The sequence below is a fragment of the Eurosta solidaginis genome, chromosome 2, assembly GCF_040869045.1.
Source record: "Eurosta solidaginis isolate ZX-2024a chromosome 2, ASM4086904v1, whole genome shotgun sequence".
Lineage (NCBI taxonomy): Eukaryota > Metazoa > Arthropoda > Insecta > Diptera > Tephritidae > Eurosta > Eurosta solidaginis.
The window spans coordinates 13,173,084-14,326,516 of record NC_090320.1 but is presented as its reverse complement, the minus strand read 5'-3'; the positions used below and the strand labels follow the sequence as shown (position 1 = coordinate 14,326,516).

Below are 1,153,433 nucleotides of genomic sequence, written 5' to 3'. Positions count from 1 at the left end.
CAAATTGGACAACAAGCTGTTTTCTCACCCTGATAAATACGCCCCAGGAGGGACATTAAAGAGGTGGGCAGGCAATTGACCACTTCCGCCTGCAAGCTAATTCGAAAATGTTTGTTTGTACTGCAGTACGAATATACTACAACATGCCTACAACATGCCTACAAAAGGCTCAAAATTATGTGTATGTACATATGGCGGCCACCGTGGTGTGATGGTAGCGTGCCCCGCCTACCACACCGTATGCCCTGGGTTCACACCCTGAGCAAAGCAACATCAAAATTTTAGAAATAAGGTTTTTCAATTAGAATAAAATTTATCTAAGCGGGGTCGCCCCTCGGCAGTGTTTGGCAAGCGCTCCGGGTGTATTTCTGCCATGAATAGCACTCAGTGCAAGCTCATCTGCCTTGCAGATGCCGTTCGGAGTCGGCGCAAAACATGAAGGTCCTGTCCGGCCAATTTGTAGGGAAAATCAAGAGGAGCACGACCCAAATTGGAAGAGAAGCTCGGCCTTAGATCTTTTCGGAGGTTATCGCACCTTACATTTTTTTTTTTATTTACATATGTGCGTACAAATAAAGTAAATTCTCATTTCATATTAAACATATTTAATAGGTATGTATGTACAAATAATTAACCGTAATTAATAGTAAAAGGCCAACCATCATAAATACTCATTTGTATTAATAAACATATATAAAATATGCATAGGACGTTAACCCATTATTGACGTTTGAGTATAACTATCAAATTCGATAATGGAATCGAAATTTGTATCGAATTTAAGTACTAATATATTTTACTCAGAATTTTTGTAGTTTGTTTGGTACTTTCAGTGGCCGTGTGTGTGTTCGCTGTAAACCAAACGTTCAAACACGCGTTTTGCAAGAGCATTCCGTACCAAAACATATTGTTGAATTAGAACAAATGATGAGAAAGGCCACAAGGGTTGATGAGTTTCTCGATTTTTTGCCTCCCGGGAATTTTGGGATCTGAAAGTTTAATCCCCACATACGGGAATTGTCCCAAAATTTGACCTGTGTAGACTTCCCTATGGTTTATTACAAAAATTGCAACACATTGCGAGTTCGCCAAACTCAGTTAGTTTAGTAGACGTTTTATCCGAAGAAAAAAAAAAGATTTTCTTTTCGATTTTGAAGAGCCACGTCGAAGGGTTCGAAAGTGTTTAGTCCTGTTTCTGGTTACATAATTTTTTTGGATTTATAGCGATCTGCAAAATAGCAGAATAAGGCGTTTGTCGCAATCTTAGATTCAAATATCTCGAAAACCGAACCAGTTTAGAACAACACCGTTAGAAGCTAATTACATATATATTCAGACCAATTTTTTATATATTTGAAAACGGAAATTTGTGGAACAAGCTTAGAGTTATTTAAATTGATATTAAAATACTATTTTCAAAAATCCCGGGAATAAAAAAAAAAAAATAAAAGTAAGTGTCGATAGCTTCCGAAGAGATTTTAGGCCGAGCTTCTATTCCAATTTGTGTCTTGCTCCTTTTAATTTGTCCTACAAATTGGCGGGACGGGACCTATTTGTTTCATGGCAGAAATACACGCGCAGTGCTTGCCAAACACTGCCGAGGGGCGACCCCGCTTAGAAAAATGTTCTTCTTATTGAAAAATTTTGTTTCTAAAATGTTTGATGTTACTTTTTCCGGGGCGTGAACAAAGGATCTTAGGTATGGTTGGCAGAGGACGTTACTATCACAGCAGGGTGGCCGCCCGGGATTAAAGTTCAATAATATTGGCATTTTTGGGACTTAAAAAAGACCGGGATCGTCATCCCTAACTCACACCTATGTAGATAGGTATGAATGCGTTTTACTTCATTTTATTTTGTTTTAGGCGTTACGTACATATTTATACGGGCAGTCGATTACGGATCGACGTTAGTAAAACCGACGAAGAGGTTTAAAAAGACGAAGAGTGAGAGCAAGAGAGAGGGAGGAGCGAAGAAATGGAGCGCGAGCTTGATACCAGCGCCTAATTGTTATTCAAATTTTCAGTTTACATAACGAATTTTCTTGTAGTTTTGTTCAAAACATTGCATTTGTGAGTTAACATTTCTTTAATACTTATATTAAAGTTCGTACGACCCTCCTGCGAAGCCATATCTGATTATAAGACCAGCACACTTTATCAAGTACCGCTTTATCTGAACATAAAAATGACGGGAATATGGCAAAATACTTTTCCGCATCAAATTTAAAATTTTGTTTCCAAGCAACTAAAGGGTTAATTATATCCATTTCATCTACTACATGTGATGACGACCATAAGTAAAACCATATATGTACATTAATACGATTGTAAGCACGTTTTAATGTGATAATTACTTTGTGGTCTCAATAATACCACCGCAAATGTGGTTACGGATAATGGATAAGTGGGCTTAAGTAAAAGCTGAGCTATTATCAGAAACTGTCTTTTAATAACTCTTATCAACAAGTGCTACTTTATACTGAGTAGGTAATTGGAAAGTGAAGTCCACTCTCCCGCTCATCATATATTTATATCCTGATGCATGGCTCGGAATCAAGGACGGTGTCGAGAGAAGATGAAATGGCTCTTGGAGTCTCCGAGAGAAAAGTTCTCCGGGAAATTTATGGTTTTGTCGAAAGAGGTATATTGATGAGCTGTATGAGCTTTACGCAGAAATGATGATTAAAGCAGCGAATAAAAATCCAAGACTTTGCTGACTTGGTTGTGTCATATGAATGGCCAAAGCTCCAGCCAAGAAAGTATTTCAGACGACACCGCAGTTTTGGAGCAGAGAAAAGCGGAGACTTCCACTGAATTGGGAGAGGCAGGTAAAGACTTGACGTGCCTTGGTGCTGCCAAGCTCCGGAAAAGCATAGTTGGCTTGACTTTTTAAGAAACAGCCAAAATCACTTAGGCAGTTAAGCGCCAATTAATGATCATGATGATGTGGTGGAAGCATCCTGGGCCGAGATCCTGGATAAAGCTATATCGAAATCTTTCTAACAAGTTTTTTCAGTTATAGGAAGTCAATCTAGGTGGAGACGCCGCTCTGCAGTGCTGTAGCAAACACTACGAGAGTATTTCTACCATAAAAACTTTGTCAGTGAAAATTCATCTGCCTTGCAGATGCGGTTTAGAGACGGCACAGAACAAGTAGGTCCAGTCCCGCTAGTTCGTAGGAATAAATAAAAAGGCGGCCGACGCAAACTGGAAGAGAAGCGCGCCCTAAATTTTTTTTCTTTTTTGTTTTTTTTTTTTATGTTTTAACAAATTTCTTAAATATTCTTATAAAACCATAAATCTCCTTTTAATTGCCCTCTGCATTGTATGTGCGCGTTTGGGTACTTGAGACTTAATAAGTTGTATCCCTAAAAAAAAAAGTAGCAAAATGATAATAATTCATAAATTATATCGAATTTTTATCATCATGCAACAACAAGAAATGCTTTGAAGAAACTATGAATTAAATTACCTTCCCCCTAGATCTTTTTTTCCCTACCACATCCTTCGTCAGGCCATTATGCTTACTATCATGAAATCAGTAAGATAACAAGTTGTTACAAAACAATGAAAACATAACAAAAATAAGCTAAGTAAATAATCATTACGAATGGTTATGTTTATTTATCTGCGTGAAGAGCAAGAACAACACAACGGTCAAGGGAAAATATTGTTAAGAGACAAAACCGTATTTGGTGTTTCTATGTCAGTATATACGTGTGTATGTTTGTAAAATAACTGTAATAATACTTACATTCTAGGGAAAAAAACATAGGGCATCAGACAAAAAAGCGAAGTAAAAAATATAAATGAAGTGCAAAGTCCATAAGAGCATCATTGATAACAATTCGGGGTAGCAGACGGAAGTTATGAAAGTAAAATACTGCAAAGAAAAAAATAAAGAAAAAGTGAGTTAAACAATAGGATGCGCGCTGACAAAAGCGGTCAAATGGAAATTACGCTAATAATCATCTTCCGTAAATAAACATTATTCAATTCAGACAATGATTGAAGTGGAATAATAACGATAAAAGACATAAAGAAAGATATGCGTTAAAGCGCTTGAAAAAAAAAAAAGTTTATGTGTAAACATAGTTGCTTACGGCACGGTGTTATGATTTTCGTTTCTATATAAAAGTCCGCGTCCGTGGAGTTACCCATTTTTTTTGTCTGCTCACTATACACCGTGAAAGGTAGTGAGATGGCATACTAACACTAGTAATGAATTTAAAATGACAAGTACATTTTCATAAGAGAGGATTAAAATACGAAGAGTTGTAATGGTTGAGGTGAATTATTAGAAAATCTTCTGCCTTTCTGATTTGGATGCTGCTGGTGTTAAGTTGTTCTCGTCATAAGAAAAAAGTTTAATTATTTTGCATGAAAAATTGTGTTACACGTGGAGGACACGAGGTCCACAAGTTCCACCAGTGTAAACCTACGAATATATATATTTTGGGTCCCCCCAACATTCATAAATTCTTTCCTACTGTCAAAAGGAAGTTAGAAACATCCATACTGTTCCCGATCCGAGGCCATCCCTTCTAGAAGTGTTAGACGGTGATCATTTATGGAAATGTATTAATAACTATAAAAAAAGAAAAAATAATAAAACCCTATCTATGGTATATATACATATATTCATTAAATGAAAGTGATTAAATATTTAAACCAAATATTTAAATTTAAAGCTGCTTTTGAACGAAAAAATTGGAAAAAAATTGAGAACAACGAAAATTGTAATACTATGAGTTTGAGTTAACGAACCTACGAATTTTGCGTTTATTAAGTTTATACAAAAAAAAAACAGAAGAGGTTTATTAAATAATTAAATATATGCGCGATTCTCAGTAAACTTTACAATTTGTGTCCATTGGTGTTATTAGCAGGAACATCAATAAATGACTGTACAAGTTTGATGTTATTTTGTTAGCTTTGATGTGTTTAAATAGAGCACATGCATAAACAGTCAAATATTTGAATAGAACGTCTTTTATTGTCTTTCGTTAAAACTTTTGTTTACAAATAGATTTGTGATGAAGAAATACGATTTCGAGTCATAAATTACGAATCGAATCTTGTGCATCCGTTTTGAACAATTTCGCTCGCTTTCCATTATGCTGTCATTATCACCATCTGGTGGATAATTTGACACTGCGAAAGATACAGTATGACAGAGGACGATCGCACTGACATTTTTTGTATTTACAAGTTTCGGTGTTAATGACACTTGAGTGTTTGGCCTGGCAGTAAAATAGGGAAAGCGACGATGTAAAAAAACAGGTCACGTTTACGTGGTATGTTATTACAAGAAAACAAATAAGTTTATCATACAGATTATTTAATATCCTGAAAGGTATCATTGACACAAAAAAATTAAGGTATAGAATATAAAAAAACTTTAAGTACAAGTGTCGTATTCAGCACGTAAAGTCGAAACGTCAGTTGCGTGGTATGCATTTATATGTCAGTTACGTGGCAATTTCAATTTGGCCATTTTCAATTTTATAACTTTGATTTCGAAATTATGTTAAGTAACACCCAGAATCTTGAATCGAACATAAAAGCACATAAAAGGTCTAATTTAGTCTGACAAAATAATTTATATAGGAAATAGTTAACATCAGCATTAAGTAGCCACCCTGTTCTACATATTTATGAATAACTTTTTTTTTTTTTTCATTATAGTTGTAGTAGAATGGTGAAAAATTTAGCTTTTTATTACATAATGATAACAAAAATAAATCCGGACAACTTCTATCTGAGAAAAATTTTCATTCCAAATCCGCCGGTGAAATTGTACAGTTTACAAAAATAAAATAATTCTATTTTGTATAGTATAAATTTTGAAGATTCTGTTACCATATACATACGTACATAGCGTTTCATAAATTTACACAGCGTACTTCGTTCATCCTATAGCCTGGCCAGTCGAGGGATCTCACGTCAAAAATCATGTAAGTTCAAAATTCCATATTTTCATTTTTCTATACCAAAACTAGGTACTATAGTGTGTATATGCTAAATAGAATATGCAAATTTAACACATACCATATACGTAAAAATCAGATTGGATTCTTTATAAGAAAATCTAATATTTGAGAATTTTCATTTAAATTGAATTACAATTAGAATACATAAAAATAAATACAATATACATATTAAGCTTTAATACTTAATTATATCATTTTCATAATTATATCATTTTCAAGTTACATAATTATATAATTTTCCAAGAATTAAATTCCTAAAGAAAATATTACATAAAATTTGATACTTATTGTGGGATAAGTGCCCCAGTGTAACCATGTGTATTGGCAATTACGGTAACTCGCTCCACACTTATGTATCATAAAAAAATAGTTCACCGTAGTTTTACCCACAGTACTCATTTAGCAATAGAGCCTATACATACAACTTCTCATTGATAAAAATCAAGCGACATATTTATGTACATATATAAGAATTAGCACTACTCATTGACAAAGATCAAGAGACATAATTATATACGTATAAAAAAATGTGCAAGCGCATCCCAACCACCCATTATGGTCATTATGTATACACATTGTATATATTGTTACGAATATTAGCAACACTAAGGGGTACTGTCATCTCTAAGCCGATGCTAAGCAGTGACTTGATGCACATCAATAATTCAATCATTATGTCTACACATATGTACGTACACGCAGCGGAGAATCAACGCACAAACACATGCATATATCTTATCTGAGGTGCTCACAAAAGAGGGCAATAATTTATGCAAGTATTATTCACGCGCACATGAGAAGCTATAACCGTAGTTGTGGCTGGTGATTTTGTAGCTGATAACTAACTAGTAAGTTTTGGAATGGAAAAGCCAAGAAGTATGCAACGAGGAAACCAGACAGTATAAAAGGCGACAACAGTAGAGGCGTGAGAATCAGTTTTGATTAAGCACACTATCTGTCGAGCAATAGTAGAGTTATTTATTTGAAGGTAGTCTAATAAAGGCCATTTTTACATTATTCAATATTGGAGTTATTTATTCAACAGTTTAGCGATTCGAACATTAGCAGAGAACGGAATAAGCGGAATTGCAGTAAATTCGTTACAATATATATGATTTGATTTAAATAAAGTTATATTTAATGGCATTGTGAATTTCATCAAGGTTTATTATTATGAAGTGCTAACCTAGTAAAGTAGGGTTTGAGTAACCGAACCTAACATTAGGGTGTTTTCAATACATAGTTTTTTTTTGGTGTCGGAAACACAAGGTAGGGGGGGCATACCGGAGTTTAACATCTTGTCCGGAGGAAAATCATACGTTCGTGAGTATTCATAGTATCTGATATCATACATTAGGGATGCAATAGTGGTTTTGAATTTTAGTTAGAATACCTACTAAAAGCACGTAGATTTTTGTTGTTGGCGATTTTAATCCAAGTGATGTGACAAAGACTACATCCCTTTCCGATGAGCTAGATCCGAACAAGTACGTGCTGTAGTCGCCTCTCACTTTGGATAGCATACCACCATTTTATAAGGCAACAGTGGGAGTCCGAGATGTGAGCGTGAGTGTAGTCATTATTTTGTAGCATAATGTAGGCAAAATGTACGTGGATATGAGCGAAATCGGACACCTAATCAAGGCAAGAACACAGAAGCAATGGAAAGGAAATAAAAGGTAGGGAAGGAAAAGGAAAAGAAATGAATGGCTTTATCGAAAGGCTATCAATTTGTTATCAAAAAGTTATCGATTTTTGTTGTTATTGCTATTAGAGATGGTTACATGTTTCTGAATTTCAATTTTCCATCAACTAGCTCTTCGTGAGCTGAGTATTGAACTTAAAATCTCCAATATTCATACTTTATACTGGTGTTAAGGCAGATGCCTCAATCCATTAAGCCATATAAATGCCCCGCTATACACTTTTTAAATTGTCTCTAAGGGTTGCCTTTTTTATTGCTATTCCTTTTATACACTATTTGGTACATACTATGTATACTGTATGTTATTTAATCCAAATTGTGTGGAATATTTACAGACGCGCTTTACCAGCTTGGTAACATTGCATTATAGCATTGCATTTATATCGATTTGACATCGAAAAGTTATAGACTAACTTTCTTATTTTCGATAACTCTTCGGTATGTTGTGAAAAATTAAGCCACTTTTTATCGATTTGTTATAGGCGTGATGCCAATTTGTTCAGAATTTAAATAAATTAACAAATAAAATTCTAATATTAAATCGATGGCACATCTATAATCTGTCGATAACAAACCGACAGGAAACCAATATGAAGACGATCACTCATCGATAGCAAACCGATACTTACTTACTTACTTAATTGGCGCTGACTAAGCGTGTTCTTCGCGACTTCGCTATGCATACTGACCCCAGTTGGTAACACGAAGGGCATTAAATCGGTTTCCAGCTGGTCCTTCCAGCCCCCTGCGGGCTAGGGGCCATGAATTTACCCGCGGTAGGTATGCCGATCGTAAAAGGTGATCATAGTGTCATGGCTAACCAATCAAAGAGTGAAGTTTACTCGAAAGGGAGCAGAGTGGACGCAGTTTACTGCCTGTGCGACTCTATCACTGTCATTATAAAAACTTTACCACAGGGAGCAGGACAGCCCAGTTGTGATGTGATACAATGTATCGCACGATGCTTGTATTCAGGTCCCGGCTGCTGCCCTAGGGATTCGGATGAATCGCAGGGGCAGTGGTTTTAAAAATCGTATTTTGGTTTTTCCTTTGGGTTGAGCCTTTGGTTTTCCCTTAATGCGATGAATTAACTTTCATGGAAGTTGACAATAAAGCATACTTAATGAAGCTATGCAGTCTCGTCTTCGTTTGAGTTACCTCTTCTTTCATATCCATTCAGAAAAAAATCTTGAGAGACATACAACTCATAACTTGTTGGGCTACAAATATTTGGAGATCTTCAAGAAAAAAGGTCGAAATTTTTGAAATTTTTTCACGAAGTTTTGAGTTAATTCGAAAGCGTTTTTGGGAATGCTTTCATAGCTTCAGTTACAAAATTCATAGCAGTTTTTTCTTAAAATATGGAATATAAAAAAAGAAGAAGAATTTTTTTGACGAAATTACAAAAAATTGTCCGTTGTTATAAGCCTCCTACTCATTTTTATCCTTTATTTTCTTTGTTTCCCTTTTCTTGCTTTTATTATCCTACATTCCTTCAAAACGGGATCTGACGTCACATAGCGCTCAATTGTTACTCATACGCCCAGTGGCACCAAACTCAAAGTACTAAAGAAACAATTAAAAGTAAACGTAAGTTCATTGAGATAACTACAAGTGCTTCAAAATTTCACACTTCAACAAACCACAGCACACGAACATCCGTTTTTCACATCATTTTATCACCCAAAAAGGTGCTGGTATTTGGCTTAGTCATTTGTAATGAATGGATGGCGAAAATTATATTTAATGCCAACACTATTAAATCATTGATGTCTACAGTCTTTCCGCTAAAGATTTGTCAACAGCAACGGTGTGAACATTACCGTCACATTTATTGTTGTTGCCAATATTCACTGGTATTATTCACAGTAGTTACACCTGAGTCATTGAGTCACCTCACGCCAAGCCAAACGGAGTAGGATAGCATGTAAAATTAATTGCTTTATTATCTCAATGACTCTCATTCAGTCACCTACACTTGAACTAGTTAGTGGTGTTAGTCAAAAAGTTTATATGTATATTATATGCTATAATTCTATTTTCATAAGTTTAAATTAATGCTAGTTTCTACGTGTGCGGGTGTGTGAGGTGCACAGAGTTGATTTAATGATTTTTGGGTGCTAAAATGCCGGTAATGGCTGATTACAAATTGGACAAATTACAGCGTCTAAAAATATCGTCAAAAAATATATTTTACTTGAGGCAGAAGTCACGCAAAGCCAATATGTATGCAAGTCTGTGTTGTATCTGTGGGTTTGTGTAATTAATTGCCTTTAGGCACTCAACAAAGAAATTAGCACTGACAAGCGCAAAAGGACTACACCTCACTTATTGCATTTTTGTAGATTTTCAGCAGAGATTTCATATTTTTTGGGAGTGAGTTTTTAAATAGCATTTGTGTATACATTGACTTAAAAGGGAAAGAATGAACTGCGTTGCGTTAGCGTGGGTTTAAGCAGCCATCGAACTTCAAAGAGTTATCAATTATTTATAGAAAAGTTATCGACATGTTAACAAAAAGTTATAGATTTATTATAAAAACCTTATAAGTTTATCATTGAAAGCTATAAATTTGCTATGAAAAAGTTATCGAAAGGTTATTGATTTCTTTTTGAAAAGTTATCGACCATATAGCAAAGTTATCGACATGTTATCAAAAAATTATAGATTTATTATCTAAAATTTATCAGTTTGCTAGAGAAAGATATCAAAAAGTTATCGGAAGGTTATTGCTTTCTTATCGAAAAATTAAGTTTTTTGTTAATAATTTCTCGATTTGATATCGAAACGCTGTCGATGTCATATCGGAGTGTTATGAGTTTTTTATCGGCGTATTTAAGATTTGTGATCGACGGCACATCGGTATGTTATGAAAAATTTGTCGATAAAGCTTCTACATATAAAATCGATAAGGCATTTGTAACCCGCCGATAACACAGCGATAAGAAACCAATAAGAAGCCGATATTAGTAAGCCGACAATAAAACAGTATTTTTATACGTTTCACAAAAATTAAATGGTATATTAAACTTGGTCCAAATCTTTGAAATTGTAAGCCCTTAAAGGACAAGAGATAAATCCATCAACAGTGGCGAATCGTAGTTCTTTGGGTAGCTCTTATTAGTTGATGGAACCTATCTTCCTCCGGTCCGAAATTCGGTTAATGCAGCAAAAATTCTTTGAAAGTCGATGGCTCGTACTTTATGAACAATGTGGAGAGTTGCTTAAATGTGGATAAACTTTTAGCATTTTTCAGCTAAGATAACTAATAAACTTTATCATCAAAATCAATAAAAAATGAGGCTTTTCCCAAAACAAAGTGAACACTTGTTACTTTCATCTTATAATTATTTAACCGGAATTTAAGCTTAACTTATTGCTTTTGCTGGTTCAAGACTCTGGCGGCGCCGTGGTGTAGTGGTAGCGTACTCCGCCTACCACACCGAGGGTGCTGGGTACCAGATCCGCGCAAAAGCAGCATCAAAATTTAAGAAAAAAGTTCATTTAATTACGAAATAGCATTTCTAAGCGGGATCGCCCTCGACAGTGGTTTGGAAAACACTCCGAAAAGTTTCAGCCATTAAAAATCTTCTCAGTGAAAATTTATCTGCCTTCTAGGTGCCGTTCGGAGTCGGCATAAAAAATTAAAGCCCCGTTCCGTATATCTGTAGGAAAAACTAAAAAGGGGCAAGATGCAAACTTGAAGAGAAGCTCAGCCTAAATATTTTCTGAGATAAATCGCGCCAAGTATATATTTGTTTTTATTTATTTTTTATCACGGTTCAGCCCTGCTTATTCAGTCGTTTATTTGTCAATTTAGCAATGTCTGGCTCCGTCTTAAAATGCTATGATAATTATTTATTGGTGCTAAAAAATCTGAGACCGTGTGTTAAGTGATCCTATTGCCCTACTGTGAAAAAAGATATACCCACTTAAAAATAAATATTTTATTTCATAGTTTTGATATCGGCTGACACTTCGGCCAAAAACCGCCTGAATATGCATTCAATGCGATATCTTGGAGCAAAATCTATAATTTTGTTAATCGGTCTTGGTTTAAGTATATATTTTAGTGGCGCAAACAAATCTATTTTTTTATCACTTTGCTTTCGCTTCCGTACAAAGAACCAGACTGGAGGAAAAGTGGGCATCAGACCAAACCTAAACAAAAAGCACCAGTTTTGTATAAATGGATCGAAGTGGTAACCGTAGCCTCTATGTCAAAAGTACCGTTCTTCGAATCTGCTGTGAACTGTGTTGTCGTTGAGAATTTTCAAAAAGCGGTCAATAGGGATTTTACTTTTATGCTACACTTCCACACAGACTTTGTGTAAGCAAGACCGCACCAAAATTATACATTGAACTGATCCGTTAAAGTCAAGCTCTTAGCAATGCACCTCTTAATTGAAATTTTTAACAGCTATAAGCTGTAAATCGATTTAAAAGGACTAATAAAAATCCTTCTCTACATTAAGATACCCCAAAAACTATGGTCATATTCACAACTAACGTTATGTAGGTAGGCTTTTTAAAATAATTTGCTATGGACAATATGTCAAAAAAGCCCTGACAAAATTTGAAGTATTTCGACTTTGAATACGCACCTTTATTTTTAAGTTACGGATTTCTTATAAATTCGAAAGGATATAATTTCTAAATCATATTTCTATAGATACTTCCTAAATCAAGTGCATTTTTAATTTTGATGTTTATGACAGGGTAAAATATTGAGCCCCAAAATAGTTCTAAAAATATTTGAAACAGTTTTTAAAGAAGCAAAATGTTCTAAAAAGGATGAAATCTCCGCAAAGCGACACAAGGGCAACACCGTATGTATGAACATATTTATTTCAAAAAATCTCTCTTTGACTGCCCGCCAACATGCATGCAAACCCCCATCTGCGAGATAAATTCTAAAAATTCTTACTGAAAGCTAAAAATTTGCATGAAAATTCGCGGAGTTTTCTAAAAAGTCTTAAGTGTATATTTGGATTGTTTGGTGTTATATAATAATACATATTTTTTTAAAAATATCGAAAATAATGAAGGTCGAAACAAAGCTTAGTAAAAACTGGAAAAATCTGAGAGATGATGACTTTTGTAGATGAGTGTAGATATGTATGTGTGTTTGTATGAAAAATTTTAAGGTAACTTTATCTTACTTAAAAAGTTGACTTAAATCGTCCCCCCCCCCCCCCCTCACAAATCGTGCTGGATCCGCACCTGCCCATCAATAATTATACCAAATTGATCAGGATGATGAGCTGAATTGATTTAGCCATATACGTTAGTCTGTCTGTTTGTCCGTCTGTCTTTTTGAACGCAGAGTAGTCCCTCGATTTGATATGATTCTATGAGCGGGTATATATGGGTATTTGATTAATCATTTGTCGGAAACGACCAGTAGAATTGCATACAACTCCCATACAACAGTTTTTCGGATAAACGCATTTTCGTAATTTCTTCCTCATTTTAGCAGCTAGAAGCTTGCAGTTCCACAGGATTCTCCCACATGAGACATACTTTGTTGCCAGCAAAAATCCTCAAGATCGGTCATATATATAATATATGTATATCCCATACATCTGATTTTTAAGATTATACGTTTTTGACATTTTATCAGATTTTTGTTCAGGTCCATTCATGAAAAGTATGAGGTTTTCGCCACAGCCTAGTTCTTACTTGTTTCCGTATCGGCTGTAACAAATAGGATGCCGAAGAAGTTTTTCTCAAAAAGGCTAAAATTATTTGCTTCTGGCTAAGTCCTCTCTGTTGTTGTCTGTTTATCTTCAACCATGGGCGAGCTCTGGCTAAAAATACTTGTTTTTTAGATCCCATTGAACTTCACGAGTACTCGGTGCTGAGGCAGCGCAATTGAATTGTAACATTTTATAGATGGAAATATTTGGCCATTGTCCTTATAGCCTGTCAGCCTTGACGCTTTCCGACTACCGTCTTCTTTTCCTAGGGAACAGGTATGCGCAAACTTCAGTAAATCTTCGAATATTTAATAAAAGCCTCTTTCTCTATTTAAGGCCCTGCAGAGATGGCCTAATGCCACTCACATCCAGATTGTGCGGTTCAACGAAAACCGCCTTTACTCCCGACAATAGTAAAAACATACGTATAAAGTTAAATTTACCCTACATAGCAAGAACAAGTTTACAAAGATAAAAAAGGAAAACAAGCGCACTTAAAATACAAAAAAGCTCTACAATGTTTAAGAAACAAACGAAAATTGAGATATTTAAAATAGCATGAATGTGGAAAAAAGTGTATTGCAAATTCGCCAAATTGAACCAAGAAAATTTCACTCAACGCTACTTTGTGCTGAGTTTCTACGCAAAGGAGAACAGATATTCCTTAGCACAATGCATGTGGTCTACCAAAGTAGCTGCCCTACAAAGGCGAATCGAACCACAAAAATTGCAATAGGAATTTTTGTCTTCTATTGCAAATCGAAGATGTTGCTGGCTAGAAGCTTAACTATTTCTGCTATTATTTTTTACTAAATTTTTGTTGCTATTAAACTTCCAGTAGAATACTTTGACTAACGCAAATCTACCTTGCTATTTGCATATTTTCTCTTAACTGCAAGCAGAGTATGTAAAGTACATGGGTTTGGATGTGTATAAGATGGTAAAATCAGTGAGTACATTTCACATACTTACGGATTATGTTAATTACTTTTGTTAAGCTGACAGCAAAAGCAAAAAATGTACACTTTGTTACGGGCAGAGACAAATGTACTTGCATTGGCAAATCAAATGAAACTTTATTCTAATCAAATAAAACTTTTTCAAGTCAAATTAAACTTGTCCTAATTCAAGTTAAACTTTTTTTAAATCAAATTAAACTTTTTTCTACTTAAGTTAAACTTTTTCTATTTTAAGTTACACTTATTCAAAACAAATGAAACTTTTTTTCTAGTCAAATTAAACTTGTTTCAAATTAAATGCAATTTTTTTATCTTCGATTTGAGGTAGGTAGTTTTCAAAAGCTTTCTCAGATTGAGCGTTTAGGAATCGACACCCTAGATAGGGCGATATTCCACTCAGTCGACATACGAAGCTACCAAAGTACACTTTTAATGGCACAATAGTTCAGACCCTGCATTATTTAAAAGCAGGCAAGTATTTTCATTTGAAATTAGAAAAGCTTAGTTTGATTTGAAAAAGTTTTCATTTGATTTGTAAAAAGTTTCATTTGAATTGAAAAAAGTTCATTTGACTTAATAACTCTATAGTTAGGAATTTCCATTCTAATTGCCTACAAGCTGAATTAGGTTCCAGGTTTGGCACTTTGTAGGGTAAATTTTGATTATTGTACTTTTGTCAACTTCGGATTTACGTGATTAATTTTAGAAGATTATGTTGGGTCTAGTTCCAAGCCAGTGCTGGCACTGTTTCTTAAACTAATTCAAGATCACTTCAGAATACTTTTCGAATTATTTTGAAGAATATGGTACCTACTTGAAGAATGGTTTAGGAAAATACTCATATTATCTTCTAAACTTGTTTGAAGTTATTTGTGAACTTCTCTCAGAAGTAATCCAAATTGATTACCAAGAAACTTTTGTTTTATTTCTCAGACTGTTTTTGCTCACATAGAATGAGCTTGAATCAAATTGAAAATCTCCAAAATTTCGGCTTCGCCAATTTTGAATTGATTTCAAAATAGAGCGGGAAACAATACCAAAATAGCAAGATATAATTCGAAGAGATTGCTCAAACCATTCACAAATCCAAAAATCGGTTTAAAATTATACCACAACGGCAAGAGAACAGATTCAAAAATAAATCCTAAAATTGTTTTAAAATAATTCCCAAAGCTCGGACTACATCTCCCTGAAGGTAAATCGAGCCAAGTATTTATTTTTATTTTTTTAACCATAAACACAGTCCCGAAATTTACTTAACATAATTAGAAGAAGTTTTCTATATCGATTTAAAACAAATCCCAAATGAGTCCAACATAATACTGAAAAGGTCTTTAGAATTTTAAGGAAGCAATTTCGATAAAACTTCAGAAACAAAATCGCAAATATTTAATATTTCATACAGCATCATGAAATGATCCCAAAAAACATTGAAGAAAATCGCAAAACTTAAATATAAATAGTGCTGAAAATAATCTTAAGGCAACTTTGAAATATTTTGTAACTGATCTCGATTATCTTACGAAAAAATTTTTTAAATTAATCTGCGAAACGTTCCATAAACGTAACCAAAATAGACAATAAATGGGCCTAAAACTATCGAAACTGCTTCAAAAAACGTAGAAAATAATCTTGAAGAAATCTCGAACAAACTCTGGAATCTAATTCCTAAACTTATCCGGGAACGGTACTAAAATTATTGACTTATTATTATTCTACACAACAGCGATACGAAACGATTTCGAAATGTTTGTAAAGACGTACTAAAGAAAAAGATTGGCTTCGTTTCTTTGCATACTCTGACTGCAAGAACAATGCTGAAACAACGCGCTTAGAATACTTATAAACGTAAATGTGTGCATAAAAAGGTATGCAAATACTTAAATTATATATATATATATATGTATGAAGGTAAAAATATAACGGTGAAAGTATGTATGTTTACTTTGGTGATTGGCTTTTTGTAGGAGCTTAAGTATAGCGCATAAGCATTCTATTGCAATCGAAGGATCTGAGGTATGCAAAAAAGTGCAAAGAAAAAGAGATATAAAATAAAGAATATATATATATATATATATATAGGTATAAGAACTATAAAATCCAATCGATGCAACAAAAAATCTTATTGCAATCACAATATATCGAAGCGCAGGCAATCGTAGAAAACCACGTAACTTGAAGTCCGTTTTTTCCGCTACAACGGGCTAACGCGGAAATAGTTTTGCAATAACAATGAAATTTGCATAAAAATCATGTTGACTAAGCATGAGTTGGTTGACCGAGCTACTAACATACATACATACAATAGTACAGGTTTCTATTAGCATTTGCCAGCGAGTTAGTTTAGTTAGCTTGTGCAGACTTTCATCGCCTTTGGGATGCGCTGGGACTTTTAAATGCGATCAATAGCCGCAATTGAGAGGAGAAAGTGTAAATAGCGAAAGGGTGTGGGGATTGCAGTAGCTTAAAAGCTCATCAATACTATACAATTTTTTTCTTAAAATTTTCACTTTGCATTTACGCTCCTTTCCTTAAAGCTATAGATATACATATATCATATAGAAAGTCATGACTTTTGCATTACTTAAGCCACAAGCTCTCTCGCAGTAAGTAATGTCATAATTTCAAAATTTGTTTTTTCGTTCCACAAATTGCAACATCAGCTTCACTGACCCACTTGCCGTATCAGTAATTCTAGCGAGAACAATAATCATACCCATAACCGTAGCCGCACACGTAACCACAATTATAATCGTAAGTGTAACCATAACCAGAAAACGCTGAAAATGCTGAAAGCTATCTCAAAATGGTCGAAACTTAATTCGAGAAAAGTTCGGTAAAGAATCTAAATGTTGGAGTCCTTGAGAGAAAAAGTTTTGCGGAAGATTATAGTCAATTCGGCTAAGAAAGTATTTAAAGTTCAATAGTTGAAAGCGGGCTAGACCTCCATTGAGTTGGAAGAGGCTGGTGAAGGTACTCCCGATTCTTGTCAAATACCGCAAAGCGTGACTCGTTACAAAACAGTCAAAATCCCATAGGCGGTGAAGCTCCAATTAATGAAAAAATTAGTTCTAGTGAACGGAATGGAAAATAAGTTTGAATGGGGAGGGAAAAAATCCGCGTAATGTCTGCAGTATTCTGTGCCAATTCAGTAACGGCTGATCACAGGAGATGCTAAATCAGCGTAGTGTCTCTCAGGCGAGCAATTAGCCGTGACCAAAGATGCAGACATATTAGAGAAAAACAAAGTCAACGGCAGCCGAGTCAACTTTTTTAACTAGATGGCAAGGAGGTTTAGAATACACCCGCGGCAGGTAGGCCGGTCGTAAGAGGCGATTAACACACCAAATTGATTCAAGTGGTTTTCAGCGCAAAATATAGCTTCTCCAACCCAACTGTCAACCCCACCTACCCGTGGCGAATTTTCTTGCTTTAACAGACGAGGCTCTGGGAAGCCCAAGTTCCTCATGGATCTAGGGGGTGGGAGGACGATATGGCCTTGTAGATTTCATGTGGTCACACTAAATCATTCCCGAGATGGTCGGGCTGGTGCCTTAATGGTGCTTTTTACCGGAACGTACTGGATCTGCATCCGGCAAAGGACCACGAAGGCCTTCGGGGAGGGTCCTTATCGCTACAACAACAACAACAGAACGCCACCTTATTTAATTTTCAATAACCTGTTTTAGCCAATAGAGATTCCATTTTAAACGGATCTTTTACACTTAACCTACCATCTTATTACCATGTTTTATCAATTTAAACTGACTTTTATCCGTGGCTCAGTCCACACCAAGGAAATACAACATACATTTTTTATTATTTGTTTCATATACCCCGAATTTGGTCTTGAACACAGTTCTAAGGCTGTCTAGAAAATATTCTCGAAGCAGTCCCGAAAACATCCCAAAATTATAGGGCATTAAAAATAAAAATAAATGCAAGGCGCCATAACCTCCGAAGAGATCTAAGGCCGAGCTTATCTTCCAATTTGCGTCGTGCTCCTCTTGATTTTCCCTACAAATTGGCCGAACGGGACCTACACATATTTTATGCCGACTTTATTTCTAAAATTTTGATGTTGCTTTGCCTGAGGTGTGAACCCATGGTATACGGTGTTGTAGGCGGATACAGCCGCGAATTATCAAAAAAAAAGAAGTATAAACTGGACTTGTTAACAATGTGGGGCGATATAGTCACTTGAAACACTTTTTTACGAAATTCTTCCTAAATCTGTTTTTAGATATGATTCGAATAGTTTAAAAGATCCCGTAGCAAACAGTTTAATATGATTCTCGAAACAACTCTGGAAACTTTTCCGAAATTGTCAGAAAGAATTCCGAAATAGTCCCGAAAATACCCAAAGTTAATCTTGAAACAGTCACGAAATGCTCTCGGCAATATTATTGTGAAAGAGAGCATTTCGTGACTGTTTCAAGATTAACTTTGGATATTTTCGAGACTATTTCGGAACTATTTCAGACAATTTCGGAAAAGTTTCCATAGTCGTTTCGAGAATCATTTAAACTTCTAAACGGTCCATCAACAATCCCGAAACGGTCCGTGAATAGTTCTGAAGTAGCACAGAAATAGTACGTAAATGATTTCGAACACACTACTGTAACGTTTCTAAATAATCCCCAAGTAATCTAGAAATAATACCGAACTGGTGCAAATAACCCCAAACTTATCCCGTAAATTACCCCATTATAGTGCCGAAATGTTTCCGAAATGATCCTCATATGATTCCAAAAACAATTCTGACATTATCCCGAATGGTCAAAACGTAGTGCTGAAATGCTCCCGAATGGTCAAAAAACTATACCAAATCGGCCGGCATTGCTCCATAAAAACGACCCCGAAACAACCCGGATAAAACAGTGAAATTACCTGCATAAATGCAACCCCGTGAAACCTTGTTTATGTCACCTTTTTAATTAGTGATCATAAGGCATCATTAACATGAAACCTAATAAGAACGTGGAATAAGTTAAAAGGTAGCCAAATTATTGGATGCTTAGTTCTGTCTTCATATTGTCAGCGTACAACGTGTCGTATACGTAACATGTGGTGTTCTCGGCCCTGCTCGCTTTCTTGAAGTTTTCTTTTCTGATTTACAAATATTGAAGCAAACAAACGCAAATGTGAGGAAACCTTAAACTTTTTAAATAAACTTTTGGCTACTTCTACTTAATATTCTAAATCAGTAAAGAGTTCTCTACATGATTGAAATCAACATTTGCATCTCATGGTTGAAGAAGTTGCGAAGGTTATGAAGTCAAGACTAAATAGATTTTCAACTTATCGAGAAAATTGATATTTAGATAACCATCACAAGCTAAGAAAGAACAAAGATTCGTCTTTATTCTTTGACATGAATAAAGCAAGCAAACGAAAAACCTTTCAACTCAATGCGTTTTATGAAAATCACTCAATATTGAAAATGGTTGGCATTAAACATCAATGGTTTATTTTTGTTATTGTAGACTGAATTGATTGGTTGCATGTTTATTCATACGCACACAACAACATTTTCATGTTCTATTGTACATGCGAATATAAGATTACTTAAACTGATTTGATATTTTTTGCAACAATACATGCCAACTTGAGAAGTAACAGACACAAGTAAGTATGTTTCGATCTATGTATATATGTTAGGGTAGCAAAACATAAATAGAAATATGTTATATTGGCTGCAAACTTAACGAACAATCGATTTAAGCAATAACATGAACAACAACAAAAATAACAATGGCAAGTTGTTAAGACAAGTGAAGAAAGAAATAAAGAAAACTATGAATTGAGTTGTAAAAAAGAAAATAAGCGATAAGATAGAGAAGGGCTTATGAATTTGTTTTGAAATGTGCATATGTGTGTGTGCAGGCAGGGATATATGTTCTTGTATGTAGTCACTTATATATGTGCATTTGCTACTCCCTTTCGTATTGCATTGACTGGAGTCTAGCCAGTAGTCGTACATATTGACGTAGATAATCTTTGTTGCAGATATCTTGCGTGGCATTTTATTGCAGCAGATAATGCTGTTGATATTGCAATAAACTTGAGTTGTTATTATTGAGTGTCTGCTGCTGATTGTACTTAAGTAGGAGAATGCTTAAAAAAAACTTCAAATGTGGAAGTAGACCAGAGGCTCTTACTGATATAAATAAGCAAGTGGAGTTAAAAAAATAAACTGGAATAATATAGTAAATCATATAACAAGCAGGATTTAATAGACCACATTTATATATGATTGAGTAAGTATGAAAACTATTTTGTTCTTTAACTAATACCAGATAATAATGATCCGTTTTACTTGTATGATTATTTTAAATATAAACATTTTATGAAAATGGAAAACAGCAAAACATAAGTTCCTAGACTAAAGTGGAACATATTTTAATTAATAGTTAAGCCTATTACGTGTGCTACCTAAGGTCAAGTGCGTCGATCCACAAAAAGGACTTAGAGCAAGCTTGGAAAGATGCGCTGAAGCAAATCTTGGTGCAACTTCGTTTTCACGTAATTCTTTTAAAACCAGGTACTTTTGTCGATCCGCGTATGGAAACTTTCCTGAATCCGGTTTCTTTTTTAAAAGCATGTACCTCTTAGGATCTGTATACTGTTTAGATACGGATTTTTTTTTAGAACTGGGTACTTTTTAGAACCGAATACTTTTCCAAAACCGGGAAATTTTCCGAAACTGTTTACTTTTTAGAACGGAATACTTTTCCGAAACCAGGAACTTTTTCGAGTCTGTGTACTTTTTTTAGAACCTGGAACTTTTTTGGAACGGTATATTTTTTTGGATCCGTGTACCATTGCAGAACTGAGTACTTTTTTGAGCCGGTTAATTTTCGAAAGCCGGATCTTTTTTCGAGTACGGACCTTTTAATGCCGAGTACTTTTCGAATCCGGGTAATTTTTCAAAATTGAATCCTTTTTAGAACTGGATATTTTTTTGTTAGAAGCTGTACTTTTTCAAAGAACATATTTGGTTTCGGGTACTTTTTGTAAACCAGGTATTTTTCTTTAAAATCGGGTTCCTTTTCGGTACTGGGTACTTTTTCAGAACTGGTGTTTTTTAGAACCGGATCAATTCAAAACCGGGTACTTTTTCGAATCTGGATACTTTTTTAAATTCGTACTTTTTAGAACCAGATTTTTTTTTAGACTCAGGTTGGTTTTCGGATTTCGGAAAACAATTTAAGATGCCGGCAGGCAGGATGGCTACAGACATGGAAATTGAACTTTAGGTGCCGCCTTAGAGCAACCATTCCTTATCCTGGGAGGTGTTATCAGTAGAAATATTTAATATCTTATACTTATATACCAAACTTTGGATGCCCCGCCGCCCATTTAAGCCAAATGCAGAGCAGCATAAGAATTAGTTCTTGGTCCTGCTACTCCAAAGTTTTCAATCTTGACATGCCTATGATATACAAATTTTTAGTCAAATACGCAAACAACATTGGCATAGCCATTGCAGCTAGAAACCCAGCAGAAGCACGCTGCAGGCTCAAACAGATTGTGACCCGCAGACTCATACCCACATGAAATGCACGCGTTTGACGCAACTTCAGCCGCTTCGTTGAAACCACTTTTAGAGCCATAATGAAAGGCCTGAATAAAGGATCAACCGAAGTATCTTAAAATATTTAATGTATTCGAAAGCGGTCCTGGGCTGGGCAACACTTCCAAATAAATGTTTTTTTTTGCACGGACCCACCATTGCTGCACGGTTAGTACGCTGAAGATTTTCAGCCCCACTCGCAAAAAATAAAGCCCGCGGCGTCGAGTTAGTAAGTTGAATTGGAAACTTGATATTGAATACAGGTTAAGAAAGGCCTACAAATGAGGACTAAACCAGAACCTATAATATAAACTTACTACAGAGCTAATGTGTGTCTTAATACGGGCATAAAAGCTATTGCATTGCGGCTATACAATAATTCACGAGTAATAAAACCTAGATAAGGGCGGTATCTGCGAGACTGTCAATTAATTGACGGAGGCCAAAAACTCTGCTTTAATGCGAAGAACTCAATAGTTACAAAAGCTAAACTCAGATTTTAATAAATGATACAAGTCCAGCAAAATTCTCGATGTAAATAGCAACCGTTCTTGCAACAGTAAATATAATCCATCTTGGTAAATTGTCCTTGAAAAACTTTTCAAATAGCGAGTGCGTTGTGCAAAAGTTTAAAGTTAAGTTGTTTGTGTATGCCTTAAGTTAAAAAAAAAATATTCGCTCATGTATAACATTCACTTTTACACACCTTCGTAACAACAAAAAACAAATGCACACGAAATAAGCAGCTTTTGATACATATAATCACTTCGTCGCCTCAAGTATAAAATATAAATAAATAAGAAACTTTTTCTCAAAAACATTGCAATAAAATTTTAATTTCCACCTCAGTTAACCACATTCAAAAACCGTTGTAAAACGTGAGTGCAAAAAACTACTTACGTATGTGAATATAAACTTTTGAAAACAAACTGCACATACACAGATGTAGAAATACACTTGCACATAAACTGCTTACATGCAGCGTTGCCACATGTGAAAATTTTTTCTGAAAATGATGATGCATTAAATACCAAACATATGTAATGGAAAAGTTTTCAGTTCTTCTTTGATTAATAAGGTGAACATTTTTATCCGTACTTTGCTACTTTCCACTTGTATTGATATTTAGATCATATTGTGGCGAATATTAGCATCACTATGCTGTTAGTAAATAATTACAACAACAAAAAAACAGCAATTAGCCAAACTTACATAGAAGGCGACGAAGAATATCTCACATACACATATGTAGTCATCAGCTAAGAGCAGAAGTTGATACTCACACATACACACGCATATGTCTAGTAGAAAAGCAAACACAACAAATATACATGTACATAGCTGGTAACGAAGCATGATATAGAACTGTTCGCGAAATGACTAGACCTTAGAGAAAACCGAGAGTGTAAAAGTAGCGCAAGCTGAGGAATCAGTAATCAGTTTGATTTAAACACGCTATTAGTTGTGAAGGGAAGTATAATTGTGAAGTATTGCCAAAGTAATCTAAATAAAGACCAGTTTGCAATACTGAATATTGGAGTTATTTATTCGACAGTTTAACAATTCGAACGCATAATAATCAGGATTTCCCTAAATTCGATACAATATGATTCAAAGGTGTAATCGACGTTTTCGATCACAGATCGAAAAATAGTTCAAGCTCTTAATAAAAAAAAATTATGAATCTTTTAAATACACATTATGATTAGTTTAGATACATCATTAATCCGATTTACCACTTCCATCCTGGGGACAAGTATGTATAATAGTAATGAAGAAGTTCCCTCCACCAAACGAGGCGATGGAAGAATTTAAAATAAGAAATATTGTTGACTTCCTGTTTCACGTCCATCGACCCGTGAAGGATGGGCGCATAACCTAAGAGTACCGCAACGTAAAAGATCTCATAGTTTAACAAAGTGTCTGCCCGTAACCTATGGGTATGCAACGGTTTCGCTGACTTCATGGTTTCCGCAGAGTGCACTTTAAGTAGGCGCCATAGCAAAAGTGATAGATGCAGTAAGGAAATCCAAGACAAGGTGGCACAGAGCAAGACAGATGGTCCTGCTGGTCATGATGGACGTCAAAATTTGCTAACTGGCTCACTCAGCCAGGTGGGATGGCATATTTGAGGCAGTAGAACTTTCTTTTACGTTACCGCAATATCTGCTGTAAATCTTAAACGTCTACCTGAAAGACCAGTAGACGAACAAAACCACTCACGGTCAAATAAAGGGAAAAATAACAGGCGGAGTAGCCCAGGGTTCGATACCAAGCCCCAATGGAATGAGTATAGCTTACGAAAGTCTTCTTCGACGGACATTAAAGAGAGCACCTATCTCGTTGCCATCACTGGCTCAGCCAGGTGGGATGGCATATTTGAGGCAGTAGAGCTTTCTTTTACGTTACCGCAATATCTGCTGTAAATCTTAAACGTCTACCTGAACGACCGGTAGACGAACAAAACCCCTCACGGTCAAATAAAGGGAAAAATAACAGGCGGAGTAGCACAGGGTTCGATACTAAGTCCCGATGGAATGAGTATAGCTTACGAAAGTCTTCTTCGATGGACATTAAAGAGAGCAGTCGACCTGACCGCTGTCATAAGAACACGAAGCTAAAAGCTGGGACAGCTTAAACTAAACCAGGTTCAAAGATGAATGGCTGAACACGGTCTTCAACTAGCAACAGCAAAAGGGGAAATACTCTTCCTCACGAAGAGGCCGATTATCATTACCAAAAATACGACGTTTGGGGATCAGCAAAAAGAAATGCGCACTTCAACGAAATATCTGGGAGGAGTGCTAAAACTCTCAGGAATCTGTAAAAGCATTGCGCACACTAGAGAGAATTTGATTAGATTAATAGAAGCAAGGTTAAATGGGTTTAACCCGGAACCGGAGCCTTCTACCTGACTCAATTTAGAACCGTGGACGGTTACTTCCATAAACACCTCAGCAGACTGTAAATTTGGTTGCCTGTCCCCTGGCAGTGTCATAAGTATAATTTGACCTGCCAAGATCACAGCTGCGATAATAATTAACGTGAGAGTAGCCGTGATCCCACGTAGTGCACCCGTCCTTGAAATAATGCTAAATTCAGTTCCAGATATCGCGCAGACCGTGGGTAGTTAGACTTAAGTGCGTAGTCATTCAAAAGAGAAAGGGACTCCACCACACAAGAGTTCAATGCAATGGGCCTTTAAATATCCAGGTCAATGAGTCTTGAAATATCCCGGTCTCTTCCACGAAACACAAAAAAAAATGTATATAATGCAGGCTTAAATTTGCAAAGTCCTTAAAATAATGTAGCCCGTTTTTTTAAACAAAGAAAATAGTCTTAAAAGAAATAAATTATTTTAAATTTATCTAAGCGCAATATTTTATTTGGCACCGTGAGATGTTGCCTCGCGGTCACCCACATTCATTTACTCAGATTTACCACTACCTACTAAATTAAGGCTCACACGAAAAAATTGGCCACATGCAAGCTAATGCTAAAAGAGCACATCTAATGTGAAGCCGACGAAAGATAGCTACTAACATAACGATGTCAGACATCTTAGCAAATCTGGCCAAAATGGGATCTTAAAAGATCCCGTCACGTTTACACCCTAAGTAGGGATAAATCTCCGCTTTTAGGAGTACTAACTGGGCCCTGCCTTATAAGTGTGCCCGGCACTAAGAGAGCACCTTTTCTATATAATCTGCGCCGGGTCGTGGAGTATGACATCGAAGACTTGGTCGCATTTATCAGGTCCTCAAAATTGTTCCCAGAAGAAAGGCATTGGTGTATTGTCGTGGTAGCACAACTGGTCTAAGGTACACGCCTACACGTGCGCGCACGGTAGCCACTTTAGCCAAACGTGATAAATACAAATTTTAAGTGTAAAATTATGCTTTGGCCTTTTAAACCTTCATATTCACAACTTGCTTTGTAAACCATGATCTCCATATAAAATTCTCTGGCAACACTGCTCGCATGTTACTGTGTACGCCTCCACTCCAAGTACGTGATGCGTTAAAGCATGCTTTTAGGCGCATGAAAGCAAATGTGTTTTTTATTGCTGCATATGTATGTGCAGCTCTCGTTGTTGTTGTTTGTTTTTTCGCAATTTATACACTGATGTGGGGCTATCTTTTTTTCCTTTGTAAGTTTTTCTTCTTTAGCAGCGACTGTTTTAATTTTGACACTTTTGTTGTTGCTCACGTTGAGGTTGTCATTTAAAAAAGGCTGTGCGGCGTTGTCGCTTCTGACTTTTGCCTTTTAAATTGGAAAGTGTTGAGCTACATAAATTTAGCAGCGCGCAAATTAAATTGAATAAATTTAAGACAAAGTTACACGCACGCAAACAATATATAAGACTCGTAATATAAAACCTTATTACATTTGTACTATTTACACTTTTCACACAACAATTGTTATACATATATACGCATACACCTACACACACCCTTACATATTCCTACATACTGCACATTGCAGTTTTAATTATGTGAAAATGTATTTTCTAATAAATTGTTAAATGTCAATGGCAACTGAGTCGTGCAACCGTAAAGTCACAAACAATTGTGGGACGAAATAGGGCACTCAAGACTGGGCGGTGGCGTTCACGTCTGGGCGGTGAAGGCAAAAATACAAATTCATACGTACTATGAACTCATTGTGTAGCATGAGAGTGGCAGCAACAGCTGTTGCTGCTGTGATATGAGTAGTTGAAATTTATTGTTTTTTGCAGAATTTTATAAATTTTGTATTATTATTTGTTTGTATATTTTTGTTTTCGCAATCAAAACCACTGAAACGTGTCAATGACAATTGCAGTCAAGTGCGAAATTTTAATGAAGCCTAATACAAGAATATTGCATTATTCGTTGATGTGGAGACGAATTTATGTGGAAATATTTATTTATTTATTTAGGCCCACTTGTAGAAGGCAACGTTTTCTTTTCAACTCATGAATGGTTAAAATCATACAAATTTTATAAATTTCAAAACTAACTTTATTTAAATGGTTCTGCAAGTTGGCTTTAAATTAGAGAAACTGTTAAGGCCGTCGTGGGGTAGAGAAAGAACCGACCCAAGTGATGAGGCAACTAGCATCAAATCGGCAACTAACTTTAAAACGAGGTAGCGCCTCTACAAAAGTTTAGCAGGCCCTTTCCAGTGTTACATACCATGAAAAGCTTATTTGCAGTTGCTGTTCGCCATTTGTAGGAAATGTAATAGGAACAAAATGGTTTTGAAATAGTCTGGATGTGAGCCAGAAGTTTGCCCGAAATAATTCGGAAGTGATCCTAAAGCTGGCTCAGAATTTCACCAAAATGATTCCTAAATTTGTCTTGATGTGTTCCTGAAATGATCCCAAAATTTTCAAGAAACAGATTGTAGTCCCAGAATGATCCAAGAACATATTATATGATTCTATTCCCTTATAATTTTGATATTAATACGCTAACAAAATTTCCATACAATCAATTGACAGGCTGTTTCGCATAGTTAGCGTACGTAAAATCATATAAAAGTTATATGAATCGATTCGTATGGATCAGCCGCAGTGCATAGGCCTATTTTTGTTAACAAATTTTACTCTATTTGTTTATAATTAATAGAAACAGGTTTTTGTAAATTCTAAAATCTGTGCAAATATCGAAATTGCCATCTGTAGGACCCATTATGTTCACAAACCCGTCTGAATTCGAAATTCCAAAAGCTGCATTGTCGCGTTGCTCAAATGTTTCATCTACATATGTAAATATTCGTACGCACCAAACGGTGAGAGAACTACTGCCTCACTCATTTTCAGTTCAAATAAAATATTGTTTCCCATTGTTGCCACTTACCTATATTGGGCTGTACCAAAATCCTTAACAAATTGTTCTAAAATAACTGTTAGCGCACAAAAAAATTTTAAAGAGAAGTAATAACTTAACCCGCCCATTTTTTTGGACAAATTTTACTTACACGTAAATGGATAGGTCTTTATTTAACAGATTCTTTGTTTTTTATTTTAGTTGCTTTCAAAAAACATGAAATCAAAAATAGTGAGTGAACTTTTGTTCAAACTCACTAAATTTATTTATTTATAACAATTTATTGCAAATTTGACCCAAAATGTTTTTTGCATTTCTAGATTTTATGCTCATTTTAGATACAGCACGTCTTATAGCGAACAAAAAATAAATAAATTTGCTACAATGATATTACATTAAAATTTGTATATTGTCTTTTATGTTAATTTATTTTGATATTTCTTATTTTATTTTATTATATTATCTTTTATTTCAACTTAGTTTATTATTATTTAAATGCAGCTTGATTGCATCGGAAAATTTCACGTTGTATATTAAACGTAAAAAAAGACCCAAAAACGTTTTCGACTTTAAGTCGAAATATTACATAGGCCGTATATTACTCTACTATATTTGATATTAGGTTAACTTTGTTCGATTATAATATGCCCATTACATTAATTCAAAAATGTAAAATTTTTGGCTGAAAAACTTCACAAAAGTTGAAACTGTATACGTGACCCCACTTTATAAATTTGCAGTATGGGAAATACGGCTTGGCTGAATCGGAAAATTTCACGTTGTATATGAAACGAAAAAAAAACTTCCCAAAAACGTTTTCGATTTTAGGTCAAAATGGCAACCGGCATCAAAACGGCTTTGTCGCATTTCAAAACTGTAAATGCTCGCAGGCTCCAAACGGCGAGAGAACTCTTCACTCATTTTCAGTTCGAATAAAATATTGTTTCCCCATTGTTGCCACTTACCTATATTGGTATGTACCAAAATCTTAAAAAAATTGTTCCAAAATAATTGTTAGCGGACAAAAAAAACTTTAAAAAGAAGTGATAATTTAACCGGCCCATTTTTTTGGACAAATTTTGCTTACACGTAAACGCATTGGTCTTTATTTAACAGATTCTTTGTTTTGTATTTTAGGTGCTTTCAAAAACACATGAAATCACAAATATTGAGTTAACTTTTGTTGAAACTAACTAATTTTATTTATAACAATTAATGGCAAATTTGCCCGAAAATGTTTTTGCATTTGCAGATCTAATCCTCATTTTAGATAAAGTACGTCTTATACTGAACATAAAATAATAAATTTCCTACAAAAATATAACATTAAATTTTTGATATTGTCTTCTATGCTAATTTATTGTATTTCTTATTTTATTTTATTATATATTCTTTTATTTCAACTTAGTTTATTATTATTTAAATGCAACTTGACTGAATCACAAATTGAAAAAATACAAATTGGTCGAATGTCGACCACAGGCGATACTAGTTTTGATTGAAGTGCGTCAATCCGTGACGAATGACCAAAGGTGGGTAAATAGCTGCATGTAAGTTGATTTGCACAGGCAATTCCTCACTTAACAGAATGTCACTATGTATGTATGTATGTATAAACAAGCAACCACACATACATGTAAACAGCAAAGCTAAGAGCGAGGAGAATATTGCACATACATGTAATCAGCTACTAAGAGCGAAGAAGAAAGAGAAGTAGTCAGACTTACATGTAATCAGCTAAGTGCGAAGATAACATTACTTACGCATACACACGTATATAGCTAAATAACTAACTATGTGATACAGAAACGAGAAATAAACAAGCAGTTGTCAGAAGAGTCTAGACCCTACTGTAAGCAACTGAGAGTATAAAAGCAGCGCAAGCTGAGAAATAAACAATAAGTTTGATTGTAACACGCCTTAAGTGAAGTATGCGATTAATCTTAATTGTGAAGTACTACTACCAAAGTGGTGGAAATAAAGAATGTTTTGCTATACTGAATATTTGAGTTATTTGTTCGACGGTTCAGCGATTCGAAGAGTTATAGAAAGTACAGAATAAATAAGAATTCCTAAAAGTTAATACAATATATACGAATAGGGGCATGCCACTAGAAGCACTGCCATCTGATTAAGAACCAAGGCATCTTTATAGAGAGTGAATTAATAAGTGTAATTGATGGCTATTTCTGCCAAAACTCCCATTCATTCGTGAAATACTTTTTAATGTTTTACAATCTATGTATTTATTACAACAACCATAAAAGTCGACTTTTCAATGTAAAGTACACAAAGCAATTTGTGCATGTGACTATCACATAAAATATTTTAAATTAAAATACTGCTGCATGTAATTTAACTTTTTCGTTTATTACAGTGCTATACCTTTTGTATTAAAATTTCATTTTTTTCTTAAAGGATTTTTAAATATACGCTAAAACGCTGTCTACTACACCACAAGAAGCAACACTAACAAATTAAAATCGGAAATTGAAGAAAAGACTTGATTTAAATTAGAAAAGTTTTGTACAACTGTTGGTGTTGTGCGATGAGTGTTTGTTGTTGTTGTTTTCGTTGTTATTTTATACGGTTTTACAAGTAATTTTGCATTTAAGAAAGTGGCACTTAGGCGCGCCGAAAAGTATGCAAAGAAATAAGAGTGCACGCTCGTTTTTTTGCAAGGAATAAAAGAAGTGGTAAAAAAGGGATAAAGCTTTGTAGCGAGGACAATGTCAGCTGTTGCCAATTGAGTTTTTGTAATACTTTAAGATCGCTTTTTTTTTAATGTTAAGAAATAGAGCGTATTTTTGTTTTTCAAGGTGTCAGCTTTTAGGCGCAGATAAATTCAAAGTTGCGTCCTGAAAATGAAAGGTAGACGCAACGACAACACTTTGAAAGAGAAAATGATATTGTTTCGTTGATTTTTAATCTACTTTTATTTTTTTATATGTATTCATGCTAAAATAAAATATGCATGTCAAGTAAACGCCAAACAATTAAAGCAACGCCGGCAGAGCATATAAATTAAATTTACGCACATTGTGAGAAGAGAAGTTTCTACTCTATTTTAGTCAAGCATTTAGGCATTTGCTTAAATTTTGTATTTCAATCTATAGCGCAAAGCATCCTTTTGTATCTTCTATGCTTTTCTCAGTGATTTCCTTAAGCGTTGCAATTTCGTTTAGTTTTTTGTTTTTTTTTTTTTTGTTTTTTGTTTTCTCTAAATGCTAAGCTGATTAAAATTTCCAAACAATTTTTACTTTTTGTAAGAATGGAAGTTCGTTGTGATACTAAAGTGATTTTGAATTTAAGTTAAGACTTTCGGCTAAATAATAGAAGTAAATGGTGCAAATGCAGAAAGTTTTATCGTGCGATTTTGATTCTCCTTTTGTTTTATGAAAAGTAAAAGAATTTTAACAAATGTCCTTGAGCTTTTGCGCTAAATTAGGCTTGACAGAAACATAACTTTAAAATCCAACTTGGGCACTTAATATGCATGAAAAGAAGATTTTGGACCAAAAAAACAGATAAGCGAAGACAAAGATTTCCGGGGAGAAACTGGTTTGCAGAAATTTACTTGGCAAATTCAAAACATCTGCCGCCCTTTTTCGTGTTGCTAATGTCTTAATTTTTTCCTGTACTATAAGTGAGTTATGCATTTTTTGTTTTTTTTTTTTTTTTTTGTTTAATAAATACTCCCTGAAGAAGATTTGGAAGCATCGAAACGCATATGATGATAAAGAAACATTTTAAGTTTTCTTCGTAGTTTGTAGTCCATATATGTAGCTCCAACTCAGTATTAAAAGTCCGCTTAGGTGAAAGGACTACACTTTGGCAAATATTCCACCAACTAATTTGTAGTTATTCTGTAATTGTGTACTACGGAATTTGAGCTGAGTTTTGGGACTAGAATAGATGCAAACTGCAGGGCACTTGTAGCACAAAGAACCTGCGGCTATTTATAGATTGAGTCTATGCGCAGGAGTAGCAACATCGATGCAAATTTTGGTACGGGCGCGCTATTTAAAATCACTATCAGGAGCATTCCTACCCTCTCCTATGGACTATGGCAGCTAACAAACTCCTACACGCGTTGACAGCAATAAAACGGTGAAGGTGCAGGTAAATTCTAGTCAACGATTATTAAGCTCATGGAATCAGCATTTGGCTATATCCCGCAATGGGCTGTATGAAGCCAGGTGGGTTCCATTTAGTTTGGTAGGTGCCACCGAAATAGTTCAATAAAAATCTTTCATTTGTAGCCAAATAACTCGGCATAATTTTCAACTCAAAATTAAGCGGGAAAGGGAATGTTTGAAGCAGTTCAAAGAAAGCTCTGGCAGCTTAATATAACTGAGAAATGGTCTGCACAAAGTACTGCGGTTTGGCATATGTCAGTTGACTCATATCACCGTATTGCGCTCCAGTCTGGTGAAAGGCACTAACCATAAGAAGCCATGAATTGAAATTTGACAAAGTAAAAAGGTTATCGACTCTACAAATAGCACCTCACGAGGTGTATTGCAGACTTCCACGCAAGGAAGATAAACCGTCATTTAAAGCAAAATTGAAGAAGGGATAAGCCCATTACCACGAAGTTACACCTTTCATAAATGGTTGACAAATGAGAAAAAGAAACTAGAGCTGGAAGTGGACAGTACTTTAAGCCTCTGGGGGTCAGTTAACGTTAGCGGCTTCCTCACTCTATACTCAGTGACTTCCAAGCAGAGATCTATGCTCGAAATAATATAGACTAAAACTTCGATTGAGAAAGACAAGTTTTCGATCACGCAGGAAACTTCGTTCCACTACTAAAATGTGCCGAAGCTATAAATAACTTTTCTGTGGTTCAGATTTATTAACGTGCCGGAAGATGATGAATTTTTTAACGAGTTGTTCAATAATAAACAGATCAACTCTTTTGGACATTTTAAGGGAGGAGTTACAGGCGTGCAAGAAAGGGTGTTCAGAAAGAGAGGTTTAACTGCACTCCATTAGTTCGCCATCCTTGAATTAAGTGGCTGAACGCAAATAAAAGGTAGATAGAAAATGTTTAGGAAAGATGCGATTCATAACCAAGACCTTCGAGTTATAGAAACTGCGGCAAAACACTTGAATACGGAACATCCACTTAAAATTTATAAAAAAATAATCAAAGATTAAATAGATTTAAATATATAGAAAGAGGCCGGTTTAAAATCGAATACTCCAGCGATTAGTAAATATGGCATCTTCTACTACATTTTTAATACTTTAAGGCAAAGTTCAACTTAACATATTTTGCGTATGCCAAAAAGTTCTCTTTGTTTCCTTACGACAAGCCATCCACACAAATTGAAATTAAACTTAATTAAATAAAACGCAAATAAGCGTGAAAGATGATAACGACTAAAAAAACACAATGACATTTATATTATAATGGCAAGAAAATGGGGAAGGTTGCAAAAGTAACAACTACAATAAGGCTTACTAACTAGCTAACAGCAAAAATGTACAAAGAGTCAACATCGAACGACATTAATATTAACAGCAACAGCGGTAACATCTGTTACCTGTCCAAATGTCTGCATGACTGCCCAAAAGAATAGTTATCGCAGCACCAAGGCTATGTCACCTTTATTCAAGCTATGATTTTTCTTAAGTGTTTTTATAATAATTAAAAGACAACTGCTGGAACAGCTATGACAGGCTAGAATGCTGCGATAAGTAAATTAAGGAGTGGACGTATTGTGGAAGAATAGGAAATTCGGCATCGTTATATATTTGAAAAGACACCGAGGAAGACACAGAAAATATATAAAATTAGTCACATTATAATTATGCTGCGAAAACGTATTTTAACAGCTGGCACTTTGTAGGTAATTGAAATGTCATGCGCTATCGTTTCTCCATTTTGGGACAGTCAATGGCACTTTCATTTTTTTTTATTACCTCCTTTATTAATTTGTGAATTCATTAGGGAGTTTGAATATAACACTAAGATAGCATGCAAAGTCATTCAACTGACTTGAATAAGCTGTAAATTATCGCCACCAGGCATTTAAATTTTTAATGATATGATTATAGTAAGAGATGATGTCGTTGGCTGATGTGCTTTTGATCTAGTGACATCGATTGTACAGGTTATAAGTATTGTTGGTTTTAATAAGATGTTGTGATAGGTTTTTCCTTTTAGATGATGTCAATAGTTGTTTCTGTTATTTTTTTTCTGGGATGGTAGTACCATCCTTTCCGTTTTTTACACCTATATATTTAATAATGTCACTTGCTGTTGATATAGCCATTTGAACTGGTGTTAAATTGGTATTTTTATTAGTATTCGTATTAGTATTGGTATTGGTGTTCGTAATTGTATTGGTATTGTTATTGGTATAGGTATTCGCATTTGTATTGTTATTGATATTGATATTGGTATTGGTATTGGTAGTGGTATTGGTATTTGTATTGGTATTTGTATTGGTATTGATATTGGTATTGGTATTGGTATTGGTATTGGTATTGGTATTGGTATTGGTATTGGTATTGGTATTGGTATTGGTATTAGTATTGGTATTGGTATTGGGATTGGGATTAGTATTGGCATTGGTTTTGGTATTGGTATTGGTATTGGTATTGGTATTGGTATTGGTATTGGTATTGGCATTGGCATTGGTATTGGTAGTGGTAGTGGTATTGGTATTGGTATTGGTATTGGTATTGGTATTGGTATTAGTATTGGTACTGGTATTGGTATTAGTATTGGTACTGTTATTTGTATTGTTATTTTTATTGGTACTGGTATTGATATTAATGGTATGTATGCGATTCATAAACAGCGAATGTTATATCAGTAACGTGTTGCCACGTGTCCGAATTGGGATCTTTCCGTCATCATCATATAGTATGCGGAAAATTTGTATGATATTTTCGCACTGCTATAAGGTCAGTTTTTGTAATCTCTAGCGCGAGGTCAACCAAACTCTACCCGCTCGGGGATATTACATCGCGAAAGCAGACTTTTCAGAAAAGGCCTTTTCCCACTGAGCTATGGAGCATTATTTGGCTGGCTTGCTGTGTTTATCGTAGTTTCCGCTGACCTCAGATTATGCTTTATTTTAAAAGTTCGGGACAATTCGGTTGCATGTGCTCAATCTATAGTGCTTTAACTACAGCAGACATAGTCATCATCAGAAAAAAGGGTTCTCGTCTGAGGCTTGCTAATACTATTACAATCCACAAATAATACAAACAACAAACAATACTTGGCGCGATTAACCTAGAGTAGTTTTAGGGCAAGTGTCTTTTTAATTTTTTCGACCAATTATTTCATGCCGATTCCGAACCGCAGCTGCAAGGCGGATGAATTTACACTCAAAAGCTTGTCATGGCGTTGGTTACTTATTTGGTAATCTCAGTAAATGACGCACATATGGTCTCAGTGGATATTAAGTTAAGATCGGGTTTGACGATTTGATGAGCTATATAGTCACAGGTACCAAGTTTGGTTGTTTGTTTACGATCAAGTGGCGTGGATGAAGATTTAATTTAATTTACACATTATTTTATTCCCGCAGAATAATTAGTGTTTTTTTTTTTTTTTTTTTTTTGTATAAGAAACAGTAAACTTAAACTATTTTGATGCATTCATTTTAATTCGACATGTGAAAAACTCCTAAAAAATGGCAGAGAAATATCCCTTTCAAGCGTGTTCATAATAACTGCTTTTCTCCATTAGCCGGTTTTCCCTTTTTCGAACATTGTTCAGAATAAGAGGAATGGGAGAAGTCAAAAAACTCGCAATGATTTTTTATTTAGAACACGATGAATGGGAGAAAGAAAGAAACTAAATAGGATTTTTTGTTTAGAAATGGGCTGAATAACTCGACTATACTACACATATAGCCAAGAAGTAATTTTCTTTTTAATAAACTTTTGACAGAGAACAAAATCGAATTCTTGCGCACAACCTTACTCAAAAAGCAATTGGAAATATTTTTGTTCATCCAAATCGCCTCTCCTTTCCAAATTGAAGCCAAAAACTTTATTGAAGGATTCAATGTCCCTATACGATTAGTCTTGCTAAGGAAATCTTCCTTAAAGAATTTACTTTGTTACCAGTGGGAAGTAGCAAAGAATGGCAATATTATTAGCCAACTTTTCCTCAAACCCTCCAACTTTGTTCGTAGTTACAAAACAATTCAATTCATTTTTTTTTTTGTTCTTTAACATCGTTTAATGAAGTGAAAAGTGTTCATAAATTTTCAATAATGACATAACTTCACTTCGCCAATGACCTCAGAGCACTCCAACACATTTACATTTTGGTATATTTATACGATACGAGAATCAACAATAAAAACTCTGAAACTTGTTTTCAATATTGGCAATCTCTGTGAGCTAACAAAAAGCGCACATTGAGGTCGCAAGTAAAAGTAAAATCTTTAAGAAAAGTTAAATGAAACAATGGAATAGTACAAAAGGTACTACGTAAAATAATGTGAATGGAGTGAAAGGTTAGTGAAAGTGTTTTGCTTTTAAAGTAGCCAAGGTACCATGCTATATATTTAGAGTTCCTGAGTAGGGGGAAGGGGCGTAGGGTAGCAACAACAGGGACTATCGTTCAAATTATAATTCCATGTTTTTTAACCCTTTAAATACTGATAACTTGAAAGAACTAATAACTTGACGGCTTATGAATTAGTGCTGTTAGTATTTCGTGAGCATATCATGGCGATGTATTATGATCGTATAATGTATTATGAATAGATGGTGCGCATATACGACGATTAAGCTATTTTGATGAGAAATTATCATATCGTTGAACGTGGTCTGGAGCCAAGTTACTGACGATGTCAAGATAAGAGTCATACCATTTAGAGGAGTGATGGAGTGTGGTTCTGTTGTCGGCATGATGCCGATAAAAGATGACGAAATTATCGAATCCTGTCTCAATAGATGATAACACAGCTCTTGATTTTATAATAAAGCAGTAATGAGGCGATGTTTATGCTAACAGATGAGCTATCTTAAAAAATACACTTCAGACAATAACCAGGTGATAGTGAAGACTTATGATCAGATGATGTAATTTTTTTATTTTTTATTTGAGTGATATACAATACACATTATGATAATTATATGATTTAATTTAATATGATGTTTTAGGTTTCGTTATGTTAATTAGAGAAACCTCATAATTTTATGATTAAGAAATAATGATACTTCCATTCTATGGCTACTAACTGCATGATGTCTTTACAATATTCGGAGGGCGTGATGGACTGATTGACTAATGTTTACATGATATCGCTAGCTAACAGAAAGATTATTGTAGTGACATCGCGTCGCATCTTGCCGATAGCTAGTGATTAGCTAAAAACATGTGATGAGAATCGATTGCATCTTTGTCGCAGTTACCATGCTATTTGAGAGTGATTATCAGATGATGTAAATATATCGCGATGATAAATTTTCTTCAATTTTGGCTATATTCAATATTGGGCTATAGTTTCGTATCGGGTGATATTTATGTTTGATGAACTGGACATGAGAAGCTGATTTATATATTTTGGCAAAGCCTCTAGTTTATCATATCACAACCAAAGCTTATAATCATCAACTTATGTTAATGACGTAGATAACACGTTGTCTATATACACATTTTTATAGGATGGCACTATGATAGCGACAATGACTCCGCATAACTCTTGCCCATAATTACTAATGAATTGACATTTGAAGATGATAATCAGACGAATAATTGTAAATACTTTTCGAATTATGTATATGACTGCTGATCGAGTAATGCAATGATAGTATTATAGCGAAAACTAATAAATTGGTGATGTAATAGGCAATGATGTGATAATACATATATTGGAAAATAACTACATTCTTTTGGTTGTATATGATATGGAGAGGAATTTCTCCAATATTGACAATTACAATTACGTGTATATACATTGACATTTGCAACGCTAATTATAACTTACATAGATAATGTTTAAGAAACACAGCTGTTGTTAATCATATAAAATTAATATCTGATTTTCTAGTAGAGGTGTCAATAGTATTTTATTAGTTTAGCTACTAGGATTATTTATAACTTAGTTCTGCACGCGATTACGTAAAAACTGATGACACTGATAATAGCAAGGTTTCATACTGGAGTGATGTGAGTTCCGATGATCAGGTGATATTCACATGATATTTATGTATGATAACGAAGAACATAGTATAATTGACTAATGAAGGAATATTACTGATCATCATATTATACATATGTAGATATGGCTGAGAGTCACGGGGTGCTTGGATATGATGTAATATCAAGGATGGAACATCGATGAGTTCGATGATGGTTATATTAAATACCAAAGTGACTTTTACTGAAATATGTTAATGTACGCTAATTAAGTGATACCAAGGAAAAATAACTGTTAATACTAATCATACTTATTATGGTTACGTGATTGAGTTGTAAACTTTTTGAAAGGATTTTTTAATAACTACCGATCAGATAGTAAAAGTTTCTGTTGATGAAATAATATTTGAAAGCCAAATAAAAATAGTTGATGAGGGATTTTAATCAGAGGCTTATGATAAAAGGATGTCCCAGTCACCTATGTACAGGATAAAGGGATCCATTATGATCTACCTTTTGTTATGACTAAGAGTCATGTAGTGTGCATGGCTTTATATCTGGTGGCACTGCATTGACTCATTGATGATAATTATCAGATGACATAAATGGGATATAAACTGATTTTGATCTGATGAGGGCATTGAAAGCTGATACGGCGTTGACTATTTTGAATCAGTAGTTGCATAAAATCATAGCTGATTTTGCGGTGACCAAATATATGCACAACAGCTGTTTGTCGGACAATACAAATGACTCTTGAATGATATCACTTGGAATGCAAAAAATATTTTAGTGTATATTATTGTGTGATATTGATATTAATATGAATATTTTTAGATACTTGCTGTATAAACAATTGGTCTTGAAATATATTATGTTCGATTTAACTTATTTCTGTGCAGTGAAGTGCACTATAAAGGGTTAACTGAGTGATATATCGCTTGCGTGCTTCATTAAATGTAGCTTCATTGCTACTGAAATACAAATCTACACATTAAGATACTGGCTTATAATAGAGTAAGCAACAAATATTTAAATAAAAAAAAACTTCAAACTCAAAGCTTTTAAGTGGGTGGTCGTGAGTAAAAAATGAGTCACAAAATACTCAAAAGCTAACATTTCACCTTTTTTGCTTCCCCACGCCCCCATCACGAAAATTAAAAAGCAAATTTCACGTCACTCTTTGTTTGCTCTTTTGCGGTGGCAGGTGTTTAACTAAGCATCTAATTTGCTAGCTAAATGTTTGAGTTAATTTGGGTACGACGAATGACTATTACGGTGTGCAAGAGTAAATGTAGAAAAGAGCGTTGGAATTGATAAGCGTATTATTGCAGTTTAAATTGAAACAATTAGGCACATTTTTACATAAAAGCTAATTACTTATTTTTAACAAGAAATTATAGAAATGCGCATAAAATATTTGCAATTATGTATGTAGGATTATATCAAGAGAACAATTAGGTTACCGCAATTATGCATAAAAGAAATAGGGGTGAGGTTTCTTTGCTACCAAACATAAGAAAATCGAAAACCTTTTCTTTTTTTTTTTTTTTTTTTTGGATTTACGATGCTCAAATTCTGCTTATAAACCACAAGCAGCAACACGTAAATTTTCTTATGATATCGATGCTGAAATATTACTTACTTGCTTAATTGGCCGTCCAACAAGGCGAGCCAATCGCTTCTTCGCTCTGTTAACCGTCTCTGATTTGTCACACCAAGGGAATTTAAATTATTTTCCTACTGGTACTTCCAGCCGAGTGGGGGCCGTCGTCTTCAAATGCTTACATATGCAGGTCCCGGTAAAAATACTTTCTTAGCCGGAGCGTCGTCTTTCATTCGCATAACATGGCCTAGCCAGTGTAGCCGCTGCATTCTAATTCGCTGGACTATGTTGATGTCAGCGTAAGCCCACACAGCACATTATTTAGTATTCTTCTGTACTCAACGTCGCCAATGCGTAGAGGTTCGTACATCTTTGGAAATTTTTTTCTCTCGAGCACACCCAGAACTGGCTCATATGATGATTTCATGGTCCATGCTTCTGCAACAAATAGTAGAGCGGGAACGATAAGTGACTTTTAGAGCATACTTTTCGTTTGCCGACTTTACTTTTCAATCGCCTACCTTGTTCAAAGTAGCAATTAGTGGCAAGAATAAAAGTCGAACCCCTGCCAAGATCGATCTTACTTTTACCCAATTGCCTTCTGCTGTAAGTTTTCGTATACCGATATCGTATGACAAGTTCTTGTGATGCCATCAGTCCAACAAGTGTAAATTTAAATACTATCACAGATCTATTTCCTTTGCACGTAGCTGTGTAGCAGGCTGCGACATTTTTAAGGTATACTTTAGAGGGAATCACCTTTAAGGCGGCATGATGCCAAGAGACACTCTGGTAGCCTGGCTATATGATCTTATTAGAAAGGGCCTTATATCCACCTCAGAATGGTTATCGAATCATATATTTCCTTTCAATGAGAGATATATGCTCTCTACTGGCGCAATGACCAGACAATGTCTTATAGGGTAGACATTATGGGTGTATGTGTGCGCACAGTTTAACCCGCAAATCAATACTAGAAATATCGCAACCATAAGACTAATGATATGACAATGCAATTTTTCATAAACCTGCGACTGCCGCCGCTACTCAAATTACTATATACCGTTGTCTGATTTGAGAGACCTTTGCTGTTGACTTCAGTGGAAGAATAAGGAAGTGGATGCTGTAACTGGCCCAAACCCACCCAATAATTTTGAACTTACATACCTAGATATACAACTTACTACTATCTATTTTTACAGCGTGACAACCAAAAAGTAGATACACTACAAAAAATGTCATACCTTTAGCCGTTGATGAAAGCTTGGATAATAAGGTCCAGCTAAAGTTGACTAGAGGTTAACCCTGCTACTTTGGCCGCTTAAGCTGAGATAAACACCAAAATTGGATGTTATCAAACAAAATGGCAAGGTTAAAGTCTAGTCAACTTTAACTGGAGTTTAATCTCGCACTGAAAAACCAGGCCTAAATATGGAGTCAGCGGAAATAACCAGCCATCTTCCACCAGTCATCGAATATAAATGAAGTATTATTCTAAAAGTGTGGTCATGAACATGTGAAAAGCTCTGGACTACCATGCATATACCTTAGATGTTTTCCTGGACATCGCTGGGGCTTTCAATAATGTTCCGAAACGAACAATCATAAACAGTATCATCTCTATTATTCTTTGCGTTTTTCGGAGTGTACATGCTTGAGCATCTGAAGTTGGTTAATTCGCCAATGCAAAAAAACAAATATATTATTTACTAGGGAATTTGAGATCCTGACTTTGACTACGGCTTAGCTGGGCGGAGTTACCCTACAATAAAAGCACAGCAAAAAAATTTCTTGGAATTACACCCTAGAGAAAATTGTCGTGGACACGCCATTTGGAAGCGATAACGAAGAAAGCCTCCATGGTATGCACGCAAGGCGATTCTAGTATGCAAGTCTGATCTACCCCCCACACTCTCTTTTTGGATATTTAAGGCAATTGTCAAGCTCATATTTCACTATGGAATTCTTGTTGGGGTGCAAAACTACACAACACCGTACTTCTTCTAGGACGGGGCATGCTATTCTGCACATTCCGTCTGCAGACCTCATGGCCACGAATATGGCGTTATTAACTGCAACAAAACTAAAGATATCGGTACAGCTTGAGTGCAGGCCGTATGCCCGTAGCAGTATAGCATCTACTAATATAATACTATACATGGTCCCGTGCTTGAGCTTCGGACGAGATAATGGAGCCATGATAAAGTCCAAAGGTTAACGCAAGGGTGCGAAAATGGCAGAACATACTATACACATATATACCGATATTTCCAAATTAACAAAAAGTGTCAGTTCTTCTGTTTACTCTGTCAATACGGAAATAAGTAAATTCTACAGGCTGTCAGATCACTTTCATGTCATCCAGACGACTATAGCCGTTAAGAAAACAACAGAAATTTTGAAGGAAACCTGCTTAAGCTGCAGTCGCTTCAATGTACATATATATTGATAGTCAGGCGACTATTAAGGTAAATTTCACACAATACTTCATTTAGAAGTGTCCAAGCAAGCATTGGAGAGGCTTCTATTTACTCCGGATCCTAAATCCTGACTGGGCTCCCCTTCATAAAAGAATAAAAGGTAACGAAAAGGCCGATGGGTTGGCAAAGGTTGCAGCGGGAGAAAACAAAAAAAGGAATTAGTTGCATATGATTCAGGCGTGGATAGAAACGTGCAGCTGCAATAATTTTCAGATCATGTGCGAATCCTAAAATATGAGATTTACTAAAAGTCGGCGTACCAACTGCATACCGTCTTCTACCGTCACATGCTTACGAATTAAGCCTCGTCAACAACAGCAGATTTCAGACGTGTGGGCTGCAGGGCGAGACCGAGCCAAACGACACGTCCTAACATCATTATTAATAATCCGAAGGCCGAAAATAAACATTTTAACTCATTCCAAAGATATTAACGTAAAACCGAAAAATGATCCGCTGGTCCCTCCGAAACCGGGGGTGGTACTCAGAGTATTTTTGGGCAGAGCGCCTTTCTGCATTGGCGGCCTTCGGCTGCGCTTATGAAAAATTACGCTGGGTAGGTCCAACACCGGTTTGGAGACCAAAACTGTATCCGAGCAAAACACATATGTTCCCAATTTTTATTTAGGTGCAACAACCACATGAAAATCGCCATCTTCAACAGCAAATATCTCCGGACAGAGATACAATTTTTCTTTTCCGCCTTCGGATTATTGTTGTCGAGGTCAATACGTGTCTTTGACCCCTCTCTCGATATTTTTTTAAGCGTATTAGACTTTTTCCGCAGGAACTAAGCTGGGTCCTAGGAAACTTCTAGTATTTACCTAGAGGTTATGTGAAGTTTTTATTGACCAGACAATTCAACCTTACCTCAATAAATAGTCAAGGATTTTTCGATATTCAATTAATTATAGAAGGCTTTTAATGACATTCAAACGAAATAATAAACTGCATAAAAATATTACTGAACACACTGTGAACCGAATACTTTTCAAAAAAATAAAATAAAAAATTTCAAACCTGTCACTGTAAATCTCTTTCAAGTCAAATTTTGTAATTTTCAGCCATCGACCAAAAATATGTATTTTGTACACGTCCAACTTCTTTTAGTTTGTATATGGGCATTGATTTTAAAATCTACCAAATCTTACTTTTACTGTGGAGATGAACAGGAGAAAAAATTATGTCCCAATAGCCCGCCGCATATTATTTGTTCGCCTGATTCAGTGGTAAGTCGCAACAGATACGAAAAAAGAAAAAAACAAAGCATTTGCTTCAACGTTCCACACGCTCTCCTTTCCAGCCAACAGGCGGCGAATTGATTGCGCTTACACCAATGACTAGAAAACTGAAACGAATCTTTATTGAACGTCATAATGAGTGTCGTGATAAATTAGCTGGTGGTGAGCAAGAATTTAAAAGTGGTGGTAAATTTCCAAAAGCAACACGCATGCGCGAAATGCTATGGGATGATGAGTTGGCATACATAGCTGCGCAACATGCGAAACATTGCAAGATGGTGCATGATAAATGTCGCTCTACCGATCGGTTTCCAAGTGCTGGTCAAAATCTTTATATAACAATGTCAACTGAAGAACTGACAAATATGACTCAAGCAGCTTTAGACGCTGTAAAAGGTTGGTGGGATGAAGCACTTTTGGTGGATGATGGTACAAAGTTGGCTGATAAATTTCCTGACGGGTAAGTGTGTTTAAGTGCTATGGGCGCTAGAATTCTGCTTTTTTCGAGCTCTGACTAGACTTCGGTTAACACTTCGCCATTTCAGTGCAGCAAATTGGCACGACGTTGGACATTTTACTGCAATCGCTAATGATGTTAATAGTTTTGTGGGTTGCGCAGTGGCTGCATGTAAAAATTGTAATGAATGGGACTCTTGCATCGAAGTAACTTGCGATTATGCACCAACAAATATACTGAATCAACCAATGTATAAGAAGGGCGATAAATCAGCATCCGAATGTGGCGACTTTGATAGCGAACCAAGTGAAACTTACAAAAATCTTTGCAAAAATACTGGAAAATTATTTAATGATAAATAATAAATTTAAAAAAAAATTAGTTGATGGCATTCAGCAGTACCACGCCTTGAGGTTGCTAGAGTGACGCAGGTCACAAGCGCGCTGTTTGAAGTGGTGGACAGTGCGCATACCCTCAAAGGTCAAGATGACGATTGCCTGGGTGGCGCAGTTGGAGGATGCGTTGAGTCCTTACATATATACCGGCACAGGATTTCAAGGGACTATGCATCTCGGGCTACGGAGGAGATTCAGCACTACATGCTTGTACGCAAACACCGGGAAAGCGTCTTTAGTACGCAGCCAATATTTATATGCGCCTCTAAAAGAGAAGTTCTTAGTGATAACTAGAAACGTGCGAGGTAGAATTGGACCATGAAAATCTTAAATCAAGGGAAAGAGGAGGACGAAGATGGAACTAACACTTGTTGGTATTATTGTAGTAGGCATAGCTCTCTTCTCGGTGAAAGATTTGTGGGCTCAGAGCGCGGGAACTCGTTTACTATGCGAAATCTGAAAGCAGATTGAGGGCGAAGTTATGATAGGGTGGTCGCCAATGGGTGAGAGGAAGCAGGCACTTGTGCTGGCCTCCTTCTATATAGCTCATAAGGTGAGAACATTGTATTAAGGGCTCAAGATGCTTGTAGAAAAACAAGGGCGATTTGTCATAGGCGCAAATGCAAAATGCGCACCACATTGCGTCAGGAAGTGGCGGTAAAAAATGGTATAGGGGAGAACTGTAAGCGAATTTGAAATAGCCAACAGAGGAAATGTTCCCTCACATGTTGGTGCAACATCAAGTAATATGCTTACTATCACATTGAGTTCAGGGCGCAAGTTTCCAGCGTATGAGTTTATAATCGTCGATGGAGCATGAGTCATATTTCTCAGACCATGCATATATGGAAGGGAAAAAACTTTTCACAAAACCTGGAACGCATTATTGCATAGCAAACTGGGATTACCATGGATGTTGCTACCGTGGACAAATTGATGGAGTACAATAACATAACCAAAAGTTAAAAAAAAGCCTATAATAAAGCCTACCCTTCGAAGAGACATAGTGCCAAAGCAAAGAGTAAAGAGCTAGCGATTCTTGGAAAGCAGTTTGGGGACCTTTGGCTAGGAACTTTTTTAGAATGCGAAGGCTGTTGGGATAAATATAGGTTTCAGTTGAAGATTTACAGGCGCCACATTGGCAAAGCAAAAATAACTTCGTGAAAAACTCACATAGAATGCTCTCGCATATCGGAGAGGTTGTGAAAAGTCTTATCCAGCGCTAAAATAGGCAAGAGAAAAATAGAGGAATCGTGACGTAGTTAGTAGTTAAGAGCCTCTTTAGGCGCTGGTTGCTGTACCTTTACAAACAATAAATGGTGGGAAAGATTCAGTGGACAGTACTTACATTCCAACTGCGTCCGCAGAGTTATATATGAATATAGCAGGAAGAGGGCTTCCCATATACGTAATACTCCCCAGCCTTCAGAGCAGTTTTCAGTTAAAACAACAAACATAGTACCATTATTTACAGATCAACTCCAAATCTCGCTCTCATTCCCACTTTCAATCCTATCCATGCTCTCACTCGAACTCCTACCCCAATGTACAATCACGCTCTCACATTATCCACCATCTAAAGTCTAAATCTTCGACATTTTACAGCCCCTCCACGCCTTTTTTCCGCGTGGTCCATCATGTGCACCTCTCGCCTTCTCTTAATTTCGCCTAATCTGACTGAGACGTCTACGGGCAACCTTCAAAGGATGGGCCCTTTTTAGCTGGTTAATCGATCTCTTTCATTCTATTGAGATGCAGCGATATTTGTCTTTTTGAAAGTGTTCTGTAAAGTTTTATGAAAATGTTGTAAGTTCTGAACAATGTTTCATAGCTTAATTCTAGTTTAACCTCTTAATTTCTTATTGGCCATTTTATTTTAATTTTATTCAAGGAATCCCCAAACCCAATTATAATTTAATTCAAAGTCATGTAAACCATAAGTTAATTATGAACTTGCAGCTCCACATAAATCATCATGTACTTGCAGCTACATAAGCTTAAATATAACCAAAGAGACATCAATTGCCTACCTTACAATTCAGTTAGCAGTAAAACGTAATATCAAACATGTAACATAAATGTATTAACTTTATGACATAAAGCTTTCCAACCCTTCACACACTGGACTTGTTATCCTGTTGTAGGCGAATGTCATAATTACTGACAAATTTCATCAATGCTTGCTCATGTGAGAACAGAGGTTTGTATTGTCTTAATTTGAATGTGAACCCGGTTACAAAATCTCTTCAGCCTTGTCAACGAAGCGATATACTTACCCTGAGCTATTACATAAAGAAATTTTAGTTGTTTTACCGCACTCCTCCGCTCCGACGCGAGTGGAGTCACAGTTTTAAATTAATCGTGAATAGAGACTTTTTCACCGAGCCAAATAGCTTAAGACTTTTTCTGACTTCAACCCGACGGACGGTGGTACTTCTCCCACTCGGGACATTGAAATAGTCTGTCGGGGCGCTAGATTTAGGGTAAAGAGGTTGCACCTTTAAACATCGTGTTCTTCTGCGCAACGACAGATGAGTGGGGACATGGAACAGGACTCGTGCTTTTACTGAAGAATATCAAGAAAGGATTCTTTTGATCCGATGGAAATTTCAGAACCAAGTCTTTAATTTTATCATAAGTGGGAGCTGACTAACTTCGCCGCATCTTAAATTATGGTCGGCTGGATTACCAAGCTCCTTCACAAAAAGATTTTCAAAAAGATCTTGTTTTTTTTTTCAATAAAATGCCGTATCCACTTTACAATTTACTAAGTATGTGCCTTAATTGGATTATTCCAGTAAGTTGATAATCTATTGTTCAAGAATTGGCGCAATAATGGGATTAATCAAAAACGCGATTACTCAATTTCTTTGCATTTTGATTAACTAATCAAAGTTTTTTGATCTTATTGCTCACTTGAAGACGTATTTCAAATTTCTTTGTTGAATTTAAGACTGCCTTGCAATTATTTACGTAGAGAGTGCATTCAAATTCTGTTATTATTCTTGAAATAATGTCATCCTTGTTTTTTTTTTAGATACTACAATCCAGTTCTATTATTCTTCTTTAGACTGCTTTTGAATTTTTCATTCATTTAAATTTCTTTATTTACTTAAATTCTGCATTCAAATTCCGCTGTGTCTTTGGAAAGCATTGAGAACTGCATTCTCATTCAATAATTCTTCTTAAGACTGTATTTAAATTATTTACGTTCTAGTTGCGTAATCAGTTTAGATTAATATTGTTTTATTCTCTTAAATACTTAGCCAAATCTCATCATTTTTTTTTAGACCTCATTGTGACTTTTAATCACTTAAGTACTACATTCATATTCAGCTATTCCTTTCAAGATTGTATTGTAACTTCAATATTTCTATGTAAACTGCATTGAAATTCCATTACAGCATTTTAGACTCGCTTGAAGACCGCATTCAAATACCGTTATTTGTACACACGTTTCTTAGTATTCTTTAATTCAGATAAACACTGCAATTACACTCAATCACTCTTCTTAATACGGCATTGCGATTTCAAAATTCACTGGGAGGCTGCGTTCAAATTTCAATATTATTATTTATTGCGTTAAAAATTTTCTTATTCCCCTAAACAATGCATTCGGTATGTTTTTCATCTAAAGCATGTATTAAAAATAAGGTTTGCGCTTTTATTCAACTAAAAGATTAAGTTGAGTAATCAATTGTTCAACTAACCGTTTATTTGATTAACTAAATCGTCATTTATCATGCTCGATCTTTACATGAGTAATTTTTAAACAGTTCAATTAACAGTTTTTCATTTGGGTCATTATGAAATATGCAACATATCCTGATAATCATATCATTTAAGCTTTGGTTGATCAAAGCATAGATTCCTCAAGTAATCACAAAACTGATAATCGATTAAACTTACTTTATGATTAATCAAAATATTGAACTAACCGATTAATTGTGTAATTTAAAAAGTGATTTACAATTCTCAATTACATTAATTTACTCTTCTTGATACTGCGTTACGATTTCAATATTCACTGCGATACTTCGTTCAATTTGCATTCTTGTTACTTATTGTGTTTTATTTTTTCTTATTCGCCTCAAGAAAGCATTCAAGTTGTATTAGTCCTCTTGTTAGTCTGACACATTTTAGTTCTTTTTCCTATTTTTTTGATTGCACTCAGACTTATTTAATGTATATCCCTTCTTTTCCCACACGACGGTTACTACCTCTTGATATGACCGTTGCATTTTTTACCACATTCACTCTGTTACTGAACAGTGTTATATAGTACAACAGTAGCAGCAAGCACGAACTGACACAGTTTAAGGACTTCAAATAATTTTGTTTTGCAAATAACTGAAACCAATAAGACCAATTTGAAAAAGCAAAAGGGGAGAGCTTAAAGAAGTACCTCATGTTCTTGTGCTAGCAAAAAGTATCAATTTGATCAACTCAAAGGCACTGTCCTATTCACTTAAGCTTATACAGGAATAAAGGTAATTGAGGCAATAACTTACAAATCGTACTTCGTACTTACGTATGAACATACATGCGTATATATGCACTTGTTATCTCCTAATGAAAACTCATTTATGCAACGAAGTACAAATACTGATTTAAAATAGAAAATCGACCTACTTACCGACTGACTTTGTCGAACACGATAATAATTTCCAGCACAAAGGGTATGAATATGTTTGCACATTCCAATGAGATTTAAGCTTTTGTAGAAAGCACCAACTTACCACAAGGTAATCCAAAAACAGACAATAATCATATGCAACACACATACAAATGTACTTATAATGCAGCTAAAAACAATACATACAAGCGCAATAACAATAGCTCTTAGCACGAAACTCACTGACAGCTGAAGCTCATAAGAGTGAAAACAAATAAAGAACCAAAATGCCAATAATGAGGATTATTATGGCAATTCAGTCACTTGTTTTGAAAGCCAATACATAAACTAGCTCTATTAATGCCCTACTACTATAATGAGAGTTTGTATGGGGTATTCCATCCCATTTCGGCCAATTTTGAACCCGACCCCTTTAGCATTGGCTGAAAGTTTTTCTTCTTTTTCTAGCTTACGAAAGACGTTATTCAGAAGTTTTTCAAATTTTTTCATCCAACTCAAAAAAAGATATGAATTTTTAAAAAAACACCGTTTTTGTTTTCAAAATGCTATAACTTTTTAAAAAATTGACCGTTTGGGATCTTTTTTTTTAATAAAATTTGTTTTTAAATGTACTTTTCGGAAAAAATACAAAAAAAAAGTTAAAGTTTTTTTTTTTTTTTTCAATTAAATAAAAAAACAAAATATGGGCCCACTCCGGGATTAGTGGGGATGATTGCAGAATTGATTGAAGTTTTTTATGAGAGAAAAAAAAGGGCGAAATTCGAAAAATCTCGAAAAACTGAAAAATTACAAAAAAAACTTTAAAATTTTTTTTGAATTTTTTCCGAAAAGTACATTTAAAAACAAATTTAAAAAAAAAGATCCCAAACGGTAAATTTTTGCAAAAGTTATAGCATTTTGAAAACAAAAACGGTGTTTTTTTTAAAATTCATATCTTTTTTTGAGTTGGATGAAAAAATTTGAAAAACTTCTGAAAAACGTCTTTCGTAAGCTAGAAAAAGAAGAAAAACTTTCAGCCAATTCTAAAGGGGTCGGGTTCAAAATTGTTCGAAATGGGATGGAATACCCCATATATATGTATGTATAGCTACTTGGGGGTAAACATTATAAACTTTTTTTTTGTAGTTAAGCCAATCAAAGTATGAAGCCTGCAAATCGCCTGATCTGATAAATATGTTTAAAACGCCTAAAATTCTGTAACACATCGTGCTGAAATTTTTTGTCAGTGATAAGCATATGTATGTATGTATGATTTAATGTAAATACGCCATGCAGGAAAAATTTATAGCTATAGAATATTTACATTAGGACATCATTTCGGCCCCATCGGGTTAGGGGGCTTAGAATATACCCGCGGTAGGTATGCCTGTCGTAAGAGGTGACTAAAATACCAAATTGATTCAAGGGGTTGCCAGCGTATTATATAGCTTCTCCTACCCAATTGTCAACCTCACCTACCCGGGGCGAATACTGTTTCATTAACAGCCGAATCTCTAGTGAACCCTGATGGAACTAGGGGGTAGAGAGGGCTGGATGGCCTAGAAGGTTTAATGTAGTATTAATCGTTCCCGAGATGGTCGGGCTAGTACCTTTATGGTGCTTTGTTGCCGAAACGTATCAGATCTGCATCCGGCAAAGGACCGTCAACATCGATAACACTCCCCAAAGCCTTCGGGGAATGCCCTTATCGCTACAACAACAATCACTTCCAGTAGTAAACGAGTGTCGTGTAGTCATAAGAGTAGCGAACCCCTCTTCGCTAAGATGAAAGAGGAAGAAAATAGCTCAAAAAATGAGTGCTACGGCAATCTTCCAAAGAGAAGATTGAACCAACGAGTAAGGGGAGCACACACACAGCTAGCTAGCACAACTACACTACACACAGCAGAAGCTTTCTTCGTGATTCGTATAGAAACTTTTAAGAATATTGTCCGGACTTTGAGAGGAATAAGTTAGTGATCTTTTTTGAAGTGTTATCGATATCTGTTTTATTACAACTCGAGGAGGCTACGAAATGGTTGTTTTCGGTAATAAACTTATAAAATTTCGATAACAACCCGATAAGTTAGCTATACAAATTGAGAACACGCCAGTAATATTTCTATAGTAAATAAATACATTTTTGATAACAAATCGTTTAACTTCTATACAGAATCGATAACACGCCAATAACGAACCGATAATTCATTAATAACAAGCCGATAATAAAAAGTTCGCAACAGCATTACTTTTCGATAACCAATTAAAAATTTTCGAAAACAATCGCTGTGTATCGATAACAAATCGATAAAATGAAGTTGTCAAACCGATTTTTCCGATGAAAAATCGAGGACACGTATATACCGACAGCAAACCGATAAACCCCGACTGCAAATTAACAGCAAACCAGTAGCTAGTCGAATCGACATAAATAACCGGTCGATAACAACCCAATTACTTGTCGATAGCGTAGAAAAGTGTAGAAACTTCAATAGCAATTCGATAACACTTCGTTGGGTTACGTTTCCGGTATTGGTTTTGGTTTCTACTTTTCCCTTCCTATGCACAATTTTTCTTTGTCATTGCCTTTCCTAGCCTTTCACCACCATTACGCTTCCATTCGCTCTTCACTTACATTCTGAAATCGCTCATATATTATACAACTCTCACATAGCGCTTTCTCTTACCCTACACTTACATCCCCTATTCTCTCATACAGCATACAGCTCTCACGGCTTCATTCCATTTGATGATGTCTCGTTTCTAAGTGATAATGGAGCTTCGAATGTTCTTAGATGGAAATCGGCAGTGCCCAAAATCAAGCCATGAGTGTCACGAGAAACGCCAGTGATGGCGTCGATCCTTCAGCACCCTAAGACACCACTATACTAAACCACACAGATTTATATCCCACTTTTAGTAGTTCATCGCTTGAAGGGAGCTTGTTTTGAACAAAAAATGTTCCTAAAAACAGATCATTGGCATATGAGCAATAATATATACAAAAGTACAAACTTATCTTATACATATGCGCATATGTAAGCTTCATAACTTAGGATGTATGCATGTGCAAAATAGAAAAGGAAAAACATTTTCATAAATTTACTCATTGGTTTGAGAGTTTTAGATGTATGCCGTGTATGAAGGTTGCCATGTACATATATATGTTTTTACCACAAATCTACCACATGTTGCGTGTGTCCAGTACATGTAGGATAACACAAATCAATTAAAATGAAATGAGCCATCAGGTAGGATACATTTTGACCTAAAATAGTAGACCATAGTAAAGAAGGCTTCAGCACTGGTAGATCAATGCATTGACGCAAAATTTAATGACTAAAAGAGCGGAATTCACTCATCTTAATGTATTCAAATTTTTTATTTTTTTTTTCAAATGAAGTTTGGAGGCATAGCCACATACGAAGCTTCCAGATTTGAAGATCTCCACTAAACCCACACACTTACATATATGGTACACAACTGTTGAAATACGAGAAGGCAATATAGTGGGGTTCTTTGCTGAGGTAACTGAGAGCACCGGTATATTTAGTGGGAGTCGGAATGCGCTTAAGGCAATATCTTAATTAAGACAACATCCTCAATTGTTCTTGCATACTTTAAGAGAACGCCATCAATTTAGCCACTGTGCACAAAAGGGTGGATGGTTAAAGCAATCAGCCGGAGCCAAAGTGATGTTTTTGGGAGCCATACGGATCCAGAAGTGCATTGCGTGTGCACACCTGCTCTAGATTTACAAACAAAAGCGCTACATATGTAACGATAATGTAAGACTTATCATCGTGTACATCCCTCGCAAGATTTTTTTTCAATGCACCTGCCCCTAATTTCTCTTCTGGCCTTTAATACGGTGTTATAAAGTTTTCCTTTCCATATCATCTTTTACTCAAAAGTTCGCCTCGAAAGTAGAGGTGAGATAGCTTCCTCTTCGGGACAGGATTCTGTGGTTGTTGTTGTTGTTGTTGTATCGATAAAGTTGCTCCCCGAAGGCTTTGGGGAGTGTTATCGATGCAATGGTCCTTTGCCGTATACAGATCCGGTACGCTCCGGTACCACAGCACCATTAAGGTGCTAGCGCGACCATCTCGGGAACGATTTATGTGGCCACATTAAACCTTCAGGCCATCCCATCCCTTCCCACCCCAAGTTCCATGAGGAGCTTGGGGTCGCCAGAGCATCGTCTGTTAGTGAACCAGGGCTACGCCGCAGATAGGTGAGGTTGACAATTGGGTTTGGAGAAGCTATATATTGGGCTGGCAACCTGAAGGGTTGCGCTACACAGCCCTTGAATCTGGTATTTTAGTCGCCTTTTACGACAGGCATACCTACCGCGGGAATATTCTGACCCCCTAACCCGCTGGGGATTCTGTGGTCTTACTGTGCTATTCCTATTGACGTTTCTGAAATCCTTGATTGCGGGTTCGCCGTTAAACCTCTCTACGCTTAAGCGCACGATTCATAATATAGTGGCCCGTATTGTCTTTTTGCATCCAGAAAGGCACATATCATTACATTTCTGCACTCAAACGTACTTTGAATTACTGTGGTCAACTAATATAAAGCAGTTTATAGCGACCGTCCTGTACTCTAGGCATGCTGGTCTGGATGCAGAGCTGACGCCCATATCATTCTGATGCAAACATTTATATAAACTTGAACCCACATTGAACCACATCTTATATTTTACAGGACTGCTTTTTCTAAATTTAAAGCAGAAATTTTGAAATAATCTAATAATACTTCATATATCCACTTAAAACACTATATTCACATAAACTCAGCCACAGTAGACGCTATTCAATAAGGTCGCGCAGCTCTAACCACTCACTTTGAGACACAACCATATCAGGTACACACTTAGATCGACCATTTTCAAGGGATTAATATAAATTTATAAATATTATTTAAATCCTTACACCTACAAATTTCCTTTTCCACTTCCTTCACCAGCACCTGCATCTATATCATCAAGTCAAACGCTCGATGTTGTCAAAGACAATCAACCAAGTAATTTTCCGCAACACAGAAACCCTTTCAACATCTCAACAAGTAAGTTGGGTTTTTTGTTTTTATATTTTCATTTTTCGCTAGCAAACTTCATCACCGTAGCACAATATTCAACACCTTTACCAATGTCACCGACACTCGTCAAGTGTGTTCACCCATTTGTGCATCTATATTGCATTGCTTCTTGCACTTGCCCTCTTTATTCGCTTGCCTTCGTTCTTGATCCTTTCCTCTTAGCATATCACCTGTAGCCGCATAAATTTACAAGTATAAATACTCTAAAATATATAATACCATTTGAATGCTGCTGGTTGCTGCCAACTGCTAAACTGTTTCATGCCTCATTGCTGGTAGTGACAACAACAATGCAGCGGCGAATGTAATAGAAGAAGTATAAGTAAGTTTTTATATGCGTGGGTTCAAATATTGTATACCCAGTATTGTTTAATGGCTACCTTTTCGGTGTCATAGTTCTAAACGAGCTTTTTGTACCCTATCTGGATCGTTGCCATCATGCTGTTCAATAGCTGCTACCCACCCCATGCTTGTTAATCATTTATCAGCAAACATCGCTCTTACTCCGAGGTGTCTAAAAGCGTCGGAAATCTATTCAGCCATCACCAACATGTCGTGTGAGCGCAGCTACTGATATACAGCAGAGCAAGTAGTAAATTTAAAATCGGTTGTTTTTCAAGCAATAAACATCCTATATACGAATTCAGCTTACACCATTTACCATTCACCCTGTAAACAAGTGCCACTAAGGAAATGACTGTATAAGATGACGAGATCGGTTAACATAATGTCGATCGGCTTTAAGATAATAGATCTTTGAAAGCATTCGCAGTCACAAGTTTGCGCCCAACTGTCACTTAGTCGTTGTAGTGAGAGCTTATATAATGCTCGTAAAAATTGGGTAAATAATAGATATATTTACAGTTAGAGCACTGGTCACCTTAAGTGAGTAGACTTATATTTGCTTCCCTTTCACACGCTCAATGATCTCAAATTTACTTTCTCGTATCGATGAATCCACAAACAAATTCACCAACCCGCTATCTAGGAACAGTTTTTCAAAGACGCTTTCCTAAGCATGTCCTCTAGATTAAGTTTCCAAAACACCTTCCTGCCAAACCATAGTAGGTTGTTTGTGTTCTGGTGAAAATTGTATTTACTTTAAAGCCGGGCTAAATCAGATTTTTTGGACAGATCAAGCAAGCGTTCCAGAAATTCAATGTGAACAGCGGTAAACTACTTAGTCAGACCTTCATGTTTTTTAGACCTGGGAACTCTGAGATAAGCCCTTTTTTAAGTTAAACCACAGAAATAATAAATCTTGAACTTATTGTCGGCTTTTTATCGATAGCAAAATAATAACTCTTCAATAACTTTACGATACCAAATCGATAACGTTTTTACGGGAAATCGATAACTTTGTGATAACGTATAGATAACTGTTCAGTGATAATTCGCAGATAACTCGATAAGGGATTGGAAACTTTTTAATAAAAAATCGATAACTTCGATAAATCGGTAGCTGCTTGATAAAATTGCCATACCTTTTCGATAAATAATTTAAATTGTGTTTTATAGTAAATCTATAACTTCTCGATAACTATTCGCCTAAAGCCGGTGTCTCATTAACGTGTCGATAGAAATGTATATCACTTCGATAGAAAATCAACAACTAGCCTTTTTCTCGTCGATAACACACCTACAACAAACCGACAAAAATTGATATAACGCCTTGCCTTGCCTTAATTTGCTGTCTGATTTTGGTCTTATTAAAACTACCATGTACATTGACTAGACTTACGCTTACAGTCTGTATTCTACAACATACCAATCCTAAACATTACGTCCAAACTTAGATTATACATACTGTAACGAATTAAGTGGGATCCTACTTATTATTGCACCTTCTGCTAACGTTCGAATCGGTAAACTGCTGAATAAGTCACTCCAATATTCAGTATTGCAAACTTGTCTTTATTTAGATTACTTTGGGAGTAGTACTTCACAATTATACATCACAATCAATAGCGTGTTTAAATCAAAACTGATTAGCCATTCCTCAACTTGCGCTGCTTTTGTACTCTCTCTTACCTCGTCCTTTTATTTCTACTAAGGTCTAGACGTTTCGCCTTTTAGAACTGTTGTATCTCCTGCTTGGTAATTGAGCTATAAGCGTGTGTATGTGTGAGTAACAACTTCAGCTGATAACTACATGTGTGTGTGTGAGATATCTCTTCACTTCGAGCTGCTGTTTCTGTACACAAGTTTCGCTGCATACTGTATTTGTTGTGCTGTGATAATTTACTAGCAACCTAGTGATGTCAATATTCGCCACAATACATATGTATGTCGTCTATTCTCCCATATAGCATCTCACTTCCAAATACTTTCTTACGCTTGTATCAACCTTACGCTCTGGCTTCCCCAATAGCGTAGGCAAATTTATTTCATATCAAAATGTTACAAACATCCTGTGTGTTGGCACTACCGGGTGTAACATCATCAACCAACCGTAGAAATGCATGCAACAACTGCAAGCAATTCATCCTGATTTTGCCAAGTACAAATCGCACCTCAAAATCCACAACAAAACCCATATTGAGTGAATGCAGAATGCTTTGAGTGAAATTTATTATGGCAATACAGCAAATTTGAAAACTCTATTTTCATTTTTGGCCCCTGACTACCCTTTTCTGGCTTTCAGTTCGTTGTATCAATGCTTCAATGCTTTTCGCCAAACGTCTAAATACGAGAAAAGCAGTCATCAAACCAACGAACCGACAAACCGACCTCCACTCGAACTTTCAAGTACAACTAATAGCTCTAAGGCTGCAATTGTGCTTTCCAATCCAATCTACCGAGCAATTGCTCTTGCTGCTCTGCAAGCAATCCTCGCGCTGTATTCGTATGTGTGTGTGTGTGTGAGTGTGTGTGTGTGTGTGTGTGTGCGTGTGCGTGTGTCAGTAGTGTATATTTGCTGCCATTGTCTCTGCTCAAATATTTAAAGTTTTAACTACTTGTAACTCGAGCTGTTTGCCTTGTGTTTCAATAGTTCGTTTAGCAAAACTAGTACGAGTGAGTACTCGTTCTCGATACGGCAATTTAGTTAAGTTTCCCAAACAGCACTACGTAACACTACAAATATCTATACGCACACACACACAAGCACATGTACATTTGTAACTGCAATTTGCTTGAACAATTACAACAAGTTTTGGAATTATTGTACCATGTATTTTAAGTTTCTTCAAATACAATCAAGCGTGTCTACGCCTTCTGTGCTGAACGCATACTTACTTTACCGAAATTTTGTAAAATATAAAAAAATCTATTATAATAAAAAAAAATTAAAAATGAATGTGCAATAAAATTTGAGTAAATTTATTGAAATTGCGTTGCAACTAAATTACTCGCCTTCCGCCCTGCTGATCTGTTCTGCTTACAAGGGCTGCTACGAATGTTTTGAATTTACAGATTTAAAGTGCATAATTTTGATTTTGGAATATATACTTATATGTTTCTGCTTTTCTGTGATTTCTTTTGGAAAAATGAGCCAATTTTCTTTTTTTCATTTACAAGAATTTTTAAAGACCCTGACCGTACGGCGTGATATCAATTTATTATCGAAGTATTAGCGGTGTGTTATCAATGAGTTATCAGTTTGTTATAGACGCGTTATGAGAGCGATATCGATTTCTTATCCACGAGTTATCGCTTGTTATAGATTGACGAGTTATAGACAAGTTTTCATTCTTTTTCCAAATGTTATGAATTTGCTATCGATAGCAAAGGCTACTGTTGACTTATCGATTTGTTATCGACGAACCATCGAAAAGTTACCGATACCTTATCAGAAAGTTATAAAGCTATCGAACGATTATCGCCGATTCATATAAAAGTTATGGATAGGCTATCAAAATTTATCGTAAAGTTTTCGATTTTTTGGCGGAGCGTTGCCAATTTTTTATTGGCCTGTTATTAATTTAGAAACAAATTTATCGATTTGCTATCGAAAAGTTAACGATATGTCATCAAGAACGATTTTTAATAGAGAAGTTGTCTTTTTATTATAGAAAAGTTATCGATTTTTTATCTAAAATGTATCGATATTTAATAAAAAAAACTAATCGATTTGTTATTGAGAAAAAATTGATATGTAATCGGATTTTCTTTTTGTTCTTAATTTAGCAACGTTGTCTTTTTTTATTGGAAATTTAGCAAAAATTAATTAGAAAATATCTAAAAAAAAAAAAAATAAAGTCTGAAGTCTTATATTTTTTAAGTTAAGTACACAATTTTTTTGCTTTTACATTTCATTCATTTTTTAAGAATCCGAAACTTAATTTGTTATGGATTTTCTTATATGTGTATTTGTTTTTTTTTTTAATTTCGAGAAAGTAAAAAAAAATTTTAAATAATTATTTTGTTAATTAGAGCTTTTGTATATTTTATTTACCGACTTCCTATCTAAAACGTATCGATATTTCATAAAAAAGTAATCGATTTGTTATCGAAAAAAATCGGTTTGTAATCGCATTTTTTTGTTTTTAATTTAGCAATGTTGTATTTTTATTTATTTATATGGAGGGTGGAGCCGTGTGTAGAAGTCCACGAAAGTGGGGAAAGCTTCTGACCGCCATTCACCTGGGAATGGCCAGAGCGATTATTTTGCATGCGGTTCAAGCACTTCACTACTGCCGGTCGCTTGCGATCAAGTATCCTCTGGGTGAGCTAATGTGAGAAGGCGACAACCTGGCTAGGCCACTCTGACATAATCGGTTTAAGGGCTAGCCGGGGGAGATCTCATCGGTAGCGTCTGTACACCTCTAGGTGCGGCTGAAAGCGGGCGTCTGTCTTGGAGCAAACGGCTCGCTATATAAACGTGCAAGTAATATTTTCACCCCCGCTGAGCGGGTTGTGCGCTGGGCTTGGGACCCGTCACGTAAAACCATACTTCAATGAAATATAACAACAAGCCTCGGATAAATACACTCTCTATTGATGACGACCATGGCAAACGTTTGAAGGACAATGAATTGAGGGCATGCACCTGGAACGTCTGCTCTCTAAATGGGATTGGTGCAGATGCCCGGCTGGTTGATGTCCTCGTCAAAGCAAAATCTGACATCACCGCCATCCAAGAAATGCGTTGGACGAAGCAAGGAAGAAAGAAGATCAAAAATTGTGACATCTATTGGAGTGGCCATACGAATAAGCGCAGTTTTGGCGTCGGGTTCGTGGTGGGAGAGAGACTTTGTCGCCAAATGCTGGCGTCCACGCCTGTGGACGAGCATCTCGCCGCTATCCGAATAAAAGCAAAATTTTTTAATATATCATTCACCTGCGCACATGCGTCGACAGAGGGGAAAGACGATGAGGTGAAAGACACATTTTATGAACAATTAGAACGCACATACAAGCGCTGCCCCTGTCATGATATAAAAGTCGTGCTTGGCGACTTTAACGCCAGGGTGGGCAAAGAAGGTGTTTTTGGCCCTACAGTCGGAAAGTTCAGCCTACACAATGAAACTTCTCCTAACGGACTGAGGCTGATTGACTTTGCCGGTGCTCGAAACATGGTCATATCCAGCACGAGGTTCATGCATAAAAAGATACATCAAGCTACATGGCTGTCTCCTGATCGAAATACTCGCAATCAGATCGATCACGATGTGATAGACGGACGGCATGCCTCCAGTGTTTTAGATGTGCGCACGATCCGAGGACCTAACATCGACTCGGACCATTATCTCGTTGCAGCCAAAATACGCACCCGCCTCAACGCGGCTAAAACAAGGAACAAAAAACACAAGGAAAGCTAGACGTCGGAAAGCTTCAGTCACAACAGACTGCCAATGATTTCGCAACTCGACTCTCACACCTGCTCTCTGAGAGCACAACTCATCCTGAAGGAATACTGGAGCAGCGGGAGCATATCTCCAAAGCACTTCGTACTTCCGCCGAGGAAAAAATTGGTTAACGGCAGCCACGAAAAAACAACTGGTTCGATGAAGAATGCCGCGTTGCAACCGAAAGAAAAGACGCTGCCTACAGGGCTACGTTAAAAGCGAGCGCGACAAGAGGAGTGTGTGAACGCTATCGTGAGTTGAAAAGGGAAGCGAGACGCCTTTTCAGGAAGAAAAAAGCAGAAGCAGAAAGGCGGGAGTGCGAGGAGCTTGAGCTGCTAGCCACCAGGAATAACGCCCGAAAATTCTACCAAAAAATACGGCGACAGACGGAAGGTTTTAAGACCGGGGCAAACTCCTGTAGGAATGAAAACGGCGACCTTGTAACTGATGTCCAGAGAGTGCTTAGATTATGGAGGGAATACTTCTCTGCTCTCCTAAATGGAGGCAGCAATTCACCGCGCAGAGATGAAGAACCCGATCCCGCAATCGATGATGATGGAATATATGTCCCCCCGCCAGTTTATGACGAAGTTAGAATAGCAATAACCAGATTGAAAAACAACAAGGCCGTGGGCGCTGATGGATTGCCTGCGGAGCTATTCAAGTACGGCGGCGTGGAGTTGGTAAGGCGCATGCAGCAGCTTCTTAGCAAAATATGGGAATACGAGTGCATGCCCGACGGTTGGAATCTAAGTGTTCTTTGCCCAGTCCACAAGAAGGGGGATACTGCAAAATGCACCAACTATCGTGGAATCAGCCTTCATAATATCGCATATAAGGTCCTTTCAAGTGTATTGTGCGAAAGATTTAGGCACGCCGTGAACCGGCTGATTGGACCCTATCAGTGCGGCTTCAGACCTGGTAAATCTGGAAAAAACCCGTGAAAAGAGAATCGACACACATCACCTCTTCGTCGACTTTAAAGCCGCCTTCCACAGCACGAAAAGGAGCTGCCTATATGCCGCTATGTCTGAATTTGGTTTCCACGCAAAACTTATACGGCTGTGCAAAATGACGTTGAGCAACACCATCAGCTCAGTCAGAATTGGGAAGGACCTCTCCGAGCCGTTCGAAACTAAACGAGGTTTCAGACAGGGTGACCTCCCATCTTGCGATTTCTTTAATTTGATGCTGGAAAAAATTATACTAGCTGCAGAACTTAACCGCACTGGAACAATATACTATAAAAGCGTGCAATTACTGGCATATGCTGATGACATTGATATCATCGGCCTAAACACCCGCGCTGTTAGTTCTGCTTACTCCAAACTGCATAAGGAAGCGGTAAAGATGGGTTTGATGGTGAATGAGGACAAAACGAAGTACCTGCTGTCATCGAGCAAAGAGTCAGCGCATACGCGCCCTGGCAACCACACTACTGTTGGCAGCCATAATTTCGAAATAGTAGAAGACTTCGTTTATTTGGGAACCAGCATCAACACTAGCAACAACATCAGCACTGAAATCCAGCGAAGAATCAATCTTGCCAATATATGCTACTTTGTACTAGGTAGGCAATTGAAAAGTAAAGTCCTCTCTCGGCGAATGAAAATCATACTCTACAAGTCACTTATCGTACCCGTCCTGCTATATGGGGCAGAAGCATGGACCATGACAACAGCAGATGAAGCGGCTTTGGGAGTGTTCGAGAGAAAAGTTCTTCGAAAGATTTATGGACCTCTACGCGTTGGCGATGGTGAGTACCGAAGAAGATTTGATGATGAGCTGTACGAGCTATACGCAGACATCAACATAGTCCAGCGAATTAAAACGCAGCGGCTGCGCTGGCTAGGCCATGTTATGCGAATGAATGATGATGCTCCGGCCAAGAAAGTGTTTCTATCGAAACCCGCCAATGGAAGCAGAGGTAGAGGGCGGCCCCCACTCCGTTGGAAGGACCAGGTGGAAAACGATTTAAACTCCTTTGGTGCGACCAATTGGCGCCGGGTGGCGTAGCGAAGGAGCGACTGACGCGCCTTGTTGTACGGCCATAACCGTTTAGACGGTAAGTAAGTAAGTAAGTATTTTTATACTTTTCATGAAAATGAAATGGAATATTAATTTCGTCACGAAACCCAAAATTGTAAGTCCTTAAAGGAAAATAGATAGACCCACCGTTAAGTATACCGAAATAATCATGATGAAGAGCTAAGTTGATTTAGCCATGTCCGTCTGTCTGTTTGTATGCAAACTAGTCCCTCAATTTTTGAGATATCTTGATAAAATTTAGTGAGCGGGTGTATTTGGGTGTCCGATTAGACATTTGTCGGAACCGGCCGAATCGGACCACTATAGCATATATCCTCCATACAACCGATTTTTCAGAAAAAGAGGATTTTTGTCATATCTTCCTCAATTTAACAGATTGAAGCTTCAAACTTCACCATATACTTTCGTATATTACACATATTGTTGTCTGAAAAAATTTATGAGATCGGTCGTATATATAGTATATATCCCCTACAACCGATTGTTCAGATAAGAAACTTTTCGTAATTACTGCCCTACTTTAAGAGCTAAAGGCTTCAAGGGACTGGGACTGGGATTGGAATAAAATACATATCATCTTCTGGGATAGGCAATAATGGATGCAGAAGAATGAGAAGAAATTGAGAGAAGAGAAAAGAGAAAAGAGAGAAGGAGATTGAGAAAGAGATAGAATGAGACGAAGATGGAGATAGATGAAGCAAAAAAGACGGAGGGAGGAGTGAATAAAAGGATTAGGAAAAAGTAAAGAGGGGGGAGGGCAGAGTCAGACGGAAAAGACTTATTAAAATGTATGCAGATTGGCCAAATTTAGGGCAGGAAAACGTCTGCCGGGTCTTTTAGTAGTAGATATACGGCCATAAGGTCAATTGGCCTTATTACCACTTTGAATAGCCATAAGTTTGGTTGAAACTTTGCACACGTATCAAGGCTCGATGATAATGCGTTACTGTGATGGTGTGGTGACATAAGGTAAACGGCCATAGGGTCAATTGGCCTTATTACCACTTTGAATGGCCATAAGTTTGATTGAAACTTAGCACACGTATCAAGGCTCGATGAAAATGCAATAATGTGATGGTGGGCTGACATAAGGTTAACGGACATAAGGTCAATTGAACTTATGACCACCCCAAATGGCCATAGATTTGAAACCTTGCATATAATGCGAACAACGCATTCCTTTATTAATGATAAAAATGGATGCATAGCACATCTACCAAAGAGCATACTGGAGCCCTTTTTAACACGCTTTTATTAGCTTGGCCTGTATCTATCTATGTATCTATGTATCCGTGTATGTATGTAACGGAATCTGGAGTGGAGCCGAGAGCCCCGATAATGCAGAGCTCCGAACTCCGTTGCACCTTTTGAAGCATTTTAGGATAGGTACTTTTAGCTAGTGCAGGCCTCCAGACCAAGGCAACATAAAGAAGAATCGGGCGCACAATGGCTGTGTAAATCCAGTAGGTCACCTTAGGGGAGAATCCCCAGGAGGTGCCAATTGCCCTCTTGCAGGTGAACAGCTCTGCTGCTGCCTTCTTGGATCGCTCCACTATATGGTCACTCCATAATAGCTTCCTATCCAGAATGACTCCCAAATACTTGACTTGATCGCTAAACGCTAAGAATGTACCCCAATTCTTGGCGGTGTAAGATTTGGTACTTTGTACCTCCTCGTGAAGAGAAGAAGCTCGGTTTTATCCGGGTTGACTTCCAAACCTGTGGCGGGTTGTTCTCCTGGAGCAGCTCCAGGATGTCAGCTGGGTCCGTTGGCGTCACTGGAACCCAGGCTTTAGCCCTTGGTCGTGAGGGGATATCACGCGCCTCCACTACCTTGAGGCGCGCGCCCGGATATACCACCCCTATCAGGGTGACGGCGGCCCTATAGAGGTTTACCTACCTGGCGTCGTCACAGGCAAATAGCTTGACATTGCCCTGGAACCACCCTGCAACGGTGTAAGATGGAGGTGGACCAGGGTTGTCTTTCTTAACCTTAACGGCCACCGTAGCGAGCGCGGCCTCGATCCACTTCCACTGTTGTTTCAGGATCCTGCCATCTTCGCTGCTCTCGTCGATGCCTCCCTGCGTCTTTGCCCTTTTCGGTGCCGTGGGGTTTGATTCATCCATGGACCGCTGGCGTTTCGAGGTTTAATCACTCTCGACTAAAACTTTTAAAATTACTTGAACTAAATAATTAAAAATAAATAATAGTTTAAAAAAACTAAAAAATACGCTTTTATAGCTAACCGAACTAAAAAAAAGAAAATAATTTTCAATTAAAAAGAGTTTATATAACAGTAGTAGAAAGTCAAACAATCATTTATAGTTAATCACCTCAAAATAAAATTACTATATAATTTAATTTATTAACAGAATAATTTTATTCACATTAAAAAGCGTGGGGTGCTTGATATTGAATGTTACAATTATTCTATTGGCAACTATCTGAGAGGAAAGATATGAAATGTAGTCAAATGCACCCCACGCTTTTTACTCTGAATTAAATTATTCTGTTAATAACTTAAATTTTATTATAATTTTATTATGAGGTGGTTAACTATAAATGATTGTTTGACCTTCTACTACTGTTATATAAACTCTTTTTAATTGAAAATTATTTTCTTTTTTTCAGTTCGGTTAGCTATAAAAGCGTGTTTTTTAGTTTTTTTAAACTATTATTTATTTATTGATTTTTTTATTGTTAGTCAGTTTGGTTGATCATTTACAACTCTCACCCAATCTTATTTCGACGTATAGGCACATGCTTCGAGAGATTCGCCGTCTTGGTCCCAGGAACCAATATTTATCTATGTAAACCAAGCGCTAAAGTAGGCTCATTGAGCAGAAAGAGGTGGTTGGTGTAAAAATATAAAGCGGTTTAACAGCAACAAATCTCAGCTTATACATTTACCTGAAAAACAAAAAACACAAAATAGGCTTATCAGAATTTTATTTTAAACAGCTCTGACTATCCCTGGAAACATTTAGACAGACATGAAATAATCCCAGCTGTATGATCAAACCCGGCAGATATTGTTCCGAATTTCTCTATCTTTCTACCTGCCTATCCTCTGTCGGACTCTCCTACTCTCTTATTTCCTCTCTCCACTGCATTTTCTGTTTGACCTTATTCGACTAATTCAATTTCCCTCGACTTCGAGGCTGTAAAGTTGAGTAGAGATTTTCACTGAGAAGCTTCCCATGGCAGAAATACACTCGGAGTGTTTGCCAAATCACTGGCAAATGCGACCCCGCTTAGTACAACTTTTTTCTTACTAAACAACTGTATTCAAAATTTTTAATGTTGCTTTACTCGTGACTTGAACCCAGAACCTACGTTATGGGACGCGGAGCACGCTGCCAGCATACCATGGCTCGCGCGGTGGCTATACAAATTTTTACCATCTATGTGTAAGCTTTCCATATTCTACGTCAGGGCTATTCATTTCATAGCACAATTATGCTCTCTCAATTCACACGCATATGGTTCGCTCTTTCGTCGTTAATTGAGTTAGTCGTCGCTTGGCACTTGGCGTAGCAACATCGGTGACTGGTATTGGCTGATCGGTATCAATATATGTATGAAAAATTATGCGCGATACATATGCTTCTTGTTAGCTCGTTGCTTGCTAGTAAGCGACTAAATGAAAAATTAATTCACCCGCACGATCATCGCGACGATTGCGCTCTCACTAATATAGGTGCCAGTGTTGCCAGGTTAGCCTTTTCGAGGCTACATTTAGCCTTTTTTTTTGCCTTTGGCCTCGAAATTTTGGGTTTAGCTTCGTGACTTTTTTCTAGCCTTTTTTACTCCGAATGCATTTTTAATAATTTCTAAAATAAAATAATTTCAATAGTTCCTGTGAATACCTAATACCTAATAATATGAGTTCTCTACAAAAGATTAATTCTTTTTCTGCTGAAAATTCGTTGAAAGTTTCAAAGCCAGATGTATTTTCTTACTTTGAAAAAGAGAAGTAGTTATTCTTCAAATCAAATAACATTAATAGAGCTGCAGTGGCGAAAACTCATAACAATACAATCGAAAAATGTACACTCCACCATGGAATTTTGGTCGGAAATCCGAGAACATAAAAATGCATTAAACAAACCTCCTTTTTTAGAACTTGTCGAAATCATATTTAGTTTTTTAGTATTACCACTCAGTAACGCGGAGGTTGAAAGAATTTTTAGTGGCATGAAAATTCTGAAAATTAAATTAAAGAACAAACTAAAAATTAAAATGCTTAATGCGCTGCTTAATATTAGATGCTCGTTAAAACGCTTATCTAAATGTTGTACGGATTTTGAAATTACCGATGATCTCATATTTATGGTAAATAGTCAAACTTTATACGCAGACTTAAGCTCTTCTGATTCTTCAAACGGGGAATATTTTATATAAATTATTAGTATGTAATATTTTTTTTATGTATATACACATATGCAATCATTTAAAGTAATTCCATATGCTAGTTAAGGAAAATGTGCCTGATATGTTTTGAAACAAGAAGTTATGTTTAAGTTATGTTTATAAGTTTTTATTTACAAATGTGTAAACTAAAATATAAAAAAAAAATTTAATAAATTAACCAAAAAAATTTCTGGCCATTTTTTAGCTTCTTTTTTTTCTAAATTTAGCTTTTTCTAACCTTTTTTTTTTTTGCCAATCTAGCTTCTTGTTTTGTCATCACCTGGCAATACTGATAGGTGCACTTTCAATTTTAAATAGCCCTGTTCTACGTCATTGTCGTTAAGTGTTGATGAAATAACTGACTAATAAAAAAAACTCTTGCTATACTCAGTTGAGCAGAGCTCACAGAGAATATTAACTTTGATTGGATAACGGTTGGTTGTACAGGTATAAAGGAATCGAGATAGATATAGACTTCCATATATCAAAATCATCAGTATCGAAAAAAAATTCGATTGAGCCATGTCCGTCCGTCCGTCCGTCTGTCCGTTAACACGATAACTTGAGTAAATTTTGAGGTATCTTGATAAAATTTGGTATGTAGGTTCCTGAGCACGCATCTCAGATCGCTATTTAAAATGATCGATATAGGACTATAACCACGCCCACTTTTTCGATATCGAAAATTTCGAAAAACCGAAAAAGTGCGATAATTCATTACCAAAGACGGATATAGCGATGAAACTTGGTAGGTGAGTTGAGCTTATGACGCAGAATAGAAAATTAGTAAAATTTTGGACAATGGGCGTGGCGCCGCCCACTTTTTAAAGAACGTAATTTAAAAGTTTTGCAAACTGTAATTTCGCAGTCGTTGGAGATATTATGATGAAATTTGGCAGGAACGTTACTCCTATCACCATATGTATGCGTAATAAAAATTAGCAAAATCAGAGAACGACCACGCCCACTTTAAAAAAAAAATTTTTTTAAAGTCAAATTTTAACAAAAAATTTAATATCTTTACAGTATATAAGTAAATTATGTCAAGATTTAACTCCAGTAATGATATGGTGCAACAAAATGCAAAAATAACAGAAAATTTCAAAATGGGCGTGGCTCCGCCCTTTTTCATTTAATTTGTCTAGGATAATTTTAATGCCATAAGTCGAACGAAAATTTACCAATCCTTGTGAAATTTGGTAAGGGCTTAGATTCTAGGACGGTAACTTATTTCTGTGAAAAAGAGCGAAATCGGTTGAAGCCACGCCCAGTTTTTATACACAGTCGACCGTCTGTCCTTCCGCTCGGCCATTAACACGATAACTTGAGCAAAATCGATGTATCTTTACTAAACTCAGTTCACATACTTATCTGAGCTCAATTTGTATTGGTATAAAAAATGGCCGAAATCCGACTATGACCACGCCCACTTTTTCGATATCGAAAATTACGAAATATGAAAAAAACGCCATAATTCTATTCCAAATACGAAAAAGGAATGAAACATGGTAATTGGATTGGTTTATTGACGTAAAATATAAATTTAGAAAAAAACTTTGTAAAATGGGTGTGACACCTACCATATTAAGTAGAACAAAATGAAAAAGTTCTGCAGGGCGAAATAAAAACCCTTGAAATCTTGGCAGGAATACTGTTCGTGGTATTACATATTTAATAAATAAATTAGCGGTATCCGACAGATGATGTTCTGGGTCAGCCTGGTCCACATTTTGGTCGATATTTGGATATACAACTACCACCACTCCCTTTTAAACCCCTCATTAATATCTTTCATTTGATACCCATATCGTACATACAAAGTCTAGAGTCACCCCTGGTCCACCTTTATGGCGATATCTCGAAAAGGCGTCCACCCGTAGAACTAAGGCCCACTCCCTTTTCAAATACTCATTAACATCTTTCGTTTGATACCCATATTGTACAAACGCATTCTAGGGTAACCCCTGCTCCACCTTTATGGCGATATCTCGGAAAGGCGACCACCTATACAACTACCACCACTCCCTTTTGAAATCCTCATTAACACCTTTCGTTTGATACCCATATCGTACAAACAAATTCTAGAGTCAGCCCTGGTCCACCTTTATGGCGATATCCCTAAATGGCGTCCACCTATAGAACTATGGCCCACTCCCTCATAAAATACTCTTTAATACCTTTCATTTGATACACATGTCATACAAACACATTCCAGGGTTACCCTCGGTTCATTTTCCTACATGGTTTTTTTCCCTTATGTTGTCACCATAGCTCTCAACTGAGTATGTAATGTTCGGTTACACCCGAACTTAGCCTTCCTTGCTTGTTTTATAATAATATTAATAACGGCTAGATATTTCGATCGGTTAAGGCTTGGTTTCCTCGAAAGCGGTGCCGCTATATAGAGGCCGAGTACATTGTCAAAAATATGGCAATGTAAAAGTAATTATGTGGAAACTAAGAAGACGGTGAAGTTCACCGGGCGTAATATGGCGGCCGAGCATAAAACAACCCTGCCGTAATGACGGTAGAAACTCGTTCATCACCGTTTTTTCCCACCGCTATTGTCAAAGCGGTGAATATTTTGTCAAATAGTTATTTCAAATTATTTATAAAATAAACAACATTTTTGAATTGAAATTTCTTTCTTGTGAATTTATTAAAAGAAAAATTATAAAAAAACTAAAAAAAAAAACAGGCAAAAATGTAAAATTAACTTTTGCAACTCGTCTGCCGTAACAGTTCGTAGTTTCCAGAAAAGCGTTGCCGCTAGAAGCGGTCGTAACATAGCTTTACCGCTTTTGGAGGAAACCAAGCCTTTATACAACACTATGTAAAATATATGAAAATAAAAATTGCTTCTCGCCTAAGATAGCTTATAACGAGCACTCTGCCGTCAGCCTACCACTTTCAAAACTTATACAAAGAAATTCTATGCATTACTCCTCGTTTGGCACTTTGATATTTAAACCTTTCTCACCCAGCTCAATGAGTTCAAGGAATTCCACGACAATTGCGGTGTTAAGCCACGCAAGGTAATTGAAAACTAAGTATCTTGGCACAAGAAATATTTTAACTCGAAGACAAAAGGAAGCAAATGCAAAAGAGATTTGATTTCGAAAGAAATGTTTAGTATAAAATTATTCCCGTAGATGATAGCAGAACCCCTGAGGACTGGGATCAAAACTCACACTTACTGAATCTAGACTCTGATATGAAGTTTAAACGGTAAGGGGAAAAATAGGGATCTATAAAAATAGTACGAACAAAATTGCCTAGTTTCATTTATGATTTACTGAGTTTTCCACATACATTGTTCGGCGACACCAGAACGTTTGTTTGGTGGAAGACATAGACTAAGCCTATGTCAAAATATAGTACCATTTTTGGTTGCATACACATATATTTGTTTGTTCAGCTTGAATTAAAGGAAAGTCTTCACTATGTTTAGTAAAATTTTATATGGAAATATCCTAAAGTTTTGTATTTTATAAGAGGCAACACTTTTTTTCTATTATCTTTACTTATTTTGCGCTTACAATTCTTTATTTTTCAGTTTTGCCTTTTTCTAAACAACAGCTGTTGTGTGGTTATTTCGATGTAACCACCTACTTTTGTGGGTAAAAAATTAACCGGCTACTTGCGCGGATAGAATACCAAAACGGTGTAAAAGTTGCCATATGATTTCGTTACCGTGGTGAAGAATGTTGTTAGCACACTAGAATCGGGGCGTGAAAGTAAACGAAATTTGCTATTCATCTTTTGGCATAGCTAACTCACACACACGTACACATGCAAATTATTAAAGGCCGCGGCACAATGACATTTTTCATATAGATGTGTTTAACACAAGCTTCTGCATTCCAATAACATCGCCACAATCAACCAAGATGTTGCGTTTGTAAATATGAAGGAACTTCAGGCTTAGCAATTGAAGTTTATTTCACCTTGCCCATTCATATACAAAATTTCGCGAGCGCTGTTATAAACATTCTCCCTATACAACAAAAATACTTGCTAACATATTTTGTGTCGTTAGAAAAGTTACTAACCAGTGGGAAAAATTATTTCACTTGCAAATTGTGCCAACACCCTTAGCCAAAGCAAATGTAAAATGCTTCTTTTATTCTTTGCTTGTAACAGAGTTTGGAAGTTGGCTACTTTTCAATATCAGATGGCGCCAGTGTCGCTCATTCTACCGTTCCCCATAAAAATACGTGCAATCTACTCATAATGCATAAGCTTGTGTTAAGCTCATCGATATGAAAAACAGCTTATGTGTCGGGGCTTTGAATGCGGGTATAGGCAAGACCTTTGCCAACGCTATTACTCATAGCCGGATTTTCTATTATGATAATCAAACCCAAAGCATGGAGATACATACAAACATATACATATGTATACATATATATCTACTTGCTTAAGAAACGACTTAAATACTATTATACCCTGTCGACCAAATGCTCACAAATGATACCCCATTTGAGCGATTTACGATATTTAACCGGATTAAACTCTCGCAAACGCATATGAAAACGATAGATTGTGGCAGTGGAAGTATTGTTTACGATAGTCGCAACAAATAAAGCTAGCGAATATTAAGCGATATTTTTTGTAGGTTTTTTTTCACACTTCTGCGCAGTCGGATAAAATAGCCGTGTTTTTTCTACACGCGTATACGTTTTGTTTGCGCGTAAAAAGCGCCTATCCTCGCTTAGATAACGCCTAGAAGACCCATCTAGCGGCAATGGTTAAACAACTAGCTACAGCGCAGGATGTACCGAAAAGCGGAAACACAACCCTCTATTGTATGTCTGTGTATAACATATAGCTGAACCAGTTGCGATGAATAGTGGACACGCATAGAATACATAGAATTAGTGTAGAGGATGAAACATAGACACATATTTCAGTTACATCTGAGTATACTGGGTATTAAATTTTATGCGCAGAAATAACGCTATATACGAAGTTGTGAACTTTCTATCGCTCTTTGTTCGGGTAGGAGTTCGTTTACAGGTTTTTTGCGTTTAAAATAAAGTTTCTATATTCTTTTGTTCACATATGAGCCTACTTCTGAGCATATTGCGAAAGTCTCGCAAATTAATCAAACTTGGTCCGCTGGGTATGCACCACTTTGGCATATGTATGTTGGTACTTAATGTGGGGGTGTGCGTGGATATGTATCTCAAGATGCCTTATTAATGTGATTTTGCTCGTATTTTAAATGAAGTAGACTTGATTGCATTTGAAAATTTGTTAAAAGCAAATGAAAGAAGAAGAGTGTGGACAGAATGTGAGAGAGGATTAGAAGGGGAAATATAGTGGTAAACATACGGGGAAGGAGAGGGAGAAAATAAATGAGAAGGAGAAGGAGAGACAAATATAAAGGTGGAGGGACAGGGATAGGGAAAGGGGGAGTAAGAGGGAGACGGGACGAAGAGGAAGAGTAAAAGGGGAAGGAGAGGGAAGGGTAATGGGAGATGGAGATGGAGAGTGGGAGTGAGAGGGAGAATCAGAAGCAAACGCATGGGCTGATGAAGAAGAAAATCTGAAATTCCATTTGGAAAAAAAGTTTTAAAAAATTAATGTGAATTTTGAAAGACCGACAACTTGTACTTTGTTAGACTAAAACTGTTTGAGCTTTGAGACTGCCTTCCTAAAAAAATGTAGAGAACTCCAAAAAAAGAATTTAATGCAAGACATTTTATAATAATTTCGACTGCTCTGTTTGTTTCTGCTCGTTAGGTTAGTAGTTATAATGGCTGCGACCCAGGTCGCCCGACCAAGTAGCTAATGAAAGGCCGTTTTGATGCAATAAAACTCGCTGGCCCTACTGAGTGCTGATATGTACTAAAACTAGCACGAGTTGTTTATAAAATCCAAAATATTTGGAACCGATATTTTCGAAAACCTACCCAGATTTTCCAAAAAGGAGCTTCCTCAGAATCTTAAACATGTTCTAGCTAGATCCGGGCATTTACAGGGAAAATGCTCATCAGTCTCTTTTGCAGTTACGTCTTTGCAACTTCTACAGTGGTCGCTATGAGCAACATCCACCTTTTTCGCATGCGTTGTTGACTCCTCGCCCTCCTTTTATTGTAGCCTTGCTAGGTAGCTCTTGAAATTGCACAGCCTGTGGTGCTCTTCCACTTTTGCTAAGCTTTTTTCACCTAAAAGTTCCTACTTCGACGCTGGATATTTCCTCACCTCTTTCCGCTGAGCTTCAACGCGCCAGCTCATCAGCCATCTCATTTTCTTCGACTCCCCTATGTTCCAGGGCCCAGAGAATGGGTAATACATAGTGTCAGTTGACGCAGCTATAAGTTGCTTGCATGCCCCTCCTAGTTTTGAGCTAGTGTATCGTGCTGCTTGGCTGAAGCGGATTGCCCCTGAGCAGTGGTTTTGCAAACACCGCGAGTATATTTCTGCCGGAATTATACAATTTGTAGGAGAAACTAAAAAGAAGCAAACTAAAAGACGCAAATTGGAAGCGAAGTTTACGCTTAAATTTCCTTGGAGGTAAAACGTGCCAAGTATTTTTTTTAAATAGTGGAACCGCTTTGCGAGGGTTTTCTAAAAAGCTCGATCAGTACGACATCCAGCGACACCTATTGGCAAAGAAGTAAAATCCTAGTTTGGTAAAATATCGCCTCTTTAGAGGCTCTGAAAACTTGCCATTCTCATAACGCCCAATTCGTAACCATATTTTCACTTAATCATAGATAAATGTATATTGTCAACGAAAAATACAATTATAGATTATGGATATGACGGAAAACCAAAAACTAATTGGTTGGCTATGGTATCGTTAAGACTAAGGCATTATTCAATGGCTTCAATAACCGATTCGATTGACTTCCATAGAATTCGTTGGATCAGCTGTTTTACACGGAGCTTGCCACGACCCTAAAGTAGTCATTCCGCAATTTTGTTTTCATCTCATGATCTACTCATACACGGGGGAACTTTAAAGCTGTGATCAAGATTTGGTCTCACAACTTAATTCATTTACATGCCTCACCCTTTCAGTGCATACAATAAAAATTTTTTATTTACTTACAATTTTAACAATTTATTTATACATCAATCAAGAAAAAATTATCATTATTTCTACTGCTGAGCGGAATATCACCATATTTCGAAAACGCTCTATCTCAAAATGTTTTGAAATTCGGCGCTCAGTCGAGTTGGGGTGATATTTCAATCAACAGCCAATTTATAATTACATATTTCTCATCTTCTCATCTAAAAACGTTCGAATTTTTGGATTTGATAAATTTATGTATTCTTTAGTAGAACGAGTTTTGTCATATGCCATCGCACAAAGTTCGTTATTCAGAACGCCTCCTGCTCCATCATCTCCCTTACCAATATCAATATCACCACCTTTAGCGTACATGAGAGTTTCAGCTTCTGGCAGAAAGGCATTTATTTGCACCCGCTTAGTTTGGAGAATAGGCTGATGACCGCCATTTAAATTTGATGCACCCCATCCTCTGACTTCCAACCAATCGCCCGGTGTTAATGTTTGACTGCAAAGTTTTATTGCAGCATTCTCTTCAAAGCGATCACGCAATTTAACCAGGGCAATATTTATAAAACAATCTCTTTTTCTCATATATTCATCATGAACAATTACTTCCATCACAGGTATTATTTGCGCTCTTTCTACATCGATATTGGTTACACCGGCTCTTACGTGGCGATTAAGATTATCTCCAAAATATACGCAAGACGCAACTGTCACCACCAAGTCAGCTCTGACTAAGGACCCAACACAATTATATTGATTACAATAATATATCGCCACTGAATGTGGGCTCCTCTGTATTTCTATATCTTCGCCACCTATAATCGCATTCGTATACATTAAAAGGCAGATACGAGAAAGCAGGATAAAGAGCACCGCTATGTTATTTCGTAGATACATTTTAATTTAAAACTTCTTCTACCACTTTCTAAGTACAAACTACACCGAGATACATTTTGTGGGCGCTATTTATACCTACTTAATTGGGTTGTGTAAATAAAAAATAAGATTTCCGAATTAAAAAAAAACAAAAATACATATAAATTTAAGTTAAAGCTGCTCAACATCTATCTTGTTATACTCAGCGTGATTTGCACGCAGAGTGTTTTAACTTTGGTAAAATAACGGGCATAAACGAATCGAGATAGGTAAATATAGACTTCCATATATCAAATTGCTGTCCATCCGTCCGTCCATCTGTCGGTGCACACGATAACTTGAGTAAATTTTGATATGGGTTCCCTGGCGCTCATCTCCCATCGCTATTAAAAATTAGGGAAATCGGATGGTAGCCACGCCCACTTTTTACATATATAACATTTTGGAAATTACATAAAACCTGATTACTGAACTGATATTATGACTCTTGGTTTTTTTTGAAAATGGGCGTGGCACTGCCAACTTGTGGCAGAATCAATTTTACAACTGTTATTAATCATAAATCAGAAATCGTTAAACCTATCATAACAAAATTCGACAGAGAGGTTGCCTTCACTATAAAGAATGCTTCGAAGACATTTTAACGTAATCGGTGGAGGACCACGCCTACTTGTATATAAAAGATTTTTTAAACAGTCGTGGACGATTAAAATAAGCTATATCTTTGCAAAAAAAGGGCTTTGTAACAATATTATTGCATTTTCCTAGTGAAATTATAACAAGAAAAGGGAATAGAATTTAACTTTTGAAAATGGGCTTGGCACCGCCGCTTTTATGACCAAACAATATAGTATTGTAACGAACTTAGTGCAACTCCTCTTATTTGCAACGTTCGAATCACTAAACTGTTGAATAAATAAATCCACTATTCAATAATGCAAAATGTCCTTTATTAAGGTACTTCACAATAACACTTCCACTTCTCAACAGATAGCGTGCTTAAATCAAACTCATCCTGATTCTCAGCTTTATCTAATTTTATAATCTGTGTTTTTCTTGTTCGCATACTTCTAGGCGTTTCTATTTCTAGAATTCACTACTCGTTTACCAGCTATAAATTTCTCAGCTATAACTACAGATGCACGATTTTTATAGCTTCTCGCATAGCCCGTGCGCGTGTATGTGTGAGTGATACTTCCACAGACGATTGCCTACTTTTGGGAGTATCTCAGATATAGATATATGCATGTATTTGTGCTGTTCTCCTTGCTGAGTGTAGGTACATATGTGTAGACATAATGATTGATTCGTTTATGTAGATACAAGTGACTGCTTGTTTTATTGTTGTTGTGGCCTTATTTACTTAGTATCAGATTAGTGATGTGAGTATCACTTAGTGTCACTAATACTCGTCACAGTTTGTTTCGGCAGCCATAACTCGAAGAAAAATTAAGAGAAGGTAATAAGATTCGGTACACATATTTTCCTTATAGCAGGGAATATCTCTAGAAAAAATGGGCGGGATCGGTTGAAAACAACGCCCACCTTTATATAAAAGATGTTTAAAAGGGTCGCAGACTAGAATAATAAGCTATATATTAGCGAAAAATAGTTTTGTATCAATGATATTTCACTTATCAAGTTGTATTGTAAGAGGTAATTAAGAGAATTTTTTTTTAAATGGGAGGTGCCACGCCCCTATTCCGATCAAGCATTACAAAATATTTCTAGAGCAGCAAAAGAAAAAAAATAAATCTCTCGTAATAAAATTCGAAAAAAAAATTTATCTCAAATGAACTGTACAATTCAAACTCACGTTGAGTATATAATATTCGGTTACATCCAAACTTAGCCACCCTTACTTGTGTTTTGTTTGTTTTAATTGGCTGAACAAACAGATTTTGCTCTATCGAAAAAACAAATCAAATGTGTTTATTTATTTTATTTATTTATTCTAGCGAAATGAAATGACGCATTTTGCTATACTTTTTAAAAACAAAATTTCTTTGGAATTGTTTCTTTATTTATATGTGGGCAAATCCCAAATAACGTCCATCACGAAGCGAAAATCAAAAGTGGTCAGACTTTATTTCTAGCAAATTTAAATGTTTTACTAACAAAATAAAACGTCGTTTCTTTATGTTGTGGCGCTGTTAAACCCAGATTTATATTTTTGCTTTTAATAAAATGTTGTCTAGATTTTTACTTAGAGTTAAAAAAACTGTGGAAAACGGAGGTTTTATAAATTGATCCCGCCCTTATTCTTATTCTTTTCCTAGTAGGCAAACGTCGACTTGTAATAAAAAAGCTTCCAAATGTTAAATAGGTCTGTTTACTAAAATTTTTCCGGTAAGTTCGGGTAATATTTTTTATTGGTGTCTAAAATTTGTCAAGCCCACTACCTCTCTTCCATTAGTTAATCTATATATAGGCCTATAACTTTATTTTTGTTTAGCCAACGAACAAAAGCTATATATTGTCAGAAAGAGGGCATTTTGGGCTTTCAGCAGTGTATAAACTGTTGATTGATTCTTGGAGAATTAGAGAAATCTTACAAAATATGACGAAAATTTAAATTGTTGTATCTCTTTTTTAATTTATATATTATATAAAGGATTAGCTGAGGAAAATCTAAAATCAGTTCTGATTTCAACAAGATATGTTGTATGTTTTAAAGATTAATGGATGTTTTATTGGTGTATTCAACAATATGAAGACTCAAAAGAAAGCAGTACAAACTAGATTGCATATATCTTGTGAATCTTCTTCTGCCTCTCATTTAAGGAATGTAAAATCTCCCCTTAGCTTCTTTAAGTTTTGTATACTTTCACAAGCACTAAAAAATTACTTCTATTTATGTCGGGTCCGAACCTTATCATATATGGTCATATATACGTACTTACATTTTTCAGGTACCCACAATTGTTGCTTCAAATATTGTAATATCCGCTCAGGCCGCTACCCATGTTCTCTTTTATGCAGGTTGAAATGAGTGCGAATTTCGAGTCCGTTACCAAGGACTTGCCCATATGTATTTGCAAAGTGTGTTATTAAGTTGACATGTGTACAATGAATGTACTTTTAATGAAAAGAACAAACGGTACACTTAATTAGTTTTTTCTGTTTTCAAGTTGATAATATTCCATCATACACTACTACAAAACCAGAGTTGGGAGCAGTGCACTAAATTTTGAGCAACAAAACTTACAACCTAAGTGGGCTGATATAATCAAGATCTTGCCTTGAGTATTAATGAGACGTTAATTTGTTATGGATTTAACGTCTGTTCACATATTCGCAAAACTAGCCAATATGTAGTATGTCGCATTGCTAGCATGACTATGATATCATCGGCCTGTGCACCCGCGCCGTTACTTCTGCTTACTCCAAACTGGAAAAAGAAGCGGTAAGATGGGTTTGATGGCGAATGAGGACAAAACGAAGTACCTGTTGTCATCGAGCAAAGAGTCATGCGCCTTGGCAACCACACTACTGTTGGCAGCCATAATTTCGAAATAGTAAAAGACTTCGTTTATTTCGGAACCAGCATTAACACTAACAACAACATCAGTTCTGAAATCCTGCGAAAAATCACATTTGCCAATAAATGCTACTTTGGACCAGGTGGGCAATTGAAAAGTAAATTCCTCTCTCGGCAAACGAAAATCATGCTCTACAAGTCATTTATCGTACCCTTCCTGCTATATGGTGCAGAAGCATGGGCCATGACAACATCAGATGAAGCGGCTCTGGGAGAGTTCTAAAGAAAAGTTATTCGAAAGATTTATGGACCTCTACGCGTTAGCGATAGCGATTATCGAAGAAGATTTAACGATGAGCTGTACGAGCTATACGTAGACATCACCATAGTCCAGCGAACTAAATCGCAGCGGCTCCGCTGGCTAGGCCATGTTAAGCGAATGAGAGATGACGCTCCGGCTAAGAAAGTGTGTCTATTGTAACCCGCCTATGGAAGCAGAGGAAGCGGGCGCCCCGCACTCCGCTGGAAGGACCAGGTGGAACACGATTTAAACTCCCTTTGTGTGACCAATTGGCGCCAGTTGGCAAAGCAAAGATGCGACTGGCGCGCCTTGTTGGATGGCCATAACCATTTAAACGGTTAAGCGACAATATGTAAGTAAGTAAGTAGGTCGTCTGTTCTCCTTCTATTGTAATTCGGCAAGGTTCTATTAGTTATCTTGCAGTTGCCTGAGGAATATCAGTTGGAGACTGCCAGCTCCTTGAATCTGCTATATATGTTGGTTTTAGTTGATTTAAGTAAATTATGCATCTCGCCGCTTTCAGGGAGTGCCCCTGCCCTTGAAATATCATCTGTCTTCTCGTCGTCCTCGATGTTCGTGTGACCAGGGTTATGTTTGCGAAGTTAGCTGCTTCTTGAAGCGCCTTTTTGCAGCTACTGACGACCTTGGACGAAGTGATTGGGGAGTTAAGCGACATGAGCGCTGCTTAGCTATCTGAGTAAAACACACCTCGCTCCCTCCTACCGAGTCCTCTGAGAGGAGCGTACACAAACTTTCTATACCTGGAACTTCCGCTTGGAAGAAACTAGAAAAATTGGGAAGATGGACTGACAGCGACACCTCAAGCTGTTCACAAAAGACACCCGCTCCCATACCGCAGTCCATTTTGGAGCCTTTCGATATGTCAAACTTATAATCGAATACTCAAATTTTAAGAGCGCTAGTGCATACCCCTAAATCAAAAAACTTTAAACGTTTGCACGGCGCGTCATCAGTAAACCGTTGGCTTATTATCCGAGGCTTTTTTTTGTCTTTTGGAGCGTGGTTTTTCGTGACGGGTCCCCAGCCCAGCGCACAACCCGCTCAGCGGGGGTGAAAATATTACTTGCACGTTTATATAGCGAGCCGCTTGCTCCAAGACAGACGCCCGCTTGCAGCCGCACCTAGAGGTGTACAGACGCTGCCGATGAAATCCCCCCCGGCTAGCCCTTAAACCGATTATGTCAGAGTGGCCTAGCCAGGTTGCGCCAAATCTTGGAAAAAACCCGTGAAAAGAGAATCGACACACATCACCTCTTCGACGACTTTAAAGCCGCCTTCGACAGCACGAAAAGGAGGTGCCTATATGCCGCTATGTCTGAATTTGATTTCGCTGCAAAACTTATACGGCTGTGCAAAATGACGTTGAGCAACACCATCAGCTCAGTCAGAATTGGGAAGGACCTCTCCGAGCCGTTCGAAACTAAACGAGGTTTCAGACAGGGTGACCCCCCATCGTGCGATTTCTTTAATTTGATGCTGGAAAAAATTATACTAGCCGCAGAACTTAACCGCACTGGAACAATATACTATAAAAGCGTGCAATTACTGGCATATGCTGATGACATTGATATCATCGGCCTAAACACCCGCGCTGTTAGTTCTGCTTACTCCAAACTGGAAAAAGAAGCGGAAAAGATGGGTTTGATGGTGAATGAGGACAAAACGAAGTACCTGCTGTCATCCAGCAAAGAGTCAGCGCATACGCGCCTTGGCAACCACGCTACTGTTGCCAGCCATAATTTCGAAATAGTAAAAGACTTCGTTTATTTGGGAACCAGCATCAATACTAGCAACAACATTAGCACTGAAATCCAGCGAAGAATCTCTCTTGCCAATAAATGCTACTTTGGACTAGGTAGGCAATTGAAAAGTAAAGTCCTCTCTCGGCGAATGAAAATCATACTCTACAAGTCACTTATCGTACCCGTCCTGCTATATGGGGCAGAAGCGTGGACCATGACAACAGCAGATGAAGCGGCTTTGGGAGTGTTCGAGAGAAAAGTTCTTCGAAAAATTTATGGACCTCTACGAGTTGGCGATGGTGAGTACCGAAGAAGACTTAATGATGAGCTGTACGAGCTGTACGAGCTATACACAGACATCAACATAGTCCAGCGAATTAAAACGCAGCGGCTGCGCTGGCTAGGCCATGTTATGCGAATGAATGATGATGCTCCGGACAAGAAAGTGTTTCTATCGGAACCCGCCTATGGAAGCAGAGGTAGAGGGCGGCCCCCACTCCGTTGGAAGGACCAGGTGGAAAACGATTTAAACTCCCTTGGTGTGACCAATTGGCGCCGGTTGGCGGAGCGAAGGAGCGACTGGCGCGCCTTGTTGGACGGCCATAATCTTTTAGACGGTTAAGCGCCAATTATGTAAGTAAGTAAGCGAAAGCTTTAGTATATTACTTGCAATAGTTAGAGCCGTGTGCAGAAGTTCACGAAAGTGAGGAAAGCTTTGGGCCACCATTCTTCAGGGAATGACCAAATCAATTATTTTACATGCGGTTCAAACAGCTCACTTCTTCCGGCCACTTGACGCCAAGTATCCTATGAGAGGTCACTAAACACATGTTTAATAGTGAGCTAATGTAAGGAGGCGACAACCTGGCTAGATCACTCCGACATAATGGGCTTAAGGGCTAGCTGAGGGATTTTATCGCCAGAGTCCGAAACACATAAGGTGCGACTGCTAGTGGGCGTCGGCCTTTGATCAAGGATCTCGTTTTACAAACGTGTATATTAATATTATCATCCCCGCTGGGAGGGTTGTGTGCTGGGCATGGCACCCGTCACGAAAAACCACGCTCCAAAAGACAAAAAAAAAGCCTCGGATAATAAGCCAACGGTTTTCTGATGACGCGCCGTGCAAACGTTTAAAGTTCTATGATTTAGGGGTATGCACAAGCGCTCTTAAAATTTGAGTATTCGATTATAAGTTTGACATATCGAAAGGCTCCAAAATGGACTGCGGTATGGGAGCGGGTGTCTTTTGTGAACAGCTTGAGGTGTCGCTGTCAGTCCATCTTCCCAATTTTTCTAGTTTCTTCCAAGCGGAAGTTCCAGGTATAGAGAGTTTGTGTACGCTCCTCTCAGAGGACTCGGTAGGAGGGAGCGAGGTGTGTTTTACTCAGATAGCTAAGCAGCGCTCATGTCGCTTAACTCCCCAATCACTTCGTCCAAGGTCGTCAGTAGCTGCAAAATGTCGCTTGAAGAAGCAGCTAACTTCGCAAACATAACCCTGGTCACAGGAGCATCGAGGACAACGAGAAGACAGATGATGTTGCAAGGGTAGGGGCACTGCCTGAAAGCGGCCGAGATGCATCATTTATTTACATCAATCAAAACAAACATATATAGCAGATTCAACGAGTTAGCAGTCTCCAACTGATACCCCTCAGACAACTGCAAGATAATTAATAGAACCTTGCCGAATTAAAATAGAAAAAGAACAGACGACCTACTTACTTATTTACTTAATTGTCACTTAACCGTTTAAATGGTTATGACCATCCAACAAGGCTTCTTCGCTTTTTCGCTCTTCCAACTGGCACCAATTGGTCACACCAAGGGAGTTTAAATCATTCTCCGCCTGGTCTTTCCAGCGGAATGGAGGCCGCCCGCTTCCTCTGCTTCCATAGGCGGGTTCCGATAGAAATACTTTCTTAGCATGAGCGTCATTTTTCATTCGCTTAACATGGCCTAGGCAGCGGAGCCGCTGCATTTTATTCCCTTGGACTATGGCTATGTCTGCGTATAGCTCGTACAGCTTATCGTTGAATCTTCTGCGGTACTCACTATCGCTAACGCGTAGAGGTCGCAGAATCTTTCGAAGAACTTTTCTTTAGAACACTCCCAGAGCCGCTTCATCTGATGTTGTCATGGTCCATGCTTCTGCACCATATAGCCGGACGGATACGATAACTGCCTTGTAGAGCATGATTTTCGTTTGCCGAGAGAGGACTTTACTTTTCAGTTGCCACCTGGTCCAAAGTAGCATTGGCAAAAGTGATTCTTCGCAGGATTTCAGAGATGATGCTGTTGTTAGTGTTAATGCTGGTTCCGAAATAAACGAAGTCTGTTACTACTTCGAAATTATGTCTGCCAGTAGTAGTGTGGTTGCCAAGGCACATGACTCTTTGCTCGATGACAGCAGGTACTTCGTTTTGTCCTAATTCGCCATCAAACCCATCTTACCGCTTCTTTTTCCAGTTTGGAGTAAGCAGAACTAACGGCGCGGGTGGACAGGCCGATGATATCATTGTCATGCCAGCAAAACGATGTACTACATATTGGCAAGTTTTACGAATATGTGAAAGATGAACAGACGTTAAATCCATAACAAATTAACGTATCATTAATACTCAAGGCAAGATCTTGATTATGTCAGCCCACTTAGGTTGTAAGTTTTGTTGCTCACAATTTAGTGCACTGCTCGCAACTCTGGTTTTGTAGTAGTGTACGATGGAATATTACCAACTCGAAAACAGAAAAAACTAATTAAGTGTACCGTTTGTTCTCTTCATGAAAAATACATTCATTGTACTCAAGTCAACTTAATAACACACTTTGCAAATACATATGGGCAAGTCCTTGGTAACGGACTCGAAATTCGCACTCATTTCAACCTGCATAAAAGAGAACATGGGCAGCGGCATGAGCGGATATTACAGTATTTGAAGCAACAATTGTGGGTACCTCAAAAATGTATGTATATATATGACCATTAGGCCGTGTCGATTTGTGGGGAGGCAAAAAAATCACCCATTGCTCTGTGAAAATCATATTCTAGGGACCAAAATAAAAAACTTTGCCGAAGGAACCATACCTCTAAAACGAATTCTGATGTCCCCCCTTTGGGTCGTAGGGACAAATTTTGAAAAATCCCACTTTGAAATGCCTATGTTTTTCTTTTTGGAGTTTATTTTTCCCTTTAGAAATTTATTTAGTCAGAACATATGTAAATGAAAAAATGAATTTAACTTAGTAATAGAAAAGAAATTAAAAAAAGTTATTAGAAATTAGCGTTTTTACAACCCCCTTTTAAAACCAAGGCATCACTGTGATGCATTTGCATGTCGTAAACATAGTTGTGTGGGTTTTTTATTCAACCGTTTTAAAAAATGAAGGTATCACTGTGACACAATTGCAGATCGTAAAATTGCTTGTGTTGTTTTTTTTAAGACACCACAAGACATAGCAGGTAGAATTGAAATTGCCCCTACCCAAAAGTTCGACCCAAAGGGGGGGGGGGGGGGGACATCAGAATTCGTTTTAGAGGTATGGTTCCTTCGGCAAAGTTTCTTATTTTGATCCCCAGAATACGATTTTCACAGAGCAATGAGCGATTTTTTAATCGACCCGCCTAGTATATATATATATAGTATATATCTCATACAACCGATTGTTCAGATAAGAAACTTTGCGTAATTTCTGCCCCATCTTAACAGCTAGTAGCTTCAAATTTCTCCAAATGCTTATGTATAAAGCATATATTGTTGTCTGAAAAAATCATAGAGATCGGTGGTATATATATTATATACCCCATATAAAGTGTCATTTTTGCCCCTTTTTTTCGGCTAGAAGCTTCAAAATTCATCAAATTTCAACAAATAGTTACGTTTACGTAAAATATTGTTGAAATACGTGATTCGTAGTCATAGTACCTACCTATTTTTTATTTTATATTTATCTTAAAAATCGTTTAGGTATGTACATCTGTTCAATATATATTTCTTATCTTATACATCCGATTATTTGGAGATTACGAACAGGATAAGATTATTATTCAGCCCCATTCATGAAAGATATGAGGTCTTCGGAACAGCCGAAGACAGTCCCGTCCTTACTTGTTTTATTGGAAATTTAGCAAAAATTTATTTAAAAATATCTTAAAAAAATAAAGTCCAAAATTTTATATTTTTTAAGTTAAGTACACAATTTTTTTCTGTTTTGACATTTCATAAATTTTTTAAGAATCCGAACTTTGATTTGTTATTGATTTTCTTCTTTTGTTTTTTTTTTTTTTGTTTGAAAATTTCGAGAAAGTAAAAAAAATTTGAAATAAGTAATTTGTTAATCGATTTGTAATCGGATTTTTTTTTGTTTGTTTTAAATTAAGCAATGTTGTGTTTTTTTATTGGAAATATAGCAAAAATGAATTAAAAACACCTAAAAAAATAAAGTCCAAAATCTTATATTTTTTAAGTTAAGTACGCAATATTTACTGGTTTCACTGTTCATTTATTTTTTAAGAATCCTAACCTTGATTTATTATGGATTTTCTTATTTTTATTATTATTTTTTTTTTTTTTTTGAAATTTCGAGAAAGGAAAAAAAATTAGAAATAAGTTTTTTGTTCATTAGAGGTTTTGTATATTTTTTTAAGCAACATAATTTAAAAAAAATGAGCTTAAATATATTTTCAATTTTAAAGTACAGCTCACTGATTTTCAATTTATTTTTTAGTAATTTCAGTGAATTTTTTATTATTTTGTATAAACTAGAAAAATTGCTTAAACTAGAAAAATTGTTTAAAAAAAAAATTTATTTCAACTGGCAAGTCAGCATCGTCAATTCGGAAAACAAACACAGCACCCCTCGCAACTTAAACTTAATTTTTCATCTCTTACTATTCTTTTTCTTAGACTTGCAGTTGGTTAGTTGTGAATAAATGAAATTGACTATATCGTTATAGAAATATTTGCTTGCGTAGCTTCTTTGAATGCTATGCGTTTCTATGCAAATTCGATTTCTCGAAAAATCATAAATTGTGTGAGTGCTGAATTTGAAGCATGCTTCCTAACAAAGCAGGATTATTTCTGATGCTTAGACAACTGAATTCTGTTGATTGCTTAAGAAGAAATTTCCAGCTACAGTAAGTAGAAATTTGGTGTTTGAAAACACTTCAAAGTATTTTGTTTGACAATTTGAATATTTATTTCCTTTGAGAGTGTATTTAACATCACATTGTGCTTGATGTCCTTCCGCTTGAGTGTGGACTAAGCAAGTTTAATCTTACATCTTCCTTAATGGCTTAAAACTGGTCAACGTTGAGTGCATCAAAGAGAATTTAATATACGACCTATAGTATATACCAATTTTTATATCAGGATAGCCAAGCGGGACTACTGCATGATCGCCTATCGAAAAGAAGACTTGAACGGGTCTGCGCGGATCAGAAAATGTCTCGCAGGAAATCCTTTCCTTTTGGGTAACTTGAGGGATGTGAATGGTAGATACAAAAAAAATAAAGAGGAGTCCATTAAAATTTTATTGGGCAATGATTTTCTTTATTTTATTATCTCATTCTGTACTATCGGCGATTGGCAGTGCAGAGATCCGATGGACAAAAGCTTATGAGGCTTAACAAAATTAGCAGAAATTTTTTTCCATGCAGTCAAAACTTGGGTCTTTGCATGTTTAAAAAAAAAGAAGCCCTTCAACTGTGTCCGAATTTCTCCGTAAGCTATGGTTAGACTTAGCACTGGCTTCGGTAGTAGCTTTCACTTTTATCTAAATTGCTTGGATACTGGCGTTATTGAGTATCGCAGTTTTTGGAATATTTTCCTTAGCATACAATACCAATTAACAGGCGGATTTCAGTTCATCGTCTTCTAAGAGAAGCTTGAATCTTAATTTCTGCATTTTTCCCCAATACATTCACGTACTAAGCCAGTTGGCACACCGACCCAGGTAAGTTGCAAACCGCACACATTTAAGTTTAAATCAAATTAAAATTGTACAAAAGTTTTATATACACACGTATATGTATGTGGAGGTGAAGATTTATCCTTGCATACATATCCATGGCATGTGTGGTTATATAAAGTTTTTGCAAAATTTTTACACGCTTTGCTTTTAGCTTGCACACGTTCAATGGGTTAATTAAAAGCTTTGCATTTTGATGAGAAATTTAAATATTCCAAAAAACTATTTCAAACTATTTTCGATTTAATTCAATTTCATTTCATTTATTTTAAAAGCTTTGAGAACACTAATATAAATAATTTTTAATTTCTTACTTCAAATTTTAAATGAATTAATTACTGTTAAGTTAGGTTAGGTTAGGTTGAACTGGCCGCTCCATGAGGACCTCACATAGACTGAATAAGTCCGTAGTGTTACCAGAAGTTTCTTTTAACGACCATACTGAAAATCCCTATCAAAAACTAGGACCTATGTTAAAAATAACTCCTTCCTCTTGGCAAATACTAGAAGCTTCCTAGGACTTAAGCCACTTGCTGCTTCTAGAGGGCAAGAGTACAGAACGTGCTCGATCGTTTCCTCCTCCAGTCCGCATTTCCCACATCTGCTATCACTGATGGGGTCTAATTTAAAGGCATGTGACGTCAGAAGGCAGTGTCCAGTCAGAATACCCGTCATGAGTCTACAGTCCTCTCTTTATCTTAATGATAGAAGAAACTTAGTTAGTCTAAGGTTGTAAGACCTACACATAATCTTCGACAATTTACAGCCCCGCGTTTGAACCCACGCCTTTCCCGCTTGGTCGATCATGTGCACCTCGCCTTCGCTTAATCTCGCCCAGTCTAATTGGGACGTCTACGGAGCAAGCTTCAAGGAATGGGCCCTTAGTTATCAGTAACTTTGACCTAGTGAAAAATCCATAACTAAGGAGCCGCAATTGTATTATATTGAAAAAGTAAAAAAATAACTCTTAAATAAAGATTTTTGAGTTAAAATTAAAATTGCTATTAACGGTCCCTGCGAAACAAACAATATTAACTGCTAAATAAATAAAAAAGCTTATAATTAAAGACTTTTTTACAAAGTTCACTAAGGTTAGCCTTCCAATTATTGAAAGCACATTCAGACTATACATTAATTCTAAAAGCTTTCTAAGCTTTATGCTAACAGTTAGTATCAATGCTGAGCTTTTTTTTAAGCCCAGGACATTTTGATTATTCTACCTCTTTTATTTAATGAAAGCCACCAAAAAAGCTACAAACTGCTAGCGTGGCTAAGTTAGAGCTAGAAGCAAAAGCTTAAAGCTGATTGAGAGCTTTAAACTAAAAGCATTACAACTCAATTCGTAAACTTTTTGTCATAGAAATGCGTTACTGTAGACCTGGTAGCAAAGAACATAGCGTTAACAACTGCAACCAGACTCGGTGCCTCGGGGCAGCTTGAGTGCCGACCATATGGCCATAGTAGTATAGCGTCATCAATCACAAGACGAACAGACTACCTGATTCCCTATCTGCGCTTCGAGGGAGATATTAAGGCCACAATAGAGGTGAACGGTTGGCGCAAGGGTGCTCAAATGGCGGACGAGGCAATATATGTGTACACGGATGGTTCCAAAGTAGTGGAAGCAGTAGGGTCTGCGGTATACTGTGCTGATCCGGAAATAAACAGATCCCACAGGCTGCCGGATTACTGTTGCGTTTTCCAAGCGGAAATGGTAGCCGTAACCAAAGCAGTAGAAACCCTGGAAGAAAATATCCCAAGCTGCAATCGTGTTAACTTTTATATCGACAGTCAAGCAGCAATTAAGGCGATAATCTCGCATCTAAATACGTGTTAGAGTGTAAGCAGTCTCTGGAGAGAATCGGGACAGGGAGAAGCATACATCTATATTGGGTCCCAGGGCATATGGGAATAGATGGGAATGAAAAAGCGGACGAACTAGCTAAAAAGGGCGCATCCCTTGAAGCTTGCTCCGTAGACGTCCCAATTAGATTGGGTGGTTAAGTCCTAGGAAGCTTCTGGTATTTGCCAAGAGGACGGAGTTATTTTTAACATAGGTCCTGGTTTTTGATAGGGGTTTTCAGTTTGGTCGTTAAACACAAACTTCTTGTAACACTACGGACTCATTCAGTATATGTGAGGTCCTCATGGACCGGCCAGTTTAACATAACCTAATACTTAATCAGTCATAAAGCTCAGCTTAACCGAGTAAGTATTCAGCTGTCCAATGTTAAGGTCTGTGAATAAAAAGTTTACTTCGAATATGTTCCTCATGCTGATGAACTTGTTCACTTTCCTGTATCGTCACTTCGAGTAACCTTTTCCATTTCCTTGTATTTGTTATGATTACTTCGATCGCCTCCCGCTACTACACAGTTAGAGCTAGATTCGGCCTGACGATTTAACCAATCAGTGCTTTCGAAAATAGGTGGGGTAGTTAAAATTGAGTGAGTGTGAAAAGCTTTAACTGCGGGTAGATATTAATAAGGGCCGAAACTCAGGCGAACAACGGGAAGATAATGGCGGCCTGGTATCCAACAAGGCGTACTTATGGCCTGCGAGGGAATATGCGTTCCGTTTATGACGATTTGATAATATTAGTATCGTGAAAAAAAATAACAAAATAGAATTAATTGCTGAGATTTTCATGATTTGGAAATCTGGAAGCAGAATGCGATAACGACTTGGCCTAGACCGAATTGCTATAAACATCCACTTAGCTAGGAGAGACAGATGGAAAAAAACTAAATCTCCCTTGGTGAGACTTACTAACCAGCTGTCATGAGCGCCTAGGCGGTTAAGGGCAAATAATGATGATGATGATGATGTTAATCGGGCTATATGTCTCTTCTTCATTTAGTGGGTTTATAATCAAAGGGTTTATCGGGCGATATGATCGTCGCTAAAAATAAACTCCTAGCGTTCTCTTATTTATATATGATTCGATCGCATGGAATTTTATATTTCCTGAATCTTCTGATAACTCGCTTCGATGAACAAGAATGGCTGCTTCAGCTTGCGAGAATTGAACTCGTACTACGAGACCGCACGTCATTAAATCCCTCATTTGAGTCCCATTTTGTCCCAAATTTTCCCTCATTTGAGTCCCAAATTTTCAATTAATATCAATTCACAGCATGGATTATTATTATTATTATAACTGGGACTGAAGTGATGCCGCAATTTTATCTTAATCCCAGATAGCGGCGGATCGTAAAAGGGGCGGTGCCAGGTCCATTTTTTAAAATTTGACGTTTTTCCTATTTATTGTTATAAATCCACTTGAGAAATGAAATACCATTGATATGAAGCTATTTTTGCAAAGATATGGCTCATCTCATTCGTCCACGACCCATTTAAAAATCTTTTACATAAAAGTGGGCGTGGTCCTTAACCGATTTCGTTAATTTTTCTTCAAAGCATTCCCAATAGTAAAGGCAGCCTCTCTGTCGAATTTTGTTCCGATGGGTTTAACGATTTTTTGATTAATATTATTTGAAAAATTGATTTTGTCACAGGTGGGCGGTGCCACGCCCATTTTAACAAATTTCTAAAATTTTCATCAAAAGTCTCAATGTCAGTCCGCACGTCAAATTTCAACATTCTAGGTGTATTATTTACTTACTATTCAGGTTTTTTGTGTTTTCAAAAATGTTATATATATAAAAAGTGGGCGTGGTTATCATCCGATCTCGCTCATTTTCAATACCAATCTATTCTGGGTCCAGGTAAGTACGTGTATCAAATTTGGTGAAGAAATCTGAATATTTACTGAAGTTATCGTTCTAGTGGGAAGACGGCGGACGGACGGACATGGTTCAATCAAATATTTTTTCGATACTGATGATTTTGATATATGGACGTCTATATCCATCTCGCTTCCTTTATGCCTGTACAACCAACCATTATCCAAATCAAAGTTATAATACCCTGTGTACAAGCACAGCTGGGTATAAAAAGAAAGTCGAAGACAAAAATTGCAAAGCGTCTGCCCAACAAGATGGGCCAATGTCGTGAAGCGGTATCCACTTACATTGAACTTCAGCCAGCTATATTCGAAGTCTTTGAAAAGTTAGCAGAAGGGAAAAGTGACAAAACTTCAGCACAAGCTTCTCAGTTTCAAGCTGCTATTTCTAGCGAGCAATTCCAAACGTTTGTTATTGTTTTTGTAGCAATGAGTACACTCCTCGAAGGCCTTGGGGAGTGTTATCGATGTTGATGGTCCTTTGCCAGATGCAGATCCGACACGTTCCGGTAACAAGCACAATAAAAGTACCAGCCCGACCATCTCGGGAAACGATTTGATATGACCACATGAAACTTTCTAGGCCATACCGCCCTCCCACCCCCTTGAGCCACCAAATTGTTGTGAATTGTTCCAAAACCGAGTTTGCAATGGAAGTCAAAATGTGGAGAAGGCGAGTCGATGGTCAGAATTTTAAAAACGTGTTTGATGCACTTGAGGTGGGTAGAATTTTGATGATTACCTACAAAATTTGTATGCTATATTTCTTATTTATCTTATTTTTTCGGATGGTGAATCCAAATGCTTGTAAGTAAGATATTGCGCATATTAGCCGCTCAACAGCAACACCAGAACGCACATTTTCTGCCCTCAAAAGGTTAAAATCATACTTGCGGAGTACAATCAGTCAAGAAGATTTTAATGGACTTGCTTCGTTGAATATCAATATTGATATACCACTTTCTGTGAACGAAGTACTAGAAGATTTTTTCAAAAACCCAGGCGATTGTTGGGAAATAGTTATGGGAAAAATTAGTTGCTTTATACTGTGTGTGTTTAAAGCTTGAATATACAGCCATATTTTACTGACCGATTTTGGCTACGAACCAATTTTCATGTCATAAAAAAGATACGAAAAATACATCACATCTACACCATCTTCTTCTTTGAACCGGAAACCCCCGCTCCCTCCCGTAAATCCGCCTCTGATCCCAGATCACGCTGCAACATCATCAACAGCACCATGATTATTATCTACAAAGCAAACAAGAAACCACAACACCACTTACATTTTACACGAAAATATTAACACCATCACGAGAAAACAATAACTATAAAACTTACATACACACCTACACTAAAAATATACACACACACAAACACATTGGAAAAATCAACACTTTAGATTTACTGTGCTCAGGAAACTTCAAACCAACTCATAATACTTAACTAAATGCCTTAAACTAACCAAACGTAGCAAACAAGGAAAAGCCAAACCAAAACAAGTTGAGCAACAACAATCAAACAACTAAAGCAACCAAAGAAACAACCAAAACTATCAACACCAGAAAAATCAACAAAATTCAAACTAAAAGATGACGTATAATAATAAACAGAGCGATGCGAGACGGGTGTGGTCGATGCAGATTAAGGTAGACGTAGATTATGGTAAACGATGGGAACGGCTGGCTTTGCAAGAAGTACGCCGAATGTTATGGTTACATAAGAGGGGAAACAGAGGCAGAGAAATTATTGTAGAACGTCTGCTAATGAGACCTTTCCGAGGTGTAAAGATATGTGTGCATGCACTTGCGTTTGTATGTGTGTAAGTTTGTAGGTGTAAATCACGCCCAAAAACACTATTAACAATGCCACACTAAAAGAGCGAACAATAGCTCAGTAGTAGAGGCCAAATATTTACACAACGATAACAAAAATAAACAATGCACATACATATGTACATATACAAGTAAATAAAAGTACTCAAAGCCAAAAACAAAGGCACTGAAGAAGCAAAAACTGCAAAAGTTATTAACATAAATTCTTATTCATATTTTTGCATTCATCTCAGTAGGGGTGCCCCGCTGGACTGTGAGGTGCAAAAGCATTTTCTTCCTATTTCTTCTTTTTATGCATCGCTCTCTCTCATCCAGATATACGACTGACGTCATTAACGCATTAGCGTCTAAGGTGTTACAATTACTTTTCCGCTAAATTCGTAAAAAGGAGGTACTGGTATTACTTATGCCTACAGTTTTTACAAGAAAGTTTTTGTAACTATAACAACGGCAATAGAAAGTTCACTAAAAACTTAGTTATATTTTAAAACACACCTAGATTTGTGGTATTTCAAATATTAGGAGAAAGTATTACCAACTTGAGAGTATACCATATAAGGAACAAGAGTGGCTGCCTTTTACCTTAGCAGAGACGCCTACTTCAGTTTGTTGGCTCATTGTAGTTTTCCTAATATCAGATAGCGTGCTTCCTTCTTTAGATTCGCAGAAGTTGAAACATGTAGTAGGTATTTGTGCCGACACTTCGTTTAACACTTCCCCTTACCTCTTCGAATGCAATATAGGCAAGTTTTTGAGATTTTCAGGCAGTCTCCAACAATGCGTCAATCAGTGCCACTAGCAAGAGAATATAAAGAATTATAATGAGTACCTCGTTGATGCTGAGTTTATCTGGAGGCACATGAACTCAGGAGGAGGCTAAAGATTGCTCCATTGGTTCTTTTTGGTCCGCTTAACGCAGTGGCATCGTAACCTAAACGAATATTAATATATTTTACTTATTGTTAGTGTTAGAAAGCTGACATCGATAAGGGATCAAGCTTGACTTTCAGAGTATATTAACACGGAAGAAGCACAATGACTTTTCACAATCACTTGCAACACCGACGCTATTTAAAGAACTAAGATGCAAATCCTTAACACAATTTTTTGAAACAGGATCGTTTTGCACAATCAATTGGCAAGCCTTCAATAGTATTTCTGTCGGAGTAGTACAGATATTCCGAGCCGTAGGGTATCACTTCTCCACACATTCTCACTTCCCATAACTGTAAGACTGCACACTCGATGGAAACTACAGAAGTCTCGGGTTATAAAGTCATTTCAGTTTCCAAACTAGGTTGTTAGAGAAAAAGCTTTGATTGAGATTCTTCAGTACACCTTAACCTTTTCCGTACCTTTATCTCCCTCCTCTTCTCCCTCTACATCTCTGACTCCCTTTGCCTTTCTTCTAGTGTCTCCCCTCCTAGTTTAGGTCAATATCTCAAAAAAACCTCCTCGCAGACCTAGTAAATATAAGTAAAAAATTAAAAAGACGGTAAAATAGTTTCGCTAAAATGATGAACAAAAGTCAGGTCGCTCATCATACCTGTCCTGATGTATGGCTTAAAATAATAGACAGTGTGGAGAGGAGATGAGATGCCCCTGGAGTGTTAGAGAAAAAGTTCATCTTCTAAAGAATATTCTCCAAAAAACCAGCTGTACGAAATAACTGATATACTTAGGACTTGCGATACTATCAAAATTTCCTAGTACTTGTTGGAGGCAATAATATATATTCCAACCATTTATTGTCTACAGAACGAAGACATGTCAAACCAGTTCTCTCATAGCTCTTTTATTTAAACTCTCAACAATAAAGCTAAGAGGCTAGTGAGGCTAGTGAGGCTTGGAGGTTTTCTGAATCCAGTACTGTCGGACTATGCGAAGTTGGTATCGTATTTGGTACCTCATTTCAGAAGACAGAAGTGTTTACCCTTGTTTGAGATTAAAGCAAACTCTACGTCTTGCAATCTCCTCATGCTTCACCAGCCCTTTTTAAATACAATCTGGAAATTACTTTCCGCCTATATGCTCATGGGCCCCAATATCTTGCACACGGAAGGCGTGACTATTTAGGAGAATGTGTACTCAGTTTTCTCGGTTTTCTAAGCTAGCTAGGGGACTACTTTTGCTGTGTGAGCATATGATAAAGACTTAGTTGCGGTTCGTGTTGTCTTTGAAGACATTACGAAAAAAATAAAAATGTGTTTCTTTGGCTAATCCTAGACCTTTGAATAGTATCTAGCACGGCCTGACAAAATAAAATCAAACTTCTAAGCAGTAACGATGCTATTGTTAAAAGTGTGAAAGCGTTTATTAGGTTCAGGCTTTACGAAAAGCGAAAATTAACTTTTCTCTCGGACTCCCTGAAGAAGACGTGAAAGTGTCAAAACGCGTAGAAGGTCTGAAGAGAATTTTATGTTTTCTCCACAATTTACAGGCCGCAAAATCACATTATTTTAAACAAAATTTAAGATATTGGAACAATAGTAATTTGAAATCATTGCCATGAATAATTGGCGCTTAACCGCCTAAGCGATTTTGGCCCTTTCATAGCAAGTTATATACTCCATCTACCCCCGTTTCACCAATTAAGAATACCAAGGGAGGTCAATTCTTCCTCCAACTGCCGCTCCCAACATAGTAGAGGTCTCCCCCTTTCTCTGCTTTGCAGCTGAGGTATCGACTGAGATACTACTTTACTTAACACGATCCAACCAGAGAAGCCTTTGGGATTTAACTCGCTTAGCTATCTTTATATTTGCGTAAATCTCATACAGCTCTTCGGTGCGCCTTCTTTGATACTCGCTGTCGACCTCACGCATAGGACCATTAGTTTTACGTAGCACTTTTCCCTCAATGACTCCAATAAATTGGAATTTGCGCTTTAAATATGAATTGCTATAATAGCTGGTCGCCAATGGGTTAATATATTATGATACTTTTCACGTTATGATCGCAAAGTAAGTTGAAAATTGTGTTTGAACAAAACTTTGCTAAGCAAAAGTTTTGTGCCACACGCAACGCAAACTTTTACCTACCTTGTTGCAACCTTAAAACTTTAGGACATGTCGCTCGTCACTCGCCACCACATTATCGTAATACTCATCCTCGAGCACCATACCACACCACATTGTGGTATAACTAACACATTACCCTTAAGCTATTGACGCCTTATAACTTGCTGTCTTTTTCTTTGATATTTTATTGTTGCAATTTTAGTTTACTACCTTCCCCCTCAACTAACACATACATATAGACTGCTAGTATCAATATAGCAGATATATACGTACTTTCTAACTATCCATTTTTCTTCGTCTTCTTAACCAAATAGCGTCTGCATTATATTTAGAAAGTCAACTTCAATGTTATCTTTGTCTTTTTACATCTAAACCTTGTTTGATTTTATAACATACATACATACATATATACAAGTATGTGAATATATCATGAATATCTCCTTGCGGTGTCATAACAAACTTGAAATTCATATCCTTAAATTATCAGAGTATCGTCGGATAATTAAAGCTTTCTTAGTATGATCCGAGGTGACTTTGGTAGAGTTTTTATTATTTAATCTGCACAGTATCGTCATATATTTGTTTTTGTTACTGTCAGCTGCGAGTGTTGTTGTAGCAGTTTTCTGACATTACCTTGCACTTATTGAAAATTTTCGGCGTTTTAACTGAGATTTTGAGAGAACTATGAATAATATATTGAGAAATAATGAGAGTAAGAAGCTTTAAAATATTTTTTTCACACACAGATTATAGCGCCACCTATCGACTGTTTATTAGTCTTTGAAGCACTTTAGGAGTGTAGTTATGTAGTTATACTACAGCAAATCTCTAATTTGTTGAACTCCTTTGTATAAACCTGCCTACCCGGTCAAAATAAGTAGATAATGATTGGAAACAAAGGTAAACTGCATCCTAAATTTCTAGATCGGGTTTATAACACTCATCTGGCCTGAACATACATAGTTCGTAGCCTTGATAAACCTCAGCTGGGAAAACCTATGCATACTCTCTCGCGATAAGTGAAGTTTGGTTCTTCTTCTTTTTATTATTGGATCATATCCGAATATAGCTTTGAAGCATTCAGCATAGTTTGTGTACTGTCTGAAAACGGGCTTAGTATTAAGATGTAAAGTGGCAGCAGCAATCAATTGATTGTGGAACTACAAAGGGAGAGTGGATGATGGGCAATAGCTGAGTAGACCATCACTAGAATTGTCGAATAATTGAGGGTAGCTAAGAAAGGAGGGGTTAGCTAGGGTGAGATTGAACTGGCCAGTTCATGGGGACCTCACATAGACTTAATGAGTTATTGTGTTACCAAAAGTTTGAACAGCGGTCAAACATAAAAACCACATCGAAAACCAGGACAAATAGTTAGAAGCTTTCTATGACCTATGCTGCTCTGATAGTTGTGTGACATCTTATAGCTTGTGTATTAGGCTTAGGAGCGCAGAACATAACCACTTCCTACGCCTGTCATCACTGACAAAACCTTATGTAAAAGCTTGTGAAGGCAGTTACCAGTCAGAATACCCATCACCAACCCACACTCTTTTTCCTATAGTGACAAGAGTAACTTTGTTAGTGTAGGGTGTTTGAAACTTCCCAGCCACAGGCTTAGGCTACCCCTTTCCTGCTTGTTCTATCATGTGCTGGCAGCATTATAGGGACAGCAAGAGTTAAGCAATAGCTAAGCAGCAATAAAATGCGGGCGGTAAAAGACGAGTAGCGGGTAGTAAAACTGGGCGCGATACACACAAGCGAGTACTAGGACCTAGCGTCGCGTGCTACTTTTGATTTAAATATTTTATACCGACACCGAACGACGTCTTCTCAAAGCAGATAAGCTTGCGCTAAGAATCTTTTCACCACAGATATACACTCAGAGTACGTTCTAAGACTGTGCCGAGTACTGAAAACGCTTACGGACACTGCTTTTAAAGTATTTTGATATTGCTACTTCCGGGACTTGAAATCAGGTTCTGCAATGTGTTGGGCGTGCGCGTACCATCCATGCCACGGGGCGGCGGATTGTCATTTACGAAGCAAATTACGAGTAAGTGTAATCAATTGCTCACTAGCAAAACGATGCACATTAGTTTAAGTCACGAGGTGGACGTAGTGCTCCAGCACTGCATTGGTCGATTTTCGGGATAAGAAAATATACCAAGCGACAAATAAGAATAAGGTAATCGATACCTCTGCGTTACCTGCATGGAATGAAGTGTCAGCAGCAAGTACGCAACTTTTAAATGCCATTCATTGTGACGTGACATCTACAATGCTTATTGTGAACTTCAGTGCAATGCTATTGGATTTCGAAAGTCAGCTGTTTGCTCAGCTGATGTATGTTTGCTGTACTATTGTATTATAGTGTGGTTTAAGACGGATGAAGTTGCAGTGGGGGTCGTATTATTGTAATTAAACATTAAACCCTTCATTGTACCGTATCTTCTTATTTCAAGCCCTTTAAGGGTTAATTACAAACTTGAGAAGCCACTTATTTGTTAGTTTAAACATTATATCATTTTTTGCACCAACGCCCCTCACATTTCACAAAACTTCCGAGAACACTCATTTTACAAAGATAAACTCAACATAGATAAATAATCACATTTCCACTGCTTCTTTTAATAAATATCCCACAAGTGCATGCATAATGATGGCTATTAAATAAGCACCTAAGTAAGCGTTTAAGTTTTTATGCATTTAACAAAATAAAATAAAACCTACAACTATTTTACGTGCAGTTTACCACACATGTGACATTGCTTACTTACATAGCTGTGAGAACGTGCAGCATTGGGGTACAAAAACAACAACAGACGCAGCAATCTAAACAAACAACAAGTTACACAATTTGAATATTTTAACAAAAATACTTACGAAAAATAGAAAATTATTTTCAACCGAGTGAAAGAGCAAAGCTGCAGTAGACAAGGTACTTTGAGACAACAATAATATAAAGAACAACAAATATACAAAAAAACATAACAACAACTAATAACAAGGCAAAGACAAAAAATCCCATTTGAAATCCTTAATCACCGACAAAAATCCTTTGGAAAATATAAATATTCAGCATAAACTTTGAGCATAAACTCATCGTTGAAGCACCTCATGCACCAGCACCAAGTTGGTGCCACCAATACACAAGCATACACGCACACACATAGGCATACATACATACTAAACGGAAGTGAAATTCCCTCTGTATTAGTGTTGTAGCGATACGAGTATTTACAGCAACGGTTCTTACAAGTTCGTACTAGTATATTTGTACTGATTCTGATAGCGCCAGCAAAACAAGTCTAGATATGAAGGCCGCCCATTTTTGTGAGTGGCTATAAAAATATTTTTTGCAAAAAGCTCTCCCAAAGAGAGCGCAGCTTGCGAATTGTGAAGACTGAAAGTCGAAGTCTCAGTTGATAATCTCGCACAAAGGAGAAAGAAAATGCTTGCCTCTGCGACGAGATTTGATCAGCATGTCTTTGAAAGAGAAGGGTGCAACGCCCATTTTTGAAAGTTTTTCTTAGATGCTTTTTGACTACTCAGGAAATGCATTTCTTAGAAGTCTATATCTAAAGTACGGGAAGTGTTTAAAAAATTGCAAGCTTGTTAAAATTTCAATTGAGTGTGCCGCGCAAAGGCGAGGAGACCTCCTAGTCTCTCTGACGGGACTTCAGGGACCAGAGGTTACTTAGTTGAAACCCAAATTTGGAAAAACTAAAGTATTTTTGCGGCAGCGCCCCACCTGAGCAGTCAGCATCTTTCAGTGATGTCTTGTGGAAGTGTGTCAGGTGTATGCATATGAAACCGATATTTTTTATTAAAAAAGAACACATTTATTTCAAGAGCATGGTAACGAATATTTTATTCAAGGTAAGCGCCCTCGCTAGCAACACATTTTGACCACCTCTCAGGCAATTTATGGATACCTCGCCGAAAAAGGTCTTCGTTTTTTGAAGCAAACCAGTCATCGAGCCATTTTCCAACATTTTCGTAAGAAGTGAAGCGCTGTTCGCTTAGTGCGTGCCCCATCGATGTAAGTAAGTGAAAGTCGGATGGAGCCAAGTCTGGTGAGTAAGTGGGGTGGGGTAGCGGTTGCCAGCTGTACAACTCAACCAATTCCCGAGTCTGTTTTGTTCGGTGTGATAGTGCATTGTCATCAAGGAAAATCATTTTGTCATTCCTAATTTCATATTCTGGGCGTTTTTGGCGCAGGGCATGGTTCAAATTGGCCAATTGTTGTTGGTAGCGTTGACCATTAACAGTTTCGCCTGGTTTTAGAAGCTCATACCAGATTACACCACGCTGATCCCAGAAAACACATAGCGTTGTATTTTTTCCGAAGCGATTTGGTCTTGGGGACGATTGTGCTGGTTGTCCTGGGTCAATATACGATCTCTTACGTTTGGGATTCACGAAATAAATCCACTTTTCATCGCCAGTAACGATCCGATGCAAAAACGACTTTCTTTTTTGTCTGGATAGCAGCATTTCACATGTTGTTTTACCATTTTCCTGCTGTCTATCGCTCAGCTCATATGGCAACCATCTTCCGCTTTCATGCTCTTTCCCATGGATTTCAAACGTGTGGAAATGGTTGTCTGGGATACATTTAGTTGTTCTGCGAGCTGTCTCTGCATCATCCAGCACAGCCTGCAATTACACGTCCTCGAACAATTTCGATGGTTTGCCGCGGTCAGCGTTTTCCACATCAAAATTACCACTTTTAAACTTGTTGAACCACTCATTATACTGCGTACGACCAAAAGCGTGCTCTCCGTAAGCTTCGACAAGCATTTGATGAGATTCTATCGCCAATTTATTCAAATGGAAGCAGAAAATTAATGCTCCCCGCAAATCGTTGTTTGAGGGCACGTATTTTGACATTTTCAAGAGCGAAAAAAACACGATGTTGTATGAAACTTGAAATGTTTGGTATTGGATATTTTTGACAGATCATAAGACGCCAACAAGCGCCAATGGTAAGGTGGGACTGTTCCTACAATTGTGCCTACTGATCGCTAGATGCCAATACTGGTTTCATATGCATACACCTGATATCAATAAACATTCTGTCTTCCGCAAACAGGTGATGAGGAAAGACGATAGCACTATTAGTGCCCCCTTCTCGAAAAGCCTAGCTTTCTATCAACTTCAGTGAAGATACCACCGGCTTTTCTACGCCGCATAATTATGTAGTACTTCAAATTCCCCTCTAACCACAACAGAACATGACTTTACATAACTTTACATAACATAAAATAGCATACATAATATAGCATAATATAAGATAACATAACATAACATGACATAACCTAACAAAACTAATATAACAAAAATTAAATTACATAACATAGCATAACATAAAAAACATAACATAAAAATACATAATATAACATAACATAGCATAACATAGCATAACATAACATAACACAACATAACATAGCATTCCATAACACAACATAACAATACATAATATAACATCACATAACATAACATAACATCACATAACATAACATAACATAATATAACATAACATAACATAACATAACATTACATTACATTACATTGCATAACATAATATAACATAACATAATATAACATAACATAACATTACATTACATAACATAACATAACATACCATAACGTTGTATGACGGCCGCCGTGGTCTGGTAGCGTGCCCTGCCTACCACACCGGAGGCCCTGAGCTCAAGCCTGGATAAAGCAACGCCAAAAATTTAGTAAAAAAAATTTTTAATTAGAAAAATGTTTTTCTAAAAAGTTCGCCCCTCGGCAGGGATTCGGCAAACACTTCGTCCGTATTTTTGCCATGAAAAGTTGATCATTGAAAATTATCCGCCGTTTTGCTGCCGTTTCGAGTCGGCATAAAACATTTAGGTCATGTCCCGCCAATTTGTAGGGAAGCTTAAAATGAACACGACGTATTTATTTTATTTTTAAACTTAACATAACATAACATACAATTATTTGCTATGTTTCGTTAAGGAACCCGGTTTCTCGAGTTCAGTTCCCCCTTCGGTGCATTACTACCAAAAAAATTAAAGCTTGGCACAGAAAATCTAAATTCACATGCTTACGCTATGCTGTTGAAAAATTGCAACATCCGTGTCTGTTACATAGTGCAACCAGAGGTTAGGTGGATAACATGCAGAAGAAGAGGAAGAATCAAGGTGCACACGTGTGTGTGTGAGCATGTGCCAAAGTTGCAAGTTGCATGCATATTTATGTGACTTTTATTGTTGAAAACATTTAAAAATCCCTTAAAACTATCCACCATTTTAAGCAGGCGGATACTAGCACTCACATGAACCTTAACTTACTGTGTATGTGAATAAGTGTGTAACACATTCATGAAACCGCAGCAAAAGGTGTTCACAATGAGCCCTGTAGCAAAGACGTACATAAGTTAAAGTACTCTATCCTTTAATGAGATTGCCGATCCTCTAAGTGAAGTCTCTCCCATTCTGAGGGATTCATAAATAAATGGTGCCTTACAAAAACCTTTATCTTCTAATTTCCTTGGCCATTATCTTGAAAATCCTGCACTAGATCCTGTGCAGAGTAAGTATATCGTAAACATTGCTAAACTATCTCTGAGTCTAGGTTTGTCAAAACCTGCATGACAATGTTTTATTCAGCAGCCAGTTTCTCAAATAGTTGGCTCATCAATATTCATGGCCCCTGGTACATTACTTTTCTTTCCGATATCTCATTGCATCCACCAAACAGTCGGAAGCTGGTGTAAGCAGCTTCTCTGTATATGATTTTAAGCTTCACTTATATTCACAATAGTTCGGGCAGCTCTTTCGTAGGCTTCTCCAATGTGTTCCAAGAAGGTGACCTTACTGCTTTCCCTCAAAAATATAACATAAAAGGCGCGATATACCTTCCAAGAAATTTAAGCCGAACTGCCCTTCAAAATTTCAGTCATTCTGCTTTTACATTTTTCTTACAAATTGGTGAAACGGGTCTTACATATTTTATGCTGATTACGGACAGCATCTGCAAGCAAATCACCTTTCACTGAGACGCTTTTCATGGCAGAAATATGTTCGGAGCTTTTGCCAAATCAATGCGAAGTAGCGAACCCTCTTCAGAAAATGATTTTTTCGATGTGGTTTTTGCTTGTTTGTGTTTTGTTTTTTTGTTTTTGCTGGTCCTCAAACATCATATCTCCGCTATCAGTAGATCGACCTCTGCGGTCAGCTGTAGACCGTGATCAGTCATGTATCTCTTTACGCTGCGTATGACCTGGTTAAGTTTAAGCTATGTCAACTAGCTACTTTGTGCTGTTATAACAGCGCCCACGTAGTCTTCGAAAGGGTCGAGGAAATTACTTTCGGATATGTCCAGCTGAAGACGACCGTCGAGGGAATATGCCAAAATATTAGAACAGTATCGAACGTTCTGCTGCTCCGAATGTTTTCTTCACGTTTTTTTGGCCGTGTCTTAGATTAGACAGTCTCTCCAAATTTCTGACAGATATTTCGAAACCTTGACAGAGCGTTTCAAGCTTGTCGTCCCACCTGGCCCGCGTCTATCACTCATGTTATGGCATCGGTTGCATATTTCACCGCTCCTGAAACCATCCTGTCGATTTGTCGATTCTGAATTTCTGTATTACGACATTATATTCTTGTTCCCAGAAGTATCGACACACTTTCTGGCAAAGCGCTTTGTTTGACGGCGGCATAGAAAACTTTTTTCGCTCATTTGTGCGTTTCGGACTTTTCCAGTCCAAGTTCTCCAAAGAGGAAGCGCTTATTTAATATAAGTTCTCTGTGAAACTTCCAAATTTTCTTCTGATACTTTATTTTCCTACAGGGCCCTTTCGAAAGCGTGAGAAATACAACACATTTTGTTATGTAAGTATGTACGCAACGTACATGAGCATTTATCCGCTCGCCCAAATAAATTTGTTAACAAATTCATAACAACAGACGGGACAGTTGGGTGAAACGGTGACATAAACAAAATACTATAAAATGAGAAGAAAAAGAGATCAAAACGATATCATAAGCATGATAAACATATATGCACAGGCAAACTTTTATATATCTGCGTATGTAGTAGTCTTAGCTGTTGATAAATATGTACATGTGTATAAATGTGTAAAAAAAGTTTACAACAGAGAACAGGTGTTAATCCTACCAAAACAAAGTAGCAGCCAAAAGGTTTAAAAAATACAAAAGCACAAAAAAACAGCATAAAGAGCTCAAAGGTTAGCACTGACAAACAAACAGCTTGCAAGCTCTTACAAGGCAAGCAAGAGCAACAACAATGCAAGAATGCTACAAATACTGACAACTGTGTGGTAAATACTGAGAATGAAATGTAATGGAAAGATATACAAGGTCCTTTTTGGTGCTAGAATATGCTACATTTAATTTCTATGAAAACAAAAAAGGAACAAAAAATATGCCGTAAGGAGACTGTGTGCGTATGGTCCAGGGACATAATTTTTGCCGGTTCCCTGGTATTATACTTTGTTCTTATTATTTATGCTAGTAATTAGTTTAGTTTTTTACTACTTTCAGGACCTTTGCTTGAGCTTCACTGCATAGCTCTTTAAAAACAAGTTGCACAACCAAATGTAGCTGAGTGCTAGATCTTAGAGTGGAAGAGTTGCAGACAAATGTTCTTTTGAACAATTTTGTGAGCAACTAACCTGTATAACGAAGCGTTGCAATGGCATGACCCCCACTATTATGCCTAAAACCTTACCATCAGCTAACTATCAGTCAAAATTCAAAGAAAATGAAAAAAATGGTATGCTTCTCTACCGTTTTATGAATTTTGCGATTTAAGTTGATTGATGTGCCAAATATATCAGTACCTTGAGTTAACAGGAGATAGAGTCCCAGACGACTTTATATGCTGTTCTTGGGTTTAAAATGGGAATGACGCATTATTTTAACAACGCCTCTCGTAAGTTCTGGCTATATCTGTGATCACGGAAGGCTACCATTGTACCTTAATACCTGTGCTTAGCTGATCAGTTTTTCGCCGGATATTAATCCGATAATTCGTCTAGCTTCTTCTGTTATCAGCCTTTATTTCATAAGAGCAACTTGTTTTATCTCTCGAACCTGCGAACCAAAATTTAACAGGCTTACTTGTCCTTCAAAAGTTCAGTAAAAAATAAAGACTGCTAGTACCAAACATCTGCTGAAGGAAAAACAGTTTTGTTGAATTGATCCGCAGGTTCGCTCTTGCGATATAAGTGCTAGCATCAGAAAGAGCTAGAATCGGTGCTTACCTTATTAATATCTGGCAGAAAATTGATATTCTTCGAAGAAAAGCAAATTTGTTCCAGCGGTAGCAATTATAGTTTTATCATCTGAAGCACTAGTATCACCTTTTCGACTCTATGAAACTACCGACCCTTCACGGTATCCAAAAAATATGGACAGCAGATTAATCTTCTTCCGTGTACTTTAACTTGTAGGCTATCTGGTATCTGCATACCAAAGATTTTAGGTTCATATTCTAAGGCAGGTATTATCAAAAAGCTCTTAAAACGATTTGTTTCTTAAAATGCCTATAATCAGTAGTGCGTAAATTCTATTACGTCAAATATGGTCATAACTCCAGATTTATTGTAGTTTGCTTCGCGATTCCACAAACCGCACCAATGGTTGGCTTATTATGCGAATGGTTGAAGCCCATTGTTGACGAACTGATTGGACCTTATCAGTGCGGCTGGTCATCTAGTAATGCTTTTACCTGCCTTGAATGAGGGTAACTGTGAAAAGCACCATTTATCTGGAGGGCAGCATAAAATGCAAAGCTTACAGTTCGTAGAGTGAGCCGCTTTTGGAGACAAAAGCTATTTTAAACTGAGTAGGCATCTGAAAATAAAGTTCTTCCTCGACGAACCACGCTTCATAAGTCTCCGATTATACTTGTCTTTATACGTGGTTCGGAATTGTAGAAAGTGTTCAAGGAAGATGGGATGACTCTTAGTGCTTATACAGCATGTTTCTAAAGCCTTACTCAGCTTCATTTTTCGAATTAAAAAAAAACTATGAACGGACTAATGGTGCAGAGTTGATGCGACATGCTGTTAAAACTAGGTTTTGTTTCTTGAATAAATGAAGTTGAACAGACCATTGGACTAAGTTTTTCATTAAGTAGTAGGAAGTTGATGCAGTATGCTGCTAAAGGCGTGCTTAGTCGAGAGAGAAATTTACTTTTAAGTTGCGCACTCAATCTAGAGTGGCACTTGTTGGTAAGAGTCATTCTTCGTTTAATTTCTATTGATTGGTTTTGTTGTTAATGCTATTTCCCAAATAGACGAATTCCTTCACAGTTTCGAATTTATATCCGTCAACAGTAACAGTAACTGCCGGGGTTCGATTCGCCGATACGCGATATTAAGCCGTCTGATTGCGCGGTAGTTGGCGTGGTTTGCTGGATCGCCTTTCTTGCGGATTGGGCAGAGTACACTTAAGTTGCAATCTGGAGGCATGCACTTATCTGATCATATTTTGCATAGGAGTTGTTGAATATGTAGATCGAATGCAAAAATCGAGTCTGGTCTGGGCGGTCTGTCTTTTCACATGGCGTGTTTTCTGTGAACTCTCACATTTCTGTTTTCCTTCTACTTGCGAAATCGGTGGAAAAGATACAGAATCGTGGATATGCAAATTGGTTTCAAAGCTGGACAACTCACTGCTAATAAAGCCATACAATACATTTCTACGAAAATAAGTTCAGCACCGCTTTAAATTCAAAGGAAGCTTGGAATACGATCAAGAAAATTGGAATTGGCAAATCTTCTGTTCTCCCCGATGTAGATGTTAACGTTATCAATGATAGTTTTTTAAAGTTACCTCCTTCGGCTGCTAATGCATGTATTGACAACTACTGTGATGGTGTTAATGTTGATGCAAGTCCTCTCGAGTTTGTTCGTGTCGATGACAGTGATGTTGTGAAAGCCATACTTTCTGTGAAATCCAACGCTATAGGTCTAAACGAAATTTGTGCAAAATTTTTGAAAATTATTCAAACCGTAATCCTGCCCCACATAACCTATTTAATAAACTCCATACTAACCATCTGTGTCTTTCCAAAATGCTGGAAAGCTGTTAAAGTTATCCCTATTCCCAAACAAAGCAAAGAGTACAGGCCGATATCCATAGTGCCTTCATTGAGCGCATCTTAAATGGGCAAATCGCCACATATGTGCACGAAAGTCAACTTTTGACGGACCATCAATCTGGTTTCAGAACAAAAATAAGCTGTACTACGACACTTATTTCTGTGGTAGAAGATATACGGGAGCACATAGAGGATAACCTTACAACTTTCCTAACCCTTCTTGACCGCTCCAAATCCTTTGACTCTGTTGAGCATACCCTACTATGTAAGAAGCTGGAAAACATGTTTAATTTTTCCAGTCATGCAACCAACCTAATCAGATCTTATTTAGATGGCAGAACGCATGCTGCCTGTGTAGATAGTAGAAAGTGAAATTTCTAAGACGTTTCGCGAGGTGTACCCAAGGCCCAATCCTTGGTCCTTTGTTATTTCTATTGTACATTAATGATCTGCCACGTGTCCTTAAGTATTGTGATGTCCACACTTACACTGACGATGTTCAATTGTATACGTGCTGTCCTGTCGATTGTATGAGTTCATGTATAAGTAGTTTGAATTATGACCCATGTCATATAGGTGCATGGGCTTCTATGAACCGTTTATGTCTAAATCCTAGAAAGTCGAAGTGTATTGTCATCCGCAGAAAGCCGCTAGCTACAAATGGCTTAGACAATATTATGTTTGAAAATTCTGTTATAGAATATGTTGACACGGCAAGAACATTGACCTGGAAAGACCATATCTTTAGTAATGTAGGAAAAGTGTACGGTATGCTCCGTACACTGTGGTTGACACAGTATTTCACTCCGCTACATGTACGACTACTTTTATCCAAAGCGTACTTAATACCTACGCTCCTCTACGGCTGTGAGATTTTTTCTAACTGGGACGCAGTGAGTTGCTAGACATTTCTTTTGACAACCTTTTAAAGGTTAGAACACTTATAACCTTACATAAGATAATCTACACGAAGCAGCCTTTTTACCTATATCGAAGGCTTCAATTTCTTCACTCTACGAGGACAATGGTTCCTGCACATGTTAAATACCATATGCTAATTGCAGAACGACAATTCTTCGTTAATTCCATCCATCTTTGGAACTCCCTTCCAGCTAGAATAAGACAAATAGGTAACGCACTGCATTTCAAAAAAGAAATAATTTTGTTTTATAACTGACTCACTTCTCTTTCTTCAACTGACTATCCTTACTATTCTTCTATCCGTTTTTCTCGCCACCTTCCTATTTTCTCAGAGGTTAAAACCTAATAATTATTACCGTAATACCATTACAAAATCTCATGTTTTCTTATTTCTGTTTCTGCGTCCCTAGGCTAAGATCTATAAATTTATATTGTAACCATTATGTCCTAGTTTACAAATTATCTACTGTTTATCTACGTTATTGAAATATTATTGAATTTTCGTTTTTGTTCTCTGTCACTGTTCTGACTAGCACTGTAAAATAATTTTGCCAAATTGTTGTGCTAAGAAAATTTAATAAAATACAAATACAAATATGACTCAATCCTAAACAAGTTTACGCGGCTATCAGATACCAAAATTTTCTCTAAGTACAGGTGACGTGGAACATTTTTTAAGAGCCCTTCTAATGCATTGCAAAGACTGTAGTCAGCCATAAAAGGCTTCCTCACCCCGCGAGCTCTTTTAACAGGAACTTTTGTTATTTTCCCTTTAGCAAATATGGACTGTTATCGTATTAACTGAAAATAGCAAACCGTTGTAGTTTTGAAAAACAAAAAATTTTAAATTTCCCCAATACTGCAACCAACATTGTATCACCCTCTCTGTTGAGAAACATGTCGGACGCGGGGCATCAATATAGAGAAACCCGCGGTGTCAACACCATTGTGCAGATGGAAATACATTTCTTGTAGTGAATAGCTTACGCAACTTACACGCGTGGTAGGCCTGATGCTGTTATGTCGTCCTGTCCATGATATAAGTGAGAATGAGCACTCGAAAAGATGCAGAACACAATTACTAAACGAACCCAAAATTATCTTTACACAATCTTGATATACATATGTATACCTAAAAAGATTCCCCAACCAGTCCCAAACAGTACCTGAAATGCTCATGAAATAGCCATGGGAGATCCAGAGCACAATGCCGCAATAGTAATGAAATAATCTAAAAATATTCGCGAAATTGTTCCAAGCACAGTCCCGAAACGGCACAAAATGGTCACATTTTCCCCGAAACGCTGCCGAAACGGATCCAAATAGTAGCAAAGCTATCCCGAAATGTTCGCGATATAATTCCAAAAGTAGTTCAAAAACTATTTCAAAATGATGTGAAAATGATCCTGATACTGCTCACTTTACCACAATCCATTTAGCTTCTCCCTAGGGCGAGAGGTGGTACTTATCAAACGTTACAACATTAAAGAGGCTCAGATTTATAACAATAACAGGGTGTGAGCAGTTTGGAAGGTAATAAGACAGAGAAAGGGTTACGAAACCTAAATCTAAGGGACCTACCTATCAAATATTATGGGCTTAGGTAAACAGTCGTAGAGTCATAGCGATAAAATATGTCTTTCCACGGCAGGGTGTTGCACTGTCCACTTTTCTAATCCTCTTTACAACAGCAATCCATAGAGCTCCCATATACTCAATCACATTCTAAGATCAATATGATTTGAGTTATAATGATACTTTTTTTTTAAATCTACGCTCCCAGGGGCGTTTGACCACTACACCTTTTTCACAAAAACATAGTCAGCAGATCCTTATTTTAAATTTCAACTGTTCAAAAGGAGCGCAGGGAATACCTTTCGAAAAATTAGGCAGTAGATCCTTCCACGCAGCAATTTCAGAGTTACTGAGTGACTAAGATAAACTGCTGGACATCCAAATGTCTTAAACTCTAAACATTCACAATTATAATATCCATAAGATATTGATAGCCTCAATCTTTTGTAACCGAGTGGCAAAATATATATATACTTATTATGAGTGAGAGGTGTTGCCAACCCAGATAATGACGAATAAAATAAGCCGTGACCCGGAAATAAAGAGAAATTACATCACACAAAGATATGAATTACACTCGATGCATATCTGTCAGTAATATTTTAAACAAATTACAATGCAATTATTGGCGGTAATCCAAAAAGTATAGGAAATTAATCTTGGCACTTGGAATAAATATAAGAACCTTGAATTTGTTATTTTGGTAGATCAAAAGCTGATTTAGAAATTGTATTACGCTTGAGGCATTAACCATAAAAAAGTAAAAAAAAAAGAATAATAATAACACTATGCGACAAAATCAACCTTTTTTCTGGGTATTGGACCAAACCAACTTTTTTGAGTAGATTGAGGCTTAAGTATAAAAAGTACTATCCCCGTTTTTCGAAGTTAGCCTCCAAAAAATAGATATCGGTTTTCGAAGTTCGAAAATCTACATTTCGAAATTTATTATTTTTTTTTATTTAAATGTGTGTAAAAACGACAACTAAATCAGTCCCTACATAAAAATTGTGTACAATTAAATCAAGTAAAGCTTGACTATACAGTAGAACTGCAGTTAAACTTGTGTTTTGTTAAGCTAAATTTATTAAAAGATATACATATTACAAATGATTTTACATATTGTTTGAAACAAGATTGTTTTCTTAATCTAAACCGTTAAGGCATTGGTCGCCGTCAATTTCGTTCTGGTCCTCGTCCAAGCTTCCCTCAGCAATCTTTAGCCACCAACATATATCAGTTATAATGGCATTTAGCTTTTTGCCTTTGTATCGAGACTCCATTGCTTTAGCTGTTTGGTGGAAGGGTTCTCCCTGTTCATCGGATTTGGTAGAAAGTTTTCTCTCTAACCAGTCGAGATGAGCATGCATCAAATGTACTTTTATAGTCATATCAACGTCTGCTTTTGAAAACGTTTCCACTAGGTTGTTGACATACTCTCGAAAATTGTCATCACGCTGATTTCAAAGAACCTTAGTAATAAAAACCTTTAACGGACAGTGGACATAAGTACTGTCAAGAGCTCATAAGTATAAAAACGCAGTGCTTTGATTTGAAAATAGCACATTTAATGCAGGTGTATGATTTATTTAATATTCAGCAGTTTTACCAGCTGGAAATTGTGCTGGTTACAATAAATTTTTGGTAAAAAGTGGAATTTTTGGCTTAAACAGGGGCTTGCCAAAATTTTCTTCATAAAGTTTAAAGATGTGCATATCAAAATAAAGGCCATTTAACCACTTTCACAGCAATATTAAGATTTTTTTATATGGGTTGCGAATATTCGGAAATATGAGGTTTTTCATATTTTCGAAGTTTTGACTTTTCACATCGTATAACAGTTGTATACTAAATTTTTCAAAAAAAAGTATTCAGCCATTCAAATAAAAGAAAAAGGCGGACTACGACCGCATTTTTACTTTTTCAATTTACTGAACGCGTTAACAAAAAAAAACAAAAAATAATAAAAATCTGGAAATGTAGATTTTCGAAAGCCGATATCTTTTTTTGGAGGCTAACTTCGAAAAACGGAGATGGTATTTTGTCTACTTAAGCCTCAATCTCTACAAAAAAGTGGGTTTGGTCCAATACCCAGCCGGCTGTTGCACAGTGTAATTAGTGCTTGACGCGATTTATCTCCGAGAAGATTTAGGCCGAACTTATCTTCGAATTTGCGTTTTGCTCCCTTTTTATTTTCCCTACAAATCGGCAGACGGCCCTACATGTTTTATGCCGATTCCAAACGGAAGCTGATGCAAGAAAGATGCATTTTCCCTGAAAAGCTTTTCATAGTAGAAATACGGTTGGAGCTCAGGACCTTCGGTGTGGTATGCGAAGCACACTCCCACCACACCACGGCAATATGAAATAAGTCTTATATATCACTTAACTTATGTGAACTTAATACCACAATTCAACTGAACAAATATAGAAACGAGCAATTAAGTACAACTAAACTTTCCTTTGTAAAAAAAAAAGCAAATTATTTTACCAAGCGCTAATTTCATTTCGTTGGAATAAACATAGCAACCTTGAATTTGTCATTTTGATAGATCAAAAGCTGTTTTAGAATTCGTATTACGCTTGACGCATTAACCATAATAAATAAAATAGAAAAAAATGTGTGCTTGGCGCGATTTATCTCCGACAAGATTTAGGCCGAACTTCTCGTCGAATTTGCGTTTTGCTCCCTTTTGATTTTCCCTACAAATTGGCAGACGGCCCTACATGTTTTATGCCGATTCCAAACGGAAACTGATGCAAGGAAGATGCATTTACCCAGACAAGCTTTTCATAGTAGAAATACGCTTAGTTGGGCCTTTGGAGGGAGCGTACATACGGGCACGGCCGTATCCTGCTCAATATTAACGACTCCCGCACCTTGTCAAAAACGGACTACATATGTCCATGGAAAGTCTTCGACACAAACTACACAATTCTCTTCCCCACAAGGAAACATTGGAAAGGGGGGATCACTCAGAGATTCGACATCTCGGTTTTCACAGATGGTTCTAAAATGGTTTGCGGAGTGGGAGCGGGAGTATTTGCGACTGTCCCGCCCACGTCCTTATGTATGTGGCTTTCCGACTCGACAAGCGTGTTTCAAGCTGAGATTTTAGCTATCCAAGAGGCGTGTAAAGCGTTAATGGCTATTAAAGGTAACGGTAACAGGGTGGCCATTTTCTCCGATAGCCAGGCGGCTCTTGGGGCCCTCGGGTCAGAGACGATATCATCAAACCTGGTTGGGCAGTGTAGGGAGAGCGCCATGATTCTGAAGAGCCGGCAGATCGTTACCCTGATATGGGTGTCAGGGCATCGAAACATACAGTGTAACGAGATGGTGGATGAGCTGGCACGACGTGGAGCGGCTCTTGATGTCTCAGGAGCGAAGGAGGCCCTTGCACCCCTGAGACTCATCAAGGGTCGCATCTCCCAGCACTGTTTGAGTGAGGCCAACAATAGGTGGAATCGGCTGCGGACCTGTAGAGTTTCCAAGAGCATGTGGTCATTATATACCGAAAAATGATCGGCAGCTGTCCTTAAGATGAACAGAAGGGATATATCCAGAGTAGTTGTGGTGCTCGCGGCGCATTGGACAATTCGGGTACAAGCGGATGAGACTGGAACACAATACCTCCTGTCGCAGCTGCAAGCGTCCGGAGGCGGAGGAAACGGTTGAGCATCTGCTGTGCGAATGCCCAGCACACTGTGGAAGCAGAATAAAGTTTCTTGCCCTTTTTCGAAAGCCTCCCAGAACTCAAGGATGTTAGGACGGTAGAGCTTCTCAAATTTAAAAACTCCACGGGATGCATATAGGGGGATGGGTTTTCCCTGAGGCGCGTGAAAATGTCTATTAGTCTTTTTACAATACCTTTTAATTTGTCAACTCACGAGTTTGTGGTATCAAAACGGCGCATGAGCGCTAATTGGAGTCAATTGGGATCGCCACTCCAACCAACCAGAAATACGCTTGGATCCCAGAACCTTCGGTGTGGTATGCGAAGTACACTCCCACCATACCACGGCAATATGAAATAAGTCTTATATATCACTTAACTTATGTAAACTTAATACCACAATTCAATTGTGCAAATATAAAAACGAGCAATTAAGTACAATGAAATTTTCCCTTGAATAGCAAAATATTTTAGCAAACACGCGTTAATTTCATTGCGTTGGAATAAACATAAAAACCTGGAATTTGTTGTTTTGGTAGATCAAAAGCTGATTTAAAATTTGTATTGCGCTTGACGCATTAACCATAAAAAATTGGTTTGAAATTTTGGCTGACACACGGTAAAAAGTTTGAACCTAAATCTGAAATAGATTATAACGGTCTTCCTGATGATGAGTGCGTAGAACTGGGTTTCAATTTGCAACTGGAGAAGTCTACACTTACGAGATAAAAAAAATAGTTCCCTGAAATTCTTTCAATCAATAACAAGTGATACACATTTCTGTTTCGGAACTAGACCTAAATTTCCAAATAAGTAAAACTTCGATACTAACAAGATTTTACCCAGTTATAAAATCGACAGCTTGGGCTTTTGTTTTTCATATTTATTTTGAGAAATATGTTAGCTACAAAAAACCTGCTACCAGCTTTAAGTAACTTGGACTGTGAATGCGATTTCTTTTCCAAAACTTTCCCACTGGCTCGGAAGTATCGATAAATGCTCTTTAATATCGTTTTAGAAGCAGCATTTCGAATTTCTCTTCGGTACGGAACCACCGAAATAGTACCAAGAAAACTAGTAAGCTGTCATTTTAACACTAGTTTGGAACTACCGAAATTGTTCCAATAAACCAACTAGTGCCAAAATGGAAATATGTATCTAGTTCGAAACTATAGAAAAGTTAATGCAACTAAAACAATGGAACCATGCAAATATAGAGGGCGAACTTACTAGAAACGCACCAGTTTTGAGCCAGAGATCTAAAGCGTCGCTCTACCTACGGTGTAAGAAAACATTACAAGGTGTTAGTATGTATAACGAAATTTTTTGAAAAAGATTCGATTACTTGCAGCACTTTTCACAAATAAAATTTGTTACTTTTGATTTTCAGCACAAAATTTAAACTCTTAGGATAAGTTTTAAGATCATACGTTTCTATTTCAATTTCTATTTTTAGAATTTTAAAATCTTTTGCTTTTGTTTCAGACCCAGAAATGACTGCAAGTTTGTACTTCTGCATTTTTTGAAACTTTTTTGATTTTGTTTTAAAACAATTTCAATATTTTAAACTTATTGTTTCAACACGATTTAAATTGAAATCGAATAAAATTAAAAATGACAATAGTAAATTGTGCAGTCTCCAATTTAGTAGCAAATTGTTACAAAAAGTGTTTAAACCGATGAATGGTTAAAAATTTAGGCTCAGATTTCTAACCGTGCATTTGCACCCGAAAATTTCATCAAGCTTCGCCACTGTGTATAAATAGCACCCACAAAACTTTTCTTGCTTTAGTTACTTTAAACTTCTTTATACTTAACAAGTAGCGGCAAAAGTCAAGAAAAAAATGAACTTGCACAATTGCATCGGGATCCTGATTATCCTGCTTAGCTATCTATTAACCCGCATAAATTCGCAACCTGATGATCTGCGTTATTTGGTAGCATTAGAACACAATCAGGACCGCCGAACTTTATGCAGTGGGTCATTAGTTTCTATGCAAATAGTGATCACAGCTGCGAAATGCCTGAAACGATATAGTAAAGAATCATTCAACGTTGTACCTAATACAAAAGATTTCAGAAGAAAACAACGCCAAGTGAAAGACGTATTTTATATAAATGGTTGCAAAGGCTATATGGATATAGCTGGACTTAATCTGACTATACCCTTTATTGAAGATGATGGAGTGAGGGCAATACCGCTTTGCTCAAGTCAACTTCCGGTGGGCACACCGATGCAAATTGTTCAATGGAAAGGAGGACATAAACGCCGAAGTTGTTTTACATATTACGTTTCTATAGTAGAACCAGAGCAATGTGTGGATTACCCCAAAGAAAAAAATATGTATTGTATTGACGGTAATGATAACGTTTTTTTTGGATTACCTGGAGCACCGGGCGTCGCGAATGAACAACTTTGTTCGGTGGTAATAGATACGAAATTTAAGGGGGACGGCGAATATACGAAGAAACTTCATGCAATTGTAGGTGATCCAGAAGTTCTGCGTGCCATAAGAGAATGGATTAATAATAATTAATCTGGAAGGTGTTTTTGTATCTAATTGTGACTTATTACTCTAACTCGGCTGAACGTTCCATTTCAGAATTGCTTCATAAACGTCTCAGCTCACGTCAAAATACATTGAATTTAAACTAATATAGGGCATTTTGGAATAAAATAATGAAGGGATGTTCCATTAGAAAGTGAAGTTTGGTGCGAGAAAAATGTATCTTATAAAACTGGGGATAGTATGTATACAAAAAAATTAAATTTATCCTTTAAACAATTTTCAATTTTTCTTATTCTTTTTAAAATAAAGTGCTGATTTAACTTTTTCAATAAGGTTGAAATAGTATATTCAATCACACTATTTAATTAACAACTTGTGGTTCTCTAACGGGGCTCAAATGTAAGATTCCATGCCTCAGTATTTTCACGAAAATAAAACTAAATATTTGTAATTTATTTTGGATTAATTACGTTTCATTACTGTCCTATCTTATCTTAACTCGTAACAAAATAAAAATAAATATAAAAAAATCTTTATATAAAATGTTCACTTATTTAACAATGTAGTATATGTATTATTTCCAACTGTTATGTATAATACTCAGCTGATGATTTTCATTCTGTACTTGAGCAGTTTTAGATCTCAACGCTTAACAAACCTCCACCTATCAACAACTCGGTCTCGAGATATAGGCCAAAACGTGGGCCCATGTACCCCTAGACAGTGTTTATACAATATGGATATCAAATAAAAGCTGTTGCTGAGAGCTTTAAAGTAATTTTCATTGTGATATTCGATTTAGTCGCATCAACCTGGCAAAACTGATAAATATGCATGCGAAACGGAAACAAAAAGACATGAATTAATAATACCCACATACCTATTTACATACGTCCTATCCGATTTGCCTGAAATTTGGTATATAAATTTGCCTATGCTAGTATTTACGATCCTTTTTTCCCCGAAGTAGACCAGAGACGGACTGGGACTGGGATTAGGACTAAGACTGTCACTGAGACTCGGAGTGGGATTGGAACAAAATACATACCACCCTCTAGTAGTGGCAACAACGGATGAAGAAGTATGAGAAGAACTTAGGATAAGAGAAAAGATGGAAGGAGAATACTGAGAAAGAGATAGAGTAAGACGAAGATAGAGATAGAGGGGGACCTGGAAATGAATTATAGTTAGTGTCGGCTTGCTAGCTGGACACCACCGCCTCCATGCCTGCACCACGGCAGGGCGGGACGCGGAGTTGTACCAGCCGGAACTCCGTAGGCCGATCCGTGGGCTGAGGGGAAGAGCACCCTGGCGGCACAGCGGTAACCCTTTTAGCTGGTGAATCGGTTTCGGCCTTAAGGCGACGAGCCCCCACGGGCACGAGATAGCCTTAAAGGCGCGATCCGTTGCCCCCGCAAGCGAAGGGTGGCCAGTGCCGTTACGGCACTCCCCTTTGCCTCTGGAAGTGGGATTGGCTCGTTTGCTCTACATCGCCAATCCCGTGTTCGCACACTAAAGTAAGGTGCCGGGGTGCGGTGCGCCAGCTCTGTACTTGCCGGTTCGTAGGCTGCGAGGAGAATCTGGGCCTGAAGGGGCCACGCTACGCAGCTGTAGAACCGGGTCGGGTGGAGCCTTGGCTCAGGGGAAAGGATGGGGTAGCAATGCAGCATATTGCTTAGGACCAGCTCTGTGCTTTCTTCCTGCTTGCATACTTAGACAATGAATGAACTAATGGCGGAGGCTCGAAGTGTCAGTATGCAATGTTAATGTTAAGCTTTTGTCGAGTACAAAACTTTATAAAACATGTTGCTAAACATTTGACTAATTCTTTTTCTTCGATACAGAGAATACGAACGGACGAATGGTGAAGGCTCGAAGTGTTAGTATGCAATGTTAAACTTTATGCAGGAAGTAAGTTGACATAACACATTGCTAGGAACTTGCTCAACTTTTTTTTTGGAAGAACTATGAACGCACTAATGGTAGAAAGTCGAAGTGTCAATGTGCAATGTTAAGACTTGCTCAATTTTATTTCCTGAGAAGAAAGACTATGAACACACTAATAGTGTAGGCTTGAAGTATCAGTATGCAATCTTGAGGTTTTTGCAAGGAGCTAGTTTCTGCAACATGTTGCTAAAGAGTTTCTCAACTTTATTTCTTGAACACTAACACAATGAACAGATTAATGGTGGGTAGTTGAAGTATCAGTATGAAATGTTAAGCTTTTTACGAGGGGCAAGTTGAAGCAACATGTTGCTAAACATTTGAACGATTTCAAATTTAAATGGCCATAAGAAAGAAAATTTAATAAAGAATACAAACCGCTTGGGTACTTCCTCCTCAGTTGGAGCTACGGCAATTTCACAGTGTCATCTAAAGCTTCTTGAAAATCTCTGAGGCAATAAACGTTAGTTTTTGTATGCCCACCTCTGTTTATTAACAAGTTTAAACCCTCCTTACTTTGCTAAGGACATCCATATTCATTAACTCAATCAGTGTTTATTAATAAAAAGCCCACAACAACAAATATAATTACTAACCAAACATCATTGCAGAAATGAAGTAGAAATTATAAATAAGTCAAAGAAAAATACTTCTGCATGAAGGCAAAAATACTACAACTAATATGACTGCGCCGACATGAAATAGGCTTAGGAAATAACAACAACAAAATAATAAATTCATATGAAAGCGACCAACTGTCGTGTTGCCAGCGGTAACCGTCGTCGCTTTGTCTTTAGTTATTACCTTGCGCGCACCCCTCTAGACAGCAAGCTATATTTGCATTAGGCCACCCTCTGATGTACGTTAAGGTGAAATAAACAAACTTTTGCTTTTTTTTGCGCTGATTCTTGGCGCTACCAGGCGCCACTCTGCAAACAAACAACTGCCACAACAACGCGTCGCAACATCAAAACGTGGCCGACTGTTGTGTTTAGTGCGCATTTCCTTTTTGTAGAAGCTTTGCGAATAAATAAAGAAATCTTTTTAATTAAAAGCAGACTTCCTGTTGCTAAACTAAGCTAAAAAAAAGTTTTATTAAAATTTATAGCTGAAATCGTTTTAAATATATGCAAAAACAATTAAATATTGTTATTGTGCGAATTGTTGTTGTTAGCTACAAACATATGCACATGCAGCAGTTGGCAACACTGCATATCGTTTTAAAGTTTTTGACATTTGTGTGCAATAAAGTGGCGAAAATTCATTTTGCAACAACACAAAACTATTCATATACTTGTTGTCATGTCATCGGGCTTAAACAGTGTTGGAAAGTGAAAGTTTTATATAAACAAATGCAAGTTTTTAATAACCCACCGATTTTTGACAGTAACCAGTTAAAATCTTTAAAGCGCATTATTTCAATTATTTTGGAAACAAATTTTGAGGCATTTCTACTTTTTGCTACAAACTATACAAGCTCTAAGTCTATGGACAAATGGTTCGGTGAGAAGCGTTTGTGGTTGTTTGGCGATCGTCTTCCACTACTGCCAAGAAGGTAAGTCAATTAGAATTATGTACTTTTCTAATGAGTTTTAAGAAAATTTGGAAAATAAATCAAATAAATGTTTAACCTGCAAATTTTGTGGTTGGAATCGGCGCCAAAACTAATGATGCGAGCCAGGAGCACCGCACGCCAAGTAATCATGTACCGAAACTGTCCTTTTACTTATAAAGAGAGAGATGAATAAAAAGCGCACACCTTCTGGTGCTTCACACAAGGTGACTCGGTTTCGTTCGCCCTTGTGCGATAGAGACGCCTATTGAGAATAAGAAAACAGTAAGTCAGAAATGCGCGAGTGCGTGCAGCTTCAAATGCGGGCTGATAAGAATAACGCTAAAGAATTTTATGGAAAAATCCGGGAGAAACCTGGAGGTTTCAGAACCGCGGAAATGTTATGTTAGATTGAAGTAGCCTATCCGTGGGGAAGACTGAATGAGTCAGCATTGCTACCAGAAGTTTTTTTAACGCCCAAACTGCAAAAAACCCAATCAAAACCCAGGTCCTATGTTATAAAATAGCTCCGTCCTCTTGGCAAATACTAGTCCACTCCTTTTAATGATAGGAATAACTTTATAAGTCTATAATTGTAGGACATACACATGATCTTCGACACTTTACAGCCCCGCACTTAGGTCCACGCCTTTTCCGCTTGGTAGATCATGTGAAACTCACGCATTCTCTTAATCTCGGCCAATCTATAGAGCAGTCTTCGAGGGATGCACCCTTTTTAGCTAGTTCATCCGCGGTTTTAGTTGCTATGCTATGTGAGACTATTTGCCTTATTTGCTGCTTAGCTGTCAATACAAAAGTTGACACGGCTAGAATTTAAACTATTTTCTTCCATTGCTACTCTTCTTTCGCCTGAAAAACGCTACAGTGATCTGCCAGTATGTAGGATCTGTTAATTTCCAGTTCAGCACAGTATACCGCAGACCCTAAGACCAAGACAAACTTCAGCAATAATGACTTCGTAACTGTCGTACAAAGCGTGTTTGAGCTGTGGCGAGGTAGAAGACGAGCCCGATACCATAGACGCTGATAACAGAAAACAGCCGTTAGTTATGGCTAAATAGATAGAAAGCAGGCATAATTTGTTCCGAGATGGCCAAATTCGCATAGGCTGTAAAGCGCCAATAACTATTCAAGTTGACTGCAAATTCCAAGTGTAGGACCAAATACACCTTCCTTAAACACCGGTAAAGTTGTTAAGCATGTTCTCGATGCCATAGAGGGGCTCCCATTCTTACTTTTTCTATTTCTTCATAAAAGAATACCTATCCACGTCAGTCGTGTTATTAATTGGCTTAAAGATGCAGATATATTGTATATTGAGAAACCTCACTTTAATGCATTTTATGGTTAAACGCTCGTTCATAGCCATGAACAATACTACTTAGGAAGGAAGTCTCTGCTCCACCACAAAACTGACACCATTAGTTCGATTTGTGCTTCCTTCCTTTTGGCCACTGCAGGTAAATATGGTAAGAGCTTCTATTTCCTTCCCACCTTGCCCCGACGATCGCTGCAAGTCTTGGTAGGCAAGCTTTTAAGCCTGATAATCTCCAGAGTCTGCCTTTATGCCGTAATGCTGGGTGTCACACGATTTGATAACCACTCACATGGATCCCCGAATATCCGATTGGATAGGTAAGTTGGCGAGAAGTAAATCTGTAAACGGTGCACGGGTGGTTTACGCTAAACCTGCCGGTGTGAGACTTGCTGGCTAGTCGTTGATTGATGCGATGTGCCGAGAAGGTAAAAATGCACGTTTTTTATTGTTTTGTGCTGAATTGCGGTTTAACGATAAAAAATCGAAAAATTTCGATAACGATTTTCTAAGATTTTGATAAAAGATTTTCAACCACTTTTCGATACCAAATTAATAAATTTTCGATACTAAATCGATAAATTTTTCATAACTTTTTGATAGAAATTCGATAAGTAATCGATAGCATTTATCATCGATTTAAATTTAGCACAATTTGAGAACAATTGCATAATAATAAATGGATAATAAACCAATAGCTCGTCATTAGCGGTACTTATCGATATTCTTCAATAAAAATCGACCAATTTTCTATAACACATCTCAGCTTTTGTATAAAAAATTGCAAACTTTTCCACAACAAATCGATAAGTTTTCGATAACATTTCCGTACCAAATCAATAAACTTTCGATGACATCGATAAATTTTACGCAACTTTTTGATGGAAACCCGCTAAATAAACGAAAGCATTTTTTATCGATAGCAAATTTTTCACAATTTGAGAACAATCGTCTAAATAATAAATGAGTAACAAACAATAGCTCGTCATTAGTGGTATTTATCGATATTCTTCAATAAAAATCGACATATTTTCGATGACACATCTATGAGTTTTTGGAGCTGAAACTCTTTCCATAACAAATCGATATATTTTCGATAACATTTCGATATCGAATCGATAAACTTTCCAAATACATTGATAACTTTCTCCCAACTTTTTGATGGAAAATCGATTAATGATCGATAACATTTTTATCGATAGAAAATTTATCACAATTCGATAACTATCGTCTAAGACCCTTCGATAGCACATAAATACATAACAAGAGAATAAATCATCGATAACGGTGCATATCGATAACACACCTTTAACACTTCCATGGTAAATCCATACCACGCCGTCTTGTTTTGGTTTCGGTTTCTACTGTTTCCGTTTCCTTCCTCCAACCACTGCCACACGTTATGCCTTTACTTACACTTACCCTACGCTTACATTATGGATGCCGTGAGCAACGATATTTACAAAATAGCGGCAACTGTGCGGAGGTCCGATCATCGCGTTTGTAAGAGCGACCACGCCCTATCTCAGATATTGTTGAAGGCTTTATTTCAAAAAACAACATCATTCAAAAGTCTGACGTATCAAAATATTATTTAAAATACTGTAATTGCTACCTATGTACATTAACCTGGGTCGATTTGTATGGACGAAAGTTAACCGATATCGCGCCATCGATTTTTCGATAGGATTTGGGCTCAGGAAAAAAGTTCCACTACGCATTCCCAAAAAAAAATTTTCGAGCCTGCGAAAAAAATGGCGACAGGGCAAATTTTTCGACCAAAACACTCCCTAAAACCCAAAATATATTTTTTTAAACTGTTTTAAAACGTTGGTGATATCAGTTTAAAAAAAAATTTTGGTTTTAGGGAGTGCTTTGGGTGAAAAATTTACCCTTTCGCCATTTTTTTTCGCAGGCTCGAAAATTATTTTTTTGGGAATGCGTAGTGGAACTTTTTTTTACTGAGCCCAAATTCTATCGAAAAATCGATGGCGCGTTATCGGTTAATAAATCGGCCGTCTAATGGGTGCGCTACAAGTTCTATCTCGAGTGCCTGAATTTTTCGTATGGACCTAACTGGGTTCTTTTCCAGACGGAACCCAGAGCTTAAAGGACAGGACAGTAAATTTAGGCTGCCTTGGGAAAAGCCATATTTTTTCCTAGCTGTTGAAATAAAAATTTTAACGGAAATAAAGCTCTACTTAAATGCATACGCAATGTACGCGCATCGTAAATGTGTAAATGTGGTTTTAGGGTAGTGTAAGCTCGCAGTTCGCTCAATATCAGTTAGCCTTTTGATAAGGCTCCGTGGTTAATTTAAAAAACCAAAATCTGTAAAACAGATTCAACCAAGCTAAGTCTTTATGGAAGAGTTGAACAGTGCAGCTGCCCAGCAACGGCTAATAAACGTCAACAAGCGCGACCAAAAAACAACAGCAACAAAAATTAATACCACAACAAGCAAATGAGTATTACAAGCAAAGTAATTGTTATTTAACGAGCCAATTTGTCACAATCGATTGCTTGATATGTTTGTGTGTGTGTATGTGTCCAATGTATTTGGTTGTATGTAATTTCACTCTTAGTGGAAGGATAAAGTTGTTGTTGTTGCTGCTATTTTATTTAATTTTTTATATTTTAATATCCACTTAAACAATTCTGGCTAAAAGTATCAACTCGACTGTTTGCATAAATAAAATATCATTTCCACACGTTTACAGCGAATCAAAGTGGATTTTGCGGAATGAGCAAATGCCACAAACAGTTGAAACCACAACAAAGGATTTACAGTTTTTAGTGTTCATGCTTTTGGTAACATCAACAATAAAGAGCATACGAATCAGCCAAAGGGCAAAAGTTCTTAATCAATTGCCGGCAATGGATTGACATACAAAAAAAAAATTGGATTGAGCATGTCATTTGTGGGCGTGGAAGTCAAATGGAATGCGAAAATATTGCCAAAGTAGAAGTAGGTTAAAAGTGGGCGGATCTCGACGAGTTTACAAGAAATTAATATGTTTGGCTTAGTTTTTATAGGAAGTAATTGAAATTCAAACAAACTTGTTTAGCTTATAGTTTTCTCCGCCTGCAGGTAAAAGCCGGCAAAGGATGTTACTGGTCTTCTTTGAAAGCTTAGCCGGCTGATTTTTCCTTTTATTTTACATAATCTTAAGAACTGCTATAGCGTGAGCTGCAGGACGAAATGGTTGACAACTTTCTGTGTTCGTGTCTTGCTCTCGCGCGGTCAATGCTACAGCTACTAGGGGCGGCAAAGTTTCTAGATCTCGAGGCAGCAATTAAGCTAGGTCCTAGAAAGCTTCTAGTAAGTACTTTACGAGAGGACAGAATTATTCATTGACATAAGTCCTGGTATCTAATTGTAGTTTTTCCAATTGTTCGTCAAACAAATTCTGTTAACACTATGTACACACGCACTCTTTGTGAGATCCTTATTGAACTAACCTTAGAATGACTGTAGCCTGTTTTTCGTTTAATGTTGACCGCATTGCTTAGAAACTCTGCAGGACTGTGTTTAGAGATGCACCCTTTTATGAGTCCCAGAGCTGTCGACAATTTCTTCGCTCTGGCTACATCAAAAGTTGACGACATGGACGTGGTAGCTGCTGGTTCCCCGGTTTTCCCGTATTATATGACTGGCAAGCAGCCAAATCTAACAAACGCTATGTAGACACGCTAGAATAAAGGCACACTACCTACACAAACCATACTTAATATCCTAAAGCCTGAAAAGACTATCTATCGGCTATCGGAGAATATGACTACCTTCTTAATGGTATTAGTTGTATTCGGAATAGTCTCATTCCGCCTAGATGCAGGGAGATATGTACACGGTCGAGAGTATTGCCAACAATTCCGCGCTTGCTCCCAAGCCATTTTAAAGCTGTCCGAGAAAATGGAACTATCGAAACTCTGAATGAGCTCTCGATATTTACAATTTTATTATTTTTTTACACGCAAAACGCTCCTAGATGCGTAGGAGAGTCTATAAATGTGGGTAGGGCTGTACGCAGTCCGTTTTTGTTGTGACAGAAGAGTCATAAGAAATAAGCCTACATGCACGCTACTCTAGAGGATCAACTTCCCAAAATTAAGGCTACCCTAGTATTGCCGTTTGCTTCATAAAGACATCGATCAGTGAAATATTGACAATGACATTTGAATCAACCAAAGAGCATGACCCCATCAGCCCTAGACCGCACCACAGGCGGATCGTTTCAGTTTCCTTTGTGATCTGCAAAACTGTTCACTGAACATAGAAATATTGGAATTTCTAAATCTACAGGATATATACCTTTCCTGGACTTGCTGAGAGGCGAACCCATAGGGAAAGGGGTAATGAAAAAGGAAATAGACAGCTGAAGTGGTGGACGGAACAACAAAAAAAGATAGTGAAACATGTGGAAAGCAAGAAGGAGCACGGAAGAGATGTAGAAAGGAAGGGGAAAAAGTAGTGGAAGAGAACAAAAGAAATATCATGTAGGAGGAACTGGAAAAGAGTTGAAGTACGTAAAGGAAAACGCAGGGAGGAAAAGATGGCAGCAAGAGGGAGCGAAAGGGCTAATGAAAAAATAAAGGTTCAAGAAAATAGGATCGATTCCTGCTAAAACTGGTAAAAGTAAAGAAAGATAGGGGTTTGGAAATGAAAAGGAAGAAGGAGCGTAACTTTTGAGAAAGAGGGTGGTAGAGTTGGAAGATAGAGTAAACTAGAAGTAGAGGGATAAGAAGAGGACAATGAGGGGACAACGAGAGTAGTGAAAAAGGAAAGACTGTTGGCTTAGATGGTGCCAATGCGAATGTTTTTAGAGGGTTTCCACATGTTTGAATTTTTAATTTTGTAATTTCTGCCAAAGCTGTTATAATTCTAAAGGTATTTATTTTGTGAGTCAGTCATTTTATAGAAAATTATTAACTGTACACTATTACGTAATAAAACCAGACAGGTGAATCAACTACTAAAAAATAGAGTCGCATTTGACAATACTCGCCCTCATAAAAGAGACTTTTGACATCAATGAGATGATTGAACAATTTCATAAAATCGCAGGAGACTATCTGTGGCTTGTGATACGAAAGCTATGGATCGGCGGTGCGCGTTCACGAGACCAAACATTTATCTATGTAAACGAAACGTAAAGAGATTCATTAAGCAGAAATGGTGGCTGGCATAAAAATATAAAGCTGCAGAGGTTTCAAAGCAACGATGCTTCAAAAAGTCAGAGCTTATAGAAGTTCATTGATTTAAAAAAAGATATATGTGGCCTATTAAAACTTTATTTCAAACATCTCCTGCTGACCCTGGAAACGTTTGGGCAAGCACGAAATAGTCGTATGATCAAACCGGACCCACATGGTTCCGACTTTATCTAGCTATCCACCTGCCGCACCTCTAACTAACCCTATTCATGCTCTCTTGTTTCCTTTCCACTCTCATTTTCTGGTTTACCTTAATCGGCCCATTCAATTTCCCTATCCTTAAATTTTCCCTATCCTATAAATTTCCCTATTCTTACTCTTCCTGTAACTTTGTTTTGCTAATTTCTCCCAAGCCATGACCTTTATTCGTACTTTGGCTTTTACTCTCACTCCCACTCTTCCTCTTGCTGTCTTTACTTTTCGCACTTCTCTCCAACTTCCTCCACTTTTTCTTCCTATTGTCTCTGTTTTCTCATCACTTTTCTGTCATGTTCCCGATTCGAGTGTGTGAGATATATCAAGTTTGGCACTTTTCGGCACATTACATTGCTAAATTACTAAAAAAAAGTAGCAAAATAGTACCAAAAATGTTCCCTTCCTACTACTTTAAAATTCATTACCGAATTATGTAACTTTTGTTTTTGTAGTACTATTGAGATCACCTGCCTGGTTTTACTGCGTGATGCTCTAGACTGAGAATTTATCTTCCGTTGAAATGACTGAAACAATTTGTGTTCTTGGTAAAAACAAAACTGGGTGAGATTGATTAGAATGAGATTAACTTTGCCGAATTTCTTTTAATTCAAGAGTAACAAACCCGATTTGTTGACATAACTAGAGTTATTATTTTCAGTGTTAAATTTAATTAAAATCTGTTGGTGTTTTTGTTCTCGTAGTACTGATAAGGATACTCCCCGAAGGCCTTGGGGTCCTTCGCCGGATGTAGATCCGCTACGTTGCGGTAACTAGCCCGACCATCTCGGGAACTATTTGGTATGAATACATGAAGCCTTCTAGGCCATACCGCCCTCCCACCCCCTAGATTCATCAGGGTTTCGGGGTCGCCAGATCTTCGGCTGTTAATGAAACAGGATTCGCCACGGGTAGGTGAGGTTGAAAATGTGCTACACAATCCCTTTAATCAATTTGGTATTTTAGTCGCATCTAACGACAGGCATACCTACCGCGGGTATATTCTAAGCTCCTTAACCCGGTAGGGCGATTAAAAAAACAAAAACAAATCTGTCATATGGATTTATTCAAATATTTAGATTATGAAGTATGTTTTGCTTAGATATTGCTGTGCGATATTAAATTTTCACTTAATCCTGTTTGAGGCACACAAAATATCAAATAACACATTTCCCCACATTAAATCATCAAATTTTAAAAAGTCAAAAATCAGAAACTAAATGGCGTCAAATGTAAACACGTCCATTGCCAACTGCATTCTATTTGACAAGAGTTACCCAAATCCTTTTGCAGCGCTTTGTATACTGAAGCCAATATGATGCATGTTTACATATCAAATGAACAGTAATTTCTGCCACAATAATTGCCACCCTCATTATCTCAATCCAATCCCAGAGTGGCTCATTATTTAAACCAAATTGCATTATTGAGATTTCCGACCGTCCTTTAAACGCATTTTTCGTGTTCACCTCAATTCCAAATACCCAAATCGCGAATGCCCAAATGCAATTTATCAAATGAATACGCGGGGATCGGAGGCGTAAGCTTGTGTGCTGTCATTTTAATCTGTCGCATTTTCCATATTTCACATGTTTTTCTGATGACATTTTTATGGTGACAATGGCGGTTTTTGGCTAAATTAAAATGCAGTATAAAATTTTCATTTGTAAAGTATACAACTACGAGTTGTGAGTGGTCGGAGATATCGGAATACGGGAAATATTTAAGACTGGAAGCCGTTTAGTTTAAGTCTAAGGCAGGTAAAGGACAAAGAACATAAAGTCCTATTAATAATGTGAAATTGTAAAAAAGAAATAATTCCCCAAAAACAAAATTTGGAAACACAAAGATATTTCGTGCAATACCAGAAACAATTTTGCTAGTTGCCCTTCTTGCGTTAACAGGCATTCGGTAAAATCAACCGCAATATGGCTAAGTCAACCGAGTTGTTTTTTTTTTTTTTTTTGCTTTTAAGAAAGCAAATTAGTTCAGTAATTTCAACAGAAGAAAAATTGTTTGTCTCAATTTCACAATGTTCTGTTAAAAGTACAGATTCTCAAATAACTCAACTTATTTTTTTTGCTAAACGTACTGTTCTCTATGGTCATTTTAACAGCGCACAGCTGTTAATATTATGCAAATGCATTAGCTACTACTTTGCTTTTATGAAAATAATGCCACAAAAATATCTGTCATGTCAACAGCCTTTACTGTTGATCCGCTAACTATAATTTTCACTGGTATTGTTAGGTTGACAGTTAGGATTGTTAAGTTAACAGGGCTATGGCTTACGTATAATAAATTTTTTTTATTGATTTCAATTTTGAGACGCTCAATTTAAAATCAACAATTTGTGCGTAGTTGATTAAAGAGATATATCCAAAGGGGTTAAAATTGACAGAATTTTACGTTAAAATTACCGGTAATGCGGTTGATTTTACCAATTTTCTTTTACAGTTTACAATAAAAATCTTCGAATGTTTGAAAAAATGTATTCAAACGACGTTGGATTGATTGATATGAGGGACTATCAGAGCCAAAATTAATGGAGATCTTTTTACACTGCAATCTCTAAAACAAAATTTTTTTGGAAGAATTGTTCTTGTTTTTCGGCCTATTTGATTTGCTTGATGGTGGGTTCGAATACGTGCTCGAGGCTTTAGCCTTAGTAAGCTTTACTGGTGGTGGACAAAGACGAAAAAAATAGCTCGCAGTCATCGAAAAATTAGCCAATGCATTTGACTGCCACTTAACTGTTAATAGCCACTCTTTCGAAATAGTAAAGAACTCCGTTTGTTAACTCCAACAACAATATCCACTTCGGGAAAACCATTCTAGGAATATCCAAGGGAAACATTTTCTTAGAGATTTATGGACCTCAATGCGTTAGTGATGTCAAGTACTGAAGAAGGTATGAAGACTTGAAAATTTTCAGGCTCATCCTAAACTACTGGACCGATTTTAGGTAGAAAGAAATTGCGTAGTGGTAGTAAGAGTTGGAGCGTGTATGTTGGAGTTGAGTATGAGTTAAAGTTGAAGTTGAAGTTGAAGTTGAAGTGGGAGCTGGAGTGGTAGTGGAAATAGAAGTGGGCGTGCAAGTGAGGGCGAGATTAGGTGTTCCACTGGCAGCGAGAACATGGAACAAAATATTAATAAGAATAAGAAAAAATGAAAGATAGACGTAGAATAGAAAATGATAAGGGAAAGCGATGACCACTTTTTAAATGGGCGCAAACCAATTTTCGAGTAGGGCAAAGTCTCTTGGATACACTGGTACTTGCGATTTTACTCTATAAACAACATATGTGAAAATATACTAAGCAATAACTAGATATAAATTTAAGAAACCTTTGGAAAGGGTATTTTAATACCTTTGGAGCAACTGCCTACAACAGCGACTACGTGAATAAGTATTAGTTAATTGCATTGTTTATAGGGTTGGCCTGTCGTGACTAATTAATAATTAATGTATATTTAATAACTATACTAAAGAGTTCATGGGTTAGAGGCGAACAGAACTAAATTAATGACTCACACGAGCGCGACATTCACAATATTTACGTCCATATACCGTTAGCTACATTTTCTTAATGATTGCTGTTATAAATTTTTCAAATGTAATTATATAACACAAATGCTTCTCATCCTTTTTGCCAGCAGTGCTTTAGTGTCTTTCTTATTCACCTTTACTTTCCTTGACCGTCAAATCCAATATCTACAGTCTATGACATGTTATGTAAGCATGCACAACACTGAAGCCTAACTGTTGAGGGGGGAGGCAGCTGTCAGTTGTGTTTGGATAGGGAGCATGAGTATGTAAAGAGAATAAACTTAAAGTAATGACAGTAGAATGAAAATTTTAACATACATGAGACACACAGTTATACTAAATCAAACAAGAACAGGGCCGTATCAATCAGTGGCGCAGTATAGAGGACTAAGTATGCAGGGAAGCATGCAGTAAGATAAAATACTTCGAATTACTTTATTAACTCCTCTTCACGACTTCATCTCTTGAGTTCTCTGTAGAATACGCGAGCCACTTTCTCATAATCTGCTTTTCATAGTCCGATATTAAGATATTTTTCCTTTCTGGTAGTTCTAGCTTTCTAATTTTTTAGTCTACTAGATCCGAAAAAGTCTGTTACCTTGTCAGATTATCATGCTACCGTGCCGCGAGACTTACTAAAGTGCATTTAAAACATAATGGAAATCTAAAAGAACGTGAGAGAAAATAAAGACATTCAGACAGCCGGACCCGTGCGCATTTTGAGCAACCAATATAAAAGTCTTTTATCAACAGAAATCAATTTATTAAAACTTACAGCTTGCGCTGCCATCTGGCGTATGGTAGCAACTGCCGGTAATAGTGCCTTAGTACAAATAGATTTCTTTGTGTGCTCACAATTGTTTATTTTTAATAAATTATTTTATTTAAATATGGCTAAACAAAAGCACAACGACCAAAATTGCCCAAAGCTCGCTAATAGCCAGAATCCATCTTTACAACCAAAACTTTATTAATAGATTTCAATTCCAAATAAGAGCGAAAAAGGGACCCGTACATAAAAACAGCAATTAGAAATAGTATACATGATAAAACAATGTTCCCAACTCTATTCAATCTCGAGATCGGCCAGAGATAAATAATAATTTCAAAATTTGGCCTAGAAGGTCACCGTGGTCCTATTAAATAGTTCCCAAGATAGTTGGGCTAGGAACTTTATGGTGCTTGTTACCGGAACGTACAGGATCTGTATATCTTCCAAAGGACTATCAACATCGTTAACCGTTAATGTGTTCATCGGAATCATGCAGGGATTACTGAGAATGAGCGTATATCGCAGGGGTTAGGGTGAATTCTTCAGATGTGGAAATAAAACTCGGTCTTCCTTAATAAAATGCCAGGGAAGCCTGAATACATGTAGTGTACCAGCGATCGATCTTCTTATCAAGAGAAAGGGCATCTCATATTGCCTTTGTTTTCTGAAGTAAGGACCTCTGGAAAAAGCGTACATACAGACACGGCTAGAAACAATCCTACAGTTTTCCATACAATCTATATTCCGAGACTCAAATTATTAGTTTCCTGAGGCGAATCTAAAATGGTCTGAAGAATGTGAGTGGAAATCTTGGCAACTTTTCCGCATGACGACATCAATATGTCATCCTGCCATGTCTTCAATATATGAGCCACATAAAACATTACTGATTACTATGCTGTTCTTCGAGTTAATACCTACAACGCCAAGTCTAGTTCCTAATGTAGATACTGATCATATATCTGACATAGCGTTTCTGTCACTTTGGTGTTGGGCATCGTAAAACACAGGTTAATGAGAAAGCTAGGAGCACAGGAGATTATTGCAACTCAAGGTCTTATATAAGGACAAAAGTCTCAATATTAGCATAGGAAAGCTTATAGTAAGTAAAAGGGATTGCAGTTCTAGAGTTTCTTAAAGCAAGTTGCTATCATACAATGAAGTAACGTTACCGACCGGCACTGTAAGGGTTCCTGCTACGTGAATGCGGTGGGAACAGAATGCCGTAGCTGAAATATTCCCACGCTGCGATTGCTAAGTGCGCCGTCGAGGCAGAATGAAGTTTCGTGGAAAATCCTTTCGACAGTCTCCCAAAACTAAAGGACGCCAGGCTGAGCGAGCTTCTTAAATATATAAACTCTACGGAATAGATAAAGCGAATATTCTTACACAATTTTCATTGATTCATTTACATGGTTTGGTATAAAATTTTTGCGTATTAGCGCCATTTCTGTTCAGAGACGATTCAGCACAGCAACCAGCCAAAAAACTAGAACTAGTAGTACTTTTCATGCTTACTCTTATTGTCACAAAGACAAATTTTGGGATATTCAAGGATATTAGATCAGAAATTACACTTCCTAGGTGCTTTCAAGCATGCCTGATCCGACCCTGCATATATCAAAGTAAACACATACACATGCCTATATGTCAGCCTTATGGCACTGTCGATTGCTGATATTATCGCACTCTCCAACTTTTTTTGAATCTGGTTGTCAGTCTGTCGACCAAATGCAAGGCGAATTGTGACAATATCACGCCAACGCATATGAGAAAATGTCATTTAATTCAAATTTGTAAGGCAAGAAAAGAGAAGTAAAAAAAATCAGTGAAAAATTATGCCAATTTTAAATAATTAAATAATCATAAAGTTTGTCTTTCATATAAATAATGCATATTTAATGACTTTTTCTATGTCCTTTGTGTGCGTTTAAAAGTGAAATCCTCGCGCGAGCGTAAAATGTGGCCACAACAGTCGCTGTTATCGCGCTTTTTGCAGAAAATGCATTTTCGCAGCGCCTACGGGTATGCAACGAATAGTAGTTATTAAGTAAAATTATTGGTATAAATTGACCCTCATTGCGGATTTTTTTTCAATAAAGCTACTTATAAAACAATAACTAAATTTATACGCTGCACACACGCAAATTTTAAGTTCATTTAAAGGTCAAAAGTTTAGCAAAAGTATGCTAAAATATGGTACAAATGTACGCAAACAAACAAAACCGAACTTCGTGAGCTAAATAAACTTTGCAACACATTTTTCGGTGCAAAGTTTCACAGATAATGAGGTAGAAACTTTAATTACTGCATTATAATTTTAGACTTTTGCAATGAAATATTTTCAAGGTCGCATGCAATGTTTTTGTTTGTGGTGTAAACTTAAGAAAAGTGCGCCTAAAATTAGTCGAATATTCAAGTTTAAACATAAAACTTCAAAACGATTACATTAAGCAAAATGAGGTTGTAATTTGCAGGAAGCAAATGCACAGATATAGGTCGCTTGTATTTAAGAAGGGTTTACGGAGTTCGTAATAATAACGGCCGGAAAAACATACACATGATATTGCTTTCAAAGATGTTGGCTACAGTATTTTGGTAAAGATATTGCTAAGAGCTTTACCATTGCCTAAAGGCTAACAAATTGTCAGTTCACTTGGACTCCAAAATTATTCGTCGTGATCCCAAATTCACTGCCGGTGACACCAGCCTGCAAAGGGCATTGAGATGAACTCTGCCGAAAGCCGTGCAGCGCAGATGGATAGAAACTTTAACATATGTAATGCAACTTTTTACAGAAGCAATTTTCCAAGCTATCACTGGTAATTTGTCTTAGTAGCCCTAAGGAATGATAAGTATCTGCACAGATTTCGCTTAGCTGACTAAGTGCACAGCTATCAAAGAAAAGCATGTGGCTAAGCCCAGCGTCTTAAAATGTGACTAAAATCTACAGACCCGACCTTTTCAAAAAAAAACATTCCTGTCGGGCTAGTACCAGAATATGTGACTAAGACCTCCCAAGCACCGCAACACTCTCCTAAATAGTTTGTCATAACGCCGGGTATTTTTTACCTCTCAAGTGGTGGAGTCGACATGATGTATGCTTATCAAAAATAAACAGTACTCCACCCTGCTAAGGGAGCATAAGGACTCATGAAAACCTAAGTAAACAGGCATTTTAAACCGAAGTGGGCCAAAATGAAGTTGTTGTTATAAGAAATCGTTCCTTTAAACAATTGTTCGTCACGGGGTGATTCAGATGTAGGTTAGGTTAGGTTGGATGTTAGCCATCTTGGCAGGGGAGCTCACTTGAGCAACATGAAGGCCCGTTGTGATACCATATGAAGTAACGGCAGCGTAAGCTATAGTTACTTAGAGGGTCGGTCCTTGAATAAGTCCTTTGAAGATCCGAGTGAACCTACACAGAAACACTGTCGTCTAGATCTGGCAAACGCTGGTCAGCCAGCTCATAGTCCTCTACGCAGTTGTAGCAGGAGAATTTTTCCAGCATGCCAAGACGTACCTCGCGGATTAAAATTGCACAATGACACGTCAAAATCCGGGAAGGTGAGACTAATTTTATCCATTATTTTTGAAAGAGTGCTGCTATTTACTTTCACTTTCGGCCAGATGGATATCGCCACTGTGCAAGTGGTAGTGTGGGTCCAGCATTTGCTTAGCTAAACGAGGCCCTTCTATATAGAGTAGACCACAAATATCTAAATTAGTTGTACACATTAAAAATGTCCCCTTGGCTCTTCCATCCCAGCATATTATCCATCGCATCGTTAACCGCAGCACTGACAGCAGACAATGATCGGCCAACTTAATATTTCCTTCTTTCCAAGCTTCTAAAGCTACAAATTAGCCCCTTTTCCCACTACTATATAGAGGGGATGACCACGGGTTCTTGTTCAGCAGGATATTCAATACCGAGTTAAGGGAGCTGGTTATACCAAGTAGTACTGTCCGTTGCATCCCACTAGACTAGTAATTCTCATCCCGGTGTCCTACTTTGGCCCTTCAGATAGGTTTCCCGCCAATATAATCTATAAATATTAAACTCCAACAGAAAGTTCTAATGACACTCCTCCAGTTGAGGGTGCAAGATTTGCCAGGGTTGATTGTCCAGAAATTTATTCCTGACAAGGATTTCCAAGTCAACCTCGTAGGCAGCCACTTTCTTCTAGCTCTACCAGAAGGTCGTTTACTTCCACGAAAAGAGTAGAGAAGACATCACACCACTCTGTGACATAACACCTCTCTGTTACTCTCTCGATTGTGTCCTCTTCCCAAACGGTTAAGCTCATCTAAACATCAATATGAGAACCTTACTTTTGACAATCTTCAACTAAGCTCACCCCCCCCCCCCCACAATGTTCTTCGACATACGTAGTTCAACTGGAATATATATCTTATTCTGTATGTTCCTCAACCTTGGCCTTTAGGCGTAATTTTTGTAAAATGAGTGCGCAAAAACGCCTTGAAATATGCAACAGTTTTTTTAGTAAATACGCATATAGAGTAACAGGCACGAAATAAATTCACATTACACGTGTAATGCCATTAGCAAATACTTAATAAACAGTTGTCATTGTGCGTCCTTCCAAGCCAAAATGAATTATTTTATTGAAACGGAAGCATGTACATATCAGTAACATTGTTTGTGCTGCTTTTAATGAGTTGTTGTTGTTGTTGTTGTTGTTGTAGCAATGCTCGCCCCACCTAATAGCCGCGACCGATCACAAATTGTCATCAATATCCTCTAACGGGAGTCCAAGGAAACTTGCCGTTTCAACAGGGGTGGACCATAAGGAAAGGGGTGTTAGAGGCGTTGGTTCCACATTACAATTAAAGAGATTGCATTGCAAGCAGGGCATACATTTTGTATGTCGGGGTTGATTCTGGATAGGTAAGAGTTTAACCTGTTACAGTATCCAGAACGAAGTTGAGCAAGAGTGACACGCATTTCCCTGGGGAGTATTCGTTCCTCTTCCGCGAGTTCTGGATATTTTTCTTCAAGTACTGGATTCACCGGGCAATTCCCGACATAAAGGTCCGACGCCTGTCTATGGAGTTCACCAAGGACCTGCTTGCGTTTTTCCGCTTCATACGGCTGGGTTCTCAGGTGCCGTATTTCCTCAAAATGCTTACGGAGATGACTCCTTAGGCCTCTAGGCGGTGCTGGTTCGTCAATCAGATGTCTGTTGGGATGCCCAGGTTTCTGGGTATTCAACAGAAACTGTTTGGTCAGCATCTCATTTCTCTCCCTGATGGGGAGTATTCTCGCCTCATTATGCAGATGGTGTTCTGCGGACATAAGAAGACAGCCCGTGGCGATTCTGAGAGCAGTATTTTGGCAGGCCTGTAGTTTCTTCCAGTGGGTGGTTTTTAGGCTTGGCGACCATATGGGTGACGCGTAGCACGTAATCGGCTGGCTAATTGCTTTGTATGTGGTCAAGAGCGTTTCTTTATCTTTTCCCCAGGTACTGCCAGCAAGGGATTTGAGGATTTTATTACGGCTCTGAATTCTTGGAACAATTGCGGTTGCGTGCGCACCAAAATGTAGATCCTGATCGAACATCACACCCAAGATTTTGGGGTGTAGGACAGTCGGTAGCGTAGTGCTATCGACGTGGATGTTCAATATGGTCGACATTTGGGGCGTCCATGTTGTAAACAAGGTCGCGGAAGATTTAGTCGGTGACAATGCCAGGTTTCGCGAGGCGAAAAAACTGGAGAGATCAGGGAGATAGCCGTTTATTTTATTGCATAGCTCATCGATCTTTGGGCCTGGGCCTGTGGCCATTATTGTGCAGTCATCGGCGTAGGAAACGATTGTGACTCCTTCCGGTGGTGAAGGTAGCTTAGATATGTAGAAATTAAACAGAAGCGGGGATAGGACACCACCCTGTGGCACCCCTTGTTTAATTCTCCTTTGTTTTGATGTTTCGTTTCTGAATTGCACCGATGCCTGCCGACCACCCAGATAATTTGCGGTCCACCTTTTAAGACATGGGGGAAGGGTGGACCCTTCCAGGTCTTGCAGTAACGAGCCATGGTTGACCGTATCAAAAGCTTTTGATAGGTCTAACGCTACGAGTACTGTTCTATGGTGGGGATATTGATTCAAAACGCAATTTATCTGGGTGCTAATGACATTTAGCGCGGAGGTAGTGCTATGGAGTTTTCTGAAGCCATGCTGATGAGGGGCTAGCTGCAAATGTGCTTGGAAATAAGGGAGCAAAATGGCTTCAAGCGTCTTTGCCACTGGCGATAGGAGAGATATCGGACGATATGACTCACCTACGTTAGCTGGTTTCCCAGGCTTTAGTAGCGGGACCACCTTGGCCATTTTCCATTTCTCGGGTATGACAAAGGTGGAAAGAGACAGGTTGAAGACATGCGCTAAATATTTGAAACCCTCTTTCCCTAGGTATTTAAGCATCGGCATGGCTATGCCGTCTGGGCCCACTGCTTTGGATGGTTTAGCGCGACCAATGGCGTCCTCAACCTCTCTAGTGGTGATGGTAATTGGTGACGCGCTGAGTTTGTGTTTGTGTGCGTGTCTATTGGCTCTCCGTCTATCTTTGTCGACCGTAGGATGCATTATATATTGTCGGCAGAAAGCGCTCGCGCATTTTTTCGCATCCGACAGCACCTTATCGCCAAAGGCGAAGGAAACTTTGTCTTTGTGCTTAGTCGGATTCGATAGGGACTTTACGGTGGACCAAAGTTTACCTACACCGGTAGAGAGGTTACAACCTCTTAGGTGCTCTTCCCATTTCGCCCGCTTGTGTTCGTCCACAAGCAATCTGATGCGTTGGTTTATATCCCTTATTTGGGGGTCGCCAGGATCAAGCTGTCTTATAAGGTCGCGTTCCCTCGCTAAGCTCGCGGCCTCCGCCGGGAAGTGGGGCCGGATTTCGGGAATTCTCCCGGCGGGAATGAAATGTGCCGAGGCGGATTCAATGACCTTACGGAAGGCACGCTCCCCTTGGCGGGCATCAGTCGGGATAGGGAGGGCAGCAAAGCTGCTGTCTGTTGCAGATTTATATTCTTCCCACTTTCCTTTTTTGAAGTTTATGAAAGTGCGTTTTTCGGTGACGATGAAGTCGGCGGTACGCTCGAACGAAATAAGTATGGGCAGGTGGTCGGATGCCAATGTTACCATCGGCTGCCAGTTGACGCATTTTACGAGTTCTGCGCTTACGATTGAGATATCTGGCGAGCTATGACAGCTTCCTACCATACGTGTGGGGGCGTCTCCGTTTATTGTGCAGAACGTCGTTTCGTCTATTTGATCCGCCAACATCTCACCCCTACTGTCCGCCCGCAAGTTTGAATGCCATAGATCATGATGGGCATTGAAATCGCCTAAGATAATGCGATTGTTGCCAGTGAGTAAGGCCTCGATATTAGGGCGGTATCCACTGGGACAACAGGTGACAGGAGGGATGTAGATGTTGATGATTTCTAGATTTGCATCGCCTGACCGGACAGATAGGCCTTGACGTTCTAAGACATTGTCACTGCGGTCGATGCCAGGATCAAAGATATGATATTGCACAGAGTGGTGTATTATAAACGCGAGGCCGCCTCCATTTCCGCTCTCGCGGTCTTTCCTGTGGACATTATAACCAGAGCAGGTCTGCAATGCAGATCTTGCTGTGAGTTTAGTCTCTTGAATCGCAGCAATGCGGATGTTGTGCCGCTTCATGAAATCGACTATCTCCGTAATCTTCCCAGTTAGTCCATTACCGTTGAACTGCAGAATTCTGAAGTGCATGAGGGTGACGCCGCCACTCTAGGGGTAAGTGAGGGGTGACTACGCCTAGGTTGTGGAAGGCCAGGACGCAATTGCTGTTGTGGCCTTGGGACTGGGCGCCCTTGGGCAAGCATTGGGGTACCCGGATGATTTGGGTTTGCGACCTGGCAACATGGCGCGATGAAACCCGTCGAGGAGTTGCCGTCGCGGAGACCAGAACATCTAGGAAAGTGGCACCACCCAAGGCAGGAGCTGCATTGAGCGGATGTCGCAAACCTATATATTCTGTGCTGGCAGACGGTGCAAACGGAGGCAGGGACTAAGAGTCTGTTTCCCTGACCTGCACGATTGCTGCCAGAAAAGAGGGGGGGAGAAGAAGACGGGGGAGTTTTTGTTCTAACAGTTCTGTATTTGCGGTTAAAACTGTCATATGGAATAACTACTCTTAGGAACTCGGCTACAAAGTATTTGAATACTGCAACTATGGGTTAACTAAATAACCTATAAGCTCACAATGTTTCGACAAGCTCCCCATGGAAATCTCGTTAAAAGAGAACACAATCTGTCGAAATGCGCCCCACCAAATGCAATCTTCACTCGACATTCGCACCGGCTGCTTGTTGGAATTCCAAAAGGACGCAAGTTCGCTTCAAGATGATGAGGTTGTGATTGGAGTGTTCGGGTTAAAGGTTTTCCGGAAAATATTTGGTTATTTTCAACATCAAAGGCATGGATGCTCAGAGAGTGTTACAGGTTCTAGGCCGTATTAAATTCGATACGCTCCCATACAACCACTATTCGGTACTAGCCCAACTGCGTGAAAAATAATTTTTTCTAGCCTCCAACCTGCATGTCTGTAGATATTGGTCGCCCTTTATGACTGACATGACTACCGCGGGAAATTTCAAGCCGCTTACGTCTTTGGTGCTCCCAATTAGGCGTCAGTAATATGAAATTAGGGATTTTATTAAAAAACAAGTAAAGGTGTCTAAGTTCGGGTGTAACCAAACATTATATACTCAGCGTGAGCTTCAGTTGTACATTTCATTTCCGATAAATTACTTTTCTACATAATACATGGCACCGTCCGTTTAAAAAAAATGTCTCCCCATTTCCTCTTACAATAAAACTTGATAAGTGAAATATCATTTATTCAAAACTATTTTTTGCTAAGTTATAGCTTTTTATTCTAGTCTACGACCCTTTTACATTTGCTTTATATCTAAGTTGCCGTGATCTTTAACCGATCCCGCCCATTTTTCCTGGAAATATTGTCTGCTATAAGGAAAATGTGTGTACCCAATTTTATTACGATCCGTTAATTTTTCTTCGAGTTATGGCTCCCGAGACATAGAAAATTGCGTAGTCATAAAAGGGGCGGTGCCACGCCCATTTTTTAAAAATTGAATTTTTCCTATTTACTGTTATAAATCCACTTGGGAAAAGAAATACCATTGACACAAAGCTCTTTTTTGCAAAGATATAGCTTATTTTATTCGTCCACAACCCTTTTAAAAATCTTTTATATAAAAGTGGGCGCGGTCCTTAACCGATTTCGTAATTTTTTCTTCAAAGCATTCCTTATAGTAAAGGCATCCTCTCTGCCGAATTTTGTTACGATAGGTTTAACGTTTTTTGATTTATGATTAATAATATTTGTAAAATAGATTTTATCCTAAGTAGGCGGTCTCACGCCCATTTTAAATAATTTTTTCAAATTTTTATCAAGAGACTTAATATCAGTCCACATGTCAAATTTCAGGTATATTATTTACTAAATAATCAGGTTTTTTGTGTTTTCCAAAATGTTATATATATAAAAAGTGGGCGTGGTTATCATCCGATCTCGCTCGTTTTCAATACCAATCTATTCTGGGTCCAGATAAACTCGTGTACCAAATTTGGTGGAGATATCTCAATATTTACTCAAGTTATCGTGTTAACGGACGGACGGACGGACAGACGGACATGGGTCAATTAAATTTTTTTCGATACTGATGATTTTGATATATGGAAGTCTATATCTATCTCGATTCCTTTATACCTGTACAACCAACCGTTATCCAATCAAAGTTAATATACTATGTGTGCAAATCACGCTGAGTATAAAAAAAAACTGAATCATCTAATCGTACCCACTTGACAAAAGGATCGCGTCTGGGAATGCAGACTCGTTTGCATTGTAGTGATTGAGGTATAACCTATTGCGCCAGTTTTGAGCATATAGGTCAGTAAAGTACGCACATCCACTACAGGCGGGTTGTCAGCGGTGGATAGTCTGAAGTCAGAAAATTTCAATTTTTAAGTGCATAAATGTTCTTAACATATTACGCGTCGCAAATGGATAGTTTGTGATCGCTCACTCTTGGTCAGTTTGCATAAGTTCATATTTCTGGGATATGATAGTATACTTTTAGGCGTAAGTTGGGATGCGATGTTACGCTGGAATGTAGGTGAGGTTACAGTGGTTGGTCCACAGTAATGCAGAGAGCCACACTACGGCCGGCAGGACATGTGTATTTCGAGATGAATCACTTTTACAGCGCGATTTTCTGGTACTCTATGGAAATTATAATTTTGATAGCTCAAGAGCCATAGTCTTAGCTCTCTATATTAGTGAAACCTAAAGTGGGATAAGCTAAAAAAATAACATCTTCCAGAGGGGATTCGATGCCGAAAATCATACAAGTCTCCCAATATCCACTGTTTTCGATGTTGTAGCAGTGCTTCATTCCGTCCAGTAGGTGCGACCACTTACTAATTGTCATATATATGCTCCAACGAGATTCCGAGGAAGCTTGCAGTTTAAACAGGGTTGGACCCGAGAGGGTGTTACAGGTGCTGTTTTCACGTTGCAATTGAAAAGGTGGTTGATGTCATGTGGGGATACATTACAAGCGTTACATACATTGAGTTTGTCGGTGTTGATTTTGGACAAGTAAGAGGTAAACCTATTACAGTGTCCAGATCGAAGTTGACCTAGCATGGCATGCATCTCCCTTGGAAGGTTGCTTTCGTCCACTGCAAGTTTGGGGTATTTGTTTTTATGAACGGGATTTACTTTGCATTCCCTCACATAATAAGCTGACGCCTTTTTATGAATGCCTATAAGGGCCTTATCATCCTTCTTTTTTCACACGGCTGTAGTGTCGGATTTTTTCAGAATGCTTACGTAGATGACCCTCTAAGTTCAGTTTTGAGCCTGTGTTATATATCATTGACTATAACTTTAATTCCTTAACTGCTTGATAGCTGCCGCAAACTTGCATTGGTCGACGCCTAAAAATATGTTACCTGACAAATACTTACAATGAAAACTCTGTGGCGAAGCTGTCTAACTGCCCAGCCTTATTAGAAAACACTCAAACTGCTGAACCGCTAATGCCATCCTGGCTAAGAATTTACTCATAGCTCAAATTCCACAACACCACTTTTGCTCAAAGCAAAATTTGAACTCTCACCAAAATATGCTAATTAGCCAAACCACTTACCACACCATTACTCACTGAAGCACTGAGAGCGTACTTATATATTTATACTTGAACACTTTGCTCATATTCTCCAATTATCGTAACAAGAATCAAGATTGCTAACAAATTCTAAGAGTAGCAAATAAGCAGGTAAGCAATGTAAGTGAAGTAAAATAGAAAGCAAAAAGAAAATTCAAAACTAGCCCAAAGAATGCAGAAATATATGATAGGAAGTGGTAGTTATGCAAATTTAAGTCGTCTAAATGGCTTTGAGAGAGGGCTGCGGTTGCGATACTTAGGTGGAAAATAAGCAAATTCGTGGAATTGAAATGTAGAATTTTGTAAACCCTGCAGAAATAGAAATGTGACACACCCTGAAAAATAAAATTATAGTTCAGCGCCTAAAAGTAGGCAACGAAGAAGTGTTGGAAAGAAAAAGCAGGTTAGTTTGGGTAAAAGGTAAATTCAGCGAATTTCTCAATAGTATTTTAAAAAAAGCCGCTAGAAATATAACCACACTTTTCCTAACTTTTTTACTCAAAACAATAATAACAATTTTCAAACTTCGTGTCAACAACAGCACCAACGTTTTTATACAAAGGTCAAAAGCGCGCCACAAACCGTTAGATCAGCCTTCCTTTGATGCGAATATCGATTGAATTAATGGCGTGTGCTTGGCATTCTATTGTCGAATGTATGTATGTATGTGTGAAAGTGTGTATATATATTTCTGTAACCCTCTGTTTATTTACGGAAGTAATGTTACCGCATGCTAAAACGCTATAAATGTTATACAGACCGCAAAGCAAATGATTACAAGCGAAATTCTGTGGTGGACAGAATACGAAATCAGATGTGCGAACATCAGACAAGCTCTGGCGACCTAAACAGTCGCACTATGACGCAAATGAATGTATTTCGCTAATTGTTTTTATACTCGAAATATTTATATAGAAAGCCGTATACCAAATTTTCATACAACAAAGGAGGGGACATTTTTTTAAATATAATTCCCGTATTATCTGCAATGTGGATGAATTCCTGACTAAGCTATTGAAGAACTGAGTTTATAAACGGCATATAGGATACGGATTGTCTCCTATAAGCAGAGTTAGTGTGAAGCTGGCGCCGCTGCTGAGTGCCTATCGTATGTATAGAGCACATCTTAAGAAGCTGTGGGTTTGAGAAGCTCTGTCAAAGACACAGCACTAGGTAAACATTCAGCATTAAACAGCGCTTAACCGCTCCAGATGAAACCAAACTACATTCACCACTTTCTGACAAATCTGAAATCTATAAGGTCACTTGCTCGGTCGCAACGTCTTTATCCTTTCGCATAAGACAATATAGCTAGTAAAGTTTACCTTTTATGTATGTATGTATGTACATTTCAGCATAACTCTCGTTTATCTCATATCGTGGTTGTTGCCGTAATAGTAATGTGCTGCATGGTTGGCCGCATTGAATCCAGTAATAGCAATAGAAGGGCTTTGGGAAAATATCTCTTTGACTTCTTGAAACTTTACGTCTGTGGATTTTAGTCATCCCTTACGACAGGCATGTCTAAAGAACATTCAAAGCCCTTCAACCCGCACTCCTCATAACTAAGCCTGCTTCTGGGGAGGACTTCTGACGTGTCAGTTCTTTGCAGCAATTGGTTCGTTGCTCCCGCATACTAATATTTTCAGGTACGAACCCCACACTTCGCGGGCACAATTTTGTATGACTGCCCACTCTTTTTTCTTTCATTTTCTTTACCTTACTAAGCAAAATTTAGGCAAAGGGTTTCGTTCTTGAAGAATGAAAATAAACTAGTTTTGGAACGGTTTTGGTTTAATTTGTTGCTAAAAAAAAGTTTCAAACTGCAAAAACTCTACCCTAAGGCAGGGAGGTGTTACCGATAGGGCAGTCTTTTGAATTGAATCCGGTACACTCCGTAATTAAAATCGTCTGTTATCAGCCCAACTCTCTCAGGAACAAGTTTGCTACTCCTTCGGCTTTTGCGTCTATCGAATGCTCTAAGCTATTTTAACCCATAGAGAACATTTCCTGATTCCTTCACGATTAATCGGAACTATATACATATCGGTACGCCGTGGTGTGATTTTTGAAACAAGTTTTTTCAATGAGAAGAAAATTTTACTAAGCGGGGTCGCCCCACGACAGTGTTTGCGTATTATTTCTGTCATGAAAAGCTTCTCAGTTAAAACTCATCTGCCTTGCAGATGCCGTTCGAAGTCGGCATAAAAACAAGTAGGTCCCATCCCATTAGTTTGTAGGGAAAATTTAAAAAAGGAGCACAACGCAAATTGGTAGAGAAGCTCGGCCTAAACTCTCTTCGGAGGTTATCGCGCCTTACATTTATTTATTTTATATATCGCACGGTGCGTTATTTGATCAACCTAGCTGGCCAAAACTAAAACAGCAGTTATTTCTGTTCAAAAAGCGGTTGTCTCACTTCATTGTTATGAAAGGAAATATTTATTTTTTATTTAGTTACTAGAAGACCCGGCAGACATTGTTCTGCCCTAAATTTGGCCTATCTGCATAGATTTTAATGAGCTTTTTCCGTCTAACTCTGCTCTCCCGCCCTCTTCACTTTTTCTTAATCCTTTTATCCACTCCCCCAAATGCAGATATTCGTTGCTTTTGAAATTCCGCTTAAAAATTGCACGTGGAAACACTAAAGACTCTCCTGAATTAAAAAAAATGTGTTAGTACATACCTCAAATCGCGGGCACCCTCAGAAACCGCGGGCCCCTTTCGCCGGCCCTGGCGATATGCTATATATATATATATATATATATATATATGTAAAGTTAAACAAGCACGTGCGCAAATATATCCATACCAACTGAAAAGAGGTACACCACTGCGTATACGTAACATTTTATTATTGCGTATAAACAAATAAAAAAAATTGCTATAAAATAATATTGCAACTATAGACTGAGTTATAACCTATCCTATGTTTCAAGTTAGATCAAACTACACACGGGGTGCAAAACTAATTCAAAATCGGTTCAGTAGTTTAGGAGTCCATCGCGGCCGAAAATGTTGTGACACGTGTTTTTTATATATTAAGATTTATTTATGTCTAAAATACAGCAGACACTTATGTTTAAATTTTAATTTGACAGTAAATTCACGGTGTTCCGCGCAGTCGTTTCTGTGGATCGGGCCCTCGGTTTCGGATGAACCCTGGGTCATTTTTGACATTACATGTGATAGGTCAATATGGATATCAAACGAAAGGTGTTTTAATCACCATTTCTATTGACTTTTTAAGTAGGGTTGCCACTTAGGGTTGCCACCTCACCTTCTTTTTTATATTTCTTTGTATATGCACTACCATCTCGGAAACGCCTTCACCCTTTTGAATCAAATTTCGTACATCGATATAGTATTACATTTTAAGACTTTTCACCTAGGTGTTGCCATGAGGATGTGTTCACAAAGTTGCCACATTTTGAAAGTATAATGGAACACCACCCAAAAAATCGCGGGTATGCGCAGCCGTTTTTGCTATTAAACTTTATAAAAAAATGTAAGATATAAATTAAAACCACATTTACGTATCCTAAAAGAAAATGTAACTATATTTGATTAAGGCTAAACAAGTGAACAAGTATTTGGAATTATATTGCTTTTTAATCCAAAAATACATCGAACTACGCACAATTTTTATACAAATTTAGATGTGCGCGGCCAGCTCCGTTGACGTTGCAGATGGGTTTCGGGGTATGTATAGTCTTCAGTGGGCATCTAGGAACGCCAGGGAGTATATTTAAAAAAAAGTTGGAACATTTTGAAAAATCGACTTTTGGCCAGCTAAATTGATGAGATACCCCACCGTGTGTCGGTACGTACATCTCTGTTCCTATCTATGTATGTATATGTGAACAAAGGTAATAGTCAAAATAATTCCTAATCTAATCTATAATTAAGGGATGGATTTGAAGGATACGTACACGCATATTTTAATTAAGTTTTGTTACTGAAACACGCATATCAGTCGTAAGCGTGGCTGTCGGCAATAACTGCTGCGTTTATCGATTACAACCACAACGAAAGTGGTGTGAAGTTTACTTACAGAATTCTTTTATAAAGTAGCATGATGTGATATAAATTCGACTTTGCGTGCATATTGCACTTAGCCCCTTGTTTGACCGGCTACACAAAACCATGGCTGCCACATATTGTTTTTTTTTTTTTTAATAAATAAATAATATTAGTTGCTTCTTTCGGCATACGACACTATAATTTCATTCGCGCAATGGATTAAACGTAGAATTGTGAAAGGGCTTAGCTTTCGTAGCGCTATTAAAACCTATATTCAATTCACGGCGTTGTAAGTATTCTCAATGTTTTGAGTTGGTAATTTCATCCCATGGCTCGTCGAGTGAGAAACTTTAGTTTTATTTTTAAGCCTGAAACATGCTGATTTCACTCGCATCTGCAGTCGTAAGTGTAAACATATACTTAGTTTTTGCTGTAATGTTGTTTGTAACTATAAAGAGGCTTCAATGAATTATTCTAAATTTTTTTGAGCATCTTATTTTAACGTCGAATTCTTCTTTTTTCTGTTTATCATTATCAACATCATTGTCATCATTACTCTGACTATCTATTTCCTTTCGTAGCTGTTTTTGCTTTAGATTTTGTTAATGATCGCTTTTTTATTCCTTTTTTGTCTTCTTCATTGTCTAGTCCTTTCTCTTTTTCGAATTATTCTTTTTTCCCCGTTCGGTCTTCTTTTCCTTTTCTTTCTCTTCTTCCTCCACTTTTTCTTTTCCATCTGCTTCACTTTCTCCCTCCTCCTTGTTTGCTTCTTCTTTTATCTTTTTCTTCATGCTTAAATGCTTACCCTTGATTTTCTTCTTCGTCTTCATCCTCTTCTCCTTCTTGTTTTACTTCTTGTATTTCATTTATTTTCATTTTTCTCCTTTTTTATTTATTCCTGTTTTCACATAGGTCACCTTATACCTTTCCATTTTCTACCCCTCTTTCTCTTTTTCTTCCTCTACTTCTTCGATTCTAGTGTTTCTTATACCCCTTGCGCCTTTTCTCTCTGTTCTCAGTCATCTTAGTTTTTTTTTTCTGCTTCTCCTCCATCTTCTTTCTCTTCTTCGTTTTCCCAACTTTTTCTTTTTATTTTACTCATTCCTCCTTGTGTTCTTTTTTTCTTCTCTTAATCGTTTGCCTTGTCAACTTCTGACACTTCTTCCCTTTTTTCATTTATTCCTTTTATCTCTCAACTTCTTATAATCCATCCCCTTTTTTCACTTATTCCTTTTATCTCTCAACTTCTTATATTCCATCTACTCTACCTTTCTCTTCTTTCACACCACCTCATATTCTCTTTCTTCATGTTCTTCTTTCTATTGTTCTTTTCATCTTACTTAAATTCCTTTTGCGCATACTCATCTTTATTTCTTCATGATTTCCACCCCATGTTTTCTTCATATTCTCCTTTTCTTCGTCTCTTGTTTTTCGTATTCCTTTGCTCTTTTTCTTCCCTATCTTATCTTCAATTTTCATGTTCTCCGTCTTCCCCAGTTTGCATAGTATTTTTTCCCTCCGGCTTCTCTTTTATCTTCTTAATTTTTATTTTTTTTATTTATTTTTTTCATAATATCTATTTTATTTCATAATATCTTTATTCTCCTTCGTGTTCTCCTTCTTCCCCTTTTTCCTCTTCTTCTTATTCTTTTTCCTCTTCTTCTTCTTCTTATTCCACTTCTGCTTCCGGCAACTTATTCCACTTGTCTTACTTAGCCCGTTTCTTATACTTCCTCCCCTTTTTCCTTTTCTTCCCCTTCTCTTTCTGCTTTCTCCACACTTTTTTCTCCTATACATCCTGTTATTTCTATTCTTCACCTTACTCTTTCCCTCCTTTTTTTGTTCACTTTCTTTTTCTTTCTCCTCTTCTTCCTCCTCCTCGTATTCATCTTCTTTAACCTTTCGCATTCCATTTCCAATTAATTTTCACTTCTCCATTACTTTCCTTCCTCTATATCCTTCTCCTTTTCTCTTCAACTTATACTTCCCCATTCACTCTCCCTTTCTCTTTTGGCGCTAACCAAAATTACCAATTTTGCTGCAAAATTAGCGCAAGTGGCAACCATGCCCTCAACAAAGTAAGCGCCTACACGGCGTATGAGTAACTTTAACTAATTGAAATTCAACAATTCCATGTGCCATTTTGCGGCATACCGCCATTACATATGAAATACAAAACCAAAACACCACCACCGGCATTACAAAATAGATCACGACAATTGCTAGCCAATCACAAACACACACACACACATACGAAGGCGCAACATGCCATATGCCACATGTTATATGTCCACCACATCGCATTCCACGTTTTACAGAAATTATTCTTTGTATTTGTATTTGTATTTATATTGTATGAAGGTATTTACTTAAAGCGATACCAAAAAATACGTCAGCAAACTTGGACTCTTATGTAGTTGGACATTTTGTACAGTTGTCTTGAGTTGAACGGGCGGTTTAATTGTGTTTACGGCGTTACATAAAACAAAAATAAAAATTAAAAACTGTTGTTGTACTCTCTAAAGTATTCTTAGTTAAGAAAAACATAAAACATTAAATGCGTTTCTATTTTTAATCACACAATCGCTGTTGGCTGACGTCATAAGTCTTCGTGTTGAAAGTGTTTGTGAAATTTATTTTTGACACGATTTGCGTACGAACGCCAGTTTTATACAAATTTCTTTTATTTAGCTGAGAAAGTTTCCAAAAATGTTTGAACTATCAAAATTATTTACATTAAGACGGTAAGTAAGTTCGTTGCTATTTATAGTAATTAGAGCTTCTCTTGCATGCCTTTGTACATTATTTTGAGGTTTATGCGTATCCATGCGCCTGCTAACTTTAAGTCGTAATATAATGAGGTAATAAGCCAGCTGACTTCATCAGTTGCCATTTAACGCGCCGAACAGTTGCAACTTATCGCTGCGATCTTGATTGGTTTAGTTAAATCTAAATTGAAGTCTCAAGTGATTAAGTGCTTAACTGATATCCTGATTGAAAGTCAATTTGTATAAATAAAATATCGCAAATATCATAAATGACACAATCTCGCCAGGGAAAAAAGAAAAGGTGGTGTAATTGAGCTTCAAACTATTAAATATTATTCTATTTATTCATTTGTGTAAACGAATTGCCACTTTGTAATTAATTACTCGTATCTATACTCAGCTTAAGACAGTTTTGATTAAAACTTTGAAACAGTGTTTAGATACTCAGCGTGCTTTTCACACAGAGTATATTAACTTAGATTGGAAAACGGTTGGTTGTACAGTAGGCCGGGTCGATTTGTGGGGAGGCAAATCGCCCATTGCTCTGTGAAAATCATATTCTAGGGATCAAAATAAGAAACTTTGTCGAAGGAACTATACCTCTAAAACGAATTCTGATGTCCCCCCCTTTGGGTCGTAGGGGCAAATTTTGAAAAATCCCACTTTGAAATACCTATGTTTTTTCTTTTTGGAGTTTATTTTTCTCTTTAGAAATTTATTTAGTCAGAACATATGTAAATGAAAAAATGAATTTAACTTAGTAATAGAAAAGAAATTAAAAAAAATTATTAGAAATTAACGTTTTTACAACCCCCTTTTAAAACCAAGGCAACACTGTGATGCATTTGCATGTCGTAAACATAGTTGTGTGGGTTTTTTATTCAACCGTTTTAAAAAATGAAGGTATCACTGTGACACAATTGCAGATCGTAAAATTGCTTGTGTTGTTTTTTTTAAGTCACCACAAGACACAGCAGGTAGAATTGAAATTGCCCCTACCCAAAAGTTCGACCCAATGGGGGACATCAGTTTTAGAGGTATGGTTCCTTCGGCAAAGTGTCTTATTTCGATCCCTAGAATACGATTTTCACAGAGCAATGATCGATTTTTAAATCGACCCGCCCTATTGTACAGGTATAAAGGAATCGAGATATATATAATCTTCCATATATCGAACTCATCAAAATCATCATTGAGCCATGTCCGTCCGTCTGTCCATTAACACGATAACTTGATTAAATATTGAGATATCTTCACCAAATTTAGTACACGAGCTTATCTGGACCAAGAATAGATTGTTATAAAAAAAGAGCGAAATCAGATGATAACCACACCCATTTTTTATATATATAACATTTTGGAAAACACAGAAAACCTGATTATTTAGTAAATAATAAACTAGAATGCTGAAATTTGGCATGTGGACTGATATTGAGACCCTTGAAAAAATTTGAAAAAATTTGTTTAAATGGGCGTGGCACCACCCACTTGTGATAAAATCAATTTTACAAATATTATTAATCATAAATCAAAAATCGTTAAACCTATCGTAACAAAATTCGGCAGAGAGGTTGTGTTTACTATAAGGAATGCTTTGAAGAAAAATCAACGTAATCGGTTGAGGACCACGCCCACTTTTATATAAAAGATTTTTAAAAGGGTCGTGGACGAAGATAATAAGCTATATCTTAGCGAAAAAGATCTTTGTATTAATAGAATTTTACTTTCTATATTGAATTATAACACTAAATTGGAAAACACTTAAATTTGAAAAAAATGGGTGTGGCATCGCCCCTTTTTTGTCTAATCAATTTTCAATGTTTCGGGAGCCATAACTCGAAGAAAACTTTACATATCGTAACAAAATTGGGTACACATATTGTCCTTATATTTCTAGTAAAAATGGACGGGATCGGTTAAAGACCACGGAGTTTCGAGAAGCTCGCAAGCTTTATCAGTATATCTGGATTTAAGAAACTCGCGAGAAAACGAGCTTCGCGCGAAATCTCTTCTCAAATAAGTTCGAGAAATCGTAAGCTCTAGTTCTTTGATGTTTATGGGAATGTTGTTTTTTGGCCCCATCGATTTTAGTCTGAAAAAGCTTAAGTTATGGGTCTTTAAAACTTCGCATTGATTTTTTTTAATTTTTTTCGATGGGGGTTTTAGATTTCCTAGATTAGACAGAGAACACCATATAAAAAGTTCAACATTTTTCTTAAAATGTTCTTGAATTTTCGAACGCTTTCGAAAACGTTTTTGAGATTGCAGAGTTTCAGTCACAAAATTCAGAGTTTTTTCTTAAAACATCAAAAATAAAGAAATACGATCTATAAAAGGTATGACCATACCAAGTGGGCGTAGGCGTTTCCATTTTCAAGTTTTTTTTTTGTATACGTGTTCAAGTCGTCCTTACGAGAGTTTGCCTTAAAAATTTGAGCATTGCAGCTTTTTGAATAACAGAGATATCACGTTACTTGTGTCTCCCAAAAGCTCTTTTAATAAGTAGGCCTTGAAACGCCCTTTTTTTACATTTTATTCTGATTGATTAATCTCATTGGCCGGCTGCCGTAGTGTGGTGATAGCATGATCCGCCTACCACAGCGCAAGTTTTTTTCAATGATAAAAAAGTTTTTCAAATTAGAGTCGCAGCGCGGCCAATACGGGTTTAGTTTATGTCTACTCCCTGAATATTTTTCTGTGTGTCTAATTACCTAGAGCTTCCTATGTTATATCAAACCGTGACCAAATATGTTTACAATTCAAACAAATATTATTAGCCAATATCTTCCTATTTACCTTTTTTTCAAAACTTCTCGATTCCGCACATTTAGAGAGCATTTTAACCACATTGTAAACTAAAAAGTATGCACAAGTAAAATGACTTACATTTTAACACCAATATCATAAAAAAATACACCCCTTACTGCACCACCACCATTCACCCAACTTAACGATTTGTTGTGGTCTACGTAGACACAGCAACGATTGCTTAGTTACCGGACGCCGACAAGTGCAGCAAACAAAACAAAATAAAAGCAAATAGAACAAAAAACTATACAATTTATTAAAGGACAATAGTAATAAAGACACATAATAAAATAGGTAGAATTTTTTTATATTTGAAAAAAAACGGCAGGTGCAACTAAAGCCAAACTAGAGGTGAAGCATACTTACAGGCGCAAAAGTAGCAACAGTACAAATCAAACAACAGCTGCGTGATTTACAATAACGCTTAGCAAAAGGAACGAGAAAAAGATTGTTATAGAGGATTGTGTGGAAATTTGTTGAGTAGAAAATTGTATAGAAAAAGAGTTACGAAGGGGGAAGGTGGCAGTAAAATTGTGTGATTCAAGTGACATTATTTTATAGTTTGTGGCTAGTGAAGGGTCATTTTTGTGTGCGCAGTGCGGCGAGTTCAATCACCTTTTCCGGGGTCGTAAAAAACTCATTGACATTAATGGCATTGAAACGACGTTAACAGCGTACTTGCATTAACTTGAGAATATATATTTATCGACGTATATATGTTCATATGTGACTCATGAACTTTCTTTATGTAAACCGACAAAAAATATTTAATTATCGATTTTCCAGCGCGCAGCTGTTTGTATTTCGTGTGAAAAAACTTCGACTTTTGTGTGTTGAATATATGTTCACTAACACAATCAAACATTTAAGTACATAATTTTTTAGTACGCTTGTGTGCATGTGTAAGCCAAAAAGTATTAACTAAGAATTAATTTATAAAAGCCGATTACAACATTGTTCAAACTCCTATGAAAGTGCCTAAAATTTTTTTAATAAAATTGAAGCTTGTTTACATCGTAGCGCTTTTAAATATACTGCTTCTTCTTTTAAACACTTTTTACCCTGCAGTGAAAATAAAAACCAGTCAGCCAACTTACTAGTTCATTATTTAGTTCATAGCTGTTCTGCTCGTTAGTGCCTAGAGTTTAAATGAGTTATAAAATGGCAGTTCGCCGAAGGCAGATAAATTTACCTGTTCTAGTCTAATCTTATATAAGGAGAGGAAGCGAGAGAAGGAGAAAGAGAAGGAGATGCGTGAAAAGTGCGAAAACCCAAGCAGTGAGAGGAGGAGAAAGAGAGGGAGAGGAGTAGAAAGTGAGTTAGACAAGGCAAGGGAACGGATGAGAACAATCAAGAAAAAAACTGAATTGTGAAATAAGGTGTAAACTAATAGGTATGGAGACAGGAGAGGAGAAAAACAGAGGAGTGGAAGAGTAAAAGGTAGACAATTTTGGAACTACTTTTGAAACTATTCAGATAAATCAAAGTCACATAATAGGCGCTTGGTTGGTTAAACGTCCTTAGCCGTCCCTCAAGTTGCGCAAATCGCTTCTCGCCATCGCCAACTCGTATAGGCAGAAATTCACTTTTCTTCTAAACTCCCTGAAGAAGACAGGGAAGTGTGAAAATGCGTAGGTGGGTGTAGTAGAATTAAATATTTGCCATCTAAGTAATTTACCAGTCATAACATTACAATACAGTATATCTCAGTGATAATTTGTGAACCATAAGTGTGGTACGAGCCCTAGGCCAGCGGCATTTTTTGTTTGACCATAGGATAGGATAGGATAGGTTAGGTGGTAGCTTCCCTGATAAGGATAGCTCACTTGGACAACACGAAGGTCCGTTGTGATACCACATACACCAAAAATAACGGTGACCTAGATCCAGCTACTTAGAGAATCGTTGGGTAGCAACGATAAAGCTCCGAATGATACCGATCTCAACTTTGGATATATCCTCGGGAGATCCAAGTGAGTCGCGACCGAAGTACTTTCGCCTAATTCTGGCAAAAGCTGGACAATCAAGCATAAAGTGATTTGGTGATTCCACCTCATCATCCTCCATACAGCTGCAGCAGGATGGAGTTTCCAGTATATAGAGACGTAACGCATGGATACCCATGGGACAGTGCCCTGTCAAAACCCCAATGACCATTGATAGGTGAGCCTTAGTGAACCCAATTATTTCAGCAGACCTCCTGCCATCCACTTTCGGCCAGAAAGATCTTGCTACCCTGCAAGACGTGGTATCCGCCCAACGTTTGCTGAGCTGATTCGAGGCCCAGCTATGGAGGAGCAATCCACAGGTGGCCAGCGGGATCCCGAAGTCCCTACAGCCATCTTCATCCGGTTCAGTTGTACCGATGCGGGCTAAGAGATCCGCTTGACAGTTACCCGGGATATCACTATGGCCCGGGACCCAGATAATCTTAATTGTAAAATAATTCGATGCAATCGCAAGCGAGGTCAGGCACTCCCAGACCACCCTCGATCGCACTGTAGTTGAGCTCAAGGCCTTGATAGCCGATTGGCTATCAGAGTAGATGTTAAATTCCCTAACCGTGGTAGCACTGGATAGCATTCCATCCACCGCATCCTTAATCGCAGCAATTTCCGCTTGGAATACACTGCAGTGATCAGCCAACTTAAACTTGCGGCTTAAATTTAGCTCTTGACAAAAGACCCCCCCACCAACCTTTCCATCCAGCTTTGACCCATCCGTGAACAAGTTAACCGGTCCCATGCCCCAGATAATTCCTCTTCCCCAATCCTCTCTCTCTGGAATAACTGGGGTGAAGGTTGTATAGGGAGCTGTTATCGGCATACAGTAGTCCGTTCTGTCCGGGATGAAGTCGAAACTGGTAAGAAGGCTAGAGTGTCCGCGGTCAGAAAGTCTATATCCCATATCACGAAGCCTGACCAACGACCTTGCCGCGGCCGCCTTTCCCGCAATATCTACTGGGTATATGTTCAGCATGACGTTCAGTGCCAAGGTAGGCGTTGTTCTGAGAGCGCCACTGATACCGATCAGCGCCGTCCGTTGCACTGACACTAACATTTTGGAGGTGCTCGCCGTGTCCAGTGCTTTCCACCAGACCAGCACCCCATATAGCAGAATCGGTTTGACCACCATCTCATAAAGCCAGTGTACTATTCTTGGCGAGAGTCCCCATCTCTTTCCGATAGCTCCTCTGCAGCAGTACAAGGCAATGGCGGCCTTCCTGGCCCGATCTTCCGCATTGGGTCTCCAGGACAGTTTCTTGTCCAAAACAATCCCCAAATATTTAACCCTATCAGAAAGTACCAACGGTACCCCTGCAATCGAGGGAGTTCTGAAATCGGGCACCTTATATCTTCTTGTGAAAAGGACCAATTCCGTTTTTCCCGGGTTGACCGCCAATCCACATGATTCAGCCCACCTAGCCACAGTATCCAGGTAGCCCTGAAGAACATCGCGCAGGGCGCCCAGAAATTTGCCTCTGACTAGGATAGCGAGGTCATCTGCATAGGCAACCACCCGACAACCATTGGCTTCCAGCTCCACAAGAAGCTCGTTGACTACCACAACCCAGAGGAGAGGAGATAGGACACCCCCCTGTGGCGTGCCCCTGCACACCTTCCTCTTAATTATGGCCCCTCCCCACTCCGCTGCGACAATTCTGCCGCATAGAAGTTTGCTAATAAATTCAACCAGAGCCGCCTCGACTCCTAAACCCACCAGAGCTCTTTCGATTGACCCCGGTAAGACATTGTTAAAAGCTCCCTCGATGTCTAGAAAGGCACCCAGAGCATACTCTTTGTGTTCTAGGGACCCCTCTATTTGCTTTACAATCGAATGGAGAGCCGTTTCCGTCGATCTGCCCTTGCAGTACGCATGTTGTGAAGCCGACAGTAACCCCCGAGGTATCCTTTCCCGTAGGTACAGGTCAATCAACCGCTCAAACGTCTTAAGAAGAAACGACGAGAGACTGATTGGCCTGAAATCCTTAGGTGATACATGAGAGCTTCTGCCGGCCTTCGGAATGAAAATAACCCTAACCGTGTGCCAAGACTTCGGGATATAGTTAAGCCTGAGGCAGTTAGTATATATGATGGCCAACCAGCGGCAGGAAATCCCCAAAGACCTTTGAAGCTGCGCAGGAATGATTCCATCCGGGCCCGGAGACTTATAGGGCTTGAACGACCCTATAGCCCAGGTTATCTGACTTTCCCGTATTGGAATGGCAGGCACTTCTGCATGGCCAACGACCGCCGACCATGCAGGCGAAGATCCCTGCGCAACTCGGACATCGGGAAAATGATTGTCCAGTAAAAGCCTTAGGGACTCCTCGCTACTCATCGACCAGTCCCCACCATCATCTCTCAGATACCCCAGAGGAGCGGGGTTCCTAGAGAGTATTTTTCTAAATCTCGCGGATTCATTGCAGCCTTCTACGTTTTCGCAGAAGCTTCGCCATGCATCTCGCTTGGCTATCCTTATTTCATATTTATAAATCTCCAGACTCACCTTATAGAGCTCCCAGTCCGAGGGTAATTTACTCCTCCTGGCTCTGTTGAAGAGCGGCCGACTGGACGCTCTTAGGTCGTCAAGAGAATCCGACCACCAGGGCGGCTTGCCCTTCCCCCTGTAAGTTTTCAATGGGCAGGACAGCTGAAAGGCGCTATTGCTTGCCGAGGTGAAGTTTTCCACCAGAACGTCTATCTCAGATTCGGACAGGCCCGAACTAATGATAGGCACCGCAGGCAGTAGCTCTCCCAGCTTCCTACAATACAAGTCCCAGTTAGTACTTTTAGGGTTCCTAAAAGATATTTTACCGGGACGTTCTTCGTTCACTGAGAACTGAATATATCGGTGATCAGAGAAGGAGTGCTCGTTGAGAACCCTCCATCCAGATATCCGACCTTCCAGTTCTCTACTAACCAGGGTGAGGTCCAGGACCTCCTCCCTTAACGCAGTAATAAAAGTCGGGTCATTCCCCCTATTACATATACAAAGTCCCTCATCTACAATAAAAGTAAATAAAGACTCACCTCTAGTGTTGGTATCCGAGCTTCCCCAAATGCTATGATGGGCATTTGCATCGGCACCGATGATCACGCCAACACCTCTCCGCCTTGCTTCAGCGGTGATTTCACCCAGTATCGCAGGTGGTGGTCCCACTACGTCCCCGTGGGGCATGTACGCTGAGACCACTCACATTTCATTACTTCCTCGCTCGAGGCAGACCGTGGTTACGTCAGCATTGCTGAAATTAGAGAGAATAAAAGCTTTAATCTCTTTTTTAACAAGCACACAGGATCTAGGCCTACTTGCCTCCGCATGCACCAAGGTGTTGAATTTTCCAGTCCTTAATCCAGAAATCTTACTGCCGTTACTACTCAGCCACGGCTCCTGGACAAGGACTATATCCACTCCGCCTTTTTCAAGGCAGAGCAACAAATTTGCGGAAGCCGCCTTAGAGTGCTGAAGATTGATTTGACGGATTTCCATCAAAAGCGCTCTTCTTCCGCACCCCATCCTTGGCGGATTCGTATTAGTATTGTCCATTCTAAAAAAGTCCCCCCTCAAGGCCGCTATCCGGAGCCGATTGTGTAGTCGCCCTTTAACGATCTCGTGGTTATCTATGCTACGCAGGGAGGCCACGCGAGGGTTGACGCATTACCTTATGAGTAATGCGTTCAGAGCCAGACCGGACGCGAAGCGGGAAAATCTTCAACCGCACCTACACCACCAACTTAACGGCGACGGAGCCGGAACGTACCTTGAGGCCCGCCACGGTTTTAACGGGACGTGGGCAGGTGCAGCATTAGCCTACCAGCCATTTTGGTAGGGTTTCACCCCGACCTACTAAAGTGGCAGAATACCGCACCTACCAGCCCAATGTCATCAAGTCAAAATGTAAAGTGAAATCAAAGTCCTTAAACAGTCCAGTTCGTCACCGTTGTGTACCGATCTTGACTCTCCCTCCCCTGAGCTCGGCACAATGACTCAAGGGGTGCGGGTTTTATCGAGTTGTCCTCTCTAGATCCGCCATTATCAGTAGAAGCAGGGGCACCTCGTGCAGGACGTGATAACTAATCACGCGTGACATTCGTCACTATGGCCGGTCTAAGACTGATATCAGTCCCTGATCCAAAGCCTGAAACCACTTATGATATCCAAGCCAAGTATCTTATTTGACCATAATCAGTCCAGCTCTAATTAATGACACTGATCTGTTGTGTGAATCGAGCGATCTGCATTGGTTCTATTCTTGCAACATACAAGAACTAATTTTAGTTTGTAAGTTTGTACCGATTCAAAAGGGGAAGGACTTTTCCTTATTGCTATTACAACGGAGCTTCCCTGTATACACCATAGCGCCAGAGAAACCTGACTTAGTGGAAGCAAGTTTGCGACTGCATTTTGTTTTATGTAGCTGGCGCATTGCCACTGACTTGCACTGAGAGAAGGCACTCCAAAAGTTTTGCCTTTTCTCTTTCATCTGGGCTTGATTAGTTGCTAAGACTAAATATAAGATGATGGCCAAAATTGTTGTATATTAGACTGCGTCGGTCTATAAATGTACATAACAAAAAAATGCTTAAAACTGTAAGTAGATTTGAAGATTGTGATAAGAGATTCGAGGAAAAAAATATTTTAGTTTCTTTATCCTTGCAAATACAGGCGGAAGTGTATACTTTTTTAAGATATAATTTATCAATTTTTTGGTCTTGAGAATCTTTTAAATTTCCTAAAATGTCCTTTGGATTATGAACAAGACTTCAGAGCTCAGAAGGGCGTTAGAAGGACAGGAAATTTAGAGCTGCTCAAAATAATGACGCTTCCCAAGGCAGTCGGTTCTATGTACCGGAGCGACTCGGGATTTTTCCCGACCAAGGACTGCCATGTCAGTGTAATCCCATTTAATTTGTTGCGTCCCTCCCACAAATTGTCATCCTCCCAGCAGCTCCTTGCAGCAGGACTGCTCCATATTCTCTTGCTTCGGGAAGGTATCGAATCCAATCCGGGTCTGTCTCCTGACCCCGGTACTGAGAAATGGTTTTGCTGCATCTGCCGGAAAAGAGTCTTTTTAGGACGGTCATACTCTGTTCAGTGTGTCTCGTGTAAGGGATGGTTGCATCGGACAGGTTGTTCTGGGCTTGATCCCAAAACCCGACGTCCACGTAACTTTTATAAATCTTTTGTGGCTCCTTGTTGTTCACGCCCAAGGGCGTCCCGTAGTCTACGCCTAAGCGCCCCCCCCACTACCTTCCAGCAGCCCCGCTGCTGCTCGCGCCCCACGGCGCCAACAACTCAAACAGCTGCTACCACTCATAACTACTATCTTCGTAGTAGAGTCGGTAGCAATGCTGAGCATCAGCCCCTGCCCCCGTCTTCTCCCACCCCTCTTTTCCGGCAGCAATCGTGTAGGTCAGGGAAACAGACTCTTAGTCCCTACCTCCATTTGCACCGTTTGCCAGCACAGAATATATATGTTTGCGACATCCGCCCAATGCAGCTCCTACCTTGGGTGGTGCCACTTTCCTAGATGTTCTGGTCTCCGCGACGGCAACCCCCCGACGGGTTTCATCGCGCCATGTTGCCAGGTCGCAAACCCAAATCATTCGGGTACCCCAATGCTTGCCCAAGGACGCCCAGTCCCAGGGCCACAACAGCAACTGCATCCTGGCCTTCTTCAACCCAGGCGTAGTCACCCGTCACTTACCCCCAGAGTGGCGACTTCTCTCCCTATGCACTTCAGAATTCTGCAGTTAAACTGTAATGGACTAACTGGGAAGATTCACGGAGATAGTCGGATTCATGAAGCGGCACAACATCCGCATTGCTGCAATTCAAGAGACTAAACTCACAGCAAGACAATGTCCACAGAAAAGATCGCGAGAGGGGAAATGGAGGCGGCCTCGCGTTTATCACACACCACTCTGTGCAATATTATATATTTGATCCTGGCATCGACCGCAGGGACAATTTCTTAGAACGTCAAAGCCTATCTGTCCGGTCAGGCGATGCAAACCTAGAAATCATCAACATCTACATCCCTCCTGCCACCTGTTGCCCCAGGTTTACCGCCCTAATATCAGAGCCTTACTCACTGGCAACAATCGCATTATCTTAGGTGATTTCAATGCCCATCACGATCTATGGCATTCAAATTTGCGGGCGGACAGTAGGGGTGAGATGTTGGCGGATCAAATAGAACAAACGACGTTCTGCACAATAAACGGAGACGCCCCCACACGTATGATAGGAAGCTGTCACAGTTCGCCAGATATCTCAATCGTGAGTGCAGAACTCGTAAACTGCGTCAACTGGCAGCCGATGGTAACATTGGCATCCGACCACCTGCCTATACTTATTTCGCTCGAGCGTACCGTCGACTTCATCGTCACCGAAAAACGCACTTTCATAAACTTCAAAAAAGGAAAGTGGGAAGAATATAAATCTTTTACAGACAACCTCTTTGCTGCCCTCCCTATCCCGATTGATGCCCGCCAAGGGGAGCGTGCCTTCCGCAAGGTCATTGAATCCGCCTCGGCACGTTTCATTCGCGCCGGGAGAATTCCCGAAATCCGGCCCCACTTCCCGGCGGAGGCCGCAAACTTAGCGAGAGAACGTGACCTTATAAGACAGCTTGATCCAGGCGACCCCCAAATAAGGGATATAAACCAACGCATCAGATTGCTTGTGGATGAACACAAGCGGGCGAAATGGGAGGAGCACCTAAGAGGTTGTAACCTCTCTACCAGTGTGGGTAAACTTTGGTCCACCGTAAAGTCCCTATCGAATCCGACTAAGCACAAAGACAAGGTTTCCATCGCCTTTGGTGACAAAGTGCTGTCGGATGCGAAAAAATGTACGAGCGTTTTCTGCCGACAATATATAATGCATTCTACGGTCGGCAAAGATAGACGGAGGGCCAACAGACACGCACATAAACACAAATTCAGCGCGTCACCAATCACTATCACCGCTAAAGAGGTTGAGGACGCCATTGGCAGTGAGCCCAGACGGCATAGCCATGCCGATGCTTAAAAGCCTAGGGAAAGAGGGTTTCAAATATTTAGCGCATGTCTTCAACCTGTCTCTTTCCACCATTGTCATACCCGAGAAATGAAAAATGGCCAAGGTGGTCCCGCTACTAAAGCCTGGTAAACCAGCTAACATAGGAGAGTCGTATCGTCCGATATCTCTCCTATCGTCAGTAGCAAAGACGCTTGAAGCCATTTTGCTCCCTTATTTCCAAGCAAATTTGCAGCTAGCCTGTCATCAGCATGGCTTCAGAAAACTCCACAGCACTACCACCGCGCTAAATGCCCTTAGCACCCAGATAAATTGCGGTTTAAATCAAAACCCCACCATAGAACAGTACTCGTAGCGCTACACCTATCAAAAGCTTTTGATACGGTCAACCAGGGCTCGTTACTGCAAGACCTGGAAGGGTCTACCCTTCCCCCATGTCTTAAAAGGTGGACCGCAAATTATCTGGGTGGTCGGCAGGCATCGGTGCAATTTAGAAACGAAACATCAAAACCAAGGAGAATTAAACAAGGGGTGCCACAGGGTGGTGTCCTATCCCCACTTTTGTTTAATTTCTACATATCTAAGCTACCTTCACCACCGGAAGGAGTCACAATCGTTTCCTACGCCGATGACTGCACAATAATGGCCACAGGCCCAGGCCCACAGATCGATCAGCTATGCAATAGAATAAACGGCTACCTCCCTGATCTCTCCAGTTTTTTCGCCTCGCGAAACCTGGCTTTATCACCGACTAAATCTTCCGCGACCCTATTTACAACATGGACGTCCCAAATGTCGACAATTCTGAACATCCACGTCGATGGCACTACGCGACCGACTGTCCTGCACCCCAAAATCTTGGGTGTGACGTTTGATCAGGATCTACATTTTGATGCGCACGCAACCGCAATTGTTCCAAGAATTCAGAGCCGTAACAAAATCCTCAAATCCCTCGCTGACAGTACCTGGGGAAAAGATAAAGAAACGCTCATGACTACATACAAAGCAATTGGCCAGCCGATTACGTGCTACGCGTCACCCATATGGTCGCCAAGCCTAAAAATTACCCACTGGAAGAAGCTACAGGCATGCCAAAATACTGCTCTCAGAATTGCCACGGGCTGTCTTCTTATGTCCCAGAACACCATCTGCATAATGAGGTGAGAATACTCCCCATCAGGGAGAGAAATGAGATGCTGACCAAACAGTTCCTGTTGAATACCCAGAAACCTGAGCATCCCAACAGACATCTAATTGATGAACCAGCACCGCCTAGGGGCTTAAGGAGTCATCTCCGTAAGAATTTTGAGGAAATACGGCACCTAAGAACACAGCCGTATGAAGCGAAAAAACACAAGCAGGTCCTTGGTGAACTCCACCAACAGGCGTCGGACCTTTATGCCGGGAATTGTCCGGTGAATCCAGTACTCAAAGAAAAGTATCCAAAACTCGCGGAAGAGGAACGCATACTCCCCTGGGAAACGCGTGTCACTCTTGCTCAACTTCGTTCTGGATACTGTAACAGGTTAAACTCTTACCTATTCAGAATCAACCCCGACATACAAAATGTATGCCCGCTTGCAATGTGTCCCCACATGACACCAACCATCTCTTTAATTGTAATGTGGAACCAACGCCTCTAACACCCCTTTCATTATGGTCCACCCCTGTTGAAACAGCAAGTTTCCTTGGACTCCCGTTAGAGGATATTGATGAAAATTTGTGATCGGTCGCGGCTGTTAGGTGGGGCGAAGCACTGCTACAACAACAACAACAACATAATTAATTAATTTAGGGTGGTACTTCAAAACTTTTTTTTCCACCCAATGTAATGTACAGTGTACCAGTTGGTAACTAGTTTTTTTTTGCTGCAGGGTAAGCGTGAAGTATCCACACAACTAGTTTTCCTCTCTTTGTGCGCTTCCACCTAATTTATGTTCTTTTTCATACATTTTTTCATAAATTTAACTATTTTGTATGTCCGCTTTACATGTTCGCTTTAAAAAATATTTTAATCAAAAATTTTTTCTTGAATTATAATAACGCGCTATCTTCTTGATCGAAATCATCACTTCAAATGACAAATTCAATGCAGTTTAAACTATAAAAACTGCTTACAAATGCTGTAAATACACAAAACAAAAAAAAACACATTTTTTTATATTCGCTTTTCATATACTGTCCTATACATACATATCTACGTACAATTAATTTGCTGCATGCTCATCATTTTGCATTTTAAATAAAAATTAAAAAAGTTAAAAATAATTTTCTTCCGATCATAACAAAAACAAAAAAAAAACCTTATATATACATTTATTGATGTGTTCTTATAAAATGCTGCCACGTAAAGAATTTCCTGCGCGTCGTTCAAATTTATTGCGTGGCTCGAGTGTGAGTTGGAGGTAAATTTTGTCATTAATTTTTATCGATATGCCATTTATTGACAAACTAGCCTTTACCCGCGGCCCAGTCCGCAAGGAGAAAATAAAATATATGTGCTATTCACGTTAGCCTGCTTATCAAGTTGTCTGTTTAAAAATTTTTTCTGTCAATGTATTTTATTTTTTAATACTGTAAAAAAAAAGAACTAACTGAGCTGATGGGCACGCTTACATGAATAGTACAATACACCTTTTTCGAATTAAAAAAAAATACATTTTGTTTCTAAGTTAAATTAATTGATATGACAGGGGTGAAAGAATTACTACTCATAGAACAAAGGAGTGAAATTACAATTAGCTAAAACCAAAAAGAAGTTTTTAAATGAAAGCAGTGTTGCTTTTTCGGGTATTTAGTTGGTTAAAATATAACAAAAATTTTAATTATAGTTGTAATAGTTCGTTACAGGATTCATTTAAAAATAGAACGAAAACGCTGTGATATATTAAAGATGAAACATACCGAATTTTAATTACGAATAATTTGCCGTAAATCCACGGCCATGTGTGCTGAATTACCGGTTTCGAAGAGACCTAAAATGATCCCGGAAGTGTCCCTAAATGACACCAAATAGTCACGAAATGATGCCGACGGGATCCTGGACAAATCTCGAAAACTATGCAGAAATGATGCCGGAAGGGTCCCAACATAATCCCGAAGTAGTCACGAAAAGTCCCGAAATGACCCTGACGGGATCCCGGACGGATCCCGATAACCATCCAGATTTGATTCCTGAACGGTCCGCAAATGATCCCGATATAGTCCGAAAAAGTCCCGAAAAAACTCTGACGGGATCCCGGACAAATCCCGAAAATCGCCCAGAAATTATCCCGGAGGAGTCTCAAAAATATTCCGAAATAGTAGTCACGAAAAAGGCCCGAAATGACCCTGACGGGATCCCGAAAACCATCCAGAAATGACTCTGGAGGGATCCCCAAATGATCCCGGAAAAGTCCACAAACCATCCAGAATTGATCTCTGAAGGTTCCGCAAATGATCCCGAAATAGTCCCGAAAGTCACGAAAAACTCAGACCCATCCCGAAAATCATGAAGAAATCATCCTGGAAGGGTTCCAAAATTACCCCGAAATAACTCTGACGGGATCCCGGACAGATCCCGAAAATCATCCAGAACTGAGCTCTGAAACGTCCCCAAATAATCCAGAAATAGTCCGGAAAAAGTCCCGAAAAAACTCCGTCGGGATTCCGGACAGATCCCGAAAATCACCCAGAAATTATGCCGGAGGGGTCCCAAAATGATTCCGAAATAGTCCCGAAAAAGTCCCGAAATGACCTTGAGGGGATCCCAGGCCGATACCGAAAACCATCCAGAATTGATCTCTAAAGGGTCCGCAATTTATCCCAGATAAAGTCGCGAAAAAACTACGAAGGGATCCCGAACAGATCCCGAAAATCATAGAGAAATTATCCCGGAAGGGTCCCAAAATGATCCCGAAATAGTTCCGAAAAGGCGCGAAATAACCCTGACGGGATCCCGGACGGATCCCGAAAACCACCCAGAAATGATCTTTAAGGGCAACTGACCCCGAAATAGTCGTAAAAAAGTCCCGAAATTACCCCGACGGGATCCTGAAAACCATCCAGAAATTATCCCTGAAGGATCCCCAAATGATCCAAGAACAGTCTCGAAACTCCCTGACATTTTCCCGAAAAAGTAAAAAAATAAACCCGACGGGATCTCGGACGGATCCCGAAAACGATCCAGAAATGATGCCGGAAGGGACCCCAAATGATCCCGAAAAATTCCCGAAATTCCCCCGATGGGATCCCGGACGGATCCCGGACCAACCAGAAATGATGCCGGTTGGTACCCCAAAATGATCCCGAAATAGGCCAGAAATGACCCCGTCGGGATCCCGGACGGATCCCCAAAAGTATACAGAAATTATGCTGGAAGGTGAAATGATCCCCTTAAAGAAAGCTGAAAAATGAAATGATCCTCTTATAGTTCCGAAATGATCCTGACGGGATTCCCGACGGATCCCGGAAACTATCCAGAAATGATGCCGGAAAGGTTCCCAAGTTATCCCCAAATAGTCCCGAAATTACCCTGACGGTATCCCGGACGGATCACGAAAACCATCCGGATATGGTGGCGAAAGGGTCCCCAAATGATCCCGCATTAGTCGCGGGTTCCGAAATGACCCTGACGGGATCCCCGAAGGATCCCGGAAACTATCCAGAAATGATGCCGGAAAGGTTCCCAAGTTATCCCCAAATAGCCCCGAAATTACCCTGATGGTATCCCGGACGGATACCGAAAACCATCTAGAAAAGTGGCCGGAAGATACACCAAATGATCCCGAAAAAGTCCTGAAATGATCCAGACGGGATCCCGGACGAATCCCGAAAACTATCCATCTAGGTAGCACAAATGATCCCGAAATAGTCCCCGCCGGGATCACGGGCGGATCCCGAAAAAGTCCTGAAATGACCCCGACGGGATCCCGTACGGATCCCGAAAATCATCCAGAAATGATGAAGGTAGGTACCCAAATGATCCCGAAATAGTCCCGAAATGATCCCGACGGGATCCTGGACGGATCCCGAAAACCAACCAGAAATGATGCCGGTAGGTACCCCAAATGGTCCCGATATGACCCCGTCGGGATCCCGCACGGATCCCTAAAACTATCCAGAAATGATGCCGGAAAGGTCCCCAAATAACCCCCTAATAGTCCCGAAATTACGCAGACGGAATCCCGGACGGATCCGGAAACCATCCAGAAATGATGCCGGGAGAGACCCCAAATGATCCCGCAAAAGTCCCAAAATGACCCCGGTAGGATCCCGGACGGATCCCGTAAACCATCCAGAAATGATGCCGGAAGAGAACCCAAATGATCCTGCAAAAGGCCCAAAATGACCCCGACAGGATCCCGGACGGATCCCGTAAACCATCCAGAAATGATGCCGGAAGAGACCCCAAATGATCCCGCAAAAGTCCCAAAATGACCCCGACAGGATCCCGGACGGATCCCGAAAATCATACAGAAATGATGCCGGAAGAGACCCCAAATGATCCCGCAAAAGTCTCAAAATGACCCCGACAGGATCCCGGACGGATCCTGTAAACCATCCAGAAATGATGCCGGAAGAGACCCCAAATGATCCCGCAAAAGTCCCAAAACGACCCCGACAGGATCCCAGACGGATCCCTAAAACTATCCAGAAATGATGCCGAAAGGGTCCCCAAATGATCCTGTATTAGTCGAGAAAAAGTTCCGAAATGACTCCGATGGGATCCCGGATGGATCCCGAAAACCATCTAGAAATGATGCCGGAGGAGACCCCAAAAATGATCCCGCTAAAGTCCCAAAATGACCCCGACAGGGTCGCGGACGGATCCCGTAAACCATCCAGAAATGATGCCGGAAGAGACCCCAAATGATCTCGCAAAAGTCCTGAAATGATCCAGACGGGATCCCGGACGAATCCCGAAAACTATCCATCTAGGTATCCCAAATGACCCCGAAATAGTCCCGAAATGACCCCGCCGGGATCACGGGCGGATCCCGAAAAAGTCCTGAAATGACCCCGACGGGATCCCGCACGGATCCCGAAAATCATCCAGAAATGATGAAGGTAGGTATTCAAATGATCCCGCTAAAGTCCCAAAATGACCCCGACAGGGTCGCGGACGGATCCCGTAAACCATCCAGAAATGATGCCGGAAGAGACCCCAAATGATCTCGCAAAAGTCCTGAAATGATCCAGACGGGATCCCGGACGAATCCCGAAAACTATCCATCTAGGTATCCCAAATGATCCCGAAATAGTCCCGAAATGACCCCGCCGGGATCACGGGCGGATCCCGAAAAAGTCCTGAAATGACCCCGACGGGATCCCGTACGGATCCCGAAAATCATCCAGAAATGATGAAGGTAGGTACCCAAATGATCCCGAAATAGTCCCGAAATGATCCCGACGGGATCCTGGACGGATCCCGAAAACCAACCAGAAATGATGCCGGTAGGTACCCCAAATGGTCCCGATATGACCCCGTCGGGATCCCGCACGGATCCCTAAAACTATCCAGAAATGATGCCGGAAAGGTCCCCAAATAACCCCCTAATAGTCCCGAAATTACGCAGACGGAATCCCGGACGGATCCGGAAACCATCCAGAAATGATGCCGGGAGAGACCCCAAATGATCCCGCAAAGGTCCCAAAATGACCCCGATAGAATCCCGGACGGATCCCGAAAACCATCCAGAAATGATGCCGGAGGAGACCCCAAAAATGATCCCGCTAAAGTCCCAAAATGACCCCGACAGGGTCGCGGACGGATCCAGTAAACCATCCAGAAATGATGCCGGAAGAGACCCCAAATGATCTCGCAAAAGTCCTGAAATGATCCAGACGGGATCCCGGACGAATCCCGAAAACTATCCATCTAGGTATCCCAAATGATCCCGAAATAGTCCCGAAATGACCCCGCCGGGATCACGGGCGGATCCCGAAAAAGTCCTGAAATGACCCCGACGGGATCCCGTACGGATCCCGAAAATCATCCAGAAATGATGAAGGTAGGTATTCAAATGATCCCGCTAAAGTCCCAAAATGACCCCGACAGGGTCCCGGACGGATCCCGTAAACCATCCAGAAATGATGCCGGTAGGTACCCCAAATGGTCCCGATATGACCCTGTCGGGATCCCGAACGGATCCCTAAAACTATCCAGAAATGATGCCGAAAGGGTCCCCAAATGATCCTGTATTAGTCGAGAAAAAGTTCCGAAATGACTCCGACGGGATCCCGAAAACCATCTAGAAATGATGCCGGAAGAGACCCCAAATGATCCCGCAAAGGTCCCAAAATGACCCCGACAGGATCCCGGACGGATCCCGAAAACCATCCAGAAATGATGCCAGAGGAGACCCCAAATGATCCCGCTAAAGTCCCAAAATGACCCCGACAGGGTCCCGCAGGGATCCCGTAAACCATCCAGAAATGATGCCGGAAGAGACCCCAAATGATCTCGCAAAAGTCCCAAAATGACCCCGACAGGATCCCGGACGGATCTCGTAAACCATCCAGAAATGATGCCGGAAGAGACCCCAAATGATCCCCCAAAAGTCCCAAAATGACCCCGACAGGATCCCGGACGGATCCCGAAAACCATCCAGAAATGATGCCGGGAGAGACCTCAAATGATCCCGCAAAAGTCCCAAAATGACCCCGACAGGATCCCGGACGGATCCCGTAAACCATCCAGAAATGATGCCGGAAGAGAACCCAAATCATCCTGCAAAAGGCCCAAAATGACCCCGACAGGATCCCGGACGGACCCCGTAAACCATCCAGAAATGATGCCGGAAGAGACCCCAAATGATCCCGCAAAAATCCCAAAATGACCCCGACAGGATCCCGGACGGATCCCGAAAATCATACAGAAATGATGCCGGAAGAGACCCCAAATGATCCCGCAAAAGTCTCAAAATGACCCCGACAGGATCCCGGACGGATCCTGTAAACCATCCAGAAATGATGCCGGAAGAGACCCCAAATGATCCCGCAAAAGTCCCAAAATGACCCCGACAGGATCCCGGACGGATCCCGAAAACCATCCAGGAATGATTCCGGAAGAGACCCCAAATGATCCCGCAAAAGTCCCAAAATGACCCCGACAGGGTTCCGGACGGAGCCCGTAAACCATCCAGAAATGATGCCGGAAGAGACCCCAAATGATCCCGCAAAAGTCCCAAAATGACCCCGACAGGATCCCGAACGGATCCCGTAAACCATCCAGAAATGATGCCGAAAGAGACCCCAAATGATCCCGCAAAAGTCCCAAAATGACGCCGACGGGATCCCGGACGGATCCCGTAAACCATCCAGAAATGATGCCGGAAGAGACCCCAAATGGTCCCGCAAAAGTCCCAAAATGACCCCGAGAGGATCCCGGACGGATCCCGTAAACCATCCAGAAATGATGCCGGACGAGACCTCAAATGATCCCGCAAAAGTCCCAAAATGACCCCGACAGGATCCCGGACGGATCCCGTAAACCATCCATAAATGATGCCGGAAGAGACCCCAAATGATCCCGCAAAAGTCCCAAAATGACGCCGACGGGATCCCGGACGGATCCCGTAAACCATCCAGAAATGATGCCGGAAGAGACCCCAAATGATCCCGCAAAAGTCCCAAAATGACGCCGACGGGATCCCGGACGGATCCCTAAAACCATCCAGGAATGATTACGGAAAGGACCCAAACTGACCCCGAAAAAGTCCCGTAATGATCCCGGAAACCATCAAGAATTTATCTCTCGAAGGTACGCAAATGATCCCGAAAGTACCCCGACGGGATCCCGGACGGATCCCGAAAACCATCCAGAAATGATGCCGGAAGGGTCCCCAAATGATCGCGAAATAGTCCCGAAATGATTCCGGAATAGTCCCGAAAATGTCCCAAAATAACCCCGTCGGGATCCCGGACGGATCCCGAAAACTATTCAGAAATGATCCCGGAAGGGTCCCAAAATGATCCCGAAATAGTCCCGAAAAAGTCCCGAAATTACCCCGGGATAATCCCGGACCGATCCCGAAAACCATCCAGAAATGATCCCGGAGGGTCTCGATATGACCCTTACGGGATTACAAATAAGGTGAAGCTAATTATAAAACCATGTTAATAAGGCAGCAGGCGCATTGGAGCGAATAAAAAGTTACATAGAAACATACAGGTAAAGCTAATAAAAGCGTGCTAATAAAAACAATTGATGGAGGGCGGATGGCGGGAGTAGAGGAGAGGACCACTGATCGTTCCTCCAAAATTGTCTAGATCTCGTTCTGTATGTACCAGATACCAAAAACTATTGATTTTGGAGAAAATTTATATTGAGTTATAACAATTTATAGATTTTACACCAGAGGGTGAGATAAAGGGGGGTGGGCGGGCGGAGGGTGTCACTGCTTACTTTGTAAGCCCTCGACTTATTTGACCCCTTGAGTCTGTGATATTGGTGAAGGCCAGTATACGTAAAGTTATAATGAGTAAAAATTATTAAAAAGTAATTGCTCGAAGGGGTCGTGGAACCCCCACCCCTCTTTCCATGTTCGAAAAAAATTTCGCTAGTAGACTACTGTCTGTGTCCCAAATTTCATCAAAATCCGTGTAGCCATTCTGGCGTGATTCAGTCGCAAAGACGAAAAAATATAATAATTAAATTATAACTGTTCCTAGGGGGCGGAGACCACGCCCATTTTGAAAAATATATAGCTAGTAGATCCTTCTAGACTATTGGCTATATGTGTGCAAATTTTCATCCAAATCGGTCCAGCCGTTCTTGCGTTATTGAGTCACAAAGACAAACGTCTGGACAAACATCCAAACATCCAAACATCTTAACATCCAAACTTTGCCATTTATAATATATACTAGCCTTTACCCGCGGCCCCGTCCGCAAGGAGAAAATGAAATATGTGGGCTATTCACGTTAGCCTGCTTATAAAGTTATCTGTTTAAAATTTTTTTTCTGTCTAATGCATTTTATTTTTGTAATTGAGTAAAAAAAAAGAACTTTATGAGCTGATAATCTGATAGGATCCCAAAATGATAACGAAATTTTCCAGAAAAAGCCACGAAATGACCCCGATGCTATCGCGGACGGATCCCGAAAACCTTCCAGAAACGCCCCGGAAGTGTTTCCAAAAGTTCCCGAAGTAGTCCCAAAAAAACCCGAAATGACAACGACACGATTCTAGACTTATCCAGATAACCACACAGAAATGATGCCTGAAGGGTACCAAATTGATCCCGAAATTGTCCCGAAAATGTTCCGAAATTACCCTGACGGGCTCCCGGACGGGCTCCCGGACGGATCTCAGAAACCATCCAGAAAATATCCAGGAAGGGTCCCTAAATTATCCCGACTAACTCCAGAAAAAGTTCCGAAATGGCTTCGAGGGGATCCACGATGGATCGCGAAAACCATACAGAAATGATTCCGGAAGGATTCCAAAATGATCCCGAAATAGTCCGGAATTGACCCAGATGGGATCCCGCACAGATCCAGAAATGATCCCGGAAGGGTGCAAAAACTATCCCGGAAAAGTAACAAAAAATCCCGAAATGGCTCCTACGGCATCCCGGACGGATCCAGAAATGATCTCGGAAGCGTCCCCAAATGATCCCAAAATGGTCCCGAAATGACCCTGATGGATCCGGCAAACCATTAAGAAATTATGCCGAAAGGGTCCCAAAATGATCCCGAAATAATACAGTAAAAGTCACGAAACGACCCCTAGAGGATCCCCAAAAGATCCCGTATTAGCCCCGAAAAGGTCCCGAAATAACCCCGACGGGATCCCGGACAAATCCCGAAAACCATCCAGAAATGATGCCGGAAGGAATCCCAAATGATTCCGTAAAAGTCCCGCATTGATTCCGACGGGATCCCGAACGGATACCGAAAATCATCCAGAAGTGACGCCGGAAAGGTCCTCAAATGATCACCTAATAGTCCCGAAATGACCCTTAAGGGGTCATGGACGGATCCCATAAACCATCCAGAAATGATCCCGATATATTCCCGAAGAAGTCCCGAAATGACCCTGACGGGATCTCGAACGCACCCCTAAATGACCCTGACGGGATCCCGGACAGATCCCGAAATCCATCCAGAAATGATCTTAGGAGGGACCCCAAATGATCCCGAAAAAGTCCCGCAATGATTCCGAGGGGATCCTGATCGGATACCGATAACCATCCAGATCAAATGATCACCTAATACCAAAATGACCCTGACGGCATCCCGGACTGATCCCAAAATCCATCCAGAAATGATCTTGGGAAGGTCCCAAAATTATCCCGAAATAGTCTCGGAAAAGTTCAGAAATTACCCTGACGGGTTCCCGGACGAATCCTGAAAGCCATCTCTAAATGATCCCGAAAAAGTCCCGAAATGACCCTGACTGGACCCCGAAAGGATCCCGAAAACTATCCAGAAATGAAGCCGGAAATGTCCTCAAATGATCACCTAATAGTTCCGAAAAGACCCTGACGGGATCCCGAACGGATCCCGACAACTATCTAGAAATGATGCCGAAAGGGCCCGCAAATGATCCCGTATTAGTCGAGAAAAAGTCCCGAAATGAACCCGACGGGATGCCGGACGAATCCCAAAAATCAGGCAGAAATGATGCCGGAAGGGACACCAAATGATCCCGAAAAAGTCCCGCAATAATTCCGACGGGATCCTGAGCGGATACCGAAAACCATCCAGAAGTGATGCCGAAAAGGTCCTCAAATGATCACCTAATAGTCCCAAAATGACCCTGACGGCATCCCGGACAGATCCCGAAATCCATCCAGAAATGATCTTGGGAGGGTCCCAAAATTATCCCGAAATAGTCTGGGAAAAGTCCAGAAATTACCCTGACGGATACCGGACGAATCCTGAAAACCAATCTTAAATGATGCCGAAAAAGTCCCGAAATGACCCTGATGGGACCCGGAAAGGATCCCGAAAACTAACCAGAAATGATGCCGGAAAGGTCCTCAAATAATCTCCCAATAGTTCCGAAAAGACCCTGACGGGATCCCGAGCGGATCCCGACAACTATCCAGAAATGATACCGAAAGGGCCCGCAAATGATCCCGCATTAGTCGAGAAAAAGTCCCGAAATGACCCCGACGGGATGCCGGACGAATCCCAAAAACCATCCAGAAATGATTTTGGAAGGGACCCCAATGATCCCGAAAAAGTCCCGCAATTATTCCGACGGGAATCTGAACGGATACCGAAAACCATCCAGAAGTGATGCCGGAACGGTCCTCAAATGCTCACCTAATAGTCCCAAAATGACCCTGAGGGCATCCCGGACAAATCCCGAAATCCATCCAGAAATGATCTTGGGAAGGTCCCAAAATGATCCCGAAATAGTCTCGGAAAAGTCCAGAAATTACCCTGACGGGTTCCCGGACGAATCCTGAAAGCCATCCTTAAATGATCCCGAAAAAGCCCCGAAATGACCCTGACGGGATCCCGAAAGGATTCCAAAAACTATCCAGAAATGATGCCGGAAAGGTCCTCAAATGATCCCCTAGTAGTTCCGAAATGACCGTGACGGGATCCCGAACGGATCCCGACAACTATCCAGAAATTATGCCGAAAGGGTCCGCAAATGATCCCGTATTAGTCGAGACAAAGACCCGAAATGACGCCGACGGGATCCCGGACGAATCCCAAAAACCATCCAGAAATGATGCCGGTAGGTATCCCAAATGATCCCGAAATAATCCCGAAATGACCTCGTCGGCATCCCGGACGGATACCGAATATTATCCAGAAATGATGCCGGAAAGGTCCACAAATGATCCCCTAATAGTCCCGAAATTACCCTGATGGGATCCCGGACGGATCCCGAAAACCATCAAGAAATGATGCCGGAAGAGCCCCCAAATGATCCCGAAAAAGTCCCCAAATGACCCCGACGATATCCCGGACGGATCCCGAAAACCATCCAGAAATGATGCCGGAAGAGCCCCCAAATGATCCCGAAAAAGTCCCCAAATGACCCCGACGAGATCCCGCACGGATCCCGAGAACCATCCAGAAATGATGCCGGAAGAGCCCCAAATGATCCCGAAAAAGTCCCCAAATGACCCCGACATACTCCAGAAAAGTTCCGAAATGGCTCCGAGGGAATCAACGACGGATCGCGAAAACCATACAGAAATGATTCCGGAAGGATCCCAAAATGATCCCGAAATAGTCCGGAAATGACCCAGATGGGATCCCGCACAGATCCAGAAATGATCCCGGAAGGGTCCAAAAACTATCCCGGAAAAGTAACAAAAAATCCCGAAATGGCTCCTACGGCATCCCGGACGGATCCAGAAATGATCTCGGAAGGGTCCCCAAATGATCCCAAAATGGTCCCGAAATGACCCTGATGGATCCGGCAAACCATCAAGAAATTATGCCGGAAGGGTCCCCAAATGATCCCGAAATAAAACAGAAAAAGTCACGAAACGACCCCTAGAGGATCCCCAAATGATCCCGTATTAGCCCCAAAAAAGTCCCAAAATGACCCTGACGGGATCCCGAAAGGATTCCGAAAACAATACAGAAATGATGCCGGAAAGGTCCTCAAATGATGCCCTAATAGTCCCGAAATGACCGTGACGGGATCCCGACAACTATCCAGAAATGATGCCGGAAAGGTTCCCAAATGATCCCCTAATAGTCCCGAAATTACCCTAATGGAATCCCGGACGGATCCCGAAAACCATCCAGAAATGATGCCGAAAGGGTTCCCAAATGATCCCGTATTAGTCGCGAAAAAGTCCCGAAATGACCCCGACGGGATCCCGGACGGATCCCGAAAACCATCCAGAAATGATGCCGGATGAGCCCCAAAATGATCCCGAAAAAGTCCCCAAATGACCCCGACGAGATCCCGGACGGATCCCGAAAACCATCCAGAAATGATGCCGGAAGATCCCCCAAATGATCCAGAAAAAGTCCCCAAATGACCCCGACGATATCCCGGACGGATCCCGAAAACCATCCAGAAATGATGCCGGAAGAGCCCTCAAATGATCCCGAAAAAGTCCCCATATGACCCCGACGAGATCCCGCACGGATCCCGAAAACCATCCAGAAATGATGCCGGAAGGGTCCCCAAATGATCGCGAAATAGTCCCGAAATGATTCCGGAATAGTCCCGAAAATGTTCCAAAATAACCCCGACGGGATCCCGGACGGATCCCGCAAACTATACAGAAATGATCCCGGAAGGGTCCCAAAATGATCCCGAAATAGTCCCGAAAAAGTCCCGAAATTACCCCGGCGTAATCCCGGACCGATCCCGAAAACCATCCAGAAATGATCCCGGAAGGGTCTCGATATGACCCTTACGGGATTACAAATAAGGTGAAGCTAATTATAAAACCATGTTAATAAGGCAGCAGGCGCATTGGAGCGAATAAAAAGTTAGATAGAAACATACAGGTAAAGCTAATAAAAGCGTGCTAATAAAAACAATTGATGGAGGGCGGATGGCGGGAGTAGAGGAGAGGACCACTGATCGTTCCTCCAAAATTGTCTAGATATCGTTCTGTATGTACCAGATACCAAAAACTATTGATTTAGGAGAAAATTTAGATTGAGTTATAACAATTTATGGATTTTACACCAGAGGGGAGATAAAGGGGGGCGGGCGGAGGGTGTCACTGCTTACTTTGTAAGCCCTCCACTTATTTGACCCCTTGAGTCTGTGATATTGGTGAAGGCCAGTATACGTAAAGTTATAATGTGTAAAAATTATGAAAAATAATTTCTCGAAGGGTCGTGGGACCCCCACCCCTCTTTCCATGTTCGAAAAAAATTTCGCTAGTAGACTACTGTCTGTGTCCCAAATTTCATCAAAATCCGTGTAGCCATTCTGGCGTGATTCAGTCGCAAAGACGAAAAAATATAATAATTAAATTATAACTGTTCCTAGGGGGCGGGGACCACGCCCCTTTTGAAAAATATATAGCTAGTAGATCCTTCTAGACTATTGGCTATATGTGTGCAAAATTTCATCCAAATCGGTCCAGCCGTTCTTGCGTTATTGAGTCACAAAGACAAACGTCTGGACAAACATCCAAACATCCAAACATCCAAACATCCAAACATCCAAACATCCAAACATCCAAACATCTAAACATCCAAACATCCAAACATCCAAACATCTTAACATCCAAACTTTCCCATTTATAATATATATTAGATTAGATATTAGATTATGGTAAGCTCATTAGGGTATTCCTTATAAATCAAATAAACGATGTCTTTATTGTCTGCTTTTGAAATGGTTACACCAAGGTCAAAAATATATATATATATATATAAAAAGAAGTGTACATTTTGATTGTCACTCCATAACTCGAGAAGGGAGATAGATTGCCATGAAATTTTTAGGAAAGATACAGGAAGGAGAGATGATGGTTAGTTGATTTTGAAATCCCAAATCGGTTTAGCCATTCTTGAGTTATTATTTTTATTTAGAAAAAATTCAAAGATGTATATAAAAGAAAGTGGTGTTAGTTACACTACGCATAACTCTAGAACGGATAAACCGATTTCGTTGAAAATTGGTGTAGAGGTAGCTCAGAACCAGGGAAAGGACATGGGATACTTTTTATCCCATTCTGGCTAGGGTCTTGAGATCAAAACGTGGACCTGGGCCATCCTGCGATATGTTTGTAGAGTATGGGTGTCAAATGGAAGCTGTTTATGAGTACTTTGATACTGGGTATTTTTCGTACCCCTGGGTGACTAGGGTCTCGAGATATAGGCCAAAACGTGGACCGGGCACCCCTAGAATGTGTTTAAACAATATGGATATCACACGAAATCTGTTGATGAGGGCTTTAGTACAGGGTAGTTTTCATACCTATTGGTGACTATGGTCTCGAGATATAGGCAGAAACGTGGATAAGGGTAACACTAGGATGTGTTTTTAAATTATGGATATAAAATTGAAGCTGTTGATGTGTGCTTTAGTACAGAGTAAGTTTTATGCCGCTGGGTGACTAGGGTCTCGGGATATAGGCCAAAACGTGGACTCGGATACACCTAGAATGTGTTTTTACATTATGGGTATCAAATTGAAGCTGTTGATGTGTGCTTTAGTACAGAGAAAGTTTTACGCCGCTGGGTGACTAGGGTCTCGAGATATAGGCCAAAACATGGACCCGGATACCCCTAGAATGTGTGTGTATTATGGATATCAAATGAAAGCTGTTGATGTGTGCTTTAGTACAGAGTAAGTTTTACACCGCTGGGTGACTAGGGTCTCGAGATATAGGCCAAAACATGGACCCGGATACCCCCAGAATGTGTGTGTATTATGGATATCAAATGGAAGCTGTTGCTGAGAGCTTTAAAGCAATTTTCATTGTGATATTCGATTTACCCGTATCAACCTGGCAAAACTGATAAATATGCATGCGAAGCCGAAATATAGACATGAATTAATAATACCCACATACCTATTTACATACGTCCTATTCGATTTGCCTGAAATTTGGTATATAAATTTGCCTATATTAGTATTTACGATGCTTTTTTCCGGGAAGTAGACCAGAGACCGCTGGGACTGTGATTAGGACTAGGACTGGGACTGAGGCTGAGACTGAGACTCGGAGTGGGACTGGGACTGAGACTCGGAATGGGACTGGAACAAAATACATACCACCAAGAATGAGAAAAACTTGAGAGAAGAGAAAAGATAGAAGAAAAAGACTGAGAAAGAGATAGAATGAGACGAAGATGGTGATAGATGAAGCGAAAAATACGGAGGGAGGAGTGAATACAAAGATTAGGAAAAAGTGTAAAGGGGCGAGGGCAGAGTTAGACGGAAAAATCTTATTAAAATGTATGCAGATAGACCAAAAATTTAGGACAGAACAACGTCTGCCGTTTCTGCTAGTCTCATATATACTTTGGTTCCGAATACTCAAAAGGCTCGAAGAGGAAGAGTAATATACCCAGCGGGTTAAAGGGGCTTAGAATATACCCGCGGCAGGTATGCCTGTCCTAAGGGGCGACTAAAATACCAAATGGATTCAACGGATTTTGTAGCGCAACCCTCACAACGCGTTGCCAGCGCAAAATATGCTTCTCCAAAACAAATTTCCAACCACACCTACCCGTGGTGAATCCTATTACTTTAACAGCGGAGTCGAGAGAGCGGTATGGCCTTGAAGATTTTATGTGGTCATATTAACCCGTTCCCGATATGGTCGTTCTGGTGCCTTAATGGTGCTTGTTAACGGAACGTGTCGGATATGCATCCGGCAAAGGACCATCAACATCGATAACACTCCCCAAGGCTTTTGGGGAGTGTACTTATCGCTACAAAAACAACAACAACAACAGGAAGAGTAGTGATGTATGTTCGTGGTATCACAACGTGTCTAATGACATAGGACAATATGTGCCGTTGCGGTTGCATTTTTAGATATACTAAATTGAGCTTTTAAATATCTGAAACTAGTATACCCGGTAGGTTTTGTTCTGTTTGAAAATTGGTTTGTTACATTCATGAAGTGAGCCTCGCTTCAGCACTTCTATCTCTATACCATTCTACTTTATTCTCAATGTTTCTTTTTATACATGCCCATTCCATTTATCTACCTCCCACTCTAGCTCCAACTCTTACTACCATTCTAACTCTCATTTCATTTCCCACCCGCACGCTCACTCTAGGTCCTACTCCCATTGCCACTCAAACTCTCATTCCCATTCCAACTCCAACCCTCACTCTAACTCTTGCTCCTACTCCAAACCTTGAGAGGGTTGCGCTATATAACCCCAGAAGCTTCTTGTTTGCGATATCGTTATGAACGCTGTCAGCTGCACGTTAGTAAGTGCGCAAAGTAACAAAACAACTCTTTACACGTACCATTTTCCAATGCTCATAATATTAGTATCGAAGATATGTTAACTCATTAAATTTATAAATATTTTATTTCATTACAGACCTCAGGGTAGTAGTAAAATGGATCGCTATGAGAAGCTGAGTCGACTGGGCGAGGGTATGACTTTTCTAAAACAAAAAATGGCAATTATAAAATTATTAACTAAATTTTCACAGGTTCATATGGTGTCGTATACAAATGTCGTGATAGAGAAACTGGTGCGCTTGTAGCTGTAAAACGTTTTGTGGAGTCTGAAGATGATCCCGCCATAAGAAAAATTGCGCTACGTGAAATTCGACTGTTAAAAGTAAGTCTCTGTTTGTGTGTGTATATCGCAAATATACGCATTTTCGAAATATTCAATATTTCATTTGCACATACCATTTACTGGCTTGATACAATGCGAAAAATCGTTCCATTGATCCCTAAAGAGCGTGGTATGCGATTGATCTCTTTTGACTACATTGTACCTTTTTAGGTACAGTTGGGACTGGTCGGTTTGAAATTTATGTAGCCAGTTTTATAAAAGAACAAAACATCAAATGGTTAAAATCTATAAAAATTAAAGGGAATTGAAAGGAGTTAGTCAAAAGAAATGCGAAGTACAAGGTGGTGTTATCCCATTAGCTGATTGCTGGTTCTTGCGATTATCCTCGCAAAATTGGATTGCATTCGCTATGTCATCAACTAGTATAGACTCACCTTACCAAAACCGATCCTAAAATACTAGGACCATCGGTTCCATTAACGCAGTAGTTATTTAATTTTTGTTTTATTCCAAAACAAGTACGAAAAAATAAGAATACTGTATTGAAGTTTTAAAAAATTACAAAATTTTTTAAAATTTCCATACGGATTAAGATAGAACTTGTCAGTCTGTACCCATAGACGAACAAAGAGGATATCTAAGATATTACCAGTAGGGGTACAGTTAGGACATGTCGAATATTAGTCGTAAGGGCGTAAAGGAGAGTAGAAAAGGGTTCTGTTCGTCATTACCCGTGTGGATATAAAGAGAACCCTTGCAATATTACCCATTCAGACATAAGCAGGAACAATTTGGCCCCTCAATAGGACATGCTCAAACAAAAGGTCTCACTTAAACTCATATAACGATGTTAAGACTGGCTATAGTCGCATATTCATTTGTAACTGATCTCGCCTTCATCTTAGGCTTAGGCGTATTTTCTGCTGGGTACACATAAATTACTTAACTTATTCAATAGTATATGTCTGAATATCAAAAAGTTCAATTATATTAACAATATTTACTAAAGTAATGCATAAGATCCTGTTAAAGTATTTTTTTTTTTTTCTACACGGATTTCCAATAAACCTTTTTTTAGCTGACAAACACATTAACGACTTAAATTATGCATTCAATAATAAAAATGTGCTTTCATTATCACCTAAGTTATTCACATGGCAATGAGTCGATAAGACTACGACATTATGTGTAGTACGTGCATAATATTGATATGACATTGAAATGTCCTTAAATTTCTATTGACTATGCCGACATTGTAATTTATTATTGTTATGTACATACGTAAGTATGCATTAGGGTAGGTCAAAAAAATATACACTTTTCCTCGCTGACGTCCATAGGGCATCTCAATGTCTCTATTCAGTGGTTCCCAGGGCGTAGCAAAATTGAAGGGAATAAATTTACTAATAAGATGGTCAGGAAAGGTTAAGCCGATGGCTCTGGTTGGAGTAAGCGAGGACCCTGATGTAACAACTACACAGGCACTAAAGCCATACTGAATCTGTACACACTTGACAGTAGCAAGGATGTGTGGGCTGAGTGTCAGCCGGAAATAAGACTGCGCGTCTGCCAAGTAGAAAGAAGCCTCTTATAGGCAAGCGGAAATGCGCTGGACACTGTCTTTATGTTTCTGGATAGGTTGCACCCAGTCAGTTAGCAAACGCTGGGCAGACAGCACCTATTGTTGTTGTAACGATAAAGCCACTAGGAATTTTAATCGATATTGATAGTCATCTGCCGGATATATATCCGATGCTTCCCGGGAACTAGCATCATTAACGTACTAGACCGACAAACATGACCACGTCAAGCTAGCTATGTCATCAACCTTCTATCACCCCCCTCCCCCCTCCGTTGGATACTTTTGTGGTTACCAGACGCCCGCCTACTAAATATTAACACCTGAATGTATGCTTGTAACAGAAGCCTCGCCTCCTGAAGTTTACAATTAGGTTAGAAAAGCTGAGTAGCGGTAAAACTACATACATAGTGGGCGCAAAAAATCCCTTGAATTCCAGGGATAAGTAACACCGCCACTTGTCAGGTTTTGATATCCTTCTGACCAGCTTTGACTACTAGTACTAGTACAGAACACTATACAATCAGAGCCAATGTTTTCTTACCTTATTGGCGCTTAGCCATCTAACGAGTCACTTATTTGTTAAGCCAGCTGGTGGTCCTAAGCGATGCAGCTCCCTTTCTGGTACTGCTTATTAGTGTAGACGATGGCGAAACCACTCACTAATCACTTAATGCTCAGCTGTTCAGCTGCTACTAGGATCTGTCGTAAGTATCAAGGTTGGGATGTATACGACTCTCTGAGGGAAACTTCCAAGGTCGGTGTTTGTCTTTTTAGTAACTCTATGGTATGGCCAGAGCAGTTCCTTGCATGTGACTCCAACAAATCACAGCTGAACATTCATTTGGGGGTGAGCTAATGTGAAAAGCCCACAACCGGGACTTTGACATAATTGATTTAAGGGCTTGCTTTGAGATTTTATCGGCAGCGTCAGAAGGCGTCTAAGATGCGGCTGCAATTTCGGATGTCGGTCTTGGATTTACAAACGTGTATCATATTACTTCATCCTGCTGAGCGGATTGGTCACTGAGGAAAACTCCATTGAAAGTTCCAACAAAACCACGAATAATGAAACAATCTTTTTTGATGACCACAATGACAAATGTTTAAAGGCTTATGATTAAAGAGTATGCACATGGAAAGCTTGTTCTCTTAGTGGAATTGGTGCCGAGGCTCGACTAGTTGATGCCATCATAATAGCTAAATCAGACAGGAACGCCATACAAGGGTTCGCATGAACAAAGCATGGAGAGAAGACGATTAAAACTTTTAGCATTTACTAGATTGCCAATAGCAAAAACGCAGCTTAGGAGTTTGATTCGGGGTGGGACAGACTTCCTTTCCAAGTACTGTCCTTCACGCATGTGAATGAGGGTTTTACCGCCATCCCCATAAAGGCGACATTCTTTAATATTGATTTTTACGCCAGGGTGGGCAGAGAAGGCGTTTTGGCCCACAATTACCCGCAAATTTTACCGAAAAACTCTGCAACAGGCGGAAAGTTTTTAGCCTGAGGCAACCCCTTGTAAGAACGAAAACTGGGACCTAGTGCACAAGTAACTTTGTCGTTGCCAAGCAGGGAAATAATTAGAAGCCAGTATGGCCGTTAGAGAACATGGTAACAATACGGATAAAGTGAGCTATCTTTTAACTGTAAAGCGGCCATCAACCATATCCCAACTTAACCTACTACATTTCAATAGAATTCACCGCAGCCACAGCATTGAACTCCCTGCGGCGCAGTAACCAATTAGCCCGTGCTTCCACTTGATTTACTGACTAAACTCATAAAAGAAGAGCCCAGCGTAAGCCATTAATATTCAAAACTGAATGATCAACTAAATTGTGACAAATGATTGCCCAAGCGTTTGAGAGCCCATAAACCTTGTGTGACAAATATTCGAACAAAAGTCACAGCTCACAAAAGACACACACACACACATGCATACACACGCGCAGAGCAGAAGTCACAAAAAACCTGGGAAGACAAATTCCCGCCAGCAATATAAAGACAACTGCCAAAAAATAGGAAGTTATGAGGAAGTAGTGTTGCGGTGACAAAAAAAATCGCAGACACACATACATGCATGCATGCAAATCCGCACATATGACTAAGTAACCGTTAGTTGCATATTCATCTTTTTTGCAGTCAATTTCTTTTTTTCACTTATTTCGAAACTCACGCAAACTTCAATTTCTTTCTTTATTCTCTTTTTTCTCTTTTATCCTACCAGAATCTGAAACATCCAAATCTGGTCTCACTACTTGAAGTATTCCGGCGTAAACGACGTTTACATTTGGTTTTTGAATTTTGTGAGTTGACAGTGTTGCATGAATTGGAGCGACATCCACAAGGCTGTCCAGAGCATTTAACCAAACAGATTGTCTACCAGACATTGCAAGGGGTGGCATATTGCCATAAGCAAGGTTGCTTACATCGTGACATCAAACCGGAGAATATTCTGTTGACAGCGCAGGGACAAGTGAAATTGTGTGATTTTGGTTTTGCGCGAATGTTAAGTAAGTGCCAAACAGTAGAAGTAGAAGTAGTAAGAGGAAGATATAAAATCAAGGAAGTAGATGAAAGTAACACTAACGAGTGTTTAGAAAATCCAAAAAAAAATATTGGTAGTCAAAATGCTCCCCAAAGACTTTGTTTTGCGAATATTGCTTTTATTCTTGCTATTAACTTTTTTTCTATTTCCTCGCAAGTTTTTGTGTGCTTTGTCCGTTTTTTATTGTTCTTCTTTTTTTTTTTTGCTTAACTTGACACGTGCAGGTCCTGGCGAGAATTACACGGACTATGTGGCTACACGTTGGTATCGTGCGCCCGAACTCCTCGTTGGTGACACACAATATGGCACAGCAGTGGACGTTTGGGCGATTGGTTGCCTATTTGCTGAGTTGGTGCGCGGTGAGGCGTTATGGCCGGGTCGTAGTGATGTTGATCAATTATATTTGATACGTAAAACTTTGGGTGACCTGCTGCAAAGGCATATACAAATCTTTTCGCAAAATGAATATTTTAAGGTAAGTAGCCTAGTAACCTAGATTAGGTTGCATGATGAATATACGCTAAAACTCGCATTTTTTTGGGGAGGTTAAAAGATGTCAGGAGTTATGGTAGGAGGGTCTGGATAATGGTAGGGGGACTAGAAAAATGGTACAAGTACCTGGACAATATACGAGACATAATAATCTACAGCTACAAAACAGAAAATGGAACTTAAACTGGGTTCCACTCCAATCATCTGCGGTCCAGTCAGTCTCATCGACTTCCAGACTCTTGTAGTGTCTTCCATGCGAGGGTTTATGCCATAGAGAGATAAGTCTCATGCTATGCAATAGAACAGTTTCATTAGAATCTAAGTTGATAAAATTATCGTTCGTGCGGGGTATCAAGTCTTTCTTACAGTCATTAGAATACAGTTAAAATTTGATGATGGGATGGCCACAATATGTTTTGGAATACATATAAACGAAAGAGATGTTCTCTTCACGATCACCACTAAGGTATTTCCTTGGGGAAATCAAGGAATACACTCTGAGGGCAACAAACTTAATGTGGATAACCTGCGATGATGTGAGATCTAGGCGCTAGAAAGTTTGCGGAACGAAGTGAAAGCGGATCTTTCTCTTCTAATTGAGTTTATAATGGAAATCAGACGGCTTATAGCAGATTAATTAGGAAGTATCTGATTGAAAGAATGGGCCTCCACCCCACACTCCCAGAAGACATTCACCACGGTCAAAATTTACTCGATTGGTAGTGTGGAAAATTCACATGCACGCCCTCTCAAACTAACCTAACTTGATCAGCGTCAACCTGTTAGGGAAACTTATATCTTCGAAGCTGAATATTTCAATTGTAGAAAAAAATATTTGTTTGGCTAACCTGGTTTTAAGGCTGCAAGGAATGATTATGATGTCACGTGGGTAGCACTTGCAAGTCATATGTACTGACTCCTGCGGTAGATACCGAAAGGTCCTGATCGTAATGTTGCCTTGTACCATCCTTCACATTTTCAGCATGGAAACTATCAATGCCGGGAACGGTTCGATATGACCATGTTTACCCTTCTAGGTCATACAATCCCCTTCTTCCGTGAGAAACTTGGGATCACCAGATCTTCGCCTACCAAATAAACAGGGCTTGTCAGGGGTAGGTTAGATTGCCAAATTTAGATGGAGAGGCTGATAAACTCACTGATCACCCTTTTGAAAATTTGCTCTACATTCATAAGGGCATTCCTCTAGCTTAGCAGCGATGGCTCCATTATTCTACAAACGCATGGCCGTGCGTTTGGAATTACCTACCAATAGCAAAAGCGACATTCAATATTCCACTGGACATATTGTTGGTAAACAAGTGTCGTGGATACATCTGTTATGTTCCCAGAATGACATCCGCGTCCCAAAGTAGCCTTTAGCATAGGCAGTCTTGGGATTTAGGTCGATCTTCCGACTTTTTTGGACTTACTTGCAATTCAGGAACTTTTTCGGTAGTTACTGAGTTTTGGGTTTTTGTCCAGGGATCAATTTTTGTAGTTTTTTTTACTCGAAAAATTTCGGGTGAAAAAATTGTCCTAGGCGAAAGTTTATGGGATCCCGTATATCCTCATAACATTTTCATAACGAATCATGCATCCTCTTTATTTTTCGGGGCCACTCTACCTCGTAGAGTTGATGAGAGCGATATCAGACAGCAAATTAAAGCAAAAAGAGACGTGTTATCCATTTGTTATCGAATTGTTAACGGTTTATTAACAATGTTATACCGATTTGTTATCGACGGGTTATGGGCATGGTATCTATTGCTTATCGATGAGTTATCAATTTCTTATAAGTGGGTTGTCTATCAGGTCATAAATATAAAATGGCTATCGGCAACAAAAGTTAGAAAAGATTTACCAAGTTTTTGGCTACTATCTAGAGGTTATCAGTTATGTATCGAAAGGTTATCGAGTTTTTATTGGGGAGTTATCGATTCGCTATCTATAATTAACTGAAAAGTTATTTGCTATCGAAAATATATCGAACAAGTATATATTTGTTGCAAAGTGGTCATGGATTTGATATCGAAAAGTTATCGATTTCTTATCGGAATGTTACTTATTTGTTGCTGGTATGTTATCGATTTGTTATCGACGAAACAAATACTGATAAAACCTAATATAAAATATATGACATTCCTATCCCTATCTTCAATAAGCCGAATGAAATCAATAAGCAGCCGATGTCTCGGCGATAACAAGCCGATAACACTCTGATAACTCGACAATAATAATTCGCTGTAGATAAAAAACCGAGACTTTGGATATGCTTAATACATTAAAGAAAACTTAAAGCCAACTTTAGAGCCTAGCTTATTGACATTGGAAGCGTAAAGTAAATAGGTTTTTCTCTTCTGCCAGGGCATCACATTACCAGTACCGCCAAAGCTCGAACCACTCGAAGATAAAATGCCAGCTAAATCATTACAAAATCCGCTCACCATTGACTTTCTAAAAGTGAGTATGATTACAACTCAAAACTAACGGTTAAAATGAAATACGCAAAATATAATAATAAAAAAAGAAAAAGGAGAAACAGCAAATAGTATTAATAAAAAGTAAACTTTCTTAACCACCAATTTCACAACATTTTGCCTTACAGAAATGCCTCGACAAGGATCCGATGAAACGTTGGTCCTGCGAAAAGCTCATCAAACACTCATACTTCGATGATTACGTAGCCAAACAACGTGAATTGGAGCGTGTTAATAGCTTAGAGGCAGCTGCAATGCAACGACAACAACAATTGCTACAACAACAACAACAATTACAACAACATTTAGTATTACAGCCGCATAGTCAAACACAATCACAGCACAATACACCGTTGCTGGCGCAACAACAACAACAAACACCGTTGCTGATGGCAGCGCAAGCGGCGCGTGACAAATCAAAGGTAAAAATGGATGTGACAACAAAAACAATAACAGCGACCTTTCAAACCAAAGCTAACTAGCAATTTTGTGTAGTTTTCAAGCGAAAAAAATTTCAGCTTTATTTGTGAAAAAATTCATAAATTTTTTCCAATTTTTTGCATCCACTGTGGCACTTTTATCTTTTAGTTAGGTTTTTTTTTGCTTTTATCTGATGTTTTCTGATTTAGAACCGATTTTTTCTTTTAGACTTCAAATACTTCACTTCCACTGCTGGCCAATAACCAACTGTCCCATCATCATCATCAGGACTATGTCAAGCTGCAGCCGATTAATAAGAATTCAACATTGCTACATCGTACCGAACATCATTTGCCAACGATATAGTTTGTGTTCCCAAATGGGTTTAGCAATAATTGGCAACTCTGTAGGCTGTTAACGAGCTGCAAGGCTGAATTGGTTTGGGAAATCCGGCACTTTGCTTGCTGCATTTGGTTGACTGCCATTAGGAATTGGCGTTTTGCAACTGCATTGTTGTATTTGCAGTTGCGTGTAATTGGCGGAATTAGTGTGCAGAGAGGAGAAGAGAATGTAGTGAATTTTTGGAGAGAGATTTTATTTTTATTAATTAAATATAGTTGTTAATTTTAGAATGTGTATTTTTTTAAATAATACTAAACAAATCTGTAAATTGTCGTAAAATATTTAAATATAAATAAATTAATTATAAATTTGTAGCTAGTGTAAGATAGATAGGCACGGTTTTTCGAGGCTTCGTCTCGTAGCTATGCATGTAGGAAGGATGAAGGAATGGCTGACCAATACGGGACTGGAGTTGGCTAGCCAAAAGACAGAAGTGGTATTAGCTCCAAACGGTCGGCGAACAAATCACCTCAAAGGATTATTCAAAATACTTAGGAGTGCACGTTGACTTTAACTTTCAAAGAGCACTTCAGAGCGGTGGGGGAGCAAATTACCAAAGTTAATGGAGCACTTATGCCAATAATGCCTAACATTGGTGGCCGAGCGAAGCTACCCGTCAGCTATTGTCCACAGTAACCAGCTCGATAATACTATACGGACCCATCAAAAAGATATATTAGCAGCATACCGACTTGCAGCTATAATAATATCAAGTCCTTATCGGACCGTGTCCGATGATCTTGGTCCTAGCCCGGAAAATCCCGGAAAATCCCAGTGGATTTACTGGGAAGCGAAATGGCCGATCTGTATAACACTAATATCGAGTCACCATCTGAAGACGCCAAGAAAAGAGAAACGACACAAGCAATAACTAAATGGCAAGAACGGTGGTAGGCCTCAAGAAAAGGGCGTTGGACCTTCACATTAGTTTGGGACGTAGCTCAATAGAAAAAGCGGAAGCACGGTGAACTGAACTACCATCTCACGCAGATTCCTGAGTGACATGGCGGCAGAGAGTATTTATGGAGGCATAAGATAGAGGAATATCCCCTTTGCTCAAGGTGTACCACAGAGTTAGCAAAAGGAGAACACGTCATGTTTCACTGCTCCCGTTTTCACGAGGAATGACTGACCTTGCATAGAGTTTTTAGGGAGGTACCTACCACGAGAAATTTAGTATAACAAATGTGCAACAGGAAGAAATGCTGGACTGCAGTGAACAAGATGGCATTTATAGTCATGAAGCGCTTGATGAATGCTGAGAGGGAGCGCAGAAAAAATGCGCAGGCGAAGCAGTGGTGATTAAATCGACACTCAGAGCAAGTAGCGGGAACCTGGACGCAGGGACAACAGTGGGCTTTTAAGAAATGATAAATATGTAACGCCACTCTTAAGTAATGCAAAAGTGGTACCGGGTTGGGCGACGGTTCAAAAACGGGAGTTGTTTTTTAGTCTTAGCGACGGCAACAACTATGGTGCGTTAGGAATTTTTCAGCCCTCCCGCAAAAAAAAAAACAAAAAAAGCTATGCATCAGTGAAGGCTGCTTTCGATTATCTGCAGTAGTTTATGGGTGACTGGCGTACAAACATTTAGGCCAGTGGTAGTTGAAACTGTGGTTGTATTGGTAAAAGTAAAATCATCGTAGTGGTAGTAGTTTAGTCGTTGATTAACGAGCAGAGAGGCAAGACAAATGCGCGCATGTTTTTAAAGTATGTATGTCAGTTTACCGATGCCGATACCGATACCGATACCGATACGATAAGACGAAGGGCGGTACGAGACACACATGTCTAGTTAAATGTAAGACGGATATCGACTAAACGAATATAACTTCCATTTAGTGAAAGCCTGATAAATCTCCCTTCTACCGATTGCCTTCTGTCAAAATTTTAATTATAAGCAGTCTAAAATGGAAATTAAAAGTTCAAGTGAGTCGGGAGCTTTAGCGTTCTGAATCGTTACCGAAGCTCCGTAATCTAGCTAATTTTTCTTCAGAAACACAATCGATCATGTCATGATTAATGCCCTTAATAACTGCTTTGCTTTAAAAAATCCAAGAGAACTAAATTTGTGAAATATCAAAAATGCTATGATGTTCTGAAATTTCAACAGATCTTCACCTTTCTGTTCTACACTAAAGAATAGCTACGATCAATCAGAGGAACTGTCATGATTTTTTTGAACACGTTAATCATTACCTCGGCTAATAGGCCCTAGCCAGCGCTCTTTTTTTTATGCCACCGCCACTATTTCTCACCTATTTTTGAGTTACATCTTTCGAGGTATTTGATTCCTTGCTTTTGTAATTCCTCTACTAAACCTAGACATGCCATGCCTACAGCTTTAGACCAACAAGTTTTTTCGATGCAACAAGCGTGCCTTTCTGGTTGCTGTACCGATAAAAACACTCGCCGAAGGTTTTGTGGAGTGTTATCAATGTTCATGGTCCTTTGCAGGATATAGATCCGGTACGTTCCATATCAAAGTACAAGATTTAATAAGATCACGTTGAACCTTATAGGTCAATACGCACCCTCTTCCCCCGACCCTCTAGTTCCATGAGAAACTTGGGGCCGCCAGAGCCTCGTCTGCTAAAGAAACAGGATTCGTAACCGGCCGTTGAGGTTGACAATTGGGTTAGAGAAGCTATAAGTTGCTCTTGCAACCCCTTGAAAGGTTTACGCTACCCAATCCATTGAATCATTTGGGTATTTTAGTCGCCTTTTACGATCAACATACCTGCCGCCGCTATATTCTAAGCATTTGAACTCGCTGGCCTTTCTGTCTCTTTTTCCCTCTCCTGTATGATTTGATAAGCGATGATTCTGAAGCCCTGGGAAATTTTCAATGTTGAATTGTTTTGTGAGGGGACATTTTTTCTCTCTCTACTTAATAATTGTCTTTACTCTCTTCCCTTTCCTTATTCGCCTATCGCTCCCTCACCGAACTCATTAACTTTCCGCTACTTCATCAGCGCTTGTAACGATATCTTCATACCTGGTTTGTGATCCTATTTTTCCTAACTCTGTCTCTTATCTTAGCGAGCATAACGTCCAGTGATGTATTTTATTTTTATATCACTATCTCAGTGACCTGTGATAGAAAACATAATACCCAAAGCACTACGCACTATATTCCGCCCGAACAAAACGCATGAGGCAGCCATATGACGCACCGCTGAAGGGCCGGAGTTTGCTACGCGTTGAGATCTGAAACTGCTCAATTACGTACGCTCGTAAATATTCTCAATGCAGATTTCTTTAGTTTGGGGAGGAAGTATGTTTTTGTCTCAAAAAACCACAGTCATAAGGATCTGCAGACCTCACAATTATCCTGGTTGGTCTACAGCAAGTTCGTGGTGTATTTCTCGATCTTCCCCAAGATATAACCAAGTAGTGACCACCTATTTCATGTCCATTGGTAACTTTATTAGCTTTCTCATCAATAAATTCCATTAAATTTTGCTGTGTCCTTCGACCCAGTAGATGGAGGATTTATGTATATGCCCTATGAATGCCAGCTCTTCTAAACAACTCGGCATGATATCCAATGCTATCAAGTCTGTTCCAGAGAGTTCAGGCTGCTGTCCCACCGCATACAACTTCACCTCAAACACATTTCAGGAGTCGGGATGTCGATAAGTTTGACTTGCCAACAGATGATTCCGTTGCAGCCCAGCGCTGGTTGCCCTTTCCATTTTTGAGAATGTTGTGAAGATTGTAGCTTTAAAGAGTACCCGTAGAAACTAGCGAACCAGCACTTTCAAGAAAATGATGCGGTTTCCGACGAGCTTTGCTGCCGCTGTTAACTCTGAAATACTAAGGGAGAAGTCCAGCAGCAAGGAGTTGCCTCAAGGATGCCAACTTAGGCGTAAAATGGAATAACAGACTTGGGTCGGTTATAACCTTAGTCCAGCTCGTACATAGAATCTGCTGACGTAGGAATGAGACTATACTTTGTTTGTATTGACAGAGCAGTTTCAGGGTTGAAAATACTGCCAGTTCTAAACATAAATTAAATTAGTTTAAATACTCCCATCATTGCGTTCATTCCAACAGCAATTTAAAATATTTTATAAAGGTCACTAAGCCACTTTCAAATCACTTTTTTCTGCTCTATTTTCTTCTTCAAACACCTCCTTATACCTCATTTCGTATGTCATTTTGACACTAATCACAAAGTCTAATATTCTTCAAAAAGTATGTAAGTATGCATGTTATAAGCATATCAAGCAAATCCTTTTAAGTCAAGCACATCATTCAAACCGACAAACATATCTAAGTACCAACTATTTAAGTATATCCACTTTTGCATACTTAGATACTTAACATAAAAATGCCCACACGTGCCGCAAGCGACAAGTAACTGAAGACAAAAATGAGCCATATTGCAAAAACACGAAGAAGAAAAAAATGACGGTATCAACAGCGTTGACAGCGCCTAAAAGTATGTTGGCATACCGACGAGTCAACTACGCGGTGGCTATAACACAGTGCTACAAAAAAAAAATATCTCAAGCACTTTTTTAGCGACCTAGTGTGCGACGTAGGTCTTGATGAGTAGATCAAGATACCGTATTTCAAAATTTTCTAATACCCCGAAATTTCAAGTTATTGTTGAAAAACTGTTTTTCTTGTACCTCGCGCATTAAAAAATTCGTTACTCCGTCATTTTTCGATCAATTTTTGAGTGCTTAATAGTTTTGGAAAGCTGAAAGATAGGGCTTCAAAAATATATATATTTGTCTACACTTTTTATAGCAAATTTTTAAGATTTTTTAAAAGTTATCTAAAATTTTGTCGTTTTTTTTTATTTTTCAAAGTTTGACGGCTTTTTAATGTATCATTTCTTCAATGAATTATTTTTTTTTTCTGAAAGAGATTGAATGAATATTCTATCTCGAGTAAAAAAAGAACTGGTTGATCAAATTCGGTTGAGAATTGTTGAAATGACAACACTTTTTGTGAACAAGAACATTTTGCTCTCATCGTAGAATCGATATCGCGCCATGTCTATGCTTCATTTAACCTTTTTTTAAGATTTAATTATGAAACAAAGATAAACAAAATTATTTACTTTTATCATCAAATCATGTGTTAGGAAAAATTGATATGACCACGGTTTTGACAACGGTTTTTCTTGTTTGTGGAAATGAGATACACAATGATATAATTGCTCTCCGAGACATTTGCCTCTTTGCCTCTGTAAGATAAATGACAAGACGAAACTTAGAATACTGTCATTTTGGTAGAATCAAATACGTCAGTGGTTGTACGTGTTGCTACAAGGTACTTTTTTAACAATGTGTGATAAGTGTAATAAGTTTTGTTACGTCTACAGGATATTCGTTGATACGCAACATCGTGTACAATTAAAAACCAATGCAGCTCTCACAGAAGCTTTCACATTTTCTTTAATAGCGTGTATAGTGAAAATGTTTGGTATGAACCAGAGTATCTTTGTGTGAAGTGCTCCAGCGCAGCTAACAGCTATCGAAAATCGAAGTTTTTTTGTATTAAGTACATAAAATAAAACAAAATTTTATGTAAATATATTTGCAACTATTTATTTCTTTATTTTTTCTCTCCAACGTAGGAGCGAAATAAAATTACTCGAGAGATGATATAGATAAATAGAAAATATCGAAATTGTTTAAATAATTAAAGTCAATAATTGGAATTTTGTTATAACAAAAAATAATGGGTGGAATAAAACAAACGATAAGAATGCTCAATAGATGGCAGCGATATACCGAAATCATACAATTAATTCTAACCCGACGCGCCGACGCGATATCGATTGTACAATGAGAGCAGAATTTTCTTGTTCACAAAGAGTCTTGTTATTTAAACAATTCTCAACCGAATTTGGTCAACCAGCATTTTTTTACTCGAGATAGAATATAAAAAACAATTTTTCATTAAAGAAATAATACACTAAAAAGCCGTCAAACTTTGAAACATTAAAAAAAACGAGAAAATTTTAGATAACTTTTAAAAAATCTCAAAAATTTGCTATAAAAAGATTAGACAAATGTATATTTTTGAAACCCTACTTTCAGCTTTTCAAAACTGTCAAGCACTCAAGAATTGATGGAAAAATGACGGAGTAACGGATTTTTGAATGCGCGAAGTACAAGAAAAACAGTTTTTTAACAATAACTTGAAAATTTCGGGGTGTTAGAAAATTTTGAAACACGGCATTTTGATCTACTCATCAAGACCTACAACGGACACTAGGTCGCTATTAAAGTTCAAAATCAGTGTAGCACAGTGTAATCACTAGCACGTAACTTGTGCGAGGGAGATGAGATGAAATGATGTTGCATGTTTTACTTATGGTAAATGATGTCTCGTACAAAGGCCAACGTATAAAAAGTAGATTATTGTATTACGAGTTAAATACTAAGTGTTTATACATACTTACATGCATACTTAATACATGCTCAAGTGTACAAGTGTTGATGTGTGAGTAGAAGGTGGAGCTGTGGAAGTTTAACATAGAAAGTTGAATCCGATTTTCGAAAAACAATAATGATAAACTGGCAATATACTCATGCTCTGTTGTTATAAATGGAACTGTGAAAGATAAGCAGTGAAAGCAGTTGCTAATCTCTCATCTATATAAGAAGTTTCAGTGTAAGTTAGGTTAGGTTAGGTTGAGTGGCAGCCAACAAGGCAGGGAAAGCTTAGTTCGACAACATGCAGGCCAGTTTTGATACCACATACGAAAGCGGTTAAGTAGAAGAACCATTGCATAGCACCGATGTACTTTCGAATAAAAAATATTTCGACCCTAGCTAAGTTCTTTGAAGATGCTAGTGAGCGGAGACTGATATACTTTCGTCTAGTTCTAGCAAAGGCTAATCAGTCAAATATGAAGTGTGGTGATGACTACACGTTGCCATCTTCCATGCAGCTGAAGCAAGAAGTATTTTCCAGTATTTTGAGATGTACCGTACGGACTTACATTAGACAGTGACCCGTCGAAACCCCAAGCACAATTGACAGATGAGCCCTGGCGGTTAATGATATGTAAAATCCCCATCCTTGGTTAACCCAATAATTTGAGCGAGATGTAGTGTCTGGTCAGCGTTTGCTTAGCTGACTCGTGGCTCATCTACAGACGAGCAGACCACAGATTGCTTGGTGTGCTCCACATTTTCTACAGTCATCCACATTCAGGGCAGTTGTACACATCCGCGTAGATAGGCCCACAATTGCCAGTTATATTGCTATCTCCAGGGAGCCAGATGATATTAATATTAAAACAGTCCGATGCAACCGTTAGCGATCCAGACATTGCCATACCACCCTCGATTGCACCATGGTTTAACTTAGAGCTTAGGGCAAGCAGCTGTCTTAGCTATTGGAACAGAAGTTTAATTTTCTAATCATAGTACGACTGAACAGTGTCCCATCCTTAATTGCGGCAACCTCCATTTGGAAGGTGCTGCAAAATTTTTGTGTACGTATCATGCAGCCGTAAAATATCTAAATTTGTATCGGCATTCATTCCCACCAACGTATGCGGGAATATGACCACTAGTTGATGTACACTATCAAGTGCCTACAAACAGAAAAGGGGAAAGACAACAACAACTTTACTCAATATGGAAGTAAAGGAATTGCGCCCAAGAAAAAGTCAGCCTGCAACTCATTCTGGTTAAATTTGCGATTTTAAGGCCTCAAAATCGTATCTCTCCTACTCCCATGCGCTTGCCTCTTTTTCTGAATGCTGCCTTTTCATTGCTTGTTTTTCCTGCCGTCTGAGTCTGGGGTGGTTTGTGTCAATGTACATGTCAACTTTGGTGACAAATCGACAGAAACGAAGAACTTCAAACATGTTATGGAGATCAGATAAGTAGGATGGGTCGCCGCGAAAATTCAAGGGGAGTAGCAAATCACAGCCGCAGCAATCGGGATACTACTAGGTGTATTTTCCAGAAGCACCTTTACTTAAGCAAGAATACATCGTTCAATTGTTCACTGAGCCGTTTGTTTTTATACCTTTCATGGACATGAAATGATATATTAACTTTGGACCGATGTTTGTAACGTTGAGGAATATAGAAGATAGACTCACCATTACCGAATTGATCAGGGCGACGAACTGAGTTGATATAGCCATGTCCGTCTGTCCGTCCTTCTGTCTGTTTGAACGCAAACTAGTACCTCAAATTTTAAGATATCTCAATGAAATTTGGCACAAGGATGTATTTTTGTATTATATTAGACATTTGTCAGATCCGGTAGGATCGGACCACTGTAACATATATCTCCCATACAACCTATCGTTCATATAAGACGATTTTGGTCATTCCTGCGGCAATTTAGAAAGTATAAACGTAAAACTCGGTGACATATATTCTGATATATCATAGAAGATATCCTGAAAAAATCACTTTGATCGAAGCTATATATAGTTATATCCCATACAACGGATCATTCAGATAGAAAGGTTTTTGGCAATTTCTCCCTTAATTTAGAAAGTATAAACGTGAAACTCGGTGACATATATTCTGATATATCATAGAAGATATCCTGAAAAAATCACTTTGATCGAAGCTATATATAGTTATATCCCATACAACCGATCATTCAGATAGAAAGATTTTTGGCAATTTCTCCCTTAATTTCCAATATAAAAACGTTAAACTTGGTGGTATTTATTCTAATATATCATAGAAGATATCCTGAAAAAATCATTTCGATCGGAACTATATATAATATATATCTCATACAACCAATCGTTCAGATAGAAAAATTTTTGGCAATTTCTCCCTTAATTTCCAATATAAAAACGTTAACCTTGGTGATATTTATTCTAGTATATCATAGAAGATTTCCTGTAAAAATCATTTCGATCGGAGCTATATATAATATATTTCCCATACAACCGATCGTTCAGATAAGGGGGTTTTTTTCCATTTTTTTATATTTATCTTAAAATCGTTTAGGTATGTACATCTGTTCACTATATATTTCTTATCTTATACAGCGCATTATTTGGAGATTACGAATGGGATAAGATTATTGTTCAGCCCCATTCATGAAAGGTATGAAGTCTTCGGCACAGCCGAAGACAGTCCCGTCCTTACTTGTTTTAATTGTGAAAAGGGGATTCCAAATAATTTCGTGAGAGCTACTTTGTCTTGGGTGCGAGACTTAGTTGAGACAAGAGAGCATCGGGTTCCTGTTTGACATCCGTATATGTCTACGTGTGGCTGTTATGGATTTGTTGATACTACCCGAAAAGTAGTGGGCATGAAATCCTCTTATCGATTATCTTATAGCAATCTAAGTGCTTCCGCTGAACCCAGTGAACGGTTTTCAAGCATCATAGCTCAACTTAAAAAAATTCAAAAACTTCCAAAAATAATTCAAAGTTAAATTAACTAAACTATTACAAAAGATTTCTTTCACATTCCTCCTGAGAGCATCGAGGTGTCTTTTGAACCCAAAGCAAAAAATGCCAGCAAATAGAATTTCAAACTTCAATTTTCGTGTGAAATTCCTTAGACAATTAGGATTTTAAGTGATAGTGAGTAAAAAGTCAATAACAAGTGAATAACAGACAATAAGAATAACAACAAAAGCAAGCAAGAACAGCAAACAACATCAGGAAGCACAAAAACTTTAACAACAAAAAAATGAAGGAAGATGTAAATGTGGAAACCAGAGATGACGCTTCTGCCACACGTGCGAGTGTATGTGTGTGAGTATGTGTTAACGTAAAACAATGCTGATGGGAGAAATAGCAAACAATAAAAGGCTACTAAACTTGCATGTATTGTGGTTAATGTAATATTGTCTTTTTTGTTGCAGGAAAATGCAATTTTTAGATTGTGCTGATTTCTTGAGCTACTTTTTTCACGTTTGTTACCTGTTTACGAACTGGACTAAAGGCACAGTGTAACGTTAATAACTAGAGAAAATGTAGATACATGAACCGGTAGCATAGAGGACAGGACTCAATATCGATCAACATTTGAAACATGACCATCTCCTCATCACATTCTTCCACTTCCTCAGCCTTTCCCTCCCCTCGTCCTCTTCACTACTTCTCCCCCTTACTCTTCTTCTTGCTCCTCTACACATCATCTTCGTCTTCATCATTATCTCAATCTCCTTATCAATTTTCCGTTCACTATCCCTTTTCTTTGAACCATTCTTACCCCCAATCCTATCCCATTCCCACTCGCAATCTCACTGCCAAACCCACTCCTTTTCACACGCTCACGGCAACTTACAAACATATAAAGTCTAAATGCAATCCCACTTCCTCCGACACTCTAACTCATAGAACCACTCCCACTTCTACTTCCACTTTAACTATGTCTCTCACTAGCTCTACTACTGTCACTCCCACTACCATTTCTACTCTCATTACCACTACCACTCCCCTCGCACTCCCACTACCACTCTTCATTTCGCCCACCAATACTAGAGTTGGATTTTCACAACAACTCCCACTCTTACTTCCACTATATTTCTAACTATTGCTTTCACTAGCTCTACTTCTTTCACTCCCACTACCACTTCCACTCACTTCGCACTTCCACAATCACTCCCATTTCACCCACCAATACAAAAGGTGGATTTTTACAACAACTCCCATTCTTACTTCCACGCTAGCCCTAACTATTGCTCTCACTACCTCTACTACTCTCACTTCCATTGCCACATCTACTCTCGTTACCACTGCCACTTCCCTTTCACTTCCACTCTTACTCCCCATTTCACTCACCAATACTAAAGGGGGATTCTTACAACAACTCCCACTCTTACTTCAACTCTAACTATAGCTATTGCTCCCACTACCACTTCCACTCTAGTTACTACTATCACTTCCCTCGCACTCCCACTATCACTCCCCATTTCGACCACCAATACTAAAGGGGGATTCTTATCAGCAGTTGATAAGTAATGCGTAATATAAAATACGTAATCGAACATTTTGCTACCCAATCTTACCAAAATATAGAGAGCATATTTCTAAGATGATGTAAAAATATTTTTCAACCTTCCATCCTTGCTTCTTCTTTCTTTCTGAACTTTAAAAAGAATTTCCCCACCATTATCACTTTCTCACTTGCCTTTCCATTATAAATATGCTCCCGCCACCCTTATGTATATTATGCAAATGTTTTCCCTCCAGAAGTCGCTTACGCTGCTTGACCAGTCACATAAGGTGCCTGTAAGTATGCAATACAATGCGCTAGGGTATTCATTTAAGAATGCATAGTTGCAGTTGGGCGCTCAATGACCGGTTGATAACTCTTCTTGCGGCAATTGCAGACAATGCAGTATTATCCGCATAAATAGCTTTTCAATGGCAACCACAGCGACGACTGGCTACTCCGAGATCATTTGCTTCGGCCGCAATACGCTTCATTGCACAAACTCAAATCATTGAATTTGTTTACGTACGTGACGGTTGATTGCAGCAACTCAACACTGTGGACTATGTATTTGTAAGCAGACGGTTTCACCTTACCGGATTCCTAAGTTATGAAATATTTTCTAGGAAATATTTTAATGAAAGATGATTTGCATTTATTTATGTTTGTGCCGTTTTTTTGGCGGCTCAAAGTAGGCAACAAGTGTTGGGGTTGTCGGAATTATTCAATATTTGTTGCAAGTCTCAGTGAGTGGATGAATATAAATCTATTCATACGCAAGGGATGAGAAGTAAGTAAATTCAGAAGCTAATTAAAACGACATTCCACTTTTAAACTTAAGAAAAACTCGCCTTATTAAAAATGATCAAGTGTCTAATTTTTTTAAATGCTGATGCTGTCATTAGTTTCACCATCCTACTGCGCTTGGTGCTTCCCAATTTTAACTTATTAAAGCATTCAACGAATTCTTAAGCATGGCTTCCATTGCTAAAAGGAAGTACTGTTAAAATAATGGCTGTTCTGAGCCCACCCCGGAAAACTTCCTTGTGAGTAAACAAGCGTTTGTATAACGCAAGCCTTTCAAGGGTTTGCCTGCACAATTTATTATTTATTCAACCCGATTGTCAAACTCATATACACAAGACGAGACGTGACACTAACATGAACGAAACAAACACTTATTTTACAGGCGACCTGAAGCTCCCTGGACCCCTAATATAGCCCTTGTTCTTCCCGTCGATTTCCACTATCGTTATGTCCGCAATTCTAACATTACAGGTATTTTCTTTGAATTCCGTGGATTAGTAAACGCCGAATCAACGCGCGGTAACCCTAAATCCCTTCATTACTTCTGCATTAGCTGTTCTCAAGAGCCAGAAGGGGTTCGCTTATCACGTTTTCCTGTACTGGAAGTTTATTTGTAGGCGCAGCAACATCTTTGAACTGTTAGTTCTTCTCCAGCACTTTCAGGGCATGACCTGGCCCTTTTTTTTGGTCTCGCTAATTTCAGATAATTGAGATCCCTCTCAATCGTACTTAGTTGTAAGTTATCATGTTTTTTTTTTTTCTTGATAGCTCTCTCTCTAGGTAGTAAATAAATGCTTCCCCGTAACAATTTCCCAGTCTCTGATTCTGCCTTTTGTTGTTGCAAGGATAAGCGGTCTGTCAAGGAGCTCACAAATACCTTGCCTTTCGTTGAACTGATCTGTTTAAAAAGTCCTTAAATGGACTGGAAGTGCCCAACCGCTTTGTCTTTGTAAGTTTGGGACAACTCACTCTAGCCAAGCCACTTCAAGGTCTCCACATTGATACGCCTTACCAACTTAATTCAACTTTACCTAGACGCTGAATCGAAGATTGGAAACAGCTAGCATTATATTTATTATGACTACAGATCGGTCTCTATGTGAAGATCTCCATCTTTCGGTAAATATGTGAATTACAGCCGTCAATTAGCGACGCCTCCAATTAGCGCCGCAGTCAGGGACTACTTTTTCACATCGATAGTGTTATCGGGGAATACCGAGGTCACAACTTTACCTCCTCTTAAGCTCTCCCACTGGGTGTTATCGGCCTTTGGCTTATTAAAAGCCCAGCTTGGCATGCTTCCCCTATTTCCCTTTGCTTTTTAGCTTTCAATGTACAGTTAACCGCCATGTTGCGAACTCCACCACCTGGCTTGCTTTAGTGATACCTGCCACATCGTTGCGGCTTGCCCGTCTGACGGCCCTAGGACGCTACCTAAAAGCATACTTATTTTATTCTGCCGATAGCTTTCTCCTCTTTCCAAAGAGGAAGGGCCTCCATAAAAAGTGTATCTTAGTATGCGGGAGACATAGTTCTTGTCATAGTTCTTTGTTCCTACTTAACCCTCTTAAGGCCTCAAAGAAAATGCACGACCCTACATTTGGTATTATCGGACGCAGTACAATTTCTAATGGTGTCTGGTACAGGATAGCAGCTTCTCCCTCCCCTCTTGATTTCTTTATTCCGTCTAGCCAACGACCGGTTTCTAGCAGAGCTTATGATCTTATGTCAACCTCGGTATCGACCTCGGTATCGACCTCGCAGTATCTTCGTCTTAGATATAGCATTGCTGTTGGCGTGTGTAGTATATATATCGTCACATCACTATTAAGGCAACTCGAAGTTTTATTTTTTTTTGTCAGGCTCAGCTTTGAGCTTTTAAAGTTGCCGATTGCTTTATGTATATGCATTACAAAAGTTTGTGTTCCAGTGGGTTCCAAAATGCTATATTGTTCGGACTTCTGAGTTGGTAATAAATGGTAGATTTGACAAAAAATTCTGACAGATTTCAGAAAAAAGTAGTAGGTGCCGTTTGAATTTTATATACATATTTTTAATCAATGAAATCGATCGACTTCTTTTACTATAGACATGTACGTAAAAGAGGCAGCCAATGGTAAAGTTCTTTTGGCTTTCTTGAAAGGGATAATCTAGTTAGAAACAATTTAGAATGGAGCTTTTAGTGAAGTGCTGTTATTGCTTGCTTCTTCTCATAGTCTTTGAAACTGAACTGAACACCTCAAACCGTATACCGCAGGCAAGATAAAAGTATTCGCTTCCGTATGAGGCGTAGCAAATCTTCTAGTATGTACCTGCTCTTCCTGATAGGAGTGCAAAGAAGTACAAGGATTTATATGATAAAAAAAACTTTACTCTTAAAGAATCCTAAAGAGTTATATGGTACTCTGCTCCCTTGAGCGTATACTAAAAAATGCAAAAGATCTAAGACTATGCTGAGATTTTGCATAGATGTTATACTGAATTTTATATAAGTGCTTAACTTTGATCTTGTTTTCTTTTTAAATAGTTGTAAACAAACTAAAGTATCTTCCCCTGCAAAAATGGTGTGACCAAAAACGCACACGGCCACACGGCACGATCACATTAATAGGAACGAAACAGAAAAGTTGGTCAAAAATCTACTTTCGCCCATTCAAATGTGACTATGAATATAACTACGACAATGACCAGGCACAATGACCGTAAATTACTAGTCAGATGACGTGAGCGCGTCAAGAAGCTTAAAAATGTACTCAGAATAAAATTTGTAAGTCAGAAGTGGTAGACTCTCTAATTCAAGAAAAAGTAGTAGAAAAGTAGTTACTGGTAAAAGTCCTAACACTCTTGGGCTTTATGATATGAGCTTTTCTTTGCTATAATTAGTATGAAAAATAAAAGCTTTTGAAACTTAGTGCAGGTTGAAGCTTCATTGCAATGGTATAAGCTAAAGCTTTGTATGCATATCGAGGTCCAACACAAGACTTATGATTTTCATCACTAAACCATGGGAACATCAAACAATGCAATTGATGGTAGTTTGCTGTTAAAAACCAGACAGTTGCATTGTATCTGAAGCCACCTCTCACTAAAGGTTAGTTTAGGGTGACCATCCCACACCGGAGCAGAGATCCATACCCTGTGTAAGACAATGTTAAAGAAACATTCACTGCTCACTGCTGTAATGATTGCTTTTTAATGGAAGCCCTCTGTGTACGGCATATATACCCAGCAGTAATAGAGTATCGCATAAATATTGTTGATGGTAGTCGAGAAAATGGACATACTTGACTCTGCTTTCATTGAACTATGTTAAAATTGAGCTTCAAATATTGAGAATGATGGCCTTGATACAAATAAGTGAAAGGAGTGGGATCAGGAAGGGAAGAGGAAGTGGAAGAGGGGGAGGGGAAAGAAAGGGGAAAGATGAAGAGGCAGAAGTAAAGGGATTCATAGAAGCACAACAAAAACACCAGAAATCAAATTGAGAAATGCTTCATACGAAGCTTTATTCGCTTAAACTTCGTGTATTTGGTTTGAAGTTCAAAAGAAAACTACCGGTGCCCATTTTGTGCACATACTATTGTTGTTGAAAATAAGGAATACTAAACACACACACGCAAATTTATTTTTCATGTCTACCTCAATGGCAAAAAAAAATTCCAGCTGATTCTTATCTGACGCATATAACATTTTCAACCATTCATTCGGTCATTTAGTCAATTATTGGACAATTGATGCATGCTTCGAATGCATATGGGGTATTCCATCCCATTTGGACCAATTTTGAACCCGACCCCTTTAGAATTGGCTGAAAGTTTTTCTTCTTTTTCTAGCTTACGAAAGACGTTTTTCAGAATTTTTTCAAATTTTTTCATTCAACTCAAAAAAAGTTATGAATTTTTAAAAAAACACCGTTTTTGTTTTCAAAATGCTATAACTTTTTCAAAAATTGACCGTTTAGGATCTTTTTTTTTAAATTTTTTTTATTTACTTTTCGGAAAAGATACAAAAAAATTTTTTAAGTTTTTTTTTTTTTAATTTTTCAGTTTTTCGAGATTTTTCGAATTTTGCCATTTTTTTTTTCTCATAAGAAACTTCAATCAATTCTGCAATCATTTCCACTAATCCCGGAGTGGGCCGATTTTTTTTTTTTTTTTATCAGTTTTATTTATATAACAAAAAAATGTAAGAAAATTATTTTTAAGTATTCTTTTCTTTATATATTATGGTAATGTATGTGTATACCGGCCCAATGCAGTTGCTGGACAGCGAAAGCGAGTCTTTTTAATCGTAGATTACCATAATATATGAGTAAAAGAATACTTAAAAATCATTTTCTTACATCTTTTTGTTATATAAATAAAATTGATAAAAAAAAATGTTTACTTTTGAAAATTTTTTTTTCAATTAATTAAAAAAAAATATAAAAAAAAAATCGGCCCACTCCGGGATTAGTGGGGATGATTGCGGAAGTGATTGAAGTTTTTTATGAGAAAAAAAAATGGCGAAATTCCAAAAATCTCGAAAAACTGAAAAATTAAAAAAAAAAAAACTTTAAAAATTTTTTTGCATTTTTTCCGAAAAGTACATTTAAAAACAAATTTAAAAAAAAAAAAGATCCCAAACGGTCAATTTTTGAAAAAGTTATAGCATTTTGAAAAAAAAACGGTGTTTTTTTCTAAAATTCATAACTTTTTTTGAGTTGGATGAAAAAATTCTGAAAAACGTCTTTCGTAAGCTAGAAAAAGAAAAAAACTTTCAGCCAATTCTAAAGGGGTCGGGTTTAAAATTAGTCGAAATGGGATGGAATACCCCATATACATATGTTTACAAATGCATATATGTATGTTTGTATTTATGTATGTAATATTTGAGGAATAACGATTAGAGAAAGCTTATTATTTCATAATTTCAGTGAGCGCATAAAGTTCTAGAGAAAAACATGAAAAAATTAAACGCAAATAAAATTTTGAAAAACATAAAAAAATAAAAACCAAGCAAAATGCAAAGAAAAAAGTTGATTTTAATTAATTTTAACGAAATATAATTAAGTGTTAAATAAAATGTTATGGATGGAAACATATCTCCTATATTGCTCTGTACGTTTGGGTGTAGTAGTAGTGGCTTTGTTGGCGTTTGTAAGTGAAATTTGCTTTATTTACTTCATAAACAAAATGTCAAATTCAAGTATTTTCAGATTCAAGTTTATGTACCTGCCGCCTTGCTGCTGATTATGGGCATGGACGCTGTGGATCCAATAATAAAACTCCTCGAAAATGACTATGAATACGGCAAGAGTCCTTTTGTACGAAAACAAATTAACTGGATTGAAAATCGTAAGTTGAAGAACTTGGACGATTAGGCAACCGACTTCGAAATTCATTATACTGGATTAAAAATTATGTTAAAAGTCGATATCACATTTAATGGAGCGCTTAGCATAAGCTTAAGGCTATATTTGTTCACTTGCGGTACCAAATCACCCTTAAATGAGTTCACATACCATCATGGTGGCTATGCTTCCGAAGGGATTTCTGTTAGTGTTAAGGACGTAGGATGATGTAGGTTTGTCATAGATAAGGCAGCTGGTATGAGTGGATTTCGTTTATTAATAACTGAAAATATAACACTATGCTGCCGCAAATATGGGCGAATGAGTGTTGTAGTTGTTTTTTTGCGATAGAAACACTCCCCGAAGGTTTTGGGTAGTGTTATGTAGTGTTATCAATGTTGATTTTCCTTTGCCGGATATACAGCCGGTACGTTCCATATCAAGTCCGACCATTTCGGTAAAGGAATTTATACGACCACATCTAACCTTCTAAACGAAGTTGGTTTCCTGTCTTCTAGGAAGTCCAAATATCGACTAGGTGGCAGCCAAAAGGTGTTACTTAATTTTCTGTTCAGATAGAGGAGAGCACCTGATGCTATTGCTTTCGAAACTAGGGGCACAATCGCCTGCAGAACTTATTGCACAGTTTTGCCAGATGCGGAAAGTTATGAGAGCTTAAGTTTTCCAAGAAAGTAAGGTCAGAAAACCAGCTCGATTGAGATGCATATCCCGCCTTGGCTGTTATATCTCAAAATGTAAGGAAAAGATTTTAGCAGTTAGGATTTAAACTCATTTAACTTAAGTTTTCTTTACTTACTCCTTCTATTCTTAAAAAATTTATTTAGCTTGCCAAATAACAAAAAACTGACTTAAAGGGTTTCATTGTTCCACAGATGTACAAGCCTTTATAGTTTTGACCGTTACCATGCTAACGATACATACGCTCTGTTGTGGATTGGCTATTTTTGGTGCTTTGAAGGTGAGTTGAATTAGAGCACATGTATATCGATCACTGCAATCAGTATAACCCTACCGCCGATGCCGTTTCGAAAATTGGCCAATTCAGAATTTCCTTGAAGAAGGAATTTTATTTAAAAAAACCTGTTTTCTCAGCATGTATTCGCTACATTTTGGCAGTATACAGGGAGTTTAAGAAAAAATTCTGTTATTCAGCCGAAATTTGAGGTAGTGTGTTTGTGGAAAAAGTCGTCAGATGTGACGATTTTGAAAAAAATTCAGAGATGGGACGTTTTTTAAACTAGCAGCCGCAATAGGGTTATTTCACTCATCAATCGTTATACATATGTAGCAACAAAACCAAAACCTAAAGCAGGCACTATCTCTTTCTTGTTATTTAACTTCCTTTCCATTTCATATTTCGACTCTCATCAACTCACGCTCTTTCTATCCCTCTACATTATTTTATCTTGCTCATCGTATTTTTATCCCACCATTTCGATCCTCACTTTAATTTTGTTTGTTTTCCCTTTTTTGTATGTGCTATCTCTTTATTACAATTGAATGTCTTCTTATCTTTATTCTCTGCTTCTTATTACGCCTACTTTTCTCTATACTTTTTTCTTTCTCTTCTTTCCCTCTCTATAAATTGTGTACTCTTTTGTAGCTCAAAAAGTGGTTCCTATTACCATTCATAGTCACCGAATTTGTTCGTGTGATCTTTTGCTTCGCTTCTCACATCATACTTATGATCATTTTGAAGAAGAAGCTGAACTTGGGTCTCCTTATAACCGTAACTTTGGCTGGAGGTTTTGCGATCTGTAAGTTATCAATCTTCTTCTCTTCGAATTTTTGTTTGAAACCCCATTTTACATTTTTTATACCCACTTCCAGTATATCTCGGTTACAATTGGGCTACCAGCGTTGCTCTCTATCAAATCATCGAACTCATTCATACCGAACGTTATCGTCAGCTTTACGGTGATGATCCCTTTAACCCTCAACTACCACCAAGTTATGGTACATATACACCACCACCGCTTTATGGTACTGTGGAAAATGTACGTGTGCTTACTACACCACGTAGCAGCGATATCAATCAGCAAAAGCAAGCACAGGGAGTGTCGAAGTTCCCAAGAAGCAGAAAACAGCAACCAGTGATAGCGGTCCTACCGGCAAATTATAGAAATAATAATACACAATATCAATATAATAATTTATCACAGCAAAAACAATATGAGCAATATCAGTCACAACAGAATGAGTTTGGGAATTGGCAATGGTCTGAGCTGATGGTTGGTAGGCAAAGAAAACCGGTGATAAGTCGTAATTGGTAAGAAGGAGAAAGAAAATGAAGAGTAAGATGATGAGAGAAATTTGAAAGGGCTGAGAGGAGAAAAAAGGAAGATAATATTTGTTAATTTAAGAGAAGTAGGAAGCTTAAGCACCTAAAGGCTGCTAAGCTAATAGCGAACCAATACAGGTGGTGGAGGGAAGGAAGAAAATCAGCTGATTGGTACTTTTTCACCTGATTTAAAGCAGTACCATATAATTACAAAAACAAAATATATGGAAAGTATATGATTGTTGTAGAACCAAATCATGGGGAACGTTTCTGAATTTAATCTATTTGACCCTAGGTTAAACTGGTTTTACCCTAGGTAAAAGAAATTAAAAGTTGGGATATTGTTAAACTAGACACACCTCAAGTCATTTAGCCTAAAGGACTCAGCGAAATTAATTATAGAAAATACCGTAATCTAGTGCATGTTCCCATTAATAATTGACGCCGCTCACCAGGTTATCTGTATTCTGAAAACCGATCTTGCCTTAAGGCCAGAATCTGCTAATATCCTCTACCATAAACACTATCAGACTTTTTCTCGAAAGCCTCAAAGGGAATTCCGCATGCACGATATTAGAACTATCCTTTTTATTTAGGAGTATATTGCACCTATATTTTAGGCCTCAGAAATGACAGCAGGGAACAATGGTTTGAATAACTACCTAATAGCCGCCACAACCCTACTTTGCATGCATTTTGGTTTTGTAATTTTCTGAGTTTAGTGTCACATTAGTACTTTGCTAGAAAGTAGTATGTCAAAACAAACAAACAAAGTTGCAGTCATCTGCTCTTCTACGATTTTCTGGAATATTAACAGTTTTATAAAGAATTTGATTTAAAAGAGAAATTTTAGAGTACCTTATATTAAGCTCGTAACTAATATGTGTATGTAAATTTGTTGTAATTAGAAAAAACTAATAAAGAAATTTTAATTAATTACTGTCGCACGAATTCAATTGCAGTTTTTATACTCAGCGTGCTTTGTACACAGAGTATATTAACTTTGATTGGATAACGGTTGGTTGTACAAGTATAAAGGAATCGAGATAGATATAGACTTCTATATATCAAAATCATCAGTATTGAAAAAAAAATTGATTGAGACATGTCCGTCTGTCCGTCCGTCCGTCTGTCCGTTAACACAATAACTTGAGTAAATTTTGAGGTATCTTGATGAAAGTTAGTAAGTAGGTTCCTAGGCACTCATCTCAGATCGCTATTTAAAATGAACGATATCGGACTATAACCACGCTCACTTTTTCGAAATCGAAAATTTCGAAAAAAGGAAAAAGTGCGATAATTCATTACCAAAGACGGCTAAAGCGATGAAACTTAGTAGGTGGGTGGACCCTATACCGCAGAATAAAGAATTAGAAAAATTTTGGACAAAGGGCGTGACACCGCCCCTCTTAAAAGAAGGTAATTTAAAAGTTTTGCAAGCTGTAATTTGGCAGTCGTTGAAGATATCATGATGAAATTTGGCAGGAACGTTACTCCTATTACTATATGTATGCTTAATAAAAATTCAAATTAGCGATATCTCGAAAACGCCTTCACATATGCAACTAAGGCCCACTCCCTTTTAAAACCCTCATTAATACCTTTAATTTGATACCCATATCATACAAACACATTCTAGAGTCACCCCTGGTCCACCTTTATGGCGATATTCCGAAATGGCGTCAACCTATAGAAGTATGGCCCACTCCCTTTTAAAAATACTTTTTAATACCTTCCATTTGATACGCATGTCATACATGTTACCCTAGGTTGATTTTCCTACATGGTGATTTTCCCTTATTTTATCTCAAAAGCTCTTAGCTGAGTATGTAATGTTCGGTTCCACCCGAACTTAGCCTTCCTTACTTGTTAATCTAACAAATCGCTTCTTAGGCTTATAAGACTCTCTCGGAGCACAGATAGATACTCGTAGAGTTTCAGCTTGTCCCCAAATTTACGTTCCAAAATGTGAAAATGGTTTTTCCTATTCACTCATACCTTAGCCGCCCATTTTAAGACAGACGTTGATGGTCAACCGATTTTTTTTTGTTTTTATTCTAATTTTCACCCACCCAGTCTGCACAGGGTGATCCGAAATTGGGTGTACATATTTCGCGCACGTAATTCTAGGACCAAGACGAACAAAAAAATAAGCGATTTTTTTTAGTTTTATATTACTTTTTTGAGAAATCTGTGCCTAAGGATCCCTGTTAGCCGATTGTTGGTCGCCGCATCTTGGCCAATTGCGAGCGTAGTATATTACATCGTAGAAAGCGATTTATGGCTTTCTTCCTGAAGGTAAGGAAGTAGTGATAACAAAAAGATTCCCAAAATTCAAAAAAAAATGTATTTATGATAATTTCTGCAATTCTTTCCAAAACGAAAACTTTTCTGGAAATTTTTGTAGGTTGAATTATGTTTTTCTCATCCTAATTCTGAGACCAGCAATTTGATGACATATCATTCAAAGATTTCAATATCCAGTAAACGTAAAATGTATTTATTATACGATACGTAGAAGGTAAACGATTTCATCAATTGTTAAAATTTGTATAAGAATATTCGAGCGAGAAGAAGTTGGCAATAAATTTAGTCGAATTCAGAAAAATTATATCAAGTTATATAATAGCTGTGAGTCTACGAAAAGTCGACATATACATATGTACATACATATAACCACAAAACACAATACTTCGGAAAATTTTCATAGATTGAAAAACTTTTTAGATCAACTTTACAAAATAGTTTTGGGGTAATTCTATACGAAAGCATGAAACTCTTAATACATGTCGGAAAATATGGAGAGGGGCATCAAAAAACGCGTTTTGGTTGCAGGATCGCGAATGCGAAAAGAGAAGGCAAAAATGTTGCGCATATTAAAAGATATTAACGAAAAACCGAAAAATTACGCCGGAGTGCTTTGAAGCCGGGGGTGGGATCCATAGTATTTTCACGCAGTACACTTTAAGCATTGGCCGCGCTTGTAAAAAAAAATTACCTTGGATAGGTCCAACACCGGTTTTAGGACCAAAACAATTTCTGCGCAAAACACTTGTGTTCAAAATTTTTTTGTAGGTAGGTACAACAAATTTATAAAAAAAAAAAAACAGTTGTTTGTAAAACTATTAGAAACAAAATTAGTTACTCACCGTACATGAATATAAATCAACCCACTTTTCGTCAGTGCGTGGCTTCCACATCTCTTTTCATTCATTTTCATAATTTTTTTCTAAAAATTTAATTTCATCTTTCCAAGCGCTTTTATTTAGCTACTTTCACTTCACATACACGCGCACTCACATACATTTTTCATTCGATATAAGGAAGAAAATGACTGCACTATAGCTTTTTATTTTTTTATAAAGAAAGAGCTTTAACCAACATTTTTCAAGCTTCTCACTAAATCACTTTTTTTTCAGCATTTCAACACTTTTTACACACCCACATATACATGTATGTAGGTATGCGCATTGTATGGAGCAGGGATGCACCTTAACGTTAAGCTAATCGTTTATCAAAAAATTTCCACCGTTTCCGTTGAAACACTACGAAATATTATCGATAAAGAAATTATCAAGATAAATTGTATCTCGTTTTTAACCGAAACGAAAAGCTTTCGTTAACGTTAAAAACGTTAACGAAAACGTGATACTTTATGTTTGAATTGTGCTGGCAATGCTATAGCCATGGTGAAGCCGTAAGGTGGCAACAACGAGCGCACATACACACACAAACTCTATGTAATTTGTTTGTGTAATTCGTTGGTGGTAATGTCAAAAATACTCTGAGAAATGTTCGTACTGTCAAAATTCATGAGAAAAGTTGCAATCAGCTTGGATAATGCTTTCACCTTTAATGACTCCGCCATCAATCAGCTTTGCCAGCATAGTTTGAAATTAATAATCAACATAAACGATTTGATTTCGTTTTGATATGGCAGAAAACGAAACGAAATCATTTCGTTAATTTGACGATCTTAACGTTAATAAACGAAACGAAATGACTTCGTTTCGTTTATTAACGTTGATTATCGTAACGAAATGATATCGTTTCGTTGGTTAAGCATGCCTGGTATGGAGACATAAAACTATTTTCAATTTAATCAGCCTTAAGTAAAAAAACTTCCGGCTTTCTAAAATAGGACTGCACTGAGTATTGTAAAGCTATCCACATTGCGAAAATCACGTAATTTAACATAGCTTATGAAACCGTCTAATGCATATACCTACATACATTCCCGCACACGCGCATATATTTTTCGAGCACTTGGTACTTTTTTTCTTCACCGAGCACTTGTTGCACTATCGCGGCTAATGAACTTTAAAGTTTGCTTACAAGAATAACAAACAGGCACGCAATTTACTTTTTATTGCTATTATTTAATATTTCAATTCTTTCACACATTTTTCACTTTAATTTAATTTAATTGCCAAAAATTATCACTTCGCGACTGAGTTGACGTCTTTAAGGCTTCGCGGCGTAACTGGAACTGACAATTGCGGGCGGCAACCGCATCAGCAATTCTGCGCCAAATTATTACGCATTTTGCCTTGCTCGATTCAAAGTGCTATAATTGTAATGCATCCTATAAAATAGGTTTGTGGCTTGAATAACTTTCACGTATAAGTTGATTGAGTTTTAAATTGCATACTTTTGGGCAAAAAACAGTATTTTAGCAGTGTTCGGATTCCTACCGCAATAACTGTTTAGAAAATTGTATTAAACACTAATAAATATTTTTAAAATCTTTAATGTAGAGGTTTACGCCGCCACCGCGCTGATCTTCGAGGCATTCGACTAAGACCACGCCTCCGCGTACTCTCAGGAATCCCCCATACCGTTATTGTAAACAGTTTTTAAATGCTTCTTACTGATGGCCCTTCCTACGGATGTAGATAACTTATAACTTTAAACGAGCAATTCTTCTTTGTTTGTATAACCGAACTATCTCGGGAACGGCTCAACCGATTTAAATGAAATTTGGCACAGAGATAATGTATCACCTTCTAAGACTTTCTACATAGGTGTTGCCACTCAGAATGTTTCCCAAGGTTTCCACCTATTCGAAATTAACAAAAAATTGCATGAGATATGCTGATATAGGTATCAAACGAAAGGTATTTCACTTCGCATTACAATAGGGACATTTTTGAGTAGAGTTGCCATTTAGGGTTGTTAGACAAAATAGTATTCTACTTACTCATATTCTATTAAAGCTTTAAAGGAGAACATTAAAGTTAAAAATCTTCGTAAAAAAATCTTACACATGATTCGACTTAATATTCTAAATTTCATACACGCTAATAAAATTGAAATGCAATATCAAGGCACCGTGGCAAATTCTAGCAAAATATATTTAAATGCATATTTTTGGCAAATATGAAATGAATAATTGCAATTTCTCACATATTACTATTAGAAAGATTTCTCACCCTAGAAAAAAGGTATCTCACCAAGGTTATTTTCTACCGTTGAACACTAGAGGCATATGTTCAATTTGAAAACGACGTCTAACCATTTAACTACTTACCAACAGATGGCGCTTAGGGAAGTAAGTTGACATTTAATTAAACAAAATGATAGTTGTCATAACTGATAGTTGTCATTCGTAAAATTTACAAGTTTTTGGAATGTAATAAAATTGTGAGACTTTCATAGTGTATAACTAAAAAAATGTTTGAAATTAATAATTCGGCGCATGAAGATACTCGACCTAAATAACTTAGTTATCGATTTCACTAATTGTCATAACAATCCCTTATACTATAGGCTGGAATTACCGATTTCAAATTTTTCATTCCAGTTCATTTTGCGGTTGGTGTTTGATATGTTTTTGAAATCTATTTTTAAGGAAATCAAATATTGGTAAGTAAAAATATATAATATATGTATGTGCATATAAAAAAGTAGAGTTTGATTAATGATGACATGTAGAACAAAGTAAGTTATGCAGCATACTCGAAGATTTCCGAGGAACGCTCGTTCGCTCGGGTACTTTAAATTAGACATACAAATCCCCAGGCCTTTTTATGAAATACTTGAACGAAGATGAAATATCGCGTGCAATTTTACACCGGAGACGATAAGAACATCGCAAAAGAATTAGTCGAATTTATAACAAATAAATCAGATTATATAAGAGCAGTGAATCTACGGAAAATCGACATATCACTACAAAATCCAATTCTTGAGAAGTTTACATACATTGAAAACCCCTTGAGATCAACCTTATAACCATGTGTTGCGCTACGGCAATGGTCTAGACCAGCGGTCGACTGCTAATCCTATCCAACTCTCGACCTCTCCGCAGCTAGGGGTGGGATCATTAGTAATTTTGCGCAGAACGTCTTCTCAGATTAGCGTCCTTTGTTCGCGCTAGAAAAAATTACCCTGGGTGGGTTAAACACCGGTCTAGGATCAAAATTAAATACGAGAAAGCACCATTCTACACATTTTTTTGTTTCCTGTGTAGAACAAAATCATCAAATGTACAACAATAACATGAAAATCCCCAACTTTTTTTTGCAAATATCTCCTCACAGAGCTAAAAAAAAATCACACTTCCGTCAGATCAAGACGTGTCTTTTACACTGCCCCCGAAATTTTTTGACGCGTATTATCAGTCAATTTGTTCTAGACTTTTATCGGTACTTCTTTAGCACCAAATAATCGTCACAAAAAATGTGATGCTTCAGAGGCGATTTGTTCAGCGATTTAAAAAAGTTCTTGCTTGTAAAAATATTATAAACAAAAATTAACTACTACCCTTACTTGAAAATAGAGCAGCCCTTTCTTATACAGATTGTGACTTCCACTTCTTTTTTCATTAATGTTTATTTAATTTTTTATAAAAATTGAAGTTCATATTTGCAACCGATTTTACCTAACCACTTTCACTTTACTTATAGTCTTGCACACTCACATAAATTTTTCTCTCGCTAGAGCGACTTGGTTGCACTACAACACTTTTTTCCAGCTTTTCATCACTTTCATAACAACCACAAGTATGTATGTAGGTATGGGCATTGCATAGAGATGCCTATAAAACTATTTTTAATTTAAGTCAGCTTCGAATGCAAAATTACCGGCTTACTAAAATTGGACTGCACTGAAAATTGCAAAACCATCCACCTTGCGAAAATCAAACAATTTAACATAACATATGAATCAACCTAATGTACATACCTACACACAAACTTGCACGCGAATGCATTTTTTCAGCACTTTTTTTCACCGAGCACTTGTTGCACTATTGTGGCTTGTAAACATTGAAATTTACGTATAAAAATAAGAAAAGGCAATATATATATTATAATAATTATTATTCTTTTATATTAATGCACACACTTCACTTTTCACAATTTAATTTAATTGCAAGTAATCACTTCGCTTTGATTTGACGTGTTTAAAGCTTCGCGGCGTAGCAGCAACTAAAAATTGGGGAATACTGCATTGATTTATTACATACATATATTGCTTTGGTCGCTGCAGGGCGCTGTATTCACCAGTATAACATGATTGAATTTTAAATTGCATACTTTTAGGCAAAAAGCAGTATTATCGCAGTGTTTGGACTCCCACCGCTATAGTGGTTTATTAAGCTTTTTTTCAACTTCTGCGAAAGATTGTTTTATTAATATATTTTCTTATTATGAAGAAAGTGTAAAAAAAAAAATATTTATTGATTTGATAATTAAAATAAGTAAAACAAATTTCTTACAGGCATTTTTGCGTTGTTTTCATCAAATTGATGCTCAGAATTAAAAAGGTACATTTTTAAACGGGTTTATTTAGCTTGACTCTGTATAGCGGTCGGCCGGCCGTTGTGAACGAGTTTTGTAATTAAAATTTAAGTAACTTCCCGATAAGCTACTAGCTTGACACTTGGAATATAGTTCAGAACCCGATGATGACAATGTAATAATAAGAAAACAACTCCGATAGGTGGCGCATGGATCGAGATACTAAAAAAATCGTATTTGTGCTCCTATTAGGCTCATATTTGAACACATATTACATACATGAATAGAAAGCGACACATGAAAAAAATCGCCGCCAGGTGGAGCAAGGATAGAGATATTTAAAAAATCGTATTTGTGGTCCGATTTGGCTCATATTTGAAACACATATTACATACAGAAATAGAAATCGCTTTATGAAAAAAATCCCGCTAGGTGAGGCAAGGATCGAGATATTAAAAATACTCGTATTTGTGGTCCGAATTGGCTCATATTTGGAAAAAAGATTACATACAGTCCGGTAGAAGTGACATCAAAATACTTTGCAGTTCGAGGAGGGACAAGCATACATGTCGCCCAGTCCAGTAAAGTCTTTGGAAGGATTATGTATTGTGGACTTCGATTGTAACAAATTGTCAGGAAAGAGTCCTTGTAATAATGAGTCACTAAATGAACTAAATACAATGATAAATAATAGACAATTAAATAAAGACTAAAAACTTGAAAATAAAATAATTTAAAAAAACAAATTTCAAGGTAAAATCGTATATATTGAAAACAATACTAACATTAAGTTATAATAATACTAAAAGCTAGAAAATAAATAGGTAGGTCCTAGGTCAGCTATCTGGAGCATTGATCAGACAATTAAATAAAAGCGTTGGTCGCGTGAAATTGCTAAAAATGTGAGGCGTAGCATAACCTAATTAAGGTTCAGTTGGTCTTACTTATGACTATCAATTGAAATTTGACGCGTGCAACGCTTTTATTTGTCTGATCAACGCCCTAAATTGATGAGGAGTGTGATGACTAGTACCTAGGACCTATCTAATTATTTTCTAGCTTTTAGTATTATTATTACTTAATGTAAGTATTGTTTTCAATAAAACCGTTTAACTTAAAATTTTTTTAAATTATTTTATTTCTTGTCACACTCATTGCGAGCATTTTCTATTAGCAATATAGGGATATTACATATAAAATATTATAAACAAAAATTAACTACTACCCTTACTTGAAAATAGAGCAGCCCTTTCTTATACAGATTGTGACTTCCACTTCTTTTTTCATTAATGTTTATTTAATTTTTTATAAAAATTGAAGTTCATATTTGCAACCGATTTTACCTAACCACTTTCACTTTACTTATAGTCTTGCACACTCACATAAATTTTTCTCTCGCTAGAGCGACTTGGTTGCACTACAACACTTTTTTCCAGCTTTTCATCACTTTCATAACAACCACAAGTATGTATGTAGGTATGGGCATTGCATAGAGATGCCTATAAAACTATTTTTAATTTAAGTCAGCTTCGAATGCAAAATTACCGGCTTACTAAAATTGGACTGCACTGAAAATTGCAAAACCATCCACCTTGCGAAAATCAAACAATTTAACATAACATATGAATCAACCTAATGTACATACCTACACACAAACTTGCACGCGAATGCATTTTTTCAGCACTTTTTTTCACCGAGCACTTGTTGCACTATTGTGGCTTGTAAACATTGAAATTTACGTATAAAAATAAGAAAAGGCAATATATATATTATAATAATTATTATTCTTTTATATTAATGCACACACTTCACTTTTCACAATTTAATTTAATTGCAAGTAATCACTTCGCTTTGATTTGACGTGTTTAAAGCTTCGCGGCGTAGCAGCAACTAAAAATTGGGGAATACTGCATTGATTTATTACATACATATATTGCTTTGGTCGCTGCAGGGCGCTGTATTCACCAGTATAACATGATTGAATTTTAAATTGCATACTTTTAGGCAAAAAGCAGTATTATCGCAGTGTTTGGACTCCCACCGCTATAGTGGTTTATTAAGCTTTTTTTCAACTTCTGCGAAAGATTGTTTTATTAATATATTTTCTTATTATGAAGAAAGTGTAAAAAAAAAAATATTTATTGATTTGATAATTAAAATAAGTAAAACAAATTTCTTACAGGCATTTTTGCGTTGTTTTCATCAAATTGATGCTCAGAATTAAAAAGGTACATTTTTAAACGGTTTTATTTAGCTTGACTCTGTATAGCGGTCGGCCGGCCGTTGTGAACGAGTTTTGTAATTAAAATTTAAGTAACTTCCCGATAAGCTACTAGCTTGACACTTGGAATATAGTTCAGAACCCGATGATGACAATGTAATAAGAAAGAAAGAAAACAACTCCGATAGGTGGCGCATGGATCGAGATACTAAAAAAATCGTATTTGTGCTCCTATTAGGCTCATATTTGAACACATATTACATACATGAATAGAAAGCGACACATGAAAAAAATCGCCGCCAGGTGGAGCAAGGATAGAGATATTTAAAAAATCGTATTTGTGGTCCGATTTGGCTCATATTTGAAACACATATTACATACAGAAATAGAAATCGCTTTATGAAAAAAATCCCGCTAGGTGAGGCAAGGATCGAGATATTAAAAATACTCGTATTTGTGGTCCGAATTGGCTCATATTTGGAAAAAAGATTACATACAGTCCGGTAGAAGTGACATCAAAATACTTTGCAGTTCGAGGAGGGACAAGCATACATGTCGCCCAGTCCAGTAAAGTCTTTGGAAGGATTATGTATTGTGGACTTCGATTGTAACAAATTGTCAGGAAAGAGTCCTTGTAATAATGAGTCACTAAATGAACTAAATACAATGATAAATAATAGACAATTAAATAAAGACTAAAAACTTGAAAATAAAATAATTTAAAAAAACAAATTTCAAGGTAAAATCGTATATATTGAAAACAATACTAACATTAAGTTATAATAATACTAAAAGCTAGAAAATAAATAGGTAGGTCCTAGGTCAGCTATCTGGAGCATTGATCAGACAATTAAATAAAAGCGTTGGTCGCGTGAAATTGCTAAAAATGTGAGGCGTAGCATAACCTAATTAAGGTTCAGTTGGTCTTACTTATGACTATCAATTGAAATTTGACGCGTGCAACGCTTTTATTTGTCTGATCAACGCCCTAAATTGATGAGGAGTGTGATGACTAGTACCTAGGACCTATCTAATTATTTTCTAGCTTTTAGTATTATTATTACTTAATGTAAGTATTGTTTTCAATAAAACCGTTTAACTTAAAATTTTTTTAAATTATTTTATTTCTTGTCACACTCATTGCGAGCATTTTCTATTAGCAATATAGGGATATTACATATATGGCTGTGGTGCTAGGGTAATAGTCTAGAACAGCGGTCAGCTGCTAGAACCTATCCAAAAATATTGGGAGTTGTGTCAAAAGGAGCGGTTTAGCCTCAGTATCAATCAGGGCTGTCATGGAATCGAAGTCGGTTTTGCGTTTTGGCGGAGTTGCAAACCAATATTGATTTAAATTGGTTTTGCTGTTTTCGAATGTACATAAATAAAAGCGATATTCGAATCAACTGTTTTGCAGTGTTATCGGTGCTTTGGCAATTTTCATGTTAATTTTTTTGGCAAAATTTTATAAAATTATTGTTTTGTGCATCTAAACAGAAAAAAACAAATTTATTGACATTAAAATGGCATTTATGTTATTGGAAAAAGAAGGTTGGGAAAAGGTCAAAAGCAAAATTGTGAGAGATCGCAGCAATCCATTTGAGTTGCCAGAGGCAGCGTAATTAAAAATAGTTCTTAATGCGGGTTTCTAAATATATATAGTGTATTTGCAGTTACATTTAATAATATCGCATAAAAAAAGAGGCTTTCCGAATGGTATTGGACACCAGACGCTTAACCCGCTCGAAAGTTCTTCCAGTGCTGCAACTAGCTGCTGCCTTACGATTTTTAGCTGAAGGATCCTATCAAAGATCAGTTGGCAAGGATTCTAGCATGAGGAAGAAGCACTGTGTCAACGATTTTAGAAGATGTGCTTCGTGAAGCTCTTCGCAATATCTGGATGTTTCTCCATAAATTCAATCAAAACTGTTTTGCATTGAATTTTAATGCTTTCCCCTATTAAGAGTGAAAATATATGTAAATTTACATTTATTTTTATAAAAGAAACCTTTATTTACTTACATTTTTAGAAAATATCCAACTGCAAGAGAAAAACAACTATGAAAAAATTAAATCCAAAAGCATTTAACTAATTGGTTTGTTTCCGATAGCAAAATCGATATTATCGGATTCTGCGATACCTAAAACCGACACTATTCCAATTCGAACATTAAACCGATAACATTGGATTTCATGACACCAGAGTAATTTTTTTTGTCGTTTTTAAATCCGATTCCGACAACAATTGGATTCCATGACAGCCCTGAATAATCAGAAGGTGAAAACAAAATGTTGCGTCTATCAAAAATGTTCACGAAAATCCGATATATTATAACCCCGGACCACTCAGAAGCCAGGGATCCAGAACACCATCCCGTATGGGCGGCTCACGTTTGCGCTTAAAAAAACTACCCTGGGTGGGTTAAACACCGGTCTGGGATCAAAAATCCGAGCTAAGCACCTTTCTACAAAATTTTTTTTCATGTGGGCAACGAAATTATTACAATTACATGAATATTTCCAACTTTTTTTGCAAATACCAGTTCACAGAGTTAAAATTTTACTTTTACGCTAAGTCCGGACGCCTCGTTTGACACTCATGTCTATATTTTTTGAGGCGTATTAGCAGTGAATCGGTGTTCTAGACTTTTACCGTTACTTCGTAAGCACCAAATATTCGTGACAATAGAATATGGTGTAACAGACAATTCGAATTTTTTAAAAAGAAAACAGGTAAGTAGTTGCTTGAAGATCTTTAAAAAAACTCACCTTACTGGAGTATATGTAAATCAACCCATTCTTCTTCAGTTTGTGACTCCCACTTTTTTCATTCATTTTCATTTAATTTTTTTCTAAAGATTAAGGCTCATATTTGAAACCGATTTTATCTAACCACTTTCATTTTTCTTACACACTTGCATACTCGTATACATTTTTCACTCGCTACAGCAAATTTTTCCATTTTCTTTGCACTACAACACTTTTTTTAGCTTTTCCGCACTTTTATGCACCCACAATTATGTATGTAGGTATGAACATTAAAAAAAAAAATAAATGTAAGGCGCGATAACCTCCGAAGAGATCTAAGGCCGAGCTTCTCTTCCAATTTGCGTTGTGCTCCTCTTGATTTTTCCCTACAAATTGGCCGGACGGGACCTATATACATGTTTTATGCCGACTCCGAACGGCATCTGCAAAGCAGATGAGTTTTCACTGAGAGCTTTTCATGGCAGAAATACAATCGGAGCGCTTGCCAGACACTGCCGAGGGGCGACCCCGCTTAGAAAAATTTTCTTCTAATTGAAAAATCTTATTTCTAAAATTTTGATGTTGCTTTGCCCGGGAGTTGAACCCAGGGCATACGGTGTGATAGGCGGAGCACGCTACCATCACACCACGGTGGCCGCCAGGTATGAACATTGCATACAGATATAAAACAATTTTTAATTTAAGTCAGCTTTTAATGCAAATTTTCCTGCTTACCAAAATTGGACAGCACTTAAAATTGCAAAGCTATCCACCTTGCGAAAATCAAAGAATTTAACATAGCGGGTGAAACAGCCTAATGTACATACCTACACACAAACTTGCACGCGCATGTATTTTTTCAGCACGTTTGGAACTTTTTTTCTCACCGAAAACTTGTTGAGCTATCGCGACTTGTGAACTTGAAATTTACGTATGCATAAATAGAACAAACATGCCCGGAATTTACTTTTTTACTGTTATTTTATAAGAATAATTTTTCTTCAATATTAATTCCCGCACTTCACTTTTCACAATTTAATTTAATGCAAGTAATTACTTCACGTTAGATTTAACTTTTGACGTGTTTAAAGCTTCGCGGCGGAACAGCAAATAAAAATTGAGGAAACCAACATCACGAATACTGCGTGCATATATTGCGCATCTTGCTTTGGTCGCTGCAAGGCGCTGTATTCACCAGTACAGCTTGATTGAATTTTAAATTGCATACTTTTCGGCAGAAAGCAGTATTATCGCAGTGTTGGGTCCAGTGCACGGACTTTTAAAAAGAGAATGTTGGTAGACGGAAAATTAAAATAGTGGTAGGTGTAGATTTTTTTTTTCCAAGAAAAAAAAAGCTACAGTTTATATTTGTACAAAAGATTTCATATTTTATTATAAAACAAATAAAGCACATGTTACGGCAATAACAGTTCCTAAAAAACATGTAAACAAAACAAAAAAATTTGTATATATAGCTTAAGCCTATATGATGCTTGCTGTATTTCGAGCACGAAATACCGACGAAAATTTACCGAAAAGTCTAATTACAACAAAAATTTTCCAATGGACCAAGAATACTGCCACAAAATAACCGACTTTGGTATTTACTTAAACCTTTTTTTATTTTCGTTAAAAATTATTCACAAAATACTGATGAAAATAGCGCAGGGAAATATTTGCGTGCTCATTTACAACATTTACTTCATAAACAAATTTATTTCTTGTTTGAATTCGTACACAAACTTTTCAAAATAAAAACCGAAATAAATGTAATCTTCGTTTGAAATAGCAAGGCAAAATTATTATATACCTAATGATCGCAGTGTTTGGTTGCAATGCGAATATGTATTGTGACGAATATTAGTGACACTAAGTGATACTCACATCCCTAGTGTGATGCTAAGTAAATGAAGTCACAACAACAATAAAGCAGACAGTCACTTGTATCCACATAAACGAATCAATCATTATGTCCACACATATGTACGTACACGCAGCGGAGAAGCAACGCACAACCACATGCATATATCTGAGATACTCCCGAAAGTATGCAATGAAAGAAGCTGGAAAATCGTGCATCTGTAGTTACAGCTGAGAAATTTGATAGCTGATGGCTAACTAGTAGATTCTGGAAATGGAAGCGCCTAGAAGATACGAACGAGGACACCAGAGAGTATAAAAGGCAGCAACATTAGAGGCGGGATAATCAGTTGGATTTAAGACGCTATCTAGCGAGCAATAGCAGTATTATTTTGAAAATCAGTTTCAGTGTTATTGTGAAGTACTTTAATAAAGGCCATTTTGCATTATTAAATATTGGAGTTATTTATTGAACAGTTTAGTGATTCGAACTTAACAGAAGGTTGCAAATAAGAGGATTTGCCGTAAATTCGTTACAATTGGTGTCAGAAGAGGAATTGTTGAATAAATTCTGGAGATTTCGAATACAACTTGGACATGGCAAAGTTAAGTGAATTGAAGATCCAGCAACTGAAGAAGGAGTTGGAGAGCAGTGGATTGAATACAACCGGCATTAAACTAGAGCTTCAGGAACGACTAAGACAGGCAATCGAATTAGAAGGAATTGACGTGGAAGAGTATGTCTTTCATCTTGATGGCGATGAGACAACAAAATTGGAGGAGAAAAATGAAACACCGCAGACAATCACGAACACAGACCTGAACATGATATTGGCTGCAATATCGGCACAAATGTCCGAAATGTCATCACAAATATCCACCGACATGTCATCTCAACTGGATGAACAGAAGACAAGTTTTGCATCTCAACTGGAATCGCAGGAGACACGCATAACATCGAAGATGGAAACACAACTGAAAGAACAAGAGGCACGCATAACAACTCGAAGTGCAAGAGGCGCGTATATCATCAAAACTTGAAGCGCGTATGGACGAGAAAATACCGCAGTTTGAGGAAAAAATCGAAGCCGAGGTGGATGCTTTGAGAGGTCGTATACAGGAGTTGCACTTAAATCGCCCCGCTGTTTCAGCAAGCAATCCAAAGGTAAAAACTCCATCTTTTGACGGCTCTGTTCCTTTCGAGGTATTCAAGCTTCACTTGGGAAGACGTCAGCAGTGAACAACTGGAATGCTGAAGATAAAGTTGCTGTACTGTTCGTGGCAAATGCAGACGCACCCGTGGAATACACCGAGATGGTCAAAATTCAGAGCTCTATAAATGGAATACGGGGTGCCGAAACGAAACGAGCTAAATATGCAAACCCAAAGCCAACATTTGCTGAAACGGTATCCCATGCACTGATTCAGGAAACAGCGTCATTTTTGAGTAAGCCCGCATACAAAGCTCATCGCGTGGAAGTGGAAAGGCCAGATTGGGTAGACACAATTTTGGAAGCACTGGAGGGATTACAACAAAAAAATGCCGGAGTTAGAAGTGTTTCAAGTGCGATAACCCAAGTCACATTGCACGTCATTGCAGCACCGGTCATGGTAGTTCCAACTTGGCTGGTCGTAAACGCAAAGCCGGAGGAGATGAGAAAGAGCGAGCCAAATGTAAAGATCGAGAACTTGCCTCAGCTATTGAATGTCGTATGATACCTATCTCGCAAACTGGAAGGAAATCGAGCAGTCTTACCGTCAAAAATGTGGATGGCAAGGAGCGTGTACTGACTGTAGACACGGGCGCATCTCATTCTTTAATCCGATCCGATTTGGTCAACAGGAGAGTAAAGCCATTACCTGGAGCAAGATTGCGTACGATTACTGGCGAGTATAACCAAGTCCAGGGAGAAGTGGTATGTGAAGTCTTAATTGGTCATGGTTCTACACAAATTCGTTGTGGCAGAGATCGTTGATGAAGTCATATTGGGAGATTTCTTAGTTGACTATGACATCAGGATCGATATGCAGAGAAGAATTATGCAGTATAAGAACAAGGACGTGCCACTTAACTTCAGTTTTGAGCAAGGGTTCAGCAGTAAGCAAGTGCTGGTGAAAGAGATTCGACAAAAACCACAAAAGTGAAAGGCAGCAGATCGGGCAAGTGTTGATGGAAGGAATGGGCCAAACAAATCAAAACCGAAGGTACCTGCGAGAAAAACACTAGCATTGACAAACCCTAATGGACGCACTGAAACGACGGAAAGAACTTTCCAGAAAGAATACAAGGGTGGTTTCAAGTTAGCGCGCACTAATGTTGTGAAACGTCAAGACGATACTGATGATGCAAAGTCAATCCGTCAAGATCAAGCTCTGCGAAGTAGTTCTTCATTGGCCAAACAACAGAGTGCGAGGGAACGATCCAGGATAATGAGTAGTAAGATGAAACGTAGGTACGATGAGAACAATAATTCGGAAGGTTTCTTGGAGGGAGATATGGTACTGCTATACAACCCTCACCGGCGGAAAGGTGTTCCATACAAATTTTGGTGCATTTGGGAAGGCCCGTGCAGAGTTGTGAAGAGGATCAGTGATGTCATCTGCCGCATACAAACAATTGGGAAAACACGAAATAGAAGGGTGGTTCATTTGGAGAGGCTAGCAGCGGTTAGATCGAGAGATTTGTCTGATCGGGACGATCAGACTTAGGTGGAGGGCAGTGTGACGAATATTAGTGACACTAAGTGATACTCCTATCACTAATCTGATACTAAATAAATAAAGCCACAACAACAATAAAGCAAGCTGCTACACTTGTATGTACGTGGACGGGTTAATCAATGTCTGCACACGTACGTGCGGGGCAACAGAGAGAGATGCTCACAGGTGCATGTCATCATCAGCCGCTCACACATACGCGCGCATGTAGAAGCAAATTGCAGATGTATGTGTATATAGCTAGTAAACAAGCATCAGGTTCACGAAATTGCTGGACCTTAGGAGAAGTGGGTGAACGAGGAAACCGAAGAGTGTAGAAGCGGCACAGGCTGAGGAATTAAGAATCAGTTTCATTTAAGCAAGCTATTGGTTGTGAAGTATCAGTGTTATTGTGAAGTACTTTAATAAAGCCATTATGAATTATTAAATATTGGAGTTATTTATTCAACAGTTTAGCGATACGAACGTTAGCAGAAGGGCAAATAAGCAGATTTGCAGTAAATTCGTTACAATATGTATTCGAACGAGGCATTCGACTAAGACCACTTCTCAGCGTACTCTCAGGACTCCCCCACTCCGTTATTGCAAACATTTTTTAAATGCTTCTTACTGATGGACCTACCTACGGATGTACATATCTTATAACTTTAAACGAGCAATTCTTATTTGTTTGTATAGCCGAACGATATCGGAAACGGCTTAACCGATTTAAATGAAATTTGGCGTAGAGATAATGTATCACCTTCTAAGACTTTCTACCTAGGTGTTGCCACTCAGATTGTTTCACAAGGTTGCCACCTATTCGAACCCGCGATCTTAAAATCAGTAGGCCGATATAACAACAAAAATTGTTAATACATCCCAGAGCACGGGGAAAAAGTGTCAATAAAATATGACACTATGGCGGCATTGCCATAAAACAAGTCCAATTTTCACATCCATTCTGCAACAGATGTCGCAGTGTTGTGAATATCAATTGGCACGAACCAGAATAGAAGTAGGATTAATGAAGACAAACAAAAAACCGCTGTGATGGCTGAATGGTTATAGCAGCGGCGCCTAAACATTGCCGATGAAGGAATTTAGCAGTTCCCGAAATGGATCTATACAACGAGCTTTGGCAGTTGTCTAAATTTTTTCTTTCTTCTATTCTAATTTAAAAATTTTTTCAATTAAGAAAAAATTTATCATAACAATAATAATGATAAAAAATTATTGTTAGACCTTGAGCTCGATTCGAACCCGCGATCTTAAAATCAGTAGGCCGATATAACAACAAAAATTGTTAATACATCCCAGAGCACGGGGAAAAAGTGTCAATAAAATATGACACTATGGCGGCATTGCCATAAAACAAGTCCAATTTTCACATCCATTCTGCAACAGATGTCGCAGTGTTGTGAATATCAATTGGCACGAACCAGAATAGAAGTAGGATTAATGAAGACAAACAAAAAACCGCTGTGATGGCTGAATGGTTATAGCAGCGGCACCTAAACGTTGCCGATGAAGGAATTTAGCAGTTCCCGAAATGGATCTATACAACGAGCTTTGGCAGTTGTCTAAATTTTTTCTTTCTTCTATTCTAATTTAAAAATTTTTTCAATTAAGAAAAAATTTATCATAACAATAATAATGATAAAAAATTATTGTTAGGCCTTGAGCTCGATTCGAACCCGCGATCTTAAAAAAAAAAATTTCATGAGAAATGCCGATATAGGTATCAAACGAAAGGTATTTCACTCCGCGTTACAATAGAGACATTTTTGAGTAGGATTACCAAATAGGGTTGCCACCTATTCGAAATAAAAAAAATTGCCTGAGATATGCCGATATGGGTATCAAACGAAAGGTATTTCACTCCGCATTACAATAGGGACATTTTTGAGTAGGGTTGCCATTTAAGGTTGCCACTTATTCGAAATTAAAAAAAATTGCATGAGATATGGGTATCAAACGAAAGTTATTTCACTCAGCATTGCAATAGGGACATTTTTGAGTAGGGTTGCCATTTAGGGTTTCCACCTACTGGAAATTAAAAAAATTGCATGTGATATGCCGATATGGGTATCAAACGATAGGTATTTCACTCCGCATTACAATAGGTACATTTTTAAGTAGGGTTGCCATTTAGGGTTGCCACCTATTCGAAATAAAAAAAAATTCCACGAGATATGCCGATATGGGTATCAACCGAAAGGTATTTCACTCAGCATTACAATGGGGACATTTTTAAGTAGGGTTGCCATTTAGGATTGCCACCTATTCGAAATTGAAAAAATTGCATGAGATATGCCGATATGGGTATCAAACGAAAGTATTTCACTCCGCATTACAACAGGGACATTTTTGAGTAGGGTTACCATTTAGGGTTGGGGTAGTTAGACGAAATAGTACTCTACTTACTCATATTCTATTAAAGCTTTAAAGGAGAACATTAAAGTTAAAAATCTTCGTAAAAAAATCCTACACGTGATTCGACTTAATTTTCTAAATTTCATACACGCTAATAAACTTGAAATGCAATATCAAGGCACCGTGGCAAATTCCAGCAAAATATATTTAAATATGAAATGAATAATTGCAATTTCTCACAGATTACTATTAGAAAGACTTCTCACCGTAGCAAAAAGATATCTCACCGAGGTAATTTTCTACCGTCTACTAGAGGCATATGTTCAATTTGAAAACGACATCTAACCATTTAACTACTTACCAACAAATGGTGCTTAGGGAAATAAATTGACATTTAATTAAACTATCTGATAGTTGTCATTCGTGAAATTTACAATTTTTTAGAATGTAATAAAATTGTGAGACTTTCATAGTGTACTATCTTTACCCGGCGTACGTTGTGCCGCCCGAGATCGAATGGATGTTGCGTTATTTTTTGTGTTTTGTTTGTTGATAATTTAATTTATTGTTCTGTAAATTGAATTGAATTTTGTGCGCATTTTTGGTGAAATTTTCTGTTAAAACATTTTATTCTTGTATCTTATTGTAATGCATGTGGGTGCACAATAGTTTTGGTTTATTCGTTCGGTGCAAAGATAAACAAATTTTTTGGTGCTCCAACTCTAGAGCAAGCAACATATAGCTGGCCATGGGAAAAGCACGGACTCTCTAAATTTGAGCCTGCAACAGTAAGCGATGTTCCTTGTGCTTTGTTGATTGTAATTTCAAAAGCAAGGCGTACAGGAAACTGGAAGCGCTTAAAATCGAATGGCAAATCTGTAGGAATCATTTGGATTCGTGGTATGAGGACATTTCACATTTGCTTTTACCGCTGATGATTGTTGCTTTGATTACATTCGGCATTAATTTCTAAACGCAAAGTCTGGCTCCATTGCCAAGAAGCATGATTGGTGAGCCAATTTTCAAAGTTGATATATGCGCAGGCATTCCTTTTGGTTCTAAGGAGTATAGAAATTCATTTGGATAATTCACAATTTTATCTTCATCTGTAACTGTGTTTATCGATTATATTTCTTCACTTCACCAGGAAATTGTTTTTGAATGCGATCATTGGTTTTGTAAACATGCTCATTTTTGGGCGCTAAGATAGTTCGTTCGCATAGCCAAAAAAACAAAAATATTTAAATTTAAAATTCTTAATTCTGAAATATGAAAAACTTTCGTCTTGATCGAAGGAACCTAGAGCCAAAATTTGGTGATGATCGAAGTATGGCGAACACATTTTAATAGTGAACGCACACACAGAATTTCATTTTTATAGAAAATGTAGATAGACTGGAGCTAAACAATTTTTTTGTAACAGCGGCAGATTACTAAACGTCCAAAAGGCATAACAGCCAAACTCAACAATGCAGTCAAACTTTAGGTGTTAAAATAACTTAAGTTTGTACGGCAGCCAAAGTTTTCCCCCATTCCACATTTTACTGGAGGTGTTAGGACTTAACGTCACAGAGCTCCTTACCAATTTTAATTATCCCACCATTACGACATCCAGATATATGCAGTATAATATATATTCCATTTGTATGGGAGATGCCACGCCCCTTTTTCCCAATTCCCTATTTTCTTGGCGGTGTTAGGGGTTGACCTCATATAACTCCTTACTGAATTTCAATGTTCTGGCATGTATACTTCAAAGTTATGCAGTACCAAAGATTCCATTTGTATGGGAGGTGCCCTTTTATATATCGAAATTATTTTTAGCCTAAAACCTTTCCGTTGATCGAAGGAACCCATAACCAAAATTTGGTGATGATTGAAGTGTGGGAAATACGTTTCCATAGCGAACACACACACAGAATTTGATTTTTGTATATAAAGATGTAGATAGACTGAAGCTAAACAATTTTTTTTGTAACAGCGGCAGATTACTGAACGTCCAAAAGGCATAACAGCCAAACTCAACAATGCAGTCAAACTTTAGGTGTTAAACAAATGTACAACAATAACATGAAAATCTCCAACTTTTTTGCAAATATCTCCTCACAGAGCTAAAAAAAATTACATTTCCGTCAGATCAAGACGTGTCTTTTGACACTGCCCCCGAAATTTTTTGACGCGTATTATCAGTCAATTTGTTCTAGACTTTTATCTTCTTTAGCACCAAATAATCGTCACAAAAAATGTAATGCTTCAGAGGTGATTTGTTCAGCGATTTAAAAAAGTACTTGCTTGTAAAAATATTATAAACAAAAATTAACTACTCACCTTACTTGAAAATAGGGCAACCCTCTCTTATTCAGATTGTGACTTCCACTTCTTTTTTCATTAATGTTCGTTTAATTTTTTATAAAAATTGAAGGTCATATTTGCAACCGATTTTACCTAACCACTTTCACTTTACTAACAGTCTTGCACACACACATACGTTTTTCTCTCGCTAGAGCGATTTGTTTACACTACAACACTTTTTTCCAGCTCTTCATCACTTTTATACCACCCACAAGTATGTATGTAGGTATGGGCATTGCATAGAGATGCTTATAAAACTGTTTTTAATTTAAGTCAGCTTCGAATGCAAAATTACCGGCTTACTAAAATTGGACTGCACTGAAAATTGCGAAACCATCCACCTTGCGAAAATCAAACAAATTAACATAACATATGAATCAGCCTAATGTACATACCTACACATAAACTTGCACGCGCATGCATTTTTTTCAGCACTTTTTTCACCGAGCACTTGTTGCACTATTGTGGCTTGTAAACATTGAAATTTACGTATAAAAATAAGAAAAGGCAATTTACTTTTATTTTATAATAATTATTATTCTTTTATATTAACGCACACACTTCACTTTTCACAATTTAATTTAATTGCAAGTAATCACTTCGCTTTGATTTGACGTGTTTAAAGCTTCGCGGCGTAACAGCAACTAAAAATTGAGGAATACTGCGTGGATTTATTACATACATATATTGCTTTGGTCGCTGCAGCGCGCTGTATTCACCAGTATAACATGATTGAATTTTAAATTGCATACTTTTAGGCAAAAAGCAGTATTATCGCAGTGTTTGAACTCCTACCGCTATAGTGGTTTATTAAGCTTTTCTTCAACTTCTGCGAAAGATTGTTTTATTTTTATTAAAGATTTTACACTGAATGAATTAAATGAATAATTTAATATATTTTTTATGATGAATAAAATGTAAAAAAAATATTTATTGATTTGATAATTAAAATAAGTAAAACGAATTCTTACAGGCATTTTTGCGTTGTTTTCATCAAATTGATGCTCAGCATTAAAACGGTTTTATTTAGCTTGACTCTGTATAGCGGCCGGCCGGCCGTTGTGAACGAATTTTGTAATTAAAATTTAAGTAACTTCCCGATAAGCTACTAGCTTGACACTGGGAATATAGTTCAGAACCCGATGATGACAATGTAATACTAAGAAAACAACTCCGATAGGTGGCGCATGGATCGAAATTTAAAAAAAAAAATCGTATTTGTGGTCCGATTTGGCTCATATTTGAAACACATATTACATACAGAAATAGAAATCGCTTTATGAAAAAAATCACGCTAGGTGCGGAAAGGATCGTGATATTAAAAATACTCGTATTTGTGGTCCGAATTGGCTCATATTTGGAACAAAGATTACATACAGTCCGGTAGAAGTGACATCAAAATACTTTGCAGTTCAAGGAGGGACAAGCATACATGTCGCCCAGTCCAGTAAAGTCTTTGGAAGGATTATGTATTGTGGACTTCGATTGTAACAAATTGTCAGAAAAGAGTCATTGTAATAATGAGTTACTAAATGAACTAAATACAATGATAAATAATAGGCAATTAAGTAAATACTAAGAACTTGAAAATAAAATAATTCAAAAAAATTTCGAGTTAAAATCGTATATATTGAAAACCATACTTACATTAAGTATCTAATAATAATACTAAAAGCTAGAAAATAAATAGGACAATTAAATGAAAGCGTTGGTCGCGTGAAATTGCTAAAAATATGAGGCGTAGCATAACCTGATTAAGGTTCAGTTGGTCTTAATTATGACTATCAATGGAAATTTGACGCGTCCAACGTTTTTATTTAATTGTCTGATCAACGCCCTAAATTGATGAGGAGTGTGATGCCTAGTACCTAGGACCTACCTAATTATTTTCTAGCTTTTAGTATTATTATTACTTAATGTAAGTATTGTTTTCAATAAAACCGTTTAATTTAAAATTTTTTAAATTATTTTATTTCTTGTCACACTCATTGCAAACATTTTCTATTAGCAATATAGCGATATTACATATATGGTTGTGGTGCTAGGGTAATAGTCTAGAACAGCGGTCGGATGCTAGAACCTATCCAAAAATATTGGGAGTTGTGTCAAAAGGAGCGGTTTAGCCTCAGTATCAATCAGGGCTGTCATGGAATCGAAGTCGGTTTTGCGTTTTGTCGAAGTTGCAAACCAATATTGATTTAAATTGGTTTTGCTGTTTTCGAATGTAAATAAAAGCGATGTTCGAATCAGCTGTTTTGCAGTTTTATCGGTGCACCGACAATTTTCATGTTAATTTTTTTGGCAAAATTTTATAAAACTATTGTTTTGTGCATCTAAACAGAAATAAACCAATTTATTGACATTAAAATGGCATTTATGTTATTGGAAAAAGAAGGTTGGGAAAAGGTCAAAAGCAAAATTGTGAGAGATCGCAGCAATCTATTTGAGTTGCCAGAGACAGCGTAATTAAAAATAGTTCTTAATGTGGGTTTCTAAATATTTATAGTGTATTTGCAGTTACATTTAATAATATCGCATAAAAAAGGGGCTTTCCGAATGGTATTGAACACCAGACGCTTAACCCGCTCGAAAATTCTTCCAGTGCTGCAACTAGCTGTTGCCTTACGATTTTTAGCTGAAGGATCCTATCAAAGATCAGTTGGCAAGGATTCTAGCATGAGGAAGAAGCACTGTGTCAACGATTTTAGAAGATGTGCTTCATGAAGCCCTTCGCAATATCTGGATGTTTCTCCATAAATTCAATCAAAAAAATTAATTTTAATGCTTTCCCCTATTAAGAGTGAAAATATATGTAAATTTACATTTATTTTTATAAAAGAAACCTTTATTTACTTACATTTTCAGAAAATATCCAACCGCAAGAGAAAAACAACTATGAAAAAATTAAATCCAACAGCATTTAACTAATTGGTTTGTTTCCGATAGCAAAATTGATATTATCGGAGTCTGTGACAACTAAAACCGGCACTATTCCAATTCGAACATTAAACTGATAACATTGGATTTCATGACACCAGAGTAATTTTTTTGTCGTTTTTAAATCTGCTTCCGACAACAATTGGATTCCATGACAGACCTGAATAATCAGAAGGTGGAAACAAAATATTGCGTCTATCAAAAATGTTCACGAAAATCCGATATATTATAACCCCGGACCACTCAGAAGCCAGGAATCCAGAACACCATCCCGTATTGGCGGCCCACGTTTGCGCTTAAAAAAACTACCCTGGGTGGGTAAACACCGGTCTGGGATCAAAAATCCGAGCTAAGCACCTTTCTACACAACTTTTCTTCATGTGCGCAACGAAATTATTAAAATTACATGAATATTTCCAACTTTTTTTGCAAATACCAATTCACAGAGTTAAAATTTTACTTTTACGCTAAGTCCGGACGCCTCGTTTGACACTCCTGTCTATATTTTTTGAGGCGTATTAGCAGTGAATCGGTGTTCTAGACTTTTACCGTTACTTCGTAAGCACCAAATATTCGTGACAATAGAATGTGGTGTAACAGAGAATTCGAATTTTTTAAAAAGAAAAAAGTAGTTACTTGAAGATCTTTGAAAAAAAAAAAATTAACGACTCACCTTACTTCAATAAATGTAAATCAATCCATTCTTCTTCAGTTTGTGACTCCCGCTTTTTTCATTCATTTCCATTTAATTTTTTTCTAAAGATTAAGACTCATATTTGAAAACGATTTTATCTAACTACTTTCATTTTTCTTACACACTTGCATACTCATATACATTTTTCACTCGCTACAGCGAATTTTTCCATTTTCTTTGCACTACAACACTTTTTTTAGCTTTTCAGCACTTTTATGCACCCACAATTATGTATGTAGGTATGAACATTGCATAAAGGTATAAAACAATTTTTAATTTAAGTCAGCTTCGAATGCAAAATTACCGGCTTACCAAAATTGGACAGCGCTGAAAATTGCAAAGCTATCCACCTTGCGAAAATCAAACAATTTAACATAGCGTATGAAACAGCCTAATGTACATACCTACATACAAACTTGCACACGCATGTATTTTTCTGCACGTTTGGAACTTTTTTTCTCACCGAAAACTTGTTGAGCTACTCGACTTGTGAACTTGAAATTTACGTATGCATACAAAGAACAAACATGCCCGGAATTTACTTTTTTACTATTATTTTATAAGAATTATTTTTCTTCAATATTAATTCCCGCACTTCACTTTTCACAATTTAATTTAATTGCAATTAATCACTTCACGTTAGATTTGACGTTTGACGTGTTTAAAGCTTCGCGGCGGAACAGCAACTAAAAATTGAGGAAACCAACAACACGAATACTGCGTGCATATATTGCACATCTTGCTTTGGTCGCTCGCTGCATGGCGCTGTATTTATCAGTACAGCTTGATTGAATTTTAAATTGCATATTTTTAGGCAAAAAGTAGTATTATCGCAGTGTTTGGACTCCTACCGCTATAGTGGTTTATTAAGCTTTTTTTTCAACTTCTGCGAAAGATTGTTTTATTAATATATTTTTTGATGAAGAAAATGTAAAAAAAAAAATATTTTTTATTTTATTCAGCAAATTGATGCTCAACATTAAAAAGGTACATTTCTAAACGGTTTTATTTAGCTTGACTCTGTATAGCGGCCGGCCGGCAGTTGTGAACGAATTTTGTAATTGAAATTTAAGTAACTTCCCGATAAGCTACAAGCTTGAAACTTGGAATATAGTTCAGAATCCGATGACAATGCAATAAATAAATAATAGTTTAAAAAAACTAAAAAAACACGCTTTTATAGCAAACCGAACTAAAAAATAGAAAATAATTTTCAATTGAAAAGGGTTTATATAACAGTAGTAGAAGGTCAAACAATCGTTTATAGTTAATTACCTCAAAATAAAATTATAATAAAATTTAAGTTATTAACAGAATAATTTAATTCACATTAGAAAGCGTGTGGTGCTTGATATTGAGTGTTACAATCATTCTATTGGCAACTATCTGAGAGGAAAGATATGAAATGTAGTCAAATGCACCCCACGCTTTTTACTCTGAATTAAATTATTCTGTTAATAACTTAAATTTTATTATAATTTTATTTTGAGGTAATTAACTATAAACGATTGTTTGACCTTCTACTACTGTTATATAAACTCTTTTGAATTGAAAATTATTTTCTATTTTTTAGTTCGGTTTGCTATAAAAGCGTGTTTTTTTAGTTTTTATAAACTATTATTTATTTTTAATTTTTTAGTTCAAGTAATTTTAAAAGTTTTAGTCGAGAGTGATGAAACCTCGAAACGCCAGCGGTCCATGGATGAATCCAACCCCACGGCACCGAAAAGGGGCAAGACGCAGGGAGGCTGGACGCGGTCTTTCGCCGAAATTGCCAAGGGTCGGCAAATCATTGGCATTATAGACGAGATCAGCGAAGATTGCAGGATCCCGAAACAACAGTGTAAGTGGATCGAGGTCGCGCTCGCTACGGTGGCCGTTAAGGTTAAAAATACAACCCTGGTCCACCGCCATCTTACACCGATGCAGGGCGTTTCCAGGGCTATGTCTAGCTAAGTGCCTGTGACGACGCCAGGTCGGTCAACCTCTATAGGGCCCCGTCACGCTGATAGGGGTGGTAAATCCGGGCGCGCGTCTCAAGGTAGTGGAGGCGCGTGATATCCCCTCACGACCAAGGGCTAGAGCCTGGGTTCCAGTGACGCCAACGGACCCAGCTGACATCCTGGAGCTGATCCAGGAGAACAACCCGCCACAGGTTTGGAAATCAACCCGGATAAAACCGAGCTTCGTCTCTTCACGAGGAGGTACAAAGTACCAAATCTTACACCGCCAAGAATTGGGGTACGTTCTTAGCGTTACCGATCAAGTCAAGTATTTGGGAGTCATTCTGGATAAGAAGCTATTATGGAGTGACCATATAGTGGAGCGATCCAAGAAGGCAGCAGCAGAGCTGTTCACCTGCAAGAGGGCAATTGGCACCTCCTGGGGATTCTCCCCTAAGGTGACCTACTGTATTTAGATAGCCATTATGCGCCCGATTCTTCTTTATGGTGCCTTGGTCTGGTGGCCTGCACTAGCTAAAAGTACCTATCTTAAAATGCTTCAAAAGGTGCAACGGAGTTCGGAGCTCTGCATTACCGGGGCTCTCGGTTCCACTCAAGATTCCGTTACATACATACATGGATACATAGATACATAGATAGATACCGGCCAAGCTAATAAACGCGTGTTAAAAAGGGCTCCAGTATGCTCTTTCGTAGATGTGCCATGCATCCACTTCTATCATTAACAAGGGAATGCGTTTATCGCATTATGTGAAAGCTTTCAAATCTATGGCCATTTGGGGTGGTCACAAGTTCAATTGACCTTATGTCCGTTAACCTTATGTGACCCCACCATCACATTATTGCATTGTCGTCGAGCCTTGATACGTGTGCAAAGTTTCAATCAAACTTATGGTCATTCAAAGTGGTAATAAGGCCAATTGACCTTATGGCCGTTGACCCTATGTCACCACACCATCACATTAATGCATTGTTATCGAGCCTTGATACGTGTGCAGTTTTAATCAAACTTATGGCCATTCAAAGCGGTAGTAAGTCAATTGACCTTATGGCAGTTGACCTTATGTCACCACACCATCACAATAATGCATTGTCATCGGTCTTTGATACGTATGCAAAGTTTCAAATTAATAAGACTTCTAGAAACCGGTGAAAATTAAGCTCAAAAATTCCGTTACATAGATATAGGCCAAGCTAATAAAAGCGTGTTAAAAAGGGCTCCAGTATGCTCTTTCGTAGATATGCCATGCATCCACTTCTATCATTAATAAAGGAATGCGTTTTTCGCATTATGTGCAAGGTTTCAAATCTATGGCCATTTGGGGCGGTCATAAGTTCAATTGACCTTATGTCCGGTAACCTTATGTCACCTTACGATCACATTATTGCATTGTCATCGAGCCTTGATACGTGTGCAAAGTTTCAATCAAACTTATGGCCATTCAAAGTGGTAATAAGGGCAATTAACCTTATGGCCGTTGGCCTTATGTCACCACACCATCACATTAATGCATTGTCATCGAGCCTTGATATTTGTGCAAAGTTTCAATCAAACTTTTTTTTTCATTTCAATTATTTATTACGACTCGAAGAGCCTAGCTTATACAATTAAAAAAAAAAAGTAAGGACGGGACTGTCAATAATCTTATCCCATTCGTAATCTCCGAATAATCGGTTGTATAAGATAAGAAATATATAGTGAACAGATCTACATACCTAAACGATTTCTAAGATAAATATAAAATAAAAAATAGGTAGGTACTTTGTGTGAGGATGCAAAGTTTCAGGTTTTTTGTGGTCTGCATGTAAAAACTATGACTACGAATCACGTATTTCAAAAATATATGACGTAAACATAACTATTTGATGAAACTTGATGAATTTTGAAGCTTCTAGCCGTAAAAAAGGGGCAAAAATGACAGTTTATATGAAGTATATAATATATATACCACCGATCTCTATGATTTTTCAGACAACAATATATGCTATATATGTAAGCATTTTGTGAAATTTGAAGTTTCTAGCTGTTAAAACGGGGCAGAAATTGCGCAAAGTTTCTTATCTGAACAATCGGTTGTATGAGATATATACTATATATACAACCGATCTCTATGATTTTTTCAGACAACAATATATGCTATATACGTAAGGAATCGGTGAAATTTGAAGCTTAAAGCTGTTAAAATGGGGTAGAAATTGCGAAAAGTTTCTTATCTGAACAATCGGTTGTATGAGATATATACTATATATACAACCGATCTCTATGATTTTTTCAGACAGTTGGTGAAATTTGAAGCTTCTAGCTGTTAAAATGGGGCCGAAATCGCAAAAAAAATATATATATACTATATATACCATCATATATATATTATATATATCATCGATCTCTATGATTTTTTGACACAACAATACATACTATATACGTAAGCAATCGGTGAAATTTGAAGCTTATAGCTGTTAAAATGGGGTAGAAATTGCGAAAAGATTCTTATCTGAACAATCGGTTGTATGAGATATATACTATATATACAACCGATCTCTATGATTTTTTCAGACAACAATATATGCTATATACGTAAGGAATCGGTGAAATTTGAAGCTTAAAGCTGTTAAAATGGGGTAGAAATTGCGAAAAGTTTCTTATCTGAACAATCGGTTGTATGAGATATATACTATATATACAACCGATCTCTATGATTTTTTCAGACAACAATATATGCTATATACGTAAGCATTCGTTGAAATTTTAAGCCTCTAGCTCTTTAAATAAGGCAGTAATTACGAAAAGTTCCTTATCTGAACAATCGGTTGTGGGGGATATATACTATATATACGACCGATCTCATCAATTTTTTCAGGCAACAATATGTGCAATATACGAAAGTATATGGTGAAGTTTGAAGCTTCAATCTGTTAAATTGGGTAAGATATTACAAAAATCCTCTTTTTCTGAAAAATCGGTTGTAAGGAGGATATATGCTATAGTGGTCCAATCCGGTCGGTTCCGACAAATGTCTAATCGGACACCCAAATACACCCGCTCACCAAATTTTATCAAGATATCTCAAAAATTGAGGGACTAGTTTGCATACAAACAGACAGACGGACAGACGGACAGACGGACAGACGAACATGGCTAAATCAACTCAGCTCTTCAACCTGATTATTTCGGTATACTTAATGGTGGGTCTATATATTTGCCTTTAAGGACTTACAATATTCGGTTTCGTGACGAAATTAATATACCATTTCATTTTCATGAAAGGTAAAAAAATAGGTAGGTTCTTTGTGTGGGGATGCAAAGCTTCACGTTTTTTGTGGTCTGCATATAAAAACTATAACTACGAATCACGTATTTCAAAAATATATGACGTAAACGTAACTATTTGATGAAATTTGATGAATTTTGAAGCTTCTAGTCGTAAAAAAGGGGCAAAAATTACAGTTTATATGAAGTATATAATATATATACCACCGATCTCTATGATTTTTTCAGACAACAATATATGCTATATACGTAAGCATTTTGTGAAATTTGAAGTTTCTAGCTGTTAAAACGGGGCAGAAATTGCGCAAAGTTTCTTATCTGAACAATCGGTTGTATGAGATATATACTACGTATACCACCGATCTCAATGATTTTTTCAGACATCAATATATGCTATACACGTAAGCATTTGGTGAAATTTGAACCTTCTAGCTGTTAAAATGGGACCGAAATCGCAAAAAAAAATATATATACTATATATATATGCTATATATACCATCATATATATATTATATATATCACCGATCTCTATGATTTTTTGACACAACAATACATACTATATACGTAAGCAATCGGTGAAATTTGAAGCTTATAGCTATTAAAATGGGGTAGAAATTGCGAAAAGTTTCTTATCTGAACAATCGGTTGTATGAGATATATACTATATATACGACCGATCTCTATGATTTTTTCAGACAACAATATATGCTATATACGTAAGCAATCGGTGAAATTTGAAGCTTATAGCTGTTAAAATGGGGTAGAAATGCGAAAAGTTTCTTATCTGAACAATCGGTTGTATGAGATATATACTATATATACAACCGATCTCTATGATTTTTTCAGACAACAATATATGCTATATACGTAAGCATTTTGTGAAATTTGAAGTTTCTAGCTGTTAAAACGGGGCAGAAATTGCGCAAAGTTTCTTATCTGAACAATCGGTTGTATGAGATATATACTATGTATACCACCGATCTCAATGATTTTTTCAGACATCAATATATGCTATACACGTAAGCATTTGGTGAAATTTGAAGCTTCTAGCTGTTAAAATGGGGCCGAAATCGCAAAAAAAAATATATATATACTATATATACCATCATATATATATTATATATATCACCGATCTCTATGATTTTTTGACACAACAATACATACTATATACGTAAGCAATCGGTGAAATTTTAAGCTTATAGCTGTTAAAATGGGGTAGAAATTGCGAAAAGTTTCTTATCTGAATAATCGGTTGTATGAGATATATACTATATATACAACCGATCTCTATGATTTTTTCAATATACTATATATATATACTATATATACCACCATATATATACTATATATACCACCGATCTTTATGATTTTTTCAGAAAACAATATATGCTATATACGTAAGCTTTCTTTGAAATTTTAAGCCTCTAGCTCTTTAAAAAGGGAGTAATTACGAAAAGTTCCTTATCTGAACAATCGGTTGTGGGGGATATATACTATATATACGACCGATCTCATCAATTTTTTCAGGCAACAATATGTGCAATATACGAAAGTATATGGTGAAGTTTGAAGCTTCAATCTGTTAAATTGGGTAAGATATTACAAAAATTCTCTTTTTCTGAAAAATCGGTTGTATGGAGGATATATGCTATAGTGGTCCGATCCGGTCGGTTCCGACCAATGTCTAATCGGACACCCAGATACACCCGCTCACCAAATTTTATCAAGATATCTCAAAAATTAAGGGACTAGTTTGCATACAAACAGACAGACGGACATAGCTAAATCAACTCAGCTCTTGATTATTTCGGTATACTTAATGGTGGGTCTATCTATTTTCCTTTAAGGACTTACAATTTTCGGTTTCGTGACGAAATTAATATACCATTTCATTTTCATGAAAGGTATAATTATTGCATTAATTAACAATAAGTACAGTAGTTTAAATAGATATATGTATATATATATATATATATATATAAACGAGGAAATTTGTAATTTTAGAATAAGATATATAAATTAGGAATACGTATCACAAACCAGCTCAGATCTTAGTATTTATTTTATCCTCATAGATTTGACGTAAGTGTATAACCTTTTTTTAAACATTGAGTTATTATCACTATTTTTTATGTATTCAGGTAGTTCATTGAAGCATTTTAACCCTTTGTAAAAAAGACTATTCTGTTCAGATTCTGTTTTATAATTAGGTAATTTGAAATCATTTCTTTGGCTTGTATTTCTTCCATGGACATCACAATTAACTCTAATATTTGTTCTTAAGTATTCAGGTAAATTTCCGGTTTTTATATTGTATATAAACTTCATCGTAAAGAAAAATATTTGTTGCTTCACGCTCATCCAATTTAAACTAAGTAGCATATCTTTTATTGGGGTATCATAACGTTTATTTAAGATGAATCGCATAGCTTTATTCTGCATTTTTTGCAATTTATCGATTTGCGAATCTTTCATAACAAATAAAATTGTAGAGCAATATAAAAAGTAAGGTTCAACAACGGATCGATATACTTTAGTTTTATAGTAATTACTTAGGTTTTTGCAGGTTCTTTGCATAAACCATATTTTAGTTGCTATTTTATTTGTTATATAAGCGACATGGGCCTTGAATTTAAATTTACAATCTATTACGATACCAAGGTATTTGATAGAATCTACGTTTTCAATTTCTGAATTATTTATTTTGAGAGTACCAATATCGGAAACATTCTTTCTAGTTATTAACATGTATTTAGTTTTTTCGATATTAAGTTTAAGTTTGTTAGTGCATATATAATATAAAGGGCATTTAAGTCACTTTGTAAATTATTTCTTAAATGATTTTAATTTCTACCACTTATCCAAATTAGTGCATCGTCAGCAAACAATTTTATTGAACTATATTTCAAAATTGAATTAATATCATTAATGTAAATGTTGAATAAAATTGGAGCGAGGACAGAGCCTTGTGGAAGCCCAACCCTAACATCCACTTCATCTGACAACGATGAGCCAATGATTGTTCTTTGTTTACGGTTGCTTAAAAAACTTTTAAACCAGTCTAGTTCTAAACCTTGAATGCCTATGTCTGATAATTTTTCCACTAGTATTTTTATACTTATGGTTTCAAAAGCTCTTTTAAGATCAACAAAAATTGCTAAAATCGACATTTTATTACTAAGATCATCTTTCCATTCAGCTAAAACCATATTTAATGCTGTTTCACAGCCTGATTGTTGATGTATAAGTATTAAGCATGAAAACAAATACCAGCAGGATGGCCTAGTGGTTAAAGGCTACTGCAGTTTCACCATGTGATTCACGGTTCGAAGTCCGGTGAAACCTTTGATAACATTACAAAATTGCCTGATGATGATTACGTTGGCGGTTTTCGAAATGGTCCACCGCAATATGCCAGTAAATGTTTCTTTCTTTTCAGTTTCTCTTAGAAAAAACATAATAATTGAAATTCAATTATTATAAGCCGGTGTTAAGCTCATGAATTCTTAAATATAAGTATCTTATTTTTTTCTAAGTACTGAACCAATTGGTTCTTTACCACAAGTTCTAAAATTTTTTCATCGCTGGGCAATGAATTTATGGGCCGTAACTCCTCTGCTTTAATAGTATTTTTAACCTTCTCTATGGGAACAATTGTTGAAGTTTTCCACATACTAGGCACTATGCCACTACTTAAACTTTCATTTACTATTTGAGAATAGAAGAAGCCTAAATAGGGGGTTGCATCTTTCACCACACCATCTGATAACAATTTTTTTCCACCTCTCACAGCTTTGAACTTACTGACAAGTTCAGCGATGTCATCTGATCCAACTTTGATAAATTTAAAAACGCAGTTTCTTTGATTAGTTATATATACTTCTCTATCAAATACCTCTATATTATTACAAATATCAGTAATACTATCAACAAAATATTTATTTAAGTTGACAGCAATTTCCGATTCGCCACTGTATATTTTACCGTTTATTACAATCTTCTTTATTGATGTATCTTCTTTTCCCATACTTATGGCCTGTTTTAGATATTTCCACATCATTTTGCTATCATGACAATTTTTAATTATATTATATTCCATATACTTAACTTTTTTAATTTTTACCAACTGTTTGTATTTATTTTTTATATACCGGTATTCGTCCCAGTTTCCTGAGATTTGAGCCAGTTTGAAAAGTTCAAATTTGAATTTGTTCATATTGGCTAGCTCGTTGTCATACCATTTATTATGTATTTTTAAATGCACTACTTTTTCTCTGGTAAGATTTTGCATGATATTTAAAATGCTATTATTAATCAGCAAAACCTTACTCTCTAAATCAATATGATCAAAATTACTGAAATCACTGATGGCCATTCAAAGTGGTAATAAGGCCAATTGACCTTATGACCGTTGACCTTATGTCACCACACCATCACATTAATGCATTGTCATCGGTTCTTGATACGTATGCAAAGTTTCAAATTAATCAGACTTCTAGAAACCGGTGAAAATTAAGCTCAAAGATTCCGTTACATACAGGCCAAGCTAATAAAAGCGTGTTAAAAAAAGGTGGCGCATGTATCGAAATATTTCAAAAAATCGTATTTGTGGTCCGATTTGGCTTATATTTGGAACACATAATACATACATGAATAGAAATTGAGCTATGAAAAAATCGCCGCTAGGTGGCAGGTATCGAGGTATTCTAAAAAATCGTATTTGTTGGCCGATTATGCTTATATTTGGAACACATAAAACATACATGAATAGAAATCGACATATGAAAAAAATTGCGTCCAGATGGAGCAAGGATCGAGATATTTAAAAAATCGTATTTTTGGTCCGAATTGGCACATATTTGGAACAAAGATTACATACAGTCCTGTAGAAGTGACATCAAAATACTTTGCAGTCCAGTAAAGTCTTTGGAAGGATTATGTATTGTGGACTTCGATTGTAACAAATTGTCCGGAAAGAGTCCTTGTATAATGAGTTACTAAATGAACTAAATACGATGATAAATAATAGGCAATTAAATAAAAACTAAAAACTTGAAAATAAAATAATTTTAAAAAATGTTCAAGGTAAAATCGTATATATTGAAAACCATACTTACATTAAATTATAATAATACTAAAAGCTAGAAAATAAATAGGTAGGTCCTAGGTCAGCTATCTGGGGCACTGATCAGACAATTAAATAAAAGCGTTGGTCGCGTGAAATTGCTAAAAATGTGAGGCGTAGCATAACCTTATTAAGGTTCAGTTGGTCTTACTTATGACTATCAATGGAAATTTGACGCGTCCAACGTTTTTATTTAATTGTCTGATCAACGCCCTAAATTGATGAGGAGTGTGATGCCTAGTACCTAGGACCTACCTAATTATTTTCTAGCTTTTAGTATTATTATTACTTAATGTAAGTATTGTTTTCAATAAAACCGTTTAATTTAAAATTTTTAAAATTATTTTATTTTTTGTCACACTCATTGCAAACATTTTCTATTAGCAATAAAGGGATATTACATATATGGTTGTGGTGCTAGGGTAATAGTCTAGAACAGCGGTCGGATGCTAGAACCTATCCTAAAATATTGGGAGTTGTGTCAAACGGAGCGGTTTAGCCTCAGTATCAATCAGGGCTGTCATGGAGTCAAAGTCGGTTTTGCGTTTTGTCGGAATTGCAAACCAATATTGATTTAAATTGGTTTTGCTGTTTTCGAATGTAAATAAAAGCGATGTTCGAATCAGCTGTTTTGCAGTGTTATCGGTGCACCGACAATTTTCATGTTAATTTTTTGGCAAAATTTTATAAAATTATTGTTTTGTGCATCTAAACAGAAATAAACAAATTTATTGACATTAAAATGGCATCAGCAGTTGTAGCATTTATATTATTGGAAAAATAAAGTTGCGAAAAGGTCAAAAGCAAAATTGTGAGAGATCGCAGCAATCCATTTGAGTTGCCAGAGACAGCGTCATTAAAAATAGTTCTTAATGTGGGTTTCTAAATATTTATAGTGTATTGGCAGTAACATTGAATAATATCGCATAAAAAAGAGGCTTTCCTAATGGTATTGGACACCAGTTACTTAACCCGCTCGAAAGTTCTTGCTACCTTACGATTTTTGGCTGAAGGATCCTATCAAAGATCAGTCGGCAAGGATTCTAGCATGAGTGTAGGAAGAAGCACTGTGTCAACGATTTTAGAAGATGTGCTTCGTGAAGCCCTTCGCAATATCTGGATGTTTCTCCATAAATTCATTCAAAACTGTTTTTCATTGAATTTTTATGCTTTTCCCTATTAAGAGTGAAAATATATGTAAATTTACATTTTTTTTTTAAAGAAACCTTTATTTACTTACATTTTTAGAAAATATCCAACTGCAAGAGAAAAACAACTATGAAAAAATGAAATCCAACAGCATTTAACTAATTGGTTTGTTTCCGATAGCAAAATCGATATTATCGGAGTCTGTGACATCTAAAACCGGCACTATTCCAATTCGAACATTAAACCGATAACATTGGATTTCATGACACCAAAGTAATTTTTTTTGTCGTTTTTAAATCCGATTCCGACAACAATTGGATTCCATGACAGCCCTGAATAATCAGAAGGTAGAAACAAAATGTTGCGTCTATCAAAAGTGTTCACGAAAATCCGATATATTATAACCCCGGACCACTAAGAAGCCAGGCATCCAAAACACATGAGCAGAACACCATCCCGTATTGGCGGCCCACGTTTGCGCTTAAAAAACTACCCTGGGTGTGTTAAACACCGGTCTGGGATCAAAAATCCAAGCAAAGCACCTTTCTACACAATTTTTTTTTCATGTGGACAACGAAATTATTAAAATTACATGAATATTTCCAACTTTTTTTGCAAATACCAGTTCACAGACCTAAAATTTTACTTTTACGCTAAGTCTGGACGCCTCGTTTAACACTCCTCTCGATATTTTTTGAGGCGTATTAGCAGTGAATCGGTGTTCTAGACTTTTACCGTTGCTTCGTAAGCACCAAATATTCGTGACAATAGAATGTGGTGTAACAGAGAATTCGAATTTTTCAAAAAGAAAAAAGTAGTTGCTTGAAGATCTTTAAATAAAAATTTACTACTCACCTTACTTGAATATATGTAAATCAACCCATTCTTCTTCAGTTTTTGACTCCCACTTTTTTCATTCATTTTCATTTAATTTTTTTCTAAAGATTAAGGCTCATATTTGAAACCGATTTTATCTAACCATTTTCATTTTTCTTACACACTTGCATACTCATATACATTTTTCACTCGCTACAGCGAATTTTACCATTTTCTGTGCACTACAACACTTTTTTTTAACTTTTCAGCACTTTTATACACCCACAATTATGTATGTACATAGGTATGAACATTGCATAAAGATATAAAACAATTTTTAATTTAAGTCAGCTTCGAATGCAAAATTACCGGCTTACCAAAATTGGACAACACTAAAAATTGCAAAACCATCCACCTTGCGAAAATCAAACAATTTAACATAGCGTATGAAACAGCCTAATGTACATTCCTATATACAAACTTGCACACGCATGTATTTTTCTGCACGTTTGGAACTTTTTTTCTCACCGAAAACTTGTTGAGCTATCGCGACTTGTGAACTTGAAATTTACGTATGCATACAAAGAACAAACATGCCCGGAATTTACTTTTTTACTATTATTTTATAAGAATTATTTTTCTTCAATATTAATTCCCGCACTTCACTTTTCACATTTTGATTTAATTGCAAGTAATCACTTCACGTTAGATTTGTCGTTTGACGTGTTTAAAGCTTCGCGGCGGAACAGCAAATAAAAATTGAGGAAACCAGCAACACGAATACTGCGTGCATATATTGCGCATCTTGCTTTGGTCGCTCGCTGCAGGGCGCTGTATTCACCAGTACAGCTTGATTAAATTTTCAATTGCATACTTTTCGGCAGAAAGCAGTATTATCGCAGTGTTAGGACTCCTACCACTCTCTCTCATTTGGTTTAACAGAGATTGTAAAGCCTATACCATGGCGCAACGATACAAGGTGGCAGCATCGAACAGCTGATTATAAACTTTTTTTATTTGATTTGATACATCAACTACCAGCGCAGAACGATTTTGACATTTGTCCATCGAATTTACAAAAACAAAGTACATGGAATTTTTATTTATGTTTGTAGGTAGGTATGTCACCATGCTGCCACCTTGTATCATTCCGCTATGGCCTATACTCTACTAGAGTCATTGTTTGGTGGAAAGCCACAAAAAAAAAAACTACCTCAAAAAATTAGAGAGGGTATGCAGGCTATCATTGTTCTGAAAACAACCCCAACGGCTGCACATTCCACCTGTAAAAAGCATAGCGTTAAAACTTTTAAGAGGGTCAGTGCCTCGGGGTAGTTTGAGCTCAGACCAAACAGCTATAGTAATATAGCGTCATCAATTACAGGCCGAACAGACTATCTGATTCTGTATCTTCGAAGGGTCTCTTAGACCCACAATAGAGATGGATGGTTGGCGCAAGGGTGCCCAAATGGCGAACGAGGCGATACATGTATGCGCCGATGGCTTAAAGGTAGTGAAAGGAGTGGAAGCTGCTGTATATTGTGCTGATCCGGAAATAAACAGAACGTGCAAGCTGCCACATCAATGAAGAGTTTTCCAGGCAGACGAAGTAGTCGGAACCAAAGCAGTAGAAACACTGTAAGAAAATAGCTTAAACTGCAGCGCCGTCAACTTTAACATTGCAGCCAAGCAGCAATTAAGGCAATAATCACGCATAGCACAGGCAAATTAAAATGGGTTAGAGTGTAATCAATCCCTGGAAAGAATCGGGAAAGGGAGAGGCATACATCTATATTGGGTCCCAGGGCATATGTGATATAAATAAATAAAAAAATTAAAAAAATGTAAGGTGCGAAAACCTCCGAAGAGATTTTAGGCCGAGCTACTCTTCCAATTTGCGTCGTGCTCCTTTTTAATTTTTCCTACAAATTGGCGGGACGGGACCTACTTTTTTTATGCCGACTCCGAACGGCATCTGCGAGGCAGATGAGTTTACACTGAGAGCTTTTCATGGCAGAAATGTACTCGGAGTGCTTGCCATACACTGCTGAGGGGCGAACCCGCTTAGAAAAATTGTCTTCTAATTGAAAAAACTTGTTTCCAAAATTTTGATGTTGCTTTGCACGGGGCATATGTGCTAGATGGGAATAAAAAAGCGGATGAACTAGCTAAAAAGGGCACATACCTCGAAGCTTGGTCCATAGATGTCCCAATTAGATTAGGCGGGATTAAGAGAGGGCGAGAGGTGCAAATGATCGACCAAGCCGAAAATGCGTCGACCTAAGTGTGGGGCTGTAAAGTGTCGAAGATCATGTGTAGGTCTTTTAACCTTAGGCTTGCAAAGTTACTCCTATCATTAAAAAGAGAGGACTGTAGACTCGTGACGGCTATTCTGAGTGTGCTTGGTCAGTCCTAGCGGATGTAGAATGTAGGATGTGTGGTTAGCCATGCTAAGCTAGAAGCAGCAAGTGGCATTGGTCCTAGAAAGCTCCTAGTAGTCGCCAATAGGGCGGAATTATTTTATAACCCAAGTCCTAGATTTTGATTCGATATTTGTAACATTCGTCTTAGATTTTGGATTCCCCCATGCAGTGAGCAAAAGGTAAACATATAAATGTAAATATGTATCATATAAAACATTTATTATTTTGTCCATATAAAATTTGATATTCTGGCCGTATAACTGTGTTAATAAGGCTATTCATAGCAGGCACATATTTATAACGTGTATCATTTTTATTGTAATGCTTAATGCCAGGGGTATGGACCAGAAATGGCGGATGTAATACAAAGTAGTCGTAGCCCAACAAACACATGGCATAGTTCTGTAAAGAAATGGTATAAATTAAAAAATTATAAATATTTTTTTTAATCTGGCAGCCCTAACGAAGAAATATCTGTCTTATTTTATAAGATAAAGCAAAATAAAGTGTATATTTCTCATAACCTAGCGTTTGGGTTTCTCTGAACACCTGGCAATTGACTTACAGACTATAAGACTTATAGCTTTAGCAGATACAATGCGTCACTTACTTAGCGGACAAGGACGAAGCTGACAGCAGAGTTGGCTGTGTTTATTTCAAAGTTAAAAGCCAGATAGGCGACGTATCAGTCGCTACATCCGTCATATTTCACCTATTTTCTACTTTTGACATTCGTCAGCCACGTCACATGAGTAGCACTATTTTTATTTTTTGCCATATTTAATACGAGTCTATTAAAAGCAGGGTTCAGAGAATGTTTGAAATATATTTTTTTTCCACAAATTATTCTTTATAGCAAACACTTGCTTCAAATTTTTTTGTTCTTATCATTTCCAAATATTTGAAATTTATTGAAATATTTATACAGCTGGAGTACAGGTTCAACTACTATCACAAATAAAAATTTTAAAAATTTGAATTTTTTGAGTAAGCACAGGAATTTGTTCTCAACAATTTGAAATTTTTTTATTTATATTTTTATTTGTAATACGAGTTAATTGAAAAACAAACATTTGTTTTCATTCTCCAAACAGTTTCCTTCATAGATCATACATAAAAATTTTTTGACGGTGTTTTGTGTGAACAAGTGTTTGGAATGGGCAGAGTTTCACATATTGACAAAACAAAATTAGTTAGATCATGAAAAAAACCTTAAAACTCAAAGTCGTGAAAAAGTAAAAAAAAATAAAATTTCACATGCTCGAAAATTATTTTTCGGGTATGCGTAGTGGAACTTTTTTTTCCTGAGCCCAAATCGTATCGAAAAATCGATGGCGCTATATCGGTTAACTTTCGTCAATACAAATCGACCCACCCTAATGTATATGTCTTCATAATTATTATCCTTCGCAACTAATTATAGCGGTTATAAATAAAGTCGGGTGACGAAACCAAAATTCGTTTATGTACATTATCTTCTCCTTTGTTACTTAACGATGAAGAAAAGTGTTTCTTACATAGCCGAAATACTTGTCGAGAAGCCCTTATCCCAAATAAAAATACAGCACCAGAAATGCTCTCATTTACGTGGACACTGTGATAAGAGAGTGATATGAGACTTTGTTTACATTAGAAAATCAACGGCGCCATGGCATCGCCATCGCAGCCTTTCCTACTAAGGGCCCGGCCGCTTCATATGCTTGTCACAGCATCTTTATGTTTGTCAAGGATCATACGAGGTTTTTTTCGTTTCGCAATTCATTGCAACTTTTTTCAATATTGCAAGTCCAAAATCTAAAGGAAAACTCTGTAATACACGCGTCACTTTATAAAGCAAACCACTTATCCCTTACAGGCGCCCATCGTGGTGAACCATAGGCGAATATTTCGGAGTGGACTTATTGAAGCTCAGCTAAAATCTGAATCTCCACACCTTTAGGTTATCGTGTCTCGAAAATAGGTTGTTTATGTTCCTCAGGGCGCGGGATCGAGAACGCAATAGGCCCCCGCAACACATATATCTGCTGAAATGCTTATGATAAATAGGGGGAACGTTTGCTTAAGAATGTATAAAAAAATCATTCAGTTGTATAAATGAAATGGAAGCAGAATATTTGTCAAAAATGTATAAAGGCATAAATGAATGTAAAGAAATTGTTTTTCCGAATTTATAGAATATTTAATTATTCGTCAGTAATAAATGAAAACCAATGTTTATTTTAAAATTGATTCGCAGACGGTATAAAAAAATTAAATAAATGAATTTTAATTCTTTGTAAATGAATTTTTCCGAACCCTGGTTAAAAGTTGATGTTTAAAATTAAGCAATGCTCTTAGTTGGCTAACTGTTTTTTCATAATAGAATCTACAATTTTATTATTATTTAAAAGTATTTATATTGTGACGAATATAAGCGGCACTAAGGGATACTATCACCTCTAAGCCGATGCTAAGCAGTGACTTGTATGCACATCAATAAATCAATCATTATGCTACACATATGTACGTATACGCAGCGGAGAAGCAACGCACAACCACATGCATATATCTGAGATACTCCCGAAAGCATGCAAAGGTTGTGCAAGTGCCACTCACATATACGACCGCATGGGGTTTGACAGAAGCTATAAAATCATGCATCAGTAGTTACAGCTGAGTAATTTTATAGCTGATAACTAACTAGTAAGTTCTGGAAATAGAAAAGCCTAGAAATATGCAACGAGGAAACCAGAGAGTATAAAAGGCAGCAACAGTAGAGGCGCGACAATCAGTTTTATTTAAGACGCTATCTGGCGAGCAATAGAAGTGTTATTTTGAAAGTAGTCTAATAAAGCCCATTTTGCATTATTGAATAGTGGAGTTATTTATTCAACAGTTTAGCGATTCGAACGTTAGCAGAAGGTTGCAAATAAGAGGAATTGCACTAAATTCGTTACAATATCATTATTTGTGCCACGTGGAAATGGCGTACGTCGTGACGGTGACGGATTGCATCTGCTGAGCTCATTATAGAGTCAAGACATGGTTTTCAAGTAAAATTTGTAGGAGAACATGTGCTTTCATCACTTAGTAGTCTTTCTGGCTAGGTTGGCTCACTACTTGGAACAAGTTTTTAGGTGTTGTCGTACGGGGAAATGCAAACCAAATAACTAGGATATCCAATATTCTTTCGCATACTTCGGGAATGTTATCAACGCAACATGCTTAAGCGCCTCAACCATGGAAGTGGTTCGCAAGGTGGAGACATCACTTGATCGCACACAGCTTAGGCTGACCGCTTGCATAGATATACAAGGAGACTTCTATAATCTTCGACTAAAAGCAATATTGCTTTCCATTAGAGTGTGGTTTGACGAAGAGGGCGGCCCCCACTCCGCTGCAAGGACCAGGTGGAAAACGATTTAAACTCGCTTGGAGTGACCAATTGGCGCTAGTTGGCAGTGCGAAGAAGCGACTGGCGCGCCTTGTTGGACGGCTATAACCGTTTAAACGGTTAAGCACCAATTAAGTAAGTAAGTAAAAGCAATATTACTCCCGCTCTGCTGTGGTAGTAATGACCTTACAATATACATATATGGGTGGGTAAGATTTGCAGTGTCCTTCAAGCGGGTAACTGCTATGTAAAGTTTCTACAACCGTGGAATTTACTCTGTCAGTCAAGTAGCTATCAAGGCTCTTCAAGGCAGGAAGTCTTCATAAAATTTAGCAATAGGCAGACAGTCACAAAGCAAATTGACATCCCGGTACACCACAGAGTTGATGTGGGATTCAGGACTGAGAGCTCCTACTCTTGTTGCGTTTAAAAACTAGTGCGAGTCTACCGATAAAGCTTATGTCGAAAGTGCACTGAAACCTTCATCTGAGTTGTTCATATAGACTTGAACGGGCATAAATTAGAACCTAGTTAATCTTACGAGTTGCAACACAAAGTCAATTGAATGGGATACTAATGAGAGTACACGGTGAACTCAGTAAAATCTCAACGAATGATTTCGATTGGAGCTGTAGGGATGGCAGATAGGAAGATAGAAAGTGTTGAATACTTCCTTTGCATATGCCCTGCTCTGTGCAGACATTAATGTATATAGACACTGTCAGTAAAAAGATAAGCAACAGTGGTTCTGCTTGCTCTCGGGTAAGCAACGATAACACCAAATTTAGTTAGGCGATTAACTCAGCAAGTCATCATATTAGATCCTTTACTTGGATGACAAGGCTTAGCTATCGAGCTTACATGACCATAAGAGATTTTTGTCATTCTGGGAAAACATCTTCTTGGAGTCACGAGGGGTTCGTCGGGTTCTCGGGCCAGCAACTATAGCATCAAATCTTGCTTTATGGAGAGTCAGCTTTGAGCGTTTCGAGTCGACTTTAAGGATCTTTAGTCGAACAGCAAAAACATTTTTTAAGGGTAGCGGAATAAATGAAACTGTTCAAATCGAGAAATTTCTTTCGCATTTTTTTGTTCATATTATTTTATAAGCCAAATTACTGTGATTCGGGCAAAATGGAACTCGGATATGATTCTTCAGCTCAAGGTCTTTCTAAAGTCCGAAACTTGCAAACGGAACGATATACATTACCGAGTTTTGAAAAAGCCCTACATATCTTTTTCGAGTAAAGCCTTACCCTTAACTACAGAAAGGCAAGTCTACGGCGTCCTTATTATCGAAAAAACCGCCTAGAATCGTAGATTAATATTTTCTCACACTTTTTTTAAAACTTATTTGTCAACTCACTCACCTGTATACGCTTGTTCGATTGTCCTTCCCATGTGACGCGCTCATCAAATATTGGCTCCTGATTGTCACTAATATAGAAGGGTTCCCAGTATTTGAAAAGATCTTCACGTTTTGAATGGGTAAAAAGCGTTAGCTCTTCCGTGTCTGTAGCATTAACCCACTTATTCTGCTCTGGCACTCGATGGCAAGACACACAAACCTTCTCGTGGAAAGTGATGGCTTTCTTTTTACGAAGCATTTGCTGTAAATGAGTTTTATTCTCAGGTACTATACTATCTGCGGTTACCTCAAATATGGGTAAAACGAAAACGCTGAAAATTGTAAGCAAGTATTTGAGTGTGTGAGATAACTGAGATAACGAAAATTACTGGAGAAGTAACGAACTTTAGTTTTTTAACGACTTCTTCGTACATTCTTTTACTAAATTCACTTAACTTACCGTTCTGATGTCCGATCTAAATATACACTTGGATTACGTTCGACCATTTCAAGAAATTTTTGCGGTAAGTTCGGTGTTGGGTATAATTCCATATCGGATGCGAATATAAAATATGTATTAGCCGATTTTCGTGCAATATTACGTCCAACATTTATAGGATAAGTCATATTTTTGGCGCTCCTATACGTTGATGATGGATTAACATTTAAATATGGCGCTGGTCTATCACAAGTGTAGGACCACGAGGGATATTCCATTATATTTGACGGTACATATGCTGGCATATCGCTTCTTGGGAAGTAAATGTGAAATGTGACATAATCTCGTATTAGCAAACTCTCTTCTAAGCAATTGCGTGCAAAATCAATAGAACGCATAGTGGCTTTAAAATCATAGCCCGGCGCATATAGAGCAAAGCTGATTGGTGCGTGCCAACTGTGGAAAACAAAAAAAAAAATCGTTTTTATTTCAATCCCAGATGCTTTATACTGGGTTTCTTGTTTACAGTCGGTTATTCAACTAGTCGAATAGTCCAGTAACAAGCTTTTTAATCGAATGCATACAACTAATCTATTAGCAATAAACGAATATTATAAAAAATTAATTTCGCTTATCGACTATTCGAGTAGTCGATTATCTAGAGCACTACTTTATATTATGATATAGACTATAGCAAGATACATCAGCAGCATGAAGCAACGATTGATATAAGAGATTAGCATTCTTTTCCTAGCCCCACCTTGTAATATGTTGTTTCATAAAATCATCAGCGCTTACCGTTCTATTAACATTGGTAGATATTCGAAGAACGTGTAATCTCCGTGAGTTGTTAACGTAATCGTATCAGCGCAACCAACCGTAGAGCTTATCGTGCCAATTACGTAATTACGCAGTAACCAATATTCACCGTGCTGTATCTTCTCCAATTGCAAACGTCGATCAGTACAATTTAATAGATTCTTTAAGCGTACGCCAAGTGTGGGAAAAGTTTGTGTCATAAATAAAAATATACCAAATAGTATGAACAAGTAGAGGAACAGCTGGTAATTATTTTTTCGCATTTTTATGTAACAGGGATGTCTTTCTAAAATTTAGAAATTTAGTTTCAGTAAAAGGTTACCAAAAGTATATGAATTTAGTCGGCCACTGTTCAGTCTTTACCCACAGAAAATAGCTAGGTGGAAGCTCTAACGAGTTTAAGACACGCATTACTGTCCTTGAGAACGTAGCACTGCTTTTAAAGCAAGGGTGAGCTTTCAGAGCACTTCATATTAGATACGGAATAAACGTCTACCTATTTTGTTAATTAGAGCACGTGTGATGGATTTTAAACAACTGGCCGCTATTATTTCGGCAATTCCTTTCTAGTTCAAAAAAATGTATATGTATCTCGAAATACTTATCTTCCTTATACCTTCTTTCGAAAGGGCTGATGATTCATTAGAAAATTTCATATTACATTCACTTTTCTTTTAGGGCGACTACAAAACCTAGTGATCCTTCGCTGGAAGTTTACTTTCTAAACCTGCTTTGCATATGAACAGATAGCTTAGAAAATTCTTGAAGGTCAGGATCAATGCCTAACGGCAAGCTTTCCAAATCTACATTTTTATTGCCTTTTATAGTTTTGGAATGGTTTCCCAGATCTATGTCGAAGGGCGACCCCGATTTCAAAAAAATGTTCTAAAGCACTTGTTTCGTCATATGACTAGGGGACATTTAGTTAGTTTGGCCAACATACTCATACTCTTTACTACAGGTGGACGAATATACTTGGAAAACAGAAAATGAAGGTAAAGGGATCTAAAATGTTCAACGTGGTGCAATTATATCGTACGCACCACTGACGGGCCGAAACTTGCCTATGAAACATATTTTAATTGATCAAGAATAGATATTTCTGTAGAAGTTTCATCCATAAATATACATGCTGACTAAACATCTAAATCATCATTTATTGGCGCTTAACCAACCAAGCGAATTTGGCGATAACCGACGCCAATTGTTAGCACCAAGGAATGTCAAGCCTTCCTACACCTGTCTCTCCCATCTTGATGGAAGTCTCCTTCTTTCTGCTTCCAGTCTGCGGTGTCTATTTAAATACTTATTTTGCCGGACCGTCTTCGTCCTTTCGCATAAGATGACCTACCCAGCAAAGCCTTTGGGCTCGTTTCGCTGCATTATTCTCATATCTGCGCCAAGCTCGAGCAGCTGATATCTATATCTCTATACAACAAGAACAACAACAGTACCGATAAATATTCTTTATTTGCTCAGTACACACCACAAATGATTAGAGATTTCAAAACTAACGAAACAATTGGTGACCTCAGCCAATATCACCCACGGAAGAGAAAAAGTCTTCGTGCTTCTTGGGCAATCGAAATCTTTTATTATAATCAACCTAGGAGCTTTCATCGTCATATCATCAAAGCCTTAGAGAGTAGCCTGTCACATAGATATTGAGTAGATGGTCTGCGAAAGACCAGCGCTTGTGGCATGTATGTTTAAGTGCAGCAGCACAATCATGAAGCATCCTACAGCATCATATATTTTCGTTTCCTCCTGATAGCTGCTAGGAAGTGGTGACAATTTATGAAATTAAAGCACTTCGAAAAGCTTGACATTGTCAGCGACTAAGTCTACGGACACATTGCATCCATGTTGCCTTCCCCCAGCTTTTAAATATGTCAAAAATTTTAGAGTTTTCATTCAACAGCCTTCACTTGGTCTCTCGCCGACTACTTCCAGCAGAGGAGAGGAGCAGTACGCATGCAATTTAAAATATTCCAACCATACGGCTCCATTCAGTCTTATCCCACCTCGTTTAAACTAAGTGTTTACACGTAACATGAACGTTGACACTAGGAGATGAAGTAACTCCTGATAAAATAAGCAGAAAATTTCTTGGGAGCTTTTAAGAAACTATTCTCCTTTTGTCACGATGTGTGACAGTTCCAAACTACAAAAAAACTTACCCCAACAACTTTCGCTTAGCGTCAGTTATCCCGTGGGCGCTTCCTTGAGCGTTAGCTAAAGTCGTACAGCCGGTAAGGCGGAGGTTATTTGAGTTGGAAGCAGGAGAGTGAGTGAACTTTATTCTGAGAAAAAAATTCATGTTCTAAGCACAAAGTCAATTTTTATTTGCTTTTGAAACAGAATTTTCGAAAAAATATTAGTAGAACTTATCTAAACGAAATCCGGCATGTGTGACAGCTTTCGAAGCCAGCTAGTTAGAAGTCACGTTCATAAATGAGTAAGCGTCATTTAGTCACGGAAAATTATGCTGTTATGATAGATAAGTTATAGGGTAATTTTTCTTTTTTGCTTGCAGTTGTTGTTTATTCCGAACGAAAATAAAATAATTTAAAAAAAATTTTCAGTTAAACTGTTTTATTGAAAACAATATTTACATTAAGTAATAATATCCGTGTTTTTTTTACACGCGTATACGTTTACGTTTGCGCGTAAAAAAAAAACGCTTATCCTCGCTTAGGAGACCCATCTAGGGCAACTATGTAGCTACACAACATGTTGTATCGAAAAGCGCAGACACAAACCACTGGTGGCCATAGTGTATAACATATAGCTAAATCGGTTGCCATGAATAGTGAACACGCACCATTTGTTGGGGTGATACATAGAATTAGTGTAGAGGTGAAACATAGACACATATTTCAGTTATATCTGAGTATACTGCTTATTGAAATTTAGTAGTACTAATTTTATGCGCATCAATTTCAGAGGAGTATTTAAAGTTTGACGCTTAGCCGTCCATATAAAGTTTAAGCGTAAACCTTTATAGATGTAAAAGAAAAACACAGCTTATGTTTAACCTCTACACTTCCTCTACAAATGGTGCATGTCCACTATTCAGAGGTGTGTGTCTCCGCTATTCGGTACAACCCGTTCTGCAGCTAGTATGTAAATACTAACTAATATATGTTTTTTACCCGCAAATGTAGACGTAGATACGTGTAAAAAACACGGCTATTCTTTTCTTATTCACAATATATTATATTAGCAATATAGGAGTATTACATCTCGCATGTTTTATTTAGCCGGGACATCCCGTATTTTTCACAAATTTTAAAATGTCCCGCCGGGAAATGCTATGTCCCGCCATTTTCACAATATCAAAATTAATAAATTATAATCTGCTACGAAACATGGCCATATTAGGCGGCTTCGATTGTATTCAGGTCAATAGCATAATGCATGCAATAATGTAAAGAAGAAAAATATATCCCTACAGTGGTTCTGAATATTGTCAATGTTTGACATTTCGCACACTTAAATATTCATTTGCATGGGGAAGTGTTGTGTTTTAAAATAACGTTTCTATACAAAGTTATGAACAACGTCTTCGCAAGCTCAGCCACAATGGTGACAAAATGTACAATACCATCACTAGTTTTCTTAAACAATGTAAATTGGAACTATAAGTAACAAAGTAATCTGAAGAATTGGCGTTGGCGTTTTAGCTTTTGAGCTGGCCAAATAATTCGAATTTAATTCGATCTTCATCCGGTATTTTATATACGCGCAATGAAGTAACTTAAACAACAAAAAAAAAAAAAAAAAAAAAAAATAACGTTTCCAAAATGAGTCCATAGAATATTTAATTCGCATTAAACACAGTAAACGTATAGCCTGTTTCGTACGTTAGCCTGTTTTATAAAAATATTTGTTATAAATAAATGAGTTGAAAAAGTTTCATTCTATCTAAAAATTATTTAGCCGAAATGAGCAACCCAAAATAAATATATAAGTGTTTCTTATTTTTCAAATGTCCCGGGATATTTTTAAAAATCACGGGGATTTGGCTAAAATTTGAGGTTTGTCCCGGGAACCCGAAATAAAAATTTGGCAACCCTAGTTTTATTGTTAACAGATGCAAAACAAAATTTTCACATTTCGAGATTTTATGATATCACAAAATAGCCGGATGGTGAGATTATACACTTCTACCTTGTTTGATTTTCGTTATTATGATTCACAGGTTTTCAACGCATTTTTATCCAGAGCACAACCAAAACGAACGCGTAAATTTATTAACAAAATCACTTAGCGGTATGTTGAATTGCTGACAACCCGGAGTGTTAATTCTGAATAAAGCGAATGAGCGGTCCAGCTAAACAAGAGTGGCTTTATGTACATACGTCTTGTTTTTATAATTTTAATCCAGATAACTGTCAAAAATCAGCGAGAGCAAACAGTTTAATCTTATATTTGTAATCTTTCTTTAAATGGGTATAACAAAACAGATCTTCGCACAAACCAACAAGAAATACTTTTTATTTCGAGTAGAGCTCCAAACAAACTGCATATCATTTGTAACAACTTTCTAGGCGAAAAGATAATGAATCATATGCAAAAAATTAGTAAACGTTTTTTTTTTTCAACGTAATCAGAGTAAATTAGAATTTATAAGTAAACTCAAAACTTTGTCTGGTAACCGTGAGATAATTGGTTTTAGACTATCCTCCATTGAACTGACAAGTTTTTCAGTTAAATCCGATGAAACTGTTGACCATTCTTCGACAAGTGCTGCTTTGAGGTTTTCTTTGCTAGAAATATGGTGTTTTCGGACCATAAATTCTCAAAGACATTTAATTCAGGAGATTGCGCTGGTGGTTCCATTATTGGAGGACAATTTTCGGGTCATTGTCTTGATAAAATCTAAAGTAGCTCCGCAGACCCAGTTTTTCAACACTTTGAAGCAAGTTTTCTTTTAGAATGTTAAGACATATGTTCTTGTCCATGATTCCATCAATAAAAACAAGGCTTCCAACGCACGAAGCAGCCATACATGCCCACATTCACAGACGCACGTAAATTCTTCGTGTCAAGTTCTTTGTTGGTCTTACGCCAAACCATCGACCTTCCGTTCAACCCAAATATATTAAACTTGGACTCGTCAGAAAATATTATAGTATTCCAAAATTTGGAATCCTACAAAACGTGTTTGTTGGCGAAATTCAAACGACTAACCTTATTTTTTTAATTAATGAACGGCTTTTTGAGTGAAACTCGACCATGAAAATCATGTGATCGTGCGATACGGCGGATTACTGATGCACTATATTCATTCCCAAGGAAGTTTTTCACTTGATCAGCCAATTTTTGTGCCGTCAATTTGGGATTTTTACTAATTTAAAACTTGTGGAGAATTTCATCATGTACAACTTCGTACGGAGCGCTGCAAAAAACAAAATTTTACGACTTTCGACCTTTTAGTAGCAACTTTTCAATGAAAAAATATAGGCGTGTGCAAGACTGCAGCCTCTTGTCTTAAATTCCGAGATTGGATCCTAATATGACCGGACTATAATTTCAAAGACAAATCGGTTATTGAAATTCAAGTTTGTAGTACTCGAGTTGTCGAAACCAATCGATTAATGGAACTTGGGCGACTATTTTTACACCATTAACCGGTAAATAAGAACGCTTACAGTTTCCAACTGAATAATCGGTAAAGCGATTAGTCGAGTAATCGAACACTTTTACCAGCCCCTGTAGCAATAACTAGGATAAACTATGAGGGGGTAACAGCTGCTAATTCCACACAAAAAAAATTTACAGTAGAACGAAAATACTCAATTGAATACAAACGTCAAAATTTCAAAATGTTTTCCGAACGTATTGAAGACAAAGGGTGTGTCTTTCTTTTAAAGCCATGTGCAGAAAGCGTCCCCCACTCCATCTGTATGAAAAAGTAGTTTTGAGTGAAAAGTGGAGTTAGCAATTTTACCGCGGAGCTTCGGCGGTCGTCGTTACTGTCATTAGGCCTGATTACATTCACGACGGCGGCTACAAAGTGACATCTAGTAAATTATTTGTACACATGTTCTCATGAGGGCACAACAATCAATCATGAATGCTTTGTAGCCAAATTACTTAAAGCTCAAGTTAATATGAGTTGTGGGCGTTGTTTAAACATAAGCAATATTTTTTCTAAATTTTTGCTACTGTTTGCTATAATTTAAATTTGTGGCTGCCGCGTTCAAAGTAATCAATGCAATATATTTAATAGCATTTACTTAATTTGAGTCCTAATAAAATACTTAGGGCAATGGAATGAACTGGCAAACCGGCCCCGTTGCCCCTTATTGAGCAGTCATCCTGAAGTGAAACAATGGTGACGAATAAGGGAGCCTTGATATGTAGAAATTAAGCGGAAGAGAGACACCACCTTATGGCACCACCCGTTTAACCGTTCCTACTACGTTTCTGATTTCCCAAGCTTTAGTAGCGGTACAAGCGTGCCCAGTTTCCATGTTTCAGGGAAGACGAAGAAGCACAAATACATATCGAAAACATGCACCAGGTAACTGAGTCCCTCGTTGCAAAAATGTTGCAGCATCTAGTCAAGCCGATACTGAGCATACCGGTTTTGAGGGTTTGGCCTCCTTGATGGCTTTTTCAACGTCTGGGCGGCGATGGTAATGGGAATTGTAGTTGGCGTACGAGGCTTGCTTGGAGATCATTTGCTTATTGCATTACTGAAGAAGAGATATTTAATCAGTTTGGCCTACAAAGTGATCAAGCTTGCTGATTTGAGAACGAAAATCGACACTGCTTATGGCACAACGCCAAAACCTGTTTGTCTCGAAACCAAATTTGACAAGGGATGACGGAAAATCGTTCCCATATACATCACTTATTTAAAAGTAATATAAGCTGGCAATGATTCTTACAAACGATTCAGCTGAAACAGTAAAAATATTAAAAATTTGTGCTTTGCCTAACGCTCTACAACCTTTATGTCACAACCAAACCTTAACCATACTCTGAATCCATCTGGCAGAGCCTTTTTTGGGAAAGGGTTATCGTTCAATCTCGCCTATTAAGAACCCTCGTTTCAAAATAATAAGTGCATACATTTTTTAGAAAAATATATCGAGTTATTGTCTGCTTTGTTTTATATCTTACTTTGGAAAGTATTTTACGATCGGCTTCTTTATCATATAAATTAATTGTGCAAAAAAGCAAAGTAGCTAATGTGCATATCTAAAATATTGATCACATCTATAGATAAGATTATTATCCCTTCAGCCAAATTAAGCAGTTGAAAACTACATCAAAACTAGTGCTGATCTCAAGCTAACTAGTTAGTCAATTGCCTATTTTCGATACAAAATTGTTTATTAGTGACACAAGATGCTAGTAGGGGTATTTAGATCAAACTACCAATAATTATTTCGCACAAACTTGAAATATTCACTATCAAGTGTTCATATGTATAAGGTTTGATTTGTATGGATATTAAAGATATATGTTGATACCCTAACACGGAATTTAGTGGTACTAATATAAGTGCTAGTTTTAAGTGTCAATGGTAACGGCATTTTAGGTTGAGTTCGCAATGGTATTTTCCAAGTAATGAAACCAAAAGCAAAGCCGTTTAAGACCGTTTCATTTTGCATAACCGAAACCATTAAAAACACGTAAAAGAACGAAACCGAAACAGTTCCAAAAATGCCAGATACTGGCAACACAGAACTCTTTCATTTTAATTTTTTATACCCGCTGTACTTGTACATAGGGTATTATAACTTTGATTGGATAACGGTTGGTTGTACAGGTATAAAGGAATCGAAATAGATATAGACTTCCATATATCAAAATCATCATTATCGAAAAAAAATTTGATTGAGCCATGTCCATCCGTCCGTCCGTCTGTCCGTCTTTCCTTAACACGATAACTTGAGTAAATATTGAGATATCTTTACTAAATTTGGTAGGTTGGTATTGAAAATGAGCGAAATCGGATGATAACCACGCCCACTTTTATATATATAACATTTTGGAAAACAAAGAAAACCAGATTATTTAGTAAATAATACACCTAGAATGTTGAAATTTGACGTGTGGACTCATATCGAGACTCTTGATAAAAATTAAAAAAAAAAATTTTAAATGGGCGTGGCATCGCCCACTTGTGTTAAAATCAATTTTGCAAATATTATTAAACATAAATCAAAAATCGTTAAACCCATCGTAACAAAATTCGGCAGAGAGGTTGCCTTTACTATAAGGAATACTTTGAAGAAAAATTAAAGAAATCGGTTAAGCACCACACCCACTTTTATATAAAGGATTTTTAAAAAGGTCGCGGCCGAATAAAATAAGCTATACCTTTGCAAAATAAGCTTTATATCAATCGTATTTCATTTCCCAAGTGGATTTATAACAATAAATAGGAAAAACTTCAAATTTAAAAAATAGGCGTGGCACCGCCCCTCTTATGACTGAGCAATTTTCTATGTTTCAGGAGCCATAACTCGAAGAAAAATTAACGGATTGTAATAAAATTGGGTACACAAATTTTCCCTATAGCAGGAAATATTTCTAGAAAAGACGGAGGAGATCGGTTAAAGACCACGCCCACTTTTATATAAATTATCAATCACAACAGACTGCCAATGATTTCGCAACTCGACTCTCACACCTGCTATCTGAAAGCACAACTCCGCCTGAAGGAATACAGGAGCAGTGGGAGCATATCTCCAAAGCACTTCGTACTGCCGCCGAGGAAAAAATTGGTTACCGGCGTCCACGAAAAAACAAATGGTACGATGAAGAATGCCGCGTTGCAACCGAAAGAAAAAACGCTGCCTACAGGGCTACGTTAAAAGCGAGCGCAACAAGAGGAGTGTGTTCACGCTATCGTGAGTTGAAAAGGGAAGCGAGACCCCTTTTCAGAAAGAAAAAAGCAGGAGCAGAAAGGCGTGAGTGCGAGGAAAGAATACGGCGACAAGGGGGGCGTGGAGGGAACACTTCTCTGCTCTCCTAAATGGAGGCAATCGATGATGATGGAATATATGTCCCCCCGCCCGATTATGACGAAGTTAGAATAGCAATAACCAGATTGAAAAACAACAAGGCCTTGGGTGCTAATGGATTGCCTTCGGAGCTATTCAAGTACGGCGGCGAGGAGTTGGTAAGGCACATGCAGCAGCTTCTTCGCAAAATATGGGCGGACGAGTGCATGCCCGACGATTGGAATCTAAGTGTTCTTTGCCCAGGCCACAAGAAGGGGGATACTGCAAAAATGCACCAACTATCGTGGAATCCGCCTTCTTAATATCGCATATAAAGTCCTTTCAAGTGTATTGTGCGAAAGATTAAAGCTCACAGTGAGTTGGCTGATTGGACCTTATCAGTTCGGCTTCAGACCTGGTAAATTTGCCATCGACCAGATTTTCATAATGCGCCAAATCTTGGAAAAAAAACCGTGAAAAGAGAATCGACACACATCACCTCTTCGTCGACTTTAAAGCCGCCTTCGACAGCACGAAAAGGAGCTGCCTATATACCGCTATGTCTGAATTTGGCTTCCCCGCAAAACTTATACGGCTGATCAAAATGACGTTGAGCAACACCATCCAGCTCAGTCAGAATTGGGAAGGACCTCTCCGAGCCGTCCGAAACTAAAGGAGGTTTCAGACAGGGTGACCCCCTATCGTGCGATTTCTTTAATTTGATGCTGGAGTAAATTATACTAGCTGCAGAACTTAACCGCACTGGAACAATACTCTATAAAAGCGTGCAATTACTGGCATATGCTGATGACATTGATATCATCGGCCTAAACACCCGCGCTGTTAGTTCTGCTTACTCCAAACTGGAAAAAGAAGCGGTAAAGATGGGTTTGATGGTGAATGATGACAAAACGAAGTACAAAGAGTCGGCGCATACGCGCCTTGGCAACCACGCTACGGATTGGCAGCCATAATTTCGAAAGAGTAAAAGACTTCGTTTATTTGGGAACCAGTATCAACACTAGCAACAACATCAGCACTGAAATCCAGCGAATAATCAATTCTCGGCGATCGAAAATCATACTCTACAAGTCACTTATCGTACCCGTCCTGCTATATGGGGCAGAAGCATGGGCCATGACAACAGCAGATGGAGCGGCTTTGGGAGTGTTCGAGAGAAAAGTTCTTCGAACGATTTATGAACCTCTACGCGTTGGCGAGTACCGAAGAAGATTTAATGATGAGTTGTACGAGCTACACGCAGACATCAACATAGTCCAGCGAATTAATACGCAGCGGCTGCGCTGGCTAGGCCATGTTATGCGAATGAAAGATGTGCTCCAGCCAAGAAAGTGTTTCTATCGGAACCCGCCTATAGAAACAGAGGTAGAGGGCGGCCCCCACTCCGTTGGAAGGACCAGGTGGAAAACGATTTAAACTCCCTTGGTGTTACCAATTGGCTTCGGTTGGCGGAGCGAAGGAACGACTGGCGCGCCTTGTTGGACGGCCACAACCGTTTAGGCGGTAAACGCCAAATAAGTAAGTAAGAATGGCTCCCGAAACATAGAAAATTTTTTAGTAATAAAGGGGGCGATGCCACGGCAATTTTTTAAAATTTGAAATATTTCCTATTTATTGTTAAAACTCTACATGGGAAATGAAATACCATTGATATAAAGCTCTTTTTTGCAAAGATATAGCTTACTATTTTCGTCTACTACCCTTTTAAACATCTTTTATATAAAAGTGGGTGTGGTCCTTAACCGATTTCGTTAATTTTTCTCCAAATAATAATATTTGTAACTCGTGTCCCAAATTTGGTGAAGATCTCTCAATATTTACTTAAGTTTTCGTGTTAACGGACAGACGGATGGACGGACATGGCCCAATCAAATTTTCTTCCGATACTGATGCTTTTGATATATGGAAGTCTATAACTATCTCGATTCCTTTATACCTGTACAAACAACCGTTATCCAATCAAAGTTATATTACCCTGTGTACAAGTACAGCGGGCATACAAAAAAAAAAAAAACACTAGTGTATGTGGGGCATTCCATGCCAGATCATCCTATTTTGCATCACAGATTGCCATTTTAAAATCTTTGTAGAATAAAGGTAAAAATAAAATTAACTAAACTAAACATCTTACAAATAAATTTAATAAATAAATGAATTTTAAAATTAAATAAAATAATATAAAATAAGAAGAAATAAAATAAAGTAAAATGGAATAAAAAAAATAATAAAATAAAATAAAACAAATTTAATTAAATTAAAATAAAATAAATAAAAGAAGCCACATAAAAAATAATATGAAATAAAATCAAATAAAATAAAATAACAAAAAATAAAATAAAACAAAACAGATTAAAATAAAATAAAATGAAGTTAAATCAAATAAAATAAAATTAAGTTAAATTAGATTAAATTAAAATAAACAAAATAATAATTAAATTAAATAAGAAAAATAAAAAAATAAAATATTATAAATTAAATAAAATAATATAGAATAAAATAAAGTGAAATAAAACATAATTAAATTAAGATAAATAATATAAGAATTATAAAAAATAATATGAAATAAAATAAAATGAAATAAAATAAAAATAAAAAATTAAATTAAATAAAATAACAAGAAATAAAATAAAACAAAATAAATTAAAATAAATTGAAGCTAAGTCAAATAAAACAAAATAAAATAGAATTAAAAAAAAATAAAACAAAAAGAAAGAAAAAAAATTTAAAAATAGAATAAAATAAATTAAAATAAAATAAAGTAAAATAAAATAAAATAAATTACAATAAAATAAAATACATAATAAAGTAAAATAAAACACATTTAAATTAAATTAAAAAAACTTAAATTATATGAAATAAAATATAATGTAATTAAATTAAATTATTATTACTTATAGAACAAAAAGTTTTAGCTCAGTCTTGTACTCGAGTATCTTATTATATTTAAAAGAAATTTTGGAGTTTTCAAATTAGATTATTTTTCTGATTTCCTCTTTAAAATCAGGGGCGACAACTGTTCAAACGGTGTGCTTCTTTTACATAAGTTTATTGTTTTTTGATGAATTTTTTACAAAACTTTTTTTTTTGTTTAAGTTTCAATTGAATCTTTCTTTCACATATTTTTTTTAAGATTTCACCAATAACAAATTAAAAAAAAAAACAATAATTTACACAAGTCGAACAAAATTGTATTTTAACGCAATTTTTTACACTTTCAAAACAATCATATTTTAAATGAATACGTTTTTAAATCATTTTCTTAAAACCTTAGCAAAGAAGGTAAATTTAGAAGAAAACTTATACAAGTCGGACTATTTTGAATCAAAATAAAAATAAAAGTTCGAAAAAATTTTTGAATTTTATATTTTTTATTATTTTTGGCCAGTAATTAAAACAATAACGGGAGACTTAGGAGATACAAAAGAATATCCGAATTTCAGCAAAGTCGTTAACGCAAAATCCAACTTTAGTATGATTTGGCATGAAATGCCCCATACAAACGACCCATACTAGTTTAGTGTGTAAGCAAGAGCAGTGTATGCTTGTATGCCTGTGTGAAAATATTCTTTCAATCAATTTTTTTCGTTTAAAAGTTTTCATTGTTTTTATTTATAAAAAAATTCTTTGGACAGATGTACATATTTTGTTTTGAAATTGATTCGTTGTACTTTTGTAGTTTCCATATCCCCCGAATAACTCTCAAGTAACACTAATAGTCATATATTTCAACTTAAAAATTGCTACTCGGAAAATACTTAGTTACAACTTGATCGCATTGGTTTACGTGGTCGCAAAATGAGCCTTTAGTAGCATAGCGATCATCATTATCATTTAGCCTCAGCATAGCAAGTTAGGTCAGTTCCTGCTTTATGATACAATCGACCTCCACTTCCACCTCACAGGAGGAGTCCTCCTTCCGCCAAATACTGGTGTCAGTAGGAGTACTTTCTTAGCCAGGGCTTCCCCATTCACATAGCATAACCTAGCGGGGGATATCTTTGTGGATTACTTTGGCTAGCATAATTTTCCCTGTTAATGCTGTTTCTTATAGATAGATAAAGTCGAACTTTCACATTTATAGTATTAATAATTAATAATAAAGGTCTGACTCAGTAAATATCGTAGCATAGTTAGTCAAGGGGTTGTACAGCTTCTCCAAATCTCACCTACCCGTCACAAATCGTATTCATTTAGCAGGTTCTGGCAACCCCAAGCTTATCATGGTAGGAGGGGGTTGGATGACCTAGAAGATTCAAGGTGGTCATATCAAAGGGTCTCCGAGATGGTCAGGCTAGTGCCTTAATGTTGCTATATACTCGAATGTACCGTATTAATGTCCGGCAAAAGGACCTCAATATCTATACCAAAACCTATGGGGAGTCTCCTTATCGCTTCAAAAAGAAGATAGGCATGTTTTTCGGTTGAGTTATTTTGGAGCTCTGGTATGTACATATGTATACCATTACTAATTTTAAGTAGCTTAATTTCGTATGAATATTATTTTTATTTGAAAATATAAATATTTTGTATTGAATGTCGTTCATGAGCAGCATAAAATGGGTCTGTTTGCACATTAGCCCGTTTCAGAAAAAACATTTTTTGTTTCGTCCAAATAGGCTTCAAGTATTTTCCTCTTTCGGAATAACTCTGTTTTCCCCATGGCTGTTATTTCAATATAACCCTGTTTAATTTACATTTTAGATTTCGATCTTTCTCAATCTCGTCCTGTTTTTGCACTCCTAACGAAGTATCTTCAGGAGAACTTCTTGTGATTTTTCCACGTGAATAACCTTTTCATAAAAACAAAGCTGCAGTTTTCATGAAACTTTCATGAGCTGCATGTGCGGATGAAACATATCGTTATAGCCATACCGTACGACACTATAGAGCCCTAGCAATTTGTAGTAAACTCAAGGAGCACAAATGTGCGTGCAATCTGACTTTCCGTTTGCATGACTTTTTTAGTTGACTTAAAAGTGAAGCCGGCTTTGCCTTATAAAGGGAAATATATATATATATATACGAACTACCACTACCAGTCCCACTCCCATTCTCACTCCTATATGCACTATCACATCTACTATTCTTGCCTCTACCTCTCTCACCTATATCTCTCTCTGGATATCTTCTTCACATATTTGCGGGATATAGTAGAGGGCGGGCGGTGCCACGGTCTTTTCCAAAATCGCCAACAGATTTATATATGTGTATACGGTATGCGATAACCCAAATATCGTTACTTTCATTCAAATCGATTCGAATTTGTGTCAAAATGAAAATGACATTACCAGGAGGTATGGCCCTTCCATAGTGTCCAGAATAAAATAAATTTAACAAAAAATTTTAAAGTTAATTCCTCTAGCAAACGAAATCCCATGCGGGACTGAGAATAATAGCTCTGTGTGGGGTACAGTTCGACCAGAGCTATTGTGGACAAAACATGTTGATAACACAAAATATCTCACGACTGTACGGGACAAGAAGATGACGTGCCAACTTAGCATGGAAACCTCGGCTAGGCGGGATTATTTTCACCTTTTGCTGCTATAAGTCGTGGGGAGAATTCGAGGCTAACTTTACATGGTAGCGATTTCCTTCTAGCGAAAGGTGAATGACTTGGTCTCAGCCGAAGACGATGGTTTATTTATACTTAGTGATTCCAGTTTTCACAGGATATTATCCAAGAGGCGTCCATACGGTATAAGTCCACATACTAGATTGTGTTGTAACCTACTAGCAAGCCTGCAAAGAGATGCACGCTGCGATGGGAGTCATAATTCACTTCATACTTAGCCGTTTAGCCAGTGCTAGGACTAGGCGAAAATATTTCGGTCTTGAGCTGCCGGATCTCCGGAAGACTTATCCGAGGTCAAAGTCAGTCCTATGCGAATACTATTCAACCTAACCTAATCGATTGAAGGTATGAATTCAAGCTATTTGTCGAACCTTTATTATGGTCTCCGTTTGTTATCAATGCGATATTTTTTCACAGCTCAGCTCAGATTTCGAAAGTTCGGTTACGAATTTTTTACGATTAAAGAATTTAGCCTCCGTTGAAGTCATTATCTACTTTATGTTACTGCTACTTGTTAACCAAAAGAAATACCAATTTAATTAGAGATAACAAAATGTCTTGCAAATCATCTTTAAGGCCAAATTCAATGGAGTGTGAAGGTTTTAAGTATAAAATAATGACACTCATCCAATGAACCCAATCAGTTGTGCAAAGTACTCCGAAAGTTGAGGTGGATACAGCGAACAGTGAATAATATAAAACTCGACAATGATCTCGAGCCAAAGATTTTCCGTCAAGCTGGCATTTTTCATACTCATCATATTTCAATTATTTTCAATGGGATGCGCAAGGCTCATAAATGAATGCTTGACTGTCACAACGGGAGCAGCAGAATATATACAAAATCCGAATGTAGAATGCAGTTCCGAATATCCACTCATATATTGCAATGGTGCATCGTCAGCTTACTGTACTCAAGAAGAATGTATGGAGGAGTTCGTATGTGAGACTTCAGACGTAACCGAAGTAGACAATGTAAGCATAACAACAAGCCAAAGTAAATCAACAAACGGAGTCGTATCAACAACCGAAAGCTATTTCACAAACGAAAACGAATCATCGTCCTCCGAGTCAACTACAGCCCCAAGTAGTCTTGCATACCTACCGGAAACTTCTTCATTGCCAACCAGTACAATAACAATAACCACTGCGGGAACACCTTCTACTACCACCTCTATACCAACGACCGAAATCACGACTACCTTTGTACCAGCAGCAGTGAATATTAGAAAAGTATGTCGAGTTGGTGTTTCGGGTAATTTTCCTTATTTGAGAAATTGCCGATATTATTACCATTGCACTGATGGTTACTTTGTCATACAGGATTGCGGGTTTTATATGTCTTTTGATGTAGTCGATGGATACTGCAAAAGTACCAGAGTGGCGAGATGCTTTGGAAGAATTTGGAGCAATAATATATTTTGGAATTTTAAAAAATTTAATTAATTTATTAAATTTAGAAAAGAAAAACAAGCTGATTTTTTCAAAATATTTATATTAAGCTTTATGTAAGGACATAGCTGAGCTCAGATCTCCGATGGGCGCTGCTGGCTGTTAGTGTGGGTAGGGTATCAATACCAAACGGGATCAGAAAAGAAGACGTTAGACGGTCATACGCAACATAAGACATAAATTGAGGAGTTAAGCTTTTCTAGTAGATGCCAAGCTAAAACTTCAATATGCGTTCTCAAGCTCGAGCTAAGCAAAATTTAGCTGGTAGTATGTGACGTTAGTATCCCAAGATTACTCCTTTGCCGAAACGATAATGCTGGGTGTAGTTTATGTAAGACTGCTTTTCGGCTTCGGAAACTGGGTCGCATGCATACAATTTTGTCCGTCTTCTCTTCGTAATTATGAATGTTAGAAACAGATAACGATCCCAGCGACTGCATAGCCTGCTTTTAGAAGTGTATGTTAGGGCAATTTAACCAAAAACCAAAGGAAAACCAGATCAATGAAAGATAAAAGCTCCATTAGAAGCTTGGGGTTGCCAGCGCCTCGCTCTCTAACGATTTATATGATACAGCTTTGTATTGCGCTTATCAACCCCTTGTATCCCAGCCTTATCTTCATGTCTGCAGAAAGTATGTGGCGCACCATTACCGACATTTGCGGATAAATGCAGAATAAACTGCCGCTTAAATAGGCTCACACGCCGCTTCGAGTCCGCCGATACAGACCCTCTAAAAGTAATTGCCGATTTGCCATTCTGCTTCGCATTAAAGTTTGACTCAATAGTTTTGGACGAGCCTTAGGTCCATATCAATTGCCTATTTCGAACTTTTCCTTATTAACAAAGCCCATCAGACGCATCTTCATATTTCATTTTTGCTTATCCGATCTTATCTGTATATCTATATCCAACGTCATTCCGTTTCAAAAAACACGTTATTCGTTACCGGAAATGGCACCTTGATACACTTACATTTGTATTAACAGTAAAGTGATACTTCAATGATATTAATTATGATCTTTATTGACAACTAATAAACTGCCACTTGGGACAACGCTCTTATCTCCATAATTACACTTTTGATAAGCTGCAACTAAGGTCTACTGATTTCCTTGAATTTCTGTGCGTCATATTCATGCCAATAACTGCAGTGAGAATTTATTTCGTTTTTGTAGATGAGCTCGTAGTAGTAGTACGACTGAGAGGCCAACTGGAAGCTTTCGAAGCTAAGATCATCTTCAGCGAAAGCGGGTTAGGGGTTTTAGAATATTCCAAAGGTAAACATTTCGGTCGAAATAAGCTACTAAAATCCACAGACCTGGATGGTTCGGCCACGTCAAATTGTTGCCGAGATGGTCGGGCTAATACATTAATGATGCCAATATCTGGAGCGTACCGAATCAATATCTGACAAAGGACCATCATCGATAATACACCCCAACACCTTCAGGAAGTGTATATCGCTTCAAGAAGGTGAGCTCCCATTATTCCTCAGAGAAGGAGGGAGAAGAGATGATCCCTAACCACCTTGCTATAATTGTGATACTTGATATCTATGCCATCGTTTTTCTTGTCGCTCTTCTGACTATTGTCTACGAAATTGTCTCCTCTCGTGATAAGGGCACCTAGCATCTTGGCTTGGGTTGATATTGGTGCGCCAATTCATACATTGCGGCCATCGTAGTTAGAATACTCTGCCCACCACACTACAGATCCTGGGTTCAAATCTCGCGGAAAAAAGTTAACAGATTTTTTCAATTAGAAAAAAAAAATGTTCTAAGCCGGGTCGCCCCTCTTCAGTGATTTGGCAAACATTTCGAATGTATTTCTGCCATGAAAAGCATCTCAGTGAAAACTTATCTGCCTTGGAGATGCCGCTCGGAGTCGGCCTAAAACATGTTGGTGCCGTCTCATAAAAAGATCAGCGACGTCTCGCTATAAACGACTTTTCAAATTTGCTCAGAGGGAGAATCAGTAGTGATTCCACCATCTGACATGACAGTGTTAGTCTCTAAGTAAATGCAGATATTCGACTCGCATTTCGCTCAAAGTCGTCGACGTGTGAAAGCCGTCTTGAAAATTTTAGCACTTTTTCATGTGAGAAGTCTATGGAACCCTTTGTGGACCACAACACCCAATCGTATCTCTTAAGTAATCAATTACAAATATTTTCATTTTCAAAGTTTTACTACGTTATGCCACAAGTCATGGCAAAATCTTAGTTTAATAAAAAGTACAATTGAATTTACAATTTATTAATATTAACCAAATTTTCCCTTCAAAGAACGCCAGTAACTGCACGGTCCATTAGCTGTTGCATCGAAATGGGCATCCAGTTCTTCATAGTGCTATCGCTCAACATACAAACATTTCGATCAATATAACAGTAAAGCTTGCCAACGCGATAAACCTGAAATTAACTAAATTGATTAGAATTTTTGTAATGCAACCTATCAAATATATGCTCACCTGTTTACCCAACTCCCTTCTTCCTGGCATTGGAGCAAAGAGAATACCACGTTCGGCACACTTTTGCGAGACCAACTCTTTAAATTCTAATTGCACCGGAGCTGGGATTTGTAGATCCATCAATGCAGGTGCCGGCACCGGTGGTGGTAGTGGCTGTTGTTGTGTTGCATTCATATTTGGTGCCTTGGGTAACGTTGTTGAAGCAGAACCTTGCGATTGCACATCTGTAGCGCGATGCATAATTTCCAGAGCGCGACGTAGATGCTCTTTTACGAGTGGCTCACGTAAAATCTCTTCAGTAAACATACTCTTCCAACCAGTATACCAACGTGAGATTTCTGCATAATCTGGAGATTGATTAAGCCACAGCACAAGAACTTGCATCCATTTGGGAAAGAAATACTTATCGAGCAGCAAGGACATTTGATGTGTAGTTAAAAGCTCATGCCACTCCCACACTTGATTCCATAATTCCAACTGTTGCTGTAATGGATTTATAATAAATTCATTTAATACCATTTGTAATTTGGGTATAATATGTTGCGTGAGGAAACGTTGCATTTCGATATCGTCGAATGCTCCCTTCCATGGCGTGAGCATAGCGCGCGCAGAACGGTCTTGTGGCATCCAAGCTTGCAAAGCGGCTGCTAATTTCTCGCGTATTGTTGGGAAGATGAATTCCTCCATTTTATGTCCAAGTATATTATTCCATGGCAGTATCCACATATGTATGGGCACTGTGTCAGTAAGGGGGTCCCAATCACGTACACCATTATTTAACTGCGGCAATACCAACTGTTCAAGCACGGAATCTAGTATCCATGTGGGAAATAGTGGCGCCCAACAATCGAGCAAAGCAGCCATAGGTTGATGTTGTTTTGGATTCCATGAGGCAGCGCATGCTCGGAAGCTGGGAATAACACCAGCCCATACAAGCGATGAATAGGGATCAAAGATGTTGCGTGATTCATTTTGTGGATCCGCATTCGTGTCAAGTATGCCACGCCATTTTTTGATGAGTTCCACATGTTGTGTTGGTTGTTCGAGTGGTTTCCAATTTTCGATTGAAATCTTAAGAAGTGGCGCTATGACACCAGCCGCCAAATCACCTAACGCGAATTCTTGATATTCGGCAGCATAGTTTTGTTGGAGTGTGGCGAAAATTTGTTCTGCGCGTTGGAGCGTTAATGTTTCATTATTTTGTGTGAGCTCTTCTACGAGTTTGAGGGCTTGTTCTAACGTATCGATGTGATTCTTTTCTAGCTGCACAATCTCATTCAGATTTTTACGTTCATGCTCAAGCGCTGCTTGACGATCCGTTGCTTCACGTTCAGCTTTATCCAGCGTTATAATATCTTGTTCGCAAAGATTCACAATTAGTTGCAAATTGTGTGTGAGTTCGGGTAGCGCAAATGTGCTACCTTTCTTGGCGGTAATACTGCTACTTGCAACAGCTTGTTCTAAATCATACAGCTCTTCATCGGGCACTTTACTTTGCCCCAAAGCGTGATAGCCGCTGAGTACACGTTTTTCTGGACCAGTCATATCAATAACAGGCACGTTGCCGATCTTCTTGCTGAAAGTAAAATTTTAAAAATTTTAATTCTAATTATAGCTACGATGATTTAGGGATTGTGTGGGATTGTCTGGTTTCAATAAGAATAGAGCTTTAGAGGAAAATATAGTCATCCAACGCACTATACATTGTCGGGCTTATATTAGAGAACGACCCACTTTTAAGATCCTCATGGAACTTGGTGGTGGGGAGGGAGGGATGGCCTGAAGGTTTAATGTGGCCGCATAAATCGTTCCCGAGAAGGTCGGGCTAGCACCTTAATGGTACTATGTTACCGGAGAGTACCGGATCTGTATCCGGCAAAGGACCATCACATCGATAACACTCCCCAAAGCCTTCGGGGAGCAACCTTATCGCTACAACAACAACAGAAACCTTATCGCTACAACAACAACAACAAGATGTCACCGCGATAAAAGGGGATTCAAGGGGTTGTGTAGCGCAATATATAACTTCTCCATCCCAATTGTCAACCTCACCTTCGAGCGGCGAATCCCGTTTCACTAACAGACGAGGCTCTGGCGACCCCAAGCTCCTCATGGAACTTGGAGGTGGGGAGGGAGGGATGGCCTGAAGGTTTAATGTGGCCATATAAATCGTTCCCGAGATGGTCGGGCCAGCACCTTAATCGTGCTGTTACCGGAGCGTATCGGATCTGTATCCGACAAAGGACCATCACATCGATAACACTCCCCAAAGCCTTCGGGGAGTAACCTAATCGCTACAACAACAACAACAAAAACCGCGATAAAAGTTTTATTTTGTATGAAGGTCGCCTATAACGACTTACTTGCGTTTTTACTTCATACCTTTTCTCCTGCGTGGGAATATAAGCCTAGGACATTCTTACGACTTGTGCTAATGTTGCCTAACTTTGATATGTTGCTTAAGAGGTTATGAGAAAACTATGGGGGAACCTAGACAATATTTTTGGCCGGATTGCTGATTGTACTGGCACTGGTTGCAAGCTGAATTGCCAAAGCTGCTATTGTAACTTCGAAAAGTAGTCGCACCTTTTCGAAAACTATTTATTAACTTCCCAACCTTTTAATTGGCGATATGTCATGTCCGTGTTGTTACTATAACTTACCTGAATTTGTCAGAAAGCATGAAACTCCCTTTCTTGCCTTTCTCAATCACTTCCTCAACAGAACGATAATAGTACCGCTTGCCCTTATCCTGACGTCCTTCTGTAGTCTTTTTCCATTTGTTCAACTTCTCCTTGAACTCTTTGGCTTCGCACACATCATCGTCTTCTTTGACCACAGGCTACAATATAGCATAGGTAACATATAATATTTACGTACAGCAATAAATTTCCAAAATACTCACTCCCTTCCCGCCTACACTCGCTGCCGTTTCCGGTCCGTATGCTCCAATAGCACCACGTCCTTTACGCACTTGTGCCTGCACAGGTTGCGAGATGCCCTGCAATTCTTTGCCCAATCCTTTGCCTGGCTGATAACCCATCTGTAGCAGTAATTTTGCGCCAATACCGCGTGTATGTCGTTCCCATGCTCCAACATTGGGATTTCTTGTGTGCTGTCCAGAGCTACTACGTTGCTGTTTGCTAGCCTCAGCACGTTTTTCTCTAGTGCGTTCATCATCAGAGCTAGTTTCCGAAGCACTGTCCTCACCACCTCCAGCCTCTACTTGTTTACGTCCGAAGGATGGACGTTCTTCGCCATCATCTGCATCACTTTCATCATCGGATATTTCATGTACTTCATCATCTTCTTCCTTTTTCTTTTTGTCTTTCTTACCCGCTTGTTGTATGCCACCGGCAACAAAGCTAACTGGCGCTGAGTAATCTTTAGGCCGGCGGCCGGCACCACGGCGCCCTCGTCGGTTACTAGTTTCTTCGCCGCTGTCATTATCACTATCGTCGGCCCAAATACCTAATTTGAGGCAATAAAATCAGTTCTCATAAAACTGAAATATTAAAATTGAAAAATTACCGTAAATTTGCTGATTCTTTGTTGGATGTCGTCGTCGCCCTGGATTAAACTCGTTGTCCAAATCATAATCGGTTATTTCGAAGCGTTCGTATTCATTGTCAGACATGCCGATTACGTAAAATTTTCAGTCGTATGTTTCAGTAATACTCTTTATTAAATAAAACAAATAAATTTCAATAAATATGCACAAAATTTTGCAACCCAATACAAAACGAATAATTTTTGTTTGTCAAAATCAGCTGACTGAGTCAACTACTTCAGTGGATCTCAAAGAAGCAGGGCTGCATGGATTGTACTTAAAACTAAAAAAAAGTTGAAACGCAGTTTTTGACTTCCCCTTTTTTTTAATATGTTAATAATTTACAGTTTAGAGTCAACATTAAAGCTCAGGACACACTGACCTGCATTGCAAAATATTCTTTACATGTCCCTGAAAACAGAGCTGACGGAAACTCTAACACATTAACAGAATTGTTGACATTACTATTACACTCGCATAAATTTTTCTTTTATTCGTATGGAAAGCTATGGTATGTATGTGTATGCATACACGTATACAGAATGTTTACATGAGGTTTGTAATGTCGCTTATAACAACCTGATAGAAATTTTGCTTTACGCTGTGATGTAAGTTTCCATCAGCCATATCTGTCAATTGATTCCTCAAATGACTGAGAGCTGTCTAGCAGGGCACTAAGCGGCAGCAGCACTGCGCCGCGCAGCCATGAGCGGCAATGTTGATCAAATAGGCCATAGAGGAACGATACAAGGAGGCAGCATCGGACAGTTGATTATAAACTTTTTTTATTTTATTTGATACATCAACTTCCGGCGCAGTACGATTTTGACATTTGTCCATCGAATTTACAAAAACAAAGTACATAGAATTTTTATATATGTTTGTAGGTATGTAACCATGTTGCCACCTTGTATCGCTCCGCCATGAAATAGGCAAAAAAGTGAAACGCCGCTGCCAATAAATGTTGCGCCGTCAATTTGCGCCTAGTTTAAGGGTCAGATGATAAGTCCTTATAAAAATAACACCCAACAAAAGCTACCAAAAATTTCGTTTGGTAGGCAGTTGAAAAGTAAAACAAGAAACAATAAGGATATTTATCCTCTTTGCTGTTGTATATAACCACTTAAACAGATAAATACTTTAATGGTGCTTGCTGTTGTATATAACCACTTAAACAGACAACTACTTTAATGATGCTTGTTACCGGACCGTACCGGATCTGGATTCGGCAAAGGACCATGAATATCGATAACACTCCCCAGCGGGTTAGGGGGTCAGAATATACGCGCGGTAGGTATGCCTGTCGTAAGAGGCGACTAAAATACCAGATTCAAGGGGCTATGTAGCGCAACCCTTCAGGTTGCCAGCGCAATATACAATTTCTCCAAACCCAATTGTCAACCTCACCTATCCGCGGCGGATCCTGTTTTACTAACAGACGAGGCTCTGGAGACCCCAAGCTACTCATGGAACTTGGGGGTGGAGAGGGAGGGATGACCTGAAGGTTTAATGTGGCCATATAAATCGTTCCCGAGATGGTCGGGCTAGCACCTTAATGGTGCTGTGTTACCGGAGCGTACCGGATCTGTATTCGGCAAGGGACCATCACATCGATAACACTCCCCAAAGCCTTCGGGGAGCAACCTTATCGCTACAAAAACAACAACAAAACTAGCTGTTAGGAAACCTTCAGGTGTTAACCAAATTTAATTGGTTTGCATATACTTCCGTTTTATCTTCATATGAAATTATTAATTTTAAATAGCGATAAATTAAGCCATACAGGGACTCTTCCCTTTAAATGCCAGACCCAACACAAACTTCGGTTTCACTATATGAATGCATATATTTACAAATAAACCCTATTATAAAAATCGCAACGCGAACTTCGATCCCTATTGCTACCAAATTAATAAATAAGCAATTAAATGCGTTAAAAAATATAAACGCACGCATTTGTTATTGTATTTAATCATAAAATAAATTTATTTTTTCAATTTCTCAGACATATTCACACATATGCTCAAATCACCCAATAGCCCTGATTCGCACATGCGCCCTATACAACCGTCAGCATACAACCCTGTTCATTTGAGAAGACAAACCTTAGCGTTTTCTGTTTTGTCTTCATTCGGTGTTTGACGTGAGCGCACTAGTTATTCCAATTTTTGTGAAATAGCGGAAGATTCAATTCTTTCAAACTAAATTCATCATATTAAAGTGTAATTTAAATTTCGGCAACTAAATAATATCCATAAAATTAATTTGTAACACAAAACTTAAACTATTATCTTGTGAAAATACAGTGAGCTAAACTAACGATCAAAGAAATTTTGTGAATTCTCAAAGTATTCTTGCAAGAAACGTGGTGCTGTTGCTGCCTGCTGCTGTCAAACGTAAACAGCGCAACTTGAAGTGTACGAGTGTGTGCGTGTGTTTTTAAGAATTAAGATGGGAAGGAGATAAACAAAACAGCAGTGCATTTTTATATGAAAGCTAATTAAATAAATATACAAGCAAGCGTATGAAAACAAAAACAAACATAAAAACACGTGCTACCGTCAAACCACAACAATATATAAAATTAAAGACGGCAAGAAATTAGAACAATTTTTTGCGCACTGGGGAGACCAACTGAATTGTGATTCTTAAGAGAAGTGAATTCTACTTGTTTGTAAATACTTTACATATAATTTACCTGTTATTTGGCGTTTTATACAACAATTGAAAATGGTGCAGGTGAGTAAAAATTTTTACTTGCTTTACGCCACTAAAATAGTTGCAAAAATTATAGACGAGAAATTCGTGTTGGAAACAAATGGTTTCTATGTTGAGACTTGATTATAGTGGGAAACGGGCTTGTTATTCTTATCATCACAAAGATCTGAAAGCTTTGAGTATCATTGTTGGTATCGAATCATTTGGTAGTTGTTGTTTTACCGATAAGGGCACTCCCCGAAGGGCCTGGGGAGTGTTATCGATGTTGATGGTCCCTTGGCGGATGCAGATCCGATACGTTCCGGTAACAAGTAACTTTGAAGTATTATCCCGAGCATCTTGGGAACGATTTCTTATGACCATATGAAACCTTCTGGGCCATCCTGCCGTCCCAGCCCCTAGATACATAAAGAATTTGGGGTCCCCAGGGCCTCAACTGTTAAAGAAACAGATTCGCCACCGGTAGGTGAGGTTGACAATTAGGTTGGAGAAGCTATACATATATTGCGCTGGCAAGCCCTTGAAAAGGTAGCGCTACAAAACCCCTTAATTCAATTTGGTATTTTATTTGCCTCTTACCTGTCGCAGATATATTCTATGCCCCCTAACCTGCTGGGGAACGAATAATTTTGTGGTTTGCTTTGTTTAACAAAAAAAGATGGTGGAGATTGGGCACAAATACCCTGAGCCCTGGGGGAAGATGTTGCAATAATAGACCTGCTATGAAATTTCTGATGTTCATACAAGTGTTTAGACCATCATGGACCTCAATCATCAATCAAAAAAAACAAAGCAATGCTAGTCACATTAAATACCTTGGTAAAAGTCTAAAACATTGGTCGACTGCTAATACGCGTCGTACGTAATATCGGGGGAAGTGTCAAACGACGCGTCTTGATATCAGTATTAATAATCCGCAGGCGGAAAATACTAATTCAAAAGATATTAACGAAAAACCGAAAAATTACCCCGAGTCCCTCGGAAACCGAGGGTGGGATCCATAGTATTTTTGCGCAGAACAACTTTTTGCAGTGGCGGCCTTCGTCCGCGCTTATAACAAATTATCCTGGCCGGTCCACCAATGGGTTGGGATCAAAATTAAATAAGTGCAAATTCCCTTTGTACCCAAAATTTGTTTCTATGCGCAACATTACCACAAATAGCGGACGAGATACAATTTTGCTAAGTCAATACAGGTCTTTTGACACCTCTCCCGATATTTTTGGACGCGTATTAGCAGTCGGCCCCTGTTTTTGACTTTTACCTGTACCTTTATTCAATTTTCTAGTCGAGTTATAGAAAAGGACTGTTCTCGACTGTTTAGCGTATAAGGAACCATAGTTTTTTTTTGCCTAAATATACAGATCACATTCAAATTGGTCTAAGACATTTATTTTCATTTGAAATAACCGCATATGTTTGAAACTCAATGCAAACATGTTAGGAACAATATTTCAGTTCCAGTTAAAATGTAGATACCCACAGTTTTCTTTCGACAGCAGAATAGTTATGATATATGAAAGTCTATATCTGTCGCGATTCTCTTTGACTAGGTGTGTAACAGAGTTTCTATTCCAATTCCGACACGTCGAAACTTCCGATTGTTTTAGAAGTCCATAAAGCTTAGTTTGTCAACTTTGTTCGTTTGGCTTATAGAAATCTTTTTAACAAATTTTTTTCACTGAAAGAGGAGCAGCGCCGGTTGAAACACAACCTTAGAGGTAAAATCATATCGCGTTTATATTATATTTGTATTAATTTGTACGAAATCCTCTTTGTTGTTGTTGTTGTAGCGATAAGGTTGCTCCCCGAAGGCTTTGGGGAGTGTTATCGATGTGAAGATGTTGCAATAATAGACCTTCTATGAAACTCCTGAGGTTCATACAAGTGTTTAGACCATCATGGACCTCAATCATCAATCAAACAAAACAAAGCAATGCTAGTCACATTAAATACCTTGGTAAAAGTCTAAAACATTGGTCGACTGCTAATACGCGTCGTACGTAATATCGGGAGAAGTGTCAAACGACGCGTCTTGATATCAGTATTAATAATCCGCAGGCGGAAAATACTAATTCAAAAGATATTAACGAAAAACCGAAAAATTACCCCGAGTCCCTCGGAAACCGGGGGTGGGATCCATAGTATTTTTGCGCAGAACAACTTTTTGCAGTGGCCGCCTTCGTCTGCGCTTATAATAAATTATCCTGGCCGGTCCACCAATGGGTTGGGATCAAAATTAAATAAGTTCAAAATCCTTTTGTACCCAAAATTTGTTTCTATGCGCAACATTACCACATTCACATGAAAATTGCCAACTTGCACCGCAAATAGCGGACGAGATGCAATTTTGCTAAGTCAATACAGGTCTTTTGACACCTCTCCCGATATTTTTGGACGCGTATTAGCAGTCGGCCCCTGTTTTTGACTTTTACCATTACCTTTATTCAATTTTCTAGTCGAGTTATAGAATAGGACTGTTCTCGACTGTTTAGCGTATAAGGAACCATAGTTTTTTTTTGCCTAAATATACAGATCACATTCAAATTGGTCTAAGACATTTATTTTCATTTGAAATAACCGCATATGTTTGAAACTCAATGCAAACATGTTAGGAACAATATTTCAGTTTCAGTTAAAATGTAGATACCCACAGTTTTCTTTCGACAGCAGAATAGTTATGATATATGAAAGTCTATATCTGTCGCGATTCTCTTTGACTAGGTGTGTAACAGAGTTTTTATTCCAATTCCGACACGTCGAAACTTCCGATTGTTTTAGAAGTCCATAAAGCTTAGTTTGTCAACTTTGTTCGTTTGGCTTATAGAAATCTTTTTAACAAATTTTTTTCACTGAAAGAGGAGCAGCACCGGTTGAAACACAACCTTAGAGGTAAAATCATATCGCGTTTATATTATATTTGTATTAATTTGTACGAAATTCTCTTTAAACTAGGTATGTATGTATACTTTGAGGTTAGCATCCCATAATGAATATTATGAATATATCCAAATGGCGGAAGAGGCTATAGGAAGTAGGTGTACTATGCTGAATCGAAAATAAACAGATCCTACAAGCTGCCAGATCATTGTAGTATTTTTCAGACCGAAGTAGTAGCCGTCATCAAAGTAGTAGAAACACTGGAATAAAATAGCATAAACTGTAGCCACTTTCATATTAACAGCCAAGCAGCAATTAAGACAATAATCTCGCATAGCACAACATCTAAAAGTGTGTTAGAGTGTAATCGATCCCTGGAGAGAATCGGGATAGTGATAAAAAAAAAATAAATGTAAGGCGCGATAACCTCCGAAGAGATCTAAGGCCGAGCTTCTCTTCCAATTTGCGTCGTGCTCCTCTTGATTTTCCCTACAAATCGGCCGGACGGGACCTACATGTTTTATGCCGACTCCGAACGGCATCTGCAAGGCAGATGAGTTTTCACTGAGAGCTTTTCATGGCAGAAATACACCCGGAGTGCTTGCCAAACACTGCCGAGGGGCGACCCCGCTTAGAAAAATGTTCTTCTAATTGAAAAATCTTATTTCTAAAATTTTGATGTTGCTTTGCCCGGGAGTTGAACCCAGGGCATACGGTGTGATAGGCGGAGCACGCTACCATCACACCACGGTGGCAGCATACTTCTATATTGGGTCCCAGGGTAGTTGGGAATAGATGGGAATAAAAAAGAGGATGAACTAGCTAAAAAGGGCACTCCCTCGAAGCTTGTTCAGTAGACGTCCCATTTAGATTGGGCGGGATTAAGAGAAGGCCAGAGTTGCACATGACCGACCAAGCAGGTAAGGCGAAGACTCAAACGAGGGGCTGTAAAGTGTCGAAGGTAATGTGTAGGTCTTAAAACCTCAGACTAACTGAGTTACTCCTATCATTAAAAATACAGGACTGTAGACTCATGTCGGGTATTTTGAGTGAACAGTATCTTCTGACCGCACATGCCTTTAAATAGACCTCGTGAGTGATAGCAGATGTAGGAAGTGTGGGTTGGGGGAGGAAACCGATCGAGCACGCTTTATGCTCGTGGCCTGCGCTTGCTCGGCTAAGACTACAGCTATGATGAGTGATACAGCTGTGCCAGATCTAGAAGCAGCATGTGTCAAAGGTCCTAGAACTGTTCTGGTATTTGCCAAGAAGACGGAGTTATTTTATAACAGAGGTCCTAGTTTTTGATATTTTCTTCAGTTTGGTCGTTCTAAATTTTGATGAACGCCGCTAAGATGTGTAGTAGTGTGTATGCAAACCACTCTTCCGGTACAAAGAAGACCTTGAAGAAATTTAAACGCTTATATTCGATACAATTCTTCACAAAATGACATATTTAAACACAGAAAACGAAAGGTTACCAGTAAATTTCTAACCTCTATGGCGTTCTACGTCATGAAATTAAAAGTATAATGCAACCTCAAGATCTTTAAAGCATCACAATGCTTGCGTTGTATTGTTTTTCTACACCCAGAGTTGTAAATTTTAATCCCTTACTAGTATGCCCGTTAAACCCTTTAAAGATAATTAATAACATAAATAAATACCTGGCGCGGTTTACCTCTGAAGAGATTTACGCCGAGTTTCTCTTGCAATTTACGGCGTGCCCTTTTAATTTTTTCTATATGTCCTACATGTTCTTGCCGACTCCGAACGGCATCTGCAAGGCAGATGAATCTTCACTGAGAAGTTTTCATGCCAGAAACACACTCGGAGTGTTTGCCAAATCACTGCCGAGGTCGCCCCTCACTTAGAAAAAATCTCTTCGAATTGAAAAAAAAAATTCCCAAATTTTCGATGTTGCTTTGTCCGGTAATGGAACCCAGGACCTTCGCTATGGTAGGCGGCACACACTACCACCACACCACGGCAAACAAAATAGTATAGTTATCCTAAAAAAAGTAAAAAAAGTCAAAAAGTCAAATCTAAAAAGTGTTCCATAACCCATAAAACTATTCACATATTGAAGCTTTACGCCTTTAAGTAAATTAAATACTTTTCCAAAGCAGATTATTTGCTCCTTGTGTGCACTTTGCTTGAATAAATATTACGAAAGCAAAAAACTAGAACAATAATACACTTATTGCAAAATACAAATTTTTTATTGCAGACATGCAGTACATATACACATTAGCGTGACCCTTATTTTCCCAAGTGTTCCGATTCTCGATATCACCACCCAGATATATTGAAATAGTCTTAACATTTGAGTGTGCAAAATATTAGGCCATTAGAAAAAGAATTAAAGGATTGGAGCGTGAAATGGTAAAAAGAGCGAATTTTTACATTTCTTCGGTACACCCTGATTCATTTATTGTGCGCGGAATTGTCTCTCATTTATTACCAATATCCTTTAGAAAGTTTGCTTTTAAACCCATGTAAAATTACAAAAATTGGTCATATAATAAAAAAGTTATAAAATTTTCAACTTTTTTTTAATGTATTTTTAGAAATTTTTCGAGTACGCCCGTTTGTAGCTCATTCAATTTGACTTCAACGACGTGCAAGTTTTAAAACGCTATCGACTTCTGTTTAATTTTGAGGTTTTTTTCGTGACGGGTGTTGGTAATTTTTTCTATACAATGAATGAAGAAAAATGTTTTTATTTATATTATACTAGCAGACCCGGCAGACGTTATTCTGCCTTAAATTTGGTCTATCTGCATACATTTTAATAAGCTTTTTCCGTCTAACTCTGCCCTCGCTCCTCTGCACTTTTTCCTAATCTTTGTATTCACTGCTCCCTCCGTATTTTTCGCTTCATCTATCTCCATCTTCGTCTCATTATATCTCTTTCTCAGTCTAACTTTAGAAAAAACTTTGTAAAATGGTTGTGACGCCTACCATATTAAGTAGAAGAAAATGAAAAAGTTCTGCAGTGCGAAATAAAAAGCCCTTGAAATCTTGGCAGGTATTACATATATAAATAAATTAGCGGTATCTAACAGATGATGTTCTGGGTCACCCTGGTCCACATTTTGGTCGATATCTGGAAAACGCCTTCACATATACAACTACCACCACTCCCTTTTAAAACTCTCATTAATACCTTTAATTTGATACCCATATCGTACAAACACATTCTAGTCACCCCTGGTCCACCTTTATGGCGATATCTCGAAAAGGCGTCCGCCTATAGAACTAAGCCCCACGCCCTTTTAAAATACTCATTTACACCTTTCATTTAATACCCATATTGTACAAACAAATTCTAGAGTCACCCCTGGTCCACGTTTATATCGATATTTCGAAAAGGCGTCCACCCATAGAACTAAGGCCCACTCCCTTTTATAATACTCATTTACACCTTTCGTTTGATATCCATATTGTATAAACGCATTCTAGAGTCATCCCTGGTCCACCTTTATGGCGATATCTCTGAAAAGGCGACCACCTATACAACTACCACCACTCCCTTTTAAAACCTTCATTAACACCTTTTTATTTGAAACCCATATCGTGCAAACAAATTCTAGAGTCAACCCTGATCCACCTTTATGGCGATATCCCTAAATGGCGTCCACCTATAGAACTATGGCCCACTCCCTCATAAAATACTCTTTAGTGCCTTTCATTTGATAGACATTTCATACAAACACATTCCAGGGTTTCCCTCGGTTCATTTTCCTACATGGTTATTTTCCCATATGTTGTCACCATAGCTCTCAACTGAGTATGTAATGTTCGGTTACACCCGAACTTAACCTTCTTTACTTGCTATATTATAGATTTTAGTTGTTGTTGTTGTTGCAGCGATAAGGACACTCTCCGAAGACCTTGGGTAGTGTTATCGATGTTGATGGTCCTTTGCTGGATGCAGATCCGGTACGTTCCAGTAACAAGCACCATTAAGGTACTAGCCCGACCATCTTGGGAATGATTTAGTACGACCACATGAAACCTTCAAGGCCATACAGAACTCCCATCCCCTAGATCAACATATTTATTGCGCTGGCAATCCCTTGAATCAATTTGGTATTTTAGTCGCCTCTTGCGCCAGGCATACCTGCTGCGGGTATATTCTAAGCCCCCGAACCGCTGGGGAATTATATTTTAGTCCGTAGTTCTGTTTTATTGAACCGAGTTCTAAGATTGTAGTCATTTTAAAAAGCAAACGTTAAAAATTGCTTTGAAAAAGAGTAAATGTTTCTAGCATAAAGGAATATAAACACTTGAAATGTTTAAAATTCGTCCTTCTTCAAGACTTCAAGTTCCTTGCGCAGCCCCTTACTCTTTATATATTGGCATACGACTTTTTATATATAGTTTTTGAGCTATTCGCATTCTGTGAGATCGAATATCCAAACACTTTCTTTACTCCATACAACGAAGTGCCACTCTAACGTAATAATATATTTTTTTGATTAGCAGACAGAGTCCACTTGGTGATGCATGGACCACCACATAGTAGTCGATCTAAATGTGCTTTCAACCCCCTACTTGGCTAATTTGCACTGCTCCTGTGTATTTATTAGTAGCATTGAATCAGTTATATGTATGTATGTACTTAGTAGCATTTTTCACATCTATCATAAGGACTTGTGTTGCCTTTTTTCATGATTTTCCACCATATCTAAACCTTTTTTAATTATAGAAAGGGAAAATGTGTTTATATGTATATCCGCGGCATGTCCTAAAGGAGAATTCGCTATTTGCATTTCACACATAAGCACTACATACATACATATCTACATATAATCAACTTCAACTGTGCGTCATCATATAGCTTGAGGGTTGCAACCCCGCTTGCTTATCATTTCTTTGCTTATTGTAACTTTAACAACAATCACAAAGCTAATGCAACTATCCCGTATTGGAATATTGATTGTGTAACACCCTGCCACATGTAGCGGCAACAACAACCAACTCTATCTTTTTGCGTTTCTATAAAAACGCATTGCGTGAAAGTAAAAACTGGTTGGTTACAAACGCTGCTACATCAGGGTGCGCAAATTTGTTCTACAAAACAACGCTCCTCTAGAAATATTTGTCAGATTACAAACATAGTAGTATACGTCCCCAGATTTGTCTTAGAAATGCTCGTAAAAACTTACAAATACTGCCATGAAAACGGATGTTTCACGGCTAAGGTATCATAAAACATTAGAAATTCAAAATAAGATAATATCGTACTAGGTACCCTTGTTACATTTAGTAAGGATAGAAATAATGAAGCGATTACAAAAAATCTTTCCAACATTCATTAACTATTCACCCCGTCTGAAATTACTCTTCAATCTATTGGTGGCATTGCTGTTTTTTTAGACTACCTAATCTTCTTTAAGAATAAGACGTTTAGTGATAGTTCATAGGTACATGAGCTTGTATTTTCGAAATGGATGTTTGTGTATCCGCATCCGATCCATTTTGGCAAAACCTGTTCCTGTACCTCCAAACTATTAACACAAGACAAACAGCAACAGATTGGAAAGAAAAATTACCCAAAACTAAACTAAACAAGTAAGGAAGGCTAAGTTCGGGTGTAACCGAACATTACATACTCAGCTGAGAGCTTGGAGACAAAATAAGAGGGAGTGTTCTATAGGTGGACGCCATTTAGGGATATCCCCATAAAGGTGTACCAGGGCTGACTCTGGAATTTGTTTGTACGATATGGGTATCAAATTAAAGGTAGTAATGAGGGTTTTAAAAGGGAGTGGCCCTTAGTTGTATATGTGAAGGCGTTTTTGAGATATCGCCCAAAATGTGAACCAGGGTGATCCAGAACATCATCTGTCGGGTACCGCTAATTTATTTATATATGTAATACCACGAACAGTATTCCTGCCAAGATTCCAAGGGCTTTTGATTTCGCCCTGCAGAACTTTTTCATTTTCTTTTACTTAGTATGGTAGGTGTCACACCCATTTTACAAAGTTTTTTTCTAAAGTTATAGCGTCAATAAATCAATCCAAATACCATGTTCAATCCCTTTTTTCGTATTTGGTTTAGAATTATGGCATTTTTTGTTCATTTTTCGTAATTTTCGATATCGAAAAAGTGGGCGTGGTCATATTCGAATTTCGTCCATTTTTTATACCAATACAAAGTGAGTTCAGATAAGTACGTGAACTGAGTTCAGTAAAGATATATCTATTTTTGCTCAAGTTATCGTGTTAACGGCCGGGTGGAAGGACAGACGGTCGACTGTGTATAAAAACTGGGCGTGGCTTCAACCGATTTCGCCATTTTTCACAGAAAACAGTTATCGTCCTAGAATCTAAGCCCCTACCAAATTTCACAAGGATTGGTGAATTTTTGTTCGACTTATGGCATTAAAAGTATCCTAGACAAATTAAATGAAAAAGGGCGGAGCCACGCCCATTTTGAAATTTTCTTTTATTTTTGTGTTTTGTTGCACCATATCATTACTGGAGTTGAATGTTCACATAATTTACTTATATACTGTAAAGATATTAAATTTTTTGTTAAAATTTGACTTAAAAAAAATTTTTTTAAAGTTGGCGTGGTCGTTCCCCGATTTTGCTAATTTTTATTAAGCATACATATAGAAATAGGAGTAACGTTCCTTCCAAATTTCATCACGATATCTGCCAAATTACAGCTTGCAAAATTTTTAAATTACATTCTTTTAAAAGTGGGCGGTACCACGCCCATTGTCCAAAATTTTACTAATTTTCTATTCTGCGTTATAAGTTCAACCCACCTACGAAGTACCTCAACGACGGACGGACATGGCTCAATCAATTTTTTTTTCGATACTGATGATTTTGATATATGGAAGTCTATATCAATCTCGATTCCTTTATACCTGTATAACCAGCCGTTATCCAATCAAAGTTAATATACTATGTGAGCTCTGCTCAACTGAGTATAAAAAGGAAACTAAACTGTACTGAAAAACGCTACAGGTGTACGCTGGAGTGTACGCGGGGTTTCTTGCCTTCTCTCTCTCATTGGGTTTTTACAACGATTGTAAAGCCTATCCTATATTATGGAGTCCAAGCTTGGTGGACAGCAACACAAAAAAGGTCTACCTTAAAAAAATTAGAGAGGGTTTTCAGGCTACCAATGTTTGGCTTTACGGGAGCGCTGAAAATAACCCAGACGGCTGCATTGTATGCCATTTTGCACATTCCACCTGTAGACCTGGTGGCAAAGAACATAGCGTTAACAAGTGCAACGAGGATCAGTGCCTCGCGGCAACTTGAGCGCAGACCATACGGCCAGAATAGTATAGACTATAGACTATCTGGTTCCGTATCTGCGTTTCGAAGGAGCTTTTAGAGCCGCAATAGAGTGGATGGTTGGCGCAAGGGTACCCAATTGGCGGACGAGGCGATACACATGTACTTCGCGTACCACAGCACCTAAAATTGTGTTAGGGTGTAAGCAATCGGGATACGGAGAAGCAAACATCTATATTGGGTCCCAGGGCATATGGGAATATATGAGAATGAAAAAGCGAAGCTTGTTCAGTAGTCGTTCTAATTAGATTTGGGCGAGATTAAGATAAGGCGAGAATTGCACATGATCGACCAAGCGGGAAAGACGTGGACCCGAGCGCGGGGCAGTAAAGTGACGAATATGATGTGCAGGTATTACAATCTTTGACTAAAAAAGTTGCTCCTATCATTAAAAAGATAGGACTGTAGTCTAATGACGGGTGTTCTGAGTGGACACTGCCTTCTGGCGTCACATGCCTTAAAATTAGGCTTGGCCAGTGATAGCAGATGTAGGAAGTGCGGTTTGGAGGAGCAAACGATCAAGCACGTTTTGTGATCGTGCCCTGCGTTTGCCAGGCTTAGGCTGACGGCAGAGTGTTCGCTATAAGCTATGCTAGGCGAGAAGCTAATTTTGTTTTCATATATTTTACAAGCTTGAAGCGCCAAACGCTCTGACATCTTTAACAGTTTTTTTAGCAACGCGTCTCGCTTCCACTCTGTCGCCAATCTAAGGCTCCAGCTAATAGTTGTGATACAGCTGTCAGATATAGAAGCAGCAGAGTCATAGGTGCTAGAAAGCATCTAGTATTTTCCAAGAGGACAGTGTTATTCTATAACATAGGTCCTGGTTTTTGATTTGAGTTTGGTCGTTAAAATAAACTTCTGGTAACACTACGGGCTATGCGAGGTTCTTATGGACCAGCCAGTTCACTCTAACCTCACCTTTGCCAAATCACTGCGATGGTTGACCCCGATTAGAAAAAATGTCTAAAGTATTTGATGTTGCTTTCCCCGGTACTAGAACTAAGGACCTTCGGTGTAGTGGGCTTTTTTTAACAGAAAAAAAAAAAAAAATTGACGACGCTTTCACTTTCGGCTAAAATCTGTGAAAGTAGCACCTATTCCCCTTGAGCTCAAGGTTAACAGTAGCGGTTTAATAGCAAATAATTCCTTTTTCAACACGAGTTAGAAATTTCATAATTTTAAGTATGCGACCTTGTGAACATTTCTACTTGAGTCTTGCTTCGCAGCTCAATGAAACCTTAAGCCTAGAAATAGGGCGTACCCTAATACAGATACATATATGCGCATTTCCATACTTATTTTTCCTGTTTTTTCTCCTATTCGCGTTTGTTTGAAGTTGAATGAAAAATCATTGTAAAAGTACTATTTTTCCTATGATTTTTGTTGCCATTGTCATGCAGTAAACTTTTCGCATTATTTTTAAACAATCATTCACTTGATTTTCCTATACCAATGCAATATAACTCTACCTATGCCCTATTCAGTTCAATTCATTACAGTTAACCTTACTCATTTAGCACATAGGGCTGCCAAGTTTTGAGGTCAAATGTTTTGATAACTGTGTGCATTGCGAACTCATTGCTTTCAACATTATTTAGTCTTAGGATTAAACGTTATATGCAATATATTTCAGTATGATAATACAAATTACTTACTAAGTTACTTAATTGGTTTACTTACTTACATCATTGGCGCTTAACCGTTTAAACGGTTATGGCCGTCCAACAAGGCGCGTCGATTCTTTTTGGGTTAACTGGCCCCGATTGGTCACATCAAGGGAATTTAAATCGTTTTCTACCTGGTCCTTCCAGCGGAGTGGAGACCGCACTCTTCCTCTGCTTCCATAGACGAATTGCGATTAAAATGTTTTCATAGCCAAAGCGTCATCTTTCATTCGCATAACATGGCCTATTCAACGTAGCTGCTGCATTTTAATTCGCTTAACTATGTCGATGTCTGTGTAAAGCTCGTACAGCTCATCATTTAATCTTCTTCAGATCTCCTAGGGGTTCGTAAATCTTTCGAAAAACTTTTCTCTCGAACACTCCCAGAGTCGCTTCATCTGATGTTGTCATGGTCCATGCTGCTGTACTATATGTTTATGTTTAATTTATTCAGTCTATGATTAGAATAATCTAACAGACTAGAATACAAAAGTAAATTAAAAACTGGAAACAAATAATCAACTGAAAACCACAACGAAAAACGTAAGTAACATGACTAGCGAAAACAAAAAACAAAAAGATATTGCAAGTTAAGATTAGAGGTACTCTTGCAAAGTTGACTTGAAGATGTTTCTCGACAAAGAAAAATCAATAAAAAACCTCCCTGAGAGTCTATTAAATTCAGTTAGTGCCCGAAAAATTGGGTCAAAACTACAATAATTAGCCCTGCAAGCACGCGTGTAAAATGGAAAAAATGTTCGAAGACTCCGATTAGGTACATTAAATGACACCTTCGCTAAGAGAGCTGGGCAATCAAGAGAGCCAACTATTAGATCATAGACGAACATTAGTAGATGTTCTATCCTTCTGGATTCGAGAGGTTGGAGACTTATGAGTAAGCAGCGCGAGTGATAGGATGGAATTGGGTCGTCAAAGTTGAGTGAAAATAGACAAAAACGAATACATTTTCCTTGAACCCTTTCAATTCTGGCAGCATAGCAGCTATAGATAGGTTTCCAAACAATTGAGGCTTATTCTAGTTTTGAACGAACGAGAGAGGTATAAAGAATCTTCCTTGTATAAGGATCCTTAAAGTCTTTTGCATATCTACGAAGAAAGGCAAGCTTTCTGTAAGCCTTGGGAAGCATATAAGAGATATGATTGACAAAAGAGAAAGAGGAATCAAAAACAACACCTAATTCAATAAATTCATTAACCGAAACCAGTCGAGCACCTGAGATATCGTAGAGGATGGAATGTAAGTTAGATGATTTAGTAAAAGACATGTGAAAACATTTATTCACATTGAGGAAGAGATTATTGACATTACACCATTCCATAAGATTATTTAGGTCATTTTGTAGGAGTAGGGAATCCGACTGGCCATTAACTCTATGAAATAACTTTAAATCATCTGCATATAGAAGGAAAGAGGGCGAAAAAACAGGAACCAATATCATTTATTAAGGGAGGGACTTGCAGCCCTCGATTTCAACACAGAGACCGGTTTGACAGATACGATTTCAACCAAGATAATAATACAGAATAAAATCCAATATACTCAAGTTTAGATAGTAAGATTTGATGTGAAACTTTATCAAAAGCCTTTGAGAAGTCAGTATATATGGTATCAACCTGACAGCCATCCTTAAATGCAGAGATACAGATATCAGAAAACGACCCTAGATTAGTAACAGTAGAGCGATCAGCAACAAACCCATGTTGACGCCGGTCAATCACCCTTTTAATGATAAAAGACAACTTCTCCTTTATGATTTTTTCGAAAAGCTTTGAGCATACTGTGAGTTTGGCAATAGGCCTATAGTTAGAGATGTCATTTTTATTACCGGATTTAAAAATAGGACAAATTGAGACCCTTTTCAATCTATCGATAAAAGTTCCAGAGGACAGAGATAAATTGAAGATATGGCAAATGGGGATGCAGAGAGTTAAACTACAGTGCTTCAGTACAAAGGCGCAAAGGCCATCAGTGTCACAACTTAGCGAGGGTTTAATGGAAAGCATAGCATTGCGAACATCATCCTCTGAGATAATGAGGGAGTCAAAATCTATCTGATCACAAAGTCCCGAGCGCGAATGAGAGCCAGCCAAACCTACATTGGCATCATCAAAGTTAGATTTAAGGAATTCCATATAGCAGGACGTGTACGACAAACGACTTGTAGAGCATTTGCCGAGATAGGACTTAGCTTTTCAATTACCTACCTAGTCGGATGTAGCATTGGCTGAATCTTCGCTAGATTTACACGAAACTATGTAGATATAAATATTAATTGCGTTTACTGAAAATTCCACATTCCACATCGCAAGCATTTGGCAACTCTACTCTCACGCCTGTTTCGCAGCTTAATCTTCCGTCGTCAAATCACTGATACTTGCTGCAATTTCTGCTGTTTTACTTTTTGAGTACATGCTATTCACATGAGTGCGCATGTATGTATGTATGTATGCCTTTTTTCACAGGAGTGTGTATGTGTGCTTTTGCAAATTTTTGTGCGTGCATTTTTCCGATTGCGTAAAATTCCACTCTATGCCTTATTTCTTTTCAATACATCGCCTTTATCATCGTACCCTCACATGCACATACACTTCGTGCTCGTTTAGTGCGTGCTTGTTTTACGTCCATATGTTTATCCTACAATTTTTCCTTGCTATGCAACAGAAAAGTTAGTTAGTATGTAATCTGTATATTAGTAACTCTGCAAAAAATGCGATTTTGCGAGCTGAGTGCGGGACTAGTCGCATAAAGTCAATGCAATCCAAAATATCAAAACATTGAAAAACTGGAAGTCCTTGTTTGGATGAAGAACAGAACATGAAAGCGGGAGCGATTTTTTGACTCCTAGAATATTTTTATTTTTTTTTTAATATTAAGTCGCTTACTACGACATGCATGCATGATGAAATATAAACTTTCAGATTTAGTTATGACATTTATAGATGGTGAAGAACGCCTCGACGGAACTCTATGTAGCCTATGTACCTCTTGTTAGTTGGACAGCCACACAAACAAGAACCTACAACAAAAGTTGGGAGGGGTATGCCGGCTAAGTATCTATGCTTAACATAACGAGAGCCCCGAAAACAACCCCGACGTCAGCAGCTGGCGGCGAAGAACATATCACTTGCAAAAACAAGGAAGCTCAATGCCTCCCTGGAGCTTGAGCAGACTTCTCGGCCATAGTAGTATAGCGTCATCAAATATTGGACACACAGACTGCCTGATCCCATACTTGCGCTTCGTTGTGGATCTTAGATCCCCAATAGAAGAGGTAGGTGTGTTTGGGAGTGTTAGCAATCCCTAGAAAGCACCAGCACCACATAGGCAGAAACATATACCTATATTGGATCCCCGGGCATATGAGAATATGAGAAAAGGAAAACGCGGATGAGCTTGCTGAAAAAAGGTGCATTCCTCGAAGCTTACCCAGTAGACGTCCCACTCAAATTGAGCGAAATAAATAGAAGAATGGTTTGAGTTGTATGGAATTAAGCGCTGGGCTGCAAAGTGTCGAAGACAATGTGCAGGTCTTGCGACTTTGAAGTTTGAAGTTAAGGAAAAACGCATCCAGGCTTACTTTCTTTGGAGATGAGTCGTACAATATTTGAGGCGTAACGTACAAGAACGCATATAAGTATGAATGCCAGGAACTCGCATAGCCTTACACATACACATACGTACGAAATTTTCCAACTGGATACCATTATGCATCGTTGACCTACCACCATGAGCAGCAGGAGCAGTAAAAAGTAAACAAGCAATCGAAGGCATAACTGCAAGAGCAATATAAGCAATACGTAGGCATAGAAATAGCTAAATAGATGGCTCGTAGACTCAAGGCATGAAAGCAAACATTCTGGAGAATGCGTAGGCTGGTTGGCATAAGCCAAGTCAAGGCAAAGGCAGTGCACTGCAACAATAAATCGGGCAATTCAAGTGTCTAACCGTACCACCTTTTTGTGTATGTCTATACTCGCTCATATGCGGCGGCGCTAGCACATCAATGCGCGCATCCTTATCATGATGATTCTAGCTACTGCTATGACTAGCTCCACTTTTAGTTGTTGTTTTGTTTGCTTCCCATCTTTCTATAGTTGTTTGTATTCTACTAACATGTAGTTTTCCCTTTTATCTTCTTCTTTTGCCTTGTCGTAGTCGTCAAGAGTTAAAATTTACTAACAATTTGAGCATTAAAGCATATCCCCATTTGAGGGAGCCTATTTCAATGTCTTCCTACATAAATACTCATTCGTACATCTGTTGGTATTGTCGCTTGGCGCAATTATCTTCATGCTGTCCCTTCGTTCGGTTTATTTTTTGCCATTCATTTCGCTATTTGCCACTGCAGTTAATTCGATTTTTGTCATTTTTCCTCCCTCAAGTTCCCTTTCCTATATAAAGAAGACTGTTTTCATATTCTTTTCCTATTTTCACAAGCACTAGGCCAGCTCCGCATACTTGTTCAATGTTGGTGTGCTTTTTGTCCTAACCACATTTGTTCAACTAATATTCTCGCTATTGTTGGAAGCCCACTTTTATTGTACTTAGAGGAGTTGGTTGTCTTCTGCCTTGGAAGCGTTTAGCTTTAGCTAATATAAGTTAGCATCTAAACAAGCAGAAGAAAACTTACAAATGCGCTTAAGTGCAATGGGCTATGTGTCTAAACTCAATAGATAATTATGAGTTCGTTCCTTTGTTTGGTAACGGGAAGTTGGCCGGAAGTTTTGCGGAAATTTTAATGAGACCACAAGTATTATCTCTACTTATTATTAGCTACTTTTGTTTAAATCTTGCGGAATATTGCTCCGTATTTCTACATTGACTGCTGTTGTAGAGCCAAAGTGAACCAGGATACGTCACAAATTCAGAGATATCTTTTAAGTTCTTTATATTATGAATTCGTATAAGTTGGGCTGCTCACGAAATATATTGTAACGAATTTTCTGCAAATCCTCTTATTTGCCCTTTTGCTAGGTTCGTATCGCTAAACTGTTGAATAAATAACTCCAATATTGAATAATGGAAAAATGGCCTTTATTAAAATACTTCACAATAACACTCAAACTGTGCAACGAATAGCTTAATAACCAAACTGATAGCTTAAATGAAACTGACTTTCAAAATAATACTGCTATTGCTCGCTAGATATCGTCTTAGTCGTAACTGCTTGACAACTCAAATCAAACTGAATTACAGCGCCTCTACATCTGTCGCCTTTTATACTCTTTGTTTTCCTCGTTCGCATTTTCTAGAATCTACTAGCATTGTCCATGAGCTCTCAAACTTCTCAGCTATAACTACAATTGTACAATTTTATAGTTTTTCTCATTGCATACTTATAGGAGTATCTCAGATATATGCATGTGTTAGTGCATTGACTCTCCGCTGCTCGTATACTTACATGGTACATATATGTAGACGCAGTTATTGTTTCGTTTATGTAGATACATAATGATTGAATTATTGATGTGCATTCACGTCACTGCTTAGCATCGGCTTAGAGACGGCAGCACTCCTTAGTTTTGCTAATATTCGTAACAATATTAATTAGGATTGACTTGAATAAATGGGATTCCACAGTCAGCCACTTTTTTTTTAGTTTGACAACCCGTTCCTTATTTACAATAACTACCACAAATCAGAGGGCGTGCTTAACGCTGTATTTTAGCGAGCTTGGGGGTTTTGAGTAGAACTACGAATTTGCATACTCGAAACAACGACTAATTTTTTTTTGTACGAGGTGCTGAGAATGTTTGCATCATAATGCCTTAGGATGGTGAAAAGCGGACCTCTATCGCAACTTTTCGGCTTCAAATCAAAACCATTCAATGCCAAATGGATTTGTTATTAAAATGGTCAAGTATATTAGTAAGTAAGAACTTTTCAACTAAATATATCATTTTATTTTTTGCAATTATTTAAGTATGGCAATTTCGTAAAATTCAGAAGTGGAATATATACATATGATAGACAAACTTCAAGTGTGTCGGTACTTGAGTAAATCTTCTCACTGCAATTGACCTATGTACATGTGTACGATGGTTAGTAAAATTATTCAGGGATCGATTTAGTGGCGAATGTGATCAACTAAAAATTGTGGCTTCAGTATTTTTTACTGTTACGCTCCAACATACGTGTGTTTTGCAATAAATAATATATGTAACAGGGTTAGTTACCATTAAGAAAACAATCCCCCCGAATAAACATGTAAACTAAACCGAAGAACTCTTTTCACGTTCTTTTCGTTTTCAAAGAACAAAAGGACTCCAGCTATCTCCAAATAGAAAGTTTTACCATGAAGTGCTACGCTCTAACAGATACACATTTCAAAGCGCTCAAGCCAAGACGTACGAAAAAAGACCGCAAGAGGCTTGAGTCGATACCCTAGTAGGAATGGCGTGTTGTAGTTCTACTTCCTTTATCCAGAGGATTAGCTGAGGATTCGCTGTGTTCTTTGCTAGGGTTGTGAATATTGTGAATATGAATGCTCTCCTTACTCGTCTTCTTTACTTTTTAATGCTTTTTTATACCTTTAATGAAAATGAAATGGTATATTAATTTCGTCACGAAACCGAAAATTGTAAGTCCTTAAAGGAAAATAGATAGACCCACCATTAAGTATACCGAAATAATCAGGTTGAAGAGCTGAGTTGATTTAGCCATGTCCGTCTGTCCGTCTGTCCGTCTGTCTGTTTGTATGCAAACTAGTTCCTCAATTTTTGAGATATCTTGATAAAATTTGGTGAGCAGGTGTATTTGGGTGTCCGATTAGACATTTGTCGGAACCGACCGGATCGGACCACTATAGCATATATCCTCCATACAACCGATTTTTCAGAAAAAGAGGATTTTTGTAATATCTTACCCAATTTAACAGATTGAAGCTTCAAACTTCACCATATACTTTCGTATATTGCACATATTGTTGCCTGAAAAAATTTATGAGATCGGTCGTATATATAGTATATATCCCCCACAACCGATTGTTCAGATAAGGAACTTTTCGTAATTACTGCCCTATTTTAAGAGCTAGAGGCTTCAAATTTCAGCGAATGCTTACGTATATAGCATATATTATTGTCTGAAAAAATCATAAAGATTGGTGGTATATATAGTATATATATGGTGGTATATATAGTATATATATATAGTATATATATATATATTTTCGCAAATTTTAGCCCCATTTTAACAGCTAGAAGCTTCAAATTTCACCGAATATTTACTTATATAGCATATATTGTTGTCTGAAAAAATCATAGAGATCGGTTGTATATATAGTATATATCTCATACAACCGATTGTTCAGATAAGAAACTTTTCGCAATTTCTACCCCATTTTAACAGCTATAAGCTTCAAATTTCACCGATTGGTTACGTATATAGCATATATTGTTGTCTAAAAAAATCATAGAGATCGGTTGTATATTTAGTATATATCTCATACAACCGATTGTTCAGATAAGAAACTTTTCGCAATTTCTACCCCATTTTAACAGCTATAAGCTTCAAATTTCACTGATTGCTTACGTATATAGCATATATTGTTGTCTGAAAAAATCATAGAGATCGGTTGTATATATAGTATATATCTCATACATTGTTCAGATAAGAAACTTTTCGCAATTTCTACCCCATTTTAACAGCTAGAAGCTTCAAATTTCACCAACACCTTACGTGTATAGCATATATTGATGTCTGAAAAAATCATTGAGATCGGTGGTACACATAGTATATATCTCATACAACCGATTGTTCAGATAAGAAACTTTGCGCAATTTCTGCCCCGTTTTAACAGTTAGAAGCTTCAAATTTCACAAAATGCTTATATTGTTGTCTGAAAAAATCATAGAGATCGGTCGTATATATATTATATACTTCATATAAACTGTCATTTTGACCCCTTTTTTACGGCTAGAATCTTCAAAATTCATCAAATTTCATCAAATAGTTACGTTTTCGTCATATATTTTTGAAATACGTGATTCGTAGTCATAGTTTTTACACGCAGACCACAAAAAACCTGAAACTTTGCATCCTCACACGAAGTACCTACCTGTTTTTTATTTTATATTTATCTTAAAAATCGTTAAGGTATGTAGATCTGTTCTCTATATATTTCTTATCTTATACATCCGATTATTCGTAGATTACGAACAGGATAAGATTATTGTTCAGCCCCATTCATGAAAGGTATGAAGTCTTCGGCACAGCCGAAGACAGTCCCGTTCTTACTTGTTTATTATTGTTGTTGCCCCACCTGTCGATGTCTATTGTTTTCGTCGCTGCTCTTGTTTGTCAAATTTTAGTGTTTATATTTTTGATCAATTTAATTTATTTGAAATTGGCCTAATTTTTGGTTGATGGAAACCATTTCCGAGCCAAAACATGAGCAGATATTCTATTTGAAACAAGCAAGTGCATAGTACTTAAAATTCAAAAGTAAACCAAATAAATAAAGTTAATCCAGCTAACGCTAATTCTTGAAAGCAATTAGTAACCTCAATCAAGAGGTATATCGATTTTGAAGTGGTTTGCTTGTTAAGATGTAACTCCAATAAAGCACTTCAAAACCTCAAAATAAAAAAGTAAAAATTTAAAGGAAACTAGAAAAGAGGCAAATGAAATCACATCACTTGTGTGCCTTTTATCCGTTTTTAAAAAATCCAATTTTGAGCATGTTCAAGTAACAGCAGCAGCAAGTGAAAAACATAACAAACAAAAAAGCGAATATGTGCTCCAAATAATGAAACCAAATGCGAAACATTGAAACTGAAATTAAAGAAAACTGCACATAACGAGGTGAATGACGCTGACGACGATGACTACGTTGGCGATGACCATGTTAAGGCCCAATAGATACGAATAGATTTGACAAAGGCTAGCCTAAAGGAAGAGAAATTCGAGAGGAATAAAACAATAACGCAAAGACAAAAACACACAAAACACATGCAACCGACTTGTAATAGAACAGATCAACTACGGGGCTGCACAACAAAGAAAAATGACAAACAAACAAAAACAAAATAGAAAAACAAAAACATCATGGGAGAAAAGTTAACTCAAATCCAGAACACAACAGCAACATCAATGACAAACGGACGTATTCGATATTTGTGAGGGAGAGTAAGCGCATGCTGGCTAAAGAATCGAACAAAATCATAATACACATATGTACATACATAACACATAATTCGCAAAAGAAGAGTCGTTTAGCTAGCAAGGATGTGGCAGGACTAGCAAAAAGCAAGCATCAAAGCATAACGTTTTGAATGAAAGTTGCGGGTGGATGCAAGGCATAGAAAGCACACACATAGATATTGCCAGCCAGCAATCGAACAATAGTACTTGCTTGCTTCTCAATTGAACGTGAGCAATGAAACTGAAGCAGTGATAGTGTTATGATTAGCACATTTGAATATAATTGCAAAACTAGATTGGAGAAGACGAAAAACTTGCTTCCGAGCCTCGACTAGATTTTCAAGTCAATAGAGGAGTTTAGAACTTGGTTGTACTCAGTGTTTTTTTTATACAAAAAGCTTAAAAAGAATAAGTGATGTAGGCCCATCTTAATAAATTTGAACATAATTGCAAAAATAGCTTGGAGAAGACGAACAACTTGCTTCCGAGCCTCGACTAGATTTTCAAGTCAATAGTTGGTTGTACCCAGTGTTTTTTTTTTTATACAAAAAGCTTAAGCTGAATAAGTGATGTAAAGTGTGTTGAAAGTACCTCTTTTGAAATTTTTCTACAACTATAGCTGTGACGTAGAGGGCGATACCATCCATGTGTTAAAATAGGCTAGCTTTTCTTGCATCGAAATGTATCAATTGATTTCTCACTTTAAGCCTAAGCCTTTGTAGAAGTTGTAGGATACATATCAATTCGGTATGGTCCGATACTAGCAGACCAGAACCTTCGTCTGAGGATTTTAGTTGTCTTTTATCACCGCGGGGATGTACATTCTAATACTCTTAAAGCACCTTGGTTCACAAGACAACTTATTAGACTCAATAATGTTAAATCTAGGCTTTATAAACGTTTCAAGAGATCAGGATCGTCTGCCGATTTTTCTAAATATTCGGTTGCTCGTTGCAACTTTCATTGTCTAAACCAACAATGTTATAAATTGTACTTAAGCAGTTGTAAATTTCAATTTTTCAACAATCCGAAAAGATTTTTCAGTTTTGTTAATTCCAAGAGGAAAACATCTGGTTTTCCAGCTACTTTTTCTTTTGGTTGCAAGAATGCTAGTTCTGATAATGATATTGCGGAATTATTTGCAGAATTCTTCAGGTCGACCTACTCATCTAAACGTTTTCAACCCGGTCAACACTCCTACAACTTGGAAAGTTTTAATTGCATTCCTAATCCAGTAATTGATAAGAATACTGTTCTTCAGAGCCTTCTCGGTTTGAAACCGATTTTTTCTCCGGGTCCAGATGGCGTTCCTAGTTGTGTACTCAAATACTGTGCAGTTAACTTATCTGAGCCGATACATAAATTATTCCAATTATCTGTGGAATCTGCCACTTTTCCATTGATTTGGAAGAAATCATTTATTATACCTTTACACAAAAAAGGTAGTAGGTCTAGTATCGAGAACTATAGAGGTATAGCTAAGCTTTCAGCTATTCCCAAAACATTTGAGCGAATAATTACATGTCAACTTCAACACATGTGTAGCTCCATATTATCGCCCTGCCAGCATGGGTTTGTGCCGCGTAGATCAACTACTACCAACTTGCTAGAGTTTACTTCTTTTGTAATGGATGGATTTTTAAACAATAGGCAAACGGATGTGATCTATACCGACTTCAGTAAAGCGTTTGACTCTGTCAATCATGAGCTTTTAGTTTACAAACTTGATTTACTTGGATTTCCAAAGCATTTGCTTGCATGGCTCGAAAGCTATCTCGCGAATCGGACTCAACAAGTTTTGTTTAAAAACAGCTTTTCTATGTTGTTTGATGTAACGTCTGGTGTGCCTCAGGGTAGTCATTTGGGTCCGTTACTTTTTACCTTGTTTATAAATGACTTACCACAAACTCTCATACATTCCCGAACTCTTATGTATGCAGATGATGTTAAACTTTGTTACTCATACTTGCCTTCGGAGTCTTCCCGTGTGGAGTTTCTTCAGGCAGACTTGGACTCATTTCAATGTTGGTGTACTGCAAATTTACTAGTTTTGAATTGCTCGAAGTGTAAACTAATGACATTTCACCGAGTGAAGCCAAGTTTGACATCGTATACGTTAAACAGCACGCCTTTGGAGCGTATATCTGTCGTAAGTGATCTAGGCGTTCTTTTTGATCCTAAACTGACTTTTAATACGCATATCTCATCAATGGTAAGCAAAGCAACGGGTATACTCGGTTTTGTGAAGCGATGGGCTAAGGAGTTTAATGATCCGTATCTGACTAAGACCCTCTACACATCGTTGGTACGACCAATCTTAGAGTATTGTTCGTGTGTCTGGTGCCCAGGGTATCAAAACTTTATAAAGCGTATTGAGTCAGTACAGAAGCAATTCATTATATTTGCACTACGTGGTCTTAACTGGGATTCTAGTGTGCATTTGCCACCATATAGAAATAGGCTTCTCCTTATAAATCTGCCAACTTTAGAAAATCGAAGAACTTTACTCGGGGTAATGTTCATTCACAAGCTCATTATGGGCGAGATCGACTCATCTGATCTTGTTAGTCGACTAAATTTTGCTGTTCCTGGTAGAACGTCCAGGCACTTTGTGCCTTTTTATTTACCACTTTGCCGGCAAAATTTTGCCAAAAATAATCCACTGCGAAGTTGGTGTTCGCACTACAACAACTTGTATAACTGCATCAGTTTTGAATGTTCGTTTTCCGAGTTGCATAATTCAATACTGTCACGTCTGGCCTGATATTTTGTACTTTCTTTCCTATGTATGGTTGAATTTAAATATTTTTAATTATAACATTAATTTTATGTTTTATATATCTTAGTAGTCGACCGCATTGTGTCTGTGTCGACTTTAATCCAAATAAATTAAAAATTAACCCGCTGCTTATTCAGCCCTTATTTCCCTCTTTTATCTTTGTTTCATTCCCTTTTCTAATCCCCATTTAATATGGCTAGCCCATCCTTGACACGTTTCTTTCGAACGTTGGTTTATTTCATTTATTAATTTTTATTTAATGCACATTTAGCTCAAACCGCCTTTGGTCATTTACTAATCAATAGTTGCACGCCATCTAGATTCTGTTTTTTATCCTTCCTCGTTTCTAGAGGATTAGAGCCATAGGTCTCTATCATTGCTAGGTTTGGTCCATAGTGAGCTTTTATTAACTCTGAATTTTATGTCATCATTTGATTTATCTCAGATGCGATCTCTGACCAGATAGTCTGCTCAATTTCAATCAATGTTTTTGAAAATGGCGGGATGTTGTTGTTTGTGTTGTTAGGGAAAAACACTCCGAAAGATAAGAGGGATATAGACAGGGAGACAGAAAGCGTATTGTAGTGTAACAACATGCAGCCTATGAAGGAATGTCTGAAACTTTATTATTCGTAAGTCAATTATATATTGTTTTCTTATTTCCTATGATATGAGAATTATCTGGCAACCCTGTCGAAAAATTGTAAATTTTTTAGAAAATACTTTTCATACCCATATAAAGCTAATGGGATTAGGTTATACTTTTTACTATATTATTTTAAGTTCTTTACCATAAACCAAAACATTGTTCAAATGTATCCATTGTAACGCAGCATAGTCAGCATAGTCCCTGTTGCTAAAATCTTTATTATTGTCCTCATACGAATCAAAGTGGCATTCATATGCATACAATATAAATTTGTCTGTGGAGCTAAGCGCGATCGAAAAGCGATTGCAGCGTGCTCCACCACTCCACTATAAGGAACGTTGCGTCAAGTCGACTAAAGGCTGGTACACAATGAAATTTTCCATATAGATGCGTTTAACACAAGCTTATGCATTCCAGTAATATCGCCACAATCAACCAAGATGTTGCGTTTATAAATATGAAGAAACTTCAGACTTGGCAATTGAAGTTTGTTTCGCCTTGACCATTCACATACAAAATTTCGCGAAGCACAGTTATAAACATTCTCCCTATACAACAAAAATACTTGCTAACATATTTTGTGTCGTATACATTTGTAATATTCCAGTTTTTAATTGCGCAAAATGTTAGAAAAGTTGCCAACGAAGGGGAAAAATAATTCCACTTGCAAAGTGTGCTAGCACCTTTAGCCAAAGCAAATGTCAAATTCTTCTTACGCTTTGCTTGCGAAAAAGTTGCAAGTTGGCTAATTTTTTAACTTAGATGGCGCCAGTGTCGCTCAATCTGCCGTTCTCCATAAAAATACGTGCAATCTACTCATAATGCATAATATTGAGTTAAACGTATCCATATGAAAAACTGCTTACGTGACGGGGCTTTAAGTAACAGCCAAGCATTTGTATACATAGTTTTTAGTATTGGGAAAGGTGGGCGGTTATGCGAACAGCTGTAACAAGCCAAAATATCAAGTGGACCAACAAAAGCATATACGCAACGAAGCATGAAACGATTTTTCAGGAGTATTGAATTTTGAACATTCGATTGGCAACAAAATGTACGCGAGCGCACGCGAAATCGCTTGCTCACCCTTACAACTTGCTGTTATAGGCAAAAAAAAGTTATGTGGAGTGGGTGGCACTTCTACATACATACATATATATGTAACTATATACCGAAAACTGTGGATAGGAGTGTGTATTTCATATGCATTGTACATTTATGTGTTTTTGTACTTATATCTTTGTCTGTTTACGTTATTATAGTGGATGCCTGTGTACAATGCGCTCGAACCAACTTAGCAAACTCAAAAATTGTTGTATCATTTCAATAGCAGTGAAAGCAAAAGAATAATTTGAAAAAAAAAACCAAACCTTTATGGGCGGGTAACACAGCTGTTGATGCACGTTGACGTTAAACATTTATTTTGGATTAGGTTTGGCTCATTGTTAGCACATTTTTTAAGCCCGAAAGTTACGAGCAAATTTTTAGCTTATTCCGCATGGTAAAAAAGAACACAAGCCAAGGTCCAGCGCCGAAATACTTAGCAGTTTCCAGCTATCTGATTGATGGAAAAAGATGAAGAATATCTTCAAATATTTAAAGCGATTTCGCAAAATTCAGAAGTGGAATATAAAACATCGCCAACATCATATGTGTATGACTCCACGTTTCGAGGGGTGATTTTTCCGAGTTCTTTACAGCGATCCAGTCATGACATGGAAGGTTACCCCAAGAAATGGGGATAACCGACGAATGCAAGATTACCAAGCATGATAACCAATACCTTGCGTTCGATCATAAGTCCATTTTTGAATAACGAATACGAAAAACTTATGATTAAAGATTTAGGAATAAAAAACTCAAAAGCTTAAGTACTAGGAAACATAAATAACTATTGAAGAAGTAAAGAACATTAATACTTAGGAGCTTAAAATAAATGGCGCATAATTATAGTAAAAATAAAATAGGTTTTAAATTTAGTTGCAGCTTTTTGACATCATTTTCTATGAGCTATCAAAAAAGCTGCAACTAAATTTAAAACCTATTTTATTTTGACTATGATTATGCGCCAATGTGTTTATGTTATATGTGATATCGCATAACTAATTAATCTGGCAATATGCATTTCACAATAAACGCCTAAAACGCTGCAACAACTCACATTTCAATACATAAAAAATAAATAAACTAAATTTAACTTAAAATAATAATATCCTAAAGTTCCCAAAATATTTATAAAACCTAAAAGAGCTTACACATACAGATACACATACATACACACTCTATCTGCCCACAATACCTAAATCAATAGAAACAAACAAATACAAAAATCGCCAGGAGCAGGGTTGGCTCTCAGATTCAGCAGGGAAAGCCTCAATTTGGGCACCAGGGAAATTTCTCCTACAGGAAATTATGACGCCAACGGTAGCAGGATTCACGTGGGCAAAAATCAACGGTATATACGTCTTCAGTTGCTATGCCCCTCCGAGCATGACCATCGCCGAGTTCGAATACATGATATACGGGATCACCATTGAAGCACGAGGTAAACACCCGCTTTTAGTGTGTGGAGACTTCAATGCTTGGTCATCTGTGTGGGGAAGTAGACGAACCAACGAAAGAGGGAGAGTTCTCCTCGAAAGTCTTACTTCTTTGAGGCTAGAACTCCTAAATGAACCAGGGATATATACCTTCGATACAGGTACCAGACGATCCATTATAGATCTCACCTTCGCTAGCAGCGAAATAGCAAGACGAGCAAAATGGTCCATAAGCAACGTCTACACACACAGCGACCATAAAGCTATTAGCGTAGAGCTGCTCGAAACTCCACGAACGGTAGCAGCAAGACATCGACAAAGTAGGAAATGGAAACAGCACCTTTTCGACCCACAAATATTTGACATTATCTGGAAGGACGCCATAGTACGAGAATCGCATGCGGAAGACCAGTCGGTTCAAATCACTAAGTTGCTATGTATGGCATGTGATGCTGCCATGCGCAGAAGTCGCGGAAAAGCACAGCGCACTCCGGTATATTGGTGGAATGACGAAATTGCGGAAGAGCGTAGAAAATGCCACAAAGCACGAAGAATAGCCCAGAGGGCACGCTCATCACCACGATATGCAGAGCTACACAGCACCTATGTCGCACAAAGAAAGGCACTTAAAAATGCCATAAAAAAGAGCAAGAAGTTATGCTTTAGGGAACTGCTGGATAATGTCGACCTAGATCCTTGGGGATCAGCCTACAGAACTGTGATGGCCAAAGTTAAAGGACCGATATCACAGCAACCTACGTGCCCGATACTGATGAATATTATTGTTGAAACACTTTTCCCGGCGCAAGATCGCTGGACTTATCCAAGCGAGGATCTAGAAAGTACGGAAATTCCGCAAATTACAGAGCAAGAGGTGCTGGACGCTGCAAAAAGAGTTGCTGATAACAAATCCCCAGGACCCGACGAAGTACCAAACATAGCCCTTAAAGCCGCGATTACAACTAGGGCTACATTATTTACTGATCTTTTTAATGCCTGTATGCAAGAAGGCGTGTTCCCTCGCCCGTGGAAACGACAAAGACTTGTCCTATTGCTGAAACGTGGTAAACAGCCGGACCAACCATCCTCATATAGGCCACTTTGTATGCTGGATTCCCTAGGGAAGATTTTCGAGCGTATAATTAGTGAGCGCCTACAGCTGACTCTAGAAAGACCAGGTGGCTTATCGAATAGTCAATATGGATTTCGCAAATCAAGATCCACCGTAGATGCAATACAAACAGTCGTCAATATAGCTAGAGAAGCTATCTCTGGAGGCCAAAATAAAAGGAAGTTCTGTGCACTGATTATGTTGGACATCAAGAATGCTTTTAACACTGCGAACTGGATGCAGATAATGGCAGCGCTGCAAAGCTTCGGCACTCCAGCTTACTTACGCAGAATTATATGTAGCTATCTTAAAGACAGAGTACTTCTTTTTGACACGGATCAAGGAGCTAACGAGTACAAAATCACAGGAGGCGTCCCACAGGGATCTGTTCTCGGTCCAACGCTTGGGAATGTAATGTATGACGGGGTGCTAAAGATTGATCTACCAGAAAACACGCAAATTGTGGGATATGCTGATGATATTGCAGTGGTAGTAGTGGCCAAGAAACTGGACCTGCTTCAAGCATTATGTAATGACGCCGTAGCAAGAATAAAGGAATGGCTGACCAATACAGGACTGGAGTTGGCTAGCCAAAAGATGGAAGTGGTATTAGTAAGCTCCAAACGGTCGGCGAACGAGTTAGTCTTAACTGTCGGGGATCATCAAATCACCTCAAAGGATTCCTTAAAATACTTAGGAGTGCACATTGACTCTAAGTTAACTTTCAAAGAGCACTTCAGAGCGGTGGGGGAGAAAATTACCAAAGTTAATGGATCACTTATGCGAATAATGCCTAACATTGGTGGTCCGAGCGAAGCTATACGTCAGCTATTGTCCACAGTAACCAGCTCAATAATACTATACGCAGCACCAGTGTGGTATGGATCTAAACAGACCCATCAAAAATATATATTAGCAGCGTACCGACTTGCTTCTTTAAGAATAGCAAGTGCTTATCGGACGGTGTCCGACGACGCGATCCTGGTTCTAACCCGGAAAATCCCAGTGGACTTACTGGCAAGCGAAATGGCCGATCTGTATAACACTAATATCGAGCGACCATCTGAAGAAGACAAGAAAAGAGCAAGGACACAAACAATAGCTAAGTGGCAAGAACGGTGGGAGGCCTCGAGTAAAGGGCGTTGGACTTTCACACTAGTTTGGAACGTAGCTCAATGGAATGAGCGGAAGCACGGCGAACTGAACTACCATCTCACGCAGATAATGAGTGGACATGGCGGTTTCAAAGAGTATTTATGGAAGCGTAGGATAGAGGAAGATCCTCATTGCCCAATGTGTACCACAGAGTTAGAAAACGCAGAACACGTCATGTTCTACTGCCCCCGTTTCCACGAAGAAAGACTCACCTTGCATGGAGTCTTTGGGGAGGAACCTACCACGAGAAATTTAGTTTCACATATATGCAGCAGGAAAGAATGTTGGACTGCAGTGAGCAAAATGGCATTTATAGTAATGACACGCCTGATGGATGCTGAGAGGGAGCGCAATGCGCATGCGAAGCAGTGGCGATTAAATGGACACTCAGAGCAAATAGCGGGAATCTGGACGCAGGGACAACAGTAGGCTCTTAAAAAATGAGAAATATGGAACGCCACCCTGAAGTAATGCGAAAGTGGTGCCGGGGTGGGCGACGGTTCCAGAACGGGGCTGTTTTTTAGTCTACGGACACACGGTTGCTGCGACGGCAGCAATTATGGTGCATTAGGCATATTTTTCAGCCTCCCCGCAAAAAAAAAAAAAAAAAAAAAAAAATGCCTAAATCAATAGAAGAAGCCATAACTGAGTTCAGCTGCCCATGTCAGCAGCAACGACAAGAGCATTTTAAAGTTAGACTTGCACGCATAGTTTTGTGTCACTTGGAAAAATCGTTTGCAATTTTTCGGCTCACATTTTCTATGTGTATTGGTGGCAAGTTAACATCATGTATTTTTCGTATACTATGTGCTTGTGTTTGTACGTGTTAGTTCGAAATGCACGCATAAATGGTCAAAGTGGACATTTAGCCCGAAGTTCGTATGAAATAAAATTGTTTGCCAACCCTGCTGCTACATTTAACTCTTTTCCTGCCATGGTCGTATTCAGGCTTCAAGTGCACTGCTCTTCCTTTGCTTTTACTGTTGCCGATGCTGCTCACTGATACATGATAATGTAGTTGCAATTATTGGCTACGACCGCTAGCGATTCTGCTGCGTGTTGCAGGATGTATTTATAAGTATATCACTACCTACATTCGTAATAGCGATGGTCCACATGATAAATATATACTCCCGTTCGGTGCGCTCCGATATCTTGTTTTTCAAATCAACTGATCCCGAAATTTTTAAGGCAGACACCACAGTCCCATTTAAATGGCTTTAAAACATAAATTATAATATCGTAGAGTTTGGAAAGGATTTCATAATTACTCTCGAATTAGAATAATTTCAATATATCAGCTATATCGGCCATTTTGAAACTAATACCTTGGGTCCTGCGGGTTCAAATACTCGGTGGCCATCTCTAGCATATTTACATAGGTATGAAGCTTCCTATTGGTGCAGCAAAAATTAGCAAAACAAGCCAGCTGCTCGGTGCATCTGACATAGTACCCTGAAGGAAATTATAAAAGATTTTATATTTTGAAAAGCCTGGAAACATTCCTAGTTTGAGAAAATTAAGCAGAACTTCAAAAAAGTACTGTTTCCATTTCGCTTCTCATATAGCAATTAATCCAAATTTTTGAAGCAGCTTATCAAATTACTTTACAACGCCGACTAAATAACGCATGCACATTCCCTTGGCAATGATAATTAAGTCTGTCTCTGTAGGGGTAAAGTTCCCCATCAATGCTATTTTAGCTTAAAATCGCACTCAAATTTCCAAATGCACCAAATTTTTTTATGATAAATTCATAGCGGAATCCTTTTCCTAGAGTGCAAATCAATTATGCGTGTATCTACATATGCGTAATTGCGTAGTAACACTGTTGGAATGTGATATACATACATCCGCAACCTGTGGTCAAATTGATGATGAGAGAGAATAGGGGTATCAATGCATCCTGCGTCGCAAAGCTGCTGGTCAATTTTGCATGTACTCTTGCAACACACACCCACATATATGCATAGCCACAGTTAAACGTAATACCACGTTCACATTAGCGTACTTTAGTTCTCAATTTAAGCCAAATACAGTATAAAATAATAATTTGCCAAATAAATTAATTATTCTCAAACCTTTTAGTTCTCAAGTTGATATTCAACATCATTATCAAATCATCCAACATTTGAGAAATTTGTAGTTATCAAGTTGATCTTCAACATCAATATTAAATTATAAAACAGTCAGCCAATTAAGAATGGAATACTTATTTTAATAAGAAGCAAACTTCTTGGCGTGATTTACATACCTCCGAAGAGATTTAGGCCGAGCTTCGCTTCAATCTTTTTGGCAGGACGGGACCTACATTTTTTACGCCCGAGGTAGAAGAGTTTTTCACTCAAGCTTTCCATGGCAAAATACATACACTCGGAGTGTGTGCCAAATCTCTGCCGACGGGCGATCCCGCCTACAAAAACTTTATTCTGATTGAAACAACGTTTTTTAAGTTTTTAATGTTAACTTGCCCGGGAGTTGCACCCAAGACCTTCACTGTGTTAGGCGGAGCATGCTACCATTAAAAAAAATAATAGTTTAAAAAAACTAAAAACACGCTTTTATAGCAAACCGAACTAAAAAATAGAAAATAATTTTCAATTAAAAAGAGTTTATATAACAGTAGTAGAAGGTCAAACAATCGTTTATAGTTAATCACCTCAAAATAAAATTATAATAAAATTTAAGTTATTAACAGAATAATTTAATTCACAGTAAAAAGCGTGGGGTGCATTTGACTATATTTCATATCTTTCCTCTCAGATAGTTGCCAATAGAATGATTGTAACATTCAATATCAAGAACCCCACGCTTTTTACTGTGAATTAAATTATTCTGTTAATAACTTAAATTTTTATAATTTTATTTTGAGGTGATTAACTATAAACGATTGCTTGACCTTCTACTACTGTTATATAAACTCTTTTTAATTGAAAATTATTTTCTATCTTTTAGTCATTTTAAAAGTTTTAGTCGTTCCATGGATGAATCCAACCCCACGGCACTGTAAAGGGCCAAGACGCAGGGAGGCTGGCCGCGGTCTTTCGCCGAAATTGTCAAGGGTCGGCAGATCATTGGCATTATAGCCGAGAGCAGCGAAGATGGCAGGATCCCGAAACAACAGTGGAAATGGATCGAGGCCGCGCTCGCTAAGGTGGCCGTTAAGGTTAAGAAAGACAACCCTGGTCCACTGCCATCTTACACCGATGCAGGGTGGTTCCAGGGCAATGTCAAGTTAATTGCTTGCGATGACGTCAGGTCGGTAAACCTCTATAGGGCCGCCGTTACGCTGATAGGGGTGGTATATCCGGGCGCGCGCCTCAAAGTAGTGGAGGCGCGTGATATCCCATCACGACCAAGGGCTAGAACCTGGGTTCCAGTGACGCCAACGAACCCAGCTCACATCCTGGAGCTGCTCCAGGAGTACAACCCACCACAGGTTTGGAAGTCAACCCGGATAAAACCAAGCTTGTCCTCTTCACGAGGAGGTACAAAGTACCAAATCTTACACCGCCAAGAATTGGGGGTACGTTCTTAGCGTTCAAGTCAAGTCAAGTATTTGGGAGTCATTCTGGATAGGAAGCTATTATGGAGTGGCCATATAGTGGAGCGATCCAAGTAGGCAGCAGCAGAGCTGTTCATCTGCAAGAGGGCAATTGGCACCTCCTGGCGATTCTCCCCTAAGGTGACCTACTGGATTTACACAGCCATTGTGCGCCCGATTCTTCTTTATGGTGCCTTGGTCTGGTGGCCTGCACTAGCTAAAAGTACCTATCTTAAAATGCTTCAAAAGGTGCAACGGAGTTCGGAGCTCTGAATTACCGGGGCTCTCGGCTCCACTCCAGATTCCGTTACATACATACATGGATACATAGATACATAGATAGATACAGGCCAAACTAATAAAAGCGTGTTAAAAAGGGCTCCAGTATGCTCTTTCGTAGATGTGCCATGCATCCACTTCTATCATTAATAAAGGAATGCGTTTTTCGCATTATGTGCAAGGTTTCAAATCTATGGTCATTTGGTGTGGTCATAAGTTCAATTGACCTTTTGTCCGTTAAACTTATGTCACCCCACCATCACATTATTGCATTGTTATCGAGCCTTGATACGTGTGCAAAGTTTCAATCAAACTTATGGTCATTCAAAGTGGTAATAAGGCCAATTGACCTTATGTCCGTTGACCTTATGTCACCACACCACCACATTAATGCATTGTCATCGGTCCCTGGTACGTATGCAAAGTTTCAAATTAAAACAGACTTCTAGAAACCGGTGAAAATTAAGCTGACAGATTCCGTTACATATAGGCCAAGCTAATAAAAGCGTGTTAATAAATTAGGAACAGTGAGTAGAACATACAACCTTTTTAAGTTTTATTTAAATAAAATGCGGCTATTGTGTGAACATAGTATAAGCGTTACGCATGCTATGTACATTACTACAAAATATGTCTACATACATACATAAGTGTAAGTTGGTGCTTCTTGCTTCTGCTCTCTCACATCAGTTATATACTCATTTTGCAATACCGTCCATGTTTTTTTTGAAATGCGTATATTGGATATCTCCTCTTGGCTCAACCCAAACAACTCTCAACATTGGCTTTGCTGCAACTGCAATCATACATACATTTTTGTATGCATACTTATATGTTTTTGGCTTGCATCGGAGTGAGCAGGCAGGCGCATGTTGAAGAGAGAAAAAAGCTTTTTGTTGTTGAAGGCAAGTTGCGTAAGTGCGTGCGCCCCCCAAGTAGGACCAATACATACATAGGTCATAGAATGTGTATGCATTTGTGACCATTGGCTCACAGTGGGGTATGGTTGGACAATTCTGAAATATAATTTTTTAAAGTACTAAATAAAGATTCAGTCGTGGATATTTTCTGTCAGGTGTATTTTAAAATCGTAAACATCTCAAAACGATAAATGACATCTTAGCTAGAGGTAGTCCACCGTTAATTTTCATGAAAAAACCCTGTCACAAAAATTTATGTTCAGTCGTTAACAGGATAGTAGGGTGGATTCCAGCGTTGAATATGTCATTAACATTTGGATGCTAAGGAGCTATCTAGGACGGAAACTGCAATGACTAGATCATATTAGTGTGCTAATGATATTTCGCACAATATACTGGATTTAAGCTCATATGCTTTTTTCATAAAGAACTTGGGGTTGCCAAAATCTCGCCTGACATGATTTGTACCTGCATGACACTACTTTATTTTCTCTGTATTTTTCCTGTATTTTTTCTTATATTTTTTGTCGCCTTTCCCTCCTAATACGGTTTCAGTACTGGTGTACGTGTGTAAACTATATATCAAAAAACTAATGAAATACAAGAAAAATACAACCTAGTTCATTATAAAGAAACGAGCCAGTTAGTATTTCGATAGGTTTTTTTGGAATTCGGCTGTTTTTTCTTTATATTTTCTGACAAATGAAAATTTAGTTTTTAGTTTCAAAATTGTGTGCATAAAAACACAAATAAAATCAAATTTCTTGTGAAAAAAGTGAACCATCAGAGACCGAAATAATTTTCCCGTGTTATTTGCATTGTTTTTATTGTTAAATATGTTTATTTAAAAATAGAATTTAAAACATAAACAAAAACGTGTTAAACTCAATAATTTTGGGGGAAAAGTTGTCTCGCGTTCTCATAGTAGAAATTGTTTTTGTTTTTTGAAGTTCCGATAAAGTTTCGTCAGTTTTTCTAGCTTGGATTCCAAGACCAAATAAAGTAGTGTCATATATGTATTAGGTGAGGTTGAAAATTGTGTTATTTACGCTCTCCGGAAACATTTTTTCATTTGCTTCATTCTTGGTTGCATTGAGTGAATGTCATGTTGTTGTTGTTGTTGTAGCGATAAGGTTGCTCCCCGAAGGCTTTGGGGAGTGTTATCGATGTAATGGTCCTTTGCCGGATACAGATCCGGTACGCTCCGGTACCACAGCACCATTAAAGTGCTAGCCCGACCATCTCGGGAACGATTTATGTGGCCACATTAAACCTCCAGGCCACCCCTCCCTCCTGACCCCCAAATTCCATGACGAGCTTGGGTCGCCAGAGCCTCGTATGTTAGTGAAACAGAATTCGCCGCGGATAGGTGAGGTTGACAATTGGGTTTGGAGAAGCTATATATTTCGCTGGCAACCTGAAGGGTTGCGCTACACAGCCCCTTAAATCTAGTATTTTAGTCGCCTCTTAGGAAAGGCATACCTACCGCGGGAATATTCTGACCCCCTAACCCGCTGAGGTGAGTGAATGTCATTATCTGTGTTGCTGCCGGTAGCTCTGCCGGTAGCTCAGAGAGGATAGGTGTATTAGTTGAGTGGTAAATCAGCTGTTTGTCAGAGCCTTCGGCATTTAACTTGTCCTTGTAATTTTTGGAACACATTGTAACTAAAATAAATTATACTTGTGCGCGTCTTCCCACCCATTATTCGTGTCGATGGCTGTTCAAAAACTTGTATATTGAAGTGTAAATCACAAAACATATACAAAATTTTATGTACTCTGCAACCTTTTTAAATAAATAAAAAAAATATTTTAAATGTTTAAAGAATTTTGATGGTCCCCTTAATGAATAAATTTTGATTAAAAATGTTTCTCAGTACTGTGTTAGTGTAAATTTGAATATCAGACCGAAGTGCCTTGGCTTCATATGGAAGTGCCTTTTCTTTGCACTTTCATATGAAATTCAGGCACTTTCATATGAATTGAATTTATATGTGAGTACATATGGGAGTGCTACGAAAACTGTTTTTTTTTTTGTATTCAAAGTGTGAATTTGTATCTGTGCCTATAATTCTTGCAGCTTTACTTCTTCTATCAACTGCTCAGTCATTCCAGGTGGGTATCCTTAAAATTCAGTCCATTAACCTTGGTTAGGTTAGCTATATTTAGCCGATAAAATAGCATTCAAACAGTATTGTTACTCCGAATTCTAAGCGAATCCAACACAACTTTACTAATCACTTTATGTATTAATACATCACTTGTGACACTTAATGCCCGCCCCAAAGGTATGCAACACATATCTGTCATTTAGCCGCCCACCCCACTGTAGCTAGCTTTGAGAAATATGAGAACAACATCCAGTAAATGGTAAATTCGCATAGTAACAAAGATTTGCGAGGCCACTTAATTATGCAACAGGAACGTATTTTTCAAGAGGGTGTATGTGTATGATTTTACTGCACCAGTACTTCAATTCGATTTGAACATGCTGCGAAAATGTAAAGATAGAAAATTTCTTGTATCCATACTAGATGATATTACGCGCGGGTTGTTAATAATTCAATAGTCATTTCTTGTAAATAGAAATAAAAACAAGTAAAGTTGTCTAAGTTCGGGTGTAAGCGAACATTATATACTCAGCGTGAGCTTCAATTGTACATTTCATTTCAGATAAATCACTTTTCTACATAACACGTGGCACCGCCCGTTTAACAAAAAAATGTCTCCCCATTTCCTCTTACAATAAAACTTGATAAGTGAAATATCATTGATTCAAAACTATTTTTTGCTAAGTTATAGCTTATTATTCTAGTCTACACCCTTTTAAATTTGTTTTATATCTAAGTTGCCGTGGTCTTTAAGCGATCCCGTCCATTTTTACTAGAAATATTTCTGCTATAAGGAAAATATGTGTACACAACTTCATTACGATATGTTGACTTTTCTTCGAGTTATGGCTCCCGAAACATAGAAAATTGCTTAGTCATAAAAGAGGCGGTGCCACACCCATTAATTCAATTTAGAAAGTAAAATTCTATTGATACAAAGCTCTTTTTCGCTAAGATATAGCTTATTATTTTCGTCCACGACCCTTTTAAAAATCTTTTATATAAAAGTGGGCGTGGTCCTTAACTGATTTCGTTAATTTTTTTTCAAAGCATTCCCTATAGTAAACGCAACCTCTCTGCCGAATTTTATTACGATAGGTTTAACGGGTTTTGATTTATGATTAAAAATATTTGTAAAATTGATTTTATCACAAGGGGGCGGTGGCACGCCCATTTTAAAAAATTTTTCCTAATTTTTATCAAGAGTCTCAATATCAGTCCACATGTCAAATTTCAACATTTTGGGGTATTATTTACTAAATTATCAGGTTTTTGTGTTTTCCAAAATTTTATATATATAAAAAGTGGGCGTGGTTATCATCCGACTTCGCTCATTTTAAATACCAATCTATTCTGGGTCCAGATAAGCTAGTGCACCAAATTTGGTGAAGATATCTCAATATGTACTCAAGTTATCGTGCTAACGGACGGATGGACGGACGGACGGACATGACTCAATACAATTTTTTTTCGATACTGATCATTTTGATATATGGAAGTCTATATCTATCTCGATTGCTTTATACCCGTACAGCCAACCGTTATCCAATCAAAGTTAATATACTCTGTGTGCAAAGCACGCTGAGTATAGAAACATAATTTACTTACTTACCTGGAGCCCCAAAATTTGGAACGTTTTTGGTAGTCCAATAAAAATGCGCCAATCGCATTTCGTTGAGTTTCCTTAAAGTTAACCCAAATCTTTTCCACCTAGTCCTTCCATCACATTGGAGGCGTCCCTTTTTCTCTGCTCCCATAGGCGGGTGGTGATTACAAACGTTCTAAAGCTTTGTTTATATTATTTTCAACTAACCTGCTATCCAAGAAGCTTTATATTTCGTAATACAGGAGCCACCGTGGTGTGATGTTAGCGTGCTCCGCCTACCACACCGAAGATCCTGGGTTCACGCCCCGGGCAAAGCTACGTCACAAATTTTAGAAACAAGTTTTTTCAATTAGAAGAACATTTTTTTAGTCGGGGTCGCCGCTCGTCAGTGTTTGGCAAGCACTCCGAGTGTATTTCTACCATGAAAATCTCTCAGTGAAAACTCATCTGCCTTGCAGATGCAGTTCGGAGTCGGCATAAAACAAGTAGGTCCCATACAGCCAATTTGTAGGAAAACTTAAGAATAGCACGACGGAAATTGGAAGAGAAGCTCGGCCTTAAATCTCTTGGGAGTTTATCGCGCCCTACATTTATTTTTTTATTTTTTTAGGAGCCGTCGTTAAAAGCACTTTGGTATTACGTTATCCTTCGAAATAGATAGAATTCTAGTTCATAATCTGCTGTTTGCTTGCCTTGCCAGCAACGCCACTTTGTCCTCTCTCGAGGTACTGTAGGCAATAGGCTTCAGAACTTTTTTACGACTCTGCCTTCTTGTCGGGGGTGGGTGAGAGCGCTATAAAAATTGATCCCAAATATTTGAGGTAATACACAGCACAAGTCCCTTACTGAAGCAGAGGGTGAGATGTGTCACTTGGTTTGAAATGGTTATTATAGCAAACCGATGGTAGGACATATATACTCGTAAGTCACCAGCGCTTACTAGTAACTTCTTCGAGTTACGGGGATGCGAACTTATGTACGTGCCTGACTTCCTTCTGTTTGTGGTTTAATATACACATAAAAACCTACCATCTGCAAGAACAAAATCGATTTTATCTTGCTTGATTCAATAGATATGGACGTTTATCCCTTTTTATCGGATAAAAGGGTGGAGCACCCAGAAAGCACTGCCTTGGGCAACTTATTGCCGGGCAGTTGCAGACGAACAGAACCACCGTCTACTCCTCTTCATCCTCTTTACTACTTCTGCAGCATCAACGATAAGCCGCTCCTAACATTGCCTCATTCCTACCTAAAAGGTAATGCACATTTAGTGCCTCTTAAAGCGTGGAAATTGTATCCCTACTTAGGTTGTACACGTGACGGGAAATTCTAGGATCCCATTTTGGCCAGGTTTCCTTCGATGTCCGACAACCTGGTGCTTGTAGCTATCTTTCATCGATTTGGCGATGGATGTGCTCTTTTAGCATAGGCTTACATGGGGCACAGGGCATACCTAAGCGCTTTTGGTCAGGAAGAATCTGCCTGGTCGTATACTGCCTATCGAGTTCATCTGCAAGACTATGCAGTGTCCCTATGTCCCGGGAAACAGGAGATTTGATGGCAGCCTATCTGTCGCTGGAAATAAAGATTTCTTCGAAGACATTGTGTGTCCCTATCCTAGCTGCGGGTTCCATGATGGGTAAAACTTCTGCCTGACAGACGCTACAGTGGTCGGATAGTCGTACCGTTTAGCTTAAAGCCGTCCGTGTGTATGCTGCCGTCAACAGCAAGGCACCTATCCGACTCCGCCCAATCATCCCTACTGGGAATGCTTAACACAAAGTTGGTTTTTGCAACTGTTGTGGTCGCACAGCGAACCGTGCTAGGAGGACTCCCTTAAGCGTAGGCCTGGCGTGATCGCTGCTCGATAACAAGCGGAAACTGGATTCAATGGTAGGATGTCAAGAATCATCTGAAGAGCTTCGCTAGGCGTTGTTTCTAGAGCACCGCTTATACTGATCATGCCAGATCTGTGGACTTTACCCATTAAGTTTAGATTTGACAGCTTGCTCAAGGTGAACCACCATACGACTATCCCATACAGCAGTATGGGTCGGATAATAGCGGCATAAATCCATTTGCATATATTGGGAGTAAGTCTCCATTATTTGCCAATGGCTCTTTCATACTTATATAATGCAATGTACGCTTTGTTTTGTCGCTGAATGACATTGTCTTTCCAGTTCACCTTTTTGTCCTGAACTACACACGTCTAGAAATTTTACGTTATCTGCCAAGTTTAGGCGCACACCATTTAGTTATGGTAAAATTAACGGTGGTATTGTTCAACATTATCAACATTTTGCCTGAGTCCACTTCGGGAGGCACATAGAGAAACTTCTTGTATAGCTACCTGCATCAAATCACATAATGTTTGATTTAACTTGCTTCTGTAAGCAATCGCTAGGTCATCAGCATAAACCACAATCTTCTGTCTCCCCCAACTAGTATCCCCTAATAGTAAGTACGTTAGGTAAAAGAGGGGAAAGACCATAGCCCTGGGGTATGCCCCTTGCGACATAACGTGTTATATTAACCTTCCCCAGTGAAAAATGCACTTGCCTTCCCTTGGGTAGTTGATCCATCAGTCCCACTACGGGCCTTTTTACAACTAGACTAGACTGCTCCCACTAATTAATAATCAAAAAGTATTTCCTCAGCTACTGCTGCAAGTGAAGTATTATGCCTTAAACTAAAAAAATCCACAGTTCACAATGCTACAACACAAACTAGCATCGGAACGCCTAGGAGAAAGAAGAACCGTGTCTTTGCCATGAATAAGAAATCTTTCGTAAAGCTCATTAAATAATTCTAAAAATACATTTAAACAATTGGCCATCACCAAAATATTGTTCATCAACTATCATACAAGACTCCCTGAAGAAGAAGGGGGGAAATACTGAAACGCATTTTCGTCTGCAACGAGAAACCGAAAGTAAAACAAATATTTCCGACTAAATATTTTAGTTTTAAAACATTGGTAAAAAAGAAATATTTATAAGATAATTCTTCAGAAAATCCTCAGGAACGTTGAGTGTCCTTTTGATAATAATCGTTTTAGCAAACATTTAATAAATATTGACCGCAAAGCATTGAAGTGAATGTCCATAGATATTTATATGCCTGTTCATATCTATATGAGCTATGTATTTGTATAGTCTCTATAACTGCTATATCTGCATACATAGATGCAACCTATGTACATTCTTATGTACATATTTCAAATACATATCTTTTTTTTTTTTTTTGTTTGCGGGGAGGCAGAAAAATGCCTAATGAACCATAATTGCTGCCGTCGCAGCAACCGTGTGTCCGTAGACTAAAAAACAGCCCCGTTTTGGAACCGTCGCCCACACCGGTACCACTTTCGCATTATTTCAGGGTGGTGTTCCATATTTCTCATTTTTTAAGAGCCTACTGTTGTCCCTGCGTTCAGGTTCGATTTAATCGCCACTGCTTCGCATGCGCATTTCTCTGCGCTCGCGTGTCATTACTATAAATGCCATTTTGCTCACTGCAGTCCAGCACTCTTTCCTGTTGCACATATGTGATACTAAATTTCTCGTGGTAGGTTCCTCCCCAAAGACTCCATGCAAGGCGAGTCTTTCCTCGTGGAAACGGGGGCAGTGGAACATGACGTGCTCTGCGTTTTCTAACTCCGTGGTACACATTGGGCAATGAGGATCTTCCTCTATCCTACGCTTCCATAAATACTCTTTGAAACCGCCATGTCCACTCATTATCTGCGTGAGATGGTAGTTCAGTTCGTCGTGCTTCCGCTCATTCCATTGAGCTACGTTCCAAACTAGCGTGAAGGTCCAACGCCCTTTCTCGAAGCCTCCCACCGTTCTTGCCACTTAGCTATTGTTTGTGTCCTTGCTCTTTTCTTGTCTTCTCCAGATGGTCGCTCGATATTAGTGTTATACACATCGGCCATTTCGCTTGCCTGTAAGTCCACTGGGATTTTCCGGGTTAGAACCAGGATCGCGTCGTCGGACACCGTCCGATAAGCACTTGCTATTCCTAAAGCAGCAAGTCGGTACGCTGCTAATATATATTTTTGATGGGTCTGTTTAGATCCATACCACACTGGTGCTGCGTATAGTATTATTGATTATTCAAATACATATCTACAAATGCAGTTTTTGGTACCATACAATTGTGCTTTGTCTCTTCATAAGTCAAATCAAATTTTGGCACTCTCTTACTCGTATTGTGGCTCTCAAATTTGTGTCTACTGAGTTGACCCCACTAACAGAGCGTATGTATGCATCAATGACATGCACTTTAATTAGCCTTGCACTCAAATATAAAAACATACATATAAAAGTATACATACTTACATACAAATATGTGTTAAAAAATCTTTTTAAATTTCATTTGTTTGACTTTGAAGGCATTTCAACACTTTACATTTACTTTGACTCTATGACTTCAATGTCTTAAACATCTGTAGGTTAACCAACACTAACATAGTTGCTTGTGTGTGTGTGTGTATAAGTAATCAAATTTAGGTTTTATGACATTTTATATTAAATTTAGTTTAACCGCTTACTATATTTGTATGATTGTATTAGTTTGTTATGACAATTTACTAAATGATATGCTGAGAAGAAGTGTTGAGTTCTATTTTATTTGGGTCATCAATGAAAAATAATTGATTTTGCGGTGGATGATGAAATTCAGGCAGTTTTAAATAATGGATATATAAGGGCATACTCGAAGACGTTAGTTAATGTTGTTGTGGCAGTGCTTCGCCCCATCCAATAGGCGCGACTGATCACAAATTGTCACCAATATTTTACAACGGGAGTCCAAGGAAACTTGCCAGTTGACGCAGTTTACTAGTCCTGCACCCACGATTGATATATCTGGCGAACTGTGACAGCTTGCTACCATACAAGTGGAGGCGTCTCCGTTTATTGTGCAGAACGTCGATTCTTCTATTTGGTCCGCCAACAGCCCGCCCTTGCTGTCTGCCTGTAGGTTAGAGTGCCATAGATCGTGGTGGGCATTGAAATCGCCTAAGGTAATGTGATTATCGCCAGTGAGTCGTGCGCTGATGTCAGGGCAGTGTCGACTGGGGCAACAGGTGACATGAGGGATGTAGATGCTTATGATTTCTAAATTACACCGCCTGACCGGAAAGATATGTCTTGACTTTTGAGGACACTGTCCCTGCGGCCGATGTCGGGATCAAATAGATTATATTGCGCTGAGTGGTGGGTGATAAACGCGAGACCGCCTCCATTTCCGCAAGGCAAAGACTACAGAACGCCCTTGAGCGTGAACAGAAAGGAGCCACAAAAGATTTTTAAAAGTTGCGAGGACGTCGGGTTTTGGGGTCTAGCCCAGAACATTCCGTCCGGTGCATCCATCCCGTACAAGTGACACAATGACAAGAGTGTAACTGTCCTAAAAGGATTATTTTCCGGCAAATACAGCAAAACCTTTTCTCTGGGCCGGGATCGGGTGCAGGGTCCGGATTGAGTTCGATAACCGGGTATGAAACTTTGCGAGGGGTTCTGATATTACCAACGGCTCCCTGAAGCATTACTAGGTGATGGAGACCTTTCCAAAAAGGTCTGTCATATAGGAGTTTGTTCATCAGTTCAGCCAGCGACATTTCAGCTCCTAACCCATTCTGGATTATTTCGACAGCTCAGGACTGGATATTGTTAAATGACACTTAGATGTCTAGAAAAGCACCAGAACAAAATATTTGCTCTCTATAGATCTCTGTATTTGTTTAACAGTCGTTGCAAGCCCTTGCAACAGATATGCTGGCATGTCAATAGCAACTCCGGTGTCATTCTGCCCCATATGCACTATTATTATGATTAGGCCTGGAAGCACTGCGAACTTTGTGTAGATCTATTGTCATGACCTTTCAGCCTAATTTTGTATGTGTAGGCTTACAATATATCTAAGTACCTCTTCAGGCTTTTTACTCCATATCACATAGGGATTAAGAGTCGCACCACCTAAATGGGAGAGTATCTGCCTTACCAGAGCAACGCATTCGCAGAGAATGTAAATCGGCGTTTCTTCTCTCCAGCTCACAGAAATGACAAATTTGAGTATCGGATAGATTTAACTTACTTAGGTGATAGCGTAGACCACAGTGCCCCGTATAGTATCTAGCGAGAGGTCGTGGCTCCGTGGCTGATATTTTCGTTGCCAGAAGTATAAACAGTTTGGCCTGTCTTTGCACCGGGCAGTCAATACCATATGCACTAATAAATCAAGCCACTTCAATGATGCTTTGGAAATTCTAACTAAGGCTGGTTAGTCTGACGTTTTTAGTACATACGCGAGAGCTCCTACCCGCCTTTGCAATAAAGGTAACTTTGCATTGCAGTGCGCAGGCATAACCTCATCGGATCCGTAGACTAGCAAGACTTGAAAAAACTAGTAACACAAACGATTTGACTTTCCCGCAGTCGGATTGAAAGGCTAATAGGCAATACTACAGAGCTGACAGCCGCCTACAGGGCTGGGAGAGGTTTCTGCACTACTAAAAATAAGTGTTCATACGAAATTTCAGGGACCCTTTCTGTTGAGCGACCACATTCCTCAACTATTCTAATGCGCTATGAAATGAACTGAGTGAAGTGACGAGTATTTTCATAAGAAAAAACTGACGTGACATGTGAATTGAATAAGCCTATCTGAAGGATGTCTGTCACCCGTGCCATTATGTTTGGTGTTTTAGCTTAACCGCATCAGAGAAAGACTTTTAAGGTTATCTTGAAATTAGGCTCGTTTATAATGGCTGACCAGCCAGCCAGATTTCCATGTTGCGGTCCCTTGTTATGGGAACTTATCGATTGTGCTGTCTTAACATCACGTTTTCCCCTCTGCTGAAAAATTCGTTTGAATATCCTGGTTTCTACCCGCTGGCAGCGATTCGAAGCCGGATAGATGCGCATGCGGAGTATGGGCAAATGCTGCGATGTAAGTGTTAAAAAGTCACTCTTCTGAATGTATCATCCACTCTCTGCAATTGTCTTCGCCTATCAGCGGCAATAAAATTTGAATAATTCGTTTTTCGTTTCTGAGTAAGGCCTTATTAATGTCCGGACGACAACAAGACGGGCAATTAGCGGCATGGATCATTGACATGTTTATATAATATGAAGGCTGCCTTTGCTCCATCTTTTTCGGGGACGTTATAGTCATGGCAAGACCGAAGAGGTTCGATTTGTTATTAAGCTTTGTCTCTCGAATTACCGCAATGCGGATGTTGTGACTTTTCTTGAAGGCGGTAATTTCCTTTCATATGAAACGAGTGTTTAGTCGCATATACTGTGGCGGTCCTTTTCCCAATATGTAGGCGTAACACCTCGCCTCGCGGCGGCTACCTTTTTCGGGTATAGCACAAAACTGCAAATGTACCCACTTAAGTCTTGCGTGAATGCGTTATTATTGGTTCACTCATTATTATTCGAATCGAAAAGGGTGCAAACCCCCTTTCTGGGCGTTACCACCTGCGATATGATGATAGCCGATTCGTAGTTCTTAAAAATGAATTTTATTTATTTTTATTATTGAACTTAATTTTTATGCAGTTTTTTAATATATCGAAATTTTCTATTTTTAGTAATAAGGTAATTTATATAAAATTGTTTGTGTGCGTAAATGCGCGCTTATATAAGTGTGCGTATCACATGAATATTCTTTCCACGTATTTGCATTGCAATCGCCGCTGCACATTCGATTCGCCCGCAGCAAACCACATCAGAGCTGCATTAATTTGCTGAATTTTTATTTTAATAGCATTCTTATTTTAGCATTTTTTCGGTGTTTTTCGTTTTTAATCTTACTCATCGTTTTTTTTTGGCAATTTTTAATGAGTTGCCGGGCATTAATTTTTTTTTTTAATTTTTTTCCTCCGCCTGTTAATGAAATTCTTAACAGGGCGTTATATGTGTATATGAATAAGTTTGTATGTTATCACACATACATGTTTATGTACATAACTATACATTATGTATGCATTTACTTTAATATGTCCATGCATGTCCATCCATTCCCATTCGCTGCTTTTCAGCCTCCGCCCCTTTTGGTTTAAACTTTTGCTTTTGTTTGTTTTTATTTATATTTCATTTTATATTTCTTTCTTCTTTTTTTGGCGCAAAATGTAAATGTATATACTTTTAAATTAAAAATTGCATTGTTGCAAATATTTTTATTTATATTGTTTTTTTTGTTGTTGTATATTCGCCAAGCAATGCACTCGTAATAATAATTACTCGACTCTTTTCTTTATTACATTCTTTTTTTCTTCTTTCGTTTCTGTTGGCATTTGGTTTGTTTTTCTTCGAAAGGCCAATTCCACTTTTTTATCTCTCATTTCTCATCTGCTTCGCGCATATTTTTATGCATTCATTTGAAATTGTAATTAAGAGCTTAAAAATGTAATAAACTGTGCATGTTATATTGTGTGTTATTTCATTTTTAAATATTGCACTTTTTTCTCCAGCTTTTTGTCTGTGAAATTCATGCACATCCGATTCAAAATTTATGAAATTTTTAATGGCTTCAGTTTTTGTGAATTTTTTTATGCTTTTAGTGTCGCAAATATTTTTTTTTTTAAGAATGCAACATTGATGGGAAAAACCTTTTAATTATGCCATTCATTTAACTTTTTAATTTAATCCCAATTAGAAAACCACAGATACTAAAAAAACCTCATATAAGTAGCAAAATCTTTGTTACACTTCTAGAATAATATTTAAAATAAGCTCGAAGTCCATTATTGATAAAAGAAAGAAATTTCCGCTTAAAAACAACGAATAACATTCATGGTTAGTTATTATGCTACAAAAAATAGCATATTGAAATAAACAAGTTCATAAAGAACTTGCCAACAACAATACATAGCTTTGGTACACGAAAATTGACTGCTGAGTGGAATATCAGCCTATCTCGGTTGCCGTTTCGCAAACGCTACATTTCAGAAAACGTTTAAGTAACGCCCTATTTCTGAATTTGATTTTAAAACGCCTTAACTAATGTCCAAATTTATCAAATTTGAGCACAGATAGGGCATTTTTGAAACAAGTTCTTAGACAGGCCATTCTTCAACCGAATTAGAGCTTACGATTTCTCGAACATGTTCGATAAGAGATTTCTCGCGAGATTCTCGAATCTCGAATTACTCGTAAGGCTCGCGAGATTCTCGAATCTTGAATTTCTCGTAAGGCTCGCGAGATTCTCGCGTCTCGAATTACTCGGAAGGTTCGTGAGATTCTCGAATCTCGAATTATTCGTAAGGATCGCGACCTTCTCGACATTCAACTTAATCGATTAGTTGCTGTTTTATATAGAGCTTACGATTTCTTCTGGAGCACAAGCCAAAATGTCCGCAAAACTACAAGTAAAAAACCCCGAAATGTATAGAATATTGCCAATGCAGCGACTGAATTGAAAGTCGAGAAGATCGCGAGTATTACGAGTAATTCGAGATTCGAGAATCTCGCGAGAAGCCGTGTTCTTGATGTCTCGTTGAAAAATAAAACATTGCGAACAAAATTATATCTATAATAAATATGTTTTGAGTTAAATGTCATTGAAGCAATATAATCAACAAAAAAGTCACAAGAAAAAAAAAGTGTATAAATACTGTCCATACAGCGATTAAGTAAAAATGTCGAGAGGCTCCCGAGATTTGCGAGGACTTCGAGACACGAGAATCTCGCGAGAAATCGAGTTCTCGATTTCTCGAGTCTCGAAAATCTCGCTTGTGTTCGAGAAGAAGTCGTAAGCTCTAAACCGAACTCTACGTTTTTGAAACGGCAGCGGAGTTAGGTTGATATTCCACTCAGCAATAGAAATATACACAATATGTTCTGTACGAAAGTACATATAAGTATATGCAGCAAAGAGCAATTGAGAAAAAGTTGTAGAATAGTAAGACTTGGCTTTGGTTGCGTCTGTGAACATACCGATCATTGCAGCAGTGCCAGTTCAAATCTCACTCTCATGAAAAAAGGTTTAGAAAAGATTTACAGGGTTTAATCGACACAGCTGTCGCATTTTTCGCCCAGTTGTTGTTGTTGTTGTAGCGATAAGGACACTCCCCGAAGGCCTTGGGGGCTTTATCTATGTTGATGGTCCTTTGCAGGATGTAAACCCGGTACGTTCCGGTAACAAGCACCATTAAGGTACTAGCGCGACCATCTCGGGAGCGATTTGGCATGACGACATGAAACCTTCTAGGCCGTACCGCCTTCCTACCCCCTAGATCCATGAGGAACTTGGGGGCGCCAGAGCCTCGATTGTTAAAGATACAGTATTCGCTACGGGTAGGTGAGGTTGAAAATTGGGCTGGAGAAGCTATACATTGCGCTGAAAACCACTTGAAGTATTGATTTTTTTTTTGGAATTTATGTTTTTGGTTTTAAAACCAATCCACCTACGGAATTTCACTAACTTAGCGGTATTCGTTTTTGAATTATAAAATTTTTTCCATTTTTCTAAATTTTCGTTATCGAAAAAGTAGGCGGGGTTGTCGTCAGATTTCGCTCATTTTCAATACCAATTTATTATGGGTACAGATAAGCACGTATACCGAATTTGGTATGGATATCTCAATATTTAATCAAATTATCGTGTTAAGGGACGGACGGACGGGCATCTCAATTCCTTTATACCTGTACAACCAACCATTATCCAATCAAAGTTATAATATCCTGTATACAAGTACAGCTGGGTAGAATTAGGTATTTGCCCTCCGAACTGATTATCCGATTTGATTAAAAGGTTGACAAAAAGTGCCTCATTCCATATATCTCTTTATGGCGTAACATTTTTCCCAAGCAATGGACTAGGGACGGACCAATTCTAAAGAACTTACTTATGTTGAGATTTGCTTTCTTAAACTTGGTTTAAAGCAAGCATTGGACTTGAGTTAAAATTTGATTATATTTTTTTTCTGAGAAGTGGATCAGTTTTTTCAAAGGTTAGTATATGTAAAGGCTGATGAGTTGGCAAAGAAGGATGCAACACTCGCTGAGGCGACGATCGACGTCACAATCCGTTTGGAGAAATCAAAAGGAGGCAGGAGTAGCATATGATCCATCAAGCAGGAAAGGGGTGGACAAAAGCGCGGGGCTGCAAAATTTCTAAGATCATGTGCAAAGCCTACGATATTAGACTCACAAAGTCGCTCATATCTCTGAAGAGAGACGACTTAAGGCTCACGGTGGGCATACTGACTGGACACTGCCTTCTGGCGTCACATGCTTATCAGTTAGGTCTCGTCAGTAACAACAAGTGCAGGAAGTGTGAGCTGCAGGAAGAAACGGTTGAGCACATTCTGTGTTCGTGTCCTGCGCTCGCCAGGTCAAGGCTCCAGCTATTAGGGGCGGCGGAATTGCCAGATATTGAGGCAGCAATTGAGGTAATTGCCAAGAGGATGGAGTTATTCTATAACATATGTCCTGGCGCATGGTTAGGGTTCTTCCGTTAGGTCGCCAAACAAATTCTGGCAACACTATGGATACATTCAGTGTATGTTAGGTCTTTATTGACCGGCCAGTTTAACCTAACCTAACCTAGTATATGGAAAATTTTTCTTCCCCGGAAGTGTCTAGCTTTTTAGCTTATTTAATATTTTCGGCATTATTTCGGGAATGGATCAGAAGAGGACTTTCTCGAAAAATCGTACTCATTTTTCTATAGGCAGAGGAAGACTGAGAGAGGAAGAGGTTGAAGTAAAGGAACTCTTAGCGGAAAATAGAGAAGTAGGGGTAGTAGAAGCGCGGCGCAGACCGGCGGGGAGATAAAACAAAAGAAAGATGCACCAGGACTGGCTTGTTATATCACCTTCAACCGTCTTAAAGTATGTTTTGAACTTGCCTGAATGCAGCTAAAATCTACATACTCGGGCATTTGAAGCATATATTTATTATTAGAAAGACCTTGACTTTATTTTCTTAATTTGATCATTCGCATGCCTGACCTCTAATGTTCTATTGGTTAATATAAAAGCATAGTTACCCACTTTCAAAATATATTAAATTAAGATACGTTTCAACAGCCTAACTAAACCCCATTGATTTTATATTTAGCGTATAACCCAAAAATTTGTGCATAAAAAGATATACAAAAGTGAATATGTAAATAAAGCTTTGAAGGTCAAGCAACACCTTTGACACTCGTTGGGAAGGACCAATACCCTCATAACGACTTAACTACATATCAGCATGAATAACAGTAAATGCAGACAATTTTATTCAATAAAGGCGTTAACATAATACTACATATGCACTTATACATATATAGTTACAAAAAAACAAATACCGGCAAAATACAAAATTCTTTAACCTTCTCAAAAATAAATGACCTTGGGTGCAATTAAAATTATACTAAATAATATGCATGTATGTGTGTATGTGTGTTTACAAAATAATCAAAAGTCCACTGAACCTAAAGCAAAAAGCCGAAGTTATATACTAAAAATAGAAATTTGAAGTTAGCACATTTACGACCGCATTTAACCATCTGTCAGCCGATTAAAGTTAAATGTTGTTAACTTGTAACTTGACCTTTGTATATAGGGTGTTTGTGTGTGTGTGTGCACTCTGAAGAAAATTTTGTTTTCAACCAGCATGCCTTTTTTGTATAATAACTGAGCATTCACCCGACATTTGACCTTCATTAAATTTAAAATGTTGGCAAAATGGGTATTTAAAATACATAGCATTGCATACTTTGGGGCGCATAAGCAGACACACGCACGTACCATACAAAGGCGCCTCATCTTCAACTTTTTGATTTCACACACTAACCCATGCAACATCCACCTTTCTAACTCTACAGCCACAATAATTTGCTTTTGCTGCTATTTTAGCTAAGCTATGCAAATTTTATTATAAAGTTGCTTGCATACTTTTGGGCGTATACGCATGCTTGTGCGTGATTTTTGCATATTCTATGCTTTTCTTTTGTTTTCAAATTTATACGTGTGAAAGCAAAAAGTTGTTTTTAAAATTTTGCTCATTGTATGTTTTTATGCTTTTTCAACATATCTAATGAACACACACACACACACACATGCACGCATTTAATAAATTATACGCACACTTGTGTAAGCACCAAAATCGCCCTCAAAAATTTACTCCTAGAAGTCAGCGTCGAACTCTCAAACTCTCACATGTTCACACGTTCATTGTTCATTGTGTTCACTGCTCGTCGGTGGTCAGTTAGTTGGCTAAACTTGACCCAGAAAAAGTTTGGTCTCACACGTGTACACGCACACCCGCATCCCTGGAAAGCATAGACACGGCATGCTGGCAATAACATAGATACATATTCGTAGAAGTACGCATTGCTACACACACACACTTCCACATTCTCGATTTACTTTTGCATAGAAATGCCGGTCGGTTTTAATGAAGTGTCATTTCACCTTCACATGCTGTGAATTTGAAACTAGAAAGTTTTTCCCAAAACTATTTTATTTGTTTTGAGTTATGAGTTCAATGTACTGTGAAAGGTGTGCTGGCGCCGGAAAGAATTTCATTTGAAAAGTTGCTCTGAAAATGTGTATGTTTTAAATGTTAATTTTAGAGGACGCATATTTAATAACAAAAATAACTATTTAACAGTTACCTATATTTTGACTTTTATTTTATTTATCTTTTGTTAACAGTTATTTTTGAGATTTTTGGAAAAAATTCCAAATAAAACAGTTACTTCTGATTTCAATTATAAAACTCCCAAAATAACAGTTACATATGTGATTCAATTTGTTTAGGTCTTTCAATGTCATTTGTTGGTGGGCTTTATACGTTACAGTTATAGAGTGACTGAAGTTTATAAACGACAACATAAATCGTTAACAATGCTTATTATTATAATCGAAATTTGCCTTCGGTTTTCTTCCCTATATCAGTTCAGCTTCAGATCTAGTTCTGGATCGGTTTTTTTCCATGTTGTAGCAGTGCTTCGCCCAACCTAATAGGTACGACCGATCACAAATTGTCATCAATATCCTCTAACAGGAGTGCAAGGAAACTTGCTGTTTCAACCGGGGTGGACCATAATGAAAGGGGTGTTAGAGGCGTTGGTTCCACATTACAATTAAAGAGATGGTTGGTGTCAAGTGGGGACACATTGCAAGCAGGGCATACATTTTGTATGTCGTGGTTAATTCTGAATAGGTAAGAGTTTAACCTGTTACAGTATCCAGATCGAAGTTGAGCTAGAGTGACTCGCGTTTCCCTGGGGAGTATGCGTTCCTCCTCCGCAAGTTTTGGGTACTGTTCTTTGAGTACTGAATTCACCGGGCAATTCCTGGCATAAAGGTCCGACGCCTGTTTGTGGAGTTCACTGAGGACCTGCTTGTGTTTTTTTGCTTCATACGGCTGAGTTCTCAGGTGCCGTATTTCCTCAAAATTCTTATTCTTAAGTCCCTAGGTTTCTGGGTATTCAACAGGAACTGTTTGGTTAGCATCTCATTTCTCTCCCTGATGGGGAGAATTCTTGCCTCATTATGTAGATGGTGTCTGGGGACATAAGAAGATAGCCCGTGGCGGTTCTGAGAGCAGTATTTTGGCAGGCCTGCAGCTTCTTCCAGTGAGTAGTTTTTAGGCTTGGCGACCATATAGGGGACGCGTAGCATGAAATCGGCTGGCCAATTTCTTTGTATGTGGTAATGAGCGTTTCCTTGGCTTTTCCCCAAGTGCTGCCAGCAAGGGATTTGATGATTTTATTACGATTCTGGATTTTCGGTACAATTGCGGCTGCATGCTCACCAAAATGTAGATCCTGATCAAACGTTACACCCAAGATTTTGGGGTGTAGGACAGTCGGTAGCGTAGTGCCATCAACGTGGATGTTCAATATGGTCGACATTTGGGACGTCCATGTTGTTAATAAGGTCGCGTAGGATTTAGTTGGTGATAATGCCAGGTTTCGCGAGGCGAAAAAACTGGAGAGATTAGGGAGGTAGCCGTTTATTCTGTTGCAAAGCTCATCGATCTGTGGGCCTGGGCCTGTGGCCATTATTGTGCAGACATCGGCGTAGGAAACGATAGTAACTCCTTCTGGTGGTAAAGGTAGCTTAGATATGTAGAAATTAAACAAAAGTGGGGATAGGACACCACCCTGTAGCACCCCTTGTTTACTTTTTCTTGGTTTTGATGTTTCGTTTCTAAATTGCACCGATGCCTGCCGACCACCCAGATAATTTGCGGTCCACCTTTTAAGACATGCGGGAAGGGTAGATCCTTCCAAGTCTTGCAGTAACGTGCCATGGTTGACCGTATCAGAAGCTTTTGATAGGTCTAGCGCAACGAGTACTGTTCTATGGTGGGGGTTTTGATTTAAACCGCAATTTGTCTGGGTGCTAATAGCATTTAGCGCGGTGGTGGTGCTATGGAGTTTTCTGAAGCCATGCTGATGGCAGGCTGCAAATTTTTTTCCATGTTAAGTTCAAGTTTCAGTTTCAATTGTTCTCTTCCAGTTGAAGTCTGAGCTGCAGCTTCAGTTTAAAAGTACCGTGAATGCAGTTTCGGTCCCGGCTCAGCTTTCGTGCCAAGACTCTGTTTGGGACTCAGTTATAATTTCGGTTTTGTGTCCTTTATCGGTCTCAGTGTCAGTTATAGCCAAAGTCCTTGTACTGGTGCCATTTTCAATATTAACTTTTTCGACGCTCCAACTTCGTTTACAGTTTCAGCTCTAGTCTCGGTTCTAAATTCAGCTTCCGCCGTACTTCCGCTCTCCGTTTCAGCCACGGCTTAATTTTTATTTTCAGTCTAGGTTCCTGTTAGGCAGTTTCGGTTCAATTTTCGATGTCTGCTTCAGCCTCGCTTGAAGTCTTAGTTTAGGTTTTAAGATCGAGTTCCGCTTCAGCCCTTGTTTCGGGTTGAATTTTGCTTAATTTATGTCGAATATTCGTTGACTGTTTCAGCCTGGTTGGAAGTTGTAATATCGTTTTCGTTTTGGCTTAGCTTTTTGATTTCAACTACAAAAACGATTCCATTTTCATTTTCGAGTTGCGTCTCTGTTGCCGCTTCGGTTTTAGTATCAGCTTTACTTTCGGTTTCTGATCGAACCTCGCTTAAAGTACCAGTCTCTGTTTAGTTTTTATCTCCGGTTTACATTTAACACTAAGCGCAGAGTCAATATGCATTCTAAACAATTCATGCCCGTTAATCTTCTAGTTTAATATAATGAGGCCATCAGCAGCCTGCGTAGCTGCCATCAAAGTCATAGAGCGTAAATAGCACGTGAAAAATTTTTCTGTGAGAGCACCAGCTAAAAATATATACGATCTAAACATTTTCTAATCCACAGAAGTACCTGCATATTGACTTGATGAAAACTAAAGCGAACATAGGAATCTATCTTGAAAACTCTGTTTTGGAAGCAGAGCTAAGAAGATATCGGTATCGATGCTAACCTACGCGTAGTAATATCTTCGATGCCACATTATCCGCTAAAGAGATTTGGCATACCGTGTCAGGTGCTAGAAGCTGTGACGCTATATCGAGTACTAGGGACTGATATGTGCACGTATCGTTGACACTACAAGGTAGAGGAGTTTTCAGACCAATAAATTGGACGGTCATGATGTAAGCTATTTTGGGATTAGTCTTGGGTTCGCCTTTGACAGAGGAAGCACAGTGGCATTAATCTCCGCGGAGGTATAACGCGACAAGTATTTTAAGTACACTGTTGCCTGTTTTAGGAAAGGAACAGAAAATGGGATATAACCATTTCTTGATATCATTTAGGTAAGCCAGGACAAGGCCTTTAAATGGGGTTACATTTAAATGTCGACCATTTTGAACATCCACGTCGATAGCACTACGCTACCGACTGTCCTACACCCCACGTTTGATCAGGATCTACATTTTGGTGAGCATGCAGTCGCAATTGTACCGAAAATCCAGAACCGTAATAAAATCATCAAATCCCTTGCTGGCAGTACTTGTGGAAAAGACAAAGAAACGCTCATTACCACTTACAAAGCAATTGGCCCGCCGACTGCATGCTACGCGTCCCCTATATGGTCGCCAAGCCTTAAAGCTACTCACTGAAAGAAGCTACAGGCCTGCAAAAATACTTCTCTCAGAACCGCCACGGGTCGTCTTATAATGTCCCAAGAACACCATCTACATAATGATGCTAGAATACTCCCCCTCAGGGCGAGAAATGAGATGCTAACCAAACAGTTCCTTTTCCTGGGGCCTAAGGAGTCATCTACGTAAGCGTTATGAGGAAATACGGCAGCTGAGAACTCAGCCGTATGAAGCCAAAAAACACAAGCAGATCCTCAGTGAACTCCACAAACAGGCGTCGGACCTTTATGCCAGGAATTGCCCGGTGAATCCAGCACTCAAAGAAGAGTACCCAAAACTTGGATACCGTAACAGGGTAAACTCTTACCTATCCAGAATCAACTCCGACATACAAAATGTATTCCCTGCTTGCAATGTCTCCCCACATGACACCAACCGTCTCTTTAATTGTAATGTGGAAGCAACGCCTCTAACACCCCTGTCATTATGGTCCACCCCTGTTGAAACAGCAAGTTTCCTTGGACTCCCGTTAGACGATATTGATGACAATTTGTGATCGGTCGCACCTATAGGATGGGACGAAGCACTGCTACAACAACAACAACAACAACAACAACAACAGCAACAACAACAACAACAAGGCCTTTAAGTACCTTTATATTTTTTCGAATGTAAAATCGGTCTTAACTAAGCTCTTCATATTAAATTACTTTCAAGCCTTTAAAGATCTCAAATCTGTTATTTATCCTTGAACTCCATCAACTCTTTAAACGTTCTCAACTTTCCCACATCCATGGCAACAAAAGGCACATTACACTTTAGACAGACACTCGCCAGACTCATCGACTTTATTTATTATTAAATCAAAAGAAAAGGAAGCGAAAAGCAAAGAACAAAAATATCAGCGCAAAAGTTTTACTTTCATTAAAATAAATTGCAGCAGAAATAGAAAAGAAACAAAATGGAATAAAATCAAATAAAATAAATGAAACCAACTCAAGTTTAACACCGGCACACCAACAACAACAACGACGACGACCACAAGTGCTAGAAATGCCGGCCACGGCAAATCAACTTATTTACACTATATACTGCGCATTACATATTTACTTTGCTCTACTTTCTTAAGCCACCTCCTGCTAGATTTGTGCGGGAGCCAATGGGGGCTGCACTCAGATATAGCAGCTGACTGTGCCAGCATTCCTTGAAACCGCACATTTTTCTTCTATATTTCCTTTTCTTGCTGCAATAACGTCGTTGGCACAGCTGGTGTGATTTGCTTTTCTTCTTTGCCTTTCGGGCTTTGCTTGCCCAGTGGGGCACCGCGTATTCAAGCCACCAACAACACAATCTGCTCCATCTTTCAGTCATTTTATCTTTTCTTGTAGTTATTTTTTATAATTTTATTTTATAGCATTTTTTTTTATTCAACTTTCTCTACTAATGCATGTATTAGTAGCGCAAATGTCCTGCAGCTGTGTGGGTGTGTCATCTACATCTAAAGCTAGTGCATCAAACTTTTCACTTTGTCTGCTTGGTGTGTTTTCGTCTAATTGTCTTTGCTTTTGCCTTTGCTACTTAAACTTTTATTACTGACAACAAGTGCTTTTTCTTTTCTCTCTATATTTTGTTTTCTTATTTTTATACCTTTCACGATAAGAAGTTACTAGTATATGACCACAGACAGCGTATCGACTTGGTTGAGGTATTCAATTGAAGCTGTGATCTTGACTAGGTCCTTTTAAGTTTCTACTATTCCAGACTCTGTACTCGTGACCGAATACTAAGGCCTTTTATGACTATACAGATACTTCTCTAGTTGTTTCACTATATATGTGGATAATCTGTAAGCCCTTTTGGTTTGGATTTAGTTATAAGGTCTTTATGGACCAAACCAGCTCAACCCGTTGCTTTAAAGTGGCTTAAATTTCCAAAGACGCCATCAAATTGCCAAGAGAAGACAAGAGTCACACAGGTTGTGTGTAGATTTGGCAGTCAAATTGTCTCATTAAATGGTTCGTGTAGATATGTAAAGAGATCGATGGCCTAGACGAAGCGTCGAAATCCTTAATTTCTTCTGATTCGACGAAACACGGACATCTGAAGCGAAAATTACTCTGTTGGTGTGTTCATTTGGATTTGACAGGATACTCAGTGTTGCCCAAGCTTTGCTCGTTCCAGAACTAAGGCACTTCAGTGCTCCGAAAACTGTATTTAGGAGGTGGTCTAGCGCATCTACCTGTAGCATATCCTACTTATTCAAAAGGCGAGGCTTTGGCGATCCCAAGTTCCTCACAGAAGAAGGGGGTCGGATGACTCAGGATGATTGGGTCAGTACCTTAACAGTTCTGTTTTGCGTAACGTATCGAATAAATATTTGTAAAATAATCATCAACGTCGTTAAAACTCACAAAAGCTTCGGAGAGTCGCCTCATCGCTCTTAGAACTTCTTGGTCACTATGTTGTGCTATGTTATGCTGTATTCACTTTTTGCTTTTATGTTAGGTTCTATTATGATACATTCTTTTATGCCGAATAAATATCTGGAAAAGAATCATCAACGTCGTTAAAACTCACAAAAGCTTCGGAGAGTCGCCTCATCGCTCTTAGAACTTCCTTGTCACTATGTTGTGCTATGTTATGCTGTATTCACTTTTTGCGTTTATGTTAGGTTCTATTATGATACATTCTTTTATGTTTTCTTATGTTACTAAGTCTTGTTGCGTTGGTTAACTTTATCTCATGTTACGTTGTGCTTTCTTATTTTATGATATTTTGTTGTTCGATTTTATATTTTGTTATACTCCACCCTTTTAAGACAATTTATTTTATGTCATAATATATTATTTTGTGCTGTTATAATAGGCTACGCTGTGTTATGTTATGATTTTTTACTTATGCTACATATGTTTTATTCTATGTTCTGTTCTAAGTTACTTTATTGTGTGTTATGGTATGGTAAGTCATAATAAGCTTGTACTGTTTTGTGCTATTTTATGTTACTGTGATTTTTTCTGTAATGAATATAGTTTATTTACTATATTTTTTATGTTATTTTATATTATGTTATGTTGTTTTAAAGTATGCTATGTCTTTATTTTAATTTCTTATGATTTTCTATGTTACGTTGTATTAGGTAACGCTGTGCTATGTTACATTATGCTACGTTGTGCTATGCACCTGTACGCGTTTTTAAGTGTATTTTTTATCATGCAATGTTATTTTAGGATATGCTGTGCTATCCTATGCCATTTTATGCTATGTAATGTAATTTTTTGTTTTGCTATAATCTACTTAGTTTCCTGGAAGTTATGAAGTCTTAAGCATAACCAAAAACAGCGTTATCCTTACAACTTATATTTTTATAGTTGCTTCTTGAACTTTGTCTGTCTTTGCGGTTGTGGTGTAGAAAGTAGTGCTTTTTTGTTTTCCTAAACTTTCACACTATTTCTTTCGAGCTAGCTGCTAGCAATTTCTGCGCGCTTAATCCATAGACGCCATGCTATCACATGCTTTCTCCTTTTTTCCAACTTAACCACATTTATGCATTCATTCATTCATTTATTTCATACAACTTACGCTATTCGAACGTAGCACAATAAAAAAAAATATATATGTATAAAATTAAACGTTATACACATTTATTACTGTCTTTCGTATCCTTGCAACGTTGCTTAGACTCATCTGCAGTGCGCTAAGTGAATGAAAGTAAATACCGACAAATACAAACACACACAAAACACATTGCTCTATAAAAATGTTATACTCCTGTTAGTCTACCACATCTTGCACGCTATAAGCACTTGCAACACACACATACATTCACATTTACAAACATTTGAATTTTTTCTTGCCTGTCCGCTTGTCTATCTCTCTCGACACTCTTAAGTTTGTGCCACAGCTGCCACCGAGTTTTCATGTTTGTTGTGTCTGTATTTGTCTGCCATTTCCGAAGTATGTCAGCGCTTTCTTTTGCTTTTGTTTCATTTGTTTTTTTTTTTTTAATAAATATTATATTTTATATATACTAACATATCTATGTGTTAATATCTGTATATTGTGTAGCTCACAATTGCTTATCGCATCCTTGTCCTTGTCCTTGTGTTTGTCCTTGTCCTTGAACCTTTACGTCTTTGCCTTGGTTCAGTACGTTCATTCACTTCGTTCTGTTGCTCGGTTGTCAAGGCCGTGGATAGTCACTTCCTTGTCTGCTGTTTTTACTTTTTATTTATTTATTTATTTATTACTTAGTATTTTATGCATTTGAAGATTCCCTTGACTCAGTTTTTGTTTTAAAATTTTCTTTTATATCCTTTTTCTATAGGAGTATATGAATCCTTTGCTATTTTTGTAATGCTGTTTTTCTTATATGATTCTCAAGTGGATTAATGTGCTTTTATATTGCGGCTTCGCTGGTTTTTAAAGTGTTGAAGAATAAGATTAAATCGATGCCTGAAAAATTTTTATTAGTGTTTGAGATTACATTTGATTAGGCTACGTTCGAAAAGCTCGATTATGTTAGGTTAACCACAAGCACTGCTTTCATATCCCTATCTTCATGGGCAGCTCAAGTCTGAACTGCAGAATATTATATGGCGTCTCTCCGCTTGATTAGTTTTCAAACCTTTCTCTCCCATAAATCGTAATCAATCCTGTCATCTTTGTCATCATGTGAACTGTGAAGCTAGCAGAGTAAGATCTTCTACTTCTGCTTTATTACTTTTTTTAAGAACAGAATAGCATATATCGTATTATTGGCTGGAAGTAAAGGTTTAGATGGCATAAGTGATATGACTTGTTGTTGTTACTGCGGAAAATAATAAATGAGCTGATAGGCCTAAGTTAAATAAAACACAATATTTAAAGTTGTATTTTAGTTTTACTTCGTCGATATTTCGATTTCAGTCTGAAATCATCTTCAGGAACATATAACTATGTTTGATCGACTCATTAAAGCTCATTGAGCTCATTAAATTTTTTACAATAACAAGTACTTACAAGGCTATCAAAAATCATCAATAAGGAAAATAATAAAGTTAATGCAGTATTACCCCTGATGAAGCTACAGGGCTTAGCGAAACGTTGAGTCGTACGAGTGAATTTTTTCTTACATCAAAGCACATCATTGGTCAAAAATGTGTCTTATTTCGATCACAAGAAAAAGTTTTCTGTTTTGTCTACTGTGAAGAGTTGATCTGAAGTTTGGTTATTGATTTAATTTAATTGTCATCTTGATCTCGTCAGAAAATTCAAAAAAATATCATGATACTAACTAAAATTAAATATTTATATTTCCAGGTAAGTGAACAAGCGACTGGCATATTCTAAATATCGTCCTCTCAGTCTATCGTAAGTACAATGCAATAAATTTTGTTTAACACAAGCGGTTTGTCTTGTTCTTGAACTTGCTCTTAATTTTTTAAATTACTAGTTCGCAAGTTCTTTGTTTTGAAAACTCCTTGGTTCGAATCTGCATAGTGATCTTAAGTCTTGTGTTTAAGTTAATGAACTCTAGTGCCCACATTATCCAATTGTTTAATTCCAAATTATGAAAATCTAAAACATTTTAGCTCATTTAGATCTAATTTTCTCGACGTCTTAAGTTTTTAAGTTCTGAGGTGCTTTTGTTTTTAAACTTCCAAGTTCTAACACTCATTCCCTTTAAATTTTTCACTTTCTTCTAAATCGAACAAGCTTTTAATCTGAAACAATACCATATTAGCTATGCGGGCCAAGTGGAACTAAAGTCAGAGCAATTTTGTAAGATAGAATAGTGTCGCGGACCCATACCTCCGCCTCTCCGGCCTCTGGAACCATTTTATAAATAGCCGTTACTCTGAATCTATTAACCTCAGAACAATAATTATTTGTATATAGAGCACTTTCAGCGGGGTCTAACGATTTTGGAGATACAGTGGCACCACACTACCCTTTCTGAACCCTTTTTTAAATCTGCACAACTCTGGGTCTATTTGACTTAGACCAAAAATATTTTGTATATGGGTTTGTTTCGGGGTCATTTTGGGGTTATTTCTATATTACTACGGGACTATTTGGCATCATTTTTGAAGCATTTCGCAATAATTTTCTGATTGTTTTTGAACTCATATCAGAGTCACTTCGTGACTATTTCGGCATGACTTGCGGATAAATTCGGCACTATTTAGGCCAGTTCGGGACTGTGTTGGGACTACTCCTAGATTATTTCAGAATTATTTCGGGTTCGTTCGGTACTTATTGAAGTAAGTAATCAGCACTATTAAGGTACCGTTTCAGGATTGTTGTAAGGACCTTTTTTTGCTATTTCGAGATGTTTGAGACTTCTTCGTAACCGTTCAGGGACTGTAATTGAGTTCTTGTCGGGTACGGTTTAGGATCAGTTTCGTGTCTATCTTTTTGTGAAAATAGCGTATGCAACGGTCTTCGTTTCGTGACTAATTCGAGATTATCTTCGTATATCGGCACTATTTCAGACGGTTTCGTGTTTGTTTTCGACACCATTTTGTAAAAGAGAGTTTCAGGGGAGTATTGGATCACACCTTTTTAAAAAAGCGAAAATATCCTTTCTTCTATGAATCAGTGCGGGTTAATCTTCTTCATTCTCAATTCCCGACTATGTGCGCTATGATTTGTGGATCCTTTTGGCACTATTTCGGAACTGTTTTCAGGATCATAGCGAGGCTATATCACAATCATTTTATGTTTTATTTTCTTGGTGCAAACCTGGCCGTTGGTATAGCGTAGTTGTTTATAGTGTTAGGACTTTCGGAGGAAAATCTGGAACATCATTCGCGGAAAAGTTTTTGAAAATTGATTTTGAGGGGTTGGAACTTGTAGTTACTTTGTTAGACTAAAATAAATAGAACCAATAACTGCATACCTATTCCACAAATTTCCTAAAATTATTAATCAAAATTTGGAAGTTTTCATAAAGATTTTCGAGAAAAATTGTTTTTGTTTTATCGGCCTGTTGATAAAGGATCCAGGTTGGATTCGAGCTCAAGGCCATAAAAAAAATAGTTTTTCAATTAAAGAAAAATAAAAAAAAGCAATAATTATCTTAAAAAGTATTTTTCTGGCCTCGAATCGAATCTTTATTTTCGAAAACTTTTCAAATTTTCCAATATGTATTTTCGAAAACCTTTTCGAAATTGGTTTACATATATTTCTTTATAAGATTTATTAAGTGTTTTTAATTAACAAAAAAAGTGCTTATGTAATTTACTTGCATAACAGTATTAAAATCGGAATACTATTCGCTCAGTTTTTGTATAGCAAGCATGAGTTATTATGATTGCTGGAAGTTCATTTCGAGTCAAGTTCAATGCGAGTCATGTTCACGATGCTCACAACGACAAGCTAAACAAAAGAAATATATTTTAATGTTTTTTTTTAATCGCACGAAGAGGAAACAATTAAAAATATAATAAAATGCTGACTTGTAAAATTCAAAAGTACAAAAGTCATCGTAGTCAAGAAAACAACAGAATCTGAAAAAATATTTAAATTACCAGCACTCATGTTGAGCCAAAATATCTGCACAAAGTGGTGCCGCTTGCAGAGTGTCTCTCCACCCAAAGAGACTAAAAAATGAACTACTTAAACAGTTGTTTACAGAAATTGAATTGAATTGAAGCTTAAATAAATACTTAAGTTGTTGTTAATGCTAGTGTACCAAAGTCATGCAATCATATCGCACAAAGTGTTGACAGTTGCAGTATCAGTGAAGAAGTGGGCACCCCAAACAAAATTTTGCCTGACTACTTCATTAAAGTTCAACTCAAAGTTAACTAACTGACAATTGAAGTTGTTGAATTGGGTGCAATTGATAAGTGTGCAAATATGCGTATGTAAATATATACTTATGTGTACATATGTATGTACACTAGACTGGACATATTTTGTATGAAAAAATAAAAGTTTTTAAAAAAGCGGTACCGCCCCCTCAAATTATTCCTTTGTATATAGGTAATTAATTTCCAAACTCTTGGGCAGATAACTTAAGGTTAAGGTGTGGCACATTTCCATTGAAAATGCCCAGAATCGGGTTTTTTGTTATTTTCGAGAGCCACGCCTCTTATTTGGTCATGCATTGGCTACGGTTTCTGAAGCCTTAACTCGAAGACCGATTACGTAACTTAAACATTTTTAAATGGGGGCAGAAACCCTTTAAACTTATTTCCTGTACAAAGGGGAATACTTCTTATAAAAGACTCAAAATCATTAAATAAACACCCCTCTTTCGATAATACTTAGGGTCAAGCAACTGAACTAAAAGAACTGTGCGATATATCTCTAGCTGAGTATATGTTCTCACGGGAATGCTCTGGAACATTGGGAGACTGGAGAAACAGAGGTCGTGATATGTTTGTACAAATGAGTTATGAAAGGCAGCCGTTGTGTTTCATTTAAAACATACGGCTAGAGGCCAAGCAGCGACATCTATTTTTGAAAAGGTAGGTTTATTAAAGGCAGCGTGGCCAAACTAAAGACAAGAAATTAACAAATTGATGGGTTTGATGGTGAATGAAGGCAAAACGTAGTACCTGCTGTCATCGAGCAAGGAGTCAGCGCATTTGCGCCTTGGAAACTACGCTACTTTTGGCAGCCACAATTTCGAAATAGTAAAATACTTCGTTTATTTGGGAAGCAGCATTAGCGCAAGCAACAACATCGGCTCTGAAATCCAGCGAAGAATCACTCTTGCCTTTAAATGCTAATTTGGACTAGGTAGGAAATTGAAAAGTAAATTCCTCCGTCCGCAAACGAAAATCATGCTCTACAATTCACTTATCGTACCCGTCATGCTATATGGTGCAGAAGCATGAATCAGATGAAGCGGCTCTGGAAGTTTTCGAGAGAAAAGTTTTCTAAAGATTTCCGGACCTCTACGCGTTGACGATGGCGAGTACCGAAGAAGATTTAATTATGAGCTGTACGAGCTTTACGCAGACATCAACATAAAAAATAAAAAATAAATGTAAGGCGCGAAAACCTCCGAAGAGATCTAAGGCCGAGCTTCTCTTCCAATTTGCGTCGTGCTCCTCTTGATTTTCCCTACAAATTGGCCGGACGGGACCTACATGATTTTATGCCGATTCCGAACTGCATCTGCAAGGCAGATGAGTTTTCACTGAGAGCTTTTCATGGCAGAAATACACCCGGAGCGCTTGCCAAACACTGCCGAGGGGCGACCCCGCTTAGAAAAATTTTCTTCCAATTGAAAAACTTATTTCTAAAATTTTTGATGTTGCTTTGCCCGGGCTTGGAACCCAGGGCATCCGGTGTGGTAGGCGGAGCACGCTACCATCACACCACGGTGGCCGCCATCAACATAGACATCAACAGAGTCCAGCGAATTAAAACTCAGCGGCTACGCTGGCTAGGCCATGTTATGCGAATGGTTGCAAATATTTGTATCGGAACCCTGCTAGGAGGTAGAGGGCGGCCCCCACTCCCCTGGAAAGACCAGGTGGAAAACGATTTAAACTCCCTTGGTGTTACCGATTGGCGCCAGTTGGCGTAGCGAGGAAGCGACTGGCGCGGCTAATTTGACGGATATAATTTAAACGGCTAAGCGCCAATTAAGTAGAAGTAAAGGGCTGTCGTACAGTTAATTTAGTTTCAGTTTTTTGGCACTAAGTTTTGTCAAAAGGGAGGTGTTTACTAAATGTATTTTGGTCGATTTTATTGGAAATATTCATATTTATAAAAAATAAGGATATACAATTTCTTCACAATAGTTCAATTGTTCTTCCAATAATGGCTATCGAAACGCAGTATAATGAATGGCCGAAAAAGGAGGGGTGAAACACCCATTTCAAATATTTTATTACTTAAATTTTTTGTTATAATGGTATTTTGAAAGTAAAATACGATTGATATGAAGATATTTTTCGCAAAGATATTATCTCTTCAATTGGCCTATGATCCTTTATTAAAAAAAATGTTATAGAATAGGCGTGGTCCTTAACCAATGTGTGAGAAATATGTGTACATGATTTTGACTTGATACGTCAATTGGTCTCCCAAACGTTGCAAAATGCTTGATTGAAAAATGGGAAGCGCCACGCCTATTATATCTATATATCATAAATTATAAGTAAAACAGCTTTTTTACAACTTTTTATAAGATTTGTCGGGCATTATTCTCGAAAATTAAAAAAAAAATGGGTTTCGGCATTTTCAATGGGAATATGCCACGCCTTAAACTGATGTAATCTGCCCAGGAGTTTTGATATTTATTACTTACATACAAAGAAATAAATTGCGGAGTCGGTACAGTCTTTTTGCGGAAAACAAGTTTTTAAGACCACTCTAATGTACACTACTTAAATTAGCATATACGCATAAACATATATCTAAGTAGGTACACTTTAAATGAATTTGTTTTTTCTTTCTGGCATTTTACTATGCCCGACCACAAGTAACGCAATTCCATTTGCTAAAAAAGGATTAAGTGCTTTTAATGTGGTTAGTGTGGCTGACGTTTTGTTTGCTTGTGTACTTAATGCACTTATGCTTTTATAAATTGTTTATATTTGTTTTTGTTTTCGTTTCTTTTTGTTTTTTTGATTGCTATTCAAGTATTTTTGTAACATATTTGCTGATTACTTGAACTGATATGCTTGTTATTTAGATTGACAGCAGCAATTATTCTCGATTATGAAAAAATATGCAAAAAAGTAAAAAAAATATATAAATTTCAAATATTTTATTACTTAAATTTTTTGTTATAATGGTATTTTGAAAGTAAAATACGATTGATATGAAGATATTTTTCGCAAAGATATTATCTCTTCAATTGGCCTATGATCCTTTATTAAAAAAAATGTTATAGAATAGGCGTGGTCCTTAACCAATGTGTGAGAAATATGTGTACATGATTTTGACTTGATACGTCAATTGGTCTCCCAAACGTTGCAAAATGCTTGATTGAAAAATGGGAAGCGCCACGCCTATTATATCTATATATCATAAATTATAAGTAAAACAGCTTTTTTACAACTTTTTATAAGATTTGTCGGGCATTATTCTCGAAAATTAAAAAAAAAATGGGTTTCGGCATTTTCAATGGGAATATGCCACGCCTTAAACTGATGTAATCTGCCCAGGAGTTTTGATATTTATTACTTACATACAAAGAAATAAATTGCGGAGTCGGTACAGTCTTTTTGCGGAAAACAAGTTTTTAAGACCACTCTAATGTACACTACTTAAATTAGCATATACGCATAAACATATATCTAAGTAGGTACACTTTAAATGAATTTGTTTTTTCTTTCTGGCATTTTACTATGCCCGACCACAAGTAACGCAATTCCATTTGCTAAAAAAGGATTAAGTGCTTTTAATGTGGTTAGTGTGGCTGACGTTTTGTTTGCTTGTGTACTTAATGCACTTATGCTTTTATAAATTGTTTATATTTGTTTTTGTTTTCGTTTCTTTTTGTTTTTTTGATTGCTATTCAAGTATTTTTGTAACATATTTGCTGATTACTTGAACTGATATGCTTGTTATTTAGATTGACAGCAGCAATTATTCTCGATTATGAAAAAATATGCAAAAAAGTAAAAAAAATATATAAATTCTTAATGTTTAATTGGTGGTTTACGTTTTAATTGAAAGTATACATACCACTAGAATGTTCATTATACCACAAACCCAATAATTTAAAGAACTTCACAGAATTCTATATATGAACAGCTCGTAACTAATAGCTTAAATGCGTTTTCAGAGAACCCTGAAAGCCAAATCTTAAAAATGTGTGAGCTCTTTAAGAACTCTAACAACGGGATCACTCGCAGTTTAGTAAGTTCTTGTATTAGTTACAGTAGCAAACAAACCACCAAGCGAGAATGGCCGTCGCTCCTTTTTGCGGATTTCTATAAAAAATACCTACGTAAATCTGTGCGCACAAACGAACACTGCGTAGTTTGCTCCATCAGTAAGGGGGGTGGGGGAAGACGGAGGAGGGAGGGAGAGAGGGAGTCCAGAATGTACTTGGGTAGCCGGTCACAGGAACAATGAAAACTCGGTTGAAGTCCGGTGCATTGTGACAGGTTTTTGAGCAAATCACGGACACTTTAACAATAACGAGTGACATTCTTACCAATCTCAAGAAAACTGCAATTGGTATTTTACCGACTCCTGTTAGTCCACCAAGCAAACTTGGCCTGACTAATACTTACTTAATTGGCGCCTACTTAGTTTCTAACGACTCGTTTAGCTTAGAACGGCTTGGAGAGGTTCTTCTCTGAGCTTATGGTGTTGCTCAACGTCATTTTGCGCATCCGTATAACTTTTGCGAGGAAACCAAATTTAGGCATAGCGGTATATAGGCAGCTCCTTTTCGTGCTGTCGAAGGCGTCTTTAAAATCGACGGAGAGGTGATGTGGGTACATTTTTTTCGCGGTTTTTTCCAAGATTTTGCACATTGTGAAAATCTGGTCGATAGTAGATTTACCAGATCTGAAGCCGCACTGATAAGGTCAAATCAGCCAATTCAGGGTGGGCTTCAATCTTTCGCACAATACACTTGACCTCCTTTCTTGTAGACTGGGCCAAAAACAATTAGATTGCCAACGTCGGGCATGCACTCATCCGTAGATATTTTGCTCCTTACCAACTCCTCGCCGCCGTATTGGAATACCTCCGCAGGTAATTTATCAGCGCCTTCGGCCTTGTAGTTTTTTAATCTCTTTACGTTAGTTATCAGGTATCCATTATAATTACTGCAAAAATTTCTAGTATTCCGATGCATTATTCCTTCGAGCAGCATCTGCAGCTCATCGCAACAACCCGTTGTTCCTTTTCGCATCACGATAATGCTGCCATACGCAAATAGCCCTGTTTTCCGTTTCCGAGACACCTTGACATTCTTCATTTTTACTGGTTTTTAGCATTCGCCATACGTAGTGAGTGAGAAATGCTCGGCTACATCTCAAAGATTACTCTTAGTGCGCAGGTGTGAGTGAGTGCCGTCGTAAGCAGATTATCGACGCCAAACATTCTTTGTGTCGCTACGCTAACTTTCTCCGCTGCACTTAGACGTTTGCGTGTTTTGGCTGTAAGAAGGTAGAGGCCCAGTCGCTATTTAAAATGGTAGTGAGCGCACATCCAAGACATTGTAACCATGCCTGCCGTTGATCACAACGTGATCGATATGGTTTCGAGTTCTTCGATCAAGAGACAGTTAAAAAGACTTGGTGTATCCTTTTAAGCTCAAACCTAGTACTGCAAATGTCATCCAGGACATTGATGCGATGCCTTCCGTCAATCATGACAACATTAATTTGTTTCTATGTTCTTTGATTCGGGGACAACCAATTAGCTTCGTGTATTTCTTAAGGCTGAACCCGGGTACAATTTTCTAGTTTCTCATACAACTAGTCCTAAAGACGATTTGTTTTTTGAACAATTTGATGCTCCTAACAAGTTTTATTAATTCACAAGCTAAATCCTCGTTAGGAAAAGAAAAATTTCACATGGCACCTAAGTACACGTGTAGGTAAGCGTTTACAGTTGCAATAAGTGTTTGATCCATTACGTAGAATATTTAGAATGCGTTAAAATGTGTACTAAAAAATAAATCATGCTATTCATTCACAAAATATTCATACTTAAACAGTAAAAAATTTTGTACAGTAAGAAGCGGTTTAGAAACTAATTGAAAGGTATGCAAGTACAAGTGTGATATGCTGGCTGTCCATATACTAGTAAATATCTACTAAATGTAACCGATAGATATGTATTGAGCTTTTATATACTTCTCGAATCTCAGAAACTCAAAAGCAACAAATACAAAACGTACATCTAAAACCGACAAGAGTAGGCAGCTAAAAGTAGTTGTAGTTGTACTCCCCATGTACATACTTACAAGCATATATGTATGTATATACATACTTTGAAGTATGCACTGCCGCTTCGAGATATTCTAAAAACTTGCTTCGAGTAACAAAGCTTGTTGCGCTGTTATTACGATGCAAGAAATGTACAGCCAAGTTAAGAGCTCTCCTGAAGTGGGAGGCTTGTGGGCATTTGTATTTACATAGCAGAAGGCTTGCTAATATTTACAGCAATACATACATACATACCTGAAGTAAATGACTGAATTATTACCTGACTGCCTACACGTCTTCTAATATTCCTGCCTACCAACTTTGCGACCTTTCGTCCATAACAACCTTCTTGCTTATTGAAGTGCAACGAACAACAAATTTCCTAGCTTTTGTACAGCTCCAGTATAGCACACACATATACATACAAACAATCGGTAGGTATCTACACGAGGTTGACTAGGGTTAGCTGCAGCCCATACATCAGCTTATTTTGTGTGTTTATCTGCCGTCTTCTCCACTCTACTCACTGTCGATACGTCGTTGAATGCAAATATCTTTTGTCATCCTATTTACAAATGCTTGCTGCTCTTAAGAGATCGATTGCTACAACCACTATTTCCGTTGTTTTCTCATACCTCACCTTATATATTCTCGTAGTTACTTGTATGTTATGTACTCGAGGTGGCCTATTTTATCTACCACTCCTTTTGTTTGACATTCGATTGCCATACGTGTGTGTAGAGATATGAGTTGTATGTGTTTTGTTGCTCTATGCAGTGGGAGTTTTTGGTGGTATGAGTTTTTGATTGTAGCTATGTATAAACATCTTTCCAACTTCCCTCTCAATCACACGCTCATTATAGTTTTATGTTCTCTATTTGATAGTTCCGCCATAAGTATTGATACTGTGGCATATCTTCTAAGAAAATAAATTCCGGTACTCGAACATTTCATTCCGGACAATGCATCTCGTAAAACTCGGAAAACACGAAAAGTTCGTACCAGCGCAATTTCCAATGCTTAATGATTCCAATATATTTATGTAGGAAATGTAGAAAAAAAAAACTGTGGTTGGGCATACTGGAAGCATATGCTGGTCAATCATTGAGACCAACTTTCTGAATTTTGGAGTGCCTTTTAGACTTGCCGTGTATGTATGCCGAATTTGCGCACACCGAGTTATTGCTTATCCCTACAATTCGCAATCAATGTGGCGACGCTTCAGACGTTGCCAATCACTTTTCAAATTTAAGCATCCAAAACGACTTTCGTCTGCCTAAGCTCCATTATTATCTAGCTGGGGCTTTCGAACATCTGCTGCCCACCATTTCCTACCTCGCAAAAAACATCGACCTAGTATCTTCGGGCTCTGCAACACAGTTAATCACTCAAATATCAATGTAATTGTTTCGGTTTCAGTTTTGAAAAGCGCTTCAGTTTCTGTCGGCTATGTTTTCCATTTCGTTAGCTCTTATATTTAATCACGTTCACGCATTCGGTTCCGCTTTCGAGAAATTATGTGATTTCAAAGGTTTAGAGTTACATATTCGTTTTTCATTCTATCTTTTTCAAATCGGCCTCGGTTTTCAAAAAATTAAACAGCTTTTTTCCATTTCAAATTATAATAACGTTTACGGTTTCAGTTTTGAAAATGAAATGGTTCGAAGCGAATGCCCTTTGGGTTCTATTCAAAATCATATTATCGATTTCATATTATCGATTATTGAAATATGGTTTTCAGTTCACTCTTTTTGAAACCCGAGTAATGTTTTCTTTTTAAAACCGTTTCAAACGGGTTATGGTTTTTATTAACGGTTTGTTCTTTTTCAAATCAACGTAACTGTTTCCGTTTTTAAAAACACAAAAGGCAGAAATATTTACGCCTCACTTTTGTTCTGTTTAAAAAAATAAAAAGTTTCGGTAGTGCAAAAAATGTGCCAATTTCAACCAGTTAGTGTCCATTTCGGTTTTGAAAAATCAGAGCAACGGTTTCGCTTTTGAAAAATGAAACGGGTTTGAAGTATTGCGGTTTCATGCTCTTAAAAAATAAAATACTGATTAGGTTTTGGAAAATAAAGAAGCTCAAAGCGGCTGGAATCAGTATTCTGATTTTCAAAATGAAACGGTTCAAATACTGGTTTAAATTTTGAAAAATTAAACCGTCTTAAACGGGTACCACTCCGACTATGGTTTCGGTTTTGAAAAATTAAACTGGTTTAACAGTCTCAGTTTCGTTTCTTTTCAAATAAAAGCAGCTGCTACGGTTTTGGAAAAAGAAACGATTACAGCCACGGCACCGGTTTGAAACGATTACGGCTTCGATCGCCGTTTTGATATTTTATAAATCAAAGTATAAACAAAATGTAATTGTTTCCGTTCTCAAAAGTGAACAGATTTCCATCGTTGACAATAACTAATTTGGGTTTGAAATATTAAAGTGATGAATTCGATTGAAAAATTAAACGGATTAAACGGTAAAAAAAATCATATTACGAAAAAAAAGTAACATATTTTAAACAGTGGCAGATTCGATTTGGTTTTCAAAAATCAAAGTTGTGATCTCGGTTTTGAAAGATGAAACGGGACAAACGGTTATATTTGCATTCTCTAAAAATCAATGTATAAAAACAAAGTAATGGTTTTGGTTGTCAAAAATGAAACTGGTTTAACAATTTCAGTTTCATTCCTTTTGAAATGAAAGCAACTGCTTCGGTTTTGGAAAAGCAAACGGTTATAGTCAGGGTACAGGTTTGAAACGATTACGGCTTCGATATTTTATAAATCATAGTATAAACAAAGTGTTATTGTAACAGTAACGATTTCGATTTTGAAAAATCAAAGTAACGGTATCGGTTTTGAAAAATGAAACGGGTTCACTGGTTAAGGACTCATTCCTTTTCAGATAAAAGTTTTGGCAGTTAAACGGTTCCAAATGATAACAGTCACGGTTTCGGTTAAAAAAAACTGTTTCAAACGGTAACACCTCGTTTTTGGTGTAGAAAAATGGAGTGGTTGTTTATTATTATTATGTGTCTGATATAAAATTTACAATCTTTCTGATTCATATATAAAACAATTTAGTTCCCTCATGAAATAACAAAGTGAAACTTGAAATAACCTTGAAAGACATCTGCAAGTTCAATATACAGGTGACGGTTGCTTCTCTCATAGTAAATTACTCTGAATATAACTTAATTTGCTTGTTCCTCTGTGCATTTGTTATGCATTCGAACCCATGCCTAATGCCGATGTTAAATAGTGTGTGACATGGCGTATGAGCAACTCCTTTTAGTATAAACGAAAATATTAGTCAACTTTTGAATAGATAAAAAGACTAAATGTCAACAATTACATTGAGGCCTCTATGTCATGCCAAAATTTATTAAATGTAAGTATAAAACACATATACACGTACCAACATGTACCTACATGCATATATACTAAAGCAAGTAATGTTTTGAAAGTTCTTGTGTTGTATTGCTTTCGTTTGCTAAAAACCTCGGGTGGCTTAAGTCATTGGCCAACCGAACTGCCTGCTGCCATGCCAATTTTGCATTACTCTAAAATTTGCTCTTATGTATGTATATGTAAGTACGAAAGCAGGATGCATACACATTTTCTTATATACATGCATTAGTGTGAGGGTGTGTGTGGTTGTGCCTGAATTTGCATTTGCATTATGGCTTGCCGAGTTTTAGTTAAGTACTTTGCCAGTCAGTTATCGACGATTTTTTGGTTTGCTTTCAAATGCATATAAATATGAGTATGCAATGCATATACACAAATATAAACATACTTACATGCATACATATACATATATCTAAGTGTAAATTGCGCAAATGCTTGTTTATATGTCTAAAATTTGTTGGCTGCTACTTTACTTTACTCGAACCTGGCCTTCCACTCTGGCCTGTGCCTTCTGCTACGTGTTCGGTTGACAAGAATGCCGGAAGATTTAGTTTTAAAACTGGAGCAATAGGTTAATATATGTATGTAAGCTTGTTTGCATTGTAATCAGGCAGCTTTTCTATATATATATACATATCTGTTTACGACAAATAACAACAACAACGTACACGTAAATGAATAAATGTGTGATGATCGGTATAGTATACAATTTTCTTCCTTTCTCTGGCTGTGTGTGTGTTTGTGTCTGTAATTTTGAAAATTTCGCACTTGCACTTGTGTGTGTCTCGGCATGTGTTTGCAAAACTTTCTACGTTTGCATTTCTCTCGCTCACTGTGTGTTTATATATTTCTGTATGTGTGTGTATGTGATTTTCAACCTTGAAAGTTGTATAATAAAATTATAAGAACCAAAATGGCCAAGCATTCGAAAAGTTTTTAATATATTTTTACCTACATATACATACATACAATCATATGTATGGATGTATCTGCACATCCAGCCAGCTAACGTCCTTATAAATAAATGTTTGTATGTATGTAAGGTGTACGCAGGCATAAGTTTGTTTATTTTGTAGAAAAGTTTAATACTTACTTGGCACACTTTCTATCTATTGCCGGCTTTTTAATGCAGACAGCATGTCTGGAAAGTTTAAATTGCCTTCCTCTCCTCTACCCTTTGTAAAGTTATTTGGCAACCCTTTTATCAGATGAGAAGTACGATCGAATGACAAAGCAAAGGGAGTTGAAAAGTATCAGCGAAAGCGAACGGACGTCAATTGAGGACACTTAACAATTATTCATTTTTTTACAACTAAATCTTTAATGTTTTATTAATTATAATCATTCAATAAATAAACTTATATTACAACTTAATCGTTGTGAAAGTATTACTCATTCTATCAAACGGCCATCCCGATAGAGTCAGAGTGGAATGTGAACTTCTGAAAAAAATTGCAGAAACGCCTACGACGAAGTTACATTAAAAATATCTACGTACAACAGTGTGTGCAAGTGTATTTTTGCAGTCACAACGAGAGACAATTTTTGCAAAGCGCAAACGGCACGCATAGCAAACGGCGCAACGAAGCAATTTTTGGAGTCTCAACGGCGACGGTAAAACACACAACGTTACATACACACATTGATGCGTAAACGGCGCAACGAATAAATTTTTGGAGTCTCAACGGCGATGGTAAAACACACAACGTTACATACACACGTTGAGACAGCATATATGTAAACGTATACAACATATATGTAAAAACAATTGCCAGACGAAATAGGCAAACGTGCACGAACAAGCAATACGAAGAATTTGAATTTGGTGTAGCAACGGCTAACCGAACGATACTGGTAGGCAGCGCTACAACAACAAAGATTGCAACGAAAACCACCCTTATTGTGTGAGCAAAAACGAAAGCAAGTAAGCGCAAGCATACTGGCAAAGAAAAAACGAATAGTTGTCAACGTATAGACAGCTAAAAGCAAAAATTGAATACAATTAATTCAACGACAAGAAGTGATTAAGACGCAAAAGTAAAATTCTAAGATGTTGAAGTTAACTACGCTTAAAGTTGCTCAACTTAATGAATTATTAAATGCAAATGGTGCAACAACGACGGGCACAAAGGCCCATAAAGTTGCAAAGCTTCAGGAGTTATTGGGAACGGACGAAATCGACCCAGATGAATTGGAGGAGAACAACACAACAAACGCAAGTGAGCTACAAAAACAAATTGATGGACTGAAGTCAGTTATGGAAAAATTGACAACAGCGATCACGACAATGGCACCTATTGCAGGCAGTAGCAGCGAACAAATAAATGTAAGTACGGAAAATGGTGGTACTACACCAGCACCTATAGGTGGAATTGAACATGCAACAAGTGTGCTATACGCACCACGGCAATCAACGATGACCATTCAAGATATGGTTGGAATTCTTCCCGATTTTGACCCAGTTAAAGGCACTATCACGTCAGGGCAATTCATAACGAAAATTGAACAATTAAAACAGAACTACAAATGGCCTGAGGTAATGGTATTAGTGGCGATACAACATAAATTGAAAGGCATGGCGAAACTTTGGTTGGATGCACAGCCGGTACACAGCAGTTGGTCAGATTTTGTGCAAGCGTTCTATGTAGATTTTCCGACTGGGTATAATACAGCTGAGGTGCACAAACTGATGGCCAACCGAAAACGTAAAAACAATGAAAACTATGTTGAGTTTTATTATGCGATGATATCTATTGGGCGTCAGGGTGCGCTTGATGATTTGTCAATTATTACGCACATAATTAGCGGGTTAAATGATAATGCATTATCAAAGACATTAGCGGTAATGCGATTTAAATCTTGCAGCGAATTGCTGACAGCTTTAAAGAATTTAAAGGCAATGAGCAACCAAGTGACGATGAATACAGGTACAACACAGCAGCCAATAAAAGTAGAGGGCAAGTCCAACGTTAGGACTCCAGGGCAAGTAAAGTGCTACAATTGTAACGAGCTTGGACATATAGCGGCTAAGTGTTCACAGCCACAACGTAGGCCCAGGTGTACATCATGCTCAAAGACAGGTCACATCGCGAAAGATTGTACGAATAATAAGGCTACGGTGTTGGAGATTTCTAATGATAAGTACGTTAAGGAGGAGACTACTCCAGTAACAAAACAAATCGAAGTGGACGGCAAATCTGTAAATGCTTTTGTCGACACTGGCAGTGGATGTTCTTTCATTAAGAAAACAGTAGCAGACCTTATGCATAACAAAGTTAAGGTGCAAAAGCAATTTATTGGTTTCGGCGGGTGCAAGGTCGAAGCATCTGAAAAACTAGAGGCAAAGATAACGATGGAGAATATGCAACGACAGGCGACCTTGTATGTTGTAGAAGATAAGTTGCTACCTGATGACGTTTTATTGGGTCGCGATATACTACAGGAGTATGGCTATCGTCTAGTTGTTGATGACGGAGTCTATCATATCAACGAAGGCGAATATAATTTTAATATATCGAACGATTTATGCATCGAAGAGCGTGGTAATGTGCTAGATCTTTTACTAATGTTTAAGTCTTGTTTTGCAGAAGACATTTGTGACATTGGGCGAGTAAAGGGTACCGAGATGTCAATTCAGGTAACGACAGATAAACCGATTATAGGAAAGCGATACCAGGTTCCGTTTTCGCAGCGTCCAATATTGTCGGGTATAGTTCGTAAACTACTGGATTGTGGTATCATACGGAAAAGCGATTCACCAAATGCTGCATCAGTATTGCTGGTAAAAAAGAGCAACGGGGAAAGTCGAATGTGTGTCGACTTCCGAAGTCTCAACGAAGTTACGGTCAAGAAAAATTATATCATGCCAGTGGTAGAGGAACAACTCTCACGTTTAGCAGGAAATAAGTTTTTTACCACTGTTGACATGACGTCAGGCTATTATCAGGTTCCATTGGCAGAGGAATCTAAGAAGTATACGGCATTTTTGACACCAGAGGGTCTTTTTGAACATAATGTGATGCCCTTCGGGTTGGTCAATGCACCGATGGTCTTCCAAGAAGTCATCGTTAACGTTATAAAGACGATGAAGCATCCAGATAAGGTCATCAATTACGTCGACGAGGTTATTATTGCAACGAAATCTGTCAATGAAGGTTTAGAAGTTTTGCACGATTTTTTGACAGCAGTTAAACGTCACGGTCTTACGCTGAGGCCAACGAAAAGTACATTTCTGGCAGAGGAAGTCCAATTTCTTGGACATGTTATCAATCGTGAAGGTATACGACCAGGTGAATGTAAGACAAAAGTAATCGAGGAGTTTCCGGTTCCGTCTACGGCAACAGAGGTACGACAATTTTTGGGTATAACCGGATACTTCCGTAAATTTGTAAAGAACTATGGTGTTGTAGCACGACCGCTTACAGCATTGTTACGTAAAGGTGCAATTTTCGAATGGACACATTTGCAACGAGATGCTTTTGAGGCACTTAAGGGCGCTATTACCACAAAACCGGTTTTAGCCATGTATGATGAGACAAAAACGCATGAAGTGCATACAGATGCCAGTTCTAAGGGTCTGTCTGGTGTGCTTATGCAACGTGAAGAAGGTGGGCTGAAGCCTGTATTTTACTTTAGCAGGCAATGTAATGATGCCCAGCGTAATTATGCGAGCCATGAATTGGAAGTTTTGGCGATTGTCGAAACATTGCAGCGATATAGAATGTATTTGATGGGAAAACATTTTAAAGTGCTAACGGATTGTAATGCGGTGGCAGCAACGAAAGCAACTACGGCGCTGTTGCCTCGTATAGCTAGATGGTGGCTCAAATTGCAAGAATTTGATTTTGAGTGTGAGCATCGTCCAGGAGCGAATAACGAAGTGGCGGACGGGTTGAGCCGATGTCCAACTCTTCCATCAACTGAACCCATGACGATTGCCGATGCAGTGTACGCTGTTACTACCATTTCGGAAGATTGGGTAGCAACGATGCAAAGGCAAGACGACAAGCTAAGGCAGATTATAGAAATCATCAACGGCAATGATGGGTTGAACGCAAAACAAATTAGAAGTGACTATGTGATACATGGGCATCGATTGTATCGTAAGATGGGCAATGACAAACGTTTGGTTGTTCCACAAGCTGTAAGGTGGCGATTAGCAAGGGCATGTCACGACGAAGCAGGGCATTTTGGTGTGGACAAAACTGTTGAACGCATATCAAAAGATTTTTGGTTTGCCCGAATGCGACCATATGTAAAGTCGTACATTGAATCTTGTCCAGACTGCTGTTTGAACAAGGTGCGCGGAGGGAAACGAGAGGCACAACTACATGTTGGGGAAGTGGTACCCATTCCGTTCAGAACTATACATCTTGATCATTTGGGACCATTTGTGCGAAGCAAGCATGGCAAGTACTATATTTTGGTTATCGTATGCGCGTTCACGAAATATGTTGTGTTAAAGGCGTTAAGCAACACAAAAACAAATCCAGTATTGAATGTTATGAAAGACTACATGACAGTGTATGGGCGTCCAAAATGCGTGGTCACCGACAGAGGGACAGCTTTTACGTCTAAGGAATTTGAAAAGTTTATGGCGGATCATGACATTCAACATATGAAGACGGCAGTGCGAAGTCCTAGAGCCAGTGGACAAGCCGAACGTATAAATCGTACAGTGCTAGCATCACTTAAGTGTAGCACTAAGAATGGGACGAGGCTTTGCCACAGCTCCAATGGCAGTTGAATTCGCAAACTAACGCTACGACTAGGCAGAGTCCTAATAGCTTGGTATTCAACTATAGGCTGAAAGATGTTACAATAAATCGGTTAATACAAGCTGTGCAAGACGAAGATGAATTTGAAATTACGTGTGACGACTTTCGAACACAAGCAGTAGGGGAACGAATACAGCAAGAGCGGCTTAAATGGAAGCAGCGTTTTGATGCGCAACATCGTGCACCGAAGCCGTATAACGAAGGTGATTTGGTATTAATCACTCATGTCCCTTCTCCTACAGGTATGTCTCATAAATTAGAGCCAGCATATAAAGGACCATACATCGTTACCAAAGTCCTTCCACATGACCGTTATTTGGTGGAAGATTTACCAGACCTGCAGAGGAGTCGCAAAAGGTATTCCGGGGTGTTTACCAATGACAATATGAAACCGTGGTGCACCTTAGGAGCAGAAGATTGCGACGAGACAAATTCAATTATCAACGATTCCGAAGAAGAGATAAATATAGAAAGTACCAACAATGCAAAATCGTCCAGGGGAGACGATTCATCAGGAACGGCCGAGCTGTAAAGTTATTTGGCAACCCTTTTATCAGATGAGAAGTACGATCGAATGACAAAGCAAAGGGAGTTGAAAAGTATCAGCGAAAGCGAACGGACGTCAATTGAGGACACTTAACAATTATTCATTTTTTTACAACTAAATCTTTAATGTTTTATTAATTATAATCATTCAATAAATAAACTTATATTACAACTTAATCGTTGTGAAAGTATTACTCATTCTATCAAACGGCCATCCCGATACCTTTTTATTTACTTGGTGTAGTTGGCCTCCTTTGATAAAATTGACTTCCGTTTTGTTTATATTTATTTTATTTTGACCTAATACTTACAAATAGTACTTCAGATTTTTCTACATTATATTTTGATGTTTTTCTATTTAAGGAAATTTGAAAGTTTAAAAAATTTCGGAAAGTGCAGTATTGAAGGATTGGTTGATTTAAATTGTGTTGTTGTATCCAAAGTTCTGATCCATAGCCCATTGTGTCCTCTAAACGATAAGCGGACCTTACTGAACCAGGTACCGCGGCTCGTACCACTTCGTAGAGTCAATAAATTTAACTATCGCTCATCTTAGCTGCGTGAGTTCCTAACAATAAGTGACCAGTGAGAACTTTGTCAAGAGACGATCGCCATACCTTATTAAGGGTGAAAAAAGTGCGTGCTTGCATGGAATTTAAAAGAGACCATATACATAGGTATGCTTACCGACTAATCTTCGGTAAGAATGTGGGCGGTCGTACCCCTAGTGGCCAGCTAATCAGCTCTACAGCTGCCTTCAGTATCTCTGGTATCCAGGTACCCATCAGAGATCTGCTTTGAGTACTAATAAAATTAGTGCACTTAGTCATGAGCCAAAAAATTGTGTCTAAATGTGTACTTAGTCAAGTACAGACAAAGACTATGAGTGATTAGCACATAAAATAGAAAATACATACGAGTGCCCCGTAACACATATGTCTCATACATATGTATATGACATTTTTGAGTATGAACTGATGTCATAGTCGCTTTTACTCAGTTGCACGTTGATTTCGTTTGTAATACACTTTATACTTCGTTTATCATCGGTTTTACTTTGGCGCTGTATTCAATTTAGTTTCGGGTACATCGTTGTGTTGCTAGCGTCAGAAGACTGATATGACTTTAATCATTTTATTGCACTGTTAGTCTTACTTATTCCAATTAGTGTTTTCGTATAACACAGCTGACTTTCTTGCTCAATAAGACAATTGAGTACTGAACTGCTTCGTTGCTCATGAGCGGTTATTCATTCAGTCGAAGCATGACTATGTAAACGTGTGTTAGTGGATATAAGTGCTTGATATTCTTTGTTTGCATACGCACTAATACAAATTTTTTGGTGCGTGCATTAATAACCTTAAAAGATGAATAGAATAATTGCAGCTCACTGGTACCCATATAATGCCGATACTCAGGTGCTTTGCGGCCTCGCTATCCGAGAAAATAATATCCACGGGTGCCAAATAATTTACAGCATCGCATATTACTAACATTTCTTAAGACCCAGGTCCGGTGAAAAGATACCACCCCCACCTTCCCATCAAGATTTAAGGCATCGGTAAATATATTGACGGCGCGCTGAACACCATATTGCCTATTTAACCATTATTCTCATGTGGGTATGCACACTGTGTGATTTCTAGTGGAAATATTGCTAGGAGTGCAATACCAGTGAGTACTGGTACTGAAACTGGGCCTTGGTGCACAAAATCATAGCAAGACCACCATTCTTCAAAATGACGGTTTCTTTCATTCGCAGGGCTGCTATAACCAGATCAAGTGGTGGTAGATTCATGAAAAATGTTGAGAGCAAGATCGCCGAAAAGCACTGGATGATATATTGTTGAACAAAGATGGAGAGATAGGGGAAAAGGGGGTGAGAGGAAAGAGGGAGTTAACAGAAAGGGACAGGCGAAGATAGAAAGAGACACAACCGCGAACGCAGAGAAGGAAAGGAAAAGGGAAGTAAGGAGCGAAGAAAAATAAGAGCAAAAGGGCTAAAAAAGGAAGAGACGGTGCGGTATAGGGGTGAAAAGGGTAGTGAGAGTAAGGTTTAACAACTCTTAAAAGTCATGTAGATAAAGTAAAGTAGACGAAACATAAAAAAATTGTCGATAATAATGTGGCAAGGTAAGAAAAGGAACCGAATGAAACGGAAGGGAAAGTAAGGGAAAACGAAAAGGAGGGGAGATTCAAGGAAAGATTGCAAGTCAAAACGAAGACAAAAATGAAGCCGGAACCATAGCGGGACGGCGTGTTAGGAATTTGCTATAGAAGTTATAGCGGGTTGTTATCGACGAGATATGGACGTCTTATCGATTTTTTATCGAGTTGTTATAGGACAGGTTTTGAAAAGTTATCGATATATTACGTTAAGTTTTTTTTGTTATCGGCGTGTTATCGCAAACATCGATTTATTATGGAAAAGGTATAGAATTACTATCGAAAAGTTATTGATATGTTATCGAAATTTTGTCGATTTGTCATCGGAGTGCTATCGATTTGTTTACGGTTTAAGTCGGTAATAAGCCGATAAGAAACCATATAGAAGCTGATGACTCGCCGTTAGCAAAACGATAACTCGACGAAATTTTCGCTATCGATGATAAGCTGACAATAAAACAATAACTTGTCGGTATCGTATCGACTTTTACGATTACTTAGTATACCCGCCTTTGTTGACTTCAAGAAAGTGTTTCCATATAATCTTTATATTCTCTTGTTATTAACAAGGTTATTGTGCGTTAGCTTTTTTTTCCAAGAACGAAACATTTCAGGATACTACGCGGAATTCAAGATGGCCAGTCAGAGAGTTAATTCAATCCCCAATATAATCCAAAACCTCAGCCTTTTTCGGCTAGGGTTTTGACCTTGTGTGAGATGTGCACTTTGTGAGATATGCTACTTCCATCAACAACGCTTAATACTTCCTGATTAACTGAATCATTGTTAATCAATCAAAAATGTGCTGAGTTACCACATAAATGATAGTTAGCTTATTAATAATCTTAGATGTCAATCATAATTTGTAAGACTACATTTTAACATATTTTTTTAATAGTCAAATCTTCTATTAGTAAAATTTCATCAATGCTGTTTTTGAACTTTTTAAATTGTTTTATCTTTCTTCATCTCAAATATTATCTACTGCCAAGATACTTTGTTTTATGTACACGTTTTTCTACCTGCATATATACTTGTGTACATATGTATGTATATTTAACACTTTTGTGAAGCAACAAGTTCAAGAGCATTAACGCGAGATACGTCAAATTTCAGCAAACAAACGAAAACAAAAAATTAATTTTGGCTTTTAAGGTGTGTGTACAAGTCGAATGTGCAAGTATGTATCTTCTGTATAAATATTTGTGTTGACTAAATATATTTTAATTAAATTCAAGTTCTAAGTGCAATGTTAGACATTGTTGTTAACATAATGACATTTATGCCTTCCTTTTTGAGTATAATGCTACACTAAAATCGATAAAAATTGTTAAAGTCTTTTTTTTAATACTTAGAGAGTATGTGTGTATTATTATTATTATATTCTTTACCCACAATCAACAAAATAGCTAATTAGGCGTAGTACTACCTGGTAGTAAGGACAGTCAAATGAACTTTTGCTCTTTCGTATTTACTTTGGTAGCAAAAAAATATTTGCTCGTTATGTACAATTATGTTTCCTTTGTTGTTGCTAATTTTTTGTTTCATCTCTCTCTCTCATTTTAAGTGTTATTTATCTGTACTTTGTATTGTAGTTAAGAATCATTGTTTTACCGTTTTGATCTTTCGCTGAAGTAAGATACATAAAAGCAAAATATTTATGCTCAGCACTTGAACTAAAATACTTTAAGCATTAATTTAATAATTTCATTTATTTAGCGCTCGAGTATGCGTTAAGAAGTCTTCCAAAAGACCTAAGTAAGCGTGCTACTAAAATGTACATCCATTCATAAATGCTGCATAAAAATGTTTCTTTCATAAAAAGGATAAAGTGCAACTTAAAAATAAATAATAGTGGAATTACCAACAACATACCAACAAACTTACTAAGCTTTTAGAGGAACTGTAAAGAATGAAAATAGATTACACTAACGCAAGAACTAATCGTTTCAATCAATAAAAAAAAAGTTACTATTTATCGTTAAAGAAACACAAGTGAATCCTTTTTTTATGTAAAGTAAAAAAGTGCACAAAAAAAAAATATTTCTATAAATTGTAGCCGACATATCCTAAGAAGTGCTAAAAATATTAATATTTTCAAAAACTTTTGAAAGCGTATCTGAACTATCAAACTAAAAGAAGATGCTAAATTAATTCACTATTGACAGTTATTACAAACCGGTGGAAGCAAGCTGGGAATTATTGAAGTAAATAAATTAAAATAAAGCGAACCTTCCAGAACTTTTATCAACGAAATAAAAAAAAGGCAAGTAAAACTTAAACAATAACTAAATGAAATAAAAAAAAATTAAATACAAACATTTTAAAAAAGATAAATAAAAAGCTTAAAAAAAATAAAAAACTTAAAAAAAAATTTTAATTAAAATAATATCGAAAAATAAAACTAAAATAATAGGTTAGGTTAGGTTGAACTGGCCGGTCCATGAGGACCTCACATAGACTGATTGAGTCCGTAGTGTTATCAGAAGTTTGTTTTAACGACCAAACTGAAAAACCCTATCAAAAACCAGGATCTATGTTATAAAATAACTCCGTCCTCTTGGAAAATACTAGAAGCTACCTAGGACTTAAGCCACTTGCTGCTTCTAGATCTGACAGCTGTATCACTCCTAATAGCCGGAGTCTTAGCCTGACATATGCAGGGTACGAGCACAGAACGTGCTCGATCGTTTCCTCCTCCAACCCCCACTTCCTACATCTGCTATCACTGACCAAGCCTAATTTAAAGGCATGTGACGCCAGAAGGCAGTGTCCAGTCAGAATACCCGTCATGAGTATACAGTCATCTCTTTTTAATGATAGAAGCAACTGTGTTAGTCTAAGGTTGTAAGAACTACACATAACCTTCGACACTTTACAGCCCCGCGCTTGAACCCACGTCTTTCCCGCTTGTTCGATCATGTGCACCTCACGCCTTCGCTTAATCTCGCCCAATCTAATTGGGACGTCTACGGAGCAAGCTTCAAGGGATGCGCCCTTTTTAGCTAGTTTGTCCGCATTTCATTCCCATATGCCCTGGAACCCAATATAGATGTATGCTTCTCCCTGTCCCGATTCTCTCCAGAGACCGCTTACACTCTAACACGCATTTATATGCTGTGCTATGCGAGATTATTGCCTTAATTGCTGCTTGACTGTCAATATAAAAGTTAACACGGTTGCAGCTTAAGCTATTCTCTTCCAGGGTTTCTACTGCTTTGGTTACGGCTAATATTTCCGCTTGGAAAACGCTACAGTAATCCGGCAGCCTGTAGGATCTGCTTATTTCCGGATCAGCGCAATATACCGCAGACCTTACTCCTTCCACTACTTTGGAACCATCGGTGTACACATGTATCGCCTCGTCCGCCATTTGCGCACCCTTGCCCCGAGCCTGGTTGCGGTCGTTAATGCTTTGTTCTTTGCTACCAGGTCTACAGGTGGAATGTGTAGAATGGCATATTGCAGCCGTCGGGGTTGTTTTCAGGGCTCCCGTAATGCTAAGCATCGATAGTCTGCATACCCCCTCTAATTTTTTGAGGTATGTTGTTTTTTGTGTGGTTTTCCACCAAACAAGAACTCCATAGTATAGAATAGGGCTTACAATCGCTGTAAAAACCCAATGAGAAAGAGAGGGCGATAGGCCCCACGTACACCCCAGCATTCTTTTACATGCATAGAGTGCCGTTGAGGCCTTCAAGACAAAAAATTTGGGAAAATTTCAAAAAATAAAAATTTAACGAAAAAATAGGATAATAATGAAAACTAAAAAAAAATTAAATGCGTAAAACCTAAAAAATGTACTGTAAAGTATGTAAATAAAACCATAAAAAAATAATCGAATAATAATTTGTTGTTTAGCCAAATAATAAAAAAAGACCTTCCAAAATAATGTATTAAAAACAGACAAATTTAGATAAAATTTAAAAAAAGAAATTAAAAAAATTTAACTAAAATTAAAAAGATATTAAAAAAAACTATGCATGAAATTAAAAAAAATTCAAAAAATTTTGAGAAATAAACTAAATGCTAAAGATCTTATATTATATTAAAAAAATTACAGAACAAAATAAAAAATAAAAACAAATCATAAAAACGTAAAAAAAAATATATAAGCATGAAAGGTAGTATAAAAAAATATAAAGAAGTATAAAAAATAAAAATAAACTTACGAAACAAATAAAAAATAAAGATATTGAAAATAATTAAATATAAAGCAATGACGAACACAAAGCAAAATAAATAAGTATTCAATTTAAAAATAGCATAGAAAGCGCCTCTTAAACGACATCAAAATTGCGAATAAAAGTTACCTAAGGTAAAACAAGAAAAATTAAATAAAAAAATAAGTAAGGAAACTAAAAGCATAAATAAACTGAAAAACAATAAAAAATAACAAATCTTATTAAAAAGTAAATAAATTAAAAAAATTCGTTAACAGAAAAATGTATAAAGTAAATAAAGTAAAAATACATAATTGGATTATTACTGGGTGGTTCCCAAAGTTTTTAATACAAAGTTTATCCAATTTTTCAACAAAAGAAAACAATTTATTCACATAAAGCCAATAAGAAATATTTAAAATTAAGAAGTTTAAAAAAAAGTTGTTTTATTAAATAAAAAATATTTAAAAGACATCCTAAAATAATTCTACCTTAAAACTAATTACACGCAGGAGAAAATTTTAAATTTACATCGAATATACTATTTCTTTGTGTAAAAAAATGTATTGAAAATTTTTTGAAAAACGGTAAAATAACGAGTACATATAAACAGAATTAAAAAAAATGCCTTAAAAAGTTGTAAGATTAAAAGTGGAACAAAAATTATGAAGAAGAAATGAAGCAATTGAAAAATAAAAATAGTAAAGTAAACTAAAAAGTAGGAGCAGTTTAAAAACTAAAAAAAAATAAGAAATTATTAATTATTAAGAAATTTGAAAATAAAAATTGGATGTGTTATAAATACATAGATTACAAGCTTAGAAAAAAATTAAAAATGAGTAATAGTATAAAAGTTAGAGTAAAAAATTTTAATAAAAATAAATTTTAAATGTGAGACATAGTAAAAAAATAGTACAATAAAAAAAGTACGAAGAAAAAACGGTAAAACAAAAATAAGCTAAAAAAAATTAAATAAAAAAATAAAACAAAATGAATAAAAAAATAATAATAATTAAAACAAAATAAATAAAAAATAACAAAAAAAATGTTAAAAAAAAATTAAAAGAAAAAATTATGAAAATAAAATAAAATAAAAGCATAAAAGATAAAAAAATTGTATCAATTTTTTTTTGTTAAAATGCAAATAAGTAAATAATAAAAGATAAATCAAAAATAACATCATAAAAAGAAGAGAACATAAACAAAAGCTGAAAAACTAGTTTTTAAACCTAATAATAAAATAAACTTAAAATTATTTGAGTCATATTTTACAACTGTACGAATTCATCTTAGTAGACATTTTGAAAAATTGGTTTCCTGGATGATATAGAACGTAAACATTTAACCCCGACTATCAGGATTTTACGTGGGCTTTTCCTCTCTTCCGTCTCCATAGAAAAAGGGTCTGATGAAGTATCGCCGGGTCCCGAAACATACAATCCACCCCTCCCTGCGTTTGGAAAAGTTTGTTACCAAAATTCAAATTTTTCATTAGAAAAATACATGGAATGTCTTAAAAAAATATTGCAAACTTTTAATCTATGTCGACTTCAAAAGATGTACGAATATAGGTACTCCACATTAACGATGTTTTTGGATTGCCTGTCATCTACAAAGTAACAGTAGTAACGAAGGCCGTTTAAGAAACACAAAACTGGATATTAATTTCACCGTTAAAAGAGTAAAGTTGTTCAATGCTACGCTATTTTATGTTTACGAGCGATGTTCTATTTTCTATGTAACCAGTTTTTCATAATTTTGGCTACACAACAACTTAAAAACTAATCAGAAAATCTAACCAAATTCCAGAAATCTAGTCAATAAAAAAAATAATATAAAAAAGCATCCATTATAAAATATGTCCTCACTCCTACAAATATCTACACAAGTTCTATTACTCTGCATCTGCTTCATTTCTTTACAACCGAGCACGGAAAGCTTTGAATTCCTAAGCAAACTTCGACAAAAAAAATCAGATACAATTTTAGCACATCTAATTGGACAAAAAACCTTGGATGATTTGCATGAAGCGGGCAAAGGAAATGTGCTCGTAACTGATTTGGATCGCCAGATGCGTCATCTCTTCGTAGACTTGCGACGTTATTCAATGAAGCGCAGCAACGAGCATATGACTGAGTTGTATGAAAAAACTCGTGCACAAGGAAAAATGCAAGAGATCATACCAGAAACAGAACCATTTCCTTGTGATCTAAGTTATGCACGTTCAACTTTTCCACCCACATCAGTGCATGAGTTACGTCCGGGAGATATCGATGTAATCGCCTCAATCGGCGACTCACTTTCAGCTGGTAATGGTATTATGTCCGATCGTGTGCTGCACATATTAAATGAGTTTCGCGCATTTTCATTCGCCGGTGGTGGTTACGGCGATTGGCGTTCATATTTGACTTTGCCTAATATATTGAAAGTATTCAATCCCAATCTTTATGGTTATGCCACTGAAAATGAGCTAACTATTGATAGTACATCACATTTGAATATCGCCGAACCAATGATTATGTCACGTGATTTACCATATCAGGTGAGCGTACTCATCGAGCGCATGCGTCAAGATCCCAACATTGATGTCAAAAATCATTGGAAATTGCTTACTATTTTTGTGGGCAACAATGATATTTGTTCGGATATGTGTCATCATACGAATAAAACCGAATTCCTGCAACGTCATGAATTGGATTTGCGCCGTGCATTCACTCTACTGCGTGATAATCTCCCGCGAATGGTGGTTAATTTGATGACTGTGCCCAATCTAGTCGCTACGCTTCACCAAATGCAAAATGTACCCTTAAGTTGCTTTGCTGTCCACCATCTCGGCTGTCATTGTTTATTTAGTCATAATGTTGGTGAACGTGAATTGCTGCAGGATTATGAGTTTGTCGAACGTTGGCATGAAGTGGATCAGTATATCGCTCAACTACCCGAGTTTCAAACCAATGATTTTACTATACTCTATCAACCGTTTATTGCGCATATGAATGCACCGAAAAAGGATAATGGTGAAGTGGATTATCGTTACTTTGCAAGCGATTGCTTTCATTTTAGTCAGCTGGGTCATGCATCTCTGGCGAATACTTTGTTTAATAGTATGATGCAGCCTATGGGTCGAAAGTCAGTGCAGCCGACGCCAGCGTTTGGGTATTTTGAGTGCCCTACCGAGGAGCGCCCATTTATAGCAACACTCTACAATAGTTGGCAAAGCACGTGATACTTGGAGACATTGCAGATTTTATGTATGTGATTTGTGAAATAAAAAATATTGTCGTGTTTTGTTAGAAGCCAAAAATTATTTATAATTATATACGAATTAAAAAAAGTATTGAATTCACCTTCAGTTGAAATTTGATTTCCCTATATGTTTTTAGCGGTAAGTCCTTAAAAATCTTACGTAGACTGTATATCGCAAGACGTGTACACCATCTTGCGGCATTTGAATCTCACACAATCTGACCGAATGGTAATAACATGCCACTTTGTCTACCTTTATTTCTATCACTTATCTCCTCACCCCCGTTTGACTACAACTCCGCTTAAGACTAATCTTGTCTCCATCAGCCTCTTTTACCTTCCGCCTTGATCCCTACTTCTCTCCTTATGCTGCTCTAATTAGTTTATTTATTGCCTCCTTCATATTCAGCAGGGACTTGGATTTGGACTAGGGGACTGGGAATAAGGGATGGAGAAGAATACGACAAACTAGAGAGAAGAAAAACGGGGGAAGGAGTAAGATACTGAGAAAGAGATAGAGGTAGACGAATATTAGCAACACTAAGCCGATACTAAGCAGTAACTTGTATCTACATAAACGAATCAATCATTATGTCTACACATATGTACGTACACGCAGCGGAGAGAAACGCACAAACACATGCAGTAGGCAATAACTTGTGCAAGTATCACTCACATATACACGCGCATATGAAAAGCTATAACGTGCATCTGTAGTTATAGCTGGTAACTAAGTGAAATTCTAGAAACGCCTAGAAGTATGTGAACGAGGAAATCGAAGAGTATAAAAGAGCGCCAGCTGAGGCATGGCAATCAGTTTGATTTAAGCACGCTATCTGTTGAGAAGTAGAAGTGTTATTGTGAAAGTAGTCTAATAAATACAATATTTCCATAATTGAATGTTGGAGTTATTTATTCAGCAATTTAGCGATACGAACGTTAGTAGAAGGTGTGAATTAAGCAGAGTTTCACTAAATTCGTTACAATATATAGGGATAGATGGAGCGGCAGAGGGAGAACGAATGGAAGCTGTGACGGAAATACGGAGTGGAAGAAAGAGACACAAAGAAAGAGAAAGACAGAAGTAGGAATGAATAAAATGATAAGGAAAAAGGCGAGCGAGGGGGAGGGAGAGCGAACTCTTCTTTTATCTGATTGAGTTCTGACAAGGCATAAAGCTTTCATATATAAACACATACATCCTAATTACCATTAAAAACACGACTTGCAATGCAATTGTATTCCCTTACTCCCTATCAAACTGTCTATCTCTGTTAGGGTCATCCCTTCACTCACAGTTAAAGCAGTTGTCAACAACCAACGCCCACTTTGATTTTAATTTAAAAATTGTGCATACTTTTTAATTTGTTTTGTTTTAAAAATATTTAATTAATCGAAATATATTAAAAAATAAAGAAATTGCTTATGAAGCGAGAAAAACGAACCAAAGCACATACATACATACATATGTACATAGCAACGGGACAAAAATGTGAATGCTGTTGTTAAACTTGGCCATAATATAGTGGTACCGTTAAAACGGTGGAGGATAATCATAGGCAAAAATGTTGGCTGGCTATGCTGAGTGGGTTTATTGTTGGTGTATTCTGATGGCAATGGCAAATGCTGACAACGCCCGTCCGGCAACCGGACAACCGTACCCGCCCAACAAAAAAATGCCGCGCAAACATTAATGTACATATATATGTACGTATGCACATTTAAATAAAAAATCATAAAAATTGTGAAGCGCAAAGCAAAAAAAAATGTGGGGATTAAAATTAAGGCGAATAAAAAAATGTTTAAAAATTCGAAATCCTTGTCATGATTGCCAACAGATAGATATTGCGGCCAAAACCATTCGACGAATGCTTACTACAACAATGGGCGTGCATTTCATATGTATGTATGTATGTGTGTCTCAGCTTGAATTAATATGGTTTATTGCCATATGCAAACATAGAGAAGAGGCCATATTTGTGCTTGCTGTACTTTCATGTATGCATCAATCTGGCTTGTTGAGTGGATATGTATGTATGTGTGTGGAGCTATGGATTTGTCTATGAGTGTGATTGCTATTGCATGATTAAAGGGTCACATCGGCTGCAAGAGAGGTATGGGCCAGATTTCACGTTATCTATATGTATATATGTTTGTATTATTGTACCTCCAGTTGTGTGCAATACATTGGCAATAAGAATCCAAATACACCAAAGGTTCCTTTTGTTAAATATAAAATGACTATATTTGTAAAAAGCTTAGAAAATTTCGCTTTGTATTTACTGACCGGTCCATGAGTACCACACATCGACTGAATGAGTCCATAGTTTTTATAAGTATTTCGTAAACTTTCAAAGAGAATTCGAAGCAAATTTTAAAAATTTCAAACCTCTTAGACTTTAACCTGAATAGCCTAATAAAGCTTGAGACAGACTTTTCTTAATGCAAATATTTTCTTTAACGTTTTTAAAATATATTTTACCGTTTTTTACCCACCTTAATCACACACTCTGTTTTTTTTATTGATTTTTCATTATTTAAAAAAAATAAAAATTATGTTTTAAACGTTTATTTAAAGTTTTCTTTTAAAGTTTCTCTTCAAATTTTTTTTATCTATTTAAAAAAAAAATAAAAATATTATGCTAGAATAATAACATGCAAAAATTTTGAAATTTTTTAGTTTTTGAAAGCTTTGTGTAAACGCCTCGATGTAAACTTGTGAAATTTGTAATATATTTCAAATTATTTCATGTTTTTAAGTTTTTAAACGACTTGGGTAAACTTTCTTGAAATGAATTTTATTTTTTAATATATTAAATTAGCATTTTTAATAGGTGAAAAAAGTATAAGAAAAAACAAAAACCAAAAATATAATTCACAAAACTAAAATAATCATCAGGAAAAAAAATAGAATGAATAAAAAAATAAAATAGGTAAAAAAAAAAATTAAAATTAAAAATTAATAAAAAAATAAGAAAGAGAAACAATAACAAAATTATATAAAACAAAATTTAAAATATCTGAAAATAACTCTTAAGTTGTAAAGTGTGTGAAATCTATTATATATTTCTTTTTGTTTTTTTTTTAAACTAAAAAACTTTTTTTGTCAAACCTCAAAAACCTAATAATAAAAAAATGAAAACACAAAAGTTGACCTTGAAGTTAAGCAAAAAAATCATTTTTCTTTAAATATATAATATAAAAATATTGGCCCGTAATCTTAGTCGAAATAAAATAGAGTTTTATTGGTTTAAACATGGTTCTAAATTAAATGTCATTTTAAGTCTGTTATAGTCGTACTTAAACACTATTTTATCTCTAAAAAAGTATTTTAAATTTAAAATGACAAGAGCCCGATTTAAATTTTTTAAAATAGGTTTTAAGTTGGTGGTCTGCTGTCAAAAGTTGCGAGAAATTAAACAATTTGCTATTTAAACGCGATGAACTTAAATGGAAATGAAAAAAGGCTTCCCCGACAAGCAAATATACGTCAGGAGCTAATTTATTATACCTAGAATGCGTATTAATATGTTTGTGACGAAAATTACACAATCTTAAAATCTGCGATGGTTACTTGGCTCCACATATTGGAAATCTTTAATTAAGACTATTGCGCATTCAAAGATATTTGTGAGTTTTGATATTTTAGTATCTATCTTTTGAGCAAAAAGTAGCATCCTATACTGATTTTGGCATTAAATTTAGAAATAAATATTCAATGAGAGGAATTATTTACCACAGGCGTCGATTTTTAATACATGTCAAAAAATTTTGAGAAAGGTGTCAAATGACGCGTTTTAATTTCAATAATCCGAAGGTGGCAAAACAATACTTGTTCTCTGTCAAGATATTTTTGCAAAAAAAAGTTTAAGACTTTCATGAGGTTGATGTAATTTTGGTGATATTGTTGTACACAAAACAGAATTAACTAAAAAGGTGTTTTGTGCTGATACAATTTTCACCAGTTTCGCAGCCGTTTCAGGGTAATTATTCGGTTTTTTGTGAATATCTATTAATAAAAGAACATTTTCATATTTCCAACTTCTAATTGCACTGGATCACAAATTCCAACTTTCTTTCTGCATCAGAGACCCCATTATGAAATTCCTATGTAAAATCACCCCCTGATTCCGAAAATCAAGGTTATTTTTAATTCTATGGTAACGTTTTTGAGATATTTATGAATTACCCTTATTTCAAAAAAAAAAAAAAAAAATTGGGTCCACTTAATCATATATATCTCAAGAACGATTTGAGCTATTCCAAACCGGGTTTTAAAAGGTAATGAAGTTTGCTATAAACTGTGCATACAACACTTTTTGCGGGGCCCTGCAGATTCAAAGATAACGAACAATCATTACGGATTTTTTAAATTTTTTCTGTAAAAATATAAAAAAATTTGTACTTTGCGAGGAAGGATCTCGAAAACATTTTATTTTTTTGCAGATTTTTTCTTTTCTCTCCAAACTCTGTTTTATTACAAAAAAAAACAGCTTTCATTTAACAAAATCGATGAACTAATACAAAAGTTATAAGCATTCAAGTAAATATTCCCATTTAATACTTAAGTACCCTGCTGGTAGTTAGTATTCGTATATCCGTGAGTTAGCGAATATTAATATGTAGTCAAGTAAAAGATTACCATTTTTTATACGTGGAGTCAAGTAACCACGGTTGTAAGAAACAGGGTGAACTTTTAAAATTTCTAAAAAATTTCTTCATGCGGATACCCTATCCATGCTTATTTTAGCTGAAAACTGTGTTTAATATGTCTATGACAGACCAAAATTTTAAATCCCATTTTTAATTTAGGCAAGATTTTAACTAAAGAGTATTTTAGTAAGCGCTATGATTACGGGCCATTATGTTTAGGTAATATTGTAAAATGACTTGTAAAATGAAAGCTGTTTTCTTTTTAGTTGTTAAAAGAAACGAAAGAAAAAAACAACGACAATTACAATACAAACAACATTTACAAAAAAATAACCTTAAAGTATATTTGAAAACAAAAAAAAATTTACCTTAAGTTAAAAAAAACAACAAACATCAGCAGCAAACTATAAAAAAATAAACATACTGCCTTGAGAAATTTATAATATATTTAAAATTTTAAAAAAATTATTTTATTTGTGGTATTTTATACTTTATATAATTTTATATTTATACATTTTTTAATGTTTTTATTTTTGATATTGTAAATACGCATTTTTAGTAGGTGAAAAGAGTATCAGCATTAAACTGAGCAAAAAAATTTAAATTCACAAAAATAAAAAAATTAGTTGTACAACACAAAAAATAGTTATCAGGAAAAAAAAACGAAAAAAAATTTTTTTTTAATTTAAAAAAAATACAAAAAAAAAATCGAAAAATTAAAAATGGGAAAAGAAATTTGAAGAAAAGAAAAAAGAGTATAAAAAAATACAAAAATTATAAAATAAATAAAAAAAATTAAAACAAAATAAGAAAAAAATTATATGAAATTTTTTTTTAAATATATATACATACGTATTATATTCTAAACTTGTGAGACATTTAAAATTTGTTTTTTTTTTTAATTATATTTAGTAATAAAAAACGAAAAATAAATAAATATCACAAAAGAAAAAACAACAGGAAAACATAAAAAATTCCATTTCACAAACGCACCCTTATGAAATAATAAAAAATAAATAAATAAATAAATAAATAACTTAATAAAACATAATCGGAATCAAAACAAAACTTTTAACAAAAATAAAATAAAAAATTGCTAAATAAAAGTTAAAAAAGTAAAAAGTAGGTTTTTGAAAAGTACGTAACTCCCTCGTAAAGTAAGGAAATAAGTCAATTTCGTATACATAACTATTGCTTTTATACTGCACAACACTGTTTAAGTATACACTTGTTTCCTCTCTCCCTCTCTGTGTTTGTGAAGAGTGTGTACATATGCCACAACATGTGCTCGTTTGCTGAATTAATGAATAAAAAAAATTTTAGCGAAAAAATCTGCAGCAAAAAAAAGGTATTTAAAAAATGTTGCATGAAGCCGAACAGAAAAAAATGAAATCATATTAAAAATGCAACGCCACGCTGAAATAAATACACAACGTATAAAGGTAAAAGAATATTAAAAGTTTAAAAAAATGAAAAAATGGGGTAAACACGAAAAAAGGACACTACAGCAACCTTAAATTTTGTTGTGCAATAAATGCGAAATGAAAAAGAGGGAAGAGATATCGAATAAAGGAGGAGAGAAGATTTGTGATGGAAAAAAGGGGAAATGGATAATGTTGAAAAGTGGAGTTAAAAAAAGTTGGAAGGGGAGCGCGCGAGAAAATATGAAGAGATGTAGCTCTCAGGTTAAGAGGTAAACAAGAAGAGTGAGTGAGGTAGAGCGTGAGAGTAAGAAAGTGAGTGAGGTTAGGCGATCGCTATTTGGGGCGGCTGACTGCTAACCGGTGGCTGGGCAGTTGACTAACTGTGATGAATGATTGTTTGTTGTTGGGGATGGACGTGAACAGTTGCTGCTCTGGCAAGGTTATATTATGAAGTGGTCGAAACAACGACAATAACTGCTGTGACGTAGAAAACCAACAACGAAGATAATAACAGCAGTAGCAATGACAACAATCACGAAAGCAACAACAAGTGCTCGCGCACTCGATGCTACTGAAAACCCATTACAAAAAATGGAATAATAAAGTTAAGAGGGTGAATTTTTCCCGCTTGTTAACCAGAGTCGCGGTAGCTTAAAAATAACAAAAACACACATATACAAAATATTAACACAGATATATGAATATGCATATGCTTGTACTTAGTAAATAGATATGTGAGTTTAAATGAGAGGAGGTTGGTGAAAAAACAAGAAAAACAAAAATGTGAAAAATGTAAATCCCAGAAAAATCGACAACAAAAATTGTCCGCGCTGCTCTATGTATGTGTCCCATCATGGCATCGTAACGAACCGGAACAAAATATTTTACGTTAAAATGGAGCAAACAGACAACCTGCCATGCATGGTTGATGACAATAGCAGCACAGCACAACAAGAAAAAAAAAATAATAATGAAAGCTGCAACAAGCAGCAACAGTCAACGCTTCTGTTATAGCATACTTTTGGGGGCAATCGTAACTACGAAAACGTTATAATTTTTTTGATTGAAAACAAGCTCGCAAACTGAAATGAAATACGTATGCAATTGTATGTGTTTTAAGTGTATGCATGTGTTATTATATGAGTGTGTGTATGTATGTATATTTGAGAAACGCGCTAACGCGCTTCGTGTTATTTGCTGTTGAATTTGCTTAGCGTTTCAGACTCATGCATTAAGGACATTGTTATCGTAAAGCGTAATATGCTTACAGCATTTTAGTATCCTCAGCTGTTCTAAGATGTCATAAAAATTCTATGCAAAACAATCTATGAAATCAAAATCCTTCCGCAGCACTTTTTTATGCGAACGTAACTGCTAAACCTATATACACAGATAGATATTCCGATATACCATTTATTATACCAAAGGCAGTGACGGAAATTGATTTAATTTACTCAAAAACTACACTACTACATTTTATAAAGAAAAGTTAAATTAAAAAAAATAAAAAAAAATTAAATTAGGTTATAAAAAATTTAAAGGAACAAGCTTTTTCCAGGAACCATTTTTTTTTTAGAAAATAAAGGTTTTTTATTTTTATTAATGTTTTATATATTTTTATTAATGTTTTATATATTTTTATTAATGTTTTATATATTTTTATTAATGTTTTATATATTTTTATAATTTTTATATATATTTCTATTAATTTTTATATATTTTTATTAATTTTTTATTTATTTTTAAATATTTTCTATATATTTGTTATATTTTGTGCATATTTTTATTTTTTATATTTTTTATATATTGTTTTATTTTTTATACAATTTTATTATTTTTTTATTTGTAAATTACATTTTTTTATATTTTCCTTTTTTAACTGAGCTGCCTTTTTTATGTTCTTAAACTTTTCTCTTTCTTTATTTTGTTAATAGAGAAAATGCTAAAAAACATAAAATATGTTTATATTAAAAAAAAAATTATCTGGAAATTAAAAACTTTGTTTTGTCTTGGTTAAGAAAAAAATTAAAAAATATGATTTAAAAAAAACAGAAACATTGAAGGGATAATTAAAATACAAAAGCAACAAAGTGTTTAACTTCCAGACGAAGTATAATGAAGAGGAACAGCAAAACAAAAAATAAAAGCATGAACATTTTTTTTATTTTTTGTACTTAAGGAATAGGCCAAAAGATTAAAATGAGTTTTTAAGATGAAAAAATAAATCTCACATATCTGTGGCCACAAGCGATAGTAACCTAAGTCTACTTAAAAATATTCAAAATGCATTTCCCGAAAAATATGATGTATGATTATTATTAAGACCGGGCAGTAAGCGCTTAGGCTCTGCACATTTCCTAAGTCCACTAAGGCTGTTATCACAGATGTATAAAAAATAGAAACCGCTAAAGAAGTAATGGAAGTTTTTATACCATCTTTTTCAGGCGAATAGGGCCTCAATTTTAGAAAAAAAAAAAATAAATTAAATAAAAAAAAATTTTAATTAAAAGAAACTAAATAAAAAATAGTTATAAAGAATAAAAGTAACAGAAAAAAAAATAAATCAAAAACTATTACTAATCCAATAAAATATAATTTTTCAATTATAGAAATATTAAAAAACAACAATAATTATCATTAAAAAATTATTGTTCTCGCCTTGAGCTTGAATCGAATCTTGAATGCATAAATCAAAAACAAATTATAAAATTTGGCAATTTTTGTTCTGATTTTTTCGGACGACAGCCTTGAAATGTCTAAAATACTTAAAAAAATGAATAAATAAAAATATAGTAAAAAAACAAAATTGAACAATAAAATAAAATTTATGTAATATTTATTTAGAATGTGTGGGTGTACATGTAAGACTGAGTCTTTTGCAGTACAATACAAAAGTGGAAATTCAAAAGAAAAAAAATTTTTTAAACTTAGGTCTATTACAATTCGCAAGTAACTTACAACATAAACGTGACTTTTTAAATTCAAAACAGATTTAATATTATTATTATGTTTGTAATTTTAAAGTTAGAATTTGAAAAATGTAGTAAAAGGAAAAATAAAGGAATGAAATATGCATAGAGCAAGTCAGATTGCAATCACTTTCACACTGTAGAAATAAAATAATTGAGAATTACCCTTCTGTAGTTACATCTACCCATAACAGCTTTGACATCTTCTGGAATTGAATTCCAGAGCCTAGCAGCATTAACGAAGAAAAGCCGTGAAGAGGACAGGTATTTATATTTAGGGATTATCAGAGTTTAACGTAAAGGTATTCCGGAGCTTTATATTCTAAAAGTTTATACATGAACGTACAATTTCTAGCAGCAAGATAGTTGAAAATAATACACCCCAGAATTTTGGTCTGCCATGCAGTGATGTGATCATATCTCTTGAGTCTGTAGACGTAACGCGTAACATTGTTAAACGCAATATCAATTTTGTGCGACGAAGCAGAATCTAGCTTGCTATATACAAGCTCAGAATAGGTGATGTGGGGTAGAATTAGTTGAAGTGCCAGTTTCTTTCTCGTCTCAAGAGGCGTAAATGAAGCTGTCATTCATAATCTACGTAGAACAATATACACTTTGCTTACAACTTTGTTTATATGGTCGGAGCAAGTCATCGTAGAGTTTACAACAAATCCCAAATTTTTAACCTTTTCAGTAAATACTAAATCAGCGTTACCAATATACAACTTTGGGATACCTTCTACATGCACTACACTGCTACTTATAGGCAACACACATGACTTAACAGCATGCAAGCAAAGACAATTAACAGTAGCCCATTGTGAAATAGATGCCAGATCACAATTAATTTTATAGCACAAATCTTCAACAAGACCGACACGACTGGACAAATACAGTTGTATATCGTCAGCATAGGCGTGAACCTGTACATGCTGACACACAGAGAATACATCATTGACAAAGAGACTAAATAAAAGGGATCAAAAACAGATCCTTGCGGTACACCAGAGGTAACGATACTAGACATAGAGGACGTAGAGCTGCAGGTCACTTTCTGAGTTCTTCCAGCAAGGTTTAGAGCACTATCAGAAAACCCGAAAAAATACTTGAGTTTTTTGCAAAGAATATCATGATTCACTAAATCAAATGCTTTCGAAAAGTCTAAAAGGCAGAGGAGTGTAAGGTGTCCTTTGTCGAACTCCATCCTTATGTGGTCCATTATTTTTATCATAGCTGTAGAACAGCTGTGTTTAGGCCCAAATCCAGATTGCAGTGGGGAAAGTATTTTATTCCGTTTTACAAAAGCAGAAATTTGTATTGCCATTAAGGATTCACACACTTTCGAAAAAGCTGGCAGTATGCTTATCGGTCTATAATCACTTGGGCTCGTAGCATTCCTCTTTTTTTGAATAGGTATTATGACAGCTTTTTTCCATTCCGTTGGGAAAACCGCAGGTGTGAAGCTGTGATTTATTATATAAGTCAGAGTTTCTAATAATGTAATAACTTGAAAAAAAATAAATAAACTTAAAAAAAAAAAAAAACATTAAAAAAAGTAATTTTTTACCTTTCCCGAACATGCATTAACTTTTCCCAATATTTGTAAGAGAAGAAGAAACAAAAACATCAGTTAGTATATGGAAATTATCAGAACGATAGGTTAAGTATGCGCTAATTTTCGAGCCTCGATGTTACTAGCCATAAGTGGAAATTGGAAATGTTTAAAGGGGAAACACCCTGCATCGTTCCTCGCTTGAGTCGCCGTTTGAGTTACTGGTCTGGATATATACGCATATCTATGGGAGATATGATGCTATATAGGAAAATGCCACGCCCCCCTTTTCCCTTTTCCCATACATTTAATATATGTAATTCCTTACCGGTTATATATATAATATTTTAAATAAAGTAATATCATTGACGAGTGACAGGTAGCTTTATTTTATCGCACATCACCGTTTTCATATCTAGACAAGTACCCACACACATACCTCTATTCAGTTACGCGATTTCATATCGCGCTGAACTGTTTTCATATCCGCTTCCGTTTTTCGATTATACGTATTGGCTGGTTGTGAGAGGAAAGTAGTGTGCTCTGATATAAAATGACATTTGGTTGGCGCAAAAAAATGGTGCTGTATTTTATTTTTATTTATTTTTTGCATTTTTACTTCCTTTTCCTCGTGCATTGTTAATTTTTGTATAATTGTTGTTGTTACATATTACATACAACCAACTTTATAGTCGATATTGTTGTAGCAGTAGTTAGTGAACAAGATATATTGTGACAGCCATCAACAGCAGCAATGGCGACTCCCAACAAAATCATCAAAAAAATACTATATGGTGGCACTTCTGCAATAAGTTGAATAAAAATTTTGTATAATCAATCTATCAAAATATATGCAAATATATCTGTAGATGATTTCCTGTGGAAAGATATATGAATTTGAATGCAAATATGTAAAAACTGTCTGCATAAGTACGATTGACCGGATTAAAAGTTATGTTTCATTAGTATTGCAGCTTTTGTGAGAGCTGCCACGCCTACTACATATATAAATCCAATATATAAGTAATACAAGGCGTGATATGCCTCCGAGGTCCGAGGAGATTTAGACCGCTATTAGTTTTGTGATTATTTCTGAATTAATTGGGGATATTTTGTTTTTAATAAGTTTGAAATTATTTTCAGTAATAACTCCCTTTTTAAGAAAATCCAGGTTGTCTACATTATTTTGGAATTAATACGGAATTCAAACTAAAATTATTTCGAAGGTATTTTATAGAGCATTTCTTAATAATTTTCGCGGTAATTTCGGCACCTCTGGTATTATTTGGCGGTCATCACGAAATTATTTAACTTCTGACCTTGAAAATTGGGCGGCGTGGACAGGGAATAAAGCCCAAAATAGATATAACGAGAAGAAGGGGTCGAAAACCAAGTAGAAAAAGAGGAATAGGAAAGGAAAGGAGAGAAAAGGAGAAAAAGCTGAGGAAGAATCATAACAGATATTAGAATAATAAGAAGAAGCGGTGAAAAACTAAGTCGAAAAAGAGGAATAGGATAGGGAAGAAAAAGAGAAAGAGAAAAAGGTAGGAGAATCGGGGAAAATAGCGAGATAAGGGAAAGAAGAAATGAAAAATGGGCGGGGACACACTCCCCTACCAGAAAAAATCTAAATTTTTAATATCTCCCTCATTATTTAAAAACGCGAACTTTTATTGGGTTTTGGTATCCGATTTTTGGAAAGTTGTGAGTAGAATGTGGAGGAGGAAGGGAGAAAGTAAAAGTAGCAATAAAAAGAGATAGTAAAATAAGTACAAAAGCAGAATATGAATGGAAATCGAAGAGGAAGACGAATTGGTATCGGAAGAAGAACAGGAATATCCAAAGAGACGATCATTTGAAAGTAAGTTCTAGTGTGAAAAAGAACGATGTGTCGATCACCAACAGAGGAAACCATATTTCTTAAAAATTTTGATCAGTATAAAATAAATTTATATATGAGAAAGAAGAATTCGGGTAGAAAAACGATGAGGACGAGAAAAGTAAAGCAGCGTTGAAGTAGGAGAGCTAGAGTAAAAAGCGTAAGAAGTTAAAAAGGAGGAGGAAGAACAAAAAGGGGATGAAGAAGAGAGAGATGGAGGGAAGAGTAAGTGAGGCATGAGAAAGATATGGATGGTGGCTTTCGAAATGTACGCAAACCGATTTCCTCGCCAGGACTATGTCTTCTCGAACAAAAGCGAGAATTTCGCGACTCAAGAAATCAAGAATTTGAACTTCTTGACATTTTATTAAGTTGCTGCATAGTCAGTATTATATGTAGAGCTTGCGAATTCTTCGAGGAATGGACTTCTGGTGATATTTTTCGAATCTCGAAATACTCGTAAAGATCGCGAGCTTCTCGACATACAGTTTAGTCGCTGCATTGGTAGTATTGTATGTAGAGCTTATGATTTCTTCTCGATACTGTCATTTCTGTTTAAGAAGAAATCGTAACCTCCACATAATGCCAATGCAAACTACTACAAAAAGACAGTGTTGTGGAACACTGATTTAAATTAATCAATAAAAAAAACTATCTCAGAACAAACTACCAGTTAAGAATGCGTTCGTACAGCACTTCGAGGATACATAATTAGAACTAGTACCGTCTCTGAATGCGTTAGTAGGCATAGATTCGAAACAAGTGTGACTCGCTGCAGGCAATATAAGAGAACCAAGTAAGCTTAGTTCAAATTTAAATATAAATTTGTATGACCTTTTCTGCTGCTCTCATATTTGTTATTATTGTACTCATACTTTGCAATTGTCAAGTGGCGCTATTGAGCCATAGAAGAGCAAGCCAGTCATGCGTCTATTCAAGCAAAGTAACATTCATTTCAATTGCCAGTTATACAAATACTTATATTGGATTTATATATATATGTATGTATGTATGTATGTATGTATTTAAGTCTACGACGTTTCAACAATATACTATATCCAATTCATATGCCTAACCATTTAGTAAGTTATCTTATATATTCTATCATATATCTATTCATACACGTTTCGAAAAACAAAAAAAAAACAAAAGTTTGCACAACGCCGGCAGCTTTTCCTGCATACTCCGTTCCCATTCAACAACTTCGCTGCTTTATTTTCACCGTGTATCATCTATTCGCGTTGTGCTGCTTACTTTTGTATTGTTCTGTCAATATACAATGCAAATACAAGCAGATATATACACACACATACACACACACACACACTCATGGCCGCCATACAGGCATGTAAATATATTTTAGCAAAAGGCTCTCATCCGCCACTTCACATTTATCTTAAATAAATAATACAAAAAAAAAATTGTATTTTAATTATTTTTTTATGATTTTATGAGATTGTAACAATTTTTGAAAAAATCTCTCGCTTTGTTTGAAACTGTCTGCCAAAAGCGTTAGCTGGTCTGGCGGGTAGGCAGACCAATAGAAATATAGACAATTTTTACTGTGACTGACTGAGTGACTGTCTCTGCTTGCCGTTTTTCGCTTGCATGCTTTGCCACCGTCTAGCCCTTGCTGCATCTTTTACCCGCTAAATCCCGTTTTCTATGTGTCTGCGACAGCCAGTCTCATTCTGTCGCTCTCAGTATGATTCGTATCATACAAACGCTCCCCATTGAATTTTTGTTTAGCCGGAAGTTCGCTAAAAGGTGGGCGTAAAGCGCGCAGATCCTGTCGGCGTGATGTGTGTTGACAAACATTGAATGTTGTTGGAATGGCGCACAAATGTTAAACTTTTCTATCGTAGCAATATATGTATGTATGTATGTATATTTTTAAATTTTTTGAAATGAAGGGATACTTCCCTTTGTTAAAAGTTGAAGAATGTGTCGTGTTGCTGCTGGTATTTGACAGTTGTTGATGTCCCGTAACGAGTTGTTCCTCATGTTGCAGTTTTTAAATGTTTTGTTGCTGCTCGGTTAAGTGTTCTTGATTATTCATCAAATCTCAACCTTTTTTTGTTGGAATTTTCTTGCGCTTAGCTATTAAATGTTCTTGAGACTTTGTAAATATTATAAATGAATATTTAATGTATGAAGGTCTCACACAGCCCCTTTTTGAAGTATCTAAGTGTTAATCTGACTGAAGAGATCGCTTGAGTTGAATATAATATACAAGTGGTACTGGAATATTAGAGTTTAATTTAACTAGACTTCTGAACCAAACAAGTTGCTAATGTCCGCCCCTAATATTTAAAGATTATGTTGAGAGGGTTTCGGACACATTTATTTTTTTTGATCCTTCGAAATACAGCCGAAAAGGTTTTTTCGTTGTAAATTGGTTTTTGGACGTCCTATTTTTAAAATTGATATGTCATTATTTCGGCTTCACATTTCCGTTTATTGTCCTTTTAAGCTACGAAGTCGTTTTCACATCATTACGTCAGCTGACAAAGTTGTACCCCCCTAAATTATCCTTTTTTCTTTACCACACGAAAGTACGTAAAAATTCAAGAAAATGTTGCTTTGAAACCATATTACTAAAATAATAAACAAAGAAGTTATAGCACTTTCAATATTGATTGTAATTGTTACTTTACCAGATTCTTATTATACTTAGATCTGAAAATCATGATATTTTTGGAGGGAAAATTATTATTAGGGTTTGCAAATATGTATTTAATGTATGTGAAATCGAACTACATCCAAAATCTTTTGAGAAATATCACAATTAAAACATATTTTTATGAATTAAGCGGGGACTGCCCTCATTGCTTTTAAATGTATGAAAACATTTATTTTATTTAATAATTTGGGAAACATTTAAACAACGGGACATCAGGACGGACAAGGCGACAGCAGTTTCGAATATACCTTGTAAATATCTTCAAAGCTTTTTCTCCCGGGTTGAAGTGTTACAAACGCATTCAGCCACGTCATGCATTAGTTGTTGTAAACTTTATCCCAAGACGTAGCTGAATGCGTTTGTATCGATTCAACCATCGTAGGAGTGTGGGTTCAAATCCCACTCCCGGGAGAAAAGGCTTTGAAGATATTTACAAGGTTTAATCGAAACAGCTGTCGCCTTGTCCGTCCTGATGTCGCGTTGTTTGAATTTTTCCCAAATTATTTAAACATTCTTTATTTACTTTCAACATAAACATATTTTATTTACTGCTTTTGTATTTTCACGCAAACGAAATAATTTTTTTAAATATTAAATGAACTTAAAACTAAAAATTTGTATATCATTAAGGCCTTTTTTTGGTTTTTTATTCTTAATTGGACCAATTTATATGGGCACAGAAAATTTCATTGAAATTGCTCCAGCCCTTCTATGCTCAGGACTTAATGGGTTAAATCAAATAACAGAGTGTTCGCCCTAAAGTATACAACGCATTCTCACAGCATAGCTTTTCAAAACACTTTAACTCGAATTTAAATTTAATTCAAGTAATCATTCAACTAGCTAACATATTTTCCTTGTAAAGATTCACGAACTAGTCATTTATTTTCGTAGTTCACCTTTAAAAAAACAATATCTAGTCATCTCTAAAAATAATTTCTATACGAAAAGGAATTGATGAATGATGAAATGGCTGCTGCCAACGCACATGTGCTCGGGTGTAGACAAGTGCAACTACATACATATGTATGTATGTAGATTAAGCTGGGTCGATTTATTAACCTATATCGCGCCATCGATTTTTCGGTAGGTTTTGGGCTAGTCTCATAGTTCCTATCCCACTTAAAATTGTGCGATAAAAACGTTGGCATTAACAGTTTAAAAAAAAAACATTTTTTTTGTTTGTTTTTGGGACTTGTTTTGGTCGAAATCGATTTGTTTCATTTTCAAGGCTCCAAATCATTTTTATGTACATATATGTTTCCGTTAGACCCACCAATAAGTATACCAAAATGATCCGAGGACGAGCTAAGTTGATTTAGCCATGTCCGTCTGTCCGTCCGTTTTCAGACAACAATTTATGCCCAATACGCAAGCTTGTGGTACAATTTGATGTTGCTAGCTGTTAAAATGAGGCAGAAATGGGGCAGACATGGCGAAAACCCTCTTATTGAACAATCGGTTGTATGGGAGGTATATGCTATAGTGGTCCGATCCGGTCGATTCCGACAAATGTCAAATCCCCCATCAAAATATGCCTGCTTACCAAATTTCATCAAGATATCTCAAAAATTGAGGGACTAGTTTGCGTTCAAACAAACGGACAGACGGACAGCCGGACGGACAGACGGACAAGGCTAAATCTACTTAGCTCGTCCCCTGATCATTTTGGTATACTTATTGGAGGGTCTAACGGAAACATATACATAAAAATTATTTGGAGCCTTGAAAATGAAAAAAATCGATTTCGACCAAAATAAATTTTTTCACCAAAACACTCTTCAAAACCCAAAAAAAATATTTTTTTTTTAACTTTCGTCCATGCAAATCAACCCAGCTTAATGTAGATATATTGCAGCACCTGAAAGACAATATTTTGCCGAATGAAACAGTTTTGCACACAACGCCTAAAAATCGCTTTCAGGTGCTCCATTCATTGAACTTTGCTTTACATACAAATGTAGACAGAATTTGCAACTAAAATGGGGGTATACAGATATACCTGTCACAGATGTCATCAATGATGGCCCAACACACACATGTAAAACATATAAACTTCTAAATGTAAATGTGTGCAAATTAGGGTGCTTTAATACGTTGAAACCGCATTATTTGTTTAAATGTAGAAAAAAAGTTTTAAAAAATTTAAATGATAAAAAAATGTAAAAAATCAAAAAACCAAGACAAAAAGCTTCAAATAAAATTTTCCCCATGTAAAAAAAAAATAAAAAATAAAGATATGAAATAAGAAACTGAACAAAAAAACTAAAAAAAAAAATAAAATAAGTAAAAAATAAAAAATGTTAAAAATTACAAATGTATAGAAAAAAAAAATATATATAGAAAAACACTAAAGGAATAAAAAATAATAGTATAAAAAATGGGAAGAAAAAAATCCGTAAAATAGAATGAATCACGAAATCAAAAATATAAATTTTTTTTATAAATATTAAAAAAAAAAAAATTTATACAAATGAAGGAAATTAAAATGAGGGTGAACAAGAAATAAATTACAAAAGGAGGGATAGACCGAAGAAACTGTTTTCAAAAAAAAAAAAAAAAAATACATAACAAAAAATAAAATAAAAACCGAAAACTAAAAAAGTTAGCCGTGATAATAAAAAGAAAAAAGAGACAAAAAAAAAACAAAATTAAATAAAAACATCGATTTCTAATCCGTATTTTCAATAAGTCATAAAAACAATTACAAAAAAGTGAACGAAGTAAATAAAGTAGTCATCAAAAAACAGTTCAATTTTTTCTGTAATTTGTATGGAAAGGAATCAGATCTTTACAAAGAACAAAGATAACAAAAAAATGCCGTCTGAAAATGCTACACCCTAATGCTTATATTTACATCAATCTACGGCTTTTTTTTTTTTGTGGTATCTATTCTATGTTTGCTAGTTTTTGTTGAGTAAAAACTGTGGCCGATATTTAGCAGAAAGAGAAATAGAAAAACATGAAAACAAAAAAAAGTTTCAGGACAAACTGGGATGGCTTGATGGGTCCTAGCATACGTATCTTTTGCTGTAAACTGAAAAATACGTGCTGAAAATTGGAGTTGTAAATATTAGCTTTGAATTGATGTTTCGCTCGCTTGCTTTACGGCTTTACGGAACCAACATTCATACATATATTCGCTCTACAATTCTTTGCTTTCAAATTTCTTTATGATAGGCATACAAACGTCAAACTTTTGTATAGATTGTCCAATGAAATTTATTTAGTGCTTAAAGCTTGGAATCGAGTGAGCTTTAATGTTGCAATTGAACCATATTAAATTTAGTGTTTTCAGCTTAAACTTAATGCCTAGCTTGGTCGAACTGGCCGTTCATTAAAAGACGTCACAAAGACTGAATTTGACAATAGTTGTATTAACGTCGTCCTCTTGGTAAATGCTAAATGTTTTCTAAGCCCTACGTTAATTGTTGCTCGAGATCTGGAAACTCTGCCGCCCCTAATAACTGGAGCCTTAACCTCGCGTGTGCAAGACAGGATCACAGAACATGCTAAACCGTTACTTCCGGCAGGAATTGCACGCATATGACGCCAGAAGGCAGTGTCCAGTTAGTATGCCCATCGTGAGACTTTGCATATGCTCTTAGAAATTTTGCAGTCCTGTGGTGCTATTCACGCCTTTCCCGTTTGATTTATGTTATATGGATCTAATGTTGATTTTACACCTATTGCTAGAGTTGGGAAGCTCGACTTCATACAGTTGCCTCAGATAGGAGCAAAGCATCTAGAGGAAACCCCCAGGGGCTATACTCTCGCACAGGAGTATCAGGCCCGGAAACTGAGGTTAACTTTGTCGAAATGCGAATCTAAAGTTTTTGCGTTAAACTATGTTGTCGCATAATAAAAGACACAAAAAATATAAATGAGAAATAGCAAGTAAGGAATTCTAAGTTCGGTTGAAACCGAACATTACATACCCAGCTGTACACTTGAAATGATGCTGTTGTTTGTTTTGTGTGCCAAATAGTGTTACAAGGCTGCGTAATAATACATGTACATATGGTTCTATTCTGAACTAATTTCTCTTCGATTTATGGCTCCACGAAACATGGAAAATCGCTTAGTCATAAAACATGGGGTGCCACGCCCATTTTTTCAACTTTGAAGTTTTTCCTATTTATTGCTATAAATCCACTTGGGAAATGAAATACCATTGATATAAAGCTCTTGTTTGCAAAGATATAGCTTATTTTATTCCTCCACGACCCTTTTTAAAATCTTTTATATAAAAGTGGGCGTGGTCCTTAACCGATTTCGTTAATTTTTCTTCAAATCATTCCTTATAGTAAAGGCAACCTCTGCCGAATTTTGTTACGATAGGTTTAACGATTGATAATAATATATGTAAATAATATATGATTAATAATATATGTAAAATTGATTGGTGACCACCGTGGTGTGATGGTAGCGTGCTCCGTATACCACACCGAATGCCCTGCGTTTACACCCCGGGCAAAGCAACATCAAAATTTTAGAAATAAGGTTTTTCAATTAGAAGAAAATTTTTCTAAGCGGGGTCGCCCCTCGGCAGTGTTTGGCAAGCACTCCGAGTGTATTTCTACCATGAAAAGCTCTCAGTGAAAACTCATCTGCCTCGCAGATGCGATTCGGAGTCGGCATAAAACAAGTAGGTCCCGTTCCGCCAATTTGTAGGAAAAATTAAAAAGGAGCACGACGCAAATTGGAAGAGAAGCTCGGCTTAAAATCTCTTAGGAGTTTATCGCGCCTTACATTTATTTATTTTATTTAAAATTGATTTTATCACAAGTGGGCAGTGCCACGCCCATTAAAAATTTTTTTTTTTTAATTTTTTTATCAAGAGTCAATATCAGTCCACACGTCAAATTTTAACATTCTAGGTGTATTGGTTACTAAATAATCAGGTTTTTTGTGTTTTCCAAAATATTATATATATAAAAAGTGGGCGTGGTTATCATCCGATTTCGCTCATTTTCAATACCAATCTATTCTGGGTCCAGATTAGCTCGTGTACCAATTTTGGTGAAGATATCTCAATATTTACTCAAGTTATCGTGTTAAAGGACGGACATGGCCAATCAAATTTTTTTTCGATACTTATGATTTTGATATATGGAAGTCTATAACTATCTCGATTCCTCTATACCTGTACAACCAACCGTTATTCAATCAAAGATATAATACCCTGTGTATAAGTACAGATAGGTATAAAAAAGGTATGAAATAAAACAAGAAAAACAGGTAACAAACTAAACAAGGAAAAACATAGAAGAACACAAAATAAAAGAAAAAAACAAAAATGGAAATAAGGAAAAAAGAAAAATTAAATAAAAATAAAATAATAAAAACACAGGAAAAAAATGTAAGGAAAAAACAACATTTCAATAAAAAATTACGAATTTTTTTATTGAATTAAAAAAATATTGTAAATCATCAAAAGACAATATAAAACAGCTTAAAAACATGAAATAAGAAAAGAAAATTAAAAGAAATCACAAAAAATATACAAAATAAAGAAAAAATATACAAAAAAAAAAAAAATAAAGCATGCCAAAAATGGGATATGAAATTAAGTTTTCAGTTAGGCAGTGCAGAGTTTTGTGCATTTGATATTGGAAACGTTGCAATAGCAGATATAAGCTACGAAATGTGCACAACTTTTTTCATTTAAAAAATTTTCCTTTTCCCAGTTTGTTTTGGATTGACAGTTGCTGATTTGCTAATCAATGTTGAAAAAATAAACTATGGTTTTTGATGTTGCGTATTTGCCATGACGTAGCAAATGCATAGCCGTATAATTTGTTGGCGTTATGTGTATAAATACTACACCAGTTGCAAATGAAATGATGCTAGGCCACTTGAACAAAATTCTGAACTCCCTTATTCTAATTTATGTGAAACTTTAAGTTTTTAATGTTCAATATGTAACGCAGATTTTTTTTTATATGAAGCGGCTATTCGTCAGCATGCTCTGGTGGATCTGTGTTGCAACACTTTGACCGTTCACTTAAATAAATGATCTGTAATATACTTACGCCTCTACAGCTAAAGAGAGCAAGACAAGAAAGAATTTCGCTTCGCATAATTTTTCCCACTTTCAGTCTTTTCTGTAAAAAGCAGCGCCTTTAGGTCATCATCAGAGAATCTAACTAAGTCTTGTTACGTAAATAAGTAAAAAAGTTCCCAATTTAGCTGTGGAGGAAAGGAAAATATCATAGCAGCAAGTCCGACATCAACATTCAATACATATTTAAAAAGATGTACTTTAAAAAAGGCTTTCTTGACAAGAAAAAAAGGAAATACAAATATGCCTAGCAGCTAATCCCATTCTACATATAGCCTAGCCTTCATATCCTGTCAATTATCTATGCCTCCATTAGTGTACGAATACGTTTTCTTTCGTAATATTTACGCAAACTTTTTGCTTTCGTTGTGTTTTTTCCTCGAAATTATAATATGCACCTTTAAAGTTTACGAAGCAAAAGAAAAAGTGTAAATTTTTTTACTTATAGCTTGTTCTCCATCTCAATTTCCTTCTTTGACGCCATCAATTGTGCGTCCGCTTGCTTCATTGCCTTCTTCTCTTATCGCCTTCGTGCGTATGGCAGCCTTCAGTCCAAGTTTAGCATCCTTGCTATTCTCATTCTAAATGATTCCTATTTCTTAAAAGTTACGTAACGTTCTCATCCTCTTTTTTTGCATTGCTTTCATCACCATGGTCATTTTTTCTTTAACGACAGCGTCGTCTTCAATTCAACGCACTGTCATTACCATTGATCCTTTCAGGTTGGTCTCGGTTTTTTCTTACTTACAAGCATTTTTTTCATAAAGCATTTTTATTCCTTTCTATTCTCGTTTAAGCGTGTTAGTGCGTGTGTACGTATGCTTATACCTAGCTGTGCTTAAAACGGAGATTATATAGGAGAATGGAGAAAAATGTTCAAAAAATTGTTGATGGTGTCTCAGGATAGAAGGTGCTTGCGTATTGATGAAGTTGGAGGAGAAAGTTGGACTAGGGAAAAGAGAGAGAGATAGACTGAGAGAATAAGATGGAGAACCATCCAAATCCCAGTACCGTTAGACCGCTTTTAGACATGCCGAATATACAATAAGTCGTCAACAGATAATCTGCGCATTTACATATGTTCCATCGCTAGGATTTTCACGTTTCGCTTTTGTTTTGTGCTTGCAATTAGAGATTACATTACGAAAACTAAAAATTGTCTAATAAAATGATTGCAATTGTGTTTTCTTTGCATTAACTAATCTCAAAATTATTGATTGCATAAAATTTACAATCAACAATCCTTAGAAAATAATTAATTGCGATAGCTGCAATTATTAGTTGTAAAAAAATATTGATTGCAATCAATAAATAATAGCGATCAATAAATAATAGTGCTGCTATGTCATTAACAAAATTTCATTGAATGAGTTACAGGAAGGGTAATGCAGCATAGAAGCCTTCTTCGGGTTAAGCACAGTGCACCGATTACCTTGGCTTTTTTTTGTTGAACACAATGATTACGTTTTTTTAATTGCTATTCTAGTCTCTTATTGGATTATGAAAAAATAAAAGGGCTTATAATACAGTTAATGACAATCGATGATTGGCTGGTCATGGCAGATTATTATTTTTACAACCAATGAATTTCATGGCAAATAAATACTGTTTATTGATTGTAGAGTGCTATTTTTTGAATCATAATAATTTCCAAATTTGTTGCATTCGTTAAAGCAAATTCGTTGTGGATTGTGTTTTTAGAATCATTATAAATGCAATCTCATTTCAGATTCGAATTCGCGCTTCAGACTTTTAACAATAACCTCATTTGTTTGCGATTGATGACTGCAATCTCTGCTATAATAATAGTGATTTGAAATTTTTGTAATCAATGATTATAGACGACACTTTTTTAAAATTATAAATCTTAAATCAATTCTGAACTGAAATTTTTGAATCGAAAGAGCAATCTAGTTTCGAGTGCAATCATGGCTTGTATAACACAATTTTTACAATCATAATACGAGGAATCATTTTTGACTATAGTCGATCAGTCGAAGATTGTAATCATAAAAAAAGTTACCTGATTTGATTACAATCGATGATTGTAGATTGCAATTAAAATGATTGAATCATAATAAAATCAATCTAATTTCATTGCAATAAATGAATAGTATTTTTTGTTTAGATTCCAATTTTTAAAATTACAATAAGATGAATCAAATTCGAGTGCAAACGATAGTGAGAGACTACGAATTTCTTTATTAAAAAATAAAAGCAGTCAAAAATGTTTTCAATTAATTTAGAGTGTTAATTTAGATTGCCAATCAATGTTAGTTTTACAGCTCTGATATTTCGCTAACCCAAACACACAGCTTTGTATAAAAATTGATTTTAATTAAATTTTCTATACTTTGTCTTTCTTTGCTTTAAAAAGAATTTTAAATTTTATCTGATCTTTTTTTTCGATTTACAATTACGTTTTGTTCTGTATATTTTTCCTCATTTCATTTCTTTTAACAATCCATTTGTTTTTCTCCCTTCTAATACTTTTTTTATACTCAGTTGAGCAGAGCTCACAGAGTATATTAAGTTTGATTGGATAACGGTTGGTTGTACATATATAAAGGAATCGAGATAGATATAGACTTCCATATATCAAAATAATCAGGATCGAAAAAAAATTTGATTGAGCCATGTCCGTCCGTCCGTCCGTCCGTCCGTCCGTTAACACGATAACTTGAGTAAATTTTGAGGTATCTTGATGAAATTTGGTATGCAGGTTCCTGAGTACACATCTCAGATCGCTATTTAAAATGAACGATATCGGACTATAACCACGCCCACTTTTTCGATATCGAAAATTTCGAAAAACCGAAAAAGTGCGATAATTCATTACAAAAGACAGCTAAAGCGACGAAACTTGGTAGATGAGTTGAACTTATGACGCAGAATAGAAAATTAGTAAAATTTTGGACAATGGGCGTGGCACCGCCCACTTTTAAAAGAAGGTAATTTAAAAGTTTTGCAAGCTGTAATTTGGCAGTCGTTGAATATATCTTGATGAAATTTGGCAGGAACGTTACTTCTATTACTATATGTACGCCTAATAAAAATTAGCAAAATCGGAGAAGGACCACGCCCACTTTAAAAAAAAAAATTTTTTAAAGTAAAATTTTAACAAAAAATTTCATATCTTTACAGTATATAAGTAAATTATGTCAACATTCAACTCTAGTAATGATATGGTGCAACAAAATACAAAAATAAAAGAAAATTTCAAAATGGGCGTGGCTCCGCCCTTTTTCATTTAATTTGTCTAGGATACTTTTAACGCCATGAGTCGAACAAAAATTAACCAATCCTTTTGAAATTTGGTAGGGGCATAGATTTTATGACATTAACTGTTTTCTGTGAAAATGGGCGAAATCGGTTGATGCCACGCCCAGTTTTTATACACAGGCGTCCGTCTGTCCTTCCGCATGGCCGTTAACACGATAACTTGGGCAAAAATCGACATATCTTTAATGAACTTAGTTCACGTGCTTACTTGAACTCACTTTATCTTGGTATGAAAAATGAACGAAATCCGACTATGACCACGCCCACTTTTTCGATATCGAAAATTACGAAAAATGAAAAAATCCCATAATTCTATACCAAATACGAAAAAAAGCATGAAACATGGTAAGGTAATTGGATTGTTTTATTGACGCGAAATATAACTTTAGAAAAAACTTTATAAAATGGTTGTGACACCTACCATATTAAGTAGAAGAAAATGAAAAAGTTCTACAGGGCGAAATAAAAAACCCTTAAAATCTTGGCAGGTATTACATATATAAATAAATTAGCTGTATCCAACAGATGATGTTCTGGGTCACCCTGGTCCACATTTTGGTCTATATCTGGAAAACGCCTTCACACCACTCCCTTTTAAAACTCTCATTAATACCTTTAATTTGATACCCATATCGTACAAACTCATTCTAGAGTCACCCCTGGTCCACCTTTATGGCGATATCTCGAAAAGGCGTCCACCTATAGAACTAAGCCCCACGCCCTTTTAAAATACTTATTAACACCTTTCATTTGATACCCATATCGTAAAAACATATTCTAAAGTCACCCCTGGTCCACCTTTATGGCGATATCTCGAAAAGGCGAACACCTATAGAACAAAGGCCCACTCCCTTTTAAAATACTCATTAACACCTTTCTTTTGATACCCATATTGTACAAACAAATTCTAGGGTCACCCCTGCTCCACGTTTATGGCAATATCTCGAAACGGCGTCCACATATGGAACTAAGGATTACTCCCTTTTAAAATACTCATAAACACCTTTCTTTTGATACCCATATTGTACAAACAAATTCTAGGGTTACCACTGGTCCACCTTTATGGCGATATATCGAAACCGCGTCCATCTATGGAACTAAGGATTACTCCCTTTTAAAATACTCATTAGCACCTTTCATTTGATACCCATATCGTTCAAACGCGTTCTATAGTCACCCCTGGTCCACCTTTATGGCGATATCTCGAAAAGGCGACCACCTATACAACAACCACCACTCCCTTTTAAAACCCTTATTAATACCTTTAATTTGATACCCATATCGTACAAACATATTCTAGAGTCACCCCTGGTCCACCTTTAGGGCGATATTTCGAAACGGCGTCCACCTATAGAACTAAGGCCCACTCCCTTTTAAAATACTCATTAACGCCTTTCGTTTGATGCCCATATTGTACAAACAAATTCTAGGGTCACCCCTGGTCACCTTATGGCGATATCTCGAAACGGCGTGCACCTATGGAACTAAGGATTACTCCCTTTTAAAATGCTCATTAACACCTTTTTTTTGATACCCATATTGTACAAACAAATTCTAGGGTCACCCCTGGTCCACCTTTGTGGCGATATCTCGAAATGGCGTCCACCTATGGAACTAAGGATTACTCCCTTTTAAAATACTCATTAACACCTTTCATTTGAAACCCATATCGTACAAACGCATTCTAGAGTCAACCCTGATCCACCTTTATGGCTATATCCCTAAATGGCATCCACCTATAGAACTATGGCCCACTCCCTCATAAAATACTCTTTAACGCCTTTCATTTGATACACAGTCCAGGGTTTCCCTCGGTTCATTTTCCTACATGGTTATTTTCCCTTATGTTGTCACCATAGCTCTCAACTGAGTATGTAATGTTCGGTTACACCCGAACTTAACCTTCCTTACTTGTTTTTGTTTAATTTTTTTGTTTGCCTTGTATTCGTGTTCATCATTTCCATTATTGAATTTTTCAGCCTATACTGTCGTTATGGTGACGCATGTTGACCAATCTTTTCCAGAAATGTTTTAACATATACGATAGCTATTACAATTTTGTTGCGTTACTGAGTTGTATATATATCATAAAAATGTGTACTCTTGTTCTTTCTAACTATTTTCAAATTTTTTGCCCCGCTTTTTTAGTGCAGTATTTTTTCAGACCTGCGTTTTTTTAGTTATAACTTCCTACTACTATTATACTATATGTTGTTTTTCTAGGTTTGTTAAAATTATTTTCCATTTGCATCTGTTTCATGTTAGTTGGCCTGGTTGAGTTTTGTGCGTGTGTACACTGAAAGAAATGGTGTTAGTAAAATCAACAAATCGGTTCAGTTGTTCTTGACTTAACGGAGATTCGGTGAAATTGATCGAATTATGGTTAATTCGACCGAGTTCTTTATCAAGCGAACAAATTAGTTTAGTCATTTCAACAGAAGAGAAATTGTCGCTCTTAAGATAACAGAATTTTGTAAAATTGACAGATTCTTAATCAATTTAACTGATTTTTCTGTTAACACAACTGATCTTACAGGTCATTTCAACGGCGATCAACTGTCAATACATAAGCAAATTTCAAAGAGAATTTTACGCTCACGGCGCTCTCTACTTTGTACTTATGACGATGGTGCCACTTGTTAAAAAAACACCAAAATACGAAAACCATCAAATCGAAAAAACACACAAAATGGGAATACAATAAAAAACTAGTTTTTCAGTTATCAATACAAAACATAAGAACCCTTTTTTGAATTTAATGTGCAAAAAATTATGAGATACCGGTTCATCTATTTATCGGGTACAATTTTGCAACTTCTCGTCCAAACGAAATGCAAAATTCCGCCCTCTTGTTGCAAAAGTTTTGCTTGAACGAACAGGCCCCGTATTACGTGTCACGATCAGTGACTGAAACCCATTTTCACTCAAGCGATAACTATTTAACTGTGAAATTATTTCTAAAAATTGTAATAGGTTATGGATCTAACGAGTTCTATTTGACGCTAGCTCGCATATGACATTAATCTGATCCACCAGTTCAGAGCTATTGTGATTTAAAAAATAAGTTTCGATCACGGATCGTAACACGTAATACGGGCCCAGGATTTTTCCAAAGTTAGTAACATTTTGTTCAAGTTTTTATGAATTTTCACTCACGCGAACGAATCTAATGAGATAATAAAAAAAAAACATCATTTTTTAGTGTTGATGTTTCCGACAAAATAAAAGTTTGAGTTGTTTTGGAATCGTTTCAACTTAAAGTGTTACGAAAATTAAACTTGCCGAATTACATGTAAGGTTATTCCAGTGGTGAATTACCTTCCTGCGATTTGATTCTTTAGTTTTCTATAACTTACAAGTTCTCTTTTTGTTACGTCAAACATTTATACTACAAGTTTTGTTCGAAACAATCAAGTGTGTCAACTACATGCGAGAGAAGAAATTGAGAATGAGGTGAGCTGCAACTGAAAGAATTGAGAATCAGTTTTGTGACTACTATTTTCATTTCTGTATTCATATATATGAATTTGTAGCAAGCATGTGTATTTCTGTATTCACATATTTACGTATTTATATGACGGCCGCCGTGGTGTGATGGTAGCGTGCTCCGCCTACCACACCAGGACCCTGGGTTCACACCCCGGTAAAAGCAACATCAAAATTTTAGAAACAAGCTTTTTCAATTAGAAGAAAAATTTTCTAAGCGGAGTCACCCCTCGGCAGTGTTCGGCAAGCACTCCAAGTGTATTTCTGCCATGAAATGCTCTCAGTGAAAACTGATATGCCTTGCAGATGCCGTTCGGAGTTGGCATAAAACAATTAGGTCGCGTCCCGCCAATTTGTAAGAAAAATTAAAAAGGAGCACGACGAAAATTGGAAGAGAAGTTCGGCCTAAAATCTCTTCGGAGGTTATCGCGTCTTACATTTATTTATTTATATGGCAACATAGGTACTTTGATACAAAGCTGTCGCAACAACTTTTTTTGTTCATTTGACTACTAAAACGGTCAATTACGAATCAACGATTTGTGCGCAGTTGATTCGACATCTTGTTGCGATGGATAAACATTTATAGAAATTTCGGTTGAATTGACCCGTATTTCGGTTGATTTTACCAGTCTTTTTCTTTCAGTGTATGTGTGCAACTTTGTATGTGATTGGCCCATCAGCTAGGCTTGTACACTTTAAAAAGCTCACTTTTCGCTTTCCACACCATCTGACTACTCCCTGTAGTCCTGTTAGGATTTTATAAAAATGTTGTAGTTGTAGATTTTTGATATTCGTTATATTCGGCAGCAAAAGAATTTTTCGTAAATTTTTTTGCGCGTATTTCATTAAAAAAAATCTAAAATGTCAGCTTCCTTCCGCAGACACCCGACTTCCTCTAACGGTATGTATGTAGATATGATTGTATTGCATATGATGTATTTTTTCAGTCTAAGCTTTAGCTGGGGATTAAAAAAATTTTTTTTTGCTTACACTATTGGGGGCATTTTGCTGATGTTGTGATTTTTTTCTATTTCTCTCTCTTCTTCTCTTTCTATCTCTTCAAGCGAAACTCATGGCTCGTACATTTATCCCCTCCGTTATGCGTAGCATTTATGCGTGTGTGCGATTTTTATTGTATATTTGTGTGTTGAGGGATTTCGCATTTGGGTAATTTCACGTTGAATTGACCAATGTTCTGCATTGACAATTTTCGACTTGTGTTTTGGTTTCTGGTTTTATCGCTCACCAGGATCAAACTGATCAACTTGAGAACACGTTTAAGAAAACAAGAAAAATTGATCGCATTACGAAAATCGGTTGAAAATAGCTCAAAATTTTACATAACTGAGTTACTTCTTTTTAGATCTGTGTGTCTTATGACTTTAGTTATTAGTTATTTCAAGTATTCAACTTTACAATCTGAATATTTCGGCTGGTTTTGCGTAAGTTTAAAATCTACTTTTGCAATATTGTAATTTCAAATAATTTGTATGCCCATCTGTACTTGTAGATACTTTGATTGGATAACGGTTGGTTGTACAGGTATAAAGGAATCTAGATAGATACTTCCATATATTAAAATCATCAGTATCGAAAAAAAAATTGATTGAGCCATGTCCGTCTGTCCGTCTGTCCGTTAACATGAGTAAATATTGAGATATATGCACCAAATTTGGTACATGAGCTTATCTGGACCCAGAATAGATTAGTATTGAAGATGAGCGAAAACGGATGATAACCACGCCCACTTTTTAGATATATAACATTTGGAAAACACAAAAACCTGATTATTTAGTAAATAATACACCAAGAATGTTAAAATTTGACGTGTGGACTGATATTGACTCTTGATAACAATTTGAAAAATTGTTTAAAGTGGGCGTGGCACCGCCCATTTGTGATAAAATCTATTTTACAAATATTATTAATCATAAATCAAAAATCGTTAAACCTATCGTAACAAAATTCGGCAGAGAGGTTGCCTTTACTATAATGAATGCTTTGAAGAAAAATTAACGAAATCGGTTAAAGACCACGCCCACTTTTATATAAAAGAATTTTAAAAGGGTCGTGGGCGAATAAAATAAGGTATTCTTTGCAAAAAACAGCGTTATATCAATGGTATTTCATTTCCCAAGTAGATTTTTAACAATAAATAGGAAAAACTTCAAATTTTAAAAAAGGGGACCGCCCCTTTTATGACTAAGCAATTTTCTATGTTTCGGGATGGCTCGAAGAAAAATTAATTCAGAATAGAACCATATACATATATATGTATTACTGCGCAGCCTTGTAACACTATTAAGCACACAAAACAAACAACACAGCATTTCAAGTGTACCGCTGGTTATGTAATGTACGGTTTCACCCGAATTGAGACTTCCTTACATGTTTTTTTATTAATACTTAATTGTATGAAATTAAAAGTTTTTAATTTGATATGTTTGCTGTATACATAATTGAATGTTTATTCATTTTTAATTTTTTCAGTTTCCTTTTTGAATTTTCACGTCACAAATTTTAAGATTTCAAAATGTGTATTCATTTATGAATTAATTTTTTTGATTGTTTTTATTTATTTGAAAAAAAATAAAAATAATAATTATAATTATAAAAGAAATCATATGATACAGTTGTATTTTAGTTTGAAACTTTTTCTTTCAGTTTTATTCTTAATTTTTTATACTCAGTTGAGCAGAGCTCACAGAGTATATTAACTTTGATTGGATAACGGTTGGTTGTACAGGTATAAAGGAATCGAGATAGATATAGACTTCCATATATCAAAATCATCAGTATCGAAGAAAAATTCGATTGAGCCATGTCCGTCCGTCCGTCTGTCCGTTAACACGATAACTTGAGTAAATTTCGAGGTATCTTGATGAAATTTGGTATGTAGGTTCCTGGGCACTCATCTCAGATCGCTATTTAAAATGAACGATATCGGACAATAACCACGCCCATTTTTTCGATATCGAAAAATTTCGAAAAATCGAAAAGTGCGATAATTCATTACCAAATACGGATTAAGCGATGAAACTTGGTAGGTGAGTTGAACTTTTGACGCAGAATAGAAAACTAGTAAAATTTTGGACAATGGGCGTGGCACCGCCCACTTTTAAAAGAAGGTAATTTAGAAGTTTTGCAAGCTGTAATTTGGCAGTCGTTGAAGATATCATGATGCAATTTGGGAGGAACGTTACTCTTATTACTATATGTCTGCTTAATAAAAATTAGCAAAATCGGAGAATGACCACGCCCACTTTTTAAAAAAAATTTGTTAAAATTCAAATTTTAAAAGAAAAGTTAATATCTTAACAGTATATAAGTAAATTATGTCCACATTCAACTCCAGTAATGATATGGTGCACTAAAATACAAAAATAAAAGAAAATTTCAAAATGGGCGTGGCTCCGCCCTTTTCCATTTAATTTGTCTAGGATACTTTTAATGCCATAAGTCGAACAAAAATTTACCAATCCTTGTGAAATTTGGTAGAGGCTTAGATTCTAGGACGATAACTGTTTTCTGTGAAAAAGGGCGAAATCGGTTGAAGCCACGCCCAATTTTTATACACAGTCGACCGTCTGTCCTTCCGCTCGGCCGCTAACACGATAACTTGAGCAAAAATCGATATATCTTTACTAAACTCAGTTCACGTACTTACCTGAACTCACTTTGTATTGGTGTAAAAAATGGCCGAAATCCGACTATGACCACGCCCACTTTTTCGATATCGAAAATTACGAAAAATGAAAAAAATCCCATAATTATATACCAAATACGAAAAAAGGGATGAAACATGGTAATTGTATTGGTCTATTGACGCAAAATATAAGTTTACAAAAAAACTTGGTAAAATGGGTGTGACACCTACCATATTAAGTAGAAGAAAATGAAAAAGTTTTGCAGGGCAAAATCAAAAGCCCTTGGAATCTAGGAAGGAATACTGTTCGTGGTATTACATATATAAATAAATTAGCTGTACCCGACAGATCATGTTCTGGATAACCCTGGTCCACATTTTGGTCGATATCTCGAAAACGCCTTCACATATACAACTAAGGGCCACTCCCTTTTAAAACCCTCATTAATACCGTTAATTTGATACCCATATCGTACAAACACATTCTAGAGTCACCCCTGGTCCACGTTTATGGCGATATCTCGAAAAGGCATCCACCTATAGAACTAAGGCCCACGCCCTTTTAAAATACTCATTAACACCTTTCATTTGATACCCATATAGTACAAACAAATTCTAGAGTCACCCCTGGTCCACGTTTATGGCGATATCTCGAAAAGGCGTCCACATATAGAACTAAGGCCCACTCCTTTTTAAAATACTCATTAACACCTTTCATTTGATACCCATATCGTACAAACAAATTCTAGAGTCACCCCTGGTCCACCTTTATGGCGATATCTTGGAAAGGCGTCCACCTATAGAACTAAGGCCCACGCCCTTTTAAAATACTCATTAACACCTTTCATTTGATACCCATATCGTACAAGCAAATTCTAGAGTCACCCCTGGTCCACCTTTATGGCGATATCTCGAAAAGGCGTCCACCTGTAGAACTAAGGCCCACGCCCTTTTAAAATACTCATTAACACCTTTCATTTGATACCCATATCGTACAAACAAATTCTAGAGTCACCACTGGTCTACCTTTATGGCGATGTCTCGAAAAGACGTCCACCTATAGAACTTTGGCCCACTCCCTTTTAAAATTATCATTAACATATTTCATTTGATACTCATATCGTACAAACAAATTCTAGAATCACCCCTGGTCCACCTTTATGGCGATATCTCGAAAAGGCGTCCACATATTGAACTAAGGCCCACGCCCTCTTAAAATACTCATTAAAACCTTTCATTTGATACACATATCGTACAAACAAATTCTAGAGTCACCCCTGGTCCACCTTTGTGGCGATATCTCGAAAAGGCGTCCACCTATAGAACTTAGGCCCACTCCCTTTTAAAATTATCATTAACACATTTCATTTGATACTCATATCGTACAAACAAATTCTAGAGTCACTCCCGGTCCACCTTTAAGGCGATATCTCGAAAAGGCGTCCACATATAGAACTAAGGCCCACGCCCTCTTAAAATACTCATTAACACCTTTCATTTGATACTCATATCGTACAAACAAATTTTAGAGTCACCCCTGGTCCACCTTTATGGCGATATCTCGAAAAGGCGTCCACATATAGAACTAAGGCCCACGCCCTCTTAAAATACTCATTAACACCTTTCATTTGATACTCATATCGTACAAACAAATTCTAGAGTCACCCCTGGTCCACCTTTATGGCGATATTTCGAAAAGGCGTTCACATATAGAACTAAGACCCACGCCCTCTTAAAATACTCATTAAAACCTTTCATTTGATACTCATATCGTACAAACAAATTTTAGAGTCACCCCTGGTCCATCTTTATGGCGATATCTCGAAAGGGCGTACATTTATAGAACTTAGACCCACGCCCTTTTAAAATACTCATTAATACCTTTCATTTGATACCCATATCGAACAAAATAAATTCTAGGGTCACCCCTGGTCCATCTTTATGGCGATATCTCGAAAAGGCGTCCATCTATAGAACTTAGGCCCACGCCCTTTTAAAACACTCATTAACACCTTTCATTTGATACCCATATCGTACAAACAAATTCTAGAGTCAGGCCTGGTCCACCTTTATGGCGATATCCCTAAATGGCGACCATCTATAAAACTATGGCCCACTTCCTCTTAAAATACTCTTTAATACCTTCCATTTGATACACATGTCATATAAACACATTCCAGGGTTACCCTAGGTTCTTTTTACAACATGGTGATTTTCCCTTACTTTGTCTCCACAGCTCTCAACTGAGTATGTAATGTTCGGTTACACCCGAACTTAGCCTTCCTTACTTGTTTTTTTTTGTATTTGAAAATTTTGATATATTTTTTTATGTACACAGAAGTTTTTATGTACACAGAAGTTTTTAGGTTTCGAAATTCTGTGACTTGTATAATTTTTTTTTGAATATAACTTTATTAAAATTTTGTTCCCAAGTTAATAAATTCCTCGACTTTAGAGTTTTTTAGTTCTGGAAGATTTGCATTTTTTGTAGTTGTGAAATTTATAATTTTTTCCCCAATTAATTTATTTGATAAGAGTACTTACTATTAACTATCCTAAACAAAAGCTCTTGAATGCTTATTTTATTCGAAATATTTTTTTACTAAATTTTTTGTATATATTTTTTTTTAAATAATATTTTTTAAATATCTTTTTTATAATAATTTTCTTATTCTTAAAATCAAAAATTTAAATTGTTTTTTTTTTTATTTAAATAAAATCGATTTTTTTTAATTTTCCTTCTCATTTTTTTCTAAATGCAGGCAATTCTTTTGTAATCTGAATTGTTTTAAGTTTAGTTTTTAGTTTGTATTGTATTTTCTATTATTTCGATTTTTTAAATTTTTTTAATATTATTTTCTAAAATTTTTATAAAATATTTTTTTTTAAGTTTTTTATTATTCATACTCTAATGCAAGTTAAAAATAAAAAGATGATAAAAAACTTTTAAGGACTACCTTTATATAAATGGACCAAAAAATGGAAGACAATTTTTCCTTTAATACAGACATAGTCTTGTTGAATTTTGACTAAAAACTTAACAATATCTCTTGTAACAATTTTGGGATTTAAAACTGTAAAGGTGGAGTGCAATCTTTCAATTTAAAGCAAAGCATGTACTTGGGATTAACTAATTTATTATTTAAAATTTAAACACGCACTCTACCTTTACAATTTTAAATTCCAAAATTCTTTTACAAGAGCTATTGTTAAACTTTTTTAGTCAAGATTCAACAAGACTAAAAGAAAAATTGCCTTCTATTTTTTGGTCCATTTATATAAAGGTAGTCCTTAAAAGTTTAATATCATCTTTTTATTTAAAATTTTTTAGTACCGCCTACAAAAAGGCAATTGCAACTTTGATTAGTAATTTAAGTAATTCCTAAGTGAAAATTCGTATCTTTATTTATTTGTTTAAAATAGCATGATTTAATAGATTTACGCCCCGATTCTAGTGTGGTAACAACATTCTTCACCACGGTAACGAAATCATGTGGCAACTTTTACACCCTTTTGGTATTCTATCCGCGAAAGTAGCCGGATAATTTTTTACCCAAAAAAGTAGATGGTTACAACGAAATAACCACACAACAGCTGTTGTTCAGAAAAGGGTAAAACTGAAAAATAAAGAATTGTAAGCGCAAAGAAGTAAAGATAATAGTAAAAAAGTGTTGCCTCTTGCTATACATATTTGTTTACATTATGTACTTTCACAGAATAAATTACAATATACCTATGTAGAAACCTAACATGCATAATATGCATATACACATCGTTCCGTTTATTCGTTAACCTCGTATCTACCAAAAATTTTTGAATATAAAGATATTGCATACGCGAACTTCGGTGGAAAGCAGCGGAGCGTAACAAAATTTTAGTAGGTCACTTTCACCACACCAAAAACTTTAACACAATTTTTAACATAATTTAAGCACAGAAATACACTGATTGGAGTTTTAGTGAGTAAAAGTTAAAATTCTGAACACATTAGCTGAATAAAAAGTGTACAAATACTTATTAAATAACAAATACAGCCAGTGGTAGTTTAACAAATTCTGCTGTGGTAAGTGGTGAATGTGACCTACTAGAATTTTGTGAAGCTTGCCTCACACGATTTTTCGTCTATGCAATGTCTCTATATTATATCGTTTCTGTATCTACAAGTGAGACATTTTCGATAAAGCGAACACGGTTGCCACACCATTTCAGTTGGGACCAAAATTCATCGAAAAAATAACCAAATTTTTGTTTTATTTTATTAGTATAAAATACAAAACTTTAGGATGTTTCTACATAAAATTCGACTAAACAGAGTGAAGACTTTCCTTTAATTCAAGCTGAACAAACAAATATATGGGCATGCAACCAAAAATGATACTATATTTTGACACAGCATTATGTTGTTGATTGCAATGAAATAAAATGTATGGTGCAGTTAGGTTTTAGTAAGAAACGGTTCAAAATTTACGTTCTGGTGTTACCGAACTATGTATGTGGAAAACTCAGTAAATCATAAATGAAACTAGGTAATTTTGTTAGTGCTATTTTTATAGATGCTTACCTTTTCTCTTAGCGTTTAAACTTAATATCTGAGCCTAGATGCAGTAAATGTGAGTTTTGATCCCAGGACTCAGGGATTCTGCTAGCGCCTACGGGAATTATTTTATACAAAACATTTCTTCCGAAATCAAATCTCTTTTGCATTTGCTTCCTTCTGTCTTCGAGTTAAAATATTTTTTGTGCGAAGATACTTAGTTTTCAATTACCCTGTGTGGCTTAACACCACAATAGTCCTGGAATTCCTTGAACTCATTGAGCTGGGTGAGAAAGATTTAAGTATCAAAGTTCTAAACGAGAAGTAATGCATCGAATTTTTTGTATAAGTTTTGAAAGTGTTAGGCTCACGACAGAGTGCTCGCTATAAGCTATGCTAGGTGAGAAGAAATTTCTTTTTTCATATATTTTACATAGTGTTGTATAACCGATCGAAATATCTAGCTGTTATTAATATTATTATAAAACAAGAGTTTTTTTTTTTGATTAGTTGGTTATTTCATCAACAATTAACGACAATGTGTTTGCCAACACTTTTCTTTTTAATGCCTGGCTTAGTTATATCCTAGGTGAAATGTTATTGTTCTGGTACATTTTACTGACTGAGCAATTTTTTATGGTGAGAGTTCCATTGAAGTAAATTCAAAATTATGTGGGGGCTAATGAAAGTGTGGCGAATTTTTGGGCAAATTGTGAATTTTTACCTGAGTGAAAAAGAAAGAAAAGTACCAATCGTGGCTATTGCCTAAAAAGGACCAAAATTTAAGAAAAGGGACCAGCGTAACAAATGGGGTTGGAAGGGACCATTTTTGGTCCAAATGGACCAAAGTGGCAACCGTGAAAGCGAAGGAAACTACCATTCAAATTTCTCCACAGACACTGGTGAGTTTCTTGGTGATGACAGCGTTACCACTTGGGCCAGAATCGCGAATAAAAGAACTATTTTACCGGTAACGCTCAGAATCGAGGCGTTAGTGGAATTTTCGCTGACAACACTGGCGAAAACAACAGAATTTCACCTCGCATCATAACAAGAGAATTCCACCTCGTTTGTCAGCTACTTAATTTGCACAGCTGAAAATCGTGGTGAAATTCGCATACGCCTGATAGTCTAAAAGAATCGTGGTGAAAGTTGCGTTCGCCTAAAAGTATGCAAGGACGTGCATTGAGTTGGGCCTTCAACGAGGTGGGATTCTACAACGCCTGCAACACTCAGGAGGCTAGCCATGAAGGTATGGCCTTATCTTCTAAAAAGTTCGACTTGTGCGTTACGTAGCTCAAATTTTTTGATCAAACATTGCACTGTCACCGAGTTTTAAACTATATTAAGGTTTCAAGTCTGTAGATATCCAGGAAGTTAGTTAAAAATCGATTGCAAGATTCCCAATTTAAAACTAGTTTTCTCAATATCTCGATCTATGCGCCACCTAGAGGAATTTTTTTGATAAAATATTTCATTGTCACCGGGTTCTAACATACGGCCCAAGTTTCATGTCTCTAGCTCATCGGGAAGTTACTCGAAAATCGAACGCAAGATTCCCCCGTTTTTAAAGGATTCGCAGTTATCTTGACTAGCGCGCCAGCTAGCGGAACTTTGTTTTCTATAAATTGTATCGTCACCAGGCCTCTAACTAAGTGCTAAGTCTCTAGGTAACCGAGAAGTTAGTTAAAAATGGATTGAAAGATTCTCAAATTAAAATTTGTTTTCTTTTTACCTCGATCCGCGTGCCACCTAGCGTTTTTTTTTTTTTTTGATCAAATGTTGCATTGTCACCGGGTTCTAACCCACGGCCCAAGTTTCAAGTCTCTAGCTCACCGGCAAAATACTCAAAAATCGATCGCAAGATTCTCCTTGTTTTTCAGGGATTTTTAGTTATCTCAATTAGCACGCTACCTAGCGGAACTTTGTTTTCTATAAATTGTATTGTCACCGGGTCTCGAACTATGTGCTTAGTTACAAGTCTCTAGGTAACCGGGAAGTTATTTAAAATTGGATTGAAAGATTCCCAAATTAAAATTAATTTTCCTAATATCTCGATCCATGCGCCTCTTAGCGGAATTTTTTTGATAAAATATTGCATTGTCACCGGGTTCGGACTTACGGCTCAAGTTTCATATCTCCAGCTCACCGGGAAGTTACTCAAAAATCGATTGCAAGATTCCCTGCGTTTTTTCAGGGATTTTCAGGCATTTTCGTTTATCTCGATTCGTCTGCCACCTGGTGGCATTTTGTTTTCCACGAATTGTAGTGCCATCGACTCGCAAACTATGTGCTAAGTTTCAAGTCTCTGGATCACCGAGAAGTTAGTTAAAAGTCGATCGCGAAATTTCTATTTTAAAATAAAATTTCTGTATATCTCGATCCGTGCGCCACCTAGCGGATTTTTTTCACTTGCATTGTAATATCTCTCAGATCTCAACTACATTCTAAGTATCAAGTGTCTAGCTCAACGGGAAGTTACCGAAAAAGACTTCCGTGGGTTAAAAATTCGTATGGAAATGAGGGTAAAAACATGAAAGCGACTTAATATAAAGGTAAAAATAAATAAGAGCGATGAAAGGTAAATAAATATATATGTATATGCTTTATTTAAGGTTTTGAAAATTTTTTCATTGTTGATTTTTAAATCAGTCATTTCAAATATTTTTTCGAAACAACATTTAGCTTGAGAAACTAAATAATTTAAAAAATAATAGTTTTAAATTTTTTTTATTTATTTCGAATTTTTTTGAGTTTTCTTTCAATAAATGTCTAGATTTAGAAATTCGATGATCTAAATATTTTGCATGAAATATTACGTCACCGGTTTTTATTTTTCTAACTTTAATTTTTTCAATATTTTATAAGGTTTTACTTGTTGTGTTACAAAATAGTATAATGATAAAAGTTTTAAATGAAATAATATTTTATGAACTTAGAGCTGAATGATTTCTAAAATTCTGTCATTCAAATATCAATTATTTTTTTTTTTTAATTCAAAAACATTTTTTTATAAAACATAAAATATAAAATTATTCTTTTAGTTTTATCTCAAAAATGTTTATGTTTACATATAATTTTTTATTTTTAAAAATTCTGTGATTTAAATATTTTTTCTCAAGTATGACTTTTTTCAGTTTTTTTTTTTTAATTTTTCAAAATAGATTTTTAAAAAATATTTTTTATCAATATGTTGTTTTGAAAATCGTTTTCAAAATATTTTTTTTTTTAATATTTTTAAAAAAGTTTTTTTTTAGTAATTTTTTGTTATATTATATTTTAATATAAAAGTTTTAAAAGTTATTTAGTATTATAACTATGATTAAATTATAAGTATATAAAAATTCATGTTCTCCTTGTTTTAAGATTAAAAATTTTGTAATGTAGTTGTTTTGATATTGAAATTTTTTAATACAATTGGATTTAATGTTTATTATATTTCAAAAGTTGGTGATAAAAAATTGTTTTTTTTTTTTCAATTTATTTATAATATGACGTGAAAATTTAACGAAAATGGAATTTCTAAGACAAGAAACTCATAATACTAACATTTTTTGAATTTGAAATTACAAATTAAAAAAAAAAACGTTTATTTAGTTTTTTTTAAATTTCTTTTTTAATTTTTACCTCAAAATCCGCTTACATACGTTGTATGCTTTAAAACAATAACTTTTTCAAATTTAATTTTAGAAAATTGTCAGAAATGCTTTGCAAAATATATACAAACACATACACACGTGTATTATTTTATACAAAACTTTTTTTTTTTATAATTTTTTTTTGTTCAAAATTTAACCTTTTAATAAATTGTTTTATGTTAATTTTCATGTTTATTTTTTTCTTCTAAATTCATCCTAATTAAATAAGCCCGATTACACTACACTCATTGTTCAGCTACACCCATTTTTTTATTAAACTCCGGTTATGCATGTTGCGCTTGCTGTTGCTGTAGCTGCACACGTTTGTTATAATATTTTTCCATTGCGTTTTTTGCCATTTCCAATTTTTTCTGCTTCATAATTTCCTTTTTTTCAACCGCAGTTTACTTCAATTCGCTTGCTTGTTTGTTGTCCGGTTTTAGGATGAAATTCCATTTGTTTTTATTTTCTCTGTTTTTTGTAATTTGGTTTAATATTTTTTTTTTGTGCTGCTACACCTTTTTTTTTTCTTGATATGGTATTGCAGTATATTTGTTTTGCTTCCCTTTGCTGAAATTGTAATGAGATTTCCGCTGTGCTGCCTTGTAAACCAGTCGGTCCCCAAACTGGCATCTCTCAGCACTGATTTTATTTTCGCAACTCGTTTTTCGTTTTGTTACGCCAGCACGCACATATCCTTTGACGGGACATCAGCGGCAATTTTCCAGTAATATGCTTTTCTTACCCGGCTAATGTGTATATTTAATTTATGAAATTTATATGATCCTTATCAGCGACATGTAACGGTAAATATACTTAGTACGCGTGTTTTTTGTATGATTTTTGTTGTATATCTTTTTTTTTGCGGTGCGTTTTTTTTACTTTCTCGTTAGCATTTGTTTGCGTTTTGTGTTTATACTTTTCACACATCGCTTCGCACGCAAATCAAATAAAATCAGATGAGCATACGGTTTTTATACTTATTTTTTGGAATTCGCCCGTTGCTTTAAGATATTTTATTTTTTTATTTTGTACTTTTTTTCATTTTCAATTTAAATTTTTTTTTTTAATTTTTATCTTTATTTTAATGTCTATTAAAAAGGCTTTAGCATCCCACGAAAGTATATTAGCTTCAGTACGCCGCAGCATTTCAATTGTTTTAAGTATGTCTCTCAGCATTCAAATATATTTGTTGCGCGTTTTTGCCTACTTTTTGTCCTGCCTACTTATTTTCGGGTTTTAAGCATATTAAATATTCATGATTGTGGTGTTTGGCTTGAGTGACTTTTTTAATTATCATGTGGCGGAAATAGAATATAAGATAAGTATGAATTAAATACTGGAAACCATATTAGTATTATTATCTAGTTTGTTGGGACCAGACTCGGGCAAAATATATGGGACATAATAAGGGCTTGCATTTTCCTCTCTTACCGCCGTTCGTTGGTTGCCTAGGCGACTATACATATAACCTGAAAGCTACTGCACTGAAAACTAAAAAAGCTACTGGGTCTGAAAATTCCCCCTCTCAAGGAGCTTTTTATGTACGCCCTGTAGAAGGCCGGCGTTAAGTTCTTAAAAAGGAGCTGGCGAGGAGTACTGACAGTAGTACTCAAAAAGGAACTAACTAAAGAGTTTGTTAGTCCCCTCCGCAGCGACCGTCTACTCCGTTAAAAATGAGAACTAAAACTCCTTCAAATACAGATGGTGGTAGTCAAACTCACACTGTCAGTATTGAACTATGTTAACAAAAGATGTAACATTCGAAACCCAAGTTCTTAGTGATTCAAAGCAATGCTTTGTCAACTTGTAAACACAGGTACTAAAAAAATGGGTCCCTAATTTCTAATTTTGTTTCGAAACTCCTATTGTACAAATGTAGAGTTGCACAACCATTTCTGGATTTAATGGTAATATGTAAATGGCAAACATTATTTTGGGAGACTATCAAGTATGTAGACACTTTGGATCTTGCTGTGTGGCACTCTTACGGTGGATGAATGGCACATGACTGCGGTTACGGTTAGGATAATGGTTATCATGATATTTGCGGTTACAGTTGATAGTTATGATAATGGATACTTTCGCGGATCGAGTAAGGGGTATGGTTATATTAACGCTTGTGGTTGTTCGTTTGACACTATTATGGTGTGAATATGAATGTTACTGTTATGGTTAGCGTTACAATTAATACTTTGCGAATGGTGAGTGTTGTGGATACGGCTCTGGCTACGATAAGGGTTACTCTTGTGATTACATCTAGACCTATAATCATCGTTACGTTTACGGTACGGATCGGGTGTTGTTATGATGGTTTGATTAGCCATGGTTACGGTCACAGTATGTATGTATTGTGGTTGGTGGGACTACACAGCTGACTATTACGGTTCAAGGGATACCTTTGGGGTTTCACAGGTATGGTTATGATAAGAGTTACGGCAACGTGGCTGTTACGCTTATAAAAGTTATGGTTACGCGACAGTTGTGGTTATGGTCACATCAAGGTCACTGTTACGGATACGATGACAGGAAAAATAGTTTGAAAAAAAATGGAAGAGAAAAGAAAGATAAATAGATAGTAAGAACTAGAGGATAATAGAAGAGATGGACGATGCTAAAGATGGGGAGGAAAACAATGAAGGATTTACGAAAGAGACAAAGAAAGAAAAGCGAATGAAAAAGGAAATAGAAAAGGAGATTTAAAACAATATGGATGATAAGAACAGATAAACGATGCTATTTTGGTCGGGGTTACAGTTATGGTTACGGTTAGGGTTACAGCAAAGGCTATGTTGCGGTTACGGCTACGTTACTTTTTTGGCTCCCACTGTTTATACTCAAAATAAAGTTAAATATTTGGAATTTTCTCTGTCCATTTAATTTTAGTTTCTCAATGATAATCGATCCCGTCATATAAAAATGAAAAATTGCACGAAAGAGGCATTTGCTTAATGTAGACCCTACTACTTGTTGAGCTGCCAACTCTATCTCCTCATCAACAACAGGAGCAATGCTTTTAAAGGCCTTCAACTCTTTGCTTTTCAACATCGCTGAAAATTTCAAAAGCCTTTCTATTCATTTCATACAAGACTTTGCTCTTTCCAATAATTCCCAAATTTATCCCAACGAAAATTTGTGCTGTTTATGATTGCCAATAGTATTTACAATAATTGAAATAACTTGATTGGAATAGACCACATTGATTACCTTTTATGCAGCTTATTAAATGTAACAAACAATACAAATACACGGACAGGCAAACGCTATCTACAACCCTGCGGCCCCAGCCGTGCGCATTCATAAACAAAATTTTTCCCATTTACATATGGCTTTTGCAGTCATTCAACAGAAACCAAACTGAAGTTGTATGAGAGAAAATAAATCGCGCTTTTCGATGCCAACAGCTTTGGTAGTCGCATTGATCTTTTCGTTTTTTTTTTTTACCATTAGATTTGAATGTACGAGTGTAGCTTATATCTCGTTATTTGTATAGTATACCCAAATCCAATTCATATGCTCTGACTAACTCAATGACTGCATGATTGCATGACTTTCTGCCTGACTGATTAACCAAGCGCCTCACGACAGTCACAACTGACTGAGGAGCAAACTGTTGATGCTAGATGGTGAAACAATCCTTGACATTTGCTCATATATATTTGTATACGATTGCTGCAGCGTCTATGAACAAACGTTGAAGAACCCGAGCGGGGAATTGTGAGTGTGTTGATAGAATAAAAATAGCAGCAGTTATACGCGCTAACGAATAGCCGTTATGTCGTTTGGTTGAAGGATCAACTGAAGTGGCTTCAAGCCAGCTAAACTAACGAACGGAACAACCAATACTCCACAACACCACCACCATCAGCACCATCACCAACAAGCTCAACTCGCGAGTGTGTGTGTATGTATGTACTTGCTGCTCTTTACACCCTACCCCCATAGCTAAGAAACTGAACTCAAGTGTATGGAATGCTGTGGAATTGAACTGCTTGTTGAGTGGACGCGACTAAGTCTGACGAATTGTCTGGCTCAACGATTGTTGTTGCATTTGTTTTTGTTTTGTTTGTTTATATGAATTTCTAACACTGCGCGACTACCACAATATATTCAGCGATATTTTTCTCAATTTATTTTCATTTTTTCCTCTTTTATATTGTGTTTGAGAAACGTTGGTAGCAACTTTTTCTCCAATGTTTTCAATACAGAGTGTCTGCATTTTAACATAATTGGGGATGACCATAGTGTTGTGTTATCTTAGACGTCTGATAATGTTAACATAAAATTTTTTTGAAACTACCTAATTGTTGTTTCATGAAAAATTGAGCGATGGCCCGAGTTTGCGGACGTAACTCTCTTGGCACAATCTTATTCTTCGGCTTCTTGTAGCGATAAAGACACTCTATAAAGGTTTTGGGAAGTAATATCGATGATGATGATCATTTTCCGGATGTTGATCTGGTTCGTTTTGTAAACTGTCACTATTAAGGTATCAGCCCGACCATCTATGGAACTATTTGATGTGATCAATTCGAACCTTCTAGGCCTGTGGATTTTAGTAGCCTCCTACGATAACCATTTTTACTGCGGGGATATTCTACGTCCCTTAACCTGTTGGGTGACATTGTATGTCTTTTGTGGTAATCTTGCATCAGCTGATTTAATTTTGTGCTAGCAAATGGGAGGATGCCAGATGTTAACTTTGCCCCTAGTAAATTGCCCTTAATGCGAAGCTAAGAAATTCTGACATGCGGATCTTAGTCAGCGCTGTCCTCAGCTCCTTATATAATATCTCCAGACGAATTCTCCCGTCCTGATTGTAGTTCAAAAGTAAGGTTTGATATGTCTGAACCACAAAGTCCAAACGGTCAGACCCAAGTACCACCATGCAGATACTTAAGAGAAAATGCCGGCTTAATTATTATTATTATAATTTTTTTTTTTTCAAAAATTATCGCAATAAAATTGTGTTCAGTATTAATGTCTCAGTAGAATACCGGTTTGCCATTTTGAAACCCTGAGCTCTCTTTCATCTGGGTTTTAAACAAACCTTTTCCCCAATAAGACTCAAAATAGGCTTAAAGCTCCATTAAAAATTTTAAATTAAGTGCATTGGTAAGGGCTCGAACCATGAAAAAATTGTGCTCCTTGATTTTGACGTTGCCAAGATAGGTGATGAGATGATTCCTAATCTAGTACTTAAGGTGCGAGGCTTTTTGAATGGGGACGTTGGTATCCTCCTTACAGAAATATTGCTATTAACACAGCATCTAGTTATAAAATACATTGAAAATTGTTAAAGTTTTCGCATTTGAACTCCTCCTTCGCAGCTGTTCATAGCTGTTCATTATGTCGCTTCTTTCTGCTCAAGATTCCAGTTAGTGAAGCAGCATGCTTTTTGCTAATGACCATAAACTCCAATTATATCCAGTTAGACGCTTGAGCAATTTTCCCTGGCTCCAAAAATACCTTATGAACCTTCAATCCAACAACTAGCAAATCCAGCTATGGTATTGCTTCAAATGTTCCATCGGTAAAGATATAAAAATATTAGGCTTTTTGAAAACTGACGTGCCAAGATGGATAGGGCTTCAATTCTCGAAAAGTTTATCATCCTCATTTAACCTCTCATATACAAACATCACACCGGCTGAGAAAGTGACGTGCTCCTTAGCAGTTCATATGTTCGAATCAGATGTGAAGCTATAAAACGGAATCGACAAGGTTTCATTGAGCTCTTTGTGAGCTTATAGCCATGCAAAGATGGGTTTGCCGTAGCTATGATTCCATACCTTGAAATCAAAAGCGGTATTCGTCTCAAGGTGGCCCAAATAGCCTTTTCTAATCTTGAAAACGTGTGGACTGAGCTTCAATGGAATGGAATGCTTGAGAAGGAAGTTGAAAACCCCCATGAACTCACAACAAAAAGAACTTGTGGCTGGTCGGAACCGAGGACACTGTTTTAGGTTCTTATTACTCAGGTTACGCTGGGTGACGGCTTTATGGCCTGGGCTATATACGAGCCGATAACTTTCGTGAACTACAGAACCGTAGACAGGTATTCTATTCCTATAAAAGGTCTTCTACTGAACCTTTTGAAAGACAGGGATATTTTTCTAAAAATAAGGAATAGAAAAAATATAGTTGATTCCGCTTTGCCATCGTAGTTGTTTTTCCGGCACGAAAGCATTGAAAGAAGACAGCATATTCGATTTATCTCCTCGACGTACTCTCGCATCTTCCCCAAGAAGTATATTTATAATTTTTTTTTTACACTTGAATTTTAAATTATGTGACGATAGTAAGACGTTTGAGATTGAATGAAAAATTCCTTTTTCGTATTTTTTACTGAATAGATCTCTGAAGAAGATGCATTGCGCCGAAACGCGTATGATTAAAAAAAAAGAAAGCTTACATTATGTAATAGAAACAAATTTTAGATTTGATGATACTCCAAAACGCTTTTGGTACAAATATAGCATTCGCCATATAACACAGTAGTCATAATTTCATTGCGTCACCCTGTAAATGTTTTACTGTTGCAGCAGTTGTATGCGACACTACTAACCACCCGTCAAATTCGTTTCCATTAAATATTGCTAACAGGCTAAGAGCTCACCACACCACACCTCACATGCACCCCCACACTCACGCACCCTCAGATACACAAGCACACATACCGAAGCTTTGGTAGCATCGTCGCCACCACAAAAGCCTATGAGACCACCATCATCGCAATAGCTTTTCGCGACCTCGACAATGGTTCGCGTCGCACATATCAGTCGCGTCAAAGCTAACGACAAAGCTAAAACGACAAAAAAAACTAAAACAACAATAATAAAACATCGACATTAAAATTGTGAGTTCGTCTAAGGTGGCTATAGCTTGTCCATTTTTGCTTGGTCGTGGAGTACGCGTACTCTAATTTGTGTTGTTTTTTTTTTAATTTTTATTTGAGTTATTGGGTGGCGTTGGCAATGGCGACATTCCCAGCATCAGCATCGATGTCGCGTTAGCAAACATCAGCATCATTGGCGTGAGTGTCTCGCTAGCTTGCGCATTCCATTACCCCTACTAACCCTATTTTATTTTGAAGTGTACGTAGAAAAAATTAAAAATGTTTTAAAGAAAAAAAAGAACAGCTCAGTGGAAAGTTGCGGAAAAATTGGCTGGGTGTTTCATATGTAACCTTCTAAAGGAAATGTATCCATTGGTTTTCACTGTTACCTACTTGGCTGTGTGCGCCACTTTTTCTCATAAAGTTTTCTCTTTCCGCGAGTAGTCTGTCTGTCTTATGAATGAACTTTTTAAATTGTGCCTTATGCAATTCAGCGTCTGTCTTTGATGCCCGCATGGCACCTCTGTAGTTTCCATTTCAGTTGTGTTGCAGGAGATTGTTTTCACAGTCAACAAGTAGGCTCTAAGCAATCAATTTCGCGGAGAGATTTATATCGAAGCAAGCTACAGCCATTTTAAGCAACACAAGTATTTTTTCCCTTCCATCAGACCAGATTGTAGTGTTGGCCTATTTTGACAACCTAGTCATCCTTTTTTCCGTTTTCTACGCCAAGTTTTTACTAGGCTCCTGAGCATGAAGACCTGCTTGTTCGGACGCTGTGGATAAGCGGTCTGCCCTAGTAGAGCTAATTGTAATGAGGAAGTACATAATAACTGTTTTCGAAGTCCTAAGGGGCAGTACCGCTGTTTCTGAAACGAATAACGACCTCGAGAATATACTTACTTGAAAAAAACATCGCCTGGGACCTTCCCAATACACATTCAGGCTAGCGTCATATAAAAGCTCAAGTTAAGAACGAACCTACTTTTCAAATCACACGCATTGTTTGCCCACATTCGCTCTACTTGAGAAACTAAGTGTTCTCAACAAAAAGGGAAAGGGCAAAGTTGAAACAAATTTTTGCTATTTATCAAGTTGAGAATATTATAGTTCTTAACTTGTTCTCAAATGTGATCCACAAATAAGATTGAAATGTAAGATAGTTAATTTTAGAGAACAAGTGGAGAATGATGTTTGATATCAACTTGAGAATTATACATTTTTCGAGGTTGGAGGGTTTTTGGAGAATGCTGATTTATATTAACTTGATAACTATAAATTTTCAAGGGTTGGCGCCTTTATATTGGTCTTGTTTAGCTCACTACGCCCACCCTCTTGCACAGTCGAAAATATGGAAACCACACAACGAGTACTACTGGTTGGACACAACTTCACAACAACTTTCAATGCAATGCTAAACCAGTACACAGTTGACATTGTTAGGAAAATGGTCACATTCCGGGCACTAGTGAGCCTTCAGTATTCGAGATTTCAGTATTCCGTTGGTCTTTTTTACCATAGTCACCCTGGTAGGGTTGGGTTGAGCTAAGAAAGCGCTGAACTAAAACCGCCTCTTTCAAGGTGGATGGCATCTATGTATAGTCCCGTCTGCAGACGAGAAAAAAGTTAGACGTTAGAGACATAGCTGCACGCTGGAAAAAAGTATATTCTGAGGTGACTTTGCACCGTAACCAGAATGGGTACAGAAATGAAAAGTCGATAAATACAACACTTCTTTCAGATGACTGCAAACGTTCAACGTTTACATAATCAACAAGGACCACCTGAGGACCACAGGAAAATGCTCATAGAGGCAGTTTTATGTTTAGTTCTTGATAAACTTTTGCTGATGCCTGGCAGAGGAAATCCTAAAATTTGGCTAAAATTTTTAACTGACACATTAAATATATTTGGGAACCATCTTCTCCTCCTGGAGACGTCTTCTATGTTTAGCAGATTGTAGGTAGTTATTTCATAGGATAATTTAGAAAAACGAAGAAGACACTGAAGATGGCTCATAGCCGTATCCGATTTATCTTCATGGTGAGACTAATGAATATCTAGAACAACTTCTACATTAGTGACCAAATTCCAACGTCTGTCATGTATTTGCATCAGCAGATCGAACGAATCGTAGTGCATTAAGGGAGAGGTCATTACGTCGCAAAGTATAGCAAGAAGGAGTAGGGAGAGGTAAAAGAAAAATAATAAAACAGTGGAAAGGGAAAGAAGAGGAGCGGAAACGGTGGACTTTTCTAGCGAGAGGGGAAAGGAAAGAAAGAAAACGAAAGAAATGAAATTGTGGAAAAGGATAGGAAAATAAAAAAATGGAAAGAAAAGGTAAAAAAAAGGGCAAAGGGGAAAAGAGTAAAGGAAAGTGAAGTGAAATGGTGTAGGCGTGATAACCTCCGAAGAGATTTTAAGCTGATCTTTTCCCGATTTGCGTCGTGCTCCTTTTGAATTTTTGCTGCAAATTGGCGTGATGGGACCTATTTATTTTATGCCGACTCCGCACGGCATCTGCAAGGCGGATGAGTTTTCACTGCGAGCTTTTAATGGCAGAAATACAATCGTAGTGCTTGCCAAACACTGCCGAGGGGCGACCCTGCATAGAAAAATATACTTCTAATTGAAAAAACTTGTTTCTAAAATTTTGATGTTGCTTTGCCCGGGACATGAACCCAGGATCTTCGGTGTGGATGGCGGAGCACGCTACCATCACACCACGGCGGCCGCAGCGAAAAAATTGAGGAAGGAAGAAAAGAAATGAAAGGTAATGAAGAAGAGGAAAATACATGAAAAGAAAGAGTGATATGGAGTGAAAGCAAAGCAAAGAAAGGACAGAAATGGTAGAAAAAGGATAGGAAACTAAAAACATGAAAAGAAAACAGGGAAGAGCAGCAGAAGACAGGTCTTAAGAGAGAAAAATGTATAGCAAGAAGAAGTAGGGAGAGGTAAAAGATGGAAGGAAAATTAATAAAAGCAAGAGTACAGGTAAAAAGAGGAAATAAAAGTAAAGAAAAATTAAGCAGAGGAAAGCTATAGAAAAAATCGAAGGCAGAAAATAATCAAAAGAGAAAGAAGAGGAGAGTCAAGCGGTGGACTCCAAAATGGAAAATATGGGGGCACGGATTAAACATTATTTTGCGGGATTTCGTTTGATTCTGTTCTCTTTGCCTAACATCTTTACAACCATTTAATGTCGCCTTTGCTATGTTTATATTGGACTTCTCAACACTTCAGTGGTTTCTCGCGCTATAAAAGTAAATTAAATTAATTTAATTAATTTAATAAAACTTCAAACTTACTCCTTAAAATGCTTTAACTTGTAATGAAAATTATTGTTGTATTTTAGTTTATTTTCATGGCTCTTAAGTCAGCTTTGGTTTTTCTCTTTTCTTTAGATGTCCTTTCACCATTTCCTGCCTCTTTGATTTTTTTGTCACTTTTCCTTTGCCGCAACATTGCTTTACGCCTCGTCTATCACATCGATAGCTTTACTTTGACTGCCGCATAACCGCTTTGAGCGAAAGTAACGGGGTTATTTATACTATAAATGTTCTGATTTGCAAAAATGGTTCAGTCAAGTTCACCACTATCCACTTTTCAACTACCACAATCCACAATTCTAGGCTTTAAAAGTGAAATGTAAAAAACTTTGTTTGTCGCAAAAAATCTTAGGCAAGTGGGAGAAATCAAGTTGCACTACCGTCGAAGTGCCATTTTTTCAGTCATCATTGTAGTTAACGCTAGACAAAATGAAAAAAAAAGAAAGCGCTCTATTCGCTTGCGCTCCTATACCAACAATTTTTGCTGGTATCCGTTTCACGTACCTTTTCCTCCATGGCTGGAACCTAACCATATGCAGTAGCACCTACATTTTGTTCGTTGTTGTTGACACGCTACTTGCTGCCTGTCGCAGTGCTGGTACTTTAGGCTAAGTAGAAACTCACGGTAGTTCTGTCCACTGTTGATATTTTATTTTGTGCTTGTTTGAAATTTGAAAAAAATTTTACCAGAGCTGAGTGGAAATTTCATCTACAAAAAATCGGTATTTCTTTTAGTTTGGATACGACTAGGTAAACTGTTGACTGTTTTAAATGTAGACCCTGAATTTTTCTTCCAGAGAACAGAGTGGACCGAGATTAATTTACTTTCGCCATTCCTGGCAAGCGCTAGACAGTCAAGGGATGCAGATGCGGTGCGAGGTGCTTTCCAGACTTACTTACTGGATGCCCATTGATAGCGACCCGTCAGAACCCCAATCTCCATAGATACATGAGCATTAGAGAATTCAACAATATCAACTTACCACCTTTCATCCACTTCTCATCAGAAGGATGGTGTTTGCTTGGTTGTTTCAGACCGTAATCCTAAAAGAGAAAACCGCAGGTGGCCAGTGGAATTTCGAATTTCGTAAAGCCCTTGAGGTACAGTTGCCCGAGATATTGCTATGGCCTTGAATCCAGCTGTACAAGAACAGAACGCAGGTGACCAATGGAACTTCGAATTGCGTATATCCCTCTAAGTCCGTTTGTCTGGAATATTGCTATGGCCTTGGCACCAGCTGCTTTTAATCATAAAATAACTCGAGGCTAACACAAGTGCTGCTATGGAATTCCCCAGGCTTGCAGGAAATCTCACACCAATATTCTCTTTCAAATGCCGAACCAACTGTGATTCGTTAGCTAATGTTCCAGATAAGCCTTTTTTCCACCTCCAGCTTTAACTGAGGGCGGTTGTCGGCAGACAATAGTCTGTTCTGTAGGGTATTTTTGATAAGAATACTGCTGAAGTGCGTGAAGTCAGCAAACTCGTAGCTCATATCGCACAGCTTGATCAACGACCGGTTGGCAGCCGCTTGCTTGCAATATCCATCACCAGCGCACATAGGTAGATTTTCAAGTTTTAGGCGGCCAAAAATATTTTATTGCCTATATCTTCTTAAAACTGTTTAATAAATGAAAAATTATAATAATTTGTGTAATAAATCGGTTATATTAAAAAAAATAGATATTACACTGTGTAACACTAAAAAATACCTGCGCAGTGAGGCTATTTTTTCTTGTTGTACAGCAAGAAGTGTAATAACTTAGTTCTGCCTTTATCTAGGGTAAATTTTTAATTGGTTTTATGAAAAACTATAATAATTTGTGTAACTAATCGGTTATATTAGAATAGATATTACACTGTGTAACACTAAAAAATACGTGCGCAGTGAGGCTATTTTTCCTGTTGTACAGGGTGTATCAAACCCTCTATCTAACCCCCTATCTGCAAGTATCTGCAGCTAAATTTAATGCAGTTGGCAAGCTAATTGTGTCAAGTACCATGTTCAAAACAAATTTTCACTTGGACGGACTTGGAAACATAACAAAACTGGTGTTGAACACCAAAATCAAAAACAAATTTTTTTTTTAAATCTAAATAAAAAAGGTTCTTTATCAATTTATAACTTTTAAAAATACAAACAGCATTAATAATGTTATTATTTCCCTGCAATATCAGAATCCATCACAATTACTCAATTCAATTGTCTTAAAACTTAAAATATTCACGTTAAAACATGCGATTTCACATAAGTTAAAAAAAAACATAACACGCGTTTCAAAAATAGCTAAATTCCGATTACTTGACAGCTAACGCCAGGTATGCGATGGATGGGAAGGGGTAGAATTATTGTTCCCCTGTCTATTCTTAAGCTGTAGGAGTGCTTTTTTTTGGAAATTGTGGCAACTTTCAGAAATTCTATTATGGCCGCCTAAATGTCTAAAATCTACCTATGTGCAGCGCTGTCCGTTGAACTGAAAATAAGATTTTAGTTATACTTCGCCTTGTTAAATAAGGAGACCCCCCGAAGGTTTTGGAGAGCTTATAGATGTTAACGGTCTTTTGCTGGACATTGATGCGGTACACTCTGGAAAATAGCAGCATTATCTTGCTGCCTGACCATCTCGGCATCGATATGATGTGACCCGTTGAACCTTCTGGGTCATACAACCCTCTCTTCCGTTTGGAACTTATAGTCGACAAAGCCTCGCCTGCTAGATAAACAAAACTCGCGTCCGGGAGGAAAGACGGTGATAAATTGTGTTGGTAATTCCTAGAAAGGGTTGAGCTATACAACCCCTTTGAATTCCTATATTAAGCTCACCGTGTCTTGTGCGTTTCTTCAGGCCAACACCTTATAGTGCAGAATCAATCTATCAACCCCTATTCTTCACAATGGACCTTAAGTACAATTTCCTCTTTATAATAATTTCTAGATATTTAACAGTATCAAAAGTATAAGTGTTTCTCCACCAATCGAGGGTGTCCTGAAGATCTTTTTACCACCTCGTAAAAATAACCGTTTTCGTTTTTATAAGCTTAAAATATAGTCCACTTGACTAAACCCACATGGCCACCGTTTCCAGAAATATATCGCTCAGAGTATTAAGAAATTAATTCCTTACCAAGACTGCCAGGTCGTCTGTGCATGCAACCACCCGACCCTCACGGGCTTCAAGCTTTTCCAGAACCTCTTTTACTACTACAGTCATGAGTAGAGGCGAGAAACGCGCGTGCCTTTTTATACCTTACGCTCGATTGTGGCACTCCGCTGCGCGAGTTTTGTTGCACATAATTCGACCAGAGTTCTGTCAACGACTAAAAGGACATAAAAATGTGAGATTACCCGCCCCTACAGCACTTACCAGTGACCTTATCGAACTTTTGTAAGTTCTTACGTATTTGGCTCCTGATTTTCGCTATTCATTTGTTTATAATGCATTTTTTTCGACGGTTTAATTTTATTCCTTTTTCTATTCCTTTTACCTCGGCTTTTTTCATTTTTACATTGGTCTCCTCGTATAATCCAGCAATAGCACACTGTAGGAATGTATCAGCATATTTTACCATCCATGTCCACTACTCGTTCAGCTACTTTACTTTTTGGACGCCTGGTTTTTTGGTCAGCACTCATTTCAATCATCAGTTTGCTTTGCTCATTTTCTAATTTTGTTTTTTCTCTTCTCTTTGCATTGTGCTGCGCTTTTAAGTTTGCGGCTTTTTACGTATCCCGCGTTATACTATGTGCGCGTGTGTGTGTGTTCGTTAGTGTTTTTGTATTAGTGTTTATGTCTGTGACAAGCTTCAGGCAATTCGCGCCTCTCAACCTCAGCTAACCACTCACCTGCAGTTTCATCAGCCTCAGCCATTTAATAACGAGACCGTGCTTGTCACGCCAAAAGCAACGCCGTTAGTCCTTGTTGGTTGTATCCTGCCGAATTATGCGACAATATGTTGGTCCTTGCCATAAACGAACACATCAACAGCATCCAGATATCCTGTGTTACTTGACGATACTCTTCAGTGATTTTTTTCTGCTGCATTTCATTTTACAAATTTTTTTCGCGAGTCCTTACTACTTTCTCGTGCGCATTGTTTGCTCATGTCGAAGCAGCAAGTGTCCTTTCTTGTGCAATTTCAAATTTCTTTTGTTGCTTTCGTTTCCGTTTTCGTCGACTTTCCGGCTGCACTTACATACGCTGCGTTGTCGTGGCATACGTCGTTGGTTATGCTAAATTGCAACTGACTAACTGCGTACGCAATTGTGGCGGTTTTTTTTGTTTGTGTAAGTACTTTGCTATTATATCGTAGGTCCATTTAGCTTTCTGCACTTCCTTGACGTTTTCATCGCCTTTGATTAGCCGTTCAAGTGGAAGATGATATTCGCGTGTGTTTGTTTGTTTGCTGCATGTCCTTGCTGGAGTGCATGCTTATGTTGCTCGCATCGTTTCGTGTTGACTGCAGTTTATTAGTTGCAAATCTCATTGGAGTCAATGCTTTACCGTTGTTTGACTTGACTTTGTGTCTCAACGTACTCTAACCCCAGGCAAGATTTTTTTTTGATATTTTTAACAACAAATTTTTCATTCGTCTCGTCCGTACATTTCTTGGCACCACACTCAATTAGTCCGAGTCAAATTGCCTTCAGTGTATCACGCTTGCGTTGTTCTTGCTGCTGTTGTTGTTGCTTTGGTCATATGCATGCAATGTTGTTCTATAACGCAATAACGTGCCGCGCGTAATGTTTCCAAACACATACACTCACACATAACACATGCATATTGCAGCACAGTTAGATTGCAGCACTCTTGCATATGATGGCTCACGTTAACCTCATCAGTCACAGTCTGATATGTTAAAATGTTGTTTGGCTTGCACTCAGTTGTGTGTTTTGATATTCAAAATAGGAAATAAAAAACTAAAATCAGCAAAAGTCACGGTGTAGAAAAACGTAAAGCAGTAAATCGGTTTAAGCAATTTTTTCTACTATGCATTGGCTGGCTTACATGACCAATACTCGAATGCATGATTAGCTGTCGTAAGTCTTTTTCTATTTTTTATGTTGCTGTGGGTATGGTTCAATTCACATTAAAGTTCTTGCAGATAGATTTTTTAAATGAAGTTTAAAAACTATTGCATCGCATATCCGATAAGAGGAGCGGGACGCGCTGAAATGTGAAGTAGTATGATGTGATAAAATATGAGGTGATGTGATATAAAATTTATACGTTGTGATGAAAACTTGTTAAATATAATACTATTAGTGTTATTGATGTAATAGCTTATAAAATGTCACAATGTTGTAGGATATGATAGGAGAGATGAGTGTCATATTAGTAAATGGTATGAACTGATTTTAAATGGTATGAACTGATATCATATGACAAGAACTAAGCTTGATATGAAATAATCCGATATGATCAGGTGACGTTGTGCTGTGAAGTAAAATGACAGTTCTGACTGTGGTATACATGTTATACATGCTATGATTTAATATAATAAGATATCAAAAGTCATTACATATATTACTTGACATTAATCGGCATCATATCATGTATATGACATTGTACGACATAAGATGTAATATAATAATACGTGGTATGAATTGACATAATATCCTAGGTATGAAATAATGCGATGTGATGAGATATCATATCATTTATGAGATGGTGTGATGTGATGAAAAAGATAATTGTGACGTGGAAATGTAATACGTGATATGATTTAGTATCCGTATGATAAGATATCAAAAGGCATGATATTGCATTAAATGGATTGGCACCATTCATATTAACCATATGATATGATCGTACGATGTAAGGTGTGATATGATACTACATATTGTGAATGGACATAATATCATGAGAAGTTGTCTATATTATATGACATTAACCAGTGTGATTAAATGACATAATTTTATACGAGCTATCGATTTCTATCAAAGTGTTATAAATTTGCAATTGATAAACATCGTAATCAATTATTTACTGATTTTGTATTGACGAGTTATCGAAAAGCTATCGGGCTATTATCGAAAGGTTATCGATTGTTAATCGGAAAGTTATCGATTATTATTCGAAAAGTTTTCGATTTTTTATGAAAAATGTATCGACTTGTTATCAAAAAGTTGCCAATGTGCTAACCGATAAAGTTATCGATACGTTATCAAATAGTAAAAGATTTGTTTGTTATCGAGAATTTAGCGATTCGCTGTAGGAGTGTTGAAAAGTTATCAAATTATTACTAAAAAGTTGTCGATTTGATATAGAAGAGTTATCAAAAAAGATACCAATAAAATTTGGATACATAATCGGTGACACATCTGTTATCCGTCGATATCCTGCCGATAAGAAACCAATAATAAAGCCGATGACTGGGCGATAAAAATGCTTTAACAAACCGCTAATTCGGCGATAATAATTCGCTCTCGCTAAGAAGTTGATAAAACAACAACTCCTCGGTGTCGGTTGCTACCGATAAGAAACCGACTTATATGTTAACCCCTCGAATTTCACGAGTACTTAGTACTCACGTTTGTGTTAGAGTCGATTGCTGTTTTGAATTAGGTGAGCGATATTTTAAGGTATTAGGTGGTACGAGATACTCAGAAATGGCATTATATAATGTTATTTGTATTTTTTAGTTTCAAGCTCAGCTTTTTAGCTCGGAAGATGTATGGGATGAGATAAATGATATAATGTGAAATGATATTGGTGGAAGATATGATGATATGGCGTGATATGTTATACTGCAAGATATGGTAATATGTAAGGATATATCTAAAGAAATAGAATGTGATATTGGTAGTGGTATCATATGAAGTTGGTATGTGGGATCTTGATGTGACACAATATCGGGGACTTTGATGCGATATAACATGGCGTTGCACGTAATGATATGATACGAATAATGTTGACAAAATACCAGATATCACGTTGTTACATGGCATCTCATATCGGCATTTCAGTTATAATATAGATATTTTAGTTCCATCATATCTTAAATTAGTATCATGTCAAATCTCCCGAGATCGAAATCATATAACAGAACATTAGATATATCACGTCCCATGAAGTGTAATATCCTGCCAGGCACTAAATTATAACGAGGCCTTTGACATTTCTTGGCTGTGGCGAATGTTACCGATTGTTTGGTCCCATTCCAACTATTAATAATTACATTTGCAAAAAATCTGACCGATATATAAAGATTTAACAAACATTCATTAAATAAAACATACTCTGCAATGACTTTTTATTAATAATTAAAACTTATGTTTTTGTTTTCAGGTATGTTCCAAATGATTGCGGAAATCTAAACACTACATAAGCTTAGCTCAAGAACATTTCATCGTAATTTTTGTGCTCGAATCATACATTTTGATATCTACTACTACTAACTACTTCCATAATGTGTCGCCTAAATATTCAGGTAATGAGAAAATGTATCTTAAACAACCGAAAAATCATATGTCGTATCTTAATTCATGTAGTTTATAGATTTTTTTTGAAATATATACGATTAGCTATTTCCCGACGCGTTGATGCCGCAGAAAAACTATTTTGTTTAGTTATAATTTATGGTGGTGACATTTCTTACCCCAACTCTCCGCTTCCACTCTCTTTTCGCCCACTATGTTTTCCCCTGCTTACCTCTCCACTTTCCCTTCTCACGCTCGTCTCTTCGCTCGTACTCTTCCCCCCGTCTCTTAATATGATTCTGCCTCTGCATTTCTTTGCCATTCCCTGCGTCCTCATCCCTTTTAACCTCATTTTCTCTTAACCTCTATTTCCTCTTCCCCCTAAATTTACCACTCCCTCCAATCCTCTGCCTCACTAATCATTAACACGATTTATTCCCAATATTAATTTAGGCAAAAAGTGACCGCAAAGGGTTATTTTATCGAACAGATCTGTAACTGTTTCAGTTCTTCGAGAAAAGGCATCCCAAATTATGTTTACCCCTATGTAAATTTGAAGCAGACATACGTCACTTGAATTAATAAAAGCGACCCACTGGATCGAATATTTTGCTCAAAGCAACTTTGGGTATATAATATTATATACGGTGAAGGAAAAATGGTTACGAAAATAATACATATTAATTCTTTGCAAGGGTTATTTCAAAGAAAATATATTAAAGTTAAAATAAATAACGGGACAGACGCAAACGCCCATCACGTGCAGTGGGGTAGTTCCGACATAAACACTCGTGGTGAGTCACTTCTAGATTACCTTTTAACAACTAACCGGGTAGTTTGCAATGTAGGTAATGAACCAAATTTTATTACTAAAAACCGTAAAGAGGTTATTGACCTCACTAATTGTAGCGAAATCGTTTTTGGGTGGATTAAAAAATGGCGTGTTCTTGAGGAACATTCCTTTTCAGACCACCGGTATATTGAAGTAATGTTAGAGTTCTTCGTCGATCAGCCCATTGCGAGACGTAACCCACGTAATACAAACTGGGAACTACATAATGAGCTGTTAGCAAGAGAAATACCAGCACTGCCCCCACAAAGCCCCTCATCAATGGAGGAGCTAGAGGGTCTGGTAGAAACCTTCACATCGGCATTCTCAAATGCCTTAGAACAGTCTTGTCCAATGCCAATACCACTCGGTAAGCGTAAACCTCACTGGTGGTCCCATGATCTGGACCTACTACGTAAATCCTGTAGAGAACAGTTTAACAAAGCCAAATTCCTTGATAACGGGTCACAATGGCTAGAATACAAGGACAAACTAAGGACCTACAAAAAAGTCCTGAGACAAGCGAAGAGAACTTCATGGAGAAATTTCTGCACTGGAGTCGAACGTGTCGTTGACACATCAAGGCTACGGTGCGTGCTTTCTAAGACGCAAACAGGTATTAGCTTTCTGCGGAGACCGAATGATACCTGGACCAGCACAGAGGGGGAAAGCCTAGAGCTGCTCCTGGACACACATTTCCCGGGAAATATGACCAACGCACAGGAAGTACCTGCAGCATACCAAGCTGTGAATATACCCATCACTGAGGAGAGGGTGAGGTGGGCAGTTAAAAGTTTTAAACCTTTTAAGGCTGCTGGACCAGACAGGAATTTCCCCGCTCAACTTATCTACTCTTTGGAGTTATCAGCCAACTGGCTGCGGCACATATATACCGCTTGTTTGGCTCTGAACTATATTCCGTGTGCATGGAGGAGCGCCATGGTCATATTCATTCCTAAGGCAGGCAAAGCCTCTCACTACGAGCCGAAGGACTACAGACCTATCAGTCTTTCAAGACCCTTTCGTACTCAAGACCCTAGAGCGAATAGTTAGCGATTTTCTCACTACAAACATTGATAGGAACCTCATTTCAGGCTATCAACACGCGTACACCAAAGGTAAATCTGCGTAGACTGCGCTACACAGCCTAGTCTCTACTATAGAAACATCCTTGTTCGAAAAGGATTATTATCTTGTGGCCTTCCTAGACATTGAAGGAGCATTCAACAATATAAGTCCAGACGCCGCTAACAGTGCTTTAACTGGTATGAACGTAAATGGATCCCTAGTGGGACTGATTGATCAACTGCTCAGGGGAAGGAAAGTGCTTTCCTCACTGGGGAAGGTTGATATAACACGATTTGTCGCAAGGGGCACGCCCCAGGGTGGTGTCCTTTCCGCTCTACTATGGAACCTAACGGTGAACTCGCTGTTAAGAGATACTAGTTGGGGGAGCAGGAAGGTTGTGGCATATGCTGATAACCTAGCGATTGTCTACAAAGGCAAGTTCCCTCAAACTTTATAGTAGGTAGCATTGCGAGAGGTTTCCCTGTGGGCTTCCCTATGTGGACTCAGCGTCAATTCCGGTAAAGTTGAGCTTGTCTTTTATACCAAAAGATACAAAATACCATCCTTAGACCTACCAGAACTAAATGGGGTGCGCCTAAGCCTGGCAGATAAATCCACATTTCTAGGCGTAGTTTTAGACAAAAAGCTGAACTGGAAGGACAACGTTATTCAGCGACAAAAAAAGCGTACATTGCATTATATACGTGTAAAAGAGCCATTGGCAAAAAATGGGGACTCACCCCCAACATATGCAGATGGATTTATTGGATTATCAGACCCATACTGCTGTATGGGGTAGTCGTATGGTGGCCAGCCTTGAGCAAGGCGTCAAACCTAAACTTGTTGGGTAAAGTCCGCAGATCCAGCATGAGAAGCATAAGTGGGGCTCTAAGAACAACGCCTAGCGAAGTTCTTCAAGCCATTCTTGACATCCTTCAATTGGATCTAGCTGGTCATCGAGCAGCGGCAACGTCAGCCCTGCGTCTAAGGGAGTTGTCGTGTTGGAACAACAAGACCACAGGCCACTATATTAGGAGCATTGAACAAACAAATACAGTTTTCTTCCTCCTAGCACGGATCGCTGTGCGACCACAACAGCTCTCATTCAGACTACCCGACCACTGCAGTGTATTTCAGGCAGAAGTTGCAGCCATAATGGAAGCCACAGCTAGGATAGGGACATACAATGTCGGCAAAGAAATTTTTAGTTTCAGCGACAGCCGAGCTGCAATAAAATCTCTTGGCTCCCACTCGCTCAATTCTGAACTAGCACTAAACTGTCGCCGATCTCTTCAAGAGATGGCTCAACAGAACCGTGTACACCTCACATGGGTCCCTGGACATAGGGATATCGAGGGAAACTGCATTGCAGATGAACTCGCTAGGCAGGATACAACCAGGCAGGTTCTTCCTGGAAAAGAACGCTTAGGTATGCCACTGTCCACATGCAAGCTAATGCTAAAAGAACACATCTACCGTCAAGCCGACGAAAGATGGCTACAAACACCGGGGTATCGAACATCGAAAGAAACCTGGCCTAAATGGGATTCTAAAAGATACCGTCACGTGTACAACCTAAGAAGGGACACAATTTCCACACTTGTGGGGCACTAACGGGTCATTGCCTCATAGGTAGGCATGCAGAAAGGTTGGGAGCGCCTTATGGTCGTTGCCGTAGGAGTTGTAAAGAGGATGAGGAGGAAGAAACGGTGGTTCACCTCATTTGCAACTGCCCAGCACTAAGCGGAGCACGGCAGCGCTTTCTTGGAGCTCCATTTCTTAATAATCTGAGACAGGTTGTGGAGCATGACGTCAAGGACCTGGTAGCTTTCATCAGGCCCTCAAAATGGTTCGAAGAGGAAAGGTAATGGTGTTTTTCGTGGTATCACAACGGGCCTAATACTACTGGCCTAAGTGTGCCCTCGGGCAGCCAGGCTAACCTAACCTAAAATAAATAAAGTAAAAAAAACGCAATGAAAATCATAACAAACTTTGTAATTTAGGATCATTGAAAAATGATCACAGATTAGAATCTCTAAATAACACCCTTTTCTAGTTGTAAGTGAAATGTTACGTATACGCCGTGGACACAAACTTTACAACGTATGCCGTTTTCTTGAAGCTTGCAGATTCAAAAGTCTTCACAGCTGAGTATGACCAGTAAATAATAGACGCTACACAAAACCTGCCACTCTACGCCAATATAACGCTTTTTTAAAAGCTTTCAAAAGGGTGCTTGATTAGGTAGCCTAAATTGTATTCGTATGTTAATACAATTAATATTTTGAATATAAATTATTATAGTTTTTAAACACAAAAAACAAAAGCCTAAACACGAGTTTAACAACCAATACCGCACTCGTCGTTACTAATTGCATGGGCACTTGGTGGCGTATAAGTAAAAGTGTGAAAGAGAGAGAACGACGGCAAAAATTTCGACGGCCGACAAACCAATACCCGAATTACATGCATACGTATTTTTTCAATGCAATGGAATTGATACAAATAGTATATATAAACTATATTTTTCCGCTACATGCAATAAAAGCTATGTATACACACATACATAAGCCTATATGCAGCTTATCGACTGCCACACACATACATTTGTATATTGCCATACTGCATTTGCGCGCAATAAATAATTTTAAATAAATTTCGTAAGGCCCCAAATAAAAAAAAATGAAACAAGCCAAATTTACAGTCAAAATTCATGTAAATTGGCAGCTTTTATGTGAAAATTGTGCGCAAAAAACGTGGAAAGTATCATGTAACATGAAAATGGGTTTAAACAATTTCATACAAGTAATGCGTTGCATATATTCAATATTTTTTTTTAAATACATATAGACATTTTGATTCTGCGGCTGTTTTTGTGTAAACATATTTCGTAGCTATAGCGCACAAAAACTGCCAAAAGCACGCAATGACAACCCAAAATAAAAAGGCTATTTATTTAAAAAAATGTTAGTAAATAACAGTAATCTCTGATAGCATTGAACGTTTTATACCCAATGAATGTAAACTTATTCTCCTGGTTTGCTAAACAACAATACATATATGAAAGCCAAGAGTCCTGCTTCGCACCGTACTAAGCTGTGTATAATCTTAAAGTATTTTGAATTTTCTGGTGAGCTTGTCTCCTTTTCTAAAAGGGCATTTTGATGTTTCTCGGCTAACGCTCAGGGCATCTAAACCATCATCATATAATATCTAGTATAAGCTTAGTTGTTCTATAGTGTAGGTTTGATGAAAAATAAGTAATCTATATATTTTTTTTATTTTTTCATGAGCTAAAATTATTTATTATTTTTCATTCAAAGTTTTAAAAGGATGTAATTGGCGCCCGAGCAGGCACAGTTAGGTGTGTGGGGTATATTAAAAGGGTTTAAAAGCATCAGTTATAGTGTTCACTGTATCGCTTTGGTACAGTAGAAACTATTCAAATTCCAAACTTTGAAAGTCATAATTGGCGCGCGAGCAAGCACACACAGTATGTGTGGTTTACTAAAATTTTTAAGTGTCATAAACTACTGAATACATTACGATTTCTCACAGTAATACCACCAGCGACACAGCCACAAAAGTATCCCTAACTTGAATATTAATATTGTGCATAGCTGTGTAAGGCAGAAAGTTAAAATATTTTCAATAGCTTGTATCAATGCCTAGCTCTGTTCAGGGAATAATCCAAAACTTAGCTGTCTTGAAATGAAAATGATTCACACGTTTTTTATCTTAATCAAAACCAGGACCTATGTTATAAAATAACTCCGTCCTCTTGGCAAATACTAGAAGCTTCCTAGGACTTAAGCCACTTGCTGCTTCTAGATCAGACAGCTGTATCACTCCTAATAGCTGGAGTCTTAGCCTGGCAAGTGCAGGGCACGAGCACAGAACGTGCTCGATCGTTTCCTCCTCCAACCCGCACTTCCTACATCTGCTATCACTGACCAAGCCTAGTTTAAAGGCATGTGACGCCAGAAGGCAGTGTCCAGTCAGAATACCCGTCATGAGTCTACAGTCCTCTCTTTTTAATGATAGAAGCAACTGTTTTAGTCTAAGGTTGTAAGACCTACACATAATCTTCGACACTTTACAGCTCCGCGCTTGAACCCACGCCTTTCCCGCTTGGTCGATCATTTGCACCTCTCGCCTTCGCTTAATCTCGCCCAATATAATTGGGACGTCTATGGAGCAAGCTTCAAGGGATGCGCCCTTTTTAGCTAGTTCGTCCGCTTTTTCATTCCCATCTATTCCCATATGCCCTGGGACCCAATATAAATGTATGCTTCTCCCTGTCCCAATTCTCTCCATAGACTTCTTACTCTCTAACACGCATTTAGATGCTGTGCTATGCGAGATTATTGTTTTAATTGCTACTTGACTGTCAATATAAAAGTTAGCACTGTTGCAGCTTAAGCTATTCTCTTCCAGGGTTTCTACTGCTTTGGTTACGGCTAATATTTCCGCTTGGAAAACGCTACAGTAATCTGGCAGCCTGTAGGATCCGCTTATTTCCGGATCAGCGCAGTATACCGCATACCCTACTCCTTCCACTACTTTGGAACCATCGGTGTACACATGTATCGCCTCGTCCGCCATTTGCGCACCCTTGCGCCAACCGTCCACCTCTATTGTGGCCTTAAGATCTCCCTCGAAGCGCACATAGGGAATCAGGTAGTCTGTTCGTCTTGTGATTGATGACGCTATACTACTATGGCCATATGGTCGGCACTCAAGCTGCCCTGAAGCACCGAGCCTGGTTGCGGTCGTTAATGCTTTGTTCTTTGCTACCAGGTCTACAGGTGAAATGTGCAGAATGGCATATAGTGCAGCCGTCGGGGTTGTTTTCAGGGCTCCCGTAATGCTAAGCATCGATAGTCTGCATACCCCCTCTAATTTTTTGAGGTATGTTGTTTTTTGTGTGGCTTTCCACCAAACAAGAACTCCATAGTATAGAATAGGGCTTACAATCGCTGTAAAAAGCCAATGAGAAAGAGAGGACGATAGGCCCCACGTACACCCCAGTATTCTTTTACATGCATAGAGTGCCGTTGAGGCCTTCTTGACCCTCTCCTCCACGTTGAGCTTCCATGGCAGCTTACTGTCTAGGATGATTCCTAGATATTTTGTGCAAGGTTTCTCCTGTAAGGTCACTTAGTTAATAGTATCCTGCTAAAAATTTTTTAATGTTTTATATATATATATATATATGTATTTTCTTATATATTTTTTATATATACATATTTTTTATATGCTATTTTTAAATTTTTTTAAATTATTTTTTATCTTTTTTTTAATAAGTTAGAAAAACATTTTATTAAATATTTTTCAATTAAATTAATTTTAATAATCTATTTTTTCAACACTTTGGAGGGTGTCTCGCTCCGCTTTTCAAACGGCTGAAGATACTTTGTGTCGTAACTGGTAAGAAGTGTTATGGAATAATTTACTCTGATGCTTTTATTTGCACGGTTGCCTTTGAGTCGTTAATACTGCAGTACCTTTATAGGTTCCTTAACCAACTGATTATGACTGCAATGACATAAAGACTTACCCATACGCCGGAGGAATGCCCAAAGTAGCGCCGACCCTACCGCTATGTCAACACCTGTATTCGACAAAAAATTTATTTGATCTCATATACGCAATATTTTATACTTCACAGTGGACCATGTCCCGGTAGGACATAGGATAGCAGAATTAGACATCAAAGAATACAGCAGGCTGCATAACTGTCTTTCGACTAATAATACGCAAAGAGATCGATTCCGTTGTGACAACGGCGGCAGGTTTTTCGTGTTTATGTCTAGATCCCATCGGTCTCTAAACGTACTAGCCAATGCAATGTGACAAGAGAGGTGAACTGATTATATCTCCAGTCACCTCAAAAAACGAAGGCGGTGCGCCCAACATGGGGAGTAAACAGCTATAAAAGTTATTTGCGCCTAAAAATATACAGTGCACAGTTAATGCTCTTGTCTGCTGATGTTTTTCCATACATGGTGTATAAAATTGGCTACCCTTTCCTAATAGGTTACTGAGCTAGTGATCATTTCTTAAGGCAAGTTCGTTATGTAAAGCCGTCTAACAAGTGCCTACTAATAAATTATTTAAGTATTTTGCTTACCTCAAGGCGCATACTTTGAAGCGTAAACTACTTAACTCTTTTAAACTGTAACTAAAAGCTTGGTTTTCGATCAGTTCACAAATATAGTACTTAGTACGGTTGAAGTTAAGTATTTGCATATCTCAACATATTTCTAGAAGTTAAGATATCTAACGAATCTTGGTGTTCTACAAACAACTACTTGGTGCAGCTCAGTAAAGATTACAGCTTTTCACTCTTTCAAATAAATAAATGCATCCTTGTACAAAACAAGAATTGGGTACAACGCGCAAACGAATTAAATTACGCAATTATTATTTTTTTCATTTATAATTGAAGGTTGTGACATCGAGCTCGTTTCGAGTGTACAATATAAGTACGCCCACTACACATCCAATTCATCCAGTCTACCAACCAACCAGCCCAACGAACCAAACAACAATAGCAATGCTATATCAGGCAATAAAAGCTTTTTTATATATATTCCAATACATAACAAATCAACAATGGAAAATAAATGTTTTTCGTTGATTTTATTTTTGTTGTTGATGTTGTTGTTTGTTGGTGATGTTATTTGGTTGTTGTTGGTTTTTGCTTTCGATGTTGTTGTCATACTATAAAATGAAATATGAGCGAATAAGCATTTACATACCAACATTTATTTTAAATACGTGCCACCACAAAACATTTCCTCTTTATCACTCGCTTAAATTGCAGCCACCCAAAAAGTCTGCAGTTATACACATACATATATTGAAAGGGTTGAGGTAGTCAAACTCCTATTTCACCCATCGTTTTATAGTTGCGCTGTCATACCGCGAAAATAGCAACAATCAGAAATGAAACTGAAAATGAATCGATCGCAAAAAAAAAAAAATGCAGTGATGGAAAAATTGAGAAAATCAGAAAAAAAAAAATTATAAATGAAAATAAAAATTGGCTAACATGAAATTCGCGCGCGACAATGTGCCGCTATGACTGTATGTATATGCCCTACCCCACTAACTCACACTAGCATGCATATCTACTTGTGGCAACCGCGACAACATGGAAATGGCTATGAGCGTCAAAATGTTGCAACCACCGCGAATTTCAAAATTACCTTACCAGCTGCCTGCCAACCCTAACGGTATTTAGCCGATAAATTTATATATCATACATATTAAATACATATGTATACGCACAATTCATTTATGCCCATTTTCTTGGTAGCATATCAACGAGGTACAGTGGACGATTTTGAGCTCTGCAAAGGTAAACAAGTCAATATTAGAACGTTAAAAAAAGTTGTTGCATACTTTAAGGGGCATACTTTTAGGGGCATAGCTGAGAAGTAGCTTGACGTGTACAAAATATTCTTTATACCGAAATATCGTAATTTATTGCTTTATAAAAATATTTTTGACCGATCTTATATCATTTTTATTTAGAAACAAAGTTTACGCCCAACGTTGGGCACGCAAATTTGTGTTTAGCGTCGCTTTAAAACAGCCTGACAGCTTACCAGATGAATGTGCAAAATAGGGAAAGCTTGATAGAATAACTGGAAGCCTCTGATATATGCGAGACTCGTGTTCTTGGGCGCTTGTTTTGTATTGAATATTTTGAAGGGGTGGATATTACATAACGACAGTACAGCTGCACGGTAATACTGCGTAGTTCCAAGAAAGGGTCCCTCAGCAAGTAAACTTGTGTACAGTTGTTCAGAAATGAATACAAGTATGATAATACAAGTATGATAAGGCATGTATGTAGTTTTAATGTGTTGCGCCTTTTTAGCACGTATAGAATATTGGAATAGAGGCATTGTTTTGGAGAAATCTGCATGCGTTCGGAAACCTCAAAGATGCCAACTAACATACCGGCAACCTAACGGCTATACATAGTACGGCAGAATCCTTTTTGACTGGTTCCGAGTAGAGGAAATTGAGTCACCACAAGGTGATCATATCTTACTAATCGAAGATGATATTGTGACGAATATTAGCAAATTCAGCACATAATTATGCCGCATGTTTAGAAATGCCGAACACCAATAACAGTGTAAGTCATGGGCCTCCAAAAATTTAAAGTTATTGTCTGGTCGCATGAGCGATGCGAGCACAACTGTGCTATGGAATGCAGACCACTGGTGTAAGCAGACGAAGGCAGTAGTAGCTACACAGACGTGCAATTACTGGCATATGCTGATGACATTGATATCATCGGCCTAAACACCCGCGCAAACTGGAAAAAGAAGCGGTAAAGATGGGTTTGATGGTGAATGAGAACAAAACGAAGTACCTGCTGTCATCCAGCAAAGAGTCAGCGCATACGCGCCTTGGCAACCACGCTACTGTTGGTCTCGGCGAACGAAAATCTCTACAAGTCACTTATTGTACCCATCCTGCTATATGGGGCAGAAGCATGGACCATGACAACAGCAGATGAAGCGGCTTTGGAAGTGTTCGAGAGAAAAGTTCTTCGAAAGATTTATGGACCTCTACGCGTTGGCGATGGCGAGTACCGAAGAAGATTTAATGATGAGCTGTACGAGCTATACGCAGACATCAACATAGTGCAGCGAATTAAAACGCAGCGGCTGCGCTGGCTAGGCCATGTTATGCGAATGAAAGATGATGCTCCGACCAAGAAAGTGTTTCTATCGGAACCCGACTATGGAAGCAGAGGTAGAGGGCGGCCCCACTCCGTTGGAAGGACCAGGTGGAAAACGATTTAAACTCCCTTGGTGTGACCAATTGGCGCCGGTTGGCGGAGCGAAGGAGAGACTGGCGCGCCTTGTTGGACGGCCATAACCGTTTAGACGGTTAAGCGCCAATTAAGTAAGTAAGTAAGAATATGAGACACAAAATAATGAGAAGTAAATAAGCAAACTATTCGCTAAGGTTGCTCATGAAAAGGTTAGAACTTGAGAGAAATAATGACAGGTATATAAGCGGTGCAGTTCAAATGCTGATAGATCAGTTTAATTTCAATACATTAAGTTGTGAATTTAATGAATAAAGATCATTTCGATATCCGGAACATTGGGATTTTGGTGGAAATGTGGAGCCTAGCTAGTCTTTCTAACTCTCCCCAAAAGTAAGGATATTCAGGAAACAAAAAAAAAAGACAGGTTGAAGACAGGTGGAATTATTCCTTTCTTTGTCTTTGTTTAGAATATATGGAGGCAGAAGTAGAAGAAGAGATGGATGTAAAAGTAAATGTCGTGGTAGATCTGGGGGTAGAGGTGAGGTAACCTTAGAGGTAGCTCTATCAAGTAACCTTAGAGGTGCGGTTAGAGGTAGAGGCAGTAGTAGGCGTCTTTGTTGAGGTGGAGGTGATAAATAAGTTTCACTTGCTGAGAAGAAAATGATGTTATAATCTAATATCCTGGTTGCAGGAGGATTACTCTTCTCTGTCTAAATCACACACTGTACGCCATGCTAGCTGCAAACCCATTGCGCTGGCTTGTTTTAACAACGCGGCTGTTGTCGCATTTAAAATTGCAAAACTGAAATTTCGTCAAATAACTCCACCACACATATCTATATACATGCTTTCTCGAATTTGACATATAGACAGACCACATGCATTCAGATGCCTCATTGTTTATATGTATTGGTACGTATGTTGCTATGCATGTATTTTGGCTATATGTTGTTTAGCAATTTGTTTGCATCTCCTTGCCTCTTCCATTTTTAATGTATTGATCTTTATACGGAAACATGTGTGATTGTATGTGTGAAAGAGAGCATCGAACGCCACGTAAATTAATTTTTATTATATTTAGCGGCGCAAAATTCTCTAAAAATATATACCAACACAGTTGTATCGAATGAAAGTTTAGATACGCATATACATATATTTGTTAAATTTTGTATAAAGTTTTTGTATGTGTTTTCAGGTATGTGTTTATTCGCAGAACCAATATAAATTGGTACTTGATGCATTTTACAACTTGCGGCATTCTAGCCTCGTTGGTGTGACTGACTTACTGGCTGACTAACTGCAGCCAACTGTTATATCCACTAACTAAACCAACATTGCATTGGAAATATTTGCTTCATTGAATTCCCTAAAACTTTTTATGCTACATAGGACTATTTGAAAATGCATGAACGCATGCATTTTTAATAATATGCTCAAAGTGAGGAAAATTCCAAATTTTAAAAAATTTTTGTTTCATTTTATTGTGGAACACGTACTTATGTATGCATAAATAATAAATTTTCATTCGTTATGCATGGAAAACTCGCGCAAATGTATATTGTAAAACATAAAAAAACTTTAAAATATTTTCAGTTGGCTAAATTCTTAGTGGGCTAATGTTGTTGTTGTAGAGTCCTGCAACTACTACTGCTTACAGGCTTTAAACTAAACTTTCGTTAATATTACTAATTATTTGCTATCTACTTATATAAGTCACAAGCTCAAACATGTATTGAGACGAATTTTTACCAAGGTATTGCCAGAGATATTAGGATCCCTGCAAAATTCCTGAATGAACCTTACCTTAATGACTCATAGTTACGTAAAGCTTATGAGGTGGGTAACAATCAGTAAATCCAGAGTTAATTGTAGGTTCCACAAATCCCAAAATAAAAACACCATTACTGATGCCAAGTGGAGAGCACCTGTTAAGCGCTTCTAATTGGCCAATCGCCGGAATATTTCGTTTCGGGAACATCCTGACTTACCCAAGGAGATTAAATTAAATTTTGGCAAATTTATCTATTTAACTTGCGTAGCTCGTAAAGCAATGGTGAAGTATACCAAATTACTCCACTTGACTGCAATGCTATAGCTCACAGTTAGTTGGCCTATGTCTCTTTTGCATAATATACTTTTAGGCGCAAGTGAAGCTACAGTAGAGGTCGTACTTTTGAAACAATCTCAATTTGGACCAATCACATTAAGTCACAGTACAAACTTTGCAAAGTCTTTCTTGAACTTCTACAACCTTCATCACACAAAAAGTTCACACTTTTATTCTCATAGTCGCTAAGTCAGCTGTTTGTTGATTATTCAGTAATTTTTCCATCTGTTCACCATTTCTATTCTCGAATAACGTTGGTTCACTTCGAGATCGCCCAAAGTGTAATGGGGCTGACTGTGTTGAAAGTGTCAACAGGCACAATTTGGTCAGTTAGCTTCCCATAGTTAGATTGTAACCGGTTCTTTGTCGGAATATTTCTTATGTGCTTTAGTACCTTCATTCCTAAGTAATGCCTTAATATGTACGAGGGTGATATATTTTCTTTCGGAACTCATGCCAGGTAACGCAAAGATATAAAAATTGATAATGTCAGCAGAGTCAGCCACAAGGACTGGGAGCTGAGTTATTTGTGTCCCGCAAATGTCTCGAGAGCTAAAAAATTGTGGCGAAAAAATAGAGGAAGTTCGACATTGCTTTAACCCATAGGACGCGTTCTCCTCATAGGATGTATTTTTGAGGAGCAACTGAATTGACAGAGACACCGTAATTTCAATGTGGCCAGATTTACTGTTTTTCTGGTAATTGATAAAATGGCGCTGTAGATGTTTATCTGTGAGCATCTTCTGTGGGCGCTGGAATGGTCGTGGTTAGCACCAAACTCGTCCATGCTTAGATGTGAACAGCTTTATATCGCAGTGGTAGAGCTATAGTGTAACTCAAAAAGGAGTCATGGGATACGGTTCCAAATCATATTCCGCAGTTGCGAGAGAGAGAAATGGAAAGATTGGTAAAGTTCACATTCTCCCTCCTATCGCTCCAGCTAGCCGTTCTCATTCTGCTACTTTTCACTTCTTTTTCTTATTCTCAATATCTTATTTTCATATTGGGGTGTTGGTGCGGTGTTTCATAGTCTCATTCCTCTCTTTAATTTAATTCCATACACTAGTTATTAGTGTGTCAAAAGGAAAATTGATCAAGTAAAGTAAATCAAGACGTCTTAGCTTTGTAGCAGATTTTTATATTATTCCCTTCGCCCCTTTTACTTACATATATAATCTCAATTGACACACAGAAAAAGCATTTTCAAAATGTTATGAAGTCAAAATCAGAGCAAAGAAATATGAGCAATTCGATGTGAAAGACGTGAGCGCATGGGAGAAACAAAAAACGGGTTTTCTGAGAAAAAAGAAATGTGCTATATTGAAGGAAAACGAGTACAAAAAAATAAATCGTAAAACCTTATAAAAAAAACAAAGCAAATTTGCGATAACAAAGTTAATTACATTTTTTGTATTGCAGCATAACTGTAATCAACGGCCATTGCTTTTTCTTTGAAAATATACTCAAATGTGTGAACGTGATTGAGTACAAGCGGTGTAAAAGACCAAGCAGGAAGTTTTAGAAAAGTAATTGCGATTTTTTATCAATTGAGGCTGTAGATGTTCTCTCTGCATTGAAATTTGGGTATTCAAGTAATATTGAAATTCTTCAGTTTTAAATATCGCAAAATCTTTGCTTGATATTTTTTGGAACCTACGAAGAAAGGTTTAGTAATACATTTCAAACAAATAATTCTTTGAGATGCTGGACCACCTAAGATATACTTAAATAGATCTGTGATGGCATTTAAAAGGATTGGAATACGGATAAGAAGGGGATGGGGATAGTGATAGTGATAAAGATAGGGATAGGGAGAAGAGTAGGGATAGTGAGAGAAGTGAGATAGCGATAGGAATAGGGATAGTGATGGGTATAAGGACAGGGATAGTGATAGGAATAGGGAGAGGAAAATTGAGAGGAGTAGCGATATTGATAGGGAGATGAGTAGGGATAGGGATAGGTATAGAAAAAGGGGTAGGAATAGGTATATGATTAGGGATATGGATAGAGATAAATCTCTTCGGAGGTTATCGCGCCTTTCATTTATTATTTTTTTAAGAAACTGGGTGAATGAATACTTCAAGCAGTCGAGCCTGGGAAGCATAGTAGCCCAGTAGGGCAGGGCAGTATGTCGGTGAGACTGGCATGTTTTTGTACTTCAGCTCTTTTCCACAAGATTTGGATTTAACTAACGACAAACAAATAATTGGTTACCGTTTTTTATTATGGCCGATAGGTAATCCCCTGAAAACCGAGCTTTCATTTTGATTACTTCCTCGTGAGGCTCAGTTCGTTTTAACTTGCCCCTTACATTTAAAGCGCTATAACAATTTTTTAGAGGATATTTCAATATTTGTCTTTTGTTGCCTCTACCACACACACAAATACAACAAAAAAAAAAAAATAAATTGAAAAAATACACAAAAGAAATTTTGAAAGCATCATGTACAGCATAGAAATTGATTTGTCATGCTGCAGTGAAGTTGATGTTGTTGGAACACAAACTTGATTACCAGCGCAGCATTATATAGAGAAAGAATGATGTTTTTGTTGTTGTTTATGATGATTAGAAAGCTGTGACATAGCACAAGAAAGAGTGAGAACAAGTTGAAGAAGCACAATCAGAAGTAGAAGCGTTGTTAGAACAGGAAAGTGCCACACTTTAACTTAGAGAAGACTGAGAAGGTAGGCCAACAAGTACAACTGGATGTTACAACTTAGACGTGTTTGTGCAAAATAAACAAATACCACAAAGAAATAAAAAAGAAAAGAAAAATTTTTGGACATGCAAAGTCAAAGGAGTTGCTAAGGTTAAATGAAAAACGAGTGGCAAATGTGTGTGTGAAGCAGAAATTGAGAGAGGTAGCCACACGCATATTACACGAGGTGAGACGAGGCGAGCAGAGTCAAGCCAATTTACTCGCTCTGCTTTGAATATAAATTGAATGCAAAGCGGTGTATTGCTATGCGATTGGAAAAAACGAGCGCTGAACTCTGAATGTGGTTTGTCCGCCAGCAATCTGTGCATTAAGTTGACTCCTAAAAAGTTAATAGGACCTCACGCACTAACAACATTTTTTTTATGAGGCACTTAATGCTAAGCATGTCAAGATTCTGAGACATTTTAACGCAAGAAGTCATTATTATAGATTGGAATATTTCTTTTTAATATCAATCGGTACAATAATAGCAACAGCAGACAATATCCTTTCCGAAAATAGATTTCCTCACCATTGATAAAAGTTCCTCTCTTCCCATACCTATTCCTTCTCATTTGTATCTCTACACATATTGCTTATCCCTATCCCCGTCTCCCTCCACAAAATGTTTCCTGTCGCTATTCTCATTCTTATTCTTGAAACATTCCCTGCACTTATACCAATACCTCTCCTCATTTCAATCACCACCACCGTCACTACTCTTATCACTATCTCTATCATTATTTCAATCGTACCTTTTCCTATCCCTAATTCCATATTTATTCTCATGGAACCAGGGGATGGGGAGGGCGGGATGGCCTAGGAGGTTTATTGTGGTCATATAAATCGTTCCTGAGATGGTCGGGCTAGTACCTTAATGGTGCTTTGTTACCGGAACGTACCGGATCTATATCCGGCAAAGGACCATCAACATCGATAACACTCCCCAAAGCCTTCGGGAGTGTATTTATCGTTAATACAACAACAGCATTGTATATAAAAACAGAGGCTACACCCACCTGGGCCTCACATGTTAGTTAGAATGAGTATATAAAGTTTAATGCAAGTTGTTCTCCAACAGTTTGATTTTCGCGCTTATGACGGCTACGCCTTTTGTCGGGAAAAAGGGTCAGAGGAGGGTCCACCTGAAAAAATGTTATTTACAAAGCGACTTGCATGAAATTTGCTACGTAGCCAATATGTTTCCTAGATTAAAATACAGGATAACTTAGTTTCCCTATTCGAAAAAAAATCGTTTCTCAATTTATCTGGTATGCGGAAAGTTGTTACTATAGATTCACATTTATAAGACTACTTTTCGCGGATGGTCCAGAGAAAATGATTCTCTTAATGGTAGCAGAGTAGCTAATTACCTGCGCAAGGAGAGAGAAACTGAAGTCTGAATAGCAAGGGAGAGAGATAGAGATAAAGAGAGAAAGAAAGGGGAGAGGGATAGAGATAAAGACGTAGAGAAAAAATTGGAATAAAGACAAGGAGTGAGGGAAAGGGGAACAGAGATGGAGATTAAACGAGTGAGTGGGAAAAGAGCTATGAAGAGGGATATAGATAAAGAGAGGTATTAAGATAAGATGTGAAGAGGGGGAATAAGTTGTGATAGAAAGAGATAACAAGGGAGTGATATAATGTAGAGGAAGAAAAAAAGAGATAGAAATAGATTCATTGAATAAAGAGACTGAGAAAGAGAGGTACTGATAAAAAGAGAGAAAATTCGTTTTGAGAGTTGATTTTCCGACAGGGATCCACCTCGAAAGATTTTTCGTTATCCTTTGGTTTGAAAACAAACCGTTGTAGAACTGATGATGGTGCAACGCCGTAATCGGTTTGTCCAAAACAAAATTGACGAGGGATGACGGAAAATCGTGCAAATATACATCCGAAAGACAAGTTAGAAAGGTAGAGAAAGGCAGAGGAATTGAAAGGGAGAAAGAGAAAGAAAGATAGGAAGAGAAAAAGAGATATAAATCTTGGGATGAAACTAATTTCTGGGCCATATCTATTCACAATGAATATTTTGATTTTTTCGTTTTATTTAGGACGAAAGTATTAATTTTTTTCTTTGAAAATACTGTCACATTCATTCATATTTTTTTTTGTTAAATCATATGCTTTCACACCCTTAGACGAAGTCCTTGTGCAACCATAAGAAATTTCCATATTTTGCACATCACATTCAATTTGCTCTTTTTTGCTGCCAAACTCCTTCGCTTGAACTTCACCTTCTTACCATTCACCAGCAAAGACATCTTTGAGCATTTGACCAAAACAAACACGCAACAAAATTGGTGGTTAAGAAAATAACTGAGGGGGAAAAAAATACCCATCTTTGCTCTTGTAACATTTCGTTTTTCTTTATTTCTTTGTGTTCACCCATTTTGTGCAAACATATGCCTAAAAGCATAACTTGCAATTGGATTTCATAGGAAATAGCCAAACACTTTACACAGCTGTAGATACTCAGCTGCGCACTCAAAAGACAGATGACCATAAAATATAGATACAAGTGTGCCTTTAAGTGCTCATTCATACATTTGTGAAACTTTTTGTGTTTACCTGTAGATGTGTGTGAGTATGTGTGTATGTTGACATGCGTTTATGTTTATAGCTGATTTCGCACAAGGATGAATGTCCTTTCAATATGACACTGTTATGTTGATCTGCTATTGTGCTTATGTCAAAGTGGAAAAATGTTAGTGCCAATATTGAATTTGATATTCCCTTCATGAATATGGAATTGTTGGAAAAAAATATTGAATTTAGAAAGATGCAAGAAAAGATAGTACTAAAATAGGGAGATTTAAAGCTATTAAATAGCTTAAAAGGTTTCTGATTATTGGGAATCTTGTACATACATTTAAGCGGCATGGCCTTTAAGAAAGGATTTTAAGTAACGCTGCCAGAATAAAGATCTATCTTCTAGAAGTGAAGGACCTTTGACCTCTCGTTACCATAGGCTTATGCACGCAGTGCATTATATCCATCCAGTTTAAGTCCTTCAAAAATTACAAAGCGATCCATGCTAAAGGATAGCGCGCTCAGGGGCTTTGTATGTTTCTAGAAGTAGTCGAAAAAATCATTCCTGAAAGTACTAGAAGGTGCTAGTGGCGAAGCTTACCATATTCCAACACTCCCTCAGCCTTCGAGTGCTTTTGGGGTTAAAACAACATCAAGAACATGTCATTCAACTGGTTATCCTCCTCCCTTAGGATGAGAGTTAAAGGTGTCGCCAACTAGCATCATGCTAAGTCAAAGAGCTCAAGCTTTACTAGGTGTAGGCCTGAGTGGAACTTTGTTAGCCAGTCAAGGCTTGTCGCTCTTCTAAGTGACATCCACCACGCTTGGATGCTAGTAAGTATAAGGCTCGAACAAAACATTCAACTTTTACTCCTGGCTGTATCGTAATATATAGAAATACATAGAAATAGATTCGAGATATACTGAAGGTTCGTTAAAGTTGTAATCGGCTTTTATGTAACTTCCCGAAAGTCTCGACACAGAGCCTCAAACCCTATGTAATATAAAGTGAAAAAATAGGTCCATTGAGATATTAGAAATTACCAATGGTTATTCATGAGATCTTACACACAAACATTTTAAATAAAAACTTATAATATTGAAAGCTATTCAAGTAGGCCTTCATATCGTTACGTGGTTAATAAGTTATAATTTTACACAACACATACAAATACTCAAGAACAAAATAACCCTTAACCAGCTAAGTAGATAACTAAGCTGAAGTTTATAACCAGAGAACAAGATTTAAGTACAACAATCCTAAAAACCTGAAGCAATACGGATTTCTCGGCATTCGGACAGTTCCATCAGCATATACAAACCTTCTTAGTCTAGCTATGTCTAGGGGCGCATTGCAGCAAAGGGGTGCACTACCCATAGAGATTTGGAACAAAGAGAACATCTGCAGGTCAATCTGAGTTGGGCACCAGTTACCAACCAATCCGGATGTGTGATCAGTGTCTGGAAGTGGGTGAGAAGTGTCTTACGTAACGTCAAGTAGAGACCAGTGTTCAACTAATCTCAAATATCTCTCATCAATGGATGAATTAGCGGTTGCGTAGAATATTTTTCTTTGGGACATTCTGCACCTCCTACCATGACTCCGTGACTAGAAGGCCCCTATCAAGACGTCTGGCTGTTCACTTTACCATAAACAGAATTTATTATTTTGGCAAGAAGAGGTAATACTCAGTTATAAGCAGCGTATATTTTTTTGTAGGCATCAAAATTGTACAGAAAGCTATCGCGGACTCATCTGGAACACTGAGTTTCCAGTTTTTGTACGGAGGGAGCATATGCCTTCACGAATTTGAGCGTAGAGGAAAATTCGGCCTGTTTCGTCACTGCGCGGTCTTACAATCAGAGGTAGTGGCCATTAACAATGCGATGGAGGGAATGCTAGCCAGTGCTCTTTTTGTTATTGGTATTCTTGGGCAGCAGGGGGAAATTAAGTTCTGAGCTCAAAAGTGGCTGCTATCGAAGGGCAGTTAAATTCTGAGCTCAACAATGCTGCTATCGAAGAGCCATAAAAACAACCACGTGAACTACCACTCGTATCCCTTGCCCGAATAAAATTTTTCTAACCGTACGAAGTGCCTCGTATGAACTTCGGAGGGTCGCGAATGATTTTTTAACTCATTTTGAAAAGGTGGGCTGCATTCAAGCAGCCATCGGCTTGGCACCACACTTCACAAAGTAGTGAGATCCCTTCGGCTTTCTGTTGACCAAGGTACGGACAATGACATTGTGGATTCAAAAAAGCTTTTTCTATCATATGTCAGAACTAGATTGGCATTGGACTCCTTGCCAGCTTGCTTTACCAAAATATATATTAATCTTACAAAAAAATCGCCCATTGCTCTGTGAAAATCATATTCTAGGGATCAAAATAAGAAACTTTGCCGAAGGAACCATACCTCTAAAACGAATTCTGATGTCCCCCTACTTTAGGTCGTAGGGGCAAATTTTGAAAAATCTCACTTTGAAATGCCTATGTTTTTTCTTTTTGGAGTTTATTTTTCTCTTTAAAAATTTATTTAGTCAGAACATATGTAAATGAAAAAATGAATTTAACTTAGTAATAGAAAAGAAATTAAAAAAAATTATTAGAAATTAGCGTTTTTACAACCCCCTTTTGAAACCAAGGCATCACTGTGACACAATTGCATATCGTAAAATTGCTTGTGTTGGTTTTTTAAGCCACCACAAGACACAGCAGGTAGAATTGAAATTGCTCTTACCCAAAAGTTCGACCCAAGGCGAGGGACATCAGGATTCGTTTTAGAGGTATGGTTCCTTCGGCAAAGTTTCTTATTTTGATCCCTAGATACGGATGGAATTTTTATCAAATTCTGTCAGTTAAATCCAACAACTAAAGAATGGCTTGGCTGAATGCGTTTGTTACATTTCAGTCATAGAGGTGTGCGGGTTCGAATCCTACTCCTAGAAGAAAACTGCTTTGAAGAGATTTACAAAGTATAATCGAAACAGCTGTCGCCTTGTCCGACGGTACATACGTTGTTTAAATTTTTGCCAAATTATTAAATAAATTAAAAATTGCTTCAAATAAATGTTTTCATACATTTAAAAACAATGAGGGCGGGCGATCCCCACTTAATTTATATAAATCCTTTTTTGATTTTTGATAATTCAAGAAAAAAATCTATGAATTTTGTAACTGAATGGGTACGAACCAATCTCAAAGAGCTTTTCGAAAAAATTGAAAATTATACGAAAAAGATCAAGATAATTATCTGAATTTTTTTGAGTACGCAGTTTTATTGCCCAATCAATTTTAGCCTAACAAAGTACAAGTAATGTGTCCCTCAAACACCCGTTAATTTTTGATAATTTTTGTTTCCAAAGCGTGTTTGAGATTTTGCTCCATATAAAGTGTAAAATTTGTTTTCTTATATGGAAGATAATTTGAAATCAAGCGAATTTTTAGAGATCTATGACTTTGATCATCTTAGACCAAAATTGATTGGGATACAAATCTGCATGCTTAAAACAGTCCAGAGAAATCCAAATAAAAATTTCGAAATTTTCGTAAAATTTTGCCGAATTTAAAATTTTCTTCGAAAACGTTTTTGAGATTGGTTGGCCTAGGCTCAGCAAAAAAATGTATTGAAATGTTCTCTTTATATTTTGAAAATAAAAGGAAAGAAGAATTGAACTAATGAAATTTGAGAAAAAATGCCGTTTTTATTTTTTTGTTCGCTGCTGTAAAAATGAAATTTGGTTTCAACGTTTAGTGTATTGTTTTGTTATTATACAGACTATGCAGTTACACACAAAAATATTTTTGTATTTGTATGAATTTACTTATATCTTTTTTATTATTATTTTGGCACAGAGTGAGTTGCATTCTAAATGACATTAAATATGCGCGCATTCCACGGATTCTTTCATTCTGTGAGTTATAAAAAAAATTCCAAATGCTATGCGTAAAGCTGTGTAAGTGTTAGCGCTTGCAATCATGTAAAAAATACACATTTAATGTTATATACAAATAAATTTCAAACAAACATATGTACATTAGGGTGGGTCAAATTTATTGTTGAAAATGCACATCCAGTTTCTGAATCTATGGGTCATACTGAGTAATATTGCGGCATTCCATATTGCAAATTCAATTCTTAAATAGCCCAAAATATTTTGAACAAAAATAATAATAAAAATTTCTAAAAAAAAATATTTTCTAACAAAATTAGGGAGGCTCGAAATTCATTTCGGACCTATGGTCCCATGTACAATATTACTCAGTATGACCCATAGATTCAGAAATTGGATGTACACCTGAAGTTTTTTTCCACCATACAATTTGACCCGCCCTAATGTACATACAGACATTCATATATATGTATATCTAATATTTTATTTACCACATCAAATGCAAAAGCTGCGATACATGTTACTCATTCCTAAATGGATGTATTCACTTGTTGTGATACACATTTTCTAAAAATCAAATTTTTAGAAAAAATAATTTTTTTGCTGTAACAATTTTTTTTTGTTATATGTATGTATGTACACACACATGCATATTTGAATATATACGAGCCAATGCATTGTAGCAGAAAGAATGTGATAGAATGCAAAATGTGTACAGCGGAAAACGCGATTGTAGCAAAACGAATAGAAATGGGAGAAGTGTAGTAATCCAAAACCAACTATTTATGTAGCGCACAGTGTTTGTGATTGATCAAAAAATGCTGTTTTTGTACTAGTAGACCCGGCAGATGTTGTTCTGCTCTAAATTTGGCCTACCTGCATACATTTTAAAAAGCTTTTTCCGTTTAACTCTCCCCCTCTTCACTTTTTCCTAATCCTAATCACTCCTCTCCGTATTTTTCGCTTCATCTATCTCCATCTTCGTCTCATTCTACCTCTCTCTCAGTCTATCTCTTTTGTTCCAGTCCCAGTCCCACTCCGAGTCTCAGTTAATTCATGTTTCCATTTCGGCTTCGCATGCATATTTATCAGTTTTGCCAGGTTTATGCGACTAAATCGAATATCACAATGAAAATTACTTTAGAGCTCTCAGCAACAGATTTCATTTGATATCCATATCACCCACACATTCTAGGGGTATCGGGGTCCACCTTTTTGGCCTATTCTCGAAACCCTAGTCACCCAGCGGTATGAAAATTACCCTCTACTAAAGCACTCATCAACAGCTTTCATTTGTTATCCATATTCTATAAACACATTCTAGGGGTACCATGGTCCACGTTTGAACAAAATCGACTGACGCATCACTTCAAACACCGGCGACCAACTAACACACATTTTAGCCTTTCCTTTTATATATATAGATTTTTATTTTTCACACTTCACTATAATATTAAAACGAAATGCAGATATTCATTGCTTTTGAAATTCTCCTGAATTAAAAAAAAAATGTCTTAGTACTTCTAAATCGCGGGCCCCCTCAGAAACCCCGGGTCCGGGGGTAATCCCCGCCTCCCCCTCTCTCTCTCGACGGGCCTGGTGATGTGCTATACTTGATATCATTCGCTATAATATTTTTTATTGATAAGCAGGTGGTTTAATTAAACACCAAGCAATTACACGGAAGTATATCCGCACCACTTCAAAATATGAGTGCCGCTGCGTATACGTAACATTTGATTATTACGTATAAACACTTAAAAAAATTTCAATAAAATAATATTGCGAATATAAACTGAGATATAACCTATCCTATATTTCAAGTTAGATCAAACTACACACGGGGTGTAAAACAAATTCAAAATCGGTTCAGTAGTTTAGGAGACCATCGCGGACAAACATAGTGATACGTGATTTTTATATATAAAGATTTAGTATTGACTCACGTAGAATGAATTTGATATTTAAATACTTTTGTTTCACATTTCACAGAAATAATCTAGTCCCCAGGGATGAAACATATGTAATTAGATATGGTCTAACAATTTTGTAATTAAAATTATAGAAACCATCTTAAAAAGTTTTCGGAAAAGTTCAAAAATTAAGGCTGTCCAGAATTTTTTCGAATTTGCAGTTTTGTTGCTCAATCAATTATAGGCTAACAAAGTAAAATTTATAGATCTCTCCGAATTCGCATTGATTTTTTACAATTTTTTGTTTCAAAGTTTTCGTAAATGTTTCTGGAATTTTTTGCTGTTTTTTGAAAACGTTTTTGAGATTGGTTTGCATCGTAAAAGAAAAAAATATTATTAAAAACCGTGAAAAATGTTTGGCAGAAGTAGGATCTGAAAGAAGTATTTAAATCACAAAATTTGAAAATCCAAGCAGTTGTATTTAAACAAAAAAAATTTAAAAAATTGGAAGCAAACATTTCATTAGCATGATAGATGTAAAAAAAATTTCTGAATCGCAAAATTTTACCAAAAAATTTTATGTATTAAGAATAAAGTTCAAAAAAATTGTCTATAACAATGAAATAAGCCGCTGAATGTGTTGCTGAGCGCAAAACTTGAAAATCGAAGATGGTCCTTACGGCGGAAAAATTTTTTCCGATAGTGAACCACGCGCCTATCTGTTCGAAGAAGTTCTATTCACGGTTGGTTTTTCTTGAAATTTGGTATAAACGTAGCCATTTGCATAGATTAGTATTACCAACACTTTTACTTCCGGGACATGCACCAGGGACCGATCTATTCTATTCTATTCATAGTTTGATTTGCCTGAAATTTAGTATACAGCTAGCGCTTTGCTTAGAATAGTATTTACGAATCTTTTTCCCCGGGAATGGGACCAGGGACCGATCTATTCGAACAAATTTCATTCATCGTTCGATTTTCCTGCAATTTGGTATATAGATAGCCCTTTGCCTAGATTAGTATTTCCGACACTTTTAGTTCCGGGAAAGGGACTGACTAGGAGTGGGTCGGGGACTAGGAGCCGGACTGGGACTGAAACTGGAACAGGGACTGAAAATGGAACTAGGAACGGGGAATAGGGGATGGAAAAGAATAATAAGTACATACCAGAGAGAAGAGAAAATATGGAAGGAGAAAGTGTCTAAGAAAGAGATAGAGTTAGACGGAGATAGATAGATAGGGATAGGTGAAGCGGAAAGAAAGGAAGGAAAAGACGGAGAGGGAGAAAGAGAAGCAATGAAAAAGAAAGAGAAAAGCAGGAGTGAATAAAAGGATACGAAAAAGGGCGAGAGAGGGAAGGAGAGTAAGAGGTAAAAACTTTTTAAAATCTATTCATATAGACGAAAGTAAAGGCAAAACAACTTTTGCCAGGTCTGCTAAATAAAAAATTGTACGAAGTATGCCAAATCAATATTCTGATACGTAGCAATTCTTTTTGTTGTTACAAATAAGTTTTAAAAAAATATTGCAGTATTTTGAAAACAACAAAATCATAAAATGCTTTTCTAAAGGGGAGGAAGTTTTTAAGCAAACACTCCACGTGTATTTCTGCCACGAAAAGCTTCTCAGAAAAAGCTTCTCAGAAAAAGCTCGTCTGCTATGCAGAGACCTTTCGGAGTTGGAATAACAAACGTACCACATGATAAGACGTATACCATTGCGTATACGTAACATTTTTCGGCATTATTTGGTATAAAAGACATACATTACATACATACAAACATACAGTTAAGCTAATTAAAGGGTGTTGAAAAGGAGCACGACTCAAATCGAAAGAGGAGCTCGGCCTTAATCTTCTCGAAAGTACGAGTATATCGCCCCAAGTAGTTGTTTTTCAGATTCAAAGATTGATGCACCTATTTTATTGAAGAAAAAAATGTAATAAATTTAAACAATTTTTTTAATAAAATTAAAAGAAAAAATTACAAAAAAAAATTTACACTATCAAATATGTTTCTTCTGTCCATTTGGTTGTTTGCACTGGAGTTTCTGAAATAGCTATTCATTGTGATGCCTGATTATCCAGTTAAAACTGCTAAAAACATAATTAAAAACGTTTAATGAAACTAACATGCATTAAGTACAGCCTGTATAAAGCATAATTTTTCACTGCTTATTTTCACCCACCCCCAACCACTGTGCAACGGGCAGAGTAGCTCATAAAAAATGATGTATGGTAAAGCTACAAGCTGAATAAAAAATGCTGGAAAAACCAAACGTTTGTGTATTGCAACTTTTATGTCATTGCTAATGTTAAACAAGCACACAAACAAATGTACATACATACAAACATATCTTAACATGTATACATGCATACTCATACAAATGCATATATATTAATGCGAATTTTCCGCTGTATAGACATTGTGCGCCCGAATAAACTTGTTTGTGCAACAGCTTCCACTCTTCCTGCGGCATTAGCGCGCTTCCTCCCGCCCCATTCACTCTTAAAAAATAGAACCTAACCCCTAAAAATTTACAGATTTTTTATGCAACTCCTACTTATGTATGTATATTTTGTATATAACCCTACTCTTGCATTTATACAAAGCTTCTGGTCAACGCGGCAGTACTACATAGAGCATAGTCTGAGTCTCAGTCTGTTGATGTTCATAGCAAAAAATGTATGTTTTCTTTTTGTTGTTGTTGTTGAAACGCGAAAAAATTCGCGATATTTTGTAATCACAATCGCACCAGCGTCACCAGTTTTGTTTCTGCGTACATATGTACACTTTTATAGGGGTTTATTCGACGTTTTTTTAAATTTTAGCGTTTTTTGATTTCAAATTTGTTGTTGCAATAACGTTATTTCATTTCACTTTGTTGTTACTTTGTACATGCATCTCGTTGAAATAGAAGCTGGCTAGGGATATGTTTTAACAATATTTGCCATTTAAAATTATAGCCCTTTGTTCCAGTCTTATATCATAAAAAAATTTGAAATATAATTGATTTGATTACTTTTACAAAATCAGTTCAAAGCCTGTTCGACAATGCTTCGGCACAGAGATTACACATGTAACCGTTTCGGAATTACTTTGAATTATAATAAATAGGATACCTTCTATCCCAAAATTTCATTGCGAAACCATTTCAAAATTTTTCCTAAAACAAACTCAGGTGGTTCGATAAAGGATCCGTAAAACTTACGGCTTACGCAGATTACGTTGCAATTGTCATAAGTGTAAAATGCCCTCCAACGATTAGCTTTTTGATGGGTCGGGCGATCAAGGATATTAATATCTGGCCGCCTAATGTCAGGTTGACAGCCAATGCAGGGAATACGGATATGGTCTTGTTAACTAAGAGGTACAAGGTCCCAAATTGGAACAGGCCTAAATTAGGAGGGATGACCCTACCGGAGAAACCTTGCACAAAATATCTAGGAATAATCCTAGACAGTAAGTTTTCGTGGAAGCTCAACGTGGAGGAGAGAGTGAAGAAGGTCTCCGCGGCACTTTATGCATGTAAAATAATGCTGGGGTGTAGGTGGGGTTTATCGCCCTTTCTCTCTCATTGGGTATTTACAGCGACTGTAAACTCTATCCTACACTATGGAGTTCTTGTTTGGTCGACAGCCATACAAAAAAGAATCTATCTCAAAAAATTAGAGGGGGTATGCAGGCTATCAATGCTTAGCATTACGGAAGCCACTAAAACAACCCCGACGGCTGCACTGTATGCTATTATGCACATTCCACCTGTAGACCTGGTAGCAAAGAACATAGCCTTAACTACAGCAACGAATTACAGTGCCTCGGGGCAGTTTGAGGGCAAACTATATGGCCGTAGTAGTATAGCGTCGTTAATTACAGGACGAACAAACTACATGATTCCTTATATGCTCTTCGAAGGGGCTCGTAGAGCCACAATGGCAGACGAGGCGATACACGTGTACACCGATGGTTCCAAAATAGTGGAAGGAGTAGGTCCGCGTTAAACTGTGCTGATCCGGAAATAAACAGATCCTACAAGCTTCCAGATGACTGTAGCGTTTTTCGGGCTAAAGTCGTAGCCATAACCAAAGCATTAAAACACTGGAGAAAAATAGCTTAAACTTATATTGACAGCCAAACAGCAATTATGGAAATAATCTCGCATAGCATAGCATATAAAAATCTAATATGGGTCCCAGGGCATATGGGAATAGGTGGGAATGAAACAGCGGTTAAGCTAGCTAAAATAGCGCATCCCTCGAAGCTTGCTCCGTAGACGTCCCAGTTAGATTAGGTGAGATTAAGAGAAGGCGAGAGGTGCACATGATCGGCCAAGCGGGAAATAGGAGGGTACAAGCGCGGGGCTGTAAAGTGGCGAAGATTATGTGTAGGTCTTACAACCTTAGATCAAAAAAAGTTGCTTACTACATTAAAAAGAGAGGACTGTAGTCTCTGTAGGGCACTGCCTTATGGCGTCACATGCCTTTAAATTAGGATTAGTCAGTGATAGCAGATGTAGGAAGTGCGGGTTGGAGGAGGAAACGACCGAGCACGTTTTGTGCTCGTGCCCAGCGCTTGGAAGGCTAAGACTCCAGCTATTAGGAGTGATACAGCTGTCACATCTAGAAGCAGCAAATGGCTTTAGTCCTAGAAAGCTTCTGGTATTTCCCAAGAGTTCGGAGTTATTTTATAACACGTCCTTTCCAACTTCCCACACATCGCAGCCCTACTCATTGTGTGTTAAATATACATCAGCTGCTCGAAATCACGTCCATTCCGACAGCACTGATAATCAATTCCGTTGCTCGGCATCACAGTCCATCCCGACAACTGATTCAATAATATATGTATATACATATTTTATAATATAATTTTGCTCACTATGTATACTTGTTAATTTTACACTGTAATCCGCATTTATGTTCATTCATTAATTCGTATTTAGTCTGATTGATTGTAAAATTTGTAGACTAACAAATAAATAAATAAATAAATATTCCCTGGTTTCTGCTAGGGGTTTTCAGTTTGGTCGTTGTATAAACTTCTGGTAATACTACGGACTCATTCAGTCTCATGGACCGGCCAGTTCAACCTAACCTAACCTAACACTCTGCGAACTTAAATTAAAAATTAATTGGAAAACTCCTCTTACTATGAAAATTAAAATTTCGAAATTATCCCTCACTAAAATATTTACTTAAACTAGATCTCATTAGTAGTCAGCGAATCAGTGATTAGCAATAAATATTTGATTTATCATAAATGAGTACCAATCCACACAGTAAACCCACAGCAATGCAGTTGAAAAAGAAACAACCACCAAATGTACATATGTATGTAGGTATAAGTGTACATTTCAATTAACAACTTAACTATTTGCTTTAAAATATGGCAAAATTTACCTGCGGGTCACAAAACGGACGCGCATAAATAAACCAATCGAGCTAAATTATTAAATGTAGCCCTTTCCAATGCTATTAGATCATATATAGGTACATACAGACGTACATAACTGGATGCAATATAAAATGCAAATGCAAACAACCACACCCAAAAACTGCATTGAACCATAACCAAAAGCTTATTTGAGTGTACTGTGTTCGAAGTCAACAGCAAAAACAACAAAAAATTTCACAAATTGTAATAAGCAAAACCAGCTAACAAAAAAATTGCGCAGACGAAATGCATTGTGGTTAACATTTTTGATTTTATTAATGCAACGAAAATTAATACAACGCATAAATGAACGCGCGCCTATATCTATACTCACGTATGCATGCAGGCAGCGACTCATACACACACACTCATTTATGCATTTACAATTTAGGCCTCTGTGTATATAAAGCATATTTTCAGGCGTTAGGCATTTTTTGGTTATTCGCAGTTCGCCGTTTGTTGTTATCTAATGTCCCTGCTGCTCCTTTTGACTGTGGCTGGCGCTGCATGCGCACTTCACACTGCATTTGCAGCCAATATGCGAAAATACCTTCCGTTGCAACTAATTTTTACATACAACGCCGCCCACAACATGCTCACTAACTGCGCTGCGCCCCGCCATTTTTGCACTACTCCTTGTCGTGAGTGCGCTTTGACTGTTTCCCTAGCAATGTCCGGCACAAACGCGTAAGCTTTCCCCGGCAACGTCATTTGAAGGGTGCAAATGTTCAAAGATAGCTCATTTCGCTGTTCACTACATTAGACTGTTTTCAAAACAAATTTACAAAATTTCACCTCAAGGATGAGTTCTTCTTCCTCTCCTATGTCTCGTCGGCTGAAAGGAAAGAAAGGAGCAGTTGTGTTATTGATGAATTAAAGACGAGTTATCGATTTGTTATCGAAGTGCTATAAATTTGGTACCTATTAAAAATGTTATGAGCTTCCGATTTTTTGTCGACGAGTTATCGGTTTGTTATGGAAAACTTCCAAATTTTTATAGAAAAGTTATCAGTTTGTTATCGAAAAGTGCCCCCATTATTTATAAAAATGTTTGGGTGTTTTATTAAAAATGTATCAAATTATCGAAAAGTTATCGATTATTATCGATGTGTTATCAACAAGTTTTTGGTGAGCTATCAAAGAGTTATCAATTTTTTAACAGAAAGTAATCGATTTTTATCACATGGTTATTATATGTGCTTTTGAAAAGCTATCAATTTGTTATGGGCGTATTGCCAATTTGTTCTTGCTATCGAAAATTTATCGATTTGGAAACAAAATGTATGTATATTTTATTAAAAATGTATCGACGTAATATCGAAAAATTATCGACTTGCTATCGTAAATAATCGATTTACTATCAAAATGTATCGTTTTGCTATCAAAAAGTTATCGAGTTGGTATTAAAGAGTAATCGATTTTTTATCGGAATATTGTCACATTGCTATCGGCGTGTTATCGGTTACGCCTTTTCTTATAAAAGGAAAATCGAAAGACTTAAATTACGTATAGAACTCTATTCGCACTAAACCTCATATCGTCGGAGTTAGTCATAGGTTAGGTAAGGTTGAGAGTGAGTGTATGGGAATTTCGCTCACTCCCATTTTTCAAATATTTTGTTCTACTTCCAACAGTATGTCCATTGTGAATGCTTCAGGTGTGTCCAACCAAATAGTTTCCAACTAATCATTAACAGAAGAGCACAAACCCCCCAGATACTAACTAATCCCCAACAAAGCACTTTCTTGTCTTTTTTGCAACTCTAGACATTAAAAGCGAAAATTATACATCGACTCCCCTTTCTCGACGTTCTGACAACTTCTGCAGAACGAACTTGTTTGTATACACCATAATTTAGGATTCGGTGCAACACCGCAGTGTCATGACAACTTTTAGAGCTCTTATTGTAGGGAGGTTTAGTTTGAGGAAGAAGCTTGTTGACTTTAAGACTCACCAGTTGGTTCACAGCAGTTTGTTGTTCAGAAGGAAACCCGGTGGTGGTATCGTCATATAATCCATTCCCTTCAATATTGTGGTTTCTTGGAAGCCAAGAGAGAGAGACATTGAGATGCCCTATGGAAGCCAGCGAGTATCGACATCTCCGCCTAATAGCCGATTTTTTTATAAGGTAGCTTATTTATCCTGGAGAATCGTAGCTGATATCTTTATGGCTTAGACCTCGAGTCGAGAAGTTGGTAAGGCTGACTGACCCGCAGACGCCATTTCCATTTCTGACCCATCTGTGTAGATTGTAATGTCCTTAACTGGAAAAAGGACAATTTTATACCTGGAAAAAGGACAAATTGATACTATCCCTAGCGGGCTGAATTAGATCGGGAGGTAGATTAAGCTCATTTTAATGTACTTAAAAAATCGGGCGGCGCTCAGTAAACTGGATGCGGGAACCTGCTTACATATAAAGTTGGGAATATTCCCTCAGCTAAGCATGCATTGAACAAGCTTGAAAATGACTAATAGTCAACTGAAGTACTTTATTGAGTACTTCGTCCGGCCCAGGAAGAGGGCGCCCCACTCCGCTGAAAGGACCAGGTGGTATACGATTTAAACTCGCTTGGTGTGACCAATTGACACCAGTTGGCAGAGAGAAGAAACGACTGGCGCGCCTTGTTAGACGGCCATAACCGTTTAAACGGTTAAGCGCCAATTAAGTAAGTAAGTAATATAGACAGCTGTGTTGGTGAAATTTCTGAATACGTGACAGAGCTTTTTGCGGGTACACCTCTGTTTTACGACCAGGAGGCTTGAATCAACTGCACTAAAATGGACGTTTTTCCTTTTAGGAACAGGAGCAGGCACAAGTTCACTGAATTTCGGTCTACCACAGTTGGGGGCTAGAGAAACTCGGGGTTGGTCTTGTACTATTGTCGGGTGGATATAAGCACACACTGTGGTCTTGCACAAGGGCGGTATATTCGTGTCATGATAGTAAAGCCGATTCACTTCCATGGAGTTCTGGCATTTGGTCAGCTCGGAGTCTGCTAAACAGTTAGGCTAAGCCATCAATCCAAAGTTCACTGAGCAAAATGATGAAAAGCTTTCGGTACAGTCTAATTTACAAATATATGTCCACTGATGATTCGCGTATGTGAATGTGCTCATGCCGTTTGCAGTACATTTTGCACATGTGTTAGATGCAGCCCGTCACCGGTTATTTGGAGCGACATTTTACTATTCAACCGCAGCTGATGGCGGCTATGACACTAGGTGATATGGAATATTCGTTAGCTTGTATTGAAAATATTCGCGACAAATTTTCTAAGTATCTCACACGGTTTATCGGAAAGATGTTACTTTTTGAAGCTGCGTTGTACAAAGGCGAATTTTGTACGAGGTATTGTCGTCCCATCAGCTGATTACTTCTTCTTGTGCTTTTCCTAGCGAGATTTTGTAAAATGTAATAAACGCTAATTTTCTTTCGACTTGACTTTCAGTAAGCTAGTTGTTTTGAATTCGCTTTGCCATCACTATGCGCTGTACCGGGATCCTTCTTCAAATGATACTTTGCGATGCTACGAAGTAATTTTTCTTTCTTCCCTTATGCACTTTTTCTATCATTCTTCTCCCTCGACGCTACAAATTAATAATTTTTCTTTTTTCTCCATCCCAACTCTCTCTCACTTACATTCCGCTTCATTCTTTCCCTCTCCTTCTATTTAACTTACATTCTCTTCTTAAACTGCCGACTCATACCCTGTCATCCCCAGAAAAGCGTCAAAAATCCTAGTATTCGGTTTGCCAAAATTCTTTAGTGCCCATTTGAGTAGGCGATGCAAAGTTAAGGTCTTTTGCTCTTCAGAATGATACCTAGTCGTGCTGTCTGCCATTCGGGGGAAAGATTCTTGTGAATATTTTGGAATAAGAGTTATTGCCTCCATTTGGCCGTGGTGTTGTTGTAGCGATAAAGATACTCCTCGCATGTTTTGGGAAATGTTATCGATGTTGATGGTCCTTTGTCGGATAGAGATCCGGTACGTTCCGGTAACAGGCAGCATTAAGGAACAAGCCAGACCATCTCGAGTACGAGTTAATCTAACCCCTTGAGCAGGTAAGGTTGACAATTGACTATCGGAAGCTATGAAGATAAAAGGCTTTGTATTCCGCTTATGAAGCCATTGTATCCCTGGCCCTGGTGTCTGACTAGGCTGCACGCTCTTCAATGCTGTTTTGATCTCTTCTTTATTGGAAGGTTGCACGTTAGGGTCTTCTTCGGCAACGTGCTTATTCCCTCTGTATGGCTGAGAAGGGTGAGCATCTACAAGGTTCTCCATTCAACGGGTTTGGGGAACGCGTTTCTTACTAGTTTTTTTACTTTGTTTGAAGGTGGAATCGATAGCTTTTGTTAATAATAACATAGCCCTATTGCCTCTGTACATTCCTACCCGCGTTTCTTTCCTGGTTCCTCTGTACAGATCCGCACATGCACTCATACAGTTATTTGTTTAGCATATATATTTCTCTCTTTTCAGTCTTTTTCCTTAGTTCTTTTTCTTTCCTCTTCTCATCTACGTCCTTTTCCTCTTTTTTTATTCTCTTTATTTCTTTCTCTCTTTTTCCTTCTATCCCACTCTTAACTTGTCTCTCTCTGTTTCCCTAGATATATATCTCTTTCATTTTCTTCCCATTTCTCTTTCTTCCTCTAGTTTTTCTTCTCTTTCTCTCTTTTCCTCTCTTCCTCTCATTTTATCCTTCTTTCTATCTCTTTTCTCTCCCCCTCCCCTTTGGGTTTCCTTTCTTTATTCCGCTTATTTGCTTCTCTCTCTTTATATTCTTCTTTTGCTTTATATTTCGCTATCCTTTTTCCCCCTCTTCCTTCTCTTTTTCTCCTATTCTTCCATTTTTTCGCGTATCTTTCTCCTCTATCTTGTTTATGTCCTTCTCTTTCACTCTCTATGTGTTTGGTTCGACATCATTGCAGCTGCATATTTTCGGAGCATTTTCGTTAGATGATAATCGTCGATATTTAGAAGAGGATTTGTCAGCATTGAAGTGTAAAATATCACTGCAAGGACAAGGAATCGGATGTAAGCAGGCCCTGGAGCAATTCACTTAAGATTTTGCTGCTATTGCGTCAGTGTTCTTTTCATTTATTTCGGATGTCGTCCTGTACAAACATTGAATGCTTCAGATAGAACAGCAGCGGGAAGAACATGGTTTTCAATGTCTGCTACTCTCCGTTTTCTTATACAACCTGCATTTGTCTTGCATGATATCTGATATCTCTTATTTACAAATACAATACAGTTTATATCTGAGATGACCTTGTGCACTTAAATAATCAAAAAGAGAAGCCGATGAAAATCGTGTTTTGAAAAATTTCCAAAAGGAATGAAATTAAGGTTATGTACTAATATCAGTGCTACTTTTAAATATTTGCGAGCCTAAATATAGGCAAACAGGTACACACGAGCCTGTGTATACACCAATGTTTAGTTAGGGAGCGAATTGAACTATACTCAATTCAGAGCTCATTGTTAGCCTTCAAGTGCAGCAGTTTCATAATTTGGTTGTGCATACTAATACAACACCACCATCCTATGCATCCCACAGAAATAACAATAACAACAACAATAAACATTAGCGATTGTATTAACAGTACATAACCACGAGTATATGGAAACCAAAAAAGGATAATACATAAAGTGAACTATCGAACGAAGGCTATGGCCGGACAAATTTGTTAGAATTTGTATTTCTGCTGGTAGAGCTGTGTAGGCTTTTGAAAATGCAAATTGCAGAGCGGTGCAAAAGTGCGTATGTGAAACCAACAAATATGAGTATATGTACGCAGTACACTAATCCGGTATCCTGTGTGCATATGTGTTTGTGTGCAGCAGTCATTAATGCTGAACGAGCAAATTTTCGTAAATTTAGTTGGACACTAATACACTGCACTGGGCGCATATGAAAGTGTACATAGCAAGCAGTTGAAAAAGGGACACGCGCGTATATGCAAAGCAAAGCAACCTAACGCACAAAGCAGAATAGAGTGGAAAAGATAGGGGGAGGAGAAGAGCATAAAAAGGATAGATGATAGCATGTCAGCTATCAAATGGTGCGTAGTTTCAATTCATACAAATATAGTTTTATGTACATGCAGTCTCCCCATCACATCTAACTTTGGGCGCTTTTCGCATATTCGTTACTCATAGTACGACAAAAAACACTCACATACTTTTAGGCGTTTAACTGCCTGATGCTCCAGAAATTAGTATGCATACGCTATAGGTTACCCCCTACCTCATGCAATTTATTTGATGGCGAATACATACTCGTACTTTATGTTGTTGTATCCGCGCTGCACCTGGTAGCAGCGGCTCTTGGACGTACAAGTAATGTATCGCGGAAATGCGTACTTTTTAAATACATAGACTGTATATGATACAGCTAAATGTATTTAGCTCATACGGGACAGTTTAGGTTCAACTTAGAGTAACTATTCAGCACTTAACTCTTTTAGGAGCTTTTAAAGTGCTGGCAAGAAGAAAGCTGCTTTTCAATACAAAATGATAAATTGTATGAGCACTTGATAAATGCACGTTTGGTCAAAAGTCTTGCATACTTCTAGGCAAAATATTTGGCGTTTTTTTCTAGGATAAAGTTTTACGTCCGATAGATGAGAAGGCAAAGTTAAATTTTCTTTCAATGCTTTAATTTTTTTCTACACGGATTTTTCAACGGAATTGAGAACTTTATTTTTCATTTCTAAATACATTCTGGGTTAAAAATCTTGCAAATTCCAGATTTTTCTAGGGAGGATTTTTATGCCCGCTAAATGACAAGGCAAAGTTAAATTTTCCTTTCGGTGGAACGCGTTTCATGTCTTCTGAGATGAGAGAGTCTGAAATCCTATTTTTGGTGGACACTTTTTGATTAATTCAAAAATTCTTTGCACTCGCTTGTTTTTTACGGATTTTTCAACACACTTTTTGACCCTGTTCTTTTCTCTCATTCTTTTTTCTCAAATTTTCTGTCCCATTACTTCCTGACCTCATATAACTCTTTACAAGTTTTCAGTAAATAGTTCCAAAGATATCCTTTTCAAAAATACTGTGTCTTTTGTGAATGGAGAGATTTTTAGGGAGAAAGAGGGGTTATGAGGGAGAGGTAGAGAAGAAGCGCTTGAGACAGAGATAGAGAGACTGATGGAACGAGCGGGGATGAAGGGGAGAGGTAGTGGAAGAGAGAGAAAGGCGTAAGTATAAAGTGAGTGAGAAAAACGTGAAAGAAAAAAGGGGATGAGGTAGAAAGTGCAGTGAAGAGGACGGGAGAGAGAAGCAGAGGATAAAAAAATTTAAGGCGCGATAACCTCCCAAGAGATGTTAGCTTCTCTTCCAATTTGCGTCGTGCTCCTCTTCATTTTTGCTACAAATTGGCGGGACGGGACCTACTTGTTTTATGTCAACTCCGAACGGCATCTGCAAGGCAGATGAGTTTTGACTGAGGGCTTTTCATGGCAGGTATACGCTCGGAGTGCTTGCCAACACTGCCGAGGGGCGACCCCGCTTAGACACATTTTCTTCTAATTGAAAAAACTCGTTTCTAAAATTTTGATGTTGTTTTACCCGGGGCGAAAACCCAGGATTTTCGGCGCGGATGGCGCAGTACGCTACCATCACACCACGGCGGTCGCCTCAGGAGGAGCAGAAGATAGTGCTATATGAATTTCTTGAAATTCTTTTAATGTAAGTTGTCTGCGAAAGAGCGATAGAGGAAGGAGTGGTATAATGATACAAAACAGAAGGATTGGAAGAAACAGGGGAGAGAAACAGCTAGTAGGACAGAAATTGGAAAGAAAAATATCTTCTCCTAAAAAAATTTGGCATTTGATATAAAGTTCATAAAGGCCAACGTCTTTCGGGACTGCGAGTAGTAGAAATAGTGCTTGTTATTGTTGTATGAGTATTCAGTTACGCAGCACATACTGTTTCGGCCGACGATGTCGGAAAACGGTGTTAGAAGCGTATATTTAATGAACCACGCAAGGAGCTGCCACACGTCATGCAGAGACTCGTCAATTATGAGTTATATCTGTGAGTCAAATCCAAATAACCTAGAGCTAACACTATGTAGCATACAGGGATGAATTTCGAAGGGGTATTAAAGACCGATTGGCCCCTTATGTTCGAAAGTTCGTACAGACCAATGCCTGTAAAATAAACACCATAACTAGGTGTAGTTTATGTAGAGCTTCTACTTCAATTCGTAGTGTGAAAATTTTAAAAATTTTCAAGTAGTTACAGTTCTTTCAGACTATATATAGATCGTTCGCTCACATATTGGTTGATTTTAAGAAAAACATCAACCAGCTTCTTTTAGTTTCTTTCAGATTACTGACCTACCTTAAAATTGTATTTTAAATATATCCGCGTACCGAACCCCCTTTAATGGTTTTCAGTAAACAGCGCCGCCAAGTCAATCGAAGTTTGAGCATCTCTACTTTTAGCTTGCAATACATTTGTCGTGCGAAGCCCAACCGTAGCCGCCAAATACATAATATTCAATCAATATCATGGACTTTTGGTGGTATAAATGTACAATGCGGGGGTGTGAAGTGTACTAACTTCGAAAGTCACGATTATAAAGGTACAAATACGAAAACAAACCCAAATTTTATACAAATAACAAATATTTCGTTTCACAAACCAAATGCCCACAATGTAGCTATTGCAACCCAGTAGGAATATCAGGCCTTACAATAACTGCAATTTTTTCGATATTTCTTTCTCACTTCGAAAAATTATTCTATCAACATTATGAATTAGAAAGTTTAAATGTTTGGAAGTCCATTTTTGCTTTTAAGTAAATGAAGTTTGGGGTCAACCAATAGTTTAGGAGGGGGCCCAATCCCCCTGTGGACAGCCGAATTTTAACAGCTTTGTAACTAACACGCTAGAACGAATTCGGGTGAGATTTGGAACGCACAGAGTCAAAACTGTGGAAGGATCTACTGCCAATGATCTTTTAAAAAGGAGAGCGTACACCTTCTCTTGGAATAGCGACTTTAAAACTATTTTTATTCATTATTTCTCTACGTATATTGACCTAAATTAATGATATTGACTACATCAGGATCCGGGCTATGAGGTTTGGGGACTAAATAAATTTGGAAATGTGAGCAATGCCACCCCTCTCGCATCGAAACAATTATTCTTAAAACGCTATGACTTTGAGACTATTTAAACCAATAATAATTGGTATATAGGTCACTTAGAAGTGAAGGCCCTCTCGTATAATTTTGGTACCATTTTCTTATTATATCTCGATCTTTTCGAGGTTATTTCAGAATATTTTCGGTTTCTTCCGAGATATTTTTCAGGACAGTTTCCCGAATGCTTTAGAACATTCGACCCTTTCGTGGTCGTTTTGGGATTGCTATCAGGATCTATAGATCATATCGGGTACGCATTCAGAATCAATGCAGGGCCATTTCGTCATTGTTTTATAAGCCATTTTGGAAAGGTGACTATCTATAGTTTATTTCTTAATTTACTTTTTCCTGGGAAGTGATAGACCCCCTCCCTTTTTTTCTAAACAATACAGCCAGTTGATATCCTTCCATACTATTGTCTACGCGAAAATTGTATTGTTTCCCTAAAACTTTTAGCAGTCTTTCGAGATAGTTTTAGTACTATTTAGAAATCATTTCTGGACTATATTTGGGCTCTTTCGGTTTCATTTAATGTTTTTTTTTTTTTTTTTTTTTTTGGTATCATCATGGGCCCTACTTTGGCATAGTTTTAGGGTTGTTTATTATAACCAGATTATTTCGGGATTGTTGCGTGATCATTGTCATCACTGTTTCGGGACTCTTTATGTGATTTTTTCTACTTTTTTACATGAAAATAAATAAAATAATAATAACAAACACTTGTGATGGAAAACCGTGGCAGCTATAAGCTTAAGCATCACCAAAGTCTCGGCTTTTTTTTACCAATACCTCCAATTTATGCATAAATAATGCTGATAAAGTTTTCTTACGAGGTCTACGAATTTTCGCAAAAAAAAAATTTAATAAAACTGCCATCAGCAGTTTGTTAAGCGAATTTGTAGCTAATGTTGTTCCTGTTATTGTCAAAACGCACTTGGCCAATTGTTGTTATTGTTGTTCATTACCACAATCATCACTCATCGAATATTCGCCGCTGAACGGTAACCAAATAATTACTTTGTAACCAAGAGGTACGCTGTGGGGGAGGGTGGCGTGCATAGACATTACCAAAAAAACGAGCTCTCCGCACTTAGCACCAAAGCACACAACCTGCGTAGGCATATTTTGTAGTTCATTTCATTACTATGCACGATAAATAAGAGCAAAGTGAAGTCATAACATAGCACAACAGAGCGTCGATAGAAATATGATGGGAACAACAATGATAACAAATGCGTATGAACAGTCATAGGCGAGAACAAGCATTTCAACAACAAAAACTTGTCATGCCATCACAAACCGCTGGAGTCTCTTGAGTCCTCCGACCATGTTAGCGGCATTTTTTAAGTCGTAATTGGTGCTGAGGGCAACCACAACTTACATTCCTTTTTAACTTGAACGTTCTTTTCTACTAGAATGCATTCTCATACTCAACGTTCGGAGATATCTCAGCAAAATGACTGGATATAATCTACGAAAAATAAGCTAAACAACTCACTTAATTTAGTAACCATTATAGACAAAATACTAACGAAATCCTAGATCATACTGTCAATGATGTTTACTAATTTTAATTTTTGTTATTGGCGCCCGAGCGCGCTCACTATAGGAAAAGATATAAATCCATCACGAAACGCTGTGGATGCTCTGGCATAATAATACTGCCAGTTGGCAGCTTTCAATATCCCTTACTAAACGAAAGGTTGTTAGTCTGCTCATGGATACGCCACGTTATGTGCTGGGGAGATCTAATTCTTTTAAAGTTTTTTCTACAGTAATACCAGGCTAGAAGCTGTTTGCCAAACATATTGATGTGCTCTCTAACTCTTTGCAAGGAAAATGACGTTAGACTGGTGCTTCTCAAAGTGGTAGTTATACTAGTAACTTCTCACTCATAATGATAAATGGAGAGGATATGGGTCTTCCCAATTCTCTTCTGCCGCAACTGCGGTAAACAGTATGTGATGTCCATCATCACTATCACTATCCTGCCCTGATCATACTACGCTATGTCAAAAAGGAAAAAAAAAACCGTAGGTTCAATTGCATGAGCTTTTGGGGAAAGGTACAACAATAGTAGCATCACAATGAGTCAGCAGGCCTAGTCCTAATCTAAAAACCACAGTGCACCAAAGTATCTGGTGCTGTCGACATCCTCGACCAGTAGGAAGCTTGAGAGATAATAAATACTCCTTATAGTAGGGAAAGTAATTTCCCCAAAGAGATGTTAAGGATAAGTAGTGGTGATGGGGCCCCAGCTCACCATTATTTATAATTCTTCTTGGTTTCGCTGTTTTTCTGCCTAACTCCATCAGGCTAGTACCAGAATCATGTTCAGCAATTTTGGGCCCAGTTCGTGACCCGCTCTCAAGCTCAACACAAAACGCAACTGTTGGAGCCTTCTTCAACCTGATGCAACTTTATCGAAAGCTGATAGAATACTGAACTGCAACTTCCTATCCAAGATATTTCTAGCTTTATAATATCGTTGAACCCTGGCTCGCTTCAAAACGTAACGCTGTTGTGAAAAGAGATCGGTATAGTTGTTCGATGGGACATATCCCCTATAACTCTTCTGAAAATTTCTCATGCCAATAGCTCAGCGTAAGTGCTCCTTTTGAAAAAAAAAAACATTCCTGCCACGTTCTTCGACCACATTAATTAGCCTAATCCTCCGCCAACTTTAACTGAATTGCACACGACCAAAACCTCCATCAATATAAGCCTCTAATGCAGCTAATATATTGAGGCAGCTTTCAGTGGCAAATTTGGCCTTGGTTACCTAAGTTCATATAAAGACAGAAAAGGCGTATTATTAAATTAACGTATTTTTAGAAATTTGGTCTGGGTTAGGGAATATTTAACCTAGTCGTCTACTGCTTCATTCCGACAACGCAAATTGAAAAAATATTTGCATCTAATAATTACTAGAAGTCTAAATGGCAGCACCAGCTACGCAAATGCTTTCAATTAATTTTATTTGCAGAATATCAACCCCAAATCTGGCAAACCTCGCAAAACCCCAACACAGTAGTGTATGAAGTGCGGTGAGGGGATTTACGCGTTTTCGCATTCTTTTTACCATTGGCAGGTGTTACACACACTCAAATATTGTCTATGTGTTATTGTAATTGTTTATTGTTGGCATGAAGTTCCGTTATTTGCATTGTTGGCCACGTCGCTACATTTGCGGTTTGTGCAGGCAACAATTGGCCGCTTGTAGGACTATCACACCCTCTATTATAGTTGTGTTAGTTGTTGGTGTTGTAGTCACAATTCCCACATCAAGTGCACATTTGTTGCCCACATTTTATGCGTTTATTCCTTTTACTAATATTCGCTATATTTCGTTTATTTGCTCGATACGTTTTCATGTGTAACTACATTTATGTACATTCATTTGTAGGTACTCTCAGAGTTAAGCTTCACATTAATTTGGCAATTTTTCCTGATCCATGCCAATCGATTATTTCTGGGTAATAACATGGTCTCTCATATGGGACTGGGACAAATGGGTGCCTAAAGACCATGCTATGAGTATGTTGATAACATTTGTATGTTAATTGCATACAAGGGGAGCACTATAGGAGTGCAATCGGCCTGTCCTTAATTACTATCAACATATGCAGTCAAACATTTACAGTCCTGAGTAATAACTCATGGAAGTTTTATAATGTTCACAATTTGGTCATTTATATTCTCCGAAGGTTTTGATCTTTTGCCGGATATTGATTTGCAACGTTCTGGAAACTATCACCCGATCACCTAAGCAACGACTTGATATGACCATGTCGCGCCCTCTATGTCTGTGGGTTTTAGTCGCCTAACCCGCCGGCCAGGAATAGGAGAAAAGCTCTTAAGATGCATGTTGACACTCGAGTCAATCTTAAATTTTTTTTATACTCAGCGTGCTTTGCACACAGAGTATATTAACTTTGATTGGATTACGGTTGGTTGTACAGGTATAAAGGAATCGAGATAGATATACTTCCATATATCAAAATCATCAGTATCGAAAAAAAACTTGATTGATCCATGTCCGTCCGTCCGTCTGTCCGTTAACACGATAACTTGAGTAAATTTGGAGGTATCTTGATGAAATTTGGTATGTGGGTTCCTGGGCATTCATCTCAGATCGCTATTTAAAATGAACGATATCGGACTAAAACCACGCCCACTTTTTCGATATCAAAAATTTCGAAAAACCGAAAAAACGCGATAATTCATTACCAAAGACGGATAAAGCGATGAAACTTGGTAGGTGAGTTGACCTTATGACGCAGAACAGAAAATTAGTAAAATTTTGGACAATGGGCGTGGCACCGCCCACTTTTAAAAGAAGGTAATTTGAAAGTTTTGCAAGCCGTAATTTGGCAGTCTTTGAAGATATCATGATGACATTTGGCAGGAACGTTACTCCTATTACTGTATGTGTGCTAAATAAAAATTACCAAAATCGGATGAAGAACATGCCCAAATTTTAACAAGAAATTGAATATCTTTACAGTATATAAGTAAATTATGTCAACATTCAACTCCAGTAATAATATGGTGCAACAAAATACAAAAATAAATGAAAATTTCAAAATGGGCGTGTCTCCGCCCTTTTTCATTGAACTTGTCTAGAATACTTTTAATGCCATAAGTCGAATAAAAATTTACCAATCCTTGTGAACTTCGGTAGGGGCATAGACTATGACGATAACTGTTTTCTGTGAAAATGGGACAAAATCGGTTGAAGCTACGCCCAGTTTTTATACACAGTCGTCCGTCTGTTCTTCCGCTCGGCCGTTAACACGATAACTTGAGCAAACATCAATATATCTTTACTAAACTTAGTTCACTTACTTATTTGAACTCACTTTATCTTGGTATAAAAAATGGCCGAAATCCGACTATGATCACGCCCACTTTTTCGTTATCGAAAATTACGAAAAATAATAAAAAAATGCCATAATTCTATATCAAATACGAAAAAAGGGATGAAACATGGTAATTGGATTGGTTTATTGACGCAAAATATAACTTTAGAAAAAACTTTGTAAAATGGGTGTGACACCTACCATATTAAGTAGAGGAAAATGAAAAAGTTCTGCAGGGCGAAATCAAAAGCCCTTGGAATCTTGGCAGGAATACGGTTCGTGGTATGACATATATAAATACATTAGCGGTACTCGATATCTCGAAAACGCCTTCACATATACAACTAAGGGCCACTCCCTTTTAAAACCCTCATTAACACCTTTCATTTGATATCCATATCGTACAAACGCATTCTAGACTCACCCCTGGTCCACCTTTATGGCGATGTCCCGAAATGGCGTCCACCTATAAAACGATGGCCACTCCCTTATAAAATACTATTTAATACCTTCCATTTGAAACCCATGACATACAAACACATTCCAGGGTTACCCTACATGGTGATTTTCCCTTATTTTGTCTCCAAAGCTCTCAGTATGTAATGTTCGGTTACACTCGAAATTAGCCTTCCTTACTTGTTTAAATTATGTTTAATAGCCGTGTTTTTTAACACGCGCGTATACGTTTCGTTTGCGCGTGTTAAAAAACGCCTATCTTCGCTTAGATAATGCTTAGGAGACCCATCTAGCGGCTGTGGTAAAACAACTAGCTACAGCAACAGGGTGTACCGAAAAGCGGAGACGCAACGCTCTGATGGCCATAGGGTATAACATATAGCTGAATCAGTTGCGATGAATTGTGGACACACATATAATACATAGAATTAGTGTACAGGGTGAAACAAAGACACATATTTCAGTTACATCTGAGTATAATGCGTATTGAAATTTAGTAGGACAAAATTTATGCGCAGCAATTTCAGAGGTGTATTTATAGTTTGTCTCTTAGCAGTCAATATAAAGCTTAAGCGTAAACGGATATACGCGTGTTAAAAAACACGGCTAATATGTGCATTGTTTTAAATATATATGGCCCGGTCTATAAAAAGGTGGCTTATGGCTCAAAAAAGAAATTGCAAGAAACAACTGTTAAAGATAAATAATGCATTTCTTAAGTTTCTTTGTAGTTTTTCTTTTGCATTATGAACAGTCATGCCCAAAAGGCAAAGCAGAAACCAGTTTCTGACCGATATTTTGGCTCCATTGCCATCGAAAAAATGCTATCAAAAAATCTGAGGATGCTTCACCAGCCACCAAAGTGGCGTCGAAAGAACCAAAGGCTTCATCGTATTTCATTTGTGCTCTTCTTTCTCTACATTTTTAGTTCACTTCTAAGCAAGTTAGGATTTTCTAGTTTTCACCACGTGAAAGAGCGTCTCAAAAACTATCGAAACCAGAACAAAAGTGGAACAATTTTTTTTGAGTCATAAGCCACCTTTTCATAGACCTGGTCACATATATTTATCCCCGTCCATTCATTGGTTTGGTTGGCTCTTCCTTCACCTCTCCTTTAAACTAAAATATTCTAAATAACAAAATATTCGATTTAGTCGCCACTACTTCGTATGCGCATTTCTCTGCGCTCTCTTTCGGTATACATACTGTATCATAACTGTAAAGGCCATCTTGTTCACAGCAGTTCAACAATGTATTTGTCCCCACATTCGGGAACTAAATTCCTAATGGAAGGCTACTCTCCAAAAACTCTGTGTACAGTCTTTCGCTGTAAAAAGGAGGGCAGTGGAACTTTACATGTTCTGCGCTTTCCAATTCGGAGAGACAGTGTGGACAGAAGGGATCCTTCTCTATGCCACGCGTATGTAGATATTCCTTGATGCTGCCGTGCCCGCTCAATATCTGTGTGAGATGGTAATTTAGTTCGCCGTGTTTTCGCTCGTACCATTCCGCTATATTACCGTACTAGCATGAAGGTCCAGCGCCCTTTTCTCGATTCCTCCCACCGTTCTTGCCACCTAACTATTGTTCGTGACTTCGCTTTTCTTAGCATCTTCAGATGGTCGGCTGATTCCAATGCCATACACATCGACCATTTCACCTGAGAATAGATCTACTGGGATTTTTCTGGATAAAACATGGATCGCGTCGTCGGACACCGCCCGATAAGCACATGCTATTCGTATAGCAGTAATACGGTATGCTGCTAGTATATCTCTTTGGTAGACCATTTCAGATCCGTGCCATACTGGTGCTGCATATAATATTATCGAGCTGGTTATATTGGATAATAGCTGACGGGTAGCTTCGCCTAGGCCGCCGATGTTGGGCATTATTCGCGTTCGTTAGGGATCCACTAACTGTAGAAACTTTCTCCCCACCACCACCCGGAAGTGCTCCTTAAAAGTTAGTTTTGAGTCAATGTTTACTCCTAGATATTTCAAGAAAGGCTTTGAATTTATTTGATAATCTTTTATGGTTCAGACTACCTCATCCACAGTCCACTTTGAGCTCACCAAAACCACTACTGCCTTATTGCTAGCCATCTCTATCCCCTTGTTCATCAGCCATTCCTTTATTCTTCCCACGGCATTACATAATGCGTGGAGCAGATCAAGTTTCTTGGCTACTACTACTACGACAATGTCGTCTGCATAGCCGACAATTTTCGTACCTCCGGGAAGATCGATTTGTAGCACATCGCATTCCATAGCTTTGCACCTAGAACAGATCCCTGAGTGACACCGCCCGTGATGTTGTGCTTTCTTGGTCCCTCATCCGTATCAAAAAGGAGTACTCTGCCGCTTAAATAGCTATCAATTATTCTGAGCAAGTAAGCAGATGTGCCAAAGTTTTGTAGCATTGTCATTATCTGATCCAATTGATTGCGTTATAATTGAATATTTATACCTGAGTATACGTAATTTTTCCAGGTAGCCTTTATTCGAAATCAACCTTTAAAAATTAAGATCTGTAAGTTATATGAGAGCTATATTCCATAGACATCATCAGTTCCTACAAATGACTTGACAGGTTTTTTTTCACAAGAATTTGCTGACAGACATGCCTAAATAAACTTAGCTTTTCGTAATCACGATTAGAGGGCATATCTTATTTTTCCTTAAAATTTTTTCTTCCTTTGCTATCTACAAATATCGGAAAAGAAGCCTTATTTGATATTTCATTTTCGTAAAACTACCAAAAAGCAACTTAAGGAGGCCTTATCTTAATTTGACAGTGATTTATTCCGTGCTAGAGAGCTAAGTCTCCGCAAAGCTGTTTTATATCTTTTTCTGTGGATTTAGTGAGAAGGTGCGCTGACCTAACTAGCCGATGGTTCTCATCTCAATTGTAATGAAAAAAGAATATTTTTTCAATATATTGAGCCATTTGTGCACAAAAAGGTCTTTGTGGAACCTAGAGGATGGTTTCCGTAATTTCTCCCTCATTTTAATGGCTTCCGGTTTCATGCAATGACAAGGCAGATTTTCTGAAAAATCACCAAAATTGCTGATATCTATAGCATATAGTCCATAAAAAGGATTGTCCTGAAAAGGGAACTGTCATCACTTGTCACTTATTTTTAATATGACCTTTGACACAGTCGTAAAAAGTTCTGTCCTTAAAAGAAAAAGTAAAATAAATACAAGGCGCGAAATACCTCGGAAAAGTTTTAGACCTTTTTAGTTTTGAGGCGGACCCCGCTACCACTACATCACGGCGGCTGTTTTTTCTCCAAACCCAGCTTTACTTACATATAAACGCTGTACCTATTCATCTGGAAATTTTCGTTCAATAAAAATTCCGAGCGAATAATTTTTTCTTACTGGTCCGAAAAATTTCTTTTAATGTTATTTTTATTCCTAATCTCGTTGTTTTCCGTTGGTGTTTCTACCTTTTTCTTAACCTGCCTTTATCATTTATTTTCTACAAATACACTGCAGTGCCGATTTTGTTTCTTATTCTTGTCCATCGTTTATTCCATTTATCTTCCTCAAACTAGCGAACCAATTCCCACGTCCACTGCCAGTTCCACACCCACTCCTACTTTCACTTCCACTCCCATTTTTACTCCCACACCTACCTCTACTGTTACTAACACTGCCACTGCCATATGCACTCCTAGTTCCACTCCAAATCCCGCTCCCTCTACCTCTCTCACCTTAGTTTCCTAATATATGGAATCTCAGAACCAAATATTGAATACTTGCATCATCTGACCGGCCGATTTCAATAACTCTCGCTTCTCCCTCTTCTTCTTAACCATCACCCCATGTAGGGTCTTTACTTTCAGTCGGTTAATATTTGAGGCTGATTTTTTGCCTGGTTGATGCTCTATCAAACTGCACCAAAAAGTAATTTTGAAAAAAAAAAAAAAAAAAATGGTGCTTAGCAGCACCCAAAGCCAACGAGATTGTAGGAGTATTCTGAGTGCACACTTTCTTTTGCAAGACTTCACATATTCGTAATATCCAGAGAATAACCGTGATGCAGATTCCGTAGGTGGCAGCCTCCGTGGTATGATGGTAGCGTGCTTCGCCTACCACACCGAAGATCCTGGGTTCACGACCCGGGCAAAGCAACATCAAAATTTTAGAAATAAGATTTTTCAATCAGAAGAAACTTTTCTAAGCGAGGTCGCCCCTCGGCAGTGTTTGGCAAGCACTCCGAGTGTATTTCTGCCATGAAAAGCTTTTGAGTGAAAACTCATCTGCCTTGCAAATGCCGTTCAGAGTCGGCATTAATTAAACAAGAAGGTACCGTTCCGCCAATTAGTAGGGAAAACTAATAGGAGCACGACGCAAATTGGAAGAAAAGCTCGGCCTAAAATCTCTTCGGAGGTTATCGCACCTTACATTTTTTTAAGGACAAATATCTATATATATATCTATATATATATATAAATTTTTCATCCTCTCTGTTTGGCCGAATTGTATGGATATCTTTATCTCTATTTAATCTTTATCTCCTATTTGGTTTTTCTCAATCTTATTTCTAATTTTTTTATCTTTATCCTTATCATAATCATTATCTCTATATTTTTAAAGTTTTCTTTGTTTGTATTTTTTGCCTTCTTTCATATGACTTTGTTTATTTTTTTTAAATGAGAAATAACAAAAAAAAAAAAAAAAATTTTACTGGATTTTTGTCGTGCACGACTATCCAAATATGTAGCAACTAAATTTGTTTTTCCATCAAAGCTCGTCGGTGCGTATGAATGCTTCTAAATTATTTCATTTAACTAATACTTTGTAGCATCTCATTGAATATTTTTGGGCATGTTTGTATTGAAAAATGTAATTATTCGTTAATTTGCAATTCTGAGAAGAGTAAAGAGATAGCATTACAAAAAGTCTAAATTCTATGCAACGACAATAAATATGCAATAATGGCAGTAGAAAATTTTGTATACAAAAAAAAACTAAACATTGACAGCGACAATGACAACGACAACGACTATGATAATAACAGCAACAATAATAATGCATGAGATTGCGATATTTCATGCACCACACACATGCACATTCAACCCCCACACATGGGCATGACCGCCTACACGTCAAAGTGTCATTAAATGCACCGCAGAGATTTAACCGAAAAATTATAATAAAATCCAGCATTGAATACTTCGCATACACAACTACAATTACAATAACAACTTATAACGCATACATGACAGCAACAACAATAACAACAATGCAATCATAAACGCATAAATTGGCAACAGATTTTGTTTTATTGTCGCGCATGTTTTGTTTTTGTTTTTGCGGTTGAAAGAGGCTCAGTTAAATGTGGCTTCCATAAACGTTATGAGTGGAAAAAAAATTATATATTGCTTTAATATTTTATTCGCACATGCTGTACGCGGAGGTGGTGTGTGGTGGTTTTTCGGGGCAGGATGAATTAGTCAACTTAAAAAATAATGGTAGAACACGCATTTGTGTTACCCGAAACTCTTCGCACTCCTAGGCGTATATATATCGATCTCTTTCTGTTTCGCTCTTGCATTTTTCATAACTACATACATACTGATGTACCTATTTATTCAAATTTACCCTATCAAGGCTTCCGCTTTTTTAATTCGCTAGGTATGCACATCAGCACACACCCACACAAATGCATGCACCATAGTGGCTTTTGCATTTATTTACATTGCACCATATGCGCGCGTTAATGCACACATTTCATTGCCCACTTTTAGGCGCTTGACTGCATTCTATTCCTGATTTCGCTCTCAAATTCGCAATTTGTTGTTATGGTGATAACATTGTTATTTAAAACCTCAAAGCATACTACAGTGTTGCATTGTTGTTGTTTTTTTAACGCATGTTTTCATTTGGTGTTGCTGAAAATTCACGCAGTACATTGTTAAAATAATACTTCGTGACGCGCAGTAAGTTGCGCATGTCTTGCAATGCAATTAAGGCGCAATTATTTGCTTGGTTTAGCCTAGTATGTATGCATAATTATTATTGTGTGAAAATTCAGATAATTTTTATACCTTTCATGAACATGAAATGGTATATTAACTTTGGTCCGATGTTTGTAACTTTGAGAAATATAGAAGATAGACTCACCATTAAGTATACCGAATTGATCAGGGCGACGAACCGAGTTGATACAGCCATGTCCGTCTCTCCGTCCGTCCGTCTGTCTGTTTGAACGCAAACTAGTCCCTCAAATTTTGAGATATCTCAATGAAATTTGGCACAAGGATGTATTTTTGTATTATATTGGACATTTGTCGGATCCGGTAGGATCGGATCACTATAACATATATCTCCCATACAACCGATCGTTCAGATAAGACGATTTTGGTCATTCCTGCCGCAATTCAGAAAGTATAAACGTGAAACCCGGTGATACATATTCTAATATATCATAGAAGATATCCTGAAAAAATCACTTTGATCGGAGCTATATATAGTTATATCCCATACAACCGATCGTTCAGATAGAAAGATTTTTGGCCATTTCTCCCTTAATTTCCAATAAAAAAACGTTAAACTCGGTGATATTTATTCTAATATATCATAGAAGATTTCATGAAAAAATCAGCTATATATAATATATATCCCATACAACCGATCGTGCAGATAGAAAGATTTTTAGCCATTTCTCCCTTAGTTTCTAACATAAAAACGTGAAGCTTGGTGATATATATTCTAATATATCATAGAAGATTTCCTGTAAAAATCATTTCGATCGGAGCTATATATATATATATATATATCCCATACAACCGATCGTTCAGATAAGGGGTTTTTTTGCCAGTTTTTTATATTTATCTTAAAATCGTTTAGGTATGTACATCTGTTCACTATATATTTCTTATACAGCGCATTATTTGGAGATTACGAATGGGATAAGATTATTGTTCAGCCCCATTCATGAAAGGTATGAAGTATTCGGCACAGCCGGAGACAGTCCCGTTCTTACTTGTTTTAATTATCGTAATCTCAGGTCTAACAGCTATCTTTAGGACTATCTCAATATAGTTTATTTCTGTTGGTATGTTTGTATTTTTCTTTTTCCTAATATTTTTCTTTATCTTTGTCTTTGTTTTCATCTTCATCTTTATGCTTATATTTATCTTTATCTTTGTCCTTTTTTATCTTCATATCCATCTTTATCTTGTCCTTAACCATATCTTTGTCTTTATTTTTATTTTCATTATCATCTTTACCCTTATTCGTATCTTTCTGTTTATCTTTATTCTGATTTTATCGTTATCTTTATCTTTATGTATATCTTTATCTTCATCTTAATCTTTATATCTATCTTTATCGTTATCGTTAGGTTAGGTTGAACTGGTCGGTCAATAAAGCCTTCAATAAAGACCTCACATAGTGTGACCAGAATTTGTTTGACGAACAAACGAAAGAACACTAATCAGGTACCAGAACTTATGTCTTAAGTCTTCTCTCTTCAGAAATATATGCCACTTTGTGAGATAGGACTCACTATTAACGGAAGGGGTTGCGCTTGCTGTTTATTGTGTGAAATAAGGTGATCCTACAGGCTGCCAGATTACTGCATCGCCTTTCAGGCGGAATTATAGCCGTGAAGAAAGCAGTGGAAATTCTGAAGGAAGCGTGCTTAAGATGCAGTCGCGTCAATATACATATGTATATATTGATAGTCAGGCGGCGAATAAGGCAATAATATCAAACAGAACTTCATCCAGAAGTGTTCTGGAATGCAAGGAAGCATTGAAAAAACTTCACTTTGTAAACCCTACGATATTAGACTCACAAAATTGCTCATGTCTCGGAAGAGAGAAGAAATAAAGCTCACGATTTGCATACTAACTGGACACTGCTTTCTGGCGTCACATTCTTATATGTTAGGCCTCGTCAGTAACAGCTAGGAAGTGGGAGCTACTGGAAGGAAGGGTTGAGCACGTTTTGGGTTCATGTTCTGTCATTGCCACATCAAGGCTCAATCTATTAGGTCCTGGAACCGGATTAGAGCTCTTCCGTTTGATCGTAAATCAATTTATGGTACCACTATGGACATATTCAGCCTATATGAGGTCTTGACCAGCCAGTTCAATCTATGCAAGATCAAGAGCCACCAGCCAGACTACAAAGAAAATAAATAAATGAGGTTTCTAAGTAAATTTACAACAGTGTTGCACAAAGCCAGCAGAGCTTCGAATACAAACCCGGCATTTTGAGTAGTAGTATGTATATATCAGAGGGCATCTCTGATCTAGAGTGAAAAAGGAATGCGACGGGATTATAGATGTATTTAAAGGCTATATCATGCTCGGCATTTGTCCAAAAACGATAAGTTGTAACATTAAAGGACATCAGCTTCGGGCTGTCGTGCTACTAGACATTGTTTGACTGGATCTTCGAAACAAGTAAAAGGATTGACAAAATTAGAATGGCATTTAGTGCAAATATCTTCCGTACCAATATACATAATACATTGTCGAAAACAAATTATATGGCATTAATCTGGCCATTCAGCAAAGCATCTCCGCTACACCCTCCGTTCGAAATGGTCATCAATCAGCGTGAGTGTCTTTTTATACTCAGCGTGGTTTGCACACAGAGTATATTAACTTGGATTGGATGTTGTACAGGTATGAAGGAATCGAGATATATATAGACTTCCACATATCAAAATCATCAGTATCGAAAAAAAATTTGATTGAGCCATGTCGGTCCGTCCGTCCGTCCGTCTGTCCGTTAACACGATAACTTGAGTAAATATTGAGATATCGTCACCAAATTTGGTACACGAGCTAATCTGGGCCCAGAATAGATTGGTATTAAAAATGAGCGAAATCGGATGATAACCACGCCCACTTTTTATATATATAACATTTTGGAAAATACAAAAAACCTGATTATTTAGTAAATAATACACCTAGAATGCTGAAATTTGACATGAGGACTGATATTGAGACTCTTGGTTTTGTAGCAATAAATAGGGGAAACTTCAAATTTAAAAAAATGTGCGTGGCACCACCCCTTTTACGACTAAGCAATTTTCTATGTTTCGGGAGCCATAACTCGAAGAAAAATTAACGGATCTTAATAAAATTGGTTACAAAAATTTTCCCTATAGCAAGAAATATTTCTAGAAAATGGACGGGATCTGTTAAAGACCACGGCAACTTAGATATAAAACAAGTTTAAAAGGTGTAAAAGTGTAGTAGACTAGAATAATAAGCTATAAATTAGCAAAAACTTGTTTTGAGTCAATGATATTTCGCTTATCAAGTTTTATTGTAAGAGGAAATAGGAAGACATTTTCTTTTTAAAGGGCGGTGCCACATGCTATGTAGAAAAGTAATTTATCTCAAATGAAATGTGCAATTGAAGCTCACGCTGAGTATATAATGTTCGGTTACACCTGAACTTAGACACCTTCACTTGTTACAAATAATTTGTTTGTTAACGTTTTCAAGGGCCTAGGGCAAAATCTGTTGTTTAATCTATTTTTAATAATCTCTCTAAATTTAATTATTCCCACACCTTTTGCACGAATATACAAAATAATGAGCTTTCCTTTGTGTGCGCATATTAAACTGTAGCGCCTAAAGGATTAAATTAACAATGCAATATGTTTTTATATTTAAATACTTTGCTTGGTTGATTGCGCAAATTCTTATGTTATTAATTAGTTAGTATTTGACCATTCGATAATTAAGCATATTGCGTTTTTAATATTAAAGAGAGCGGGGGCATTTGTATACTATATATACATACATACGTACATTTATAGATATGTTGGCTTCAAATAATATGAAGTTAGGTAGAGATTAAATACTTTGCGCGATTTACCTCCGAGATACTCTTCAAATTTACGTCGTGTTCCTTTTTCCCCTACAAATTGGTGGGACGGGACCTACATGCTTTATGCCGACTCTCCAAGGCAGATGCATTTTCACTGACAAGTTTTTCATGACAGAAATACACTCGGATTGTTTGCCAAATCACTTCCGAGGGGCGACCCCGATTAGAAAAACTTTTTTAAAGTTTTTGATGTTACTTTGCCTGTGCGGTAGTGGGAAAACGCGACCACCACACCACGGTGGTAAGCCATGAAACCAAAACTAGCCTAGCTATTCATAAGAACCTACTTTAACTACACACTTAAATCTGATCATCTTTAATTGACCCATACAATATATCTCCCGGATTCCATAGTTTTATTGTTTCTATATTCCTTCCGTTGCCTCGAGAGATACAAAACTCATATTTTTACCTGGCATAAACATACATGAGTGGACGGTTTGTGTTCTGACAACATTTGACGTTGCAAAAGTATATTTGGGAACCTTTCTGATCTTCTCATAGCTAGATTCGCCTATAAGGGCTGCCTCATAACAAAGCAATGGGACACACTAAGGAGGGACTGTAATAACTAACCCAAGCCCTTCCCCTAGCTATGTTAGAAGCTCAAACAATTTATCCATTTAAGTACCGCGGTATGCCCCCAATTTCAACCGAGCCAAGGTCTACTAAAAAATGGATGAAGTAGCTGATGCACTACCCATTCCTAGGTCACACCAGTGCATCTGTAAAGCAAGTGTTCAACAGCTCTGATAGATGGTAAGATCGCGTACTCTCATCAAGCGGTGACCCGTTCATATCTAAATTAGATAAAGAGATGTTTAGATTGATAAGGACTAAGATAAGTAAGGAAGTTAGTTCGGCTCTCACTTATAAGATTAGTTAATGTTTCGGCAGCGCTATACTTATAAATTATAACAGTGCCCGCATTAAGCTTTCAGCCGTCCGTCGATTCGACCGTACTAATCTAAACATAACTGAAACTGCAATCATTATTTCATCGTAACTGTAACAATAACCATAAGCGTAACCCCAGAGTCAAAAAATTTGGCAACGCAACCTTTGCAGCAACCATAAAAAATTTCGTCTCCATTTCGGTCTTTGTTAAGTATACATAACTATCGCCGACATCATCATCATCCTTAATATCATTACTCTTCTTCTTTCTCTTCTATCTCTCTTCTCTCTAGCTTCTATTATTTTTCCTTTTCCCCCTGACTGTTATCCCTTTCCGCTCCTTTTCTCTCAACTTTTCTTTTTCCTTTCCTTCTCTTTAGCTCTTCCTTTCTGTTTACGTTTTATTCTCCCGATTTCCCGATTTTCTTTTGATTTGGCTTATGTTTACTCCTAAATATTTTTTTTTCGTGGCGTTTAGTTGCACCTATTTTTCTTTTGAAGCACCCTTTAGTTTTGGTACATCAATATTTTATAACTGTAAAAGATATTATTATTGCATTAAAATCATATTATCAACGTCATGCGGGCACAATTATGCGAATTAAGATATTTACAAACACACACACACACATACATGTAAAAATTTATACATATAAATTAAAATATGTAAAAATTGCTTACAACCCCAACTATTTTGTATCGATTTATTTATGCGCATTTATTGTGCGCCTAGGGGAGAAGAGCTCGTGCATGCATAAAAAGTACTTTATTTCACTTAACAATTCTAATTACATTTTAAAGCACACACACACATACACATGCGCACACTCATATGCGGCCACTTATCTAAGTATGCACTCGAAAAATTGTATAGAGGCCCACAGCAGCACAAGCGCATTTAAATATAGACAAAAGCACAAATACAAAAAAAAAAAAAACAACTACAACTACCTATTTATGTATTAGTTCATATGCCACAACGCCAATAAATATGCAATGCCGCAAATAAATGCGTGGAATTATATCCCAATAAACATTTTTGTCAATTCTCAGTTTGAGATACATTTGAGAATCAGTCCATTTCTCACATTTCAAACGTTAGTTTTCAAATGCATTTCAAATAACCGTTGATAGCAATCTCAAGCTAAAAGGCACATTTTTAATATGGAATTTTTCTTTATTTTCAAATTGAGAATTTTGGATTCTCAGCTTATTCTCAAATGAGAATAAAACGGAACGATATGGAATCCACTGTTGTGCCACTTTCGGTAAGCAAATTTATTATTTGCCCCACTTCACTTTTAACTCGTTTAGATCTATGCATAATGTAGTACAATATCACTTAATATTATTAAAATGTATAAATACTTCCTTATTTTTTCACTTTATGTCCAACTTCACTCAATAAAATCGCTTGTTTACATTTCCAGCTAAAGTATGCAAATTAGAGATTATCAACGGCACTATCGACGACACTATCGATAGCGATAGCATTGATGTAAAATAAGCATGTTGTACTATGTTTTATTTTATTTTTGGGTTTCATGAACACTTATTATGTACTTTAACCATTCTCAAGTTGAAGAACAACGCTTGAGAAAAAGTTGAGAGAATATTTTGTTTCAAATGATAAATAATGTTGAATATCAAAGTGAGAATTAATGTTTTCCCAAACATTTGAGAGAAAACAAATTTTCAAGTATGTCTCAAATTACTCTCAAGTTGAAGATCGACGTTTGAGAAAAAGTCGAGAAAATATTTTGTTTCAAATGATAAATAATGTTGAATATCAAACTGAGAATCAATGTTTTCCTCAAACATTTGAAATTTTTGTTTTCAGTATTTGTTGGGATGACGCAGTGCATCTAAGTGTGTGTGTGTGAAGGTATGCGTGTATGCAAGCATCTAATGCAGACTCGTGCTGTTGTTAACTTTGTTGATTTGCTGCGCTGCATTATAACAAACAATAAATGTATTTACCAAACTATATATGATTGTGTTATACGTGTATTAGTTTCTCGATATGATGAGCATATGTACTGTATATTCTCCTTTCCCTTTTTTCCAATACAAATACTTTCTACACGCGTACGTTGTAGGATGTTTGTTAATACAATATAAACGTAAACGTAAATACATTTTTTATTTTATTCAATTAAATTTTTTTCGAAGTAGATATTATGCAAAATGTAGACAGGAAGGTTGAGAGTGACTAAATCAATGTTAGCTACAAAATTTATTTTCGCAAAAAGGGCATGAAGCTTGACTAAGTAATAATTTAAAAAAAATAATAATTTAATTCGTTTTTTACAGAACACTAACGAGATAGATATCCGCGATCAATCGGAAGGAAGTGTATTGAACAGCAATATTTTTATCTTCATGTAACCAGTCGTCCTACCTATTTATCTCTGCGACCAATTTCAAAGCTTTATAGCTTCCAAGCTTCTGCAACCCAATTGTCAACCTTACCTGCGCGAGGGAAATCCTGTTACAAATATGAATGTATCATACACATATTTAGCAGAAAAGGCTCTGGCAACCCCAAGTTTCTCATGATACTAGGGGGTGGGGGCGGGGTGGCCTAGAAGGTTTAATGTGGTCATATTAATCGTGCTCGAGATGGTCAGGCTATTATTACCTTAATGGTGCTTTGTTACCGGAACATACCGGATCTATATTCGACAAAGGACTATCAACATCAATAACACTATACAAAACCTTCGGCGAGTGTTTTTTTTTTTTTGTTAATATAACAACCATTTTCCCTCCACCTTACTGCATCACACCTTACTCCCTCTAACTGTAACATCCCAAGGCTCTACATCACACACTATATTTCACACACTTCCTCACAGGCGGCACTGTATCATATGACTGTATGAAACCTTCGGTATTCGAGTTGTCTAAAAATTAAACTTCATAGAATATAAAATGTAAAATGTTTGACGTAATTTTGCACATCCGTTTTTTTTTTTTTGTGAACAAAATTCAGATATAGGGGCGTATAAGCTGCTCTTTTTTCTGCTATCGAAGGCGGAGTAATAATAGTTTAAAAGGCGATGTGTGCCAACTGCTTTTTCTCGGCGGTTTTCCAAGCTTGAGCGCATAGTTTTACAAGGTCTGAAACCGCACTAATACGGTCAAATTACCCGGTCCATGAAAGGCTTCACTCAATCTTTCACACAATATACTTAACAGGGTCTGATATGCGATAGTTAGAAGGCTGATTCCAAGATAGTTGGCATTGTTTGCAGCATCTTATTTCTCGTTGACAGGGGAAGGAAAACTTCTATTCCAATCATCAGCAAGCAATTGTCAGACCATATTTTGCTTAGAAGTTGATCCATGTGACTAACCTACTTCTCGTTGCCGCATGCAATCCATCAGCACCCACGGCATATTCTTATCCCTTCATCGTACGGAAACCTTAAGCATTTCAGGCATGAACCTCAGTACTTGGCGACGAAGTCTCTGTCCCACCACGAATCCGACACAGAAACTGTGCTTATCCGCATGACCACGCATGTATATGTCACACGATTTTAAAGCGTTTATTTCCATGTTTCGCCCGTCGCATCTCAACTTTATTACATTTCGCATTCACGAGGACATCACTTAAACGGGCATCTGCCCCATCCAATTCCCTCAAGTCATGGCCTTTAAAGTGGGGTGGGTGTACTAAGCTCAGCGCAAACCCTGATCATAGGTAATACAAGTTTTCCTAGCACGTTTGTTTAGCGAGCCACTTGGTCGAAAGACAGATGAACCGCTTGCAGCCGCACCTTATGAGACTGCAGATGGAATCCCGCAGCTAGCTTTTTACTAGCCGATTAAGTCCAATTACTACCAGGGGCGAGGGCTTGGTCTACCCTGCGTAATCTTTTTGCAAACATATTCGTTGTCGCTTAGATATGTTCAAACTTGTTCACTAAAATACGATTATGAGACCCCGAGAACAATACTCGCAAATCATACTGCCAAAACTACCACGACCTCCACATTTCATTTCATCCGGCCGTGAGCTCGCAGTAGAATGATGAGACCTTGTGAGTGCCACAAATCAGAACAACACTTTAAAAAAGTAATGTTTCCATTATATTTTTTTTTTGTTGCTTGCCACTTCAACAAAATCAGCAACAAACACTACAAACCATACCTTCAATATTCCGGGTCCGGAAATCAGCGAAGACAAGTAATTATGTACGACTGGATATTGTACGTTGGCAACCAAAACCTTGAAAACACACATTGATCTGTTAAAGTGCGAATATCCTGTACGCAAGTAGTTGAGCGGTTCATTGTGATTGTATTGCATTTGTATGCGTACGTGACTGGTGCATGTGTGGAGTGTTTCCTTGTGCGCCTAAAAGTATGTTTATCTGCGTGCTAACTATGTATGTAAATGTGAATTGTATGCTTTGTCGCGACCAAACTCAACTCAAACATCTCATTTGCATATTTTATTGGTGGCATTTAATTATTGCATTTTGTAAAATGTTGCGGTTTTGTGTTGTGCACTATTCGTGTGTAGTATGTATGTTTGCTCTGCTGAATGAAGATAAGCCAACAACAATGATTACAATAAGTGCATATGCAATATTAATGAAATGTTAACCACGATTTGTAGAATATTTGTCGACGCTTTTTGCCCTTTGAATGCTGTAATTTTTGTAAATTTTTCGCTTAATTTTAAATTCTATATTACACTGTGAAACAAAACAAGTTTTTATTTTTAGGCATCAAGTATTCGTTACATAGAGTTGGTTCTTTTTAATTGTTAATAGCTACTTCTTACTTACTTAATTTCTGTCATTGTTTTTGCCGCACAATGATTACTGGTTCACAATAATTCGTCCTACAAGATCGAAATGTTCATTCAAGGCCTTTGAATCGAAAGTGTCCAAAAGAAGTAGTAGGAATTTAGCACCTGCAACATGGTATGGTTGTATTGTATATTGCCGCTCCCATAATGTTATGACCGTACATCACCCCGAAAAACTTGAAGAGGCCTCCTCATTTGCTAAATTGATTAGTTGATGCTATTTTTAAATTTTTTATGTTTTTATAAATAAATAACAGATCTGCTTGAGGATCGTTCCTAATGTGTCGAAATGCGTTGTATGATAAAGGAAGTCAAGAAACTCCAATATCTTAGCACAAAAGTACACTTTTTCATTTTCGATATAATCTTTGTCTGCATGTGCGGCTTCTTTTTATCGTAATCATCATTAGCAACAGCATCTTAATTACTGTGGTCGATATCTGCTTTCTTCGCCGACATCTGTAGACTTTCCTTTCAAGTTTCCGTTTTTGTTAGGCTTTCCTTTTTATACTCAGTTGAGCAGAGCTCACAGAGTATATTAACTTTGATTGGATAACGGTTGGTTGTACAGGTATAAAGGAATCGAGATAGATATAGACTTCCATATATCAAAATCATCAGTATCGAAAAAAAATTTGATTGAGCCATGTCCGTCCGTCCGTCCATCCGTCCGTCCGTCCGTCTGTCCGTTAACACGATAACTTGAGTAAATTTTGAGGTATCTTGATGAAATTTGGTATGTAGGTTCCTGGGCACTCATCTCAGATCGCTATTTAAAATTAACGATATCGGAATAAAACCACGCCCACTTTTTCGATATCGAAAATTTCGAAAAACCGAAAAAATGCCATAATTCATTTCCAAAGACGGATAAAGCGATGAAACTTGGTAGATGGGTTGACCTTAAGACGCAAAATAGAAAATTAGTAAAATTTTGGACAATGGGCATGGCACCGTCCACTTTTAAAAGAAGGTAATTTAAAAGTTTTGCAAGCTGTAATTTGGCAGTCATTGAAGATATCATGATGAAATTTGACAGGAACGTTACTACTATTACTATATATGTGCTAAATAAAATTTAGAAAAATCGGATGAAGAACACGCCCACTTTAAAAAAAAGTTTTTAAAAGTCAAATTTTAACAAAAAATTCAATATATTTACTGTATATAAGTCAATTATGTCAACATTCAACTCCAGTAATGATATGGTGCAACAAAATACAAAAATAAAAGAAAATTTCAAAATGGGCGTGATTCCGCCCTTTTTCATTTAGTTTGCCTAGAATACTTTTAATGCCATAAGTCGAACAAAAATTTACCAATCCTTCTGAAATTTGGTAGAGGCATAGACTCTATGACGGTAACTGTTTTCTGTGAAAATGGGACAAAATCGGTTGAAGTCACGCCCAGTTTTTATACACAGTCGACCGTCTGTCCTTCCGTCGGCCGTTAAAACGATAACTTGAGCAAAAATCGATATATCTTTACTAAACTCAGTTCGCGTACTTATCTCTTACCTTGGTACAAAAAATGGCCGAAATCCGACCAGAACCGCGCCCACTTTTTCGAAATCGAAAATTACGAAAAATGAAAAAAATGGCATAATTCTATACCAAATATGAAAAAAGCAGGGATGCACCTTAACGTTAAGCTAATCGTTTATCAAAAAATTTTCACCGTTTCCGTTGAAACACTTCGAAATATTATCGATAAAGAAATTATCAAGATAAATTGTATCTCGTTTTTAACCGAAACGAAAAGCTTTCGTCAACGTTAAAAACGTTAACAAAAACGTGATATTTTATGTTTGAATTGTGTTGGCAATGCTATAGCCATGGCGAAGCCGTAAGGTGGTAACAGCGAGCGGACATACACACGCAAACTCCATGTAATTTGTTTTTGTAATTCGTTGGTGGTAATGTCAAAAATACTCTGAGAAATGTTCGTACTGTCAAAATTCATGAGAAAAGTTGCAATCAGTTTGGCTAATGCTTTCACCTTTAATGACTCCGCCATCAATCAGCTTTGCCAGCATAGTTTGAAATTAATAATCAACATAAACGATTTGATTTCGTTTTGATATGGCAGAAAACGAAACAAAATCATTTCGTTAATTTGACGTTCTTAACGTTAATAAACGAGACGAAATGACTTTGTTTCGTTTATTAACGTTAATTATCGTAACGAAATGATATCGTTTCGTTGGTTAAGCATGCCTGGAAAAAAGGAATGAAACATGGTAATTTGATTGGTTTATTGACGCAAAAAATAACTTAAAAAAAAACTTTGTAAAATGGGTGTGACCCCTAGAATATTAAGTAGAAAAAAAAATGAAAAAGTTCTGCAGGGCGCAATCAAACGCCCTTGGAATCTTGGCAGGAATACTGTTCGTGGTATTACATATATTGTTCTGGGTCACCCTGGCCACATTTTGGTCGATATCTCGAAAACGCCTTCACATATACAACTAAGGGCCCCTTCCTTTTAAAACCGTCATTAATACCTTCCATTTGATACCCATGTCATACAAACACATTCCAGGGTTACACTAGGTTCATTTTCCTACATGATATTTTCCCTTATTTTGTCTCCAAAGCTCTCAGCTGAGTATGTAATGGTCGGTTACACCCGAACTTAGCCTTCCTTACTTGTTTCTTACCTCATTTTGTCCATTATTTTTTTTTTCTTTTTTCGGTTTGGTTTATGCACACTTCCTGAATTTCTATTGATGCATTAATGTTCATATCAACTGTGGCAAGTGGAAAGTGACCCTCACTCGGCAACCAGATCGAAAACGCCCTATCTTAGAATTTGTTTGAAGAAAACTGTATCCCAGATTTATTTTAAAAAATTCCCGATTTCAACTCAAAATCTAATAAATCTATGCTGAAATAGAAAGTTTTTGCTAACATCTAAAATAGGACATTTTTCAACTCCATCTGAGAGAGTACAGCAAATTTTTGAGATAGGGCGTTTTTCAAAAACTTTCATAGATTCTTCTGATGTGATATCAAGCGGTGTATCAAAGCCAGTTTCAATCTGGAACTTATTTACAAATTTTGGATTGAAGTGATTAATTGATTTGATATCGTATCAGATGACATTGACATAGAATAAAAGCATTTGAAGTAGGTGATATTTTAGAATATTAGGGACAGGGATTGATATTAATTTTATTCACATTCACGCAATTTCTAGGAGTGGTGTGTTTGAATTGCACAACAATCGGTAAAACTTGATCAGCACTTATTTTATCTAATATCATGTGATTTGAGGATCTGAAGCTATATACTCGAATCTAGTCATTTGAATTTGATATCATTCGCTGCAACGATCTGATACTACCATATGTTATTTGAATTGATCTGTTTTGGTCTTATGTGATATGGTTTGACTCATATCATATCATATGAGATGACTTAATGTAACAGCTTTTTAGGCAGTTAATATTTTGTAATATTAGGAATAGTAATTGATATTGGGAATATTCACATTAACACACTCTCTAAGGGTATGGGTTGTACTACAATCAGTTAAATTTGACATTTAATCTGATATGATGTGATGTTACTTAATCTCTAGTGATTCTGTGCTTCAGGAACTGAAGTGCTATTCTCAGGTGTGTTGTTAACTTGTATTCTAATTTCAGATCACTTGAGCAGGGCATCGATCTGATACTAACTGGCGTTTTCTGAATTGATCTGTTCTGGGTTGATGTGATATGGTTTGACAGATTTGATATCATGTGTTATGATATGACCGAATGCTATAGTAGTAGTTATTATCCTGTGATATTAAGGATATAGATTGATTTTAGGTATATTCAAATTCACATATTTTCTATGGAAATTGGTTAGGGGAAATTAGGTATGTCCTTATTTGATCTGATTTGATATGACCTCACTTAGTTTCTTCCGATTTATGTGTTTCGGGAACTGAATTATATTATAAATTGTGGTGCAATGTAGATACCGTAATTTGATATAATTACTGCATTGATCTGCTACTCCCAGATGTTTTCTGAATTGATTTGAGTTGACGTGAAATGTTTTGACTGATATGACATCATATCATACGATATGACATAATGCAATAATTATTAAATAATGAGATATGATGTTATTCGTTCACATCAACAGACTTTTAACGGGCATTGAATACGCCTTGCACAACAAACATATCACTCAGGGAACTGCATTGAAATCTTCTATGACATAAATTGATGTGATATGATTATGCTGCGATGTGATGTGATTTCAAAAATTGTATACAAGTTATTTATATAATGTCATATAACATTATTGAATATTATTCGATGCAAAGTGTATTTTGATGCAGCTGTACCAAAATAGACAACTGTTATTGTAGCTGCTTTCGCAAGTTGTGCCGATAAAAAATAAAATTATTTTTACTTTTTGCACAGTGTAATACATGCTCACACGCAAACCAAATTTTAATTTATTATCGCTAAATCGCAATCATGAAAGAATTCTATATTTTTAATAATAATGGTGTATGCATTTTAAATTAAATATTTTATTGCTGTTAGTGTTGCTGTTTTGAACTGTTGTTGCTATGCGCTCATTGCGTTTTTGTTTGTCATGGAACAACAACAATGCGCTGACTAATTCCCATGCCAACGTGTATTTAAATGATGCCTAATAAGGCTTTTGGTGTGCAATAATAATTCAATTTTTATGTGGTTATTTTTTTTTTGCTGTTGTATAATAAAATTGTTTTCGTACCAATGAATATTAATAAACCGCACTCAAATGTCAGGATGTTGCCAGGAACTGGTTGCGCTGCGCGGGATTTGTGCGTCTGCATGCAGCCGTTGCATTTTTGTATGCAAAAAAATTAAAAAAATTAAAATTAATTATTTATGTGGTTTTGCTGTAAAATTGTTTTTTTTTTTTTTTTGTAATTTTTATACAAATTATCATTTATGTTTCATGCAAATTTTATGCCCGACATGTGCAAAATGCAATTATTTTTGTATATTCATTATTTATTTTTATATCTTTTTTTTGAGCTGCAAATTCACATTTTGTTTGTGTTGATGCTTATTACTTTTATATTTTTTCACAATTTATTTTAATACAATAATTCATTGGAATTTATGCAACGCAAATGCCATTAGTCTGACCAAAAAAATTTTATGATTAAAAAATGTTGCATAAATAACTAAAATCAATCGAAATTTTAGCATAAAAAATTTGTATCGCTTCATCACACATTAATTAAATTTCTTATTAGCTTTCCTGCATTTATTTAAATTTTTTTTGGCAATATTACTTTTACAATTAATTATTATCGCTATTTTGTATAAATATTGCCTTTGTATAAAAATTGAAATTTCATTACAAAGGCTTGTGAAAATCTTTTGCGAAAATAATTTTAATGAAATTCTATTTGCAATAAATTGCTGTTTGTTAAAATTATCACAAAAACATGGCTTTGAAGCTTAAAAAAAAATTATTAATTTTTATTAAATAATATTTCATAACATTTCATATGCCTACCACACCGAATGCCGTGTGGTTCGCACCCCGGGCAAAGCAACATCAAAAAATTTTAGAAATAAGCTTTTTAAATTAGAAGAAAATTTTTCTAAGCGGGGTCGCCCCTCGGCAGTGTTTGGCAAGCGCTCCGGGTGTATTTCTGCCATGAAAAGCTCTCAGTGAAAACTCATCTGCCTTGCAGATGCCGTTCGGAATCGGCATAAAGCATGTAGATCCCGTCCGGCCAATTTGTAGGGAAAATCAAGAGGAGCACGACGCAAATTGGAAGAGAAGCTCGGCCTTAGATCTCTTCGGAGGTTATCGCGCCTTACATTTATTTATTTATAAGGCCAATAGTCACCTATGCTTCTCTGGTTTGGTGGCAGAAGGCCACGCAAAGAAAGGCAACGGCTAAACTAAGCAAACTTCATCGATTAGCTTGCGTTGGCATAACGGGGGCGATGAGAACCGCCCCTGCTGACGCATTTAGTGCTTTAGTGGGAATACCTCCCTTCCCTATTCTGATAGAGAAAGAGGCAACACTAGGTGCACTAAGACTTCCAAATATTTCTGAGTTGAAGGAAGGAAATATGACAGGGCATATGAAAGTAATAAGAAAATTCATAGGAAATTCCTCATTACAAATGCGTGACGTAATGTCCCCTAAGCTCAGAATCTCACGGAACTTTGAAGTGTCCATTGTGGACAGGACCCACTGGTAAATAGGGAATCCTTATAACGACCCTGACTCAGAGGTCTGGTACACGGATGGATCGAAATTCGTTGACGGAAGAACGGGAGCTGGCATCTATGGGCCAAACTTCAAAAAATCGATACCAATGCAATAGAGGTCTGTGGTAGAGAATGTCTGCGGAGAGGCTCAACATCGAAGAGCATCTACATTATGTCGGACAGCCAGGCGGCACTGCGTGCCTTGCAATCCTACACAGTTACATCTAAGCTAGTGGATGAATGCACTGAAATCCTTAATGCCCTGGGAGCCAAAAACAAGGTTTTGTTAGGATGGGTTCCCGGATATCAGAGACATGAAGGTAATGAACATGCAGATTACCTAGCAAAGCAGGGTGCTACATCAGCATTCTATAGTCCAGAGCCCTTTTGTGGAAACTAAACAATTCAGACGTTACTGGATTGATTGCCCAGGGCAAAGGCAGGCCAAACTGTTTATACTTCCGGCAACGAAAGTTTCAGCCAAACTCATTAACCTAAGCAGGGAAGACCTAAGAACTCTTACTGGGTACTACACGGAACACTGCGGTCTACGATATCACCTAAGTAAATTAAATCTATCTGATACCCAAATTTGTCGTTTCTGTGAGCTGGATGATGAAACGCCGGTTCACATTCTCTGCGAATAGGTCACTCTAGCTAGGCAGAGACTATCCCATCTAGGAGGTGGGACTCTTTATCCCTATGTGATATGGAGTAAAAAGCCTGAAGAGGTACTTAGATACATCAAGAGCCTCCAGATACAAAATTAGGCTGAAAGGTCTTGCACAATAGATCTGTACAAAGGTCACAGTGCTTCCAGACCTATTAATAATAATAATAATACATTCATTTCACCAAAAAAAGTAAACTGGCAATAAAACAATATATAAATTAGTAATATGCTACAACTGTCTTGTAAGACGAACTTGGAATGGCTCAAAGTAATCTTTCATGGATACATAAGCCTGAAACATGAACCGCAATCTTGGAGTACGGCATCATCACTAATTAGTGCTGGACCGCCTACGTGATTTTGGATGTCTCATAGCAAAGTACATGAACCTTTCTTTCATAGCTCTAACTAACGCCGCCTAAGAATATCGAAGAAAATTAGTTCTTCCTAACCCAGTAGAGTATTCCTCCTTCTTTAGCGGATAAAATTCGAGTACAGATAAGAATACGGCGTCGGATCATCACAGGATTTACTCAGCGAAGCCATTGAGCTTTTATTCGTTGCACTATGTTCATATCTGCTATATACAGCGTTTTTTCTTAAATAAGTTTTCCAATGGTCATTATATTTTCGTTCAAACAGTCCATGATACTAAACCATGTGTCAGGACTGATACGATGTAACATTTATGGATTGTTAGTTTTGTTCTTTTTCATTCTTGTCATTATTCATCTCAATACCAACGCTATAGAAAGCCGAACCTAAGGCGGGACTGGTAAGGCCATTGGTCATCAATTAATATTTTAATATCATTCAGCATCAGCTTGAAGAAATCGCCGCTAAGGCGATAAGGATTTGCTTCATCTAAAGCATTCTTTCGTTTCCACTGGTCTCCTTTGTTTTCTACAGGTTTCATATATATAGTAGACTTAACAAGCCCGTTCATCTTCGGCGCGCATCAGTCTTTCATACCATACAACCTTGTGTGCGTGGTTAGGCAATCTTATTTCACGATAATTAGCTAGTTTATGTGATCTTATTTCTTGTAAATTTCTCAGAGCAAACTTAAATTCCACCATTACCTATGTAGGTAGAAACGTCGCTGTCTTGCTTCGGTCCTTCTGTTTGGCAAACCTATAGGTTTACGTATTAATTAAGTGATAGCGTAGACTACGTATAGTGATAGTTCGTAGCTCATATCTGCATAAATTAATAAGTTTGGTGATATGCTCTTTTGATGGAAGCATAACAAGATTGGCCTGTTTTTGCCATACGGCGTAAATCATTTGGGGCCTGAACTGCTTATTTAGTCATGGTTCACTTTATGTGTGCTTTGGTAAGCTCACAGAAAGGATCTCCACTATAAAATGCTAATATTGTACCCTGTTTGGTAGTCTGCCTGTTCATTTCCTTGGTAAACTTCTTGAAATTAGTGGATCCGAGAGGATCTCCAACTTAGGTGTTCGGCCTTCCGGTTGTTTGTGTAAATCTTCGTTTTAAACTCAGAAGTCACATTATTCCAATTGGGATTATAACATGTCATAAGCACGGACGAAATCCGAAGTAAAAAACTTGGGGCTATGCCATTTGGGATTATGTCATTTATATAATGGCATTGAAATATGTTTTTCCACGTTTTAGATTATAAGATTGTTTATTCTTTAACAATACAATGGGCCTAATGATTAAAAAATAAAAATTTGTTTTTTATAGCTTTGTTTTCATACACACATTTTGAAAACTTGAAGAAAAACGTTTCCGTATACATATATATTTATTTACACGACACAATGGAAAACTTAATTAATTTCTTGTTAGCAATTCTTTTGTGTTCTTTTCAGTTCAATAAATAAAGGAATTACTAAATAAAACCACATGATCGCTAGATAATATTTACTTTTTAATAAAAAAAAAAATATTTCATACAGAAACGGATTAGCGTGTGACATAAGCCTATGCTCAACTGGTTGCTATGGACTCCAGCAAAATTTTAGGTAGTCAATGGCCAATGGTCACACAAATCACTTTCAAACGTTCGTCGTGCAATATCAAGTTGTGGGTCATGAAGGAGTCCTCGCAAATCAAAGAAAGTTTGCACTAAAGCTTTGTGGTCACCAATAAGGAACACATTAGAAATTTAACAAAATTGGACGTAGGAAAAGCTCATCTCAGTTATAACTTGTCGCCCGCCGGCCAGAAGCATGAATGTGCCAAAATGAAAATGTTGGGAAATCGAGTTTCAAAGTTTATTGCTCCCTCAAAATTAGAAGAATTAGTTTCTAATGTCAAAGTGTATCTATATATTATATTCACACTATGCTCTTTCAGCTGAGATGATTGCTCTGCTCGCATCCCTTCTATTTTCCGAGATTTAGCACATTAATTTTTCTGGCACAACAAAAATTTTAAAAACTGATCTAATTTTTTGTTAACACAGCTATACAAAAAAATTAAAGGTAGTCAGATAAGGTAATGCGACCCATGTTTTCTATACATTTTGATGCGCTGAATCTAAATACGCTATAAGAATTGGCCCAAGTGGTCATGGTATGGCCTTAACCTCAAAACACGTAAAAAAATCACTGCAGATTGATTTTTAAATAATGTTAGGGCCAAGCCAATACCTGCTAGGCCAATTCTGTTGGCATCACAGTACTTGGGAAAACATCCGCGGCTTTGACTTATCGAAAGTATGTATGTAAATGAAAAAGTTACACATTCAATTCAATTTCATATACACTAATGTGTTTTTATTTATGATATTGTAACGAATTTACTTGCCAATACTCTTATTTGCAACCTTCTGCTAAGTTCGAATCACTAAACTGTTAAATAAATAACTTCAATATTTAATAATGCAAATTGGCCTCTATTAAAGTACTTCACAATAATTAACTCTACTATTGCCCGACAGATAGCGTGCTTAATTGAAACTGACTCTAGCGCCTCTATCTGCCGCTGCCTTTTATACTCTTTGATTTCCTCGGTCGCATCTTCTAGGCGCTTCCATTTCCAGAATCTACTAGTTGGCCATCAGCTATCAAATTTCTCAGCTGTAACTACAATTGCACGATTTTATAGCTTCTCTCATTGCATACTTCCGGGAGTATCTAAGATATATGCATGTGGTTGCGCATTGCTTCTCAGCTGCGTATACGTACATATGTGTAGACATAATTATTTAATCGTTTATGTAGATACATAATGATGTATTTATGGATGTGCATACAAGGCACTGCTTAGCATCGGCTTAGAGATGGCAGTACCCCTTAGTGTTGCTAATATTCGTAACAATATTATTGCAAACTTAGAACTAGTTCTTATTCTCATCAGAATCAGAATCTTATGAAATATTGGGTTTGGGTAAAGCGTCGCCCTCAAGATTTTTATAAATAGTATGATATTCTTTGGCGGCCACCGTGGTGTGATGGTAGCGTGCTCCGCCTACCACACCGGATGCCCATGGTTCAAACCCCGGGCAAAGCAACATCAAAAATTTTAGAAATAAGGTTTTTCAATTAGAAGAACATTTTTCTAAGCGGGGTCGCCCCTCGGCAGTGTTTGGCAAGCGCTCCGTGTGTATTTCTGCCATGAAAAGCTCTCAGTGAAAACTCATCTGCCTTGCAGATGCCGTTCGGAGTCGGCATAAAATCATGTAGGTCCCGTCCGGCCAATTTGTAGGGAAAATCAAGAGGAGCACGACGCAAATTGGAAGAAAATCTCGGCCTTAGATCTCTTCGGAGGTTATCGCGCCTTACATTTTTTTTTTATGATATTCTTTTGATATAACCAGTTTTTCACACAATTTTTTCAAGTATTTTAGTTTTGATTCGAGAAGAGGCAACGGCTTCCAATAAATCGGGTTGTCTTCAATTAAACAACTATCTTTTTTCGGATATTCAGCTATTAAAAATTCTTCATCGGTATAATTTTTTATTAAGAATACCTTAGACAGCTCATCTTTTGTGTATCTCAACTAGCATTCAGGCACGTATCCCGGAACATTCGAACAACGAATGTTCTTACTTTTTCTTAAAATTATTTAGCCATATCAACGAATGTGTCATACAAACAGGAAAATCATTACCTTGTTGCCAGCCAGAAACATGAATGTGCTACAGGAATGTGCTACATTCATTTTTCTGGCTCAACTTTGTGTGATTGAATTGTACATTCATAAAAATGGCACTGCAATAAGGGGTTTCCATGTGCGTAGGAAGCTCTGGATTTAAGTATAACCTAGAGAATCTAAAGGGTAATATAACGAGGCCTATAACACAAAATCGGAAAAATTGCACATTCATGCTTCTGGTTAGTGGGCGACGATATGAAAAATTGTATATATGATCAAACTTGATGTAGAGGTACCATCGACCACACCTTGTAGTTTTCGAAATTAAAGTTAAATCTATTTAAGGCAAATGCTAAATTTTTTATTTACTTCGCTCATTGTCTTGCATTCTTAAATAAACAGTCTTAACGAATAGACAAACACATTTCTATACGTTTATATCTTTTCCAAGTAAATTCTTTTGTATACATGAAATTTGGAGTTATAATTTTTGGTATAAAGGGACTGTTGGTGACAAGTCTTTTACAGTTATAAATTTAACTTTTTATAAACTTAATTAACTTTATCTCTAAATAGAAATGAGGTCTCACTGCTTTATTAGCAGCCCTACTGGCTTTAGTGTTGATTGTGAACGAAGTTTCATCTAACAGTGATAGCCAAGCTGACCGTGCAAATGATCCTTCTCAACGTGGAAAGGAACATAATTAACAACAAGATGGTCGTGATGCTCCTGTTTTGGCTGACCGTGTAATAACTGATAGAGCTGGTGATAAAAGTAAAGCTAAAGGTGCAGGTGGATCAGGTGGTAAAGGTAAAGCAAGTGGAGCAGATGGTAAAGGTGGTGCCAGTGGAGCAGCTAGTAATGAATGTACTATTGATGCTAAATCACAGAAGGGTGGTGCTGCTAGTCCAAAATCACCAAAAAAAGGACAAAAGTGATGGAGTCAACAGACGTATAGTCAATAATGTCGCAGAGCCAAAAGATTTTGTGAGCCTCAGCATTCGTTACAAGTACTTCGCACAAGGGAAATAACCAAATTAGGAAATATTAAAATATGTAGTGAGTTGTAGAATAAAAATGTTCTTACAAAAAAAAGTTTACTACATTCAATTCTTTCAGGTGTTTTCATGAAAATATAAAACTTTAGCTTAAGCGTAAGGTACTAACGTATCTCTTAAGTTTAGGGAAGGTTTCTATTTCGAAATCAGTTTAAAATAATTTCAAAAAAATTTAAAAATTATCTCTCAATAATGCTGAAATGGTTCTGGAAATAACTTCGGATTGATCTTAAAATTCCCTCACCTTGTCGTTGGTGTGAGGGCTTAGCCGAACTCCATAGCGCCCGACTATGAGGCGGAGCGGCTTACGCTGGCATCTACGCCGTTTCACCTTCAAGAAGTGCCAACCCGCTAATCCAGGGTGTTATACCGACGGTGCCTATTGGACGATTTACAGCCAGCGACTGTATTCGAACGGCGAACGGTTCTTTCTTAATTCTGGACCGCTTAGCCCGCCTTGTCGGGCAGGTGGTTGTACGACCAAGATAAACGACTCATTACCTAATTGTAATAAGGACGATCATAAGGGGAGGACTGAGTCGCAAGCCAAGGACAACAAAAACGTATTAAACGATGCGTCAGAGTCGTGGAGCGAGAGTAGTGCTGATTAAATTACCTCCGTGTTGGAAAAGCATACACATGAAAACGGAGTAGTAGAGTGGAGAAGGGTGCGCAGCAGAGGAAGTAAAAGAGCTCTCTCGCGGTACCGTAAAGCACTAAGAATTCTCCAACGCCAGGGTGCAGTGGTCGACCCAACAGAAGTGGAGATCGAGTGCTTGGAATGGATGTGAAGATGATAGCGCGCGACAACGTTGCGAGCTTACGGTGGCTGGAGAAAGTGGTTCCAAACATCCAAAGGCAAAGCACGAACGCGCGGTTTGAGGTGGTGGAAAAAGTGCAAATCCCCACGGTACCAAAAGTTAAAGTATGGATACCATGCGTGATGAAGTCGGAGGATACACTGCGACTTCTGCAGAATCAGAATCCGCACATACCGACACAGGACTGGAAGGTACTTACTGTATCTCGGCATACGGAGGAAGGTCAGTTCGGAGGATATATTGTACACGCAGCTTGGCAAAATGTCCTGGGGTACAGGCAAAATCGACTCAGGAAAAGAGGTCCCGAGGACAACAATCTTAACACGCTAGAAGTGAGCGAAGTTGAAAGGACCTCAAAAGCCTAAGAGAAAAAGGGCAGGTGGAGGTAGCCGTACGATTATAAATTTCAATGTGCGCAGGGCATTATAATGCAAATTTAAGTGACACGGATGTCCACCTGAAAGATAGGTGAGGTAGCATTTCATTTGTATCGATTTATTGAAGTTAGGCGCAATAACCTCCTGCCCAAAAAGGTGTGGTTCATAATTGGCGTCGAAGCGGTATAAAATGACCAAAATGTCATTTTGGGATATACTCCCCACAAGATAGCGATTAGATAAGCATTCGAGGAGAGCGTAGGTATTTTTCCTTCGTTAAAAAATCTGATTTTTTGTGATACACCTAGATGGTTCAACAATTTTCTTTTCCAGGTAAAATGCACCACGAGAGTTCTTTTAGACCTCCAGCGGGTTAGGGGGCCAGAATATACACGCGGTAGGTATGCCTGTCATAAGAGGCGACTAAAATACCAGATTCAAGTGGCTGTGTAGCGCAACCCTTCACGTTGCCAGTGCAATATATAGCTTCTCCAAACCGAATTGTCAACCTCACCTATCCGCGGCGAATCCTGTTTCACTAAGAGTCGAGGCTCTGACGACCCCAAGCTCCTCATGGAACTGGGGAGGTGGGGAGGGAGGGATGCCTGAAGGTTTAATGTGGCCATATAAATCGTTCCCGAGATGTTCGGGCTAGTACCTTAATGGTGCTGTGTTACAGGATCTGTATCCGACAAAGGACCATCACATCGATAACACTCCCCAAAGCCTTCGGGGCGTAACCTTATCGCTACAACAACAACAACAACAACAGTTCTTTTAGAGTTGATAATTTATCCCTGAGCCTTGCTATCGAATGTCGAATGCATCCATGTGATGCAGCTTACTAAGTGAAAAACAACGCTTTAGATTTTAGGAGTATGTTGGTTTTGAACCTGAGCTATAATGTGGCTCTAGCTCAAATGGTTACAGGATAAAACTCATTTCTCCATCGTTCCCACACTCTCATCTCTTCACATCAAAAACTAAAAGAGAAATAATTCTTAATTCATCCTTTCTTTTCTACTCTCCAGGCTCTCGACTATGGCTGTCATGTGCAGCAGCAGGACATACCACAGGCCATACAGTTACTGGGCGAAATGAACAGTAATGTAAAGCAGGTCACCGATTTGGTGGAAAGTATGCTGCAACGTGTCAAACGTGGCGAACTAACAACAGAATATGGCTTAAGCTTTCTCGAGGTCAAATATCACATGCTACTCGATTACTTAATAAATCTTACTTATGTGGTGCTACGTAAATGCTCTGGCGAAACCATCGAGGGTGATCCATCCATTGAACGACTAATTGAAATACGCACAGTTTTGGAGAAAATACGACCCATTGATCACAAGTTACGCTATCAGATCGATAAATTAGTGAAAACAGCTACTACTGGCATATCGAGTAGTTCCGATCCGATTTTATATAAGGTAAGTGTACGATTGAGAGCTGGGCGGGTATATTAAATAATTTAGCGTTAATTAATAAATTTCAAACAAAAAAAAAATATATTTAAAAAAAAATGTGCAGCCCAATCCGGATAATATGCTCACAAATGCTGGTGGTGATGATAATGATGCCGACGATGATGAGCATGCATCTGATGATACGGATTCGGAAAGTGATGATGATGCTGAAGAGGGCGAAACTGGTGTGAAGAAACCTAAAAAGGCAGCAACAGCGGGTAAATCCGGTATTTATGTGCCGCCAAAAATTAAGCCAGTATATTATGATGGTGATGAGAAATCGGCTGATAAAGATAAGAAAATGGTTGAACGTGCCAAGAAGCGGGCTATGACGTGAGTATAAAAACTAAAATTTTTGTGATGTTGTACATACGTGATTTTTACAAAATCTTCTTCAATTTGTAGCGCCTCAATGTTACAAGATTTGAAGGAGGAATATTTAGATGCACCCACAGAGATTTCATCAGGTTCACGCGCTCAACAATTGCTATCCAAACAACATAAAGAGAAGCAGGAATATGAGGAAACTTATTTGACACGCCTACCGGTAACAAAGGCGGAAAAGCATCGTCAACGGAAATTAACCACTTTAGGTATGTGAAAGGTTTTTTTTGGGGGAGGAATGATTCCAATCCATAGTTGATAACTTAGTATATCCCAAACATTATATTTTTTTAAAAACTCAGGCTTAGAGTTCCTTTATACAGACTTCGGTTTAATATCAGGGTTTCTAAGTAGGTGACAGGGCACTGTCGAATGGGAATTCATGCAGTGCGTCTCAATATGCTGAACCCCATCCTACTGAAGCTTTATGTCGGATGATGAGGTGGAATCATCGAAGCACTTTATTGTCCAGCTTTAGCTAAAAATACGAAAGTACTTCGGTCGCGATACACTCGGATCTTCGGAGGAGTAATGTAATGAAGCTCGCAAACAGACAGCTCTGCTCTCGTACCTGTTCTATTCCAATAATCTTCGGTCTCTCTGCGCCACCGGTTAATATGTCCATATTTTTTTGCACTCTCCATGTGGAGCGCTGTGGATACAACGGGATAACAGCGAGCTCGGGCGAGCAACTATACAAGGATTTGTTGTTTAGAGGAAACGCATCTCGTCAGTTAGTGCTATGGAAGGGTCTTAAACAGAGGAGAATCCAGCTTCTAGGCATGACTCATATACGTAATATGGCTTCAAGGTGTAAACGGCAGCCCTAAATTATTTTCATTTCGCCGTCTATCCGCAGGAACAAATCCTCAAAGCTGCATCACCAACTAGAACGCAGACGTATTCTACTTAATCATACGTATCAGTCCCGAAGTCCCAGAGTGGCGTCCACTCTCCCGCGGAAGAATAAAGTGCTGCAGCATAAAGACGAGAAAGATTTCAGAGATTTTAATGGTTATCCTCTACCAGGTTGATGTGACGAGTCACCTCTCATTAGCCAATGATTTAAGAAGACCGCCGCATTTTTAATGAACCATGTGGGAATCCAATCCCACTATAGCCATCCCATTCAATTCAAATATTTCAGGAAAAACTTCTTTGCCTTCATTCTACTTCGACAATATGCGCGCAATCGTTGCATCTGGGCCAAAAAAATTACAGCAGCGACATGAGAAAGTTGCACAGATTCCCGCTCCCATTCCACAGGCCATTTCTTATTCGTCCGTCAAAACTTGGAGGTCAATCTCTTGGCGAGCTTTACATCTTTCCCTTCCTTCCTTGTATCCATAAGCGAAATGAGAAGCAATTTGGTTCAGAATATCAATAATTAACACAGAGGAGAATGTTGCCATATGCACTGCTGGGATGTCATTTTCTTGAGTCGGTTCCTAGCATATTATTTATGCAGTTCACTTGTAGTGCTTACCATCGCCCCAATGGGTTGTGGTTTAGATAGGTAGAATAGTTGTCATATACATATATCCATGCCGTGCGCTGTTGCCTCTGACTTCACTTGTTAGCTATCATTTGTATCATTATCTAATATTATCTTAGGTGTCATCTAGCTCTCTATTCTAGTAAGATAAGGTAAATTTAAAATGGATTCTTTGTTTCTAGTGCTAAGGTCCGGGGATCCTCGCTCATCGAGCCTTCTCACTGGTAATTGCTTTGTAGGGCTAAGCACTTCGGGGTGCAGGTCATGTCCGAGTATTATTCAGTGATCTTACCAGCTACCATCTTAGCGTTTATAACCCAAAACCGAGCGTATTCAGTTTACCATATTGTATTCAATGCCCAGGTTGATAACCTATTCCGTCCCTCTATGTCCAATGTCACACCCATGTTCTCAAAGGGGCCTCGATCTTAGGGATCACATCATGTAATGCGTTCTCGGTTGAACTGCCTTTGATGTAAAAATTTTGGGATGCTTATAGCCCCGAGGTGTCAACCTCCTGCGAACCATCCAGTATCCTTTCAGAAGTTTTTATACAAACAACCAAAGACTAACTCACCTAAACTGATTGTGCTTTTAACGGCCCCTTTTATTAATCTTTAGAATGAAAATCACCCTGATCACTCAATTCAATTGTGCATCATTTAGCGGAATACGACGCCTAAATATATACACTCTTGGTTTTAACCAAATTTTTCTTTTGATAGTGGCTTACTCATTCTCAAAGATTCTTTTATTGATAACATATACGAAAAACTTTACTTCCTGAACTCCTATTTGTCCTTCATATGGATTTTTTGTACTACCTAAGGCTTTCGTTGTATGGTTGCTAGCTTCCAGAGAAACGACTTAGGTTTAATAATATGCGAAACTCTTTCCTTGGCCTAAAAAGGCTGCAATTTCATCAGGAAGGATATCAGTTTTGGTATAACTAGTGAATGAACCTATCCGTACAGCGAACCCACGGCTTTGTTTTTTCAGCTTGCAACTATTAGTATTCAGGTCCATCGCTAAGCTTACTTCGAAAGTACTTTTGTCAACTGGTTCTCTTGGCTTACGATGGGAAATGGAAATATCTGAGATTAGGTAGATATTGAGTAGAAGGGTTAGAATAAGACTACCGATCCGATACCATGTATACTGCGAATATAGCAGATCATTCCATTGCCAGACAATGCAACTTTTACATTTACTTACTGCAATCTTAGAACCCTAAGTTAAATTATTCTCCTTTCAGCAACACTTGGCGATGAAATCCTCGGCGAAATCAGTCGTGATCCGGCGTTATGTGGCGAAGGTGCTGCGAGTGGTGCCAATAAGAAGCGCAAATTGAAGGGCAAAGGCAAAAAACGTGGTGGTAAAAAGCGAAAGTTCCATTAAACAAATGAAAAGCTAAAAACGCGAACGCATGCGCAAATGGGTATTACAACAACAACAAAATATATACACATATAAACATATATACGTACGAGTATATTGAAGAGCAAGTTTAAAATTAGGTAAAAGAAAAAACAGCAAACAAAGCAAAAAAACAAAAACAAAAATGGATTAGAAACAAGCAAAGGAAATTAAATAGTATCAAGATGAAACAAACAAATGGTATGCATACGCACATACTTAACGGTTTTTACCATTTATTAAAATACATATATATACAATACTATATATAAATATATACATACACGAAATAAAATAACAAATGCTGATGTGAATGGAATTTAATCATTTTTTTAAAGAAATTTATATAAATATTTTTGTTTTTGTAAAACATAATCCACATACTGATTTACTTATTATAATTAATTTGCATTTTGTTAACGATATTGTAATACCATTGCGTTGATATATAATTTAAAAGTTAAATTTTATAAGTAACTATTTTTGAAATTTAAATAACGTTTTTTGATTTTGTCATTAAGTTTGCTCAATTTATTATAAAACAAAAAACAGTTTCGTTTAAGTTTGACTTCGTTTGTGTATAGATATTTGATTTGGGTTTTTTTTAAATAAAATATTTGATTTGTTCACATGATTGAAAATTTGTTTTATTTTTATTTATAGTTAATTTAATTCACGTTAAACGGATCCAGCCAGAATCTTTAATTTTGTTCACAAATTTTTATAAAAACTTCTTAGTATTTTTCTGAAATTTTATATTTTGGGGAAAAAATCGCGTAGTTATCGTAAATTACTTATTAAGTACCAACTTGATCTTGAATTTCGATTAGTCGAAGACTCGAATTTATAATTATTCGAATGCCAAAAATATTTAATCGTGGTCGATTATTCGAAAATTTGATTTTATTTATGAGGTAAATCAGGAATTCATTTTGATTGTGACTCCAAGAAACAAAAATTTATATTTTTATCTTGATTGATTACAATCATGACTATGCAATAAACTGCAAAAATAAAGATTGCAATGAGTATTAAATTAGATTAGACAATAATTTGAGTTTTTTTTTCCAGATGTGACAACAAAAAGATTTAAATTTGGTTTTCATCAGAAAATATTTATATTATTGTAATCATATTTGCTTACAAACATTGAATGTATAAAATTACAACCTACAATTATTTAAAATTTAATTAATTGATAATTTTTAATTAATTGATTGCAATCATACTTTGTTGGTTGTTGTTGTTGTTGTTGTAGCGATAAGGTTGCTCCCCGAAGGCTTTGGGGAGTGTTATCGATGTGATGGTCCTTTGCCGGATACAGATCCGATACGCTCCGGTACCACAGCACCATTAAGGTGCTAGCCCGACCATCTCGGGAACGATTTATGTGGCCACATTGAACCTTCAGGCCATCCACTCCCTCCCCACCCCCAAGTTCCATTAGTAGCTTGGGGTCCCCAGAGCCTCGTCTGTTAGTGAAACAGGATTCGCCGCGGATAGGTGAAGTTGACAATTGGGTTTGGAGAAGCCATATATTGCGCTGGCAACCTCAAGGTTTGCGCTACACAGCCCCTTGAATCTGGTATTTTAGTCGCCTCTTACGACAGGCATACCTCCCGCGGGTATATTCTGACCCCCTAACCCGCTGGGGTATACTTTGTTGGTTATAAGCATCGGTTGTGGCAAAAAACGGAAGCGCATGAGTGTTTTTGTTAGGGCTATGAATTTAAAAAACACTCAAATATGATTATAATAAAAAAATATTAATAATTTACAATCATGTTTTGCTTACGATCATTGGCTGTATTTTTAATTACGACCTACAAATAATTAAAATAAAATAATTTAATTCACTTTCGTTGCAGTTACAATCATCGATGACTGTACAAAAATTGCGGTCGCAATCATAAAATATTCATAGTAGTTAACTATTCTGATTGCATGCAAAATCGTTTGCTTTTGTTGTAATTGTAAAAGTCATAAACTACAATTATTTTGTAGTAATTCATTGTAATCATGGTTTAATCTACAATTGTTGATTGTACAAAATTGCAATCTATAGTTATTTGGAAATAATTTCTTGCTCTAATCCTGTGATTGCAAACTTCGACTGTACACAAATTCTGTTTGCAAGCAATTCAAAATAAAATTAATAATCGAAACAGCTTGCGCCTTCTCCGTCCTGATGTCGAGTTGTTTAAAGTTTTTCCCAAATGTTCAATAAAACATTTGTTAGAGTTTGATGATTGCAATATCTTTTTGAATACATTCATTGGTTATACAAAAATAGTAATCAATGATCATTTAGAAACAATTAAACGCATTAACGTTTTGGTTTAAATTGTTCAAAATTCAAAAGGCAATTACTACATTTCAGTGCACCTATCAACACCTATGACTATAATCAACAACAACGGCTGCAATCAATGATTGTATTATGTTAGTTTTATGATTGGACTCAATCGAATTTGTTCACAAACAAATAAATCAAAATGTTTGTGTTTATTTTTACAGTTCGCGAGGCATAGTTAAATTACCTATTTTAGGGTTCAATATGTAAAAGTAAATCTGCCTGTATGCGCAGACTAAGTTCCTCCACTCGGTTAGGAGAATATTTATTTCCAACAACGGTATTCCATGGATGAGGGTGCACAAACCAGTTGACTATCTCGCGGCGAATGAGTCCATCTGTTAATACACGGGTGGTTTAAACTGCCTTTTAAGGTTCATTTAGGTGCGTTTGGAGGTCTCTTTGCTTTAAAATGCTTAACCTGAAAACATGCTTATGTCCACCTCCGGGTCTGTTATGATATTCTGTCAGTCCTCAAAATTTTGTTTCTTCAACGTCTCTGATTTATCGATCACCTGCCTCTGTGGTGGCATACGTCACTTGCTAAGCCTACTGTTTCGCAAGAAAATAGGAGGACGTTTGTTGGTGCATTAGGGCAATGCAGCAACTCTATGAATTCTAAGGCGCCATGCCAGTCATACTCCTTGAAGTTTGTGTATGAACGCAATCTGCTAGAATACGGGTGGTTTATCGACTCCGTATAACCTTCTCATATGCCCTACGACTACTACAACGGCAAAGTTTAAGTTAGGGAGGAACTTTACTTCGATATAGAAAATTCATTTCAATTTGGCATCGTTTATCGAGTATTTTTGTTTGATATTACAAGTTAATCGATACTTACCGAAAGCTGTAAAATTAACTGACTGAAATTTTTTTTGGTCTGTTTATTTTTTTATTGAACGCAAGGCCGTGTAAGTCTTCACAAATTTTAATATTTTTTTTTATCTACTTCTGAGTTATGGATCCACTTATTACTCCTCTTTTGTTGTATATAGAACTTAAACATTTTAAATTGTTTTTACCTATTATTATTATTATTATTATTATATATATATATATTTTTTTTTTTTTTTTCAATTTACCAAAAAACTCACAACTCGCAATAAACTGCATTCATTTTTCGGCCACAAAATTAACAGTTTCCACAAAAAACTATAAAAATGATACATACAACAAATACAAAATTATAAAATTTTCTAAACTTAGTATTTCACTTTAAAATTAAATGTAAATTACAAAAAATAAAAAAGATATTTCGACGTCAAAAATTAAAAAAAAAAAAACTTTAAATATTTGCAATAAATGCAAAAAAAAAATTAAAATTTAGGACAAACAAAATGCAAACATTTTTGTTGTTTTTAGGAGTCAAAATTTACCGGTTTGGCAATAAATATTTAACAACAAAAAATCGTTTTAATTTTAAAAATAAAGTTTGGAAATTATAACAAAAAGAAACTAAAAACAAAAAAGTGTACAAGTCTGGCAACATAAGCAAAATCCGATCAACGCAATTACAAGCAACTCAGTCTCACAAACTCACAGATAAAGACAACACCAACACACACTCACCAAGCAATAGCCCAAAATGCAGTTTACAACAACAATTCGTTGGGAATTAGTGATTCAATGGAAAACGGTTCAAAATTCACATATTCCGAATAAATGAAAGCTTTTTAGATCAAATCACAACAACAACAACAAAAAATGTTTACAAAAACAAAATAAACAGAACAAATGACGTTGCCTTATCTAATTGTACGAAAAATAAACTTAAATAATATAAATTGAAATACAAAAAAAAAATCAACAAAAAGAAGCAAAAAAACAAAGTAAACTACAACAAGAACAACAACAACTGAAAATGATGACAAACAACCGTAACAAACAACAAAAGCACAAATTAAAACAAGAGCATTAAACAGACCGGTTATACAAAAAAAAAATTTATAATAAAAGAAAGATAATTAAAAAGAAAATAATGCTATATTTCTATTTTTAATTCTGTAAAATGTTTTTGAAAATTAAATTATAAAGAGAAATTGTAACAAAAATTCTATACAAATACTGTATAATATGAATTTATGATTCATAATACAATTTATATTTTTAATTCAAATTGTTAGATTAGTGAAAAATGCAAAAAAAAACATAATTTTGCGCTCGTAAGCCATAACCGCCTAAGTGCAATATAAAAATACAGAACTTTGTTTGTTGTTGCTTGCGCCCACAGAATTGTGAAAATGGAAATTTAAAAATAAATTATTTTTGTGTAATAATAGTGAAGCGATACGTAAACCCCACCCATAAGACCGAGCAGAACTCGAAAATTTTGGAATTAAGAATTTAAATAAATTTTTTTTATTCAATTAAGATTCCTAATTAAAATTACGCAAAGAAGTAAATATAAATTTAATAAAATTGTTTGCTTTAATTAACGTGACAGACGCTCCTAAAAACAACTATTTGAATAAGGTAAAGTACTTTAAGAAAATTGATAAAAAGGGACGAATCCGATCAAAGACAAGATTTCTAAGTTACAATGTGCAATATTTTGAGCTGTTTGTGTATATAATATAGGTTCTTCCATGAGGCAAGTTCCATATTATTGATTTGTTGCTACTATTCTAGGTTGCTCAGCATTACCGCTGACATTATGGAAGGTTATTTGGTCGGCTCTTTGTTTGCGCATTTGTAATGTAATGTAATGTAATGTATTTATTTATTACGGCTTTCCTAAGCCTAACTTAAATCTATTTTACATGTTTATAATTGTCTTCTGGACTATGCAATCTAGAATAGTTACATCTATGTCCTACCTTGGAGTACTATGGATGGGAGACTTCCAGATCATGCGAACAAAGCGTTGTGATTATGCAGTATGTAGGCATTTTACGCATGTTAGTAAAGCGCGAAGGCAACATCTGCACGGCGATGCACTGAGTTAATCGAGTGATGCGTTTCAGTATGTGCTTCGGCAACCTTTTTTGTATGCGCACAAGAGCTTGGAAGTCTTGGCGCTACACAGCAGTATAGTTTCGCTGCACTTCTATCGATGCTATGGAAGTCCGCCTGTCCAGCACTAAATTGGTAGTGTTCTGCAATAATTGTACAATTTTTGTTTAAATTTATTAGAATGACATGATTTAATATCAATCGGTAGTTCATTATATGATTTAAGACCTTTATAATACAGATTACATTTGTCTGCTTCAGTTTTATAAGCCGGCAGATTAAAATCATTTTTATTACGAGTATTTACAGAGTGCACATCTTTTACATATTTTATATTAGTCCTCAAATACGCAGGCAAAGTTCCTTCTATTATGTTTTTAATAAATTTTATGGTATAATAAGAAAGTTGCTGTCTAATGCTAAGCCAATTAAGAGAGCATAGCATGTCTCTGATAGGTGTGTCATACCGTTTTTTGAGAATGAATCTCATAGCGCGGTTCTGTTGCTTTTGTAGCTTGTATATCTGACTATCTCGCAAGATGAAAAATATAGTTGGGCAATAAATAAAATTAGGTTCGATTATAGATCTGTAGACGATGATTTTATACCTTCTATTTAAATATTTGCAGGTTCGTTGTGTAAAATATAACTTTTTCGCTATTTTTCCTACCGTATAATCCACGTGCTCGTTGAAATTCAGCTTATCATCTATTTTTATTCCCAAGTATTTTATAATGCTGACTTTTTCAATTAGTTCGTTATTTATATTTAAGTTTTGTAGCTCATTGTTTTGAAAATTGCGTCTAGATATAACCATAAATTTCGTTTTATTGACATTCACTTTTAGTCTGTTTACGCATAACCAACCATATACGCTGTTAAGATCTTCTTGTAGCTTAGCATATATTTCAGTAATATTGTTCCCACTTATCATCAGCAATGTATCATCAGCAAACAATTTTATTTCACAGTGCTTAATGGAGCTAGTTATATCATTAATATATATATTGAACATTATGGGTGCCAGCACAGACCCTTGAGGTAGACCAACAGGTACCTCCCTTTTATCCGATACGGACGTTCCAATCACTGTTCTTTGGTATCTGTTAATTAGGAAGTCTTGAAACCATTTTAGTTCTATACCAGAAACGCCAATGCAAGAAAGCTTTTTCAGCATTAATTTTTGGTCGATCGTCTCGAATGCACGCTTTAAATCCAAAAACACAGCTAATATGTGTTTTTTCCTGCTTAAGTCTTCTTTCCAGTTAGCTAAAACCAAATTCAAAGCACTTTCACATGAATGTTTTTTTCGAAAACCAGATTGTTGAGGTATAATAATTACATTATCTTCTAAATATTTTACCAGCTGATTTTTTACCACTGTTTCCAAAATTTTTTCATCACATTGTAACGTGTTAATAGGTCTTATCTCAGCTTTGATGGTATTTTTCACTTTTTCCAATGGCACAACTATAGAAGATTTCCATAAACTAGGAACGAGACCTTTATCTAAGCTCTCATTAACAAGCTGAGAATAGAAAAAACCTGTATACGTTATGGAATCTTTAACGACTCCTTCCGACACAAGTTTCTTCCCTCCAATTTTATTTTTAAACTTACTTACTATATCAACTATCTCTGAAGTGGAAACTTTCTGAAACTTAAAAACATTACGGCCATTTTGCTCATCTATAGTACCTTCATTACTAAAAGAAGTAGGAATATTCATGCTAATCTCCAATATACTATCAATGAAATAGTCATTCAAAGACTGCGCTATTTCATTTTCCTCTGTGTAGAGTTGGTCGTTTATTTTAATTTTTTTAATACCGTTATTTTCTTTAGCCATGCTTATGGAATTTTTCAAGTTTTTCCACATGACCTTACTATCACCAGCACTATGGTTGATTTTGTTTTCCATGTACTTGGCTTTTTTTATCTTAATTAGCCGTTTATATTGGCGTTTCGCAATATAATATTCACACCATTCTCCAGTGGATAGGCTGATCTTGTAAAGATTTAGCTTACGTTTATTTAAGTTAGCCAGCTCAAAATCATACCACTTGTTCATAAGTTTGACACTGACTTCTTTAGAGTATGTCAGGGTGGTCACTGCGCTTGATAGCGTATTACATAGGAATGTTGCCTTATTTTCGATGCTCAGATTTTCAAAGTCAGTGTAGTTAAGCTGTCGTAATTCATTAACAAGGCTGTCGCTTGTATAATTTTCCCAGGAAATTATTGTTCTCTTCGTTCTCATCTGAAATAGCTTATGTAATTTGATTTTGAATTTAATCGTTTCATGATCTGAAATCTGAAACTCTTCTAATTTTAAACATGATATAGAGCTACTATCTGTAAATAACAAGTCGATCAATGTATCTGTCTTATCGCCCTTTCGTGTATAAAAATCTATTTTTTGCTCCATAGCAAAGGATCGAAATAAGTCAACTAACTGTTTACTATAAGTTGTGCTCATGTAAAGGTTTATATTGAAATCGCCCACGAAGATAATATTATCCTGTGTTACGCAGTTATTATTTAAAATGTCGTATAAGTACGTTATAAATTCTGCATCACTTGAGCTCGGTGAGTGATATATCAGAGCTATTTGATATTGGGGGAAAATATTTTTAACTTTTAGTATGATACACCAGATGTTCTTGTTTAATGTTCTGTTGTAACTTATTGAGTATTCAATTGTTTCATTTATATATATTAGCACACCGCCTGTGTGCCTGCTGTGTTGGTTCTGACTCCATTGCGAATATTTGAAGAAAGAGTGTTCAGTGTTGTATTCGTCTGAATTGCGCTAGGATCTTCGGGCTTTTTTATTTAATACAAGTATTTTTTTCTAATTTTCCCACCACTTTTGCTGAGAATGCGAGGCACTTACAGCGATTCTTCCCTGAAGTGTTTTAGCTCACAATTCGGAGCTGTACAGACAATGTGGCTAGTATTGTCCATCAGCAGCTTACTTTAGAGCGTTATATTGGTCTTCCAATGTTTGCTATCAACCTGCTTGACAATAATTGGTATATAAGGATGCGATCACTGAGATAGTTTCTGATGACGCGCTGTCTATAGTATGGGATTCGGAATCGCTGCTTTATGGAACCCATGACTACCTTCTAACGTCTAAGGTGGCAAGGAAGACATAACCTCAACTCTTGTAATGACGTCTTCAATTGCGCCTAACGTGCATTTTCCGCTTTTCAACTTGGTTGTACGGCATCTGCGATAAGTGGTTTTAGAAGCCATTCAAAAAGTTTTCCGACTGCGTCGAGCATGCATTACAGCGTGAAGTGTTTCTTACGTCTAAAGTTCCAAGGAGGACAACAAGCGTAGATTTGGTATTATCTTGCTGCGCTAATTCTACGCCAATAGTGATATCTTCGATTGCGCCTAAATTTTATTTTCTAGGCCTAAAGCCATGTTGCTCATATTCTCCAGCGTCTGTCGGCATACTACCGTAATTGATATCTTCTTGGCGCTCCTCCCATTTCCGCTTCCTGCTATTGATTAACAACGACCTTCAACTCAGTTTTCTCAGTTTTGTAGCCTGCTTCGACAATAGCTTGTCCCAGCGGCTGGTCCTTATATGTGCTAAGTCGCCCTAAGCGTAGGCGTTTGTGATATAAATGGAAATCTCACGAAATTCATGATCATTTTAATAATTTTTTTATCCCCATAACCCGTACCAAATATGAGTAAGTTCCCATATGAGCTGAAATGAAACGGTCTGGAGCTGTGCAGTCGATTAAACCGCGGTCCATATTTGTATATGCACTAATAAATCTCTACAAGATTTGCTGAGGAAGATACGGTACTACGATCACATATGTTAGAATCCGAAAGCCATGTTTTTACGTAACGAGGTATACGATCACGGATGCTACGATTCCATAGCTGGTCCGTTTATTAAAACTTCCGTCACTTGCTGTCTTTGAAAAGGTTTAGTTTAAAACTTGTGATGCCTAAACAAAGTCCCCTTTTAGTATGTCTTCGCTTCTTAGAGATAAGTCTTTGTTCGCTGCACTTAGCTTCGTCCGCCTTTCGTATTTTTTTCTAGCTTTACTTTTACTCATACTTCGCTTCCATTTCTTCTTCCTCTGCCTCTCCATCGCCTTATGCTTCGTTAACTCCAACTTCCTTACAGCCTCCCTTTCCCCACTTTCTCCTCCCTCTCTATTCTCCCTTCTCCTAATGTTTGCGTTTTCACTCCTCCGCTCCCTCTAATTTCTATTTTATGTCTCTATTCTCGTTTTATATCTCTTCAGCTGCAACTATCATCAATACATCTCTGTTTGACTATTTTCGCCATTTTCATTCCCTTCCCTTTTTTCCGCCGTGTTACGTAGATTTTGCGAAGTTATTAACTTTTTTTCAGAAATACTACAGCGCTATTGGTACAAGTGCGACTACTAACTGTCCCACTTTGCATCCGATTATCACCAGTTCGGAGGTTGTCATTAAACATTTAATGTCAAACTGTCGCTTTGCATCACTTCCTTTTTACTGACGTTTTCGCGAAATATGTACCGCGAATGGAAATTCGAAGTTTTTACGTGAAAAAAGCATAACCAAAGTGAAAGAGCATCACTAATTGTACAATATCAAGATTCACTTGGCCAGATTACAAAGAAAAGAGAACCAATAACTAATAGCAAGCTTCGCTGCTGTTTGGGCTGTTTGCGAAAAATAAGGATGTTAAATGTATAAGAAGGGCTTCAGAAGTTTTTTACTTCATGTACAATTCTGTCTGGTCCATTTCCCCTTCAGCAGGTTTCGCGAGTTCTATATCTTCTAAATACTAATTGGACAGCCAGGGTCGGAGACGTCCTACCTACCGAGTAAAATATTTTCAAATGATTTGATATTTTTTGTTAATCCCTAAGTTTTTTGATAAAAAATACTCCAAATATTGCAATCACTGCTTGGTTGACTAAAATTTCAGCAAAAGAGAAGAAAAAATTTAAATTTTTGGAACGTCCATAAATTAAATACATACTTATAAAAATATATATGATATTAGAAAACAAAATTTAAATATTAGGTGTGAGGTATGAAGGAAACTCATTAACGCTAAAAGCAATAAAAAAATTAACAAAATTAAATTTATCAAAAAATAATCTTTTTGGATATTAAAAATAAAGGCCAAAATTTTTTTAGTAAAGTAAGCTAAATGGAAGCAGCAAAAGTCAAGTTTGGCGTAAGAAAAAATGTCCACATTAAAATTAGGGAGCGTGGTGGTGTAATGGGTATTATCTACCCTATATTATGTATTAAGAAGAGAAAACAAAGAGGAAAAAGAAAAGTAGTTAATGCTACGCGTTAAACAAAAACACAATTTTTTGGCTTTTTATGAACTAAATTTTTACTCAAAAAAGAGAACGGCTTTTGTAAACTATATAATACACATACATACACATTAAGCTGGGTTGGTTTGCATGAACGAAATTTAACCCATATCGCGCGATTTTTCGATAGGTTTTGGGCTCAGGAAAAAAAGTTCCACTAAGCATACCCAAAAAAATAATTTTCGAGCCTGCAAAATTTGAGTTTTTTGACTTTTTTTTTATTTTTAAGGCTTTTTTCATGACCTACTTAAAAAATTTTCATCTGATTTTAAAATTTTCATGTATACCCTGTCCGACTCAAAATTGTCCGATAAAATCTTTGGCGATAACAGTTTTTTGAAAAAAAAAAAAATTTTTTTTGGGTTTTGAGGAGTGTTTTGGTGAAAAAATTTATTTTTTCGCCATTTTTTTTAAGGGTTGCTTCAGAAACGTGCAAAAGTGTTGCCGATGAAAACGAACTTGTCTCATAGTTCCTATCCCACTTAAATTTATTCGATAAAAACGTTGGCATTAACAGTTTTTTAAAAAACATTGTTTTTTTTTTTGGTTTTTGGGACTTGTTTTGGTCGAAATCGATTTTTTTTTATTTTCAAGGCTCCAAATCATTTTTTATGTATATGTTTCCGTTAGACCCACCAATAAGTATACCAAAATGATCAGGGGACGTGCTGAGTTGATTTAGTCATGCCCATCTGTCCGTCCGTCCGTCCGTCCCTCAATGTTTGAGATATCTTGATGAAATTTGGTAAGCAGGCATATTTTGATGGGGGATTTAACATTTGTCGGAATCGACCGGATCGGACCACTATAGCATATTCCTCCCATACAACCGATTGTTCAATAAGAGGGTTTTCGCCATTTCTGCCCCATTTCTGTCTCATTTTAACAGCTAGCAACATCAAATATTACCACAAGCATACGTATTGGGCATAGATGGTTGTCTGAAAAAATCGTCTAAATCGGACTAAAAATCGATTTCGATAAAAATGATGAAACTCCTCTTACCTGAGCAGTCGGTTGTATGTGATATATATTATAAATATGTCCGATCTTGACGATTTTTTCAGACAACCATCTATACCCAAATCGATTTCGACCAAAACAAGTCCCAAAAACAAAAAAATTTTTTTTTTAAAACTGTTAATGCCAACGTTTTATTGCATAATTTTAAGTGGGATAGGAACTATGAACCAAATTCGTTTTCATCGGCAACACTTTTTTTAACCAAAACACTCCTCAAAACCCAAAAAATAATTTTTTTTTTTCAAAAAACTGTTATCGCCAAAGTTTTTAGCGGACAATTTTGAGTCGGACAGGGTATACATGAAAATTTTTTATGTAGGTCATGAAAAAAACTTTAAAAATCAAAGAAAAAAAATCAAAAATCTCAAATTTTGCAGGCTCGAAAATTATTTTTTTGGGTATGTTTAGTGGAACTTTTTTTTTCCTGAGCCCAAAACCTATTGAAAAGTCGATGGCGCGATATAGGTTAATAAATCGACCCAGCTTAATACACATATACACATCCTTACACGATTATTCTAAGCGAATATTTTTGGCAAATTAAAAACATAAGTTTTGGTATCAAAATTCAAAATTTAAAAATCTAAAATTAAGATTAAAATTTATTTTGGAAAAAACATTTTTGGCTATAAAATTAAAAAAAAAATTTACAAAATTCAAAATTTTTAAATTAAAATTATTAAAAAAAGGAATAATTTTGGCAAAATTTTTGGCTATAAAAATTCAAAATTACAGTAAAAAACACAAAAGCAAAAAATAGTGATATACAAAAAAAAAAAAAAATAGTAACTAACGGTAAAAAAACAAGCAACAAAATGGGCATAAACTGGTAGAAAAGAGGGCGTAAAGTAAATAAGAGGTATTGCGAAAGTGAGTGCAAAAAACAAAAATATATAACACAAAACCACTAGAAGCAGTTCAAGGCGATGAGGCGTGAGAGGCGCGTAGGCGTGTAACACGTTAATATTATTAAATGTGTAAAAAAAAATTATTAATTAAAACATAAAATTAGTACAATACATATATTTTTTCTTATATTCTTCTTTTGCTTAAAATAAATAATTTTTTAAACGAAGTTAAACCGTTATAAAGAGAGAAAACAAATTTATGTGTTTAAAGACTGAAACTCTGTTATATATTTTTTATAATATCTGCAATATAGTTTTAAAACTGAGGCGAATAATAAAGCGAAAATAAAAGTCAAATATAGATGACTCGATGCACATATGTAGTACATAATATTATTAGGGTGGAACAAAATAATTTTGTTTTTTCTTAACGTGAACTAAGAAAGAGTGGACTTTGAGGATTTTGAAAAAATTTAATGTGTATAATTTTTTGAGTAGCTCTTAAATAAAACAAATTTTAACATTTTTCAAATATCTTAAAGTGTTCCTCGAAGAACGATGCCAATTTTCGTTCTGGCACTGAAGATAGCACAACGCCATATTTGATTTCCTTTTCATAAGATGCAATTTTTCTTTCGCTCCACCCTAATATGCAGCTGTTAACTCGTAAATAGTAGCGAAACATGTCAACATATTTTATCAATTGTTTTCTTCTTTAATTTAGTTTTGTTAATTTAAAAAAACAAATCTTCAATGAAATTGTTACTGAAAGTATAAAAACCCAGTTCAAAAACGTTTTCAAAAAAAGTGGAAAAGAAATTGTTTCAAAACATTGAATTTAAAAAAAAATTGTTTTTTGAATCCAACAAATATTAAACCTTGGTTTGCTGTTTGAAATTTATTTTCGAAAAAATAAAAATAAGAAATTTTAATAAATTCTGTAACGAAACCCGCATCTGAAAAATATTTTCGAAAATTGAAATTGAAGAAAAAATTGTGCACGAATATTTTGAGTTTTACGATTCAGTTAACAAGTTAAAGCCCTCTCTGGCACTGACTTTGCAAACATAATTTTGAAACACTTCCCTCGAATTTTCGTGTTTTTTCTAAAACATTTTTAGAAATTGATTTGCATAGTTTTAGTTACAGAATCAGTTGAAGTTGAAGTTCTGAAACAAATCATTTGGAATTCTTTATTTAAATTTTTTTGGAGTAGTCCAAAAACTGCATACCTCGAAATGGTTTTTAAAATTTATATTCGGAAAAAAAAATTATAAAAATAAAAGTTTATGTGTTAACTTAAAAAAAAAACCATAACGAATTCTGCAACTACAACCCCATCTCAAAAACGTTTTCAAAAAAATTCTAAAATTCGGGAAAAATGCTTGGAAATTTCGAATTTTCAAAATTTTTTTGAGTATGCAGTTTTATAGCCCCATTCATTTAAGTCCAACAACGTACAATTTAAACTCCACTTAACATTCGTCTTTCAAAAAAAAAAATATTGCTTTTCGAAAATAATCAAAAATTTTAAATTTCCATTCAGATTTTTTTTAACACTTTTCTAATTTTTGAAAAAACGTTTCTGAATTGGTTTGCATAGTTCTAGTTACAGAATTCATTGACCTTTTTTTCTTTAATTACAAAAAATTAAATAAAAATAAAAATAGATTATGAAATGTTTAAATAATTTTTACCGCTAATTTCGTGTTCTGTAGGTTATTATGTATGAATAAGCATAAACAACAATACAGACGAAAAAAAACAAAAATTGCGTAAGCACATACATTTTTTTTAACGATAATTTTGTTTTTTTTTTTATTATAATTAAATAGTTGAATTTTTATATATAGCAAATAAAATGTTTAAATTTTTTTAAGTAGTGATGAACATTTTTTGCTTCAAATATATTTTCTTATTAAAAGGCGATAATTTTCCAAAATCCAAAATGGAGTAGAATTTGTTCTTTTACCGAACGATACAGATGAAACAGAGAGCAAAAATCAGCGAAAACGTTATAAATAAAAAAGTAACAAACAAAACTAAAATAGCATATTTTTTTTTAATTCACAATGAGCTCAAATATAGTAAAAATTATTTAAAAAAAAAAAATCATGAGTAACTGAAAATTTAAGCAAAAAATATTTGCATAGATGTTTAAACGAAAACGAAAGTCGCCTTAGGAAATAACAAGATAAATGAAAGAAAAAAGAAACGAAATTGAAGAAAAATTGTTGGAGAAATTAGAAAAAATATTGAATTGGATTGCCGTAACAAAATTGTATTCCGTACAAAACATAACTATTTATAACGCCAAAAAACTGAAAACCTTTGTTTCATAAAAACAAAATAAAACAGTTAAAATTTTGAAATAAAAAAATTCAAAAACAAATTTTTAGTAACGCAAAAAATATTAAAAAACCAGAACCCCCAAAAAATAGTGCAAACATACAAAAAACAAACCCTCAAGAACCAAAAGCAGAAAACTTTACATACAAAATTTTAAAAATAATGAAAAACGTACCATAAATAAAATAAATAAAACTACAAAAGAAATAAAACCGTATAATAGAAACAAAAGCAAATATTAACAAAAACCAAAACAAATAACAAAGCCTAAATAATTTAATTTTTATAGCCAAAAAAAAATATTTATTAAGTTTAAATTTTACAAAAAAATTTAGTTGTAAGTTATTTATGCTAAGTTATGCGCCAGCTGCTATACTTTTAGGCGCATTTTTTACTTACAAAATATTATTAATAACATTATAAACATTTTTTTTTTTCAAAACAATTCGTCAAAAATGATTGGCAATAATTGGCAAAACAAAAATTGTTAAAACGTTATTTGTTTTATTTAATAACGAATTCGAGCTTACCAAAAAACAACACAAATTCTTTCTCATATAAAGCAAACGCAGCCACAAAGTATGCAGAGAAAATAAAGTAAGAAAAATAATTAAAATTAAATCTGCGATTTCGTAGAAGAAACTAATTTCAAATGCAAAAGAAAACAAGCAAACTAAAGAACTCATGACATGGGCATTGCAGATGGAAAAATTTTCAATTTGTAAATAGAAAAAAAAAAATTGCACACAAACACAGAAACACCAAACATACGCGAATATTCAAACAAATGCACAGGAAGTGCTGCAAGAAAAAAGTGATAGATTTTACTAGACGGCAGCTAAGCAGTAAGCTGTCAGTTTTTAAATTCTATTACACATCCATACACACACAAACAAATAAGATGCAATTACAAACACTAATTTATTTTTCACACACATCCACACAGCGAGCAAACACACATCGATTGCTATAATGAAGAAGCAATGCTGCTAAGACCTAGCAATAAAAAACATGAAATTTCACAACAACAACATGAAAAATACACAATCAAACTGAAAACAGCTTAATAAGTAAAACAAAAAATATCGAATATAAAAGAAAAATTAAGCAAATAACAAAATGAAAAGAAAAAAATGATTGTATTGTAAATTTAATAATATTAAATAATTATTCGATAAATTTATGAATAATAATAAAAATATGATATCGAAAAACAAAACAGACACACAAATTGCGAAAGTTTTCTTATTTTTAAAGAGTTTGGAAGAAGAGTAATAAAGTTTTAAATGGTATGTACCAAACGCCCGATTTCTTTCTCACAGTTGATCAAGTTCTTACAGAAACTTCGAAGAAGCAAACAGGCAAATATTTCAAGACTCGAGAAACTGGGAAATTGACTTATCGTGAGGTTATGGGATCTCGAAATATGTGTTATGCTCGCGAGCTTTTCGACTTTGAATTTAAAAAAAATAAATGTAAGGCGCGATAACCTCCGAAGAGATCTAAGGCCGAGCCTTCTCTTCCAATTTGCGTCGTGCTCCTCTTGATTTTCCCTACAAATTGGCCGGACGGGCTTTACTTGTTTTATGCCGACTCCGAACGGCATCTGCAAGGCAGATGAGTTTTCACTGAGAGCTTTTCATGGGAGAAATACAGAAACACTCGGATCGCTTGCCAAACACTGCCGAGGGGCGACCCCGCTTAGAAAAATTTTCTTCTAATTGAAAAACCTTATTTCTAAAATTTTTGATGTTGCTTTGCCCGGGGTGTGAACCCAGGGCATACGGTGTGGTAGACGGAGCATGCTGCCATCACACCACGGTGGCCGCCGACTTTCAATTTAGTCGCTGTATTTGTAGTATTATATGTATGTAGACCTGACTATTCTTCGCGAAGTTTTCGCTGAAATAGTAAGCTCTATAAAATACTACGAACGCAGCGACTAAATTGCGTCCAGAAAATTGCGAAAAGTCAATACTAGCAAGAAATTTATTCTCAAAAAATTTGGGAAATCATGAACTCGAAGACGAAACAAATTTCTGAGCGGAGTCGCCCTCGGCAGTGGTTTCGCAAAACTCTCCGAGTATATTTCTGTGATGAAAAGCTTCTCAGCGAAAACTTGTCTACCTTACGGACGCTGTTCGGAGTCGGCGTAAACATGAAAGACCCAATTTGTAGGCAAAATTAAACGGAGCCTTACGCAAATCGGAAGAAAAGCTCAACCTAAAATCTTTTCAGAGGTTATCACGCCTTGTAGTTATTTTCTATGTTTTAATCATAAGCCCATATCCTATTTGAACATTATCCTATTTCAACTGGCTGCCGTGCAAATATTTTTTGTATCAATATTTCTTCAGCAACCGAATTTCTTCTGATGCTTTGCCGAATCTGTTTAAGCGGCGTCATAACAAAACATACCGTTCTGAAAGCAGTGTTCTGACAGATGTTTTCTTTAGTTCCGGATACCATATTTTTGTACTGGGAGTGCAACTCGCAATTTACCTAAAAAAATATGCTTTATTGGGATTGTAGAGATCAAGTAGAAAACCTGAATTTTTCTAAGTCTGAACATGCGGTTAGACATAGTTAAAGAATAATCTCGTTATTCACATAAATTTTCCATAAAATTGCAATAAAATGAATCATCTGATAAATCCAACGCATTAGCGCTTAATATTTAATATTATTGCATTTGAATTACTCTTAAAATATTAAAAAAAAAATTTCAAAAACGAGAATAAAAAATAAATGTAAGGCGCGATAACCTCCGAAGAGATCTAAGGCCGAGCTTCTCTTCCAATTTGCTGTTGCTTTGCCCGGGGTGCGAACCCAGGGCATACGGTGTGGTAGGCGGAGCACGCTACCATGACACCACGGCGGCCGCAAAAACGAGAACTGTTAATAATTTAGACGTTTTAGTAGAAGTGGCAGAAAATTTAATGAGAATCAAATTAAAAAAGCAATAAAATTTGCTTATTTGTTATGCAAATATTGTACGTAAATAAAATGTTGTTATTTTTGTTGTTGATGTGTCAATCGGTAACAGCGCATGGGCTAAGCACGTCTTACCGGTTCTGCAGATCTGCAACAGATTAACTCTACCAAGAAAAAACCTCAAAAGATCTGCGTGTGTTACCGACACACAGTTTTCGACGAATTTAAAATGCTCACACGCCAATGTTTAAGTTGTCGCATGAAATGTGGCTACACAGCGCAGTTCATCGCTAAAAGATCAAGTTATGCAATGACGTGGGGCAGAAAAGTCTCCTCAGTATGTCGTTGTTAAAGATGACTGACCGCTTTAGGCGTTTTTTATGATTTTTTAAACCCATTGACCTTGACACCTTAAAGTTGTTGGTGAGGTAATAACAGATGAGTTTTAAGTTTTATTGAAGATGAGCTTTTAAATGTAAATGCTTTAGGTTGCTGCGGTTGATGTGGCGCTATTTTTAGAAAAAATATTTGGGTCAATCCAATTTCCAAATACGTATTTAATCAATGAAGAAATATTTACGCATTTTGATAAAAAAAATTTAATTTTTCTTGTCCACTGCAATATGCAATCAATCAACTATTGCAACATCAAATTCGCAGACAACTTTGGTTTATTAACAGATAATATAAACGAAACATAAAGCAAATAGCTGCAAAAACAATTTTTTGTTTTGCTTAAAAAAAATATTTTGCTAAATTGCAAAGCAGGCAGTTTATTAAATAAGCAAAAAAAATCAGTTTCGCTTTCAATGCTGTCGGCGTTTTTCGGCGCGAGCTTTTAAGCAAAGCAAGTATCTTCTCTACAGCATCCATTGCTCACCTACAAAAATCTATATGTATTTTAGTTAAACTCGAAGATATATGTAAGGACATAAACCTATTTTAGTGCAGGGTGATGCAAAATGTAGTAGCCTAATCATTTGTCTAAAATTTCGTTTGCGATTTTATGGCGAGCTTATTTTAATACAGCTGTCACCATGTTATATAGGTAACATAACGAGAGTACCAGATACAAGTCATAGGATACGTAAAGCTTCTTAGTGGAAATTGTTCTGGCTAAGCATATACGCTTCGGTGTTGGCATACAACATTTAGGTAGTTACCAGTCGGCAAAAAGCGCCAAAGCTACAAAAAAGAGTAGTGAAAGAATAAAATGTAGCACTCTGGAACTCTGGAAGCCAAGAGGTTGCAAGAATTTGCTGAAGTTGCACACACGTTAAGGCTTTGGTTCCAGATTAGTGGTCAATCTAGAGCTAGAGACTTAACGCGTGTGCAATTACAGCAAATTCTGGCGAACTCTTAGCCAGCTGTAGTTATTTGGGTAACAATCGAACCTACATGGAACTCTGGATATTAAGATGTTGCCAGAACGCGCTTAAGTTGCAAACAAGTAAAGGTTTTGACCTCTAATTTACCACTGTATGACCTTCTGTAGCTATTTCAGTAACAATCGAACGTGCACGAAAAAAATTTGTAGAGGCAACCCCCTGCTAATTTGTAGTCTACAATTTTCGTTTGAGCAACTGTTCTTATCTGAGCAAAAATAAAAATTTCAAAATTTAATTTTTATTTTTCTTCTAACTAAAAAGATATGTATATATATATATCTTTCTAAACGAAAATTTTAACTAAAAATTAACTGTTAATAGGCTATTTTTATAATAAAAGTTATCACCGTTACGATGTCTGGACAATATCCTAACCTTAATCACCAAACACCACATAGGCTTGCTGTGGCATAATATCCTTGGTATTGCGATATGCTGAATTATAGACTAAGTTCTTACATAAACATTATATCATTGCTGCCCAGTCGGAATGGAATGTCTGGGGTGTGCTGAAATAACAGTTCTTAATCGGTTCAAACAGTCGTGAACAATACTATTTTCGCCTTATTTCTCTCTGAAGGATTAGATGATTTTGGTCGATTGCAACTAGACACACCAAAGGTAGCAAGGCCACACTCCAACTGTGTTTTTCAATGCAGTGAGATCGGCATTTCATTCTGTTAAAATGTATAGTAATACTTTTTGGTTTGGGGGGAATCTTTCGATGTCAATCTATGTAATATTTTTGTCGTCCACGACCCTGTGCCGTATGTCAAGCTTGACATCTTTTGTGTCATTCGCCAAGCTTTTCAATAACTCAAACACTGTTTCTATTTCAAGACATTTTCTAAAAACGATACATATCTTTACTTCGGGCTTCGCGATACACCTACCCCCATCTTGGGCGTTGCAGCCATTACTGTCCATCGTGTTTTACATAGTAGTTAGTGACGTGCAAAACATTTTTGCAATATTCAACGTACCGGTTTAAAGCTGCAAAATCATATAAACATAACAAAACGTTCTTTATTTAGACTACTATGGGAGTAGTACTTCACAATTATCGCGTAGTTAACTAAAGCGTGTTAAAATCAAACTGATTAATTATTACTCAGCTTGCGCTGCTTTTGTACTCTCTGTTGCCTCGTTCGCACATTTCTCCAAAGGTCTAGACGTTTCACCTTCTATAACTGTTGTATCTCCTGCTTGGTAATTTAGTTATATGCGTATGTATGTGTGAGTAACAACTTCTGATCTTAGCTGATGATAACGTGATGTGTGATTGTTTGCTCCTATCTGCGACTACATATGTGTGTGTGACATAATCCCTCTGCTTCAAGCTGCTGGTTATGTGTGTGTGTGGCTACTTGCTTTGATGTGTTCATGTACATAAGTTTGGCTGCTTGCTGTATTGTTGTTGTGGATTTATTTAGTAGCAGCATGTTGATGTATAGAACTGCTAATATTCGCCACAATATTAATGACAGGTAAAGACAGGCGGCCACCGTGTTGTGATGGTAGCGTGCTCCGCCAAAGCAACATCAAAATTTTAGAAATAAGGTTTTTCAATTAGAAGAAAATTTTTCTAAGCGGGGTCGCCCCTCGGCAGTGTTTGGCAAGCGCTCCGGGTGTATTTCTGCCATGAAAAGCTCTCAGTGAAAACTCATCTGCCTTGCAGATGCCGTTCGGAGTCGGCATGAAACATGTAGGTCCCGTCCGGCGAGTTTGTAGGGAAAAGCAAGAGGAGCACGACGCAAATTGGAAGAGAAGCTTGGCCTTAGATCTCATCGGAGGTTATCGCACCTTACATTTATTCATTTTATAAACACATTTTATAATTTGTTTCTTTGCTGTCCGTATGGACGAAATTTTCTGGAGAGACCTGACATCAAGTTTTGCACATCTGTTTTATCTAATTTAAGCGTTACTGTTCGCCACATTCTTTTCACTTCTGGTGCGATTTTTGATGGTCTCCCTATTCACAAAAGTTTTGCCTTAATCTGAACCCAATATCGCTTAATTAGCCGCAAAAGACACATTGGGTGGATTCAAGCATTCCCCAAAATATTTTACATTGTTATTTTCGAACCGCTTTGGTGACATGAGCGTAATGTTCTGGAGCCAAGTCCGTCCAAAATATAGATTAGCCATTATGCCGACGTAAAAGTAGCAGAAGACGTTATTAAAGACGCTCTTCCTTCTTACTCATTTTCCGCGTTGCTGACTTCTTGATTTCGAAAGCTAATATTTTTTAAAAAATGATATGAGACACCAATTCAGAAATAATTAATTGAAAGCCTACTATGCCGTTGCCAAAAAACTTATAGGGAGTTCCAAATTTGCAGAACTTTCTGTACCAGTCCTTGTTAAATCAAGGTTCGAAACGAGCTCAAGGCCAGAACAATAATTTTTTTCTAATGATAATTATTGTTATTTTTTAATTTTTCTAAATTTGAAAAATTGTATTTTGTTTTTGGAATAGTAAGTAGAAAATTTTTCAGACAACCTGCCATAGCTGCGCAGATAGATCCATTTCGAAGGGTGCTAAGCCTTCATCATCAGTACGCTTTAGGCATGCTGCGCTAACCATTTAGCTATACAGCGGTGGTTTGTTTGACTGGCAAATTTGCTACTTCTATTCCTTTTTACCAACTATATTTATTCAGTGTTGCGCCATCTGGTGCAAATCACTGATAATGCTGGATTTTTGTTTATTGTCAATTACTTTGTTTGACATTCACAAGTGCTCATGGTTTATTAACAATTGTTTTTGTTTTTATCGGCCTATTGATAAATCATTCAAGGTTCGAAACGAGCTCAAGGCCAGAACAATATTTTTTTCTAATGATAATTATTGTTATTTTTTAATTTTTCTAAATTTGAAAAATTGTATTTTGTTTTTGGAATAGTAAGTAGAAAATTTTTCAGACAACCTGCCATAGCTGCGCAGATAGATCCATTTCGAAGGGTGCTAAGCCTTCATCATCAGTACGCTTTAGGCATGCTGCGCTGGCCTTGAGCTCGATTCGAACCTTGAATGATTTATCAATAGGCCGATAAAAACAAAAACAGTCCTTGTTAATATCACAAAAATTATTGAGCTCGAATTTGAGCCGAGGAACCACAAAATTTACAGTGCTAAAAAGACTTTCCGATTTTGGTAATCTTTCATTATGTTATATAGCGAAAGCTTTTCGCATAACATCCAGAAATTAAAATTTTTATATTTTTTTTTCGAACAAAACCTTTCCAGACACCTTGTTTACTTAACTTTACATGCATACCTTTGTAAAACCTTTAAAAAAAAGTTGGGCACTTATCGTGCTCATCGTCTTGTCACTTTAACTGCTCTAACCTGAGATTATTCACTTAGGTATGTGCGAACTGGATTCTATGCAGCTTTTGCAACTTTTAACTAGAAACTGTTACGTACCTTTTGCTTTTATCCGCTATTACTTGTCACTGTAAGATTCAGTCTTAAACGAAAGCTTACGCCTAGTTGAGCGTTTTTTGAATAGCTCGCAATTATAAGAAAAGAAGTATATTATATTTGACGGCATTTTGAAGAATAATCCTTAAAAGAAGTTAACTCAAAACAAATTATTCCAGCAAAGAAAGTGAAAATGTTTAAAATTATATTAAGTGCAACATTATGTGTAGCCATGTTAGGCTCATTGGGTTAGTATTGGTGTTTTCATATTTTTTCTTTTTAGATTTAAGTGGTGTTGTAGAATTAAAGTGGTGACTATTTTTTTTTTTTATTTTTTTTATTAATTCGTTGTTATTGTAATTGGTTTCTTAGTTTGTAGAAAAATGAATGTTAAATATTATATTATGCTAGATTTTTTATTAAATTATTTTCCTACCGAAATATTTTATAACTACATACATACATAAACAAATTTATAAATAAATACTAGCCACAATTTACCTCCAAGAAGATTTAGTCCGAACTTCGCTTCCAATTTGCGTCGTGCTCCCTTTAATTCTTCCTACATATTGGCTTGAGGGGGGACCTAAATGTTTTATGCCGACTCCGAATAGCAGCTGTACTGAGAGGCTTTCCATGGCAGAAATACACCTGAAGTGTTTACCGAATCATTGCCGAGGGGCGATCTCTATAGGAAAACTTTTTTCTAAAGTTTTGATGCTGCTTTGTCGGAACTTGAGCCCAGTAATTCGGTATGGTAGGCGGAATATGCTACCATACACTATGGCGGCCGCCATATACATATTTCCAACTAAATGATTTTTAAAGAGTCATTATGGATTTGACAACAAAAGACTTAGGAAACGAACTTTGGACTCAGAAAAGAAAGACGATTTCGAGGTTTCGAGTTGGTGGTTTTAATAAATCCCACGCGCAGACATATTTTTTTCGACGTGCTAAATCTGAATATGAGGTCCACTTAGCAAATACGCTGCTAAAAATAGGTGGTTCTCAGATATTTACTCAAAATCGAGGGTTTTGTGCCAGAATACTGCTAGAGACACTGTAGGATGTGTGTGCTGCTGGAAGAAACGGCTGAGCGTGTTCTGTGTTCGTGTCCTGTTTGGTGGTTCCCTGTTTGGTCGTCAAACAAATTCTGGTAAAACTATTACCATCATCCAGTTTTCTAGCCCCGTATCACGATCAATTCTCATGGGAATGCTTTGGATCATTGGTAGACATGAGAAGCAGAGTTCGTAATATTTTTGTGCCGATGAGTTGTGATAGGCAGATGTTGCTGTTGTGTATCATTTAACACATACAGCTAAAAGCCAAGCAGCGACATCTATTTTCAAAAAAGTACGTTTATTTAAGGCAGTGTTGCCTAACTAAAGACAAGAAAATTGACAAATTTAATCAGACTTCCATCTGGATTTATCTGGCTCTAATTGTCGCTGTTGCATTACCATGAAAAATTATTTATCTGATTCAGGATCTTTGCGGCCGGATGAGGCTTATGTGTCTATGTGAGGTCATTATTGACCGGCCGGTTCAACCTAACCTCACCTAACCTCTAGAGTCACAAACAACTACTTGCAATTCTTATTTCTTCTTCTAACCTCAAAAACTCACTTTTTTGAGGTTGGAAATAAATTAAGAGCTAATTCTGACCATAGATTCGAGTTCAGCGAGCCAACATCCATGAGAATTTATCAGTCTAGTCCGTTGAACATCCCACTTTTTTTGTGGGCCTGTGTAATTAAGTTAGGTTAGGTTGAACAGGCTAGTTATTAAAAAATGTATCCAAAGTGCTCCCACAATTTGTTTGGTTTGGTTTGGTTTGTAGTGCATTCCAGTAATTTCCTCGATAATTTTTTTCAATTTTTCAATTGCTGTGTTCGATTTGACTAACTATAATTTTCTTCTACTTCTTTTTGTAGCCATAAAAGACATTTCCCGTTGCAGTTTTGTATGCCAATCAATTTCAGTCAATCAAAGTACTAATTATAGGTCTCTCGAAATTCGCACGAATTTTTGGCAATTGCTTTCCGCTTGTTATACTAAAATAGATTGAGCTACAGAAACTGCATAAACAAAACAATTGTAGGAACTCCTTGCAAAAAGTTCGAAATTTTCATAAAATTTTCTCAAATTTTTCGAAAACGTTATTGAGTTTTGCATAGTTTCAGCTACATAATTCATAGAAATTTTTTCTTAAAATACTGAAATTTTATAGAAATTACCACTGCTATTTTTCTGCTCGCTGCTGTATGTAGTTTGCGCGCTATCTCATTATTAAATCAGCACCAGTTCTTCTTTCTCCAAACAGAATTTGTTTCAATACATAGTTTTTATACTCAGAGTGCTTTGCACACAGCGGTTCGGTTGGTCTTATAGTCATATATCAATAGAAATTTGACGCGTCAACGCTGTTATTTAATTTTCTGATCAACGCCCTAGATTGATGAGGAGTGTGATGACTAGTACCTAGGACCTACCTAATTAGTTTCTAGCTTTTAGTATTATTATTTCTTCATGTAAGTATTGTTTTCAATAAAACGGTTTGACTTAAAAATTTTTGTTTTATTATTTTATTTTCAAGTTTTTAGTCTTTATTTAATTGCCTATTATTTCTCATTCTATTTAGTTCATTTAGTGACTTATTATTACAAGGACTCTTTCTTGACAATTTGTTACAACCTAAGTCCTCAATACATAATCCTTCCAAAGACTTTATTCGACTCTGCGCCCCTTATGCTTGTTTGTCCCTCCTCTAACTCCAAAATATTTTGATGTCACTTTTACCGGACTGTATGTAATATTTGTTCCAAATATGAGCTAAATCGGACATCATAGGTCGTTTTCTATTCATGTATGTATTATGTGTTCCAAATATGAGCCAAATCGGACCACAAATACGATTTTTGTGAATATTTCGATCCTTGCGCCACATAGCGGCGATTTTTTTCATAGGTCGCTATCTATTCTTGTATGTTCTGAACTATATACCAAGTTTCAAGCTTGTAGCTTTTCGGGAAGTTACTTAAATTTCAATTACAAAATTCGTGCCAACCAGCCAACCACCCAGCCTGTCAACTCAAGCTAAATAAAACCTTTTAAAAATGGACGAGATCGGTTAAAGACCACGCCCACTTTTATATAAAAGATTTGTAAAAGGGTCGTAGACGAAAATAATAAGCTATATCTTAGCGAAAAAGAGCTTTGTATTAATAGAATTTTACTTTCTAAATTGAATTATAACATCAAATTAGAAAACACTAAATTTTTTGAAAATGGTTGTGGCACCGCCCCTTTTATGACTAATTTTCTATGTTTCTTGAGCCATAACTCGAAGAAAAATTAACGTATCGTAATGAAATTGTGTACACATATTTTCCTTATAGCAGCAAATATTTCTAGTAAAAATGGACGGGATCGGTTAAAGACAACGACAACTTAGATATAGAACAAGTTTAAAAGGGTCGTAGACTAGAATGATAAGCAAAAAATAGTTTTGAATCAATGATATTTCACTTATCAAATTTTATTGTAAGAACAAATGCGGAGACATTTTTTTAAACGGGCGGTGCCACGTGTTATGTAGAAAATTAATTTATCTGAAATGAAATGTACAATTGAAGCTCACGCTGAGTATATAATGTCCGGTGTTACACCCGAACTTAGACACCTTTACTTGTTTAAATTTGTTATGTCGTAATCCTTTAAATATGCGAATTTCGCTCATGAAAGTAACCAGAAATAAATGTATCTGATATGCATATAAATTGCAAATAATAAAGTTGAACATCGGGAATAACAGGTGAATTCGGCTGACATACTTATTCCCAGTTGATCGAGAATTTGTTAGAAAAATTCAGATTTGTTCTGAAATAAACACATTTTTTTATGTAATTTATCTAACTATTTCGTAATGCTAAAATACGTCCAAATATAAATAAAATCGATAAGTTTGTATATGTACATAACCTGCCATGCGACTATTAAATATGTAAAATTATTGTTGAAGCAGTTTGCCTTAAAAATTATAAATAGCTTTACACCCTATATTCATTTGTTTTTGTACTTTCATAGGGCTTCAAGAAAAAGAAGCTTCACTTACTGTTTTGTTTATTTTTTTTTTTTTTTGTGTTTGCTTTTTGTTTATGTTTATTGCCTGTTAGGTATTTCACGTACGTAAAAACAAATCAAATTCTAGTAATGCTATTGCACAGAACAACAAAATTAGCACTTTTTCTTGCTACAAGGTTACCATGGAATTTCTTATGAAAACGACCTCGTACAGATCACTGCCGCTGATGATCCATATACTCCCGCACGTTTGAGCTATTTTTTTTAGCATTTAAAGCAAGATACCCACAAAGAAGGTCAGACGACTACAATTACTGACCTTTACCTGTCTCAGTCAGTCACACAAATCGATCAGTAAAAACCACCCTCGGTTCTGAATAAACACACAGCACATGCACATAAATATACACAAACATCCATTTTGACAATACCTGCTCATGTATCTACGAACTATAAATACAAGACACAATTCGTGATGATGGGACAATGATGTCAAGACATGACGGCAAATAATTCCAATATACATCGTGATAAAGCGTCTTTGGTCAAGTTTTAAAAAAATCTGGAAGTGTGTAAACTTTGGTTTCCTAGATAATATTGCTCCTTCCTTAGTTTTTTTTTACCACAGAAGTGGAAGGGTCGAGCTTTAGCAACTTGTTTAATCAACAGGTAGCAACTTCCTGAAGCCTCCGCGAAAAAGTGGTAGATAAAGAAATGGTGGAACTTGCAAGTGTTGATATGAAATGTGCCCTATTTTATAAGGGCCAATTTTCCAACCCCCTAAGGATGACAGCTGAGTGCTCGCTATAAACTATGCTAGGCGAGAAACAATTTTTATATATTTTACAAGCTTCAAACGTGTCTAACACTGAAATCTATTACAATTTTCCATGAGAAATAATTTTCATTGCTTTCTACCTTTATATTATAGCAACTCTTCTCGCTTCCACTCTATCGTCCGCGTTATTCATAAATAAAATAATAAAAAAAATTTTAAGTTGAAATGGTTTTATTGAAAACAATACTTACATGAAGTAATAATAATACTAAAAGCTAGAAAATAATTAGGTAGGTCCCAGGTACTAGTCATCACACTCCTCATCAATCTATGGCGTTGATCAGACAATTAAATAAAAGCGTTGGGTGCGTGCAATTTCTAAAAATATGACTATCAATAGAAATTTGATGCGTGATTGATGAGGAGTGTGATGACTAGTAGCTGGGACCTACCTAATTATTTTCTAGGTTTTATTATTATTATTACTTAATTTAAGTATTGTTTTCAAAAAAATCGTTTAACTTAAATTTTTTTTATTATTTTATTTTCAAGTTTTTAGTCTTTATTTAATTGCCTATTATTTCACATTCTATTTAGGTTATTAGTGACTCATTATTACAAGGACTCTTTCCTGACAATTTGTTACAATCTAAGTCCTCAATACATAATCCTTCCAAAGACTTGACCCGACTCTGCGCCACGTATGCTTGTTCCTCCTCGAATTCCAAAACATTTTGGTGTCACTTCTACCGCACTGTATGTAATATTTGTTCCAAATATCAGCCAAATCGGACATCATAGGTCGCTTTCTATTCATGTATGTATTATGTGCTCCAAATTTGGCCCAAATCGGACCAAAAATACGATTTTTTGGAATATCTCGATCATTGCGCCGCCTAGCGGCAATTTTTTTCGCAGGCCCCTTGCTATGTATGAAGGGATAATGCTTTAACTGTTGAGAATTCTCCACCGAAGCGCACCTTGTCATCAGTTTAACTCTTTAAATGCAGTTTAAAATTAAACCAATTGAACAACAAGTTTGTTTAGAAAAACTAATCTTTGGGATGCCACCTTTCATAAAAATACCATGGTCAGTTTATTGCAACATTTGCTGTTGCACAGTGTAATTTGTTTTTTCCCCGTCTTTGCTGTTATTTATTATCATTTTTGAAAGAGTCGTACACAAACAAATAACTGCTTATGATAACAACAATTATGTGAAGTATTCTAATAGCATTTAAGTAGATATGATAGTTGGGGTAAATACTAGGTAAATCTTAAAAAAGGCGCATGTAGAAATTGTGTACTTCTGAGTTCCACATGGAAACAAAATTTTAAACTTAAGAAATGCATTATAATTTTATTTACTAGTCATAAGGTTTATTTAAAAAAAAAGTGTTGAACCGCGGCATTTCTTCTAAAATTACTGAACTACGGTTTCGATAGTATATAACAATGTGGGAATTACAGCAGGAGCTTGTAGCATAAATGAGTCGTAGCGAGTTTTATAAAAATGAGAAGTCGTGATTTTATAAGCTCTAATTTACAGTGACTTTTATATTTTATACCAATTCCGATCTGCATCTACAGAGCAGATATATTTTTGTTGCGAAGCTTTCCATGGCAAAACGAGTGCCGGAGAGCATCCCCTCTAACAAAACTGTTTTTATTTTCTGTCATAAACAGGATCGGATACAAATCATCGATTATATCATATCGACGCTGTCAACGTTAAAGTCCTGATCGTTTTATGATTCGCATTCAATTTTAACACATATTGTTTTTTGGATGGAAGACTAAAGTGTTTCTTTGTCTTCGTGGAAGTCTAACAAATTTTTCAATAGTGCGCAAATTATACTTTCTCATCTGACGTTGTAAGCATACAGTCTTCTGCATCATATAGAGGAAGGGTGCGATAAGTGACTTGGAGTGCTTAGTTTTCGTTCGCCGAGAGAGAAGTATACTTCTCAATTGCCTGCTCAGTCCAAAGTTTAGGTTCGCGTTCCTGGCTGTGCCCAACGGAAGTCCAAGGAAACTTGCAGTTTCAACTGGGGTGGACCAGGGAGAAACGGGTTAGCATTGGTTCCACATTGCAATTAAAAAGATGGTTTGTGTCATGTGGGGACATGCTACAAGCAGGACGTATATTATGTACGTCGGGGCAGATTCTGGATAGGTAAGAGTGTAACCTGTTGCAGTAACCAGATCGAAGTTGAGCTAGAATGACACGCGTCTCTATGGGGAAGTTGTTTACATCTTCTGCGAGTTTAGGGTATCGCTGAGGACCTGTTTGTGCTTTTTTTCTTCATACGGCTGAGTTCTCAGGTGCCGATTTACTTCATAATGCTTGCGAAGATGACCTTTTAAGACCTTGGGATGAGTGGCCTCTTCAATCAGATGTCTTTTGGGATGCCCAGGTTTCTGGATATTCAGTAGAAACTGTTTGTTCAGCATTTCCTTTCTCTCCCTTACAGGGAGTACTCTCGCCTCGCTGTGTGAATGGTGTTCTGGGGACATGACAAGACAACAACGTGGTTGTTGATAAACAAATACGCTTACTCTTTTCCTGAAAACATCTGTTCAACACCAAATCCAGTTTCCGCTTCGTTTCCAGTGCGGAACAAACAGAACTTTCTACGTCAGTTTTGTTTAGACTTTATTTAATGATCGGGTTTTATGTAATGTAGTTTTCTATGCCTTATACGTAGTAGGTGTTGTGCTTGCCTACCACATGAAGCCGAAAATCGCTGCAGGTAATATCGAAAATGCTCGAAAACCTTCAAAAAGTGTTGTTGACAACAACAACAGCTTTAGAAGTATGGAGTTTTGGCTTCGTTTATAGCTTCGTCAACTACATTCTATTTAATCGTTGGAGTTAATTTTGGCTTGGCAAGGACTTGGTTAGATATAAGGCATGTTCTGTTGGAATTTAATACAAGATACATGTTATGGCAGGGTATTTATAATAAAAAAAATTTTTTACCAAACTTTTGTCCTTGAGAAATTTTTTAGTAAACTCGGCTGGATCTTCTATATTCCTTCAAAAAGAAGAGCTATAATCAAAACTCCTCCAAAGAGTTTGTGGCTGGATTTTTTTTCAATTAGATGGCGAAATAGAAAAAAAGGAATTTATTGAGCTCCTATTCGATATGGACTGACATAGTGCCAACTGCCATAATGTCATCCCCCTGTGGGTTAGGGGTTAGAATATGCCCACGGTAGGTATACCGGTCGTAAAAGGCGACCATAATACCATGGGTACCCAATCCATGAGTAAGGTGTTTTACTCGAAAGGTAGCAGGGTGGACGCGGTGTATCACCCTGTGGGACCCTAGGCAAGGTCTTATAAAAACTGCTACCGCGGGAGCAGGAGAAGCCAGTGTGATCTGGTGCACTGCATCGAACGATGCTTTGTACTCAGGTCTCACCTCCTGTCCTGGGATGGCCCCCTTGTGGGAGCATCGCGGTGGCTGTGGTTTCAAATAGAGTTCACTTATGACACACACTCTGAGTAGACTTGTTTTCCCTTGGGGACCTAAGACCCAAGGGAATTCGGTCTCATGCTTGCCACGGCAGTCCCAATTTCATTGAGAAACTGACCCTGAGGGGCAGATGATAGGTTGGTCACATCCCTTAATTTGTGACAAATATGCTGCAAATAAGTTGACGAAAGATGGTGAAGGAACGCATGTCTATCGTCAGCCGAAAAACAATCGATAATTGTACGAGTGGGCCGGTGCTCATCTCGTCTTTTGAGATGTTTGAGGCTGCTTTAGACTGCGTAAGCGAATAGGAGGCGTTCGCTGTGTGGATGGCCACATCCTATATGTGGTAGATTTGACGTTGTCAAATCACTGCAGTGTGGCGGACTGCAATGCAAGGATGTTGCTGGGGCAGGTACTCGGTACTTACAGGTCTGTGAGCGGAAAAGGTTGGACACATCCCTTAATTGTGGTAGGAGTTTATTTGGAGGCAAATCGGAGCATAATTGTTGCGTAATTGAGTGGAAATTGGAGCGAAATTAGTAGCAAAAATTGAAGCCAATAGTAGACAATATGGCACACAATGTTTGTCAACGTAGTGTGGCCTCAAGCGATGTCGAGGGGTATTGTTGAGGCGGGCACTCGGCACTCACAGGTCTGTGTGCGAAAAAGGTTGGTCACATCCCTTGATTTAAATTGTGATGGAGTTTTAAGACGGAGCATAATTGGATGCCAAGCTCACTTTGTTTGTCAACGTAGTGCGGCCCTTTAAGCAATATCTAAGCAAAACCAAGCTCCGTCGTTAACAATGTATTTATACATTGTTGTAACACTGCAGAACAGAAAAGGTTGGTCACATTCCTAAATTGCGGCAAAAACACAATATCTCAATCTGGTTAACTTGTTAATCAGATATCGAGATATCAAAATCAATGAAAGAGGGACTCTGAGGCAAGCACGGAACTCGCGGTGGAGTTGCCGTGCAACCGGGTGCCATTACCCGAAAATGGAAGAGGAGGATGGATAGTCCTCCTCGGCCAAACCAAGGCTGGTTGACTTGAACACCCCAGCTCACCGATTTGGTACCAACTTGTTGGGCCGAAGATCAACGGACATTGATCTGTGTTTTACACCGCAGGTAAGTCTTCACGACAGGGACTCCCGTAAGCACGTTCTTTCGTCTGCCATAATGTCAATTGACCTTATGATCACAACCCAAATATGGATTTCGTCGAATTGGTCCATCTAAATGGCCATAAATTCAAATTTAAAACGATCTTACAGTTATTTTAACTATAAAAAGAGATCTATCCAACTGAAGATAATAAAACGCAGCTGTAAATTCACCAGTTGTTTACATTTGAACACGTGCCCTTTTTCACATAAGCGAACTTTTTAACATCCATATTTTATGTAATTGCTTTGACACACACTCCACACCTTCCTTGTTACACCACAGCATCCCAAGTTAAGCGTGTCTTACTCGGCTACTTCAATGAAATATGAAGCAACAACATTTTTGCAAAAATACAATCAAATATATTTACTATGAACTTGCGATCAATTATCTAATCCAATAGGAAGCACAGTTCTAAATGCATGCATTTATATATATGTATGTATCTACACAAATATTAATACTTACATGTATATATTGCTAACGCAAAAATATAATTTTTCACAAGCGCATCTCTAATGTTGATTTGCAAAATTACCAGTTTCCGAAATGTTAATTGGAAGCGATTTCGCAATTTATTTCCGTAAAAGTAGTGAATAATAACAACTAACTGTTGCTGTCACATAAATTTGCTTACAAAAAAGTTCGTTTCTTAATTCTTTTGTTTGTTTGATTGCAATTGCTCTCAAAAATGCTTGGTTTATAAACAAAATGTATTTACATTGAAAATGTCATGAGTGTATGTATAAATAAAAAAAAAAATAAATAATGCTTCAGCTAACCAGATTGCATTTTGAACCAGCAAAAGCAAACATTGCCTTATTAATTGTATTTAGTGGTGTAGCCGCATATTTGTGGTTATCTTCTGCTATTGCACAAGGTCAACGCCAACGCTAGCTGGCGCGTAATAGTGACTAAAATATTGAAAATTATAAACACTCTGCATCTTCTTTATTTGAAGATGTACTTAATTTGTATTAATTATTGTTAATTTGTTGTTAATTTTTTTACAAAAACATTATTCATGAAATTTTATATAATAGCTACTCTCAAATAATGCGTTTTAATCCTTTTCCTAAGTCACTCACGTAAAATATTGTAAAATAGCTCTTACTCGGTGCGCCTCGCTCTCTTTCTCTCGAACTCCCGCTCTCCGTATGACCTCCCCTCTCTTTCTACTTCTTTTATATCTTCTTCCTTCCTTTCCCTCTTCATCTCCGTCTGCATATCTCACTATCTCCAATCTCTATCCCTCTTTCCTTCGGCATTCACCTCTCTCCTTCCAGCTGCCAGCACCTGTCTCACTTCCCTCCCTGTACATCTTCCTCTCCTTTTAACTCCTCTTGTCTCTGTCCCTCTGTACCACTTCGCCCCGCCCCCTCCCAATGTATTATAGTGCTTAAGTAGTCTTAAATTAAAAAAAAAATCTTTCATAAGAGCCTTCTCTTGACTTTAGGTTAGGTTGTAGTGGCTGCCCGAAATCACACATAGTCCAGTGACATTAGGCTCGTTGTGATGTCACGAAAAGACACCATTTCCTTTCTTCTTCGAGCCATTTTGAGGACCTTATAAAAGCTATCAATTTACAAATTCCTTGATGTCATAGAAGGAAGCGCTGCCTTACCCCTCTCAGTGCCGGGCAGTTGCACATTAAGTGAACCAACATTTCTTACTCTTCATCCTCCTTACAACTTTTGCAGCAACGACGATAAGAAGCTCCGACCTATAACACAGTCTTATGCTACTACTTCTACAAGCGTGGAAATTTTATCCATTCTTAGGGTGTAAACGTGAGATAATCTTTCAGGATCCTAATTTGTCCAGGTTTTCTGCTCTATGTCTAAAACCTCTGTGTTTAGAGCCATCTTTCATCGGCTTCACTGTTGATGTGCTCTTGCATGTGGCAAGGCCATTCTTCCATCAAAAGCTTCTTAGTGAAAACACGTCTGCCGTAACTGGGTTGTGCGCTGGGATTGGGATCCGGTGCGTATAAAGCGAAACCTCGCACGAGAACTCTTCTTTCTGATAACGATCATGAAACACGTTTTAAGTGCTATGATTTGAGGGATTGTACTCATAATGCCCGATGGCTCATCTTCTCGGGAATGCCAAGGCTCACATTACCACCATGCAGGAAAGACGGTGAGTGGGTTAAGACAGGTAGCACGGCCCTTCAATGTCTACTACAACGGTCATAGCAATGGAAGCGTCGCACGTAGTTACGGTGTTGGTTTTATGGTGGAAAAAAAAATTCGCATCTAAAAACTGTCGTTCACAGTTGTGAACGAGCGTCTCACCGCGATCTACATTAAGTCTAGATTAGGAAAGTCAGAAACCTATGTTTCTATGAATCGGCGGCAGTTGAAAAGTATGTCTTTTATGATAAACCAAAAAATTCATATATACGATCTCTTCCCCCGCCATGACAGGTATTTCGGAAAACCTCTGCTGTGTTGGAAGACAGGAGGAAAAGTACTTTATCTCACTTTGAGCTCCAAATTGGCGTCAGTTATCGTGAGGCAGGGATGGTTGGCCTGACATGCTAAGTAAAGGCCAAATCATCATGTGTGAGCCTGAGAGCTTTTCTTCGCCTCCCGAATCAAAATGTTGTTGGCCATATTCTGCTGCTTGCCAGTTTCACTAACTCCCCAAGAGTTAATAACTCACGTAAACTCACCATTCAGAGTGACCAACAACCTTTTAGAAGAATTCGTATCCAACCGGGGCATGTCCCTTCCGAATTAGCAGTCTACTCCCCCTAACCTTGTTTAAAAGCCATCTACAGGAAGATAACTCATGGGGCGCAATCGGAAATAATTTATCTTAGGATTCCTAAACGTGATTTTTCTGTATCGTGATTCATTTACCAGGCATCGGAGGAGTGAGCCGAGAGAACGTGCCCCGATTCGGGGATGAGGTCCGACGCCTCCTTGACTGTGGGATTAATAGGGTAAAATATAAAGAATTTTGGTCTTAATGTGCTACGGAGACGAGTATGAAGTCCAAAACCTTCTAACTCTCGCTACTCCCATTCGTCTCACTTTGGTGGTAATGTATGGATAGGCCATACAAACATTGGAGCAAGACTTTAACCAATTCGCCTCGCTTAATTGGCGGAAGCCAAGATTTATTAACCACTATGTACGTGGATAGGAGTTCATCACCTTTTTAATTCTAAATCGGCGATGCACTTGTCACGCTCATGGATACTCAATCTCTTTCGGGCTCGTTTTCCTCCGAAAGATTTCTGGATGAGACGAGCAATTCCACTTTACATTGAAATATTATATTCAAAGCTTTATGGTACTGAGAGGGGTCCCGTGAATTCTGCGTTCAGCACTACTGTCGTTAACATACAGTAACATTTGGTCTGAGTAACCTCAAATTGTGGACTAGGATGTTCTGGTTACAGTACTGCAGCTGCTTAAGGATTCTCCCTGATCGCTTCGGTTTAGAAGGCATCCAGGTCCGAGCCCTTGGAATAGACAGGGGAATCTCTCCCCACCTTCGGCCTCAAGTATAGCCTATACCAAACAAAACCCACCGGAGAGAATAGGTTCCAACCTTCCGGACCTTTTCCAGGTTGTAGCACCCCACCAACTATGTATTACTCATAATTTATGCATGACAATATTTTATAAAAATTCGTAAAACTCATAATTTTTCCTTACACTCATCCTTCATCTTATATTTTTGTATGTTTTTGTTTGTGTTAAATGAAATTAAAAAATTAAAGCTAATCATCATTCTACCTCACTCATCATCCTATCTACTCTGTCTAGGTAAGCAACTTTAATGAAATTTCTAATTAAGCATTACTTTTTATGCTCCCTCTCTCCTCTTTCTCATCCCACAGCTGGCGCTCAATGTCAAAGACCAAATGGCACTGAACCCATATCTGGCTCCTGCGATGCATACATTGAATGTAAGAATGGCGTTGCCGAAGAGAGACTTTGTCCCGATGGTCTACTCTATAATCCAAATTCAACGGGTTACCCTTGCGGCTATCCAATAGATGTAGAATGTTCACAAGGTCAAGCACGTCTACAACCACCACAAGCAACTGAAGAGTGTCCTCACCAATTCGGTTATTATGGCATGGGTGATTCACGTAATTGCGGTAAATTCAAAAACTGCGCATCGGGACGTGGCTACATATTTGATTGCCCCGAAGGTTTGGCATGGAACAAAGATACCTACAAATGTGATTGGCCTGATCAAGTAGAAGATTGCGATGCTGAAGCTTTTCTTGGATTTAGATGTCCAGCACCAAAGCAGTCACCGCGTGGGCAATTCATTGGCGAACAAGAATTAGAATATGAATTCTATCCATCTCCTGATAATTGTCAGGTGTATTTCATTTGTGTAGAGGGTCGCCCTAGACGTATTGGTTGTGGTGAATCGAGCGCTTTCAATCCAGAAACATCAAGTTGTGATGACATAGAAAATGTGCCTAGCTGTAGTCCTGAAATTAAGAAACTTGGACAGGATCTTAAGAATGCACGAGAATCAGCACGAGCGGCGGCAGCGGCAACGAAAAAAAGATTTTAAGGAACAATATCTACCTTTAAACTCTTATTTTTAAAAGCTCTAGTCCGTAGCGAAGGAGTGAAGAAAACTCAAATGTATGACTACTGTAAATATTGTTATCAATAAAAATCAAGGCAAGAAACGAAATTGTGTTTGTTTTTTTTAAGGTTGGATTTTAGCAGAAAGGCAAACTCTGGTGACCAGTATCCAATTGTGATACGACTGCTGTGAACGGAGCCCTTTGTCCTCCGTTAAATACCGGGAAAAATGAACCCTTGTCGGGACTTACTTACATACTTAATTGGCGCTTAATCGTTTAAGCGGCTATGGCCGTCCAACAAGGCGCGCCAGTCGCTTCTTCGCTCTGCCAACTGATGCCAATTGGTTACATCAAGAGAGTTTAAAGCGTTTTCCACCTGGTCCTTCCATCGGAGTGGGGGCCGCCCTCTTTCTCTGCTTCCATAGGCGGGTTCCAATGAAACTACTTTCTTAGCCGGAGCGTCATCTTTCATTCGCATAACATTACCCAAATGACCATGCCGGTACTAGCTCCATAGAAAAATGCATGTAATTCCAACCCGTTGCTTTTCCATTTCCACATAGAAATAGGGAGCTACGATGCAGATTATTTGTAAGCTTCCTTTCACATCTAATCCCCGCCTCCTCAATGGAAACAGATCCAAGCTAGCTCTTGTACGTCAAAAGAGAAAGTACAAGGCTTTGAAACCAAGCTGGTAGTTTTGCTCATGCGGTTATCTGCTCTTCAAAGTCCACAAATATGGGTTTGGTACGTAAAATCAACATATCGGGTTTGTTGTTTTTGAATTAACAGACATTCGGTAAAATTTATCGCATTGTAGTTAATTCAACCGAGTTGTTAGTCAAGAGACCGAATTTGTTAGTTATTTCAACAGCCAACAGTTTCCCGTTGGCCTCAGGTTATTATTACTAATTTTTCTGTTAAAAGAACTGATTTCATTGGTCATATCAACAGGCAACAACTGTCGATATTATGCAAATGCATTAGCTAATTTGAAAGAGAAATGTATGCTCACGGCGCTCGCTACTTTGTTCTTATGACCAGGCCGTCGCATAAATTTCTGTTATATCAACAGCCTAGTCTTCACTGTACACGGTGTACAGTGGACGCCTTTCACTCAGCTAGGGGATTTAGAATATGCGGACGATGTCTGTCTGCTAAGCCACAGAAGTACTGACCTTCAACACAATTTAGAAGCTGTCAACACACATGCAAAGGAGGCCGGACTAAGCATCAATACAGCGAAAACCAAAGTCATAAGATGCGGCTATAGTATTTCATCAAGGCCATTGACGCTTACGGTTGACGAAAATGAAATCGAAGGTGTAGAGTCCGTTGTTTATCTTGGTAGTATTGTCTCAAATAAGAGCGGTGCAGATGAGGACGTTCAGTCTCGCATAAACAAAGCAAGAATGGTTTTTGGGCAACTGGCAAACGTGTGGAGGTCCAGCCAAATATCTTTAAAAACGAAGCTTCGACTGTTTAATTCGAATGTTAAATCAGTACTGTTTTATGCTTGCGAGACGTGGAAAAGCTCAACTTCAATTCAGAAACGTCTACAAGTTTTTATTAATAAATGTCTGCGCCGAATCCTGAAAATTCGATGGCCGGAAAGAATTTCAAATGACGACTTATGGTCTAGAACAAATCAACCTAAGGCTACCACAGAAATAACCAAGCGTAAATGGTCGTGGATTGGTCACACTCTCAGAAGACCTCCAGTAAATATAGCCAGACAAGCATTGCGATGGAATCCACAAGGAAGCCGACGACCTGGTGCACCTGCGAAAACTTGGCGCAGAACTGTGGATAAAGAACTCGAAGACGCAGGATATACGTGGAATGACATCACAAGAACTGCACCTAACAGAATAAGATTTAAGTCGGTGGTCGAGGCCCTATGCTCCAATAGGAGTTGAGGAGGATGATGATGATGATGATAAGTCTTCACTGTTATTCTAATGTTAACGAAAATCTGTTATATTAACAGTTTAGTATTCCTAAGGGGTGACAGTATTAATTGTTGAGCTAACTAACCTGTGGCTTCCGTATGATTGAATTTTGTTTCTGTTTGTTGATTTGCAAGGTACATAAATTGGCATAATTTAATTTACCAGAAATTAGTTCGATTTTGCCAGCTTTATTATTTCAGGGTGTATCTTCTGTGGTCCAGCTGCTTTGTTATCATAATAAATCGTCGATTCATCCTGAAAAACGAATATCACAAAGGCGAAACCATTCAAGAATCCGTGAATCTTTCCACACCGATTTCTTAGTACTCTTTCTTTTTAGAGTGGCTAAACACCAAGGAAGGACTTCGTAATACAGATATGCTTGACATATATTGTAAATTTCACATGAGATATGGAGTGCGATTGACACACGTGTTCCGCAGAACATTATCATTGTCTCCGCGTTGGCGGTAAACCCAACGTCAGATACCAAACCATGTATATGTCTTAGCGATTTGCATTTGCTGCTTATGGTTGCTGAAGCTGTGTACGTAGTGTATTTGACGGATCCCTGATCAAAACGCCTGAGCAGTTGATTGATAACCAAAGTACTCAGCAGACATGATGTTACCTCGCCTTGCTGCGTTCACTCATTTAGTGGGGTCATATAACAACTAATCAGAAATATTTTTTTCCTGCAACTGCCGTCTTTGAACCACTTCACTCCGTAATAGGAATTTCATTGATTCTGCTATTTCGCTAGAGCGTTCGTTGTTTGCTGAAGGATCTGTTTGCTCTGCAATTTTTCGGTTTGCAGATTCTAAACAGTTGCCTAGATTCCTTCCAGAACTCCTCGCAGTCCACGTCTGTAACCAGGTTTAATACATACCTCACCTTATTTGGCAGACTACTCAGCTCTTTGCTCCACCATGGCGTAATCATCTATGGTATTTACAATACAGTCAGCCGACTAATACTTCACGTATGGGGCCCTAGTCTGGAGTCTGGTGGAAGATGCTGGTGAAGAAGAGCAATGAATTGAATTCACAGGTCTAAATGTAATTTCTACATATTGCCGCTGAATGTGTTCGTGCAAGTTTTGACCGAGAGAATACAACATATGGACCGACTTCAGGTCAACTATAGACTCGCAACTCTTTCAGGGAGGGAAGCGGGCAGTTAAACGTTATCAAAAGTGACCTTATGTTTGACACATACTAACTATGCCAGTTTTTGCCTTTCAAATTTTAAATATAGAACACACTTCGCAGCAGGAGCGCAAAGACCGTAAGACTCTAATATACCTAAAGCCAATCAATTTGATCAAATCGGAAAGACATCCCAACGTACCTTTTCGCCAGGTCTGCGAGCACTGCAATATCGCAGGAACTAAGTTGCGCATGAGGTTACCAGAGAAGGCTGCCATATGGACATAAACACCGCGAAGAAACGATCCCAGTGGTTGAAAAAATCCAGGAATACAGTGCCAACCAACCGGCATGATTGGGATACCTCAAGGTTCCTTTGACCATGCTTGGTGAAAAGTAGAACAACCTTTCTTCTTAAAGGGGTATACTTACGGTCGCTATGACACTTACTCTTCGCTCTGCAGACAAAGCGACTCAGATTTTTGGGCAAACTTTTTTCCATAGTCTTGCTTAATTAAGGGTGTGGATCACTCGCTGTTACTAAATGAATAGGGGAAAGTAAATGCTTTGATAGAGATTAATTAAGAAATATCTAGTTGGGCAAATGTACCCGCACTGGACACTCAGTAAGGGTATTCACAAAGGATTAAAACGTAGATATGTGGGAATTTCATATTCCCCCAGGGGGATGGAAACTGGATCGTTGAAGTAGCAAGAAGATTCGGGAAAATTTATATTTTAAGGTTTTTCGTAATCCAAAAATGTTGTCATTAGTTTAAAGTGAGATGCGATTTAAAAAGAAGAAACAAAAAAATGGGCAGTTCAATACTTCAAACTTTACCTAAAATGTTTATTTTCTTTTCACCATATCTAACTTTTACTTCAAGTAATATGGTTTCTATTTCTTCTTTAACCATATAGCTTTTGCCGTATCGCGCAGTTGTCCCGCGCCAAATGGCCGTTTCGCCGACGATTCCCAATGTGACGCCTATTTGGATTGTAAGGATGGCGTGGGCGAGGAGAAACTCTGTCCCGATGGTCTACTCTTTAATCAACGCACCAAAACGACAGGCGATTGCACATACTTACCCTTTACGACCTGTAAAGAACGTACAGGCCTACAACCAGCCAATGGTACAGATGAATGTCCCCGTCAATTCGGTTTTTACTCATCAGGTGACCCTAGCAATTGTGGTGTTTACAGAAATTGTGCTCATGGTGTAATGACGCTCACCAAATGTCCGGAAGGTTTGGCTTTCAATGTTGAGTCATATCAATGTGATTGGCCAGATCTAGTGTCCGATTGTAATGCTGAGAGTTATCTTGGTTTCACTTGCCCACCAACGGAATCTGTTGTTGATTCGGACAAAGAGGTAGATGTGGGTCCGGAAGGAGAATTGCACTATTATCGTCATCCTAAAACTTGCAAGAAATATTTCGTTTGCGTTAATGGACATCCACGTTTGTATAGTTGTGGCAGATATTTGGCTTTCAATGTGGAAACCAAGTTGTGTGAGTTCTATACTCACGTACCAGAGTGTTACGCGCTTTTGAAGGAGAAGAAGGCAGCCGCCGCTGCTAAGTTGGCTTGAAGGTGTTATAGGAGCTTACAAGGCTAAATATTGCCTTTATTTATGTATGTACGTCTTAAGAGAGCTTTAACTTTTTAAATAATTATATTTTTTATAAAACAAGTACTCATATAAATAATTTTTTAAATAAATGATGACGGTATAAGCCAATAGCTCCTGCTTTCAGCATCATAGGCTGCTCTCTTTAAGGATCTAATGAAACCCTAATCCCACAGGCGCGAAGAGTGATGACATATTTGCTTGGACAGGGCCGGTAGACAACAATGAAACGCATTCTCTACCTCAGCCGGACTGTCGCAAAATCGTGCGCCCAGAAGTACGAGTCATCTTACACGCACTCCTGGGCATCGGTAGATAAAGTGAGGAATCGACATATCTTCCTCCACATTCTGACAGCTTCTGCAGAGGGAGCTTGGAAATTTGTGTAGATTGAGGAAGAAGCTTGTTCCATATCCAAACATGGCGATAGTAACCATATCTCACAGTCGTCCCTCTTGGTCCACAGTACGTTCGTTGTCCTCACAGTGTATTCCTCCAATTCCTGCAGGAGATAATCCAGTGCTTGTCCACGCAGCTGCCCGCCTCGTTTATACCATTTCGAAACTTTTCGTAGTCATCGCAGCCGCAAAATTATTCCCTTGAATTTTGATGTGCCCGCGAACACAGCAGAAGAAGCTATTCAGATGTCCTGTTTACGCCAGCGAGAATCATCAACTAATGCTTTAAAAGCATCCTCGCTATGATCTAAGATTTCATTCATTCTTTTACCTGGATCGTTCTAGCTGCTCTCTATGGCAGATCCTTCAGCTGGAAAACACTGCAATAGTCGGGCAGTCGTTAAAACTTAAAGTACGGCTCAGCCCTAGTCTGTTTTCCATTTTAGAACCGTCTGGGAAACCTGTAATGATCCTACCATTGTCTAAGCCCTCCCCTATTCCTTCCTCGAAAGGGCAGTGAATACGAGTGCACAGATGGCGTGAATGAGAGAGCAAAACTGCAATATTTCAAGAATTACGATCAAATCTTGCTCTAAACAACTCACAAAAACTGCATGACTACTATGAAGTTTTGAATAGTTCTCTAATGGGAATAAAGACATGTACAGGAGACGCAGACGGAGACTATGGAACAGATCATACATACATGCCCTGCGCTCTCCAGATTGCTGCTTAAGATATAAGGAAATCGACAGTAGTACAAGCGACAAGGCACCAACCATCTCTTTAATTGTAATGTGGAACCAACGCCTCTAACACCCCTTTCCTTATGGTCCACCCCTGTTGAAACGGCAAGTTTCCTTGGACTCCCGTTAGAGGATATTGATGACAATTTGTGATCGGTCGCGGCTATTAGGTGGGGCGAGCATTGCTACAACAACAACAACAACAACAAGGCCCAAGGAGCATTTGTCAAGAATAAACCTTTTGTTGCCATAAGCAGATGATGGAGGAGTTGGTGTTTCAGCTGGCCGTGAAAGTCAGATGTAATACGCCTAAGTGAGACCAAGCGAAATAAAGAACTGGAGAAAAGGTGAGTAAGACTTTTTCGGGGCATGTTTTTGTATAGAGGAAGTTTATCTTTCTTCTGGTGAGTAGATAATTTAAGGCGGTACACATTGAGTGCATTCATCGTGACCATTAATATCTTTGGAAGGAAGTAATAGGCAATCCTATGCTAGCCATTTGATCCTAATCTAGGCTAAGTCTCCGAAGGACATTTTGATGACTGAATCTATTGAACAGATCATTTATGGCGTTTTCTTTTCTGGAATAAAATGTTGCGCTCATGTTGCACTCTTAAGTTCTAGCTTTTACACCAATTATCCTGGCGCTTTGCAAATTGGTTCTTTTTGTAGGTAATTAGACCCCTTTTGCTATTCAGTGGAAAATACTTAGTGAAAGGAGCACACAGGCGCACGCGGGAGCTAAGACGAACCAACAGGGCGACACTATTTTCTGAAAAGAAAACGCCATTAGACAATCAACAACTTCGGACTTGCCTACTTGAAACTTTACTCGCAATGTATGACCTCTGCAGGCTGCAGCTCAAATCTCTTCCAAAGCCTACACGAGTACACAGAATCCATATTTTTCAGGAACTCTATTTATTTCTTCTTGATCCAACGAGTTTTCGCTTAAAATATCGCGAAATGTACTAGGCGCTCATAAAACCAAGAAAGAAGCTACGAACGAACGAATTTTTCAGAAACACCAAAAAGTATTAGGCGCCCATAACAGCAAAGCAAGTGGACTCAAAGCAACAAATGCGCCTAAAAGTAGGCTACGTTTTTTGCACATCCGCTTATTACACCGCGCACAGAGTGACTCGCATGCATTTTAGTCATAGTTGGGCATGCTGCTGCTAATTGCAAATAAAGAATTTATAAATTTTAAATTCGATTGCATTTTTTGGTTATTTTAGAATAAGTTGCTGCTGCTTTTTTCAAATAAAAAATAAAAGACGTCATAACTTTATTTTCTGGAGTTTATTTATTATATTTTTAAGTCGATTGTATTTTTTTTTTTTTTTCAAAATAAATTGTTTATTACATTTTGTATTTATTTACGTTATTAAGTATATATAAATCAATTCATACAGCATTAAATTGTAATTCACATATAAATCTAACTAAAATTAAATAATAAATTGGCAAAATGTGCTAAATTAGAAATATTTAATTATATATAATTTATAGTAGTACAATAATAATGCAAATATATTTAATTGGCTTTCAATCTAAATACATACTTATAAGGAAATCTTAAGTGTTTTTGGAAGAAGACCTTAACATGGAGATGTATGGAAAATAGGCTGAACTTTTGCAGTCTAAAGTTTTTCAGGGAAAGAGGAAGTAGGATAACCAAAAGATGCGGCGTAGTCATTCAAATTTGCACGACAGTCGAGCTAGTAAGCGAACGAGCTAAATTTTTCGCAAAAAAGGGAAAGAGAAGCGACGTAGTCCCCCAGCGGGTTAGGGGATCAGAATATACCCACGGTAGGTATGCCTGTCGTAAGAGGCGACTAAAATACCAGATTCAAGGGGCTGTGTAGCGCAACCCTTCAGGTTGCCAGCGCAATATACAGCTTCTCCAAACCCAATTGTCAACCTCACCTATCCACGGCGAATCCTGTTTCACTAACAGACGAGGCTCTGACGACCCCAAGCTCCTCATGGAACTTGGGGCGGGGAGGGAGGATGGCCTGAAGGTTTAATGTGGCCATATAAATCGTTCCCGAGATGGTCGGGCTAGCACCTTAATGATGCTGTGTTACCGGAGCGTACCAGATCTGTATCCGGCAAAGGACCATCACATCGATAACACTCTCCAAAGCCTTCGGGGAACAACCTTATCGCTACAACAACAACAACAGAAGCGACGTAGGCATATCAAATATTCACGACAGTCGGGCTAATAAGCGAAAGAGTTAAACTTTTCGCAGAAAATGGTTTTCAAACCGATAAAATTTTGAAAAATTTAATAAAAGTGTTGCTGCCGTTACTCGAAAAGCAAAATTTGTTTAAATAAAGTCAAATAAATCAATTGATAACAATTTTACTCGTAGTACCAAGACTTTTGAAACTCAGCCGGACTTCGATCGGTTCGCCGAAGGCAGATTGTTTTTGCTTAGCAGTTTATATGACAGAAATACAATTGAAGGTCTTGTTCTCTTATTTTATGGTGTTACCTGACCTGCTAATCGAGTCACGAACTTACTACCTACCGATTTTGCAACGATGACACAAGAAATAGAAGAACAAACAGCCATGGGTAGCAGTTCTGGTTCTATGTTAAAGTGGTAAAGGCATGAAGTGATAAAGTGAAACAATTTTTACATACAATTCTTTTAAATTCCAAAGAACCAGAATTGCTGCTTTTACATTTCACTTTCAATAGCTTAGAAAAAATAAATTATTTGCAATTGAAAATTGCGATGCGGTTACTAGAATAGCAGAAACTATATCATATGATATGAATTCAATATCGGTACAAAATTGTATGTGAAAACCGCTACATGCCTGAAAACTTAAAATATAAAGTAGTTTTAAAAAATAGCTAACATTTTCAAAATATATGTGTACGATTTAAAATAAAGTGGTTTAAAACCAAGCTTAACTAAAGTGCAAAACTGTTTTTTTTTTAATACATGGCATTGAAATGTTGGCGTACTAATTTTTCAAGTTTTTCGTTTTAAAATTTTTTAAATTATTTTTTTTTTTACTAATTAAGTAAGTTTTTATTAAATTTAAAAATTTAATATTTTTTTATTTTATTCTACAATATGAATTAGGCCGCCAGAAAATCTATTTCGTATTCTCAATTCCGCTTTCACTTTTATCAATTTCATTTACTTTGGAAATTTCATTTAGCTAAGGCACTTTATTCAATTACAATTTTTTTTGTTTTTTTTTTTCTTTTGTATTTTATGTACGACATAATTTAAAATATCTTATATTTATAAATATGTTTACAAATTTCGCCATTAAGCAGCCGAGTATGAAGTAGTTTTGCGAGAGTTTCGAAAAAAAAAACGAGAACAATAAAATATGGTCACCTTTTTTAATCGTTTTTCGTGCGATCCTTAAAAATTACTAGAAAATCTCAAAATGGCGTTTATTTTTTTCCAATTTACATCTTAGCGTCTGACGCTGCGGTGCCGAAGTTTTATAAACAGTGTTAAAACTTTTCTACAATGTTTTAGACTGCGAAAATTGCTAAGTTGCAGTCAGTGATGCCAGATTGCGAAAAATTACTCTTTTGGGGGAATATTTCATTAAATAACTTAGTAATAGGGGAAAAAGGACCATTTTTAATGTGGATAATTTCACAGAGATCATTACTGGTTATGCTATCCTCGAAGGAAGGAACTAAAAATTTCTATGAGAAAACTGCATATTACTCTCAACCTTTTTTCCTAAACCAGAAAGTGTCACTATTGCGCTTTTGTTTCACAAAAAACAAGAGCTAATACGAGTCATCAGCTGACTTAATTTTGGCCAATAAAGTGAAAAAGTAGAAGAGTAAAATCAAATTGCATAAACTCTTAGGGTAACGAGCTTTCTGTAAACCAAACTTAATGATTTCAAAGTCATAATAAATATCTGGTTGTACCAATGTGTCCCATTCCGGTATACCCCTATTAGCCTAGCTCCTACCTACTACGATTTTGCTATTTGCTGGTTACAGCCCTGATAATACATACTCTTTATGTAGTGGAGTCAAATGATTCCCAGCACTCATCAAGCTCAAGTTATTTTTCAGATTTTTTTTTCGAAGATATCTTGCAAAAATACTTCATGCTTGCAAACAACAACAATCAATACAAGGTAATAGCAAAGCCAATTCGTCGTACAGCAGAATGTCAGATCGAAAGATAACTAACGTCGATTTTGTTTTACTAACATTCACTGTACCAAATTTTGTCAGAAAAATCTCAGGAAGCTATCAGCTTATGGCGTAACACCGCCTTGTATTGAATTTTGTTTTTTAATATTATTTAAAATGTGTTTTCTACTTTGCATTGTCGTTAAATATGCATTTCCGACAAGAGTAATTTGTTTTAAAATTTGATACTTTTTGTAAAATATTTTCTGCACTTGTTTATGATAATATGCAAATTCTTTTTTATTTCTATACAGGCTTGGCACCAGCCATGTCCGTTCATTGAAAATGTTTTGTTTTTATTTTTGGGATTATTATTTTATCGTTAAGCAGCTCAGCTGCATCCTTTTATTTAGTCGCATTTCAATTTTTTTTAATTTCTTGTTTTTAAATTACTGTCGATATTTTGTCGCGTATCGATTCGCAATCTCCTTGCAAAGCATCAGACGAATACTGTAAAAGCCTTAGATATGTAGCTTTTCCAATTCTTAAGCTAACCCAAAACATTTAAAAAAAGTTTAAACAAAAAGTGTATAAAGGTATTTTCACGGACATCAATTACTTGGCAGTACTCAAGGTAAGTGAACTATGGGTAGTAAAACCTGCGCATTCTATTGACTATATTGACTACAACTGGAGAGAAAGCACACCTTCATACACTTAGTACGTCTTAGTTTTTTAAGTCAATTAGGCTATTCACATGGTCTCCTATCATAGTCTGTGATATGTTTCAATCATGTTTTGTATTGAAAACTATGGAAACAACTGAAAACTTTACAATAATTACGAAACTTGTGAATTGCCCCCAACTTGTACCTTTTGATAAAAAGTTACAGTTTTTTGAGTTCAAATTAAAGAATAATTGTTTCAAGTCTTTAAATGCAAACTAATGAAGCGCTATACAAATCTATATAAAGTACATAGTTCAAATTACTTAAATTTTACTATCTGCAAGGTGTTAGCCAAAAGAGGCGTAGTTACAATTTCAATAATCATGTATTTCTTCAGTTACATTCTGTGTTTGTTACAACAAGTCAATTGAATGTACACTTGTATAAATTGTATTAATATTAATTACCTACTAATCTAGACTAGCGGCTAATTTTATATGCAGTACTTATTTAGTAATTGTATGCTAATGCACAATTATACAATTTGGTCAATTACAATTAGCTTCGTATTTATGTAATTGGTAGTCAAATTTATTTGTTTTTTTTTTTCTTTTAATACAATTACTTAGTGACTATGAGTTTCCAAAAAACTTTAATGCAAATTTTCTTCATTATTTTTAGGTCTTTTTTTTATACATGTAATTACTAGAGTTCAAATATCACGGTCCTTACGCTTAAAAAAGGCTAATGCACTAAATTATTTACTAGCCGACTTATTAAATATATTGGCAATTGACAAAACTTACACAAATACATACATATTTATTTTTGTGTGATGTAATAAAAAATATATATATATTTTTTTAAAGAAATTTAAAGAAATTGAATTTAAATCAGAGAAGTTATCAAAGTCAGAACTTAAAACGATAGTAAACCGGACATAAAAAAGAATTAAGACACATTAAGTTATTGTGCATTTTAAAATTAATTATGAATACTAATAAGCTGGCTTTAAAGAAGTAATTGTGGTTACATTTCAGATGGAAGGTTTTGGTTATTTTTACACGTTTTGGATTATTTGGATGTGCCTGTATCTTAATAATATTCCGCTGACTCAATTTAAGTTATTTTTAAATGAATTTATGCATTAGCAAAAATTAATTGGTTTGAACAAAAATATCTTACGGGGAAAGTAAAACATTTAAGCGCTTTCATTTAATATACTAACAGCCATACTTAGCAATAGATAGTGTTGCTTTTAAATTTAATTTTAAAAGAATTTTTGTTTAATATTTTTATTCGTTATGTTTCAGTTCAACAACACCAATAGTTGTTATAAAAAAATTAGTTACTTTTCAACTGTTAGTGATATGTAACTTTAACTACTTGGGCTGAGACTACAAGTTTAATACGCAAAATAAAGCTTGGATAAAGAAAACATGTGATGCACTATTCCTGCATAAAATATATAATATAAAAAAAATAAAAGCTTAAGTAGACATAAGCATATAATTTGACATATTTCCCAGAATCTCCTTTTTTCTTTTGCATAGCTCATTCTTTAGGTATAGAAGGAGAAAGTGTGCTTTTTGTTGTTGTTGTAGCAGTGCGCTCGCAGAGAAAGTTGCAGTTATAGAGAATCTCCAACGATGCACAGAAATTGAAGGTGCTAAACCTGCAATAGGAAATTCACCATCCGGGTATCTTTACATTTACGTCTCTGAATAATAAGCTTATCTTGTTTATATCCACTTAAGCTTTTATTGCGAAAAGGCGCATTAAATGCAAACATACGAACAAACACTATGTATTTGGGCAACATACCTAAACTATTGCTAAAACGCCTATTACAAATATTAGAAATTACAAATTTTTGCAAAAATATGCTTTGTGTGCTATGTACAACACTTATTAAGTATTTAACTAATTGTATGCTTAGTAAGTAAATACAGTTAAATGTAATACAATATTGGCATACTTTCTGTATGACTAATATGCACTTAAGTTGTTTTTCTTTACAACGCGTGCCTAACTTACTATTTAGTTAGCAATACAAAAATATCTAAACTTTCCAGTATTTATGTTCTTTAGTTGGTGTGTTCTTAATGAATTTTCGTGTTTTATTTTTTAAGAAATGTTTAATTTTATTTAAATTTTAGCAACTTTCATACATATGTACAAATATTGAGTATGTAAGTTAATGCATATGTTTTATAAAATATGATTTTACGCATATATCCCAATTTACATACAATGCAATCAGGAAAGTCATTCTTGTAAAATTACAATTATATTTCGACTAAGAATAAAAAAATATTCTCAATCTTCTTCACAAGTTTAGACCAAATATTTGAAACAAACTTTGTGCACATTATTTGTGACGCAAATACATACATAATTTTATAATAATAATTTACAGATAACAAAAAAACATTTGTGACATTTTCGATTTAATTAAAAAAACTAAAACAAAGTACTTTTGAAATCATTTACAATGCGCTTTCTCGTATTAGTGCTTAAATAAGTTATTTAAAGTAATTCCTAGCTAATCACTACTTCTTAATATCCTGGCAAATATCTCAATATACAATTTATTACATATTTTATATGTGTATTTATGATCGATAATATCTTTTTCGTAGCTATATTAACTTTTCGTTTTATAAAAGTAGTATTTTAAATTGTAGTAATAGTCTTTTAATTCCACTCTTATTAGTATAGCTTAAAAAAGTATTTCAACTTTTTTGCCAATTTATTAGTTACTATACAACGCATCCCTGACGCACACCATACATTATTTTCAACTCTGGATATATGATTTTACGTATAAGCTGATTCGTTTTACCCGCCAACATGGCACGACGATTATCTTTTTGCAGTTGTTTAATTCCTGGCTTATGTACAAGAAAGGCATTATCTAAAATATGGAATTCATAATCTAATGCGCAAAGCGAGTAGCCCTGTGGATAGCAAGGTTGTGGATAATTAATTAAAGTTGTTATAATTAACAATAATATAGATTGCATCTTTCTTACCTGTGTCATTTTATCACTTTTGCCCTCCCAACTCAGTCTCTCATCGTAATGTGGATCCGCATGCGTACCAATATAGATGGGCTCCCAATGTCTATAATAACCAGTACGCTTGCCTATATGAAAAACTCCTAGATCTTCTGTTTCATTGGCCGCCAGCCATTCTTTGGATTGTGGTATGCCATGACAACTAGCACAAACGCGCTTATGAAAGGGTATTGCCTTGCCGACACGTAAGAATTCTAGCAATTCAGTTTTGTCGCGTGGCACAGTGGCATTTGCTTCAACCTCGAAAAGGTGTATAGGAAAAACTCTGTAATTAAATTAGGATATTTTATTTACAATATTAATATTAAACATTATTTATCACAACTCACCGCGGCGATTTACGCTGTAAATATGCTTCATTACGCGCGATCATTTCTAAAAATTTTCTCACTAAACCTGGATTTGGATACAATTCAATATCTGAGGCTAATATAAAATGCGTTAAGGCAGCATCACGCGCTATATTACGGCCAACATTAACCGGATATAGCAGCTTCTTTTGCGATTTATATAAATGGCCGGAGCTTACATTCGCATAAGGTGGTGGAAGTGTACAATTGTAGGGCTTCTTAAACAGCTCTGGCTGTTTCAAAACTTGTTTGGGTATGTGTTTTGTGCTGAAGTATAAATGAAATGTGGTAAATGAGCGCACCAAATTACTTTCGGGCAGACATTCACGCAGGTACTTAATGACATCAATAGTTGGTTGATAATCTGTGCCAGGTGCATGCATTGCAATACTCACTGGAGCATTCCACCTACGATAAGAAAGAGAAAATAAATTTTGTTTAAATTAAAATCTGTTTAAATATCATATATGTATAACTACCGTTCTAACAGTGGCACCAGATTATCCAAAAATGTATAATCTGCATGAGTGGTATATGTTATGGCTTCATGACACCTTAGCGCACCATGTTCAGCGCGCACATAATTCTTTAGTACCCAAAAATCGCCACGCTGCAATATATCTGGCTTATAATCACGATCATAACATTTTGTAAGCGAACGCAAACGTTCTTCTAAATCCTTCTCATCTCCAGTAACAATATAAGGCTCGCTCACCGCACTTGTATTCATGGGCTCAGCAAAACCACCAATATTCCCCACAAAAGGCGCAGCAGCTACAACTTTTGTATTACTTGCGTCACTAGTGGCGCTAGCTTGATTTTGTGTTGGTGGTGGAGGGATATCAACGGGCGCCGGCGGGGCTACAGCTCCGCCACCAGAATCATTAGAACCAGTCGGCGCTGGTGGCGGTGCATTGGATAAGGACAGTGGTGGTTGCAATTTATAGCCTATAACCTTTTCCTATACAAAAATAAAAAAGGGTTTATTAAATAAATAATTATATTGTGTTCACATCTTGCTTACATTATTTCCCAATAACGCATTGGCTGGATCCGTCGCTGCACGGTCCTGTAGGAAGAATGTGCTGCCATTAAAGCCGCTGCCATTACCAACCATAACATGACTACATATGTACAATACAACAACTATATTTATCAGTATACTACACCGTAGCAACCAGTTACGGCGTGTGAACATTTTCTGTCCCAAAGGTTCGAAGCGCACCATTGTTATCTGTTTTGATGCGGCAGTGGACTAGTAGTAGTATGAGTGGTTTGATTACAATTGTGATATTGTCTATTATTGAACACCGTGCGTCCTCGTAGTTGTGCGTGACTATGGAAAACTAATTTAGTTTTCGGCGAATAGCCTCGGATCAGCAAAATGGGGATAAACTACACCTGCAAGAAAAAATGAAAAAAAGGTGGCGTTAAGATAAAAGAAGTTTCCATAAAAATCCATACAATTGAATATTTCTTTATAATTTTCTATATGAGCAAACTGCCCTATATACATATCATTGTACAAACTGGTTTTATCCGTTTATTCTAAAAAAATTATCGCGTTGAATTTTAAGACTCAATAACAACTCTTTATTCAGCGCAAAATTTAAACTCTTAAATAAGTAAAATTACATCATAATTTTAAGAAATTTTATTTTATACTACTTCTTCTTGAAAAAATTCATTATATTTCCTTGTTTCGTTTTGGCCGACAGCTTTGGTGTTTGCTTGTTTTTGCCCGCTTTAGGACTTGCCTTCGATGGAGTTTTCTGGGGCGTTTTTGGTTTTGTAGATGGCTTCTTAGTAGCCGATTTCTTAGACTTGACAGTGATAACAAAACCATCTTCATCCAAATAAGTCTCTGATTTCGGCGGTGAATCTACTGCCTCTTTCACAGTTGCAGATTCATCCAATTTTCCTTGTTTTTGCTGCGGTTGCTGTCCATCTGCATCATCAATTGCAATGTCATCCTCATCATCTGAATCTTCGATACGCAAGCGTTTGCGACTGCTTGTTCCTGCTTCTTCATCGACAGCTGCTACTTTACGCCTTAATTTATTCAGCTCTTCTTCTTCATCAGAAGATTCATCATTAACTTCCATAGGAGTTCCTTCTTTTACCGCTCCGCCAGCCACCGCTTCATCGTCGTCTTCGAAAAGTTGTATGGATGTGTTGCCTTCCTTCTCTTCTTGCTGGAGCGCTCCTTTAGCTGTTTTTGTGGCTGCTGTAGGTTTGTCAGCTTGTTTCTTGAAGTAATCATTTAATTTCTTTGGTGACTTCTGAGATTCAGGTTTCTTTGCAGCATCAACTGTAGCTTTACCCTTAGGTGCAAAAAAATTTCCAATGTTTTTTTGTCCAACTGCTGCTGCGGCCGCTTTCTTTTCTTTTGGTGAAATCTTTTTAGGGTCGGCGGTTTTCTGGGGCGATTTGACAGCATTTTCTTCATTCTTTTTTCCGTCCTGCGGGGAATTTTTTTTGTTATCGCCTGGAACAATGTTACTCGCTGAAGTGCTGTAATATTCATTTTTAGCTTCCGTTCTTGTAGTTCCCCTGGGTTTGGCAAAAGCATTGGCAATACCTTTAGCCGGTTTACTTTCAGGTTTAGATTCTCCTTTGACTGCTGCTTTTATGGTTTCTGCCTTGGTAGCATTACCATTCATGGGCTTGCTGCCAGTTGTGCGTGTTTCCACGCCGTCCAGCTTCACCGCACACCATTTCACAGGTTTCAAATCTTCCGCCGGAGACTTACTTCCGCCCACTTTCTCGACCGAATACAATGTAGATTCAACATCTTTCAGCTTATCCAACCATTCATTTAATTTATCTTGCCCTTTTACAATTTTAAATACTTCTATATTGGCATCTTCTGCTTCCATGCCGTGGACAACATACCGCTTTTCAAATTTCACACCATCTTTTTCCTGTTCTTTGCAATAATCAATGAGCGTGTCACTCACATCATCAATTGGTATTTCATACTCATTTATTAGATCCGTTAGCAGCACACGAACATCGAAATTGATTTTGCAATCATTTAATGCTTCTTTTAATTTAGCAGCACACATTTTTTATAATAAAAGGCAAAAATACGTAGATTTTCGAAAAAGCAAATAAAAATTCAGGATCAGAAGAAGTCCATTGACAGTAGATTTCACAAGTTGAGCTGTCAGTGTGGAATGTGGATACTGATTTTACGTGTGGATGTCTGCAGCAAGATATGTGGTGTGGATCTATGCAGTGAAATATTATAAAAATAAACTGCTGTTGATATTAGGGTGACTATTCACAAAGAAAATAAAGCCCCGGTTAAAATAACTAAAAGTAACGGTAACGTTTTACAAGGCGGTGCACCACCTAATTTTTTCCAAAAATTGTCAAAGGTGGTATCAAAAGACGCGTTTCGACCTCCGATTTTAGAATCCGAAAGCGGAAATTAAAAAGATATAAGCAAAAAATCGGTTTTTTATAAATATCTTTCGACATAAATCAAAATTTTGATTTCTACTTTCGGATTCTAAAAACGGAGGTTGAAACGGGTCATTTGATACCACCTGTGATAATTTTTGATAAAAATTAGGTGGTGCACCACCTTATAAAACGTTACCAAAGTAACATTTCGTCTTCGGAAGTTTTTTTCATTTACAGAATTAGAAAATAACTTGCGCTGTTCATAGTACATTCTCTTATATGATTATTACACTAATAAGATGGCAACGTTATCACGGTTGGTACAGTGCTTAGCTTTCATAGGAAATATGTAATCGGTTCAAGGTAAACAGGATCCCATTAATATAAGGAGAAGTTTAGGACGAATTTAAATGATCTTTTACAAATCAAAAAATTACATAGTCCTACCCAGTATATAGCAAGCTACAGTAAGTAGCAATATTATGTAAATCGTTATTAGATGTACTGGTAATTTTTAAGTTAATTCTAAATAAAGTGGATTGTCTGGCTTACGGGGCCCAAGCAGCCCTTAACTAAACGCTAAATAAAATTTTTGACTTATTTCTTTTGGATGGAAATAGGACTCAGTCAGGAATTTTGCCGATTGACGACGCATGGTAATTCACACACAATACACTTAAAATATTGAATCATCTTAATTTTAATAAATGTTTAGCTTTGTTTGTTTGCTTGCCTCATGAAATATCACTTTTCTTTAAGAAGCAATGCACAATCAATTATTTCTTTTTTTTTAGTATTAGGATTGAAGTTTGGTTTGGTTTTTAAATGGCACCACGCCAGTTTTTAAATCTCACTGAATCACTTTCCAGAATTTTCTTTTATATAAATGTACATATGTTGTGTCCATGTGCCTTGTTGCCAGTTTTTTCACTATTCCGTTATGTTCCGTTATGTATATAAAGCGAGTTTGGCTTTTAAATGGCACCACACCATCTTTTAAAACTCACTGATTCCTGTTAGGAGTGCAAAATATCGCCCTAACTCCAAGTCAGGGAAGCATTGCATCTCCCAATTCCGCCAAAACGACAGAATGGAGCACAGAAGCCAACCTTGAGGCCTATTTTAATTTTCAGCTCAACCAAAAAAATCCGAAAATATTGCAATTGAGCCGAGGATGGCACTGCACGTCCACTCAGCCGAAAAGAGAAGAACGGAATGCAATTATTTCTTAGCAAATCCAGAGTTGCCGGTTGAAGTTGTTTTTAAAAATCTTTCGAAAACAATGGTAAAAGTTTCTTTAGAGCTGCGTGCTGTGAAATAATGCTTGAAAGACGACATTTGTCTTAAATGTCATTTTATATGGATTTTTTTGATTTCTTAAGAACTGCATACGGCTCTTTAACGTTCCGTCTGCCATCTACACAAGGTCATTAACCCTGAACCCATGGATATTCTTTAGAATTCTGCCTAAATTAAAATTCACAAGATCGGTGCTTGATGAAGATGAAGCTTTTGCATAAAAATAAAAAAACATACTTGGCTCGATTTAGCTCCGTGGAGATTTAAGCCGAGATTTTCATCCAATTTGTACCCTGTGCTCCTTTTTGATTCTTCCTACAAATTGGGAGGATCTACATACTATATGCCAACTTCGAACGTCATCTAGAAGGCAGATGAGTTTTCCCTGAGAAGCTTTTCAATGCAGAAATATATTCGGAGTGTTTGCCAAATCAATGCCGAGGGCTTGTTTGTCTGGAGCGGCGTATTACTAAAAAAATTATACCAAGCGGGTTCCAAGAATTGGCTTAATGTTCGGATATTCCCCAGACAACTGTCATATTTTTAGATCGCAGTAAGCCCAAGGTTGGAAAAAATAGGAACTAACGCCATATTTGCATAAGTAAAACATCGACATCTGGGTAGCAACTGTAGGAAACATAAAATATTATACGACATGTCTGAACGTAATTCAAATAAAACAACCAAGTTTTCAAGATATCGTTGGCCAATTTTAGAAGGGGAAAAACTGCAAGTCTCCTAGACCACACAGTGGTATCCTTTGCTAGTACTTGCAATTTTATAAGAAACCTTTTGACTTAGTTAAAAGAAATTAGTATATATTTGGTTGAGCGAATAAGTCTCCACATATTCACCTACCGAGGACATTGATAACAGACAAATTGGAAGTGTGGGAAGATCGCATATACGTATGTAGTCACAACTATATGTGGCAATATTTAAAGACTTAAACCGAGCCACAGAAAATGGCGTGCGCCAATAAAGTCTTAATGAAAAAGCTGACAAAATCAGGGAATAAACATGCGACTAAATCTTCGAATTTCCAGATCATAGTTCATTACTTGCGTACAGAAGCAGAGGAAAAGGGCGGCCGCTAGAAGGACCAGGTGGAAAATGATTTCCTTGGCGTGATCAATTGGCGTCCGTTAGCAGAGCGAAGAAGTCACAACCGTATAAACGGCTAAGCGCTAATTAAGCAAATAAGCAAGTTCATCCTATGTGACGGTTATTCACAGTTTTAAAGAGAGAACAATCGTATACCGATCAAACCTACTTCAGCTCATTTGAGTCTTAGTCTCATTAGTAACAAGCAAGGAAGGCTAATTTCGGGTGTAACCGAACATTACATACTCAGCTGAGAGCTTTGGAGACAAAATAAGGGGAAATCACCATGTAGGAAAATTAACCTAAGGTAACCCTGGAATGTGTATGTATGACATGGGTATCAAATGGAAGGTATTAAAGAGTATTTAAAAGGGAGTGGGTCATAGTTCAATAGGTAGACGCCATAAAGGTGGACCAGGGGTGACTCTAGAATGTGTTTGTACGATATGGGTACCAAATTAAAGTTATTAACGAGGGTTTTAAAAGGGCCCTTAGTTGTATGTGAAGGCGTTTCGAGATATCGACCAAAATGTGGACCAGGGTGACCCAGAACATCATCTGTCGGGTACCACTAATTTATTTATATATGTAATACCACGAACAGTATTCCTGCCAAGATTCCAAGGGCTTTTGATTTCGCCCTGCAGAAGTTTTTCATTTTATTCTACTTAATATGGAAGGTGTCACACCAATTTTACAAAGTTTTTTCTAAAATTATATTTTGCGTCAATAAACCAATCCAATTACAATGTTTCACCCCTTTTTATACTCAGTTGAGCAGAGCTCACAGAGTATATTAAGTTTGATTGGATAACGGTTGGTTGTACATATATAAAGGAATCGAGATAGATATAGACTTCTATATATCAAAATAATCAGGATCGAAAAAAAATTTGATTGAGCCATGTCCGTCCGTCCGTCCGTCCGTTAACACGATAACTTGAGTAAATTTTGAGGTATCTTGATGAAATTTGGTATGCAGGTTCCTGAGTACACATCTCAGATCGCTATTTAAAATGAACGATATCGGACTATAACCACGCCCACTTTTTCGATATCGAAAATTTCGAAAAACCGAAAAAGTGCGATAATTCATTACAAAAGACAGCTAAAGCGACGAAACTTGGTAGATGAGTTGAACTTATGACGCAGAATAGAAAATTAGTAAAATTTTGGACAATGGGCGTGGCACCGCCCACTTTTAAAAGAAGGTAATTTAAAAGTTTTGCAAGCTGTAATTTGGCAGTCGTTGAAGATATCTTGATGAAATTTGGCAGGAACGTTACTTCTATTACTATATGTACGCCTAATAAAAATTAGCAAAATCGGAGAAGGACCACGCCCACTTTTAAAAAAAAAATTTTTTTAAAGTAAAATTTTAACAAAAAATTTAATATCTTTACAGTATATAAGTAAATTATGTCAACATTCAACTCCAGTAATGATATGGTGCAACAAAATACAAAAATAAAAGAAAATTTCAAAATGGGCGTGGCTCCGCCCTTTTTCATTTAATTTGTCTAGGATACTTTTAACGCCATAAGTCGAACAAAAATTAACCAATCCTTTTGAAATTTGGTAGGGGCATAGATTTTATGACATTAACTGTTTTCTGTTAAAATGGGCGAAATCGGTTGATGCCACGCCCAGTTTTTATACACAGGCGTCCGTCTGTCCTTCCGCATGGCCGTTAACACGATAACTTGGGCAAAAATCGACATATCTTTAATGAACTTAGTTCACGTGCTTACTTGAACTCACTTTATCTTGGTATGAAAAATGAACGAAATCCGACTATGACCACGCCCACTTTTTCGATATCGAAAATTACGAAAAATGAAAAAATGCCATAATTCTATACCAAATACGAAAAAAAGCATGAAACATGGTAAGGTAATTGGATTGTTTTATTGACGCGAAATATAACTTTAGAAAAAACTTTATAAAATGGTTGTGACACCTACCATATTAAGTAGAAGAAAATGAAAAAGTTCTACAGGGCGAAACAAAAAACCCTTAAAATCTTGGCAGGTATTACATATATAAATAAATTAGCTGTATCCAACAGATGATGTTCTGGGTCACCCTGGTCCACATTTTGGTCGATATCTGGAAAACGCCTTCACACCACTCCCTTTTAAAACTCTCATTAATACCTTTAATTTGATACCCATATCGTACAAACTCATTCTAGAGTCACCCCTGGTCCACCTTTATGGCGATATCTCGAAAAGGCGTCCACCTATAGAACTAAGCCCCACTCCCTTTTAAAATACTCATTAACACCTTTCGTTTGATGCCCATATTGTACAAACAAATTCTAGGGTCACCCCTGGTCCACCTTATGGCGATATCTCGAAACGGCGTCCACCTATGGAACTAAGGATTACTCCCTTTTAAAATACTCATTAACACCTTTTTTTTGATACCCATATTGTACAAACAAATTCTAGGGTCACCCCTGGTCCACCTTTGTGGAGATATCTCGAAATGGCGTCCACCTATGGAACTAAGGATTACTCCCTTTTAAAATACTCATTAACACCTTTCATTTGAAACCCATATCGTACAAACGCATTCTAGAGTCAACCCTGATCCACCTTTATGGCTATATCCCTAAATGGCATCCACCTATAGAACTATGGCCCACTCCCTCATAAAATACTCTTTAACGCCTTTCATTTGATACACATTCCAGGGTTTCCCTCGGTTCATTTTCCTACATGGTTATTTTCCCTTATGTTGTCACCATAGCTCTCAACTGAGTATGTAATGTTCGGTTACACCCGAACTTAACCTTCCTTACTTGTTTATACTCAGTTGAGCAGAGCTCACAGAGTATATTAACTTTGATTGGATAACGGTTGGTGTACAGGTATAAAGGAATCGAGATAGATATAGACTTCCATATATCAAAATCATCAGTATCGAAAAAAAATTTGATTGAGCCATATCCGTCCCTCCGTCCGTCCGTCTGTGCGTTAACACGATAACTTGAGTAACTTTTGAGGTATCTTGATGAAATTTGGTATGTAGATTCCTGGGCACTCATCTCAGATCGCTATTTAAAATGAACGATATCGGACTATAACCACGCCCACTTTTTCGATATCGTAAATTTCGAAAAACCGAAAAAATGCGATAATTCATTGCCAAAGGCGGTTCAAGCGATGAAACTTGGTATATGGGTTGACGTTATGCCGCAGAATAGAAAATTAGTAAGATTTTGGACAATGGGCGTGGCACCGCCCACTTTTACAAGAAGGTAATTTAAAAGTTTTGCAAGCTGTAATTTGGCAGTCGTTGAAGATATCATGATGAAATTTGGCAGGAACGTTACTACTATTACTATATATGTGCTAAATAAAAATTAGCAAAATTGGATGAAGAATACGCCCACTTTTTAAAAAATATTTTTTTTTAATTCAAATTTTAACAAAAAATTTAATATCTTTACTGTATATAAGTAAATTAAGTTAAAATTCAACTCCAGTAATGATATGATGCAACAAAATACAAAAATAAAAGAAAATTTCAAAATGGGCGTGGCTCCGCCCATTTTCATTTAGTTTGTCTAGAATACTTTTAATGCCATAAGTCGAACAAAAATTTACCAATCCTTCTCAAATTTGGTATGGGCATAGATTGTATGACGTTAACTGTTCTCTGTGAAAATGGGTGAAATCGGTGAAAGCCACGCCCAGTTTTTATACACAGTCCACCGTCTGTCCTTCCGCTCGGCCGTTAACACAATAACTTGAGCAAAAACCGATATATATTTACTAAACTTAGCCCACGTACTTATCTGAACTCCCTTTATCTTGGTATAAAAAATGGCCGAAATCCGACCATAACCACGCCCACTTTATCGATATCGAAAATTACGAAAAATGAAAAAAATGCCATAATTCTATACCAAATACGAAAAAAGGGATGAAACATGGTAACTGGATTGGTTTATTGACGCAAAATATAACTTTGGAAAAAACTTTGTAAAATGGGTGTGAAACCTACCATATGAAGTAGAAGAAAATGAAAAAGTTCTACAAGGCGAAATCAACAGCCCTTGGAATTTTGGCAGGAATACTGTTAGTGGTATTGCATATATAAATAAATTAGCAGTACCCGACAGATGATTTTCTGGATCACCTGGTCCACATTTTGGTCGATATCACGAGAACGCCTTCACATATACATCTAAGGGCCACTCGCTTTTATAACCCTCATTAATACCTTTAATTTGATATCCATATCATACAAACACATTCTAGAGTCACCCCTGGCCCACCCAAATGGCGATATCTCGAAAAGGCGTCCACCTATAGACCTAATGCCCACTCCCTCGTAAAATGCTTAGTAACACCTTTCGTTTGATACTCATATCGTACAAACATTCTAGAGTCACACCTGGCCCACCCTAATGTCGATATCTCGAAAAGGCGTCCACCTATAGACCTAATGTCCACTCCCTCTTAAAATACTCAGTAACACCTTTCGTTTGATACCCATATCGTACAAACATTCTAGAGTCACCCCTGGCCCACCCTAATGGCGATATCTCGAAAAGGAGTCCACCTATAGATCTAATGCCCACTCCCTCTTAAAATGCTCAGTAACACCTTTCGTTTGATACCCATATCGTACAAACATTCTAGAGTCACCCCTGGCCCACCCTAATGGCGATATCTCGAAAAGGCGTCCACCTATAGACCTAATGACCACTCCCTCTTAAAATGCTCAGTAACACCTTTCGTTTGATACCCATATCGTACAAACATTCTAGAGTCACCCTTGGTCCACCTTTATGGCGATATCTCGAAAAGGCGTCCACCTATAGAACTAAGGATTACTCCCTTTTAAAATACTCATTACCACCTTTCATTTGATACCCATATCGTACAAACACATTCTAGAGTCACCCTGGCCCACCCTAATGACGATATCTCGAAAAGGCGTCCACCTATAGACCTAATGTCCACTCCCTCTTAAAATTCTCAGTAACACCTTTCGTTTGATACCCATATCGTACAAACATTCTAGAGTCACCCTTGGTCCACCTTTATGGCGATATTTCGAAAAGGCGTCCACCTATAGAACTAAGGATTACTCCCTTTTAAAATACTCATTACCACCTTTCATTTGATACCCATATAGTACAAACACATTCTAGAGTCACCCCTGGCCCACCCTAATGGCGATATCTCGAAAAGGCGTCCACCTATAGATCTAATGCCCACTCCCTCTTAAAATGCTCAGTAACACCTTTCGTTTGATACCCATATCGTACAAATATTCTAGAGTCACCCCTGGCCCACCCTAATGGCGATATCTCGAAAAGGCGTCCACCTATAGACCTAATGCCCACTCCCTCTTAAAATGCTCAGTAACACCTTTCGTTTGATACCCATATCGTACAAATATTCTAGAGTCACCCCTGGCCCACCCTAATGGCGATATCTCGAAAAGGCGTCCACCTATAGACCTCACGCCCACTCCCTCTTAAAATGCTCAGTAACACCTTTCGTTTGATACCCATATCGTACAAACATTCTAGAGTCACCCTTGGTCCACCTTTATGGCGATATCTCGAAAAGGCGTCCACCTATGAACTAAGGATTACTCCCTTTTAAAATACTCATTACCATCTTTCATTTTATACCCATATCATAAAAAACACATTCTAGAGTCACCCCTAGCCCACCCTAAATGCGACATTTCGAAAAGGCGTCCACCTATAGACCTAATGCCCACTCCCTCTTAAAATGCTCAGTAACACTTTTCGTTTGATACCCATATCGTACAAACATTCTAGAGTCACCCCTGGCCCACCCTAATGGCGATATCTCGAAAAGGCGTCCACCTATAGGCCTAGTGCCCACTCCCTCTTAAAATGCTCAGTAACTAACACCTTTCATTTGATTCCCATATCGTACAAACACATTCTAGAGACACCCCTGGTCCACCTTTATGGCGATATCTCGAAACGGCGTCCACCTATGGAACTAAGGATCACTCCTTTTCAAAATACTCATTAACAGCTTTCATTTGATACCCATATCGTACAAACATATTCTAGAGTCACCCCTGGTCCACCTTTATGGCGATTTCTCGAAAAGGCGTTCACCTATAGAACTAAAGCCCATTCCCTTTTAAAATACTCATTACCACCTTTCATTTGATACCCATATCGTACAAACACATTCTAGAGTCACCCCTGGTCCACCTTAATGGCGATATCTCGAAAAGGCGTCCACCGATAGACCTAAGGCCCACTCCCTCTTAAAATGCTAAGTAACACCTTTCATTTGATACCCATATCGTACAAACAAATTCTAGAGTCAGCCCTGGTCCACCCCTAGGTTCATTTTCCTACATTGTGATTTTCCTTATTTTGTCTCCATAGCTCTCAACTGAGTATGTAATGTTCGGTTACACCCGAACTTAGCCTTCCTTACTTGTTCATATTTGGTATAGAATTATGGCATTTTTTTCATTTTTTGTAACTTTCGATATCGAAACAGTGGGCGTGGTCATAGTCGGATTTCGGCCATTTTTTATACCAAGATAAAATGAGTTCAGATAAGTACGTGAACTAAGTTTAGTAAAGACATATCGGTTTTTGCTTAAGTTATCGTGTTAAGGGCCGAGCGGAAGGACAGACGGTCGACTGTGTATAAAAACTGGGCGTGGCTTCAACCGATTTCGCCCATTTCATAGAAAACAGTTATCGTCATAGAATCTTTCACAAGGATTGGTTAATTTTCGTTCGACTTATGTCATTAAAAGTATTTTAGCCAAATTAAATGAAAAAGGGCGGAGCCACGCCCATTTTGAAAATTTCCTTTATTTTTGTTGCACCATATCATTACTGGAGTTGAATGTCGACATAATTTACTTATATACTGTAAAGATATTAAATTTTTTGTTATAATTTGACTTCAAAAAAATTTTTTTTTAAAAAGTGGACGTGTTCGTCATCCGATATTGCTAATTTTTTTTAGTACACATATAGGAATAGGAGTAACGCTCTTGCCAAATTTCATCATGATATCTTCAACGACTGCCAAATTACGGCTTGCAAAACTTTCAAAAGTGGGCGGTGCCACACCCATTGTCCAAAATTTTACTAATTTTCTATTCTACGTCACAAGGCCAACCCATCTACCGAGTTTCATCGCGTAATCCGTCTTTGGTAATGAATTATCGCACTTTTTGGGTTTTTCGAAATTTTCGATATGGAAAAAGTGGGCGTGGTTATAGTCCGATTTCGTTCATTTTAAATAGCGATCTGAGATGAGTGCCCAGGAACCTACATACCAAATTTCATCAAGATACCTCAAAATTTACTCAAGTTATCGTGTTTAGGGACGGACGGACATGTCTGAATAAATTTCTTTTTTCTCACAGATCCTTTTGATATATAGAAGTCTATATCTATCTCGATTAGTTTATGCCGTTACGGATTACCGTTAAGCGAACAAAGTTAATATACTCTGTGAGCTCTGCTCAGCTGAGTATAAAAAGTTGACGCTCCTTTGGAGATAACAGGTATACTACTATGGGATTTATTTATGCCGGAGTATGACTGAGATATCTGGACAAACCATTCATGCGAATACCCGAATACCATCTTACCAATCAAATCAGTTGATTTGCAACGAAGTAAATTTTTTTACGAACCTGGCGCTCTTTTCAGTAACTGTGAGTTTTAAAACGTACACTTTTTCTTCATATAATTTGTATGAAAGAAAAATGTACATTTCAAAACTCCTAGTTACTGAATAGGGCCCCAGCTTCATGTACCAAGCTTGAAGGACAGACGAGTTAAATTTGTCCCACAATTTGTGTTGTTTTCTGCATCGATTTTGGGCAAAATAAACATATTTTTGGCATATGTAAAAATTTTTCATTTACTTCCAGGAATTCGCAACCATATGCAAAAGCCTAAATACACAAACCACAACTTCAGAAGACGAGGCAGAGGTGAAAGGAGCTGGAAGCGCAAGTGAGACATTATTGTGAAAAATCTGGAACCGGCTTGAGTAAGACGCAAAAACACTTAAAGATCATTGCCATCATCAATTCGTCACACATACAAGCGCACATATTCGACTAAAAAAAAGCACACAAAATAAATGCAAAATTACAAAGGATAAAAATTTCGAGACAAAAAAACTTGCGAAAAAATATGCAAATATTGAGAACAGAAAAAAAGCCTATGGCAAAAACCAAACGCAGCATGTTTAATATGTCCACTCACAAAAGAAAAACAAATATCAAGCCGTCATAAACAATAAAAACTGTAGAGGAAGAAGCGACGAAAAAAGAGTGATTAAATCTATTTAGACTCGTTTAAAACTTATGTACCTAAGACTTTTTTTAAATTGTTCAAGATTATCCACAGCGATGCCCAGAACATTAATGAACTCATGTAGCATCCAACCACTGTATTCTTAGGCTCCAATTCCGTTAGAAATATTCTACAGAAATGTATTTGTGTTAAATCCAGGACTTTTACCTTCAAATCGAGCAGTTCACAGTAATCTGCCTTCCCCGGAATAAAGTGGGGTTTGGTTAAGAAGTTGACTCCTTTTAGGCCATAAATCCGTATACCAGGTACCTACATTTAATAAACTTATTACTCGGGTACGCCATGCTTCAGCGTCATCAAGGAGCTACCATCTGGATGCTTCACCTAGTCTACCCCGGGTTGTAAAGGTAAGTTTAAGCTTTAGAGTCGTCAGAAGTGCGGGATGTTCAAAGCCTTTACTGTTGATCACTACATCGAAGAAATTATAGGTCCTTAGTTGCATACTATACTCAATCCAGGTCTTTACTGCAGACAATTAGTATTATATTAGCAAAGATAAACAGCACACAGCAATTTGACAAACATAACGAAGTGTTTGTCATCAGAGCTAAACAGACCGACTTACTCACACGACCATTGACTTCTACCAAAGCTGATATGATTAAAGCTAATTTAACGGTTCTTGTAAAGTTAATTAAATTTAATTATCAGTGAACCTGAATGAGCAAATATGTATGACGTGTTTGTGTGTGTGTACTAGAGATATACGCCGCCGCCGCCGCCGCCGATTTTAGTCCTTTTTTGCACGCCGCCGCCGAATGTCAAAAATATCGGCGCGGCGGCGGCGTCCGGCGCGTTACTATATTTTCTACTCGTTTAAAAGTGTTTAGCCCATTTATTGTTCATTGTTTTGTCATGTCATGTCGAAAATCGGTCGGATATGGTCGAAAGTGGTATCAACGGATGCGCATCACTGCCAGTTATAAGAAACTAATTGCGAAATGTAACTCTTTCTAACTGTTCAAAAGTTATTTAAAAAAAAACAGACGCTTTCGATGTCAGCATAACACGGACTTTGCATCACCCAATTCACCAAGTTATTAAAATAAAACCCTAAAAGAAAAGTTATATATAAAATTAATTTATATGCTCACTTTGCGTATTTTTTTCAAAAAATTAATAATGAACAATCAATTCAAATAAAATGACCCAAGGCGAACATGTTTTCAAATTTTCCTCAAGTTGGTAAAAAAAAGAAAATTACCCAAAAAAGGCGCCGTCTGAAATGTTAATTTTGATTTTCAAACTTCATCCATCAACACCCAAGTCTCACAGTTCGATATTTCCTAAAGTTAGCGGCCCTATCCAAAACTAGTTCCTTGGAGTAAATTACATTGTTTAAAAGCCAAGTTTAAATATAACCTACGCGTTACGGCTCCTTTTATAAAGCGGCAATTACCCACCGACGTGTGCCGTACGTACGAACGTTTGTCGTACGAAACACGTTTGACCGAACCCTCAAGCCCGTAGGAGTCAATGTGTGCGTCTGTGTACATATACATAACATATTTGTGTTTGTATTGTTTACTGTTGCCATTGTCCATTTTGCATGCATACTTATGGAAACATCAACTTTTTCCAATTTAATTTTTGATGTTGTAAATAAATATAAATAGATTACATATTTATAATCTGCACTTTTACATAATTATTTCTAATTATTTTCACAATTTTTCAAACTTGAATTAGGTGTTTTTGCATAAAACTGCAAACGGTCAAAAATTAGCGCACAAAAGTTTACTAGGCAACTCTGTCTAGTGAGAGAGCGATCAGCTGACACGTTCTTACGAAAAAAATCTAAATTATTTTGATTTCTACGTTCCGGGCTACGTACGTACGGGCGTTGTACGTCGGTGAGTTTTCATTTACATTGCACAGTCGTAAGATAGGTAGTGTCAGCTGACACGTTTTTTGTACGTACGTTCGTGGGTAACTGCCGCTTAAATGTGAATACGTAGGCACATATATTTACCAGGTGAGGCTTTGTCCTTCGCAAGAACACTCAAAGGGGTGGAGCAAAAGCTTTCCCAAGACAGTCGAACTAATGACCATGTGTGCTACTACCCTAACGTAGTGGACAGTCGAACTAGTCTGAAAACTGAAGCTACGCGGTCATCCATTCTAAAATATCGTTTTGATTTAACGAAGACAATTGAAATCAATGTTTTGAACACAGACGTCTGGAAACTTTGGTCTACATTTTAAAAATTATATCCAGGGTCCTTGTAAAATTTTAATTATGTAGATGCGCCGAGGATTATACGATTTTCACCCATGCGTTACGCAATGACATCCACTTAGACTGCTTATGATTTCGAGGGCGGCATCCTTGGCCGAATAGTCACTCCCTAACGTTTCAATGTGTTTCTCTGGTGTAGCTCAGCAGCATGGCGCTACAAAAAATCCGTTAGAAAGTCTTCGGAACTACACCTAGAGCGTCTAGGAAAACAACGTCGACGAAGGTACATATGAGTTCGAAGTCGCAGTCCTATAGCTTCGGTGCTGGCATAGGGTGTGAGGGTCAGGAGGCATGGTAGCGACTGGTGGTCGGGATTGCTACTGTTCGCACATCGGGGATTGTAGCTCGAAAAAACTGGATGTGCCCTCTGCCACCAGAGTCATGAGTATTAATAGACCATTAATAGCAACCGTAAGTCGTCTTTGTGCGTGACCGCCAAGGAGCCACAAATGATTTAACGAAATTGTGGTCGCGACGATTATTAGGAGTTAACCCCAGGTGAAACTACGGTTTGCACGAGATATACAGACAAAAGTGTGACCATTTTATTTTATTTTATGTATCTCTATTTCTTTTCAGCAAACTCAGCAGTACCAATTCCAAAGACCGGGGTTAGGTTCGAAACCTCCCTGGAGTAAGTGAACAAGGGACAATCGCTACAAAGCTAATCCTGAAAATTTTTGAACGATCTGCGAGTTTTTGCGGCAAAAACCCCGGATCTTTCCGAAATGGCCAAAACGGTGCTTTGCTTAAATATGTACATACAACTAAAACCTTTCCTAAATATTATTTTTTTTTAAATAGAAAAATCAAGCTTTTTAAAGTGAGAACACCGGCGTACACCGGCGCGCCGCCCACGCTGCCGCCGCCGGTATATAATATAGCCTACGCCACCGCCGCCAATAAAATTATCGGCGTAAACCTCTAGTGTGTACGTACTTATATACCAATTTGTTTCATATCAAATGCTAGATATCAAATTCGTAACGTTCTCAGCCTCAGAAGAGCTAGTGTATATATCGAGTGTGTGTGAGCAAGAAAAAGGGTGCTCCAAGAATGAGCTCTTTCATGGATCTGTCGCGTCGTGATATACATGCCTGGGCATCTAATGTCGGATTGATCGCCAACGCCGAGAATACGGATATGTTCTTGTTTACTAAGAGGTGCAAGGTCCCAAATAGAACCAGACCAAAGCTAGGAGGGGTGGCCCTGCAGAAGAAACCTGGCATAAAGCATCTAGGAATCATTCTAGACAGTAAGTTCTCGTGGAAGCTCAACGTGGGAGAGAAAGTTAAGAAAGCCTAGACAGCACTTTATGCATATAAAAGAACGCTGGGGTGTACGTGGGGTCCATAGCCCTATCTCTCTCATTGGGTATTTAAAGCAATTCCATAACCTATCCTCTACTATGGGGTCCTTATTTGTTGGACAGCCAAACAAAAAGAATCAACCTGAAACAATTAAAAGGGGTACGTATGTAGGCTATCAATGCTTAGCATTACGGGAGCCTTGAAAACAACAACCACTGCCGCACATTCCACCTGTAGACCATAGCGGTAAGAACCGCAACGAGGCTCAGTGCCTCGGGGCAACTTGAGCGCAGACTATAGGATCATAGTATTAAGCGTCGTCAATTACACGACGAACAGACTACCTGATTCCGTAGCGGCTCTTAGAGCCACAATGGCAGACGAGGCGATACACGTGTACACCGATGGTTCCAAAGTATTGGAAGGGGTAGAGTCTGCGGTAAACTGCGCTGATCCGAAAATAAACAAATCTCACAAGCTTCCAGATCACTGTAGCATTTTTCAGGCGAAAGACATAGCCGTAACAAAAGCAGTAGAAACACTGGTGGAAAATAGCTTAAACTGCATCCACGTCAACTTTTTTATTGACAGTCAAGCAGGAAATAATCTCCCATACCACAGAATCTAAAAAAGTTTAAGGGTGTAAGCAACCCTTACATCATATATTTATATTGAATCCCAGGGCATATGGCAATAGAAACAACGGATAACTCCAAGCTTTCTACGTAGACGTCCCAATTAGATTGGGTGAGACTGAAAGAAGGCGGGAGTTGCGCATGATCGACCAAGCGGGATAAGTGTGGACTAGGCGCGCGGCTGTAAAGTGTCGAAGATCATGTGTAGGTCTTACATCCTTAGACTAACAAAGTTACTCTTATCATTAAAAAAAGACGACGACGACGAATTCTCATAACGGGTATTATTACTGGACACTGCCTTCCTTACGTCATATGTCTTTAAATTAGGTTTGGTCGATGACAGCAGATGAAGGAAGTCCGGGTTGGAGGAGAAAGTGATCGTGAAGCTCGTGCCCTGCGCTTGGCAGGCTAAGACTCCAGATATTAGGAGCGATACAGCTGTAAGATCTCGAATGGATTTTCAGTTTGGTCGTTAAACTCTGGTGACACTATAGACTCATTCAGTCTATGTGAGGTCCTCACGGACCTAACCTACCGCAATTCGATAATAGGATATCAAGTCTTCCTCCGCCTGTCTCTCCCAACTCAGTTGAGGTCTCCCCATTCCTCTGCTGCCATATATGTACGTGTATCGATAGGAAGGTCGGAAAGGACCATCAATCTTGAAGAGATAATTTCTTTGAAATATTCCTAGGACCATTCCGCCTTCACCCAGTTCTGCTCATGATTGCGCGCCATACATCAAAGCAGTTATGGTGACACACTTACTTATAGAGCATGATTTTAGTTCGACAAGAGAATACTTCCCTTTTCAATTGTCTACTCATCCCAAATTAGTACAGCAAGTCCAACTTGGTTGCAACTTTATGTAGGCCAGATTAGATAAAATTTACGTTGTGTTTGTTAATGTCAAAGATATGACTATTAGGTCTGCTGCCAGAAAGAGGGAAAGGTTACTTTCATATTACCTTATTTTTGTACCTGCCCGCAGCTTATTGGGTAGACCCCTCGTACGACATTTTTGAAATCGTTGGTGAAGCCTCACACCCGTAAGAATAGCCAATTTACTGAAAATTGTGTATAAATTACTCAAGCCGTTCGTGCTGTTATCCGTAACAACAAATTTACACTATATTTATTATAATAGATAATAATGATAGTTCATTTTGCCTCATCCACTATTTGAAATGATAATTAAATGCCTCCAAAGTACGACTTTTGACTCTTTCTAAATAATAACTAAATAGCCAACAACTTAGATACGGCTTCGCATAAAAATCTAGAGATCATCAAGTTGTAGCAACAACTCACTCTTGTAGTACTTGAAAGAGGAACGCGAAAGAAGTGAAGAGTCTATGAAGGTGGAGAGGAGATGGGGAAGCATCATTTAATGCAAATTTAATTTCAATTTTCAAAAGTTTTAATTACACCGGACAAGTTAAAGCATAAAAAGTTAGTGGTTTTGCGAAGTGAAATCAGCAGACCATATCCACGACTGATGAAGAAATAAAGAAAAGAATAAAAACATTTCATAAGGATGATCATGTCTACGGCTGAGTGATCACCTGAAATAACCACCTGGAATACAATGATTGAACTACTAGCAAGGCAAAGAACCCTTGAAAAGTAGAGAAATTTCTGTAAGAAACGAGTAAAGCCCTGACCTTAAAATATCTTCCCAAAAACTGCAAAAGTTCGGGCCTATACGTCCCAGATACGATATGAAAAGGCCTCTCCCGAACCTAAAAAGAAACCTAGATGGGTTAACTTATTCTCTTACAGATATTTTTTATACTATTCAAGTTTCATGACTGTCAACAAATACTAGATCATCTAGATTGATGGAGGTCACGAAAATATCTTTATTTCTTTAGAAATTAGTATAATGTACATATTGACAACACGGTCAATTTAGAAGCTATCTTATATTCTGACGACCATAAGTTGAGCTTTCATGCACCCTTGGTCTCTAAGTGAATATAGCCCAAATCTTGGACAGAGGCTTTAAGGGCAGTGCCATATTTAACATGAGAGAACGATGGGAGGTTGGTGGTCAAGGTAATCTCGTTTTTGAAAAAAGGTTTTCGGTTTGGTTGTCTAAGAAAATTTCTGTAATAAAATATAAACATTCCGGCTATGTGGGCATTCGAAGCAAACAGTTCAACCTAACTTAAGTTTATGTTCAAAAGCAAAAAAACTGTGTGGTGGGTTGTTATGGTCACAGTTCATAACTCCAAAATATCTAATTCTCGTCAGTGAAAAGAAAAAATCTACAATCAAAAACGTCGACACTACAGTTATCTGGCAGCTTGTATGACCTGCTTATTTCCAGATCGGCACATTATTCCGTAGACTTCAACGCTTCATTTTCTTGAAACCTTGGCGCACACTTGTATCGCCACGTAGCCTAGTGATAGCTTTCCACCTCTATTATCGCTCTAGGATCTCCATCGAAGGTAGTCTGTCCGTTTAGTATTTGTTGAAGCTATACTTGTATGCCCGTAAGGCTTGCGGACCAGATATCCTGACTCATTAAGTCTCGTTGAAATTGCTAACATTAGTTATGTCGCCATAAGATTTACAAGTGGGATGTGCAAATGGCTGTCGGGGTTGTTTTAAGGGCTCCTGTGATGTTAAGCGTGGGAGGTGCTCATTGTGTGGCTGCAACCTAAAAGAGCACGGTACATATAAGCTATACAACCGCTCAATATATGTTTTACATATATAAAGTACCGCAGAGACCTTTAACACTTTCTCCTCCAAATTGAGCTTTTACGAATTTTAACTGAATGATGCAATGATTCCTAGATATTTTGTATGAGTAATGTTAATCCTATTGTTAATGGGTGATTTGTTTCTACTGTAGGGTTACTCCTCGTAGCATAGGCGTAGTCCAATTTCAATTATAATTGGATTTTTTTTTAAATCTTAAATCAAGCTTAGAACTACAGCATACTCCAGCATACTCAAGACATCACACTTCGTCATACCATATTATACAACTTCGAACGCTCCTCTAGATAACAAGCTCTACATCAGAATCCCAGAGGTAGACGAATCGGATGATACCATACCCAGAAACCACAGCAGTCTTCACGGCTGGCCCCAAATTTAATGTGAATATGGACAGTGGTATCTTCCATACTTGATTATTAGCTTACTGAGCCATTGCAGCGTCTTTCAAGCGGAACTAACAGCCATAAAAAAGCATAATCGATGGCTACTATCTCACCTCTGCTGCAATCTACTCCGAAAATTAAGCAGCGATCAAAAATCTTCAAGAAGGCAGGAGCACTTCCTCAAAGTTCGCAATATTGCAGATAGTCGTTAAACTAGCAAACATCTCAGTGCACTACAATGGTGTTGTGGGTACACACACAGTGGGTTGCTGATGAGCTACATAGCCAGTTAATTAAGTTAAGGTACATTGTTCCTCCTCTTGCCACGTAACAACACTTTCACAAGTCTTTATTTGTCGAGAAATCCTATATCATATGGGCACTGAAACCTTATTGAGCACCCAACTAGGTGCCTTATCAATCTCAATTGTGTCTCCTTAGGTCCGTCGGGTATTAACGGAATACTGTCTGATAGGACGCGGCAAACGCATGGGTATACCAATTAATGACTTCTGTCGACGCTATAGGGTTAAGGAGGAAATATAGGGTGCTTAACATTTCCTCTGCAGAAGCCCCGCTCTAGCCCATGGAATATCTGAATAAGCTCTTTCTCTGCTATTTAGCAGCAGAGTTTGGTTCGCCTGAAGTTAAAGACAACTTACGATACATTAGTAAAACTAATTAGTTCAACTTTTTCATATAAAGGAAGGGGATTAGATTACTTAGTGGTATAACAATAGGCCAGATGGCCGTGGGACACAGGCCTTACTGGGCACAGCCACTATCACATAATCTAGCCACACCTAGCTTAGGTGGAGTTAGTAACGGTATTTTTTTGCTTGTTAACTTTTGCCTGACGGAATCGATAGCGAAGTGCCGCTCACTTTATAGTTACCTGACTAAAAACTCTTACTCATGTTTATCTACATATGTATGTCTGTCCTAGGATTCTCTCCAGGATCATATCCAAGTTTTTTAAAATAATTTAAATAATATTTGTAATAATATAATATTTTATCGTTCAATTTTTCATGCCGCAGGAGTGTGTGTGTGTATGTACGAATATAAACACATTTCAAGAACTCAGCTCTAAGTAAGGTATAAAATTGAAGTCATAAAACATCACAAGCACATACAAACACATCTATAATACCAATACAAACGCACGTCTGCGATGCTTAAAAAATTATGAATGATGATGTTTACTTGTTTGCACGTTTTGCCATTTCAGCAGCCTCTAAATTAAAAAAAAAAAAATTTTCGATAGCCAACCTAAAGTAGCATTGAAAAGCATTTGATACGTCAATTTTCCTACAGCGTAATGCTCGAGGACAGCTTTTTATACTCAGCTGAGCAGAGCTCACAGCGAAAAAGGAAATCCATTTAGCCATCTCCGTCCGTCCGTCCGTCCGTCTGTCTGTCAGTGAGCACGATAACTTGAGTAAATTTTGAGATTTCTTGATTAAATTTGGCATGCAGGTTCCTGGGCACTCATCCCAGATCGCTATTTAAAATGAACAAAATCGAACTAAAACCACGCCCACTTTTTCGATATAGAAAATTTCGAAAAACCGAAAAAGTGCGACAATTCATTACCAAATACGGATAAAGCGATGAAACTTGGTAGGTGGATTGACCTTATAACGCAGAAAAGAAAATTTTTAAAATTTTGGACAATGGGCGTGGCACCGCCCACTTTTAAAAGAAGGTAATTTAAAATTTTTGCATGTTGTAATTTGACAGTCGTTGAAGATATCGTGATGAAATTTGGCAGGAACGTTACTCCTATTACTATATGTGTGCCAAATAAAACTTAGCAAAATCGGATGACGAACACGCCCACTTTTAAAAAAAAAATTTTAAAGTCTAATTTTAACAAAAAATTGAATATCTTTACAGTATATAAGTAATTTATGTCAAAATTCAACTCCAGTGATGATATGGTGCAACAAGATACAAAAATAAAAGAAAATTTCAAAATGGGCAAGGCTCCGCCCTTTTTCATTTAATTTGTCTAGAATACTTTTAATGCCATAAGTCGAACAAAAATTTACCAATCCATTTGGTAAGAGCATTGCTTCTATGATGATAACTGTTTTCTGTGAAAATGGGCGAAATCGGTTGAAACCACACCCAGTTTTTATACACAGTCGACCGTCTGCCCTTCCGCTAGGTCGTTAACACGATAACTTGAACAAAAATCGATATGTCTTTACTAAACTTAGTTCACGTACTTATCTGAACCCACTTTATCTTGGTATTAAAAAGGGGCGAAATGAAAAAATGCCATAATTCTATACCAAATACGAAAAGAGGGAAACATGGTAACTGGATTGGTTGTTTGACGCAAAGTATACATAACTTTAGAAAAAACTTTGTAAAATGGGTGTGACACCTACCATATTAAGTAGAAGAAAATGAAAAAGTTCTGTAGGGCGAAATCAAAAGCCCTTGGAATCATGGCAGGAATACTGTTCGTGGTATGACATATATAAATAAATTAGCGGTACCCGACGGATGATGTTCTGGGTCACCCTGGTCCACATTTTGGTCGATATCTCGAAAACGCCTTCACATACTTATACGACTAGCGGCCACTCCCTTTTAAAACCCTCATTAATACCTTGAATTTGATACCCATATCGTACCAACACATTATAGAGTCACCCCTGATCCACCTTTATGGCGATATATCGAAAAGGCGTCCACCTATAGAACTAAGGCCTACTCCCTTTTAAAATACTCATTACCGCCTTTTATTTAATACCTATATCGTACAAACACATTCTAGAGTGACCCCTGGTCCACCTTTATGGCGATATCTCGAAAAGGCGTCCACCTATAGAACTATGGCCCACTCCCTTTTAAAATACTCTTTAATACCTTCCATGTGATACCCATGTCATACAAACACATTCCACGGTTACCCTAGGTTCATTTTCCTACATGGCGATTTTCCCTTATTTTGTCTCCAAAGCTCTCAGCTGAGTATGTAATGTTCGGTTACACCCGAACTTAGCCTTCCTTACTTGTTATAACGTACTGATGGTACGTTGAGTTCGGTGGGTCGTTTATTTTTGTTGCGTTTTGTAGTATAAGTGGTGAAATCGCTGAAAATTGTTAACCGCAATGGAAAGTTGGAGTGAAAAAGCAGGAAATTGCTTGGTGGTCATTTAGCAGATAAGGCTACTGAAGTGTTGCTGTTTTGGTCTGGATAAATACTTTTTAGTTTTTAATGCTTCAAAATAGGATGGTTGTCGAGTGAAGTTTGTGTGTTTTTGGCTTAGGGTAATGAGTTTATATTGTTAACTGCAACTTTTAGATGAGAGGGATGCTAAGTATTTAAAACTGTTATAAGTAAACATCAACGGCTTGGTGGAGCGCTCCTACCGCAACCGGAAAATTACATTTCTTATCAAGAGATGCTAGCTTAAGAGTCGTTTTTGTAATAGACCACAAATATGTATATCTCTTGAAACTTGATATTTGTGATGAATTTAAAGGAAGCAGAAATCGTCAGCAAAGCAAGCAGTCAATAGGTCTGATTATATTCACGACGGCTGCTACAAAGCGCCATCTGTCAAATTATTTTAAAATATATTCATATAAGGACCGTTATTTTCGGCACGACAGAACAGCACGGCAATTATCCACGAATGCCGTTGTAGCTAGATTAAACCTAAAGCCGGAGTCATTGGTGCCGTATGTCGTATCGCTGTATCCGTATCCCTAACGTAATCAGCTGTTTATCGTTACGACGGTAAACCAAAACCCAATTGGTTGGCTACGATATGGTTACGACCTTAGCGGCACCAATAATTGATTGCTGATTCTCATAAGATTGGTCGAATCAGCTGTTATAAGGTTACCGATACGGCTACCGATAAAGCACCAATGTCTCCAGCTTAATTCGATTTTTGGGTAGCGACAGTGAGTGGCGTTCTTGTTTTTTGTCAATAAAAACTAAATAATCGTAAATAACAGATAATAAAATCATTCTTTTTGGCGTTGTTTACACATAATTAATATATTTTTCAAAATTGTTTGCTATAATTTATATTTGTGACTGCCGCGTTCAAAGTAATCAAGTAGGCAATGCTTGGCTACGGTTGTCGTCAAGCTTTGCTTTATTGCGGTTGTGCTCTGTAGACGCCGTGTTGAATGTAATCAGCCCTAATCAGTTTGAGCTTGTACTTCAAGCCATTGTGAATGATGACTAAGTGTGATATCTTATCTGTCAACTGCCTGACAGGATGTTCAATATGGCTACTTTTTAGCGTTTTGACAGGGTGTTCAATATGGCGGCGCCTATCTTCAGCGGGTGATAGAAAGAGATACAGAATGAGACAGCGATAATCAATTACAAATCAGGTGATCCAATCACTTTGGAATTTTGACATATATGCAGAAGATATTACACTTTGTTATCATTCACAATGCTTCAAGCAGTAAACATCTCATGCGAGAATTCTATGCTCAAACTTTCTCTTTGTAAACACATACTACTACAAAAAACTTGCGTTTGTATTCGAAGCTCTGCCGCCGTTGCGCACCACTTATTGCTTTTATAGAAACAGCTTAATTTGTAACTCTCTTAAAAAGACTTAAGTGTTTTTTGTGATTGGGATGTAATAAAAGATGAGCACACAGTGATTTCTAAATTTAGGAATAACAATTTTCGTGAACTCTATTCCTATACCCCTTTATTAAACCTCAACATCTATTGACTAAACAGGCATAACCTAATCACCGTCCACACTCTGCATCGACTTTTGCAGCTCAGAACGCCGAGGACACATTAACTTCATAGGAAGACATTTTCAAATTCACAGGACCTCCCTATTCAAATTAATGTATATAATCAGCCGTTTTTTTCGACATACTTCATTCTTACAAGTTTAATCGACAAAAATTCGTACGAGTTTACCCGACTAAGCAGATGCCTTCCAAAGCGATAAACTGTCGCAGTGCAAAGCTCCCAAATATATAAGCTGAGGTGGTATTACCGGAAGGATGCTAAACACGAGCATGTTACTTTCCACAAAGATCATGCCAAAAGAATGGACCTAGAGTCAACGAGCCATACAAAGGCATTAAGCTGCGCTATATGTTTGCAAAGACCTCGAAGCGGCAGAGTTCCGCAAGATAAAAATTGGAGCACAACTCTGTAAAAATCATTGCGACTAATCCCTAAAGCGAATAGTTAGGATCAAAGGCTACTCATGGATATAGTTGGGATAGGTCACTCTTACATTTGTGTAGCTAAATTAGTGCTTATCATTTTAAATCTTAGGGCCTGAAATATGACTACACTTGTATTGGCAAAGAGATGGCCTGTGCGTCTGCATCCGTACAGCGACGAAGAGAACCTGAACGACAGTACCCGTTCCAGCATAAACGGACACAATTATTATCTTTATAAGACATGCTCAAACCAAAAATTCGACCGATGTTAAGAGATCAAAATTGGTACTAGTCCCAAGCTCTTTTACGACTCATCTCAGATATCCATGTTTAGCTGATACGGAACTGCTTATTAAATTCAAGAAGGACCATTCAGCAATCGCCATATCGTATGAGTCTAAGACTATTTACGCTACAAGAGCAATTTCTAGTTCTAGATCCAGTGAAAACATGCCATCCTAACTTACCATCATGCTTCGAATTATCGTTGACGTTGGTGACTTTTGTAACAATATTTTGTCTTTGTAAGATTCAACGGAACTTAGACCAACATACCAGAATACCACCGAATGAAATGCGCCCAATAATGGTTGTAAAGATGCTGTGTACTACTTTAGAAAAAAGCCCTTTGGAAAATAAATTTCCCTCTATAGGCTGTTGCTTTTTTTCGTAATTTAATGTGCTGGGAACCAAATTTTATACGTCCTTTAGCCCCATTGTCAATAGAAAGAGTAAAAAAGCAACTAATTGTATTTTAAGACCCGTCACCAGCGCCATCTGACATGCAAAAGTAGCCAACTCTCAAGTTGTGTTGCCAGCAAAGCCTAGGAAGAAGAATTTGACAAATTTTTTGGCTATGGGTGCTTTCAGACTTTGCAAGTGTAATTAGTTTACCCAATCGTTAGTACTTGTCTAACATTCAAAATTAAAATCCGAATTTTAACAAATGAGTAGGAGAGAAAATAAGTTAGTTAATATTTTTCTTGTATAGTAAGATCAGTGCTGAAGTACATATGTGAGAAGTAGAAAACTGGTAAAGTATGAAGGATGATACGATGGATATGTTGCCTATTTAGCATTGTAAATTAAAATAACCACAGTCAACTCTGCTTTCAGTCTCTTGCTTGTCCGCCAAGTAAGTGACGTTTTGTATTTGCCTAAGCTATACGTATAAAGTTCTTTTATATTTCCAAACGGAACATGTTGTTGTTGTAGCGATAAGGACACTCCCCGAAGGTTTGGGGAGTGTTATCGATGTTGATGGTCCTTTGTCGGATGTAGATCCGACACGTTTCGGTAACAAGCACCATTAAGATACTAGCCCGACCATCTCGGGAACGATTTAGTATGAACGCATGAAACCTTCTAGGCCATACCGCTCTCCCACTCCCTAGATTAATGAGATACTTGGGGTCGCTAGAGCCTCGTCTATCAAAGAAACAGGATTCGCCACGGGTAGGTGAGGTTGACAATTGGGCTAGAGAAGCTATATATTACGATACACAACCCTTTGAATCAATTTGGTATTTTAGTCGCCTCTTACGGCAGGCATATCTGGCGTGCCCCCTAACCGCTGAGGGTTACAAACGCAACATCTTGCGCGATTGTGACGATGTCTGCTTTTGCATCTAAACTCATGAACATGAGAAATTTCATTGTAACGCGGCCATTAGTTTCATCTAAGCATTGCAGTGCGGCAGGTTTATGCCGCGTAGCTTAATAAAATAGGCGCTCTGAATATATCGTTAGCTTAATTTACAAATGCCTTAACCTATATATTTAGTTAACAAAAACAAAAAAAAAAAAATATATATATATATATATATATATACATATACACTTACCACTTAACGCTTGCACTTCTCATTCCTTTATAATAAGCAAAAATTCGTTTAATTTGTTTTCTTCAAATTTAGTACGCTCTGAAAACAAATAAGAAGAAAGTGTCAAAAAGATTCGTTACACATTCAGAATTTTGTTTATAGTCAATTTAAAAACGAAACGAATGAAAGTTAATGAAAATAGATTTTTTTGTTTTCAAATTGTTCTTAATTTAATATCATGATTCAATTACTAGAGGTTTGTTCTTCAATGATGACATATCTTTGACACTCCCAAATTGGAAAATCTGGACGGGTTGCTTTTACGAAGTAAGGAAAACGGGGAATAATTCAATCATCTTCAGTGAAATTGTAGTAGACAAGTATCTTTGGTAGTATATTAGTAGTGATAATAAATTTGTAAATGCCAAAATTTTTTGGAGAAATAACTCATTTTCTACTAAATGTTTCGTGAATTGATAAAGTTATGTTGGTTTGGTCATTCTTTCAGAAACTGCTTGAAGAATGCCGTACGTTAGAATTTTATTCAAAAATGCACTATCTCAAAATTTGTTTCCAAAACTCCCTACATCAGCATAAGTTCAATGCATTTTGTCATAAGAGGGTGTTAATGAAAAGCATTCTGAGATGAAGCGTTCTTCAATCTAACTCTAATATAGCCCGGTTTTGTGACAAATCCTGAATTGGGAAATTTTTGAAAAATATTTTGAGATAGCATGATTTTGAACAGGCAGCCGATATGGGGTGATACGCTTATGGCTTATTTTTTTAGAACTGACTTTCACAAAAGTACTGCTACACAGGGAGTATTCACATTTTTATTCTGAAATTTCGAAAAGCTCTTTTCCGTTAAGTATTCATGGAAGCGTCCCGTATAAACCGTTAATTTCGAATATTCGGATTACGTTCATTTGATACTACCTCACGAGGTTCGAATATGGAGACGAATGTTCCGAACATACGGAATTAATAGAACAGAAGGTCGACTTTTAAAACGCGCCCAAAAATATCGAGAGGTGTCAAAAGACGCGTATTGGCCTCGATAACAATAATTCGAAGGCGAAAATAAATATTTTAGCTCGTTCAAAAGATATTGACGAAAAACCGAAAAATGACCCCGGGTTGCGTTGGCGGCCTTCAGCCGAGCTTACAAAAAATTACCCAGGCCGATCCACCATTGAAATTTAATGTGTGCCAAAAAATGACATTTTTATGTGAATCGATTTAATAGTCGAGGTTTTGACGTTGAACGATGAATTTTGAATTGGTTTAGGTTTCGTATGTTCATATGTAGGTTTACGAAAGTGCACGATTCCTTGGTGTCCGTACTTTTCATAAAACCTATGTTCAGCCACACTAATAGATCATGGCATAGTTAATATATTCATCATAAAATTAAAATGAATGTTCTAAGGAATTATGCAGTTAAGTACTTATCGGGTATTTGTAAACTAATTTCTTGGAGCAAAATGGCTGCAATTGTCAAAAAATGTGTCTGTCGAGCAAACCTCTTGTGATTGAATCACGATTTAAGATTAACAACAATTGTCCCTCCTTAAAAAAAGGAAACGACAAAATCATTGAACAAAACAATTGCCATTGAGTTAAAGCACCGTAAAAGCGTTAAATAAAAATTATACTTAAGTACACACGAACATATAAACGTATAAGTACTTTTTTCACGCTCTTTTAATGGCTTTGAATTCTTAAGGACTTGTTCTTGTTGTGCACGAATGTTTTTACGGCATTGAATTGTCCTACTTTTGGTTTTGGGCAACCGCAAAGAAACAAAAGACTCAACGCACAAAAAAAAAAATGTTAAATTACACAGAATGTACCACATACATTTTTATATGCCTTCTATAGAGAGGTATTCCGGCATGTTTTACTTATGGGACTTCACACAGAATGTACCACATACATTTTTATTTGCCTTCTATAGAGAGGTATGGAGGGAATAAAAAAGAAAGCTCTTAAATCTAATGATTGAAACACAATGCCGAGCGACAACGATATACGCCGCGTCGGGCGATGACATTTTTCAAATTACGCCCAGACATTTCGTCTACTTAAAACATAATGCCGGGCGAAATTGACGCTGTTTATTCAGAGTGTCCATTATTTAGAAATAAAGATAAAAAAATTAAAAATTTTTTAATTCTCTGCTTTATCACTTGACTGCTAAAACACAATCCCAAAATGTTGAAAAATTAGCAAAACAAAAATGTTAAGAAATTAAATTAAAAATTACATGTAAAGAAAAAAAAATTGTTTTTGGATATTATGTTTTCTTTTTTTATACTTAAAAAATTGAACAGCAGCAACCCTTGGGATGTTTGTCGTCACCGCCCGGCGGCGACGATAGAAATAAATCTATCGTCGCAAAATGACATCGTGTAAATTTCGCTCTTGGCGTTAATTGTGTTGACCTTCATGTAATTATGGGGATTCTATTTTTGACAAGGCGATGTTCGTCGCGTTTATTTCGCGGCGTCAGCGCATTATGTTTCAAACTTAATAAATAAATATACATACATTTTTAAATATAATAAAAGCATTCCGCTTAAACTGAAAATAAAAAAAATAAAACACAAAAGAGCCAAAAAAATTGTATTACATTAAAAATTAATAATAAATATTAAAAGAATATCTATACCAACAAAGAAAAAAAAACACCTTCAATGCCAAAACAAGTTGATAGCCCTACTTTTAATAATAGAGAGCACAGAAGGCGGGGATTGGAGACACGGCCTCTTCAACAGCCCGAAGACGCTTCACTGCAGTAAATCAGACCACGTCAATACCATTGCTACGTAAAAGTACCGTAAATTCTACGAAGATACGCATCATTACCTGTTAAGACACGAATGTTGTTAGCATGAACGGGAGTAAACGGATGAAAACGTATACGGATTTCAGCCCCAGCTAATACAAACGCCGTGCGACTGGGAAAAAACTACAATGTGACTCCAACGAACGTAGAGCCTAGTGCTTAACCCACCTTCCGACGGAATACTAGACGGTAGTACCGTAGCGAAATGGTACCAACACTGTAGGAGGTTAAGTGCGATTAAAGTCCCGCACTGACTTTGCTACTGCTACTGAAATCCGAATATGGTTTTGCATACTTTGAAAAAAGTTTGTAAATTTTTAGCTTTCCTTTCATTCAATCAATGATGTGAATTTTTGAAAACTTTAGCATTTTATTGTGATATTGTGATATTTCAAAAAAAAAAAAAAAACCAAAAATGTGTGAACAATTTCCTGACTTGGGTAATGCAGTTCTTGACACAAAACACTAGAAAAAATATCTAATGAAAGATCAAAAAAATATAACACTTCATTACTTCCATGATGGAACGATACAAAGTGGCAGCCATGGTGGAATAACCAGGTGAAGTAAGCCGTTAATTGTCTGGCTCTAAATTCTTCTTTGTTCTTTCATTCGGCTATCGAACATTTTTCACGAATGTTGTCCCCGAAAAAGTGTTGCTTTTTCATTTTTCAGGCGTAAAATATGCCACTTTTTTTCAGATATACTATTAGGTAAATATAATTATTGATAATCGATAATTATCGATGGACCTTTACTGGATTTATTTACAGAGATTCATCATTTGGCTATCTTTGGTGTTAGCTTCCATAAGTAAGGCCGTGCTAAACTAATACGCCCATATTTTTGATGTTTTCATTATACATATACATATGTTTAATTTGTTCCCAAAAAATTGAAACAGGATTGTAGTTTAGAATATGTATATGAATCCTGCTCGCTTCGGATCAGCATCATATGGTTTTAGGCCGATTGCCGCTGGGATAGTCTATGTCCTGACATATTTTGGTAAATAATAACTTGGTAACATTAGTAATACATCATCAATTCAACTGTGAAGAGTTTTTGGAGGATCTCTGATTAAGAGAAGAAGAAGATATGTTATACTCCCAACTCTCAACGACAAATCAATAAAGCAGATGAATAAATAAAAATAAATATAAGGCGCGATAACCTCCGAAGAGATCTAAGGCCGAGCTCTCTTCCAATTTGCGTCGTGCTCCTCTTGATTTTCCCTACAAATTAGCCGGACGGGACCTACATGGTGGTAGGCGGAGCACGCTACCATCACACCACGGTGGCCGGAAACACATTTGAGAGTATGAAGATAACTTCCAAGTGTGACTATAAACATTTTCATCGAACCCTAAACCCATTTAAGTTCCAAAAGGCAGAAAAGTTCAACTAAATAACTGACATACATACTGTAAACAATTTACTTGCAAATCCTCTTATTTGCAATCCTCTGCTAAGTTCGAATCACTAAACTGTTGAATAAATAACTCCAATTTGTAATAATGCAAAATGGCCTTTATTAAAGTACTTCACAATAATACCCAAACTGTGCAACGAATAGCTTGCTTAATAACCACACTGATTGATAGCTCAATGAAACTCTACTATTCAAAATAATACTGCTATTGCTCGCTAGATATCGTCTTAATCGCAACTGCTTGACAACTCAAATCAAACTGAATTACTTCTTGCTCGCCTGCCCCGCTTTTATAGTTTACGCTGCATACTTCTAGGCTCTTCGATTTCCAGAAGTTACTAGTTCGTTTCGGCTACAAAATCGCCAGCCACAACTACGTGCACAAATTATTGCTCTCTCTTGTGACAACTCAGATAAGATATATGCATGTGTTTGCGCATTGCCGCTCCGCTGCTCGTATACGTACATATGTGTAGACGCAATTATTTATTAGTTTATGTAGATACATAATGACATACATAGGCGTATAAGTAAATGCATCTGTGTGTGACATCTTTCGGCTGCCTTATATATGTGTATACATGATTAGATTATTGACGTAAATACTGCTTATCGTGGCCTTGGCATCGCCTTAGTGATGGTATAACTTAGTGATGTTAATATCCGTGACACTGCCCTCCACCTAAGTCTGATCGTCCCGATCTAAACGTTGCCAGCCTTTCCAAATGGACCACTTTCATTTTGGTTCGTGGTTTACCGATGGTTTGTATGCGGTACACTACATCGTTGATCCGTTTTACAACTTTGTATGGGCCTTCCCAATTACACTGCAATTTCGGCGACAAACCTTTTTTTCGTTGCGGGTTGTATAACAGCACCAAATCTCCTTCCTGAAAACCTTCTGAATTAATTGCTTTATCATATCTGGCTTTCATCTTGTCACTCATAATCTTTGTTCGTTGCCTTATCAGATCATGTATTTCTCTTAGCTCTTCTTCCAAATCACTAGTGGATTTCCTGACATTTCTCTCCGCATTGGAATCTATCCCAAACTTCAAATCAGCTGGCAGTCTAAGGTCATTGCCAAAAATTACTTTTGCAGGGGTTTGGCCCGTTGTCTCATGCACTGCTGATCGGTAAGCCATCAAGAATAATGGTATGCGGGTATCCCATTCTTTATGGTACTTGTCCACTACTTTCCTTAAGTGCTCCTCCAATTTTCTATTGAATCGTTCTACCATATCATCGGATTGAGGATGCAATGCAGTTGTCCGTGTTTTTCGAATGCCCAATGACTTACACATTTCCTGGAACACAGCTGATTCGAAATTCCTGCCTTGGTCAGAATGTAACTCCATTGGTACACCATACCTTGCAACCCAATTGTTTATAAAAACTTCTGCTACCGTTTCCGCTTCTTGATTTGGGATTGGGTATACCTCTGGCCATTTGCTGAAATAATCCATAACTACCAGTATATATTTGTTTCCGCCGTTGCTAGTAGGAAATGGACCGGCGACATCCATAGCGATCCTTTCAAATGGCGCACCTGAGTTATATTGCTTCATCTGGCCATGACTTCGTGTTCTGGGCCCTTTCGCTCTGCTGCAAACCTCGCAGTTCGCAATCCACTCAGTGACCGACTGACGGCAACCAACCCAATAGAATCTCTGTTTAATCTTCTCGAGCGTCTTCGTGATTCCAAGATGACCTCCGCTTGGACCATTATGCAGCTCGCTGAGCACATCAGGAATCCTCTTTCTGGGAACAACTATCAGTTTGTTCTTGTATTTACAATCCTCACTCTCCCATACTCGATGAAGGCAACCGGATATCAATTCTAAACTGTTCCACTGTGCCCAATATGACTTCGCAATGGGACTCTCTGCTGACATCTCTTCTCTGTTTGGTCTTTCATTTCGTTCGAGCCCTTGCATAACACGTGACAGATCTCCATCTTCTAGTTGGCACTTTCTTAGCTGTTCTTTGTCCCATTCATCTGTACATGTTATAGTCATTAGCCGGACATCTATAATGTCTTCTTTGGCCTCGGCTTTTGAACAGTGCTTGCATTCCAAACTACATGGTCTTCGTGACATTGCATCGGCATTTCCATGGGTACTACCTTTTCGATGCTCAATGGAAAAGTCATAGCTTTGTAGTCGCTCGATCCACCGTGCCAATTGTCCTTCCGGATTACGGAACTGCAGTAGCCATTTTAAAGCTGCGTGATCTGTCCTGACACGGAATCGCTGGCCGTAGAGGTATTTGTGAAAATGTTTAACGCACTCTACCAATGCCAACAGCTCTCTCCGCGTAACGCAGTAGTTCCTCTCTGGTTTTCCAATCGAACGGCTGTAATTTGCAACTACCTTCTCCTGGCCATCGACCAGTTGTGATAAAACGCCTCCTATAGCATATCCACTCGCATCTGTATCTAGAATAAATGTTGCTCCTGAAATCGGATATGCTAACATTGGGGCAGTGCACAAACGCTCCTTCAATGTTTGGAAAGCCACTTCTTGCTCCTTCTTCCATTCAAAAGCTTTATTTTTTCTTGTAAGCTCATGGAGGATATGGGCTACGCTGGAAAAATTGTGTACAAATCGGCGGTAATATGTGCACAGCCCAAGGAAACTTCTTAATTCATGTAGGTTCTGTGGTCTTGGCCAATCCTTTACAGCCTCTATCTTTTCGTTCGCAGTGCAGATGCCCTCTGTCGTTACCTCGTGACCCAAATAATTTACTTCCTTTTTAAACAGCGCACACTTCCTTTTTTAACAGCGCACACAGGGACTTAACTTCAGACCAGCGCCAGCTATTCTTTGGAAAACTTCCTCCAAGTGCTTAAGATGTTCATCGAAATTCTTGCCCAATACGATGATGTCGTCCAGGTACACCAAGCATGTTTTCCAATGTAGTCCTTTCAATACCTGATCCATGAGTCTCTCGAAAGTAGCTGGTGCATTACATAGTCCAAAGGGCATTACTGTAAATTGCCAAAGACCATCTCCGACGCTAAAGGCTGTTTTCTCCTTGTCTTCCTCCTTTACCTCCACTTGCCAGTAGCCGCTTTTCAAGTCCAGTGTGTAAAACCATTTCGTACCAGAGAGCGAGTCCAGAGTGTCGTCAATTCTTGGCAATGGGTAGCTATCCTTTTTCGTAACGTCATTCAACTTCCGGTAGTCCACGCAAAACCTCATTTTTCCATCCTTCTTCTTTACAAGTACTACCGGTGAGCTCCAGGGACTAGCTGATGGTTCGATGACGCCGCTGTCACTCATTTCTTGTATGATTTGACTCACAACTTCCCGCTTCGCCAGTGGAACACTACGTGGAGCTTGACGGATCGGCCTCGCATCTCCAGTGTCAATTTGATGTTTCACAACGTTGGTGCGGCCTGGTTTAGAACCATCCTGGTCAAATATGTTCGCGTACTTTAGGAGTAGTTGTTTTGCCTTACTCTGATATGCTTCCTCTAGCCCCTGCGTGATGTCATTTGAAAGATTAGTATTACTAGCTGAAACGTGTTCCTGGAGCTGTTCACAGTTAATAACTACTTCAGCCTCTTGGAATCTTTCCAAAATAGCTCCTTTAGTCAGTTTGAGTGGTGAATTGAACTCATTGAGTACTCTTACCGGAATACGTTCATCTTGTTTTGTTATAGCCAGGGTTTATCCTACAAGTATGTTCAGTGCTGATTTGTTTGCTGCTTCGACAACCCACAATTTGTTTGTCCCACAATCTCCATCAACCTTTGCCCAGATGACTGCCTCGGATTTTGGTGGTATTCGCTGACTCTCTTCCACCAGCACTCGTTTACTGCTGTAGCCTCTCTCGTAGCCGAAATTAAGTGGTACATCCATGTTCTTATATCGCATCGTTTTGCTTTGCATGTCGATCTTGATGCCCTGGTCGATTAAGAAGTCCACTCCAATTATGATTTCATCAATAATCTCTGCCACTATAAAATTGTGTACTACCGTGACGTTCCCAATTGCGACTTCACATGATACTTCTCCTAGAACCGTGCTGTCTTCTCCAGTGGCTGTACGCAATCTTGCTCCATGCAATGGTGTTATCTTCTTGTTGACTAAATCCGCTCGAATGATGGAATGAGATGCACCCGTATCTACAGTCAGTAAACGTTCCTTTCCATCCACATGTCCTCCGACAGTAAGATTGTTTGACCTTCTTCCAATTTGTGAGATAGAGATTATGGGGCATTCAATTGAGGGAGCCAGCTGTCGCCCCTTGCGGCTGACTCGCTTTAGTTTAACGATTGAGTGGACTTGGAGATTTGCTCATTTCCTTCAGCTCTGCGTTTACGACCACACACATTGTTGGAGCTATTGGGATCGGTGCTGCAATGTCGTGCAATATGACCTGGGTTGCCGCACTTGAAACATTTAATAACTCCGGCATTTTTCTGTTGTGATCCCTTCAGTGCTTCCAAAATTGTGTCTACCCATTCTGGCCTTTCTACTTCTACACGATGAGCCTTATATGCTGGTTTACTCAATAGGGAGGCAGTTTCCTGAGTCAATGCATGTGATACCGTTTCAGCAAATGTCAGTTTTGGGTTCGCGTATGTAGCTCGTTTCGTTTCCACGTCCCGTATGCCATTTATGAAACTCTGGATTTTTACCCTTTCAGTGTATTCCACGGGTGCGTCCGCATTTGCAAGATGAGCCAATCTTTCAATATCTGAAGCAAACTCCTGCAATGTCTCATTTGCTTTTTGGTAGCGGTTTTGCAACTCAATTTGGAATATCTGTTTTCTATGCTCGCTTCCATAACGTCGTTCTACAGCAGCCATCAATGCTTCATAATTGTTCCGCTCTCCTTCAGGAATCGTCTGTAGGATTTCCGCTGCTGGCCCCTTCAATGTCACGAACAGTGCAGCAACTTTATCTTCCGCATTCCAGGTATTCACTGCTGCGGTCTTCTCAAACTGTAGCTTGAAGACCTGGAAAGGAACAGAACCATCAAATGATGGTATTTTTACCTTTGGATTGCTTGCTGAAACAGCTGGGCGGTTTAGTTGTAACTGCTCCATACGGCCTTTTAACGCTTCTATTTCGGCATCAATTTTGTCCTCGAGTTGTAAAATTTTTGCATCCTGCTCTTCCATTTTCACAAAGAGCTGCGATGATACCTGTTCCGAAATTTGTGCCGACATTTCAGATATACGTGCCTCTTGCGCTTCCAGTTGAGATGACAAATATGTCTTCTGTTCTTCCAATTGTGATGTTATACGGGTTTCCTGCGATTCCAGTTGGGATACCATATACGTCTTCTGTTCTTCAAGTTGTGAAGAAATTTGTGTTTCCTGTGCTTCAATCTTCGATGTTATTCGTGTCTCTTGGGATTCCATCTGTGATGACATATACGTTTTCTGTTCTTCTAGTTGAGATGACATATACGTTTTCTGTTCTTCTAGTTGAGATGCCAGTTGGGATGTTATATATGTCTTTTGCGATTCCAGTTGAGAAGCCACTGTCGATGTTTGAGCAGATATTGCAGCCAAAATCATGTTCAAGTCTGTGTTCGCCATTGTCTGCGGTGTTTCTTCGATTTTTGTTATTTCCTCGCCATCAAGATGAAAGTCATACTCTTCCACATCAATTCCTTCTGCTTCCATTGCCTCTCGTAGCCGTGCCTGAAGTTCAAGTTTAACGCCGCTTGTATTCAATCCACGGCTCCCCAACTCCTTCTTTAGTTGCTGGATCTTCAATTCACTGAACTTTGCCATGTCCTGGTAGTCCTCTGGAATTTATTCAACAATCCCACTTCTGACACCAATTGTAACGAATTTACTTGCAAATCCTCTTATTTGCAATCCTCTGCTAAGTTCGAATCACTAAACTGTTGAATGAATAACTCCAATTTGTAATAATGCAAAATGGCTTTTATTGAAGTACTTCACAATAACACCCAAACTGTGCAACGAATAGCTTGCTTAATAACCACACTGATTGATAGCTCAATGAAACTTTACTATTCAAAATAATACTGCTATTGCTCGCTAGATATCGTCTTAATCGCAACTGCTTGACAACTCAAATCAAACTGAAGTACTTCTTGCTCGCCTGCCCCGCTTTTATAGTTTACGCTGCATACTTCTAGGCTCTTCGATTTCCAGAAGTTACTAGTTCATTTCGGCTACAAAATCGCCAGCCACAACTACGTGCACAAATTATTGCTCTCTCTTGTGACAACTCAGATAAGATATATGCATGTGTTTGCGCATTGCCGCTCCGCTGCTCGTATACGTACATATGTGTAGACGCAATTATTTATTCGTTTATGTAGATACATAATGATTGAATTATTGATGTGAATGTTTGTAGTTTACAGTCTCTCACGCATACATAGGCGTATAAGTAAATGCATCTGTGTGTGACATCTTTCGGCTGCCTTATATATGTGTATACATGATTTGATTATTGACGTAAATACTGCTTATCGTGGCCTTGGCATCGCCTTAGTGATGGTATAACTTAGTGATGTTAATATCCGTGACAATACGTACTATATATGAATAGCACATGTTTCTTTTATGTCCGCTTTTTCAATGAAAGTTTCAACTGCAGTTGAAGTTGAGGACAGTTTCTTTCGGCCACATCCATCGAATTTTACTGCTCATCACAGGTTAAGTGGCCAAATTGAATTCTTTATTTTTATTCGATCCTAAAAGTAATGTAAACTCGCACTGGTCCTTTGTATTCAATTTTGCATTTGCGTTAGGTGGCAGTGATATGCTGAAAAAAGGAATTCCTCTAATGGCTTTCGTATCAAGGTATTTATTTTTCTACTCCTATTTTTTCAAAGCAGGTAAAAATTTTACCCTCTTCTGGCCGTTGAAAATACATCCCTAACATTTCAGATAGCGTACATCTTCTGTCTTTTTTCATTTACTTCACCTGGTGAATTCCACCATGGGTGGCAGCATGGTGATATACCTACAAACATAAATAAAAGTTCCATGTACTTTGTTTTTGTAAATTCGATGGACAAATGTCAAAATCGTACTGCGCCGGAAGTTGATGTATCAAATCAAATAAAAAAAGTTTATAATCAGCTGTCCCGTGTTGCCACCTTGTATCGTTCCGCCATGATTACTTCTTTTCGAGACGAGTTCAAAAAGTCTGCAAAGGACGGCAATTGACATTTCGACATCCAAAAGTTCAAAGTGTTAAATGCAAGTACTGCAACAGCACAGAATTTAAACTATTTATTACCATCTCTTAATGCAAAAGTTGTGTGCTAGTTTGGAACTAGTGCGATCAGCATGGTCGGTTGGCATGGAAAAGCCCTAATATACTAAATACTTATGGTAAAACATGGCTATACTTAAAGGTGTAGAGTAAACTTAAGTGGAAGTTGTTGTTACACATATGTACGTCAAGTACAAATAACGACTTATTTGGTAAAATACTTATAGCCTCGGTGTGAGAGTTCCCAGTGAAAATTGAAACAAGTGTGTCTAAGTTCAGGTGTAGTCGAAAATTAAATACTTAGCTGAGAGCCTCTATCGTACAGTTTATTTATCTTCAGTCTTTTGGCACTTAGTGTTATCAGAAGTGAAGGAGCTCATTAATCGATTTGGCCTACTTTTATGTGTAGGACTGATATGGGAGTTGATGGTCTTTGTAGCTTATACGTCCGGAACGTTCCGGTAACTAACACTATTCAGGTATAGTCCGACCACCGCGGGAACGATCTGATATGTCCACGTTCATCCTTCTACAAATCCCTTCAGGAATTTCTAACTGTGCTGCTCGTGCTCTCGGTCATACCAATACACTTCCATATAAATTGTCGCTCATCAGCCTGCAATAGAAGAATTTCCAATACCCATAATTTGTTTGTGTAAGTGCTGTTTCAACTCCACCTAACGGCAATTTTTCCACAAATAAATTTTCATACAGCTATAACTTTTTCCCCAAGTATACATTTTCTAAATACCTTGTTTAATGACTGACGCCCCAACCAGTTTATTTTGTGGCCATTCGGAATCGAGATCAACTATCATTAACCGCATTCATCTGCTTGGTCGAGCTCAGTGAGCAGAAAAGAAAGTGGGGTGGTAGAAATAGTGATGAACTGTTAAACGTGGAAAGCAAGAAGAAGAAGAAACAAATAAAGGGAAAGAAATGATGACATGGGAAGATTAAGGAAGGAAAAAACAACGATTATTAGATTAGATATATAGTTAACACTTGGTCTATTTTATCAACGACCAGTTCATATTGGTGCACCCTTTTTTTAAACGGTATCATCTCTATTTTCACACATTTAACACTGAGAAAAAAAATACGACAAAAATTTAGGTTTACCATACAATCTTCTATTTACCCGCACGCTTTGCTCAAGTTCACTGAGCCTCAACAGACAATTGCTACTACTTTTAAGCTTAATTACACGACAGACACGAAATTACTTTTATGTTCATTAAATGAGATTTGCATAACAATTGTTATTGCTCTAGTTGTGCTGACAAATTGCGAATAGTAAAAATACTTATAAAGGAACGTACATAAGAACAAATCAGCACGTAAGGAGGTTTAGGTGAAATTTCTGAATTAAAAATTGTAAGTGAGCAATATTTGTAATTTAGAGATCGGTAAGGAAGTAATTTTCCGATCCCGATCTTTTTATTTTTATTTTTATTTATTTATTAAAGTCAACACAGACACAAAGCGATCGACTACTGGATATAAGATACAATACAAATAACAAGGAAAAAACGCATAAGTGTAAAAACAAAATTTAAAGTAAAAACTTAAGTAATAAACAATCAAATTAATTAAGTTAAATTTTAATTAATACATAAATCAAATCAAAAATATAAATTAGTTAAAATTAATATTGAAATAAAATTGACATCTTATTTAAAAATTTTTAAAAAATATCATGCCACACTTGAGAGTATTTCCTTACGGATAACAGTAATCGAATACTCAAAACTAGTACAGTTGTACAGTTCATTATAGCGCTAACACCAATTGCGAAGAGGACTATATCACCGATAATCAGTTTATGAAGGAACATTACCCAGAGTAATGTTCTTCTATTCTCTAAAGTTGGCAAACTAATGAGAAGAAGTATATTTCTATAAGACGGAAGATGATGATTTGATTCCCAGTTAAGACAACGTAAAGGGAAGATTAGAAACTGCTTCTGTACCGATTCAAATGATTTTTATACCCCGGGGACCAAATACAGGAACCGCAACATTTAACTTAAAGATCTTGCTCCAGCCCGTTATAACATGCAGTTTGGCTTGGTATTCGTAAATGTATGTATATCAACTTATAGGCTTATAGAAGTTATGAAAGTTAAAGAAACGAAAAATAACACTGAAAATGACACATCTAAACCAATTTGAGCAAAGGATGGCTGAAAACCGTTAAAACATAATATAGCTTCCTATTATGCAGAAAGATGTAAGTAATGATTTAAACTTCGTCAGATGAGACGATACGCACAGGTAACACCCATATATTTATTGGATATATAAAAGAGGAGCCGCTGTGGTGTGATGGTAGCGTGCCACGCCTACCACACCGAAGATCCTGCGTTCACGCCCCGGGCAAAGCAACATCAAAATTTTTGTATATTAGTTATCTTACGTTTGAAAACAATTAGAGTCAAGGAGAGGAGAAATTAACAGAAATAGATGACATGGACCAGCTAGATCTCTGGCAAAGCCTCTTGATGAATACAAATAGAGCTCACGTTTTCAGGATACCGCCATGGGAGGTTGTTCATACTGTAGCTAACTAAGCTAAGTCGATTACGGGCAAATATACATAATAGGAGCCTAGTCATGCATAGGAAAATTGCTCGCATCAACCTCTGATCTTATACTCTTTTATGCGACAAAGATGTGGACGTATGCCGAGGTATTTCGGTAGTACCGACTTGTAATCAATTCGCTACAGTAAGACGGCTACAATTTAACTCAGGTCGCGGACCGGGTGGGAGATGTTTTTTTTTTTTTGATTGCTGTCGAAACCACACATTCTTGAAAAGGAAATGAATGATATTTGCGATCTTAGTTTAGAGGCAGAAAAAGATGTTGCTAAGGTACGGGACCGAGTATAACTGAGTATAATCGGAAAAAACAAAGAATTCTAACCCGACCTAATAATATGGTTAAAGCGAATACATGAAGATGTAGGTCTTTTCCTGACTGGATTTTAAATTAGAAATATCGACTTCCGGAATTTCCCTACAGAATTCGTGCATGGTTGGGCTTCTTAAATAATTTTATTCTAGAAGCACAGACGACGCACGTGAGTATAAGGTAGAAAGAGAAACTTGTTGGTCATTTCGGGAAAGCGTTATTAATGAAATCGGGAAATATACGAATAATACTTCTTGCCAATAAGCGCTACTTTGAATCGACTATGTAATAGAGAGGTAAAGTCATCTCCCCTCACTCTATAACTCTTATCCCATATATCCCATATATTTATGGCTCGGAATCGTAAATGGTGCTGAGAAAGGCTTCTCTAGGCTCTGTTCCAGAAATTATTCCTATCGGCATTCGTATTTGGAAGACAAGAAAGTGGTAGACCTCCATTTAGTTTGGAAGGTCAGGTGGTGTTACTTATCACGAGACAGAAATAGTTGGCGTCTCTTGTTACGCAGCGGCCAAAATTGTTTAGGCGGTTAAGCGCCTGATGATGATTATGATGTTATAGGTAAGTTAAACTGTGGGTGTTACTACTGGGGTATGGCAATCGGATACCTCCAAAAAACAACTTCCGATGGTAATTGAGAGGGTACTTGAAAAACGTGTTTAAGAGTTTTTTAGAATACTTCACAATCTCTGTTTTATATGAAAGGTTGAGGAGGGGCATTTTTTCCCCCTCACGGTCCTTCTCCGCACTGCTCACACCGTTTCTCAACTATTTACCCATGCAGCGCGGTCCCGGTATGTCGTTCCCATCTTTATCTCAGACCTTTGCATTTTATTTGTTTTTGTTGACATGCGATGTGTATGTATGTGCTTTTATTCATGAGGAATCATTAAAAAGTAATTAAACAACAAATTATTTAAAAGGCATGCACTGAAGCTCATAGTTGAATTACCGAGTGTAGTTACCAAAAGCGATAAGCAACCGCAGTCGGAAAGACGGGACGGTCCAGCCAAGCAAGCACTTGAGCAATTGATAGTAACACGTATTTCACGTATTTCACGCATTTAATTTTTCGCAAACTCAAACCAGTACTGCAGGTACTCGCAATTATTTTCCACGAACGTGTTGAAGTCTCTGATAAATTACTACATTCAAACATACATTCATACAGACGTACATTCAAAGAATCAGCAGTTACATAAACGAGTGTTTAAAACTAGTTTTCACTGCCGATCGGCACGTGTGGCGCCCTAGGTCACTAACCGTTGGCAACAAAGTTAAAAATAGATCAATTGAGAAATAAAAAAAAATAATGGAGACAGTGAGAAATAATAAACATGCATTGTTAGGGTAGATAATTATAATTTTATTCGCACAAAAGACATGTGGAAGGAGTTAAAGGGGTTTGAGCTTCAAGACTGCATGAGAGCTTACATTTTATGCTTTGTATTATAAGAAGTCTTTTAAGAAATGCAACAGTTCATTACGAGTGAGAGGAAGTCAGTTGATAAAGCCTTTAACCTACTAAATATAATCGAAAATATTTCTTAACATGGTATTAGCATCCAAGGGTACTTACTTTGAGCTATTTGTTGGCATCAACAACAGCAAGAGGTTGTATTACGTTTCAGTCTGAATTTCATCGCTTGGTGCCAAATGTACAGAGCCTTTTCAAATACAGACTGGAGTTTCGTTTTATCTGCTTTGAAGAAAGTTGAAAACAAGCGTCCCATTTTTACAATTCTGTCTGAGGATACCAAAAACTAGGGACGTTACTGCACATCTATAAAAGGGTCTTCCGGCCTTATGTTATAGAAAGCATCTTTCATTTGCTCAATACGAGACCAGCCAGATGAGGAGTTGCATTGCGAAGAAGTGCGTTTATTCACGGAGTTGTTCAAAGTGAAGTTAAAGTTCCAACTTTAAAAGGAAGAGGGCAGGAGAAAACCCTGCGAATGGACTTAACTAAGAAGCTTGGATTTCTTTTTCAGCATTCTATGAAACAAAGTACCGGACAGTTTGAACTAGACCATAGTATAGAAACATTTTGTAAGTGATAGCTTAACATTATTTGAGCGTTACTTCTGCCAAATTGCTTTTGATTTAAATCTTGGAAAAGTTTTCCATTTCTTTTACTAAGTGTGGGCGATACCACGTTTTCAAAAACTGTAATAAAATTAAATTTTTGGCCATACAATGAATCCACCCGCCAAGTTTCGCCACTTTACCAGTTTATTTCATTTTTCAAAATTTTCGACATCCAAAAAGTGGGCGCAGTTATAATTTGATATTGCCGATTTTTAATACAAATATACTTTGAAATCGATATGCTCGTGTACTAAATTTGGTGAAGATATTTCAATTTTTGTTCAAGTTATTGTGTTAACGGCTATAGGAAGAACATACATACGAGTTGGTGTAAAAAGTGGGCGTGGTTTCCAAACGATTTCGCACATTTTTGTAATAAACCGTTTCGGCCTTAAAAATAATGCTCCTACAAAATTTCGTTTTGATAAATAGATTTTTGTCCAATTTTTGGATTTGACGGTGTTGTAGGGAAATTAATTAAAAAGGGACGGGACTACGCCCATTTAAGTATTAAGCATTACTTTTTTTCTATTTCGCGCCATAAAGACAACCCTAACATCAAGTTTCGTCAATTTACAGGGCTTTGGTACGATTTATTACATTTCTTAGCTTTTTCGACATAGAAAAAGTGGGCATGGTTACCTATCTACGCTTCGAGGGAGATCTTAAGGCCACAACAGAGGTGGATGGTATGCGCAAGGATGCGCAAATGGCGGAAGAGGCGATACATGTGTACCCAGATGGTTCTAAAGTAGTGGAAGGAGTAGGGTCTGCGGTATATTGTGCTGATCCGGAAATAAGCAGATCCTACAGGCTGCCGGATTACTGTAGCGTTTTCCAAGCGGAAATATTAGCCGTAACCAAAGCAGTAGAAACCCTGGAAGAGAATAGCTTAACTTTTATATTGACAGTCAAGCTGCAATTAAGGCAATAATCTCGCATAGCATAGCATCAAAATGCGTGTTAGGCTGTAAGCAGTCTCTGGAGAGAATCGGGACAGGGAGAAGCATACATCTATATTGGGTCCCAGGGCATATGGGAATACATGGGAATGAAAAAGCGGACGAACTAGCTAAAAAGGGCGCATCCCTTTGCTTGCTCCGCAGACGTCCCAATTAGACTGGGCGAGATTAAGCGAATGCGAGAGGTGCACACGATCGACCAAGCGGGAAAGGCGTGGATTCAAGCACGGGGCTGTAAAGTGTCGAAGATTATGTGTAGGTCTTACACCCTTAGGCTAACAAAGTTGCTTCTATCACTAAAAAGAGAGGACTGTAGACTCATGGCGGGTATTCTGACTGGACACTGCCTTCTGGCGTCTGGTTTAAGTCCTAGGAAGCTTCTAGTATTTGCCAAGAGGACGGAGTTATTTTATAACATAGGTCCTGTTTTTGATAGGGTTTTTCAGTTTGGTCGTTAAAACAAACTTCTGGTAACACTACGGACTCAATCAGTCTATGTGAGGTCCTCATGGACCGGCCAGTTCAACCTAACCTAACCTACCATGCGATTTCGCACATTTTCAATACCACCAATCTATTTTGAGTCCAGATAAGGTAGTGTACCAAATTTCGTGAAGATATTTTTTTATTCAAATTATCATGTTAAAGGGCGGACGGACCGACCAAATCAGTATCTTTTTCGATGCTGACAATTTTGATATAATACACTCCTTATATCTCTATTACTTTATGTCATTTCAAACAACCGTTATCCTATCAAAGTCATTATGCCCTTTTGAACAAGTTTTCTGATGGCTCTTTGTTTTCCAGTTTATTAGATATACTCATTCAAGTCCTAACATGACGAGTTTACTAGAGGTTCTAAAACAATGATGTTCAACTGATAATTGGGTTTAAATCCCCCTTTTTTTCTAGTAGGAAAATGACTCTACGTTGAAAGCTAAAGTGTTATTATTGGAGCTACTTTTATCATATTGAACCTGAAGAAAACCAGCTATAGACCACATGTATATCTCGATCTTGTTGTTGTTTTTGTAGAAGGGCAATAACGCGGTCTAGTAATTGCTAATGGTATTTATTTCTATGCACTATCTTAACCTAGATTTTATCTTTGAAAGTAATTTGAAATCGGTAGTACTCTCATCTTTTCAGCTTTCTTTCTATCACTGCCAGTGCCCTGCAAAAATCGCGAGTACTCCATGCATGCATGTATGGAGTACTCGCTATGGACCAACCGAGTGCTCCAAAATTAACCACAATTCATACAAAAAATATGGTCCAATTAACATTGCGATGTCCTAGCACTGGACCATATACTCCAGCTCCGCATTACATCAGAGTAATCCATGGAGTACCCACAGCCCAATAAACATCGTGTAGTGATTGCAATCGTTAGAAACGAGCAATGCTCGGCTTACAATATGTTCGTGTAGAAATATGAGTTGGTCCATTGCTGCATTACAGTGGAGTATAATGGTAAGTACTCCAATGGACCACATGATCCAACGATTTTTGCAGGGTGATATTGCTTCAAAATGCGAAACAATGGGCCTCATGCACAAAGCATTTTGTGGGATTTAAGATTCTGAGTAAATGTTTTGTACTTTATTTGTGTAGCACGAACAAAGAAGCAGGTTTTTTGCTTGCAAAACCAAGCAAAAGTTCGTTTCTTATGCACGAGTTCCAATGGACTATTGTCAGTACCGATAGGTCATCACTAGCCGTGTTTTTTTTTTTTTAAACGTATATAAATCTACACTTGCGGTTAGAAAAAACGCTTATCATCACTTAGATAATATTTAGGAGACCCTTCTGGCGGCAATTATTGAAGACTCGCGGCAGTGGTTATATAACTCGCTACAAAACGGGTTTTGCTTAATAGCGGACACACGCTCCTCTGTTGGTCATAGTGTATAACCTTTAGCTGAATCGGTTGCGGTGAATACTGGACAAACACACTTTTCGGTTATAGAAGTGAAGAATAGTGTAGAGATAAAATGGAGAGACAAATTTCAGTTGCAACAGAGTATAATGCATACTGAAATTTAGCAGTACTAATTTTCTGCGCAACAATTTCGTAAGTGTAGATAGAGTTAAGCACTTAGCACTCCATATAAAGTTTAAGTGCATATGTATATACATGTAAAAGAAAACACAGCTTATTCGTAATTATACATACAAAATTGTGCAGAAATAAGAAAACAGCGAGTACAAGGTAAAGAGAAGATGTTGATACCTCAGAAAAGCCTTCCTGAATGTGATATACGTACGTTGCAGAGGATTTTTTATAAACCTACTAAATATGTATGCGTGGAGACTGGGCAAGTGTCAGATTTTAAAACAGTTAGGGCAAATAACCGCAATTAAATGTTTTAAAGTTCTCATAGCGTGAGTGTTTCGTAAGCAAAGCCAGTGAAACGTACCGATAGTAAATAATCAAGAAACTATCAATTTTTTTTTTTCAAATTTTCGACAACTATCGATATAATACGCTTAGAACAATTTCCCACCACTAACAGAAATATGCCAAATATTTGGCTTGCTATCAAATTGGAATGCCGTAAATATATATTTTGGTATCTATGCACATATTTTAATGTAATCACTTATACGTGAGTTTGTGATCATTTCATGCCTTTTTGTGGCCTGTCAGTGGTAATGTGAAATTCTTTCAGTGTCATTTTTGGCCTCACGGTCAATGCGAAAATCAACAAATTACTGTGGTTAATTCGTCCATGGAATAAGTTCATTTGGGTAATTGCATGATAAAGATTTTCAGCAAATACACAAACAAACCCTCTTGAATGCATGAGTGATTGTTTGACAGCTTTAAGTTATTTAGAAAACAAGTAAGGAAGGCTAAGTTCGGGTGTAACCGAACATTACATACTCAGTTGAGAGCTGTGGAGACAAAGTAAGGGACCTATGTTGTAAAAAGAACCTAGGGTAACCCTGGAATGTGTGTGTATGACATGTGTATCAAATGGAAGGTATTAAAGAGTATTTTAAGAGGAAGTGAGCCATAGTTCTATAGATGGACGCCATTTAGGGATAGCGCCATAAAGGTGGACCAGGCCTGACTCTAGAATTTGTTTGTACTATATGGGTATCAAATGAAAGGTGTTAATGAGTATTTTAAAAGGGAGTGGGCCTTAGTTCTATAGCTGGACGCCTTTTCGGAATATCGTTATAAAAGTGGACCAGGGTTGACTTTAGAATACGTTTGTACAATATGGGTATCAAACGAAAGGTGTTAATAAGTGTTTTAAAAGGGAGTGGGCCTTAGTTCTATGGGTGGACGCCTTTTCGGGATATCGCCATAAAAGTGGGCCAGGGGTGACTCTAGAATGCGTTTGTACAATATGGGTATCAAATGAAAGGTGTTAATGAGTATTTTAAAAGGGCGTGGGCCTTAGTTCTATAGGTGGACGCCTTTTCGAGATATCGCTATAAAGGTTGACCAGGGGTGACTCTAGAATTTGTTTGTACGATGTGGATATCAAATGAAAGGTGTTAATGAGTATTTTAAAAGGGCGTGGGCCTTAGTTCTATAGGTGGACGCCTTTTCAAGATATCGCCATAAAGGTGGACCAGGGGTGACTCTAGAATTTGTTTGTACGATATGGGTATCGAATGAAAGGCGTTAATGAGTATTTTAAAAGGGAGTGGGCCTTAATTATATAGGTGGATGCCTTTTCGAGATATCGCCATAAAGGTGGGCCAGGGGTGACTCTAGAATTTTTTTGTACGATATGGGTATCAAATGAAAGGTGTTAATGAGTATTTTAAAAAGGAGTGGACCTTACTTCTATATGTGGAGGCGTTTTCGAGATATCGACCAAAATGTGGACCATGGTGATCCAGAACATCATCTGTCGGGTACCGGTAATTTATTTATATATGTAATACCACGAACAGTATTCCTTCCAAGATTCCAAGGGCTTTTGATTTCGCCCTGCAAAACTTTTTCATTTTCTTCGACTTAATATGGTAGGTGTCACACCCATTTTACCAAGTTTTTTTCTAAATTTATATTTTGCGTCAAAAGACCAATACAATTACCATGTTTCATCCCTTTTTTCGTATTTGGTATATAATTATGGCATTTTTTTCATTTTTCGTAATTTTCGATATCGAAAAAGTGGGCGTGGTCATACTCGGATTTCGGCCATTTTTTACACCAATACAAAGTGAGTTCAGATAAGTACGTGAACGGAGTTTAGTAAAGATATATCGATTTTTGCTCAAGTTATCGTGTTAACGGCCGATCGGAAGACAGACGGTCGACTGTGTATAAAAACTGGGCGTGGCTTCAACCGATTTCGCCCTTTTTTACAGAAAACAGTTACCGTCCTAGAAGCTAAGCCTCTACCAAATTTCACAAGGAGTGCTAAATTTTTGTTCGACTTATGGCATTAAAAGTATCCTAGACAAATTAAATGAAAAAGGACGAAGCCACGCCCATTTTGAAATTTTCTTTTATTTTTGTATTTTGTTGCAACACATCATTACTGGAGTTGAATGTTGACATAATTTACTTATATACTGTAAAGATATTAACTTTTCTTTTAAAATTTGAATTTAAAAAAAATTTTTTTAAAAAGTGGGCGTGGTCGTTCTCCGATTTTGTTAATTTTTATTAAGCAGACATATAGTAATAAGAGTAACGTTTCTGCCAAATTTCATCATGATATCTTCAACGACTGCCAAATTACAGCTTGCAAAACTTCTAAATTACCTTCTTTTAAAAGTGGGCGGGGCCACGCCCATTGTCCAAAATTTTACTAGTTTTCTATTCTGCGTCATAAGTTCAACTCACCTACCAAGTTTCATAGCTTAATCCGTATTTGGTAATAAATTATCGCACTTTTTCGATTTTTCGAAATTTTCGATATCAAAAAAGTGGGCGTGGTTATTGTCCGATATCGTTCATTTTAAATAGCGATCTGAGATGAGTGCCCAGGAACCCACATACCAAATTTCATCAAGATACCTCAAAATTTACTCAAGTTATCGTGTTAACGGACAGACGGACGGACGGACGGACGGACGGACATGGCTCAATCGAATTTTTTTTCGATACTGATGATTTTGATATATGGAAGTCTATATCTATGTCGATTCCTTTATACCTGTACAACCAACCGTTATCCAATCAAAGTTAATATACTCTGTGAGATCTGCTCAACTGAGTATAATTATTTGTTTGTATTAGAACTTCCAACTTTGTATTAGAATTTTCCACTTCCATTCTCAATGGATGGCTTATATATGTATGTACAGTAATTTGCAGATAAAGATAGATTGAGATAGATATGTATGGGTGAGTTCATGCTCGTGTGAGTGGTATGCACAAATATTCTCACACATTCACATAAGTATTTTTACGCCTAATTTGCATAGATAAAAGCAATTTCCCTTGGAATTCACTGCCGGTAATGACGTTTACACTCTCGCTCTCACACTTTGACAGTTAATTTATTTTATCGACATTCCTCTCATAACTTAATTGCTTTTTCTTTTATGTTTGTTATTGACTTTCACAATTCTGAATGGAGAATATTTTATGATTGTGTTTAGTTGGATGAACTGTCGAGTGCTGCAAAAAGTTGAAGGCTCGAAACAAACTTTGAGGCAAATAAGCCACATAAGCTTGCAGAAAACTTTAGTTAATTGCGTTATCAATAATGAAGAGCAAAATAATAATGAGTATTGGAGAGTAATTAGCCGCTCTATAGTGATATTTTTTTAGTGATATTTTTTATATGGAATGTGATATTTTTGAAACTTCAGGGTCGGCGGAACAGAATGGGACTAGGCCGTGTTGGCCCAGAATAATTAGTTTTCCCAGACATCAGTTCATACACACATACTCCTAAGAATTTTAAGAATAATTCTACTGTCGCTCGAATCACTAAACTGTCGAATGAATAAACGCAAATGTTCTCAATAAAAAATACTCTTTATTAATAGCGCTACTATGGTAATAGATCCTCACAAATTAATGTACTCACGTACTCCACTTATAGCATATAAAAATCAAACTGATTAATTACTCCTTAGCTAGCGCTACTTATATACTCTCAGTTGCCTCGTTCGCCTGTTTCTGCCAGGGCCTAACACTTTCGCGAACAGCCTTCTCGCACACAGCCTTCTCATATTCACTTCTATGTATATGTGTGTCTATGGCTGAGTAATATGAACTCTTTATTTCATCTGCTTGCCTTGCTGTTGTTATGTTCCAGCATTTATTACTAGCAGCATAGTGATGTATCGAAACTGCCAATATTTGCTACAATATTCTAGATATTGCTGAAGTATTGCCCGTGAAAATTGAAACATTTTATTGCGAACGAATTCAAAACTTCCGTCATGTGCACGTTTCGCGTACGAATAGCCAGAGGTGAACAATTACATTTGAAAGCGACTCAACGGTATTTCCCAAATGTGTTTCGTGCATAAAAAGTGAGTGTTTTCTCAGACTTAGCTCAGACTTAAATTTTTGAAGAGAAATGTGCCTTGGCCATTTTCTTGTTGCACATGGGTTGTAATGGGGAATTGACGCCTACCCTAGCTTCTGCCAGTTCGCGTTGGATCTATTGTGGAATCGGGTACGCTTGTTTTTCGGAACAAGCTTACACGACGGATATGGTTGGCTTTCGTTTTCCACAGTTCACGAAACAACCGCAATAAATAAATGAAAATCTTACTCTCAAGCGACATTGGAGTAATCACTACAAACTCGTATTACAAATGCAAAATACCAACATTTAACTACACAAAACTTGAGTTCGAGAAAATGCAAACTTATGAAGCATGAGAAGCAATAACTTAGCAAAACCTTCTTAATGACTATGTTAGCATTGCATAGGAAGATAATAGCAACACTGAGTTGCAAATGTTGAAATGATGCCATGTTGTTAAGACCATTTCCAGGGATGCCAATAGTAGGCCTACTTAGGCGGGCACGGATACCATAATTCAACTTTTATTTTGAGAAAGTATGATGCGCCTTTCTAATCTGAAGTATAAGCAATCCCTAGAATCAAACGCTGCATTGTGGAGTGTTATTGTATGTAAGCACATTCCGCAGACGAGCCCAAGCACGTCCTATTCAAGTTCTGCAGCGAGTTGCAGCTCCCACTAAGAAACTATATGGCTATTTAACTTAAGCCAGATGATAGAACACGCTCTGTTCATCTTTGGGTTTGGTCAGGTTTGGTTCGGTGGCAGCTGCCAAATGAAAGGGACAGCGCACCTGAACCCATAAATGATCAATAGTTGTTCTAGAATTATGTAACGGGGATACTGACTTCCAATCATTTAACGAATCACTGTATGGCAACAAGAAAGTTACTGGTAGGCCAGCCATTGAACTGGGATAATTTTTTGTTTCCCTCGTCCTTGCAAAAGCTGAACAGTTGAGTGTGAAGTAATTAAGATATCCAAAATTGTCATTCTCTTTACAGGTAATACCACCGTGCGGATATTAGGGCGCAACACATTTACTCCCATTGCGCACGTAAATGTTAAATAAAGTGATGTCAAGGAATATCCGACAGCCCTCGACATCACGGTTGAAGAACTAAGCATTTAATAGTTGGCTGACTATCCAAGTAAACACTGAATTCCTTTAAAGTTGAAGCGGCGAATAGCATGTCATTTACGACATCCTTTATAGTGGCAACCTCCGTCTGGGAGACGCTGTAGTCATTTGGTCGGACGCCGCGCTGCTGTCGAAATACTCCATCAGTGATGTTCTCAAGACTTGAATTCTATAGACAATAATTGGCTTGCCCACTCTATCATACAGCCATCGTACCCCCGGGGGGAAAACATCCAGCAATTGTCTATTGTACGTCGATAACAGTTCACGGTAGCTAAAGCTTTCTTAGTTCTTCCACTCTCTTAATTTGGAAACCTTTAACATTCTTGTACACACAATCAGTTCCGTTTTACTAGAGTTGACAGCTGATTAGCATGATTCAGACCATCTTGTCGTGACACCCAAGTACTCCGGTAAAATCTCCCTCAGCATATTCGGAAATTTCTCTTAGACAAGGATTTCCAGGTTATCAGCATGGTCCTAGCTCGTAAAAAAAATATATCGGGGTGACCTTTTTCAGGCTGCAGCTCTCCATTTAGTTCACCGCAACTGTATTACAATATTGGAACCTCATTTTGATGCTCTAATAATTTCACACTAAATCACATTAATTGCAATATTTCGCCCCATAAGTCACTTAATCTTTTTCGTTTTTCGTTGCTCATGCCAAATTGGAAAAAGAGCTTACGCGCCTTAGGAACGCTTGCAAGCTTTTGGTTAACATAACGAACTCAGTTGCTCAACTCATTGCTTCTTACCGCTAACAAGTGTCCGCTGAAAGAAGTTTTCATTAATCACATTATAATTTGAATTTAATTGGGTTTCATTTTCAAATACGATTTTTTTTCCACTTCATTATAATTTTGTTGGGGTAGGCGGTATTTCGCACTTTATGATCAACGATTTCCTTTGGGAGGGTTGAGATTGTAGCTCGTAGCCTCTCAATAACGCACATTGGGTATTTTATTTTTGCATTTACACTTGACTGTTTTTCGATTACATTGAATTAGATAATGTGATTTAACTTTTATTGCAAGGGCTTAAACGAATGAACTTGACAGAGCGGTGAGCCAGCAAAGGTCAACTAATAAAATAATGTGGGGACTTTCTTATATTTTTACATGACTAAAGTCAATCTTATTGTACATAAATTTGTACTAAAATTGGAATTTTCTGAAATGAAAAAAGTCAAGATATGAACAATTTCGGGACGAAGTTTAAACTCGACGAGCTTTAAACTCGCAAGCTCCGACCTTGAAAGAGTCTAATAGGGCGTGGTGGCTCTTAATAGTAGGATGCTAGTCTGAGACCACACGCAATCCGAAGGGAACACGGAAGTAACATTTATTTTTTGATGACGACCATGCCAAACGTATCAATCACTTTGGATAGAGGCAAAGCTATGGCAATATCCGTCGTGTTTTATGTGAGCTAGTTGATAATCCGGGGAGAGCAAAACCTGACATTGGTATCCTACAAGAAATGCGAAATACGATGAACGGAGCAGGAATCGAGGTGTACCAGGTCCTGTACCATCTTTTCATTAAACGAAAGAAAATACGTCACCAAGAACTGATCCTCAACAGGGAAATTGGCCTCCTTCGTGAGAATGTTTAGCAAGCAATGAGACAAATGGGCTAGGAATGCAGTCTATCAAGACTATGTCGAAGTCCACTATCGTATCGATGTAAAAAAACGGGCCAGTTCTATCGTGTTAGAAATCAATTGCGCCTCTTATTGCCTACTTTTAACAACTGAGAAATAGAGAATAACTATTATTATATTAGATCGCGGGTTCGAATCGAGCTCAAGGCCTAACAATAATTTTTTAATAAAATTATTGTTAGGCCTTGAGCTCGATTCGAACCCGCGATCTTACAAATCAGTAGGCCGATATAACAACAAAAATTATTCAGCCCGATTCTAAAACAAAATTCCGTGCGAGTTTTTTCCCTTCTCCCATTCCTCGTATTATAAATAAAAATTCCTTGTGAGTTTTTTCACTTCTCCTTTTTCTCCTATTCTGAACAATGTTCGAAAAAGCGGAAACCGGTTATGGGAGAAAAGTAGGTATTATGAATGTGAGGGAGAGGGAGATTTCTCTGCCACTTCATAGGAGTTTTTATATTTATAAGCTTTTATTTAGTTTCACTTTTGTTGTCTGTAATGGAATCTTGCAAGTTAAATTTGATACACTTCCCGGTGTCCGATTGAGCTGAAATTTTGCACACATGTATAACTCCCATGACAATGCAATATTACTTTGTTAGAATTCGATAAATTAATCGATAACACAGTTATCGGTAAAGATTTGTATTTACTTTGGCATAACAGCCTAAGTCCCATACAAACCCGCCGATACCTATCCGTGGATTGTGATATTTGGACGTGGTGAATCACGCGTGTCACGCGTGGTGAATCTCAACGCTTGCGAAAAGCGGAGACATAACCCTCTGTTGTATTTCTGTGTATAACCAACATAGCTGAATTCTTAAGGCTGTTTAACTCTGTAATCTTTTCTGTAATTTATTTTGCTTTTGGAAAAATTACCTATTTGAAAAAAGCTGGCTGAAAAATATTGGCATAACAGCTAAAGTTAAATCAAGAATGGAAAATCTTGGAAAATTTGAGCAGATGTGGCAATTTCGCGCGTCCGTTGAACGAAATATTGACAATCTGCTGTCCTGTGATATAAACTGTAAGGTTTAATAATTTAGGTGTAAGGTTTTAATGTTAAAAATATATAATTATGTACAATATAGAATTCTTTTGTCGCAGACGAAAAAGCCTAATTATCGTTAAAGCTTACAATGAACTTATAAAGTGTTATATTTCTTTAGAGTCAATTTATTGTTTACTTTTTAGTTAATTTTATTAACCAAAATAATAAAAGCTTATTTCTAAAAAAGTTTTTTTTTCTTTAATTTTATTTCACTAGTTAAATTAATGGGAGTGCATCAAAATATTTAAAGGAAATTAGTTCTTTTAAGAAAGAACACTTATTTGTACAAATTTGTGCTAAAATATGTATGTACATTCTACCACAATATTCTCACTGTTAATACAACAACAACTACAACCACAATATTCTTTATTTTAAGTCGAAAAGTATATCATAAGCAACAGAAGAGCTCTTCGTATATTTGATGCAGCCATCCAGAAATTGCGCAAGGATTTTTAAGAAGGCTTAAATAGAGTTTGGCATATGACGAAGGACGAATTCAACTCAACTTGGCCGCCAGAAAATTGCTTTGCTGGATGAAAGCAGGCAACTCCGGCAGATTTGTGTTATGCGGCCGCCTTCTTATGTTCCGCTGTTGATGTTGCTGTGGCACCAATTTATTACTCATTTCAGTGAATACCACATGAAATACAATAAATACTGTGCATTGTTTATATTTTATTTCTTAATTTGCAACAAATTTCAACAGTAATTAAAATTTTCAATTTTTTAAACAAAATAAGAAATGTGCAACGAAATTTCAATTGACAAAACAGCTGACTTCGAAAATTCGAAATTCCTATTTCCCAATTATTGTTCTCCCTAGGAGAACAGAATTGGAGGAATTTTTCCGCGGGAATAAAAAAATCCGCGAGAACAAAATTCCGCGAGAATATTTAGAATTGGTCTGATTATTTTAGCGCTGTAAAAGTTGGGATTGTTGGCTTTAGGTGGCCTTACCACAGCAAGAAGCGCAGTTACTACTAGACCGCTGATCTTACCTTTTTGGACCATTTGTTGTATTACCAAAATGAGCCAAACAAAACTTTATAACTAAAGTAAGGAAGAAGAGAGAAGAAGAATAGTGACGCAAATTTTTGGAGAAACTCGAAAAAAGAAGGATAGTGTGCAAGAAACGTTACAGAACGGGAAAGAAAACCAGGAAACATTAAGAATTGTGCAGCACGTGAAAGCCGTTGTTGTTGTTGGTGTTGTAGCGATGAAGAGATTGAGCGCCCTACTTGACCCTATCGAGCACACAAGTGAGCACTTGCTATGTACGCGTGAAGCAGTGGCAGCAGACCGAAAGCAGTTAACAAAAAAGAGCTTTAGTCTGAGCAAGCCGCGATACTGCATATGTAGGAAGAGATGTCATGCGGCAAGAAGAGACAGTGATCGACAAAGCGACGAGCCTGCTGTTAGGAGGTGGAAAGGTGAGAGGATTCAGTCCCAGGGGCCGTGAGGCAAGGTGGCTGCGATTACAAGAAAGAAAACTTAAAACTTCAAAACAGCGGGAATAGTGGGCACCAGATAGCAGCGAAAAATTACACTGAAGATGGCACAACGCCGAAACTGGTTTGTTTCCAAACAAGGGATGGTGAAATCGTTCCAATTATCCATCCTGTTTTAAAATCAATAAAATAAAATGAATCATTAACCCAAAAGCTGCAGGACGGAAGAGTGGGATGGTTGAAGTAGTAATAATCTAAAGGGAATTACTGACAAGACTCTGTCTTACTCGAAGTAGCGGTGGGGCAGCGTATTTTCATAAGAGATGGGGGAAGTGTCAGCAGTGGCGCTTTTGCATTGAGCAAATACCAAAGTGGATAAGAAATGAATACTCCATTGCATCGGAGAACGCACGCACATAGCTACCTCACTATTTACTGGGCTTCACCACCTGCTATCTGAAGATAAACCTAACGTGGTGTGGTACTCCTTCATATTAGCACTGTACTGATTACTGTACATCTTGTGTAAAACAAACAAACAAGTTGAGACGACTCGAAAGTTCGACGAGATTAAAATAAAATTTGTCCAGTACATTTTCAAACATTGCGTAAGAATGCGATTAGCACTTAAAACATTTACCGTTATTTTAGCATACTTCCAAAGCAAATATTTATCCTAAAGTGTTATCAGTTGGGCGCTGTCGGTAATATCATGGAAGGCACTTTAATTCGCTACATAATTTGAGCAATTCTTGTTATATCAATTTCAACATCAACATCAACACAAACTAAAAACAAAAATTAGTAAACAAAAACTAACAAAATAAAATACAAATTTATATTCGAAATATAGGAACACTAGGAAGCACAAGCAAACCGCCCAATCTCCCATCGATGATGCAAACTCATGAAAATAATACACCAATTTGAAGTGGCTAGAGTCATTAACTTTAGCTAGAGTCGCTGACTGAATGACTGACCATAAACATCAGAAACAGCAAAGATATCAGCAAATTGGAAGAAAAGAAGAAAAATTTATAGAGATAGTTAATGTACTCATGAAAGTCACTTTTATTCTCTGTACAGCGCTTTAATTTCAACTCTTACCTCTTCCTCGCTTATGTGCTGCTGTGTTATAGTCTAGCAGAGCAAGAGCTTTTTGTCATGCATTCCTTTTTGGCTCATATTCATTTCTCATTTAGTTCTCGTTAGTGGTAAATCTTGAATTTGCATAAGAGGTGTTCGACATTCGATAACATTCGCCATAACTAATACCAAAAGGATAAAAAAATAATATTCTTCGCAATAAGGTCTTATCTCTAAAAATTCTACAATCCTCTAATGACGTCAGCATTGTCTTCGTTGTCTTCGTGTGGCAAAAAATTGTTCTCACTTAGTCCACATATACGCTTCATTAGAAGATAAGCCAAGAGAAAAAACCTTAAACTTTACACGAAACTATATAAAACGTGTTTTCAGAGGATCACCTATGCTATGCACGACCCCTTACAGAAGTTGTAGTTGAGAAGGCAGAAACTTGCAAGAAATTGAACTAGATACAATAAGCGAGTAATGCCGGAACCACGGAACATAAAGAGTGGGAGACAAAAAGTTGGTCTTTGAAGGTCTACTATGCTGGAAAAAAGAACTAGTGGCGAGCAAGAGAATGTAAATTTTTTCACGGAAACCATCTATTCTGGAGCTATGGTAACCATAGCACCGGTGATTTTTTTACTAAGTTCAATGTACCTTCTTTAAAAACTGCGTGCTTGTTCTTCTCCTCCCCATATATGTGTTGCAGTTAAGGTCTAGAGGTGCAATCACCTACGCACATGAAGCATTGTTCCTGCCTGTTATCAGGGCTGGACTCAGTTGAAACGCGTAGGAATGAGGAGCAAGTCAGAATAAGAACCAAATCAACTGCGGTGGCCGCTTCGAAAGAAAAGCTCGAAACTAATAAATATTGGCAGGGATATTGTAATAGCTTAATAGTCCTAGTTCGGTAAAATTCCGAGTTGTTCTGGCACACGTTCAGATAGTATGTATATTAGGCCGGGTCGATTTGTGGGGAGGCAAAAAAATCGCCCATTGCTCTGTGAAAATCATATTCTAGGGATCAAAATAAGAAACTTTGCCGAAGGAACCATACCTCTAAAACGAATTCTGATGCCCCCCCCCCCTTTGGGTCGTAGGGGCAAATTTTGAAAAATCCAACTTTGAAATGCCTATGTTTTTCCTTTTTGGAGTTTATTTTTCTCTTTAGAAATTTATTCAGTCAGAACATATGTAAATGAAAAAATGAATTTAACTTAGTAATAGAAAAGAAATTAAAAAAAATTATTAGAAATTAGCGTTTTTACAACCCACTTTTAAAACCAAGGCATCACTGTGATGCATTTGCATGTCGTAAACATAGTTGTGTGGGTTTTTTATTGAACCGTTTTAAAAAATAAAGGTATCACTGTGAAACAATTGCAGATCGTAAAATTGCATGTGTTGTTTGTTTTAAGCCACCACAAGACACAGCAGGTAGAATTGAAATTGCCCTTACCCAAAAGTTCGGTCCAAAGGGGGGCGGGGGGGGGGGCATCAGAATTCGTTTTAGAGGTATGGTTCCTTCGGCAAAGTTTCTTATTTTGATCCCTAGAATACGATTTTCACAGAGCAATGAGCGATTTTTAAATCGACCCGCCCTAATGTATATCAATATAAGCATATTTTTATTTAGATTTTAATTTTAAATTTTAGAAATTAATAGTTGCCCGGATAGGATGCAAACATTTTTGAGGCCCAGTTTCTGGACATTATTAATATTGTTGTTTTTGTAGTGAGGATATAAATGCTACCTGCGGTTTAATTGCTTTTGGAATATCCTTTCCGGATAAAGATGCACTATGCTCCGGAATCAGCTTCTAGCCCAACTAATGATTTGATATGACCAAGTCCGGCTTTCTAGGTCTATCAACTCTTCTTTCGAAAGGCACTGGACGTCGTCGAAGTCTCGCCTGCTGAATACATATGTGTACTTGTGCATTCATAATTATAACAGGATTTGTATCACGAAATTGGGGTTGGAAAAGCTCGAAAGATACAAAGTTTATCTTTCTAGCCGTTAAATCTTCTAAATGAAACAAACGCCTTTTAAAGTTGGGAAATATTATTCGCAAAGTTCGAATTCTTCATTACTTTCACACGAAACCCGGTTTGAGTCCATCACCACAGAGTGAGATTTCCTCATTATCTCTGCTTTTATCTTATTATCTCTGTCACATTTCAGCCTCGATTGGATGGTTCTACGAAATGCAGCCCCCAACTAAGCAGGCGTTTTCGTTGGGAGATCGGATACGGAATCTATGTGTGATTATAGCATCCAGCATTTGCAGCGACTTGGCAGAAGAAAATCACTGTGATAAATGCTATTATAACAAAAAATGACATAATTACTCATCTCTAATTGTAAATGGAAGCAAAATAAAACCAAAAGCAACAACAATCATAATAATCGCAAAGCCAACGTTAACAAGAGTAACTAGGTACGTATCAACAACAATTTTCAAAATGCTTGGAGTTGCATGTTGCTCAGTCAATTTCCTAGATTTTTACGATGCCACAAACATCAAATTTTGTTGAGAATGAATGGCTAAGAAAAAACGATGATTTGGACGTGGAGGAAGTGTCTTTACATTCTTATATACATATGTATGTGTGTCTACATGTAGTGATAATAATGGTGATGGTGATGTTGGCAATGGTGTTGGCGAATTTGATGTTGATGGCACAACGGAATGATGTTAATAGCAGCTGGCGATATGATGTTTATAATGGTTATGGAAATAGATGGAAATGGAGCTATTCGAGATGGTGAAATAGAAAGATGATGGCTTTACTTGAGTGTCTGCACTAAGTGAGTGGATAGAGGGATAGTGAATCTAAGATAATAGAAGGGACTTGATTTCTAGATTTAACGTTGCATGTTGACGACTCTAATTGACTTGCATGACTATAAAAATTAGGATATACAATACGCTGCATACACTTAAATATATATGTATGGATGTATATATGTCCTTATGTATGTACGTATGTAATACTATATACATACATATATATGTGTATATTATTGTGTTTTTTTTTTTGCAGTCAAGAAGTCACTGGTACTATAATAATAAAAGTTTGTGAGGTTAAGCGAATTTTATTTAAGCAGTAGGAATATTTATGAAAAGATATGAAGAGAGAACAATGAACAGTGGAACTAAGGAGACAGCAAAATATGTATTGGGATAATCTAGATTGATGTGTGCAGCTTTAGTGAATGAAGATATTAGCTTGTATGTAGCTTCCCTGCAAAAAATCCGGCGATTGATCCCTAAAGGGATTGATCTCCGATGATCTCTTTTGTCTACGTTTGGGCATAATTGATCCCATTTACAAAAGCTGTTCCGCCCGCTCTAATAGATTTCGTGGCTTGGAAAACCCTTCGATTCTGTTTCTGTCATGAAAAATGCGTTCGGCCCCTAATTGAGTCCTTATAGAACCGAAAAGGGATTAGTATTCTTATATTCCCTTATGGGTACAAAGAGGATTGGTCCTATCGATCCCTTTCGGGTATAAATGGGTACAATTAGTCTTTGCATAGGACATGCTCAAACAAAAGGGAACAGTTCAACTCATACAAAGAGATGAAAACTGGTATTGGTGGCATACTCCTTTGCGACTTATCCGGGATTCATCCTAGACTAATCGCATTATTTGCAGAGTTATATCTCATTGTGTCTTTTTACTAATGTGTTGTATGACCTTGTAAAAAACCTATTATAACAGAATAACATAGCACAAAATATCATGTCATAACATAACATAAAATAACATAACATTTCTTAAAGTGGCATAGAATTACAGCATAACACAAAATGGCATTGAATAATTTAGAATAGCATAACAAAACAAAACATAGCATGACATAACATAATATCAATATTATCGTTACATAATAAAAAACTGTGCATACAAATATTTTAAATAGCATAATATGACATGCGATAATAATATGTACAACATAATAGGCAAACATAACTTTACATGAAAACTGGAACATAAAATAAATTAAAAAACTTATTTTGTTTTGTTGATTTTCCATTCGAACGAAGATCGACACTGATGATGGCACAACGCCGAAACCGGTTTGTCTCAAAACCAAATTTGACAAGGGATGACGGAAAGTCGTTCCAATATACATCAAATTAAAACAACTTAATATTATATTATTAACATAACGTGACATAACATTACTGCACATAACATAATGCTACATAACGCAATATAGATTAAAGATGCACATATTTTAATAACTTCGTTAACATAAATAGACCAAAACGCCGAATATGCATTGAAAACACCGTGAACCTGTCAATGCCGACAGTATGGGACATCTACGTCGTAGGCATTACGCTACCGACTGTCTGGCACACAAAAATACTGGGTGTGACTTTCGATAATAATCTGCATTTTGGCGAGCCTGTAGCCGAAATTGTAAAAAAAGGTCAGAACCGTTACAAATCCAAATAAAGACAAAGAAACGCTCATAGCCGCTTGTGGACTACACATCTGCGATATGTTAGCCAAACATAAAAAAACACACACACACACACTGCAGGCCTGTCAATATACCGCGCTCAGAACAGCCGTGGGATGTTTTATTACTTCCCCAGAACAATATCTGTACAGTAAGGCGGGAATACTCCCCATGAAATAGAAAAACGAACTGCTGAACAAACAGATGCTGCTAAATACTCAGAAGCCTGTACATTCTAGTATACATCTAATTGAAGAGACCCCGCCAAGAGACATATGGATCCATCTCCGCAAGCAATATGAATTAAAAATGCATAAACAAGCCCTCAGCTTCATGCACAAATAGGCGACAAAGTCTTGGTATCTCAAGAAAGAGAAATATTGCCTGTGCTACTGGTTTTAACGCTTAGTTCCATCCCAGCGTATTATTTGTACGAAAACCCACTTTCCTCTAGCTTTGAGCATTTACTTCTTTCAAACCTCTTTCTGCCAATTATAACTACGCCAACATAACCCAGGCATTAGTTTAAATTTGTTGTTGGTATTTGCAGGAGTTCTTCCACGCATAAGGAAAGGTAGATAATACTTCATCTTATAGGCATCTTTTTGAAGTTCTACAAAATGATTTCAGTGATAAAAGTGCGGAGTAGAGCTTGGATTCACCTTTTGATGTATTGCCTTTACTCCTGTTCTCCTGTGCGTCGACTTGTTACACATCGTTGAACTTTATTGGAAAGACGAAACGAACTACCTCAGCGTAGTAAAAAAAGATACTCTGAATTTCTGTTGTCCACTTATACAACTCTGTGTCATTCGATTTTGTTGTTGTATAAGCGATAAAGAACGATTTTATTCGAGCAGGTCGTACCTTTTGAGTCATTCATCTCATCCCACTACCGCCTTTCATTACGAACTTGGGATTGCCAGAGCCTCGTCTGCTGGAAATGTGTAAACATTTAAATATGTAGGAAGATTTGCTATGTGTAGGTGAGGTTGATAGCTGGATTAGATAAGCTGAGTAGCTTCATATTGCGCTCAAACAGCTTTCTGCATCTCGCAGCAGTGAATCTGCCCATTCTGTACTTAGTGTATGGATGGAGGCAATACAGAAAAGTTGTATGAAGTACTAGTCTTTTGTGGTTATAGGACTACGCGGTTTCCAATGCTCCAAACATACAGCAGTTTCACCGAGATCGCACGGCCTTTTCCAAACTCATCTAGAAAAACGTCTCCTCAATATATGTACCAGCTATCTCTGTTGGTCTCTCCACATAAAAAAAAATTCTGAATTATTATTTAACCACTTAAAATTATAAAAAGGCAAATTCTTGTTAGTCGCCTTTAATTTCATATTTGTTTACATAAAGTATAATTTCCACTTATCCATCTTCTATTTTCCAACTTGGACTTCACAAATTTCTCAGGAATTTTTAATGAGTTCATGCTTATTATTACAAAAAAATAAAAAATACCAACCCCACCACACCAATAAGCACCATAATCAATCTCTCCAGCTACGTCTCCCCAGCAAATTTCGTCGATTGCTAGAAAACCGCTCAGAAAAGAAAATGCAGCAAAATGAAATAAATAAGCTCAGCTTTAACTGCGCTTCGTCTAATTAAACATAATAAGTATTTGCAAGTGCCGTTATGCAGCTTCCCACTGCTACTCTGTCGCTTTCTTCTATGCATCTTTTAACTCTTAACAAAAGTACTCGACCAACAACTTTGACCAACAAGTTTGGGTTTATACTTACTTAGTAAATATGTATTTATGAGCTATAAAAATTTATTTATAAACATAATTCTCTTCATTTGAAGGAATTTTCGTTGTGACGAATTTAGATTATTTGGTTTTGTTGCACGAATTCTCTACTTTTTATTTTCCATTTTTAGCATCTTTGATTCTTTGAGAAAAACTTTAAGATACCAATATCGAAAAAATGACCGCCTGTTAGTGAGTTTATTTTATCGGCATCAAGCTTTTTCTTCGGCGCCCCTCACCGTCTTTCATTGGCTTTCCAGACATCTTTTCGCCAGTTAATTTTCAATCGTCCTTGTATCACTGTTTCCGTAGGCTCATCACCTGGTTCTCGTTACGAACGTTATGCTTTATATCATTGGGTCATTTCCTCTTCCAATTTTTAAGTGTCAGTGTTTTTGTTGTTGTTATAATCGCACAAACTTCTTAAGGTTTACGGTACTGTTACGGATGTGGGCAGTTCTTTGCCGTATATGAATCTGGTGCTCTCCGATATTCGCGCATTCGCGTATGGGCATTTAAGTTGCCCTTTACAACAGACATACCTTAACATGACAATATTCAAAGTCTCTTAAACCCAGTACCCTAAGGAAGGTTTGACGTCGAAAAGTTGCTCTCGAAATATACAGTTGATGGTTACTCTACTCGGTTCTCACACCTGCTGAGTCAAAGCAATCTTCTTCCTGACGATCTAACTAAGCAATGGCAGCACATTTCTTTTTAATAACGTACCATTGCTGCTGACACTATAAAGTTCCAGTGAGTCTAGCAATCGATATGAAATGTCGGGCTGCCTCGGAAAAAAGGACGGCACATAAAGGGCTACCTTGCGACTCGGGAGAGAAGAGAGGCACCTTCTTATCAGGAGGAACATGAGACCAGACGGCGTGAGTGCGAGAAGCTTCAGATGCTGTCTAATGAAATAATTTCCAAAAGTTCTCACGGAAAATACAGCAGATCACGTAGTGTAACAAGACCTGGACGGCTTTCTGCAGGAATAATAACGGCGAACTGGGCACCGAGAACGTGTTTAAGTTATGCAGCTTACGCCTGAAAAAAACGGACTACTAGCCGACACGTAGGCAAAGAGTTGGTGATGTTCTCGAGCGAGTGCATGCTTCCGGGGGTGGAATTTCGGCCCAATCAACAATAAAGGCAATACCAGCTCTAACTACAGCGGAATGAACCTAATAAATATCGCAAACAAGGTTCTTTCAAGCGTTCTTATTTTTAACTAAACTTTGAAACAAATATTTAGGTTCTGCCATGGATCAATTATATGGTGGGCTCATCTCATCAGTTGATTTTATTTATTTTATTGCATGGTCGATGAGATTGCCAAAAGAAGATGGCAAACTCAAAATGAAACCAACATATTGGCAACATTTTCTTACACATACAAAACCTGTTAAGTTTTATGTTTCCATTCCATACCATTCGCACAACCACCAATACACAGATTTTGACAATTTGAACAGACATATTTTGTTATTGTACAGATGAGCCAACCATATAGTTGAATGGGTTCTGCATAAAAAAATAGTTGAGTACGTTTGAATAAAAACAATTATTTAGCAAAAATTATAATTTTCTAAAGCAAAAACAAAAAAAAAAAAAACGTTTGCGTGTGCGTGTTCGCTGTGAAACAAACGTTCAACCAGAGCTTTCCACCCGCATCAGATTGTTGAATTGGGTCAAGTGGTGAAAAAAGGACAGCTAGTGAATGCGTGCCTATCAATGTATGTATGTATTGTCTTTCACTACCTTTTAATTTCAGCGTAACATACATACTTATGCAACAAAACATATTAAAGCCGCATACCTCCTTCGAAAATTACTCTTCTTTCAAAGCTTTTAAACAAAATTATACTTATGTTCTCAAATATACTCAACCTATTTTGTAAAAATTCCCAAGACAGCCGCAGAAAGTGAAAAAATCGAATTTATGGCGCACAGAGAGAAACAAAAAAAACAAGCATGGAGGGGAGGAGAAAGGGAAACAGAGAAATAAACAGAGATACCCGAATATAGGGATAGAGGGAATGGAGAGAGTAAAGAAGAGGGAGATAGAGAGTTTGATGGGAACAGGGAGAGAAAAAGACATGCAGGGCGAAAGAGACACAGGTATAGAGAACAGGGGAGGGAGGAGGCAAAGCAGATATGGATAAGGGTAACAAGGCACGGGATAGCCCCTAGAGTATTCAAGAGAGACGTTCAACGAAAGACTAACGGTCCATGACGAGCAGCCAACGGCGTGTACTGAAGACAGCTCAATGATTATGAATAAAGCAAACAAGCCATCTACCCAGGGAAGTATGCGGATAGATGAAGACACCTCCTCCACTTTTGGCGACACGGGCATGTGAAGACCTCCAATAAGTTTGTAGAAAGTGATGGGCTACTGCTTCAACAGAAAAATAAATGTGGTTTTCTTCGTAACTTTACAGTGTTTCGAATTGAGTATTCATATCAAACGTTTAACATATGCACGCATGACATAACATAGATAAATGTGCATACATATACATATATTTATGAACACAGCACATAAACTGTGAAAACAGTACTTACCGGTAACGACAGTAAACGGAAATTAAGTAATACAACAACAAAATTTAGTTTCGAAAAGCCAAATTGTTATGAGATAATTTTGAAGTGCTTGCTTTTGTTATTGTTGTTGATGGGCTTGTCATGACTCGTAGTTATATATAAAAAAAAAACAGCTACAACAAAACCATCTAGCAGAAACTACCCAAAATGTTGCACAACAAATGAAGGACGTACACAAGCCAGGAAGCAGAAAGAAAGTAAAAAGTAATAACGAGAAAAAATAAAAAAGAAAAAATAAATGCTAAAATGCATTTGAATAGCAAAACTGCAGACTGCAACCAAAAAGCAAGTCAAATTGTAAAAAAGCTTGTAGCTCAAGTCAGCCGTTTGAATGCTTAGTCAGTCAGTCCGTCATTAGCTTTGTCGAATATTTTTTTTTGTTTTTTATCTTTTGACATCAAAAATGTGGTATAAACATGAGTTTGGGGTAGAAAGTAATCACAAATATTTACAACAATATTAAATATTGAAGAACTAGAAATACAAAAAGTTGCACCAGAAAATATATGAAAGTACTTGTTTTTTGGTAAAAGTACATGTTTATGTATGCATTTAACAAAAATAAGCTACTGTTGCAACACTTCAAATGCCCACAATTGCGGATGCTGCTGCTGCTACATCAAATATTATAACAGACAATTTTCTGGAATTGCATACTGAGGTTGAAATATTGTAACGAATTTATGGAAACTCCGATCAATTTAGACCTTCTACCAACGTTCGTATCGCTAATCTGTTGAATAAATAACTCCAATATTCAATAATGCAAAATGGCCTTTATTAAATTACTTCACAATAACACTGATACTGCACAACCAATAGCTTGCTTAAATCAAACTGATTACTGATTACTCAGCTTTAACTGTTGTTGTTGTTGTTGTAGCAATGCTCGCCCCACCTAATAGCCGCGACCGATCACAAATTGTCATCAATATCCTCTAACGGGAGTCCAAGGAAACTTGCCGTTTCCTCAGGGGTGGACCATAAGGAAAGGGGTGTTAGAGGCGTTGGTTCCACATTACAATTGAAGAGATGGTTGGTGTCATGTGGGGACACATTGCAAGCGGGGCATACATTTTGTATGTCGGGGTTGATTCTGGATAGGTAAGAGTTTAACCTGTTACAGTATCCAGAAATGAAGTTGAGCAAGAGTGACACGCGTTTCCCTGGGGAGTATGTTTCCTCTTCCGCGAGTTTTGGATAATTTTCGTTAAGTACTGGATTCACCGGGCAATTCCCGGCATAAAGGTCCGGCGCCTGTTTATGGAGTTCACCAAGGACCTGCTTGTGTTTTTTCGCTTCATACGGCTGGGTTCTCAGGTGCCGTATTTCCTCAAAATGTTTACGGAGATGACTCCTTAAGCCCCTAGGCGGTGCTGGTTCATCAATCAGATGTCTGTTGGGATGCCCAGGTTTCTGGGTATTCAACCGGAACTGTTTGGTTAGCATCTCATTTCTCTTCCTGATGGGGAGTATTCTCACCTCATTATGCAGATGGTGTTCTGGGGACATAAGAAGACAGCCCGTGGCGATTATGATAGCAGTATTTTGGCAGGCCTGTAGTTTCTTCCAGTGGGTGATTTTTAGGCTTGGCGACCATATGGGTGACGCGTAGCACGTAATCGGCTGGCTAATTGCGTTGTATGTACATAGTCATGAGCGTTTCTTTATATTTATATTTTTTTAAGGATTATGGTCCACCCCTGTTGAAACGGCAAGTTTCCTTGGACTCCCGTTAGAGGATATTGATGCCAATTTGTGATCGGTCGCGGCTATTAGGTGGGGCGAGCATTGCTACAACAACAACAACAACAGTTAAAGCTGAGTAATCAGTAATCAGTTTGATTTAAGCAAGCTATTGGTTGTGCAGTATCATTGTTATTGTGAAGTAATTTAACAAAGGCCATTTTGCATTAATGAATATTGGAGTTATTTATTCAACAGATTAGCGATACGAACGTTACTGCAAGCCATGGTTGACCGTATCAAAAGCTTTTGATAGGACTAGCGCTACGAGTACTGTTCTATGGTGGGGGTATTGATTTAAACCGCAATTTATCTGGGTGGTAATGGCATTTAGCGCGGTGGTAGTGCTATGGAGTTTTCTGAAGCCATGCTGATGAGGGGCTAGCTGCAAATTTGCTTGGAAATAAGGGAGCAAAATGGCTTCAAGCGTCTTTGCCACTGGCGATAAGAGAGATATCGGATGATACGACTCACCTATGATAGCTGGTTTCCCAGGCTTTAGTAGCGGGACCACCTTGGCCATTTTCCATTTCTCAGGTATGACAAAGGTGGAAAGAGACAGGTTGAAGACATGCGCTAAATATTTGAAACCCTCTTTCCCTAGGCTTTTAAGCATCGGCATGGCTATGCCGATGTGGGCCCACTGCTTTGGATGGTTTAGCACGACCAATGGCGCCCTCAACCTCTTTAGCGGTGATGGTGATTGGTGACGCGCTGAATTTGTGTTTATGTGCGTGTCTATTGGCTCTCCATCTATCTTTGTCGACCGTAGGATGCATTATATATTGTCGGCAGAAAGCGCTCGCGCATTTTTTCGCGTCCGACAGCACTTTGTCTCCAAAGGCGATGGAAACTTTGTCTTTGTGCTTAGTCGGATTCGATAGGGACTTTACGGTGGACCAAAGTTTACCCACACCGGTAGAGAGGTTACAACCTCTAAGGTGCTCCTCCCATTTCGCCCGCTTGTGTGCATCCACAGGCAATCTGATGCGTTGGTTTATATCCCTTATTTGGGGGTCGCCTGGATCAAGCTGTCTTATAAGGTCACGTTCTCTCGCTAAGTTTGCGGCCTCCGCCGGGAAGTGGGGCCGGATTTCGGGAATTCTCCCGGCGGGAATGAAATGTGCCGAGGCGGATTCAATGACCTTACGGAAGGCACGCTCCCCTTGGCGGGCATCAGTCGGGATAGGGAGGGCAGCAAAGCGGTTGTCTGTAAAGGATTTATATTCTTCCCTCTTTCCTTTTTTGAAGTTTATGAAAGTGCGTTTTTCAGTGACGATGAAGTCGGCGGTACGCTCAAGCGAAATAAGTATGGGCAGGTGGTCGGATGCCAATGTTAACATCGGCTGCCAGTTGACGCAGTTTACGAGTTCTGCGCTTACGATTGAGATATCTGCCGAGCTGTGACAGCTTCCTACCATACGTGTGGGGGCGTCTCCGTTTATTGTGCAGAACGTCGTTTCTTCTATGTTCTATGTTGATGATTTCTTCTTTGCATCGCCTGAACGGACAGATAGGCCTTGACGTTCTAAGACATTGTCCCTGCGGTCGATGCCAGGATCAAATATATAATATTGCACAGAGTGGTGTATGATAAACGCGAGACCGCCTCCATTTCCGCTCTCGCGGTCTTTCCTGTGGACATTATACCCAGAGCAGGTCTGCAATGCAGATCTTGCTGTGAGTGTAGTCTCTTAAATCGCAGCAATGCGGATGTTGTGCCGCTTCATGAAATCGACTATCTCCGTAATCTTCCCAGTTAGTCCATTACAATTAGCTGCAGAATTCTGAAGTGCATAAGGGGAGACGCCGTCACTCTGGGGGTAAGTGACGGGTGACAACGCCTGGGTTGTGGAAGGCCAGGACGCAATTGCTGTTGTGGCCCTGGGACTGGGCGTCCTTTGGCAAGCATTGGGGTACCCGGATGATTTGGGTTTGCGACCTGGCAACATGTCGCGATGAAACCCGTCGGGGGGTTGCCGTCGCGGAGACCAAAACATCTAGGAAATTGGCACCACCCAAGGCAGGAGCTGCATTGAGCGGATGTCGCAAACCTATATATTCTGTGCTGGCAGACGGTGCAAACGGAGGTAGGGACTAAGAGTCTGTTTCCCTGACCTGCACGATTGCTGCCGGAAAAGAGGGGGGGGAGAAGACGGGGGCAGGGGCTGATGCTCAGTATTGCTACCAACTCTACTACGAAGATAGTAGTTATGAGTGGTATCAGCTGTTTGAGTTGTTGGCGCCGTGGGGCGCGAGCAGCAGCGGGTACTTGTTGTGGCTTGCTGAGTAGCGGGGCTGCTGGAAGGTAGTGGGGGGGGGGGGGGGGGGGGCGCTTAGGCGTAGACTACGGGACGCCCTTGGGCGTGAACAGCAAGGAGCCACAAAAGATTTATAAAAGTTACGTGGACGTCGGGTTTTGGGATCAAGCCCAGAACAACCTGTCCGATGCAACCATCCCTTGCACGAGACACACTGAACAGAGTATGACCATCCTAAAAAGATTCTTTTCCGGCAGATGCAGCAAAACCATTTCTCAGGACCGGGGTAACCCCAGCGGGTGAGGGGATCAGAATATACCCGCGGTAGGTATGCCTGTCGTAAGAGGCGACTAAAATACCAGATTCAAGGGGCTGTGTAGCGCAACCCTTCAGGTTGCCAGCGCAATATATAGCTTCTCCAAACCCAATTGTCAACCTCACCTATCCGCGGCGAATCCTGTTTCACTAACAGACGAGGCTCTGGCGACCCCAAGCTCCTCATGGAACTTGGGGGTGGGGAGGGAGGGAATGGCCTGAAGGTTTAATGTGGCCACATAAATCGTTCCCGAGATGGTGCTGTGTTACCGGAGCGTACCGGATCTGTTATCCGGCAAAGGACCATCACATCGATAACACTTCCCAAAGCCTTCGGGGAGCAACCTTATCGCTACAACAACAACAACAACCGGGGTCAGGAGACGGACCCGGATTGGATTCGATACCTTGCCGGAGTAGGAGAATATGGAGCAGTCCTGCTGCAAGGAGCTGTTGGGAGGATGACAATTTGTGGGAGGGACGAAACAAATTAGATGAGGTCACACTGAAATGACAGTCCTTGGTCGGGAAAAATCCCGAGTCGCTCCGGTACATAGAACCGACTGCCTTGGGAAGCGCTCAACTTTAACTCCTTTTATACTCTTTGATGTCTCGTTCGCATTTTTCTAGGCGTTTATTCTTGTAGAATTTACTACTTGTCTATCAGCTATAAACTTACCAGCTATAAACTACGGATGCACGTTATAGCTTCTCACATAGCCATATACGTGTGTATATGTGAGTGATACTCCCACTGATGATTGCATACTTTTGTGAGTAGCTCAGATACATATATGCATGTGTTTGTGTGCTGCTGCTTGTACGTACGTATGTGAAGACATAATGATTGACTTGTTTATGTAGATACAAGTGACTGCTTAGTATCGGCTTAGAGATGATAGTATGCCTTAGTGTTGCTAATATTCGTCACAATATGTTTGTTGAAGACATGATCCAATTTGCGGACTAAGACCGCCCCCCTCCGTCAGGCAACACCCGGCCAGTGCGGCCAAGCGCAGGCAGTGCAGCTCAGCTGTGGCTTGCCAACCACCACCGCTCTCACTCTCATTTCTTTTAGTTTACTTATAACTGCCCAACTGCATGCCTCGATCGTGCCCGTCAAAAGATTTTCGCCGTGCTAAACCGAATCGCCAGCCCGCCGTCGCGCAAATATCCCACTCTTATTTCTTTTATATAATTAATCTAAATTTTTATAACTTTGTTTTATATTGCAAGCTTTTGAAGTGTGAATAAAATACATATTTTAATTTAACTCCGCGCCTTCTTTATAAATACACATAGTGCTGTGTTAGTGCAAAATTAAACAATGTTGTATGGATGAATCTATATATACAAAAAGAAGTGTACATTTTGATTGTCACTCCATAACTCGAGAACGGATACAAAGATTGCCATGAAATTTTTAGGAAAGATACGGGAAGGAGAGATGATGGTTAATTGATTTTGAAATCCCAAATCGGTTTAGCCATTCTTGAGTTATGATTTTTTTTAGAAGCAATCCAAAATTTACAAAAAAAAAAAAATAAAAAGAATTGTACATTTCGATTGTCACTCCATAACTCGAGTACAATATTGATATCAAATGAAAGATGTTGATGAGTGATTTAGTAGAGGATAATTTTCATACCCCTGGGTGACTAGGGTCTGGAGATATAGGCCAAATGTGGGCCCGTGAACGCCTAGACAATGTTTTTACATTGTGGGTATCAAATTGAAACTTTTGATGAGTGCTTTAGTACAGGGTAGTTTTCATACCTATTGGTGACTAGGGTCTCGAGATATATGCCAAAACGTGGATCAGGGTAACACTAGGATGTGTTTTTAAATTATGGGTATCAGATTGAAGCTGTTGATGTGTGATTTAGTACAGAGTAAGTTTTATGCCGCTGGGTGCCTAGGGTCTCGAGATGTAGGCCAAAACGTGGACCCGGATACCCCTAGAATGTGTGTGTATTATGGGTATCAAATTGAAGCTGTTGATGTGTGCTATAATACAGAGTAAGTTTTGCACCGTTGAGTGACTAGGGTCTCGAGATATAGGCCAAAACATGGACCCGGATACCCCTAGAATGTGTGTGTATTATGGATATCAAATGAAAGCTGTTGCTGAGAGCTCTAAAGTTCATTGTGATATTCGATTTATGATAAATATGCATGCGAAGCCGAAATAAAGACAAGAACATTTTTTTAAATATATACATATATAGTGATAACGATAGTAGACCAAGCAAGAAAAATTAAAAATTAGTAAAAATCCGTTTTGTGATAAGAAACTACTATGTATATTAGTATTATATATTTCATTACAGTCAATATTTACTCTGTACGTGATGCAATTGTTCCTCCCCCCTGGAACCGCGCATGATATAGGACATTAGGAATATAAGGGATAAAAACATATTTTTATTTATTGGAATGGAAGTTTACAAAACACTTGGTATGTACTCCAATATTGCATTCTACACATCTTGTAGTGGTTTTTTGATGGCAATATCCACATTGGGTTTGTTTTTCGTGTGGCTCTACAGGATGATCCATACGGTCATAGCGACTCTCGGCTTCTATGCAGCAACTTGCATGGCCTTTTTGGTAGGTTGATCGCTTTGGATGAGTAGTCAGCAGCATGGTAGCCACTGCAGGCCTAAAGGTCAGTTAGTCAAAACTTCCGCCCCGCTCGCGATGTATGATCCAAGCGTTTTGGAGCGCCATATCAATGCAGTGGGCTAGCAAAGGCAGGTACCATTTTTTGCCCCTGATTGAAGTCCTATACAAGCTTATATTTTGGTCAGAATGGTCCGCTCCTCCCATGTTAGAGTTATAGTTCTTGTAGACACCTATCTTCCTAATGTCCTATATGTAGGACACTAGCATTTGCTCATTTTTACTACTAACTGATTTTCAATGTATTTAACTATAATTTTACACATTTGAAAACTCATTTATCTTAATATATAAAAAACACGTGTCACAAAATTTTTGGGCGCGATGGACTCCTAAACTACTGAACCGATTTGAATTTGTTTTGCACCCCGTGTATAGTTTGATCTAGCTTGAGAGATAGGATAGGTTATATCTCAGCTTATAGTCGCAATATTATTGTATTGCAAATTTTTTTATTTGTTTATACGTAATAATAAAATGTAGTGGTGCACCTCTTTTCAGTTGGTATGGATATGTTTGTCCACGTGCTTGTTTAACTTTACATACATATAATATATATATATATATATATATAGCACTTCACCAGGGCCGGCGAGAGGGGGCCCGGGGTTTCTGAGGGGGCCCGCGATTTGAGGTACTAAGACATTTTAAGACATTTTTTTAATTCAGGAGAGTCTTTAGTTGTTCTGTGTGCAATTTTTAAGCCGAATTTCAAAAGCAACGAATATCTGCATTTCGTTTGAATATTATAGTGAAGTGTGAAAAATAAAAATCTATATATATTAAACTGACTCTGAGTGTGACTGGGACTGGGACTGGAATAAAATACATATCACCCTCTGGGACAGGCAATAAGAGATGCAGAAGAATGAGAAGGAATTGAGAGAAGAGAAAACAGAGAAGGAGATTGAGAAAGAGATAGAATGAGACGAAGATGGAGATAGATGAAGCGAAAAAGACGGAGGGAGGAGTGAATAAAAGTATTAGGAAAAAGTGAAGAGGGGGGAGGGCAGAGTCAGACGGAAAAAGCTTACTAAAATGTATGCAGATAGGCCAAATTTAGGGCAGGACAACGTCTGCCGGGTCTGCTAGTATTTTATATAATCTTAGCAGATTTACACATTTAAAAAAAAATTATATTTTCAAGACATAGCTGCAATGAATTTAGGTTGGGCTTATAAAATGTTTGCCGGTATGTTTGCTGTGAGTACCTATACTTTGCACATCTTAAAAACAATAGCCTTTATATATATAAATAAATTATGTAGATATGTTTGCATGTTTCTACGACACCTATGAACTTCGAAACCACTCAGCCGAACTTGTTCAAATTTCTCGGATGGCTTCATTGGAGCCCTGATATGAAACTGTCAAGAGGATGAGGGCAATAGATACTTCTAAAAATATTTTATTTATAGTCCCATTCAATTGAGATTTCAAAAAACATCGATGATTCTGATGACGAAGGGTTTAGCGCCCTTCGTTTTTTTTTATGTGTATGTGTTATTATTATTTTTTTTTGTCAAGAAAATCTGAAATACCTTTCAGAAAAAAATGTATAAAATCGATGCGAATTTTATAAGACTTTATAAGACTAAATTTCATAGTCAAAAAAAAAAAAAAAAAAAATTTAAGTAAAAAGTACATTTTCGTAAAATTTTTTCGATAACGTTTTTGAGGTTGGTTTACATAGAGTAACAAAATTAATATTTAATTAATTTTTATTTTACTAGGGGTTCATGACCACTTCCGCGAGTACTTGTGCCGCAAAAGGAGGGGCGAGACGGTGGCAGAGGCTGGTGTTCGGCCTTGCTTCTATCCATGCTACGTAGATGGTAGTGATGGGTTGGAGCAGTCGTATTAGCTGGAGACGCCGTTTGGCGCGAGCAATAGCGGGCAGTTGATGTGGCCTGCTAGGCAGTGTTGCTGCTATAAGGTGGCGGAGACAAGCTTTAACTTGAACCGCGGGACGTGCTTGGAAGCAAACATCAGGGAGCCACAAAGGTTTTGTAAAAATTTATGGGACGATGAAGTTGGGTTCTAACCCAGAACATCCTGAGCGATGCAACCATCGTTTACACGTGACACACTGACATGCAGCAGAGCCACATCCTAGGACCGGGGTTAGGTTCAATACCTTCTGTGAGCAAGAGTGTATGGAGCAGTTCCGCTTGCTCCGAGGATGACATTTTGCGGAAGGGACGCAACAAATTAAATGAGGTTACACTGACATGAAAGCACTTGCACGGGAAATTCCGAGTCGCTCCGGTACATAGAGCTGTCTTCCATGGGAAGCGTAGAAGTTATTTTTTCGTAAATTGTCGAAAATAAAATAGAAAATTTTGACTGGCAAAATTGCCACTGCCATTTTCTTGTTCGCTGCTGTACTTATATAAGAATCGAGCACTTTGTAAGAACCGGGTACATTTTCGAATCCGTGTAATTGTTCAGAACCACTACTTTTTAATACAGGCTACTTTTTTAGAACAAAGAGCTTCTTCAGAATCGCTACTTTTTTTAGAACCTAGTACTTTTTCAGAACCAGTCCAGCTTTGCACTTTTTATGAAGCGAGTACTTTTTAATACTTTTTCAGTATGAGTTAGTTTTTCGGATCTGGGTACTTTTTCCGAGCCGTATACTTTTGCGGATCCTGGTACTTTTTTATGACCGTGTACTTTTTCGGATCTAGATATTTTTGCAGCACCGTTAACTTTTCCAGAACCGGTTCTTTTTCGGATACGAGACCTTTTTTAATAACGGTGTACTTTTTGGAGCGCTGTAATTTTTAAGAGCCCTGTACTTTTTAAGAACACCGTAATTTTGCAGAACCGGGTAATTTTTAGGAGACGGGTACTTTTTGGCAGATTTCTTTTTTAGAACCGGATACTTTTGCGGATCCTGGTACTTTTTTATAACCGATTACTTTTTCGAATCTGGATACTTTTTTTGAACTGGGTAATTTTTCAGAACCGGCACTTTTTTTGATACCCGGTTTTTTAAAACCAGGTACTCTTTAGAGCCGTATACTTTTTAGAAACGGGTAATTTTTCGAACTTGGGTACTCTTCTCGAATAGGGTAGTTTGTTTGACTACAAACGCACTTAAAGTGGTGGGATTTACAAATATAAATCTTGATCCAGTCGTCACCTACCCCATTTTTGTTTTTTTGCACAGCGTCTTACTTACCGAAATGTTACTTGAAAATCGTTCGAACAAATTATTAGAAAAGAAATCCGTGTGTCACCAGCGGATTTTGTTTTAATTTTGTCTTCGAGAAAAATTTGGATAGCAGAACTTCATCGATTTTGAACCAATTTTCCAAATATTTCTAGCACTAGATTTTTTTTTCCAAACTTATTCCATAATTACTGTGAACTGAAAATTACCCACAAACTGAAAATTACACACAATTTGCAAGAATGAATTTGGAACCTAGCGATCCATGCGAGACCTATCGGAATATTTGTTCTAGCCTTCTGTATTGTTTACATGCTTAAAAATACGTACCGAGTTTCAGGGCTCTACCTACCAAAAATTTACTTCACATTCTGTTTCATATGCCAAATTTAGTAAATAAATATTTATTAGCAAGATTCCATCGGCGTTCCCGCCCCCTAGCGGAATTTTTTTCTAACATCCTTTACTGTAACGAGCCGGACCCGTGCGCATCTTGCGCAACCAATATAAAAGTCTCTTATCAAATATCAACAAAAATCAGCTGTTCTAACAATCAATTAAAACTTACAGCGTGCGCTGCCATCTAGCGTATGATATCAACTGCCAGTAATGCAGGGCAAATATTCACAATAGTGCCATAGTATAAATATATTTCTTTGTGTGCTCACAATCGTTTATTTTTAACAAATTATTTTAATAAAATATAGCTAAATAAAAGCTCTACGACCGAAATTCCCCCAAAGCTCGCTAATAGCCCGAATCTCCATCTTTACAACCAAAACTTTATTTATAGATTTGGATTCCACATAAGAGCGAAAAAGGGAACCGTACATAAAAACAGCAATTAGAAATAAGAAATTCGACTCTGCGCTCTAGATCAAGTTTCCAATATCTAGCTCATCGGGAAGTTACTTGGATATAGCTCGCAGGTTTCCCAACTTCGAGGGAATTTCTTAAATACCTTGATTAAGCGCCACCTATCGGGAGTTTTTTACATTACTTTGCATAGTAAGGTTTTCTAATGTAAATGTTTAACTATTTTAATCAGTTTCAGCAAACAAAATTGAACAACACAACTTTAACACAATTACTGTTTAAAAAAAAATTTAAAGCACAACCACATCAATTCCACTTGCCGACAATTGTTGGTGGTAAACTACAAATCAAGCAGGAGAAGTTATGGAATTATTTAATGTCACAAAGTAATTACCAGCTGCATTGCGCAATGTTATGGGATATTTGCTATCGGAGTGTCATTACAAAATCGTTAAAGTGAAGCAAATAAACAAAAGTGGAATGAAACTGATTGTAATGGAAAGACAATATGCTCACACAACTGCGCGTGCAGAATTAGAAAAGGAGTGATGAGAGGATCTGAAAACAGGCACATTAGATCCTTTGATAGCTCACACATATACGCCCCTGCTCTGCTCTACCAACAAAATATAAATTCAATACAAATGAAAAAATGGATCAGAACAAAAAACAGAAGAAAACACAACGCCGAAGCCGGTTAATCTCTATACCAAGGATGACCGAAAATTGTTAAAATACACATCAATTACACAATTACAAAAAAAAAGTTCAGTTCTTCGGTTCGCTGAATCTAAATATCGAGTCCGATTTTTTAAGAAATTTAGAAAAGTATAGGCTCACTTCTTGGTCTTGAATTTGCCGGCCTGTTGTATGAAAATGACAAAAAAAAAAAAAACACCCTGCGATCACCTTACATTTTCCCCGTGACATCTTCATATTTTGGTGTTTGATGGCATTAATCATCAGAAATTAATTTGCTTTTGTTATTCGGCATTCTTTTATTGCCAGGTCTTGATGCAGTGCAACCTTAAGTTAGATCTACTGTGCTTCGACTTACAGCGTATTAAGTATTGTATGTGAAGACTTTTTAGATATTTCTGTACTGTCTCAGACCTGTTACTTTGCATTAGGAACGCGTTAAAAATCATGATTCCTAGACAAGAAAACCAATGTCTGGCTGGAGTGGATAAAAGGGACAGGTTTGTGTATTTTAAGATAATATTGAAGACTACAATGTCACTAACAGAATAAACGGGATTTCGTAGATTTTCCCTGTTTAAATGAGTGAGTTTTAACAGTGGGATTGTTGTTGTATTAACGACTAAGACACTCCCCGAAGGTTTTGGGGAATGTTATCGATCGTCCTTTGTCGGATATAGATCCGGTACGTTCCGGTAACAAAGCACCATTAAGGTACTAGCCCGACCATCTCGGGAACGATTAATATGATTACATTAAACCTTCTAGGCCATCCCGCCCTCTAGTTCCATGTGGTTGCCAAAGCCTCGCTTGTTAAATATGTATATGATACATTCATATTTGTAACAGGATTCCCCTCGCGTAGGTGAGTTGGACAATTGGGTTGCGGAAGCTTTGAAGCTATAAAGCATTGTATTGCGCTTATCAACCCCTTGAATTTTTTTTTGGAAAATTTTACTGTCTTTCCCAGAAATGCCTGAACCAATATCATTCGCGCTCTGAACCAAAAAATGCTTGAAAAGTTCGTTCGCCTACTCATTACCTTCGCGTTCCTCATAGCAGTCATCCCTTCCTAACAAAATATTGTTCTGACTTCCGGTTAATTTACAGGATCTTACGCATATATCCCTTAGCTTAGGTGTAGTTGTAAACCAACTTCTGTTAAATTGTTTTCTGCTGGGAAGATAATGGGATATCATTCCATTCCGGCCATCCAAAGCGTAGTCAGAGTATTTTGAATAAGAAAATGTTAGTGAAAATCTGCCTCCTATGTCCCATGTATATTATAATAAAGTACACTTCAGCCCCAGAAGCCCTCGTTGCTATGTGTTTTTTACATGGATGATTTTAGCATAAGTAGATCGTTTTCTTCTCCTTGTTGCTGTAATAGAGAAAAATCCACATAAACAAATAATTTCCTATCTTATTATAAATCTCTTCTTACTTGAAATAATTTAAGTTTTCTTACTACTTTCGGATTAACGGACACTTTCATAAGAAAAATTTTAATTAACGAACAGGAAGGAAGCATGCATCCTGATTGCATAGTACAAAAAATATTCGCACTTCTGCGGTCATCGCATTTAACAATACAAACTGGCTTGACCTCAAGAAAGGCCATGAAAAAGTAAATAACAATATGTTGACGATGTTTATACAAAAGGTTGCAGTTTTGATTTGGGGTGAAGGAGGCGAGTCGCCGAACGCAAAAAATGCGAAAAGCGATAAGGAAATGAGTGAATGCAACAAAAAAACACATGCACGACCAACTAAGAATAACTTTTTGATGACAAATCTATTGCCAATTTCACACAGAGGCTTAATGAAATAATTAGTCAAGTTTTCTACATTAAAGCCCTAATTGAACTCAATCTTCCACACAAAATACAAATTTTTAATGATCTCATTATAGCTTTATTGAATGCCTAATCGAGTGAAAAATCCAATCGGTTTTGTATGGTGTTTCGAATTTTATTGTAAATGTAACAAATCATGAACCAATGAACAAATCCCGCATTAAAAAATGATAGAGCAAAAAAATCATAGTTGGCTGGGAAATAAATTTCTCGGCGTGACGTCACGCTTTTGACAACATGTTTTATTGCTGACTCAGTGTTTAGACTTTATTCCAATCGGAGTATTTTGCTCCGCTCTTACCTCCTACTACATTTTTTATCTTAAAGGTTTATTTGGGTCGAGTTGAAAACTAAATAGTATTACTACCTAATATCTTTTGGTTGAAGTTTTCATTATATATGTACATACGTATGAGAAGCTGATTGTTTATAAGTGACGATTGGATGAAATGAAGTGAATTCATTGTTCGTGTCTTAAGACATGTTTGTTTACATTTTGGTTACAGTTTTTGTTTTTTTTTATTTCGCACGGAGAATTGAAGAAGTTTTATATAAAAATGAAGAACGTTGAGTCAGTGAGGTCAGCGATAACAGTCGCCAATTGGGAGCACCAAGCGAGGTCAAATCTTCCTCCAACTGTCTCTCCCGACGCAGTGAAGGTCTTTTCTTTCCTCTGTTTACAAACCGCGGTAACTTTCTTTCTTGGCAACGTATTCGGCCATGCGCATAACATGACCTAGCTAGCGAAGCTTCCTGTTTTCATTCGCTGCACTATCGTCATATCTGCGAAAAGCTCATATAGCTCATCATTATACCTCCTTCGGTACTCGCCGTCGACATCACGAATAGGAATATTCTTCTCTCGACACCTTCCTTGATTCCGAGCCATACATCAGGACACTTATGATGAGTGACTTGTAGAGCGAGAATTTTGTTCGTGGCGACAGGACTTTACTTTTCAATTGCTTAAAGAAGCACTTGTTGGCAAGAGTTATTCTCCGTTTGATTTCTAGGCTGACATTGTTTTTGCTTTTAATGCTGCTTCCCAAATAAACGAAACCCTTCACAGTCTCGAATTTATATCAGTCAACAGTGACGTGGCTACAAAGGCCACGATAACAGCAAGTACTTCGTCTTGTCCACATTTACTGCAAGCCCCACTTTTTTGCTTCTGTATCTTATACCAACTCTTCGCCTCCATGTTTGGGCAGCCCGTCGGGTATCCCGTCATTACTTGGCACCTTGTGATTCTCACTTCGCCAAAGTTCGATGCCGGAGCGTGTTTTTCATCATCGGCGATCGGGAAATCGGCTGCGCCTTCCCCCACACTCTGTACGTCAGGCCACCATTATCATTCCTACAGGAATCTGCCTTGAAGCCTTCTGTCATTAAAAGAGCATGAAATGTGTATGATAAACCAAAAATAATAATAATATTTTTTTGCGATAAATATCCGGGCAGATAGAGCCCACTTTTCTTCCAGAATGTGGTGTGCTAATGGGAGCATTATTTGGCCATCCTACACGTTTTAGGCTGACTCCATGTGCTTCTGATAAGGCATATAACTTTTTTGCTGAGAAACATTACATGGAAAACACACAGTCGAAGGGATTGCCAAGCCACCAAATCAATTGGATGTTGGTTGTTCGCCCGCTTTCAAAAAGGAAGAAAAAATATACTCCGAAAATTTAATTTTTACTTCGCCGTAGTTGTTTACTCAGGTAACAGTTTTAAATACTCCGAACACTGGTAGCGAAATATGAGAGAAATGTAATAAATCGAAAAACTTCAAAAGCGCTACGTCATCAAACTTTTTTTAAAATTCGATTACAACAATTCCGGAATGCGAGATCTTAGCTCATTTGTTTATGGTAACAAATGACAATCAAAAATAAATTATTTTTAATAATTTACGAAAAATAGAATAACACGAAAAAATTTCAAAATTAAATTTTTGCTGCAAAAGATAATATGGCCTTTTCGAAAATAGGCACATATTGGGTTAGCGTAACATCTATGGGTAGATGTTGCATTTTATTTGGATTGTATTTATAGTTAAGAAGGAAACGGCTGCTTTCCATTTTAACTATTTTTTTTTTGTAAAAGCGTAATATTTTTTTGTGTCTGCTGACAGATGTTCACTTAATAAAGCAAAAGGCTCTGTATGAAAAGGGAAACTTAATTATTTCATTAAGCAGAATTGTGATTCGATTAAGTTTCTGTGTGAAAAGGGTATATAACTTTTTATCAATTAACAAATGGAAAAATGTTTGGTAACATTTCGTTAGCTTTTCAATAACAAATCGGGACATTTTTGAGCACAAACTGAAAAGTAGTCGATTATTTTTGGAAAAGTCATCGATATGTTATCGAAAAGTTATCGAAGTTATTAAAATGTTATAAAAAATCTATCGATTTGCTATTGAAAAGCCATCGATCATTTTTCGAAGTCATTGATGTGCTATCAAAAGGTTATTGATTTGTTATTAAAATGCTATTGATTCGATATCGAAGAGTTATCGATACTGTATCAAAAAAGTATCAATTTTTTATCAAAAAGATATCGATTCGTAATTTAAAATTTATCGATGTGCTATTTAAAACCCATCGATTATTTTTCGACTATTCATTGATGTGTTATCAAAAAGTTATCGATTTATTATCAAAATGTTATTGATTGGATATCGAAAAAATATCGATATTGTATCAAAAAATGATCGATTTTTACCAAAAATTTATCGATTCCTAATTGAAAATGTTTCAGTTTAATATCGAAAGTTTATCGATTTGTAATCGAAGAGTTACCGATTTGTTATATGAGTTATACCAATATGATTTGTTGCCGAAAAGTTAGAAATTTGTTATCAAAAAGTTATTCCGTTGATATCTAAAAGTTATCAACTTCACAAACGAGTGCTAGAATTTGTCATCGGCATGTTATCGGTCTGTTATCTACGAATCAGCGAAACAGTTACCGATAAAACTCTAATATGAAATCAATGACACATCTGTAACCCGTCGATAACAAGCCGATGACAAATCATTAAGAAGCCAATGACTCAGCGAAAAAAGGGTGATAAAAAAATCGATAACTCAGCGATAGTAGTTCGCTATCGAATGTAAGCCGATAATAACGCAATAACTTTTCGGTATCGGTCGATACCGATAAAAAAAGCCCCATATTATTTGTTTCTTGTGAAGTTAGCTCTGTTTTAACTCAACCCATGGGCGAGCTCCAGGTAATATAAAATTAAATCATTAGTTTTCTATTCATACACCTGTATGTTTGAACATCGAACTTTACGAGTCTTTTTTGAATTTAATTTAAATATACAAAATTGATATATGTATATACGCACATGGTGAAATGTATACGGATATCAGTTAAATCTACATATTTACATAAAAAATTAAGCACTGGCACATGTTACAGTATTGGTTAAATTGCGTATAAAAGGTCAGAGTTATTAATTCAATAGTATAAGCCGCTGTTATGTAGACTCACGCATACATACATATGTAACAAAAATCATTAGCACCAACGCACAAATTTGGGGCTGCAAGTGTGTCACTTGCATGTGTGTGTGGTTGGTTACGTATATGTCCTGTATGACGTTATAGAGACAAGCAAACAAAAATAAAAACGATTATAGCAATCGTTTTTACTTGAATATACGCAGCGTCAACATTTTAACGGTAAATCCATTTTCACCAGTCATATTATCCCTTGTAAAGGTTGCTCTATTTTCAGTCAAATTTAATGGGAGACAACAATTTAATAATTTGGTTTTTCTTCTAGTTTTGTTTGCGACTCAAGGTCTGTTTTGGAAGTTTACGTAGATAGAAGAAACAAAACGGAATAAATGGTTAAATATATAAATATTAGTAACTCTTTGCTTTATTTTTTGGTTTCCATTTTTGTGCTTTTGTCAATTTGTTTGGTATGTGGAGATATCATCAACATTACTGAAAGCTTGTCAATATTTCAAATTAACGTTGAACTTTCTGCCGTTTATTTGAAGGCTATAAAAACAAGTAAGGAAGGCTAAGTTCGGGTGTAACCGAACATTACATACTCAGCAGCCAAATTACAGCTTGCAAAACTTTTAAATTACCTTCTTTTAAAAGTGGGCGGTGCAACGTCCATTGTCCAAAATATTACTAATTTTCTATTCTGCGTCATAAGGTCAACCCAAATACCATGTTTCATCGATTTATCCGTCTTTGGTAATGAATTGTCGCACTTTTTCGGTTTTTCGAAATTTTCGATATCGAAAAAGTGGGGGTGGTTATGTCCGATTTCATCCATTTTCTGAGATGAGCGCCCAGGAACCTACATACCAAATTTCATTAAGATACCTCAAAATTTACTCAAGTTATCATGTTTACGGACGGAAGGACATGGCTAAATGAATTTCTTTTTTTTCCCCAGATCATTTTCATATATAGAAGTATATATCTATCTCGATTAGTTTATACCGTCCCGGTACCCGGTGTACCGTTATGCGAACAAAAATAATATATCTACTCTGTGAGCTCTGCTCAACTGAGTATAAAAACAAACAATAACAATATTCAAATTTATTTTGACGTTGAAATAAGTTGCACATTAAAGTTATTATTGATTATGTGTCATTACATGTCATTCACTTATTAAGGTTTAAATTGGAGGCGGTGTTCTCGTTTCAGTTGGGAAAATTTATGGTAAAAAGGGAAAAACCTAAAACCTTTTATAACTCGCGCTTTCGTCAAAAGTTCGCCCTGGTGTGTATGGGCCAAGAATTTACCCCCCAAGTAGGTATACCGATCGCAAAAGGCGATTATAATACCGCTGCTATATTAATACAGCTAACCAATCCATTATTGACGTTGCTGAGCAGAGTGGACGCAGTATATTGCTAAGTCCTTAGGTGTCAATGTTAGTACGGTCAGTGTAAAGCCATTAGTCCTCGACTGGTGCTTCTTTCGGCGTAGGTCTTAATGGTAAAACGCGTGTATCAAGTAACGGGTGCTCTTTGCTGAATAACTTGATAACCGCTTTTTAAATTGATACAACACTGTTTTGTATGAGAAGGTCTATTATTTGCCTTCATGCTTTGTTGGATTCTACGATCGTTGCCCCATAGTAGTTGTTTCACAGCTTAGCGAAACGAGAAGTATACTGTAGGGGTTTAACTCGTTAGGAAGACAAAATTATGCGGTATTCAGGGTTTAACAATATACTCTGTGAGCTCTGCTCAGCTGAGTATATAAAGCCATTTGAAGAAAATATATATAGATATACGAAAAATACATAAGAAAATATTTCGGCAACAACAAGAGTAAAAAATTGTTTTCTTAGAGACCCTCTCCGCATAAGCTTCAAATCAAGTCGCGTTCCTAACCCATTATATATATATATAGATATATGGGGTATTCCATCCCATTTCGACCAATTTTGAACCCGACCCCTTTAGGATTGGCTGAAAGTTTTTCAAATTTTTCTAGCTTACGAAAGACGGCCCACTCCGGGATTAGTGGGGATGATTGCAGAATTTATTAAATTTTTTTATAAAAAAAAAGGGCGAAATTCGAAAAATCTCGAAAAACTGGAAAATTACAAAAAAAAAAAACTTTAAAAATTTTTTTGAATTTTTTCCGAAAAGTACATTTAAAAACAAATTAAAAAAAAAAAGATCCCCAACGGTCAATTTATAAAAAAAAAAAAGTTATAGCATTTTGAAAACAAAAATTGGTCGAAATGGGATGGAATACCCCATATATATATACTAGCAGACCCGGCAAACATTGTTCTGCCCTAAATTTGATCTATCTGCATACATTTTAATAAGCCTTTTCCTCCTAGCTCTGCCCTCCCCCCTCTTTACTTTTTCTTAATCCTTTTATTTACTCCTCTCTCCGGCTTTCTGGCTTCATCTATCTCTATCTTCGTCATCATTCCATCTCCTTCTCAGTTTCCTTCTCTCTTTTCTCATGTTCTTCTCATTCTTCGAACTCATTTGTACCTTCGTCGACGTCACTTTCCTAGAAGCTCAAGGTTTAGCTCCGAAGACTTTCCACCGGATGCTTTTGTCGAGCAATGTTTCCGAGAGAAGCACCTTGAAACGTTAGGGAGTGACTATTCGGCCAAGGATGCCGCCCTCGAAATCATAAGCGCATCTACATAATTAAAATTTTACCAGAACGATGGATAGAATTTTTAAAATGTAGACCAAAGTTTGCAGACGTTTGTGTTCACAACATTGATTTCAATTGTCTTCGTTAAATCAAAACGATATTTTAGAATGGATGACCGCGTAGCTTCAGTTTTCAAACTAGTTCGACTGTCCACTACGTTAGGGTAGTAGCACACACGGTCATTAGTTCGACTGTCTTGGGAAAGCTTTTACTTCACTACTTTGAGTGTTCTTGCGAAGGACAAAGCCTCACCTGGTAAAAATATGTGCCTACGTATTCACATTTGTAAAATGAGCCGTAACGTGTAGGTGATATTTAAACTTGGTTGATAGGCTATAATCGATGTGATTCACTCCAAGGGACTAGTTTTGGATAGGGCCGCCAACTTTTGGAAATGTCAAACCGGGAGACTTGGGTGTTGAAGGATGAAGTGTGAAAATCAAAAGTAACATTTCAGAAGCTTTGTATAGTTTCGCAAATAAACAACAGATGTTTGAATATAAGCCCAAGTGAGTTTTATACTCAGAGTGCTTTGCACACAGATTATATTAACTTTGATTGGGTAACGGTTGGTTGTACAGGTATAAAGGAATCGAGATAGATATAGACTTCCATATATCAAAATCATCAGTATCGAAAAAAAATTTGATTGAGCCATGTCCGTGCGTCCGCCCTTTAGCACGATAACTTGAGTAAATATTGAAATGAATATTGAATCGTGAAAATTTAGTACACGAGCTTATCTGGACCCAGAATAGATTGGTATTGAAAATGAGCGAATTCGGATAATAACCACGCCCACTTTTTATATATATAATATTTTGGAAAACACAAAAACCTAATTATTTAGTAAATAATACACCTAGAATGCTGAAATTTGACATGTGGACTGATATTGAGACTCTTGATAAAAACTTGAAAAAAAATTTTAAAATGGGCGTGACACCGCCCACTTGTGATGAAATCAATTTTACAAATATTTTTAATCATAAATCAAAAATCGTTAAACCTATCGTAACAAAATTCGGCAGAGAAGTTGCCTTTACTATAAGGAATGCTTTGAAGAAAAATTAACGAAATCGGTTAACGACCATGCCAACTTTTATATAAACGATTTTTAAAAGGGTCGTAGACGAAAATAATAAGCTATATCTTAGCGAAAAAAGGTTTGTATCAATAGAATTTTACTTTCTAAATTGAATTATTACATTAAATTGGAAAATACTAAAATTTTTGAAAATGGGTGTGGCACCGCCCCTTTTATGACTAAGCAATTTTCAATGTTTCGGGAGCCATAACTCGAAGAAAAATTAACGGATCGTAATGAAATTGTGTACACATATTTTCCTTATAGCAGAAAATGTTTCTAGTAAAAATGGACGGGATCGGTTAAAGACCACGGCAACTTAGATATAAAACAAGTTTAAAAGGGTCGTAGACTAGAATAATAAGCTATAACTTAGCAAAAAATAGTTTCGAATCAATGATATTTCACTTATCAAGTTTTATTGCAAGATGAAATGGGGAGACATTTTTTTTTAAACGGGCGGTACCACGTGTTATGTAGAAAAGTAATTTATCTGAAATGAAATGTACAATTGAAGCTCACGCTGAGTATATAATATTCGGTTACACCCGAACTTAGGCACCTTTACTTGTTCAAACCCTTCTCATACGTAGATACAAATATCCTCAACTTAAGTATGAGGTAAGAATCAAAAGGGTCTTTATGCCCCCAGAACCTACTATAGAATTTTGCATCATTGATTTCGCTTATTCTTTCAGCCAATCGCAATATAATTTTTTTTTTTTTAAATCGGCACCTTTTTGGGGTATTTTGCTTTTTTTAACAACTTGAGGACAATTTGAAAACATCTTCGCCGTGGGTCATTTTAATTCATTGTTCATTATTAATTTTCAGAAAAAATTGTGCAAAGTGAGCATTTAAATTTATTATATAATTTTTCTTTTAGTGTTTTGTTTTTATAACTTGGTAAATTGGGTTATGCAAAGCCCGTGTTAAGCTGACATCGAAAGCGCCTGTTTTTTTAAATAACTTTTGAACAGTTAGAAAGAGTTAAATTTCGCAATTAGTTTCTTATAACTGGCAGTATGCGCATCCGTTGATACCTCTTTCGACCATATCCGACCAATTTTCGACATGAACAATAAATGGCCTAAACAGTCTTAAACGATAAAATATAGTAACGCGCCGGACGCCGCCGTCGCCGCGCCTATATTTTTGAAATTCGGCGGCGGCGTGCGAAAAACGGCCAAAATCGGCGGCGGCGTCGGCGTTTATCGGCGGCGTATATCTCTACTGTTTAGAGGTTCCCCGGTTCCACGTTTTGGCCTATATCTCGATACCCTAGTCACCCAGGGGTATGAAAATTACCCTCTACTAATGCACTCCTCAACAGCTTTCATTGGTTATCCATATTCTATAAACACATTCTAGGGGTACCGGGGTCCACGTTTTGGCCTATACCTCAAGACCCTAGTCACCCAGGGGTATGAAAAATACCACGTATCAAATTAATCATAAACAGCTTCTATTTGATAGCCATATTGTACAAACACATTCCAGGATTACCCAGGTCCACCTTTAGATCTCAAGACCCTAGCCAGAACGGGATAAAAGTATCATATGTCTGTCTCCTGGTTCTAAGCTACCTCTCCACCAGTTGTCATCCGTTCTTGAGTTATAAATAGTGTAACTAACACTACTTTCTTTTATATAAGTTAATTTATGCTGTTTCCAGGGCACAAGTTTTTGATCTCTTTGGATCGAAATTTTTGATCTCTTTGGTTGGTGCCTGGAAACCGCTTTACAAATGAAACACTTTGTTTTAGTTAAACACTTTATTTAATTTTATTCACTAAACACTTTTTCCACTTTAATAATTCTAGTTGCCTTTTCTAAGGAAACTACCTCGCTTAAGTACTTTTTATCGACCAACTGTTCAAGTTTTCTTGACTGACGATTTTGCTTCGGTTATCCCGAAGTGTCGGTATGACAAAAGCGTATTTAAGCGAAGTGTTTAGTTAGCCACAGCAGCATTGTGTGATGATATTTATGTTTGCATGCAAAATGCAATTGAATGCCGGCGTACAGCCACTGCTGTACGGGCATATATGTATGTATGTATGTTTGTAATGAATTAAAGTGAAGATATACATACTGCTGTGTTAACTCCTCCCCCTCTTAATCTCGGATCGTCCTCGATCCGACAGACTCTAATAAACCTAAAATAGGAATTCTATTTGTTTCTTATAACTATGTACGTTGTAAAAAAGTTGTATTGTTCTTTGTATAGAAAAGCTTATGCAAATATAAGAGATGCATAGATATGCTTAAACTATGTTTACAATTACCATTTGTAAGTTGCAAGAAAAGGCTATATTCATAAATTTATAGATTCTGTGTTGTAAAAGTTTTTTTTTTATACTAAAGTTAGATAAATTTCTTGAATTTGTTTGAGTATTATGAAATTGTTGTAAGACTAGCGTCTACACTTACATTATATGTATTTGCTTTCGGCAAAGATACTTAAAAAAATTTTTTGGTTAACTTAAATTATAAAGTTTTTGGCTGTAATTATTTTTTTAGAATAACGCCTATACATTATATGTATTTGTTTTAGGCAAAAGTTCATTATAAATTTTTTGTAAATGGCATGAAAAATTTTCTTGAATATTAAAAAAAATTTATGAATTCATTTGAATTGAATTTTAACAAAAATTTTTTATTGGTGCCTATACATTATATGTATTTGTTTCAGGCAAAAGTTCATTATAAACTTTTTGTAAATGGCATGAAAAATTTTCGCGTTTTAATGTTATCACGTGAATATAAAAAAAAATTTAATTAATCAATTTGGATTAAATTTTAATTAACTTTTTTGATTGACGCCGTTTTAGGCAAAAGTATATGACATTAATAGTAATGTAAATTTTTGTGGTCTTATATAAAAAAAATTCTTAGTTTTACAATTATTTATATTTAGTGTTTTTTTTTTTTTTTTTTTTTTTTTTTTTTTTTTTTTTTACATGTTGATTTTATCAAAAGTTAATACGTATTTGCATTATTATCTAATGTTGTCCTTGTGAATTTTTTTACCGTTTATCATTACGGTCGTACCTAAATCTTTTTGGACGGTAGCCTGAATATAAATTTTGTTTAGTTTTGTACCCAACCGTTTATTACGTCGAACAAAAACTATGTCACCTTCATTGAAAACTCGATTATTATTGCCAAAGGGTTTTAGAACTTTGTCTTGGGCGGAGATTAGTTTTGATTTGATTTGGTTTAGGTGAAGTTCTGAAAAAGTATTAATTATATCTATTGGTTTGGCTTCAACAGTGGAATGTATTGAGTTGTTGTATTTATAAGTTGCAAGAAGCATAAGTTCAGTAATGTCTGATATGTTTTGTTCGGATTTTATGCAACGTGCTATCTCTGTTACGGTGGAGTGAAAACGTTCCACCTGTCCGTTGCTCCTGCTGTGCAAAGGCGGTATGAAAAACTGTTCTATTTTAAAATAATCTCTGAGCATATTAGATATTGTGTTTGATTGGAGGGACTTTTCATTGTCTGATACTAAAATTTTAGTGTTTTTAAACTTGTTAAGTAAAATTAGTAACGAATTTTTTATGTCTATGGTTGATCTTGATTGTATCGGAATTGTTATGGCAAATTTTGAAAATTTACAAATGCAGGTCAGAAAGTGTTCTTTGTTAACTGAAAATATGTCGATATGTAGGATTTCGCCTGGGTATTCTGGAATAGGTGTTTTCCCTGAATTCGCCTTAGGCGGATGCCTTTTATATTTATTTTCGAGACAAATTTTGCAATTTTTCGATATAGTCGTTAGGATTTTCTTAATTTCTGGAAAGTAATATTCATTGGTGATTTGTTTATAGTTTTCATGTATTGACCGGTGTGCTCTATTGTGCTCGGTAGTTGCAGTCTCTATTTGGTCATCCTTATTAACAAGGTCAATCACAAATTTTTCTGTGTGCAAAAATTTTATGCCTGGAAAGTTAGATAATATAAGCGATTGTATTTTCGCTAGTGTTTCGAGCTCGCAAAAAATTCCGTTTACACCGTCTGGGTTTATACAACTACGAAGTGATTGTAGCAGGTATTCTGGTGAACTGAATCTTATTGTATGGCGGAGAAACTTTTGAAATATAATTTTTGTATTTTTGCTATTAAAGTTAGATTGAGAAAATAAAATTTGAGTTTTAAACTGGTTAATTGGATGATTTATTGTTTTTATGACGTCACTAGAAGAAATTTCACTATGTACTGTGTCTTCAGAAAAATTGTGTATGTATTGCCGCGACAAGGCATCGGCCACTACGTTTTCTTTTCCCGGTTTGTAAAAATACTTAGGGGAGTAGGAATCGATAAAAGCAGTCCATCGCTTCGGCTTCGAGTTCGGATTTTTTTCGGATATTGCGAATGTTAACGGCTGGTGGTCTGTAAAAACGTGAATATTTTTTACACCATAAAGATAGTGTCTTAGTTTTTGGAAAGCCCATACTATCGCAAGTAATTCCCGCTCATTAGTAGCGTAATTTTCTTCACTTTTGGAGAGTGTTCGAGAAACCATTGTTATTGGCTTGCCGCCTTGTGATAGCACAGCACCTAAAGCCACGGATGAAGCGTCTGTTGTAATTTCGAAGGGTTTGGAATAATCCGGGTGTTGCAGAAGGACATCTTCGGATGATAAGACATTTTTTAGTTTTTTAAAGGCTTGCTTTGCATCGTTATCGAAGGAGATTGGAATATTTTTCGAGTGTTTGCTTTTAACATGACCGTTTTCACCTCTCAAGTATCTTGTAAGAGGTTTGGATATTTGAGCGTAGTTCTTAATAAACCTTCTGTAGTAGCCAGAAAGACCAAGGAAGGAACGCAATGCTCTAAGGGATTTAGGCTCCTGGTAATTTGATATTGCCTCAATTTTGTCCGGGCATGTACTAATTCCCTTTCCTGATACCACAAACCCAAGAAACTCAACTTCTTTTTCAAAAAATTTTGATTTGTCTAGTGAGACGCGCATGCCTGCTTCCCCTATTTTTTTTCAATATTAAGTCAACGTGTTCGAAATGCGATTTTTCATCAGGGGAAAAGACAATTATGTCATCCACGTAAACGTGGCATATTTTGCCAATGTGCTCCCTTAATACGTCGTCGATCGCCCTCTGGAAAATACTAGGGGCGTTCTTAAGCCCAAAGGGTAGTCGGCAAAATTCGTATTTCCCATTGTTTACGCTAAATGCAGTTTTGGGTCTATCTTTTTCCGCGAGAAGAATCTGGTGAAAACCTGACTTAAGGTCAAGTGTGGTAAAGATGTTTGATTTTCCCAGATTCGCAAGTATTATTGAAGTGTCTGGAATAGGGTATTTATCAGAAGACGTCTTTTCGTTTAGTTTTCTAAAATCGATCACCATTCTTAAACGCTGGTTGCCTTCATCATCCAACCCCTTTTTTGTAACTATGTGTATTGGTGAATTATACGACGAGTAAGATTTTTGGATTATGCCGTCTCTGAGTAAATCTGATACCTCCTTGTTAACAAAACCTGCTACAGACATAGGATATGGATAGCTTCGCGAGTAGATGGGTGCATCTGTTGTTGTTTCAATGGTTGCGATTACTCGCGTGTTGAAAGGGAGAGCTCTATCTGGCGACGCAAATGCCTTTGAGTTGCATTTAATCAGTTCTTGAATATTACTACATATGTCTCTATTAATGGGTATGATAGTATTTACCTCTTGGCAGTGAAAATGATAAAAACTTTCTTTTCCTTTTTTGTGGAAAAGAAGGCTATCCTTAATATCTAGTCGGGCTTCAATTGCTCTTAAAAAATCATAGCCGATGATGCCATCGAAACTCTTTAGTTGGGGTAAAATATAAAAGGTAGCTGTTTCTCCCAGTATAAAAACCTGACATTTTTCATCCACTTTATTCAGACCGTTTATAGACCTGACTTGAAATGGTTTATCTAATTTTGATATACCTTTAAAGAAATCGAGTTTTTTAACATAATTTTTAGAAGTGCCTGTATCTATGAGAAATTGAAGAACTCGCCCATCCGAGATGGTACGTTTTAGAAGTGGCAAGTTCGAATTTACTCTAAAAAATTAACTTCCTCCACTGATTGGGTTTCAAAGTTTTCGGAGTAATATGACTCGTTTTCCATTGTATTTATTCGCTGTATTTTATTGTATGGTAGTTGCGTAGAATTATTGCCGGTATACGTTCTTTTAGGATTATTACTTGGTTGTTGTTGTTGCGCGTAACCAAGTTGCTCCGTACGAAGTTGGGCTTGGTTCGAGTTGTTTCCGCGCTGTTGTTGGCTAAATTGGTTTAATGGTTTGTTTTTAAGATCAGTATGTTTCCTAAACTGGGAGCTTCCGGGATCCACATCCATTGGCGTTGGTTTGGATTGAGAAGTCCGCGGCGGTTGTGCGTGATTGTTAAAGCTTGGAGGCTGCGTACTGGATATAGTTGGGTTATTATTGTATCGACTAGCTAAGGCGTACGTTTGCGCGAAATCATACCTTGCTCGGTTGTGTTGCAGCTCTTGCGCTATAGCAAGTGCAGACGGCAAATCCGGTGGATTTGAGGAAAATAAAGTATCGCAAAGTGGGCGTCTCAAACCAGAAATGAAAACGCGAAGGGCGTTGTCCCTAGCTCGTTTGTTAAATGCTGAGGTCAATGTTTCGTTACCGCTATGTGTCATGATATTTTTATTAATTATTAAAGTCAATTGTTTGTCTACTGCGGAATAATATTCATCTATGGTCATACGTCCCTGTCGCAGAGTATTTAGTTCGTTTTCTAAAATGTAGAGAGGTCGCTTGTCAGCATACAGTTGGTCCAGTCTGAAAATTATTGCGTGAAAGTTTAGGGGTGTGCTGAATGAACTCAAGTTTTCATTCGCGGCCTGCGTAATTTTGTTACGAAGAATTCCAATGGCAACGTAGTATGCCTCGGACCCTTCGACGTAAAAACTTGTTGCAAATTTCGCTGCTGCCCTCCATGCTGGGTATTCCCTTATGTTGCCATTAAACTCTGGCACCGATTTAATAAGATTAAGATCTGTATGTGTGTTTTGCACACCAGGGACTATTGTGACAGGTGGATAACGATCCTCTTGTGAGGGAGACAAGTTTTCAAAAGCTCTAGTAATTTGTGTAATTTTATTATCTAATTCGGTCTTGGCGACTTCGACCACCGATTCTACTAGAGATAACACTGCGTTGCGCTCCATGTTTACCAAATTAACTTGCTTAATATTTTATTTAATTGGAAAAAAATAAATAAATAAAAGTTATTTACCACCGCCCTCGTTAGTCTCTAAATATTGTTTCTATAAACGATTGTTTACACTCAACAAAATTATATTGATTAATTGCACAATTTAGTCATAGACATTGAAAAACCCAAAAAAAAATGTAAATATCGTATTCTTACCAGACGCCGAAAATAGTAGCACTGTCTTTTAGGTAACTTGCGATTCGCTGGATCTTCTATATATTATGCTGTAAGTTGTTCCCTTGCTCTGTTTTTTCAATGCTCCGGCAGATCGAATTTCCACGGGTTCTGATATGCTTTTGGTTAAAGATGATTTTACACTCGTGGTGTATTTAATTTTCAAATATTCTGATATGCTTATGCACTTTTTGGTTAAAGATGGTTGTGTATTTAAAAAAATTTTCTTTTTTAATACTGTTGAACTGAGTGTTGTTGGTTTTCCACGCTTGTTCATATATTTGTGTTTACGAACAATCTCGTCTCCACGTGTTTAAAATGGCTCAGTTTATAATACTACTTTGTGATGCACTTATTCACTTTATAGTGAATAATTTGACATTCAGATTTTAGCACATGCTTTTTGCTTGCAAAAAGTTTATATTTCGCAACATTCCGCAAAGGATTTATTGGGCTCGAGTGTTTGAGCTACTACACCTCACATAACGTTTGTTTTATAGGGCGCGTTATATTTTTTGTAAGTAATGTTTGTTGTTGTTAGCCCCAAACTATTTTTTCCACACATGTAATGTTTGTTGTTGGTAGTCGCAAATTATATAATTTTTTGCACATAGTTAATGTTAAGCTAATTTTTTGGGCGGCACACAAGTATTGTTTGTTGTTGTTGGCCGCTTAATTTTATAAAGCGCAAAAAAATTTGGCACGCAAGTAATGTTTGTTATAAAGTGCAACTATATGTTTTTGCACACAATTATAAAGCGTAAACTATTTTTGGGCGGTACACAGGTAAAACTTGTTGTTGTTGGCCGTTTATAAAGCGCAAAATATGTCAATTTGTTCACACATGTATTGTTTGTTGTAAAGCGCAAACTATTTTTCATTTTTCGGCACACACGTATTGTTCTTGTTGGCCGTCAATTTTTATAAAGCGCAAACTATTTTTTTACACACGTACTGTTTGTTATAAAGTGCAACTATATATTCTTTTGCACACAATTAATGTTTATAAAGCGTAAACTTTTTGGGCGGCACACACGTAAAATTTGTTGTTGTTGGCCGTTTATAAAGCGCAAAATATTTTTTTTTTTTTTTTTTTTTTTTACACATGTATTGTTTGTTGTAAAGCGCAAACTATTTTTCATTTTTTTCGGCACGCACGTATTGTTCTTGTTGGCCGTAAATTTTTATAAAGCGCAAACTATTTTTTACACATGTATTGTTTTCATAGTACACATTTAAAGTTTGTTGTTGGCCGAAGCGCAGGCAAAAAGGTTTTTTTTTTTTTTTATTGGGTGACGAAAGCCACTTGAGTTGGGCGCCAGTTAATTTATGCTGTTTCCAGGGCACAAGTTTTTGATCTCTTTGGATCGAAATTTTTGATCTCTTTGGTTGGTGCCTGGAAACCGCTTTACAAATGAAACACTTTGTTTTAGTTAAACACTTTATTTAATTTTATTCACTAAACACTTTTTCCACTTTAATAATTCTAGTTGCCTTTTCTAAGGAAACTACCTCGCTTAAGTACTTTTTATCGACCAACTGTTCAAGTTTTCTTGACTGACGATTTTGCTTCGGTTATCCCGAAGTGTCGGTATGACAAAAGCGTATTTAAGCGAAGTGTTTAGTTAGCCACAGCAGCATTGTGTGATGATATTTATGTTTGCATGCAAAATGCAATTGAATGCCGGCGTACAGCCACTGCTGTACGGGCATATATGTATGTATGTATGTTTGTAATGAATTAAAGTGAAGATATACATACTGCTGTGTTAACTTATATACAAATTTCGAGAGATTTTAAGAAATGTACAGTTCTCAAATAAATATTGAACACATTTCGCCAGTTGATATCCTAAATTGCATATCGAGTTGAGGTTAAGTTGAAAAAAATCTCCAAGCTGGTACCACCAAAACCAACAGCTGTTTAGCAGTAATGAAAATACTGTGGTATGGAATCTTACATTTGAGCCCAGTTAGAAAACCACAAGCTGTTAACTAAATCGTATGATAGAACATTCTATTTCAACCTTATTGAAAAAGTTAAATCCGCACTTGATTTTAAAAAGAATAAGAATAATTGAAAATTGTTTAAAGGATAAATTTAATTTTTTGTATACATACTGCCAGTTTTATAAGACAAATTTTTCTCGCACCAAAGTTCACTTTCTCATGGTACCTCCCTTCAGTATTTTATTCCGAAACGCCCTATATTAGTTTAAATTCAATATATTTTGACGTGAGCTGAGATGTTCATGAAGTAAATCTGAAATGAAGCGTTCAGCCGAGATAGAGTAATTGTAGGGTACTTTTATTGTATTAGTTTTAATGTTTTAACCTTAACACAACTTTACTTCTGTTTTTACTTTGAATTGCCTTAATATTTATTAAGTTATTTAAATATTTATTTTCAATTTTCTAAATATTAGTTTGGCGACCTTTCTATTTCATAAATTTTTATTTACCGGCTTGAGGTCTCATATTTTGGAAAATAAAACAAAAATGTTTTAAATTTTTTACCAATATATTTCGGTTATGCACGATAACCGTCCTCAGGGTGAACTATAAACAAACAGAACACAAAATAACATATAATTTACATCAAACAACAATTAAAAATTATTAACAAAACTTCTTAAACATTTAAAACATACATTTTTGACACGTCTTTCCCTTTGTACGTGGAGTTGTTAACTATTTTGGTTTTTTATTAGATGCCTATAGGAGAGCGCGGTGTTTGCTACATCTGTTTTGTAGTTAATTCTTGTGTTAGTTGGTGTGTTTAGTATATGTAGCATTTCCAGTGTGAATCTCTTTCCATATTGTTGTTCTTGTTGAAGTACTATTGTCTTTACGAAATTCGGGCAGTGCTTTCTCGTTGCACAATGGGTCATAAGTGCGGTTTTTTGGTAATCTATATTTAAATCATTACAATATTTAAAATCTGATTTATGTTGTGCTAATCGAGTCTTTAATTTAGATTTAGTTGTTCCAACATATACTTTGTTGCATAATTCTTTGTCGTTTCCGTTACACGGGATTTGATAAATAATGTTGCTTTTTTCCATTTGCGGTATTTTCGATTTCGTTTGGTTAAACATACTTTTTAAAGTTTGTGTGCTATTTTAATATCTTCTTTAATATAGATGTCAGATGTTGATAGGCGCTCAGATAATTTAGGTACATAAGTTAACGACTTGAATATTTTCGGGTTTTCCTCTCTGCGTTGACTATTTGGTGATTTATATCTTTTTAAAAGAGTTTTTATAATTTTATCAGGAAAATCATTGGCTTTTAACAATATCTTTATTTCATTTTCTATGTCATTATGGTAAGTATCATCTTTAATATTCATCATTCGTCTTATACAGCCCATTGCCGTATTTATGATCATGTTTTTGGGATGTTTAGAATAATAATTTATAATTCTACCCGATGTTATGGACTTCTTATACCACATTAACTTCAGTTGATTTCCTCGTCGTATTACTATTGAATCTAGATAGGGTAATTTTCCGTTGTCCTCGAGTTCCGTAGTGAATTTAATATTTTTGTCAAAAGAATTTAGTGCGTCAAGTACGTTTTGTACCTCGTTTTCATTGATTATTGCAAAAAGATCGTCCACGTATTTAGCTAATAATCTTGGTTTTCGGGCTAATTTGTTCATCGCATTGTCCAAAAGTTCTTCCATTACAATATCTGCAATTATTGGGGAGGTTGGTGATCCCATCGGTAATCCTTTTAGTTGTGTATATATTGTTTCATTATATTTAAAATACCGATTATCTTTAATGCAGAACTTTAATATTTCTATGAACATTTTCTTAGGTATTTTCGTATATTTTTCTATTGTTGTCCACTTATTTCTTATTATATCAAGTGCTAGATGTGTCGGTATACTAGGGAACAATGAAACTGCGTCAAAGGATATCATCTTTTCATCGTCATAAATATAAGAGTTATTGATCTTTATATTATATAATGAACTGGTGGTGACGTTTTTTAAAATATCTGCAACGTATTTGCAGAGTGCGTGTGCTGGTGATCCCGTGACCGAGCATATCGGTTTTAATGGTGTTCCTTCCTTGTGGATTTTCGGCAATCCATATATCCGCGGTGGTAGTGCCGTTGTAGTCGTAAGTTTATTTCTATCTGCCTTCGAAATTAATTTCATTTTAAAAAGTTTATCTACAAGACTATTATTTTTATTTTGTAATTTTAAAGTGGGATCTTGTCTTTGAATTCTATACATCGTCACGTCATTTAATATTTCATCCATTTTATTGTTATAGTCATTGAGTTCCATTGCTACTGTTTTGTTTCCCTTGTCAGAAGTTAAAATACGAATCTTGTCATTTTTATTTAGAAATTTACGTGTCCGTCCCACTGTATCTAGTATTGCACGATCTATTGCACTTTGCCGTGTTGTTGTTGTATGATCTTTTATCAATATTGCTAATTTTGTGCGCGCTTCCTCTTGTTGCTCTTTAGTTTTGTGTGTTTGTATTAAATTCTCACCGTCAGCTATGTATTTGAATAATGGAAAGCTGCTGTTGTTGTCTTTTTAGTATGATGTGTTTTTGTTGAATAAGTAAACTTAATATTTTCGTGTGGTAGTAATATGTATATCTATCTAAACTTCTGTATATATCTATGTGTCTATCACGGTCAAATGAAAATAATTTATTACATCTAGTCGAATCTGTTATAAATTTTGGAATAAGTTTTGACTTTCTGCATTTTAAAAGAAACTTAATACTAGATCTAATTTTCACTAATTTCTTTGATGTAATTTGATACTTATTTATCACTGCTCTTGCTTTTACATACAAATAAGGAACAACTAGAAGAAACTAGTGAAAATTAGATCTAGTATTAAGTTTCTTTTAAAATGCAGAAAGTCAAAACTTATTCCAAAATTTATAACAGATTCGACTAGATGTAATAAATTATTTTCATTTGACCGTGATACACACATAGATATATACAGAAGTTTAGATAGATATACATATTACTACCACACGAAAATATTAAGTTTACTTATTCAACAAACACACATCATACTAAAAAGACAACAACAGCAGCTTTCCATTATTCAAATACATAGCTGACGGTGAGAATTTAATACAAACACACAAAACCAAAGAGCAACAAGAGGAAGCGCGAACAAAATTAGCAATATTGATAAAATATCATACAACAACAACACGGCATAGTGCAATAGATCGTGCAATACTAGATACAGTGGGACGGACACGTAAATTTCTAAATAAAAATGACAAGATTCGTATTTTAACTTCTGACAAGGGAAACAAAACAGTAGCAATGGAACTCAATGACTATAACAATAAAATGGAAGGAATATTAAATGACCTGACGATGTATAGAATTCAAAGACAAGATCCCACTTTAAAATTACAAAATAAAAATAATAGTCTTGTAGATAAACTTTTTAAAATGGAATTAATTTCGAAGGCAGATAGAAATAAACTTACGACTACAACGGCACTACCACCGCGGATATATGGATTGCCGAAAATCCACAAGGAAGGAACACCATTAAAACCGATATGCTCGGGCACGGGATCACCAGCACACGCACTCTGCAAATACGTTGCAGATATTTTCAAAAACGTCACCACCAGTTCATTATATAATATAAAGATCAATAACTCTTATATTTATGACGATGAAAAGATGATATCCTTTGACGCAGTTTCATTGTTCCCTAGTATACCGACACATCTAGCACTTGATATAATAAGAAATAAGTGGACAACAATAGAAAAATATACGAAAATACCTAAGAAAATGTTCATAGAAATATTAAAGTTCTGCATTAAAGATAATCGGTATTTTAAATATAATGAAACAATATATACACAACTAAAAGGATTACCGATGGGATCACCAACCTCCCAATAATTGCAGATATTGTAATGGAAGAACTTTTGGACAATGCGATGAACAAATTAACACGAAAACCAAGATTATTAGCTAAATACGTGGACGATCTTTTTGCAATAATCAATGAAAACGAGGTACAAAACGTACTTGACGCACTAAATTCTTTTGACAAAAATATTAAAGTCACTACGGAACTCGAGGACAACGGAAAATTACCCTATCTAGATTCAATAGTAATACGACGAGGAAATCAACTGAAGTTAATGTGGTATAAGAAGTCCATAACATCGGGTAGAATTATAAATTATTATTCTAAACATCCCAAAAACATGGTCATAAATACGGCAATGGGCTGTATAAGACGAATGATGAATATTAAAGATGACACTTACCATAATGACATAGAAAATGAAATAAAGATATTGTTAAAAGCCAATGATTTTCCTGATAAAATTATAAAAACTCTTTTAAAAAGATATAAATCACCAAATAGTCAACGCAGAGAGGAAAACCCGAAAATATTCAAGTCGTTAACTTATGTACCTAAATTATCTGAGCGCCTATCAACATCTGACATCTATAATAAAGAATATATTAAAATAGCACACAAACTTTAAAAAGTATGTTTAACCAAACGAAATCGAAAATACCGCAAATGGAAAAAAGCAACATTATTTATCAAATCCCGTGTAACGGAAACGACAAAGAATTATGCAACAAAGTATATGTTGGAACAACTAAATCTAAATTAAAGACTCGATTAGCACAACATAAATCAGATTTTAAATATTGTAATGATTTAAATATAGATTACCAAAAAACCGCACTTATGACCCATTGTGCAACGAGAAAGCACTGCCCGGATTTCGTAAAGACAATAGTACTTCAACAAGAACAACAATATGGAAAGAGATTCACACTGGAAATGCTACATATACTAAACACACCAACTAAAACAAGAATTAACTACAAAACAGATGTAGCAAACACCGCGCTCTCCTATAGGCATCTAATAAAAAACCAAAAGAGTTAACAACTCCACGTACAAAGGGAAAGACGTGTCAAAAATGTATGTTTTCAATGTTTAAGAAGTTTTGTTAATAATTGTTAATTTTTGTTTGATGTAAATTATATGTTATTTTGTGTTCTGTTTGTTTATAGTTCACCCTGAGGACGGTTATCGTGCATAACCGAAATATATTGGTAAAAAATTTAAAACATCTGTGTTTTATTTTCCAAAACATCAGACCTCAAGCCGGCAAATAAAAATTTATTTTGAATTTTATATTTCAAAAATTTTCATTAAATAAAAAGACATTGACTATTATAGAATTATTTAAAAAGTTTTACTAATTTATTTACTGGACAATCATAACAGAAATAATTCATAAATATATACAAAAACACCTTCGAGATTAATTATTTTTAATCCATTCTTCTATGGAACACACAACGTTTGGATCACATACATTTGCATGAAGTTTCTTCGTAGAATAGGGGAACGTAAAACTCGTATCTATTGCCACCGTACAAAGTTGTTTATTCGCGACGCCCGGTGCTCCAGGAAATCCATCAACAACTTTTTCATTACCGTCAGTACAATACAACTTTTTTTCTGGGGGGTGATCCTTACAGTGCTGTGGTTCTACTATACACACGTAATGTGAAAAACAACTTCGATCTGTTCCATGATCGAACCATTGAACAACTCGCATCGGTGTGCCCACCGGAAGTTCCATTGTGCAAAGTGGTATTGCCCTCACTCCATCTTCTTCAACAAATGGTATAGCCAGCTTAAGTCCAGCTATATCAAATTCCTCTTTGCAACCATTTATATAAAGTACGTCCTCCACTTCGCGTTTTTTTTCGTAGGACCCTCCTGTATGAGGTAAAACGTAGATTTTATCTTGACTATATTCGTGCAGGCATTTTGCAGCTGTGATGACTATTCGCATAGAGATTAGTGAGCCACCGCATATAGTTTGGCGGTACCGAACATTGACTTCTAATGCTACCAAATAACGCAGATCGTCAGGTTGCGAATTTATACGGGTGAAAAGATAGCTCAGCAGGATAATCGGGATCCCGATACGATTGTAGAAATTCATTTTTTTCTTGACTTTTTCCGCTACTTGTTAAGTATAAAGAAGTTTAAAGTAACTAAAGCAAGAAAAGTTTTGTGGGTGCTATTTATACACAGTGGCGAAGCTTGATGAAATTTTCGGGTGCAAGTGCACGGTTAAAAATCTAAGCCTAAATTTTTAACCATTAATCGGTTTAAACACTTTTTGAAACAATTTGCTACTAAATTGGAGACCGCACAATTTACTATTGTCATTTTTAATTTTATTCGATTTCAATTTAAAACTTGTTGAAACAGTAAGTATAAAATATTGAAATTGTTTTAAAACAAAACCAAAAAAGTTTCAAAAAATCCAAAAGTACAAACTTGTAGTCACTTCTGGGATTGAAACAAAGGCAAGAGATTTCAAAAATCTATAAATAGAAACTGGAATCGAAACGTATGATTTTAAAACTTATCCTAAGAGTTTAAATTTGGTGCTGAAAATTCAAAAATAACAAATTTTATTTGTGAGAAGTGCTGCAAGTTATCGAATCTTTTTCAAAAAATTTCGTTATACATACAAGGTGTTCTGAAATAGTTCTTACACAGTAGGTAGAGCGACGCTTTAGGAGAATTATCTGGTTCAAAACTGGTGCGGTTCTAATAAATTCAGAACCTCTACTAGTTCGTCCTCTATATCATTTACATGCTTCAAACTGGCGAATTTAACATGGCGATATCCTAACTTGTTTTAGTTGCATTAACTTTTCTATAGTTCCGAGCTAGGTACATATTTCCAATAATAATAAATAGTTCCATACTAGTGTTAAAATGACAGCTTACTAGTTTTCTTGGTAATATTTCGTTGGTTCCGAACCGGACAGAAATTCTAAATGCCGCTTCCAAAACGATATTAGAGCATTTTTTGATACCTCCGAGAAAGTGGGAAAGTTTTGGAAAAGAAATCATACTCATAGTCGAAGTTACTTAAAGCTGGTAGCACTTTTTTGTACCGAACATATTTCGCAAATTAAATATGAAAAATAACAACCCAAGCTGTCGATTTTATAACTGGGTAAAATCTTATTAGTACCGAACTTGTACTTATTTGGCAATTTAGGTCTAGTTCGGAACCAGGAATGTATATCACTAGTTATTGACTGAAAGAATTTCAGGGAACTATTTTTTTAACTTTTAGTGTAGACTTCTCCAGTTGCAAATTGAAACCCAGTTCTATGCACTCATCTTCAGGAAGACCGTTATAATCTATTTTTAAATAAAATTTGGTTTGATCATATGTCCAAAATGTTTCAGATTTAGGCTCAAATTTTTTACCGTGTGCCAGGCAAAATCTCAAACCACTTTTTTATGGTTAATGCGTAATACAAATTTTAAATCAGCTTTTGATCTACCAAAATAACAAATTCAAGGTTTTTATGTTTATTCTAGCGAAATGAAATTAGCGCCTATTTGGTAAAATATTTGCTATTCTTTTTCAAGGGAAAATTTCATTGTACTTAGTTGCTCGTTTCTATATTTGTACAGCTGAATTGTGGTGTTAAGTTCACAAAAGTTAAGTGATACGTGTACAATATGGCCATATTTGTAACCCTTTCACGCATAAGGGACACCGGTAAACTGCCCTAAAGTAAATGATGAAGAAGAATTATGTGCACTTTCTTCTATGTGAAGTAGTAATGTGTAAATACTGCAAAATAGATCTTAGCTTTTTCATTAATTTTTAACGAATTTTTATTTTTCTTTTTTTGATTTTGTTAGAGCAAAATGAAATTGTTAGGAAATAGCATTAAAATGTCAAAATTCGCTAGGTACGCATTTCAGATTAAGTACGTGAGGAAAAACGCCTACTCCTTTTAATAAAAGCTGGAATTATGGCAAATTCTTGAGCCCAAAGGTAATTAACTGCTTCTTGCTAATTTATTATTCAGTGAATTTATTATCTTACCATGTGTTAAAATAAATGTGGAATCAAATTTTATGTTATCTAGTATCCGGAGAGAATTTTCAGACAAAAGACTTTAAAAGTCGACTGCAACTTTGGGTATGTTTACCTTGACTAATGTTTTTAATTGTGTGGGACATGTAAATCGATGTTTAGGCAATTTTTGAATTGTGAGAAGTGCCATCCCTATTCTTCTGCTGGATCGTACTTTTTAAATTTTTATAAATTTGACTCTATTCGACATAAACCAATAATATTTGGAATCGCTGTTGTTGTTGTTGTAGCAATGCTCGCCCCACCTAATAGCCGCGACCGATCACAAATTGTCATCAATATCCTCTAACGGGAGTCCAAGGAAACTTGCCGTTTCAACAGGGGTGGACCATAAGGAAAGGGGTGTTAGAGGCGTTGGTTCCACATTACAATTAAAGAGATGGTTGGTGTCATGTGGGGACACATTGCAAGCGGGGCATACATTTTGTATGTCGGGGTTGATTCTGGATAGGTAAGAGTTTAACCTGTTACAGTATCCAGAACGAAGTTGAGCAAGAGTGACACGCGTTTCCCTGGGGAGTATGCGTTCCTCTTCCGCGAGTTCTGGATATCTTTCTTCAATTACTGGATTCACCGGGCAATTCCCGACATAAAGGTCCGACGCCTGTCTATGGAGTTCACCAAGGACCTGCTTGTGTTTTTTCGCTTCATACGGCTGGGTTCTCAGGTACCGTATTTCCTCAAAATGCTTACGGAGATGACTCCTTAGGCCCCTAGGCGGTGCTGGTTCGTCAATCAGATGTCTGTTGGGATGCCCAGGTTTCTGGGTATTCAACAGAAACTGTTTGGTCAGCATCTCATTTCTCTCCCTGATGGGGAGTATTCTCGCCTCATTATGCAGATGGTGTTCTGGGGACATAAGAAGACAGCCCGTGGCTATTCTGAGAGCAGTATTTTGGCAGGCCTGTAGTTTCTTCCAGTGGGTGGTTTTTAGGCTTGGCGACCATATGGGTGACCCGTAGCACGTAATCGGCTGGCTAATTTCTTTGTATGTGGTCATGAGCGTTTCTTTATCTTTTCCCCAGGTACTGCCAGAAAGGGATTTTAGGATTTTATTACGGCTCTGAATTCTCGGAACAATTGCGGTTGCGTGCGCACCAAAATGTAGATCCTGATCAAACGTCACACCCAAGATTTTGGGGTGTAGGACAGTCGGTAGCGTAGTCCCATCGACGTGGATGTTCAATATGGTCGACATTTGGGGCGTCCATGTTGTAAATAAGGTCGTGGAAGATTTAGTCGGTGACAATGCCAGGTTTCGCGAGGCGACAAAACTGGAGAGATCAGGGAGATAGCCGTTTATTTTATTGCATAGCTCATCGATCTCTGGGCCTGGGCCTGTGGCCATTATTGTGCAGTCATCGGCGTAGGAAACGATTGTGACTCCTTCCGGTGGTGAAGGTAGCTTAGATATGTAGAAATTAAACAAAAGTGGGGATAGGACACCACCCTGTGGCACCCCCTGTTTAATTCTCCTTGGTTTTGATGTTTCGTTTCTGAATTGCACCGATGCCTGCCGACCACCCAGATAATTTGCGGTCCACCTTTTAAGACATGGGGGAAGGGTAGACCCTTCCAGGTCTTGCAGTAACGAGCCATGGTTGACCGTATCAAAGGCTTTTGATAGGTCTAGTGCTACGAGTACTGTTCTATGGTGGGGGTATTGATTCAAACCGCAATTTATCTGGGTGCTAATGACATTTAGCGCGGAGGTAGTGCTATGGAGTTTTCTGAAGCCATGCTGATGAGGGGCTAGCTGCAAATGTGCTTGGAAATAAGGGAGCAAAATGGCTTCAAGCGTCTTTGCCACTGGCGATAGGAGAGATATCGGACGATATAACTCACCTATGTTAGCTGGTTTCCCAGGCTTTAGTAGCGGGACCACCTTGGCCATTTTCCATTTCTCGGGTATGACAAAGGTGGAAAGAGACAGGTTGAAGACATGCGCTAAATATTTGAAACCCTCTTTCCCTAGGTTTTTAAGCATCGGCATGGCTATGCCGTCTGGGCCCACTGCTTTGGATGGTTTAGCGCGACCAATGGCGTCCTCAACCTCTCTAGCGGTGATGGTGACTGGTGACGCGCTGAATTTGTGTTTATGTGCGTGTCTATTGGCTCTCCGTCTATCTTTGTCAACCGTAGGATGCATTATATATTGTCGGCAGAAAGCGCTCGCGCATTTTTTCGCAACCGACAGCACCTTATCGCCAAAGGCGATGGAAACTTTGTCTTTGTGCTTAGTCGGATTCGATAGGGACTTTACGGTGGACCAAAGTTTACCTACATCGGTAGAGAGGTTACAACCTCTTAGGTGCTCTTCCCATTTCGCCCGCTTGTGTTCGTCCACAAGCAATCTGATGCGTTGGTTTATATCCCTTATTTGGGGGTCGCCTGGATCAAGCTGTCTTATAAGGTCGCGTTCCCTCGCTAAGCTCGCGGCCTCCGCCGGGAAGTGGGGCCGGATTTCGGGAATTCTCCCGGCGGGAATGAAATGTGCCGAGGCGGATTCAATGACCTTACGGAAGGCACGCTCCCCTTGGCGTGCATCAGTCGGGATAGGGAGGGCAGCAAAGCTGCTGTCTGTTGCAGATTTATATTCTTCCCACTTTCCTTTTTTGAAGTTTATGAAAGTGCGTTTTTCGGTGACGATGAAATCGGCGGTACGCTCGAACGAAATAAGTATGGGCAGGTGGTCGGATGCCAATGTTACCATCGGCTGCCAGTTGACGCAGTTTACGAGTTTTGCGCTCACGATTGAGATATCTGGCGAGCTATGACAGCTTCCTACCATACGTGTGGGGGCGTCTCCGTTTATTGTGCAGAACGTCGTTTCTTCTATTTGATCCGCCAACATCTCACCCCTACTGTCCGCCCGCAAGTTTGAATGCCATAGGTCGTGATGGGCATTGAAATCGCCTAAGATAATGCGATTGTTGCCAGTGAGTAAGGCCTCGATATTAGGGCGGTATCCACTGGGGCAACAGGTGACAGGAGGGATGTAGATGTTGATGATTTCTAGATTTGCATCGCCTGACCGAACAGATATGCCTTGACGTTCTAAGACATTGTCCCTGCGGTCGATGCCAGGATCAAATATATAATATTGACAGAGTGGTGTATAATAAACGCGAGGCCGCCTCCATTTCCGCTCTCGCGGTCTTTCCTGTGGACATTATACCCAGAGCAGGTCTGCAATGAAGATCTTGCTGTGAGTTTAGTCTCTTGAATCGCAGCAATGCGGATGTTGTGCCGCTTCATGAAATCGACTATCTCCGTAATCTTCCCAGTTAGTCCATTACAGTTTAACTGCAGAATTCTGAAGTGCATGAGGGATGACGCCGCCACTCTAGGGGTAAGTGACGGGTGACTACGCCTAGGTTGTGGAAGGCCAGGACGCAATTGCTGGTGTGGCCTGGGGCCCTTGGGCAAGCATTGGGGTACCCGGATGATTTGGGTTTGCGACCTGGCAACATGGCGCGATGAAACCCTTCGAGGGGTTGCCGTCGCGAAGACCAGAACATCTAGGAAAGTGGCACCACCCAAGGCAGGAGCTGCATTGAGCGGATGTCGCAAACCTATATATTCTGTGCTGGCAGACGGTGCAAACGGAGGTAGGGATTAAGAGTCTGTTTCCCTGACCTGCATGATTGCTGCCAGAAAAGAGGTGGGGAGAAGAAGACGGGGGCAGGGGCTGATGCTCAGCATTGCTACCAGCTCTACTACGAAGGTAGTAGTTATGAGTGGTTACAGCTGTTTGAGTTGTTGGCGCCGGGGGGCGCGAGCAGCTGCGGGTACTTGTTGTGGCTTGCTGAGCAGCGAGGCTGCTGGAAGGTAGTGGGGGGCGCTTAGGCGGAATCGATGTCATTTGTGTATGTATATCGAGGTCTCAGCCATTTTGTAAAGGTGCGCTATTTTCCGTATTTGTGGCATTGATTTTCAGAATCATATTGGGACTGCCTCCGGTTCGATTAGGGATCCTTTTCGTCATCTCTTCGCGACAGTTTCCTGATAATTTCAGGTTTGTTGTAGCTCAAGGTCTTAGCAATCATGCAGCAGCTGACACAATCCTTTTCTGGAACTTGCTGAAATATTTTGGCCCCATTTTCAAAACAGCTTCTTGATCATGTCGGCAATATCTATGGACTATTCTATAGACAATTTCGGAATCTTTCCTATACTTTTTCAAAATCAAGTTATGATAATCAACGGATAATTTCGGTACTATTTTTAAGGATCAATTAGGAGAGAGTTTTCAAATCTCAAGACAACGAGGGCAAGTAAAGGAAAGGAAAGGAAAGAAAAGAAAAAAATGAGAAGAGAGAAAAGATACAATTAGAAGACAAAACCGAAACAATAACTGAAGTCTAAAGGCATGTTAATAATTCGTTATCGAAGCGGTTTATTATCAATGAATTTTGGTTTTGTTATTTGTTTTTAGGAGTAATCGATAAGGTGTAGACGTGTTATCGATTTGTTATCAAAATATAATAAATTGTCTATCGATAGGTAGGGTTATCAATGAGTTATTGATTTTTATCAAAGGGCTATGGGTTTGTTATTAAAAAATTAGCAATATGTAATCGAAGTTATCGCTTTTCTATGGAAAAGTTACCGATTTCTTCAGGAAGTTATCGGTATGTAATCAAAAAGTTATCGATTCACTTCCGAAATGCTATCGAATTGCTATCGAAAAGTTATTAAAAATATTTTCAAAAAAATATCGATTTGTTATTTGTTTCTAAGTGTAATCGATGAGGTGTAGACGAGTAATCGATTTGTTATCAAGGTATAATAAATTTTCTGTCGATAAGTAGGGTTATCAATGAGCTATAGATTTTTTTTCGACGGGCTGTCGGTTTGTTATCTAAAAATTATCGGTATGTAAACGAAAAGTTACCGATTTACTTCCGAAATGCTATCGAAAAGTTATTGAAAAATTATCGGAAAGCTATCCGTTTTTAATAAAAAACTAATCAATTTGGTATCGAAAAGTAGTCGACTCTTTATCGGAGTGTTACCAATTTGTTATTGGCATGTCATCGATTTGGCTCATCGGTTTTTTATGAAACAGACACCCTTAAAACTTGGCTATAAAACCTAGGACACGCTGTAACGTAGCTATTTCAAGCCGACAAGAAAGCAATAAGAAGTCGATTAAGAATAATAGAAGGAGATTACAAGCCGATAATTTTGTGCTGATAAAAAGCCGATAGTAAAACAATAACTTTTCACTATAGTTTTCTTATCGAGATAGCCGAAGAAACTCTTCTCATAAATCCCGAAATCGTTTGTTGCTGATAAAGTCACAGCTATTGTGGTTTACTTCAATAGCTGGGCGAGCTCTAGTAAGTTTATATTAAATTTTCGCCTGTATTTAAAAAAAAAAAAATAATAATAAAAACATCACGTAAATATTCGTAGGTGCCTGCTGTACAATATGTACTTGAAGAAATCTATTAAAGCAGCCTTTTATAATTTTCACTTATTTTATTGTGCATTAAAATTATGTTCGACACACTTCAGGTAATCCATCGATCCTAACGATTTTTATAGTCATACAAGTGCGCAATTATCATCATCAGCACATTATTGCAGTATGTAAATTTGTACAAGAAAGTTTCGATACAATAAAATGTTAACACCTTGTTAAAGGATAGGTTAGGTTAGAGTGGCCACCGGAGCGAGCACCAGTGCAATTAGGCCCATAAAAGTCGCGTTGTGATACCACGTGGATCTCTCCCCTACTCAAACCAACAGGCCGATTTATCAAACGTCAGGAATTTCTTAGGTTCCAAGTTAACCAGATCACAAAGATCGTCAAAGAAAGGAGATCCAAGAGATTTCTTCCTCTTGCGCCAAAGTTCTCTCTTTCTATCTCCTCTTCGTCTTTGCAGCTTCTGCAGTAATCATTATAGGGAGCACCCATCCGTTGTGCATGCCTCCCGACCAACCACCAGAGATATGCCCCCTTCAAAGAAGAAGGAGACGTCTCGTGCGTCTCGCTCCTATTCCGGCCACACGAGATTACTGTGGTATCAGGATTCAAGATTGCTCCATCTCACACCCGCTTCCCTAAAGAAAATCCCTTTCAAAGTGAGCTTACAGGTAGCGAGCGCCATGCTCACTCCCTTCCAAGACGACGAAAGCGGAAAGGATGTGCCCCCTCTTGCAAGTTCGTCAGCCACCTCACTCTCCGGTACATCCGAGTGTCCAGGCACCCATACCAGACTAAGGGAAGTTTGCTCAGCGATCTCATTGAGAGATTTGCGGCACTTCTCTACTGTCCTGGACTTACATGAGACCGATCCAAGCGCTTTTAGTGCAGCCTGGCTGTCAGAGTAAATACAAATGTGGTTATAGCCGTGAACAGCATTTCTAAGGTGCTCGATGGCCTTGTTAATAGCAGCCACCTCCGCCTCGGGATCCGGTAGGCTAAAGGATAGATTCCACCCTAGTTGAGGTGCAAATACACCTTATTACCAAGTTTCGAGCCGTCAGTATATATTTGCAGCCAATCGCTCAGGTCCGGCGGCTCCCTCAACCAATAATCACTGTCCGGGATAACAACCTCGTACTTCATATCGAAAAAGACAGTCGGAGCGCAATAGTCCGACGAAGGCGAATCCAAATTCTTAAGCATGACTGCATGGCCCTCCACATTGTCTTTCCAACCGGATAACTCTCGCAGCCGCAGAGCAGAAAAGGCCGCACATTGTTTGGCCTTTAAATCTATTGGCAAAACATTAAAAAGAGTGTCCAGCGCCCCCCACGCAGACTAGAGCACTTTTTTGTACCTTCTGGAGTGCTCTTAGGTTTGATTTAGTAGGCTCGTTCACCAGACCAATGCCCCGTATAAAAGGATTGGTCTAACCACAGCAGTGTAGATCCATAGGGTAATATCCGGTGATAGTCCCCATCTTCGGGCAACAGCACCCCTAAAGCTGTACAGTACCACCGTTGGTTTTTTCACACGCTCCTGAGCGTTTTCCCCCCAGGATAGTTTCCTATCCAAAATTACTCCTAGGTATTTGGCAGAGTCCCTCAGCATCAGGGTAGTACCTGCTAGCACCGGCAGCTGCAACGCAGGTATCTTATATTTCCTAGTGAACAGAACCAGTTCAGTTTCGGCTGAATTGACCGATAGACCTTTACTCCTGGTCCAGCTCTCCACCAGTCTAAGCTTAGTTTGCATTAGATCGCATAGTGTCTGCGGAAACTTCCTGCTAACTAACAGCACAAGGTAATCTACATATGCGATTCCCTTGCCGCAACCGTCCTTCTCAAGAAGAACCAAGAGCTCATTAAGTATGGCAACCCATAGAAGTGGAGAAAGTACCCCACCCTGTGAGGTGCCTCTCCGTATGTGTTTGACCACAGTTGAGCCTGCGAGGTCGGCATGCACTTTTCTTCGCGGCAGTAACTGCTGAACGAGTTTCACTAGCCCCGAATCGGCCCCTAAGCCGATTAGTGCATCAGTTATCGCAGAGGCCGTAACGTTGTTGAAAGCTCGCTTAATGTCGGGAAAAGCTATGAGTGTGAAGTCCTTATACCCCAAGGATTTCTCGATCTTGGAGACGACCGCATGCAAGACCGATTCCGTGGACTTCCCTTTCATGTACGCATGCTGATATGTCGATAACTTTCCCTCCAAGGACTCCCTTAGTGTAAAGTCCATTAATCTCTCGAGTGTCTTCAGCTGGAAGGATGTCAGACAAATCGGTCTGAAGTCTTTAGGGGTCACGTGACAAGTCCTTCCAGTTTTTGGTATAAAGGTGACCCTTGAATCGTTCCAACACTGTGGAATATGGTTAAGAGCACAAACTCCTTTCAAAATGTTATACAACCACAAAGAATTCAGCTCTATTGTTTGCTGGAGTTGTACCGGGGCCAACCCATCGGGCCCTGGTGCTTGGAAAGGCTTGAACGACATTATAGCTCATTTAATTTTACCCTCATACGTTTCAATAGTATTACTCTCCCTCCAGTTCATTACTTCATCACTAGCGCCCGGAAAGTGCATACTCAGGAGCAGGCAAAGGGGTACTCTCCGCCGAATCCGTCCATGTCCCATCAGATCCTTGCAGGCATCCCGGAACACTTTTTGGAGCACCAGAGAGCACCTTTCTGAGCCTAGATCCCTCAGACACCGTCTCCTAGAAAACGGTGACCATGTCTAATGTAATACATGTATAGAAAATTTTTATTCTCTGTTCTCTAGGTCAGAAATGAAAAAGCGGACAAACTAGCTAAAAAGGGCGCATCCCTTGAAGCTTGCTCCGTAGACGTCCCAATTAGACTGGGCGAGATTAAGCGAAGGCGAGAGGTGCACATGATCGACCAAGCGGGAAAGGCGTGGGTTCAAGCGCGGGGCTGTAAAGTGTCGATGATTATGTGTAGGTCTTACAACCTTAGACTAACAATGTTGCTTCTATCATTAAAAAGACAGGACTGTAGACTCATGACGGGTATTCTGACAGGGCACTGCCTTCTGGCGTCACATGCCTTTAAATTACGCTTGGTCAGTGATAGCAGATGTAGGAAGTGCGGGTTGGAGGAGGAAACGATCGAGGACGTTCTGTGCTCGTGCCCTGCACTTGCCAGGCTAAGACTCCAGTTATTAGGAGTGATACATCTGTCAGATCTAGTATTTGCCAAGAGGACGGAGTTATTTTATAACATAGGTCCTGGATTTGATAGGGTTTTTCAGTTTGGTAGTTAAAACAAACTTCTGGTAACACTATGGACTCCGGCCGGTCAGTTCAACCCAACCTAACCTCTAGGTCAGAGGCAGCAATGAAGCAGTCACTGAACATGCTGACACCTCACCCACATTCTGAGGAGACACTGCCTACGGAGATATTCAAATATGGCGGCAAAGTGCACTAATTGTCGCGGAGTTTCATACAGGCTGGTAACTGACATGAAAACACAGAGGAATACTAGAAAAATATTTACTTTTGGCAACAAATGCTACTTCAGGCAACTGCGAATTAAACCCAGCAAAAAATTTCAACCGTATATAAGACTTATTTCATATTGCCAAAACGCTTAAAGCATCAGGCCTTAATTCTGTAAGAATGGGGAATGGCGAATTCCTTATAATACTCCAGCCAAAATCTCAAACCACTTATTGATAAAAAGTGGCCGCCGTGGTGTGGTGGGAGCGTGCTTCGCATACCACACCGAAGGTCCTGAGTTCCAAGCATATTTTTGCTAATGAAAGCATTCCAGATGCATTTTCATCTTCCTTGTATCAGCTTCCGTTTGGAATCGGCATAAAACATGTAGGTCCCGTCTTCAAATTCGTATTGAAAATCAAAAGGGAGTAAGACTCAAATTCGAAGGGAAGTTCGGCCTAAAACTTCTCGGAGATAAATCACGCCAAGCACTAATTATTTTTATTTTTATTTTAATTCTTTGTGGTTAATGCGTCAAGCGTAATACAAATTCTAAATCAGCTTTTGATCTAACAAAATAAAAATTCAAAGTTGTTATGTTTATTCTAGCGAAATGAAATTAGCGCGTGTTTGGTAAAATATTTTGCTATTCTTTTTCAAAGGAAAATTTCATTGTACTTAGTTGCTCGTTTCTATATTTGTACAGCTGAATTGTTGTGTTAAGTTCACAAAAGTTAAGTGATACGTGTACTGTATGGCCATATTTTTAACCCTTTCACGCATAAGGGACACCGGTAAACTGCTCTAAAGTAAACGATGAAGAAGAATTATGTGCACTTTCTTCTATGTGAAGTAGTAATGTGTAAATACTGCAAAATAGATCTTAGCTTTTTCTTTAATTTTTCACGAATTTTTTTTCTTTTTCTGATTTTGTTAGAGCAAAATGAAATTGTTAGCAAATAGCGCTAAAATGTCAAAATTCGCTATGTACGCATTTCAGATTAAGTACGTGAGAAAAAACGCCTACTCCTTTTAATAAAAGCTGGAGTTATGTGAAAATTCTTGAGCCCAAAGGTAAGTAACTGCTTTTTGCTAATTTATTATTCAGTGAATTTATTATCTTACCATGTGTTAAAATAAATGTGGAATCAAATTTTATGTTATCTAGTATCCGGAGAGTTTTCAGACAAAAGACTTTAAAAGTCGACTGCAACTTTGGGTATGTTGACCTTGACTAATGTTTTTAATTATGTGGGACATGTAAATCGATGTTTAGGCAATTTTTGAATTGTGAGAAGTGGCGTCTCTATTCTTCTGCTGGATCGTACTTTTTAAATTTTTATAAATTTGACTCTATTCGACCTAAACCAATAATATTTGGAATCGATGTCATTTGTGTATGTATATCGAGGTCTCAGCCATTTCGTAAAGGTGCGCTATTTTCCGTATTTGTGGCATTGATTTTCAGCATCATATTGGGACTGCTTCCGGTTCGATTAGGGATTCTTTTCGCCATCTCTTCGCGACAGTTTCCTGATAATTTCAGGTTTGTTGTAACTCAAGGTCTTAGCAATCATGCAGCAGCTGACATGATCCTTTTCTGGAACTTGCTGAACTATTTTGGCCCCATTTTCAAAACAGCCTCTTGATCATTTCGGCAATAACTATGGACTATTCTATAGACAATTTCGGAATCTTTCCTATACTTTTTCAAAATCAAGTTATGACAATCAACGGATAATTTCGGTACTATTTTTAGGATCAATTAGGAGAGAGTTTTCAAATCCCAAGGCAACGATGGCAAGTAAAGGAAAGGAAAGAAAAGGAAAAACTGAGAAGAGAGAAAAGATACAATTAGAAGACAAAACCGAAACAATAACAGAAGTCTAAAGGCATGTTAATAATTCGTTATCGAAGCGGTTTATTATCAATGAATTATGGTTTTGTTATTTGTTTTTAGGAGTAATCGATAAGGTGTAGACGTGTAATCGATTTGTTATCAAAGTATAATAAATTTTCTATTGATAGGTAGGGTTATCAATGAGTTATTGATTTTTATCAAAAGGCTATCGGTTTGTTATTAAAAAATTAGCAATATGTAATCGAAGTTATCGCTTTTCTATGGAAAAGTTACCGATTTCTTAGCAGGAAGTTATCGGTATGTAATCTAAAAGTTATCGATTCACTTCCGAAACGCTATCGAATTGCTATCGAAAAGTTATTAAAAAAATTATCAAAAAAATATCGATTTGTTGTTTGTTTCTAAGTGTAATCGATTAGGTGTAGACGAGTAATCGATTTGTTATCAAGGTATAATAAATTTTCTGTCGATAAGTAGGGTTATCAATGAGTTATTGATTTTTTATCGACCGGCTGTCGGTTTGTTATCTAAAAATTATCGGTATGTAAACGAAAAGTTACCGATTCACTTACGAAATGCTGTCGAAAAGATATTGAAAAATTATCGGAAAACTATCCGTTTGTTACAAAAAACTAATCAATTTGGTGTCGAAAAGTAGTCGACTCTTTATCAGAGTGTTACCAATTTGTTATTGGCATGTCATCGATTTGGCCCATTGGTGTTTTATGAAGCAGACACCCTTAAAACTTGGCTATAACACCTAGGACACGCTGTAGCCTAGCTATTTCAAACCGACAAGAAAGAAATAAGAAGTCGATTAAGAATAATAGAAGGCGATTACAAGCCGATAATTTTGTGCTGGTAAAAAGCCGATAGTAAAAAAATAACTTTTCGGTATAGTTTTCTTATCTAGAAAGCCGAAAAAACTCTTCTCATAAAGTCCGAAATCGTTTGTTGCTGATAAAGTCACAGCTACTGTGGTTTACTTCAATAGCTGGGCGAGCTCTAGTAAATTTATATTGTGACGAATATGAGTGACACCAGGTGATACTCACATCCCTAGTCTGATGCTAAGTAAATGAAGTCACAACAACAATAAAGCAGACAGTCACTTGTATCTACATAAACGAATAAAACATTATGTCTACACATATGTACGTACACGCAGCAGAGAAGAGATGCTCCCAAAATTATGCAATTGTAATTGTTGAAGTGTCGCTCACAAATACACGCAACTAAGTAAATTCTGGAAGCGCCTAGAAGATGTCACGAGGAAATCAAAGAGTATAAAAGCACCAGCGGTAGAGGCGCTATAATCAGTTTCGATTAAGACGATATCTAGCGAGCAATAGCAGTATTATTTTGAAAGTCAGTTTCATTTAAGCTATCAGTTTGGTTATTAAGCAAGCTATTTGCAAAGTATAAGTGTTATTGTGAAGTACTTTAATAAAGGCCATTTTTCCATTATTCAATATTGGAGTTATTTATTCAACAGTTTAGTGATACGAACTTAGCAAAAAGGCAAATAAGAGGATTTGCAAGCAAATTCGTTACAAATGGTATCAGAAGAGGAATTGTTGAATAAATTCCGAAGATTGGGAATACAACTTGGACATGGCAAAGTTGAGTGAATTGAAGACCCCGCAACTGAAGAAGGAGTTGGAGAACCGTGGATTGAATACAACCGGCATTAAACTAGAACTTCAGGCACGACTACGATAGGCAATGGAATTAGAATGAATTGATGTGGTAGAGTATGTCTTTCATCTGGATGGCGAGGATACAACAAAAATTGAAGAGAAAAACGAAACATCGCAGACAGTTACGAGCACAGACTTGAGCATGATTTTGGCTGCAATATCTGCACAAACATCGACAGTAAAAGAAATGTCGTCAGAAATAACATCGAAGATTGAAGCACAAGAAACGCGTATGTCAGAAATGTTGACACAGATAACATCCAAGATGGAAGCACAGGAGGCACGTATTTCAGAAATGTCGTCACAAATGTCATCTCAACTGGAATCACAGGAGACACGCATAACATCCAAGATGGCATCTCAACTGGAATCGCAGGAGGCATAACATCGAAGATTGAAGCACAAGAAACGCGTATTTCAGAAATGTCGACACAGATTACAGCAGACATGGAAGCACAACTGAAAGAACAAGAGACACGCATAACAGTACAACTCGAAGCGCAAGAGGCGCGTATATCATCAAAACTCGAAGCGCGCATGGACGAGAAAATGACGCAGTTTGAGGAAAAAATCGAGGCCGAGGTGGATGCTATGAGAGGTCGTATACAGGAATTGCAACTAAATCGCCCAGCTGTTTCAGCAAGCAATACGAAGGTAAAAACTCCATCTTTTGACGGCTCTGTTCCATTCCAGGTGTTTAAGATTCAGTTTGAGAAGACCGCAGCAGTGAACAACTGGAGTGCTGAAGATAAAGTTGCTGCACTATTCGTGGCATTGAAAGGATCAGCTGCTGAAATCCTACAGACTATTCCCGAGGGAGAGCGGAACAACTACGAAACATTGATGAGCGCTTTAGAGAGGCGATACGGAAGCGAACACAGGAAGCAGATACACCAAATAGAGTTGCAAAACCGCTACCAAAAAGCTAATGAGACTTTGCAGGAGTTTGCGTCAGATGTCGAAAGGCTTGCTCATTTGGCGAATGCCGACGCACCCGTGGAATACACCGAAAGGGTAAAAATCCAGAGTTTCATAAATGGCATACGAGATGTGGAAACGAAGCGGGCTACATATGCGAATCCAAAACTAACATTTGCTGAAACGGTATCGCATGCACTGACTCAGGAAACAGCCTGACTTTTGAGTAAGCCAGCGTACAAAGCTCATCGCGTGGATGTGGAAAGGCCAGACTGGGTAGACAAAATTTTGGAAGGTACGCAGCAGAAGAATAATGATGCAGTCAAATGCTTTAAGTGTGGGAAGCCAGGGCATATTGCGCGTTATTGCAAGACTAACCCTAACAGTTCCAACCATGTGGGTGGTCGTAAACGCAGAGCAGAAGGTGATGAGCAAATCTCCAAGACCACTCAATCGTTAAACTAAATCGAGTCAGCTGCAAGGGGCGACAGCTGACTCCCTCAATTGAATGCCACATAATCTCTATCTCACAAATTGGAAGAAGGTCGAGCAATCTTACTGTTGGAGGACATGTGGACGGAAAGGAACGTTTACTGACTGTAGATATTGGTGCATCTCATTCCATCATTCGATCAGATTTAGTCAACAAGGAGATAAGACCATTGCTTGGAGCAAGATTACGTACAGCCATGGGAGAGGATACCCAGTAATTGGAGAAGTAGCATGTGAAGTAGCAATTGGGAACGTCACGGTACTACACAATTTTATAGTGGCAGAGATTGTTGATGAAATCATAATTGGAGTGGACTTCTTAATCGACCAAGGCATCAAGAGCGACATGCAAAGCAAGACGATGCGATATAGGAACATGGATGTACCACTTAATTTCGGGTACGAGAGAGGATACAGCAGTAAACGAGTACTGGTGGAAGAGAGTCAGCAAATACCACCATAATCCGAAGCAGTCATCTGGGCAAAGGTTAATGGAGATTGTGGGACAAACAAATTGTGGGTTGTCGAAGCAGCAAACAAATCAGCACCGAACATACTTGTAGGAAAAACCCTGTCTCTGACAAAATAAGATGGACGTATTCCGGTAAGAGTACTCATTGAGTTCAAGTCACCACTCAAACTGACCAAAGGAGCTATTTTGGGAAGATGCCAAGAGGCTGAAGTAATTATTAACTGTGAACAGCTCCAGGAACACGTTTCATCTAGTAATAATGATCTTTCAAATGACATCACGGCATGGACGGAGGGGCTAGAGGAAGATTATCAGAGTAAGGCAAAGCAACTGCTCCTAAAGTACGCAAACATATTTGACCAGGATGGTTCCAAACCAGGCCGCACCAATGTTGTGAAACATCAAATTGACACTGGAGACGCGAGCCCGATACGTCAAGCTCCACGTAGTGTTCCACTGGCGAAGGGGGAAGTTGTGTATCAAATTATACAAGAAATGAGCGACAGCGGCGTCATCGAACCATCAGCTAGTCAATGGAGCTCACCGGTAGTACTTGTAAAGAAGAAGGATGGAAAAATGAGGTTTTGCGTGGACTACCGGAAGTTGAATTACGTTATGAAAAAGGATAGCTACCCATTGCCAAGAATTGACGACACTCTGGACTCGCTCTCTGGTAGGAAATGGTTTTCCACACTGGACTTGAAAAGGGGCTACTGGCAAATGGAGGTGAAGGAGGAAGACAAAGAGAAAACAGCCTTCAGCGTCGGAGTTGGTCTTTGGTAATTTACAGTAATGCCTTTTGGGCTATGTAATGCACCAGCTACTTTCGAGAGACTTATGGATAAGGTATTGAAAGGACTACATTGGAAAACATGCTTGGTGTACCTGGACGACATCATCGTATTGGGCAAGAACTTTGAAGAACATCTTAAAAACTTAGAGGAAGTTTTCCAGAGAATAGCTGGCGCTGCACAGTGTTTCGTGTAGAACAAGCTAGCTGGACAAAAACAAAGTTCTTATTCCAAGAAAAGTGTAATGAGAAATGAAAGAAAACAAACAAAATAACGGGATTTTTGCTTTTTTTTATATTTTTGCTCATATATATTGAGTAATTGAAGTAAGAAGGCAGGAGGCAGTCAAATGCATTGATTATTTTCAAAATTCTTGTTGCATATTAAGCTTCATATTTCTCTTAAGTGAACACTTTTATATAATTTTTTTTAATGGATTCTAAGCTCTAAGGTAAGTAAATTTTTTTAATAGTAATTATTTCGCAATTAGAGTATCTTAAATATATTTAACATTCCGTTATTAAGAAGAAAAGGTATTTTTTCTCTATATTTTTAAATTTAGGGACAAAAAAGTTACATACATCCGCGGACATCCGGGCTAAATTTTACATATGTTATAGTCGCAAGTAGTCTCTAATAGTCGAAAGAAAAAACCATTGCGAATTCTTTGCACATCTATTTTTAATTTTTTTTTTTTGTAGATTTAGTTATCTCTACATATAAAATAGGATGTACATATGTACGTACCAGCTCCGACAAGATATTTGAACCTTTAAAGCTTATCTACAAACGGCAAAACCAATTCCCAGGTACAGGGAACAAACGCGTAGCCATAAAACACACAAAAATAAACGCGCAAGGTCAACAAGGGCACACCAAAAGCAAAAAGGCGAAGATCACTGACTTCAACCTGCCACAACCTACCGCACCAGTCACCAAGGCATAAAAACAGGTACATACAAAGCAATCCTAATGCAGGTATAACCACACAGGAACGCTACACAAAACAACCCTATTTGGTAGCATCTACGCCAATACCTGAATGTAATATAAATAATGCAAAAATTGGATTGATAGTAGATAAACCAAAACCAGGTTTCGGCAATACTAATGACGGCAACACTGCTCGTAGGTTTTTCGAAAATTCTGAGGCTGGTGCTGAGATTACGGGACTGGATGTTACGCTCATCAAAAGATTCGACACTCTGCTTCGCGCATTAGCATCTGGGTACAATATAAATATCCAAAGATTTGAAAAATTTGCGGTCGAGACTAAAAAACTATACATAGATCTCTATCCATGGTTTAATATAACTGTTACAGTTCATAAAATCTTAGTGCATAGTACTGATATTATAAAATCAGCAATTTTACCTATTGGTCAACTTTCTGAGGAAGCACAGGAAGCCCGTAACAAAGATTTGAGACGATTCAGGGATGATAACATACAAAAGCAGTTGCAAGAAGCCACGAATAGAGATCTTAGGAATATGTTGCTTATAACATCGGATCCTTTAGTTAACAGTTTTAGGGAGATAAAAAAAAAAAAAATAAATGTAAGGCGCGATAACCTCCGAAGAGATCTAAGGCCGAGCTTCTCTTCCAATTTGCGTCGTGCTCCCTCTTGATTTTTTCCTACAAATTGGCCGGACGGGACCTACATGTTTTATGCCGACTCCGAACGGCATCTGCAAGGCAGACGAGTTTTCACTGAGAGCTTTTCATGGCAGAAATACAATCGGAGCGCTTGCCAGACACTGCCGAGGGGCGACCCCGCTTAGAAAAATTTTCTTCTAATTGAAAAATCTTATTTCTAAAATTTTGATGTTGCTTTGCCCGGGAGTTGAACCCAGGGCATACGGTGTGATAGGCGGAGCACGCTACCATCACACCACGGTGGCCGAGATACCTAAGAAAAAATTTAAAAGTCTGACTTCAGAAGTCTTAAACTTACTGTCCCCCAATAATGTTGAGGAGTCAATAAATACCCCAGTTGTTTCAAGCTTTCACAGTAGTGTTGCTGATGCTCATGACTATTCCACAAGTGACTCAACGAATGAAAGTGATGATAGCGAATAATAACATAATTATAAAAGATAACCTACTCTATAACTTTTTGTTGGATCAGGTTTTATTTAATTTAAATCTATTGTTTTTGTACTTTGTATGATACTTTACTTTTAAGTTTTTGTAATAAGTAATTTTCACATAATTAATTTAATTATTTACATTGTTATTATTATTATTGTAATTCACTTTTACATTCCTGACTGGTACTATAAAATAATTTTGTAAAAATTGTAGTGCCAGGATAAATACTCAAATAAATACAAAATATGTCTGTACATATGTACAGTCACTCACATAAATAAGTAGACACCCTTTTTGCACAATTCTTACAATTTTCGCTTTCGCAAATTTATTTTAACTAATTCCCATAAGAAAATTTGTCACGATCTATAACAAAAACTAAATTATATTTAAAAAATGCTTGAAAAATTCGACGAATTTTCATAAAAAGTTTTAATTTTTGTTCCTTATTTTTAGAATTTTTTAGAGTATTGAGATTTGTAGTCCATTCAATTTAAGTAAAATAAAGTAATATTCTTAAGTCCTTTAAATTTTTTTGGATCTATGTCACTTATTCACATGAGTTACTGTATATGAAATAAGCAAATGTATGCATATGAAGTAAAATTTTGGAAAAAAATAAAAAAAAAAGGACATATGGCTGAAAAAAATGACGTAGTTGTAATAAATGACTGCATATGAAACGGAAAATCTCATAAAATAATTTTGTCCAGCTAGCTTGTTCTACACGAAACACTGTGCGCTGGTCTGAAGTTAAGTCCCAAAAAGTGTGCGCTGTTTAAAAAGGAAGTAAATTATTTGGGTCACAAGGTAACGACAGAATAGAGGCAGTAAAGGATTGGCCAAGACCACAAAATCTGCATGAATTGAGAAGTTTCCGTGGGCTGTGCACATATTACCACCGATTTGTACCAAATTTTGCCAGCGTAGCCCATAGTCTCCACGAGCTAACAAGAAAAAATAAAGCTTTTGAATGGAAGAAGGAGCAAGAAGTAGCTTTCCAAACATTGAAAGAGCGTTTGTGTACTGCCCCAATGTTGGCATATCCGATTCCAGGAGCAACGTTTATTCTAGATACAGATGCGAGCGGATATGCTATAGGAGGCGTTTTGTCACAACTGGTTGATGGACAGGAGAAGGTAGTTGCATATTACAGCCGTTCGATTGGAAAACCAGAGAGGAACTACTGCGTTACGCGGAGAGAGCTGTTGGCATTGGTAGAGTGCATTAAACATTTTCACAAATACCTCTACGGCCAGCGATTCCGTGTCAGGACAGATCACGCAGCTTTAAAATGGCTTCTGCAGTTCTGTAATCGGGAAGGACAATTGGCACGGTGGATCGAGCGACTGCAAAGCTATGACTTTTCCATTGAGCATCGAAAAGGTAGTACCCATGGAAATGCCGATGCAATGTCACGAAGACCATGTAGTTTGGAATGCAAGCACTGTTCAAAAGCCGAGGCTAAAGAAGATATTATAGATGTCCAGCTAATGACTATAACATGTACAGATGAATGGGACAAGGAACAGCTAAGAAAGTGTCAGCTAGAAGATACAGATCTGTTACGTGTTATGCAACTGCTCGCACGAAACGAAAGACCAAACAGAGAAGAGATGTCAGCAGAGAGTCCCATTGCGAATTCATATTGGGCACAGTGGATCAGTTTAGAATTGATATCCGGTTGCCTTCATCGAGTATGGGAGAGTGAGGATGGTAAATGCAAGAAGAAACTGATAGTTGTTTCCAGAAAGAGGATTCCTGACGTGCTCAGCGAGCTGCATAATGGTCCAAGCGGAGGTCATCTTGGAATCACGAAGACGCTCGAGAAGATTAAACAGAGATTCTATTGGGTTGGTTGTCGTCAGTCGGTCACTGAGTGGATTGCGAACTGCGAGGTTTGCAGCAGAGCAAAAGGGCCCAGAACCCGAAGTCATGGCCAGATGAAGCAATATAACTCAGGTGCGCCATTTGAAAGGATCGCTATGGATGTCGCCGGTCCATTTCCTACTAGCAACGGCGGAAACAAATATCTACTGGTAGTTGTGGATTATTTCAGCAAATGGCCAGAGGTATACCCAATCCCAAATCAATAAGCGGAAACGGTAGAAGAAGTGTTTATAAACAATTGGGTTGCAAGGTATGGTGTACCAATGGAGTTACATTCTGATCAAGGCAGGAATTTCAAATCAGCTGTATTCCAGGAAATGTGTAATTCATTGGGCATTCGAAAAACACGGACAACTGCATTGCATCCTCAATCCGATGGTATGGTAGAACGATTCAATAGAACATTTGAGGAGCACTTAAGGAAAGTAGTAGACAAGTACCATAAAGAGTGGGATACCCACATACCATTATTCTTGATGGCTTACCGATCAGCCGTGCATGAGACAACAGCCAAACCCCTGCAAAAGTAATTTTTGGCAATGACCTTAGACTGCCAGCTGATTTGAAGTTTGGGATAGATGCCAATGCGGAGAGAAATGTTAAGAAAATAAACGATCTTGTAAGGCAACGATCAAAAATTATGAGTAACAAGATGAAAGCGAGGTATGATAAAGCAATTAATTCGGAAGGGTTTCAGGAAGGAGATTTGGTGCTGTTATACAACCCACAACGAAAAACAGGTTTGTCCCCGAAATTGCAGTGTAATTGGGAAGGCCAATACAAAGTTGTAAAACGGATCAACGATGTAGTGTACCGCATACAAACCATTGGCAAACCACGAACCAAAATGAAAGTGGTTCATTTGGAAAGGCTGGCAGCGTTTAGATAGAGAGATTTGTCTGATCGGGACGATCAGACTTAGGTGGAGGGCAGTGTGACGAATATAAGTGACACCAGGTGATACTCGCATCCCTAGTCTGATGCTAAGTAAATGAAGTCACAACAACAACAAAGTAGACAGTCACTTGTATCTACATAAACGAATAAAACATTATGTCTACACATATGTACGTACACGCAGAGGAGAAGAGATGCTCCCAAAATTATGCAATTGTAATTGTTGAAGTGTCGCTCACAAATACACGCATATGAGAAGCTATATACGTGCATCTGTAGTTATAATTATATGACGGCAACTAAGTAAATACTGGAAGCGCCTAGAAGATGTCACGAGGAAATCAAAGAGTATAAAAGCACCAGCGGTAGAGGCGCTATAATCAGTTTCGATTAAGACGATATCTAGCGAGCAATAGCAGTATTATTTTGAAAGTCAGTTTCATTTAAGCTATCAGTTTGGTTATTAAGCAAGCTAATTGCAAAGTATAAGTGTTATTGTGAAGTACTTTAATAAAGGCCATTTTTCCATTATTCAATATTGGAGTTATTTATTCAACAGTTTAGTGATACGAACTTAGCAAAAAGGCAAATAAGAGGATTTGCAAGCAAATTCATTACAATATTATATTTTGTATTTTTTCAAAATTAAAAAAAAAAAAAAAAAACATCACGTAAATATTCGTAGGTGCCTGCTGTACAATATGTACTTGATAAAATCTATTAACGCAGCCTTTTATAATTTTCACTTATTTTATTGTGCATTAAAATTATGTTCGACACACTTCAGGTAATCCATCGATCATAACGATTTTTATAGTCATACAAATGCGCAATTATCATCATCAGCACATTATTGCAGTATGTAAATTTGTACAAGAAAGTTTCGATACAATAAAAGGTTAACACCTTGTTAAAGGATAGGTTAGGTTAGAGTGGCCACCGGAGCGAGCACCAGTGCAATTAGGCCCATAAAAGTCGCGTTGTGATACCACGTGGATCTCTCCCCTACTCAAACCAACAGGTCGATTTAGCAAACGTCAGGAATTTCTTAGGTTCCAAGTTAACCAGATCACAAAGATCGTCAAAGATCGTCAAAGATCGTCAAAGAAAGGAGATCCAAGAGATTTCTTCCTCTTGCGCCAAAGCGCCGGACAAATGCACAGAAAATGCTTGACTCTTTCTATCTCCTCTTCGTCTTTGCAACTTCTGCAGTAATCATTATACGGAGCACCCAGCCGTTGTGCATGCCTCCCGACCAACCACCAGAGATATGCCCCCCTTCAAAGAAGAAGGAGACGTCTCGTGCGTCTCGCTCCTATTCCGGCCACACGAGTTTAGTGTGGTATCAGGATTCAAGATTGCTCCATCTCACACCCGCTTTCCTAAGGAAAATCCCTTTCAAAGTGAGCTTACAGGTAGCGAGCGCCATGCTCACTCCCTTCCAAGACGACGAAAGGGGAAAGGATGTGGCCCCTCTTGCAAGTTCGTCAGCCATCTCATTGTCCGGTACATCCGAGTGTCCAGGCACCCATACCAGACTAACAGAAGTTTGCTCAGGGATCTCATTAAGAGATTTGCGGCACTTCTCTACTGTCCTGGACTTACATTAGACCGAACCAAGCGCTTTTAGTGCAGCCTGGCTGTCAGAGTAAATACAAATTTGGTTATAGCCGTGAACAGCATTTCTAAGGTGCTCGATGGCCTTGTTAATAGCAGCCACCTCCGCCTCGGGATCGGGTAGGCTGAAGGATAAATTCCACCCTAGTTGAGGTGCAAATACACCTTATTACCGAGCGGCTCCCTCACCCAATAATTCCTGCCCGGGATAACAACCTCGTACTTCATATCGAAAAACACAGTCGGAGCGCAATAGTCCGACGAAGGCGAATCCAAATTCTTAAGCATGGCTGCATGGCCCTCCACATTGTCTCTCCAACTGGATAACTCTCGCAGCCGCAGAGCAGAAAAGGCCGCACATTGTTTGGCCTTTAAATCTATTGGCAAGACATTAAAAGGAGTGTCCAGCGCCACCCACGCAGACTAGCGCACTTCTTTGTACCTTCTGGAGTGCTCGTAGATTTGATTTAGTAGGCTCGTCCACCAGACCAATGCCCCGTATAAAATGATTGGTCTAACCACAGCAGTGTAGATCCATAGGGTAATATCCGGTGATAGTCCCCATCTTCGCGCAACAGCACCCCTACAGCTGTACAGTACCACCGTTGCTTTTTTCACACGCTCCTGAGCGTTTTCCCTCCAGGATAGTTTCCTATCCAAAATTACTCCTAGGTATTTGGCAGAGTCCCTCAGCGCAGGGTAGTACCTGCTAGCACCGGCAGCTGCAACGCAGGTATCTTATATTTCCTAGTGAACAGAACCAGTTCAGTTTCGGCTGAATTGACCGATAGCACTTTACTCCTGGTCCAGCTCTCCACCAGTCTAAGCTTAGTTTGCACTAGATGGCATAGTGTTTACGGAAACCTTAGCGGGAGGTCATCTACATATGCGATTCCCTTGCCGCAACCGTCCTTCTCAAGAAGAAGCAAGAGCTCATTAAGTATGGCAACCCATAGAAGTGGAGAAAGTACCCCACCCTGTGCGTTGCCTCTCCGTATGTGTTTGACCACAGTTGAGCCTGCGAGGTCGACATGCACTTTTCTTCGCAGCAGTAACTGCTGAACGAGTTTCACTAGCCCCGAATCGGCCCCTAAGCCGATTAGTGCATCAGTTAACGCAGAGGGCGTAACGTTGCTGAAAGCTCGCTTAATGTCGGGAAAAGCTATGAGTGTGAAGTCCTTATACCCCAAGGATTTCTCGATCTTAGAGACGACCGCATGCAAGACCGATTCCGTGGACTTCCCTTTCATGTGCGCATGCTGGGATGTCGATAACTTTCCCTCCAAGAACTCCCTTAGTGTAAAGCCCATTAATCTCTCGAGTGCCTTCAGCTGGAAGGATGTCAGACAAATCGGCCTGCAGCCTTTAGGGGTCACGTGACAAGTCCTTCGAGTTTTTGGTATAAAGGTGACCCTTGAATCGTTCCAACCCTGTGGAATATGGTTAAGAGCACAAACTCCTTTCAAAATGTTATACACCCACAAAGAACTCAGCTCTATTGTTTGCTGGAGTAGTACCGGGGCCAACCCATCCGGCCCTGGTGCTTGGAAAGGCTTGAATGACATTATAGCTCATTTAATTTTACCCTCATACGGTTCACCAGTATTACTCTCCCTCCAGTTCATTACTTCATCACTAGCGCCCGGAAAGTGCGTACTCAGGAGCAGGCAAGGGGGTACTCTCCGCCGAATCCGTCCATGTCCCATCAGATCCTTGCAGGCATCCCGGAACACTTTTTGGAGCATCAGAGAGCACCTTTCTGAGCCTAGATCCTTCAGGCACCGTCTCCTAGAAAACGGTGACCTGCTAATACATGTCTAGAAAATTTTTATTCTCTGTTCTCTAGGTCAGAAATGAAAAAGCGGACAAACTAGCTAAAAAGGGCGCATCCCTTGAAGCTTGCTCCGTAGACGTCCCAATTAGACTGGGCGAGATTAGGCGAAGGCGAGAGGTGCACATGATCGACCAAGCGGGAAAGGCGTGGGTTCAAGCGCGGGGCTGTAAAGTGTCGAAGATTATGTGTAGGTCTTACAACCTTAGACTAACAATGTTGCTTCTATCATTAAAAAGAGAGGACTGTAGACTCATGGCGGGTATTCTGACAGGGTACTGCCTTCTGGTGTCACATGCCTTTAAATTACGCTTGGTCAGTGATAGCAGATGTAGGAAGTGCGGGTTGGAGGAGGAAACGATCGAGCACGTTCTGTGCTCGTGCCCTGCACTTGCCAGGCTAAGACTCCAGCTATTAGGAGTGATACAGATGTCAGATCTAGAAGCAGCAAGTGGCTTAAGTCCTAGGAAGCTTCTAGTATTTGCCAAGAGGACGGAGTTATTTTATAACATAGGTCCTGGTTTTTGATAGGGTTTTTCAGTTTGGTCGTTAAAACAAACTTCTGGTAACACTACGGACTCAATCAGTCAATGTGAGGTCCTCATGGACCGGTCAGTTCAACCCAACCTAACCTCTAGGTCAGAGGCAGCAATGAAGCATTCACAGAACATGCTGACACCTCACCCACATTCTGAGGAGACACTGCCTACGGAGATATTCAAATATGGCGGCAAAGTGCACTAATTGTCGCGGAGTTTCATACAGGCTGGTAACTGACATGAAAACACAGAGGAATACTAGAAAAATATTTACTTTTGGCAACAAATGCTACTTCAGGCAACTGCGAATTAAACCCAGCAAAAAATTTCAACCGTATATAAGACTTATTTCATATTGCCAAAACGCTTAAAGCATCAGGCCTTAATTCTGTAAGAATGGGGAATGGCGAATTCCTTATAATACTCCAGCCAAAATCTCAAACCACTTATTGATAAAAAGTGGCCGCCGTGGTGTGGTGGGAGCGTGCTTCGCATACCACACCGAAGGTCCTGAGTTCCAAGCATATTTTTGCTAATGAAAGCATTCCAGATGCATTTTCATCTTCCTTGTATCAGCTTCCGTTTGGAATCGGCATAAAACATGTAGGTCCCGTCTTCAAATTCGTATTGAAAATCAAAAGGGAGTAAGACTTAAATTCGAAGAGAAGTTCGGCCTAAATCTTCTCGGAGGTAAATCACGCCAAGCACTAATTATTTTTATTTTTATTTTAATTCTTTGTGGTTAATGCGTCAAGCGTAATACAAATTCTAAATCAGCTTTTGATCTAACAAAATAAAAATTCAAAGTTGTTATGTTTATTCTAGCGAAATGAAATTAGCGCGTGTTTGGTAAAATATTTTGCTATTGTTTTTCAAAGAAAAATTTCATTGTACTTAGTTGCTCGTTTCTATATTTGTACAGCTGAATTGTGGTGTTAAGTTCACAAAAGTTAAGTGATACGTGTACTATATGGCCGTATTTTTAACCCTTTCACACATAAGGGACACCGGTAAACTGCTCTAAAGTAAATGATGAAGAAGAATTATGTGCACTTTCTTCTATGTGAAGTAGTAATGTGTAAATACTGCAAAATAGATCTTAGCTTTTTCTTTTATTTTTCACGAATTTTTTTTCTTTTTCTGATTTTGTTAGAGCAAAATGAAATTGTTAGCAAATAGCACTAAAATGTCAAAATTCGCTATGTACGCATTTCAGATTAAGTACGTGAGAAAAAACGCCTACTCCTTTTAATAAAAGCTGGAGTTATGTGAAAATTCTTGAGCCCAAAGGTAAGTAACTGCTTTTTGCTAATTTATTATTCAGTGAATTTATTATCTTGCCATGTGTTAAAATAAATGTGGAATCAAATTTTATGTTATCTAGTATCCGGAGAGAATTATCAGACAAAAGACTTTAAAAGTCGACTGCAACTTTGGGTATGTTGACCTTGACTAATGTTTTTAATTATGTGGGACATGTAAATCGATGTTTAGGCAATTTTTGAATTGTGAGAAGTGCCGTCTCTATTCTTCTGCTGGATCGTGCTTTTTAAATTTTTATAAATTTGACTCTATTCGACCTAAACCAATAATATTTGGAATCGATGTCATTTATGTATGTATATCGAGGTCTCAGCCATTTTGTAAAGGTGCGCTATTTTCCGTATTTGTGGCATTGATTTTCAGAATCATATTGGGACTGCCTCCGGTTCGATTAGGGATTCTTTTCGCCATCTCTTCGCGACAGTTTCCTGATAATTTCAGGTTTGTTATAGCTCAAGGTCTTAGCAATCATGCAGCAGCTGACATGATCCTTTTCTGGAACATGCTGAACAATTTTGGCCCCATTTTCAAAACAGCCTCTTGATCATTTCGGCAATATCTATGGACTATTCTATAGACAATTTCGGAATCTTTCCTATACTTTTTCAAAATTAAGTTATGATAATCAACGGATAATTTCGGTACTATTTTTAGGATCAATTAGGAGAGAGTTTTCAAATCTCAAGGCAACGAGGGCAAGTAAAGGAAAGGAAAGAAAAGGAAAAAATGATAAAAGAGAAAAGATACAATTAGAAGACAAAACAGAAACAATGACTGAAGTCTAAAGGCATGTTAATAATTCGTTGTCGAATCGGTTTATTATCAATGAATTATGGTTTTGTTATTTGTTTTTAGGAGTAATCGATAAGGTGTAGACATGTAATCGATTTGTTATCAAAGTATAATAAATTTTCTATCGATAGGTAAGGTTATCAATGAGTTATTGATTTTTATCAAGGGGCTATCGGTTTGTTATTAAAAAATTAGCAATATGTAATGGAAGTTATCGCCTTTCTACGGAAAAGTTACCGATTTCTTAGCAGGAAGTAATCGGTATGTAATCGAAAAGTTATCGATTCACTTCCGAAATGCTATCGAATTGCTATCGAAAATTTATTAAAAAAATTATCAAAAAAATGTCGATTTGTTATTTGTTTCTAAGTGTAATCGATGAGGTGTAGACGAGTAATCGATTTGTTATCAAGGTATAATAAATTTTCTGTCGATAAGAAGGGTTATCAATGAGTTATCAATGAGTTCCCGTTTTTAAATATCTGCATATATCGTAATTCGCGCCAAGTATTAAGGAAGGTGATATCTTGGCTTATGTCTCACGTCTTGCTAAAATTGAGACTAGTTTATTACTCTGTCATACTCTGGTGAAGAAAGATATTTCCCTTGACAAAGTTAGTAAAGTTAACTTCAAACTGGGTGTTTCTGAATGTTCCGTTGACAAGGTGCTTGATCCAGCTATATGGCCTGAATTTGTGAAAATTCGTCCTTTCCGTTTTTTTCAACAAGAAGGTGCATAGCTCCAGCAGCGTTAACTAATCCCGTTAATGTAACTAATCCCGCTAGTGTAACTGGTCCCAAGAAGTTGACTGCTCCCAAGAAGTTGAAAATATATTTTCAAAACGTTTAGGGGTTGAGAACTAAGTCTAACCTGCTATTCGCATTGAGCTCAAACCTAGATTATGATATTTTCGTACTCGTTGAAACTTGGCTAAACGAGAGCTTTTACGACAGTGAATACTTTGATACTAATCTCTACAATGTGTTTCGGAAGGACCGTGATTATACTAAAACTGGTTATAGTAGAGGTGGAGGTGTTTTAATCGCAGTCAAAAGGAAATACCGCTCCTCACTGGTTATGTTAGACAATAATGATACACTCTTGGATCAGCTATGTGTGTCAGTCAAAGGCGTTTCAAATATCACTATTTGTGCTTCGTACATACCTCCTTCTAGTGATGATGTGCTTTATAGAGCACATGTAGCTAATATTCGGGACATTGCATTTAATCTTCATGATCATGACTGTATTTGTGTTCTTGGTGACTTCAATCTGGGAAATATTGATTGGTCCTATATTGATGATTGTAATCAGCTTTTTGCTAATAAGGTCAACGGCATATCCGAAATTTATTTGCTAGATAATCTAATGAGTTGCGGTCTTACTCAGATAAATAGCTTTTCTAATCAACTATCTCGTATCTTAGACTTAATTTTTGTTAATGATAACGTAAATTATACAATTTCTGAGTGCTTTGATCCTCTTTCCACTCCTGGTATTCACCATGTACCGTTAATTCTAAAGATATAATTCTATGAGTTTAGTTCTATTTGTGCCGTTGATGAATCTATTAGTTATCGCTTTAGAAATATGGATGCTTATATGGTAAATTTTGCAGTTGATTCCATTGACTGGATTACATTATTTTCCCATGTTGAAGTCTCCAACTGTTATGAAATTTTTAAGCATAAGATTAAGGAAATTTGCAAAGCACATATCCCTGTTCTTAAAAAATACAGATACAAAGTTCCTTGGCACACCAAAGAGCTGTTAAACTTAAAAATTTGAGAAATAAATATTTCAAGAAGTTCAAGCTGTCAAATTCTGTAACTCATAAAGAGATATATTTACGTTATTCAAAGCAATTTAATTTTTTGAACAAGGATCTTAAGCGTAGTTATATTCGTAAGTTTGAATCGGATATAAAATATAGTTCTAGCTCATTTAGGAGGTATGTCAACTCCAGAAAATCTTGCTCAAGTATTCCGTCTGTGGTTTATCTCAATGATGCTCAAGCCCAGTATACTGCTGAGGCTGCTAATCTCTTCGCCCAGTTCTTTAAGTCTAATTTCGAAGCTGACACTGACGTGAATGCGGAGTGTTTCGCGAACATTGGTTCTTACTGGGGATCTTGGATCATTAACTTTAACGCTTGATGATGTTGAAGAAGGGATCCGACAGCTGAAGACATCTACAAATACTGATGTTGATGGGTTGTCATCATATCTTTTTTGTTGTTCTGCATTCGCTGCCCCTCTGCTGCGTCTGTTCAATAAATCACTAGAGCCTGGAAGGTAGGCTCTATTAATCCAGTATATAAAAGTGGCAACAAGAATAATATTGCCAATTATAGAACAATCGCTAAGATATCCTCCGTATCAAAATTATTTGAGACTATTGTAAAAAATAAGATTTATTTTGCAGTAAATAGGTTTATCGCCATTGAACAGCATGGTTTCGTAAAAGGTCGTTCAACGGTCACAAATCTGACAGTGTTTTCGGAATATTGCATCTCAGCGTTTCAAACCCGACTTTAAGTTGATACTGTATACACAGACTTTTCAAAAGCTTTTGACAAAGTAAGTCACAAAATTTTAATATTGAAACTTAGAGCTCTAGGGTTTCACACCACCCTTTTAAATTGGTTTGAATCCTATCTCTCCTGTCGTAAATGTAAGGGCGTTGTTGATGGGTTCTCATCGGATTCGTTCATTGCGACGTCTGGAGTTCCTCAGGGTAGCATATTGGGTCCACTCCTTTTCATTATCTTTATAAATGATATATCCAGTTGTTTCAAGTACACTAATTTTCTTTTGTATGCTGATGATTTAAAGTTGTATTCGTCAATTATAAGTAAGGAGGACGTGTCGAATCTCCAATCTGATTTAGATAATGTCACGATTTGGTGTAAACGAAATAAACTAAATTTAAATATTAAAAAATGCTCACATGTCTCCTACTCTAAGTCCCGCTGTCTTCTGCCTACATCTTACAATATTTATGGGCTTCCACTATCCACTTTAAGTGAAATTATCGATCTAGGTGTTGTATTCGATTCCAAATTTCTGTTTCACAGTAATTTGAGCTACGAAATTGCAAAGGCATAGTCAACACTTGCATTCATTAGACGTTTTGGCTCTGACTTTTCTGATCCCTACACTTTAAAATTGCTGTACACCTCGCTTGTACGTTCCAAATTGGAATACGCTGTTTTTATCTGGAGACCATACTATGATTGTCATATTAAGGGGCTTGAGCGAGTTCAAAAAGTGTTTGTTCGCTTTGCGTTGCGGTCATTAAACTTCAGAGACCCGATTCCCCCTTATAGGAGTCGTTGTTTGCTAATTAGCTTAAATTCCTTAGATACTAGACGGTCCATTCTGTCCCTCACTTTTGTGTTCGACTTAATAAGTGGATTAATTGACTGTCCCTTCTTCCTTGAGATAATACGTTTTAATATCCCGCAGAGGAGTTTACGGAATCACGATATTTTCTGGTTGGACTTTGTTAGAACTAATTACGCAACTAATGCTCCGATTTTTAGAGTTTTGAAAGAATTTAATTCGCTTATGAACCCCGGAAATCTTGATTTTTCCTCTACGAAGGAAGCATTTAAACAAAGATTGAATGAACTTTTTCTTAGCTAATTAGTTTTTAAGTAAAAATAATAATGGTTGTTATTTTTTTAGATGCTTTTTCTTTTTGTAATCTGTGTGAAAATTTTTTATATTTTCTAGATTAATATTGAAATAAATAAATAAATAATGATTTTTTATCGACGGGCTATCGGTTTGTTATCTAAAAATTATCGGTATGTAAACGAAAAGTTACCGATTCACTTCCGAAATGCTATCGAAAAGTTATTGAAAAATTATCGGAAAACTATCCATTTTTAATAAAAAACTAATCAATTTGGTATCGAAAAGTAGTGGACTCTTTATCGGAGTGTTGCCAATTTGTTATTGGCATGTCATCGATTTGGCTCATCGGTTTTTTATGAAACAGACACCCTTAAGACTTGGCTATAAAACCTAGGACACGCTGTAACCTAGCTATTTCAAGCCGAAAAGAAAGCAATAAGAAGTCGATTAAGAATAATAGAAGGCGATTACAAGCCGATAATTTTGTGCTGGTAAAAAGCCGATAGTAAAACAATAACTTTTCGCTATAGTTTTCTTATCGAGAAAGCCGACGAAACTCTTCTCATAAAGCCCGAAATCGTTTTTTGCTGATAAAGTCACAGCTATTGTGGTTTACTTCAATATCTGGGCGAGCTCTAGTAAATTGATATTAAATTTTCGCCTGTATTTTTTAAAATTAAAAAAAAAATTATAAAAACATCACGTAAATATTCGTAGGTGCCTGCTGTACAATATGTACTTGATAAAATCTATTAAAGCAGCCTTTTATAATTTTCACTTATTTTATTGTGCATTAAAATTACGTTCGACACACTTCAGGTAATCCATCGATCATAACGATTTTTATAGTCATACAAATGCGCAATTATCATCATCAGCACATTATTGCAATATGTAAATTTGTACAAGAAAGTTTCGATGCAATAAAAGGTTAACACCTTGTTAAAGGTTAGGTTAGGTTAGAGTGGCCACCGGTGCGAGCACCAGTGCAATTAAGCCCATAAAAGTCCCGTTGTGATACCACGTGGATCTCTCCCCTACTCAAACCAATAGGTCGATTTAGCAAACGTCAGGAATTTCTTAGGTTCCAAGTTAACCAGATCACAAAGATCGTCAAAGAAAGGAGATCCAAGAGATTTCTTCCTCTTGCGCCAAAGCGCCGGACAAATGCACAGAAAATGCTTGACTCTTTCTATCTCCTCTTCGTCTTTGCAGCTTCTGCAGTAATCATTATAGGGAGCACCCAGCCGTTGTGCATGCCTCCCGACCAACCACCAGAGATATGCCCCCCTTCAAAGAAGAAGGAGACGTCTCGTGCGTCTCGCTCCTATTCCGGCCACACGAGTTTAGTGTGGTATCAGGATTCAAGATTGCTCCATCTCACACCCGCTTCCCTAAGGAAAATCCCTTTCAAAGTGAGCTTACAGGTAGAGAGCGCCATGCTCACTCCCTTCCAAGACGACGAAAGCGGAAAGGATGTGCCCCCTCTTGCAAGTTCGTCAGCCATCTCATTGTCCGGTAAATCCGAGTGTCCAGGCACCCATACCAGACTAAGGGAAGTTTGCTCAGCGATCTTATTGAGAGATTTGCGGCACTTCGCTACTGTCTTGGACTTACGTGAGACCGATCCAAGCGCTTTTAGTGCAGCCTGGCTGTCAGAGTAAATACAAATTTGGTTGTAGCCGTGAACAGCATTTCTAAGGCAGGTCATCTACATATGCGATTCCCTTGCCGCAACCGTCCTACTCAAGAAGAACCAAGAGCTCATTAAGTATGGCAACCCATAGAAGTGGAGAAAGTACCCCACCCTGTGGGGTGCCACTCCGTATGTGTTTGACCACAGTTGAGCCTGCGAGGTCGGCATGCACTTTTCTTCGCAGCAGTAACTGCTGAACGAGTTTCACTAGCCCCGAATCAGCCCCTAAGCCGATTAGTGCATCAGTTATCGCAGAGGGCGTAACGTTGTTGAAAGCTCGCTTAATGTCGGGAAAAGCTATGAGAGTGAAGTCCTTATACCCCAAGGATTTCTCGATCTTGGAGACGAACGCATGCAAGAACGATTCCGTGGACTTACCTTTCATGTACGCATGCTGGGATGTCGATAACTTTCCCTCCAAGGACTCCCTTAGTGTGAAACCCATTAATCTTTCGAGTGTCTTCAGCTGGAAGGATGTCAGACAAATCGGTCTGAAGTCTTTAGGGGCCACATGACAAGTCCTTCCAGTTTTTGGTATAAAAAGGACCCTTGAATCGTTCCAACCCTGTGGAATATGGTTAAGAGCACAAACTCCATTCAAAATGTTATACAACCACAAAGAACTCAGCTCTATTATTTGCTGGAGTTGTACCGGGGCCAAACCATCCGGCCCTGGTGCTTGAAATGGCTTGAACGACATTATAGCTCATTTAATTTTACCCTCATACGGTTCACCAGTATTACTCTCCCTCCAGTTCATTACTTCATCACTAGCGCCCGGAAAGTGCGTACTCAGGAGCAGGCAAAGGGGTACTCTCCGCCGAATCCGTCCATGTCCCATCATATCCTTGCAGGCATCCCGGAACACTTTTTGGAGCACCAGAGAGCACCTTTCTGAGCCTAGATCCCTCAGACACCGTCTCCTAGAAAACGGTGACCATGTCTAATGTAATACATGTCTAGAAAATTTTTATTCTCTGTTCTCAAGGTCAGAAATGAAAAAGCGGACAAACTAGCTAAAAAGGGCGCATCCCTTGAAGCTTGCTCCGTAGACGTCCCAATTAGAGTGGGCGAGATTAAGCGAAGGCGAGGGGTGCACATGACCGACCAAGCGGGAAAGGCGTGGGTTCTAGCGTGGGGCTGTAAAGTGTCGAAGATTATGTGTAGGTCTTACAACCTTAGACTAAAAATGTTGCTTCTATCATTAAAAAGAGAGGAATGTAGACTCATGACGGGTATTCTGACTGGGCACTGCCTTCTGGCGTCACATGCCTTTAAATTACGCTTGGTCAGTGATAGCAAATGTAGGAAGTGCCTGCACTTGCCAGGCTAAGACTCCAGCTATTAGGAGTGATACAGTTCTCAGATCTAGAAGCAGCAAGTGGCTTAAGTCCTAGGAAGCTTCTAGTATTTGCCAAGAGGACGGAGTTATTTTATAACAAAGGTCCTGGTTTTTGATAGGGTTTTTCAGTTTGGTCGTTAAAACAAACTTCTGGTAACACTACGGACTCAATCAGTCAATGTGAGGTCCTCATGGACCGGTCAGTTCAACCCAACCTAACCTCTAGGTCAGAGGCAGCAATGAAGCATTCACAGAACATGCTGACACCTCACCCACATTCTGAGGAGACACTGCCTACGGAGATATTCAAATATGGCGGCAAAGTGCACTAATTGTCGCGGAGTTTCATACAGGCTGGTAACTGACATTAAAACATAGAGGAATACTAGAAAAATATTTACTTTTGGCAACAAATGCTACTTCAGGCAACTGCGAATTAACCCCAGCAAAAAATTTCAACCGTATATAAGACTTATTTCATATTGCCAAAACGCTTAAAGCATCAGGCCTTAATTCTGTAAGAATGGGGAATGGCGAATTTCTTATAATACTCCAGCCAAAACCTCAAACCACTTATTGATAAAAAGTGGCCGCCGTGGTGTGGTGGGAGCGTGCTTCGCATACCACACCGAAGGACCTGAGTTCCAAGCGTATTTTTACTAATGAAAGCATTCCAGATGCATTTTCATCTTCCTTGCATCAGCTTCCGTTTGGAATCGGCATAAAACATGTAGGTCCCGTCTTCAAATTCGTATTGAAAATCAAAAGGGAGTAAGACTCAAATTCGAAGGGAAGTTCGGCCTAAATCTTCTCGGAGGTAAATCACGCCAAGCACTAATAATTTTAATTTTTTTTTTAATTCTTTGTGGTTAATGCGTCAAGCGTAATACAAATTCTAAATCAGCTTTTGATCTAACAAAATAAAAAATTCAAGGTTGTTATGTTTATTCTAGCGAAATGAAATTAGCGCGTGTATGGTAAAATATTTTGCTATTTTTTTTCAAAGGAAAATTTCATTGTACTTAGTTGCTCGTTTCTATATTTGTACAGCTGAATTGTGGTGTTAAGTTCACAAAAGTTAAGTAATACGTGTACTATTTGGCCGTGTTTTTAACCCTTTCACGCATAAGGAACACCGGTAAACTGCCCTAAAGTAAACGATGAAGAAGAATTATGTGCACTTTCTTCTATGTGAAATAGTAATGTGTAAATACTGCAAAATAGATCTTAGCTTTTTCTTTTATTTTTCACGAATTTTTTTTTCTTTTTCTGATTTTGTTAGAGCAAAATGAAATTGTTAGCAAATAGCATTAAATGTCAAAATTCGCTATGTACGCATTTCAGATTAAGTACGTAAGAAAAAGCGCCTACTCCTTTTAATAAAAGCTGGAATTATGCGCAAATTCTTGAGCCCAAAGGTAATTAACTGCTTCTTGCTAATTTATTATTCAGTGAATTTATTATCTTACCATGTGTTAAAATAAACGTGGAATCAAATTTTATGTTATCTAGTATCCGGAGAGAATTTTCAGACAAAAGACTTTAAAAGTCGACTGCAACTTTGGGTATGTTGACCTTGACTAATGTTTTTAATTATGTGGGACATGTAAATCGATATTTATGCAATTTTTGTATTGTGGGAAGTGTCATCCCTATACTTCTGCTGGATCGTACTTTTTAAATTTTTACAAATTTGACTCTATTCGACCTAAACCAATAATATTTAGAATCGATGTCATTTGTGTATGTATGTATATCGAGGTCTCAGCCATTTTGTAAAGGTGCGCTATTTTCCGTATTTGTGGCATTGATTTCGGTCTTTTTCAGAATCATATTGGGATTACCTCCGGTTCGATTAGGGATTCTTTTCGTCATCTCTTCGCGACAGTTTCCTGATAATTTCAGGTTTGTTGTAGCTCAAGGTCTTAGCAATCAGGCAGCAGCTGACATGATCCTTTTCTGGAACTTGCTGAACTATTTTGGCCCCATTTTCAAAACAGCTTCTTGATCATTTTGGCAATATCTATGGACTATTCTATAGACAATTTCGGAATCTTTTCTATACTTTTTCAAATTCAAGTTATGATAATCAACGGATAATTTCGGTGCTATTTTTAGGATCAATTAGGAGAGTGTTTTCAAATCTCAAGGCAACGAGGCAAATAACGGAAAGGAAAGAAAAGGAAAAAAGGAGAAGAGAGAAAATATACAATTAGAAGACAAAACCGAAACAATAACTGAAGTCTAAAGGCATGTTATTAATTCGTTATCGAAGGGGTTTGTTATCAATGAATTATCGTTTTGTTATTTGTTTTTAGGAGTAATCGATAAGGTGTAGACGAGTAATCGATTTGTTATCAAGGTATAATAAATTTTCTGTCGATAAGTAGGGTTATCAATGAGTTATTGATTTTATATCGACGGGCTATCGGTTTGTTATCAAAAAATTATCGGTATGTAAACGAAAAGTTACCGATTCACTTCCGAAATACTATCGAAAAGTGATTGAAAAGTTATCGGAAAACTATCCGTTTGTAATAAAAAACTAATCAATTTGATATCGAAAAGTTGTTGGCTCTTTATCGGATTGTTATCAATTTGTTATTGGCGTGCCATCGATTTAGCTCATCGGTTTTTTATGAAACATACACTCTTAAAACTTGGCTATAAAACCTAGGACACGCTGTAACCTAGCTATTTCAAGCCGATAGGTAAGCAATAAGAAGTCGATTAAGAATAATAGAAGTCGATTACAAGCCGATAATTTTGTGCTGGTAAAAAGCCGATAGTAAAACACGGTCTAGTTTGTCTTATCTAGAAGACCGACGAAACTCTTCTCATAAAGCCCAAAATCGTTTGTTGCTGATAAAGTTACAGCTATTGTGGTTTACTTCAATAGCTGGGCGAGCTCTAGTAAATTTATATTAAATTTTCGCCTGTATTTTTTAAAATTAAAAAAAAAAAAAATAAAAACATCACGTAAATATTCGTAGGTGCCTGCTGTACAATATGTACTTGATAAAATCTATTAAAGCAGCCTTTTATAATTTTCACTTATTTTATTGTGCATTAAAATTATGTTCGACACACTTCAGGTAATTCATCGATCATAACGATTTTTATAGTCATACAAATGCGGTTAAACATCACGCAATTATCATCATCAGCACATTATTGTGCAACAAACAGAAGGCAGTATGTAAACTTGTACAAGAAAGTTTCGATACAATAAAAAGGTAAACGCGCACATAACCACATGCCAAACTTAGCAATAAAAACACCTTTTTAAATGTAGTAGCTAAATATTTTCTTCCTGCCGTTAGCATGCGGGTTTGTTTTACAGCTCACTGACTTCTTTTATGCTGATGTGTATAAAGAAGTGTATTATTACACATATTTCTGTTTAAGGTATGTAGTACATATGTTACCACTCAAAGGAGTCTGTGCGCCTAAAAGTATGCCATATGGTTCTTTAACATTTACTTCCTAAAAGTATACCTCTTTTTAATTTGTTTTTTTGCCTAATCGATATTTTTGGCTTTTCTTGCTTCAAAAACGGTTAAGTTAGCATATTTCACCAACGTTTTTTGATGTGTACTGAAATTTCGCCTTCCTGTTTGTGCCTCAGTTTTGGTGTTGTTTTTCTCCTAATTTTTTCTCGCCATTTTTTGTCACTTTTTCTTCTACTACTTTCCATTTTGGCGTCAGTGTTAGTTTATTACATTTGCGGTTTACACATTCTGTATTTGATTTGGTTATTTTTTCTTATGAAGCACTTTCTGTGCCTCTCCTCTGTTCTCCTTTATCCTCTTCCACTTTCTTTGCGTGTTTAATAGCGCCTGTTTACGCCAGTCGCCTTGCATTAGTACCTAAATGGAGTTAGTCATTCAACTTCTTCTTTTGACTTTCATCTACACATTTGTTTTGACATTTTGCCGGTAACTGTTGTTGGTATTTCTCTGTTTTTTCAATTTCTTTTCATGAGTTACTCATCCGCGAATTCCACCGAATTCTTGTATTTGAGGTCAAAAACAATCGATTTCCATATGTTGGTTTGGCGCTCAATCTACATACAGACATACTTTGGTTAAGTGCAGCTACAGTTCGGAAAAAAACAGTGAATACTATATAAGGAAACATGTGCTTGATAATAAGGAGTGCCAGCCCTGTGACAAAATCTAAAACTTTTATTTTTATCTCTTTCAATACAATCAGCTCTCATATCTCACAAGACGAGTTTTAGGCATAATTTTTCTATTCTCCAAAACTGATTGAAAATTCGAAAATTCAGATGTAGTTTGTTTAGCTGTCCTAAACAAGGCGCCTGTAACTATTTTCGAATTCCATAATTTGAACAAATTGTTCGAGAATATTCGAGAATTTAATGTGCAAAGTATCCTGAGGCGCTAAGTAGCAATCAGGTGTAGCACTCTGAGGCTATATAACGGTGTATGTGATGATCATCGAATTACATTTGACAAACCAGTGAAACGAATCGAAAATTCCTAACCAAAAAATCTAACTCGTTGAAATTTGTAATGTAGCGAATATAACCCAGTTCGAAAAGTCCTATGCCGCTGGTAAATAAATGCTACACAACAACAACAACAGCTACGTAAGAGATGAAAAAGTAAACAGCTACACACACATGTACACAGCAACTAAGAGCGCAGATGACTATGCACATACTCGTGCATATAAAGCAGTGGTCGGCAAAAATTTAAATGTAAGTGTATTAGTGAGAGCAACCCCGCAGGACCCTAAAGTTAAAATTACAACATGCAGATGATGCATTTATACCAAAAATTTTGGAAAATTTCATTTTTGATTCAGAAATAGTTTGAAATATTTTCAAGTCCATAAAATATCGCAAAAATAGAGGCGTTGACTCGGTTAAAAAATCATATTTCCGAGACTAATACATTTGCCGTAACCGGGGAAATACAAAGGCCCGTAATCATAGTCGAAATAAAATAGAGTTTTATTGGTTTAAACATGGTTCTAATTAAATATTTAAGTCTGTTATAGTACACTTAAACACTATTTTATCTCTAAAAAAGTATTATTGGTAAATTTAATAGCCATGCTTAATATAATTTGATAATTTTGATTGATCATACATATCCATATGTATTCTTGATGATGACTTCAGATTGAAGTCGAAATATCGAACAAATAAATATATTTTGAATACTACTAAAAAAAGAAGTTTTATTCAATAATCTGGACTAAAGCGCAATCAAAATTATCAAATCTAAAAAAGTATTTTAAATTTAAAATGACATGAGCGCGATTTAAATTTTTTAAAATAGGTTTTAAGTTGGTGGTATGCTGTGAAAAGTTGCGAGAAATTAAACAATTTGCTATTTAAACGCGATGAAATTAAATGGAAGTGAAACAAGTAAGGAAGGTTAAGTTCGGGTGTAACCGAACATTACATACTCAGTTGAGAGCTATGGTGACAACATAAGGGAAAATAACCATGTAGGAAAATGAACCGAGGGAAACCCTGGAATGTGTTTGTATGACATGTGTATCAAATGAAAGGCATTAAAGAGTATTTTATGAGGGAGTGGGCCATAGTTCTATAGGTGGACGCCATTTAGGGATATAGCCATAAAGGTGGATCAGGGTTGACTCTAGAATGCATTTGTACGATATGGGTATCACATGAAAGGTATTAATGAGTATTTTAAAAGGGCGTGGACCTAAGTACTATAGATGGACGCCTTTTCGAGATATCGCCGTAAAGATGGACCAGGGGTGACTCTAGAATGCGTTTGTACGATATGGGTATCAAATGAAAGGTGTTAATGAGCATTTTAAAAGGGAGTAATCCTTAGTTCCATAGGTGGACGCCGTTTCGAGATATCGCCATAAAGGTGGACCAGGGGTGACCCTAGAATTTGTTTGCACAATATGGGCATCAAACGAAAGATGTTAATGAGTATTTTAAAAGGGAGTGGGCCTTAGTTCTATAGGTGGACGCCGTTTCGAGATATCGCCATAAAGGTGGGCCAGGGGTGACTCTAGAATTCGTTTGTCCAATATGGGTATCAAACGAAAGGAGTTAATGAGTATTTTAAGAGGGAGTAGGCCTTAGTTCTATAGGTGGACGCATTTTCGAGGTATCGCAATAAAGGTGGACCAGGGGTGACTCTAGACTTTGTTTGTGCAATATGGGTATCAAACGAAAGGAGTTAATGAGTATTTTAAGAGGGAGTGGGCCTTAGTTCTATAGGTGGACGCCTTTTCGAGATATCGCCATAAAGATGGACCAGGTGTGACTCTAGAATGCGTTTGTACGATATGGGTATCAAATGAAAGGTGTTAATGAGTATTTTAAAAGGGAGTAATGCTTAGTTCCATAGGTGGACGCCGTTTCGAGATATCGTCATAAAGGTGGACCAGGGGTGACCCTAGAATTCGTTTGTGCAATGTGGGTATCAAACGAAAGGAGTTAATGAGTATTTTAAGAGGGAGTGGGCCTTTCTGGACCAGGGGTGACTCTAGACTTTGTTTGTACGATATGGGTATCAAATGAAAGGTGTTAATGAGTATTTTTAAAAGGGAGTGGGCCTTCGTTCTATAGGTGTTCGCCTTTTCGAAATATCGCCATAAAGGTGGACCAGGGGTGACTCTAGAATGAGTTTGTACGATATGGGTATCAAATTAAAGGTATTAATGAGAGTTTTAAAAGGTAGTGGTGGTAGTTGTATATGTGAAGGCGTTTCCAGATATCGACCAAAATGTGGACCAGGGTGACCCAGAACATCATCTGTTGGATACCGCTAATTTATTTATATATGTAATACCTGCCAAGATTTTAAGGGTTTTTATTTCGCCCTGCAGAACTTTTTCATTTTCTTCTACTTAATATGGTAGGTGTCACAATCATTTTATAAAGTTTTTTCTAAAGTTATATTTCGCGTCAATAAAACAATCCAATTACCTTACCATATTTCATCCCTTTTTTCGTATTTGGTATAGAATTATGGCATTTTTTTTCATTTTTCGTAATTTTCGATATGGAAAAAGTGGGCGTGGTCATAGTCGGATTTCGTTCATTTTTCATACCAAGATAAAGTGAGTTCAGATAAGTACGTGAACTGAGTTTAGTAAAAATATATCGATTTTTGCTCAAGTTATCGTGTTAACGGCCATGCGGAAGGACAGACGGACGACTGTGTATAAAAACTGGGCGTGGCATCAACCGATTTCGCCCATTTTCACAGAAAACAGTTAACGCTATAAAATCTATGCCCCTACCAAATTTCAAAAGGATTGGTTAATTTTTGTTCGACTTATGGCGTTAAAAGTATCCTAGACAAATTAAATGAAAAAGGGCGGAGCCACGCCCATTTTTAAATTTTCTTTTATTTTTGTATTTTGTTGCACCATATCATTACTGGAGTTGAATCTTGACATAATTTACTTATATACTGTAAAGATATTAAATTTTTTGTTAAAATTTTACTTTTAAAAAAAAATTTTTTTAAAAGTGGGCGTGGTCCTTCTCCGATTTTGCTAATTTTTATTAAGCGTACATACAGTAATAAGAGTATTGTTCCTGCCAAATTTCATCATGATATCTTCAACGACTGCCAAATTACAGCTTGCAAAAGTTTTAAATTACCGTCTTTTAAAAGTGGGCGGTGCCACGCCCATTGTCCAAAATTTTACTAATTTTCTATTTTGCGTCATAAGTTCAACTCATCTACCAAGTTTCGTCGCTTTATCGGTCTTTTGTAATGAATTATCGCACTTTTTCGGTTTTTCGAGATTTCGTGGTTATAGTCCGATATCGTTCATTTTAAATAGCGATCTGAGATGAGTGCTCAGGAACCTACATACCAAATTTCATCAAGATACCTCAAGTTATCGTGTTAACGGACGGACGGACATGGCTCAATCAAATTTTTTTTCGATCCTGATTATTTTGATATATAGAAGTCTATATCTATCTCGATTCCTTTATATATGTACAACCAACCGTTATCCAATCAAACTTAATATACTCTGTGAGCTCTGCTCAACTGAGTATAAAAAAGCCAGTAGATGTTACAGCGCAAAATCAATTTCAATTACTAAAATCACAGCATTGTGCTGGTATATGGGGATTTACTTTACGACAGCAAATCAAATAAAAGTAAAGTGATTTTTAAGCAAAAAAAAATAAAATAAAATCCAGGGCAGGTCAACAACAGCAATGTGCTTTGCTAAGGCAACTAAGAATAGCTGTGCTGCCCTGTAAACATCGACTACTGAAACTACTAATACAGTGATACAAATTTCAATAACACTAACACCAATAAACTGAAAGTAAATAAGCATTTGATAAAATTCCAGTAGCCCTCCTTCATAATAATAACTATTTTAGAAAGTGCTATGTATTTGGTAATTTTTGAGTTATTTCCACGTATAATATCCGATTTAAACTGTAATTACTGCCTCAAAGTAGAATTCTGGTATTTATCCCTTATTAATACTATATGTGATTTGGAGTATGTTTCAAGTAATTTTTTAGTTATCTCCCAGTATCTTCGTAATTTAAAACATAATTTTTCCTATACATACGTAGGCTGTATGGATTGGATCAAAAGGTCTTTCAATTTTTTCAATAAATAAACGATTTTGGTGGATAAACATACTTCAATGTAAACCAATGGTCCGCATTGTCTAGGTGAACTTCATTTCAGGAAACAGGTAAACATATATTTTATAAGATGCATTTAGATACCCTTCTAATAGAACCTTTTTTGAACTCTTATTGGACTAGTAATAATGATTTATCGTTTCTTCAACAAGCAATCCACAAGTTACTAGATGCCTTTTTATATTAATTAAATTTAGACCTACGTTTGTAAACTTAAAAAAAAAAAAAACAAATATATAAATAAAATCTGCATAAGTTAATTAATGCATTTAACTTAGAAAAAGATTTCCAAACCAACACGTTACCGGCAAGGAAAATAAAAGTAGTATATGGGAATTTAAAGGGTATTTCATATACAGTGTTCAGGGAAAATACCAAAATCTTCCTTTATATTTTAAGGAAAATTCACCCAAAAGCTACTGATTAATTATTTGAAACATACTTTTAAATTTGCAGAATTTGAAACCAAACTTTAAGGTATGTTACATATAACTACCTCGGAAAATGCAGGGATATTTTCATGTAGACTACCGAAATCCTACCTCTTCATGTATTGTTTTGGTATAATACCCTAAAATTAAAAAAAAAAAAAACTACTGATATATTCCAGTTTTTGTATTTCCTATTGTACTTAAAGAAATGCACATGTACATGAAGTATATAGAGTAATTTTATCCCGAGGCCAATTCTGTTTAACTGTTTAGAACCGCATACTTTTTAGAACTGAGCCCTTTCTCGGGTCTGCATACTTTTTAGAACCGAGTAATTTACGAACTTGGGCACCCTTTTCGAATAAAAAAAAAATATAAGGCGCGATAACCCCCGAAGAGATTTTAGGCCGAGCTTCTCTTCCTATTTGCGTCGTGCTCCTTTTTATTTTTTACTTGTTTCATGCCGACTCCGAAAGGCATCTGCAAGGCAGATGAGTTTTTACTGAGCTTTTCATGGCAGAAATACACTCGGAGTATTTGCCAAACACTGCCGGGGGGCGACCCCGCTTAGAAAAATTGTCTTCTAATGGAAAAAAATTGTTTCTAAAATTTTGATGTTGCTTCGCCCGGGGTGCGAACCGGTGCAGTGAAATAACTCCCAAATGAAACAACTTCCATGAAATAAGTCCCAATGAAATAAGTCCCAATAAAAACGAAATAACTCCCAAGGAAGGAAATGAAATAACTCTCAATATTTGCCAGTTATTTCATAATGAAACCACAAGTCCCAAAAAAAAAATGAAATAACTCCCAAATGAAATAAGTCCCAAAAAAATAAAATAAATCCCAAATCAAAATTTTAAAATGGTATCTTTATACTATATAATCAGTTACAATGAGATTTGAAAAATAGAAAATTTGGAATAAAAAATCGCACGATGCACAGTAATTCTGCGTCACCTTTTTGCATAGGCGGCCTTCGGCCACAATTATAAAAACTAACCCTGGGCTACGCCATGCCAAGTCCGGGTGTGTGGTATAACCGTGGCGGCCGAAGGCTGCCTATGCAGAAAGGTGTTCTACGCAGAACTGATGGCGTACAGATCGATAATTGAAAAATAACTCATTGTTTTGATACAGATTTCTTTACACCAGTTATAGAAACTGTTAGAAAAACGTCAAAGTTTGATAAAATTATATTTTTAATAAAATGAAATAACTCCCAACAAAAATGAAACAACTCCCAATGCCTGAATTACAAACAATGAAGTAATTCCCAATAAAAATGAAATAACGCCCAATCTCAAAAAATTATGAAATAACTCCCAAAGAAATTTTATTGGAGATTATTTCATTTGGGATTTATTTCATTATGAAATAATTACCAGCAAAAATTATGAAATAAGTCCCAATTTGTATGGAAAATATTCGGGAGTTATTTAATTTTTTTGTTGGGAGTTATTGCATTTGGGAGTTATTTCACTGCACCGTGCGAACCCAGGATCTTCGGTGTGGTAGGTTGAGCACGCTACCATCATACCACGGTGGGCGCCTCTCTTCGAATAGAGTAGTTTTTTTTACTACAAATGCACTTAAAGTGATGGGATTTACTAACATTACTACTTAATCGATTACAAAATTCTCAAATTCGCAAACATTTTCTAAATCTTGATCCAGTCGTCACTTACCGCATTTTTTTCGCACAGCGTCTTACTTAACGAAATGTTACTTGAAGAAACTCGTTCGAACGAATTATTAGTAAAAGAAATACCGATCCGTGTGTCAACAGAGGATTTTGTTTTAATTTTGTCTACGAGAAAAATTCATCGATTTTGAACCAATTTTCCAAACATCTCTATCGTCACTAGCTGTTTTTTACAAAAATACTCCATTATTGCTGTGAACTGAAAGTTAGCCACAATTTTTTTTCGAAGAATGCATTTGGAACCAACTATCCATGCGAGACCTAGCGGAATATTTGTTCATGTTTAAAAATATGGATCGAGTTTCAGGTCTCTACCTACCAAAAATTTACTTCAAATTCGGTTTGATGTGCCAAATTTAGTAAATAAAATTGATTATCCAGATTCCATCGGGGTTCCCGCCCCCTAGCCGTATTTTTTTCTAACATCTTTTACTGTAACGAGCCGGACCCGTACGCATCTTGCGCAACCAATATAAAAGTATCTTATAAAATATCAACAAAAATCAGCTGTTCTCACAATCAGTTAAAGCTTACAGCGTGCGCTGCCATCTAGCGTATGATAGCAACTGCCAGTAAAGCAGGGCAAATATTCACAATAGTGCCATAGTACAAATAGATTTCTTTATGTGCTCACAATCGTTTATTTTTAACAAATTATTTTAATAAAATATAGCTAAACAAAAGCTGTACGACCAAAATTGCCCAAAGCTCGCTAATAGCCCGAATCTCCATCTTTACAACCAAAACTTTATTTATAGATTTAGATTCCACATAAGAGCGAAAAAGGGAACCGTACATAAAAACAGCAATTAGAAATAATATGTAAGATTAGACTCTGCGCCGTAGATCAAGTTTCCAATATCTAGCTCATCGGGAAGTTACTTGGATATAGCTCGCAGGTTTCCCAATTTCGAGGGAATTTCTTAAATACCTTGATTAAGCGCCGCCTATCGGGAGTTTTTTACATTACTTTGCATAGTAAGGTTTTCTAATGTAAATGTTTAACTATTTTAATCAGTTTCAGCAAACAAAATTGAACAACACAACTCTAACACAATTACTGTTTAAAAAAAAATTTAAAGCACAACCACACTTAACTCATGTTCTTGTGTCAAGTACGGCGCATTTTCACCACCGCAATGACATTTTGACATTTCACTTGCCGACAATTGTTGGTGGTAAACTACGAATCAAGCAGGAGAAGTTATGGAAATATTTAGGCCCGTATTATGTATGTCACCGTGAATGTTTGCGTCGCATTCACTCACATTCACATTCACCCAGAATTCGTATTTTATAACTTCTTAAGTATTCGCGTTTGTCCTCTTACGTAGTCACTACGTATTCACTGAGACTGTCAAACCCAATACATAGCCGGAAAACTTTGCAGTGCAATTTTGACAATTGTAAAAAAAGAAAACAGTGTAAATTGCAATATTGATTGTCTGATTGTTAATGTTTTTAAAACCAGTTGCTTGTTTATTTTTCAATTGCGGTTGAGTTTTGTATGTTTCTTTATCTTTTTCCCAAGTACTGCCGGCAATCGATTTGAGGATATTGTTGCGGCCTTGCACTACAGCTGCAATTTTGGTACCACGCGCCTTGAAGTTCATACCACTATGGCCGTATGGGCTGCGCTCAAGCTTCCGTAGGCATAGCCTCGTTGCAGTTGTTAACGCTACACTGTTTGTAACGTTGACCTGATCTTTCTCATAATCAGAGAGTCATAATATAAAAGCTGACATTTTTTACGACAAACAAAATTTCTGGTAAAAGTCCAGAACAGGGGTCGACTGCTAATACGCGTCCAAAAATATAGAGAGAGGTGTCAAAAGACGCATATTGACCTCGACAACAACAATCCGAAGGTCCGTAGATATTTGCAGTTGAAGTTGGCAATTTTATGTGGTTGTTGTAATGGTGTGCACTGAAAAAAATTTTATGTAAAAAGGGATTTTGGACGCATTTAATTTTTATCCCACCCCATTGGTGGATCGGCCAGAGTAATTTTTGATAAGCTCGGCCGAAGACCGCCAACGCAGAAAGGTGTTCTGCGCAAAAATACTATCGATGCCACCCCCGGCTTCGGAGGGACCCGGTGTCATTTTTCGGTTTTTCGTCAATAAACTTTGAACGAGTCAATATTTTTATTTTCGTTTGACACCTCTCACGATATTTTTGGACGCGTATTAGCAGTCGACCCCTGTTCTGGACTTTTACCAGAAATTTTGTTTGTCGTAAAAATTTCAATTTTATATTATGAGAAAGAACAGGTCAACGTTACAAGCAGTGTAGTCGACCCCTGTTCTAGAGTATTACCAAATTTCAAAATTTTTTTTTTTCAATATTTTGTGTTCAAATTTTATTTTAAACTTCCTTCAGTGTTCTTTCAAGTTGTATGTCGGGGTTGATTCTGGATAGGTAATTTAACCTGTTACAGCACCCAGATGGAAGTTTAGTTAGAGTGACGCACATTTCCCTAGGGAGAGTGAGTTCTTCCTCTGCTAGTTCTGGGAATTTTTCTTTGAGTACCGGATTTGTCGAGCAATGCCTGGCATAAAGGTCCGACGCTTGTTTGTGGATACCGCTGAGGATCTGTTTGTGCCTTTTGGCTTCATACGGGTTTGTTCTCAGGTGCCGTATTTCCTCATAATGTTTACGGAGATTGCCGCTTAAGCCCCTTGGTGGTGTATCCTCATCAATAAGATCTCTGTTGGGATGCCCAGATTTCTGGGTATTCAACAGAAACTGTTTGGTTAGCATTTCATTTCATTGTTGTTGTTGTTGTAGCGATAAATCGTTAAATCGGGAACGATTTAATATGACCGCATTGAAGCTTCTAGGCCATACCACCAATACATTTTTCTGAAGGACTTTTATTACAAAGGAAATAAGAGTTTGGGTCCCTGGCTGTAATTTTTATAGGTTTCGCTTTTTTTATTCCTGTAAAATTTGACGAAATATGCATCCACATTGAACGAAGCTCTAAATATAACCTTTATCGGCTGTCTATGGAATATTTCAATAATTTTTCTCACGACATGTTAAGATTCTTCAGCCTTTACTCAAAAATTATAAAAAAACGACAATAAAAAAGCGAAGTGAATGAAGCAAACGCGACCCAGAAGCAAGTGAATATTTTGACAGCAAAAATGAGTGTTCGTGACACTTTGCGTCGCTATATAATACGAAAAAACGTAATACAATCACCTACAGTCACCTATAGTCACTGAGAGTCACCGAAGTGAATGAATGCTCTTATATGATACGAATTTCGTTTCACTTGGGTGAAAGTGACTCTTCGCGTCGCTTTGCGTTATACATAACTAGCAGACCCGGCAGACGTTGTTCTGCCTAAATTTGGCCTATCGGCATACATTTTAATAAGCTTTTTCCGTCCAAATCTGCCCTACTCTCTACAATTTTTCCTAATCTTTTTATTCACTGCTCCCTCCGTCTTTTTCACTTCATCTCCATCCTCGTCTCATTCTATCTCTTTCTCAGTCTCCTTCTCTCTTTTCTCCTCCTTCTTCATCTCTTATTGCCAGTCCCAGAGGGTGGTATGTATTTTGTTCCTGTCCCATTCCGAGTCTCAGTCCCAGTCCCAGTCCGAGTCTCAGTCTCAGTCCCAGTCCTAGTCCTAATCCCAGTCCTAGTCCGTCTCTGGTATACTTCCCGGAAAAAGCATCGTAAATACTAATATAGGCAAATATATATACGAAATTTCAGGCAAATCGAATAGGACGTATGTAAATAGGTATGTGGGTATTTTTAATTATTGTCTTTATTTCGGCTTCGCATGCATATTTATCAGTTTTTCCAGGTTGATGAGACTAAATCGAATATCACAATGAACTTTAGAGCTCTCAGCAACAGATTTCATTTGATATCCATAATACACACACATTCTAGGGGTATCCATGTTTTGGCCTATATCTCGAGACCCTAGTCACTCAGCGGTGTAAAACTTACTCTGCATTATAGAACATATTAACAGCTTCAATTTGATACCCATAATATAAAAACACATTCTAGGTGTATCGGGGTCCATGTTTTGGCCTATATCTCGAGACCGTAGTCACCCAGCGGTGTAAAATTTCTCTGTACTAAAGCATACATCAACAACTTCAATTTGATACCCATAATGTAAAAACACATTCTAGGTGTATCCGGATCCACGTTTCGGGCTATATCTCGAGGCCCTAGCCTCCCAGTTGTATGAAGATTATCCTGTACTATAGCACTCATCAACAGCTTTTATTTGATATCCATATTGTATAAGCACATTCTAAGGGTACCCGGGTCCACGTTTTGGCCTATATCTCGAGACCCTAGTCACACAGGGGTATGAAAATTATCCTGTACTATAGCACTCATCAACAGCTTTCATTTAATATCCATATTGTATAAACACATTCTAGGGGTACCCGGGTCCACGTTTTGATCTCAAGACCCGAGGCACGTAGCGAAAAAAAGGTAGACGTTGGCCGAATCTCAGACCTACCCAATATACTCACAAAATTTCATGAGAATCGGTTCAGCCGTTTCGGAGGAGTTAAGCCTCTAAAACCGTGACAGGAGAATTTTATATATTAGATTTCAAATTTTGAATTTTTTCTAAAAAAAAAATCATAACTCAAGAATGGCTAAACCGATTTGGGATTTCAAAATCAACCAACCATCATCTCTCCTTCCTGTATCTTTCCTAAAAATTTCATGGCAATCTGTCTATCCGTTCTCGAGTTATGGAGTGACAATCAAAATGTACACTTCTTTTTATATATATAGAAGATAATGCCGTTAATGTCACAAAGTCACTACCAGCTGCATTGCGCAATCTTATGGGATATTTGCTATCGGAGTGTCATTACAAAATCGTTAAAGTGAAACAAATAGCCAAAAGTGGAACGAAACTGATTGTAATGGAAAGACAATATGCTCACACAACTGCGCGTGCAGAATTGGAAAAGGAGTGATGAGAGGATCTGAAAACAGGCACATTAGATCCTTTGATAGCTCACACATATACGTCCCTGCTCTGCTCTACCAACAAAATATAAATTCAATACAAACGAAAAAAATGAATCAGAGCAAAAAACTGGCACAGAAGATAGCACAACGCCGAAGCCGGTTAATCTCTATACCAAGCTTGACAAAGGATGACCGAAAATTGTTTCAATACACATCAACTACACAGGCCGACAAAATTGACGAAAAGAAAAGTTCGGTTCTTCGGTTCGCTCAATCTAAATATAGAGTCCGATTTTCTATTCTGGTTATAAGTCGGAGAGATTTAGAAAAGTGTAGGCTCATTTCCTGGTCTTGAATTTGTCGGCCTGTGTCTTCTATATTGTCTGAAAATCACCAAAAAAAAAAAAACACCCTGCGATCACCATGCATTTTCCCCGTGACATCTTCATATTTGGTGTTTGATAGCATCAATCATCAGACATTAATTTGCTTTTGTTATTCGGCATTCTTTTATTGCCAGGTCTTGATGCAGTGCAACCTTAAGTTAGATCTACTGTGCTTCGACTTACAGCGTATTATTGTATGTGAAGACTTTTAAGATATTTCTGTACCGCCTCAGACATGTTACTCTGCATTAGGAACGGGTTAAAATCATGATTCCTAGACAGGAAAACCAATGTCTGGCTGGAGTGGATAAAAGGGACAGGTTATTTTTAGATAACATTGAAGACTACAATGTCACTAACAGAATAAGCGGGATTTCGTAGATTCTCCCTGTTTAAATGAGTGAGTATGAACAGTGGGAATGTACAAAATTTGGCTGTTGTTGTTGTATTAACGACTAAGACACTCCCCTAAGGGGGATATAGATCCGGTACGTCCCGGTAACAAAGCACCATTAAGGTACTAGCCCGACCATCTCGGGAACGATTAATATGATTATATTAAACCTTCTAGTCCATCCCGCCCTCTAGTTCCATGATGGAACATGGGGGTGTCAGCGCTTCGCTTGCTAAATATGTGTATGATACATTCATATTTGTTACAGGTTTCCCTTCGCGTAGGTGAGGTGGACAATTGGGTTGCGGAAGCTTTGAAGCTATAAAGCTTTGTATTACGCTTATCAACCCCTTGAATTTTTTTTTGGAAAATTTTACTGTCTTTCCCAGAAATGTCTGAACCAATATCATTCGCGCTCTGAACCAAAAAATGCTTGAACAGTTGGTTCGCCTACTCATTACCTTCGCGTTCCTCATAGCAGTCATCCCTTCCTAACAAAATATTGTTCTGACTTCCGGTTAATTTACAGGCTCTTACGCATATATCCCTTAGCTTAGGTGTAGTTGTAAACCAACTTCTGTTAAATTGTTTTCTGCTGGGAAGATAATGGCATATCATTCCATTCCGTCCATCCAAAGCGTAGTCAGAGTATTTTGAATAAGAAAATGTTAGTGAAAATCTGCCTCCTATGTCCCATGTATATTATAATAAAGTACACTTCAGCCCCAGAAGCCCTCGTTGTTATGTGTTTTTTACATGGATGATTTTAGCATAAGTAGATCGTTTTCTTCTCCTTGTTGCTGTAATAGAGAAAAATCCACATAAACAAATAATTTCCTATCTTATTATAAATCTCTTCTTACTTGAAATAATTTAAGTTTTCTTACTACTTTCGGATTAACGGACACTTTCTTAAGAAAAATTTTAATTAACGAACAGGAAGGAAGCATGCATCCTGATTGCATAGTACAAAAAATATTCGCACTTCTGCGGTCATCGCATTTAACAATACAAACTGGCTTGACCTCAAGAAAGGCCATGAAAAAGTAAATAACAAACTGTTGACGATGTTTATACAAAAGGTTGCAGTTTTGATTTGGGGTGAAGGAGGCGAGTCGCCGAACGCAAAAAATGCGAAAAGCGATAAGGAAATGAGTGAATGCAACAAAAAAATACATGCACGACCAACTAAGAATAACTTTTTGATGACAAATCTATTGCCAATTTCACACAGAGGCTTAATGAAATAATTAGTCAAGCTTTCTACATTAAAGCCCTAATTGAACTCAATCTTCCACACAAAATACAAATTTTTAATGATCTCATTATAGCTTTATTGAATGCCTAATCGAGTGAAAAATCCAATCGGTTTTGTATGGTGCTTCGAATTTTATTGTAAATGTTACAAATCATGAACCAATGAACAGATCCCGCATTAAAAAATGATAGAGCAAAAAAATTATAGTTGGCTGGGAAATAAATTTCTCGGCGTGACGTCACGCTTTTGACAACATGTTTTATTGCTGACTCAGTGTTTAGACTTTATTCCAATCGGAGTATTTTGCTCCGCTCTTACCTCCTACTACATTTTTTATCTTAAAGGTTTATTTGGGTCGAGTTGAAAACTAAATAGTATTACTACCTAATATCTTTTGGTTGAAGTTTTCATTATATATGTACATACGTATGAGAAGCTGATTGTTTATAAGTGACGATTGGATGAAATGAAGTGAATTCATTGTTCGTGTCTTAAGACATGTTTGTTTACATTTTGGTTACAGTTTTTGTTTTTTTTATTTCGCACGGAGAATTGAAGAAGTTTTATATAAAAATGAAGAACGTTGAGTCAGTGAGGTCAGCGATAGCAGTCGCCAATTGGGAGCACCAAGCGAGGTCAAATCTTCCTCCAACTGTCTCTCCCAACGCAGTGAAGGTCTTTTCTTTCCTCTGTTCACAAACCGCGGTAACTTTCTTTCTTGGCAACGTATTCGTCCATGCGCATAACATGACCTAGCTAGCGAAGCTTCCTGTTTTCATTCGCTGCACTATCGTCATATCTGCGAAAAGCTCATATAGCTCATCATTATACCTCCTTCGGTACTCGCCGTCGACATCACGAATAGGAATATTCTTCTCTCGACACCTTCCTTGATTCCGAGCCATATATCAGGACACTTATGATGAGTGACTTGTAGAGCGAGAATTTTGTTCGTGGCGACAGGACTTTACTTTTCAATTGCTTAAAGAAGCACTTGTTGGCAAGAGTTATTCTCCGTTTGATTTCTAGGCTGACATTGTTTTTGCTTTTAATGCTGCTTCCCAAATAAACGAAACCCTTCACAGTCTCGAATTTATATCAGTCAACAGTGACGTGGCTACAAAGGCCACGATAACAGCAAGTACTTCGTCTTGTCCACATTTACTGCAAGCCCCACTTTTTTGCTTCTGTATCTTATACCAACTCTTCGCCTCCATGTTTGGGCAGCCCGGCGGGTATCCCGTCATTACTTGGCACCTTGTGATTCTCACTTCGCCAACGTTCGATGCCGGAGCGTGTTTTTCATCATCGGCGATCGGGAAATCGGCTGCGCCTTCCCCCCCACTCTGTACGTCAGGCCACCATTATCATTCCTACAGGAATCTGCCTTGAAGCCTTCTGTCATTAAAAGAGCATGAAATGTGTATGATAAACCAAAAATAATAATAATATTTTTTTGCGATAAATATCCGGGCAGATAGAGCCCACTTTTCTTTCAGAATGTGGTGTGCTAATGGGAGCATTATTTGGCCATCCTACACGTTTTAGGCCGACTCCATGTGCTTCTGATAAGGCATATAACTTTTTTGCTGAGAAACATTACATGGAAAACACACAGTCGAAGGGATTGCCAAGCCACCAAATCAATTGGATGTTGGTTGTTCGCCCGCTTTCAAAAAGGAAGAAAAAATATACTCCGAAAATTTAATTTTTACTTCGCCGTAGTTGTTTACTCAGGTAACAGTTTTAAATACTCCGAAAACTGGTAGCGAAATATGAGAGAAATGTAATAAATCGAAAAACTTCAAGAGCGCTACGTCATCAAACTTTTTTTAAAATTCCGGAATGCGAGATCTTAGCTCATTTGTTTATGGTAACAAATGACAATCAAAAATAAATTATTTTTAATAATTTACGAAAAATAGAATAACACGAAAAAATTTCAAAATTAAATTTTTGCTGCAAAAGATAATATGGCCTTTTCGAAAATAGGCACATATTGGGTTAGCGCAACATCTATGGGTAGATGTTGCATTTTATTTGGATTGTATTTATAGTTAAGAAGGAAACGGCTGCTTTCCATTTTAACTATTTTTTTTTTGTAAAAGCGTAATATTTTTTTGTGTCTGCTGACAGATGTTCACTTAATAAAGCAAAAGGCTCTGTATGAAAAGGGAAACTTAATTATTTCATTAAGCAGAATTGTGATTCGATTAAGTTTCTGTGTGAAAAGGGTATATAACTTTTTATCAATTAACAAATGGAAAAATGTTTGGTAACATTTCGTTAGCTTTTCAATAACAAATCGGGACATTTTTGAGCACAAACTGAAAAGTAGTCGATTATTTTTGGAAAAGTCATCGATATGTTATCGAAAAGTTATCGAAGTTATTAAAATGTTATAAAAAATCTATCGATTTGCTATTGAAAAGCCATCGATCATTTTTCGAAGTCATTGATGTGCTATCAAAAGGTTATTGATTTGTTATTAAAATGCTATTGATTCGATATCGAAGAGTTATCGATACTGTATCAAAAAAGTATCAATTTTTTATCAAAAAGATATCGATTCATAATTTAAAATTTATCGATGTGCTATTTAAAACCCATCGATTATTTTTCGACTATTCATTGATGTGTTATCAAAAAGTTATCGATTTATTATCAAAATGTTATTGATTGGATATCGAAAAAATATCGATATTGTATCAAAAAATGATCGATTTTTACCAAAAATTTATCGATTCCTAATTGAAAATGTTTCAGTTTAATATCGAAAGTTTATCGATTTGTAATCGAAGAGTTACCGATTTGTTATATGAGTTATACCAATATGATTTGTTGCCGAAAAGTTAGAAATTTGTTATCAAAAAGTTATTCCGTTGATATCTAAAAGTTATCAACTTCACAAACGAGTGCTAGAATTTGTCATCGGCATGTTATCGGTCTGTTATCTACGAATCAGCGAAACAGTTACCGATAAAACTCTAATATGAAATCAATGACACATCTGTAACCCGTCGATAACAAGCCGATGACAAATCATTAAGAAGCCAATGACTCAGCGAAAAAGGGTGATAAAAAAATCGATAACTCAGCGATAGTAGTTCGCTATCGAATGTAACATTTCAGATGCTTTGTATAGTTTCGCAAATAAACAACAGATGTTTGAATATAAGCCCAAGTGAGTTTTATACTCAGAGTGCTTTGCACACAGATTATATTAACTTTGATTGGGTAACGGTTGGTTGTACAGGTATAAAGGAATCGAGATAGATATAGACTTCCATATATCAAAATCATCAGTATCGAAAAAAAATTTGATTGAGCCATGTCCGTGCGTCCGCCCTTTAGCACGATAACTTGAGTAAATATTGAAATGAATATTGAATCGTGAAAATTTAGTACACGAGCTTATCTGGACCCAGAATAGCTTGGTATTGAAAATGAGCGAATTCGGATAATAACCACGCCCACTTTTTATATATATAATATTTTGGAAAACACAAAAACCTAACTATTTAGTAAATAATACACCTAGAATGCTGAAATTTGACATATGGACTGATATTGAGACTCTTGATAAAAACTTAAAAAAAAATTTTAAAATGGGCGTGACACCGCCCACTTGTGATGAAATCAATTTTACAAATATTTTTAATCATAAATCAAAAATCGTTAAACCTATCGTAACAAAATTCGGCAGAGAAGTTGGCTTTACTATAAGGAATGCTTTGAAGAAAAATTAACGAAATCGGTTAAGGACCATGCCAACTTTTATATAAACGATTTTTAAAAGGGTCGTAGACGAAAATATTAAGCTATATCTTAGCGAAAAAAGGTTTATATCAATAGAATTTTACTTTCTAAATTGAATTATTACATTAAATTGGAAAATACTAAAATTTTTGAAAATGGGTGTGGCACCGCCCCTTTTATGACTAAGCAATTTTCTATGTTTCGGGAGCCATAACTCGAAGAAAAATTAACGGATCGTAATGAAATTGTGTACACATATTTTCCTTATAGCAGAAAATGTTTCTAGTAAAAATGGACGGGATCGGTTAAAGACCACGGCAACTTAGATATAAAACAAGTTTAAAAGGGTCGTAGACTAGAATAATAAGCTATAACTTAGCAAAAAATAGTTCCGAATCAATATTTCACTTATCAAGTTTTATTGCAAGATGAAATGGGGAGACATTTTTTTTTAAACGGGCGGTACCACGTGTTATGTAGAAAAGTAATTTATCTGAAATGAAATGTACAATTGAAGCTCACGCTGAGTATATAATATTCGGTTACACCCGAACTTAGACACCTTTACTTGTTCAAACCCTTCTCATACGTAGATACAAATATCCTCAACTTAAGTATGAGGTAAGAATCAAAAGGGTCTTTATGCCCCCAGAACCTACTATAGAATTTTGCATCATTGATTTCGCTTATTCTTTCAGCCAATCGCAATATACATTTTTTTTTTTTAAATCGGCACCTTTTTGGGGTATTTTGCTTTTTTTAACAACTTGAGAACATCTTCGCCGTGGGTCATTTTAATTCATTGTTCATTATTAATTTTCAGAAAAAATTGTGCAAAGTGAGCATTTAAATTTATTATATAATTTTTCTTTTAGTGTTTTGTTTTTATAACTTGGTAAATTGGGTTATGCAAAGCCCGTGTTAAGCTGACATCGAAAGCGCCTGTTTTTTTAAATAACTTTTGAACAGTTAGAAAGAGTTAAATTTCGCAATTAGTTTCTTATAACTGGCAGTATGCGCATCCGTTGATACCTCTTTCGACCATATCCGACCAATTTTCGACATGAACAATAAATGGCCTAAACAGTCTTAAACGATAAAATATAGTAACGCGCCGGACGCCGCCGCCGCCGCGCCTATATTTTTGAAATTCGGCGGCGGCGTGCGAAAAACGGCCAAAATCGGCGGCGGCGTCGGCGTTTATCGGCGGCGTATATCTCTACTGTTTAGAGGTTCCCCGGTTCCACGTTTTGGCCTATATCTCGATACCCTAGTCACCCAGGGGTATGAAAATTACCCTCTACTAATGCACTCCTCAAAAGCTTTCATTGGTTATCCATATTCTATAAACACATTCTAGGGGTACCGGGGTCCACGTTTTGGCCTATACCTCAAGACCCTAGTCACCCAGGGGTATGAAAAATACCCCGTATCAAATTAATCATAAACAGCTTCTATTTGATAGCCATATTGTACATACACATTCCAGGATTACCCAGGTCCACCTTTAGATCTCAAGACCCCAGAACGGGATAAAAGTATCATATGTCTGCCTCCTGGTTCTAAGCTACCTCTCCACCAGTTGTCATCCGTTCTTGAGTTATAAATAGTGTAACTAACACTACTTTCTTTTATATATACAAATTTCGGGAGATTTTAAGAAATGTACAGTTCTCAAATAAATATTGAACACATTTCGCCAGTTGATATCCTAAATTGCATATCGAGTTGAGGTTAAGTTGAAAAAAATCTCCAAGCTGGTACCACCAAAACCAACAGCTGTTTAGCAGTAATGAAAATACTGTGGTATGGAATCTTACATTTGAGCCCAGTTAGAAAACCACAAGCTGTTAACTAAATCGTATGATAGAACATACTATTTCAACCTTATTGAAAAAGTTAAATCCGCACTTGATTTTAAAAAGAATAAGAATAATTGAAAATTGTTTAAAGGATAAATTTAATTTTTTGTATACATACTGCCAGTTTTATAAGACAAATTTTTCTCGCACCAAAGTTCACTTTCTCATGGTACCTCCCTTCAGTATTTTATTCCGAAACGCCCTATATTAGTTTAAATTCAATATATTTTGACGTGAGCTGAGACGTTCATGAAATAAATCTGAAATGAAGCGTTCAGCCGAGATAGAGTAATTGTAGGGTACTTTTATTGTATTAGTTTTAATGTTTTAACCTTAACACAACTTTACTTCTGTTTTTACTTTGAATTGCTTTAATATTTATTAAGTTATTTAAATATTTATTTTCAATTTTCTAAATATTAGTTTGGCGACCTTTCTATTTCATAAATTTTTATTTGCCGGCTTGAGGTCTCATATTTTGGAAAATAAAACAAAAATGTTTTAAATTTTTTACCAATATTTTCGGTTATGCACGATAACCGTCCTCAGGGTGAACTATAAACAAACAGAACACAAAATAACATATAATTTACATCAAACAACAATTAAAAATTATTAACAAAACTTCTTAAACATTGAAAACATAAATTTTTGACACGTCTTTCCCTTTGTACGTGGAGTTGTTAACTATTTTGGTTTTTTATTAGATGCCTATAGAAGAGCGCGGTGTTTGCTACATCTGTTTTGTAGTTAATTCTTGTGTTAGTTGGTGTGTTTAGTATATGTAGCATTTCCAGTGTGAATCTCTTTCCATATTGTTGTTCTTGTTGAAGTACTATTGTCTTTACGAAATTCGGGCAGTGCTTTCTCGTTGCACAATGGGTCATAAGTGCGGTTTTTTGGTAATCTATATTTAAATCATTACAATATTTAAAATCTGATTTATGTTGTGCTAATCGAGTCTTTAATTTAGATTTAGTTGTTCCAACATATACTTTGTTGCATAATTCTTTGTCGTTTCCGTTACACGGGATTTGATAAATAATGTTGCTTTTTTCCATTTGCGGTATTTTCGATTTCGTTTGGTTAAACATACTTTTTAAAGTTTGTGTGCTATTTTAATATCTTCTTTAATATAGATGGCAGATGTTGATAGGCGCTCAGATAATTTAGGTACATAAGTTAACGACTTGAATATTTTCGGGTTTTCCTCTCTGCGTTGACTATTTGGTGATTTATATCTTTTTAAAAGAGTTTTTATAATTTTATCAGGAAAATCATTGGCTTTTAACAATATCTTTATTTCATTTTCTATGTCATTATGGTAAGTATCATCTTTAATATTCATCATTCGTCTTATACAGCCCATTGCCGTATTTATGATCATGTTTTTGGGATGTTTAGAATAATAATTTATAATTCTACCCGATGTTATGGACTTATTATACCACATTAACTTCAGTTGATTTCCTCGTCGTATTACTATTGAATCTAGATAGGGTAATTTTCCGTTGTCCTCGAGTTCCGTAGTGAATTTAATATTTTTGTCAAAAGAATTTAGTGCGTCAAGTACGTTTTGTACCTCGTTTTCATTGATTATTGCAAAAAGATCGTCCACGTATTTAGCTAATAATCTTGGTTTTCGGGCTAATTTGTTCATCGCGTTGTCCAAAAGTTCTTCCATTACAATATCTGCAATTATTGGGGAGGTTGGTGATCCCATCGGTAATCCTTTTAGTTGTGTATATATTGTTTAATTATATTTAAAATACCGATTATCTTTAATGCAGAACTTTAATATTTCTATGAACATTTTCTTAGGTATTTTCGTATATTTTTCTATTGTTGTCCACTTATTTCTTATTATATCAAGTGCTAGATGTGTCGGTATACTAGGGAACAATGAAACTGCGTCAAAGGATATCATCTTTTCATCGTCATAAATATAAGAGTTATTGATCTTTATATTATATAATGAACTGGTGGTGACGTTTTTTAAAATATCTGCAACGTATTTGCAGAGTGCGTGTGCTGGTGATCCCGTGACCGAGCATATCGGTTTTAATGGTGTTCCTTCCTTGTGGATTTTCGGCAATCCATATATCCGCGGTGGTAGTGCCGTTGTAGTCGTAAGTTTATTTCTATCTGCCTTCGAAATTAATTTCATTTTAAAAAGTTTATCTACAAGACTATTATTTTTATTTTGTAATTTTAAAGTGGGATCTTGTCTTTGAATTCTATACATCGTCACGTCCTTTAATATTTCATCCATTCTATTGTTATAGTCATTGAGTTCCATTGCTACTGTTTTGTTTCCCTTGTCAGAAGTTAAAATACGAATCTTGTCATTTTTATTTAGAAATTTACGTGTCCGTCCCACTGTATCTAGTATTGCACGATCTATTGCACTTTTGCCGTGTTGTTGTTGTATGATCTTTTATCAATATTGCTAATTTTGTGCGCGCTTCCTCTTGTTGCTCTTTAGTTTTGTGTGTTTGTATTAAATTCTCACCGTCAGCTATGTATTTGAATAATGGAAAGCTGCTGTTGTTGTCTTTTTAGTATGATGTGTTTTTGTTGAATAAGTAAACTTAATATTTTCGTGTGGTAGTAATATGTATATCTATCTAAACTTCTGTATATATCTATGTGTGTATCACCGTCAAATGAAAATAATTTATTACATCTAGTCGAATCTGTTATAAATTTTGGAATAAGTTTTGACTTTCTGCATTTTAAAAGAAACTTAATACTAGATCTAATTTTCACTAATTTCTTTGATGTAATTTGATACTTATTTATCACTGCTCTTGCTTTTACATACAAATAAGGAACAACTAGAAGAAATTAGTGAAAATTAGATCTAGTATTAAGTTTCTTTTAAAATGCAGAAAGTCAAAACTTATTCCAAAATTTATAACATATTCGACTAGATGTAATAAATTATTTTCATTTGACCGTGATACACACATAGATATATACAGAAGTTTAGATAGATATACATATTACTACCACACGAAAATATTAAGTTTACTTATTCAACAAAAACACATCATACTAAAAAGACAACAACAGCAGCTTTCCATTATTCAAATACATAGCTGACGGTGAGAATTTAATACAAACACACAAAACCAAAGAGCAACAAGAGGAAGCGCGAACAAAATTAGCAATATTGATAAAATATCATACAACAACAACACGGCATAGTGCAATAGATCGTGCAATACTAGATACAGTGGGACGGACACGTAAATTTCTAAATAAAAATGACAAGATTCGTATTTTAACTTCTGACAAGGGAAACAAAACAGTAGCAATGGAACTCAATGACTATAACAATAAAATGGAAGGAATATTAAATGACCTGACGATGTATAGAATTCAAAGACAAGATCCCACTTTAAAATTACAAAATAAAAATAATAGTCTTGTAGATAAACTTTTTAAAATGGAATTAATTTCGAAGGCAGATAGAAATAAACTTACGACTACAACGGCACTACCACCGCGGATATATGGATTGCCGAAAATCCACAAGGAAGGAACACCATTAAAACCGATATGCTCGGGCACGGGATCACCAGCACACGCACTCTGCAAATACGTTGCAGATATTTTCAAAAACGTCACCACCAGTTCATTATATAATATAAAGATCAATAACTCTTATATTTATGATGATGAAAAGATGATATCATTTGACGCAGTTTCATTGTTCCCTAGTATACCGACACATCTAGCACTTGATATAATAAGAAATAAGTGGACAACAATAGAAAAATATACGAAAATACCTAAGAAAATGTTCATAGAAATATTAAAGTTCTGCATTAAAGATAATCGGTATTTTAAATATAATGAAACAATATATACACAACTAAAAGGATTACCGATGGGATCACCAACCTCCCAATAATTGCAGATATTGTAATGGAAGAACTTTTGGACAATGCGATGAACAAATTAGCACGAAAACCAAGATTATTGCTAAATACGTGGACGATCTTTTTGCAATAATCAATGAAAACGAGGTACAAAACGTACTTGACGCACTAAATTCTTTTGACAAAAATATTAAATTCACTACGGAACTCGAGGACAACGGAAAATTACCCTATCTAGATTCAATAGTAATACGACGAGGAAATCAACTGAAGTTAATGTGGTATAAGAAGTCCATAACATCGGGTAGAATTATAAATTATTATTCTAAACATCCCAAAAACATGGTCATAAATACGGCAATGGGCTGTATAAGACGAATGATGAATATTAAAGATGACACTTACCATAATGACATAGAAAATGAAATAAAGATATTGTTAAAAGCCAATGATTTTCCTGATAAAATTATAAAAACTCTTTTAAAAAGATATAAATCACCAAATAGTCAACGCAGAGAGGAAAACCCGAAAATATTCAAGTCGTTAACTTATATACCTAAATTATCTGAACGCCTATCAACATCTGACATCTATAATAAAGAAGATATTAAAATAGCACACAAACTTTAAAAAGTATGTTTAACCAAACGAAATCGAAAATACCGCAAATGGAAAAAAGCAACATTATTTATCAAATCCCGTGTAACGGAAACGACAAAGAATTATGCAACAAAGTATATGTTGGAACAACTAAATCTAAATTAAAGACTCGATTAGCACAACATAAATCAGATTTTAAATATTGTAATGATTTAAATATAGATTACCAAAAAACCGCACTTATGACCCATTGTGCAACGAGAAAGCACTGCCCGAATTTCGTAAAGACAATAGTACTTCAACAAGAACAACAATATGGAAAGAGATTCACACTGGAAATGCTACATATACTAAACACACCAACTAACACAAGAATTAACTACAAAACAGATGTAGCAAACACCGCGCTCTTCTATAGGCATCTAATAAAAAACCAAAAGAGTTAACAACTCCACGTACAAAGGGAAAGACGTGTCAAAAATGTATGTTTTCAATGTTTAAGAAGTTTTGTTAATAATTGTTAATTTTTGTTTGATGTAAATTATATGTTATTTTGTGTTCTGTTTGTTTATAGTTCACCCTGAGGACGGTTATCGTGCATAACCGAAATATATTGGTAAAAAATTTAAAACATCTGTGTTTTATTTTCCAAAACATCAGACCTCAAGCCGGCAAATAAAAATTTATTTTGAATTTTATATTTCAAAAATTTTCATTAAATAAAAAGGCATTGACTATTATAGAATGATTTAAAAAGTTTTACTAATTTATTTACTGGACAATCATAACAGAAGTAATTCATAAATATATACAAAAACACCTTCGAGATTAATTATTTTTAATCCATTCTTCTATGGAACACACAACGTTTGGATCACATACATTTGCATGAAGTCTCTTCTTAGATGGGGGGAACGTAAAACTCGTATCTATTGCCACCGTACAAAGTTGTTTATTCGCGACGCCCGGTGCTCCAGGAAATCCATCAACAACTTTTTCATTACCGTCAGTACAATACAACTTTTTTTCTGGGGGGTGATCCTTACAGTGCTGTGGTTCTACTATACACACGTAATGTGAAAAACAACTTCGATCTGTTCCATGATCGAACCATTGAACAACTCGCATCGGTGTGCCCACCGGAAGTTCCATTGTGCAAAGTGGTATTGCCCTCACTCCATCTTCTTCAACAAATGGTATAGCCAGCTTAAGTCCAGCTATATCAAATTCCTCTTTGCAACCATTTATATAAAGTACGTCCATCACTTCGCGTTTTTTTTCGTAGGACCCTCCTGTATGAGGTAAAACGTAGATTGAATCTTCTTTAAATTCGTGCAGGCATTTTGCAGCTGTGATCACTATTTGCATAGAGACTAGTGAGCCACCGCATATAGTTCTGCGGTACTGAACATTGACTTCTAATGCTACCAAATAACGCAGATCGTCAGGTTGCGAATTTATACGGGTGAAAAGATAGCTCAGCAGGATAATCAGGATCCCGATACGATTGTAGAAATTCATTTTTTTCTTGACTTTTGCCGCTACTTGTTAAGTATAAAGAAGTTTAAAGTAACTAAAGCAAGAAATGTTTTGTGGGTGCTATTTATACACAGTGGCGAAGCTTGATGAAATTTTCGGGTGCAAGTGCACGGTTAAAAATCTAAGCCTAAATTTTTAACCATTAATCGGTTTAAACACTTTTTGAAACAATTTGCTACTAAATTGGAGACCGCACAATTTACTATTGTCATTTTTAATTTTATTCGATTTCAATTTAAAACTTGTTGAAACAGTAAGTATAAAATATTGAAATTGTTTTAAAACAAAACCAAAAAAGTTTCAAAAAATCCAAAAGTACAAACTTGTAGTCACTTCTGGGATTGAAACAAAAGCAAGAGATTTCAAAAATCTATAAATAGAAACTGGAATCGAAACGTATGATTTTAAAACTTATCCTAAGAGTTTAAATTTGGTGCTGAAAATTCAAAAATAACAAATTTTATTTGTGAGAAGTGCTGCAAGTTATCGAATCTTTTTCAAAAAATTTCGTTATACATACAAGGTGTTCTGAAATAGTTCTTACACAGTAGGTAGAGCGACGCTTTAGGAGAATTATCTGGTTCAAAACTGGTGCGGTTCTAATAAATTCAGAACCTCTACTAGTTCGTCCTCTATATCATTTACATGCTTCAAACTGGCGAATTTAACATGGCGATATCCTAACTTGTTTTAGTTGCATTAACTTTTCTATAGTTCCGAGCTAGGTACATATTTCCAATAATAATAAATAGTTCCATACTAGTGTTAAAATGACAGCTTACTAGTTTTCTTGGTAATATTTCGTTGGTTCCGAACCGGACAGAAATTCTAAATGCCGCTTCCAAAACGATATTAGAGCATTTTTTGATACCTCCGAGAAAGTGGGAAAGTTTTGGAAAAGAAATCATACTCATAGTCGAAGTTACTTAAAGCTGGTAGCAGTTTTTTGTAGCGAACATATTTCTCAAATTAAATATGAAATATAACAGCCCAGGCTGTTGATTTTATAACTGGGTAAAATCTTGTTAGTATCGAACTTGTACTTATTTGGCAATTTAGGTCTAGTTCGGAACCACGAATGTATATCACTAGTTATTGACTGAAAGAATTTCAGGGAACTATTTTTTTAACTTTAAGTGTAGACTTCTCCAGTTGCAAATTGAAACCCAGTTCTATGCACTCATCTTCAGGAAGACCGTTATAATCTATTTTTAAATAAAATTTGGTTTGATCATATGTCCAAAATGTTTCAGATTTAGGCTCAAACTTTTTACCGTGTGCCAGGCAAAATCTCAAACCACTTTTTTATGGTTAATGCGTAATACAAATTTTAAATCAGCTTTTGATCTAACAAAATAAAAAATTCAAGGTTGTTATGTTTATTCTAGCGAAATGAAATTAGCGCGTGTTTGGTAAAATATTTTTCTATTCTTTTTCAAGGGAAAATTTCATTGTACTTAGTTGCTCGTTTCTATATTTGTACAGCTGAATTGTGGTGTTAAGTTCACAAAAGTTAAGTGATACGTGTACTATATGGCCATATTTGTAACCTTTTCACGCATAAGGGACACCGGTAAACTGCTTTAAAGTAAATGATGAAGAAGAATTATGTGCACTTTCTTCTATTTGAAGTAGTAATGTGTAAATACTGCAAAATAGATCTTAGCTTTTTCTTTAATTTTTAACGAATTTTTATTTTTCTTTTTTTGATTTTGTTAGAGCAAAATGAAATTGTTAGGAAATAGAATTAAAATGTCAAAATTCGCTAGGTACGCATTTCAGATTAAGTACGTGAGGAAAAACGCCTACTCCTTTTAATAAAAGCTGGAATTATGGGCAAATTCTTGAGCCCAAAGGTAATTAACTGCTTCTTGCTAATTTATTATTGAGTGAATTTATTATCTTACCATGTGTTAAAATAAATGTGGAATCAAATTTTATGTTATCTAGTATCCGGAGAGAATTTTCAGACAAAAGACTTTAAAAGTCGACTGCAACTTTGGGTATGTTGACCTTGACTAATGTTTTTAATTATGTGGGACATGTAAATCGATGTTTAGGCAATTTTTGAATTGTGAGAAGTGACATCCCTATTCTTCTGCTGGAGCGTACTTTTTACATTTTTATAAATTTTACTCTATTCCACCTAAACCAATAATATTTGGAATCGATGTCATTTGTGTATGTATGTATATCGATGTCTCAGCCATTTTGTAAAGGTGCGCTATTTTCCGTATTTGTGGCATTGATTTTAAGAATCATATTGGGACTGCCTCTGGTTCGATTAGGGATTCTTTTCGCCATCTCTTCGCGACAGTTTCCTGATAATTTCAGACTTGTTGTAGCTCAAGGTCTTAGCAATCATGCAGCAGTTGACATGATCCTTTTCTGGAACTTGCTGAACTATTTTGGCCCCATTTTCAAAACAGCCTCTTGATCATTTCGGCAATATCTATGGACTATTCTATAGACAATTTCGGAATCTTTCCCATACTTTTTCAAAATCAAGTTATGATAATCAACGGATAAATTCGGTACTATTTTTAGGATCAATTAGGAGAGTGTTTTCAAATCTCAAGGCAACGAGGCAAATAACGAAAAGGAAAGAAAAGGAAAAAAGGAGAAGAGAGAAAAGATACAATTAGAAGACAAAACCGAAACAATAACTGAAGTCTAAAAGCATTTAATAATTCGTTATCGAAGCGGTTTATTATCAATGAATTATGGTTTTGTTATTTGTTTTTAGGAGTAATCGATTTGTTATCAAGGTATAATAAATTTTCTGTCGATAAGTAGGGTTATCAATGAGTTATTAATTTTTTTTCGACGTGCTGTCGGTTTGTTATCTAAAAATTATCGGTATGTAAACGAAAAGTTACCGAGTCACTTCCGAAATGCTATCGAAAAGTTATTGAAAAATTATCGGAAAACTATCCGCTAATAAAACACTAATCAATTTGGTATCGAAAAGTAGTCGACTCTTTATCGGAGTGTTACCAATTTGTTATTGGCATGTCATCGATTTGGCTCATCGGTTTTTGAAGAAGACGAATCCAAATTCTTAAGCATGGCTGCATGGCCCTCCAGATTGTCTCTCCAACCGGATAACTCTCGCAGCCGCAGAGCAGAAAAGACCCACATTCTTTGGCCTTTAAATCTATTGGCAAGACATTAAAAAGAGTGTCCAGCGCCCCCCACGCAGACTAGAGGACTTATTTGTACCTTCTGGAGTGCTCGTAGGTTTGATTTAGTAGGCTCGTTCACCAGACCAATGCCCGGTATAAAAGGATTGGTCTAACCACAGCAGTGTAGATCCATAGGGTAATATCCGGTGATAGTCCGCATCTTCGCGTAACAGCACCCCTACAGCTGTACAGTACCACCGTTGCTTTTTTCACACGGTCCTGAGCGTTTTCCCTCCAGTATAGTTTCCTATCCAAAATTATTCCTAGGTATTTCTGTCCCTCAGCGCAGGGTAGTACCTGCTAGCACCGGCAGCTGCAACGCAGGTATCTTATATTTCCTAGTGAACAGAACCAGTTCAGTTTCGGCTGAATTGACCGATAGACTTTTACTCCTGGTCCAGCTCTCCACCAGTCTAAGCTTAGTTTGCATTAGGTCGCATAGTGTCTGCGGAAACTTCCCGCTAACTAACAGCATGAGGTCATCTACATATGCGATTCCCTTGCCGCAACCGTCCTTCTCAAGAAGAACAAAGAGCTCATTAAGTATGGCAACCCATAGAAGTGGAGAAAGTACCCCACCCTGTGGGGTTCCTCTCCGTATGCGTTTGACCACAGTTGAGCCTGCGAGGTCGGCATGCACTTTTCATCGCAGCAGTAACTACTGAACGAGTTTCACTAGCCCCGAATCGGCCCCTAAGCCGATTAGGGCATCAGTTGTCGCAGAGGGCGTAACGCTGTTGAAAGCCCGCTTAATGTCGTGAAAAACTATGAGTGTGAAGTCCTTATACCGCAAGGATTTCTCAATCTTGGAGACGACCGCATGCAAGACCGATTCCGTGGACTTCCCTTTCATGTACGCATGCAGGGATGTCGATAACTTTCCCTCCAAGGACTCCCTTAGTGTAAAGTCCATTAATCTCTCGAGTGTCTTCAGTTGGAAGGATGTCAGACAAATCGGTCTGAAGTCTTTAGGGGTCACGTGACAAGTCCTTCCAGTTTTTGGTATAAAGGTGACCCTTGAATCGTTCCAACCCTGTGGAATATGGTTAAGAGCACAAACTCCTTTCAAAATGTTATACAATCACAAAGAACTCAGCTCTGTTGTTTGCTGGAGTTGTACCGGGGCCAACCCATCCAGCTCTGGTGCTTGGAAAGGCTTGAACGACATTATAGCTCATTTAATTTTACCCTCATACGGTTCACCAGTATTACTCTCCCTCCAGTTCATTACTTCATCACTAGCGCCCGGAAGGTGCGTACTCAGGAGCAGGCAAAGGGGTACTCTACGCCGAATCTGTCCATGTCCCACCAGATCCTTGGAGGCATCCCGGAACACTTTTTGGAGCACCAGAGAACACCTTTCTGAGCCTAGATCCCTCAGACACCGTCTCCTAGAAAACGGTGACCTGCTAATACATGTCTAGAAAATTTTTATTCTCTGTTCTCTAGGTCAGAAATGAAAAAGCGGACAAACTAGCTAAAAAGGGCGCATCCCTTGAAGCTTGCTCCGTAGGCGTCCCAGTTAGACTGGGCGAGATTAAGCGAAGGCGAGAGGTGCACATGATCGACCAAGCGGGAAAGGCGTGGGTTCAAGCGTGGGGCTGTAAAGTGTCGAAGATTATGTGTAGGTCTTACAACCTTAGACTAACAATCTTGCACCTATCATTAAAAAGAGAGGATTGTAGACTCATGACGGGTATTCTGACTGGGCACTGCCTTCTGGCGTCACATGCCTTTAAATTACGCTTGGTCAGATATAGCAGATGTACGAAGTGCGGGTTGGAGGAGGAAACGATCGAGCACGTTCTGTGCTCGTGCCCTGCACTTGCCAGGCTAAGACTCCAGCTATTAGGAGTGATACAGCTGTCAGATCTAGAAGCAGCAAGTGGCTTAAGTCCTAGGAAGCTTCTAGTATTTGCCAAGAGGACGGAGTTATTTTATAACATAGGTCCTGGTTTTTGATAGGGTTTTTCAGTTTGGTCGTTAAAACAAACTTCTGGTAACGTTACGGACTCAATCAGTCTATGTGAGGTCCTCATGGCCCAGTCAGTTGAACCCAACCTAACCTGTAGGTCAGAGGCAACAATGAAGCATTCACAGAACATGCTGACACCTCACCCACATTCTGAGGAGACACTGCCTACGGAGATATTCAATTATGGCGGCAAAGTGCACTAATTGTCGCGGAGTTTCATACAGGCTGGTAACTGACATTAAAACATAGAGGAATACTTGAAAAATATTTACTTTTGGCAACAAATGCTACTTCAGGCAACTGCAAATTAAACCCACCAAAAAATGTAAACCGTATATAAGACTTATTTCATATTGCCAAAAGGCTTAAAGCATCAGGCCTTAATTCTGTAAGAATGGGGAATGGCGAATTCCTTATAATACTCCAGCCAAAATCTCAAACCACTTATTGATAAAAAGTGGCCGCCGTGGTGTGGTGGGAGCGTGCGTCGCATACCACACCGAAGGTCCTGAGTTCCAAGCGCATTTTTATTAACGAAAGCATTCCAGATGCAATTTCATCTTCCTTGCATCAGCTTCCGTTTGGAATAGGCATAAAACATGTAGGTCCCGTCTTCAAATACGTATTGAAAATCAAAAGGGAGTAAGACTCAAATTCGAAGAGAAGCACTAATTATTTTTATTTTATTTTTTTAATTCTTTGTGGTTAATGCGTCAAGCGTAATACAAATTCTAAATCAGCTTTTGATCTAACAAAATAAAAAATTCAAGGTTGTTGTGTTTATTCTAGCGAAATGAAATTAGCGCGTGTTTGGTAAAATATTTTGATATTCTTTTTCAAAGGAAAATTTCATTGTACTTAGTTGCTCGTTTTTATATTTGTACAGCTGAATGTGGTGTTAAGTTCACAAAAGTTAAGTGATACGTGTACTATATGACCGTATTTTTAACCCTTTCACGCATAAGGGACACCGGTAAACTGCTCTAAAGTAAATGATGAAGAAGAATTATGTGGACTTTCTTCTATATGAAATAGTAATGTGTAAATACTGCAAAATAGATCTTAGCTTTTTCTTTTATTTTTAACGATTTTTTTTTTCTTTTTTTGATTTTGTTAGAGCAAAATGAAATTGTTAGCAAATAGCATTAAAATGTCAAAATTCGCTATGTACGCATTTCAGATTAAGTACGTGAGAAAAAACGCCTACTCCTTTTAATAAAAGCCGGAATTATGTGCAAATTCTTGAGCCCAAAGGTAAGTAACTGCTTCTTGCTAATTTATTATTCAGTGAATTTATTATCTTACCATGTGCTAAAATAAATGTGGAATCAAATTTTATGTTTTCTAGTATCCGGAGAGAATTTTCAGACAAAAGACTTTAAAAGTCGACTGCAACTTTGGGTATATTGACCTTGACTAATGTTTTTAATTATGTGGGACATGTAAATCGATGTTTATGCAATTTTTGAATTGCGAGAAGTGCCATTCCTATTCTTCTGCTGGATCGTACTTTTTAAATTTTTATAAATTTGACTCTATTCGACCTAAGCCAATAATATTTGGAATCGATGTCATTTGTGTATGTATGTATATCGAGGTCTTAGCCATTTTGTAAAGGTGGGCTATTTTCCGTATTTGTGGCATTGATTTTCAAAATCATATTGGGACTGCCTCTGGTTCGATTAGGGATTCTTTTCGCAATCTCTTCGCGACAGTTTCCTGATAATTTCAGGTTTGTTGTAGCTCAAGGTCTTAGCAATCATGCAGCAGCTGACATGATCCTTTTCTGGAACTTGCTGAACTATTTTGGCCCCATTTTCAAAACAGCCTCTTGACCATTTCGGCAATATCTATGGACTATTCTATAGACAATTTCGGAATCTTTCCTATACTTTTTCAAATAAAGTTATGATAATCAAAGGATAAATTCGGTACTATATTTAGCATCAATTAGGGGAGAGTTTTCAAATCTCAAGGCAACGAGGGCAAGTAAAAGAAAGGAAAGAAAAGGAAAAAATGAGAAGAGAGAAAAGATACAATTAGAAGACAAAACCGAAAAAATACCTGAAGTCTAAAGGCATATTAATAATTCGTTATCGAAGCGGTTTATTATCAATGAATTATGGTTTTGTTATTTGTTTTTAGGAGTAATCGATAAGGTGTAGACGTGTAATCGATTTGTTATCAAAGTATAATACATTTTCTATCGATAGGTAGGGTTATCAATGAGTTATTTATTTTTATCAAAGGGCTATCGGTTTGTTATTAAAAAATTAGCAATACGTAATCAATTTCTTAGCAGGAAGTTATCGGTATGTAATCGAAAAGTTATCGATTCACTTCCGAAATGCTATCGAATTGCTATCGAAAAGTAATTAAAAAAATTATCAAAAAAATATCGATTTGTTATTTGTTTCTAAGTGTAATCGATGAGGTGTAGACGAGTAATCGATTTGTTATCAAAGTATAATAAATTTTCTGTCGATAAGTAGGGTTATTAATGAGTTATTGATTTTTTATCGACGGGCTATCGGTTTGTTATCTAAAAATTATCACTTCCGAAATGCTATCGAAAGTTATTGAAAAATTGTCGGAAAAATATCCATTTTTAATTAAAAACTAATCAATTTGGTATCGAAAAGTAGTCGACTCTTTATCGGAGTGTTACCAATTTGTTATTGGTATGTCATCGATTTGGCTCATCGGTTTTTTATGAAACAGACACCCTTAAAACTTGGCTATAAAACCTAGGACACGCTGTAACCTAGCTATTTCAAGCCGACAAGAAAGCATTAAGAAGTCGATTAAGAATAATAGAAGGCGATTACAAGCCCATAATTTTGTGCTGGTAAAAAGCTGATAGTAAAACAATAACTTTTCGCTATAGTTTTCTTATAGAGAAAGCCGACAAAACTCTTCTCATAAAGCCCGAAATCGTTTGTTGCTGATAAAGTCACAGCTATTGTGGCTTACTTCAATAGCTGGGCGAGCTCTAGTAAATTTATATTAAATTTTCGCCTGTATTTTTTAAAATTAAAAAAAAAAAAAAATAAAAACATCACGTAAATATTCGTAGGTGCCTGCTGTACAATATGTACTTGATAAAATCTATTAAAGCAGCCTTTTATAATTTTCACTTATTTTATTGTGCATTAAAATTATGTTCGACACACTTCAGGTAATCCATCGATCCTAACGATTTTTAAAGTCATACAAGTGCGCAATTATCATCATCAGCACATTATTGCAGTATGTAAATTTGTACAAGAAAGTTTCGATGCAATAAAAGGTTAACACCTTGTTAAAGGTTAGGTTAGAGTGGCCACCGGTGCGGGGACCGGTGCAATTAGGCCCATAAAAGTCCCGTTGTGATACCACGTGGATCTCTCCCCTACTCAAACCTACAGGTCGATTTAGCAAATGTCAGGAATTTCTTAGGTTCCAAGTTAACCAGATCACAAAGATCGTCAAAGAAAGGAGATCCAAGAGATTTCTTCCTCTTGCGCCAAAGTGCCAGACAAATGCACAGAAAATGCTTGACTCTTTCTATCTCCTCTTCATCTTTGCAGCTTCTGCAGTAATCATTATAGGGAGCACCCAGCCGTTGTGCATGCCTCCCGACCAACCACCAGAGATATGCCCCCCTTCAAAGAAGAAGGAGACGTCTCGTGCGTCTGGCTCCTATTCCGGCCACACGAGTTTAGTGTGGTATCAGGATTCAAGATCGCTCCATCTCAGACCCGCTTCCCTAAGGACAATCCCTTTCAAAGTGAGCTTACAGATAGAGAGCGCCATGCTCACTCCCTTCCAAGACGACGAAAGCGGAAAGGATGTACCCCCTCTTGCAAGTTCGACGGCCATCTCATTGTCCGGTACATCCGAGTGTCCAGGCACCCATACCAGACTAAGGGAAGTTTGCTCAGCGATCTCATTGCGAGATTTGCGGCACTTCTTTACTGTCCTGGACTTGCATGAGACCGATCCAAGCGCTTTTAGTGCAGCCTGGCTGTCAGAGTAAATACAAATTTGGTTATAGCCATGAACAGCATTTCTAAGGTGCTCGATGGCCTTGTTAATAGCAGCCATCTCCGCCTCGGGATCGGGTAGGCTAAAGGATAGATTCCACCCTAATTGAGGTGCAAATACACCTTATTACCGAGTTTGGAGCCGTCAGTATATATTTGCAGCCAATCGCTCAGGTCCGGCGGCTCCCTCAACCAACAATCCCTGTCCGGGATAACAACCTCGTACTTCATATCGAAAAAGACAGTCGGAGCGCAATAGTCCGACGAAGGCGAATCCAAATTCTTAAGCATGGCTGCATGGCCCTCCACATTGTCTCTCCAACCGGATAACTCTCGCAGCCGCAGAGCAGAAAGGCCGCACATTGTTTGGCCTTTAAATCTATTGGCAAGACATTAAAAAGAGTGTCCAGCGCCCCCCACGCAGACTAGAGCACTTCTTTGTACCTTCTGGAGTGCTCGTAGGCTTGATTTAGTAGGCTTGTCCACCAGACCAATGCCCCGTATAAAAGGATTGGTCTAACCACAGCAGTGTAGATCCATAGGGTAATATCCGGTGATAGTCCCAATCTTCGCGCAACAGCACCCCTACAGCTGTACAGTACCACCGTTGCTTTTTTCACACGCTCCTGAGCGTTTTCCCTCCAGGATAGTTTCCTATCCAAAATTACTCCTAGGTATTTGGCAGAGTCCCTAGCACCGGCAGCTGCAACGCAGGTATGTTATATTTCATAGTGAATAGAACCAGTTCAGTTTCGGCCGAATTGACCGATAGACCTTTACTCCTGGACAGGCTCTCCACCAGTCTAAGCTTAGTTTGCATTAGATCGCATAATGTCTGCGGAAACTTCCTGCTAACTAACAGCACGAGGTCATCTACATATGCGATTCCCTTGCCGCAACCGTCCTTCTCAAGAAGAACCAAGAGTTCATTAAGTATGGCAACCCATAGAAGTGGAAAAAGTACCCGTATGTGTTTGACCACAGTTGAGCCTGCGAGGTCGGCATACACTTTTCTTCGCAGCAGTAACTGCTGAACGAGTTTCACTAGCCCCGAATCGGCCCCTAAGCCGATTAGTGCATCAGTTGTCGCAGAGGGCGTAACGTTGTTGAAAGCTCGCTTAATGTCGGAAAAAGCAATGAGTGTGAAGGATTTCTCGATCTTGGAGACGACCGCATGCAAGACCGATTCCGTGGACTTCCCTTTCATGTACGCATGCTGGGATGTCGATAACTTTCCCTCCAAGGACTCCCTTAGTGTAAAGTCCATTAATCTCTCGAGAGTCTTCAGCTGGAAGGATGTCAGACAAATCGGTCTGAATTCTTTGGGGGTCACGTGACAAGTCCTTCCAGTTTTTGGTATAAAGGTGACCCTTGAGTCATTCCAACCCTGTGGAATATGGTTAAGAGCACAAACTCCTTTCAAAATGTTATACAACCACAAAGAACTCAGCTCTATTATTTGCTGGAGTTGTACCGGGGCCAACCCATCCGGCCTGGTGCTTGGAAAGGCTTGAACGACATTATAGCTCATTTAATTTTACCCTCATACGGTTCACCAGTATTACTATCCCTCCAGTTCATTACTTCATCCCTAGCGCCCGGAAAGTGCGTACTCAGGAGCAGGCAAAGGGGTACTCTCCGCCGAATCCGTCCATGTCCCATCAGATCCTTGCAGGCATCCCGGAACACTTTTTGGAGCACCAGAGAGCACCTTTCTGAGCCTAGATCCGTCAGACACCATCTCCTAGAAAACGGTGACCTGCTAATACATGTCTAGAAAATTTTTATTCTCTGTTCTCTAGGTCAGAAATGAAAAAGCGGACAAACTAGCTAAAAAGGGCGCATCCCTTGAAGCTTGCTCCGTAGGCGTCCCAGTTAGACTGGGCGAGATTAAGCGAAGGCGAGAGGTGCACATGATCGACCAAGCGGGAAAGGCGTGGGTTCAAGCGTGGGGATGTAAAGTGTCGAAGATTATGTGTAGGTCTTACAACCTTAGACTAACAATGTTGCTTCTATCATTAAAAAGAGAGGACTGTAGACTCATGACGGGTATTCTGACTGGGCACTGCCTTCTGGCGTCACAAGCCTTTAAATTACGCTTGGTCAGAGATAGCAGATGTACGAAGTGCGGGTTGGAGGAGGAAACGATCGAGCACGTTCTGTGCTCGTGCCCTGCACTTGCCAGGCTAAGACTCCAGCTATTAGGAGTGATACAGCTGTCAGATCTAGAAGCAGCAAGTGGCTTAAGTCCTAGGAAGCTTCTAGTATTTGCCAAGAGGACGGAGTTATTTTATAACATAGGTCCTGATTTTTGATAGGGTTTTTCAGTTTGGTCATTAAAACAAACTTCTGGTAACACTACGGACTCAATCAGTCTATGTGAGGTCCTCATGGGCCGGTCAGTTCAACCCAACCTAACCTCTAGGTCAGAGGCAGCAATGAAGCATTCACAGAACATGCTGACACCTCACCCACATTCTGAGGAGACACTGCCTACGGAGATATTCAATTATGGCGGCAAAGTGCACTAATTGTCGCGGAGTTTCATACAGGCTGGTAACTGACATTAAAACATAGAGGAATACTAGAAAAATATTTACTTTTGGCAACAAATGCTACTTCAGGCAACTGCGAATTAAACCCAGCAAAAAATTTCAACCGTATACAAGACTTATTTCATATTGCCAAAAGGCTTAAAGCATCAGACCTTAATTCTGTAAGAATGGGGAATGGCGAATTCCTTATAATACTCCAGCCAAAATCTTAAACCACTTATTGATAAAAAGTGGCCGCCGTGGTGTGGTGGGAGCGTGCTTCGCATACCACACCGAAGGTCCTGAGTTCCAAGCGTATTTTTGCTAATGAAAGCATTCCAGATTCATTTTCATCTTCCTTGCATCAGCTTCCGTTTGGAATCGGCATAAAACATGTAGGTCCCGTCTTCAAATTCGTATTGAAAATCAAAAGGGAGTAAGACTCAAATTCGAAGAGAAGTTCGGCCTAAATCTTCTCGGAGGTAAATCACGCCAAGCACTAATTATTTTTATTTTTTTTTTGTTAATTCTTTGTGGTTAATGCGTCAAGCGTAATACAAATTCTAAATCAGCTTTTGATCTAACAAAATAAAAAATTCAAGGTTGTTATGTTTATTCTAGCGAAATGAAATTAGCGTGTGTATGGTAAAATATTTTGCTATTCCTTTTCAAAGAAAAATTTCATTGTACTTAGTTGCTCGTTTCTATAATTGTACAGCTGAATGTGGTGTTAAGTTCACAAAAGTTAAGTGATACGTGTACTATATGGCCGTATTTTTAACCCTTTCACGCATAAGGGACACCGGTAAACTGATCTAAAGTAAATGATGAAGAAGAATTATGTGCACTTTCTTCTATGTGAAGTAGTAATGTGTAAATACTGCAAAATAGATCTTAGCTTTTTCTTTTATTTTTAACGAATTTTTTTTTCTTTTTCTGATTTTGTTAGAGCAAAATGAAATTGTTAGCAAATTGCATTAAATGTCAAAATTCGCTATGTACGCATTTCAGATTAAGCACGTAAGAAAAAAACGCCTACTCCTTTTAATAAAAGCTGGAATTATGCGCAAAGGTAATTAACTGCTTCTTGCTAATTTATTATTGAGTGAATTTATTATCTTACCATGTGTTAAAATAAATGTGGAATCAAATTTTATGTTATCTAGTATCCGGAGAGAATTTTCAGACAAAAGACTTTAAAAGTCGACTGCAGCTTTGGGTATGTTTTTAATTATGTGGGACATGTAAATCGATGTTTAGGCAATTTTTGAACTGTGAGAAGTGCCATCCCTATTCTTCTGCTGGATCGTACTTTTTAAATTTTTATAAATTTGACTCTATTCGACCTAAACCAACAATATTTGGAATCGATGTTGTTGTTGTTGTAGCAATGCTCGCCCCACCTAATAGCCGCGACCGATCACAAATTGTCATCAATATCCTCTAACGGGAGTCCAAGGAAACTTGCCGTTTCAACAGGGGTGGACCATAAGGAAAGGGGTGTTAGAGGCGTTGGTTCCACATTACAATTAAAGAGATGGTTGGTGTCATGTGGGGACACATTGCAAGCGGGGCATACATTTTGTATGTCGGGGTTGATTCTGGATAGGTAAGAGTTTAACCTGTTACAGTATCCAGAACGAAGTTGAGCAAGAGTGACACGCGTTTCCCTGGGGAGTATGCGTTTCTCTTCCGCGAGTTCTGGATATCTTTCTTCAATTACTGGATTCACCGGGCAATTCCCGACATAAAGGTCCGGCGCCTGTCTATGGAGTTCACCAAGGACCTGCTTGTGTTTTTTCGCTTCATACGGCTGGGTTCTCAGGTACCGTATTTCCTCAAAATGCTTACGGAGATGACTCCTTAGGCCCCTAGGCGGTGCTGGTTCGTCAATCAGATGTCTGTTGGGATGCCCAGGTTTCTGGGTATTCAACAGAAACTGTTTGGTCAGCATCTCATTTCTCTCCCTGATGGGGAGTATTCTCGCCTCATTATGCAGATGGTGTTCTGGGGACATAAGAAGACAGCCCGTGGCTATTCTGAGAGCAGTATTTTGGCAGGCCTGTAGTTTCTTCCTGTGGGTGGTTTTTAGGCTTGGCGACCATATGGGTGACCCGTAGCACGTAATCGGCTGGCTAATTTCTTTGTATGTGGTCATGAGCGTTTCTTTATCTTTTCCCCAGGTACTGCCAGCAAGGGATTTGAGGATTTTATTACGGCTCTGAATTCTCGGAACAATTGCGGTTGCGTGCGCACCAAAATGTAGATCCTGATCAAACGTCACACCCAAGATTTTGGGGTGTAGGACAGTCGGTAGCGTAGTCCCATCGACGTGGATGTTCAATATGGTCGACATTTGGGGCGTCCATGTTGTAAATAAGGTCGTGGAAGATTTAGTCGGTGACAATGCCAGGTTTCGCGAGGCGACAAAACTGGAGAGATCAGGGAGATAGCCGTTTATTTTATTGCATAGCTCATCGACCTCTGGGCCTGGGCCTGTGGCCATTATTGTGCAGTCATCGGCGTAGGAAACGATTGTGACTCCTTCCGGTGGTGAAGGTAGCTTAGATATGTAGAAATTAAACAAAAGTGGGGATAGGACACCACCCTGTGGCACCCCCTGTTTAATTCTCCTTGGTTTTGATGTTTCGTTTCTGAATTGCACCGATGCCTGCCGACCACCCAGATAATTTGCGGTCCACCTTTTAAGACATGGGGGAAGGGTAGACCCTTCCAGGTCTTGCAGTAACGAGCCATGGTTGACCGTATCAAAGGCTTTTGATAGGTCTAGTGCTACGAGTACTGTTCTATGGTGGGGGTATTGATTCAAACCGCAATTTATCTGGGTGCTAATGACATTTAGCGCGGAGGTAGTGCTATGGAGTTTTCTGAAGCCATGCTGATGAGGGGCTAGCTGCAAATGTGCTTGGAAATAAGGGAGCAAAATGGCTTCAAGCGTCTTTGCCACTGGCGATAGGAGAGATATCGGACGATATGACTCACCTATGTTAGCTGGTTTCCCAGGCTTTAGTAGCGGGACCACCTTGGCCATTTTCCATTTCTCGGGTATGACAAAGGTGGAAAGAGACAGGTTGAAGACATGCGCTAAATATTTGAAACCCTCTTTCCCTAGGTTTTTAAGCATCGGCATGGCTATGCCGTCTGGGCCCACTGCTTTGGATGGTTTAGCGCGACCAATGGCGTCCTCAACCTCTCTAGCGGTGATGGTGACTGGTGACGCGCTGAATTTGTGTTTATGTGCGTGTCTATTGGCTCTCCGTCTATCTTTGTCAACCGTAGGATGCATTATATATTGTCGGCAGAAAGCGCTCGCGCATTTTTTCGCAACCGACAGCACCTTATCGCCAAAGGCGATGGAAACTTTGTCTTTGTGCTTAGTCGGATTCGATAGGGACTTTACGGTGGACCAAAGTTTACCTACACCGGTAGAGAGGTTACAACCTCTTAGGTGCTCTTCCCATTTCGCCCGCTTGTGTTCGTCCACAAGCAATCTGATGCGTTGGTTTATATCCCTTATTTGGGGGTCGCCTGGATCAAGCTGTCTTATAAGGTCGCGTTCCCTCGCTAAGCTCGCGGCCTCCGCCGGGAAGTGGGGCCGGATTTCGGGAATTCTCCCGGCGGGAATGAAATGTGCCGAGGCGGATTCAATGACCTTACGGAAGGCACGCTCCCCTTGGCGTGCATCAGTCGGGATAGGGAGGGCAGCAAAGCTGCTGTCTGTTGCAGATTTATATTCTTCCCACTTTCCTTTTTTGAAGTTTATGAAAGTGCGTTTTTCGGTGACGATGAAGTCGGCGGTACGCTCGAACGAAATAAGTATGGGCAGGTGGTCGGATGCCAATGTTACCATCGGCTGCCAGTTGACGCAGTTTACGAGTTCTGCGCTCACGATTGAGATATCTGGCGAGCTATGACAGCTTCCTACCATACGTGTGGGGGCGTCTCCGTTTATTGTGCAGAACGTCGTTTCGTCTATTTGATCCGCCAACATCTCACCCCTACTGTCCGCCCGCAAGATTGAATTCCATAGGTCGTGATGGGCATTGAAATCGCCTAAGATAATGCGATTGTTGCCAGTGAGTAAGGCCTCGATATTAGGGCGGTATCCACTGGGGCAACAGGTGACAGGAGGGATGTAGATGTTGATGATTTCTAGATTTGCATCGCCTGACCGAACAGATATGCCTTGACGTTCTAAGACATTGTCCCTGCGGTCGATGCCAGGATCAAATATATAATATTGCACAGAGTGGTGTATAATAAACGCGAGGCCGCCTCCATTTCCGCTCTCGCGGTCTTTCCTGTGGACATTATACCCAGAGCAGGTCTGCAATGAAGATCTTGCTGTGAGTTTAGTCTCTTGAATCGCAGCAATGCGGATGTTGTGCCGCTTCATGAAATCGACTATCTCCGTAATCTTCCCAGTTAGTCCATTACAGTTTAACTGCAGAATTCTGAAGTGCATGAGGGATGACGCCGCCACTCTAGGGGTAAGTGACGGGTGACTACGCCTAGGTTGTGGAAGGCCAGGACGCAATTGCTGGTGTGGCCTTGGGACTGGGCGCCCTTGGGCAAGCATTGGGGTACCCGGATGATTTGGGTTTGCGACCTGGCAACATGGCGCGATGAAACCCGTCGAGGGGTTGCCGTCGCGAAGACCAGAACATCTAGGAAAGTGGCACCACCCAAGGCAGGAGCTGCATTGAGCGGATGTCGCAAACCTATATATTCTGTGCTGGCAGACGGTGCAAACGGAGGTAGGGATTAAGAGTCTGTTTCCCTGACCTGCATGATTGCTGCCAGAAAAGAGGGGGGGAGAAGAAGACGGGGGCAGGGGCTGATGCTCAGCATTGCTACCAGCTCTACTACGAAGGTAGTAGTTATGAGTGGTTACAGCTGTTTGAGTTGTTGGCGCCGGGGGGCGCGAGCAGCTGCGGGTACTTGTTGTGGCTTGCTGAGCAGCGAGGCTGCTGGAAGGTAGTGGGGGGCGCTTAGGCGGAATCGATGTCATTTGTGTATGTATATCGAGGTCTCAGCCATTTTGTAAAGGTGCGCTATTTTCCGTATTTGTGGCATTGATTTTCAGAATCATATTGGGACTGCCTCCGGTTCGATTAGGGATTCTTTTCGTCATCTCTTCGCGACAGTTTCCTGATAATTTCAGGTTTGTTGTAGCTCAAGGTCTTAGCAATCATGCAGCAGCTGACATAATCCTTTTCTGGAACTTGCTGAAATATTTTGGCCCCATTTTCAAAACAGCTTCTTGATCATGTCGGCAATATCTATGGACTATTCTATAGACAATTTCGGAATCTTTCCTATACTTTTTCAAAATCAAGTTATGATAATCAACGGATAATTTCGGTACTATTTTTAAGGATCAATTAGGAGAGAGTTTTCAAATCTCAACACAACGAGGGCAAGTAAAGGAAAGGAAAGGAAAGGAAAGAAAAGAAAAAAATGAGAAGAGAGAAAAGATACAATTAGAAGACAAAACCGAAACAATAACTGAAGTCTAAAGGCATGTTAATAATTCGTTATCGAAGCGGTTTATTATCAATGAATTATGGTTTTGTTATTTGTTTTTAGGAGTAATCGATAAGGTGTAGACGTGTTATCGATTTGTTATCAAAATATAATAAATTGTCTATCGATAGGTAGGGTTATCAATGAGTTATTGATTTTTATCAAAGGGCTATGGGTTTGTTATTAAAAAATTAGCAATATGTAATCGAAGTTATCGCTTTTCTATGGAAAAGTTACCGATTTCTTCAGGAAGTTATCGGTATGTAATCAAAAAGTTATCGATTCACTTCCGAAATGCTATCGAATTGCTATCGAAAAGTTATTAAAAATATTTTCAAAAAAATATCGATTTGTTATTTGTTTCTAAGTGTAATCAATGAGGTGTAGACGAGTAATCGATTTGTTATCAAGGTATAATAAATTTTCTGTCGATAAGTAGGGTTATCAATGAGCTATAGATTTTTTTTCGACGGGCTGTCGGTTTGTTATCTAAAAATTATCGGTATGTAAACGAAAAGTTACCGATTTACTTCCGAAATGCTATCGAAAAGTTATTGAAAAATTATCGGAAAACTATCCGTTTTTAATAAAAAAACTAATCAGTTTGGTATCGAAAAGTATTTGACTCTTTATCGGAGTGTTACCAATTTGTTATTGGCCCATCGGTGTTTTATGAAACAGACACCCTTAAAACTTGGCTATAAAACCTAGGACACACTGTAACCTAGCTATTTCAAGCCGACAAGAAAGCAATAAGAAGTCCATTAAGAATAATAGAAGGTGATTACAAGCCGATAATTTTGTGCTGATAAAAAGCCGATAGTAAAACAATAACTTTTCGCTATAGTTTTCTTATCGAGATAGCCGAAGAAACTCTTCTCATAAAGCCCGAAATCGTTTGTTGCTGATAAAGTCACAGCTATTGTGGTTTACTTCAATAGCTGGGCGAGCTCTAGTAAGTTTATATTAAATTTTCGCCTGTATTTAAAAAAAAAAATAATAATAATAAAAACATCACGTAAATATTCGTAGGTGCCTGCTGTACAATATGTACTTGAAGAAATCTATTAAAGCAGCCTTTTATAATTTTCACTTATTTTATTGTGCATTAAAATTATGTTCGACACACTTTAGGTAATCCATCGATCCTAACGATTTTTATAGTCATACAAGTGCGCAATTATCATCATCAGCACATTATTGCAGTATGTAAATTTGTACAAGAAAGTTTCGATACAATAAAAGGTTAACACCTTGTTAAAGGTTAGGTTAGCCACCGGTGCGAGCACCAGTGCAATTAGTACCATAAAAGTCCCGTTGTGATACCACGTGGATCTCTCCGCTACTCAAACCAACAGGCCGATTTATCAAACGTCAGGAATTTCTTAGGTTCCAAGTTAACCAGATCACAAAGATCGTCAAAGAAAGGAGATCCAAGAGATTTCTTCCTCTTGCGCCAAAGCTCTCTCTTTCTATCTCCTCTTCGTCTTTGCAGCTTCTGCAGTAATCATTATAGGGAGCACCCATCCGTTGTGCATGCCTCCCGACCAACCACCAGAGATATGCCCCCCTTCAAAGAAGAAGGAGACGTCTCGTGCGTCTCGCTCCTATTCCGGCCACACGAGATTACTGTGGTATCAGGATTCAAGATTTCTCCATCTCACACCCGCTTCCCTAAGGAAAATCCCTTTCAAAGTGAGCTTACAGGTAGCGAGCGCCATGCTCACTCCCTTCCAAGACGACGAAAGCGGAAAGGATGTGCCCCCTCTTGCAAGTTCGGCAGCTATCTCATTGTCCGGTACATCCGAGTGTCCAGGCACCCATACCAGACTAAGGGAAGTTTGCTCAGCGATCTCATTGAGAGATTTGCGGCACTTCTCTACTCTCCTGGACTTACATGAGACCGATCCAAGCGCTTTTAGTGCAGCCTGGCTGTCAGAGAAATACAAATTTGGTTATAGCCGTGAACAGCATTTCTAAGGTGCTCGATGGCCTTGTTAATAGCGGCCACCTCCGCCGCGGGATCGGGTAGGCTAAAGGATAGATTCCACAATAGTTGAGGTGCAAATACACCTTATTACCGAGTTTGGAGCCGTCAGTATATATTTGCAGCCAATCGCTCAGGTCCGGCGACTCCCTCAACCAATAATCCCTGTCCGGGATAACAACCTCGTACTTCATATCCAAAAAGACAGTCGAAGCGCAATAGTCCGACGAAGGCGAATCCAAATTCTTAAGCATGGCTGCATGGCCCTCCACATTGTCTCTCCAACCGGATAACTCTCGCAGCCGCAGAGCAGAAAAGGCCGGACATTGTTTGGGATTTAAATCTATTGGCAAGACATTAAAAAGAGTGTCCAGCGCCCCCCACGCAGACTAGAGCACTTCTTTGTACCCTCTGGAGTGCTCGTAGGTTTGATTTAGTAGGCTCGTCCACCAGACCAATGCCCCGTATAAAAGGATTGGTCTAACCACAGCAGTGTAGATCCATAGGGTAATATCCGGTGATAGTCCCCATCTTCGCGCAACAGCACCCCTACAGCTGTTCAGTACCACCGTTGGTTTTTTCACACGCTCCTGAGCGTTTTCCCCTCAGGATAGTTTCCTATCCAAAATTACTCCTAGGTATTTGGCAGAGTCCCTCAGCATCAGGGTAGTACCTGCTAACACCGGCAGCTGCAACGCAGGTATCTTATATTTCCTAGTGAACAGAACCAGTTCAGTTTCGGCTGAATTGACCGATAGACCTTTACTCCTGGTCCAGCTCTCCACCAGTCTAAGCTTAGTTTGCATTAGATCGCATAGTGTCTGCGGAAACTTCCTGCTAACTAACAGCACAAGGTAATCTACATATGCGATTCCCTTGCCGCAACCGTCCTTCTCAAGAAGAACCAAGAGCTCATTAAGTATGGCAACCCATAGAAGTGGAGAAAGTACCCCACCCTGTGAGGTGCCTTGCCGTATGTGTTTGAACACAGTTGAGCCTGCGAGGTCGGCATGCACTTTTCTGCGCGGCAGTAACTGCTGAACGAGTTTCACTAGCCCCGAATCGGCCCCTAAGCCGATTAGTGCATCAGTTATCGCAGAGGCCGTAACGTTGTTGAAAGCTCGCTTAATGTAGGGAAAAGCTATGAGTGTGAAGTCCTTATACCCCAAGGATTTCTCGATCTTGGAGACGACCGCATGCAAGACCGATTCCGTGGACTTCCCTTTCATGTACGCATGCTGATATGTCGATAACTTTCCCTCCAAGGACTCCCTTAGTGTAAAGTCCATTAATCTCTCGAGTGTCTTCAGCTGGAAGGATGTCAGACAAATCGGTCTGAAGTCTTTAGGGGTCACGTGACAAGTCCTTCCAGTTTTTGGTATAAAGGTGACCCTTGAATCGTTCCAACACTGTGGAATATGGTTAAGAGCACAAACTCCTTTCAAAATGTTATACAACCACAAAGAATTCAGCTCTATTGTTTGCTGGAGTTGTACCGGGGCCAACCCATCGGGCCCTGGTGCTTGGAAAGGCTTGAACGACATTATAGCTCATTTAATTTTACCCTCATACGTTTCACTAGTATTACTCTCCCTCCAGTTCATTACTTCATCACTAGCGCCCGGAAAGTGCATACTCAGGAGCAGGCAAAGGGGTACTATTGTAGTTAATGAAATTTATTGAATGAAAAAATATGAAATACATTTAGACAAGTAATTCAATACGTATATAATATAAACATTTGTATGCTAGATAAAGTACTTCAAGTCTCCAGTACATCATCCCCACTAGAATTGAAGTTCTTCACGCCTAGCTTGTTTCTGCAGAAGTTAAATTGTGTAATTGTCACTGCTTTTGTAAGAATATCTGCAGCCATGTCTTGAGTGCTTATAAATTTAATGCTCACAACTTCTTCTTGAACAAGGTCTCTCAAAAAATGATGTCGAATATCAATATGTTTGGACCTAGCGTGATACATGTTGTTATGCGCTAAGTCAATACAGCTCTTATTGTCGGAATATAGTGTCCACAATTTCTTTTGGTTTTGTTCCAGCTCATTCAATAGTGCTTTTAGCCATATTATTTCTTGGCATGCTGCTGATAATGACATATATTCAGCTTCGGTTGTTGATAATGCCACAGTTGTTTGCCGCTTTGAACTCCAAGATATACAACCACCCTGATACATAAACGCGTAACCAGTAGTTGATCGACGACTATCAATGTCACCAGCCCAATCAGCATCAGTAAAGCCAATTACCTCTCCATTGATATCTTGGGAAAATTCTAATTTATAATGAAGTGTGCCTTTAATATATCTAAATAATCGCTTAACAGCTTTCCAGTGCACAGTTCCGGGATTTTTGTTGAACTTGGATAAGGTCCCCACTGCAAATGCAATGTCTGGTCTGCTAATCTGCGCAGCATACAATAAACTTCCAATCGCTTCTTGATAAGGCACGTCTTGCATAAACTTTCTCTCTTCATCTGTCGTAGGAGAAAATTCATCTGACAATTTTTGATTTACATCAACAGGAGTGCTTACGCTTTTGCAATCTTCCATGTTAAACCGATTAAGGATATCCGTCAAATATCGCTGCTGATCTAACCATAGTTTTCTTCTCTTCCGGTCTCTTGTAATTTTCATACCTAGTATATAATTAGCCTGTCCCATATCTTTTATTTTGAAATTCGTTTTTAAAAATGCCTTTAGTTTCTCTTTATACAAAGTATTATTTGAAAAAATTAGGATATCATCCACATATATTGCTATGTATGCTCTTATTTCCCCTTCTATATAGTAATATAAACAATGATCCCGTTTCGACTGACACAATCCAAATTTTTTTAAAGTCTCACAAAGCTTTTTGTTCCAACAACGACTTGCTTGTTTCAGCCCATATAGTGACTTCTTTAGCCTACATATTTTCCCTTGTGTAATATCAAAACCCTTTGGCTGTTGCATATATATTTCCTCCTGTAAATCGCTTTGAAGAAATGCTGTTATAACATCCATCTGATCAATGTCCAGATTATATTTCACCGCTAAAGCCAAAAGCAAACGCACTGAAGAATATCTAACTACCGGTGCAAACGTTTCTTCGTAATCAATACCTTTTCTTTGGGAGTATCCTTTTACAACTAGGCGTGCCTTATACCGCTCAATGTTCCCCATAGAGTTCCTCTTTAATTTGAAGCACCATTTGTTCGTTATTGCCTTTTTGTCAGGCGGTAGATCACATAAAACCCATGTACCATTTTCAATAAGAGAATTGTACTCCTCTTCCATTGCTTTCTTCCACATCGACGCCTGTGGACTCTGCAAAGCTTCACTTACAGTTTGGGGTTCCATTATCGGTTCTTCAATCCCCAGTACTGCATAACATTGTACAGGTTTCTTAACTCTTGAAGATCTCCTAAGAACAAGTGTTTCTTCAGCTTCAGCATCCCTATCTACCTGGCTATCGGGAACAATCTGTACACCATTTTCTACAGATTGATGCTCTTTACAGGAAGTAGTTAGAATGACATCGTTATCACGGTCAAGTGAATCATCTTTTTCGTTTTCATCCCCTCTTGTCTCGTCAAGATCCGAATAAAATTCTTCCTCTGAACCATTTTCTATCGAATTTGTTACTGTATGATGACAATCATAGTTAATAAGAAACATATTTTGATTAGATTTCAAACAACTATCTGAAACGAATTGGTCTTCCAGAAAAACAGCATTTCTACTAATGGTTATTTTACCAGTATTTGGTTTCATAAATCGATATGCCTTGGATTCTGTACAATAGCCAACAAATAAAAGTTCTTCGCCTTTAGAATCGAGCTTCTTTCTTTTCTCTTTTGGGATATGTACTACAGATTTACAACCAAACACTCTCAAATGTTTCAAGTTTATTTTTCTACCAAGCCATACTTCTTCTGGAATATTACCATTTAGTCCTCTACAAGGCGACCTATTCACTAGATACACGGCTGTATTTACCGCCTCCGCCCAGTACCTTTTGCCAAGCTTTGATTGTATGAGCATACAACGTGCCTTCTCGATCAGCGTCCTGTTCATACGTTCTGCCATTCCATTCTGCTGGGGCGTATACGGGGCTGTTCTTTGGTGAACAATTCCAGCAGACCTCATTATACTTTCCATCTTTTTGTTGGAGAACTCTGTACCATTATCCGTCCTTAAAGTTTTAATTTTCCTACCAGTCTGATTCTCAACCAACTGTTTAAACTGACAAAATATTTCTGCAACTTGACACTTCGACTTCAAAAAATACCCAAAAACTTTTCTTGAGAAGTCATCAATGAATGTCAGAAGATAGATAGACCCTCCATACTAAGCTACTTCCATTGGACCACACAAGTCAGAATGTACGACTTCAAGCATATCCTTAGCTCTATTTCCAAGGTCTTTAAATGGCAGTTGTGACATTTTTCCCTTCGCACAAACTGTACATTGATTGTTTTCTAAAAAGTCCGCTTTAGTTCCACCAACGCGATCTACCAACTTCATTAAGTTATCATGACATGGATGACCCAAGCGTTTATGCCAAATTCCGGCGTCGTTATTTGATTTCGCTATATAAACTGACTTCTGTGCCCTATTTAAGCGAAACATACCATCTACCATACTACCTGTTGCAATTGTATTTTTATTACAATCAATTACCTTGCATCCCGTAGAATTAAAAACGACTTCATGACCATATTTCACAATTTTCGATATGGACAACAAATTTGTATGTGCGCCCGGTAAATATAAAACATCTCGCAAACAGATTTCTTCGGTTTTATTATCATCAATTACCTTCACATCAATGTTTCCAAAATGATCCCCGTCCATTGAAGAGTTGTTAGCCGTAACAATGCTAAACTTCGAACATGGTGTAATTGTACTGAACGCAGATGAATCATTGCACATATGCGCTGTAGCCCCTGAATCAAAAAACCACTCACCATCTATGCATTCTCTAGCTGACATTGCCGCAAACATTGACTTTTTCTTCGGATTTACAATATTTTTCTTCGGACAGTTTGCTTTAATATGCCCAAATTCTTGACATCCGTAGCATTTCGGTCCCTTTCTATAATTTTTATTATTAGACTTACTTGGCTTTCCTAACAATGCAATGTCCTGGTTAAAGGTGACTGACATATCCTGCAACAATTTTGTCTTCACGTAATCTCCGCTTATATCAACTCCAGAATTTTCGATAGCCATGATCATTGGTAGATAGATGTCCGGCAATCCCGCTAACATCAACGCTCCAATCCATTCGCTGCTCACTGTTAAACCTACATTGCTTAGTTTATTCGCTGTACACATTATGGTATTCACATAATCTTCCATATTCTGGCAATCTTCCATACGAGTCGTGATCAGCTTTTTCAAAAGGCTTACTCTCCGTGTTAGTCCTGAATCCTGAAACGCCCGCTCAAGACTAGCCCACATGTCTTTTGCAGTTGCATCGTTCTGTATCATAACATACAGCATCGGATACACCAGCAGCACCAGCTTCGATTTCGCCACGACGTTCTTCCTTACATCTGTTTCAGTGCCAATAATGCATTTCCACAAGTCTTCCATCTGGAAATACGATTCTACTGCAAAACGCCATTGGTCCCAATTTTCTCGCCCTTTAAGTCGTTCAATTTGAGGAATATTCGTAACCGACATTTCAATGAAAAAATTTTTAAATTAATTTTTTAATTTGACAGTTATCGCCTGGGCCCATAACCTATTGTAGTTAATGAAATTTATTGAATGAAAAAATATGAAATACATTTAGACAAGTAATTCAATACGTATATAATATAAACATTTGTATGCTAGATAAAGTACTTCAAGTCTCCAGTACATCAGGTACTCTCCGCCGAATCCGTCCATGTCCCATCAGATCCTTGCAGGCATCCCGGAACACTTTTTGGAGCACCAGAGAGCACCTTTCTGAGCCTAGATCCCTCAGACACCGTCTCCTAGAAAACGGTGACCATGTCTAATGTAATACATGTCTAGAAAATTTTTATTCTCTGTTCTCTAGGTCAGAAATGAAAAAGCGGACAAACTAGCTAAAAAGGGCGCATCCATTGAAGCTTGCTCCGTAGACGTCCCAATTAGACTGGGCGAGATTAAGCGAAGGCGAGAGGTGCACATGATCGACCAAGCGGGAAAGGCGTGGGTTCAAGCGCGGGGCTGTAAAGTGTCGATGATTATGTGTAGGTCTTACAACCTTAGACTAACAATGTTGCTTCTATCATTAAAAAGACAGGACTGTAGACTCATGACGGGTATTCTGACAGGGCACTGCCTTCTGGCGTCACATGCCTTTAAATTACGCTTGGTCAGTGATAGCAGATGTAGGAAGTGCGGGTTGGAGGAGGAAACGATCGAGGACGTTCTGTGCTCGTGCCCTGCACTTGCCAGGCTAAGACTCCAGTTATTAGGAGTGATACATCTGTCAGATCTAGTATTTGCCAAGAGGACGGAGTTATTTTATAACATAGGTCCTGGATTTGATAGGGTTTTTCAGTTTGGTAGTTAAAACAAACTTCTGGTAACACTACGGACTCCGGCCGGTCAGTTCAACCCAACCTAACCTCTAGGTCAGAGGCAGCAATGAAGCATTCACAGAACATGCTGACACCTCACCCACATTCTGAGGAGACACTGCCTACGGAGATATTCAAATATGGCGGCAAAGTGCACTAATTGTCGCGGAGTTTCATACAGGCTGGTAACTGACATTAAAACATAGAGGAATACTAAAAAAATATTTACTTTTGGCAACAAATGTTACTTCAGGCAACTGCGAATTAAACCCAGCAAAAAATTTCAACCGTATACAAGACTTATTTCATATTGCCAAAAGGCTTAAAGCATCAGGCCTTAATTCTGTAAGAATGGGGAATGGCGAATTCCTTATAATACTCCAGCCAAAATCTTAAACCACTTATTGATAAAAAGTGGCCGCCGTGGTGTGGTGGGAGAGTGCTTCGCATACCACACCGAAGGTCCTGAGTTCCAAGCGTATTTTTACTAATGAAAGCATTCCAGATGCATTTTCATCTTCCTTGCATCAGCTTCCGTTTGGAATCGGCATAAAACATGTAGGTCCCGTCTTCAAATTCGTATTAAAAATCAAAAGTGAGTAAGACTCAAATTCGAAGAGAAGCACTAATTATTTTTATTTTTTTTTTAATTCTTTGTGGTTAATGCGTCAAGCGTAATACAAATTCTAAATCAGCTTTTGATCTAACAAAATAAAAAATTCAAGGTTGTTGTGTAAATTCTAGCGAAATGAAATTAGCGCGTGTTTGGTAAAATATTTTGATATTCTTTTTCAAAGGAAAATTTCATTGTACTTAGTTGCTCGTTTTTATATTTGTACAGCTGAATGTGGTGTTAAGTTCACAAAAGTTAAGTGATACGTGTACTATATGACCGTATTTTTAACCCTTTCACGGTGTCCCTGGTAAACTGCTCTAAAGTAAATGATGAAGAAGAATTATGTGGACTTTCTTCTATATGAAATAGTAATGTGTAAATACTGCAAAATAGATCTTAGCTTTTTCTTTTATTTTTAACGATTTTTTTTTTTCTTTTTTTGATTTTGTTAGAGCAAAATGAAATTGTTAGCAAATAGCATTAAAATGTCAAAATTCGCTATGTACGCATTTCAGATTAAGTACGTGAGAAAAAGCGCCTAATCCTTTTAATAAAAGCTGAAATTATAAGGATGTACCCCCTCTTGCAAGTTCGTCGGCCATCTCATTGTCCGGTACATCCGAGTGTCCAGGCACCCATTCCAGACTAAGGGAAGTTTGCTCAGCGATCTCATTGCGAGATTTGCGGCACTTCTTTACTGTCCTGGACTTACATGAGACCGATCCAAGCGCTTTTAGTGCAGCCTGGCTGTCAGAGTAAATACAAATTTGGTTATAGCCGTGAACAGCATTTCTAAGGTGCTCGATGGCCTTGTTAATAGCAGCCATCTCCACCTCGGGATCGGGTAGGCTAAAGGATAGATTCCACCCTAATTGAGGTGCAAATACACCTTATTACCGAGTTTGGAGCCGTCAGTATATATTTGCAGCCAATCGCTCAGGTCCGGCGGCTCCCTCAACCAACAATCCCTGTCCGGGATAACAACCTCGTACTTCATATCGAAAAAGACAGTCGGAGCGCAATAGTCCGACGAAGGCGAATCCAAATTCTTAAGCATGACTGCATGGCCCTCCACATTGTCTCTCCAACCGGATAACTCTCGCAGCCGCAGAGCAGAAAAGGCCGCACATTGTTTGGCCTTTAAATCTATTGGCAAGACATTAAAAAGAGTGTCCAGCGCCCCCACGCATACTAGAGCACTTCTTTGTACCTTCTGGAGTGCTCGTAGGCTTGATTTAGTAGGCTTGTCCACCAGACCAATGCCCCGTATAAAAGGATTGGTCTAACCACAGCAGTGTAGATCCATAGGGTAATATCCGGTGATAGTCCCAATCTTCGCGCAACAGCACCCCTACAGCTGTACAGTACCACCGTTGCTTTTTTCACACGCTCCTGAGCGTTTTCCCTCCAGGATAGTTTCCTATCCAAAATTACTCCTAGGTATTTGGCAGAGTCCCTAGCACCGGCAGCTGCAACGCAGGTATGTTATATTTCATAGTGAATAGAACCAGTTCAGTTTCGGCCGAATTGACCGATAGACCTTTACTCCTGGACAGGCTCTCCACCAGTCTAAGCTTAGTTTGCATTAGATCGCATAATGTCTGCGGAAACTTCCTGCTAACTAACAGCATGAGGTCATCTACATATGCGATTCCCTTGCCGCAACCGTCCTTCTCTAGAAGAACCAAGAGCTCATTAAGTATGGCAACCCATAGAAGTGGAGAAAGTACCCCACTCTGTGGGCTGCCTCTCCGTATGTGTTTGACCACAGTTGAGCCTGCGAGGTCGGCATACACTTTTCTTCGCAGCAGTAACTGCTGAACGAGTTTCACTAGCCCCGAATCGGCCCCTAAGCCGATTAGTGCATCAGTTGTCGCAGAGGGCGTAACGTTGTTGAAAGCTCGCTTAATGTCGGAAAAAGCAATGAGTGTGAAGGATTTCTCGATCTTGGAGACGACCGCATGCAAGACCGATTCCGTGGACTTCCCTTTCATGTACGCATGCTGGGATGTCGATAACTTTCCCTCCAAGGACTCCCTTAGTGTAAAGTCCATTAATCTCTCGAGAGTCTTCAGCTGGAAGGATGTCAGACAAATCGGTCTGAATTCTTTAGGGGTCACGTGACAAGTCCTTCCAGTTTTTGGTATAAAGGTGACCCTTGAGTCATTCCAACCCTGTGGAATATGGTTAAGAGCACAAACTCCTTTCAAAATGTTATACAACCACAAAGAACTCAGCTCTATTATTTGCTGGAGTTGTACCGGGGCCAACCCATCCGGCCTGGTGCTTGGAAAGGCTTGAACGACATTATAGCTTATTTAATTTTACTCTCATACGGTTCACCAGTATTACTCTCCCTCCAGTTCATTACTTCATCACTAGCGCCCGGAAAGTGCGTACTCAGGAGCAGGCAAAGGGGTACTCTCCGCCGAATCCGTCCATGTCCCATCAGATCCTTGCAGGCATCCCGGAACACTTTTTGGAGCACCAGAGAGCACCTTTCTGAGCCTAGATCCGTCAGACACCATCTCCTAGAAAACGGTGACCTGCTAATACATGTCTAGAAAATTTTTATTCTCTGTTCTCTAGGTCAGAAATGAAAAAGCGGACAAACTAGCTAAAAAGGGCGCATCCCTTGAAGCTTGCTCCGTAGGCGTCCCAGTTAGACTGGGCGAGATTAAGCGAAGGCGAGAGGTGCACTTGATCGACCAAGCGGGAAAGGCGTGGGTTCAAGCGTGGGGCTGTAAAGTGTCGAAGATTATGTGTAGGTCTTACAACCTTAGACTAACAATGTTGCTTCTACCATTAAAAAGAGAGGACTGTAGACTCATGACGGGTATTCTGACTGGGCACTGCCTTCTGGCGTCACATGCCTTTAAATTACGCTTGGTCAGAGATAGCAGATGTACGAAGTGCGGGTTGGAGGAGGAAACGATCGAGCACGTTCTGTGCTCGTGCCCTGCACTTGCCAGGCTAAGACTCCAGCTATTAAGAGTGATACAGCTGTCAGATCTAGAAGCAGCATGTGGCTTAAGTCCTAGGAAGCTTCTAGTATTTGCCAAGAGGACGGAGTTATTTTATAACATAGGTCCTGATTTTTGATAGGGTTTTTCAGTTTGGTCATTAAAACAAACTTCTGGTAACACTACGGACTCAATCAGTCTATGTGAGGTCCTCATGGGCCGGTCAGTTCAACCCAACCTAACCTCTAGGTCAGAGGCAGCAATGAAGCATTCACAGAACATGCTGACACCTCACCCACATTCTGAGGAGACACTGCCTACGGAGATATTCAATTATGGCGGCAAAGTGCACTAATTGTCGCGGAGTTTCATACAGGCTGGTAACTGACATTAAAACATAGAGGAATACTAGAAAAATATTTACTTTTGGCAACAAATGCTACTTCAGGCAACTGCGAATTAAACCCAGCAAAAAATTTCAACCGTATACAAGACTTATTTCATATTGCCAAAAGGCTTAAAGCATCAGACCTTAATTCTGTAAGAATGGGGAATGGCGAATTCCTTATAATACTCCAGCCAAAATCTCAAACCACTTATTGATAAAAAGTGGCCGCCGTGGTGTGGTGGGAGCGTGCTTCGCATACCACACCGAAGGTCCTGAGTTCCAAGCGTATTTTTGCTAATGAAAGCATTCCAGATTCATTTTCATCTTCCTTGCATCAGCTTCCGTTTGGAATCGGCATAAAACATGTAGGTCCCGTCTTCAAATTCGTATTGAAAATCAAAAGGGAGTAAGACTCAAATTCGAAGAGAAGTTCGGCCTAAATCTTCTCGGAGGTAAATCACGCCAAGCACTAATTATTTTTATTTTTTTTTTTGTTAATTCTTTGTGGTTAATGCGTCAAGCGTAATACAAATTCTAAATCAGCTTTTGATCTAACAAAATAAAAAATTCAAGGTTGTTATGTTTATTCTAGCGAAATGAAATTAGCGCGTGTTTGGTAAAATATTTTGCTATTCTTTTTCAAGGGAAAATTTCATTGTACTTAGTTGCTCGTTTCTATATTTGTACAGCTGAATTGTGGTGTTAAGTTCACAAAAGTTAAGTGATACGTGTACTATATGACCGTATTTTTAACCCTTTCACACATAAGGAACACCGGTAAACTGCCCTAAAGTAAACGATGAAGAAGAATTATGTGCACTTTCTTCTATGTGAAGTAGTAATGTGTAAATACTGCAAAATAGATCTTAGCTTTTTCTTTTATTTTTAACGATTTTTTTTTTCTTTTTCTGATTTGGTTAGAGCAAAATGAAATTGTTAGCAAATAGCATTAAATGTCAAAATTCGCTATGTACGCATTTCAGATTAAGTACGTGAGAAAAAGCGCCTAATCCTTTTAATAAAAGCTGGAATTATGCGCAAATTCTTGAGCCCAAAGGTAAGTAACTGCTTCTTGCTAATTTATTATTCAGTGAATTTATTATCTTGCCATGTGTTAAAATAAATGTGGAATCAAATTTTATGTTATCTAGTATCCGGAGAGAATTTTCAGACAAAAGACTTTAAGAGTCGACTGCAACTTTGGGTATGTTTTTAATTATGTGGGACATGTAAATCGATGTTTAGGCAATTTTTGAATTGCGAGAAGTGCCTCCTATTCTTCTGCTGGATCGTACTTTTTAAATTTTTATAAATTTGACTCTATTCGACCTAAACCAATAATATTTGGAATCGATGTTGTTGTTGTTGTAGCAATGCTCGCCCCACCTAATAGCCGCGACCGATCACAAATTGTCATCAATATCCTCTAACGGGAGTCCAAGGAAACTTGCCGTTTCAACAGGGGTGGACCATAAGGAAAGGGGTGTTAGAGGCGTTGGTTCCACATTACAATTAAAGAGATGGTTGGTGTCATGTGGGGACACATTGCAAGCGGGGCATACATTTTGTATGTCGGGGTTGATTCTGGATAGGTAAGAGTTTAACCTGTTACAGTATCCAGAACGAAGTTGAGCAAGAGTGACACGCGTTTCCCTGGGGAGTATGCGTTCCTCTTCCGCGAGTTCTGGTTATCTTTCTTCAATTACTGGATTCACCGGGCAATTCCCGACATAAAGGTCCGACGCCTGTCTATGGAGTTCACCAAGGACCTGCTTGTGTTTTTTCGCTTCATACGGCTGGGTTCTCAGGTACCGTATTTCCTCAAAATGCTTACGGAGATGACTCCTTAGGCCCCTAGACGGTGCTGGTTCGTCAATCAGATGTGTGTTGGGATGCCCAGGTTTCTGGGTATTCAACAGAAACTGTTTGGTCAGCATCTCATTTCTCTCCCTGATGGGGAGTATTCTCGCCTCATTATGCAGATGGTGTTCTGGGGACATAAGAAGACAGCCCGTGGCTATTCTGAGAGCAGTATTTTGGCAGGCCTGTAGTTTTTTCCAGTGGGTGGTTTTTAGGCTTGGCGACCATATGAGTGACCCGTAGCACGTAATCGGCTGGCTAATTGCTTTGTATGTGGTCATGAGCGTTTCTTTATCTTTTCCCCAGGTACTGCCAGCAAGGGATTTGAGGATTTTATTACGGCTCTGAATTCTCGGAACAATTGCGGTTGCGTGCGCACCAAAATGTAGATCCTGATCAAACGTCACACCCAAGATTTTGGGGTGTAGGACAGTCGGTAGCGTAGTACCATCGACGTGGATGTTCAATATGGTCGACATTTGGGGCGTCCATGTTGTAAATAAGGTCGCGGAAGATTTAGTCGGTGACAATGCCAGGTTTCGCGAGGCGACAAAACTGGAGAGATCAGGGAGATAGCCGTTTATTTTATTGCATAGCTCATCGATCTCTGGGCCTGGGCCTGTGGCCATTATTGTGCAGTCATCGGCGTAGGAAACGATTGTGACTCCTTCCGGTGGTGAAGGTAGCTTAGATATGTAGAAATTAAACAAAAGTGGGGATAGGACACCACCCTGTGGCACCCCCTGTTTAATTCTCCTTGGTTTTGATGTTTCGTTTCTGAATTGCACCGATGCCTGCCGACCACCCAGATAATTTGCGGTCCACCTTTTAAGACATGGGGGAAGGGTAGACCCTTCCAGGTCTTGCAGTAACGAGCCATGGTTGACCGTATCAAAGGCTTTTGATAGGTCTAGTGCTACGAGTACTGTTCTATGGTGGGGGTATTGATTCAAACCGCAATTTATCTGGGTGCTAATGACATTTAGCGCGGAGGTAGTGCTATGGAGTTTTCTGAAGCCATGCTGATGAGGGGCTAGCTGCAAATGTGCTTGGAAATAAGGGAGCAAAATGGCTTCAAGCGTCTTTGCCACTGGCGATAGGAGAGATATCGGCCGATATGACTCACCTATGTTAGCTGGTTTCCCAGGCTTTAGTAGCGGGACCACCTTGGCCATTTTCCATTTCTCGGGTATGACAAAGGTGGAAAGAGACAGGTTGAAGACATGCGCTAAATATTTGAAACCCTCTTTCCCTAGGTTTTTAAGCATCGGCATGGCTATGCCGTCTGGGCCCACTGCTTTGGATGGTTTAGCGCGACCAATGGCGTCCTCAACCTCTCTAGCGGTGATGGTGACTGGTGACGCGCTGAATTTGTGTTTATGTGCGTGTCTATTGGCTCTCCGTCTATCTTTGTCAACCGTAGAACGCATTATATATTGTCGGCAGAAAGCGCTCGCGCATTTTTTCGCAACCGACAGCACCTTATCGCCAAAGGCGATGGAAACTTTGTCTTTGTGCTTAGTCGGATTCGATAGGGACTTTATGGTGGACCAAAGTTTACCTACACCGGTAGAGAGGTTACAACCTCTTAGGTGCTCTTCCCATTTCGCCCGCTTGTGTTCGTCCACAAGCAATCTGATGCGTTGGTTTATATCCCTTATTTGGGGGTCGCCTGGATCAAGCTGTCTTATAAGGTCGCGTTCCCTCGCTAAGCTCGCGGCCTCCGCCGGGAAGTGGGGCCGGATTTCGGGAATTCTCCCGGCGGGAATGAAATGTGCCGAGGCGGATTCAATGACCTTACGGAAGGCACGCTCCCCTTGGCGTGCATCAGTCGGGATAGGGAGGGCAGCAAAGCTGCTGTCTGTTGCAGATTTATATTCTTCCCACTTTCCTTTTTTGAAGTTTATGAAAGTGCGTTTTTCGGTGACGATGAAGTCGGCGGTACGCTCGAACGAAATAAGTATGGGCAGGTGGTCGGATGCCAATATTACCATCGGCTGCCAGTTGACGCAGTTTACGAGTTCTGCGCTCACGATTGAGATATCTGGCGAGCTATGACAGCTTCCTACCATACGTGTGGGGGCGTCTCCGTTTATTGTGCAGAACGTCGTTTCTTCTATTTGATCCGCCAACATCTCACCCCTACTGTCCGCCCGCAAGTTTGAATGCCATAGGTCGTGATGGGCATTGAAATCGCCTAAGATAATGCGATTGTTGCCAGTGAGTAAGGCCTCGATATTAGGGCGGTATCCACTGGGGCAACAGGTGACAGGAGGGATGTAGATGTTGATGATTTCTAGATTTGCATCGCCTGACCGAACAGATATGCCTTGACGTTCTAAGACATTGTCCCTGCGGTCGATGCCAGGATCAAATATATAATATTGCACAGAGTGGTGTATAATAAACGCGAGGCCGCCTCCATTTCCGCTCTCGCGGTCTTTCCTGTGGACATTATACCCAGAGCAGGTCTGCCATTGCAGATCTTGCTGTGAGTTTAGTCTCTTGAATCGCAGCAATGCGGATGTCGTGCCGCTTCATGAAATCGACTATCTCCGTAATCTTCCCAGTTAGTCCATTACAGTTTAACTGCAGAATTCTGAAGTGCATGAGGGATGACGCCGCCACTCTAGGGGTAAGTGACGGGTGACTACGCCTAGGTTGTGGAAGGCCAGGACGCAATTGCTGGTGTGGCCTTGGGACTGGGCGCCCTTGGGCAAGCATTGGGGTACCCGGATGATTTGGGTTTGCGACCTGGCAACATGGCGCGATGAAACCCGTCGAGGGGTTGCCGTCGCGAAGACCAGAACATCTAGGAAAGTGGCACCACCCAAGGCAGGAGCTGCATTGAGCGGATGTCGCAAACCTATATATTCTGTGCTGGCAGACGGTGCAAACGGAGGTAGGGATTAAGAGTCTGTTTCCCTGACCTGCATGATTTCTGCCAGAAAAGAGGGGGGGAGAAGAAGACGGGGGCAGGGGCTGATGCTCAGCATGGCTACCAGCTCTTCTACGAAGGTAGTAGTTATGAGTGGTTACAGCTGTTTGAGTTGTTGGCGCCGGGGGGCGCGAGCAGCTGCGGGTACTTGTTGTGGCTTGCTGAGCAGCGAGGCTGCTGGAAGGTAGTGGGGGCGCTTAGGCGGAATCGATGTCATTTGTGTATGTATATCGAGGTCTCAGCCATTTTGTAAAGGTGCGCTATTTTCCGTATTTGTGGCATTGATTTTCAGAATCATATTGAGACTGCCTCCGGTTCGATTAGGGATTCTTTTCGTCATCTCTTCGCGACAGTTTCCTGATAATTTCAGGTTTGTTGTAGCTCAATGTCTTAGCAATCATGCAGCAGCTGACATAATCCTTTTCTGGAACTTGCTGAAATATTTTGGCCCTATTTTCAAAACAGCTTCTTGATCATGTCGGCAATATCTATGGACTATTCTATAGACAATTTCGGAATCTTTCCTATACTTTTTCAAAATCAAGTTATGATAATCAACGGATAATTTCGGTACTATTTTTAAGGATCAATTAGGAGAGAGTTTTCAAATCTCAAGACAACGAGGGCAAGTAAAGGAAAGGAAAGGAAAGAAAAGAAAAAAATGAGAAGAGAGAAAAGATACAATTAGAAGAAAAAACCGAAACAATAACTGAAGTCTAAAGGCATGTTAATAATTCGTTATCGAAGCGGTTTATTATCAATGAATTATGGTTTTGTTATTTGTTTTTAGGAGTAATCGATAAGGTGTAGACGTGTTATCGATTTGTTATCAAAATATAATAAATTGTCTATCGATAGGTAGGGTTATCAATGAGTTATTGATTTTTATCAAAGGGCTATGGGTTTGTTATTAAAAAATTAGCAATATGTAATCGAAGTTATCGCTTTTCTATGGAAAAGTTACCGATTTCTTCAGGAAGTTATCGGTATGTAATCAAAAAGTTATCGATTCACTTCCGAAATGCTATCGAATTGCTATCGAAAAGTTATTAAAAATATTTTCAAAAAAATATCGATTTGTTATTTGTTTCTAAGTGTAATCGATGAGGTGTAGACGAGTAATCGATTTGTTATCAAGGTATAATAAATTTTCTGTCGATAAGTAGGGTTATCAATGAGCTATAGATTTTTTTCGACGGGCTGTCGGTTTGTTATCTAAAAATTATCGTATGTAAACGAAAAGTTACCGATTTACTTCCAAATGCTATCGAAAAGTTATTGAAAAATTATCGGAAAACTATCCGTTTTTAATAAAAAACTAATCAATTTGGTATCGAAAAGTATTCGACTCTTTATCGGAGTGTTACCAATTTGCTATTGGCATGTCATCGATTTGGCTCATCGGTTTTTTATGAAACAGACACCCTTAAAACTTGGCTATAAAACCTAGGACACGCTGTAACGTAGCTATTTCAAGCCGAAAACAAAGCAATAAGAAGTCGATTAAGAATAATAGAAGGAGATTACAAGCCGATAATTTTGTGCTGGTAAAAAGCCGATAGTAAAACAATAACTTTTCGCTATAGTTTTCTTATCGAGAAAGCCGAGAAAACTCTTCTCATAAAGCCCGAAATCGTTTGTTGCTGATAAAGTCACAGCTATTGTGGCTTACTTCAATAGCTGGGCGAGCTCTAGTAAATTTATATTAAATTTTCGCCTGTATTTTTTAAAATTACAATATGGACTTGATAAAATCTATTAAAGCAGCCTTTTATAATTTTCTCTTATTTTATTGTGCATTAAAATTATGTTCGACACACTTCAGGTAATCCATCGATCCTAACGATTTTTATAGTCATACAAGTGCGCAATTATCATCATCAGCACATTATTGCAGTATGTAAATTTGTACAAGAAAGTTTCGATACAATAAAAGGTTAACACCTTGTTAAAGGTTAGGTTAGATTAGAGTGGCCACCGGTGCGAGCACCAGTGCAATTAGGCCCATAAAAGTCCCGTTGTGATACCACGTGGATCTCTCCCCTACTCAAACCAACAGGTCGATTTAGCAAACGTCAGGAATTTCTTAGGTTCCAAGTTAACCAGATCACAAAGATCGTCAAAGAAAGGAGATCCAAGAGATTTCTTCCTCTTGCGCCAAAGTTCTCTCTTTCTATCTCCTCTTCGTCTTTGCAGCTTCTGCAGTAATCATTATAGGGAGCACCCAGCCGTTGTGCATGCCTCCCGACCAACCACCAGAGATATGCCCCCTTCAAACAAGAAGGAGACGTCTCGTGCGTCTCGCTCCTATTCCGGTCACACGAGTTTAGTGTGGTATCAGGATTCAAGATTGCTCCATCTCACACCCGCTTCCCTAAGGAAAATCCCTTTCAAAGTGAGCTTGCAGGTAGCGAGCGCCATGCTCACTCCTTTCCAAGACGACGTAAGCGGAAAGGATGTGCCCCCTCTTGCAAGTTCGTCAGCCACCTCACTGTCCGGTACATCCGAGTGTCCAGGCACCCATACCAGACTAACAGAAGTTTGCTCAGGGATCTCATTAAGAGATTTGCGGCACTTCTCTACTGTCCTGGACTTACATTAGACCGAACCAAGCGCTTTTAGTGCAGCCTGGCTGTCAGAGTAAATACAAATTTTGTTATAGCCGTGAACAGCATTTCTAAGGTGCTCGATGGCCTTGTTAATAGCAGCCACCTCCGCCTCGGGATCGGGTAGGCTGAAGGATAAATTCCGCCCTAGTTGAGGTGCAAATACACCTTATTACCGAGCGGCTCGCTCAACCAATAATTCCTGCCCGGGATAACAACCTCGTACTTCATATCGAAAAACACAGTCGGAGCGCAATAGTCCGACGAAGGCGAATCCAAATTCTTAAGCATGGCTGCATGGCCCTCCACATTGTCTCTCCAACTGGATAACTCTCGCAGCCGCAGAGCAGAAAAGGCCGCACATTGTTTGGCCTTTAAATCTATTGGCAAGACATTAAAAGGAGTGTCCAGCGCCACCCACGCAGACTAGCGCACTTCTTTGTACCTTCTGGAGGGCTCGTAGATTTGATTTAGTAGGCTCGTCCACCAGACCAATGCCCCGTATAAAATGATTGGTCTAACCACAGCAGTGTAGATCCATAGGGTAATATCCGGTGATAGTCCCCATCTTCGCGCAACAGCACCCCTACAGCTGTACAGTACCACCGTTGCTTTTTTCACACGCTCCTGAGCGTTTTCCCTCCAGGATAGTTTCCTATCCAAAATTACTCCTAGGTATTTGGTAGAGTCCCTCAGCGCAGGATAGTACCTGCTAGCACCGGCAGCTGCAACGCAGGTATCTTATATTTCCTAGTGAACAGAACCAGTTCAATTTCAGCTGAATTGACCGATAGCACTTTACTCCTGGTCCAGCTCTCAACCAGTCTAAGCTTAGTTTGCACTAGATCGCATAGTGTCTGCGGAAACTTCCCGCTAATTAACAGCACGAGGTCATCTACATATGCGATTCACTTGCCGCAACCGTCCTACTCAAGAAGAACCAAGAGCTCATTAAGTATGGCAACCCATAGAAGTGGAGAAAGTACCCCACCCTGTGGGGTGCCTCTCCGTATGTGTTTGACCACAGTTGAGCCTGCGAGGTCGGCATGCACTTTTCTTCGCAGCAGTAACTGCTGAACGAGTTTCACTAGCCCCGAATCAGCCCCTAAGCCGATTAGTGCATCAGTTATCGCAGAGGACGTAACGTTGTTGAAAGCTCACTTAATGTCGGGATAAGCTATGAGTGTGAAGTCCTTATACCCCAAGGATTTCTCGATCTTGGAGACGACCGCATGCAAGAACGATTCCGTGGACTTACCTTTCATGTACGCATGCTGGGATATCGATAACTTTCCCTCCAAGGACTCCCTTAGTGTAAAGTCCATTAATCTCTCGAGTGTCTTCAGCTGGAAGGATGTCAGACAAATCGGTCTGAAGTCTTTAGGGGCCACATGACAAGTCCTTCCAGTTTTTGGTATAAAAAGGACCCTTGAATCGTTCCAACCCTGTGGAATATGGTTAAGAGCACAAACTCCATTCAAAATGTTATACAACCACAAAGAACTCAGCTCTATTATTTGCTGGAGTTGTACCGGGGCCAAACCAACCGGCCCTGGTGCTTGAAAAGGCTTGAACGACATTATAGCTCATTTAATTTTACCCTCTCGTCCGTCCGTCCGTCCGTTAACACGATAACTTGAGTAAATTTTGAGGTATCTTGATGAAATTTGGTATGTAGGTTCATGAGCACTCATCTCGGATCGCTATTTAAAATGAACGATATCGGACTATAACCACGCCCACTTTTTCGATATCGAAAATTTCGAAAAACCGAAAAAGTGCGGTAATTCATTACAAAAGACCGATAAAGCGACGAAACTTGGTATATGAGTTGAACTTATGACGCAAAATAGAAAATTAGTAAAATTTTGGACAATGGGCGTGGCACCGCCCACTTTTAAAAGAAGGTAATTTAAAATTTTTGCAAGCTGTAATTTGGCAGTCGTTGAAGATATCATGATAAAATTTGGCAGGAACGTTACTCTTATTACTATATGTACGCTTAGTAAAAATTAGCAAAATCGGAGAAGGACCACGCCCACTTTTAAAAAAATTTTTTTTTAAAGTAAAATTTTAACAAAAAATTTAATATCTTTACAGTATATAAGTAAATTATGTCAAGATTCAACTCCAGTAATGATATGGTGCAACAAAATACAAAATAAAGGAAAATTTAAAAATGGGCGTGGCTCCGCCCTTTTTCATTCAATTTGTCTAGGATACTTTTAACGCCATAAGTCTAACAAAAATTAACCTATCCTTTTGAAATTTGGTAGGGGCATAGACTTTATGGCGTTAAATGTTTTCTGTGAAAATGGGCGAAATCGGTTGATGCTACGCCCAGTTTTTATACACAGTCGTCCGTCCGTCTGTCCTTCCGCATGGCCGTTAACACGATAACTTGAGCAAAAATCGATATATCTTTACTAAACTCAGTTCACGTACTTATCTGAACTCACTTTATTTTGGTATGAAAAATTAACGAAATCCGACTATGACCACGCCCACTTTTTCGATATCGAAAATTACGAAAAATGAAAAAATGCCATAATTCTATACCAAATACGAAAAAAGGGATGAAACATGGTAAGGTAATTGGATTGTTTTATTGACGCGAAATATAACTTTAGAAAAAACTGTATAAAATGGTTGTGACACCTACCATATTAAGTAGAAGAAAATGAAAAAGTTCTGCAGGGCGAAATAAAAAACCCTTAAAATCTTGGCAGGTATTACATATATAAATAAATTAGCGGTAACCAACAGATGATGTTCTGGGTCACCCTGGACAACATTTTGGGCGATATCTGGAAAACGCCTTCACATATACAACTATCACCACTCCCTTTTAAAACTCTCATTAATACCTTTAATTTGATACCCATATCGTACAAACAAAGTCTAAAGTCACCCCTGGTCCACCTTTATTGCGATACCTCGAAAATGCGTCCACCTATAGAACTAAGGCCCACTCCCTCTTAAAATACTCATTAACTCCTTTCGTTTGATACCCATATTGCACTAACGAATTCTAGAGTCACCCTGGTCCACCTTTTTGGCGATATCTCGAAAAGGGGTCCACCTATAAAACGAAGGCCCACTCCCTTTTAAAAATACTCATTAACACCTTTCATTTGATACCCATATCGTACAAACAAAGTCTAAAGTCACCCCTGGTCCACCTTTATTGCGATACCTCGAAAATGCGTCCACCTAGAGAACTAAGGCCCACTCCCTCTTAAAATACTCATTAACTCCTTTCGTTTGATACCCATATTGCACAAACTAATTCTAGAGTCACCCCTGGTCCACCTTTATGGCGATATCTCGAAAAGGGGTCCACCTATAAAACGAAGGCCCACTCCATTTTAAAAATACTCATTAACACCTTTCATTTGATACCCATATCGTACAAACAAAGTTTAAAGTCACCCCTGGTCCACCTTTATGGCGATATCTCGAAACGGCGTCCACCTATAGAACTAAGGCCTACTCGCTTTTAAAATACTCATTAACACCTTTCGTTTGATGCCCATATTGTGCAAACAAATTCTAGGGTCACCCCTGGTCCACTTTTATGGCGATATCTCGAAACGGCGTCCACCTATGGAACTAAGGATTACTCCCTTTTAAAATGCTCATTAACACCTTTCATTTGATACCCATATCGTACAAACGCATTCTAGAGTCAACCCTGATCCACCTTTATGGCGATATCCCTAAATGGCGTCCACCTATAGAACTATGGCCCACTCCCTCATAAAATACTCTTTAATGCCTTTCATTTGATACGCATGTCATACAAACACATTCCAGGGTTTCCCTCGGTTCATTTTTCTACATGGTTATTTTCCCTTATGTTGTCACCATAGCTCTCAACTGAGTATGTAATGTTCGGTTACACCCGAACTTAACCTTCCTTACTTGTTATTTTTTTTTTAATTCTTTGTGGTTAATGCGTCAAGCGTAATACAAATTCTAAATCAGCTTTTGATCTAACAAAATAAAAAATTCAAGGTTTTTATGTTTATTCTAGCGAAATGAAATTAGCGCGTGTATGGTAAAATATTTTGCTATTCTTTTTCAAAGGAAAATTTCTTTGTACTTAGTTGCTCGTTTCTATATTTGTACAGCTGAATTGTGGTGTTAAGTTCACAAAAGTTAAGTGATACGTGTACTATATGGCCGTATTTTTAACCCTTTCACACATAAGGGACACCGGTAAACTGCTCTAAAGTAAATGATGAAGAAGAATTATGTGCACTTTCTTCTATGTGAAATAGTAATGTGTAAATACTGCAAAATAGATCTTAGCTTTTTCTTTTATTTTAACGAATTTTTTTTTTCTTTTTCGGATTTTGTTAGAGCAAAATGAAATTGTTAGGAAATAGCATTAAAATGTCAAAATTCGCTATGTACGCATTTCAGATTAAGTACGTTAGAAAAAGCGCCTACTCCTTTTAATAAAAGCTGGAATTATGTGCAAATTCTTGAGCCCAAAGGTAAGTAACTGCTTCTTGCTAATTTATTATTCAGTGAATTTATTATCTTACCATGTGTTAAAATAAATGTGGAATCAAATTTTGTGTTATCTAGTATCCGGAGAGAATTTTCAGACAAAAGACTTTAAAAGTCGACTGCAACTTTGGGTATGTTGACCTTGACTAATGTTTTTAATTATGTGGGACATGTAAATCGATGTTTAGGCAATTTTTGAATTGTGAGAAATGCCATCCCTATTCTTCTGCTGGATCGAACTTTTTAAATTTTTATAAATTTGACTCTATTCGACCTAAACCAAAAATATTTGGAATCGATGTCATTTGTGTACGTATATCGAGGTCTCAGCCATTTTGAAAAGGTGCGCTATTTTCCGTATTTGTGGCATTGATTTCGGTCTTTTTCAGAATCATATTGGGATTACTTCCGGTTCGATTAGGGATTCTTTTCGCCATCTCTTCGCGACAGTTTCCTTATAATTTCGGGTTTGTTGTAGCTCAAGGTCTTAGCAATCAGGCAGCAGCTGACATGATCCTTCTCTGGAACTTGCTGAACTATTTTGGCCCCATTTTCAAAACAGCTTCTTGATCATTTCGGCAATATCTATGGACTATTCTATAGACAATTTCGGAATCTTTTCTATACTTTTTCAAATTCAAGTTATGATAATCAACGGATAATTTCGGTGCTATTTTTAGGATCAATTAGGAGAGTGTTTTCAAATCTCAAGGCAACGAGGCAAATAACGGAAAGGAAAGAAAAGGAAAAAAGGAGAAGAGAGAAAAGATACAATTAGAAGACAAAACCGAAACAATAACTGAAGTCTAAAGGCATGTTATTAATTCGTTATCGAAGGGGTTTGTTATCAATGAATTATCGTTTTGTTATTTGTTTTTAGGAGTAATCGATAAGGTGTAGACGAGTAATCGATTTATCAAGGTATAATAAATTTTCTGTCGATAAGTAGGGTTATCAATGAGTTATTGATTTTATATCGACGGGCTATCGGTTTGTTATCAAAAAATTATCGGTATGTAAACAAAAAGTTACCGATTCACTTCCGAAATGCTATCGAAAAGTTATTGAAAAGTTATCGGAAAACTATCCGTTTGTAATAAAAAACTAATCAATTTGGTATCGAAAAGTTGTTGGCTCCTTATCGGATTGTTATCAATTTGTTATTGGCGTGCCATCGATTTAGCTCATCGGTTTTTCATAAAACATACACTCTTAAAACTTGGCTATAAAACCTAGGACACGCTGTAACCTAGCTATTTCAAGCCGATAGGTAAGCAATAAGAAGTCGATTAAGAATAATAGAAGGCGATTACAAGCCGATAATTGTGTGCTGGTAAAAAGCCGATAGTAAAACACGGCCTAGTTTGTCTTATCTAGAAAACCGACGAAACTCTTCTCATAAAGCCCAAAATCGTTTGTTGCTGATAAAGTCACAGCTATTGTGGTTTACTTCAATAGGTGGGCGAGCTCTAGTAAATTTATATTAAATGTTCGCCGGTATGTTTTAGAATTTCATACGCAATAAAAAATTTGCTTAACGCCACTTGGAACATCAAAAATAAAAACATCACGTAAATATTCGTAGGTGCCTGCTGTACAATATGTACTTGATAAAATCTATTAAGCAGCCTTTTATAATTTTCACTTATTTTATTATGCATTAAAATTATGTTCGACACACTTCAGGTAATCCATCGATCATAACGATTTTTATAGTCATACAAGTGCGCAATTATCATCATCAGCACATTATTGCAGTATGTAAATTTGTACAGAAAGTTTCGATACAATAAAAAGGTAAACGCGCACCATAACCACATGCCAAACTTAGCAATAAAAACACCTTGTTAAATGTAGTAGCTAAATATTTCTTCCTGCCGTTAGCATGCGGGTTTGTTTTACAGCTTACTGACTTCTTTTATGCTGATGTGTATAAACAAGTGCTTTATTACACATATTTCTGCTTAAGGTATGTAGTACATATTGTTACGAATATTAGCAAAACTAAGGGGTGCTGCCATCCTAAGCCGATGCTAAGCAGTGACGTGAATTCACATCAATAATGCAATCATTATGTATATACATAAACGAATCAATAATTGCGTCTACGCATATGTACGTATACGAGCAGCGGAGAAGCAATGCACAAACACATGCATATATCTTATCTGAGTTGTCACAAGAGAGGGCAATAATTTGTGCAAGTATTACTCAAATGAGAAATTATACATCTATAGTTGTAGCTGAGAAATTTATAACTAACTAAGTAAAATTCTGGAAGCACCTAGAAGATACAACGAGGAAATCACAGAGTATAAAAGCATCAGCGGTAGAGGCGCTATGGGCAGTTTTCGATTAAGACGCTATCTAGCAAGCAATAGCAGTATTATTTTGAAAGTCAGTTTCATTTGAGCTATCAATCAGTTTGGTTATTAAGCAAGCTATTCGTTGCAAAGTATATGTGTTATTGTGAAGTACTTTAATAAAGGCCATTTTTCCATTATTCAATATTGGAGTTATTTCTTCAACAGTTTAGTGATTCGAACTTAGCAGAAGGGCAAATAAGAGGATTTGCACTAAATTCGTTGCAATATGTTACCACTCAAAGAAGTATGTGCGCCTAAAACTAAGCCATATAGTTCTTTAACATTTACTTCCTAAAAGTATACTTCTTTTTAATTTTTTTTTGCCTAATCGATATTTTTCGCTTTTCTTGCTTCAAGAACGGTTAAGTTAGAATATTTCACCAACGTTTGTGTACTCAAAATTTCGCCTTCCTGTGTGTGCCTCAGTTTTGGTGTTGTTTTTATCTTAATTTTTTCTCGCCATTTTTTGCCACTTTTTCTTCTACTACTTTCCATTTTGGCGTCAGTGTTAGTTTAATACATTTGCGGTTTACACATTCTGTATTTGTTTTGGCTATTTTTTCTTATGAAGCACTTTCTGTGCCTCTCCTCTGTTCTCCTTTCGCCTCTTCCACTTTCTTTGCGTGTTTAATAGCGCATGTTTACGCCAGTCGCCTTGCATTAGTACCTAAATGGAGTTAGTCATTCAACTTCTTCTTTTGACTTTTATCTACACATTTGTTTTGACATTTTGCCGGTAACTGTTGTTGGTATTTCTCTGTTTTTTCAATTTCTTTTCATGAGTTACTCATCCGCGAATTCCACCGAATTCTTGTATTTGAGGTCAAAAACAATCGATTTCCATATGTGGGTTTGGCGCTCAATCTACATACAGACATACTTTGGTTAAGTGCAGCTACACTTCGAAAAAAAAAACAGTGAATACTATGTAAGGAAACATATGCTTGATAATAAGGAGTGCCAACCCTGTGAGAAAATCTATAGCTGTTATTTTTATCTCTTTCAATGCAATCAGCTCTCATATCATACAAGACGAGTTTTTAGGCATAATTTTGCTATAATCCAAAAGTGATTGAAAATTTGAAAATTCAGATGTGGTTTGTTTAGCTATCCTAAATCTGGCGCATGTAACTATTTCCGAATTCCATAGTTTGAACAAATTGTTCAAGAATATTCGAGAATTTGATGTGCAAAGAATCCCGAGGCACTAAATAGCAATCAGGTGCAGCACTCTGAGGCTATATAACGGTGTATGCGATGATCATCGGATTACATTTGACAAATCAGTGAAACGAATCGAAAATTCCTACCCAAAAAATTATAGAATTCGTTGAAGTTAGTAGTAATGTAGCGAATAAAACCAAGTTCGAAATGTTCTATGCCGCTGGTAAATAAATACTGCACAACAACAACAACAGTAATGTAACAGATGAAAAAGTAAACAGCTACACACACATGCACACAGCATGCTTATAAAGCAGTGGTCGGCAAAAATGAAATTGTAAGTAGTGAGAGCAACCCAGCAGGAAACTAAAGTTAAAATTACAACATGCCGATGATGAATTTATACCAAAAATTTTGGAAAATTTTATTTTTGATCCAGATATAGTTTGAAATAAATTTGTTTGCAAGTCCCTAAAATATCGAAAAAATAGCGGCGATCACTAGGTTAAAAAATCATATTTCCGAGAGTAATACATTTGCCCTAACCGGGGAAATACAAAATGTTTAAAAAAATATGTAGCTGATTTAAAAAACAAAAACATAAAAATATATTCATGTCAATTTTCTTTACTATTTCGCTTAGTATTTTAAATATTCTATAGTAGTTTTTTGCAGTGCAGAGTTCAATTTTTTTGGCGCAGAAAAAAAGGAGTCCAGAATGAAATTGATACACAAATTTTGTTAAAATAATTTAAAAAACTCATATTGTATTGACAAGTTATTTAATATAACACACCCAAAAAGGTAAAAACCCAAACGTGGTTGGAAGATGAGCTACATATGGAAGGGACGTCATACCAGTTGCGTTGTCTCATCGTAATATTTCTCACAGGGTACCTTAACATTTTTGCGTCAGCAGTGTTTTTTCGTTGCTGTTTCGCTAACGACTGATGACGGAGAGTAAAGCTGTAGTCATTGGTGCCGTTTTTCGTATCGCCGTAGTCGTATCCCTAACGTAATCAGCTGTTTATCGTTACGACGGTAAACCAAAAACCAATTGGTTGGCTACGACATGCATTGATTCTCAAAAGGTTGGTCGAATCAGCTGTTATAAGGTTACCGATACGGTTACCGATAAAGCACCAATGTCTGCAGCTTAAGAATATGTGTGAAGCAAGTCTGGCTCAATTGAGCTATGACGCGGCCAGCGTTGCCATATATATTTTTTTCCAAGTCGTCAAACGGCGCCCAAAACCGCGTCAAAAATCGTCATATCTATGGCAACAACCAAAGTCGAGTTAGGACGAAATTGGGTTATTACCAGGGGCCATACGATTGTATCCGCCGAGAACCAAAATAATGAAAAAATAATCAACAATATTAACTTTAAAAGCGCTTTCCTGAAAATTGTCTTTGGTTGTTATTTCTTGTTGCCACATATAACATATAAAAACCTTTTTAATCCATATCGTTTTATTTTACAAACAACAAAAACGTCTTAAAGGATAAATTTAATACTATATATAAAAGGTACTTGTTTCCAGCCAATTTCATTTCTTTGGTAAACATCTTCGCGTTTTTTTTTAACATTTTTATTTGCGGTTCAATATTATGACAGGAAAAGTTATTTAATTTTAAATAATCTTGAGCTCCAGGCCTAACAATAATTATTATATCTTATTATTGTTGTGATACATTTTTTCTTAAATGAAACATTTTTTAAATTATAATAGAAAAAAAAACAATTTTTTCATTTAAGAAAAAATGTATCATAACAATAATAATGTTACAAATATTAGCAAAACTAAGGGGTGCTGCTATCTCTAAGCCGATGCTAAGCAGTGACGTGAATTCACATCAATAATTCAATCATTATGTATCTACATAAACGAAACAATAATTGCGTCTACACATATGTACCATGTACGTATACGAGCAGCGGAGAGTCAATGCACAAACACATGCATATATCTGAGATACTCCTGAAAGTATGCAAAAAGAGAAGCTATAAAATCGTGCAATTGTAGTTACAGCTGAGAAGCTTGAGAGCTGATGGCAACTAGTAGATTCTGGAAGCGCCTAGAAGATGCGAACGTTGAAATCAGAGAGTATAAAAGGCAGCAAATGTAGAGGCTCTGGAATTCAGTTTGAGTTGAGCTATCAAGCAGTTATTGATTAAGTACGCAATCTGGCGGGCAATAGTAGAGTTTCATTTGACCTATAAATCAGTTTGGTTGTTAAGCAAGCTAGTTGCAAAGTATAAGTGTTATTGTGAAGTACTTTAATAAAGGCCATTTTCCATTATTCAATATGGGAGTTATTTATTCAACAGTTTAGTGATTCGAATCAAGCAGGAGGGCAAATAAGAGGATTTGCAAGTAAATTCGTTACAATAAGATAAAATAATTATGGTTAGGCCTTGAGCTCGATTTGAACAAGCGATCTTACAAGTCAGTAAGCCGATATAACAACAAAAATTGTAATCTTGAACCAGCAATATTCCTTTTAATGTAGCAGTTTCCAGACGATTGCTGATTGTCATTTGGTTTAAATTTATTTTAGAAAAATTCGTTCTTCATTCGCTGATGAGTATGACAAGCATATTACATCTGCAACGAAAGCAGCGTATGTAGGGTCAGCTCTTTTGATAGTAGAAATAGTTTTCCAAAAAACTTCTGTATGAAGCTTAGAGATGTTTTCAAAATATGTCTTAAATTCTAAAAAGTTCAATTACCTATACTCGCTAACAATATCCTGCACAATTTTCTGATCGATTGTGTGTGAACAATGTTGCGAGACCATATGCAAAGAACAACTTCTTTCGGATCCATGAAGTTTAAGTTTTGTAGTAAAACATTGTTAAATTCAAAACGCTTTTTAATTTGATTACAAAGTTCACTATAAATAAAGAAAAAAAAACTTTTTTAAAAATAAGCTTTTATTATTTTGGTTAATAAAATTAACTAAAAAGTAAACAATAAATTGACTCTAAAGAAATATAACACTTTATATGTTCATTGTAAGCTTAAACGATAATTAGGCTTTTTCGTCTGCGACAAAAAAATTCTATATTGTACATAATTATATATTTTTAACATTAAAACTGTACACCTAAATTATTAAACCTTAGAGTTTATATCACAGTCCTAATTGTTCTAATAAAAAACGTGTTAAATTTTGATGGTATTGTTACGAATATTAGCAAAACTAAGGAGTGCTGCCATCTCCAGGCCGATGCTAAGCCAGCGAGTAGCAAAGTATAAGTGTTATTGTGAAGTACTTTAATAAAGGCCATTTTTCCATTATTCAATATTGGAGTTATTTATTCAACAGTTTAGTGATTCGAACTTAGCAGAGGATTGCAAATAAGAGGATTTGCAAGTAAATTCGTTACAGTATAATTAAGAACATTTAGGATCTCATTTTCTTGCTATCGCAATGTAACACGCTTTTATTAGAACAATTAGGACTGTGATATAAACTCTAAGATTTAATAATTTAGGTGTAAAGTTTTAATGTTAAAAATATATAATTATGTACAATATAGAATTTTTTTGTCGCAGACGAAAAAGCCTAATTATCGTTTAAGCTTACAATGAACATATAAAGTGTTATATTTCTTTAGAGTCAATTTATTGTTTACTTTTTAGTTAATTTTATTAACCAAAATAATAAAAGATTATTTTTAAAAAAGTTTTTTTTTCTTTAATTTTATTTTTTACTTTTTAGTTCGTTTTATTAACAAGTAATAGAAGCTTGTTCTTAGAAAAGCTTTAAATATATGTATAGGGGGTGAAACAAAAACACATATTTCAGTTACATCTGCGTATAATGCGGATTGGAATTTATTAGTACACATTTTATGCGCAGCAACTTCAGAGGTGTATTCAAAGTTTAAAGCATAGTAAATATAAGTATTGAAGTCATGAGTCTGGGCATTCGCGCAATTTTAGTGATGTAAATTGCATGGCGCCAGCGCCAATGCGGTGTCAGCTCAATGGTAGCTCATTGACGAAATGACTCCAAGCGAAGTTTTGACGCTACTTAGTAGTGAGTGCGTAGTACATTTTACTTGCGCTATTGATTGAAACGACTTTTGTGTGTCAGGCACGAGTTTGGTGTTATTGGCGCTACTGGCAATGATGACACTGAGCTGTTGACGGTAGCGCTGGTAGTTCAGATTTTGAATCAGAGAAAGAATTGATGCCCCGTGTAAATTATTATGGCTTTGGCCGTGTAAATTATTATGGTGTATTTGTATATTTTAGATTTAATGCACAATTAATATGTGTGCGTTTGAGCGGCCAAATAATAACAGTAGTATTGCTAAAGTGCTGCTTAGTTGATGGAATGTCGCTAATTTCCTAGCGATGATCAGCAGATTGTCAATATTTCGTTCAACGGATGCGCGAAATTGCCACATCTGCTCAAATTTTCCAAGATTTTCCATTCTTGATTTAACTTAAGCTGTTATGCCAATATTTTTCAGCCAGCTTTTTTCAAATAGATAATTTTTCCAAAAGCAAAATAAATTACAGAAAAGATTACAGAGTTAAACAGCCTTAAAAATTCAGCTATGTTGGTTATACACAGAAATACAACAGAGGGTTGTGTCTCCGCTTTTCGCAAGCGTTGAGATTCACCACGCGTGAAACGCGTGATTCACCACGTCCAAATATCACAATCCACGGATAGGTACCGGCGGGTTTGTATGGGACTTAGGCTGTTATGCCAAAGTAAATACAAATCTTTACCGATAACTGTGTGATCGATTAATTTATCGAATTCTAACAAAGTAATATTGCATTGTCTTCGGAGTTATACATGTGTGCAAAACTTCAGCTCAATCGGACACCGGGAAGTGTATCAAATTTAACTTGCAAGATTCCATTACAGACAACAAAAGTGAAACTAAATAAAAGCTTATAAAAATAATAAAATCTTGTTTAAATTTGACTTCTTGCTCGGAAACGTTAGAGGCAGTTTTAAATCGTCATTTTGCATTACAAAATCGTCCAATCGTCATTCTAGTTGAAAATCATCAAAATGACGACGGCGTCATCAATCTGTCAACACTGGGCGCGGCGACCACCTCTCTATCGGTGTAGGTAAACTTTGGTCCACCGTAAAGTTCCTATCGAATCCGACTAAGCACAAAGACAAAGTTTCCATCGCCTTTGGCGATAAGGTGCTGTCGGATGCAAAAAAATGCGCGAGCGCTTTCTGCCGACAATATATAATGCATCCTACGGTTGACAAAGATAGACGGAGAGCCAATAGACACGCACATAAACACAAATTCAGCGCGTCACCAGTCGCCATCACCGCTAGAGAGGTTGAGGACGCTATTGGTCGCGCTAAACCATCCAAAGCAGTGGGCCCAGACGGCATAGCCATGCCGATGCTTAAAACCCTAGGGAAAGAGGGTTTCAAATATTTAGCGCATGTCTTCAACCTGTCTCTTTCCACCTTTGTCATACCCGAGAAATGGAAAATGGCCAAGGTGGTCCCGCTACTAAAGCCTGGGAAACCAGCTAACATAGGTGAGTCATATCGTCCGATATCTCTCCTATCGCCAGTGGCAAAGACGCTTGAAGCCATTTTGCTCCCTTATTTCCAAGCACATTTGCAGCTAGCCCCTCATCAGCATGGCTTCAGAAAACTCCATAGCACTACCTCCGCGCTAAATGTCATTAGCACTCAGATAAATTGCGGTTTGAATCAATACCCCCACCATAGAACAGTACTCGTAGCGCTAGACCTATCAAAAGCCTTTGATACGGTCAACCATGGCTCATTACTGCAAGACCTGGAAGGGTCTACCCTTCCCCCATGTCTTAAAAGGTGGACCGCAAATTATCTGGGTGGACGGCAGGCATCGGTGCAATTCAGAAACGAAACATCAAAACCAAGGAGAATTAAACAGGGGGTGCCACAGGGTGGTGTCCTATCCCCACTTTTGTTTAATTTCTACATATCTAAGCTACCTTCACCACCGGAAGGAGTCACAATCGTTTCCTACGCCGATGACTGCACAATAATGGTCACAGGCCCAGGCCCAGAGATCGATGAGCTATGCAATAAAATAAACGGCTATCTCCCTGATCTCTCCAGTTATTTGGCCTCGCGAAACCTGGCATTGTCACCCACTAAATCTTTCGCGACCTTATTTACAACATGGACGCCCCAAATGTCGACCATATTGAACATCCACGTCGATGGCACTACGCTACCGACTGTCCTACACCCCAAAATCTTGGGTGTGACGTTTGATCAGGATCTACGTTTTGGTGCGCACGCAACCGCAATTGTTCCGAGAATTCAGAGCCGTAATAAAATCCTCAAATCCCTTGCTGGCAGTACTTGGGGAAAAGATAAAGAAACGCTCATGACCACATACAAAGCAATTAGCCAGCCGATTACGTGCTACGCGTCACCCATATGGTCGCCAAGCCTAAAAACTACCCACTGGAAGAAACTACAGGCCTGCCAAAATACTGCTCTCAGAATCGCCACGGGCTGTCTTCTTATGTCCCCAGAACACCATCTGCATAATGAGGCGAGAATACTCCCCATCAGGGAGAGAAATGAGATGCTGACCAAACAGTTTCTGTTGAATACCCAGAAACCTGGGCATCCCAACAGACATCTGATTGACGAACCAGCACCGCCTAGGGGCCTAAGGAGTAATCTCCGTAAGCATTTTGAGGAAATACGGCACCTGAGAACCCAGCCGTATGAAGCGAAAAAACACAAGCAGGTCCTTGGTGAACTCCATAGACAGGCGTCTGACCTTTATGTCGGGAATTGTCCGGTGAATCCAGTACTTGAAGAAAAATATCCAGAACTCGCGGAAGAGGAACGCATACTCCCCAGGGAAACGCGTGTCACTCTTGCTCAACTTCGTTCTGGATACTATAACAGGTTAAACTCTTACCTATCCTTACCTACCAGAAAGGTATCCTTAGCGAGACTTACCGTAGAAGCAGGGAAAGCCAAGCCGTATTTCGTCACAGTGAAGCCACAGATCTGTTAGCTCTAGTTTTCTTGTTGTCAGTGTGAAATTATGTAAAGTAAGAAGATACATATGTCTGTCACATTTTCAAAGTTTTGGTGATTTTGGAGGAAGGCACCCTTCTCCATATCCAGAAGATAATTTCAAATCAAAACAAACGCTATGTCTACTCACTAGCTGCATAGCTCATTTCCTACGCTGACCAACCAGATTTGGTGCTCTCTTCGCTAACCCGGAGCTGGAGGAGACGTTTGGCTATCGTATGGCTATCCTACTATTAGCACCCAGTAAGGCTCTACATGTACCTTGACCCTGCACAAGTCGTATTAAAAGCTTCGGAAGGGTATGATCTAGACGCCTTTATGATCACACCACCAGCACAATGTTGAACTTATCCTACATCACTGCTACGTTTTCAAGGATCGGTTGTATTACCGCCTTATACATCTATGCCGTTGGTGTTGGCCTCATTCCCCTTCTTGAGCTTGAATTTTTTTCTCATCGCTATTTATAAACGTTTTAGTTTTGTATTAATACTTGAATCTGCACCATTGAGAGTTTCATCCTAGGGGTCGGTTTCACATAGTCATGCTTTCTAAGCGAGGTTTAATGCTCTAAAGTATCCCATCCTCATCTACTTTTTCTTTAATTTCTCCTTCTTATTCCTCTGTTTGTTATTCCCTTTATCTGCTTTATCTTCTCATTCTACTTCTTCCTCCCACATACAGCCCCGCACCAACTCATACTCCCACATCCACTCTCAGCCGCACTCTAACCTCCAATTCCACTCCAACTTCAAATTTTACGCTCACTCTTTCTCCCGTTCCCCCTCCCTCTCCCAATTCTACTCTTTCTACCTCTTTCACCTCAATTTTCTAATAAATGGAATCTGTTTAACAATTACTGGATCACTGCTTGAAATAACTGCAGGGATAAAGCAAGCGTATTTAAATGAAAACTTCATTAAGATTAGTTGGGTACCTTCAACGCATGTAGGATCCGCCATTTTAATTTATAAGATACTTTAAGTTGACTTAGTGTAGGGTATCCTTAGACTTCATTGATTTACATACCTGGAAGGACAAGAGATAGAAATTATAAGGTTATTACATAATAATATTTAAATTAAATACTTCAGTGAATAGGTTTTTAAAATAGACTCAGCAGAAGGAAACATTGATGTCAGCGTGGCTAGACACCTCGGTAAAATATCCTATCTTATCATACTGGATTGTAATTCCTACAAGGCAGATCGGCTGCCACAAAAGATGGTTCCTTTGGTATCTGAAACTGAACTCTTTAGCAGTCTTGCCGCTCTCTTTATAGCCTAGAACTTCGCTTAGAAGACATTAAGAAAGTCAAGAGCTCGGGTTAGGTTAAACTGGATGGTGGTCCACCTTCTAGAAGTTTTCTAGGATTTAGTTTAATTGCTGACCCGAAATCTGCAAACTCTACCGCCCTTTTTACCTGGAAGCCTCATTCATTTTTGAGACGACTGTGTGGATTGTAATATCATTGTATAAGGTTTCTTTCTGTTCTTATCTCCAAGGATACCTCTTATTTCGTATTTTAAACCAACAAGATGCCTGAAATCATTGAATTATCCTCCTTAATGTCTGGCTGACTTCTACATGTTGGATTCTCTCAGACTAAGAGTCCATTTTTAGGCCAAACCCTGCACAAACACATATAAAGGACCAAATAAAGATGGTTACAAAACTTGCTGAGGTTATTGATGGATGAGTAAGGCCTAAAGAGTCTTCGGTAATTCGATAAGGAGCGCAATACGACGGCAATAGCCACCTTAAGCAGCTGGTTTCCCAAATTTAATGCGCGGGACCGCTGTACCATTCTTGCATAGATCAAGATTTGATTCTTGGGTTATGGCAGATTAAGGACATTCGTAAGTTACGCTGCTTCAGCACGTCAGAATTTTCCTCTCGAAAATAAAAAACCAACAAAAAATACCCTAATTGAACGAATCCTATTCAAGCTTGTGGTGACTCAACTTCGGATCTCATATGTGTCTTACTTTTCTAATTTAAGCAACTGTTATTCCGGACCAACTTCAACGGAGCTAATTTAAAATAAAGCTTCCCATTCAACTCACTTTCGTGCGAAAAATTCAAAGCCAAACTTAATTACTTATTAAAAAAAATCCAGTAGATGTTACAGCATAAAATAAATTTAAATCACTAAAATCACAGCATTTTGCGGTTAGCTTGGGATTTACTTTACGACAGCAGATCAAAACATAAAAGCAAAGTGATTTTTAAGCAAAAAAAAGAAAAAAAATCCGGGGCAAGTCAACAACAGCAATGTGCTCCGCTCAGGAAATTAAGAACAGCTGTGCTGTGGAAAGGCCAGAGGAGCATAAAAACGAAATGCGCCTAAACGTAGGCAGTGAAACGCACTCATACTAATATTTGAAAGGCTGTCAAATACATGCGCCTCCTTGCACTCCCTCATCGGCCTTGTGTTCATGTTATATAACACAAACTGCATAGGCCACGTCAAGACGACGGATATTGTAATGGCAGAAATGTAACAACAATAACAATATAAATAACTTCCTTTGGGATTATAATTTACACTTATGATAATAGAAACAATTATTATAGCCATTCGCTGTATTGTTATTGTTTGTATGTATGCTTTTAGTTTGCGCGGCTGTTGTTCACTAGCATAGCTGTAGTTAATCAGCCCTATTTTGCAATTCGAAGTGACCTGAAATTTTCTCAGTTTGGTAACTTTGCTATCCTGCGTTCCGTTTTCATTTAGTCCAACTTCTAAAAGTCTCGATTTGACGTATCCTACACTTCGAGTGGAGTTCCGTTTTCCTCAGTTGCAAATTAGTTGACGGAGATTGCTTTGATTTTCATTTTCGCGGGCTTTAAAGCTCAATTTTATAAAAATTATGTAAGTAAAATATACATTAATGTTTATAAAAATTATTTTAAAACACACTTTTTATTTTTTGTTTTGTTTTGCAGGGCAACAAGCACAACACCAGAGCAATATGAAAAATTGTTGAACATGTTGTCAACAAAAGGAGACATTGCACAAGGCTTCTCAAAAACGCCTAAAGAAGAAGTGCAGGCGTTTTGGAAAGAGGTTGCATCGGCATTGAATGTACTTGGTCCCCCATCAAAAGAAAAATATTTAACATGTATGAAGTTCTAGCACTTTCAGCACCAACTTACAATTCATCGCTCACCCTGAATGGATCACTGATGTCCCTCAATCTCCGTCTTAACACTCTCACGTCTACATTATGTGGCGCATTGTCCTCCTCTTCAATTAAAGCTCCAACGGCTAATGTTTCCATAATTTATTTATGTTAAATAAATGTTAAATAACGAAATATTCTTCTTCTAGAATTTACTACTTGTTTACCAGCTATAAACTTACCAGCTATAAACTGCAGATGCACGTTTATAGCCTCTCGCATTGTCATATGCGCGTGTATATGTGAGTAATACTTCCACCGATTATTGCATACTTTTGTGAGTATCTCAGATATATTCATATGTTTGTGCGTATCTCTCCGCTGCTTTTATGTACACATGTGTAAACATAATGATTGATTTGTTTATGTACATACAAAGGACTGCTTAGTATCGGCTTAGAGATGATAGTATCGCTTAGTGTTACTAATATTCGCCATTCCCTCCACCTAAGTCTGATCACCCCAATCAGACAAATTTCCCGTTCTAATTGCTGCTAGCCTCTCCAAATGAACCGCCCTTCTATTTCGTGGTTTCCCAATGGTTTGTATGCAGTAGATGGTATCACTGATCCTCTTCACAACTTTGTATGGGCCTTCCCAACTGCACCGAAATTTGGATGGAACACCTTTCCGCCGGTGAGGGTTGTATAGCAGTACCAAATCTACCTCCCGGAAACCTTCCGAATTACTTTTCTTGTCGTACCTGTGTTTCATCCTACCACTCATTATCCTGGACTGTTCCCTCACACTCTATTGTTTGGCCACTGGACTACTTCGCACATCCTGAACTTGATGGATTGACTTTGCATCATCAATATCATCTTGACAACAATAGTGCGGCCTGGCTTGAAACTACCCTTGCATTCTTTCTGGGAAACTCTTTGCTTAGTTTTTGTGCGTCCATTTGTTTTGTCAATGCCAGTGTTTCTCTCACAGGTACTTTTATTTTGCTTTATTTGACCGATTCGATCCATCAACCTTTGCCCGATTTACTGCCTTTGACTTTGGTGGCCTTTGTCCAATTGCCTCAACTAGCACTCGCTTACAACTGAACACTTTCCCAAAACTGAAGTTGAGTGGTACATCCTGGTTCTTATAACGCATAATCCTTCTCTGCATATCGATCCTGATGTCATGGTCAACTAAGAAGTCCACTCCAAATATGACTTCATCAACAATCTCCGCCACAACGAATTTGTGTAGAACCATGACCTTCCCAATTAAGATTTCACATATCACTTCTCCCTGGACTTGGTTACACTCGCCAGTAACCGTACGCAACCTTGCTCCAGGTAATGGCTTTACTCTCCTGTTGACCAAGTCACATTGGATTAAGGAATGTGATGCGCCTGTATCTACAGTCAGTACACGCTCCTTGTCATCCACATTGCATCTGACGGTAAGACTGCTTATTTCCTTCCAATTTGCGACACAGATATCACAGGACATTCAATAGCTGGAGCTAGCTCTCGATCTCTACATCTGACTCGCTCTTGCTCATCCCTTCCAGCTTTGTTATTGAGACCATTCATGCTGTTGAAACCACTAGGATCAAGATCGCAATGACATGCAATGTGGCCGGGCTTCCTCATTTGAAGCATTTGATAACTCTTTCACTCCGCTTTTGCAATCCTCTCAGCGCCTCCAATATTGTGTTCACCCAGTCTGGCCTTTCCACCTCCACACGTCGTGCTTTGAAAACTGGCTTACACAGAAGGGACGCTGTTTTCTGAATCAGAGCATGTGATACCATTTTTGCGAATGTAGGTTTTGGGTTTGCGTATGTCCCTCGCTTCGTTTCGACATCCCGTATTCCATTAATAAAGCTCTGGATTTTTACCCTCTTTTATAGTTGTTCCGTTCGTACTCTGGAATCCTTTGTAAGATTTCCACTGAAGGCCCTTTCAATGCTACGAACAGTGCAGCAACTTTATCTTCCGCATTCCAGGTGTTCACTGCCGACGTCTTCTCAAACTGTAGCTTAAAGACCTGGAAAGGAACTGCTGAAACTGCTGGGCGATGTATTTGCAACTCCTGTATACGACTTCGGCCTCGATTTTTTCCTGTCGGCCACTGAAACCTTCACCTTCATGAAACTGAGTTAGTTTCTCCTCCATGCGCGCTTCCAGCTTAGATGATATACGGACTTCCAGCTCTTCAAGTTGTGTAGAGATCTGAGATGACATCTGCGCTGAAATTTGTGCCGACATTACGGATATACGTGCCTCCTGTGATTCCAGTTGAGATGTTATTTGCGACGATATTTCTGAAATACGCGTTTCTTGTGCTTCAATCTTCGATGTTATGTGTGTCTCCTGCGATTCGATATATGTCTTCTATTCTGCCAGTTGAAATGTTATACTTGTCTTTTGTTCTTCCAGTTGAAATGACACTGTCGATGTTTGAGCAGATATTGCAGCCAAAATCATGTTCAAGTCTGTGCTCGTAACTGTCTGCGATGTTTCGTTTTCCTCTTAAATTTTTTCTGTTGTCTCGTCCCCATCAGGATGAAAGATTTACTGTTCAACATTAATTCCTTCCGACTCCATAGCGTCTCGGAGCTGTGCTTGAAGTTCGATCTTATTGCCGGCTGCACCCAATTAACGGGCCTGCAACTCCCTTTTCAGCTGCTGGATCCCCAATTCACGCAACTTCGCCATGTCCTTGTTGTGCTCTGCAACTCCAGAATTTATTCAACAATTCCTCTTCTGACACCAATTGTAATGAATTTATAGAAATTCCGCTTATTTGCAACCTTCTACTAACGCTCGTATCGCTAAACTGTTGAATAAATAACTCCAATATTCAATAATGCAAAATGGTCTTTATTAGACTACTTTGAAAATAATTCACAATAACACTTATACTTCGCAACTGATAGCGTTCTTAAATCAAACTGATAGCTGTTTACTCAGCTTTCGCTCCTTTTATACTCTCCGCTGTCTCGTTCGCATACTTCTAGGCGTTTCTTCCCTAGAATTGACTACTTGTTTACCAGCTATAAACTACAGATGCACGATTATAGCCTCTCGCATAGCCATATGCGCGTGTATATGTGAGTAATACTTCCACCGATGATTGCATACTTTTGTGAGTATCTCAGATATACGCGCGTGTGTGTGCGTATATCTCCGCTGCTTGTATATACATATGTGTAGACACAATGATTGATTTGTTTATGTACATACAAATGACTGTTTAGTATCGGCTTAGAGATGATAGTATTCCTTAGTGTTGCTAATATTCGTCACAATACTAATAAACGCGCCTAAAAGTATGCGAGGAGAATTGAAAAATTTTGCAAAATAAAGAAAAACAAAAATTAACCTGAAAGAAAAACGTCATGTTTTAACTATTATGTGAATATTTCGTTGTTGCATTTTTGTGTTTGTATGAATATGGGCGAATCTGAAGAGTTGGAGCTGGATTTGGATCGACCATATAAAAGGGTTTCTACAAAATTGTTAGGATAATTTATATTCCTTCATAATTTAGTATTACCAAATGACCAGTCGTTTTCCTGAATAAATATATTTTTTGAAACTGTCCGAATTGTACTCTCCTTATCGTTCGCTTCCATTTCCATTCCCTCCCAATCTCCTTACTTATTGCAATCCTCCCTCCTCTCTCCATCTTCTCTCCATCTTCTCTCGATTTCTCTTCCTTTCCCTTTCTTAAATCTCCTACTGTTGTTGTTGTTGGTGTTGCTGTAGATGTAAGGACACTCCCCGAAGGCCTTGGGGTACTAGCCGCCTATCTCGGGAACGATTTTGTATGACCACATGATGCCTTCTAGGCTATATCGTCCTCCCACCCCCTAGATCCATAAGGAACTTGGGGTCGTCAGAGCCTCGGCTGTTAAAGAAACAGGATTCGCCAAGGGTAGGTGAGGTTGAAAATTTGGGTTGGAGAAGCTATATATTGCGCTAGACAACCCCTTGAATAAATTTGGTATATTAGCCGCCTCTTACGACAGGCATACCTGCCGCTGGTATATTCTCTCCCACTCTTTTTCCTTTATTAAACAAGGTCGATTCTCGGCAGTGGCTTAGCCATGAAAAGCTTCTCACCAAAATTTTTTTCAGATTTCTGTCAAAAGAAATAATATAGGTCAGTATCTTTTAGAGAATCCACACGTATAAAGCCAAAGGTATGCGATAAACTATTCGCTCCGCTTCGCTTTGAAAAATCGATACGCTCTCGTAATACACACTTCTATAACATCTATTTAATCTACTACATATAAACTTGCTACGTATATTTTCTTAAGATACTTCTTCAACCAATTTCGCTGTTGGAAAGTTATTGCAAAAAGGTTGCCTGAGCGTCATAAAAAGATTTTTGTGACGAATCTTAACATTCATCAAAAGTGTAAGACCTTTTTGGTAAACACAAAATAAAAAAGAAATAAAATACAAGAACGTTATACAATTGAATGAAATTTTTGAGGTATTTGACCTTAGCGCTGATTGCCTATAAATTTCATATTAAATCACAAAATTTCATTTCTGTTTTTGGGTGCTGCGAAGTCGACAAAAAGATATAGCAGCTAATTGCGTAAAGAACAAAAATGTGGAGAAAATACAACCACACCAAATGGGAAATAATTGGCAAGAAACTGAAACTAATCTTAAATAAAGGGGATTGCATTTGGGGCGTATTGTAGGTTTGATACATGACAGCACTTAATCCCGATTAAGTTAGCACTTCTTGGGAACCAAATTAAACACTGATATACTGCTTAATTGGGGATTAACTGTATGGCGGCTGTGATTGATCTGGCATTGTCCGAATGAAATTTGAAGTGTCAGTTGATGGACTACAAATAATTTCAACGTTGATTTGCACTCGCGTTTTAATCGAAAATTCAACTAATCCTCTTAAATTAGCTCATGGTTTAAAACCTTAGGAGAGTGTCGTTTTCGCTAAAGATATATAGTGAGGTAAATGCGCTTTTAATAGAAATAGTTCATAAAAAGTAAAAATAAGAAGAATATCTTAACACAACAGAGACTAATTCAACTGAGTAGAACCGCCTACCCATACTTTTTCCAACCCTGCATTCAAGTTGATGTCTAAATGTTGATGCTTAAGCATCTTGGACCGAAGGTATGACCCCTAACCTGTCTCAAAAGGGTAACATTTTTTATTCAAAATAACTATACAAAAAAAAGCAAGAGAAATTGCTACACTAAAACTTGGGGAAACGGTTAACAAGGACTGAAACATTGACAGATATCTTACCTTTAACTAGTAGCAAAGACCTTAAAGGCAAAGCTAATATTTCAGGCTGATAACGAACAGCTGGGTTCAGTAACAAATTACTAAAGCTTAAATAACGGATGCTTCAGGTTATTCAACTTCTGTTTAGTTTCAAAATATCGAAACTATTCCGCCTCTCCGCATCTCGCGAAGTTCGATATAATTATCTAGTTCACGGCCACTCCACTCAGCTTACTACGTTGGTAATCGGAATTGTAATCATGTTGTATACATGTGGTCTTACTGTACCAATTCTTTATCACCCTCCAATCGTTTGCGTTACCTTTGGTATCCTAATCTTCACTTCACGCCACATCGACTAAAAAGACCACTTGCAACTATTAAGGCAACCGACCAGCGGGTTGTGAGGTCGCAACAACTAAAGGAAAGACATTGTACCTGCATTGCGGTCAGAACTATTTCGTAAGTTTCTTCGCGACACCTGGACATCATATTTACCCAAACGCACAAATGCTCCATGCCTAAATAGCCCAACGAATTGGTTTAGAGGAAGTTCTGCTGAAATGCCGACTTACGGTGCCCACTAACAGGCCGCTTATGCAATGCAGAACTCTTAAAGTTAAAAGTCACCAAGATGTAAGGATGATGGATTATGCCAGTTAGTGGGCTTCGTAAAACGGCCTATAATAAAACAGTCATTTTATCGGTAGAGTGCCATCAACGTGTTTCATTATCCGAAAATTTGTTTAGTTTCAATTGAAATGTGGGATAATGGGAGGAGAGCGGCGATACTATCCGCACTCCTATGAAAGCGGGAGGCGTCATTTCTCATGGTCTCATAGCAGCGCAGACCTTTTCCATTGCTAAATGAGTACTATACAAATCTAACAAAAGTCCCTATGTTCAACAGAACTAGAAAGCTCTCTAGAACTACCGTTGGACTATTCCAACGAAAGTAACTGAGTGCGGTGTACGATGATTAAAATGCTGCTATAACAAACATGAAACATTTAACCAGTTGTTCCAAATGAGTCTTAAATGTTTATCATCCACACCCTAATTTAAACCGATATCTCGAAAGCACCTTATTTAACTCCACTAACATGTTTGAACTTTTATCTGCTTAACATAGCATCTTCAGGTCGAATAAAGCGTTTGTCGAATTAAATTAAACTTTTTTATAAACTAATGAAACTTTTTTCAAATCAAATTAAACTTATTTGATAAATAAATGAAACTTTTTCAAGTCAAATAAAATTTTTTTTTAATCAAATGAAATTGTTTCGAGTCAAATAAAACTTCTTTCAAATCAAATGAAATTTTTTCAAATCAAATTAAACTTTTTAAAAACAAATGAAACTTTCGTCAAATCAAATGAAAATGTTTCAAATCAAATAACAGTTTTTTCAAATCAGATAAAGCTTTTTTGATAAATAATTGAAACTTTTTCAAGAAAAATTAATTTTTTTAGATTAAATACATCTTTTTTCAAGTCCAATAAAACTTCGTTCAAATCAAATGAAACTTTCTACAAGTCAACTTAAACTTTTTCGACAAAAATAAAACTTTCTTCAAATCAAGTGAGGATGTTTCAAATCAAATAAAACTTTTTTCAAATCAAATAAAACTTTTTTCAAGTCAAATCAAACTTTTTTCAAGTCAAATTAAACTCTTTTCAATTTAAAGGCACTTTTTTCAAATAAAATTGAACTTTCTTTAAACCAAATGAAATCTTTTTCTGTTTTTCAATCAAATGAAACTTTATTCAATTCAAATTTAACTTTTGTATCATTGACCTCAAGTATCATTTGATTTGAAAAAGAGTTGAATTTTGAGTTCATACAAACCGAGACATATTCTAAAACATATAACATTTTAGAGTGAGTTCGCCGTAACGTGATCGGAAATTTTAAATTTACTTTATTCGGCATCGAAATCGGATGTCAAATGTCACCTCTTAACTGTCAAACGCTTCTAATCCCACCATAATTTATACCGATTTTCATTTTCTTTTACGCGACTGGCGTTATAACTTCGCGGTCAAATAGTACGAACTTATATAAATCGAGATCAGAGGTGTATGTTAATCGGGAATGGGCTTCGGAGTCGTAGCACCGTAACATCTCTAATTGAAAAATATTAATAAAAATCATAAATGAAAATATATTATCTTTAAGTTCATAAAAAAATACTTTGCAGGCACTTAAAGTGTCAACATCCCCAAAAACAAAATATAATCAAATTTCCTGGCAAAAAATTTAAAGGCTAACACAGAAGGCTTTTATGCGAAGGTCTGTCATAGTAAAATTTGAAAAAACACAAACGCATGGTTCAATGAATTCTTTATGAAATTTTGAAGTTATGAGGAGGCACGAGCATAAAATAAAAAGCTTGTAAAATTTTTTACCGAAGTACAAAGAGGTGGACAGCTTGTGGATATAAAATTGTAAAATTGACATTTATTGCTAAGTCATTGGCAATGAAGTGCTGAGTGCGTAGATCGAGCTGTGTATGATTCACACGAGCGTTAAGTGTATGTAAATCTAATTGGTTTTGTGATAGCGACAGATTTTTTAATTATAAGCGCTTTTTTATTATTTTTTAATTTAAGAAAAAAAAATTTTAAGTTTTTTTGTTTGTTAATATTTTTAATAACTGCTTATATACAATTTTGTTTAGTTTCCACTTTTTTGTTTTTACCACCTTTATATTAAGACGCCCTCTTGTTCGTCAAACAATTTCAATTCCGCTAAGGGGATCAATTCTGCTAGGTGGCGCATTGATATTTAAATATTTCTCGAAAATCGAGTAAATTTGGTTTAACATTTTCAGTAACTTCCCGATGAGGTATGAACTTGTTATATGGAGTAAGGCTCAGATTATGATAACAATGCAATAAATAGAAAGTAAATCCGAAATGAGCCTTCAAAGATCCAGATACTCAGAAAACTTTCTACAAAATCGAAGAGCCTTATCAGTAAGTTCCCGGTGAGTTAAAGACTAAGAAATCGAATTTCGTATGTATTTCCGAATCCAATGACAATGCTTTCTAACAAAACAAAAGTTGGCTCACGCTATTTAGCAAAATGGTATTTGTAAACATTGCAAATATTGGCTAGAGTACAAATGTCTTTAAAATCCTGCAGTAAGTGGTTTTGGATGGCTGTCCAACGGTAAGATCCGGTATCTCAGCCTACTGGCTGCATAAAGTGGTAGTCCAAACAATACTCTTCTACGCGAAGCTTACCCGCTAAAACTCAGTTACAGAACTGATGGTTAGAACCTAAAAAGCGGACCATGCTGAGTGAGTTCCGCGAGCTCTTAAAAAAAAATATATAATTTTTGTAGGTGCAGGCTATGAGCTTGCTTTTTTCACGTTTTTTTTTATTTTTAAGACCTTTTTTTTTAAGAACTTTCTTATCAAGAATTTCCAGCGAAGGCGGGAAATATGAGTAGAAAAATGTATGCCGTCGCGATCTTTTCAAAGCAGGAAGGGTAGTTAAGCACAAGCTGCACTGCTGACCTAATCCCTCATACCTCTTCCCAGCGAAGTCCAGCCTCAAGGCTGGAAGGAGAGTAAAGCAAAGTTGTGGAAGATGCATTTAAAATGCTCAGCCCTCTCATTCTTCTCAAGGCAAAAAAGACAGTAAAGACATCACTTGCTCTTCTGACCCAAGGCCGTATATCTGATCTACCGAAAAGGTGGTAGATCATTATTTGTCGGTTAAGGTCCCCCTTGCTAACTTAAACACTTTCATACCATCAATAGAGGGATTTAGGTGACGCATTGGATTGATTAAGTTCAAAAGTGAAATTAGGAAGTGGAGATAGCTGGGAGATTAGCTACGAATCAGCTAAGCAAATGCAACCTGGTGGAGGGCCTTAATCTCCTCGGAGATATTTAATTAATTTCAACAAATAGGCATCAAATCTGGTGTGATTGCAGCTTAGAGTTAATGACTTTCGATATTAGCAATGAAATAAGACTACGATAAGCGAAAAAAATTCAATAGATGGCGCTGAGGTTGCAATTTTTAAAAAGTTTGTAAAGTAAAGCTTTGTAGTCCTATTAGTCTTGCACTTATAACTAGATCTGTGCGAGCAACACATTATTAAAAATTTTGAATGACGGCGTTTCAATTCCAATAATATATCTTGATTATCAAAAAAAAAAAAAAAAAAAATGAAACTGTTCCCGACTAATCCATTTCTTCAATAATTCAAAAAAAAAGGTTCTTCCTTGAATACATTTTTTTAACATTCCATTGTTTATTGAGTAATTTTTGATTATCCTCTTACAACATTACTAAAGCGATGTTTTATTTTCAACATATTGTTAAATAATCAAGTAAACGGATAACTGAAGAACTGATTATACAATTGTGATTATATGATTACTCAAAATTTTGATTCACAATATTTCCGATTGATCAGTTCCTCGATCAACTCTATTCAACGACTATTCAAAAAAAATTCTCAAGATTAGTGCTTTGATTAGTAGAAAAATAATGATTAATCAGTTTTTTGTTTAACCATAAAGCAAATTATTGGGTTGTTTGTCTTTGCGATCATTTTGAATAAAGTGAACTATCACGTTTCTTTATTATGGAGTAATTTTTGACTAACCATTCATAAAACTACTCGAGTGGTTTTTCAATTTGATAATTGTCAAATTTTTAAATTATCAAGCAACAGATTAGTTCAACAGTTGAATATTCAAAAGCTATTAATTGATTGCTCAAAATTATGATTAAGTTCATTTCAAATTATAAATTAATTGATTTACATTTTTTCATAATTAGTCAAAATTTAGTGAGAATTTGAACAAAGTAACTAATCACGTTTCTTGCACTTTCCATACTTTACTGAGTAACTTTTGATTAACATTGGTAAAATTACTCGACTGATGTTTGATTTGGAATGATTATTAAACAAAAATTTGCGCAGTTAATCACGCTTCCAACACCTTCTGTACTTTAACTCAAATAATGTTTGATTTTGATTTATAAAACTTGTAATTAATCAAATAACCGAATAATGCGACCATTGATGACTCTTCATCCATGATTAATCGAATAATGGCGCAGCTCTATTCTTAACATGTACCACATTGAAAGAAGTAGAAAGTAAGAAGTTAAGTAAAAAATTGTATAAGGCTACCTTCATATAATTGAACCAAAAACAATAAAAAATACAGCTAGGAGAATCGCATTTCCCAATGACTTTTAATCGAAATATAGAAAGATTATTTAATTTTCAATTTATATTATTTATGCATAAAGACAGTCTTATAAACTTTTTTTATTAAAATTTTAATCCAATCTCACGTAAAAATATTTGTTTTTTCTTAAAGCAGTTTCGTTTATTAAATATTTTTTTTTTATTATTCATTACAAAATGTAGGATTTTGTGAGCTCGAGGGCTTGCTTTGAATAAAACACTATGTTAATATTCATATATTTCGATCGATCATGCATTTCCATTCAATCTTGAAAATGACTTCAGATTGAAGTCGAAATATCGACCAAATAAATATATGAATATTAACATAGTGTTTTATTCAAAGCAAGCCCTCGAGCTCACAAAATCCTACATTTTGTAATGAATAATAAAAAAAAAAAATTTTTTTAAATAAACAAGGCCATCAAAAATCAAAAATTATTATATGATTACTCAAAATTATTTGGTTGTTTGTCTTTGCGATCATTTTGAATAAAGTGAACTATCATGTTTCTTTATTATTGATTAATTTTTGACTAACCATTCATAAAACTACTCGAGTGGTTTTTCAATTTGATACTTGTAAATATTTTTAATTTTCAAGCAACATATTAATTCAACAATTGAATATTCAAATGATATTAATTGATCACTCAAAATTATGATTAAGATCATTTAAAATTATAAATTAATTGATTTACACTTTTTCATGATTAGTCACAAATTAGTCAGACCATGAACAAAGTAACTAATCACGTTTCTTGCACTTTCCATACTTTATTGAGTAATTTTTGATTAACATTGATAAAATTACTCGATTGATGTTTGACTTGGAATGATTTTAAACAAAAATTTGCGCAGTTAATCACGTTTCCACCACCTTCTGTACTTTAACTCAAATAATGTTTGATTTTGATTTATAAAACTTGTAATTAATCAAATAATAGAATAATGCGATCATTGATGACTCTTCATCCATGATTAATCGAATAATGGCGCAGCTCTATTCATAACATGTACCACATTGAAAAAGGTAGAAAGTAAGAAGTTAAGTAAAAAATTGTATAAGGCTACCTTCATATAATTGAACCAAAAACAATAAAAAGACAGCTATGGTGAATCGCATCTTCAAATGACTTTTCATTGAAATATAGAAAGATTATTTAATTTTTAATTTATATTATTTATGCATAAAGATAGTCTTATCAACTTTTTTATTAAAATTTTAATCCAATCTCACGTAAAAATATTTGTTTTTTCTTAAAGCAGTTTAGTTCATTATACTCAGTTGAGCAGAGCTCACAGAGTATATTAACTTTGATTGGATAACGGTTGGTTGTACAGGTATAAAGGAATCGAGATAAATATAGACTTCCATATATCAAAATCATGAGGATCGAAAAAAAATTTGATTGAGCCATGTCCGTCCGTCCGTCCGCCCGTTAACACGATAACTTGAGTAAATTTTGAGGTATCTTGATGAAATTTGGTATGTAGGTTTCTAAGCGTTCATCTCAGATCGCTATTTAAACGCCCACTTTTTCGATATCGAAAATTACGAAAAACCGAAAAAGTGCGATAATTCATCACCAAAGACGGATAAAGCCATGAAACTTGGTAGGTGAGTTCAATTTATGGCGCAGAATAGAAAATTATAAAAATTTTGGACAATGGGCGTGGCACCGCCCACTTTTTAAAGAAGGTAATTAAAAACTTTTGCAAGCTGTAATTTGGCAGTCGTTGAAGATATCATGATGAAATTTGGTAGAAACGTTACTCCTATTACTATGTCTAATGTATGCTTAATAAAAATTAGCAAAATCGGAGAACGACCACGCCCACTTTTAAAAAAAAAATTTTTTTAAGTCAAATTTTATCAAAAAATTTAATATCTTTACAGTATATAAGTAAATTATGTCAACATTCAACTCCAGTAATGATATGGTGCAACAAAATACAAAAATAAAATAAAAATTCAAAATGGGCGTGGCTCCGCCCTTTTTAATTTAATTTGTCTAGGATACTTTTAATGCCATAAGTCGAACAAAAATTTACCAATCCTTGTGAAATTTGGTAGGGGCTTAGATTCTAGGACGATAACTTATTTCTGTGAAAAAGGGCGAAATCGGTTGAAGCCACGCCAAGTTTTTATACACAGTCGACCGTCTGTCCTTCCGCTCGGCCGTTAACACGATAACTTGAGCAAAAATCGATATATCTTTACTAAACTCAGTTCACGTACTTATATGAACTCACTTTGTATTGGTATAAAAAATGGCCGAAATCCGACTATGACCACGTCCACTTTTTCGATATCGAAAATTACGAAAAATTAAAAAAATGCCATAATTCTACACAAAATACAAAAAAAAGGATGAAACATGGTAATTGGATTGGTTTATTGACGCAAAATATAAATTTAGAAAAAACTTTGTAAAATGAGTGTGACACCTACCATATTAAGTAAAAGAAAATGAAAAAGTTCTGCAGGGCGAAATAAAAAACCCTTGAAATCTCGGCATGAATACTGTTCGTGGTATTACATATATAAATAAATTAGCGGTATCCAACAGATGATATTCTGGGTCACCCTGGTCCACATTTTGGTCGATATCTGGAAAACGCCTTCACATATACAACTACCACCACTATCTGGAAAACGCCTTCACATATACAACTACCACCACTCCCTTTTAAAACCCTCATTAATACCTTTAATTTGATACCCATATCGTACAAACGCATTCTAGAGTCACCCCTGCTCCACCTTTATGGCGATATCTCGAAACGGCGTCCACCTATGGAACTGAGGATGACTCCCTTTTAAAATACTCATTAGCACCTTTCATTTGATACCCATATCGTACAAACAAATTCTAGAGTCAACCCTGATCCACCTTTATGGCGCTATCTCGAAAAGGCGTCCACCTATAGAACTAAGCCCACGCCTTTTAAAATTCTCATTAACATCTTTCATTTGATACCCATATCGTACAAACAAGTTCTAGAGTCAGCCCTGGTCCACCTTTATGGCGATATCCCTAAATGGCGTCCACCTATAGAACTATGGCCCACTCCCTCATAAAATATTCTTTAATACCTTCCATTTGACACACATGTCATACAAACACATTCCAGGGTTACCCTCGGTTAATTTTCCTACATGGTTATTTTCACTCATGTTGTCACAATAGCTCTGAACTGAGTATGTAATGTTCGGTTACACCCGAACTTAACCTTCCTTACTTGTTAGTTTTTATTTTTTTATTTTTCAATTTTGCAATTTGTTCAATTATAATGCAAATTATTTAATGTGCGGTCTTCAATGCCGTAAGCTGGCTTTACTACTTTTTTGTTGTTTCAATTTTTTTTTTAACTTTTGTTTTTATCTTTATTTTCATTAAACGCTTTTGTTATCAACAATCATTTAAATATTCGCCTTGTGTTGGTGTGCGTGTGCAATGTGCATTTGTCTAGCTTAGCTCTTCCACAACAATTAAGTACTCATTAAATTTGTTTGTTTAGTTGTATTGCATAATTATTTACTCACTATAAAACTTTTATGATTTTATGACTTCTATGAAATTTATTATAACAAAAATGATGTTTGAATTATGGCATTCTAAATTTTATAGTACGAATGCAAATATTCTTTTGTGCGATAAATGTGATTTCCTTATTTTTATGAGAAACAGTTATTTATGATGCTAATATTATTATTTGTTGGTAATTGTTGTAACATCATATAATTTCCGTGAATAATTAGTTGGACAGCTACAAATCGTTGCTCTTTACTTACTCGCACTTAGTTTAAAACATGGAACGAAACTTATATAAACTAACTTAGCACCTTTTCACGGGCGGGCGCAGTGATGTGGTGCTTAGCGCGCTCCGCCCACCACACCGACGATCCTGGGTTCACGCCCCGGACAAAGCCAAAAAATTAGAAAAAAAGTTTTCTAAACGGGGTCGCTCGTTGGCAGTGATTTGGCAAACACTCCGAGTGTACTTCTGCCATGAAGTTGCTCAGTGAAAACTCATCTGTCTTGCAGACGCCGTTCGGAGACGGCGTGCTTTGCACACAGAGTATATTAACTTTGATTGGATAACGGTTGGTTTTACAGGTATAAAGGAATCGAAATAGATATAAACTTCCATATATCAAAATCATCAGTATCGAAAAAAAATTCGTTAGCACGATAACTTGAGTAAATATTGAGATATCTGCACCAAATTTGGTATACGAGCTTATCTGGACCCAGAATGGATTGGTATTGAAAATTAGCGAAATCGGATGATAACCACGCCCACTTTTTATATACATATATAACATTTTAGAAAACACAAAAAACCTGATAATTAGTAAATAATACACATAGAATGTTGAAACTTCACATGCGGACTGATATTGACACTCTTGATAAAAATTTGAAAAATTGTTTAAAATGTGCGTGGCACCGCCCACATGTGATAAAATAAATTTTACAAATCTTAGTATATAAAAAACACGTGTTACAACATTTTCGGGCGCGATGGACTCCTAAATTACTCAACCGATTTAGAATTTGTTTTGCACCCCGTATGTAGTTTGATCTAACTTGAGAGATAGGATAGGTTATATCTCAGTTTATAGTCGCAATATTATTTTATTGCAAATTTTTTTATTTGTTTATACGTAATAATAATATGTTACGTATACGCAGTAGCACTCATATTTTCAGGTGGTGCGGATATACTTCCGTGTAATTGCTTGGTGTTTAATTAAACAACGTGCTTATCAAGAAAAAATATTATAGCGAATGATATCAAGTATAGCACATCACCAGGCCCGCCGAGAGGGTGGGGGTTTCTGAGGGGGCCGCGATTTAGGGGTACTATGACATTTTTTTTAATTCAGGAGAGTCTTTAGTTGTGTAGAGGGTAATTTTCATACCCCTGGGTGAGACGGAGGGAGGAGTGAATAAAAGGATTAGGAAAAAGTGAGGGGGGAGGGCAGTCAGACGGAAAAAGCTTATTAAAATGTATGCAGATAGGCCAAATTTAGGGCAGGACAACGTCTGCCGGGTCTTCTAGTCTTAATATATAAAAAACACGTGTCACAACATTTTCGGGCGCGATGGACTCCTAAACTACTGAACCGATTTTGAATTTTTTTGCACCCTGTGTGTAGTTTGATCAAACTTGAAATATAGGATAGGTGACTGGGTGACTATGGTCTCGATATATAGGCCAAAACGTGGACCCGGGTACCCCTAGAGTGTGTTTATAGAATGTGGATATCAAATGAAAGCTGTTGATGGAGGCTTTATTAGAGGGTAATTTCCCCCCTAGAATGTGTTTATAGAATATTGATATCAAATGAAAGATGTTGATGAGTGCTTTAGTAGAGGGTAATTTTCATACCCCTGGGTGACTAGGGTTTCGATAAATAGGCCAAAACGTGGACCCGGGTACCCCTAGAATGTGTTTATAGAATGTGGATATCAAATGAAAGCTGTTGATGAGTGCTTTAGTACAGAGTAATATATTATCCAGAGACGGACTGGGACTGGGATTGGGACTAGGACTGGGACTGAGACTCGGAATGGGACTGGGACTGGAATAAAATACATACCACCTTCTGGGACAGGCAATAAGGGATGCAGAAGAATGAGAGAATAGAAAAGAGAGGAGATTGAGAAAGAGATAGAATGAGACGAAGATGGAAATAGATGAAGCGATAAAGACGGAGGGAGGAGTGAATAAAAGGATTAGGAAAAAGTGAGGGGGGAGGGCAGAGTCAGACGGAAAAACCTTATTAAAATGTATGCAGATATGCCAAATTTAGGGCAGGACAACGTCTGACGGGTCTTCTAGTATTATATATAAACCAAAAATCGTTAAACCTATCGTAACAAAATTCGGCAGAGGTTGCCTTTACTATAAAGAATGCTTTGAAGAAAAATTTACGAAATCGGTTAAGGACCACGCCCACTTTTATATAAAAGTTTTTAAAAAGGTGCGGACGAATAAAATTAGCTATATCTTTGCAAAAAAGAGTTTTATATCAATGGTATTTCATTTCCCAAGTGGATTTATAACAATAAATGGGAAAAACTTCAAATTTAAAAAAATGGGCGTGGCATCGCCATTTTTAATGACTAACCAATTTTCTATGTTTCGGGAGCCATAGCTCGAAGAAAAATTAGCATATCGTAATGAAATTGTGTAAACATATTTTCTTTATAGCAGAAAATATCTCTAGTAAAAATGGTCGGTTAAAGACCACGGAAACTTGGATATAAAACAAGTTTAAAACGGTCGTAGACTAGAATAATAAGCTATAGCTTAGCAAAAGAAAGTTTAGAATCAATGATATTTCACTTATCAAGTTTTATTGTAAGAGGAAATGGGGAGACATTTTTTTTAAACGGGCGGTGCCACGTGTTATGTAGAAAAGTAATTTATCTGAAATTAAATGTACAATTGAAGCTCACGCTGAGTATATAATGTTCGGTTACATCCGAATTTAGACACCTTTACTTTTTTAATATATAACTTTTGTTCTCATTACTGGGTTGGGCGGGTGGAGTAACGAAAAACACATATGTATTACGATGAGGCTATATATTTGGAAATAACCTGTTTATGCATATCAACATTTAAATATTTATTTATATCTTTATTAAATTTATTCTTACTGTTAATTGGAATTCACGTTTTGACCGCTACTTACGCCGGCTTGACATTGGATTAGTCCATTATTTGATCTGCATGTATTTAGTTAAACGATTATAAAAATTACATAAACTATACAAATTTATTCCTAATCAATAGACTTTATACAACGTGAAATCAAACAATAGCTGATCAAGCTGGTCAAAATATGGTAGATATTTTTTGTATGAAATCATTTCTATAGAAATATTAAAAATAGCACCTATTCATAAGATATGAACGTGAGATTTTAAGATAGTGAATAAGAGGCATATTAATTGGTAATTATTTCCTTGAATTTAAAGTAGCCTTTTGGAAACTGGAAGTAGCGCGCAAATTTAAATTTAAATAAAAGAAAATAAAACAAATACAAGTTAGAATGGTATATTATAAGTAATTAATAAATGATAAGGTATTTGTTTGAGAATATTAAATATTTACTGTTAACACAGGTAAGACTGCTATAGAATTATAGGGCAAAACGATCTGGGAGCACGGCTTATATAAATTTTGGGCTTGATTTCCTAGCGAAAGTCATTGAGATTATGTGTATTTTTATATGTTTTTTAAAAGCAACGAGGGCAATCCCCGCTTAATTCATACAAAAAGTAACATATTTTCCCAACAAAATGTAGTTCCTGTGTTTGTTTGCTGTGAACTGTAGGCGCAAGCTTGCTTTGAGTGGGACTTTCACTACATCTCATTATGCGTCACATACACACATGTTGAATGAGAATGATCAGAATGGTGAGAATTAGAATGACAGCATTCGCAAGCATTATTTAATTTCGGGACTACATTGTAAGCATAAACAAAGGAGCCAAGATCTAGCATTCCGGAATTGTTGTATTTGTAATCGAATTTGAAAAAAAAAGTTTGATGACGTAGCGCTTTTGAAGTTTTTCGATTTATTACATTTCTCTCATATTTCGCTACCAGTTTTCGGAGTATTTAAAACTATTACCTGAGAAAACGACTACGCCCGAGTAAAAACTAAATTTTCGGAGTATATTTTTTCTCCCTTTTTGAAAGCGGGCGAACAACTAACATCAAATGCTCTCATAAGCACACCATATTCTGGAAGGAAAGTGGGCTCTATTATTATTATTTTCGGTTTACCATACATATTTCATGCTCTTTTAATGACAGACTGTTTCAAGGCCGGGGAAGATTCCTGTAGGCACGATAACGGCGACCTGGTAACTGACGTACAGAGTGTGAGGCAATGCGAACCCGATACCCCGATTGCCGATGATGAAAAACACGCTCCGGCATCCAACTATGGCAAAGTGAGAATGTGATATTACACGGCTAAAAAATCACAAGGTGCCAAGTAATGACGGGGTACTCGCCGGGTTGTTCAAACATGGAGGCGAAGAGTTGTTATAAGGCCTTTGTAGCCGCGTCACTGTTGACGGATATAAATTCGATACTTTGAAGAATTTCGTCTATTTCGGAAGCATCATTAAAAGCAAAAACAATGTCAGCCTAGAAATCAAACGGAGAATAACACTTGCGAACAAGAAGCACTTGAGTAATTGAAAAGTAAAGTTTCCTCTCGACGAACAAAGAAGGTGAGATGCTCTTGGAGTATTCGAGAGAAAAGTTCTCCGGAAGATTTATGACGACAGTACAGCGCATAAAAACAGAAAGCTTCGCTAGCTAAGTCATGTTATGCGGATGAACGAATACGCTCCGACAGTTTGTAAACAGAGAAGACCTTCATTGAGTTGGGAGAGACAGTTGGAGGAAGCTTTGTCCTCGCTTGGTGCTCCCAATTGGCGACTGTTATCGCAAAAGAGGGTTAGCTGACCTCACTGACTCAATGCACTTCATTTTTATATAAAATTTCAAGAAGTGCTGTATGTTGAATTTTGGCGGGATTTACAGATCGCGCCCGGACGCATTTTTTGCTTAAATTTGACTCCTTCTATTCTCATTCTATACAAAAAAAGTACAAAAACTGCGAGTAAAATATGAAACAACATGTCATAAGACACCAACAATGAATTCGCGTCATTTCATCTAATCGTCACTTGCAAACAATCAGCCTTTCATACGTATGATATGAAGACTTCAACCAAAAGATATTAGGTAGTAATACTATTTAGTTTTCAACTCGACCAACATAAACATTTGAGGTAAAGAATGTACTAGCAGGTAAGAGTGGAGCAAAATACTCCGATTGGAATAAAGTCTGAACACTGCGTCAGCGAAGAAACATGTTGTCAAAACCGTGACGTCACGGCCAGAAAATTTATTTCCCAGCCAACTATGATTTTTTGCTCTCCCATTTTTTAATGCGGGATATGTTTATTGCTTCATGACATTATAAGTATGTACGGATGTGTATGTGTGTGTTTTCATTTAACATCAGCTTGACGTGTATGTATAAAAAAAGTTATTAAAAAAATATGTTTGAAAGTTATTGCAGAAAAACGTGTGATGATGATCCCTCGGACAAATAGGCTGACGTAGAGACCGATGAATGGATGAGCAATGCTAACATAAGCTTGTTTTCGATTGAGACTACCGATTTTGACTTAAGTGGGATACCAAAAAAAAAATAAAATAGCTAGACGATACCACCGATCAAGTTGATAGTGGCTACCGAAAAAATCGGAGTATTCCTGTGAAATTTCTTTCAGGGAAGAGGACCAGAGCCGATCATTTCAACAAATTCTATTCATGGTTCGATTTGCCTAAAATTTGTATATACGAGGTGTGTTCAAAAAGTATCGCGAATTTTGAGTTTTTCCTAAAATTATTTATTCATCTGTCTATTTGGTCTCCTTCAAAGTAATCCCTATGAGATATTATACACTTGTGCCAACGGTTTTTCCAATCTTCGAAGCACTTCAAAAAATCATTTTTTTTTTATCTTGTTCAGTTCCTCCTTCCTTGCCATCTGTATCTCGTCAATCGTCCTTTCATTGGCCTCTTCAGTATAGGGATCAAGTCACAGCGGACCAGATCTGGGGAATACGGTGACTGCGGCATCATTAGAGTGTTGTTTTTGGCCGAAAAGTTGCGCACAAGCAACGTCTTGTGTGAGCAGGGGCGGTATCGCGGTGCAAAAGCTAATTTGTGTTCTTCCACAAATCCGGCATAAACACAAATTGCGCATAACTTGCAGGTAATATTCCTTATTGACCGTTCTACCGTGTGGAAAGAACTCATGATGCACCACACCCCTGCAATCGAAGAAAACTGTAAGAAAAACTTTCACATTCGACCGAACTTTGCGCGCACCTTCTCGGCCTTCTGAGAACATTTTGTACCACCGATAAACGTTGCTTCAGTCCAAGGTAGCTTCTCCGTATGCCACAATTAACATTGGAATACATCCGCGCACTTAATTTCGTTTTTCACACAAAATTTGATACAGGTGCTTTGATCAATTTTTTTTTTTTTTTTTGAATAGGTAAAAATCGCAGACGAGCCAAAATACGTGCAAGCAAAGCAGCTGTCAACAATTAAGTGAACACTCAAAATGGCCGAGCTTGTCGGCAGAAGTGAGAGACATGAGAACCAACATAACGCCATGAAAAAATTGAAATTCGAATATACTTAGCCCGCAAAAATTCAAAATTCGCGATACTTTTTGAACATACCTCGTCATCTCTCCATTCACCGTCCTTTACCTGCTCTACCTCTTCTATATGCAATAGTATTTTTTTTCATCAAAGAGTGTTTACTATCCCCTTTAGATTTGCGGGAAATGGAGTGATGGAGAAGAATAAGAAGATACTGAGAAAGAGATAGAGTCGGACGAAGATAGAGAGATAGGTATAGATAAAGCGAAGAAGAAGTGAGAGAAAAGACGGAGAGGGAGAAAGAGACTCAGAGAAAGGAAAGGCAGGGGGAGCAGCAGGGATAATGAAAAGGGGAGGGGGAGTGAGAGGTAAAACCTTAAAAGTTATGCAGATAGACCAAAGTTAGGGCAGAACAACGTTTTCCCGGTCTGATAGAAATACATATAATTAAAAGTGTGCAAAAATGTATCATAGACAAAAGATTCAGTACATCTATATGTATATGATGCAGTTTGTTTTTTTTTTTTGTAGTGATATAAATGGGAAGTAATTTTTCTGGAAAATTTACTTATACCGTTTTCAAAAAAAGGCTCATGTATAAAATGCCGTGGCGCGACGTATGCGCGGAATTAGGAATGTGAATGCCTTTTATCCCAATTGTGAAACATTCTCTTCCATATTGGTTTCACAGCGGTTCCGTTAAAGTCTCGAAATAGTTACGAAAGTAATACCGAAGTGTTCCTGAAATTATCCTATAACTCTGCCTGAAATGGTTTAGAAGTAGTATCGAAATGATACCGAAAATAATTCAGAAAAAGTCCTCAAATTGCCACAAAGTGCAAGGGAATAGTTTGGAAATTATACTTAAAATAAATCTGAGATGTTTCTGAAGTAATTTCGAAATGTTCAAGAAGGAGTACTGAAATAGTCTCAAAATTGTCCAAGAATATACGATACAATTTTGTCTCTTTAAAAACTTAATCAAAGTCCATCAATGGGCAAAGGGGGCACTTAACGCCATATTGGTTGATATGTACACTCATCCTCCTTTACTGATTTGCCATGTCCTCTTTTTATGGAAAGAAAATAATGACTCCCGGTTTTATTTCATGAATGGATGTGTTCTACTTTGAATTTAAATAAAATAATTTTAAAAAAAGTTTAAGTTTAACGGTTTTATTAAAAACAATACTTACATGAAATAATAATAATACTAAAAGCTAGAAAATAATTAGGTACGTCCCAGGTACTAGTCATCACACTCCTCATCAATCTAGGGCGTTGATCAGACAATCAATTAAAAGCGTTGGGCGCGTAAAATTTCTAAAAATGTGAGGCGTAGTATAACCTGATTAAGGTTCAGTTCATCTTATATATGACTATCAATAGAAATTTGATGCGTTCAACGCTTTTATTTAATTGTCTGATCAACGCCCTAGATTCATGAGGAGTGTGATAACTAGTACCTAGGACCTACCTAATTATTTTCTAGCTTTTAGTATTATTATTATTTCATGTAAGTATTGTTTTCAATAAAACCGTTTAACTTAAAATTTTATTTTTTTTTTAATTATTTGATTTTCAAGTTTTTAGTCTTTATTTAATTGCCTATAATTTCTCATTCTATTTAGTTCATTTAGTGACTCATTATTACAAGGACTCTTTCCTGACAATTTGTTATAATCTAAGTCCTCAATACAAAATCCTTCCAAAGATTTTACTCGACTCTGCGCCACGTATGCTTGTCCCTCCTCCAACTCCAAAATATTTTAAAGTCACTTCTACCGGACTGTATGCAATATTTGTTCCAAGTATGAGCGAAATCGGACCACAAATACGATTTTTGTGAATATCTCGATCCTTGCGCCACCTAGTGGCGATTTTTTTCTTATTATTGCATTGTCATCGGGTTCTGAACTATATTCAAAGTTTCAAACTTGTAGCTTATCGGGAAGTTACTTAAATTTTAATTACAAAATTCGTTCACAACGGCCGTGCAGTCGTGCAGCCTGTCAAGTGAACCTAAATAAAACCGTTTAAAAAAATTATGAGTTCTTTGTCTATCCTAATACCGGTCCAGAGAAATGGGTTTGCTGTATTAAAAAAGGGAAAGAAAAATAGACCGAAAGTGCATAGCAAAGAGAAGAGGACAAGAAAAGGGAAGAAAATGGTGTGAGAGAAGTGGAAGGGTGAAGTGGGTGAAAGAAAATGGGTCAATTGAAGGTAACAAAAGAAGAAGGAGATGAAGAAGACGGAAAGGAAATGGAAATGGAATGAGGGAGAGAAAATGAAGACCAGAAGAAGGTTAAAGACCGCTAGCAATATTTTGTACAGCTTCTGCGAGCTTCCTCTGTGAACGCAATATCGATATCGATTAGATGGGTATCTGTACTTATTTGGTACATGACATCTTGCTCATCTTTTCAGAACTTGTTTTCAATACAATAGCCACTGAATGTACATATGTAGATAATACTTGCACTTATTAGTTGTGTCTGAGTGATGCCAATTTATAAGGTAATAAAACAACAGTCTTTATTTTTCCTACACATTTTAAGTGGTATCTTCCTGAGGCCTTTAATCTATCGCATGTAGGTATTAAAGTTGTTCCCGATTTTTATGCAAATGTATATTTGTATTGTAGTCAGCATGAGTGGCTTGCGCAGTCTGATTACCAACACGTCAGCTCCTATAACACTGGTTTACAGCCAAAATTCAACAGAGACGCTATTATGAAATTCCTATGTAAAATCACCCCCTGATTCCAAAAACCAAGGTTATATTAAATTCTATGGTAACGTTTCAGAGATATTTACGAATAACCGTTTTTTTCCAAAAAAAAAAAAAAAAAAAAAAATTGGGTCCACTTAATCATATTGTAACGAATTTACTTGCAAATCCTCTTATTTGCAATCCTCTGCTAAGTTCGAATCACTAAACTGTTGAATAAATAACTCCAATATTGAATAATGGAAAAATGGCCTTTATTAAAGTACTTCACAATAACACTTATACTTTGCTACTCGCTGGCTTAATCAATAACTGATTGATTGCTCAACTCAAACTGAATTACTTCTTACTCGCCTGCGCCACTTTTATAGTTTACGCTGCATACATCTAGGCTCTTCTATTTCCAGAACTTACCAACTATTTCGAGTGTTTATAGTTCTCATATAGTTTCTACTTGTTTACAATTTTCTACTTTTCAGCGTCTCTCAGATGTATGTGAGTTTGTAGTTTACAGTCTCTCGCACACACATAGGCGTATAAGTAAATGCATCTGTGTGTGACATCTCTCGGCTGCCTTATATATGTGTATACATGATTTGATTATTGACGTGAACATCGCTTAGCATCGCCTTAGTGATGGTATAGCTTAGGGATGCTAATATCCGTGACACTGCCCTCCACCTAAGTCTGATCGTCCCGATCGGACAAATCTCTCGATCTAAACGCTGCTAGCATCGCCAAATGTACCACTCTTCTACTCCGTGGTTTCTCAATGCTTTGTATGCGGTAGATAGTATCACTGATCTTCTTCACAACCTTGCACGGGCCTTCCCCACTGCACCGAAATTTGGATGGAACACCTTTCCGCCGGTGAGGGTTGTATAACAGTACCAAATCTCCCGCCAAGAAACCTTTCGAATTATTTTCCTTGTCGTACCTGTGTTTCATCTTACTACTCATTATCCTGAATCGTTCCCTCGCACTCTGTTGCTTGACCAATGAAGAACTACTTCGCAGAGCTTGCGCTGGACGGATTTCCTTTGCATAATCAGTATCGTTCCGACGCTTCACAACAGTAGTGTGCCTTGGCTTGAAACCACCCTTGCATTCTTTCTTCGTTTCAGTACGTCCGTTAGGGCTTTTTAATGGCAGTGTTTCTCTCACAGGTACCTTCGGTTTTGATTTGTTTGGCCCATTTGTTCCATCAACCTTTACCTTTGAAGTTCGTGGCCTTCGTCGAGTCTTCTCCACCAGTACCCGATTACTGCTGAACCCTTTTTCCAAACTAAAGTTAAGTGGTATGTCCTGGTTCTTATAGCGCATAATTTTTCTCCGCATATCGATCCTGACGTCATGGTCAACCAAGAAGTCCACTCCTAATATGACTTCATCAACGATCTCCGCCACAACGAATTTTCGTAGAACCATGACTTTTCCAATTAATACCTCACATACCACTTCGCCTTGGACTTGATTATATTCGCCTGTTACCGTACGCAACCTTGCTCCAGGTAATGACTTTACTCTCCTGTAGACCAAATCAGATCGAATCAAGGAATGAGATGCCCCCGTATCTACAGTCAGTACACGCTCTTTACCATCCACATTCCCTCTGACGGTAAGACTGCTTGATTTCCTTCCAATTTGCGACACAGATATCACAGGACATTCAACAGCCGGGGCATGTTTTCGTTCTTTACATTCGACACGCTCTTGCTCATTTCCGCCAGCTTTGCGTTTACGGCCACCCACATTGTTGGAACTATTAGGACCAAGATCGCAATGACGTGCAATGTGACCTGGGTTGCCGCACTTGAAACATTTAATAACTCCGGCATTCTTCTGTTGAGATCCCTTCAGTGCTTCCAAAATTGTGTCTACCCAATCTGGCCTTTCTACTTCCACACGGCGTGCTTTGAAAACTGGCTTACACAGAAGCGACGCTGTTTCCTGAATCAAAGCATGCGATACCGTTTCAGCAAATGTTAGTTTTGGATTCGCATATGTAGCCCGCTTAGTTTCCACATCTCGTATGCCATTTATAAAGCTCTGAATCTTTACCCTTTCAGTGTATTCCACGGGTGCGTCCGCATTTGCGAGATGAGCCAACCTTTCAACATCCGAGGCAAACTCCTGCAAAGTCTCATTCGCTCTTTGGTGACGGTTTTGCAACTCAATTTGGAATATCTGTTTCCTATGCTCGCTTCCGTAACGTCTCTCTAAAGCGCTCATCAATGTTTCGTAGTGGTTCCGCTCGTACTCTGGGATGGTCTGTAAGATTTCCGCGGCAGGCCCTTTCAGTGCCACGAACAGAGCTGCAACTTTATGTTCAGCATTCCATTGGTTCACTGCTGCGGTCTTCTCAAACTGTAGCTTAAAGACCTGAAAAGGAACAGAACCGTCAAAGGATGGTGTCTTTACCTTTGGATTACTCGCTGAACAGCTGGGCGGTTTAGTTGTAACTGCTCCATACGACCTTTTAACGCTTCTATTTCGGCATCAATTTTGTCCTCGAGTTGTAAAATTTTTGCATCCTGCTCTTCCAGTTTCACAAAGAGCTGCGATGATACCTGTTCCGAAATTTGTGCCGACATTTCAGATATACGTGCCTCTTGCGCTTCCAGTTGAGATGCCAAATATGTCTTCTGTTCTTCCAATTGTGATGTTATACGGGTTTCCTGCGATTCCAGTTGGGATACCATGTTGGTGGATATTTGTGATGACATTTCGGACATTTGTGCCGATATTGCAGCCAATATCATGTTCAAGTCTGTGTTTGTAACTGTTTGCGATGTTTCGTTTTTCTCTTCAATTTTTGTTGTTGTTTCGTCCCCATCAGGATAAAAGACAAACTCGTCCACATCAATTCCTTGCGACTCCATTACCTCTCGTAGCCGTGCTTGAAGTTCGATCTTATTGCCGGTTGTATTTAATCCACGGTTCTCCAACTCCTTTTTCAGTTGCTGGATCTTCAATTCAATGAACTTTGCCATGTCCAAGTTGTATTCCCAATCTTCGGAATTTATTCAACAATTCCTCTTCTGACACCAATTGTAACGAATTTACTTGCAAATCCTCTTATTTGCAATCCTCTGCTAAGTTCGAATCACTAAACTGTTGAATAAATAACTCCAATATTGAATAATGGAAAAATGGCCTTTATTAAAGTACTTCACAATAACACTTATACTTTGCTACTCGCTGGCTTAATCAATAACTGATTGATTGCTCAACTCAAACTGAATTACTTCTTACTCGCCTGCGCCACTTTTATAGTTTACGCTGCATACATCTAGGCTCTTCTATTTCCAGAACTTACCAACTATTTCGAGTGTTTATAGTTCTCATATAGTTTCTACTTGTTTACAATTTTCTACTTTTCAGCGTCTCTCAGATGTATGTGAGTTTGTAGTTTACAGTCTCTCGCACACACATAGGCGTATAAGTAAATGCATCTGTGTGTGACATCTCTCGGCTGCCTTATATATGTGTATACATGATTTGATTATTGACGTGAACATCGCTTAGCATCGCTTTAGTGATGGTATAGCTTAGGGATGCTAATATCCGTGACAATATATATCTCAAGAACGATTTGAGCAATTCCAAAACGGTTAAAGCATTTAAAAGGTAATAAAACTTGATATAAACTGCGCATACAACACATTTTGCTAAGCCCTACAGATTCAAAGATAACGAACAATCATTACGGATTTTTTCAATTTTTTTTTGGAGAAATATAAAAAAATTGTACTTTGCGAGGAAGGATCTCGAAAACTATTTTTTTTTTTTTTGCATATTTTTTTTTTCTCTCTAAGCCCTGTTTTATTACAAAAAAAATAAGCTTTCATTCAACAAAATCGATAAACTAAGCATTCAAATAAATATATCCATATAGTAAAACTTAAGTACCCTACAAATAATAGCATATCGTCGCCCGCTTGCCAGAAGCATGAATGTGCCAAAATGAAAATGTTGGGAAATCGAGTTTCAAAGTTTATTGCTCTCTCAAAATTAGACGAATTAGTTTCTAGTGTAAAAGTGAACTTATGTATTATACTCACATTATGCTCTTTTAACTGAGATAATTGTTCTGCTCGCATCCCTTCTATTCTCCGAGATTTAGCATATTCATTTTTCTGGCACAACAATAATTTAAAAAGCTGATATATTTTTTGTTAACACATTTATACAAAAAAATTAAAAGTAGTCGGATCAGGTAAATCGGCTCATTCTTTCTATGCATTTTGATGCGCTGAATACGAATAACCAAATAAGCTACAAGAAGTGGGCCAACTCGTCATGGTATGGCCTTAACCGTTGGCGGATTGGGATTCGGAGCATCACAGTACTTGGAAAAACCTCCGCGGCTTTGACTTATCGAAAGTATGTATTTAAATGAAAACAGCTACACATTCAGTTCAACTGAAACCGCTTAGGTAATTGTCGACCTGATTGATAGTGTTGTATAGTGTTGCATATTCAAAAATAGGGCACTATTGTGAACGAGCGAATGAAATGAACATACGAATGTGCAGATAAACAAAAATAACAAAATAACAGCGTGGCAGCAGGGTGACATGCATACAAACAAACACACGCATTTCATATATTTTGTTTTTGTAATTCTCTGGTTGAGGTCAAAAACATACTGCGCTAGAAGTAGAAATGTCAAAGCAGCTAAAAAAAAGTAAAAATCTATATGGCTTTGCCATAATGAAACTGTTTACCTAGTTGAAACGTTTTTTTCTAGCTCGCTTGAAAAAAAAAAACACCTATTATTTTGGTATAACCAGTTTTTCACACAATTTTTCCAAGTATTTTAGTTTTGATTCGAGAAGAGGCAACGACTTCGAAAAAACCGGTTTGCCTTCAATTAAACAACTATTTTTTCGGATATTCACCTATTAAAAATTCTTCATCGGCATAAATTTTTTTGAAGAACACCAGGCACGTATATCCGAACATTCGAACATACGAATATGTGCTGTTCTTATTTTTTTTTTTTTTCAAAAAATGTGTAACCATATCAACGAATGTGTCATACAATGTGTCATATTAATTTTTCTGGCTCAACTTTGTGTGATTGAATCGTACATTCGTGAAAATGGCATTGCAAATTATTGGGGTTCCATGTACGTAGGAAGCTCTAGATTTAAGTAGAACCTAGAGAATATAAAAGGTAATCCATCATTCATGTATTTTATTCTAGTCACATTCCGAGTCTCAGTTCCAGTCCCACTCCGAGTCTCATTCTTAGTCCCAGTCCTAGTCCTAATCCCAGTCCCAGTCCGTCTCTGGTATACTTCCCGGAAAAAAGTATCGTAAATACTAATATAGGCAAATTTATATACGAAATTTCAGGAAAATCGAATAGGACGTATGTAAATAGGTATGTGGGTATTATTAATTCTTGTCCTTATTTTGGCTTCGCATGCATATTTATCAGTTTTGCCAGGTTGATGCGACTAAATCGGATATCACAGTGAACTTTAGAGCTCTAAGCAACAGCTTTCATTTGATATCCATAATACACACACATTCTAGGGGTATCCGGGTCCATTTTTTGGCTTATACCTCGAGACCCTAGTCTCTCAGCGGTGTAAAACTTACTCTGTATTATAGCACACATCAACAGCTTCAATTTGATACCCATAATGTAAAAACACATTCTAGGTGTATCCGGGTTCACGTTTTGGCCTACATCTCGAGACCCTAGCGACCCAGCGGCATAGAACTTACTCTTTACTAAAGCACACATAAACAGCTTCAGTTTGATATCCATAATGTAAAAACACATCCTAGTGTTACCCTGATCCACGTTTTGGCCTATATCTCGAGATCCTAGTCACCAATAGGTGTGAAAACTACCTTGTACTAAAGCACTCATCAACAGCTTTCATTCGATATTCATATTGTATAAACACATATTAGGGGTGCCCGGGCCCACGTTTTGGGCTATATCTCGAGACTCTAGTCACCAATAGGTATGAAAACTACCCTGTACTAAAGCACTCATCAACAGATTTCATTTGATATCCATATTGTATAAGCACATTCTAGGGGTACCCGGGTCCACGTTTTGGGCTATATCTCGAGACCCTAGCCTCCCAGTTGTATGAAAATTATCCTGTACTATAGCACTCATCAACAGCTTTTATTTGATATCCATATTGTATAAACACATTCTAGGGGTACCCGGGTCCACGTTTTGGGCTATATCTCGAGACCCTAGCCTAACAGTTGTATGAAAATTATCCTGTACTATAGCACTCATCAACAGCTTTCATTTGATATCCATATTGTATAAACACATCCTAGGGGTACCAGGGTCCACGTTTTGGGCTATATCTCGAGACCCTAGCCTCTCAGTTGTATGAAAATTATCCTGTACTATAGCACCCATCAACAGCTTTTATTTGACATCCATATTGTATAAACAAATTCTAGGGGTATCCGGGTCCACGTTTGGCCTATACCTCGAGACCCTAGTAACCCAGGGGTATGAAAATTATCCTGTACTATAGCACTCATCAACAGCTTTCAATTGATATCCATATTGTATAACTACATTCTAGGGGTACCCGGGTCCACGTTTTGATCTCAAGACCCTAGGCAGGTAGCGAAAAAAAGGTAGACGTTGGCCGATTGTCAGACCTACCCAATATGCTCACAAAATTTCGTGAGAATCGGTTCAGCCGTTTCGGAGGAGTTCAGCCACTAAAACCGTGACAGAAGAATTTTATATAAATACATAAGTGACACATTAGTATATAATTTTCTTAGGTTGGATTTATCTTTCAATTCAGAACAAATTTTTTGTTTACATTTTTCTCGTTCTTGTTTGTTCGGAACTGGACAATGAATTCAGATTTAGGTCTACATATTCTCATGTAAATTTAAAAACTTTCAAGCAAATTTTTTGTTTATCGGGCAGATATGTTCTTAAAGTTAACTGAGAAAACGGTCTTAAATAGGTTTTTTTCTTTACCCATTTCCGCATAGTTTTTGATTAAGTCGTTCACTATCATCTCGTAGTTAGGACTTTTGTGTTTGCCTAAAAAAGAAGTAACGACCTTTTCAAAAGAATCTCTCGCTGCTGCCTCCACTGGTGAAAATATTTCTTTGAAATGGTTAATGGTCATCATTTTCCTTATTTGCGGTCCCATAAAAATTCCTTCCTTTATTTTTGCTTCTGAAATTTCTGGAAAGATTGTCTTCAAATGATGAAAAGCTTCGCCTTCTTTGTCCAAAGCCTTGACAAAGTTTTTGATAAGGCCGAGTTTGATGTGTAGCGGTGGTAGAATTATTTTTTTCATTCTTTATAAGTGGGGAGTATTTTATGTTATCCACCGCAACTTGAAACTCGATTCGTTCTGGCCAATCCTTTATGATGTAGTGGTCTTGACGAGCTCGGCTATCCCATTTGCATAGAAAGCAACAGTATTTTGTGTATCCACCTTGTAGAGCACATAGCATTCCAACGACTTTAAGATCGGCACATATTTTCCAATCATGTTCTTCGCATTTGATTAATTTGATCAATTTTTGCATTATCTCATACGTTTCCTTCGTATTTACTGCAGGAGCGATCGGGATAGATGGCTTTTGGTTGTCAATATGCAATAATACGGCCTTTAAACTTAATTTATTGTCGTCTATGAACAATCGCCACTCTTTTGAATCATATGGCATAATGGCGAGTTGGTTCCCTCCACTTCATTGGTGTACTAAATTTCATATGTCGCCTAAATAGATAGTTTCAGAAATTAGTCAGCTATGCATTAAAAGGGAGCAAATTCCTAATTTTTACAACGCGCCTTTTTGTTCCGGTTTCCGAAAAAATCAATTCGCCTCGACGTGTGGTGCACACAGTATTCGGTGTCCACGGTTTTTCATTGCTTTTAGGCTCAATTCCAAAATACTTCTAGTATGTAACTTTCAAAATATTTAAAAACACACGTGGCATCCTTTTAATGATAAATTGACCGCAGATGAAACAGAACATATCTGGATCATTTTTACACTAAAACTCTCGCGCCCTTTTCATCAAATTATATTTTTAAGTAAATTACAGGTTATAAACCGCAATTATAAACTGAACAGTATCCGGCGAGCCTTGCAGATATTATGAAGCAACAAGGCGCATGTACTCTTATTTATACTTAGATCAAGTAAAAATTCAAGCCTACCTAGACACAAAGGTTCCCTAGTTCTACAAAGAAAACACTACCTGCCTTAAAAATATGTTCTTGCTTCAAATGTACCTGGGTTTGAGAAAACGACAATAACACTTTTTTGTATCTAATAACCCTTCGAAAATCTACCTGCTAACTAACTGATATACGAATACTAACACATATGTACCAGTAGGGTACTTAAGTATTAAATGGATATATTTACTTGAATGCTTATAACTTTTGTATTAGTGCATCGATTTTGTTGAATGAAACTTTATTTTTTCTAATAAAACAGAGCTTAGAGAGAAAGTTTTCGAGATCCTTACTCGCAAAGTAAAAATTTTTTTATATTTTTACGAAAAAAATTGAAAAAATCCGTAATGATTGCTCGTTATCTTTGAATCTGCAGAGCCTAGCCAGAAGTGTTGTATGCACAGTTTATAGCAAATTTTATTACTTTTTAAAAGCTTCAGCCGTTTTGGAATTGCTCAATTCGTTCTTGAGATATATATGATTAAGTGGACCCAATTTTTTTTTTTTTTTTTGAAAAAGCGGTAATTCGTAAATATCTCAAAAACGTTACCATAAAATAAATAAATGTAAGGATTTTAGGCCGAGCTTCCCTTCCAATTTACGTCGTGCTCCTTTTTAATTTTTCCTACAAATTGGCCGGACGGGACCTACTTGTTTTATGCCGACTCCGAACGGCATCTGCAAGGCAGATGAGTTTTCACTAAGAGCTTTTCATGGCAGAAATACACTCGGAGTGCTTGCCAAACACTGCCGAGGGGCGATCCCGCTTAGAAAAATTGCCTTCTAATTGAAAAACCTTATTTCTAAAATTTTGATGTTGCTTTGCCCGGGGTGTGAACCCAGAGCATTCGGTGTGGTAGGCGGAGCACGCTACCATCACACCACGGTGGCCGGCGTTACCATAGAATTAAAAATAACCTTAATTTTCGGAATCAGGGGGTGATTTTACATAGGAATTTCATAATGGCGGCTCTGGTGCACAAAAAAATTGGAATTTGTGATCCAGTGTTACTACTACTTCCAAACGACCATTCTGTCTGATTATTTGTTTCAACTAAACACTCTCGTCACTCATTTACATATCTCTTAACTTAGCTGTGTATGCACTAAATCTGTTCCCCTTTTTTGTGCGAACTTCTTTAAAGTTATTTACTTGTCCGGCTGTCAGCGTAATTGCGCCAGTTCTTCTAAGGGCTCCGGACATATATTTTACTTGGGCACTTTTTGCTTCTTCATTTTCTCTTATTCTGTATGTTTATAAAGTGAAAAAGTAGGTACCTGCTTCCGTTTTACATACTTCACTTTGCGTATTCGTGTTCAGTAAACAATAAAATAATTAAATAGAAACTGAAGCAACTGAACCAGTCTATCATTAAAGTCAGAGGCGATTGGCCGCCTTCGAGTCAAATGATATTCTTAAGTGGTATTCAAAAAGCTGCTGCATAAAAAGTTTTATTGTTATGGCGATAAAATTTAATTACAAGGCGAAAGAGAAGGCAATGGCTACGAGCAAAGATAAATCAAAGATCGAGGAAGTCAATGGACAAAGAGTAATTTCTCTGATCTATGGACTCGTTTTGCTTAAATTTATATCCGCTACCGAGACAAAAAAGTTCGTTTATATACTTTGCTGTGAGCATCCACCCATCCGAAACTATCATATTTTCAGAGATTTCTGTTGGACCTTGTATAGATACATTGGCTTTAGTGGCGAAGTGTTTCTTCCACACCTGGTTTCTAGAAGGTAATCGCAATATCTTTACTGAGATTTCGTTCTTTAGCTAAAGTTAGCCACTGTTATTGAAGTTATCACAGCCAGGTTGCTTTCAAACATGTAAATATGCAAGTAAGTATCCACCGTGCTGATTGTGAAAATATTAGTGTGTCACACCTACAAGGCATGAGAATGGCACATGATTAAAACTTAGATAAGTATCAAACTAACTACGGAACGAGCATGACTGTTGTTCAATATATGCAGATATACATAAGTAGATCATCACCATCATTAATTGGCGCTTAACAGCTAAGGCGATTTTGGCCGTTTCATAAAAAGTCACGCCAGCTATCCCTGCTTCGCGACAACTGCAGTGTCGACTGAAATACTTTATTGGCCAGAGCGTCTTCGCCCATTCGCATAACGCGAGCTAGTCATGACTTTTGGGTTTTTATTCGCTGCACTATCATTATATCTGCGTAAAGCTCATACAGCTCATAATTAAACCTCCTTCGTTACTCGCCGTCAGCATCACGGACCATAAATCTTCCTGAGAACTTCTCTCTGGAAAACTCTAAGAGCCATCTCATCTTCTCTCGACACCGTCCATGATTCCATACATCAGGAGCTGTATGATGAGCGACTTGTAGAGCGCGATTTTTGTTCGTCGAGAGAGGAGCTTACTTTTAAAATTGCCTATGCAATCTAGAGTAGCACTTGTTGGCAAGAGTCATTCTTCGTTTGATTTCTACTGATTGCTTTTGTTGTTAACGCTAGTTCCCAAATAGACGAAAACCTTCACAGTTTCGAATTTATATCCGTCAACGGTGACGTGACTGCCAAGAAGCGAATCGACGATATGCGATATTAAGCCGACTGATTCCGCGGCAGTTGGCGTGGTTTGCGAGATAGCCTTTCTTGCACAGTACACTTAAGTTCCAATCTGGAGGCATGCACTTATCTGAACATATTTTGCATAGGAGTTGATGAATATGTAGATCGAATGCAAAAAACGAGGACGTCGCTGTCTTTTCACACCTCGTGTTTTGTGTGAACTCTCACATTCCTGTTTTCCTCATTTATACAAAGTTTATGACTCGTTAGTAAACAAGTTTAGGCGGCTATCATATTCCCTAAGTACAGGTGAAGTGGAAAATGTTTGAAGTGTTGTATATTGGAACGATTTTCCGTCATCCCTTGTCAAATTTGGGTTTGTTTATACCCATCAATACCACTATCGGAGACTTTGGACATATTTAGCTCAATAATAGTTCATAATACAAAAAACAAAGTGAAAAGTATGCAAACACAAATACGCTAAGAACCACTTTACGTCAAAACTATTTTCAATTCAACAATAAAATATATAGACAAACAAAGGGTCTTGGAATGGGAAGCGCAACATCAGCAATTCTTATGTAAGTGGTCTTGCAAAATCTGGAAGAAAAGTACATACAGGAGCTGGAGCAAATTAGGCGTGGATGACATAATATGCGGATGACAACGAAGAGCTTGTACTGGAGTACCTCAACAAGCAGCACGGAAATATAAAATTTACAATGGAAACCGGAAAAGACGGAGGAATCAACTATCTACACCTCACGATAAATATTGATAAAGCCAAAATATTTAACTATGACATATATAGAAAGACAAAGGCCACCGACACAATAATACATAATACCTCAAATCACCCCCAACAGCATAAAAATTCAACATTAAGGCACTTGGTACATAGACTTGATAGAACACCTCTTACACAAGAGGAATATAAGAGAGAACTTGAGGTCATATATAATATCGCTGCAAACAATGGATATAAAAAAGCACTAGTACATAAGCTCAGAAGGACAAATGGAGAACCAAAAAGAAATAATGAAAAGGAAAATAATAGCTGGACGACTATGACATATACTGGAAATGCAACATATAAATTGGCAAACTTCTTTAAAAAATACAACATTAACACAGTATTCGAAACATCGAAGAATTGAAAAATAAGAACTAACACTAACTCAGAGGATCCGTTTAGCAGCCACGGCGTATACAAGCTTGCCTGCGGATGCCAGCATAGTTACATTGGACAAACAGGACGGCAAATAAGAACGAGGTTCAGAGAACATATTAGAGATTACAACAAAAAAATACGGAATCCAAACATTATACCCGAGTCTAACTTCGTGAACATTTGTCAAATAATTGAAATCTTTATATATAAAAATCACGTGTCACGTGTTTGTCCGCGATGGACACCTAAACTACTGAACGGATTTTGAATTTGTTTTACACCCCGTATGTAGTTTGATCTAAATTAAAATATAGGATAGGTTATATCTCAGTTTATATTCGCAATATTATTTTATTGCATTTTTTTTAAATGTTTATACGTAATAATAAAATGTTACGTATACGCAGCGGCACTCATATTTTCAGCTGGTGCGGATATACTTCCGTGTAATTGCTTGGTGTTTAATTAAACAACTTGCTTATCAATAAAAAATATTATAGTGATCTGAGGGGGGCCCGCGATTTGGAAGTACTAAGACATTTTTTTTTATTCAGGAGAGTCTTTAGTTGTTCCATGTGCAATTTTTAAGCCGAAGTTTAAAAGCAATGAATATCTGCTTTTCGTTTTAATATTATAGTGAAGTGTGAAAAATAAAAAGCTATATATATAAAAGGAAAGGCTAAAATGTGTGTTAGTTGGTCGCCGGTGTTTGAAGAAATGCGTTCGTCGATTTTGTTCAAACGTGGACCAGGGTACCACTGGGTGACTAGGGTCTCGAGATATAGGCCAAAACGTGGACCCCGATACCCCAAGAATGTGTGGGAAATATGGATATCAAATGAAAGCTGTTGATGAGAGCTCTAAAGTAATTTTCATTGTGATATTCGATTTAGTCGCATCAAGCTGGCAAAACTGATAAATATGCATGCAAAGCCGAAATTGACATGAATTAATAATACCCACATACCTATTTACATACGTCCTATTCGATTTGCCTGAAATTTGCTATATAAATTTGCCTATATTAGTATTTACGATCCCTTTTTCCGACCAGAGACGGACTGGGACTGGGATTAGGACTAGGACTGGGACTGAGATGGAAGATAGATGAAGCGAAAAAGACGGGAGGAGAGAATAAAAGGATTAGGAAAAAGTGAAGAGGGGGAGGGCAGAGTTAGACGGAAAAAGCTTTTTAAAATGTATGCAGGTAGGCCAAATTTAGGGCAGAACAACGTCTGCCGGGTCTGCTAGTAGTTCATAATATAAAGAACATTTTTGAATTTAAGTTTTTTTCTTGTACGCTTATCTAAAAAAAAATAATAATAAAAAAACTACAAACACAAATATGCAAAATTTAATTTTGCGAATCGCCTGCCGTAAACGTTCGTAATTTCCAACAAAGCGGCCCGTTGAAAACGGAGGGTATACCGGCCGCTCTTTAGCGCTCGTAATATAGCGGCACCGCTTTTGGAGGAAACCAAGTCTTAAGATCAATATGATGTGATTTACAATGATAACAATTTTTTTAAAACCTACGCTCCCAGGGGCGCTTGACCACTACACCTTTTCACAAAAATATAGTCAGCAGATCCTTCCAGATTTTTGGCTCTACAAATTCGACCAACCATTCTTATGTCTTTGGGTCGCAAAGGTAATTAAATTTTAACTGTTCAAAAGGGGCGTAGGGCATACCTTTCGAAAAAACATAGGCAGTAGATCCTTCCACGCAGCCGTTTCAGAGTTACTGAGTATGCGTTAAAATAGGAGTATGCGTTAACATATTTATATACATATACACATACATTAACTTATATACATACATTACATTAAGGTCATCCTCCCATATAACCCCCAAAACTCCGTCCCGTAAACTCATCTTCGTTGCGACCGACCTCTGTGTTTACGGGGCAGAGAAATTTGAAAGGCTATACGAGGGAAAGGCCCCATATTTTCTTAGGATCTAAGAGGCAAGTCTAAGGGGTGCAGCCGTCGTGTTTCTTCGCTGTTGTCTAGCAAGTTAATGGTTTGTGGGTTTGGATGGTTGTTTAGTCACTCGATATATAGTGTGCTGTATCTTTTTATTTCGTCTATAAACATGGCTGTTTTTAGATATTTATGTATATGCATATTTTTCATATACCAGGAAGTTTGCGCTATTAGTCTTAGTGTTTTTGATTGGTACCTTAGGATCACATCAATGCTGGACTTTCTTGGAGTGCCCCAGATTTGGATGCCATACGATCAAACGGGTTTTAGCATTGTTTCATAAAGCAGACTTTTATTTTGCAGACTAAGTTGAGATTTTGGGCCAAGCAACCAGCACATCTCTCTTGTTTTAATTTTGAGTTGTAAACTCTTCGCTTTGATGTGTTCACGCCAAATAAGTCTCATAGTGAGTGACAAGATATGAATGGCGTGTCAAGCTACGATTGACAAGTCAGCAGTAATCGATGAATGCCAAATTTCATGCTTCTGTCAACGTGGCAATTTCTGCTTGGGCAATGAAAAGGGTGAAATTGCAATTCATGATATAGATACTAAAGAAAAAATAGCGGGCATTTTGGCAACATCAGACACAGGCAAGGGAAGACAAGTTTTTTAACGTCGCTAATAACTAAAATATAATATTGTTTAAATAAAATTTGAATACAGTTGTACCGCGCGTTCAAAGAAAGTCTTCTTTTATTCGCCTCAACATCTTAAAAAACTTTTTCTTGCACCAATGTCTGACGACAAGAAAAACAGCGGCGCAAGCCTGAAAATCTATAGCTATGGCGTTTGCGAAGCACTCGACAATCCGCACATGATTCGTTGCATGAAGTGCAAACGAAAATACCATAAAAAGCGCGCTGAGGTCGACAGAAATGTGAATAGACGGGAATGGGTGTGCAATACCTGCTCCACCCTCGAAACTCCTAGCCAGATCACTAAAGCACCAGTCACACATGATTCTAAAGGGAATTCTGCCAATGACGCATCAGCAACTCAGCCGGGACATACATAGACAAGTCTTTCTCTTAGCACTACAACTGTACCAGCAGCGCCAATTGAAACATCGAAGTTGTTCGTAGATAACCAACACTTGGAAAATTCCTACATAAACAAGCTAACTTGACACATGCAGCCTCATTGCCATTATTTGCCAGCCTACCAGCACTTCAGTGCCAGGCTGCTACAGCGACATCACCATTGCGAAGCCCACTAGCGCAAATGGAAGAGCTTCGTCCTCCGAGCAGAACGAGATCCGTCCGATCAAATGCATCGCGTTCTTCAACAGCCGTTAAATGTCGTTTGCTGGAAGAAGAACAGATTTTAAAATAAGAAGTCGACATTCTAAGGCAAGAACTATTGAATAGGCGAAACGAAATTTTGGAGCAAAGAGATGAAATAAGCTCCGGTACACCTCTCTGAAGTTGGCAAAACAACTTATACGTGGAAAAAAACTACCTATTGGGAAAAGTTCCGTAATTTATCCGTGAAACAAAAAAATTTGCCGCGGCCATATTTTAGAAAATATAGGGTGGCACGCCAACTTCACGTGAAGTTAGAGGGCCACTTTTCGAAAAACACCTTAGAGACCAGCTAGGAAAATAATTCTTGCACGTGAATTTGCCGTAGATAAGTGGAGTATTTTATAAATTCGGGAAAAAAAATGTTTAATTTTTTTTTTATGGTACACGGTATGGCAAGTCGCATATTTTATAAAAATATATAGGCGCATAGTCATAGTCCAAATAAAATAGGTTTTAAATTTAGTTACAGCTTTTTGATATAATTTTTTATGAGCTATCTGTCAAAAAAGCTGCAGCTAAATATAAAATCTATTTTATTTATGACAATGCGCCATAGTCTTTGCATGTTCCTTCGTAAACCATTCCAATAATGCCGCTTAAAATATGAGCTACATATGTATTGTACATATGTACGTCTGAGCAGCAAGTTTATGATGGCCTGTGCATCACTTGCGAAAGATTTTTGTATTTGAGTTAGGTAGAAAGCTATGCAAATTTTCTCCATTATACCTGCTATGGTTTTTATGCTTAAAAGGGTGTGTCAGAATGGAGCGTCCGTAATGTGGGAAACACCCATACGCAAAGATAAATAGATGAAAACAAGTAAGGAAAGCTAAGTTCTGGTGTAACCGAACACTACATACTCAACTGAGAGCTTTGGAGACAAAATAAGGGAAAATCACCATTTAGCAAAATGAACCTAGGGTAACCCTGGAATGTGTTTGTATGACATGTGTATCAAATGAAAGGTGTTAATGATTATTTAAAACGTAGTGGGCCTTAGTTCTATAGGTGGACGCCTTTTCGAGATATCGCAATAAGGGTGGCCCAGGGGGACTCTAGAATGTGTTTGTACGATATGGGTATCAAATTAAAAGTATTAATGATGGTTTTAAAAGGAAGTAGCCCTTAGTTGTATATGTGAAGGCGTTTTCGAGATATCGACCAAAATGTGCACCAGGGTGACCCAGAACATCTTCTGTCGGGTACCGCTAATTTATTTATATATGTAATACCACGAACAGTTATCATTCCAAGATTTCAAGGGCTTTTAATTTCGCCCTGCAAAACTTTTTCATTTTCTTCTACTTAATATGGTAGGTGTCACACCCATTTTACAAAGTTTTTTCTAAAGTTATATTTTGCGTCAAAAAACCAATCCAATTACCAAGTTCCGTCTCTTTCTTCATATTTGGTATAGAATTATGGAATTTTTTTTTATTTTTCGTAATTTTCGATATCGGAAAAGTGGGCGTGGTCATAGTCGGATTTCGGCCATATTTTATACCAAGATAAAGTGACTTCCGATAAGCACGTGAACTAAGTTTAGTTAAGATATATCGTTTTTTGCGCAAGTTATCGTGTTAACGGCCGAGCGGAAGGACAGACGGTCGACTGTGTATAAAAACTGGGCGTGGCTTCAACCGATTTCGCCCATTTTCACAGCAAACTAGTTATCGTCATAAAATCTATGTCCCTACCAAATTTCGCAAGGATTGGTAAATTTTTGTTCGACTTATGGCATTAAAAGTATTCTAGACGAGTTAAATGAAAAAGGGCGGAGTTACGCCCATTTTGAAATTTTCTTTTATCTTTGTATTTTGTTGCACCATATCATTACTGGAGTTGAATGTTGACATAATTTACTTTTATACTGTAAAGATATTAAATTTTTTGTTAAAATTTGACTTAAAAAATTTTTTTTTAAAAGTGGGCGTGTTCGTCATCCGATTTCGCTAATTTTTATTTAGCACACATATATTAATAGGGGTAACGTGCCTACCAAATTTCATCATGATATCTTCAACGACTGCCATAAAAATGCGTGCAATCTACTCATAATGCATAAGCTAGTGTTAAACTCAGCTATATGAAAAACTGCTTATGTGTCGGGGCTTTTAGTATAAAGTATATAAAATGGAACTGATACAGTAGTGATGATACCCGGATTACCTCATTAACAAATAGAATTGAAACACTCAAAAAAATTACAACTTTTAATCATACTTAGAGAAAAAACCTAATGTTTCCAAAAATAGTCATACTCAAAAGTGTGGACTTTTGCATAGCTCAGGGGAATGTTCATATCATAAGTTTTATTGTATAAAGAAGTAGTCCAAAACTTTAATTTTCTGGGAAAACGCAAACGAAGTTTTATTTTTCCATAGTTTCATTATGAAAATGAGACTGGCGACAGCTATGGCGATCATTTTTTCTCTTTAAGTATACTTTATAAGTGCTCATAATCTAAACAGCCGTTTTTTTATGTATCATAAAATCTCGAAATATGAAAACTTTGTGTGTAAAACACAAAATGTCTGAAATCATCTTTTAAAACTTTCTGTTTTAGAAGAATTCATAATTTTTTGAAAAATTTAGGCAAAAAAGAATTATTAAAATATTTTATTTTACTTTTATTTGTGCCAAAAAAAAAAAAATTAAATTTTCTCATTCCATAGAAGTGACGTTGTATTGCCAAACTGGTCTGCGACAAATCCATTACAGTCAGCAGCGGTAGCCAATCAGCAAAGAGGACATTAAATTTTGTTTTAGTTTTGTCGTTTATGTATGTAAATTGTCGAAATCGGACTTTTGGCATACATATAGATCTATGTGTTTCAAAAATAGAGGAGGTCCCAATGTGAGAATGTTTTGATTTTTATTTATATGCTATCGGTGTTGACGATGGGGTTATTGTAAACAACTAAAAAGCCGATTGAGCACGTTTGAAGGTCGGACATACATAGTTCGCTGCATAGGCAAGCAAATAACTGTTTTTGATATAGATCTTCCTAAGACCGTTGCATTAGGAAATGCTACATACATACTTTGTTCCTTTTTAGAAGCAGTGATTAAAAAAACAAATTACACACATGAAGTAAACGAACATGGGAAGGTCATATATATATATGTATGTACATGACCGTAACTATCCTCTTGGTTGTCCTATTTGAGATACTTAAGTATGATGAGTATAGAGAACATTTTGCTTTTCTCTAGTTTATGTTGCATTTTACGAAATTTTTATGGCACAAGCGCGGCAAGATTTTTTTTGAAAGAATTGAAATTGTTACTAATGTGTGCTAAATGCGACGACAAGTGTTGATGTCTATTTAAATGGCACTCATATATGTAAAAGGAATAGAAATTGGGTTACCCAAATCACTATCGCAGCATCCTTTGATTTAGATGGTTCAGTTTCACTTAGCAAGTGCGCGAAAAGTTTTATTACAAATTTTAATAATTATATGAACAATGACTTCACGTCCCTGCGGTAAACCGTGCAAGATTGACCCAACTTTTTTAGCCAGTCGAATTCTTTTTTTTTTAAGAATGCGAATTATTTTCCTAACTGGTTTCTAAGGTGGTTTGAGAAAGGTCGCAAGCTAACTTCACGTGAAGTTGGCGGAGCACCATAAAAAAAATTTGAAGTTTTTTTTGGAATTTATAAAATATGCCACTTATCTACGGCAAATTTACGGCAAATTCACGTGCAAGAATTATTTTTCTAGCTGGTCTCTAAGGTGGTTGCGAAAAGTGGCACGCTAACTTCACATGAAGTTGGCGGTGCACTAGACTGGGTTGGTCCCCATACAAAAAAAAAAAGTTGCTAATGTCCGCCCCTAAATTTGAAGATTATGTTGAGAGGGTTTCGGAAAAATTTTTTTAATTTTTTTGTATCCTTCGAAATACAGCCAAAAAGGATTTTTCGTTGTAACTTGGTTATTTGACGTCCGATTTTTAAAATTGATATGTCATTATTTTGGCCTTGAGAAGCTTCACATTTCCTTTTAATGTCCTTTTAAGCTATGAAGTCGTTTTCACATGATTAGGTCAGCTAACAAAATTTTACCCCCCTAATGTATGTTTTTTCCTTACCAAACGAAAGTACTTGAAAATTCAAGAAAATGTTGCTTTTAAACCATATTACTAAAATCATAAACAAAGAAGTTATAGCACTTTCAATATTTATTGCAACTGTTATTTTACCTGATTCTTATTATGCTTAGACCTGAAACTCATGATATTGTCGGAGGAAAAACTTCAGGGTTTGCATTGAAAAGTTAATAAAGATATGCCAAATATCATGAATAGGGGAAGTGAAAGTAAGTAGGTGAGCAAACCTGTTGTTTCGTATTTGTAATAATAACACTATGCGACAAAATCAACTTTTTTCTGGGTGTTGGACAAACCCACTTTTTCGTAGAGATTGAGGCTTAAGTTATCAAAGTACTATCTCCGTTTTTCGAACATAGCCTCCAAAAAATAGATATCGGCTTTCGAAGTTTGAAGTACGATATTCTACATTTCGAAATTTTATTTTATTTATTGTTAACGCGTTCAGCAAATTGAACAAGTAAAAATGTGGGCGTGGTCCGCCCTTTTCCCTTATTAGAAAGGCTGGATTCTTTTCTTGAGAAATTTAGTATAACAGCTGTTATACGAGGTGAAAAGTCAGAAGTCAGCGTCTGACTGCATTCAGAAGTCAGAGTCTGACTTTGACAACAACTAAGACATGACTTAGCTGAATGCGTTTACAACCATCGTCGGAGTGCGGGTTCTACTGCCACTCCCGGGAGAAAAGGCCTTGAAGGTATAATCGAAACAGTTGTCGCCTTGTCCGTCCTGATGTCACGTTGTTTAAATTTTTCCCAAATTATTAAATAAATCATAAAATTTTTGTTTACACAGCTATAACTCATAAACGGAAGGATGGATTTGAAAAATTCTACTTTTCAGTACAACTTTGAAATATCTACCTTCGTTCTGCATCAAAAAAATACATGATTCCTTTCTTATATCAACCATATTCCAAAAATTACCAACAAATTCGTGTGTGTGATTGTTCGGTGTCAACTGTGAGCGCAGATTGCTTTTGAGTGAGGCATGATGCGACACATACGTACATATATATGTACATAGCATTTGCTGCGTTAATTAACTTCGGGCGTAGGTTTATAGGCATGTATGAATGAATGTACATATGATTGTATGTATTTTCATATCATATCAGCTTGGCATAGGTATGTACATACATATTTATGCAACATAAACGGTTAATTGTTAATGCAACATAAATGGTTAAGAATGCATACATCTATTGAAAAATACTCTTTCGTTAAAAATATTAAACATTTCCTTAAAATTCTTCAAAAAAGTTTTATTTTTTGGTATTTTTGCATGTATCACTATCACTACATATTATAAAACAAATTCGCTTTTTCTGCCCCAGTCCCTTTGAATGCTTAAACCTTTAAAACTACGCAACGGATTTTCATGCGTTTTTTATAATACATAGATAGAGTGACTGAAGTTTGTAGATTGTATAACATCCATTAAATAGTGGAGAAATACTGTTAGTTGTGAAGTTTCTAATGTGGTGTATATACACATATAAGAGAAAGTGGTGTTAGTTACACTATTTATAACTCAAGAACAGATGAACAGAATTGGCTGAAAATTGGTGGAGGGGTGGCTTAGAACCAGGAGACAGACATAGGATACTTTTTATCCCGTTCTGGATAGGGTCTTGAGATCAAAACGTGGACCTGGTTAATCCTGGTATATGTTTGTACAATGTGGGCATGAAATGGAAACTGTTTATGAGTACTTTGATACGGGGTATTTTTCGTACCCGTGGGTGACTAGGGTCCCGAGATATAGGCCAAAATGTGGACCCGGGTACCCCTAGAATGTGTTTATAGAATATGGATAACAAATGAAAGCTGTTGATGAGTGCTTTAGTACAGGGTAGTACTCATACCTATTGGTGACTAGGGTCTCGAGATTGAGGCCAAAACGTGGACCCGAATACCCCTAGAAAGTGTTTATACAAGAAGGATAACAAATGAAAGCTGTTGATGAGTGCTTTAATACAGGGTAATTTTCATATCTATGTATTTGTCACTAGGGTCTCGAGATATAGGCCAAAACGTGGATCAGGGTAACACTAGGATGTGTTTTTACATTATGGCTATCAAATTGAAGCTGTTGATGTGTGCTTTAGTACAGAGTAATTTATACCGCTGTGTGACTAGGGTCTCGATATATAGGCCAAAACGTGGGCCCGGATACCCCTAGAATTGTGATATTCGATTTAGTCGCATCAACCTGGCAAAACTGATAAATATGACTGATATATTGGGACTGAGACTCGGAGTGGGACTGGAACAAAATACATACCACCCTCTGGGACTGGCGAAGAATGGCAAAATCTTGAGAGAAAAGAAAAGAGGGAAGGATAAGGAGACTGAGAAAGATATATAGTGAGACGAAAATAGAGATAGATGAAGCGAAAAAGACGGAGGGAGGAGTGAATAAAATGATTAAGAAGAAGTGAAGAGGGGAGGGTAGAGTTAGAGAGAAAAAGCTTATTAAAATGTATGCAGATAGACCAAATTTAGGGCAGAACAACGTCTGACGGGTCTGCTAGTAAATAAATAAATAAACACATCAACCATAATTTACACACATATATAGAAGACAACGAAGAGATATTTCACGCACACACTTGTGGTCATCAGCCGAAGTAGTTGCTCACACATACACACGCATATGACTATGGGAAACGCATACACTACAAACTTACATGTATATGAAAGTGATATCTGAATCCCCAAAACGTAAGAAATGTATGCCCAACAATGATTCCAACTTGTCTTCGAGCCAGGGGCAATGCTCTGTCGAGACTTCTAGCGATACGATCTCTGGCTAATTAAATGATGCACCAACTAATAGTGGTACCTTTGCGGCTGTTTGTTCTACGTCACCAATGTTGATTTCGCTGGACTCCCCAATTCATCCTACAATTCCACCGGTATCTTTAGCTCCAACAATAACAGTTACCGATACTGGGGTTGTTGCTAGCGATACAAGTGTTCCTGAAAAAAATAGTAATTCATTTACGGGCTCGATAACAAACGCTAGGTCAAGCACTGCGTTTTCTGTCAACTGTCCTACAACGGCAGCACCTACCCAGCTCTCTGGTGCACTATCCGCTACTCCTTTGCAGGTGACTGCCGTGCCACCTCGTAGGACTGTATTTGTGTCCCGATTACACTCCTCGCTTACCGAAAATGATATTGCTCATTACGTTTGCTCTAAACTTGGTGTTGCACCCACTAGTAATGTCAATGTGTATAAATTTAACTTTAAATATGAGAGAGACATCTCCTCATTTAAAATATCTCTTTCAGATGAATATATCGATAAGGTACTTGATTCCTCTTTTTGGACTAAGCATACTGTGGTTCTCTTGTTTACAAGAAAGGCGAGGCCGAACCTGTTTTATTACAGCCAAAAAACGGTATGACGAACACAGTAATAACAACACAGAGGTAATTGCTGATCTGTCCCGTCTTCTCCTTAATTACCAAAATGTTCGTGGTTTACGATCAAAACTTGTTTACGGAGACCTGGCTAAAGCCTGATAATAACAATTCTGAGGTTTTTTTCAAATAAATATGCTGTTTATCGGTGTGATCGCATCTCTAGAGCGGGAGGTGTCCTTATTGCTGTTGAATCTAACCTATCATCTGAGTTGATTTCGCTGGACAATATCTCTCATATCGAATTCATAGCAGTTAGGCTTTCGTTCGGTAGCTATAGCGTAATTGTTTGCTGTTCGTATATACCACCTCGTTCGGATATGGATGTTTATGCTAGTCATAGCTCGGCCATCTGCGATTTGCATTCGCAGTTGGGAGATAACGATCGAATAGTTGTTGTTGGTGACTTTAACTTGCCATAAGTTAGTTGGGTTAATATAAGTGATTCAAACTTTTTAACTCTTACTGCTCAACATGAGTTTCTCAATTGCTTGTTAGACTCATCTCTTTTACAGATTAACAATGTTCCAAATAGTGGAAATAAAATGCTGGGGTACTGCCCTTACGAAAATCCCACCTTTATCCCTTCCAAAAGATCCTCATCACCCTATTCTAGAGATATCACTTGATATCAGCCTACCCCGTAGGATTCAAGTACAGTCTCGTCCCCGATCTAGATGCATCTACAAAGCGAATTTCATTATGCTCAATGATCTGTTGGCTTCCCATGATTGGTCGGATCTCTATGTTTGCACTGATGTCGATTCGGCAATCTCTATATTTTACAGTACGCTTGATGGCTTCTTTGATACCTGCATTCCTACTCGCTATACCCTATGTTCGAATAAGCCCCCTTGGTTCTCAAGGCAACTATTAAGACTTGATAATATTAAATCTAGACTCTATAAGCGTTTCAAAAGATTTGGTAAAGCAATTGATTTTTCTAAGTATTTAGTGGCGCGCTCCAATTTTCATCGTCTTAACCAGCAGTGTTATTAAGGTTACTTATCATGCTGCAAATTCCAATTTACTAATAATCCGAAACGTTTCTACAGATTTGTTAATTCCAAAAGGAAAACTTCTGGTTTCCCATCTACTTTTATTTATGGGTGCAAAAACGCAAATTCTGATCACGAAATCGCAGATTTATTTGCTGAATTCTTTAAATCAACCTATTCATCCCAATGTGTCCAGTCTAATGTTTATCCATATTGCTTGGAAAATTCTAATAATAATTTTTTAAGCCCATTTATTGATAAAGATACTGTTCTTAATGATCTTCTTGCATTGAAACCGATATCTTCACCGGGTCCAGCTGGTGTTCCTAGTTGTGTACTTAAGTACTGTGCTGTCAGCTTAGCTGAGCCTATCTTTATATTATTTAAACTGTCTCTGGAATCCGCATCATTCCCATCTATTTGGAAACAATCGTTCATTATACCTTTGCATAAAAAAGGTAGTAGGTCTAATATTGAGAACTACTGAGGCATAGCTAAGCTCTCAGCTATCCCTAAAACTTTTGAGCAGATAATTACATACCAGCTTCAATACATTTGTAGCTCTTTAATATCATCTTGTCAACATGGTTTTGTGCATCGGAGATCAACAACTACCGACTTGCTTGAATTTACGTCTTTTGTTATGAATGGTTTATTAGATTGCAAACAAACAGATGTAATTTACACCGACTTTAGTAAAGCACTTGACTCTGTTAATCACGAGCTCTTAGTTCACAAACTCGATCTTCTGGGCTTTCCAGCGCCTTTATTAAGTTGGATTTTAAGTTATCTTGAAAATAGAACTCAGCGAGTTTTCTTCAACAACAATCTTTCAAAGTCGTTTGATGTAACTTCTGGCGTGCCCCAGGGTAGCCATTTGGGTCCATTACTCTTTACCGTGTTCATTAACGACTTACCAAAGGGTATCTTACATTCTAGAGTTTTTATGTACGCAGATGATGTAAAACTTTGTTACACATATCTGCCTTCAAACTTGTTCTGTTTTAATCAGCTTCAGGCCAATCTTGACTTATTTCCAAGCTGGTGTACTGCAAATTTACTTTTTTTGAACTGCTCTAAATGTAAGCAAATGTCTTTTCACCGTGTGAAGCCGGTCCTGTCAACTTATATACTTAACGGCAACCCTCTGGAGGGGATAGAGTAACTTCGGGTATTGTGATATAGGTAATCCTTGTTCTGCTATTACTCCATAATTTCACACTTTTATTCAAATATTATTGCTTAATATAGTGTATTGATATATTGCGTAGTTAATTTTGAGTTATGAGTATTCTATTTTCAGCCAATCGGAAGATTTTCCACTGAAACCAAAAATAGTCGAAAAGAGGCCTTTGTAAAATTTGGCGGGTAATGTGATATACTCTATTCGGGTAAAGCGATATATATATACCACATTATACGCCCATACTCCCGGAAGAGTTTAGCCCCAGACAAACAGTAAGACCCATGGAAATTTTATATATTTTCATTTATTATTCAGAACTTCAAACAAAACCAAACACTTTTTTCATAGGTACATGTGTATATCTTTAAAAATTCTTAAACTAAATTCTAAAAAAGTTCAAATAAAATACATTGATAGATAATTAGATATTGAAGAGATCTTGAGCCTCAATTTCCTAAGATGACTCACAAGACTCGCATACAAAAATAGCTTGCCGTTTAGGGAGGCATTTACTGTGTGGCCAAACTAAATCGCATTGTAAACACGATAACCATGTTGGGTTGCCTTCTTCAATCTCAAATACCTTATTACAAAAAGCACACACCGTGTCGTTACTAGGTGGAGTCTCTATCCAAAGGTCTTCATCTGCAAACCTTCTTCTGATTTACCACTACGGGATTTTGGTGGCTTCTTCTTTTGCTTCTCGGCATTTCTTATGCTCTCCTCCAAAGATGATTTGTATGGTGATGTTGTTAATACCGTCGCAACTGATCGTTTACCTCTGGAGCTAGTAGATTGTTTTATTTTCGGTTGTGGTGAGATCTCCCAAGGTGTTACAAATTTGCTCGTAGCTGCATTACTGGTGCTGACGACTGGTTCTTCTAAGTTTGCTTGCATAGAAGCTTCTTCTTTAAATTATCTTGTCTTTCAGCGATAAGGTCGACTTCTTGAAATATATGTTTATCAAAAGGATACATTTCAGTACACTTAAACCCATTTATTGCGATCTGAGCTGTTTGAACCTTAAGATATGCTTTTGAGAACAACTCACAACGTCGAATTGGGTTATCTTTTGGCCTTGTTCTCGTCATTATAATACGTTTTAAAAACATAAACAATTTATCGAGAGGTTGCATCTTGTTTGTACAATGTGGTGGTAAAGGTATAATAACAACACCATTTTGACGAGCTTTGTCAAGAACCTCAATATTTCTGGTATGACTATAATGACCGTCTAAAATGAGCAGCATTGGGGTTTTCTTTTGAAGGGTTGGTGAACCGTAGGAAATAATCAATCACGCTTTCCTCATTAAAGCATTTAGCCCTAGCCATTGATGTTCCTGTCGCGCTCCGAAGACTTATTTCTGATTTGTGCCTTTTTAGAAAGACATACAACCAAGCCTTACCCCCACATTCCTTTATCAAAGAAAATGAGTTGTCAATATTGTTCCAGTTCCATTTCCAAATCTTGGTTGAATACAGGTTTGCGCCCTAGTGGTTTTGAAGCCAAGAGTATACCCATATTTTCTCCTCTCACAGCTAAAATGGCTTTACTCATACTCTCGGCATCCCACATTCGAATATTGCCTTTCTTGGGCATGATCTAACAAAATACAGAAAATGCATCACTTGTTTGTTGTTAACAGGTTAGGAGTTTAATGTGATATACCATATCACATTAGACGACTAAGGCTATATCACATTAGCCGAATTTAACTTTTTTTAAATTTAATTTGTTTTTAAAAATTCCACTTCACTTTATTGAAAACTCACCTGATATAATAGACTCGCGTTAATGGAAAAGCAAATATTATTTTAAAAAAATTTGTGTTAAATTCAAAGAAATGGATTTACAAATTACGCACTTAAATAATTACGACCGCACCCCTCAATGAACTTTTTCGCAATGAGAACAAACGAAGCATTCGTCAGCATATATAATTCTGCTGCAGCAGTTTTCTTCCGTTATGCATTATTTAAACAGCAAGTTCTTGTTGAAGCATGCATAGTTCAGAAAATAAGCGGGTATATCACATTACCCTCCCATATCACAATACCCGAAGTTACTCTATCTGTTGTAACTGATCTAGGTGTTATTTTTGATCCGAAATTAAGTTTTACCACACATATTTCAACCACTATAAACAAAGCAATTGGTGTATTAGGTTTTATCAAACGTTGGGCTAAAGAGTTTGATGACCCTTATTTCACAAAGATCCTTTATACCTCGCTGGTACGTCCTATTCTCGAGTAATTTTCTCCAATCTATCAAGTCCATATAGATCGGATTGAGTCGGTTCAGAGACGGCTTTTAATTTTTGCATTACGAGGTCTCAACTGGGAATCAAGTACTCATCTTCCACCATACAGGAATAGGCTTCTTCTAATTAATTTGCCATCTCTAGAGAATCGTAGAGTACTACTTGGCGTTATGATCATTCACAAGCGCATCATTGGCGTGATTGACTCCCCTGACCTAATCAGCCAACTAAATTTTGCGGTTCCTGCTAGGGCCTCCAGACATTTTGTGCCTTTTCATTTACCTCTATGCCGGCAAAATTTTGCTAGAAACAGTCCCCTGCATCATTGGTGCTTGCCTTACAATGATTTGTATAACTGCATTGGCTTTGAATGTTCCTTTGCCGCTTTACATACTGCTATACTCTTAGGTTTAGCCTGATATTTTAATTTTATTTTTTCTTATACAATGTGATGTCAACTTTTTATAACATTCTAATTTTCTATGTACTTCTTTTAAACTTTTTAATTTTAAGAATGGCTCTGTATTTAGATGTCTATCTGTCTATTACAATAATTAGTTGATTGCTTTGTGTTTGCGTAGACTTTTTTAAAAATAAATTAAATAAATTAAATAAAAAGGCAGCAACAGTGGAGGCGGGACAATCAGTTTGGTTTAAGCAAGCTATTAGTTGCAAAGTATAGGTGTTATTGTGAAGTACTTTAATAAAGGCCATTTTTGCATTATTAAATATTGGATTTATTTATTAAAAGTTTAGCGATACGAACGTTAGTAGAAGGTTGCGAATAAGCGGAATTTCACAAAATTCATTACAATACATATATATATTAATTTAATGATATAATAAAGTGAATGACATTTTGTTTGTTTGTTTGTTTGAATTCTTTTTTTTTCTTTTCTTTTTTTTTCTTTTCTTTTTTTCCCCCCAAAAAGGGAATCAGCGCAATTACATTTTTACAATATAACAATATCGCCTCAGTCAAACACCTCAGATTGCTCAACTCATTTGCAGTGCAATACACTTTCGGTATTTCGATATTGGATACCTATTGACCTACCTAACGGTCAGCATATGCGAACTCAGATTACCCTTGTCCATTCACACCAATCATTGACTTAGTCATAAAAATTACACACCATTTAGCTTTAAGTTATAAATAGAAGAAAATATTAAATAAAGTCAGTTTTTTGATTTGCTACAAGCCAAAGCAAAGTGTTTCTCTCCACACACACTTTTCTCTCTGTTGTCCCCTTACTAGACCAAGGACAAAATCGAGGACTACGTGGTGGAACACAGAGCTAAACCAACCCAGATCAACAACACGAAAACTCTTTAACAAAGCCAAACATAGCCGGCTGGAAGAGGACTGGGATGCCTACAGATGTAGCTTTAACAAATACAAAAGCTGCATCAGGAAGGCAAAAAATATATCATGCGAACAATACTGTGATAAACTGGCAACGACAAATGCGGCATCAAGACTTCGCAAAATATTATCAGGATCTAGTTTATCCCCTTGTAGCATAAAGAAGTCTGATGGCTCATGGACCGTCTCCAGTCAGGAAACTCTAGAGGTGTTGATGGAGACACACTTTCCGGGATGTACGGATGCGATAGGCACCACGTTGCCAGAAAACCGCGCATACCCTCCGGAAACCGAATTCACGGACATCGTTGACCGGGATAATATATCATGGGCTATAAAATCATTCGAACCCTACAAATCGGCGGGACCGAATGGTGTGATACCGGCTATGTTACAAGCCGCTTGTGACGAATTGATACAACTCCTGCACGGCATCTTCTCAAGATGCCTACAAGATGGCTATGTACCCGAAGCTTTGAGAAATGTACGGGTGGTTTTCATTCCCAAAGCAGGAAAACTTAACCACTCGGAAGCCAAAGGCTATAGACCATTAAGCCTCTCATCCTTTATCTTTAAAACACTGGAGAGACCATATCTACATATTAGAATCTGTGCCAATCTCTGGCAGATGGATGCAGCTCAGCATGCATACCAAAAAGGCAAATCAGTTGAAAGTGCCCTCCATGAGACACTCAGTGCCATCGAGAACTCACTGAACTGCAAGGAGTACACGTTAGCAGCTTTCCTCAACAATGAAGGTGCTTTCAACAACGTGCAGGCGGAGGCCATCTGCAAGGCTCTTACACGATATGTAATCCAAAGCTCTAGAGTTGTATGGATCGGTTCTATGCTTAGGTGTAGAGTAGTCAACGCGACTTTAGGCACTGGTTCTATTGGCAAAATGACCACCAGAGGCACCCCCAAGACGGGGTGCTCCTCTGGATACTGGTGGTCAACGAAAATCTTGTAATCTGTAGGAGAAAAGGAAGAAAGGTAGTCGCGTACGCCGACGCCTTAGTGGTTCTAATCACAGGCAAATTCTTGTCAACTATCAGCGAGCTCATAGAAATCACACTTTGCTACATTTTGCGATGGGCAGGGCAAAGACAAAGATACCCTCCTTTAACTTACCGAGGCAAAACGGCACAACGTTAAACCTATCTTCGGAAGCGAGATATCTTGGTATCATACTCGATTCTAAATTAAGCTGGAGAAGGAACGTTGAAACCAGATCAAAGAAAGACCTAGCAGCATACTACGCCTGCAAAAGGGCTTTTGGGCGGAACTGGAAACTAGCACCACATGTCATTCATGGCATGTACAGCACAGTCATTCGACTGATACTCACATATGGTCTGGTGGAAGGCGCTAGACAAAAAGAGTAATCAACAGAGGATCGGGAAGGTACAAAAGCTGGCATACCTGGGAATGCAGGCGCCGTAACAGGGCACCTCAGGAAGCGCTGAATGTAATATTTCACTTAACGCCTCTACAAGTCTTAGTGCAGGGATTAGCAGCTATAGGAGCTCTACCACTAAGAGAATCCAATATGTGGAAAACAGCTAAGCACGGACACGCAACGACGATATGACTAAGGGGAAACTAAACGGAATAATAACCGACCTAACATCCAAAACAGACCACATCACAGGGGTTTTTGACTTCCAGGTTCAGAACATACGATATTCTTCAAGGGTGGAATGGCCTAGACAACGGCAGGGGCATCACAATATACACCGACTGCTCGAAAATGGAAAAGGGAACTGGAGCTGCGATGTACTCAACACATCTACAGTTAAGCCAAACATTCCGACTTTGTGACGCATGCAGTGTATTCCAAGCCGAGGTCTATGCCACAGACAGGGCGGCAAAGCTGCTCCAAGATAGTGCGGCCTCCAACACCGACGTAACAATCTTTGTTGACAGCCAAGCCGCCTTAAGGGCATTAGAGCCAACATGATAAAATTGTACACAGTGCGGAGGTATAGAGCTAATCTGGCTTCTATAAGTCATCTCAATGTCCCCTTTGCTGGGTCCTTGGACACAGTGGCATTGAAGGGAATGAAGTCGTGTATGAAATGGGTAGGCAAGGTTCCGACTTACACATAAGTGAGGTGGACAGCTCCTTCCGACCGCCGGTGAGTTATCTCCTAGGGAGAATCGACGAATATGAGAACAGGGCAACAAACTTGCTATGGACCAATAAGGTTTACTGTGAAGTCTCAAGGTCCTTTTAGCCATGATAGGATAGGAAAGGCACCAGCTTCCTTCTCAAACTGAACAAATCTACGGTGAGAGTATTTACGGGTGTCATCACAGGTCTTTGTGCTATCGCACCAATGTTCCGACGGTGGCGAATACCAACAAGCTCCCTCTGCAAAAGCTGTCAGGGTGAGGAGTCGATCTACCACTTTCTCTGCGAATGTCCGGCGCTTCCAAGAAGAAGGCTCAGATTTGTGGGCTCACGCTTCTTCGACAGCCTGGCCGGGGTTGGGTTCATCAGGGAAAGCAAGAGGTTCGTTGAGGATCACTAGAAAGTAATGGGGCTAAACGAAGTTGCCGCCACCCTTTACTTACTGAGGGCACTCACAATAGACAAAATGTCTGCGAGTGGAAGTGTGGGTAACACTCACGCACGCCCTCTTAACCTAACCTAACCCAAGGCCTGATGCTTTAAGCCTTTTGGCAATATGAAATAAGTTTTTTGCTGTGTTTTCTCTAGTGCTACCATCAGGATTTGGATACATTTGGGACACCGGTGTAACATATGCGTAAAAGGGTTAAAAATACGGCCATATTGTACACGTATCACTTAACTCTTGTGACCTTAATACCACAATTCAACTGTACAAACATAGAAACGAGCAATTAAGTACAACTAAATATTCCTCTGAAAAAGAATAGCAAATATTTTACCAAATACGCGCTAATTTCATTTCGCTAGAATAAACATAAAAACCTTGAATTTGTTATTTTGGCAGATCAAAAGCTGATTTAGAATTTGTATTACGCTTGACGCATTAACCACAAAGAATTAAAAAAAAATAAAAATAATTAGTGCTTGGCGTGATTTACCTCCGAGAAGATTTAGGCCGAACTTCTCTTCGAATTTGAGTCTTACTCCCTTTTCATTTTCAATACGAATTCGAAGACGGGACCTCATCTTTTATGCCGATTCCAAACGGAAGCTGATGCAGGGAAGATGCATTATCCCTGAAAATCTTTTCATAGTAGAAATACGCCTGGAGCTCAGGACTTTCGGTGTGGTATGGTATGCGAAGCACACTCCCACCACACCACGGCGGCCACTTTTTATCAATAAGAATTAAGGCCGGATGAGCTATCATCACTGGTGAGTGACGACGATGAAATAGACTAAGAGGCTGAGAGCATTCTGCTGAATGACCAAGCGCAGATGTCAGAAACTGCGGAGGTCTAAGGTTCAGAGCCGGAGAAGGCAAAAAGGGAGCAGAAAGCCATGAAGGGCTACAAAAACTCTTCGTACTACCTTGGGAAGATGCAGAAGAAAGATCCTGCCACTCTCACTGTGAGAGAAAAGTCTCTTATTAGGAAGCACAGGCAGATACTAGCAAAGTTTAAGGCGACTAACGCTGCTAAAACTGACGGCCAGAAAGCGCCAGATGATCAGGGCAAGGACGCTAACCAAACGTCTCGTCCGGATAGATGGGCGTACGAGGCCGAAAAAGAATCAGATCGAGATATCCTTCGACAGGGCGGACTGGCAGAAGGGCGTCAATATAGTCGGCTGCTGCAACAAGAAATCTCTGGATTTCTTATTGAAGGCACTTCGTACGGTGGTCTCAGTGTGGATGCCACTTCCAGTAATGGCAACGGAGTCCATACTGAAACTACTGGGCAAGCAGAACAAAGAGCTAAGGACAGATCAATGGCAGGTTGTCTCGATGACTCCCTCCAAGACAAGGGCGGGCAGCGACCCACTGATCGCAATTGATCAAACGTCGATGCAAGCCATAAAGAAGCTTAATGGAGTTGTTAGGTTTGGGCTGGGCTCCTTTAAAGTTTTTGTGCCGATTAACTGGCCAGATTCCGCAAAGGGAGAAGATCGAGGTGGTGCAGATTAATTTGCACCACTCAGCTTCTACCTCGCTGGACCTAAAGAAGTTCATTGCAGAAAACGGAGTGGGCATAGTTCTAATCCAAGAACCCTGGCTGGTTAGTGACAGGGTTTGCGGTTTAGGGCTGGGCGGCTACCGTCTACATGCACCAAAAGAGGGTAAATTTGGAGCATGCATTGTAGGTAAGAAAAATATTAAACTATTTATCTCTACACAGTACTGCAACGGAGACCTCGTCACTGTAGTGTGCGAACAAAAGCAGGGACGCAAGCTGCTGATATCGTCCGCATACTTCCCGTACGAGGGGGACACGCCACCGCCGAAAACTGTCCGAAAACTCGTGAAGTTCGCGGAAACGCATGGGATGGACCTTGTCATCTGCTGCGACGCCAACGGACATCATGAGCTATGGGGGAATACCGACACAATTGCAAGAGGTGAGTCCATTTTTGATTACTTACTTACTTCTAACCTAATTATATGCAACAAAGGCAACCAGCCAACGTTTAGCAATAGCATTAGAGAGGAAGTCATAGACGTCACCCTGCCCACAGACTCTCACACTCTAAAAATCGATGACTGGAGAGTGTCAGAAACATGCTCCTTCTCGGACCACAGTAGGATACTCTTCAACATCGATCTTGAAGCGGAAGTTCCAAAATTAAAGTTAAAGTCAAAGTCAAAGTTAAAGTTAAGGTTAAAGTTAAAGTTAAAGTTAAAGTTAAATTTAAAGTTAAAGTTAAAGTTAAAGTTAAAGTTAAAGTTAAAGTTAAAGTTAAAGTTAAAGTTAAGGTTAAAGTTAAAGTTAAAGTTAAAGTTAAAGTTAAAGTTAAAGTTAAAGTGAATGTTAAAGTTAAAGTTAAAGTTAAAGTTAAAGTTAAGGTTAAAGTTAAAGTTAAAGTTAAAGTTAAAGTGAATGTTAAAGTTAAAGTTAAAGTTAAAGTTAAGGTTAAAGTTAAAGTTAAAGTGAATGTTAAAGTTAAAGCGAAAGTTAAAGTTAAAGTTAAAAATAAAGTTAAATTTAAAGTTAAAGTGAAAGTTAAAGATAAAGTTAAAGTGAATGTTAAAGTTAAAGCGAAAGTTAAAGTTAAAAATAAAGTTAAAGTTAAAGTTAAGGTTAAATCTAAAGTTAAAGCTAAAGTTAGAGTTAAAGTCAAAGTCAAAGTTAAAGTTAAAGTTTTTTTTTTTTCATCTGCAAACCTTCTTCAGATTCGCTCGCAGAACCTTCCCTATTTGGCTTTTTGCGAGGGTTTTTACCACTACAAAATTTTGGTGGCTTCTTCTTTTGCTTCTCGGCATTTCTTGTGCTCTCCTCCAAAGATGATTTGTATGGTGATGTTGTTAATACCGTCGCAACTGATCGTTTACCTCTGGAGCTAGTAGATTGTTTTATTTTCGGTTGTGGTGAGATCTCCCAAGGTGTTACAAATTTGCTCGTAGCTGCATTACTAGTGCTGACGAATGGTTCTTCTAAGTTTGCTTGCATAGAAGCTTCTTCTTTAAATTATCTTGTCTTTCAGCGATAAGGTCGACTTCTTGAAATATATGTTTATCAAAAGGATACATTTCAGTACACTTAAACCCATTTATTGCGATCTGAGCTGTTTGAACCTTAAGATATGCTTTTGAGAACAACTCACAACGTCGAATTGGGTTATCTTTTGCCCTTTTTCTCGTCATTGTAATACGTTTTAAGGGGCCCCATAAACAATTTATCGAGAGGTTGCATCTTGTTTGTACAATGTGGTGGTAAAGATATAATAACAACACCATTTTGACGAGCTTTGTCAAGAACCTCAATATTTCTGGTATGACTATAATGACCGTCTAAAATGAGCAGCATTGGGGTTTTCTTTTGAAGGTTTGGTGAACCGTAGGAAATGATCAATCACGCTTTCCTCATTAAAGCATTTAGCCCTAGCCATTGATGTTCCTGTCGGGCTCCGAATACTTATTTCTGATTTGTGCCTTTTTAGAAAGACATACAACCAAGCCTTACCCCCACATTCCTTTATCAAAGAAAATGAGTTGTCAATATTGTTCCAGTTCCATTTCCAAATCTTGGTTGAATACAGGTTTGCGCCCTAGTGGTTTTGAAGCCAAGAGTATACCCATATTTTCTCCTCTCACAGCTAAAATGGCTTTACTCATACTCTCGGCATCCCACATTCGAATATTGCCTTTCTTGGGCATGATCTAACAAAATACAGAAAATGCATCACTTGTTTGTTGTTAACAGGTTAGGAGTTTAATGTGATATACCATATCACATTAGACGACTAAGGCTATATCACATTAGCCGAATTTAACTTTTTTTAAATTTAATTTGTTTTTAAAAATTCCACTTCACTTTATTGAAAACTCACCTGATATAATAGACTCGCGTTAATGGAAAAGTAAATATTATTTTAAAAAAATTTGTGTTAAATTCAAAGAAATGGATTTGCAAATTACGCACTTAAATAATTACGACCGCACCCCTCAATGAACTTTTTCGCAATGAGAACAAACGAAGCATTCGTCAGCATATATAATTCTGCTGCAGCAGTTTTCTGCCGTTATGCATACTTTAAACAGCAAGTTCTTGTTGAAGCATGCATAGTTCAGAAAATAAGCGGGTATATCACATTACCCTCCCATATCACAATACCCGAAGTTACTCTATCTGTTGTAACTGATCTAGGTGTTATTTTTGATCCGAAATTAAGTTTTACCACACATATTTCAACCACTATAAACAAAGCAATTGGTGTATTAGGTTTTATCAAACGTTGGGCTAAAGAGTTTGATGACCCTTATTTCACAAAGATCCTTTATACCTCGCTGGTACGTCCTATTCTCGAGTAATTTTCTCCAATCTATCAAGTCCATATAGATCGGATTGAGTCGGTTCAGAGACGGCTTTTAATTTTTGCATTACGAGGTCTCAACTGGGAATCAAGTACTCATCTTCCACCATACAGGAATAGGCTTCTTCTAATTAATTTGCCATCTCTAGAGAATCGTAGAGTACTACTTGGCGTTATGTTCATTCACAAGCGCATCATTGGCGTGATTGACTCCCCTGACCTAATCAGTCAACTAAATTTTGCGGTTCCTGCTAGGGCCTCCAGACATTTTGTGCCTTTTCATTTACCTCTATGCCGGCAAAATTTTGCTAGAAACAGTCCCCTGCATCATTGGTGCTTGCCTTACAATGATTTGTATAACTGCATTGGCTTTGAATGTTCCTTTGCCGCTTTACATACTGCTATACTCTTAGGTTTAGCCTGATATTTTAATTTTATTTTTTCTTATACAATGTGATGTCAACTTTTTATAACATTCTAATTTTCTATGTACTTCTTTTAAACTTTTTAATTTTAAGAATGGCTCTGTATTTAGATGTCTATCTGTCTATTACAATAATTAGTTGATTGCTTTGTGTTTGCGTAGACTTTTTTAAAATAAATAAAATAAATTAAATAAAAAGGCAGCAACAGTGGAGGCGGGACAATCAGTTTGGTTTAAGCAAGCTATTAGTTGCAAAGTATAGGTGTTATTGTGAAGTACTTTAATAAAGGCCATTTTTGCATTATTAAATATTGGATTTATTTATTAAAAGTTTAGCGATACGAACGTTAGTAGAAGGTTGCGAATAAGCGGAATTTCACAAAATTCATTACAATACATATATATATTAATTTAATGATATAATAAAGTGAATGACATTTTGTTTGTTTGTTTGTTTGAATTCTTTTTTTTTCTTTTCTTTTTTTTTCTTTTCTTTTTTTCCCCCCAAAAAGGGAATCAGCGCAATTACATTTTTACAATATAACAATATCGCCTCAGTCAAACACCTCAGATTGCTCAACTCATTTGCAGTGCAATACACTTTCGGTATTTCGATATTGGATACCTATTGACCTACCTAACGGTCAGCATATGCGAACTCAGATTACCCTTGTCCATTCACACCAATCATTGAATTAGTCATAAAAATTACACAGCATTTAGCTTTAAGTTATAAATAGTAGAAAATATTAAATAAAGTCAGTTTTTTGATTTGCTACAAGCCAAAGCAACGTGTTTCTCTCCACACACACTTTTCTCTCTGTTGTCCCCTTACTAGACCAAGGACAAAATCGAGGACTACGTGGTGGAACACAGAGCTAAACCAACTCAGATCAACAACACGAAAACTCTTTAACAAAGCCAAACATAGCCGGCTGGAAGAGGACTGGGATGCCTACAGATGTAGCTTTAACAAATACAAAAGCTGCATCAGGAAGGCAAAAAATATATCATGCGAACAATACTGTGAGAAACTGGGAACGACAAATGCGGCATCAAGACTTCGCAAAATATTATCAGGATCTAGTTTATCCCCTTGTAGCATAAAGAAGTCTGATGGCTCATGGACCGTCTCCAGTCAGGAAACTCTAGAGGTGTTGATGGAGACACACTTTCCGGGATGTACGGATGCGATAGGCACCACGTTGCCAGAAAACCGCGCATACCCTCCGGAAACCGATGTCACGGACATCGTTGACCGGGATAATATATCATGGGCTATAAAATCATTCGAACCCTACAAATCGGCGGGACCGAATGGTGTGATACCGGCTATGATACAAGCCGCTTGTGACGAATTGATACAACTTATGCACGGCATCTTCTCAAGATGCCTACAAGATGGCTATGTACCCGAAGCCTTGAGAAATGTACGGGTGGTTTTCATTCCCAAAGCAGGAAAACTTAACCACTCGGAAGCCAAAGACTATAGACCATTAAGCCTCTCATCCTTTATCTTTAAAATACTGGAGAGACCATATCTACATATTAGAATCTGTGCCAATCTCTGGCAGATGGATGCAGCTCAGCATGCATACCAAAAAGGCAAATCAGTTGAAAGTGCCCTCCATGAGACACTCAGTGCCATCGAGAACTCACTGAACTGCAAGGAGTACACGTTAGCAGCTTTCCTCAACAATGAAGGTGCTTTCAACAACGTGCAGGCGGAGGCCATCTGCAATGCTCTTACACGATATGTAATCCAAAGCTCTAGAGTTGTATGGATCGGTTCTATGCTTAGGTGTAGAGTAGTCAACGCGACTTTAGGCACTGGTTCTATTGGCAAAATGACCACCAGAGGCACCCCCAAGACGGGGTGCTCCTCTGGATACTGGTGGTCAACGAAAATCTTGTAATCTGTAGGAGAAAAGGAAGAAAGGTAGTCGCGTACGCCGACGCCTTAGTGGTTCTAATCACAGGCAAATTCTTGTCAACTCGATTCTAAATTAAGCTGGAGAAGGAACGTTGAAACCAGATCAAAGAAAGACCTAGTAGCATACTACGCCTGCAAAAGGGCTTTTGGGCGGAACTGGAAACTAGCACCACATGTCATTCATGGCATGTACAGCACAGTCATTCGACTGATACTCACATATGGTCTGGTGGAAGGCGCTAGACAAAAAGAGTAATCAACAGAGGATCGGGAAGGTACAAAAGCTGGCATACCTGGGAATGCAGGCGCCGTAACAGGGCACCTCAGGAAGCGCTGAATGTAATATTTCACTTAACGCCTCTACAAGTCTTAGTGCAGGGATTAGCCGCTTTAGGAGCTCTACCACTAAGAGAATCCAATATGTGGAAAACAGCTAAGCACGGACACGCAACGACGATATGACTAAGGGGAAATTAAACGGAATAATAACCGACCTAACATCCAAAACAGACCACATCACAGGGGTTTTTGACTTCCAGGTTCAGAACATACGATATTCTTCAAGGATGGAATGGCCTAGACAACGGCAGGGGCATCACAATATACACCGACTGCTCGAAAATGGAAAAGGGAACTGGAGCTGCGATGTACTCAACACATCTACCGTTAAGCCAAACATTCCGACTTCCTGACGCATGCAGTGTATTCCAAGCCGAGGTCTATGCCATAGACAGGGCGGCAAAGCTGCTCCAAGATAGTGCGGCCTCCAAAACCGACGTAACAATCTTTGTTGACAGCCAAGCCGCCTTAAGGGCATTAGAGCCAACATGATAAAATTGTACACCGTGCGGAGGTATAGAGCTAATCTGGCTTCTATAAGTCATCTCAATGTCCCCTTTGCTGGGTCCTTGGACACAGCGGCATTGAAGGGAATGAAGTCGTGTATGAAATGAGTAGGCAAGGTTCCGACTTACACATAAGTGAGGTGGACAGCTCCTTCCGACCGCCGGTGAGTTATCTCCTAGGAAGAATCGACGAATATGAGAACAGGGCAACAAACTTGCTATGGACCAATAGGGTTTACTGCGAAGTCTCAAGGTCCTTTTAGCCATGATAGGATAGGAAAGGCACCAGCTTCCTTCTCAAACTGAACAAATCTACGGTGAGGGTATTTACGGGTGTCATCACAGGTCATTGTGCTATCACACCAATGTTCCGACGGTGGCGAATACCAACAAGCTCCCTCTGCAAAAGCTGTCAGGGTGAGGAGTCGATCTACCACTTTCTCTGCGAATGTCCGGCGCTTCCAAGAAGAAGGCTCAGATTTCTGGGCTCACGCTTCTTCGACAGCCTGGCCGGGGTTGGGTAGGTGGACGTCTCACTTCTTCTTGGGTTCATCAGGGAAAGCAAGAGGTTCGTTGAGGATCACTAGGAAGTAATGGGGCTAAACGAAGTTGCCGCCACCCTTTACTTACTGAGGGCACTCACAATAGGCAAAATGTCTGCGAGTGGAAGTGTGGGTAACACTCACGCACGCCCTCTTAACCTAACCTAACCCAAGGCCTGATGCTTTAAGCCTTTTGGCAATATGAAATAAGTTTTTTGCTGTGTTTTCTCTAGCGCTACCATCAGGATTGCCGTTTGGATACATTTGGGACACCGGTGTAACATATGCGTAAAAGGGTTAAAAATACGGCCATATTGTACACGTATCACTTAACTCTTGTGACCTTAATACCACAATTCAACTGTACAAACATAGAAACGAGCAATTAAGTACAACTAAATTTTCCTCTGAAAAAGAATAGCAAATATTTTACCAAATACGCGCTAATTTCATTTCGCTAGAATAAACATAAAAACCTTGAAATTGTTATTTTGGTAGATCAAAAGCTGATTTAGAATTTGTATTACGCTTGACGCATTAACCACAAAGAATTAAAAAAAAATAAAAATAATTAGTGCTTGCGTGATTTACCTCCGAGAAGATTTAGGCCGAACTTCTCTTCGAATTTGAGTCTTACTCCCTTTTGATTTTCAATACGAATTCGAAGACGGGACCTCATCTTTTATGCCGATTCCAAACGGAAGCTGATGCAAGGAAGATGCATTTTCCCTGAAAATCTTTTCATAGTAGAAATACGCCTGGAGCTCAGGACTTTCGGTGTGGTATGGTATGCGAAGCACACTCCCACCACACCACGGCGGCCACTCTTTATCAATAAGAATTAAGGCCGGATGAGCTATCATCACTGGTGAGTGACGACGATGAAATAGACTAAGAGGCTGAGAGCATTCTGCTGAATGACCAAGCGCAGATGTCAGAAACTGCGGAGGTCTAAGGTTCAGAGTCGGAGAAGGCAAAAAGGGAGCAGAAAGCCATGAAGGGCTATAAAAACTCTTCGTACTACCTTGGGAAGATGCAGAAGAAAGATCTTGCCACTCTCACTGTGAGAGAAAAGTCTCTTATTAGGAAGCACAGGCAGGTAGTAGCAAAGTTTAAGGCGACTAACGCTGCTAAAACTGACGGCCAGAAAGCGCCAGATGATCAGGGCAAGGACGCTAACCAAACGTCTCGTCCGGATAGATGGGCGTACGAGGCCGAAAAAGAATCAGATCGAGATATCCTTCGACGGGGCGGACTGGCAGAAGGGCGTTAATATAGTCGGCTGCTGCAACAAGAAATCTCTGGATTTCTTAATGAAGGCACTTCGTATGGTGGTCTCAGTGTGGATGCCACTTCCAGTAATGGCAACGGAGTCCATGCTGAAACTACTGGGCAAGCAGAACAAAGAGCTAAGGGCAGACCAATGGCAGGTTGTCTCGATGACTCCCTCCAAGACAAAGGCGGGCAGCGACCCACTGATCGCAATTGATCAAACGTCGATGCAGCCATAAAGAAGCTTAATGGTGTCGTTAGGTTTGGGCTGGGATCCTTTAAAGTTTTGTGCCGATTAACAGGCCAGATTCCGCAAAGGGAGAAGATCGCGGTGGTGCAGATTAATTTGCACCACTCAGCTTCTACCTCGCTGGACCTAAAGAAGTTCATTGCAGAAAACGGAGTGGGCATAGTTCTAATCCAAGAACCCTGGCTGGTTAGTGACAGGGTTTGCGGATTAGGGCTGGGCGGCTACCGTCTACATGCACCAAAAGAGGGCAAATTTGGAGCATGCATTGTAGCTAAGAAAAATATTAAACTATTTATCTCTACACAGTACTGCAATGGAGACCTCGTCACTGTAGTGTGCGAACAAAAGCAGGGACGCAAGCTGCTGATATCGTCCGCATACTTCCCGTACGAGGGGGACACGCCACCGCCGAAAACTGTCCGAAAACTCGTGAAGTTCGCGGAAACGCATGGGATGGACCTTGTCATCTGCTGCGACGCCAACGGACATCATGAGCTATGGGGGAATACCGACACAATTGCAAGAGGTGAGTCCATTTTTGATTACTTACTTACTTCTAACCTAATTATATGCAACAAAGGCAACCAGCCAACGTTTAGCAATAGCATTAGAGAGGAAGTGATAGATATCACCCTGCCCACAGACTCTCACACTCTAAGAATCGATGACTGGAGGGTGTCAGAAACATGCTCCTTCTCGGACCACAGTAGGATACTCTTCAACATCGATCTTGAAGTGGAAGTTCCCCGACCATATAGGAATCCAAGAAACACAGACTGGAATAAATATTGTGGCGAATTTTAGCATCACTAGGCTATTAGTAAATAATCACACAACAACAAAACCATTAAAGCAAGCCACACATGTGTACACGAACAAACATATGGCTTGAATGAATCGATTCATAAGTTTATGTCGCTATTTAATGTTATATCTTCACAAGTCGATACCGAAATGTCCAGCAAATCATTCAAAACCTATCTAAAAAGCTACTTTTTAAGCTATTGCATAGATTTTATCGCGGGCTTGGCGACTAAATCAAAAAAAACCGTAACGGATATTTGTCAAAAAAGATCCGAAAAGCCTCGAAAAGGTTCGAAAAGATTCGTAAAGGTTCGGTGTTAGCAACAGGCCAAATACATAAAATTGGATCTCTATCATAATCAGCGGAGGGCAGGTTACCGAATTGAGAATGTGTTAGTAAACACGAACGCGTAGCGAGCACGAAATCAAAATAAATTATTTATTTAATTTGATTTCAATGCTTGAACGGTGAACAGGTATCACACGCACTCGTTGGTAGTCTGTTTTAAGCGTGCGTGCGACACTTCCACACCGTACGACCATCGAAATCAAACTAAAAGAGCTGTCGTTGATTTTGACGAAGCAGCCATTGTGCTATCGCTTATCGTATACATATTTGGTCGCTTACAAGCCAATCTAATAAAACCGCACTGCGATTTTTTAGCGCACGCAAACAACCGGCGTTTTTTGCCCTAACCCAAATAAGCATGCGTTGCATGTGTGCAAACGTCAAACCTAAATGTCACGCAGAACAAAAATTGGAAATCGAGTTAGGTTTTCATGCAGCAAATTCAATTTGAGTTACTCTCATACAAGTTGTATGTGCATGAGACATTTTTGACAGAAAGTGACTTTAACATTCACTTTAACTTTAACTTTTAACTTTAACTTTAACTTTAAAGTTAAAAATAAAGTTAAAGTTAAAGTGAAAGGTAAAGTTAAAGTTAAAGTTAGAGTTAAGGTTAAAGTTAAAGTTAAAGTTAAAGTTGAAGTTAAAGTTAAAGTTAAAGGTTAAGTTAAAGTTAAAGTTAAGGTTAAAGTTAAAGTTAAAGTGAATGTTAAAGTTAAAGCTAAAGTTAAAGTTAAAAATACAGTTAAATTTAAAGTTAAAGTGAAAGTTTAAGTTAAAGTGAATGTTAAAGTTAAAGCGAAAGTTAAATTTAAAGTTAAAAATAAAGTTAAAGTTAAAGTTAGAGTTAAGGTTAAAGTTAAAGTTAAAGTTAAAGTAAAAGTTAAAGTTAAAGTCTGGCTGAGCTCATGCCAAGGGGGTCACTGCTGGCGGACAGTGAACGGCCTATTAATTAGGTTAGCTGCGAATATCAAATAAGCAGCCCTCGACCAAGAGCGGCTGGTGAGGAGGGTTTGTCTTAAAAGGCCTAAAACACCCTGAGAACCTCCAGTGGCAGGGCGAGTAGATGCCGCCCTGAATTAAGCATCCACAGCCTAGTACGGGGTTGCTTCGAGGGAATACCTACCCAAGATAGGGAGGCAACTATACAACGTGGGATACACACTCAGGAAGGTAAAGAGGTAAATTATTTGTAAACTTAAGGTGATTGTCACGTTAAGTCTGAGCCCAGTAAGGTCTTAATTAAGGTATACTGGAATCAACGACTCGGATATGTTTGTTAAGGGCTGGCGAATGTGGCATTAGGAAATCTCAGTACACGGCTTGACAGACCGTCGAAATGACTTTCCGGTTAATGTCCCATTCGTCTCCGTCCCGTTAAAACCTTGGCAGGCCTTGGGGTAAGTTCAAAGTCTGTCATCAATTATTAAGTGAGCTAATTAAGCAGGCGTCAGCTGCGATAAATCAGCAAAACCCCCCTGGAGAAAAAAAGATGACCAAGCTAGGCAAGGCGATTGAGGACTTGATGCAGTTCTTCAAAGGGCGTAATAATATACACGCGGATTTCAAGCGCTTGGCCTCCGTAATAAAAGTGCTGTACATCGAGTCGGCTCTAGAGGTAAAGAATTTAGAACATAAATTGCGTGCAAGCGAATGTGCCAAGGATAGAAGTCCATCACCCCCAGGAAAGCGACCGAGGAATAATTCGTACTGTACCAAGGAGAACAAAGAGGTAAAACCCACTACTACACTAAAAGACGTCTTGCCAGGGCACGTGGGTGGTCACAAAAGACGGTAAGAAACGCAAGAGAAGACGGAGCGGAAAGAGGAAACTGACTTGATAATATTAAATCTAGACTCTATAAGCGTTTCAAAAGATTTGGTAAAGCAATTGATTTTTTTAAGTATTTAGTGGCGCGCTCCAATTTTCATCGTCTTAACCAGCAGTGTTATTAAGGTTACTTATCATGCTGCAATTTCCAATTTACTAATAATCCGAAACGTTTCTACAGATTTGTTAATTCCAAAAGGAAAACTTCTGGTTTCCCATCTACTTTTATTTATGGGTGCAAAAACGAAAATTCTGATCACGAAATCGCAGATTTATTTGCTGAATTCTTTAAATCAACCTATTCATCCCAATGTGTCCAGTCTAATGTTTATCCATATTGCTTGGAAAGTTCTAATAATATTTTAAACCCATTTATTGATAAAGATACTGTTCTTAATGATCTTCTTGCATTGAAACCGATACCTTCACCGGGTCCAGCTGGTGTTCCTAGTTGTGTACTTAAGTACTGTGCTGTCAGCTTAGCTGAGCCTATCTTTAAATTATTTAAACTATCTCTGGAATCCGCATCATTCCCATCTATTTGGAAACAATCGTTTATTATACCTTTGCATAAAGAAGGTAGTAGGTCTAATATTGAGAACTACTGAGGCATAGCTAAGCTCTCAGCTTTACTGCTACTTTTGAGCAGATAATTACATACCAGCTTCAATACATTTGTAGCTCTTTAATATCATCTTGTCAACATGATTTTGTGCATCGGAGATCAACAACTACCGACTTGCTTGAATTTACGTCTTTTGTTATGAATGGTTTTTTAGATTGCAAACAAACAGATGTAATTTACACCGACTTTAGTAAAGCACTTGACTCTGTTAATCACGAGCTCTTAGTTCACAAACTTGATCTTCTGGGCTTTCCAGCGCCTTTAGTAAGTTGGATTTTAAGTTATCTTGAAAATAGAACTCAGCGAGCTTTCTTCAACAACAATCTTTCAAAGTCGTTTGATGTAACTTCTGGCGTGCCCCAGGGTAGCCATTTGGGTCCATTACTCTTTACCCTGTTCATTAACGACTTACCAAAGGGTATCTTACGTTCTAGAGTTTTTATGTACGCAGATGATGTAAAACTTTGTTACACATATCTGCCTTCAAACTTGTTCTGTTTTAATCAGCTTCAGGCCAATCTTGACTCATTTCAAAGCTGGTGTACTGCAAATTTACTTTTTTTGAACTGGTGGAACACAGAGTTAAACCAACTCAGATCAACAACACGAAAACTCTTCAACAAAGCCAAACATAGCCGGCTGGAAGAGGACTGGGATGCCTACAGATGTAGCTTTAACAAATACAAAAGCTGCATCAGGAAGGCAAAAATATATCATGGGAACAATACTGTGAGAAACTGGCAACGACAAATGCGGCATCAAGACTTCGCAAAATATTATCAGGATCTAGTTTATCCCCTTGTAGCATAAAGAAGTCTGATGGCTCATGGACCGTCTCCAGTCAGGAAACTCTAGAGGTGTTGATGGAGACACACTTTGTATGGATGCGATAGGCACCACGTTGCCAGAAAACCGCGCATACCCTCCGGAAACCGATGTCACGGACATCGTTGACCGGGATAATATATCATGGGCTATAAAATCATTCGAACCCTACAAATCGGCGGGACCGAATGGTGTGATACCGGCTATGTTACAAGCCGCTTGTGACGAATTGATACAACTTCTGCACGGCATCTTCTCAAGATGCCTACAAGATGGTTATGTACCCGAAGCCTTGAGAAATGTACGGGTGGTTTTCATTCCCAAAGCAGGAAAACTTAACCACTCGGAAGCCAAAGACTATAGACTATTAAGCCTCTCATCCTTTATCTTTAAAACACTGGAGAGACCATATCTACATATTAGAATCTGTGGCAATCTCTGGCAGATGGATGCAGCTCAGCATGCATACCAAAAAGGCAAATCAGTTGAAAGTGCCCTCCATGAGACACTCAGTGCCATCGAGAACTCACTGAACTGCAAGGAGTACACGTTAGCAGCTTTCCTCAACAATGAAGGTGCTTTCAACAACGTGCAGGCGGAGGCCATCTGCAAGGCTCTTACACGATATGGAATCCAAAGCTCTAGAGTTGCATGGATCGGTTCTATGCTTAGGTGTAGAGTAGTCAACGCGACTTTAGGCACTGGTTCTATTGGCAAAATAACCACCAGAGGCACTCCCAAGACGGGGTGCTCCTCTGGATACTGGTGGTCAACGAAAATCTTGTAATATGTAGGAGAAAAGGAAGAAAGGTAGTCGCGTACGCCGACGCCTTAGTGGTTCTAATCACAGGCAAATTCTTGTCAACTATCAGCGAGCTCATAGAAATCACACTTTGCTACATTTCGCGATGGGCAGGGCAAAGACAAAGATACCCTCCTTTAACTTACCGAGGCAAAACGGCACAACGTTAAACCTATCTTCGGAAGCGAGATATCTTGGTATCATACTCGATTCTAAATTAAGCTGGAGAAGGAACGTTGAAGCCAGATCAAAGAAAGACCTAGCAGCATACTACGCCTGCAAAAGGGCTTTTGGGCGGAACTGGAAACTAGCACCACATGTCATTAATGGCATGTACAGCACAGTCATTCGACTGATACTCACATATGGTCTGGTGGAAGGCGCTAGACAAAAAGAGTAATCAACAGAGGATCGGGAAGGTACAAAAACTGGCATACCTGGGAATGCAGGCGCCGTAACAGGGCACCTCAGGAAGCGCTGAATGTAATATTTCACTTAACGCCTCTACAAGTCTTAGTGCAGGGATTAGCCGCTATAGGAGCTCTACCACTAAGAGAATCCAATATGTGGAAAACAGCTAAGCACGGACACGCAACGACGATATGACTAAGGGGAAATTAAACGGAATAATAACCGACCTAACATCCAAAACAGACCACATCACAGGGGTTTTTGACTTCCAGGTTCAGAAAATACGATATTCTTCAAGGGTGGAATGACCTAGACAACGGCAGGGGCATCACAATATACACCGACTGCTCGAAAATGGAAAAGGGAAATGGAGCTGCGGTGTACTCAACATATCAACAGTTAAGCCAATCATTCCGACTTCCTGACGCATGCAGTGTATTCCAAGCCGAGGTCTATGCCATAGACAGGGCGGCAAAGCTGCTCCAAGATAGTGCGGCCTCCAACACCGACGTAACAATCTTTGTTGACAGCCAAGCCGCCTTAAGGGCATTAGAGCCAACATGATAAAATTGTACACCGTGCGGAGGTATAGAGCTAATCTGGCTTCTATAAGTCATCTCAATGTCCCCTTTGCTGGGTCCTTGGACACAGCGGCATTGAAGGGAATGAAGTCGTGTATGAAATGGGTAGGCAAGGTTCCGACTTACACATAAGTGAGGTGGGCAGCTCCTTCCGACCGCCGGTGAGTAATCTCCTAGGGAGAATCGACGAATATGAGAACAGGGCAACAAACTTGCTATGGACCAATAGGGTTTACTGCGAAGTCTCAAGGTCCTTTTAGCCATGATAGGATAGGAAAGGCACCAGCTTCCTTCTCAAACTGAACAAATCTACGGTGAGGGTATTTACGGGTGTCATCACAGGTCATTGTGCTATCGCACCATTGTTCCGACGGTGGCGAATACCAACAAGCTCCCTCTGCAAAAGCTGTCAGGGTGAGGAGTCGATCTACCACTTTCTCTGCGAATGTCCGGCGCTTCCAAGAAGAAGGCTCAGATTTCTGAGCTCACGCTTCTTCGACAGCCTGGGTAGGTGGACGTCTCACTTCTTCTTGGGTTCATCAGGGAAAGCAAGAGGTTCGTTGAGGATCACTAGGAAGTAATGGGGCTAAACGAAGTTGCCGCCACCCTTTACTTACTGAGGGCACTCACAATAGACAAAATGTCTGCGAGTGGAAGTGTGGGTAACACTCACGCACGCCCTCTTAACCTAACCTAACCCAAGGCCTGATGCTTTAAGCCTTTTGGCAATATGAAATAAGTTTTTTGCTGTGTTTTCTCTAGCGCTACCATCAGGATTGCCGTTTGGATACATTTGGGACACCGGTGTAACATATGCGTAAAGGGTTAAAAATACGGCCATATTGTACACGTATCACTTAACTCTTGTGACCTTAATACCACAATTCAACTGTACAAACATAGAAACGAGCAATTAAGTACAACTAAATTTTCCTCTGAAAAAGAATAGCAAATATTTTACCAAATACGCGCTAATTTCATTTCGCTAGAATAAACATAAAAACCTTGAATTTGTTATTTTGGTAGATCAAAAGCTGATTTAGAATTTGTATTACGCTTGACGCATTAACCACAAAGAAATAAAAAAAAATAAAAATAATTAGTGCTTGCGTGATTTACCTCCGAGAAGATTTAGGCCGAACTTCTCTTCGAATTTGAGTCTTACTCCCTTTTGATTTTCAATACGAATTCGAAGACGGGACCTCATCTTTTATGCCGATTCCAAACGGAAGCTGATGCAAGGAAGATGCATTTTCCCTGAAAATCTTTTCATAGTAGAAATACGCCTGGAACTCAGGACTTTCGGTGTGGTATGGTATGCGAAGCACACTCCCACCACACCACGGCGGCCACTTTTTATCAATAAGAATTAAGGCCGGATGAGCTATCATCACTGGTGAGTGATGACGATGAAATAGACTAAGAGGCTGAGAGCATTCTGCTGAATGACTAAGCGCAGATGTCAGAAACTGCGGAGGTCTAAGGTTCAGAGTCGGAGAAGGCAAAAAGGGAGCAGAAAGCCATGAAGGGCTACAAAAACTCTTCGTACTACCTTGGGAAGATGCAGAAGAAAGATCTTGCCACTCTCACTGTGAGAGAAAAGTCTCTTATTAGGAAGCACAGGCAGGTAGTAGCAAAGTTTAAGGCGACTAACGCTGCTAAAACTGACGGCCAGAAAGCGCCAGATGATCAGGGCAAGGACGCTAACCAAACGTCTCGTCCGGATAGATGGGCGTACGAGGCCGAAAAAGAATCAGATCGAGATATCCTTCGACGGGGCAGATTGGCAGAAGGGCGTCAATATAGTCGGCTGCTGCAACAAGAAATCTCTGGATTTCTTAATGAAGGCACTTCGTACGGTGGTCTCAGTGTGGATGCCACTTCCAGTAATGGCAACGGAGTCCATACTGAAACTACTGGGCAAGCAGAACAAAGAGCTAAGGGCAGACCAATGGCAGGTTGTCTCGATGACTCCCTCCAAGACAAAGGCGGGCAGCGACCCACTGATCGCAATTGATCAAACGTCGATGCAAGCCATAAAGAATCTTAATGGTGTCGTTAGGTTTGGGGTGGGCTCCGTAAAGTTTTTGTGCCGATTAACAGGCCAGATTCCGCAAAGGGAGAAGATCGCGTTGGTGCAGATTAATTTGCACCACTCAACTTCTACCTCGCTGGACCTAAAGAAGTTCATTGCAGAAAACGGAGTGGGCATAGTTCTAATCCAAGAACCCTGGCTAGTTAGTGACAGGGTTTGCGGATTAGGGCTGGGCGGCTACCGTCTACATGCACCAAAAGAGGGTAAATTTGGAGCATGCATTGTAGCTAAGAAAAATATTAAACTATTTATCTCTACACAGTACTGCAACGGAGACCTCGTCACTGTAGTGTGCGAACAAAAGCAGGGACGCAAGCTGCTGATATCGTCCGCATACTTCCCGTACGAGGGGGACAGGCCACCGCGGAAAACTGTCCGAAAACTCGTGAAGTTCGCGGAAACGCATGGGATGGACCTTGTCATTGCCAATTGTCAATTGCAAGAGGTGAGTCCATTTTTGATTACTTACTTACTTCTAACCTAATTATATGCAACAAAAGCAACCAGCCAACGTTTAGCAATAGCATTAGAGAGGAAGTGATAGATGTCACCCTGCCCACAGACTCTCACACTCTAAGAATCTATGACTGGAGAGTGTCAGAAACATGATCCTTCTCGGACCACAGTAGGATACTCTTCAACATCGATCTTGAAGTGGAAGTTCCCCGACCATATAGGAATCCAAGAAACACAGACTGGAATAAATATTGTGGCGAATTTTAGCATCACTAGTCTATTAGTAAATAATCACACAACCACAAAACCATTAAAGCAAGCCACACATGTGTACACGAACAAACATATGGCTTGAATGAATTGATTCATAAGTTTATGTCGCTATTTAATGTTATATCTTCACAAGTCGATACCGAAATGTCCAGCAAATCATTCAAAACCTATCTAAAAAGCTACTTTTTAAGCTATTGCATAGATTTTATCGCGGGCTTGGCGACTAAATCAAAAAAAACCGTAACGGATATTTGTCAAAAAAGATCCGAAAGGGCTCGAAAAGGTTCGAAAAGATTCGTAAAGGTTCGGTGTTAGCAAGAGGCCAAATACATAAAATTGGATCTCTATCATAATCAGCGGAGGGCAGGTTACCGAATTGAGAATGTGTTAGTAAACACGAACGCGTAGCGAGCACGAAAGCAAAATCAATTATTTATTTAATTTGATTTCAATGCTTGAACGGTGAACAGGTATCACACGCACTCGTTGGTACTCTGTTTTAAGCGTGCGTACGACACTTCCACACCGTACGACCATCGAAATCAAACTAAAAGAGCTGTCGTTGATTTTGACGAAGCAGCCATTGTGCTATCGCTTATCGTATACATATTTGGTCGCTTACAAGCCAATCTAATAAAACCGCACTGCGTTTTTTTAGCGCACGCAAACAACCGGCGTTTTTTGCCCTAACCCAAATAAGCATGCGTTGCATGTGTGCAAACGTCAAACATAAATGTCACGCAGAACAAAAATTGGAAATCGAGTTAGGTTTTCACGCAGCAAATTCAATTTGAGTTGCTCTCATACAAGTTGTATGTGTATGAGACATTTTTGACAGAAAATGACTTGCGTGCGTTTATATTAGGTTGGCTTGTTAGCAGGTGCTAAGCTCACGCCCACTCCGGATCATAAAGTTAAAGTTAAAGTTAAAGTGACTTTAACATTCACTTTAACTTTAATTTTTAACTTTAACTTTAAAGCTAAAAATAAAGTTAAAGTTAAAGTGAAAGGTAAAGTTAAAGTTAAAGTTAGAGTTAAGGTTAAAGTTAAAGTTAAAGTTAAAGTTGAAGTTAAAGTTAAAGTTAAAGGTTAAGTTAAAGTTAAAGTTAAAGCTAGGGTTAAAGTTAAAGTTAAAGTGAATGTTAAAGTTAAAGCGAAAGTTAAAGTTAAAGTTAAAAATAAAGTTCAATTTAAAGTTAAAGTGAAAGATAAAGTTAAAGTGAATGTTAAAGTTAAAGCGAAAGTTAAAGTTAAAGTTAAAAATAAAGTTAAAGTTAAAGTTAGAGTTAAGGTTAAAGTTAAAGTAAAAGTAAAAGTTAAAGTTAAAGTCTGGCTGAGCTCATGCCAAGGGGGTCACTGCTGGCGGACAGTGAACGGCCTATTAATTAGGTTAGCTGCGAATATCAAATAAGCAGCCCTCAACCAAGAGCGGCTGGTGAGGAGGGTTTGTCTTAAAAGGCCTAAAACACCCTGAGAACCTCCAGTGGCAGGGCGAGTAGATGCCGCCCTGAATTAAGCATCCACAGCCTAGTACGGGGTTGCTTCGAGGGAATACCTACCCAAGATAGGGAGGCAACTATACGACGTGGGATACACACTCAGGAAGGTAAAGAGGTAAATTGTTTGTAAATTTAAGGTGATTGTCACGTTAAGACTGAGCCCAGTAAGATCTTAATTAAGGTATACTGGAATCAACGACTCGGATATATTTGTTAAGGGCTGGCGAATGTGGCATTCGGAAATCTCAGTACACGGCTTGACAGACCGTCGAAATGACTTTCCGGTTAATGTCCCATTCGTCTCCGTCCCGTTAAAACCTTGGCAGGCCTTGGGGTAAGTTCAAAGTCTGTCATCAATTATTAAGTGAGCTAATTAAGCAGGCGTCAGCTGCGATAAATCAGCAAAACCCCCTGGAGAAAAAAAGATGACCAAGCTAGGCAAGGCGATTGAGGACTTGATGCAGTTCTTCAAAGGGCGTAATAATATACACGCGGATTTCAAGCGCTTGGCCTCCGTAATAAAAGTGCTGTACATCGAGTCGGCTCTAGAGGTAAAGAATTTAGAACATAAATTGCGTGCAAGCGAATGTGCCAAGGATAGAAGTCCATCACCCCCAGGAAAGCGACCGAGGAATAATTCGTACTGTACCAAGGAGAACAAAGAGGTAAAACCCACTACTACACTAAAAGACGTCTTGCCAGGGCACGTGGGTGGTCACAAAAGACGGCAAGAAACGCAAGAGAAGTCGGAGCGGAAAGAGGAAACTGCAGCCCAAAAGACGGGAGAGTGGCAGTTAGCTAAAAAGAAGAGCAAGAAAAAAGCACTTAAGGCTAGGCCGGATGCAATCATCATTTCCAAGGCGGGGGATGCGACGTACGCCGACATATTGCGTAAAGTGAGAAGATGCGATGAATTAAAATCCCAGGGTGATGACGTCAAAACGATTAGAAGAACGGCGAAAGGTGAGCTGTTACTAGAGCTGAAAAAATCGGAAGATGGGAAAACAAGCGCGTACCAAGCAGAAATTGAAGCGGTACTAAAGGGCTCGGCTAAAGTTATAACAAAGTCCCAAATGGTCACACTACAGTGCGGAGATCTCGATGAGATTACTCCGCCCGAGGAGATTTGCAACGCCCTCCACCAACAATGCAACATCAAACTTCCAGATGTGGCTGCCATAAAAAGCATACGCACAGGGTACAGTGGCACGAAGTCGGCACTTATAAGCCTTACAGCGGATGATGCCAAGGCGGTTCTTAATACGCAAAGAATCCGGGTAGGATGGGTTTCCTGCCGAATTAGAGAGCTCAAGCAAGAGAAACGCTGTTATAGGTGCTGGGACTACGGGCATATAACTCAGAAATGTAAGGAAGGTGCGGCCAGGAAGGTCATAAGGCTGCAAGTTGCGAAAACGCACCGAAATGCGCGCTATGTGGGGGATAACATTCAGCAGGCAGTTTTTAATGCCCACAACGAGAGGGCAGCAAAATGACTGTCTCATGAGGGTATTGCAGCTCAATTTAAACCATTGCAAGGCAGCCCAAGAGCTATTATCCCAAACAGTCTACGAATGAGGATATGACATAGTGGTACTCTCTGAACAAAACAAAAATCGCCAGGAGCAGGGTTGGCACTCAGATTCAGCAGGGAAAGCCTCAATTTGGGCACCAGGGAAATTTCTCCCACAGGAAAATATGAGGCTAACGGTAGCAGGATTCACGTGGGAAAAAATCAACGGTATATACGTCTTCAGTTGCTATCCCCTTCCGAGCATGACCATCGCCGAGTTCGAAGGCATGATATACGGGATCACCATTGAAGCACGAGGTGTACACCCGCTTTTAGTGTGTGGAGACTTCAATGCATGGTCATCTGTGTGGGGAAGTAGACGAACCAACGAAAGAGGGAGAGTTCTTCTCGAAAGCCTTACTTCTTTAAGGCAAGAACTCCTAAATGAACCAGGGATATATACCTTCGATACAGGTACCAGACGATCCATTATAGATCTCACCTTCGCTAGCAGCGAAATAGCAGGACGAGCAAAATGGTCCATAAGCAACGTCTACACACACAGCGACCATAAAGCTATTAGCGTAGAGCTGCTCGAAACTCCACGAACGGTAGCAGCAAGATATCGACAAAGTAGGAAATGGAAACAGCACCTTTTCGACCCACAAATATTTGACATTATCTTTAAGGACGCCACAGTACGAGAATCCCATGCGGAAGACCAGTCGGTTCAAATCACTAAGTTGCTATGTATGGCATGTGATGCTGCCATGCCCAGAAGTCGCGGAAAAGCACAGCGCACTCCAGTATATTGGTGGAATGACGAAATTGCGGAAGGGCGTAGAAAATGTCACAAAGCACGAAGAATAGCGCAGAGGGCACGCTCATCACCACGATATGCGGAGTTACACAGCACCTATGTCCCACAAAGAAAGGCACTTAAAAATGCCATAAAAAAAGAGCAAGAAGTTATGCTTTAGGGAACTGCTGGATAATGTCTACCTAGATCCTTGGGGATCAGCCTACAGAACTGTGATGGCCAAAGTTAAAGGACCCATATCACAGCAGCCTATGTGCCCGATACTGATGAATATTATTGTTGAAACACTTTTCCCGGCGCAAGATCGCTGGACTTATGCAAGCGAGGATCTCGAAAGTACGGAAATTCCGCAAATTACAGAGCAAGAGGTGATGGACGCTGCAAAAAGAGTTGCTGATAACAAATCCCCAGGACCCGACGAAGTACCAAACATAGCCCTTAAAGCCGCGATCAAAACTAGGGCTACATTATTTACTGATCTTTTTAATGCCTGTATGCATGAAGGCGTGTTCCTTCGCCCGTGGAAACGACAAAGACTTGTCCTATTGCTGACACGTGGTAAGCAGCCGGACCAACCGTCCTCATATAGGCCACTTTGTATGCTGGATTCCCTAGGGAAGATTTTCGAGCGTATAATTAGTGAGCGCCTACAGCTGACTCTAGAAAGACCAGGTGGCTTATCGAATAGTTAATATGGATTTCGCAAATCAAGATCCACCGTAGATGCAATACAAACAGTCGTCAATATAGCTAAAGAAGCTATCTCTGGAGGCCAAAATAAAAGGAAGTTCTGTGCACTGATTATGTTGGACATCAAGAATGCTTTTAACACTGCGAACTGGATGCAGATAATGGCAGCGCTGCAAAGCTTCGGCACTCCAGCTTACTTACGCAGAATAATAGGTAGCTATCTTAAAGACAGTACTTCTTTTTGACACGGATCAAGGAGCAAAAGAGAACAAAATCACAGGAGGCGTCCCACAGGGATCTGTTCTCGGTCCAACGCTTTGGGATGTAATGTATGACGGGGTGCTAAAGATTGATCTACCAGAAAATACGAAAATTGTGGGATATGCTGATGATATTGCAGTGGTAGTAGTGGCCAAGAAACTGGACCTGCTTCAAGCATTATGTAATGACGCCGTAGCAAGAATAAAATAATGGCTGACCAATACGGGACTGGAGTTGGCTAGCCAAAAGACGGAAGTGGTATTAGTAAGCTCCAAACGGTCAGCGAACGAGTTAGTCTTAACTGTCGGGGATCATCAAATCACCTCAAAAGATTCCTTAAAATACTTAGGAGTGCACATTGACTCTAAGTTAACTTTCAAAGAGCACTTCATAGCGGTGGGGGAGAAAATTACCAAAGTTAATGGATCACTTATGCGAATAATGCCTAACATTGGTGGTCCGAGCGAAGATAAACGTCAGCTATTGTCCACAGTAACCAGCTCAATAATACTATACGCAGCACCAGTGTGGTATGGATCTAAACAGACCCATCAAAAATATATATTAGCAGCGTACCGACTTACTTCTTTAAGAAGAGCAAGTGCTTATCGGACGGTGTCCGACGACGCGATCCTGGTTCTAACCCGGAAAATCCCAGTAGACTTACTGGCAAGCGAAATGGCCGATCTGTATAACACTAATATCGAGCGACCATCTGAAGAAGACAAGAAAAGAGCAAGGACACAAACAATAGCTAAGTGGCAAGAACGGTGGGAGGCCTTGAGTAAACGGAGTTAGAAAATGCAGAACACGTCATGTTCCACTGCCTCCGTTTCCACGAAGAAAGACTCACCTTGCATGGAGCCTTTGGGGAGGAACCTACCACGAGAAATTTAGTATCACATATGTGCAATAGGAAAGAGTGCTGGACTGCAGTGAGCAAAATGGAATTTATAGTAATGACACGCCTGATGGATGCTGAGAGGGAGCGCAGAGAAATGCGCATGCGAAACAGTGGCGATTAAATGGACACTCAGAGCAAATAGCGGGAACCTGGACGCGGGGACAAAAGTAGGCTCTTAAAAAATGAGAAATATGGAACGCCACCCTGAAGTAAAGCGAAAGTGGTGCCGGGGTGGGCGACGGTTCCAGAACGGGTCTGTTTTTTAGCCTACGGACCCACGGTTGCTGCGACGGCAGCAATTATGGTGCATTAGGCATTTTTCACCCTCCCCGCAAAAAAAAAAAAGTTAAAGTTAAAGTTAAAGTAAAAGTTCAAGTTAAAGTTAAAGTTAAAGTTAAAGCTAAAGTTAAGGTTAAAGTTAAAGTTAAAGTTAAAGTTAAAGTTAAAGTTAAAGTGAATGTTAACGTTAAAGCGAAAGTTAAAGTTAAAGTTAAAGTTAAAGCTAAAGTTAAAGTTAAAGTTAAAGCTAAAGTTAAAGTTAAAGTTAAAGTTAATGTTAAAGTTAAAGTTAAAGTTAAAATGACTGTTAAAGTTAAAGAGAAAGTTAAAGTTCAAAATAAAGTTAAAGTTGAAGTTAAAGTTAAAGTTAAAGTTAAAGTAAAAGTTAAAGTTAAAGTTAAAGTTAAAGATAAAGTTAAAGTTAAAGCGAAAGTTAAAGTTAAAGTTAAAAATAAAATTTAAGTTGAAGTTAAAGTTAAAGTTAAAGTTAAAGTTAAAGCTAAAGTTAAAGTTAAAGTGAATGTTAAAGTTAAAGTTGAAGTTAAAGTTAAAGTTAAAGTTAAAGCTAAAGTTACAGTTAAAGTTAAAGTTAAAGTTAAAGCTAAAGTTAAAGTTAAGGTTAAAGTTAAAGTTAAAGTTAAAGTGAATGTTAAAGTTAAAGTTAAAAATAAAGTTAAAGTTAAAGTGAAAGTTAAAGTTAAAAATAAAGTTAAAGTTAAAGTGAAAGTTAAATATTAACGTCTCATTTATTCAATAAAAGTAAAAAAATTGTTTTCTTATCGGTCAACACGCTTAAAAAGGTTAAATTGAATTAATATCAAAAACAAAATTTGAATTAATATCAAAGAAAACAAAATGTTGCATAAATATTATAATTGCATAAGTTGATAATATGCAATAGCTTTACCGCGGCAGTCCCCGAGTGCCACACGTCCTTTTTTTTTCAATTAACTATGTATCCAATTATTATATTTATTTTATACGTTTATATTTCTGCAATCTGTAAGGGCTAAGCAAAGTAGGTTGAATCGATTTAAATAAATAAATAAACACATCAGTCATCATTTACACACATATATAGAAGGCAACGAAGAGACATTTCACGCACACACTTGTGGTCATCAGCCGAAGAAGTTGCTCGCACATACACACGCATATGACTATGAGAAACGCATAAACTACAAATATATGTACATGTATATAGCTGGTAACCAAGCAGAGGGTTCTAGAATGTGAAACATCTAGATCTTTTGAGAAATATGCGGACAAGACAAGAGAGAGTATAAAAGCAGCGAAAGCTGAGGAATGACTAGTCAGTTTGATTTAACCACGCTATTAGTTGCGAAGTGCAGTATAATTGTACTACTACCAAAGTAGTCTAATAAAGACCATATTACAATACAGAATATTGGAGTTATTTATTCGACAGCTTAACGATACGAAGGTTTGCAGAAGGTGCATAATTGTCAGAAATCCCCAGAATTCGTTACAATATTCTGAAATAGTATCTCACAAACTGAAATTCACGGAAATGGAAGTCAGACGGGGAGCTAATAATATAGACAGAGCAGTAAACCGACTGACAATGATATTGGCAGACACTTTTCTCTCCGTTAGGTATCGTCATTGTGAATTACAAACTAAACATAACTCACCTCCAATTATATATACTCACCTTAAGAATTACCTTAGTTATTATTCGCATCTCATTATTAGTCTAGAAGAAGCATACAGTCAGTCAATAAAGTGAAGTCATGAACAAACAACTCTTCTGTGCGTTTCACTCGGTACATAACATATTGGCGACGAAGTAAAAAGGAAAAATAAAATTAATTTTTTTCCTCTTCTTTTCTACATACAAAAGAAGTTGAAAGTGCAGCAACTGTAATTACAGAGCTAAACAAAATGTATCATAAACTTTACTATAATGCCAGACGAACCTCAAAATACGTTAACCATATACCATCCAAATAATGTGCAGCAATTTTCTCCACAAACGGAATCATGGATATTGTGGAAAGAAAAGTTAGAAATTCATTTTGCGGAAATAAATTGCACAGAAGAGAATGCAAAAAAGGCTACTCTTTTAAAAGCCATTGGCCCAACACCATATGAGGTTTTGCACAACCTCTGCAGCCCAGCTGCACCGGTATCAAAAATGTATAAGGAGCTAAGTGACATACTCAAAGTTCATTACACTCCACCGTCCATTGTTTTCCGCGAGCGTCAGAATTTTCACTCAGCAACACAAGCTGAAGGTGAAACGGTATCGCAATGGCATGCACGAGTAAAAAAACTCGCGCTAACATGCAAATTTGGTGACAACCTGTCAGCCTTTGTAATGGATCGTTTCATAATGGGTCTTCAAAGCGGAATATTTGAACGTATGTGCGAAGAAGGCGAGAACATATGCATTGACCAAGCACTCCGAAAAGCTCTCATTATGGAGATGAAACTGTCATCGACAAAGCATGAGCACAACTTGCAAGTGAATTATACCAAAAGTGGCAAGAGTAATAACAAATCGAAAAGCTCAACTTCTGACACTTCAAAGCAAGACAAAAACATGACCGTAAAAAGAAGAAAGGAACTCACAATACATCAACAAAATACGCAAAAGCTTGCAATCACTGTGGGCGGCGAAATCATACAACTAGCGAATGTCGATACAAGAATAGCAAATGTCATAAGTGCGGCAAAATTGGACACTTAGCATCAGTTTGCAAAACAAGTGGAGAAGTAGTTAATTACGTATCAGAATCTGATAGTTCAGGCGACGAATTTAATATTAACAATTCGCATACTTTTTATATTTACAGTATCAACCAAAGCAAGTGTGATGATTCAGCTAAAGTGTACAGTGTATCGGTCAAAATAGGCGGAGTTTCTATGAACATATTATGCGATTCGGGTTCACCATGTAGTTTGGTTTCTAGACATTGTTTAAATAAAATTAATAAGAACGTAAGTCATAATCCTTGTAATGACCCTTTTATTGATTATAATGGCAACCGAATCAAAGTACAAGGTGAATACTGTGAAATGATAAAATGCAATGGGGTCAAAAAAAAGTAAAATTAATAGTTACCAATAACAATAATTCCGCTTTACTTGGCAGAAATTTTTTGCGAAAATTTGGTTTTGAACTAGTGCAATTGAATTCTATCGGTAACACTAATCGATCTTCCACAATCGCTGAGGAATTAAAAAACGAATTTTTTGAAGTTTTTGACAATGGTCTGGGCGCTTATAAGTTGAGTAAAATTTCGTTAGCTGTGGATAGTGACGCAAAGCCCATATTTTTCAAACCACGTCCAGTTCCTCTTGCATGGAAAAACAAAATTGAGAAGAACTTAAACGAATTAGTTGCGACAGGAGTTTTAGTACCAATTGACCACGCGGAATAGGGTACTCCTCTTGTTCCCATACTAAAATCAAATGGCGAGATCAGAATCTGTGGCGACTACAAGGTCACACTTAATAAACATCTATCCGATTTTAAGTATCCTCTACCTATAATTGATGAAATTTTCGCATCACTTCAGGGTGGTGAGGTTTTTTCTAAAGTGGACTTGTCCAATGCTTATAATCAGTTGATTCATGACGAAGAATCACAAAAATTATGCACGGGGTCAACGCACATAGGCACATTCAAAATGACGCGCTTACCTTTCGGGATAAAACCGGCAGCAGGCATATTCCAGAAAACTATGGAAAATTTACTAAAGAGCATTCCATTTGTAGTTGTGTATCAAGACGATATAACCGTGTCAGGCAAAGACATGCAACAACACATTCGGAACTTGAAGGCAGTGCTGTGTAAATTTAGGGAAGCAGGGCTTAAGTTAAACATTAACAAATGTGAGTTTTTCAAATCCAAAATTACTTATTTAGGATTTACGATCGACAAATTTGGTCTTAGCAAAAATAAAGATAGAATAGGGCCGGTATTACAGGCACCTGTTCCTAGTAATGTACCAGAGCTTAGAGCATTTATAGGTATGGTTAACTACTACTCTAAGTTTATTCAAAAATTTAGCTGAAAAGATGATCCCTTTGTATAAACTATTGCAAAAAAATGTAAAGTTTCATTGGTCAAAAAGTTGCCAGGAAGCCTATGAAACGATAAAAAAATATGTGACGTCAGACCAAGTTTTGGTACACTTTAACCCAAAGATACCGATCATACTCACAACGGATGCATCTAACAATGCAATATCCGGTATTTTGTCTCATTCCTTATCGGACAACTCAAAGCCAATTGCCTCCGTATCCAGAGCTTTATCAAAAGCTGAACAAAATTATAGCACGCTTGAAAAAGAAGCACTGGCGATCGTGTTTTCGGTCACAAAATTGAAACATTATTTATTGGGAAATTTTTTTATCTTGAAAACAGATCATAAGCCACTGATTTCAATATTTAACCAAAATAAAGGTTTACCAGTTCTTGCAGCTGCTAGAGTACAAAGATGGGCGTTCGTACTTTCGGGATTCAACTACAGAATAGAATACGTAAAAGGACAATTGAATACTGCGGATCATTTGTCACGGATGCCACAGCAGACTGTGCGAGAGACATCTGATAATGAATGCAGTTTCGTCAACCTAGTTGAAAAATCCAATGTTCTTAGTCTTGATTTTAAAGACATTGCTCGTGAAACAAGGCGTGACCCAATTCTATCCAAAGTGCAGGAATCTATACAAAAAGGTTTAGTCAGGGAACTAAAGGATGAAATTTTCAAAGGGTATACCAACAAAGAGGATGAGCTTACAGAAGACCAGGGCTGCATTCTGTGGGGCTATAGAGTAATAATTCCACAAAAACTTAGCAAATATGTGCTCCAATCATTACATGATTCTCACTTAGGAATAGTGAAGACGAAGTCATTGGCCAGGTCGTTTGTTTGGTGGCCCAAGATAGATAAAGATATTGAAAATCTAATCAAATCCTGCATTCATTGCCAAAAACTTTCACCGTCTCCACAGAAGAGTACTCTTATACCATGGCAATTACCAGATTCTAATTGGCGAAGGTTACAAATGGATTTTGCTGGTCCGATTAAAGGATATTATCTTTTCATAATTATTGACGCCTATTCGAAGTGGGTTGAAGTTTTTAGAACAAAGGACATCACAACCAACTTCGTGATTACCAAGCTAAGAGAACTTTTCTGTCGTTTCGGCATTCCCACCACCATTGTAAGTGACAATGGCAGACAATTCGTGTCCAATGATTTTAAAAACTTTACAAAACGAAACAAAATAAATCATATTTTAACAGCTCCAGGTCATCCATTTACCAATGGACAAGCCGAGAACTTTGCCAAAACTCTAAAAAAATCAATCTTAGCAAATTTTAATTCTGAAAATAATGAAAATTTTGATGTTGTGTTGAATAGATTTTTGATGGACTATCGAAACACAAAACACTGTTCAACAGAAGAAAGTCCAGCGCAGATATTCCTTGGAAGATCTATTAGAACTCGTTTTGATCTTATTAAACCTCCTCTCATTCGCGATAAAATTTGTGAAAAACAAAATTAAAGTATTGCTAACTACAAGGGTAAACCTTCTGTTACTTTCAAAAAAGGTCAAAATGTTTTCGTACGGGATTATTCTAATCCTAACAAAGCGTCGTGGTCCGCTGTAGTTGTTAAGAATCAAATTGGTCCACGTTCGTATTATTGCACGTTACCAAATAACAGAGTAATTAAGCGACACACTGATCAAATGAGATCAGGCGTAATAAGTAATAGTTCAAAACATACGCAAATGCAATCAATAGAAAATACACTGGGTGCATCAGCCGAATCATTGCAAAGTTCAAATGATAATTTAGAAGTTAGTGAAAATCATAACACCTTAGTAGAGAACAGCATCGAAAAAAATGAAAGTATCACAAATGGGGAAGAAAGAGATACGCTGAACAATGAAGATGAAAATCATAAAAATAATGTAAACACTAGAACACTCGAGACCTAGAAATAAGGAAGGAAAAGTTTCTAAATAATAACTTTTTATATTTATATCATACACAGGTATGGCGTATATGTAAAATAAATTATATTTCAATTAACCGAATGTATGAAACACACATTTTTGAATTCGAATGTGAAATGTTAGTTTTTATTTTATTTTTATTTTTAAGTACAAGATATCAAATCAAAACGTAAAATTAATTCAAGAAAAGGAGGGGCGTGTTAGGTATCGTCATTGTGAATTACAAACTAAACATAACTCACCTCCAGTTATATATACTCACCTTAAGAATTACCTTAGTTATTATTCGCATCTCATTATTAGTCTAGAAGAAGCATACAGTTAGTCAATAAAGTGAAGTCATGAACAAACAACTCTTCTGTGCGTTTCACTCGGTAAAAAAACACTGTCTGTTGTCCCCCTACTAGACCACGGGCAAACCCGAGAACTACGTGGTGCAACACAGAGTTAAGCCAACTCGGATCAACAACAAGAAAACTCTTCAACAAAGCCAAACATAGCCTGCTGGAAGAGGACTGGGATGCCTACAGATGTAGCTTTAACAAATACAAACGCTGCATCAGGGGGGCAAAAAATATATCATGGGAACAATACTGTGAGAAACTGGCAACGACAAATTAGGCATCAAGACTTCACAAAATACTATCAGGATCTACTTTATCCCCTTGTAGCATAAAGAAGTCTGATGGTTTATGGACCGTCTCCAGTCAGGAAACTCTAGGGGTCTTGATGGAGGCACACTTTCCTGGATGTACGGATGCGATAGGCACTACGTTGCCAGAAAACCGCGCATACACTCCGGAAACCGACATCAAGGACATCGTTGACTGGGACAAAATATCATGGGCTATAAAATCATACAAACCCTACAAATCGTCGGGACCGGATGGTGTGATACCGGCTATGTTACAACCCGCTTGTGACGAATTGATACCACATCTACACGGCATCTCAAGATCCCTACAAGATGGGTATGTACCCGAAGCCTGGATTCCCAAAGCGGGAAACCCACTCGGAAACCAAAGGCTTTATACCTTTATCCTTAAAACACTGGAGAGACTTATCGATCTACATATTAGAAGCAGTGCCAATATCTAGCTGATGGATACAGCTCAGCACGCATACCAAAATGGCTAATCAATTGGAAGTGCCCTCCATGCGACAACCAGTGCCACCGAGAACTCAACGAACTGCAAGGAGTACACGTTAGCAGCTTTCCTCGACATTGAGGGCGCTTTCAACAACGTGCAGACCGAGGCCATCTGCAGGCTCTTACACGATATGGAACCCAAAGCTCTATAGCTGCATGGATCGGTTCTATGCTTAGGAGTAGAGCTGTCAACGCGATTTTTATACTCAGCGTGATTTGCACCCACAGTATATAAAATTTGATTGGATAATGGTTGGTTGTACAGGTATAAAGGAATCGAGATAGATATAGACTTCCATATATCAAAATCATCAGTATCGAAACAAAAATTGATTGAGCCATGTCCGTCCGTCCGTCTGTCCCTCTGTCCGTTAACACGATAACTTCAGTAAATATTGAAATATCTTCAACAAATGGTACACGAGCTTATCTGGACCCAGAATAGATTGCTTTTGAAAATGAGCGAAATCGGATGATACCCACGCCCACTTTTTATATATACAACATTTTGGAAAACACAAAAAACCTGATTATTTAGTAAATAATATACCTAGAATGTTCAAATTTGACTTATTCAAAATTGAGGCTCTTGATAAAAATTTGAAAAAAATAAATTTAAATGGGCGTGGCACCGCCCACTTGTGATAAAATCAATTTTACCAATATTATTAATCATAAATCAAAAATCGTTAAAACTATCGTAACAAAATTCGGCAGAGAGGTTGCCTGTACTATAAGGAATATATAAATAAATAAAGAATGCTTTGAAGAAAAATTAACGAAATCGGTTAAGGGCCACGCCTACTTTTACATAAAAGATTTTTAAAAGGGTCGGGGATGAATAAAATAAACTATATCTTTGCAAAAAAGAGCTGTATATCAATGGTATTTCACTTCCCAGGTGGATTTATAGCAGTAAATAGGAAAAACTTCAAATTTTAAAAAATGGGCGTGGCACCGTCCCTTTTATGACTATACAATTTTCTATGTTTCGGGAGCCATAACTCCAAGAAAAATTTACATATCGTAACAAAATTGGGTACACATGTCTTCCTTATAGCAGACAACATTTCTAGTAAAAATGGACGGGATCGGTTAAAGAGCACGGCAACTTAGATATAAAACAAGTCTAAAAGGTTTAAAAGGGTCCTAGACTAGAATAATAACCTATAACTTAGCAAAAATAGTTTTGAATCAATGATATTTCACTAATCAAGTTTTATTGTAAGATGAAATGTGGAGTTATTTTTTTTTAAACGGGCGGTGCCACGTGTTATGTAGAAAAGTAATTTATCTGAAATGAAATGTACAATTGAAGCTAACGCTGAGTATAGTGTTCGGTTACACCCGAACTTTGTCACCTTTACTTGTTGGGACTGGTTCTTTTGGCAAAATGATCACCAGAGGCGCCCCAAGGCGGGGTGCTACCGCCTCTCCTCTGGATACTGGTGGTCAACGAAATTCTTGTAATCTGTAGGAGAAAAGGAAGAAATGTAGTTACGTACGCCGATGACTTAGTGATTCTGATCACAAGTAAATTCTTGCCAGCTATCAGCGAGCTCATGGAAATGGCACTTTGCGACATTTAGCGATGGGCAGGGCAAAATGAGCTGGGATAAAGCCAACAAAAACCGAACATGTCCTGTTCACGATAAAGACAAAGATACCCTCCTTTAACCTACCAAGACTAAACGGCACAACGTTAAACCTATCTTCGGAAGCGAAATATCTTAGCAGTAAACTCGATCCCAATTTAACCTGGAGAAGGAACGTTAATATGAGAGGAACGTTAATAAAGAAAGCTCTAGCAGCATACTACGCCTGCAAAAGGGCTTTTGGGCGGAACTGGGGACCGGCACTTGTCAATCATGGCATGTACAGCACAGTCATTCGACCGATACTAACATATGGAGCTCTGGTCTGGTGAAAGGCGCTAGACAAAAAGAGTAATCAACAAAGGATCGGGAATGTACAAAGTTATATCTGGGATTGTCAGGCGCGGTAAGCAGCGCACCCCAGGAAGCGCTAACTGTAATCTTTCACTTGACGCCTCTACAACTCTTCGTGCAGGGATTAGCCGCTAGAGGAGCTCTACGACAAAGAGAATCCAACATATGGAAAACACTAAGCGACGATTCTGGACGATATGACTAAGGGGCAATTAAACGGAATAATAACCGACCTAACACCCCAAACAGACCACATCACAGGGGTTTTGGACTTCCAGGTTCAGAACATACGATATCCTTCAAGGCAGGAACGGGAAGTAGGCCTAGACAACGGCAGAGGCGTCACAATATAAACCGACGGCTCGAAAATGTAAAAGGGAACTGGAGCTGGGATGTACTCAACACATCTACAGTTAAGCCAATCATTCCGAATTCCTGAAGCATGCAGTGCATTCCACGCCGTGGTCTATGCCATAGACAGAGCGGCAAAGCTGTTCCAAGATAGTGCGGTTTCCAATACCGACGTAACAATCTTTGTTGACAGCCAAGCCGCCTTAAGGACATGAGAGTCCAACATGATAAAATCGGACATCGTACGGAAGTGTAGAGCCTCTCTGGCTTCTATAAGTCATCTCAATGTCCCCTTTAATGGGTCTCTGGGGACAGCGGCATTGAAGGGAATGAACTCGCGGATGAGATGGGTAGGAAAGGTTCCGACTTAGACATAAGTGAGGTGGACAGCTCCGTCCGACCACCGCTGAGTTATCTCCTAGGGAGAATCGACGAATATGAGAACAGGGTAACGGACTTGTTAGGGACCAATAGGGTTGACTGCGAAGTCTCAAGGTTCTTATGACCATGCTTGGATAGGAAAGGCACCAGCTTCCTTCTCATAGTGAACAAATCTGCAGTGAGGGTACTTACGGGTGTCATCACAGGTCATTGGGCTATCGCACCAATGCTCCGACGGTAGCGAATACCAACAAGCTTCCTCTGGAGAAGCTGTCAGGATGAGAAAGAAGAGGATTCGATCTACCACTTTCTCTGCCGATGTCCGGCGCTTCAAAGAAGAAGGGTCAGATTTCTGGGCTCACGCTCTTAACCTAACCTAACCTAAGGCCTGATGCTTTAAGCCTTTTGGCAATATGAAATAAGTTTTATATACGGTTGAAACTTTTTGCTGGGTTTTCTCTTGCGCTACCATCAGGATTGCCGTTTGGATACATTTGGGACACCGGTGTAACATATGCGTTAAAGGGTTAAAAATATAGCCATATTGTACACGTGTCACTTAACTTTTGTGAACTTAATACCACAATTCAACTGTACAAACATAGAAACGAGCAACTAAGTACAACTAAATTTTCCTCAGAAAAAGAATAGCAAATATTTTACCAAATACGCGCTAATTTCATTACGCTAGAATAAACATAAAAACCTTGAATTTGTTGTTTTGGTTGATCAAGGGCTGATTTAAAATTTATATTACGCATTAACCATAAGAAAGTGGTTGAGATTTTGGTTGGCACACGGTAAAAAGTTTGAGCCTAAATCTGAAACATTTTGGACATATGATCAACCCAAATTTTATTTAAAAATAGATTATAACGGTCTTCCTGAAGATGAGTGCATAGAACTGGGTTTCATTTTACAACGGGAGAAGTCTACACTTAAGTTAAAAAAAGTAGTTCCCTGAAATTCTTTCAGTCAGTAACTAGTGATATTATTCCTGGTTCGGAGCTAGACCTAAATTGCCAAATAAATAAAAGTTCGGTACTAACAAGATTTTACCCAGTTATAAAATCGACAGCTTGGGCTATTACTTTTCATATTTAATTTGAGAAATATGTTAGCTACAAAAAAACTGCTACCAGCTTTAAGTGACTTCGACTATGAGTATGATTTCTTTTCCAAAACTTTCACACTGGCTCGGAGGTATCGATAAATGCTCTAATATCATTTTAGAAGCAGTATTTAGAATTCCTCTTCGGTTCGGAAGCAACGAAATAGTTCCAAGAAAACTAGTAAGCTGCCATTTTAACACTAGTTTGGAACTAACGAAATAGTTCCAGTAAACCAACTAGTTCCAAAAAGAAACATGTATCTAGTTCGGAACTATAGAAAAGTTAATGCAACTAAAACAAACTAGGATACCGCCATGTTAAATTCGCCAGTTGGAAGCATGTAAATAATATAGAGGGCGAACTAGTAGAGGTTCAGAATTTACTAGAAACGCACCAGTTTTGAACCAGAGATTTTTCCTTTTCGCTCTACCTACTGTGTAAGAAACCATTTCATAACACCTTGTAGGTATAACGAAATTTTTTGAAAAAGATTCTATAACTTGTAGCACTTCTCACAAATAAAATTTGTTATTTTTGAATTTTCAGCACCAAATCTAAACTCTTAGGATAAATTTTAAAATCATACGTTTCTATTCCAGTTTCTATTTTTAGATTTTTGAAATCTTTTGCTTTTGTTCCAATCCCAGAAGTGACTACAAGTTTGTACTTTTGGATTTTTTTAAACTTTTTTGGTTTTGTTTTAAAACAATTTCAATATTTTAAACTTACTGTTTCAACAAGTTTTAAATTGAAATCGAATAAAATTAAAAAAGACAATAGTAAATTGTGAGGTCTCCAATTTAGCAGCAAAAAGGTTTCAAAAAGTGTTTAAACCGATTAATGGTTAAAAATTTAGGCTCAGATTTCTAACCGTGCACTTGCACCCGAAAATTTCATCAAGCTTCGCCACTGTGTATAAATAGCACCCACAAAACTTTTCTTGCTTTAGTTACTTTAAACTTCTTTATATTTAGAAGTAGCGGTAAAAATTAAGCAAAAAAAATGAATTTGCACAATAGTATCTCGATTCTGGTTGTTGTCCTGCTCAGCTATCTATTCACCCGTATAAATTCGCAACCTGACGATCTGAGTTATTTGGTAGCATTAGAACGCAATAATCAGTACTGCGAAACTTTATGTGGAGGTTCATTAGTCTCTATGCAAATAGTGATCACAGCTGCGAAATGCGTGAACCGATATAGAAAAATTCCAATCAACGTTGTACCTAATACAGGAGGGTCCTGCGAAAAAAAACGCCAAGTGAAGGACGTACTTTATATAAATGATTGCAGCGATGATTTTGATATAGCTGGACTTAAGCTGGATATACCATTTGTTGAAGAAGATGGAGTGAGGGCAATACCACTTTGCGAAAGTGAACTTCCGATAGGCACACCGATGCAAATTGTTCAATGGGAAGAATCGGTAGGACATGCAAAATCGAAAGGACATATAACAACCCGAAGTTGTTTTTCACATTGCGTATCTATAGTAGAATCAGAGAAATGTATGAATTACTCCCCAAAAAAAAAGATGTATTGCACTCACGGTAGTGATAAAGTTTTTCGTGGATTTCCGGGAGCACCGGGCATCGAGAAAGACAAACTTTGTGCGGTGGCACTAGATACGGATATTAAGAATTGGAACCTCGAAGATACGAATAAAGTTTATGCAATTGTAGGTGATCCAGTCGTTCTGTCTAACATAAGAGAATGGATTGAAAATAACTAATCAGGAAGGTGTTTTGTATGTAATTGTGAATTATTACTGTTATGCTTGTCTAATAAATAAATTAATAAAACTTTAAATAATTCTATAACAGTCAATGTCTTTTTATTTAATGAAAATTGTTGAAATATAAAATTGCAAATAAATATTTAAATAACTTGATAAATATTAAAACAATTCAAAGTAAAAACAGAAGTAAAGTTGTATTAAAGTTAAAACATTAAAACTAATACAATAAAAGTACCCTACAAATACTCTATCCATTCAGATTTATTTCATAAACGTCTCCACTCACGTCAAAATATATTGAATTTAAACTAATATAGTGCGTTTTAGAATAAAATACTGAAGGAAGGTTCCATAAGAAAGTGAACTTTGGTGCGAGAACTTATAAAACTGGGGATAGTATGTATACAAAAAATTTAATTTATCCTTTAAACAATTTTCAGTTTTTCTTATCTATATATATAACAAGTAAGAAGGCTAAGTTCGGGTGTAACCGAACATTACATACTCAGTTGAAAGCTATGGAGACAAAGTAAGGGAAAATCACCATGTAGGAAACTGAACCTAGGGTAACCCTGGAATGTGTTTGTATGGCATGTGTATCAAATGGAAGGTATTAAAGAGTATTTTAAAAGGCCATGGTTCTATAGGTGGACGCCATTTAGGGATATACGATATGGCTATCAAATGAAAGGTGATAATGAGTATTTTAAAAGGGAGTGGGCCTTAGTTCTATAGGTGGACGCCTTTTCGAGATATCGACCAAAATGTGGACCAGGGTGACCCAGACCATTATCTGTCGGGTACCGCTAATTTATTTATATATGTAATACCACGAACAGTATTCCTGTCAAAATTCCAAGGGCTTTTGATCTCGCCCTGCAGAACTTTTTCATTTTAGTTTACTTAATATGGAAGGTGCCACACCCATTTTACAAAGTTTTTTTCTAAAGTTTTATTTTGCGTCATTAAACCAATCCAATTACCATGTTTCATCTCTTTTTTCGTATTAGGTACAGAATTATGGCATTTTTTTCATTTTTCGTAATATTCGATATCGAAAAAGTGGGCGTGGCCATAGTCGGATTTCGGGCATTTTTTATACCAAGATAAAGTGAGTACGTGAACTGAGTTTAGTAAAGATATATCGATTTTTGCTCAAGTTGTCGTGTTAACGGCCGAGCGGAAGGACAGACGGTTGACTGTGTATAAAAACTGGGCGTGGCTTCAACCGCTTTCGCCCTTTTTCATAGAAAACCGTTATCATCCTAGAATCTAAGCCCCTACCAAATTTCACAAGGATTGGTAAATTTTTGTTCGACTTTAAAAGGCATTAAAAGTATCCTAGACAAATTAAATTAAAAAGGGCGGAGCCACGCCCATTTTGAAAATTTCTTTTATTTTTGTATTTTGTTGCACCGTATCATTACTGGAGTTAAATGTTGACATAATGTACTTATATACTGTAAAGATATTAAATTTTTTGTTAAAATTTGACTTTAAAAAAAATTTTTTTTAAAGTGGGCGTGGTCGTTCTCCGATTTTGCTAATTTTTATTAAGCATACATATAGTAATAGGAGTAACGTTCCTGCCAAATTTGATCATGATATCTTCAACGACTGCCAAATTACAGCTTGCAAAATTTTAAATTACCTTCTTTTAAAAGTGGGCGGTGCCACGTCCATTGTCCAAAATTTTACTAATTTTCTATTCTGCGTCATAAGGCCAACCCACCTATGAAGTTTCATCGCTTTATCCGTCTTTGGTAATGAATTATCGCACTTTTTCGATTTTTCGAAATTTTCGATATCGAAAAAGTGGGCGTGGTTATAGTCCGATATCGTTAATTTTAAATAGCGATCTGAGATGAGTGCCCAGGAACCTACATACCAAATTTCATTAAGATACCTCAAAATTTACTCAAGTTATCGTGTTAACGGGCGGACGGACGGACATGGCTCAATCAAATTTTTTTTCGATACTGATGATTTTGATATATGTCTATATCTATCTCGATTCCTTTATACCTGTACAACCAACCGTTATCCAATCAAACCAAAGAATAACCTTAGGATGTGCTTTTACATTATGGGTATCAAATGGAAGCTGTTAATGAGTACTTCAATATGGGTATCAAAAGGAAGCTGTGCTGATGAGTGGTAAGTTTTCTCGGGGTGATGAGCGCCTCGAGATCATTTCATGTGTACAACATTTTTTGAATAAATATACGAATTTTTCGATTTGTGTCGTGCTGCTATGTTGCAAATGTTTTTCGAGGGAGAGTAAACATAAACACCGAGGTTTGTACCTTTTTATGAGAGATGCTTCAGCACACATACACAAACGTATGCCACATTTCGTTGCTGGCTGAACATTTCTACTGCTTTGTATTTGTTATACAAACGATGCTTATGTTCCATTAATTTGTATACAGTTCAACTGTGAGCAGTGTTCGGACTTCTACCACTAAAGTCTACCACATCTATGAAATAAAAGTTCTACCACTTCTACCATGCAAACTTAAAAATAGGTGGTAGATTTTTATAGCAGTTTTCTGAAGAAACCTTTTTTTTCCACAATTATTCATAGAAGTGTAAGTCAGTTCTTACGAGGATGCTTAGATAACTTTACGTGAACTTAACGATGCACTTAGAAAAGTGCTAAAATTGTTTTCTTACATCTTACATCTTACATCATATATCCCCCATATCCATACCGTCCTCCATATACATACCCATACCCACCCATACCTTACATCTTACACTTACATCTTACATTCAATATTCCCCCATACCGTGAGCAAAGATGTTTACACATCAAAAATATTCACATATGATAATAATAATCTCACAAATGTGATTTTTTTTTTAATTCAGGCGCAGAAACGAATAAAAAAGTTAGCGCTATGAATTATTAATCATATCGAAAATGAAAAATCTCACATTCTGAAATGCAGAAGTTTGTTCCACCAATTTGTCGTGGATATGTATGCAAAAATTGAGAACGAGCGCTTAAACTATATCAAATTTAACCAGACTAAGTTACGGTCCGAGGAATACATTCACTTACGGAATGCGGGTAGCCCGCGACACATGCATCAATATGCACAGGATGCCATGGCGTATGTTCGCGCTTATAGACGGGGGGATCTGTTTATTACTTTTACATGCAAACCGCAATGGAGTGAAATCACCAATTGATCGACACGACATAATTACGACACGACATAATTACTAAGGGTATTTGGAGAGGTGCGTTGTTATATGTATTCCGCTGAATGGCAAAAGCGGGGATTACCGCACGCACACATTTTGATTTGGTTGGTTGATAAAATTACACCGGACCAAATTCATAGTGTGATATCAGCTGAAATACCAGATCAAACGATTGATCCAGATTTGTTCGAAGTCGTCACAAAAACTATGATACATGGACCTTGCAGTGCATTGCATGTGAACTCTCCGTGCATGATTGATGGAAAATGTTCGAAGCGATACCCACGAGCATTAATTTCGGATACGGTCACAGGTGACGATGGATATCCGGCATATCGTCGTCGATCCACTGATGACAATGGTACATCAACGATAATTAAGAGGGAAAATCAAAATGTTGAAGTTGACAATCGTGGGATTGTTCCATATTGTCCATTGTTGTCCAAAACATTCAAAGCGCATATTAACGTGGAATACTGTAATTCCGTTAAATCACTTAAATACATTTGCAAATATGTAAATAAAGGAAGCGATATGGCTGTATTCGGTGCAGTCCAAAATGACAACGACGAGATTAAAAAATATTAAGTGGGGCGTTATATAAGCAGTAACGAAGCGATATGGCGAACTTTTTCATTCCCAACGATTCACCTTGAAAATGACCGACGCGTTTATTTTACTCCTGAAAATGCAGCGCTTAGAGCAACAAGTGCACCGTCTACGACTTTGACTACCTTTCATTTATGTCAATCGGACGATTTTGCAAGAACATTGCTATATGCAGAAGTGCCAAAATATTTCGCATGGAATAAATCCAGGAAAACATTTCAAAGGCGAAGACAGGGAAAACCAGTTCAAGGTCATCCTAATGAGTTCTCAACAGATGCATTAGGACGCATGTATGCAGCTCATCCAAATAATGCTGAGTGTTTTTACTTGCGATTGTTGTTAATTAATGGTCGTGGCCCAACATCATTCCAAGTTTTAAGAACAATTAATGGTGAATTGTGCACTACATATCGTGAAGCATGTCAACAATTAAATTTGTTGGACGATGATAAGCATTGCGAAGATACGCTTGCCATTTCACCTGTAATAGCCAGTCCACATCAAATAAGAACATTATTTTCGATAATAATTGCAATGTGCTCCCCATCTAATCCATTGGAATTATGGAATAATTTCAAAGATTATATGGCAGATGATATTTTAAACCAAATGCGTCGAAATACTGCAAATTATGATTTGGAATTCCCATTGGAAATTTACAATGAAGCATTGATAAGGATTGACGACATTTGTTTGTCGATGTCAAACAAATCGTTAGTACAATTGGGCATGCCATAAGCAAATCGTGCAATGCATGATATGTTCAATCGAGAACTGGAGCGTGAATACCATTATGATTGTAATGAACTAAACACATTAGTAGCATCAAATTTAACGAAATTGAATGACCAACAGCAACATGTTTATGATACAATCGTGAATAATGTTAGCCATGGAACTGGTGGATTGTTTTTCTTGGATGCTCCTGGGGGAACAGGCCAGACCTTTTTGATTTCATTGATATTAGCAACAATTCGATCAGATAATAACGTTGCATTGGCACTCGCTTCTTCCGGAATTGCGGCTACATTACTGGAAGGTGGTCGCACAGTACATTCTGCATTAAATGAAACACCAACATGTAATATTTCGAAAACATCTGGAATGGCAAAAGTTCTTAAAGTATGTAAGCTCATCGTATGGGACGAGTGTACTATGGCACACAAGAAATCATTGGAAGCACTTGATAGAACTTTGAAAGATCTACGAGGAGGGCAAACAGTCTTTGGAGGTGCCATGATTTTATTGGCTGGAGATTTCAGGCAAACATTACCTGTGATCCCAAAATCCACGGCTGTAGATGAAATCAATGCATGTTTAAAATCATAGTATTTATGGAGACATGTAAACACGTTTACATTTACTACAAAATGTACGTGTTCAACTAAAAAACGGCCCGTCAGCAGCTGAATTTTCACAGCAATTACTGAAAATCGGAAATGGCCAAATGTGTGTCGATCCAACAGGAATGATTACATTGCCTAACAATTTCTGCACTAAAGAGACATTGATACAGAGTGTATTTCCAAACATAGTTCACCATTACAAAAACTATGATTGGCTCAGCGTAAATTATCCAACTGAATTCTTATACTCACTCGATTTGCCAGGCCTTCCACCTCATAATTTACGATTAGAAATTGGAGCACCGATTATTATGCTGCGCAACATTAATGTGCCACGACTTTGCAACGGTACCAGACTCGCTCAGGGGGTAACGATATCGAAGCAACAATTTTGAAAGGGAAGTACAAAGGAGAAGACGTTTTGATACCCAGAATTCCACTGATTCCGACAGATTTACCTACATAGCTCGGCTCAAGACCTACCTATCTTAGAATGTGTTATCATAGCCTATACTTCGTAATTGAGATTTTCTAACTAAATATCTCGACTAATCACTAATACCCCTAGAAAAATGTGGGAAGAGAGGAATTGTTCATACAGCAGAAAGAAGAATGGTGTAGAAAAAGTGGGCGTGGCTTTTCGTGATGCAATATTAAGAATTAGTAAGGAGTTATATGAGTTTAAAGAATGGGAATCGGAGTCCAATTGAAACTGCGAGTGGCAACGGGAGTAGGCGTGAGAAAATAGAAGTGGGAATGGAAAAAAGTGAGCCGGTAATGTGAGGACGTATGGCGTAAGGAGAACAAAGGACACAGGTAGTGGGAAGGAGAGATGAAATAAATGCTAGGAGAATGAGAGGAAGAGATGAAATACGAGATGTGCAAATAGTGGTTGCAGTTTTAGGCGTAACTCTAGAAATTATAAATTATCACTTTCAGGCAGGGCATAGGTTAATGTTCCTTATAATAATTGATTCGTTTGAGAAGAGGACTTACGTTTTCTGTTCTAGAGCTTACGATTTCTCGAATTTGTTCAAGAAGAAATTTTTCGCTAGTATCGGTTTCATATAACACTTACTGCCATTGTAGCGACTAAATTGAATTTCGAAAACTTTGGAGGCTTTACGAGTATTTCGATTTCTTGAGTATCGAAACTCTTGCTTGTGTTCAATAAGAAATCGTTTACATAAAATACTGTCAATTCACCCGCCGTGGTTTGGTTGCAGCGTGCTCCGCATACCACACTGAAGATCCTGGGTTCAAGCCTCGGGCAAAGCAATATCGAAAATTTTGAAAAAAGTTTTTTCAATTAGAAGAAAGTCTTCCAAGCGGGGTCGCCCCTCGGTGGTGGTTTGGCAAACACTCCGAATGTTGTTCTGCCATGAAAGGCTTCTCAGTGAAATTTCATCTGCCTTGCTGATGCCGTTCGGAGTTGGCTTAAAACATGTAGGTCCCGTCCCGCCAATTTGTAGGAAAAATTAAAAAGGAGCACCACGCGATTTGGAAGAGAAGCTCTGCCTTAAATCTGTTTGGAGGCTATCGCGCCTTCCATGTGTAAAATGTTCGAATGTGCCTGGTCGAAGTCACCAGATTTTATATTCGATCTGACGCAGTGGTCTTAATGCTGCTTACCAAGATATGAAATTTTTTGAAGTCCTATTTAAATTTTCAATTTATTTCAAAGAAGATTATAATTCTATAGCATGTAAACAAATATATGTGCATAATTAAAAAGATAACCCAAAGTAACAAAGGATCAGCAATCCTAACTTAAATGCTCTCTGACGGCCCAATTCTAGTGTGGTAACAACATTCTTCACCATGGTAACGAAATCATGTGGCAACTTTTACACCCTTTTGGTATTCTACCCGCGAAAGTAGCCGGATATTTTTTTACCCACAAAAGTAGGTGGTTACATCGAAATAATCACACAACAGCTGTTGTTTAGAAAAAGGCAAAATTGAAAAATAAAGAATTGTAAGCGCAAACAAGTAAAGATAACAGTAAACAAGTGTTGCCTCTTGCTATACATATATGTTTACATTATGTACTTTTACAGAATAAATTACAATATACCCATGTAGAAACTTATCATGCATAATATGCATATACACATCGTCCCGTTTATTCGTTAGCCTCGTATCTACAAGTGAAACATTTAGGTAAGGCGAATACGGTTGCCACACCATGTTTTCATTTGGGACCAAAATTCATCGAAAAAAGGACCAAATTTTTGTTTTATTTTATTAGTATAAAATACAAAATTTTAAGATGTTTCCACATAGTGAAGACTCCTTTAATTCAAGCTGAACAAACAAATTTTTGTGCATGCAACCAAAAATGGTACTATATTTTGACATAGGATAAGTCTATGTCTTTCACCAACCAAACTTTGTGAACCTAGTTTTGGTCACAAAGCTCTTGTTTCTAGCATTATGTTGTTGATTTCAATGAAATAAAATGTATATTGCAGTTAGGTTTTAGTAAGAAACGGTTCAAAATTTGCGTTCTGGTGTTGCCGAACTATGTATGTGGGAAACTCAGTAAATCATAAATTAAACTACGCAATTTTGTTAGTCCTATTTTTATAGATGCTTACTCTTTCCCGTAACGTTCAAACTTCATATCAGAGCCTAGATTCAATAAGTATGAGTTTTGATCCCAGGCCTCAGGGATTCCGCTAGCACCTGCGGGAACAATTTTATACAAAACATTTCTTCCGAAATCAAATCTCTTTTGCATTTGCTTCCTTCTGTCTTTGAGTTAAAATATTTCTTGTGCCAAGATAGTTAGTTTTCAATTACCTTGCGTGGCTTAACACCACAATAGTCCTGGAATTCCTTGAACTCATTGAGCTGGGTGAGAAAGATTTAAATATCAACATGCCAAACGAGAAGTAATGCATAGAATTTCTTTATAACCGATCGAAATATCTAGCCGTTATCTATATATTAATACGCTAACAAAATTTCCACACAATCAATTGACAGGCTGTTTCGCATACTTAGCATACGTAAAATCATATAAAAGTTATGTGAATCGATTCGTATTGATCAGCCGCAGTGCATAGGCCTACTTTTGTTAACAAATATTACTCTATTTGTTTATAATTAATAGAAGAAGTTTTTTGTAAATTCGAACAATTTGTACAATTATCGTAAGTCATTTTCGTGCACAAGCGCGCCATCTTTAGGAACAATTATCTAAGTGTTCTAATGCGAATTTCAAATACCTAAACTTTTATGCACAAGCGCGCTGTCTTTGGGAGCAATTATCTAAGCTTTCTAATGTGAATTTCAAATTTTATGTATACTCGCTACATTCGAAAGCACAAATGTTTCACCTACATACAAATATGGTTCCCCATTGTTGCCGCTTACCTATAATAGTCTCTACCAAAATCCTAAAAAATTGTTCCAAAATAATTTGTAGCGTACCAAAAAATCTTAAATAGAATTAATTTTTGACCGGCCCATTTTTTGTGGCAAATTTCACTTAAACGTAAATACATAAGTCTTTATTTAACAGATTCTTTGCTTTTTATTTTAGTTGTTTTCAAAAAAACATGAAATCACAAATAATGAGTTAACTTTTGTTGAAACTAACTAATTTATTTATAACAATTAATGCCAAATTTTCCCGAAAATGTTTTTGCATTTGCAGATTTAATCCTTATTTTAGATAAAGTACGTCGTATACTGAACAAAAAAAAGTTACAAAAATATAACACTAAATTTTTTATATTGCCTTTTATGCTAATTTATTTTAGTTCTTTTTTTATTTTATTATATATTCTCTTATTTCAAATTGGTTTATTATTATTTAACTGCAACTTGACTGAATCGGAAAATTTCACGTTGTATATTAAACGAAACAAAAAAACGTCCCAAAAACGTCTTTGATTTTAGGTCAAAACGGCAACCGGCATCATAGCGTGCATAGTCAGTATATTACCCACTATCTATATATTAATACGCTAACAAAATTTCCATACAATCAATTCACAGGCTGTTTCGCATACTTAGCATACGTAAAATCATATAAAAGTTATATGAATCGATTCGTATTGATCAGCCGCAGTTTATAGGCCTATTTTTGTTAACAAATATTACTATATTTGTTTATAATTAATAGAAAAAGTTTTTTGTAAATTCGAACAATTCATACAACCTTTATGCACAAGCGCGCCGTCTTTGGGAACAATTGTCTAAGTTTTCTAATGTGAATTTCAAATTTTATGTATACTCCCTAAATTCAAAAACGCAAATGTTTCACCTACATACAAATATGGTTCCCCATTGTAGCCGCTTACCTACCAAATCCTAAAAATTGTCTCTACCAAAATCCTAAAAAATTGTTCCAAAATAATTTGTAGCGTACCAAAAAATCTTAAATAGAATTAATTTTTGACCGGCCCATTTTTTGTGGCAAATTTCACTTAAACGTAAATACATAAGTCTTTATATAACAGATTCTTTGTTTTTTGTTTTAGTTGTTTTCAAAAAACATGAAATCACAAATAATGAGTTAACTTTAGTTGAAACTAACTAATTTTAGATAAAGTACGTCTTATACTGAACAAAAAAAAAGTTACAAAAATATAACATTACATTTTTTATATTGCCTTTTATGCTAATTGCGAAACAAAAAAACGTCCCAAAAACTTTTTTGATTTTAGGTCAGAGCGGCAACCGGCATCATAGTGGCCGTCTTGCATAGGCAGTATATTACCCACTATCTATATATTAATACGCTAACATAATTTCCATACAATACAAAATTGTTCCAAAATAATTTATAGGGTACCAAAAATCTTAAAAAGAATTAATTTTTGACCGGCCCATTTTTTGTGGCAAATTTTACCTACACGTAAATACATAAGTCTTTATTTAACAGATTCTTTGTTTTTTATTTTAGTTGTTTTCAAAAGACATGAAATCACAAATAATGAGTTAAGTTTTGTTGAAACTAACTAATTTATTTATAACAATTAATAGCAAATTTGCTCGAAAATGTTGTTGCATTTGCAGATTTAATACTCATTTTAGATAAAGTACGTCTTTACTGAACAAAAAAGAAAAAGTTACAAAAATATAACATTAAATTTTTTATATTGCCTTTTATTCTAATTACGAAACAAAAAAACGTCCCAAAAACTTTTTTGATTTTAGGTCAGAGCGGCAACCGGCATCATAGCGGCCGTCTTGCATAGGCAGTATATTACCCACTATATTTATATTAGGCTAACTTTGTTGGATTATATATCCATTAATCGGATGCTTAGATCGCAAAAACCCTAATTGGTTTATGTCGCTTAAAGTTATGAAATCAATTTTATTTTAGTAAATATGATTGCGTGAATAATTTCAATGTTTTTGTTTGTTTTTCCTTTCTTCCTAATTTATTCTGCTCTGTTATATCTTAGTATTATATTGTTCACAGACGATATTTTATGGTAGATATGGTCATATATATTCATGAAATGGAGTGTTTACAAATTTAATACAAATTAATTACGTACATAGATCTCAACGGGAATCCCAACATTAAATATCCGAACATTAGAATCTTCACATTTCCACAATGATCACATTAAAACCCGGAAAAAGTATAAGTACACTTATTGCGTTTTTATATGGAACTGTTTGTTCACTTCACTTAATTTTTCGCAATTTAAGTACTTTATTTTTTTTTCTTTAATAAACATTTTTTTAGTAAACTCTGCCTTCTTTCTCATTACATAATTTTTTTATATTTTTATTTTATTTTTTATGAAGGTATCCTCTATTTTACTCGAAATTTTTGTTTTGTGTCACACTTACATATTAGATATGTATTTATACCAACTTAAACAGGTGGCGTGAAATAGGCTTAATTCCTTTAGGAAATTTCTTAATTTTTAACTAAAAGTTCGTATTTTTTGAATTATGACACTATTGACGTAAATGGGTGATATGTGTATATGGGTGATATAGGCCTACTGGGGAACCGAGCTCCCAAAACTAACTTCGGTAGCGCGCCAATGGGGACCTTCCGGGTGGTGTGGAAAAACCTATTTTTCAATTCAATTTCAAGTAATTTCACCATAATTCTATGTCAATTTCATATGATTTTACATAATTTTTATATTTTTGTTTAAGGAGCTCCATACCAAAACGTTATAATTACATGTGAAAAGTTTGTAGAAAATTTAAGAAAATACAATCAAAAGTACAAAGTCTTAGATCAAATTCAAAATTTTAAAGAAAAAGTTAACCAGTTTGCTATATTTCCAACACTTGATGCATAGACTGAGTTCAAAAAAATACACGTTGGTCGAATTTCGACCACAGGCGATACTAGTTAATATTATTATAAAACAAGAGCTTTTTTTATTAGTCGGTTATTTCATCAACAATTAACGACAATGTGTTTGCCAACACTTTTCTTTTTAATGCCTGGCATAAATTATATCCTAGGTGAAATTTTATTGTTCTGGTACATTTTATTGACCGAGCAATTTTTTATGGTGAGAGTTCCATTGAAGTAAATTCAAAATAATATGGGGGCTAACGAAAGTGTGACGAATTTTTGGGCAATATTGTGAACTTTTACCTGAGTGAAACGGAAGAAAAGTACCAATCGTGGCTACTGCCTAAAAAGTACCAAAATTGAAGAAAAGGGACCAGCGGACCAAATGGGGTTGGAAGGGACCTTTTTGGTCCCAATGGGCAAAAGTGGCAACCGTGAAAGCGAAGAAAACTACCTTTCAAATTTCTCCACAAACACTGGTGAGTTTTTCGGTGATGACAGCGTTACCACTTGGGCCACAATTGCGGATAAAAGAACTGGTAACGATATTTGGTTACATAATGTTCTGGGTACTATTTTACCGATAACGCTCAGAATCGGGGCGTAAATGCAACATTTTTATCACAGCTCAACGGTGAAGCTTCCAAGTTTTAACAGTCAGGTAACACACTAGAATGCATTACAATGCCACTGTCATTACCAATGTCGCAATGATGCTTATAACACACGAAAAAAAAAGTTATTTAAGAAAATAAAAAATTACAAAAACCAATATGAAAGGCCGCATATGACAGAGCACACAACTTATAGCTCCTAGTAACAAGTGCAACGAAAATAGTAAAATCAACCAAAAGGAATGAGCACAAACCATAAACGACACTTGTCGTCGTCATTGTGTGTACATACTTACATACTTCAAACATACCAAGTAACAATTGAGCGGTTACAGAGTGAAGAGAAATGCAGTATACAAATATCTACAGAAGTGACTGTGTGCGTGTGACTCAATGACTCAAAGAAAATGGAACAATGGCGCATCAGCCGAATGCAAATTAGAACAAGTAAAGAAGTCTAACTTCGGGTGAAAAAGAACATTACATACCCAGCTGTACACTTGAAATGATGTAATTTTTTTTTTTTTTTTTTTTTGTGTGCTTAATAGTGTTACAAGGCTGCGCAATAACACATATATACATGATTCTATTCTGAACTAATTTTTCTTAGAGTTATGGCTCCCGAAATATAGAAAATTGCTTAATCATAAAAATGGCGGTGCCACGCCCCTTTTTCTTAATTTGAAGTTTTTCCTATTTATTGTTATAAATCCACTTGGGAAATGAAATACAATTGATATAAAGCTCTTTTTTGCAAAGATATATCTTATTTTATTCATCCACGACCTTTTTAAAAATCTTTTATATAAAAGTGGGCGTGGTCCTTTACCGATTTCGCTAATTTTTCTTCAAAGCATTCCTTATAGTAAGGACAACCTCTCTGCCGACTTTTGTTACGATAGGTTTAACGATTTTGGTTTTTGATTAATAATAATTGTAAAATTGATTTATCACAAGTGGGCGGTGCCACGCCCATTTTAAAAAATTTTTTAAAATTTAAATCAAGATTCTCAATATTAGTCCACAGGTCAAGTTTCATCATTCTAGGTCAATTATTTACTAAAACATCTGTTGTTTTGTGTTTTCCAAAATGTTATATATATAAAAAGTGGGCGTGGTTATCATCCGATTACGCTCGTTTTCAATACCAATCAATTCTGGATCCAGATAAGTTCGTATACCAAATTTGGTGAAGATATCTCAATATTTACTCAAGCTATGGTGTTAACGGACATACGGACGGGCGGACGGACATGGTTCAATCAAATTTTTTTTCGATACTGATGATTTCGATATATGGAAGTCTATATCTATCTCGATTCCTTTATACCTGTACAACCAAAGGGAATAAAGAGATGCTGCAACATGGCTATGCAATACAAAATTGGCTAAGTGACGGTGATTTTTGTGCAGTTGAAAGCAAGAGGGGCAGTTAGCATAAATAGGCAGGTCTGTGGGTAATCCACTAACTCTAGACACTTTCTCTCTCACCGCCCTGAAGTGCTCCTTACAAGTTAGTTTTGTTTAGTTTCAATGTTTATACGTAAATATTTCAATAAAAAGGCTTTGACTTTATTTCATAATCTTCTATGATTAGGACTAACTCATCCACAGCTCATTTTGGGGTTACCAACACCGCTTCTGTCTTATTGCTAGCCATTTCCGGCCACATGTTCGTCAGCCATTTTCTTATTCTTCCCACGGCGTCATTTCATAATACTTGGAGCAGATACAGCATCTGCATAGCCGACAATTTGCGTGCCTCCGGGAAGGTCGATTTGTAGCACACCGTCATACATCGCACCTAGATATGCCTTATAGTGAGTGTGTGGACGAGGGTCTCATAAAATACCAAAAAACAAAACGAGATGTCCACGCTAACTCAGCGGATATCGTCCCATAGTGTCACAAAAAAAAACTGCCGCAGGTGGGTTGTATATCTTAGCAATAGCTTACAGAGGCCTATAAATAATAAGTGGAAAAAATTGTATTTCTATGAAGTATTTAAATGTCTAAAAAGTATCTACAAGTTTATAGTTTTCAGACAGCGGGACTTGATATTTGGTTATTATAAGATGGGGCGCTTTACCGCATAGGGAAGCTTCTTAAACGTTTAATCTCAACGAAATAACTATATCGGACAGAATTCACAATCTGAGTCGAAATCACAAGTGAGCCTGAAAGACTAGTAAGCCATTAGTATAATATCCAATCTCCAGTCCATTTCCTACGGGTACTTAAGGAATTCTGAAGGAAACCTTAACTTACTGGTAAATAACTTTAGTATAAGAAGAATACTAAGGAGACAAGCTTGTGGGGATTGATGGTGATAAATATTATTTCTTTCCCGAGGGTGGAAAACATTATTTCTTGACCGAACAAATGCTTGCTTGCTTGGAACACAGCATATATACCAATGATAAACTAGACCACAAAAACTAAACCAGCGCAACAGAAGCAACAGCAATTAAAAGGAAACCAACTAGATTAACAATAAATCAAACATAGTAAATAAACCAAAACAAAAATCAAATCTAAAAAGACATATAACAAATAAAAAAATAAAGCAATAAAACAATAGAAACAGCCAATAGGACAACAGCATATAAACCAATTAACAAGACTCTAAAATTCGAACGACATGAAACAACAATAATTAATAGAACTGTAACTAGACCAACAATATATAAAACAGAAACAAAGAGAACAATTAAAATTTTAATCAAAATAGCAGCCGAAACTAGACCTAAAAGACAACACTAGCCATTTGATACGGTAATTAATAAGACAACAAAACACAACAAAAACCACACAATAAATAAGGAAAACAAAAACCATAACAACAATAGATCAAATATCAGAAAAAACAAACAAGCTGATCGCCGAAAAAAATAGAGCAACTATAACTACAACGGTAACAACGACAACTACTTAAAGTAAGTAAAAGATCTTAAAAACCAAAACAACTAAGACAACAAAAGCTTTCTCAAATTGAATCAACAACAAAAAATTAATAGCTAAACATTAAACACAACAAAGAAGTCCATAGGCTTTACTTCTACTTATAAACACGCATCATCATAGCCCTACCATCCATATGAACACATTGAAGGCCATACCGCCCCCAACCTCTTAGTTCCATGATACATGCAAATTTGTAACAGATCAAGTAAGTTGATTTAAAAAAGAAGGTAAGAGAGAATCCACGTCTTACGCACCCAAATTAAGACAAAGCTATGATGAGTCGTACGCTGGGAGAAAGGGCTATTTCATAACTTAGGTTCTACCTATTGATTGGTTTTCTCAGTTTGGCCATCAAACAAACTTTTGATAACAATATGGCACACATTAAATTGACGTCCAATCAGGGACTACCGGAATGTTTATAAAATTTTTATTGACAATGGCCGCCGTGGTGCAGAGGTAGTGCACTGATCTTACTAACTGATGGTATCCGACTCAAGTGACGGAGCAAGCAACATCAAAATAGTTTCAACTATTTTCTATAACAATGCCGCTCTTGACAGTGGTACGGCAAGCTACCTAAGTTTATTTCTGACATGAAAACTTGTTCATGAAAAACGAATCTTCCTTTCATAAGCGTTCGGAGAAAAAATATGTAGCAAGAATTAAAACGAGCACATCACAAATTGAACGAGAAACTGGGCCTTAATTTTAGGTTGCAACCCTACTTAAAAATATTTTTTTTAAATCTATACATGTCTATATGTAGATATATGTATTAGGACTGTTCCGAAAACAAAACACTACACACTTTTAATTAATTATTTCTCAATCATTTTAGGTAAAACACTGCTAGAGAATTTCGGGACACCTATAACTCGTACTTTGCTAGATTAACGGCGTTTTCTTTTCTGGAAATAATGTCGCCCTGTTAGTTCTTCTCAGTTCCCTTGTAAGTTTGTGTGTTCTTTTCACAAAATATTTCTCACTGTATAAGAAATGGGGTACAAATTCAGCAATTTCAACTCAAAAGCTAGAATTTGAGAGTGCTACATAAGAATAATATTTTTTCCAGAAAAGAAAACGCCATAAAAGTGATTGCGCTACAAAACTCCATAATCAAAAATATTTAGAAAACTCTATATAAAAATTGCGTAGAAACTTTTTTGGGATTCAGAATTTATTCAAATTTTCAAAATTTTTTGAAAATGTTTTTGCGGCGAATTTTCATAGCTTCAGTTATAAAATTCATTTAATTTTTATACCTTTATTGGAAATGAAACTGTATATTAATTTTGTCACGAATTTCAAAATTGTAAGTCCTTAAAGGAAAGGAGATAGACCCACCAATAAGTATACCGAAATGGTCAGGATGAAGAGCTGAGTTGATTTAGCCATGTCGGCCTGTCCTGGGTCTGTTTGTATGCAAACTAGTCCCTCAATTTTTGAGATATTTTGATAAAATTTAGTGAGCGGGTATATTTAGGTGTCTGATTAGACATTTGTCGGAACCGGCCGGATCGGACCATTATAGCAATATCCCCCATACAACCGAATTTTCACAAAAGAGGATTTTTGTCATATCCTCCTCAATTTATCCCATTGAAGCTACAAACTTCACCATATACTTTCGTATATTGTACATATTGTTGTCTGAAAAAATGAATGAGATCGGTGGTATCCCCCACATCCGATTGTTCAGATATAAAGCTTTTCGTGATTACTGCCCCATGTGAACAGCTAGAGGCTTCAAATTTCACCGAATCCTTACGTATAGAGCATTTATTGCTGTCTGAAAAACTTTTACAGGTCGGTGGTATATATAGTATTGTGACGAATATTTTCATCACTAGGCTACTAAATAAATGCACAACACCAATAAAGCAGCCACCCTTATGTAGAAGGCGACGAAGATATGTCTCACACACACTCATACTCACACATACAAGTGCATATGGCTAGTAGAAAAACATAAACTACCAATATACATGTATATAACCAAGCATGAGATACAACTGTTAGCGAAATTACTAGACCTTAGGAGAAATGGGTGAACGAGGAAACCGAGAGTATAAAAGCAGCGCAAGCTGAGTAATAACTAATAAAGTTTTGATTAAGGCACGCTATTGATTGTTAAGTATAATTGTGAAGTACTACTCCCAAAGTAATCTAAATAAAGACCAGTTTGCAATACTAAATATTGGAGTGATTTGTTCAACATTTTAGCTATTTATTTGTTTTTTGGTTGGTTTTTTGACAACTTTCAATGATTTTTTTAAGGATCCAGCTCTCTTCTTAGGAAGGACAGGCCGGTAGTAGCAAAGTTTAAGACAACTACCGCTGCTAAAACTGACGGCCAGACAGCGCCAGATGATCAGGGCAAGGACGCTAACCAAGCGTTCTCGTCCGGATCGATGGGCGTACAAGGCCGAAAAAGAATCAGATCCGATGAGGGACCAGAGAAGGAGTCGAAAAAGATCTCACGCCACCTTCGACTGCCCCTCAGATCTACAGTGGCCAATCATCGACACAATCAACCCTAACGGGAAGATAACACCAGAAAGGTGGTTGCCCGAAGCTGACAGCGAGGAGATATCCTTCGACGGGCGGGCTGGCAGAAGGGCGTCAAGACAGTCGGCCGCTGCAACAAGAAATCTCTGGATTTCTTAACGAAGGCACTTCGTACGGTGGTCTCAGTGTGGATGCCACTATAGAAAATAAAAATTTTCTATATAATTTTGAATAATTTATTTAAACTTTATTTACTTTAAAAGATATTTTTGATGACTCAAAATATTTTCATTTTTTTGATAATAAAAAAATAACTAATATAATAAGAATAAATTTAAAATATAACAAGTATATTTGTTATAAGTAGATAACTCTACATATACTCCCCCTCCAGTGAAACGAAATTTTTTAAATGTTAATAATTTTGTGTTGATTGCGTAAAAAGTTTATGTTGGTATTGATGTAAGTACTCAATCTTTTGATGATTCGATGTACTTGATAGCTTATTTTATTTGTTATGTTTAGTTATTGTATAAATATTTTATGTATATTAATATTTGGTTATGTTATTGTTATGTTGTTGAGGTTAAAAATAACTGAATAGCTGTTTGTTAAATATTGTCAATTATAATTATGTTTTTCATGAACCTAGAATGAGGTTGAATTATAGTAGATGGCTACTTTGTTTGCACAATTACTCAAAAATTAAAAACTTGTATTATGCAGAATGTATGTTCAATATATAATTGTACTCTGCATAATGTATGTCCAAGTTGTTGATAAGGAATAAAAAGTTGATTCCTTAATTCGTTTGAGGGTGATATGAAATTGTCATATGATTTTAATTTCAATATGAAAGAATTGATATATGTCAATAAAAATTATTTTAAAAATCTTTTGAGATTTTTTAAAATTCATTGTAATAATTAGTTTGATTTTAAAAATTTGAAGTTATTTCTTTTTATTTTTTTATTTTTTTGTGTTGTTTTCGAATTGAAAATGAGGTATTTTGGGTTTGAATATTCGTTGTTGTTAAAGTTCTTGTATACATAATTGATAAATGTATTTACTTATATACTGGAGAAGAAGCTAAGAAATCAAAATATATGTAGTACGTATAGAAGATATTCACTAATAAAAGTAATTAATTTAAAAAAATTTATATTTGTTTAGGTAAAAATTGTTTGAATAAAAGTAAGGGTATGTTTTAATAATAATAACGTTGGAATAGTGAATTTAAAATTATTCACACACATAAATATGTATGTAAGTATAGAATTAATGTATTATAATTGTTAGTTAATACATATAGAGAGATAGAGTTGTTGTTGTTTTAGATTTTGAGACTACATATGTCTGTATGAGTATGTTGTTGATCAATTGAATGATCAATAATAAAAATTTTTTACACTAGAAATTTGTTTGTTTTATTTTTACTATTTTTAGTATCCGTTCTTGAATCTTTTGTTTTGTTTGTTTCTGTTCTGTTTTTAATTGATTTGATTTTTCGTCTGTTACTTTTGTATCAATTTCTTTTTAGCAATTTTTTTTTTTTTTTGATGATCTGTCTCTTTAAGATTGGTACTGGTTGATTGGTTATTCACTGTTTTGTTTTATTTATTCTTCATCGTATTGCAGTTGAATCGATTTTAATGCAACAAAGAGTTATAGCTTAGATGTTGAGTTTGGAGAAAGTGACACGTAAATGATTCGATTCTGAAAGTTGATGATTGTTTATTTTGATAAGCGATGAGAATTGAAGTAGCGTCATTTCACGGTCTTTTGGGGAAAAATTTGAATGCTTTCACTTCGAAGTTATTAGAGGTGAAAGTTTTTTAATGTTTTTATCAGTATACGATGATGGAATGTTACTTAAATGCAAAATATCTGATGATGGATAAATGTTCATTGGAATTTTCCAGTAATTTTTTTTGTTCTTGTGTACTTATTTCTTCACAATTTTGCTTAATGGCCAAATGATGGTAAGATTGATTAGTACATTTTTTAACAATTTGGATTCTTTGTGCTGATGCCGCTATCACATCTACATTGCAATGCACTTGTAGTATTTTTCGTATTAGTGAAAACATTTTGTTAAATTTGAGTTAAATCTATGCAAGGACATATTTAGCTATCACTTTCAAAATTATGCACTCTTTAAATAATTGTTATCTATATGCACAAAAGCAGCGAAATTTCATAATTTTGTTATCGCGTAAATCGAGAATAGGTCAGAAGGATCGTTGGTAGGATCGCCAGATATAGAAAATAAAAATTTTCTATATAATTTTGAATAATTTATTTAAACTTTATTTACTTTAAAAGATATTTTTGATGACTCAAAATATTTTCATTTTTTTGATAATAAAAAAATAACTAATATAATAAGAATAAATTTAAAATATAACAAGTATATTTGTTATAAGTAGATAACTCTACAGCCACCTCCAGTAATGGCAACGGGGTCCATACTGAAACTACTGGGCAAGCAGAACAAAGGGCTAAGTGTAGACCAATGGCAGGTAGTCTCGATGACTCCCTCCAAGACAAGGGCGGGCAGCGACCTACTGATCGCAATTGATCAAACGTGGCTGCAAGCCATAAAGAAGCTTAATGGAGTCGTTAGGTTTGGGCTGGACTCCCTTAAAGTTTTTGCGCCGGTTAACAGGCCAGATTCCGCAAAGGGAAAAGATCGCGGTGGTGCAGATTAATTTGCACCACTCAGCTTCCACCTCGCTCGACTTAAAGAAGTTCATTGCAGAAAACGGAGTGGACATAGCTCTAATTCAAGAACCCTGGATGGTTAGGGACAGGGTTTGCGGATTTGGCCTGGGCGGCTAGCGTCTACATGCACCAAAAAAGGGTAAAATTAGAGCATGCATTGTAGCTAAGAAAAATATTAAACTATTTATCTTTACACAGCACTGCAACGAAGACCTCGTCACTGTAGTGTGCGAACAAAGGCAGGGGCGCAAGCTGCTGCTATCGTCTGCATACTTCCCATGCGAGGGGGACACGCCAACCCCGACAACTGTCCGAAGACTCGTGAAGTTAGCGGAAACGCATGGGATGGACCTTGTCATCTGCTGCGACGCCAACGGACATCAAGAGCTATGGGGGAATAGCGACACAAATGCAAGAAGTGAGTCCATTTTTGACTACTTACTTACTACTAACCTAATAGTGTGCAACAAAGGCAACCAGTTAACGTTTAGGAATAGAATTAGAGAGCAGTTCATGGATAACACCCTGAAGAATCGATGATTGGAGAGTGTCAGACACTTGCTCCTTCTCGGAACACAGTAGGATACTCTTCAACATCGATCTTGAAGTGGAAGTTCCCCGGCCATATAGGATTCCAAGAAAAACCGCCTGAACAGACCATGGACAAAACCGAGGACTACGTGGTGGAACACACAGACCTAAGCCAACTCAGATCAACAACAAGAAAACTCTTCAACAAAGCCAAGCATAGCCGACTGGAAGAGGACTGGGAAACCTACAGATGTAGCTTTAACAAATACAAAAGCTGCATCAGGAAGGAAAAAAATATATCATGGGAACAATACTGTGAGAAGCTGGCAACGACAAATTAGACATCAAGACTTCACAATATACTATCAGGATCTACTTTATCCCCTTGTAGCATAAGGAAGTCTGATGGCTCATGGACCGTCTCCAGTCAGGAAACTCTAGAATTCTTGATGGAGACACACTTTCCTGGATGTACGGATGCGATAGGCACCACGTTGCCAGAAAACCGCGCATACCCTCCGGAAACCGACGTCACGGACATCGTTGGCCGGGATAAAATATCATTGGCTAAAAAATCATTCGAACCCTACAAATCGACGGGACCGGATGGTGTGATACCGGCTATGTTACAACCCGCTTGTGACGAATTGATACCACATCTACACGGCATCTTCTCAAGATGCCTACAAGATGGATATGTACCCGAAGCCTGGAGAAACGTACGGGTGGTTTTCATTTCCAAAGCAGAAAAACTCAACCACTCGGAAAGCCAAAGACTATAGACCAATAAGCCTCTCTTCTTTTATCCTTAAAACACTGGAGAGACTTATCGATCTACATATTAGAAGCAGTGCCAATCTCTGGCAGATGGATGCAGCTCAGCACGCATACCAAAAAGACAAATCAGTTGAAAGTGCCCTTCATGAGAAGTGCCATCGGGAACTCACGTTAGCAGCTTTCCTCGACATTGAGGACGCTTTCAACAATGTGCAGACGGAGGCCATCTGCAAGGCTCTTACACGATAACGATATGGAACCCAAAGCTCTATAGTTGTATTGAACGATTATATGCTTAGGTGTAGAGTAGTCAATGCGACCTTAGGCATTGTTTCTATTGGCAAACTGACCACTGGGGGCCCCGACGTTTACAGTCAGTAGCATGGAATACAATGGCTATGTCAGGTGAGGATTTTGGACGTAAATTGAAATACATCAACTTCTTTTGAGAGAGAGCTTATGTGCTGCAAACCACACTCTTAGCAAATGCACATCGTTATTGATTCTTGCTACCAAATCCAGATAGTTCGATGAACCATAGGCGACAGCAAGGTCATCAGCGAAGGCTGTTACTTTTCCATACAAGGGCAGCGAGTATATTGAATTTAGGTAAATCAAAAATAGTATAGGACCTAAGACAGATCCTTGAGGTACACCTAAGTTAATTGTAGCTGGGTTACTTTTACTGCTTCCAACTTTTACTTTTTGAATTATTCCTGACAAATAAGATTTAAGCCAATTATATATAAAACCACGGAAGCCCGCACAATACAATTTGTCTAATAAAATTTGGTGATCAACCATGTCAAATGCTTTAGTGATATCAACAAACAGTCCAGCACAGTTCTTTTTATTGTCTAGTTCCCTATATATGTAAGAACAAAAGTCCAGCAAGGTATCTTCTGTTGACCACCCACATCTGAACCCGAATTGCATTGAGCTGAAATAGTTATTATAGTCAAGAAATGATAGGATTCGACCTTTAACCAGTTTTTCAAAAATTTTTGAAATTGAAGACAGTAATGAAATAGGCCTGTAATTATTTATATCCGTTTTGTCACCCTTTGTAAATAAAGGAATCACAATAGCGCATTTTAAATCTAAAGGAAACGAGCCACCTAAAATATTCATATTAAACAAATGCGTTAGGATATCAACTAAATTTAGTGCCACATATTTAAGAGTCTGATTCGAAATTCCATCACATCCACATGATCTAGAGTTATTCAGAGAATTAATTGTTTTTAAAACTTCAATGCCAGTAAATGGCTCGATAAAAAACTATTTCCCCAATTCGGGAACTCAGGTATCAGAGCGGAGGATTGCCCTATTGATAGAAAGTGATCGTTGAAAAGGTTTGCCACTGCTGGAGGATCAGAAAAGCTCACGCTACCATCACATAAAACAATTGATGTGTTATTAGCTTTACAACTGCGATTCAGAAGACCGTTAATGATATTCCATTTCTTCTTTGGATTGCCATAGGAAGACCTAAACTCATTTCGATAGAAATTATCACGCTCCAAGTGTACTTATTTTTTCAGTTCTCTACACAATTTCATATACCTGCTGCGAAGATTTGCGTTTGATGGGTGGTTTTTGCACTTTTTTCCAAGCTTGTTTTTAGATGATTTTTTTTGAGCAACTTGTTGCTAATCTATGGTTCTAACTTATAATCAGATCTGCGAGGGATAAAAGAAAAGCTAGCAGACCTAATGTGTCTGTTAAAAATGTTCAGAAAGATATTAAATGCCTTGGATACGTGTTTTTCAGAGTAACATTCATCCCATGACTCAAATCGTAATAGTTCGTTTAGAGCGTCGAAATTTATTTGCGTTAAACAAGAACTAACCTTGCTTAGTAATACACCAGTCATAGTGTGATCTGTTATTCCGACATCAAGATTTAAGCTCCGCAAACTACTGAGAAAATGATTACTAACACGACAGAAAACGTGATCCAAGCAGCTTCCAGACATACTACGAGTTGGCTCATTTATATACGATGTTATACCATGACCAGCTATTACATTTAGGAAGCTATCTATGGTAGGATTAGCGTTAAGAATATCTAAATTAAAGTCACCCAAGATGACAATATTGCCTGAATATTCACTACGGAGAAGATTTGAGAACTCTTCAAAAAATATCTGAGCATGTAGCCTGTAAACACATATAAAAGTAAAGACTGCACCTGAGATACTTATTGAAACCTTTAGGATGTCAGCACTTGTGAGATTGCATTCAAAATAATCACACTCATACATATCCCGAACAAAAACTCCAACACCACCTGCAGAATAACTGTCATTAGTGTTCGCGAAAAAATTATAACCAGGTATAGTGAAATTGCGAATTTCATGAGAGTATATCCAGATTTCAGACAAAAATATTACGTCGGGATAGTTAACCGACCTAACCGACCTAACCGACCTAACATCCAAAATAGACCACATGACAGGGGTTTTGGATTTCCAGGTTCAGAACGTACGATATCGTTCAAGGGAGGAATGGGAAATAGGCCTAGACAACGGCAGTGGCATCACAATATACACCGACGTGTCGAAAATGGAAAAGGGAACTGGAGCTGATATGCACTCAATACATCTACAGTGAAGCCAATCATTCCGACTTCCTGACGCATGCAGTGTATTCCAAGCCAAGGTCTATGCCATATGCAGAGCGGCAAAGCTGCTCCAAGATAATGCGGTCTCCAATATCGCCGTAACAATCTTTGTTGACATCCTAGCCATCTTAAGGGCATTAGAGTCCACCATGATAAAATCGGACATCGTGCGGAGGTGTAGAGCCTCTCTGGCTTCTATAAGTCATCCCAATGTCCCCTCTTCTGGGTCCCTGGGCATAGCGGCATTGAAGGGAATGAACTCGCGGATGAAATGGCTAGGAAAGGTTCCGACTTAGACATAAGTGAGGTGGACAGCTCCGTCCGACCGCCGTTGAGTTATCTCCTAGGGAGAATCGACGAATATGAGAACAGGGCAACGGACTTGCTATGGACCAATAGCGTTGACTGCGAAGTCTCAAGGTCCTTATGGCCATGCTTGTATAGGAAAGGCACCAGCTTCGTTCTCAAACTGAACAAATCTGCGGTGAGGGTACTTACGGGTGTGGCGAATACCAACAAGCTCCCTCTGCAGAAGCTGTCAGGGTGAGGAGGAAGAGGAGTCGATCTACGACTTTCTCTTCCGATGTGCGGCGCTTCAAAGAAGGCTCAGATTTCTGGGCTGACGCTTCTTCGACAGCCTGACAGAGGTTGTGAAGGTGGATGTCTCGTTTCTTCTTGGGTTCATCAGGGAAACCAAGTGGTTCGTTGAGGACAATTATGAGGTAATGGGGCTAACCCAATTTGCCACCACCCTGTACTTACTGAGGGCACTCACAATGGACAAAAATGTCTAGGAGTGGAAGTGTGCGTAACGCTCACCCACGCCCTCTTAACCTAACCTAACCTAAGGCATGATGCTTTAAGCCTTTTGGCAATATGAAATAAGTCTTATATACGGTTGAAATTTTTTGCTGGGTTTTCTTTAGCGCTACCATCAGGATTGCCGTTTGGATATATTTGGGACGTATATTGTACACGTAAGTATCACTTAACTTATGTGAACACATTTCAACGGTACAAATATAGAAACGATCAATTAAGTACAATGAAATTTTACTTTGAAAAAGAATAGCAAGTATTTTACCAAATACGCGCTAATTTCATTTCGCTAGAATAAACATAACAACCTTGAATTTGTTATTTTGTTAGAGCAAAAGCTGATTTAGAGTTTGTATTGCTCTTGACGCATTAACCATGAAAAATTAAAAAGAAAAAAAATATTAATTAGTGCTTGGCGCGATTTACCTCCGAGAAGATTTAGGCCGGACTTCTCTTCAAATCTGAGTCTTACTCCCTTTTGATTTTCAATACGAATTCGAAGACGGGACTTACATGTTTTAGGCCGATTCCAAACGGTAGCTGATGCAAGGAAGATGCATTTTCACTGGAAAGCTTTTCATAGTAAAAATACTGTTGGAACTCAGGACCTTCGGTGTAGTATGCGAAGCACGCTCCCACCACTCCACGGCAGCCACTTTTATCAATAAGTGCTTTGAGATTTTGGCTGGAGTATTATAAGGAATTCGCCATTCCCCATCCTTACAGAATTAGGGCCTGATGCTCTAAGCCTTTTGGCAATATGAAATAAGTCTTATATACGGCTGAAATTTTTTGCTGGGTTTAATTCGCAGTTGCCTGAAGTAACATTTGTTGCCAAAAGTAAATATTTTTCAAGTATTCCTCTTTGTTTTAATGGCAGTTATCAGCCTGCGTGAAACTTCGTTTATTTTAGATTCTTCCAACGAAAGCAGCTTTAAAATCGACAACGTTGCTATATGTGGGATTTCTTTTCACAGTCTTTTTCCAAGTAGTGGCATTAGGAATATTTGCTCCGCCACAATTAGTGCACTTTGCCGCCATATTTGAATATCTCCGTAGGCAGTGTCTCCTCATAATGTGGGTGAGGTGTCAGCATGTTTTCTGAATGCTTCATTGCTGCCTCTGACCTAGAGGACAGAGAACAAGACATGTATTAGCAATTCACCGTTTTCTATGGAAATTTACCAGGTTTGAAATCTTTCGGCTTTCACCCAATTTGTTAGGAATATCGGGCGCTATCCTCCCATGGTCTAGGGTTTCGTGAACAGCCTTCCCGAATAGTTGCTTATTTACTTCTGGTTCTTGTGTATCTCATATTCGCTGTGACTTTATATGAGTGGTCGGCGCGCCATAGCTCAATTGAGCCAGACTTGCTTCACACATATTCTTACTCGCCGTCATCAGTCGTTAGCGAGACAGCAACGAATAAACACTGCTGTCGCAAAAATGTTAAGATACCCTGTGAGAAATAGTACGATGGGATAACGCAACTGGTATGACGTCCCTTCCATATGTAGCTCATCTTCCAAACACGTTTAGGTTTGGGTTTTTACCTTTTCGGGTATGTTATATTAAATAACTTGTCAATAGAATATGAGTTTTTTAAATTATTATAGTAAAAGTTGTAACAATTTAATTCTGGACTCCTTTTCTTCTGCGCCAAAAAAATGTAACTTCTGCACTGCAAAAAACTACTATAGAATATTTAAAATACTAAGCGACATAGTAAAGAAAATTGACATGAATGTATTTTTATGTTTTTGTTTTTTAAATCAGCTACATATTTTTTTAAACATTTTGTATTTCCCCGGTTACGGCAAATGTATTAGTATTATTCGTTACATTACAAACTTCAACGAATTCGATAATTTCTTGGTTAGGAATTTTCGATTCGTTTCACTGGTTTCTCAAATGTAATGCGATGATCATCACATACACCGTTATATAGGCTCAGAGTGGTACAACTGGTTGCTAGTTAGCGCCTCAGGATTCCTTGCACATCAAATTCACGAATATTCTCAATAATTTTATTCAAATTATGGAATTCGATAATAGTTACAGGCGCACGATTTAGGATAGCTAAACAAACCACATCTAAGTTTTCGAAGTTTTAATCAGTTTTGGATTATGGAAAAATTATGCCTAAAAAATCGCCTTGTAAGACATGAGAGCTGATTGTATTGAAAGAGATAAAAATAACAGCTATAGATTTTCTCACAGGGCTGGCACTCCTTATTATCAAGCATATGTTTCCTTACATAGTATTCACTGTTTTTTTTTTTCGAAGTGTAGCTGCACTTAACCAAGGTATGTCTGTATGCAGTTGGCGCTCAATCTACACAATCCCACATATGAAAATCGATTGTTATACTCAATTGAGCAGAGCTCACAGAGTATATTGTAACGAATTTACTTGCAAATCCTCTTATTTGCAATCCTCTGCTAAGTTCGAATCACTAAACTGTTGAATAAATAACTCCAATATTGAATAATGGAAAAATGGCCTTTATTAAAGTACTTCACAATAACACTTATACTTTGCTACTCGCTGGCTTAATCAATAACTGATTGATTGCTCAACTCAAACTGAATTACTTCTTACTCGCCTGCATCGCTTTTATAGTTTACGCTGCATACTTCTAGGCTCTTCGATTTCCAGAAGTTACTAGTTGTTTCGGCTACAAAATCGCCAGCCACAACTACGTGCACAAATTATTGCTCTCTCTTGTGACAACTCAGATAAGGTATATGCATGTGTTTGTAGTTTACAGTCTCCCGCACACACATAAGCGTATAAGTAAATTCATCGGTGTGTGACATCTCATCTCTCGCTGCCTTGTATGTAAATGTTGCTCGTCGGAATGTGTACATATGTGTAGACGCAATTATTTATTCGTTTATGTAGATACATAATGATTGAATTATTGATGTGCATTCACGTCACTGCTTAGATCGGCTTAGAGCTGGCAGCACTCCTTAGTTTTGCTAATATTCGTAACACTGCCCTCCACCTAAGTCTGATCGTCCCGATCAGACAAATCTCTTGATCTAAACGCTGCTAGCATCGCCAAATGTACCACTCTTCTACTCCGTGGTTTCTCAATGCTTTGTATGCGGTAGATGGTATCACTGAGCTTCTTCACAATCTTGTACGGGCCTTCCCAACTGCACCGAAATTTGGATGGAACAACTTTCCGCCGGTGAGGGTTGTATAACAGTACCAAATCTCCCGCCAAGAAACTTTTCGAATTATTGTTCTCATGGTACCTGTGTTTCATCGTACCACTCAATACCCTGGTTCGTTCCTTTACACTCTGTTGTTTGGCCGATGAACTACTTCGTAGAGCTTGCGCTGGACGGATTTGTTTTGCATAATCAGTATCGTTCCCACGTTTCCCCACAGTAGTGCGCTCTGGATTGAAACTACCCTCGCATTCCTTCTCGAAAATTCGTTGCTTCATTTTCCTGCGTCTTTTAGGTTTTGTCAATGCCAGTGTTTCTCTCGCAGGTACTTTTGATTTTGATTTATTTGGCCCATTCGATCTATCAACCTTTGCCTTCGACTTTCGTGGTCTTTGTCGAGTCTTTTCCACCAGTACCCGATTACTGCTGAACCCTTTTTATACTCAGTTGAGCAGAGCTCACAGAGTATATTAAGTTTGATTGGATAACGGTTGGTTGTACATATATAAAGGAATCGAGATAGATATAGACTTCCATATATCAAAATAATCAGGATCGAAAAAAAATTTGATTGAGCCATGTCCGTCCGTCCGTCCGTCCGTCCGTCCGTCCGTCCGTCCGTCCGTCCGTTAACACGATAACTTGAGTAAATTTTGAGATATCTTGATGAAATTTGGTATGTAGGTTCCTGAGCACTCATCTCAGATCGCTATTTAAAATGAACGATATCGGACTATAACCACGCCCACTTTTTCGATATCGAAAATTTCGAAAAACCGAAAAAGTGCGATAACTCATTACAAAAGACAGATAAAGCGACGAAACTTGGTAGATGGGTTGACGTTATGACGCAGAATAGAAAATTAGTAAGATTTTGGACAATGGGCGTGGCCCCGCCCACTTTTACAAGAAGGTAATTTAAAAGTTTTGCAAGCTGTAATTTGGCAGTCGTTGAAGATATCATAATGAAATTTGGCAGGAACGTTACTACTATTACTCTATATGTGCTAAATAAAAATTAGCAAAATTGGATTAAGAACACGCCCACTTTTTAAAAAAAAAATTTTTTAAATTCAAATTTTAACAAAAAATTTAATATCTTTACTGTATATAAGTAAATTAAGTCAAAATTCAACTCCAGTAATGACATGATGCAACAAAATACAAAAATAAAAGAAAATTTCAAAATGGGCGTGGCTCCGCCCATTTTCATTTAGTTTGTCTAGAATACTTTTATTGCCATAAGTCGAACAAAAATTTACCAATCCTTCTCAAATTTGGTAGGAGCATAGATTCTATGACGGTAACTGTTCTCTGTGAAAATAGGCGAAATCGGTGGAAGCCACGCCCAGTTTTTATACACAGTCCACCGTCTGTCCTTCCGCTCGGCCATTAACACAATAACTTGAGCAAAATCCGATATATCTTTACTAAACTTAGCCCACGTACTTACCTGAGCTCACTTTTTCTTGGTATAAAAAATGGACGAAATCTGACCATAACCACGCCCACTTTATCGATATCGAAAATTACGAAAAATGAAAAAAATGCCATAATTCTATACCAAATACGAAAAAAGGGATGAAACATGGTAACTGGATTGGTTTGTTGACGCAAAATATAACTTTGGAAAAATCTTTGTAAAATGGGTGTGACACCTACCATATTAAGTAGAAGAAAATGAAAAAGTTCTACAAGGCGAAATCAACAGCCCTTGGAATCTTGGCAGGAATACTGTTAGTGGTATTGCATATATAAATAAATTAGCAGTACCCGACAGATGATTTTCTGGATCACCTGGTCCACATTTTGGTGGATATCACGAGAACGCCTTCACATATACATCTAAGGGCCACTCGCTTTTAAAACCCTCATTAATACCTTTAATTTGATATCCATATCGTACAAAAACATACCAGAGTCACCCCTGTCCCACCCTAATGGCGATATCTCGAAAAGGCGTCCACCTATAGAACTAATGCCCCCTCTCTCTTAAAATGCTCAGTAACACCTTTCGTTTGATACCCATATCGTACAAACATTCTAGAGTAACCCCTGGCCCACCCTAATGGCGATATCTCGAAAAGGCGTCCACCTATAGACCTAATGCCCACTCCCTCTTAAAATGCTCAGTAACACCTTTCGTTTGATACCCATATCGTACAAACATTCTAGAGTCACCCTTGGTCCACCTTTATGGCGATATCTCGAAAAGGCGTCCACCTATATAACTAAGGATTACTCCCTTTTAAAATACTCCTTACCACCTTTCATTTGATACCCATATCGTACAAAAATATTCTAGAGTCACCCCTGGCCCACCCTAATGGCGATATCTCGAAAAGGCGTCCACCTATAGACCTAATGCCCACTCCCTCTTAAAATGCTCAGTAACACCTTTCGTTTGATACCCATATCGTACAAACATTCTAGAGTCACCCCTGGCCCACCCTAATGGCGATATCTCGAAAGGGCGTCCACCTATAGACCTAATGCCCACTCCCTCTTAAAATGCTCAGTAACACCTTTCGTTTGATGCACATATCGTACAAACACATTCTAGAGTCACCCCTGGCCCACCCTAATGACGATATCTCGAAAAGGCGTCCACCTATAGACCTCATGCCCACTCCCTCTTAAAATGCTCAGTAACACCTTTCGTTTGATACCCATACCGTACAAACATTCTAGAGTCACCCCTGGCCCACCCTAATGGCGATATCTCGAAAAGGCGTCCACCTATAGAACTAAGGATTACTCCCTTTTAAAATACTCATTACCACCTTTCATTTGATACCCATATCGTACAAACACATTCTAGAGTCACCCTGGCCCACCCTAATGGCGATATCTCGAAAAGGCGTCCACCTATAGACCTAATGCCCACTCCCTCTTAAAATGCTCAGTAACACCTTTCGTTTGATACCCATACCGTACAAACATTCTAGAGTCACCCTTGGTCCAGCTTTATGGCGATATCTCGAAAAGGCGTCCACCTATAGAACTAAGGATTACTCCCTTTTAAAATACTCATTACCACCTTTCATTTGATACCCATATCGTACAAACACATTCTAGAGTCACCCTGGCCCACCCTAATGGCGATATCTCGAAAAGGCGTCCACCTATAGACCTAATGTCCACTCCCTCTTAAAATGCTCAGTAACACCTTTCGTTTGATCCCCATATCGTATAAACATTCTAGAGTCACCCCTAGCCCACCCTAATGGCGATATCTCGAAAAGGCGTCCACCTATAGACCTAATGTACACTCCCTCTTAAAATGCTCAGTAACACCTTTCGTTTGATACCCATATCATACAAACATTCTAGAGTCACCCCTGTCCCACCCTAATGGCGATATCTCGAAAAGGCGTCCACCTATAGACCTAATGCCCACTCCCTCTTAAAATGCTCAGTAACACCTTTCGTTTGATACCCATATCGTACAAACATTCTAGAGTCACACCTGGCCCACCCTAATGGCGATATCTCGAAAAGGCGTCCACCTATAGAACTAAGGATTACTCCCTTTTAAAATACTCATTACCACCTTTCATTTGATACCCATATCGTACAAACACATTCTAGAGTCACCCTGGCCCACCCTAATGGCGATATCTCGAAAAGGCGTCCACCTATAGACCTAATGCCCACTCCCTCTTAAAATGCTCAGTAACACCTTTCGTTTGATACCCATACCGTACAAACATTCTAGAGTCACCCTTGGTCCAGCTTTATGGCGATATCTCGAAAAGGCGTCCACCTATAGAACTAAGGATTACTCCCTTTTAAAATACTCAGGGTCCATTTATGGCGATATCTCGAAACGGCGTCCACCTATGGAACTAAGGATCACTCCTTTTCAAAATACTCATTAACAGCTTTCATTTGATACCCATATCGTACAAACACATTATAGAATCACCCCTGGTCCACCTTAATGGGGACATCTCGAAAAGGCGTCCACCGATAGACCTAAGGCCCACTGCCTCTTAAAATGCTCAGTAACACCTTTCATTTGATACCCATATCGTACAAACAAATTCTAGAGTCAGCCCTGGTCTACCTTTATGGCGATATCCCTAAATGGCGTTCATCCATAGAACTATGGCCTATTCTCTCTTAAAATACTCTTTAATACCTTTCATTTGATACACATGTTATACAACCACATTCCAGGGTTACCCCAGATTGATTTTCCTTATTTTGTCTCCATAGCTCTCAACTGAGTATGTTATGTTCGGTTACACCCGAACTTAGCCTTCCTTACTTGTTCCAAACTAAAGTTAAGTGGCACATCTTGGTTCTCATAACGCATCACCCTTCTCTGCATATCGATCTTGATGTCATGGTCAACCAAGAAATCTACTCCCAATATAACTTCATCAACAATCTCCGCCACAACAAATTTGTGTAGGACCATGGCCTTCCCAATCAATACTTCACATATCACTTCTCCCTGAACTTGGTTATACTCGCCAGTGACCGTACGCAACTTTGCTCCAGGTAACGGTTTTACTCTCCTGTTGACCAAGTCAGATCGGATCAAGGAATGAGATGCGCCCGTATCTACAGTCAGTATTCGTTCTTTGCCATCCACATTCCCCCTGACGGTAAGACTGCTTGATTTCCTTCCAATTTGCGACACAGATATCACAGGGCATTCAATAGCTGGATCTAGCTCTCTACCTCTTACTCGCTCTTGCTCATCTCCTCCAGCTTTGCTTTTACGGCCACCCACATTGTTGGAACTATTAGGACCAAGATCGCAATGACGTGCAATGTGACCTGGGTTGCCGCACTTGAGACATTTAATAACTCCGGCATTCTTCTGTTGAGATCCCTTCAGTGCTTCCAAAATTGTTTCTACCCACTCTGGCCTTTCTACTTCCACACGGCGTGCTTTGAAAACTGGCTTACACAGAAGCGACGCTGTTTCCTGAATCAGAGCTTGTGACACCGTTTCTGCGAATGTTGGCTTTGGGTTTGCGTATGTAGCTCGCTTTGTTTCGACGTCCCGTATGCCATTTATAAAGCTCTGAATCTTTACCCTTTCAGTGTATTCCACGGGTGCATCCGCATTTGCAAGATGAGCCAATCTTTCAATGTCCGAAGCAAACTCCTGCAAAGTCTCGTTAGCTTTTTGGTAGCGGTTTTGCAACTCAATTTGGAATATCTGTTTCCTATGCTCGCTTCCGTAACGTCTCTCTAAAGCGCTCATCAATGTTTCGTAGTGGTTCCGCTCGTACTCTGGGATGGTCTGTAAGATTTCCGCGGCAGGCCCTTTCAGTGCCACGAACAGAGCTGCAACTTTATCTTCAGCATTCCATTGGTTCACTGCTGCGGTCTTCTCAAACTGTAGCTTAAAGACCTGAAAAGGAACAGAACCGTCAAAGGATGGTGTCTTTACCTTTGGATTACTCGCTGAAACAGCTGGGCGGTTTAGTTGTAACTGCTCCATACGACCTTTTAACGCTTCTATTTCGGCATCAATTTTGTCCTCGAGTTGTAAAATTTTTGCATCCTGCTCTTCCAGTTTCACAAAGAGCTGCGCTGATACCTGTTCCGAAATTTGTGCCGACATTTCAGATATACGTGCCTCTTGCGCTTCCAGTTGAGATGCCAAATATGTCTTCTGTTCTTCCAATTGTGTCTCCATCTTTGATGTAATCTGTGTCGACATTTCTGCCATACGCGTTTCTTGTGCTTCAATCTTCGATGTAATCTGTGTCGACATTTCTGCCATACGCGTTTCTTGTGCTTCAATCTTCGATGTAATCTGTGTCGACATTTCTGACATACGCGTTTCTTGTGCTTCAATCTTGGATGTTATGCGTGTCTCCTGCGATTCTAGTTGTGATGACATTGTCGATGTTTGAGCAGATATTGCAGCCAAAATCATGTTCAAGTCTGTGCTCGTAACTGTCTGCGATGTTTCGTTTTTCTCTTCAACTTTTGTTACTTCCTCGCCATCAAGATGAAAGTCATACTTTTCCACATCAATTCCTTCCGCTTCCATTGCCTCTCGTAGCCGTGCCTGAAGTTCAAGTTTAACGCCGCTTGTATTCAATCCACGGCTCTCCAACTCCTTCTTTAGTTGCTGGATCTTCAATTCACTGAACTTTGCCATGTCGTTGTTGTCCTCTGGAATTTATTCAACAATTCCTCTTCTGACACCAATTGTAACGAATTTACTTGCAAATCCTCTTATTTGCAATCCTCTGCTAAGTTCGAATCACTAAACTGTTGAATAAATAACTCCAATATTGAATAATGGAAAAATGGCCTTTATTAAAGTACTTCACAATAACACTTATACTTTGCTACTCGCTGGCTTAATCAATAACTGATTGATTGCTCAACTCAAACTGAATTACTTCTTACTCGCCTGCATCGCTTTTATAGTTTACGCTGCATACTTCTAGGCTCTTCGATTTCCAGAAGTTACTAGTTGTTTCGGCTACAAAATCGCCAGCCACAACTACGTGCACAAATTATTGCTCTCTCTTGTCACAACTCAGATAAGGTATATGCATGTGTTTGTAGTTTACAGTCTCCCGCACACACATAAGCGTATAAGTAAATTCATCGGTGTGTGACATCTCATCTCTCGCTGCCTTGTATGTAAATGTTGCTCGTCGGAATGTGTACATATGTGTAGACGCAATTATTTATTCGTTTATGTAGATACATAATGATTGAATTATTGATGTGCATTCACGTCACTGCTTAGATCGGCTTAGAGCTGGCAGCACTCCTTAGTTTTGCTAATATTCGTAACAATATTAACTTTGATTGGATAACGGTTGGTTGTACAGGTATAAAGGAATCGAGATAGATATAGACTTCCATATATCAAAATCATCAGTATCGAAAAAAAAATCGATTGAGCCATGTCCGTCCGTCCGTCCGTCTGTCCGTTAACACGATAACTTGAGTAAATTTGAGGTATCCTGATGAAATTTGGAATGTAGGTTCCTGGGCACTCATCTCAGATTGCTATTTAAAATTAACGACATCGGACAATAACCACGCCCACTTTTTCGATATCGAAAATTTCGAAAAATCGAAAAAGTGCGATAATTCATTACCAAATGTGGATTAAGCAATGAAACTTAGTAGGTGAGTTGAACTTATGACGAAGAATAAAAAACTAGTAAAATTTTGGACAATGGGTGTGGCACTGCCCACTTTTAAAAGAAGGTAATTTAGAAGTTTTGCAAGCTGTAATTTGGCAGTCGTTGAAGATATCACCATGAAATTTGGCAGGAACGTTACTCGTATTACTATATGTCTGCTTAATAAAAATTAGCAAAATCGGAGAACGACCACGCCCACTTTTTAAAAAAAAATTTTTTTTTAATCCAAATTTTAAAAGAAAATTTAATATCTTTACAGTATATAAGTAAATTATGTCAACATTCAACTCCAGTAATGATATGGTGCAACAAAATACAAAAATAAAAAAAATTTCAAAATGGGTGTGGCTCCGCCCTTTTTCATTTAATTTGTCTAGGATACTTTTAATGCCATAAGTCGAACAAAAGTTTACCAATCCTTGTAAAACTTGATAGAGGCTTAGATTCTAGGACGATAACTGTTCTCTGTGAAAAAGGGCGAAATCGGTTGAAGCCACGCCCAGTTTTTATACACAGTCGACCGTCTGTCCTTCCGCTCGGCCGTTAACACAATAAATTGAGAAAAATCGATATATCTTTACTAAACTCAGTTCACGTACTTATCTGAACTCACTTTGTATTGGTGTAAAAAATGGCCGAAATCGGACTATGACCACGCCCACTTTTTCGATATCGAAAATTACGAAAAATTAAAAAAATGCCATAATTATATACCAAATACGAAAAAAGGGATGAAACATGGTAATTGTATTGGTCTATTGACGCAAAATATAACTTTAGAAAAAAACTTTGTAAAATGGGTGTGACACCTGCCATATTAAGTAGAAAAAAATGAAAAAGTTTTGCAGGGCGAAATCAAAAGCACTTGGAGTCTTGGAAGGAATACTGTTCGTGTTATTACATATATAAATAAATTAGCGGTACCCGACAGATGATGTTCTGGATCACCCTGGTCCACATTTTGGTCGATATCTCGAAAACGCCTTCACATATACAACCAAGGGCCACTCCCTTTTAAAACCCTCATTAATACCTTTAATTTGATACCCATATCGTACAAACACATTCTAGAGTCACCCCTGGTCCACCTTTATGGCGATATTTCGAAAAGGCGTCCACCTATAGAACTAAGACCCACGCCCTTTTAAAAAACTCATTAACACCTTTCATTTGATACCCATATAGTACAAACAAATTCTAGAGTCACCCCTGGTCCACGTTTATGACGATATCTCGAAAAGGCGTCCACATATAGAACTAAGGCCCACTCCCTTTTAAAATACTCATTAACACCTTTCATTTGATACCCATATCGTACAAACAAATTCTAGAGTCACCCCTGGGCCAACTTTATGGCGATATCTCGAGAAGGCGTCCACCTATAGAACTAAGGCCCACGCCCTTTTAAAATACACATTAACACCTTTCATTTGATACCCATATTGTACAAACGCATTCTAGAGTCAACCCTGGTCCACCTTTATGGCGATATCTCGAGAAGTCCTCCACCTATAGAATTAAGGCCCACTCCCTTTTAAAATACCCATTAACACCTTTCATTTGATACCCATATAGTACAAACAAATTCTAGAGTCACCCCTGGTCCACGTTTATGGCGATATCTCGAAAAGGCGTCCACATATAGAACTAAGGCGCACGCCCTTTTAAAATACTCATTAACACCTTTCATTTGATACCCATATAGTACAAACAAATTCTAGAGTCACCCCTGGTCCACGTTTATGGCGATATCTCGAAAAGGCGTCCACATATAGAACTAGGGCCCACGCCCTTTTAAAATACTCATTAACACCTTTCATTTGATACCCATATAGTACAAACAAATTCTAGAGTCACCCCTGGTCCACGTTTATGGCGATATTTCGAAAAGGCGTCCACCTATAGAACTAAGGCCCACGCTCTCTTAAAAAACTCATTAACACCTTTCATTTGATACCCATATAGTACAAACAAATTCTAGAGTCACCCCTGGTCCACGTTTATGACGATATCTCGAAAAGGCGTCCACATATAGAACTAAGGCCCACTCCTTTTTAAAATACTCATTAACACCTTTCATTTGATACCCATATCGTACAAACAAATTCTAGAGTCACCCCTGGTCCAACTTTATGGCGATATCTCGAGAAGGCGTCCACCTATAGAACTAAGGCCCACGCCCTTTTAAAATACACATTAACACCTTTCATTTGATACCCATATTGTACAAACGCATTCTAGAGTCAACCCTGGTCCACCTTTATGGCGATATCTCGAGAAGTCCTCCACCTATAGAATTAAGGCCCACTCCCTTTTAAAATACTCATTAACACCTTTCATTTGATACCCATATAGTACAAACAAATTCTAGAGTCACCCCTGGTCCACGTTTATGGCGATATCTCGAAAAGGCGTCCACATATAGAACTAAGGCCCACGCCCTTTTAAAATACTCATTAACACCTTTCATTTGATACCCATATAGTACAAACAAATTCTAGAGTCACCCCTGGTCCACGTTTATGGCGATATCTCGAAAAGGGGTCCACATATAGAACTAGGGCCCACGCCCTTTTAAAATACTCATTAACACCTTTCATTTGATACCCATATAGTACAAACAAATTCTAGAGTCACCCCTGGTCCACGTTTATGGCGATATTTCGAAAAGGCGTCCACCTATAGAACTAAGGCCCACGCCCTTTTAAAATACTCATTAACACCTTTCATTTGATACCCATATCGTACAAACAAATTCTAGAGTCACCCCTAGTCCACCTTTATGGCGATATCTCGAAAAGGCGTCCACCTATAGAACTAAGGCCCACGCCCTTTTAAAATACTCATTAACACCTTTCATTTGATACCCATATAGTACAAACAAATTCTAGAGTCACCCCTGGTCCAACTTTATGGCGATATCTCGAGAAGGCGTCCACCTATAGAACTAAGGCCCACGCCCTTTTAAAATACTCATTAACACCTTTCATTTGATACCCATATAGTACAAACAAATTCTAAAGTCACCCCTGGTCCAACTTTATGGCGATATCTCGAGAAGTCGTCCACCTATAGAACTAAGGCCCACGCCCTTTTAAAATACACATTAACACCTTTCATTTGATACCCATATCGTACAAAATAAATTCTAGAGTCACCCCTGGTCCACCTTTATGGCGATATCTCGAAAAGGGTCCACCTATAGAACTAAGGCCCACACCATTTTAAAATACTCATTAACACCTTTCATTTGATACCCATATTGTACAAACGCATTCTAGAGTCAACCCTGGTCCACTTTTATAACGATATTCCGAAAAGGCGTCCACCTATAGAACTAAGGCCCACTCCCTTTCAAAATACTCATTAACACCTTTCATTTGATACCCATATAGTACAAACAAATTCTAGAGTCACCCCTGGTCCACCTTTATGGCGATATCTCGAAAAGACGTCCACATATAGAACTAAGGCCCACGCTCTCTTAAAATACTCATTAACACCTTTCATTTGATACTCATATCGTACAAACAAATTCTAGAGTCACCCCTGGTCCATCTTTATGGCGATATCTCGAAACGGCGTCCATCTATAGAACTTAGGCCCGCGCCCTTTTAAATACTCATTAATACCTTTCATTTGATACCCATATCGTACAAAATAAACTCTAGAGTCACCCCTGGTCCACCTTTATGGCGATATCTCGAAAAGGCGTCCACCTATAGAACTTAGGCCCACTCCCTTTTAAAATTATCATTAACACATTTCATTTGATACCCATATCGTACAAACAAATTCTAGAGTCACCCCTGGTCCACCTTTATGGCGATTTCTCGAAAAGGCGTCCACCTATAGAACTTAGGCCCACTCCCTTTTAAAATTATCATTAACACATTTCATTTGATACCCATATCGTACAAAATAAATTCTAGAGTCAGGCCTGGGCCACCTTTATGGCGATATCCCTAAATGGCATCCATCTATAGAACGATGGCCCACTTCCTCTTAAAATACTCTTTAATACCTTCCATTTGATACACATGTCATACAAACACATTCCAGGGTTACCCTAGGTTCTTTTTACAACATGGTGATTTTCCCTTACTTTGTCTCCACGGCTCTCAACTGAGTATGTAATGTTCGGTTACACCCGAACTTAGCCTTCCTTACTTGTTTTTGAGCTCAAATACAAGAATTCGGTGGCATGCGCGAAGGAGTAACTCATGAAAAGAAATTGAAAAATAAAAAATACCAACAACAGTTACCGGCAAAATGGCATAACAAATATGTAAATGAAAGGCAAAAGAGGAAGTTGAATGACTAACGCCATTAGGCACTAAGGCAAGGCGACTGGCGTAAACAGGCGCTATTAAACACACAAAGAAAGTAGAAGAGGAGAAAGGAGACCAGTGGAGAGGCACAGAAAGTGCTTCATAAGAACAAAATAACCAAAACAAATACAGAATGTGTAAACCGCAAATGTAATAAACTAACACTGACGCCAAAATGGAAAGCAGTAGAAAACAAGTAAGGAAGGCTAAGTTCGGGTGTAACCGAACATAACATACTCAGTTGAGAGCTATGGAGACAAAATAAGGAAAATCAATCTGGGGTAACCCTGGAATGTGGTTGTATAACATGTGTATCAAATGAAAGGTATTAAAGAGTATTTTAAGAGAGAATAGGCCATAGTTCTATGGATGAACGCCATTTAGGGATATCGCCATAAAGGTAGACCAGGGCTGACTCTAGAATTTGTTTGTACGATATGGGTATCAAATGAAAGGTGTTACTGAGCATTTTAAGAGGCAGTGGGCCTTAGGTCTATCGGTGGACGCCTTTTCGAGATGTCCCCATTAAGGTGGACCAGGGGTGATTCTATAATGTGTTTGTACGATATGGGTATCAAATGAAAGCTGTTAATGAGTATTTTGAAAAGGAGTGATCCTTAGTTCCATAGGTGGACGCCGTTTCGAGATATCGCCATAAATGGACCCTGAGTATTTTAAAAGGGAGTAATCCTTAGTTCTATAGGTGGACGCCTTTTCGAGATATCGCCATAAAGCTGGACCAAGGGTGACTCTAGAATGTTTGTACGGTATGGGTATCAAACGAAAGGTGTTACTGAGCATTTTAAGAGGGAGTGGGCATTAGGTCTATAGGTGGACGCCTTTTCGAGATATCGCCATTAGGGTGGGCCAGGGTGACTCTAGAATGTGTTTGTACGATATGGGTATCAAATGAAAGGTGGTAATGAGTATTTTAAAAGGGAGTAATCCTTAGTTCTATAGGTGGACGCCTTTTCGAGATATCGCCATTAGGGTGGGCCAGGTGTGACTCTAGAATGTTTGTACGATATGGGTATCAAACGAAAGGTGTTACTGAGCATTTTAAGAGGGAGTGGGCATTAGGTCTATAGGTGGACGCCTTTTCGAGATATCGCCATTAGGGTGGGACAGGGGTGACTCTAGAATGTTTGTATGATATGGGTATCAAACGAAAGGTGTTACTGAGCATTTTAAGAGGGAGTGTACATTAGGTCTATAGGTGGACGCCTTTTCGAGATATCGCCATTAGGGTGGGCTAGGGGTGACTCTAGAATGTTTATACGATATGGGGATCAAACGAAAGGTGTTACTGAGCATTTTAAGAGGGAGTGGACATTAGGTCTATAGGTGGACGCCTTTTCGAGATATCGCCATTAGGGTGGGCCAGGGTGACTCTAGAATGTGTTTGTACGATATGGGTATCAAATGAAAGGTGGTAATGAGTATTTTAAAAGGGAGTAATCCTTAGTTCTATAGGTGGACGCCTTTTCGAGATATCGCCATAAAGCTGGACCAAGGGTGACTCTAGAATGTTTGTACGGTATGGGTATCAAACGAAAGGTGTTACTGAGCATTTTAAGAGGGAGTGGGCATTAGGTCTATAGGTGGACGCCTTTTCGAGATATCGCCATTAGGGTGGGCCAGGGTGACTCTAGAATGTGTTTGTACGATATGGGTATCAAATGAAAGGTGGTAATGAGTATTTTAAAAGGGAGTAATCCTTAGTTCTATAGGTGGACGCCTTTTCGAGATATCGCCATTAGGGTGGGCCAGGGGTGACTCTAGAATGTTTGTACGGTATGGGTATCAAACGAAAGGTGTTACTGAGCATTTTAAGAGGGAGTGGGCATGAGGTCTATAGGTGGACGCCTTTTCGAGATATCGTCATTAGGGTGGGCCAGGGGTGACTCTAGAATGTGTTTGTACGATATGTGCATCAAACGAAAGGTGTTACTGAGCATTTTAAGAGGGAGTGGGCATTAGGTCTATAGGTGGACGCCCTTTCGAGATATCGCCATTAGGGTGGGCCAGGGGTGACTCTAGAATGTTTGTACGATATGGGTATCAAACGAAAGGTGTTACTGAGCATTTTAAGAGGGAGTGGGCATTAGGTCTATAGGTGGACGCCTTTTCGAGATATCGCCATTAGGGTGGGCCAGGGGTGACTCTAGAATATTTTTGTACGATATGGGTATCAAATGAAAGGTGGTAAGGAGTATTTTAAAAGGGAGTAATCCTTAGTTATATAGGTGGACGCCTTTTCGAGATATCGCCATAAAGGTGGACCAAGGGTGACTCTAGAATGTTTGTACGATATGGGTATCAAACGAAAGGTGTTACTGAGCATTTTAAGAGGGAGTGGGCATTAGGTCTATAGGTGGACGCCTTTTCGAGATATCGCCATTAGGGTGGGCCAGGGGTTACTCTAGAATGTTTGTACGATATGGGTATCAAACGAAAGGTGTTACTGAGCATTTTAAGAGAGAGGGGGCATTAGTTCTATAGGTGGACGCCTTTTCGAGATATCGCCATTAGGGTGGGACAGGGGTGACTCTGGTATGTTTTTGTACGATATGGATATCAAATTAAAGGTATTAATGAGGGTTTTAAAAGCGAGTGGCCCTTAGATGTATATGTGAAGGCGTTCTCGTGATATCCACCAAAATGTGGACCAGGTGATCCAGAAAATCATCTGTCGGGTACTGCTAATTTATTTATATATGCAATACCACTAACAGTATTCCTGCCAAGATTCCAAGGGCTGTTGATTTCGCCTTGTAGAACTTTTTCATTTTCTTCTACTTAATATGGTAGGTGTCACACCCATTTTACAAAGATTTTTCCAAAGTTATATTTTGCGTCAACAAACCAATCCAGTTACCATGTTTCATCCCTTTTTTCGTATTTGGTATAGAATTATGGCATTTTTTTCATTTTTCGTAATTTTCGATATCGATAAAGTGGGCGTGGTTATGGTCAGATTTCGTCCATTTTTTATACCAAGAAAAAGTGAGCTCAGGTAAGTACGTGGGCTAAGTTTAGTAAAGATATATCGGATTTTGCTCAAGTTATTGTGTTAATGGCCGAGCGGAAGGACAGACGGTGGACTGTGTATAAAAACTGGGCGTGGCTTCCACCGATTTCGCCTATTTTCACAGAGAACAGTTACCGTCATAGAATCTATGCTCCTACCAAATTTGAGAAGGATTGGTAAATTTTTGTTCGACTTATGGCAATAAAAGTATTCTAGACAAACTAAATGAAAATGGGCGGAGCCACGCCCATTTTGAAATTTTCTTTTATTTTTGTATTTTGTTGCATCATGTCATTACTGGAGTTGAATTTTGACTTAATTTACTTATATACAGTAAAGATATTAAATTTTTTGTTAAAATTTGAATTTAAAAAATTTTTTTTTTAAAAAGTGGGCGTGTTCTTAATCCAATTTTGCTAATTTTTATTTAGCACATATAGAGTAATAGTAGTAACGTTCCTGCCAAATTTCATTATGATATCTTCAACGACTGCCAAATTACAGCTTGCAAAACTTTTAAATTACCTTCTTGTAAAAGTGGGCGGGGCCACGCCCATTGTCCAAAATCTTACTAATTTTCTATTCTGCGTCATAACGTCAACCCATCTACCAAGTTTCGTCGCTTTATCTGTCTTTTGTAATGAGTTATCGCACTTTTTCGGTTTTTCGAAATTTTCGATATCGAAAAAGTGGGCGTGGTTATAGTCCGATATCGTTCATTTTAAATAGCGATCTGAGATGAGTGCTCAGGAACCTACATACCAAATTTCATCAAGATATCTCAAAATTTACTCAAGTTATCGTGTTAACGGACGGACGGACGGACGGACGGACGGACGGACGGACGGACGGACGGACATGGCTCAATCAAATTTTTTTTCGATCCTGATTATTTTGATATATGGAAGTCTATATCTATCTCGATTCCTTTATATATGTACAACCAACCGTTATCCAATCAAACTTAATATACTCTGTGAGCTCTGCTCAACTGAGTATAAAAAAGTGGCAAAAAAATGGCGAGAAAAAAACTGAGACACAAACAGGAAGGCGAAATTTGAGTACACTCAAAAACTTTGGTGAAATATGATAAGTTAACCGTTTTTGAAGCAAGAAAAGCGAAAAATATCGATTAGGCAAAAAAAAATGTAAAAGGGGTATACTTTTAGGAAGTAAATATAAAGAACCATATGGCATACTTTTAGGCGCACATACTTCTTTGAGTGGCAACATATTGTAACGAATTTAGTGCAAATCCTCTTATTTGCCCTTCTGCTAAGTTCGAATCACTAAACTGTTGAAGAAATAACACCAATATTGAATAATGGAAAATTACCTTTATTAAAGTACTTCACTAACACATATACTTTGAAACGAATAGCTTACTTAATAACCAAACTGATTGATAGCTCAAATGAAACTGACTTTCAAAATAATATTGCTATTGCTCGCAAGATAGCGTCTTAATCGAAAACTGCCCATAGCGCCTCTACCGCTGATGCTTTTATACTCTGTGATTTCCTCGTGGTATCTTCTAGGTGCTTCCAGAATTTTACTTAGTTAGTTATAAATTTCTCAGCTACAACTATAGATGTATAATTTCTCATTTGAGTAATACTTGCACAAATTATTGCCCTCTCTTGTGACAACTCAGATAAGATATATGCATGTGTTTGTGCATTGCTTCTCCGCTGCTCGTATACGTACATATGTGTAGACGCAATTATTGATTCGTTTATGTATATACATAATGATTGCATTATTGATGTGAATTCACGTCACTGCTTAGCATCGGCTTAGAGATGGCAGCACCCCTTAGTTTTGCTAATATTCGTAACAATATGTACTACATACCTTAAGCAGAAATATGTGTAATAATGCACTTGTTTATACACATCAGCATAAAAGAAGTCAGTAAGCTGTAAAACAAACCCGCATGCTGACGGCAGGAAGAAAATATTTAGCTACTACATTTAACAAGGTGTTTTTATTGCTAAGTTTGGCATGTGGTTATGTGCGCGTTTACCTTTTTATTGTATCGAAACTTTCTTGTACAAGTTTACATACTGCCTTCTGTTTGTGGCACAATAATGTGCTGATGATGATAATTGCGTGATGTTTAACCGCATTTGTATGACTATAAAAATCGTTATGAATATAAGTGAAAATTATAAAAGGCTGCTTTAATAGATTTTATCAAGTACATATTGTACAGCAGGCACCTACGAATATTTACGTGATGTTTTTATTTTTGATGTTCCAAGTGGCGCTAAGCAAATTTTTTATTGCGTATGAAATTTTAAAACATACAGGCGAAAATTTAATATAAATTTATTAGAGCTCGCCCAGCTATTGAAGTAAACCACAATAGCTGTAACTTTATCAGCAACAAACCATTTTGGGCTTTATGAGAAGAGTTTCGTCGGTCTTCTAGATAAGACAAACTAGACCGTGTTTTACTATCGGCTTTTTACCAGCACAAAATTATCGGCTTGTAATCGCCTTCTATTATTCTTAATCGATTTCTTATTGCTTTCTTATCGGCTTGAAATAGCTAGGTTACAGCGTGTCCTAGGTTTTATAGCCAAGTTTTAAGAGTGTATGTTTCATAAAAAACCGATGAGCCAAATCGATGACACGCCAATACCAAATTGGAAACAATCCGATAAAGAGTCGATAACTTTTCGATACCAAATTGATTAGTTTTTTATTACAAACGGATAGTTTTCCGATAATTTTTCAATAACTTTTCGATAGCATTTCGGAAGTGAATCGGTAACTTTTCGTTTACATACCGATTATTTTTAGATAACAAACCGATAGCCCGTCGATAAAAAATCAATAACTCATTGATAACCCTACTTATCGACATAAAATTTATTATACCTTGATAACAAATCGATTACTCGTCTATACCTCATCGATTACACTTAGAAACAAATAACAAACCGATATTTTTTTGATAATTTTTTAATGACTTTTCGATAGCAATTCGATAGCATTTCGGAAGTGACTCGATAACTTTTCGATTACATACCGATAACTTCCTGCTAAGAAATCGCTAACTTTTCCATAGAAAAGCGATAACTTCGATTACATATTGCTAATTTTTTGATAACAAACCGATAGCCCGTCGATAAAAAATCAATAACTCATTGATAACCCTACTTATCGACAGAAAATTTATTATACCTTGATAACAAATCGATTACTCGTCTACACCTTATCGGTTACTCCTAAAAACAAATAACAAAACGATAATTCATTGATAACAAACCCCTTCGATAACGAATTAATAACATGCCTTTAGACTTCAGTTATTGTTTCGGTTTTGTCTTCTAATTGTATCTTTTCTCTCTTCTCCTTTTTTCCTTTTCTTTCCTGTCCTTTATTCGCCTCGTTGCCTTGAGATTTGAAAACACTCTCCTAATTGATCCTAAAAATATTACCGAAATTATCCGTTGATTATCGTAACTTGATTTTGAAAAAGTATAGGAAAGATTCCGAAATGATATTGCCGAAATGATCAAGAGGCTGTTTTGAAAATGAGATGGCGAAAAGAATCCCTAATCGAACCGGAGGCAGTCCCAATATGATTCTGAAAATCAATGCCACAAATACGGAAAATAGCGCACCTTTACAAAATGGCGGAGACCTCGATATATGTACATACACAAATGACATCGATTCCAAATATTATTGGTTTAGGTCGAATAGAGTCAAATCTATAAAAATGTAAAAAGTACGCTCCAGCAGAAGAATAGGGATGGCACTTCTCACAATTCAAAAATTGCGTAAACATCGATTTACATGTCCCACATAATTAAAAACGTTAGTCAAGGTCTACATACCCAAAGTTGCAGTCGACTTTTAAAATCTTTTGTCTAAAAATTCTATCCGGATACTAGATAACATAAAATTTGATCCCACATTTATTTTAACACATGGTAAAATAATAAACTCGCTGAATAACAAATTAGCAAGAAGCACTTACTTACCTTTGGGCTCAAGAATTTGCACATAATTCCAGCTTTTATTAAAAGGAGTAGGCCCTTTTTCTCATCTACTTAATCTGAAATGCGTACATAGCGAATTTTGACATTTTAATGCTACTTGCTAACAATTTCCTTTTGCTCTAACAAAATCAAAAAAAGAAAAACAAGTAAGGAAGGTTAAGTTCGGGTGTAACCGAACATTACATACTCAGTTGAGAGCTATAGTGACAACATAAGGGAAAATAACCATGTAGGAAAATGAACCAAGGGTAACCCTGGAATGTGTTTGTGTGACATGTGTATCAAATGAAAGGCATTAAAGAGTATTTTATGAGGGAGTGGGCCATAGTTCTATAGGTGGACGCCATTTAGGGATATCGCCATAAAGGTGGATCAGGGTTGACTCTAGAATTTGTTTGAACGATATGGGTATCAAATGAAAGGTGTTAATGAGTATTTTAAAAGGGCGTGGGGCTTAGTTCTATAGCTGGACGCCTTTTCGAGATATCGCCATAAAGGTGGATCAGGGGTGACTCTAGAATGTGTTTGTACGATATGGGTATTAAATTAAAGGTATTAATGAGGGTTTTAAAAGGCAGTGGTGGCAGTTGCATATGTGAAGGCATTTTCCAGATATCGACCAAAATGTAGACTAGGGCGACCCAGGGCTTCATCTGTTGGATACCGCTAATTTATTTATATATATAATACCACGAACAGTATTCCTGCCAAGATTTCAAGGGTTTTTTATTTCGCCCTGCAGAACTTTTTCATTTTCTTCTACTTAATATGGTAGGTGTCACAATCATTTTATAAAGTTTTTTCTAAAGTTATATTTCGCGTCAATAAAACAATCCAATTACCTTACCATGTTTCATCCCTTTTTTCATATTTGATATAGAATTATGGCATTTTTTTCATTTTTCGTAATTTTCGATATCGAAAAAGTGGGCGTGGTCATAGTCGGATTTCGTTCATTTTTCATACCAAGATAAAGTGAGTTCAAGTAAGCACGTGAACTAAGTTCATTAAAGATATGTCGATTTTTGCTCAAGTTATCGTGTTAACGGCCATGCGGAAGGACAGACGGACGACTGTGTATAAAAACTGGGCGTGGCATCAACCGATTTCGCCCATTTTCACAGAAAACAGTTAAAGTCATAAAATATATGCCCCTACCAAATTTCAAAAGGATTGGTTAATTTTTGTTCGACTTATGGCGTTAAAAGTATCCTAGACAAATTAAATGAAAAAGGGCGGAGCCACACCCATTTTGAAATTTTCTTTTATTTTTGTATTTTGTTGCACCATATCATTACTGGAGTTGAATGTTGACATAATTTAATTATATACTGAAAAGATATTAAATTTTTTGTTAAAATTTTACTTTAAAAAAAAATTTATTTTAAAAGTGGGCGTAGTCCTTCTCCGATTTTGCTGATTTTTATTACGCGTACATATAGTAATAGGAGTAACGTTCCTGCCAAATTTCATCATGATATCTTCAACGACTGCCAAATTACAGCTTGCAAAAGTTTTAAATTACCTTCTTTTAAAAGTGGGCGGTGCCACGCCCATTGTCCAAAATTTTACCAATTTTCTATTCTGCGTCATAAGTTCAACTCATCTACCAAGTTTCGTCGCTTTATCTGTCTTTTGTAATGAATTATCGCACTTTTTCGGTTTTTCGAAATTTTCGATATCGAAAAAGTGGGCGTGGTTATAGTCCGATATCGTTCATTTTTAATAGCGATCTGAGATAAGTGCTCAGGAACCTACATACCAAACTTCATCAAGATACCTCAAAATTTACTCAAGTTATCGTGTTAACGGACGGACATGGCTCAATCAAATTTTTTTTCGATCCTGATGATTTTGATATATGGAAGTCTATATCTATTTCGATTCCTTTATACCTGTACTACCAATCGTTATCCAATCAAAGTTAATATACTCTGTGAGCTCTGCTCAACTGAGTATAAAAAATCGTTACAAATAAAAGAAAAAGCTAAGATCTATTTTGCAGTATTTACACATTACTATTTCACATAGAAGAAAGTGCACATAATTCTTCTTCATCAGCTACTTTAGAGCAGTTTACCGGTGTCCCGTATGCGTGAAAGGGTTAAAAATACGGCCATATTGTACACGTATCACTTAACTTTTGTGAACTTAACACCACAATTCAGCTGTACAAATATAGAAACGAGCAACTAAGTACAATGAAATTTTCCCTTGAAAAAGAATAAAAAAATATTTTACCAAACACGCGCTAATTTCATTTCGCTAGAATAAACATAACAACCTTGAATTTGTTATTTTGGCAGATGAAAAGCTGATTTAAAATTTGTATTACGCTTGACGGGTTAACCATAAAAAAGTGGTTTGAGATTTTGTCTGGCACACGGTAAAAAGTTTGAGCCTAAATCTGAAACATTTTGGACATATGATCAACCCAAATTTTATTTAAAAATAGATTATAACGGTCTTCCTGAAGATAAGTGCATATAACAGGGTTTCAATTTGCAACTGGTGAAGTCTACATTTAAAGTTAAAAAAATAGTTCCCTGAAATTCTTTCAGTCAGTAACTAGTGATACACATTTCTCGTTCGGCACTAGACCTAAATTGCCAAATAAGTACAAGTTCGGTACTAACAAGATTTTACCCAATTATGAAATCAACGGCTTGGGTTGTTATTTTTCATATTTAATTTGAGAAATATATTCGCTACAAAAAACTGATACCAGCTTTAAGTAACTTCGACTATGAGTATTATTTCTTTTCCAAAACTTTCCCACTGGCTCGGAGGTATCGATAAATGCTCTAATATCGTTTTAGAAGCAGCATTTAGAATTTCTCTTCGGTTCGGAAGCAACGAAATAGTTCCAAGAAAACTAGTAAGCTGCCATTTTAACACTAGTTTGGAACTACCGAAATAGTTCCAGTAAACCAATTAGTTCCAAAAAGGAAACATGTATCTAGTTCGGAACTTTAGAAAAGTTAATGCAACTAAAACAAGCTAGGATATCGCCATGTTAAATTCGCCACTTTGAAGCATGTAAATGATATAGAGGACGAACTAGTAGAGGTACAGAATTTACTAGAAACGCACCAGTTTTGAACCAGATATTTTTCCCAAAGCGTCGCTCTACCCACTGTGTAAGAAACTAGTCATAAGACCTTGTATGTATAACGAAATTTTTTGAAAAATATTCGATAACTTGCAGCACTTCTCACAAATAAAATTTGTTATTTTTGAATTTTCAGCACCAAATTTAAACAGGTCTCTTAAGCTAGCCCAACCTTTTCAGCCCAATCAAAAAACGAGACCGTACTAAATTGCACAACATTTATTACTAATTTAGTACCGATTAATTAAATTTATTACCCTTGTATTTTAAAAAATATCGAGGGTTGGGCTAGCTTAAGTTTAAGCCAGCTCAACCCATATGCACAATCAAAAAACGAGACCGTACTAAACTGCAAAACATTTATTACTAATTTAGTACCGGCTAATTAAATTTATTACCCTTGTATTTTAAAAAATATCGAGGGTTGGGCTAGCTTAAGTTTAAGCCAACCCAACTAATATGCACAATCAAAAAACGAGACCGTACTAAACTGCAAAACATTTATTACTAATTTAGTACCGGTTAATTAAATTTATTACCCTTGTATTTTAAAAAATATCGAGGGTTGGGCTAGCTTAAGTTTAAGCCAACCCAACCCATATGCACAATCAAAAAACGAGACCGTACTAAACTGCAAAACATTTATTACTAATTTAGTACCGGTTAATTAAATTTATTACCCTTGTATTTTAAAAAATATCGAGGGTTGGGCTAGCTTAAGTTTAAGCCAGCCCAACCCATATGCACAATCAAAAAACGAAACCGTACTAAACTGCTCAACATTTATTACTAATTTAGTACCGGTTAATTAAATTTATTACCCTTGTATTTTAAAAAATATCGAGGGTTGGGCTAGCTTAAGTTTAAGCCAGCCCAACCCACATGCACAATCAAAAAACGAGACCGTACTAAACTGCAAAACATTTATTACTAATTTAGTACCGGTTAATTAAATTTATTACCCTTGTATTTTAAAAAATATCGAGGGTTGGGCTAGCTTAAGTTTAAGCCAACCCAACCCATATGCACAATCAAAAAACGAGGCCGTACTAAACTGCAAAACATTTATTACTAATTTAGTACCGGTTAATTAAATTTATTACCCTTGTATTTTAAAAAATATCGAGGGTTGGGCTAGCTTAAGTTTAAGCCAGCCCAACCCATATGCACAATCAAAAAACGAGACCGTACTAAACTGCAAAACATTTATTACTAATTTAGTACCGGTTAATTAAATTTATTACCCTAGTATTTTAAAAAATATCGAGGGTTGGGCTAGCTTAAGTTTAAGCCAACCCAACCCATATGCACAATCAAAAAACGAGACCGTACTAAACTGCAAAACATTTATTACTAATTTAGTACCGGTTAATTAAATTTATTACCCTTATATTTTAAAAAAATATCGCGGGTTGGGCTAGCTTAAGTTTAAGCCAACCCAACCCATATGCACAATCAAAAAACGGGACCATACTAAACTGCAAAACATTTATTACTAATTTAGTACCGGTTAATTAAATTTATTACCCTTGTATTTTAAAAAATATCGAGGGTTGGGCTAGCTTAAGTTTAAGCCAACCCAACCCATATGCACAATCAAAAAACGAGACCGTACTAAATTGCACAACATTTATTACTAATTTAGTACCGGTTAATGAAATTTATTACAAGCCAACCCAACCCATATGCACAATCAAAAAACGAGGCCGTACTAAACTGCAAAACATTTATTACTAATTTAGTACCGGTTAATTAAATTTATTACCCTTGTATTTTAAAAAATATCGAGGGTTGGGCTAGCTTAGGTTTAAGCCAGCCCAACCCATATGCACAATTAAAAACGAGACCGTACTAAACTGCAAAACATTTATTACTAATTTAGTACCGGTTAATTAAATTTATTACCCTTGTATTTTAAAAAAATATCGAGGGTTGGGCTAGCTTAAATTTAAGCAAACCCAACCCATATGCACAATCAAAAAACGAGACCGTACTAAACTGCAAAACATTTATTACTAATTTAGTACCGGTTAATGAAATTTATTACAAGCCAACCCAACCCATATGCACAATCAAAAAACGAGGCCGTACTAAACTGCAAAACATTTATTACTAATTTAGTACCGGTTAATTAAATTTATTACCCTTGTATTTTAAAAAATATCGAGGGTTGGGCTAGCTTAGGTTTAAGCCAGCCCAACCCATATGCACAATCAAAAAACGAGACCGTACTAAACTGCAAAACATTTATTACTAATTTAGTACCGGTTAATGAAATTTATTACTCTTTTATTTAAAAAAATATCGAGGGTTGGGCTAGCTTAATTTTAAGCCAACCCAACCCATATGCACAATCAAAAAACGAGACCGTACTAAACTGCAAAACATTTATTACTAATTTAGTACCGGTTAATTAAATTTATTACCCTTGTATTTTAAAAAATATCGAGGGTTGGGCTAGCTTAAGTTTAAGCCAACCCAACCCATATGCACAATCAAAAAACGAGACCGTACTAAACTGCAAAACATTTATTACTAATTTAGTACCGGTTAATTAAATTTATTACCCTTGTTTTTTAAAAAATATCGAGGGTTGGGCTAGCTTAAGTTGAAGCCAGCCCAACCCATATGCACAATCAAAAAACGAGACCGTACTAAACTGCAAAACATTTATTACTAATTTAGTACCGGTTAATGAAATTTATTACTCTTTTATTTTAAAAAATATCAAGCGTTGGGCTAGCTTAAGTTTAAGCATCGATATTTTTTAAAATACAAGGGTAATAAATTTAATTAACCGGTACTAAATTAGTAATAAATGTTTTGCAGTTTAGTACGGTCTCGTTTTTTGATTGTGCATATGGGTTGGGTTGGCTTAAACTTAAGCTAGCCCAACCCTCGATATTTTTTAAAATACAAGGGTAATAAATTTAATTAACCGGTACTAAATTAGTAATAAATGTTTTGCAGTTTAGTACGGCCTCGTTTTTTGATATTTTTTAAAATACAAGGGTAATAAATTTAATTAACCGGTACTAAATTAGTAATAAATGTTTTGCAGTTTAGTACGGCCTCGTTTTTTGATTGTGCATATGGGTTGGGTTGGCTTGTAATAAATTTTATTAACCGGTACTAAATTAGTAATAAATGTTTTGCAGTTTAGTACGGTCTCGTTTTTTGAGTGTGGATATGGGTTCGGTTGGCTTAAAATTAAGCTAACCCAACCCTCGGTATTTTTTAAAATACAAGGGTAATAAATTTAGTTAACCGGTACTAAATTAGTAATAAATATTGTCCAATTTAGTACGGTCTCGTTTTTTGATTGTGCATATGGGTTGGGTTGGCTTAAAATTAAGCTAGCCCAACCCTTGATATTTTTTAAAATAAAAGAGTAATAAATTTCATTAACCGGTACTAAATTAGTAATAAATGTTTTGCAGTTTAGTACGGTCTCGTTTTTTGATTGTGAATATGGGTTGGGTTGGCTTAAAATTAAGCTAGCCCAACCCTCGATATTTTTTAAAATACAAGGGTAATAAATTTAATTAACCGGTACTAAATTAGTAATAATTGTTTGCAGTTTAGTACGGTCTCGTTTTTTAATTGTGCATATGGGATGGGCTGGCTTAAACTTAAGGTAGCCCAACCCTCGATATTTTTTAAAATAAAAGAGTAATAAATTTCATTAACCGGTACTAAATTAGTAATAAATGTTTTGCAGTTTAGTACGGTCTCGTTTTTTGAGTGTGGATATGGGTTGGGTTGGCTTAAAATTAAGCTAACCCAACCCTCGGTATTTTTTAAAATACAAGGGTAATAAATTTAGTTAACCGGTACTAAATTAGTAATAAATATTGTCCAATTTAGTACGGTCTCGTTTTTTGATTGTGCATATGGGTTGGGTTGGCTTAAAATTAAGCTAGCCCGACCCTCGATATTTTTTAAAATACAAGGGTAATAAATTTAATTAACCGGTACTTAATTAGTAATAAATGTTTCGCAGTTTAGTACGGTCTCGTTTTTTGATTGTGCATATGGGTTGGCTTAAACTTAAGCTAGCCCAACCCTCGATATTTTTTAAAATACAAGGGTAATAAATTTAATTAACCGGTACTAAATTAGTAATAAATGTTTTGCAGTTTAGTACGGCCTCGTTTTTTGATTGTGCATATGGGTTGGGTTGGCTTGTAATAAATTTCATTAACCGGTACTAAATTAGTAATAAATGTTGTGCAATTTAGTACGGTCTCGTTTTTTGATTGTGCATATGGGTTGGGCTGGCTTAAACTTAAGCTAGCCCAACCCTCGATATTTTTTGAAATAAAAGTGTAATAAATTTCATTAACCGGTACTAAATTAGTAATAAATGTTGTGCAGTTTAGTACGGTCTCATTTTTTGATTGTGCATATGGGTTGGGTTGGCTTAAACTTAAGCTAGCCCAACCCTCGATATTTTTTAAAATACAAGGGTAATAAATTTAATTAACCGGTACTTAATTAGTAATAAATGTTTTGCAGTTTAGTACGGTCTCGTTTTTTGATTGTGCATATCGGTTGGGCTGGCTTAAACTTAAGCTAGCCCAACCCTCGATATTTTTTAAAATACAAAGGTAATAAATTTAATTAACCGGTACTAAATTAGTAATAAATGTTTTGCAGTTTAGTACGGTCTCGTTTTTTGATTGTGCATATGGGTTGGGCTGGCTTAAATTTAAGCTAGCCCAACCCTCGATATTTTTTAAAATACAAGGGTAATAAATTTAATTGATCGGTACTAAATTAGTAATAAATGTTGTGCAATTTAGTACGGTCTCGTTTTTTGATTGTGCATATGGGTTGGGTTGGCTTAAACTTAAGCTAGCCCAACCCTCGATATTTTTTAAAATACAAGGGTAATAAATTTAATTAACCGGTACTTAATTAGTAATAAATATTTTGCAGTTTAGTACGGTCTCGTTTTTTGATTGTGCATATGGGTTGGGTTGGCTTAAACTTAAGCTAGCCCAACCCTCGATATTTTTTTAAAATACAAGGGTAATAAATTTAATTAACCGGTACTAAATTAGTAATAAATGTTTTGCAGTTTAGTACGGTCTCGTTTTTTGATTGTGCATATGGGTTGGGCTGGCTTAAATTTAAGCTAGCCCAACCCTCGATATTTTTTAAAATACAAGGGTAATAAATTTAATTAACCGGTACTAAATTAGTAATAAATGTTTTGCAGTTTAGTACGGTCTCGTTTTTTGATTGTGCATATGGGTTGGGTTGGCTTAAACTTAAGCTAGCCCAACCCTCGATATTTTTTAAAATACAAGGGTAATAAATTTAATTAACCGGTACTAAATTAGTAATAAATGTTTTGCAGTTTAGTACGGTCTCGTTTTTTGATTGTGCATATTAGTTGGGTTGGCTTAAGCTTAAGCTAGCCCAACCCTCGATATTTTTTAAAATACAAGGGTAATAAATTTAATTAGCCGGTACTAAATTAGTAATAAATGTTTTGCAGTTTAGTACGGTCTCGTTTTTTGATTGTGCATATCGGTTGGGCTGGCTTAAATTTAAGCTAGCCCAACCCTCGATATTTTTTAAAATACAAGGGTAATAAATTTAATTAACCGGTACTAAATTAGTAATAAATGTTTTGCAGTTTAGTACGGTCTCGTTTTTTGATTGTGCATATTTTTTAAAATACAAGGGTAATAAATTTAATTAACCGGTACTAAATTAGTAATAAATGTTTTGCAGTTTAGTACGGTCTCGTATTTTGATTGTGCATATGGGTTGGGTTGGCTTAAACTTAAGCTAGCCCAACCCTCGATATTTTTTAAAATACAAGGGTAATAAATTTAATTAACCGGTACTAAATTAGTAATAAATGTTTTGCAGTTTAGTACGGTCTCGTTTTTTGATTGTGCATATGGGTTGGGCTGGCTTAAATTTAAGCTAGCCCAACCCTCGATATTTTTTAAAATACAAGGGTAATAAATTTAATTAACCGGTACTAAATTAGTAATAATTGTTTGCAGTTTAGTACGGTCTCGTTTTTTGATTGTGCATATGGGTTGGGTTGGCTTAAATTTAAGCTAGCCCAACCCTCGATATTTTTTAAAATACAAGGGTAATAAATTTAATTAACCGGTACTAAATTAGTAATAATGGTTTGCAGTTTAGTACGGTCTCGTTTTTTAATTGTGCATATGGGATGGGCTGGCTTAAACTTAAGCTAGCCCAACCCTCGATATTTTTTTAAAATACAAGGGTAATAAATTTAATTAACCGGTACTAAATTAGTAATAATTGTTTGCAGTTTAGTACGGTTCGTTTTTTAATTGTGCATATGGGATGGGCTAGCTTAAGTTTAAGCTTAAGTTTAAGCTAGCCCAACCCTCGATATTTTTTTAAAATACAAGGGTAATAAATTGAATTAACCGGTACTAAATTAGTAATAAATGTTTTGCAGTTTAGTACGGTCTCGTTTTTTGATTGTGCATATGGGTTGGGTTGGCTTAAACTTAAGCTAGCCCAACCCTCGATATTTTTTAAAATACAAGGGTAATAAATTTAATTAACCGGTACTAAATTAGTAATAAATGTTTTGCAGTTTAGTACGGTCTCGTTTTTTGATTGTGCATATGGGTTGGGCTGGCTTAAACTTAAGCTAGCCCAACCCTCGATATTTTTTAAAATACAAGGGTAATCAATTTAATTAATCGGTACTAAATTAGTAATAAATGTTGTGCAATTTAGTACGGTCTCGTTTTTTGATTGTGCATATGAGTTGGGCTGGCTTAAATTTAAGCTAGCCCAACCCTCGATATTTTTTAAAATAGAAGGGTAATAAATTTAAATAATCGGTACTAAATTAGTAATAAATGTTGTGCAATTTAGTACGGTCTCGTTTTTTGATTGGGCTGAAAAGGTTGGGCTAGCTTAAGAGACCTAATTTAAACTCTTAGGATAAGTTTTAAAATCATACGTTCATATTCCAGTTTCTATTTTTAAATTTTTTAAATCTTTTGCTTTTGTTTCAAACCCAGAAGTGACTACAAGTTTGTACTTTTGGATTTTTTGAAACTTTTTTGGTTTTGTTTTAAAACAATTTCAATATTTTATACTTACTGTTTCAACAAGTTTTAAATTGAAATCGAATAAAATTAAAAATGACAATAGTAAATTGTGCGGTCTTCAGTTTAGTAGCAAATTGTTTCAAAAAGTGTTTAAACCGATTAATGGTTAAAAATTTAGGCTTAGATTTTTAACCGTGCACTTGCACCCGAAAATTTCATCAAGCTTCGCCACTGTGTATAAATAGCACCCACAAAACTTTTCTTGCTTTAGTTACTTTAAACTTCTTTATACTTAACAAGTAGCGGCAAAAGTCAAGAAAAAAATGAATTTGCACAATCTTATCGGGATCCTGATTATCCTGCTTAGCTATCTATTAACCCGCATAAATTCGCAACCTGACGATCTGCATTATTTGGTAGCATTAGAACACAATCAGTACGTCCGAACTTTCTGCAGTGGCTCGTTAGTCTCTATGAAAATAGTGATCACAGCTGCGAAATGCGTGAAACAATATGATAAAGATATAATCGACGTTGTACCTAATACAGAAGATTCCAGCGAAAAAATACGCAAAGTGAAGGACGTACTTTATATAAATGATTGCAGCGACGATTTTGATATAGCTGGACTTAAACTGGCTAAACCATTTGTTAAAGAAGATGGAGTGAGGGCAATACCACTTTGCACAAGGCAACTTCCGGTGGGCAGACCGATGCATATTGTTCAATGGGAAGAATCGGAAGGAGATGTAGCAACTCGAAGTTGTTTTTCACATTACGTAGCTATAGTAGAATCACAGAAATGTACGGATTACCCCCCAGAAAAAAATATGTATTGTACTCACGGTGATGATAAAGTTTTTCATGGATTTCCGGGAGCACCGGGCGTCGATGAAGGCAAACTTTGTGCGGTGGCAATAGATACGGATTTTAAGGGGTGGGACGTCCAAGATACGTATAAACTTCATGCAATTGTAGGTGAAACAGACGTTCTGTGTTTAATAGATTCATGGATTAATAGTAATTAATCTGGAAGGTGTTTTTGTATATAATTGTGAATTATTACTGTTATAATAGTACAATAAATAAATTAATAAAACTTCTGAAATAATTCTAAACCAGCCAATGTCTTTTTATTATAATATGTAAATATTTAAGATCAGAAGTAAAGTTGTACTAAAGTTAAAACATTAAAACTAATACAAAAAAATACCCTACAATTACTCTATCTCGACGGAACGCTCCATTTCAGATTTATTTCATAAACGTCTCAGCTCACGTCAAAATATATTGAATTTAAACTAATATAGGGCGTTTTGGAATAAAATACTGAAGGGAGGTTCCATGAGAAAGTGAACTTTAACAATATTTACAAACCGCTTGATCTCTATTTCGCAATGCCGAGATCCCAGTTCGTCGATAAGATTACTTCATTTTATTCCTAGTACTCAATTCCAGCCAATTTAGTCAATAAGTAATTTCTTGTACATTTATAGTCTGTAAGATATTGTTATCATAGACCGAATAAAGAATAATAATAAGATTTCCTGTAAAAATAATTTCGATCGGAGATATATATAATATACATCCCATACAACCGATCGTTCAGATAAGGGGTTTTTGCCATTTTTTTATATTTATCTTAAAATCTTTAGGTATGTACATCTGTTCGCTGTATATTTCTTATCTTATACAGCGCATTATTTGGATATTACGAATGGGATAAGATTATTGTTCAGCCCCATTCATGGAAGGCATGAAGTCTTCGGCACAGCTGAAGACAGTCCCGTCCTTACTTGTTTTTTCTTTTCTTTAATTTACTAAACAAGTTCGAAAATCTCCATATAATGCCTGAAGATTGGCAAACTACAGGGGGTAGTGCCTGATTACGACTATAGCACCAATAACAGATGGAAAGAAATTAAAAACTGGCTATAATGCGTATGTCAGCACGTAATTCAACTTCGCCGCAGATTTGATTTGCTATTTTGCGAAGTTTTTAAACTTCTTTTCTCAACAATTTTTATTTTTTTGTTTTGTTATTTGCACTGAACTTTAAGAGCATTCACCTATTTGTCTGGCTTATAAATCGAGACAACGCTGACAACCCGTCGCCACATTCTGTTCTGCATGCCTAATGTTGATGGATTTTTAGTTAATTTGATATCCTTTTTTGTTTTTTTTTTGCATTTTGCGTTTTGCTTTAGATTTTTACGACATCGAGCCAAGATACTCACATGATGATGCTAATATGAAAGGTGTTGTTGTTTATAAAAGCCTACTTTGAAAAAGGACAGCTTAACTTAAGTGTTTTTGAATAGCGCATGCGCCTCTGACTTTTTTCTTTCGCCACTTGTAGCACTTGCAATTAACCGCAGCAACGCCCGAATACTCCAACAACAACTATACAAACTATAAAATGAAAATATTTACACACACACACACTTTTATGTTTATGGTTTTGTTATCTCTTTTTTAATACGATGTGTAGTAGCTGAGTACATTGCCACCAATAAATTGTTGTTGATATCAATATCGAAGCATCAGCAATGCCAGCGAGTCGCATGAGTGGCGCTTTGTGATCGTATGTTGTTTGGCGCTTCTATGCGTGCAGATACAAGCAACAACAACTACAACCAACTTATGGATACAGTCGCTTGCCATTGAGTCATGATCTTATATCATGAATAACAACTTGTGCATGTCGAACGTAGAGCCAGACTCTTTTCAGCAGTGACTTTAACAATCGGAAGGATGGTGCGTTCAAGTGTGCTGGGAGCAAAGCTGCGCTCTAGCGAAAAGTAGTGTAGGTTTTTAATATTGAAGATGCAGCGATGTCTTTCACGACACTGTTCTTCGCGAATTTTCGAAGCTTAAGTCAGAACTGGCTACAAAACACACACAACAATTCACGGCAGCTATCCCTGTTTTGCGATAACTGACAATTGCGAACACAAATGAAGATCTATGTCTCCCTCTTCCTCTGCTTCTAAACACAGGTGTCGATAGAAAACGTTTCTTGAAGGACATTTTCATAATATGGCGATATCACGAACAGGATCATTTACCTTTCCGCGCACTTTTCTTGCGGCTACTCTAGGGGCCATCTCATCTTCTATTGAACCATACAACTGGACAGTTATGACTGACAGTAAGTCATTTAATTTGCTCTTATATACAGCCAAACCTACTTTTTTTCTCTTTATTCAATCCAGTGAAGGTAGAACTTGGGGCGCAATAGTACGCTCTCATAATAGATTTAAACATCGCGGTTTCGATCTGCTGCTAGAATTATTTTCCTAACATTGGGTTAACGAGGTCGCATAGTAGCGATTCGGCTTGTCTAATGCCAAGCGCATAACCGGTCAAATGTTTCTTAGTTTCGTTCTTAATTGCTAGAAATAGAAACAAATAAAGAATAAGTTGTTGTTATGCGGCGAGCTTTCACTTAATTCAGCATAGAAATGAGTATCGCATCCCTACTCGGGCACCGTGTCTTGTGCTCTTTGCTCTTATTCATTTTTAGCTTAAATATGAGATCCGGAAGAACCAAAAGTGAGTGATACTAGGCTGCTGATCGCCTGTGGCTCGTTTCATTGATTTTCAGGTTAGGTTAAGTTAGGTTTGTTAGTCTAAGGCTGTAAGACCCACACATGATCTTTGACACTTAACAGCCCCGCGCTTACGTCCACACCTTTCCCCTTTCGTCGATCCTAATTGTCTATGGCTCAGATATGGCTATGCTTTACATACTTTTTGTAGCGCGATTTGACTTTTCTAGCTGAATAATCAAGAAGCATATGGTTTTATATTTGTTTTGTTCTAATGTAAGTCAGATCTTTAAGCTATCACCTGTTATAAACAGTACCTTCTATGTGGAAATAGTCTCGTTTAAAAAAAATGATAAAGGTGGGAGAACGGGACGGTTTTCAAATTTTCGAAGGGTTATGCGATATAAATTTCGAACTGTGGTGTAACAAATCAACTTTGCCTTAAGATTTCGATGTTTTAAGTCTTATTCAACCATGTTCCGGATCGACAGGTAGCAGGTAAGTGGAAGCCATTGAAAAAGTATCTCTTGGTGTCCTCCATAGTTTTGAAAGCTTGCAAGATTTAAGGAGTTTTTAAGTTTCTTAAATCCAACCATATTAATCGCTAAGTTCTACTTATCCCAACAAAAGAACACGGCCCTCTTTCTTTGAACACATACTGTATTGCGTATCAGAAATCTGTGCGCTACAAACATTTTTTAAACTTGGCAATGTAACCACGAATAAAGTAAGCAATAAATCCAAGTTAAAGGCCAGGGATAAAGTAAAAAAAACACAAAAATGTATTAAAAAAGTCATAAGTGTTAAAGAAAAAAGTGCCAAAGTCAGCTACTTCACGCTGATAATGTTGGGATTTCTCACCACGCCTTTACTTTATACTCTGCTTCTCCTCAACTATGCTTGTGCTTTTCTAGTTGTACGTCGCTTTGGTAAGATTTAAGATAACTTACATATTCTTGCTGATGATCTATTGTAAGGCAAGATATAGCGAGTTTTTTTTTTATACTCAGAGTGCTTTGCACACAGAGTATATTAACTTTGATTGGATAACGGTTGGTCCGTTAACACGATAACTTGAGTAAATATTGAGATATCTTCACCAAATTTGGTACACGAGCTTATCTGGACCCAGAATAGATTGGTATTGAAAATGAGCGAAATCGGATGATAACCACGCCCACTTTTATATATATAACATTTTGGAAAACACATAAAACCTGATTATTTAGTAAATAATATACCTAGAATGTTGAAATTTGACGTGTGGACTGATATTGAGACTCTTGATAAAAATTTGAAAACAATTTTTGAATGGGCGTGGCGCCGCCCACTTGTTATAAAATCAATTTTACAAATATTATTTATCATAAATCAAAAATCGTTAAACCTATCGTAACAAAATTCGGCAGAGAGGTTGCCTGTACTATAAGGAATGCTTTGAAGAAAAATTAACGAAATCGGTTAAGGACCACGCCCACTTTTATATAAAAGATTTTTAAAAGGGTCGTGGACGAATAAAATGAGCTATATCTTTGCAAAAAAGAGCTTTATATCAATGGTATTTCATTTCCCAAGTGTATTTATAACAATAAATAGGAAAAATTTCAAATTTAAAAAAATGGGCGTGGCAATTTTCTATGTTTCGGGAGCCATAGCTCGAAGAAAAATTAACATATCGTAAGCAATTGTGGACACATATTTTCCTTATAGCAGAAAATATTTCTGGTAAAATTGTACGGGTTCGGTTAAAGACCACGGCAACTTAGTTATAAAACAATTCTAAAAGGTTTAAAAAGGTCGTAGACTAGAATAATAAGCTCTAACTTAGCAAAAACTAGTTTTGAATCAATGATATTTCACTTATCAAGTTTTACTGTAAGAGGAAATGGGGAGATATTTTCTTTTAAACGGACGGTGCCACGTGTTATGTAGAAAAGTAATTTATCTGAAATGAAATGTACAATTCAAGCTCACGCTGAGTATATAGTGTTCGGTTACACCCGAACTTAGAAACCTTTACTTGTTTACTTTTTCATTTCATCTCTAATGGGTCGCTTGATAAAAACTACTGTAATCAGGCGTGAAAATCACACGCACGCATAAACTAATTAGCAATACAAATATGTTAGCTTATAAGAGGTTAAAGCAAGCAGACAGTGGGGCATTAGAGGGGAAGCGGATGAGTGTAGATGTTTAAAACGATTAAAGATGACCAGAGACTTCCTCAATTTTAGCAAACATTATTAGGCGCTTAGTGGCACCATACAGGCATGACTTAAATGGATTCCAAAAATTATTATGTATATAATTTTATAATTTATGGTTTTTTATTTTCAGCAGCTTTATGTAATAAAAGTTTGAAGTAGAACTTGTTATTACGCATTCATTAATTTATGAATAAGGCCGTAGATGGGAAGATACATTGCCTAAGTATTATGTGGTATTGAATACTATAAGGCTGGAAGAAACTCTTACCGCTCTTGGAGTTTAAGACCATATATTAAGCCGAAATATCTAGGAGAAATTAAACTGCTCTGGCTAGAACAAACCAATGTGATTATATAAACACACATCGGCATATATACATACATAACTCAAACGCAACTAAAATCATAGTCATCGAAATATAATAATGCTTCCTGTAAATAATTTTTTATATTAAGTAGTTTATATCATCAATTTATCTTAAGATGTAGTCTTCGTAATTACATAACAAATTTTGTGTTTAACCTTGGCATAGAAATACCGCTTTTTTCATATTCAGCTATAAATTATGTTTGAACGGAAGTTAAAGCAAGCAACAAAGAAGCACCTGACGCTAAAGTAATAAAAGCATAATATAAAGCAACACTTTAATTATAGACTCTACGAATTAATCTATGGATTATTAAGGCACGTGCGCATGCGCAGCTTTTTGAGCTTTTCCATTTATTAAAACAAATCATTGTGCGTGCGGTATATGTGCATGCGTGCATGGTTTGGGTTTTGGAAATGCATAAATCGAATGCAAAATTTTTTGTTTATAAAAGTATTGTGGCCTAGAAGCTGTTTTGGTACGCTTGAATGAATTAACTATATATATGACTTTTAGTGACTCTGTGGCATAATTTTTTTTTCTCACCTCACCTTAATCTTTGAACTCAAATATTTATTGTTTGTTTGTTTATCTCTTTTAATATAATAAAAGTTTTCAGCTGTCAGCTTAATATGTAATTTGTCAAAATAATTAAATTTAAAAAATAATGAGCAATCATGTAAGATAATTAATAGACCTGCAAAATTCTTATTAACAAAACGAAAATATGTATTCAAATATATTTGGATATGAGCACAAACATGCGAGCGAACATTACATACATATAAATTTTGGCAATCATAAAATCGAAGGTCTTAGGCAATTAAGCAAAACATTATAGAGAAAAACAAAAAGTTGATAAAAAAAATTTTAAGGACTACCTTTATATAAATGGACCAAAAATCTTTCAATTTAAGGCAAACCATGTACTTGGTAATAACTAATTGATTATTTAAAATTTAAACACGCGCTCAAGCTTTATAATTTTAAATTCCAAAATTCTTTTACAAGAGCTATTGTTAAAGTTTTTTAGTCAAAATTCAACAAGAAAAAATTCCTTCTATTTTTTGGTCCATTTATATTAAGGTAGTCATTACAATTTTTTTAACGTATTTTTATTTTAAATTTTTAGTACTGCCTACAAAAAAGCAATTGCAACTTTGATTAGTAATTTAAGTAATTCCTAAGTGAAAATTCTTATCTTTATTTATTTGATCAAAATAGCAAGATTTAAGAGAATTAGTGGAATTTTCGATGACAACACTGGCGAAAACAACAGAATTCCACCTCGCATCATAACAAGAGAATTCCACCTCGTTTGTCAGCTACTTAATTTACACAGCTGAAAATCGTGGTGAAATTCGCATACGCCTGAAAGTCTAGAAGAATCGTGGTGAAAGTCGCGTACGCCTACAAGTATGCAATGACGTGTATTGAGTTGGCCTTCAACGAGGTAGAATTCTTTAGGCGTACAACGCCTGCAACACTCAGGAGGCCAGCCATGAAGGCATGGCCTAATCTTCTAAATAGTTCGACTTGAGCTTTACGTAGCTAAAATATTTTGATCAAACATTACACTGTCACCGAGTTTTAAACTATTTGTCTCTAGATATCCAGGAAGTTAGTTAAAAATAGATTGAAATATTCCCAAATTAAAATAAATTTTCCTAATATCTCGATCCATGTGCCACCTAGCGGAATTTTTTTGATAAAATATTGCATTGTCACCGAGTTCTGATCTTCGGCTCAAGCTTCATATCTCCAGCTCACCGGGAAGTTACTCAAAAGTCGATTGCAAGATTCCCCTCGTTTTCAAGGATTTGTAGTTATCTCAATTGGCGCGCCACCTAGCACAATTTTGTTTTCTGTAAATTGTATTCTCACCAAGCCTCGAACTGCGTGCCAAGTTACAAGTCTCTAGGCACAAACATGAAAGGGACTTAATATAAAGGTAATAATAAATGAAGTTTACAATTGGAAAAATGATGAATTATGAAGAAGCGAAGTAGATAATTTATTTTAAATTGCCGCGAAGTACGTTTGAAGAGAAATGAGTCAGATTTAAGATGTATTACTTTAATAACATACATATAGTTTAAAAAAACTATAAAACACGTCGTAGCATAGAGGCTCGTGTCCGCTATTAAGCACAACTCGCTTTGTAGGAGTTATTTAACCACTTCCGCGAGTCTTCAATAATTGCCGCTAGATGGTAGCTGGAGTAGCCACAAAGACACTCTGTAAAGTTTTTGGCGAATGTTACCGATATGGATAGTCTAACCAGTATGCTCTAGAACTAGTATTTTCAGAAACAACCGCGTCTATATTGGAAACGAATTTATTCGCCACGCCTCCCGCCCCATTATCCAATGAGTGAGTTGAAGTCGTCATTTCTATTTCTGAGGTTGGATAAGCTGTGAAGTAATATAGCAATCAGTGACTACGGTGGCATAATCCACTGATCCCCAACTTACAACGAGGCGTATCAATCTGCTTAAAAAAAAGCCAATGTGTAAAACTAGTGCACTATTGGGTACACACTTTGATGGGATTACGGGTGTGATCATGCAGCCATTATTATACCTTAATTTCAGAGCCGCAACCAATTCCTAAAGTCCCCCGCTGACACCACTTGAGGCCAATGAAAGAGACGCTGAAAGCTACTTGTAAAGCAACTGGCCAGCCGCTTTTGTGCTCAACGCTTCCGATATAGTCGTTCATCACTAGAGGAAGCTGCATGCTTGCTAAAGCACCGCGCTCAGAATTGCCACAAAATGTCTTCTTATGAAACCAGAAAATCATGTACACAATGAGGCTAGAATACTCTCCACAAAAAAAGAAAACATATGGAAAAAAGCAGTACTCCTTAAATTCCAAAAAACCCTGAGCATCCTAACATTAATGCGTTTTTTATTGACGAGCCTGATCAACAAAGAGTCAGGACAGCTGTATGCCAATGAATGCCCGGCGAAACCTGTTCTTAGAGGTTCATACACGAAACTCGCAGTCGAGAAAAGGAAATATCGATATGAAAACTGTAATAGATTAAAATCTTACTTATCTTATCTTGTTATTAGGTAAATGCCACGGAGCTTTTAAATTTTTCGCTCAAGTTACTGACTGTTATTATACAATTGTGAATATGACTGACTAGAGCGCAAACCGTTACGGCGTTTTACATAATTAGGCTCTTAGTAGTTATTATTACGTTTATGACAACTAAAGAATTCTTAATGCTTTTGAAAATGACCTTGTTGTTGTTGTAGCGATAAGGCTACTCCCCGAAGGCTTTGGGAGTGTTATCGTTGCAATGGTCCTTTGCCGAATACAGTTCCGGCACGCTCCGGTAACACAGCACCATTAAGGTGCTAGCCCGACCATCTCGGGAACAATTTATATGGCCACATTAAACCTTCAGGCAATCCTTCCCTCCCCACTCCCAAGTTCCATGAGGAGCTTGGGGTCGCCAGGGCTTCGTCTGTTAGTGAGACAGGATTCGCCACGGATAGGTGAGGTTGACAATTGAGTTTGAAGAAGCTATATATTGCGCTGGCAACCTGAAAGGGTTGCCCTACACAGCCTTACACTGACCTAACCCGCTGGGGGGAAAATGAAAATGACCTAATCCATTACTTCAATACAAGAGGTAATTTTTTCTACCCTAAACACAGTACCTAAACATACTTTGTATATATACACTAGAAGCCTCTGAAGTAGGAGCATCATTTTATAAAAAGGATCTGCTGCTGAAATCCTACAGACTATTCCCGAGGGAGAGCGGAACAACTACGAAACATTGATGATCGCTCTAGAGAGGCGATACGGAAGCGAACACAGGAAACAGATACACGAAATAGAGTTACAAAACCGCTACCAAAAAGCTAATGAGACTATGCAGGAGTTTGCGTCAGATGTCGAACGGCTTGCACATTTGGAATACACCGAAAGAGTAAAAATTCAGAGCTTTATAAATGGACGTCGAAACGAAGCGAGCCACATACGCAAACCCAAAGCCAACATTCGCAGAAACGGTATCACATGCTCTGATTCAGGAAACAGCGTCGCTTCTGTGTAAGCCAGTTTTCAAAGCACGCCGTGTGGAAGTAGAAAGGCCAGAGTGGGTAGACGCAATATTGGAGGCGCTGAAAGGATCGCAAAAGCGGAGTGAAAAAGTTATCAAATGCTTCAAATGCGGGAAGCCCGGTCACATTGCACATCATTGCGATCTTGGTCCTAATAGGTCCAACAATGTGGATGGCCGTAAACGCAAAGCTGGAGGAGACGAGCAAGAGCGAGTAAGAGGTAGAGATCGAGAGCTAGATCCAGCTATTGAATGCCCTGTGATATCTGTTTTTCAAATTGGTAGAAAATCGAGCAGTCTTACCACCAGAGGGAATGTGGATGGTAAAGAACATGTACTGACTGTAGATACGGGCGCATCTCATTCCTTGATTCGATCTGATTTAGTCAACAGGAGAGTAAAGCCGTTACCTGGAGCAAGGTTGCGTACGGTCACAGACGAGTATAACCAAGTCCAGGAAGAAGTGATATGTGAAGTCCTAATTGGGAAGGTCATGGTTCTACACAAATTCGTTGTGGCGGAGATCGTTGATGAAGTCATATTGGGAGTGGACTTCTTAGTTGACCATGACATCAGGATCGATATGCCAAGAAAGATTATACGCTATGAGAACCAGGATGTACCACTTAGCTTCAGTTTGCAGAAAGAGTTCAGTAGTAATCGAGTACTGGTGGAAAATACTCGACAAAGACCATGAAAGTCAAAGGCAAAGGATGATAGATCGAATGGGCCAAATAAAGCAAAATGAAAAGTACCTGCGAGAGAAACACTGGCATTGACAAAACCTAATGGACGCACAAAACCGAAGCAACGAATTTCCCAGAAAGAATTCGAGGGTAGTTTCAAGCCAGAGCGCACTACACTTGTGAAACGTGGGAACGATACTGATACTGAAGCTAATTCGTCAAGCGCAAGCTCTACGAAGTAGTTCATTGGCCAAACAACATAGTGTGAGGGAACGGCCCAGGGTAATGAGTAGTAATATCAGACACTGGCATGACAAGAACTTTAATGAGGAAGGTTTCTTGGAGGGAGATTTGGTACTGCTATACAACCCTTACCGGCGGAAAGATGTTCCATCCAAATAGCGGTACAGTTGGGAAGGCCCGTACAGAGTTGTGAAGACGATCAATGATGTCATCTACCGCATACAAGCAATTGGGAAACCACGAAATAGAAGAGTTGTACATTTGGCGATACTAGCAGCGTTTAGATGGAGAGATTTCTCTGATCGGGACGATCAGACTTAGGTGGAGGGCAGTGTGACGATTATGAGTGACACTAAGTGATACTCACATCCCTAGTCTGATGCTAAGTAAATGAAGTCACAACAACAATAAAGCAGACAGTCACTTGTATCTACATAAACAAATCAATCATTATGTCTACACATATGTAGGTACACGCAGCTGAGAAGCAAGGCACAACCACATGCATATATCTGAGATACTCCTGAAAGTATGCAATGAGAGAAGCTATAAAATCGTGCAATTATAGTTACAGCTGAGAAATTTGAGAGCTGATGGCCAACTAGTAGATTCTGGAAATAGAAGCGCCTAGAAGATGCGAACTTTGAAATCAGAGAGTATAAAAGGCAGCAAATGTAGAGGCGCTGGAATTTAGTTTGATTTGAGCTGTCAAGTAGTTTTGATTAAGCACGCAATCTGTCGGGCAATAGAAGAGTTTCATTTGAGCTATCAATCAGTTTGGTTATTAAGCCAGCTAGTTGCAAAGTATAAGTGTTATTGTGAAGTACTTTAATAAAGGTAATTTTTCCATTATTCGATATTGGAGTTATTTATTCGACAGTTTAGTGATTCGGACTTAGCGGAAGGGCAAATAAGAGGATTTGCAGTAAATTCGTTACATCATTTTGAAAATTTGAAACAAGCTATTATCTCTATAAAAAACCCAAGAAAAATTTCAAGGGGAAGAGTCCCTTTGTATAAATTTGATTTTTGATAGCATTAGCATTTGCTTTGTAAACAACTAATTATTTTTTTAAGTATATAAACTAAAATCTGGTGGTTAAGAACAAAGGTGTTCATAAACAAATGACGCTTAGTGTATGTAAGTTTTCTGTGAATATTGCATTTGCTAACCAATTTTTTGGGCATCACTCAACAATATAAATTCAAAATCAAGTAATTATTTACTTTTGCCTTTTAGTATTTCTAAGTCACAGAACAAAGCAAGCAAGAGCTTCATATTTCAACACTTATAAATCTTCACACAATATTTTTTGTATTTTTTTATTATTATTAATAAATAACCACTGACACCACAACTATAAAAATAGAATTGCATATTATTTTAGCAAATAAATAATAATAAAACGCCAGTTGCATGGCATTTATGTAAAATCATTGATTGAATTGAGTTTACGTTCACGTATCATACATACATACATATTTGTATGTTTTCACATTATTTATAAGTAATGGAGTTTTTAAACTTATTTGATTCGCTTTTATGATGGGCAGAACTAAAAATTAATATTCGAATGTTTTATAAGCTAATAAACGATTAGAAAAATTAAATTTTTAATAGCAATTTGTCAATCATTTTAAAACACATATAAGATTGCAAATTTAATAATAAAAGGAGACATGGAACTTGCAACATGCTTATACAGCAGCGAACACGAAAATAGCAGTCGTAATTTCGATCAAATAAATGTTTCTTTATTTTATTATCTATAATTTAAGAATACACGTCTATGAATTTTGCAACAGAAACTATGTAAGCCAATCTCGAAAAAATTTTCGAAAAACGTGAATTTGCAAATCTCATAAAATTTCATCAATTAAATTGTTATTTTTTTTTATAGCTTTAGAAAGAGTTTGTTAGATTTTCGTAATTAAAATTATGTAAACCAATCCCAAAAATGTTTTCGGTAAAATTCGACAAACGAGAATTAGCAATTGTTATCAAATTTAGACAGCAAAATTTTAATTTTTTCGAAATTAAGAAAAAACTTATATGAATTTTGAAACTGAAATTATATAAACCAATCTCGAAAATATTTTCGAAAAAAATCGATAAACGTGAATTCGCAATTCTCTCAAAATTTCGTCAATTAAATTTCTTTTTTTTTCAATAATTTTAGAAATAATTTGCATGATTTTCATAATTCAAACTATGTTAACCTATCCCAAAATTTTTTCGAAAAAATTCGAAAAACGAGAATTGGCAACTCTTATCAAATTTCGTCAGTAAGAAAAAACTTGTATGAATTTTGTAGTTGAAATTATGTAAACCAATCTCGAAAATATTTGCGAAAAATTTCGAAAAAGGTGAATTCGCAATTCTCAACAGATTTCGTCAATTAAATTTGTTTTTTTTTTTTTTCAATAATTTTAGAAAGAATTTCTAATCAAATTACGGCAGTTACGTATGAGAATGATTTTCGTAACTTACATTATGTTAACCTATCCTGAAAATGTTATTGAAAAACAAGAATTATTAATTCTTATCAAATTTCTTCATTTAAATTTTTTTCGTAAGTTTTAGAAAAGCGTGTATGAATTTTGAAACTGAAATTATGTAAGCCAATCTCGAAAATATTTTCGAAAAAAAAGAAAAACACGAATTCGCGATTCTCAACAAATTTCGTCACTTAATTTGTTTTTTTTTTTTTTTTTTGCAATAGTTTTAGAAAGAATATGTATGATTTTCATAATTGAAAACCTATCCCAACAATGTTTTCGAAAAAATTCGAAAAACTAGAATTGACAACTCTTATCAAATTTCGTCAGCTAAACTTTTAATTTTTTATTTTCGTTAGTTTAAAAAAAAAACTTGGATGCATTTTGTAACTGAAATTATGTAAACCAATCTCGAAAATATTTTCGAAGAATTCGAAAGTTCGAAAAAATTTTATGAAAATTTCAAACATTTTATTTTGAGTTTTCTGATTTTTTTGAGTATGCAGTTTTGTAGATCAATGAATTTTAGTTTAATAATTTACAAGTTATTAGTCGCTAAAATCCGCCTTCATTCTTGGAAATTTTTTTCCGAATTGCGTTTCAGATTTGCTTCCATGTAAAAACGAAAACTTAGTAAAAAAGAATTAAGTTGAAGAAATTTGATGAAAATTGCCATTGCTTTTTTCTTGGTCGCTGTTGTATATTATGTTGAGTGTCGAGTTAAGATGGGCTGCCTTTGAAAATATACGAGATAATTGTTCTGTGCTGTTGCTGTATCAGCTTTAGGGGCATACAAGCCCAAAAGCTACGCTGGCTAGGCCATTTTCTGCAAATGGAATGGTAATATGTGGTTAAGCGCCTACGATAAGGAATGTATGCTTCACATATTTCGGTTATTGATTACAAACTTGATTAGCTTATTTACATTGTTTTTCAATAGTAAACAATTGATGCCTTAGTGTGACCGATGACTAAGTTTATGCTATAATATTCGCGCACGAGAATTTATTGAAAGGTCAAAGTGGACATAAGATATAATGCATGTGTTCACAATCTGGCAGTAAACCTCACATTAGCACAAACAAAAAATAAAAATGAAATAAAAAGAAGATTGTATGCAACATTTTTTATTTTTATTTCACAATAATTATAAACAAACGGAAATTAAATGTAAGCAAATAAGTGCTGTATACACCTGTTTCATAGTTGTTTGGAATTTGCATAGCGAAGGTCAGATAGCACAAAATTAAAAAATAAAACAAGTAAACAAATTGACAATAAATATGGAATTAAAAGCGTAGAAAAAAATATGCTTAATTGCTGATTTATTTTATTAAATGTTTTCTTTTTCTTGTGGCCGCCTAGGTGTGATGGTAGTTTGCCCGCCTACCACACCGAAAGTCTTGGGCTTAAGGTCCGGGGTAAGTTAAACGAAAATCTGTAGAGAAATGTTTTTTTCTTTTTCAACTGAAAGACAATTTTTTTAAGTAAAGTCCCCCTCGGCAGTGGTTTGAAAAACACTCTGAGTGTATTTCTGCCATGAAAAGCTTCTCAGCGTAAATTTATCTGCCTGCATATGCAGTTCGGAGTAGGCATACAAGGTGTAGGACCCGTCTCGCCATTGTAGGTAAAATTTAAGGATATCACGACGCAAATTGGTGCCCCCAGGGCGATAGTTGATTTTTATTTTAATGATTTTCTTCCAACGAAAAATAACACCGAAGATGGCACAAAGCCGAAATAGGCTTGTTTGTTTTGCAGATATTTTTTCTTTTTTCCGATTGCGAACTGAAGTTACGCATTGCAAGAGGTTACGCTAGGAGGCGCACTGATCGAGATAATTTGATTAATCGTACGGAATTGGGAAAATTTATAGAAATTAATACTTTGAATTAAGCCACAGGCTTGAAGCCACTCTTAAAGATCACTACTCGCTGAAACTGCAACGAAAAGCGTGGCCCTCAACGAATCACTTGCTTTTTCTGTTGACCTTAAGTAGGAGAGAAAGATACACCTTTCCAACCTCTGCCAGTACGGGCGAAAAACTGATTCCTATGTTGCAAGACTTGTCATCCTGACAGGTTCAGATAGCTTCGGGTGCTTGTTGGTATGCGCCAACATAGAAACATTATAGCAAAAGTGCAACCACCTGTGTAGACTCCCGTAAGTATTAACTGCAGATTTTTTTAACTTGAGAAGGAAGCTTATTCCTTCCTTTTCTTAACATGGCCAAAAAGACATTGAGACCTACCAATCAACGTGGTTAGTCCACGGCAAGTCCGTTGTCCTAATCTCGTATTTCTCGATTTTTCTCAGGATATAATACTGCTATGGTCTTGCGGAGTTGTGCCAAGGGATCCAGCAAAGGGAGACTCTGGCATGCCCTGAGGACACCTCCGCACGATATCCGACTTTATTACGTTGGATTCCACTGCCTATAAGGCGGCCTGGTGAGTGATTTGTGTAATGATAGCTATGTATATATGTTTTTTATTGTTTTGTTAATTTCACGCAATAGTACATGCGGATGCGCCCCTCGCGCCGGTCCGGCGGGCTTTGGAGGGTATTAATCCGTTGGTTATTATTGTTAACGAATAACCTTTTGAGTCTAAACAAACATACGTGCGTACTTCTCGCCTCGTTGCTTGTTAATCAATGTCTAAGCCACTGACACTACGATGATTTTACTCTTGGCAACACATCCATAGTTTAAGTTTTGGTGCCCACTGGTCTAGATGACATTTACTAGCTAGCTTTTTTAGTCTGTTAGGAGTGAGAGAGTGCGAGACAGAGACGAAGAGAAGAGCGACAGAAAAAGGGTTCATCCCGCCACATTTTTTTAATTTCTCTAACTTATACAAGCACCTCGATGTTGGTGCTCGCGAAGAGCTGTTTCTTTTACATTTTGCGCAAAAAAATACAGTTAATGGCATTATTATAGATTATTCTGATTTCCAAGTAACCTGATTTAATATTTTTTATAATAATTGTGTAAAGCTAAAAAAAACTGCATGCGAAGAGCGACAAAAATATAAAAACGGACCATTCGCACTTAATACGCATTCAAATATTAAAAGTGACAAATCATTCCCTTGCAAAGCAGCCTATTGAACTCGCCTTAGTCGCATGATCACCTACAACCAGCCCCGTGCGCGTTTCGGAGAACTCAAATTTTTCACAGGGATAGTAACCTTCCCTGTGAAAAATTTGAGTTGTCCGAAATGAGCACAGGGCTGATTGTAGGTGATCATGCGACTAAGGCGAGTAAATTAGGGTGCACGAAAACAAAAAAAAAAAAAAAAACAAGTAAGGAAGGCTAAGTTCGGGTGTAACCGAACATTACATACTCAGTTGAGAGCTTTGGAGACAAAATACGGGAAAATCACCATGTAGGAAAATGAACCTAGGGTAACCCTGGAATGTGTTTGTATGACATGGGTATCAAAGGGAAGGTATTAAAAAGTATTTTAAAACGGAGTGGGCCATAGTTCTAAAGGTGGACCAGGGGTGACCCTAGAATGTGTTTGTACGATATGGGTATCAAATTAAAGGTGGTAATGAGTATTATAAAAGCGAGTGATCCTTAGTTCCATAGGTGGACGCCTTTTCGAGATATCGCCATAAAGATGAACCAGGGGTGACTCTAGAATGTATTTGTAGGATATGGGTATCAAATGAAAGGTGTTAATGAGTATTTCAAAAGGGAGTGGGCCTTAGTTCTATAGGTGGAAGCCGTTTCGAAATATCTTTGTTCGATTTATGGCATTAAAAGTATCCTAGACAAATTAAACGAAAAAGGGCGGAGCCGCGCCCATTTTGAAATTTTCTTTTATGTTTGTATTTTGTTGCACCATATCATTACTGGAGTTGAATGTTGACATATTTTACTTATATGCTGTAAAGATATTAAATATTTTGTAAAATTTGACTTTGAAAAAAATTTTTTTTAAGTGGGCGTGTTCGTCATCCGATTTTGCTAATTTTTATTTGTCACACATATAGTAATAGGAGTAACGTGCCTGCCACATTTCATCATGATATCTTCAACGACTGCCAAATTACAGCTTGCAAAACTTTTAAATTTCCTTCTTTTAAAAGTGGGCGGTGCCATGCCCATTGTCCAAAATTTTACTAATTTTCTATTTTGCGTCATAAGGTCAACGCACCTACCAAGTTTCATAGCTTTATCCGTCTTTGGTAATGAATTATCGCACTTTTTCGGTTTTTCAAAATCTTCGATATCGAAAAAGTCGGCGTGGTTGTAGTCCGATTTCGTTCATTTTAAATAGCGATCTGAGATGAGCGCCCCAGGAACCTACATACCAAATTTTATCAAGATACCTCAAAATTTAATCAAGTTATCGTGTTTATGGACGGACGGACGGAAGGACATGGCTAAATTATTTTTTTTTTTTCGCGCAGATCATTTTGATATATAGAAGTCTATATCTATCTCGATTAGTTTATGCCGTTACGGGTTACCGTTATGCGAACAAAGTTAATATACTCTGTGAGCTCTGCTCAGCTGAGTATAAAAATATATAATTATGTACAATATGGAATTTTTTTGTCGCAGACGAAGAAGCCTAATTATCGTTAAAGGTTACAATGAACTTATAAAGTGTTATATTTCTTTACAGTCAATTTATTTTTTACTTTTTAGTTAATTTTATTAACCAATAATAAAAGCTTATTTTTAAAAAAGTTTTTTTTTCTTCAATTTTATTTACTTTTTGGTTAATTTTATTAACCAATAATAAAAGCTTATTTTTAAAAAAAGTTTTTTTTTCTTTAATTTTATTTATATCATTATCCGAATATATTGGCGCATATTCATAATCGAAATAAAATGTGACTAAGTTAGTTGAAGCATTTTTACAGAGAGCGCATATAAAATTGTGTCAAACAGTATTAACTAACTTAAAATCATATTTTATTGTGACTTTGCCTATGTCGCGTTCAGTTTACAACTACTCATTGCAGATCTCTGGTCTGTGGGTTAAATCTGTTTTAAAATAAAATTCCAACTTTCGCTTAGCTAAAATTCCATCGCCAAAAATGTGTAAAACAAAATCAAGTGCGCAGAAAAGTATCCAACATTTAGCGATAACAGCCTAACAAACAAAGCGAAGTTACATGCGTTCTTGAGCCGCTGTAGGTTATTCACCATCCCTCTAAACAAAGAACATGGAAGTAAGTGGGATTCACCACGTGCTAAGAAAATTTTCTCATATAAAATGGCATGGTGAATCCCATACCCGCGTAGTAATGGCATGGAATTGCTACAGCGTATAGATGAATAGATTTGCAACTCTTTTTTTTGAGAGAGCGCTGTCAAAAAGGACATTTTTGTCAATGATGCCACTCCAAACAAAAATTAATAGATCTGAATATGGGGATTTTTGACATACATTTCGGCGATTATAGTTTCAATCATTTAATAAAATGATAGTCGTAAAATATTCATTTCTTTAAACTTATTTTACAATAATACGACTAGTTAGAGTTAAATATAAACAAATCTAAGTAAAATTTAGATTTTGATTATATTATTTGGTCAAATATTGTAACGCATTTAACTCACAGTGATAAATAAAAAAAAACCATATATTCATTTGAAATTTCAGTAAATTGGACCTATGATATAATAGTTATCATCATTTAATGGAAGGGCTTATCCTACATGTCTGACGTTCCAGGTTCTGTGATCAAAATGGACTTGTTGCATCGGGACTTCATATTTACAAAACCTGGTTTTAGTGATAACTTTTGAATGGGAAACAATATTTACCCTTCGCCTTCGAAGTAATAATATTCACATTAAAACAAGAATTTTTATCCTTTTTCCCATAATTTTTGAACGCTATTTTACAGTTGTAGATCAAACTAAAGTTTACCGAAATTTTTGGCCCATTTTTCGTTTTAGCTGCCACATTTTTTGTTCTGCCACTCGCTTCAGCTGGCGCGAGGGATTTATCTGTGATTGTTGCCAGCACAAATTTGAGATAAATCCCTCGTGAGAGCGCAAAAAATGAGAGAGTTTCGTATCAAGTCATCTTTTCCACAGCGGTTCGTGTCCGTGTTTCTCGCAGTTCGTTAATATGGAATATAAATATCTATGGTTACAAGCCACAATCGCCTAAGTCTCAGACTCCACGGATAGGTGCCGCTGTAGCTAGGCTGGGTTTGTCTGGGACTTAGGCTTTTATTGCTTGTGAGCACAAATGTTTACCCATAACTCTTTTATCGATTAATTTATCGAATTCTCGAAAAGTAATATTGCATTGTCATCGGAGTTATACATGCGTGCAAAATTTCAGCTCAATCGGACACCGGGAAGTGTATCAAATTTAACTTGCAAGATTTGATTACAGACAACAGCCAAGGGAGACTAAGTAAAAGCTTATAAAAACAAAAAAACCACATCAGTTAATAAATTCCATTTTAAATTTCAATATGCCGCTAATGCCTCTATTAGCGCAACGAATGCCGGATTCATGACCATTTTATTTTTGCCGTCGTTTGCATCACAGCCAAATTGCTGGCAAATAAAATTTCTCCTTCACTAACTTGCCGTTGGGCCACACATACTTGTGAAGTTGCTCCACTATTTTTGCACTTCATATAACCGTAATTCTGTTTAAATATATATTTTATTATGCTTGCACATTGCTTGGTTGGTTGCAGATACGGCTCGTATTCAATTCAATTCAATTGTGCGTGCTGAATTGAAGAAATGGAGTTTTCAAAGAAAGTATAATTTTACATACATATGCATTTGGCCGGGTCGATTTGTGGGGAGGAAAAAAAAATCGCTCATTGCTCTGTGAAAATCATATTCTAGGGATCAAAATAAGAAACTTTGCAGAAGGAACCATACCTCTAAAACGAATTCTGATGTCCCCCTCTTTGGGTCGTAGGGGCAAATTTTGAAAAATCCCACTTTGAAATGCCTATGTTTTTTCTTTTTGGAGTTTATTTTTCTCTTTAGAAATTTATTTAGTCAGAACATATGTAAATGAAAAAATGAATTTAACTTAGTAATAGAAAAGAAATTTAAAAAAATTATTAGAAATTAGCGTTTTTACAACCCCCTTTTAAAACCAAGGCATCACTGTGATGCATTTGCATGTCGTAAACATAGTTGTGTGGGCTTTTTATTCAACCGTTTTAAAAAATAAAGGTATCACTGTGACACAATTGCAGATCGTAAAATTGCTTGTGTTGTTTTTTTTTAAGCCACCACAAGACACAGCAGGTAGAATTGAAATTGCCCCTACCCATAAGTTCGACCCAAAGGGGGGTACATCAGAATTCGTTTTAGAGGTATGGTTCCTTCGGAAAAGTTTCTTATTTTGATTCCTAGAATACGATTTTCACAGAGCAATGAGCGATTTTTAAATCGACCCGCCCTAATATGCATATAATGGAATCGTAATATTATATACTTGAAAATTTTACTGCAAATGAAGGCACATTTCTTAAATTTTAATTACTTGGAGTTTTTATAGTACTTAAGTGCCTTTGTTAGAGCAGGGAGTGACTAATATCGTTTCTGAAGATGACAAGAAAATTTAGCGAAACGTCGAGCTGGGAGCTGGAATAAACTTAGTTTTTTTCGCATCATAAATAAATGATCAACTCTCAATTTTCAACTTTCGGTGACTTTATAAAAGTATACAACATTTAGTACCATATAGTCACAAAGAGTAACTGCCTAACAACTCTACTTTTACTTTGGACTTAGGCGGTTATTCGATTTTTTTGGCGATGGACTTTTAGCGTTACAAGCTGATCGAAAGGCAAATCCTTTGTTGTGACTTATTTAAATTGAAGCTATCAGCGAAAGAAATTTCGCCAGACATTTCGATATGATATCGTAAAAAATGACTTAACTTCGACTGAGAGCTGTAAAAACTTCACTATATACAATTAGTAGCAGTTTCGTACGACATTATTCTACCCTAACTTTGAGTTATCTGCATTATTTCAAAGAGGTTTTTATAGTTTACTCCCTCCTCTCTCTTTTCTCCTTCCCCCTTTCTCCATTTCCACGCTCTTTCCTCATCCTTCATCTCTCTCTGGGTCTCTTTCTCATTCTCCCTATTCGATGTCTCTCTCTAACATCTTTTCCGTCTCTTTCGCTATCCTTCTCTATTTACCTTCTTCTATCTCTCTCTCCTTCTAGCTCCCTTTCCCTTCTCTCTATTTCTCTATGTCCCTATTTCTGTTGCTCTTTCTCCCTAGCTCCCTTCCCGTTTTTTTTCTCTCTGTGCTATATTTCTATGTCTATATCTCACTCTCTAGCTCCCTCTTTATCTATCTCGCCCGCCGAATTTTAAAACATCGCACCATTATATCTTTTTGCATAGTTCACTGCTTCACAAGAAGCTATCAATGTACGCAGTCCCATCCTAAATATGATTTTTTAGAATTGGTCAGTCTTTGGTCTACCTCCCGAAAAAAATAACAGTACAATTCTCTGCTATCTTGAAAACTTTAACAAAATCGGCTGAGTGTAGTGGGAGCACACATACTTAATTTTGTTTTTACAAACCAGTATATGTATATACATACAAACACACCAAATATTATTAATTTTATTTAAAAGAGTATTTTACAAAAGATTTTCGTGGCTTTGGTGTATTTTTAAACGGTTTTATTTAGCTTGACTTGACAGGCAGGCCGCACGGCCGCATGCACGGCCGTTGTGAACGAATTTTGTAATTGAAATTTAAGTAACTTCCCGATAAGCTACAAGCTTGAAACTTGGAATATAGTTCAGAACCCGATGACAATGCAATAATAAGAAAAAAATCGCCGCTAGGTGGCGCAAGGATCGAGATATTAGCAAAAATCGTATTTGTGGTCGATTTGGCTCATATTAGGAACAAATAACACATAGAAGAATTGAAATCGACCTATGAAAAAAAGCGCCGCTAGGTGGCGCAAGGATCGAGATATTCACAAAAATCGTATTTGTGGCCCGATTTGGCTCATATTTGGAACACATTATACATACAAGAATAGAAAGCGACCTATCAAAAAAACCGCCGCTAGGTGGCGCAAGGATCGAGATATTCACAAAAATCGTATTTGTGGTCCGATTTGGTCCATATTTGGAACAAATATTGCATACAGTCCGGCAGAAGTGACATCAAAATATTTCCGAGTTCGAGGAGGGACAAGCATACGTGGCGCAGAGTCGAGTAAAGTCTTTGGAAGGATTATGTATTGAGGACTTAGGTTGTAACAAATTGTCAGGAAAGAGTCCTTGTAATAATGAGTCACTAAATGAACTAAATAGAATGAGAAATAATAGGCAATTAAATAAAGACTAAAAACTTGAAAATAAAATAATTAAAAAAATATTTTTAAGTTAAACGGTTTTATTGAAAACAATACTTACATGAAGTAATATTAATACGAAAAGCTAGGTACTAGTCATCACACTCCTTATCAATCTTGGGCGTTGATCAGACAATTAAATTAGCGTTGGGCGTATGAAATTTCTAAAAATGTGACGCGTAGCATAACCTGATTAAGGTTCAGTTGGTTTTACTTATAACTATCAATAGAAATATGACGCGTCCAACGCTTTTATTTAATTGTCTGATCAACGCCATAGATTGATAAGGAGTGTGACGACTAGTACCTAGGACCTACCTAGTTATTTTCTAGCTTTTCGTATTATTCATGTAAGTATTGTTTTCAATAAAACCGTTTAACTTGAAATTTTTTTTTATTATTTTATTCACATTTTAATCTAAAATAACATACATTGTGTTGGAATGCTTTCATACAGTGCGTGTTTGAACGTTTGGTTCCAACACACAAAATGTAGTTTTTTTCTTAATTTCACTTTTGTTTAAAAAATTTTCGAGAAACATAGTTATCTGATTGTTTGTTTAGCTAAATCTAGCTATTTTCTAGAACATCTCGAATCAGTTTCATTTAGAGTTTTTTAAAAGATCTGTGGACATCTCTGCGCCCTAGCGAATCTTTACAGAGTGGTTTCTGAGTTATTAGATATATTGCTTAAATCATTTGGGTAGGATGTACAAGTACATACGATTGTCGAAGAGATATAATCTTACCTAAACGAAATTTTCCGTGGATGTTGGATGAGACTTACCTGAAAAAGAAGAAAGTTAAAGTTGTTATTTAAAATTTACGAAAAGAAATAAATATCTATACTTATATCAGTGGGAATACTGACACGACAATAAATTAGATGCATTGGCTTCCCCAGAGGGTTAGGGGGTTAGAATATACCCGCGGTAGGTATGCCTGTCGTAAGAGGCGACTAAAATACCAAATAGATTCAAGGTGTTGTGTAGCGCAACCTTTTCAGGTTTCCAGCGTAATATATAGCTTCTCCAAACCCAATTTTCAACCTCACCTATCCGTCGCGAATCCTGTTTCATTAACAGTCGAGGCTCTGGCGACCCCGAGCTCCTCATGGATGTAGGGGGTGGGATGGCGGGTTGGCCTAGAAGGTAGCATGCGATCATAACAAATCGTTCCCGAGATGTTGGGCTTGGTACCGGAACGTACCGGATCTGATTCCGGCAAAGGACCATCAACATCGATAACACTCCCCAAGGCCTTCGGGGCGTGTCCTTACCGCAACAACAACAACAACAACAATAGATGCATTGGTGTTAAGCCTGGTGTACACAAAGTCCATATACCCGCCTGGTTAAATGAAAGAAATTGGTGGGGGTTAGAGCGACAAACGAAATCGATTTAAACCTTGCCCGTCTCTCAGTCTCTCAGTTTGAAGACAAAAAAATCTCTCAATTTTTTTGGAATTCTACATGAAACTCTGCATAATAATCTCACGTTCCAATTCAGTCGTTTGTTACAATCAATATGATTGGACCGCTACCGCTTACAAATGCTGAGTGAAATAAGGCCATCCTACCTCGGCTGCCGTTTCCAAAACGCACTATCTCGGCAAAATTTCAAAAAAACGCTTTTGTTTCAAAAGTGACCCGTCTTAGACTTTTTTCAAAATACGTTTTTCTCAAAATTTGATTGAATAACGGCCTTTACATAGCTCGGCTCAAGATCTACCTATCTTAGAATGTGTTTTCATAGGCTATACTTCGTAATTGAGATTTTCAAACTGAATATCTCGACTAATCACTAATACCTCTAGAAAAATGTGGGAAGAGGGATTCTTCATACAGCAGAAAGACGAATGATTTGGAAAAAGTGGGCGTTGCTTTCCATGATGCAATATTAAGAATTAGTAAGGAGTTATATGAGTTTAAAGAACGGGAGTCGAAGTCCAATTGAAACTGTAAGTGGCAACGGAAGTAGGCGTGAGAAAGTAGAAGTGGGAGTGGAAAAAAGTGGGGCCGGTGATGTGAGGACGTATGGCGTAAAGAGAACGAAGGGCACAGGTAGTGGGAAGGAGAGATGAAATAAATGCTAGGAGAATGAGAGGAAGAGATGAAATACGAGATGTGCAAATAGTGGTTGCAGTTTTAGGCGTAACTCTAGAAATTATAAATTATCACTTTCAGGCAGGCATAGGTTAATGTTCCTTATAATAATTGATTCGTTTGAGCAGAGGACTTACGTTTTCTGTTCTAGAGCTTACGATTTCTCGAATTTGTTCAAGAAGAAATTGTTCGCTAGTATCGGTTTCATATAACACTTACTGCCATTGTAGCGACTAAATTGAATTTCGAAAACCTCGGAAGCTTTACGAGTATTTCGATTTCTTGAGTATCGAAACTCTTGCTTGTGTTCAATAATAAATCGTTTGCATAAAATACTGCCAATGCACCCGGCGTGGTTTGGTTGCAGCGTGCTCCGCATACCACACTGAAGATCCTGGGTTCAAGCCTCGGGCAAAGCAATATCGAAAATTTTGAAAATAGTTTTTTCAATTAGTAGAAAGTCTTCCAAACGGGGTCGCCCCTCGGCGGATCTTTGGCAAACACTCCGAGTGTTGTTCTGCCATGAAAGGCTAGGAAAAATTAAAAAGGAGCACCAGGCGATTTGGAAGAGAAGGTCAGCTTTAAATCTGTTTGGAGGTATCGCGCCTTCCATGTGTAAAATGTTCGAATGTGCCTGGTCGAAGTAACCAGATTTTATATTCGATCTGAAGCAGTGGTCTTAATACTGCTTGCCAAGATATAACATTTTTTGAAGTCCTATTTAAATTTTGAATTTATTTCAAAGAATATTACAATTTTATCGCATATAAACAGTTATATGTGCATAATTAAAAAGCTAACCCAAAGTAACAAGGGACCAGCAATCCTAACTTAAATTCTCTCTAAATGCAACATTTTCATCAAAGCTCAACGGTTAAGCTTCCAAGTTTTAACAGTCAGGCAACACACTTGAATGCGTTACAATGCCACTGTCACTACCAATGTTGCAATGATGCTTATAACACACGAAAAAAAAAATGTTATTTAAGAAAATAAAAAATTACAAAAACCAATATGAAAGCCCGCATATGACAGAGCACACAACTTATAGCTCAAAGTAACAATGTCAGGAACAAATGCATCGAAAATAGTAAAATCAACCAAAAGGAATGAGCACAAACCACACACGACACTTGTCGTCGTCATTGTGTTTACATACTTACATACTTCAAACATACCAAGTAACAATTGAGAGGTTACAGAGTGAAGAGAAATGGAGGGAACAAATATCTACAGAAGTGACTGTGTGCGTGTGATGTAATGACTCAAAGAAAATGGCACAATGGCGCATCAGCCGAATGGAAATTAAAACAAGTAAGGAAGTCTAACTTCGGGTGAAACCGAACATTACATACCCAGCTGTACTCTTGAAATGATGTTGTTTTTTTTGTTTTATGTGCTTAATAGTGTTACAAGGCTGCGCAATAACACATATATATATGATTCTATTCTGAACTAATTTTTCTTCGACTTGTGGCTCCCAAAATATAGAAAATTGCTTAGTCATAAAAGGGAAAATGTTTTCAAATTTTTATCAATAGTCTCAATATCAGTCTACACGTCAAGTTTCAACATTCTAGGTCAATTATTTATTAAAAAATCTGTTTTTGTGTTTTCCAAAATGTTATATATAAGGAAGTGGAAGGAAGGAAATATAAACAAACGGCAAGTGCATAATGTATTGATTGCAAATATTTACTATGTGCGCAATTTCGTATAAAATAAGTTTTGTTTTTTTAGTAAATTAAATATTGCGGATATAAATACAATGTGACACCGACAAACCCCTACGGAGCATTGTCACCTCTGATGTGGCTCAGGGGTCTATCGTAGGCACCATTTTAATATACAAGTTTCATTAAAGACACTATCAATTGCAGCAAAAATACGTCAGTACACTTTTACGCCGATGACGGACGATCTACCTTTCGCGTTCGCTTGGTCTCTCGTGAAGACCTAGTGTGCAGAGAGCCATATCAACTTGGGCCACGGAGAATGGTCTTAGCTTAAATCCAACAAAAACCCCAAAGTTATGTCAAAATCATTCAACGTGCCTAAGAGATAATCATCAAAAATCAAGGTGAAGTTACCTTTCTATCGGATGCCAGATCACTATAAGGAAAATGTTCAGAAAGGCCTTGAACTCCGCCAAGACAAGCGTGTTGTCCTATGGTGAGACCAAGTTCGGCAAATACCTGCGCGAAAACTCCTCCCTCTCTCTCCATTTCCTTTTGGGTTTTACTCTCCCGCTCCAAATTATTCTACAAGAACACTCAACATGTTTCCAAGAAGCTATCCTAGAAATTTGATCTTATTCTTTTAAGTTGTTTCGCAGTCAAAAGGCTTTATGTCTACTTACAAACACGCATCATCCTAGCCCTACCATCCATATGACCACATTGAAGTCCATACCGCCCCCAACCTCTTAGTACCATAATACATGCAAATTTGTAACAGAACAAGTAAGTTGATTTAAAAAAGAAGGTAAAAGAATCTACGTCTTACGCACACAAATTAAGACAAAGCTATGATGAGTCGTACACTGGGAGAAAAGAGCTATTTCATAACTTAGGTTCTACCTATTGATTGGTTTTCTCAGTTTGGCCATCAAACAAACTTTTGATTACAATATGGCACACATTAAATTGACCCCCAAGCAGGGACTACCGGAATGTTTATAAAATTTGTATTGACAATGGCCGCCGTGGTGCAGAGGTAGTGCACTGATCTTACTAACCGATGGTATCCGACTCAAGTGACGGAACAAGCAACATCAAAATAGTTTCAACTATTTTTCTATAACAATGACGCTCCTGACAGTGGTACGGCAAGCTATCTAAGTTTATTTCTGCCATGAAAATTTGTTCATGAAAAACGAATCTTCCTTTCATAAGCGTTCGGAGAAAAAAATATGTAGGAAGAATTAAAACAAGCACAACACAAATTGAACGACAAACTGGGCTTAATTTTAGGTTGCAACCCTACTTAAAAATATTTTTTTGTTTTTAATCTATACATGTCTATTTGTAGATACATGTATTAGGACTGCTCCGAAAAAAAACTACATACTTTTACTTAATTATTTCTCCATCATTGTGGGTAAAACACTGCTAGAGAATTTCGAGAGACCTATAACTTGTACTTTGCTAGATTAACGGCGTTTTCTTTTTGGGAAATAATGTCGCCCTGTTAGTTCTTCTCAGCTCTCTCGTAAGTTTGTGTGTTCTTTTCACAAAATATTTCTAACTGTATAAGAAATTGGGTACAATTATCCAAAAATTCAGGCATTTCAGCTCAAAAGTTAGAATTGGAGAGTACAACACGAGGACAATATTTTTTTCAGAAAAGAAAACTCCACAAAATTGCATACTCAAAAATATTTAGAGAACTCTATATAAAAATTTCGTAGAAATTTTTTTGTGTTTCACAATTTTTTCGAATTTTAAAAATTTTTTGAAAATTGTTTTGCGGCTGGTTTGCCTAGTTTCAGTTATAAAACTCACGTATTTTCTTCTTAATTTATCGAAAACAAAGAAGAAGAGTTTAAAGAGATTCAAAGCGCTGTTAAGCGCAACTCATAGCTTCCGCAACCCAATTGTCAACCTCACCTACGCGGGGCAAACCCTGTTACAAATATGGATTTATAATACACATATGTAGCAAACGAGGCTCTGGCGATCCCAAGCTCCTCATGGAGGCCTAGAGTAATCAATGTAAACTTATTAAATCGTTCTGGAGGTGGTCGGGGTACCGGATCTACATATATGCAGTAAAGGACCATCAACATCTATAACAACCAACCCCCTCCCCCCCTCCCCCCCACCACCCACAAAAAAAAACATTCGCTGAGTGTCTTTATCGCTACAAAAATAGAAAGAACTCACTTCAATTAAATTTTTAATTATATATTACGGTATTAACTGCGTTTTAATAAGCTAAGAATCAAAAATTTTTAGATATGTGCACGCTCACAGTCAATCTTTAATCAGAAACCATGCATTTTCGTACTCGTACTTATACACAGCGACTATCATAACAAAGAAAGTGCGGAAACTCGAAGAATATCATAGCAAAGTCATAATCAACAGAATTGAATTGCAGAACATATAGACATGCCCATAATCGCACAACATGCACATACAGCATTAAGTTGTTAAACCGCAATATTGTGGCAAAGTCAAACAACTGTTCATTCGTTTGTGAGTTATGTACATACAAACCATATTTACTAAGATCTTTGCAGCTACTTTGTGTCGTTGTACAAACGATAAGAACAAGAGCAAATAAAAAGCGGGCAAATGAAAAAAATAGATAACACAAAAACAAATCATATTGTGGCGAATATGAGCATAATTATGATGTACGTAAATAATCAGAACTACGAAAAAAAAGCAAACAGCCACACTTATGTACATTGCAACGAAGCTTTTTCCGTCCCGGCGCTTATTCAATAAGTGCTAGGGGTATACTCGCCGTGTCCAAGGTTCGCTTACAATAGATTTGTAAATTTGGGACACCGTGCAAATCGTTTTCATATAAATTCACTTTATTTCTCTAATTCTATATATGTGTGTACACTATAATTAAAATAAAAAAATTTTACGTAATCAAAAGAAGAAATATTTGTTGTTTTCGTTTCACTGTATGCTTGCTCTATACTGCGTGGTGGGCCAACGGTACTCGTGTCCCGTTATGACGCCTCGATGGTCGTTGCTTGTGGGTGTGTAAATGTGTTTTGTGACGCCCTGCGTCGGCGTGCGTCTCCCGTTAGGAACGTCCCGTTAGGACGCCCGGCTGGTCGTTGCCTGAGTGCGTGTAAAACGTGTTTCGGTGACGCCTTGCGTTAGCGTGTATGTACGCAACCCTAGTGTGGTTGACGTCTTGTATTTGCGTGACTCTGCTGTGGTCACCGTAGTATGTGTGCGTAGTGTTGTTGTGGCCAGCGTGGTGCTGTGACCAACGCAATGTGCTTGCGTAGCGCTGTTGTGGCCCGCTTTGTATGTTGGCGCTTGCGGTCAGCGTAGTGGGTTGGCGCAATGCTGTGGCCAACGTCGTATGTTTGCGTAGTGATGTGGTCCACGTAATATGTTAGCGTGGTGCGGTCGCGGTCAGCGTAATGGCTGGCGTAATGCTGTGGCCGACGTAGTGTGTGTGCGATCGTGGCCGGGGTAGTGGATTGGCGAAATGCTATGGCCAACGTAGTATGTTTGCGATTGTGACCAGCGTGGTAGTTTGGCTGGCGAATGTCACCTGCTCGCGGGGCGCGTCACTGTGGTGGTGCCGTTGCTCACGAGGTCTCAAGCGGTGTTTGGTGGTATAACCGACACATTCACCACTTAAGGCCACGACTCACTCCTGTGAAGCGCCCTTCCGCATGGTAGAACCGACAACTTCAAGGGACGCTCCACAAGTAGCTCTGGTCACGACGACAGCTCCGTGCTTCGACACGAGGGTAACTCTGGTACAGTTGACGTAGTAGGTTTGCGTAACTTTGCTGTGTCAACGCAGTATATTCTCGGGGCGCTGTCGTGGTCAGCGTAGTAGATCGGCGCAGTACTGAAGCCAACGTAGTGTATTAGCTATGGTGCTGTTGCGGCCAGCGTAGTAGATTGGCGTAATGGTATGGCCAGCGTATATATTAGCTATGATGCTGTTGCGGCTAGCGTTGTATGTTTGCGTAGTGTTGCTGCGGCCAACGTATATGCTTGCGTAGCGCTGTTTGTGGCGCTGTTACTGTCGGCGCAGGCGGGCGGACGCTGCCTGTTCGCGGGTGCGCGTTACTGTGGTACTGCCGTTGCTGGCGAAGTCTCAAGCGGTGTTTGGTGGTATAACCGACACATTCACCACTTGAGGCCACGACTTACTCCTGTGAAACGACCTGTCCGCATGGTAGAACCGACAACTTCAAGGGACGCTCCACAAGTAGCTTGTTGGTTGGTCTGTTGCTATAGCCTTTTGTGACTGGCTGTTGTGTTAGTGTTGTATCGAATATGATGTATGCTGTATTGAACTTGTTGGTTGGTCTGTTGCTATAGCCTTTTGTGACTGGCTGTTGTGTTAGTGCTGTATCGAATATGATGTGGGGTCGCTTTGTGTGGGCCAAATTAATGGTGTTGTATTTGGTCCTCACAACATGTACACAATAAAGCAAGCAGCCACACTTACGTACAAGGCAACGAAGAATATTCCACACACATAAGCAGTAGCTCGTAGCGATGAGATTATTTCACATACACGTACATATATAGTCAGCAGATAAGAGCAGAAGCTGTTACTTACACATGCACACGCATATAGCTAAAAGAAAAACATAAACAACAGATATACATGTATATAGCTAAATAACCAAGCATAACCAGATACAGCTGTTCTAGAAGGCATGTTTGTGAAACGTCTAGACTTCAGGACGAATGGGCGAAATATGCAACCGAGAGTATAAAAGCAGCGCAAGCTGCGGAATCAGCAATCAGCTTGATTTAAACGCGCTATTAGTGAAATATAATTGTGATTGTGAAGTACTACTCCCAAAGTAGTCTAAATAAAGACCATTTGTCAATACTGAAAATTGGAGTTATTTATTCGACAGTTCGGCCGCGGTAGTGTGATGGTAGCGTGCTCCGCCTACCACACCGAAGATTCTGGGTTCACGCTTCGGGCATAGCAACACCAAAATTTTAGAAACAAGATGTTTCAATTAGAATACAATTTTTCTAACCGGAGTCGCCATTCCACAGTGTTTAGCAAGCACTATGAGTGTATTTCTGCCATGAAAAGCTCTCTGTGAAAACTCATCTGCCTTGCAGATGCCGTTCGGGGTCGGCATAAAACAAGTAGGTCCCTTCCCGCTAATTTGTAGGAAATATTAAAAAGGAGCACGACGCAAATTGGAAGAGAAGCTCGGCCTAAAATCTCTTCGGAGGTTATCGCGCTTTACATTTATTTTTTTATTCGACAGTTCAGCGATTCGAACGTTAGCAGAAGGTGTATAAATATCAGGAATTTCCCAAAATTCGTTACAATATTTCATGCAAATGCATACAAATTATCTTCCAACAACCGGCGTTTTGTTATACATAGTTTGCGCTTAGTTTGTGTTAAGAACGTTATAAAGTAATAACAGCTGTGCTTACTCAAATACTTTATTTTGTGCATAAGTTTACATTTGCATATACATATCTACATATAGACTTCCCTATAAGTAATTTTGTATACGAATATATATTTTATTATTTAATTTTGTTCTATGATTTTTACCGGCGCTAATTATGCATTTTCTGAATGGTGGCTGTTCATAGTTTGGTTATTGTTTCGTTTCCCTGTGTTAGTTTATGTCATCAAGGCAACTTTTTTCCAGCACAAATTAAATAAATACATTTAATGTATCTATCCATAATCGCTTGCTGCTTAAATAAAGCTAATTAATCAAATTAATTTAAAAATAATTCGCAGAAAAATGAGAAAATTGGCGCCCGAGTATGCACAGCCGGAAACTTTAATACTAGCATTCATCATCGTATCTCTGTTTCGCGAGAGACGCCAATTGCAACCAGCAAGGGAGGTCAAGTCTTCCTCTACCTGCCTCTCCCAACTTAGTGGAGATCTTTCACTTCGCCAATTTCGAAACTGCGGTGTAGACTGAAATACTTGTTTATTCGGTGCGTCTTCGTCCATTCGCATAACATTACCCAGTCAGCGAAGCCTTTGGGTTTTTATTCGCTTCATTATCGTCATATCTGCGTGAAGCTGATAAAGCTCATCATTGTGCCTCCTTCGATGCTCGCTGTTGGCATCACGGTCAGTCCGGTGATCTTTTCTTTCTCGAGAGCCATCTCATCTTCACTCGACAAAATCCATGATTCCGAGTCATACATCATGACAGGTATGAGAGCGACTTATAAAGCATTATCTTTGTTTGTCGAGAGAGGACTTAAATTTTCAACAGCCTACCCAGTCCAAAGTAGCACTCGTTGGCAAGAGTTATGCTCCGTTTGATTTCTAAGCTGCTGTTGTTGTTGTTGTAAATGATGGTTCCAAAATAGACGAAATCACAGTCTCGAACTTATATCCGTCAACAGTGACGTGGCTGCCAAGGCTGTTGATGTTGTAGCGCTAACGAAATTCCCCGAAGGTTTTGGGGAGTATTATCGTTGTAGATGGTCCTTTGTTGGATGCAGATCCGACACGTTCCGTAAACAAGCACCATTAAGGTAATAGCCCTACCATCTCGGGAACAATTTAGTATGACCATGTGAAAACTTCTAGGCCAAACCGCCCACCCTCTCTCTGGATCCATGAGGAGCTTGGAGTAGCCAGGACCGCAACTGTTAAAGAAGCATGATTTGCCACAGGTAAGTGAGATTCACAATTGCTTTGATGAAGCTATAAATGGGATTCAAGGGGTTGTGTAGCGCAATATATAGCTTCTCCAACCCAATTGTCAACCTCACCTTCGAGCGGCGAATCCCGTTTCAGACGAGGCTCTGGCGACCCCAAGCTCCTCATGGAACTTGGGGGTGGGGAGGGAGGGGTGGCCTGAAGGTTCAATGTGGCCATATAAATCGTTCCCGAGATGGTCGGGCTAGCACCTTAATGGTGCTGTGTTACCGGAGCGTATCGAATCTGTATCCGACAAAGGACCATCACATCGATAACACTCCCCAAAGCCTTCGGGGAGTAACCTAATCGCTACAACAACAACAACAACAGAAGCTATAAATTGCGCTGGCACCCCTTGAATCAATTTGGTATTTTAGTCGCCTCTTACGACAGGCATACCTGCCACGGGTATATTCTAAGCCCCTTAGTCCACAGGGCGTGCTGCCAAGGCTCGAATGCGCCAATTCTTTCGTGGATGAAAACAGGTACTTCGCCTTGTTCTCATTAACGGTAGACCCACTTTCTTTGCTCGTCGCCAGAGCCTCACCTGCTAAATAAACAAGACTCGTAAAGGGTATGTTCGTTGGCAATTTGGTTGGGAAAAGCTATAGATTGCGCTGACAGCTCGTTAATAGAATTGCGTTACACACCCCCTTGAATTCCTCTGTTGATCCCATGTTAGATAACAATGTACTACTAACTCTGCTGCAAGCTGCGATCATCACGCATGCAATTAAAAATAATAAAAGATAACATTTCAGGGAATATCAAACTTAAATTGTGCAACAAATATTTATGTTTATAGTTTATATTATCTAACCAAAGCTTGAACGCCTTGAAATATGCAACAGGTAAATTGCAAACAATAGCGTTAAAGTGTAAATAACTCAATAAAATCTCAAAGAAGCAAATTCACACAAAGCGTGAAATATACGCAAACAGGCGAGGTCAGTCAACAGCGATACCGTTATACTAATTTTTTTTTTGTTGTCGTCATAATATTGCTACTATTTTTATAGCACTGCGGGTGCTTGTTCACACCATAAACATTTATTTATTTTTTTCATTATTCCACACAATGCAATATCTTTATATTATGTGCGCGACACTTGTTGTTGTACTTGTGCATGTGCATATATAAAAATGTAATTTCTTTATTGAAAATTGTTGCACAGCCATCTGTGTGTAAAGTAGCTTGCAGCAAATGTGCTGGACCCCATGATAGAAAAGAGTGCACATCTAACATTGTTAAATGTGTAAACTGTAGCGAACTTGTTCAAAAAAAAGTTATTGACGTCGATGTTAGCCATTACGCCTTCAGCAAAGATTGTCCTGCGTATAAAAAATATTCGCAGCCAAGAAATAAGGCACGAGTTTAGCAACGAATACCAGAGGAGCTAAGTTGTATATATTTAAATATTAGTAGTATCGTCGCCAATAAAGCTGAACTAGAGCGTCTGATAGATGTACATAAACCACATTTAATATTTTGTTCGGAGACTTGTTCGACTGAAGAAATAACGAATCAAGAGCTACAGATACAAACATATAAACTTGTACGGTGCGATTCCCACAGCAGGCACACAGGCGGTGTGCTAATATATATAAATGAAACAATTGAATACTCAATAAGTTACAACAGAACATTAAACAAGAACATCTGGTGTATTATACTAAAAGTTAAAAATATTTTCCCCCAATATCAAATAGCTCTGATATATCACTCACCGAGCTCAAGTGATGCAGAATTTATAACGTACTTATACGACATTTTAAATAATAACTGCGTAACACAGGATAATATTATCTTCGTGGGCGATTTCAATATAAACCTTTACAAGAGCACAACTTATAGTAAACAGTTAGTTGACTTATTTCGATCCTTTGCTATGGAGCAAAAAATAGACTTTTATACACGAAAGGGCGATAAGACAGATACATTGATCGACTTGTTATTTACAGATAGTAGCTCTATATCATGTTTAAAATTAGAAGAGTTTCAGATTTCAGATCATGAAACGATTAAATTCAAAATCAAATTACATAAGTTATTTCAGATGAGAACGAAGAGAACAATAATTTCCTGGGAAAATTATACAAGCGAAAGCCTTGTTGATGAATTACGCCAGCTTAACTACACTGACTTTGAAAATCTGAGCATCGAAAATAAGGCAACATTCCTATATAATACGCTATCAAGCGCAGTGACCACCCTGACATACTCTAAAGAAGTCAGTGTCAAACTTATGAACAAGTGGTATGATTTTGAGCTGGCTAACTTAAATAAACGTAAGCTAAATCTTTACAAGATCAGCCTATCCACTGGAGAGTGGAGTGAATATTATAGTGCGAAACGCCAATATAAACGGCTAATTAAGATACAAAAAGCCAAGTACATGGAAAACAAAATCAACCATAGTGCTGGTGATAGTAAGGTCATGTGGAAAAACTTGAAAAATTCCATAAGCATGGCTAAAGAAAATAATGGTATTAAAAAAATTAAAATAAACGACCAACTCTACACAGAGGAAAATGAAATAGCGCAGTCTTTGAATGACTATTTCATTGATAGTATATTGGAGATTAGCATGAATATTCCTACTTCTTTTAGTAATGAAGGTACTATAGATGAGCAAAATGGCCCTAATGTTTTTAAGTTTCAGAAAGTATCCACTTCAGAGATAGTTGATATAGTAAGTAAGTTTAAAAATAAAATTGGAGGGAAGAAACTTGTGTCGGAAGGAGTCGTTAAATACTCCATAACGTATACAGGTTTCTGTTATTCTCAACTTGTTAATGAGAGCTTAGATAAAGGTCTCGTTCCTAGTTTATGGAAATCTTCTATAGTTGTGCCATTAGAAAAAGTTAAAAATACCATCAAAGCTGAGGAGATAAGACCTATTAACACGTTACAATGTGATGAAAAAATTTTGGAAACAGTGGTAAAAAATCAGTTGGTAAAATATTTAGAAGATAATGTAATTATTATACCTCAACAATCTGGTTTTCGAAAGAAACATTCATGTGAAAGAGCTTTGAATTTGGTTGTAGCTAACTGGAAAGAAGACTTAAGCAGGAAAAAACACATATTAGCTGTGTTTTTGGATTTAAAGTGTGCATTCGAGACGATCGACCAAAACTTAATGCTGAAAAAGCTTTCTTGCATTGGCGTTTCTGGTATAGAACTAAAATGGTTTCAAGACTTCCTAATTAACAGATACCAAAGAACAGTGATTGGAACGTCCGTATCGGATAAAAGGGAGGTACCTGTTGGTCTACCTCAAGGGTCTGTGCTGGCACCCATACTGTTCAATATATATATTAATGATATAATTAGCTCCATTAAGCATTAATAAAATTGTTTGCTGATGATACATTGCTGATGATAAGTGGGAACAATATTACTGAAATATATGCTAAGCTGCAAGAAGATCTTAACAGCGTATATGGTTGGTTATGCGTAAACAGACTAAAAGTGAATGTCAATAAAACGAAATTTATGGTTATATCTAGACGCAATTTTCAAAACAATGAGCTACAAAACTTAAATATAAATAACGAACTAATTGAAAAAGTCAGCACCTTAAAATACTTGGGAATAAAAATAGATGATAAGCTGAATTTCAACGAGCACGTGGATTATACGGTAGGAAAAATAGCGAAAAAGTTATATTTTACACAACGAACCTGCAAATATTTAAATAGAAGGTATAAAATCATCGTCTACAGATCTATAATCGAACCTCATTTTATTTATTGCCCAACTATATTTTTCATCTTGCGAGATAGTCAGATATACAAGCTACAAAAGCAACAGAACCGCGCTATGAGATTCATTCTCAAAAAACGGTATGACACACCTATCAGAGACATGCTATGCTCTCTTAATTGGCTTAGCATTAGACAGCAACTTTTTTATTATACCATAAAATTTATTAAAAACATAATAGAAGGAACTTTGCCTGCGTATTTGAGGACGAATATAAAATATGTAAAAGATATACACTCTGTAAATACTCGTAATAAAAATGATTTTAATCTGCCGGCTTATAAAACTGAAGCAGACAAATGTAATCTGTATTATAAAGGTCTTAAATCCTATAATGAACTACCGAATGATATTAAATCATGTCATTCCAATAAATTTAAACAAAAATTGTACAATTATTGTAGAACACTACCAATTTAGTGCTGGACAGGCGGACTTCCATAGCATCGATAGAAGTGCAGCGAAACTATACTCTATATTGCTATGTAGCGCCAAGACTTCCAAGCTCTTGTACGCATACAAAAAAGGTTGCCGAAGCACATACTGAAGCGCATCACTCGATTAACTCAGTGCATCGCCGTGCAGATGTTGCCTTCGCGCTTTACTAACATGCGTAAAATGCCTACATACTACACAAGCACAACGCTTTGTTCGCATGATCTGGAAGTCTCCCATCCATAGTACTCCAAGGTAGGACATAGATGTAACTATTCTAGATTGCATAGTCCAGAAGACAATTACAAACATGTAAAATAGATTTAAGTTAGGCTTAGGAAAGCCGTAATAAATAAATAAATACATTACAAATCAACTATTTAGCTATGTATGGACATGTGCTGGTCTGGTGTGGAGAATTACAACGGAAGCACTCATATCAGTATCTAGCAGCAAAGCAACAAAGCAACAGTGCGGATAGCAACTGTAACGGTAATTCTTGATGGCCATATAGCACGTTCCGCACTATAAGAAAGCTGCTAGTGCAATAAAAACAACAACTTCAAACAGCTCAGCTTACTTGTGCAGCCGGACTAGAAGACAAACGCAGCAGTGGCACGCCGCAAGCGAATGGCGCGAAAAAACCCCAAGTCCATATGAGCGTTAAAATAAGTACAACAAAAAAATAAAATAAAATAAATAAAAAATTTGCTGCAATATTTTAGCTTTATTTTTGCGCGTTTGCTTTTATCAAAGAAGCGTTGACCAAGAAAGTATTGTGCACAGCGAACCCGCATGCTGTTATTTGTTACCGTTGTTTCCACTTTGATGCATCGCTGCGTTCATTGCATGCATCGATGTCCACCAACGCGATCCCAGACACACCTCACAACGTGACGCACATACACTAAAGTATAGAAGTGTATGAGTATTTATGTTTTTACTTTTGTGTAAGTTTCATTTTTTTACGCTGTCAAATGAAAATGCATCCCCAGTGCACATGTACAGGGTTCGTCATAAGTAGCGGTAAGACCGATTACTTGGTCTAATGAAAATTTTTCGAGAAGATGAATTGATGGTAAAGGCGAGCAGGTTTTGTAATTTTTGTATTCTAATAGTGCAAGTAAAAGAGGGATGGAAGTCTCCCAAAAAATGTATTTGAAAAAAAAAAAAAAATTAACAAAAACAAAATATTCAAATGTGTAATGAAATTTTAAGAATTTGAAAGTGATACTTTTTCCTAAAGAAAAAAGTAAAAGCACATTCTGTGGCAGCACTCATAACTATTCGAAAAAACAACAATTTGGTTGCTCCCGATTTCCCTGGCTGGCCTGCATTACTGATGGGCGTTATGAGCTAAAAGCATACGAAAAATATGCATTCGTATATGAATTGGTGAATTTATTAAGTAACAGTTATGAAACTTGTATTGCAGGTATTCACCAAATCATGTCACTAAAGCCATATCAAGTGGCAGCGGGACCTACATGTTTTATGCCGATTCCAAACGGAAGCTGATGCAAGGAAGATGCATTTTCCCTGAAAAGCTTTTCATAGTAGCAATACGCTTGGAGCTCAGGACCTTCAGTGTGGTATGCGAAGCACACTCCCTCCACACCACGAAGGCCACTTTTAATCAATATGTGGTTTGAGATTTTGGCTGGAGTATTATAAGGACTACGCTATACCCCATCCTTACAGAATTAAGGCCTGATGCTTTAAGCCTTTTGGCAATATGAAATAAGTCTTAAAAACGGTTGCAACTTTTTGCTGAGTTTTCTATAGCGCTACCATCAGGATTGCCGTTTGCATACATTTGGGACACCGATGTCCCATATGCGTGAAAGGGTTAAAAATACGGCCATATTGTACACGTATCACTTAACTTATGTGAACTTAATCCCACAATTCAACTGTACAAACATAGAAACGAGCAATCAAATTTTCCTTTGAATAGCAAATATTTTACCAAATACGCGCTAATTTCATTTTGCTAGAATAAACATAAAAACCTTGAGTTTGTTATTTTGGTTGATCAAAAGCTGATTTAGAATTTGTATTAAGTCTGACGCATTAACCATAAAAAATTAAAAAGGAAAAAAAATTTCGACTCCCACTCCCGGGAGAAAAGGCTTTGAAGAGATTTACAAGGTATAATCGAAACAGCTGTCGCCTTGTCCGTCCTGATGTCACGTTGTTTAAATTTTTCCCAAATTATTAAATAAAAAAGAAAAAAATTATAATTAATGCTTGGCGCGTTTTATCTCCGAGAAGATTTAGGCCGAACTTATCTTCGAATTTGCGTCTTACTCCCTTTTGATTTTCTCTACAAATTGGCAGACGGGCCCTACATGTTTTATGCCGATTCCAAATGGGAGCTGATGCAAGGAAGATGCATTTTCCCTGAAAAGCTTTTCATAGTAGAAATATGCTTGGAGCTCAGGACCTTCGGTGTGGTATGCGAAGCACACTCCCACCACACCACGGCGGCCACTTTTTGTCAATCAGCACAATTCTAAACAAAAATTCCGTGCGAGTTTTTTCCCTTCTCCGATTCCTCGTATTCTAAAGAAAAATTCCTTGTGGGTTTTTTCACTTCTCCCTTTCCTCCTATTCTGAACAATGTTCGAAGAAGCGGAAACCTGTTATGGGAGAAAAGTAGGTTTTATGAATGTGAGGAAGAGGGAGATTTCATAGGACTTTTCTCCTTTGTTAAATTAAAGGGAATGCATCAAAATAGTTAAGGGAAATTGCTTCTTTTAAGAAAGAACACTTATTTGTAAAAATTTGTGCTAAAATATGTATGTACATCCTGCCACAATATTCTCACTATTAATACAACAACAACAGCAACCACAATATTCTTTATTTTAAGACGAAAAGTATATCATAAGCAACGGAAGAGTTCTTGGTATATTTGATGCAGCCATCCAGAAATTGCGCACGGATTTTTTAAGAAGGCTTAAAGAGATTTTGGCATATGGCGAAAGGCGTCCTCAACTCTACTTGGCCGCCAGACAATTGCTTTGCTGAATGAAAGCAGGCAACTCCGGCGGATTTTTGTTATACCGCCGTCTTCTTCTTCTTATGCTCCTCTGTTGATGTTGCTGAAGCACCAATTCATTACTCATTTCAGTGAATACCTCATGAAATGCAATACTGTGCATTGTTTATATTTTATTTCTTAATTTCAAACGAATTCGCAACAATAATTAAACTTTTCTATTTTTTAAACAAAATAAGAAATGAGCAACGAAATTTCAATTGACAAAACAGCTCACTTCGAAAATTCGAAATTCCTATTCCCCAATTATTGTTCTCCCTAGGAGAAAAGAATTGGAGTAATTTTTCCCCGGGAATAAAAAAATCCGCAAGAACAAAATTTCGGGAGAATATTTAGAATTGGGCTGAATAAGAATTAACGCCGGATGAGCTGTCATCCCTGGTGAGCGACTACGATGAAATATAATCCGAGTCTGAGAGCATTCTGCTGAATGACCAAGCCCAGATGTGACACTGCGAAGGACAAAGGTTCAGAGTCGAAGAAGGCAAAGAGGGAGCAGAAAGCCCTAAAGGGCTACAAAAACTCTTCCTAGTACCTTGGGAAGATGCTGAAGAAAGATCCTGCCACTCTCACTGTAAGAGAAAAGGCTCTTATAAGGAAACACAAGAAGGTAGTAGCAAAGTTCAAGGCAACTAACTCTGCTAAAACTGACGGCCAGAAAGCGCCAGATGATTAGGCCAATGACGCTAACCAAGCGTTGGAGGTGATCCCTCGCTACAGTTTGTCGCTTTGTCCGGTGGTCTCAGTGTGGATGCCACCTCCAGTAATGCCAACGGAGTCCATACTGAAACTACTAGCCAAGCATAACAAGAAGCTAAGGGCAGACCAATGGCAGGTGGTGCTTTGCACACAGAGTATATAAACTTTGATTGGATAACGATTGGTTGTACAGGCATAAAGGAATCGAGATAGATATAGACTTCCATATATCAAAATCATCAGTATCGAAAAAAACATTTATTGAGCCATGTCCGTCCGTCCGTCTGCCCGTCTCTCCGTCAACACGATAACTTTAGTAAATATTGAAATATCTTCACGAAATGGTACACGAGCTTATCTGGACCCAGAATAGATTGGTATTGAGAATGAGCGAAATCGCCCACGCCCACTTTTTAATTAACATTTTGGAAAACACAAAAAACCTGATTATTTAGTAAATAATACACCTAGAATGTTCAAATTTGACTTGTGGACTGATATTGAGACTCTTGATAACAATTTGAAAAAAAAAATTTAAATGGGCGTGGTACCGCCCACTTGTGATAAAATCAATTTTACAAATATTATTGATCATAAATCAAAAATCGTTAAACCTATCGTAACAAAATTCGGCAGAGAGGTTGCCTGTACTATAAGGAATACTTTGAAGAAAAATTAACGAAATTGGTTAAGGACCACGCCCACTTTTATATAAAAGATTTATGATGAATAAAATAAGCTATATCTTTGCAAAAAAGAGCTCTATATCAATGGCATTTCACTTCCCAAGTGGATTTATAGCAGTAAATAGGAAAAACTTCAAATTTTAAAAAATGGGCGTGGCACCGTCCCTTTTGTGACTAAGCAATTTTCTATGTTTCGGGAGCCGTAACTTCAAGAAAACTTTACATATTTATTTTATATTATTTACATATTTTCCTTATAGCAGAAAGTATTGCTAGTAAAAATGAACGGGATCGGTTAAAGACCACGGCAAGTTATATATAAAACAAGTCTAAAAGGTTTAAAAGGGTCGTAGACTAGAATAAAAAGCTATAACTTAGCAAAAAATAGTTTTGAATCAATGATATTTCACTTATCAAGTTTTATTGTAAGATGAAATGTGGAGTTATTTTTTTTTTTAAACGGGCGGTGCCACGTGTTATGTAGAAAAGTAATTTATCTGAAATGAAATGTACAATTGAAGATCACGCTGAGTATATAGTGTTCGATGACACCCGAACTTAGACACCTTTACTTGTTGGGACGGGTTCTATTTGCAAAATGACCACTCGAGGCGCCTCCCAAAGCGGGAGGCTATCGCCTCTCCTCTGGATACTGGTGGTCAAGGAAATTCTTGTAATCTGTAGGAGAAAAGAAAGAAGGTTTGTTACGTACGCCGATGATTCTGATCACAAGCAAATTCTTGCCAACTATCAGCGAGCTCATGGAAACGGCACTTTGCGACATTTAGCGATGGGCAGGGCAAAATGAGCTGGGGTAAACCCAACAAAAACCGAACTTGTCCTGTTCACGACAAAGACAAAGATACCCTACTTTAACCTACCAAGACTAAACGGCACAACGTTAAACCTATCTTCGGAAGCGAAATATCTTAGCAGTATTCTCGATTCCAAATTAAGCTGGAGAGGGAACGTTAATATGAGAGGAACGTTAATAAAGAAAGCTCTAGGGGCATACTAAGCCTGCAAAAGGGCTTTTGGGCGGAACTGGGGATCGGCACATGTCATTCATGGCATGTACAGTACAGTCGTTCGACCCATACGAATATATAGAGCTCTGGTCTGGTGGAAGGCGCTAGACAAAAAGAGTAATCAACAAAGAATCGGCAATGTACAAAGGTATGCCTGGGAATGTCAGGCGCGGTGAGCAACGCACCTCAGGAAGCTCTAACTGTAATCTTTCACTTGATGCTTCTTCAAGTCTTCGTGCAGGGATTAGCCGCTAGAGGAGCTCTACGACAAAGAGAATCCAACATATGGAAAACACTAAGCGACGATTCTGGACGATATGACGAAGGGGCAATTAAACGGAATAATAACCGACCAAAACAGATCACATCACAGGGGTTTTGGATGTCCAGTTTCAGAACATACGATATCCTTCAAGGCAGGAACGGGAAGTAGGCCTAGACAACGGCAGAGGCATCACAATACAAACCGACGGCTCGAAAATGTAAAAGGGAACTGGAGCTGGGATGTACTCAACACATCTACAATTAAGCCAATCATTCCGACTTCCTGAAGCATGCAGTATATTCCACGCCGAGGTCTATGCCATAGACATAGCGGCAAAGCTGCTCCAAGATAGTGCGGTCTCCAACACCGACGTAACAATCTTTGTTGACAGCCAAGCCGCCTTAAGGGCATTAGAGTCCAACATGATAAAATCGGACATCGTGCGGAGGTGTAGAGCCTCTCTGGCTTCTATAAGTCATCTCAATGTCCCCTTTGCTGGGTCCCTGGGGATAGCAGCATTGAAGGGAATGAACTCGCGGATGAGATGGCTAGGAAAGGTTCCGACTTAGACAGTGAGGTGCACAGCTCCGTCCGACCGCCGCTGAGTTATGTCCTAGGGAGAATCGACGAATATGAGAACAGGACAACGGACTCGCTAGGGACCAATAGGGTTGACTGCGAAGTCTCACGGTTCTTATGATCATGCTTGGATAGGAAAGGCACCAGCTTCCTTCTCATACTGAACAAATCTGCGGTGAGGGTACTTACGGGTGTCATCACAGGTCATTGGGCTATCGCACCAATGCTCCGACGGTGGCGAATACCAACAAGCTTCCTCTGCAGAAGCTGTCAGGATTGGGAGGAAGAGGATTCGATCTACCACTTTCTCTGCCGATGTTCGGCGCTTCAAAGAAGAAGGCTCAGATTTCTGGGCTCACGCTCTTAATCTAAGGCCTGATGCTTTAAGCCTTTTGGCAATATGAAATAAGTTTTATATACGGCTGAAACTTTTTGCTGGGTTTTCTCTTGCGCTACCATCGGGATTGCCGTTTGGATACATTTGGAACACCGGTGTAACATATGCGTGAAAGGGTTAAAAATACGGCCATATTGTACACGTATCACTTAACTTATGCGAACTTAATACCACAATTCAACTGTACAAACATAAAAACGAGCAATTAAGTACAACTAAATTTTCCTCTGAAAAAGAATAGCAAATATCTTACCAAATAGGCGCTAATTTCATTTCGCTAGAATAAACATAAAAACCTTGAATTTGTTATTTTGGTAGATCAAAAGGTGATTTAAAATTTGTATTGCGCTTGGCGCGTTAACCATAAAAAAGGCGTTTGAGATTTTGGCTATAACACGGTAAAAGGTTTGAGCCTAAAGCTGAAACATTTTGGACATATGATTAAACCAAATTTTATTTAAAAATACATTATAACGGTCTTCCTGAAGATGAGTGCATAGAACTGGGTTTCAATTTACAACTGGAGAAGTGTACACTTAGAGTTAAAAAAATAGTTCCCTGAAATTCTTTCAGTCAGTAACTAGTGATATACATTCCTGGTTCGGAACTAGACCTAAATTGCCAAATAAGTACAAGTTCGTTACAAATAAGATTTTACCCAGTTATAAAATCGACAACTTGGGCTGTTGCTTTTCATATTTAATTTGAGAAATATATTCGCTACAAAAAACTGCTACCAGCTTTAAGTGACTTCGACTATGAGTATGATTTCTTTTCCAAAACTTTCCCACTGGCTGGAGATGTCGATAAATGCTCTAATATCGTTTTAGAAGCAGCACTTAGAATTTCTCCTCGGTTCGGAACCAACGAAATAGTACCAAGAAAACTAGTAAGCTGTCATTTTAACACTAGTTTGGATCTACCGAAATAGTTCCAATAAACCAACTAGTTCCAAATTGGAAATATGTATCAAGTTCGGAACTAAAGAAAAGTTAATGCAACTAAAACAAACTAGGATATCGCCATGTTAAATTCGCCAGTTTGAAGCATGTAAATGATATAGAGGACGAACTAGTAGAGATTCTGAATTTATTAGAACCGCACCAGTTTTGAACCAGATAATTTTCCTAAAGCGTCGCTCTACCTACTGTGTAAGAACTATTTCAGAACACCTTGTATGTATAACGAAATTTTTTGAAAAAGATTCGATAACTTGCAGCACTTCTCACAAATAAAATTTGTTATTTTTGAATTTTCAGCACCAAATTTAAACTCTTAGGATAAGTTTTAAAATCATACGTTTCTATTCCAGTTTCTATTTTTAGATTTTTGAAATATTTTGCTTTTGTTTCAAACCCAGAAGTGACTACAAGTTTGTATATTTGGATTTTTTGAAACTTTTTTTCGTTTTGCTTTAAAACAATTCTAATATTTTAAACTTATTGTTTCAACAAGTTTTAAATTGAAATCGAATAAAATTAAAAAAAACAATAGTAAATTGTGCGGTCTCCAATTTAGTAGCAAATTGTTTCAAAAAGTGCTTAAACCGATTAATGGTTAAAAATTTAGGCTCAGATTTCTAACCGTGCACTTGCACCCGAAAATTTCATCAAGCTTCGCCTCTGTGTATAAATAGCACCCACAAAACTTTTCTTGCTTTAGTTACTTTAAACTTCTTTATACTTAACAAGTAGCGGTAAAAGTAAAAAAAAAATGAGTTTGCACAATCGCATCGGGATTCTGATTATCCTGCTAAGCTATCTTTTCACCCGTATAAATTCGCAACCTGACGATCTGAATTATTTGGTAGCATTAGAACGCAATGATGAGGACCGCAAAACTTTATGCGGTGGCTCATTAGTATCTATGCAAATAGTGATCACAGCTGCGAAATGCCTGAAGAAATGTGATAAAGATTCAATCAACGTTGTACCTAATACAGAAGATTCCTACCAAAAAAAAACGCCAAGTGAAGGACGTATTTTATATAAATGATTGCAAAGAGGAATTTGATATAGCTGGACTTTATCTGACTATACCATTTGTTAAAGAAGATGGAGTGAGGCCAATAGATCTTTGCACAAGACAACTTGAGATGGGCAAATCGATGCGAATTTTTCAATGGGAAAAACATGGAGCACACCGATATTGTTATTCACATGACATATCTATAGTACAACCACAGGACTGTAAGGCTTACCCCCCAGAAAAAAAGATGTATTGTGCTAAAGGTGATAAAAAAGCTTTTTATGGATTTCCGGGAGCACCGGGCGTCGCGAATAACCAACTCTGTGCGGTGGCAATAGATACGGATTTTAGTGGGTTCCCCAGAGGGAGTAAACTTCATGCAAATGTATGTGATCCAGACGTTGTGTGTTTCATAGAAGGATGGATTAAAAATAATTAATCTGGAAGGTGTTTTTGAATATATTTGTGAATTATTACTGTTATGATTGCCCAATAAATAAGTTAATAAAACTTTTGAAATCATTCTATAACAGTCAATGTCTTTTTATTTAATGAAAACGTTTGAAATATAAAATTGAATATAAATATTTAAATAACTTTTTAAAATAAAGTGCTGATTTAACTTTTTCAATAAGGTTGAAATAGTATGTTCAATCACACGATTTAATTAACAACTTGTGGCTCTCTAACTGGGCTCAAATGTAAGATTCCATGCCACAGTATTTTCACGAAAATAAAATGAAATATTTGTAATTTATTTTGGATTAATTACGTTTCATTACTGTCCTATCCTATCTTAACATTTAACAAAAAAAAAAAAAAAAATCTATATAAAATGTTCACTTATATATGTATTATTTCCAACTGTTATGTATAAAACTCAGCTGATGATTTTTATTCTGTAGCTGAGCAGTTTTAGATGTCAACGCTTAACAAACCTCCACCTATCAACAACTCGGTCTCGAGATATAGGCCAAAATGTGGGCCCGTGTACCCCTAAAATGTGTTCATAGAATATGGATAACAAATGAAAGCTGTTGATGAGTGCTTTAGTACCGCTTCCCAAGGCAGTCGGTTCTATATACCGGAGCGACTCGGGATTTTTCCCGACCAAGGACTGTCATTTCAGTGTAACCCCATTTAATTTGTTGCGTCGCTCCCACAAATTGTCATCCTCCCAGCAGCTCCTTGCAGCGGGACTGCTCCATATTCTCTTACTCCGGGAAGGTATCGAACCCAATCCGGGTCCGTCTCCTAACTCCGGTCCTAAGAAATGGTTTTGCTGCATCTACCGGAAAAGAATCTTTTTAGGGCGGTCATACTCTTGTCAGTGTGTCTCGTGTAAGGGATGGTTGCATCGGACAGGTTGTTCTGGGCTTGACCCCAAAGCCGCGCGTCCACGTAACTTTTATAAATCTTTTGTGGCTCCTTGCTGTGCACGCCCAAAGGCGTCCTGTAGTCTTCGCCTTAGCGCCCCCACTACCTTCCAGCAGCCCCGCTGCTCAGCAAGTCACAACAAGTACCCGCTGCTGCTCGCGCCCCACGGCACCACCAACTCATACGGCTGCTACCACTCATAACTACTATCTCCGTAGTAGAGTCGGTAGCAATGCTGAGCATCAGCCCCTGCCCCGTCTTTTCCCCACTCTTTTCCGGCAGCAATCGTGTAGGTCAGGGAAACAGACTCTTAGCCCCTACCTCCTTTTGCACCGTTTGCCAGCACACAATATATATGTTTGCGACATCCGCCCAATGCAGCTCTTGCCTTGGACGGTGCCACTTTCCAAGATGTTCTGGTCTCCGCGACGGCAACCCCCCGACAGGTTTCATTGCGCCATGTTGCCAGGTCGCAAACCCAAATACACCGGGTAGCCCAATGCTTACCCAAGGACGTCCAGTCCCAGAGCCAATCTTCGAGTATGCCGCATAACATACTTTGTTCTACATGTCATCATTAATCAAACTCTACTTTTTTTATATGCAAATCTAATATATAAAATTCTTCTGTCACGGTTTTAGAGGCTGAACTCCTCCGAAACGGCTGAAACAATTCTCATGAAATTTTGTGAGCATATTGGGTAGGACTGAGAATCGGCCAACGTCTACCTTTTTTTTCGCTACGTGTTTAGGGTCTTCAGATCAAAACGTGGACCCGGGTACCCCTAGAATGTGTTTATACAATATGGATATCAAATGAAAGCTGTTGATGAGTGCTATAGTACAGGATAATTTTCATACCCCTGGGTGACTAGGGTCTCGAGATATAGTCCAAAACGTGGACCCGGATACCCCTAGAATGTGTTTTTACATTATGGGTATCAAATTGAAGCTGTTGATGTATGCTTTAGTACAGAGTAAGTTTTACACCGCTGAGTGACTAGGGTCTCGAGATATAGGCCAAAACATGGGCTCGGATACCCCTAGAATGTGTGTGTATTATGGATGGATATCAAATGAAAGCTGTTGCTGGGAGCTCTAAAGTTCATTGTGATATTCGATTTAGTCGCATCAACCTGGCAAAACTGATAAATATGGATGCGAAGCCGAAATAAAGATAAGAATTAATAATACCCACATACCTATTTACATATGTCCTATTCGATTTGCCTGCAATTTCGTATATAAATTTGCCTATATTAGTATTTACGATGCTTTTTCCAGAAGTATACCAGAGACGGACTGGGACTGGGATTAGGACTAGGACTGGGACTGAGACTGAGACTCGGAGTGGGACTGGGACTGAGACTCGGAATGGGACTGGAACAAAATATATACCACGCTCTGGGACTGGCAATAAGAGATGAAGAAGAAGGAGAAAAACTTGAGAGAAGAGAAAAGAGAGAAGGAGACTGAGAAAGAGATAGAATGAGACGAAGATTGAGATGAAGCGAAAAAGACGGAGGGAGGAGTGAATAAAGAGATTAGGAAAAAGTGTAGATGGGTAGTTAGACGGAAAAAGCTTATTAAAATGTATACAGATAGGCCAAATATAGGGCAGAACAACGTCTGCCGAGTCTGCTAGTATATTATATATTTTTACTTACTAATATTTGATTTCCTTAAAAATAGATTTCAAAAACATATCAAACACTAACCGTAAAATGAACTGCAATGAAAAATTTTAAATGGGTAATTCCAGCCTATAGTATAAGAGATTGTTATGATAATTAGTGAAATCGATAACTAAGTTATTTAGGTCGAGTATCTTCATGCGCCGAATTATTAATTTCAAACATTTTTTTAGTTATACACTATGAAAGTCTCACAATTTTATTACATTCCAAAAACTTGTAAATTTCACGAACGACAACTATCAGTTATGTCAACTGTCAGTTAATTTAATTAAAAGTCAACTTACATCCCTAAGCGCCATCTCTTGGTAAGTAGTTAAATGGTTAGATGTTGTTTTCAAATTGAACATATGCGTCTATTGTTCAACGGTATCTGTGAGAAATTGCAATTATTCATTTCATATTTGCCAAAAATATGCATTTAAATATAGTTTGCTAAAATTTGCCACAGTGCCTTGATATTGCATTTCAATTTATTAGTGTGTGTGAAATTAAGAAAATTAAGTAGAATCATGTGGAAGATTTTTTTACGAAGATTTTTAACTTTAATGTTCTCCTTTAAAGCTTTAATAGAATATGAGTAAGTAGAGAACTATTACGTAAATGGCAACCTACTCAAAAATGTCCCTATTGTAATGCGGAGTGAAATACCTTTCGTTTGATACCCATATCGGCAACCCTAAATGGCAACACTACTCAAAAATTTTCCTATTGTAATGCGGAGTAAAATACCTTTCGGTTGATACCCATATCGGCATATCTCATGCAATTTTTCTTAATTTCGAATATGTGGCAATCCTAAATGACAACCCTACTCAAAAATGTTCCTATTGCAATGCGGAGTAAAATACCTTTCGTTTGTTACCCATATCGGCATATCTCATGCATTTTTTTTCAATTTCGAATAGGCGGCAACCCTAAATGGCAACCATACTCAAAAAGTCCCTATTGTAATGCGGAGTGAAATACCTTTCGTTTGATGCCTATATCGGCATATCTCATTCAATTTTTTTTAATTTCGAACAGGTGGCAACCCTACTCAAAAATGTCCCTATTGTAATGCGGAGTGAAATACCTTTCGTTTGATACCCATATCGGCATATCTCATGCAATTTTTTTCAATTTCGAATAGGTGGCAACCCTAAACGGCAAACCTACTCAAAAATTTCCCTATTGTAATGCGGAGTGAAATACCTTTCGTTTGATACCCATATCGGCATATCTCATGCAATTGTTTTTTAGTTTCGAATAGGTGCAACCCTAAATGGCAACCGTACTCAAAAATGTTCCCATTGTAATGCAGAGTTAAATACCTCTCGTTTGATATCCATATCGGCATATCTCATGCAATTGTTTTTTAGTTTCGAATAGGTGGCAACCCTAAATGGCAACCCCACTCAAAAAGTCCCCATTGTAATGCGGAGTAAAATACCTTTCGTTTGATACCCATATCGGCATATCTCATGCAATTTTTTTCAATTTCGAAGAGGTGGCAACCCTAAATGGCAACCCTACTCAAACAAGTCCCTATTGTAATTCAGAGTGAAGTACCTTTCGTTTGATGCCCATATCGGCATATCTCATGCAATTTTTTTGTAATTTCGAATAGGTGGCAACCCTAAATGGCAACCCCACTCAAAAGTGTCCCTATTGTAATGTGCAGTGAAATATACCCACATCGGCATATCTCATTCATTTTTTTTAAATTTCGAATAGGTGGCAACCTTGTGAAACATTCTGAGTGGCAACACCTAGACAGAAAGTCTTAGAAGGTGATATATTATCTCTGTGCCAAATTTCTGTTAAATCGGTTGAGCCGTTCCCGAGATCGTTCGGCTATACAAACATACAAATATACGAATATACAAATATACAAGAATTAATCGTTTAAAGTTATAAGACGCAGAAGCGCCGTTACTACTTTCAGGAATTCAGCGACGTTGTTTTGTCTTTGCAAACTAAAAAACACATTACTAGATATAGTGTTTTCAGATGTCCCAGCGGCTCTTTGGGCTCTAGTATCATCAATATTAGTATTAAGAATATCTAGAGATGCCGTTTTCCCTGGAAGTTGGGACAGCGCACTTCCCTCAAGTAGCATAATTAAAGCAGGCTAGTCTTGTTCATGTACCCATGCCTCGATTTAGTCACCACTGATTGTCATGCGCATTTCTATGCGTTCCCTCTCGGTATGCCTCAATAGCGTCATCGCTAGAAATGCCATTTTACTCACTGCAGTCCAACATTGTATGTCTCTACACATTAGGGAACTAAATTATTAATGAAAGTCTCCTCTCCAAAACTCTGTGTACAGAGAGTCTTTCACCATTAAAATGAGGGTAATGAAACGTTACGTGTTCTGCGTTTTCCAATTCGGTGGGACAGTGTAGGCAGAAAGGATCCTTCTCTTTCCTACGCTTATGTAGTAAATACTCCTTGAAACAGCCGTGCCTACTCAAAATCTGCGTGAGGTCGTGATTTAGTTCGCCGTGCTTTCACTCGTACCATTCTAATTAATTCCGAACTAATATGAAGGTCCAGCGCCCTTTCCTCGATACTTCCCACCTAACTAATGTTGGTGACGTTGCGCTTTTCTTGGCATCTTCAGATGGTCGGCCGATTCCAATGCCATACAGATCGCCATTCCACTTGATAGTAAATCTACTGTGACTTTTCGGGATAAAACCATAATCGCATCGTCGGGCACCGTCCGCTAAGCACATGCTATTCGTATAGCAGTAATGTGATAGCTGCTAGTATCTCTTTTTGGTGGATCATTTTAGATCCGCGCGATACTGGTTCTGCAGCATATAGTATTATCGAGCTGGTTGCGTTGGATAATAGCTGGTAGGTAGATTCGCCTGGCCCGCTGATGTTGTGCATTATTCGCGTTAGGACTCCACTAACTCTAGACACTTTCTCTCTCACCGCCCTGAAGTGCTCCTTAAAAGTTAGTTTTGAGTCAATGTTTACTCGTAAATATTTCAATTAAAACGCTTTGACTTTATTTCAAAATCTCCTATGATTAGAACTAACTCATCCACAGTTCGTTTTGGGGTCACCAACACCACTTCAGTCTTATTGCTAGCCATTTCTGGCCATATGTTCGTCAGCCATTCTCTTAGTCTTCCCACGGCGTCATTTCATAATGTTTGGAGCAGATACAGCATCTGCATAGCCGACACTAGTGGGCTAGCAGTATAATATCCAATCTCCAGCCCATTTCCTACGGGTACTTAAGGAATTCTGTAGGAAACCTTAACTTAGTGGTAAATAACTTTAGTATAAGAAGAATACTAAGGAGATAAGCTTGTGGGGATTGATGGTGATAAATATTATTTCTTTCCCGAGGGTGAACGACATTATTTCTTGGCCGAACACACGCTTGCTTGCTTGGACCACAGCATATATACCAATGATAAACAAGACCACAAAAACTAAACCAGCGCAACAAAACCAACAACAATTAAAAGGAAGCCAACTAGATTAACAATAAATCAAACACAGTAAATAAACCAAAACAACAATCAAATCTAAAAATACAAATAGCAAATAAAAAAATAAAACAATAGAAACAGCCACTAGGACAACAGCATATAAAACAATTAACAAGACTCTAAAATTCGAACGACATGAAAAAACAATAACTAATAGAACTGTAACTAGACCAACAATATATAAAACAGAAACAAAGAGAACAATTAAAATTTTAATCAAAACAACAGCCGAAACTAGAACTAAAAGACAAAATTAGCCATTTAATACGGTAATTAATAGGACAACGAAACACAACAACCACCACACAATAAATAAAGAAAACAAAAACCATAACAACAATAGATCAAATATCAGAAAAAACAAACAAGCTGATCGCCGAAAAAATAGAGCAGCTATAACTACAACGGTACCAACGACAACTACTTAAAGTAAGTAAAAGATCTTAAAAACCAAAACAACTAAGACAACAAAAGGTTACTCAAATTTAATCAACAACAAAAAATTAATAGCTAAACATTAAAAACAACAAAGAAGTAAACTTGAGCAACAACACATGGATCAAGTAAGGACGGGACTGACTTTGGCTATGCCGAAGACCTCATACCTTTCATGGATCGGGCTGAACAATAATCTCATGGAATTTAAAAAATTTGAACCTTCAGTTGTGTGGGATATATGTTTTATATTCTAGTTTCTAGCTATGAGGAAGACCTGTAGAAAAACCTTTTGTCCGAAAAAAACGAAAACTACATTAGGATACAACTAAAACAGCAAAGATTACAACAAGGAAAACTATAGTAACGACACCCTTAGCTATAGGAACTTTAATGAAATGAGCTTAAACATATTATATAACAAAACAACCGCTACTGAACTCCAACACCAAATAGATATAATATTGAACGACAGAAATAAGAAAACGAAAGCAACTAAAACAACAATAATAAGAAATCTATGTGCATAATAAACAGCGATAGCAATTTAACAAGAGCACAGAACGTAGAGCAAGATCGTAAAAGAAATTAAAAATATTGAAAGAGGCTAAAACCATTTCCCACTACTTTTTGTATTTTGTTGTTATACATGTGCCTATATACAAAATTTTTTGTATTCATAAGAACTACACAAATAATTACACATATTTGTTGTTGTAAAGTGCAGCAAAGCACTTAACAACATTGCAAGAGTAAGCAACACCAGTAGCCGCAACAGCATCATTGATCTACTTTAAAACACGTTGAGGTGTAGCAAGTGCTTGTAAAAAACATACAACAAATACCGTTAGAATATACCCAAAGCAAAAATTATATGAAAAGCAAACAAATGGATGGGAAATATAAACAAACGGCAAGTGCATAATGTATTGATTGCAAATATTTACTATGTGCGCAATTTCGTATAAAATAAGTTTTGTTTTTTTAGTAAATTAAATATTGCGGATACAAATACAATGTGACACCGACAAACCGCTACGGAGCATTGTCACCTCTGGTGTGGCTCAGGGGTCTATCGTAGGCACCATTTTAATATACAAGTTTCATTAAAGACACTATCAATTGCAGCAAAAATACGTCCGTACACTTTTACGCCGATGACGGACGATCTACCTTTCGCGTTCGCTTGGTCTCTCGTGAAGACCTAGTGTGCAGAGAGCCATATCAACTTGGGCCACGGAGAATGGTCTTAGCTTAAATGCAACAAAAACCAAAGTTATGTCAAAATCATTCAACGTGCCTAAGAGATAATCATCGAAAATCAAGGTGAAGTTACCTTTCTAAGGGATTCCAGATCACTATAAGGAAAATGTTCAGAAAGGCCTTGAACTCCGCCAAGACAAGCGTGTTGTCCTATGGTGAGACCAAGTTCGGCAAATACCTGCGCGAAAACTCCTCCCTTTCTCTCCATTTCCTTTTGGGTTTTACTCTCCCGCTCCAACTTATTCTACAAGAACACTCAACATATTTCAAAGAAGCTATCCTAGAAATTTGATCTTATTCTTTTAAGTTGTTTCGCAGTCAATAGGCTTTATTTCTACTTACAAACACGCATCATCCTAGCTCTACCATCCATATGACCACATTGAAGGCCATACCGCCACCAAACTCTTAGTTCCATGATACATGCAAATTTGTAACAGAACAAGTAAGTTGATTTAAAAAAGAAGGTAAAAGAATCCACGTCTTACGCACACAAATTAAGACAAAGCTATGATGAGTCGTACGCTGGGAGAAAACAGCTATTTCATAACATAGGTTCTACCTATTGATTGGTTTTCTCAGTTTGGCCATCAAACAAACTTTTGATTACAATACGGCACACATTAAATTGACCCCCAAGCAGGGACTACCGGAATGTTTATAAAATTTTTATTGACAATGGCCGCCGTGGTGCAGAGGTAGTGCACTGATCTTACTAACCGATGGTATCCGACTCAAGTGACGGAGCAAGCAACATCAAAATAGTTTCAACTATTTTTCTATAACAATGACGCTCCTGACAGTGGTACGGCAAGCTATCTAAGTTTATTTCTGCCATGAAAACTTGTTCATGAAAAACGAATCTTCCTTTCATAAGCGTTCGGAGAAAAAATATGTAGGAAGAATTAAAACGAGAACAACACAAATTCAACGAGAAACTGGGCCTTATTTTAAAATTTAAAAATATTTTTTTTTAAATCTATACATGTCTGTATGTGACCCGGTCTATGAAAAGGTGGCTTATGAATAAAGAAAAGAAGAGCACAAACGTCCTGAAGAAATGCATTGTTTATCTTTAACAGCTGTTTCTCGCGATTTCTTTTTTGAGTCATAAGCCACCTTTTCCCGGTTCACATATGTAGATAGGATAGGACTGTTCCGAAAACAAAACACTACACACTTTTACTTAATTATTTCTCCATCATTGTGGGTAAAACACTGCTAGAGAATTTCGAGACACCTATAACTTGTACTTTGCTAGATAAACGGCGTTTTCTTTTCTGGAAATAATTTCGCCCTGTTCGTTTTTCTCAGCTCTCTCGTAAGTTTGTGTGTTCTTTTCACAAAATATTTCTCACTGTATAAGAAATGAGGTACAATTATCCAAAAATGCAGGCATTTCAGCTCAAAATTTAGAATTGGAGAGTGCAACATGAGGATAATATTTTTTTTTTTTTTTTTCAGAAAAGAAAACTCCACAAAATTGCATACTCAAAAATATTTAGAAAACTATATATAAAATTTGCGTAGACATTTTTTTGAGTTTCAGAATTTTTTCGAATTTTAAAAATTTTTTGAAAATGATTTTGCGGCTGGTTTGCATAGTTTCAGTTATAAAACTCACGTATTTTTTTCCTAATTTATCGAAAACAAAGAAGAAGAGTTTAAAGAGATTCAAAGTGCTGTTAAGCGCAACTCATAGCTTCCGCAACCCAATTGTCCTACGCGGGGAAAACCCTGTTACAAATATGGATTTATAATACACATATGTAGCAAACGAGCCTCTGGTGATCCCAAGCTCCTCATGGAGGCCTATAGTAATCAATGTAAACTTATTAAATCGTTCTCGAGGTGGTCGGGGTACCGGATCTACATATATACAGTAAAGCACCATCAACATTCATAACACCCCCCCCCCCCCCCCCCTACAAAAAAAAAAAACATTCGCTGAGTGTCTTTATCGCTACAACAATAGAACGAACTCAATTCAATTAAATTTTTATTTATATATTACGGTATTAACTGCGTTTTAATAAGCTAAGAATCAAACATTTTTAGATTAGTGCATGCTCACAGTCAATCTTTAATCAGAAACCATGCATTTTCGTACTCGTACTTATACACAGCGACCATAGTGTACCTATACCAAGTGTGTTCACTAAGCGATAAACGTCAAAACTACAAACAGCCTCGCTCACCTGATGGAAATCTCAGGTCTAGAGTCGCATTTTTAGTCTCAACGACAACATTTTTGACTACCAATCGTATGGACTTTTTCAATTTTTCAATCATTCGGAGCATTCGGTAATGGTATCCATTTTGAATTCGCTGTCATTCCGAATCCAGCGAGTGCCTGTCAGAATGCTTGACAGATAAGTCAACACACTTGTACTTGTACACTATGACAGCGACTATCATAACAAAGAAAGTGCGGAAACTCGAAGAATATCATAGCAAAGTCATAATCAATCACAGAATTGAATTGCACAACATATAGTCATGCCCATAATCGCACAACCTGCACATACAGCATTAAGTTGTTAATCCGAAATATTGTGGCAAAGTCAAATAACTGTTCATTCGTGTGAGTTATGTACATACAAACCATATTTACTAAGATCTTTGCAGCTACTTTGTGTCGTTGTACAAACGATAAGAACAAGAGCAAATAAAAAGCGGGCAAATGAAAAAAATAGATAACACAAAAACAAATCATATTGTGGCGAATATGAGCATAACTATGATGTACGTAAATAATCAGAACTACGAAAAAAAAGCAAACAGCCACACTTATGTACATTGTAACGAAGCTTTTTCCGTCCCGGCGCTTCTTCAATAAGCTAGGGGTATACTCGCCGTGTCCAAGGTTCGCTTACAATAGATTTGTAAATTTGGGACACCGTGCAAATCGTTTTCATATAAATTCACTTTATTTCTCTAATTCTATATATGTGTGTACACTATAATTAAAATAAAAAATTTTACGTAATCAAAAGAAGAAATATTTGTTGTTTTCGTTTCACTGTATGCTTGCTCTATACTGCGTGGTGGGCCAACGGTACTCGTGTCCCGTTATGACGCCTCGATGGTCGTTGCTTGTGGGTGTGTAAATGTGTTTTGTGACGCCCTGCGTCGGCGTGCGTCTCCCGTTAGGAACATCCCGTTAGGAAGCCCGGCTGGTCGTTGCCTGAGTGCGTGTAAAACGTGTTTCGGTGACGCCTTGCGTTAGCGTGTATGTACGCAACCCTAGTGTGGTTGACGTCTTGTATTTGCGTGACTCTGCTGTGGTCACCGTAGTATGTGTGCGTAGTGCTGTTGTGGCCAGCGTGGTGCTGTGACCAACGCAATGTGCTTTCGTAGCGCTGTTGTGGCCCGCTTTGTATGTTGGCGCTTGCGGTCAGCGTAGTGGGTTGGCGCAATGCTGTGGCCAACGTCGTATGTTTGCGTAGTGATGTGGTCCACGTAATATGTTAGCGTGGTGCGGTCGCGGTCAGCGTAGTGGCTGGCGTAATGCTGTGGCCGACGTAGTGTGTGTGCGATCGTGGCCGGGGTAGTGGATTGGCGTAATGCTATGGCCAACGTAGTATGTTTGCGATTGTGACCAGCGTGGTAGTTTGGCTGGCGAATGTCACCTGCTCGCGGGCGCGTCACTGTGGTGGTGCCGTTGCTCACGAGGTCTCAAGCGGTGTTTGGTGGTATAACCGACACATTCACCACTTGAGGCCACGACTCACTCCTGTGAAGCGACCTGTCCGCATGGTAGAACCGACAACTTCAAGGGACGCTCCACAAGTAGCTCTGGTCACGACGACAGCTCCGTGCTTCGGCACGAGGGTAACTCTGGTACAGTTGACGTAGTAGGTTTGCGTAACTTTGCTGTGTCAACGCAGTATATTCTCGGGGCGCTGTCGTGGTCAGCGTAGTAGATCGGCGCAGTACTGAAGCCAACGTAGTGTATTAGCTATGGTGCTGTTGCGGCCAGCGTATATGCTTGCGTAGCGCTGTTTGTGGCGCTGTTACTGTCGGCGCAGGCGGGCGGACGCTGCCTGTTCGCGGGTGCGCGTTACTGTGGTACTGCCGTTGCTGGCGAAGTCTCAAGCGGTGTTTGGTGGTATAACCGACACATTCACCACTTGAGGCCACGACTTACTCCTGTGAAACGACCTGTCCGCATGGTAGAACCGACAACTTCAAGGGACGCTCCACAAGTAGCTTGTTGGTTGGTCTGTTGCTATAGCCTTTTGTGACTGGCTGTTGTGTTAGTGTTGTATCGAATATGATGTATGCTGTATTGAACTTGTTGGTTGGTCTGTTGCTATAGCCTTTTGTGACTGGCTGTTGTGTTAGTGCTGTATCGAATATGATGTGGGGTCGCTTTGTGTGGGCCAAATTAATGGTGTTATATTTGGTCCTCACAACATGTACACAATAAAGCAAGCAGCCACACTTACGTACAAGGCAACGAAGAATATTCCACACACATAAGCAGTAGCTCGTAGCGATGGGATTATTTCACATACACGTACATATGTAGTCAGCAGATAAGAGCAGAAGCTGTTACTCACACATACACACGCATATAGCTAAAAGAAAAACATAAACAACAGATATACATGTATATAGCTAAATAACCAAGCATAACCAGATACAGCTGTTCTAGAAGGCATGTTTGTGAAACGTCTAGACTTCAGGACGAATGGGCGAACTATGCAACCGAGAGTATAAAAGCAGCGCAAGCTGCGGAATCAGCAATCAGTTTGATTTAAACGCGCTATTAGTGAAATATGTGAAGTACTACTCCCAAAGTAGTCTAAATAAAGACCGTTTTACAATACTGAAAATTGGAGTTATTTATTCGACAGTTCAGCCGCGGTGGTGTGATGGTAGCGAGCTCCGCCTACCACACCGCCGATTCTGGGCTCACGCGCCGGGCAAAGCAACATCAAAATTTTAGAAACAAGATGTTTCAATTAGAAGAACATTTTTCTAAGCGGAGTCGCCACTCGACAGTGTTTAGCAAGCGCTATGAGTGTATTTCTGCCATGAAAAGCTCTCAGTTAAAATTCATCTGCCTTGCAGATGCCGTTCGAAGTCGGCATAAAACAAGTAGGTCCCGTCCCGCTAATTTGTAGGAAATATTAAAAAGGAGCACGACGCAAATTGGAAGAGAAGCTCGGCCTAAAATCTCTTCGGAGGTTATCGCGCTTTACATTTATTTTTTTATTCGACAGCTCAGCGATTCGAACGTTAGCAGAAGGTGTATAAATATCAGGAATTTCCCAAAATTCGTTACAATATTTTGCTAGTTTTCAAAAGAAGTTAATCTTTTTGATATTACATTTTAACAAACATACACGTCTGTATTACACATGTATGTAAGTATGTATGTATATGCACTTGCATAGAGGGAAGTATAATCATACAATAGAATTGTGGCAACAACGTGATACTGCAATTGGAATAAAAATTGTTGACGGTCATTGAAAACGCGACTGGTGCTACACGTACAAAGTATTGCTATACTTTCTTTTGTTACTCTCTGTGTTATTTTTGTTGTTATATTTGCTTCTTTTGTTGTTTTTAATAAAGCGCTTGTTGTGCCAAAGTTACATGGCCACTTCCGTATTATTCATAATTTTGTGAAAGCGCAAATAAGCGCAGCAGACACACACACATAGATATATACATTAATACATTCAAATCATGCAAATGCATACAAATTATCTTCCAACAACCGGCGTTTTGCTATACATAGTTTGCGCTTAATTTGTTTTAAGAACGTTATAAAGTAATAACAGCTGTGCTTATCAGTCCGGTGATCTTTTCTTTCTCGGGAGCCATCTCATCTTCACTCGACAAAATCCATGATTCCGAGTCATACATCATGACAGGTATGAGAGCGACTTATAAAGCATTATTTTTGTTTGTCGAGAGAGGACTTAAATTTTCAATAGCCTACCCAGTCCAAAGTAGCCCTTGTTGGCAAGAGTTATGCTCCGTTTGATTTCTAAGCTGTTGTTGTTGTTGTTGTTGTAAATGATGGTTCCAAAATAGACGAAATCACAGTCTCGAACTTATATCCGTCAACAGTGACGTGGATGCCAAGGCTGTTGTTGTTGTAGCGCTAACGAAATTCCCCGAAGGTTTTGGGGAGTATTATCGTTGTAGATGGTCCTTTGTTGGATGCAGATCGGACACGTTCCGTAAACAAGCACCATTAAGGTAATAGCCCACCAATCTCGGGAACGATTTAGTATGACCATGTGAAAACTTCTAGGCCAAACCGCCCACCCTCTCTCTGGATCCATGAGGAGCTTGGAGTAGCCAGGACCGCAACTGTTAAAGAAGCAGGATTTGCCACAGGTAAGTGAGATTCACAATTGCTTTGGAGAAGCTATAAATTGCGCTGGCACCCCTTGAATCAATTTGGTATTTTAGTCGCCTCTTACAACAGGCATACCTACCACGGTTATATTCTAAGCCCCTTAGTCCACAGGGCGTGCTGCCAAGGCTCGAATGCGCCAATTCTTTCGTGGATGAAAACAGGTACTTCGCCTTGTTCTCATTAACGGTAGACCCACTTTCTTTGCTCGTCGCCAGAGCCTCACCTGCTAAATAAACAGGATTCCTCAAGGGTATGTGCGTTGGCAATTTGGTTGGGAAAAGCTATAGATTGCGCTGACAGCTCGTTAAGAGAGTTGCGTTACACACCCCCTTGAATTCCTCTGTTGATCCCATGTTAGATAACAATGTACTACTAACTCTGCTGCAAGCTGCGATCATCACGCATGCAATTAAAAACAAGTAAGGAAGGCTAAGTTCGGGTGTAACCGAACATTACATACTCAGTTGAGAGCTATGGAGACAAAATAAGGAAAATCACCATGTAGGAAAATGAACCTAGGGTAACCCTGGAATGTGGTTGTATGACATGTGTATCAAATGGAAGGTATTAAAGAGTATTTTAAGAGAGAGTAGGCAATAGTTCTATGGATGGACGCCATTTAGGGATATCGCCATAAAGGTGGACCAGGGCTGACTCTAGAATTTGTTTGTACGATATGGGTATCAAATGAAAGGTGTTACTGAGCATTTTAAGAGGGAGTGGGCCTTAGGTCTATCGGTGGACGCCTTTTCGAGATATCGCCATTAAGGTGGACCAGGGGTGACTCTAGAATGTGTTTGTACGATATGGGTATCAAATGAAAGGCGGTAATGAGTATTTTAAAAGGGAATGGGCTTTAGTTCTTTAGGTGAACGCCTTTTCGAGAAATCGTCATAAAGGTGGACCAGGGGTGACTCTAGAATATGTTTGTACGATATGGGTATCAAATGAAAGCTGTTAATGAGTATTTTGAAAAGGAGTGATCCTTAGTTCCATAGGTGGACGCCGTTTCGAGATATCGCCATAAAGGTGGACCAGGGGTGTCTCTAGAATGTGTTTGTACGATATGGGAATCAAATGAAAGGTGTTACTGAGCATTTTAAGAGGCAGTGGGCATTAGGTCTATAGGTGGACGCCTTTTCGAGATATTGCCATTAGGGTGGGCCAGGGGTGACTCTAGAATGTTTGTACGATGTGGGTATCAAACGAAAGGTGTTATTGATCATTTTAAGAGGGAGTGGGCATTAGGTCTATAAGTGGACGCCTTTTCGAGATATCGTCATTAGGGTGGGCCAGGGGTGACTCTAGAATGTGTTTGTACGATATGGGTATCAAACGAAAGGTGTTACTGAGCATTTTAAGAGGGAGTGGGCATTAGGTCTATAGGTGGACGTCTTTTCGAGATATCGCCATTAGTGTGGGCCAGGGGTGTCTCTATAATGTTTGTACGATATGGGTATCAAACGAAAGGTGTTACTGAGCATTTTAAGAGGGAGTGGGCATTAGGTCTATAGGTGGACGCCTTTTCGAGATATCGCCATTAGGGTGGGCCAGGGTGACGCTAGAATGTGTTTGTACGATATGGGTATCAAACGAAAGGTGTTACTGAGCATTTTAAGAGGGAGTGGGCATTAGGTCTATAGGTGGACGCCTTTTCGAGATATCGCCATTAGGGTTGGCCAGGGGTGACTCTAGAATGTGTTTGTACGATATGGGTATCAAAAGAAAGGTGGTAATGAGTATTTTAAAAGGGAGTAATCCTTAGTTCTATAGGTGGACGCCTTTTCGAGATATCGCCATAAAGGTGGACCAAGGGTGACTCTAGAATGTTTGTACGATATGGGTGAGTAAGGGAGTAATCCTTAGTTCTATAGGTGGACGCCTTTTCGAGATATCGCCATTAGGGTGGGCCAGGGTGACGCTAGAATGTGTTTGTACGATATGGGTATCAAACGAAAGGTGTTACTGAGAATTTTAAGAGGGAGTGGGCATTAGGTCTATAGGTGGACGCCTTTTCGAGATATCGCCATTAGGGTGGGCCAGGGGTGACGCTAGAATGTGTTTTTACGATATGGGTATGAAACGAAAGGTGTTACTGAGCATTTTAAGAGGGAGTGGGCATTAGGTCTATAGGTGGACGCCTTTTCGAGATATCGCCATTAGGGTGGGCCAGGGATGACTCTAGAATGTTTGTACGATATGGGTATCAAACGAAATGTGTTACTGAGCATCTTAAGAGGGAGTGGGCATTAGGTCTATAGGTGGAGGCCTTTTCGAGACATCGCCAATAGGGTGGGCCAGGGGTGACTCTAGAATGTTTGTACGATATGGGTATCAAACGAAAGGTGTTACTGAGCATTTTAAGAGGGAGTGGACATTAGGTCTATAGGTGGACGCCTTTTCGAGATATCGCCATTAGGGTGGGCCAGAGGTGACTCTAGAATGTTTGTACGATATGGGTATCAAACGAAAGGTGTTACTGAGCATTTTAAGAGGGAGTGGGCATTAGGTCTATAGGTGGACGCCTTTTCGAGATATCGCCATTAGGGTGGGCCAGGGGTGACTCTAGAATGTGTTTGTACGATATGGATATCAAATTAAAGGTATTAATGAGGCTTTTAAAAGCGAGTGGCCTTTAGATGTATATGTGAAGGTGTTCTCGAGATATCGACCAAAATGTGGACCAGGTGATCCAGAAAATCATCTGTCGGGTACTGCTAATTTATTTATATATGCAATACCACTAACAGTATTCCTGCCAAGATTCCAAGGGCTGTTGATTTCGCCTTGTAGAACTTTTTCATTTTCTTCTACTTAATATGGTAGGTGTCACACCCATTTTACAAAGTTTTTTCCAAAGTTATATTTTGCGTCAATAAACCAATCCAGTTACCATGTTTCATCCCTTTTTTCGTATTTGGTATAGAATTATGGCATTTTTTTCATTTTTCGTAATTTTCGATATCGATAAAGTGGGCGTGGTTATGGTCGGATTTCGGCCATTTTTTATACCAAGATAAAGTGATTTCAGATAAGTAGGTGGGCTAAGTTTAGTGGTTAAGTTTGCTCAAGTTATTGTGTTAACGGCCGAGCGGAAGGACAGACGGTGGACTGTGTATAAAAACTGGGCGTGGCTTCCACCGATTTCGCCCATTTTCACAGAGAACTGTTACCTTCATAGAGTCTATGTCCCTACCAAATTTGAGAAGGATTGGTAAACTTTTGTTCGACTTATGGCATTAAAAGTATTCTAGACAAACTAAATGAAAATGGGCGGAGCCACGCCCATTTTGAAATTTTCTTTTATTTTTGTATTTTGTTGCATCATATCATTACAGGAGTTGAATTTTGACTTAATTTACTTATATACAGTAAAGATATTAAATTTTTTGTTAAAATTTGAATTTAAAAAAAATTTTTTTTAAAAAGTGGGCGTGTTCTTCATCCAATTTTGCTAATTTTTATTTAGCACATATATAGTAATAGTAGTAGCGTTTCTGCCAAATTTCATCATGATATCTTCAACGACTGCCAAATTACAGCTTGCAAAACTTTTAAATTACCTTCTTGTAAAAGTGGGCGGTGCCACGCCCATTGTCCAAAATCTTACTAATTTTCTATTCTGCGTCATAACTTCAACCCATCTGCCAAAGTTTTATCGCTTTAACCGCCTTTGGCAATGAATTATCGCATTTTTTCGGTTTTTCGAAATTTTCGATATCGAAAAAGTGGGCGTGATTATAGTCCGATATCGTTCATTTTAAATAGCGATCTGAGATGAGTGCCCAGGAATCTACATACCAAATTTCATCAAGATACCTCAAAATTTACTCAAGTTATCGTGTTAACGGACGGACGGACGGACGGACGGACATGGCTCAATCAAATTTTTTTTCGATCCTGATTATTTTGATATATGGAAGTCTATATCTATCTCGATTCCTTTATATATGTACAACCAACCGTTATCCAATCAAACTTAATATAATCTGTGAGCTCTGCTCAACTGAGTATAATAATAAAAGATAACATTTCAGGGAATATCAAACTTAAATTGTGCAACAAATATTTATGTTTATAGTTTATATTATCTAACCAAAGCTTGAACGCCTTGAAATATGCAGCAGGTAAATTGCAAACAATAGTGTTAAAGTGTAAATCTTAATATATAAAAAACACGTGTCACACAATTGAGGCCAATGGACTCCTAAACTATTGAACCGAAAAGCCAAAAAGTGGACCCGGGTACCCCAAGAATGTGTTTATAGAATATTGATATCAAATGAAAGCTGTTGATGAGTGCTTCAGTAGAGGGTAATTTTCATACACCTGGGTGACTAGGGTCTCGAGATGTAGGCCAAAACGTGGATCCGGGTACCCCTAGAGTGTGTTTATTGAATATGGATATCAAATGAAAGCTGTTGATGAGTGCTTTAGTGCAGAGTAATATATTATCCAGAGACGGACTGGGACCGGGATTAGGACTGGGACTGAGACTCGGAATGGGACTGGGACTGGGACTGGAATAAAATACATACATACCTTCTGGGAGAGGCAATAAGGATGCAGAAGAATGAGAAGAAATTGAGGGAAGAGAAAAGAGAGAAAGAGTAGGAGATTGAGAAAGAGATAGAATGAGACGAAGATAGATATAGATGAAGCGAAAAAGACGGAGGGAGGAGCGAATAAAAGGATCAGGAAAAAGTGAAGAGGGGGAGGGCAGAGTCAGACGGAAAAAACTTATTAAAATGTATGCAGATTGGCCAAATTTAGGGCAGGACAACGTCTGCCGGGTCTTCTAGTAACTCAATAACATCTCAAAGAATCAAATTCACACAAAGCGTGAAATATATGCAAACAGACGAGGCCAGTCAACAGCGATACCGTTATACTAATTTTTTTGTTGTCGTCATAATATTGTTACTATTTTTATGGCACTGCGGGTGCTTGTTCTCACCATAAACATTTATTTTTTTTTTTCATTAATCCACACAATGCAATATCTTTATATTATGTGCGCGACACTTGTTGTTGTACTTGTGCATGTGCATATATAAAAATGTAATTTCTTCTTAGAAAAATTGTTGCACAGCCATTTGTGTGTAATAAAATATTTATATTTAGCTATGTATGTACGTGTGCTGATCTGGTGTGGAGAATTACAACGGAAGCACTCATATCAGTATCTAGCAGCAAAGCAACAAAGCAACAGTGCGGATAGCAACTGTAACGGTAATTCTTGATGGCCATATAGCACGTTCCGCACTATAACAAAGCTGCTAGTGCAATAAAAACAACAACTTCGAACAACTCAAAAAAAAAATAAAATAAATTAAAAAAAAAATTTGCTACAATATATTAGCTTTATTTTTGGGCGTTCGTTTTTATCAAAGAAGAGTTGACCAGGAAAGCATTGTGCACAGGGAACCTTCATGCTGTTATGTGTTACCGTTGTTGCCACTTTGATGCATCGCTGCGTTCATTGCATGCATCGTTGTCCATCAACGCGCTCCCAGACATACCTCACAACGTAACACACATACACTAAAGTATAGAAGCGTATGAGTATTTATGTTTTTACTTTTGTTGTAAATTTCATTTTTTTACGCAGTCAAATGAAAAAAAGAAAAGCACATTCTGTGGCAGCACTCATACCTATTCGAAAAAACAACAATTTCGTTACTCCCGATTTCCCTGGCTGGCCTGCATTACTGATGGGCGTTATGAGCTAAAAGCTCCAAACTGAAGCTGATGCAAGAAGATGCATTTTCCCTGAAAAGATATTCGTAGTAGAAATAGCTTGGAGTTCAGGACCTTCGGTGTGGTATGCGAAGCACACTCCCACCACACCACGGTGGCCACTTTTTATCAATCAGCCCAATTCTAAACAAAAATTCCGTGCGAGTTCTTTCCCTTCTCCGATTCCTCGTATTCCAAAGAAAAATTCCTTGTGGATTTTTTCATTTCTCCCTTTCCTCCTATTCTAAACAATGTTCGAAGCAGCGGAAACCTGTTATGGGAGAAAAGTAGGTTTTATGAATGTGATGGAGAGGGAGATTTCATAGGACTTTTCTCATTTGTTAAATTAAAGGGAATGCATCAAAATAGTTAAAGGAAATTGCTTCTTTTAAGAAAGAACACTTATTTTTACAAATTTGTGCTAAAATATGTATGTACATCCTGCCACAATATTCTCACTGTTAATACAACAACAACAGCAACCACAACATTCTTTATTTTAAGACGAAAAATATATCATAAGCAACGGAAGAGCTCTTGGTATATTTGATGCAGCCATCCAGAAATTGCGCACGGATTGTTTAAGAAGGCTTAAAGAGATTTTGGCATATGGCGAAAGGCGACCTCAACTCGACTTGGCCACCAGAAAATTGCTTTGCTGAATGAAAGCATGCAACTCCGGCGGATTTTTGTTATCCCGCCGTCTTCTTCTTCTTATGCTCCTCTGTTGATGTTGCTGTGGCACCAATTCATTACTCATTTCAGTGAATACCACATGAAATGCAATACTGTGCATTGTTTATATTTTATTTCTTAATTTCAAACAAATTCGCAACAATAATTAAACTTTTCTATTTTTTAAACAAAATAAGAAATGAGCAACGAAATTTCAATTGACAGAACCGCTCACTTCGAAAATTCGAAATTCCTATTCCCCAATTATTGTTCTCCCTAGGAGAAAAGAATTGGAGTAATTTTTCCGCGGGAATAAAAAAATCCGCAAGAACAAAATTTCGGGAGAATATTTAGAATTGGGCTGAATAAGAATTAAGGCCGGATGAGCTATCATCCCTGGTTAACGACGACGATGAAATAGACTCCGAGGCTGAGAGTATTCTGCTGAATGACCAAGCCCAGATGTGACACTGCGAAGGACAAAGGTTCAGAGTCGAAGAAGGCAAAAAGGGAGCAGAAAGCCATTAAGGGCTACTTAAACTCTTCCTAGTACCTAGGGAAGATGGTGAAGAAAGATCCTGCCACTCTCACTGTAAGAGAAAAGGCTCTTATTAGGAAGCACAAGAAGGTAGTAGCAAAGTTCAAGGCAACTAACCCTGCTAAAACTGACGGCCAGGTAGCGCCAGATGATTAGGCCAAGGACGCTAACCAAACGTTGGAGGTGATCCCTCGCTACAGTTTGTCGCTTCGTCCGGTGGTCTCAGTGTGGATTCCACCACCAGTAATGGCAACGGAGTCCATACTGAAACTCCTGGGCAAGCAGAACAAGAAGCTAAGGGCAGACCAATGGCAGGTGGTCTCGATGGCTCCCTCCAATACAAGGGCGGGCAGCGACCTACTGATCGCAATTGATCAAACGTCGCTGCAATCCATAAAGAAGCTGAATGGGGTTTGGGCTGATTCTTCAACATCGATCTTGAAGTGGAAGTTCCCCGGCCATATAGGAACCCAAGAAAAACAGACTGGAATAAATATTTTAAAGTAGTTTCTCACAAACTGGCATCCACGGTAATTAAAGTCAGACGGGGAGCTAATAATGTAGACAAAGCGGCCACCCGACTGACAACGATATTGACAAAACACTTTTGAACTCTGTTGTCCCCTTACTAGACCACGGACAAAACCGAGGACTACGTGGTGGAATAGAGAGCTAAGCCAACTCAGATCAACAACAAGAAAACTCTTCAACAGAACTGGGATGAATACAGATGTAGCTTTAACAAATGCAAAAGCTGCATCAGGAAGGCAAAAAAGATATCATGGGAACAATACTGTGAGAACCTGGCAACGACAAATGAGGCATAAAGACTTCGCAAAATACTATGAGGATCTAGTTTATCCCCTAGTGGCATAAGGAAGTCTGATGGCTCATGTACCGTCTCCAGTCAGGAAACTCTAGAGGTCTTGATGGAGACACACTTTCCGGGAAGTACGGATGCGATAGGCACCAAGTTGCCAAAAAACCGCGCATACCCTCCGGAAACCGACATCACGGACATCGTCGACAGGGATAAAATATCATGGGCTATAAAATAAATCGAACCCTACGAATCGGCGGGACTGGATGGTGTGATACCGGCTATGCTACAAGCCGCTTGTGATGAATTGATACCACATCTACACGGCATCTCCTCAAGATGCCTACAAGATGGATATGTACCCGAGGCCTGGAGAAATGTACGGGTGGTTTTCATTCCCAAAGCAGGAAAACTTAACCAATCGGAAGCTAGAGGCTATAGACCTTTATCCTTAAAGCACTGGAGAGACTCATCGATCTACATATTAGAAGCAGTGCCAATCTCTGGCATACCAAAAAGGCAAATCAGTTGAAAGTGTCCTTGATGAGACAGTCAGTGCCTTCGGGAACTCACTGAACTGCAAAGAGTACACGCTAGCAGCTTTCCTCCACATTGAGGGCGCTTTCGAAAACGTGCCGACAGAGGCCATCTGCAAGGCTCTTACACGATATGGAACCCAAAACTCGGCCTTGCATGGATTGATTCTATGCTTAGGTGTAGAGTTGTCAACGCGTCTTTTGGGACTGGTTCTTTCGGCAAAATGACCAGCAGAGGCACCCCCAAGGCGGGGTGCTATCGCCTCTCCTCTGGATACTGGTGGTCAACAAAAATCTTGTAATCTGTAGGAGAAAAGGAAGAAAGGTAGTTGCGTACACCGATGACTTAGTGATTCTGATCACAGGCAAATTCTTGCCAACTATAAGCGAGCTCATGGAAACGGCGCTTTGCGACATTTCGCGATGGGCAGGGCAAAATCGGCTGGCAATAAACTCAACAAAAACCGAGCTTGTCCTGTTCATGACAAAGACAAAGATACCCTCCTTTAACTTACCGAGGCAAAACGACACAATGTTGAACCTATCTTCGGAAGCGAATTATCTTGGCATTCTAAATTAAGCTGGAGCAGGAACGTTGATATGAGATCAAGGAAAGCTCTAGCAGCATACTACGATTGAAAAAGGGCTTGTGGGCGGAACTGGGGACTGGCACCATATGTCATTCGTGGCATGTACAGCACAGTCATTCGACCGATACTAACATATGGAGCTCGGGTCTGGTGGTAGGCGCTAGACCAAAAGAGTAATCAACAGAGGATCGGGAAGGTACAAAGGCTGGCATGTCCGGGAATGTCAGGCGCCGTGAGCAGGGCACTTCAGGAATCGCTAAATGTAATATTTCACTTGACGCTTCTACAAGTCTTCGTTCAGGGATTAGCCGCCAGAGGAGCTCTACGACTAAGAGAATCCAATATGTGGAAAACAGCTAAGCACGGACACGTAACGATTCTGTACGATATGACTAAGGGGCAATTAAACGGAATAATAACCGACCTAACACCCAACACAGACCACATCACAGGGATTTTGGACTTCCAGGTTCAGAACATACGCTATTCTTCAAGGGAGGAATGGCCTAGATAACGGCAGGGGCATCACAATATACACCGACGGCTCGAAATTGGAAAAGGGAACTGAAGCTGGGATGTACTCAACACATCTACAGTTAAGCCAATATTCCGACTTCCTGACGCATGCAGTGTATTTCAATCCAACAGAGCGACAAAGCTGCTCCAAGATAGTGCGGTCTCCCACACCGTCGTAACAATCTTTGTTGACAGCCAAACCGCCTTAAGGGCATTAGAGTCCGACATGATAAAATCGGACACCGTGCAGAGGTTTAGAGCCTCTCTGGCTTCTATAAGTGGTATCAATGTCCTCTTTGCTGGTTCCCTGGGCACAACGGCATTGAAGGGAATGAACTCGTGCATAGAATGGCTAGGAGAGGTTCCGACTTACACATAAGTGAGGTGGACAGCTCCTTCCGACCGCCGGTGAGTCATCTCCTAGGGAGAATCGACGAATATGAGAACAGAGCAACGGGCTTCCTACGGACCAATAGGGTTGACTGCGAAGTCTCTAGGTCCTTATGGCCAAGCTTGGATAGGCACCAGCTTCCTTCTCAAACTGAAGAAATCTGCGGTGAGGGTACTTACGGGTGTCAGCACAGGTCATTGTGCTATCGCACCAATGCTCCGACGGTGGCGAATACCAACAAGCTCCCTCTGCAGAAGCTGTCAGGATGAGGAGGAAGAAGAATCGATCTACCAATTTCTCTGCCGATGTCCGGCGCTTCAAAGAAGAAGGCTCAGATTTCTGGGATCACGCTTCTTCGACAGCCTGGCCGAGGTTGATTAGGTGGACGTCTCACTTCTTCTTGGGTTCATCAGGGAAAGCAAGTGGTTCGTTGAGGACCACTAGGACGTAATGGGGCTAAATGAAGTAGCCGCAACCCTTTACTTACTGAGGGCACTCACAATAGACAAAAATATCTCCGAGTGGAAGTGTGGGTAACAGCCACGCACGACCTCTTAGCCTAACCTAACCTAAGGCCTGATGTTTTAAGCCTTTTGGCAATATGAAATAAGTCTTATATACGGGTGAAATTTTCTGCTGGGTTTTCTCTAGCGCTACCATCAGGATTGCCGTTTGGATACATTTGGGACACCGGTGTCCCATATGCATGAAAGGGTTAAAAATACGGCCATATTGTACACGTATCACTTAACTTATGTGAACTTAATACCACAATTCAACTATAAAAATATAGAAACGAGCCATTAAGTACAACGAAAATTTCCTTTGAAAAAGAATAGCAAAATATTTTACCAAATACGCGGTCATTTCATTTCCCTAGAACAAACATAAAAACCTTGAATTTGTTATTTTGGTTAATCAAAAGCTGATTTAGAATTTGCTTCACGTATTAACCATAAAAAATTAAAAAGAAAAAATAATAATTATCTCCGAGAATATTTAGGCCGAACTTATCTTTGAATTTGCGTCTTACTCCCTTTAGATTTTCCCTACAAATTGGCAGACGGGCTCTACATGTTTTCTGCCGAGTCCAAACGGAAGCTGATGCAAGTAAGATGCATTTTCCCTGAACAACTTTTTATAGCAGAAATACGCTTAGAGCTCAAGATCTACGGTGAGGTATGCGAAGCACACTGCCATCACTCCACGGCGGCCACTTTTCATCAATAAGTGGTTTGAGATTTTGGCTGGAGTATTATAAGGAATACGCCATACTCCATCCGTACAGAATTAAGGCCTGATACTTTAAGCGTTTTGGCAATATGAAATAAGTCTTACATACGGTTAAAATGATGTAAGGAAGATGCATTTTGTGAGCGCGACTTTCATTAGTACCAAGATTAAATAGTTTGTAAAGTTTAACATTTTTTTTTTGACTGGTGGTGACCTTAGCGTCAGACTTACGATATTAAACATGGGCCGTTCAAAATGATATGACAAGTGTTAAAGGGACGGAGAGACGTGAGGTAAGCATTTCCGTGGAAAAATGCTTTCGCTCTGCCCTTTTTCTGTTCAGCTGCTGAGGGGGCGACACGCGTTTTTTACTCCAATCCAAAAAAATCGGAAGTTATGGTTTACCTCTGAACTTCCGACTTTAAAACTAAACATTTCAAGAAACCAGTTGCGCTTATTCCTCGCAAGTGTGTCTTCAGTGACTCCGCGAAGATTTGGGAAGTCATCTCCATGGAAAATCTTTAAAATGCGTGGTTTACGGCTACTATTGCTCAAAGCTAACGAATAGCTATTTAAGTATTCTTCATTAATTATCAGAACAGATCCGATCAAGAAAAAAAATAAATAAATAAAAAAAAAACATAAAACGTACAAAACGCAAAAGATCGGCATTCAGGTTATGAGGTTACATAGGCGCATGTACCAGATTGCTGACTTTAAATTACATTGGGTGACTATTCGTGATGCCTGAAAGCTCAGTAAAGAAAAAATAAGATACGTAGTTTGTTTTCAATTAGCATAATGCCGAAATTTGAATACATTATTATTAGTCGGAACTCATACTACGAATAAATTTAATTAGGAAAACAAAAGTTTGCTTATTTCAATATCGAGACTCCTCAAATAATTATCACTTGTTTTCGTGAATTTTAAACTTTGTTAGGTAATTAAATTGCACTAGTTAAATACTTTGTATACAGTGTATATACCACTAAAACAAAAAAAAAGGGGGAAGTCTACATAAAAATTCTAAACTAAATTGTATTAAGAACATAAAAGCGTAAAGAGCAAAGAAGCTACCACTTTAGAATACCCCTTCACATAATATAATAAGTCGACGTCTCCTACTTACGGTAGTTGCAGGTGCTACACTAGCGGGAATAGGTGTGAATGGTAGGTCCGTCGAGCTGGACCCTCGCCCCCTACGACGGATTGGAAATTTGATAGGCCAGGAATTATATGATAATTTGTTCCCAAAATTTTGTGCTAAAAATTTAAGTACTTTTTTCAACTTCAAACCCCCCCTCATAAGCACTAGGTTAGGTTAGGTTGAACTGGCCGGTTCATGTGGACCTCACATAGACTGAATAAGTCCGTAGTGTTACCAGAAGTTTGTTTTAACGATCAAACTGAAAAACCCTATCAAAAACCAGGACCTATGTTATAAAATAACTTCGTCCTCTTGGCAAATACTAGAAGCTTCCTAGGATTTAAGCCACTTGCTGCTTCTAGATCTGACAGCTGTATCACTCCTAATAGCTGGATTCTTAGCCTGGCCACTTGATCAAACCTAATTTAAAGGCATATGACGCCAGAAGACAGTGTCCGTCTTGAGTCTACAGTGCTCTCTTTTTAATGATAGACGCAACTTTGTTAGTCTAAGGTTGTAATACCTGCACATAGTCTTCGACACTTTACAGCCCCGCGCTTGAACCCACGCCATTCCTGCTTGGTCGATCATGTGCACCTCTCGCCTTTGCTTAATTTCGCCCAGTCTAATTGGGACGTCTACGAAGCAAGCTTGGAGGGATGCGCCCTTTTTTAGCTAGTTCATCCGCTTTTTCATTCCCATCTATTCCCATATGCCCTGGGACCCAATATAGATATATGCTTCTCCCTGTCCCGATTCTATCCAGACACTGCTTATACTCTAACACGCATTTAGAAGCTGTGCTATGTGACATTATTGCCTTAATGGCTGTTTGACTGTCAATATAAAAGTTAACACGATTGCAGCTAGGGCTATTTTCTTCCAGGGTTTCTACTGCTTTGGTTACGGCTACTATTTCCCTTGGAAAACGCTACAGTAATCCCGCAGCCTGTAGGATCTGTTTGTTTCCAGATCAGCACAGTATACCGCAGACCCTACTCCTTGCACTACTTTAGAACCATCTGTGTACACATGTATCGCCTCGTCCGCCATTTGAGCACCTTTGCGCCAACCGTCCACCTCTATCATGGCCTTAAGATCGCCCTCGAAGCGCAGATAGGGAATCAGGTAGTCTGTTCGTATTGTGATTGATGACGCTATACTAATATGGCCGTAAGGTCGGCGCTCAATCTGCCCGGAGACACCGAGCCTGGTTGCAGTTGTTAACGCTTTGTTCTTTTCTACCAGGTCTACAGGTTGAATGTGGAGAATGGCATGCAGTGCATCTGTCGGGGTTGTTTTCAGGCCTCCCGTAATGCTAAGCATTGATAGTCTGCATACCCCTCTAATTTTTTGAGGTAGGTTGCCTTTTGTGTGGCTTTCCACCAAACAAGAACTCCATAGTATAGAATAGGGCTTACAATCGCTGTAAAAACCCAATGAGAAAGAGAGGGTTCTAAGCCCCACGTACACCCCAGCATTCTTTTACATGCACAAAGTGCCGTTGAAGCCTTCTTCGCCCTCTCCTCCACGTTGAGCTTCCATGACAGCTTACTGTCTAGGATGATTCCTAGATATTTTGTGCAGGGTTTCTCCTGTAGGGTCACCCCTCCTAACTTAGGCCCGATCCAATTTGGGACTTTGTACCTCTTTGTAAACAAGACCATATCCGTCTTCTCCGCATTGACTTTCAACCCGACATTAGATGCCCAGGTATGAATATCCCGATGCGCCCGATCCATCAAAGAGCTAATCGTTGGAAGGCACTTTCCACTTATGACAATTGCAACGTCATCTGCGTAAGCCGTAAATTTTACGGATCCCTCATCGAATTGCCTGAGCAGTTGGTTGATGACCACCGTCCACAGCAGAAGTGATAACACCCCTCCCTGCGGAGTGCCCCTGTCCACTGATTTCGTGGCCTAGTACAATCCCTATTTTGATGTAATCTTTCTGCAATTTAACATGCAGCCGATCCATCTGATAAGGATGTACTTTAATGTAATTAAGACCATCCATAATCGCCCATTTTGAAACATTATTGGAAGCCCCGGCAATGTCCAAGAATACTCCTAGAGCATACTCCTTATATTCAAGGGATTTCTCTATGCTTCTTACCACCCTATGCAATGCGGTGTCTACCGACTTGCCTTTGGTGTACGTATGCTGTGTTGTGAAGAGCAGCTTTTCACGTTGGACTTTATGTGCACATCTATCAGCCTCACAAAGGTTTTGGGCAGAAATTATGTTAAGCTAATGGGTCTATAGTCTTTGGGAACACGTGACCGATCTTCCCCGCCTTTGGTAGGAAAGCTACACGAGCAGTTCTTCAAGAGTGCGGTACATGATTCAGTCTTATGCACCCATCGAATATTATTTTAAGCCATTCCAGGACCGCCCTACTCGAAACTTGTAGAATGGCCGGGAATATACCACCTGGGCCCGGCGATTTAAACTTAGAAAACGTCTTCACTGCCCATTCGATCTTGGTATCGGTCACCAAGCCCGGCCATACCCACTCCGTGATCGAAGTGTGAGTGCTGTCTGCTGGCTCAACTAAACCACCTCCCGGTGGGAAATGTGTATCAAGAAGCACCTCAAGGGATTCCTGACTATTACGTGACAATTCCCCGTTCTCTTTCTTTATTAGTCCCTGGACTATATTTCCCCTTGCTAGGACTTCTCTGAACCGTGTTGTTATGCTGGAGCACTCTATGTCCGTACAGACACTTTTCCATGAGATTATCTTCGCCCTGGAAATTTCACGCTTGTAGATCCTCAGTAGATCCCTGCACTCGTCCCGACACGCTTCGCTTTCTGCGGTCTTTGCTAGCTTAAACATTTCTTTTACCTGTCTTCTTAGAAGACTCAGCTCATTGCCTCACCATGGCGGCTTTGCTTTTCCTCTGAATCTTTTTAGAGGGCAAGCTTTGTTATACGCAGTCTAAGCGTCCTTGTTCGGAATTCATTAGACTCCTCCAGTTCTTCCACATTGGCAACCTCTTTGGGTTGTTCCAGTTTCGTTTCTACCTGTTTCTGGAATTTAGCCCAGTTTGTTGACCTAGGGTTTCTAAAGGTTCCTCCCTTCTCTACGCTCTTTAGGGGGATGAAGAAGCTGAGATACGCACGTTCGGAGCTCAGTGTAATATCCAAAACATTGCTGGATGTTGGCTATCTGCAAATTGATTTGCAGGATGTAAACAAATAGAGATTCGGCTGTCTCGTTCGTATCTGCTCCTCGCCACGCATTGTGGTGCGCATTTGCATCCGCGCCTAAGACCAACCGCCCTTTGCGCCCTTCGTCCTGTACTAGCCTCTTGGACTCCATCGGTAGAACCTCCGCAGCATGGGCCATGTAGAAGGATGCCAGGATAAATGCCTGCTTATTCGTTTGCCCAACGGCCACCACTACGAGGTCCTCAGTAGTGTAATTAGGCAGCATATATGAATGCAGCTGTTTCCTTACCATAACTACAGCTCGCACCCGTCCTTCCGTTTGCGCATGGTAGACGCCAAATCCGCGCACGCTAAGTCCAGAAACCTTTCCTCGCGATGAGAGCCACGGCTCCTGGATCAGCGCCACGTCAAACGAACCCCCCTCAAGGGTTAGGAGGAGTTGGCTCGATGTCACTTTACTGTATTGGAGGTTTATCTGTAGAACTCGCAGCACCAGCTGTTTGTCCTCCTTCAGCACCTTCGTCGTGACGTCGTCGTCCTCCCCTTGCCCTTTTGGTTTAGAGTGTTCGAAGCCCCCTTCAGCCTCTTGTAACTGTTGTGCCGGGTGTTCCTCTGTGCGACTCACAGCACCATCTGGCTGGTGGTCCTCTTCTAACACCTTCGTGGTGACGTCGGCTACCTCCACCTGTCTTTTTCCCTTATGCTTTTGAGGTCCTTTTCGACTTCGCCCACTTCCTGCGTGTAAGGATTTTTATCCTAGGGACTGTACCAAAGGAAATTTTTCCAAGCTGCGTATACAATATATCCTCCGCCTGTTTGTTTATTTGGAAGATGTAGAACTGACCTTCCTCCGTAGGCCGAGATACAGTAAGTACCTTCCAATCCTGTGTCGGTATGATCGGATTCTGATTCTGCAGAAGTCGCAGTGTACCCTCGGACTTCATCACGCATGGTATCCATACCTTAACTTTTGGTACCGTGGGGATTTGCGCTTTATCCACCACCTCAAACCGCGCGTTCGTGCCTTGCCTTTGGAGGTTTGAACCACTTCCTCCAGCGATGTTGTCGCACGCTATCATCTTCACACCATTATACCATCCCACAGTGTTTCGTGTAGAACAAGCTAGCTAGACAAAATTATTTTCTAATATTTTCAGTTTCATATGTAGTCATTTATTACAACTATAATATTTTTTCAGCCATTTGTGCCTTTTTTCTTATTTTTTTCTAAAATTTTACTTCTTTTTACTTTACTTTACTACTTACTGATCAAGGAAAAGGTTATAGCGAAAGTTTTCTTTTATAATTATGTTACCATTCATTATCGTCACTGTCATTCGATGAGTCATTTGTGGAATAGTCATGAGCATCATTACTGTGAAAGCTTGAAACAACTGGGATATTTAGTGACTCCTCAACATTATCGGAGGACAGTAAATGTAAGATTCTGAAGTCAGGCTTTTACATTTTTTCTTGTGTATCTCCCTTAAGCTGTTAACTAAGGGATCCGATGTTATAAGCAACATATTCATAAGATCTCTACTTGTGGCTACACGCGACTGCTTTTGTGTGTTATCATCCCTGAATCGTCTCAAATCTTTGTTACGAGCTTCTTGTGCTTCTTCAGAAAGTTGGCCAATAGGCAAAATTGCTGATTTTATAATATCAGTACAATGCACTAAGATGTTATGAACTGTAGCAGGCATATAAAACCACGGATAGAGATCTATGCATAGTTTTTTAGTCTCACTCGCAAATGTCTCAAATCTTTGGATATTGATATTATACCCAGATGCTAATGCGCGAAGGAGAGTATCGAATCTTTTGATGAGAGTTACATCCAATCCCGTAATCTCAGCACTAGCCTCAGAATTTTCGAAAAACCTTCGAGCAGTATTGCCATCATTGGTATTGCCGAATCCTGGTTTTGGTTGATCTACTATCAATCCAAGTTCACTTTTAAATTTATTCTAGATTTCGTTGGAACGTTGCTTAATACTCTCTTTATCTGCCTCATTCCAATGTTGCCATTTTTTTACTTCGAGGCGATAACTTATGTGAAGCAAGCATTCAAAACATCTTATCCAGGCATGGAGAGTAGACAAGCCAAAACCAAGATTATATCGGTTAGGCATAAAAACCCGTGTCTCATCATTCATATATTTTGGAGTGGCACCACAAATATAACACTTTTGTGCAGAAGAAGTTTCAGTCAAAGCATTGCAAACTTTTCCGTCAACCATTGTTAGGAGTATGTTGTGATTTACAGAAACGCATTCTTCGAGAAAGTACTTTGTTGGCAACAAAGCATTTACCTCCTCTAAAACTTTGTTCGTTTCACAATCAATAAAATCTTTTGTTTTCTTAGAGAAAATAAATTTAATTGGACGGCACTACATCGTAGAAGAAGGTCGAGGATTCTGCCAAACCATGTTACCCTTTTCGTTCTGTAACTGAAGAGGAACGAAAGAAAATATAAACAAAAACTCATCAGTGTCAGCACTGCATGTGAATTTTTGCTTATATGTACTATGACCAGAACTTCCATCGCAACCTCACTTGCTGATTAAAGTCAATGACACAGATGCAGCTAGCAAACTAACAAGAACTTCGTGATTTGCTAAAATTAAACGGTCAACAGTTTTATCTAATACGGCTTGAACTTTAATTTCAGCACTTGTTTCACCCACATCAATCTCATTTGGATAGCATTCTGTCTTAGCTTTTCTTAAACTATAAAATGATGGATAAACCTTATGTCCTGCCTTGATACTCCACTTCCGAGTCGTTTTGTACCCATGAGTCGTCGACTTGCTGTCTACATAGTATGTCAAAGCTTCTACACTGCTCAAGCATCTTGCACCTTGCTCACATGTTACCTTGTTCGTCGTTTTCGTTGCCGGACATCCGCGTTGATACTTCTGCCGCATAAACTAACTCATCAGCATTTCTGGATTGCAGTAGGTCGTTCACTCGACGACGTTTGGTCTTTTGACTGGAAAGCAGAAAATCCTGCTGTGGTCTTCCGGGTCTTGGGTTACCTGAAGACGAAGCTGGTTGCTCTGATGGCAACCTTGAATCCATCGTAATTGTAAACTCGAAATCTGTTCCCGAAAGCCACTCCGAGTTTTTATTACAAAATCGCTCCCGATGTCTTCCAGAGCTGTTCCATTTCTCATCGATGTTGGACGAATATTTTGAAATTTGTTGACTTAAATTTCTTAACGAATGTTCAGCTACTTCTCTTAAATCAGCCTTATGTAAAATACACTCAATAACTCCTCATTTCTCGATTCTTTCGAATATTTCAACCAAATTTCAAAAAACTCCCTTCTTGGTATGATTAATACTAAATCTACACAAAAAAAAAAAAAAAAAAAAAAAAAAAAAAAAAAATAGATGTGCACAGAATTCGCAATGGTTTTTTCTTTCGACTATTAGAAAATACTTGGGACTATAACATATGTAACATTTGGCGCGGGTACACGCGGGTACATATAACTTTTCCCTTTCTAAAATTACAAATGTAGATAAAAAGTACCTTTTCTTCCTAATAACGGAATCTTAAATATATTAAAAATATTCTAATTGCGAAAAGAATACTAGTAAAAAATTCAACTTACCTTCGAGCTTAGAATCCATCACAAAAATTATGTAAACGTGTTTAATTAAAAGTATTATTAAAAGTAATATTCAACACAATTTTTGTAAATTAATCAACGCAAATTACGGCCACTCCTACTTACTTACTTCAATTACTCAAGATATAATAAGCGAAAAAAACAAATAAAAATAAAAATGTGCAAAAATCCCGTTATTTTATTGTTTTCTTTCATTTTCCATTACAATATTTTTGGAATAAAAACTTTGTTTTTGTCCAGCTTGCTTGTTCTATACGGAACACTGTGCATTCCCCCGAATCAAAGTTTGGAAGGGGCTTACTTGGTTGTTCCCGCATCATCTTAAGCATTAAGCTAATAAGCTCGCTTTCTACAGATCTCCACCTTTAACTAGTCATCTGTCCGAAAGGACTGCTACGATCAACCAGCGCCACAGACAGTGACTGCTTTGCCACATCACTCGTCTTCTCGGGGAGTCCTCCTCTTATCGGCGTCTTAGTGTTAACTCCCTTTGGCACCTCCGAGAAAGCCGGAGTCTTATCTTTAACTCCCTTTAGCACCTCCGAGAAAGCCGTAGTCTCAGCGTTATCTCCCTTTGGTTTATCCACTACTTCCGTAGTTGGAACTTCCCTCTGACTCGCAGCTTTCGAGGTAGTTGCTACCTCGCTATTGGGGCCCATCTGTCTTATAGATTTGGGCCTACTTGTCTTGTCTATGCGACTGCCCTGCTTTGCGGCTCTGAGACTGGATCCTTTCTGCCTCTTGAAAGCAGGCTTGTCGCCTTGTCTTGTCGCCGCTTCTTCCTCCTCGTACCGGTTGCAAAACAGAGGGTTTCTAGCAGCAAACCTTTTGAACTGCCTCGACCTATTTCTACCGCCTCATAGGCTGATTCCAAGCGCTCGACCTCCATTTCTGTTGGATCGACCACTGCTCCCAGGCGTTGGACAATTCTAAGTGCTGCACGGTACAGCGAGAGAGCTCTTTTACTTCCTCTGCTCCGTACCCTTCTCCACTCTTCTACTTCGTCTTCATTTGTGTGCTTTTCCAACACGGAGTTCATTGAATCAGCACTACTCTCGCTCCCCGAGTCCGACGCATCGCTTATGCGTATTTGTCATCTTTGGCTTGCGACTCAGTCCTCCTCTTATCATCCTCCTTATTACAATTTGGTAATGAATCGTTCATTTTGGTCGTACGACCACCTGCCCGACAAGGCGGGCTCAGCGGTCCAGTATTATATACGGGGAAAGAACCGTCAGCCACAGCAGCGCCCCATACTGTGGTAAGGCCATCAATACTTCCCGAGGTGGCCCGGTATCGGGAAGGCTCCGTTCGAATACAGCCGAATTAATCCCATGGCTGCAAATCGTCCAATAGACACGGTCCGCATAATACCCTGGATTAGGGGGTTGGCAGTTCTTGGTCACCGACACCCCGCCACCCTCCAATGAGGCGAAACGGTGTAGATGCCAGTCCTAAACAGCTGCGCCTCATAGTCGGGCGCTATGGAGTTCCGGTAAGCCCTCACACCAACGACAAGGTGCCTACCCCACTAGGTCAAACAAACGAATTTAAATGTGGGAATTATGCGCTTTTTATCTGCTCCAAGATAAGCTACGGTCTGTACAGAAAAACAAAGTGATGACAAGGGTGGAGCGGGCGCATATAACCCCAGACGGCAAAAAAGAAACGGGATACGTGCAGAATTTTGTACTATTTATGTGCTCAATAGTTCCAAAAAGAATTCGTTTTTTTGACAACTTTTAATATTTTTTTTTTAACTTCAAAAATCGGGTCAGCTAGACGCCCCCCCCCCCCCTCAGAAGCACTAGGCCAAACAAAAAAATTTAAACTTGGGAATTATGTGATATTTATGTGCTCCAACATAAGCTACGGCTTGCGAAGAAAAACAGAGGGGGGCGCAAGGGGGGAGCGGGGGATATAGCTCCAGACGACAGAATAGAAACGATATATTGTTTTCTTCCATGCTACCGAATACCATAGAACCGTTCATGAATTAGATTTGTATTCATTCAATTTAACATTATAGAATTTAAGTACGTCGACAGAGACGTGTTAGTAACAGCATTGGTAGCTATAAGCGTAAATATGAATGTAAAGTTTCCAATGAAAGTTCCTAACATATTAGGGTGACCAAATGAATTTAAATTATATTATCATCAAATGGTTCAGCAATAAGAGTAACATTTATAAGGAGAATCTTTGTTATACATATGCCAGAATGAGCTATATTTTTTTGTATTTTAATAAATGAATTAGACTGTTTGCTATTGTAAAATGAAGGTTTGAAAGTTTCTTTTTCAGTCGTGAGATGACCTAAGCCCAAGGCTTTCGGAATTGGTAAGGATAGTGATGCGTAAGTATATCTTTATTGTTGGGCAGGGAAGAGAAGATCGGAAAGAAGAAAAAAAAATTTGCGATGATCAAGGGGGAACTCCATCCATTTTGTTCGCCTGATTTATAAGTAATAATTAGGGTTTAAATAATGTTTTGTGGACCAATTTTTTAGACAATACGCATGAATTCTTTGTTGTTGGTAGCCCGGCGTCGTTACTAAAGTGCGGCAAGGCCCACCTCAATCCGGCGAGCAAAGCACCAGGATAACGCTAGCATGCACAGCCGTTCACTCATACGATGCCACCAAAGGGCTCTATAACAATTTTCCCTGAAAAGTTTTTCATAGTAGAAATACGCTTGGAGCTCAGGACCTGCGGTGTGGTATGCGAAGCATACTCCCATCACACCACGGCGGCCACTTTTTGCCAATAAGTGGTTTGAGATTTTGGCTGGAGAATTATAAGGAATACGCCATACCCCATCCTTACAAAATTAAGGCCTGATGCTTTAAGCCTTTTGGCAATATGAAATAGGTCTTATATACGGTTGAAATTTTTTGCTGGGTTTTCTCAAGCGCTGCCATCAGGATTGCCGTTTGGATGCATTTGGGACACCGGTGTAATAGTTAAAAATATGGCCATATTGTACACGTATCATTTAACTTATGTGAACTTAATACCACAATTCAACTGTAAAAATATAGAAACGAGCCATTAAGTACAATGAAATTTTCCGTTGAAAAAGAATAGCAAAATATTTAACCAAATACGCGCTAATTTCATTTCGCTAGAACAAACATAACAACCTTGAATTTGTTATTTTGGTTGATCGAAAGCTGATTGAGGATTTGTATTACGCCTGACGCATTAACCATAAAAAATTAAAAAGAATGAAATAATAATTAGTGCTTGGCGCGTTTTATCTCCTAGAAGATTTAGGCCGAACTTATCTTCTACGGCGGCCACTGTTTGTCGATAAGTGGGTTGAGATTTTGGCTGGAGTATAATAAGGAATATGCGATACCCCATCCTTACAGAATTAAGGTCTGATGCTTTAAGCCTTTTGGCAGTATGAAATAAGTCTTATATACGGTTGAAATCTTGCAAGGAAGATGCATTTTCCCTGAACACCTTTTCATAGTAGAAATACGCTTGGAGCTCAGGACCTTTGGTGTGGTATGCGAAACACACTCCCACTAGAGACATAGACCGCCAATAAACGCCGCCGCCGATTTTTATCGTTTTTCGCACGCCGCCGGCGAATGTCAAAAATATCGTCGGCGACGGCGGCGTCCGGCGCTTTAATATATTTTCTACTCGTTTAAGACTGCCTAGGCCATTTATTGTTCATGTCGAAAATTTGTCGGATATGGTCGAAAGTGGTATCAACGGATGCGCATCACTGCCAGTTATAAGAAACTAATTGCGAAATTTAACTCTTTCTAACTGATCAAAAGTTATATAAAAACTGGCGACTTCAATGGAAGCTTAACACGGATTTTGCATCACCCAATTCACAAAGTTATTAAAACAAAATACTAAAAGAAGTTATAAGTATAATAAATATATATGCTCACTTTGCATATTTATTTTTTTTTTTTTTTTGTTCAAAAAATTAATATTAACAATGAATGAATTCTGAAAATTAATAATGAACAATAAATTCAAATAAAATGACCCAAAGCGAACATGTTTTCAAATTGTCCTCAAATTGTTAAAAAAAAAAAGCAAATTACTCAAAAAAGTGCCGATTTAAAAAAAAAAAATTTATATTGCGATTGGCTGAAAGAATAAGCGAAATCAGTGATGCAAAATCCTTTAGTAAGTTCTGGGGGCATAAATACCCCTTTCATTCTTACCTAATACTTAAGTTGAGGATATTTGTACGTATGAGAAGGGTTTGAATAAGTAAAGTTGTCTAAGTTCGGGTGTAACCGAACATTATATACTCAGCGCGAGCTTCAATTGTACATTTCATTTCAGATAAATTACTTTTCTACACAACACGTGGCACCCGCGTTTAAAAAAATGTCCCCCCATTTCCTCTTACAATAAAACTTGATAAGTGAAATATCATTGATTCAAAACTATTTTTTGCTAAGTTATAGCTTATTATTCTAGTCTACGACCCTTTTAAAAATTGTTTATATAAAAGTGGGCGTGGTCTTTAACCGATCTCTTCCATTTTTTCTAGAAATATTTCCTGCTATAGGGAAAATTTGTGTACCGAATTTGATTACGATCCGTTAATTTTTCTTCGAGTTATGGCTCCCGAAACATAGAAAATTGCTTAGTCATTAAAAATGGCGATGCCACGCCCATTTTTTTAAATTTTAAGTTTTTCCTATTTATTGTTATAAATCCACTTGGCAAATGAAATACCATTGATATAAAGCTCTTTTTTGCATAGATGTAGCTTATTTTATTCGTCCACGACCCTTTTAAAAATCTTTTATATAAAAGTGGGCGTGGTCCTTAACCGATTTCGTAACTTTTTGTTGAAGGTATTCCTTATAGTAAAGGAAACCTCTCTGCCGAATTTTGTTACGCTAGGCTCAACCATTTTTGATTTATGATTAATAATATTTGTAAAATTGATTTTATCACAAGTGGGCGGTGCCACGCCCATTTTAAACAATTTTTATCAAGGGTCTCAATATCAGTCCACACGCCAAATTTCAACATTCTAGGTGTATTCTTTACTAAATAATCAGGTTTTTTGTGTTTTCCAAAATGATTTATATATAAAAAGTGGGCATGGTTATCATCCGATTTCGATCATTTTCAATACCAATCTATTCTGGGTCCAGATAAGCTCGTGTACCAAATTTGGTGAAGGTATCTCAATATTTACTCAAGTTATCGTGTTAACGGGCAGATGGACGGACAAACGGACATGGCTCAATCAATTTTTTTTTCGATACTGATGATTTTAATATATGGAAGTATATATATATCTTGATTCCTTTATACCTGTACAACCCACCGTTACTCAATCAAAGTTAATATACTCTGTGTGCAAAGCACTCTGAGTATAAAAATCACTTGGCCTTACATTCAAACATCTGGTGTTTATTTGCGAAACTATACAATAACGTCTGAGATGTTAATTTTGATTTTCACACTTCATCCTTCAACACCCAAGTCTCCCGGTTCGACATTTCCTAAAGTTGACAGCCCTATCCAAAACTAGTCCCTTGGAGTGAATCACATTGATTATAGCCTATCACCCAAGTTTAGATATCACCTACACGTTACGGCTTCTTTTACAAATGTGAATACGTAGGCACATGTATTTACCAGGCGAGGCTATGTCCTTCGCAAGAACACTCAAAATGGTGAAGTAAAAGCTTTCCCAAGACAGTCGAACTAATGGCCGTGTGTGCTACTACCCTAACGTAGTGGACAGTCGAACTAGTTAGAAAGTCCTAGAGCTTCAAGGAAAGTGACGTCAACGAAGGTATGAGTTCGAAGTCGCAATCCTATAGCTTCTGTGCTGGCATATGGTGTGAAGGTCAGGAGACGTCGTAGCGACTGGTGGTCAGGATTGCTACTGTTCGCATATAGGGAATTGTAGCTTTTAAAAACAGCCGAAAAAAACTGGAGGCGCCCTGTGCCACGAGAGTCATGAGTATTAATAGACCATTAATAGCAACCGTAAGTCTTTTCCCGTGATATATATAAACCAACACATCAGATTGGTTGTGGATTAATACAAGCGGGCGAGGTAGGCCGGTGTAGGTAAACTTTGGTCCACCGTAAACTCCCTATCGAATCAGTATAAACACAATGACAAAATTTCCACCACCTTTGGCGATAAGCGTTGTCATATGCGAAAAAATGCGCGAGCGCTTTTTGCCTACAATATATAATGCATTCTACGTTCGACACAGATAGATGGAGGGCCAATAGACACGCACATAAACATAAATTCAGCGCGTCTCCAATTACCATCACCTCCAAAGAGGTTGAGGATGCCATCGGTCATGCTAAACCATCCAAAGCAGGCTTAAAAGCCTTCAACCTGTCTCTTGCCACCTTTGTCATTCCCGAAAAAAGCCAAAGGTGTTCCCGCTACTAAAGCCTGGGAAACCAGCTAGCATAGGAGAGTCGTATCGTCCGATATCTCTCCTATCGCCAGTAGCCAAGACGCTTGAAACAATTTTGCTCCCCTACTTCAAATCAAATTTGCAGCTAGCTTGTCATCAGCAGGGCTTTAGAAAACTTCATAGCACCACCACCGCGCTAAATGCCATTAGCACTCAGATAAATTGCGGTTTAAATCAAAACCCCCACCATAGAACAGTACTCGTTGCGCTAGACCTATGAAAAGCTTTTAATACGGTCAACCATCGCACGTTACTGCCAGACCTGGAGGGGTCTACCCTGTCTTAAAAGGTGGACCGCAAATTATCTGGGTGGTCGGCAGGCATCGGTGCAATTTAGAAACGAAACATCAAAACCAAGAAGAATGAAATAAGGGGTGCCACAGGGTGGTGTCCTATCCCCACTTTTGTTTAACTTCTACAAATCAAAGCTACCTTCGCCACCAGAAGGAGTTGCTATTGTTTCCTACGCCGATGACTGCACAATAATGGTCACAGGCCCAGGCCCACAGATCGATGAGCTTTGCAACAGAATAAGCGGCTACCTCCCTGGTCTCTCCAGTTTTTTCGCCTCGCGAAACCTGGCATTATCACCGACTAAATCCTCCGCGACCTTATTTACAACCTCGACGTCCCAAATGTCGACCATTTTGAAAATCCACGTCGATGGCACTACCGACTGTCCATTTTGGTGAGCATGCAGCCGCAATTGCACCGAAAATCCAGAGCCGTAATAAAATTTTCAAATCTGTTGCTGGCAGGGAAAATGCAAAGAAACGCTCATTACCTGGGCATACCAACAGACATTTGATTGATGAGCCAACACCGCCCAGGGGCTTAAGGAGTCATCTCCGTAAGCATAATGAGGAAATACGACACCTGATAAGTCAGCCGTATTAAGCCAAAAAACACAAGCAGGTCCTCAGCGAACGCCATAACCAGGCGTCGGACCTTTATGCCAGGAATTGCCAGAATCCAATACTCAAATAACAGTACCCAAAACTTGCGGAAGAGGAACGCACACTCCCCAGGGAAACGCGAGTCACTCTAGCTAAAGTTCGATCTGGATACTGTAACAGGTTAAACCCTTACCAATTCCAAATACCGGGGTTAGGTTCGAAGCCTCTCTGGAGTAAGTGAACGAGGGACAATCCCTCCGCAAGGAACTAATCCTGAAAATGTTTGAGGGATCTGCAAGATTTTGAGGCAAAAACCCCGGATCTTTCCGAAATGGCCAAAACATTGATTTCCTTAAATACATACAAACAAAACCTTTCCTAAATATAATTTTTTTAAATAGAAAAATCAAGCTTTTTAAACTAAGAACACCAGCGTACACCGCCGCCACCCACGCCGCCGCCGCTGATGAGATGACGGCGGGCACTTTTTGTCAATAAGTGGGTTGAGATTTTGGCTGGAGTATAATAAGGAATACGCCATATCCCATCCTTACAGGGTTAAGGCCTAACGCTTTAAACATTTTGGCAATATGAAATAAATCTTATATACGGTTGAAATTTTTTGATGGGCTTTCTCAAGCGCTGCCATCAGGATTGCCGTTTGGATACATTTGGGACACCGGTGACCCATATGCGCGAAACGGTTGAAAATACGGCCATATTGTACACGTGTCACTTAACTTATGTGAACTTAATACCACAATTCAACTGTACAAACATAGAAACGAGCAATCAAATTTTCCATGGAACAGCAAAATATTTTACCAAATACGCGCTAATTTCATTTCGCTAGAATAAACATAACAACCTTCAATTTGTTATTTTAGTAGATCAAAAGCTGTTTTAAAATTTGTATTACGCTTGAAGCATTAACCATAAAAAAGTGGTTTAAGATTTTGACTGGCACACGGTAAAAGGTTTGAGCCTAAAGCTGAAACATTTTGGACATATGATTAAACCAAATTTTATTTAAAAATACATTATAACGGTCTTCCTGAAGACGAGTGCATAGAACAGGGTTTCAATTTGTAACTGGAGAAGTCTACACTTAGGGTTAAGAAAAATAGTTCCCTGAAATTCTTTCAGTCAGTAACTAGTGATATACATTCCTGGTTCGGAACTAGACCTAAATTGCCAAATAAGTAAAAGTTCGGTACTAATAAGATTTTACCCAGTTATAAAATCGACAGCTTGGGCTGTTATTTTCATATTTAATTTGAGCTACAAAAAACTGCTACCAGCTTTAAGTGACTTCGACTATGAGTATGATTTCTTTTCCAAAACTTTCCCACTGGCTGGAGATATCGATAAATGCTCTAATATCGTTTTAGAAGCAGCACTTAGAATTTCTCCTCGGTTCGGAACCAACGAAATAGTACCAAGAAAACTAGTAAGCTGTCATTTTAACACTAGTTTGGAACTACCGAAATAGTTCCAATAAACCAACTAGTTCCAAATTGGAAATATATATCTAACTATCGGAACTAAAGACAACTTAATGCTACTAAAACAAACTAGGATATCGCCATGTTAAATTCGCCAGTTGGATGCATGTAAATGATATAGAGGGCGAACTAGTAGAGGTTCAGAATTTACTAGAAACGCACCAGTTTTGAACCAGAGATTTTTCCTACAGCGTCGCTCTACCTACAGTGTAAGAAATCATTTCATAACACCTTATATGTATAAAGAAATTTTTTGAAAAAGATTCGATAATTTGCAGCACTTTTCTCAAATAAAACTTGTTATTTTTGAATTTTCAGCACCAACTTTAAACTCTTAGGATAAGTTTTAAAATCATACGTTTCTATTCCAGTTTCTATTTTTAGATTTTTTAAATCTTTTGCTTTTGTTTCAAACACAGAAGAGACTGTAAGTTTGTATATTTGGACTTTTTGAAACTTTTTTGGTTTTGTTTTAAAACAATTTTAATATTTTAAACTGATTCAATTATATTATTATTATTATCAAGTTTTAAATCAAGTTTGAAATCGAATGAAATTAAAAAAGAAAATAGTGAATTATGGGGTCTCCAATTTAGTAGCAAAATGTTTCAAAAAGTGTTTAAACCGATTAATGGTTAAACATTTAGGCTCAGATTTCTAACCGTGTACTTGCACCCGAAAATTTCATCAAGCTTCGCCACTGTGTATAAATATCACCCACAAAACTTTTCTTGCTTTAGTTACTTTAAACTTCTTTATACTTAACAAGTTGCGGTAAAAGTCAAGAAAAAAAAATGGGTTTGCACAATCGCATCGGGATCCTGATTATCCTGCTAAGCTATCTTTTCACCCGTATAAATTCGCAACCTGACGATATGCGTTATTTGGTAGCATTAGAACGCAATAATGAGAACCGCGGAACTTTATGCAGTGGCTCGTTAGTCTCTATGCAAATAGTGATCACAGCTGCGAAATGCCTGAACAAATATGATAAAGATTCAATCAACGTTGTACCTAATACAGAAGATTCCAGCGAAAAAATACGCAAAGTGAAGGACGTATTGTATATAGACAATTGCAGAGGCGATATGGATATAGTTGGACTTAATCTGACTATACCCTTTGTTAAAGAAGATGGAGTGATGCCAATACCACTATGCACAAGTCCACTTTCGGTGGGCGAACAGATGCGGATTGATCAATGGAATGGACATGGAACAACCCGAAGTTGTTTTACACATTACGTAACTATAGTAAAACCAAAGGAATGTGGAGATTACCCCCAACAAAAAAAGATGTATTGCGCTGAAGGCAACGTTGAAGTTTTTTTTGGATTTCCTGGAGGACCGGCGTCCGCGAAAGGACGACTTTGTGCGGTGGTAATAGATACGGAATTGAAGGGGGAGGGCGCCAAATATACGAAGAAACTTTATGCAAATGTAACTGATACAGACGTTCTGAGTTCTATAACAGGATGGATAACATCTGGAAGGCGGTTTTGGGCATAATTGTGAATTATTACTCTATCTCGGCTGAGATAGATTTATTTCATAAACCCTCAGCTCACTGCAAAATATATTGAATTTAAATTAATATAGGGCGTTTTGGAATAGAATACTGAAGGGAGGTTCCATGAGAAAGTGAACTTTGGTGCGAGAAAAATTTATCTTATAAAATTTGGGATAGTATGTATACAAACAATTTAATTTATACTTTAACCAATTTTCGATTTTTCTTATTCTTTTTAAAATAAAGTGTTGATTTAACTTTTTCAATAAGGTTGAAATAGTATGTTCTGTCATACGATTTAGTTAACAACTTGTGGTTCTCAACTGGGCTCAAATGTAAGATTCCATTCCACAGTATTTTCATGAAATAAAATGAAATATTTGTAATTTATTTTGGATTAATTACTTTTCATTACTGTCCTATCCTATCTTAACTCGTAACAAAATAAAAAAAAAAATTTTTTTATTTTTATATAAAATGTTCACTTATTTAACAAAGTAGTATATGTATTATTTCCAACTGTTATGTATGTGGCGGCCACCGTGGTGTGATGGTAGCGTGCTCCACCTACCACACCGTATGCCCTGGGTTCACACCCCGGGCAATGCAACATCAAAATTTTAGAAATAAGGTTTTTCAATTAGAAGAAAATTTTTCTAAGCGGGGTCGCCCCTCGGCAGTGTTTGGCAAGCGCTCCGGGTGTATTTCTGCCATGAAAAGTTCTCAGTGAAAACTCATCTGCCTTGCAGATGCCGTTCGGAGTCGGCATAAAATATGTAGGTCCCGTCCGGCCAATTTGTAGGGAAAATCAAGAGGAGCACGACGCAAATTGGAAGAGAAGCTCGGCCTTAGATCTCTTCGGAGGTTATCGCGCCTTACATTTATTTTTTTTTTTATGTATATAATGCTCAGCTGATGATTTTTATTCTGTAACCGAACAGTTTTAGATCTCAAAGCTTAACAAATCTCCAACTATCAACAACTCGGTCTCGAGATGTAGACAGTGTTTATACAATATGGATATCAAATGAAAGCTGTTGATGAGTGCTTTAGTACAGGGTAATATTCGTACCAATTGGTGACTAGGGTCTCGCGATATAGGCCAAAAATTGCAAAACTGTCAGCCATCCCAAAGGTATTTGAAGCCATTGGTACCAATCAGCTAACATTTTCCATTTCTGCATTGATTGCAGACTCTCAACATGGATTCTGTAAAGGCAAATCTACCATTACCAACCTACTTGAATTCAAAACTCATGTTGCTAATGGATTTAGAGAAAATTTTCACACCGATGTTATTTACACTGATTTCAGTAAAACATTTGGCAAAGGTTCCCATTCATTGCTTATCCACAAGCTGGATCGACTGGGCTTCCAACCTGGTCTCACCCAGTGGATATCTTCGTATCTCTGCGGTAGAACGCAAAAAGTAATTTTTAAAAATACTCTTTCAGATTCCTTAATGTTCCCTCTGACGTCCCAGAGGGCAGTCATCTCGGTCCAATTCTGTTCTTGCTATTTATTAATGATATCTGTACCATAATAAAATGTTCCAAAATTTTAATGTATGCTGATGATGTAAAACTTTTTAGGTCCTATGCGTCTATTGAAGAACGTCCCTTGCTTCAAGCGGATTTAAACTGCTTAGTTGATTGGTGCAACGCGAACTCAATGCCGCTGAACATCAATAAATGTAAGTTCATGTGCCTCTCTCGGAGATTTTTGCCATCAGCCTCTTACGTAAATTATTTTGTTGACTTGGGAGTCATGATGGGCAAGTAAAAGAGGGATGAAAGTCTCCCAAAAAATGTCTTTGAAAAAAAAGAACAAAAACAAAATATATAAAAGTGGGATGAAATTTTAAGAATTAGAAAGTGATACTTTTTCCTAAACAAAAAAGGAAAAGCACATTCTGTGGCAGCACTCATAACTATTCGAAAAAACAATTTTGTTGCTCCCGATTTCCCTGGCTGGCCTGCACTACTGATGGGCTTTATGTGCTAAACACATACGAAAAATATGCATTCGTATATGAGTTGGTGAATTTATTAAGTAACAGTCATGAAACTCGTATTGCAGGTATTCACCAAAGCATGCCACTAAAGCCATATCAAGTGGCAGCGCTATTTATAAGATACTAGCCTTTACCCGCGGCCCCGTCCGCAAGGAAAAAATAAAATATATGTGCTATTCACGTTAGCCTGCTTATCAAGTTATCTGTTTAAAAATTATTTCTGTCTAATGTATTTTATTTTTATAATTTAGTAAAAAAAAAAAACTAAATGAGAAGATAAGCTGAAAGGCACGCTTCCATGAATAGTACAATACAGTTTTTTCGAATTAAAAGAATACATTTTGTTTTTAAATTAAATTAACTGATATGAAAGGGGTGAAAGAATTACTACTCATAGAACAAAGGAGTGAAACTACAATTAGCTAAAACCAAAGAGAATTTTTTAGAGGAAAATAGTGTTGCTTTTTCGGGTATTTAGTTGGTTAAAATATTACAAAAGGTGTAATTATAGTTATAACAGTTCCTTACACGATTATGGAACGAAAAACCTGTGTTATATTGAAGATAAAACATACCCAATTTTAATTACGAATAATTAGCAGCAAATCCAAGGCCATAAAAGCTCATAATTTAAAAAGGCATGTGTGCTGAACTACCGGTTGCGAAGAGACATAAAATGATCCCGGAAGGGTCCCAAGATGATACTAAAATTCCAGGACAGTTCCCGAAAATCATCCAGAAATTAATCAGGAGGGGTCCCAAAATGATTCAGAAATAGTTCCAAAAAAGTCCCGAAATTACCCTTATGGGTTCCCGTACAGATCCCGAAAACCATCCAGAAATGATACCGAAAGGCTCGCCAAATCATCCCGTATTAGTCCCGAAAAAGTACAGGAGTGGCCCCGACGGGATTCCTAACGGATCCCGAAAACCATCCAGAAATTATGCCGGAAGGGACACCAAATGATCCCGAAATGGCCCCGACGGAATCTCGGATGGATCCCGAAAACCATACTGAAATGATGTCGGAAAATACCCCAAATGATCCCGAAAAGGTCTTAAAATGGCCCCGACGGGATACCTGACGGATCCCGAAAACCACCCACAAATTATGCCGGAAGGCACACCAAATGATCCCGAAAAAATCACGAAATGACCCCGACGGGATCCCGGATGGATCCCGAAAATCATACAGAAATGATGTCGGAAAATACCCCAAATGATCCCGAAATAGTCCCGAAAACGTCCCGAAATGATCCCGATGGGATCCCGGACGGATCCCGAAAACTATCCAGAAATGATGCCGGAAAGGTCCTCAAATGATCCCCTAATAGTCCCGAAATGATGCTGACGGGATCCCGGACGGATCCCGCAGACTATGCAGAAATGATGCCGAAAGGGTCCCCATTTGAGCCCGTATCAGTCGATAAAAAGTCCCGAAGTGACCCCGACGGTATCCAGAAAACTATCTAGAGATGATGCCGGAAGGTACCCCAAAATGATCCCGAAATAGTCCCGAAATGACCCCTACGGGATCCCGAACGGATCGCGAAAACTATCCAGAAATGATGCCGAAAGGAGCTTTCCCCCAAATGATCCCCTAATAGTCCCGAAATTACCCTGCTGGGATCCCGAACGGATCCCGAAAACCATCCAGAAATGATGCCGAAAGGGTCTCCAAATGATCCCGAAATAATTGCGAAAAAGTCCCGAAATTACCCCGACGGGATCCCGGACGCATCCCGAAAACCATGTAGAAATGATGCCGAAAAATACCCCAAATGATCCGGAAAAAGTCCCGAAATGACCCCGACGGGATCCCGAAAACGATCTAGAAATGATGCTGGAAGGTACCCCAAATGATCCGGAAAAAGTCCTAACATGACCCCGACGGGTCCCAGACGAATCTCGAAAACCATCCAGAAATGATGCCGGAAGGGACCCCAAATGATCCCGAAAAAGTCGCGAAATGACCCCGACGGGATCCCGGACGGATACCGAAAACCATCCAAATAGGATGCCGGAAAGGTCCTCAAATGATCCCCTAATAGTCCCGAAATGACCCTCACGGGATCCCTGACGGATTCCGAAAATCATCCAGAATTGATGCCGAAATGGTTCCTAAATTATCCCGTATTATTCGAGAAAATATCCCGAAATTACCACGACGGGATAACGGACGGATCCCGAAAACCATGTATAAATGATGCCGGAAGGTGCACCAAATGATCCAGAAATGGTCCCGAAATTACCCCAACGGGATCCCGGAGGGATCCCTAAAACCATCCAGAAATGATGCCGGAAGGGACCCCATATGATCTCGAAGAAGTCCTGAAATTGCCCCGACGGTATCCCCAAAACCTCCCAGAAATGACGCCGGAAGGGACCCCAAAATACCCCGAAAAAGTCCCGAATTGACCCCGACGGGATCCCGGACGGATACCGAAAACCACCCAGAAATGATGCCGGTAGGTACACCAAACTGATCCCGAAATAGTCTCAAAATGACCCCACCGGGATCCCGAACGGATAAACAAAACTATCCAGAAATGATGCCGGAAGGGTCTTCAAATGATCCCCTAATAGTCTCGAAATCACCCTGACGGAAACCATCCAGAAATGATGCCGAAAGGGTCCCCAAATTATACCGTATTAGTCGAGAAAAAGTCCCGAAATGACCCCGACGGTATCTCGGACGAACCCCGGAAACTATGCAGAAATGATCCCGAAAGAGTCCCGAAATGACCCCGTCGAGATCCCCGACGGATCCCGGAAACTATGCAGAAATGATGCCGGAAAGGTCTTCAAATGATCCCCTAATTGTCCCGAAATTACGCTGACGGGATCCCGGACGGATACCGAAATCCATCCAGAAATGATGCCGAAAGGGTCCCCAAATTATCCCGTATTAGTCGAGAAAAAGTCCCGAAATGACGGTATCTCGGACGAACCCCGGAAACTATTCAGAAATGATCCCGAAATGACCCCGTCGAGATCTCCGACGGATCCCGGAAACTATGCAGAAATGATGCCGGAAAGGTCTTCAAATGATCTCCTAATAGTCCCGAAATGATCCCGAACGGATCCCGAAAACCATCCAGAAATGATGCCGGAAGGGACCCAAAATGATCCCGAAAAAGTCGCGAAATGACCCCGACGGTATCCCGGACGGATCCCGAAAACCATCCAGAAATAATGGCGGAAGGGACTAAAATGACCCCGAAAAAGTCCCGTAATGATCCCGGAAACCATCAAGAATTTATCTCTCAAAGGTACGCAAATTATCCCGAAAATACCCCGACTGGATGCCGAATGGATCCCGAAACCCATCCAGAAATGTTGTCCCTAAATGTTCGCGAAAAAGTTCCGAAATGATCCCGGAATAGTCCCGAAAATATCCCAAAATAACCCCGACGGGATCCCGTACGGATCCCGAAAACTATACACAAATGATCCCGGAAGCGTCCCAAAATTATCCCGAAATAGTACCGAAAAAGTCCCGAAATGGCCCCGGCGGGATCCCGGACGTATCCCGAAAGCCATCCAAAAATGATCCCGGAAGGGTCTCGATATGACCCCAACGGGATTACAAATAAGGCGAAGCTAATTGTAGAACCATTCTAATAAGGCAGCAGGCGCGTTGGGGCGAATGAAGAGTTACAAATAAACATACAGGTAAAGCTAATAAAAGCATGCTAATAAAAACAATTGATGGAGGGCGGATGGCAGGAGGAGAAGTACCGCTGCTCGTTTTTCCAAAATTGTTTAGATCTCGAACTGTGTGTGCCAGATACCAAAAACTATTGATTTAGGAGAAAATTTATATTGAGTTATAACAATTCATAGATTTTACTACAGAGGGGTAGAAAAAAGGGGGCGGAGGGTGTCACTGCTCACTTTGTAAGCCCTCGACTTATTTGACACATTGAGTCTGTGATATTGGTGAAGGCCAGTATACGTAAAGTTATTATGTGTAAAAATTATTAAAAAGTAATTGCTCGAAGGGGTCGTGTAACCCCGACCCCCTTTCCATGTTCGAAAAAAATTTCGCTAGTAGACTACTGTCTGTGTCCCAAATTTCATCAAAATCCGTGTAGCCGTTCTGGCGTGATTCAGTCGCAAAGACTAAAAAATATAATAATTAAATTATAACTGTTCGGGGGGCGGGGACTTCCCCTCTTTTGAAAAATATATAGCTAGTAGATCCTTCTGGACTATTGGCTATATGTGTGCCAAATTTCATCCAAATCCGTCCAGCCGTTCTTGCATGATTGAGTCACAAAGACAAACGTCTGGACAAACATCCAAACATCCAAACATCTTAACATCCAAACGTTCCCATTTATAATATATATAGATTAGATATTAGATTAGATTAAGCACGAAACTATAACATGAAGCTGGAACTAAACCTGAAATCGGAACGACCAGTGACCCCGAAACAAAGCATGAGACTGAGACCTAAGTCTGGAACGAAACATGAAACCGGTACTGCACTTGAAACCAGACTGAAACATAAATCCAGAACGAAACATGAAGCTGAAACGAATCATGGAACCGAAACGAATCATAAAGACAAAACGAAACAAGAAATTGAAACATGAAACCAGAACGAAACAAGAAACAGATACCTGCACCTGGAACGAAACATGAACCGCGGCGATACATGAAGCCGGAATGAAACATGAAACCGGAATGAAACATAAAACCGGAATGAAACATGAAACCGGAACGAAACATGAAGCTGGAACGAAACATGAAACCGGACTGAAACATAAATACAGAACTAAACATGAATCAGAAACGAATCATGAAACCGAAACGAATCATAAAGCCAAAACGAAACACGAAATTGAAACATGAAAACGAACGAAACAAGAAACAGATACCTGAACTTGGAACGAAACATGAACCTGGGACGACATATGAAACCAAAATGAAACATAAAATTGAAACGAAGCACGAAAAACATACCGGAATCTGGAACGAAACATGAACCCAAGACGGCACATGAAACCTGAATGAAACATGAAACCTAACATCTGTCGTTCAACCGGAACTAAACACGAAACTGAAACATGAAGCTGAAACGAAACATGAAACCGGAACAAATTCCGGAACGAAGCACGAAAACGAAACAGAATCAAGAGCCAAAAGAGAAATCGCAATCGAAACTAAAGCTTTAACCGCAACCTGCACGGAAGACGAAACGGCAACAGAAGAAGGTGCCGAAACAGTAACCGAAATCGAAAGAAAAGTCGGAACGAAAGCCGCAACCAAACTATTGACGGAACCGGAAGGAAATCAGGAACCGAAATCTGAATCGACACCAGAATCGAACCTGTAACCAAACCAAAACCAGAAAAAATACATAAGAAAATTGGAAACTGAAGCCAACCCGGAAACAGTCACTACTCCAAAACTGTTAATGAAAGCCGAAATATATTTAGCGAATCTAGACAAAAACTGAAACTAGATTCCCCATTGAAGTGAACACTGCTATTGGGTTGTTTGATAGTTGCTTTACCAAAAAACTGCGCCAATTTATCCGAAAATATCATAAAACTAAAAGTAAATATCGAGACATTCTAATTCTATTTATTTTTACTGTTCTAGTGTGTACTACTTAAGTAAGTATGTAAATAAGTCGCAAAATGTGTAACAAGTTGCGAGTGTAATGATAAATTAGGTTAAATAATTTTTGCGCAAACAAACAACAATAATTCTAATTATATATGCAAGATAACGAAAACAAGTTAAAACTTAATGTAACAGAAGTTTTCAATGTAAGCATTTAAAAATTCAAATTAGCAAACTTGAGCATTGTAGGGCATGAAAGTTAATCGACAGTTTTGCAAAACAAAACAAGTAAGGACGGGACTGTCTTCCGCTGTGCCGAAGACTCCATACCTTTCATGAATGGGGCTGAACAATAATCTTATCCCATTTGTAATATCCAAATAATAGGGTGTACCAGATGTACATACCTAAGGAAGGCTAAGTTCGGGTGCAACCGAACATTACATACTCCGCTGAGAGCTTTGGAGACAAAATTGTCTTTTTCATGGATACATACAAATGGTAATACCAAAAAGTGGAGCAACTTGCCTTTGCTATCTTTCTTCAGCTATTAAATCGTTTTATTTGAATATTTTTTTAAATATGAAATTTTGTTAAATATGAACACTTTTCTTTATCACTTTTTATAATCACCCCTGAAATATTTTCGAAGCGCTCTTAATTGTGAGTCCGAAATGCAGACCAAGGGTGACGTTTTTTGGAACGATTTTCCTTCATCCTTTGTCAAATAAGGGAAAATCACCAGGTAGGAAAATGAACCAGCGTAACCCTGGAATGTGTTTGTATGACATGGGTATCAAATGGAAGGTATTAATGCGGGTTTTAAAAGGGAGTGGTCCTTAGTTGTATATGTGAAGGCGTTTTCGAGATATCGACCAAAATGTGGACCCGGGATCACCCAGAACATCATCTGTCGGGTACAGCTAATTTATTTATGTATGTAATACCACGAACAGTATTCCTGCCATGATTCCAAGGGCTTTTGATTTCGCCCTTTTCGTCATAGAAGTTATGCCCTTACCAAATTTCACTAGGATTGGTAAATTTTTGTTCGACTTATGGCATTAAAAGTATCCTAGACAAATTAAATGAAAAAGGGCAGAGCCACGCCCATTTTGAAGTTTTCTTTTATTTTTATTTTTTGTTGCAACATATCATTACTAGAGTTGAATGTTGACAAAATTTACTTTTATACTAAAAAAAATTTTTTTAAAGTGGGCGTGTTCGTCATCCGATTTCGCTAATTTTTATTTAGCATATATATAGTAATATGAGTAACGTGTCTACCCAATTTCATCATGATATCTTCAACGACTGCCAAATTACAGCTTGGAAAACGATTAAATTACCTTCTTTTAAAAGTTGGCGGTGCCACGCCCATTCCCCAAAATTTTACTAATTTTCAATTCTGCGTCATAAGGTCAACCCACCTACCAAGTTTCCTCGCTTTATCCGTCTTTGGTAATGAATTATCGCACTTTTTCGGTTTTTCGAAATCTTCGATATCCAAAAAGTGGGCGTGGTTATAGTCCGATTTCGTTCATTTTAAATAGCGATCTGAGATGAGTGCCCAGAAACTTACATACCAAGTTTCATTAACATACCTCAAAACTTACTCAAGTATTTCTTTCTTTTTTCGCCCAGATCATTTTGATATATAGAAGTCTATATCTATCTCGATTAGTTTATGCCGTTACGGGGCACCGTTATGCGAACAAAATTAATATACCCTGTGAGCTCTGCTCAGCTGAGTATAAAAATCAAAACAAGACCTTAACCTTACTGGTTTAGTGTCGGTAAGTTCGCGCAAGTTGTCAGTGCCAAATTCCACGCATAGCAGAATAATAACGCAAACTATTCAGGGAGATGAGCATCACTTTGACTCAAGCTCCTTTTAGGTACTATGTAGACACGTTCAGCCTGTGTGAGGTATTTATTCAGGCCAATTCAAACTAGGTACTCTATGCTCTTTCCGGAGTATACGATAACATAACTAAGGGGGTGTGCTGCATGTAGGGTGTTCCCACATTGAGCAAACCATTTTATCTGTGAAACAAAATTATCTAAGAGAAACCTCCCATGGTCGAGTACAATAGAAAATGCGAGAAACGCTATCTATAGGACCTTGATTAAAAAACGTCCTATCGAAGAATTTGTTGGTACTCCTCTTGTTTGATTCTTCTGGGTTTGGATGTTATGTTCCTGAATTCCACTGATGCTTGCCGACCAGACAGATAGATTTGCAGTCCATCTTTGGAGACTTGGAGGAAATGAGGACCCTTACAAGTCTTGCAGTACCGTGCCCTGGTTGGCTGTATCAAAAGCTTTTGATAGGTCTAGCGCTACGCGTACTGTTCTGTGGTGGGGTTTTTGATGCCATCCGCAACTTATCTGCGTGTTGATGGCGTTTAGCGCGTTCATAGTGCTATGTAGTTTTCGAAAGCCATGCCGATGATTGGCAAGACGCAAGTTTGCAGTGAAGTAGGGAAGCAGAATGGCTTCAAGTGTCATGTATATTGGAACGATTTTCGTCATCCCTTGTCAAATTTGCTTTTGAGACAAACCGGTTTCGGCGTCGTGTCATCATCAGTTTCGATTTTCGTTCTGCTGTCAAGTGTCTTGGCTACTGGCGATAGAAGCGATATCGGGCGATAAGGTATGTTGTTGTTGTAGCGATAAGCTTACTCCCCGAATGCTTTGAGCAGTGCTATCGATGTGATGGTCCTTTGCCGGATACAGATTCGGTACGCTCCCGTAACACAGCACCATTAAAGTGCTAGCCCGACCATCTCGGGAACGCTTTATATGGCCACATTAAATCTTCAGGCCATCCCTCCGTCCCCACCCAAAGTTCCACGAGGAGCTGTGTCAATGTATTGATAAACTCAAAATTTAAAAATATTGCAATTTTTTAGTGTATCCGTGCGAAAATTTGTATAAAAATATATTTGTTTACTTTTGTGAAATTTGTGCTAAAATGCACACAACAAACAAACAAAGCACTTATACAATGATAAAAAAATGCGAACAAAAGTAAATAAATAAAAAACGTAGAGCAAAAAGCATTGTAAACAATTGAAATAAAGTGTAACATGAATAGCGCTGAACTAAAATTGCATCCGTTTCCGGTTTTTATTTCTGTTTTCTAATAGTGCTCGAAGCTGGTGCAATACGATATGGGTTTTGTAGAAGTTGAAACAAATTAAATTTGAGCGCGTGCTAATAATATTTCATATTTTGCTAAAGCGTGATGCTTTTTTGATAGTACCGACCTTAGGAAAACTATGGAATATTGTTATACATGCACATAAGTATTTTCGAATTATTTTTTCTAACAAACAAGGTTCTAAAATTTGAATTTGGAAGTAGTCAGTACAGGGTTTCGTCAGGTATTAGGTTAACTTAGGTTAGAGTGGCCACCGATGCGAGCACCAGTGCACTTTAGCCCATAAAGGTACCGTTGTAATACCACGTGGATCTCTCCCCTAACTAACAGGTCGATTCAGCAAACGTCGGGAATTTCCAAGGTTTCAACTTAGCCAGATCACAAAGATCGTAGAAGAGGGGAGATCCCAGAGATTTCTTGCTCTTGTGCCAAAGCGCAGGATAACTGCACAGCTTGACTGTTTCTATTTGCTCTTCGTCTTTGCAGCTCCTGCTGTAAATATTATAGGGAGCATCCAGCCGTTATGCATGCCTCCCGATTGCTATGTGGCCGGTTATAAGTCCAACCACCAGAGATATGTCCACCCCTACAAGAAGATGGAGACTTCTCGTGCGTCTCGCATCCAATGAAGGCGACACGAGCGTTGTGTGGTAGCAGGATTCAGGTTGCTCCATCTCACACCCGCTTGCCTAAGAAAATCCCTTTCAAAGTGAGCTTACAGGTAGCGAGCGGCATGCTCAATCCCTTCCAGGACGATGAAAGCCGAACGGATGTGCCTCCTCTTTCAAGTTCGTCAGCCGTCTGATTGCCCAGTATAACCGAGTGGTCAGGCACCCATACCAGACTAAGTATAGTTTGCTCAGCGATCTCGTTAAGAGATTTGCGGCACTTCTCTACTGTCCTGGACTTACATGAGACCAATCCAAGCGCTTTTAGTGCAGCCTGGCTGACAGAGTATATACAACTTTGGTTATAATCGTGAACAGCATTTCTCATGTGCTCGACGGCCTCGTTAATAGCGGTCAACTCCGCCTGAAAGACGCTGAAATGATCGGGTAGGCTAAAGGATAGATTCCACCCTAGTTTATGTACAAAGACACCGCTAACCACCTTATTATCTAGTTTGGAGCCGTCAGTATATATGTGCAACCAATAATCCTTGTCCGGGATAACAGTCGGAGCGCAATAATCCGTGGCCATCCACACTGCCTCCCCGTCAGGTATTAAAAGAAATAAATTCAAAGGCGTATATATATTTATGCCGACTCCGAATGGCATCTGCAAGGCAGATGAGTTTTCACTGAGAGCTTTTCATGACAGAAATACACTCGGAGAGCTTGCCAAACACTGCTGAGGGGCGACAGGGCCTAGAAAAATTTGCCTTCGGCAGGGATTACCTCTTGGTAAAACAAGTCTGCTGACGTTTTCTTTTCTGAAAAGTTGAATAAAATATTTCCCACTGAACAAGAAAACACATATTCAGAACATTTGAAGAATGCAACATGAGGGTGACATTTTTTCAGGAAAAAAATATCCTTCGAGGATTCGCATTTGGTAGGCCTTTGGAGATAGAGACTCCAACTATTTAGTCCTTCTTAATAATTTTGTTGTTGGTTGTAGTACTTGTCCGTAGGTTAAGGACAGATTTGTTGCATCAAACTGGTCTGTAAGTAGTCACTTGGACGTGCTGGAAGCCTTTTTACTATAGCTTTAAGGAAACTACGTTATTTCAAAACAATCAAAGTAGGTTAAAAAAAAAAGCATTAACAATTATTGACGTTGGGTACTTCCATGTACTTAATGTCGGACTATTCTTCGTGTTCGGAATGTAAAGGTCTCATTATTTGATGTATAATACCACTTCGACTTACATAATCCCACTGTATGAGTATATAATGTCGACAAGACAAAATGAAATCTGAACAAATACCGATCAAATAATATTATTTTAAAAAATTGGTTGAATTTTCACGCTTCGGTAGATGTTCTTTAAATATATAAAATATGTATGGAATCTGTACTGTCAGGATTTTGTGATGTCTGCTATGCTAAATTGTTCTCCCCATTCGTCATCAAATAAACAAATCAAAACTAAAATATGAGTGACACAATTTTAAGGCTTCTCCTCCCACACCAACATTTGTTCAGCAAAAGTAGAATAACTTAAGGTCGGTCAGTTGTAAACGGCACCGGTGAGCTGCAATTATTCATCTTTTTAAGTTATTAGTGGACTAACCATAAAATGAGTATTAGTGCGTATGCAAACAAAGAATATCAAGCACTTATATCCACTAACACACATTTACATAGTCCTGCTTCTTAAAATGAACAACCGCTCATAAGCCACGAAGCAGTTCAGTACTCAATTGACTTATTGAGCAAGAAAGTCAACTGTGTTATACGAAAACACTAATTGGAATAAGTAAGACTACAGTGCAATAAAATAAATAAAGTCATATCAGTCTTCTGACGCAACACAACGATGTACACGAGACTAAACTGAACACAGCGCCAAAGTAAAACCGATGATAAACGAAGTATACAGTGTATTACACACTAAATTAAAGCGACTATAACATCAGTTTATACTCAACAATCGTCATATATGTTTGAGTCATATGTGTTACGGAGCACTCGTATGTATTTTCTATTTTATGTGTTAATCACTCATAGTATTTGTCTGTACTTGACTAAGTACACATTTAGACACAATTTTTTGGCTCATGACTAAGTGCACTAATTTTATTAGTACTGAAAGCAGATCTCTGATCGGCACCAAGTCATTTCATTTTCTCTTCTAGTTACATACATACATACATTTGTGAATGCATAAGTAGGTAAGCTCATACAGTGATTTGAAAGTCACTGTCATGGCAAATGTGAAATATGTTACAGCCAAAGCTAAATGGAAAAGGGCAAGCTAACTAAAAAGGGAAACTAATTGGTGTTATTGGCAAAAGTATAACACGAACTGTCCAGCATTTAGACGGTGAAAAGAAATAGAAATGAAAAATATAGTTTTCTCTAACTGCATATATACAAACATCCAAAAGAGTGCTTTTGATTGACAGCAAAGTGGAGGAAGTAAATGAGCGTTTGACATTTAAAATACTTTTGAGGGCTTGAACTTATCTAGCTATGATTTGTTGTGAGTTGTTTTAGTTATTCACTTTTTCCATTTAAACTATAATTTAACCGTACCATATTCAAAGTACAAAATTAGTTAATTAACAACAAACAAAAAAGCGCTACGAATATAAATGGTCACTAACACTTAATCAAATGTTTGATTGCCCTGCAACAAATGCGATTAGTTTACGATGAATCCGGAAAGAGTCGCAAAGGAGTATGCGACCAAAGCCAGTTTGTATAGGTTGAACTGTTTACTTTTGTTTGAGCATGTCCTATGAAGAGATTAATTGCACACATTTTTAACCGAAAGAAATCCATAGGACCAATCCTCTTTGTACCCATATGGGAACATATGAAGACTAGTCGCTTTTCAGTTCAAGGAGTAAAATGTAAGCAAAAAATATATCCAGGCGCTGTAAGTCCTTCCAAGATTAAAAATAAGTTTTATATAAAAAGGAAGTACGTTGAGTTATGAGTAGAAGAGGATGGTGTTTATTTTTTTTTTAATTAAATGATCTTTAATAAAACAAAAATACTTTGTTTTTCCTATAGGAAAAATTAGTACAGCCCTACAGTTCTGTAAAAATTTACAAGAACATGAAATATATACATATGCTAAACCGCAAGCAGCCACGTTGACTGTTGAGTAGAATCCTGTATATCGTTCCAAAATAATAAAACTAATGTTTTTTCGCGATATATATCCGGGAAGATTAAGGCCATTCCTCTTCCAATATGTGATGTGCTGTTTTCAATTCAATTCAATGGTTGACCATCCTAAACGCTTTTGGCGGACTCCGGACGCATCCGCTAAGGCAGATGACTTTTTTGCTAAGACACTTTTCATGGCAGGAACACCATCGAAGGGTTTGCCAAGCCACCAAATCTATTTGATGTAAGTTGTTCGCCCAATTTTCAAAAAGCAATACAAAATATTCTCCGAAAATTTAACCCTAACTTAGGTTAGGTATAGGGCTCCGCATTTTTCTTAAATAATTCGATTCAATCAGCTGTAATCTTTTTTATTTTACTCATTTCGTTGGCGTTTTTTTTTTTTAATATTTCTTAAAATAGGCTACAAAGATTTCAGACTGACTAATCTCAACTGTACCCGAAAGAGACTGAAGGGGATAAATTATGCCCAAATGTTGACAAAAGAGAACAATCAGAGACCAATCTCTTTAGGGCTTAATGGCACGATTTTTTGCAGGGTGGCTGCCACATTTGTGTGTTTGTGTGTGAAGCAGCGTGACAAATGCTAATTAAGATTGATGAAATGTCTGTATATACATAGAACAATGTTGGACTGATTAAAATAACCAGTGGGCGGGTGAGGGTGGTGCTGTAAAAGTTTGTTATGCTTAAGAACGCGGCACAATGAATTTTTTTATATACATAGATGCGTTTAACACAAGCTTATACATTCCAGTAACATCGCCACAATCAACCAAGATGATGCGTTTATAAAAATGAAGGAACTTCAGACTTGGCAATTGATGTTTATTTTGCCTTGACCATTCACGTACACATTATAAACACACTCTCCCTATACAACAAAAAAACTTGCTAACATATTTTGTGACGTATTCATTTGTTATATTGCAGTTTTTAATTGCGCAAAATGTTGGAAAAGTTACAAACGAGTGTGAAAAATAATTTCACTTGCAAAGTGTGCTAGCACCCTTAGCCAACGCAAATGTCAAATTCTTCTTCTTATGCTTTGTTTGCAACAAAAGTTGCAGGTTGGCTACTTTTGCATGTCAAATGGCGCCAGTGTCACTCAATCTACCGTTCTCCATAAAAATACGTGCAATCTACTCATAGTGCATAAGATTGAGTTAAACGCTTCTATATGAAAAACTGCTTATGTAAGTGGCGGGGCTTTTAGTGCAATATTGTAATGAGACAATTTTAGCTATGTGCATATGAGACACGTTTTAGTTTTGGTTTATGGCTGATGACATATGTTTGTATGTTAAATCAGTTATTAGCTTTTCTTTTTTTTAATGTAGAAGAGCTTGCTAGCATTAAAACATAGTAAGGTTTTATGGCTGGACATTTTATGGCATGTTTTTTTTCTAGAACTGTTGACCTTAATGACAATTAAACGAGAGTTTATGCAAAAGCGCGTGAGTGTTGTCAGTGAAAATGCTTACTGGATGTTATTGAAATTTAATACTGATTAAGACAAAGAGAGAACATTTGTGTGACATACTGTAAATAATCTGCCAAGGTCACTTCTAAGGCTAAAAAATAGTGGAGAGCAATAAGATTTTGACACCTCATCAAGCTTTATTTCAGTTGCAGATCGTAAACTGTTGGGACATGCAAAGAATATTTACGCAAGATACTCTCTCTGTGCAACTTCAGCACGTTCACAATATCTTCGTAGCTGTTTTGTCATTATTTTTTGGAATATTTCAGATAGATTTCTATGCAATCTGCGAATTACTTTGTAATTTTTTCGGTATTATTTTGCGTTTGCTTCGGGGATAGTTTCGGGATCGTTTTGGGTTTAATGATAAATGATACCGAACATTTTGGGACGATCTCCGGATCATTTTGGGATGAGCTCCGGAGTTAATTTTAACATGATTTTTGTGACTGTTTGCGGCATTATTTAGTAAATATTTTAGTAATTTTTTCGCTTCAATTTTGTGATTGTTGTTGCGATAATTTCGGTATAACTTTGGAACTGTTTTTGGTTCGTTTGAGGACTATTATCGGATAATTTTGGGACTATCTTTGGATACGTTTGACATGGTTTTCGGGATTGTTTTTGACAGCATTTCGTATTAAGTATTTCAGAATAATTCGGGATTGTCGGCATTGTTTCGCGTCTGTTTTTAGGATAATATTGGCACCACTATGGTCATTTCGGAACTATCTGTAGATCATATCGGGATTGCCTTCAGAATTATTGTGGAGCTATTTTGGCATGATTTCGCAACTGTTTCTGGATAATATGGGGATTTTTTACAATTCGAGAATATTTCAGTCAACATTTCGGAACTATCTCCATAGTACTTCGCGATTATTTTCGTTATCGTTTTGTTATAAATATTTCGGGATCAATTTGTGACTACGACGGGGCTACTTCAGTATAATTTTCATTGCGATCGCACAAATATCATATCTGGAGTACTGTGGGATAATTTTTAAATTATTTTCTGAATCACAATGAGTTAGTGGGGCTTGGAACGTACCGGATCTACATCTGACACGGGAGCACCAACAAACACAGCAGTCTCCAAAACTTTCGGGGGAGTGTCTTTATCGATACAGCAATAACAATAATAATACATAAATTGTCAAGATTGCTTGATGAGTTTAACAGCAGGGTGGACCATGATCTGTCTATAGTCTCAGTTCAACGGACAATAGGAACAAGTATCTCCCTCTGCTGTCTCCTGCATTGAATGGAGTATGGAGACAAATCAATCCCCTCGTGTTAGACAGCAGATACGCCATGCGTTTTCTTCGGAGTCTCGATATATCCAGTTCGAGCTAGTTTATGAAAAAAATTGCCGATTTACGCCCGTTTTCACCATCCCCAGTTAAGTTAGATTTTACATGGAGAATAGCAATTTATCAAACAGCTTCAATTGATATTTTCGTTTTCACCAACACAGGTTGACCCTGGATAAGTCGTGAGTTTGTAGAACAAGTCGCAAAACTCTATATTTAATACATGAAAACTAGCCAAACAGCTGACTTGTGTTTACACTTTTTCTTTGGGCTTAACTGCGACGAGAAACTTCAGTTAGCATGGAGAAAACGAAAATTTCGATAACTTATAGATGAGTGACAAACTGAAGATGTTGAAAATGGGCTTTAGATGAGCTGCTAGTGTAGAAAGCGGCTAATGATTCTTCATTTCGCCATCAAGCCGGAACTAATTAGCCTGTATCTCTCTTCGGCCTATCTGTTTTCACCATCCTCAGCTTATTTGGCAGAAATCATTCGGTGATCTGTCATATAAAGTGGCACTTAGTGTTAACCCGAGACGGTAAAAATGGCGTAAAAAGTACCAAAACATCAAAATGAAGGAAGGTTACGGTCTACAAGTTCTGTCTACAAGTATTCCGGGAGATTATTGCACATTTTCTCAATGCCAGCAATAAGTTACGAAGAAGATTAAGTGATCAACTGTATAATCTTTTAATTTGAGCTGCTAACTACCTTCATTATTATCTGAGCTATACAGACAGCGAGTGTTGATTTGTCCGAAAGCTGACTTCGCATGATCTTAACAAGTATGTATATGTGCAGATAGTTTTATATATGCACATAAGTATTCTTTATATGCTTCTGTGCCATACAAACAAATATGCGTCATGCATGACTTATAAAGTCGACATCACTAAGTTTAATGAACTTCAACACTACATATGGCAAGTGCAAGCGGTTGCATACCTCATTGACGCACCACTCAAAGAGAGCAATTGTTCACAAATGAGGCACGCAGCGAACCATAAATATAGCAGTATGTATATAAAACACACATTTACTGCGTTCATATGTATATATCCAATGTAGGATACCAACAAATATTTGCATTGCTTGAGCTACGGCACACAGTCGCTGATATCTTCTGGCTACATTTCGCATGTCTTTTTCAATATTTGCTGGGATGTGCTTTTGCTGCACTACAGCCAGTCAGTTCATTTATCACTCGTTTGATATTTTGTTTTGCGCAAATGAAGCAGAGAAAGAGTCACCGCCGTTAAAGTTAAATTAGTTTCATTAGCAGTAGCGGCGCGCCGCTTTTTTGTCTGATTTGCTATGGTCGAAGACAAAAGTGTGATTCATTCATTATTACTAATTTCTGAGTTGCTTATTTATAAAGTAAGTTTTGTTTCGTATTCTGGTTTGTTTTCCTTATTACTGCAAATGACCTCACATGGTGTGATAATTGTCTGTGAGCTATGTGGATGCATGAACTGTGCTTATTTATGTTACTCTAGAATATCTTAGAACATTCTCATTTAATTTAGTGATATTAGTAGAATGCGAATTAAAAATCCACGGCTACGCTGGCTTGGCCATGTTACGCGAACGAAAGACGACGCTCCGGCTAAGAAAGTGTTTATATCGGAACACGCCTATGGAAGCAGAGGTAGAGGGCGGCCCCCACTCCGCTGGAAGGACCAGGTGGAAAACGATTTAAACTCCCTTAGTGTGATAAATTGGCGCCAGTTGGCAGAGCGAAGAACGACTGGCGCATCTTATTGGACGGCCACAACCGTTTAAACGGTTAAGCGCCAATTAAATAAGAAAGTAAGGAAAATGCCTATTACATGTGATAAAATAAATAAATTAAATAAATGTAAGGCGCGATAACCTTCGAAGAGACTTTAAGCCGAGCCGGTCTTCAAATTTGCGTCGTGCTCTTTTAGCTTTTCCTACAAAATTGACGCGACGGGACCTATGTACATGTTATATGCCGACTTCAAACGGCATCTGCAAGGTAAATGAATTTTCACACTCGGAGTGTTTATCAATCACTGCCGAGGCGCGATCGCGCTTAGAAATTGAAACAACTTTTTTCTAAGTATTCGATGTTAGTTTGACCGGGTCTTGAACCCAGGATCTTCGGTACAGTAGGAGTATGGACGCTACCACCACACCACGGCGGCTCCGAGAAGAGTTGTTGGTCAGAAAAATGCCGCTTAGTTTTGCATTGCGAAGAAATTAGGAAGCCTCTGGGAGCCGGCAGTAAGTTATAGATACAAAATACAAATTATTTTGAAAATTTGTATTGTGCTATGTTTTAAAATGTATTGTGGTATGTTTTAAAAGGGAAAGCTTTATTTAAATCCGATTTGATTTATTTTCGACACATAAAACTATTTTGCAGTCTAACTAAATTCTATCAGAGCTTTCACTGGGCCAGCTATTAGCATTATTTTAATTTAAAAGACATAAATTAATGGTAAAGAAATTTGATAATATTTACCTCACCTAAAATTCAGAAAATTCCCAAAGGTCTTAAACATTACAGAAGCACTTATCTCTATTGCTGATTGATTAATATTACTTCAATTTCGTCTCTGAAATTTAAGTCGCACAAAAAACCGAAACCGCAGTTGAAACCGAATATTGATCAAACATCGAAATTGAAGCTGAAGCCTTAACCTGAACTTAGACCAAAATTGCAATGACTACTAAGACTTAAACATAAACTGAAGCCAAACTGGCAACCAAACCAGATGTCAAACGGCAACCAAAACCTGCAGCTTATTCAGAATCATAACCAAATATTGAGCGGAAACACTAAGACTAAAATCAAAAGTTGGGGATTTTTAAGAATTAATGAGCTTAACACCGAGAAATGGTAATTGATATTCAATTATTATTTTTTGGTTTTATTGGGAAAAACTGAAAAGAAGGAAACATTTACTGGCATATTGCGATGGTACCATTTCGAAAACCGCCACGTCATCATTGTCACGCAATTTCGTAATGTTTATTTATTTCAACAGGTTTCACCGGGAATCGAACCGCGGTCAAACTGCTGAAATCGCAATCGCCTACCCATTGGGTTATTGTGTTGTATTTGCTTTCTTGGCTTATTTCAGTATTATCCCATTTTCACGTTCTCGCACAATTCTATCTCTATATTAATTTGTACTAGGCGTTAGGGTGGGTCGATTTGTATGGACGAAAGTTAACCGATATCGCGCCATCGATTTTTCGATAGGATATGGGTTCAGGAAAAAAAGTTCCACTACGCATACCCAAAAAAATAATTTTCGAGCCTGCGAAATTTCACTTTTTTTTACCTCTTTTTCGACTTTGAATTTTAAGAGTTTTTTCATGACCTACTAAAAAAATGTTCATTGTATACCCTGTACACCCAAAAATGTCAGCTAAAAACAATAAAAATATTTTTTTTTTTTTTTTCAAAAAACTGTTATCGCCAACGTTTTTAGCGGACATTTTTGGGTCGGACAGGGTATACATGAACATTTTACAATCAAATGATGATTTTTTTAGTAGAGCATGAAAAAAACCTTAAAAATCAAAGTCGAAAAAAGTCAAAAAATTGAAATTTCGCAGGGTCGAAAATTATGCTTTTGGGTATGCGTAGTGGAACTTTTTTCCTGAGCCCAAGTCCTATCGAAAAATCGATGGTGCGATATCGGTTAATAAATCGACCCAGTCTACTAGGCGTACTTTTTTTGTTATTGGTATTGAATAACAATTATCATTTATCGGTGTAAAGCTCATTAATTCTTAAAAATCTTAAGTAAAATTGAACACACCTTTAAACATACAAACATATAACTAAAACTTCAACCAAACCCGGCGATTTTAACGTGGCAAAAGTTTTTATTGTCTCTCAATGTTTCATTTATTTTTTTGATTTCATGCAAGGAGAAAATGATTTAAGCTCTGAACGGTTGTTGTGGTTGTATTATCGATTCCCCTCGCTGAAAAGTGAGTTGCGGAATCTCTGAAGCTATAAAGCTTTGTATTGCGCTTATTAACCCCTTGGGTGTCTTAATGTTTAGCCTCACTCGCTACTCTCCAAATGCAAGACTACCCTTCGCTCTGGAAGAGTTACCCACTAAAACCTTACCTTCCCGTATTACGTATTTTCCCGTATTACGTATTACTACAGGTACATTTGCGGGCTATGTGAACTATACTTTTATTCATGCTAATCAGCTAAGAAGTCATCTTTTCATTTGCTACGGACTATTTGCCGCACTTATCATCCGCTAAGCATATAATATGTATGCTTTTTTTCGACCAAGTTGTCAAGCAAAATGTCACTGATACGCCCCATCACCTACGTAAAAAATTAAGTGGGGTTACATGGAAATGACAGCCCTTGGTCGGAAAAAATCCCGAGTCGCTCCGGTACATAGAACCGGCTTCCTTGGGAAGCGTCCTTGGTCCATCCCTGTTGAAACAGCAAGTTTCCTTGGACTCCCGTTAGAGGACATTGATGACAATTTGTGATAGGTCGCACATATTGGATGCGACTGCTACAACAACAACATCAACTAACTACGCCACAATTGAAAGCAAAACAAAACCGAAATTCAAACAACTATTCAAAATGGCACTCAAACCACAGCGTCGTAAAGTGACAAATAATTTCAACAAAAAAAAAAAACAAGTAAGGAAGGCTAAGTTCTGGTGTAACCGAACATTACATACTCATTTGAGAGATATGGAGACAAAATAAGGGAAAATCACCATGAAGGAAAATGAACCTAGGGTGACCCTGGAATGTGTTTGTATGACATGTGTATCTAATGGAAGGTATTAAAGAGTATTTTAAGAGGGAGGGGGCCATAGTTCTATGGGTGGACGCCATTTAGGGATACCGCCATAAAGGTGGACCAGGGGTGACTCTAGAATTTGTTTGTACGATATGGGTATCAAATGAAAGGTGTTAATGAGTATTTTAAAAGGGCATGTACCTTAGTTCTATAGGTGGACGCCTTTTCGAGATATCGCCATAAGGGTGAACCAGGGATGACTCTAGAATTTGTTTGTACGATATGGGTATCAAATAAAAGGTGTTAAAGAGTATTTTAAAAGGGTGTGGGCTTAGTTCTATAGGTGGACGCCTTTTCGGAATATCCTTATAAAGGTGGACCAGGGGTGGCTCTATAATGTGTTTGTACGATATGGGTATCAAATTAAAGGTTAATGAGGGTTTTAAAAGGGAGTGGTGGTAGTTGTATATGTGAAGGCGTTTTCGAGATATCGACCAAAATGAGGACCAGGGTGACCCAGAAAATCATCTGTCGGGTACCGCTAATTTATTTATATATGTTATACCACGAACAGCATTCCTGCTAAGATTCCAAGGGCTTTTGATTTCGCCCTGCAGAACTTTTTCATTTTCTTTTACTTAATATGGTAGGTGTCACATCCATTTTACAAAGTTTTTTCTAAAGTTATATTTTGCATCAATAAACCAATCCAATTACCACGTTTCATCCCTTTTTTCGTATTTGGTATAGAATTATGGCATTTTTTCATTTTTCGTAATTTTCGATATCGAAAAAGGGGGCGTGGTCATAGTCGGATTTCGATCATTTCTTATACCAATGCAAAGTGAGTTCAGATAAGTACGTGAACTGAGTTTAGTAAATATATATCGATTTTTGCTCAAGTTATCCTGTTAACGGCCGAGCGGAAGGACAGACGGTCGACTGTGTATAAAAACTTGGCGTGGCTTCAACCGATTTCGCCCTTTTTCATAGAAAACAGTTATTGTCCCAGAATCTAAGCCACTACCAAATTTCACAAGGATTCGTAAATTTTTGTTCGACTTATGGCATTAAAAGTATCCTAGACAAATTAAATGAAAAAGGGCGGAGCCACGCCCATTTTGAAATTTTCTTTTATTTTTGTATTTTGTTGCACCATGTCATTACTAGAGTTGAATGTTGACATAATTTAATTATATTTGACTTAAAAAAAAAATTTTTTTTAAGTGGGCGTGGTCGTTCTCCGATTTTGCTAATTTTTCCTGCCAAATTTCATCATGATATCTTCAACGACTGCCAAATTACAGCTTGCAAAACTTCCAAATTACTTTGTTTTAAAAGTGGGCGTTGCCACGCCCATTGTCCAAAATTTTTCTAATTTTCTATTCTGCGTTCATAAGTTCAACTCACCTACCAAGTTTCATCGCTTTATCCGTCTTTGGTTTCGATATCGAAAAAGTGGGCGTGGTTATAGTCCGATATCGTATAGCGATCTGAGATGAGTGCCCAGGAACCTACATACCAAAATTCATCAAGATACCTCAAAATTTTTTCAAGTTATCGTGTTAACGGACGGACGGACGAACATGGCTCAATCAAATTTTTTTTCGATACTGATGATTTTGATATATGGAAGTCTATATCTATCTCGATTCCTTTGTACCAGTGCAATAACCAACCGTTATCCAATCAAAGTTAATATAATCTGTGAGCTCTGCTCAACTGAGTATAAAAACAGCATAAGCCAGCATTTTCTACCACACTTTCAACTTTTCTTTTGGTATAACTTTCGCATTGTTTTAAGCTGGAGACATTGGTGCTTTATCGGTAACCGTATCGGTAACCTTTTAACAGCTGATTCGACCAACCTTATGAGAATCAATGCAATCGATTATTGGTGCCGCTAAGGTCGTAACCGTATCGTAGCCAACCAATTGGGGTTTGGTTGACCGTCGTAACGATAAACAGCTGATTACGTTAGGGATACGGATACAGCGATACGACATACGGCACCAATGACTCCGGCTTTAAGTGGAAAAGTTCAGAGCTCGAATTCAAAATTTCATATCCCATATTTATATGAAAAAAAATTTACAGTTAATTAAAAGCGACAGCTAAAGCAAACGCATTTCAAATAAGGACACATGTTAAGAAGTTTCGATATGGATGTAGAGAAGATTGCATAGGCAGATATGAACACACACAAGCAACTACATTCATGCATACATTCATACAATGCGTAAGTAAGTAGAAATGGTGTCTAGTAACAGACATTCTTGTTAGTGTCTTTCTTGTATGAACGAACTTTTCAAATAGTGCTGACGTTCAGCAAGTTTAAGCCCCCATTACTGATACTTAGCATAGACTTGACTTGACTTGGCGTAAACTTGGCAACTTAGCCACGATTATACTCCACTTGGCGCATACAACCTGGCATCATAATCAGCGTTGAAATTTATTTTTAAATAAATGTCAATTTGTATGACAAAATGTCAAAATGAAATGGAAACAAACAAATGGCATCTCAAAATGTAAACGTCACTTAGAACTTACATAGAAAATCAAAATTCAACAGACTTCTAAGTCAAGTTAAGTGTTTCTAAGTTTTAAGTAATCAGTAACATGCAATGTTCATTTAACAGAACTGTAAGTGACAGTTCTCAAGCCAAGTTAAGTCTATGCTAAGTATCAGTAATGGGCCTTTTAGGCAAATTTTTGTTGTGCTATTTTTTTTTTTTGTTTTTTTTTTTTTTTTTTTGCTGTGGTTCCAAAAATTAGTATTTTGCTTATTATTATGTATTGCGGGTTTGCGAGAGTGTTAAGATTTTAAGCTGAAAAGAAAAACAATTTAAGTTTGCTATAAAAAAAGTCGAGAAGATTATAGGACGGTTTTTCAACGATAATGACTTGAAACAACAATTTGTTGAATATTTTACCTGCAAATGAAAATGTGGAACAAACAACTCGTGTTTCTGCTGTTATGTTTATAACTTGCCTATTTGCCTTGGACCTTGGAGACGTATGTCTGATGCTCAAAGATTATAGGCCTTTATACCAGAAGAAATAGCCTTTTCTGAATTCGGTAAATCGGGTGCTCGAATCCTTTTAAAAACTGCTTTGTCGCTTTCTTTCTATCTAATTTCAGTACTTACCACATTGCAGTTATTTGTTATACTTGCAAAACATTGCATGACAAGGCAATACATAGCATGTGATCAAGTCTATATTTCACATACATATTTTGAGTCGCTAATAAGAGCGAACACACACACAAATAAAAGTTTGTATCCAAAATACAAGCGAGCACAAGCAACGGCGTTGGGGAGAGCAGCTAGCTAAATGAATAAAGTGAGATTTCCCCCGTGGTTTTGTAGTATCAAACAATGTCAGCGTTTTTAACAAAAGCAAATCTGCCCCATCTCTCTTTTCAAAATCAGAGAATTTAGGCGTGATAAGAAATCAAAATCTGCAGTCACGTTCCAAGAAACATCGAAAAAAAGTGTATCGGATCATTACGTGAACATTCTTTATATATGCTATTAAAGTTAAAAATCCAGCGCTTGGAGACCGAGAAGGAACATCTTGTAGATTAGTAAACGGCAATAGGCTCTGCAGAACAAGACAAAAAATCAATTATTGTAGAATCTGAAAACCGAGCGAGGTCTTTAAAACAATTTTCACTTAGCTTGACTGTCCAATAGCAAGTGATTTTCTATAAGCGGTAGTACAAAAACCTTAACGCCATCAATAAGCCACACTCAGGAATGAAGAATTTCACTGGAAGAATATAAAAAAGCCGTATGCATCTCACAAGCGCAAAATCCTGAGAAGAATATAGCGAATTATTTGAGGCCAAAAGAAATTCAGTAAGGTTGCCAGAAATTCATAAAGATAAAAACGTTCCGTAGCACTTCAGCTAGAAATCGATAACTTTTCGATAACAAACCAATAATTTTGATAACAAATTTATAACGTTTCGACACAAATCGATAACTTTGCGATAAAAAATTGCTATCACTTCGAAAATTTTTCGATAAGAAATATATAGCTTTTGTTTAAAAAAATCGATAACACGCTAATAAGAAATTGTGAACACTCCGGTAATATATACATAGATCTTCGATAAGAAATCGATAAATCTTTAATAGTATATTGTTGCTTTTTCAGTAAATGAACGGCGAACAAACCGATAACTTGTCGATGAATAATCAAAAACTTTCCGATATCAAATTGAAAACTTTTCGCTAATAAGTCGATAACTTTTCTAAACCAACCCATAACTTCTTTATAACAAACCGATAACTTTTTGATAACAAATCAATACACGATAAAAACGAGTCAAATAGCCGGAAACAAATTGTTAACACTCCAATAACAAATCGATAACTTTTCGGTGGCATACTGATAACTTTATGGTAACATATATATTTATAACCTTAAGACAAATCATCGACACAGTTTTGATTGCAAATCGATAAGTGATGAGAGATCGATAACACATCGATCGCCTTTGTTATGAATAGCCAATTTATAAACTTCGATAACAAATCGATAACTCGTCTATACCTTGTCGAAACACACACCTGTAACAAACCTCTCATTTCTTTTCCTTTTCTTTCCTTTAACTTTGCGATCTTTTCTTTTCCATTCTTTTCTTTTCTCTTATTTTCTTTCCTTTTATTTTCTTTTCTTTCCTTTTCTTTTTTCTTTTCATTTCATTTCATTTCTTTACTTCTATTTTCTATCTCAAACACATATTTTGTTCATACAATTCAGTTTGATTAGAAGATTTATATGAACGCCTTAACAAAACCTAAATTCTCTTAGAGTTTATTAACTTTTTTCTATACGAAGGCACTTTATTCCTATGTCATATATGTATATCTACTTCATAAGTCAAAATCCTTTTGTTAAGAAGTCTAAACTTTGTTGAATTCGCGAAATTTCAATTCGTGGTCCCAAGTTTACAGTTTGACTTTCAGCTGCTTCCTTTTATTGCCTGAGGAGCAACAGCAGCTGACTCTCATATAGAATGCGCTAGTGCAGTGAAACTATGATTCTTTTAAGAACCAGTTTTGTTTAGTCTGTTTAAAGGCATACCCGGGTTGTTAAACTTTCTACAGTTTTGGTCCAGTTAACTTACTAGATCTTTACATCTAGATTTTTTACGTAAGCACTGACAACGCAACCAATTATAATCGTTTCACTTTCACAACCAAAAACCAAAACAGTAAACTTCACTTTCAAATTGGAAATCATAGTCGATTCAAACCGTTTTCCTCGAAATTTAATAAAAAAAAAATTCTGAAAACGTTTCTCTATCTATACTCGCTACGTATTGAGCTTCGCTTTGTCAAACCTGGTGCGTAAGACGCACAACTAACCGTTATTTGAAGAACTCATTCTTCTACATACGGTTCCTCAGTTTTTTTACATCACAAGTCTGCATGCCACTGCATGATGCAGCTGATGGCAAATCAGTGAAGTACACAATTGCAGAAATGTGTAAAAAGTAGTTCACAACAACTAAATAAGAGATAAAATCAACTGAAAACCAGTCCAATAGAGTACAAAAGAATAAAATCAAACATTGAAAAAATTCAACACAAATAAAAGGACGTGATCAAGAGGAAAATAATAAAGAAGAAGTATTTTTATTGAAGATGGTTGTTTGCTTTTGAAGGATCTTTGGAGTAAAATAGAAGTTGTAGAAATATTTAAATGAAGAAAATTTTAAAACGATTTGCTGTTATAGAGGCTCTAGAAAAATATTTTAGTAAATAGAGATTCAAATCCGCGTACGCTATAGGCATCAGCAGGTGGGTTGAGTCACACTGTTAGAAACCAGCTTCAATTAAATCACTATACAATATCACATTAAGGAATAACTGTCGTCATAAGACATACCATCTCAACACAATGGACCAATTCCGTATATGTGAGGTCCTCGCGGACCGGCCAGTTGAACTTAACCTAACATGTCATCTCCTATATCACATCACATCACACTTATCTAAATATCGTCCTTATATTGAGCAGTTTTACATCACACCTTGACTGAGCATCAATGAATATTGACATCACGTCCATAGTGAGCACAACTTATGTTCACCAGCAGTTTGATCACACGATATTAGCGGGACTTGGCACCTCTTATTATTATCGCATATGGCATATGCATGACACGCAATCATATTTAGTTTGTATTACAACAGTTAGATTAACATTTCACTACAGCATATCATACCATATGTCATAACTTCTATGAATCACATCTCGCTACATCAAATTGCTCGTTTTATGATGTAAAGCGCGTGATATACCGCGATATATGACATCTAGCATCTTATGTTTATACAAATGTATATTGTGCAATGACTTTTCATAACATCATCTCAATTTTATATAACAATCAGATCAAATATATATGTATAATCATATCAAAAGACCTCAAATCTGATATGGCATAAAGACCTGCCTGATAACTTAAAAGCTTATTAATTTATATACTTCAGCAAATTCATACCCACCTGTATTAGCTCAAAATATTTATTTTCATTTTCATTATGTCATTTAGAAATCAGATCGCATCACACAAAACGCGAGATGCCTTTTATTTTGCATTAATATATGAAATTCCCTCAGAAAATATTAATTCTCTCTAGTTATTACTGGAAATAACTTCAAACATCTGATAAAACTTATAGTAACATATTTCACCCATGCCTTCCATATTACATCGCATTGTAGAACATCACATGATCACGCCATATCACATGGCGTTGCATTATATAATACTTAAATCAATAATTCAAGTAATTAGAAACAACATCATGTTATATCTGATCACATCCTCTTATACAACAAACTTTATATTACAACAGATTACATAATATTCAATCATTATAACAAATTAAATAAGCATTAAATCAACAGTACGCATTATACATGCGTCAATCACACATTATATCACTTCTCAGTACAGCCTATCTTATCACATCTTCATATCATCACATCAGCTTTGATTAAGGAGGGTTTTTTTTAAAGACTTACCTATGAAAATAAATAACAATGTAAGCAGTATTAACCCAAAAATATATATACGAGCGTACTTAGTGTCCCTTTTATTAGAGCTTAAGGATATAATTAACAATATTATATATCCTCTAGTTGTCACTTTATATGCCTTGTAAATGTCTATCTACATTTCCTCATTATGCTCTTTCCTCAGCAACCTAATGTTAATTTACCTTGTAGAGATGCAATGAACCTTGAAATAAACAGACATCCGCATATTTATTCTGTCATTAGATTATACAACAAATACGTGTTCATACAAACGGCATGTGTGTGTGTGTGTGTGATGTGCGCTTACACCTACCAAATTTTTATTGAATTTTCGCAAATTAAATTGAAACGTGTTTCTCGACTGCTGCCGTTGTTTTGCAATGAACTCATTAAAACCCAGTTGTGCTTTAATGATTTGCCTGCGTTTACATAAATATTTAGATTAAAATTTTCTAGAAAACACGTGTCATAAGATATGTTACGTTTTATGTTACAAATTTAATTATATTTTGAGGTACACAATTCGTTTCATTTGGGTGTCATTACTTTCAATAATTTTCTTATTTATATGTATACTGTGGATGTAATATAATGGAATGTAATTTCGTAAAATGTTCTCAATTTGGATGGGAATCGACCCGGATTCGGCAGGGAATTAATTGCAAAAAACTATTCTGAACCTTATGCTCTTAAACTTCGCCTAAAGAAAGGCAAAAAGGAATAATAAAGAGCATGAAAGGAAAGTGCTAGTGGGAGTGGGACTAAAATGAGAGTGGGCGTAGGAGTAGAAACGGGAATGGGATAATGGAGTGGAATTGCTCTTAAACTTCGTCTAAAGAAAGGCAAAAAGGAAAAATAAACAGCATGAAAGGAAAGTGCCAGTGGGAGTGGTACTAAAATGAGAGTGGGCGTGGGAGTAGAAACGGGAATGGGATAATGGAGTGGAATTGATCTTAAACTTCGTTTAAATAAAGGCAAAAAGGAAAAATAAACAGCATGAAAGGAAAGTGCCAGTGGGAGTGGGACTAAAATGAGAGTGGGCGTGAGAGTAGAGACGGGAATGGGATAATGGAGTGGAATTGATCTTAAACTTCGTCTCAAGAAAGGCAAAAAGGAAAAATAAACAGCATGAAAGGAAAGTGCCAGTGGGAGTCGGACTAAAATGAGAGTGGGCGTGGGAGTAGAAACGGGAATGGATTAATGGGGTGGAATTGCTCTTAAACTTCGTCTAAAGAAAGGCAAAAAGGAAAAATAAACAACATGAAAGGAAAGTGCCAGTGGGAGTGGGACTAAAATGAGAGTGGACGTGGGAGTAGAAACGGGAATGGGATAATGGGGTGGAATTGAAATGGGATCGGGAGCGCGAATGGGAGTGGAGCCGAGGATAGTAATGGGAGGGGTAGTGAGAGTAGGAGTAGGAGAGGGATTGGGAGTGAAGATAGGTGTGGAGTGAAAGTTGGAATGATAGAGAGACAAATGGAATAGGGGATGGACAAGAATAAGAAGAAAATGTTATATTAAGTAAAATAGAACAATAAGAAGAGTGAAGAGAAAAAGAGAGGCTCAGTTGTTGAATGTATGCCAACCAATTTGCGGGCAGAACAAAGTCTGTCGAGTACACTAATCTTAATATATATAAATTTCGTGTCACGTTGTTTGTCCGCGATGAACTCCTAAGCTACTTAACTGATTTAAATCAAATTTGAACACGGTGTGCAGCTCTTTGCCTAGATTAGTATTGATGACACTTTTTTTCCGGACACTGGGACTGGGACTTGGACTAGGACTTGGACTGCGACTGGGACTGGGACTGGGAGTGGCATTGAGACTGGGACTGGCACTTGGGCTAGGACTGGGACTGGGACTGGGACTGGGCATATAGGTAGCCCTTTGCCTAGATTAGTATTGATGACACTTTTTTTCCGGACACTGGGACTGGGACTTGGACTAGGACTTAGACTGCGACTGGGACTGGGACTGGGACTGGGACTGGGACTGGGACTGGGACTGGGACTGGGCATATAGGTAGCCCTTTGCCTAGATTAGTATTGATGACACTTCCGGACACTGGGACTGGGACTTGGACTAGGACTTAGACTGCGACTGGGACTGGGAGTGGCATTGAGACTGGGACTGGGACTTGGACTGGGACTGGGACTGGGACTGGGACTGGGACTGGGACTGGGAATGGGACTGGGACTGGAACTGGGACTGGGACCGGGACTGGGACTGGGACTGGGACCGGGACTGGGACTGGGACTGGGACTGGGACTGGGACTGGGACTGGGACTGGGACTGGGACTGGGACTGGGACTGGGACTGGGACTGGGACTGGGACTGGGACTGGGACTGGGACTGGGACTGGGACTGGGACTGGGACTGGGACTGGGACTGGGACTGGGACTGTTACTGGAACGGGGACTTTGACTGTGACTGGGACTGGGACTGGGACTTGGACTGGGACTGGGACTGCGACTGGGCCTGGGACTGGGACTGGGACTGGACTGGACTGGGACTGGGACTGGGACTGGGAGTGGGGCTGGACTAGGACTGAGACTTGGACTGGGATTCGGACTTGTGTTGGGTCTGGGACTGGGAAAATGAATGGAGAAGAACAAGTAGATCTAAAATGAGAGAAAAGAAGAGAAAAGAAGGAAGGAGATAGAGATAGAGTTAGACGAAGATAGAGAGATTTGGAGAGATGGAACGGAAAAGAAGTGAAGCAGAGGGAAGATTGAATAAAAAGATAAGGAAAAGAGGGAGAGAGGGAAAGGGAGAATAAGAGGTAAAAACTGCTTAAAGTTATGCAGATAGATGAAAGCTAGGGCAGAGTAACGTCTGCCATGTCTGCTATATATGTTTTAAGTGCATAATAACAAACTAATTTTAGTTTTAATATTTGATTTGATTTAAACAATACCTTATTTAAGTTTTCAAAATGTAATTAAAAAAATAAGCTGAAGTTCCCACAAAATGATGTCAAATTTTCTTGTAGGTCCAGTCAGGCTCATGTGACAATACAAGTATCCGTCAAAATGAGACTTAAGGATGCGATTTTATTTTTTACGATTTCTATTTTTTCCTTTTGATTTTTTTTTTTTTTTGTAATAATCATCTTCACAGTCATCTTCTATGAATATTTCTGTTCTTGAAGTTTTTCAATTTTCTCCTGTTTACGTTTTCCTATTCATTTAAGTTTTATTATATTCTACTCCACCGTTTCCAAATTCTTTTCGCCATTCTTATATATATATTTTTGTATGTCACTTATACCAAAAATTTTTTTTGATTTGCTTTGGCTGTCTTTTTTTCACTGCCCTTTGCCTTGCTGCTTCCAATTTAGTTCCATATCCAATTTTTTTTTTTCAATCCTTCTGTTTCTCATCTCTTTCTTCATTTCTTTTTGTCGTAATATTTCTCGTTTGTTAATTTGTACAATGAATTGCATAGTAAAAGTTTCTGAATAATTTCTCAATCATTATTATCTTCCTAGCAATTCACTCAACAGCTTAGCATTTTTATTGCTATACTCGAGAACAAGTCACAAATTTAAATGGAATTGGCACCCAAATACTGACTCATTTACAATATCGTTTTCTGTCTTACTGGCTCAGGCAGCATTCGTTTACTCTTTCATTTCGTAAACTAAACCATTTTTGTGGTTAATATGAAATTGGAAAGTGGACATAAACAACAACAAAGAACTCTTATATTGAAATTTATTTTCTCTCGACAACATAATTTATACGCCTCACATGAATGTAGAAACAAATTACATTAGAAGCTTTTAATCTACAAACAAAATATGTGAAAGCATATTTGGCGCATTATAAGATGTATGGTCTAAATATACATATATATATATATATATATATATATTTATGGACATATGTGTGTAGTTGTAATGACATATGGCAAGTTAATATGTTGGTAAATGAAGGTAAAACAAAAGCCAACAAGAAGTTATATTGGATGCCCGGCAAAATAGAACTAGCCGAATATGTGGCCAAGCTTATGTGAAATCTTGGATGCAACCAATCTGCCAGCCTAGCAAAATTTTCTCTAGAAATCCAGCCTACTTTGAAGGAATGACAAATATGAATGGCGGGCCAGCGATAAGTAGCGAGGAATTCCTGCAGCTGTGCCAATATACCTCTTCCAGGACTGCCAGACGTGTGTCGGTGTGACATCACCCTACATGAAAGCCATCTTGCTGGAATATTTTATGAAGCGCAAGGAATTACCGGGGCGAGTTAGCAGGGATTTCACTTATCCGGAATTTTATGCAATATGTTTAAATAACGTATATTTCAATGGCAGAATGTATTAAGAACCTCAGCATAATAAATCTCTTTTCAGTCTTTTTAGAAACGTTGGATCACCTGACTGCTATGTATATATTGTGCAAGGGTTTGTCGGGCTATCGAAAAATCCCAAATTGGTTTAGGCGCCAAATAATTGATACAGAATTGATTAAAACCAATAACGCGACGTGGAAGTGCTCTTCTCCTTTATCACACTATGGATTTTGGCAGCAAATGTGTGTTTGGTGGACTTTAAAGGTAGTAACGCATATATGCTGGCATTTTTGATAAGACAAAGGTATGTGGTTGTACTATCTAGGTAGGTAGAGTTAGTCATGTAGGTTAGCTGTCAAACATTGCAAAATTAAATCAGTTCATTTTACGGGAACATACAAGGTATGCGTTTAAGATTGCCTAAATTGTAGGTAAAGTAAAACTGTTAATCGCTTACTCTATTAAGGATAGGGATACGGAAATCACCATCGATGTATACTTCTGCTGCATGCTTCTTTAAGCCGTGTACAGCGGACATATGAAATGGTCTAAAGCAAAGTTTTGGTTGAAACCTATTTAACTCTTAAGACAGCCTTTACACATAGATCAAATAAACCAATCAGTTTTTCCTGCAAACTTGACCGATATGATATTACTCTGATATTGAGTGCTAGCTGGCAACTAGGGAGGTCTCGAATGAGGAACACATCATAGCACACTGAATTGGTGAAATAACGGACGTAAGTTGAGAGATAGTCTATTGGGAGCACAAAATAAGCCGTGAGATCAAGCTACAGGACAGCTGTAGGAGACTTCAAAGCGGAGTCGTTGCGATAAGGTATAGTTATGATTAGGAAGTCAAGATTTACTAGAACAACATTGGACAATGAAGGTACAGAGTTTCACAATGGTACTGTCGTTGATGGATGTCGCAATGTTTAATCGCGTTCCTTGTTAAAATGTATAAATAAATACTTGGCACGATTTACTTCCGAGGAGATTTAAACACATTTTTTTTTTTAAATTGACACTTACTTTGTCTAGAACTTGAACCCAGAACGTTCGGTGTGGTAGGCGGTGCACGCTCCCACCATGCCACGGCGGTTGCCCTCAGTTCTTTTTTTTTTTTTTTGCTTAGATAAATATCATGTGGATGTCCGGTGTGCAAACATCTCGGACAAATGTTACTAGATCTAGCATTACTGGTACATTTACCACTACTATTACCATTACTATTATTAATACTATTACAAATATCATTATTATTGCCATTTCTTTTCTATCGATATTACTTTTTCTTACGTTATTCACTTTCGCCATGCAATGTTTGTATGCATCATTAAAAATTTCAATCATTTCATTTCAATCCATTACAAACTTTTTGTTTAATGCTTGATAGTTTCCCTTCAGTTTTAACTGACGTTTACTTAGTTAACAATTTTTTAAGCTTTTTGTGTTCCCTTCGCAATATTAATATCTATTTAAACTTGTTATTTCTCTTTCTTTTGTATTTAACGATAATTAGATGATACACATATATAGTGCATTTTCTTATCTGAAACTTATGTCGCCCTCTTGTTTCTTCGCTTCTCCCCTGCAAGTTTGTGTATTCCTTTCACAAAACAGTTTCCACTAACAGTTAAAAATGTATTACAATGTTTATGTTGCTTCTTGTATTACGTATTCCTTCGCTTACACTTTCAATAACGGTTGCTTCGTTATCATACTACTGCAAGCTATATAAAAAGGGTAGAAAGTAGAAGGTAAAATGGCAGTTGCTTTCAACTTTTGCAACACTTTCCACACATACCATCATTATTCCCCAATCACCTGACCTAAATAATAGAGAAGCCATGTAATTTAAAGTTACTTAAGAAATTAATACGCAAGCGATATTGATATTGATAAATGTTGAGCGCTGAATTTTCTCTGTTGTGTGAAGGCGATATAATTTAGATATTGTAAGGATTTTACTTGCAATTCCCCTTATTTGCAATCTTCTGCTAACGTTCATATCGCTAAACTGTTGAATAAATAACTCCAATATTGAATAATGGAAAAATGGCCTTTATTAAAGTACTTCATAATAACACTTATACTTTGTAACTAGCTTGCTTAATAACCAAACTGACTGATAGCTTAAATGAAACTGATCTCTCGCCTCCACTGTTGTCGCCCTTTTATACTGTCCGACCTCCTCGTTGCATATTTCTAGGCGGTTCTAATTCCAGAACTTACTAGTTGGTTGTAAGTTTCTCTGCTACAACTACAGATGTATAAATTGTATAGCTTCTCTCATACCCCATGCGCTTGTATGTGTGAGCGACACTTCCCCAATCACAATTGCATACCTTTAGGAGCATTTCAGATAAGATATCTGCATGTGCTTGTACGTTGCTTCTCCGCCGCGTGCACGCGTATGTGTAGACATATTGATTGAATTAGTGATGTGAATTCACGTCACTGCTTAGCATCGGCCTAGAGATGGCAGTACCCCTTAGTGTTGCTAATATTCGTAACAATATATTTATTTGTATTAGAGTACTATCACAAAAAGCGCATAAAAAGTGTCTAAATAATTATGCAACTCTTCACTGAAGATCGTATGTAGACATTTAATAAATGAATTAAAATTTCAGTCTACTTAATACCATTGACATGAGCGGTTGCAATAAATAAATTTTACAATACAAGCATCTATCTGCTTTATGTCATGAATGAGCGCAGTACACCATGACGTATACGTGACCAAAGAAAATTTCAAACAGATGTGTGGCATCTCTCAACAAGCTTACGTGTAAATATGTCTGTAAATTTCTTTATACATACATACTTATGTATATAAACCTATGAAACCTAAATACGTTAAACGAAATTCATATGCGCGTAGTTTTACTTATTGTTGTTATTGCTTTAGCTTGTCTAGCGCAATTATTTCAAATTTGCCATTTGGGAGTTGCTCATTGATGATGGCGTAGCTTTTAATTAATTTCAGTGCTGTCAGCTGTTGGTTGGCCTTCCAGCTTTTAGCTATATGATAATACTTTCATTGCCTATTAACTTATGCACTACGGCTATTTATAAATTTAACGTATATTTACACATCATAGATCGTTCGTTAAAATTTATATGCCTCTGGAGTAAACATAAATATTGATTTTTTTTTTGCAAATTTGCTAATTTGATGTTAAATAATTATTTATCAGATTCACATTTTTAACTCTTGTTGAATGGGTTGCATTTTTCACAGAATCACTCACGGGACTCGTGATAGGTTTGTTCAATGAAATAGAATTTTTTTGTAGAGGCGTATAATTTCTTTTAGTTAAATATTTCAATCATTTTTAAAATCATATGAAAGTTGCTCATTTTTTCTAATACGAAATAGCTTCTTAGCCTCAATTTTCAACCTTTCATCAGTTTATGCTTTTTTTTGCAACTTTTTTGGTTAGCCCAATTGCAGTTCTCTCAGTTTAAACACCGCATTGTTTGGTTTTATAAGGTTTACATTTTAAACTGCACTCAAATGCACGTGAAGTATTTCGAAAATGGTTTAAAATGGAAAAAAGAATAATTTTTTATATATTGCCTATGTTGAAATATATGTACGATCTCTCTCATAAAGATGAAAAATATTTATCGAAACATGTAGCGCAAAAAAAATGTTTTGACTTTCTTTGATCGACCGAAACGCTTCAATAGCCAAATAAAAATACCTTTTTTTTGCCGAAAATTTAAAAATATAAAACTGAAGACAAATCTGTTTTTAGCACGAGACAAAAAAGTATACATTTGCTTCTGAAAACCTAAATACAGAAATTGAAATAATGTAAGGTTGCATTGCTTCTGTGAAAACTAGTGGATCAAACAAGTCCAACAGGTGTAGGCTTCTCGAGTTTAAGAGTAAAACCCATTAATTTTCACATGAGTCCATTAAAATTTACACTTTGAAAGCAAATTCGGTTTAGTAATAGTACAAGAGTAGCACACGTTTTAGATTGAGGGTAATATTTTAAACTGTGTAGAGTGACTGTCAGTAAAAGTTACCGTTGCGTATTATGAAATTGCTCATCTCGCGGCTCTTTTAAGCGCTGTCGCAAGTGAAGTAGAGCTCTTTCTAATTTACCCTGGGAGCGGAAAGACAGAATGGAGGATCCACGAGAGCCCGGAGTGGATAGCAATAGCTAAGGAGTAGTGAGAGATTTCGTTTGTAAGGAAAATTTAAAAATAAATAGGTGACTTTTGTATAGAAAAAAGAGCAAACATCGAGTAATAGCAGTTAAATGTCTGTAATCTACAGCTGCCTCCAACAAATCCACATGTTCTCATAAATTGGACTCATAAAAAGAGGAACAAAGCATCTAATTTAATTTGCTCTTTCATCTGGTTGAAAATGTTTACTCAATTTCTGTCAACATCACACAAAAAAGAAACTTCACAGCCAAACCTGAGCAAAGTCGTTCGAGCAATAGATGGTGGATAGCTTTAAAGCCATCGGTCATTCGTCTTTGCCAAGTGAATGATATCAACACTGCTAATAGGAGTTGTGAAATATGTCACACAAAACTCTATTTCTGCCTGCCTTCCACAAGAGACTTTATTTGCCAAGCTATTTCTTGTTTGAGCGCCACCGCTTTTACGATTTTCAAGCTATGCCAAAACATGAGAATTTGTTATTTGATTTATTTTTATTTAAAGATTTGTTCTTCCTTCCCCTTGTCATTCAATATCCCATTGTTTATCACTATTTTTGCTGCCATTTCATCTTCCAAATCCTGTCTTTTATTCCCTTTACCTTCCTTCCCTTCTCATTGAACTTCTTTCCACTTTCACACCTACTTCCTCTCTCACTGCCACTCCCAACCCAACTCAAACTCCCATTATAAGTCCCACTCTCACTCCCACATTCACTCCCCACTTTCCCTGCCACACCTATTCCCCTTTACTTCTCCACATTTATTTTCCGTTAAATTAGGAATATATAATATGTATATTAGACCCTTGTTTAAAATTATTGGGGAGATAGAGCGAATTAAAAGGTCTCATAATAGGGGGCGGAACACCACCAACTTTTTCAAAAGTTTATACAGATGTATCTAAGAATACGCATACATATATATTAATAGTTTGAGAAATATGGACCAAGCTTTTATATAGCCAGAATCACAGCGGGTGAACACAAGAACCTACTGTGCAAATTTAGTCAATATCAGTTAAGTGAGTACTTTAGACGCCCATAGAATACACACACACATCCAGTTTTATTTATAAGAAATTCAAGATTTTTTCGTCCCCTTTTTATTACGTTATTTATTTTTCATTCCTGGAATATCTATATTAAATTTTAAATCTCCAATTTGCTTTCTCCACTAATTCTCTCGCTTCAATTTAAATTTTTTTAGCAACTTTTGCAAAAAAACATGCTGTCACTTACTGGATAGACACGAATGCAATTTACTACTTACATTTTCCAGCAATAGCAAACAGACACAAAACCACTCTCACTTCTAAATAAAAAAAAAAATGCAGCCACTTCTGTTGCCTAAGTGCAGTAAATTTTCTGCATCAGTGCCAAGTTGGCATTTAGATAGATACAACATACACACATACAAATACATAAAAAAATATTAGAAAAGAGATAGCTTTAGGCACGTAGGGTATATAAAATGGGGCACGTTTAATATGACTACATCTTATATCCAATATATGTCATAGATAAGGATTTCCATATGTATATAAATTTTTATATGCATTAGGCTAACTGCAAAATAGATACAAAGATGAATAAGTTAAGCCCACTGTAATTAAGGACTGAATAAGGTTTAACACCAAATTTAGAAAATATCTTAGCGATATTTATGCAAAAAACTCGAAAGCATTGAGTTTATAGATATTGTAACGAATTTAGTGTAATTCTGCTTATTTGCAACCTTCTACTAACGTTCGAATCACTAAATTGTTGAATAAATAACTCCACTATTCAATAATGCAAAATGGCCTTTATTAATAAAACTTCTACTGCTCAACAGACAGCGTGCTTAAATCGAACTAAACTATGATTGCTCAGATTGCGCTCTTTTATACTCTTCGATTTTCTCGTTCCATACTTCTAGGCGTTTCCAGAATTTACTTAGTTACCAGCTATACTATTATAACTACAGATGCACGTGTATAGCTTCTCATATGCGCGTGTAGATGTGAGTGATACTTGCACAAATAATTGCCTACTTTTGGGAGTATCTCAGATATATGCATGTGTTTGTGCGTTGCTCTCCGCTGCTTGTATGGGCATATGTGTACCCATAATGATTTATTTGGTTATGTGCATACAAGTCACTGCTCAGTATCGGCTTAGAGATGATATTATCCCTTAGTGTTGCTAGTATTCGTCACAATATTATAATTATGCATACTCACACATACATACAACAAACATCTACAATAATATTGCGCAAACGTTTTCTATGAAATACTAATTTTCCATTTTGTACATAAAGTGGAATAATTTATAAACATATTTAGCTTATTTGGTCAATATACAAAAATAATCATCTAAATCGATTTTCTATATGAAAATTTAGGAGCTAATATTTTTGTTGCACTTTCATGCTAACTAAAGCTTAAGTGATTAGAATTAAATTTTAACAATTTTTTGTTTATAATCTGTGATAAAGGCTGCTGATAACTTTTTTAAAAATTTACAAAAGTAGAATTATGAGTTGAATAAAATAATTAAAAGCGATTTAAAACGAATAAAAGTGAAACCCAGTTATTGTGTGGTCAGTTTAATTCGCAAAGGGCCTAACCAACACATTTTTCGAAACTGCGTTTTTCACAGATTTTGGTATGATATATTAAAATACACCTGCAGTAAAAATATGAAAGTTTTATAATCAATAACTACGGAGTTATAGTCCCATATCTGCTTGTAATGAATGTTAAAATAACATATTTTTTTTTTAATTAAATTTTAAATGTTTTCGTTGGGCCCTTTGTGAATTAAGCTAACAATATGTTCTAATTAGCGTGCCCGGCAGACTTTTCCCGGCTCCAAAATTGGTTTGCTTGCATTTGAAATGTGTGCCTTGCTCCCCTGTTCACTCTCTATTCTATTATATTCTATTCTATTCTATTCTATTCTATTCTATTCTATTCTATTCTATTATATTCTATTCTATTCTATTCTATTCTATTCTATTCTATTCTATTCTATTCTATTCTATTCTATTCTATTCTATTCTATTCTATTCTATTCTATTATATTCTATTCTACTCTATTCTATTCTATTCTGTTCTATTCTATTCTATTATATTCTATTCTATTCTAATCTATTCTATTCTATTCAATTCTATTCTACTTTCCCTTACACTTTTTTCTAGCTCTCGTCCAACTCTTCTTCCATTTATCTCCCTCCCACTCGCAAACGCATTCCCAACCTCGCACTCAGCCTCACTCTCACTTCCACTCCCAGTTTCGCTATCACTCCCATTTCCACTTATACTCCCACTCTCACTTATACTCCCACTCCCAATACCACACTTCCATTTTCACTACCACTTTCACTCCCACGCCCACTCCTACTCCTAATTACACTCCCACACCAATTGCCATTAAGACTTCTAGTCCCGTGAACACAATAGATGCAGTTTCGTTACACAGTTATATCATCGCTAAAAAAAAATTCCAAGAGAGTTGCGAAATTCTGAAATGGTAACGAATCAATCTATGATTGAAGCTCACTAACAAGCGGCCGCCGTGGAGGCGCTGTAGCGTGCGCCGCCTACCACACTGAATGTTCTGGACTTAATATCCGTGCATAATAAACAGCATCAACAATGTAAAAAAAAGAACCTTTTTTCTAAGCGGCGACGCCCCTCAGTGGTGGTTTAGCAAACACTCCGAGTGAGTGTCTACCATAAAAAGCTTCTTAGCGATAATGCATCATCCTTACAGATGCTGTGCGGACGGGACCCCTCCGGTTTGTAGAAAAAATTAAAAAGGAGAACGACGCAATTTTGAAAAGAAGCTTAATCTAAATTTCCTCGGAGGTAAATGGGTCGACGTATTCATTTATTTAAGTAACGAAAAAAATTTAAAACAATTTTAGAGTAGAAAAAGTTTATGAGTAAATGGCCACAAAAGCAGCTCGAAAATGGTCTCGAAATCGTCCTGAAATTAAACCTAAAAGCAATCTTGAAATACTTCCAAATAAATTCGAAAACGATTCTGAATAGATTCGGGAAAAAATTCCGCACTATCCCGTAGCTTTCACGAGTTGGCCCCCCTAATAGTTTTGAAAGAGATCCCGATGTTATCCTGGAAATCATCACGAAATTTTCCCAAAACTAAAATGATTTCAAGAGTCTCAAAATAATTCAAAATCTACGATAAAAGTTCCGAAATTAGTTCAAAAATGGTTCTGAGTTATTCTCAAAATTTATTCAACAACAATACATTTTTTTCAACGCAATTCGAAAGTAATATAGTTATGGTCCCAAAATACTTCTCCGATAGTCCCAGAAATTATCCAGAAATCGATTCTGGAATGATGTCCAAATAGTCGTGATGTACCGAAATTGCGGAGATAATCGAAGTTGCAAAACTATTTCCGAATAATCAAAAAATAGTTCTGAGAATAATTCCGAAGTGATCTTGAAACAGTTCCGTCACGACCCAAAAACTATCTAGAAAGGTTTCGGAGATACTATCAAACTGATTTGACAACAGTGTGGAATGAAAAAATTAATTCAACTGTTACAAACGTAGTTCAAAATTTTCTCAAAAACTAAAAAATTTATAAAGAAATGATCCTGTTCTGATTCGTAGCGATGTCATAATTAATTCCGTAAACTATTCCAAAACTTTTCGGAGATAGTGCAGAAATGAAACACTGCCGGAATAGTTAGGCAAGCAATCCGAAAATTATCCGGATGTCTTTCCAAAATGATCCCGAAATTATGCTTAAAACATTTATGAAACCCGAATTGACCCTGAAACCAATCTCAACAATATCTTGAAGCAGTTTCAAGACGATGCTGCACGAAATCCCAAATTGATTCCGAAAAGTATCAAAATGTTCCGAAGACAGTGCAGAGTTACTGGTAATCTATAAAAAAAATCACAAAATGGCGTCTATTTCAGAATAGAAAAGCGGTTAAACGCACAAGCAAACTGAAACTCTAATTTACTGCATTTAAATTGAAAAAACTTAAAAAATATGCTTTTTCAAAAAAAATTTATAGGAGGGTGACCTTTAGGTAATAGCAAAACGAATTTTATTTGAAAAGTGTTTAAGTGTTTATATATGTACTGGAGAAGGATCATTCCAGGTGTTTAAAAATTCATTGATTTAAATGTACTTACGTTCAAAGAGAATAAAATTTAAACTAAAAAAAAGAGTTCAGCAGTTCTGCTTTAAATATAGCATCTTTAAAAATGGACCAACACTAGCAACAACATCAGCACTGAAATCCAGCGAAGAATCAATATTGCCAATAAATGCTAATTTGGACTAGGTAGGCAATTTAAAATTCACTTACAAGTCACTTATCGTACCCGTCCTGATATATGGGGCAGAAGCATGGACCATGACAACAGCAGATGAAGCGGCTTTGGGAGTATTCGAGAAAAGTTCTTCGAAAGATTTATGGACCTCTACGCATTGGCGATGGCGAGTATCGAAGAAGATTTAATGATGCGCTGTACGAGCTATACGCAGACATCAACATAGCCCAGCGAATTAAAACGCAGCGGCTGCGCTGGCTAGGCCATGTTATGCGAATGAAGGATGATGCTCCGGCCAAGAAAGTGTTTCTATCGGAACCCGCATATGGAAGCAGAGGTAGTGGGCGGCCCCCACTCTGTTGGAAGGACCAGGTGAAAAACGATTTAAACTCCCTTGGTGTGACCAATTGGCGCCGGTTGGCGGAGCGGAAGAGCGACTGGCATGCTTTGTTGGACGGCCATAACCGTTTAGACGGTTAAGCGCCAATTAAGTAAGTAAGTAAGTAAGTAACTTTATATCCATCAACATTCATTATACTTCCTATACCTGCTCCGCATCTATAAAGTTTTCCGTCCGTTTATTATTAGCTTTCGCTTTTTTTGCTGCTTTACTGTGGCTTCATAAATCTTATGTATTATGCAAATTTTAATTAAGCGCGCTTACAACATTACAACAACAAAAAATTACTAACATTCATTTTGTGCTCCAACATTCTTGCTTTCTTATATTTTAGTCCTTTAAACTCTGCACTGTAAGCAACCTATTTGATACATAAGCAAACTTTCCTCACAATGCTGCCAGACATTTCACATTAGGTAGCACACACTTCTCTGGGCCCTGTTAGATTTATCGACTAAAAGCAGCTGGCACCTTTGGGAACTAAATTAAAGAAATTCAATTAAAGTGCTTGTTTTTATTTTATTTTATTTTTATTTTTTAGTCTTCTGCCATACAATTCAAACCAAGCAATTTTAATATGCACACGAATATATTTTATGCAGCACGGATAAACTTTCATTTAAAACACTTTGATTTGGCAATGAATTTGGTTTGCATGCATCGGGTGGTGTGAATGCGAATGGTTTCGAGTAAATTTGTTTTGGGCATACAAATTTAAATTTATTTGCTTTACATTGAGGAATATTTTACCCCACCAGCGGAGGTAATTGAGTATTTTATTGTTGGTTTCTTTTACTTTATTTACTTAAGTTTTACATATGTATGTACATTAACCTGGGTCGATTTGTATGGACGAAAGTTAACCGATATCGCGCCATCGATTTTACGATAGGACAAAAAGTTCCAGGAAAAAAGTTCCACTACGCATACCCAAAAATATAATTTTCGAGGCTGCGAAAAAAAAATGGCGAAAGGATAAATTTTTCGACCAAAGCGCTCCCCAAAACACAAAAAAAATATATTTTTTTTTTGCAGGCTCGAAAATTATTGTTTTGGGTATGCGTAGTGGAACTTTTTTCCTGGAACTTTTTTTCCTATCGTAAAATCGATGGCGCGATATCAGTTAATAAATCGATCCAGTCTAATGTACATATACGCAAAAGGGTCTATGGGACACCAGTGCGTATAAGTAACATTTTCTAAGGCACAAAGGGCAAACTGCTATGGTACGTATGTATAAACGAGCTCTTTTAACACTGAGTTGTAAAATATCACTTGGTAGATTAATGAAATTAATATAAAACAGTCTAAGTTCGGGCAAAAGCAAACATTACATACTCAGCTTGCACTTGAAACACTGTTTTTGTTTGCTTTATGTGGTTAATAGCTCTTCGAATTTTACAGCCACATTTTCAGAGCTATTATAAAAAAGTAGGAGTGGATTTCAGGTGATTTCCCTCGTTTTCAGAGCAAACAGTTGTAGCTTTGGAAAAAGCGTTTTCCAACATTTCGTTTGGATTAGGAGCTTTTTGTTCGACTTATGGCATTAAAAGTATTTTGGAAAGAGTAACAAAAAAGGTCACGGCCACTTAAAAAATTTGTTAAAGTTTTGTTCTTAGCTCAACCATAGCACTACTGAGGTAGAATATCAGTCAAATTTTGTTAAATACCATAGAGTTATTGCAAACGTTGTTAAGGTTAGAACTTTAGGAAAAGTGGGCATTATCTTTAAACGATTTTGATTATCTTCACTCAGTCTATATAATTTGGCTAGTATACTGTCGTCGTCCAAGCTTTTGAATCGGCTGCCACAAGGAGCATTTCCGAGATGGTATTTGGTGATAAGGCTTAGATAATGTTGTAGCGATAAGGACACTCCCCGAAGGCCTTGGGAAATGTTATCGATGTTAATGATTCTTTGCCGGATGCAGATGCGGTACGTTTCGGTACCAAGCCCGACCATCTCGGGAACGATTTGTTATGACCACATGTGACCTTCTAGGCCATACCGCCCTCCCACCCGCTAGATCAATGAGGAGTTCGGGGTCGCCAGAGCCTCGGCTGTTAATATAATAGGATTCGCCACGGATATGTGAGGTTGACAATTGGGTTTGGAGATGCTATATATTGCGCCGGCAACCTGAAAGGGTTACGCTACACAACCCCTTTAATTTATTTGGTATTTTAGTCGCCTCTTATGACAGTCATACCTACCGCGGGTATATTCTAACCCCCTAACCCGCGGGGGGTAGGCCGACCTTCTCGTTAAATTTCTTGTGTTTTTTGTTATTGCTTTTCCCCTGACTTGAGTCCAGAACATTTGGTGTGGTAAGCGAACACTTAGGCTTATTAAAATGCCGAAATAATAAAGCATTTGGATTCCCATGTTTTACTGCCGCAACAACCCTAAAGCTTTTGGGATTACAGCAGCGTTCTAGCTTTTATACAAGCTTACTTCGAAAAACATACATTCGAATTTGATTGCGCATGCTACCAACGGTAGCCTCGTTTGAATATATGCAAAAAATTTTACTACAAAATAAATATTAGGATTTTAAAATATAATATTAACAGATAAATTTAAAAGGAATGTAGCCCGCAGCAGAGATTTGCCATCAAAATTTACCAAATCGCTACCATACCCCGCATAGCACAGGCACAAACACATCTTGACTCAGCTAAACCATCTGTTCTGCATACAACTTTGCTCATTTGAATTTGGCGCAAAACACATACGAACTCTCAAATATATACACACACACATACTCCTAACATACAGCCAATGAGGCCACAAAGCTACAAACACCATTTAAAAGTGTTTATGTGAATGTGTGGCTTCCGGTGTCATAACACGAGTTCATAGTTTTACACAAACATTTTGTATAAGTGCACACCTTAATTTGCCTAGAGACACCAGCCATGTATACATACAAACAAACTACGAATGCAAATTACATACATGCATACATACAAGCATTTATTTTCATATAATTGCACGTTAAAGCCATTTTATTGTACATGAAAATTGTCGTTTGGGGCTGGTTTAGTTCAAATTTATTGCATGGTCACAATGGCTGGTGAATGGAGATTGATGCACAGTGTTATGGTAACGGGCAAATACATACACAATGCGAATAACCAATCCGTGTATGCTTGCTAGTGTTAGTGTCACGTTGAAGTGAATGACAATGAAAACAAAATATGATGTTTAAATTTTTAACGAAGGTGGATTTTAGAGTGTATTCTCGTGCTTGAATTTTAGGCTTCTGAAATGAGTTGACTCTTGAATGAAAATGCAAGGAGAAATGTAAAAGAGCTTAATTCAATGCTCTCAATTGTATTAGGCTTAAAGTTGTGTGGGCTCACCACTTTAGACTGGAGTGACACGCAGCTGATCCTACTTCGTTTGCAAATGAATACACGTCACTTATGTTGGCAATATTTGAGTCAAACCTGCATACAGTAGTGGAAAGTTATAGCTAGCCAAATCAGTAGCACGATCAACCGCAGCTAACTAAGTTCCTGGTGATGGGTGGAAAGGCTTTGTTTGAACTATTCGCTCCGTAAGGCCCTTACATAGATGGATTGTGACCACTGGGGTTTGGTGGGAGACGTGAATGCTGTTCTTATCGTTACGAACTCCATACTGGCCTATATTTCCGCTATTAAAGGGGAATAGCTGTACGACCGCCATCCAGAAGTGTGGAGATATACTGCCCCTTCTAAGCCAATTAACATTCTGATGCGGCGTTTTCCACTGCAAAAGAGCGGCAGTCTAGAGTTATGGTTGGGCGGTCACATAGGAAGGTAGAATGGGCATCGTTTAAAATCCCGAATATTATCTACTGAAGATACATAGACGATGGAGGATTGGAGGATACAAGCGTATTGTAAACAGTCATGGCGAACATAGTGCACACAGGAGAGGAAAGCTGTTATCCAATTGGCAGAGCAGTGGTTCTAGGAGTGGTGCCAATCCCCAGGTTGATTTAGGGATTTAAGTGGGTAGATCTTCAGACAGCTATGAATAAGTTTGCGTGTTTTTGGCGACGAGTTACCGATTTATAAACGAAAACTAATCGATTTAAAATCGAATAGTTCTAATTATCTATCGAAAATTCATCGATACGATATTAAAAAGTTATCGATTTGTTATAAAAAGTTATCGATTTGTTATCAAAACCATTTCGATTTGTTATAGAAAAGTTATCGGTTTGTGTTCATAAAGTTTTCGATTTGTTATCAAAAAGTGGTCGATATACTATCAAAAAAGTATCAATTGGTTATCGAAAAGTTATCGATTATTTAAAGAAACATTTATGGATATATTATCACAAAGTTATCGATTTGTTTTCGAAATCAAGTTTTTTATCGATTCAATATCGAAAAATTATGGACTTCTATTGGAATGTTACCAATATAAACAATATCGATTTTTTTATCGAAAATTTATTGGTTTGTAAACAAAAAAATTTCGATTTGTTATCAAAAAGTAGTCGATATATTATCAAAGTTATCTCTTTGTTATCGAAACCAAGTTTGTTATCGATTCAATATAGAAAAGTTATGGACTTCTTATTGGAGTGTTGCCAATATGTTATCGACGTGTTTACTTGACAAACAACTCAGTAGCCAATCCATCACTTCACATATTATGCATTTAATAAAAGTTTTATTTTTTTTTTAATTTGCTTGCATTCGAAGACATCTGTCACCGCTAGAATTCTGCAGCATACAATTGCAAGCGCAAAAAACATTCATTTACAAAAACAATTGCATTATATTTCCATTGCAGCTGTCGATCAATGTCATCGCATGTTTGTGCCAACATCAACATTGCACATTGAATTTTACTTTTCTTCATTTTAGTATCCTTTTTTACGTAACGAATGCAAAAACAAATAAAGAAATAGCAATATGTATAACACTTTCATATGTGGCATACATTTAGGCGTTCAAGCACGCAGCCAATATGCACTGCATGCAAAAGCAAATTTAATATGCAATAAACTCTTTTGGCCACAAATAAAAAACTATAACAACAATTAGGCTGCTGTTTTAAATTTGTTTTGTGTTGCGCGCTATTTAATTGTTTTCATTAATGATAAATAAAAACAAAAAATAAAAAATCGTAACACATAAAAGCTAAATTCCCTAACCCATTTGGTAAAATTACAGCGCTGCAAAGTTTCATGAGCCATGTTTTTATTTTTCCAGCACAGTCCTTGACAATTTTTTTTCACTTTTTATACTCAGCTGAGCAGAGCTCACAGAGTATATTAACTTTGTTCGCATAACGGTAATCCGTAACGGCATAAACTAATCGAGATAGATATAGACTTCTTTATATCAAAATGATCTGGGTGAAAAAAGAAATTCATTTAGCCATGTCCGTCCGTCCGTTCATCCGTCTGTCCGTCCGTCTGTAAACACGATAACTTGAGTAAATTTTGAGGTATCTTGATGAAATTTGGTATGTGGATTCCTGGGCGCTCATCTCAGATCGCTATTTAAAATGAACAATATCGGACTACAACTACGCCCACTTTTTCGATATCGAAAATTTCGAAAAACCGAAAAAGTCCGATAATTCATTACCAAAGACGGATAAAGCGATGAAACTTGGTAGGTGCGTTGGCCTTATGGCGTAGAATAGAAAATAAGTAAAGTTTTTGACAATGGGCGTGGCACCGCCCACTTGTGAAAGAAGGTAGTTTGAAAGTTTTGCAAGCCGTCATTTGACACTCGTTGAAGATAACATGATAAAATTGGGCAGGAACGTTACTACTATTACTATATATGTGCTAAATAAAAATTAGCTAAATCGGATGAAGAACACGCCCACTTTTTAAAAAAAAAATTTTTTAAGTCAAATTTTAACAAAAAATTTAATATCTTTACAGTATAAAAGTAAATTATGTCAACATTCGACTCCAGTAATGATATGGTGCAACAAAATACAAAGATAAAAGAAAATTTCAAAAAGGGCGTAACTCCGCCCTTTTTCATTTAATTTGCTTAGAATACTTTTAATGCCATAAGTCGAACTATAATTTACCAATCCTTGTGAAATTTGGCAGGGACATATGTAGATTCTATGACGTTAACTGTTTTCTGAAAATGGGCGAAATCGGTCGATCAGTCGACCGTCTGTCCTTCCGCTCGGCCGTTAACACGATAACTTGCGCAAAAAACGATATATTTTTACTAAACTTAGTTCACGTACTTATCTAAACTCACTTTATCTTGGCACAAAAAATGGCCGAAATCCGACAATGACCACGCTCACTTTTTCGATATCGAAAATTACGAAAAATGAAAAAAATGTCATAATTCTGTACCAAATATGAAAAAAGTGATGAAACATGGTAATTGGATTGGTGTATTGACGCAAAATATAACTTTAGAAAAAGTTTGTAAAATGGGTGTGACACCTCCCATATTAAGTAGAAGAAAATGAAAAAGTTCTGCAGGGCGAAATCAAAAGCCCTTCGAATCTTGGCAGGAACACCGTTCGTGGTATGACATATATAAACAAATTAGCGGTACGCGACAGAAGATGTTCTGGTCACCCTGGTCCACATTTTGGTCGATATCTCGAAAACGCCTTCACATATAAAACTAAGGGATACTCCCTTTTAAACCCCTCATTAATACTTTTAATTTGATACCCATATCCTACAAACACATTCTAGAGTCACCCCTGGTCCACCCTTATTGCGAAATCTCGAAAAGGCGTCCATCTATAGAACTAAGGCCCACTACGTTTTAAATAATCATTAACACCTTTCATTTGATACACATATCATACAAACACATTCCAGGTTACCCTAGGTTCATTTTGCTAAATGGTGATATTCCCTTATTTTGTCTCCAAAGCTCTCAGCTGAGTATGTAATGTTCGGTTACACCCGAACTTAGCCTTCCTTACTTGTTTACTATTGCTCTTCGTTATTCGCACAATGCTGTCTGTCGGGTGGAGTAAAAATTGCTGTGCGGGCAGGTGTTCAGTAAGCGATTTATACTTATTTGTTTCACTTTATTGTTTGGTCTTTTGCATAGCTCATTACTTTTCATTGTTTACTTTTAATTAATCAGCTGAGGCTTAGCTAAGGGGGTTACTTATTTTTTTAATGGGTATTATTTAGAGCGATACTTATTTAAATTGTACCGAAATTACAAAGAATTTATCCTAATAGGTTGAACTAAAAAAAATAAATGTAAGGCGCGATAACCTCTAAGGCCGAGCTTCTCTTCCAACTTGCGCCGTGCTCCTCTTGATTTTCCCTACAAATCGGCCGGTCGGGACCTACATGTTTTATGCCGACTCCGAACGGCATCTGCAAGGCAGATGAGTTTTCACTGAGAGCTTTTCATGGCAGAAATACACCCGGAGCGCTTGCCAAACACTGCCGAGGGGCGACCAAGCTTAGAAAAAATTTCTTCTAATTGAAAAACCTTATTTCTAATATTTTGATGTTGCTTTGCCCGGGGTGTGAACCCAGGGCATACGGTGTGGTAGGCGAAGCACGCTACCATCACACCACGGTGGCCACGTTGAACTGCCTGGCCAAAAAATACCTCACATAAGCGAAATGAGTCCACAGTGTTCCGTCAGTAAATTTTTTGAGTACCTTAGGGTCTTGTTTACAAACACATTACAACAAAAAGTCTTATAAATATCGTAACATGAAATAAACAGGAGGATACTTTACAACTACCAAATGTTTTTGTTTGTGAGATCTTACTTAAGTAAAACTAGGCCCAAATTTTCTATGTTATTATAGTTATTGCAAAATTCGTGTAGTTTCTCAAAACTCTGTTAGAACAGCTTAAGTATTCTTATAACTTACAATAAAAGGTTTATATGTAGCTGCTTACCTGAAAGAGAAAAAAGAAGTAAATTAAAATAATTAGAGTTGGAAGTGCGCATTCACATACAAAAACAAGTAAAGATAAAGCTATTATATATACGACCGATCTTTAGGTTTTTTTTTCAGAAAACAACGTATGAAATATGAGGAAAGAATTATGTTAAACCTCTTATATGAACAATCGGTTGTATGGGTTATATATTATATATATGACCGATCTTAACAATTTTTGAGACAACAAATTATAGCTTATATGTACACATCCTGTGCAATTTCAATGTTCTAGTAGTTGAAATGAGTAATAAATAACAAAAACCCTCTTTTTCGAAAAATCTATATTGGTCCGATCCGGCCGGTTTCGACAATATATTTCAACGAATTTTGGGAAGTTCCTTATAATTATGCACCTTCTGCTAACGTTCGAACCGCTGAACTGTCGAATAGATAACTCCAATATTCAGTATTGTAAAATGGTCTTTATTTAGACTACTTTGGAAGTAGTAGTAGCGTGTTTAAATCATATCCCTCAGCTTGCGCTGCTTTTATACACTCGGTTACCTCGTTCGCATATTTCCCCTAAAGTCTTGACTTTTTACGAACTTCCTTTCTGGAACGGTTGTATCTGATACTTGGTTATTTAGCTATATGCGTGTGTATGTGTGAGTATCAATTTCTGCGCTTAGCTGATGATAACGTGATGTGTTATTGTTTCTCCTTCTTCTTCGCTCTTATCTGCTGACTGTATATGTGTATGTGAAATAACCTCTTCGCTTCGAGCTGCTGGTTATGTGCATGGAATATTCTTCGTTGCCTTGTACATAAGTGTGGCTGCTTGCTTTAATGTGTACATATACATAAGCGTGGCTGTTAACTTTTTTTGTTGCTGTGATTATTTACTAACATCATAGTGATGCTTATATTCGCCACAATATTAATCAGACACCCAAAGATACCAGTTCACCAAATTTCATTAAGATATCTCAAAAAGTGAGGGACTAGTTTGCGTTCTGATGGACGGATTGACAGACTGATAGATGGACGGAAAGACAGACGGACATGGCTAAGTCAACTCAGCTCGTCACCCTGATCATTTCGGTATACTTATTGGTAGGCCTATCTCTTCTCCTTTAAGAACTAACACTTTTGAGATTCGCAACGAGTTTAATATACCATTTAATTTTCGTAAAAGGTATAAAAAGGCATGAGTAGCAAATACTCGTGAGGCTGCCCCTGCCCCTTCCAACTCAGTGGAGGTCTCTCCTTTTCTATGCTTCCGAAATGTCGATTCAAATACTTTCTTGGTCGGAGCGTCTTTTAAAATTCGCATAATATGACCTAGCAAAGGAAGCCTTTAGATTTTTCTTCGATGCACTATCGTAATACCAGCGTAAAAAATACTCATCACTATACCTCCTTTAATAATTTCCGTGGACCATCTCATATTCTACCGACACCGTCCATGAATCATGATGAGCATTTTTTTTTTGTCTCGACAGGACTTTACCACTCATTTTCACACTCAGTCCAAAGTAGACGAAATTCTTCACAGCCTATAATTAATAACTGCCAACAGTAACGTCGCTGCCAACGAGCGATCTTGTCCTTGTTTACCGAATGTCTCACTTTTTTTTGCTTCGTTATCTAATCCTAAGAAGGCAGAACTCACAACGCGCTTGTTCGGGTCAGTAATTTCAATATTATCACGCATACGCCAGTAATTGCACGCTCTTATATAAGATTGTACCGTCACGGTTTAATTCTGCTGCTAGAAACATGCCAGCGCAAATTTTCAGTTCTCAGAACTATTGCAATCGAATCTCGTGGCCATCAATATGGCAACTGCGTTACACAACTTGCGTCAATGTTTCTTTAAAATGCTCACGATTAATGATCAATTGATGTGATGTGGTTACGCGTCTCATAATGCAATCTGCGTAGTATACAAGAATCAACTGTTGCACCAGAGAAGTGTGGTGTGGTATGGGCTGCGCTAATGTCGTCTTTCAGAAAAACAACAACAAATCAGCGTAAGCAACAATTTTACTAGTCCAACAAGTGAACGCTCAGCAATATAGCTTTTACATCATTAGCTACAGTTTACTCATTAGTAATGGCAGACTACACATTAGAAGAAGCACAAAAGGCAGTGGAATTGAGCGAATGATATAATGAGCAAAATGAAGGTATTCGCTTATTTATTTCTGCAAGCTTATCAGTAAGCTTTTGTTGCTGGTCTGCTCATATACAAGGAAATATTTCCATTAAACTCACTCTATAGATCGTCACCCTTGATAATATTTACTCAAGCTAATTTGTATTTATGTATGTTCGTGTGTTTAATGTACAATAATGCGATTAGCTTCGAATTATTGGAACAATTTAACGCTACAATGATAATTGAATGAAGTAATCGAAATAATCAGGCCTGAGTGATACCCGTCGTGGTTATTGCCTTTCGTTCGAAAAAATTCGGAAGACATCGTGGTAGCTTCTTGGGAAACGAAAAATGTTACTGAAAATAGCATAATGCTAAGCGCGGTTTGGCTTCAAGCAAAATTTTTAAACTACTTAAATCAATTCTTGAACTTGTTATGGTCTATTGTGATATCGTGTTGTTATTTTGGTAACCACTGTGTTGGAACGATTTAATTTCTAGTGATTCGACGTGTCCAAAGAGTGAGGTAATATTAACCCTAGTCCCCCTGGAAGAGCAGGCATTGCTAAAAAGTAAACACCGATCTCCGCAATATTAAGCCCTTTAATCGTGAGCACGTCTAAAACATTATATGCATGTTGTTGTTGTTGTTGTAGCTGTGCTTCCCCCATCCAATAGTTGCGACCGATCACAAATTGTCATCAATATCCTTTAACGGGAGTTCAAGGAAACTTGCAGTTTAAACAGAGGTGGAGCATAGTGAGAGGGGTGCTAGAGGCGTTGGTTCCACATTACAATTGAAGAGATGGTTGGTGTCATGTGGGGACACATTGCAAGCACGACATACATTTTGTAAGTAAATAGTTTAACCTGTTACAGTACCCAGATCGGAGTTGAGCTAGAGTGACGCGCGTTTCCCTAGGGAGAGTGCGATCTTCTTCTGCGCGTTCTGGGTATTTTTCTTTAAGAACTGGATTCGCCGCGCAATTCCTGACATAGATATCCAACGCCTGTTTGTGGATATCACTGAGGAACTGCTTGTGCTTTTTTGCTTCATGCGGCTGTGTTCTCAGGTGCCGTACTTCCTCATAATGCTTACGGCGATGACCTCTCGAGAGCTTAGTCTGTATTAGATTCAGTGATATCAACGATAATTTCAGCTTACAAATTTAAGACCAACACTTGCTTCTTTGAATTGAGTAACCAACTGAAAGATGATGCCTCTACCTGATTAATCAAGATCGCCTGGAATAAGTCTTTCATTGGGGCTGTGTTGATGTATCCATGTACGGCTTGGAGCAAAAATTATTCTGGATAACTCTTTATGATCCTTCTCAGCATCGTGGGAAAATTAAATATGGCTTTTACCCACCTAACGCGGATATGAGTATAGTTAATCGAAGAAAGACCCAAAAACTGTATGCATGCAATGTTGGCTAGAAGTGGTTCAAAGCTATGCCCGACCTGAGATGTAGAAGGATGGAAGCCTCCACAGATTTGAGATAAACAGGTAGAGAAGGAGTTGATCTTTCGTATTGCTCTCTATTGGCGCCAATTAACGCTAAAAAGAAATGATGGCAAGCCATAAGCCAAGAGGGAGTGCTTTCATCTAAGATGTTAAAATTATATCATTCGGAAAGATATCGAAATTAAGCTCACACTCTTTCTCCAGTCACATTCCCAAACTCACGCGATTCAATTAGTCAAATCAAGTATGCATTAATGATAACGTAAATATTTGTCTTGCCACGCTACTTTAAGCTAGGAGCTTTTCGTATATTTATATTTTATGAAGTAAATATATACATATTTATTTATGTATGTAGGTAAAATGTACAAACAACTGCATAAACATAATTAGTATGACAAAGTCGTACACATGAAACGTTACCACCTTGACCTCCAAAAACTAAGCAAATATATTTATAGTAAACATACAAACATTCCTATATATAATCTAAGTAGGCATACATGTATGTATGTATGTGCATATTTACGAGTATGTATGGACTTTTGACGTTATATAATGAAAGTGTCTAGCCGTACGTGCTTCAACTGTAATGAAAAGCGAAGCAAAATAGAAACCAAAATCGAGAATAAAATTGGCTTAAAACTAACTTTTAGACATAGGAGCATTTACCATTTATACTCTCAGCCAGTTACAAGTGAAAATTTCAAAGCGCAAATGAGTTGAAAGCAGATTTTTTTTCCACCCGATGAAACTCAAACACTTGAATTTCGATAAGATACGGTCAGCTCCCAATATTGATCTTGAACGTGAAAAGTTGAGAAACTTATTACACGTATTACACTTCGTCTGATTTTAACACCAAAGCAGCGCTTTTCCCTGAAGGGACTTTGTCGCACTCTTACAAGCTAAATTTTTTTCAATCGGCAGAGTGGGAGTAAGCATTGGAGAAGAAAAGAGGGGCGTAAGAACGTGAGTTATAATGAGAGGAAGGGTGGAGGGAGAGAAAATGGAGTGAGGTTAAATTTGAAATCAGTTTGTGCCCAAGTCTGAGCAATAAAAATCGGAAAAAGCAACACCTAAAATTAAAAAAAAAAGTTTTTTCAATTGAAAAAACATTGACAAGCACTTCACGTGCATTTCCGCTATGAAAACCTTCTCAATGAAAATTCATCTGACTCATACGCGAGTCTGGAAAAATATTCGGCTTTCATGCATGATGCCTATGGTCACCAGCTGCGCAAGAAGAAGATTCATTAAAAAAATGGGTGAGTAATAAGTACTCGTGAAGATCGTCGATAACCAACCGATAGCGAGCCTGCAACTCGTCGGTAAGAAAACGATAACATGCCGATAACTCGTCGACAATAAATCGGTAGCTTTAAAAAAAATCGATGACAAATTGGTATTTTCCTGATATCAAGTCGATACATTTTTGATAACCAAAACTCGTGGATAACAAATTCATAACAAATCGATAAGAAACCGTAACTCATTGGTAACAAATTTATAACAACTCGATAATTCGTCGATAACAAACTAATCAAAAATGTATAACAACCAAGAACCAGTTCTTATCGATAACAACCTAACCGTAAGCACTTCCATAACAAATCGATAACACGCCGATAACACCGGACTTCCTTTCCGGTTTTGGTTTAGACTTGGAGAACAATATCAACGGTCATTTTAGTTGCATTTGCGAACAAACGTTTGAAATACGTTTGGAGTACTTTGAATATCGAGTTCTTAACTGGTGCTACTACCTTAGATGCCGGTTATCAGTTTGCGACACAGTGGGATGGACGAAGATTATAGGTGGACGAAAGTTATCTCTCATTTCTAGTTGATTTAACATGCCTTATCCGATAAGTATTCGGTTGCCGATACCGAATATGATGCTTAGTTGGAAATGTTGGTGTTTTTATTATGAAGTACAAAATGTTATAAAAGTTTCAAACTAAGGTTCAAGCAAATCGTGAAAAAGTGAAAAAAAAAATTTACAAAAAATTGGGAATTGGTGATAGTAATACATTAACTGTGCTTAATCACATTGAAACCCAAAAGTTGTTGTCGTTGCAGGATTGTGAGTTAGTAGTAGTGGTTAGTGGTCTTACAAGAGCCAGAGTTATCATCGCCAATGTTATTTAAATTTAATTATTGACCAAAGTAAGAACAAGTACTATTTAAAACTAAGAAAATATTTAGAACACAGACTTCTTCATAAGAAGCTGGTACTTTTTTCCTACTGACCATAGAGTGTTAAAAGGAAAAAAATGTAATATACTTAATTTATATCTGTATTCAATTAGCGAGAAATGCTCATATTGCTTTAAACAATTGTATTTGTTATTGATATTAGCGAAAAATTACAAAGTTTACAAACGGCGATGGTTACTAGGACAAGTTTCTGAATCTCACTTCTTCATCAGCTACAAAGCTTATCAGGAGCTGAGTATTGAAATCGAATTCTCCAACATTCATACCTTATACTAGTGTAAAGGCAGATTCCTTTATCCACTCAGCCATATGAATTCTGAACGCTGCTCGCTTTGCAATTGTTCTCTAAGTATTGCCTTTTTGTATATATTCCTTATATTAGTGACAGAAACATGTCCAAGTCACCATCGCCGTTTGTAATTGTTTAAATCAATATGAGCATGTCTCGCCAATTAAATACAGATAATAATATTGATATAATAGTGAACAGCGGCAGTACTGCTTATGAAAGCACTGCTATAAACCCAAAGTTACTAAGCTCTTCAGAGCGCGCCTATAATTATTCCACACAATTAGGATTAAAAACATATAGAGTTAGTATGTACCTAATGGTGTATAAAGGAATAGCAACAAAGAGGCAATACTTAGAAGCCAATTGCAAGCGGGACATTCATATGGCTGAGTGGATAAATAAATCTGCCTTTACAATAGTATAAAGTATGGATGTTGGAGATGTCGAGTTCAATACTCAGCTCCCGAGAAGCTAGCTAATGAAGAAGTGAAATTCAGAAACATGTCAAAGTAACCATCGCCGTTCCTAAACTTTGCAATTTTTTTAAACTAAATACAAACGCCTCATTTGAATCTAGACTAGTTGTTAGTACATGAAACGCTGTCATTTAATTTGACCGAATGAACGCTTCAATCACCCGAACGGGAAAACATTTTCATCGTGATGGCCTTATTAGAAAAATAAATTGGGTCATAAATGTACCAGACGTACTTAATATAAATTAAATATATCCATTATAGCCTCGTTTATGTAAATTAACAGCCCTTCCGCATTGAAGCAAGTACAACGAAAACAAGAACAAATAGACTGCACAGGTGTGCCCAATTTGGCTAAAAAAGAAAGTAAAATTAATAACCGAAAGGAGGTTAGTTGTGCAACCAAAATTTTTATATGTACTTACTATATAAAATGGTTCAAGTACGTATGTATATTTTATACATTTTACTTATGTGCAATTGTATATACATATATTCATATGCTTTCACATACCAAACAAAACAAATAAAGGGTGCAAGCTCTCTTTCAAGGTTTGAGGTCAAAGGGCAGTAGGTCAAAGGAAATAAATTAATAATTTTTTGGGGCTACTTTTTTGAGCTTCTTAGGCTAAAAATGGTTTACAGGAACAAACTGAAACAAGGCACATGCATACATCCATCTATAAATCTTATCAAATAACGTCGCTTACTATCGTCTTCACTTCACACAGAATGCTTCGATTTTAGAACTGGTTTTTGCATTTGAATGCTTAGCTTCGTAAGATGGGCATTTTCAGAAATGCAGTAAAAAATCATTCAATTTTTATGTACAAAGCTATAAATTCAAAACAGATAGATCGATTTTAACATTTCTTCTTAAAAGCTTTGAAGTATTTAACTTCATTCTGTAGCAAAAAAAGAATTCTTGATTTCTTTCTAATAAAGCAAAATTGTTAAAACAAAACCAACATTTTTTCTAGAAAGTGCAGCTTATGGACTCCTAAGTCACTCCGCCGAGAGTATGATGTAAAAACTTCTTAAAATTTATGCAAATAGACTAAAGTTAGGGCAGAACAACGTCTGTCGGGTCTGCTAGTGTAAGTATATAGTAGGATAATATTGAAGTGCACATATTAGCTATAAAGTACATAATACTTTCATGAGTTAATACATATGACGTCTGTAAAAAGAACGGAGTAATTTCAAAATTTCATAAGCGGGAGCTTTGCACTGTGATCTTATATGTTTATATCTTTTTCTTCCACTGTACCCATATTGCATAACTGAACAAGGTAATTTAATTTCAAGGTATGCTAAAAAAAAGTGCAGGCTCCAACAAATAATGCAAGACCTCACACCCCAACACACAACAATCAGAAGAATTATGTGCCATGTCCACAAAAGTGAAAGCAACTTTAGCACAGCAATTGAAGGACCGAGCAGGCCCGTGAATAAAATGGAATTGTTGACAGTTTCGCCAAAACATTACAAATCTAAGTTCAGTGAATTTCTTACCAGAGCTTACTTATGACACTCTAGATTGTGCATACACATACAGGTAAAAGCAGAGGATAGTTTGTGGATGTAAAGATAGAAGATATGGTGCGTACATAGCTTCCGTTAAAGTCAACAAACATCGAATTAATTATATAATGCCGTCCTTGAACATTATCCACACCTGTGAAATATATCGCCTCAAGATTATCTCATTAAGTTTATAATTCATTTCTAAAAATCAACTATCGCTTACTAATAAATCTATCATTATCTCCTCAATTACTTTTACTCTGTGCTCGACGCCATAATAGTGCGCCCCACAATGGGCGCCGTTTTTAGCTGGTGTTGATTTTGGGTATAAAAAAATATCTATAAAAATTCGAATTCCCCTGTAGCTCTTGCCGCGCAATCAGCGAGAAGCAGATGCCGTATTTTTGCCTATTAAAAAAGGGTCTAAAATAGCCATAAACGGTAAATTTTGCAGCCTAAATTCATTTCTCCCTTTCTTTTTCCCACAAGTAGTAACTTTTCGCCGCTGTTTGTGTAAATCTCTGGATTGGCCCATTATTGGCGCCAATGCAACAATGTCTAGTTTCTGAGCTTCATAAAGTAAAATGACCGGTTCTCAAAAAACTCAGAGAAGTACTTACTAAAGTTGTGACCAACTGGCGCACTAAGTGTGAACCTGAACCTGTTTCCTCTGGACCTCCTCATACTTGAAACTGTAATCTAGTCGCCAATAAAACCCAAGGCCCTGACTGCTGAAACTTGAGGTATTGTTCACATAGCGGCATCTCAGCAGATTTCGCGATTGGATTTCGGCGATATTCAAGGGGTTGTGATAGCGTAATTTACAGCTTTTCCAACCCAATTGTCAAACTCACCTAACCGTACAGAGTTCATCACGGAGGGAATTCATTGAATGATCTAGCAGGTTTAACGTGGTCATGTTCCGATATAATCGGGCTTATACCTTAGTTGTGCTTGTTGTCAGAACGTACTGGATCAATATCCGTCAAAGGACCATCAACATCGATAACTCCCAAAAAATTTCTGAAAGTCCACCTTTCATTACAAAAAAAGAATAAATGGGCTTCCGGCAATACATTATCACATGTCGCTTAGTTTGGATAAGAATGATAAAATATGTTCCACAAAAAGGGCCCACAATAGAAACAGAGTTGGTTAAAAGGAGTTATTCTCGAATTCAAAATGAACTGAGCCGCGGGAGCTGCAGTTATCTCTGAGCAGTCATCAGTTCCATCTTAAGTTCATCTTCCTGACTCGGCTCGAATATTCGAAGCGGGACATTCTAGTATAGAGAGGACTTATGGATTGTAGTTCAAGCTATCTATTAACATCTTTTCATCGTACAATAGCCTAAGTTTAAGCAAGAAAATTATTTGAGCAGGGCGAATATTGAGGGCAGCGATCAACTTACGATATGAAGTTAACAGAGGTCTTCTGCTCGGTCCATCGAAATGGCTTAGCATTAATGCGAGTATATAACTAACAACAGACTACAAGGAAAAGCTTCCAGTAAAAAATGTATTAAGCTGGCGCCCGAGTAGGTTTACTCCGACCATGCCAAAGAATATCAATGTAAACAAATATCGAATACACGTACAAGACAACAAGAACAAAAAGTTAAATGGACCATTCGTTATAACTGAGTTCGTAAGAATTTACAAAACAAATATAATTTTCCAGTTTCACAATTTTATGGATGGCAACAATTGTTCTTTTTGTATGTATTTTTCACATTTTGTTATTATTTAACTCTGCTAATATTTACCATATACCCTATGACAGTATTGTGCAAAATATATGCAGAGCAGAAGTGAGTAATTCACAATACACTCCCTTGAAAGCCTTTGGCCAGATAAAAACCGAGTCATTCGGACACATAAAATCACCTGCCTTGAAGTTGGGTCAGGTTCGGTACTTTTATAATACACATACTTCAATAAGCCATTTGCATATATGTATTTCACACACAACTGTATATGTGACTGAATATTTGTGTGGAAAATGTAATTTTAGGTGGCTACAAGCAAATGCACAAGAGCATCAATCACACTTGACCTGGTTTTGGCAAAATTCAGTTTCATCTATTGTTGTTTTTCTTGTTGTTTTGTTATTGCTTTCTTGTCGACTGTTGTCCAGCATGGCAGTTACACGCTCTACAGCACAAGGTGCGGACTTTGTGCGCTGATTTGGCGCCACCCCACTTGCAGATAAATGTCAACGCATTGCTGGCTAAACAACAATTTTGCTCGCTTGAGTTGGCGACAATTTGTAGGTATCAGACGTACATTGTTGTCCGCTATACGACATGATGTGGCATACATCCGTACTTTTGTAAGTGTGAATAAGTGTCGTTATGTACTCACAAACCTAAAGGAAGTGCGCCTAGTTTTAGCCATTCGGAAGTGTGCCGAGTACTCGTCAGCTCTTTTTTCATAGACAAACATTTTGAGTAAACCATAAAGCCGAGGAGATCGCGATAAACGCCAGGTGCATAATGGCAGTTTGCACTAAAATGTTACACACATCTGTTTTACATTCCACTGTTAGTTTGTAGGTCCCTGATTGCATGGAATAAGTCACACATAGATGTGACGGCAAAAGAAAAAAGGAGTTATCGGTTTGTTATCTGCTTGTCATCGACAGATAACAGATGTGTCATCGATTTTATACTGAAATTTTATGAGTCGTCGATAACAAATTGGTAACACCCCCTTAAGGAATCGATAAGGTAATGGTATTAAATCGATAACCTTTTGAAAACAAATCGATATTTTTTCGATAGCACGCCGATAACAAGTTGGCAACACTCCCATAACAAATTGGCAAACCTTTGATAAAAAAATCGAAAACTGTTTGATAATATAACGTCGATTTTTGGGTCAAATAATCAATAACTTTTTGATGATAAGTCGGTTACTTTTCGGTAACCTTTTGATTGCAAATCGATACAATTTTAAATAAACTCTATAACTCTTCGAGTATAAATCGATAATTTTCCGATTACGAATCTATAGCACGCTCGTAACAAATTGGTAACACTCCGGAAAAAACGATAACTTCTTGATGTTTTCACTAACTTTCGCTAACTTATCGAAAAATAATCGATAAATTTTCATATAAAACCAATCACGAAATCGATAATTCATCGATTTGCTATCAGGGGTTTGTGAATAAGTCGTATTAGTGTCAGAACTCAACTTTCAAAGCCCTTCAGACACTTTCTATATTTACTGAAAGAGCAATGTTGTGCCCCTTCTCGTGCACCAAAAAGAGAGCGTAACACACATTGCTCGCAATAATGTGACTGACCTTTCAATGGGATTGACAAAAGGAGAACCGCTTTTAATACATTTCTTCTGCAATAATCGTGCTACTATGCCGGTGACGATGAAATGACGGTGACTTAAGTGACCTTCCAATACTTGAGGCATTTCTTCATTACAATTTTTAGTGCACTGTGTCCAACTGCGACCATAGGGGATGACTTCCTTACGAGATATCTATGGTAGTCGCCTATAAAAGCTAAAGAGCCCCTTTACTGTGTGGGATCATGCTTCCTACGAAGATGCCGTTAATAGTCGACAATATTTAAGGAGAATTTGTTAGTATATCACGGTAAGTATACACTTTCATTGTAGATGCTGAAACGGGGAGTGTAACACACCACGAAGACGACTTACTTCCACAATACGCATACCACTTAACGGTCTAATCCGCAGCCTTCCAAATAATGCCGTATTCTTTAGCTTAGCTAATCAGTGGAGCAAACTGTCCAAAGTCAACGTCTGACGCTGACTTTTCATTAAAGACTGTTGTCAAATTAAAAATTCTCCATGTTTAAGTAAACAAAATTATAAAGTGGCTGCGAAGTTAATGCCTGCTTCAAAATGCATTAAATTCAATGTAATGTCATCGCTTGCCATTGGCTGCCCATGATAGGCAGTTGCATGTGCGTGTGTGTGTGTTTAGCTGCTATGATGAAATGCGTTTTATATTCGTAACCTCAATCATGTATAGTTGATAAATAAAATTAAAGAAAAAAAAAACTTTTTTAAAAATAAGCTTTTATTATTGGTTAATAAAATTAACTAAAAAGTAAACAATAAATTGACTCTAAAGAAATATAACACTTTATAAGTTCATTGTAAGCTTTAACGATAATTAGGCTTTTTCGTCTGCGACAAAAGAATTCTATATTGTACATAATTATATATTTTTAACATTAAAACTTTACACCTAAATTATTAAACCTTACAGTTTATATCACAGTTCTAATTGTTCTAATAAAAAACGTGTTGAATTTTGATAGTATAATTAAGAACATTTAGGATCTCCTTTTCTTGCTATCGCAATGTAACACGCTTTTATTAGAACAATTAGGTCTGTGATATAATCTGTAAGGTTTAATAATTTAGGTGTAAAGTTTTAATGTTAAAAATATATAATTATGTACAATATAGAATTTTTTTGTCGCAGACGAAAAAGCCTATTTATCGTTAAAGCTTACAATGAACTTATAAAGTGTTATATTTCTTTAGAGTCAATTTATTGTTTACTTTTTAGTTAATTTTATTAACCAATAATAAAAGCTTATTTTTAAAAAAGTTTTTTTTTTTAATTTTATTTTTTTCTTTAATGTTGTTCTCTTTTATTTTTTTCTTTAATGTTGTTCTTCTTTAATGTTTGTTCTTTAATGTTGTTCTCTGAGGCACGCCTCCTTTTGTATAAAGTCCTCCCTTATTGTATGTGACCCTATTGGCACCATAGGCTCGGGTCCTATTGGCTTTCCGGCCGCTGCCAACTTGGCAAGCTCGTCGGCTCGCTCGTTACCATCCACTCCTCTGTGTCCAGGTACCCATGCCAGACGGATGGTGTTGTTGACTCCTAGATTGTTTAACCTCTCCACGCACTCAAGGACTGTTGATGATTTGATCTCAACCGAAGCTAATGCCTTGAGTGCAGCCTGACTGTCGCTGAGTATAACGATTTTCTCGTTGGTATATCCCCGCTGTAAATTTATCTCTGCACACCGGCTTATGGCAACAACTTCGGCCTGGAAGATGCTCGGATATTTTCCGAGTGGTAGGGATATTTTGGTTCGGGGCCCGAAGATCCCCGCTCCTATGCCCTCCGGTGTCTTCGAGCCATCGGTGTACCATATTATAGTGCGTTCCTGGTGAAGCGCTTCAATCCTGGATGTGTCCCACGTACATTTGTTCCCCAGCTCTATTTTGAAGCGCTTCTCAAACTTAATTATCTTCCTCGTATCATCTCTGGGAAGTTGGATAAGTGGAATCTGCTCCTGCAGCTTCGCCATGCTCCGTGACTGTATCACTTTGCCTCTTCCACATCCCTCTTTAGCTATGTTTACTAAAGTACTCCTGGCTGCCTGCTCAATTATTATATGTAGAGGCGTTAACTCAAGCAGCACTTCTATTGCTGCCGTCGGGCATGTTCGCATGGCTCCCGTAATGCAGACACACGCTAAGCGTTGAAGCTTCGTGAGCGATTTTTGTACGGTCGCCATGGTTGTTCTTGATGCCCACGCAACTGCTCCGTACACTATGATAGGTCTCACTATCATAGTGTACATCCATCTTAGGATCTTTGGGCTGCATCCCCAGGATCTTCCTGCAATACGTCTGCACACCATTATAACGTAAACCTATACGCGTGTATAAAAAAACACGGCTAATATTCCAACTTTGGCTTAGCTAAAATTCCATCGCCAAAAATCTGTAAAACAAATTCAAGTGCACAGAAAAGTATGCAACACTTACCGATAAGAGCATAACCGCGTTAGCGTTCGTTGTATCACAGAATTTTTACACTTTGAAAATGGCGGCTGTTGTTTGCAAGGTTGCATTCCTTTGAGTCTTCGTTTTCACCATCTGGATTAACAAAGTCATGAGCCTGGACATTCGTGCAATTTTAGTGATGTAAATTGCATGGCGCCAGCGCCAATGCGGTGCCAGCTCAATCGTAGCTCATTGACGAAATGACTCCAATCGAATATTTGACGTTACTTAGTAGTGAGTGCGTAGTACATTTCACTTGCGCTATTGAGTGAAACGACTTTTGTGTGTCAGGCAGGAGTTTGGTGTTATTGGCGCTACTGGCAATGATGACACTGAGCTGATGGCGGTAGCGCTGGTAGTTCAGCTTTTGAATCAGAGAAAGAATTGATGACCCGTGCAAATTATTATGGCTTTGGCCGTGTAAATTATTATGGTGTATTTGCACCAAATAAATGCTGCGGACATAACAACCGGAGTCATTTTTGAGTTGTATATTTTAAATTTAATGCACAATTAATATGGGTGTGTTTGAGCGGCCAAATAATAACAGTAGTATTGCTAAAGTGCTGCTAAGTTGATGGAATGTCGCTAAATTCCTAGCGATTATCAATATATTGTCAATATTTCGTTCAACGGGCACGCGTAATTGCCACATCTGCTCAAATTTTCCAAGTTTTTCCATTCTTGATTTAACTTAAGCTGTTATGCCAATATTTTTCTGCCAGTTTTTTTCAAATAGGTAATTTTTCCAAAAGCAAAATAAATTACAGAGAAGATTACAGAGTTAAACAGCCTTAAAAATTCAGCTATGTTGGTTATACACAGAAATACAACAGAGGGTTGTGTCTCCGTTTTTCGCAAGCGTTGAGATTCACCACGCGTGACACGCGTGATTCACCACGTCCAAATATCACAATCCACGGATAGGTACCGGAGGGTTTGTATGGGACTTAGGCTGTTATGCCAAAGTAAATACAAATCTTTACCGATAACTGTGTTATCGATTAATTTATCGAATTCTAACAAAGTAATATTGCATTGTCATCGGAGTTATACATGTGTGCAAAATTTCAGCTCAATCGGATACCGGGAAGTGTATCAAATTTAACTTGCAAGATTCCATTACAGACAACAAAAGTGAAACTAAATAAAAGCTTATAAAAATCAAATGGCAGTTGAAGTAACAAATTTATATGATTGTTTTATATTCATGAAATTGAGTTTTAGCTGCAGTTAATTTATTTTTTGGCATAGTAAAACAATGAGAAATCAAATAAAGAACAGAACTCCACGTTTTTATACTGCCCACGCCGAAGTGCTGAAGGACTCCTGATTGAGCAACTATCAAAGCCATAGTATCTCAAATCGTATTCGAATGTCTATTTCGTCCACCCCTTATCAATTACAATGGAAAAAGCCTTTTAAACGCTGCTTTGTTTGGCACTGCAAAGAAGACTCAACAACGCGTGAGGGCCAAGGCCACGCTGCCAAGGAGCTTTATACATTTCATTTATTGAGTTTATTTGTATAAAGCATTCTAAAAGAGGTTAGATTTTACAAAAGCTTGCAGCCGCGATCGGCATCCTCATACATACAAACAATTAAATTTGTGTATGTGTGGGTTACCCATACACACGAGAACAATAACACAAGCTCAGAATTACGATTAGTCGCAAACCAACTGGTTTGATGAGTAACAAATTTCCAACACCAACAACGGTTATGCGCGAATATTCCAGTTAAACATTCTTACTTCTCCAAGGGAAACTTTAGGCTACAAAGTCAAAGCCAAAACTAGGAATGGATATTGTGAAATGATGTTTTATTTTCCAGCTCACAAAGGCGACCGGTTTGTATATCGGATGAATTTATTTTACTTAGGTGATATCGAACATTACAGTTTCCCGTAAAGTACCCAGTGAATGTACGTAGGTCCCCTCTGCTTTGATTAATGAGTTTGGCTGATACCCTTGCCGCTGAGGGTATATACAATGTAGCCTGTCTTTACGCTGGTCACTCCATTCTGCTGAATTGTTTCCAAATTACTTATGGTTTCTCTAGTGTGTGACCTTTATACTCAGTTGAGCAGAGCTCACAGAGTATATTAACTTTGATTGGATAACGATTGGTTGTACAGGTATAAAGGAATCGAGATAGATATAGACTTCCATATATTAAAATCATCAACATCGAAAAAAATTTGATTGAGCCATGTCCGTCCGTCCGTCCGTCTGTCCGTTAACACGATAACTTGAGTAAATTTTGAGGTATCTTGATGAAATTTGGTACGTAGGTTCCTGAGCACTTATCTCAGATCGCTATTTAAAATGAACGATATCGGACTATAACCACGCCCTCTTTTTCGATATCGAAAATTTCGAAAAACCGAAAGTTGCGATAATTCATTACCAAGGACGGATAAAGCGATGAAACTTGGTAGGTGAGATGAACTTATGAAGCAGAATAGAAAATTAGTAAAATTTTGGACAATGGGCGTGACACCGCCCGCTTTTAAAAGAAGGTAATTTCAAAGTTTTGCAAGCTGTAATTTGGCAGTCGTTGAAGACATCATGATGAAATTTGGCCGGAACGTTACTCTTATTACTATATGTATGCTTAATAAAAATTAGCAGAATCGGAGAACGACCACGCCCACTTAAAAAAAAAATTTTTAAAGTAAAATTTTAAAAGAAAAGTTAATATCTTTACAGTATATAAGTAAATTATGTCAACATTCAACTCCAGTAATGATATGGTGCAACAAAATACAAAAATAAAAGAAAATTTCAAAATGGGCGTGGTTCCGCCTTTTTTCATTTAATTTGTTTAGGATACTTTTAATGCCATAAGTCGAACAAAAATTTACCAATCCTTGTGAAATTTGGTAGGGACATAGATTCTATGACGATAACTGTTTTCTGTAAAAAAGGGCGAAATTGGTTGAATCCACGCCAAGTTTTTATTCACAGTCGACCGTCTGTCCTTTCGCTCGGCCGATAACAAGATAACTTGAGCAAAAATCGATACATCCTTACTAAACTCAGTTCACGTACTTATCTGAACTCACTTTGTATTGGTATAAAAAATTTCCGAAATTCGACTATGACCACGCCCACTTTTTCGATATCGAAAATTACGAAAAATGAAAAAAATGCCATAATTCTATACCAAATACGAAAAAAGAGATGAAACATGGTAATTGGATTGGTTTATTGACGCAAAATATAACTTTAGAAAAAAAAATTGTAAAATGGGTGTGACACCTACCATATTAAGTAAAAGAAAATGAAAAAGTTCTGCAGGGCGAAATCAAAAGCCCTTGGAATCTTAGCAGGAATGCTGTTCGTGGTATTACATATATAAATAAATTAGCGGTACCCGACAGATGATGTTCTGGGTCACCCTGATCCACATTTTCGTCGATATCTCGAAACCGCCTTCACATATACAACTACCACCACTCCCTATTAAAACCCAAATTAATACCTTTAATTAGATACCCATATTGTACAAACGTATTCTAGAGTCACCCTTGGTCCACTTTTATGGCGATGTCTCGAAAAGGCGTCCACCTATAGAACTAAGGCCCACTACCTTTTAATATACTGATTAACACCTTTCATTTGATACCCATATCGTACAAACAAATTCTAGAGGCACCCCTGGTCCACCTTTATGGCGATATCTCGAAAAGGCGTCTACCTATAGAACTAAGGTCCACTCCCTTTTAAAATACTCATTAACACCTTTCATTTGATACCCATATCGTACAAACATTCTAGAGTCACCCTTGGTCCACCTTTATGGCGATATCTCGAAAAGGCGTCCACCTATAGAACTAAGGATTACTCCCTTTTAAAATGCTCATTACCCCTTTCATTTGATACCGATATCGTACAAACAAATTCTAGGGTCAGCCCTGGTCCACCTTTATGGCGATATCCCTAAATGGCGTCCACCTATAGAACTCTGGCCCACCCCCTCTTAAAATACTCTTTAATACCTTCCATTTGATATACATGTCATACAAACACATTTCAGGCTTACCCTAGGTTCATTTTCCTACATAGTGATTTTTCCTCATTTTGTCTCCATAGCTCTCAGCTGAGTATGTAATGTTCGGTTACACCCGAACTTAGCCTTCCTTACTTGTTAAGTCTATAGCATGACGTTACAAGAAAGTCAAGGACAGACGCTACCTAATATCATTTTCCTGTCAGAAGACAGATTTAAGAATTTGCGTGGTCAGTACTGTTCTCTTATAGTCAACCGCATACATAGGTTGTTAGAAAACAGCAGTAAAATACTAAAGCGAAGACTTAAGTCTCTCAAGGAGGTAAGTATTTCTGTCGACCATATCGTATTTTAGGCGGTGGAAGTATCTGGTATATTGAAGATATGACAATAGAGTGATAGCCTACTAGCACGCTCAGAGAGAACTTATATCCGTACAAGCCTTCTGCACGCGCAATCTCTATTCAATTGCTTTTCCAAAGTTGTAGCCAGTTATTCTGATCAGCCCAATAGGTCTGAATTTCACGACTTTCGTTCGCTAGGAGCTGAAAACGACCTGATGGCAAGTTGTGGCTTTGAATTATAAGTTTCAGTGAAGGTATGAAGTAAGTGTAAGTGTAAGGCGTGATAACCTCCGAAGAGATTTTAGGCCGAGCTTCTCTTTCAATTTGCGCCGTGCTCCTTTCTTAATTTTTCCTACAAATTAGCGGGAAGGGACCTACTTGTTTTATGCTGACTCCGAACGGCATCTGAAAGGCAGATGAGTTTTCACTGAGAGCTTTAAATAGCAGAAATACACTCGGAGTGCTTGCCAATTGAAAAACCTTGCTTCTAAAATCTTGATGTTGCTTTGCACGGGGCGTGAACCCAGGATCTTCGGTGTGGTAGGCGGAGCACGCTACCATCATACAACGGCGGCCCGTAGGTATGAATTTTATGCATATTTTCCCCCCCATAAAGTATTCGTGCCTTGTAATACGTGCAAACTTCGGAATCACTGCGAGTGTGCTTAAACCCGCCATTATTTAGTGGCGAGTCTACATAAGCTAATGAAGCCAAAAAAAATTTGTAAATGTTTAATGCTCATCAATCTCAATTTCAATGATATATTTATCACACAAATCCACTGAATAATGTACGCATTTCCATCTTAACCAATGGTAAATAACCTTCATCATGTCAAGTTAAGCCACCACCGAAGCTAACTAAAGCACTGGGCTTCCAACTAGAGCACAGTATTTCCATGAACGTTAACCAACTTTATGACATAATCATATTTATGTAAATACCCAAACAAATTTCATGTCCTTAATACAGCAAATAAAGTTTACCTTTTAATGCCATTAAATGCGACCCCAACACAATGCGTACGCTCAAACTCTTCGACCTACCAACACCAAACCACAGTTCAAGCATTGTAAAGGCCATGTCTGCTGGATTTGCCCAGACTCTATGGAAAATTGTGAGCAAACAAAGGACGATAGGCAGGCCTTTGTGAGCGAAAGAATTTATTTGCGCAAAAGAAGTGAAAATATTTACCAGACAGTCAAGTAGGTAGGTAAATGGCAAATACAGACACAAAAGGACGATAGCATAATGATAATAAAAGAAAGTATTTGATGAAACTTTGTAATGTTATATGGGAGTGAAGTAGACAATATTGACTGTACAATGGGCAGTTCTTTCAAAATGCTCTCTTCAAACGCTACCTTCGGTGGCATTCAAGTCATATTATAGGGATGAATAACTCACATGGCTTCGGTCAACTTCGATGGTGGTCACAATATCTATCTCTTGGTAGTGACTTGTAGAGATTTCGCCTATAGGCATACTTTGAGCACTACATCGGCGAGCCTCTTGAACTGCACTGGCAGAGCATCCATATAGAATTCGTGCGTATAGGTCCTTTTTTACGATACCATCATAAAAGACCAGAAGGGCTTTTCCCTATGCCGCCTTACTGTGTTGCAGGCTTATTCGTAAAATTCTCAGAATCATTGAGCTGTTTGGTTTTCGTCCTTATGATTTCTATTCCCGAGGCTCAGACAAATACTCACCATTCTTCTGGACATTTTCTCAACCTCAATACCCTGCTTCTTTGTTTTCTGGAAGATATAACTCTCACGCTTTAACTTCAAGACGTTCTGTTCTTCTACTGCGCCACACATGTGATTCATAACTTTGCTTTTATAGGTTTGGCAGAACTCCCTTCAGCCATTCCAAGTTCATGTTTCTGTGGCACCTTTTTAACTTTACTCCATTGTACCAATCCGGCTGAATCATAGAATGGCAATGCTTTATTTGGTTCGTCGCGCAACATGGAGACTATAACTTTTAACTTATCTCTCATCATCAGTAAATGTTAGCACCATGGTTTGCCTGGATTCATTAATGCCATATTCAGGGAATGCTCCGTCATTTCTTTCATCTCCTAGCAACAATTGCAGTCACAACATTAATCCCTTTAGGCTCTCTGTTGCTCACTGCCTTATCAAAAACTGACTCCACTGTCTGTTCTTAGCAGTCCGCGGGTCCGAAGCAGCTTCGGCTGCTAAAGTATGGCCAGATATTTTAAAGTTGGTATCACAGGAAGCAGTTAAGCCCTTGGAGCTCACTTCCGCTCTTCTCGAATGGTCTACACCCATAGAAAGCATCGTGGAAGACTTTTTTAACTAAAATGTGAAGTTATATTTCAATCGGGTACTATGACACATATGTACAATGGAAGTGGTGTCATATAGGCCTCGAACCTCATGAAGGTGATGTGTGTTCACTAACATCATCAATTGGTACCATGGTAAGCTAGTCTTAGGCGCTGGCCAAACGTTGCTTTGACCCGTATGTATTTTGTAAATTGTGAGGTTAGGCCGAGGACGGCAGGTACTTACGTTCAATCTATAGCTTTCATAGTTTATTCTAAGCATGCTACCGATTTTTCGCTTGCTGCCTTCGTGGTAAAAGGTTCTGCGATGTTGGAAGTTTCTCATTCCATCTGACTTGTAACTTTAGAGGTGTATGTCTTATAAATGCGGCTAGCTTGCCTTATGGTCTGGTGGGGTTATTATCTACAGCCGATCGCTACCTTCCTTCACAGTACTTATTATACTTATTACCGAACTGCCCCCGGTGTCAAGCGCTCACTACTCCGATCGATCAGTTGGATCAACTACAGCTCCATGCGCTGGCCAATTCTTATTTCTGCACGGTACTCTGAGAAGGCTGTTTTCTTCTCTATTTGTATATCCTTTTCAGCTCCACTTCGTCACCGACATCCGTGTGCCGTCCCATGAAGCGGAGAGGGTTACGAGGTCTTATTTATAGCTGAAATGCATCTGTATTGAAAGAGATCAATACATGGCATGTATGTGACACAAACGACACGAACTTATCGATATCGAGTTTACTGAGAACATTTCCCGCCAAGAGAATGAATCTTGGCCCAAACTTAGTCGAATTACCGATCATAAAACAAATTTAGTCTTCAGTTCAATTTAAAGTCTAAAATATCTACACTGTACTATGACTTTTTAACTATAGAAGGTAGATTGAAGATTGTGATAGTCCCTCTTGTGACAGATAGAACTAGTCAGTATTTTGATTGATTCTAAAGCATGAATTTGTTCTTGATATATCAGATTCAATATGTTGTGGATGAGATCATTCATCATCAGATCATAATGAATGAATTTAGCAAGAGAACCTAGACATGAATGTACGACAACCATTTTAGCTTCAAATGTACCACTTATAATTGGGGCCTCCAAGCTGGTCACCACAGAGCGTATTACAATAGTATGGCCCCTATGTTACATAATCTGCTCCTAAATAGTGCATAGTACACCGCCACAATAAACATAGACCAGCATACCGTGAGCATCAGCTGACTTCCGGCAGTAGCTATTGTTCTACTTCTATTCGCTTTCGAGTAATTTGATTTGGAGATAAGTCTCTTCTTTTCCACTGTGCAGCAATCAGCGTGAAAGCCTTTCCATTAAAGACCGCAAAGGAAACTTGAATGGATCGGAATTCATTGGGAAATTCAAATAATGAATGTTCTGCTATTTGGCTATCACGATATGTTATGCTGATTTTAGATATCAACTAATTTCATTAGAGTCCATTGTTGGGAAATGTAATTTTAAATGAATTCGTGAGCAGAGTTGAGCAGTTGTTATTTAGATCTGTCCAGCTATTCTCCTCAGCTTATGGGTGCAAATATGTAAAAGATTACCTTCAAAGTATACAGAGGGCTTGAGAGGGGAAGCCCTAAGGCCTAACGCAAATATTTCATAGAGCAATAAATAGATGTAAAAGCATCTCGCCTAAGGACCAACAAGCAAATAGTCATAGTTAGTACACAATCAGGCAGAGTGCTTTTAGTCGTTCATCACCTGTGTAGATACTTAGTTGGGTGTGTAAAGTAAGCCGTATCGAAAAAAGGTCAGACGAGTTAGATGGTGGCAGCCATCGTGGTGTGATGGTAGCGTGCTTCGCCTACCACACCGAATGCCCTGGGTTCACACCCCGGGCAAAGCAACATCAAAATTTTAGAAATAAGGTTTTTCAATTAGAAGACAATTTTTCTAAGCGGGGTCGCCCCTCCGCAGTTTTTGGCAAGCACTCCGAGTGTATTTCTGCCATGAAAAGCTCTCAGTGAAAGCTCATCTGCCTCGCAGACGCCGTTCGGAGTCGGCATAAAACAAGTCCCGCCAATTTGTAGGAAAAATTAAAAAGGAGCACGACGCAAATCAGAAGAGAAGCTCAGCCTAAAATCTCTTCGAAGGGTATCGCCCCTTACATTTATTTATTTATTTAGTTAGATGGTGTCGTCGCAGAAATAACTGCACAATTGCGGCTACAGCCACGTCGATATTGAAAGATGCAAACTCAAACCTGTGAAGTACGATTGGGAGCCAGCAATAACTGCGAGTATTATGTCAGCGTAGAAATCTAATGAAGCTGCTACTTTGTCAACAAAGGACGTGATATCCGTGTCGGCATTATATCATTTTATTAGAACGAAAACGGCACTGAAGATGGCGCAAAGTCCAAACCGGTATATAAAGAAACTAAACTTGGCAAGCGATGAGAGAAAATGGGAAGGAAAGTTAATGTAAGTCCAGCATACCTTGTCAAAGCCAGTTTAAAGTCAAATTGGGTATGATATTGTGCCGTCTTCTGCGTAATTTTACGTTGCTGAAAGATCATTACAGATACCAACGATGAATCAGTGAAAGCTCAGTGGCTTCCTCCGACGGCAGCTCGCATAATGCAATACATAAATACCCATGCTGACTCTATAGAAAACCTTAAGAAGATTTTGCTGACAAAGGATGGGCAATGTACCGAGTTGGGAGATATTGAACTTCAGCGGCAAGCAAGGCCTGACTGATTGGAAATAATTAGTGTCTCAGGACAAATAATAACTGATGGGTTTTGTTGCTATTCTGAAACCAAAAACCTCTACCTAGTGCTCACCAATTACTCTGCCATCTTCGAGACTGGTAAACTCTGGTATAGGACATTTCGTTATCGTCCTTGGCTAAAAAATAGTCAGCGTTATTTCGATGTATATACCCAAATATTGTAGAAACATTCAAAAGGTCTTGACAACAGTGATAGCCAAATCACAATTGAACCACCAAAAACCGCTTAGCTTAATACAAAACTTGCCCTGATTTACTAACGGATACTACATCGGAAGGTCAAACAGTCCTCGTTGCATCTTATACCGACCAATAGGTTGTTGCGATACTGGCTACGGTAACACTTCTAAAATAACGTACTAAGAGGGGCTCTGTTTGTTGAAAGACGTCCAAAAGACCTAGGGTCGCTTCCTGGAGATACAAAAGTGAACAATGCATACAATTGCAGATGCGGTCAATAGCTAATCTTATCAAGTTGATTTCCTGATCGGATGAGGACTAGATAGCATTCCACCCAAAGTGTCCTTAGTAGCGCGGACTTCCGCTTAAAAGATGTTGTGGTGACGTCCTGTACTAACGGTTAACCTTGCTTGCAGAATACACCACCCTCTCATGTAGAATTTGAAGTGGCCTCCTACATGCTACACAGTTTTATAAGGAAGTTAATTGACACTTGTTAAAATATAAGACTTAATGTGATTCCATTGCTGTTATCTTTTGCACGATGCCTACCAAGTATACATATATTCAATCTGATGAGCGAGATGAAGAGATGAACGGAGTAGAGCCAGAGTAGCATAACGCACGAACGCCAAATCTTCTTTATCGTTTCAAGTGTTTTTCAGAAGTCCAGCTTTTCTTAAGTGACCAAATCCAATTAGTTTTCAAACTCCCTTTTTTTCAAGTACGGTCTTATATCTGCACCAAAGCTTACAAAAGTGGATACAAATGCAGCCCGTTGGCAGCCAATAAAGTGGGTAATAAAATCAGCAGGATGCTACTGAACGGGATGTTACGAAAAGGGGTTATAAAAATTGAGACATAGCGAATTGTTAGGCTCGCACAAACAAAAGACGACATGCAAATGAGTTGATGTGTGTGTGTGTGTGTGTGCATGTGGCTCCTAAAGTGTGCGAGTTCATTGCGAAAATGTACAAGATACAAGTGGATTTGCGTAAGGCCTCCCAGCAATAATATTCAACCTTTTGAATTTGTGACTGCATGGGCTTGGTCTTGTTATTGAACGTAAAATTGGCAAGTGTCCAAAGCTGCAGGAAAAAGGAAGACTGGTGCAGTGCGAGGAAACGAAAAATGTGTATGCGCAATGTTACTAGATTGTTTGCCACTTCCACTGTGGCAGTTGTGTGAATTGTATTTTACCTGAAGGGGTTTCTAATTAGGAAGGGTCGATGTTTGGCAATATTTAGCTGGCATCCTTTTGTTGGCTTTGGCTATTGTTGTAATGATTGGTGTTGCTATTGCAAGTGCTGTTTTTTTTCTCACACAACTTACCTCCTATTCTTCGTACGATATTTTTCGAGATAAAAGACACCAATTGGGAACATAAGGGGATGCGAACTGATTATCGACCTGATCATTATCACTAAGACCTGTTATCATATTATGCTGCAGTTGTCTATATTTTAGCGTGGTTTCAGATAGGCATGATCCAAGTCTTACAGAAAATATATACCTTAGTTGTCTTCTCAGAACCAAGTTTATATCGATTTATACTTAAGTCCCTAATACAAAGTAAGTCTATACGGCTAACATCCTGTGGTAATGGATATTATTTGGTGTGTTCGAAGATTGGGCGTGAAGCAATCTTATTCTCACCTACTCCCAATATCGGTGCGTCAACCGCCACCATACCTCGTAGTCAGACCACCCTACAAATTACTTGGGCTCCCAGCAAGCCGCCACCTGTTACTCTTCAGCCATCGATCAAACATCGGTTGCTTAGATCGATCCCACAATCCGTCACCTGGAACTTTCCGAACATCGATTTCATCTGCCTCTGGTTGCATTTAAATCGATCCAACGAATCGTCATCTGCGACACACTTATTTACCAATCATCTGCGTCATTCGCCGACTTACTAATCCTATTTACCAGCATCTACCAATCCATCGATTTGTAATCTGCGATTCGCCAGGTATTGATTTTATCAACCATGGGTTGCTTGTTAATCGATCCACCGCTTAATCGAGTGTAGCAATTACTCCACCACGACATCAACTTAACATATCGCCTGTTCAACCATCGTAGCCCCCTCTACTGTTCGATAGGATACTATTCAGCTGTAAACCCTGACACCGTTCACCGCCTGCTGTTCAGCTATTCCACCGGCAGCCAGATGCTCAGCCCTGTTACTCCTCATCAAATTAAACATGTATATGGAAATAGGTGCCTTCTCGAGTCTGGATTGGCTGAGTGCTACCCATTCTTCGACGAAACCTGTCTCACACGTATAAAACTTAACGACTCTTCAAGTCATACGATGGCGCTTCTGAATTAGGACACCAGACGAAATCATGAATAGTTTTACAACAGGCGTGTCACCTCAACAGACTTCTTAAAAAAACGATGCTAGTTCTGGAGTGTACTATAATATCGATAAAGCTCCTCAAAGTCATCAGGTAGTGTCTTTATTGCTACTACAAAAAATACAGGAACAGCGGCAGCAAGAGTATAAGAACTGCCGCATTAGAAGCACACTTCAGGTTGCACTTTCTTTACACAAATGTCTAACAAACATTTTTCACTGCTCATGTTGTTGTACGAAAACCGTTAGAAACCCTGGAAGATATTTGCTGGCAGTCCTGATCTTCGGCTTTCGTCTACCTACAATTCGCATACTAAAATAGGAGAGAGGAGAGGGGTAACTGAGCACATTTGGCTCAGCATCACTTAGAGTCAACCATATCAGATGGACACACGAGCCCCCTTTCAGGATAACTAGCCAAATATTATTGCCACATCGGCTTTTCACCGGCCTTCCACTTACTTCGTGCTGCTAGTTGGGCTGATAACGGGTCACGTCGTGACATATATAGGAATACTTTACATTTTACCAACCTCCTCTGAAAATCGGTTTTTACCTGGCTTTCAAATTAAAGGTAGTATAGTCACCCAGTTGGCCTGAGCTCTATTCTGAACATTTACTGCCCTAATATATTAGCATGCAAAACAAATTACATATCTCGACAACGTCAAAAGCATTCTTGCACACGTGGGAAGGTTTTTCAGTCATGCGAATACCTTTCTAACATCAATTGCGTAAAAAATATTGTTCGTTTACCTATAATCAATTAATATAAAAAAAATCCGCTTGCAAGCAATGTCTCAGAATAGTACAAATGCTTCTTTCAAAGGCTTGAAACGTTTTTCGTTATGCCTGGCGGCTGACATTTTATTATTATTCGATTGATGTGCCAAGTTGCTACTCAAAAGATAAATATGGGTTGGGAATAAGGACAGTGACAAATTGAAAAGCTGTCAACGACAGTGTTCAAACCAAGAAATCAACAAATTTAGGTTTAGATGACAACATGCGTTAGTTACATACTAAAATATATACCCAGTTGCGGATTGTAACAGACGAGCTAATAATATGCCCGCGGTATGGTATGCAGGTTGTATGAGAAGACGACTTAACTGTCAAATCAGTGGGTTCCCATGCCAATCGCGCTAACACCTCAACAATCCGGATTATTCTCGAGGAAGAACTGTCTCTGTGACAGTTTTTTCTTAACCCTCTTTGCTTTAGAGGGATACTGGATTCACTCACGCAGATACTGACCTATCTGAGTGGGGTCATTATATGAGTCGTAAAGAATCTGCGCAGCGTATAACTTTTTCCCATATTTATGTACGAAAATGGTGGGAAGATGAAGAAAAGATGGCAGAAAGAACGGATGAACGTGATGATGAATGCACAAATGGTTGAACTAAGCAGAGATGGCGCGTCGAGCTGATGTAAATGGTGACGGATAGTAAAAAAAAATATGCGAGGGATCTAGACTGCGTATTTATGTGCAGGGAATAAGATAGAATGATTGAAGGTAACACATAAGAGCTGATTGATGGTATAACAAGAGAAAAAAGATTTCAGATACACAGAGTGTGGAGGGAACGTATTAGTAAACCGAAGTATTGAAAAATGGGCAGCTGGTGTAACGGATGGACGTACACACAAATTAGAGGTCAGAACCGTGAATTGATATGTGAATTTAACGGTTGAGGCAACGACAAACGAACTAACAGATCTATGAGCTACTTGAAGATGGGGAAATGAATAAGAAAGAAGTATGAGTGAGAATACTGTTTAAAGGACATTTTAAGAAACTCCTGCTATAACTTTAAAATGCCTTTTGCAGTGCACCTATTTCAGCGTATTAGAAGGGGTTTAGAATATTTCCGATGTATGGCATATACGTTGTGGGCTGAAATCCACAGACCCGAAAGTGCGAGATGTCAAAAACTCGTTGAACTTGCCGGCCAAAAAGCCCTCATATGGACTGAATATGTCTACAATACCAGAATTTGGTGGCGCGATATAACTCTGAGGAGATTTAAGCCGACACGCTCTTCCTTTGCTTCAGGCATGCTTAACGAACGAAACGATATCATTTCGTTACGATAATCAACGCTAATACGATACGTTACGATAATAACGCTGGTAGGAAAAAATAAAAGGGAGCATGAAGCAAAGCAGGCATGCTTAACGAACGAAACGTTTCGTTCGTTAAGCATGCCTGCTTTGCTTCATGCTCCCTTTTATTTTTTCCTACCAGTTGGCGGGACGGGACTTATGTACATACATATTTTATGCAGACTCCACAAGCAGATGAATTTTTGCTTAGAAGCTTTTCATGAGAGAAAAACACCTGATTGACAACCATCCACTGCCGAGGGGCAAGCTCACTTAGAATATTTGTTTTCTAATTGAAAACAACTTTTTTCGGTTTCGTCTTTGTTAACCCTTTTTTCCTTTTCTTTTCCTCCATTTTTCCTACACTTACATTCTAGATTCCTTCATATAGGATACGACTACCATATATTAATTCTACACTTACCCTAAACTTACTTCAGGTAATCCCCTGCACAGCACCACGCTTACACTTACACTTAACTTTACCTCATGCCCCCATTACCCCCATACCCTGCAAACCGCAATCATAGCCATAATTCGTAATCATAAGTGTAGCATTACGCTAGGTCGCAGTAGTAGACCTTAACCGTAGCAACCGAAACTTTAATTGTAACCATACCCGTAACTATAACTTCAAGGGCATTAAACGCCACACCTCTTCATTTTCGACTTCGAATTTGTCCTAGCTTTAGTCTGCATCTTCGTTTCCGTCTTTGTCTTTGCCATTGTCATCCCTACTGTTATCACCATCAAAACTATTAATCGGCCTTTATTTTCCTCTTTCCACCTTTTTGAAATCAGAAGTACTGGTGGACGGAGAGACGTTTACAAGAATAGGTGGAACAAATATGTGCTGCACATACATACCGACTTTACCCATCTCTGGCTTAATAAAAACAAACTGATACACTTACACTACCAACAATTTGCAACTGGGTACACAAAGATTAAATCGAAGTGTGAGCTATGAACTGCAAAGGTGTAAAAGTAATGAAGCATATGAATTAAAATGGTTTGAAAGGTCAGTAAGATTGATAGTAATTCAACTGCTATTGCTTTCGGATCAAAAGTGAAGACTGATGTGTATAAAAAAGTGTAAGACTGCTTCAACTCCAAAATCGAAAAATTTTCTTTCAAAACTAGTGAACCATTCAGCCTTAACCTTCGTCTACTTTTTTTGAAAATGAAAAAAAAAGAAAAGAACTGCCAAAAAATATACAACGAAAATATTTTGTTTTGAAAGTTTTAAATTTGGCGCCTGCAAGCATGCAACGATTTCCATATATCACAAACAAAAATTGTTGTCCGCCAATGCCAAGTGGTATTGTTGCGGAAAATAACTATAAAAGCATACCAATAGGCGCATTGCACCGCAAACACCAATACCAACACACATATACATGTACAGGACCGCACACACACATGCATCCATATTTGAAAACACATTGCACCGTTTGCCAGTCACGAATAACAAAGAATGTCGAAAGATATTTTCTTGCTGACTTTGGAAAAACTTAAATTTAAAAAAAAAACAACAAGCGAGTAAAGAAAACGTGACTAATATTTTTTATGCATAAAGAAAACTCTGAAGACTTTTTGTTTAAATTCCACTTGATTTAATTTTTAGTATTCTTTACTTGCTCTTCAAGCTGTCAACTTAAGACTAATTTTTAACAATCACGTTATCTTAAACTAAAGCTTTAAATATAAGAAAGGTACGAAATGAAATTAAATCTAATAATGTGAGAGCGGCTTACAACAACGATAATATATAACTCGCTCCTCCTTAAAATTCGAGTCCCATCGAATTATCTAGATATGTTCATAATTATTATGATACCCCATTATTCCTAATTTATCAATAAAATAAAAGTAGTAAATACATTTTTTTTTTTTTGTATACCCAAAATATATATCTTAATCCATAGAAATGTTTGCGCATAATTAACCTTTTATTTATTTAAATGTAAAATATGATAATTAAATCAAAGCCAATTTTTATTATTATTTTTCTTTTTTGTATTTAATATTTTTTTTTTTTTTTTTTATATAGATATAGATTTTAGTGGTCTTCGAAACTGAGCAACATCAACTTTGTTTGGATTACTAAAATGATACCTATTGAAGCGTTTGGCTGTTTTTTGCCTAACAGCAGTAGGATTTTTTGTATATAAATTAGGGTTGGTTAATTCTAATGATATATTTTCTCTGTTAAAATTTGCCTTGTTAATAGCTTTTTGTTTATTTAATTCAGCTCTATTTTTTATTTCTTCGCAATTTATATCTAGCTTGTTTATAAAATCGATTGGTTTTAAATTTGTTGTTCGATGTATCGAATTATTATAAAAGGTAATTGCTTTCAAAACAAGTTCCTCTACGTTTTCAATATTATCTGAGTTTTTCAAGATTCGGATATGCTCGAGAAGTGTGGAGTGTAATCGCTCAATATCGGAATTACCCATATGAGAATGCGGCGTCGTAAAATGCGTATCAATGTTATTTTCTTGACAGAATAATTTAATTAAAGCATTATTGAATTCATTATCCATTATTAATTTACATGGTTTACCTAAATGTGCAATTCTTTCCTCTAATTTCAATTTAATTGTTATCATATTTTTATCTGTTAATTTATGGGCCGATCCCAGCTTAGTAAATTTATCTATTGTAGTAAGAAAATAGGCTTTATGAATATGAAATATATCTAAGTGTACCACTTCGTTTGGCTTCCCGGGAGTATACGTGTTTTCAAATTTTTTTTTAATTGGGTTTCTATCGTATTTATTTTCAATACATGTTCTACAATTATTGCAGTATTTATTTACATACTTGAACAATTTAGGATTAAAATACAATTCTTTTAATTGGTCATAATTTTCGTGAATACCCCTATGGTTTCCTTTTACGTGAGTATCATCAATAATATTCAGCAAAGCCTCCTCAGATTCTATATCAGTGGCTATTTTTGTACATTTAATAAATTTTAAACTAGCGTTAACGGAAAAAAGTTCAAATAGCTTTTTCTCTATTTGCTCATATTTATCATCTGGAAGCTCGGAAAATATGCCAATAGTGCCTTTCTTAATTTCTCGTCTAAATAAATCATTCAAATAATGCGAACTGTTCAAATCATTTTCTGCGACATAAATTATTTTATACTTTCTGAATAGTAAATCAGTTTCTCTGTTTTTATTTTTTATTATCCTTATTTGAGTTCTATATTTATTTAATATCCTTTCCGAGATATGAAATTTATTACCTAGGTTTTCTTTCTCACACTGAATCCTATTTACCGAATTTTGATAAAGTGGAACTCGACTTAAATAGTCAGCCACTTTATTCTCTTTACCCTTAAGAAATTCAATATCAAACTGAAACTCGTCCAGTAGTATCTTCCATCGAATTATTCTTGAGTTAGGGTCTTTCATCGAGTACAACCATTTCAATGGTTGGTGATCAGTTTGTACTAAAAACTTTCTCCCGTAAAGGTACGGACGAAAGTATTTTATAGACCACACTATTGCCAGCAATTCCTTTTCCAGGGTTGAGTAGTTTTTTTCATGTCCATTAAGGGTTCGGCTAGCATAACACACTGGCTTACCCTCTTGACTCAGAACAGCTCCTATGGCTACATTGCTGGCATCAGTAGTTAAAATAAACTTTTTCTTGAAGTCTGGATAACTAAGCAGGGGCGGGTTCGTTAAAATATTTTTTAATTTTTGAAATGATTCTATGTAAAGCTGATCATGAAGATTTATTTTTGAGTCTTTTTTCAAATACTTTATTATAGGGCTGGCTATAAGAGAATAATTTTTTATAAATTTCCGGTAGTACCCGGTCAAGCCTAAAAAGGATTTTATATCTTTCACTGTTTTCGGAAGTTGTAAATTTTGTATTACATTAATTTTATCTGGGTTTGGCTTTATGCCTTTATTGGTTATGATGTGACCCAAGAAATGGGTTTCTTTTGATAAGAATTTACACTTATCTATTTGCACTTTCAAATTATAATTATCGAGTCTTGTGAATATTTTTTGCAAACTTTCCATGTGCTCAGTAAGAGAAGTTGAAAAAACTAATATGTCGTCCATATAAATGATACAAATATTGTTAATAAAATCGGACAATACGCAGTTCATCATCCTCTGAAACGTAGATGGTGCGTTTTTTAGGCCAAACGGCATTCTAATAAATTCAAAATGCCCTTGAGATGTTGAAAAGGCTGTCTTTTCTATATCATTTTCATCCATTAGTATCTGATGAAAACCTTTTGCAAGGTCTAATGATGAAAAGTATTGCGCTCTACCCAACTTGTCGAATAATGCTTCAATATTCGGAAGTGGAAACTTATCGTCTACCGTGATTTCGTTCAACTTTCTAAAATCAATGACTAAACGCCATTTTTTCTCGCTTGGAGAAGTTGATTTTTTTTCAACAATCCACAAGGGTGAATTATACGGCGACTTGCTATGTCTGATTATATTTTCTCTTAGCATTTCGTTTATTTGACGATTTATTTCGCTTTCTAAAATTTGAGGGTGCCTATAATTTTTGCAGTATATAGGCTTATGCGATGTAGTAATTATTTGGTGTTTCACACAATCGGTTGTAGTCAAATTTAAGCCTTCAATGTAAAATGTTCTTTTATTTTTATAAAGGAATTTTTTAAAAATTTTATGTTCTTCTTCATTCAAATCGGGAGGAAATAGATTTCTAAATTCTGCAACTTCAGCCTTTTCTAAGTAGTTGATTTCCTCATACGCAGGATTAAAAGTAGGATTAAAAAGCGGAATATCATAATTATTAACTGTCATTATTTTGGTTTTGAAATTAATTATTGAGCCCATCGGGTATAAAACATTGATGCCTAATATGCAATCAAATGACTTATCAATAAAGTGGGTTAATTTAACAGACATTGTTTCGTCTTTTGCATTAAACTCACTTGGCACATTTACAATTACTTCTTCTGTTATAATATTATTTCCTATTAGGGTATTTAATAAGATGGGTTTTTTCAGATTTCTTTTTACGCCTATATTAGAGAAAAAAACATAACTTCCTAGCGTTGTAGCAGCCCCACTATCTACAAGGCACCTAGTTTTTATGTTATTTATTGTTAAAATTATTATGGGTAATGTGGTTCCAGAGGCGGTAAATGAAAATTTTGGGTGGCATTAATAGCTCCAATATCCATTGGTTCATGATATGGGACATCATTAAAACTTATTTTCTGATTTTGTTGTAGATCCATATTTGGATTTTGTAAATTATTATTATTTCCATTATAACTATCTGGATGGCCTCTTAGAAGGGGAGACCTGTAGTTTTCGCTATTATTTATATTATTCTGAGCATAGTTATTTCCTCTATTCCTGTTGTTATATTGATAATCATAATTGCGAAAACTGTTGCTATTACGATTATTTGAATTTTGAAAATTTCTTCTAAAATTTGTATTCCCACTTGCAAAATTATTTCTATTTTGAGACTTATTCATAGTAAAATTATTATTATTAAATGATTTACTTTCATTTGGAAAATGGAAATTGTTTTGCAAATTGTTATACGGAAAATTGTGCACTTGTCTTCTATTCACTAATATTATGTCTTTTAGTATATTATTTTCTATGTAATATGTATACGCAGTATTTATTGAGTTTATGTGATTTTGTAATAATAAAGATTTAATATGAAGAGGCAAAAAGTTTACATAAATATCAAATATCATCTTTTCATTATTGTCGGGAGTATACAACTTATCAGGTTCTAAACTATATTTAATATTCATTTGGCTTAATATTTCTCTTAACTTATGGTGTAATTCTTCAATGCTCTTAGCATCAACGTTCATTGCATCGCTTCTTAAATTAAAATAAGTTCTCTTTACTCCAAACTCTTCTATAAGCTTATTTAATAACTGCTCCCAATTTGGGTTGACTAGAGTTTCCACTGCTCTTAAAGCTTTACCTTGAATCCTATTGCTCAATACAAGTTGTAGCGTAACTAGATGTTCAGCAGGTGTCAACTGCAACACAGTACGAACGTCTCTCAAATAATTGCTTAAACTATACTCACTAGTTCCAGTAAATGCTGGTAAGCTTCTTGCCTCGCGCAAGCTTTCGGATAATGTTAGGGCCATAGTGTTGTTGTTGTAAAATCGTAGTCGTCTTATTAAGCAGCACCCAATTGTCCAATAGATGTTGATGTTGTAGCAATCGTATTACTCTAGTTTTTACTATGTTATTGAGTAATTTTGAATGAAATGTGTGTTTGTTGCTGTTTTTCTCTTTTTTTGTGTAAGTTTACAAAGATGTATGTAATAAGTTCTTTCACTCACTTTGTTTCATTATTATTATTATTGTTTTTTTTTTTGTCTTTTAGTGCGTATCACTTAAATTTGAACGAGAACACTTATACTATATATAATTTTTATAGTTCTTGTGCTGCACTGTCACTGCGTTAAAATGTTGGTTTCGATTCCATTTGTTTTTGATCGTATGAAAAATGTATTATCTCTCAATTAATTTTGTTCTCAGAGTGGAATTTTTTGTAATTTTTGTAATAAACGGTATAATGAAAAAAATGTTAACGGGATAGTGAAAAAAAATATGTAATTTTTTCTGTTATTTTTATTTCACCATTTAATTGTTCAAATCAATTAAGTTTTTAATTTGTTTTTCTTATAATTTTATTTTGAAAACTGGATCTCACTCACATACTATGTACGTTCTAATCTTATTTTATTTTTTTTTTTTGATCAGTTTTTAAACGAACACCACAGCCGCAAAAGTTAATTTTAATATAATGTTTATTTGTTGTAATTGTAACTTATTAAGAAAAAGTTTACTTAGTATTTAATTTTCTTTTCTTATACGAAAAGTATTTGTGTTACACGCGAAATGTTCGCTCACTGGATACGATATAAATACTATGCGTATCCCATCCTCGTCGCCACTAATATTTTTTATGCATAAAGAAAACTCTGAAGACTTTTTGTTTAAATTCCACTTGATTTAATTTTTAGTATTCTTTACTTGCTCTTCAAGCTGTCAACTTAAGACTAATTTTTAACAATCACGTTATCTTAAACTAAAGCTTTAAATATAAGAAAGGTACGAAATGAAATTAAATCTAATAATGTGAGAGCGGCTTACAACAACGATAATATATAACTCGTGAGCGTGAGTGTATATGTAGTGCGAGGGGTCATAAGGAAAATATTAAAATATGAGAACCAAACATTTTTTTCAACCATCGCAATTGCATTGCAGTAAAATAGCAATTTGTGCAGCAACATATGTTAAAATTTTTGTTTTGTTTCTTATTCGCTTTTGGTGTTGTAATTTTTTGTAATTTCTTTCATTTCACTTTTTGTAGACTCAGCTGCCAAGCCACGCCACTGTCTCCGGTGCTCCAAGGCAACATGAGGTCGCCTAGCTGCCAACAGCTGTGTATATATGTACATGTGGATAAAAGCAATAGTAATCAAGGAGTGCAATCAAATCCCGACCCGTAACTGTAATTATAACCATAAGCGTAACATGAAGCATTAAAAGTAACAGTAAAATTAACAATAAGAGTAGTAACTCTACTCTAACCATAACGGCAATGTAGCAGTGGCTCCACCGCAACCGTAATACAAACAGTATTGTAACCCTACCATAACCGTAATGTTAACAGTATTGTAACCGTATTATAAACCGTAACCGTAATCGTAATCGTCCCCGCAATGTCAACAATATTATAACTCTACGGTAACCATATTGTGAACCGTAACTGTAATGGTAATCGTAACCGTAATGGTAATCGTAAGCGTAATTGTAAGCGTAGGAGTAATGGGAAGCGTAGGTGTAATGGTAAGCGTAGGTGTAATGGTAACCGTAGCCGTAAAGGTAGCCGGAACCATTATGATGACCGTAACTGTAGTAGTCCCAGTAACAGTAATTGTAACCGTAGCAATAACTGCAGCCGTTACCATTACCACAACCGTAACTGCGAATATCGCTAACCTGTTATGGTTAACATACCCGTAACAATAACTACCCATAACCGTAACAGTAATCGTTACCATTACGATAAAAGTAGCAATAACTTAAACGTTATCCTAATCGCAAACCTGCATCTGAAGCAGATTCTGTATTTTTGTATGGTGCGGAAATATAGGCGAATGCAATGACTTTTAAGAAGTACGGAACAGCTATGTATAACCTGGGTCTCGGTCCAACGAAAGGTATCCGCAGAAGCCGACCTTTTCACTGAAGAAAATAAATCAATTTGCCACTACCGCGCAGAAGTAGGTAGATATGTTGCTGCCATGCGGCCGTCAAAAGAATGCATCCAATGCTGGCTACAGCAATGAAGCTGCAATGCTGCTGGAGGGAACTGTCTCCCGAGCTGGAGCGGCTACATGGGGACATCGACTTCTAGCTGACGCAACCACGGCTGCTTCCGAGAGTATCTTCACAAAATAGACTAGTTTAAAAATCCGCCGGCCATGTTATTTATAAGATGACCTACGTAAGTTGCAGATGAAATAATGGTTAGCAGATACGTCAAGAATATTCTTCTTCCGAAGCGAGAAGAGAGTTCCTTAGACCAGTAACCTGAGGGTATCCAAAGACCTCACGTAGCGTGCTTCCATAAATAGGCAGAGGAATATCTAAAACATAAACTATAAATATAAAACGTTAAGAGATTTACATCTTTTGGATGTAAATCTGAAATTGCAATGTATTCATTCTTTTGATGTATTTCAATATGCTGCAAATATTTTGTTTTGGAAGAATATCAAAATATCGTTAATATTTCACGAAAAGCGCTTGACGTATAAATACATCCATTGTACGAATATTCCTAAAACCAACTAAATTAAATCTTAAATGCAGCAGAAAATCTCAAGTCATACCTATAAATAAATTACAATCAAACATATATATTCATTCTTTGGGCGTAAATCAAGTATTTAAAGAAATACATCCCTTCAATGTATTCTGCTAATATTTGAATCATGCAGTTTTTTAAGCGTTCTGAAAGTTCTAAATACATCCTTTGGACGAACCGCAGTAAAATCAGACAATTTAGAACTTAAACACACTTAAAAATTTTATAACTTCCTAATTATGCTCATAGCTTAAAAGCAAACAAAACTTAACAAACTTCCCGCAGTCCACTTCCACTGCTGCTCTTCTGAAATTTATTTTTTTAAACAAAAAAATTATGGTTCTTTTCTGAAGCGCCCGCAAATATGCTTTGTTCCTTTGTTTTATTGAAATTTAAATGACCTCTGTGAACAAGATAATTAAAAGCTTTGTGTATTTTCTCAAGAAAACTTGAAAGATGCCTTATGTTCGCATCACTCACTACCCAAACACAAACACAGAAACACATATGTAAGTCATTCTATGCTCTATGCCGTAATATTTGTCTGCATTTCATTTTATTTGAACTTAGTCTCGCAGCCTCTTTTCACAGCTGCAACAGCGCAGCTCTATTGTTTGGGGACCAAATTAATGGCAGTCGTGGTTCAAGCGGACAAAGCAACCCAAGCGTGCCTAATACAAGTGAATGTGCTCCTTGAGTCTAAACCACACATGGATACATACATACAAGCAAATTTTTATGAATTGCGTAAATATGCACAAGTATAATATACTAGAAGAATACTTGTGAAAGCATAGAAGAACTGAAAAAGGAATAATAGAACTAAGAGCGGAGAATAAGATGAGAATGAGGGGATGTAGATGATGCCATAGTCAAAATTAAAGGTGGGCAAAAAAATGGCATTCGCAAGTGTAATAGCTTGAGCTGTGAAAAAGAAAATTAAAAGAAAATTTTAAGCATCCACTAACATATGATTGTTTTTGTGTGCTTGTATGTGTGTATGTGAGCTTATAATGCAGGCAGATTCGCATATCCTTTAGCATTTTGTTAGGTGTCTTTTAGAGGGCACATACCTATGTACATAAGTAAGTATATCCGCTCGCATGGGTATGCATCAACTTAGCAAGTGCTTGTGTCGTCCTGAGTGAAACCTTGACCGATTTAACAAAAACAACAAACATTAGCTTATGTAGATGCACATTCACTTGTTTGACACGCCTTTTCTTTTGACTTAACTTATTATATTTTTCTAATTTAATATAAATCATGTAACCAAATCAATAAAAGCATCGTAGCATAACATACCACAACGCAAAAAAACATAATGTAACATTATATAAGAATAGACGGTACAACTTAGCATAGCCTAATATAAATAAAATAAAACTTAACATAATACTCAATATCTTAACATAACATAACATAAAAAAACATAACATAAATTAGCATAACTTGCCATTACACAACTGTACATAACATAATATAAGCAACAACATTATAAAAGCATAGCCAAATGCCCCAGCGGGTTAGGGGATCAGAATATACCCGCGGTAGGTATGCCTGTCGTAAGAGGCGACTAAAATACCAGATTCAAGGGGCTGTGTAGCGCAACCTTTCAGGTTGCCAGCGCAATATATAGCTTCTCCAAACCCAATTGTCAACCTCACCTATCCTGTTTCACTAACAGACGAGGCTCTGGCGACCCCAAGCTCCTCATGGAACTTGGGGGTAGGGAGGGAGGGAATGGCCTGAAGATTTAATGTGGCCACATAAATCGTTCCCGAGATGGTCGGGCTAGCTACGGTACCGGAGCGTACCGGACTTGTATCCGGCAAAGGACCATCACATCGATGACACTCCCCAAAGCCTTTGGGGAGCAACCTTATCGCTACAACAACAACAACAACAGCATAGCCAAATATATATATATAATAATACTTAAGATAAGACTCAATAGCATAACTTAACATAACATAATAAAATATTACAGAACTTAGCATAACCAAAATTGGCATTACATAACTAAACATAACATAAGATAACATAATATAAGCAAACAACATTGTAAACGCATAGCCAAATATAAATAAAATAATACTTAACGTAAGACTTAATAGCATAACATAACAGCGATGATTGGGATGAGGAAGTAGCGGGATTCAGAAGCCTTAGAGGCGACCATCTTCTGGCGTAGTCTAGTGGGTGTTTCACACAATGTAGAATATGATCGAAAAACATGTCGGTGAGTTAGTGAATACCGACACGTCTCCGTAGAGTTTTAAATCGCTTTCTTGGGGTCATTTTAATTCCAAGCTAAGGGTTGTACCCAAGTTACTTCTGCTGGTTATCACTCAAAATTATTCCGTGCTTCATTGCAATCTTCTATGGTTTCTGGGAGACCTTCCGTCTCATGGTCCTTCGTGTGTTTTTTTTATATCTCGATGATTTCCGTGCCCGTGTTTCTATGACTACATTCCCTGCACGGGTGCCGCACGTGTGAGACATTTATAATTCTGGAGTCAAACTCAAACCGTACAGCGCGGTGAAAAAAACGACCCAAACCAGCTCGTAAACCAGCTAGTGTTCAACCGGCTAGAGTCTAAGGATCCTTTGTCGCAGCTCAAGGCGCAATCTACCGCTTTTTTCAAGGAAAGTTCTACGCTAGCTAAGGCCTTATAATGTAGGAATAGGTAGAGAAATAAGTGAGATTTGTTTACTTCACAGCTGTCGCAGAGCAAAAATTTTGAGGTATAGACATGGAGTCCATGGAGACACAACCGACGACACAGAAAATGAAAACGCCGTTCAAAATTAAATTTTGGAATAACAGCAGCTGGGTATCAGATTGTGATAAAAGGAAAGTATCGGGAACTCACTCAGTTAATCCAAATCCGAGGAGAAGTCCCACGAACCGTACTGAATAAAAACACGGTATTTGTCTAAGATCTAATACATACACACACACGACTTGAAAGTCTGGAAGGAGATGTCGAGGAGATCTGTCGCACCATTGAGGTACTAGCCCGACTATTTTTATAACGATCGTATCCACTACTTCCAGAGCCTTGCCTGTTATATAAAAGGGGTTCTCCACACATAGGTGAGGTTGAGAATTGGGCTGGCGAGAACTATTTATTGCGCCGCAGGCCACTTGAATCCCAATTTGCGTTGACTGTTTAGGATGGACGAAGTAGCTGAGAGAGGCTGGTGCCGGGTATTAATTCGGCAGCAGTATGATCTGTGGCTTGAGGACTTTCAACGACCATATATAGCAAGCAACGAAGTAGCTCGGGATGGTATGAGTTAGGCACCAGCTGAGCTGCAGTATGATCAGGTTCGGCAAGGGTTGAATTAAATGATAATCAGGTTTATCGACAGCCGCTGTGAGGCCACAAGGCGGGTACCAGTAGGCCAGCCGAAGGGATGAACGTGACAGTGATAATATATTGCCTCGGAAATTGGTGTTTTACTTTAGTGCAATGGCTATTCTTAAAGGATGAGTCGAAGGCAGATGCCTCATTAGAAGTTGTGGTTATCTTAACAAGTTCTGCGGGGGTTCATGCTATTACTGGCGTACTCAAGTGAGTTGTGGCTTAGTCACAAATAGAAGGCAAAGTTATACCAGCCGTGCTTGAGAGCCCAGCTATTCCTTCACACTCAAATGAACCAGACTGGGGCCGAAGCCTGAGCTCGATATAAACGCCGCGATACCTTTTGTCTTCTTACCCTTGTCCCGTTCTCCCTATGTGTTTGTGGATCCAAGCCGTGTCAGCGGGGAAACGCTAAAGAAACCCAATATTATAAGAGTAGGGAGAAAATCACAAACACAAAACGTTGTAAATCATTGCATAGTTACAGGCGCATTAGTGTCCTCCAAGCGTCTGCAAGTAAACAAGTGTAGCTAAGAGGCTTCCAACAAAATATTTTTCTCACTTTTTTTTCTCTCCACATTTTGCACTTCGTTTTTTTTTTCTTTGTTTCAAAAATATTTGTCTGACTTCGACCAATACATAAATACCACTGGTTATTGTGTGGTATGGCAGCAACAACTTTACAATTTCACTGAATGCATAAGTGAACAAACGATAACAACAATACAAAATAAAAATACAACAAAAAACCTTGCAGACTCATAAATCATATTGCAGCTGATAAACAAAATGGATATTGCAAAGAGGTTTCAAGATATTTTTTATTGAATTGAAATGAGTTGCGGAAAAATCGAATGGAAAACTGGCACATGGGAAACTGTATGATTAGTTTATGTATTGAGATAAAATTTAAATTATTTTGCAATGATAGTATGAGGTTTAAAATAAAATGTTTATGGAAAGGTCTTATGATAGCAGCTTGGGCTTATTATCGTGTTGGAGTAGCGTAGACAATGCTTTAACCCTTCCACTACCATGCTTCCAAATGAAATTTGAAAAATGTTCAAAAATGCAATTTACGCCCTATTTGACTGGTCATGCATTTCATTGGTTCCGTTGAGTATGTTCCTTTAACAATCAGATGTTTTAGGTTAGTTCAATTAGCCTATAAATTTTTAAAGTTTTTTTTTTTTTTTTGATAACTAATATTGTGTATGAACTTTTCTATACCTAATTTGGGACAACATATCCCATCGATATGGTTAAGCTCACAAAAATGGGACATAAAATCACATGGGCTAATAAGTCTCAAATTTAGACTCTCAATCAACGACTTGTGGGATATACTATGCTCTGACAAAATCTACTTTCCAAGGACATTCGATTCTCAAAGTCTTTTTGGCCAAGTTAGTTAATTTAGCTACTTAGAAAAATTTGCATAATGTATTTCAGACCGCTTTTTGTAGTAAGGCACTGAAAGGGATAAATCATAAAGTTACTTACTTACTTAATTGGCGCTTAACCGTCTAAACGGTTATGGCCGTCCAACAAGATGCGCCAGTCGCTCCTTCGCTCCGCCAACCGACGCCAATTGGTCACACCAAGGGAGTTTAAATCGTTTTCCACCTGGTCCTTCCAACAGAGTGGGGCCGCCGGAGCATCATCTTTCGTTCGCATAACATAAAGTTACTAATTTTAAAAATCTTAAAGCTATTGGTTTTAAAAAATTGATTGGATAATGCTTAAAGAGAAACTGTCTACAAAAAGACAAGAAGAAAGGAAGTTTTATGTTCAAAGGTTCTTTCTTTCTTGGAACCCAACAGTCTCAATAAAAAAAATTCTTCAAAGAAGGAGCCGGTTCTAATAAAACCTGGTTACAAGAAATAAAATTGTTCCGGTTTCTTGAAGGAAACCAATTCGTAGAAAAGCTGGTTTCAAGGGAGAAACCAGTTCCAAAATAGAAACCAGTTCCAAGAAAGAAGCCGGTTTGAAGAAATAAACCTTTTTCAAGAGCGAAAGCGGCTACAAGAAAGTACAAACAAGTAACCATTTCCAAAGAGCTAACCTGTTCCCATAAGAAACCAGCTCCAATAAAAGCAACCAACAGTTTCAAAAATTAACTGGTTCGAAAACAACGAATGGTTCGCCAAAAGTGAAAGCCCTAAAAATTCAATTACAAAAAGTAATTGGTTGAAAAAAGTAACCGTTTCAAAAAATTATCCTGTTCAAAAAAGTAACCGGTTCGACCGAAACTGGGTCAAAAAAAAAGACAGTTCGAAAAACCTGATTCAGCAAAGAACCCAATTCAGAATATAAAAGGGCTCAAAAACTATCCGGTTCAAAAGAGAAATTAGTTCGAAAGGGTATGATTCGGGGTTTGAAAATGCTGAACTAATTTTCAGTATTACAAATTTGCTTGAACTTAAATTTGCAAAATATTTCAGCAGCAGAAAAAAGCAAAGCAAACAAATTTATTTTTTTTTTCATTTTGCTTCAGATATTACTTGAATGGATGCGAGCTTTCGTCGTCAGCGGAAAAAAAGAACTTGAATATTTTACTGTGCTTTGAAGCTATAAGTATTTCATGATCAATTATTCTTAAGTAAAAATGTTTCAATTTTTTAACAGCCGAAATTCTGGTTTCGAATTAATTAAATTATAAAATTTTTTTTTACTATTTCAGCAGAAATATTTGATTTTCAAAGGGACATACCAACAATTCTACGATGTATTGATCCTAAGAGCCTTCATCTACGAGTAAGTATTTCTTGTTTTTATGCTGTTTTAACCCCCGACACATATATATGTATACACATGGTTCTACTGAAAAAAAAGACAAACACGTACGTACAAATCGGACCACAAATACGATTTTTGTGAATATCTCGATCCTTGCACCACCTAGCGGCGAATTATTTTTTCATAGGTCGCTTTCTATTCTTGTATGTATTATGAGTTCCAAATATGAGCCAAATCGGACCACAAATACGATTTTTGTGAATATCTCGATTGTCATCGGGTTCTGAACTATATTCCAAGTTTCAAGCTTGTAGCTTATCGGGAAGTTACTTAAATTTTAATTACGAAATTCGTTCACAACGGCCGGCCGTGCAGGCTGTCAAGTCAACCTAAAGAAAACCGTTTAAAAACGGTCAATTACGAATCAACGATTTGTGCGCAGTTGATTCAACATCTTGTTACGATGGATAAAATTGACAGAAATTTCGGTTGAATTGACACGTATTTCGGTTGATTTTACCAGTGTAAAAACACGAAAGGGATGAAGAGGCACTTTCTCTAAAGAACCTAGATTTATGCATTAAGGAAAGTCATTTCGGACGTTTTATCTATGTTGAAGCCTTTTAATAGAAAAACTAAAGACTGCAGTAGCAATTCAATTAACATGCAAATGAGTATGAAACTTTGTTTTGATAATTTTTAATTATCTGCTAAAAGCCGAAAAATTGTAATGATTAAGAAAAAAACAATTACGCAACTACTTAATATTAATTTCGTTTGGGAATTAGACAGTCTCAGACAGAGCATAAGACCACCTTTATATAAATGCAGTCAAAAGCAGACGACAGTTTTTAAAAATTTTGATTTTGAGATTAACAATTGTTAAAACCATCAATTCTTGGAAACAGTGGGTACTTACCTTCAATTGAAATTTGGAAACTCTTTTCAGCACATTTAGAAATCTGTAAAAAAATTTAAATAATTAATTAGAATTAATCAGATGACAATATAGAAGTTTGATTAGTATAAAGGAATATACTGTTACGAATATTAGCAACACTAAGGGGTACTGCCATCTCTAAGCCTGTATGCACATCCAGAAATCAATAGTGTATCTACATAAACAAATAAATCATTATGTCTACACATATGTACGTACACGCAGCGGAGAAGAGATGCACAAACACATGCAAATATCTTATCTGAGATGCTCCCAAAAGTATGCAATTGGAATTGTGGAAGTGTCGCTCACAACCACACGCGCACATGAGAAGCTATATACGTGCATATGTAGTTATAATTATCTGGCAGTAACTAAGTAAATTCTGGAAGCGCCTAGAAGATGCAACGAGGAAATCACAGAGTAAAAAAGCACCAACGGTAGAGGGGCGAAAGTTAGTTTTGATTAAGCACGCAATCTGTCGGGCAATAGTAGAGTTATTTATTGTAAAGTACTTTAATAAAGGCCATTTTGCATTATTAAATATTGGAGTTATTTGTTCAACAGTTTAGTGATTCGAACTTAGCAGAAGGTTGCAAATAAGAGTATTTGCAAGTAAATTCGTTACAGTAGTTTAAATAAAATCTATATCAGAAAACTCTTGCTTGAAAGTGTTTCAAACCGGCTCAATCCTGTGCATATTTCATACATTCTTCGACGGGAGCACAGTTAAAAGTTTTAAGCCAAAACCAAAAAGTTTCAAAATTCCATAAATAGAGATTTGTTAGCACTTCCGGTTTTAAGTCAAAACGAAAAAGTTTAAGCTTACTAATGAAAATCTAAAACTAAAAAAATTTCATTTATGGGAAGTGCTGCAAGACACAGAATCTTTCTCACAATAATTTGTCCTATAGCTATTCGACTCGAAACCTGCTATCGGTCTGCATCTTTTTCCTTTTGTTTTGAATGAAAGTGTAAACTACCCTGGTTTCAAATTGAAGCCAAGCTTTGGGCACTAATTTTTATGAAATCGGATATAAACAAAATTCGGTTTGCTCATACACTTACAGTTTCGGTCAAAATCTTAGTAGTGCTTATGGCTCATTTCGTTTAAGTGGCTAATTTTTTTTTTATTGCAACAATTTTTTGGCATCCACTGTAAAATCCATTAGAACATGCAATCCCTTGTTAGGATTATCATGTTGCTAAAAGAATACATATCCACCGTCAAGCCGCGAAAGATGGCTACAAACACCGTGGTGTCGAATATCGAAGGAAACCTGGCCAAAATGGGATCCTAAAAGATCGCGTCACGTTTACAACCTCAGTAGAGATACAATTTCCACACTTGTGGGGGCACTAACTGGTCGTTGCGTTATATGTAGGCATGCAGAGAGGTTAGGAGCAACTGCCCGGCACTAAGCGGAGCTCGGCAGCGCTTTCTGGGTGCTCCATTTCTAGATAATCTGAGTAAGGTTGTGGAGCATGACGTCAAGGACCTGGTAGCCTTTATCAGGTCCTCAAAATGGTTCGAAGAGAAAAGGTAATAGTATTATCGTGGTACTACAACGGGCCTTATATCACTGGCCTAAGTGTGCCCTCGGGCAGCCACCTCAACCTAACCTAACCTTAGAAATATACGTAATTTTGTATTTTGTATATTTGCCTGGCTGGCCGACACGATTTTTGTAATTGAAATTTAAGTAACTTCCCGATAGCCAACAAAAGTGAAACTTGGAATATAGTTAAGAACCCGATGACAATACAATAATAAGAAGAAAAAACTCCGATAGGTGGCGCATGGATCGAAATATTTTAAAAAATCGCATTTGTGGTCCGATTTGGTGCATATTTGGAACACATAATACATACATGAATAGAAAGCGACCTATGAAAAAAATCGCCGCTAGGCTGCACAAGGATCGAGATATTAAAAAAAAATCATATTTGTGGTCCGAGTTGGCTCATATTTGGAAGACATAATACATACAAGAGACCTATAAAAAATCGCCTCTATGAGGCGCAAGGATCGAGATATTTAAAAAAATCGTATTTGTCGTCCGATTTGGTTCATATTTGGAACAGATAATACATACATGAACAGAAAGCGGCCCATGAAAAAAAAAAATCGCCGCTAGGTGGCACAAGGATCGAGATATTAAAAAAAATCGTATTTGTGGTCCGAGTTGGCTCATGTTTGGAACAAATATTACATATAGTCCGGCAGAAGTGACATCAAAATATTTTGGAGTTCGAGGAGGGACAAGCATACGTGGCGCAGTCGAGTAAAGTCTTTGGAAGGATTACACAGGCCGACAAAATGACACCGATTTTTTTGACCATAAACCAGACCATACTTTCCTGAAGGTTTTCGATGCGCTGAATTCAAATCTGGACGCAGAATTGCGCTATCACGTCAGGATTTTGAGATATCCTAACCTAAATGTGCAAAAAACACCGTTTTTGCCTATTTTTGAGGTTATATATAAATGACAGATTTTTTTTTTTTAAAGCACACAGCATCTTAAAGAAGAAGTCTTTCTCTTACGAATGGCATTGAGTTTGCTCAAATATCTTTTTTTTCGCAAAGATAGAGCAATCATCGTAAGACTTATCGTACGAGGTATGTGTTCTACTGCATAATATCTACGTTAATTCAGTGGTTTTTCAGCTATAGGAAAATTAGCAAATTTATAAACTTTAAATTGCTCTATCTTAGCGAAAAAAAAAGATATTTGAGCAAAATCAACGCCATTCGTAAGAGAAAGACTTCTTCTTTAAGATGCTATTTGTGCTTTAAAAAAAATCTGTCGTTTATATATAACCTCAAAAATAGGAAAAAACGGTGTTTTTGCAAATTTAAGTTAGGATATCTCAAAATCCTGACGTGATAGAGCAATTCTGCGTCCAGATTTGAATTTAGCGCGTCGAAAGCCTTTAGGAAACTATGTTCTGGTTTATGGTCAAATTTCTTGTCGGCCTGTGTTATGTATTGAGACTTAGATTGTAACAAATTGTCAGGAAAGAGTCCTTGTAATAATGACTCACTAAATAACTATATAGAATGAGAAATAATAGGCAATTAAATAAAGACTAAAAACTTGAAAATAAAATAAAAAAAATTTAAGTTAAACGGTTTTATTGAAAACAATACATTTAGTAATAATTATTTTTTTATGAATGAAATACTCGTAAATAATTGAAGAACACTTAACGTAGGGAAAAAATTGCTGAACAAAAGTAATCACAATAACAAAAATTGTTAATAATATTTTGTAAACTCATTATATGCATGTGCTGCAATCGAAAATTAATTAAGTATTATGTACTCCAATCCATTTGAAGTGCACTGCTGATAATCAATGAACATAAAGCAAAAATCGAAAAAAAAACTTATATCAGCGTGATAGGGTTGTTACGGATCTTCGACATCGAGCCCGAGACTTCGGTACTTGCTATTCATTCATACCTCTGAATTGTATTTATAGCAAACATCGACTTACAGATTATTGTGAATAATTTGTGAATATCTAAAATAGGAGAGTTAGATCTCAAAGTTTTAGAAATAAATTTTTTTAAAGGATGACTTCTTGGCGCTCTTTTATTGCCAAATACTCGCTATACATATTTCCTGGCTCTTGTATATATTTTATTTAAATACTTGCACTCAATTAATAACTCGTGCATGGACTGAAGCCCCTGAAAGGGCAAAATTCTTGTGTAACCGAGTGCCAAAAGAATACAAAGTCTCCTATCTCTCTGCAAAGTAACAGGTTTTATTAAACCGAAAGCCAAGGTTAGCCAGCATCCTTTATCGATATGGGCCTATTTTTCTGTACTGAAGTAGACTTGCCTCGCTCCAGAGTTGGGAAGTAGACTTTACATAAACAGCGCAATTCAACCACGGTCGACATTGTCCTCATTGTTATCTGGATGCAGAGTGAACACTCGAATGATCCTCGTTTCATCATTGCTGATACACAGGGATCGCAAGTGCATTATTTCTGAGTTTTGTGATGATAGTTTTACTCCTCGAATATATACGGTGTCTTGGAGTTCTGCTTGGAGAAAAGGTTCTCCGGCTTACGGCTTATGTCTGTCAACCGTTTTCTCCAGCCGGGTCACGGATGGGTACATTTTGATGTACTTAACGGTCCATAAACAATTCTCCCAGCAGCGGTGGATCGAATCACTTTGTATAGCCAATAAATTTTGCTTTCGTCCTTAAATAGAATTTTGATAGCTCCTTAAGATCAATGTCAAATGGTGGACAGAGTAGCCACCATCTTCCGCTCAATGCCGAAGAGGGCCATAGCTGGTGGATGGAAACCTTCCTCCGCCTCAATGCATCTTCAGTTGCGAAAATAATCGAGCATTTGAACCCTAGCATTCAACCACAGCTGGCAGATTGAGTGCTTATTAAACAGTGCCCAGTGAGACCCATTGCCTGTACCGATATCCCTGAGCTTTTTGCTCCACCGCAGATTGCCAACATTTCTTCTTCATTTAATCTATACACAATGGTCAGGAAGGCAGAAAGAGATATCTACCTTATTCTTCCAACTTCACATCAATTCAAACTTAGAGCCATCGAAGAATTGTTGGCGCACACAATGCGACCTTGTCGTTTTATTTAAAGCTCTTTGAATTTTTTTAAGTATGCAGTTTTGGAACGCAATCAATTGAGTTTATTTAAGTACAAGTAAAACGAAGCTCGGCCCAAAACCTCTTCAGTGGTTATCGCGTCCTGTCTTTATTTATTTTTATTTAAAGCTACCTCGAAATACGCATTGATTTTTGACAATATTTTTCCGAATGATGCTTCGGATTGTCTTTCATATAAAAAAAAAATATTTTGTTGTTTTTGTAGCGTTAAGGATACTCCCCGAAGGCCTTGTGGAGTGTTATCGATGTCGATGGTCCTTTGCCGGATGTATATCCGGTACGTTCCGGTAACTAGCACCATAAAGGTACTAGACAGACCATCTCGGGAACGATTTGGTGTGACCACACGAAACCTTCTAGACCATACCGCCCTCCCACCCCCTAGATCCATCAGGAGTTCGGGGTCACCAGATACGCGGCTGCTAATTAAACAGGATTCGAAACGAGTAGGTGAGGTTGACAATTGAGTTGAAGAAGCCATATATTTCACTGGCACCCCTTGCGTGGGTTGCGCTTCACAACCCCTTGAATCAATTTGGTATTTTAGTCGCCTCTTACGACAGGCATACCTACCCCGGGTATATTCTAAGCCCCCTAACCCGCTGGGCGGAAAAAAATATGTGCATGCTTTATATGGAGAAATATCTAAAACACCCTTCGAAAAAAAAATGTTGAAATCATAATTAAAATTTTAAAAAACCTTCGGTTTCAATTAATTAATTCTCGTAGCATTCCAAATAGGTGAATATAATCTTACAAACAAACATAAATTGAGAGTTACCACGTGAGTAATAATGTGGTGTTCCACCAACATTTTTTTAAGTCTGTCGTCGACTTAGCGATTGGCTATCAAAGTGGCCTTAAATGTCTATATAGCTTGATCGTTTAAACACTTAATAGCACGGAATTCAATGGAAAGTGCTTCAAAGATAATTAATTAAAAAAAAAAATGGTGAAGGGTTTAATAACAATCACAAGTGGGAAGAATTGCATAGAATGATAACAAAATTGATTTGATTTTGATATGAGTTCTTGAATAGTAATGCCGTCGCTCAAATATTTACCCCTTATTCCTCAAGGTCTCTTAAGCTAGCCAACCTTTTCAGCCCAATCAAAAAACGAGACCGTACTAAACTGCACAACGTTTATTACTGATTTAGTACCGGTTAGTTAAATTTATTACCCTTGTAGTTTAAAAAATATTGAGGATTGGGCTAACTTAAGTTTAAGCCAGCCCAACCCATATGCACAATCCAAAAACGAAACCGTACTAAACTGCAAAACATTTATTACTAATTTAGTACCGGTTAATGAAATTTATTTCCCTTGTAGTTTAAAAAATATCGAAGGTTGGGCTAACTTAAGTTTAAGCCAGCCCAATCCATATGCACAATCAAAAAAACGACACCGTACTAAATTGCACCACATTTATTACTAATTTAGTACCGGTTAATTGAATTTATTACCCTTGTAGTTTAAAAAATATTGAGGATTTGGCTAACTTAAGTTTAAGCCAGCCCAACCCATATGCACAATCCAAAAACGAGACCGTACTAAACTGCAAAACATTTATTACTAATTTAGTACCGGTTAATGAAATTTATTACCCTTGTAGTTTAAAAAATATCGAAGGTTGGGCTAACTTAGGTTTAAGCCAGCCCAATCCATACGCACAATCAAAAAACGAGACCGTACTAAACTGCACAACATTTATAACTAATTTAGTACCGCTTAATTAAATTTATTACCCTTGTAGTTTAAAAAATATTGAGGATTGGGCTAACTTAAGTTTAAGCCAGCCCAACCCATATGCACAATCCAAAAACGAAACCGTACTAAACTGCAAAACATTTATTACTAATTTAGTACCGGTTAATGAAATTTATTTCCCTTGTAGTTTAAAAAATATCGAAGGTTGGGCTAACTTAAGTTTAAGCCAGCCCAATCCATATGCACAATCAAAAAACGAGACCGTACTAAATTGCACAACATTTATTACTAATTTAGTACGGCGTATTGAAATTTATTACCCTTGTAGTTTAAAAAATATCGATGGTTGGGCTAACTTAAGTTTAAGCCAGCCCAACCCATATGCACAATCAAAAAACGAGACCGTACTAAACTGCGAAACATTTATTACTAATTTAGTACCGGTTAATGAAATTTATTACCCTTGTAGTTTAAAAAATATCGAGGGTTGGGCTAACTTAAGTTTAAGCCAGCCCACCCATATGCACAATCCAAAAACGAGACCGTACTAAACTGCACAACATTTATTACTAATTTAGTACGGGTTAATGAAATTTTTTACCCTTGTAGTTTAAAAAATATCGAGGGTTGGGCTAACTTAAGTTTAAGCCAACCCAACCCATATGCACAATCAAAAAACGAGACCGTACTAAACTGCACAACATTTATTACTAATTTAGTACGGGTTAATGAAATTTATTACCCTTGTAGTTTAAAAAATATCGAGGGTTGGGCTAGCTTAAACTTAGCTATTTATATTTTTTAAAATACAAGGGTAATAAATTTAATTAAACGGAACTAAATTAGTAGTAAATGTTGTGCAGTTTAGTACGATATCGTTTTTTGATTGTGCATATGGGTTGGGCTTTCTTAAACTTAAGCTAGCCCAACCCTCGATATTTTTTAAAATACAAGGGTAATAATTTAATTAACCGGTACTAAATTAGTAACAAATGTTGTACAGTTTAGTGCGGTCTCGTTTTTTGATTGTGCATGTGGGTTGGGCTGGCTTAAACTTAATATAACCGAACCCTTGATATTTTTTAAAATACAAGGGTAACAAATTTCATTAACCGGTACTAAATTAGTAATAAATGTTTCGCAGGTTAGTACGGTCTCGTTTTTTGATTGTGCTTATGGGTTGGGTTGGCTTAAACTTAAGCTAGCCCAACCCTCGATATTTTTTAAAATACAAGGGTAATAAATTTACTTAACCGGTACTAAATTAGTAATAAATGTTGTGCAATTTAGTACGGTCTAGTTTTTTGATTGGGCTGAAAAGGTTGGGCTAGCTTAAGAGACCTTATTCTTCATTAAATTAAACATGAAGCACTACTTTCATAAATTCATATCAATGCAATGCCTTACAACTGCATTAAGATATTCCAAATGTGATGGATGCAGTGCATCCGAATGTCACCGCAGCGTAAACCAAGTAAGATTTGCATACAGCATTCTACGAGTATTTAGCACAGTTATGTGGATGTTTGTATAGAAACACATGATGGATACATATTTACATACGTAAAAGTAGAAGCAATATAAATTTATGCATGTACATATGTAGATATGCGAACACTTCCACTTAGCACAGCTACGACGGCCACTTACTAATACGACAACCAATAAATTTATTCACCAACTGCCCTACTTCCACATCTGCGACACATCTCTTGTAAATTAGCATACCAAATACATAGATAAAGGACTGACGATACAAGATATTTGGTTAGATATGTGCCAAATTGTGATACACCTGGATGTTTGTAATTGCCAATATCTCCAAAGATATGATTCTATTTCTGTGTGCGAACATTACAAGATGGTACAAAAAGTAACAACAAATATTTTAGATCGTATGTATTTTTATCGACGAGTTATCGATTTTCTATTCAAAGTTATCGAATTATTATCGAAAAGTTATCGATTTGCTATGGAAAGGTCAAAGCCTCATGACCTCCAGTAGATTAGCGCTTTTAACAAGCAAGGTTTTTAGTTTGCTCCATTGGAGTAATTCGGGCCAGTTCCCTTGATCTGTTTGACAAATAGACACATTTCAGATATTGAGTTGCGTACATTAAAGTGTTAAGTCTAAACAACGTTTAGTTGACTCCAAAGGCCGGCCTAGCAAGAGGCGACTTTTTCATTGTCGCAGATAAAATTTTTGTCATAATTCAAAATCTTTACATAGTCATCTATAAAGCCAAAGTTTTTCGCTGTACCTTGTGCGGACAAACCTCTTGCAAAATGTGGAAGAAGACTTTTAAAAATATCACTTTATAAGAAGTATTGCGCAGAATGAGGACAAGACAAGGCACCATGCTGGTATCAAAGAGGGCGTCAGAGTAGTCGCGCCTCGTAACAGGTATCAAGCCGTGAACATCTTTGTATATTTGAGAAACGGCTTTAACAGCGAATCTAAAGTCAGCCTGAAAGTTCAACGCCGATACACCCCTGCGAACGAGGCCTAATCTGGATTCCACTCTTTATAGCACTTATCTTATCCGTACTCATATATGGCGCCCGAGCATACATGATAGGAATAGTTATTATATGTGATGACTGATGAAACGTATGGCCCTCGCCCTTCATGTGGGGCTGATAGTATAGCGTTCTATCGACAAACAAAAATCATACTCATTAAGTCTCTTTTTATCATGAATATGGCGCCCGAGCATATACGATAACAATGTCATATTATAGCGATGTTTGAAGTTCGGGTGAAAAAAATTAACATGTTTGAATAACAGCATGGAACTGACGGTTTTTGTAGATGAAAATATATGCAATTACAGGTTTTGACATGGTCATACTACTACGGCAATAAATGAAGAATGTACGGTTCATAAAAATAGTATATCGCTACGCGCTGGTGACTAGAAGATAATAGAAGCATCCTGCATGGTAGAGGTCAAGGCGAAAAGGACATTTCCTCTGTTTGTTATATTAAATGGCGTCAGTTATCGACGAGCTTTGTTCGGAGTTATTTCTTAACAATAACTTAAGAAACAAAATTTTAGAATACTTTCCAACTTGTTCCATCACCTAGCAAGTATACAAGATTAATACGTATGTGCTACCACATTTAAGGTGCGTAAATTTTGTATACAAATATGAAAACACACTCTTGAAAAACGGTAGTGACTAAACATTAGTACGAAGCAGCATAAAGGCAAAACGACAAATAGTTAGTCTGTTGATGGCAATAGAAAGAAAGTAAAAAAAGTAAATTCCTCAAGCTAAAAAACTAGTAATTATGAATGTATGTCTAGAAATAAGCAAATACAATATTTACTAAGCATATTTGAATACAACAACAAACATGAAAAACAACAACATTCATGAAAGAGTAGTAAATATTTCATTTTTATATTGTGGCCCGGAAAACAAATCATGAAGCATAGCCATTAAGCATTCATTTTCTTTAGTAAAATTTTCTCTTTACATTTCCTTCGGCATAAATATATACATACAAACGTTTGTGTTAGTATATGATTTAGTTCTGCATTCTACAAACATTCGAACATTAGACAATCAGCCAACCATTCATTCGTTCATTCATTCATTCATACATTCAAATATTTATACCAGCTTTTTTGCATCATCATTTACATGTTCTAATTACGTTTATGGAATTTCCAATGTTCTGCACTTTACTTTACTCCCCCACCACCTACACGCTCTTTTTTGTGCTTTGTCTATATTTTCATCTCAATTTTAACTTCTATTACAATAATTGGTATTCCATTTGTTTTTTTTTTTTCTTTTCTTAACTCCACCTCTCTAATAATTTTTTTTGTTTTTCTGGGCGCTTCTCGTACATTAGTAATCGCCACTCAACGAAGAAATGCATGTTGTTGTTGATGTTGGTATTTTTGTTGTTATGGTAATTGTGTTTTTTTCTACATACATATATATGTCATTAGAGCATTGTTTGAGATTCGCCTATTATTTGTAGATTTGCTTAACCACAGTTTTATGCTGAACTATTTAGGTCAGCCCCATTTTGTTGCCAGGAAATATGTGAAAGCGTAGGATGTGATGCATTAGGTGTTTGTTGGTATTAGCAATTAATTTTATGCTTTCTTGTACGGGTCGTAAATTTGTTTTTTCAAGTGTTTTGGTCGGACGAGTGCATGACTGAAGATTTGAGTCTGAGTCTTCAGTTCACAAAAAGGAGAATCCTGGAAACTGTGCCTGTGTGGAATCAGCTCCCTTAATATCGCAAATGGACAGGACCCTACCAATGGTGGCCGCCGTGGTGTGATATTAACGTGCTCCACCTACCACACCGAAGATCCTGGGTACACGCCGCGGGCAAAGCAACATCAAAATTTTAGAAACGATTAAAAGAATATTTTCTAAGCTGGGTCGGCAGTGCTTGGCAAGCACTCTAGGTGTATTTTTGCGATGAAACGCTTTCAATGAAAACTCATCTGCCTTGCAGATGCCGTTAGGAGTCGGCATAAAACAAGTAGCTTCCATCCCACCAATTTGTAGGAAAAATTTAAAAGGAGCACGACGCAAATTGAAGAAGCTCGGCCTAAAATCTCTTCGGGGGTTATCGCGCCTTACATTTTATTTAGGTTCCTGTCAAGCGCATTGTTGAGCCCACCGTGATTCGGTTGGTTGGACCCAGAGTGACTTCATGCCTGGTGAGTCTGACATCGATCAGAATTTCACTAAGCGCCAAACGTTGGAACAAACCCGAAAAATCGCTTCCCGATGTTTCCGAAATCTCTTCCTTTCAAAGTTTCTTTTCAATTTTTTTCTTATCTGTCCACGTTTTATTTCACTTTTCCTCCTCTTTTCATTGATATTATCTTTCTTCTTCCCTCCCACTTTCTCAACCCCCCCCCACATTTACATGTATTTCATTCTGCCTTTTCTTTCAAAATACCTTATTTCCATGTGTCTATCCTCCTTCGTAAACTTTCTTCGATTTCTATAATTTTTCGTCGCAGTCGTTTCTACTATCAAAGTTATCTTCGAACTTTCGTTTCACCTTTGTCTTTTCTACTTTTTATATTCTCTCACAACTTCTGGTTTTGTCTTCTTTTTAAAAATCGTATTCTTATCTATTTTTTATTTATTTGTTTCTAGTTCTAGACAAAAGAACTCCAACTTTCATCAGGATACCCATTTCCATGTTGGCATTGAGGATATTTCATCACAGCGTCTGAACATTCAGATTATTTCAAAGTAAAAGTTAAAAATAAATCACAGTGGTTAACTGATTGTGTTGGCGTTTGCGTCTCATTCGCAACCGCGTTCTCCAATAATAGCAATCACAGTCCTAATTATATCTAGCTCCTTTCGCAGACACAATAAGCTGCGATATTACGAACGTAGATAGCGTACTGCGACTTCTACACTTACAGATTCATTATGCCGCAGCTAATTGTTCTGTTGTGATTGGATATGTGATACCGATTATTGGTAAGTATGAATGTGAGCTGCGATTAAGATATTGCTCTGCTATCACTGCTCAATCGCAGTAACGACTAAAAATCGCGGCTGCTGAGAAATAACAGTCACAAATCACGCTGTTTCTCAACAAAAAATCGCGGCATCTGACAACCGAACATTAGACAACAAAATGAAAATCATAACAGCACTACTTTATCTAAAGTATAACAGATAATATATCAGAGTAGGCTATAGAGGTAGATAATAGCTTTTTTTTTTTTTTTTTTGAAGTCGCACAGTCTTAATAGAACTTTGCAACTTTTTGAGACATATTATTCCAGCACGCCATTTGCCAATTTTGTGTATAGTTAGAAATTATTTTTCACATCAGTGTCTCTAGACGAAGGTACAAGTCTCTATCCAAAGTAAATCGATCACTATCCTGCAATCGAGCCCTTTTTCCCTGTGATAAACTTAACAACATTTCATTATGAATGATAAAACTATGCCGTTCTTTTATTTACAAGTAACATTGGAGGAGCTTCTAAAATCGAACTTGTTTTGAGTGTTAATGCCATTCGGAGTTACAACAACTATATGTATATGACCTTCGCTCTGTTTAACAGCGAACATTTTTGGGCTAACTTTTTTTCGAGAGCAAAGTCTGTAGTTGATATCAACATGTAAGTTATTTTATTCATCACTTTACAACAAACAAAATTTGACATCTACCGTACTTAAAGCGTATAAACCTCTGGACATACGTTGATACGTAAACAAACAAAATCTTTATCTATATTATACTTGTCAAGTGGGTGCTTGAATAGGCACAAGGCAAAGAAGGTAAACTAAAGGATGACATTGATATTTGCGCTTAATAGAATGATAAGATATAATAAAAATGTATAGCTATAATTAAAAACCCTATTAAAAGATTTGATGCAGTCCACTTTTAAAACATAAGCCGAGAAGATAGGAGTTAGAATATGATAGACTTGATATTCGTTGCAATGTACTAAGAATATAACAAAACTGCGTAAGTATCAAGTACTCGTGAAGTTCGGGGATAAAATATCCAGGCTTACGTAGAGCACACTTCGATAACATACCAATAACTCATTGGCAACAAATCAATAACACACCAACAACAAATCGATAGTTTTTCGACAACAAACCGATAACTCATTGATTAGCTTTATTATCGATTACAAATTTATACCAAATTGATAACTTGTCCAAGCGTCGTCGATAACACGCCGATAACAAACCGATAGTAAATGAATAACAACTCGATAATGGTCGTCGTCGATAGCAAGCGGCTAATACTTTTTTAAATAATCGATACACGCCGACCGGTTTCGATTTTGGTTTCTCCTATTTCCTCTCCGCCCAATAACCCTGCACAGCAGATGAGTTTTCACTGAGAGCTTTTCATGGCAGAAGTACACTCGGAGTGCTTGCCAAACACTGCAGCGCGGCGATCCGGTTAGAAAAATTTTCTTCTAATTGAAAAAACTTTTTTTGTAAAATTTTGATGTTGCTGTGCCGGGGCGTGACCCCAGGATCATCGGTGTAGTAGGCGGAGCACGCTACCATCACACCACGGCGTCCGCGTACAGCTGGGTACCATACAGTCAGTGGATATTCAGGAGTTTTCCCCAAAGATCTGCATAACGAAGTTCTCCTTCGGAAGCCACTGCTTTAATCTAACCTATTTGGCTTTGCAAAACTACACAAGTCATCATATTTTAAGCTTAGTTCCTATTGGTTGGAAGGAATTAAGAATTTAAAACCAACATTTCACAAACACAACAAAATACATAAGCAAAGGTCGCGCTAAGCACACATTCTGCATAAGTTCTGCTAACTAGTATCGCAAACTTGTAATATTATTAACGTAACTTGGAGCTTTTACAAACTAATCTCTATACAGAAAATAACGCATAGACTTTTGCAACGCATAAAGTTTTTTCTGCGATCTGCTTTCAAAGAAGTACGAAAAGGCTTAAAGTTGCCAGTAGGAAAACATTTACGAGTTTCACATAGAGAGTGAGTACTACTTACAGCTCGTTTTGTGCTCGGACCTTGCGCTTGCCAGGCTAAGACTCCAGCTATTAGGTGTGATACAGCTGGCAGATCTAGAAGCTGCAAGTCTTATGGGTCCTAGAAAGCTTCTAATATCTCCCAAGAGGACGGAGTTATTTTATAACATTGGTCTTGATTTTTCATGGGGTTTTTCAGTTTGGTCTTAAACAAACTTCTGGTAACTAAACGGACTCATTCAGTCGGTCTAACCTAACCTACAGCAAGTTAGATAATTATTTAAGGTTTTTGATGCTGTTTGATTGAGGACTAGGACAAGTGACTGGAGCTATAATATGGATACTAATTTGATATTCAGCAGATTTAGTGACAGGAAATTGTAGCGACAGCTTCGTACAAGTAATCGTGTTTGTCTGACACCACTAATGGCAATCATAAACCCAATCACAAATCTCGTCACAGAAACAATAAGTTGAGATAATATGTACGTAGGTATATAGCAACTTACTTCTACATCTGGCATAATATAGCATCACAGAAGATAGCTACAAAGATTCATATTGCCACAACTAGTTGTTTTACTGTGACAAAAGCTTTGTTTGGATCTAAAATAACGATTACTGATAAGCTTAATTTTGAACTGGGATTAAGATTTTGCTCTTCTATCAATTATTCACGAATGAAAATCACTTCGACCTGGAAATCACAGTCACAAATCACGCTGTTCTTCAAAAATAGCGTGGTCTACCGTACGTACATTAGACACGTAGGCAAGAGGATCCCCAAGTTTCTGTGATAAATCACATTGTTAACTCCAACATTAATACAGTAAACATAATGAGATTGTGAATATATATTTCCGTCCTTATCTATACTTTTTACGCCAATGATTTCCTACTGGTCACTTAAACACAAATAAACAACAGGAATTGCATAAATTTAAGTGCTTTATGAAATATTTATTTCCGGTACTAAGCGCCATATAAATTATTTTTTATTAAATATACCTATGTAATGGTGAAAATCGTTCCAAAAACAAGTATACTTACAGGTGGGTATATATCTAAAAAGTGCAGTGTGTTCATATTTCATTTTATAATATTTTAAAGGACGTTGTTGCCTCAGCAACAAAAAACAATTCTTAAACGAGGGGGAATATTCGTTTGAATTGATTTTATATTTATTTTTTAGACAGCGAAAGGATGTTTTAGTAAAAAGGTGTGAGCGTTAAAGGGTACAGAAATTTGTTGGGATATGTTAATCTTCCTACATACGTATGCATTTTATGTACATACATATATGAGTTTGAATGTAGAATAGACCCTTCAGGAAATTGAGTAACAAGTGACCAATAATCTCTAACTTAGAACTAGCTTGATGGTGACTACATCTCAAAAAATACCAAGCAAACTAAAATGTAAATATTGGTTATATATGTAGATATTTTCAGGGCTGTTCAAACATTTTTATATTGAAGCGCAAATCACAATATATATACAAAATTATATGTACAATGAAACTTTTTTAATTTGACAAAACAAAAATATTTTAAATGTTTAAAGAATTTTGATGGTCCCCTTAATGAATAAATTTTGAATTAAAATTTTTCTTTTTTTTACAATATTTTTGAAAAATTGTTCAATGTCAATTTGAATATCATACCGAACTGCCTTGGTTTCATATAGAAGTGCTTTTTCTTTGCATTTTCATATGAAATTCAGGCACTTTCATATGAATCGAATTTATGTATATATGAGGGCATATGGGAGTGGTATGAAAATTTTTTTTATACTCAAAGTGTGTCTATTTTTCAGGGCAAAACAAAAACAAAAGTGCTATAAATGTATAGGGGTTGAGCAGCTCTGGATATTTTAGTTTTGTATAAAAATTAATTTTAATCGTTTTTCTAGTGCTCGAATTGAACCCAAAATCATAACGAAATAATGTCGCAATGAATTCGAAAAAAATGTCCAAAAGTATATGTTGTTATTCCGTAATACTTCCAAAAAAAATAACCCAAATAGTCCTGAATTAATTAAAAATTTTTTTTTAAATAATCACGTAATGCCTTGAACTAGCTCCAAAATGATTCCGAAGAACTTCGACAAAGTTCCTAAAGCGATCTCCAAAAAAATCCGAAATCATCCCAATCAATCCCAAAAACAATCCGAAATAGTGCCCAAATTACCTGTTTCTTAGCGTTGGTGATACGCTCTAACACTCCCGCTAGTTCACCATAAATGTATTTATTGTGAGGGGAGGCCTTTGGATAGTGAGGTAACTATTGGCTGCGTGTGGAGTCGCCTCATTTTGCTATGAAAAAGCCCGATTCGGTATTAAAATGTTAAATTAGATCCTAAGAATATTTCCCTAACTAGTTGGGAATTGTAAGCTCACTCAATAGTTAATGGAACAAACGACAGAAAAATTCCTATAGTTTAAGCTACTTTAACAACCCTAAAACAAATTCCGAACAAATTTCAGGATCAAAATGATCCCAAAATAGGCCCGTAAAATATCGGAAAATGATTCTGAATTGGTCTCGAAATAATTCCGAAATAAGCCTCAAGTCCCGAAAATAGTATATACATATATCCCGTCAGCTTATGTTATTATATGTGACCCGGTCTATGAAAAGGTGGCTTATGACTCAAAAAAGAAATTGCGAGAAACCGCTGTTAACAGCTGTTTTTTTTTTTTTTGAGTCATAAGGCAACCTTTCATAGACCGGGTCACATAATTCCAAAACAAGGCGTTAATACAGAAAAAATTATGTGTAACTAGTATGGGTTCTACCTGCGCTAGAAGTCTCATTCAAAACTGGAGCTTTTCCCTACAGGGTATATGTATATATGTAGGTATAGTTAAGAATGCATGTTTAATGTGGGTGCGCATGAAAAGGCACAGTTTATCATTTGACAGTAGAAACGACATATCGAAATACTCAACAAATTCGAATGCATACATACAAAAGGATTAGGGGTGTCCTTACTTTAAATTCTAGTATCAATGATTATTTTTAATCTATGCAGAATAGAGGCATGGCTCGTAACATACATCTATGGCCATAAATCGACCGATGTTCTACAATGACTAACCAATTTAGCCACCGGGATCGACAAAAGCTCAACGCTGCAAACTTCAAGCTTGCTCTAACGATGGCCACGGCGTGCTTTCAGTTTCGTGGCCATTATTTAATGCTCATTAAATAATAATTTTTGTATTCACATCTCGAAAATCGAAAAACAACTTTGTGGGCTTACTAATGAGGCGCTTAAGTAATTATAGTAAATGTGAAAGCCAACTATAAGCTTGAACTTAAGCCAACAAGAGACTATTCTTTCGGCTTAGACCGTACTCACTTTATAAGGACGATTAACTAGTCATAATTGTTGAAGAGAATCGTTAAGTACCTTGCAGTATACGCCTTTTAGTAGTAATAATATAACTATTTACTGCAACATGTAAAACTACTTTATATCAAGCTTTGATCAAAATCTCTCGTATTTGAGTCATTTTCCTTCATAAACAACATCGTTGAGTTTGACCGACCCACGCTGACGTTTCTACTCATGTAGGTAAGGACGCAAGTCTTCTTGGAGTCAGCCTGATACCTACTTTAAATTCAAATAGTTTCGGAAATCCTAATAGTCCAATCCATTAGTTGTCGCCCTCACATTTTCTTCCATGTTTGCGCGATCATTTTTTGCTAAAAAATATAATTGGAATATTTGAACTGTCATAGTCTCTCAAGTTAGTACAATATTCAGCAGATCCTACCTCTTACTTTGAAAAGCACTTAAGATTGTGGGCACAGTTGTCAAGCAACCCCAGCGAATATGCAGGTCGCGCCGGTGCTTGTACGGCACTGTCGTTGGGAAGTTATATCGTTTGCAGTTTCTATTCGGAAATAGTTGTAAAAAGAGCTGACAGAGACTTTGGATAAGTTGACTGATATTAAAAAAAATACTTTAACTGAACAGCAACATCGTATATTATACAAATACCTAAAAGAGTATCCCTAACACATCCTTATTCGAACAAATTGTACACATTGGAATAGGAAAAGGATAACAAAACATATGTTTAAAATAAAATTCATATGCCAACTGGACTAAACGCAATTTGGAAAATGTAAGTGCAAACACATTTACACACATACATAAACCCAACAAAAAAAAAACAAAACACCTCCACCCCCTATGTTGCATAAGGCATCACTGTGTTGTTTTATGGTTAATTGGGGTTGAAGAAATTTCCAAAATTGTTTAACCCCAAATTTGTTTTAATAGTTTTATCATTTAAATGGATGGAATAGGGCTAAAAATTTCAGAAAGCTTTGATGTTTGTACGGAAGATTGCCTTCGGTCTTTTGGCACAGCTCAAGTTCGCAAAATGAAGTAAGAATACTAAGCAACAAAAATACTGTAACGAATTTACTGCAATTCCCCTTATTTGCAACCTTCTGTTACCTTTCGAATCACTAAACTGTTGAATAAATAACTCCACTATTCAATAATGCAAAATCGCCTTTATTAAAGTACTTCAGAATAACACTACTATTGCTCGCCAGATAGCGTCTTACATCAAACTGATTGTCGCGCTTCTACTGTTGCCGCCTTTTATACTGTATTCGCATACTTCTAGGCGCTTCCAGAGTTTACTTAGTTGCGGCTATAAAATTATAACTACAGATGCACGTGTATAGCTTCTCAAGTGCGCGTGTATTTGTGAGCGACACTTCTACAATTATAATTGCCTACTTTTGGGAGCATCTCAGATTAGACATCTGCAGGTGTTTGTATGTGTGAGCGACACTTCCACAACCATTGCATACTTTCGGGAGTATCTCTGATATTTGCATGTGGTTGTGCGTTGCTGATCCGCTGCGTGTATGTACATATGTGTATACATAATGATTGAATTATTTATGTGCATACAAGTCAATGCTTAGCAACCCAGTGTTGTTTGCGCGGTTTTGATTCCCAGTTACTTATGGTTTCCCTAGTGTGTGCCTTTGTGAGTCCACAGAAGAGCTCAGGCCCAAACAGAATGCTGCTATAGCACCCTGCTTGCCTAGGTAGTCTGCCTGTTCATTACCTTCATGTTTCAAATTCTCGGAAGCCCATCCTTACGAAACCCTTTTTTAGCTCCCAGATCGTTTACCAGTCCAATGCATTTATTATCTGTATTAAACAGTAAAGTACAGTACACCACTTAACAGTAAAGTACAATACACTATACTGCAGTAAAAAACAGTACAGTAAATTTTATAAACTACGGTACATAACAGTAAGGCTCAGTACATTATTGTAATATTCAGTACAATGCAGTAAAGCTAAGTACAGTAAAATATGTTTCAGCAAAGTACAGTAAAGTAAATTACAATACATTAATGAAAACCAAAAGAAAGATTTGTTATTGGTGTGTTATCGTAGTGGTATAAACGAGTCATTGATTTTTTATCGAAGTGCTATAAATTTGCTATCGAAGAGTTATCGATTTTTAATCGACGGATTATCGGTTAGCTACCGAAATGTATTTTAGCCTTTTTATGTGTGTGAATATGTAAATTCTAAAGTCAACTTAAGGAAAATATCGTAAACTCAAAGAATTTACTCCGAGAATGGCAAAATGGCTTCGGGAATCAACTGTATTGGTTTATGTCTCTCATCTATAGTACAATTAGTCCATCCTATAGAAAATTACCTTCAAATTGTGGCCTTGTAAAATTTAAAAAAGTTTCTGACCCTTAAATAGTAGAAAAACCTGTCAAATTTGAAACAGTTTGCTTCTGTCACTTAAATATTAATATAATATTGTTTTTGTGTAATCAAGTATGCAAAGTGTGGCTTGCCTATACCCATATGCTACAGTAAATTCGCAGCAAGTACATGTCTACTTATATGTTAAACTCTTATTAACATGTAAATTTCTCGCATGAAAAGTAGGATAACAAGTTCAGAGGTTAAGTTGGACTCGTCAGTCAATAAAGACCTCATATATGTAGACTGCATATTCTGTTCTGGTTGGATGGTAGCTGAAGCAGATATGCAGATGACAGCTTGCTGACAAATTTTTTTTTCGAATCGATGCCCTCTTTGCCTAGCGTTTACGTCTCTTTTCAACCTTTATGAAATATATTTTATCTAAATACTTATACAGCTATATATATTTATGTGCAGAAGCAATTGGAATTTCATTAACGAAAAATTTTGTTTTTATCACTTGAAACAGACGCACACACTCGCTTGGCACTCAGACTGAGACGGAAAATCAGGCCAGCAGGGAAGCTAGAAGTTGAATGCTCAGTTTATCATACAGGGGAATAAGCATTTGTAGACGCAATTTTTACTCAGCCTGCTGCAAAAGTGCGCGGCTGTAAAGTGAAATGTATGTGAGACAAGTGAATAGGTTCAACTAACTTCTATTTTAAATTGAATTGGTAAACTCCTCTACATAGAGTGATCAAGGTATAGAGGATGTGTTTTGTCTCACCATGCTAAAGGTCTCAGATTCAGAAATACTCCAAAAGTAGTCGCAAAATAGTTTCAAAATCAAAGCTGCCGTCGTTTTCAAACATTATCAGACCTCAAATCTTTCTCGAAATAATCCTGCATAATCCTAATACAATTCAGAAATTTAACGCTCCCGTAAGGGTCCGAATTAGTCCCAAATGCTTCCGAAACGATACCGAACAGTTCCTTGTTTGGCAGATTGAGTACCGAATCTGGGTATTCCAGGGGTTGATAAAGGCAATACAAAGCCTTATAGCTTCAAAGCTTCCGCAACCCAACTGTCAACCTCACCTACGCGAGAAGAATCATGTTATAAATATGAATGTATCATACACATGTTTAACAGGCGAGGCTCTGGCGACCCCAAGTTCCTCATGGCACGGGTGTGGGCGGTATGGCCTAGACGGTTTAATGTGGTCATATTAATCGTTCCCGAGATGGTCTGGCTAGTACCTTTATGGTGCTTTGTTACCGGAACGTACCGTATCTGTATCCGGCAAAGGACCATCAATATGGATGACACTCCCCAAAACCTTCGGGGCATGTCTTTATCGTTAATACAAGAACAACAACAGTATCTAATCTAGAAATAGATCCAAAAGGCTCCTGAAACAAATCCGACATTTTAGTCTTAAAATGATCAAGATAAAATCACAAAATACCTCCGAAATCATCCCAAAAGATTTTTAGTATAATTCGAAAACAATACTGAGATCATGCCGACAGTAGTGCCGACCTATATGAACCATAGTTTTATATGATCCGCTTTATATGATCCACAGACTTGAAATTGTAACGATTGTAAACAATGTAAAAGTAACGGTTTCGAGAGGACTTTGAAGATTAAACTAACTGAAATCAAACCAAACTATAGTCGGGTAGTACGCGGCAAAGGACTTCCATACCAGCAACATTCTTCGGACTCTTCGAGAAAGGGAATAGTTGTGACGATAACGAATGCAGAATTCTTCACAACAAAGACAAAGATCTGCATGAAAATACGTAACAGAGGAAATACACGATGTAGCTCATAGCAGAGCCTTTAAAATGCTATAACTTTTTTATTCTACGTCTCTGCTCTACGCGCTGTTCATGTTCAGAGCCAGAGCAATAGAAAAAAGTAAGGAAGGCTAAGTTCGGGTGTAACCGAACATTACATACTCAGCTGAGAGCTTTGGAGACAAAATAAGGGAAAATCACCATGTAGGAAAATGAACCTAGGGTAACCCTGGAATGTGTTTGTATAACACTGGTATCAAATGGAAGGTATTAAAGAGTATTTTAAAAGGGAGTGGGCCATAGTTCTATAGGTGGACGCTATTTCGGGATATCGCCATAAAGGTGGAACAGGGGTGACTCTAGAATGTGCTTTTACGATATGGGAATCAAATTAAAGGTGTTAATGAGTATTTTTAAAGGGAGTGGGACTTAGTTCTATAGGTGGACGCCTTTTCGAGATATCGACATAAAGGTGGACCAGGGGTGACTCTAGAATGTGTTTGTACGATATGGGTATCAATCTAAGTGAGCTAATTAAGCAGGCGTCAGCTGCGTTAAATCAGCAAAACCCCCCTGGAGAGAAAAAGATGACCAAGCTAGGCAAGGCGATTGAGGACTTGATGCAGTTCTTCATAGGGCGTAATAATATACACGCGGAAATCAAGCGCTTGGCCTCCGTAATAAAAGTGCTGTACATCCAGTCGGCCCTAGAGGTAAAGAATTTAGAACATAAATTGCGTGCAAGCGAATGCGCCAAGGATAGAAGTCCATCACCCCCCGGAAAGCGACCGAGGAATAATTCGTACTCGACCAAGGAGAACAACGTGGTAAAACCCACTACTACTCTAAAAGATGTCTTACCAGGGCACGTGGGTGGACACAAACGACGGCAAGAAACGCAAGAGAAGACGGAGCGGAAAGAGGAAACTGCAGCCCAAAAGACGGGAGAGTGGCAGTTAGCCAAAAAGAAGAGCAAGAAAAAATCACTTAAGGCTAGGCCGGATGCAATCATCATTTCCAAGGCGGGGGATGCGACGTACGCCGACATATTGCGTAAAGTGAGAAGATGCGACGAATTAAAATCCCTGGGTGATGACGTCAAAACGATTAGAAGAACGGCGAAAGGAGAGCTGTTACTAGAGCTGAAAAAATCGCAAGATGGGAAAACAAGCGCGTACCAAGCAGAAATTGAAGCGGTACTAAAAGACTCGGCTAAAGTTATAACAAAGTCCCAAATGGTCACGCTACAGTGCAGAGATCTCGATGAGATTACTACGCCCGAGGAGATTTGCAACGCCCTCCACCAGCAATGCAACATCAAACTTCCAGATGTGGCTGCCATAAAAAGCATACGCACAGGGTACAGTGGCACGAAGTCGGCACTTATAAGCCTTACAGCGGATGATGCCAAGGCGGTTCTTAATACGCAAAGAATCCGGGTAGGATGGGTTTCCTGCCGAATTAGAGAGCTCAAGCAAGAAAAACGCTGTTATAGGTGCTGGGGCTACGGGCATATAGCTCAGAAATGTAAGGAGACTGTAGATAGGTCTAGCCTATGCAGGAAATGCGGCCAGGAAGGTCATAAGGCTGCAAGTTGCGAAAATGCACCGAAATGCGCGCTATGTGGGGGACAACATTCAGCAGGCAGTTTTAAATGCCCACAACGAGAGGGCAGCAAAATGACTGTCTCATGAGGGTATTGCAGCTCAATTTAAACCATTGCGAGGCAGCCCAAGAGCTATATCCCAAACAGTCTATGAAGGAGGATATGACATAGTGGTACTCTCTGAACAATACAAAAATCGCCAGGAGCAGGGTTGGCTCTCAGATTCAGCAGGGAAAGCCTCAATTTGGGCACCAGGGAAATTTCTCCCACAGGAAATTATGACGCCAACGGTAGCAGGATTCACGTGGGCAAAAATCAACGGTATATACGTCTTCAGTTGCTATGCCCCTCCGAGCATGACCATCGCCGAGTTCGAAGACATGATATACGGGATCACCATTGAAGCACGAGGTAAACACCCGCTTTTAGTGTGTGGAGACTTCAATGCATGGTCATCTGTGTGGGGAAGTAGACGAACCAACGAAAGAGGGAGAGTTCTCCTCGAAAGTCTTACTTCTTTGAGGCTAGAACTCCTAAATGAACCAGGGATATATACCTTCGATACAGGTACCAGACGATCCATTATAGATCTCACCTTCGCTAGCAGCGAAATAGCAAGACGAGCAAAATGGTCCATAAGCAACGTCTGCACACACAGCGACCATAAAGCTATTAGCGTAGAGCTGCTCGAAACTCCACGAACGGTAGCAGCAAGACATCGACAAAGTAGGAAATGGAAACAGCACCTTTTCGACCCACAAATATTTGACATTATCTGGAAGGACGCCATAGTACGAGAATCGCATGCGGAAGACCAGTCGGTTCAAATCACTAAGTTGCTATGTATGGCATGTGATGCTGCCATGCCCAGAAGTCGCGGAAAAGCACAGCGCACTCCGGTATATTGGTGGAATGACGAAATTGCGGAAGAGCGTAGAAAATGCCACAAAGCACGAAGAATAGCGCAGAGGGCACGCTCATCACCACGATATGCAGAGCTACACAGCACCTATGTCGCACAAAGAAAGGCACTTAAAAATGCCATAAAAAAGAGCAAGAAGTTATGCTTTAGGGAACTGCTGGATAATGTCGACCTAGATCCTTGGGGATCAGCCTACAGAACTGTGATGGCCAAAGTTAAAGGACCGATATCACAGCAACCTACGTGCCCGATACTGATGAATATTATTGTTGAAACACTTTTCCCGGCGCAAGATCGCTGGACTTATCCAAGCGAGGATCTAGAAAGTACGGAAATTCCGCAAATTACAGAGCAAGAGGTGCTGGACGCTGCAAAAAGAGTTGCTGATAACAAATCCCCAGGACCCGACGAAGTACCAAACATAGCCCTTAAAGCCGCGATTACAACTAGGGCTACATTATTTACTGATCTTTTTAATGCCTGTATGCAAGAAGGCGTGTTCCCTCGCCCGTGGAAACGACAAAGACTTGTCCTATTGCTGAAACGTGGTAAACAGCCGGACCAACCATCCTCATATAGGCCACTTTGTATGCTGGATTCCGTAGGGAAGATTTTCGAGCGTATAATTAGTGAGCGCCTACAGCTGACTCTAGAAAGACCAGGTGGCTTATCGAATAGTCAATATGGATTTCGCAAATCAAGATCCACCGTAGATGCAATACAAACAGTCGTCAATATAGCTAGAGAAGCTATCTCTGGAGGCCAAAATAAAAGGAAGTTCTGTGCACTGATTATGTTGGACATCAAGAATGCTTTTAACACTGCGAACTGGATGCAGATAATGGCAGCGCTGCAAAGCTTCGGCACTCCAGCTTACTTACGCAGAATTATAGGTAGCTATCTTAAAGACAGAGTACTTCTTTTTGACACGGATCAAGGAGCTAAAGAGTACAAAATCACAGGAGGCGTCCCACAGGGATCTGTTCTCGGTCCAACGCTTTGGAATGTAATGTATGACGGGGTGCTAAAGATTGATCTACCAGAAAACACGCAAATTGTGGGATATGCTGATGATATTGCAGTGGTAGTAGTGGCCAAGAAACTGGACCTGCTTCAAGCATTATGTAATGACGCCGTAGCAAGAATAAAGGAATGGCTGACCAATACAGGACTGGAGTTGGCTAGCCAAAAGACGGAAGTGTTATTAGTAAGCTCCAAACGGTCGGCGAACGAGTTAGTCTTAACTGTCGGGGATCATCAAATCACCTCAAAGGATTCCTTAAAATACTTAGGAGTGCACATTGACTCTAAGTTAACTTTCAAAGAGCACTTCAGAGCGGTGGGGGAGAAAATTACCAAAGTTAATGGATCACTTATGCGAATAATGCCTAACATTGGTGGTCCGAGCGAAGCTATACGTCAGCTATTGTCCACAGTAACCAGCTCAATAATACTATACGCAGCACCAGTGTGGTATGGATCTAAACAGACCCATCAAAAATATATATTAGCAGCGTACCGACTTGCTTCTTTAAGAATAGCAAGTGCTTATCGGACGGTGTCCGACGACGCGATCCTGGTTCTAACCCGGAAAATCCCAGTGGACTTACTGGCAAGCGAAATGGCCGATCTGTATAACACTAATATCGAGCGACCATCTGAAGAAGACAAGAAAAGAGCAAGGACACAAACAATAGCTAAGTGGCAAGAACGGTGGGAGGCCTCGAGTAAAGGGCGTTGGACTTTCACACTAGTTTGGAACGTAGCTCAATGGAATGAGCGGAAGCACGGCGAACTGAACTACCATCTCACGCAAATAATGAGTGGACATGGCGGTTTCAAAGAGTATTTATGGAAGCGTAGGATAGAGGAAGATCCTCATTGCCCAATGTGTACCACAGAGTTAGAAAACGCAGAACACGTCATGTTCTACTGCCCCCGTTTCCACGAAGAAAGACTCACCTTGCATGGAGCCTTTGGGGAGGAACCTATCACGAGAAATTTAGTTTCACATATGTGCAGCAGGAAAGAATGCTGGACTGCAGTGAGCAAAATGGCATTTATAGTAATGACACGCCTGATGGATGTTGAGAGGGAGCGCAGAGAAATGCGCATGCGAAGCAGTGGTGATTAAATGGACACTCAGAGCAAATAGCGGGAACCTGGACGCAGGGACAACAGTAGGCTCTTAAAAAATGAGAAATATGGAACGCCACCCTGAAGTAATGCGAAAGTGGTGCCGGGGTGGGCGACGGTTCCAGAACGGGGCTGTTTTTTAGTCTACGGACACACGGTTGCTGCGACGGCAGCAATTATGGTGCATTAGGCATTTTTTAGCCTCCCCGCAAAAAAAAAAAAAAAGTATCAATCTAAAGGTATTAATGAGGGTTTTAAAAGGGAGTGATCCTTAGTTGTACATGTGAAGGCGTTTTCGAGATATCGACCAAAATTTGGGCAAGGGTGACCCAGAACATCATCTGTCGGGTACCGCTAATTTATTTATATAAGTAATACCACGAACAGTATTCCTGCCAAGATTCCAAGGGCTTTTGATTTCGCCCTGCAGAGCTTTTTCATTTTATTCTACTTAATATGGGAGGTGTCACACCCACTTTACAAAGTTTCTTCTAAAGTTATATTTTGCGTCAATAAACCGATCGAATTACAATGTTTCATCCCTTTATTCATATTTGGTATTGAATTATGGAATTTTTTTTTTCATTTTTCGTAATTTTCGATATCGAGAAAGTGGGCGTGGTCATAGGATTTCGGCCATTTTTTGTGCAAAGATAAAGTGAGTTTAGATGAGTACGTGAACTAAGTTTAGTAAAAATATATGGATTTTTGCGCAAGTTATCGTGTTAAGGGCCGAGCGGAAGGACAGACGGTCGACTGTGTATAAAAACTGGGCGTGGCTTCAACCGATTTCGCCCATTTTCACAGGAAACAATTATCGTCATATGCTCCTACCAAATTTCACAAGGATTCGTTAATTTTTGTTCGACTTATGGCATTAAAAGTATCCTAAACAAATTAAATGAAAAAGGGCGGAGCCACGCCCATTTTGAAATTTTCTTTTATTTTTGTATTTTGTTGCACCATATCATTACTGGAATCGAATGTTGGCATAATTTACTTATATACTGTAAAGATAATCAATTTTTTGTTAAAATTTGACTTAAAAAAAATTTTTTTTTAAAAAAGTGGGCGTGTTCTTCATCCGATTTAGCTAATTTTTATTTAGCACATATATAGTAATAGTAGTAACGTTCCTGCCAAATTTTATCATGTTATCTTCAACGACTGTAAAATTACGCCTTGCAAAACTTTCAAATTACCTTCTTTCAAAAGTGGGCGGTGCGACGCCCATTGTCCAAAACTTTACTAACTTTCTATTCTACGTCATAAGGTCAACCCATCTACCAATTTTCATCGCTTTATCTGTCTTTGTTAATGAATTATCGCACTTTTTGGATTTTTCGAAATTTTCGATAACGAAAAAGTGGGCGTGGTTATAGTCCGATTTCGTTCATTTTATATAGCGATCTGAGATGAGTGCCCAGGAACCTACATACCGAATTTCATCAAGATACCTCAAAATTTACTCAAGTTATCGTGTTTACGGACGGACGGACGGACGAAGGGGCATGGCTAAATCAATTTCTTTTTTCGCCCAGATCATTTTGATATATAGAATTCTATATCTATCTCGATTGGTTTATGCCGTTACGGATTGCCGTTATGCGAACAAAGTTAATATACTCTGTGAGCTCTGCTCAGCTGAGTATAAAAACTCCTGAGTAGCATAGCATTTTCAATCCCTGGCTTCCCTTTTTACTTTCAATTAATGTTACAGGTACAATATTACATGAAAAATTCTCTCTCCTACCTAACCTAACATTGTTGCACAGTGTTCTTTTAGCTCCATTCTCAAATAAAATTTTTTATTGGAATTTTAAGCTGCCCTTGTGAATATTTAAGATCTAAGTAACGTGCAAAGTACGCATCGGCGCAATTTTATCTTATTTCTCATTTCACCTGCCAAGTCTATGACTTATTACGGTCTTATCTAACCAAAAATTGCACAGCTAGATTGTTTTCGAATATGCATAAAATAAAAAGGTAAGATGTAGTATGTTATCAGCGGAAAAGTGTACTACAATTGTTGACTTTAAGAATCACTGAAATAGCAAGCAAGTGATTTTTTTTCATCAACGATATTTTTCTTGTCAACCGTGAGTTGATAAATACAATGTGATAATCAAAGTCAATTTTTTATCTAATTCAAATAACTTAAGTATCTGCATATTTACTTAAAGCTTGATACATAAAATATCAAATTTCTTGTCTTGATTAATAGCTGGTGAATATATGTACAAAAAATATCAGATTTTATTGGCCCTTGCAAATTGTTTGCTCATTGTTTGTTAGAAAAATTTACTTTTAATTAAACGTGAAAATAATCAACACTCATACCTACGTACAGCTGCAAACTGAAAAATAGCAGTAACATTTCTTTGTTTTTTTTTGTAATTTTAATAAAAGCTTCTATGAAATGTTTAACGAAACTATGCAAATTCATCTCAAAAACGTTTTCGAAAAAAACTACAAAATATGAGAAATTTTTATGAAAATTTCGAACTTTTTGTTTTGGGTTTTCTGAATTTTTCTGAGTATGCAGTTTAGTAGCCCAATCAATTTTGCATTCATTTTTGACAATTTTTTTTCGAAGGGTAATTCAGAATTTCTTCCATATAAAAAAATATGCACATTTTGTATGGAAAATATAATTACTCTCTCACAGAAAATCTTTTAACAAATAACGTGAAAGACCGCGGAAGACTGTGTCAATTGTTCGCCTTGAAGCATGCAACATATTTGCAAATCGTGTCATTAATGAATAAGCCTCTTTAGTAAGCGAAAGGTCAATACGCTTATAATCAAACAAATACCTTGCATACTTAAAAGCGCAAGTTTCTTTTATATTCTTTCTCTATTTCAAATTCACAGTAAAGAAAAAAGGAAATATTTCGCCTTGAAATTTGCAACATTTTTGCATATCTTACATATAATATTGTGACGAATATTACCATCTCTAAGATGTTACTAAATAAATGCACAACAACAAAAACATTAAAGCAAGCTACATATAAACACATTAATCCTCATGTACACACATACATACAAGCAGCAGAGAGATAAGGCTCCATTACTGATACTTAGCATAGACTTGACTTGACTTGGCGTAAACTTGGCAACTTAGCCACGATTATACTCCACTTGGCGCATACAATCTGGCATCATAATCAGGTTTGAAATTTACTTTTAAATAAATGTCAATTTGTATGACAAAATGACATGGAAACAAACAAATGGCATCTCAAAATGTAAACGTCACTTAGAACTTACATAGAAAATCAAAATTCAACAGACTTCTAAGTCAAGTTAAGTGTTGCCAAGTTTTGAGTAATCAGTAACATGCACTGTTCATTTAACAGAACTGTAAGTGACAGTTCTCAAGTCAAGTCAAGTCTATGCTAAGTATCAGTAATGGAGCCTATACTCGCAAACGCATGTCATCATCAGCCGAAGTAGTACGCACATATACACACGCATATGGCTACGCACTACAAATACACGCGCGTATGGCTGGTGACCAGGTAGAGGATTCTATAAGAGGAAACGTCTAGACATTTGGACAAGGCAACAGAGAGTATAAAAGCAGAGCAAGCTGAGTAGTCAGTAATCAGTTTGATTTAAGCACGCTATTGGTTGTGAAGTTAAGTGTTATTGTGAAGTACTTTCAAAGTAGTGTAATAAAGATCAGTTTTGCATTATTGAATATTGGAGTTATTTATTCAACAATTTAGCGATACGAACGTTAGTAGAAGGTTGCAAATAAACAGGAATTACACTAAATTCGTTACAATATATACAGCTTTTTAGTAACCGAAAATTCAATACGAGAAATTTTACAAAAAATATGTTGCATATTTAAAGGTGAAAACTTCTTTTTCTTCTTCTTGTCTCTTCCAGTTCTTAAAACAAGACTTAGGTGCGGGAGCGCATTTCGTGATTTACCTCATTCCCTATATGCGCTTCGAGGGGGCTCCTAAAGCCACAATAGAGGTGGATGGTTGGCGCAAGGGTGCTCAAATGGCCGACCAGGCGATACATTATACACAGCTGGTTCCAAAGTAATGGCGGGAGTAGGGTATGCGGTATACTGTGCTGATCTGAAAATAAACAGATCCTACAAGCTGCCAGATCACTGTAGCGTTTTCCAAGTGCGAAGTATTAGCCGTATCCAAAGCAGTAGAAACACTGGAAGAGAATAGCTTAAACTGCAGCCTTGTTAACTTTTATATTGACAGGCAAGCAGCAATTAAGGCAATACATAATCTCGCATAGACGGCATTTGTTTTCTTCCTTTATGTTAAATTGGTGTAATGTCCTGAAACCTATTTTTGAGTAACTACTCTTTCAAACTAGAAACCTTACACATAGTTCGGAGTACCGTTACAATACAACAAAAGCAGAAAAAATCCATTAGGTCGCGCACGAATTGAGATAACTAGAAAATTCATACGAGATGGGGGCGATCACTCACAAATTGTCATCAAAGCACTCTAACGGAATTCCAAAGAAACTGACAGTTTCAACAGGGACGGGCCATAGGGAGATTGGTGTTACAGGCGTAGGTTCCACATTGCAATTGGAAAGATGGTTGGTGTTAAAAGAGTTTGGAGATGGTTATGGTGAAGTTCCCTTAAACCTCTTGAAGGCGGCGTAGATCAAACAGTTGTTTGCTAGGTTGTACTGGTTTCTGACAGTTTAGCAAAAACTGCTTGTTCAGCATTTCGGTATGCTCTTTAATGTTGAGCTAATTGGCCTCACTATGTAGGTGATGTTTAGCGGTCATAAGGAGACATCCCGCGGCAGTTCTGATAGCAGCATTTTGACAGGTCTGCAGCCTTACCCCCAAGATCTTTGGGTGACTGACAGTCGGTCATGAACGTCCAATATATGCGTCATATGTTCCTTCCACGTCGTGGCCGTGGATTTTATCGGTGATAATGACAGGTTGCGCGAGGTGAAGAAACTAGAAAGACCGGGGAGATAGCTGTTTATTTTAGAAAGTAATTCATATATTGGAGTGCCAGATCCCATTGCCTTTATCGCGCAGTCGTCGGCATAGGAAGTGATCGTAATTCTTTTTGATGAGGAAAGGGCTTTGAATTGTAGAAATTAAACAGAAGCGGGGTTAGGACACCATCGTGTAGTACACCCCGTTTGATCCTCCTATGGTTTGAGCTTTCGTTCCTAATTTGGACGCTTGCCGACCATTTAGATAATTTGCGGTCCATCTTTTTAGACAAGGGGGAAGGGTCGTAACTTCTATGTCTTGGAGATTTTATATTTATTTTTATCGATTCTTACTTATGTTGATCGTAGCTATGATATACCATTTTTTTATTAAAACCGAACGATAGCATGAGTTACCACATAAAGTGCCCATTTTCCAACTGGGTCCATTTATTTATCTTATTAATTTTTATTCACTTTATCAACACAAAACACTTGAAGAGCGAATGCAAAGCTTAGAAAATCAATTTTACACTTAAGTGCTAGCAGCAGCACTTGTACTCGAACAAGCTTACTAATTTATTTACATATTCTAGATGTATTTACATATACTTATTTACAGATTTAAAAAAACTGTAGTATGTGGGGGCCAAGAGAAGTTTCAATTTCAATTAGAATTTATATTTAAAATATTTGTGGTCTACTCAAGGAAACAAAACATAATTTTAATGAAAAGCCTTTACCTATTGCCCTCTGAGTGCTACACCCTTGCCATAAGTTTAACAGAGCTGTCAGATAATTCAAAGCAAGTTTAAGTTATTTTCACATAAGACTGTGATACAAAAAATCAAATACCTTAAAAAATTCAATGTAGTACAAAAGACCTAAGTCTTATGTCATCAAGATTTTTTAGAGGAGGATAGAGGCGAAAAGAGATTATGTTAAGGAAAACAAAAGTAAGAGAGGGAAGAAGGGGGAGCAAGCAAGACTAAATGATAAGGGCTGAGTATTGAAAATGAAATTATGAAAGAGTGGAAGTGAGGTCAAGGGAAAGGAGAGGAGGAAGAACGGAGCGGGAGAAAGACCAAAAGCAAGACGAAAAGAAATACGATGGACAGGAAAAAGAAAAAATAAAAAGTATAAGGGAAACCCGAAAGAGAGCAGAATGATAGGGAAAGGGAAGGGAGAAAAATGAGCAGCAGTGATAGTAAGAGCACGAGAGGCATCTCCCAAAATAGTTTACTGGGGATTTGATACTATAAGAAAGCCAATAATCACTTATCCTTCCCTAATTTGGAGGCCGAAGACCACGCAAAGAACAGCAATAACAAAATAAGACAAACTGCATCGACTAGTTTGTATTAGCATAATTGGGGCGAGTAGAACGTTCCTTACTGATGAACTTAGTGCTTTAGTGGGAATACCTCGCATCCCTATACTTATAGAGAAAGAGGCAACACTGGCTGCACTCAGACTTTAAAATATTTCCAAGCTAATGATTGCAAACATAACAGGGCATATCAAGGTAATAAGAAAGTTCACAGACAATCTCATATAGCAACTATGTGATAAAATGACCTGACCTGCTCAGAATCTCACGGAATTTTGAGGGATCCATTGTGAAACTTCAAGGAATCGTTACCTATATGATGCTACAGGCAGAAGTCCATCATGGCTTATTTACGAGGAGTATACTCATAATATCAGAGAGCCCGGCAGGCTTGCGTACCTTGCAGTTTCAATTAACTACTTCTAAGCTAATGTATGAATGCCTTGTAGTTCTAAATGATTTGAGATCTTAAAACAAGGTTTTGTTAGAATGGTTACCCTGGAAACAGGAACATCAAGGTAATGAAGAGGCAGATAATAAAGGAAATCAGAGGTGCTAAAGCAGCATTATAGGGTCCAGTTTGAAGAGGGGTTTTGACTATACATAGTGTAGGTGTTAAAACTACTAGACTATATCTTGGTATCCCGTTTATTTGCTATTGGCGTTAATAAGGACTGCAACAAAGAGTTTTGCAAATTAAAAATAGATTCATGAAGTAGTAACCGTTACTATTGTTACTTTTGTTTTTATGCGCGTGGAAATTAATATTTATATTAATGATAGGTAAAAAACTTTATCAATTGATTCGACGCTTTTCCATATGAACGAACTTTTCTAGACAGACCAGACATCAAGTTTTGTACAACGGTTTTATTCACTTTTAGCAATACCGTTCGCTAGAGTTTTTGTACTTCCGTAGCGGTTTTTATTGGTTTCTCTATTTTCAAAAGTTTTTTTTTTTGTAAAACCCATTATCGCCCAAACGCCGGCAACTCAGGCACGTTGGGTGAAATCAAGTTTTTCGTAACATAATTTTCATTGTTTTCTTCGAACAACTTTTGGGTGGGTGACACGTGCGTAATGTGCTGGCCAAAACCGCCCAAATAGTTGAACCATTATGTCAGCGTGGGAATGCTAAAATTCGTAGCATTTTGGATTTGGATTATTCGTCCAAATGTACAACATTTTTTACGGTTTCGTTCATATTCATGCCTCAATTATATGGTTGACTCATCTCATCAGCTTGTTTCTTTTTTATTTCGCTGGTATAGGGATTGTCAAAAGGAGGTGGAAGACGCAAAATATAACCGACACATTGACAATTCTTTACTGCCGTGGTGGTAATTTTTTTTATAAAAAATAGTTTCATATCACTTTAAGTTATTTTTTTAGTAAATTCATTTAAGAAAAAATTTATCATAACAATAATAAGATAAAATAATTATTGTTAGGCCTTAAGTTCGATTCGAACCCGCGATCTGACAAGTCAGTAGAGCGATATAACAACAAAAATTGTTAATACATGCCAAAGCACGGGGAAAAAGTGTCAATAAAATATAACACTATGGCATCATTGCCATAAAACAAGTCCAACTTTCATATCGTTTTGCAACAAGAATTTAGCAATTCCCAAAAGGGATCTATCTATACACCGAAAATTGGCGGTTGTCAACATTTTTTCTCTCTCCTATTCTAATTTAAATAACTTTTTCATTGAAGAAAAAAAATATCATAACAATAATAAGATAAAATAATTATTGTTAGGCCTTGAGATCGATTCGAACCTGCGATCTTGTAAATTCATCTAGTTTAGCGCATTGTTTTCCCACAACATACAAGAATTGCTAAGTTTTATGTTTTCTCTCCATTTCATTCGCCTAACACCAACACGCAGATTTTGAAAATCTGAACAAAGGTATGTTGTTGCTGTAGAGATGAGCCAACCATATAGTTGAACCATGGTTCATATTGATGTTTGACGTTATTGGAGGTTTGACTTCAGAAGCTAATATATTTTTAAAAATATCATTAAACACCAATCCTTAAACAATTTATTCAAAGCATGTTATTACTAAAAAAAGTTGTAGGGAACTCTAAATTAGCAGAAGTTTCTGTAGCAGTTCGTAATTTAGAGATACTGTAGAACTTGTGTCTACATACATATCATAAACAGAAACTAAAATTTTACTTACATAGAAATGATTCCAACTAAAAACTTCAGGTTGCAAGCAATTTTGTCGAAGGATGAAGCGTAAAGCCAATTTTTTTGTTCACAAGTTTTAATTATTTTAAGTGTTTTTATTTAATTTTTATGTTTGCTTAGTAATGGCAATTTTTTATCTTTTATATATATTCCGTGTGAATACTTTACATTTATCTTTGTTAAATTTACAAAGTCGTGAGTGTAACTTAGATAATTTTAACTTTACTTTACTGATTTCACGATATAATATACTTTTTATTTTTTTTGTCATAAAAATTTTGTTTTGTGTGCATTAAATGTGCGCAACAACGCTAAAATTGAAATTATCAGTGCACTCAAAGAAAAGAAAATAACATCAAAATCAACACATGTGACATAATTTAATTTTTTTTTTACATACATAAACCTACACACTTCTGCACATGTGTTAAATATACTTTTTCAAACCGAATTTGTTTGCGGTCACTTCTTTGTAATTTTGTTTATTTTCTTGCTTTCTATTTAGGCGCTTTGTAGGGTGCATTGAGCGTACTTTTCGTTCATTTGTTGACGTTGTTGTTGCTATGTTACTGTTGTTTTATGTGATATTGTTATTTTTGTATTTGTAATATATTTAGTTTTGTTTTTTATTGATATTGTTTTGTTGTTTATTCTCTTTTGTGTTTTTTTTTCGCTCGTCTTAGCGGCTTGTGCGCTCTATATTGACGTTTGGTTTTGGAAAATGCTGCAATTACATACGAATCGGAGTTAGCTATGTAATCTTGAATTTCATTTTCATTTAATTGTTTTCATGTTGTTGTTGTTTTTATTGCTTCAATGGCAATGTTATCGAATGCATATCATTTATACACATTTTATAATTAGGAAGTACAATCGTCGTGCTGATTTTTGTTCCAACATTGCTCGATTGTGCTATTTTAATAGGGCAATTGTAAATTTGTTGATATTTCTGCATTGAAATATTATGTTTACTCTTTGCTATTTGTGTGTACTATTTCATCAGCTTTTCAGATCGAGCACATGAATATAAACTATTGTTAACTGTAAATAACAGTCTGTTTCATGTTCGTCCGCATCTGCTGTACAAATTGTCGAAACTTGCAGTAGACTTTTGTGTAGCTTTCCGTGATTCTATAGTTTTGAAACTTCGAACATACTTCAGAACCCGACAACAAGGCAACATTTCTCTCTACCAGACGCAACAGCGATCAATATATGTATTTAGAGAACTTCACAAAATCCATAGAGAGCGTGTGGAATTTCGCGAACGATTTTAAAGTAATTTTTCGTTGAGCTAGAAACTTGGAACCAAACACTCATTTCAGTACACCGTCATAATGCAACAAAAGGAGACAAAAATTTGGCTAGGTGGCGCATAGGTCGAGATAACTGGAAGAATCATGCCACTCAGAGTTTTGGGATCGGTGTTTTATTAAGTTGCCGTTAAGTTAGAGACGTCAGTGACGGGTTAACACAAATGGCAAAAAGTTTCGCTCGGTGTCGCACGGAGCCTCTTAAAAAACCCTGTTTTAACTAAAAGCGTTAAAAATTTGGCCCTTGACTATACAACCCTCGAGAAAACTTAAAGCTAGTTTTTAATATATGAGGGTTTTCACCTCATTATCAACGTATACCATTTGTGTGTAGTGTATTTGGTTTTCGTAAACTGTATTAAAAATATAATAAAAAAGGACACGGTGTCACGTGAATACCCCAATTGTTTCGGAAAATGCGTATCACTGCAAAAAGAAACTTTATTTCGGCAATAAGAACAATAATTTTTCAATTTGAGTATGACATCACACTGAAGCTTCGCAACAGAAGCGGAACAGCTCTAGACATATAATTGGATGCCAACTTGATAAAACCGGTTCACACCACATGCGAAAATCGTACATTATTAACATCACATATATTTTTTACGCACTTATAGCAAAAGCATAAAAAATAGCATCACAACTTTTTATTTTAGCAAGAAGAAACTAAATCTTACGTAATACGGACTTTGTTACTAGGTTGATAAAACTCGCTGATAAAACATTTGAACATAGCCAATTTAAATATTCAGGACGTGAACTATTTAATGTATTCTAACAGAAAAGTGGTCAAATAATTTATTATCGCATAGAAGGAGAAAAGAAAAAATCTAAGCAACCGGGCAGACTACGGACAACCGACGGACTACCGGGGGAACTGACAGGAGACGTAGAGTCAATAGCGCTCATTTGGCTCCAGGTCGGGTTAATCTATGATCGAGATATGCATGATATAGCAAAACGTGGAGAAGGCCCTATTACGTTCAAATTGTTTAGGGGAACCACTTTGTAGAGTTCAAATCAGCTTACGACAGTGCGAAAAGTTTTATAGTTTTTCTGAACGACGTTACGCCACACGATGGACTCCACCCTCCCCCCCCCCCCCCCAGCGGGTTAGGCGGTCAGAATATACCCGCGGTAAGTATGCCTGTCGTAAGAGGCGACTAAAATACCAGATTCAAGGGGCTGTGTAGCGCAACCCTTTCAGGTTGCCAGTGCAATATATAGCTTCTCCAAACCCAATTGTCAAATTCACCTATCCGCGGCGAATCCTGTTTCACTAACAGACGAGGCTATGGCGACCCCAAGGTCCTCATGGAACTTGGGGGTGGGGAGGGAGGGATGCCCTGAAGGTTTAATGTGGCCACATAAATCGTTCCCGAGATGGTCGACCTTCGGGGAGCAACCTTATCGCTACAAAAACAACAACAACAACACCGACGACAACAACAACAACATGGGATCATTCCATCGAAATTGAGAAGGTTCTTTCAGAGTCATTCCAAACTAGACGTATCGCTTTCGTCCGATTTTTTTAAGCCCGTTGCAATAATTTTTACTAAGCAATAGAACGAGGACAAGACGAATTACATATTTACTTGCTCGGCCTAAAATCTCTTCGCAGGTTATCGCGCCTTACATTTAATTATTTAAATGTCTACTAGTCCCAGCATGCACTTCCTTCCCGCAGATTTTGCCAGCTTAAAGATCTCGCTGAGGTTGGTACTTGAGTAGACAAATTTCGGTAATTCTTTACGACAGCATGACACTGCTAATACGCGTCCAAAAATATCGAGACAGGTATCAAACGACGCGTCAACACTACAGCAATCACATGAAAATGGCCAACTGCAAATATCTCCGGACAGAAATAAAATTTTTCTTTTCCGCCTTCGGATTATTGTTCTCGAGATTAATACGCGTCTTTTGACACCTCTCTCGATATTTTTGGATGCGTATTAGCAGTGCCATGCTGTCGTAAAGAATTACCCAAATTTCTTCAAACCTGAAGCTCACCAGAGAGACGTGACTGCCACGGCAAAGATGCTCCGACATCCGCCTCGTTGGTGGCAAGTAGATTGGCTTACCCTCCCTGACTGCATGTGTAACAGCGAGAATAATCTTGTTTGGTCACGTGGTTGATTTAGAATAAATATTTGTCATTCGTAATGCGTTGCCGAACTTTGCGCTTTCCCATAACGTTGCTCCCATCATTTATTTTATAGACTACCTACTTGTTACCCTTGATGCTGGCTTGAGCTGCAGAATCGCCAAATTGTAGGCCTTATTTCTATTATATTTTGGTACTACGTATCGTATGTTGATGTATGATATGTGCCAACGCAATACTTATAAACCTTTTCTCGCTGACTAGTGGAGGTGTTAATATGTAGGGTATACATTTCGGAAGGTACTGAATGGGGGATATGTACACAATAAAACCGGACATACATACATACATATGTTAGTTGCAACGAAAAGGTATGATTCACAAAACATCAATATTTTGCATGAAACAACACGCAAACCTTCGCATCTCTTGAAATTTCGCCAAATATTTTTTGTTTTGTTTGTGCTATATTATATTATAAAAAATTATTTTATATTTGCTACACAAACTGCAAGGGGGCTTATTCATTTGAACAGCTGATTTCAAGCTATTTTTGCCTTTGCCGCACCTTGCTTTTGCTTTTGCACTGTTTTTTTACAATTCATTCCATGCTCGCATTTTACATATGTAACGAAAACTCTTGTAACAGCAAAAGCAAACAAAAACAAGACAGTGAGACAACAGCAAAAACAACATAACGACAACAGCGCCAACAAATATGGCAGCGCAACGGCGGCAATGGCGAAGGCACTTCCTTGACACGAAATTGTTGCAGCATCAAATAAAATGCAAACAATATTTTGCATGTTTTTACAGGCTTACAACTGAAAATTTTAGATAATTTCTTAACAAACTTTGTGTGCAAATATTAAATTAGCACAAACAATTTCTTTCTTGCCGCAACAACAGCAACAAAAACCTTTGTAAAGTATACACAAACACACATAGGAACGAGCTTAACAACCTGATTTTCGTTTATTTCTTGTTTTTTTTCTGGCTCACAGCTTAAGCATGCATTATCGTAACCCACTCGTTCGTGAATTGTACAATTGGAAAACACTTAATATTGAATAATTTTAATTCTTATTTACATAAAATTTGTTTTACACAACACAAATTCGCACTCGTTTTATTAATCACAAAATTCCTTTAAGTTCAATTATATATCTTTTTTTTTAGTTTGACCCTACTTTCTTTCACAGCGACACGTTTGTTTTTGTATTACATACACCACGTTAAACTCCCGCGATACTTTTCATAGTCGTTGAATTTCCGTGTATAACTAAATTTTAACTTGACGCAACATATTAATGTTATGCTATGCTCTTGTTACAACTCACGAGCGCCGCCTATATTACAACAATCTCTTCGTGCATTTGTTTGTTTGTTTCTTTGTTAGCAACCAACAAATTATGGGAGCTCACAAATAAATTCTCAAATTTACTTTGTCGTTGAACTAAAATGCTCAGCACGAAGAAGCTATGTAAGTGTGTGTTTGAACGTGTGTGAACCCCAAAAAACAGGCTGGCGCTGCAATAGCCCACTTTATAAATGAGCGCCAAATAAATACCACTTGATTTGCGCTCCCCAATTATTAAAAAGTCACTCTCTCCCGCTTACTCTCTGACAGCTTAATAATTTTTTTGTTTACCAGTTTTTGTTTGCTCAACTTGCTGCTCTAAATTGTCCGTACTATCGCTAGAAAGGGTCAGCTGGTGCAATGCGTTTTTCTTGTGAACTGTCATTTAAAAATCCTAAAGCGTTAATGCAACACTGGCGGCAAGTGTCTGATAAAAGTGTTATATTTTTGTTCACTACTGTGATGCAATGAAATTTTCTGTTTGTAGTTTTTGTTTGTTTCAAATTTTTAATATTTTTTTATTATTGTATTCATGGTAGTGAAAAAATGTGTTAGAATAGAGAGTACACAGCCACATAATTTCATCCTAATTTTGCAAAGGCATTTACAAACTTCTGATCTAACTTTAATTAAAAAAAAAAACCATAAACCTAAAACTTGATTTAGTCATGTTAGCTTTGGTGGTATAATAACCAAGATCATTTAGAATGGGGACAAAATATCAAGAGGTTAATAAGCACAATGCAAAACTTTACAGCTTCAAAGCTTACGCAACCCAATTGTCAACCTCATCTACCAAAGGGGTGTTCTGTTACAAATAAGAATGTATCATGCACGTATCAAGCAGGCGACGCTCTGGAACCTTGCAGGATCTTCATAGAACTAGGGAGTTGGGGCAGAATGGGCTGGAAGATTCAATGAAGTGTGGTATTAAATCGTTCCCGAGATTTTCGAGCCAGTACTTTATTCGTACTGGCGGCTGTGGTGGTAGCTTGCTCCGCCTACCACACCGAAGATCCTGGGTTCACGCCCCGGGCAAAACAACATCAAAATTTTAGAAACAGGGTTTTTCAATTAGAAGACAATTTTTCTACGCGGGGTCGCCCCTCGGCAGTGTTTGGCAAGCACTCCGAGGTATGTCTGCCATGAAAAGCTCTCAGAGAAAACTCATCTGCCTTGCAGATGCCGTTCGGAGTCGGCATAAAAACAAGTAGGTCCAGTCCCGCCAATTTGGAGGAAAAATTAAAAGGAGCACGACGCAAACTGGAAGAGAAGCTCGGCCTGAAATCTCTTCGGAGGTTATGGCACCTTACAATTATTTATTTTTTAAATTTCTGATTCTTGACCGGCAAAGGACTATCAACAACGCTTTCGCGGAGTGCTTTTATATCTACAACAATAACAACCATATAATATAAAATTACTACAGTGAAAGAACAGAAGATATTTAGACAGGTAACAGGCAGTCCCTACGTAACTATCACAAACCGGGACATTTCAGTAGACAGCTGCAGCTCCCTCTCTGAAGAAAAAGAGCGGACAGTTTCATAAGCACTATGGTGATATCCGGCGTCTGTAAAATACTTTGCTGTGTTATTAGGGACATATGGGAGTTATGTCGGACAGCCAGGCGGCCGTGCTTGCTTTGCAATCCTACACAGTTACATCTAAGCAAATGGATGACTGCACTGAAATCCTTAATGACCTGGGAGCCAAAAACAAGGTTTTGTTAGTATGGGTTCCCGGACATCTGGGACATGAAGGTAATGAACATGCAGATTGCCCAGCAAAGCAGGGTGCTATAGCAGCACTCTATGGTCCAAAGTTCTTCTGTTGGCTCACAAAAGCACACACCAGGGAAACCACAATTAACTGGGAAACTAAACAATTCGGACGTCATTGGATTGACTGCCCAGGGCAAAGACAGGCTAAACTGGTTTTTATTTCTGGCAGCGAAAGTATCAACCAAACTCATTAATCTAAGCAGGGAAGATCTAAGAACTCTCACTGGGTACTACACGGGACACTGTGGTCTACGATATCACCTTGCCTAAGTAAATGGTAAAGCCTTAATAGAGTTACTCCTACCCCATTTCAGCATTTATAGTGAGAAGAACATAAAATGGCTACCCCGTGTATTATTAGCTGATTTTCACAAACACGCTGTCAATGATAATAAAAATTCATTAGCAATTATTTCCTTCATTTCAATTTTCTTCGCCTAAAAATGTGTGAAGTTACGAAAATAAATTGTCACGATCAAGCTAGTTTAGCAGAGTTGCACTGCCACACCGCCATTTTATGCAGGGTAAAAGTGTAACGCAGGCAACGATTTTCACAAAAGAACGAAATACCCCGTAAAGGTGTTATCTGCTTTTTAGAACAAAATAAAATATATTTACAACCCTTGCGCGGCGTACAAAAAGCGTAACACTTTTGCCAGAAAAGAGAACGCTATTAGTAAGTTAAATCTATCCGACACTCAAATTTGTCGTTTCTGTGAGCTGGAGGATGAAACGCCAGTTCACATTCGCTGCGAATGTGTCGCTCTTGCAAGGCAGGCACTCTACCATCTAGGTGGCGTGACTCGTAATCCCTGTGTGATATGGAGAAAAAGGCCTGAAAAGGTACTTAGATACATCAAAAGCCTCCACATACAAAATTAGGCTGAAGGGTCATGCACAATAGATCTGCACAAAGGGCGCAGTGCTTCCAGGCCTAATAATAATAATATAAGGGACATGAACTAACTGCATCTTAAGAACTGTAACCTCTCTGCCGTTGTTGGCAAGCTGTTATCAAGTGGAAAAGCAATGTCAAATCCGATGAAATATCTACCGCCTTGATAAAGGTAGGTCGCTATATGCTCAATTACAGGACTTGACAGCGAACCAGCACAAAAGGCAAGCATGAAGTGTCACTATCACCGCCACAGAGGTTAAAGAGGCGCATAAGCTGAATGCTCTGGTGGAATACCCATGAAGAAGAATAGCTGTATTGCTTTGCTAACTAGTACAATTAAAACACTAGCTAGCTTACCGAATAGCATGGAAAGCAACAATAAAAAGTAATCGAGTTGAGTTGGCTAAGCGCTTTCAGTTGAAACCGCTTAGGTAATTGTCGACCTGATTGATAGTGTTGAATAGTGTTGCATATTCAAAAATAGGGCACTATTGTGAACGAGCGAATAAAATGAACATACGAATGTGCAGATAAACAAAAATAACAAAATAACAGCGTGGCGGCAGGGTGACATACATACAAACAAACACACGCATTTCATGTATTGTGTTTTTCTAATTCTCTGGTTGAGTGTCAAAAACATACTGCGCTAGAAGTAGAAATGTCATAGCAGCGAAAAAAAGTAACAATTAGCTGATAAACCTCCACCATCTGTATGGTTTTGGCATAATGAAACTGTTTAGCTAGTTGAAGCGTTTTCTTCAAGCTCGCTTGAAAAAAAAATACACATAATCCCTTGGCAATGAGGGGCTCAGCTAACTAGCGCATGATTAAATTTACCACAGTCGTAATTTCTTTAAATTCAAAGTGTAAAGGGTTCTCCCGCTACTGAAACAGCTAATCAAAGCTCCATACCCTCTCTTCGCCAGTATCGAAGGCATTGGCGACCATTCTGCTCGGTTATTAAGGGCTTATTCTCGGTGTACGGTAAACAACATGGCTTCCCACATAAGCTGCCAAGCAAATTAAGAAAAAAAACCAATCACAGTACAGTACTAGCGCCGCTTGTTGTACCAGAGGCTACTTACGTAGTCAACCATCACGCGTTACAAAAAGAAATGATTAACTTATCATTTTCCACTAGTCTGAAAAGGTGGGCCGCGAGAGATCGGCTAGTACCGGTGCAATTGCGGAATAGAATATTAAATTAAGAATACTAAATACTGAAGCTTTCTCCCCCATTAGACGATGGCATCACTGTTTCCTATGCGAATTACTGTGCAATATTGGCAATTGGACAGGGCTATCTAAGTTGTCAATTCAGGTACTTATTGTTTTCTTTGGCTGCCATTAGATGATTAAGATGACAATTACGAGTGGTTAGTTTGAAGCGAAGCTTGGCCTTATTATCCTCGGGGGTATACATTGTCTCCTATTACGTACATTCTTGACTTAGCGCAAAAAAGTATCCCAGACATATCAAATATAGAAATAAATAAGTCATTATCTATTCAAAGTATTTTAGGAAAGTATAAAATTTTATTATTATTTATATTGATCTGTTTTTTTTTCTATCAGGTTTTACAAAAGACTTACACATAAATACAAATCAAATATAATTATTTGATACACTAATACCATTTACACATACAAGCATATAGAAGTTAAATATACTACCACTTGCAGCAAAATATTTATGTAATTAGACTAAATTTTCTACTTCTTACATTGTTTCTACTAGGATTGGACAGTATCGTTACCAAAAGTACAAGAACTCGAGTCTCGTTAAGTTTTGAAGAACCCGTTCTCAAATGTGCTACATAGCTAAAATGCACTTAGTACCTTACAAGTACCAAGTGAAAAGTACTATTTAAAACAGTTTCGAATCAGTCTAGAAAAATAGTAAACAATCCCATAAATAGTAGTCAAATGTTCAAATAAATATTACGTAAAAGTTTCGAAACTATGCCAAAAAACGTCCTAAAATTGAATAGCCACTATATAATTCATAGAAAGCACAGAAAAGATGCAGAGATAGTCCAGGAATTATACCGAAATAATCTCAAAATGATCCTGTAAATATATATCTTACTATAATACAAAATGTTGGATGCTCGGATGTCGGGATATCTGTAACGTTTGTGACTCAACTGCGCCAGAACGGCTTACAAAATTAACTATGTGCAGTTAGGTATGCATATAGCAAGGGCTAAGGCTAACGCTCGGATTATTTTATGAAAAACAGGTGCGCACCCGCTAAATGATCTTGATACAGTTCCCAAAAATGTCAAACTTATCAGGCGTAAGATCTGCGATATTCTAAAAGTAAGCCTGAAATTAACACAGCTCCGACATGGTTCCGTTATTATTCTTTAACAGTCTCGGAATGGCTTCGAAACCAATCCCTAACTAAACATTCCCTAATAGTCCCGAAATAATTTCGAAAATATCAAAAATTCACGAAGTAGTCTCTAATTTACTGTGATATTATTCCGAAAAAAAGGCTTATACCAATTCCACACAGCAACTTAATGGAATCAAAATTTTGTTTAAAGAAATAATTAAACTTTTCGTTTCACACAGGGCACTTGCTTCATTAACAATCATTCGCCGGCAGCCCTCACAAATTATATTACGCTTTTTACACAAAAAAAAACGGGACTGTCTTCAGCTATGCCGAAGACTTCATACCTTTTATAAATGGGGCTGACCAATAATCTTATCCCATTCGTAATCTCCAAATAATGCGCTGTATAAGATAAGAAATATATAGTGAACAGATGTACACACCTAAACGATTTTAAGATAAATATAAAAAATGGCAAAAAATCCCCTTATCTGAACGATCGGTTGTATGGGATATATATTATATATAGCTCCGATCGAATTGATTTTTACAGGAAATCTTCTATGATTTATGAAAATATATATCACCAAGTTTCACGTTTTTATATTGGAAACTAAGGGAGAAATGGCCCAAAATCTTTCTATCTGAACGATCGGTTGTATGGGATATATATTATATATAGCTCCGATCGCAACGATTTTTTCATGAAATCTTCTATGATAAATTAGAATAAATATCCCCAAGTTTAACTTTTTTATATTGGAAATTAAGGGAGAAATTGCCAAAAATCTTTCTATCTGAACGATCGGTTGTATGGGATATATATTATATATAGCTCCGATCGAAATGATTTTTTCATGAAATCTTCTATGATATATTGGAATAAATATCACCAAGTTTAACCTTTGTATATTGGAAATTAACGGAGAAATTGCCAAAAATATTTCTATCTGAACGATCAGTTGTATGGAATATGTATATACTATATACATATAGCTCTGATCTTTTCAGGAAATCTTCTATGATATATTAGAATAAATATCACCAAGTTTAACGTTTTATATTAGAAATTAAGGGAGAAATTGCCAAAATCTTTCTATCTGAACGATCGGTTGTATGGGATATATACTATATATAGCTCCGATCAAAGTGATTTTTTTCAGAAAATCGTCTATGGTATATTAAAATATATATCACCGAGCTTCGCGTTTTTAGTTTCTAAATTAAGGGAGAAATGGCCAAACATCTTTCTATCTGAACGATCGATTGTATGTGATATAACTATATATAGCTCCGATCAAAGTGATTTTTTCAGGATATCTTCTATGATATATTAGAATATATATCACTGAGTTTCACGTTTATACTTTCTAAATTACGGCAGGAATGACCAAAATAGTCTTATCTGAACGATTGGTTGTATGGGATCCTACCGGATCCGACAAATGTCTAATATAATACAAAAATACATCCTTGTGCCAAATTTCATTGAGATATCTCAAAATTCTAGGGACTAGTTTGCGTTCAAACAGACAGACGGACATGGCTATATCAACTCAGTTCGTCGCCCTGATCAATTCGATATACTTAATGATGAGTATATCTTCTATATTTCTCAACGTTACAAACATCGGACCAAAGTTAATATACCATTTCATGTTCATGAAAGGTATAAAAAAAGAAGGAACAGGATTAGTCGGATGTCATTGGGCCACTTGAGGCAATGCGCTGCCACAACGTCCAATTATTATTATAATGCAAGTATTCCACCAATGCTGCACCTTATCAAATATGTACCTATTTTTTACATGGTCTTATCATCCTGTGATGCAAATCCGCCAGAAGTAAAAATTTTCGTTTTTTAATGTATGGCAGATTGAGTCCAATAAAGACTTAAATGTAAAAACTTTACAAATTATTTCATTAAAGATCTGTGTGAAATTGCTTTAAGAACTGATCCGAATAGTACCGAGCACCATCCCTAAAGGGTATGCAATAGTCAAGTAGTCGATACCCTCAAATACTAATTTCCGATACTTAAGTAGTCAATACTTTCCAACACTAATTTCCAGTACTTTTGTTCTATTGATCTATACATTTACATAGCATACTTATAGGCGCTTGCCCATGAATTTGTATAAATTTTTGAAATTTTCAAGACTTTCTGTTTTTTTTTTAGAATGCGGTTTGTAAACTTTTTATAAAATATATTTATGTATATGTGTTTGATTAAAAACATAAATATTTTCAAAAAAAAAAATATGGACATCAAAAAATTTAAGCAGTTATTATTTTATCAATTGGCGCTCCTTAAATAGTTACATAATATTTATTTACATTTGCAAAATTTCATTATCGTGTCACTGACCTGGTGTTTTGCGCAAATTTTAATTTTTGTTTTATTTACTTTTTTATCTGCTCTTATGTTTCGCTTAATTCTGAAGTGAAATGGCGCGCAAGTCATCTTCACTATTTTCCGAAAAAAAAGTGCAAAAGACTAAGCAAAAGGAACTTACTGACAATCTTTCGAACAATCATTCAAATTCCCATAGTTTCTACTTTCTAGTTTTCATAGTTTGATTTCGTTTTTTCTCTTCAAATGTCTTCATTGGTCTTAGTGGTTGGCACAGTTTGTATTTTGAAAGAAAG

The 1,153,433-nt window shown here is 37.5% G+C and overlaps 11 protein-coding genes and 2 long non-coding RNA genes across 39 annotated transcripts; 8 read left to right on the top strand and 5 right to left on the bottom strand.

Moving 5' to 3' along the window:
- Positions 1-3,760: 3,760 nt before the first annotated feature.
- LOC137239337 (uncharacterized) lies at positions 3,761-226,574 on the bottom strand. Its single transcript, XR_010949331.1, has 3 exons — positions 225,725-226,574; positions 76,835-77,009; positions 3,761-3,885 (listed from the first exon to the last, which is right to left on the bottom strand). It is a non-coding gene; the product is annotated as an uncharacterized lncRNA (long non-coding RNA).
- Positions 16,927-44,016, top strand: LOC137239054 (antigen 5 like allergen Cul n 1-like). The gene is made up of 5 exons (XM_067763975.1): positions 16,927-16,964; positions 34,292-34,539; positions 43,067-43,185; positions 43,260-43,657; positions 43,743-44,016. The coding sequence occupies exons 1-5, from the start codon at positions 16,927-16,929 to the stop codon at positions 44,014-44,016; spliced, it is 1,077 nt and encodes a 358-aa protein (XP_067620076.1).
- Positions 130,415-184,586, top strand: LOC137239325 (cyclin-dependent kinase-like 1). 6 transcript variants are annotated; one of them, XM_067764494.1, is made up of 9 exons: positions 149,830-150,167; positions 160,679-160,730; positions 176,273-176,328; positions 176,388-176,518; positions 180,293-180,578; positions 180,838-181,088; positions 183,473-183,568; positions 183,714-184,007; positions 184,234-184,586. In XM_067764494.1, the coding sequence occupies exons 1-9, from the start codon at positions 150,032-150,034 to the stop codon at positions 184,369-184,371; spliced, it is 1,440 nt and encodes a 479-aa protein (XP_067620595.1). In that variant the 5' UTR covers positions 149,830-150,031; the 3' UTR covers positions 184,372-184,586. The 6 variants fall into 6 exon arrangements, with proteins under 6 accessions (XP_067620600.1, XP_067620598.1, XP_067620599.1 ...); XM_067764499.1 differs by lacking the exons at positions 149,830-150,167; positions 160,679-160,730 and adding an exon at positions 130,415-130,447; XM_067764497.1 differs by lacking the exons at positions 149,830-150,167; positions 160,679-160,730 and adding an exon at positions 146,165-146,466.
- On the top strand, positions 201,057-204,703 carry LOC137241990 (uncharacterized). The gene is made up of 5 exons (XM_067769362.1): positions 201,057-201,256; positions 201,316-201,454; positions 202,344-202,429; positions 203,075-203,228; positions 203,302-204,703. The coding sequence occupies exons 1-5, from the start codon at positions 201,182-201,184 to the stop codon at positions 203,742-203,744; spliced, it is 897 nt and encodes a 298-aa protein (XP_067625463.1). The 5' UTR covers positions 201,057-201,181; the 3' UTR covers positions 203,745-204,703.
- A 17,742-nt stretch (positions 226,575-244,316) lies between the features above and the next one.
- LOC137241989 (beta-1,4-glucuronyltransferase 1) lies at positions 244,317-252,418 on the bottom strand. 2 transcript variants are annotated; one of them, XM_067769360.1, is made up of 5 exons: positions 252,284-252,418; positions 250,083-250,389; positions 249,306-249,740; positions 248,868-249,177; positions 244,317-244,526 (listed from the first exon to the last, which is right to left on the bottom strand). In XM_067769360.1, the coding sequence occupies exons 2-5, from the start codon at positions 250,364-250,366 to the stop codon at positions 244,329-244,331; spliced, it is 1,227 nt and encodes a 408-aa protein (XP_067625461.1). In that variant the 5' UTR covers positions 250,367-250,389; positions 252,284-252,418; the 3' UTR covers positions 244,317-244,328. The 2 variants fall into 2 exon arrangements, with proteins under 2 accessions (XP_067625461.1, XP_067625462.1); XM_067769361.1 differs by having other exon boundaries at positions 250,083-250,264.
- Positions 252,419-265,332: 12,914 nt separating this feature from the next.
- Positions 265,333-266,114, top strand: LOC137241468 (uncharacterized). The gene has a single exon (XM_067769082.1). The coding sequence runs from the start codon at positions 265,377-265,379 to the stop codon at positions 266,112-266,114; it is 738 nt and encodes a 245-aa protein (XP_067625183.1). The 5' UTR covers positions 265,333-265,376.
- Positions 266,115-268,297: 2,183 nt separating this feature from the next.
- Positions 268,298-272,341, bottom strand: sip1 (septin interacting protein 1). Its single transcript, XM_067769359.1, has 5 exons — positions 272,125-272,341; positions 271,499-272,064; positions 271,257-271,435; positions 268,591-270,166; positions 268,298-268,531 (listed from the first exon to the last, which is right to left on the bottom strand). The coding sequence occupies exons 1-5, from the start codon at positions 272,228-272,230 to the stop codon at positions 268,400-268,402; spliced, it is 2,559 nt and encodes an 852-aa protein (XP_067625460.1). The 5' UTR covers positions 272,231-272,341; the 3' UTR covers positions 268,298-268,399.
- A 1,944-nt stretch (positions 272,342-274,285) lies between these two features.
- LOC137239323 (neuroguidin) lies at positions 274,286-497,686 on the top strand. 2 transcript variants are annotated; one of them, XM_067764492.1, is made up of 6 exons: positions 274,286-274,882; positions 420,053-420,194; positions 493,811-494,209; positions 494,310-494,578; positions 494,651-494,838; positions 497,380-497,686. In XM_067764492.1, the coding sequence occupies exons 2-6, from the start codon at positions 420,174-420,176 to the stop codon at positions 497,520-497,522; spliced, it is 1,020 nt and encodes a 339-aa protein (XP_067620593.1). In that variant the 5' UTR covers positions 274,286-274,882; positions 420,053-420,173; the 3' UTR covers positions 497,523-497,686. The 2 variants fall into 2 exon arrangements, with proteins under 2 accessions (XP_067620593.1, XP_067620594.1); XM_067764493.1 differs by lacking the exon at positions 420,053-420,194.
- On the top strand, positions 360,481-365,229 carry LOC137241987 (phospholipase B1, membrane-associated). The gene has a single exon (XM_067769358.1). The coding sequence runs from the start codon at positions 361,392-361,394 to the stop codon at positions 362,757-362,759; it is 1,368 nt and encodes a 455-aa protein (XP_067625459.1). The 5' UTR covers positions 360,481-361,391; the 3' UTR covers positions 362,760-365,229.
- A 22,517-nt stretch (positions 497,687-520,203) lies between the features above and the next one.
- On the top strand, positions 520,204-539,118 carry obst-E (obstructor-E). 2 transcript variants are annotated; one of them, XM_067764491.1, is made up of 2 exons: positions 520,204-520,428; positions 538,298-539,118. In XM_067764491.1, exons 1-2 carry the CDS (start codon positions 520,374-520,376, stop codon positions 538,966-538,968), a joined length of 726 nt encoding a protein of 241 aa, XP_067620592.1. In that variant the 5' UTR covers positions 520,204-520,373; the 3' UTR covers positions 538,969-539,118. The 2 variants fall into 2 exon arrangements, with proteins under 2 accessions (XP_067620592.1, XP_067620591.1); XM_067764490.1 differs by lacking the exon at positions 538,298-539,118 and adding an exon at positions 533,563-534,383 and having other exon boundaries at positions 520,214-520,428.
- Positions 539,119-541,438: 2,320 nt separating this feature from the next.
- On the bottom strand, positions 541,439-1,145,693 carry LOC137239317 (beta-1,4-glucuronyltransferase 1). 19 transcript variants are annotated; one of them, XM_067764472.1, is made up of 10 exons: positions 1,145,360-1,145,685; positions 1,141,370-1,141,693; positions 1,140,959-1,141,303; positions 1,106,419-1,106,461; positions 576,910-576,987; positions 549,415-549,791; positions 548,870-549,351; positions 548,370-548,798; positions 547,996-548,305; positions 541,439-547,920 (listed from the first exon to the last, which is right to left on the bottom strand). In XM_067764472.1, exons 6-10 carry the CDS (start codon positions 549,616-549,618, stop codon positions 547,723-547,725), a joined length of 1,623 nt encoding a protein of 540 aa, XP_067620573.1. In that variant the 5' UTR covers positions 549,619-549,791; positions 576,910-576,987; positions 1,106,419-1,106,461; positions 1,140,959-1,141,303; positions 1,141,370-1,141,693; positions 1,145,360-1,145,685; the 3' UTR covers positions 541,439-547,722. The 19 variants fall into 19 exon arrangements, 17 of the variants coding, with proteins under 17 accessions (XP_067620573.1, XP_067620575.1, XP_067620572.1 ...); XM_067764474.1 differs by having other exon boundaries at positions 1,140,959-1,141,280; XM_067764471.1 differs by having other exon boundaries at positions 1,140,959-1,141,693.
- On the bottom strand, positions 549,961-551,550 carry LOC137239319 (DNA polymerase delta subunit 3-like). Its single transcript, XM_067764489.1, has one exon. The coding sequence runs from the start codon at positions 551,456-551,458 to the stop codon at positions 550,055-550,057; it is 1,404 nt and encodes a 467-aa protein (XP_067620590.1). The 5' UTR covers positions 551,459-551,550; the 3' UTR covers positions 549,961-550,054.
- On the top strand, positions 609,242-610,300 carry LOC137239321 (uncharacterized). Its single transcript, XR_010949329.1, has 3 exons — positions 609,242-609,377; positions 609,432-609,687; positions 609,750-610,300. It is a non-coding gene; the product is annotated as an uncharacterized lncRNA (long non-coding RNA).
- Positions 1,145,694-1,153,433: the final 7,740 nt, after the last annotated feature.

Coding starts and splice junctions, on each gene's coding strand:
- LOC137239054 (XM_067763975.1), top strand. CDS start 16,927: ATGACTTTTGCATTACTTAAGCCACAAGCTCTCTCGCA. Junction 34,540..43,066: donor TACTGGTATTGATATTAATG/GTATGTATGCGA, acceptor AACTTCTTTTAG/TTTGTATATGGGCATTGATT. Junction 43,658..43,742: donor GCTGATAAATTTCCTGACGG/GTAAGTGTGTTT, acceptor TCGCCATTTCAG/TGCAGCAAATTGGCACGACG.
- LOC137239325 (XM_067764494.1), top strand. CDS start 150,032: ATGAACTTTCTTTATGTAAACCGACAAAAAATATTTAATTATCGATTT. Junction 150,168..160,678: donor TAACACAATCAAACATTTAA/GTACATAATTTT, acceptor TGCCACGTAAAG/AATTTCCTGCGCGTCGTTCA. Junction 183,569..183,713: donor TCACCATTGACTTTCTAAAA/GTGAGTATGATT, acceptor TTTGCCTTACAG/AAATGCCTCGACAAGGATCC.
- LOC137241990 (XM_067769362.1), top strand. CDS start 201,182: ATGTTATGGATGGAAACATATCTCCTATATTGCTCTGTACGTTTGGGT. Junction 201,257..201,315: donor TAGTGGCTTTGTTGGCGTTT/GTAAGTGAAATT, acceptor AAGTATTTTCAG/ATTCAAGTTTATGTACCTGC. Junction 201,455..202,343: donor AATTAACTGGATTGAAAATC/GTAAGTTGAAGA, acceptor ATTGTTCCACAG/ATGTACAAGCCTTTATAGTT.
- LOC137241989 (XM_067769360.1), bottom strand. CDS start 250,366: ATGCGAAAAAATAATTACCAGCTGTTCCTCTACTTGTTCATACTATTT. Junction 249,741..250,082: donor CTACCAATGTTAATAGAACG/GTAAGCGCTGAT, acceptor TGTTTTCCACAG/TTGGCACGCACCAATCAGCT. Junction 244,527..248,867: donor AATCGAACAAGCGTATACAG/GTGAGTGAGTTG, acceptor ATTTCTTTACAG/AACTATGCCATGTGTTTGTT.
- LOC137241468 (XM_067769082.1), top strand. CDS start 265,377: ATGATCTCGAGCCAAAGATTTTCCGTCAAGCTGGCATTTTTCATACTC.
- sip1 (XM_067769359.1), bottom strand. CDS start 272,230: ATGTCTGACAATGAATACGAACGCTTCGAAATAACCGATTATGATTTG. Junction 271,436..271,498: donor CGAGTGTAGGCGGGAAGGGA/GTGAGTATTTTG, acceptor GCTATATTGTAG/CCTGTGGTCAAAGAAGACGA. Junction 270,167..271,256: donor ATGCTTTCTGACAAATTCAG/GTAAGTTATAGT, acceptor TTTTACTTTCAG/CAAGAAGATCGGCAACGTGC.
- LOC137241987 (XM_067769358.1), top strand. CDS start 361,392: ATGTCCTCACTCCTACAAATATCTACACAAGTTCTATTACTCTGCATC.
- LOC137239323 (XM_067764492.1), top strand. CDS start 420,174: ATGTGTCGCCTAAATATTCAG. Junction 494,210..494,309: donor CCGATCCGATTTTATATAAG/GTAAGTGTACGA, acceptor AAAAATGTGCAG/CCCAATCCGGATAATATGCT. Junction 494,579..494,650: donor GCCAAGAAGCGGGCTATGAC/GTGAGTATAAAA, acceptor TTCAATTTGTAG/CGCCTCAATGTTACAAGATT.
- obst-E (XM_067764490.1), top strand. CDS start 520,374: ATGTTTAAAATTATATTAAGTGCAACATTATGTGTAGCCATGTTAGGC. Junction 520,429..533,562: donor AGCCATGTTAGGCTCATTGG/GTTAGTATTGGT, acceptor CTCATCCCACAG/CTGGCGCTCAATGTCAAAGA.
- LOC137239317 (XM_067764471.1), bottom strand. CDS start 549,618: ATGGTGCGCTTCGAACCTTTGGGACAGAAAATGTTCACACGCCGTAAC. Junction 549,352..549,414: donor ATGCGTTATTGGGAAATAAT/GTAAGCAAGATG, acceptor ATTTTTGTATAG/GAAAAGGTTATAGGCTATAA. Junction 547,921..547,995: donor AAAGTGATAAAATGACACAG/GTAAGAAAGATG, acceptor TGCTATCCACAG/GGCTACTCGCTTTGCGCATT.
- LOC137239319 (XM_067764489.1), bottom strand. CDS start 551,458: ATGTGTGCTGCTAAATTAAAAGAAGCATTAAATGATTGCAAAATCAAT.